We start from the raw sequence: 961,092 nt of genomic DNA, 5'->3' as shown, positions 1-961,092 counted from the left end.
AACAGACCTAAACTTGAATGTTTAAGTTGCCCTAAACTTGAATGACCGGCTCTGCAAGCCAGAAGTGAGGACGTATCTGTACATTGCCTGGCCTAACACAGTTGAGACCCATGGCTGCTGGGAATGCTGTGGAAATACATCATGAAAGCAAGCAATAGGTATTGCTCCATTTTTTACTTTATAGCTTTTAATTCTGGAGAGAGAATTAAAAACAACAAAACAAACGCCTCTAATGAAGACAGCAGAACAAGGTCAGGTAATAGTGACAGACACTCCAAAGCCACCAGTGGTCTGATTGGGTTTGCTCAGATAGAATAACTCTCCTTTCCTAATTTAGCAGCTATAAAATATTACAATTTGTTGTTTAAGTTTCTTTTTAAATACAGACTAACCTTACCCTAAAGACTCTAGCTGTAATCTAAACAAGGACTGCTACTGAGCAAGAAAGGAAATGGAAAGAGTAGCTACCATGTCAGTCAAGTGCTGCGGAAGGGAAAAGGAGTCAATTGCCTCTGAGTAGAAACAAACACAACTGGTTTCTTACCTCCCCTTCAGATCCACAGCATGGTAGCAAAGTTACGTGAGCAGTGGGCCTGGGTGTCACTTCAGACTGACACAGGCCACTTCTGAGACACCATAACCAGTAACTGTCACACCAATGGCTACTCTATTAAGTGCACCCAGTAGGTAGTCCATCTAGATAGATTTAAACGCATTTCAAATATAAATTTTGGCCAAAATAATGCAACTCCTATAGTCATGACTTTATTTTCACAACACACTCGAGCTTCTTCTGGCTTTAGGTGAGAGCCTGTTCATGGCTGGTTCCCACCTCCAAGTCAAGGACGTTCCCAGTTCTGTGCAGGTGATTTTTCATTTCCCTGTTTGTGGAAGGCCTTCTCTTTTCTGATGCGTGAAACCTGAAGTTACATGGTCTGTTACAAAAGCATGCTCTGGTTCCCCTTTCCCACCCCACCTTTGGGTATTTCTGAGCCCATCCTGCTGATTTGCTGTCCCGTTAACAACAGAATGATGTCAGTGTTTGCCTGCTGAAAAAGCCCCACTGCTTCTTATCAGCTGTGCCACCCTGTGATTACTGTCTGGAAACCAGAAGCAGCCAGCTCAGTAAAATGCGTGTGCCTGGGGACCTTCCACTCGCCCAAAATGCCTTGTAAATCTTCCTGACTGTGTATATGTATATCCCCTCATTCAACACAGAGTTCCATGCTAGCAGGTCAGCACTTCCCACTGATTCCATGTATGCATAAATTCATACTTTAGAACATAAAAAAAAACAGTTTTATGGGGGATGCAAAGTGTTTTTCTTGACATGTTTTCTGCACGGACTCTCAACACGACTCAACTTTCTCTTAGGGATTCTTTCTCTCTGAGAAACACTTCTGTACAGTAAAAGAAAAACAGTATTGCTTAGTTCATGAGAGCTGAACATGGCCAAAATAGACCTCTTTGCATACAAAGTATTTCAAAAGCTTTCTTGGTATTGGCTCAGTCGTTCTTGCATGTCTTTACCTAATAAATAGGAACTTCCTTTAAAATGTTCACAGTCTGTTTTAAAGTTTACAAGGCAACCATCAGCTCTCACAGCTCATTTCCTTTCCTTTTTTTCTCCTTCTTTTTCTCTTTTCTTTTTTATCTTTTTTCTCATTATTTTTCTTTTTACTTTTCCTCTCTTTTTTCCTGTTCTTTCTGAGCATGCCATAGAACAATTTTTTACTCTCCTCACTACAGCTCAGCATGGTGGTGGCTTACATCTCAGCAGGATTTTATGTGTCAAGGTGGAGCAAATGACAGTTGAACTGCTCATGTAGGACTGGCTGGGGAATCACAGTACTCAAATCATGACTACAGCACTTGTGTAAGCTAAAATGCTAAGTTGTAAGTTAAAACTGCTCTCTTAATTGTAAGCTAGGTTGTAAATTGGGACTGCTCTGTTGAGAGCAAGATGGGCTGGTGAGGCCTTGGGGTATGTATAAAACAAGGGTAACCTCTGAAGATAAAGAAGGAGTAAGCAAGACAACTGGGGCCAGTTCACCTCTCCTAACCCCTCCACAGTCAACCTGATGTGAAGATAAGAAAGGATTGACCAAGAGAAATGGGTCCAGTTCTTCAAGATCAGGAACAAATCAGAACAAACTGACCTAAAACACAGTTGTTAAGTAATTCACAAGAGTCTTTTGCACAGGCACAAGCACAGAGGTCAGTCAGTGGACAAGTGAGGAAGACTATCCACAACCACCAGAGACCCCTCGAGACCACCACCCAGCAAGGAAGCACATGAGTAAGTAAAATGCAAGCATCACAGTTAGTTCCAGGAAATCCAGTGAATATGTGAAGCATCTCCCAGGAATACGTAAATATTCTTTTAACTTATTATGCATAAGTTCATTGGATGGATGGATGCTGCTTGTAGACTCCAGGCACACTCACCTTGGCAAAATGATTCACATGTGTGCCCAGCCCTGCAATAAGGAGTGCTGCTTCTAAAACTCTAAATCGAGTCTTAGAGAGTTTCTTCAACCATCTTTTGCAGTAACACTTGAGTGGACAATATTCAGTTACCTTTGGCTGTTGTCTCTCTGTCATTACAATTAAAAATAAAATAGTCTTGGAAGTCCTAATATCATGAACCTTAAGACTGAAGTATTAAATCCCTGTAGAGAATAGCATCCAGGAAATGACTCACAGTCAAGGACTGAAACTAGACGGGGTTATTTACACTGCATTGTTCATTGATTTTACAGTCATAGCTACATCTACTGCACTAATAAACGTGTTTGAGTAGCATCAATATACAATGATGAAGCATGTTTCCCATGGTACAGCTTTGTCAGACAACAGTGTTATTACCCAGCTCTCAATGTCACACAGCCAGTTAGCCGACCTTGGCCTTCTTCATCTTTCCTGCCTTTAAACTTCACTTAAACAGTATGTCAGCTTATAAATTGCAATTGTGAAATATGATTTAAGGATATTTTGATAAGTAAAGGTTAATAAAATAATGAAAACCTATAGGTATATAATTAACAGAACCTATAGGGTGTGTCACTGAACATCTGTGCTTGTATGAACTCCTCTTCTGCCTGTGCCTCATCAGTGCCTGTTCAGTCAAATCTTTCTAACTGTGCTTTGCAAAACAATGTGCTATCTGCATCGTTTAATCACTAGATGCATATAAATGTACCATGCATTGCAGAAATGAAACGACCTTTAAACCCTGTTCATAGGCTTAGAACAAGTTTTCAGAAGCAGTGCAAAGGAAAACCTTGCTCTTCAGTAAATAAAGGGTGTTGATACTCTAAGTTCAACAAACAATCCAGGACACTGGAAAATTTGAGGGGTTTGATAATTTTATCTCAGTGTGGAACATGCAATGCTTATAGTTCAGATGTTATCCTCTTGCTAAGAGAAAAATAAACTGCTTTTTGTACTGATGCCAAGATACAACATAAGAAACCCGCAAATTCATCATTTCAGGTTGTGCCTCCTTTCTCCTGTGCTTCTATTCAGATACATAACACATTAGAGGAAATTGTCAAAAAATTTCTCATGTAACTTCCTGTACCTATTGGAATAAGGGATGAAAAGGTCTAATAGTCTAATAGAAGTTTCCTATTTCAGCTATCCTATTTCAGGTACTCAGCTGGCTGTTGACACAAATGGCTCTTCAGAATAGAGCTGGCAAATGTATTTATTCAGACCTTTCCAAAACAGGCACTGCTGCAAAAAGCATAGGATAAAATGTATTCTCTAAGAGAAAATCAGCACAGGGTCACACAAATCTCATGTAAGCTTGAACAACTCGCCAAATGCCATCATATCTTAATGTCTTTTGAAATCTATGTGTGTGACAGTCCATGTTTGTGTCACATAAAGCATTTAAACTTTTGGCCCAAATTGGGAACACTGGGACCTTATTATAGAATCATAGAACCATAGAACAGCTAGGGTTGGAAAGAACCTTAAGATCATCCAGTTCCAACCCCCATGCCATGGGCAGGGACACCTCCCACTAAACCATGCCACCCAAGGCCTTGTCCAACCTGGCCTTGAGCACTGCCAGAGATGGAGCATTCACAACCTCCCTGGGCAAACTATTCCAGTGCCTCACCACCCTAACAGGAAAGAATTTCCTCCTTATATCCAATCTAAACTTCCCCACTTTAAGTTTTAACCCGTTACCCCTTGTCCTATCACTACAGTCCCTAATGAAGAGTCCCTCCCCAGCATCCCTATAGGCCCCCTTCAGATCCTGGAAGGCTGCTATGAGTTCTCCACGCAGCCTTCTCTTCTCCAGGCTGAACAGCCCCAACTTTCTCAGCCTGTCTTCATAAGGGAGGTGCTCCAGTCCCCTGATCATCCTCGTGGCCCTTCTCTGGACTTGTTCCAACAGTTCCATGTCCTTTTTATGTTGAGGACACCAGAACTGCACACAATACTCCAGGTGAGGTCTCACAAGAGAGGGGCAGGATCACCTCCTTCGACCTGCTGGTCACGCTCCTTTTGATGCAGCCCAGGATACGGTTGGCTTTCTGGGCTGCGAGCGCACACTGAAGCCGGCTCATGTTCATTTTCTCATCGACCAGCACCCCCAAGTCCTTCTCCACAGGGCTGCTCTGAATCTCTTCTCTGCCCAACCTGTAGCTGTGCCTGGGATTGCTCTGACCCAGGTGTAGGACCTTGCACTTGGCATGGTTAAATTCTGTACAGACCCTCAGCGACTACCCATCCAGGCTATTGCCTGTACCATTCTTCAAAGAACGAAACCTGAAAGAAGCAAACAAGGGGTATTGTTCACATTAAAACAACATACAGGTTAAGCAAGCCCATAGAAGAAAGCTTACCTCACTGGGGAGCTGGACAGACAAGTCGGCACCAAAATACTGCCCTCCTGTGTGCGCCTTCTATTTGTACTCTGCTTTGGTTTTACAAACAGTTGCAGTAGTCTGTGCCCTGTGCACAGAACTGCTTTTTCTGGTGAAAAACAAGGGGTAAGAAAATCTTTAAGCAATAGGAAAAGTGTGAATTGGAAACCCTGGGCAGTACCGATGTGCGTGCACAGGCACTAATGCAAATACAACACGTTAAAAACCAAGCAGGTCACCATGGCAGTGCTACCACAGTGACCTTTCAGTGTGCAGAAATTCAGGGCCTGTGGTTTATCTTGTGCTCTAGCACTTTTGGAGCCGTCCTCTTGAGAACTGTGCATCACCTGTGTTTGCAGGGGAAAATGGGTCAAGAATGAGGATACCTCTTCTGCCAGGTTACATGGCAAAGTTGTGGACACGCTGATATATCCTGTTGACTGAAGCTGATGATCTCCCCCTCTGCCTTTATTCTTTCTTCTGCATGACCAACACTGATGCTCATGATTCAAATGTCGTAAGAATGTGTCAAGCAGACATTTTATTTTGTTAGGTTTCTGTTAGGGAGGAGTTGATTTTTCTTTAATGGCCATTTTTCATTGCCATTCACGTTACAGATGTGTATCAGAAAAGGACAAAGAAAAGTTCCTGGCACTTGACACACCAGTGGCTGTGGTTGTGTGTGCATGCAAACACCAGATGATTCTGATAGCTAGCAAGGGCCGGTTGTTTGCTCTCTTCTTTTTCCTTCTGAAGGAGCCTCACAGGTTTCAACATGCACTCTAATGTAAAAACTTCAAACTTTACTTAAACCCTTACCTACTTAATGCAATCAGATGCAGCTGTGCCTCAAGGCTGAAGTCACAGGAACAAATAGTTCTCATGAAATGTCTGGATAAAGCATACAGCCTGGGAAATCCAAAATCCCTTGATGGGGAATGTAAGATGGAAAATCGTGGGGGGGTTGTTTCAGAAAGGTGTTCAATTTCCATGTGCTTGTGATGTGTAGCCTTGCTCTGAGAGGCTGTAGATGTTACAGGACAGATCTTCCCTGGGGAAGAGGGGGCTAGGGATGTCTGGGAGAAAAGATTAAAATGTTTTAAATTTTTCTCAGTTAAAAACCATTATTTGCTGACTTACCTATGGCATGACGTGACTGGAAACTTCAAGCATGCAAAGGTATGCCCAAAGACATCCAAACTCAGGTTTAACTCTGGGAATCCACAGTCCGGGTCTTCTGCACCTGCACCAGGTCTCACTGCACCCGTCAGCATCATTCATGCATGATACCCCAGTTTGACAGAGGCCAAGCTACCCTGCTGCTTGACCAGGAATTTTAACTTGTTCAAGCCCCATTGTAGCTGTAGCTGGTCACAGGACCACAGGTCTTCAAAGTAACCTTTTGTTTTCAATACAGCCCATTTTATTGCAAGATTTGATGCTGCATGGGGTCAATAACAAGTTGTTTCACTGTGGATCAAAATGGATTTTGATACTTGCTGTTTGCTCAAGTATCAGATTTATCCCTTCAGATATCCCCATCTGAGCAAGTTCTTTGTGGATCGGCTCTGCAAGGCTCCCTTTACTGGCCCTGGAGAGAAGGTGTTCAGCAGCCCTGCTTTAGACATCCACTACGGGCTGAGTGCAAGCACAGGGGGACTAAGTAAGCTCTCTGCATGGCAGACCTGTACTTTTGATCCAATGAATCCCATCCCCAGTGTGTGCTAGTGAGTCATCTGGTCCTCTGCATGGCAGAAGGGACAATCAGTGTCTGCTCTTAGCTCAGCACAGGCAGCACCTTGCAGAGACCGTAACTATGGTAGCAAAGGGGAAGTGAGATGCTCCTCTTCCTCCCGAGCAGGCCAGCACATACTTCACTGAAGCTGGGCTACCAGGGACAAATCTGATTCTTGAGTAAACAGCTAGCAACAAAATCTGATTTCTACTTGTTAGTCACACTGTGTATCTTAAAGGAGAGGCTGGCTGCTACTGGTGAGCAACCGGTTGTACCAGGCACGCCAGGGTGATAAAGCCTGAGTTGTGAATAGCTGTCTGCATAGAGGCGTGTACTCCAAGCAGTGCTCAGATACAGATGTTTGCTAAGGGTTAACTGTCCCTCTGGTGTGCTACCACTGATTGGATGGGACAGCTGCATAAAGAACCCCAGAATAAGACCAGTTTCCACCCTCCAAGAGAGCCCTGAAGCTGTTCCTCCTCAGAAGGAAGCCGGACTCCATCAACAGCAACATGTCTCAGCTGGAAACTGCAATGGGAATGATCATTGCTGTCTTTGACAAGTATGCAAAGGCTGATGGTGACAGGCAAACCCTCACCAAAGCAGAACTGAAGACCCTCCTGGAAAACGAATTTCCGAACTTCCTTGCGGTAAGAGAACAGCGCAGCGCTGTTCCTATGTGGCATGCAGACATGGTGTTTAGTACATCATAGGGGAAATTATATCTGGAAATACTCAATGGGTTGTAGAAAACTTTTAAATACAAAAGTTTTTGCACAGATTGTGTAAAACTGATTCTAATTCTGACTGGGTTTGACCTTCAGAATTCACCTGCTTCTTTGCTTTATCCCTGACTGTATCAGCTCACACCATGTCACAACTGCTGTGAAGGTGGTTACATTGTCAGCAATTGAAGATCTCAATTACAGATGGGGAAATCTCTCTAAATACTTATACACTTACTTTCTCTAGGTATTTATACTACATACTTGGTGTACTCATCAAAATGATGCATAAACAGGAACAACAGACAAACTCTGAGCAACCCGTTTGCGTTTGTCTTTAATAGTAAAAGAAAGACCTGAAAAAGTATTTTACAATACATGTGTATGTAATAATCTGTGTATTTAAGTAGGTTTATATATATATATATGATTTCTCTCAGTAGGTATTCAACATTCTTACTATATTATAGCAAAAGCTTTATGGCACTGCAGGTGGGGTACTTGATACAATTTAGTGTCTTTCTGTGCAAGCCAAATGAAATCACCATATGAAATCCATGCCTGCTGGATTTATGACTCAGACTAAACACAGGTGCAGTATTCAGAATAAGAACCCAGATGGCTCTGGGGGGGATAGATGAAAATGGCTTTGAAATAACTGTAAAACAGTGCAGTGGTTGTGACCCAGCAGTGTCATGGGAAGTGTCCTGCTCCTGATCATGGAGATGTATGTTACCTGTAGCACTTTCACGTGCAGAAAGCCAAACCCAACAACAAAACCACAGCTCTAAGGGGGAATGAAAATCCCCCAGAAACCTGACATTGCGTCCAACTAAAGCTGAGGAGCCACAGTGCCAGACCACTACCAAATGGGATGACACTCAAAGGTTGCTCCTGACTACATTTACCTGCCAGGAACCACCTTTTCCAGCTCCCCACAGCTTCTCTTGCTGGCTCAACCTATTCCTGAAACTGCTGGGAGACCGAATTTTCCAGGAAGATCAATAGCTGAAAGTCCTCTTATGCTCTAGTCTCCACCTCTCTTTCCCATTTTACCTATTCTAGGAAAAAAAAATAAGGCACAAAATAACATTTTATGCCAGCACTTAAATTTAAACCAACAATGTCCTGTCTTGCAGAGCAGTGACTGCAAGAAAGAAACTGAGAATGTGTCTGACTTCACAAAAAATGTTTTATCCGCATTTTCCTGACATTTGTATCCATTTTTTTATTTGCAAAATGTTCTGGGAAAGACAGACTTTTAAATAATGACTATTTCTGCTCTCAGAATTGGTTATAGCTGACACAGCTCATGCCTACCTGGAAAGGTCTTGAATCAATCAGAGGCAGAAATAAATCCATACCACAGGACTGAAGGACTGGACTCAGTTATGAAGAGTTTCCAAAGAATAACTCCCATATGTGCATTGCAGCAGTAAATCAGAGGTTAAAATCAGCTCACATATTTCACTAAATAACTTCAATATTCACTTATACAACTAAAACTGATCATAATTTGCAAAGTGAAAAGGATAAAACCTTTCAGACACATCCATCAGTCAAATCTGAGGAACTCGTTCAATTTATACTGATTTTAGTGGTGCATATATTTGAAGTGAAAGGTGAAATCACAGAAACTGAGAAACTGAGTTAAATAGATCCTGATCAAGAAGTGCTTCAGATGTCAATTAAGGCAGTAACTATTTTAAATTCCAAAAGTATATAAAATTTCATCCTAGTGCTCAGCTTCAACAAATCCCACCCGGTTGTTTCCTATATTAGGTAGGTCTCCACTGCCATCCCCTGTTTATATTAAAAACTGCATTTTCTAAAGGCACTGGAGACAACCAGTGCCAAGAGTTAAGCCAAAAAGCCCTTATGAAAACTTCTTAAGAAAAAGCCTTCATTTTAATATACATTTTGTTAAAATCGAATGTATATATATTCTCTTTTTACTTGAATGGTGCCTTGCTTAACATCAGCCTTGGGATGTCCTGGTTTAGTCAGTTCATCAGAATTATGACAAGACTTTTCTGCTGGTTTCACTGCTGTAACTCAATCTCAGCATCTCGCTTGCTGCAGGAGCAGCCTTGCACCAAGGCCAGAGAGAGCAATCGAAGCATCCTTGCTGCTGTTTGCATCTTTGCTGGGGTAGAAAATGTTTAATGAAGCTGCAATTTGACATTTGCCCCAGGAAAGCATCATTTTGCAAAGCCGCAAACTGCCCCCGCTCCAGCCGAGCCTCCCCAGGGGGCGGATGGGGAATGCCTGGTATTTAATTCACCTCAGGGCCTCTATTACACTGCTTTAATCATAATGAATGGTGCTTTAAACATAGAAAACATGCTTCTGCATGCAGGTGCATGACAGCTCTGAGGTGTAAGAGATCCAGGAAGGAGCACATGCTTCTGGAGTCTATGCCTGTGCCTGTGCCATGAGGATGCTGGGACTCATGCTTGGTCCTGCTGTCACCCAGGACCCCCAGCCTGAGCATGAGGACAGCAGTGGCATGCATTCCCATTGGAAGGATGTGCTTTTAAGGCAGCTAGAGGAGGAGATGTGTGGCTCCCAAAGAGATGGGCAGGCAGAGGTACAGCAGCCCCACATCCTGTGCTGGGTGCTGAGCAATTGCCTCAACCAAACATGGTGTGCAGGAACTCATGGTTTTATACCCAGAGATATAATGCATAAAATAACCAAAGAAGGGGGGGGGGGGGGGGGGGGGGGGGGGGTTAGTCTTGCTAGCAGAGTATGATAAGCTGATATTCTGGGCAGGCCTACGGCAGAGCTGCATGCAGGAGCCACTACACCCCACCACCTTCCTGTCAACTCAATCTCTATCCCCATGGAAAGGTACAGCATGCCTGAGCTGGCATCAGCCTCACACACCCCAGCTGTCCCCCACACACACTGATGCGGGCCTGGAGCCCCGCAGTTCCCATGATCATGGTGTAGGTAGCGATGCTGCTATGCTGCTGCATCAGGGTTCGTGCCGTCTCTCACCTCAACCTGCTCTTTTCTCTTGCAGTCAGGGAAGGACAAGGATGCTATTGACAAAGTCTTCAAGAACCTGGATGAAAACGGCGATTCCCAAGTAGACTTCAAAGAATTTGTCATCTTTGTGGCAGCTCTGACTTGCTGCTGTCACAAATATTTTGAGCAGAAAACTGCCAAATAATTGTCAAACTGCTCACAGTTTGACACGGAGCCTCTGTTCCATATGCTAGTGGTATGGATCCCTTCATTTCTTCCATGTATCGCCATGCAGTTTGCAAGCACGCTGGGCTGCAAAAATAAATCCTACTGTGCTTACTTCCCTGTCTTGAATGTTAATTTCTGCTCCTTTGTGGAAAAGCCTGGTTTTAACAGCTCACACTAACTTGCATTGGGTAGTTTCTCTCTTTCTCTGCTTTATAAAACCCTATTCTTAGACAAAAGACTCAATATTCATCCCACTGCAGAGGCTGCACAAGGGTAGGTGCTGCTGGAGCCATGAATCAGCTGGAGGCTGCTTTTATATAGCGGCACCTCTGGGATGCAGCCTGCGGAGCCACAGCTAACAGAGGCTGCAGCCTAACCCTCGAGTGTGCCACCACAGCTGTAATGGCCACGTCTCACCAGGGCTGTCCCTGAGCCTGTCTGGGTCCCTCAGCTGTGTGCTTGTTGCTGCCATGTGGCGTGGGCTGCTTCTTGGTTAAAAACAAAACAAACCCAAACACTTTGTTTTTACAGCAGTTTGTGTGAACCACCTCACCCAGCTCATACAACTTACTTCCTCTAACACAAAAAGGCTTTTGTACCGATATAATGATACTGCTCCACCACAGAGTTGCACACGGTAACCATTTTAGTTTTAATAAACTCAAATACCTCCCTAAATAACATGCCACGATATTTCTGCCTGAAGCAAGACTAATGGCAGCAATTATTGCTTCTTTACCTGGAAAATGTCTGTGTGGAGAAGTGGAAGAGTTTGATTTCAGTGGAGCAGGCAACAGACATCAGCTGTGACTCTGCAGCTGCAGCAAGACTCAAGCAGTCTGTAAGGGTGGTGAGTCACTGGAATGGGTTGCCCAGGGAAGCTGTGAATGCTCCATCCCTGGCAGTGCTCAAGGACAGGTTGAACAGAGCCTTGGGTGACATGGTTTAGTGTGAAGTGTCCCTGTCTGTGGCAAGGAGTTTGGAACTAGATGATCTTAAGGTCCTTTCCAACCCTAAGTGTTCTATGATTCTATGATTCTATCTTGGAGCACTTTGCAGGTGAGCATCCCGGTTCCTTTACCTTCAGAACATTTTGTGCTATTCCTCTTATGCCAAGTCATTCCCTGTCCTACTGCCTGTGCAAACATGCTGGGCAGGTAGAGGTGCCACAACTCCCTTTACAGCCACACAATGTTTTTGCACAAAGCTCTGGTGGAGGTCCCAGGAGATCATGAAGCACAGCAAAGGTGGGAGCAGGAGCTCTGTAAGTGCAGAGCACTCCTTTAACTGCAAACACATTCTCCTGTTTCTGCTGAAGGTTGGTAAAATGAGCTAAGTGACTGCAGCTGTGTACCTGGAGCTGGAACACGAACTTAGTTTCATTGTGTTTTCTGAGCTGAACTTAAGCCACAGGTTCTACACACTTATAACCGTGTATAAGCATACATGTGCTTAAGTGTATTCAACTTTGGGGGAACCTGCTGTTTTGCCTTATTGGATTATTTCAGCCTGCTTTAACCATTACAGGTGCGCTGTCATTTGGCTGCTTTTGGTTCCTTAGTTTGGCTGTACCAGCTAAACACCACTTAAATCTTTATTCCTAATACCAACAGTGTAGTGTCCCAGCACACTTTAATGGATGTGACTGCCAGCTGCTTTGGGAAAGGCTCTGCTCCTCTCTGCCCTGGCACTGCTGGGTCAGATCAAGGAATCACAATCTAGGGTCCCGGCTTCTCTTGCAGAATATGGCTCTGTCTCCATCAGAGGTACAACCCAAGTAAAACCTCAGAGGGTCCTATCTCCCCCATGCCCACCATGGCTGGTGTACACACCAGCACTGTACCCAGCACAGACCCTCAGAGGGATTCCCCCACCTGAAAAGCATTAAAGCCATCACTGCTACCTCACTGCAATGGCTGCTGTTAGCCTGTGGTCACCATTAAATCGGACAGAGACCATACTGAATATGCAACCAAAAACTGATGAGTTTTGCTCACATTCATGCCTTCTCCCTGGCACCTTGGTAACATTATGCCTATTTTCTCCTGCATCTACACTCAGACATAAGATTTCAATGTCATTTTAAAAACTAAGGAGCCTTGACAGTACCCCACCAAATTTCAAAATGACAGCTATACATACTGGAGTATCTTAACCTATCGAAGGCATCTAAAGCTTAGATTCCAGGTTTAGCATGGACATACATACAACAAAAAGCTAATGATCAGTTATTCCTCATTCCCCAAGAGACTTCATAAACTAGTATCTGTGCATGCGAGAGGTCACCTGAGAAAGAGGAAGCCTGTGTGTGTCTGCCTGCATGTGTGAGCATGTCTGTCCCCTGCCAAAAGGGACAGCAGTGATTTGTTCCCATTCTAGCGCTGCTACCAGCTGAGCTCTTGCAGCCAACCATTTTGAGCCAGGGTCTGCCTTCTAGTCCCAAAATCCCTGTGGTACCCAGTCATGCTGAACAGCACTCAGAGAGCTGCTGAGTTCCCAGATGGCTGGAGGTGAATTGCCTCGCACATAACTATACTTGCAGAAGTAACATTACTTGCTTTATTAACAAAGCTAATATTTCTCTGCACTATCTGAGCAAGAAAACTGCTAATCATGAAAATGGGCATTTTTCTCCCAATGCAGGGATCCCAAATAGCCTTTTTTTGGTGATTATTCCATAGTATTTCAGTTGTTTAAGATATCTTTACAGCTCTAATCCAGTACATCCCTGCCCAATGGCCATTTGTGCAGCTTATCACCCACAAGCTGGCAGATTCCAGGATCACCTCCCTCACTGTTTTGTCAAGGCTATAAATGAGCAAAGTGCTCTCCTTATTGCAAAGGAAGTTGATTATAGATTATAGAGGCACATTTCATACATTGCATACTTAGCTAGCTGGTAGCATAAACCACCCTCAGGTGAGGAAATTGAGGGGATACCTGTCACCTGGTGTACCCTATTTTTTTTACATGCTTTTTTCCTTCTCCAAGTTTATCCCTGGCACCTGAAAGTTTTCCTCTGCCTTGCTTCCCAATATTCATCCTCACTGAAATTACTCTTTTTACCACTGTGTGGCACTAAATGCCTCCTTTTAATTACCCGCTGAGCCCCACATCCTATGCATCACTCCTGAGACAGAACGTAAAGAATTTGTGTTAAGATTAAAAACCATCAGCCGTGTTCTCTAACCTCACAGTGCTTTGGTTTCTAAACAAATACTGTGTGACCCACAGCGAGCGCTCTGCTGACTGCAGTGGAAGCAGCAGGAGCCAAGAGCCAGGCAGAGGCTCCATCTCTCTGGCTTTCGGTAGGTTCAGCTGCACTAGCCCAGTCTCACCCTTGTGAAAGAGTTTCCCCTTGCTTGTAAATTGCAATCCCTTGTGCAATTTCTGTAGTGTTGTTCTACATCCACCGAGATTGCTTTTAAAACGCATCTCTGAAGGAGAACGCTGGTGAAAAGCTCCTGCTTTATGAGCCAAGACATTCACCTTATTACTCCGTTTTATCTGTGAGATATATACAACCGCAGTATTCAGCAGTGAGAACCATCAGGTACCCCACAATTTAAGCTTAATTCCTAAACTTCTGCCCCCAGTGTCTGAGACCCACACAATTTCCCTCACCCTCCAGTGCCATTTTGCCCGTTTTCCTGACACTGCAGATTTTCCTGTGCTTGTAGGGCTCCTGAAGCCTTGGTTTGCTCTGCTTGCCTGCAGCCTGCTCACAGCAGCCTGAAGCTGCTTTGTAACCGCTCCACCTCCCAAAAGGGGTACAACCAACTGCAATGAGCTCAAGCACCCTCACTTCCATGAAGGAAGATGGCCACCAGCTCCAGTGTATGCTGAAACAACAGGATGTTATTTTTCCCAGTGTTCCTGCAGTCCCCATCCCTGCAAACCCTTACACTCGTGCTGAACTCTCATTAGGCCCTCTGGTCCCACCAGTACCCGTGGGGATACCTGGATTGCTCTTGCCCAGGAGTGCATAGATGCTGCGTGCTGCCCTGCTAACCAGAGGGAGCTCTGCATGTTCAGAGCTGCAGAAAGAGGAGGAAGAAAAGGAATCTAATGGTTTGAATTTTTTTCCCTGCAGATCCTTCAAAAGCTGTAACTCGGTGATGAATATTCATTTCAATGTAATACTGAGAATTCAACTGATGACACTTCAGAGAGAAAATGATCCAGGAATAAAAGAAATTAACATATAGCTCCCACCTTACCCTAGAACAAAAGTGACTTTTCAGAATATATTATTGAACCTAAAAGCATTTGAGCAGAGTCACTTCAATAACTTTCCATACATTAATTTTCTTCCCCAGTATTATAAATTTTCACTATGAATCCACTGTTTACACAGAATATACTGTGTGTTTCCTTCCATGGGTAAACTTTTGTCATTCAAGGTTTAAGCTGCAGAGGTAGAATCATAGACTAGTTTGGGTTGGAAAGGACCTTAAGATCATCTAGTTCCAAACCTGGTTTTATACCTACCATTTAACTTCAGCTCTTAGGCCTAAATGCATTACACAGGATGAGATAGTTTAAGAAACAGTATAGGCAGCTGTAAGAGAAAGGAAAAGACAACAGAAAGAGTAGCTCAGCACATACAAGTTAACAGTTGTGGACAGCACTTATTTGAATTAATTACATTAAAAGAAAATCATAGATGTAGGAAAAGACAGAGTAATGGGTTTAAACAAGGAAAGTTCAGGTTAGATATTAGGAAGAAGTTCTTTACTATGAGGGTGGTGAGGCACAGGAATGGGTTGCCCAGGGAAGCTGTGAATGCTCCATCCCTGGTAGTGTTCAAGGCCAAGTTGGACAGAGCCTTGGGTGGCATGGTTTAGTGTGAGGTGTCCCTGCCCATGGCAGGGGGGTTGGAATTGGATGATCTTAAGGTCCTTTCCAACCCTGACTGTTCTACGATTCTATGATATTAGCAGCAAATGATGATATGGGAAATCATCATCTGATGAGTTTCAAATTAGGGTTAAAGGCAGAGGTCAGTAAGTCGGCAAAGCAGCAAAACAGCCAATAGGTATTTTTGTTATCTCATGCAGAAAAAATACCAATTTGTGTTAACGGAAGATATTTTCTATAGATTAAGATACCCAACTATTTATAGTTGCCATTTGAGTTTTGGTGGGGAGCTGCTAAGGCTCTTCAATATCTACAATGACATACTGAAATCAAATTTCTGAGCGTAGATACAGGAGATAATAACCATAATGTTATCTAACCCTGAAGTCCTTTTGGTCACTTACACTGTGTGTTACCTGGAAAGGTTCCTCATTATTTATCCTCATTACCAAGACTAGTGTTCATCTCCCCAGTAAACCCAGTCTGGGTCTGGAAACCGGACACTCCTCTCCCCAAGCTCTCTGAGTATCCCATGCCAACAATGGGCACCTAAAGCACTTGACCCACAGTGCCAAGATCAAGCTCTTTACAAAATACATTTTAGCTGCTGGTTTCCTTATAAAAGGTGGGTGGAAGAGGAGGAGGAGGGGTTGTTACCTGTCTTTTATGCAACAGTCTCACTGTGCATAGCTCCTGTAGGAGCTGGGAAATTGCATTCAAACCTTTCCTCAGCTGAAGCCCACACATGCCTGCTGAGTGCACTGAATAGCATGAGACCCAGGGTACCTGCTGCCAGCTCCCTCCATCATGTCAGAGACCAGAGAGGCTGAGGAGGTGCATGAGAAGTAGCACATCTCTGTAGCCTGGTAGATGGCATCTATAGCCAGCACTGCAGGTGTCTGTGTCCCAAATATGCTTTAAGGGCAGATTTTGTATTTTAGTCAATACCTATTGTATATAAAATACACACCCAGCATAACTGAAAAATGCTCTTTGCCAGGGGAGTTCCCAAGCCATCAGATGGTAGAGCTACAGCCACTGCTCCAGTCATCTCTCATGGACCATGTTCTCTGCAACAGGCTTAAAAGGTCTCAGCAGAGGAGGAGAGGGAGCATCTCCTCCTCCTCCTCCCCCTCATCCTCTTCCCTGGGTGAGCATCTCCTCCTCCTCCTGCCTGGTGAAACAGTGTAGAATGGCAGGTGATGCTCAGCTCCCTCACGAGCAGAGTGGAAGTCCTGCTGGCACATCTCCCATACACTTACTGCTCAGCGAACTTCTTCAGTTAAAGCTAACTCCTGCTCAAACACCTGGCAGGAAAGATTAAGATCTCTGTTTTGCTAAAGAGGGTCAGGGCTGCAGCCCAGGTGAAGTTGGGAGCTTGCCTGGTGGCCTCTGGGACATCACTGCTGCCTGTGTGCATGCAGTAATCAATAGACTCAGGGTTTTGGGTCCCTTTCTGACATGCCTTTCCTACGTGCTGGGAGCAGAGCCTTGGGGCTTAACACAGGTTTCTGCAGTCTGCTCACATCCTCCCACCTGGAAATTAGTCATTCCAACAGCTAATTGACTCTGCTTTTGCACATCTTCCTTCCCCAGACTCATTCCTTTCTTTTTCACTCCTAGTCAGTAATTATTTTCACTCCTGTACCAACCTGACAACCTCTGGGTCACAGCTCAGCTCCATTCTGGAAGCTGCTCATTGTCTGAAAGGAGAGAAAACTTCATTTTAAGGACACAGTTCTGCTATTCTCCAGCAGGTAATCAATAGATGCATACACCATATTATGCTGCAGGACTAGGCACCAGAATGTTCTATAAATAGGTTTGATTTTGCCTAGTAAACCTTTACATTTTACCCAAATAAATGCACTGATTTTTTTTTTCCTCATGATTTTATAGCTTTCTATTTAGATGCAATTGCCAATAGCATTTTCTCCTGTTTTATGACAGGCAGAAGTATGTCTCTAAAGTATTAGGTAGCTATTGACTGTTGCATTCAGAAGAACAAAGGGTTCCTGAAAAGAAACAGGTAAGAAAGCTGAGCAGAGGTGCTCTGCAAGAGCCAGGAGCTTCCTCCCCAGGATGTAAGTACAAGCACAGAGACTGAGGCAACCTGCAGGTCACTGCCACAGCTTTAGCCTCGCTACCTAAAAGGGTTTAAATATAGTGAAGGCTCAAAATCCCAGGATTGTGGGTTTGCTTTGGAAGCATTTTAACGTTCAGATATTTATTTTCCCTTAGTGCTGCAAAATCCTTGTTACAGTGATTATAGCTCCCTCCTCTTTCCTCCTTTCCAAAGCCTACTCTGTAATTTAAGTCTGTGGTGCTTTGACCAAGCAGTTTCAGATGAAGATGTTCTGGAAGCCACCAACACATCATAACAGTCAATTTTGTGTCTCTGAATTAACTTCCTGACCTGTGCTCACCTGGGCTGGTTCAGCCTCCCCATGCTCCCCACCACGTTTCCGATCTGTCAGTGTCAAGTTAAGAAGTTTAAAAGACTGAGCAGTAAAACCTGCAGAACAGGTAAAAGGTCAAAGACCCTGCGTCCTTTGCTGCTCTTCCTGCAGGTACTAAGAGGGCTGTCTGAGATCAATTTTTAATCTCCCATGACAAAACCAACTTCTTCCTCCCCATTACTGACTTCCCCAATGAAACAGGTGAGAGAAAGAGAAAGCCCAGAGCTGTAGGGGAGCTGGAAAGGATCTGAAGCATATAATAAACACTGTGTAAATCAGGGATGATGGTAGGTTTGTCTCTGAGAGCTGTGTAGTCAGAGGCAAAGATTGTGCCTTGCCTGGGGCTCAGCCTGGGATAAAGGGAAAACCCAGATCTGCAGTTTTAGGAATCTGGAAAGCATCTTCCAGAGCTAACTTGGAGCTGCTGCTTGATTTTGCTTCTGCAGAATGTGATCTGGACATGGAGCTGGGTTCCCAGCCTTGTGCCACATTCACAAGGATGCTGAGAGCCACACGGTCCTCAGGCTGGTATTGTTCCCAGCAACATCACAGAGGCAAGAGGATTTTAGCCTGATTTTGGCAGGAATAAATGCAATTCCTGCCCTCCTGGTCTTTCCATGAGAAAACTGTCACTTTCTCACATCGCGAGGCAGCAGCAGATCCTCCCTGACAGCCTGCCCTTGCTAACAGACTGCAGGCACATCACCTCATCTCCTAGAGATTCAGGGGCAGGGAAAATAACAAAGGGCAGCAGAAAGCCAAGGCAATGCAGGGTGAAGCAGACCTGCAGAACAAGACGCTTCCCCCCAGCTTAATTTGAGCTCTATCCTCAGTTTTCCCTGCTTTCCACACCTTCCTCCTTCTTTTCCTTCCTGTTTTCTTCCTGTTTAAATATGAAGGAGCCTTTCAGTGGAAAGCTGCTCTGTGGTTTATTTTGTAAATAACAAACCAAAGTATTTCTCTCCTCCTAAGTCCCCCAGAATCAAGCAAAAGAACTGTCCTCTTCTTGACAGAGGAGGCTGCTATTTTGGCTTGCAGTTCAGCCAGCACAACGTAGTCCTTTCTAGCGAGTCCCACACTGCTGCATAGCAGCTCAGCCTTTCAGTCCTCAGAGAATGAGCGCATTAGGAGCTGAATATAAGCAATGTTTGCTTTCAATTTGTTCAGGCTATGCCCAATTACTTTATTAATGAACTGGTTTGCAGCAGGGTTCAGATAAAACAAAGCTGTGCTTTAGGTTTGGGTTTGCAGTCCTCTCAGTTTTAGAGCAATAAAAATGAAGCAATGTTAACTTTCTTTCTGTGGGATATTGTTTGCAGAAGCATGAGCTAAAGATCTCTCTATGGGCAGCCTGTCCTCTGCAGACTCAGTGCTAATGAAAGCAGAAGGACAAAGAATCTGATTTTCCTGATACCTTTGATGAGGAAAGGATGGATCTGCAAGAGACAGTTCAACAGCTTTAAATACCTGTTTAATAATTCTTTAGGGATTATGAGTACGGTGCTTCCCTCCACCAAGCAAGTCCAGGGTCCATTTGGATCTCCTCCCGCAATTCCATCTTTGGATTAAGTTCTCCACAGGAATGTTTTGTGTACTCAGGAAACCTGGGGGAAGACTTTTAAGAGAGATCCAGGGCATCTCTGGACCAGTTGTCTGGGGTATCAAGAACATGGTTGTTGACAGCATCGTGCAGGCAGTGATAACTGCGTGCTTTAGAAAATACTGAGGGAGGCTGCTGACCTCTGAACAGGAAAGAGACACAAGTATCACCCCCACCACCCACGTCAGGACAAGGCCTTGAGAGTCTGGACAAGATGATAAGGAGGGGAGGTAGCTTTACACAGGTAAGCATGATTTTGGCCACTTTAATACTTTGTCTCTCAGAGATGAAAACATCCAACACATGCTTGGAAATGCTGCCTGTAGAATGCAGAAGGAATCAGTGCAGGCAGGGCCATTGCATAGAGAGCAAGACACACTGGAAGGCTGCTCCCTTGTGAGATGGTGTCCAGAGCCTGCTATGACCTGGCCCCATGCCTGGATCGAGATTCAGCAATGCCACACGCTGTCCCGTCCAGACTTCTTTGTAACTCGAGGAGGTGATCTTTAAACCAAAGAGTTTAGCAGTGGCTATTAGCTGCTGGGCTCTGTAACTGGTGGTGTGACCTCTGCATCTTTTGAAATCTACCTTTTCTTTGAAAGAACCATCTTCAAACAACTATAAATCTATTCCTAGTATATTTGTTGTTCTATGTACTCTGTTACTGTATTTCTCTGTCATTTCTTGGGGCTTCATATATCATTGTAAGAATAAACCATAAAAATATTTGTCCTGCCTGGGGAGAGCTAACAGGTCTGGGTGCCTTGCAATAAACACCCACTTCCCGTTGAAATGTCTTTTATTTTAATCTTTGAAAATGCACACAGTACTGAAGAACAGCTAGGAAAGAACATAAGAAGCAAAGGAATGTACAGACCGGGTGTCATACTTCAGAACCACATAATCTTTTCAAAGGGCATCAAATATCAGCTATACATGAGGACCAGGAGCAGTGGCCCTCCTCCTGCCTTGCTACAGGAATGCTGATATGTGGTCATCAGACAAGACGTGGACCTTGGCAGAAAGATGTTGGGATTAAGATTTTTGCTTGGAAAAACCCTCAAAGTGATTTGAAAAAAGTGCTAGGTCCCCAATTCCAGTTGATAGCAAAGAGTACCAAGTTTCACAACTGGTCAACAATATGGGGTGACAGAAAGCAATTCATGATAACACACAAAAGAGCATTAGATGCTTTGTTATAGGATATCATTTGTTCTCTATTTACATAGTGCCTTTGTTTCAAACTACAAGTGAAGGATAACAGCAGTGAAACGGAAAGCAATACTTGACAATGAAAGCAAACAACCCATCAGCTCTGGATCTCAAGTGAGAACAATAGATTGTGCTTACAGAGGAAAAGAAAAGATCAAGGCAGCATAAAGGGAAGAAAATAGATTCCTATTGCTACATTTAGAGCTGAAATAGTGAATGACAAGGAAGTGTTATTTTGCTGCATCACCTCCAGGTAAAATGCAGAGATCGTTTCTACTTTTAGACTCTTTCTCATGTCCTCTGTTGCTACTGATGGTGCCTCAGTCTGCAATACCCCATTGTAATGGATGCTGCAAGTTTCAAATCATTTACAGAGTATGTCTACCTCACGCTGATGTACCACACCTTCTGGGAAGCATTCAGTACTTCAAACAGTCATTCTAGCTTTGTTTTTGTCCCTCAGATATCTGAATGACCCATGCCCTTTGCTCCTCTCCTTCCCCAAAGACATTTTCCCTCAGCCTTGGCATCACCTACCCTCTGCCAGGAGAACTGGCACCCTCCATGCTCTTCTATGTGCCTTCTAGTGCTTATCTACCTTTACCTCAAGAAACAGTCTGCAGCTGGGCTATGAATCACTGCAGCACCCCGGAACACAGCAAAAGATGATGTGGAAAGAAAATAAAATACAATAAAGGACTCTTCTAGAGAGTGTGGGGATGAGATGGGGATGGAGACGATCACCTTTAAGGCGTTAAACTGAGGCAGCAACTACACTTTCTATGCAGGAAAGGATCAAGGAGGAAGGATCGTACCCCTTCATTGTTGTCTAAATAAAACCAAACTTAACCATTTCTGTATGCCATAGGGGAAGAAGTGCTCTGCCCAAGCAACAGCTGAAGGACTGAAGTCAGTGGCCTTGTCCTGCAATCAGTTCTAGCTGAAAAGTCTTCCCAGTTGACCCTGGAAAACCCAGAAAGCAAATGCCTCAGGACACACAGAGTAAGACAGGGCCTTGAGGTATGTGAGAGGTTCTGCAAAGACTGGCAATGGTGTCATCAGACACATCTCTGGCTTTGGCCTTCTGAAAGCTCAGGAATTAAAATCATAATTAATAGCTGTGCCAACAGGGTTTGACGCCACTTAACAAGACCCCGCCAACAAAGTCTTGAGCCTTCATTTCTTTTCCAGACTGGCTTCTGCAAGATCATGGGCTATTTGCTCCACCAGGCTGGCCACTGACCTACATAGAGCAGCAAAGCTCAGTGCAATAAAGGGCAAAGCTGAAGTTCCTTTTTAAAATAATCTAAGTTTAGAAACAATTTAGATGCTGGTGGAGCTGTGTGACTGCAGAAGCTGCAGAGCCTAAAGCCAGGGCCTTAATCTGTACCTGGCAGACCCTGTGCTGATTTTGCCACTAAAAAAATCTCTATTTAAGTTGTTAGTAGTTCTGAATGGCAGAGGTATAGATGGAGGCACAAAGAAACCATATTTCTTACTATGTAGCAGTCTCTAACACAGTATGTTGCATTAAAGAGATGTGCCCAAAGGAGGTTCAAAGCCCTGGCCTAGGCCTCCAGGCACTAAGGCAAGATAAGTAAAAAATGTTAGCAATATCTCTCATTCTATGTCTCCAGCTGCTCACACGTCTTGTAAGTTTTCAGGACTGGGATTTTCCAGCCTGCTCAGTGTTGGTCTGACTCTGACCTTGTTGCTTCCAGCGATTGAGGCATTTGCTCAAAACAGATCCCAATATCAGCGTACAGTTTGGGACATACAAGTACATTTTTTTTTCTACTATTATAGAGTAATATTTTCCTTGTTAAATCATAGTAACTCAGTCTTCTGACAGCCCTGAAATAGTTTATGCCAGCAGATCCTATGCATATCTTGCTGTTATTCGAAGTGGTTGATGTGTTGACCCAAGTGCATAGTCAATCCTGTAATTTCTTACAATTTGTATCAGGAGATTTGAAAAGTGCTATTTATGACAAATCTAAGCAAAAAACTCCTTCCATGTGAGAAATTACTGGCCATCTATTTTGTGATCGAATGCATACAGCAAGATTAGTGATCATCTGTAGCTCAGCTGTTATTTTTACAGGGTTATCAAAGCCCTGGGGAGGATTTTGTAAAGCTATTTAGCCTGAAGGAAGGGATTAAAGAGGTTTCTCCCCATGAAACATCTGTTGTAAGTGTACTTTCTAATATTTGAAGCAGAATGTCAAAATTAATCAGAAAGGGGAAGAGTCTCTTCCCTGTCCAGCAGCTGTACTCTCTGCTCAGCCATCCCATGCATGGGTCAACCCACTGTTGTTGTCCCAGCCCAAACCAGAAGCTGCCCCATCACTATGGAGCAGAGGAGTTCTTTGGATGCTGTGCCCCTCAACACCTTGATGGGATACTTCACTTCTTGCTCAAGCTCTCTTCCATTTTGTCAATTAATGAGGAACCTGGACTTGAAGACTCTGTTACAGCCTGAAAGGCCAATCATCCATAGTCTCCTCCTCTTCATGCCCTAATTCCCAGAATCAACACTCATGCTTTTGCCAGATAGGATAGGATAGGATAGGATAGGTTAGGATAGGATAGGATAGGATAGGATAGGATAGGATAGGATAGGATAGGATAGGATAGGATAGGATAGGATAGGATAGGATAGGATAGAACAGGACAGGACAGACTAGACTAGAATAAAAAGGACATAGAACTGTTTTAACAGTTCCAGAGGAGGGCCATGAGGATGATCAGGGGACTGTAGCACCTCCTGTATGAAGATAGACTGAGAAAGTTGGGGCTGTTCAGCCTGGAGAAGAGGAGGCTGTGTGGAGACCTCATAGCAGCCTTCCAGTATCTGAAGGGGGGCCATAAGGATGCTGGGGATGGGCTCTTCATTAGGGACTGTAGTGATAGTATAAGGGGTAATGGGTTCAAACTTAAACAGGAGAAGTTTAGATTGGATATAAGGAAGAAGTTCTTTACTGTAAGGGTGGTGAGGCACTGGAATGGGTTGGCCAAGGAAGCTGTGAATGCTTCACCCCTGGCGGTGTTCAAGGCCAGGTTGGACAGAGCCTTGGGTGACATGGTTTAGTGGGAGGTGTCTCTGCTCATGGCAGGGGGGTTGGAACTGCATGATCTTAAGGTCCTTTCCAGCCCTAACTATTCTATGAGTCTATGATACTATGGGTTAGACTAGAATAGAATGGGATAGATTCGATTAGGATAGGATAGGATAAAATATTACCGTAACTTGGGTACTAGCAGTTCTGATACTGATACAGGCCAAGAGCCATTTTCTATACCTTTCTTCTCTTCTCAAAGGGCTCTCTCAAACCCACTTATCCCAGCCTCAGGATTAAACTTATACTGTAGAACAAGGATAACTTTTTTTCTCCAGCAGCAGCTAGGACTAGGTTGTGCTATGATTTTCCTGCTTATAGTTTTGCTTTCTATATGGGGGGGAGAAGAAGATACCCAGTAATAAGCAAGCATGTTCCATAAAGAGCAATATATCTGTGCAAACTTTGCTGCTAAAGGAAGTTGGATAAAAACAAATTCTCAGTTTATTCTCCTGGTTCATGCATAGGAGATTTTCAGAGAAATTGAAGAGACCAGACTTGGTGTTCCTCATTCTCAGTGACTTTTTATTATTAAAAACCAGTCTGTTATTGGTTTGGGTTTTTTTTTCCAAAGCAAAAGGAGAAGTAATTTAATTCCTCCCCTCTGTATAGGAGGAGAAGAATAATATACCCATGCTTATAGATGCTGGGCTTAGTAAACTGCAGCTTCAGGACAGTGGGGGAATGGCTTACTGGTAGCATCAAGTAGTATCCCAGTCAGAGCTGTAAGTGGCACTGATCACACTGCATTTCTGTCTTCAGTTCACCCAGACAAGTGATAGACCCTTAAAAACACATTGTCATTGTTGCTGGTGATATTCCATTAAACACCAGAAAAGGAGTAGCACAACTATGGTGGCCGGTGAATACTTAGCAGGACATACCTGTCCTTGTCACTCTCTGCTGCTCCCAGCTCAGGGAAAAGGGACTGAAGTGTCCCTTGGGACAATCTCACCTGCTCCAGGTGAGCTGCTGCCAGCAGACATGAATGCAGAAGCAGTGGTGAGGCAATGATGCACCTCCTATGCATGCGCCAAGGAATAATGAAGCAAGGAATACTACGGAAAAAACTACCTAAAGCTGGACAGGAGGGAAGCACCCAGGAAGGCTCAGGACTTAGACCATGTCGTCATCCAGGAATGGGAGAGGTTTCTTTTTGCAGAGCCAGGTTGTGGTAACAGGAAGCTGAACAGAATCTTAAAAGGCTGTTTCAAGCTAATATATAGAAGAGTTGGAGAGGGAATTTCTAGTGCTGAGGGTGAGGACAAGGTCATAAATAAGAAGGCAGACAGTAAAACAGCAGCAAATAACTGTGCCTACTGCTATAAACTGCAACTCAGAGACAAGTTTTATACTATGGCTTGGGCTTAAAAAAGTCCTTAAGCACTTCACCTGCTTGAGGTTGTACCAGAAATCCTGGTGAATACATCCTGAAACCTGAGAGTAGATACAGTAAACAAACAACAAGGATTTCTTTCCAAGTCAGTGAGGAAGGGGTGACCAGGCCTTTCCCATCACTGGTACACTCAGGCTACACTGCAGTAATTTGGGAGCCCACCTTCAGTGCCTTTTCAGACCTTCTAGTTGAGGATAACAAAATAGTGAAACATGTGAGCCCTTTGCTACTGAAAGCTGGAGTAAATCCAGAGTAATGTCACAGGATCATAAAACAGCCTGTAAATAACCACTGAAAATTGGGCTGTATTGAAACCGATGATATGTGACTAAAAGGAAAGCTATCATTAGCCTCTGTGCCCATATCCAGGTGAGAGGCTGCCCCTCTGCAGGGATGGCCCCGTGTTCCAGTTCACTTGGCAACTGCTGCTGTAATAAAATATTTTCCCTCCAAATGAGAAAGTATTAAAAACGTGATGACAAAATGCACCCTGCATTCTGCTCATGTAATAAATCTGCCTTTATATTTAAAGACCGTGCTTCTTCCCCTGGCAGGACATAACTGTGGAATATTTCTTTCCTCAGAAGACACTGTACCAGCCTGATTTCTGGAGGGCCTGCAAAGGCGCAATGCAGGAGCAAAAAAGAGCAGCTTTGTGCAGGCTCCTGTTAGAGGAGACACAGGAGGTGTTCAAGGGATGCTGATGGACTTTGCTGAAGATACTGCAACGAACGAGCCATTATACAGCTTGCAGACTCAGCTGGCTGCCAAAGTCCCCCCAGAGCCCAAAGGATTGTTGTTTCCCCATAGTGCATGGGCTCCCACTCCAACATGCTTCTGAGAACAGCCCAAGGCATGTGAGAGCATTTATTCATGCTGTAAGACCCCTGCAGAATCTGTACAGGCTGTTGTGACCTGTTCTTAAAGCCATTTTGACTCAAGCTATTCAGATAGAGTGGGTGTATGAGAAAGAAACTAAGACAATTTCAGGTACTCCCTGCCTTTGAGGGCTGCTGCCTGGCTTTAGAGGATGTGGAGCTGCTCCCTGAAAGGAGTAACCAGAAATAACTGCAGCCTTACATGACATCTGCAGCCAAGCCTCAAACACAGATGACAAATATCTTGCCTTGAATATAATCTTGGCTTTCCTATTTAATAAAGGCATCTGTGAAATAACTCTCAAGCGGTGGTTATACGGCACCCCCGAGTAGAGCAGAACCAGGATCCATGGTGTGAATGGTAGCTGCCTCGTTCTCCTACAGTTTTTGCAAATAACTCTGGGGAGGCATGCAGAGAAGCAAAGCCTCTGAAACACATTTAATTAGATAAGCTGAATCTGCAATGTAGCATTTGGAAGCTGTCCAGGCTCAGGACGGATAATTCAGTAATCTGGCTGGGTGACAGCGGACTCTGCCGATCTATGTGTGAATCAACTGCTGCTCTTCTAGGTTTCCCTTTCCCCTCCAGCCCAGTAATACGTTTGACTACTCCTCCCAGCAAAAGCTTCTGCATTTTCCACATTGCCATTCCTCTGCCCTGAGACACACAAAATACACTTGCTTTTTCAGGACTGGATTTGCAGGGGTAGAGAAATGGGGATGCACAGATTACTGAGACCACTGCACTCAATGGGCAATGGGGCTATGGAGGAGATGATGACTCCCCAAGTCCCCAGTACTATGGGATTTCTGCTCCATCTTCTTCTTAACCAAGAAGCTCCCTCTTCAAGGGATGGAAAAGCGCTCTGTATATGCCCTCTGTGGCCCTCACTGGTGTTTTATTTCCCTGGAAGCAGACTGCAGAAATAAATCAAAGGGACAAGACTACAACTTTCACAAGAGCTGAGAATCTTCTTAAAGCAGCTTGAGGGCCAACCACAGTCACTGTATTCTGAATTAGCAGCACACTGTGTGTGTGTCAAAGGGTACCCTGATGAAGAAACACAGATTATCTCTCATTTTGTCAAGCAGTATCTGGGACAAGCTTGTGCAATGTTATAATCTAGAACTCAATGCATCTGTGTCCCTTGCCCAGGTAATTGCACCCAAACTGTAGACTGCTCACAGGTTGAGGTTGATTCACTAGAATCCCAGCCACCATTGTTTAATATTGTCTGAAAAGTGCTGGAAGGCTTTCACATCCCCTGCATGCTTGTATCTGGAGGCTAAAGACAAAACCCAAGCTGGTCCATCAGGCTGAGAGCAGCAGGGAAGGTGCAGTGAGCAGAGTGATGGCTTCTGTGACAGGGGGGAAGAGGGAGATGGGGGCTTTGCAGGGCAATGTGTTCAGTGGAAGACAGAAAGTAGAGTCTTTAATTCTTGATGCTGCACAGCAGATTAACAGGAGGAGTCCCTGCCTGGCGTTCCCAGCTGCTGTGGAAGGGACCCCATCAGTTTGCTTACAGTGTTACCTGGATATCTGAAATCATTTTTCTGTAGCTAGAAAATATTTGTGCGTAACTGACACTGGTGATGCTGCAACCCCAGGGGGAGATACGATGAGGAAGGAGGAGCCAGGGCTGGAAATGCAAGAGACGTGCTGTGTTTGCACAGAAGGCTGCTGGTCCCCAGGCAGCCTGTCATCACTGCTGCCAGCCTCGCAGAGCAGGTACTGCATGTGTGCATGCAGGATACGGCTGAGCAACACATCTGTGCTCCAGAGGATGCTTCAGCTTCATCATGAGCAAGAATCAAGGCATGCCTCACAAATAAATAATGTTTGAATGACAGAAGATGTGAAGGCTTGTTTCAGAGGGCTTTGTGCACTGGGTTGGGTTATTATGTGTGTAATAAGGAGCAGGCAGTGACTGAGGCATTTCCTGCAGCTCCCTCCTCCCTTGTGTGAGTTCCCTGGTACTCAGGCACATATTTGCTTTCACAGAGCAATCTGGCTTTCTGCAAGGAGTGCTCATTTCCGTCTGTTCTCTTGCCTAAGTTGTGCAAAGCTGTGAAAGCAGGATTATCTTTGAGACATCTAACACTCGATTCCTTTTGGTTGAAAAATTTGGGTTTCCATTTTGGGGAAACAGTTGTGGTGCAGCTCCATTGCAGGAGGACTCTTTAAAAGCCTGATCTCCCTTCAAATTATCATACTTTCCAAAACAGCTTATTTAATATGTCAGAGCTAAACAGAAGTGAAATACATCATATCCATGCAATATAAATTACCTACTCAACTCTAATAGCATTCAATCCTCAGGAATTTCGTTTGTTGGTACCTAGATCTAATAGCTGAGAACATTCTGCATAAATCTAGTCTCTTTAATCAGAACGGAACCCACTTTTTGGTAGCAGGGCAGGGAAGGGACCCTGTGCTTTTCCGGTTTTATGGTAAAATAACAGAGCAAGAAGTTAGTTTTCTTTCTCCAGGATTCTCCAGTGAGTAGTTTTCACAACCAGTATCTTCTTTCAAGGTAAATATATTGCGGGTTGATATACAAAGCAAGGAATCTACATTGATCTCATTCTTTTAAGCTGGAAAAATCCACTGTACTAAGAAGCTAACAGGAATAGATAACTGACCACCTGGATAGTTTTCCATCATGGCTGACTCTTGCTGCCTGCCTGCTGTCCAGGCAATTCTTTAACTAGAAAGGCCAGAGTGAAAGTATTATCTTTATACTGTATACATGCACTTCAGCTCAAGCAAGTTTAGCTGTGGACACACAGTGACTCCATTTCTTCTAACAAATATATCATTATTCATCTCACCAACACATATCATTATCTTTTCTACAGAACAGTCACTACCATCGCTGGTCCTGCGTGTGATCTGCCCATATATGCAACCCAAAGCAAGAAATGATGAAATCATAAGCCAAACTAAATGGCATAAACCCCAGGTACCATAGGAAATCGGAGATTGGAAAAAAGCAATTTACAGATAACAACCTAATCATGGCTAACTTCAATCAGATCTGATAAACAGCTCCAGGAATCACTGGTGGGACTGACAGAGGTGAACAAGCAGACAGAAGGATCCTTACTAAACCAGAGCAAAAATGAATTCATCCAGGGATTGCTTTGTCCTTTTAGGACTCAGCTGAGAAAACATATACCCACTCAAATTTGGGAAGGGGCAGGCAAAAGTTCTCTAGCAGGTGGGAAGTCATGCTGATATACAGTCCTATGTCCTATTGCATGCCCAGATCTTTTCCAAAACACACCCTCTACCTGCGCTCCCATTTCTACATGGGATATACAGGGTCATGAAAATAATCGGAGTGCTGGAGCACCTCCCCTATGAAAATAGGCAGGAGAAGGGAGACCTTAGAGCAGCCTTCCAGTGCTTACATAGGGCCTACAAGAAATCTGGAGAGGGATCTTTTTACAAGGGCACACAGTGATAGGACAAGAGGGAATGACTTTAAGCTCAAAGAGTGTAGATTTAGATTAGATATAAGGAAGAAATTCTTCCCTGTGAGGGTGCTGAGGCACTGTCACAGGCTGCCCAGAGAAGCTGTGGCTGCCCCATCCCTGGCAATGTTCAAGGCCGGGCTGGATGGGGCTTTGAGCAACCTGGTCCAGTGGAAGGTGTCCCTGCCCATGGCAGGGGGTTAGAACTGGATGAACTTTAAGGTCACTTCCAACCCGAACAATTTGATGATTCTCTGACAGATGATCGGTCCAAGCCTTATCTTTTTCTTTAAAGTCCTATTTCACCCCATTTAACTTATGAAGGCTTAGAGTTTCAGTAGTGCATAGGGTTACTGCATTTCAAAGACTGTGCTGTGGCCATTTCACTCCTTTGGGGCTCCTTTGGAAATGTCCAACTGTATAGACAGAACAGTCAGGAATACAAACTGCATGGGATGTGTTAAAGGTGTTTTTACTGCTTACTCAGGAAGTGTGTATTATAAAGCAAACATTTAGGATTTTTACAGGTCATAAAAGGTGAACATTAAAGACAAATATAACATTATTGAGCAGTTTTTAATGTTTCTTAAATCCTTCCTGCAGCTCCTCTGCACCAAGACCAGTCTTGTAGTGTGAGGCCTAAAATATATTTCCCATGAAGTCTAGAGGAATAGCCTGACATCACATCCAACGTAAATGTGTAGATCAGGGAACACGTTGTCCTAGATATTTTCAGGCACAAACGTCTCATTTACACCACGATATAGCTCAGTGTCTCAAGGTTGCACCTCTAGCAGTGGCATATTCATTGAATTTGAATAGTACAGCATGATTTCAGAGAAACCACAAAGCTTTTTGGGAATGTCAGCAAACCCATGTAATGGTAAAGGCTGTGTGGCACAAAGGGGCAACAGTGGAATTCAGCCATCAGATCAGCCTGGTCATGGATGCAATCCAGGTTTAAAGGACAGCCTACAAGAGGCCCAAGATCCATCACAGTGAAATTCAAGGTGAGATGTACATCAGAGGAATGAAGAACTTAGTTAATATATATATAAAAAAATAATCCAAATTCTATCCCAATACCATGAATAAAAGGATGCTAAGAAGTTCAAAACTATTCTATGATTCTCTATCAAGAGGTACAAAGTTGCCTTAGTCTGACAAGCCTCAAACTATTATGTTTTAATAGCAGTTGGATGCTTACTATGTGCTTCCACAACAGGATAAAGTGCTATTGAAAAGGTCTCAGTACTGTTTACTGATGTATTATGATGTGGTTTAGAGGGATTAATTTATGTTTTAAAACATGAAATGGAGAGGCAGAGCTGCAAGGCAAGGTGACAACCAGCCCCCAGCTCTGACATTTTCTTTGGATACCCCACCAGGATAGCCTTAATATTATAGCCTTTCCTCACAGGTTAAACATGGATTGATGAACTGTCAGATAAACCCTACCCCTGAGCACGTCTGCCCTTCCTTTTTATCCCCCAGCTTTCACTGCCTTCTGCCTTTCCCCCTCTGATTAGATGAATTATCAAAAGCATATTTCTGTGCTGAGCAGAAAACCCCATCCTAGCACAGCACGGATAGATTTTCAAAAGAACCTAATCTTGTTTTTGATGAGGTTTTTGATGAATGGAGAAGACGAAGCCCGCTACTCTGTGCAATGAGTCCACCACATTCTCCTGGAGATTAACTGATGGGTGTTCATTGCTCTGAGAAACCTCCAGCATTTTACTGTTTAAACCCAGGCTCCATCGCTATCACCTCTCTGTCTCCACTCCCTCCCCTGCACCTCCCTGCCCCCTCTCCCTGACGTCTGCCACCACCACCTTGTCCCACACCTCTCCTGCTCCTGGATCTCCTGCAGTCAGGGCTGGAGCCAGGCCAAGCAGCTTGGTGGAGTTTATCAGATCAGGATCTGACAGCAGTATGTCTTGGCCCCCGCTGGGGCTGCTGTAGCTCACCATCAAGGTGTGCCTCTGCCGTCTGAGGCAACGTGGACATTGAGGAGCCTCTACGATACCCAAAGCTGGCAGGGACAGGCGGCACTGTTCCCTCCAGCCATGCCATTTCACATCAGGAGCCTCTGCACAAATTACTATGTCTATGTACTGCAGTGATCTGCCAGTCAAAATAGTAGCTTTGGTCTTGGAGTCAGTATGGGGACGATGTTGCACCCAGATTAATGAGCACGCTCACTCTCAGTTGGGACAATTAACCAGGGTAGGCTGGTGGCTTAATTCAGTTCCAGAGCTGGTTTGTTGTCTAGTTATCTTGTTTGCCTCCAATTTGGGTATTTTTGCATGCTGTCACACTACACCTTGAGACCTGGCAGCATTTAGGCCACTTCTGAAACACCACTTAGTCATTTAGTTCATCTAACCCTGTCACATTCAGCAGAGATACACATAAATACATTTAAAATATCTAGGCACAAGAACACTTCTCAGGTGGTTCAGGAATGCAGCCCACACAGCTACTTAATGCCAACCTGAGAGTGCCTGGTTGCTGCTTCATGTAGAATCATAGAATCATAGAATAGTTAGGGTTGGAAAGGACCTTAAGATCATTTAGTTCCAACCCTTCTGCCATGGGCAGGGACACCTCACACTAACAGTCCATGTAGACTGTGTGTCCTGAGACACACAGTCCACGTAGAACCTGGACTGACGCATTGTTTGATATAGCTATCACAAAAGTAAATCAAATTGCAGCATAAAATACCAGAATCAAATGAAAATACTAGTGATCCCCACACTACTAGTTCACGTGAAGAGGGGATGGCTGGATAGGCACATAAAAGACTGAAAACTCCCCAGAAAATCAAAGTTCAGTGACAAGCCCTGAGAACTGCTCATATTCACTTGAAAAATAAAATCCTGTCTGTCTCCCTCATCTGCTCTTGAGGAAGGAAACAAACACTTAAAGACGCACACAAAGCCTGCAAGAAGAGTTTAAATGAGGTGACTGGCTGAGAGAGTATATCTGTCTTCAGATTTACTTTCAAAACAAATTCCCTCGCACTGGGCCTATAGGCTCAAGGCAGTGGTAGGAAGAAAAAAGGTAGGTCTTTACTGTGAAGGTACAGTCTTAGACAAACAAGAGTTAAAATCTGAAAAAATCAGGATAAAATTGCTCATTACTGGGAGGTGTCCCTGCCCATGGCAGCGGGATGGAACTGGATAATCTTACAGTCCTTTCCAACCCAAACCCTTCTACGATTCTATGATTACACCTGCAGTAATCTGATTACTGAGCCATAGCCATATTTTAGTATTAGCTAGTCATCAAGGTTAGAATCTTGTTATTCCCATAATTCACCAAGAAATAATTGTATTACTAAAGACACGATTTAAAAACACATGGAATTTTCCTGGTTAGTAGGAACAGCGTAGCAGGGCCAAAATAAAAGGTTTTATTCAGTATCTTTGAGGGACAGAGAGAACCAAAAACTGTCTCTTTCATCTCTCAGAAAATTGAGCCTGTAATTAAATTGGTAGGGACTCAGTATGTATACCACTGTTGTGCACTTTATATGTATGTTAATGTGCCATTTTCTAAGTTTCCATAATTTTTGTGTAGAGATGATTTACCCTGAGCAGCAGGAAATGAATCTTGAAAATTCTCATCCTTTTTTTTCCACACATTTTTCCAAAGCCAGTCCCAGCTTTGCACAGACATCAGCTCGCAACCTAGAATTTTCAGTCTATGTATTTACAGAAACAGTTCCAAGTTAATGCTCAGAACCAGAGAAAGCTGCAACAACCTTCATGCTCCAGCAAAGAGATATTGAAAACGAGCTGCTGTTAAGAATAGCTCCATTCAATAGCAAATACAGATGTCACGGGCGGGTGCTGGAGGAGGCTCGGGAAGGCAGGCAGGGTGGGGAGGTGCGATTAGCCGGGGCCCAGGCAGGGACGGGGTTATCACCACCGGGGACGCCTGCCAGGTCATGGGGCAGTATTTCTCTGAAGCGGACAATCTGCAGGAGTTAAGTCATAATAAACCAGGATAAAGCGTGTTTTCGTAAACACGGGAAGGACACAGGCTCCCGCTGTGAAAACAGCTGCAAAAACTGTTGCTGTCCTGGAGTCTGACTTTCTCAGCTCCAACTTTTGGGATATTAAATTCCTCATAGGATATTTAAACAGGAAACAGTGGCCACGAGTAGAAAGTTGAGGTTGGGAGGAGGGATATTTTCAAGGGGATATAGAGTCTGGGATTTTGCTTTTACAAAATCTGGGGAAAACAGAGGAAACTGAGGGGAAAAAACCTCCAGTTTAGGGAAGTACGTGAATTAGAACAGTTTCAGAGTGAAACGTCTGGATCTCTCAGATCTTCATAGAGAACCTCAGGCACTGCTGGCACTTCCAAGATTACATCAATAACTGTGTTGCTTCACCCACCTTATACTCACTGTATAGGGTGGCTATTTTTGCCTGCAACTTTAACGCTGCCAGCATAGTGACAATTCACTATGACAGCGTATGGGGCTTCACTCTGTTTCATCTCTGCTTGGGCTGATCTTTCAGCCTAAGCCCCAGGCAGGGCTCTGGATAGCAATATGGCACATTCACTTTCAAAGCTCTATTCCATACTGTGTTGGTGCCTTCTTTTTTGTTTACAAAAGGGTTTCTATTTTAAAACCCTTTTTCCTCCTCAAATTTTAGAGATCTGTTAACAGATTAAAAACAGTTGCACATGGCCACCTAAACGTTTAACCCAGCTCCTTGTCCACTACTAAGTGACTTAGATGTTACTCATAGACCCTTGTAGAGATCAGCAAGCTGGTGCTCACAGATCCCTTGCAGGACTAGGGCCACACTTCATGAGTTAAGAAAAGCTCTCCATGCTCAGCCATGTTTGGCTTTGGCATGTTGCTTATAAGGCCAGCTGTACTAGTAAGGGCCTGGATGTCCAATCAAGTAGAAAGAGCAAGGAGCTATCTCTGGTGTCCTCCCCTGTCCCCCAGCAGTACACATTTTTCCAGAGCCACTGATATTCTTACAGCACAGAGCTGATTTATGTCTAGTGCCTTCAGGAGCTACTGCAATGCACATACTTCGTTTGATAGCAATAGTTACAGTAACACAAAGTGATAACATTTACAGAAGATCTTTCTGTAAATGACTTGTATTTGGAGAAATAAATTGCATCAGCATTTCTTATTTTCAAATGCTCAAATCTGTGAATATGAATGCTCCTGCATTTCTACAAAAACATCCTCAAGGTGCTTATATTAAAGCATTATTGAACCATGGACAAATATATAGGTATATGGGAGAAACACAGTATGAGAATTAAGGAAATACACTAAATATACTCTATCAGAGAAATACACTAAATAAATACCTGGTTTCACATTGCCTATTCAGCCCATATAACAGTCCAACAACTACATTGCCCGTGTGGATGGACCTTTCTGCTACTTTAAGCTGAGCTACACAAAGCTGAACTTAATGAGATAAAACAGTTGAGCTTTTTAATTTCCACACATTCAGGTACATTGAGCAATTAGCAGAAACATTTTGTGGATTAGCTTTTGCAAGCCCTGCTAGAGGGGCCTCGTGTCCTGAACCTTGCTGGAACCGCACAGTGATGAGCTAATGCACAGGTGAAACCTGAACAGCCCATGCCTTTTGCTGCAAAACACTTTGCATGTGATAGTAGGGTCTGTTCTGTTAACTCTGAATGTTTTTAGCATCTGTAAGTTATTTTTCTGATGGAAGGCAATAAATAAAGGTGAAAAGGGCTGTCCCTTTGACCCACAGTGTTGCTCCGCAGCAGCACACAACAGCTTCGGGTGGCTTTTATGCCCAGGATTAAGAGGGATTGGGAGCGATGCCGAAGCAGCATGCTGAATCAAGGGTCAGAAACAGCTTTGCAGGGCGATTTCCCTAGTAAGATTCAAAACCAATGATTAATTCCAAGTCCAAGCAACCATTCTAATGTCCTATATTCATAATTTGTTTATTTAATCTCAGTTTTTGCACCATAAATGGTGCGGCTCAGCACTTGTTTGGATGAGCTGACAACACTGTTTCATGGCACACAAGTTTGGCTGAAAGTGACAAAGCTATCAGAAATTTGAGAGAAGTGGATGCACATAAGTTTGTTAAACTTTGACAGCAAACGAGAAAAAAGAGGCCTTGTTTCCAATCAGAGACATCATGTCATGCCCTTTTTCTTTTATTAGGAAAGGCAATGAAGCATTTCTGCTTATGATGAACTTACTCCTGGTAGTTGTGGATACCATTAGTTTGAAATATGTATTGTTTAAAAAATCTTTATCTCCAAACTACATATTGAACTTTGATGAAAAAGAAGACTCTATTTTGACCTCATGAAGGGTTCAGAATTAAGGAAAGTGAAACATTCCTTTTGCTGTAAAGTCCTCTCCTTGTAAAAGCAGTGTGCCTTTTTCTCCTCATCCTTGATTCTCTGTCTCTTTGGTCCATTTCTTCTCTGCAGTCTTCAAGCACCATAAAAGCCACAACTCTCTTTTCCCTAAGTTTCTGATAATTATCTTGTACTTGTTCCTACAGTCTCTCTCCTACTCCCTTTAAGAAAATTGCCAACACTCTACAAACTGCATAATGAAGAATAATGAAGTATTTTATTGCACACTTAGCTGTAAGCACACTCCTGAATTATCTAAGTTTGATTGTGAATGAAGACTTACACTTAACCTTGCCTCAGATATATACATGGATTAAGAGTATTAGTAATATCTGTGACAGACAGAAATGTCTCCCAAGTTTTCCGTAACAAGGGAGAAAACCCTGTCTTGATTTGCTCTTGAGCAGTCTCAGGAATATCTCTGTGGAATAAAAGTGGGGTTTTTTCTCTTAGCTGAAGGCCAGAGCTGCATAGCTCATCATGCCAAGTCAACGTATTTATGGTCTGAAGAGCTCTCCTCGCCCCCAGACTTCAGGCTTACAGTGGAATCTAAGGTATGTAACGATGATATGAACACGATATACTTTACTGTAACCTGTGCTTCAGGCAGCTGTTAATGCCAGTCTAGCTTTCTGTAGTCTGCAGCCAAAGGAAAGTTGTCTGCAGCATATGTATAGCTTCAGTCTGCAGCATACTTACTGTGAAGTCAATGGCATGCTGAAGGAGATGCCACAGGACCAAAGAGCCATTTGTTAGCATTCAAGTTTCAGATGTTAACATACATTTGGGATCATTTCTCTGCCTAAGAAAGAAATTAATTGCCTCCCTGCTAAATTACTAGTGCAGTAGCGTCTAAAGTCTCGCACAAAGATCCAGAGACGTATTGTACTAAACCTTGTGGAAACACTGGGAAAGATCCCAGGCTCCAAAGAGATAAAAGTCAAAGGTAGCAAAAAGGTCAAAACACATAAAGGAGCAACCAAGAACTACAGTGGGAATGGAAACAGAGATACACCAACCTTCCCACAACTGCTGAGCAGATCAAGAACAGAAGGTTTTGAACTCAGTCTTTTGGCTCCTAATCTAATCTTCTATTGTTTGCTGCTGCTTCTGACAATCTTGGGCCTTACTATTTCAATATTGCCCCAAATAATCTCTTTTTAAGTTTCTCTTATTATGGAGACCCTCAAGTTTTCAGCTTGTTTATGCAAGTCATATGCTGTTTTGTTATCTGGGAGATCATTATATTTTTCACCAGGTATAAATGCTTTCACACAGGTCAATAATTCACTACTTCCTGCTTAGTTTGTGAACACGCAACACTTATGCACATGATGTAGATCAAAAAATGTGCACAGTGAGTTTCTTTGCAGCATCTGAGTCAGTGGTTCCGGTCCTGAACTGTGAGGGAAGGGAACTAATCAATCTTATTGCTTCTCCTTGAACTGTTGCTCTCATTGATCTGCAGAAAAGAACATGGGTAATTTTTAAGTTCAGACCTTCAGAAGGCTAAGCAGTGTGGGAGGATTGCTTAGGTTTATTTACATGCAACTCTCCTCCTAAGACATCCTCACAGAATCATAGAATGGTCAGGGTTAGAAAGGATGTTAAGATGGTCCAGTTCCACCCCCCCTGCCATGAGCAGGGTTACCTTCCAATAGAGCAGGTTGCTCAAGGCCCTGAGCACCCTGCCCTTGAACACTGCCAGGGATGGAGCATTTATGGCTCCTCTGGGCAACCCATTCCAGTGCCTCGTGATGCTCACAGTAAAAACCTTCTTCCTTATATCCAGCCTAAATCTCCCCTGTTGAAGTTTTAACCCGTTACCCCTTGTCCTATGGCTACAGTCCTTAATGAATAGTTCCTCTCCAGCATCCCTATAGGCCCCTGTCAGATACTGGAAGGCTACTATGAGGTCTTCACGCAGGCTTCTCTTCTCCAGGCTGAACAGCCCCAACTTTCTCAGCCTATCTTCATATGTGAGGTGCTCCAGCCACTGATCATCCTCATGACTTCCTCTGGACTTGCTCCAACAGTCCAGAGGAACATTCTGATAGGATGGAACATTCTCTTAGGATGGAACATGCCCATAGGATGTTTCCTTCTGTGCACCAGTATGACATTGTTGATGCCTATGTCTTCTTTTTTGTTCTATAATGTTCACATACTTTTCTACTGAACTGCTGCTAGCAAGCCGTTCCCACCTTTTAATTATTATTTCTATTAACATTAAATGATGTTTATCAGTACCTAAATGTACCTCAACTATGAAAATACCAAGGGAAGTATTACCAAAGGCTTCATTAACCTCATCACATATACTTACAGCTTCTCTCTATACTCTTATTTATGTGCATACATTAGTGAAAGCAATGGCAACATGTATTGATTGTACTGTGGATTAGATTTTAATTATAACAGTTTGTAGGACAAAGACATAATTAAGTTCATGCAATATACAACTGCTGTAGGATAACTTTACTTTCTTTGCACCATTTTCTAGATAATGGTCCCTATAAAGTGACTCTGTTTTTAATCACACTGCCAAAATATACAACTCTGTTTGCAATTTAGGTGCTGGACACTAAGTACATCTTCAGTGTGGAGGTCTCAAGGCCTTTTTGGAGTACAGAGGCATCACTCATGCTTGTAAAGACATGGAGCTCAGGCATGGTCACAGCTATCCCCTGCATCTGAACTTCTAATTTACAGAGCCAGCTACAGGGTGCCAGACTGAATTTGCAAGTGCATACTGACAGAGGGCTTTGTGGATGAGCAAAGATAAGAAGTAGGTGCAAAATTTGCAGCAAATCATTGTGGAAAGCACAGAGTTGCTATTTATCTGCATGAGCTCCCTGGAAAGGGCTCAAGAAACCTTCAAGGGTATTTCCTTTTACAAGAGAGAAAGTGAGCACCTCAATAGCTGAACTCTGTAATAAGCTATACAGGATTAAGCATTTGAGGGAAACAAGAAGAGCCAAAGTTCTGGAATTGGTTTTTTTTTCAGAGAAAAGCTCTCAAAAAACCCACACAAATTTGACAGTACCTGGCAAAACTGATTTATTGGATCTATTGTTGCACATGATTACGTAAAGGGTGTAGACTGGACCACTACATCCATCTTAAAGCACACCTTGGAGCAAATGTAACTGTGGGTTCAGCTTTTTCAAACTGAAATGCAATTCGAAAGACAAGCAAGCGCGCATGTGTAAAATCATGAGACTACTTTAGCATCCTGCAAACACGTTTGGAGAGAGCAAAGTTAAACATTTAAGCATGCTGATTAAGGCATTGATTCTGCAAATACTTACTACCAGGCTTAATCCCTTTGAAATGAGTGGGACTATTTATGATCAGAAAAGCTGTGCCTGTGAGTAAACACTTGCCTCTCTCAGCCCTTGCAAGTGATTGCAGGCAGTATTTTTCTCCTAGATGGACAGCGCTCACTTGTCAGCAGTCCACAACTATGAAATGACATATATTGTAATTGTGAAAATTATACAGGCCTGCCCCTAATAACAGCCTGTAGTCAGTAATTGGCTCGGTGGTGAGACAAGAAGCACTTAGTCATCCCAAGAGAGGCACGCAGGAAATGCTGGGATGAACTGTCGTAATTAGACACATATTATTAGTATTTATTAAAACACAACTAGTTACACTGGTTGTGCCTATTCTGTAGGCAGACCTTTTGGAAAGCTGAGTAATCCAGCCTCAGCCATGCAGTATAAGGCCTTGTTTACAATAGAAAGTTGTGCTGACCTACCTATATTAGTACAGTTAAAGCTGTACATCTCCAGGTTAGGAGCAGCTGCATCAGAGTAGCTTATTTTTCCTTAGCAGAAGGAAAGCCAGCAGCAGTGTACAACACCTTTGTACCAGTACAAGCATTCATAATTTCAAATAGTTCAGTTAAATGGGTTGTAAAATTTCATATAGCTCAGATAACATAGTTAAATTGGTATATGATGTACGAAAAGACCAGGTTCTCAATTTCACAATTAAACATGAATCAATTAATCTTACCCCTCTTGCATACAAGAAGGAAGAGAATTCACTTCACAGAGTGAAAATGCCCAGTGTTTAGGATGGAACCTTTAATGACGAGCATCTTGTGACCTAACCAGCATTTGCAACTCAGTGAAATGCAATGTATTCATTTGGTGGCTGCCTGTAGAAGTACTTGAATCAGTCTGAACTGATTCTTTGAATAGGAACTAAGACGGAATCACTACAGCTGGAGGGAGAGAAGCTGCTCATTTAAGAAAACACTAAAAGGTCACAGAGGGATAAATGCTTCTGCCAGCATTAATTTCACTATAATGTTCCAGTTTCTGATCTTGAAAATTGAAGGGCTTTTTCCATGTTCTTCCACTTAGAGAAAGTAATGCATATATATGAATAAGAAATGACTGTGTTATGGTGGAAGCTGGTTAATACTCTCCGAAGATTTTTGTTTCCAGTGATCACTGATGAGCATCATGGTGCTGGTGCACAGGCAGCAGGACAAGGCAGCAGAGACTGGGCTTCTGCTTGGGACCCTGCCTCTGACCGGCTGTGAAACCTTCAGTGAATCACCTTCTCTCTCTGCATCTCAGTTTCTGCCTTTACGGAACGACAGAAGGTCAATGTGCAAAGCTCTTTGAGAAATAACGATGATGAACAAGTGCTCTGTACTGGTCGGGTGGAATTGTTATTAGCTTCTATACCTTCTTTCCTTGTGCAATACCCACTATTAAAGACAGAAATTTCAGCTTTGATTGCCTATTAGATAATTTACTAATTTTGGATCAAAATCTGAGCTCAGATTTCAAATGTTCAAAGCTTCAAAGTACTGAATGTGATTTTTCAGTTTCATCTTAGAGAAAACACAAATTATCATACAGAATACTTCAATAAAAGACATTTTGTTCCTATTTATTACCTCAAGTACCCAAATGGACATCACTGCAATGCTACCTCTCTTTGAAGATCCCCTTATTACGCATTTATAGAGAAATTGCTACAAGTAATTCTATTACCAATTGCTACCAGTAATTCCATTAGGTTGAATCACCAAGTAACCTTGTTTCTGACACTATAACCAGACATAGCACATAAAGTAGTGAACTGAATGCATCATGCACTGGGTGGCTGCTGAGAAGGATACACTGAAAGTCTGGAATAGAGAAAATAATACACAGACATGGGATATAACAAAGCGAGCCAGGGTTTGGAGCCCATTGTTCCTTGCTGTTATCTTACTAGTAAACTTACTACAATTAAACTGAAAGAAAAAAAAGAAAAGAAAGTTTTTATTTGTATTATTACTTGGCATGTGGCACATCCTTTATAGGGACTGTAGTGATAGGACAAGGGGTAATGGGTTCAAACTTAAACAGGGGAAGTTTAGACTGGATATAAGGAAGAAGTTCTTTACTGTAAGGGTGGTGAGGCACCAGAATGGGTTGGCCAGGGAAGTTGTTTATGCTTCACCCCTGGCAGTGTTCAAGGCCAGGTTGGACAGAGCCTTGGGTGACATGGTTTAGTGTGAGGTGTCCCTGCCCATGGCAGGGGGGTTGGAACTAGATGATCTTAAGGTCCTTTCCAGCCCTAACTGTTCTATGAACTATTCTATGATTCTAAAGTATCGAACATGGAAATGAAACTATTCATATGTCAAAATATTTTCAGGATCAGAAATTATAGCATAGAATCATAGAACATTTTGGGTTGGAAGAGATCATTAAAGGTCAGCTAGTCCAACCCCACTGCAATGAGCAGGGATTAGATCAGGTTGCTCAAGAGCCCTGTTCAAGGTAATCTTGAATGTTTCCAGGGATGGGACATCTACAGCCTTTCTGGGCAACCTGTTCCACTGTTTCATAAAAATTTCTTCCTTATATCTAATCTGAATGAACCCACCTTTAGTTTAAACCAACAAGTCCATGTCTTTCTCCTACTGAGGACTCCAGAGCTGGATGCAGTACTGCAGGTGGGGTCTCACCAGAGCAGAACTGAGGGGCAGAATCACCTCCCTCAACCTGATGCTGGCCACACTACTTTGGATGCAGCCCAGGTTGCAATTGACTTTCTAGGCTGTGAGTGCATGTTGCTGGCTCATCTCCAGCTTTTTATCCACCAGTCCTTTTCCACAGGGCTGCTCTCAATCCCTTAATTCCCCAGCCTGCATTGATACTAGGGGTTGCTCCAACCCAGGTAGAACCTGCACTTGGCATAGTTGAACCTCATGAGGTTCACAGGGGCTCACTTTCCGAGCTTGTCCAGCTCCCTCAACCTCACAACATCAGTTTGGTGTCATCTGCAAACTTGCTGAGTGTGCACTCAAGCCCAAGATCTATGCCACTGAAGAAGATATTAAACAGTTCTGGTGCCAGTATGGACCCCTGAGGGACATCACTTGTCACCATCTCCATCTAGACATTGACTACTGACTACTACTGTCTGGATGCAACAAACCTAACCCACCGAACAGTCCATCCATAAAACCCATACCTCTCCAATTTAGAGAGAAGCATGTTGTGGGGGACCGTGTCATAGGCTTTACAGAAGTCCAGACAGATGATATCCATAGCTCTTCCTTTGTCGACTGATAAGTCATTCCGTCATAGAAGGCTACTAGGTTTGTCAGGCAAGACTTGCCCTTGGACAATCTCAGGTATTCCCATATGTAAGTTCCAGGCAGCGTATTCTGTCACTGTAAGTTCATATTTGGTGTCAGTTTTACTGCTACAGTTCTGTAAAGGATCAAATATAAGTAGAGTTAAACTGGAATAAAGGGAACAGAAGCTAGTCTCAGCTGTTTGTATAGAAGGTTTTGGAAAACAGCTACTCTTGCTTAATTGGAATGGTCTATTTCTGTTTTACAGTGGTCTCTTTTTTGTATATGCTAGCTAAATTTATGCATATTAATTATACATTTTAATTTGAAATGTTTATCCTACAATGTTTTTGTTGATACAGGACAAAAGTAATCTAAAGCATACCTTTCAATAATATCATGTGTCAAATTATTTGATCTATTTCATAAGGGACTACTTCTTTCCTTTTTTTGTATTTCCTGTATTCTTGGTATATGTAAGAAATTATGTTTATATGGCACTGAATCTTTGAATTATAATACTACATTATTTTCTGTAAGAAAGATAAAACTTCCTAGGTATGAAAATGGCTCATTCTGAAATCCCTGGTAATTGTTTCTAATATTTAAAGACACAGTCCTGCATACCAGTGATCAGGCCCCACTGGCTTTACCAATACGAATTTTACTGAGCTGTCTGCCAGGATGCATGTCATGAAATACATGAATAGCTTTTGTTTTATTAATTGTCTGTTGGATATCATCCCAGCATCTCCCGGCCGTTCCAAATCATGTTTTCTAGAAATGGGTTTGAATTAATTCTCCAAATTCAATGACTTCTCAGTTTAGGGAGGTTCAGAGGCAGGCTCTGATGTACTCCCTTCTCTTACTGATTTCCTGCCTGTGTCCCTTCATCCTCTCCCATGCAGTCACCTGAAAACACTGTGCAAATTATGAACACTTTCTAAAAAGCTCTAATTTTGCTCAGATTTGTATAAAAATTATATTGTAAACATGTAAATATGGATGATGAGAGCAGTCTAGGATCTTAACAGGTTGTGTTCTTCCTGTTTAATTAGTTGTAAATTGTATATCCTTCTGGCCCTTAACTTAGGAAATCAGGATCTCAGAATACATTTAAGGCTTAGCCTACCCTTCAGTGTTTAAAAGAGCAGCTTAACAACATGCATTCTTGAAAGAATATTTATCATGATAAACCAGTATTTCCTTGCGACTGGGACAGCCTCCAGGCAATCCACCAGAAGAGATCTAGGAGATCATGAGACACTGAAAAATGCATTAAATAACACTGGGACAACTTAAACACTCAACTTTTGTGAGGTCTGCTGTAGTGAGTTTGGTAGCTCCACCCTTTATATACCCTGCAGGTGACTCTTGGAATTATCTCAGCGCTCCATAACCCACATTCCCTTATCATTCAACTTCAAGAATTCAGTCAGTCTCTTGAAACATGCATGGAAATGATGTATGCTTATACTGAGAAATGCAGAGACATACCATTCAGCACTCCTGTCTGAAACAAACAGTATAATTTATGGACATGAATAAATATCAGCATATTCATGTATATTTATGGATCTCTGCTTTTACTTTTATGAACCTGTGCAACCTAACTTTACAACACCAGTATTTTCTTTTTCTCAGGGGAGTAAGGAATTAGTGGATATTAACCAGCTAAATATAGATTCATCTCTGTATAGCATCTTCTCTGACATTTTGCTAACCTGAAAAATCAGCTGCATCATTGTTATTCTGTGCTTTCTGGAAGTCCACGACTGAACTGTCAGCATGCTGGAGGTGGAAAACTATTAGAACCTTTTATATACGCTATACCTTGTCAAAGTGTGGCAGAGCTCATACAGTCTTTCCCCAAAGCCTTTCCAGGCACTGGGGCTTAGAGGGTATGTATGTCCCCTTCTGGAAAAATAAATGTACCCCTTGTTGTTTAATTAATGCTTTGTCTTCAGAAGCAGGTTTTTCAATGTAATAAAAAGAAGTATCTGCTATCACTTCTTGTGGACTCCCTTATATTGGAGTGTACAAATGGCTTCTTTTGATTATTTGATGTCATACGGAAAAGGGATTGAAAGTGAAAGAAACAACCCTCATGCAAGACAAAAGCAGCATACATAGTTGCATGTGGTAAAACTTTCACAAAGAGATAATTAAAATTACGAAGCTTATTTTTTTCATTGGCATTAATTAATCTCTTACTGAGACATTTAGGCACTGCAAACAGTAAATGGTCTTGTCTGCAAATATGATACACTACCGTGGGTGTTGTGCAAGCTAAACACAGCCCACAAGACAATTCCTCTCGTACCACCACTACCATCTTGAACAACCTTGAAGTGGAGATGAAGGGAAATGACTAATTAGGGAGGTACATCCATAGTTTGCCATCACTTGGCAAGCAGAGACTGGCATATTTGCCCAACAGCAGCTCCAGGGTTAAAAAAAAGTGGAAAATGCAGACCCATGAACCTCTGAAAAGCCTCCTCAGATGCTTCTGGAAATGTGTTTCTGCTGCAGTAATACTATCACAAGAGTCTGTAGGGAGTTCTTGCTGCTGTTCTGTGTGAGTGCAGAAATGTGTTGGCACAACCTCTAGTCAGCCCTGGAAAGGCTGAGAGCCTGGTAAGACCAGTGGAAAGGCTGAGCTTCTGCCCAGTGGAGCAGTACTATATGGTCCACTATGCCTATGATGATTGTACTCTTGACAGGTGATAAATCATGTCAACCTCCCTAGCTGCCATAATGTTTCCATTGCTACTACGTCTATATATCTATTTATCGTGATGTTTTATCTTGTGGACTTTAAATATGATGTATTAAAACACAGTGCAGGGTAATACAAATGAAATGAGGCAAGTAACTGTAAAAGCCAAAATTAGGATACAGAGAACAATGTATTTCAAATTAAGTGGGAACGAGATTACTTGTTAGCTGAAAATAATGAGCACCTTCAGTGCCTTATGTGCATGCAAATGATAGGTGTGCCAAAGGAATATAATATCAGCTGACATTACAAAACCTACCACCATGAAAAACAAGACAAGTGCACTGGAGAACCTAATCATTACAGAATTAAAAGAAAATCCCCTGAAAATCAACAGCACAAGCAAAGAAGTATGCTGCATAAACTCAAAGCCTGGCTGCTCCAGATGAGACATGCCTCAGGTGAGCCCCTGCAATGGGATGGTGAGCCAGAAAAAGGTATGCAGTTTTAATGTTCTCTGCATCTATGGGTAAAAATAAAAATAAATTAATACGTCATGGAAGCTTGTTATCATGTCATGGAACTACAGAAAGCAGAATTGTTGATGCAGTCAATCACACACAGAATTTGAGACCAATCACAGAAAAATGTAAGCAATTATCATTGACCTTGGATGAGACCACAATCAGCAGCGAAACCAGGCAGTTATTACCTCGCAGCTGAGGGCTTTTTTTGCAAAACAAATGGGGCAGTAATTTTAATGTACATTGGAAGTACTTCTTTGTACCACTAGCTTGTGTAACAGCTTTCAAAACTCCCTTGTCACAAATAATGACAAGCACTGACTGTCTAGAAAAGTCAGTTAATGAGTTTACTGGAAAGAAACTGCAGCTGAATACCTCACTTTCACTGCACAATACATTACCAGACAGTTGGTGGTAAATCTATGAAACATGGAACATGAAGGCTGGGGTCATACATATGGTTAACCTCATTCACAGAAGAAATACTGCACACACAGAGAATGTATCAAGTTTCTTATGGAGCTGTATCCGAACTACAGGAGTTTACCCCCTCATTTAAAAGGTGGGTGACTGTAAGGAGGGAAGCTGCCTGCTTTAGTTTGCCAAATGTGTGTATCCTGAAGAATAGAAAGCAAATAACACATTTCAGTGACAAGAGCCTATCATCTCTGCTCACTGGTCTTCCTACCAGCTTTGTAACAGCTCCAGTCTGCATGGTGCCTAAATTTTGAGAGAGCTATTGAGGTCACCTATTATCCATGGAAGAACTTAAAATTTACCAGAGTTTCCACATCGGACAGCAAATTTTTCTGCAAAGACCTCCCCCCCCCCCCTTAAAACTATCCCAAACTGAACTCTTACAGCTGTAACTGAGAAAGACGTATCTAAACGCATCTCCAGAGAGCCTATTCCCACACCTAGAATCCATGAATAGCACTGAATTTAGCTCAAAATCCATTTAGTACTCCCAGCTGACATTAGCACTCTTATTCTGCCCGTGAAGCGAGCTTTGCCAGAAGACTGCTCAGAACAGCAGTGTACAGAATAGCTTAGGATGAGGTCCATATCCTCTCTCCTCTCAACTCTCAGTAACTCACTCATGAGATAGATAAAGTATTTACATTTTGCATTAGAGAGCTGGGTAAACTCTACACATATAAATGGAAATACAGTCTGAATTCCAAGACTTTTAATTTCAAGAGTATCTTCAGCAACAAGATACAGGGACTTCGGGTCCTTTTTTATATTCTTCTGGGTTCTGCCTTTCCTTTCTGACTAATAACCTAGTTGCAACAAGAGGGATGAGGAATTACCTGTATCCTATGGCATTCTACCATTTGCTCATTCCTTTGGAAAATCGGAATCAGTGGGTTCAGCTTACTCAAGACTTAAAAGATCCTAGAAAAAACATTTTTGTCTTCCGAGAAGAAGTTGCCAGAGCTACATCCTCCACTGATACCTACCTGCTTTGAAGACACAAACCAGCATTTTGGACTCTGAAGTTACATTTACAGGGACATACAAGCTAAGACCAGGGTATGGACATGAACACAGGACTACATAGTACTCCACTGTTACCACAGTTGGCCAATAACAACTGGTTAGCGTCATCTGGAGACAGCACATGCCAAACATCATCCCCAACAGGAAACCTGGATGCAGTCACACTGTTTTTTGAGGAATGAGAAGAAAATGCAGCCATATGGATGTGAAGTGGGGGCCCCACATGGCCCCTACTTGCAAAAATGTCTTGGTGTCCAGAGTTACTTCTGGCAAAGCTAAACCTGCTGACTTTAGATGATTTTCAAGAGTGTTTTCCACTCATAAGCTCTGAGCAGTTCCCCATTTCAGCATACAGGAATCCTGGATGCCCTGGCAGCCCTGGGCAGTCAAGGCAGAGAAGCCAATGCCTTGTGCAGGTACCTTGAATCCCTTTTTACAGGGGCTTCTAGTTTTTCACTGACTGTGGAAGAAATGTTGCCATAATATTTTTTGGCATAGCAATGCTTCAGTTCCAGATATGGAAATCACTTTCATGCATAACAGTGAAGCATGGAATTTTCAGCTTGCTTCTTAATGATATCATTTCCTACCTGAAAAACTTTGCCGTGAAGTACTGCTTAATGTACAGAAGCACGCGCATCTGTGAAAGTATGCTCCCAGGAATAAAATCTGTAAAATCAAAAGACTTCAACAAGCCAGAAAGCAATGGCCTTGGCTGCCAATTCTTATTCACCGCTGTGAATATTGACACTGACATTTAGGAAGAAAATATTTGCTCTGAGAAATAAACTGTTCTCTTATTGAATGATACTGCATTCTTTTTACCTCTTTAAGAAATCAATTCCAAACAATCTATCTTGTGATCTGCAGTTGTGCCCCGAACCTGGTACCTAATCAAAACTGGTATATAATATTCTCCTCTGACACACCTCCTTGTGTAGCTTGATTAGCTTGGCCTTTAGTGCCTCCTTCTTCTGTTGTCTGATCACAGTAGGTTCATGATTTAGCACTAGCTGGGCCTACGATCAGCCTTAGAGAAAAAAAAAATGTTGCTTTCTTAGGGGAAATGACCTGTCTTCACCCCACACCTGGAAAAGCTGGCTGGGTCTAGACATTTAACCATTCCTTTATTACATGATCTCTTCAACTGTTGAAATGTGGGGAGTTTTTTTAACTTCAAGACAGCAATTTTCATTCAATCAGTTAAAGCTATGCCTCCTTTTTTTGTCTCTTGGTCTTTGATACTGAAATAGTTAAAAGACACATCTATTTCGACACTAAATCCTAATGAAACCATAAAACAAGTAGTACAACGGAGGTAACTTTCTTCAGATAAGCACCTTTAAAATATAAATAGGAAATTTGCCTTGGAAAGAAAGATTGGTTTTCTCCCATTAACAAGCTCCAGTGAGTAAGTTTTCAAATGAGTGTCTAGCATTCAGTTAGAATTACAAGCCAAAATATCATGAAAGATATTTAGAGAGCACATGAGCATAGTTGCAAAGTACTGAAATATTAGCTACTTCTTGACAGAAAAATAGCCTTTCCTTCTCTCATGCTGCTCAATGCTTTCTATTTCAGGCGGATAGTCTTGTCAATCACACCGGCTAGAAATCTCTCCTTAGTACAGTTACAGGTTTGGAAATGCAGGTACTAGAGCTCAGCATGTATTTCCAAACCATTTTTTTCTAAGATCAAAATAGTATTTTTGGGGTTTTTGGTCAGGATTTAATACCCTTTTTAAATGTTGCTTTTGTCAAATTTGACTTTTTTTCTCTATTCTATATGAGTGCTTTGTAATGGCTGCTGGTACTAATAAGCCACTCTTAATGGTTCTTTGATATTAATGGAATTAGTTATTTTTAATGGCAGCACTTCCCAGCTTATCAGTTCAATAGAAACAGCAATGATAGAAAGTAGCAATGGCCATTTTTTCTTCTGCTCCCTCACAGATAAAAGAGTTAGTACACTCACAAAACCAGGATAAACATAAGTTTATTACAGCCTATAAATCATACATCCAGATACCCTTATCTGCCACAGCTTTCAAAACATTTTTTTAAGCATCTGAAAACATGCCCTCTTTTTGCTTTGCAGTTTCTTTACCATGGGATCAGATAAGAAAGCTTTTTTGATCAGTCAAAATCTAATGTCAAAGTGCCAGGACAATAAGCCATTAATACACAAAGGATCTTTTCTTTTACTAGGGTCTGCAACACAATATCATGTTAAGAAAATGCTGATGCATGGGATGAAAAGCCTAATTCCTTCGAAGCAATTGCTACTTCAAGAACCTTATAGATTTTCATGTGTTTCTTTCATTTTTTTCTTTCACAAAGATTATTAATAAAGATAGAATGAATCTTTTAGTATATTAATTCCATAATCTGTGGTCAGATTGCCAGCTAGTTTAACATGACCAACTCTGTTTTCAGCATTTTCACTGACTGACAATATGGCCAATATCTGAAATAAACCAACCCAAAAACAGTTGGTGGAATTAGTGTGGAACAATAATTGTATTTCTGACGAGGAAGGCAAGGATTGGCTGCTGATGCTGCAGGCTACTCAAGGATGGTTAATTGTATTCATGAACTATTTGTAAGACAGTAAGCTGCCAAAACCTCAGACATTTCCAACATGGTAATTCTGGAATGCTGTAGTAAATAGGAAAAAACAGATGTCATAATGTGTTTCATCTAGTTTAAAACTTAACATGTAATTAACTTAAGGGCTTGACAATAGCTGATGTAGCAACAAATATAATGCAATTAAATTAGTACTTCATTATGACATCAAATTCTTCTACATATGCATTAGCAAATAAAGATCAAATTTTGAGACATTGGTATATTTTACAGTGACTAAACTGGCCTTAAAATGCAATTACATGTAATACTTGCTTTGTATTTTACCACTTGGGGAAATTATTTCATTTTTGTAACACTGTACTCTCTGTAGTCTTTTCATTACACTGCTAGCGAAAGCTGTTCCTTGGTTTACTGTTTCAAATGCTGTGTCTAGGTACTTGGACTTTTACATTCATTATGTATCATAAAGTCTTCAAATTCTTTATCTGTTGTACTGTTGTCTAAAGTGGTGTAGGCAATGATCATGGTTCTTTCACATCTTCTCCAAGTATTATGGTGGACTTCAGGTGGTCTGTTTTATGCACACAGCAGTATGTTGAGACAGACTCCTGTTCACATATTATTTTGGACTTCCCAAAGGTTTCTAAAGGTGTTATTAGGGTTTCCCAATTGTTAGTGCTGCAGGAAGAAAAAGGGTAAGAGTCTACTGAAGAAGAATAGCTTTAAAAAAACACGTGGAGTCCCAAACAATTCTTGTTACAGAACAGCACTGCTTGACGTGCAGTTTCTGTGGCAGTTTCCTATGTGCAGTTTGCATTCAAAGAAAGCAAAAATACATTCTGAGGTTATAGTGATAGAGTTGTGTTAAACAGCAGATAATTTCACTTTGAATTATGTAATTGCTTTTTCAAGTGATTCAGAGCTTCCAAACTCACCATGCTAGCGCATTCCTATTAAAGATATCGTAACCAGTTAGAGAGAATTCTGTCAGGAGAAAGGTTGAAACTTCAGCCTAATGCGGATCCTGATAAAATTTAATGTTACTTTCCATTCACTGCAGTAGATGAGGTCTTTGATGCTGACAATTAAATGGCCCTCTGATGCTGTGGGCATCTACTGCTTGCTTTTTCACTGTGCCAGGATATTATTAGGAGAGACGGATCAGTAAAAAGGAATCTGAAATCTGATCCAGTGCTGAGGAATGCCTTTTGAAGGTGTCATTTGAACCAAGTTATTACTTCTGGGAGGTGTGAACGTTTTGCATGACTCTTTGCTCAAAACCTGAAATGGACCGTGAAAAGTAGTAAAAAAGTTACGCAAGCCTTCATGCAATTAAGCAAAGTCGTTTCAAAGAGATAATTATATACTGCTGAAGCTGTCCATCAAGATACCCAATAAAACACATCAAGTATCTATTGGGTGTTTCTTCTTTCACCTTACATGAAGTTCCAATCATTTTCTGGGTTTTAAAAATACCTATGAATTTCTGTATATATTTGAACTAGATGGTCTTTAAGGTATTTTCCAAACCAAACCATTCTGATTCTGCGATTCTTTATTAGATTCCGCACACTTAGATGATCTCTTTTGTTCTTAAATTACATTTATTCCCTCCTGAATGTTGCTCTATCTCAATTTCTAAAATGCTGAATGGGCATGGCTTTCCATGAAGCATTTCATATGAACAGTTTATGAAGTGTGAACAATAAAGGACTGTCTAATGGTTGCTTATCATGACTTTCAAAGTTAACTGATACAGAACCCCTGCTCAGGGAAAACTGGGTTTTATTGCATCTAGCAGGAAATTTTAGGGAATATTATAAACTGACCAGTTTTAAGGAAGTAAGATGGATGGCTGGTGATAAAATGCTTACAAGCTGTGGGTATGTAATACTGAACTGAGGTGCAACTCCTCCTTCACAGCGAAATATGGTAAAATAGATACACTTTTAGAAATTTATTGGAGACCCTTTCCAGCAGGGGTCAGAATGAAAAAGGAAAACAGCGGTACTTGCTGAGGCTGAACAGCTAAAAGCACAAGTGCATCAGTCACTCAGATGTGGTTTAGCATTCTTTTCAACACAGATCATTTTGCCTTGATTTTCCAAACAAGTGCTGTCACCTCTGATGCACACCCACTGAGTTGTTCTCGCTGTGTGTAGGTTGTCACACAGAGGCAGCAAACAGGGTTCCTTTAGAGAACCTCCATCTTTGATAGCAGTTCAGAAAGGTGAAGCTGCTGATTGGAGTCAGCATGCTCTATCTCTCTCTACGGTCTTCTGGAGGAAAAGTTCATTAGCTGCTTTGCATGCCAAGGGACCAGCTGTCCTTCGGCACATGAAGCAGCTCTGATTGACCAGGAGGACAAGTGGGAAATAAGCTCACAGCAGCGCCAGCACGGCATATGGTCATGTACCAGCTGTTTCTGAAACGCTTGCCAAACCCAGATTGGAATAGGGTTGGCTGTTAGAAAAATAAACCCCAACAAAAACCAACAAGCAAACAAAAAATTCCACTGTCAGGATTCTGGAGATCTGACCACAAAACCAGAATTGTCAATTTTAAATATCACTCAGCAACTACGTGGATATTCAGAGTAATCTGTCAGTGGCTCGCATGCTCTGACTTGTGCCATTAGAACACTGATGTTCTGAGCATCTGTCCTTTCCACAGAGCTTTGAGAGAGAATAACAAAAAAATAGAGAAAGGGTGAAGTAAGGTAAGTGGATTCCTATTAGTGATATACATTACTAATATACCTCGAACACATTCAAAAGACTGAATGGAGATTGATTTAAATTGGTGCCAGCTGTTATTACAGACAAATCCCAGGTGTCCCATATTTCACTGTATTTTATTTCTACCTTGAAAAGGGGAATTCAGCTTCTGAGCTCACAAACAAAAGGAGATTTGATTGCGACTGGCGTGAGTTGTATTACAGTGTTTGTGAAATGCTTCTGATAAACCAGCGGAATGACTCAGCAGAAAACAGTCAGCAGGATTTTTTTCCCCCAAAGCTTTTCAGTTTCAGCTTTTCATAACAGGAAAATAACTTGAATGGTAATTAAATGGTTCAAAGAATGACACTGTCCTTCTATCACAGGGCTTTAAGCACTGCTCTGTAGAGCTCTCCCATAATACTCCTTCAAGGTTTGGAGAAGGCCGAGCTGATTAACTGCACGCTCATATGACTTCAATTACTGCCTTGGCAGTGTTTAAGAGAACGTTGGTAGCTCATGTAGCGGCAGAATCCTGTATGGTTTAACTTTTGGGTTGCCCAAATTACGTGCTAAAGTTGTTTGAAAAAGGTGAACCCCAGCTGAAACAAAACCAAGAGCAATGCTGCTCCTGTATCAGGAAATGAGTACATAAGCTGGGAGGCTGTGGTTACTATCTTGGCTTGCATTCATGTTTCTTACGAGACATATTTTTATATGCAGGCTTAACTTGTCAAAAGGCCTAAACAGGACTTCCTCTGGGGTGGGGGAGGATTATCTTCTCGAGGATTAGCTCGGTTCCAGTGACTGAAGATGTAGTTTCCACAAAAGAAGTAGTCTTGGCCAATGTGGATGACATACTGCATTTTGGAACTCTAGGAGCCACACGTTTAGCAGTGTATCAAAGGAAGAAAACCCTTATGATTATGCACAGAGAGAAAACTGACTTTAACATCTTAACATAATACTGACTTTCCTTAGACCAGTATGTGTTCACATATTTGAGAAATGCAAGGTGCTAGTGTACACCTGAAAAGGGCATTATTATTTTCCCAATTAAGAAGCTTAATTAGTACTTCAATGCACCTTCTGTCATGTTTTCAGCCTTACAGTGGCCCGTTTTCACCCATCTACTATGCTAAAAATGTTGCTTTCATTACTCTACAGTTGTGTAAACAGCTCTGATTAAACTGGCATTTAATCAAGTGGAATAAAATTTTCTCGGCTCCTGAGGAGCTCACCTACTTTCAATGGCATAAAACTTATAAAAGACAACTTTCCTTCCATACGAGCTCTTACTGAGGAGCAAAATAAACTTTATTCGCTCACCTTGCCCTCAGAGTCGTTAAAGGATTTCAAAAGGTCCTCGCATTACAAACACCGCTACACTCCATCATTATCCCCCATTTCCTCCTTTGCATTCCTGCCCCGGCCCTGGGTGTTTCCCTCCCGATCGCTACCGCGCAGCCCGCTCGCCCTCCCGAGGGGGCGAGGGTGGCTCTGCCGCCGCCTCGCTGAAGGCGGGAGCGAGGTGAGGCGATGCGAGGCGCCACGTCCCGCCCCGGTGTCAGCTGTCCTAAGGGACCTCACCGCGCCCCGGGCTGAGGCTCCCTCCAAGCCCGCTCCCTCCGCCCGACCGGTGACTTTCAAACGCCCCGCCCGCCCCTTTTCTCTCCTCAGGCGCCCGGCGGGAGGGGCGGGACCCGGCCGCTCTTGTTCACCCAGGGCAAAGGGATACTTCCCCCCTTCCCCCGCCCTTCCTGCACGGCGGCCTGCCATGGAGCCGGCTCGCCGGCGCCTGGGCACTCCGGGACTGGGTCGGCTGGGCCAGGCCGTTCCACAGCCCGCCCGGTGGAGAGCTGGGCGCATCCCCCGTCGCCTCACCGCAACCCCACGGGCCGGCCCCCTCTCCTGAGCGGCAGAACCAAACCACCCTCTGGGCGGAAGGATACGGGGCGGAGCCTGCGGCGCGGTCCGCCTGGGAGCTGAGTCCTGTTGCCGGGTGACGGAGTGGCCGGGCCCCTCCCTGCCCGTGGCGCTAGGAGCCGCCGCCGCTGCCGGTTTACGTAACGCCTCCCGGGGCAGGTCCCGGCTCCGTCCCGCCCGCCTCACTCGGGGACGGCAGCAGCGGGACGGAGTCTGCCACCTCCTCCGGCTGCCAGAGGCCCCAGGGTCCCGCTCTGCGCCGCCACGGCAGGTAAATACCCGCCGCGGGCCCGGGGAGCAGAGGTAGGGGCAGAGCTGAAGGGAGGGTGGCTGCCGCTCTCCCTGTGGCAACGGGAGGACGGAGCCGGGAGGCCACGGCGGGCGTCCCCCACACACCTTCTTTCCCGCCGCCGCACTGAGGAGCGGGCGGGCTGTACCTCCGGGGGGCGCGGGTCCAGGGTGAGGAGGCCCGCGCCGACCCGCGCATCCCTCCTCTCCGCTAGCAGCCCGGGAAGAGGAGGAGTTGCGGGGCCGGGCCTGGCCGGCGCTGGGAGGACGCTTTGCCGGGACGGCGCGTCCCGCTTCTCGGCTGCGCCTGCCGCAGCGCGACGGGAGCGTGCCGGGGGTAGGGCCAGGGGAGTGGGGAGGAAGCACGGCGGCAGGAGGAGAGGGGCCGGGGAAGGGGTGACAGGGAGCGTGAGGGGCCGGGCGGGGGGGCCTGGCTGCCGGCCGGCGGCGCGGCAGGGCTCGGGGGCGGGGCCGGGGGCCCGGCCGGGGTGCTCCGGTGCGAGCGCCCGCCTGGGAGCGGAGTACTCCCCGTGCTCCGCCAGTCCGACCCCTGCGGTCCCAGCGTCAGGTGAGCGGCTTGCGCCGGGGTGGGGGTTGGGGAAACACCGGCCTGGAGCGGGAGCCGGGCGCTGAGCTTTCCGGCTAGGTCAGGCCCTGGAGGAGAGGAGAGAGGAGGAGGGAGGTGAAGGCGGCACCCAGCTCCTACCCGTTGTGGGTGCCGGCCCGCGCCCATGTCACCCGGCGGAGCGGACGGGAGACGGGAGTATGCGGCATTTCGGGTCAGGATAGCGGGAGCCTAAGCCAGGCAGCCCCTTCCCCGCCCAGCGTGGCCCTGGGGTTGAAGTGACAGGGCTTCCTGGCCGGCTGCCGCCAGCACCGGCCGTGCGCGGGTATGGGCACGCCGTGACCTTTCATCCTGTGCGTGATTGTACAAAGCGGCGGCGGCTGCTGCGGACCGGCGAGCAGGAGCCGCGGCCGGCTCTGATGCCTCGGGCCTGGGCAGGAGGAAACCATCGCGGGTTGGGTTGCGGCGTTCTGGGGTCACCCGGGGACCGAGCTGGCGAGAGTCGCTCCCCTCCCGGTTCCCCCCTCCCTCCCCCCGCTTCCCAGCAGCATTGTCCTTTAGGGGCCTATTGAAGGAAAAGGCGGATAGGCTCGGGCTGCTGCTGCCGCCTGAGGAGGAGGAGCTGGGCTGATGGGAGACGGATGGGAGCACCGTCCTATGGCCGCTCGGAGCCTGGGCGGGCCCGGCAGGGCCGCAGCCGCTCGTAGGCAATGGGCGGGGGGGGGAGGACCGGACGCGCAGACACAAGGTTTGGCGAAGGTTACAGCTGAATGCAGAAGTGACACACACTGGCATTTCATTCCAGCTAACTCATTCCTACCTTCTCCTCGTGTCATCTCTATTAAAAGTATACACTTATTAAGTCGTGTCATGAAACTTTGAGAAAAGCGAAAGTATAGTGTTTTTTTTCTTTTCGTTTTGCCTTTGTTTTAATTAATAATTGCAGTACCTGATACTGATCTGAAGGGTGGAAATAATATGATTTGCTTGTCCTTTCAAATAAAAGGCTTTCCTGTATTCCAGTGTTTTGTGCATATAGTAATTTGGGTATAGTTTCTAGGCGTGGGACCGGAGGACACCATGGTATGCAGAATTAATTTTCCTTGTGCAAGCCCTTTTAAATCTTTAGCTTTCTACCTTTCTGCTGCCCACCGTATATTCTGTGTTCCTGGAATAAAGTGGGAATCGGAGATCAAATTGTATTTCTTAGCTGTCAAAAGTGAGCTCATGGTAATTTGGTACATAATTGTGTAAACCAAACTACTTCACTGCAGTGCTTAAAGCCCAAGTGTTGCGGGTTCCTCACAATCCATAGGAGTCTGAAATTGCCAGTTTTCTTTATTATTTAAGACAAAAATATGCCTTACAAAAGTAAATGACATGTAACTTGATCATTACTTGACATGTAACTGTACAGATTTTATTTTGTACTAATCCTCCATCTGCTGTTTCTTGTCAGTATGGATATGCTAAAATGGTATTCCTTCCTATCAATAAAGCATATCATATGGGTATCAAAATCTTTTATTTTAACCATTGAGATCTAAGATGGAATGTAGGTAACTTGAATAAAATCAGTAGGACGCTATGTGTTTGTAAGGGTCTTCATTTTCAAAGACTAAGAATTATGGGGGAAATCCTGGTTTGTACACTCAGTGAAAGCATCAGCGATTTATATCCCTGCCATATTCTCCTTAGTAGATATTTCCACTGTACAGTCACAGAACTTAATCAGTTCATTAGCTTTGTGCACTGTTGTGGTAGTGATTCTTTGAGACCACAGGTGCTGCAAATTTGGATTGAACACATGACCCTCCAGCTTTCCTGCTCGTCAGCAGGGGAGTCAGAAGGAAAGGAAGGGGCAGCAGATCTTTATGTCTATATGTGACCCAAGAGGAAAAATTGAAGGCCTTGAATTTCACTTGTTACCTTAATATGCAGATTTCATAGTCTGCATTCCTTGCTGCTTTTGTTATTGTTGTTATTTGTTATTCTTCCAAGTAAGAGAAATTCCGTGGGGGTAAAATGATGTCAGTGTTTTCCTCTGCTCGATTGCTGTGCTTTCTAGCAAGAATAGGGACAGAGGATGGTAGGAAGATCAAAATACTGATCATAACTTCAGTGTTTATCCTTCTTGAGCATCTTGTTTCCAGGTGAATAGGTGGGATGCAGGAAACCAAGAGGTTAGGTTCACACCTAGCACAGGTGACTTTTCTGTGGAATTTTACTGTCTTTTAGGCATAGTGCTGTAGAGTCAGAATAGACCTTCTCTCTACTTTAGCTAGGATCCCAGCAAAATCATAGATCAGGTTGCTACTTCTTTAAGCTTTGCATAAAGCAGCATATAAAATTTATAATGATGGATGTTTAAAGCATAATAAACATGCAAGCATAATGTTAAATATTTCCTTTAAAACCATCTGAATGTTAATGTGTTCAAAACAAGAAATTTGAGCTTTTTAATTTTTTTCTTAATCTGGTGTTTTTTTCTTTGTAGTTCATGAGAGTAAAAGACCCTTATTTCTTGTTACTCCATCGCAGCTTGGTTTTCTTCTTTTCTGAAGACATGCATTTATAGCATTAGGTTTCGTACCTGTCTGGTAGACTGATAATGTGAAGCCCCTAAAATTCTGTAATGGTAACAACAATCAATAGCTAATAACTGCAAGTGATAAGTCATTAGCATAATAAGACAAGTAATGGTGTCTGGTAAAGCAGAATGGGATGAAGACAGCAATTCCTGTAGGCTAAGAAAGGCAGCAGGAACTATACTAGTTATCTGCACTGTTAGCAGAGCTTGGAATACAAATGATCTCCTAGAAGCTATTTGGGATGGTTTCTTCTGTTCTGTGGAACAGCGATTGGAATCCTTCATTTTAGTCCAGGAACAGGGACAGGCTGGTTAGGTAATTTGTAACTGTAATTAGAGAAATGAGTTGGTGTGTTGTGTCCATTCCCCCAACCCCGCCCCATGAATTTTTTCCAAGTGAAGTCAGTTTCATTAAGGAAAATGAAACTGTTCAAATGAATATTTGAATATGCAGTTTATTTCAATACACAGACAAAAAGGAAAGTGGCTGATAGGAGGGAAAAATATGGGTCTTCTTTTGGAATTTGGAAATAAACTACCGGACTTTTATAGGCAAAAATACCAGGTAATTGCAGGACTGTCAGAGTGTTTGATAAGAAAAAATCTAGATGAGCTACTTCATAATATTTTTACTAAAAGCATCTTGTTCTATCTTCCTAAAGGTTGATTGGGTGCATCTATAATGGATCCTGAGCGATTGAATGTATATTTTATTGGGCTGTGGTGATTGGGGGTGTGAGGGGAAGGGTTGAGTAGTTTGAACAATTTGTACAAAGATTATTCTTTCACAGACTTCTTAATAGACATTATTTGTCTAGATTTATTGGAAGCTATAGTATAATTTTTAATCTGCTTTTCCTTTATAATTTCACGTGCAAGCATTTGGATTTACCTCCATAAAACTATACATTGATTATTTCTGCATCATGTAGATTCTGTTCATAACTTAGCTTCTAAATGTCTATTTTGGTATCTGTCTTTCCAAAAGATTTATTTACTAGGCAGTAGTGTGGAAATTTCAATTATAAAGGCTTTAAATTCATTTTTCACTGTTGTGAATGTAATAGAGTAAGTGTATCCTGCTAAGTTTGTGCATAGTCATTTTTAATATCATTTTTGTAGCTTTTAAAAGTCTTCCCCCAGTTAATATTAAATCTGTATAAGGAATAAGTTCTGATGAGTAGAACACTGGACTAGAGTTGAAGAGACCTGTAGTTTTCTATCAGCTTTGCCACTGGGTGAATTCAAGCACAGTGTTTCATCTTAACATGCCTGTGTTTGAGATGCTGTATGGAAAGGAGGAGCTGTTACGCCTTTTATGTTATTAAAATGTGTGAGTGTGGGTTTTTCGTTGTTTGTATGGTCTGGTTAGATGAATGAGCTTGGATATAGAAAAATTCTGAAGGGAGCCATAGTTGCATTGCAGATAAGGGTTTGCCTTTACAGACTATGCGAGAAAGTACAGAGAGAGGTAAGAGACTAAGGGTTGCTGAAAGCCAGGGAAAAAAAAAACCAAAAAACCCAATTTTTCTTAAGATTGTATACTTTTTTAGCATCAGAACAGAAGAGTTGAGATGCAAGATGCTTACACTGTGCAGGGTTATTCCAGGTAGTGTTAGCTTAGTCAGGAGAGACTGGGATAGTAATCTTCAACAGTAAAGTAGGAAGACATGCTAAAACATACACAGAGTGATTAAGGAAATTATTTTGGCCATTTAGCATGTGTCATATGTGCTTTTTAAGAAAATCAGGTATTTTATTAGCCTAAAGGAAAAAGGCTGCTTGAAGCATCACTAATGAAGAAATCAGTAATGTGTATTGCTGTGATTGCATGAGTAATTAATTCCCACTAAATCCTTGTGACACTGTAATCTGTTATTACAAACTTGAAACAAATTTGAAGACACTGGCTGAGTGCAGTGCAACACTGGAACACTGCCTTGAATTTAGAACACCAGAATCTTGAAAGAAATGGAGCCAACTTCCAGTGATCTGTCTGATAGATACCTTGTGAAACTTCAGGAAGAACTTTTACTGTTTCATGATACCTCAGTCGTGCTGGCTGAATATTTTGAGCTAACGACAGTTACTAATTAGCAAAAGGTTGTTGTTGAGTGAATTCCTATTCTCTTGGACCTCTCTTCTGGGGTAGAAGTTCACTCTTGCTGCTTATTTGACTGTTGCACTTAACAGTGAACCTGAACTACCTATAGTAATTCTTGTTTGATTTATATTTTTATAGCTGCATTGCTGGAAGTCATGTTGAATTTTATGGGGTGACATCGGAGTTTTAAAATGTTTCTCTGAGTCCAGATATTACTTTAATTTTCCTATTCATGTAAATATTTTTTTTTTCACCAGCTTCAATAAACAGGGTATCTTAACAGCTCGAGAGAAACCTCGGAGTTGAGCTTTTCATAACTTCGTTCTTGAGTTGTGAAAGAAATGCTTTTGTTAACAGTACAGTAACTTCCTTGAAGAGAAGTAATACAGTGCTAACCTGCTGGTTTTGTGAGAGATATTCTTGTGGTGGCAGTTAATATTTTACATTTTGGTAAGCTAAGATTTCCAGCTGTCATTTCAAGTGGCAGACAGCAAATTCATTCTTTTAAGAGCAATATTAACCTGTCCTACCTGTTCAGTTTGCAAACTTTGGTTTTTTTTTTAATAAGCAATGGCATTTTTAAACAACACAATCATAAATGCAGAGATATGGCAACAAATCACCAGTATTTTTATGGAAAAAGAACATAATGTTTTCCTGGCGGACTTGCACATAAACTGAATGAGTGATTCCTATGCAAAGGCAATACAATGCTAAAATATATATTCTTTCATGTGATTAGTTCTTCTGTTCAAAATTACAGTCTACTTCTGATGTCAATTTCATAAATATATAGAATTTCATTTATTAACATTCAGGATTAAAAATCAGAGGTGGTAGGAGTGCAGGAGAAAAGAATTTCCTTTACGGATCTGCCATACTTTATTTGCTGCAAAGTTGGTGTCTTCTCTGCTGGTTAACTTACAGAGCTTGCAAATTCACCTTGTCAGAACTCTTAGTGAGTACTGAGCCTTTTGTACCTAACACATTGTGCATTTTTATACAGTTATTAAAGAAAACATTGTATGTGACTTCCAACTGAATTTATGGTAACTTTTCTAATAAGAACAGCAGTTGAAAAGACTAGTTAGGCACTAGTTATATCTGGTTTTAAATCTGTTGTGGGGCTAAGGACATGGACCTGTTGTAGCAAGTCCAGAGGAAGGCCCTGAAGATGCTTAGAGGGCTGGAGCACCTCTCTTGTGAAGACAGGCTGAAAGAGTTGAGATTGTTCAGGCTGGAGAAGACTCAGGGGGGACCTTAGAGCAGCTTCCAGTGCCTAAAGGGGTTTACAAGCTAATTTACAGATAACAACCTAGTTATGGCTAACTTCAGTCAGATCTGATAGCTCCAGGAGTCACTGGTGGGACTGACAAGAGGTGAACAAGCAGACCAAAGGATCCTTACTAAACCAGAACAAAAGTGAATTCACCTGGGGTTCGCTTTGTCCTTTTAGGATTCAGCTTAGGAAATATACGCCCACTTACATGCAAATTTGGAAAGGGGCAGGCAAAAGTTCTCTAGCAAGTAAAAGTCATTCTGACATAAAGCCCTACTTCCTATTGCATGCCCAGATCTTTTCCAAAACACACCCTCTACCTGCTCTCCCATTTCTTTGTGGGATATATAGGATCATGAAGACAATCGGAGGGCTGGAACACATCCCCTATGAAAACAGGCTGAGAGTGCTGGGTTTCTTCAGCCTGGAGGAGACCTTAGAGCATCCTTCCAGTGCCTAAAGGGGGCCTACAAGAAGTCCAGAAGGGGACCTTTTACAAGGGCACGTAGGGATAGTACAAGAGGGAATGGCTTTATGCTGAAAGAGGGGAGATTTAGGTTAGCTTTTAGGAAGAAATACTTTACTGTGAGACTTGTGAAGCACTGGCAAAGGGTGCCCAGACAAGCTGTGACTGCCCCATGCCTGGTAGTGTGGCAGTGTTCAAGGCCAGATTGGATGGGTCTTTGAGCAGCCTCACCTATTGGAGATCTCCCTGCCCATGGCAGGCGGGTTGGAATTAGGTGGTCTTTAATTTCCCTTCCAACCCAAACTATTCTATGATTCTCTTTTTAAGTTTTTCAAAAGATAGTCATTAACTCCTAAAATTGCAGACCAAGTATAGAAAATTTAAAGCTTTTAGAAAAGACTTCCATTGCAAATTAAGGAAGTTAATAAACCAAAGTAAAATGTATAGTGTGGTGATTAACCAGTTAGATGTTTGTATACATCTGGGTTGTTAACTTTGGAAGTATACATAGCTGGAGAAATTCCATAACCTTTAAATGGGCTGTAGTTATTGGATCTTTGGAATTTGAAATTCATGCTCCTTTTCCTTCCCCAACTGAAAGATGCAATGTATGCCTAAGAATAAACTGTACATTAATTAAAATATATCCTGTATGGTTGTGCTAAAAGAGTGTCCACAAGGCTCCTGGGTGCAGCAGTAGCATTCCAGCTGATGTGAAGAGCATTGAATTTTTTATGGGGTGGCCCTGCTGCTTGGGGGATGGCTCCTTGTGGTGGCTGCCTGTGCTCTGAGGAGGCCACATCACCTCCCGGGGCACACTGATGCTTGTATCTACACACTGAGATCATAGAAACTGGAGGAAAGTCTTAATGGATGCACACATAACTTGGTGCTCAGGCCTCCAAGCCATTACTGTCCTCTTGGGAAGGAAGTTCTAACCAATATTTGCTTTTGTTTGAATAGGTAGTTTGAACTGCTGTAAAAGTTGAGCATATTAAAGACATCAGGAGGGCAGGAAGGAGAGTGATAAGAATAATCAAGAGCATATCTCTAATCTTTCTGTTACTCAACTGCATCCTCTGTTGTGTTGTTAAGCCCCACATGTATTCTTGGTGATAGAAAGGCTAGTAAATATAGCGAGATGCAAGTTGTAGAAAGCTTACAGATTTTACATGCCAGTAGTCCTGAAGATAAATGTCTCAGCCAAAAATGTGTTTGACCTTTGTGATCTTAGTTATATTTGGGTTTGGTTTTTATTAACCCCATTTACTTATCCTTAAATCTGAGTTACTGAAGTCTGATGATGGCAATCAGCAATGTATGATCTGTTACTTGTATACATAGTAAAATACAGCTTTTAATAAACAGTGTACTTGTGAAGATTCTCCTGGGACTGAACAAAAAAGACTTCAACTGTCTCCTGTGTGAGGTTACAGCTGGACAAGATTTCTCCCCAGGACCTCTTGTGCCCTGTAGCTATTCATCCAGGCAACCCCTGTGTGTGACAGGCTTGAGGTAAACAGGGGAGAGAAGAGGTATTTGCCACTGGCTTTGCTATGGTACGCTGATAAGATCTGCAGTTTTAAGTTGAAAAACTTAAATCATACCAATGTCTTCAATGGTAAAAGGAAATGTAACAGAACAGCCTGAAACCTGATATTGTTACACTGATGGCGGAGGAGCACTGTAAAGTATGAGCTGAGCAACATCTATGTTATTGAGGCCTACACATGCCACCTTCTGCATTAGCACTTGCTTTCTCTTGGATTCCCTAAGCTGTGGTGAACCATAATATTCTAGGGTAGTTACAGTGCAATACTTGCCTCTCTCTTACCAAACTTGAAGCAAACAATAATATCTTTGTTACCTCCAGGCTACTGTGGCAGTGGAATTCTGTTTGTTTTAAGGCTGGATCTGCTGAATGATACAAGTATGGTGTACGGTTGCATGGGTCAGTAGAGAATTTTTGTGAAAGTGTTGGAAGTACATATCACATCCGTTGAAGTACATATCGTATCCGTTGAAGTACTTAGATTAGCTTCCACACTTCATGTTCCAAAGAATAATGGTGGTCTGAAAGACTTGCATTGGAATTAGCTAAAATGTAGCTTCTGAACTCTGCCTTCCTTATGTTTTCTTGTTACACTTAAGTGGATCTGTTAAAAGAGTCAGCCCCACTTCCTCTCTTATGCCAAATTGTCCTCGTTTTCGCTGGGATAGATAGAGCTAATTTTCTTCCCAGTAGCTGGTGCAGTGCTGTGTTTTGGCTTAGGTCTAAGAACAATGCTGATAATACACCAGTGTTTTAGTTGCTGCTCAGTAGCACTTACCCTGGTCAAGGACTTTTCAGTCTCATGCTCTGCCAGTGAGGAGGGGCACAAGAAGGTGGGAGGGAGCAGAGACAGGACACCTGACCCAAACTAGCCAAAGGGGTATTCTATAGGACAGCACCTCATGCCCAGTATAGAAACTAGGGGGAGTCACCCAGAAGGGACCGATCACTGCTTGGGTCAGGCTGGGTATTAGTAGGTAGTGATTGTATTGTACATCCCTTGGGTTTATTGTTGTTTTGTTCTTTTGAGTTTTATCTTTCTCTTTTAATTATCTTCCTTTTCATTGTTATTAGGATAATTGGTATTAGTATTATATTGTCCTTTATTTATTAAACTGTTCTTATCTCAACCCATGTGTTTTACATTTTTTTTTTCCCATTCTCTTCTCCTTCCCACTGGGATAGAGGGAGGAGAAGTGGGTGAGCAGCTGCATAGTACTTAGTTTCTGGCTGGGATTAAACTATGACACAGATGTAGAAATGTTGTAGCAACTGAGTTGATTACTTATTTGTATCTTTTGATGCCTGGCCCACCAAAAATGAATTTTTTCCATTTAGAACAAACTGATCCAGTTTGTCCCTGCATCCACATAGTGAATGGGTTAAGTGCAAGGACAAAGGTTGAGAGCACCAGGAAGGGACAATGAGAGAAACACCAGAACATCTTCTCTTGGTGGCAGTGTGCCGCTGCAGGGCAGTGTGTGATACACTAACCTTTGAGTCAGCTACATGGGTTTCTCCATCAAGATGCTGCTGCTGGTGGTGGTCTCTTGGAAGTTAGTTACTGCTGGTATAAAACCCATCAATTCTGGGTTTTACAAAGTGGTACTTGTGCTGGCAACAGTAGTAATTACATCAGATGTTGTCAGTTGTATGCGGCATTGTTTAGTGGTGGTCTTGGCAGTCCTGTGGTAACAGTTGGACTTGATGGTCTGAAAGGTCTTTCCCAACCTTGTTGATTCTATGATTGTTGTAAGTTAATTTTTAATGTGAAAAATATTTACTGAAATTCCTTGTCATTAGATGCTGATTTGTATTTTTAAACTTACAAAAAATATACCTAATTTACATATGTGTGCAGTTTTCTTTTTTCAGATAGGATTTTAAAAAACGAATGTAGTCTTATTTAAGCAAAGAAGTAAAATTAAATGCCAGTTTTAAGCAAGCTTGAAATTTAACTCAAAATCCAGTCTGGACAGTACTGGAAAAATTTTCTCATGGCAGTTTACAGTCATAATTTGTTTAGAATATAATAGAATTTCTAGGACTGTATTGGCAGTTGGATAACCTTGTTTGGACAAATTCTTACTAAAATAATGTAAATGTTGCAATTGGCAATGGCAGGTGGGCATTTAGAATTAGTGAAGCAGTATTTCATGCCTCTAAATTCAGACAGTCTATAAATATCTTTCCATTTATTAAATCTGATCAGTGTTTGAGGGTGTTTAACAGTTGTAAGCTCTTAAAATGAATGCTGAAATTTTTTGAGACATAAGGTTACAGATGTGCTATACTTACCTGGTACAACTGCACAACTATCTGTGGTATTAGAAATTGTTCTTTTTGTTAGGTTTTATTTTGTTAGAACGTTCTGGGCTTCCTTATGTTTATTGAGATGGAAGTGATGGCTACGTGCAGCCTTTATTAAAGTGCTTGCTTTTGTTTTTTTTTTTAATGCATCTTTAATAATGAGTCTTGACCTCTTGAAACAGTTTCCTGAGTGATGCTATGAAATAACGATACTTCTGTCTTGAAGGTAAAATTTGCTTCCTAAATTATCAAGACATTTATCAAACCATGATCTCAAAACTTTCCAATTATTAGGGCTTATTATAATGAATTTTTTAAGTATTATTACATGTAGTGATGAATTATTCTCAGCCTCTACTACGTAGAGATGCTTCTTTATGGTACTGCCGCATGTAATAGGAACCCCTTCAAGAGAGTCTGTTTGAGACTAGAATTCTATAAAGTGATGAAGTTTTGGTATGTAGCGGTCATAGTATGCTGTGACCGTTCTGCACAGTGTTTGTAAGTTTTGCTGCTAGGTCATGCTTTCTCCTCTTTCCATCTTGCCTTACCTAATGATTGTACGTGTTTGTTATGAGGTAGTGGAGAATATTCAGATTATCAAGAATTTAGGATCTTGGATATGCAGCTGAAGCCCTAGTGCAGGTGCCTCACCTGTCAGTTCTGCAGTCCAGTAGCAGTTGTTTCCCATAGCTCAGTTTTTGCTCTCGAGCAGGCTTGATGGTCTGACATCTTATGACAAAGTTCATATATGTTAATACCGTGTGGCCCTGTGACTGGATTATCTAATTGAACTCCTCCAGCTATGTTTTTTTTTGTGGTGTTCTTGTATTACGGTGGACATGAATGTTTTATAAGAACAGCTGTGCTGGTTCAGACAAAGGCTTTGTCAAATGCAGTACTTGTCTGCAACAGCATCTGTAAGAGGGCTGTTAGGGACAAAAAAGAACAGGGAGGGTATATGTGATACTTCTCCTGGATGCTCCCTCAGCCTCAGAGCAGGGGATTTCCTGGGCTTGATGTGGTTTGTGTAGTTGGAAACTCTCGAGGGATCTCTCCTCTTCCATTTCCTTTGAAGCCCATCTAATTTTTTTTACTCATTATCTTCTGGCAAGGAATTTCTAATAGCTGTTGTGTGCAGTTTTGTACATAGCTCTTACTAACCTGTTGGTACTTTCTATTAAAAAAAGACATTGAACAGCCTTCATCCATGGAGGCATCTCAGCTTTGATATTCCACAACCAGGGTTGCATGTTACGTACTACTGTACATACTGTACTGCATGCAAAGCATTAATTCAGTGACACAAAGATGGTTTTGATTTTGTTCTGTGATTTGCTCTTCTGTCTGCTTCTGGGTTTGAGCTTATTTCATGAAATGTCTAACATACTACTTAGGACATAGATCCTGGGATTAATAGCTCACAGCTCATTGTTCTATGTATTAATAGAACGTGGTTGTATTCTGTGTCTCATTTCAGGTTTACGTGTGCTGAATTTTGTTCACCTTTACGTTATCCAGTGCAGTTTCATAAGGACTTTCTGCATTTTTCTCAGTTATTTTGTTTGCTATCCCTGATAACTTGTTGTCCTTTGGTAGCTCCTGAACTGGGTCATCCATCTCATCTTCCAGGTCACTTAGGAATTTGTTAATCAATGAAGATCCCAGTGCAGACTCTTAAACTGTGCTGGTGACTCCCCTAGTGTCCTCTTGGTGATATCTTTGTTCTTTTTCTTTGCCAACCTTAGTAAATGAGGTGCTTAAGGTAGCTCTTGAATCCTTTGAGTAATTCAATTAAGCTTTTATACAGGATTAGCAGTTTCAGATTTTCATTTGGATAAGTGTTATGAAAATAAGCTTGCAGATTGACAAGAAAAGAAATCCTGCAGCAACACCTACACACTGTTTCTGTCTCCTCTGTGGGTTCACTGGCTTGACTTGAGTTCCACTAGAACCATAGCATAAACTAGCCTTGTCAAATATCAGTCAACTGTAAAGCATATATCCATTACGGATGAGATTGTATCACTCCTGCATTTCCCACTGATATTCTTTCAGAAAGGAAATTCTGTGTATATCTAAAAGTTAATTCACAGAGCTACTTTCATTCTTCTGACCACTGTTAGTGTTCCTTACTGTGATTCCAGCCATGTTTCTAATCTGTGTTTCCCATAGCATGGCAATGCTTCTGAAGCTTTGTGGCAGGGATTGTCTGAACTGAGACGGAGAGAGCAGTTTGGTTATAACATATGCCTTATCAATTTTGTTTTCCAAGAGTGTTTCAGTGCCTTGGTCATGAATCAGGTCCCTGCTCTGCTGGTTATTGTACAGTAACATCAAACATCACCAATGCATAAAACCCCCTGTCCTTGCTCTGAAGACTACAGCTAAATTTCTCAGATTATTGAGGAATGTGATTACAAAATAACAACTACTTCTATTTCGGAATTCGCATCCTTTAAATGCCATGTGAAATTTATTAAGGACACAGATTCCATTGTTTGCTAGATTTTAAATAGGCTTTGTTTCTGAGCTTTGACACTGCCCTCCTCACTGTGTGGCTGTTTGGTTTGTATGTTAAGGATTTGTTTTGATTTTTCACTGAAAGAAACAAAAGAAATGATGGTAAAATTGCTGATTCCTCCATAATCTATAAGAACAGTTTTGGACTTTGGTTACCATTGTATGATGTGACCGTGCTTTTGATCAGTCTTCCAGAGAGGACTGAAACTTACTGAAGTGAATATGTGATTTTAGTATGTTATTGACCAAACTTGATAAAATTTTCACTTTGATTTATTCTAATTAGGATTTGCATATTTTTGCTGCATGTGGTCAGGGAGAGGAAGGATTGTTTTCTTTTAATACAACCAGTCTGGGACAAAATACTTTTTCCTGGTTATAAAATGCGGACACTTAGATCCACATTAAAAAATAAGTCAGAATTCTGGTTTTTGTTTTCTTTTGTTTCTCCTAGAAAAACTATCATATATTATTAAACACCATAGTGGGGGACCCCCCCAGCTTTGAAACTATGTAATATAGTGGCATATTTCAAAGAATAATAGAGGAAATTTTGTATAAAACGGCAGTTATGACTAAACTATTGTGTGAGAATGTGTTCGGTCTAACTGTTAACATAGAGCAGTAGGCAGAAAACAAAGCACTGCAAACACAGATGTTGTTCCTCTTGGGAATGGAAGGAAGGAAAAAGGTAGCATGTGTATCTTTAGTCAGGAGATCTACTACTCTGTAGTAGATAAATCAAAATGTGTAAAAAGTAAATGAGGCCTGAGAGAGACTTTGCAGATTACACAAATAAATAATATATTAGTTTTCAACTTCTTTCAGTATGTAGATCCTGTAATTTTTGTTTCCACTGAGAATGTAGACTGCAGTGTGTCAGCCTGTAGTCAGTTTGCTTCCTTTTCAAGTTACCTTTTTATGATCTTTAAGAAATTAGTCTGTGGAACTTCGGTTGACCTGAAAGAACAAGATTTAGTGGTATGGCTTTTACTCTTCTATTTATAGAATGTTTTGGGTCGAAAGGACCTTAAGATCATCAAGTTCCAACCCCCCCTGCCTTGGGCAGGGACACTTCACACTAGACCGTGTTGCCCAAGGCTCTATCCAACCTGACCTTGAACACTGCCAGGGATGCAGCATTTACTACTTCTTTGGGCAACCTGTTCCTATTCCAATACTTTTTGTTACTTTAAGAGTTCTTAGTAGGGCTATCTTTAAAGAAGATTTGGAAGCTTGATAAATCTTTAAGTCTACTTATTTTTTGTTTTTTTCATTTACAAAAAACGTTTGCTCAGAACCTTGCTCTGTGGATACATAATTTTCAGAGGCCTCTTGGAATTTATAAAATACAGATGAGGTTACCTTAGATTAATTCTGTGGGGTTTGTGGTTTGGCTTTGGTCACTGTTTTACAGGATTAGAAACAATTGGGAAAAAAAGGCCTTACTTTTAAGCTCCTTAAAAGAACTTCTTGGTAGGAAAAGTGATTATGTAGAGAAAAAAAGGTGTTAAAGACACGGAAATGGCTTGCCTGGCATAAGATTTTAGCCAGTCTTTCTGACCATAGTCTGATAAGAACAGCTACATATGCTAGAACTTTCTGGGTGTGCTTGGTTCAAGCTTCCTTGAAGAGTGGCTCTTTTACTGAGCTTCTTGTTAATATTAGTGTAATTGTACACTATCTTGCTATCTTCTGTAGACACAACTGTCACAAGGTGTTTGTATGGCTCTTATTGTAGCACCAAGGCACTTCTTATTAAAAAAAAAAAAAAGTTTGCTATGACAGTATTCATATCCCATCTCACTTATAGGGAACAATGAGATTATTTAGTCTTCAGAAAAGGTTATTTACCATGCAGGAGCAGCTGTGTGGTAGGGAACACACCTGGAGTGTTCCAGCTTCAGTTTCTGTACCATTGCTCCTCCTTCCTGTTTTTTGCTATAGATTATTTAAAGTTTTTGCTTTTCCATAACCAGATCTCAGAAGACTAAAACTCATCTATTTTCTTCTGCTGTCTATTTTGGGTCAGAAGAATGCTTAGTGACTATCACACTGGGTAGAATTTTGAGGAAGAGTATCTATTCTAAGATGGTCTAAGTTGGAAAACTTGAAGTGTTTACACACTGACTGTATTCCAGTTCCCTCACAAAACACTTCATAAATTGGCTTTTGTGCCTCTAGTGGTTCAGCTGTTGACAGTTTGTCTAACAGTAACCTTGTTAAAGTCATGATCAGTATTACAAATACTGAAGGTTACTTGAAAAAAAATCTACTAGGAAGTAGTGTAAGTAGAAATTCTTTAGAAATAATGTAATTATATATTTTTGGCTTTAGCATTTGTAAGTTATGAGTAGTTTTCACAAACTATTGATAAAGATGTGTAGATTTTCATTTGGTAATTCTCATTATAAGGCATGTCCCTCCATTGTATTTTATAGCTGGAAATGGAGAATTCTTTCCAACTTGGTAGTTAAATAGCCTTGCACTGGTTACTGAGGCTGTATTGTAGCTTCCCTGTTCAGAGTAGCCGTTGTGAGAATGGGGAAAGTTTAACAAGACAGTGAGAAAAAGATTAAAAAAGGATGATAACTTCTTTGTCAGAAAATGTTGTATTTAAAGTCAAGCTTCACATCTATTGGCAGAAATGTTTGCTCTCTGAGTGACCTGTATTAATTTGCCTCTCTGGGATGGGATAATAATCGGTATGCGTAAAATACTGTTATTCTAAGATATAATGGAAATATGTTTAAGGCTTCCTGTAAAGCAAAGTACTTGACAGGTGTAAAATGACAACTCCTAGATATTAGTTCAGATTTTTTTTAGATTTCCGGTTTTTATATTATATATATTTTGAAACTTAACGTAATGTTGAGCTAGGTAATTGAATATTATATTAAAAAAAAGCTGGACTATAATATGTGGACATCATTGAAATTTTTGTTTTGTCTCATTTCCTAGTTCCTGTAATAACTTGTCTCCCTTTTCCTTCCCATCTAAAAAAAAACAAGACTCTCTTTTACCTAGTCAGCCAAAGTCAATCTGGTTTTGCCAGCCTAGATCTCAAGAACTGAATTTCTCAAATACCTCATGAAAGTAAGTGTTAAGATAGAAAAGAGAGGCCACTGTTATCACCTCATTGGGGAAAAGCTGAAGCATAAATACAGTCCTTACTATGTGCTAAAGATCTTAACAATGTGTCTGAGTAAGTTTTGATTGACATGACTCAGTAGCCAGAAGCCCTTTGCTTTGCTATGTCATTGAATCAAAGTTTGGGTTGGAAGGAACCTTTAAAGATCATGTAGTCCATCCTCCACATGCACATCTACTGTGGGCAAGGACATCTTTTGCTAGATCAGGTTGCTCCAAGCCCTGTCCAGCCTCACCTTGAGCACCTCAAAAAGGTCATCCTCTGGACAAGCTGCTCCAGTGTCTCGCCACCCTCATCATAGCAAATGTCTTCCTTGCCCAGTCTAAATCTACTAAAAGATGATATAGAAAATCTACTCTTCCCCTTCTCTGACAGATGGACCCCATCAACCCCCAGGAAGACTTCCTGATTTCTTATTTTGTCAGTTGTTTCCCCCTTCTCCCCACCAATATTTCCCCCCCCTCCACCTTTTCATAATGTCTCTTTCCAGTGGAACTTTCTGTCAACTTTTTGCAAAGTTACTGATTTCCTGAACAGGGAAGTTGTTCTGCTCTGTGTCTCAAAAACACACATCAGGAGAGCCAGTTTTCCTAGATCTTTGAAACATGGGGAGTGGTGTGGAGAACCAATAGGAGAAGGACAAAATGGATGTTTGAGTGTGTTTTTCAACAACTTAGAGAGTATGGACTACTTGAGAGTTTAGACTTGTGGCTCCTGATTCAGTGTGTCTTGGTCACTGTATTAGACTGTTCTCATGTGTTCTGTTATCTAATTGTGTAATGAAGCAGTAAGCTCCAGGCCCTTTGCAGGTCCTACTGTTATCTGTGCTCAGATATGAGATTCTGATGAATGCAAACATGTTGCTGACAAAGATTAAATACTCCTGGGTTACTTTCTCCAAATGAACATTGCCATCAGGGAAGTAAGATGGCTTTAGTGTAGTGTAGGGTTTTGTCAACTCTGCAGCAACTGATTAGAATGGGTTTATTTTTGATTATGTTGCAATTGATTCAGTACAGATCTAGAATATGCAGTTGCACCTTGGTGGTGATGCAAAGAAAGCTATTTAGTTGTATGCACACTGTAAGGTCACCTTTCAGTTTTGTTTGGCCACAAAGCACATGCTGCCCACATGAAATGCTGCACACAGTATATAGTTTAGTTAGTTATATTAGGTGATGTCTGTTCTGCATGTGTTGGTTGACTTGCACTGGGGTTGAAACAGAACAGTTTTGCTTAGATCCTTTAGTTTTTCTTTCCTTTCAGTGGAGGGATGTTTCCTGCTAGGGTTTGAGCTTTGTTTTCTCTTGCTGAGAAGCTGGAGAGGAGAGGGACAGCCTACTCAAATGCCAGATTGACATGTGGTTCATTGGCAGCATGCCTACGTGTATGGTGATTGAACCTTCTGCCCCTTACTTATCGAGATTGAGCTGGGATTGTGGGTGGCATAAGCCTTAGGATGGTTTGTCTATTTTAGGATATGGTTTAGAGTGTAAGCTCTCAGGTAAGACTGGTGTATGGTTTCTGTAAAGAGGGTTAAGTGTTAGTTCTGGTACTGATAAATTGTGTTCTGCTCAAATATTTTAAGTTGTTTCAGAGATTTATATTTTTATGAGGACAGATTGTGGGTGATAAAATGCTTTGCTTTCCTGAGGCAAAGCGAATACTGAAACTACAAAAAATCCCCCAAACCCAAGCCTGAAGGTGGCAGCTATTTAGTGGTGGGATTTATGAAACTCCTGGCCAGATGAATTTCAGAAATTCAGTGTTTCATAAACAAGACACTTCTTTTTCTATTCCAGAAACAGAAATCACTGCCAAACAGTAGGATTATATTGTCTTCTAGTGATACAAAATACACAGTCACTCTTTATGCAAACTAGTGGTGATTGTTTTGTTGGGTTTTTGGTTTCATTTTTTATTTAATCGAAGGTTTGTGTTGTTTTTTTTTCAGCTGGCAGTGAAAATAGTGAGATCTCAACTTGCCCATAAAGCTAGGTTAGACATGTATTTCAATCAACAGATTAGTTGTGAAGTCTTTGAAAGACTCTCTCTTCCTGCATTTAAAAGTACCTTTTCTAAAAGTCACTTTTAAACTTGGAATAATTCCTGTTGCTTTTCAAAATGACACTGAATAGGTGTGTGATACATATGGAGTAAGCAGTGTATGAATGACTGCTTTCTACATTGGGTGGTTTTTCACTGTTTAATATTATTCATGTATGGATACATATTATCACAACTTATCATTTTTTCCTCTTTATAGGTCCTGCTGGGGACTTGCATCTGGCCTCAATGTGAAATTAAGGTAGAAAAACACATCTACATATGTGTTTGCTATTAGGATTTAGTTTATTCACTGGTCATGCCTGAAGAGTGATGTTCGTCTCTAGACGGCTAACTGCCAGGAAATATAAATGATTGTCCTAGAAGTCAAGCCTCTCTCCTATTTACTGGAGTGAAAATCACCTCCAGATACCGACGGAATATCAACTACAGAAAATGCTTCACGTTATAAGGATGCCAACCACCTAGATTCATGCGCCCTATCTGTACAGTTGTTGTGGATGGTTTGCCATCTGAAAGCTCCTCAAGCTCTTATCCAGGCCCTGTATCTGTTTCTGAAATGTCTCTGCTGCATGCTTTGGGTCCAGTGCAGACCTGGCTGGGACAAGAGCTAGAGAAGTGTGGCATTGATGCCATGATTTATACTCGGTATGTCCTCAGTCTTCTGCTGCATGATAGCTATGACTACGACCTGCAGGAACAGGTATTTACATATTTTAGATGTTGTCCAGTGAAAGTGAGTTTTTGTATCAGTTCTGTTTTGTGTGTTATCCATGGGTATGGCTCAGATGGGGGGTGGGTGTCTTTCAGTGTGTGGGTGGAAGGGGGGTGTAAACCACATGGGAATCAAATTTGATGGTGAACTGGGATTAATGTGGTTAGTTTGCTACATTAAACAAAACTTTCACATTGGCACAGTTGGCTTCAGAATTATTAACACTGGAATGTTCTGTATCATAAATGCAGGCCTTCAGTGCTGATGACTACAAAGTGAATTAATACTGGAACATTAGTGAACTAATGTAATTCTTGTGAACTGCGTGTCATATTGGCCTGCTTCACAGTAGTTTGTAGAATCCCCATCAATTCCCCTCATGGATTTCATCTTGTGTTATTTCTTCTAAAGAGTAATAAAAAAAAGAAAAAAAAGCTTTTTTTTTTTTTTTTACCTATTCAGGTATTTAAAATACATTATTGCATGTACATTATTCATCCCTTCTAAAATAATGTTAATACTGAATCTTGATAAAAGCATGAGAAAAAGTTGTGCAACAGTGAGTCACTAGACATGACTGGAATTCAGAAAGGGCAGCGGAAGGGAAGTGAAGCTGTGTATCGAACAGGCACAACTCTTACTGTTTCCGTGTGCCTTTATTGGTATGGGTTTTGTATGTCCCTAGAACAGACTTCTCAGTCCTGAATTCACCTTTTTTTAAAATTATTTTTTGTTTTAATTTATCCGCATCATCAACCAATATAAAAATACTAATAGTGGAAATGTCTCAGTATAGGACTGAGGGAAGTTCTGGTGTTTTCAGGAAGGGATGAGGATGCTGTTAATCATAGACTTCGTCTTTTAAGGTAGCTGTGATTACAGCAGGAAGGAAAGAAAGCAAGTGCCTCTTATTTGGTGGCTTAATATTTAGTTATTTTTGTTGCTGATGATTTGGTTGTACTTTACACATTGCTACTGAACTGCTTCAGAGCTTTCATTGTTTTCTGGTTTACCTTTTGACTTGTGGAATAGATATAAACGAAGAAAAAATCCTTCATTTCAGATGCTGCCCGTTTCTGAATTTTTAGCAGCCATTACTGTGCATAAAAGCCTTCATGCTTCTATTGTGCAAAACAGAACACACTGTGCAAAAGTAATTTTTGCTCAAAAATTTAACTGGCAGCAGTGGAAGTCACCGGGAACAATCTTATGATTAATAATAGTACTTAAAAATCTCCACTGTAAGCTCTGTTTAGAATATTTCTTAACAGTGAGCTTTTTTAGGTCTTGGTCATACATGAATTGCTGTATTTTAGAAAGTGACAGAATAAAGTTCCAAAGTGTATTTGCAAGGAGGGTGTGGGGTGAGGACAGAAAAAAGAAACCAAGTGAAACCACACTAGAATTTGAGGAGCTTTATAGATAGCCCTGTGGCCTTGGGATAAAAACGAAGACTTGTTTCTTTTCAGTCCATTTTAGAGCATAGTCACTACTGTGATAATTTGAAATGGCTGAAGTGCCAAATTAGTTTTCTTTTTATCAGGCTTTGCAAGAAGCAGGGTAACTCTATTACGAAAACCGCATTCAGTTTGTTTCTCCTTTCAATACCTTAACTGTGTGCTTTGTGGGTTGATAGTGGAATGGATCTGTTCTTTTTCCAAGTTGATTATCTGAACCTAATGAGCCAAAAAGAGAAGAACACCACATGCTGCCTGGGTAGCCAAAACCTGTGTTGCTGAGCGGGTGCTGTAGGACAGATGTACAGGGTATCTTCAGAATGACATCGAGATTTGGAGAAGCTGAAAGTTTCTTTTCTACCTCCTCCAAGTTTATCATGCTTATAGCATACTCTTATTGTGTTTGTTCCCTCTACTTTCAAATAGTAGTTTTCTAAGTTTTGAGACCTAATATCACTTTAGTTTTGGGATGATATTCTGAATAATGATCGGATGCATATATTATGAACCATACTGCTACCTAATCCCTTTCTCAAAAAGCTTAGTCTTTAAAGACTGCAAATACAGATTTGTTATATAGAGAACTGAAGATACCTTAAAACACATGTGCTTGTTCTTTTATTTATATTACTATATTACTTACTGCCTACTGGTTCTTTGTATGACCTGACATTTTAAACTTAATTTTGGTTCAGTTAAGTCATTCAGAAACAAGAACATTTGTACTCTAAAGAATATATTTGCATATAAGCAGTTTGTGCTCAATGTTGGGATGAGTGCAACATTAAGACCAAGGGGAAAACCAAATGCTAGTGTTGTTTACAAATAGATATCAGGGAAGAATGCAGCAGTTAAACATCTAAATTAGCAATAATTTAGGAGTAAAATACTGAGAGTTGCTGAGCTCCTTTAATTCAGATTAATTCTCATAGAAGAATTGCTTCTTGGTGTCTTGGGGATTTTTTTTCTCTCATATGATTCCTATGATTCCTAAGAAAGATGACAGAATTTACAGGAAAGAAGTGTTTTCAACAGTGGCTTTATTGCAGTGATTTCTCCCTGCTTAGAGAACAGCTACAAAGAGGACAGAGACTCTCTCTTCAAAAGGAGTCCCAGGGAGAAGAAAAGGGACAATGGGCACAAGTTGTGCTGCATGAACTTTCATCTTGAGATGAGAAGAAATTTCCTTTATTTTATTTAACAATGAGAACAATCATTCACTGGAACAGCCTCTTGAAACAATTGGAATGGGATAAAGTCCCCATTGCTAGAGGTTTTGAAGATGCAGGAGGACAGGGTGCTAGATAATCTTGCCTGTGCTCCCTTTCCCTTGAAAGGGTGGACCAGATGATCTTGTGAGGTCTCTTCCAAACTAGGCAGTCCTGTGGTTCTTCACTTGCAGAACTCTTGTTTCTCTGGGGAATGATTAGCCATTGCTTCTTTCCAAAACTCCAGCAATTACTTCTGTTTTGAACAAGTTGGAAGGGATGTGTGGTCTCTGAACACCAGAGTGGAAAAATCCATTGCAATGTGCTTTTTTTTGCGGGGCGGAGGTGGTGAAGAGGACAAATTTAATCTTATGGATACTGTATAAATCATCTTTGTTAGAAATGCTGCAAACTGAGGATGGTCATTAAGATGTTTCCACCTCAGAATGTTGGTGACATCATTAGCACTGTTCTAGTTGCTTCAGGCAGCCTCCTTCCATGCTTTCTTTATAGTGTGCTGGTGTCATCAACTGTAGCAGGGAAATGGAATTCTCAAGTCCTGAACTGAGGTTCTGTCAGGTAAGTACAGAAAGATACAAAATGAACAACGAATGAAAACACTTCCCCAGCCTTCTTAGTCATACGCAGGTATTCAAGATATCAGTGTTATTGTGTTATAAACTTCTGTTTAAGTTTAATGGAAGTCTTGATTGACTAGGTCTTCAGGGTTATTTTTGAGAATAACCAGGATGTTCTCTTGGTTTGTTAGTTTCTGGTCTTGATTCTGCTGCAGACATCTGTGGTTTTGGTCATTTGACTTCTCTTCCTCCAATACTGTCTGTACAGTGAGGTAGTTTGATACGTGGGTATAAGATAAAATGTGTGTAAGGGTTTGGTGTGGGGGGTTATTTGTTCTTGTTTTTTTTTCCTTTAATTTGGGTTTTCTTTGCACAAGTGGATTTTCTTGAGTATATTATTATTGTTCCTATTATTATTTATTGCTGTTAATTCCATGCCTTGCCCAATGAGAGTGGTCTCCGCTGGGTATCATTATATGGATGCAAGCTCAATATTGCAAAATGATAGATCAGTAAGTCATGAGTTTTCAGAGAGTTGGTAGGAGTTTTCTGCAAGTACTTGTGTGTGGGGCAGTGGAGGGAGGCACAGTACAGAAAACATAGGTTCTAGGTGGAGAAGTGATTCAGAGCAGCCCTGTGGAGAAGGACTTGAGGGTGTTGGGTCGATGAGAAACAGGAACATGAGTGTGCATTCACAGCCCAGAAACCAACCATATCCTGGGCTGCATCAAAAGGAGTGTGACCAGCAGGTCGAAGGAGGTGATCCTGCCCCTCTACTCTGCTCTTGTGAGACCTCACCTGGAGTATGGTGTGCAGTTCTGGTGTCCTCAACATAAAAAGGACATGGAACTGTTGGAACAAGTCCAGAGGAGGCCACGAGAATGATCAGGGGACTGGAGCACCTCCCATATGAAGACAGGCTGAGGAAGTTGGGGCTGTTCAGCCTGGAGAAGAGAAGGCTGCATGGAGACCTCCTAGCAGCCTTCCAGTATCTGAAGGGGGCCTATAGGGATGCTGGGGAGGGACTCTTCATCAGGAACTGAAGTGATAGGACAAGGGGTAATGGGTTAAAACTTAAACAGGGGAAGTTTAGATTGGATATAAGAAGGAAGTTCTTTACTGTGAGGGTGGTGAGGCACCAGAACAGGCTGCCCAGAGGAGCTGTGAATGCTCCATCCCTGGTAGTGTTCAGGGCCAGGGTGGACAGGGCCTTGAGCAACCTGATCTAACGGAAGGTGTCCCTGCTCATGGCAGGGTGATTGGAACTGGATAATCTTAAGGTCCTTTCCAACCCAAACCATTCTATGATTCTGTGAAATACTGTACCCGAATTTCACTGGAATATTTGCAGTTTTTATTCTGACTTGCTGGCTTAAGCTGAAATATCTATTAAAATTTTGGGAAAATTGATAAGCAGATATGTTTTGTCCAGCTGTGACTCAAAGTACTAGAGAGCTTTCAAGAAAGGAAACTTGGTTATGGTAAATTGCACCATGGTGTCAAGATCTTCCAGAGCTGCTATGGTTGTGTGTATGTTATATACCTATCTGGAATTGCTGTAATACCTCCTAAATGCATACACTTTAAATGTTTTCTAAAAAATACTCAAGTACTGAAGTTAATTATTACTGGCATTTCTAGCACAATTCTTATTTAAGCCATACTTGCTAGTTTTGGAAATGAGTCTGAAATTGATTTACACATACATTAGGTGTCTACGTCGTTAAAATTGTTAAATCTGTTGAACCATGTTATATATAATATTATATTAATTATTTAGGTGCATTAGGGGTTTGTTTGTTGGTTTGGTTTCTTAAGATTTGAAGCTTGTCAATGTTCTCCGTTCAGAATATTTGGAAATCAGGGGTATTTTGTTCTGAGGTAGATGACCTTTGAGATGCTTTTGGTCTGTTAAAGAAAACCTCATGAAACTCATGAAAATTTAAAGGCTGTGATGGTAACGGAGCTGCACGTTTCTGATAAGTATATATACTTTCATCATTTGCATTTTATTACTGAATTTTTTTATTTTAAAGGGTAAATTAAGGAGAAAGCCCCATGCAATTTCTGACAAATCTTTGACTTTTGAGGACCTACAGACTTGCTGTTGGAGATCTGAACACTGAGACAGCCTTTTGACTTCAGTCCAGATTGATTTTTTTTTTAGTTTCCTAATATTAAACCAAATAGGTGCTTTTAAAATTTGTGATTGTTATTTAAATGCTACTTAAAAGTATATTTATAGATACATGTGTTCTCAAATCAGTTTGCGATACAGTAAATACTGCATTAAAGAGTATAATCTGTGTGAAGCGGAAGGCATTGCCTTAAAATACATTGCGTGAAACATTATTTCATTGGTCTTTATTTGCACAGTATTAAAATCAGTGTTCTGTGTTGTATCTTTTCTATGGTATTTGTAAGCATAGCGTGTTTCTGAATATGACGAATTCATGGTTTTTGCCTGCAGACTGTTCTCATTTTTGAAGGGATGAAGCCTTTATTTAAAAAAAGTAAAACAGTCCCCCAAAAACCCAGCCAAAAAACCAAACCCAGCAGCCAGACACTGCAAGATAAAGGCTTTGTTTGTAAGCCTTTGGTCACGCAGCCTGAAGGTCTAAAGGCATTTGTTATGCATACTTTCTGTATCAAGTGAATTCTGTTGCTTTTGATCTACTACTTTCAACTCGTTTTTGGAAGGTGACATTTTCTTCTGACTCTCAAAAGTAAAAATCCTAAAAAAGTTCTTCTAAAAGACAATCTTTTCTTACCTCTCAGAATTCAGTAGGAGTTGTTCTGCAAACTGTTCTGTGACCAGCATCAGAGATTTTCCTTTTAATTTTTGATTCATAAGAGGGAAGGTTTCATTTTGGAAGACTTATTATTTGTAGACTGATTTGAAATAGTTCCATTCAGGTAATCTTTTACATGGAGGGATAGCAAATGTATTCAGAATGAGGCTCTGACTGTAGTTTTTATTCTTGCTTTTTCATCATTAGCATATACATATTTGAAGTCCAAAATGTAGTTTAATTTTTTTATATTAACAAAAGAACAGAGGCCTCAGCCCATTTGCAATAAATTTTAGGTCTTGTCTTGGTAGTTTTATCTCTGTAAATGCTTTTGGTCTATCACTCTGAACTGGGATGGGAATATCATTGCCAGCTCTACTGCGTTTCGCCAGTGCTGGTGATGTGTGACCGTGCTTGTGAGGCATCTGCAGGGTTCTAAGATCCAGTCAAATGTGGGGTGTTTGTTCTCTCTGCCATCCCATATTAACCCAGTAGAGGGACCTGATGTCTACATTTATATTCTAGTAATAGATACTCGGTATATTTTAAGGGGAAGAGGATGTGTTTTGTTGTGATTGTTCTGAAGTGAAAATCTCATCCATAATCTAAAGATAGGAGGAGAAATGAGGATTTGTTCCTCTGTGCCACATTAACCCTGTATTAAACGTTAAACTGGGTTGTATGCCTGTAACAAACAATGACGATGCAGATTCTGGTATAATTACAACAGCTCTTTTGTCACCCTTAAGAAATAACTATGGGTCATTGAAGCCCAAATTTTAAATGCATTTAAACGTACAGAGCATAGTTCAGTTACAGTAGGGTAATGCTGTGTGACTGCTGCACACGAGTGCCATTAAGTTTCTAAGTTCACCAGCGGCACGTAGAAGTGAATTTCTTGAATGCAAAACATTTTCAGATTGTGTTTCTGCTTATTAAGCTGTGTGTCATTCCTGGAGGAACAATTGTTACAGTTTTCTAGCATCAACTTTTTAATCACTACCCAAGCCAAGTGTGTAAAATGCAAGTTGTGGGAATGTGTGTGACTTGAAGTCCTTAGAGTATTCAAATGTGTACATGTTTGAAGGGATGGGAATAAACCCCCTGGTTCTTTAATGCATAAATATGTAAACTGAGGGAAAAGCAGATTTATCACATTTTCAAAACAGTACTATATCCTCAAGTTAATATGCCCATAAAGCTTGTTTATTAGTAGAAAATAGTTTTACTTTTTGCAAAAGCTTAGATAAGTAAGTTTGAAAGTTCATGGAGGAAAACCTAGCTCTAGTCCCTACCTGCTCCCCTCCCTTCCTTGGAGTGACTAGCTGAGAACTATATAACTTGCACTGTCATAGTTAAAGTTTGGAAAGAGTTGGTGGGAAAAATTGGGGTGTTGTGGATTTCTCTTCAGTTAAGCAGTGGAACATGACTGAAATGGTTTTATTGTAATGGTATGTGCCTTGGAAAACTCCCAGATGTTCTCTCGGAACCACTGTATGTGCAGCAGGGGAGAGCCTCTTGTTTTAGTTTTAGAGCAGACTTGAGATTCTCGGCAGGATGGGCTTTGTTCTGTGGTAGCACCTGTAGTGCAGAACAGCTATGCCTACAGTTGTTTTGGAGGTGCTGAAGTTGTTCCATTTGTGTTCTTTGCAAGTGCTGTCAGTACAAGAGCTTCGAGTCAGCTCATGTAACAGTTCTGTCCAATGCAACTCAAATTTGTACTAAGGCAGTGTCTCTGTGGGACTTACCATTCTTTTTTATATATATATATATATAATCTCTTAATTTTTTGTTGGTATTCGAGTAGTTATAATTGCTCTGCTCTGTATTTCTTGGTGACTGATAGATACGGGCTAGATTTGGAGTATCGTGGACTATGCATTTGTATTCTTTATTCTGTTTTAGGGATAGGGTGACAGTGGATTGGAGCTCAGTTGTAGGCTCTAGGGGTCATTGTGCAAACTGTACAGGTCTTGGGGTAGTCAGCTTCAGCTGGTATCTTAGTGAAGCAAAAAAGTATTTGTTCTCAATAACTGTGGTGTCTGAGGAATTTTTCTTTCAGACTGTCTTCTGCCTTTGTACTGGTGAGAGTGATAATGTTGAAATGCTGATTGCTTTGCAGACGTGTCTGTTCTAATATGTGACATGATGTCCACTTCAGGACATCAAACATACGTGGGCTCTGTGGTGCCTATCTCACGTACTATCCTATTTATGCAGGCATATCTGTGTAATACAGTTAAAATGTTATTACTAGCTTCTGCTCTGGGTAATCAAAGCTGTCTCCAGAAACAGGACTGTAATACCTTTTTGTGACTTTTAAAATTGCATCCAATGGTTACTTATGGTGTATCTCTCACAGTCATGCAAAAAGAATAACCGAATCAGGTTTTTATTCTTATGACTAGTATCATATTCTCATAAAGGCTTACATAATGTAAAGCAGAGATACAAGCTCAAGTGTCAGGCTGGTAAGGCCCCCTAACAGTCAGGATTTATTTGTAGTCATCTCTGTGTTGATACAGTTGTAACTGTTTCAGGTTCTGGGCCTGGCTGAGATATGTCCTTAATGTTCTTTGTTCAGCAGACCATTGCATGACCATACACTCATCACATATCACTGCCTGTATTCTTTGAAATGGTTACAGTGGTCTGTGATGCTTGCAACATAACTTCATTCCGAAGATCAAGAGAGCAACCATAAATACTGTGAAATAACTACTCCAGTCGTAACATGTTGCTTTCAAGACATCTGGACTCTGCAGTGGCAGTTCCTGTTGATTCTTGGCTTGCTTTTCTGTGATGTAGCTAAGACGTGCAAGTAAAATGCTGTCTTTATAGCTGTAGCTATAGCCTTGCTAAATTTTCCTTTCTGCTTTTACTTTAATGGAAAAACTCTAAAGGCAGCCTGCGCAACACCCGTAGGATTTCAGCAGATGCAGCATTTGCATGTTCTCTCACTCTTGAGAGTGGGTGTGATCAAATTTCTTCTGCTTGGTTTCGGCCTAGAGTAATTTGTAATTAGTGAACAACGCAGACTGCCCTTTCAAGTTGGTTGGATTCTAAGCAAGAGTTTATAGTTGTCAGAAACTCGGATTACAGGATTTTATAATCAAATTGATAGGTTTTGATAGGTAGAGTTCTTCCCTGCCCACCAGTAGTGGACCCATCAGTCCTGAATGAGTAATGTGCTCTAGGTAACCCTGCTTGAGTAGGAAGGCTGGTTTAACTGACCTCCAGCGCTCCCTTCCAGCCTCAGCCATACTGTGGATGCCTTGCAGTACATGATGTGGTCTGCTATATTAGCTGTTCTGTTAGGGTCCAACTGCATAGGAATTGTAATGTTCCAGTTACAGCAACCAGGAAAGGCAGGGGGAGGGATTATAGCAGCTCAACGGTTCTCTGGCTTTTCACAGAGTCTAATTATTTTCCTTGTAATACCTGTATTTGGAGTAATTATCTACCATTAAAGAATATTTTCCAGTCCTCTCCATTGTGTGGTATCACGACTTTTGATATGAAGAACCCTTGTGCTGCTGTCTGTACGTACCTGCTGTTCATGTGCTGAACCTTTTGTTGCATTTCTTTTGGAAAAGCTGAGCTTACTACCACTGTCCTCACCTTTTCTTCTGAATTGTTTTGCATATGTGCTACCTCTTTATCTTTGTCTCAGTCTGAGGCAGCCTGTGAGGGGTATCTAAGCCCATCCTGGGCCAATAGGCTTTTCTTGTTAATTATAATGAGATGCCATGTCTCTTAAAATTTGCACAGAAGCCGCTATGAACAAGTATATACCCCCTCTGGCTCTGAGCAATCCATTGGAATTTTTCCTGAATCTCAGTTTAGGGGAAGTGCTTTTTCAGGGAAGATCACTGAATGTATTTATACTGCTTCTGGAATAATCTTCAGGGTGAAAAACATATGTGATCTGTTGCACTTTTCCCCAAATTCTCTATTATGAGATCCTCCTAGAGGTAGTCGGGACCTGTTCCATTTTGGATATAATTTACAGCTATTTTCTTCCATTCCCTGCCTATTTATACATCTCAGAAGCTGTTTTTTTGACTTCTCTGAATAAGTTTTTGGGAAAGTTTCTTTCAGTGCACAATGGTTCGTAACATCTATGTGAACATTGAATTCAGTGAAACATCAATGCTGTAAAATCTGTTGCTGCCAGAGTAGACCAGGAGTTCTGGACTACCTGTGGGGTTTTATTATGTCAGATGATACAGTCTTTGTTTTCATGTATTCACAACAAACCTTAATAGCTGTCACTGAATTAAGATATGCTGATGATAGACTTCAGCAGGAAAATTTTGTGGACTCTACTCAAAATACTCAAAATTGTTTTGAGTGTTTGTGCAAAGAGATGATGTGAATACCTCGGAGAATGCTGCTGGCTGGAGTTGGGACTGTTCTGTCTCACAGGCAGAGGGGAAAGATCTGCAAATTTTGTAGTTCTATCAAAACATTTTAGGGTTTGTGGTGTCTTGTACAATCCATGACCTTGGCATAGCGATTGTTTTGGCTGATCTGTCTTTTCTTGGTTTTAAGCCTCTTTCTAAGGACTGACAGCATCTGCATTCATTGTGCATATGAGCATTTGTTCTGTTTTTCTCTCTGACCTGTCCAGTAACTTGATGATCTATTTTAATTGCGTTTGAGCATCTTTAAAAAAGCCTTTTTAAGAAAGGCTTCTACAGCTTGCTAGAGGAGTCTGCATTCCCTGCATTGGAACAAGCAGACAAAGCTTCATCATTATGTGCTGCACTGGACAGGAACTAGCCAGCCATCCGGCAGACAATCCAAACTATTCATGGCCAAAGTACAAATCAGCTGTCCTCCTGAGTTTTTTGGCAGATGTCAGTGTCCCACATCGGGTAAACTCCACAGGTTGGAGATGCCTCTTAATCTGTAAAGAGAGAATTCTAAGAAGAAAAAATGGTTCACATGGTTCTCTTGCAGGACTCTGCTTGCATACCTTAACAATTTGGGGAATTCTTTTTCACATTACAATATCTTGTCTGGATGTTTGGGTTACTTATTTGATGGTATTCTCGGATCCTTAAAAGCAGAGACTGTCTGTGTGTGTGTGTGTGTGTGTGTGTGTATTTTGTATTTGAGACATCTACATTGAATACTTTGTAATTTTTGTATGAACTCGTAACTAGAATGTGCTTGTTGAAGCAGCACGTTTTGGGTGCCCAGCAAAAACTCTTACAAGAGCAAGAGATGGCAGGTGGGGTAGTAAGCTCAAATAGCAGCTGGTTTGTATTGAAATTAAAATGTTTGAAAAAGAGGAGTTCTTCAGAATTTTCTGATTCAGAATCTCTTTTAACTTGGTATTTTCTCCTCTCCTCTAAGGTAATGGAAATTCTTGCCCTAAAATCTTTTGTGTATAATTTGAAATAGAAATGTCAACCGTAGATAATTATGGCTGTTCAGTGCATTATCTGAAAACTTGATGTATATTGTAAATCATTTAAGTATGTACCTAATTGAATCTGTAGTGTGTTTATGCAGGGAGAATCTTAGGGAACTGGCTTTCCTAAACTTACTCTAAGAGAAGAAACCTGATTTTTCAAAACATGTTTTTCTGCTGGTTGGATTTCCTCACTTCGGAAATCCATTTGGGGAGTTTGTTGATCAAGTTATTAAACCTGCTCATCCTCCTGTCTGTTCTGCTGATAAGGCAAAATTTAAGCCTGTTTATTTACCTGAATAGCCATCAGGGACCTTGAGTCATGTAGGGTTTCTGCACCAGTGAGCTTGACTCCAGCTTTTATGAAATAGGGGTAGTTCCTGCAAGATTCTTGAAATGTGTTTTAACACTGATTTTTAACATTTATTGTAGGCTATGAGCTTCAGAGCAGTTTTCTTTCAGTTTTATCACAAAGTGTGACGTTTGTTCTACTGATAGTAGATATTTCTCTTATCTTTATAAGAAATGAAAGTAAGAAGTAGTACTACCAAACTCACTTCTGCTTCTCCAGTTTCTTGGTAGTGTGGAGGGAAGCAGTGAAATTGCTGCTATTTTGTAGTCGAGCAGTCAGTTTAGGAATCTCTTTGCTGAACTTGTGCCTCTATATTAGTTCAGGATTGAATTAAGCACTCCAAGTACTGGGTTTCTTGAGGCAGCATTAACATAAAGAATACACCGACATTTCTGTGGCCAGATTTATGGTTCTTAAGTTATTCTTGTCATGAAACTTTGCACTTTCTGTGTCTTTACAATTAAAAATCTCAAGTACCTAGTTACATCAATTGCCTAGTTATGTTGCGGCAGGTACAGTAGGACTCTGAAGAACAGATGTTTAAATAGCAGTTTAGGTATTCAGACTTGGATTTTTCCAGTATCCAGGTGGCCTCTGCTTCCTGATGATGTTTATTTAATGTTGGGTGGTCATCCCTTAGAAACTTAAGTAATGGTAGTGTGGTTTAAATATCAGAATTTTGTAAGCCAAATTTCAGGCATTCTTCTGTGTGTATGCACACTTCTTAAATCTATAAGCTTTGGGTGGCATTGCTTCTGTGAAATGTTCGGTGATCACTGAATGGAACTGTGAAAATTCAAAGTTATGGTAAAACTCTTGGATTAAAAGGAGCATTGTCATATGATTTCTAGTTCTGTGAGGAAATAAGATAAATGAGGGCATCTAGCAGCTGAAGAGAACAGAAGGCCGTAGTGATTCTTTCCATGTGAAGTAACTAGTTTACTTCCCTTTGTGCACACAGAATGTTTCATTGAACTGCTTTCTTTCCTGTCTGTCATGGACTTAGTATTTTCCAGTCTAAGGAGTAAACCTACTAATGGACTCCTGACTACTGGAGATGAAAGAGGGGGGAGGGAGAACCCAACCCAAAAAAGTGAGGAGGAAAAAAAGTAAGATATTAATTTCAGTCATTTGAAATAACTGGATTTGTATGGTTTTAATCAATTTTGTCATAATAGCAGAATTCCACTTGGTTTGTGTGTCACACATCACTTCCGCAAACTCACTTGCTAGGGCATGTGACATTTTCGTGTTTTACTGTAATGCTCTTGGTTTTGACACATCACAACAAGAATTAAGTGCAAGTTTCCTTCACTCTTCTGTAGTGGTTTGTGGGTGTGGTGTTTGTGTGCAGAAGGTGCAAGGTCCTCCATAAATTTAGGCTATGTCAAATGCATGCTGATAAATGTATCAAATACGTGCTGATAAATACTGTAGTTTACATGAGGATGTAATTTTGGACTTAAGAACTCTATGTGGGATAGCTGTAACCCATGGTGTTTGTAAAATCTGAGGATTAAAACCTACCAAGTTTGTGCAGGGTAAAATAAATCCCCAAACTCAAAGTTTTCAGCAGTTTTTTTCCCTATAAAACTTACAAGGGTGGTGTGAAGCACTTGGCAGCCACGTGTGACTGAAAACCTGCATGGTCAGAAACAAGTTTTGTGTGTGTAGTAGAAAGAAGTAGAAAGAAAGAGAGGATTCTCCTGGAGCTCTGTCCTCAATCACTGCGTCCTCCAAGATGACCCTTTTAGTTCGCAGAGTGCTTACTTTAGAAGAAGAGATGAGACTGTGATACTCACATTGAGGGAGAATTCCATTTAGTCTGCCTTCCCCATTTAAAACATTCAGTATTTGTTGCAAGGATTAAATATTTTACAATTGAAATGTGTTGAATTTTGTAGGCAGGTGTCAGATACCTTTCACATAACGTGTGTGGAGAACTGAACTGCATGAAATGCTTTATAAATTTCTCTAAGCATAAGGGTTCTTATTGCTCTTGTGACAAACGGCTGGTATACATGGCTAGTAAAGCTGCTCTTGTAGAGGTTGGATTTAGTGTAGCAGTACAAAGCAGTTTTGTTGGTGCAGATAAAATAAAGTACTAAAATACATAGCATTTTGGTAATGTTTTCCCAGTGTAGATGTTGCCTTCCACCTAAAAATAGAATAAGTGAAGTTATCCCAGTGCACGTTTGCTCTGTGCGTGGATTTTGAGCAACATACTGCAGATGGGTATGTATGTTTTCATTCGTAATTGGGCCCACGTGGATGAGCAGGACAGGCTTTGGAAGTTGGGGGGGGGGGTAGCTGGGTCTCATCGGTTTCTATGTGTTCATCTGAATATTGTGAAGAGTTAGAGTGCTCTACAGCCACACTGTGTATAGAGAAATGTATAAACTACAGTTTTGAAAAGACTTAAAGAGTGCAGTGTAGATGTCTCTTGAACCTGTTTTCTGAAAAATTTTCCTACCTTTCTCCTACTGTTTCTTTCTGTTAGTCCTTCTTAGAACAGTAGCCTGTTCAAATGTCTTTTGACATCAAATGAATCACTGACGTCTTGCACAAGTATAAGGAAAACCAGAGGAACTGGTAGCTTTTTGTTCTTTCTGAACTAAATCAGTTTCTCCAGGTTTGGTGATGAAATGAGACTAAGAAATAAACTCAAGAAATTGCTCTGCTTTCTCCTGAAGGACTCGGCCATGTCAAATCACAAATGGCAGCCATTTCAGTGGCTGCTTCTGGGGGTGGTGGTTCCCTCTCCAACTCCTTTTTTCCCATCTTACTCTTTGATTGCACAGAGACAGCTAGTTTCACTGACTATTTTTACTTCATTTTGAAGCCATGGGCAGTTGAGAGTTGTTTGAAATGAGGGCAGCCTTAGCCTGGATTTCATTAGAATCAGTAACAAGTGTGTTGAAAAGGTTAAAATAGGCCTGTTGAAAAGCATCAGGTGTTTGTGGGTCTCTCTGAAGACGATTTAGACCAGTGTGCATTAGAAGATGTTAAAGATACTCATTGTGAGACTGAGTTGAAGGCTTTGGAACCTAGCATTGCATTTTCTTCTTCGCACTTGCTTGGTTTTCTCTTAAGCTTGCTCCCAGCTCCGAACTACTTACTTCCCATCCTTATTATTTTAGAGATCAGTGACACTCTCTTAATATATTTTGTGTAAATTACAATAAATTCGACGGTAAGTTGACCATGAAATGATCTTTCTGGATATGCTTTGCAATTGGAAATTATTGCAGTGAAGTGTGAGTACCCTCTGTGTCCTGTGACAAATATATGTGCTTTTCTGAATAGTAAGTGTAAATGTACTGTAATCAAGCTAACTTCGCAACAAGTAATTTTTAGTAGATAAGAAGAGGTTGCTTTTATGTTATGCACTGTGTTAGCTGTAGTCCTGTTCTGCCATAGTACTGATATGTTCATGTATTTTCAATAATGTAATGTCTTTATCTTGATTTTAGGAGAATGACATCTTCCTGGGCTGGGAAAAGGGAGCTTACAAGAAATGGGGAAAGAGTAAGAAGAAGTGCTCTGATCTAACACTAGAGGAAATGAAAAAACAGGCTGCTGTCCAGTGTCTTCGCTCTGCTTCTGATGAAGTAAGTTTGGACTATGTAGTATTTAAGACTTTATGCCCTTTGTGTTAGATATATTTATCTTGGGATGCTTCTATTTTAATTGGTGGCTTTGTAAAGCGCCATTTCACCAAGAGTTCTCTGAGCGTTCTTCATGTTTCTTTAGGAAGTTACGAAATCCAAGCATGGCAGCAGGATTTCACAAAACATCCTGTACTATGTAGTGTCATGCTGTCCTTTCTGTAAGCCCTCACCTATTGTCAAGGGCAGTTTCAATGCACCACTTTGTCTTGAAATTACCACAAAGCTTTGCATAAAGTTATTTCCTAAAATTCTGAATTTACTTTGTGTTGTGTGTGAGCAGCAGGGAATGGAATATTTGGCCATTCTGCTTTGTACATCCTGTATCCAGAATTGCTAAATAAGATGCAGGGTATACTAGCAAATGTTCACTTTCCAAATTACGTGGAGTGAAGTGTGCTGACTAGAGAAGGTGAGGAGAGTGAAGGCATCAGGGTTAAGGAAGATACCAGAGGAAGCAGATACCGTGTAGCTCAATGGAGAGAAGTGGAGAAAGAGAGAGGCAGTTGAAGGAAATGTTTAAAAAGAAAAAAATAATCTGTAGCACAGGTTAGTGAAACCTCTGAAGGGAGGTTTTTCACACAGCAGAAGTGAAAAAGTCTGTCTTTAGTCTACAGAACTACAAATACTCTCATCTGTCACTACTGTAAAAAACAACTGTACCTCACACATGCAGCCTGGTTTCATTATTGCTCCATACAGTTTCCTAGTCACAATTTGTGCTTGTGCAAGCATTTGTGTGGATGTGTGATGAACTGGATTGGGAAGGTGAATCAGTTTCCTGAGATTTCCTGATTGGGGTGGAGGAAATGTTAACCCAGAGATGTTTCCTGGTTGGATTTGTAACATAGATACTTGTGGTGACAAGCGCGAGGAAGGTATGTGGCCAAGAATAATGGAGGAAGCGGGGTTGATTTCTGTGGTTATTTGCACCACCACCACCTTCAGCAGCATTGCCATCACATACTGGTTTACTGTTGTGAAGCTACTTGAGCATTTGTGCAGCTACTAAAGTGCTGATTGACTTTCTGAACTCCCGTTTTCCCATTACTAACATAGTGATGCAAAATATAATGCTGTTGGTAATTTGCTCTCATAGTTACAGAATATTGAGGTCAGCACTCTGACTGCTGTAAAAGTTAATTTAAATATGAATCAAATATGAAGAAATAATTGCAACAAGTAATGTCTTGAGGGTGTGACTATTTATGAACAACAAAAAATAGTAATTTCATTGTAGACTTGTAGGTGATGGATTTTTAGCTTTAGAAATTACTCTCTTGATGCATCTTCATGCAGCTGAAAATCAAAGAGTATCTTGTAGAGCTAAATTTATGCTATATAGAGAAATGTAGTTAAAAAGAAAAAGGAAAGAGGTAAATTTAGTAATAATCCCTGATCTGCCTCCACTTGAAAATTTCTATAATATCAAATGGAAGAGGGAAAGAAACTCTTCAACTAGAGTTTTGAAAGAATAAAAGATCTGTGATCTAAAAGGTTGAACAAGTAACTTCCTCCATTGACTCCTGCCACCTTGTCAGATTTTTAGTACTCAGCATTAACTTGTAACCTGCAATTTGTAGACTTGTGTCTTGGGGATATTTTGACTTCTGTTGCATGTGTGGACAATTGAGCTTGCACATTTATTGTCTTAAATGAAATTGCAGGTCATAGTTTTCTGAAATGTATTTTCAAACACAGGATGGGAACCGTTTAAACCTTAAAAAAAACTCCTCAGTTATTACGTAAAGCTGTTCCATAGATAGTTTAACACCTGTATTGCATGAAAGCGAAACATAGATTAATGGGTTTTTTTAACCCTGGAGTTAGGGGAATGGTGATCCTGCTTTGATGCTACTGGTACTTAAAGTAACTTGTAACGTATCCTTTCTGCTTTTCAAACACGTTTCCTATGTTGGCTGGTTTCTGTACTTATGTTTGTGTGTTAATCTGATGGGAATAATCAGTAGCTTTTGGACCATGAAACATAATGTGAAAATACTATTTCTGCTGAGGCATTGAGGCTGCTCCATCGTTTCATGATTTCATCTTTAAAAAAAGCTAAAAATACTCGGTTAACTGTGGCCAGAATTGATGATTCTGTGTGTGAGTAAGGGGTGTTTGTAAAAACTGTTGCAATACAAACAAATTTTTTCCAATGCCATTTGATTTTTTTTCTCTTAATCATCTGAAAATCTTTACCTGTAGAGAGCGTTTTTTGTGTCAGATGGGTAGATGTGTACATTAGGATCTTCATACATGTCACCTAACAGCTTTGCTCTCACAGGTTTTTTTCTTCTTGCAAGGGGGCTGGCAGTAGTCCACAAGGGCAGTTTTGGAGCTTGGTTATAGTTTTGTTGTCCTTCTGTGATCCTGTTTTCAAACTAGTGGTTATGGAAATACCAATACCCTCACACGAATATGGAACACTTGCTCTTCCAGCCTAACCTCTTTCAACCTTAGCATTGGAGCAGAGCAAGGTTGAGGTAGCTCCATTACTGGGAGCAATCAAAAGAGGTCTTAGTGTGTTTAAACTTAAGTATATTTAAGTAGAATTGTATTTAAGTGAAATGGTTGGAATGTTTACCCTCTGTGTGTCTGTGGAGAGAGTGTATATACACACACGGGTGTACACACAAACCAACAGACAAAAAACCCCAGGGAGCTGATTAAATTAAGACTTTAGGATCCTGCAACCTGATCTATTTTAGGGGGGAAAAAAAGAGGATGAAAAGGTATTGAAGGTTAATAATAACCTTTCTAACCCTTCTAGGAAATGACAGAGATCCAGGTACCGTAATTTTGGTGTTCATATTTAATTATCTAAGCCAGTAATGTGTTGAGAAATTGCAGACAGTCAGCCTCCACCCCCTACCGGTAACCCAAGGCGCTGAAATAGGGTGATCACTTCAAAAAGATGCTTAATGGGGAGAAGAAGTAATAAAATAGATTAGATGAAAATTGACTTGGTAACAGTAAACACTGTTTTGTCAGTCATTTAATGGTTGAAATAAGTATTTTGAAATCTTGTCTCCTGTGGATTTTCATTTATATCGTATTCATTCTTAGGGAGTACTTCATTTGGTAGCTTAGTTTTATTTGAATTCAGTTTTTCATGTCATTAAAAAGAGTAATGCTGTTAAACACTAGTCTGAGACAGAAATCCAAGATTCTGGTTATAATTTAATGGTGCAGAAAACAAATATTTGACTTCAGAAAGGCCATAGTTTGATGTTTGTTTCTAAAACATTTCTTAAGTTAGAGTGTGATGCCCCATCCCTGGCAGTGTTCAAGGCCAGGTTGGATGGGGCTTTGAGGAACCTGGTCTAGGGGAAGGTGTCAGAGAAGCTGCAGTCTTTTGACCACTCTGCATCACTGTGTCTTGCAGTGGCAAAGCATGTTGTGAGCTAACTGCTTTTGTGAGCCGTATATTACGGTATATGTAAGAATGCTAATTGTTAATATATGTATGTTCCAAGAACAGTATTTTTTGTGTGTTAAGCATTTAGGAGTCTCAAATTGTCTAAATTCGCATGAATCCTTGGCTGCAGATGCTCTTGATGCAGTCAGAAGCTGAGAAAATGTAAGTACATTGCAACTTGCCAGAAAATGAAGACAGAATGATGGTGAGAACTTTTTAAGACAAGTACTTTAATGTAGCAATCAATTGCTATTCTTACTGCCGTTCTAAGGTTTATTTTTTTCCCAAACTCTTGAATGGAGTATAAATAGCAGCTCAGAGATGTGCTGAAGAATTGTTCAGATTTTAAACAGCTTGTTAATATCGACCTTGAGTAGAGATTGTCTCTTAAGTCTTATCCTGCTGAACTGTAGGAGAAACGTTAAAATGTTGGTTTACAATGAAGTGGAAAAGCAGGGGTATCCATTCTAATGAAATGTTGGATTAAAGAAAATAATAAATGTTCAGGACTGGGCAGTATTTATGTGAAAGTCCTTTGAAGAAAATAAGACATTTTATCGTGAAATTACTGCCTTAAATTTTAAGTACAACCAGCTGTTTCTGTCAGCATTAAGTGACTTCTTTTGTTGTTAGTTTTGTTGCTGTTGTGTTAATTCCTATTTGGTACACTTAAAACTGGTAAGGTCCATTTGTTCCTGTATAGCTTCTGAGATGCCTTTTATCTTTAAGCCTCTTAATTCTGAAAGCCTTTTGTTATTTTGGATTTGAATGATGAAACTTATTCATAACAAGACAGAAATAAGTATCTTTGAGACACAGAATAGAAAAGTAAGAGTTTAGAAATTCACCTGTGTGTATTTTTGCAAGGTAGAATTAGAGCAAGATTGGAATTAGAGGTTAATTGTTGAGACTGGTACATGCAAGACCTTTCAGTAGGTGTATTTCCTAGTAATACCGAAATTATTCCTGTTGCCTGTACATTGGTCATAAATCCAAGCTTAAGTACCTTTTAACTGACTAGTTTTCTGCTAAAAATTGCATTGCTCAATAGAGTAAGCAGATTTTCAGCTGTTACTGCAGTTCCTGTGTAATACTCCACACACTGAACACTTGTAGCACTACATGTGAAGTTCCACCCCAAGATGGTGCCAGAGTTTCAGTTAGAGCAGTTGGCGTATCTATTCCACTGAACTGGATGAGGACATTTTAAGAGTGAGCAAAGGAGGCTACTTTATATGTCTTACTTTCTTGCGCTGATGAAACCAGATCTCCCCGGTGCTTTCCCTCTCTGCCTAAAGGTGGCCACTTCCCCTAAGCTGTTCCACAGCACACACTGAGACATTCCTGGTGTCTAATGCCACTGGTCTCTCAAGGCATGTCCTCATGGGGCTCAGGCAGGTTCTCAAAATCCGCAAATGAAACAGTGTGCAACTTGCTAGAATAGGAACTAGTCCTGGTTGATAGATCCCATAATTAATTTTCATAGAATCATAGAATGGTTTGGGTTGGAAAGGACCTTAAGATCATCTAGTTCCAACACCCCTGCCATAGGCAGGGATGCCTCACACTAGACCATGTCGCCCAAGGGCCTCTCTGACCTGGTCTTGAACACTGCCAGGGATGGAGCATTTACCCCTTGTTTGGCCAGCCCATTCCAGTGCCTCACCACGTGCACAGTAAAGAACTTCCTTATATCTAACCTGAACTTCTCCTGTTTAAACCCATTCCTCCTTGTCCTGTCACTACAGTTCCTGATGAGAATTTTGAAGTGTGCTGCTCTCATACTTTTGACAAAAGCAAGCAGTGCGTTCCATCCCGCTGTTCTCAGAACTTACTGCTCGGAGTAGCCCTGAAGTGTAATTGGTGAAGCTTTCTAACAGTAATTTCTTTGAAATGTAGTCAGGTGTGGGCATTCTGTTACTGGGAGCTTTGGCTTTGCTTACTTTGAATTATGAGGGGGCACTATAACTCTTGTGATATCTGTTATATGGGAGCACTTGGCGGAACAAGTGTGGCTCTAGTGAACAGCATTTATAGGAATTTGAAGTTGCAGTCTTATTCTGCAGTGTGCCTGCTTTCCACACAAATTTGAGGTAAGTCTAAAATAAGATCCTGTTGGAAGTTTCTTAGCATTTGTCATTGTTCTTACTCTATGTGCTGAACTGTCAAATTTCCCTGCAGTTACTACAGTTCTGCATGTAACCCTTATTTGAAGAAATAAGCTCCTAATCAGGACAAATTAATCAATTGGTTATGAGTGCATGTCTGAGCATTGTTTTTGTTGATGGGTTGCTCAGGCCAACTATTGTAGGCTCCAAAGATTATGGTATCTGTGTGCCAGTTAGACCAAGGATTGTGGAGTTTATAGCACAGGGAATATGTCTCATCTCTCCCTACATAGGATACTGGATTAGCTAGATTAAATTCCATTTTAAGCACTGATTTATTTCTACTTCTCCAACGTAAGCCAGTATTAATTAGGCAATACATTCTGAAAACTACACTAGGGTACCAGGGAATCAGGTAGTAAACCTTAAATGGTTTGTAAGGGAATTAGCTTGAATGTATTCATGTAACTAGAAGTGACATGGACAAGAGATGTATAAAGAAAGAGCTCAATGTTCTTTTATCTTATTTTTTAAAGAAGGTGGAAAATGTTAGTCAGAAAGCCCTGTAAGGAGGGTAGCGAAGTGCTAGGATGAGTATTGTTAATGCAAAGATAAAGGACAGCACAAGAATGAAGCAAGTTGCGTAAGCAACATCTTAAATCAGGAAGATGAAATGCTGAAGTTGCTGTTGAAAAGCTCAAATTTGTCAGAGCAAAAATAAGAAGTTTAAGGTCCAAAACAACCATAATGCTTCTTGAAGCATATGTCCTGACTAGCTCAGTCATAGGCATTTCTGTGTGTCTGAGGATGATTGTTCCAAATACTTTCCAGGAGATACCAGAACACTTCACAAAACCAGTGGATTTTGTCTGTCTTTTGGGCTGTATCCTGTTGGCCTTCTGGAAGGGGATACACTAACTACTTCTAGAAAACACAGCATTATTTAGGAAAGGATTTAAAAGTTTTCCAGGAGCTAAGAAGAATTTCAGACAAGATGTATGTTTTGAAAAGCACAGTCAAGCTAGGACTGATGTCACTCAGCTGCTTCTGTGCAAAGGCACCATAGGGTTTTATTATTTCCAACCACTCACTGTTTTTCTGTGATAATTTAATCTGTATTGGTTCGAGAGAATTTGTATTAGCTCTGTATTATCAAATCCATTGCCTTCAGAAGTTTTCCTTCTTTCTCTATTCATACACTGAGTAAGCTATAGATGATACTGATTTTGGCAAATTATATTAGCCTGTGCTTTATAACTTCAGATACCAAAAAGAAAATTGAAGTGGATGCCTTGCTAAGATAACCATGACAGAATGAAGTGCAATAAATCAGTTCCTTTTTCCTTATGAATTTGGTTTTTAAATAGATATTCATAGTACCACATGTCTGCTTTGTCAGGTTACTGAAGCTGCTACCCTGAGTATAATAATTTTAATGGAAGTTGACAGAAGTTTTAATTACTCCGATTTTTATGTAAATTTTCTTGATACAGAGAAGGTATACAATGAACCTAGAGAAGTTCTTTATAGAAGCTCAGTCTACATAGAAGTTGCTGCTTAACAATTATTTGCGCATTTGTTTTTCAGTTTGCATCAATCCAGCAAAAGTAAGTGAATGCTTACTTTGTACTTCTTTGTATTTAAGCATCTCCCATAGTATAGATCATTTTATATTGGAGACTGAAAGTAGGTGTTCGGTATGACTGAACATTATTTCACTTTGCATGTACTCCCAGTGGTGATGAGAGCAAAACAGGGCAAGGCAGTTCTCTCACCTGCAGCTTCTCTGGTAAGTCTGAGGCAGAAAGAAAGTTTGCATATGTATATCTTAGAGGGAGAAGGCGGCACAAGCTTTCAGATACACAAGTATGGCCATGAGAATGGCTTGGAAGTCAGCATGTTTTCTTATAACCACTGAATAATAATCTAGAAGAATAGTTTCTAGAGATGAATTATACTTTCTTGAAGGGGGGGGTTACTTTCACCTCAGTGTAGCCTGCTAGAGGAGGGAGCTACAAGAATTAAGTTTTAAATAACACAAGTCAAATTAGCTGCTCCATTAACCCACATTTAGGTATAGCATGTTCATTTTAAGTCCATTTGAACTGGTAGTTGACCTCTTTTATCTAGAATTAGTAAATAATGTGGACTCTTAGAACGTGAGGAGTGAAGTGGTGAATTACAGCTCTGAAATCTGACCCTGAGCCTAGGTATGTGACTTACCTTTCGTAATGCTGTTTTAATGCAGAAGACAGGACTATGAGAGTTACAAGGAAGTCATTTCTCCTTGTTGGAGAGCTATTGCTCTCATTTTGCTCAAGGTTGCTTGGATTTTTGTGATACCAAGTCAGTTTGTCTGCTTGGAAATCAATATTCTGAGGTCACAGATCTACTGAAGATTACTGGGATCAAGTGTTCACAAGCCCCCAAAAGAAGTCAATAAATAGCATTTGTTTTTCTGACGGGTCCAATGTCTTTGTTGTAAATCATTATGTATTCCAGTGAAAAGATAAAGATTTAACTGTGTTCTCACTATTGAAGGGTCAAAATGCATACAAATGCATACTCTTCAATGTTTCTTAGTGTCATCTAGCTTATTATGCTGGAGGAAAATCCCATAATGCAAAGTGGAACTGTGTTGTATTCCTTTGAACTCTTCCTGGATTGAACATTGCAGGGAGGCTGCTGTTTGGTAGATTTATGTATTGGTTCATTTATTTATGTAGTTGGTGAGGGTTAGGGATATTTTTTTAGTCTTTTTTTAGTCTAGCTCTCAAGTACCTCTTTTGAGGGTACTTGTAATCACATAAATTATACTGTATCAGAATGTTAGAAGATTAAAACTTAGACTTTTATCTAGCTCTCATCATCCTACAAAATATAGAAATAGATGTGTGGTTGCAGTGAATCACATTTTATGCCTTATTCAGTTCACGTGGCTTAACAGCTGATTCATACAGAACAGCTCCCTAATCCTGCTCTTGGTGACAGGCTGCATGCCAAGAAAACAGTGCTGGTACACTGCAGTCAGGGTACCATCTCTGTCAGGAGAGTCCTGTGACCTGTTAAAAGACTGAATTGGAAGTATAAATATATTGATTTACTTATTGATTTACTACTAAATTAGCAGATTGTTTGAATTTATATTCTGCAAAAGGAGTTTCTGTATGCTGCTCCAGATGATGCTGCTTTAGCAGGGATTTGGACTAGATGATCTCCAGAGGTCCTTTCCAATTTAAACAGTCTGTACATCTGGGAAAGTGAAACAAGAATTTGGTTTAAGTGTAAGCTCAAAGCTCTGAAAAGCCTAAAAGCAAATGAGTGATTATTTTAATTGTTGAAGTAAAATGAAGTGTAATGCTTTTGTCTTTTCAAAAAGCTTAGAGGAACACGGATAATTCCTCATAGCTTACAGGCCTGAAGTAAAAAGCCATACTTAACTACACAGTTCAGAGCTTTGGGAGGAAGCTTATGTTGGGCCAGAAGCAAAGAAAAGAAACTCCCAAACCCAAAACAAAACCCCCCAAAACAAAACCCCCCAAAACAAACTTCCCTTTGAGTGGTATAATTTGATACAGTTCTGTTTCCGTGTGTATTTACGCTAGGTCAGATTCTGAGTTCGGGTTGTCAGAACTTTGTTTTTCCGTTTTTTTTTGTCCAGAACTTTTGGCTCTTGTGTACGTGCAGATCTGCAGAACAGAGTATACATCTGCATGGCACTTTCTGGATGGAAGTACGATACCCATAACTAGACATCATTATGGGCTGATGGGAAGTGGTGAAAGCTCAGCGGAACAAAATAATTTTGCTGACCAATGTAGCCTCAGTTCCATAACAGTAACTGTGTCAAATAATAGTGGTGCATGAACATCTGGGGTCAAATTCAGGAATAACTTCTTAGCCCCTGGATGGTGACTGCAACATAAGTGCTTGTTTGCAACACTCAGAAGTAACATAGTGCAGATACATGTCAACAAGAATTAAAGAGATTTGTTAAGAATCTGAGAGGAGCTCATGTTTCACAGCTTCTTACTAAAATCTCTCAGAACATAAGAAGAAGCCAGTGCCCACTGTTAACGTAGGCAACAGTTTTAGTGGATTTGAATTTGGTGTACGTAATGCTATTTTGTTTCCATGGCTCACTATTACACTGATCATTTAAAATTTAGAGGAATACTTCATAAGTAACTGGATTTAATATCTTCTGGGAACATTTTCTGCAGCTACACAGGGGTGTGAACATTCAAAAGCAGTCAGGTTGCTTTAAGCTAATGAGTTACCACTTGTCATCTGTGATTGCTCTACTTCCAAAGTAGAGCACATTAAAAGATCTTTGATTTAAGATTTGGTATTTTATATGTATGTAATATATGCATGTATGGCTTTTTTTAAACAAACAAAAAAACCCCAATATTTTACATATATATATAAAAGTATGTGTGAGCTTTGCTGGTTTTCAATTGCTCTCATTCCTCGTTATGCAGAACTACGTTCATTTGGCTCTGAATAGAGCTGTGTTGGTCAGTAAGGAAGACGTTGGGTATTAGGGTCGTGTAACTCCAGCAGTCAGATTGACTGTTCTTATTCATGCTGGGTGAGTTCAGCAGCTTAATTTATCTGTTAGCTTGGCCACTCTTATGCTAGTAATATTACACCTATCCTTTATGTAATCCTTCCCTTGCTTCAGCCAGCTGATAAAAAGCCAAGAAGAACTTTTGATGGAACTGGATGTAAGCTAAAGCAGGGGAAGGAAATAGAAATATGTTGGAAACAGTAGAGCAGAATAAAATGTGTTTGGTATGGGGGAAGTTTTGTTATATAGGATGAAAAATGTGAATTAAAATACGATGTGCTGCTCTTTGTAGTTTGAATGAGAGAAAAGTAGAAATCTGGGTCAGCAGTTAAAATAATCTTGCAGATAATCATGAGATTTAAGCCTTTCATGTTGGAATTAACAATAGCAATCATAATTAGGCACTAAGACTTCCAGGTTGAAAAATGTTTTTAAGGTACTCCATTATTTGCGCTCTTTGGGGACTGTCTCTAAATTTGAGCATAAGCAAAGCACTTTAGGCAGATCACCTAATTCTGTTAACTGACTGTGTCCTCCTGAACCAAGCCAGCGCCTGGAATATCTTTCTTTCTGGCAGTGGGATTGCTGCAACTGCAATGCCTTAACTTCAACAATGAAAAAACGCAGTAACTAAATCTCATACTCCGTGAACAGCACTGTCGCATAGGAAATAATCGCCGAGGCATTCGTTATGTTAAGTCTGCAGCTTGGTTTTATATACTGCAGTAAGAGGTTGAGCAAGTGGTCTCTAGAGGCTTGGCATTCTGCACAGTGGCTTCCCCCCCCCTTTTTAAAGCTAGCACTAGCTCCACCAGGGAGCTATGCAGGACAGCAGGCAGCGCATCAGCTGACTCCAGTATTAGTTTCATGGTACAGGAGGAAATGAAGCTCTTGATTCTATAAGTTTTCACTTCTTCGGTGTAATGGTGAGCTAATTGTTGCTGGTTTGGGGGATATTTTTGACGTGGTGTTATAGTTAATTTAAGGAGGTGAATCTTTAGTCCTTAGATTTTGAGTATTTGCTACAGGTGTCTGATTAAAGAGCTGGGAGAGCTGAGCCAAGCCAAGGCCAGCTCCTCCTCTGTTGCCCTTTCAGGGGGATGAGGGGGGAGTCGGGAGTGCTATAGGCATGAAGTGGCAATTATTAGAACTGCATAGGTTTGTCCATATTACTGTGCTGCTTGGTTCTTTCTAAACAATTTATGTTATGTTGGTAAATTTACTGATACAGAAGATGCCTTCTAAAGTTTAATATTGCTAAGTCATCCTCACTTAAGTATGTGGCATAAAGGTTTATATTTAGCACTTCAGTGTAGCAATGCAGTTAGGAACAGAAAATTGCTTTCTCACTTGGCTGCAACTAATTGAAATTTAGAAGTTAGCCTATAAGTCATTGCTTCAGTATATGATTTTTCAAGTGTGTGTTTCTGACAGAGGATTAAATAAACTAGTTTCACTGTATAAATTAGTTTTCCCTGTTCCATAATGTTTTCTTGTGCTTTATCAACATACACTCATATTCCTCAGCAATTTGTAGCCAGCCATCAGGAAAGAGAAGAAACTCTTAGTTCTTAGGAAAATGAAAGCTTTATACTACCATGGTGACACAGCAAATCAAACTCTTTTTCATGTGTTTCTGTTACTTGATATTTGATCTGCGTTATCGTTGGAGAGAATGCATATTCCATGACTATATGCGTGCAAAATCATGTCAAATTCAGAAGGTGAGATAATTTTGTAGGAGGTTTGTCTAAGTCTCAAAATCTCCAAGTATGATGGGGACAAGCTGCTGGAGTTGTTATTGAGGAAGCTGCGCATAGCATACAAGAAGCTGCACAGTTCTTTCTCATTACCATTCTCAGCTGTATGGTTATGTGCAGGAGACTTCTCATCCTCCCCACTTGTTACAGGTTGTTGTGTTTAGCTGTGATTCCAGCCTTCTGTTAGCAGTTACAGAAAGCGCAAAGTTTGATCTCCAAGCATGATCCATGAGCATTGAAGTAATAAGAACACAAACATCTACGCAGTACACACCTCATCTGGTTTTCTTTCCAGCAAGAATGGTCATTTCAGACTATATGTTTGTAATAAGTATTTTGCTGACCGGAGTTCAACTTCTGTTTCATTAGAATAGCATGGGGGGGTTCTCCTTTGAGACAGCTGGTATTATCTTGTACCATTTTGTGTGTGTGTTTATTTTTCAGTATATGCTGTTCCAGTGCTGATGGTTTATCTATTACTGCTTGCAAGTCTAGGCGGATAATGAAATCAGAAGCATGTGAGAATAACAGTGAAATGGGTTTTAAAAGGAATCTTGAATGTATGGAAGGTTTATGTGGAGGAATAAGGGAGGAAAATAGGGGTTTATAAGGTGTTTATTTTTCCCTCTGCTCTCCTGAGTAAACACCACAATGTTTAAAAAGAGAAAAAGCTGGGCATTGTAAACTGGCAAAACTGTGGGCAAGTTGTGGATAAAGATACTGTGGAAGCATTTCTTCTCCTTCTCTACCACGTTATCTGTACGTGTCTTCATACTGTTTTCCTTTCACCTTCACTTCTGACTTTCAACAACCTTTTAGCAGTCCCTTTTTCACAGTTAAATTTTTGTGCAACTAGGAGGGTCAAGCTTAGCTTTCTAAAATGCATCTTAGTAAGTAGTTGATTATTGAACTTTATCATGAGACTCTTGGCTAAATCCAGAGTGATACAGTGCAGTAAATCTGAGGTGCAGAGGCAGCAAAACCTTGGGGGTACAACGGCTTGTCATTTGAATGTGTGAATGTTACTACCTGTTTCATGGAATCATTTTGACCTCTAATTCATGTATTTATAAGAATGAATGTATACCTAGGAATAATTTTTGTGGGTTTTTAATGCACAGTTACCATGCAAAAAGAAAACCACATCCACTAAGATATGTTTACTGTCTTGATGTGTTTCTGTAAAATGAATATTCTTTTTAATAAGTTATGTTTTCTTTTTCTTTTCCCCTGTGGTTTTGTTGCTGTGCAGAGCTCTGGGATTGAAACGTTAGTGGAGGAGCTTTGCTCCCGACTGAAAGACCTTCAGAGTAAGCAAGGTGAGGAATAAACCTTTAAACTTCTGAGGCCATATATATTGTATTCATAAGCTGTGTAACATTCTGAGACTTGAGGGTGGGGGAGTGGGCTGTTAATTCAGTAGCTTTTAATACAGGCCATGCAATTTTAAAATACATTTGAATAATTCCATTCAAATAGTTTAAGCAATTCTGTACTAGTATGTTGTGTTTACCTAAGGAATAGCCATTCACAAGTGGAGTTTTCCTCATGAAAAGCTGTACCTGCTCATGTCCAGCTATGCCTGCTTTTTTTAGCTTAAACCACAACAGGATTATGTACTTAAAAAAGCAGGAATAGCTGGATATGAACATTCATTCCCCCTCCCCACTAAAAAAGTCAGAATAGTCTTGAGTTCGTTCCTTTTGGCTATTGATACTTGTAAGGAGTAGACTGACCTCACGCCAGCTGCATACAAGCTATGCCTGTGAAAAGCACCCAAGTAGCCGTCGCTGAGAAGTGTGCTTCAAGTTTCTGGGCTTTAGGGAAATGATAATGAGGACTTGGTGTTGCCAAGCTTAGGGCAGGGAACATACTATAAAATTGTGGTGTCTCCAATGAAAGTTCATCACAGCAGTCTTTGACACAGTAAAATTAATATGCTTAGCATGTCATATAAATAGCAATAAATAAGGGATAAGTATGTACCTGCTTAAAGCATGGTAAATATTTATTTAACATAAATAAAAAACATGGGGTTTAGCCATTTCCCTTTCCCTATTTTTAAACAGTAATTGCTAGTCAGATCTTAGTATTTCATAGTGCTGTGCTGTGACACTTTCTTACTGAGCCAAGGTGAGACTGACTATTTATTTTGGAGGGGAAAAAGTAAAATGACCATTATCTCACAGCATTTTTTTTTTCTGGTATGTTACAGATTTTAATAGAAATAGAAGTCTTTAGAGTGACCCCTCACACAGGAAATACGCCTTTACATCTACCTAGAGCACAGCAACTACTGCAGGAGCACTTCCTTGTAGTGAAATACATGAGACATTAGGTGCAACCATTCATAAAGATACTTAGTTAAATAGTTGATTTCTTAAAAAATCTTCCTTTATACGTAGCGATGCAAGAAAGGAGATAAGGATTTGGCTATGGAGTAACTGACTATACAATAACAAGTCTGCTAGTGGGGCATTGCTAGCCATGAAGTTGCACACAGCTGCTTTGCCAGTCATGTCTAGTGAAAATTGCAGGACTTAACAGCTGAGGAAAACTTGATTCTTGGGTGGTAACTTGTAATTTCTTCATGTATAACAACCAGACAAGAAATTATGTTATTTACAGTGTTTTATGGACTTTTACTGCTATTACAGGAATGTATCCTGGTGCTTTTGTTAAATACTGTTAAATACACTGGCGTTTTGAATTTTTCTGTTAAGCATTTGGAATTTTCTTCCAAAACAGAGGAGAAGATTCACAAAAAGTTAGAAGGCTCTTTGTCTCCTGAGACTGATTTATCTCCCACAGCAAAGGATCAAGTAGAAATGTATGCATTTTTTATTCTTATTGTTCTCTGAGATACTTTTTTCTCCTTTTACTCCTGTATTTTAACACAGTGATGTTAACTTAGTGGGGAATCTGGAGTTTTGTGGATAGTAAGAAATACATTTTTTTCCTTCCATCTTCCTTTGTAAATCTTACTGGTAAATACAAGCATTTGGTACTATGGGATAGCTTAATTTCTGGCTAAACATTCCTGACTCTTTGGCTATATTCAGAACTCAAACTGTACTGTATTTTAGTTTCCTTAAAACCATGTTAACAAGACAAATTAAAAGCCTTTAAACCAGCATTAATTAACATTTTTAACTCAAAGGGAGAGAATTGGTTTCCTAGGTTTAGAAGTCTTTGTCTTCTGTTGCAGAAATGTGAAACAAACTCTTTTATAACCCTTAAACTGTTTAAAACCAGAGTACTCTGTTAGTTTCCAAGTACCTGAGTCCACTGAAGTACCCAGAAGTATTGCCATTGACTTCTCTTGGAGATATGATTGCTTCTTGTAGTCAGGCCTTCACTGTTTTAAGCATCCACAGTTTCTGTCTAGTTTAGTACTCCTTAAAACTGGGATTGTTTTACTTGGCAGTGTATTTTAGACATATATTAAGCACTCCTAAGTCTTATCTTAATCTCCCCTTTGTTATCCTTCAAATAAACAGTGCAATGAGTGGCATGTACATATGTAGAACAAATTAAATCAGTAGTGTTTTGATGTGGTTTTGTAAGACTTTCTAATCTTCATGCCCGCCTGAAGTTCTTCAGTTCTGAATGTCACCTTTTTATTTCTCTTTCAGGTACTATGAAGCGTTTCCTCCTCTTTCTGAAAAGCCAGTTTGCCTGCAGGAAATTATGACTGTATGGAATAAATCCAAAGTATGCTCTTACTCTAGCTCCTCATCTTCGTCCACTGTTCCACCAACTAGCACGGATACATCTTCTCCAAAGGACTGCAATAGTGAAAGTGAAGTAACTAAAGACAGAAGTAATAAAGTATCAGCCACTGTACAGGAGAGAGCCCAGCAGAAGAAAAGTAAAAACGAGAAAGAAAACAAGTTTACTAACAACACAGTTGAAGAGAAGTCTGTTTTGTACAAGAAGCAAGTGCGACATAAGTCTGAGGGAAAGATGCGTCCGCGCTCCTGGTCATCTGAATCCAGCGAGGCTGGCTCAAGTTCTAGTGGTAATCAAGGTGAATACAAGGCATCAATGAAATGTATTAAAGTAAGACACAAAACAAGAGAGGTTCGAAGTAAAAAAGGGCGTAATGGGCAAAGCAGGCTTTCAGTGAAATCTAGTGAAAAGGCTGAAAGAAAAGTCCACAGCGGAAGCAGCAGCAGCAGTAGCAGCGGGTCCATCAAACAACTGTGCAAAAGAGGTAAAAGGCCATTAAAAGAACTAGGAAGAAAAGAAGCTGGCGGTAGCGATGGGAAAGATTTGTATTTAGACAGCAGAAACGAAAAGGAATATAAAGAAGAACCCTTGTGGTATACTGAGCCGATTACGGAGTACTTTGTTCCTCTTAGCAGAAAAAGCAAGCTGGAGACTACGTACCGCAACAGAGAAGATCTATGTGGCGTGCCATCGGAGGCTGTAGAAGAGTTGTCTGAATCAGTGCATGGTCTTTGTATTAGCAACAATAATATTCATAAAACATACCTCGCAGCAGGTACTTTCATCGATGGTCACTTTGTAGAAATGCCTGCAGTTCTAAATGAGGATATTGACCTCGCTGGGACCTCAATATGTTCTCAACCAGAGGACGATAAATATTTAGATGATGTTCATCTGTCAGAACTAACGCACTTCTATGAAGTGGATATTGATCAATCCATGTTGGATCCTGGTGCCTCAGATACGATGCAAGGGGAGAGTCGGATTTTAAATATGATTCGACAAAAGAGTAAAGAAAAAACTGATTTTGAGGCAGAATGTTGCATAGTGTTAGATGGAATGGAGTTGCAAGGGGAAAGTGCAATATGGACAGATTCGACCAGCTCTGTTGGTGCTGAAGGGTGGTTCTTGCAAGACCTTAGTAATTTAGCTCAATTTTGGGAGTGCTGTTCATCTTCTAGTTCTGGTGATGCGGATGGGGAAAGTTTTGGAGGAGATTCTCCCATCAGATTCTCCCCCATCTTAGACAGCACAATGCTTAATTCACACATGCTTGCTGGCAATCAAGAGCTCTTTTCAGATATTAATGAAGGGTCTGGTATAAACTCTTGTTTTTCAGTGTTTGAAGTGCAATGCAGTAACTCTGTTTTACCATTTTCTTTTGAAACACTCAACTTGGGAAATGAAAATGCAGATTCTAGTAGCACTGCTAATATTCTTGGGAAAACACAGTCTAGATTGCTAATATGGACCAAAAATAGTGCCTTTGATGAAAATGAACACTGTTCCAATCTTTCAACGAGAACCTGTAGTCCATGGTCACACTCGGAAGAAACACGTTCAGACAATGAGACTTTAAATATTCCATATGAAGAATCCACGCAATTTAATACAGAAGAGATGAATTATGTAGTTCCTAGAGTGTCTTCAAGTTATGTAGATGAAGAAATCCTAGATTTTTTGCCAGAAGAAACTTGCCAGCAACAAGCTAGAACTTTAGGAGAAATGCCCACTTTGATTTTCAAGAAAAAATCGAAGCTAGAATCTGTCTGTGGTATTCAGCTAGAACAAAAAGCAGAAAGTAAAGACTATGAAGCTACACAAGGGTGTAGTGAAAGCAGTCCGCATGGAGATGGCTACAGCTCAGGGGTTATTAAAGATATTTGGACAAATATGACAGACAGGAATTCGGCGGCGATGGTAGAAATAGAAGGAATAGAAGATGAATTGTTTTCAACTGATGTAAATAATTATTGCTGCTGTTTGGATACAGAAGCAAAAGTTGAAACCCTCCAGGAGCCCAGTAAGGCAGTGCAGAGATCAGAGTATCACCTTTGGGAAGGTCAAAAGGAGAATTTAGAGAAGAGAGCCTTTGTCTCAAACGATTTATCAAAAGTAGATGGTGGTGACTATACTACACCATCAAAACCTTGGGATGTTAACCAGGATAAAGAAAACTCATTTATACTTGGTGGTGTGTATGGGGAGCTCAAAACATTTAACAGTGATGGAGAATGGGCCGTGGTGCCACCTAGTCACTCAAAAGGGAGCTTGTTACAATGTGCAGCTTCTGATGTAGTGACAATAGCTGGTACAGATGTGTTTATGACCCCAGGTAATAGCTTTGCCCCTGGTCACAGGCAGTTATGGAGGCCATATGTGTCATTTGAACAGAATGAGCAATCAAAGAGTGGAGATAACGGATTAAATAAGGGGTTTTCTTTTATCTTCCATGAAGACTTACTGGGAGCTTGTGGTAACTTTCAAGTTGAAGAACCAGGGCTTGAGTACTCATTCTCTTCCTTTGACCTGAACAATCCATTTTCACAAGTTCTTCATGTAGAGTGTTCGTTTGAGCCAGAAGGAATTGCATCTTTCAGCCCTAGTTTTAAACCTAAGTCAATTCTGTGCTCTGATTCAGACAGTGAGGCTTTACACCCCAGGATATGTGGTGTTGATCGAACGCAGTACAGGGCTATAAGGATTTCTCCAAGGACTCACTTTCGCCCGATTTCTGCATCTGAACTTTCTCCAGGTGGTGGAAGTGAGTCAGAATTTGAATCAGAGAAAGATGAGGGAGGTATTGCTGTCCCTTCTCAAGTAGATGTATTTGAGGATCCACAAGCAGATCTCAAACCTCTGGAAGAAGATGCAGAAAAAGAAGGTCATTATTATGGAAAATCAGAGCTTGAATCTGGAAAATTCCTTCCCAGATTAAAAAAGTCTGGAATGGAGAAGAGTGCGCAAACATCATTGGATTCCCAAGAAGAGTCGGCTGGGATGTTGCCAGTAGGGAACCAAGATCCCTGTTTAGAATGCAGTATGAAAGAATCTCTAGATGGGAGGGTGATGGAGAGCTCTAAAGTAAACTGCAGAATAGTGGAGCCGCGTGAGGAGACTAGCAGGTTTTGCAGTTGTAAAGCAGGGTGCCACTTCCCCACGTACGAGGATAATCCTGTTTCTTCAGGAGAGCTTGAAGAGGTATGTGGATATATAACATTACGGAATTTGCAGCTGGCAGCTGATAACCAGCAATTTGCCATGTGACAGTTCAATTAGAATGTGTGTAATTGTATAGCTCTCTAGAAAATACAGTGCTGTAGAAACACTGGAGGTTCCATCGGAACATAAGGAAACACTTTTTCACTGTGAGGGTGACCGAGCGCTGGCACAGGTTGCCCAGGAAGGTTATGCAATCTCCATCCTTGGAGATATTCAAAAGACATCTGGACACGGTCCTGGGCAACCTGCTCTGGATGGCCCTGCCTGAGCAGGGGGAGTTGGACATGGTGACCTCCAGAGTTCCCTTCGAACCTCAGTCGTTCTGTGATTCTGTGAAAAATGAACCATCTTCAGGCATGACGCTGTCATCTTGCATACCTTTAGAAATATATGCATGTGTACACTCATGTGACTTTAAAATCTGTTCAACTTAGGTTTTTGTCTTATCTGATTTACATATAATATGTTAAAATGTGCATACAGTTTGATTAATGAGATATTGCTGATTTTGATTCAAACCTACTTTAAAATTTTCAAGAGCAAGATCTGAAGTCAGTCTTTTCAATGCAGTTACTTCCAAGTAGAATTTGGAGTTGAATTATCGGATGTACACTTCAGCAAAGAAAGGTTTGTAGAAAGGCTCAGCTGTCTGGAAACTAAGATGTTGTTGTGAGCATAGACACAAAAAGAAATAAAACATGGATGCACAATATCCATCGCTACCACAAGACTGCAAGGAGGCCTAACGATAACTACAGGTGAAACTCGAGAGTTTTCTTTCAGGTAATTGCAGCTATAGGTTAAGTAATGATCAAGAGCAAAACTCTTTTCCAGCCAAAAATGTCCAAGTTCTTCTTGCTGTGAGCTTCTTCTGCTCTTGGGAAGAAATACTTGAGCAGCAAACTAATTCAGTTGTGTGGACAGCCCAGAGATACTGTCTGGATAGTTATAAGTTGCATCTTAGATTTTCTTTTCAGCCTCCTCTTCCACATAGTCAGCAGTTGCAGTATCTACAGTAGGAGGGAATTACTTTCAATTTCAGCTGAAGAGTTGCACCCAGATTGCGGTGTGCTTTTGTGTACTCTTACGCTAATTCATGTATTGGAAGCTAACCTTTCTCTTGCGAAAACCAGAGCTAACCTTTTTGTTGAACAAAATCAGAGCTCCTTATTTTCTTTCTTCCTTGTTTCTTCTCTCATCCTCCTTTAAATTAATTGCTGTTCTAACTTCTTTTCCCAGTGTCAGTAGGTTGATGTCTGCTGCTTGCATGAAAGAATCAAGTCTGTGGCTTTTCCAGACCCTTTCTAGACATCTTAGTTCCTGCTGTAACCAAATTCAAGTAACAGAGCTTAAGTGGCTCCAGGAATCATTTCTGGAGTCCAGGAAGTTTCTGTGTTTGTGCCAGGCCTTGCAGAAAGTCATCAAAAAAACAAATAAACTAAGGATTCTGGAATTACCTTTTACCAGGAGTAGGTGGATTCTAACTTCATTATACAGTAGGATATAATGGATGAACAGTTACTTGTGACACCGAGGGTCTAAAGTTCCTTCCAGCCCTTTACAGATCTCCTTTCTGGATGCATAGCACTCTGTGAGGATGTTTATTCTCATCTTTGCTTCAACCACTTACGTGTTCAAGAAAGCAGTAAATGTCTGGTGTAAGATAAATTTAACAGTGGTTCCACAGTTGATGCTGGAGGCTTGGAAAAACCCTTTTTGTACTGAATAGTTCTAAGAAAGCTCTGCCATTTTATTTTCTTTAAGTTCCTTAGTGCAAGAACAAAACTAACTGCTTCCCATGCTCAGGTCGTATGATTTTGTAGGCATTTTCATGCTTCAAAATTGTGAGCCACTGAGAAGTACAAAGGGCCAGCAACCATCTCAGCAGTCTGGACTTCAGTTTGCAATTAAACTCTTCCTAGGGGACTTGATTACAACTTAAACTCAGACATTCTTACTCATTCTTTTCCTTTGACCTGAACAATCCATTTTCACAAGTTCTTCATGTAGAGTGTTCATTTGAGCCAGAAGGAATCGCATCTTTCAGCCCTAGTTTTAAACCTAAGTCAATTCTGTGCTCTGATTCAGACAGTGAGGCTTTACACCCCAGGATATGTGGTGTTGATCAAATGCAGTACAGGGCTAGCCCTCCTACATCTAGCATGCCCTCAGAGGATGGGCTTTTGTAAGAGCCATTAGTGTTCATCTGAAGATGATTGGCTTTTTGGCTTGAGAATATTCATCTAAATTTATTCTTGTAGTGAAGTCTATCTGTAAAAAAGGGAGGATTTTTTTAAGCGTTGAAACAATTTTACTATGTTGGTAATGAACCAAACTTTAATCAGTAAAGATGATGTCTGTGATGTGCAGGAGGAGGTGCAAATATCATGCAAGCATGTCTTAACATGTGCAAACTCATTTCTTTTGAAGAATGATAGTATTTATTTTCATAAGCATTAAACAAAATCAATATAAAATGCCTAGAATTGGAACGGTTTAGGAGAAACATTCTTCCTGGACTCCCCACATGTACATGCATGGGAAGGAAAGTCTGAACTTGAGCAGAGGCAGTGGAATTGCCTCATTAGTGTAGATCAAGCTTTGCAAAGGTTTGTGTTTAATTAAACTTCTGTGCTTCTTTTTGACTCATGACAGAAATTGCAGTTAGTGTTTTAACTCACTGTTACCTAACATAAAGTTTGAGTTTCTGAGGTACCGCCGATATTTTTGCAGAAATAATGGCTGTGGAAATACTCCTGTAGACCACAGTGTAACAGTAACACATTCTGGTTTGGATCACATGAAAACTTGAAGTATATATGTGCTGTGCAAACACACGTCTTTGAATATCGCCTGTTTATAAGACTGTAAAAGAATCTGGTTCAGTTTTCACCCTCTTACCTTCTATATTAGAGCACCTCTTTCAGAATTACAGCAGATTTTGCAGCAGGAATTTGCTGATAGCTCCTGCAGAAGTTCTTCAAAAGTGAATAATTATAAATGTAGTGTTAAGGTTAAAGAAAATAAAGCACAACAAAACAAACACAACAAGAAATCCAAACAAAACAAAAGCCTACCAAAACCAACACCAGAAACCAAGATGCCAAAACCCCACCACCACCACCAAAAGAAACCCTATAACCATAAAAAAAATCCTCTGACGTAAAGTAAATGCTCTTACTGTCTATCTGTGGAGTTGTGGGTAAGTACACAATCTGCTGCTGTTAATGATCTCTGAATATAATAATGCTGAATCCCTTTTCAATAAATTTTATACAGTCTCTGATCTAGTAGCTGTGCCCTAAAAATGCTTTTTCTCTTGAGTCCTTGACATAAAGGGACTGGTGGGTTTTGTTGGGATTGGTACCAAAGTTTCAAGGTCTGAATGTGCCTAGGACAGTGCATTTGTGGGTGAGGAGGTCTTACTGGCAAACCCCATGTTTATGGATCTCATGGCTGAATTGACATGCTAGATTTGGTGAGGTACTTTGCATGACTGGAGTAATGCAATCTAAGTGTATAACCCCTTTAGGAAGGGCTGTCGAGAGGAGGAGAAGGAGGGGTGTCCTACACACATTGGTTCTGAGGTCAGTAGTGTAGGAGATAACCTGCCATAAGCCTAGGTGGTGACAAGAGGGAGACAAAATTCAGAGGGGTCTGCTTTGTGCCTTAAAATCAGGAGAATCAAGTGGGAAAAAAAACATTAAAGAGCATGTACAGTATCCACATAGAAAGCAAAATACTTCATTATAAAAGAGAGTAATTTGGGGGCTGACTGAGAAAGGCTTGAACCACACAGTTCTTGATAAAATGCTGATGGTGGCAACACCTACAAAGACTCGGAGCTCTAACTTTCTCACTAGTAAGACAATTTGCTGAGATTTTGAAGAGTGAAAGTATCTTATGTGAGAGGAACCTTAAAAAGATAGAATTTGCAATGACAGGATAAAAACCTTGAGGAAAACCCCAACGTTTCAAGTAAGCCAATAAAATAAATGTAATTTGTTTATTTTTTTTCCATGACTCAGTGGGGTTCGTTGCCGCTTTGATTGCTAAATTATTCATGTGTTTCTTGTATTCTTTCTGATAGTGCGGGGATGCAGAGAAGGTTCAAAGAAATTTGTACTTACAGATCAAGATGACTTTTACTTCTTCTGTGGTTGGTTGTGAAACTGCCCGTTGTAATACTTCAGATAATACTCAGATCATAATGAGGCTTTAGTGCCTCTTCTGTTAAGATCCTGCAAAACTCTTGTCACTGCCTTGATCCTTTGAAAGAAAAATATTCAGTGCTGGTGTCTTCAAATCAGTATGTAAAATCCACAGTCTGTCCTGAAAGGGATATCAGGTTAGATTAAAAATAACAGCTACTTAGATGTGTAGTTGGAAAATTGGATAAAACTTCTCACAAAATGCTGGAAGTGCCCTTTTTCCAAGATCTGTGGGCAGATGGTCCTTAGAACTGTAGACTCCGGGTCTGAGAAGATGCTTTGCATAAATTCTGCTTGAAGAATGAAGTTCTGACCAGTGCAGTTGTTCTAGTGAGCAACCAACCTGCCCTATGCACTTGCAGTGGACTTTTGCCTGTAACTGTAGGGAGGAACTCGTGATGGAAGCAAGGAAATCAGCACAAATGATTACTGCCTCATGTAAAATGGTTAGTTAAGGAACAGCAAAAAAAAGTTGTAGTAATATTTTCTCCTATGCAGACCGCTGATAAAATAAGATTGAATATGTTAAGTACTTCCTATACCAGTTCTTAGTGGAGAAAAATGTGTTGCACGTTCATAAATGCTGTCTTAAGAAATTAATGTGAAGTTGCAAAATGAAGCTGTTACCTTTGCCAACGAGAAAGTAAATTCCCAATGAACTACTTAAGGGAGCACTCAACCTCTTAACCTGAGGAGAAATACATATATATATATGTAACAAAATAGAATAAATACTTTGCAGTTCAGGGGGTTGGGGGTGGGGGAAGGCCTGTGTTGTTTTTTGTTTTTTGGGGTTTGTGGTTTTTTTTAATTATATATTTTTAAATCTATCAATATGAGCTTCCCTTTCCCTTCATGTGTATACATCGGGAGAGGGGGGAAGGAGTCCCATCCTCCTGGCCCCTCTGAATTTCTCTTACCTTTTGTTGCTTAGCTTACCAACTAGGCACTTATCATTCAGGACAGTACCAGGCTTATAATTAAAATCATATTATAAAATTATATCATGATCCCTAGCAGCGTTGAAGACCAGGCTGGATAGAGCGTTGTGCGACACGGTCTAGTATGAGGTGTCCCTGCCCATGGCAGGGGAGTTGGAACTGGATGATCTTAAGGTCCTTTCCAACCCAAACCATTCTATGATTGGGTCTTTTTCCTTGGATTCTGATTTCATACTTCTAGACCTGGTCTTTCCCAGCTTTGGTGGTCATTGCTTCCTCGCCTGCCTAAAAGCCTCTATCAAAGATATTCCTAAAAGTTGTCTTAACATCCTGTTATACAGAAGCTGCAGTTAAACTTCAGCCCTGTCAGCAAACCAGTGGTACCACTCAAATGCCCCACTTATTTGTCTGCCTGCTGCTCACAGCTGAAAACTGTGGTGTTGGGTACATCCTGTGCTGTACTTTGCTTTGCACGGGCCAAACGGTAAAATGCTGTTCCCGGATATGTGCTGTGGTAGGGCCCAGTCTGGATGTGCTCACCAGAGCAGCTTGTCCTTTTCCACAGATCAAAACAACACGATGTCATGCTGCATTCCCACAATACAGCTCCATCAGCTAAGAAATTACATACTGCTTTCTACAGCAGGTTTGCAAAGAAAGCAGCAATACAATAGGTCTGTGAAAAACAGTGATCTGCCCTGGCTGCTTTATTTCAAATACATATGTGAGTGGAAGAGGAGAGGAAAAATCTCATTGGCTGCTGCCCCATTCATGGAGCGGGAAACATCTTTCATGTCTCTGCATGTTTTCCCTTTTATTCAGTTGTATCCTTAAAACACTGAATTGCTTTTCCATCACTATGCTGGAGATCAAATACACTGTTTAAAATGGTTGCTGTCCATTTACGCTCACCAGACTTCACCTTCTGGTTAGCTGCTTTACTCCAGCTAGATTACAGAATCATTTCACTGTAATTTGATCTTTGAAGCAGCAATAGGGTGAGGTTGTTTTAGTTGGAAAAATCCCTAATGCTTGCTTTTATTCCTTTAGAAAGTGTTTGTCCTGGTGTTTGCAGAGGATGAGTGTTGTTTTGTACACCAGGGCTTGCAAGTGAAATTTTGGATGAAAGACCTCAGTGGACAGCCCAGCTGTTTTATGAAGTTCTGAAGAAGGTTCATATCAAAAGACAGATATAAATTGATACTGGAAGGAACAAATGTGAGCTAGATGCTAATGAAAGACATATCAGTGCTATTTCACATTTTGAAACTATTTTATTCTTCCAAAATCCTATACAAACAATAGCAGACACCAGTATTGTTTACAATTATTTTTTTTCCTGCTGTTGTCTTAGCTCTCAGCATTGGAGAGGTAACAGGGAGACAGAAGCAGAATTGGAGTCCTAGTTTCTGCATGTAACTGCGCAATTATGACCCAAATCTACTGAAAATTCCTGGACAGTTGTGGTTTTAATCAGCCAGGCCTTGAGGCAGGAGAATTTTGCCCAGCTCTAACATTACAGTGGTGTTTGTGTTTGTGAGTGCTGAAGCCCTGAAGTGATTTTACATTGTCTCAACTGAAGGCTCTAAGAGCAACCTCAGTTACCATATGTCTAGCTGTAAAACAAGAAAGGGAAGCCATCAGTGTTCCATCAGACCTGTAGCAAGACTGGGAGTGAAACAGCACTGCAGTTGGGTTTGCTTTACTGTCTTTGAGCTCTACTTTCACAAATAAAGCAAAACAAATATGAATAGAGAGGAAAGACTTCCACTTAAAATTTCTAATACCAGAACCATTGAGAATAACAGCTATTTACATGGCTAGCTGGAAAATTTAGTACAACTTTTCATAAAGCACTGGAAGTGTATGTGAGTATGTGTGAGAGAGGAGGAGGAAGAAGCATGAGTTGAAAAAGCTGTTTTAAAAGGGAAGGAATGCCAACAAAGGAGGATAGAGTCATGTTACTATTCTGGAGTTGCTATTTTGTATTCACTAATTGGGAGTTTTCTTTAATTCACAGAAATTCTCAGAGTGGCAGACTCTGCAACTATAGTAAACATCTAAGCATCTGTAGGAAAGAATAGTTTCCTTCAGTGAATGTATAAATGGGCATCAGCTCGTGCCCTTCATCCCCTCCCAAACAAAACCTCCACATGGCTTCCACATGGGTAGCAGGTCTTTCTACATCCATACCTAATGCTTTGCACATCTGACCTTAATGCTGGTTCAGCTGTAAGACATGTCACGAGGGTCAGTGTGGGTGCAAGTGGGCCATATCTGGGCTCAAACTGGTCTTGCTGCTACATTCAGCTGGGAGATGTGTACTGCCCTTCTCTAGCTCTTATGGTGCTGAGGCAGTGGTGGAAGGATGGGGGAGCTGAGGCAGCCAGCACCAGCTCAATCACCAGCCATCCTGCAGCAGATACATAGGCTCTGATGGCAACTTAGCAGCCTGTAGCTTGTGCTACCCTGCCAGGCTCAAGCTGGCTTTGCTTGTAACCTGCTGTGGTTCATCCAGCTTATCACCTGTGCAGATGTGACACCAGCCAGGCGAGAAGCTTTGAAGTTAATAAAGCATTGGGCCTGTGGAGTTTACATGCCTTTATCTGTAGTAAGCAGCAGAGTAAGGCTTCCATGATTGAATTTATTTGTAAATGCATATATTTCTTACTAAGACCTGCTTCAAATGCCCTTGAGCTTTTCCTCTCCTCCCCTTCCCCTTCTTTTCCATGGTTTAACTTTCTAAGAACTCCCTTCCCTGGAGCCTGAGGTTTGAGCTTTTGGAGGGTGGTTCCAAAAGGGACTGTTCTTTGGTGTTATGGCTATGTTCATTATAGCACAATTACCTGAGAAAAGAACAGTTGACTCTGGCACATGCTTCTGAATGCAGCACTCTTGAGTTGCTCATTTGGTTTGAGAGGAGTTTCTCTTTAAGTGGTGGTTGTAAGTTCAGGTTCCATAGATGTGTAGTTCTACAGTAGCTTAAGGAGGAGCAAAAGGGGGTTCATTAATTTTCCATGCTTCAGTGTTACTAGGTTTACAGAGGAGGAAGCTGGATAGAAACTCAGTGTTGAACCTCATTTATTAGTGGTTTTAGTAGCTTGTTGCACTGTAATTTGTGAATCATTCTGTCTAAAATCTATAGGGGTTGTTAGAAGCTGGCACCATCTTTTGGACGTTAATGGGGTTACTGCAGATGCAGTAACATTAGGGACGTGGCTGTTGTGACAAGCCTTTGGTATTTTAGCCATGTCCATTAATTCCGTAAGGAAAGGGCTCTGGTAAAATTAAATTAGCATTAAAATACAGGGCAAGGTGTTCAGGCATTTTGAATGAGTAGAACGAGATTATTTTTAGCTTATTCATTCTCATAACCAGGTTTTCCTCATGTTGGCACATTAATTCTTTAGTTTCATTTTCTGTCATCCCATTGATGCTAATAGTACTGCTAACTCACCCTTCCAGGCTTTAAACATGACATTTCGCTGCTATTTGTTACTTTTCTGTTTTGTTTTACATGAACTATTTGTCAAGTTGACTGATGTTGTTTCACTGTATTCTCATTTCTTGGGTAGCTACCTGTTCTCTCTTGGTTTGTACTTAGTATAGGGCTGGCATTCATCTTTTTCTTCTGTATAACTCTATATGGGCAGAATGTGAGCCCCATGTGGGATTCATACTGGCTAGAAGAGTTCAGATAATGGATGTCTTATTGCAGTTTGACAGCTTTTTCCTATTAGTATTAGGAATCAAACAGTGTGACCTATCAGACCTAGCAAATTGGTTGTAATACCAGAGTATTACTTACATGTAAGTATATTATTTATGACATAATGAAGTGTGATTATTGTCTAAACACTTTCCTGTATTGAATACTAATCTGCAGAGAATGAGTGGCAGCCAGGAAAAGCAATGCTGGTGGGAAAAGGCGCTCTATTCTCCCCTTTTTCCTGCATCGCAGTGTGAAGGTAAGCACCTGTGCCTCTTTGAACTGACATTGCACTTGTGTTAGAATGAAATGCTCTTTGTTATGGGTTGGGATTGCTGCAGGCGAATGGGAACTACTACTGGTATTTAAAAAAACCCAAACACTTCACAGTAAATTCTCTTACCTGGGAGAGAACTGGGATGCTTCAGCTACATTTGTAACAGATAGCTAGGGTGCTTCTGAATAGTTTTTAAATGAAAGTGCTTTTAAAATAGTCTTAACATTTATGAAAATGTATTTCATTCCAGAGCCTGGAATTAAGTAAATAGAATATCAATCTCTGACTCTGAAAATACTTTATTACATTTCTGAATAGGTTTCAGCCCAAATAATACTTATTAGGTAGCTAAGGTTGTAGGAATGTTTAAACACCTTTTATGGGTTTGCATAAATAACATGCCAGTTATTCAGGGAACGTATGGAATTCCTCCTGAGCTCTGAAGGAAAGGGATTTGCCCCTTGGCCACTCCTGTCCCAGTGACAGTCTGGGCATTCTTCTGTCCCACACATTGAGCAAGCCCAGCCTGGGTAGGCAGTTGCGAGCGAGTGGAAGCAGGGGTGCTTCCAGCACTCCCTGTGGCCTCCCAACAAACAATTCCTGGCATCTGACAGCTGCCCTGGGCCCAGGTTTGCAGGGGACAGGCAGAATCCAGGCAGCCCTTATTTTTTGCCTGCATACCAATTTACCTTTTGTGGGGAGAAGGCAAGAAGCTAAACAAGAACAGTTACACAGTTGGTGTTCAGGCTGTCTGATGCTTTCTCTTGTGGTGGCTCACTGCAAGAAACTTTTGATCAGAGACCTGGTTCCTTAATAATCTGGAAGTAGATTAGCCAGTAGTTATTACTGAACTATTTTTGGAGTGTACCTTGAAGTGCTACCAACTAAACTATGTTCTCAGTGCCTGAATGCCCTTACATTGGTGTTTAGGACAGTCTGGGTTACTTTCAAAAACATCTTACCTGACTTCATTCCCAACTACAGAAACGTGCTTGCACAGTGAAAGAGCAGAGGTTGCTGCCGACAGGACTTTGACTGGTTACAGAACCTCCTGTATTAGAAAAAGCTCAGTCTTTACAAAGTGAAGATATTTAGTGTCCTTTTGTCAAGTGTTTTGTTTTTTTTTTCACGGTGACAATTGCAGAGACATTATTGGTCTAATAGTTAAGTGCAGTGACTCGCACTCTTGAGTACGTATTTCACAGTCAGTTATCCTGTGAGTGAATTGTGGCATCTTTTTGCTGACATCTACTGGTGAACCAGCGTACCCTGCCAGTGCTCCATCACCTCACCTCCTCAGAGGAACACAGAATAGGCAGTACAAAATACTGTCAAGTCCAGAACCTGCCTCATACGGTGGCAGGATTTCTGTGAAGGATTTCCTCTTTTAGACTTAAGTTTAGCAAAACCAGAGCTTTAGTCTTAGAACTGATGTTATTCTTTCACAGATCTTTAGCTGTATCCAGTTTTCTGTATGGGTATTTTTAATATATGGATATTGATGCATGCGATCCATATACATCTATATAATACATGTTGATATTATATATGGAATTTTACTCTGGTAGAAACCACAGCTGTTCACATCGACTTTTTTTTGAGCTTCAGTCAGGATCAGGCTGCTGTTGCAGTATATTTGGGATGGGAATAGAAACAGGCATGGTCTGGGATGCTGTGCAGTGTAAAAATGTACTGAAGTATTTGTAATAAAAAAAGTAATTCTTGCTCTTTGTACTTTACTATTTTAGATCTCATTAACTAAATAGGATTTTAGTTATTTGGTTCACCAGGTAAGATTTGATGCAGCTTCCCTGAGGTATTATGCTTATCTCTTTGAGGATATCAGAGTATAAAATCCTCCCCCAAGCAGAGGTTACGTGATCTGTAGTGTGAATGACAAAAATACTTCTCAAGATGCTTTCATTTTGGCTAACTGTAAATAACAGTGTTCCTCAATTCTGTTTTTTCTCCCTTTTTTCCTCTGAAACACCCCCACAAACACAATGTAAGCGTGTTACACAAATGCCAAGGGAGAGAATGGTGTAGGAGAATTTGCAGATGTAAAGGAAACATCCAATGATGATGAACATCTTTTAGATTTTAATATGGTAAGTTTGGCATTGGTTTGGGGGAGGAGGTTTTTTGCTTATTTCATAAGGGTGTGCTACTACATCTTTCCTTCCATCACACTTTTCAGTCTGGCCTCAAATGAAGTTCCTAAAAAACCTTCCAAAGCTTTTCTTTCTTTACTTTGCTTTTTTAATCTCTGCATCTTGAGCATCCTTCTGAAAATCCTGTGAAGTGGTGTGCTTTGGGGAGTACAGCCCTTTGTACACACAGTTGTACTTCTAGTAGTTAAGCAGACTCGGTTTCCTTTGGGAACACTTGGCTTTTGCTTGTGTGTGTTAAGCACAAGTCTTCTTTTCCTCAGCTTCTAATTTCAGTAAGCTGGAGCGGGTTGATGGGGCCCGTAACTAAAGGCATAACTAATGCATGCTGAACTCTGTCCTGCTCATGAGCAGAACACCCCTGGGTTTTCTGTAGGGAAAACATTTCATATGCACTTACTGATACACTTTTAAACTTCATAGTGATGCTAGTGCTTAAATTTACACCAGGACATGCTTGCTATCGCTTTACTCATGCAGCTGAAAATACATCGGGTTTGCTTGCAGTTCAGTGAGATCTGCACTGGGTTTTCTTGGTACTTAATACTTACTACCAAATGTTCTAGATGAGTTTTACAGTGACTTTCTAACATGACTTGTGCTAATGATGCATTCCGAGTTCACGTTTGATTCTCTTGCTGTTATATGCAGATCCTGAAATTAAGGAATAGGAAAAAAATGCCCTCTTTTTCCTCCGGCTGTTCTGCAGTCCTTTCAATGTAGCAGACTAAGTCAGGAAAGAGAAGGACTTGCCCTGTAGCTGTGACATCTCTCTTGAACAGCTGCAGAACTGTATCACCTCCCAGCCCAGAAAGAAGCAAGTGTGTTCTGTATTGTTCCCCATCAACACTGTCAGTTTAAATCCTTAGGTGTCTTCTGTTTATGAAGCAAGATGTGCCGATGATATAAATGCTGAGGCAAAACCAAATGGCTTCAGGAAGAAGATCTACTCCAGTGATAGCTCCAGCTCTGCAGACACAGCTTCAGAAGGTGGAAGTGAATGGGCTGATCCGTGTGAGGAGGAGCTTTTTTCCCGAACTCAACTATAAAAACTGCAGAGTAGAACAGATGGTTTAAAAGTAACGCGAGATGGAAAATTATTCTTCTTGAGGGTCTGTAGCTCTAAAACAACTTGAGTTTCCTCTTCAGTTAATGGATTCAGATGTGTATTTATCTTTCTCTTCTTGCTTATTTTATAGATGAGGACACAGCTGTCCTCTTGAAGATTTTATTTCTTCCCCCCCCCCCCCGAGTCCCCCTGTTAAATTCTTGGCTATTTGAACTAGATTAGATTGTGCTGTCAAATCAAGAATGGATGTGCATGTGCTTGTCTTAGTAGTACCACTGCTTTTTTGCATCTTAATTGCAGTTATTTTCATTTGTAACTGTAGCCCTACACTATCTTCCTAGCATCGCAGTGTCTACAGCTACTTCTGCTGTTCAGAGACTTCCGCTTTCTGCACATTAGGCTTTGTTCTTTAAGAACCGGGAGATAAATACTTAACACTGTAATCTATCAGTGCCTTTCTGAATGCAGGAGAAAAGCATGAATGACTTGTCCAGTCTTCATTCAGTAAATCTCATAACTTTGAAGTAGGAACAACAGGGTTGTGCTTTAGAGACTTACAGAAACTGTGTTTTCTATCCTCTGATCCCCCCCTCCCACAAACCAACACTGAGGACACCATGGTTTGTGTTTTTGCTAACTGGAGAAGCCAAGGATTTTTTTGTAGGTATGGAGGCAATGTGGGGCTTTTTATCTTCCCTCCCCCCCCCTTTTTTTTTTTTTTTTTTTTGTCCTTTTTAGCAACTTTCCAACGTAGGGCAGAAGTTGAACAAGTAACACCAAAAAAATCATAAACCACTGGAGTAATGTGTGGATTGTTGTGGGTCTTGTAACGAGTACTGAGAATGTTGTCTTGTTGCAGATGATGGCACTCATGTAACCTGCAAAAGCATCCTGCTCTGCACTCAAGCCCAAATGGCTGAAATGATCTAAAATGCTCAGAGCGTTCAATGTTTTAAGTAACACGGAGGGTCGGTGCTTCACTTGAAAGAAATCCTGTGGCTGCTGCAGTTAGCTGCTGTCGTGGCTGTGATTTAGTAGATCTTGTAGTTCATTTTGTGTTTCTGAGAGGATGTGTGGGGCAAGTTGTGTGTGTGGTGGGGGGGGGCAGGGGCCGCGGTGACTTGCGCATACGTGTGTGACTGCAGTAGTGATTGTTGCTTTATGTGACTTGCTTTTCAATTTTCTTTTGTTAAATTAGAAAGTCGATACGTTGTTGAGTTGCATCTGTACAAGACTTATTGACTCCTTGTGCTTTTAACACATTATGCAAAATGGTTAAGCCAGGAGGAGCAATATTTGCAAAACTAAACATTCTAAGTTTTTACCAACTCATAGTTAAAAACCCAACACCAACTAACTTGTCTACACAACAGCAGCATGTCTGTACCATCAGGAAGAGCTGACTTGACCATTAATTCTGCCAGGCAATAAACCTCATGAGAACTACAGCTGTTTGAAATGTGAGCTGAACTGCCTTTGAAATATGTTCCGTGCTGGAAAGGTTTTCTCAGTAACTGGGTTTTGTTGCCTTTATTCAGTTGATAATGTAAGAATTCAAAGACGTGGTTGGAAATCCTTGGTGCTCTCTGCACAGTGCTGCTGGTGAGATCCTTACTTAAAATTGGCTTGGTTTATCCTTACCCCGGGGACTTTCGGTCCTCCTCTTAGAAGATGTTTTAGGGTTTGCATTCATACGAATCTTTTGACACTTTACAGTTTCTTTTCTTAATTTATTTGCAGACTTGGGATAGATTTTTACATATTTTGCTTTCTTCTGGAGCTTCCTTGAGAGGTTGTTTAGCACCTGCACTGAGAGCTAGTTAACTGTAACTTGGAAGTAAAAGAGAACTTTACACATACATTCTTCACATCACTACAGTGAAGAATGGAATAGAACTTAATACGAGAACAAGGTATGACCAAATGGACATATTTCAAACACAAACTTCAGCTCAGTTAATTTTGGCTAGAGCTGCTTCTTTGGTAAGAAAGGGCTCAAAGCAACAAAGGTGCTGCTTATTGTTGTTACACAGTGGCGTGGAACAACACCAGCACCTTTGGGGAGAAGAAAATCATGTGCTGAGCTTGGGCAATAACAAATTGTCTTTACTTGTTTTCATAGTTTAATGGCTGAAGCTCTAAAGCTTTCGGTAAGAGTTGAAGTGTGGTTTTTAGTTTTTCTGTATGGATAGAAACAAACACAACAACAACAACAACAGCAGCATTAAAGGTTGGCATACGCTGAACCGCACTGTGGTATGAAGCGCATTGCATATCCATAGCACTGAAGTATCAGTTTTCCATTCCTGGGCTGAAATTTGTTTCTACTTTTTGCTTCAAGTGGTTGTATTGTTCTGATTTCACGTACACCAGAGTAACTGATTTTGTTTTCTTGTGGAGTTACTTAACACCAAATAAAAATATAAAAGGACAATGGGATGGTGTGTGCGCATTCATTTTCTTTGGCTGACATAGATAGATAACTTAAATACAACATGGAATCGCAGAATGCCAGGTTGGAAGGGGCTTCAAGGATTACCTGGTCCAACCTTTCTTGGCAAAACATGACCTAGATTAGATGTCCCAGCACACTGTCCAGCTGAATCTTGAAAGGTCCAGCACTGGGGAATCCACCACTTTCCTGAGGAGGTTATTCCAATAGATTTCCACTTGTGCCAACCAGAATCTCCCCAGGACTAACTTGAGCTGATCACCCTCATCTTTTGCATGTAACTCCTTGCAAAAAGCAAGCCTCCATCATCTCTGCAGCTCCCATGGCAGTTAAGCATTCAACACTCTGGAGAGGTGGCAGGAGGCAGCTAATTTGGGAATCCTTCTCTTTGCATCATTTTTTTTATTCTTCTTTGCTCGTATTTTTTCAGTACAAGGCAGGAAAATTAAATACATTGCCTATGTTCTTAACAAAAAGACAAGCACACAAATAAGCTTAGTTCGCACTTCATAATCTCATTCCAAAAATTCACTTGTAACGACAGCTTCATGTTTAGAGAAAACGAGACCTCTTTCAAAATAAGAAAGAAAATTAAATGCAAACCTGAGCAAACCCAGCCCCTGTCATACATACCAGTTAAAGAACTTTTATGCAGTAAGGGATCTAAAGTAGCAGACTTCTGTTTCTGCTTTCAGCTTGTGTTCCACCTTCAAATGGGCAGTATCTTACTTCTATTTTTTGACAAACTGCATCTGTGACAATGCATAATCCTAACGCCATGGCCAGGTCTCTCTTTATAGAAAGGCAAAAAAGAGCCAGTTTTAAAGTAGCTCACATCCAGCGTGGTGGAGATGCATGCAATGTGTTGCTGTAAGTTTACAGCCATAGCCAGATGGGGTTCCCTGCGGAATGATTCCAACACTCCTGACTTAGAAGTGTGATGAAAACAACACATGAATACACACTTGGGAAATAATGGAAAATAGCTCTCTGTAAGGCCCTTGGGTGAATACTTTTGTTTGTCAGTGCCTAGAATCACAGAATGGTTTGGCTTGGGAGGGATCTTAACACTCACCTGGTTCTAACCCCCTTGCCCTTCACAGGGACACCTTCCACTAGACCAGGTTGCTCCAAGCCCCATCTAACCTGGCCTTGGACACTGCCAGGGATGGGGCAGCCACAGCTTCTCTGGGCAACTTGTGTCAGTGTCTTGCCACCCTCACAGGGAAGAGTTTATTCTCCCCTTTTTCAGTTTAAAGCCATTCCCCCTTGTCCTGTCCCTACATGCCCTTGTAAAAAGTCCCTCTCCAGATTTCCTGTAGGACCCCTTTAGGCACAGGAAGCTGCTCTAAGGTCTCCCCAGAACCTTCATTCTCCAGCCTGAACAAGCCCAGCTCTCAGCTTGTCCTCATAGGAGAGGTGTTGCAGCCCTTGCAGCATCTTTGTGGCCTCCTCTGGATTTGCTCTAACAGGTCCGCATCCTTCTAGCATGTTTTAAACCTGGTAGTCCAAACTTTCAAGGCATAAATTATTTTTAATTATTTCTTAAATATGACAGAAGTATATTTTCATTGTATTTATACAAGATGTTTGATAAAGGAATTACATTTAATCAGTCAGGCCTTTCAATTTCTTGTTCCTAATACCCTTCCAGTAGGATTTTTTCCTTTTTTCTCTTACAACTTCTCACTTTTGTATGGATGCTTGGTTTTTGTCTTCACTTTGCAGTGGGGTTCTACCCCATAATTTTGACTCTGGAACCCTTATCTACTTGACAGTAATTCCTCAAGAAGTCTCAACTATCATTTGTGCTTTTTAAATGCTTTTTCTCCATTTTCCTACAATTTTATTCAATACACTGCAGATCCATAGAGACATAATAACTGGATCTGTTATCTGCCCAAACTGAATGTTAACTTGGATTTCATTCATCATTACTGGCTCTAGACCACAACTAATTTTTAGATCAGTACTTTGTTCTCCTGGAACTTGCCAGGGAACATTACCACACATTGGGTCCGATGTCTTTTGTGCTACAAAATTAATCTATTTGCTTTTGGAAATGTAACTTAAATTGTGCTAGTTTAAGAGACTAACTCTGTTATAGCATCTCAACTTTGCATTATGCAGCACCGCGTAACAAAAACCTCATTTCCTTATCTGGTGTGATTTTACTGTAAGTAAATATCCACAACATGAGTTCCATGGAGGATTGTTGGCAGTTACTTATGGGCACTTCAGCTTCTGCAATTCTGAGATACTAATGCAAGCAGCGATATTTTTAGTTTGTATAGTCCTACTCCTTCACACCTTATTAGTCATTTTGTCTGTCTTAAACAGCTTGCAGACAGCGATAGGAAGAGTCCAGCCACATGCATCATGCTGCAGTAATACCAATTCCATCATGCTGGGAAGTCTCACACTGCCTTCCCCTACCTTTCCTGCTCTTCATTTTCTTGCTGTCTCTTGGAGGGGACTTTTAAACCATGTAAGTCTATTAGGACCCAGCGGTAACAGAAGGGTTAACAGTAATGGTAGGTAGAGATCTGCCTTCATGTTCCTCATCCTTTATCAAGTTTAAGTTCCCGCAGGAGGAGGCAGCCTTTGGGGTAATCGCACATTCTCCAGCTGTCCCTGATTCATCCAACGCCTCTTAAAATGGTTTGGATGTTCCACTGCTAGTAGGAGTGCCTGTGCAGATGGTGGCTGCCCTGGAGATGGGCTGCTGTCAAACACAGACATGCAAAAGACAAATCCTTGTTTAGTGTGGACAAAATTAATGTGAAGACTTTGAAGAGTATAGTATTCTCCATTTGTTAAAATCACCATTTGCTTCTCAGATACTGATATTTTTGATCAAATCATCATCCTTCTCATTACTACAAGTCAGTAGGAACCTGAATTTATTTATTGTTCCCTTTTTCTGTGCTATAAAGCATGCATTACTTACTTTACTATACAAGTAATTCTGTAAAGCAAGGAGGGAAAAGGTCAATGTCTCATTTCTGTTCTAGCACTTACCTTCAAGAGAGAACTCTTCTGTCTCTTAGTCTGACAGATGGGAACAGAGGTTATCCATCACTTGCTATACTTGCTCTCTTGCTTGTGTGAACTAAAACTGCAGTAAACAACAGTGATGCGAAATGGAGGCAGGAGCTGTTGATCAGCTAGTATTCAATAATGTGCAACTGCTCAACCTTCACAATATGCAAATCTTTGGTTAACTAGAGAAAAAAAAATTATACTCAAATGTCTTCTAGTTTATGACAGGGAATTCCTGACCTCAGGATGGGCAGGGAGCTGCACAGCCAATTCAAGTGAAGCTCAGTCTGGCTGTCTCTGAAAGCTGCTTGCATCATACTTGGCTCCCGATGAACGAAAATTCAATCTACACGTTCCCATGTAGTTCTTAAAAAAAAAATATGTAAGTTGTATCCACTGCAAAATTGCTGCAGCTTCAAAACAGAACTGAAAGCCTAAAAGATGATTTCCCACATCTACAGGCCTGAGAAGCAAGAGGGAAGCTTGTGTTTCTCTTCTGTGACTCCACAGGAATGAAGGAAGGACTATTAACTCTGCATGTTTTCACATGGAGTATATCTCTGAAAAATCAGACAAACAGAGCAGAAACTCTTCATGCTTTCTTGCAGAGTAACCATAGCACTGGCATGAACATGAGTTTGTGTGACAGAGGTTTTGAATTGAACGTTTTCACAAAACTAAATGCGCTAGCACTGATCTATTATTAGACCACACTGATGTCTTTTGCCCACTAGGTGAACATCAGTTGCCAGTCAAAGGCTGCTTATATAGTGCTTCATTTCTACACAACAGCCATAGGCAAGACACTCTGAACAGAACATCAGGATTTTATTCCAAGAATTTTTACAACATTAGTATTTTACAGGTTTATCCAACTGAACCAATGGCAGAGAACTGATAATAACCATGCTCAGTAAGAACCACAACTGACTTCTTAGAATCCTAGAATCAACCTGGTTGGAAAAGACCTTTAAGATCATCAAGTCCAACCATTACCCCAGGACTACCAAGACCACCACTAAAACATGTCTCTAAGGGTCTCATCTACACGGTTTTTGAACACGTACAGTGATAGTGATTCCACCACTTCCTTGGGAAGCCTGTTTTTACCATGCTTTTCAGGATTTACTTACATCCCATCTGATAAAACAGTAAGACTTGATTTCTAAGTGTGCTCTTACGGATGAACTTGAAATTCTGCACAGTTGAAAACCAAAGGCACTAAAGATCCCCTCTGCACCTAAGTTATTCATTTATACTTCCTGTAAGTAGTAGTTCCTGTTCAGCTTCCTTTTAATAATTAGGCCATGCAACACTTCCATGAGCTGATGGTGCAACGCTATTTAGTCACATAATGTCAGCCTTCAGCTTCTACCATTACAAAGAAATAGTAATACACAACACTTGCAGACAGAAACCAAGTTGTCTCATATGGAGATGGCTTTAATAGAACTGATGCTAACTACTAATGCAACAAGTCAGCTTTTGCTAATAGCTCAGAACAACCAGAAATGCTATTTACCCCTTTTTTCCGTGAGTTATATAGTCATTCACATGCAATAAAAAGTATTTTTTTTATACTTACTAGGCTGTTATTTTCTGTAAGCATTCTGAGGCTGACCTTGGTATTTTTATGCTGCCTAGCACATTGGTACCCTGGTGCTTTCATGTTTCCATAGTGGAAAGAATAGTAACAATTCTGTTACAAGTACCAAAAATCCTACCAGCTTAATAGGAAGAGACATCTGTGGGTTGGAAATGGAAAATATCCACTAAAATAGATCACTTAGAATCTCAAAGGTATTATGATTGCTAGGCAAAGTTGTATCCTTAAGTAAGTGCTGGCGCAAGTGTTGAAGTGCCTAACTCCCTGCGTGAAACTTTTCAGCTGTACCCTGTGCTCTGTGGAGGATTTCCTCCAGCAGACTTCTCTAATAGTTTCTTCAGCCTAAACAGCATTATGAAAGTGGGAGTATCATCATTTCCTATGGAGACACTCTGCAAACTTACAGAATTCATTACTATTTCCATTCTGTTATTTACCCCTAATAACTTTGACAACACCATGATAATGCACTCTTCTGGTTGCTCCAGCAGAAGAATTGATGACTGCTCTCAGAACTAGAAGGAAAACGTTAATACAGAAAATGGAATTAGTAAGAGCAGACACTCCAAAATAGTATGTTGCCTGCATATGAACAAGTTAATAGTGCTTCAAAGCTCGTTTGCTTTTATTTACCTTTTAATAATAATATGTGAGCTGTCTTGCAGAGATAGCAGTGATTTTCAAGGAAAGATACAGAGAAATTAGCCTATCTTAACTGTTTATATTGATACCCATCTCAGAAATCCAGCAGAGTAAGCTCTGATATTTATCAGTCTCTGACCCAATCACATATATTATCTGCAGATGTAAAACTGTTAGTTGATAGTAGGTTCTCAGCACATACTTATCTTAATAACAGAATTCTCATCTTGATAGCATGGAACTGCTGTCAATGAAGTCACAGTGGCAAGTATTTCGATGCAAATTTACCTCAGCCTCTAGCAGTTTATTCAGGTGCAACTTGCCCATATCAAAGCTTGAATAATCGTGGCTTTGCTCTTCTTGATACTGAAGTAACTACACTAACACAAGTTTAGATATTCCTGCGTTTACTGCATTCACACATCCAGCTTCAGGGTAGACATAAAAGGCACGAAGTGATGGTATTTACAACCTCAGTTAAGATGGGGAACAACTTTACCTTATTCTAGAGACATGATCGCTTAGTCTAGGTGCAAGAAAAAAGCAATAACGAGTTTCAAAGATGGTAAGGGAACAGGAAAGCTCTGCCTCTGTAAGGCCCTGACTCCTGGCAATTCCTTTTGATTCCAGTGTGGGGATAGACAGGGTGTGCACGGCAAGTTCACTACGCAAACACCAAAAGGGAACAGGTTAAAATGGAAGGTAAAGGTAAGAGAAAGGGAAGACAAACATACTGGAAGAGCAATTACGAGCAGAGTCTCCACTTTAGGCATTACAGTTCACTTCCGCAGAGCTAAGGATACACCTTCACTTGATTCGCCACACCTTCCACAGCCCAAACTTGCACAGCACACCGAATTTTGCTTTCCTCTTAAACGCAGTCAAGAGCAGAAGTGCAGCCCCTCCACAGACGTGCTCCCTTTGCCTGGCCCCCCAGCGCTGCCACCGGCAGTAGCACAGGACGGGCTGCAGTCACCTGGAAGGAGCAGAGCCGCTCCCCTCCAGCACGAAACTCTTCTAAACGAGCGCCACCGGTTAAAGCTCACCGTTCTCCGACCCGCTCCCGGGGCCACCCCACTGACCTCTGCCATAACGGAGACAGGCGCGATCACCTCACACCACCTACTACTAGCAACCCGTTCACTCTGAGGTGATTCAAAATGGCGGCCGCCACCCCGCGTGCTCCCACCCCCCGCCGCGCAGGCGTTCCCCGCCCCGGCGGGCGGTGCTTCCCTTGGCCGCGCTGAGGAGGGGGAGCGGCAGCGGGGCGGTGCGAGGCCGAGCTGCGGGGATCGGAGTGTTCCGGGAGGAGCCCGGCACCTGTCCCGTCGGTGGAGTCTGTTGCTGTGCTCGCCGCCAGGTGTGCGCTGAACCGCACATCGCCGTGCCCTGCCTGCTGCCGGGGTGGGCGCCATGGGAGGCCCCGCGCCGTGCGGGGAGGGTGCTCGGCGGGTGGTGGCAGCCCCATTTCACCTCCGTTGAACCCGCCGCTCCTCCGCTGGGACCGGAGAGCGACATGGACTGCCCGCCGCAGCTGCCAGCCGTCTCCTAGTCCCGCAGCGGCAGCTGTGGGGCGGGTTGGGCATGGCCCAGCATGAAGAGAGCGACGGAGGGCAGCACTACCCCGGTGAGGTGTCAGAGCTTCTGCGTGGCTCTTCCTGCTCGGGTGGTGGCCGGCCCGGCCGTGCTGCCGGGGCTCGGACTGCGCTTGCGGCCGGGGGGTGTTGTGTGGTACCTGTTGAGGTGAGGGACAGAGCACGGCGCGGGTGGGCTGTGGGGAGCGGCTCCCGGGTCTGGGCTGCATCTGAGGGTCGGTGGCTGCCTGGAGAAGTTGGAGCAGTGGCTCGGGGCCGCCGGAGTCTGGGTTGAGGAGCGGGGAGGAGGTGAGCGGTGCTTCCCGAGGCGCTGGGGGACGGCTCTGGTTGTGGGTTTTCGTTTCGTTCCGTTTTTAACGAAGGCCACCGGGTCGGAAGCCTTCTCAGTGTCGGCTCAGCCTCAAAGCCCGTGTAGAGGAAACAACTTTCATCTCTGGCTGCCTCTCCTTCTAGTTGAAGTCTTCTAGGCAATCCCCAAAGACCAGACAAAACTGCAGCTAACGTGAAGTTCTCATGGCGCTGCTGCTAATGTAATGTGGCCTCGGATTTTTCAGTCGTATCGGTGTGGGGAGGAAAAAAGCTTTTCTAACAGGGGCGTTAGAGGAACACTGTGACTCATATTGCCTGCCTGACATAGCAGGAAAGTGGAAAAGCAGTGAATGGTTTACTTATGATCGCTCTCTAAGCACTCTGCTCAGAGCCGGGTTTGTAAAGCTCAGGCTTCGTGCAGGGTGCCTGCTGAGAGTTAGATAAAAGACTTTAATTAAAATAAAAAGAAAATCCCAACTTGTTTTTTTTTTTTTTTCTGCCATTCAAGCTTTGGCAGTGCTTATGTGTGTAGCCATAATCGCTGTATCTCATGCTTTGCTGAAAGCTAGGCTTGCAGCCTCAGGAATTCTTCCCTGTTGGCAGTGCTGTGGCTGTTAAAGCATCAACATAAACAGTCTGAACTGAGAAATGTTTAATAAACAAAACTGGATTTGATGCCCTTGTGCACCGAGGTCACCTGCAGTCGCAGTTGATAGCAGTGTGTTTCTTGGTATGTGCAACAAAAATGTTGCCAAATAGAGTATAAACCTTTTTTTTTTTTTTCCTTTAAGAAGAGAAAGCCCAGCACTTGCCGCATTTTAATGGAGGAAATTCACTGCTTTTAAAAACTTAAAAAAAAAATTGTTGGCAGGGATGTGTTGAAGAGACACAAACTGTGTGTGATGAAAACTGAGATGTTAACTGTTTGAGAACTGAACAGTAGATGTAACCACTCCTCTTATCATTCCTGAGAGGCAGGAAGATGCAAAGCCTGTTTGGGTGATAGCTGTTTCACCTTTCCTTCTAAACAAGTTTGTTGCCTAAACTGCATTGCAAGACACAGGGAACTTGTGCTGTGGAAGTAAGTGGCACAAGTGATCCTTGTGTTACTCTAATGGCTCGGCATTTCTGTTAACTTTCTTTAAATTTTACATTACAATTGGTGAAAAAGCTAATTTATTCTAGATCTTACAAATTCAAATCAAACACGATGTGTTCTCTCTGTGTGGTTGAGCAATAGGCAAAGTCACAACGTTTTAAAACTGCTGGTTATTGTCAGGACATGCTGTGATCAGAATCCGGGGAATGTGAGGCCGTACAGACTGCCATAGTGGGACAGAGCAACTCCATCTGTCAGACACAAGAATTTACCTGGGAGAGGGCCTAAAAGCAAGATGAATGTGTACTGATATTTCCATGGAGTTCTGCCACTTACAGTCCAGGGACTTACTGAGTTCCTTTTTGTTTAGGAGTCCTGAGTGATTTTTTTTTTCTTCCCTGAGCTTACATGTAAGTTTCTGGCATCTGCAGTGTACTGTGGCGAGGAGTTACGCAGTTCAGCTACCCTTAGCCTGAATAGCTATATCCTGATGTTAATTTGGAACCTGGCGACAAAGCTGTCTCTATTTGTTGTCCCTTAGCGCTTATGTTGGAAGAGTTAACGAGTAAATAACACCTACCTACACTGTCATTGCCACGTGTGACCTCTGCTATGTTTTCCCATCTCCTTTTCCCGTGTTCTCTCTCTTCTATGGTATTAGCAGGAGATCGCGGTTCCTATAAGGTACAGAATGTTAGGACTTTACGGATATAAATTTTTAGATGATAAATAGATTTAGGTAAACCACGGGGATTATGAATGTTGTGCAGACACAATTGCTTACTCTTTCTCAATAGTTTATAATACTACTAATATTTCAAGATCTTATTAAGATGATAATGTTAAAAAAGATATGTTAGTAAATGATTTATGGAAAGAAGTTAGTGTTGGAACACACGACACCTGGAATGTTTGACATTGTCAGATTTGCACTCAACAGTGAGGCAGGTAAAATAAGGAATATAAATATCACTTTACTAGATCCTTAAAAAACAGTCTTACAACCACATAATGCAAAATGAACCAAGGAATTCTCATGTATGTTTTTGACAGCTGATTACATCTCAAGTTGTCATTTAAAGCCCTTGATGGGTCTACTTCAAAGCTTCCTACAGTTTTGCTGAACTGTGTAAAACCTTTGTAGGCTGTTATTGCATAATTTGCTTCAACAAGCTGTAGCTGTTGGATACTTCTGCATTTGCTGGTTGCCTGTTTAAAGGATGCCTTCTTGTTAAATTTCTTTTTTTAAAAAAATGCCAAGCCAAGTTAAAATAGCTCCAGTACCCCACATGGAAATTCAGTTTCACTTCTCTTTGAACTCTCTGGTTTACAGAATTGTTTGGCCTTTTTAGCTGCTGTATTTACTGGCTCTTCCAAGGCCACTGGAATGTTTACCATTTGTAGGCTTAGTAATTAAACCAAGGACTGGCTACTGCTTGGGAAAATCATGGTGTAGGAGTGAGGGCAGTCACTGGAGGAATTCATAATGGGAACAAGCTTGTGCTGTTTATCCAAACACCATCCAAGTTGTTCCTGGCTCATTACATTTCTGTACTTTGTTTGGGCTGTGTTTTCTAGATGCATTCAGAAGCATGAGCTGTGATAAAGCAAACACCTGCACCCTTGTTTAGGCCCATCGGGGGGGCGTGTCTATGCTTTAAAGTAACATTGGTGCTGGGTGGGCTGTTGATTTTAAGAGCAATATAATGTGTATGAAGGCATGGGTGAGCATAGGGAAGACAAAACAGTCAGACTTATGTTAGAAAAATAAGTGAATCCAATCAAGAAGCTCTGAGAGCCCAAGATCCAAGTATTTGCTACAGTAATTGCATCTAATGTTCCACGTCATGTCATACTTGTACACTTTGACTATCACAGTTGACTTCACTAGGTAGAACAGCTTGTTGCCTGTACTCAAGGGTTGTTGTTCACGTTTGGGGGGATTTTTTGCTGGCCTTTGCAATTTTAATTTAGTGAACTGAGGTTGGTTTGTAATATATACAGTTTGGTATGCTAGTTGTCTTGAGACAACATGTCTTTAAATTGCAGGGGATGTAAACTTTTCAAACCATGGTAATGTGAAAAAAGAAAAGTTGCTATAGCAACTCTAAGAAAAGTGTTCATCTTCACAAGCTTTTTAGTCAAAGCAATACATCTGAAACCTTGTTTATCCGAAGTATTAGGCAATTGATGCATTGATTGATTTGGATGGGTAGTATATAGTTAGCTGTTAGAAAGTTATGAAAAGGTTTGAAAGATGCAGTATCCAGGGTTGTTTCTGCTTGACTTTTCGTCACTTGACACTTGGGAGTGGATTGAGCTGGGGTGTCAGATCAGCCAGTTGAATAGCAATTGTGTAGTAAGCGAAACAGTTGGTGCAGCATATGTAGTATGTTTGGATTCATGAACTTTTCATATGACTGAAAGCTTGTGGAAGAAATTGTTATGGTTTGGACCACTGGAATGTGTTTGAAATGTGTTTTCTGACACTTGCCTGTCAGTATCACAGTGTCAAAGTGTATTGATGGGCTCAGATCTAAGAACAGACAGCATGTTGATCTCTGGTGTCTGGCAGGACTTAGGTGCTGTTACCCAGTGGTTTGGAACTACTGAGGGGAACCAGTTTTCCAAAATGAGATGTTTGGAGTTTGCTTTGTTTTGTGGGAGTGGTGTGTGTTGGTTGTTTCTTAAAGGTAGAGTGTGGGGAGGACCTCCTAGAGGAGGACTCGCACCTTCAATTACGTGTTAACACTTGAGAGAGGATAGGGACCAGAAGCAGGACACGAGGCTTCAGGAAGTGGAGAAGGTTCTATCTAGAAAGCAAACTGTTTGCAAGATGGAAGGAGAGTTCTTCACTCCTTCACACTTAGCCCAGCGTGTTTCAGAGTGAAGGAACTAAGCAATATGTGCATATTTCTTCTGCCAACTGCTGCAGCGTAATTACATTGCAGACTTCAGCTGTGCATAATTTAACTTCATTTGGAAAAAGGAGGTGTATGTATTGTCACAGTAATAAGCATGTAGGGTTTTAAAGGGTCAGTAGCAGTTCTGAGAGCTATGGCAGCAGTCCTGATGGTGTTCCAGGTTTATGGAGGGCTGCAGTTGCCCATGGGAACAATTGCCCAGTGCATCCAACCTGCAGCTCATACTTGACTGTCCTCTCTTTGAGGGTCACTCAAATTTAGACTGGAAGTGGGGCACAGGCTGGATTAAGTAACCTGCTGGCAAAGTAACCATCAGGTTAAGTAACCCTGGGGAGATTATCCTTCATTGCAGATATGAAGGATAGTGATCCCTGAGTGCAGCAAATGCAATGTATTGGCAAATGTCAGTTTTACTATACCTGCACATGAAGTACATCCTGTGTATTGTCAAAGAATTGACCGAGTGGATAGCTTTATAGCTATTCAGATTATGCATCTCTTGCTTAATGCAAAACTCATATATTATGCATTCATTTTCAGTGATAAATTTATTATCAGTTTTATGATTTCCAGAAGACTGCAAAAAAAATCTGCTTAAATGAATACTTCAGAGTTTTGGTCTAAGTGTATGGAAGGAAGTTTTGTAGCCCTTCCTCCCCCCTCCCAACATTGCTAAATATGCATTTAGGACTCTATAAAAATATGTATGTGTAAAAATAAGTTTAAAATACTTGTCTTAATATTGCCATGGAACCTGAAAGTACTGCAGCTTCTATATGTGGTTTCACTCTGAGGAGATGTGAACACAAAGTGAACACTAGTATGCAGACTGCTTATGAAAAGCTCTTCATGCTTTGCATTTTCTAGAAGCCTGATTTAAGTTGCCATTGTCTTGCTTGTTCAAGCAGGAGAAAGGGATAGTGATCATGTGCAAGAGAATATGAGTAACTTCTAATTTAAAACCTAAATGATGACATGACTGAGTGTATTTAAAAAAAACCAACAGCACAAACAAAATATATCCCACTTACAGCCAAGAAAAGACCACAACCTTCCCGCAAACTCATCATCTTGTCTTTTCTTTCTTTCTAACCAGTTACCAGTTGGGCCAAGACAACTGATGTAAATTTATCCAACTCTTTAAACGGTTTGAGCTTCATGGGAATTCTGGATGCAAGAGTGGGCAGTGGCATCCAAGGCCTTCACAACTTGAACTCTGGGACCCCAAGATCTCTCTCATTGCCTGAGTATGGGCCTGGTCAGCTGTCCAGTGCTTTAGAAGACTATCATAGCCTTAAATCAGTGGATTCTGGGATTCCAACTCTAGAAATAGGAAATCCAGAGCCTGTTCACTGCAGTGTGTTAAATGTGAAGAGAAAGCAGTCGGAACCTGAAATTGTGCCTGACAGGGGTTTTCAGAGCGCATGCACATTGCCATCCTATGTGCCTCCACATTCGCTGACTGCTGAACATGACCATGCTGTGCGAAAATCCTCTACTTTCCCCAGAACTGGGTATGACACCGTCAAACTTTACAGTCCAACTTCGAAAACTCTGAATCGCAGTGATGATATCTCTGTCTGTAGTGTTTCTAGTCTTAGCACAGAACTGTCAGCAACTTTATCAGTTAGCAACGAAGACATTTTGGACTTTATGGTCACCAGCAGTTCAAGTGCAATTGTGAATCTTGAGACTGATGAGGCGCACTTCTCAGATGTTACCCTGAATTCCAGTAAAGAGACCAGTGATCAGAGCCAGCAGGAGTTCTGTCATGAGACGGATGTGGATAGTAAACGAAAAATACTGGGACCTTTTACAAACTTCTTTGCCAGGTAATGTTTCCATAAAATATGTTTATATTTTAACACTGAGATAAAGATCATAGGAGAGAGGTCTTCTGTGATATTTTACTTTGAAAGAGTTAACAGCTTGCTATTTTAATCTAAATAGGTATTAACAACATATTTTGTTCTGAATAAGTAGGCAAATATTGTTAGGGACTAAGGCTCTGAATCCTACTCTGTATTATCTGCATGATATATAGAAACATCTTAAATCTTCTTAAAAGATTCCTTTTACATTACAGGAAAATTACTTCTAAGCAAAATTTTTATTCCCTCTGAACCAGGGTTTTCTTCCTGGCTTCTCCAGTGATGCCGTTTGTGACTTTGGCCAAGATCCTTAGTCTCATGTCATATAAATAGGTAAATATAAGTAGGATCCATACCTGTATTGAAGAGCTTTAACATATAAGGATTCATAAGTAGTCTAGCAGTGATGGAGTAGTTTATTGATCATTTTAAGCATGTGAAGCTTAAAATACAAATGTTTGCTAAAAACTCTTGTGACTACTGTTATTCTTCCAGTGACAGCTGACATTTTTGTCACTTGGTTGTTGGAGTGAAGGCATTGGCCACTCAAAGAAAGCAGTTACATGACCTTCTAAACATGATGTTCCAAATGCAGATACCCAGTGAAAGTGGTGAATGACTAAAAGGCGTAGTCTATTTTTGGGGGTTTGTATTTATTTAAGGCCTTCATAACATCTGTTTTTTAGGATGTAATATCTGAAGTATGATAGATGTTGAAGAAACAGTTCTGGAAATAAACTTTAGACATCAAGCAGAGCTGGCTGTATCTAACCTTTTCTAAATGTGTGATTGCTTCAGCTAATCTCTGTTTCTTCATGTAAAATTGTTTTTGCATGAGATTAATAGGCTGATAAAGAATTGGCAGACATCATCCTTCGAAAGGCTGCCTTATTTGCAAAGGTTGAGGAAAAACAGTTTCTTTAGCTATACTAAACTGGCTGAAGCCTTCATTGATTTTTATTCTTAGGTTAAAGTACTGTGTAGTAGAACTCTAGTCATCAGTCATGTTTGAGGTGCTGAAGCTTTTGTGGACCTCTCTGTTGCCATGGAACCAGACTTAATTCTGAAGCAGGAGGCTTCTCAGCACTTCAAAGCGTGAGCTTTTGTTTCCCATCCTGGTAGCACAACTGCCAATTCAAACAAATGCTGTCCTTCAGCCTGGAGGGAGCACAGCCGACCAGGCACATTCAGACTCTGCTTAAAGTAGGATGTTTAACCACTTCTCATCTTTACCCATCCAACAAAATAAAGCAATCTGTCCAAATTCTGTTCTGCCGTGGTCTCTAGTGGTTTTGCCAGTGTTAAACAAGCTGTGGTACTTGCTAGACTGAGCTTTTTAACCTGAATCTTTTCAGGTACATTGAATTCCAGAGAACAAAGGCTGTCCTTGCTACCTTTTAAATGGAGAACAGGTAATCTTGATTACCATATGATGTCATCGCATGAATATGAGGATTAAGTGCAAACTAGGTGATCGGCTTTGAAGTTCCAGGTGCTCTGTCTGTATTCTGGCCTTTAATATCTTTCCTTTTAATATCCACTTTCTGCTCTGTTTTGAGAACAAGAGTTTATCACTTGTTGTCTGTACTTGCACATCCTCCCCATGTTTTATGCATCCACTCTCATACTGTGCAACCTGGTCCTGAGTTTCACAGGTATCGAACAAGCAGGGAGCTGCTGAGGGTCCTTCTGGGCCATGCTATCTGTATTTATGCTGTCAACACTGTTAAGGATCAAAACATGCTATTGCTATTTTTTGTTGATATTTGCAATCTGCTGCCCATGGGGTTGTAGCTGCTTCCTCTAATGATCCCATACAGTCCCTGTTCATGAGAATTTCTATGGGCTTCTTGGATTCATTCCCAGGGCTTAAATGAGTACTTCAGTAAATGACCTTGGGCCCTTCAGTGTTTTGTTTGAAGGCTTCTAGGGTCCTTCCTACGTAGCTGAGCCTGTGCTGTGTGCCAGGGTTTGTGTACAGTGTTAGGGGAGGAGGAGGCATTTGGAATAGTATCTTTGAAGACCAGCTCGCTAAGGAGGTAGCTTCTGAAAGTAGTTTATAAACAAGTGGTGCAGTGGTAGGTAGAAACGAAGTCTCAGAGAGGAGCATTTTCTTAGTGCTTCACACTGTCCTGAAAGGAGTTTCACTTGAGGTTCACAGTCTTGCAGGTTAAGTGTGCAAAACTTCCCTTTCAAAAATCAAGGATGAACTATGGCAGGAGACAGACAAATTGCTTTGGGTTTGGTCAGCAGTAGGCACACGTGTGCAGTGTGGAAGAGCAAACACCTGAGTGGTTTGTACATAGCCTTTCTGCCTTCCAGCATCCTGATGGTGATGGGATAAGGCTCCAGTGCAGGGGCTCTCAGGCTTAATCTGCACATTTAGCTCTTTGACAGCTCTTCTGAGTAATGGGATATGGGTTTGAACCATTGAGAGTGAAGATGAATAAGCTTAAGTTGTTGACCTCTGGTAAAAGGAGAAGCCTTCCTTCCTGAAACAGCAGCAGTGCTTATGTTGAATCCAGTCTGGCATCTGAGAATGTGTTAGCTTCTCTGAACTTGTCAAGACAGAGTTTACTCTGGATATGTCAGTTAAGATTTGTAGCTGTCTGATACTACCGACAAGAATCAGATGCCTCCAGTAAAACCTAAGCATCATTTAATGGGCGCTTGGGAATGGAGAGCTCCTGCCCTGCCTTCTTGAGCATTATAGTGAAGAACATCTGCAAGACGGTTCCTCTGGCTTGGTTGCTGTCTCTTCAGTTGGTGGAGCCTTGGAAAGGTCTGGTTGTTACCTCAGGCTGGTACATGCCTCTTTGGATGTGGCAGGAAGATCCAAAGCGAGAAAAAGAGGCCACTTTCCTGCTTGCTTATTCATAGCTTTCCTCTTGAAGGAGCTTAAGGCACAGGTACAGTGCTAGGTGGGGTACTGGTGCTCTCATAAGGCTCCAGGTTAGCACATGAAACTGTTTTTTTTGTTTCTGAAAGCAGCTGTAATGCTGACTGTTGGCAAAGAAACCTGATGTTGGTTGTTTTCCAGTGTTATGTGTACTTGTGTCAGCTGTAAGAGGCTGTAGGTCTTTCATATAAAGCATGAGTTTGAATTCATTTCCTCCATTTGAATATATGCAGGAACCTGATTTGAGAAACAGGGTGAGCAAATAAATGATTGGGTGACTAAAGAGCTGCTGGCTTGTCTGTGCCTTCGCCCTAGTGACCCAGAGAAGCACAGGTTAATGAGTTTTACCTTTGGACTTTGCTTCTGCATAGCACTGCTGAAACACAGACTTTTTAAATGCTTGGGGTTTAAACAGTTTTGATGAGTCAGGATTGTTGTGATCTTAGTGTGGATGTTGTACTTTCATTTATCTCTTTCATTTATTGTTTTGGAGACTGAGAATGAGGCTTTCTATGGTTATGCACAGAGTGAACATAAGAAGGACTAGGAGTATGTGCAGTTAAATAATAAGCCATGCAGATCCCTTCCTTTTTTAATGAGCTACAGGAATCCAAACTCTTTACTTAGTCTACTGCTGTGGATATTTTCTATTTTGTGTCCTCTTTCTTTTCAGGCTACTCCTAAAAGTTTTTCATCCAAATGTCCTAAGTAGCAGATCTTGGGAAACCTCTGCAGCAAATGGGGACTATGCATGAAATAAAGGGCTTTAAGAGTACTATTACGTTTTACTGTTTCCAAAGAACCTCTGTATTTGAGAGAGAGAGCTTCTGAAGCACAATTTACACCCTATACCACATACAGAATCACAGACCTAGTCCAGACTGTAGCTTTACTTGTCATCTGATAAACAAAAGGGCTTAACTTTCAAAGTAATACCTACTGGTTTCAGCATTAAGTCTGAAATCTTGTGATTTTGATATGTTTATATCACATATACATACATGTGTTTTCAGGTGACTGGTCACGTAATTTGGATTTCTGACATTTGGAATTGGGTCCTTTGATAGTATAGGTAAGTCACCTGTGTTAATAAATAGGGCCCTTCCCTAATGCTGCATTTTGTTTTTAATGAGAGGACAGCTTATTGTACTTCTCTAATTTTGGTGTTCAAAAGAAGACAGAATAATACGGAGTATTATAGTGTTGATTTCCCATTTTTGTCTCTCTGAAAAGGGAATTGACTGACCACTGAAGGGAAAAGAAAGGATGAAAATCCTTATGAATCATAGAATCGTTAGGGTTGGAAAGGACCTTAAGATCATCTAGTTCCAACCCCCCTGCTGTGGGCAGGGACACCTTACGCTAAATCATATCACCCAAGGCCTCGTCCAACCTGGTCTTGAACACCGCCAGGGATGGAGCATTCACAACTTCCTTGGCCAACCCATTCCAGTGCCTCACCACCCTAAGAGGAAAGAATTTCCTTCTTATATCCAACCTAAACTTCCCCTGTTTAAGTTTTAACCCGTTACCCCTTGTCCTGTCACTACAGTCTCTAATGAAGGGTCCCTCTCCAGCATCCCTGTAGCCCCCCTTCAGATACTGGAAGGCTGCTATGAGGTCTCCACGCAGCCTTCTCTTCTCCAGGCTGAACAGCCCCAACTTCCTCAGCCAAATGGTTGAGTAATGTGAGATGCTAAACTTGATATATCATGTTGTCTTCTCTTCTGTGCCTGTTTTATGTTAAATGAAGCCTATTAAATAGAACCTAGGCTGCTCAGGAGGAGACAGGCTGAGAACAGGACTCAAGTGTGTAGGAGGAGGGACACAAAGAGCTGTGACACAGCTAGGTTACACAGCTTGTAACCACCAGTGAATAAAAACTGAGCTGCAGGTATTGTCCAGAAGTTCCCACCTTCTGATGGAGGGAACCCACATGAACACCCAGCACAGGCTGCTTCCCTTTCCTGCAGGGGAGCTGTGGTTTCCTCTCCCCCAGGATTCACTTTCCTGTTGGAGGGAAAAGAGGAATTTGGTGGAGGGTATGTCCCTCGCTTCTACCGTATCTGTATGCATATTGAGCTAATGGTTGCCAGTAATGGTCATCTGAAAGGGTTGCAGGGGGGAGGAAGGCTGATGAGTTTATGTCTAAGTGGTGTGGGAAGCAGCATAGGTACTGAGGATCTGCATTAACAGATGATGCTGGAAACAAAATTTCAGCAGCCCATGAGCTGTTCAGGTGATGGGTGTTGCAGTCTTCACAGCATGGTTTTGGATGCTACTTATTTGAAAGCTACTTCGTGGCTGTTTGAAACAAAAGACCTATGCTCCTCCTCTCACCTGTACTTAACTATCACGTCATTGTGTAGAAAAAGGTGAAAGTTCACTGAATGTTTTTGAAATAACTGTTCTCTCTCCATGCAGGTCTTCTATAGGTGCAAGGTTGGACTCGTATAAAGATACCAGCCTTTTTGTTTTGATAAAGGTTGAAAATTGTATGATGCAGTTTTCAGAGTTCCTATCTGCTAATTTGGTGTGCTTTGAACTTCATCATGTGGCCTGTTCTCCGCTAGGTGTTGAACTGAAACTGTCCACATTAATTTTAATCTGTTTTCCCTTTATGCATGAAATAATGTGGCTTTTGTTTAGAATTACTGTTCTGTTAGTTCTGCCTTCAATTTTGCACTAAAGCTCTTTAGAATAAAGGGAAGTGGCTTTTGCAAATAAAATCTGCTTTATTTGAAGTCCTGTTTGTGTGAAACTGTTTTCAGTTACTCAGCAGCAAAATTAAGAGGCTGATTGAGGTTATTTTTATCCTTGCGGAAGTTAAAGGAAAAATTGCTCAGTGGTACTTCAGAATTCTGGGGTTGTTCTTTTAGTAATGGTACAAAATTATGCAGTAAGTGAGGACTTAATGTGGTCTAGTTATTACTTTTACATTAAGTCAAATGTGTATGTTTCTTCTCTAGTGGTTGGTGGGCAGTGTTACAAAAGTCTCACACTGGCTGTTGAAAGGCTTGTAGCATGGTTAGGTGTTGTGTGTTGTTTGCAGCATTTAGCTGTATTGCTTTTTTTCTTCTTCAGTAGCCCCAGAGATGAGGAGAAATACGTGAACCTTACAAAGATGTCCCACAGACATTCAAGTTGCGTTGATCAAGGGTAAAGGTGTAGACTGCCAGGGGCTTGTTTTCTAGCCCACAGGTGAGGGCTGTGGATGGGTTGTAATGGAACCTCCCCACAGTTAGTGCACTTATAATTCCTCTTAAAGTTCTCTTCGCAGTCTGCTTAGCCTAGGTTTTGTGCAGGGAGAGTAAAATTTCTGCCTTATTTTCTAGCCAAAAAGCTGAGAAGGAGATGATGAGGAATAATTCCATTAGCAGGAGAAGTGTTTGCTACCAACACCTGTTCCTTCTTCCTCTCCTGTGTGAGAATGCCTTTTGGAAAGGATGTGGTTGCTCATTTCTGTGCGTTCTGCCTGCTTACTTTTGAATAGAAAGAATTATTTACATTGTTGTATATAATACTTCATGAACTAATTCAGGTGAATGAAATGAAGGTCTATTTTCATTCTGTTTCATTGTTTATATGAATGTTTAGGGAATTAGTGGGATATATGTTCTTTGTATCTTCAGCTAATTCACAAGGGCTTTACTGACATTTCCATTTGTTAAAAGAAGCTGTGAGGGGAAGTGGATGGGCACAGAGGAAGAGGGAGAATATCAGCAGGAACAGGGTGGTGAGACACTGAACAGGCTGCCCAAAGAAGTGGTAAATGCTCCATCCCTGGCAGTGTTCAAGGCCAGGTTGGACAGAGCCTTGGGTGACATGGTCTAGTTTGAGGTGTACCTGCCCATGGCAAGGGGTTGGAACCAGATGATCTTAAGGTCCATTGTAACCATAACCAGTCTATTATTACTGCCATGTGACACTCTACATATCTCTATTTAATCAAAATATCATTTAATGTTCAACTGACTTTTTATTCTATCTGTCCCTTATCAGAAATATCAACTGCTGAAAGTTATTTTAAGTATAGAAATGGTTTAAAAAAATCACTCTGGCTGTAAAAAGCACTTAATTCTGGGTTGACACTGTGAGGGGATGTTGTGTATGCTTAGAGATTCTGAAAAATACAGCGAACAAGGTGAAATTAGCTGAACTAAATATCGAGGAACAAAAACGTATTATTTTAATACTGTCTCCCTGTGTTCTGTAATCTGTGGGGAAGTTGGAGTCATCGTTAACTTTTGTTTGTAAAAATCTTCATAAAGGCTTGAACAAGAAATATCTGTTAAGAGAAGTCGTATGTATAGATGAATACTTGTTTAACAGAAATAGTATGTGGAGACCATGGGTTTTTTGGAGCAGCTCAGGACTTGTATCTGGGTCTGGTTTTAAGCCTTGCTCTGGATATTAGAAGTTCTGTTAAAGGAATATTGAGTTATCTGGCAAGAAAAATAAAACAAAACAAAAAATCTGTTCTTCTTTATGAATTGTTAATCTCAATTTGGGTATTACTTCCATTGCTGTTTTAAGGAGGTATCCATATTAAGCCTCTCTTTGTAGTCATTAGTACCTCAAAAGTTTCCAAGTCATAACACAACCTCATTTAGGTTTATCTAGGTGAAAAAATGACCCAGGTATAAGTAAAAACCTGTATCTAGGTTCTACTTTTCCAGGTAAATCCTCTGTGGTTCAGGATTTACCCACTACCACTGTGATTTATTTTTTTTCCCCTGTCTCCTTTTATCCAACTGGAATGTACCTTGCAGAAGCTTGGTGCTTTGCTCCTTGTGTTTTCTTTGCCCCTCTGAGAATGGTCATCCAGGCTGAATTAAACCACCTCTCAGTATCCTTGCTTGTACATTGTAGGCCTCAGGACTCAGCCATCACTGTTATTGTTCGCTGACTTCCTCCAGTTTTTGAGCTCTCCTTTAGTCCAGGGGCACTAAACTGGATGCACATAATAGTCTCATGGGTATCAAGTAGAGCTTTTAATCATCTTTGTCCTTTTGATTTGCTTATATGACTCAGTCCACATTTAATTTTAATCTTTATTGCTGCAAATTTTAATCTTTATTGCTGCAAGGTCTTACTGCTGACTCAGGTTCAGCTTTTTGCTTAGGATGACATTTTATGCATTCATTCAGGGTTTTTTCTTTTTTTTTTGCTGTGCGGTAATAGTACTTCAGATCAATGAAGAAATCTGCCTTCAGACTCTGGGACTAGAGTGTTGGGTTAGTCTGATAACACTGGGATAACTGGAATTTTTGCCAGCCAGAAAAGAACCATTATGTGTAGGTGGTTGGCTCTAATAGGTTGAACTTGGATCTAAACGTTGCTTCTGTATGAGTCCTAACTTGCTGAAACTGTTTCTGAGAGCTCTGCAGCATTCACGTGGTAGGTGAGCACTTGCGTCATCCACCTGCAAACTAGTTCTTGGTTTGCTACAACCTATCCCAACTGTTAAACAGGCAGGATTACTGTCCAGTTTATCTTTTCCTGTCTTTGATGCTTCAGTGCAGGCAGCTCTGCTTTGTTCCCCTCTGAAATGAGAGCTATGCTCTAAGAGAAAAAGGTAAATGCACATTGTAGACAAGTAGTTTATCACAACTAGCTTTTTTCCTCAGAAATCTAAAGAGATTTCCAAGTTACCCTACTGCAGCTCTCAGATATCCTGTACTGCGCTTGTATTGCTCTTTCCCTTGACTGTGTAAATGTTTTTTAGACCTGCAGGTATCTGTTAGACCGTGAAGTGTCCGGGTTGTTCTGGGTTCTTACTGGAAGATCAGTGGTTAGAAAACCTTGTTTATAAAATGTGATGGGGTTTTAAAACATGATTTCTCATTGGTTACCTCTTTCATAGGTAGGTCAACTTCCAGGCTGTCTTTCTCTACTAGTGTTTATCCGTAAACCAAGTGTTGTTCTTCCTTTAGCCTGACCTCTGGCAATCTCTCAGAGATAAAAATTTGCAAACGTGGTTTTTTTATGTGATTTTGGGATCTGATCCGAAACATGACTTGACTTGTTGATGAAGGTTATTCACCATAGCCAAAATACTTGCAAGCTTTTGATGATGTTTTGTTCTGTCATGCGGTTTTGATGTTTTATTTTGGTTTGGTTTTTTGTTTGGTATGCTTGGTTTCTTTTTTGGGAAGTGTAGTTGATGGAGAGGTGATGTGTGGTTGCAAGAGGGGAATCGAGAACTGACAATCACTGCATCTAGGGAGTTATTTATAGAAACAAGTGTTATCTGGTCATGGGTACCAACTGTTGGCTTTTACCTGTGGAGAATGTAGATTGGAGATGTTCAGGAGATCTTGGGGGGGGGGGGGGGGTGTGTCTTCTGACAAGAATTTCTCAAGTCCATCAGTTCCTTAATCATGATTTATGTGTCAGAGTCTTGTTCTTCCACTAATTAGGTACTCTGTTCTGTGATAGAATATGTTGCTGATTTTTCAGGGCTTATTTTCTGTGCCTCTTGAAATCATTTAAGTGAGCACAGAGTACGAATTTGGAACATCTCGAGGTGAGAATCTTCTGTTTATTTGAGGGTAAGTTTTGAAGGTTACAGTTAGTAAAGGTCATTGAAGGAGGGGAAGAAAACAGTACCTGTTGCCTTAATTCTGTAATAATGTGCAAATGTTTCCAAGACAGTGTTAGTTGAATCGTTGAATCCACACCATGCCAGGTAAGGAAGCTGGGCATTTTTGCCCACAATTCAGCAAATATTTAGTAGAATTTATCTTAATATGTTCTTTGCTCAACAGGTGCTGTGCATTAGTTAAAATATCTTGTTTCAGTGTAGTTTTCTGGATGCCAAAGAAGTGGTTAACTACTCCATCCCTGGCAGTGTTCAAGGCCGGGTTGGACAGAGCCTTGGGTGACATGGCGTAGTGTGAGGTGTCCCTGCCCATGGCAGAGGGGTTGGAACTAGATCTTGAGGTCCTTTCCAGAGCAAACCATTCTGTGATTTTGTGCCTTGTGGAATAATGCCTGTGGAGACATCTCTTAACACTGTGCTGATGACTGGGTTTACCTAGTCCGTATGATTAATAACTGCTTACTGTCAAACTCTTTAGATAAAGTCTGTTATCCACTCCACTATGATTGCCTTTGTGTAGGCTGAGGGCCTCAAGATCTTAATGCTCTCTCCTCATGTTGTTTGGAGTTAGGAGGAAATTTCAGGGTCTTCCTCCAGAAGCAGCTGAAACGAGCTTTGACTTGACTCTGTTTCTTTCCTGCTTCTTAAGAATACATGTGAGACTGATACTCACTAGAGATAATTTTGTTCTACAAAATCTGAACCTTTTGAACTTTCTTCACTGCCCTTTTTTTCATCCACTTTACTCATGAGATTGGTAAGTCTTTCCAGGTGCCAACTTGCATGACACTTCCACTTTTGTCTTCTGAAAATAACCTTCAGAATCGAGCGACTAATGAAATTTGGGTATGAGCATGCATCTTGAGAGCAGGAAATGTAACCATATGGGATGTGTTCTTAACACTTGTTACAAAAAATTACTTACAAATTAGGTCTAGGTAAATACAGGTGAAAAATTGCATCAATCTCTACATGAGTTTGATCAATTTCTAGTTAATTCCTATGTGTGTTTTTTTACAGCAACTGTCTTTTTAAGAGTAAGGAACACAATTACTTGCAAATATAATCTCCAAGCTAGATCAGTGTTGAAGTGGTCTACCACAGAGCAGCATCTGCCATCTCACTTTTCTTTTGCTTGCAGCTGTCATTCCATGCTGCATGCCAGTAGTTCACGTACTATGGAACTTTGCCTAAGGAGCCATGTCAAAATACTAACAGCAAAAGGCTTAAAAATAATCAATTTCTGACTTTTTTTCTGAAGAACTCACATACTCTAGTTATGAAAACTCCTAAGTCCTAAGCTCTGCTGCCCTTTTATTTACCAACTGATATATATTGGGAGTTCCGGGGTAAAAAAAATGCTGTGTATTGCCTGGCAGTCCAGTTGTAGTGTATGTGTGTGTGCGTGCACACAGACAGGCATCAGTGGGTGTATGTGTGTCTGCCTTGTTCAGCTCCACCCTCTGACAGCTCCTGTGCTGGAACACATCCTTCTTTCCTGTTGTTCAAGTGACATGTGCCAGAGGAACAGTTCCTTGACTCCAGTGGTACTGAACTTCAGCTGTATGTCAGGGGGCACAGTGTTGGTCCTGCCTGGCTAGAAAAAACTTTGAGACTCTTCAGGAAGGAGGTATAGAGCTGCCTGTCAGATCTGGAGTAAACTGGCAGGAGAAACGGTGGTGGCATTGTCTCTGCTCCTCTTGGTTCATAGGTTTGTATGCTGAACTGGGGGAGTGGTGGGGAGGGATGGCCTTTTGAGGATGACTTCATGTAAGTGGCTAATCTTGTGTGGGACAAACCACGGCTGGAATTTGGAAAAAGTGGAGCAGTGCCATAAACTTGTCACACAGCAATAGTTGCTGGTAGTTGTGTTACAGACTTCCTGTCTTTTTAGGAGGAGAATTGAACTGAACTAGGTAAAGTTTCTGCTTTGGTGGTGATGTGGGACCTTGTTGGAAAGCCACGAGCTGAAAAAAGCTGTAATGGGCTGTGTAGATAGGTTTTGCTTGATTACTTCTTGATGTGGTTCTAGTTTTTATTTTGAGTGATGCTTCAGCCTGACCCTGACAGCACACAAGGCTACATAAATGCCATATTTGAATGTGAAGTGTGTATCATAGAATCACAGAATGGTTTGGGTTGGGAGGGACCTTAAAGCTCATCCAGTTCCAACCCCCTCCGATGGTCAGGGACACCTTCCACTAGACCAGGTTGATCCAAGAGCCGTCCAACCTGGCCTTGAACACTGCCAGGGATGGGGCAGCCACAGCTTCTCTGGGCAACTTGTGTCAGTGTCTCACAACCTCATAGTAAGTTTATTTTCCTGCTTATAGAACCAAAAGGAAGTGGTTCAGAAGTTTTTATTAAAAAATGTTTTCCTGGCACTGCTGAGCTTGCCTATTGGTATTAACTTCTTTTCCCCACAAAAAAGTCAGTTGGGCAGATGAGTATACAGTAATGGTTCAGTATGTGTATGTTCAAGCGCGTGATTGTTTGGTCTCTCTCCTGTATCACAGAATACTCTCTGTATGTAGAAATTAACTGTGGAGTTAGAATTAAATTCTCTTCAGGCAGGTAATTCCTCTCCACAGCTCAATTAAAGTAACAAGGTTAAACAGCTCTTTGGTGCCAAATACTGTTTTGAGGGACTCTGCAAAAGCAATTTTCAGTTTGAAATTTGATCTCAATTTAACTTACGAGGCTGACTTTCCTAAAACAAGCAGCTACAGAGAGTTACTGTGAAATAGTTAACACTTTCAATAGGAATGCAGATGTAACCCATGACACTTTAATGGCTCCACACTAATAATACTGCAGACATGATGCATCCTGTCAGATATTCTTGTTAATATCCCTGTTGCAAATCAGCATGATGTGCTGTAATGGTTGTGAAGAGGACAATGAGACTGAGATAATGATCAGCATGTGATCTTTTCTTTCCAGGCATGTCAATCCTTCTTACATTCAAGATCTTGCATTGATTTTTTTTTTTTTTTTGTTTTTTGTTTTTTGTATCTTAAACCACTTTGAGATCATTCACTCTAGGATTCCGAGCTCGTCTTTGGAGTGAAGACCTGTACATGTGATGGTTGGTTTGGGGTTGGGTTTTGTTTTGTTTTTTTTTTTCCCCCAAACAGAGCATTTTTGCTCTTGCTAACCTGTGTTTCCCAGTAACATAAGGGTTTCTTAAATTACCCTTAGAGTGGAGTCTTTTTTGTGAATTACATTTGCTCAGAAGTGAGACTGCTTAGTGCTTTTTTGCAAATCCTGATAACCTGTATAAGCCTGGATGGAAATGAATTCTCTTTTGTGCTGTGGCAGCAGGAAAATGAAAGGTTTTGCCATGAATTACTTGCTCTGATATGTACATATGGCAGAAATCATTACTTCCTTCTAAGGGAGTTGCATATTTTAAGGGTGTATTTTCAGTCCAGAAGTCTCAAGTAGTGGCTTTATCAGGGCCCTGTGGTGTTGTCCTGACTTACTGCAAAGCTTTGCAGAAACCAGACCAGAGAATATTCCGCAGTTTGTTTGGTTTTGGTTTGTTTTTCCCGTAAGTTTTCTAAAATCAAGTGCAAAGGGAGGAACATCTCTTCTGGTCCTTCCATGCCAGCCCAGCTCATATGTGGTTTACCTTTGGCTTGTTCCAGTCAGGGCAGATCAGGGGTTAACAGTTCTGTCCCCGCTCAGTCAAAGCAAGAATGGGTTGTTGTTTGAGGTTTTACATCTGATTGTACCAGTTTGTGGCTTCTGATAATGTTATGCCTTTTGGGAGTTTTGAGACTTTTTGGAGTACATAAAGAGTATGGACATCTGCAAAACACCAAGACTTTGGCACAGACAGAGCAGGTAAAAAGAGGAAAAGGAGAGCAAGTTGTTCTGTACAGGATGGGAATTGTATGTTCTTGCTGCTTTGAGTTCAATATGTATTTTAAACTTTAAGAAAGTCAACTGGAAATCTTTGACATAGTGCAAAGAGAGGAGGAGATGCCTGGTGCCTTAGAACATACAGTGGAAATCGCATACGCAGAGAAGAACGAGCTGAGCAAGTGCTGTGCCATCTGCTAGAGAACCTGTAGAACAGATTACTTATTATGATGTTCCCTCTCAAGTGAAAACAGATAGTTAGGACTGCAGAATTGAATTGAAAGTAAGTATGTGAGATTGACCTTTCAGGTTTAGTTCCTCTCATGCAGGCATTTGTAACAGAGAACTATTACCCCTTATCATTCCAGTTCATCTTTATTTTGCTGTGTGGATAAAGACCTACTGCTGCTCTCAAAATCACTCAGAGGAGATAGAGGAGGTTATTGCTTTATATACCTTTGCAAACAACCTCTAATGTGGATAGATACTGAGAGAAAATTGACTGTTAGTCCTTTAATTTTCCTGTTATTGCAGAGCTAATGAACTGTGGTGAAAGCCTTTTACTTGCAAAAGAGGATTTGAATATGTGCAGAACTGTCACACAGGTGCCTCCTTATGGATCTCTTTCAGGTGTCCCTGATGCTAGAAATTCTTGTTCTCTCTGAGGGCAGTATGTAGTCTGGAACTTAGCTTGCTTCTGAAATAGTAACAGCCTGAAAAAAAACCTTTTGCAAGAACAGTCAGCCTGTCTTGCATTGTGTACCCTGTTTGCCTGCAGTGGTTTTGATGATGTTATTCCTGTCATGTTCTCCTTTTTATTCTTGGATGTGTTTTAGAACTTGCTTGATATTTCTCCATTTTAAATTAGTTTAACATGTATATATAGAATAATCTCAAGTTTGCCTCTCTTTACATTTTATTTTCCTCGTAGCTATCTCAAATGGACCTATAAATCCATCACCTCAGGCTGTTTCACATTCATGTTATGAACTTGGTCAGGGGTAAGAAGATAATTCCATGCAGAAGCCCGTATGGGTAGTAAACCCTCAAACAGAATGGGTTCCTTATGTTGCCAGGGTGAAGGAATTGCTGGTGAAAAGAAATCAAATTCAGTTGAAACACCTTTTTTGGAAGTTGGTTTTATGATGATCTCTTTTTCCCAGCACTAGCAGTTGTAGTGGTAGCAGTGTAGTCAAGCTTGTTGATTAATCTCCCAGTTAGTTTATACCTCTCCAAGTACCATTGAAGCTGTAATGATGAGCTATGGGAGAGCTTCATAATACTGAAATGGAGTAGGCCAGTTATAGAGACAAAGCAAATCTTTGTTTGATCCAGTAGTTTACCTGTAGAATTATAATTTCATGCTTTGAAACAAGTGGAAAGAGGGAAAATGTGGCAGTATGTTTCAACGTTTTCCATATTATTCTTCTTTCCCTGTACCTTTATGTTTTGTGTGAGGTGGGGTAGGGGAAACCTGAAAGGCCTTTGTAGAAGTATAGTTACTGCTTAGCTTTGATATCAGTTGTAATTCACTTGTGTGATTTCTGTACCTAAACACTTTGTTCTTATCTTTTTATGTGATAATCTGTTCCTTTTTTGGGTTTCAAGGTAATTGTACCCTTGTGATACAGAAGCATGTGATCATTTGTGTAAATATGTGCATATTTAAGGATGGCAGTACAGCCTATGAACCTTATAATATATTCCAGATCACTCTAACATTTATGCCTAGGTTGGTTTTCTTGTATTAAACATTTCTCCACACAATATTATTCCTCTTGGTGTATTTATGGTATTGTTCATGTTAGCTGATCCAGAGCGGCCAAAAAAACCACCTTTTTAGTGTCCAGGTCATTCCTGTTGCAGATGTGTATTCAGCCCTTTTACAACACAAAGCTTGATATAGTTTTATTTCCCAAACTTCCACGCTTTATGTATAAGAAGCAATTTGTACTTGGTGAGTCAGAGCACTGGGTATTAAGGTAGTAACTGCAAGGAAAAGCAGTAATACCAGACTGAAAGCATCTGTGGTATGAAGGTGCTATAGCTGCCTCCTGATTGAAGTAGCAAAAAATGCTTTTGTCTCAGTGGCATTGTTTGTTTGCTTCTGTTTTCTTTTAAATGAGGGAGCAAAAGCCTGTAGTCAGGTTGCCAGATAAACCTGCCTCAAGATGTGTAAATAAGTGAGCTAACCTGGACATCCTTGGTTATTTGCTGACCTAGAGAGTACAACAAAAGAAAACCTGTTACTTTAATAATCCAGACATGCTGTGGGTTGTGCTCTTGGAGAAGCTGAGTGCTACCAAAAGTATGAAGATTGGTCTGTACCTTATGTTCAGTTTTGGGAGAACATAGTTGTGGTGCAGAGATGCAAGTCTGGCATATTGCTTTATGATTAAAAACTAGCGAAGTAACTTTCAGTGGCTTTATGTTTAGTTTCATGACTATTACCGCAGTGTTTAAGCTGGTTAGTTGGAGACATTTCAGAGAGGGTTCAAAATAAATGCTTTGATAGCTGCTTTTAAGGTTATTCAGGAAAAAATAATCTTATGAAAGCAAATTAAATACAGTAAAAGGCTACTACAGTTGCAACTTTTCTGTTATTTTTGGTAATAGTGTGCTGTAACAGGCAGGTGGGGAACGTTTATGCAGCAAGAGATTTAGTGGTTCAGTTTTACTTTGAAAGACTGAGGCTGGATGGTGCAGAGAGGGTAAAAAAGGCCACTTTTGCAAAGTTACAAATGAACTTTCTTATCTACTAAAAATTCTTATTTAACCAACTCCATTGCCTGGTATTGTGATGATACTGCATTACCTCTTGAGGCTGGGAAACAGTGCCTGCCAGCACAACCGTAAGAGGAACTGGAATATTGTGACTGGGATACATAAGGTTAGCAAATTGCTTATCCATCTGTTTATTAGAATTAATCAACCCTTTTTCTTAATCACGCTCTTTTATTTTGTAGGAATTTGTTCACCAGAAAGCCAAGTGCAAGATTTGAAAAGCAAAATGATGTGGGATGGAAGTTGTTTGGAAAAGTACCTCTCAGAGAAAACTCACAGAAAGATCCAAAGAAAATGCAAAAGGTATTGATTTAATTATGTGTTCGGATTTGTGGTGAGTATAGAAGCCAGTTAAGTTTATGATGTGTATGCATATTGTTGAAGCCTGTTTGAATTGCACACAATTTCTTGGGCAGTATCAAAGAAGGTTCACTGAAATTTTACTTCCATTCTGACAGTACTGTTCAAAAGAATGTGTTCTACAGGGTCATTGCATAGAGTACTCCATGAAAACATACTGCTCTGATATAAAGTGTTTCATGTGAAGTTCAAGTGTATGAATGTGTATTTGGTTTTTGTAATCAAGCTTAATAGGTGTGTTGAAAATCTTTCACATTCCTTTTATCTCAGTCTAGCTTTCACTGGTTTGTGGCCTTTGTGTCACAGACCCATCTATAACTTGCTTTTAGAAGGGAAATTGTGTTCTGCTTGGCCTTGGTTTATTTTGCTTAAATAGCAATTCAAAATACATAAATTCAAGATAGAACAAATGTAGTAGAGTGCCAGAAGCTTGTGCTGAAATGTTAGTTTTACCCATTCCTTGTTTTCTGGATTATTTGCTGTTCATGATGAAAATTGGGTTACTGACTTGAAATGTTGGGACAATACAGTTAAGGGTAACTGAACGGAACAAGATAAATTTTTTTTTTATACCTGTACAGTATAGTTCAACTCTGAGTGTGTATTGAAATTGTTTATCAAAGTGGTTCCTTGAAGAGAGAAAAATTTTAACAGCACCAGAAATGCCAAAGAGCTCTGGTTTTTATCCCATCTTCATTGCTGCTTAACTAGTTTAGACATTTGTTTTTATGTGTGTGTCTGTTGCTTGTATTTTCCAGTAGCTAGATCCATGATCTGTTAAATTTTAGCGGCTGCTTTTGAGGGCAGGGGAGGGGAGTTGAAGATGTTATACAAAAATCTTTTTAGGTCTTCCTCAGTGTGTAATGAGAATGAAAAAGCACAGTGAAACCCTATTTTCTCCTTCTTTGCATATAAATTCTCAAGCTGTAGCTTTATAATATTGTTGAAAAGAACATTTCAGAGGACTGGTTCTGCTACAGATGACCCCTGGCACATTGTGAATCAAATAATCTGCCTTCCCAGTGGGAAAAATCCTGTGAAATCCAGCTATGTGGTCGGTGGTCTATGAGCTGCTTTTTCACTGAGCAGAAAACCTCATCTTTCAATTTGTCTTGCTTGATCCGGGGTTTTTGGATTGCATGTGGGCATTTTGTGCGTTTGGGGCTTTTGTTGCATTTCATTTGGTTCTTTCTTCCTTGTCCAGAATGCTCTCGGAAGAGGAAGGTTTGCATGGAGAGGGACCATGTAGTAAAAACTTCAAAACCAGGTGCTGTGTGTGAAATGAGGATGTTTAACTTAGGTTAAAGTGCTCTGGAAATGTTGGTGTGTCATGTGACTGTTCTTATCTGCAGCCAGGCTGTTAATCAAAGTGAAGTTCAAACAGTTTTTGTAAGTTGTTGTTATGATCAACCATTCTGACTTTATCTACAGCTTTCTTGATACCACTAACAGTTCTGAAGTCTTCACCAAAGATATTTAGCAGTGATGCCTAGACGCATGGCCATTGCTGTTATCAAAATGTTCCCAGGCACAGCAGAGTGAGGTGATAAGCAGTACAGTGTGCAGCAAAAGCAAAAAGCAGCCACTAATGAGCACTGTGAGCTCCATGGCAAGCACAGTAGCCTGTCAATTAATAGCTAAACAGCAATAATAGCTATAAATTTGATCTGGCACATTCCAATCAAATCTGTCACTATCTTGAACCCTTCGAGCCCCACGCTGGGCACCAAAATGGACTGTCATGGTTTAATCCCAGCAGGCAAATCAACCCTGCACAGCCAGTTGCTTATTCCCACTGCATCTTGTTGGGGGATAGAATCAGAAGAGTGGGTTGTGATAAAGACAGTTTAACAGGTAAAGCAAACACAAGCAAAGCAAATTCATTCCCCGCTTCCTATGGTCAGGTAGGTGTTCGGCCACCTCCAGGCATGCAGGGCTCCATCATGGGTAACAGTTACTTGGGAAGACAAACGCTATCACTCCAAACATCCCACTTTGTTCTTTCCCCCAGCTTTACATGCTGAGCATAACACCATGTGGTATGGGAAATCTCTTGGGTCAGTTAGGGTCAGCTGTCCCAGCTGTGTCTCTCCCATCCTCTTGTACACCCCTCGCCTGCTCACTGGTGGGAGTGGTGTGGGGAGCAGAAAAGGCCTTGGGTTTGTGTAAGCACTGCTCAGCAATAATGAAAACATCTCTTAATTACTGACACTGTTTTCAGCACAGATCCAAAACATAGCTGCATACCAGCTACTATGAAGAAGATTAACTCTACCCCAGCCCAAACCAGGACATCACTGTTGTTAGAACATTACATCTTTGAATGGCTTTAGTAAATTTGATAGAAAAAAAGTAACTGTTAAAGAATTATGTGCTATGGTATCCAATCATTAGTGAGTTTCTGGCAAGATTGCAGTTCTGAAAGTTTTCCAGTGCCTCTTGGATAACTAATAACTAATTTTTCCTAATTTATTTTCATTCAGGCTTTCTGAAATATGAGCAATTCTGTAAATCAGTAATTGAGTCTCATCAGCACCCAAAAGCACATCCTGATTTAGGTTATCACAGGTTGCTTAGACAATGTCAAAGTAGCATTTGTATTGCAGAGGTTTTTGCCCATTTAGAGGAATGCTTTTACCTCTTTGATTTGCACCTAAAGAACTTGCATATGTGTAAGTGGAGGAGGTGACAGTATATGGCTACTGTGATGATGCCTGTTGGCCAACAACTGTTCCTCCTTCTTTGTCCCTGGCAGTGTTCATGGCCGTGTTGGGCGGAGTCTTGGGTGACATGGTTTAGTGTGAGGTGTCCCTGCCCATGGCAGGGGGGCTGGAACTGGATGATCTTAACGTCCTTTCCAACACAAATCATTCTGTGATTCTGGGAAAAGGTCAGAAGAATAAATGCCATGGTTCTATTACTTACTGTATTTTATTGCCAAGGCCAGAAGAATAGGTGTTTGCAAGATCCTTAGCTCATGTATTGAAGAATGTGGAGGTGTGCAGTGAAATGTGGAAGTTGGAGAGATGGGAAAGGTTCTAGGAAACTATTTTGGTAATGATTTGCACTTTTTCCTGTGGGGCATGAAGCAAGTGTTTATAGGTGGCTGTTAATTGTGCTTTATGCATGCTTTATATGAAATTGGGCTTGGTTTTTTGTTTTAATTTTATTTACTTTACTTCCCAGAAGTGTTGGAGCCTTCCTTAAAGCTGAGTGCAATGGGAATTACACTTGCATTATATGAACAGAGTGCCTCAGAAGCCAATTGTTTGGGGATGCAAAGTTAGTGACTGTTTTGGAGCTTTAGACTCCATATTTTGATCACCAGTGTTCCATGATTTGAGACTGTCTTACACAAAGAGATGTGGAACACTCTGACATGAGCTTGTTGGTATGGGAGCTGGGTCTTGAGGATTGTGTGGAGAGTTGTAAGGTCCTGAACAATGATGGTGAAATCATGGTTTTTAGTTGAGCACTGTCAACTCTATGTATTGAGTGAAGTATGCAGATCACACAGTGGAAAATGCCACTGAGACACAAGGGACTAATTAAAAATTTCAGTATTCTTTTACCATAATGTTGTATGTAACTTTATATACCCTTACAGAAAACCGAACTGGAGGGAGAACAGTGAAGTTCTTCAGACATCATGGGAAATTATCAGGGTTCTGAACCCTGCTGTCTGTTGTTCTTTTAAGCTAACACAGTGATATGTAGCAGCAGTTGCTTGTCGCTCCGTACCATGATTTTCTGATTATATTACACAACTGGGCTTGTGCAGACTTGATAAGAAATAGACGTTGCTCGTATGCTGTTGGCCAGTTACCATGGGTATTGCTTCCTTCCTGTAGTACACTTCAAGCCCTCTGTCTTCTGCATGTGCAGGATTATCTGACTTTGTTCATAGGATTCAGTGCTCCAACAGATTTATTTCTAATGTTTTGTGCTGCTGATGTGATGTACAAAAGAATTGTGTGTTGGCATGCCTTTGTGACTAAGTTTTCATCACTGTCTCTTGGGTATTCATCTGGATTTGTACTGAAAAAGTACTCGGTGCCCTGTTAAAGGATTTAATGTCTACTTGCTGGTGGCAGAAACTGCCAGCCTTTAAGAGTCTGTTACTTGAGATGCCTGAACTTCCAGAAATGGTGGAGATGTAGATGGCGCCATCCTGCTGAGCTTGACCCTCTGCCTCCTGTTCCAGTTCCTGCTTCTGTTGGTGCAGGTACTTGAAATGGGGACTGTGTATTGAGCAGGAGCTTTTCCATTCTCTGGCTGCTCAGGTTTGACTTACTGATTCTTTTCAAAGAAAAAAAAAACAAATTTACTCATACCAAAGAATCCAGGTCTTCCTGCAGATTGTCTGCTCACAGCAAGGTTGTTGTCTATTTGTGAAATACTCATTAGGCTATAGAGGATGTGCCTAACTACAGAGGCTCTTGAGCAATGTTTCTATTAGCAAAATCTTGATCTAAGTTAATTCTGAAAGGCAATTTAGGGGAAAGGTGATATATTTTTCATTGTGATTTTTTTTTTTTCTACTTATGATTTCCTATCTTGGAAAAAAGAAAAAATCCAGGTTGCCTTTAATTTGTTTAGACTGTCAAAAGTTATTTGGATTATCTAAGATGCCACAAAGTATCCTGACCATCATAGAGCTACGGTTTGTATCAGTCATCAAGTTTCACATACCTGGGGAAATCTATTTGACCATACTTGCTGGGTATGAAGCACTGTGCACAGGAATTAAGGTGACAGCCACCAAGCAGTCCTTTTCCAGGTTGGATTATTTTTCTTGTGGATAGGTATCAAAGAAATCCTTTGTCATTAATTAGAGCCCTGTGAGTATCCCATTAATTTGGCTGCAAACACCTGTAAGGAGTTCATTGGTGTGCTCGTGGTTCCATGTTCTGATACCTTTATTATATGGATGAAAGGTGTTTTGGTCGTTTTCCAGCACAAGATGAACAAATTTGACTGCAAACTTAAATAGTCTTCTGAAAATAAGGATGATGTGCTTGTGTGCGTGCACGCATGTTTTAAACATATAAAGGGATCAGTCTTTAAAATACGCTCTTATTGTACATTGTTCTGATACTTTCCCCATAATATTCTCATCTGGGATTGAAAGAAATCTGCAAGGAAGAATGCAACTTTAAGATTTGTGCTTATGTGAAGTACCAAAGAGGGGAAAAATAGTAATTGATCTGTGAGATGGTTAAAAGTTGATCTTAGAAATGCTAGTTCTTACTTCCTTCCTGCCTTCTACTTGTAAAATTCCAGACCCTCAAACTTCAGGTGCCGTTCCCAACCTGAACATTGTTACACCATGGCTGAAGATGGCTGTACTGTGTAAGGCACACACACTGTGTAAGAAGTAGCATTGTAACATTTTTTTTTTTCCCTCTGATGAAAAGAATGGTCAGACAGGTTTCTGAGCATGTAAGCCTTTTCTCAAATCCTATAAATACTCTTCTGACAGCACTCACTTGTTCAACTACTGTATATACAACATAGCATCATACTCCAGTTTAACAATGTGGCAATTAAAATCACTCCAGCTAAGTTGCTGTTTGTTATACTTTTAATGCTGACAACATATGTGAATGTTAGTCTTTTGATGAAGAATCAATATTAACATATGCTAAGGTTGGATTGCTTTGCATGATCACCAAGAACTTTTGTACTGTTTTTATCCAGTGAAATGTTTTAAAGCTTGAAAGCTGTCAGGACACGTAATCTGGTCTGAGAAGCTGGATGTGCATTTACAATGGAGGTTTGCATGATTCAATTTTTGTATCAATTATCTTCAGGAATCCTGCTTGGGAAGAACTGGTTGTGCCAGTTGCGTCTGTAATTGATGCATAAAAATGCACTGAAAGTCAGATGACAGTGCTTCACTATGAGTAACCACCTAAGTTAAAGTCTCTTCCCTTCCAATAGGCTGTAGAGCTGAGCTGGGCTTTGTGGCCACTGTTTCTGTCGGGAATCCTTTCAAGAAAAGGTGATGTTGTTCTCGGCGTATCATTTGGTTGTCTCCTCTCATGTGATTTGTCTTCGCAGAACTTGCTTGGAACTGGCCAGTCAAGATCTTGTGTATGAAGAGACTAATGTGTACAGAGGGAAGTCAGATTTTAGCTGTATCCTAGAGACATGTTACAGCAGTCTTCCCCAGAGGAGCAGCTTAAATGAAAGTACTTTTTTCTATAGGGTACCTCCTCCTCTTTTTTGTAAGAGAAAAAATCCTTTTTTTTTTTTTTTTTAATCAGTGCATTATTTTCTCTCTTCCAAGTGTGCTATGACACTATGAAGACTATTCAGTTTAACTTAATATGAATTCCAGTAGGAGCTGCATGGAATGCCTTCGTTTTCGTTGAGTTTCAATACCAGTAAGATTAAGCAAGTATAACATCTAAGGCCTTTCAATTACAATCTTTACTCACAAATTCAGATGTAAATATGTTATGATCTCATTTGCTGATATCCCATACCAAAATATTTATAATTTCTAATGGCATTTCCTTAAAAATGAAAAGTAGCTGTGACTTTTAACGTAGGGATTGTCATCTTCCCAAGCTTAGAAGGGTTTCTATTCTGAAAGCCATAGTGCACTCTAGGAGAGGGGAGAGCCATTTTTTTTCTTTCCTTATTTTCCTATAAGGATAGGATTCAAATAAAGGAATTTGTGGGGAGTTGAACTCCTGCCATGAAGCCACCAATGATGGAGGCAGTGGAACACTGCAGGGATTCAATAGGCATCAATGGATAACAAGTTTGCCTGTGGAGGCAAAACCAGAGGCCCCAGGAGCAGGTTGCAGGTGTGTACTAGGTGGAGTGGCAGCCTAAGAGCTTCCAGCCAGACTTTGCAGTACATCTTGCTGCTTCTGCCCTTACACTGCAACAAAGGCACCTGAGTCAGATTGTTCAGCCTTGATGATCACATTAGTACAATATTATTTCTATCATAAAGCTGTCAACAGTGTGTTCTCAACCCTTCCTACCAAACTGCTTTGGGTTTTTCTTGTTTTCAAATCATTCCTTTATTTGTTTCTTCTGAGGAGAAGGGGAGATAGAAAATCCTCATTGGTTTTTTGGTACCAATGATAAGATTTCCCAACTGGCCTGCTTTCAGCTGGTGGCACAGCAGGCTTTCTTTTAGGAATGATGCACTAACAGGAAATAAATCAACGTGATTTACCAATTATGTTTTTCTGTAATTAGATCATGACTACACATGGGATCAATATTCCAGTCAATTAAAATCAATTGTACTTAAGAGGCTTACTCTGCAGCATATGATAAAGTGAAAATGAGCTCTTGAAACAGCTTAAAACATTGCTTGATGCATAAGTGATGCTTTTTTATGGGATGAATAGTTAAGTTTATAATAGTACTCAAGGAAAGTTTTGTAAGTTGCTTTGGGTCGGTTTTCATTCAAATCGATCCTCACTTGATTCTTCTTTTTTTTTTCTTTAAGCTATAATCTTGTTGATTAATGAAATCACTTTACTCAAAGTCTGTTTTTCAGTTGGAGCCTATTGGGTAGAAAAGCATTGCAAGCAACAGCACCCAGCAAGAAATACTGAAATTATTCCAACCCATGCTTTAGGCAGATGGGAAGAGCTACTGCTGAAAGCAGTGTGTTTTATCTGGGGGGAGAGGTGGGGAGCCCCAGGGAGATGGCCACTGAGTGGGGTGTGTGGAGGATCTTGTACAGCTCCATGTGTAAAAGTGCTCCAGATGGGAGCTGTGCCACGTGTCTGGCTGCTGCCACGTGTCCCCCTGCTGCATCCGCAGGGCTCTGCTGATGGGTGGCAGTTGTCTAAAAATACTCAGCTGTTCTAAGGGTTTGTCCTCACTGCTTTATGCTGCAATCAGATGGTCCATTCAGGGCCTTTTGAAGAGGAAGTGGTTGGTTCAAGCTGGCTGCTGATGCTAGCAGGAGCTAGATCTACAGTTTTGAATGAAGTATTGTCTTCTGCACACAATGAGTTTGTCTTTGGATAGATCACTGGGTAAATCATTGTGACTGATGGCTGTAGTAGTTGTTAATGGTGAGGTGGGAGTGTGCATGTAGACTTCACTAAAACTTCAAAGCATTCTAGGCTATACTGTCTATGCATTTTACTGTTCTGCAGTAGAAGGCCCAGGGTGTAAATGAGTCACTTCCTGTGTTCTCCTTTTCTGGGTTCATTTTTACTTGTCAGCCTTCAGAAAGGCAGGATTTAGGTCTGCCATGGTTTGCCTGAGTTCCTCTTTCTAATAACAAAGAAACAAGAGTTTCTTTGCACTGCAATTGCAGTGCAAGAAAGCACAGATACTGTAGTTAGTCGAACACTAACCTATGCTTATTCTTGTTGCAATCTCTAGAAATAAAGGGATAACTCTAATTTTCCCACTTAAGAACTTTAACCCAAAACTTGCAGATTGCCTTAATACACTGCTATTTCATGTCAGTGCTGAAGTCCTAAAATATCTTTTACCCCCAAGAAGAACTGTACTGAATAGATTATTCAGCAATTTCAGTAGGCTGTGTTACTCAGTAGTGTGTTGCCCATGTCCTGACTTGAAAATGACCTGCCTCAAACAAATCTACTATCATATTTATACAGATCTAGCAAGAGTAATAGCTTCTATCCACACTAAATGAAAAGGGTAATTTAATACTATGGCAGGATTGTTCCTGAGTATTTTAATAATAAAAGATGGTAATATGAGCCACCCAGGTATTGTAATCTAGCAGAGTCTAGCTGCCAAAGTGTTGATGCTGTTGGAGCTGCTTCCCTCATGTTACGGACACGTGAAAGCACAGAATGTGTTAAGGATATGTGGCTAATAGGAAATGAGCTTTAAGTATCACTTTTAACAGTTATGACAAGCTAAAAAGTATTATTTGTAAGGAAGCGAGAGGGTTTTTTTCTCCTCCATTTCCAGTTTTAAAGTTTTTATTTTCGTTTTATTACTCTCTAAAACTCATCAAAATTGGCTGATCAAAGCTGAAAGCTGAAAGGATCCTAAATAGGTGTAACGAGCAGTGTTTAAGATACCTTCTCCTTTGTGGGATAAAGATACTAAGTGGATTGAAGTGTAAGCTTCATTAGTTGTCACTGCAGTTAAAATCTCAGCTGCTTATTGGGTACAGTAAAATTCACATGGCACAGAATATTTTTAAATGCAGGAAGCCACAAATTGGTGGGCAACTGCTTGACTTCTGAGGATGAAGTACAGAGCTCTTCCTGCCCCTACAATTTCAAGGCCAGGGAAGGCAACTTTGCAGAATTCAGAAGATCAGATGCATCAGTGGAAGTTTGTTTTCACTTACTGTTAAGTGAGAATCCAACATGCAGCTGGCATTTGATTCTGTTAGTGCTTATAGGTTGATACTTAAACACCTACATCTTTGTGTAGCCAGTAAGTTTTTTCAGTGTAGTAACCTTCTACCGTGTATGCTGATACACAACACTGGAGGCTTTCGGAGTATTTTTCTCCCCATGGGTTTTTTGGATAACCGAGAAGTCTGTAGAGAGCAATCCTGGAAATACTGGCACAGGTAGCATTGCTGAAACACTTGGCAAAACGTTACTTTGAAGCAAAGCTGGAGATAAATCCTTAAAGGCCTTTAAATACTGTGGTGGGACTGCCTGTCCTAACAGGAGACAACAACCTGCTTTGCTGAAATGTAAAATTGAGAAAACCTTGCTAGACTTCAGTGTGTTTTGTGTTAAACAGAAGCAAGCTCCCAAGAAACCTGAGCCAAAGATTTTCTTTTTCTGTTTCCCAGTTTATACTGCTCAAACTTAATCTGAAATTAAAGGCTGGGAGGTGAAGGTTTTGAAAGACTAACTCTAGCCATGCTCACTAGTAACAAGCAAAGCTGATGTTCTTTGGCTCTGTAAAATGAATGGAGTTGCTGTATGTGTGTTACTGGAAACCCTGAGGAGCCAGATGTAAGGGTTATAAAAACCCAGACTTGTACTTTTTCCATAAGTGTCCTTCTGAAGAAAGACTGGGAAAAGATTTCTTCAAATCTTAGGTTCTCATCCTCTTCCTCTCTGAGGACACTTAATCTCATTTTTCAACACTATTTTACTGCACATTTTTTGTGCCTGTTAGTAATTTCTACATCAAAATGTCTTTCACTCTATTGAGAAGATGTCTCTTTAGCATTGCAGAGTTCAGTGGAAGCAGTTTCATGAATATTGAAGCCTGGAAATAGTCATTGTTTTAAGATAGACTATGAAGGTATGTTGCCTTCCTTCATGTATTTATATTTGTCTGTAGCTTTAAAAAGCTACAATCTCTTCTCCTCAAGACTGAACCTTAAGTGGTAAAGAAGATTATATTCAGGAAAATGTAAATGTTGATCCAGGTTTTGTGAAATTAAACACAGGATGCACTGGAGTCCACCAGTCTGAGCAGATGTTGAGTGATAATATGACACGCACTATCAGTATAAGTACAAAAGAAGCTTTATTAGACATGTGAGATACTGGCACTAGTAACTGCTTCATGGGTAATTTTGGGGATCAGGGGGGCAAACATGAGTGTAGAAAACCATTTGAAGAGGCTTTAGTGCAATAGACTTCCCATGTTGCTTTTGTGTAATTTCTAGAGACAGACAAGTATCAAACTTGGAAAGGTCAGAGATCCTGAGAGATGCACAGGTCTTGTAAGGGAGCAGAACAGAAATGAGCAGAGGGTTTTGAAGAGGGATGGGGAGAAGTGGAATTATGGTTTAAAGTATCAGTTGGTTTAAGGTATCTTTCCTTACACTAGTTTGGTGTATGTACTGAAGTCATATAGCTAAATATGAGCATGAACATACTTACCTACACAGGCAGCTGTTTGTAAACAGTAACTGTGTGCTACGGTGGGTATCTGAACAGCTTAATAATACCAGTTGTGCACTGAAAAGTAGATGGCATTCCTGGGTGACTTTTACAGTCTCTTGAAGATTGCAAGTACTTGAGGTCATATTTGCAACTGATTTGAGGACTTGCAAGCTGAAATGCCCTATTCCTGTGACTCCTTTCCTATATCCTGGGGTTAACTTGGTGCTTTGGCCATTTCAGAATGGTGTCAGGATGAAGCTGATGTGGAATACAGTCCTTTTATTTCTGTGCCACTCAGAATGGGAGGGACATTTCTGACATGCTCTTCAGCTCCACCAAAGAGCATGTTATTTGAGACTAGATCGGAAAGAGAAGTTTTCTTCTGCAACATCAGCACTAAAGTGAAATGTTGGAAGAAAAAGTTGCTGAGATTATTTGGAAGGGTATGGTGCTGAGGCTATGCAGAAAATTGAGGTGAAGGGATCAGTGAGCAGACATATAGTTTATGTAAAATTATGTTTCTACACATCCAGTGTAATCCGAGTCCCTGGAATTGACATTTAAGGCATAAACTGGAAGCAGGTGTTGGTAGTGTTTTATACTGGCAGATGTTCATTAAAACAGAAGTGAAATAATCATTTAGCTTGTATTCTCTTGCTCAAGCACTTACCAGATGCTTGCCCTGCCAGAAGCCTTTTCTGTAGATGTTTCCACTTGTTTGATACTGCCGCGTATGAGATAGCATCAGTATATAGGGAAGCTGTTTGTATATGCAGATATCCTTTTCAGTGTTATGAGTAGCAGGGGCTTTTTGTTAGTGTGACTCATCTTGGAGTCACTCGTGACAGTACACTGCACATTCTGATAGAAGACCCTATATTTGACAATAAGGAGCTGTTCTCAAACCTGTGGTTCATAGGTATGCTTTGTCTCTGAGTACTTCACATATAAGGAGCTATTCTGGGCCCCTTCCCTTTTTTTCTTTTTTTTAAATAAAGCGTGTCACTCTATATGAACCAAAAAGCACTTAAATAATTTACATATAGCACAAATGAAACACGAACGCTGAAGGTGAGAACCATCTGATACGTAGCACTTCGCATGGTTAGAAGTGACAGTCTCCAAAACAGTGAACTGTTACTCTTTCCTGGAAGACTTAACATGGCCTTATCTAGGCTTAGGTTTTAAATGTTCCTTAATTTGATGTCTCTATTTCTCAAGATATGATGCTGTAGAAATATATATATATATATATATATGTAAAAATAGTTCAAGTAGTTCATTACTGGAGCACAGGGCTGCAAAGCAGGGTGTGTGGCTTCTAGTTCTCTCTTTATTGTTAACCATTTGGAAGACATGTGCATGACTTTATTCATTGAACTTCAGTGTGACTGTGTGGGACCACAGTTACAAGCCTAAGCTCCATATCACCTGCAGTCAGAAGAAAGAAGTAGACACTGCTAGGGGAAAACTGGGACATTTCAGAGCTCTTAAGCGATGCCTAAAAATAGGTAGTATGAGGTTTACCTCATCAACTGGCTATAATATCTTACCTTTGTTAAGTATGCAATAGGAGAATACTGTGGTACTAAAGATAAAAGGATGTCCTAGTGGAAGATAAAACTTCATGAATTTTATTTCCGTCAAGTTCTGCCATCACATTGTTATCTTCTGCTCCGGTATCCTTCCTGTAATGTAAGAGGATTAAGTATATATATGTGGATGGGTAAAGCAACTAGGCCTGGTGGTTGTTGAACTATTAACTGTAGAACTTGCCAGATCGCTTTGGCAAAGTGTGCAGGTTGAATGTGTACCTTGGATCTTTTGTGTTGTTACATCAGTAACTAATAAACTAATTGCATTTCAGAATAGTTCTGTACTGGTTTTGAAGTATAAAAAGCCCTCATATATATCCCTCAAGGATTTGCTTGAAAGGTTAGTATCTGAGCTCAGCTGTTGGTATTCTCCTTCTGTTAAGTTTTGAAGGATAGTCTCATAAGTTTTCTTTGGTTACTGTATATGTAAAAGCCTCTGTTAAAATTACTTTTTTTTTTTTTTATGGCCTAGTGCCATGTCAAGAATCTGATCTTAGTTTCCCAACTGAAAGACTGGGTTTTATGATTTGCTGGTTTTAGTTAAGCTTCTGAAACAAACAGTCCTGCTGCCTGATTCTTTCCTTTTCCTTCCATATTCATATTGCCCCACAGCAGACATTACCAGAGGAGCTAAACTGATCCAGCAAAACAAAAGGTTAGTTTTTAGCAGTATCATTTCCCCAGTCTGGTGTATTGTACAGTCACACAGCTACTTCGTGGCACAAAAAAACCCATGTGTGGGGCCAGGAGGGCAGTGAAGTGCTGGGTGTGCACCATCTTCAATTTACCTGGTAAACCACTTGATAAATAGAGGGCAAGAGATTGCAGATGGACACAGAGTAGAAAGCTCTGAAGCAACAGACAGGAATGTTGGGGCAGTATTTATGGAGCAGAGTCAAAACCCAGAAAAAAACTAACATTTTCTGTTTGCTTGTGCAGTCCTGGTCCAGTGCCTATCTTGTATGCTGAATGAGGGGGAATTCCAGTGGGAAAGTGTCATGTAATTAAAGCTTGTGCATAACTTGTTCCAGTAGCCTCAGGTACTCTTATAATTGTGGCAGCCTAAAAATAGTGACTGCTCCCAACTATCAGTGTAATGTGTGGCTTGTTATGGGTTGAGTTGGAGCGTGCTTTGCTTTTCACCCCACAGAGGCATCTTCCCCTATCACCAGACAGTGTGTTATGGAATATATACTTAATTGAGCTGCTCTTTTTGTGGATAGACACATGGCTATTTCCTACATTCAGACAAGCTGCAATATTGTCCTACTTTCAGCCTGTGAAACTACAGAAATTTAGCACAGAAATACTTTTGTCCGCCTAAGGCTGCTCTTCCTCGTGATGTGAAGTATTTTTCCTGTGTTAATGACTGTAATTTTACATAAGTGTTTTTTTATATGTACAGTAATTTACTGTTTCAGATTATGAGAAAAAGCATTCGCGTTGGAGGCTGTAGTGCTTTTCATATTGACTTGACACTGTAGTAATTATTAGTGCTCTGATACCAGATGCTTGCATGGCAAATGTCTGTCATCAGTTGGTGGTGGTGGGAATGAAGCTCAGATACTGTTAAGCATTGAGCTGTTCCTCACTGGTGTAATATTGCTGTGTCCATGAATTAGATGAGAATTCACAGGTTTAAACCAATAGCTGATAAAAGAGCTGATACCTTTGAGAAATAACTTCCCTCAGCTTTTACAAAACTATCTCTCGAAAGCGGAAAACTCAGGTGAATTTGGTTGTCTTAAAGTTGGTCCTTGCTGCTTGTTTTGTGATTCAGGATCAGGCCTTGATAAAGGCCGTGAGCAGCAAATGCAGCCTGGCAACTGCAAACCTTAACCTCCAACAGTGAGATTAAGGAATAAGAAATCCTTAGTTGAGTGTGGTGAAGAGGGCAAGTAACGGTTGCAGATGAATAGACAGTAGGATAAAATGTGAGTCTGCCAAAGATGGTGCCATAACAGCTTGGGTATCTCCCCTGAGTTAGCAGGGGACAGAGGAGAATGACAAACTTAATTCATCGGGATTGAGGCAGAATATGTAACAAGATGTGATGTGGAAGTTGGCTGAACTGTGGAAGAGATTTATATATATATCGTTCAGAGCTGTCCGAGGAGGACAGCACGAGTTGTACTGAAAAGATGCCGTTCCTTGGGGACTCGTTTGAGGGACTGATGGCTGATGAGCACCCTCACTCGGGGCCGCTCCAGGGGCTAGCTCCCCGTGGAGCCCTGCCCGTACCCACCAGCAAACGGACCGGGAGCCAGGAACGGGAGCACGAGTGTGGGTATCCAAATCGAGATGCCGCCTTGTCAGGAATGCAGCTGCGACCGCTGCTTCTAATTCTGGGCAGCTGTGTGCGGAAACGAACATGCCTGTGGCTAATGCACGTTCCTTGTACGAGGTTTCGGTTACCCTTCTTGGACCTAGAGCTGAAGCGGGTTGGGAAGAACGGCTGGACGCGGAGCCGGGGAGGCTGTGCCGGGAGGGGCCGGGCGCCGAGCGTGCTCAGGCAGCGCTGTGCGAGACGGAGAGCGCCGATCGGGTTCGCCGACTCCGCGGGTGATTAGCGGGGCTGGCGGGGCGGGGCCCGCGGGGGGCGGCCCGGGGAGGGCCGGGGCGGGCGGGAGCCCGCGAGGCCGCGGTGCGGGCCCGGGCGGCGCCGCGGCGGTGCGGGCGGGTATGGGGCTCCGGCACCGCCGCCTGTGAGGACCGCAGCTTTCATGGTGAGCGAGGCCGCAGAGGGCTGCGCAGGGCAGGGCGGCTGCCGGGGCTCGGGTCGAGGGGACGCGGTGGGTGGGAGCGGAGGCCGGGTGCCTGTCCCGCGCAGAGCTGCCGGCCGCGGAGCAGCGGTGGAGCTGTGTGGAGACTGCCGCTGTAGAGCCTGGAGGGGTAATTTCCCTTTTGGCTCCGTTTGAGAGTGGTTACCTTTGCATAAGCGGAGCTAGAGCGGGATGACCTTGGTAAAGCGGTTGTGTTACTTTGGGTTCGGTGATGCCGGTCCCCGGGGGAGGCTCGGTGCGTGTGGGAAGTCTCACAGCCCTCTCCCGGTTAGCGCGGGTGATGTGCTCTGGTGAGTTATTTGTGTTTCTCCATAGAGATGGTTCAGGATCCCTTTGTAGGTTAGCTTCTTTTTCTTGAAGAATTACGGAGGATAAGCAGAACTTGAGTTTCTCGCATCTCAACTGCAAAGCTACCAGGTTCCGCCCAGAATTAAACTCGCTTTCAGGGTGTGCGTGTGTGTGATGTTTCTGTGGGTATGTTTGTTTTGCTTTGTTATAAATCAGTGCTTTAATCTGTAGCACGTTCTCTTAGAGCATCTTCAAACCCTGGTTCAGCTATTGTGGCTTAATGCTGAATAGATAAAGATGCAACCTGGAAGGAAGCCTAAGAGATCTCAGTGATAAGGATGTATTCTAAGTCATAAAGGATCAGCTCATCCTAAATTGATCCTAAAATTAACTTGCAGCCATATCAGGTTAGTAAGCCCTAATTGCAGTGTAGGATTTAAGTAGATGCTGAATTATTTGTACCTGTGAGAGGTTTGAGTCTGTCTTATTTGAAAAGAAAAAGCTTAAAATGAGCTATTGTGTGGTTTAGCCTATTGCAGCATGTGGAAATCCTTCTACTTGCTCAGTCAGCAAGATACTCTTAATATCAGTTTGTGGAGGATTCAGTCTGCTTCGCTGCTATATCATACATTGTGCTCTGTTCGAAATGGCATTCTTCTCACTGGAATAAAAGATCATTTTCATGCGCTTTTGTCTGCTGTGACTTTTGGGTGTTTGTTTTTTTTTTGGTGTGTGTGCTTGTTTTTTTAGTTTTCCCTATTTAAAATCCAGTCTTTTGGGTAACGACTGTCACCAACATACATTTTATTCTGTTTTGGCTGCCACTGGAAAGGATGAAATTACTACAAAGGATTTGTAATCTGATAAAACGTGCCACTCCCATTGCTGTGCTGCTCTGGCTGCTTTACTGTAGGGTAGTGCTGAGAACACGTCAGTGAATATTTACTGAAATGCGGGGTGGGCTTTTGCTCTTTAAGAACTGTGAATAACTGTACTAACATGCAAATTGTGTAACTAGCCGCCCATATTCCAAAATAAGGCATTCCTTCAGATTACCTTCAGAATGGTAATGTGGTCTGGAAAACTTTGTGCTGAATGAGAGATTCAAATTGTACTGTGCAGAATAAAATCCCCACTGCAGCCTGGTGTATATGGTTTTCTTACCTTCCAAAAGCAATTTTACTCTGCAGTTGGTTTTCACAGAAAGAAGACCTTGAAAGTAATTTTCATAAGCCTTAATTAGGCAGCTTTTCTGGAACTTGTGCTGTAATATGCATTGGGTGCATGTGTTTTAATGTCAAGTTCTGTGAGGCTTTAGGGAGATCAATATATGATTATTTCTGCGTATTAACAGTTTCTTGCGGATACCAGATGGGTTTTCTTTCACTAGTAGTGTCCCAAAGGAGTAAAAATGCTAGATTTAGGGACAAGGTTCACCTTGTCTGTAGAAGCAGTAATAGAGGTTAATATTTGACTATGTTAATTTGTGAAAAATAGCTAATAAAAAAATCGGTCTTCTAATAGAAACTAGGAGAAAGAATAGACATGAACTTCATTCCTGACACCACAGTGCTTATGGTGCAGCTGAAGCATGTTAGGATGGTGCACTCATACACTGGTCACTGTCAGCCACTTGCAAGGGTTAATAAAGCAAGAATACTGTCATAGCTTTCTGAATATGCTCTTAATCACAATACCTTTCTTCTAGTATTTCTTTGCTTATTTTCTCTCTGGAGGCTTTTTTTAATGAACAGCTTTTTTCAGTGTGAGCTCCATCCGTTTACTAACCAAAGCTGAGTACCCTTCAGTATTTCAGATAAGTTTTTCTTTGTTGTTTAGCTTGTTTTCAAACTGATGTCATGCACAGCAGTATTAACTGGTATCACAGAGCTGGACATTCCAGATTCATGACAGTGTTAGCATCATAGCGATGTGGGTATCAGAGGACTGACTGTCAGGGCAGTGTCCAGTTAACAAATAAGAAAAAAGAGGGTTTCCCTATGACCCGAGAGCTTCATGGGCCGGTACCCATGACTCCCATAGAACTAGTTTGAATTAGAACTGAATTGTAGCACAGAGAGTAGAAGACCATGGCTGTGTTGCTCTGCATTCATGCGTGGGTTTTATCCGTCCTTTTTTTTAAGGTGGGGTTGGTGGAGGTGGCCTTCCTGGAAGCCATAGGGGTCCCATTTTATTTTCTGCATGATCCAGGGTGTTCTGAAAGTGTTGGAAATTTTGAATCTATTACCAAAGAAGTATTGATGTAACTGACAGGTTAGGTTAAAAGAAAGAAATCAGTACCGTTTGGGGAGCTGTTTGTGCTCACGGGAAGAAGTCATGGCTGGAACAGTGTTCATAGTGCTCATTCATAATTAATAGTTTTCACACTATAGTTTCCTATCTTTTATTTTAGTGGAAATAGTATAAACAAGCTACATGTGGAAGCAGGTGGGGTTTGGCAATGGCAAAATTCATTATAAAGTTGAATATAGAAGTATCTGTAATATGGATTTGCTTTTTCCAACAGGCCATTTGACAGTGTTTGTTTGTATATCACTGATACTTTGAATAGTTAATCTTTGCTATAGTACTTCAAGCATTGGAGTAGACAGGAGTTGTGTAAAGGTTTTATCCCATTAGGTCATGTTTTCGGTACATTTATTTCCAAAACAGTGTTTGTAGGAGAAATAGAAACAGCATAGAACATGCAATGCCCCGTCCTCTGATGCAGATCATAGTGATACACTAATTGAGGGTGAAAGGACTTCTGAAGGGCTCACTCCTCTCTCTGAGAGAGCTTAGATGAGGTTCCCAGGGCTCATCCATCTGAACTGTGAATGCTTTCAAGGTTGGAGGTTCTACCATGTCCCAGGGTTTGACTACCCTCCTTTCTTCCTTAAGACCAGAATTCCCCTTGTAGCAGTTTGTGCCTGTTGTCTTCTTGTTCTTTATATAAGTGTCTCAGAATTTTGTACTTTGCCTTCACCATCCCATTACTGCTGTCTGCCAAAGATCCCTATGAAGACTTCTCTTCCGAAGGCTGACCAAGCCAAGGTCTTCACCATCTCTCAGTATGTCACTAGCTCCAGACCCCAGTCATCTTGGTGCTTCTTGGCTAGTCTTGCTTTGGTGTGTCAGTATTTGTATTGCAAACCCAAGTTCATACGTTATGCTCTGTTATGACTTAGGATTGTTGTACTTCAAGGCATTGTAACCTGTGGAGTTGCTGTCTAACCATAATTCGAACTTTTTTGCCATCATTGAACTGTTGCAGCTGAAAATAGCTTGGGAGGAGAAATCATATGATGAGATTTTAAGACAAGAATCCTGTGGTTGTTTTTGCCCTCAGTTTCAAAACAATGTAAATCAAAACAAAAGTATTTTAAACAGGTCTTATTTTCTACCTCAGGTAATATCTGCTGGTTTTAAGGTCCTTTATAGCAGTTGTTTGTAAAAGCTGGCTTTAACAAAAGCCAGAGGAACTTCAGATGTTTCTGCAAATAGAAGGAATGGAAAAAAACATCAAACCTTACTCCTGAACAGAAATTTGAACATTGTTTAGAATTCTGAGGTTGCTTTAGTTGAAAAGCTTTAAGAGGACCCAGTTGGGCAGAGATGTGAAAGCATTATCCTGTAGACTTTTATAGACCCTTTTCAGAATCTCATGTGCATTACCTGAATGTTCTCCACTCTTATAACTTGCCCTTGTCTTTTTCTTCTCTAGGAATATGAAGAAAAAACTGGACGAGCTCACAAACCGCTCTCTCCTAAACAGAATGTGAGGAAGAATCTTGATTTTGAACCACTCTCCACTACAGCACTTATTTTAGAGGACAGACCAGCGTAAGTTTTGGGAAGCACAACACCTAGGGTCTTTTTAAAATTTGCCTAGTGATGCTTTCCTTGCTGTGTATATTTGATGACTCAATGATTTAAAATTTTAAGTAGATTTTTTTCAGGCTAATGAATATGATAGTGGGATGACTGTGAGAAAAATGACTCAAACAAAACTATTTTATAATAAAAGCAACGGCCTTGTATGACAGGAGGTAATTTGGAGAGCAGAGGTCTGGTTTTGAGTAATTCTACCTTTAAACATGAATAAGGGATTTTTATTTTCCCTGAGAGACTGTAAGCATAAAAGTGAAGCTGGTATATGCTACAGAAATTGAGAAGCAAGGATACAGTGTCCTGTTTACACAGAGAAAGACCACACCTCCATAAATAATGAAACAACGTAATGATTGTTCTGCAGTGGGTTCAGTGTTGCATTTTAAAGGTTGTCAAGTGCTTGGTGAGTTGTTTCATGCTTCTGTTGCTGCAAGGATATTCTTGTATATGCAGTCTAACTCCATAGCAATTCACTGGCACCTGTTTACTGTGGTTTGCTTCTGAATTACATATCTTCAGTTATGTTTAGCCATTTTCTGAATGGTACCCAGCTTTACAGGCATGGTGTCTAAATTCTAATATAAGAACTGGCGTAGCATAGGCCTGTGTTTTCATCAACAGATCTGTATGAAGAATGCTCATGTATCAAAGTAGTCTAGTTGCAGGGTTATTTAAGACACTTTTTGGCTTGACTGGTAGACTATGACAGAACTTCTTGGGACAGCTGGAACAATGTACCTGTGATTATTTGTTATAACAGATTTTATTATGTATAGCTGGAAACAACACATATTAGCTTATCTGTTGTATTTAAAACTTGCCTGTTAAAAATCATGCTTAATGGGAGAGAATCTGAGAAGTACAGCAGTCAGATTGTATTAGTGATACGTTACAGGATAACAGAGTTTGGTTTCTTTTGTATTGTTGATAGACTAAGGAACTTGTAGCAGAAAAGGTATTAAGGTTCTAGGCAACTGAGTCATCATGTCTTCTGTCTAGTAGAGAGAAGCTCTGGACAGCAGTGCAGTCTTCCAGTGACTCTAAGGAGTCTGTTTTTAATAGTTACAGTTTTAATACTGATGGGTTGTTTTGGTTTTGTTTTCTTTTTTGGTTTGTTTTTTTTTACCTATCAGGCTTTAAGCAATTTCTTTTTTTATTTCCTGTGACAGAAAGATTTAAAGTGTACAGAAGAAAAATGCAGCGATTTTTTTCCAAGTAACTACTCTTGATTTTGCACTGACTTATAGGGTTTGTTAGTTGAATCTTAATTAGATATTAAACATAGAATCACAGAATAGTTAGGGTTGGAAAGGACCTTAAGTTCATCTAGTTCCACCCCCCTGCCGTAGGCAGGGACACCTCTCACTAAACCATGTCACCCAAGGCTCTGTCCAGCCTGGCCTTGAACACCGCTATCTCCTGTGTATGGTGATGCTGTTAAGAGATAGGACAAATTTTAAGTAGTGGAATTTAAGTTAACAGAATATACATTGTTTCATCTGGTTTTCTTTTTAAGCTTTTCCTAACTTGCATCACTTTTAAGGATTTGGATTTAAAAAAGTTGCTGCTCAGTTCACATAACTGAAACTGGAAAAGGAGCAGATTATTCTCTGTGGTTAACAAAAACACTAATGTGAAAATCTACTTTCCCTGTTCTTGTAACAATCTCAATTTTAAAAGATACTCATAGGTACGTATCGCACAGCTGTGCTTACTTTACAGGTGATATGATTATGTAAATAATAAAGCGTGATACTGTTAATGGTAACTCTGTCAATAGCTAACAGCTGCCTCATGTGTGACACCTTACAGGAATGTGAAAGTGAAGGCATCTGTTTTTCAGTAACCAAAGATACAAAGTGTGCTAGGAACACAGTACTGTGTTCACAGGAGAACAAAGTACTTAGTCATTTCTGTTCGGATGTTTTGGTGATCCTGTAGTTGTATGAGATACATAGTTGTTATGTTAATTGCAAGTATGATTAGCTTAAGTTTATGTGGTCTGACATAGGAGTATGTGGATTTGTATGGCAGAGGTGTTACAGGCCTTAACCACAAATCAAAATGGCTATGTTGATGTTGATAATGGGAGCATATAGAGGATGACTTCAGTGCCACTTCTTGCTGTAGAAGTGCAGGGGATGAATTAAGCTTTTAAAATAGAAATGGGGCCTCAGAGAGCAGAGGGGAAAAAAAAGCTGGTGTAGGGAGTCATTACTGTAGGGGTAGAGAAAGTTGTGGGTCTAACATTTAAACAAGGTGCATTTTAAGAGAGAGTATGGTCTTGTATCTTTTCTGCAGAGATCAGTTTAAAACAAAACTACCAGCTTGGCATATACCAGTATAGTCCCTTTGTTTCTGAAGATCAGCCTGCGGGTTCAGCTGGTTCAATAATAAAAATGCTGAAATTACCAAACATAAGGAAATTACTCAGCATATTTTGTGTATAAAAGTAGTCAGAACTGGTCAATGTTCTTTCCTTCTCTTCTGCTGACGCTGGCAACAAAATTTCTTTCCAAGGATGTGTTGCTCTGTTCTTTGATCAAATATTTTGACAGGAGCAGTATATGTTTTTCTTTGAGAAGGGTCTAGAACTTTCTTCAGACAGGCATGCCAACTTTAAATACTGATCATTATTCTTTTAAATTCAAGGAACCTCCCTGCAAAACCTGCAGAAGAAGCTCAGAAACACAGGCAGCAGTACGAAGAAATGGTGGTTCAAGCAAAAAAAAGAGGTGATGGAATTTCTTGTCTTCAGAGGAGAGAAATGAAGTTAAGGGGTATTTCTAAGCCTGAAATGCACTTGTGTCAGTCTGTTGCGCTGTAATGTGAGGGATCTGTACTTCCCCTCAAAGTAGAATTGATCCAGAGAAGAGAGGAATGAAGGTAGTTTTACTAAAAAGGCCCACCCCAAGCTGAAAAACAGTCCTAGACTCCAGCAGAATAAATGAGTGGCATTTGTTTGTGGGTTTAAACACAAATATATCGAAGTAGCTCATCAGTCAAATTAGTGAAGATTAGAATTATTTAGATAACTGCACGTTACTTGATAGTTTCATGTTGGGATCAACTTCTTCAGGCTGTAGTATATAAATACATAATTTTCCATGTGGGAAAATGTACCTAGTCATGTTAATTTGATAATTGAGTCTCCCACCTCAGATTTATGGCTTTCCCAGGTTTTTTTCCTCATAATTTCTTGTCTGACATTGTTCACAGAAGTGTCTCAGTGACATTGTACCGTGCACATCAGGTAGAGGTGACAGCAGTGGCTTCTTTCTGCTGATATTTTTGACCACCTGGGTTTTCTAATTAAAAACAAGCATTGCAATAATAGGGAATACAGATTCACAGAAGTTGTGTCCAGTGAGAACTACTGGAAATGTTGAGAAGTCCTGAGCCAAAAGAAACTGTGGAAAGGTGATATGAACACAGGATTTACTTACTTTCTGCAGTTGACATATTAATGAAAATATCCTTTTGTGGTTTTGAACGTGATACACCTACCAGTGAAGGTCATGTGACTCTCATGTTAATATATCCATTTAACATGTAGTAATCCAGAGTTGTTCTATCTGTTTTCTTTGTACAAAGGATAGATGGATTGAAAGAAATGGGATGATGCTCAGGTTAGGCAATGCGCCTTGTCCTTGAGCTGTCTTCACTGGACTGGAGTATGTCATTCTGTCCAGATAAACACCCTGACAAACCTGTTTTCCCCAAAACCAATCCAGATGAACAGCTTTGCAGAGTTATATATTGTGTGGAGGTCAGGAAATCAGAGTGTAAACACCCTCTTTTTGTTTAGAGAAAAAGTCAAAGCCTGCACTTAGGCAGCCTTACGATATGCTCGTATCAAAGCAAATACTGCGAGGAAGTTGGTACTGTTCTTCTTAGGCACAACTTCTATTGGCCTCTAATGTGGACCCATCAGGTTGTATGTGTTCATTCCAAAGACCTTGTTCATGGTACTGCTGTTCTTCAGTTAGTTTTGCTTGTCAGGTCAGTACCTTCTGATACTGTAGACTCTGTGTTTATGTGTGCATGCACATGTCCTAACACATTTTCCAGTGGGAAGAATAGTAGTTGATGATGCAATAAGAAGAAATACTGAATGATAATGAAAAAAAGTCGAATATGTTTAAGCTAACATGAAAACTGCCTTCTTTTTAAGGAACTGAAGGTTTACAGTGGTGTATGACATTTAGACTAACCACACACTAAGTAGCATCAAAAATGGGACTTTTGTGATTTTTCTGAGTTATCTAAATCATAAGTTACAAAGACAACATGTAACAGAGAAAACAAAATGCAAAACTTGTATTATTTTAGCCTGTATTGTTGAGTCTGCCGTAACAAAAGGGGTGGGGTTTTATTAGCAAACATTCTGACTTGTCCTTCTAGGTGGTGCTCTGTTCGTTGTCAGAGATGTGAATTCAAAGTTACTAATGTGGATAGATTTGAAGGGTCTAAGGAGCCATATATTATCTAAATCCCTTTGTCCTATCCCTCAAAAATGGGCCTAATGCATAGTTTGACTTTATCCTTTATTCACATTTGGCATCATTGCTTAGCTTGCTGTATGTTTGGGAAATGCTTAGAATTTGAACAGTACTTTTAGGTGAATATACTGTGATTGTACATGGCTCTGTGGCTGTCACTAGCTAACTCTGGATATTTGGTTTTTGGTTTTAATAACTTAAGAAGGAATTACTGCTTTTCTGCAGAGCTTAAAGAAGCACAGAAGAGAAAGAAACAACTGGAAGAACGCTGTAAACTGGAAGAGAGCATTGGCAATGCTGTTCTAACTTGGAACAATGAAATCTTGCCCAACTGGGAAACTATGTAAGGCAGTATGTTATACTATGTTTTAATTAAAATTGCTGAGTCTGTATCCTGAAAAGTTACAAAATTAGCAAGTATTACTTAAAATGGTCTTGGATGCTTTTGTTTGAAAGTCACTTTTGGACAGTTAACAAAGAAAATGAGCAACTTATATTTCCTTATTTCTACAAGGTGGCTGTAAGTGATGCAGTTCTAATTCTTACTGTGTATCTTTAATGGAGGTTTAGGATATAAAAAGCCTGTATAAACGCTAAGAGGTGATCTGTGGTAGAGAATGTAGAAGTAGGAATCATGATGCTTAAACACCATGCATTTATCAGAAATGAGCTACTTGAGCTGTTGATATTACAGTATCAGATGTTGATTGAAGTACATGTATGTTATTATGAAGCCTCTTTAATTATACAGTGCTATACCTGCTGGGATAATCAGTGATGGAAAGAGAAGTAGCTAGAGAGTTATTTGAAAAAATAAATATTTAAGTGCTAAAAGATTTCCTGCAGAGAGACAACACAGGCAATTGGTAAGCTACCTTCCCTGTCTGTAGTGCTGCATGGCCTTTGTTAGTCATCTTAATAAAACCAGCCCCCCCCCAGCCTCTGAGTGTAACAGCACTTTGATTGGTGTTTAGGTGCAATTCTGTTCCTCCTTCTGGGCTCTCAGATTGATGAACATAAGCTGCAGCCATTTCAAAGCCTGTGTTCTGTTAAAAGGGCTTTAATGCTCTCACCTGAAGTTATTACTTGTTGTATCTTCATGCATTTTAGTGGAGGGCTAGAGCTGCAAAGCTGGGTGGGGAGCTGCACATCTCATTAGCACAGCAGGGTGAGGACAGAGCGGGGAGAGGGTAGACCTCGATAAGTTCCTGTATTTAATCTTGCATGGAAATACCCAGTTTTTAGGGGGTGGCCTAGATACAGATTTCCTTTTCACTTGCTTATTTTTGACCCCTGTGGTTCTTGCTGGTCAAGTGTGGTTGCAAATTCTGGGTATTTTGATTGTCGCGCATCTGTCAAAATAAGCAATTAACTTGGAAGGAATTGAACTTTTCTTCACTGTTCAAAGCAGTCTGCAAATCACATTTGACTTCTTGGCCTGTTGATGTTCATTTTGGTTTGGATGCCTTCACCAGTGGTAGGAGGACACATTTGTAATTCAGCTGGCAATGAAATATGTCTTGGAATAATCTGTTTTCCTTTAAACAGGTGTTGTTCCCGTAAAGTGCGAGAGCTGTGGTGGCAGGGCATTCCACCCAGTGTGAGAGGCAAAGTCTGGAGCCTGGCAATTGGCAACGAGTTAAACATCACCCATGGTGAGGCTGATGTTTTGTCTGCATTGTCTTACAAAGAGAAATAGTACAGGGACGGTTCTGTATTTGTTCTGGTGTATCAGAACCTGGGGTGTGGGTGTGAGATGTTATCTAGTTATGCTCTTTTTGAGTTGCTTTGATGTGTTTTGTTAAAAAATATCGTGTCTTTTAATCTTGTAGCTGCTCTAGGACTGCTGCTGTGAATTGTTTCTGATTATTGTTGTCATTGTGGCTTGCTTTGATGTTAGATGGAGATGGGAGGAATTAATGACTCGAGCTTTTTTTCTCTTTTAGAAACTTCGAATCATTAATTTTGCAGTGCTTGTGAGTGTGCATGTAACGCGCTTCCTTTGATTTAGAGCAGGGCAGTGGGTTTGTGAGAGATTAGAAAACCCCTGGGAAAATTTGTACTTTTGTTCATGTGTGTTTGTGAAAATGGAACTAGTGTGATATTTCAGAGTACAGAAAAACACAGCTCTGAAAGACTAACATAACGTAATTCCAACATGGAAATGCAGCAGACTGCCTGTACTACTGCTGCACTGTGCTACTTTCCTGTGCTTGGCTTAGTTACCTTTGGTGTAGTTCTTCCATGGAATTTAGTAGACTTATCCCAGTTATCCATTCAGACTGTAATTTTGAACATCAGTGCCCTGTAAGAAAAGTAATTACCTCAACATAAAAGGAAACTTGTGCCTAGGTTGCGTTTCCTTTTCACTTAATCTGAAGTTGTAAGTTAGTTTGGAAGCGTAACCTGCTTAGAAAGTTCAACTACTATGTTAGTAACTTATAATGGCTGGGGCAGCATTGCTTATATGGTAGGTAATTGTCATCTGACTGGATATGAGCGTATCTGCTCTTGTGAGACCTCACTTGGAGTATTGTGTGCAGTTCTGGTGTCCTCAACACAAAAAGGACATGGAACTGTTGGAACAAGTCCAGAGGAGGGCCACGAGGATGATCAGGGGACTGGAGCACCTCCTGTATGAAGACAAGCTGAGAAAGTTGGGGCTGTTCAGCCTGGAGAGGAGAAGGCTGCGTGGAGACCTCCTAGCAGCCTTCCTGTATCTGAAGGGGGCCTATAGGGATGCTGGGGAGGGACTCTCTCCATTAGGGACTGTAGTGACAGGACAAGGGGTAAAGGGTTCAAACTTAAACAGGGGAAGTTTAGATTGGATATAAGGAAGAAGTTCTTTACTGTAAGGGTGGTGAGGCACTGGAATGGGTTGCCCAAGGAAATTGTGAATGTTCCATCCCTGGTGGTGTTCAAGGCCAGGTTGGACAGGGCCTTGGGTGGCATGGTTTAGTGTGAGGTGTCCCTGCCCATGGCATGGGGGTTGGAACTAGATGATCTTAAGGTCCTTGCTAACCCTAATTATTCTATGAGTCTATGTACAAATCATGGACTTGGTTTTCTGTTTTTCTTCTTCCAGAGCTGTATGATATTTGCTTGGCTCGTGCCAAAGAGAAATGGCGATCGCTTAGCACAGGAGGGGCTGAAGTAGAAGGTGAAGGTATGCTTTTGACCAATGATTTTATGGTGTGGTACAGAATAAGAGATTTTGTACAATTGTTCCTTAAAATGAAATCACAGATTTTAGACAAAACAAAAAAAATCAGCTAGAAAGCTGTCTAGTAAAAACACTTATTCTTGCAAGAGCAAGGTGGGTTCTTTCTTCTCAATGAAACTGTGGCCCTCTATAAAAGACACTAGTTCATTTTTCTTTATAAAACATCACTAGGTACAGTTCTGATTTGATGCTAATTTGTAGGAAAGCTAGGAAAGTTTGGGAATTATAGTTTTAATTGCAGCACTAAATACTTTGCTGCATCTGTAATTTTGGAATCAAAACTCAAACTACAGCGGAAAATTGCATTTTAGTCCCTTTTTGCAGCTTTGAGCCCATCTCTTGGGTGTGTTTCAGAGAACAGAAATTCATTTTTTGCAAAGTGGTTTGAGATTTACTAATTGATTGGAAGAGTTGTCTGATTTTGGGAATGTATAAGGCTACATGTAGATGCATAAAATTGCCTTTGCTATGTAAGTATGCTGAGCTGAAAAAGAAGAACATACATACTGGCATTTATCAACAGAAAAATATTTTGGATTGGAAATCCCCTGCTTTGTTCTCTTAAGGTTGTCTGTGTCTTAAATAACATGAGTATTTGTGGAAACATACTGTCTAGTATGTTTCCAGCTTCCTCATGTACTTTATTTTCTAGAGTGTAGATGCTCTTGTGATTGGTGTAAGTACTGCCTAGTGTCAACTCTTAGGTTTTGATTCCGCAGTAAGTAGCAATAGGTAATTCCCAACTGTACTTAACCATAGTACAAATAGACCTTTTTGGTATCAGAAATAACACTAGTACTTTAGAAACTTACTTTGCATGAGATCCATTTCAGTTATGGAGAGTGTACTGCAGTGTCCATGCATGCAAGGGGTAAATGAACATTATTTTGGAAGGAGACGTGACAGCAGTAGATAGGTGTCATCCACAAAATACTGCTGCTTTAGGGCTTCTCTCTCCCACCACAGCCTTTCCACAGAGACAGCTACTTCAGGAGCTGTGGGGAAGCCTTGTTGAGGGTGAGGGGTCACAGATTAACAGGCTTGTGTCTGTCTAGTGATTTGTCAGCAGATACCAGTACGTGCCTGGCCTGCCTTTCCCTGCACCTTCCCCAGCTCTTCAAAACACTGAGGGTCAGTGTGCACTGTAGGGTTGCTCTGAGTCAGGATATACTTGCTTCTCAGCCTGTGTGCCCTATTCAGGGAATTATCCTGTCTATGCCCTTACTTCCTAGCATTCACATTGAAATAAATGAGCAAAGCAAACCCTTACTGGGGGCAGGGGGGAAAAAAGAGCATACACTGATCCATGTAATAAGTGCATAACTTTTGGCTTCTGTAGATACTGGATTTTCTGCAGCTGACAGAGAAGCAAGCTTGGAGTTAATAAAACTGGATATCTCAAGGACGTTTCCTAATCTCTGTATATTCCAGCAAGTAAGCAATGTTAACTTCTGTGTTCACTTCTCAGCTAAATTCAGTTTAGATGGTCTTGCCCATCCCTTGACTGAAACAGCCCATACAGTTCAAATCTGAAGTAAGTATCTTGAGAGGAAAAAATTCCTGAGGATTTTTGGAAAACTATAATTAATCTAGGAAAGAGTAACCTTGAGGTACTGCACGTTTGATTCTATGATTCTATTTGAAAGAGGCAAAAAACTAATGTTGGCTAATCACTTACTGATTTAGCTCAGCGTATGTTGGCTTCTGTCTACAGGTGACTTTTCAAGTCAGTGAATCAATGCTGCTGGGTTGCAAATACCCAGTGAGCGAGAGCACAGATTAAGCAAGCAAGATTTGGTGGCCCTTTTTGGTTTGATGCAAGGCCAATATAATTTGTGTGGTTTTGGTGTGCTTTAAAGACTCATTTTAACCAGGTGTTCTGTCCTTCTATACACAGATTTCAGCAGTGCTGTTGTGAAAAGTTTAGACTGTGATAAATCAACATTTTTGGGGTGAAAAACTTTTGACATTCTCAGCCAGTTACAGTACTCAGTATAAGATATGGCAGCTGTTAATAGTCAACAATGTGAGCATTTTTAACTATACATGTCATTCTTGATATGCTGATTGTATGTTATGGCATATTGCTGTTCTGTTTTCTTCATGGTTGATTTCTGTCTCTAGTCTAATAGACGAGTTAGTTTTTTATTAGCATTCTGCTTTCTTGGCATTATTGTCAAAGTGCGGCTAAGCTGTAAGAAATCTCTTAGGCTTGTATTCCTCTTGTATGAGGTTTTAAAATTATAGAATCATAGAATGGTTTGGGTTGGAAAGGACTTTATCCAGTTCCAGCCTTCCTGCCATAGGCAGGGACCCCTCACACTAGACCACGTCACCCAAGGCTCTGTCGCCCAAGGCTTTAGACATTACCAGGAATGGAGCATTTACCACTTAATATGTAATTGATCTATCAGATGAACTGTATGCATTTGTAATAACTGTGGTATGGAGGGCTGTGTCATGCTTTTAAAGCCAACATTAGTTTGAAAGACCTGGGACTGTTTAAAGCTGCATAGGGAAAGAATGTAGATAGCAAGTACATGCTATCTGTAGCACTGAAGAGTTTTTGATACGTTTGTTGTATACTCAAATCTGTTGTTTTGTTTTTGTTTAATTATAGGGTGGTCCTTACCATGACACATTGCACAGTATTTTAGGAGCCTATACTTGTTATAGACCTGATGTAGGCTATGTAAGTGACAAATTCATTTTTTTTCAGGGGTGGGGAGGGAGAACTGGGGAAGGGAGGGTTGTGTTACTTAATCCTTTGTAGACCAGTATTACATGATTTTGTGAAAACTTGTGGGGTTTCTCTGTGCTTTCTTCTATTCCAGTACATGCTTGAGAAGTGTATATAACAGTTCTGTTGCTAGTTTTAAACTTAACAATTTAAGTAATTGGAAAACTCAAAAGTATATATTTGTATTCAAAAGTACATACTTAGGAGTCAAAAGAGAAGATGTAGTTAACTTGGTCCTTTGAAGTATGTACTGTGCCTGATGGCAGTCTTACTGAGACACTTCTGTTGAGTACATTTTACTCCTTTTGGCACGTATTTCTGTGTCTTAGCACTGTGAGCTTCTGGGACAGTCTTCAAAGCAATGCTGCCCATGAAGGCCATGTGAGCTTCCTTAAAGCATTTGAAGTAGTGATTATGAGAGGACTGAGTAGATTTGAGATAAGTCATTTAGTCTTTTTTTCTAGGGCAGGGATGTATATATGTATATATAGCTCTCTATATATCTCTCATAGAAACTTATGTATATATATGAGCTTATTCTTTATTTGGGAACAGTTGTTTTTGAGATGGTAGATGTACATCTGAGAGTAGCATGTGATGCTTGGGATAAAGCTGCTGAACATAACTGCAGGGAAGCTCAGAGAAGAGCACATCAGGTGGTGTGCTTCAAATGGCATGGAACCTGTTGTGTTGAGAAGGAGCTTGTTCCTCAGGTTTGCAGGACAAGACTGTCACACCTTTGTCTGTATGGCTCTGCGGTGGCAGCACTGCAGCCTCTGAGTGAGCAAGCTTGGCTTGGATTCAGCATTGATTCCACAGCATACGCTGTAGAAAAATGCAATAACATTATGAGTTTATTATAAATGGAACAAGAGCTTAATCTTAAAATGGTACTGCTTGTCAAATGAGTCGTTGCAGTTGTCTGTAACTGCTGGTAATTGATTGAAAAAGGAAAGAGCAGGCTTTGTCTGTAGTGTCCTAGGCCAGCTTTCCACAAATAAGGGCATATATGACCTGTCCTTGGGAGGAGTTACTTATGAACAGCTTATTCTTCAGAAACATCTTCATTCTGCATCTTTGAAAGTGCTGTCACCCTAGCCTGCCCTAGGACTTTTACTTAGAGGTGTCTTTACTCCTTGAGAGGAGGCAGTGTGGGGACTGTTGACTTCCATGCTCTGAAATGCAATACCAAAGGGTCAAGTGGGTTAAAAAATCCTTACTTTCTGAACATTTCACAGACTTAAGCAGCAACAAGAGTGCATTAAACAGTAGTGATTACAAGGACTAAATGAGGCAGCGTTCTTGGAAGAATACAGTTATTGCTTAATAGTAACACTTCTCCTTTCCTTAGGTACAGGGCATGTCGTTCATAGCAGCAGTATTGATCTTGAACTTGGATACTGCAGATGCCTTCATTGCTTTTTCTAACCTTCTAAATAAACCCTGTCAGATGGCGTTTTTCCGTGTGGACCATGGCCTTGTAAGTATGCAAGAAAACTGTTCTCGACATGCTGTGGGTAGGTATAGGGAGAGCTTAAGAAGTAAAAACCTATGGGCTCAGTATCTTGGAGAAATCAGGATTTGTTTTAAAGCTTGATAAACAAAAAGCCCAACAATACACCCTTCACCCCCTCAAAAAACCCAAACCAAAACCCACCCCGCTAACCTTTTTGAATAGGCAGGTGAATGAAATTGTTCAGCTGGTATTTTATGATCCTCAAAGAATAGTGATGAGAACATTATTATAGGTGTTTTTCAAATTGAGCACTGTAGTTGAAAGCTGGAAACACCTTAATATTCGAAGTGCCTGGAAGGTGCTTTTATCCTAACTAATAGCTTGCTAAAAATAGACTGCTGCAGGGAGAACCAGGTTTCCCATCTCTTATTGTAGCAGCTGCGTTTGAAGAGGAGTCTGGGTGAATAGGATGGGCAGAACCCTCTGATATTCAGTGGCAGCTGCTTCTTTCTGTAGTCTCTAAAGTACCTCGCTAGCAGGTACACTGGGCTACCTGTATACCCTAGCAAAATAAGATATACCTGCTGAAATCTGTTTTGAATTTATTTTTGAAGCGTGCTTTTGTAAAGTATATGGCATTGTTTTTCCCAGTTATTCATGTTTTAACACTGAAAATAGGATCTGCTTCTCAGGAGTTCAAATGGGAAGAATAAAGAAAGTGAATGGATATCAACAACAATCTATTTTGTTACTCAAACAGGAAGACGCTAGGGATCCTATCAGTACTGCCTGCTGGAAAAGCAGTATGGCATTCCCTGTTGTAGCCCCTGAATCTCATCAGTTGCCCATGGGGAGATGTACCACAGCACAGTCTTCATTGCTAGAAGTGTCGGTGATCTCCATTACTGTACTTGGCAAAAAGACATGTTTATGTGTTCAGTGTGTAAAGATGGTTCTTGTGAAGCTTATTTTGGAATTAAATTTGCTAGAATAAGATTTATTTTGGGGTTTGGGTTTGGTTTGGTTTTTTAGTTAATATACTGGGGTTTGATATGCTCTTGGATAGTGACGTTTAGTTCTATTTGCCTGGCTAAATAGAGGCTATATGGTAAATGGATGCTTACAGGAGAGTAGAGATAGAGTAGACATGAAATGATACTAACATACTGTGAAATTACAAAGCAGTGATTAACACTGCAAGGAAAACTTTGTACCTAATATTTCAGAGAGAGTAGTGACACAGAGTGAGACAGTTTTGGCTTCCTGGGGTTAATGTACTGATCTGCTGTCTACCCCCATTGTTTTGTGCTCATTTGTCTTAAGATGTAATTGAAAAACTAAGACCAGATAAGTTAGTTGTGGAGCTGATAGTAAATTATACTGATTTATCTTCTTTTGTTGGGTACAGTTTCATTAAACTAGATTATTTTTTTTAATTACTGCTAAATGAATGTCTTGTTGAATGTTGATTTGATCAATACCTGACCTGCTGCTGCATTTCTAATAGAGCTACCTGCATTGCTGTCAATAGATGTGATTATAGCAGTTATGTTTAAGATCCCTTCTCTAGAGCGCTTCTGAAATGCTTTGGTAGAACTCTTACTGTGGTGCTAGCATGTAAGGAGATCGCTTTGGAACTCTCCATTGCATTACCCCCTTCTTTCTGTACACTCACAGGTGTCATGTGATGCTCGGACTTCATGCATTTAAAGATTCATGTTGGGAAGCTATTTCAGTTGTACAGTTCTGTAAAAGTGGGTTTCTAGATCTCTGGTGTCATGTTTGCCATGAAGCTGTTTCTCAGTACCTGATAGTTCAGAGGTTTTGCATAACTCTGTATGGTAATTCCTGTGGCATTGCAACCATCTCTGGTTGGCTTTTAAGCTTTCAACACATGCTGACTACCAGGCTTAATTTTTTATTTGCCACTGTGAGTGAAGGTCTTCCACCATCTGCCACTTCATTCACGTGAAATGGGAAACAAATCTGTAAGGACATTAAAATGCTGGGAGACTATCTGTCATCCTTTCAAAGGATTTCAGACAAAAGGCTCCTGAAAGCTTCTGTTTTCCTTTCACTGTCATGGTGTTCTGGGGAGAAGCATGCTGGTACAACTCACTGGGATATTGTGATTAAAATTACTGAATCATTCAAGGACCTTGCTTAACTTTTCTCCCTATAGTATTAAGAAGAGGGGTGAGGGAGCTAAAAAGCCTTTTGTTTTTAGCTCTTGGTTGGATTAGATTTTCCATGCCCTCTCTTATGAAATCTAACATAATACTCAAATTTTAAATTAACATGAAAGTCTTAGTGTTAAAAATAGTACAGCTTAGGGGTTATGGTATCAGATGGGAGTTACAGTCTGTTTCTCTTGCATAGGTGTTTTGTCCTGATCTTTAGCTTTTCTGTGCGAACTTTGTCTCTCCTCCTTGGCGTGAACTTCAGCTCTTCTTCTTTGCAATGGAAATGTCTGGTTCTATGATTCTGTGATTACCTAATTTTAAAATGTACTGTATAAAAGAATCTTTGGTATTTCGACTGGAGCCAACTGGACTTTTCAGTCTTGCTGTGGACTATTAAAATGTTTTAGTTTCATATTTCATTTTATAACCCGTTGGGCCTTGGATTTCATTCAGTATAATATTGAATTACTGCCACAGGCATAAAGCACCATTCTGTTATAATTATTCTGAGAAATCAGCAAATAACTGCTCTCCTGCTGGTGTTTTTCTTTCCAAAGGAAGCTGGCTAAGACCCAAACCAATAATTATATTGTTTAGTATGAGAACGGTATAGAGAGTGAATCTTAAACTCTGTGCTTGCAGATGCTGTTCTTTATGTAAATGTTTAGCTCTTTATGGTATTATGGAATTCATAGGATCCTATTTTTGAGGGTCATTAATTGAACAACAGATAATACATTTAAGCCTATTAATAATAAAGCTGTTTGTTTTTCTCCCCATTCTGTTTCCCAGATGTTGACTTACTTTGCCGCATTTGAGGTATTCTTTGAAGAAAATCTGCCAAAGTTATTTGCTCACTTCAAAAAAAATAACTTGACTCCAGACATCTATCTGATTGATTGGTAAGGCTTTGAAAATGGAATTGCTAATGTGCATACTACCATACAGCTCTGTGTCAGTGTTCATGACAGAAGCTGAAGTGCTCTTACTTAGCTTAGTCTTCTTTTAAGTTAAAGACTTTACCTTTTGTTCAGTACTTGAGTTGTCAATCCAAATCATTACCACATACACCTGTGATGTTTGATGTTTGCCTAACCTTTTTTGTTGTACTTCTGTTGAGTTTAAAGCCTGTTTTGAGATACAGCTGTATAGCAGTGTTTAGCCATATTTAGTGCATATTTGGATTGATCTTCTGAGAAAATCTGTTAGTTTGTCTACGCCATGTGCAGGTGTGTCCCAGGGATATATATCCAGAAAATACTGCTAATCTGGCATTTAAAATGCATAGCTTGTCTGCCTGCACAGAACAGGAAGAGAGGAGTAAACACATTTGTCCATGCAACAAAAAGCTAGAAGCTATAGAATACACCTTGGCTTTTGGCAGGATGAACTATGACTCTTAGGCTGTATCTTACTCATGTTAGGTGGTCCCAGATCCCGTTTAGAGGATCCCAGTACAGGTTGTCTGAAAACTGATCTTGATTGACATAGCCCAATTGAATTGCTAAAGGGCATGTTTTTAATTACTGCAGCTATTCCCCTTAGCAAACAGGCAATTACAATCTTTTTATTTTGTGAAGCTGCCTTCCCTTTTAGTTCCAGTGTAATTAGAACCTTTTTCCTGGGAGAGAAGAAAAGACGATCTTATTTGTACTCCTTCCAAATTTCAGTGTGGTATAAGGAACTCCAAATTAAGTGTTTGCATTTGTGCCTATCAGACTGGTTTGGGGCAGCTAAAAAGTCTCTTCTCACCAAGCATGACTGGTGTGGGAGGATATGTAATCTTCTTTTGTGGAAACTTGGTTTGCCCTTAAGTTGTTGACAGCTTCTGCTGATCTCGGATATCTGACTGAATACCTTCAATAAGATATTAAATTCCCAGTAGTAGCAGTGGGTTTTTTGTGTGATTCATGTGGTATTACTGTGGAGAACATTTGTACTGTTAATGCAATTCTATTTGAACTAAGCTGTCGATACCCTGATTTTTAAGACCTTGTTCTTGGCACTGAACATGTTGTTGCTCCATTAGACAAATCAATTTAATGTAATTGAGTCCAGTTCAAGCTTGAAGTTTGAATATGTGAAATTTCATAGAGTCATGGAATTGATGGGGCATTGGACACAAACTTTAGATCATGTAGTCTAAACCCACTGCTCAAAGCAGGGTCAACTAGAGCTGGTTGGTCAGGACTTAGTCCACATGGGGTTTGAGTATGTCCAAGGAAGGAGATTCCACAACTTCTTCAGGCAACTCTGCTCCAGTGTTTGACCATCCTCACAGTGTACAAGCTTTTTATTTTCTTACATTTAAATGGCATTTTGTGTATTTCAGTTTGTGCCCACTGGTTTTTGTCCTTTCACAGGATACAAGAAGAGTCTGTCGCTGTCTTCCTGCCAAGTGTTTTTACGCATTGAGGTCTGAGCCATCTCTTTGCTGGCTTAAATAGCACCAGTTTTCACTATGTACCAGGTGCTCCAAGCCTTTAATCATACTCATGGCAAGCTGGACTTTCCTCAGTGTATCTGTCTGACCTAATCGGGAAGCCCAGAGCTGGTTCACCAGTGCTGAGTAGATGGATGACCTACCTTGGCCTGCTGGCAGTACTGTTCCTAATGCAGCCCAAGGACCTCCATGTCGTTTACTGCAAAGCTGCTGCATTGCAGTCTGCTGGCTTCCCACATGTACTGCTGCCTGGCCTGATTTCCTGCCCAGATGCAGGACTTGGCATTTCCCTCTGTTGAACTTCATGGGACTCATGTTGGTTCATTTCTCCAGTGTCTCAGGGTCCCTATGGAATGGTGTATCAGCCACTTCTCCCAGTTTTATATCACCTGCAAACTCACTGAGGTACAGTCTGATCCATCATCTAGGTCCTTAATGAAGGCATTTGAAAGATTGGATGAGTATCAACCCTGGAGTATTTTGCCAGTGGGTTGGCTTGAAGCTGTACTTAATGCCCCTAATGACAATCTTCTGAGCCTGGCAATTCCAGCCACTTTTCAGTCTACCTCACTGTCCATTTATCTAGTCCATTCTTCATCAGTTCATCAGCAAGGATTTTTGGGATACAGTGTTGAAAACCTTGCTGATGTTGAAATAGACATCCATTGGTGTCCTCTTATCCGCCAAGCCAGTCATCTGCTATTGTAGAAGGCTGTCAGGTTGGTCAGGTATGATTTTGCTTTCATAAATCCATGTGGACTTCTCCCAGTAACTTTTTTTGGCCATCATATGTTTTGAAATGATATCCAGGAATTTTTTTCTGTTACTTTTGGGGATGGAGGTGAGGCTGACCAGCCTGTAGTTACCTGAATCCTACTTCTTGAAGACAGGAATGACATTAATTTTCTTCCAAGTCCTCAGGAACCTCCCCTGATCACTGGGATCTTTCAAAGATAATTGAGAGTGGCTTCACAATGACAGCAGACAGTGTCCTTGGCACTCATGTGTATCTTACCACTTCCCATGCACTTGTATGTGCCCAGTCTGTTTAAATGTTCCTTAAAGTGCTTCTCCTCCACCTAGGGGTAGGGCTTCCTTGTGCTAGGTTTTCCCACTTATCTGGAGGTCCAGGGATTCCTGAAGGCAAGCCTTTTCAGTAAAGGCTGAGGTGAAGAAGGCAGTTCTGCTTGTGCTTTGTCACCAGGTTTCTTGCTGTATTCAATAATGGGCTCATATTTTCCCGAGTCTTTTTTTTTCTGCTGATATAGGGAAAATCTTTCTCATTGACCTTAATGTCCATTGCCAAGTTCAACTCCAGATAGGCTTTGGATTTCCTAGCCCCTTCTCTGTATGCTCAATGTCTCTGCATTTTTCAGGGTCATCTGCCGCTCCTTCAGCATCTTGTATGCCTCCTTTTTCTGTTTGAGTTTTGTCAGGAGGTTCTTGTTCATCTAAACAGGCCTGCTGCCTTTGCTTGAGTTCCTTGGTTTTTGTATGCCTCTTACACAGAGGGTAGTGTAACTTGGGCTGTGTTTGACTTGGCTTTTACACTGTGATTAAATTTTAATGCAAGATGGGTAGGGGAATGAAGGGGTGTGTCATGGATAGGCTCGTTTCTCACAGTATTTGATGGGAGAAAAAGCATTAGAATGATTTTTATGACTGAAGGTTGAGAATAGTAAACTGAATTAGATCTATGCCCAGGGCAGGAAGATGCTAGGAAAAATACTGGAATAGGATAGAAGGGAAGGAAGAGAGCAGGGGATGATATGCTCAATGATAAGAGGAAAGATGTTGAAATTGCATTGCCTCAGACAGTGCTGTGAAAAGCCTGTATGTGGAGGAAGCAGTTGAATAAAAGGGATATCAGAATTGGAAGACTGTAAACATGCTGGAGAATAACTGAATAGACAACATTAAAATCAGCATGTTATAATCTTTTTAATGGTTACTAGTTTAATATGATGCTGGTGCAACTGATGTGGCTTTTTTTATGTAAGAGAAACTAAAACTGAGTGTCTTCATAGTGCTGGCACGGTAATACCACTTTGTTGTCTAACTTGGAGCTTACATGGTAAAGAAGAAATCCTGAGGAACAACACCAGAAATGAGAGGTTTAGAAAAAGACTGTTTTGACAAAAGGTTGGAGGTTTACATTCCCCTTAGCAATTTTGCTTCACTATTTTGGTCTTTATTGTATGTTCTTGTATTGTATTTTCTATGTGACCAGTTGTTCTCTTTGAGCACATTTGTAGGTTGCATAAAAAAAGGAGGACAATACCTGACTTACGAGCAAAGCACTGAAGTGTTCAGGTCAGTGTGGGGGGCACATCAGGCCCCCCTTTTGTTCCTTCTTGGGTATTGTCAAGAGCACTTGAAGGAAACTTCTGTCAGAAGTGGTTGTGGATGGAGCTTCTCAAGGACTTTGTACTGCTGGACTGACAACCCTCAGCATTTCTCACTGACTACCCACATCTATACTAAAGCTGTTTATTTTAATCCCAAGGACAATTTACTGCGTTCTTCCTCATCCCTAGAGAGCCGCCACACTAGAATATGCACAGGAATGTAGGCTAGCTGAGGTAGTTCTGCCCAATCCTATATTCAACTTTTCAACACTTCTTGAGTTAGACAGCTTGTCCCACTCTCTTTAATTTTGTTAGACAGTAGAGTTGGTATTTAACTGTGTAAGATTTATCATATTTAAATATGTATGTGCATGTGTATATATGTATGTGTGTGTATATACTTTATATATCCATTTTTTATATATATATGTATACTTTCTACTTTAAAATACTTTGTTCCTGTAGGAAGCAGGTTTATTTTCATTTTAACAGCCACTGGAAACTTAGCAAATTGCACTTTATATGTGCTGTCCCTCCATTACTTCCAGGTTGTAACATAGAAAAGATGGAAGGAAAAATCACTTGGGTCTGGAAAGTGAGTAGTTATTAAAGCTAAGGACTTTGGAAAATGTTGCTTCCAAGGTTGCCTGTGGCTCATGGCTCACAGTGAATTTGCTGTAGTACAGATACTGCTGTCTTAAAAACAGAACTGCTTCCTGAAAGATAAGAACATGGTTTCAGCGTGTTTAAAGTTGGGGAAGAACATAGTACAGAGTCTCTCTGAACAGACAGACCTTTTGGTTGTAGGTAAAAATCTCTCTGAAACAGCTTTGCTCTAACATTACTTTTATTTAAATGCTCATTTATTCTGCACTCCAAAGGGATGCCTGCTGCTATCCCGGTGGCTGGCATGGTTACTGTGCAAGCATTTGTGCAGTAAATCTCAGCTGGTGCCAGCTCTCGGAGGGCTCCAGTAGCCAGTGCTGCACAGACCAGTTGCTGGGAAACCCTCCTGCTCCTGCAGCAATTCCAGTGGCATCAACTAGGCTCCTTTATGCTGCTTCCTGTAAGCAGTGCCGCAGGGAACAGCAGTAAAATCGGAATGCTTAAATCATTTGTGAAGAGATACGTGCCAGGAAAAAGAAATGCTGTGCATACAGATGGGCCCAGCTATGCAGGTGATGCAGTGCTGCTTTAGGGTTTCTTGGGGCTGGCACAGGATGTAGGGAGGGAAGAGCCCCCATCAGTTCTGCTCCACCACTGCTTCTGTGATGGGAATATGCCTAGGACTTAAGAATTCAATTAAAAGGTGAGTGGCATGGTCATCAGTGGGTGCCTGCCAGACATAAGGTATCTCCTTTAAAAAGACCCATGTCCTTCAAGCCCAAATTCCAATTGATAAATCTCACAGAATAAATTCAAAAGCTACACAGGTTGCTTTTTCTGGAGAATATAAAGGGAATCAAGTGTGAGAAAGATGTGAAGAGCAATGTACAGTCAGGTTCACAGAGAATAGAGGGGAAGTGGTGTGTCTGAATAGCCCAGTTTTGGCCTCACGGCTTTGTCAGCTGAGGTAGCTCTTGTGAGCAGAGCAGAATGTGGCATTGCAAAGGCCACATGCTATTTTTGGCCTGCTGCTGCTATCCAAACACCTCTTTATCCCTACTCAGAAAAATGATTTAGGCAATAATTATAGCCAGGAGCTTTGTTTGTACTGATGGATTGATCAGTGGTTCTTTAGTATTATATTGACTGTGATTGTGCTCCATGAATATTAACTTTCTTTTGGCACCATTTACTTGTTATGATAAAGGTCCAAGCCATGCTCTGTGGATGTTTGTAGTAGGCACTTACAGTGAAATACTCAGAAGCTTGCTCTCTGTTAAATCAAGAGAAACATAGTCCATGTCATGCCAGTAACTCTCCACCCCCCCAAAAAAAAAAGAAGTTTAAGATGTTTTAAATGCATGCCTCCTTTTCAAAGCCAAACTGGACTGTAATTCTGTCCAGAGGTTTCTGATGACATCCTGATTTTTTGACTGGAGTTGTTGTGGACTTTAGCCCAATTTACAATGTGCTCATCCTTATCTCACTGCAGGTTAGGGTGGAACCAAGTGAAATATTGCACTGCTGTGTAGTAGTGCTGGGTGAGAGAGCAGGGCTTTTGGGTGCTCAGAAATTGGAAATTGCTCAGAAGCTCATACACTGTCTTAACATTGATACATTTTACAATGCAGTCAGATTTTCTGAGTGCCAAGTTGCTCTGTTTCAATCAGTATTCTGTAGTATATAGTACTTAATTTTCCTAATAAGGAACTAAGTAAATACTTCCACTTTTTATTTTCAACTGTAATGATTCTAAAACTGTACTAAATAAACTGTTACCAACAAGTCCATTGCAATAACCCTGAAGGTGCTAATGAGAACAGAGATGCCACTCTACAATAAAGTAAAGCACGAACACATAGAAAGTTGCAGTCATTGTCTCAAAACAGATGTAGTTGACATCGTTAAAAATGTAACAACTAAAAATTCATACCAGGATGAAGGAGGGAGGATCCAAAAGGTCCTGAGTTAATTCATCAGTTCCCACAGTTCAGAAGTTGCAGAAGTATTTTTGTACTGTTACAGACATGGGAAAAGAATATGTAACATCAGATTTGCAGCATGACTTGTCAAACCAAAGTCTGGCATTGCTGTGTTCATCATCACAGTTGCTAACACATCTTATGAAGACTTTTAATTAAAAAATGAAAGAGGATAAAAAAGAAAAGAAAAAAGAAACAAAGGAAAGAAAACACAGGGCCTGTGGTTATGGTAACAGTGCTTTGCTTTCTTGTAACATTATGATCATACACTTTCCCTGCGAGTAGCAAACCAGCCAGGATTTCATGCATCTACCTCAAAGTACACTTCCATCATAAGCGGGGCTGGGAGGAACAGGAGCATCTGGCACTTCATTTATTTTTTTTTCCCTCTTCCAAACAGAAAGCAGCCAGTAGCCTGCATTTTCATTACTCTGGCAGTGGACATCTCTGTGATTAGCTGTGCTGTCTGCACCTGGGACTCACAGTGAGTTGTAAGAGAGCTGCAGACAGAAAATCATCCCACAGTACAGTGTGAGCAAATCACATGCGAGTAGTGTACTTGTGCTGCTGAGAGCTGCTATAGCTGTGTTAGTCCAGCAGGTGCTTTATTGCTATAATGAATTTCAGCTGGGTTTCACATCAGTAGCTCAGATGTCTAATAGAAAATGCCTTTCAATAGGAAATGCTGGAAGGGAGCAAATGCTGTTATCTGTTCTTTGCTGTAATCATTCCTACAGTTGTTTCAGTGCTTATTCTAGGGGGCCCAATCTCCATTCTCAGGGCTTGATACATTTCCATGCTGGTGTTAATGGAAATGAATTGCCTTGCGAATTTCCTGCAAATTGCACTTCCTTCCAAATTGTGAAGAGATCAATGTCGACAACCTTATTTGATGTGGCAGCTTTTTTGATGAGTAAATCTTTTCTTACAATAAGTAGTGTTCTAATAAATAGTTCTGACTATGTCTTCTGACAGTTAATTTTCTGCACAGTTGCAGATGTAATACACATGGACTATTTAGGTTAGGTCTGAATAATGCAGAATAATAGCTTTTGTGAATAAAACCAGACCCAAAAAAAAGCAGCCATTGTTACTTATCTGTACCAGGACTTGTTCCTGGCTGAGGGTTTGCCTGCTATTTGGTGATCAGGAAAGGACTCAGTTGAATTGCTTCCTATTACAGTGTTCTTTTTAAATGGAAAAGCTGTTGCTGCTTCCTGTGCGTGTGTGTGTATAGACAGTCTGAGTTCTGCTATGTGGGTATTCTGTAGCAAGATGTGTTTTCTGTACAGCCACACACCATATAAATGTTGAAAGAGTAGGCGAAGTCTCCAACATGTGATGAGTCAGTAACCCAAAGAAAGGCCTTATTTTGTGCTGTTCTTATACATCCATGTATAATACATACATGAACAATAGTGGGGTTTTTCCATCCCAGGCTCCACCTCTGCTTTACTTATTTTTATACTTCTAATTTAGCTTTCTGGAGAACAGAATTTAAACAATTTCCACTTCTTATAGAAAGCATTGCAGTAAGATGTAACAATAGAGAAAAAGTAAAACCCTGAGGATTCTAAACCTGCAGTTTTACTTGTACCTGAATTTGTGTGAATGGTTTGGTTCTGTGTTGGTACTTGTAAAATGAATACATTTTCACATTTTCCTGAAGTGTCCTGATTGACAGGGAAGCCTTGATAACCCATCATTCGAATAACCTCATATAGTAAAAAGCTGAAACTGCAGAAAACCTTTTGAGTATTAGAATTTGCTGTGAAAATACATTCATTCATGTTTGATACGTAAATATATATACACAAGTGTGTGTTTGTGTGTGTATAATCTGTTCCATTGTATTATTTAATGTAAACCCGAATTTCCTAAATAAGAAATTGGGGATCCTAGGGTTGAGTCTTAAACACAAGAGAGCTACTGTTCAATTCGGCATACTTGAAAACGAATTTTGTGTTAAAAGGTGGAAAGGTTTTGTTTCAGTTTGAGGCTTTGCTGACCTCTGCCGGAGAAAGAATTGTTTGCAGCTTATGGAGATAATGCAGTGCCTCTGTGGAGAAAGGTTCTAAACCCCAATGTAACTCTTTTCCCTTATATACTATAACTTAATTCTCTTCACTTCCTGTAATGACATTGTTGGTGGCAAAGAAAACTGCTGTGCCTGTAGTGAAATCTTGGTGAGAAGAGGGAATGGAGAGCATCTTTGGGTTCTTGGCTCCAAGGCTGTCAGTATTTTGATGAAGGAAGACACATGCTCTTGGCAGTTAATGGAAATACAGTTTTAGCAACAGGGAGGAGGTTCTCGCTTCTGCTGTTACCTTTTCCCTTTGGGGATCCCATCCGTTGAAGCACGCTGAGCCAGCATCTTGTCACAGCTGTCTACACATTTTCTCTGGATGTTGTGTGTTTCTCTCAACTCACTAGAGTTTACACTGATCTTTCCTCCAAAACTCATGTCATCATTACTTTGCCAGTCAAGCAAGCCTGGAACAGGAGTTATATTTACACATCTCCTTAATCTGATGCACAAATTTCCCTTTGCAGTATGTCTTTAGGTTCAGCTTTTTGTTTTCTCACAGCTAAAACTGCATTAGTCCTCAGCTCTGAAGGCATAGTTAGATAATGCCTGTGGCTTGTGCATGTCCATCATAAACCCATGTATAATGATTGTTTCTTCTGATGTGATCCAAGAGAATTGAACTTGAAGACTCAAATTGATAGCAAGAAGCCTTAATGGTTGTTATATTGTTTCATATATTGGTATGCTGCGACTAATAGAAGTAATTTTGGAATTAAGAAAAAAGGAATATTCAGGTACAAATATTTAAGAAGCCTCAAAGTGATGGTGGGTCTGTGTGTTTCTGCGAGTGTCCAAGATATTCTTCTTGTCCAGCAGCACTGAAAATTTTGTTCTTTTTTTCAGGATATTCACATTGTACAGCAAATCTTTGCCACTAGACCTGGCATGTCGTGTCTGGGATGTGTTCTGCCGTGATGGAGAAGAGTTCTTATTCCGTACAGCACTGGGAATATTGAAACTTTTTGAAGATATTTTGACCAAAATGGACTTCATTCATATAGCCCAGTTTTTAACAAAGCTACCAGAGGACTTGCCTTCAGAAGAATTCTTCACATCTATTGCTGCCATTCAGATGCAAAGTAGAAACAAAAAGTGGGCTCAGGTATAAAAGGGATGTTATTCTTTGATAATGGATGATTGTACTGTACTTAGGAAAATAGGGTTGGGAGGAATGCTTTATCAGAGCTAGTACTTGATTTTATAGGTAGGTAGGACTGTGTAGGTCACTCCGTGCTTTTAGTGTGCATTCAGGTGAGTGGATTCCCTGAGCTTACTCTCCTCTGGAAAGGGAGAGCTCAGTCAGCATTGAAGATTGAGCTCTTGAGTGGAGCTGATGAAATACATTATCATACAGCTTTCTAAATTCATTAATTACAAAGGCTGCTGGCAAAATTACAAGTTGATATTTAAAAGCAGAAATTTGCTCATTGGGAGAAGATGACAATTTGTCAGAACACATTATCATACAGTCATCATCTTGATATTCTTAAGGATCTGTTTTGCCTAATTTGGGGCTGCACAGAAGTGATTGCGTCTCTGACTTCTTTACTGGAATTTAACACAGATGCCTTTATTTCAGACATTGTCTCATCACTGTAATTTCAACTGAATTCCAGTTTAAAGAGAAAAGATGGAAGGGTATCATCTGAACACGGAAATTAAGTGGCTGTAACGGCCATTCATGCTGGAGGGTCAGGTCAAATGTATTCCAGAGCATTTGGCGTGGAAACTTTTTTTGCTATACTTTTTCAGTTTCTTGAAAGCAGTAACACAGCCTGTTCCATGAGTCCTGCTGTAGTAGAGCTCTGCCCATTTTATCTGAATTCATTTTTTCAGTGAAACTAAGGTGATGTTAAACATAGTGGTTACGGCAGTTCAGCTGCAAATGGGAGTGTGCGGTTAGTTATTCCTTGGAGTGACAGTGTGCCTTTAGATGCTGGGGACTGCCAGCTTGCTATTTGAGATGAGAACTTCTAACCTTCACAGCAGGAGTCGATTGTAGCCTCTGAACCTTGCCTTGTATATAAGGGAAACACAACCTGCGCTGCCCAGCTAAGAGCAGCACACTGCCAGCATTTCCTCCCTGACACAGCTTTCCTCGCAGCTTTGTTTGAGTTTCCCTTTTGGTCTTGCTGATTAGTTGCTAGTACAGATCCAGCTTTGTTTCTATTTTTCAGCAGTAATGCCTCCACAAGTGAGGCTTGTTTCTTTTCAGATGTTTTTGCTTTCTTTGAACATGTTGTGTGAATTTGGATCACATACCAAATATGTTGTCAGCCTGCTACTGCTTCCCTTGCAGAGAATGAGAGATTCTGTTCTGCCAAGTACCCTAAGTAACAGACTTTCTTAGCCAGTTGTTTTCAGTATGCGACACATGATGGTTTGGTGGTGATGATCACAACAGGAGAAGGACTTCAAAGTAACCTCACCCAGGCAGTCTTCCTCACCAGCTTCATTCTGACAGTCCTGGTATTTTCCAGATGGTTTTTGCTTGTTGTGGCAAGCTGAATTAAAAACGTTGCTGAACTGTGGTGCGAACAGATCTCTGATAGAGTTAGCATGGTGTAGGGTTGGTGTTGGCTGACCTCTTGCCTAGCTTGACTTCTGTACCAGCTGGTTTTCTTGACCAGGAAGTTCCATTGCTGAGTAAGTTCCCATCAGGAAAGCCTGCTTGCTCTCTAGCCTGCCATCATTTTCCAAGCCAGAAGTGTGTAGGAGCTATGAGCTTGCTCATGTCATGCACTTACTGGGACTGCTCAGTTGCTAAGGTACCACAAGTGGATCTGACCTAGGAAAGTTAACAAGACACAGGGGCTATGGGGTTTTGTTTTCTATTACTTAGATGTCTCCTAGCTAGATAATTTTCTGACTGTGACTAGTGCTGTAGAAGTCAGATGCGTTTTCTGTAGGGAAGTACCTTTTCAAATTGGCAAAATGGATATCAAGAGCGATGAATGCACCACTTCCAAGATGAACTCGTGGGTGAACTGACTGACCAGGAACACTAGCTTCCAGAGGATGTAGAATGCTCTTGAGCTTAGAAAAGTAGGCTTTGTATTCTTATCTTTAACATCATCTCACCTGAGTACAGTACCTGTGCATAAGCTGCATAAGCAAACAGCAGAGTCTGAGGTATTATTTCTTTGTAGGAGTATATTTGACTGTAGAACTCAGAAGTCAAATTTAGCTGCACATCTCAGCAGTAGGTGTACTTGGCACTCAGAACACCCACTTAGAAAACCTTTCACCTTCCTGTACCATGGTAATTACAGTCCTGTTATCTTGTGGGTCACATTCTGAGCTGATGCTGTCTAGAGATGATGTGTGTAGGATCTCATCTAAAATGTGGGCTGCTTATGAAGCTGATTTTCACAGTCCTGGTTCCTTCATCAGATGGGCTGGTGTGTGTTTTCCATCTCGCTCCCTTTTCCCTTGGTCACTGACAATGCGATCAGGAAACTGAAGACTGCAAGAAGTCCTAGTAAATCATGGACACAGCACTTCTAGCGACAAGGACTCTGGGTATTGGTAGGAAACCTGCAAGCTGTGTTTTTATTCTGGAATTACCTACAAAGAACTCCAGGGCCTTGTGCCAATACAGCCTTAGCCTGAAATAGGTGTGGATGTTGCTACACCTACTGCTTTGTCATCAACAGCAGAGGAATAGAGATGGTAGAACAGACTACACTGTTGGCTTGACATTTCTGTAATCTGTGTGCTTCAAATCTTGGCTCCGTAAGGTTTTCCAAGTAACTAGAGAATCTGAGCTCTGTTAGTTGGCTTAAGGTCTGTGTGTGTTCTGCTTCTGTGGATAAGTATTTTGGTGTCATTCTTGTGGCCCTTAAAAAGGGTTAACTCTTTTCCACCAAGGACATTTGGCACTTGAAATTCATAAGCCCATTTGATTGAGTAGCTGCTGATTTACCCTGCATCTCAGTGAAGAGGACCTCACTGAAATCTCCAATTCTAGAAACTGCTGAGAAGTCAGCCAGCTGTAGCTCTGGTCAGACCCATGTTGAACTCTTGTAACAGCTATGGGTGCTTTTGCACTGAAGTGTAGGCGAGGGGTGTGATTGCCATGGAAGCAATTGAGCCCCACCTGCTGTTAACTCTTGATTGTGCACAGGTTGGCTTGAAGTCAGTCGGAGAAAAGAAAGTTCCTTAACTCATAACGGCAAGTCTTTGAGATGAAATGTCCCTCAGCACATTAAGTTCCAGGCTGATTCTTGAGGATGCTGATGGACTTCCTCAGCAGACACTAACTCTAGGGCAGGGAGTGTGTTAAGCAGCATGAGAAACCGGCTCTTACTGTGCCCTCTGCACAAGGACTAACAAACCAAATTGTGCGTCAGATACTGGGAAATACACGTTTTCAATGTGAATGTGGACTTTTTGCTTCCAAAAAAGATGGAAGCAGATCTAGAGATGCTGATGCACTCTAGGCAAGCACCAGGCAGCATGAAGGTAGTTCTGTCCCAGACTCTCGGGTAATGCTGTATGGCTCTGGCTGATGACTTGATCTGTTTGTAGATATTCCATTTACCTTGAGAAATATAACTTCCCCTCAGGCAGCATCCTTTAATAGTGCTGGACTTGTGTAATCTGGGCAAGAATCTCATCTCCAGGCTTCAAAAGTGTGCGCTGTGGGGAAATTGAGTTTAAACCCTTATAAAATCCATTTGTATCTACTGTGCCACAAGGACTTACAGGAGAGGTCTCCATCAATGGAGAGGTTCTCCAAATTTGATTACATTTAATAGTTAGAATAGTACTGCTAAGAGAGAATTAAATTGGAAACTGTTCAGACAATTCTAATACTTTGTTCTCTCTCATTCTAGATCCTGGCTGCTCTGCAGAAAGATAACCGGGAAATGGAGAGAGGAAGTCCCTCACTCAAACATTAAAAACGTGGCTGTCCACAGTGAAAGGAGCTACAGTAGCAGAAGTATTGAGTAATGTCTGACATACGTGAGCCTGCAACGTGAAGTGTTATTTCAGCGTTTTGTTTAGTAGTAGAATAGCCTTAAAGAGAAGAGAGGAAACAAGAGAAGGGGAGGGACGGGAAGGAAATTGAGGGATAAAAACCTTATAAATTAAACCTAGGATTAGCCTTAAACTTTTAGTGGAATGAACATTTGCTGTGGACAGCGCTATACATTCTGATCTTCTGATGAGGGCAGTGAAGCTTAAACAGTGTCATTTTATGATTTTTTTTTTTTCTTTGATGTTTTAAAAGACTGGGCATTCAGCAATGCTGGTTGCTTTGAATGCTATTCCCCAATTTCAGTCTTGGGCAGGATATATTTCTGTATCTCCTATACCTGTAACAGTAGCTGGATCTGGATTTTAAATAACTGGTGCTGGAATTTATAGTTAAATGATGTAAGGACCATTTGTTTAGAAATGCTTCTTGTTTTATAGGCTGTGGGTCCCATTTACCAAAGAAATCATGTAGATGTAGAACTACATTCCATTCTTTAGTAAGAAAATGTTAAGTAGAAAGTAAACTTGGAAGAGAAGTCACACTAGCAGTGCAAAGCCAATTATTCTCCAAGATGTCTAAGAAATATATTTTTCCAGTCTAGATGCATAGCCATTAATCAGACTAGATTCCAAACTCACTGTGGGGCTTCAAGTATTAAGCTGGCATCATTTCCCAATCATACTACTAAGTGTATGTCTCCATGTGTCTCTCTTCTGGGGCTGTTTCAGGGTATTCTTGCCTACCACATACTTACTCCTGTGCCATCTCTCCAATCATGCTGATAAAACAGTGGGCTGAGCAGATGAACTGAGAAATGGTTAAAAGTAAGTTTCATGCTTATCTAAACCCAGCTCTGCTCACTGGCAAAACCAAGGAGGAAGGGTTTAAGGGAGAAGTTGTGTAAGCCAGCTTTGCTGCTGCAAAGAAAAGGCTCTGTAGGATCTACTGAAGCTGCTGCTACCGCCACAGTGAGAAGGCGTTATGTGGACCTGATCTGTGTGTAGTGACAAGTGACAGACGTTTATTGGGGAATGTGCCAGACAAATACCATCAGGAAAAGTACAAGCTGTCACTTCCTAGCATTTTATCCAGCCTCTCAGACATGGGAGCAAGTTACAGAGGCAGCAAACTGCATTATGGTTATACAGCTTAGCTCCCCTCTGCATTCACATGGATGTCAGACTGTAAATCATGAGTGCCTCTGATTTACAGGAATGTTTATTGTATAGTGAAGAATCTGTTTTATAATTAATGACGATCATTGAAAAGGGAAACTAACTGGAGCAATATTTATGTTAACTGTAAACAGGGGTTACTGAATCCTCTAGCTGTATGGTCAGCAGTTTCCCAATGCTCTTCAGTCTGTTTTACACTGATATTTTGGCATTGTGTGAATGAAAATAGAATAATAGTTGCACACTGCTCAACTCATCATGTAAAGGACAGTGGGACGTAATGAAACTACTGTCCTTCGGTATAAACATTGTTTCTGCGAGGGATAGCCTGATAGTAATATGAAAAAGAGGGAAAGCAAGATTCCCTGGTAAGTGAGGTCTCATAATCACTTTGAACAATGTGTCACGCAAATGCAGCTTGACAGTCTGATACCTCACTGGCCTCTTTTTCCTGTCCCCTTTGTGTACCTGGCATAATGGATGTGGGTTTTTGTTGGCCATCTTAATTCCTCCATAAGACTTCTCTTAGGTCATCACTTACTAAAAATAGACATCAAGGTGTTGCTGTGAAACACATGTTAACTCTCCCGGAATTTGTATAGCTTTGGTCCTTCAGTGACCAGTACTTGTATGCTACATTGCTTCGAAGTGCAATAAGAAAGCTGGATGGTCAGTAAGTGTTTTTTAATGTTACTTTTTCTATTACTACAACAAATATGCCTTTCCATGAAGGATATGAGAGGCCTACCACCTGAAACACTTGCACTATGCTTGTAAATGGTTTCCTCAACACGGACACAACTTTTTCCTCAGTCTACATTTTTAGGTGGTACTGTAACTGGCTTTGTGATTTAAGTCTTCATTGCAACTAGGTTTATATTTCCTTTTAAAGGTAGTCTACAAGTGTGGCTCATTTGTCCGGTTAAAATGCATTCTTTAGCTCCTAGGTATCTTTGCAGCCATTGACAGCCTGTTCTCCTTTTCCTCTTCTCAAAAAGATGTTGAATGTAACAGTGAAAATGGGCATAGCTGTGGGGAAAAAGGCCTGCTGCAACACTTGTGCACTGTTTGTTACTTGCTAATGTAATTATTTTTGGTTTGTGATTTGGTCTTTCTGTTCTTAGAAGATGTATATATTTTCTAAATGATTTCTTTGTGTATATAAGGTATGTTCTTTAATGAAGAAAAGCAATGCAATAAGGAGCTTTGCACAGTTCATTTTCAAACTAAATACATTTGAAAAAGCAATCACCTGCCTAAAGATGCCATTGTTGCAACTTCTCAGCAACTTGATTTGAAGGTAACGCTTGAATTTTGATAAAACCAGAGATAAGTAGTGAGGGCATAGACTTGCCACTGAGCTTTTCAAGTCTCTTGCAGCATACCAAATCTCTTCATTAGCTATTAAGGAAGAATTCTGTAATAAATTCAGGGATTGCATTAAAAAAAAAAAATGACAATTTTATTGTTCAGGTGCTTGAGGGTATCTGTAACAAGATGCATGAGATTTTCTTTCACTGAGTAAGTGTCCCTGTCAAGCAAACTTTCTTGTCTTAATGGGTTTGAGGGAAAATAAAAATGCTGCAATACATCAGGAGTCTGCAAATATCTGCAAGTACATGCAGCAGATCAGAGAAACCAGAAATCTTCAGCCAGGTTTGGAATTGTGTACGACCTGCACTTTATAATAAAGCAGTTTTGCAACTTCAGTCAGCAATCAATCATTGACATTACTTCATTGAGTAAAGAATTTCCTTTTTTTACAAAAAGGTACCTTCTAACAGCTTATTTTTGAATTATTTGAAACCTGGAATGACACGTAGAGAACTGTTGATACATCTCCTGTACATCATATTTAAATTGGTTTTATGTAGTTAAGTTTGTTTCAGTTAGATATGTGTATCAAGCTGGAACTTTTTTCAACTGTAAATATATGGTTTTGTTAAATAAAGTCATGCAAAGTTATCTTACCTGTGGCCAGTGGAATTCAGACATGAAAAAGTCAAGTATCTTTCTGTTTCTTCAGAGGCTGCTTTAGCAGTTTGACTCTGTCCCAGATCAGGAGCTGGGACATTGGAGTATTGCAGGTGGAGAATTTTTTTGATGATGCTTACCAAGTTCTCATGTTAAAATACCTGTTACATTACATGTGACATTTAGGAGATTTGGTGCTTACGGCATGGTGCCCATGGTTTCATCCATGTCATATGGCTTTCTATGAAGTAAGACTGAGATCTAATAGAACATGAAAAACGTATGTAAATATACCTTTGTGAGATGCGCAGAACTCAAATGCTCTTTTCTTTGTTTTAAAAGAAGAAACCTTGGGTTATTGCAGGTTTCATAATCACAAGGCATTTTTGTGCTCAGGGCAGTATTTTTTTAATACTTATACAGGCATAACTTCAGAGATTAAACTAGAAATGCTTCCTGTTTCTTACCTAACTGCAAAGAGGTTAAAGCACCAAGTAAAAGATGAAAGGAGAGAGAAGACGGTACCTGTGCAACAGGACTACACAGGGAACACAATCAAAGACTTGGCTGCCATGGCTCTAGTTCCTCCAGTAAATGTGTGTCTCACTTCCTTTTACTGAAGGTTTTTTCTGTTTGATTTGCAGGATTATAACATAAAATCAGAATTGCTTCATATAAGCCCCATCCAATTCGATGCCAATAGAGCTTTATGTTGTATACATTACAAGAGTTGCATAAAATTGTTCAAAACTTTTCCTTACCTGTTTTTCCAATATTAATTCCAGTCTGTTTGAAGAGAAGTGAAATACTTTCCTGCATGGTAACAGATGATATGAGGAAATAAAGACATTTGTCTTTGCTGCTTCCTGACAATGGAGGAATCCTTGATCTTCATCCCCAGGGTGCTTTGGAAGGCTAGGGTAGCAGTGTGTCCACAACTCAGCCCTAAGAAGTGCTGGGGACAGTGTGTGAAGTTTAAGCAAATGTTTTTGTAGTATTTATTTCAGTGGAAGTACTCAGTTCAGGGAATATACTATCAGCATCATTTGCATCTTAAATTCTTGCCTTCTCCAGATGTCAAACGTAGCAATGAAAAGCATCGAAGATTTACTTTCCCCCTTCTCCACGCTTTATCTGGATATATATATATATATATATATATATATTGCTTAATAGTGATGAAGAAGCTAGAGGAGGTCTGTATGCCCTAAGTCAAAAGCAACAAGAAGCACGAGTTTTGCTGGCACTCATGTTTAAGAAGGGGAGATGACTGTTGATCAACGTTTATTATTTATGAAAGCCGTTCCATGGAATACCAGGAAGGTATTGGACTTATGTGAACAGCCACTCTGAGCAGGAGATGTCGCTTTTACTAACAAGGCTCAAAATGAAAGGTACTGATTTTGGTGTTTCTTTGTCTTTTTTATTTGTTTTTTTTTCTTGTTTCTTTTCCTCTTTTTTGAGTGGTCTCAATCACTCTCATGGGGGAACTGGAGTTTAAAGAATTGTTTGGAAAGGGGAAGCTGCTTTCTGTAACTAAAGCTCTGTGAGCTCTGCATGCATAAATGTGTAGATGTTTGTTGCTCCCCTCCCCTTTTTCTTCAGCCTCTTTTTTTCAATTCTAGTTGAGCAGTGCAGAGGGGACTGACACAGTGTTGGGTGCACTGAACTCTCTGCCTCTTACACACCATGAATGAGGAGGAAGAGGCTGAGTGACCCCTAAAACTATAAAAGCTGAAAGCCAAAAATAATGTAGCTTTGAGTGATAAGATTTATGTATGTATGTATTTATATGATGAAAACAGCTCTTAAACCTTTCTTCCTGTGCATCCCCAAGGCAAACTTGGCAGCCAGGTGTATTTACAGAATGGCTGAACAGTTTAGTGCTTCTGTAGAACATTGGCTGTGTGCAGGTTGTGCCAGGTATTGATGACAAGGTTCTCTCCACTTCTCAGCCACATCTATGAAAACTCCCCCTTAGGCTGTGCCCAGAATAAGGTACATTTAGTGTGCAGACAAAGCCAACACCAATTTATGAAATCCATACAGAGGGAGTCAGGATCAGGATCAGGATTTGAGTTAGTGTTATGGCGAGTGCTCTGTTTACACAGTGTTGCCATAGCCCTAAAGGACTGGATGCTGTTTTTTTTAAAGTGTGGAATTTTGAATGAGGCTTTTTTTGTTGGTTTAAGACAGGGATGTGTATCATTTAATTCAAAATGAGTAGCTACTGTAATCACTGAATGCATAATGCTGACGTGTCACTTAGAAGAGGCTTTTTCAGGAGTACCTGTGCAATGTATTCCCCAAAACTCACCAGAAAGCAGCATGTCAGAATTATGGGAACCTCCCTTATTTCTTCTTCACATTTGCTTCTCTTTAGTCATCCTCAGCAACAACAGAGGAATTCACTTCCTTGGCTTTTTTTTTTTTTAATCTGGATTCCTCTACAAGTAAGGAGCAGCCCAGCACGGGGGATGTTTCAGCGCTTCCAACTGCCAGCTCAACAGCTCAACCATAGCCACCTTTTCCTCACAGTCCTGAAGCAGTATCTCATCTCCAGGCAACCCACATTTCTCCTGCAATTTCAATAGTTTCTCCACAGCACCTCTAGCCTATTTCATTGTGGTCAGAATGTCTCTATGTTGTGACAAAGTGGTTTTAATGTCCGTTAGTTTGGTGTTTCTGCCTTGATTTTGAGCTTCCACACACTTTTTTTCCCTTGAAGTGGCTGAGAACATGGACTGTGTTTGGTACCTTCCTCAGGGTTTGCTCACTGAGGTTGCCAGTCTTTTCCCTGAGTTTCTGATTCTCTTTTTGTCACCTACTCGAGGTCCATAAAGCGTTGACCCTCTCTGCCTGTTGTTCCTCAGCTTTCAAGGTGGTTTCAAGGTTTTGGATTTCATGCTTCAGCTTGACCTTTTCTTTGCTGGTGAGGCAAGCATTAAAGAAATAGAAGTAAAACTAGTCTGTTTCTACTCTTCTAGGCCCACAGAGAAGTGCTCCTGTTCAAAATAGGTCATGAAAATAATAAAGTGTTAAGGGGAGAAAACTATTGTAACTCTTGCGGTGGTTAATTCCCAAGAGGTAGATGTTAGGGGGCGGAACACTAGGCCTAGAGCGCCTCGGGACCGCTCGCCTTCGCGGACCTGTGGTGCCGTGAGCTCAGGCACTGGCCTTCCCCGAGCCCGTGTGTGACAGAGCTTACACCTGGTGCTTCTCAGTGTTCGGTCTGTTCCTTCAGTGTGTTCTTTACTGTAAGGGTGGTGAGGCACTGGAATGGGTTGCCCAGGGAAGTTGTGAATGCTCCATCCCTGGCAGTGTTCAAGGGCAGGTTGGACGAAGCCTTGGGTGACATGGTTTAGTGTGAGGTGTGCCTGCCCGTGGCAGGGGGGTTGGAACTGGATGATCTTAAGGTCCTTTTCAACCCTGACTGTTCTGTGTCCCAGCTGTGAGCTTGCTACTTGCTTTCCGTGTCAGTACGTGTTCATTTTTAAAGAATAGCAGTAAAAACCATCATAATCTGATTCAATAGTTGTTACTTGATCATAGATTGTTTTATTAAACATAAAGATTTCTTCAAAATCTTAAAGTTTATGATTCTTGTACCTTGGTTTAGTTCTTAACCAACTAGAAAAGAGTAAATGTTATCTTTCTTACTGTAAGTACTGTGTTTCTTTATTGCTCTAAAAGTACCTCAGCGATGTGATATAAATGAGTAAAATTCAAATGATGCAGTGATCTTGGTGCTGGCTTGGGACTCAGAAAGCTTCCTAGTGATGGTGAGCTGGATTTCTGAGAGAGTGATGGATGATCCGGAATCACCATATGGCTTCAGTGTCTTGGTGGTGTTCTGTAGCCTGAGGATCTGATGCAGTTTGCCTTGGTGCTGCTTCTGGTGCTGCTTTCATGGCCAGTGTGCACCTGTGCGCTTGTAAATACTTGTCTGGACCTAAGAACACAGATCTGATGGAAATGTAGCTAATCTCAGCATTGCTAGAAGAGCTTAAGTACTATGAGCTGGCTTTTGAGGAGCAGGGAGGAAGTCAGGCTCTTCCCTGAGTGCATGTTATGCTGGAGATGTAATGGGAATCATTTGATCACTCCTCCTTATGTTCCATTTAGGAGGACATGGCTGCTCATGTGGGAGCATCCCGAGCGCCCCAGGAGGTGATGGAGCACTATGTGAGCATGTATATTCACGGCAACCTGGGTAAAGCCTGCATCCCTGACACGATCCCAAACCGAGTGACGGATCACACGTGTCCCAGTGGCGGGCCGCTATCCCCCAGCCTGACCACACCGCTGCCACCACTGGACATAACAGTGGCAGAGCAGCAGCAGCTTGGGTACATGCCGCTGCGGGATGACTACGAGATCGAATACGATCAGGATGCGGAAACCCTCATCAGTGGCCTCTCGGTGAACTACGACGATGACGATGTGGAGATAGAGTTGAAAAGAGCTCATGTAGACATGTACGTGAGGAAGCTCAAGGAGAGGCAGCGGCGGAAGAACATTGCACGAGACTATAACTTGGTACCAGCCTTTCTGGGGAAGGATAAAAAGGACAAGGAGAAAGCTCCCAAACGAAAGATCACTAAAGAGGAGAAGGAGCTGAGGCTGAAATTGAGACCTCTGTACCAGTTCATGTCTTGTAAGGAGTTTGAAGACTTCTTTGAGAACATGCACAAGGAGAGGATACTCCGAGCAAAGATTCGGGAGCTGCAGCGGTACCGTCGGAATGGGATCACCAAAATGGAAGAGTCGGCAGAATACGAGGCAGCCAGGCATAAACGGGAAAAGAGGAAGGAGAACAAAAACATAGCGAGCTCCAAGAGAGGGAAGGAAGATGGAAAAGAGGGTGAATTTGCTGCCATTGAAAACCTACCTGGCTTTGAACTCTTATCGGACAGGGAAAAGGTGCTCTGCAGCTCTCTAAATCTGAGTCCTGCACGTTACGTGACTGTAAAAACTATAATCATTAAAGACCATCTCCAAAAAAGACAAGGAATTCCTTCCAAGAGTCGCCTTCCCAGTTACTTAGACAAGGTACTGAAGAAAAGGATTTTAAACTTTCTAACAGAAAGTGGTTGGATATCCAGGGATGCTTCCTGAAACTCAGCTGATCTGAAAGTACACAGCAGAGGCACATTAGAGCCTCAAGGACTCCATTAGTTTTTCCTTCCCTCCCCACAGATACAGAAATCATGTCACTTAAAATCAACAGCAACAACAATGCGAATGCATAAACCCCCTCAGTGTTTGTGATCCATGGTTCAAATGGACTTTTGCTTTGGATCATGGAAAATACTTAATTGTGAAACTTCTGCATTGGATTTCACTGCTTTTGGTACATTATTCATCCAGATTTCTTCCACATGAACTTACTCAATTCTAGTAGTCTCAGAGTAGTTACTTACTCCTTACTACTGGATCAATGAGTATTGGTGTAATCCTTGCTTTTGTTTGAAGGTGGGAGATAGTTTCATTTGCTGGAAACTTTCTTCTCCCTTTGTTGTCTTTTTTGGTGTAATGCTGGCAGGAAAGTGAAGCTTCCAAATGTGCTTCCAGATGACCAGTGCTAAGCTTTCAGAACATTCTCCTTAGTAACTACAGCCAAGGCTGGGACAGCGGGTGAGTTTCGGTCAGGAATGCAGCAGGGATGAGAAATGGCAGTGAGTGGAAGGGAAGAAATGCAGTAGGTGAGATGCCTTAAGGTACTTGTGCTGTGGAAAGGGTTCTTGAAGAGCTGCCTTTGTACCCAACTGATCCAGACGGAGCTTTGACATTGAGGTTAGGATGAAATGGACCCCACTGAAGCTTTGATGTTCACTAATGAATAGCAAAGTTGCAGGAGTGCAGGGCAGCTGTGGTGCTGTGTGGGGTCAGCACCACTGCCAAGTGCCTGATTTGGGCCAGAAATGGGTTTTGGAAAGACAGGGAGCAAGTCGTTTGTCAGTAGTTGGGAGCCTTGGGCAACAAAATCACCGTACCCTCTTGTTGGAGGAGCCTACTCCTCATTCGGCGTCTATAAATCGTCTGAGCTTGTATGGGCTGGGGAGGTGTAGCTGCTGCCTCCTCCTCAGCTTTGGGAGGGACAGGGAAGGGGAGTGAGACTAAAAAGGAGTTATCACAGACTGGGCTTTAAAACCAAAAGAGAGAAGTGATACAGATGAGGTCAAAGCGCAGAGCTCATGTGCTTCTGAAGTGCAGAGCTGTAATCAAGGTCTTACAGCGTTCTGATCGCACATACCTTGAAACATACCAGGCCACATGTGTTGAAGTTACTGACATGGCAGGAGAACTGTGAGTGCAGCCCACTGTGGTGAGAACAGTGCATCTGGAGAGGTGACTTTTCCCAGTTCTAACACTACAGTCTGAACTGGGTGCTCACAACAGGCACCCTCTGGCCAGGTATAACACTGCAAGTGAAAGACATACTAGATCCACAGCACTGGGTTAGTGTGGATCTACTAAATTAGGAGAAATATGTTGAAGGAGGACTAGAAAAGAACTTTTATGCTTGTTTCAACCTTAAATTCCTGTGCCGGTATTTAACCAAATGAATAAATACGGTGGTTGCCATGTGGAAGACAGCACAGTGGTACTTGGCCTAAGCCTCTCCACTGGTTCTGTCCAGAGCAGGAAGCTGGGACCAGAAGCCAGTTGGGCAGGTCTTCTGGAGTGCAAGAGAGCCAAAACATGGAATTTGACTGGCTCCAGAACAGGTGTGAGGACTGGAAAGGTCATCTTGCTTTGATGCTTTGGGCTGTAGTCAGTGAGGATACCACAGAATATTGAACCAGTATTAATTCTGCAACTTGGCATAGGTGTACTGATGGGAACTGGGGTTTAGTTATCATATCCAGCATTACCAAAATAGTGTTACCAGTGAGGTTAGAATAAAATGGGTACAATTACAAAGCCAGCATTTCTAAGGAAGAGAAAACCAAAACTCTAGTGCCTTTTTCTTTTGAGCTTGTGATGTTTGATGTTCTGTCCCTTCAGAAAAGGTAAGGGCCATGTCCTCTTGGATGTAACACTTTCTTTGGCTTACCTGTAAGTGGCTCGTTGTGGAATACTTGAGACAAAACTGTCTCTCTTTGGCAGCAGTGGAACTAACTGCAATGTGCTGAGTAGCTCTAAGAACCATTTCAACCCTGTACACTGTACAAAAAGCACACAAGTTCGTAAGGTATAAACCCTTGGTTATTTTCTGCCCTACCCCTGCAGAAGGGATGCTCAGCCTTTCTGGCATTCTAGTTATGCAATCTGGTTCTTCCTGTACCTTGTTCCTGAACTGCTATAACATCCCATTACTGCTAATGTTCTGGAGCCTCAACTCTGCACGTAGCTGGGAGTTTAAAAGCTATTTTTTTTATTACTATTATTATTTTCCTCAGATCTGTGATTTTTATATTTCTACACTGTTGTGGCACATCCAAATGGAACTGAAGCAATAGTCTAAAGCCCATCTGAATGATAACTTAAGACAGTATCTAGGCACCAATGAGTCATTTAAATGTTGAACTCTGCAGTTACACTTTGTAGTTTCTTAACGCCTCAGCCCCTCCAAAATGTTTCTTTGGTGCTAGACGTAACTTATTGAACATCAAAATGAATGTAAAAATAAAGTATTTTTAATGTATGAAATATGGATATCAATATTTATTTTATACTTGCAAGCAAATTCAAGGTGGTGAATGTTTGCTTTAGCAAATACTAGTCCCTTGGAAAGGGCTTCCCTAGAAGCAATGTCTCATTGTCAGCTATGCTTTGAATTTTTAAGGTGACTTGCACTAGAGGATGCTGCTGTTCCATGTTTTCACATGGAACTGATTTAGTCAAAGCATTCCTTTGTTATGAGCTGCTGGTTTTTTGTTTGTTTGTTTGTTAAGCTGAGATGTAGTTATGTTGATCCTGCAGTTAACTAGAGCTACACTGCTTCTCTTCTGTGGTGAAGGGGCTGAGCAAACACATGGCAAAGAGCTCAACCTGTATCTTGTGTTGATATGGAAAGTGCTTCCTGTACTGTACAAGTAACCTAGCCTTCATGTTGCTAATGAAAAGGTGTTTTATATGCTTATGCTCTTGACTTTTCTAATGGAAGATATTACTAATGATAGCATCTGTCCTAACAGCATTGATGTAAGCCTATGAAAAACTCACACTCCATAAGCTGTTCAAAATACTGGTCTTCTGCTACTGATAGAGGCAGCAATATGTCTGTTTTAATGCTGTACATTTACTTTGATCAGTCCAGTCACAGTGATGTTTTTTTTACAGCAATATTTGCTTACCAGGTAACAAGGGAGCATTATTCTCCACTCTGCCAGTGTAGAAGGGTTTGTTAAGAGAATATTCTGAATACAGACCCTCCTGCCTTATGTTTTGTTGCTGTCCCAGCAAGCATTAAGAACAGCATCAGTAGGTTTGCATGAGTCTTTGACCACAAACTGCCTTGTCAGTCACGCAAACTAAGCACTCTGCCATTACTCTCTTGTGCGGTGGCTGCATCAAGTTTCTTTGCAACTGTAATGGACTTTTTTGGCCTTTCAGTTTACTCTCTTCTTGCAAAATGTTTTTGCATGTGCCCCAGTTGCTCTTAAGTGATAACACATTAAATACTGTGAAGGAAGGTACCTGGTGAGCATGCTCAGCTTGTCAGCTGCTTCCTTAAAGGGAATGTTGCACTCATTTGAATGGTGTACTGGTGTACCTGTGCCAGACACACAAATGCCTGTGCTGAAGTCATGTAAAACCTAACTGATGTTGTGCACACTCAGCATTTTATTAGGTTTTTGCATTGTATATTGGTAAATAAACTTGTATTAAAGTTTCTTTCCATTATTGATTTAATGGCAATGTAGCTTGTATTATGAGGAACATGGCTTAAGTCTTTGGAATAACAAATGGAGATGCAGTTTAGCCAACTGATGGTGGGTGGAGAAGTGGTGTTTATAAAAGAGCTAAGGCAGAGGTACTGGTGGTAGCTTTGCTGCCTGCTCTTATGCTTAAATTTCAGAATAACCTCCCTCTGTTCTTTGATTTCTTCAGTGCTTCTTACTGCAAAGCGCACCCGTGGTTTGAGCTCTCAGTGAAGACTGAAGCTCTCCATGCTGAAAGTTTCTCTGAACAGGCAGGCCAAGGAAAGAGAACCACTTAAATGAGATTTAAAACTACTAGTTTGAGTCTTGCACTGAACACTTAAAAGTAACTTTTGTTTAAGAAGACCCTGAATGAAGTAATACAGCCCAAAAGAGACAAGCTTGTGTGAAGGGCTAGGAAGCCCATTAACAAAAGCTTTATCTGCTAGGGAAGAAGCTGCCCTTTGTTTTAATTGCCCTACTGCAAAACTTCCATACTAATGAAGTTATTAGATTTAGTTTAGATCCAGAGGGGTTGGGAGGGGGTAGAACACAGCTCCAGCATGCTGTAACCCAGATGGAAGTTACTTTCCAATTCAATTTTTCATGTACCAAAAATCATTCTCCCTCCCCTGCCCAGTCAAAAGGCTGATTGTCTTTGAGTTGTGAATGAATGAATCCTTAAACATGACTGTACCCTCAGCAGTAGTGTGCACTTAGGTTGTTCCTAGTTAACTTATTCCCAGAAGGCAAACCACCACAGGAAAATGTAATCAGTTCTCCCCATGAGCAGGTCTTGTGTTCAGTAAACAGTTGGCTACTCTGCCTCTGAAACCCAAAAAATAATCAATACTTGACCTTAAGGCAGAAGGTCCTTGATGTGAGATAACCAGAAACAAGGGTGAAAATTCAGCAGTACTATCTACCAGGTCCTAATAACACGCGTAAGTAAGTTTGAGGTTTCTGTCCTGTGTTTGATGTGTGGGCTTTGAGGATACAAGAGGCTTTGCCAGTTGTGTAATTTGCCAGTTTCCATCCAATCCTATCCAGGTGACCAGACACATATGGGCAAAGCATGGAGTTGATCATGGACTGTATTTTAGCCTGATTCTGCAGGACTGGGAGCAGCACATGCAGTTTAGACAGGGTGAGAGCTGTGCACGGGAAAGTTCTTTTCCAGCTTAAGATCCAAGGTGAGTAAATGCAAGAAATGCAGATGAAACTAAGTTCACATTTCTGTTTGAGCCACTTACATGCAATTATTTATGTAATTCTAAAAGACAGTATGTACCAAACTCTCAGCTACTCACGTTGCGATTCTGGCTTTCAGCAAGGATGTAACTACAGTTTGCATACCAAACTGAGTGTAAAAGCTTGGAAGTTACAAGACTATCAAAATTGTTTAAACCAATTTATACAATATTAAATTAAAAATCCAGATAGGATAAATTCTATTGGTTCTTCAATGCCATACAAGTATTAGATGGTTTTCTTGAGTCAACATTAGCACAGGACCAAAAGGGTTGAACACTTACAGAGGATGTCTGCTCTCCATTGCCGTTTATTTACACATCAGAACTCACCAAGGTTTCCATTTCAGTTGCACACATTTCTGAATGGACATTGAAAAAAAATTTTTGTCACATAAAAGCTGATGGGTGCTTGCAGAAAAGGGGTTATTTGTACTTCACCCACTTCTGCAGTGTTGGATTCTACAAACCAAAAGAAGTGTTTGAGCCACGATCTGGATTTTCAATCTACACACAATGATAAACGTGATGCAGAATTCTTGTGAGCATTTTGTTCCTTTCAATTTAATGCACCTTTGGGAGCAATAGTTGTAAAAAACATTATCTACAGCATTAGGGAGCTTAATGGCTCTTGTATTTCACACTTGAGAAGAGAGCTGATGGAACAGTTATGTTGAAGGCCACTAAGCAGGAGAATTTCACTGGTTGCTTCATTTTCACTGGGAGACCTCAAGCAATTCATTTAGACCTCTCAGGGGGCAAAGGAATGAGGAAAGCACGGTGTGAGAGGAAAACCATCCAGCTGTTTAATAGTTGTATGGCATTTTACCTTCTCAGGTTAAGCAGCTAAGCGTCTTTTACAACACCCACCAAGGCGGGCCGCAGCGTACGCCCGTGCAGCTTATAGCCAATCTTGGATACTAATGCAATAGTGCCAGGCTCCTTCCCTTCCATGGGAGCATGGAACAATGCTTCGTGTTCATAGGGATCGAACTTGGCTCCGACAGGATTCAGTCTGAGCAGGCCATGCTTTTTAAACACTTTCTGAATCTGTACTTCTGTCATAACGAGACCTTCATATAAGCTCTTCAAGTGAGGATTTTCATCCTTAATTTCTTCTTTCGGAACACTTTCAGTTGCTTTCTCCAAAATGTCTGCAACTTCTAGTAAGTCCTTACAGAAGCTCTGAATCCCTGAGAAGAAACAGAAGGGAATGGAATTAGTCCACTGAGGGAAACAGGCAGCCCAACAACCACAGCCGCAAACCCCACAAATAATCCGTACTATTTTAGACTTTTTAACAAGATACATAAACAGCTGGGGTAAAATGTCCTTTCCAGTTTTACTGGATGACACAGAATTATTATAGGTACCTTGAAATCCACATCACCTCCTCTACTTCTATGGAAAAAAAATTATTTCAACTTAAAAGAGCTAAAGCTACGCTAATGACCTGACATTAATAGTTAAAATTCTAATCAAAATTACCAAACCCTTCAGATTAACATCATTTCCTCATGCCTCTCTCATCCTGGGATTCAAGTGCAAAGCATTATATTGCCCTATTCCTACTCTTTAATCTGATGTGCCAAAAATATTTCCAGAAGAAAAAGCATGTAGTCAGATTGATGAGGAGTCTGAGAGAGGAACAGCGACTCCTGTGATTCACTGTGAGAACTCACACCTCCCCTGCCACTACAAACCACTTGTACAGAGTCAGAAGCCGTGCCTTGTAAACACTGAGCAATTCCTAAGGTAAAGATAGCTCCTGTCCTGAAGCTGTTCTCTGGCTCACACTAACAGAATCTGGCCTCATCTCACTTAAGGCAAATAATTTCTAGAACTCACAAAAAAACAAAAGCGTTCAGTAAAATAACACATTTCTATGTAGAGGTGAACCAGTGACAAACTGCTCTGCATTTTGATAGGTTTTTCCCTACCAAGAAGCGGTATGAGCATTACCAGAGCACAAGTCTTTGGTTTAAACATAAAAAATCCTATCAAAGCACCTGGCAAAATCTATAGGGATCAGGTAATTCTCAGGAACGGGTCACTAACAACTGCACGTCTCTTCCTTCAACAGAAAAAGCAGTCATATACGAGTGATAAAATTGTGCAGATTTTCTGTAATTTGGTATTCATGAGAAATGTTTTCTGAATAGTTTTTGTAAAATTTCTGAGCTCAGACATGACTCAAAGTCCTTCTGCACTAAGCAGCATATCAGTGAAACAACGCTTACTGAAAATCAGCTTCAGAGCAAAGTATTCAAACACCCATGAAAACAGTGCAAGAACGCTGTGTAACTGAGAGGTGCTTTTTCTGACAGCACACATTAACTGAAGACCCTGTATTCAGAAATGTAAAACTTCTGTATTCAGAATTAAACTATAGAGCTGTGTATAGTGTGTGGCAAAAAAGGTCAACACATTTTTCAAGCCAGAGTGACAGTCGAACACTAAAATGATCAGCACTCTGCTGCTGCAGTATTTGTGTACCGTGTTTTACAGGTTTGTGTTTGAACTGTCAAAAAGCTGAATCAGATGTCAGTAGCCTGGCTCCAGCTGTTGAAGAAAGATGTGTATCTAGCATTCCTCCTAGCCAGTGATTTTACATTTCTACCACTGAAAGAAACCACCCATCTAAATGTATTATTTCTGTTTGAAAGCTATGGCCTTCAGCAGAACACAAAAGTTATCCAAATATAAAAGACTAAAAAAAAAAAATAAAATCAAAAACTAAACCAAACCAACCCGGCCCAAAAAAAGAACCAAACCCAAAAAACCCACCAAGAACAAAAAACCCTAAACCAGAAGGAAAGCTGCTACTTCATGTCAGTATTCTGCAGTCAGTTCTGAGACCAAAGTGTGTGAAAATGGCAAACTTGAGGCTGCAAACCTTACTGAAAAATATACCAGTGCAGGATATGTTGTAGGAAATCAGGTACCAAGCTGACAGATTTCAAGTCAGCTGTGTGAGCCTTGCCCTTGTCTAGTGAGATGATTGTAATTCTGATGCAAAGTGAGGAACTGTTAAAACCTCTGCGTCAAATACATTTTTCCAGCAAGGAGTCAGAGTGACTTGGGAAGTACAATGTGTCCCAACTCTGAACCAGTCAGCTCAGTTTTCCAGGCTGAGCATTTCCTGGGTCTTAGGAGCATAGACAAAATGAGCCTCCACTGACCATATAACTTTGCCTCTTCTACCAGTTTCTGGCTTCTTTGCCTTATGTTTTCTGCATCTGCCAAGGCACGCTTGTACTTGTCCTAAAGAGAAAAAAAACAGTAACAGAAGAGATTTCATTCCTGGTTGTTGGGTAGTTGACGATAGTTCAGAACAGCATATTCTGTATAAACCAGCATTTTAAACAGTTACAGTTTAGATGGCCCACCATCTGAAGACCAGTCTAAAGACAACATGCCAATTAGCACAGCATCTACCAACGCAGGTGTTTGCTTCACTTTAATGCAGACAAAAGTGAGGGAAAGAAAGTAAGATGGATTTCCAGACTCCCAGTATTTGTCAACAGATTAACTGGAAGCCATTTTTAACTCTACAGATACATCAAGTTTTATTAATCAAAGGTTTCCGCTTTTGGTGATGTGTGTTCATAGGAAGCCTTCATCAATCCTGAGGGATTTTGACACTGTGGCAAACAAGATTCAACACAGCGGGTTTCTTCAAACTTTACAAACTATGAAGCCTAACTCCTCTAGCAGCAGATGTACTAAGAATGGAATTTATTAAATCTAGGCACTTCAGGTTGAGGGCTTCACCACCTCACCCAGAACTCCACACTGGGCTTCCACTCTGAATATGCTTGTGAAGAATCCCACAATAGAGTAAGAATAGTCAACGAGTTGACTGAAGAGCCACACTGGGCAACAAATAGCAGAAGGTGTCAGCAGAGATGTTAAATGACATCTCTGCTTTGTCCTTCTGCACTTTGGGAAGGGCAACAGGAAGAAAACTCAATCCACTTATGATCCATAGGTGCTCCTTCTACAAAAGGTTCTGGGCTACCTCTCAAAGTCTCAAATGCTCTAGAAATACATTTTATATAAAGCATTCATCCAGAAAAGCAATACTTCTATTTAATCCTTCACCCTCTGCTGAAGAGAGAATGCAAGATGGGCCAGCCAAAGGGAATGTGATGCTTCAGCCTTATGTTTGAAGGGTCTCCAACAGAGAAGGTTTGAAATTTCCAGAGAATGTAATAAGTAGACTATTAAGTAAAAGCTAAGCACCATTAACCCTGACCTTTGAAAAGCCAGCAGCTCTTTTGAGAAAGCCTACTCCTAGTGCACACAGATGCACACATCAAAGACAACCTCAAACCCTTCCATAGGCTTCTAAAAATTACTTCTTCACTGAGCAAAACCCAAGTGAACTGAAGTCACCAAAACTCACTATCAGGTATTCAGGCTGGAAAAGGTCCAACTGCATCCAGAAACTGGAAGTAAGTTACCAAAAAAATCTTATGTCTTGTACCAGGGATGCATCTCTTGTTGTATATCTACTCTGAAGCTTTAAGCAATTATCAAAGTGCAGGTTTTTACTGAACAATTACACAGCAATCACACAACTGTATCCAGATTGGGCACAAGGAAATCATAATGAACACTCGTAGGTATGCAATGTGCAACCCAATAACCATGAGACACTTACGGTAACTTCTTTCAGTTGTTCTTCCAGTTTGGCCTTTTCTTCAGTTAACGTCTTTTCAGCAGAGCTGGGTTCTACCTTGTGTTCATTTTGGCTCTGACTCTGGTCCTCTTCCAAGTTCTGGCCAGTATTTTTCTGTTGTGTTGCTGCACAAAGCAGTCGTGGAGAAGTCCTAAGGCAAAAATGTGGATAGTATTAATCAGTTGCTTACTTTGTAAGGTATTCGCATCTTCTGGACATGCTGGACGCTTTATTTGACATATCAATATCTACAAAATCCTCACATTAAAGCACAAATTAATACAACAATTCTAGCTGTGTGAAATTACTTACAGAACCTCTCATGAGAAGTAACTGAACTCAGGCCATCTAAACTGCTACAGAAAATAACTTTGCTGCGATATAAAAACCACAGGGCAGCAGCCTGTAAGTGCCCACTATATTCAGTTATAAAGCAGCAGCACTTTTAAAGGCAACATGTGCTTGTTTTCAGCACGGCGCTCTATCAGGACACAAAGCCAGTTCACATGATGCAATCACCCGCAACAGGCTCCCAAAAAACACCGACAAGAACTGCGGTTTGCCGCCGATTGCTACAGAGCAACAGAAAAGCGCCTTTGAGTCCCTGCTGTATCTCACTGCTGTTTCGCAAATATGTCAATAGCGGCCCGGTCTCCATGAAGATGAGGTTCTATCCCTTCCTAATGTTTCCGAGGCTGAAACAAACCGGTTCACGGGCGAGGCTCAGTGCTGCAATCCCAACAGGTCTGGTGCCCCGCACGCCGCACCAACACTTCTGGCCCGGAGGCCTTCAGGCCCACGGCCCAGCCACGCGGGCCCGCGATGCTTGGCTGGGACACTCTCCCGACGGACGGTAAGGGAGGTGGGACCTGCACCGGCTGTCAGAAGGGGCTCCCCGCCGCACAGCCGGAGGGCCGGTCACAAGGGGTGAAGCACCCCAGCGCGGCGGGGCTGGGCCCCGCTCTTGGCCTGGCTCGGCGATAGCAAGGCGGTGAGTGCGGACCCGGACCCGACCTATCCCGCCACACCCGAGCCAGGCCAGGTGGCACGGCACGGCACGGCGCGACCCTCACCTCAGGGCGAAGCTCAGCAGCGGATACCGCGGGCGCAGCGCGCCCCTCACGCACTGTGCCACCGCCGCCATTGCACCTTTCTTCCCACACACCGCGGCGGGTGGCCGCGGAAGAGGCGGGGCTCGGTGGGGAGGTCTGGGGGAGGCGGGGCGCGGGAGCCTTTGCTTTTCTTGGGAGCGGGTTCTGCCGGGCCCTGCTGCCCCTCCTGGGGCTGATACAGCCTCCCCTCGGCAACGGGAGCCTGCAGAAGCCAGCGGGGCACCGGCTGCCGTCAGGCGTCGGCGTTTTTCTGTCAGAAGTGGTCGAGCTGAGGCAGTGCGGTGGCTGCGGGTGGTCCCGTACGTCTGTCCCGTAAGAGCTGTGACTGGAAAAGTTTGAGGATTGCAGCTCGTTTTATTTTTAACTGCCGGCCCGTTAATCAGTAATGCCTTGAAGCATCTGTCAGTAGCTGGTGTGCAAACCCCCACTGAGGAGTGTGCCTATGCAAGCTCACACAGCGCTGTCTACACGCTTGCTGGGTAATCATCATCTCAAATCTTGAGCTTTAATTAAAAGGGATTGATGCTGCTAATCCACTGTTCCCAAATTTGGCCACCTGCTTGTGCAACTTGTTTGTGCAATGGTTAGTGGAGGCTGCGGAAGGCCTGCTCGCTGTACTTGGGTGGCTCCTGAGCTTTGTCAATATCTATTAGCTGTTATCCTGTTAAAGTGGGGAAAAAAACACCCAATATCAAGGTCACGCATTGTACAGTCCCAAAGTGAGTCCTGGATTATTCACAGACGTGTGAACACCAGCTGTTAACCTGATCTTCACATGCATTTGTGCACTTCTGTAACATAAACTGAAGGATAGCGAAGGTGCTGATTCCACAGTGCAAATTCAATAAATGTTATATTCAAGTATGTGATCAAAGTACATTCCTGCTTTGCCACATGAGAATCCTGCAGAAGCTGGGGCTTTGCTAAGTTTAATCAAACTTTGGCAGAGTGCAATAAGTTTTCAGCATGGCTTTTATTTGGCAGGTTGTGTATCTATGATGTGTTGCTTCATGGCTCTGCAGAATGCAGGATGAATGGTATAATGAGGCCAGCGGCCTTATACTGCGACAACTGTTAGATCCCAAGGAGTCTCACTGCTCATACAGTTACATGGATGTGGATTTCTCCTCCTTTGAGAAGATCTGGAAGAGCTAGAAGCATACCAATAAACACTCCTGGGTGACAATAAGCAACATCTCTAAGATACAAAGCAAATGGTTTTTCAGTCTGTGGGTTTTGTATTTTGGTTGTCACTGTTTTGTGATGTGACACTGGTACAATCCAATGGCTTGCACATACACAACACAGCAAAGAAAGAGTGATGCCGTGTGGTGTTCATACATGCAGTAGATGTAGTGGTGTCAGTATCTGCCTTAAGTAGATAAGCCACAAATTCCAAGCTTCATCCTCAGAAATACTGAAAGAAGTAGTTGAGGAAATCTGTTAAAGATGCTGATAATGCTGAGGAAGAATCAGAAAGAACAAGGAGTAGGAATAGCCACAAAAGGCGATACCCACAGAAAGCCATGAAGAAATGAGACAGAAAAGGTAAGTGAATCTTTAGGTCTGATGTCTTTAAAATGCTTCCTAGAAGCATTTTCTCACAAAGCCTAGACAAGCAGTCTTTGCTGTCTCATCATTCTTGGCTGTCATTTCTCCTTGTCACTCTTAGCATCTAGCTTCCTATTTCAGCCTTTCTTAATTCTCTTCTGCCTATCATCTTTGGAAGTTGTGCTTGATTAATGATTGATCACGAAATCACAAAATTGATAACAAAAGGTTGAGCAAAGCCTATTGCCAGCATGGCTAATTAATAACTGAGTAAAATACAGTCAGCTCAAGATTTCTAAAACAAGTTCGTTCTTGTATTAGGACCAGTTACCCCAAATGGTAGTTCACAGGCCTTTTGCAAGTAAGTTTTCAAGATACTCCACAGTAAGAATGAGGTTTGTTGTGATTTTCTTAACTTGAACAGCTGTCAAGAAAACCCTGCATTAGCACAACTACTGATGGGTCAAGACCAAACAGCAGATGCAGCACGAAGGAAGAGCATGGACCTTTAAATAGAGCTTCTTTGCATCCTGATTGATATTGGCTGTGAGTACTGTCCCACTTTGACCAAAACCTCCCAAATTTTAATGTTCTTACGCTATTGCTGTCTGTTCCATTTTAATTGTAAACCCAACCTAATGTGTTGGGTTTTTTATACTCTACTGAGTGTTCAGCATCTGGTTGGCAATCACAGATGTTCACAAGCAAGCACTGTTTGGTTCCTGAGCAGTCCTCTCCGTATCAAGTGGTCTTTTGCTCTTCACTTAAATACTGGGTTTGAAAATGATCTGATGATAAGTAATGCTTGTCCTGAATTCTGTAACATTAACCAGCTGCTACTTTTCAACTTGATGTGGTTAAAAGTGACTTTAACCCTTGATTTCTGTGGATAGAATCTAGTGATAGAATCAAGGACTCTGGATATGATCCCTTGGTTTCTCTACTGATTCACTTTGTCGTCTTGTGCAGTTACTTAACCACATTTCTACAACTACAAATTAAGGGCAGTAATTTTTCAGTACCTTACAAGAAAGTTGTTTAGAGAGCACAAGGGAATTTCTGTGATACTTTGAAAACTCAAAATGTCAGCTGAATTATGTCTCTTTTTTATTATTAATATTGCACTTGTAGTGGAGAGACTTGTAATCCTTAGAGATGAAAAATGCCATAAATGCAAGATTTGTGCTTGAAAAGTTCAATGAAAAATTAAGGCATTTCTGTTTCTCTAAAAAAAAAGACCAACCTAGTTTTGTCTCCTAATGCTGAGATATAGCCTATTGATATTCAAGCAGCAAACAGAATGCCATTACTTTTGTGATTCAAATATGAACTGTGTTATTAATGTTTTGAGGGTGCAAGTGACAGGGCATTATATCTTTGCTGAACAGATATAGGTCATCCTGATCAGAACCAATATTGAGCTGTGGTGGGAGCAAGTGGACAAAAAAATGACCAAAAAAATGCCTTTGTATATGTTCCAGCAGTGACCTTTCAGGGAATTTACCAGGAAATAACATGAAATTAAATATCAGAAAATATTAAATATCAAATGAAATATCAGGAAACATCAAATTAAAGAAAATGTTAATTTAGCTGTAAGACTGTTACTGAACTATATGGCAGTGAAGAAGACAAACCTGTTATTCATACCCGTGCCCTTTAGAAAAGGTTGCAGATGGGATCACTGAGCCATAGCCCATTGTGGGAAGATGTGTAGTGTAAAATTAAGGGACTGATCCTGGTGTATAAAGCGATAACAAATCTCCCTCCATAACGATTGTTAAGACTGAGGATCAGCATCAGCTCCACCCTGGGTCCATTTCAGACCCAGACAATAAAGATGAAATCATTACTTGAATCTGGAAACTTTAAATCCTGAAATGCAGGTTAGGGGCTTGCGGGGGGAGATAACCTGACTTTCTTTTCATTAGAGCAGCACTAAGATGGTTAATCTGTATGTTCAGAATTACAGTTTTTAATGCAAACATTGTAAGATCTCTCTCCCAAGAGGGAATGTGTAATACCTACTTTCTGCCTAGTTTCTCCTAAGGCTGAAAATACTGAATCATACATCCTGCTCCGATTATAAAGAGTACTCTTGGAGTTCCCATAGCTTTTTGCTAACTGGTTTGAAAGGTACATTTTGTAACCATCTTGTTGCCTGGAGAGCGTTGCTGTGTTGGAAATGGAATAGCTATAGCCACAGGGCTCTGAAGAGATCTAATTACAGCAATTTAGAACAACAGAAGTTCTGTTCCTGGGGGGACACTGAAGAGATCCTTCCCCAGAGCAGCATGCCACAATTTCAGAGGCAATTTATTGTAATATTCCTGCATAAGTCATCTGGTATACCAAGGATTTACAAATCTGGCTATTACGGTGTGTTCTCTGAGCCCGTATGTTATCAGGGGCACTCGTGCATGTCTTGTAGCATTCCTGGAGATATAAAAATGGAAAACCTGTCAATCAAGTGTTGTCTATCTTACTTTAGCCTAGCTACCACTCAGAACAAAGCTGTTCAAATGCAGAGAAACAATCTCCTATCATGCTGATGTGGCTTTCCACCTTGAGACAAATCCATTGAGCTTCAAGAGAAGAGTTTTCAAATCAATTGTGATTCTCTTAGTGTGGTGTCAAGGATTTTCTTCATATTTTTCATAAAAAGAAATTGTTGCCTTTCAACTTACCAGAACAAGTTGATAGAAGAGTAGGTCAGCTCTCTTTTGTCACATTCACATTTGCCAAGCAGACAGCAGTTCTTGTTATCTGTTCCTTACACAGGTTAACAATGGAAGTGCTATTATTGGAATGGTATTTTGACATTCAGATATATGTTTTTCTTTCTTTCTTAATTTTTCTTTAAGATTTGATGAATTACTTGCTGTGGGCCTGTTTCTGCTGTACAAGTGATTTGTATTAGTCAAAGAGAATGTTTGCTGAAGGACTGCCAAGCCAGGTGCTGGGCAAACAGGCTGCCAGTAGTGCTGTGAAAGCCTGAGGCCTGGCTATTTACTGCTGAAGTGTGACTTCTGCAAATGTTTCTTCCTTGCTTTTTGCATACTTTATCTGATGACTGACAGGATGTTGAACTGTGTGGTTGGTTGGGCAGCACACAGAGCTCTTTCTAGGCATTATGGTTTAGTGCTCTGATTCACAGTTCAGTCTCATAGGTAGGCTGTTCTTTGGGCACCCAGCTGGCTGACAAAGCAGGACTGCTTGTTCTGCTGATGTTGTGCAAGGGTATTGAAAAGCTATGAATGGAGGTAGCATAAAGCAAGATTTAAAAAGGTTATCTGATGCTTTTATTCAACTATAGAAAGCAGCAAGAACTTGTCATTGTGTTGCTATGTGTAATTAATGAGTGGGTGAACGCTCCTGTGGGACCAGTGCTCTGCTCCATTCAATTCTAACTTGGCTAGGTGAGTCCGGCTAGATGGTGACAAAGAGTTCAGCTAAAATAGCTGGAGCGGAAGGCAGAAAAGCTTCTAAAAATCTGATTGCCACAGAAATAAAATATACCTAACCATGTTTCTGGTGCTTTGTGTGGAGGTCTCTGAACCTGTCCCTAAAATGAGTGCTTCACACTTTGCTCCCTTCCACAAGCATCTGTGAAGGTGCAAAGTCAACCCTGTTATAGGAGCTGCTGAAATTAGGGGAAGTGTGTGTTTTTGTCAGACTTTCTTCAAAATCAGTTGGGTTCTGCTACTGATGTCTCTGGTTTAACTCCAGTTTTGGGAGTTTATTTGAATGTAAAGCATGTGCCAGGCAAGTACAGGCAGAGCTGAATGAAAGCCCTTATTTTACATCCACTGTACTTGCACCTTGCTCAGAAAGCAAGAGCATGGCAGCTTCAAGTTTTGTAAGAGCTGTCACCCAAAGTCCTTTCACTGCTGTTTTAAAGGTCACCTCAGATTTCCACATTAGATCAGGTTAATGTGTTATTAATCAATCAGAAACTGGTTGAAAATTATTGGATTCTTCACTTCTGTGATACATGTTAAATAGGAATTCTACTGCTATGGCTGAAACCATATAATCATTCCCCCTGACTCTATCACCAGCTGCTAGGCTCTGAACTGTTCTCTGATCTGACTGGACAAGCTGCTTTTCATTGTCTTCCCAACCCATTGGTGGTCCTTGGATTTTGCCCAGGCTTATGCTCTTCTTTCTCCTTCTTCCTCTTTCATCTTCTGCTTTGCATATTCCATCATTGCATCTGCTCTGCTGAGAGTGGAAGCACCTCTTTAGCGCACTGCTTCCATCTCTGCTTACTTACTCTTTTTCTCAGGTTTTGTGATGCTATCCTCTCTCAAGTTCTCATCATGATTTGTGACCAAGAACACCTTCACCTTTGTGATATTAAATATGGCTTCAACAGCACTGTGTTCATTTCTAGAGATGGTGTGAGTGGTACCCCCTACTCTGCTTTATGATATTAGTGTTGATTAATAATTGCGCTTGTGCTGTGGTAAAGCATTAAGGTGGAGAATCCCAGCCCCACTGTGGCTGCTGTTTTAATTCATCTTTATTACTGAACAAAGCAGGCTCTTCCATTTCAAAGAGCTTACAGCTTTTCTTATGACCAGTGCTGTTGGTTGTTTATTAGAACAACTTTTCCAGCTGCTTAATTTGTATTTTAAGTCTATTTTAAAAATTATTTTTCTGTTGTGTGTTTTAAAACATGTGTTTATTACTTTTCTATGAGTCCCTAAGTGCTTTGGCTGCAAAGTCTTAATGAATAAAATTACTGTCATGTTATAGCTGTAAAAATCCACTCCCTCATTGGAATGGGACCTGCAAGTTTGAGGAAGCTGAGAGAAACAGGGAATATATTTATTTTGGAGTTAAGTAAAACAGGATAAATACATAGGAAAAATGTAAAATTATTTTGCAGTCACGAACTGCTAATGTGTTGATCTTCCTAATTCTACCTTAAGCACATAAACTAAGTGGTGTATGTGTACTGTTATCACAATGATGCTTGCTCTGTAGGACAGATCCAGCAGGCTAACTTTGTAGCAGCTGAGTGCTGACAGTAATCTGGAAGTGCCAAAGGATTCTGTATGTGCTCTGTGTACCTGCCTGTCACGGTACATTGTCATGCTAAATAGCTCCAAGCTGGCTGTGCTGCTGGAAAGCAACTAGACCTGAGGCTGCCTGTATCTCATACAGCTCTATACTGTTCTGAGACAATTAGTGACTGTCTACACATTGATGTGACAGCTTTTCTGTTATTTGGGACAGAAGGAGCTGTTTTGGACTGCTGGTGGTTGTTTTTCAATAACTGTTAACACCTTGGTACAACACCAAGTGAATAAAAGATGTACAAACAAGAAGTTGAGGCTTTAGAGATAACTCTGAGAGCTGTAAAGTAAATTCTGTGCTCTTCTGCCAGAAGGCAGTGTGACAGACTTGGAGGATCTGTTCTTACAGCTCTCTCCACATTGCAAATAACTGTTTCAGAGCCAGCTTTGCAGTAAACTCGAGCTAAACTATGTAGTTTGTGTCTGCAGTTGGCAAGCACAGCTACAAACAAGGTCAAGTAAGAGCAAAGCACAAGAAATATTTATGCATTAATGGCAATTTCCTTGTTGCAGCTCATGGTTTGCAAGGAATAAATTCCCAGTTGGGGGCAATTCTGAGGCAGCAAGCAAATTTACCCAGCTTTTTACTTTTCAGATATTCCCTGCCTTTGTAATGGCTCTGCAGATCACTGAGTGTGTGCGAAATGCTGATAAAGTTAGGTGGTGACTTAAGGCAGTCTCAGCTTTTCAGGCAGTCACTGAACAGGAGAGACAGGATACATGTATCTTCTTCTGTTGGCACAATGTGGTGAGTTGACCCTGTCCACCTTCAGTCCCCCCACACAGGGGGAAAATTAACTCCATCCTAGCCAGAACAAGTACATAAAATAATAGATGTGGTGAGGCAGTGGAACAGGTTGCCCAGAGAAGTGGTAAATGCTCCATCCCTGGCAGTGTTCAAGGCCAGGTTGGACAGAGCCTTGAGCAACATGGTTTAGTGTGAGGTGTCCCTGCCCTCGGCAGGGGGGTTGGAACTAGATGATCTTAAGGTCCTTTCCAACCCAAACTATTCTATAGTTCTATGATTCTATAGCTATCCCACTGACCCAACAGGGGGATGAACACTATGCTCACTATAAATACAACTTGGCTGCATTTGTATCTTCTGTTCTTATTTTCTTTGGTTTGTGTCAGTGACATTTATCCAGTTGACATAGAGAAATGCCAGTATCTTAAACTCCTAATAAATGTTATGAAAGCTATAAGGAAAATTTTCAAATGGAATGGCTGAAAATGTGCATCTGGTCTCTATATACACATAAATATTTTGTTCTTCAGACATATTCTTCCCTTGCAGTTCCAGAAAATTTGTAGTAGTCTTCATCTTAGAGGGGCTGTATATTCATCATTTTGTGTTATATTTTCATTATATATTTAGGTGAGATTCCAGTTTAGATAAATCTGTAACCTAGATAAATATAAACCTCTGGTTTAGAGTAACTTGTTTCTCTAAAACTTTCTCTGTTTTCTTCTAGAAAAGTCTGTGCCCTGTGGTGAAACCTCACTCTGTTTAGGGACTTTCTGGAATGTCATTTCTAGCATTCCTCCCTTTGCTGTGTAAGTGCTCCTACTTTACTTGAACTCTTGGTTTTATGTGAAATTAGCTACGTGTATTTCTGTAATGAATGATCACTTCTAGCAGAGTAGCTGATAATACGTAATGTGAGGTGGAGGCAGTATTAGGCTGGAAACAGTAATTCTTCATTAAAAACAAGCAAGTGTTTTGGCCTGCTAAGGGGTGAGGGAGAAGTTGAGCATCAGGCTTCATTTTGTTGGGCCAGTGATGCCACTGTGTAATTTTTGTACCGTATTTTGGGCTGGCAGCAGACTTGTCTATTTTTTCTACCACGTAAGTTACAAAGCATGTAATTCTAGTGCTAAACGTGCAGTCCCATTGTGGACACCCTACATATCCTGCCCTCCAGCAGCTGTGCCAGAAGTGCACAAGCCTTAGTAAGTCTTGTTTTGTTTCTGCCAGCCCCATACTGATGTCTTATTTAATGTGGTTTTAGATAGCTATTTTTAGGCACTTGAATCACTCTTCAAACATCAGGTCTAGCAAATACGTCTACCAAATCATGTAAGCCACAGTTCTACACTTAATATATCCACTATACCACTGCAGCTGGTGTGCAACCTCCTCTGTGCACCTGAGAAGAGCCTCTCTAAGACATTTAAGGCCCAGCAAGTTGCTCTCTGTCTTGCAGTCAGTATGCAGCTCTACTTCATTGGGGCTGGTTTACCTGTGTTTGTATGTCTGTTTGGCTCTTGGCAAAATTATTTATGCCCTTTCCAGTCTGCCTGCCAAAATCATCCTGGTTGGCAGGCTTTCTGGTCTTCAATCTGTTTCCCCTGTCTCTGCTCTCATCTGCTTCACTCGGTATTTCTTATGACTATGACTCTTGAAAGTGGCTTACCCGGCTATGTCAGGAGATACCCTGTCTTTTGAATTGTGGATTTTTTGCTCTGTTTTGTGAGCTGGCTAGAAACATGAGGGTCACCATAACCTTGAGTTGTGTCATCTGAGTGCATTCCCATGTCTCATGTTGAATTCCTAACTATTTACCAGCATATTTGTGCTTTTAACTCTAAGACAACCTCAGGACACATGCTTTTAAACCAAACCATTACCATAAGAAGGCCCTTTAAGAGCCTTCTTCTGTAGCTTTTGGTAACTAGTTCCTTCTAAGTGAATAGGAAGGAAGATCAAATGTTTGGCATGAGTGAAAAAGTCATTTAACCTCAGGAAGGACTTCCTTCAAAGGTTGAGTTTGCTACCTGATTTTCTTTCTTCAAGATTTATGATGAGCCAAATGCTTGTGGCTTATCCTTGATGTTTCTTGGGCTCTCTAATAAACATTGGTGCCAGAGATGAAGTGTATATATGATACAGACAGAAACATGTGTAATGGTCAGGTTAACATAGTGTCAGGACACTGCCGTGTCTGTCTGATGAGCATACCGCAGGCTGAACTGAACACATTTATTTTCTTGTTCAGAAAGCATGTAGTGTTAGTAATGGCATTACAAACATCTCTTTCCAGTCATGTCAAAGTTGGTGCATTTGTTCCTGCTTGTTACAAAAACATAATGTTAATTTATGTGATTTAACCCTAAATACTTACCTGGGGCTTGGACCATACTGAAAATAAAGCCCATTATATTTAAAAAGCGATGCTGCTGCTTTTGCCAAACAGGATTGGCAGGCAGCATACAGCAGGTTGGAAAGCTCTTGTTATTTTTCTGAAGTGAAAAGAACATGCCTGTGAAAATATTTAACATGTTCTTCTTATACTGTACCTTGTGTTGTGTAAATGCCTCTGGAAATCAATAAAAACAAATTAAACCTAAGGTAGCTTTGCAAGGAGGGAAAAACTTTTACCCTCATTTATTAATGTTTGGGGAAAAAACCTTTGCATAAAAAATCCTATATTAAAAATAGTAATTCATGATGGTTTAATATTTTCCCCCCTAGTTAAAAAAGAGCAGGCAGTATAGGATGATTGGGTTTTACTGCTATGAAAATATTTCAATTTTTTGACAGCAACTGGCATCAAGAATAACAATAAAAAGAATTATAAGCAATACTGAGTGTTCACCTTCTGATGTTTTATGTCTACGCAGAGAAGATGAGGTACGGACAATTGTTCAGCTGCAGTAAAGTTCTCACTTTTATTGTGCACAGCTAAATTTATTCTTGCTGTAATTTTTGTGAAATCAGCAGAGTTATTTCTGCTGTGCATGAGAATGACCTGCTCTGATTGTATTGCTGTTCCAGGAGAGACTACGCTCCAGCAGAGTTTCTTCCCTTCAGCTGAATACATGCATACATCTAGATTGTGTTTACCTTTGCAACTGCTTGTGTGATTATAGCCAGCACAGATAGAAGAGCCCAGCACCTTGACTTTTTCAGGTAGATGAGATAAGCTCTTGTCATTTCTGAGGAAGGATGCTGTTACATGTAATGTACTTCATCTGAAATGCTTCACCATAGTCCTGATTAGGCAGAAGCCTTCTTTAGAAACAGATTGTGGTTAGTACTCAGGACATGTTCAGGCTTGTTATTTTCTAGAGTATCCAGAAATCAAGGGAAGTGGCTCTGATTTTTTTAATTAAGAAGTTTCTGCTGTTTTATCAGAATATTTTCTGGTTATAAAATACCCCCAACAAGTGATGCAAAAGAAAATACACTGATGGGAGCTTTTCCAAAGCTTCTTTTTTAATGAAATAAATGTGTCAAAAAGGAATAAAGGAATGTAAGGGTTACAGAGAAAGGAATATAAGGATTAAACACAAGTTGGACCAAACAAGATTTGACATCCAGTTTCTATTTTGAGATTATTCATTTTCTCCCCATTAGGCTGTTCAGACCCAAACTGAGTGAGTTCCCTCTAAACTAGTGATTCATATTTCACTCTGAACATTTCATATTCCTTGTATTGATGTGGAAATCTGTGTTTTTGGTAGAGCTGATTAATTTATTTTTCCCCCTCCATTGGAAATATGTGTCCAGAAATGTGTATGTTTCATTTCTGTGCCTGCTTATTTTTATTTATTTTTAATGGCTTCTCTCCCTCTCATCAGGAGCATATATATGATGCAGGTTGCCATGGTAAATATGAATTTTTTATTAGCAGTGTAAATATTAATTTAAAACATGGTAACTGAGATTTTAACACTGCTTTGGAGATTTTCCTGCTCCTGAGGTGATAGAAATGATGTATGAGGTTAAAAATGTGAAAAACAACGTCTTGGGGAGGAGATCCTGAAGTGGTAGTACAGCAGCCTAAGGGCACAGAAATGTAGGGTATTCGTGAAGCAAAGGCGATAGGTCAGGCATAAGCTTGCTGAAAGTTAATACTAGAGAAGACATGGAACCAAGGTTCAAGTTTTAAACTCTTTCCTTAAATTAAGGATTTCCTTAAGAAGGATTTTGGGATAGTTGGAGGTTTTGTCCAATGGATTTATTTTTTGCACAACCTGTGATTCCTGATGAATTTCTATTCATCCGTGAAGTCCCTGGTGTTATGACAGAGTGTTAATTTTTCACTGTGGATTCGCTTTTGGAGCAGAAAGTTATGAGCTTAGTTGTTGTCTTGCCTTAGGACTTCGACTCATATATGATGCTGTCACTGAAGAGTGATTTTAGAAGAAGCTGCAAGATGAAAGGTGCTGTCTTTCAGCTGATATGTTAAATTGAGGTCGCTTCTGTCAATGCCCCTCTTAAAAATCACCTCTGTGTCTTGTCAGACATTCCATTTCCCAATGAAATTACTTCTAAAAACCAAGGACTGTGTCTGAGATATTACAAAGCCCATAATGGTGGCTTTGTTTGCCCTGTCTTCATTGCACTACTGCTATTTCACTTACCATTTTTGTCAGGACTTATATTAAAAACCTCAATTTTACTCCGTTCTATATCACAAAGCAGCATATGTCACGCTAACTCCGCTGAGCAAAGTAAGATTACTGCATGAAATCTTCTATCATCTTGTGATATATATACACACAAGATTACTCAGAAAATAACTTGTCACCATTGTAGACACTTCATGGTTGCTGGAAAAAACACTCCATACTGAAGGTCACATGTATATATACACTGATTTAACAGCTCTATTCACCCTTTGCTAGAGCAGCGTTGCCAGCAGAATGACAGGAGTCTGGTAAAGCTTCTTTTACTAGTCTTTCCTTACTTTCAAGGAACACTTTCTGATCCTTTCTATGTAAAGGATGGAAGTTCCTTATATTAAAAGGAAACAGAATTTAGTAACTACATTATTTTGCAGAAATAAAAGCACTCTCAACTCTGTTTCACCTTGGACACTCATAAGACTCCAGATGTGTCACAAATGTTGCTAGTCAGCACACAGTGATTTCAGCATTAGATTTTACACTTTCAGATTGTTAATTCCTTGCTTTGAATCATGTTGGGTATTTTTTCTTTTTTCCTTTTAATACAGATACACAGTTCAAACATTTCAGTGTCTCTGCGTGTTTCAGCTGCAATGTTAAGAAGCAGAGTCCTCTCACATTCTTTGTAGACTGAAATCTTGTAGCCCATTCACAAGAACAGGGCTTGGGAAAGCTGGGGTGCAGCTCTCTCCTTCGTGCTCTGTTCACTGCTTTCCTCCTTGACGTGTTTCAGTGGTGATTTCAAAGGCAAGAAGGGTTCCTTTCTTCTGCTCATGAAAAGCCACTTGGATTTTGACAGTCTGTGACCTACTGAAATATAACTTTTACCATTAGTGTCCTGTGCCTTTGAGATGTTTCCCAAAAGCACAGGTCTTCCTGTGCACTTCCAGCTGAGACAGTTAGTTTTGCGGACTTACCTTTGATGTGTTCTGACTTACTGTGTATCCGGAACTGAAGTTTGTTTTGGCTGTGTGACTGGCTGATTTCTTGTCTTAAAACATTTCACAAAACCACTAAGTTTCTTTGATAGCTGGGGAATTTATTTGATAAGAAGCAACAACATTTCCTATTCCTCTTTTGTCAGTACACAAAAATGATGTCCTAAAGTTCCTTGACTTCTAACAGACCCACACTCAATGTTTCACAAGGTCCTGATATGGCTTTGTGTTAACTGATTTCATTAATGTTTCCAGTGATATCTTACAACAGAAGAATGTTTTTTGTGACCCACTCATGTTGTGCTCTTTGTAGTCCAAAAATCAATAAATGCTCTTAAAAAACTAAACTCTAAAAACATCAATTATAGATAGAGGCAAAGGTCAATCTGTCAAATTCCTCTCCCTATTTCTAAATGAAAGGATTCTAAAGCAGCATGCAATTTGTGAAGTCTTGTGACTATGTTTATTTTTATGTTTAAATTACACTGTAAAGGTTCTGGTTTGGAAATAGAATGGAAACATTTCAGTGGGCAGAATTCCTGCCGACTTAGTAAAAATGGAGGTCTCACCTAGTGTATTGTGTAACAACAACAGCAACCAATCCAGAAACAGGATTGTGCTGGCAGTATCTCGATATGGAATAACTTGTTGAGCGTAAAATGGCAGCAGTCTCACAGCATTTTAACAGTAACCAAGCTGGGGCTTAATTTGGTATCAACCACTTTGATTTAAATTCTAGCAATCATATTAAATAAATAGACACCTTTTTTCCAGCCCTGAATGTTGAAGTAAAGTGTGAAACTTCCAAATTATGTCAAATACTGTCATGAAGAGTTCACTTGAAAGCAATTCAAACATTACAGAGAAGAGTACGGCTTAGTCAGCTTATTATTTCTTTCACTTAACTTGAGTCCTAATGTGAAATTGCTTTAAAAGCTTTGTTGTCATTTTCAATGTTTTACAGGATTTCTTTCTCCACAGAAATTTTAGTCACCATATTTCATTTATGAATCTTTACTTAATGAAATTAGGATTAGAAAAGTTGGGAACCTTGTAGGCAAAATTCTGTGTTTATTCTTAGGGCAGATGTACCATAGACAAAAAGAATGTAGTGCTATTGATAGACAGGCATGGTCATCTGGATCATGCTGCATCCATTAAAGTTGTCACCAAAGCCTCTGGAAATGGCAGCACTGTCTCCTATGCTCTGAATGGTGCAGGTGCTCTCAAACCATTTCGTGGCAAAGTCAGCTGAGACGCTCAGCTTTGCACCGAAGGAAAGGAGAAACATTTACTTGTTTCTTCTACTAGCAAAGGTTTGGGGGCAGGAGCCTATGGCAAGGGATGGTAACAAGCCACTGTAAATGACTGATAGCAGCTTTCCGGTATCTAAAGGGGGCCTACAAGGTTGCCAGAGAGGGACTCTTCATCAGGGACTGTAGTGATAGGACAAGGGGTGATGGGTTCAAACTGAAATGGGAAATTCAAGCTAGATATAAAGAAGAAGTTCTTTACTGTGAGGGTAGTAAGGCACTGGAACAAAGAAGTGGTAAATTCTCCATCCCTGGCAGTGTTCAAGGCCAGGTTGGACAGGGCCTTGGGCAATATGATCTAGTGTGAGTTGTCCCTGCCCATGGCAGGGGTTGGAAGTAGATGATCTTAAGGTCCTTTCCAACCCTAACCATTCTATGATTCATGATTGATAGATGATACAGGCTTCCTTGAAACATGAATGTGAATTGTGCCCTGAACTTCTGTTTCATTTGTTCAATGCCTTATGTTACTCTTATTTTGGAGTAGAAGAATAACTTCTAGCATTATGAATATGCTCATTTTTTTTTGTAACTTTACCATACTTTTACTGTTAGTTAATAACACTGAACATTTCTGCCTTACTTTAAATTGCTGGAAATGATACAGAGCTATCAACTCTTCAGCTTTGGGGTCTTTCCACAGTAGGTAAAGGCACTTGTGCTAACTATATGATAACTAAAAGGTAAAAAACTTTATGATTATGTTTATGTACACAGTCTGTATTTCTGTAGCAGACACAATTTTTTCTGTTTTCAAGGTAGCCTTTACAAGTAATTATCATTTTTGACATGTTAACTTCTGCAATAGAACCAGTCTACCTGGTTTGTCTCTTTTGGTTTGACTTAAAAAGGGCGCTATTGAACCAGTGTTTGAATCAGTGCTAGTCTGTGGACATGCTGGTGAAATGTGCTATCCAGAAGGTGGCTAAAGGGCCAGGTACACTCTCAGCTAGAGGTTAGCACACCTGATGCAGAACATCAGGTTGGTAAATGTGCAACATGGTGCAAAATCAGCCAGTGTAGCTCCAGCCGTGACTGCCATGGTTTAAAGTAAGCTTTGACCTTGCCCTGAAGGAATGAGGTCTCACACATTCTGGCTTCTTGGCTCTGATGCAAGGGGAGTAATTTCCAGCTAAGAGATGGCAACATGCAGTTTCAGGGCAGTGATACTGCCTGAGGCAGTGTTAGGGCAGTAACTGCTCCAGGCAGATGCTAAAAACCTAGTTTATATTTGTTAGGTTTGAACCACAAAAATATAGATTAAAACTCAAAGAAGCAGATGCAAACTGCACATGTGTAAGCCAGATTAGACCTTATGCAAGAATGTAATAATATTCATGCGTAATACTTTAAAATATCCTTCATTAAGCCCATGCAAAAGACAGAGCTTTGGGGGGAAGAAAGGTTACTACATTACAAAAATTACTAAGCCCCACTGTGTAAATCAGCTCAGGCATTGGAAAGAATAAATGTCATGGAAAGTCAATAAGACCTGGCTCCTGGGTAACCCATGTTATTCTAAATGTCATGCTCCGTACTAAGTAGTGACTCATCTTGTACATGTTATGGAATCTGCTTGGGAAATGATATAGATTAAACTAATGCATGTGAAAGCAGCAGTCGTACCCTGGTCATCCATTTCTGGATTTTGGATTCTTTAAATATTGATGCCACTGCAAGGGGTCTAAGAGAAAAAGTGGCTCATAAACTAAAGGTGAGTTGAATGTCTAGTCAAGATCTATGGCAAAGAAACTGAAGGTGTCAAATGCTGTTTGAATTCTGAGACAGGAATGTTACATACAGAGGCAGAGACACTTGCAGCTCTTAAGTGTAGTTCACATCTGAAGAGGGTTTCATATGTAATAGCAATTTTCTAGAAAATATGTCACTGAGGTTGTAGTTAAGCTAAAATAAACATCTTTAATTTACTGAGCTGAATAGTCGAGTGTTTTCCAGTTTTTCCTCTCTCTAAAATCTGTTTCAGTGTCCTCAAAGTAACTTAGATGGTTCTGATTGTCAAATGGATGTTAACTTTGAATTCAGGTTTTCTAGAGGAAAGTTGTTTTTCTGGCTCTGTCAGAACAAACAACATCACAATGTACATGTGCTGGTCTACTCTTCCTTCCTGTTAGTCTTGCACTGAGTGCAGTCAGTAGCTCAGTATAGCACATACTAAAAGCAGTAAGGGGTGTTCTATTGATTAATAGGAGCTGGACTTCTCAAATAAAACCATCAGCCTCTGAGATCAGAATGTGGCATCCAGTTTCCTTTCTACAATTTTGTGAACATTAGAGAGACTTTAGAGACCATCTTGAAGTCTACAGCAGGAGTTGAAGCAGCAGAAATATTTTGTCTTGTTTCTGTTCTAATCAGATAGATGGTTGATTATAGTGTTCTCTTGTGTGACACCACAGAACAGATCTAGCAGTTAATAACTCTGTTTTGAAAGCTGTGTACTTTGGCTTTAAATACGATTCCATGTGGAAAATTGGCACAGCAGGTGTCAGCTCAGGATATTCAGAGTTCTTCCTCCCTTGGCTACTGAATCACGCACAGGAAACAGCCTAAAGATTTTGTGGTTTCGTGTTCCACTGTGCTGTTTTTCATTCACATTACTACTGTTTTACCTCCCATCCAGCCTTCCACAAGTTTCTTAAATGAATGCAAGAAGGAGGACTGTGTGACCTTCAGGCTTGGTAGTGTCACCTCAGTTCCTGAAAGGGTTACGGAACAAGTCATGTTGGAAGCTACTTCCCAGATGTTTGAAGAGTGAGAAAATGATTGAAAACAGCACTGATTTACTGGGACATAGTATACCTGACAAATCCATTACCTTCTAGAATGAAATGAGTGCTCTGTGGTTGAAGGAATAGCTGTGAATGTTGTTTACCTTGACAAGGCATCCAGCATGGTTTCCTTGTAGCCAGACTGGTGAGACAGGGATCAGGTAGTTCATGAAAACCTGGGCTGTTGGCTTGAAGAAGTGTAATCAATGGTTTGGAATAAAACTGTCAAGCAACTGAAAATGATCTTTCTTAGTGATCACTTACTGGGGCTGATACTCTTGAACAGCTTCATACAATCATAGAATTGTTCAGGTTGGAAAAGACCCTTAAGATCATCAAGTCAAACCATTAACTAGCACTGCAAAGTCCACCACTAAACCATGTCCCTAAGCCCACATCTACATGGCTTTTAAATACCTCCAGGGATGGTGGTATTTAAACCACCATATTCTGCAGACAGCCTATTCCAATGCATCAGCATGAAGGGGCAACATGCACCCTCAACAAGTTCATGAATGATGACAAACTGTGTGTGTGGGAGGGGAGCAGTTGATAAGTTAGAGCAGTGCAGAGCTTCCAAACAGAGGGTCCTCAACAAGTGGGAGGAATGGTCTGGTAGAAGCCTCATAATGTTCACAATGCAAACACACTGTTTTGCCAAGACAGATTAGTACAGGCTGGGGGCCAACTGGCTAGAAAGCAGCTCTGCAGATAGACCTGGGGCTTCCTGGTGGGCAACAAGGTGGTCATGAGTCAGCAGGAGCACAGAGCAATGAAAGCCAATTGCATATTGGCTGCCTTGTCAAGACTGTAGCCAGCAGGTCATGTGGTTATTCCCCTCTATTCACTGCTTACAAGACCCCCTGTAGAGAAGTGTGTTCAGTTTTGACCTCCTGTAGGAGAAAGATGAATAAACTGGAACAAGTCCAGCAGGGAGTAAGATGGTTGGGGAGCTGCAGCATAGGAAAATTAGGCAAGTTAAGACAGTGCAAGGAGAAGTTGAGAGTGCTGTGCTTGTTTACCCTGGGCAAGGCTAAGGGAGGATCTACCTGCAGTTGTCCACTACCTCATGGAGGGCTATAAGGCAGGGGAACTAGAAGTGCACATCAAAAGGACAAGATGCAATGTATACAAGCTGCTACATAAAAAATGTAACGGCATTAGGAAAGTTTATTAGCTTTTAGGTAGTTCTGTTTCACAGGGAGGGTACTTAAGTACTGGAGCAAGTTGTCCAGGCAGGTTGCGAAGTCTCCAGCCTTACAAATACTGTAACTTGTTAAGTCCCTGAGCAACCTAACTTCACCTTGGAATTCACCATGTTTTGAGGAGGAGGTTGGGCTTGTCAATCTTCAGAGGTCTTTTCCCACCTGATTATTCTATAATTATCCCAATTCCACAATAAGTCTTCACCTCTGGACATGGCACACTTCTGAAATGTAGGAGAGATGTAGCAAGGAGGTGGGCAAGAAGTGTGAGTTTGGAAGTTATTCTGTGCATTTTCATGGAAGATTTTTTAGATCTTAGGTTAGTCCTTGAGTCAGCTCTCCTCCTGATTCCCATGGGTGTATTAATCCTTAGAAGTATCACAGAGCTCAGGTAATGCCTGAATAGCATCATGGTCCAGTGTGCAGGACACAAGCCTGAGCTGGCTTCTGGACTTAACCATGCTGCTGCCTTGATAATGCACAAATGACTAGTTTGGTTTCCCCTCCCATTTCTACCCTATTCAGACTGCAAGCTTTCTGGATCAGGAGGTGAATTTTTACTAGCTGTTCAGCATACAGCATGCCAGGACCTCATACTGGGTAAGCCTTGTAACTGCTATATATTGTAAAACACCATGAGATGAACAGTGCTGTAAAAATGCAAAGCGTCATAGGTGGAATTTCTCTTAGACTACATTTATCACGTAACACTGAGAGAAGAGGGAAGTCCTCAGTGCTGTACTGCTCCAGTGAGAGACTTAAATGAACTTGTATTATAAATGGAGATGTTAGCAATGGTGACTGGAGACTGGGGTTGAATCAGAGTAATCTGAAGGAGAGAAGCTGAAGAGACTTGTTACAGTTAATGGGGCAAGACAGGGGAGAAGAATCTACATTTGATCATAAGACACTACTTGTCCCTTGGCTCCCTTCTCTTCTCTCCTCCCAAAATAAAAATACACCCACAGGGCTTTATTTGGGGCTGAAATCCTTATGTGACTTGGTGGAAGACTTTCTGTTGATTCTGTAGTGTTAATTGCTGAAGGGGCCTGTCAACCCTTGACTTCCAGTTAATGTTGATGTAAAGTGCTCACAGGATTTATGAGCCAGAATTAAGAAAAATAACTAACGTGGACTGCTGCCACAGGCTCCTGAGATTCTCTTGCAGCCAACTTTGCTGCCACTAAAATTGTTTCTGGCAAGGTGCTGCAGCTTCCTTACCAACCATTTCCTAAATGGAAGAAAGTGTCAGATCAGGTGCTCACTGCAGCTTCTTACAGCTGGAACAACTGTGGAAATGAAGAGTTCAGAGACCCAGTTGTAGTTGTGTTGCCATCCATGGGACAATTGAGCAACCATAAAACCCACACCATGGCCAGGGGCAGATTAACTCACCTGTGCAAGGGTGCTGTCTTATTACTTTTTCCTGGGCCATGCAGCTGTGTGTACCACTGGAACATTGCATGGTGCTTCAGCAGAGTTGAATGCCTGAACAGCCCTCCTACATTCACTCTTAAAAATTTACATACTGAGAGTATAAAGCTGTGATTTAAATTGCTCTAGAGATGGTATTTCTAAAATAAATACTAGTCTTAGGTTTGCATTAACTTCTCCTTTGCTCAGTTTTGCTCTGATAGAGCTGCTATGAGCATATGGCAGGTGACTCAAAAGCTTCTTCCTGCTTGTCTCCTTGTTCCTCATGAAGTTTCAGGATGTGAACTATGAGTAATTTGTAATTATATGCAACTAGAAAGGTAATGCTGGTCTTGCAGATAAATCACAGGACTTGATGGCAGGAGATGTAGGTTCTTTCAGCCTCATTACCTTCGTGGCCTCCAGCAAGTCCCTGGATTTTGGTGTCTGACGGTACCTATCTGCTTAAGAGGGCTCAGAAACCCTGTCAAGTACAACAGAGCCTCAATATTTATACAGGTTTGGTGAACTGTTAATAGACTGTTGCATGAAAGTTAATGATGTGATAAATAGAGCTCACCCAGGTAGCATGTTTCTGGTGAAAACATTGCTCCTCTTAGGCCTGTTGTTTGGAAACTGGATTGAAGTGCATGCAAGGGAGGAAAAAATAGCAACCATGTCTCAAGTCTATGTGGAGATAGGCAGAATGCAGCTTCTGCCTTCAGGTTGTAGCTACATTGTTATCTGTAGTAAAGAACTGGGTTTATGATGGTCAGTATTATAGTGTAGCTTCAGAAGAGGAACTTAAATCCTCTGAAATTAATAGGCTATAATTTGGTACTTTCACTAAATACATAATTGAGAAGAGGTCTCTTCCAATAGCACATATTCTGGCAGAAAATTCTTGACCTGTGATAATCCTGGTGAAATTGATCTACAGCTTCCTGCAGACGAAACAGATTAATAGATGGCCAGAAGGAACCTGATGTCTTTGTCAGAGATAACATTCCTACTGATTAAGGATTTTTTTGTTTGGCTCATTCTGTTGTAGACTATGATAACTGCTATGCATGGTGACACCTGGGAGAAAGTAAGGTAAAGAGAGACTATTATAGAATGTATGCTATCATTTTTCCTTTCTCTGTTGAAACACAGTTGTGATAACACAGCTTATTGTTATGTTGGCTGGAAAAGAAATATCTCTGCACATACTTCTATAAAATCTAGTGAGACTTTTATGAGTAGTGTATTTTTATGTGATAAAGAGAGGGAGTTAAAGTGGTAAAGAGTCAGAAAAAGAAGTTGAAATATACTGATCTCAAACTGCATGCAGGAGTCACAGATCAGTTTAACTGCAGTGTGGAGAATTTTGATTCCTGAATGCATTTTCTTTGGTGTGATGATTTTTGAATAAGCCTTTAAAGTTTCTGTATCTTTAAGGATTTTGTAGTTTTCTTAAAATCATGTAGGGTTAATGGATTGACTTGCAGCATAGAAAAGGCTGAGTAAATTTTTTTCCTTAAGTTTATGATTGTAGTACCTTTACATGTCTCTCCTTCTTGTTGATTGAAATCTGTATTGAAAAAAGTTGAATTTGAGAACAGATACTAACCTTATATATTCATATATATATGAATATTCACACATATTCATACATATTCACACTTGACATATTCACACTCTACAAAGATAGCTCCTTACTCCTGTTTTTTACAAATGGTCTAATTAATTTCAGTGGCATTTGTCACAAGACTCAGATTTGATGTGTTTAGGGCATTTTAGATTGATTCTAAAATAGTGTAGTGCACTTCTCTATGGAGTTTGACACGGATACTGTCTAAGGTTTGATGTAGAATAGCTCAGCTGTGCGCTGTTAATCAGTTGCTGTGCCTCACTCCATGTGTTTGCTTGTGATTCCTGTGTCTCCCTTTGATAACTAATGGGAAGTGTTATTCCTGTTTGCCAAGTGCTTTGAAATCCACTATGATTGCTGTTATAAAAGTGAAAGGCTGCTCCTTGGCAATGCCAGGAAGAACAGGCATAGCTTTGAAAGTGGCCCATGGAGTTATCCTCAGTCAGTCCCTTATCATTACTGGTCTTTATGAAAAAATAAATAAAACAGTGGGATATGACTGAGCTCATTAAAAACATATTTTGTTATTAAGCATCTATAAAGATCATACTGTAATATCAATTACTGGCTTCAGCAGGTTTGGGAAATGGGAGCGTCAAAGTACATGAAAGCCAATATGCACCAATGGTGTAGTCATTGATTTTCATAGGACTATGGGAGTCAGAAATGGAAATTGATATTGCAGTGATGTCCTGGGTAATTGACCATTTAAGTGAGTTAGTAGTAGTCCTGTAGGTAAGGGAAGAGGTGCCCTTCTTTGGTGCATGTTCCATATTAATGAGTTTCCTACTTAAGTCTTTTATGCTTGTTTCATTCACAGTAGAGCTCTAAGTACCTGATCTTGACTTGAGAGTACTTGGTATCTTGCAGGATCAGGAGTTGTGCCTGCTGAAGCTTGCTGCATTTAATTTAATTGTATCATTTTATTCACTGTTCCTCACTCCATCTATCCCAAGGGAAACATAGAGAAAGGCAAAGAGAAAGGGCAGAGTGCCAGTAAACTATAATAGCAGAAAGAAGGAACTAATTTTAAACTGCTTTGAAACATGCTTTCTCTAAGCAGTGTTGTCCTCCCCGGTGGCAAAGAGCTTAACTATTGAGAAGAACTGCAATAAACTTAGGTTTTCTTCCAATAGCATAACATAGTGTATTGATAACGAAGGCCTCTTCCAACCCAAACTGTTCATGATTTTATGATAACACCTACTTACAAGCACTGTATAAAATGGGTTTTCTAACCTAGGGAAATCGTCAAGTGGATAGAACCCCAAAACCCCAGAAATCCTTATTAAGATCACAATTTCTAGTGAGGGTCATAGTGAAGATTAATGAAAGACTTAATAGATGTTTGAGTAAAAGGCAAATCAACAATTAGTCCAATATGTTGCTTAAGATCATTCCCTTTAACTATCCATTAGACCTTCTAAAGGTATTGTCAGCTGTAATATGTAGATCTTAAAACTACACCATCTTTATAACATGTTATAGTCATTTAACCTTTATAAAATATTTGTAAATGGATCCTTATTATAACTGTAGCCCATATCTTGTGTCTTTGGTTCCACTCCACAACATGCTACTTATTGTGCAGTTCGATATTGTCTTATTGCTTCCTCATATTCCCCCATCTGCCTGTATGTAAGAAAAGAGTATTTTCTTTAGATTAGTGTTCCCTTGCTACTGTGGAACTGTGCAAATATGTCTAATTATACACACAAATATTATGAATGTCTTCCAGAAGATTAGTTCTGGAAATGCCAAAATGAATTTCACCTATCCCAAAGGAGTCACATGCAAATGCAACCCTGATGTGAAGGGCTCCCATCTTACAGAATATGGAACTGGGAGTTAAGCCTCTGTGTGGCGTTGTACATGAAGCAGTGTTCCTTCTCTTCCTCCCATGACGTGCCATCCTACCATGTGGCAGGACCAGCATGATGGTGGGGGTGGAAAGAAGATACAGGCTCAGTGACATGTCACTTAGTGGGTTCTTTGTTAGCCCATTTTGGAGCAGAAGAGTGCTTCTGAAGTGGATCTCGCAGTTGTCAAAACTTACTGCACATTTCTTTGCATCACAGAGCAGTTGCAGTTTGGATGAGGTATTGCTTTTAGAGAATAGCAAGCCAGAAGATGCAGCTAGGTACCAAATATACCTCAATCCCTAATAATGAAGACTGAAAGCATGAAGTGCCCTCAGCACCATGAAGTTCTCCAACATGGATTGAATGCACACCAAGTAAAGGCTTTTGGACATTTGAGCGTTTGTGCAGCACACAGAAAGTACTTATAGAGCTATATAAAGGCCCATATGGCAAGTATGTCATGATGTTTGCTGCAGTTGACCACCTTGAAATTTGCTTCTTTTTTGTTTTCTGGGATAATTCCTACCTCAATATTAATTTCTTTCTTTATAAACACTCTCTTGGTTGCAGTCTGCCTTTGCTGAACTTAGTGCTGAACAGAACCTTGATCTCTTTTACAGTATCTCTCTCTTTTTCCCATCTTATTATTTATGCCCAGTCCCCACTGTCTTTCCAGGTGGAAATGTCTCACTGTTTCAGCCTCCCAGAAGGTCCATCAAGGTACGTGCTGTGGCCCCAGGAGTATAATCACATTTCTTATCTTGTACTGTGAGAAATCTGAAAACTTGTCTGATGACAGAATAACACAATAGCAGAACAAAGAGCTTGGCAACCTCAGGATAGCTTCTAGGTGTTAGGGGCCTGACAGTCAGTGGTGGACACTGATGCAGTCAGTAAGATGTACTTCATCTTATGCTGTAAGATGAAGGTTGTCTTCATAAGAATAGGTACACTTCTGGGGAGACACAGTGGATGTATCTGAACGGCTTTTCAGGTGGGACCACACTTCTGAGGCTCCCATCCACTTGGACACCTGTGCCCTGGGCCCTGGGATCATCACGGAGGAATCCTGGAGGAGAACTCAGTCTCTAATGCCACTCCAGGGAAAGATGAATCTCACAAATGACTCCTGGGAAAAAACTGTCAATGCTGAGGGACATTTTTTTTTACCTGCTCTCTGCTGTGGCCAGTATCAGCAGTTCCCTGTGTCAGAGTTAGTGTTTTCATTTCAGGTAAACAGAGGTCTGCACAACAATGCGAAGGATCCCACCTTCTTCCCATGAAAATAAGGACAAGTTCAGGCTGGGTTTGTTTCAAGCCAAGGGTTAATCTTGATCTGCTGGTACATGAGAGAACAAGAAAGTTTTTTGTCTCCCTTAATATTTTACCCCTAATTTAAAGTTCATTCGAATGAAGACAAATCATGAGAAAAGCACCAACCTTAATGTCAGCACATGAACTATATGTTTATTTTAGGTGAGTATTCATAATTAAGACTTAGCTTCTTTTCTTCCCTTTTTTTTTGGCCCGTATGGTAATGAACAAAAAATTCTGAGTTATTTATCAAACTCGCTTGTAATGATAAAGTAGAATAAATCCTAGGTCATTGAAAATTATTTTTTAAGCTGAAATGAAACACACTTTCTTTTGAAACTACATCTTTAAAAAAAGCCCTTGAAAACATGAGTGTATACTCAATCCTGGCTTTAGTAAAGAATAATTTCAGTCATTTTTATATATTAAAAGTGTATTATATTGTTGATAATATTTTCAGTAGTCAAACCTCTGCAGTCACTGGTTAAGTGTTTGAAAGCACAGGTTGCTGAGGCTATAATACAGAATTAGGGTTTTTTCTGCAGACACCAAAAAAAAAGCTCCCTTATTTTTGCCTTTTCAAATATTTCAGTTCAATAATTGTTTAGCTCCAAGATAAAAAACTGAAAAAGCAGTTTTCTCTCCCAAACCCTTGACAGGAGGATCTGATCTAATGAAACACTTGGAGACAGCAGCAATGAGAGACGATCAGATTAATTTGCTCATTTTAGATGAGTAAAGCCTTCTTTATCAATTACAAAGTTTTGAAAAGAAAATGTGAGCTGACAAACATTTGTTCTTCAGGTATACAGCAGACTGAAGGTTTTTACTTATAAAGGAGCTTCAAATGCTGTGTTGTGCATTCAAGGTGAATTAGAATTTTGAATCTTCATTCAGTTTGACAGAAGTTACACAGAAGCAGGCATTGCATAAACAGGACAGACGCTATTCACAAGAGACTGATTCTAAAACCCTAAAGAATCATAATAATTGTAAAGTACTCAAATTCTTAATGTTATTTTTGTCAGAAAAGAGAGAGTAGCAATGCATGCCACCAGTGAAAATTAACTCAGTAAAGAATAAAATTGCAAACCAAGTCATGATTATTTAAGGTTTTCTGCTTGGTAACTCAAATTATTACTAAAATCTGTGACTCAGTATAATGTCAAGTTATCAGTAACTCAAAGGCAGCAGCATAACTTTCTTTGCTCTTCAGACAGTCTCAGTGTTCAAAGGTAGAACTTTCTGTGGCAAGATGGAAAATAAAGGAAAGAGTCTGTGAAAGGAGACTGAAAATTAGGTTTTCAGTAATTCCTCAGTGCTAAAATGCTTACTCAGCAGTTGAAGCTGAATTGAAATGTTCTTACCTATCTTGAAATGCTAACTTCCTCTGCAGGAAATCCGTTTCATTGCAGCATCTCATTCAGTTGTCAGTCTAAGGCTATGGATGGCCTTTTGTTTTTTTTTTAGTTTCTTCTTTCTTACTGCTGGTAACATTTCCTCTGTATTTTTAACTATAAGTAGACAAAAATAAACTGACCACCGTAACAGCCAACAAAAGCAGTTTACCTTTGGATAGGAACTTAATGGAGAAACAATAAAAGCCTTCAGGAGACCACTAGTTTGGACTGAAAAGGCTGAGCTATATTTTTAATTGTAACGCTTTTAAATTCAGTAGTTATTTCAGGTTGTTTCTCAATGGGTTTAAATGGTATGTGATGAATAAAATATTGATTGGTGGTTTCAGATGACAGATGCTTCTAAATCTGAACAAACATAACTAATATGAAATTCAAATCCTGATCAAACAAAAAATTAATATGAATTTCATATTTTCTTGCTTTTAATAGGCACAGATGTCTTGCCAGTGGCTCAGGCTCTGTCAAGCATCAGTGCATCTCTTTTTGTGGGCTCAGACATAAAGGTATAGAGTTCTTTCTACATGTATGCCTTGCATGCAGAATCAAACTCGTTGATATTCAGGTGTAACTGATGTTGATTTTCTTAAATGGCAATTGTGGTTCTTATGTAAACATCCTGAAACTCTCCCTTTCCAGTACAATATGTATTTAGTAATTTAGGACCAGAATGGTCCTACCGCATCAGTGAATCACGTACTCTGGGATTGCAGGCAATGTGATCATTAATCCCATTAACAGACTGGGGCAGCGCTGTCCCTCTTACTGCTTGACTGGGGGTAAAAAAGGTAAAGTTGCAGATTCTTGTTTTATCTTCTGTTCAGGGTACTGAAGATAAGCAGTGCCCTAAATGAAGTATCCATTTGGTGAACAATGAAGTATATGAACACAAGAATTGCCATGTACATCAAAATATTTCATGACTAGTCCAGTATCCTAGGTTTGACAATGTCCTGTTCCAGAGTGAGGGTTAAGAAAATCTTCCTCTGGAGGAAGCCTTTTTGTAATGGCTGTCAGTGAGAAATCCACCCAAAGATGAGGCTTAATGTTTTTTTTACTCCTGCTATATAACTTTACTCCTGCTATATAACATTTATGTTTTAATGCCTTATAGTGATGAGTTCAGAGGTTAACCTCACAATTTTTATATTTTAAATGTTTCTGCCTTTTTCTTTCACTGCTTCACTGAGTGCAGGTATACCAAACCATGGCCAGCTGTGGCTATACTATTGTTTAATTTATGTATCTCCATCATATGTCTTCTTATTAGCATCTTGCTGAAGCACTTAATTTCCTCCATTATATTTGAAAAGAAGATGCCCAGAACTAAATGCACTATTTCAGCTGAAGGCATACTAATGGCTAGAATAAAATGGCATGCTAATATTATTTTTATTCTTTTCTGTATCATTCAGTTGCTGAAAATAAAGCCAAGAATCATCATCTTCTCCCCTCCTTCTCCCATAATCCTAACACATTGTTTGCCTCTTTATTTGCAGTTGTGTGTTGATTGGAAGTTTTTGTATTCAATCTGTTTACAATAGTGCTTCTGCTTCTTTCCTGAAAGGTTCTAATTAGTTTAGAATTTATCAGTGTCTAAGTGATTCAGACAGGATGAATGTATAGGGAACTGTGTCTTGCATTAAAATCATCATGTGTTGGGTTCCTGGGTGGACTGCTGAAAGGATGAAGTGCTTTTCAGTTCTAAGGCAGTTTGATATGGTAATGACCAAAACTTGTCACCAATGTGAATGGAGTTTGTGGTGGTATCATCTTGGCACTTCTTTCATAACTGGTGTGTTTTTAGGAAGTCTTCACCAACAGGCCAAGGCTGGCATGAAGCAGAGCCTGTGCAGGTGTCTCTGACGGGTCAGAGTGAAAAAGCTGACACTGCTGCTTGCTCTGCATTAAGACTAAAAAGGCCCTGGGGAAGGGCAGGGCAATGGGGTTTTTTTGTCAGTCAGGGACTTAAATGATATTTCTGCCCTCCTGAAGTGATGTCTTGAGTGTCTTTTGCTCCTTGAGTCAATGAGTCAGACAGCTATCATTCCTTTAATAACCTAACCCAACTCAGCCTTGTGACAGCTGAGGCGCGGACTCCAGTTGTGGTGCAACTGAAATCATTTATTGAGTAAGCTTACAGGCTTTTATAGACCCTTTCCTAGCGTTTAGTAATGGTTAGTATTGGTTAGTTCCTTCGGTACTTTCCATCACGCAACATCACGCGCCTTTTCCAGCCAATGACATTACTGATCACGCGCCCTCTCAACCAGTCATATTACTGTCCACGTGCCTTTGCTTGAGCAACTTTTTTTACCCAGATGTATAAGCATGTTTTTCTGCTACCACTTCTTGCTACATTGTTCCTTGCCATTTTCCTTGAACACACATTCTTTGTCCCCTCGGCCCACACTGGTAACTTTCCACTGATACTTTGGAAAGTACCGGGTTACAACATCTCATCTTTGCCTTCAGTAACTTCTTTGTTTCTACATTTATAGTTCTTGGGAATTATCTCCGTATTCTATCTTCAGTTCCTCCTGACTTGTCTTGCTCACTTCTCCCATGATCTGCACCTGATGAGGGTCAGGATGTCCATGCTCTTGTCCAGGTCTGCTGGCGCATCTTCTTGTGCAACATTCCCCGCAAGCCTAAAGATGTGCTGATGACTGTGGCCATGGCCAATGGATCCAGCAGTAATAATACATTCTGATGAGGAGGCACCTGTTCCTGAGGACTGTAGCTTCATTAGCTGCAGTGAGCATGAATATGCATCAAGCTGAAATATGGCCAAGAGTGCAGGATGTGAAAAGTCAGAAGAAAACTATCATTTACACCCCTTTGCCTCAAAACACCTAAAATGGACAATAATGTATGTCTGTACAGGAGATATACCATGTACAGCCTATTACCTGGTTGAGTCCTGCCATATACATAGATATGGAAATCTCATTTCATGGCAAGGATGTGCACAGTGTATTCAGAATGAAACAGACAACATGCTGGATACATGAATATCAATATATGAGTGGTTATCTGTCATTTTAAATTGATATAGATAGTAGATATGTAGCAGGTTGATATCTCTAGTACATGTACATATATATTAGATGCAGGAATAAAGTAAAAAAAATTTTGCCTAGCATATGTCTGACATCTTATTAATTGCACAAATTTTATCTAGACAGCACTATATGTGATGGAAAGATGAATTTATTCCTTCCAGAAGCTTCAAATGTAAAGCAGTAAAAATCTGGGGGTTTATTACATACTTTCTGTGATTAAAAAAGTATCTGCACCTATTGCATGAGTCAACCTGTGATGATAAGTCATACCAGAATTCATCAACTATTACTTACAAGTTCAGCACTTATCCCCAGGATTCCCTCTTTAATCAGTTCATGCAAGAATCATCCTCGACATACTGCATTAGGACATTCCTGTCTCAGTGCTGGACTGACAGGTGGGTAGTTATAAAAAAGGAATGATCCAGGTGCTGCTTTCTAACCGGGTGTGTCAGATAGACATATTCTAGACCTGTAAAATACTTGTATTGAAAGAGACCTCCAGAGGTTATCAGGGTCATTCCCTTTTCTCAGTCTTCTCTCGGTTTGAATCCACAGAGGGACCCAGCCTTCCAATATCTGAAGGGGGCCTGTACAGATACTTATAGGCCAGAGAGGGACTCTTCCTCAGGGACTGTAGTGATAGGACAAGGGGTAATGGGTTTAAACTTACATAGGGGAAGTTCAGGTTAGATATAAGGAAGAAGTTCTTCACTGTGACGGTGGTGAGGCACTGGAAGAGGTTGCCAGAGAAGTGGTAAATGCTCCATCCCTGGCAGTGTTCAAGGACAGGTTGGACAGAACTGTGTGAAGCGTCCCTACCCTTGGCAGGTGGGTTGGAACTAGATGATCTTAATGTCCTTTCCAACCATAATCATTCTATATTGGCAGTCATACAACTTGAGATTTGTTGTTTCGTTGCTCTTAACTTCACGCACTCTGTTCATAGAATCATAGAATAGTTGGGGTTGGAAAGGACCTTAAGATCATCCAGTTCCAACCCCCCTGCCAGGGGCAGGGACACCTCACACTAAACCATGTCACCCAAGGCTTCGTCCAACCTGGTCTTGAACACTGCCACGGATGGAGCATTCACAACCTCCCTGGGCAACCCATTCCAGTGCCTCACCACCCAAACAGGAAAGAATTTCTTTCTTATATCCAATTTAAACTTCCCCTGTTTAAGTTTGAGCCTGTTACCCCTTGTCCTGTCATTGCAGTCCCTAATGAAGAGTCCCTCCCCAGCATCCCTGTAGGCCCCCTTCAGATACTGGAAAAGCTGCTCTGAGGTCTCCATGCAGCCTTCTCTTCTCCAGGCTGAACAGCCCCAACTTTCTCAGCCTGTCTTCATACAGGAGGTGCTCCAGTCCCCTGATCATCCTCATGGCCTTTCTCTGGACTTGTTCCAACAGTTCCATGTCTTTTTTATGTTGAGGACACCAGAACTGCACACAATACTCCAGGTGAGGTCTCACAAGAGCAGAGGGGCAGGATCACCTCCTTCGACCTGCTGGTCACGCTCCTTTTGATGCAGCCCAGGATACGGTTGGCTTTCTGGGCTGTGAGCGCACACTGCAGCCGGCTCATGTTAATTTTCTCATCGACCAGCACCCCCATGTCCTTCTCCGCAGGACTGCTCTGGATCTCTTCTTTGCCCAACCTGTAGCTGTGCCTGGAATTGCTCCAACCCAGCTGTAGGACCTTGCACTTGGCATGGTTAAACCTCATGAGGTTGGCATCAGCCCACCTCACAAGCGTGTCAAAGTCCCTCTGGATGGCATTCCTTCCCTCCAGGGTATCAACCGAACCACACAGCTTGGTGTCATCGGCAAACTTGCTGAAGGCGCACTCAATCCCACTGTCCATGTCACTGACAAAGATGTTGAACAAGACCGGTCCCAACACTGATCCCTGAGGGACACCACTCGTTACTGGTCTCCAGCTGGACATTGAGCCATTGACAGCAACTCTTTGTGTGCAGCCATCCAGCCAGTTCTTTATCCACCGAGTGGTCCATCCATCAAATTGATGTCGCTCCAATTTAGAGACAAGGATGTTGTGTGGGACAGTGTCAAACGCTTAGCACAAGTCCAGGTAGATGACATCAACTGCTCTACCCCTGTCCATCAGTTCTGTAGCCCCATCATAGAAGGCCACCAGATTGGTCATGCAGGATTTCCCCTTAGTGAAGCCATGCTGGCTGTCACCAAGCACCTTGTTGATTTTCATGTGCCTTAGCATGCCATCCAGGAGAATCTGCTCCAAGATTTTGCCAGGCACAGAGGTGAGACTGACTGCTCTGTAATTCCCCGGGTCATCCATTTTCCCCTTCTTGAAAATGGGGGTTATATTTCCCTTTTTTCAGTCGTCGGGAACTTCACCTGACTGCCATGATTTCTCAAATATGAAGGCCAGCAGCTTAGCAACTTCATTTGCCAGCTCCTTCAGGACCCGTGGTTGGATCGCATCAGGACCCATGGACTTGTGCACGTTCAGATTTTTAAGATGGTCTCGAACCAGATCCTCTCCTACAGTGGGCCCAAGGTCTTCATTCTCACAGCCCCTGCGCCTGCCTTCCAAGACTTTGGTGGTCTGGTCAGAGCCTTTGCCAGTGAAGACTGAGGCAAAGAAGTCATTCAGAACCTCAGCCTTCTCCAAATCCTGTGTAGCCAGTTCTCCTGAGAGCTTCCTGAGGGGACCCACGTTGTCCCTAGTCTATTTTTTATTTGCTATGTACCTATAGAATCCCTTCCTGTTATCCTTAACATCCCTAGCCAAGTTTAATTCTAAGTGGGCCTTAGCTTTCCTAACCTGGTCCCTAGCTTCGTGGACAAAATCCCTGTACTCTTCCCAGGCCGTCTGTCCTTGCTTCCACTTTTTATAAGCCTCTTTTTTCATTTGAATTTTCCTCATCATTTTAATCGTGCAAAGCATAGGTGCCTGAACTGGTTAGCACACTGAGGAAGCAAACTGCAGCCGTCTTCCTCCATTTCTCCTGCTCCTTGCACTGCTTTTGTAGCTGGTGTGGTATCAGCCAGATACTGTGGTTTTGTTTGTCTTGATTCGTACCAGTTCATCTTTAGATCAGCTCCCTGCACAGCAAATGTTGTAGCCACACTTTGTAGTGATATATTTAAAAATTCTAATTCAGACTTGCTCCTTCTCAACATGTCTGCAAGCTGTCAGCTTGATCATAGCATTCTCCTCACTCAGCGGTCTTCTGCGTAAGGCCAACATGTTGCAGCGTGAGAGCAGCTTTCATCTTTTCAAACTACTTGTTTCTGCTTATATACATTCTGCACGGAGCTCAGCATTTGTCTGTGGTTTTATAAGAAGGAAATAGAATATCAGGAGAAATCTATTTCTATTTTGTTTATTATGTCTTCTGTTGTGATTATAAAATACAGAATCTACTATTCCTTATATTGAGGAGCAGGGATTTAAAAATAATGTTCATTGGAAGTATATAGGAAAAGTTTATAATGATTTTTCATTTTAAATGCATTTTCAGGTTTTCTGTGGGTTATGAGTTATTTATTACTTTCTTTTTTTCCTTACCACACAGTGTGAGGTTCTCAAGGTATTATGGAGCTCTATTTCCACGTGGACCTAGTGAACCTCCAATAAAGTTGCTTTTCATTTCAGTAAGTACCATTGTGATGAGAACTCTCTCTCTGATTTTAAAACTGCTGAAGATCATTTGCTTTTATTCAGAGAGTTGAAGGGACAAGAGAATGCTATAAATAAACCTAAGAAGAAAGCCAGTACCAGATGCAGCTGTAAGTTGAAAGAAGAGATGTTGCTGGATGATGGCTGCTGTATCAACTGAATAATATCATGTGCTCCTCCTGGTCCACAGCTTTCCCCATACCACAGCAGTGGACCTACCTTTGTTAAGTGTAGAAGTGTAGGGAGAGAGAAAGGAGTGAAGTACCATGCCCTGACTTTCCTCCACAACCATTCTCACAATGACAAGAAGCTCCTTCCTTGAGGATCAGATGCTGAGCTGTTAGGAACATTTCCCCTGCCTCCTTTTTTTTTTTTTTTATTGCAGCTACATCTGTTCTATTTATCTAGACAGTGATGTGTTTTTGCAGATGGATTCACCACCTGTGGTTTAAGATCTCATTGTCCTCAGAGCAGCGTCAAGAAATTTGTTAGAGTTATTTAGTGACAATAAATAATAACAGCCTGCTTTCCTAGGGAAATGACACAGCCAGGTCTGGTGTCACCCATCACAAGATTTAAATCACTTGAATATGAAAGGGAGGAGATCTATCAGGAGTATTACATTCCTGCATGCTTTGTGAGAGCAGGTTGGCTATAGAAGGAGGAGTAACCTGTTACTGTTGGAATACCTTTGATTCACACATATTCAGGCACCAGTGTCAATCCATCTTAAGTATTAGGTTTTCAGTATTAGGTTTTCTTAATGCCAGTAATTGTAGAAGTATGACTTTTAAAACAGGAGGACTCACTAAATGTTTTATTTTGATTGGAGTTTATAATTGGAAAACACTTTATCCTAAATGACTTCTTTCTGAATTAGATAGCCTTTCAAATACAGCTTGTAAATATGGCACAAGAAATCATTGGTGAAACTGTAAAGGGTCTTATTGCCATTAAAAACTATTGAAAATTATAATTCTAATTTATTTGTAAAGAGTTTAAATTGCAGGAGCTCAAGGCAGATATCTCAGGCTCCCCAAGAATCTTGCATTACCTCTCATGTACTTTAAAAGCAGATACAGCATTCAGATCTTTATGTTTGATCCATTTTTCAAACTCATAGAACTCAGGTACATCATGATGCTTTCAGAATGTAAATATTTAATACAGACTTCTTCCAGGAGATGGAACCATATTGATCCTGTGCTCTTAATCGTTACAGCTTTATCAGTTGTCTGACTGAAATTTGAAAGCTCTCAATTGTGTTTTTGGAGTTCTCTTTCCATGTATGATGAATGACCTGATTAAATTCCAGATAATTAGGACTGCAACTAATGTAATTCAGTTTCTCAGCCTATCTCCTCATTGAAACAGTGTCGTTTATTTAATTATTGAAATAGACTGCACTCCGTAACTTACTGTTCAGTCTTCCAACAGATAAGCTAAGAGTCTAAGTGTGAATAAAGGGGAAAATTCTGAACTTCATAGACAGAAGCTCTAATTCAAACAACCAAGCAGATATTTTTTGGAAGGAGTAATCATTAAATCAAGTAAAATCAACACTTCCAACACTTTTTTTCTTTTGAGATTGTAAATTATAATCATAAAAGTTTCAGTAATGAAGACCAATTAAATGATGTCATATGCAGGCCATAAGTAACAGAACATTCACCATCGCTCTGATTAGAGGGTGCTTGATTTTAGTAGAATGTGTTTCCTTCCTTTGCAATTAATTATACATGTTTTTCATGTTTTATATCTAATATTTTTAACAAGTAGCAAATACACCTTACTTCTATTCAGACAGGTATTAATTATAAGGTAGAGACCATAATTTCTGGTATTATCAGTTAGTGACAGGACTTGACCCAAATCAGTCTGGGACCGACTTTGCACCTTATTATAAAGCAAAGGAACAGGTAGGGGCCATGTGATGTTTTTGAACAGTAAGCAAGAGAGGGAAGATCTGTGTGCAACAAAAACTCTAAAACTGAAGCTGTCACCCTGCATGAGGCTTCAATTGAATGCTCAGAACGTCAGTAGTTCACAGGTCCTTTTCTCTGGTGAGTATTACTAGAATTTTACTATCACTATGCAATAGGAAGAGTTCAATACATTTTAACCAAAATTGTTGCTGAAAACATCCAGTAACTAATAGTGATCTATTCAACAGATACAGACTTCTTTCTGTAGTTCTGGTTTTGCCATTATGTCTTTAATACTATTTGTCCAGAACACATACTCCAGTCTACCCTTGCCATTTCTGAGACATTGAATCATTTCATTTCCCTAAATCCCTCTGTGACTAGATGCTGAATTCTTGCAACTCAGCAATCTTGCACCATTTCCCTTACTGAAGTAACATATTCAGTAAGAGGGAGACTTTAAGCTTGGTGCTTTCGCACCAAGTATCTTGGGACCCAGATGTTCACATGGCTGACTTGCTTAATGTCTCGCAGAATTGAATTAAGTTTCATGAAATTAATAGGAATAGGACATAATTCTGGTAGTTGTCTGGCTAGTTTGATAATGCCATCATAGTAGTGGAAAGTGACATGTAAATAATTGAATTTCACATGCCTCTGTTGTTATTTTAGTATTGCTCCATGCCTGAGTGTAGCTTGATGAAGACAGAAAGGTGTGCTTGCTGCTGCTTTCTCCTTTTATAGTTAAGCTGCTTTGCATTTAAAAAGCTAAAATGGTAATAGAAACAGAGCAGAGAGATATAAATAAGGGTATTGTCTCTCAATATCCAGTAACAGATGTTTGGGGAAAAATAAAAGAAACACGGTGACTAGTGGATAATTTTCCTGTGGTGCCATCCATCCTTTCTGTAAATGGCAACTTAGGGACTTCCAGACCTGGATGTTTCGTCCGTACCATGATGCTCAAAAGCGTTGATGCACCATTACCTCTCTCTAGTGTCTCTTTATAGTTCTGGCTTCCACAACATCGCATGTGGAATATCATTATGTTAAGAAGTGTTTCATTGTGTATGTTTTAGGCTTGCTGCATGCTGAATTCACAAATGACTTTCTCCTTACCACTTATTTCATAGAACTATACTGTACTTCTCTTCAGTCATCCTTCATCCAAGCTTAAGAGTTTGACTAGTCTCTTCTCATACAGATGTTGCTGATACTTCCTGTCACTATTGTTACACATTTCCTCCTGGTTCTGTTACATCTTTTCTTAGATAGGAAGATCAGCAGTACATGCAATACTTAAAGTGTAGGCACACCATATGCATGTGCAATAGTGAAAACTGGCTTTTCATTTGTTGTTAATTTATTTCTTTTCTAAAATGTGTCCATCCTGAGGGAAAAGAATGTGTGAATTCACCTCTTGGGCCACCAACATAAGACATGGACTTGCTGGAGGGAGTGCAAAGGGCCATGAATCTGATCAGAGAGCTGGCTGCTTGCTTGGTGCTTCCTAGCTTATACCTGCCAGTTGCCTCTCATTTGTTTTATCAGGCTCCTTCTACTGCTTTCATATGCATGAAGTGCCATGTTCTTCCTTCCCTACTTGCTCCCCTTTCAGGGTTTTCCACTTTTACATTACTTTGCCTGTATTATTTTTCCCCTTCTTATCTTTTTTTTTTAGAAATCGATGGTGAAGCATTTAATGTGATGGGAGATTGCAGGTCTGTGCCCTATTTTTTCAAGCACCATATGAACTTGACAGGAAAGGTAATCTTGGCTCATAATAGCTTGCTATGTAAGATAAATGTAATGGGGGGCTTTGACAAGGGAAATGGAACAGAGCAGTGAACTGTAAAAACTAGAGGTAGTCACAATGACACTACAAGTAGATATAGGTCCAAATCTAGCCTGGAGACCTATAGTTCTGAAACGTGGTCAAAGGAATAGTCCTTGTGTTTAAAATAGTTGTAATTAAACCTTTGATTCAGATACTACTAAGATAAGAGAGTGAAACTTGAGAATAGTTTCTTGTGCCTTGGACTCAATTCAAGTGAATACTTTAAAGAAAATCAAGAAAACTCTGCAGCTACAACAATAAAAGTACTAAATAAAAACAGTAAATACTCTAAGGTTAACAACAAGCACTCCCCATCATAGTGTTGCATTAATGGTTTTATGTACAGGAGGTCTTTTGTACCCATGACATGATAAAAAGTTATTATTGATAGATGAGTCATCTGCTTAAAAAAAGCTACCAAATATTCCACTACTAACAAACTTCTACCTTAGATATACTTTTTTCCTCATAATCTTAGACCTGTACATACAACAAGTAAGGGGTTTTGAGAATAATAAATGAAAGTTGCTATAGAAATAACACAGGATTGCTTAAGAATGACTTTTAAATGGTTCGGTGGAGTAGATATTGGAACAGCAATCTAAATTCTATCAGACAAAGTAATGGAGGGTAAAGAAGCTAGCAAGCAGAGTGACTGGAAAACTGATGATATAAGCCTAAAGCATAGAAGAGCTTTGAAAAACTCTATGCAAATGGGTCAGGAAAGTAATGTATACATGAAGGACTGTAGCTGGAAAGGAGTAAAAGGTGTGTCTTGTTGAAAAGAGGTCAAGGAAGAGATAAGCCAAAAGTGTTACTGAGTACTTTTGTTCTGGATGCATGGCATCCATGCAGCTGAAAGCTAAATTCCCATTTGTGCTGTTTTGATTTACAATAAGGTCTATACACATATAAAATATGGCTAGTAATGGTCGCCTGGTGAATCTCTTGGCTCCAAACCAGGATCAGCTGTACCCCAGCCATTCTTGACAAAGCCTTGTTCTACTGGTCCTTAAAAACATACATAGGGATCTTCAGTCACCAGAGACATTCTCTTCCAAGTGCTGGCAATTCACCTTAGGGAACATTTCCTGGTACCTCACTTTAATAGTTCTTTCTGCATTTTGGACCCTTTACTTCTAGCCACATCCTCAGCTGACAAGAATGAGATCTTGCTGCTGTATTAGCTTGAATCTCAGATTTCACTTCTCTACCCCCAGAATCATCCCTAATGTCTGCATGATACCTTTGTGGTCTAGTCTGGAGAGACCTCCTCACCTCTGTAGACAGGGAAGACAGGTCATTGATAAAATGGTACCAGTGCCACATTTCTGTCTAAGGTATTTTACCCAGGAATATTTGTACATTGGTCTAATAGCTTCTGGTAGCTACTATTTTGGCTGGTACACTGGATATCTAGCAGCCAGTCGCAGTGTATGAGTTCTCCATGTTAAGCCTGGAAGACAATCCTGGCTTGAAAAGGAGAACACATCTTAGAGAAATCTGGTACTATAACCTGGAGGGGAAACATTCACAGCAGGTGAATTCTAGTTAGAATGTGTTTAGTATAAAGTGTTCTGACATGGGCTGCTTACTGATAGCAATTTGAGAAATGCATAATAAAAACAGCAGAGAGGCAAATCCAGTTCTCATATGGAACAATCATTGAGAAAGTTGTTCCCAATGCTTTTCTAGAACTAAAGAAGCATTCACAGATTCCTTCAGCAATAAAAAGTGCCTAGAAAGAAAGCTTAGGACCACAGTCCAGCCAAGGAGTGAACCATTGTATCACATGCATTTGACACAAGAAGCCTGTGGAGGTTTACAGATTGGGTGTATATTGATGATCCGGCTGCCGTTGAATACAGTAAAACAGAAGATGCTACATTGAAATTTTGAATGAGGAGAAGACTGGTTTTAAATATCTCATCCAGCATGGTTCCTTGAGGATTTGGAAGGAAGGGTATTCAGACAACATGGCAGATTCTGTACTGGTCAGTGCTACAGCTGTACTTGGTCTATAATCAGTACTCTTTGTCTATAACCAAGCTTTTTACACCTGGGTTTTGGAATAATTAACTCTGTTGACTTCAAAAGGGATAAGAATTTGATGGAATTTATTTTAAGCCAGCTGGATAGTGCCACATATTATTTAGTTTTGATTAGCTTAGTCAATGCACAGGACTAGTAAATGGTAAACATTACTATTAATCATGCAGCATTGCACTTACTGGCTCTCAGCATTCTGATCTTCAGCCAGAAGTGCAGGTGTGCAAATGAGGAATGTTGTGGCATTAAGAGCCAGACCTTCCTGCCTCTCACACCTGCATGTCTGGAAGCTAAACAGAGCCAACAAAAGCTCTTCTAAAATATTATTGTTCAAGGATTCCCTACCCAAACACTTGCGAGACATGCACACCTATATACACCTAGAAATACCTATATACAGATATAGATATACCTGTAAAAGAAGCAGATGCTATTCTGAGAAGCATAAAGCATGTGTATTGCACACAAGTTGATGTGACTCATGCTCATCAGAACAGCAGCTTTGTTGGAGATATTTGATTACCTGCAGAGTCTGGCCCTGGCTCAGTAGGCTGGTACATGATTATCTGAAAAGCCTCATTCTGCTCCCTGTGAAGTCAATGACAGTGTTCTCATCCTGCTGTGATTAGCAGGTCATCTCTTGGCAATATTTCATTATAGTTCATACATGAGCTTCCAATTAAAATCTTTGCAACTATCTTCTTTCTTGTTGGTTTGTTTTAAGGGAGACACTTAAACATTATCATCTGCCTTCTGTATTCTTTAGTTATCTTATTGTAGGCTCATGTTCTTTTTTAACACTCAAAATTACAGGGTCAAAATAACTACTGGAGTAAGTGGTTTGTTATTCTGCTGTTTCCAATGAAGTTTTAAATGCATAGTTTATAATCTGCATGGCAAAATTTGGCAAAATGCAAAATCTGGTATTAATAATCTCAGTTTTTGTAAGAAAACCTACTTACGTTGAACACTGCAGTTTGCACTATATTTTTGAAGGTGTTAGTTCAGAATGAAATAGGAATTTGGTAAAGTGTATTTGTGAAAGGAATCAATCACACAGGAGATTATATTCCCTGAAAGTTGCACAGACCCTCAGGAAAACTCTGCTGTTGAAAAGTGAGGTCCTCTTGTACAGGATACACAGATGCCCAATATGTATCTTCTGGAGGTCAAGGAGGAGATGAGAAGGTCAAAAATAGTATGGAAGATTCATAATCCATAAACATTTTATGAAGTTAGATCCTGACTTGCCCCTTCAGGGAGCTCCGTAAGGAAAAGCAAGTGTGGGTGAGAACCTCTTCCTGGTGTGCAGTGAGACAAGTGATTCAGGAAGGAGTTAGTGCAGTTACTGCTAGAGTTTCAGCTGTGGCAGCACAGCAACCATAGTAAGGTAGCTGGGGAAGGCATGACTGAGCTTATTTAGAGGTAGCTTGGTTATCTCTCTCTTTAACAGTAGATGGGAATCTGGCTTAATATGTAAAACTTGGAGAAACCACAATTACAAAATGATGATGGTGAATATTGGCAGAGCTATTTAAAGTGACTAAATATCATGAAGGGAAAAGAGCTTTTTGGAGAGATTGAAAGGATATCTAACTAACTGGAAATGATGGAACTGATTCAAAGCAGAACTGTTAGGAAATGTATCTCATTTACATTGTGGCTCCAATGGAGTGGAATTTTCTTACACTTGATCTCGTTTAAGGCATACATCCACCTACAAAGATCACTGTAGGCTTGGTTTGCATGATAGTAAGCCTAAGGTTCAGAAACAATATCTATGGTAGGAGAAGAAATAAGTGAATGGCAGTAGCTGTTACAACATGATTAAATTTATGTATATGTCAGAGGTGGTTAACTTCTGAATGGTTATAGGCTAATTTTTATTCTCTGGTAGGTGTTTGGTGGCCAGAACTAGCATTTGTATTTCAGTGGCATTGCATGACCTGTTCTAGAGTAGCATCCTCTGTATAACACACTGAAATGCCCTTTAATTTGGTCTGTTGAGCTAATGGCATTCCTAGAATGCAAGTACCTCTGAGTTTTCAACTCTGAAAGACTACAAACCTCAGATTACTAAGTGGCCACTCCTGTGGCTGTGCTGCAAATGGGTTTCCAACCTAGGTTAGGGTCACAGCATGAGTAAAACTTTTGGGTAAACTGGGAATAGAAAGTCCAGATGACATATGTGACAGTTTACACTGGGGCATCATTGGTACAGGAAATACTACTACAAAGTCAGTTCTTCTCCTTTGAAATGCTAATGCTTAGGGAATGCAATGGACATGAAGTCAGTATTTTCTTCATATTTAACCCTTTTAAAAATGCACAAAAATGTTGTGTTTCAAGGGATGCAAAGATTCCTAGTGAAATCAGTGGATCTACTTGCATGACTTCAATTGAATGCATGCTCGAGGTGTCTGCTGATTTGTGAGCCTTGGCACAGGACCTTCCTTCATTGCTCCTGTTTGTCATCACAAAGTCAGTAATGTATTCAACATATTTTCCATAATTCATAACCCAGCAGTGACAAGCACTGTATCAAATGCTGCTGTAGTGACTGACTGAACTAGTGAAGTCCAGGGGCCATGTGCAATATTCCACCACTTGACAAAGAATTAGACTGGTTTTGGGGGGTGGGAGGAGACTCAGCCAATATAAGAAAAGATTAAGTACACACCTGACTGTAGTAGTTTAATCCCAGCCAGCACCTGACTGCCATTCAGCTGCTCACTTACTACCCAACCCTTGGTGGGTTGGGGGGAAGAATCAGAAAGAGGTAAAACTGCTGAGCTAAGTACAGTTTAATACTTGAAATAAAGTAAAATATAATAATGATAATAATAATAATATGAAATTAAAAGAGAGACAGGAATAAACCCCAAGAAAAGACAAGTGATGCACAACACAATTGCTCACCACCCGCTGACCGATACACAGCCTGACCTGAGCAGCAATTGGTCCCTTCCAGGTAACTCCCCCCAGCTTATATACTGGGCATGAGGTGCTGTGGTATGGAATAACCCTTTGGCTAGTTTGGGTCAGGTGTCCTGTCTCTGTTCCCTCCTGGCTTCTTGTGCCCCTCCTCACTGGCAGATCATGAGACTGAAAAGTCCTTGATCAGTGTAAGCATTACTGAGCAACAATTAAAACACAGGTGTGTTAGCAGACTCATTTCCAGACTAAATCCAAACCACAGCACCGTACTAGCTACTAGGAAGAAAATTAACTTTATCCCAGGCAAAACCAGGACACCACATTAGTACTGATACCCCTAGGAATAACTAATAATACAGACAGCTAAGGTAAAAAACCTAGAAAATTAATATGCTTTGAAAATAAAGTAGTAGAAATAAAATGAGTATGAGAAAAATTGTGTATCCAACCAGCTACAACTGAATATCTTCACTAATGTATTTTCTGCTGACAACAAAGACCCCATGAGAAGTCTTTGCTTTTTTTTTTTCTTCCCCAAACAGAAGATTTGTGTCCTACGATGCAGTTCTGTGCAGGCTAAAACTACAACAGTACTGCTGGAAAATTGCAGGAACAATGATTTATTCCTGAAGTTGAAAGCTGAACCAGGAAAAACACATAAACACTGCACTATAGGCACAAAGGGTGATTATTTTTGCCACATGAAACAGCTTTAAAATTCATGAGAAAAAAGTAATTTTTGACAGTATGGTATAGGTGGTTTAGATCTTAAGAAAATAGCTATGGCTGGTATGTTTGCTTTTCAGACTGCTGTCTTTGCTGTACCATTCAGGTATTTTTAATGACTTTTCTTGAATAAGACTTAGAGTAGTTATGTTTATTGATGGATGAATTTCTATGATTACAGCAGACTAAAATTGCAGAACCTTTACAATAGCAGAAACAAATCTGCGGCCTTATTGTATTTTTCTTGAGTGAGTTGTTGTGGGAGAAAACATCTGATCTATTTGATTTTTTCTTTTTCTCCTGGTTGTATTTAAGTATTTTGGTGGATAAATGTACTGCTTTTCTTGGTGCTACTCTCTGAAACATAGAATCATAGAATGGTTTGGGTTGGACAGGACCTTAAGATCATCCAGTTCCAACCCCCTTGCCAGGGGCAGGGATGCCTCACACTAAACCGTTGTTGCCCAAGGCTCTGTCCAACCTGGCCTTGAACACTGGGAGGGATGGAGCGTTTACCACTTCTTTGGGCAGCCTGTTCCAGTGTCTCACCACCCTCACAGTAAAGAACTTCTTCTTTATATCCAACCTGAACTTACCCTGTTTAAGTTTAAACCCATTACCCCCTGTCTATCGCTAGTCCCTAATGAAGAGTCCCTCTCCAGCATCCTTGTAGGCCTCCTTCAGATATTGGAAGGCTGCTGTGAGTTCACCATTGTATATGAAATTAGAGTGAAATATGAGAAGTGAGCAGTAGCTTTGTTACTAAAATAGTAAGTCATGCTCTGGTTCTTTGTCAAATTTTACATTTTGGGTGATGTAAATTCATATTTTATATGCTCTTTCATTAGCCCTAAGCCAGTTTGTTTTGTTAGCTGGTTCTAAGGTCCACCTTTCCCAGATTTCTGGTTCCAGCTTTTGTAGATCAGGGATACAGAATTACCAACCAATGATGTGAAAATAAGTAATAATCTAATTAAGGTTCTCTTTTCTTTAAAAATGATTTCCCAAGTATCATTTCAAAACCAGAAGAAATCAGATTAGGTCCTGTAATCTTATAACCACCAAAAGCTTTTGCAAGTTTAGTCAGGCAGGAAAAGATGGTGAGAAATCTATGGGGCCTAGAGGGATGCCAGAGAGGGACTCTTCGTCAGGGACGGTAGCGATAGGACAAGGGGTAATGGGTTTAAACTTAAACAGGGTAAGTTCAGGTTGGATATAAGGAAGAAGTTCTTTACTGTGAGGGTGGTGAGACACTGGAACAGGCTGCCCAAAGAAGTGGTAAACACTCCATCCCTGGCAGTGTTCAAGGCCAGGTTGTACAGAGCCTTGGGCGACAATGGTTTAGTGTGAGGCATCCCTGCCCATGACAAGGGGTTGGAGCTAAATGATCTGAAGGTCCTTTGCAACCCAAACCTTTCTGTGATTGTATGATTCTATGAAAATCTGCCACAGCACTGCAAAAGGAAAACTAAAATGTTGAAAAATCATGAGAATGTCTTATAGAATAAGACCTTACAGTTAAATTCTTGATTCCATTTTCTTTGTCTTCCAATATCTTGAGCCTAGAGGATTAATTTATTTTGTCTTTTGGTCTTTCTTTGAAAACATGAGGACTAACACACTCTAAATGCCAACACTGAGATTTTTATACATTTTCTGATACTTACAGCTGGAGTTCTAAAAAAATATTGTGAATCTATAAACTGCTGTATAAGCTTTATATATTGTTTCCTACTGACACGCATTTGCTCTGATGTACCTCTCACACAGAACTTATTCCCAGTTTCCAAGTGAATGATACAGCAGGAATGGAAAAAGACAGAAGTTTCCCAGACTTCCCTGCTTTTTGCTAATCCTGAAGAAAATTGAAACAGCCGCTCATGCCAGATTCCTAAAGGCAAATTCATTTTCTAAAGTGTTTGGGGTCTTGGCTCCAATTGATCTTTGTGGAAGTTAGGAGCCAAGAGCACTGAAAATGCCTACCTGCATCTTTACAGATTGAGGCTCTTTCAAGATTCTGGATGAAAGGGAACTTCAGGCTGGCATTGTTTGGGATTGGAGAGAAAATATTGCATAGGAAAGAAAAAAAGATAAGAGAAAAAGTGCTTTTGTTTTGGATATTTTTTCATCCTGCATGTTTGTAAGAGGTACTGATAATGGACTTCAGAGAGGCTGAGAGGCTGTGCAAAACAGTTTGATATTTATCCACCAGTTTGTTTATTTCAACTTAGTGAGGTCATCCTGTATTCATAGGACAATACTAAAAGGTACCTTTTCTTTGGGGAAAGTGGTATCTTGTGTTGATACAAGTAACCTGGTTTAGTGCATAAAGTAAGACTTTAAGATGTTGCAGAATGTGGGTGGTATTCTTGTTTTGCTAGCTCAAATGCAGAGCCAAGAATGATTTAAAGGAAATTGATGTTTAAATGTAGAAATAGAATTGATACGGGGAGCCTTAGAAGCGTGAAGTCCTTTGCAAGTCCTTCAGCTTGTGATTCCAAAGCCCTCCAGCCTTTTACTTACACAAAACATCTGCCTTCAGCTGTTCCATTTTTCCAGGAACAATAGCTTGGAGAGGAATTGGCACCAGTTTTCTTTCATGTTTCTATTAGTTTAATTTTCACTATTGCCCATATGGCTTTGAAAACTGGCTTCTCCAAAATGTGTGCTGGTCAGGTTCCCTGGTATCTGATAGCACACATGTTTTCACAGTGCTTCCTTTTTTGGGGGGGGAAGGGGAGGAAGACTTTACCTTTATCTGTTCATCTAGACCATGTAAATCTATATTGGAAAGAAACAAGGGGGAAAAATGACATGAAAAGGAATAAGCCAGCTCAGAAAAAAGTACTACCTAAACAAAATTCAGGCGCTGTTCTACTAATTATTTAAAGTGGCTTCTCCTGAAGGTTTTTCATTTAAGTAAATCTATTTCACAGATTGAAATAGCATGACCTTCTGTGATGTTTTAGTTGAGTATGTCTTCTACACAAAACCCTCTCATTTTTGCTGGTTTGGCTTTGCACCAGCCATTGCAGTATCTGCAAACCTCAGCCATGAGACAAAATTCAGCAAACTCCCTATAAAACTTACAGCAACACCCTACCCCATCCTTTGCCATAGGCACACAAGACCATAAAGTTAATACCCAGTCCCACACAAACGTAAGCTGACATGCTTGCAATAGAAAGGATTTGCTCTCCTGGTCAAAACCTATGAATTGGAGACTACTCACATCTGCATTCCCTGCTAAGCTCTTTCCATGAAGAATCTGAGAGGGTTGACGTAGCTGTAAACATGTCACTCTGACTTCCCACTAAACGTTTACCAGATGGGAATGTCTCCTCTTAGAGAAATGGTGCCTTCCGGGACCCCTTGCAAAAGACTAGAAGACTGATTTAGAATGGTTTGGTTTTAGTTGAACTTAACATTGATTTATTTTTCTGCTACCATTTTCTCAGAAATGCATCCATATTAGCAAAGTGATGAATAAAATGACACTGGTAAAAATCCTGGTAAGGTTAGATCAGAATGTGAGTTGTTGGCAATGTTGGCAAGACATAAACAGTGTTCGAAATAAAAGGAACTGTATTCCTGTACCTACATGAAGCTGACTGTAAACTTGAGAATTACATCCCTCACGCCACATTTCACTTACTTAAATACCCATTTTTTTTACCCAGCCTTCCAGATTTTCTCAAATAAACTTCTTGAAATCTTAGGACAGCAAAAGCAGGAGTGCAAAGCTGTTCTGTGAAAAACAAATTCCCAGTCTGCCTTAGCCACATGAAAGAAAAAGCTCTTGTTCTGTTGTGAGCTCTTAAGGTGTAGACAATTAATCCAACTCTCTCAGGTTTTCAGAACTCTCCTTATTAATTGTTGGTGAGAAATTATGAAGGCTGAAGACAGATAATCTTACAATAGCCTAAAGACACAACGTTATGCCTCACCATATGTTTTCCATTCAGACTAAGCCACTCTTTCAGGCTCTGTGGCATAACAAATCTATACAGGTTAGTTGTGGGGCTTTTTTTCCTGGTTGATGGAAGATCAAACTTGAGGGGCTCAAGGCAGCCTGTATTCATTGTCAGCCTCTTTTGTAAGTGAAAGTAATTTTACAAGTTTGTTTCTGTTGCATTTTGTGAGCTAGAACTAGAGAAAGTTACAGTAAGTATTTACCTACTTACTAGGAAAAGTCCTGCATGGTGCTGAGTTGTCCAGTTGCTTTCACTGAATGAGATGAAAGCCAATGGTGCTCAAAGGATGAGGTTTCTAGACAACCTTAGTAACCTGTTGTTTATGGGCTATTTGCCTATATAACCTATAAACTATATAACCTATATAAGCACCTATAATGGGTGGTTGTGCCATTTTTTTTCCTGCATACATGCTTTCTGGTAACTTATACCGATAAAACTAGAAGTTATTTATTCCCTCAAATTTACAGCTCTTCCAATGTTTTTCTCATAGGTGTATGTCAGTTAGTGTACTCATACCTGAACACAGCTCTCCCTAATAATCAGAGATAATACACTATATTCAAATCCACTGTCTTTTCTATTGTTCACATTTGAACAGGATAATCGAACATGTACTTTGTCTCTTAGTCAGTCCTTCCTAGAACAAAAGCAGCTACTCACTTTTCTTCAGAACTGCCCACAGAAGTAGAGGCTGTTTTTTCTAGTGACAAGTACTGCTTCCTATTTATTGCTGCTTTCTTCTGTGAGCATCTGGGCTAGCTGCTGACAGCAATGTATCAGTGAATTAATGCGAACAAAACAATCTGACATCTGCTTGATTTTTTTATTCTCTCAAATGGAACAGCGATTGCGAAGAGTTTTAATACATCTACATTTGTTGGCTATGGAAAGATATATCTTTTTTTTTTTTGTAGTTGTAGTAATACAAATAGAAATTAGTTTGGACCCTGAGAGGCCTTGTTAAATAAAACCTCTGCTGATTGGCATGAGAGACATCAGGGTATTTCGCATGTACAATAATTTACATGTAACACAGAAGAAAGCTTTTTTTTTGTTAATTGTGTTGCCATTTATTAATTGTTAGCTTAGGCTATGGTCAGAGGGACTAAAAAGGCTGGTTTGGAGTCAGGCATTTTGATAAGACATATCAGATTAAATTATTCAGAAATAACTAATAATAACAACTAATAAGCTGTTCAGCTATAGTGTAGCCAGCAGGGGCAGGGCTGTGATCATCCCCCTGTACTGGGCACTGGTGAGGCCACACCTTGAATCCTCTGTTCAGTTCTGGGTCCCTCATTACAAGAAAAACACTGAGGTGCTGGAGTGGGTCCAGAGAAGTGCAACGGAGCTGGTGGAGGGTCTGAAGAATACATCTTATGAGGAGCAGCTGAGGGACCTGGGGTTGTTTAGTCTGGAGAAGAGAAGGCTCAGTGGGGTCCTGATCGCTCTCTACAACTGCCTGAAAGGAGGTAGTGAGGTGGGGGTCAGTCTCTTCTTCCAAGAAGCAAGTGATAAGACAAGAGGAAATGGCCTCAAAATGTGCCAGGGGAGGTTTAGACTGGATATTAGGAAAAATGTCTTCACTGAGAGGGTGGTCAGGCATTGGAACAGGCTGCCCAGGGCAGTGGTGGCGGCATCACCATCCCTGGAAGAGCTCAAAAACTGTGTAGACAAGGCCTCAGTGATAGCTTTAGTGGTGGTCTTGGGAGTCCTGGGGTAATGGTTGGACTTGATGATCTTAAAGGTCTTTTCCAGTCTGGTTGAGTCTGTTCTGTTCTGATTCTAAGTTGCTCTTGTGTGAACATTTTGCTGAAAACTGCATGTCACTGTGCTCTTCATGATGTTGTTAACATAAGCATAATGTAAATGGAAATTGGTTTGTATCTAATTAATAAAATAAGGTATGCTAAATACATTTTGATATACTGATTTAAATCAACCTTAAAAAGAGGTAAACAATCAATAAGGAGCATGCTTAAGTGGGTTCTGTGATCTTCTACCATATTGCACATCTTCAGTCATCTTGCATTACCAACCTAAGGCGGCTGTGTGAGACATGTAACAAATTAGTATCAATATCTTTATTTGCAAGTACCTCTTAGGGCCAGTAGCAAAAGGAGTATTAGCATTGCCTCTTGGTTTCTGCTCAAGCAGAACTTGCAGCTTTCTGTAATACTTTCAGTGTTTGATCAGAAATGAGCATGGTAAAATTAAGGTGCATTAACTGAAGCCTTTTTAATCTCAATCTAATCTGACAGTCAATAAAAATGGGGTAGAAGTTATTAGTATATCACTAATAATTCTGCCATTAACAGGCAGAAACTTGCCTTGGATTTACAACACGCATTCATTTTCAAGTTTACTTCTGGGACTAGAGGAGCTCAGAGGTATTTGATACTAGGTTATTTGGCTTTTTGTCTGCTCATATGTACTTGCTGAGCCAGAGTTTATAGGAAACATAAAAGGTGACAGAAATTTAGGGAAGCCTCTGTTTCAGCAATCCTTAAACTAAGTTTTTGGCAAGCCTTAAAAAGTTTCATTCAAACAAGCTTTGAAACTGGGAAAGCCCTTTGCTTCTCAGAGTCATCTCTTACATTGCTCAGCTTGCTTGGGTTTTCTAGACCAAATTACACTAGATGGTCTGTAAATCAGCTTTCTTCCTTTAGTAACACACTTGATGTTAACAAGCCTAGAAAAATCAGTAGCAGTTCTTTTCTGTTTGCATTTCAGCTGGAATAGTCACAACAGAATTAGAAGTAATTAAATATTCTGGTCATGCTTTGGACTAGAAGTATGTTATTTTGATTGTCCTTTGCATAACCAAATGTTTCCATGAGGCTGGATCAACCTTTGTTCTCTCTTTTTCTACAGAGCCTACCTAACACAATTGGACCTTGACCTGTGATGATCTGCTCAACACTCATATTTTGAAACTACACTGTCATTAAGCATACACGATAGTGATACAATGCAATACAGCTATTATTTCTACCATCTCCCTATTCTAGAGCTACAACATTGTATTAGATATAATAAATATGCGTTGTTATTTATTTGATTCACAATTCTGTAAGTGTGTATTCATCTGTTTGATGTAAAACTGGCTTCAACAACCACTGAAGAAGTGGCCAGGTAAAAGCCTTTCACTTAGTGGCAGAGCCAAGAGATGGGGCAATATTTTCGTAGCATTGCCCATCCATCTGTCTTGGTTATGATTATCTCTAAAGGAGGGAAAATAGAGAAGTTACTTTTGGTTCCATTTAATCCTTGACCTCTTAAGAGCCTGATACTAAGGGATTCAATTAGCGACAAGCACAGTGGTAGGTTGAGTGATTCATTCCCATCTACTCAGGTCTTGCAATTCACACAGAGAAATAAGAATTACATCCATTTCTCTCTGCCTTAGCATCCTTCCGGTGAGATTTTTAATTGACTTGCCTAAGAATAAAAAGGCCTGTGCAATTATTCTTTGTCAGTGAGCAATCAGTTGGGCTGGGTGTTTGTCCATCCACCTTGGTTAACATCTTCTGAACCTGTAAGACAATGTCAACTAAATTGGCAAATGGGGAGGTCACAAAAATAAATGGCAAGTTTTGTGAGTGGGCAGACAAGGAGGACTTTGTTAATGGATTTTTTAGGTTCCTGTGAAGATACATGGAAAAGATATTCTGAAAGTGGGACAAGACTGAAGCAGACTTTGTGGTTGACAATAAGATGCAAGGCTGGAGGAAACTAGACTTCATTAGTTCTAGAGTTACTTCTTGCTTTCTTTCTCTTTTTAAGCCTCATCATAAGAAATATCAGTTACTGACAGATATAAAGAGTCAGATTGTTAGGAATGTGGATGTTATCATCTCTTTTCTTAGCTGCTGCTCACTGGGAGCCCTGCCTGTTGAAAACAGTGGTGAATGCAAAATTGGTAAGTATGACAAAGTCAAACTGTATTCATTCAAGTGAAGCATGCAGATTTGTATGCCAGTTTTAACACATAGGGACTTGGGCCATTCCATCTATTCTTATGGAATATGTTGAGTAATCTTCACAGAACAGGCCATGATGTTGGAATAAAAACTATTGAATTCCTAATAATGGATAAATCACCCCTTCTCACTGGTTGATATTATTGTGGTCTGTCAGTGTTTGCTTAACAATTCAGCATTTTTTCCCTTGTTCCTTTTTGTGCAGAGATGCCAAAGATGGAAGATGACTCACTCAACATGCAAGAGTTACCCCAGCAGGAATCACTTCCCACTCATGTGTCTTCTGTGAGCAGTTGAATCACTGCCCAATTTCTGTGCCCCTGAAGAACATGTCCAAACAGCAATGATTCAAACAAGTGTTTGACCACCAGCTGTCACTGAGACCAGTTTGTGAGAGACAAGAGGGTTTTGTCTGGAAAACTAACTTTTTGACCACTTAAAACCAGGTGGTTTTCCCCTTACAAAGGGTAGTGTTTCAGAGGGTAAGACACTGTGAGGAAACTAACTGCAGGCAAAGATCATTCTCATCTCATGCTCATGTTTCATTTCAGCTTCTGGTGGCCTGGGGCAGGCAGTGCTGCCTGCCCATGTTCCTGCTGGCTGCTGGGCTCGGGCTGGCAGGGTTTTGGGCCGAATCTCCACAACTGGCAGCTATAGATTCCCAGAGGAGGCATCATTTCATCTGTTAATTCAGAACCTGTGCTGGAGGAATGAGGAGGAAGGCTGTGCAGAGGCAGTTCTGAAGTTATGGGGCTGCACTTGGAACTCTGAAAGAGGACTTTGTTGGGAGCTGAGGGAAAAAAAGTGGGATTTTTTTTTTTCTTAATTATTTTTATGTTTAATCTTTATTCCTTTTGAAATGAGCAAGTCATCTTTAATTTGAAACTGCCCTATAGCTTGAGCCACGACAGTAACAATAGGGCAGGTTTCCATAGATCTCCTCGCACTGAAGGTGTACAGCTGAGATGTAATCATATAGCTTGTTCAAAGTTGGTTTTACCTGAATTTGGGATGACCAGGTTACTTGAGGTCATTATGGCAGTCATCACAGGCCTGTAAATGGTAGAGTTAAACCTGTGGATACTATTTTTTTCTATTAATCTTCCTAGAAAAAGCCTTTGTAATCCTAATTTTCTAGGCCATTAGGGTAAAGGCAGATTACAACTAAAGCTGGTTTACTAACTTCACTCACATTGGTTTTACGCAGTACAGATCTCTCCTGTTAGGTGTCACCAAACTCGTCTGCCAGCAGCTGGAGTCATTACTTCCCTCAGTGGTCTTCAAAATGTATTTTCTGACATTCAGGCCTGAGCAACTTTATGTTACTGTCAAGTCAGATACAGCTTCAGAGCTGGCCCTGGACTGTGCAGCAGGCTGGAGCAGGAATGCTCCGGAGATCCCTGCCAACCTCAGTTACCCTGCGATTCTAACTTGCTCCCTCTCACAGCACCAGACCGCCTCACAAGCCCCAGTCGCTTCACAGTTACACAGCACACTGCGGTGGAGCAGGAAGAGCACCCCATCCATGATGCCTAAAGCTTTGTCCACCACTTCACCTGCTGCTCTGGGTTCCTGCACACTGCACTGACCCTGCATTGCCCCTCCTGGCCGTGACCACAGACGCTGCTCTGAGCAATGCCTCCATGGACCACTCACAAGTTTCAAGTCCCAGGTACCCGCAGCGGTCGACGCTGGGTTAGCAGTTGGCTCTGAAATACGCAGTGGGGAGCCTGCTTCCTCCCAGGAGCGGAGGGGCAGAGGGGCCGGCCGGGCTCCCAGGCTCCACGGAAACACTTCCCCCGTTAATCACACGAACCATATTTCTGCACCTGCTTCATTCGTTCCTCGGCTTCTAACTGCGCCTTACAGACCCGCTCTGACTTTACCACTGCAGCCTCCTGGGACTGCCGGCTACGCCATGGCCATCTCCTGTGCCCGCAGGGGCCGCGACCCTCGGCCTGGAGCGCGGCCGCCCCGAGCGGCTCCGTGGGTTTTACCCGGAGCGCTCAGGAGAACCCTTTCCGCGCAGCGCAGCGAGAAACTTCTCAAGCGCCCCGCTCTGCCGGCGCCCGTTCCCGCCGCGCCGGGACGGCTCCGCCACCGCCGCCGCCGCCCCCCGGTGTCGGCCCGTGAGTACCAGACCCACCGCATCCCGCGCCCCGCCGCCGCACGGTGTTTCCGCGCGGGCCAGCAGATGGCGGCGCCGCCCCGGCTGGGCGCAGCCCCGCGCACGCCGCTGCCGCGCTCCGGTTACAGCCCTCCCCCGCGCCCGCCCTCCGCGCGGGGTGTCCCTCCGCCACCTCCCCGCTGTCACTGCCGCTCCGCACAGCCACCATGGCGTGCGGCGGGACACGCGTGTGCGCTGCCGGGGCTGCGCGCCTGCCTCTCCTCATGCTGCTGCTGCTGCTGCTCGGCGCCGCTGCCGCGCCGCGCTCCGCGGATCCCTGCGGCCCCCCGCGCCCCGCCGGAGTGCTGACCCGCGGGGCGCGCAGCCTGCCAGAGCCAAGGCTGGGTGGTGGGGCGGTGGCGGCAGGGGACAGCCGCTCCAAGAGAGCATCCTCGGCGGCGGGCCGGGAGCAGGTCTCCCTCATCAGCACCTCCTTCGTGCTGAAAGGGGACGCGTCTCACAACCAGGCGATGGTGCACTGGACGGGAGAGAACAGCAGCGTGAGTGCGAGGGGCGGTGCGGGCGGGCTGGGGGGGTCCCTACTGTACCGCTGCCCGTACCCCTGCCCCTACCCTGCCCTTACTATTGCTTTGCACCCCCAACTCGCGGGGCGCACCCTGCCTCTGCCGCCTGCGCACCGCCACGCTCGGTGCGGCCGGAGCGCGCTGCTCCCGCCTCCCGACCCGGGGCGAGGGGATCCCCGCGGGCCGCGCTCGGGGCGAGCAGCGTCCGGTGAGGTGCCGGCGGGAGGCGAGGAGCCGCCGGGGTCGGTTCGGCGTCGCTCACCCTCCGTTTGGAAAGTTTGAAAAGTTTGCGGGCGCGCATCTTGCGGAGGGGCCGGGTGCGCGGTGCGCGCCGCGCTGCGAGGAGGAGGACGAGGGGGGCGAGGAGGAAGGCTTGGCTCCGGCGCGGCGAGGCGGTGTCCGTGCGTACCCCCGGGGCTGTGCAGGGAGGAGGGGGGCGAGCTGCGACGGGGGATCAGCTCCTCCAGCCCCGCGTGAAGTCACAGGTTAAACTGTCGAGGTTTAGTCGATTCACCTCGATCCGCTCAGCCCCGTGTCATCTCCTCCGCGCCGCGCTCCGCTCCGCAAGCGCCCGGTGGGGAGAAAACCCCAAACCAACCTCAGGATCAAATAAAGCGCAGCCCCAGACTTGAGGTGGAGGTGAGCGGCAGGAGCGGGCGAGCAGCGCTGCCCGCGGAGTTTCCGCACGGCGCGGACGGTGCGCGGAGGTGGGGCTGGGTCCGGACACTGGGTCCGGAGCAGCAGCAGCGCTGCGAGGCGTTTTACAGCCTCTTCGATGGATGAGAATCGCTCCTGCGAGCAGTGTTACTGAGCATCCGTGGTCACAACTCGCAGTTGAAGCAGCGTGCCTTTATTACTCAATTACCCATTTTAGACAGCAGCGTTCATGGTGAGCACCTATAATCTGTGTATAACCCACTTTCCGTATCAGCTAGTCTTCATTTCTTAATATATTGAGCCATTACTGGTTGTGTATTTACACAGGCAGTTTCAGGGATTTGCTGCTTCTAATTTAGCCTTCACTGAAACATTATATCGTAACAGTGGGTGTCATAGGTAAATCTTACATAGCACCTTGCACGTGCTATGTAACTTCACAGACAAGAAAATATCGTTATGAAGGCTCAAGATCAACTTTCTCCAGGAGGATTTTAGTGTTTCTGGAACACTCCCGAGTGTTTTTACTACAGTTCAGCTAAGCTCCGACTCTGCTTGAACTTCGTGAATTTAGCATAAAGTTTACTTAAACTTGGCTCAGTTCAGGGAGCTTGCATTACACTTCTCATATGTATGTGAATGATTGCCCTTTCTCTAGGATCTCCCGGCCTGGCTTCTGCCTGTTTGCTTCGGAGTCGACCCAGACATGGAGCCTCTGAGGCTCTGGTGGTGAGGGTGCAGGGATTCCCTTGATCATGCTGAGTGCTTGCATTAGTGCTCTTGTGTAATCAGGTGTCAGAGTTGGAGTCAGCATCATAAAGCTTGACACTTTCAAAGGCAGTTCTTGATTTGCTCAGGGAGGAAGCGTAAGATGATGGGCATTTTCTGTGAAAAGAAAATGTTGCAGACCAGCAGCATCAGCTATTCTGATTTTGTCCTTCCTCCATTTCTCTGCGGTTAGAATGCTGCTGGGTTTTGTGGACAGTGCTTGCAGACTGTTAGGACAACTTCCTCGAAGACTTCAGTACTAAAAAGTTGGCATAAGTTCATTTTTTAACATAAAAGCCAAGTAACAGCTTTCATGCAAAGCACTCAGCACTCCAAAAGGAATATAAGTAGAACCTTGCTAATCCACATTTATGACTAGTGGTCTCTCCTCGCCTCTCTGCAAAGATTTAATAACAGATGCTGCAGTCAGGGCTTGTATTGCTAAAATGTTGTTATTTCTTCACAGTGTGCTACAGTTCACTTAGGAGAATACTAGCAAGCAGTCTCTTCAAAAGCAAAGATAAACAGTGACTGTCAGAATGAATGGAAGTGGTTACAGTCTTTGCTGCAACTTAGTTCTTTTTTGTTTGCTTAGTTGCTATCTGCTACTTCAGTTTTGCAGGGTAATACTCTCATCCTGAATGCCTGCAGACCTTCTTGGAAGTATCTACACATTCAATGAAAGATACTTTTGCAGAGTTACGTTAAAAGTTACGTTGCTTCCTCTGCCTGCCATCAGGTGATTGCTGTCAAGCAAGACTGGATTTGAACCAGTGACCTGGTAATGAAAGACTCTTTGCTGCCTTACCCCAGATGACAGCAGCCAGTCTTTTGCGGTGGATGTTTTACAGTATGACTGTCAGCATTTTTCTGCACTTTCTTTTCTTGTTAGCCTTGCTCTATTGCATGCTTCCAGAAGAAGAGCTGATTTTAACAAAGGCTTCCAGAGAAAACTGATTTGTAAAGACAGTCTGTGGCATCTTTCTTTTTTTAGAAGGAGTGGAAGAACTACACTAAGCCCAATGGAAGCAGGATGGGCTTAAAGGGTTTGGAGAGAGTTTTGCTGCCTGTATGTATGTGAGATTAAAACAGTTGAAAATAAGTACCTGATCCAAAACTTATTTAAGGTAGTCTTGAGTGTTTCTTTATATAGATATGTATGTATTTGTTTATTTACTTATTTTACTCAGTGTTAATTGTTTGGAGGTAGAAACACTAAGATGCAGTGCTTCTCAAACCTGCCACCTTATGCTGTCTTCTTAAATCTCTGGTAACTCTTGCCTTCCTGTTGAAGGACATGGTTGAGCTGTGAAGTGCTATTCTGTCCCATGCATGCTGCAGGCAAGGGGGGGACTGTCATTCATAACAGTGGGGTTTTGGATCAGGCCCTACAAACCTCAGGAGGCACTAAGCAATCTTAAAGTGTCACCACACACGTTTGGCACCTCGTTGGAGGTACTCAGCACTTTGTAAACCAAGGAGCTAAACTAGTTCCTTTACCCTTTACAGATGCGTGGCTGAAAATTTGACAGTGATGAGCTCCAGATGACCATACATCCTCTTAAACACCTCGCCTAGTAAAATAAATGAAGAAGAAATATGCAGTAGGATTATTCCTTTGAGCTCTGTGATGGAGAGACAAATAACCATAAAAATGGAGAGGGCATCTGCTTCTGTGAGGGATGCTCACCTGCATGAGTAGCTCATTGGAAGTGCTATCATGGAGTAGTCATATGTGTGGATCAAGGGCAAATAAATTTGAAAGGGGCAGAGGTTAGGCTGAATGGGGCTTAAAAAAATTATTTACATCTTGTAAATCCTCCTGTGCCGCAGTAATAGGAGCGTGTGACTTTTTGGTTGCATGAGATGTCTTAAAAGAAATTAAGGAGACTAAATTATATTGATCCTCTCTCCTCCCCTTTCTGTTCTGTACTGACATGTGCTTTATTATCCTCTCATAATGTTTGTGAATTAGAGAAATAGTGGATTTAATAGCTCATCAGAGTATATGGTCACACTGATTGTAAAGTGAGCTGGAATAACTGGGAAAGATCACAGTAAACTTCCTTTGTCAAGAGGGAGCTCTACAGGGAGGCATGCAAATTGCTTCCTGTTTTGTGTCCTCATTACTTTTATTCTGTACTCTAATAACTATTTATAAATTCCACAAATGATAAGCATGTCCCTGACCTTTCCTAACAGTGGGATGCATAGTTAAAACCATCACTGGCAATGCAAGTCTCGCAAAGCTGGTCCATGTAACATCAGGAGTGTATCTGGTTACTGAACTCCTACAATTAGTATTTCTGCTCTCTGTCCCCTATGCCCACAGAAATCTGTTGTGCACTATTACTTTCAAACAAAGGCTCATGCAAGTGGAACTAATTTCCTTTCCAGTCTTAAAATGTAAACTGCAGACATGACAGGTGGGTGGTGCAGCACACCATTTACTCTGGGAAGGGCTCGTGATTGACATTTGTGTAACTGATAAATAACATGGAATTGTGCATCGGAATGTATACAGGTAACGTGCTTAAAGAATAGCCTCTTACTGTGTTAAGCTGAATACGCATGTTCCCAGATTTACTAAAAATACACCACCCTCTCTGATTTGGGGAAGAACAGTCAGTTGATGACAGCTTTTAAAAACCCTACTTTTCCTTAGAAGAGAATTTACAGTCATTCTAGGAGCTTTTTTTTTTTGTGCTAGGTAAACAACTTTCTTTGCAAAACTATATTCTTTTTGATCCTCCTGGAGAATTCCCATTGTGCATTAATACTGGCTGATTTAAAAAACAAAACTCAAAGCCAAAGCAGAGCTACGGGGAGGGTGAGACTCGTATTCACAATTGATTTTGATTCATGGGCTGCTCTTCATGCTGTGTGCAGACTGCTAAAGTGTTGTGAACAGGACTTTGGCCAACTAGTTCCAAGTCTGCTGTTTCATGGTGCCAGCATTTCCTTTTTTTGTTTATTGTCAAAATCCTCAGTCCATGCAGGCAGTTACTTGTTCAGTGAGTTGATGTTGTGATCCCTCATAAATGTCTGTCTCTTTGTTATGGAAAATGAACATAAATATGCAGTTTTTTCCCAGGCTTAATATTTAGCGGTACCTTATCAGAGTGGAAGCTTTATTGCACATCTACAGACATTGCTGCGCACAAAAACTTCAGCTGATCCAGTCTTGCCTGTATTTGATATACAGATACTTTGTTTAATTTAAAAAATGTTACTCTTTGTGATACAGTTTCCTGATCTATGGTTGTAGAGCCGGGTGATCATTAAATGTATTCTTCTGGCACATATTGTATTTAATTGGTTTTCTGTTTTGTTCAGTTTGCAATAAATTGTGCTGAGGGGATCTATAAAAACCATTGACTTCAATATTACTGTAGCAGTATCTGTAATGGTAGATGTAATTATCTGTCCAAACTGGGCAAGAGTCCATTTGTGGTAAAGTTTTGGTGCTATTTTTCTGGAGTAGCCAGACTACTTCTTATGAAACTAAAGGAGGTCAAAAACCCTGATGGCTCAGATCTGTGATGAATGGCAGATATATTGCAAAGTGAAAGGCAAATTTCCCACAGGGAGTTTGTTTCTCCTTTTGAATTCCTTGAGATGATAGTTTGACAAAAAGCAAACAGAAACCGAACCCAGTAATCATATTGGAGTGGAACAGCAGAATACCACATGGAAAGTGGAGCGATTTAAATCCAATTGAAGTAACTTAGGAGTTTAACATCTTTTTCCCCTTTTTTTATTTCATGATGTAAAGTTTGTACCTTACTTCATTTATTTGCTTCTACCAGCCTCTGTTTCCCCTCTCTTCTAGTCCTACAGCTTGCTTGTCATGTTGCTGCCTGCTGAGCTCTCTCCACATTTCAGCAAGTTCCAGCTGCTAGAGGGAAAGAGAGAGCTCCTCTTCTCATCCCCTAAGTAGACAGTTAAAATTGATACAGACTTTAATTAGTGTGTGTTTCAAACATGCTTGAAAGTCTTCCTCCATGCGCAGCCCTCCACACCTGCAGCCATACCTGGTTTTACCTGGTTTGCTGGTTTAACTGGTGTTACCTGGTTTGCTTAGAAGTAAGCTACTGGCAGCCTTAGCTTGAGCAGATACTGCTGTGCCTGCATTGGGAAAAGCTCAGTTGAAATCTAGGAGGGAAATTAAGCAATGAAGATTAAAGACAGACACTGGATTGAAATCCTGTCTCTGATAGTGATGATGTGTTACATGCGTATGATAAACCCAATCTGGCTTAATAACAGTCATTAAGTATTTGTTTAGGCTGTTGATTGCAGGTTCACATATCACAGTGGGAACCTAATACATTCTCCCCAAGGTTGACAATGTTAGGAATCTACTGGTAGAGATCTTTGGAGAAAGAAATGAGGGCATCCCTCCTGATTTTATTAAAATTCATTAGACCAGTAGATTCTTTTTTGAAAGAACAGAAGGGGAAAACAATGAGCTTTTCAGAAAAACAGTAATGGTTATGCTAAAATGGGAAGTTCTGTAAGGTATGTACCACTTTATGACTTTAAAGCATGAAACTGCCCAGATTACAGGAGCTTTTATGCCAAGATCTTTGTATGTCCAAATATGCATGTCCATGTCTTGTCAATTAAGACCAAAGGATGTTAGCATAAGGAGAGCTAATCTGCACTGCAGTGCAAGCAGGATCCTTTTCATTTCTGAAAACACAACTTGGATTAAGCAAAAGCTGAAAGTATAGGTTGAAAGCAGTCTGCAGTATATGACTGCTCACCATAGCTCAGGATGAAACTTGATGACCTGCAACATTCCTTCAGCATTTTTATTCTCATAGTCTTACATTCTTTACCAGACATTCTCATCCCCAACCCCCTGCCCCAGTAATAATAATTTTAAACTCTTAACAGATCACCAATGACCAAACCACTTGTGCCTTACTTCATCCACCAGGTCTAAGCTTGGACTTCTGCAGTAGGAAGGAGGTGGAGATAGTCCCTGAATTGATCTCTCCCTAGACAATCTTAACAGCCATGCTTGAGAAAGCTTGGAAGAGTTGACTTCTGAAAAAACATGTATCTCTCTCTGCATGTTGGAGAGGGGTCTAGATGGCTAACTGTGATGGAACACATAATTCAAAGTTATCCCTAACCCAAATACCTGGAGCTTGTTCCTCCTGCAGTTCTTTCCTTCCTTCCTGTAACATGGCTGTTGGAGTTCAGTAAGACTGTGTTGTGGTGGGTATTGCACAACCCCAATGCAAAAATGCAGATGCAGCTGTAAAGATTTTATAATTACAGTTTTATCTACATACATCCCCACGAAATGGAATTGTATGCTTAAAGGATGTACACTGGCAGAGATTACACAAGGTCTCCATTTCAGTGCAAGGGCTGCTTCAGCAGCTGTTTAAGTATTTTTTTCTTCCTAATGACTTAGAATATTCATACATAAGCAGTCATGGAGGCAGAGCCTGAAATTTCCCCTCTGACTTGAGAGTTAATCAGGAGCTTAGAAACATGCCCCCTCTTCATGGATGTGTGTATGTAGGTATGTTTTTCTCTCTCTTTTGTCCAAACCAGTAGATCTGCAATGTGCCAAGAAAAAATGGAACAGTTTTAGCAGTAAGTGTTGTGAGTCTCTGCTCTGGCAGGAGGTGTGTGTATATCGACTCTCCCTTGCAGGAGGGGCAACGACACCCTTCTGTGGGGTGAGCCCTCTGGCCCCAGTGCTGTTGTGCAGAGGTGAGGACGGCAGTGTTACCTCCTGCAGGAAGCTGTGTTTCAAAGGAGTTGCCACTGCGCGCTCTGAAATGCTCAATGTCATACGTGTGTGCTGGCACATCTGCTTTGGTAAGGTGAGTGGAGAAGTGCTGTGCTTATGAATCCTATTGGATTTTTTCAACCCTGGGTGAGGCTATTGAGGAAAGAGAGATGCTGACTTGCTGCTGTCTTGCAGGACTGAGAGTGTGTGAGCCTCAGCAGAGCTGGTACTCGCGCAGCCCTGTCACTGTGTCTGTGAGCTCTAGAGCAGTGCTGCAGTATTCATGGTGATACCTAAGGGAAATACGAGGTTTGGCCAGAGGTAGAGTGTGAGGTTCCAAATGAACAGCTGTTGGGTTAAATTGAAGCTGAATAGGAGTACCAAGGAACTTTGCCAGTTACCTTGCCACTATCCTCTGAAATAGCACTTGCACTGCATAGATGATTTTGTGCCTCAGTTTCCTACCTGCAGTAATAATAATGGTACTTCCCTATGTCTTAGGATTGCTGTTGCTCTAAGTAAGCTGTGCACTTCAATATAAAAGTAATGCTTAACACCGTAACACCTAAAAGAGGCAGGACCATAGAAAATCACATCTATGGTTTCTTTGTTCCTTTGACTGCTTCACAGTACAGTCTAGGGATTAGAAGAGAAAAGGCTTTCACAGGTCATGCAAACTTATCTGCTTGTTCTGATGTTTGTTTTGATCAAGGCTCCTTTTAATGTGTAGTCCAGTTTAATTTAAATGCCTACACTCTGGCACTTCAAGATCTTTGAATAGACTTAAGATTATGTGACTAAAAGTATTTTCAGTGAAACTTAACCTGTATTTAACATGAGTTTTTCTGTCCTTATTTACCAGTATAGTGAAATAACTGTGCTTCTGTCTCGGTGCTTGTACCCTTCCTACTCTTGCAGACTAATAATAATTCCTCTGAATAACATTTATTTTGGCCTTTAAAATTATGTTATTTTATATCGCTCTTATTCTAGGTCTTTAATTGCACCATCTGCATAGGACCGTACCTACATATAATAGTACATGCCTACCGTGTATTTGACTGGTACTTTGTTAGAAATGTACATACACACAAAGGTTATTGTTCATTTCTGGCTTCCCTCTAATCTCTCTAATGTCATCATGATTATCTGTGCTTTCTAAAAAGAAAACCACAGAACAGTAAATATTTTTTAAGTCATAAAAACAAATAATCCCGTCATTAGCAAAACAGCTCATTTCTGTGGTTTCTGTGCAATAAGTTTTTCTACTAGATAAAGGAGATGCATTTAATATTTAAGTTTTTGTTTTTTTTACCATTTTTTTTAATGAACTTTGGTTCTTCCATGGTCTTGGAAGCTCACAGGAGTTATGATAACTGCATGAAGTGTCATAGAAGCGTATTTCCAAGCACCAACTACTGCCATGTGTCCTTATTCCTACAGAGCAGTAGCTCTATGTTCCCTGGCCAGTGTGTTCAGTTCTAGGAGACGGCAAGCTGCACTCTGTGAAAACACATTTTAATCACTGTTACTGCCTCTTCTCTGCTCCCTAGACTGGCAGTGCCACAGGGTGAGAGCAGTCTTCCCCCCACATATATATGGGCAAGGTGTGTACAGGGGCTGTGCTTTGAGTTGCTGGCATGAGGTGCTTATGTAATGCCAATAAATAATCATGACGGCTGAGGATTGAGTTGTTCCACCTGTGAACTCTAGCAGTGTGCAGCATGCCCCCCCAACTGAGCTAACAGCAAGGAAAAGTTGCTTTTCTCAGGTATTGAAGAACAGCCTGTTCATGGTTAATGCATTCCCATGCTTGCCTCCACCAGCAATTGTCACTGCAAGACAGATGCCGAAGGGGAGGCAGCTGGAGGGTGAGAGGAATATGTTGGAATCACTCTTTGAGCTTTGGGCAGTGTTTCACAGTGTTAAATGTGACCGATTCTGAAGAAATAGTTGTTTCTTCATTGAAAACACAGTTGTATCAGGGGATGGTAGATTGCTGTAAAATCCTCCCGGGTCTAAATACAATAAGAGATTTTTCCTGTGTTTGCTAGCAGAAAATATACCTTGTAACTTGCTCTTTCCAGAGGATTAGAACCACCTGTGACTCTAAGGTATCTGAATCTGCAGGAGGACTGGTTAAACCTTGCCATTTCTGGAAAGCAGAATATTCCTTTTTTGGTCCTTCTTTTATGCTCCTAGGTATTGTGTTGGGTGTTCAGTGTAAGTAGGCATCAGTGTGTAAGAGTATAACCCTGAGGGAGCTTGTGAAGCTGTTTGTAGGGGCAGCTCATTTTTGTGCATGCTTTTTGAGGGGCTCCATGGAGGAGGCATAAACCCAGAAATAAACCATACAAAAGCAACATGTGCCAGTGTGCACAGAGATCTTTGCCAGTCAGTTACCACCACTGGCAATGGGCACCCATCAGGATGTAGTGCACATACACAGTGCTCCAATATTCAGCTTATTACAGAGATCATGAGATGAACTCCATAGAAATTTGTAGCAGCAAATGCCTGGAGATGTTCAGGGACCTGACTGGTAATGCTGGAGACCACATGCAGTTGGATGGCATAGAAACACTGGTGCTCTTTTGCCCAACTCACCTCAACCTGCTGAGATCTGCCCAGTGGGAAAGGAAATCAAAATCCACTGACTGGGATTTTGGTATGTGTTTCTGTATTTGAATTTACAGGCTTTAATCTCAATGATTATTAACTAAATAAACCCCAGTATCTTACTTCATGGTAGGTTGGTATTAATATACTCGTGTCTCTAAGTTCCCAGTGCTCTTTCTGAACACTTTATGGGGCCCTGTTGAGACTAGTAAGGGTTCACATTAGATTTGGCTGCTACATACTGGTTTGTGGATACGCTATGTGAACATCATTCCTTCAGGCCTCTCTCATTTTAGTCTTGTAAACCACACAAGTTTAATTGATATGTATAGGACTTTGGAGTCTTGAGTATTGTAGTGTTTCATGTGGTTAGAGCATAGAAGCAGGCAGGCATATGAACTAAAAAGCTTTTCCAGGCTCAGATACCCCTACAAAGGCAGTAGGACTTCATCAGAACTGCAGCTTTTGATTTAGAGGGCCATTTCTTATTTTGCTAATTTGTTTGGCTTTTAATCAGTGGTTTCCTCTGCTTCCCAACCACATAATGGCAAGCATGTCAAAAGGTCTCAGCTGCCTTTAGAGCAGTCGTGAAACATGTTCTTTACCCTGAGTGAGTACAAACTGAACAGCAACGATGCAAACCATCTGTGTTGGGAGTATGGTGGCTTCAGAGTGCGTGCTGTGTCCTGAGCACTGCTGACAGACTATGGAGGACTGACAGTGAACTTGGTGGTGCTGGTCCTGGGGGGTACAGAATTGTAAAGCTGTTACTGTTGGTAGTTCTGAGCTTTTCTTTCCCTGTGGCTGGGAGAGGCCAATGGTGTCAGAGTCAGCTGAGACCTGATCTTGTTCTTTTGAAGTTTCCTGCCTTCATAGAAAAACCAAATATGAAATAATCCAGAGTAATTTTTTCCTCTCTTGTATGTGACATAGACCAAGGCACTGCTGAGCACATGGAGGAGGGAGGAACATGTGTGGATGAAGCAAATGGGCACATTTGTTTTGGAGCAAGCAGCCCTCTATCAATGTTTTAATTTTCTCTTGGTCACAGATATTATTAAACTCTGTCTAAAAGCACTGTAAAGAAGAGAAGCAAGAAAGTATGGTGTGCATCAACTAGACAGCATTTTTGTAGCTCCGTGAAACCCACTTTGTTATTTGGTTCCCACCAGCTTCTGCAAAGGAAGATACAGAAGAGATGCATTCCCCTGCATATAGGCTGAATTGGACACCTCTGCTTAAAACCTGTAAGATGTAGCTCAGCAAACACGTTTTCAGTTCATAATGAAATACATATGTTCATCTTCATGCGGCATCTCTCAAAGGCTACTGTGCAGAGCACTGAGGGCCACTAACAAGATCTCCTTTTCCTTCCTCTTCCAACAGCTTTAAAACAGATGCTTTTTTATAAAGTGAGCTACATTTAGAAGGCTTTAAACCTTAGTATTCATTTTAATAATCTCATTGCTCCTGAAGAGCTCTTAAGAGACAGAGTTGTTTAAATTCATTGTATATGCACCTTGTGCCCTGTGTTCCATTTCTTTGTTTAAAAAATCCTTGGGGGAGATGGTTGATACCAGGCTACCATATTTAATCAGTGTGAGAGCTAGGTTGCTGGCTGGTAAATTATCACTATAAAATATTTAGTTTAGCTAACTATAGAAAAGCCACTTCTTAAACTGCCATGAAGTGGCACAACTTAAGAACTGAATGAAAGGCAAGCTTCTTTGTGAGCGGGTGGACTTGGTTTGGCTTGATCAGTCTGCAAGCACGCAGGAATGTTTGAGCTGCTTTTGTGTGTGCTACTGAGGCAAGAGATGTTTTATGAACACTGGAGCTGCATGAAAAGAAGACCCTCCACTTCCTGTTCAAATCAATGTCCATATTATTTTGAAGGATTACATCTTGGCTCTAATGTTTGTAACTGCAAAGAGGCTGTTCCTGAAGATGGGAATGTAAGGCTAGAGAAGGATATAATCTTTATCTTGTCTGCAGAAACTGCCAGCAAGCCTGGTTATTGCATTGCTGTATCTTGTGAAGTGTATTGAGGCTCCCTGAGGGAGCAGGGCTCAGTCCAGCATGATGTTTCACAGGGGTCGGGAGCTCAGAAGTCAGGCCATTGAGATGAGAGCACTGAAATTCACTTTTAGGCATAGTCTGTGTGCCAGGAAATAATATAAAGAGTTCATAGTCTTTGATCCACAGTCTGTTGAATGTGGATGGTTTGCACAAAATATGCAAGCTTTTTTTTTTTTTTTTTTGTAGCAACTAAATAGACTTGTATTTATTAAGTGAACCTGATTGTCACAGTCACCATCACTCAGTGAGAAACTCTGCTCCCCTTTGGGCAACTTCTGTGTCTGTCCTTTGTTTCTGTTACTTTTCTGTCTGCCTTTTTTGTATGTCTCGTTCCTCCTTTCTTTTCTCTGTCTCTGTGTGCCTCCTTTGTTATTCTCTCTTCATTTCCTTCTCTGTATTAAATCACCTTTCTCACCCCTGAGGGCTTAAATAGCATCATCTTCCCGCTTCCATCTGGAAAAAAAGATCTTCAAAGACATAGTTAGTAATGACACAGACTTGTCATCAGTTTGGGAGTTGCTGCTCCACTGAATATAGATGTTCACACTTGGTCATGTGTTGTCTGCAGGCTTGGATAGACAGGGCAGCATTGCTGAAGGAAACCCTGTCCTTACAGCAGTAGCTATAGCTTTAGAGGACAGCAGTAGCTATAGCTTTAGAGGACAGCAGTAGCAGATGATTAAAAAAGAACATTGCCCCCAAAATACAAGATCTCAATTGAAACTGGCCTGGGAGCAGTGTACTTCACCTCATGCCCCCATCCTAAAGCTCTGAAGTGATCTCTTAAATTTACCTAGGGTTAGTTTTGGATTGCTTACATGAAGTGAAGTACACTGATTTTGTGTCAGGCCCCACAGGTGAGTTTAAATGATCATAAATAGAAATGAAAGACTCAAAAACCCATTTCCAGTCATCCAGTTCTGTAATCTCGGCATGCTATCTAATAAGAATTTGTATACTGCCCATCACTGGAATGACTCTGCTCCTCATCCAGGTTTAATCGAAAAATAATCTATTCAATGTTAGATTTAATGCATAAAAGAGGTATTGTGAGGAAAACACAACTTCTGAAATGTCTGTTACCATGGATTTTATTGTCTGGATTGAGTTCAAATATTAGTGCATGTCATTCTGATATTTGGGTGATGTCATTCTGGTATGTCACTTTGCCAAGTATGCCTCAGTATTACTATTTGCAACCTATAGGCAATTAATTCTTTTTTCCTTTAAATGAAATGAAATATTTACAAGCTGTTACTTATTGCAGGAATCTAAATGAACGAAGCTTCTTTTGGAAACAAACACAAGCTGAGGAAAGCAAAGACAGCAAACGAGTGGGAAGCTGTCACACAAGGGACCCTTTGCAGCTCTGTGGCTTTAGCTGAGCCTTGAAAACATGGGAGTCAAAAGCAGGAAAGTGCTAAGGTCCTGGTTTCTGGCATAGGTTGTTGCTTGTGCACTTGCTGTGCAGTCACTACAGTTCATGGACTGAAAGATGATGAACAGGTTTAAAGTGCTTTTATCTAACATGAAATTGATACTGTCTTACGGGAATGGCTTCTAAGAGGGACATAAAGAATGTCTGTGCCAGGCTAGACCCGTGGATGTCTAGGGAAAAGCATCAGACTCAGATGAATCTTTTGTGATCCTTCACCAGACAGCTTTTCTGGCCAGCAGCAATTTATGGCTCAGGGGTAACTGTAAAAGCTTTTCAGGTGCAAGAAACATACCTTGTTTATAAACGTGAAAATGAGAGGGAAGAGGAGCTTACAAACTTCAGTACAGCCAAAATTGCTAGTACTGAATTCCTATCGGTTACATCATCCTTTCCCCAAACCTAAATGCTGGGGTATGTTCTCTTTGTGGATCTGTAGCTACAGTTTAGAGTTTCAAAGCCATTTCTTAGTATATTGATTGTAGTAGTATTTCAATTCCAGCAAATTACATTAAATAACCAGCAGACCTATCAACACATTATTTAAAGAGCACTTGTTTCTACTGTAAGTTTCTCACCAGTTTGGGAAGTTTAAAGGGTATCATCTCTTGAGTGAAGGTTGTTTCTAGAAAGATGCATGGCAAAAGTAGTGTTTAGATCTCTTTTTGTTTATGTGGAATGTATTAAAGCATCTTTTTAGGAGTGTTGGATGATGCTACTATCATATGGAAAAAGTAATAAGAATCCTGACTGTCTCTCTTGGTTATGTAAAGCTGAATAAATGTTCATTAAATGGACAGCCTCATCTGAGCCAGGATTAGTTTTGAATTTAAGCCATTATTCTCTTGGTGCATAACCAAAATAGTAGATGTTCTTATCAACAAGTGAGTTTCATTTTTAATTTATGGAAGTTTACCTGGGACTATTCAAATGCTTCACCCTTTCCAAGTGTTAAAAAATGCCTTTGATGTCTCAGCATTTGACTTTAAACCAGCTGATCTTCTGGTGAGCTGTATAATAAAGTTCTGATACATACAAGAAATTCTGCTTGTTTGTTCCAAGTTTGCATGGCATCATTAACCCAGGCTTTTCTTCAGTAAAAACTGGTGATTCTGTTAAAGCAAAAAACAATCCTTATCTCTTGAGTTACTTTGAGGCCAATTACTAAAGAGGCATGACCAAGTTTCTTTGATTTTAAGAAGTGCTGAAGGTGAATTTTTGAAGTCTTGCTAATTCTTATGTACTCATTTACTTATTTAATTACTCAGTTATTTACTTATTTAAATAGCTATTTACTTATGTTGCTCAGTTCACACTTCTTAAATAAAGATTTCTAATGCTCTCTTTTAATTTTTAGTATTGTATTGAAGGATATCAGTAAAAAGGTTCTGTTATAGTAGACTATCTATAGGCTCCATGGGAATCTGTGCTGTGATCAGATTTCTTAGCTAGAGTAAAGCAGCACCATTTCACTGACTTAAATTTCACCCATTTTAGGATTCTTAGCATTGATTTGTCTCACAGTTAGTGGAACATTCACAGTAACAGAAAAGAAGAGGTGCAGGAACCTATAAAACGAGGAAAAGTAAACAGAAACAGGCAATATCACAGGAATTATATTTCAAATGTTGAATTCCATACTGTTCTTTCTTGCTCTTTTTCCTCCCTAAACATTCTATATTATTGAGCTTATCTAGAAAAAACAAGCTATTTAGCTTGAGCAGAGGTTTGTTGGCTTTTGCCTTCCTTTGTCTTTTTACTCTTCCTTAGTCCTCTACCTTCCTTTCTACAAATTGGTTAATTTAATCTTTCTAGCTGCTGCACTGGTTTGTTCAGTATCACTAGGGTCGGCATGATACATGCGAAAGGCAAATCAGCTGAAAGAAACTAATATCCCGATCAACTTACCATTGCTGCAGATAGTGAGAAACCAGCTGGCAGTGGAGTGAATTGATTTCTGCATCAGTCTCCTTGCACAGGCAATCAATTCAGCATTGAGAAACAAGATCTGAGTCCTCATCACTTTTCTGTTGTAGAAGGCTCCCTATATCGGAGTCTCATTCTTCTGAATTCACTGATGCACTCTGCTGTCACTTAGCTATGAGGGCAGTGGCACTTCATACAGTGTTACTGAGCACAAAGCCTGTGAGGGGCAACAGCAGGCTTCAGTGTGTTTTGGATCAGGTCCTTGCGCTAATGCTGCAACCACACTAGTCACCATATTATGAAAGGTACTTAAGCCCCAGAGTATTAGGAAGGATCTCTCATGTCTTGTTGCTAGCAGTGTGAGGTACATCCTTGTAGCAAAGCAGGACTACCTCTATTTGTAGTTTTTTAGTATACCTAAAACTGGTATAAAACTGGTTTTCTAGTTTCTGAACGATGTGCATGCTGATAATTCTGAGGAATGACACAGTTTCAGCAGACATCATTATTGCATCCACATGGGGAAAAAAACCATGGTGCTTTCCTTCTGCTGCCTCTTTTTTTTTGGAGAAAGAACTGTAGTGCAGCAAAGCGGGTCTGCTCTGTAATAAAAATGTTCAGGGCGCTATACTGTATAACTTAGGTAATGGCTTAAATAGTCAAGTTAAGGAGAAAATAATTAGAAGGCTAATTTGGATTCACCCTTCCCTATTACCACTTATAATAAGTTGACTGTAGAGTTCTGTTACAGCTTCATTTAGCTTGACTGTTGCAATGCCCTAACTCCTTGTGTGTCAGACTGTTCTTGTTTGGGTATGAAGCAAGGCTTTTGTGCTGCTGGATCAGAGCATGGAGCACTTATGGCTTTTCCAATACCATAGAACCAGGAGCAAATAAGCTGACATGGGCTTACGCAGGGAACAGACCTGCTCTGCTTTGGTCCCAAAGGTGACCTTTGTTTTTTTTTTTGCATTACACGGTCCCAATATTTGTATATGGTATCACTGAGGCTAACAAAAGGTTGTCATAGGGCAACGTTTATGTCAGAAATTGTGACATTTACTTGTTGATGGGACAATATAATGTCAGCATGTCATGGTGCAAATGTCCCGATTTTGTGATGTGACAAATTGTCCTGAAGGATAGACTTTTTGAGAGGCCTTAATGGATGTTGGAAAAATGAATAGGTTTAGCCTGATTTTATTTGTGTCATAGTTAGGAACAATCTGATGTTTAGAAAGCAAAGCTTGCAGCAATTTGTATCACTTTTCATTCTTGAAGGGTCTTTGCTAATGTCACAAACTTTAATCATTATATACATGATGCTCCCTTAGCAGGCAAATTTGTTGACTCATCATGCTTCAAGGCTGCTCAGGAGATGACAATTCGTCAGTAGCTACTGTGTTTCATTGAACCATTCTCCGTTTGTAGCAGACTGGATTTTCCTATTTTATCCAAAAAATAGAAGGAGAATTTGGAAAGTTTCCAGTCTGTCAAAGCATAAGTGCAATAGGAAGTAAGATAATTTGGTTTGTATTTGTTCTGTCCTTCATTCAAACCTTGTTAGAGGCAATTGTAAAGCATACTGAGCAGCGCTGCTTACACCTTATCTACAAGACAAATTCGGCTGGAATGGTTGAACTCTGTTAACAGAACAACCCCACCAGGAGTATATTTGGTATTGCAGTGTATTCCTGGGCAGATCCCTGTGTATGCCTGAGACAGACCATAGGAAATTGAAGGAAAGGATGTTCAGTAGTTTACAGAAGACATTTAAATAAAATTGAGACATGTAACTTGCACTGTAATTGGAGCCTCTGAGAATGTTGATTGAGTTTCTTAAATATGAAGGAAATATTCTGACGAGAACTGAAGGCTGCAGCTTTATCTGTGGAAACAGTGGATTTCTGCTTCTGTAGACATAGATTGAATGGAAAACTTATTTGACCCAAAATAGCCAAAGGGATATTCTATACCACAGAATGTCATCCTCAGTATATAAACTGGGGGGAATTAGCTGGAAGGGGCCAATCGCTGCTCAGGGATGGGATAGACATCAGTCAGTGGGTTGTGAGCAATTATATTGCTCACATCATCACTGCTGTTTACTGGGGGGCAGGGTTTATGCCTTTATCTCTTTCCATTATCATCATCATCATCATTATTATTATTACTATTATTATTATTTTAATTTTATTTCAATTATTAAACTGTGCTTATCTCAACCCATAGGTTTTTACATTTTTGCAGTTTTCCTCCCCACCCCACTTCAGAAGGGGTAGTGAGTGTGCAACTGAGTGGTACTTGGTTGCCAGCTGGGGTTAAACCACACCACCAAACACAGAAGAATTAAATCATAGATGTGCTCTTCAGGTGAGGTTTCTGGATTTAATGATGAAATTTTGTCTTAGACAGGCCTAGTCATACTTCAGGGTGGCTGTGGCATGCAGGCTTATTATGACAAACATAGGTCAGAAAGCAATGTGTAATAGCACTAGCGGGCAGTATCCTGCCCTCTCTTCCTGAAGAGCTGTGTGCTCCTTCTAAGCTGCACTTCAGATGAGTGATTTTATATGGAACTGCTTGCCACTGGATTTGGAAGAAGGTCTGATGAAATTTGTGGTTTCTATGTCTGTATGTTCTCAGCTCTGTGTTCGCACAGAAAAGCAGTTTTGTGTATGTGAAAATATATATGCAGGTGGTTTCAGGCACTTACTCTATCTGTAGAATTTGTAGATTAAAGGCAGAAGTTTGAGTTGCTGTTCTTTGGAAACACAGATAGATATAAATAAAATATAGTGTGTTCTCTCAGAATATTTTCTAAGTGAGGCCAGGATGGGCAGTCCTGGACAACTTGTCCCCAGGAGCCAGGGGAAGCCGGTCCACTTAGATCAGCTTTAACTATGGCACTACTGTCAGAGAACTGTGCTCATCCACACTCTTCTTACTATACTTGGCCAAAATTGAGCTAATGCTCTGTGATTACACCAAGCTGTAATTTGCTGCTAAAGAAGAGAAACTGGATAAAGAAAACCCATAGTGTTTGGTGGAAATGAAGAGTATTGAACAAACTTTGAACAGGTTTCTAATCAAGATATTTTGACATGAGATACTTTTTTAAAACCATTTGGTCTGGAACTGATCCAAAGCAAATCTTTCTCCTGAGAATATTCCTAAAGTAGAAACAGGGTAAGCCTCCGTTTCCATAGTTTCTGTATCAGTTCAGACTTAAGGTGAGCTGTGATTTCTCTACAGAGAACAGTCAGTGGTTGCAGCGTGACATGGTTCTTGCAGAAATGGGAAGCGAGGTGGGTCCTGTTGTTTTTGCATCTCTTGGGCTTCAGGAGAACCACTTTTGGTCTGCAGGGCTGCCAGAGGCGTTCCGTTCAACCTTGAGCAGGTAACTTGAATCTTTCTATATCTAAATGTCACATCCGGAAGTCTCGTTCCACCTCTTTGGTTATAAGGGCAACATCAAAGATCAGGAAGTGTTTGGATACTTTGAAAATTTGTGTGATCGTGTTACCATAGGTAAACAGAAGGGAAAAGAGAGGCAAGCTACACAGGAAAGTTATTTTTCTGATGTTAGTCTGATATAAGAGAATCTCATTTTACAGTCCCTTGTCCAGAGCTTTCATGTGGCTTTTCATCCTACGTGATACTGCTCTTTAAAGGGTGTCCTGTAAAAACAGTAGAGCATGATGACTTTTCATTTACATATATTGAACCCTGCATTAGTGACATATACTTCTTAGCAAGCCACTTTTTATTTTGATACATGTTATTTTCTTTCATAATAGCATCTAATTAGAAAATCATTGGGAAATTTCACCTTCCTTAAAGAATGTTTGGGATTTTAAAAGTTCATTTTCTGAACCATGTATTTTTTTAATTGTAATTTGATAAGAGTTATAAATTTCTTAGAATCATTGCTTACATAATAATTTGAAATGTGTCTGGCATTAGTTCTGTAAAAACAATCTGGATGTTCTCTGATCTGGACCTACAGAGCCATAAAATATATATGGTGCTGTATTAAGTTTTATAATGCTCATTACTTCAATGTTGTACCTGTTGAGTAGAGAATCACCGAAGCAGATGAAGAGTATTGCTCTTTGAGCAGCAGAAATATTAGGAGTGCTTTTAGATGGCCCCTTCCAGATAGGAGTTTCACTGCAGGGTTCAGCAAAGAAATAATTAGTATTTAAACTGTTTGTGAAGGAGTATGACTGATCCTCCAGAGCACAAGGATTACAAATCAGTGGAGTGCTGCAGAATTTTTCTTTGGGCTAAAAGAATTGACATATGAGGTCTATAGGATATAATAAGAGATATCCATGGTCTAGCAAAGTGAGCTTAAAACTTGATGTAGTAGGAAGCTGTTTCACATGACTGTCATTGTAATTTGGGGCAATGCTCTTTGTTGCTGTTACAGTTGTTAGAGCTGTATTAGCAACATAATCTGTGTGTCTATAAAATTAACAGTGCCTTCATATTTAGTTACTTTCAGGGTCAACTGCTAAGCTACTTAAACAACAGATTTACCCTACCTGCTTTGTAATCACTGTAATTGGTACTCTGGAAGGCTGGGGATCTCCATCTGTGTTGTACAACATCAACCAATAATGAGCTCCAAAAGGTTAAATATTTAGGTAGTGCTAGCTAACCTTCTGCTTATAGCCTTAATAAACCTCAGTATTTGTCTTGATGTCTTTCTATTTTTGAAAGGTATTTTTATTTCTGATCTGTAGAAAATGTGTTTATTTAATGGGCATTGCATTAGCATGGTCATAAGGTGTTTAGTATCAAAGGGTAACCTGCTTTGAAATGTAATGCAGAATGGTAGAAGTGCCACTATCCACTTGGGAGGGTCTAGGAGAAAGTCATGTTAATGTTTTAAATTTAGAATATGCCATCATAGTGTTCCACTTCCCTTACTGAAGTCCCAGTTGTCTGGTCTCAGTAGATATGTACAGGATATGAAACAGCCATAAGAAAACATGGATGTTTGTGGTGGATGTATAATCCCCAGCTCAGCTTTGGATGTAAACAGTTTCTGAGTGTAAGAAGTCATATGCATGCCCCATTTATGTGAGCAAGCCAGGTCCACCTGTCTGTTGCATGGGGTCAGATGCTTTGCAGTATGCTGATTTTGCATACTCCCATACTGCCCTCTTAAAACAAACCCTCCAAACACAAGGTTGTTTTGAAATTGGCTCATTTCATTGTACTGCAGCTCTGCAACCATTGCACTGACACAGTTGAAAGCGCATTGGACACAGGCAACAGGCTGAGAACAAGTGGCCAGAGCAGTAGGGAAACAGAAACTTTGGGAACATATTGAAGGAATCAGTGTATTATGACACAGATTCCTTAACATGTAGTTTCCTACCTGTTTCTCTGGGTAGCAGTGCTGTCTTAAGCAGCCACAGTGTATTTCCAGGCCCATACAAATTCTCTTAGGTGGCGTCAGTGTAGTTGTTTGTGGAGAACTGAACTGGAGAATTGATTGTGATAAGAAGAACCTGGACAGCTGTGTTAGACTATTTTCTTTAATGTCTGATTTAAATCTCCCTTGCTTCAGTTTACTTCTTTCCCTATCCACTAGGGACACGCGGAAAAGTTTATTCCCTGTCTCTCTTCATCTAGCTTTAATATATCTGGAAACGTTTATTATGCTTCTCCAATGTCTTGCGTTCTTTAGATTTAAAAACCTCAGCTTCATCATCTTTTGTTGTTCACTTGGTGCTGCTTTTCTAGACCTCTCATCATTTTTACTGCATTATTCCAGGCTCTCTCCAATTACTCCACATCAGTCCTGTGACGCTGTGGCATGAACACAACTGAGATCCGCAGGCTGGAATAGAAGTTTCCTTTCTGAGACTCACAGTCTGCATGTCTTGCAGCATCTTTATCCATTACCTTAGGGCGCCATACTGCTATGAAAAAGGGAGACATTACTGTCTTGTGATTCATTAACGCTCCCAGCTCTTCTTTTGCTGAGTGTACTTTGCTCTTGCCTGCTCTGATTAGGTGCACTTCAGTATTTATGTGCATTGACTGCCATTGTTCTTGCTGAATGGCACCCGGCCATTTCTGATCATTTTTCCATTGTGAAGATCAATTTGAGCTCTTACCCTGTACCTCAGTCTGTGTGTTTCAGCTTGGTGTCATCTTTGGATTTAATAAGCGTAGCCACTTCACATGGATGTTAACTAATACCAAACTAAGGGTGTTTTCCCTTGCAAACCCACTTGATGGAGTGGGTATCTGTTGCCTCTTTGCTATTCCCAGGGCCTGTTACTCTGCTATGTGAGGGAATTGGATAATTTTGGTAGTATCTGCTTTTGGGAATTTCAAATTGGACTTCACTCATTGCTTGCACACAGTTTATTTAGTGATAACGTCTAGAATTTTTCTGGGAATTGATGCTACACTGACTTCTTGGTGCTTTCCAGACTCCTCCTACACCTTCTCCTTTTTCTCTAAAAGTATGCCTAATGTCTCCTTTTCTGGTCATAGGGAATGCAGCCCAATTTCCACCTTATCTATGAGTATGCTTCTGTTGCCTTGCTCTTTGTCAGAATACCCCCTGAATCCTTCTTCCACCTTTCTCCATCTCCAGGCACCTGTTTCTTTTCAGTGCATTTCACGTCGCCATCACAGCTCTTTGTGCAAGCTTGTGTAAAGCAGCTGAGTGGACTGATTTGGGTATGAGTAGCCCTGTAGTAGTTCTCCACAATGTCTTTCCTTTTCATGCTTTGCATGACATCCTCCCACCCCATCCTTTAACACTCACACCCATGCTGGGAGAATCACACATGGAGAAGTCTGTACCCAGAAGCAACTAACAGGAAATTTTGGGAGATGCTGCATTCCATTTCCAAAATACGTCTTCTGGGTAGCTTTGTTCACTGTCTTGATAAACCCCAGGAGTTGAATTATTTTTTCTAGCTGATTAAAGTAATGTACAAAGACCAGAATCTGTGAGAAAAATATGAACTTCTCTATTTCTGTGGCTTTTATTTCACAAGACAAACTCTGCTTTGAATTAGTGCATCTGCATAGTGCTGTTAGGTTTGGCATGCCATTGCTTGGATGTTCTTCCACACTGGCATATGGGCACGCAGCATATGTCCTCCCACGCTGCCTCCCACCTCTGCTTCACTGCACTTTTACTGCTGGGCAGTCTCCTGGTCTTCCATAATTTGCCTTTTTTCTTTATATCTTCTTTTTATTCCCCTGACACTTCTGGCATTTTCTTTCTTTCTCCCTCTGCATCTTTAATTCTTCAACCTTCATGGTTGCATTTCTGGATTATAGACATTCATAGGTAGATTTTTGTGTGAGCAAAATGCACAGCTGGTAGAAACAAGTTCCGTTCAAATACAGAAGGATCAGAAGCTCTGTGTGCATGTATGTAGGCATACTTACATCTCACTTGAAACGCTTTGCAGGTTAACCTCATTTATTTTGGCCCCAGAAAATCACTGAAATGTTTACAGATAATGACCTCTATTGCCTCGGTTGTATGTTTACTTTTCCTTATCGGTTTGCCCATGTGGCCAATGTGAAATCTATGTTTCTGGAACAGCACCTTCAATGTTCCTTAGTGTGATTCTGATTTTGATCTTGGAATAGGGCATGTAAGTGCTGTGGCAAAGCAGGTAATAATATTCAGCAGATGGTAATGCATTAAATATAGGAGTTCAGAGGCAGGCTTCTCACTTCTATTATTTTTACTGCACAGCTTTTAAGTGTCTCTGTGTCTTCCTAGGCAGGTATCTGGAATTTATTGAGAGGAGTAAATTCCTTCTGGGTGTTTACAGGAAGAAGTGACAAGTGTAATTTGATGGCATTGACAATTACATGATTCCCTTCCTGCTGGTGAATCCAAAACAACTTCTGAAAGCAATATGAAATGAAGTTACGACCAAGCACAGCCACTGTGAGTTACAGTGAAACCAAGAGTTTGGTTAAACCTTCAGAGCTGCAGAATTTCTTACAGGGACATTCAGACAGCAGGAGAAAAATAGCAGAATGTTAATGAACTTTATGTCTACAAGAATTAAACTGATTTTTCTGATAAATAAAAGTGTATAGCTGGCTGAACAGAGCAAGGAAGAAACTTTGCTGGTGCTCATACTAAGGCATAGCTGCAGACAGCGTGATGAAGCTGTTGAGGAAAGCTTTTGAAGAGTAACCAGGGGTACAGGGGATGCTAGTGAGCAAAGTGTGTCTGCTGTGCACACAGGAACACTGTGGTAATTACACACAACATTAGATAACTGTTTCTTGTGTAGTTCATGTTGATGATTAGGTGGTTGTGGTTCTAGTGTAGCAACAAAATGCCTCGCTTTCTTGCACGGTTTACATTGCAAGTTGAGTAGTTTTCACAGACAGCTAATGGTACCTATGAAGGTAGAATGGGCAGGGCTTGCCCCTGAGCCTGAGGAAAATGAAAAGCTGAAGATTTGTAACTGTATATTTCTACAGATGTCAGTGAAGCTTTATCAGCAGTTGTGTACAATGTGCTGGGGAACACTGAGAGCTGTAATATGAGAATTACCACTGGTAGGATCCAAAGACTTCATTGAGGGCTGTACGACAGTGCTCTTTAGGAGAGTGCAGAAGGAAGTCTTAGCATGCCAGAAAAGAGAGGTCTTGTGTCTTTAAAAGATGCTGAAATACTTGGCATTACGTAGTTTTACTGCATATTAAAGAAGGCTCAGAATTTGACATTGTTCTGTTTCTTAATACAGTCAGTAGGTTTTTGGACCTCATGGTGCTCTTGCTGTAGGAAGAAACAAAGGTGAAGTTTTCTAGATGTCTGTTGAAGGCTCTGAAAATAATTTGGGAGAATGTTGGGGAAAAAAGAACAGAGGAGATACTGTGCCAGTGGGAGTTGCCATTGTGTTTTTAAGTCTGCCACCTTCTGAGTTGAGCTCTGAGGCAGTGTGGAGTCATGTTGAAAGAGTGTGTATATTTAGAGATGTGGGAGTTTTGTGATGGGGAGAAGCAATGCTGTGTTATGGCCATCAGGCTCAGTTTTTCACTTTGGCTTTACTAGCTCCAGATTTGATTTTTGAACAGGTCCTGTAACCAGTCTCTTCCTTCACCTGGATAATCTACCTTATATTTTCTTTTTGATCCTTTTTGTCTATTCAGATAAAACTTCAAGGAAAAGGCAGTTCCTTACTGTGCATTTCTTCAGCACAGAGGGAAAAAGAATCCCAACTTGGGCAGGGTTTTGAAGTTCTACAATGTGGAGAGAGGATTTCACCAAAAGCAGAATTGATGCAAATTATTTTGCCTGCTGAGATGTAGCAGATCTTTAGGAAAAGTTTACAGAGAGAGCATTGGCTCCACTCCTCTAATAATCTATGCTTCAGTAGTCTGTGTTCCCACATATGTTCAGCTTGAGGCTAGATAATTAGTGTTGCCAGTGGTTATCACTTTCTTGTAATAACTCATATCTGTCCTGGACTAGAGGATGCCAAACTTTTGTTCCCTGTAAGGGTTGCTGTGCATCCTCATGCCACTGTGTATATACACTACTTGAACAGTAACAGTCTCTCTTTGGACTTCCTCGGTCTTGCTTTTCCATGCCAGTGAGAATCTTTCAGGGTTTTTGAGAGAGTGAGTGAGTGATACACTTCACTGGGGAATGAGGACTGTTAAGAGGAGGTCATGCTACAGTATATCTTTAACTTGGGCAGACAGGACTTCCTGTCACCTACAGAGCATATTTTAAACCTCCAGGGTGGGAAAAAAATGCCTGTGCTTTTGCTTCCTGTGTTAGAGACATGTCACACAGGGCAATGCAGCATAGAGAGCTTAACAGGAGGGTTTAGCCATTGGTCCATATGTGCACGCAGCAGATCAGCCTGTGGAGTTACAGAGAGCTTGTTTGAAGATGGTGCCCTCTGTGCCTGCACAGCAGCAGTGGCTTGGAGTATGGGCACAGGTATGGCTCCATGTGCCCAGTTTTCTTCGGAGAAATGGTTAATATCACAGCATCCAGTTGTGACTGATGAAGGAGTAGAGAGAACAGCAGGAGGCTGTTATTATAATTTCTAATTGTAAATATTCCTTCTGTTTGTCTTTGTTCTGAATCTGAGTCAATAAGGAACAAGCAGTGAGGAATGAGCAGAAGTTATGAGGAAGACGTATGGTGTAACTGGGCCCCAAAATGTTTACAGGATCACGCTTTGATTTTTAAACTATTGCTTAAGCAGATAGTTTATTGATAGAATGACATTTCTTGAGTTTGAAAGTGATTTATGATTTATACAGTAATTGAAATGGCAGTTACTTTATCACACTTAAGTTTATTGATTCCATTAGTACCTTGACCTCCTTTCTGCTGAACCACCAGTTTGAATGCTTGTGCTGTGTGGGATAAATTAAAAGGAAAAAATGCCATTTTCCTAACTATACAGGACCCAATTTTCCACAATAAATAAAGAAATGAAAGCAAACAAATCAGTGGAACATGAAAAATCGCAGGAGAAATGATGTTTTGAATCTCTTAACATTTAATGGATTTTTCAGAGTAACTTTGTGTTTATCAAAGGGTGCCTTTTCTGCAGGTCAGTGATGGATGCTGAGTTTGCTCATGCTGTTAAAGTAGCCAGCATCCATATTCCAGCAGTTTGAATAAGCAGAAATCCAGAAGAATATGAAAACTGTCATGTGAATGGGAGAACAAGGCCAGCTGGAAAGTGATTTCTGTATGATTCCACTTCGTACGGTCTACATGTTCCATAACAGTTTCCGCACTTCTATTTCCCCCCAAAAAGATCACTCATACTTGGGTGATGCTAAAAGCTGCAAAATGAACACATGAAGCGTTGATATGTAATGAGAACAGAAAGGCAGAAATCACAGAAAGACAGGAATCTCTTTTTGCTTATATTCTTCTGGGGCAGCAGCTCCCTCATCCTCCTCTGGCATCTTTAGAGCAAGCTGCCTTCTGCAGTCTCACTCAGTCTTATCTCACCTTGTGGAAGATAGTGGCTTTCTGCATGAAACAGTGCCTGTAAGAGGAGAGCTGCTGCCTTGCCAGGAGCAAGTGATCCTCCATCTCTGTCTGCCTTCCCTGTGAGCTCCTGGCATCATTCAGCTTGCAGCACTTCCCCTGGACGTGTGGTATGAAAGCTAGCGGCCTGCCATGGCACTGAGCACTCATCGAGTCAAGGCAGGGCACTAAGGAGTGAACATTTTGGCTTTTGCTGCGTGTCCCTTAAATTGGATAGGTTTTCTGTTTTTTTCCCCATAATCACTGATGAAAGTCAGCCAGACTGAAAGGACATGTTTTGCTCTTTGTAGCTGGGAAACAGAAAAAAACAAAGTAAGGATTTGGCCCTTGGGATAGTTGAAATGAGAATAACCCACTATTCTGTGCCTGGTGGAAGGATAGTTAATATTTTTACCATCGATAGTATATGCTGGGCTAACGGATGTAAAGCTTTAACAGCACCTGTAGGATATTCTGATCATTTAATCATGCAGCTCTGAAAAATAAAGGACTTTGATTACAACCAAGGCTCCATATAATGTTATCAAGCTAATATTCAAGGTCTTTTACTAGTACTTGGGGTGCTGGTAGAAGAAGTGTTTAGCAAGTCATCCTAAGAGCACCATATTTTTAACAGCCTGATTTGTGCCTGGATTACCACAAAGTGAGTTTTGACATGATTCCAGGAGCACCTTTTCATGGGATTTGGCCTAGGCATGTTGTGCTTTCACTGGAGTCAGCCTGGAAAAGCTGAATGGGAGAAAGAGAAATTGGGAACTGTCATGCTCTTTCCAAAAGGTTTTTAAAGCAGATTTGTTTTCATCCTATTGCAAGATGGAAACTTTTGGATGCAGAGCCTGATTTAGAGACCAAAGGGACCGCATAGTCTCACATTTATTAAATTGTGATGTGAGTTGGGCCATATGGCACAGAAGCAGAGCAAGGGTATTGTGAAGGGTTTTCTGCAGGGATCCAACTCTCTTGCTGTGACTACAGTGGAGTTATTACCATTTTATGGTGCAGACATGCTCAGATGCTGTACTGAGAAGTGCAGTATAGTAATCTGAACTGGCCTGAGTTAATTTATTCTGTATGACAACAACCACTCTGGCCATATTACGAGGTTGGCCTCTTGTCATCTTTTTTGATTGTGGTACTCTAAATTTGGACCATCTGTGTGGAGTTGTATTGGTGTTGTTGCTCGGAAGTTTACAAGCTTTCTAACAGCCAAGTGGAAAGGGCATTTCTCATTATTGTACCGATGGCTGAGACATTAAATGCTTGTCGTTGTGTTCACAAATGAGCGTACAGATTTTTGGCAAAGCCAAGGAGTCAGATTCACTCATGCAGATTAAGGTCTTAGAGTATGTCCAAGGGGGTTGTATAAAGCCAGGTGGAACCACTGGGTCTTCCATGCAAAACAGGGAGTAGGTTTTAGATAAATGATAGATTTGGCATAATATTTTATCAGCCTTTTTTTTTCCCCATCAGTTTGATTAAAGAAGAAAACAGGATCTAATTTAATTTCCTTTCCTTCTCCCTGTAAAAATCTGTTTCACTGGCAAATTGGAGTGATGAGGATTTCTGAAAATTTTATCAAGCAAATACTTTCCATCTGACAAGGCTGAAACTCCAAAGTTGCCAGGAAACCAGAAAGCTGGTGTGACGTTAATTAGAGGAGATGGTCTGGCTCTTGCTTTTGCCATCTAACTCCATTTTTCTATCCTTGCATCATTTCACAGAGAAAACCCAATAACTATTTTAGGTTCAGTAGCCAGCTGATTGTCTTGTATTTTATATTGCATAGCATGAATAAAGAAAGAATTTATTTGCAGAAGTATCATGAAGTATTTGGCTGTGCTAGCAGTGAAAATACAGTAAACTTTTTAGATTTAATGTGCTCTGAGCTTAAATGAGAAAAGGGGGAATAGTGATCAGAAGAGTGGAGGAGAGCATAAAACTTGAAAAAATACCTTCCACAAGCTCACTGTTATTATTTTATTAGAATGATGATTAGGAACCAGTGTGAATACTCTGAATGCAGAAAAGGTTATTCTTCCCACCTCCTGATTTAAGGAGATGCATAAGGATTTAATTAAATATGCCTGTAATTTACTGTATGGTGTGCATTCAGCATACTTGCTCTTTGACAAGTATCCAGCTCTGTTCAATGCCAGCTAATTCCTAATCAAGTAATAGATGAGGCTGGAAGGAGGCTGCTCAGCATCCTCTGGTTGAGCCTTTGACGGGCTTAAGGGGGGCAGTTGCAGAATAAGAAAGAGGAAGCAGGATGCTACAGGAGCATGGATGCTGGGAAGGTGGAACGTGCTTCAGTCACTTGTTGTGGGTATTACTTATACCTTTTTTCCTACAGGATCATTGGTTAAATGCATAAATGCATAATTGGTTAAGAGCATAAACGGTGATTAAAGTAGTGGATTTAGTGTCTGTAGATGTGGTGTTGATACCTGTCTCAAATGAAGTGATCCACTATTTCCCTGGCTCAGGACTGTAGGACAGACATTTTAGAAGTGGTGGTTTTGGATTCATCCATGCTGTCTTAGTTACTTTTAAGTCATTTAACAGTCATTGTGGTGACCTCCCACCTTTGTGGGGCTTGTAAACACCTGCTGTCAAAAAAAAAACCAAAACCAAATTAAGTTGAATTTAAGCTGAAGCTTCTTTAGCCTTGGGATCACAGGGAGTGATTATATACATTGATCCGCAGTGTGGATCTATTAGGACTGCATCTTCTAAAAGGAGAATTAAACCATGTATTAGAGAAGAGTTTAACCATTCTGTGGAAAAAAATCAGAGCAGTCTAAGTTTAGAATGTGCCATAAAGTGTATAACTTTTTTCCTGAAGTATATATATGTGTGGAATTTCTTGAGAATTTTGGTTAGAAGCTTGACTTAAATGCAATCCTTGAAGTCATAGTAATAGCGATCCTTTGTGTTTGATGATGGACGTCATAGTTTTAGATCAGTAGAAGCCAGATAAAGTGACTGGTCTCTGGGAAGTTGAGCTGCTTTTGCTTTGAATCTGTAAAATGGGAATAATGATGGTTCCTTATGTTTGTATAGTTGTCCTAAGAATTAATTCTTTAACATCCAGCTGCTGGTGATGGGAGTCGTACAAGTAAGTGGTGGGAGCATTGGTGTCACGTATGGTTACATATATACTATATCCAGTTGGATTCCATGGAGTGCATAGTGATTTTTTTTAGGTTTTCTAAAGTTTGGTACTTACGGATTAACTGAGATGAGGGCAGAAGTGGAATCTGAAGTTCTTGTTCTTCTTCAAGACTCAAGTTAACATGACTCTTCTTTCGGAACCTGAGACTGTTCTTTCCAACCACATTCCAAGTTATACAAAAGTGCAATGTTTTCCATTGTCTCCCAGTAGGCATTGGACATGCATTGGATGTGTGCCTATGCCTTGATTATGTTATAAAATGCATGTAAGGGCAATAGCTCTGGTTTGTGTTAGAGAGCCGAGTCCTGCAGTGTGCCGGACACTCCTGCCAGTTCTCAGTGCCCTTGCCATGGCTCAGAGTGTTCAACATGCCCCTTAGGACTATGTAACTAAGCTGAAATACATTGCAGTGCTCAGTATTTATATTTTCATTATACTGGTTTTTCTTTCCCTCCCTCTTCTTTGTTAACTGTTCTGTTTGTCTGGCTTTGGGCTCTGAATATTCTCATGTCCATAACTGATTTTAGGTTGTTAACGAAATTTTCCACTACCTGTCTACTTTGTATTCCCTAATGGGAAGCCTCCTGTGTGGGAGTAGAAAACATCAATCTGTGAAGATCAGGTGGGCCAAGAAGACTTTTTCCAGCCAAATTAATTTTTAATGGTGCATTGATTCAGTGTCTAGCAGTTTATATGTCAGACTGAATGAGGCCCTTTGTCCCAACCCTAATGCATTTCCCCGTAGCAGTCACTGTTTGTGCACCTTTTTTTTTTATGTTTTAATTTAGGACCTTGAAATGCAGTGGTGTTGCTTCATGAAGTTTTATTTAGTAAGAGTGGATTGTGCTGGTGATCAGTGAACGCTGATGTTTCAGTGAAACTACATACATCCCTGGTATGCCGTCATGTGCATGATGCTGCCCTTTCTTCTGCTGACATACCCTAAGCACAGGCAGTTTTAAGGAAGTACCGTACATAAATTAACTTTCATGTTTAGTGTGGAATAACGTAAAGCACTCTGTCCTGGAGCAGCAGATCTGATGATGTGGAGTGCAGACTTTGGGATGCTGGTGCTGTTTCTTAGTGCGTCACCACAGTGTCTAAGCTTCCCAGGCAGGGAGCTGAACATCTTTGTTCTTTCTGCTCTGTACACATAATGTGGATTCAGAAACACTTTACAGACTTGTGTGAATAAAATTAATCTTCTAAAATATATGCTTAAGTATTGAGATGAACTTTGCTGTTTTTTTTCCTTCAGAAGCTATATTCTGCTTTTCACCCTTACAAAGACCAAATTTCTCTTATGGAAATAAATTAAGATAGCAAAACAAAGAGTTTTAAAACTGATTAATTATAATGATATATTTACAGCTATTGTTGTAAATATGTAAGATTTTTGGATACCCATTTTGATTCTTTTTTTAAAGGATCATTTGAAAGGACTGAGAACACAGTACTTCTGAACCTTAGCTCTAGGTAAGGTTGCCTGAAATGGAGATAGGTGTGAGTGAGTTCACCAGTCACTTTTAAAAATCTACTTCTGTCTGATGTTGAGAAGCTTTATTTGATGTCCTTGTTCAGTTTTGTTTTTCCTAGCTTCATTTAATCTCTCTGAACAGGGGGCTAAAAGAGATACACCTCATCGGGATTAATACTTTTGAAAGACTCTGAATACTTTACAAATGACACCACTAAAGTATTTATTTATTTATTATTGTGGCCGCTGGTGGAGACATACTTCACCTTTCTGTGTCTGTATCTCTCTAAAATGAGCACAGTGATATTATTTGGGATTAATCTATAATTTTGCTGGGGGGAATGGAAATACGTGGATGAAGGTAGAAAATTCTGTTGAGCTCCCCCTTTGCAGGTTTTGTAGCATAAGAGTTCCCTCTGCCTCATTGCTGTCCCCTGAAGATGAAATTTTAAGCTGTTTCCCTCCCTTGTTTTGAAGCTTCATAGTAAAATATTCCTATTAACATCACATTTGTGTTCTGCATTATCTTTGGTGCTGCTGTGCAGCTGAGAGGTGCAGGCATTTCAAGCCAGAGTGAGTTTGTGACTTGTATTCATATTCAAATTTTGGTATCATCTATCTATGAAATTATTCATCAGATTCCTGTGTGAATGCTTTTAATGGTTTAATGTGTTCAGCTGATAACAAACTGCATGCTCAAACGTAATGTTGCTCTTTTTAGACTTGATTAGACTCTATCCTTGATTGTGATTTAATGGCTGTTCACAAGCTTGTTCGCTCTTGCTGTTGCATATTAAGTACCAAAGAATCCAGCCAGGTCTGCCAAAGTCTTTCAAGGGACCACGGTTCCTTAAGAGAGATGAAAAGCCCTAAGTAGGCTACTGTTTTGATTCAGGAGTTGGACTGTATTTGACTGCTCTTGATCACCAAAGATTTTGTCCATAAATCCCTCTGGAAATCTTTAAGTGCACAAAGACATGTCTTGGTGCTGGATTTTACTCTCCTAAAATGATATCTAAACAATTAAATAAAATAACAAAATCATTTTTAAAGCAATTAGCACAAGCAATAGTAGTCAAAACAATTCCAAATATAAGTTGTATTCACTTTCTCCTTTTCATATCCTCAGTGCCTGAGCTATTGTGCCAGGGAAAGCAGCGTATGACTAGAATTCAGCTATTTCTCATCTGCTTTGTGCATCATCTCTAACATCTTGTATTTGTGCATTGTGGGTACTTGCATGGCCCCCATTACCATAATCTCTGCTTTTTAGCATATGTTATTTTTCACTGTGCCCTTACAGAAGTACCAATAGACCTAACTCTCAAACAGAAAGATGCAGGGATTTTCATGATCTGAACTTCTACGCTAATGCCATTAGCAGTTGGTTTTCCCATAAGTATCTAACCTTTGCTTAAACTAGGAGATGATTAATAAAAGTATGACAGTGACACACGAATTAGGAGACTGTTTAAGCTTGGCTTGAAGTTACACCATAGTGAACAGCACAGGAAGGGATAAAATGTCTTCAGTAGTTTTCTGGACAAAGGGTCAGATGAAAGAAGATGCTCACGAGGCAGTGGGAATGTGGGCCCACAGAAGTATGTTGATGTCTTCTAGCGATGTCCTCCTCACCTTTGGCTAATGTGTCTTTCACAAGCCCTAGTGAACTCATGTTCTGTAAGAAAATATCTGTAAGCATAAATTAGCTTTTAAAGTGTAGGTTGAAGACCCCTGACCCTCAGGTGATGTTGAGAGTTTTAAACAAGACCTGATTTCCATAGCCTTCATTAAGTGTTGCTTTTACAAAGAAAGAAATGGTCTAAGGATTTTCCAGTGCTTTTTTATACCAGCAAGTTTGTATTGACTTCCCTGGAATTATTTCTGGTTTACTCCTACTAGCTGAGAGGAGTTTAGTTGCCAGTTCCTCTCATGTCTGGCTGTGATTAATGTATCTGCCACAAGATTATTGCAAGATGATGGTTTCATGCCTCTGTAGATCAGCCAGGTAGGGTACATTAAGGCACCTGAAATTGCACTAAGTACTTGTTTTAATTCCAGTTGTAATGCCTGAAACTCTACTGGCTCCGTCTCTTAATGGTGTGAGCTACAGTTAGCTCACACCTGGTTGTACACCTGTGCCTGGTAAACATACCAAGCTCACTAGCCTTTAATTAAGCACATTTGGAGATTAAATGCAGAAATTTGTACATGAAGGAATGCTTTTGCTGTAATAAGTAATGTGGTGAATCACAGTTACAAGGGAAAAGCCATAGGAAAAATGCAATTCCGACCCCTGGTGAGGAGGTGCAATTGACTTGTTTTGAATGTAGTCTTAAAAGGAGTCAGGTACTTGTACCCTGCTTTAAAGCACTTGCAAAAATTAAACCCTCCAACATACTGTTCCCATCCAAGGGGCTCTTTTGTGCTTGTATTCAGCCCCATGCCTTCATCACTGCCTGCTAAAAGTCCTTCATTTTTCCATGGGGAAATAATCACCAGCTGAAGTGGATCAAGAATTACTTTTACGTGGATCATACTCAGCAACAAGTTTAATTACAGCTGAAGTGGCAGATATTCCCCTCGTGACACATCCTCCTTTACTGGCATCAGAAGAAACCTTTAGCAGTGGAGCAACCCCTGATTTCTGGGAGAGTGTTTTGCATTGCTGCTGCTCTGACCAGCTAACTCTTATGCTAGCCCAGCTGCCCCTTTCATCTTCCTTTCAGGAGAGAAGCAATATATATATCTTGTGATTTAATTCATACCCAGCACAAGGATTGGTAGTTTAAAATCAGCAAAATATTCTGCAAGCTTAAGTTGATGATAATATTTTATTAAAGCAGTGACTCTGGATTTTGTTCAGATATGAGGTAGACATTTTTATTACTTATTAATCAAATCCCAGCTATATCAGGAACATGATTTAATTCCTACTTAATAATCCTCTAAATGCAAATATTGGAACTCTTTAAAACAAGCTAAATATTTTTTCACTTGAGCTTGATGAAGCTGATTAAGAAATACCTGCAATAAGTTGTTTTAGTTCTAGTGTCGACTGTTTGTTTAATAAAATAAATTACCACCTCGGGGGAGTATAGCGAGAAACACTGGAATATGCTAAGGGTGAGATTTTCAGAAGCACTTTGCAGTGGCTTAGCTGTGAATTTTACCCTTCACTTCAAACCCTTACCCTTCAAAGAGGAAGGTGAGAGAAAACACCCAGTGTCCATCTCGGATAAACAGTGCACAGAGAATGCAGAAGCGTTTTTTCTCTGTGTTCTCTATAGAATCTTTGTTCAGCATTGCTATGAAATCCTCAACGTCTTGCTAAATTCAAAAGTCTTCTGCCAAAGGCAAGGACAGGTTAGACTAAGTGAGCTGAAAAACAGCTGTTCTACTCACTGGCAGTACTTTATTGTCTGTGTCTTGTTAGCTCTTTGTTGGATTTGGCTCAGTTCCTTGAGAAACAATCCCATCTCTTGAAGAAATAAACCTCATGTTACCACCTTAAAATAATATGAAAAGTACTTGATTCTTATTATTACATTCCTCCCATCTTCTTCTCTCTTTAAGCTGTGTTGTTTGGCAGTTTTTACGTTGGCCCCTTTTGGTACTGAACCTGATACCTGCAGTATTTTTCGTTGCCTCATCCCCTAAAAGCTAAAGCATATCACAGTGCTTGCCAGAAGCCATTTGAGCAAAACTTTACCAGTTTATGCAATATCTTTAATTAATGTACATATACTTACATGGAATGGGTGTTAAAAGATGCTTTGGCCAAAATAAGCATCGTGCCCTTGTTTTTCTCCACAGATCTCTCCTTTGTATGCTGAATCTCGGTTGAATCCTAGCATGAGTCTGTGAGTCCTTCAGAGGGTGGGGGATTCGGGGAGTTTGCCAGGGGACTGAGCCGCACCCCACCTTCTGGAGCCTGGGAAATAACAGGCCGTGCTAGGGAAACAATGTGGATCCAATTTGAAGTCCGAGAAGCAAGGACGTTCTGGGACGTATCAGAAATGCATAGCTTTTAACCTGCTTTCTCATGCCTGGCTCTTGCTGATGTCCTCGGGAGCACGGTGATCAAACATGACACACAACATGTACTACGTCAGCCGAGGATGGTTGCACGGGGCTGGGAGTTACTGCCTTAAATCTGAATTTTCCCTGCTTTTGTGATAGACGGGGCGTAGCTCTGTGTTGGTGCTGATTCACTCGTGCGTACTGTGCATGCTGAGAGGGAGTACACCAGGGCTTCCCAGATGCCCCACGTGGCTCCGGCCTCCCAGGGAGCAGGGCATGGCTGGCAAGCAGTGGTGTTTTGCAAGCTTATGTTCCAGCAGCTATTTGCAGCCAATAATTCTGCAGAGCACCCACGCTGCAGATTTATTAGTTCTGGTTGTAGATAAAATGCAGCGTGAAAAATATCCTGAACAGTAACTGTTGGCTCTTTTCTGTTGGGTGCATCTCCTAGTGTCAGTTGCGCACTGTAGGAGCGTAGAGTGAATAAACTACTCACTAGAGGAAGTAAACTTCCTCTGGAAGTTCTTTGCTGGAGAAACAGGATTTAATTGGCTTTGGGAAGTGGATATATTCATTTCAAGACCCTGCTTGTTAGCTTTCCAGGCAGAAAAAAGAGTTTTCCGTGCATGATCCTTTTTGTGGAGATTGAAGAGCTCTCTCCACATCTGTTTTGTCTAACTCCTAGTTCTGTACTATAAACGCACAGATAACTGTGCATTCTCACACTGAGAAGGCTTTGGTTAGGCACAGTGAGGTCATCTGGTTTCATGTCCAGTCCTTAACCTTGACTGTCTTTGCAGCCTTAAATAAATCACTTCGGCCACCATTTTTTGAATGTTGATGTCTGAAGTTAAACATCCAGGTTTGTAGTTAAGCAGGTATGTGGGACTGCTCTGATTTTTACAGACACCAACTCCCACAGTGTCTTTATGTGCTATATTGTGTGGGGGTTTGCAGCATTACTGAAAATTAAATGTGAATTTAGGAACGTAACAGAAGACAGCCAAGTTTGAGAATGTCAGCCTTGACCTATGCAGGCTTAACTTTTCACTTTCCTGTTAAGCTAATCTATAAGGCTTACCTGGCTAAAGAGGATGACAGGACTGATGGACCATCAGCCTGCTGATTGTGGAAGTGTTTTGATCAATCAGTACCTGATATTTTGTGGTTTATGATTAAAGGCAGTTATTGTTACCATACAAGGAGAGAGATTTCTTCAGATCCGTTGGCCAAGCATAGCACGGTTGTCATGTGCAAATGTAGCATCTAATACATTTCTGAATATCAACATTGTGCTGTTAAGCAAAGCCTGGTTTGATCGACCCTCCACCAAAACAGATTAACTGCAATTTCTGAATGAGCAGCAAGATGTAGCTTCTTGGAGACATGTGCAATATCATACTGATAAGGGCTCCTTTGTGGTAGCCTGGATTCATAAGCATGCTGGCTCCATGGGCTGGGGCAGAATGTTTGAGCATTTTATTAAAGAGAAGAAAAAACTTCTGCTGTTGTGGTGAAGTTTTGGGGTTACATTCCAATCTCAGTTTCATCACATTTCTCTGCCACAGAGAACAGCAGAGCTTACAGCTACACTGGGTGCTAACTTCCTTTTCATCACGTGGGGACCAAAGCATAGAGCTCTCCTTTTAAATTCCTCTGCTCCAAGCTTACAGTGTCAAGGACACATTAATCTTGCTTCATAAAACAAAGGGAGTGAGTTCCATGACACACTTTAAAGGTCTGTATTTGATTGTAATAAGTACAGTTACAGCTTTCAGGTTGTTACAGAGTTAATCTCCAGAGCGTGTAAAAAAGAAGTTCCCAGTGAATAGAATGCTGTTTGCAGGCAGAAGTTTCTTCAGTTCTAGTATCCCTCTCCCTTCCGTTTTGTGCGTGCTGTGAAAACTCTGCCACTTTTGGGGACAGACCAAAGTCTGCTGCAACTTTGTGGAACGTGTATCAAAGCCTGCTCTTGTCTTCCTCAATTCAATGGGAATTTTGTCTTTAAATGTAGTGGCAGCCCTGCTGGATTCCTTCTGTTATAATTTATTCTTTAGGGAGTTTATGTCCAGAAGTACTGACTGTCTCTTGCTTCTAGCGAGTTACACGAGCTGACTGCTTACCACCCTTGGAAGGTGGGGTTCTTTTCTGTAGAAGATTCCAGTTTAAACAGATAGACATAATTGCTCAGAAACAATTTTTCCCTTGGCTCCTGACGAGACTGTCTGAAGTCAGGCTTGGTTTGGTTTGGTGTGCTTTGATACAGAGGTGTGACAGTGCTTTTCACATAATTGGGTTAACACTGGAAGTGGTGTCTATTTTGATTAACATGCTGCAGGTTTTGTTTAACAGGTAGAGAACCAGTACAGTCACAGAATCATTTTGACTGCTAGAAAAATGCTCTTCAAGCAAATGGGTTTATCGGATACTTGATCAATCTTTCAAAATCCAGCTGTTGAGCAGAACCACCACAGGCAGTTGTGTTTTCTGTGGCTTTAAATAATGTATCAGAAAGGATGATGACTTTAAAGAAATGCACTGTCTGTGGTGTTCTTTTTGCTCCAAAGCCATGAAGCTGCTTTGTTTCAGTTTGGATGCAAGCATCTTGTGCAGCAAAGGGCTGTGTGTGGTACACAACTGCTGGAATTGTTTCTTTTTTTAACTAAGAGATTGGCAGCCACTTGGATGAGTCACAATCATGAGCCTAATTTTAGCTGGTATGTGTGCGTTGGGAGAATCTACCAGGGACAGTTGCATCTCAAGGGTTGACAGAGGTGAAGTGAATTTAGTTTTGGGGCTTCTTAGAAATGGCTTTTGTGTTTGAATTCTGCTTCTTTTCTTGTGGTTTTGTACAGTCATATTATATGACCTTTCTGTTGGAATTCACCTAATTTCTTCACCTTCAAAGAGTTTGTCAGAAGGAGACAATCTAGTGTGACAACATCAATACTTCGATTGATGCTTGTTTGATGTGTTTGACTTGCGTTTGTATTTTGATCATAATGAAGTCCAGAGTTTAAGCTGCCTGGTGTGTCCCAGCTCATTTATTAATTTATCCATACACAGCCTCAGTAGGTTTCCTTTAGCTGACCTCTGAAATAGTATCCTGGAAGGTGTGGTAGTTTGCAGTTTGAGGGGAGTTCAGAACACACAGTCAGAACCTTCCTATCCTTCAGGCAGCATAATCTGGCTGTCAGCAATCATGCCACTGTTTGGTGGCTGCTACTGTCTTTTTAATGCAGTAAAGGTATTCTGTTGAATACTGCATTTTGCTCTGTTGGTCAACCTCCATCAAAGTAACGCAACCTCTGGCAGGAACTGGTTCCTACTTCTGGCAGCCCATTAGGAAAGCAATGTGAGCAGTGGTGCCTGCCTTTGAATGCTGTGTATGTAAGAAAGAAAAGGTGTGTGCTTTTTATGGCACCTTGCTGTTCTCTAATGGATTATTCCAATTTCCTGTGAGGCAAAGGTGTCAGACTGGATTGTGCAAGGGGATGGAGGCCAAGTTGTCATTTACTGTCTGTGTTCAGAAAACAGCCATTAGTACTACCCAAGTCCTTCCTCTTCTTTGTGTTCTGCTTAGACTCTGTGTGTGCCTAGGTAGTAAACTACCATATATTGTTTATACAGAATGCAGAGGCAATGTATCATTTTCCACTTAATCAGGATGTTCCTAATTGGGAAATTGCTCAGAGAACTAATAAAGCCAAATGTACTCAATACTACTGTTTAAAAGACACAATAATTTTGCTTAGCAGGAACATCCTCAGGTGATTTATAGGTACCTGGGCCATGTCTCATTTTTAAACTGAACGTGGTCTGGTTTATCCTAGGAGAGTTCTTACTTTTGTCTGAGTTACAATGCAGGGAATGTTTGTACAAACAACTTCTCTCAATGTCTCATCCATATTGAAGCTCTGTCTTTTCTGGACCACATAGGCAGAGTCTCCTCCTAGTCGTTGCTGTGGCTTGTGGGCAAGCCCTGCTTCTGCTCCAGACAGAGCCACTTCTTTCTTTATCCCAAGGAGTCTCAAGGCTGTGGTCTGGTGGTGGTGATGGTCACACATAAGCAAAGCTTATGCTGAGTGCAAACACCTTCTGGCCCTGGACACATGTTCCTGATTTGTGCTGCTTCTTGTGTTGTCCTGGCAAACTATTTGTTCAGCTGTGCAGCAGCTAAATGTGGATACTGATCTGGCTGAATAATAACTCAGAGAAAGTGGGGGGGGAGACAAGAAGAGAGGCGTCTCATCCAAATAGTTTCTCTAGCCTGTTTCGTGAGGTGGCTACACAAACAGCTGTACAAGCGCAAAAAAGGGAGTGGTGGGAATAAATGGGTGAGGTTGGGGATAAGGGAGGCTATTAAAGCCAGTACTGCTGCCCAAACGTTACTTGCCAAACTACTTCTCAGCTCCTCTGTTTTCTTGAACATTTCCTTGCATCTGCTCTGTCATAGTGAACTGGACGTTACCACTTCTGTGTAATGACTTGACAGCTGGACTGGTTCAGACCAAGACTGCATCTAGCCCAATATTCTGTCTCCAACAGTGGCTGTAATAAGCAGACCCAGGGGGTAAGAAGGGGACAAACATCTGATACTTCCGTGAAAGTTCTGTCAGCCTCAAATAATGTTTAGCTCAGGGGATTTGTTGAACCTGACATAGCTCATTTACACAGTAACTCTCAATGGATCTTTTAAGTACTTGTCCAATTCAAGTATTCCCCTGAAGGCCACATAAAATCGTATTCATGACATCTTTTGCAAGGAGTCTTACAGTTTTCCTACTCCGGATAATCAAGAAGTCCATAGGCAAGGCAGACTCTAGTACCAACATGAATAGGCCTGAGATCACACTGGCCTGGAGGATGATAGTTTTGGGAGTAGCCTGGGACTATCACACTGCCACTCAGCAAGTGTGCCCTCCAAATGAGGGCAGCTCCAGCTGCTAGAGCTCATCATGGTTTTCAGGCTGTGTCTAGGGATATGCTAGGAAGTGAGTCTCGGATGTGCTGGCATGAGCCAAATGTGTGGGTGCCCTCAATAGCTTCCAGCACAGGCCAATGGGTTCCAATGCTCAGAGGTGTTCTCTGGTGCTCTTTAATTTAAAGAAGGAGGTGCAGCCATGATTCCACCAGTGAAACACGTGTGGACTAGTGTCATTAGGATATTCCTAGATTAGCATTCTTAGCCTCTGAGGGTTTCAGAAGGTGGATGATTTCCTGAAGGAGATGATAATGCTTACTCAGTGTGCTTAAATGGATAATTCCATTGAGTCAGGTGAATCCGCTGAGACAAGGCTGTGTGGACTAGGGCTTATTTTAAATGCTCAGTGATGTGTTTGATGGAGATTATAATTGTTGATAGAACACATGTACCCATTTAGTGGGATGAGGGAAAACTCTCCATCTCTTTTCACATGATGTTCATCATGTTTCTCACAGTAATCCGTGCTTGGGCCTGCGAGGTGGTCCTGGTCAGTGCAGTGCTGCCTGAGCCACCTGAGTTGCTTTGTCAAGGTGGAACACACGGGCAGAGAATAGAATTACCTAGTATTTATTTGCACATTAAAATCTTATTATGAATAGGCTGTATGCTCCTTTTTCCTGCTCCCTTGGGATGTGATTCCCTCATTGTAAGATACTCACAATATATGTAAATTATCATGATTGCCAAACTAATCAAACCAAGGACAAAAGCAATCACAGGCACTCATCTAGCATCCAGCTTCCTAACTCCAGCCCCCACATTAGCTTCTACTTCATTAAAATATATATGACCCAATTCAAGAGCTAATTTGGATGAAACCATTAGGCTTCTACCGTCATCACTGGTAGAAGTCTGAGGTTCATTTTCACACATGAGTGAGCAGTTGCAGCTTTAAGATGCATGAAGGTGATTGCTGTGTGTGTGCATATGAAAGGGAGAGGGAGGTGGCAGGCAGTGGACATACTCTTACCATTTCTGTAATGGCATCGTTTCATAAGGTCTTATTTTTTCTCCAGCTGTGGAATGCTGGGCAGGAGATAAAAAATATATGGATGAGTTAAACATGTGAAGGAATATCGAGGCTCTGAGAAGGGAGAGTGGTAGGATGTTCATATTGGATCGCTATTTTAAATGCCTTAACTTCAAAAGAAGCCTTCAACAGGCAGTTTGCAAAAAGGTCTACACTTCAGAATCTCAAGACATGTTTTAATCCAGCAAATCCAAGTGATTTATCTCAGTAATTTCCCGGTCTTGGGAAGGACGCCATGACAAGATTGTGTCAGTAATCCCTACTGGCATGTGTGCCTGGCAGGGATTTCTTCCCTGGAGGCACTATCTGGAGTATCTCCGGCCTGATGGATGAGTCATTAGAATCTCAGTTTTGTTTGTGCATTTGATCAGAGATCATCAGGTAGCCGTCAGTGTGATTGACTAACTCCGTGCCAAGTGTCAGGCAAAAGGAGCCAAAGTGAAGTAACGCAAGTGACAAGAATAAGCAACAACCTGTCTTTACAAATGAGTTCTTCTCTTGGCAGCTTGACAAATTGTACAGTGTAACCGAAAGTTGTAGTTAATGTGTTACATTATTTCAAAGTATTCTGTTATGAATTGCTTACATTTAAATTCTGCCAGATAGAATGCTTAATGATACCAGTACAAATACAATAAAATTGACATAAAAACGCTGAGACGGTGCAAGTGTGCTGAGATTTATTTCCAAATAAACTTGCAAAGCCCTGTTTCAGCATTTTTAAAAATAATTTGACATTTTTGTTTTCTACAAAATAGAATGTAATAGGAGAGTTTTCGATATAAATGGACAAGAAGGAGAAAGGGTGGGATTGGGAACAATCTGTTTGCCCAGTGAAAGCCTCCTCCAAACTTTGGCTCAGCAGATTAATTTGCGTGCCATACCAACTGATTGATCTAATATGTCTGCCTTGAGGCAGTAATGTTTTTCCCATCCTAAGAAAACCTGATTTCTTTTTGCTTTTGATGTGATCAAAATTACTTTAGTTTTGTGATATTAGGAGCACATTTTAATAGGACATTTAAATAAGGAGTATCTCCATGAACTCTGGTTTTGTTGCACAATTATACACCAGGAATGTTGGAAGAATTTTCTTCCAATCTTTTGTTTTTCCTGGCTGGTTAATGCCTTGGGAGGGCTCAGAGCTTTTGTGATTGTCAGGGTTTATCCATGTTTTTAGAAATTACTCTCATTCTATAAGAAAATGTAAATCACGGTTTATTGAGCAGGGGCTGTGTTCATTTATTATGACCGTATTTCAAAGTCTTATAATTTGTTTCTCACAGTCTGGCCAGTCAGTGTCTTGTACCTGACTAGCTAAGGATATAGCTTGTAAGAAGCTTTACTTGAAAAATTAAAGTATTATTTTAAACAATTGCAGTTTTACTGGTGTATGCCCCTATGGGGATATCCTTGTTCTACAGTGATCTTCCCCCACCTCTTTCTTCCTAGACAGACAAATCAAATTGGTGACTAAATTGAAATATTACCCTCTGATTCCAGAGTGAGCGTCCCCACATGAAGAGCTATTTGCAAGCAATCAAGTGGCTGTATTTTGAACACTTGCTGTGAAGGTGCTTTAAATGTCCTTGTTTTATTTTGCATTGCAAAGGACTAGGAGTGTATGTTGTCAGCTACCATGCTTGACCGAGAGTGCTAAGTCAATCACATGCCATTGTTAAAAATGTCCACTGTCCATTAAATTGCAAATATTCTATCTTGGGCTAAGGTTGGATGTTTGCAGCAGGTTACAGTACCTAGGTGCTTTAGGTTTCCTGTCATGCTTGTTAGTCTGGCACGGTGTGAAGGCACACCGTTTCTCTTGGCAGGTTCCAACTGTAGTGTAAGCGCCAGTTGTATGGCAGTATACCAGTTGTACATCTCCTGTTTGTCTTCATCACTGATCATGCTGTGGTGAAGTTTTGCCCAGGAATCTCTGTGGGAACAACAGCAGCCAGCAGGAACAATTTCCATAGCCATCACTTCTTTTACAAGAGCTTGCAAACAGTAAAGGTATTTTTTTGCACATGGCATTCTTCAAGTTTTAATCTCATCCCTCCTGATGATAACTGCATGGTTGTTGGTAAGAAGCATAGATTGCTGTTATCATCATTATGTTGAGGCTTGGGGATAAGCTCTGCTCTGCTGAAAACAAGGCAGCATCTTCTTGGTGCCACTCTGATGGGGCTGCTACTCTTCCTGCTGAAGTGAAGGCTCTCCCTCATGTGTTGGTCTGATTTAAGCACCATTTTTGTCAAAGACCTGTGACTGTCCTAGTGTAGCTGATGTAACAAGTTTCTTTTTCCAAATGTGTTGATACTGGAGTTCAGGTAGGGGCTAAGTGATTATGGCCTAACAGAGATGAGAAGGAGCAGAGACTATTTAAATAGAAGATTATCAGAAAGTTAGTAAGAATATAGGCACTGCTTACCCTGAAGATATTTATCTGTTCTGCAGGAGATGAATTTGCAATGACATTTTAGTGCTTGTGGCAGCTAGCACCATGGGAACTTTTTCTTTCAGATACAGCCTTTGTATCTCAGCTTTTAAAAGGCTGTGGTACCCACAGAAGCCAGTGTGTGTGTGTATGTGTATGTGTGTGCTGGAAGCAGTAGAGCTGTGCTCCCTTCACACCCCACCACAGCTGCAGTGAGGCTAGTCAGTTCCTGCACAGCCGGTGGCTGCATTGTCTGACGTGGGACTCCCTGCTCTGCAGCTGGGGATGTGATTTCAGACAGGATAGGAAGGGAAGGGAGAGGTCTCAAGTGATTCCCTCTCCTGTAACCTCCAGCCAGCCCATTCCTGTGCAGGGTCCTCTACTGTTGAGAAGCTGGTTTTCTTTTGGAGGACATATACCCACTGGCTTCATTCCAGAAAGTGTTAGGCGTGACAGTACTTTTGAGATCTCTCATAGAGAGCTGTAGGTGGAATGTCTTGGCAAGACTTTAAAAAGGAAAAAAAGACAATTGCACTAACTTCATTTCTCCTCCCCAATTTAAAAGAACTTGCATGTTGGCATTTTCTCTTCTAATTTCAGGATGAAAACTAATTCAGAGGTGATGATGATAATGGTTGATGGCTTTACTTTGTTATATAGTGAGTGTTGTGTTATCCCTTGGTTTTGTGATTTATGGTTAAAAATAAAACTGCTGACAGTCCTGAGAATGCAGGGGAGGCTTGGCTAACGTACATATTGAAATAAAATATAAATAGATGAAAAAATATTACATTCTTTATTAGTATTTTTCTTTCAGGCTAATTTTTCTGAGGCAGATAATAAAGTTATGTTATCTGAATTGAAACAACTGTATTTAGAATATTTTATTACATTGTTGGCTCCCTTTTTTACTGGATATGTCCAGAGGTCATCTTCTTAAAGAATCCCACCATTGCCTTAGTTTGCAGTTTAGCTCTTTGAAATACTGGCTGTGTATATTTTGCATTTAATAAATTAATCTGTTAAGGAAGCAAGTAATTGAGTATCCAATTACTATGGATCAGGCAACAAACATCCTAGTATGTTAGATGAAGCATCAATAAAAATCTATTTCATCAGCATTTCTTAGTGGTGAACTAGCTGCTTGGAAGCAAATGAAAGCATACACATGCAAATCCCTCTCTCTAAATGTTTTCAGATGATGTGACTGAAACGCAAATGTCCTGTGCAATAGATTTGTGTATAATCGGGGAATTTGTTACATGGAAAAAAGTTATATACATGTTTGTTTGTATTATATGCGTCTGAATGAGATTTATGGATCCCACGAGTAAGAAACACATTATAAAATCTACACACAGGAAAATTTTGTGTATCTTAACATTAAAGCTGTGCTGAACACTGGCAACAGTCCAGAATCAAAACTGTCATGGTTTGTATGTGTCTGCCTGTTCCCTTCTTAAAGATCCTTTAAATCTTTGCTTGAGAGCAGACTCTTGCAGATGGTTTATAGAGGGTGCTGCCAAACTCTTCTCATAGTGATCATATTAGAGGCCATGCAAAACAAAACAAGTATTTTCAGTGGGAATTTATGTGCTGAGTGACTTCAGAACAATTTTCCTACTTTTTTTGTGTGTGTGTGTGTGTGTGTGTGTGTGTGTGAAAAATGTTCCTGTTGCAATTGGTGAAATGGATCATGTCTTACTGTGTACTGCAGAAGAATGACAATATACATGTATTTTTGGATGAGGGCAATAAAATATAATGACCTTGTCACATTAACATCATCTTTCTTAATATTCCTTCATTTGTTTCTAAATGTACATGCATCAGACAATTGTTTGCCATTGAAACTGTCTACAGAATGTTTGTGCTGGACATATTGTTTGCATATTTGTTTAATAAACTTCAATTTGGATTCTCCAGGACAAGTTCAGCACTCTTCTAGATTACTCTCAGATCTTTGATCTTTGAGAAATACTGAATGTGGTTTGTGTAGTGTACTGAGATAAAGAAGATGACATTGCTCTTATTCTGGTGTCTTCAGTGGAGTTCCTTTCCATTTACACCTCAAGAACTTAGATCAGAGTCAAGTCATTGGTGTTTGGAGCCCTTTTTTAGTTTTTTCTTTACTAGAATCCACCTAATGATATTCAGCTGCTTGGAAATTTTCAAGGGAGCTGAAGTAATTGCTGGGTGGTTTGGGAGCCTTTCCTATCTTTGAACAGTTTTATTTTGAAAATAAAATTGTGCAAGCTAATTTTAATGGATTTCACCCAGTTCTGCTTATGAGCAAAGGTTTATATTACTGGTATATTCTTTTCCAGCCTGAGATCTCCCAGCTAGTCCTGGGGGATGTTTAACAGAAGAAGAATCTTTATCCCTCTGTCTATGAACCTCTAAAAATTACTACCACCACAACTCTACACAGATGAAGAAAGCAAAGCAAGTTAAACTCAAGGCAGATTCATGTCCTCTCCAGCCAAACCCTTCAGCACGTATTTGACTACAGACATGGGTTTATTCCAGTTTTAGTCAACAAGTCACTTACTTAAGCACATGACTAAGTCCCACTGCATCACCATGAACGGTGAGCGTGGGCATGGTGCTTTGCTGACTTGGAGTCTAAGATAAGTTCAAGAGTCTGATAGTGGTGTGTGTGTGACGTTGGTGCCACAGTAGTTGGGTGTAAAGCCAAAGACTAAGGGTGAATCATCAATATCACCACAGCAACAGATTTCTTAGTACTTAAAACCTTTGTCTCTTGTGAGACAGAATCTCTTGTTACACAGCTGTGGTAGAGTGGTAAGGAGGTTTTTATTGGAAGGAACCAACCAGGGAGGCTTGCATGTGTTGAAGTTTCAACCAACAGCTCTGCTTTGCTTTGCACAGGAGATCTCAGTTTGGACTTCAAGTCCTGTGGTTACCTCCCAGACGCTGCCCTGGAGCTCTCATGCAGTTGCAGAAAGCTGCAGCTATCCCTGCACAGATGGATATGTGAGGAGAGGGGCACCAAGTATTCTGCAGCTCCCTGGCACCAGCCTGCAGTCCATAAAGGATAAGGCTTTGTTAAACCCACAAACATTTTTGTATCAGTGGCAGCTGCATCTAAAGCACCATGTAGGTCCATGCATGAGATTGAATGATTTGCTGTACCAGTTTCTCAACTGGTGAGATTCAGTACCTGAATTAATTACAACAATGTAAACCAGGAAGGAGAGGATTCATCTTCCTGTGTGTGTTTCCCATTCAGAGCAATGTTCACTGAAGCAGACATCTGAAGTACTTTTTATTTTTGAAATAGCAACATAAGTTGATTGTTTTGAGAGAATGCAAATGTTCAGAATGAACCATGTTTTGCCTGTTTTGGGATTTGGATGATTATACAAAAAACTGAGGCTGGTATCCCTTCCAGTCTCCAACAGGGTGATGAACTTCTTAGAATGGGTTTGGTGGTGTCCTGTTCTCCTCACTAGCATGGGTACAAATGTTGCTTTGAAGACTCTAAAACCAAAAGATACTCTTTGATTCTTTGCACAGTGATCTGTAGTCAGTCAGAGATTCCTTATGGGGTATAGTTTGTCAAACACCTGTCAGTCATGAAGTATTCTCTGCTTTGTTGAATTCTCAAAAAAGGCATAGGATTCTGCTTCCAACCTTGGGGCTTTAAAGTGGTTGAATAACCATGATAAGTCAAATGTTATATGAGGCTTTTTGGCTACTGTATGCTTTTCGTGACACAGATGAAGGCACTTGAAGCTGAACTCAGATCAAGGATCAGAAGAGGGGTTATGATGAGATGATCATCATGGGAGTCTTTTTTTCCCCCTATAGTGTAGATTTTGGTAATAGAGCTCTTGATGGTGGCACAGAAGAGATTCATTGCTTCTTGTGAGCAGGAAGCCATTGCAGATGTAGCAAGGTTGGGCGCCCATATGAAGAGTTGGTTAATATTCTTTCATTTGTTATGGTAATTATTCTTTGAGTTTTCTTCCTATTCCTGAAAAACAGCAAAAGGAGAAGACTATTAAAAGCTACAGTGAGAAGAGACCGCAGTGACTATTCCTCAGTTGTTGGCTCTTGCAGTGTATGACTTATGTTGTTTTCTACCTCAACAAGTTTATCTGGAGGTAGTAAAGACATTTCTAAATAAACGTTGAACGGCGGAGAGAGAAGACAAATGCCTGGCCAGCTCATCTCTCTCTTTGCTTAATGACAGTCTTTGTCCTGGCGGTTATCTTGTGGATCTAACTAGGCTCGTTTCCCAAAATTTATATCCATCTATAATTGGAAGTTATGTGGCAGAGTAATTCCAGTCTTGATTCTGTGCTCTGTCTCTGAATTAAATCACTTGAGACAGTTTGAGGTGAATAGGGGCAGTGCTATCTAGAAGCTGTAATCTTCTACATCCTGCAGGAAATAAGTGCTCTTTCATGGATGTCCCCATGAATAAGAAGCTTCCTTCCTCGATGCATATAGTTCAGTTTAATGGTTTATGTTTACATTAGCGTTTGCTAAACTAAGATTTTGTGCCAGAAGAGTGCCCGCTAGTGCTAAGAAGCCTTTCCAAATGCTCTGCCCAGCTCTTCCAAGCATATACTGTTTTTAATATCATACAGTCTTTGGAGCTCACTGGCTTAACAGGCTTCAGCTGGCTTTGGCCTGGCAGTACTTCTACAGTATAAATGTTAAGCACATGTCAGCTCAGCATTTTAGTTCTGGGAATGAGATTTTATCCAACTTGCAAATTCTTAGGGTTTGCTTACTGACTGTAGTTGATATTGTGAAGTGCTGGATGTGTTACACAATGTTTGCTTTCCACGACTGAATATCTGAGATTTGCTATCATGCGTATTTTTTTAACCAGTGAAAGAAAGAGAGAACACTCTCCTCTGTGATAATGGATGTGAAATAAAAGGTGGAAAAAGCTGTATGGCACAAATCTGTTAACACAGAAATGCACTGGAGAATTAGAGAACATGTAAGAGGACACTTTCCCTGGGCAATATAGCCTGTAGCTTATTGCTCTGCAAAGCAGATGATGTGTTAGCTGTGCAGCTCAAGAGACACACTTCGTTTGTAGTTTCTGATCATCTGAACCAGTCAAGACCCTTATGATTTCTTCATCTTGAAGAAATAATGACTTTTTTTTTGTCTTGAATTAGCCATTACATTTGTAGCTCAGCAATATTTAAATAGTGCATAAACTCTCAGAGCTTTTATTACTTTTTTGTTGTACACATTATAGTCGTTTTTTTTAAGCAGAGTAGTCCTTTCCAGTCACAACATAAGGGTTTACCGAATAGTTCACTTTTAATTCCCGAAATGTACATTTCTAGATACATTCCTGGAGATGAGACAAATGTAATACAACATTATGGTTTTCTTTTCAGCCCACATGATTAATTTTTTCCTCATGATATGGATACAACGTAAGATTTATTAGTTTCAATTTATCAGGTCAATAGTGGCCTTCTCTCCAGATGTGACATATTGAACTGAACAGACAGCAGCCTTTTAACATTTCTGTCTTCTAAATTGCTATTTATGTGGAGAAGGCAAGTCAGTTGATTGTGCTGGATTCACATTTTTCCAGGTCTTTAGAATGGAAGACGCTAGAGGAAAGTAAACTTATGAGTGCCTTCAGGGTCTAACTGGCAGAGGTGGGTTATTCTCTGCCTACACTTATATGTCTTAAGATATTCTTTGCTGTCCACAAGCTAATAAATTGTACCATGTGCTATCAGGGGAGTGTAAAATATGACCTCGACAATTTGATATTCTTTTATATTAGGGCTTGATAAGACATGGCTTCTTTATTTACTGTGAGGATTCAGAAGTAGTCTCATATTTAATGGCAGCTATTGATTTACTAGGTTTTTTTATTCTACCCTGAGGGGCTGGGAAGAGGAGCGCTTTTGCTCATGCATGAAGTAACAGCAAACAAAATTCTCAAATCCCAGGAACATCTACAAGCACATCCCTAAATCAGCATGATCTAATTGGTGGTCTTTGGACTAGTTGTACAGCTTGCTTTCTGTTTCCCCAAAAGGAGTTGGAGGAGATAGGGGTTAGCTCCTCCTGTGCGTGGAAATGCACTCAAGTGTGTCACCCCTGAATCAGCTTGGTCTGTGAGAAGACTCACAAATCTAGGATGTCTAGCCTTTCTTATATATGAGGTTTTATTACTCTGTCTTAAATAACCATGTGACCTGATCGATATCAATGCATCTCTAGCCTCTGATAACTTCCATTAAGCTTCATGGTGTTCATCATTTAGAAGGAAGTTACTTACATAAATGTTTTCCAGCTTTAGGGTGAAGCTTCCAGTGTTTTAACCTTTATGCCAATGACTTGATTATAGGTGTCAATGCAGTTTTTTGCAGTAGCCTTTTATCCACATCACCTCTTTGTCCTCTCTTACCTTTGCTCCCTACTTCTATGATTCTCTATCCCTCTAGTCCCTGAGCAGTTATGGCTGCTGTTCTTGCACTCATCCGAGTCAGCCTCAGTGAATGCTGACGAATGAACATGTAACCATGATTCCTCTCTACCCCAGTATTTTACTCTGTATTCAGAGCTGCTTGAAGAGCAGGGATGATCTGAACATCCATGTGTAGGTGCAACTAGAAGCATGTATCACTGTTTTCAGAGTTCCAGTAGCTCCATGTTATTGTGCCTCTACCTGTGCTTAGAGGTTGAGGCCATTATCTTGAAGTAATGTTAATTTTTAAGCTTCAAAATAAAGTGGGGTCTTTGTTATATGGTTTGCTTCTTACCACAAAGATGGCTTGTGAGAATAACAGTACTTTTGATACTGTGGAGATTTCTGGTTGCAAGGTCACCTTTCCATAGACAACCTAGGTGGTTCGGTCCTTTAACAAAGAGAACACAGGTTTTTAATATGCAAATCTGCTAACACAACATTTGTGTTGTACAAGTAACAGTGCAAGCCTGGCCTGATGCACTGAAGTAGCAGGTTTTGTGTGTTCTTTGTATGTGGTAATGCTTAATATTTTCTACTTCCTTATCTTTTTATACTTCTAGTATGCAAAATGACAAGGCAAACAGAAAAAAAATGCATTGATAAGAAATGTTAATTGTTTGAACAAATAATTTAGAGGACTCTTTCATTCTCATTACAAAATGGAGAGGAGTATTTCAGATACTTTGTGAAACAGTTGAATTTCTTTCACTGAGCACTGAAGGTTTTCTCTGGCTTTACTTGTTGAAAGGATCTGCTTTGTGATGCACCTGAACTCTGTAAGCCTCACTGGGAACTTGGTCCATTCATGGAAGACACTTCTAATTTATTAGCCTAGTGTATTCTTAGAAAGAAAACTTCAAGATGTCTATGAAGTATTTAGTATGTATTGAATGAGTACATGATTTGTGTACTGCAGAACGAGAGGAACTGATTTATCTTGTGATCTCTTGCCTATACAAAAGCTTGCCGTATGTTAACAAGGTTGGGATATTGTTGCTAGCACATATTGGAGGAAAGCCAAGCTCTGCTTGTATTTGGCTTCAATTCTAGTAAGTAATTTTTGATTATTTCTATTAAATTATTTGGTTTCTGTAATTCCTTAATGCCTTGATAAAGCAGAGGCTTGTGCAGCACACCTGCAATGTCAGGTTCACATAATAGCTACTACTGGGAAGGAACATAAGAGAAAATAGTAGAATAAAAAGGAGTAGAATGTAAACTTGCTGGTTTCACCAGGTGGTTACACCAGGGGTTTTACGGTGTGTTTGTTCTCTAATACATTCCTGTGTTACGCACTTATAAAAATAATAACTTTTTGAAAAATAAATGATCAATTTTTACCAAAACAGCTCTTCAGGACATCTCATGTTGCTTAATTTCATGTTGGGAGTGCTGGCTGCACTTGAGGCAAGCCTGCAGCTCTTCCCCACACCGTTTCAGGTCTGTGTCTGAAATCCATTTGGGATTTGGTGCCATCCAAATGAAAAGGGGTATGGCTAAAGATGAAGCAAGGTTCAAAATACCAATTTCAGAGCATGAACGTGAGTTCTCTCTTTTATTTTTCTTCAGTATCATTGTAGTCTTTCAGTGGCTCCTGTTCATTCAAAATAACCCTTTTCTTCTTAAAGGGACAGAATTATGCAATTGCTGTAATGCTTCTGCTGGGTTTGCTGACAGAGCTGGTGTATCTTTAAGGGTTGTGGCTGGGAATGAAGCTTCTTCTGTCTTGAGCAGAGAAGAAAGAAATTGCACTTCTCAGTGGAGATACTGCATAGCTGTCCACAGTAGAAATCTTCAAAGGGGGGAATTGTCTAGTGAGTCATAGATATTAATGCAGATGCTGATTTCTTTTTCTGGCTGTCTCTACTAATTATCTGATAGGGAGCTACCCACCCAGAAGGCCAGGCTGTTACTTTCTAAGCTTAAGATACTTGCATTGTTGGGATCTATGTATAAAGCTGCAATCGATAGGATGATCAGTTTTCTGCAAGCAAAGAGAGCACAGTGTATGTAATAATCACTTTGCGTATAGGTAGCTTGTTGAAGTCATTAGAAAAATGTTGGCATCAGCCTTTTTATTGCAGCAGTTGGTTTAGTTAGGGCTTTGGCTTGCAATATCATCTCAGGCAGAGCAGATAAAGCAGCTGTTAGGGTAGGTTCACTTGTTCTCATTTGCAAGGAGCTTGCACCTGTACTTGTTTATTTTCCAGTGTGTGAGGGGAAGGCTGAGAGCATAAGACCACTAAGTGGCCAGAGATGGTACCAGTCCATTTCAGTTTTCATGGTTCATGTTTTTTTACTATGCTTTAAGCAGTTAATCTGAGCCACTGATGGAAGCACACATAAAGCATGTGCCTCCCATGCTATAGCGGATGCTACTGTTTGCATTCATCTTTCCCAGGTGGTATATTGGTCCTGATCCTGTAGCCTTCTCCCATGTTGAACAGCCCTTCCTGGCTCAGCAGGACCTTCTCTAGAAATACAACTTTGTGTGTGGGAGAACCTGCAGAGTCAGGTTGTGATGTCTGTTTTAACTTCTCAGGTGCATTGACTTCACCTGCTTATTGTTCAAAGGCAGCAGGAGTAAATATACGTATGCCAGGATAAAGACAGACACCATGCAACTCTTCTTTTCTTTGGGCATGTATGATTTGAAGGGTAGATTCTCAAGTTTATTTGAGTTTTGGGTGTTCGTTTGTTTTTCATTTTAATTAACTTCTTAAATCCTCTCTGGGCTTTGAAATACACATAGTTTCATTTTCAAAGCCACTGAATATTGGATCTCCTGATGTGAGACGTCGAGTACTTTCAAAGATTTATATAGGTAGAGATTTAGAAATCCAGTTTAGTTTCCAACAACATATGAAGCTCAAGATGTTTATTAAGCTTTATTTTTAAAGAAGAATATCAGTGTGTATTTACATCAGGATCATTATTTCTTTGTGTTCATTAGCATATAAATGAAACATTCTTTTTTTCTGCTTGTGGTGATGATTTTTATCAATGCTTCACCTAGAAAAAGTTTTCCCCAAATTGTAGTTTGTGTTTGGAGTTAAAAAACAGGCTTTGGCAGATTTCTTTTGACAAGGGCTTTAATATTTGGCTTCCAGCCATTGAAAATACACAATCCTTGCTGCTTTGCTCAAAGCTGCATTGTTCCTCGAGAGCAGAGCTATCGTGCAAGATCATGGAAAATGAGGGGATTGTAGAGGCAGCTTGGTTAAAGGCTTTGCAAATTTAAGACAAGGCTTTAAAATATTTCTGAAATTAGAAAGAAGTGTTTATGTGCTGGTGAGATGTGTTTGAGTAGACTCCTGTTTGCCATGGGTGTCTTCATAGTCTTATACCTTGTGTTTAATGTGGACAGATAGAGCTGGATCAGATCTGTACAGGAACAATAGTCTGCTATCAAATTTGCTTCAACAAAAGCGTCCTACTGTTGGCATTATTAATTAAAACTAGGAGGCTTCCCTTAACAGTTATGACATTCAGAGGAAGAAAAGTGATCTTAAAAATGGCTTGGCCCTAACTCATGTAGACTTTCATAGCTCAGCGTCAACATCTTGAACTGTATTAGAGTTAACAGTCATATGGTCTGAAAAATTATGTTATGTTCCTTGTAGATAGCTGCTTTCTCCCTTCCTTGCATCTCTTAAATGATCCACAGCTGCTCTGTGTAAAATCAATACAGTAATCCAGTCGGAAGGTCCTAAGGTGTAGCAGCAGTGGCAATTACGCTGTGACAATAGACTTCTAAAATGTGTGGTATGGATTCATTACAATGAACAACTTTAAATATACTGCCAGTTTTCTGAGGTTCCTCTGATCAGGGCTGAGCTGGAGCAGAGAACTTAAATCATGACAGCTGCTCCATCTGAGTAGTCCAAGCAAATTGGTCTTAATGGTGGCAGCTAGAGCGGTAATGAAAATCTGTTACACCTATTGCTTGGTCTAGCGGGGCTTTGGATACCATGAAAGTTTGTCTTCAAATGAGACAGGGGATTAGGATTAGTTTAAGGCAGACAGAGCAGATGGTTAAAGAAAATTAGCCACTCTGTTTCAGGGGAACAACAGAGATTTCAAATGACTTTGTGCTGCCTTTGTTGCTTTTTTTATTGTTGGCATTTGCAAAGATTGCTTTGGATGTGTGCATATCAATAAAGAAACTTGTAGTTTATGCAAACAAGGAGTCTAGTTTGCACATCTATCAAAGATAAAGAAGATATTTAAGCTGTTAATGAAATGAAAACATAATGATAGAAATAAGACCATTTAGATATGTTATTATTGTTTGTGATTTTCTGCCAGAGACAGCCCTTGGAGTTGTAGCGTTTTGCTGTCTTTAATATAGAGATGTGGCCACTGAGACAGTTGGTCAGAGCTGGAAGGTACTTAAATCAGAATGCAGAATTGCCTGTTGAGGCTTGCAGTTGTAGAGGGCTCTACCTTCATTGATCAGATCAAGATGGATGGCTGCAAAACTGGATCTCCTGCCTCGCTGAGCCACACTGGAGGGTGAAGGATGCAGGCAGAGGAATCATGCTCTGGCTTAGCCATACCGCTCTAGCTGTAGCCTTAGGGCTGCTGTGGCCATCCTGAACCCTGTGTCTTTTGGCTGAAGCTAAACTGCTTCATACCTGAAGAATTTAAGATAAAGGAATGTGTATTCTAGTCTGAAGTAAAAAAAGTGTTTCTAGCTGTCAGTGCAATGTATCGGGCCTTTTTTCTGCTCTAAGTTAGCTTCAGGTTTACATGGGAATTAAAAAGGTCAATCTCTTGCAAAGTAACCGAGAAGGCGATGGTAAGTTGCTCAAACAGACATCCCTCTGTTTCTCTGAAGCGTAATCTATCAATCATTTCCCAGCCTCTTTCTTTGCTGTCATGAGATGATAGCAAATTAATTGTAGGTCTGTACATCAAACTTTTAAGTGCATCTCTGTGCTTCTCTGCAAAAATAGGTTTCAGATGCCTTGGAAATTGTAATTTTAGTGAGCTCTCTCCTTCGCACGTAGCACTTTGTGTCTTTATAAAGTCATGACCAAGAATTTAACTTAGTTTTTAAAACTGTTTTTTAAAAATGAACAATTGTTAACAGAGAAGGATGGCTTTTAAGCAGGCTTCTCTGCTAAAAATGCAACCACCCCCCTAATATCCCAGGCCTCTTTGTGGCCCAGGTTTCTCTAGCAAACTGTCTTTGTCAATGGGAAGAAAGTTTCTATGGAATTGATTTGCTTGAGGGCGTAGCAGGGGTGTCCAAAATAGGTCAAAATACACTATTGCTTGCCATTTTTGAAAGGGCAACAGGCTACTGTAAGTTTGTATGTCTCACTGCAGCGAAAAGGGATTGACCTACAGAGCCACATTATTTGCAGCATAGTGAGCCTTAAAAATCCCATTCTTTATTGCTTAAACTGATTAGAGGACCTGCACCTTTTGCAGAGCTTCTTGTAAATCCAGTTCTGTAAAGATAAGTATCTAGGTCAGATGCTAGAGCTACTGTCACCTGTTGTTTCAAAGCTATAGTATGCTTGAAAACTCTTATAAAGTGGGATTGATATAAGGAATACAGTCGGTTTCTAAAACACTCATTGAATTTAACCTGTAAAACTCGACTTCCTGCAGGTTAACTGAGGATTGGCAGCTGGTACCTCTATCTCAATGTAGGCTGACATGAAAATGCTCAGAAAAGGCAAAGAAAAAGTTCAGTGTTCTCTTTATGCTATTCGCATGCCTTCTGAGCTCTTCTCATTTACTTCACTTCCTTCATTACATTACAATATCGAGCTTAGTGCTCTGTCATTCAGCAGTGCAGGGCACCTGGCTGTGTGGCCTCCTTCTGCTGCTAATGAGGGTATTGATTACTGTGCTGGTGAGATGGTGGCTGCTGGTGTGATTCCTGCATTGGTTGCATCCAGCAGAGCAGGAGCTGTGGGGAGCAAGGGAGGGAGAGAAGTGGCGAGGCCAGAAATGATGTGAACTCCATGGAGCTTAGTCCTGTGTACAGCAGCTTTGCCTGGGTTGTACAGAAACAAGACAGCAGATGTGTGCTTGTTAGAACAGAAAACCTGTCCCCCTGCAAGAAGCACCTTTGCACTGAAGGAGGGACGTTTTTGGACCACATATACTTTGCTGGTGACAATACTTTTTTGCTGTCATGAAGTGATATGTGTTGCTTTGGAAATCAGTTTAATGAATCAGCTCTCTGTAGGACTCTCCAGATGATGCATCCTGCTGGTATCAAAACACATGCATTCTACCTCTTGCTTAGATGTTTCTTCTCTGAATTCAAGAAACGAGTGTGTAGGCAGAGACCTTGTGAAATTTCAACAACCAACCTGTTAATACAGGTGCCTAAATGCCTTTAAAATCTGCCCTGTGGCTATTCTACTCCAGGTATTCCTTCAGTAAAATGCAAAGATAATCAGGATTAATTCACTAATGAAAAATGTGCGGCAATTGAGCATTGTGTGAAGGACAAAAAGTCATTTTCAAGAATCCAAGAAATGTGAAATTCTCATAATGCCTTTATAAGACCAATGTGAAATCTGTGAGTCTGACCCAGTGGAGGTTGTAAAGGAAAAAGAATTTCCACAAACTCTAAAGAAACAGCTTCCTCTTAACGGCAGAACTCTGAAGGCCTTCTTTGCAGAACCAATGTGAAATCCGTGAGTCTGACCCAGTGGAGGTTGTAAAGGAAGAAGAAGTTCCACAAACTCTGTAAAGAAACAGCATCCTCTTGATGGCAGAGCGCTGAAGTCCTTCTTTGCAGAAAGCAGACTGACAGCATTTGTAGGTTAAATGAAATGAATTACCAAACAAGTAATTATATTTGCATGTAACCTTGTTAAGATAATATCCTGTCCATCCTAAAGCTGTCATATTAGACGCATTTAATCTTTGTGACGCATGGAGTGGTATATTATGTTTGACAGCTACTAAAGGAAGAAGGACGAGAGCCTGTAATTGGAATGCTGCCGTTGGATAATAATGATGAGCACTTCTCATCTTCAAAGGGTTTTCAGCTTCTCTAGCTAATCCACATATCTGCTGAGTGGGGGAGGTAAGTTTTATCCCTGTTTTACAGATGGGGGAACCAAGATGGAAGAAGAATCACCAGATTAGAACATGAAATGCCTGAATGCTAGTAGTGCTGTGTAAAAACAAAGCTAATTTGATTTGCGCACTCGTAATGAAATAAATGTATAGTTTAGATTTAGATTACCTACACTACATCAATCATCCTGATGTTTGACCCTTCAAATATAAAGTCAGTCTCATGCACTGCCAATATAACAGGTGTTCTCTAGTAATCATAGTACTATTGAGCTCAATAACCTTTACAAGTAAAATTTGCGGAGTTTCTGAATGTTTGCCTTGAAAGTGAAGATCAGATCCAGATATAGAATCTGTTTTGTAATTAGTGGAGACTCAAAAAGCTAGGAAGACTATCGCCCATTGCACTGCAAAACTCTTGCTGGAGTGTGCAGCTTCCTGAACAGTTTTACTTGCTGGATTTGCATGTCCAGTCAGTTTGAGGTTACTTGGTTATTAAAATGGTAAAACTAAATCAGTTGCTGAAGTAGATATCTTCCTCTCCTGAAGTGATTGCTTTGGTGTTAAACAGATAGGTGGTTTAAAAATAACGTTTTATTTTAAGTCTGTAACTTACTGGAAGGTGTTTAAAAAAATCAGGTTTGCCTGCCACTGTTCATACTTTTTGCCAGATTTTCTTTATAAACAACAAAGGTGGGTCAGTTTTTATACATCCTATTCACCCCTGTGTGATTCTGTTGGCCCAATAGCTAGTAAGTATCATATACGTTACAAAGTTCTTATTTAATGAAAAAATAATTACTAAATTATTTTCTCCTCATTTTCAGTGTAGGAAGGCTTCCCCAGTGTCACCAAATTTTAATGTACAGATGGTCTATAAACTGAGCCCTACTGTAGTCCCCCACTGGAACCCAATGTCTGAACTTTATGTAGCTGGTGAACATGAAAATATTGACTGATGATGTTTCTAATTACTATCTACCTGGAGAATGTTTCATATGTACAAAAAAATGCGAGCAAAAGTTGAAACATTTAACAACCTCATTAATAAAACCAGAAATACCCCTTGTTTCTTTTCACTGCTAGTCTTCCCCTTCACTTCTTTTACCTTGTAGCAGTAATTTTGTGTGTAGACACCCATTCTCCTTTTGTTCCCTTTTGTATTTTATGGGGAAATTCCTACATGTATTTGTTAGTTCCCCAATAAAAGAAAACATTTTCACTTAGTCTTTACCTGAGTTCTATTGGCTGAAATGACACCACCGTTAAAAATCAATGTGCAGAAAGCCAGATCATTACTGAGGTTTTCCCTTGAACAGTTCATAGAGACAGCAAGCTCAGGAAAACAGCTCAAGTAAACTGCATTGAGATTGATTTCAAGTACATCTGATGGCGTATAATTGTCTACCCATTCATTTCTTTTCATTCTCCTCTCTACATGCTTCCTCTTTTGGGATCAAATATTCAGTAGCAATAATCACAAGCAGCAAGAATAAAAAAGGATATACATAGAAATGATCCCTTGTCAGTTTTGATTGCAAAAAAATATAGCAATAACTTTATATTTCATATATATTTTGCCATATTCCATGGTAGTACCAGCAGAATCCTTGGGAAAACCCTGACTCCACTTTATATTAACTTAATAAAAATGCACACTTTGGTTTATATCAATGGTTTTGGTGTTAGTGGCATCGAGAGTAGATTTTCATCACCAATATCTTCTCCCTCTTAATTTGTTTTAAAATGTGGCAACAGAACCAATACTGGGAGGGGTTAGGAACCCAACACTTCTGGGTGGGGTTTTTTTCTCCCCCTTCTTTTCTCTTTTTTCTTTCTTCCTATTTTTTTGATTGTCATTTATGGAACTCACAAAATCAGAAAATCTGACTGGCCTTTTTGAACAGAGCATTAATTATGAAATGTGGTCTGATATCTACATGATGTAAATCCAGACTATTAAATTGATATAAATAAACTTCCTTCAATAGAAGTCCAAGTTAAAATACATTTAGATTTCACTCATATACTTAAACTTGTAAATTTGCATTAGCACAAACTCTGCTGCAAACTCTTAATATGAGAAGAAATTGGTCTCTGGTTATCTGCACCAAGCCATAAATCATAGCTCTGCTTAAAATACTATTATAAAATTATTTAGCAGATTTAATTATTATATAGATCTATTAATTATCTATTAAATAGATTTAATGGTATTTTTTGTTTCATTCACAAATACATATCTTAAGGCTAGCGGAGCAATTGTTTTTGGAACATTGGGGGTTATTTAATTATATGATCATACTGTTATCTTGCCTGTACCTATACTATAGATAGGTATAACATGCCTTTCAATTGCTATCACTGTGCTGAAAGGAGCTGTTGTCCTGAATGCAGACCATTTTTGGTTTATAGTATGGTCCTTGCTGAAAACTACTTTCATACCTTTGAGGAGATCATCTGAGCACTGTGATTTCTTGTCAGTGTTTGTTCTAACATTGTATGTTACTTCTGGGTTTTATTTAGTCCGAAATTCCTTTCTCAAATAACGCCTTTGTCAGTATGTCATGTGGTTCTATACTTTCACCTTCTCAGTGTTTTAAGTATTGAATTTACTAGTGAAAAACTCTGTTGGTTTTGTTTCTTGCCTTTGCTTGTTGTGCTGTTTCTTGTTTTTTAATGCCAAGCCCATAAACACAATTTGAAATGTGAGAATTAAGTTATGTTCCTCCTTTGTCTGTGTGGCATGTGTGTGTGCTTACATCTGTCTCCAATAAGAGGTAAGCTTCTGCAGGAGGAAGGTTCTTTGACTGTCATGAGAAAACAAATTCCACGTTTTTTCAGATTCTGCCTTCAGTGCCCCCAGCCACTGAAGGTGATGGGCCTGAGCAGTGAGAACAGGGTTATGAGGGATTAAAGCAGTAATAGTTCATTTTGTTCAGGTATGTTTCTGCAAGGAGCGGATGCCATAGAATAGAAGGTGGTGTTTTATTTTGAAGTTCTTCAGAACAGAGCAGTACTTTCACATATCTAAAAAGTCACGTCTGCTATTGTTTTTATCGGAAGGTCATTATGCATTTTCTAGCTATTCAAACAGTTTCTCCTTTTGCACTCAATTTTAGGTGTTCTAAATGCCTCCCTTCATTCCCTTTTACTTTTCACATAGTTAGTTGTCAACTACATTCATGTTTCCTTCTCCTTCCTTCAGCTCAACCCTCATAGGTTTAGTTTGCTGTGTTATTTCATTGTAGGTGAGTCGCTCCAGCTCTGATCGTGTTTTGTTACCCTCTCTTAGAGCTCTCCAGCTTATCTACATCTTTCAAATAATATTATGCAGTGAAGTGCTGGTTAGCCAGCGAGATCTGCGTTAATACAGTCTGTTAGTAAGTGTTTAAATGTTTTCAGTTGTGTTAATAGATTAATACAGGTAAATTTGCTCAGGGCATATTGGGAGTGCTATTCTGCCATTCTGGATGAATTCTTGCGTCCATTTCACAAGGGCATAGGAGTACTTTATGGTAGAGAAGGCCCTATCCACATTGACACCTTCACAGATAGTGAAGCATTATGGGATACAACAATGAATTGGTTTCTGATAAGAATCATAATGGCATTAATTAATTAATTAATTGTATTAATTTTTTATTACAAACTGACACTGTGGGTCTTTTCATTGTCTCAAAATGTGTTTTCATCAATTAAGCAACATGCATAAAGCAGAACTCATCTCTGGTTTAAAATAAAGGAAACAATTTGAGTCTGATGTGTGGACCCGAGACCGGTATCTACATTCTTGTATTCTCTCTTCTTGTATTTCAGGGAAGTTCAGAGGTATTGGTATAGTCCATGAAACTATACAGCAAAAAAAAACCTGTGGAATTTGACTCTGAATCCAAGATAAAATTCAAAACTCAATTCAGTCCCTGTATTTGGTGAGCTTGCAGCCTCTTTTCCCTGTATTTTATTCATTATTACTAAGGTATTTCTACAAGAAAGTCTTCTGGCATTAACCTTTTTTTTTTTAAGCTGTCATTATGTCAGAAATAAACCTTCTGGCGTTAGAGAAGACACTTTGAGGTGTGGTTCTCAAAGTCAAGATATGGAGCCATGATAAACCCCTTATAGTTACATATCCATAATCAAATAGCCAGTTAAATTCCTGGGAGAAAGGCTCTTACAATAAATGTAACAGCTGATACTGCACTGTGTGTGACTAACCCATAGCTCTGTTCCAATTGCATGTTAAAGCAGAGGAACACACACTTCTGGCTTTATCTGCTTCCAGGCACAAAATTACATCTTGTTCCTCATTAATAATATTCTTTTAAAATAGTGCAAGCATGAATACAAAGCCTGGACTTATAATGATATCCTGGAGCATTAGAGATACTACAAGCTTCTGATCCTGTTGTGAAAAGAGCGAGCAAATGGAGAATGTCTGTATCAAGAAGTCAGTGAGGTCTTCCTGGCTACTCTCATGCACACTTTGTTTTGGTGCGTATGAGTCTGTACCACTGTGCATGGCATTTTAACTATGTCCAACATAATGTATTAGTTTCTAATTACACTGCTCTTCAAACCAGTGCAGATCTCCAGGCTGTTTTTAGAGGTGATGGCTATTAAGCCATCACATACATTAACGCAGAATATCAATCACAACAGTTGTTTGTTGCTGAAAACACAGAATCTGTGCTGTTCATAGAAAGGTTCCCTTGTTCCTTTGACTGCCTTGTGCATATGAAATTTGAGAGACAGACTCAATTTCTTTTTCCTCCACAGATTTTCTGTGCAACTGTGGACAAGCCTTTCAGGCTCATAAAAAGACTTGGGACCTAGGACTTGTTACTTGTGCAGTTTCTTTCCACTTTCCCCTATGTTTTTATTTATTTTTTAATTGTAAGATACCAAAGTAGTCCCTTACATGGGCAGTAGAAGTGTTGAGAAATAATTTCTGCCCCAGTCTTTCTAATGACCTGGCGGTCAGGGGATCTTTTACCAAAGCAAGAGTTTCAAGTTTCACTGTAGGACCAATATCTATTGGATGAAAGTTTTCTCCATTGTATTAATACACAGAACTGTGAATAACTGTGAGAACAGTGAATGACAGTAAAAAAAGCTGAGTATAATGAATGTAAGTGCATAATTGAATGCAGAATCAACTCCTCTCTCAGGGAGGAGCATTTGCTTCTTGCTTTCAGTAGCTTAAATGTACCAAATAGAACTTGTTCTGCACAACTTCGACTGAAAAAAGGAAAGAAACTGTTTTGAATGGGAGCCTTTGCCATTGGGATAGAGTGCTCTCCTTCGAGTCCTTGGGAAAATGCTTTTGGGAAATCTGCATATTGATAGAGCCAAAAAGAAATCATAGGCCGTAACAACAGCAGTAATGTTGGAAGCAAACAGAAAGATGTTCTTGAAAGGTAATGCAGGAGGACTGAAGTGCAAGATACCGGGGCAACCTGTCAGAAGAATTGTTCTCTTGCTGCCACAATGGTTGTATGTACTAGACACAGGGATGAAAGACTAAAACTGAGTCACCTGTGGGGAAGACAAAAAGGCGCAAATCTGGCAGAGTTGTCATAATCGATGTTTCTAAATTTAGCCTCTTAACACTTGTCAGCTCCAAATGCTGCAGATCTGTCAGGGAGGCTGGCCAGGCTGGGACTAGCTGGACAGGTCTTTGTAGGGGAAATACATGTGGTTCTTATACTTAGGAAATGACTACTATGAAAACTGCCTTCGAAAATGGGGCATCCCTACTACAAAGCCACTATGCTTGTCACCAGTTTCAAAGGCTCTGCTGAAAACACCCAGATTTCCTCTTCAGTTCCTTTTTGGGTGCTTTGTTTTTTCCCTTCTCTGACAGAGTTGTTTACATTTCATTGCTGTGTGTTCTTGTAGGCTGTTTGGACTTTGTAAAGGACCTGTAGCAGAAGAACGTCTAATAATGTGAGGTGCTCAGTTCTTGTTAGTGCAGTTGCCATCTGTGTGAAGGGAATTCTGCATGGGTGGCTGTAGGTGTGAATTGAAAAAAATGAAGATGCGGTGAAGAAATTGAAGATGTTGTGAATGTGAACAGAGAAATCGGATTGTTGAACATTCCTTGTCCTGCAGCATAAAATAATTGTTGGGGAAAGTTTTACTGTGTAGAAAATCTGTTTTGAGCTGTGTGCACATGAGCTTTTCCTTTCGGCGTGCAGATTGAAATGATGTGGAGAAACGCGGACTCTTTTAGAAAGGAGCTGTTGATGATAATGGCACTAGCCTGGAATTTGTTTCTGTTTTCTGTGAGTTTGGCAGAAAAGGCTAGAAGAACAGTGAGCATCCTTTGCTCTTCTCATGATGGAGAGGACTGATCTTTTGCACTGCGCTTGGGTTCCTTCGACTCTGCAGAATAGATTATCTGTTGCTTTTTCAGGAAGAAGTTACAATAATTGCATTGATTGTCTTTCATTTGACTCTTGACTGAGAGGAATAAAAAGCTTCAGGATTATTGATTTAGTTTTGCACTCAAGTATTTTACTTTTGTTTTCAATCCCCAGAGGACCTAATCCCAAGGCCATTTAGGCAGTTGTGTAAGGCTTTAATGCAGTAGCGATAATGCATTTTTGGTCTGCAGGAGCCTAAATCAGCACGCAGCCCATGCGTCTGTCTCCTTGCCCAGGCATTTATAACTGTATCATCTGAGAATAAACCTAATATGAATTAAGAGAAGTTAAAACAAATGGATTTGTTTATTCTGCCTTTTCAGGAACTGATTCTTATGCACCTGAATGACTTCTAGATAGATCCTTGCTGTATCTATCCCTGTCGGTGACCAGCAGCAGAGGGGCAGGAGTTGAGGGCTAGAGATTTTCAAGTGCCAAGCACATCTCGATCTTGTTGCTACTGAAATGTTGTATCTGTCGTAATAGAAATGATAAGCGCACTGTGCTTTGGAACACCCATGAGTAGGAGTTAGGCAATGTTGTCATAGTCAGCACTTAAATTTTAGTGTTTATGTGTTATTTTCTTCTCCTTCCACCCTGTTCTTCATCCCCAGAGAAAGAACAGCTTTGACAATAACAATCCAATTCTGTAGCAAAGGCTGCTGAACCCCATGCTAACTACAGAGGTGATGCCTGGCTCAGAGGCTAGAACTGAGAATCCTTTTTTCAGTCTGTCAGTGCTTCATTGTTTGAGGAAAAAATAGGATTTTATGTCTGATTCCTCCAGTTCCTTTACTTGGAAAAATAAACCTGTCAATGTGAACAAAATTTGGTTGAGCAGAAATATTTAGGCACAAAACACAGTAAACCAAACGTGTAGTGCAAGATGAGCACTGAAACATGCCATTAAATACAACAAGTCAAACTTATTTCATAAGTTAGGGTTTGTTGAGCCCTTGTGGATCAAAGACCCCGCACAGAATTAACACAACTTCTGTATCTGGCAGCTTATGCACTGTGCCTGTATGTGTAGTGCTGGTGTGTACAAGAGGAAAGGAGCGGACACATGAATTGATTGTTTATATAACACAGTTCATGTGTTTGATGTCTCACTATTAAAATCACACAATCTTGTAATAAGGTGAGTTTGGCTTAGACTTCTTGGCAACATTTTTTTCCACCTCTTTCCAACATCTTTGCAGGTGTTACATTGGTGCTATATCCTTCTGCCACCTCATTTTCTCGATGTTGCAGGTAAGTCATATTAAAAACTAGGAAATGCTTTGGGACAAAAAGGCATTTACATTTAAAATTGTTTTATTATATTAAATTTAGCTTCCACTCCACTCTGAAATAGCCTTATGCACACCAGAATTTTATGAAGGTGATTAAATATACATATGACCAGGTCAGCTTTGTTCTCTTGGACAAAATTTCTTCTAGGATGGTTGGTAGCTAATAGTATTTGTAAGATATCAAAGTAGTCCCTTACATGGGCAGTAGAAATGTTGGGAAGAGTCTCTGGTTCTCTCATTTTACTTTTGACTTTCTGAATGACCTTGGCAAATCTTTTCTGCATCTTGTCCTCATTTTTAAGATAAGGAGGCAGAGTTCCTGTGCACAATGCTTTCACATCTCTCCATGACAAATGCTGTGCCATTCCCAAGTTTTTATTGTCATCCAAGTGGTCAGTAGTATATTCTTTCCTTGAGAATGCTAAGCTCTCCCCAACCTGTTCTCCTTTTTCCTCCAAAAAAATTAAGTACATATATGTTATATCCAGCAACCTCCTAGTACTTTAAAAAGATCAGGGGATAACATTATCTCTGTTTTACAGATGTAGCAGTGGAGAATCTCTAAAAAGCAAGATACTTCTTGGAGATTATACATCTTGCTCAGTGGTCCAGGTTCCTGTATCCCAGCAGCTTTAATCACTACACTACTTTGCTACCCTTTGTAAGAGAGAGAGGGATGAAAAAGCCATCTGCTGCTTGTGGTTGCTAGGGAGTTGCATGCTGCCCTCAGGTTAGGCTTATCCACTTTCTTTCACATTTGTACTTGTTTGGGCCACTGCTCTGTACTGAGCTGAAGTTGATTTGTCTCTTGTGTTTTTAACTCCCCCTCCCAGGAGGATGCCAACTGGACAATTCAAGGTGGGCTCTGTGAATTTAAATATAAAACCCCTTAATAAATACATGCAGAAAGGGAGAGTATATGTTGATTTTATAAAGGTTTACTCTACTACTTGTTTCTTGTCTGGGGCTTGCAGCACGGATGAGGAAGAAAACTGCTTTGCTGAAGAATGCTCACACCCGAGACACTGGCAGAATACTCAAGTTTATATAAATCTGCTCGTTATGGCTCTGTGGGGAATTTCCAAGTGTATTAGCATTTTTAGGTCCTCTTATCAGCACTTCAAAGATAAAGTGGTGTGAGATGAACACTTCTCCCTTAGCGTGCCGGGTTTTACATACGCTGTGCACCCAAAATAGGTAGGGAAGTCTAAAAGGGGATTTATAAGTAGATGTTAAAAAATGTGCTGAATTATTTTCCTATGGTTTTTAATTATAGTTTGTCAGACGGATTCTCATAATCACGAGCCAGATAATCACTGGTGGTTTATTTAAAGAAAGAAGAAAAGACAAAAAGGCAGGCTGGCTAGTGTTTCCATGAGGTACTGCCGTTGGGGGCTCTGTGTGGCTCCCTCATGTTTATCTCCCTGCTCACTGTCGTCATGGAAGCCCAGAGCCGACTGGGAGATCCCGCTCTGCACGGGACTGGATTACTGACCCTAACGCAGGGAAAATTGAATGTATTAAGCGGCAGCCACATTTTCAACCTTAAGGACTTCACAAGGAATTTGAAACAAAAGGCCAGAGCCCTCTGAGGAGATTTTCATTGCGGGGGGGGCTCATTTTTGAAAACCAAATTAGCATCACCATAGAGAGGCAGCTCCCAATAACCAAAAATCAGAATACAAAATGAAAGATTTTTTCCCTTCTCCTGGGTGCCGCTTTCCATCTTTTTTTTTGCCAGTCAAAGGAGCGCTCTTGTCTTAGATGTAGCTGAGGTGAGCTAAGCTCTGACCTCAATGCAGTTGATTGCACTCACATTGGAAGTGGGAAAACTAGCGACATCCGAATGTCTTGCCAATCCCTGGGTGAAAGATAAAAGAGCCTTATTCTTTTATAGGCGGTTAACAACAACGGTCTCTTGATTTATATGTATATAAATTTACTAAAGGCCCATGAAAGGAGAAATCTACAGAAGTTAATCTGTCAGGGACAGATAGGGTTTTCTCCCCCCCTTCTCCTTTTCCTCCTGGTAGCAAATAAAGTAATTCACAGTCTTCTGATAAAACCTAGAATTCTGTAAAGACCTGTGAAAGAAAGCTCATGAGCTATAACGACTTGCGTGTACTTGCATGTGGCAAATGTTGATGTCCTATCCCTCAGAATAAGGGATCATAGGATCACAGAATCATTAAGGTTGGAAGGGACCTCTGGACATCATCTGGTCCAGCCCCTCACCGGGAGCTGTAGGGAGAGGGTTAAAAGGTTTGCATTTGGAAATGCAGAGGGTGTAACTGACAGAGGCAAGGCATGGACTTGACTCCAGTTTGCTGCTTTGTCCAGCAGATTTGTGTTGCAGCAACTGGGCGTTGGGTTGCACAGTGAGGTTAATGGCAGATGTGTGCCTGTGTGTGAGAGGTGGGAGGCACAGAGCAAGCCTGGGAAGCTTGTTTGGCCATTCTGCCCTCTGGGGTTACAGCAGAATAGCTCCTGCCAAGGAAGTCTGTGGGGACTGTGTGCTGAATTAATGCAAAATGCATTTCACCTTCCTTTTCCTACCATAGATGCTGTCCCCTGAGTTCAGCGTACATCTTTTGAGCTCTTCTAAGGAGCTGTTTTAGCCTCGTTGCAAACAGTAGCGGATTTATAAGTTAACAAGCTTATATTGATGAGTGTTTTCTCCTGAAGCCTGGCTATCCAAATGTAATAATACTCCACAGATTTTTCCCTGAAGGGTGCCTGTCACTTTGGAGGATATGCACTAAGCCTGAAACAACACAAAGAATTAGCAGATTTTAATGATAGCTGTTGTCGTATGAGATTTTGTAAGTGAAGCATGCATTTTTGGTGCAACCAAACCAGGAGCAGACCCAGCAGCACTGCCACTGCTTTTGACTTTTGACTGTGGAAAAGTATTAAAGACATCTACAGTTATGTTTTTTTTCTATATGCAAACTGCTTTATAAGTATTAAATAATTAGTCCTCCAACAAATTTATACTCAAAGCTGAATATGTCCCAAGGCCTCTCCTACCTCTCAGATTGTTTCTCAGTTTCTGTCATCCCAAAGTAATTAATGCAGAGTTCTATGTTTATTTGGTTTTGATGGTATAGTACCTGATAAGTTGTAGTATAGGAATGAAATCAGTAACTGCTTCATTTACTTTAACGGATTATATGCTACAGCATCCTTCAGTATATTTGCGTGTAAGTGGGGGCATGTGTCTGTACAATTAACAATACTGACAGTATTGTTTCCCCACCGAAAGCTTTGGTTTTGGACACTGTAGAACAACATAATAGGAACCTTTTACTGTAAAGTTGGTGGCAAAATACCCTTTTTCTGCTGTGTACATTGAACACTTAAAGGTCACGCTTGTCGAGAGCAGCAGCTTTGTTTTCCAACACAAGTGAGGTGTTTTGTCCTGGTTTATTCATTTTACTCTGAGGAGTGCATTGTGGTGCTTGTGATGTGACTTTGCACTGTTTCAGTTTGGCAAGTGTTGGGTGACATACTCTACAGCCAGCAGGGACTGAGTCAGAGAGGTGCAAAACACCCTGATGTGATTGTGATAAAGAATGATGCTGAATCATTGTCTGCCCTGAAGAAATCTCCTCCAGCAACACAGTTAAGATTAAATGACAGTAACTTCTCAACTGTTCACTTTCTTTTTAGCATCTACAAGCCTAAGCAGAGGTTAATGGTGGGAAGTGGGATAGCCGAAGCACTGCACAGGGGAAGATAATAGTGGTAAATCATGACAGGAAAGAAAATGAAACTGAGATTTTTTTATTTTTTTTTCCAGTGCCAAAGCTATAAGGGAACATGGGGGAAAAAAACCCAACCCAAACAAAAACCCCAACAAAAATCTACACTGTGATTAACATGACAAAAAAGCAGAGATGCTGGCATTCCTGTGTGTGAATCGGGAGAAGACAGTGGTGACAAATGGACAGGAGACAGCCCCCAGACATTTGCAGCTGATTAGGAGCACCACAGACGAGCAGCTGTCATGCCAATGAAATATTGTGGAATTGAAATGAACTTACAGCTGGTTGGGGTGCCACCCCTCATACTACGCTTTTATCACCGCTGCTCCAGGCTCCTACTCTTTACCTAGTCAATGCCGTGTCTCTATCTCTCTGCATGCATCCCATTTAATTAGATTCACTTTAAATCAAAACGGGGCTTAGTTTCTGCAAGCCTGTATAAATATATGGTGGCGAGGCATGGAGCAGACTGGAACTGCTCTCCTCAAGCACAGCTGAGATTGGGTAGGTTATCACTGGTACAAGTGCGATGCTAATCAGATAATAGCTAGGAAAGTTTGGAGACCACTGGCTTTTAAAAGCTGCTGGTAACCCTTTGATTTCTGCTCTTTGCTTCTCTTGCCCTTCTTTTTCATGCCCTTTTTCCTCTAGTTCTGTACAGAAAGCTTGTTAATATTTTGTTCAGCTAGCAGGATGAGGTTGCAAATAAGGGAAATAGCTCTCCTGAAGTAGCTGTATCCTTAAAAATATGTCCATATATACTTAAAATGCTGAGCCTTTGTATAACATGTGTAAAATATATTTGCAGATCATTTAGCTCAAGCTGTGGTGTGAAAGGTAATTCTAGTTGACTGCTGGGAAATAGGAAGTGTAGCCTCTCATTTTCTGCTTTCAGCGCTGAGCTATTCATGGAATCTGCAACTTCTTTTTTTTCCCCTCTTTTTGGAATTATAATGGAATAATGGAATTATTTCCCATTATTCTCTAGATTCAGCTGCTTCTAAATCCAAAGGAATAGTCTGGATTTAAAATACTGCCTCCAGGAGCAGAAAGTCTGTTTTCCTGTAGGATGGATGTTTTGCTCTCGAGTCAATTAATTATGGCCTTTTCTTTCAACAGGAATAATTGTGTTATTAATAGTCTTTTCATGAACAGAAGAAAGGCCTCTTTGGAAGGAGAATGCTCTTGCTTCACAAAAGGTTTCTGATAGCCTTAAGGTGGATTTATCTGGTGAAGCCTTGGCTAACCTTCATATTAAACAGACAGAAGCAGTTTAGGGAATTTGGGGATGTGAAGCAAATTAGAAAATAAATTAAAAGCATTATAGCTCAATAGTAGAAATTAATGCAGCTGCCGTAAGCTTCATCCTGAGAGAGTTGTCAATATCTGCAAAGCTCGTGCTATGGGGAAGAAAATTAATGTGTATTTTAACATTTGTGTTTTGCCCCACAAGAAGCAATTTGAAAGAGTCCCCTGTAGCTTTGATGGCTTTCCTTATCTTAACTCCTTCCACACCAGTGCCCTGGCTGTCCTCTGGGGATTGCAGAGCAGAGGGGCTAACAGCCCATCCCAGGCGAAGCATGTTGTGAGTAAAAGCTGTGCAGAACAGATGCTGATGAGAACATGGATGTCCAGGCTCCCCTCTGCAGCCGCTCCTCCAGGCTCCCGGCTGTGCAGGTTGTGGCAGGCTTGCTCTAGCAATTTCTCTGTCTTGCAGATGAATAGTTTGGGATAGAGGCATCAGCTGAGTCTGTGCCCAGAGAACAACAGTCTCTTCTGGTCTGTTATGGTTTTGTTAGTGTTGATGGGAGAAGAGCACTAACTACCCCCCCCCCCCCCCCCCCCCCCCCCCCACTTCACATCTCAGTCCTCTGCAGTGCCATTCCCTCTGCAGCAGCTCTTTGTGTCTGCTCTTGTCAATGGAGATTTTAGTATTGCCTCTTTGCCCCCTGACACCTGGGTGGAGGCTCTACCAAGAGAACAGAGAGGGCAGTGGTGTGTCTCTTTTTACTTATGGACCAGAGAAGGGAGTGCTGCTCATCCTGAACCAACATGAGGCAAACTTCCTGAAGCAGGAAAGAGTAAGATAGAAGGAATGTTGTTATCGGCATGGACGAAGTCATTCAGGGTGGTTACATGAGAATTGAAGATCATAGAAAAAAACATGTTAAATTGCTGACTGAAGACTCTGGTACTCTTAATGTAAACAGGAATTGACAACTGTTGCTGTTGTTATATGTTATATTTTGGTTGCACTGGGCGCTCTTATTCAGATCTGGTCCACGGTGCTCTGACAACTGTGCAAACACATAGTAAATGAGAAATTATGTTCCAGGGAGTTTGTGATCAATGTAAGATGTTTCAAAGTGTATGAAGGCTTGGAAGTTGGTGAGGGCAGCCATGATATGGCCTGTGGCTGCCTAGGTCAGACCCTACAAGGATAAGCAGAAGGAGATGTTAACCTCAAAGAGAGATAGATTTTAGAGAGGAAACTTTCAGCTGGTCCTGTGACAACATTCATAGGGCTAGATGTGTCAGAGAGTTTGAGGCAACAGAAGACAAATGGCTGTTTGAGGTTGCAATTACTAGTATGCTGGAGCATACTGGAGTTAGACAAGTAGTGGAAATGTAGGCTGTGCAAGTACTGCAGGGGACAAGGAGGGTGTCCTAGAATGAAGGCCACTGGAGAGACTGCAACAATAAGAAAGATGTGTCAGGGCTTTACTGTGTTCGTCATGGAGAAGAGCTGGGTGTTGTAAAAATGACAGTGTGCCTGCTGGGTGCATACTCCTCCTCCGTGAGGAGGAGGATGCCATCTGTGGCAGAATATGGCAGCAGAGGAGCTGGAGAAAATTGGTAAGTTTAGCTTGTTTGCTGGTATCCATCCTAGAAAGCTCATGCTGTGGTTGCAGATAGGATAGGAGATACTTTTCTAAATTTTAGCTTGGTGGCTCCTTTCAGGGTTTTTTGTGTCTCTTAATTTTTAATAAAAAGAACTCCTTGGTGTCTTTAATACATGCTACTACTCTTTAAACATGAATCCTAATCCTAACGCAGGGAAATAGATTATAGCATGCTTCTGGCAGAACATGACTTGCCTCCAGAGTAAACAAGGAAACTCATGATCTTGAAAACCTGACCTTTGCTTAATTTCTTCTTACTTGTTCTCAGCATGTGTTTCTCCTGTAGTCTTCTCTTTATTTAAACCATGAGAGAGTACGAATGTTAGCTTTGTCTTTCTGCCTTCTATAAGGTATTCGGTGAACTTTGGATGCCTTATCATTGTCTGTGTGAGGCAAAGAGTTTGGGCAAGGGAGATGAGGAATTGCACGTATGTGGAGAAAGGGGGAAAACAGAGTATTGGAAACAGTTGGACTGAAAAATTGTTATCAAATGAGAGCTCACTGAGGGATGATAACTCTGCATCTCATATGTAGCCTAAACTTCTTGCAGCCTACGCTACAAAACTGGGCAATTTGTTTGCGCTCTAAACATTATGGATGGGGTAAGGAGGCCTAACATCTGACAGCGGGTGCTAACGTCTTTATTCTGCTGCACCTGAGACCCTGACATTTGCCTTCTAGTGCTGCTGAAAATGCAGGTCAATTAATAGGAGCAGAGTTCTCATTTTTGATCCTGTATTTAATTCCCTGAAGCTATTACTGCCTTGAGGGAATGGGGGAAAAGTGAAGAAGATAATTAGACTTGACCTTGCGCTATGGACTCGTGCAAACTGTTGGATTAGCAATGAACGCTGTCAAAGCTTGGTTTGAATGCGGCGGGAGAACACGATGCATTGTAAAGCATGTTGCTGAATATGCAAAAGAGTAAAAATTGAAATGGAAAGGACAAGAGGAAAGCAGAAAACAAATACTGAGGCCAGCTCTGTAAGTGCAATGCTGTCAGGAGTCAATGTCTTTTTCTTTTTTTTGTCAGAACATCAGTGGTAATCCAACAAAATGGTGCTTACTGCAGAGAAACAATTAAGTTGGGCCTTCACAGCCTAAATGATTAAAAAGAAAAAACAGGAAAAACTAGGAATTACACTAAGGGAACATGTTATAACAGAACTTGTGATGACAAGCAGCAGCAGCAGCCGTTCATCAAATAGATGGAGCAGAGCAACTGATACTGATTTTTCTTTCTGTGTTCTCACTGCACATTCACTCACATTATCCTACTATTAGAATTTCCAGCTTCCATTTTGGTGTGGATTACAATGGCTTGAATAAGACTTTTTTGGAAACCATCTGGCCTTAGACATCAAAGAACAGCTGTAGATAGAGCTGGCTTTTAATGTAGCTAAAGTTCATGTCCCTGTATAAAATAAAATGGAGCAGTGCCCACATTGATGCTGACGTGGTGACACTGTGCCTTGGGGAATTCAATTTCTCATTTTTGGTTTCTTTGCCTTCAGCCTTTCCCCCCATTAAGGATTCTGGGCCAAATCCTGTTCACCCTGCTTGTGTGAGAATAGTTTTTGCTGTCAGTAGGATCCTTCGCTTGCATCTTCAGACTGTATAGTCTGTGTCCTAAATTTAGGCATTGTTCAGCAAGTAGGGGTGAAAGGAAAAGAAGGTGATATGAAACCCAGTGTAATTCAGAATTTTGCTATGATGATTTGAAATTTGCTAAATGCTTCTTTTTGTATAACTCTGTTTGAGGCTGGAGATCCGCAATCTAAAGCAGTTCAGCAAAATGAAACATGCCAGAAAACATTTCAAAGGGTGAAACCATAAGGCTGGATTCTGCTCTGTTTGTAGTGGTGTTAATCTGGAGTGATGTGGATGTGTTCCAGATTTATGTAGCTGTTGCAAACAACTGTACCCAATGTAGGAAGTGGAACTGATTGTTATTTTCAAGACCAAGGAGGGAGAATTTGAAAGTTTGAAATGATTTATGAAAATGTATTAATTTTCTGAATTCCTAGGACTTAGCAGTAGCATTAAGGCTCAGCTGGAGCTCTAACGTGGAGTTAGAACGTTTCAAAGGCAGCATTAACAGGCAGGCTGCTTCCAAGAACGAGCATGTGGTTGTTGCTTTCCCTGTGTGTGGGTCCACAGAAAGGAGAGCAGTGCCAGGACCCTTTCCTTTCCTTCCCTTCCTACCCTGGGGGCTTTGGAGCAGTGAGTGATGCTGATCTGGCCCAGCCCCACTGTGCAGAGGAGGAGAGCAGAGCATGAAAAATTGGCTGTCTAAATAACCTCTTCTGGCTTTTGAGAATGCAAATAGAACCTGGGAATGACCTGGCTTACTGATCATCCCTTTCTACTTCAATTCCTGTAAGTAAAAGTACCTGTTGTCCCTCTGTACTCTGAAGCGAGCAGAATTGTATTATTTGTGTTACTGCTTTAGTTATGGCCTTCACTGTCAGAGCAAATGGGGAGTGAGCAGTGATGGAGAAAAGTAATCCCCTGTTTATACCAGGTCATCTTCCATAGCCCTCTCTGAGAGGAACAAAGAGAAAGTGAAGGCAAGGGAAGAGGGTGCTACAGAAACATGTTTCAATTACTTTATGAAGGAGTAACTGTAAATATTCCTCTTTAAAATTTGCTAAGCTTCATTGATTTAACACTGCAGTCAACATGGGAATTTTCCTCCTGAGCAGATAGGTTACATTACACCTGACCTCTTCCCTGCTCTTTCTTTTATTTTTAAGAGGGATTTTTTAATAATGATTTGCAAACCAAAATGAGATTCACTTTTGCAAGTGCTCTCACTACTTCCCTGTATTCTTTGGCCATTGAAGTAATTGCTTGTAGGAGTTAAATATGTTAATGTTATGAAAAAAACCACCTGTAAGTATAGTTTATCTAAACTCATGTCCTTATCCTGAGCAGATTCATTTTGAAGATAAAGTACCCTTGCATACAGTCTCACATTTAAAAAGTGCCTTGACCTACAAATATTCCAGTGAACATTAAATGAAATAGGTATTGGGCTGGATGAGTTGTGATATTTTGTACTTCCTCCATGGAGTTTCTGAAAGTTAATCCAAGCCTTGCTTCCCTTGGGCTGCCAAGGTAATGAGGAGTAGGAAAAGAGGAAAAAAAAAGAAGAAAAAAATCCCCAGCAAACCGCAGGGTAAAAGATTATTGCAGGAATGAAATACTAAAAGGAGATGCTAAAATCACTGCCCAGCTACACTGCAGGCTTATACTTGGATTATCTAATGAAAGTGAAATGAGAGGGGTAGATGTGATGTATTTAAGTGTGATGTAAATGTAAATTATATGATTATCATCCTACACCTGAGGAGGTAACAGTGCTTTAGAAATATTAAAGATGATGTACAAGATATATTTTGTATTTGACGTACCATAGCTACTGGGCCAGTTGCGGAGCTGGGATTGACTTTCTGTAACCTCGGAGCGAGGGACTGCAGGGTCTGTCTGTGCCAACAGTAGAGCTGGGAACGGATACTCCCTACATGCACTGTTCATCAGGGTAAAATTACAGATGGCGTACAATGTTCTGGTCAATTAGGGCTGAAAACAACCTTCTGACTGCTGAAGATTTTCTTCGCTCTTTTCTGTTTCAGTTGTTCTGGCTTGTATCGGGAATGTGGGTTGCCTGAAGGGGGGCTTTCTCTGGCCTCCTTGTTGTGACATTTCTCTGAATGTCTGTGCCCTGTGGTTAGACAGCAGTCAGCAAATTGTATTAAAGATGGATTCATGAGCTTAACTTGATCCTAAGGAGCCAGATTTCATATTTGTCAGCCTCTTTCAGAAACAAACAGGTTGTGATTCTGAATTACCTTCTGGAGGCTAGGATTCTCTTCTGGAGACTTGACTGTTTGTGGGTGCGTTCAGAGTTGAGTTGTCTTCCAGTCCTGTAATTTGCTTTGTGGTTGTCTGCCCAGGAATCTGTCTTCAATGTGCAGGATAGATAGCACCTGCTCTAGCTATTCTAGGCTCTTTTGCTATTTAACCAGTGACTTTCCAGAGTTGGGCTTTCTGGCAATTGAGTCTAATTTTTCTTTGCTCTATAGTTCTTCAGGGGACTCCAATTCAGCACAGGTATTGTTGCTTTACCAGTTCCTGTAAATCAACTGAGCTATGGTGACTTTCAGTGAGTGCTTGTTCATGAGTCTCAGCCGTTAAGTATGCCCTAATTGCTTCACAGAGATCTTTGGTCTGATCTCAGTGATTTAACTGACTGCACTGGCTTGCTATCAGCTCTCTTTGTTTTTCAATGATGCATTAGTACTCAAAGGCCAGAAATACACTTGAAGTTTTAAACAGTTTAAATCAGTTGCTAGTCCTGGAGCAAGCTTGGGGTTTTTGTTCATCCTAAGATTCAGTTTACTGTCTTTTTTTATTTTCTTTCTTTTCACTTTTTTTTTTTTTTTTTTTTTAAGCCAGTATGTATATTACTTGATAATTTGATCAACCCTGCAGCAACAAAGGCCAGCCAGTGCCTCATTGCCTGTTGTGCCCTCTGGTTTGAATAGTAACAGCACATTTTCATGCTGAGTTTAGATGAATTGGCTCCTGCCTGTGTGTGCTGGGTAATGTCCTTTCATATTCTTGGCATTGGTAATGAATAGGATTTTGAACACAGCTTGCAGATGTTAAGGCTTATTGTAGGAAAAACCCTCAAAAAACTTTAAGCTTCTAATATGTGCCTAGAAGCCAAAAAGGGTATCAGAATTACGGTACTAATTCAGTTGCTACTGGTTGCTTGCTAGATCTCTAATTGCCCGTACAAGCACTTCAATGCGTTTGGTGATAGGTGACTTAACTTTATAGTTCCCAGATTTTTTTTTCCCCTGTCCTTTTGTCCATACATAAGAGAACTTCGTCAATCTGCTTGCTTTTAGACCTGCATTTATTTTTAAATCCCAGATACCTTCTTGAACATTAGGGGTGTTCTTGTATCTTAATTAAGATCAAAGTTTGACCTGTTTTTATTCTCCGGAAGTAGCAAAATAGCTCTGTTACTGATACTGTGGATTACTATAGAAAGCCTAAAAAACCTCCACCAAGCAACCCAAACAAAAAACCTGACACCCCCCCCCACTCCCCAAACCCCAAAGCCCAAAGCCATACTAAAATGTCTGTTGCCTGAAGATAATTAAATTATTTGTCACCTTATGATTTATTATGTATTTGGAAAACCAGAAACTGAAAACAAATTTGCAGTGTCAAAAGTATCCACTTCTTACTTTAACAGAGCGTATTTCTGAATAGTGACACCAATTACAAACAACTAGCAAATAACAAATCTCCTTTTTTGAGGAATTACAGCAATTTGCAGATGCTGTTTGATTTTTACAGCAGAGAGTAATGCAATTGAAAAGCCGGATTTAACACAGACGGTTAAGAGGGAATCTGTGTGTTGGGGTTTTTTGGCTTTCTTTTTTCCCTTTTTTTCCATGAGAGAGATGTTTATTTCAGCTGTGGATTTAATCCTTCCTTCAAAGAGAGCTGGGGGATAAAGTAAATGCCAGAGAAGCACTATGGGTTTCTACTGTACTTCTACTCTTTGTTGCTGCAGTGCTAAACAAGTTTCTGTTAATATGGTGGTGCAGGTGAAAATGCTGGGACTTCATTAACAGTCCTGCTGATGAAGTGTGAGCTAGAATAAAATCCAGCTCCTCCTCTGTTTGCCGAGTTAGATTTGCAGGCCGAGCAGAAGCAGAAGGCAGCATGCCCTGCTCGTGTTGTTCCACTGAACAGATTTCACTGAAACTCTATGTGGGCAGTAGAGTAAAAGAAAAATAGCAATAAAAATGTGAAATCTTTATGCAGTCACATTTCTGAGTTAAACCAAACATCTGAGACCTTCAAAGTGAGACTTTGCAGGCAAATTACAATGGGTCATCTGTGCTGTAGCCAAAATATACTGAGAAAAATACCTTGAGAATGACACATTAACAAGGAAAAGGTAAGGAAATGAGCACATTGTTTTACCTCTAGCCTCTGTAACCCAGCACGGTGCCAGAGAAGGGGTCAGGCTCTGACACAGGCGTGTGTGGTTGTACCGCCTGGTTTGCTACCTCCTTAACAACTGCAAGGGTAAGATGGACGGTCTTGTGGCCAATGACCTCTTGTAGGTCTTACAAGAAAATCTGAATAAATTGTAACGATTTTTCCAATTTCCTGGCTAAAATGAGTTTAAAAAATTGGAGACCAAACAAAATATTTTAAACCAGGTTAAAACCACTCTTTGTTTTTTTTCCTGCCAGTTGGTCCCTACTCTTGTGTGGGAGTAAATTCGGTGATGTGTGGGTGCTGCTGCAGTTAGATGGTATGAACAGACAGGGAGTGGCAAGAGAGCCCTATCTGATTAAAAAGTAGCCAGCTCACCGAAGAATTGCAATAGGTTATAAAGAAAAACCTGTTTTTATTCTGCCTTTCAAAGGCTCCCTGGTAGAGCTCTTTTCTAAATGTTGTTTTACATAAAAGAATTTAACTCATATTAAAAAGAATGCCCTAACATGATTTTTAAGAGAGATGAGCAAATAAAACCTTTCCCAAGAAAGAGAAACGCGTCTAAGCCTTCACTGTTCTTAAATATCACAACACACAAGAAAGTGAAAAACAAGAACATCAGAGTCAGATGAAGGTGGTAACTGTGAATGTTCTTTAAAAGGTGGTGTTTCTTGTCTCTTGATAATACAATCGATATATTCTCTAAAAGCTTTAAGGCAATAAGAATTCCTTTAAATAATGGAGTAGCATTGAAATTCCTTTCATACCTGGGTAGAGCAATATTAAATCAAGAGACAGCATCATCAAACTTTCCTTGACTGATGAAAGGGGTGGTTGTCTGTGTGGTTGTCTGAGCCCAATCTTTTTTCTTTTTCTTCCATGAGGTCTTGCTAGCTGGAAGTCATGTGATACAAGAATCAGATTCTGCATCCACATTACCTTCCTAGAAAGATCTTTACAGATCTGACTGACACTTTCCCTTTTTCCTAGGAGTCACCAAAATCTCTACTGTTCTTCACGCAGTTGTATATACTGGAGGCTTTGCTTGTTTCCCAGGCCAGACTTCATGATGCATAAAACTTAGGTCATGAGTGCTGGTGGTAATGAAAGACCCATGGTGTGTATGTTCTAGGTTGTTAACTTGTCTACCTGGGCAGAATTCCAGCTTGTGTAATTATGTGCTGTCTTACTGACTTCTGTCAGCGGCTTCTGCTGGGTAAGGTATTGTATTCAAGTCTTCCCCTACATGCGTGTGTGTTTTAGTTGCTCAGTCTCCTGAGCCTGTCATTCTAAGAGCTGATTGCTGATTTACCCTTTGAAAAATCACTGATGATTTTATCTGTCTGTCTTATAGCCCCATAAAACCATCCAGTTCTGAGAGAGCACCTCCTCAACACTTACTGGAAGTCAAGTCCTTTCAGTATTTCTCATTGAATTAAGCATGTGAAATCATCAGTTATATTGCAAAAATGAAGCTTTCGGGAGAAGTTCAATGATTCCTGGGTGGGTTTTGTTCAGTGGGAAATTTCAATGCATTTATATAAAAAAAGAAGACTCCTTTTTGACAAAACACCTCCTCCTCCCCACCAGTAATACTGAATTTGCCAGAGAATACGTGTATCTTTCTGTCAGAGAAGAATCAGGGGGAACTGCAGTACATGCTAAGTCTTTATTGGAAAGGAATCAGTTAGTAGGAGAGAATTCTCAGTGCGATTACTTTATTTATGTATTTATAAATATTGACATTATGCTCCACTGTGTTGCCTGACTGTTAGTTCAGAGCTTTTGAATATCTAAATCATTAATATTGTAGCAGGTTCTAGTTTTAGGAAAATTATACTGCTTTTTATTCCATCAAATGCTTTGTGAGAACTGTATTTTGTCATCTGCATGCTCTGCTGTGGATTGCTGCTAAGTACCCAATTCCTGAAAACACTGGAGGTGTAGTTCTAACAACATCTTAAGCTACTCAGAGCAGAGGACTAAAATCCCGTTGAGTTTTATTGGAGAAAGGCACTTCAGTAATGCATACCAAAGGATGATGGCGATGAAGTTAATATAGCAGAGATTTTATATCTTATAACATCATCTGCAGCAAGCTGTGTTGTCACCAAAACCATGCTGCTATTGTGGAAATAGCCTCCTTGGGCATAATTTCTGTAGTTTCTTGAGAAACAAGGGTGAAATTTAAGAATTAATATTTCCAAACCCATAGGATGGATATTAATGGGATTAGATATATAAATCTCATGCCTCTGAGAAGAGGGTACCTACAGACAGCTTCACCATCTGTATATCTGATGCTGGTATTGTTGACTGCTTACACAGACTTTGCTTTCTGGTTTTGGGAAGAATCACAGCAGTTAATGTCATGGATTCTGAGATGCCAAATAAACAGATTATTTCCTGGTTTTCAGCTGCGTCTTTACCTTTTAAAGTGAAAAAAGAGGAGAAGGTACAGTATGTCATCAGATCTCATTACGAAACCTCTGTGCTATTGAGGTGGGACTAGTAACAGTTCAGGAGCATTCTTGATCCTTTGCTGCTATAAAGAACATAAAAATTACATTAGATGTTAGTATAAACTTCTTCACTGTGATAACCATTGGTGGTTAAGCATTTTAACAGGTGCCCAGACAAATTGTGGGATCCCCACTTTTTGGCCAGGTACAACCCTCAGCAGCCTGCTCTAACTTGGAAGCTGACCCTTCTTTCAGCAAGGAATTGGACCTGATGACTTCTAGAGATACTTTCCCTTATATTCCATGATTCTTCATAATACATCTGGCTATTTGGAGATGGATTTATCACTTGTTATTCCACTAAATTCACTTATCTAAAAGATCTGTCTGCATGCCGTTACAGCAGGTGGAGATGTTAATTTTGACTTCAGTTGGAATTAGTACATGTTCTAAGTCTCTGTAGTCCTGTTCCAATGCCCATTAAATCAGACCTTTTATGACTCTAATTCATTTCTCTAATTTCTCTGCTCCCTTTATACGTGTGACTTCTATATGTGTGTAGGAGGCAGTTCCACACTATCGCTGTATGGAAAAAAAAACACTATTTCTTAGCCTGAAAGTTTATCTACTTTTTTAATTTGTATTCCTTTTCATTGCCTTCCCTCTGCTGTTTGATCCAAGTTTGTCAAACCATTTATATGAAGCAGAAACAGTAAAAAACCCATCTTGAATAAAAGAGCTTAGTACGTAACACCGGATTGGGAACTGTCAACCATGACAGAAGATGAAAGTGTTGCAATTTAAATAGGCGTCCTGGGCAGTGTATTTCTACCTCATCCCTGATGCTAATGTGCCTGGGCTGTGATAGCAAAAGACATTCTGCATGCAGAAGTTACAGCCTCTTCCAAGAGCAGGACTGGTGTGCAGTGGATTATTTCTCAAAACTTGCTGACTAGCAGCAAGCCTTTGGCTGGCTTAACAGCATCCTTCAACCCAGCTGAGGAGCTTGCCCAGCGATCTCGTTGCTCCTGAGAGGAGCCAGATTTGAGCTAGTGACCTGGAGGTGAAAAGCTCTGTATTCCATTAGCTGTTCTCTGGGGGATGTTCTGTCTTTCCAACTTTAACTGTTTAAGGAGAAGTGAACTATTGATAAAAAAGAAATCAGACCCCGTCCCCCAAGGTTTCCTCCCTCACCCTGTCTACTTGTAGCTTGACAGTTTGGATAGTAAAGAAATCAGTTATTTACTATCATTTTACTGCAGCTGAGCAGCAAAATGTCACAACATCTCTCTAATATAGTCTTTAGCTCCAGATTGTGCAAGACACTGCTTTAAAATGGCTGGAAATATGCATGACTGCAGCAAGCAGAAAAATTGTAGCTAACAGCCTTGCAATCAAGTCAAGATGACTATATATAAATATTTCCTAATATTTGCACCTCTTCTATTTTGAGAGCAGTATTTTTTCTACTTGTAGGCTGGAGTCTTCTTGTAGGTTTTATTAGCATGAGGAGGAAAATTTGGCTGCTGAGGTCTGTCCTTTGCGGTTCTCACAGTTTTACAGTTGCTAGCTGTGTAACCCTTTTTATTGCTGGCAGGTGCTGCTGAGGTTTGTTAGCACAGGGTTGAGTGGGACTAACCTCTGAACTGTCTGTAACAGCTAGAAGTCTTATCAATTAACAAACAAGTGGAATAATTCTCTTTATCTTAGCACTTTCTTCTCTGCGACAGTGGTTATGGTTTCACTGCATCGATAAAGGCAACCCAGAAGCTGCCCTTCAAAGCAAACACACAGGCAGTACCAGCAGCAAGCTGGCACATAGAAGCACAGGGCTCCTCAGGGTGCATCTTCTTGAACCTGCTGTGTGCTGGAGCCTGCTCTGTCTTGCCTAGTGGTAAGGGGGTGCATTGTGTTTGTAGCCACTTCACACACTCTTCTTTAGAACACCTAGCAATTGACATAACCTCCCTGGGTGATGGAGATTGGAGCATCTCTGAGTCTACACAAGAGATAGTTTGTTTCAATAAAGATAATGTTGGCTGTAAAAAGCAGATAGTGGACTTTCCCATGAGCTTAATTCTTTTTCCCTGGAGGGTATATAGTATAGGAAATTAGTTTTATTCCTGGCATTTCTGCCTTGAATGATGAGTGAGAATGGGTGATTCTACTTGAAAGAGCAGAAGATAAAAAATGAGCACTGATATTGATATATATATTTTTAACAAACCTGCTGAATCATTTTTGTTCAGGTGCTCCTGAGTGTGGCCATATTCAGCAGCCTGTTAGAATGAATCCAAGCAAGACATCTCTTGCTGTGTATGGAGAATCGATTTGAATGGATAGTGTGGAATGTGGGAGTCTGCCACTAGAGCCGTGATACCACCAGTGGAGCTGGATGGTATTCCTTGTGAAGCCTGACAGGGTGCCTCAGTACAGTATAGCTCTGCCAGCTGTCTCTCTTCCATGGAGTGTAGCAGAGTCCATTTAGATTCAATTTTGTTTTTCTTCTTTGATGAGTATTTAATAACCATTTCCAAATCTCTGCACAGTTGGAAAGTGACATTGTCAAGAACAGGTGCAGTCAGATGAAATTATGTGGTAATGCTTGCTTGTAGCAGTGCTGGGAAGAAGTAAAGCGGAAAAGTTTTATTTCCTTCAGGGCAGAGCCGGCTAAATGAAATTGAGATATCCTGAGATAAAATAATTACCCTCTTGGTTTTGGCTCACTTGCCATCATGAGAGAAATGGGATGGCATTTTCAGCTAGGAATAAGAAGTCATATATTATCACCCCAACCCTGATACCAGCTTACTGCACAACATTGAAAAAAAGTCACTTGGACAGATGGTCAGTTTACTTGCTCTACAACCAGATGCTTATATATGCCACCCAGGTTCTTAAGGCAAACCCACAGCTCTGCTTTTGATTCTAGACACTCAACATTTCCAGCACTTGCTTTTTGGGTAAGTAAGTTTACTGATACAGGCATTTGGGACTGAACATTTTAGCTTTATTTTTGCTGTAGGAACTCTCTGGGCTGCTGCAAGGAAAATTAGTGGAACCTAGAGGTGTTCAGCATCTTCAGAAATGATTTCTTTGGTTTCTTAGTTTCTACCTGGTTAAATTGGAGGCAGTAATTCTTCTCTCAGTGTGTTGTTTTGAGGCTTTTAATCAATTAGAGCTGGGTACTGCAGGATATCGAACATCATGTGCTTTGATGGATATTAACAGATGAACAGGCAGAGCACCTGGTACAAGAAGGGATCTTAATATCGGCAGTTGCTTTGAGGTCTTTTCTATGAGATGCTATGCAAGTGTTAAGGCTTATTAACATCTATCTTAATGCTAGCAATCCACTGCACTGTCAGTGGGGACTAGCTGTTTGTGGCAGTGTTCTTTTATTCATGATATGTTTTACTGCTTTTTCTCTGATCTTTTCCACTGACTGTTTCATCTAAATGTTTTGATGAACTCTGTGAGTGCTCAAAAGCCTCCCTTCTTGCAACTCTCTGCTATCCTTTTCTCTGTTTTCTTTTTCTGATACTCCACCTTTTAGCATTGCTTTGTCAGTGCAGCAAAACAGCAGGCACAGCAATCTCTGTCCTTCAGAGCAAAAGCATTACAGGGGTTAGGTGTTGTAAAAATACACATCAAATGAACAATTCCCATTAGAAAATCAGTTCGTTGACTGAGGGAAAGTAGCTGGGGAGGAAGGGAAGAAAAAGGCTTACTTAAAGTTGTTCCCCATTAAGTCCTTGTTAGTGTGAACAACTGAAGTCTGTGGAAACTCTCTAACCTCCTCGCCTTAACCATGAACCTCTTATTCATTGCTTCAGCTCCCTTTTTGCTAATAGATGGGTTAACTCAGTAGATGGCAGTCTCTTTCCTCCGAGTCAGTGCAGAGAGGCAGTGAGCGGAGCTGTGAGGTGGTTCTGCAGATGCCCTCTTTGGGAGAAGATACGAAACCCGCAGCCTGGTGAACTGGGGTCAGGCAGGATTGCTGCCCAGATTTCATGAACATAGGTGTGTTCCCGCCCAATGGCTGTAGCTTTCATAATTACATCTCATCTTTCCAAGTTAACAGTTGCTATCTTTATTATACCATGAAGTCTGAAAGCAATACAGGCATGAGATCCAGGCCTTGTCTCACTAAAGGTAGTGTTACACTGGAGCTGCTCTTCATTCACATATGGAAGTGGAAGGGGGGATTGATCCTAACCTTGTCTTTAGCAGGTGCTTGTCCAAAAAGATGAGAAAAGGCCTGTGAAGGTAAGTAATGTGGGTAAAACTCTAGTGACAAATGACATATGAGGAGGTATGCTACTCCTAGGTGCAGCTTCTCACACAGAGACAGCTATCCTCATGGAATAAAAGCTCTTCTGTTTCATTCACGTTGTGGTATAACACTGTGTTTAGTATAACACCAAACATAATTTACTTTGCGCTTTATACTAATTAAATGCTTAACATTTTATTAAAGTATTTTGCAAAGAAATGAAATCTGGTGCACATTGCTTGATTTCACGTTAAAATATTGAAAGATTTTACTCCTAAATTAATGAATTAGGCTTAAAAAGTCATTAATGAGATTTAAAAAGACTCTCAAATGTATTTTGAAGTTGGTTTGTTTTTGGCTTTTGAGTGAGGTTCTGTATGGTTTGACTTATTCCAAGAGAAATCAGGGGTGCTTTTAAACACTGCTTTGGGTTGTCTTCATGTTAGCTTGAGGAAGCAAGTCAATTTTAGCTGCAGACACCATCATACCATGAAAGAAACTCAGTGCTGGAATTTCCAGTTGAGGGTCAAATCATACAATCCTAGAATGGTTTGTGTTGGAAGGGACCTTAAACATCATGTAGTTCCAAACCTCCTGCCATGGGCAGGGACCCCTTCCACTAGACCAGGTTGCTCCAAGCCCTGTCCAACCTGGCCTTGAGCACTGCCAGGGATGGGGCAGCCACAGCTTCTCTGGGCATCCTGTGCCAGTGTCTCACCACCCTCACAGAAAAGAACTTCTCTCTAATCTAAATCTACCCTCTCTGAGCTTAAAACCATCCCCTCTTGCCCTGTCACTACATGCCCTTGTAAAAAGTCCCTCTTTTGATGCAGCCCAGGATGCAGTTGGCTTTCTGGGCTGCAAGCACGCATTGCTGGGTCATGTTGACCTTGTCAATCAACACCCCCAAGTCTTTCTCCTTAGGGCTGTTTTCAGTAATAGTAAGTAATAAATAAATGAATAGTAGGCTAGATTTGAAGATAAAAACTGCGTGGTTTTTCCTTTCTTTTTTTTTTATTCTCATTAGCAAGTACAGTGACCAGAGCATCAATGTGTCTGTGAGACAGTGAATCCATTACTAATCGGACAGCTGCCTGTTATACCAGCTGGAGTTTGTCTAGACCTCTAGCTTTCAGTCTTATGCAATGTGTGCTGCAGTAGTCAGGCTTGCAGGTCATATACATATGGATGATCCTTGTCTCTCTTCCATTAGTATAGAAGAACATACATGTCTGAATGGATTAGTTAGAGTTCACTCTAAAATGTCCTTGCTTATCATTTTTGCCCTCTGAGTTTAAATAATCATAATAATAATATAAAATTAGCTGTTAATAGCTCCAGTTTTGGAGCCCCGGATACATTTTGGCTAAGTATTTTGCACCCTGGATTTTGAGATACTGTACGCTGCCACAGTATTACCTGCTTCGAATTCTTCTGTCTTCTACCTGTCAGTGCGTCATTTTATGCTCCACTAAGTGGTGGGAATAGCAAAACCATCTGTTTATTACTCCTGTAGGTGTTGTGTGAAATATGAATGAAACATCTCATGTCTAAAAGAGTCATTGTCAACTGAGCCCAGCTGGTATGGCTGTATTCTGCCCAGAGTCCAGTTTCTTCCTTCAGTTGCTATGCTTATTCTCAGCTCAGTACTTTTTCAAGCAAATATCTAACCTGTGATTCAAGATTTTCTGTTTATTCACTTTTCCCCTACATCTCAACTTTACGGTTGAGATCCTTGCTGAGACATTAACTGTGCCACAAAGTCATTTGATTTTATCCTTGAGGCACAGCTAAGTGAATGTTAGATGTGCGTATACCTACAAATGAGGGAAAGAGAGGCATTTGATATGTATTACAGGAAGTTAATGAATGTTTTAAAGAACTGTTTTTTTCCCCACACTGTCTTTACTGAAATAACTTCCATCAAAAGTTTTCTCCACCAGGTCTAGTGTTCCATCTCCATCAAAGGTATTTGTATTGTTCTTCCTTTTGGCAGAAAGAATTGTTCCTTGGGAAGTCATCATTGTCAGTGCTGCACAGATAGATGGCAATGGATTCTAAAATAGCAGGTTAATATCCCTGTCTGACAGGATTAAATGCTTAACAGTGATTCTTGCTTTTACAGCTATCAGTGTAAGAGATGCCATATGCAATGCTAAAGATGTGACATTGTTCAGGTTGCCTTTTGGAGAATGATTAAATGACATGCTTAAATCCTTTGTGGCCTCACAGGTTTGATTGTACTGAGTGATACAGCGGAACAGAGCAGCTAAAGCTTATGTGAGGAACAACAGCTAAGCACATATCTGAAATTCAGTTTATACTTGAAAGTTGCAGGAGGAAGGAACAGCACGTGGAGTTTTCATTTGCGACTAAGAAACTGAAATGTTGTAAATCTGTTTCTGGTGTAAGCTTTCCCACAGTCCTCATGAAGGCACTCATCCCTTTGGGCTGAAAAAGACTGGATGAAAACACATTCAGTAAAACCTGAGCCTGCATCATCTGTTGAGACTTCAGGGTAAGATTCTGTTTGTGAATATAAGTATCTGAATAGTGTTGTCTGCATGTGAAGTAGGAGTCTAAGCTTCTATTACAGAGTCAGTAAAGATCTCATTATAAGGATCAAAAGCTATTAAGCTTCTAAAGCAACGCAGTCTAGGGCTGTTCAGCTAACCAAATTTAAGTGCCTATTTTAGGATAAGCTGAGCAGCTGACATGGACTCTGTTGACTGTAATGAGTGCTCAGGTGACTTCACATCTGAATGCCTGTGTGTGGTACCTACATATAGGTGTCTATCTGTGAGCTGGCTCCAAGTCTCTCTCTATGCAGTTTACAGTGACACAAACTGGACCATTGCAACACAACAGAGAAAGGTTTGGCTTGTTGATTGAGCTGTCAGGGTTGGGCAGACCCAGAGCTGAAGGTGGGTTGTTTTCTGCTTACAGACTTGCGTGGGCTTTCATGTTGTACACCCGAGACATTGAAAGAACAGCTGAGCTGTAGGATTTTGAGGCTATCATAGGCATGTAGGTACTGAAACAGAGGTTGATGTCTAAATATCTTGAGGATTCAGGCCTTGGCACTGTGCAGTGGTCACTGACATTTATTTAAAAGCAGTGTTTGGAGCGGTATTTTGGTCCACTTATAGAATCATAGACTCATAGAATAGTTAGGTTTGGAAAGGACCTTAAGATCATCTAGTTCCAACCCCCCTGACAGGGGCAGGGACACCTCACACTAAACCATCGCACCCAAGGCCTCGTCCAACCTGGTTTTGAACACTGCCAGGGATGGAGCATTCGCAACTTCCTTGCGCAACCCATTCCAATGCCTCACCACCCTTACATTAAAGAACGTCCTCCTTACATCCAGTCTAAACCTCCCCTGTTTAAGTTTTAACCCATTACCCCTTGTCCTATCACTGCAGTCCCTAATGGAGTGTCCTTCCCCAGTATCCCTATAGGCCCCCTTCAGATACTGGAAGGCTGCTAGGAGGTCTCCACGCAGCCTTCTCTTCTCCAGGCTGAACAGCCCCAACTTTCTCAGCCTGTCTTCATACAGGAGGTGCTCCAGTCCCCTGATCATCCTCGTGGCCTCCTCTGGACTTGTTCCAACAGTTCCATGTCCTTTTTATGTTGAGGACACCAGAACTGCACACAATGCTCCAAGTGAGGTCTCCTGAGAGCAGAGTAAAGGGGCAGGATCACCTCCTTCGACCTGCTGGTCACGCTCCTTTTGATGCAGCCCAGGATACGGTTGGCTTTCTGGGCTGCGAGTGCACACTGCCAGCTCATGTTAAGTTTCTATTCCTAGCATAGAATTAAATAGTCATGCTATATGATATTCATACTAGGACATTGCAGAAGACAGTGCTGCCAGAGATCTCAAGTGCTAAAATAGCCATCATCTCTCCAAAGTCAAATCAGCTGAACCAGTATATTTGGAGAAGAGCTTGGAAGGGTGGAGCACGGTTGGTAAGTGCTCGGTGGCTTCATCTACCATTGTCCTATTGATTGATAGTGCTATTGATCTGGGTTCTGTTACAGATGTTTAAGGAACTTCATGTTTCAGTTTTTCTCCAGTATGGAGGCAGGAAGAGTGCTTACTCTGGTGTTTCCAGCCGTTTGGCTGTTAATCTGTAATCCCTTAATGTTTTTCAGTGTCATGTATTATTTCACATATAGAAATGACATCATTAACTAACAATATTAAGGATATGAGAATTCTTAGACTAGATTTTAATATATGATTATGTGTTTCTTTTAAACTGAGAAGTTGCAGCTGTCTGGCATAAGCCGTCTGCCATGAAGAGCAAAACCTGTGATACTTTTGTCGTGTAGCCTTAGGAGATCCCTGTAACGGGAAATTAACTCTTATATAATCAGGAATCTAACACTTCACAGTAGGATAAAGTACAAACCTGTAGGTTTGTATTATGTGCAGTTTCCAAGCTTGTAGGACGTGAGCAGGTTTGGGTCAGCCCTGATTCCAAAAAGCTGACTTAAAGTTCAGAACTCTGGAAAGCTGCTGGTGTTTTCTTTGCTTAATAAAGCAAACTGTAAGTCAAACATTTAATCACAGCATTCTGGTAACAGGGGGCCTGTTTTAATACAGCTCTTTTATTGGCCTCTTTGTAGTTCAGGAATAATAAAGGTGATCCTGGCGGATAAGGTGTTTTCAATGAGAGTCTCATGTGGAACCTTTCTTTTTAGACCCACGCCTTGTATAACAGTATGAATCACCGTCACGAGAGCTGTTCTGATCTATGGTGGTTTTTCCAGTAGGGAAATAACCTGCTGAGTTTATTAATGTTTGTCTAATTTACATTGTTAGGGTCATTTTTTTAAATAGCCCTGTCTGCTTGCTTTATTGCCGGCACGTGTTGGGAGGAGGGATGCCAGAGTGCAAGCTCTACTCATTTGTGAGTGGAGTGGGAAGCTGAGCCTTGCTTCTTCCCAGGTGCTCTCTGAGCAGAGAAAATCTTCCAGGCTTCAGTCTCTGAAGGCCTGCACACCACCATAGGTGTATGTGCTTCAGCATGGTTTGTGAGGTCCTCGAAAGACCTTTGTAACAGCAGGGCAGGGAGATAGGGAGATGGGAGAATGGGACTTGTGTGCTCAGCAGGGAGATGACACAACACCCATCTCAATATTTTATATGGGAGCCTGTGCTGTCCTTCTTCTTACAGGTGTTGCATATATCAATTAGTGAGGGGGGATTTTTGCAGCAGTCTGGGTGCTAGTCATTTGGCAGTGCCTGTAGAATTCAGTGCAGTCTTCCTTGTGCTGCTTGGGGTGGAGAGGAAGCCCAGCAGTGGTGCTGGGGGATGCTGTGGTGTTTCTAAAGGGCTTGTCCAGCTTCTCTGAAATATCCTTCTCCTCTGAGGGGCTGAAGATGTTTTTCTGTGTCACTGCAGGAGACTGTATCACATCGATTACTACCATTCCTAGCAGTAATACAGGTGAGACTATTTAGTTGAAAAGGCTGATGTAGAGGTCAGACTGAAATTCTGGTGGGGACTTCTTTTCCCTTGTTCATTTTCAAGGCAGAATAAACAAAAGGAAAAGGCAATACTACAACTGAAATCTAGCAGATCAAGTTATGATCTTTGTTTTCCAGTGAAAATCTGGACTCTCTCTTTGATTTGCTGGCTACACTGGATTTACTACAGTGAGACAAGGATTTGATCAAACTGCTGTAAGTTTCTGTGAACTGTTTTTAATTGATGTCTGTCTCTCTGCATATGCATGTTCAAGGGATATGTGGAAAGTTGCCTGTGTTTGACTAAAATCATATTTCATTGTTGTAGTGACAGAACTAATTCAGGTTTGCAGTTTCTATTACTAAATCTTTTTACCTGAGAGGGTCTGAGCTATAGCATCTGTTGAGTTTACCAGCAAGGAGCAGTGAGGTGCTGTGTCCTGTAGTGCATCCAGCCAGGCAGGTAGGCCTGAGGTAGAGATCAGGAAAAATCTGGATCACTACTCTTTCTGAGTTTATATTAAGCTTCTGAGTTAAATTTGATTTGTTCACTAGTACAACATTATATACAGATTCCTCAGAGAAGTGTGGTTAAATGACCGATTCTCCTTGTGTAAATATATTGCAGTATTTAAGGTTTTGAGGTTATTTGGATTTTGGATAAGAAGGAGCTCTGAAACAGCTGTTTAATCTGGTACACTGGCTGCCCTTAGTTCTATATTAGACCGTAAGGAAGAAGTTACAGGCAACATTTTCCTAGGCACGGAATTTTTTGCCTTCTCTTTGTGTGGACAGCTGCTCAGCTGCAGGTAAAAAACATTATAGTTTATGGGGCTGCCAGCTGGAGCCAATTAAAATCTAATGGACCAGAGTTGGCACTAAAATATCTTATTCTGCCCTAGCAATGTGGAGGTTTTGTTCTCTGCTTATACATGATAAAAAAGGTTTACAGTGTTGTTAAGAAAGAAATTCAGTTCCCATTTGCAAACCAAAGACATGTTTGAATTTAAAATCTGACACAGAAATGTTACAATTTGGGTCCTTTAATGAAGTCATGGTTCTACTGAGTGTGAAGAGTTGTGATTGAGGGACTTTCCATGCCTAACGGTGTTCTCTCCTAAATACGTGGGATGGAAGCAGAGTATGACTTGCTTTGGTCATACCTAGGAACAAATGCAAGTCTTGAGAGAGGATTTGTCTTTTAGTCCTGACTGCCTCAAGCAAAAAAAAGCTAGGACAAGACTAGGTGCTTGAGTTACAGTATTGGAGAGTGAAAAATCATTATTATTGAGAGTAGCATGGACAAAGAGATGTGGATGGGCTGTGCTGGGGGGACAGAAAAGAGAGTAAGAGCTCAGCAAAAAGAATTGATTTTTGGAAAAAGAATTCAGTTCATTTGAACTGGAAGAAGATGTTGTTTGTTATTGAGCGGTATGATTCAGGCTAGCCTCTTAGTGCAAACCTAAGGGCTTAAAAGGTGATTTTTTTTTTTTTTTTTTTTTTGGCTTTTCCAAAAAGAATTATTTTCAAAGATTGGATTAAGAATTTTTTTAATTGAGTTTTGAAAGTGGGGAAATTTATTTTTCTTTTTTCCAAAGCATAAAATTTCACCAACACTGCATGAAGCGTGGCTCATGTAGGCAATCTTTCCATCTAGAAAGCCTTTCTATTTCTTTGTATACTTTTATATTCTACTATACTATAATACTTATTTATTTCTTTTTACCTAAGTGCATTTCACTTCATGTATTCAGTGAGAATATCTGATCAGTCAGCAACCAAGGTTTATATGATAAACAGGAACTCAGTTGATTATGTTTCTCTACATTCTTAAAGGTTCTTCAGAGCACAAAAGATACCCTGATAACAGATACAAAAGTAATCCTGTAGATGAATGCAAAAGGAAGGAGATGATGCTTAAGGCATGAGCTTGGAGCATAATGTCCCATGGTTTCTGCAAACAAGCAGACTGCATTTGAAAGACTAGTGTGAATAGTGGTCATTTGAAAGTGGTCATTGAAAAGTGGTCAAACTTAGACCCTATTTCTCTGTTTGCTGTTCATGGGGTATATATAAGCTGCTTTTAAACTTTCTGCCATTTATTCAAAGAGTGCTGTACTCAAAGACTGGTCAACATGGCTGATTTTAATTCTGAATTGACCTGTTTTCACCCAGATATGGGCTATTTCGTGCATGTGTTCATGATGTGGGTGGTCAAATTGCTGTAGAAGGAAGTAAAGAGGACTGGGAACAGCATGAAAGAACATGAGAAATACTTGAGTTTACAGATACTGGTATGGAACAGATTAAGAACAGAACTGTGTATTTGGATGAAGTACTTCAGAATGTCAGAGGAGGGTCACAAAATCTAGGGTGCATTACTGTGGTAATGGTAACCACAGACAGTTGACGTTTGTCTTGTTTTGACTTGTCATGGTGTTTCAGTGGTTCCTGGGTGACCAGTCTTCTTGCAGATGTACTTTCCACTGCTGTTGAGATGTAGGTATTTACTTGCTGTCTTGACTGAATGCAACCTCAGATCATCTTGAGGCGCATTTACTGTTAGACCACTTGGAGGTGAAGCTGCAGCGCTCAGAGAACTGTCCAAAGCAGAATGAGACTGGGGCCAGGCCTAATATAGTCCTATTTTTCTACACAACCTGCACTACCCCCCCCCCCCCAGTTTTCCTTTTCTAAAGCCTTTTGGGACAATTTCCATCTGTTTTTGCAAAAAAAGTTAATGGCATTAGACGTAGTTTCGTAGATCTTTACATAGTTAAAACTATCTAGTTCTGCTCCTTATGATAATTTCAGCTCCTCTCACTACTGAAACCAAGGGTTCAAACAGAACTGGAGATCATAACAGCTGCAGAGTGGACCTTGGGCACAGGACTACGATATGCTCTCAGGAAACCATTGGAAATCCTGCAGAGGTGGAGTTCTTATGCCTGTATCACAGCCAGAGCACTTCCCTCTCTGAACTTGTCAATGTGTCACTTATAATAGGCATTAAATTTAATATTTGGAGGGACACACAACTTCATAATATTAATAAAAGCTTCATAATGTTAAAGAGAAAGTTATAACCTAATTGGAGAATGAATGTAGACTTTTTTGGCTGCTCTTCAGGCAGGAGATTTATTAGAAGACCTGTAGTACTCTAATTCCTAATCCATCTCCTCTCCCCCAGCTTGCAGTAAGTTACTCCATTTGCCTTCCTCTCTAAGGAGTGCTCTTGAAATGGAATCTCTCTATGTACCTGTTTTTTAGAGAACATTGTGGAGGAAAAGGAAAAAGAAGACAATCCAAACCAGAATATGGATGATTCATAGTAAGAACTGTTGAGACTGTAAAAAAAAAAAGAAACCCCGGTAGGGTTTTTGATGGGTTGGCATATCTTCTTCCACATCGATAAATTTGTCACTGGTGGAAGTGTTTATTCCTTTGCAGTTGTATGATTTATGCTGGACCTTTTGTATTGCATATGTGGACCTATAGCTCATCCTCAAACAGTAGAAGATGAACCCTGACTAATAGATCCCAGTGACTTTCCTGCAATTTATGCAGGATTAGTATTTTAAAAGGGTAGTGTGCATGATTTAAGCAGGATTTGAGTCTATAGCCATGGTTTGTCCTTTGCTGTCAGCAAAACCATCCTAAGTTCATTTCTTTAAAGAAGCTCCAGGCCAAATGTCAGAAAAAATTAAATCAAGCAGTGATGTAGTTCCGTAGGGAAAATGTATTTCAATTGTGAGGTATTCATGGATATAATATGTCATCCTGTAGTCTGTGACTGTTGGGTGTACTTGCAGGCAGCGTGGCTTGGTAATTGCTATTTGTTAAGAAATTTGGCTCTGATAAAAAATGACCTGCCAGGGAGAGAGACAGTTTTGTTAATTTTATTTATGAGACTTTCATCAAAATTGGAAGGATGTGTGTGTGTGGTGGCAAATCCTCCATGATACAGCATCTTTTATTAAAGAGCGTTGGTTTTGTCTTCCAGCAAGGAAATAGCATAATGACTTAGAGCATTGTCTTCTGCCATCTGAGAAACAAGTTGGACACAAGCCACTTATTTTGCTCAGCCACCAACATTTTGCTACCCAGTTCACCCTTCCTGATGGCAAGTGTAAGCAAATTCACTGTCTTTCCAACAGATGTGGGACAAAGCTAGGCTTGTCGGATCGGCCTGCATCCAAACCTGGAAAGAATTAACTTTACCCTCTATAGTTTTATTTTCATAGAGAGTTTCTTTTCTTTTTTTTTTTTTTTCCCTTTTTTTCCCCTGCCATATTCTAAATAAAACAAACTAGACCCTTACAGTTGAGGTTATTCTTTAGTGTGGATACCTGACCAAGGAGCAAGATTGTGTAGGTCTTAATTAGAGGTCTGGCAAATTGAGATGAAGCCATAAACTGCCTTTCCATGAGACGCTTCCCTGCTCATGCTGTTCTATTAGCTTATTCTCCAAGCCTTTCTGGGGGCATAAGGGCTTGCAGTGGTTTTCTTTGTCGTTTTTAATTACAAATGATTTAACTTTGTGCTCTCAGTAGCTGTAAGTACTGATGTGTAGCATTCAAATGTCCACACCATTCTTATTTGATTACTGTGAAGCATTACACATGGAGTGCACACATAACTTAGGAAGAGAATTTTTTCAGGTGCAAATAGACATTTAAATCAGAAGAAGATGATGCATGTTTGATAGTAGCATCCTTCCAGAATGAAAAGATTTATCACCTATTGAATGGTTAAGGAACAATAACAGACCTGCTCCCTCAGCTGGCCAAAATCGCTGTATTGCTTTGGGCTTTGGCAACCCTCTGACATTAATGATCTAACCCAGTATTGTTCCTATATCTGAGAAAGAGAGTAATGAAGCCACATTTCATGGATCTATTTTAAGGATGTGAGAAAGGGCCAGATTCTGCTTCAGCTTGTGCCAGTTTAAGTCCAGAAGAGATGAATTAAAAACCTAAAGTAATTTTAAGCAAATCACTTGTGTTATTCCACAGTAACACTTCCTTAGCCGGAAGCTTAAAACCAATGACAGAAAAAGATTGAATCATAAGAATTTCTGAATAGTTTCATTGTATGCCAGCACAATGCATGAGATGTTCTGGGTAAGGAAATAGGTTGCATGGAGTTTTGAATAGGAAAAAGCCCTCTTGTAGTTAACTCTTTAGAGCCTGCAGACAAGGGGCAGCTATAGGTAGGAAAATTAAGGGTGGGCTGTCACTAGACAGGTTCTTCTGGCCCTTGAATGTCTTGCAAGCCAGTCGTTTTGGGGGAGCACTTTATTATTCATAGTCTACCTGCTAAATAGTTCTTTTCACATCAGACTCGGCTTTTTTATCATATTTTTTTCCTGCTGGATTAAAAGATTCCAAAATTAAAAGATTTTTGATAAAAAGAGTTCAAATCAAAAGATTTCTGCTGTTGAATTAAAAGATCTAAAGAAAGATAAAGTTTTTGTTATATCCTTTAGTATTCATTCTTCCTGTACGTCTTAGAAGAATCGTGAATACCTTGGAGTCTGTTGGAACTAAAGTACCTTGGCAGACAGTTAACCATTGCCTCTACCTTGAAAAGAAGGTTGTTTGACAGGTCAAAGTGCATCTTTCCCATAATAGTGAGTAAAAGATTTTAACCAGGCTATCCATATGACTATAAAGAGATGATCCTGCTCCGGCAGGGGGATTGGACTAGATGATCTTTCGAGGTCCCTTCCAATCTCTAGCATACTGTGATACTGTGATCTCTTTTCTGGGTGTCAATGCTGGTTTTGAATGAATTGAATCTTTCCAGATTTCATTAATGGTGGCTTTCCTTTGTTATATTGCTGGAATATTTCACTTTCAGTAGTTTTAGTAGTTTTTACCCAGGTCTGCGTCATACTGTGCCACCCACAGACATCAATTTAAACTACTTAGATTTCAAATGAAGATGTTACATAAACCCTAGAGTTACTAAGAGTGTGCAAGCCTGTTTGTTGATTAATTTCTTATATAAATGCTTTATATATTTCTGATATAAATGCTTTTCTAAACAGCAGTACTATCTGTTTAGACTAGTACCCAGTGTTCACAGGTCTTGGGGGAATAAGCATTCATTTCAATCTTTTCTTCCACAGGCTGTTCTTCATTTTGTTTCCTACCGCTTTTTCTGTCTTCTTTGTTATTGCTGCCTGCAGTATTTTAATCCTTTGGTTTGTATCCTTTCCATATATTTCTGTCTTCCTGCATTGGAACCAATAATTACTCAGTTTTTCCTAGATAGTTAATTTCCTCAGATTTTTCTTAGTCCCCTCATTTATTTCCTATGTTCTCTTTTTATTTACTGAGAGATTCTTTCCTTTATCTCAGTTATATTTTATGCAGATATAATGGAGAAATATATTTTTGCTATCTTGGTTATATTGGACATGAGATGGTGCTTGTAGTAGGTGTTACCTCCTGTGCAGTTGTTCAGCAATACCTGCAGGTATTTCCTTCCTTTTTAGAGACTCCTTCATTCCCTATTGGCCCTGGCTGAGGCTCTGAGAGATGGGAGCTCTCACTGACCCTAGTAAAAAAAGGTTTAGAAGCAAAGAAAAGCATGATCTGCAATTGGTAAATGAAGCAGTTTGATGAAGAAGGTTGAAGACAGTAGTTGGTAGTGATTCCTACCCATTTGACAAAGCAATTTATGCTGCTGTTGTCAAATGTTGTTCTACGTAGACTGGCCTTCTTGGAGTCACAGGGAACTCCCATGCACGTGCCATCTGCTTCTGACCTGAATTTGCCTGTGGGAGCTAGGGAGAGCAGAGCCCAGACCCAGCTTATGCGGCAGATGGCAGCGGGAGCTGCACCAGCTCCTCTTAGACCAGTGAGACCTAGCTGCCCAGGCCTGCAGCTTCCTACTTCCTTGCATGTATCCTTTGAAAAGTGCAGCTAAAGTTTTTAGACTCATTTATGTAGTTTGGTGCATAATGATAAACACGTTTTTTTTACAGAAGCCATTTGTAGCACAATGGTTATGTTGCACTTTCATTTCTGAAGGCTTCAGAGATTCTTTCCGGGCCATATGACTCACAACTTTGAAGTCACTGAGCAAAGGGTCAGGCCCTTCTTCACTCAATAGATGCTTTCAGCTCCAAGTGCTACTAGTACATTCAGGGCTAAAAGTCTTCTGTATTGAAACAGCTGTAGCTTCAAAATGTCGGGAAGCTGCATTAACGCTTCATTTCCTGCAGTGAATCATTTTGCTTATGAAAGTAAAAGAGTTGGGGACATTTAGGGGGAAAAAAAAGAGAAATAGAAAGAAATAAACCCTCTCTGGAATGGATCTTTTTTCCCCTTCCTCTTCTGTCCATGTCCCCCTCCCCCCTTGGATAACTTTATGCCATCACAGCAGTAAAATGCAATGATATGGAATAATTATGTGTTCCTAAGCTTTTCCAATTGATCTACTTTTGTGAAAATACATTCAGTAAATTCACCTGAATGACTTTGGACAGAAAAACACAAGGGCATTATGAATAAAAGAAACACTTATTTACCTGATATAATGGAGTGTTGTGACCACAGGAACGTCATTGTCAACCTCTATTCTTGATTAGAGTAGGTTTGTTGTCAGAAAAGCAGATGTGTGGTTCAGAAGGTGACTGCAAAATTGACTTGTGGGGCTTCATGTTTATTCCCTCCCTCTACTTTCAAGGCCTTAAAATTGAATTTTGGTTTTGAAAATAAAGCATTCTTCTGTTACTGTTAGCAGGAAGGTGATTTTGTTCTGAGAGAAACCAAATGGCGATTTTCCTAGGTGAGGAAATGGGAGAAGTAAAGCCCAGCTCTCTTCCCTTGATTGGCTTTCGGTTATATTTAAGATAGAATTTAGGTGTAAGAGACGCTGAGATTTAAGGGAGCAGATACTTGGAAAGAAGAGTGTGCCATTATTAATGATTTGCTTCTATTAGTAGCTACATTTTGAAGCAGCACTGCCTTCCCCAGGCTGTATTAGCACTGTGAACAATGAAAAGAGAAAAATGCAATGTCACAGACAGAAAGTGTAGTCATTAGTAATCCACTATTTTCCTGTAAGTGTTCATCTTCTGCATTTGTCAGCAATACTTTAAAATACGAGGTAAAAATTGTTTAAATGTTTGCCAAATGGGGATATAGGAGTTAGGAAATGCTATAATGAGAAGTTATTTCAATCCATGAGATAATATATGTGCTATGTAAGACACAGTTTCATATTATCAAGGCATTATTGCAGAATTAACATATTTCACAAAGACACTGTGGAACAGCCAACAAATATGATATATTGCAAATAGGGTCGTGTTGTTATACTGCTGGAAGTAATACATTTATACAGCTCATGATTGTTTTTCTGTATACATTTATCCTTCAGTGGCATTTGGATTTTTTTCCTTGTGTCTTTAAACAACAAAGGAACTTCCTGTAAAAGCTCAAAAACAATGAAAAAGAAGGAAAATCTAAAACAAGAGAGGAGACAACAGAGCATTGCAGAGGGTGGGTAGCAGAGGGGAATGCTCCTTCAAACATAGATTTCTATATATTTTAATTTCAAGAGTATAATTTAATGGGAGACTGTAACTGCCAAGATACAGAGTTGCCTGAACTAAGAGAAAAGGAAACTTTTTGTGCTTTCAGTTTTTACACTATTGAAAACTTGGAAATTTCAGCAGAAAGCTTTGAATTTTGTGGGTTTCTAATGAAGTGTTTGAATTTCAATCTAGTCGCCTTCCTGTTTTTGATTTCACTACTGAGAAATGAGAGGATGTGGAAAGATTTGGCAAAAGGAGGAAAAAAAACAACCCTTAAATAACTGTGGAGATTAAAAAAAGGAGACCTAAATTTTTGTCTAAGTAGTAAAACAAAATTTCCAAACATCTCTTCCTTCCATATTTTTAATTACAGAGAGTCCATTTTTGTCTGCAAACACCTACTTTGAAAAAAATTTGACTAGCTCTGTTTGTTAGATCATTCTGGTAAAAGTGAGAACATCGAGCATGTTTCTGAATGGTGTGACAGTTATAATTACCCACACAGGGAATAATTTTTGCGTAGAGGAATCTTCAGTCCAGGTGTAAAAGACATGGCAAGATCAAGTGGCTGGAAACCAAAGCCAGATGAATTAAAGCAGAAGGTAAAAGCAGAGGTTCGTAACGGGGGGGGGGGTGTGTGTGTTATCCATAGGAATGTCTCACTGGGGAATGCCGCTCTGTCTACATCACTTTTTGTCTCACATTGTAGCTTTCTAAAAGATGTACTGGAAGGAACTGAGAGATTCCTGGGGTTTATATGCTCCATTCTGGCAGAGGTGAAGTCAGATGAGAGATCACAGCAGTCCTTCTGGTCTTAAAGTCAGAATCTACAGAACATATTTTCAGGCAGCTTTGTGAGTGTGTCCTCCGTGGCTGTGAGATTCATCCTACATGCTGAGCCGGAGGAACCAGAAGTGTTGCAGAGAAAGGATTATCTGGCTCTTTCAAGGAGATAGTTCAGAAGACCTGCATAATCCAGTACAGCATGTGGTACAGTCAAGGCTGCCATGTCATCTGTGAACCGGTTGACAGCTGCGTTGGCTTGTAAATGCATACAGCTGGGACACCCTCATGGCTCCTCTGCATGTGCTTCTCTCCTATCTGTCCTCATTCCCACCTCGTCCCCAACAAGCTGGTAAACACACAGCAGTGTCTTGATTTCCTCTCTGCCACGTGAAGAATGTACTGCTCGTGTTGCTGCAACCCACTTCTTGAAGAAACCTTAATTTGGGAAAAGGAATTTTTGAGCCCAGCAGTACTGTTCTCTTCTGTAGCTTTTACCAAAGATGCTAATTGCAAAGCCAGGGAGGGGAAGAAAAAGGTTATTTGTGAGGTGGGCAGCAATTTACTGATGAGTAAAGCTGCCCTGCTGAGATCTGAGGTCAATGCTGGAGGATGTACATTTTCACCTGGTTTTAATGTCGTGTGGGGTTAGAGGTGGTGTCACCAACACTTTTGTCCTTGAAGAAATGTATTGTGTGGGTCATATCCTGTGATTTCAGGTGAAGAATAGGTGGAAGAGTCAGACTTGGCTGCTGTCATTAGTTACCGAGTTGTTAGCAGCATGAAAAAGAAGATATTGAGCAGAGGGTGAAATTCCCTGAGTAAACGAGGTTATAACATGTGAACAGGAAGGTTTTATTTTAATCATATGAGGATGACTGAAGAGTTAAAGTTATGTAAGATATTCTGGGCTAATATTCACAGCAGCTGAAGGAGTGCAAGTGGGAGAAGAATTTTGCACAGTTTGTCTTGGTTCTCTATCACTTCGAATGCAGGGACAAGAACCAGAATAGTAATACAGGTTTGTGGACTAGGATATGCATTTCCCACTCATTAAATAACATGGTTTCACAGTTGTCCAATGGATAAAGGAAAAGTAATTTTAGCTTCACATTGCAAAGGGGGGAGATTGAGACAACTGAAATTTATCTGTGTTTTCCTCAGTATAATATTTGACAAAGAGAGGAGCCTGTCTTAGGCTCCTGTCAGCTGCAGGTGACTCGGACTCTGGTTTGCCTAAATTTACGCCTGTGTGATGGAGAAGCCAGGGTAATGTTCTGTCTGCCAGGGTCCAAGCCTTCCCAAAGGCAGGGGAAAGGACATTGAGTAGAGAGGAGGTGGTGACTTTGTGCCAACTCAAGACTTGTTTTTGGGGGGAGGCAGGAGACCTCTTAGTGGATTTTTGCCATCTCAGTGACCAGATTAAATTGCATGCTTCAAGAGAATGTATTAGTTAAACCTTGATACATCAGAGTGTTTGTGCAAGATTAATCAGCATTAATATTGTGCCATTAAGAGTTAAATTATTTTCCCAGGGTCTCTGAAAGGAATGGAATCAGAGCCAAGATTTGAAGCCAGCGTTTGAAGTCAGGTCCTGCAGCTGGACAGTGAGGCTCGGTTCTCTTGTCATGGGGTTTGGAGCAGCTAGGTAGCAACATCTAGTCTTTGTAATATATATATTCAGAATATCTGCACAATTAAATTGCAGCACTGATCCTTGAGGAGTTGCATTTGAGACCTCTAGACTAGAGGATTCAGACCTTAGTAGATTTTATGTTTCCTAAATTGATTTTATAATTATGCTTTCACTCTTTCATATTTTTCCCCTGAAATACCAATATTTGATATACTTTCTCCATCTGTCTCTGTCTGTATTCAAATGGCTTATGAGGTAAATTTAATCTCTCTGTTGCATCATTAGATTCAGCAGCTTGTCAGCATTTCCATCCTGAGCCCGTGTTATGGAGGTCTTTGTAGCTCATCTGTGTACTAGTGAAATTTGGGCTTAAATGACTAAGATGTGAGTGGTTTCCCCTCCTGTTGCTTATAGGTAATTAAAATAAATTGGTATGGAATGCATTTTTAAGTTTGAGGAAGACTTAATGTTTAGGCAGGGAATTGCTTAGGAGGTTGTTTTTTGCTGCTTACGCTTAGATAAAGCCTGCCTCATTAGTGCAGTTTGCAGTTATTGTTAATTAGTCCATGCAAAACAAAGTAAGGAGATTCCCTAATTTTCTTCTAAATTTCAACTACTTTGAACTGGTGTTATTCCAGGACTTCTAATAGAGTTGCTGTAGATTTACCCTTAATGACATGCTACACTAGCATGGCATCCTAAGTAATGCTCTCCAAGTCATAGGTGTTTGTTGCTTAACTCTGCGATCTTTAGTTGCGCTTAGTATCTTGGGTCAGACCAGGGTGTAGCTCATCCTCCATGTGTACTTTCAGCACCTACATTTTATTCCAGGTCTTTACTGCTGTAAGCACTCTATGCCTGGAGGGAGCAGATTTACATAGCTGTGTGTCCTCTTACATGCAGTTAATTTAGGCTATTCACTGCATCAACACATAGGCAAAGCGTTGACCCAGGGATTGTGGCAGTGTGAGGTCTGATCATTGTGCTGGTACCTAACTGAAGATACCCTCACTCGGAATAATTTCCAGCTTCTGCTATGATTGACCTTGTTTGTGCCATCTCATTTCTCTTTTCAAAGCTAGGTATGCCCAGTGTATGTGTTAAGGAAATTAAATTAGCTGTTAAAGTCACAGTTCAGCAACCCTGCCTTGTGTATGTACTTCCATGCGTGCCTAAAGAGCAAGATACATGATTACTCAGTGCAAGATTAATTCTCCAGGAGTAAGTAGGACAGATGTAAAGGTTATGAAGAAAAACAAGCAAATGTGGCCACTTAAGATGTTTTGAAATAAATTGTTGCCTATAATAAGTATGTCTGGGAGAGATCTGTCGTGTGCTGAGGTGGGCAGAGTTTTGGCACATTGGTGCAGATTGCACGATATCTATTACTAAGACTGACATGTGGGACCATTAGAAATTAAAAGTAGATGTACAATTCACAATGCAGAAAGTAGAGACCTAAACAGAACTTTACTTCTATTTCCCAGAGGGGTTTTAAATGAAAATAACATTAATGGGGATTACCCCCCCCCACATTTGCTGTATAAGAAGCTGGAGGCAGCTTGTAACATTTGTGCCGTTCTGCTGCAGTCACTGTCTCCATTTCACCACTGCCTGTGCATCATGCAGTGGTTTATTCCAGTGTGGCTGCTGGAAGGAAAGAGTTACAAAATCTTCTTAACCTGATAATAGTCTTAACTCTGCTGGCTAATGATGCCCATCATCCAGTGGCTCTGTTGAGTTTATAGCAATGTATATTCTAATTAGTGCTTCTGGCAATTTGCTGGGAGTAGAATTTTGCACAATTTTTCTTGGTTCTCTATCACTTCAAATGCAGTGACAAGACCCACAGTTTGCTGGGAGTTTCACTGAGAAGTGATGTGTGTTACACCAGTGCTGTATTTAGGACAGTCTGAAGCCCCTCTAGGTATTAGATGCTGGACCACCAAGGCTAATAAAACACCTTCTCTGAAGAATCCTGCAGGCTTGAGAGGTTGATTGTCAGCAGTCACATTCTGAAGCTGAATTTCTTTACTTGCTTTGTGCTTCCTTATAGAATCATAGAATGGTTTGGGTTGAAAGGGACCTTAAAGCTCATCCAGTTCCAACACCTTTGCCATGGGTAGGGACACCTTCCACTAGACCAGTTTGCTCAAAGCGCCATCCAGCCTTGACTTGAACACTTAGTGTCTTAGTAGGTGTGTTAATAACACAGGCACCAAAGGGATTTCCAAAAGTGCATTTGCTGACAAAATAAATCTCCCATATTTGGTGTTGGATGAAATGGTGACTCATTGAAATCCTCTGGGCCAACATTTGAGTCCAGATGTTTCCAGTTCTTATGCTTTCCTCTGCTCTTGGAAGGATTAGGGATAGTTACTGGCTTCTGTACAAGAGCTGAAGATGAGCTCTCCCTTTCCACTCCAGTTCCATGGAATGCTTTTTCAGGAATTGTCCTGATCTTGTCAGAACCATTTAGTGTATACACTTTTTGGTCTTACTCAAGCATAAATAATACTACTTTTCAGTCATCAGTTGCATGCACATAGCGTAATTCAATATTCGGAGAAGTAGAAAAATTCTGGAGTGCTTATGGCTTTTCAAGAATTTCAAGCTTTCAAAATGAACTTTTGGCAGAGGTCTAGGATGAAGGGTCTGAGTAGGAAAATAACAATTACTGCATATCTGCTGTCACTGTTTCTGTGTTCAGTGTTAGTTTGGCAGTAAGTAATGTGCTTGTTTCTTTAAACAATGTTTATTTTATTACATTGTGGTGCACAGAATAGTTGCAAAAGTGCTTCTTTGGTTTTAATTTCAGAGGAGAGGTTCTTGCTTTATTAGTAGGTGGGATACTTTTTAAAATAAGGAACTAAAACCATGCATAGGCTGGCACCATGAACCCAATCCTCACCTTGCTTACAGTGATCATTGCTTTGTGTCTCTCTCTTAAGCTCACACACATCTACTGAGTCAATGACATTGCATTTATGTACAAAACTGGTGAAGGAAAAGGGTGCTGACTTCAGTGGTGGTCTTCCAGATTTGCTGAGGTATTGGTAGATTTGATTGCCACAGTCCTTTTATTGAACTCACTGAATACACAGACAGCTATAGAGGCAGGATACAGGGCGCTGCATAGTAGCCTTGTGCTCAACTTATTCTGTTTTTTGAGGGAATAAAATCTAGTGCCTAAACTGAAACAAGGAAACCTGTAAAGAAGTCTTCAATAACTGAAAATGAGTAAATTTGTACTAAAATTAGTAAATTGTAGTACAATTAGTAAAATCATCTAGGCTTGCTTTAATGCTGTGTGTTTTGCCAGTCGAATAAGCAGCATCTTTACATGATGTTTAAGAGGTAAACTGTGTGAAAGGAGATGCCTCCTTAAGGTATGAAGCAGAGAAACAGAAAACTGCATTGGTGCTGTTGTCTCGGTTCAGCTGCAATCTCTCTCTGCTGATTAAGGAATATTATTGCATGATCTCCTGGTGAGAGTGGTTATCACTAAAACAGTTGAATCCAGTATGGCTCAAATCAAGATAGATAGATGCAATAGTCACACTAAGGGTCTCTGCTGTTGCTAGAAGTATCTATAACTAAGTAGCTTTACATTTTAGATGATGACAAATCCAGCTACTCTGACCAAAAAGCTTCTAGAAATACAAAACCTATGGATATGATATATTAAAAGTGTCCACTGTCTTGTATTTATGTAACCCAAATACAGCTTGTATGTAGAACAGACTGGTGCCAAGCCTTATCTCAGTTTCTTACTTGAATTACTTTCCTTTTTCATCTTGAAGGCTGACATATTTTTGTCATTAATATCTTTGTAGTACCAAAATATTTCAGATAACAAATTTTAACTTGATTTGTGGAACTCAGCTGTAGGTACTTCTTGGCTTTGCCACTTTGGGTGAAGCTTAAACTACAGATAAGTAAAAAATGAATAGAAAAAATTAATTGTCCATTAGTATTAGCTTTGCATATGGCTGTCAGTGGACTCCCCAGTAATAGCCGTGGCTTCTAGGGCTTGTGGTGGAATAGGAATCTCAATCCAAGCGATTCTCTACTTTGTTTCAGCCTAAGGGAAGGCTAAACCAGGTTTTGTTTTAGCCTAAGGCAGAAGGGAGTGGTATTTCTGAGTTCTGCTGGGTTGCCACAGGGAAGTGGAACTGGGCTCAGTGCAGCATTGGGAGTGGCAGGCATCCTTGTCAAAATCCTCATTGAACACTCAAGAGAGGTTTCAAAGAGCTCAGAGACTGGCAAAGAGGTGGACTCAGTAAAGGACTTGCCCATAGGGCAGTACAGGGAAGATTTTGCTTTATTTCTATGCACTTCTGGTTTGTTCTACTTCATTTGTTGATATCAGTATGAGGTTAAATTTATTTTGCATTTGATATGATGTAGCAACTCTTCTCAGCTTTTTAGGCATTTATTCAGCTTTCTCTAGGCATCTTGTTTCTAAATGTATGCTTTCTCTCGGTGACAGATGCTGGGAGTTGGCTTCCTAAAGGGAGAGGTAGCAGGAGGTGGGGGAGTTTATTAAAGACAAGAATTTGCCTTCTCTCTGGAGAGAAAGATCAATAATACCTTTTGATTATTGCATTTCTGTAAATGATTGGACACATCATTGGTGGCTGAAGCATGCTAAAGCCATGTGGTCGCTTCACATGGACGATCAACACATAAATGCAGGGCAGACAAGAATGACATGAATAACTGGCTTTTTTCGAACACATGGCTGCTTCTTGCCAGATGCAATATATGGGTGGCTTTTAGGGATTGATGAATGAGCATAATTTTATGTGTGGGAGCTTGAGCTAGAATGATAAAATTGATTTTAAGGTTAGCTCTACTAGATCAAGTACCAACTGCAGCTGGGCTGGTATACTTCTAGCTCATCAGTGGTGAGAGATAGGAGGATAGAGAAAATTCAATGTTTTCCATTCTTTTTGACCTCCTCCATTAGATTTATTTTGTGTTCAGTGCTCTGTGAGTGCCATCCTTGCCATTTTTTTATCCCCTCCCCCTTCTCTTTTCTTATCTATTTTATTAATTCATCTATTTTCTGTTTATCAATTCTCCTTTCATTGCTTTTTGGAATTTGGTTAAAGAGGTATGGAGTCTGACATGGTGAATGTGCAGACAAAATATGAGCATGTGGCTGACATTTCTTCTTCTTTTGGTGAGCACAGTTCCTGAGCTTTTGTATGCATCAGAAATCCAAACTCAGACCTGATTTAGCAAAAAGCCCCGAACTCTGTAGTGGGCTGACTTACAACCACAGGGTAGAAATCTTCCTAGTTTCCTGTCAGCTACAGCTTTGAAATGTTTATTTAAAGTTGGTATTGATTTTGTGTGTGTGAATGTGTGCATACCTGCATACTTCCTTTCCCACCAACTAAGTGTTTTACAATTCTCTTTTCTGTAATTTTTCTCCCCTTATATTTTGTCCAAGGCCTTTCTGCCATTTCCAACACATGCAGGATGCTATGGAATAAAAATCCACGTAGACGTAAGCACCTTAAACTAGCAGCCTGCTCTTTCTCTGTTGTGTGGGCAGATGCACAGACCATTTGAAGAGAGTCTAGTTTGAGAAGGGCAGCTTCAGAGGAAAGACAGAGCATTTGAGAAATAAAGCTCACGCTTTCAAGGACTGGGGCAGAGGTTGGATGCCATCTGGATTTTTCTTCCAGTTATCCTTCCTAAAATTTCAAATTTGAGGTTGAAACCTTGTTCCAGCTACTTCAAAGTCATTCTGCCTGCAAAAGTTTCACAGCTTAGGCTGAAGTTACTGCTACGATGGAAACTGCTGTTGTTGGCTTTGAGATCTTGTGGGGTGTTCTAGCAAAATGCTCTTGTTCATTAAAAGTGGGAAAGAAGCCATGGGAAAGAGTGTGTAATGCTTTTAAAAAGTCTAGGCATTTCATGCTTCCTGAATTTTTAAAATCAGTGCATTTTGTTGTGTTTTCCCAATGTTTAAAAATGCCATGCAGCATTCAGAACCCATTTTACTATTTTTGTAATTAGTTATGCTTATGTTAGTTTATATTTGATGCTGGTGGCATTTACCTGTTCCACCATAAATTAGTACCTTGTCCGATACAGAAATGAACCAAGAAACCATTGGGATTGAATAGGTTTGGTGCCTAAATATGCAAGTATTAGTAGTAGGTGAAGAAAATATTCTTTATCGCCCTTTTGCAAATAGGGGGTATAGGCAGTGATTTGGATTTAGGTGTTCTTCATCAGCTTAAGGCCTGGATCCCCAGGAGCAGAGCCCAGATTAGCAAATATGAATGTTTTGTATGACTGGGACTGCTGCTGAACAGGTCAGAATTATTCAAAAATCATGCAGAAGGCAGCCTCCCCAAATACCTGCAATGTGAAGTTAATCATCAGTATTCTAGCCCCTGTTTTACTGGAAGGAGAACTGACAGAAGTGAATCAGGCTTTCCAAGCCAGACATCCCCAAGAGGGATTATAAGACTAATGTAGGAATTCTCTTGCTTTCACAGTAGTTCACGGCTCAACTTTCACCACTGAGAGGTGAACAGAATCAGTCTTAAGTATTAAATGGCAGTGCTTAGTTAAGCACCTTAGTTAAGGTATGTGAAAGACTGCAAGCTGCTATACGCTTTTACATGATCAAGCAGCAATAAGATTCCACCACTAAATAAAAAATGACTACATCTGTTAGTGTTGAGTTTTTCCAGGTTCAGACTGTGAAAACATTGGCGTTTCGGTTCTTCATAGCCTTAGAACCTAAACCACATAAGTGTGGGAATCTGGTAATATGATATTTTTAATTGTAATTTCTCTTTCTATTTATTTAGTTTGTATTTGTTCCTACCTAGATGCAAAAATCAATAATTTCTTTTACTGTTAGCTTTGTTAACACTTTAATTGATCTCAAAGTCAGATTTTTATACAATAGCTTCTGCTTGCTAATGTTTCATGAGTTGGTTTTAAGGCAAATGAAATCAACCTTTTAAAGAGTGGTTTTCTTTTTTAGTTATCTTTGACTGTGTACCTGGAATTGTCTGAATGCTGCTTTTTGCACTAAACATTTCGTTCATTTCCTTCCTTGTTACAAACCCACTTTCTGTAACAGGATTGTCATTTATTTCAACTACAAAAATGTTGTGTAACATTATCAAAGTAACCACCTGGAGTGCTATAAGTAATGCACATACATGGAGCAGAACTCTGCTCTTCATTACAGATTTTCAAATGCAAAGTAGATGCATGTCAATTTGAAATAACTGTTGACTTCAATAGAGTTGCTTAAGATTTATACTTGTGTAATTGAGAGTAAAATGCAGCTTCATGTATACCTCTTCTAATAGCGCAGCAGTATTGTGTGAGAAGTAAATCTAAGCTTTATTATTGTCAAATAAATTACCTGGTAAGCACTATAATTAAACTACAAACCAGTTCATTAGACTCAGGCAGTATCACTAGATTAGTTCTAATATAAAATAGGTAGTTACAGAATGTGAGTGGCTGATTGTGAATATTATTGCTGTTACAGCAACAGTTAATTCAAATAATGGTGGAACTTTTATAGATGAGGCTGTGTGACAGAATTAGTAAAAGCAGATTTGCTGAATAATTGGTTCTTTCTTGCTACAGTAAGTCATTGATTTCTATTCTCTTCCTTCTCCTCCTTCCTCCTACAGGTGTAATAATCAATCTGATCATATGTGTATAATGCCTTGAGACTTCAACTACAGCTGTAGCCGGAGTTGAGTGCCTATTGGTATAGAGCAGAAGAAATGCAAAACCAAATGCAAAACCAAATCCATCACCAAGCTGGCAGGCAGGCGGTTTAGGAGGTGTGGGCTGTGGAATAAAGCAAGGGAACGTGCTCAGCTGGAAGCAGCAACCAACCACACTGTGGTGCAGGCAGAGCTGGGGCAACGGGGGTTCCGCCACAGGCGTGCTGAACTGCTCAACCTGCTCCTGATTTTTTTCTTAAACAGAAGTTGCAGCTTAATGTAGTGCTTTCCAAGTGTAAATTGCTACAGTGTTTTCACATCTATAATGCCATAATTTCTCAGCACATGCTTTCAGAGTGTATATCATGACCTAGTACATAATCCTATTTAATGTATTCTTTTAATAGCACCAGACTCTGGAGCTGTACTGCCAGATTCAAATTGATAGCCCTTGTTGTAATAGCCATTTTAAGGAGAAGTGAAAGATGTGAATCAAGCCACTGGTTAAAGTGTGGCTTGATAGGCAGTTGTCCAAAGATCAGATGTAGCTCCAGACTCTGAATGAGGATAAATCAATTTTCTTGTACAGTAACATTTCTCAGAAAGTTTAGAGTTGAAGCTATATTTAGTACCGTGAGGGCCCTTGCTTTGATTTTTGGTTTGATTGGACCTGTGTGTTAACTTGTCATTGCTTCAAGGCAGTGTTACATAGATTCATCAATACTCATTTTCCCGTGCCTTGCCTGCCTGATGTGTTCTGCAGCAGATGGAGGGGATAACAGCTCCCTGCTGCTGATGTTACTGCAGTCCTATGCTCCTCTCACAGATTCCATTTTTTGAATGCCATATAACTGTATTTAGGAGTTCAGTCACTTGGGACATCTACTTTGCAAACTCTGACGGTGCTAAAACAAGGCTTCTGAATAATTCTTAAGAGCAACATTATTCATAGGTCTCTGTACACTGGAGTGGCAGGTACAGACTGTGCAGATACAAAGAGAACTGTTTCTTTTCTACATGCTCTGTGTCATACCCTTACCATTGCTGTATCTTCTGGATTCAGGCATGATTCCACCTGGATTCTAGAATTCCTCTAATATTTGGCTAACCTTTTGAGTTCTGATTTCATAGAATAATGAAATGTAGACCCAAACTGTGGTCTGTATGAAGTGTCCACACAGCTTGAGGAAAGTGAAAGAAATTATTTAGATTATATGCATGTTTTGGTTCCTCTGTTACCAGCATGCTATTTTGTGTTGGATTCTTGAGAGTTGAGAAAGTCAAGCTTTTTAATTTGCACTCTGGAGGATTCTTGCAGATGCTTTTCAAGCAGTTTTATACTCCAGGAAGTCCAGACTGATCTTCTGCCAAAATCCAGGAGCTATTCCCCTAGTTTTTCTGATAAAGCAGGCAGTCTTTGCTTGGTATCCGGTAACCAGGATGTAGACGAGTATAATGAAATATGTGCTGCTCTATTACAATCTATACTGATTGGATAACATTTAAAAAACTCAATGGCAGTTCATCATTTTAGTCCTTGTCTTACAGAAGCACAAGTTCAGGTACAACAGATGACAGCTCAACACCTTGTTTAGATATATAAAATTTGAATATTTTCTAAATCTGCAACTTTATGCCTTGATTCTGAAAAAGAATTAAGCATATGTTTGGTTGTGTGCAGACTTCTGTCATTCTTCATTTAAATCTGAGTAAGGTTTTGAAATGACAATGGTTTTTGTTTCATAATTGTGTGTAACATGCCTAATGCAATCTGATATATACCCTTTTAGAGCATTTGGATGCTACTAGATGAATTCAGCTTTGACTCTGGACATTTGTGTTGCTAAAGGATCAATTGCTGTTTACACAGGTGCTAAATAACATTTCCTTTTCCAGGTGCTCCATTATAGACCTTTCCTTACCATTGCTGACTGCAGCATACAGTTGAGAAGAGCTGCTGGGTACCACTGGCGTGGTGTTTTAATAGTTTACATAGAGATGTTAGCGAGTTCTTGGCTCCAAATTCTCTTCATGTTTCCAGTTCTGCAGCTGATAAAAGCTCTTCTAGAAAAGAGCAAGTGTTCATTTTTCTTGTGAAAGTCATGGATTTGCCTACGTTTTATCTGGATTTAGACTTTTTCATCTGAAATGACAACAAATGTAGATTTATGGACAGTTGGCTCTGGCATCTGAAAAGGGGTTGTAGCGAGGTAGGGGTTGGTCTCCCAAGTAACAAGAGACAGAACAAGAGGAAACAGCCTCAAGCTGCACCAGGGGAGGTTTAGGTTGGATATTAGGAAAAAATTCTTCACCAAAATGGTGGTCAAGCATTGGAACAGGCTGCCCAGGGCAGTGGTGGAGTCACCATCCCTAGAGTATCAAAAAAACATGTATATGAGGCCCTTGGTGACATGGTTTAGTGGTGGTCTTGGTAGTGCTGGGTTAATGGCTGGACTTGATAATCTTAAAGGTCTCTTCCAATGTAAATGATGCTATGATTCTATGAAATTGTGGAACAGCATGCTACATCCAAACCTTAAATTGAATAAACATCCTGGGCCGCGTCAAAATTGAGCGTGACCAGCAGATCGAAGGAGGTGATCCTGCCCCTCTACTCTGCTCTCGGGAGACCTCACTTGGAGTGTTGTGTGCAGTTCTGGTGTGCTTAACATAAAAAGGACATGGAACTGTTGGAACAATTCCAGAGGAGGGCCACGAGGATGATCAGGGGACTGGAGCACCTCCCGTATGAAGACAGGCTGAGGAAGTTGGGGCTGTTTAGCCTGGAGAAGAGAAGGCTGCATGGAGACCTCATAGCAGCATTCCAGTATCTGAAGGGGGCCTATAGGGATGCTGGGGAGGGACTCTTCATTAGGGACTGTAGTGACAGGACAAGGGGTAATGGGTTAAAACTTGAACAGGGGAGGTTTAGATTGGATATAAGGAGGACGTTCTTTAATGTAAGGGTGGTGAGGCACTGGAATGGGTTGCCCAGGGAGGTTGTGAATGCTCCATCCCTGGCAGTGTTCACGACCAGGTTGGACGAGGCCTTGGGTGATATGGTTTAGTGTGAGGTGTCCCTGCCCCTGGCAAGGGGTTGGAACTAGATGACCTTAAGGTCCTTTCCAACCCTAAGTATTCTATGATTCGAAGTAATATTCAGTTCCTGCTGGATTTTTAAATGTAATTCACCATTTCCTGGCTTGATTAGCCAGGATTTATCTGTTATGTTAGTAAAATAAAGGTTCCCCTAGAAAGATGCATATAAAATGATTTAACAAATACTGCTTATAGTTGCTGTTTGACTCTTTGATAATTGTTACGGTTGTTAATCCTTAAAGATCCAAGAAGCTATGTGAAACTAATTGGGTATTTTAGAGCTCTGCTGTGTTTATCTAACAGTTTAAGTACTTCTAAATTTAGTTTGAAATTTACTTGTATTTAAGAATTGGTAAAAAGGAAGTGATGTAGTTAAATGAATGTATATTCTTCCATGCACAACTGTATGTTGTTTTAAAACCAGTTACATCAATTCAACTTGCATTTGAATGTTTACTTATGGAAATTAAACCTACCTGAGTCAGATTTATCTTTTAAGGGCAAATTCATGGGGCCCAATAATGCAGAAATTACGTTGTTTGTGATATGGACACAGTGGAGTATGGAATGACTCTAATTGGAAGGTAAAGCAAATTGATTTAAACTGCATGTAGTGATGCTTAATTCAAGTACACAAGCAGTAGGGTTGGTAAGTGGTAACTTCTTAAGTGATTGTAACTCCATGACTCTCTGTGAAGTGCCCATATCTTCAGGAGAAACTTTAGGGCTCAGACTTGTAATCTGTTTATTACAGCTTAATAAATTACCATGCATAGTCTGAGGTACAGCAGTGAAAGCCCAGAAACATAATCTACCTTAAATCTCTGTAAGAGGTTTGAGCTACATAGGATTACCTGGCTGTGGGCTAAGAGTGCACATAAGGATAACAGAGCTGTGGTAACATGAATTTGAGATGATAATGAATAGTGTATAGGGATACGTGTTTCTGTGTTTTGCCTTGTGCATTAAAAAAAGTGGATTGCAGCCACCAGCTTGTAAGTAAAGAATCTGTAGTAGAATTCATCCTGTGGTATTCTCCAAAGCCCATAAATTCTATCCATAAGTATTTATTTGAATTTTCTTTGCAAATTCCATTAAACCTGTGTTTAGAAGCTTAAATTATGTACTTTGGTGGTTTTCAAATATGTTGAACCTTCAAATCATTGGAAGCTGCTACAGGTTGAGCACTTTTTGAAAACAAGCCACGTGTTTAGGATCTTAATAAGATGTGTAAGCCTAGTTTTAGCACCCTCAGGATATGGTCCAAAGTCTATTACATTAATAAGATACCTTCCATCTATCTTGAAGATATTACCTCAATTTGTAATTGATTCTGAGCTATTACTGCATATTTAAAAATAACTTTTTTTGAAGACTACCTCATATTGCAATGGAAGGGCTCCTGGAGGGGTATTCATAGAGAGTGCTCACCTCTGTGTAGCTGTACAAAACAAACCAGTGACTCAGGTTAGGAAGAATTGTTCAGGGACAGAAGTCTGTACAGTACAGGTCAGCAGGTGAAAATGCAGACTCTGTGTGACTGGTAGCTTTTCTGTTATTTACAGGTGTAACAGCTCCTCTGAATTATTCAAAAAGATGATAAATGGTAAACCCCAATATTTTGACTTGCGCTCTTCTCTGCAAGGTGACACAGTGCTGCCAAGTCACCTTCTGGTTCCCAGCAGTATCAAAAAGTAGTCTAAAGTATGTTTGTTTTACAATAGTGCTGAAGTTGTAAAAGGAAACGAAATCAGGACGTCAGGACTGCAAACATCCTCCCATTGACTTTAATCCAGTCCTTTTAGTTTGCACAGCTCAAGCTGGTGTAAAGAATTGTTATTTTCCCAGTTGGCTGGATGGCATGAAGTAGGTCTTAAGACCATTGTATAATTCTTCCCGCATGTGCATTTATCTTGCCTTACAAAACCATGGAACCTGATGGTGCCATACCAGCTTTGGGAGCCAAACCAAGCTCTCTCCTGTTGAAGACTCTTTAGGTGACTTCAGGGGCTCATGGTTGGTGATGCTGTACCTGATCTGTTGTTACCCTGAGGATGGCAGGCTTCACACTGTCACTCTGTCATCTCTCTCCATCTGAGTCTCTGGTGTCCTTTCTATCTGAGTGTATGGGGAAACAAGTAAGTAGAAATCTGGAGCAGTCTTTTGAGAATTTAGCAATTTAGGGCAATGCTCTGTTTTTCTGTTTCTTTGATTAAACTTCTTTCCAAATCTAAGTACTCTGTGTTTAAAATTAAGGTACATAAAATCAAGGCAAAATAGTTAGCTGGAATTATGTTTTGTTTTTTTTTTTTTTTTTAGGAAATGAACCAAGATAGGATCTTTCTAGTCATGTAATAGAATATTTTTGATTAATGCATTTAAATAGTCAAACTCAGAAATGAGGAGACAATGAGATAACATTTGATGTGCATTTCAATTCATTGCTGTCACCATGTTCATAGACTTACAATAATGTCTGTGTACTGTGCTAGTTCAAAGGGATAGCTCTGCCATGGAACGCATTGAGTGAACATGCGCAGTTGGGAAGTGTCTTGGAGTGAGTCAGAACTGTGTATTTAATACTGAAAGATTTCTGTAATGCTGTAGTCATCTGTAAATACTAAGGCTGAAACAGAAGCTAATGAATGTAACTTCTTTGTCTGATGAACAGCAGTTTAAGTAACAACTATAGCCTGGGTAAAGAGAAGGTTTTGTATATTTTGTCTTCTAGGTTTCACTTATGTCCGATAATTACTGAGCAGAAATACCAGACTGAGCAAGCTTCGTTGTAATTTTTCCAGAGGTGAATATCATTTCAGGAAAAAAAACCCAATCCACATAAGCAATAGAACACATTTCTTTTTCTGAAGCTAACATATAAGGAAGACATGGTAGAAGATTAAAGAACTAAGAGTTTCTAATCAACTCTTTACTCAGATTTTTCTCTTTTCACTTATAAATTGTTTTTAACTTGAGAAGCCTCCTTACATATTTCATGTCCAGCTCAGGTATTCTCTGGCTCTGTTTTAGAACACAGAAATGCGTTTGCATTGTCTTTTTGGTGTCATCTATTTTCCTGTTCTTCCAGGGGAAGCTGCTCATTGGCACTGTACAGTGCTGCTGTTCCAATGTTATCCAGGTATGAAAAGCCTTTGAACCCCTTTATAGATGTGGCCGAGTCTGACTTTTTCTGGTAATTCTTTTTCATGTTTTCTTATTCAGAAAGGGTGACAAATGTCTCTTTCCTAGAAGCTGAGATCTGAAACTGCGTAGCTTTTGTAGCTGTCCTTCATTATTCTGCTAGGAAGAAGAGGTCAGGCCACTTAAAGATGGTAAAGACTGATGTATCACAGACAGGGTCAGAAGCAGAATTGCTTCATTCTCCTAGAATTATGTTAACTCTTGAGCTGGATTTTGCTTCAGCTTCTATTCTATATGGCAGTTTTTTATCTGACTTTCACAGAAAGTGTCTGCTGTCAAGCTGAATACATCACCTTAGTCACTGATTACATAAATCTGTTTTTTCCCCACCTATCATCACTTTGTGAACAGCTATCTTACATTTCCCTTCTTCAGAGTTTCAGTTTTCATTTTGGTTCACTTTAGTTCCTGAGTTGCATAAAAAATCTTCCTTGTAGCCAAAATAGGAGTTATAAAATTGCAGTGCATGAACTTTCCTACAGTGTATCATGTATCCATTGGTGTCAGCAAATTCAGTTATGTGAAGTACACGGCATGGAGAGTGTTCTAAACCTGTACTGATGGGAGGTTTGTCAACAGCCTATTCTCAAATCCTTAGTAGAGAGAGCATTTAGCAAGGTCAGGGTCAGGTAGTGACTGTGGATAGTGACCTATATTACTGCTTAGTCCTTGCATGCCGAGTCTTTTGAAGCCAATGACTTGAAAAGGTATGTCCTAGAATGTCCACGTGCAAGATCAGATTGAACCATATTCTGCTCTAATACAGAAAGACTGTCATTGTCCAATTTTCTCTCCCAGTTCCAGGCCTGCTGAGGTATTGTCGGTCTTTATTGTTAATGTGCCACATTTAATAAAAATAACTACTTCTGTTCTGCTTTAATACTTTGACCCAGATCTGACAATTTCAGAATCGTCTATTGCTTAAGAGTTTCTCATCTCCTTCTGTTGGCAGGTTCTGCACCTTTGTTCCAGGCAGAGATGTGCTCTGCTCTGATGTAAGTGTACAGCCACTTCTCAGATAGTGTCTCTATACTGTAAATATATTAATTCCAGAAGTTCCTCTCCAGATTTAGTGACTCTCTTAACCAATCTGTACTGGCACCATCTTTTCAATCCATTTCCTTCTGAAAAGTTTCATAAACTACCAGTGTATTTGTCAATGAATTGACAGCAAATGCATAGAAAGTTGAGTCAAAGTCTGGAAGGTCCTGATAGTGGCACAGTGTTCTTGTTACAAAGATCTAGTTGTTGTTGATATCCAGTAGATAAAACTGAAGCTTTCAAACTGAATATGGCTGCTACCTAGAACAGTTTAATCCTTTGCTTTGTCTCCCCCCTCCCTGCACCGGGGCTCTCCCCTTCCCCAACAATCAAGCTCCCGGAGGAACGGGGAGGAGGATCGAGAGAGTGCAACTCCCACGGGTTGAGACAAGAACAGTCCAGCAACAAATCACCACCGCTACTATCAGCTAAAACAATGATAAGGGAAAATAACAAGGGAAGAGAATACGATACCACCGGCCAAGAAAACGAGTTCCACCCGGAAGCCCCTGTCCTTCCGGGTAACTCCCAGTTACCCCCCACCCCGGGCATGACGTGCTGTGGTATGGAATACCTCCCCGGCTAGCCCGGGTCAGGCGCCCCGTCTCTGCCTCCTCACAGCTTCCCCTCCTCCCTGGCAGAGCATGAGCCTCACAGAGTCCTTGGTCAAGGTAAACATCACTTAGCAACAACCGAAAACATCGGCTTCACCAACGCTGCTCTCAAACTAGAAGTCAAAACACAGCACTGCACCAGTTAACACAAAGGAAAAACATGACTGCTACTGCTGAACCCAGGACATTATCCACCCCTTATTCCATACCATTCACGTCGTGCTCAGATCCCACATTTTCAATACACCATCGCTCTCCCACATATATACATCCATATACATACAGACCAAGAGGAAAAAAAATCATTTTCTTAGTGCATGGACCAATCCCTATAATGCTGCCGAGTCCATTCGGTCCATGATGTTCCAAGTTCATTCTCTGTTGGGATGATGGCTGGAAGGAAGTCAGGGCCAGTCGCTGGTGACCTGGAGACATCTAGTTGATGGGCTATAAAAGCATTACACAGCAGGCAACAGTATACAATTGAGTTCACTGGCTGTTTTCCCCTAAAATCAAATCCCCTTGAGGTATACATCGGACTTCCCCATCTTCCCGCATTACCCACCAAGTATATCCAGGTCCCTGAGCAAAAGCAATCCCACGAGTGGGTTTGCCTTTACCTGAAGCAGGAATAACCCAGACTGTCTTCCCCAGCAAATTCTTCATATGCACCACAGGAACTTTGTCCCCCTCTACAATATGTAAAAGTTCTGACTGGGCTGGGCCAGCCCTGTTGGCAGATCCTCTGGTGTTGACCAACCAGGTGGCCTTTGGTAAATGTGTATCCCAATGCTTGAAAGTTCCCCCACCCATCGCTCTCAGTGTAGTTTTTAACAGCCCATTGTACCGTTCGATTTTCCCAGAGGCTGGTGCATGGTAGGGGATGTGATATACCCACTCAATGCCATGCTCTTTGGCCCAAATATCTATAAGGTTATTCCGGAAATGAGTCCCATTGTCTGATTCAATTCTCTCTGGGGTGCCGTGTCGCCACAAAATCTGTTTCTCAAGTCCCAGGATAGTGTTCCGGGCAGTGGCATGGGGCACAGCGTATGTTTCCAGCCACCCGGTGGTTGCTTCCACCATGGTAAGCACATGGCGCTTGCCTTGGCGGGTTGGTGGCAGTGTGATATAGTCAATCTGCCAGGCCTCCCCATATTTATACTTCAACCATCGTCCTCCATACCAAAGAGGCTTTAACCGCTTGGCTTGTTTAATTGCAGCACATGTTTCACACTCATGAATAACCTGGGCAATAGTGTCCATTGTTAAGTCCACCCCTCGGTCACGGGCCCATCTGTATGTTGCATCTCTGCCCTGATGGCCTGAAGTGTCATGGGCCCACCGGGCCAGAAATAATTCACCTTTATGTTGCCAATCTAAGTCCATCTGAGCCACTTCAATCTTAGCCGCTTTATCCACTTGTTGGTTGTTCTGGTGTTCCTCAGTGGCCCGACTCTTGGGTACATGGGCATCTACATGACGTACCTTCACCACCAGGTTCTGCACCCGGGCAGCAATATCTTTCCACAGTGCAGCAGCCCAGATGGGTTTACCTCTGCGTTGCCAGTTGCTCTGCTTCCATTGCTTCAACCACCCCCACAGGGCATTTGCCACCATCCATGAGTCAGTATAGAGATAAAGTACTGGCCACTTTTCTCGTTCAGCAATGTCCAGGGCCAGCTGGATGGCTTTCACCTCGGCAAATTGACTCGATTCACCCTCTCCTTCAGCAGTTTCTGCAACTTGTCGTCCAGGACTCCATACAGCTGCCTTCCATCTCCGATGCTTTCCCACAATACGGCAAGAGCCATCAGTAAACAAGGCATACTGCTTTTCACTTTCTGACAGTTTATTATATGGTGGGGCCTCTTCAGCACGCACCACCTCCTCCTCTGGTGACATTCCGAAATCTTTGCCCTCTGGCCAGTCCATGATGACTTCTAGAATGCCTGGACGACTGGGATTTCCTATTCGAGTTCGTTGTGTAATTAGTGCAGCCCATTTACTCCATGTAGCATCAGTTGCATGATGTGTAGAGGAGACCCTGCCTTTGAACATCCAGCCCAGCACGGGCAGCCGGGGTGCCAGGAGGAGCTGTGCTTCAGTGCCAATCACTTCCGAAGCAGCTCGAACCCCTTCATAGGCTGCCAGTATCTCTTTCTCAGTTGGGGTATAGCTGGCCTCAGATCCTTTGTATCCCCGACTCCAAAAGCCGAGGGGTCGACCTCGAGTCTCCCCTGGAGCTTTCTGCCAGAGGCTCCAGGTAGGACCGTTCTCCCCAGCTGCAGTGTACAGCACATTTTTTACATCTGGCCCGGTCCGGACAGGTCCAAGGGCTACTGCATGAACTATCTCGCGTTTAATTTGCTCAAAGGCTTGTTGCTGCTCAGGGCCCCATTTAAAATCATTCTTCTTCCGGGTCACATGATAGAGAGGGCTTACAATCGAACTGTAATTTGGGATGTGCATTCTCCAGAACCCCACTGCACCCAAGAAAGCTTGCGTTTCTTTCTTATTAGTTGGTGGAGACATTGCTGTTATCTTGTTGATCACATCTGTGGGGATCTGTCTACGTCCATCTTGCCATTTTATTCCCAAAAATTGAATCTCCTGTGCAGGTCCCTTGACCTTACTCCGTTTTATGGCAAAACCGGCTTTCAGCAGGATTTGGATTATTTTCCTCCCTTTCTCAAAGACTTCTTCCGCTGTATCGCCCCACACAATAATGTCATCAATGTATTGCAGGTGTTCTGGAGCTTGCCCCTGTTCCAGTGCAGTCTGGATCAGTCCATGGCAAATGGTAGGGCTGTGTTTCCACCCCTGGGGCAGTCGGTTCCAAGTGAACTGGACACCCCTCCAAGTAAAAGCAAACTGTGGCCTGCACTCTGCTGCCAAAGGAATGGAGAAAAATGCATTGGCAATATCAATCGTGGCATACCACTTGGCTGCCTTTGACTCTAGTTCATACTGAAGTTCTAGCATGTCCGGTACGGCAGCACTCAATGGTGGTGTGACTTCATTCAGGCCACGATAGTCTACTGTTAGTCTCCATTCTCCATTAGACTTTCGCACTGGCCATATGGGGCTATTGAAGGGTGAGCGGGTCCTGCTGATCACCCCCTGACTCTCCAGTCTACGGATCAGCTGATGGATGGGAATCAGGGAGTCTCGGTTGGTGCGATATTGCCGCCGGTGCACTGTTGTGGTCGCAATTGGCACTTGTTGTTCTTCAACTTTCAGCAACCCCACAGCAGAGGGATCTTCTGAGAGACCAGGCAAGGTGGACAGCTGCTCAATTTCCTCAGTCTCCAAAGCAGCAATACCAAAAGCCCACCGGTACCCTTTTGGGTCTTTGAAGTACCCTCTCTTGAGGTAGTCTATGCCGAGGATGCATGGAGCCTCTGGACCAGTCACAATAGGGTGCTTTTGCCACTCCCTCCCAGTCAGGCTGATTTCAGCCTCCAGCACAGTCAACTCTTGGGATCCTCCTGTTACTCCAGAAATATAGATGGGTTCCACCCCTTGACAGCTTGATGGCATCAGGGTACACTGTGCACCGGTATCTACTAGAGCCTTATACTTCTGTGGGACTGATGTGCCAGGCCATCTGATCCACACAGTCCAGTAAATCCGATTGTCCCCTACCTCCACCTGGCTGGAGGCAGGGCCCCTCTAATGGTCGTCACAGCATTGGACACTTAAGTCGTGTTGAAAGGGATTATTCTTCCTTATCACAGGAGCTGGAGTAAAATCAGCTCTTCCACTCCATCTGGGAAACTGCTCACCAGAGACTGAAGCCGTAGCTCTCATGGGACGATCAGTCTTGGCCCTTGCTCCCTCTTCAGTTCACTCACCCGTTCCTCCAAAGCTGAAGTAGGTTTTCCATCCCACTTTGTCATGTCTTCTCCGTGATCCAGCAGGTAAAACCATAGGGTACCCCGTGGCGTATACCTTCTGTATCTCCTCTCTTGAACAATAGGACGTCTTTTGTTAATAGCTGAGACGCGTGTTGGTACACGTGAGGAGCTGGATAAATCAGATACATCGTCCCTCAATTTGTCGAGGTCCTGGGACAGTTTTTTCACAGCTGAGATGATGGAAGGAGTGAGATTGTCTTCGAACTCTCGGAGTTTATGAACCATTTCATCCACTGTTAGTGGTACTATGTCATTCCAGGTCACTGTTGCCAATGAATGGGCATATGATGACGGTGCATTCCGTGTAAGTTTTCGCCACATGGGTCGTGTACATTCAACTTCATCTGGATCTATAGGTGTATCCCCGTTATTCGGCTTGATGTGATAGATCATCTCTACGATGGCCGATTCCCTCAGAGACTGGATGCCTTTGTCTATAGTAGTCCACTTGGCCGAACGACTCGTAACATCGTCCTTGTACGGAAACCTTTCTTTCACAGCTGCCAAGAGCCTCCTCCAAAGGCTGAGGGACTTTTTCTCTCTTGCAATTGCTTTGTCAATTCCCCCTTCTCTAGCAAGTGATCCCAGCTGCTTGGCTTCTGTACCTTCTAGTTCGTGACCATCGGCCCCATTGTCCCAGCATCGGAGTAACCAGGTGATGATGTGCTCCCCTGGTTGACGGGTAAAATCTTTTCGCATATTCCGCAGCTCGGTTGAGGTCCGAGGTCGAGAAGTTACCTCTTCTTCTTCTTCTTCGTCATGTGAGGATGACTCCTGATCAGATTCTGGACCGGGTGGTGAATTCATTGGTTCTTCATCTCGCTTCACCCTTTTTGCCTCCTTTTTGCTTGTTCTCTTGCGTACAGGGGCAACTGATATTGGTACGAATTGGTCCTCTGGTTTGGCTGCAGTGATTATCACTGTGGTTTGAGTGGCGACTGTACTTGTTGCTGGGGGTGGTGTAGCTACTGTGCTTGGAGCTGGGGTAACCGCGCTGTCTGTTGCAGTTGAAGTTTGAGCAGCTGCTGTACTTGCCACTGGGGTAGCTGCGCAGTTCATTGCAGCCAAAGTTTGAGTAGCGACTGTCACTTTGCCCTCAAATCCGCCGACATTCTTTTCCTTTTGAAGGTGCTGGATAGTGTTGAACAAGGCCCTGTAAGCATAGGCCAAGCCCCAGCACGTTGCCGTGATTTGTCCATCTCTGGTATGGCCAGAATGACCACACACCTCATTTAAGTGTTTTACTAATTCTTCTGGATTTTGCAGTTGTTCGGTAGTGAAATTCCAAAATACTGGAGGGGCCCACTGACCTAGATACTTGCCCATACTATCCCACACACCCTGCCACTCATGGCTGTCCAGCCTCTGGGAAAATCTCTCGGTCCTCCTACATCGTCGTTTGACCCCAGACAAGACCCAAACCTGAATCTGCTTAATTCTTGAAATCAGTAGTGGGCAAAACACACTCTGTATGCGTGTTAGCATGGTGATTCCCATCACCATCAGTAAACAAGTCTCAAGAGCATTAAAAGGCCATTTAAAAAATTCAAAACTCTCAAATGTAAATGGTCTGGGGGGACGACTAGGAGGGTAAAAGGATGTCTCCTTCACAGGTTGAGCACCTGAGAAGGAGAAAAAAGATGTGTAATTGCTAAGCACCTCCATCATATACCTCCCAAAGTATAAAGGTGGTGACCACACTGGGAACATAAACCAGATCAGTTTCATGATCAACGATTCTATTGTATTACAAGTCATTACCATAAAGTACAATGGGATAAAAACCTTAGCCCAAGCCCCACACTTGAAAAACACTAATACAGCCAATACCGGATGGACGTAAGATATGGTATACTGAAACTGTGAGATCAAGAGGAAAAACCTTGAGAGCCAATAAATCAGCATTGTGACGAGTGACTATCAATCCAGTCAGATCTGTTCTTATCTCAACCCCTTCGAGCCCCACGTTGGGCGCCAAAAAAGAACTGTCGTGGTTTAAACCCAGTCAGGTAACTTGTTCACTCACTCCCAGTGAGTGGTGCCGAGCTGACAACAATCAAGGTCCGTGTTCGTCTCCCCCCCTCCCTGCACCGGGGCTCTCCCCTTCCCCGCTCCCGGAGGAACGGGGAGGAGGATCGAGAGAGTGCAACTCCCACGGGTTGAGACAAGAACAGTCCAGCAACAAATCACCACCGCTACTATCAGCTAAAACAATGATAAGGGAAAATAACAAGGGAAGAGAATACGATACCACCGGCCAAGAAAACGAGTTCCACCCGGAAGCCCCTGTCCTTCCGGGTAACTCCCAGTTACCCCCCACCCCGGGCATGACGTGCTGTGGTATGGAATACCTCCCCGGCTAGCCCGGGTCAGGCGCCCCGTCTCTGCCTCCTCACAGCTTCCCCTCCTCCCTGGCAGAATGAGCCTCACAGAGTCCTTGGTCAAGGTAAACATCACTTAGCAACAACCGAAAACATCGGCTTCACCAACGCTGCTCTCAAACTAGCTCTTCTTGTTATTCTCTCCTTCATTCTTTGCCATTCTTTTGCTCTAGGTCTTCCTATTCAAATTCACCATGCAGAACAGCTGCCCTGGGCCAGCTCCTGCTGAGCTTGCTGATGGGAGAGCATGGATTCTTGTTGCTTTTCTGTGGCAGGCTGTGGGTGGATGTTGGACATAATGAACCCAGACAAATAAAAAATAACTTAAAAAATGTTCTAAAACCAAAACAGAGCCTTGAGCCCTTTTGGGAAGGGTGGGATGGTGTTCTGGGAAACTGCAATTGCTGTGTATTGCATCCATGCTGGCATCTGAGAAGAACAGTTATTAGAGCAGGACCTAGAGCATCACACCTGCAGTCCAGTCTCTGTGGGATCAGTAATTACGTGTTAATTAACAAGCCTGGAATGAGTGAGAGTTTGCATGTCAGCAGATAATCTGTATAGTGACTAATAAGCTGCAGAATGTTTTCAATTAACAGGCTTGAAAAGGAAATCCCAGTGAGTGTTTTGCTTGGTTGGGAAAGTAGTGAATGAATGCGCTCTGTTGTTAGGACCCTCAGCATAGGAAAATGGCAGATTTAAAAACTACATTGTTAAGATTAAGGTCTGTGAAACACAAATGCTCAAGTTACTTGCTACTGCTGTGCACTGATGGAATCATACAGAGTTAATCTCAGTGAAATGAATTTTTTCACTTGATTAAGTAAGAGCAAACATGGAAAAAAATCCAGTCTTGCATAGGTTCGTTGAGGCATTTTAGTAGTCTAAAATGTACTTTTAATACAAGCTTTTTAATGGACTGAAATAGGGACAGCTCCAGAATCTGTTCACTTGGGATGGAAACAAATCTTGCAATCTTTCTTTGACACAGATTCTGGGAATCATTGACTAGCCTTCGCCTCTTTTGGGCTTTTCACTGTGATCTCCAGGTGGCAGATTCCCTTCATTATATGTTTACATAGTAATGTAAGGAGAAAAGTTATTTACCCGTGACCTGGATTGTCTATTTTGCCTTGACTTTATTTCTGTTCTCTCCATGTTTGCACTAATGACCAACGCTTGGAGAGGTAATTTCCAGAGGTGTTTGAGCAATTTTATAATCTTCTTTTCCTCCCAGGATGGTATCACAAGTGCAGGCAATCTGGGACTCTATTTTTTAAATAGCTGCAAGTAAGGAGAGCTCATACAAAGGAAGAATGATTAAAACTTGTTTGGAATGTTACAATTTATAAAAGTGGACTATAAAAGCTTTCTCTTAGATTGGACAATTTAAGAGCTTCAAGATATATGGTGTGTAATTTTGAATAACTTTCAGGCACTGCAGATGGATCAGAACTGGTCAAATTAACCTAAAGGCATGGATTTCAAGTTAATTCTTGATAAGTGAGTTGTATTCAAAGCTACAGTCAGACAGAAGACATACGCTGTGATGGCCTTGGTGTATTTAGTAGTACTGTTATGGAGATATGCTCAAAATACGAGTGATGTTTAGACTTGTGAATATCCAGAACTAACTGGTTCTGGCTCCATATTGTGCTGCTACTTTTAATGTTTTCTCCAAGTGAGAATACTTTTTGGTAAAGAAAGTCTGACAGAGACCTGCTTTGTCAAATCCTCATCTGCTGTGGCTCACCTTCAGCTCCCCCCAGGCAGGATCTGAGTCATGCAGAGCCCACCCTGCCTGGGCCAAGGTACAGGAGCAGGAGTCCAAACTCACTCTTGAGCTATTGCCACATCGTGTATCTCGGATAAATGAACAATTTGCAGCAAGTGAGAGTTTTTTATGATCTTGGAACAAGTGCAGCTTGGATATGAATAATGTCAACAGTTGTAGCTTTTTTTCTTAATAATCATCAGTCTTCAGGTTGGCAGTAAGCTGTTGGCTTGTCAGAACACAGAATCCCTCATTTTCATCCTGGGTGGTACTTCATATCCCATGGAAATCACTGAACTTCTGCTTGTAATGTTCAAGGCTTGAGTTGCCCTTTATGGACCTGTCAACCTCAAAGGCACTGCTTCCCTCATCCCACCCCATCCCTCAGACTGCTGCTGCTGCCATGCTTAGGGAGTAAGGCAAAAGCACATGGAAAGCTACTAGGTCATTTCCATGTGGTGAGAGGTAGCTGAGTTGGGCCGGTCATTTGTAAAGTCCAGACACTGCAAGAAGTTCTTCCCAGTCTCTCTTCTGTTTTCCTGCAGATCCCTTCCTGTCTGCTAAACTAAACTGATGTTGGATCTAAGAGGTCTTGATTCCATCTAAGGCATCATCTCTGTCATGGAGTCAACTTTTTTTTTACTTTGTAATTAATTTGTTAAGTTCCCTATAGTACGTGTTAGGAAACTGTACAGATTTGGCCAAGCTTCACCTAGAGCAGGCAGGCAGGTGTTCTGCCATGGCAGATAAACTATGATCCTTGACTTCAAGCCTTTTTAATTATCATGGGGCTTATTAGTGCTAACCTCCATCAACTGCATACTAGCGGGTTCTTTTTAATTAAATTAATCTAGTTCAAGATCTTTCCCTCCTCCAGCAGCTTCTGAAGGATACTTGGGCTTGTAATCATTCATAACAGCTTGCAGAATTTTTAGCCTTTGCCTGTCACGTTAAAGACAGGATTGGTTGGAGCCTAAGAAATTGTGTATGTTTTTCATTCTGAAGACAGTATGCATCTAGAATTATGTCTTCATAGGTAATTGAAGTTGCAGCTGTTATGTCAGGCACCTCTTTGCACACTGTCAGGCAATACAGGCACCGTGGAAGACTACTAGCATCTCAAATAAACAGTTGACGTTTCTAACACATGCAGACCATTATGTGTATAAACATGAAGATTTTTAAATACATTAGAGTGACTGTAAATCGGTTGACATCAATGGTTTCTGTGAATAGAAAATGTCATTGTGGTCATCTCATGTTAATCCTTCTGGTTTTCCATCAGTCTGACAGCTGTCCTTAGCTTATTGCTGAGGATGTTTGTAAGGTGATGACAAGTCATATTATTCCTCCCTTACATGGTTTGTTCCAGATTCAATTAGTGTAATGTCATTATTTTAAAAGTACGTGTAGTACCTACTTTTGGGTATATGTAGAAATGATCTAATTACTTGTGATTCCTCTTAGAAAGTATTGGGTGCATTCCTGCCTCCCCTGCAGTTTAACAGGTTATGCTATACAAAATGCTGAAATAAAGATGCCTTTGAAGCAATAGCAGCAGTTGCTAGCACATTGTGTTTGACATTGCTGTACCACTAAATGAATGGACAGGATTTTCAAGTTACTATGAAATAAAAACACATGGAAGTGGAGTGTAAAGGACTTACACTTTCAGATGACATTTAACTTCTCTGTACCTTTTTATTGTCTTGTTTGCCATCACCCATGTGACTTAAATTTTCTAGAAATCCCTCTCACAAATGTCTTTAAAATGCTGGGAGACACGTGGAGCTCAAAGAACTGTAAAGATTACCAAATAAACTTCTAATTCTTGGAGCATTCATACCACTGACTGAACTGGGGCCACCACCGTAGCTTTAAAAACAGGCTCTCAAACTGTGCAGTCTCAAAATAGAAGTAGTTTAAAAAAGCTGACGCTTTCCCCAAGGTCTGTGAAACCAGCTAATCCCAGACAAAAGCTGGTGTCCTTAATTCATCTCTAATTTCTGCAATGTTAATGCCTCTTGTCCTGGCTGTCAGTGTGGCTCCACAATGAATCTGCCTGTTTGCTGTTTGCAGGGATGGGTTGGAATGGTGTGGGATTCCCAAGTTGAGGTGGCTGGCCAGATCCCAACCTGCTGTCTGCTCCGTGAGAGTGCATTACCCCAGCCAGGCTGGGGTAGCATTCTGAACCTGCTGGGTTTATAACTAGGCATCATGAGTCAGACACTTTACTGTTAAAAGTGCAGAGTTTCAGCTATTTAATTATTTGTTAGCCATAAGAAACTGAGGATTCATGAACCGTCTCTTTTGAGGAATGCACTGATTTCATCAGATAAATGTTTAAAGCGGGGCTGAGATAGCAACCAACCCCAGCAGAAAATATTTTTTCCTCTGAGATAAAATGCTTTTAAAATATGTATATATTTAAGAGGTTATCTTCTCTGTCTAATTCTGGGCACCCCTTCTGTCAGCAGCAGTCAGAATTATAAAGAGGAAACCCTCAGTGGATGCCTTTATTTTCTTGTGAAAAGTGTCAGATGATAAGCAAAATGTAACTGGGTATTTATTTTACTTTTGATGTGTCCTGCAAACTGTGGAAGGAAGCAAGAGGTAGATAGAGCAGCAACAGCCTGATAAACATTGCTTTTTCTTTTTTGCCAGCTTTCTGTTTATACTGCTTTTGAGCGAATACTGGGATAGAGACCAAATGTCTTTACTCATCTGGGAGATTTCAGAGCTGCTGGGAATAAACTGGTGCAGAAAGCAACTCCTTGATTACAAGATCTGTAGGTAAATGTTACCGTTGCAATAATCGACATTTCCCCTCCATCTACTCTACAGCACATTCTGTTCTAGCAATGCCTAACAAAAAATTATAGCAAAAATAAGGCATATATTTTACACTGGTTATTTTCTGTCCTCTTACTGAAGAGGACGCATAATGGAATGAATCTGGCTTCCCATCTGTTGCTAGGTGCAATTCAAAGTGGCAGTTTTGACCTATAAAGATTTGGCTGGTTTGCGTCATGCTTACCCTAGAGACAGCCTCTCCCCTTTAATTTCTCTGTGTCTCCATTTTCCATCTGTGAAAAATCAGGATAACACTACTTTTCTACTTCACAGAGATTTTACAAGGACGCATTTAACGGACACAAAGCATAGGCTCTGCATTAGACATCACACAAATGTCTGTCTAAAAACTTGCTGCTACCTTCAGAAGCCAAGTCGGTTGACCTTCATTATGTGATAGAAGGTGTTGTTCTAGACTGTTATGGATTGCCAGCTCCTAATTTTGCCATTTTTAAACATATGTGTAGCATGATACTTGCAAGTCATCCAGCTGAATTTGGTGTTTCCCATTAAATAGATTGGGACACCCTAGGGGTATAAAGTTAGAAACGTGTTTAGATGTTGCAGTTTTGAGTCTCAAAATAAGAGATAGTGGGACCGCAGACTGTTGGATTGGAGGAGGTGTGTGCGAGATACTTATTTACCTGAGAGCAGTTTCCTCGGAGCGCATATATCTGAAGTTGTGGTTGCCTGTTGTATTGGAAGTGAAGTAGTTCTTCAGTTAACTTCATAAATCAATAGTCCTCTGATGCATTTTTTGCAGTCACATGCAGGTCAGGTTTAAGCAGCTCAACATGCCTGTTTGAGAGAAGACGTCTCCAGGGCATGTGGGCTGATCAAAGCAATATTTTAGACCAGTACTAAATTATGGACTCAGTCCTGTAACAGTTCAGGGAATGGGTAGGGGTATTTTAAGGAGTCTTGGCTTTACGGCAGCAAACCTTCAGTCCAGACTTATGTCATTTCACACCTGTTTTTTTCCCAATGTAATTGCTGGAATGACGGAATTCCAGCTCAGCAGTGGTAGTAGTTTTGCAACTGAAGGGTGGACAGCGCAGCAGCGTTTCTTGCAGGTTACAAGACATGGTCCATGAAGCTAAATGGATTATTTTCCTCATTGGAGTGGCTTTTATCTTGGAAAAAGCGGGGTCTGCACCTACTAGACTTCTATAACCCTTGATATGTGAGTCCTGTTTCCCTGCTGTGCTAAGCATGGATAGCACATATACTATCATAATGCTAGAATTAGTGCGGATTTTGGTGGCTCTTCCTGGGCTTGCAGAGGCAGCAAGATGCAGCCTGTGCCACAAAGGCAGGTGGAAAACTGTTATAAGGTTATTAAAAATCGTTGTCATATTTCATATTTTCCACATTTTACAAACTCTGTTACATTATGTAGGTATGCATGCAAATGGTTTGCAGAAGATGCAGTCTTTTGTTGAGAGCTTCATCAGCTAAAAACTCACTAGAGCTACCACTCTACATGAATTATCTCCCCTTAATTTTGTTCTTTGTGGTTTTGATTAATTGTAGGATTTTATCCTTTTCAGGCCCAGCTACCCTTTAGGCATCTTCTTGAGAGAATTTTTTTTAAAAAAGATAAAATTAAACTGCAGCAGAGTTTGAGTTTTTTTTCCCCACCTGTGTTTAGGAACATGATAACAAACTGCAAATAAGTGGCAAATTCAACTTTAAAATATATTCATTTTAGTTAACCAAAACCGACAAGCCACTTGAGTGAGCATCAGTAACGTGGAAGCTGCTGTTGTGAGGTTTGGCAGTGACACAGCTTTTGAGAACAGGAAATAGAAAGATAGAGACAAGGCCTCATCCTGCAAGGCTTCACTCATTTGAACAGCTCTTCTCATTTCCTTAGGGCATGTTTGCCTTTAGCACTGCGTTCCAGTAGAAGGGCTCTTAATTTTCCTCAAGGAATGGGGTCAGGAGGAGGTGAATTCTCCCTGTGTATGGGGGAGCAGGCAGGTTGAGCCGCACTGAGCCTCCTTGCACTCCTGCTTAGCCTGAGGAAACAGTGCTTCGCTTGACCATGTGAGCTATCTCATGGCACCTCGTTAGCATGGGATGATGGTTTTTATGGGGCGAAGGAGTCATAAAAAAGCTTCCTTTGGTTAAAAATGAGCAGTTTCATTTTTGTGTGATGACAGCCTGATACTGAGTATTGAATTTTTGCATTAAAGCTATTTCTCTGTGTGAGTGCAGACAAGAGGAGGGAGCTGTGGATACACATGCCTAGAAAGCAGCTGCCGCAGGGGGTGAAATCAAAAGAAAGAAAACCTGCTGTGTTTTTTTTTCTTTTACTTTTTAAACTGCTGATGGTTTCACTCTCTGTCAGCTCAGTGGGCATCTCTTCAAGGAGCAAAACCCTTGTGTGGTAGTCCTGTCCCTGAATATCACTTAATAAGTGAATATTTGCAACTATGCACGAGTGAAGACCCAAGGATGAAGGTATCAAATGTGTTTTTTTAACTGCTAGTTGTAAAGCAATTAGTGCATTGCACAGTCCTGTATCTTGCCATCATGGAAACACAGTCCACAGAAAGTTTCCATCTTACCTGTTCCAGTAGAAAAAGCTCATCTGGGAGTGTGGGAAAATGTATCTATACCCCCCTTCACATCCTTCCCCTCCAATCTAATACCAGTGCTTAAAAATCTGTTCACCTTTCATGTGAGCATCCCAAAGTGCTTTTCAAATGGGGAAACTGGAGCACAGAGTAATGACATAGTACTCCTGGCTCCTATTACAATGCACTTATTTCATTTTTCTTTTGTATCTTGTTAGATAGGAAGGCCAAGCTTGTTTTTCGTGGAGAGTTCATGCTATAGTAGTGCCCTCACCCTGCCCAGGTCCTGAGGCCCGGAGATGCTACTGTAATGTAAATAATACGTAACAGCAGGTTACCTGGTGAGGCGGGCCAGAGGGAACAGAATCCAGGCTCCAGGGCATGTTTTCCTAGCCATTAGAGCAGAATGCCTCCCTAGTGTTGGTTTTCATTATTGACATTATATTGACATTTAGGAAAAAGCCACAGAGAAGCCGCCACGCATTTGCTGAAAACAGGGCCAGCATAATGCACAGCTCACCCAAAGAAGCACATGGTTATCTACAGTCAATCATGAGCTAATATGTCTGTTGCTGGCTAACCACAGACATGCACCACGAAGAACATTATCTTCAATACTAAACCTTTACCTGACAAGTCAGCATAAATACACGTGAGCAGAGTCTCAACCTCGTATTAATTGCAGTTTATTTTTTGCGGTGACAGCCAGTAGAGGGCACTGGTACAGAGTATATAGTGCAGAGCTAGGCGTTCGCTTTCTCAGAGCCCAAAGAAACCCACAGAACTTGGTGTTACTCACTGCCACAAATATGTTCCAGTTCTCGCCACAGCGCTTTTTCCACCAGTAGTTGAGGTCTGCTTGAGCTACCAGCAAGTGGATTTAGTTCTTCAGCACATCTTATAGACCTCATGCTTTAGGTTGGGTCATCTAACTCCACTGACAACCAGAACCATAATTCTTGTGTTAGAGGATTTTCTGCTGCAGTAGCAAACATTTGCAGATGCATTGGGCTATCCATGCATCCATAATTGGGATATCCATATATAGTATCCATATTTAGAGATTAAGTGGAAAAGGGGGAAAAGTTTTACATATCTTGTACATTTTAGCTGCCTTTATTGGAGATGGACCTAACTGGAGATACCTACATTTGTCTTCATTGATTAAGATTTTAGGTGCAGCTATTCTCTGTAACATCCCTACTTGCCTAGATGATGTGATGTACATCTAACATACAGACATACTACCTGCAAGGGAGGAACTAATTTAAAAGGGGTATTTGATGTTGTGGACAGGTCGGTAAATGAATTGATCTACTATATGGACCCAAACTTTCATATGAGACAGTATGGCCCTGAGGTACTGGACCGTTTTCAGCTGTGTATATATATTTAATATATGTTTTTATGAGATGACTCTGTTTATGTCCCATTTGTAAAATAACTAGCACAGTAGTGTCCGGGTTGTCGTCAGAGCCCCTGGGCATTGTCATGTCATGAATAACAGAAATGCCATTTTCACCTATAAAGCCCGTCTCATCATGTTCTTCTAGGAAATACCTATGTCTTAAGCAGTGTCCATTGTTAAGCCTCATAAAGACTGCAAGAGGAGCATTGACTTGCTACTGAGAATATTGAATCTTAAAGCAAATAGATCCGTTATGGTCATTTTGGGGTGTTTTGGTGCCTTTGTGTTCTTCAGGTTAAAGTGCTATTTATTGCTAGTGTTGTTGAACTGTTTTTAATCCTAGCTAATATCTTGCAGCCATTGAATGGAACATATTGAGTAGAAAAATAAATTCAGTCTTACAGAATGATGCTATGAGAGCAGTTAAAAAAGGTCAAAGATGGAATTTATTTTCTCTCTGTTGCTGGAACTCCTGTGTTTGAGTGTTTAGAAACTTGATACAGCTTTAGAGCAAGTGAATAAATCAGAGAAAATCTGAAGTCTTACACTGGCAGTTCCTGAATACCTCACTGAATAGCTTCTCCTTGGAGGTACATCACTGAAAGGTAAAAGGTGTTGAATATCTTCAGCTATTTGTGGATGTAGAACAGATTGGAGCAGGATAAATGGTTTTCAGTCAATGCACAGTTTCTGCACATACTAGAATAATAAAGAATGGGGATGTCTGTATCAGAGGTCATAAGAAAAAACTTGAAGTGTGTTATATGTTCACATCTGTCAATCCTGCTCTTTATGAAGTGCATGGAAAATAGCTGAAGAGCTCATGATGCTGTTCCCAAATGACTACGCATGACCTTGGAAGTCTCTGAGGATGGTATTTGATTCCGAACACACATTATTTTTCTCTTCAATCATCAGTTTGGCATTGCACACTTGATTAAGCTATTACCCAGTTTTTGTGAAATGCACAGACTCTTCATGACAAGACAAAGCCCTAAGTAAAAACCTCAGTGTCTCACAGCAAATACTTGTTAACAAAGCAAAGTTCATACTACATTTTCTGATGATGTGTTCTGGGGCATGTACGTTTAATACCCTATCAATGCCTGTAATCAATATGAGGGTGATAGGAAGACTAAAGATATGAAAATATTTCATTAAACCTACTAATGAAAGTTAGGGTTTTGTAGATTGCTCCCTGGAACACTAAGATTTGTTGAGAAGTGGCATGCAATTCCTGTAACTTGATCAGGGCATGTGAAGCTAGTCTTACAGGAGAAGGAAAAAGGCTTCCAAGTTGATAGAGTACAATTTGTTAAAAGGATAATTGGTGATTACATTAATTTCTTGACAAATGCTTTCAACTGTGCCAAAATAGCAATTCACTTGTGGATTTAAACAAAATGCTGACAACTGCTGATGACTGATGGTAAGTATTTTTATTGGTTTGAAGACTTTAAAGGCTGTAGGTTTAGTATAATCTGGCTGGGACTTCCATTGACTTTGGTGGAATAGGTCCAGATAGTACTTCCCTATTTTAGGGAGAAAATACTTTGGCTTTTTCTCTAGTGTTTATGATGTTAAAGTTGCTAGAAGTACTTTTACTTTCTTGTTTATCTTGTTCTGTTTTTTTTTCTCTCAACTAAATGGAGTTTTAGTTTTATCTGATCTCTTGAAGAGAAAGAGATAACTTATTTTAAATACGGAATTATTCATGTGTCGTGGTTTAAACCCAGTCAGGCAACTCCCTCCTCCCTTACTCCCCCCCCTTCTTTCCCTCCCCCTGCTCCCGGAGGGACGGAGAGGAGAATCGAAAAGAATGCAACTCCCCGGGTTGAGATAAGAACAGTTTAGTAACTAAGGTATAACACAAATCGCTACTGCTACCACCAATAATAACAATGATAAAGGAAATAACAAGGGAAGAGAATACATCACCTCACCACCAGCCAACCGATAACTCGCCTCCTCAGCCGGACCAAGCAATGACCCATACATACCTCCTCCAACCCCACAGTCCCAGCCCTTCCGGGTAACTCTCAGTTACATCCTGGGCATGATGTGCTGTGTTATGGAATACCTCTTTGATCAGTTTGGGTCAGGTGTCCTGTCTCTGCTTCCTCCTGGCTTCCCCTCCTCCCTGGCAGAGCATGAGGCTCACAAAGACCTTGGCCAAACCAAAACATCCTTGTTATCAGCTCTGTTCCCAGGCCGAAAGTCAAAACACTGCACTTCACCAGCTACCAAGAGGGAGAAAAATGACTGCTACTGCTGAACCCAGGACATCATGGAATCTTAAAGTATCAGAAATACTTAATTTACACAAGTTTTTAGGAATTGCTTGTTCTTCATTTCTTAAATACTATGTCTGCATTTCAGATTTATGGTGCGCATCCCTTTTGAAAATGGGAAATGTAGACGAGGAAGACAGGGAAATTATTCCAAGTATTCATTTATTTTTTACATTAAAGGATGTGAAAGATTGATTTGGTGTTTAATTTTCTACAGATGGTTTAGAGCATATATTAATCTACGGTGGGTGCATGTGTGTGTAAACCTTTACTATTTGGAAACAAAGTAAACCTTCTTATAAACTGTAAGAGCCTTTTTTTTAAAAGGACCAAATTCTTTTCCTTGTTGTTCAGCAGAAAGGGCTGTGTTTGCAACAGGACAACAGCAGTTCTAGCAAAATTTCGCTAGATGTGCAGGACCGTCTTTGTTTCACTTTGGGATGGTGACTCTTTTTAAATGGCTTTTCTGTTTCAGGCTATTCTGATATTCAGTAAGTAATTTAAAAGAGTCTAGATTAGGATGAATGCCCTTAATAAATGTGTTTTAAATAGGATTGAAATGCTAATTCTTTTTTTCTGCATAGCTCCAGGTTGTCCATCAAGTCATATTTTTTGTTAGATTCGAATTCTTCCCTATGTAAAGTCACGGGGATCAGCAGAGTTAATCCCTGCGAGTGTGTTCGCCCAATGTCATTTTTGGTAACTTAATTTATGCTTAATTGTTCAACATAATTACAAGGAGTGCTGTAGTGATAGTGTATGAGAAATAGTCTCAATGAACCATTGCTAACACCATGGCTCCACAAATGAAGCACTGCATCACAGTCTGCTAGATCTGGCATCGGGTTTTTTTTCTGTTAACTAAATAAAAAATGACGTGAGTAGATTTGGTGGTGAGCTCAGCCTGCAACAAAGAGTAACTTTTGGCATACCATGTTGAGATTTCTTGCTCCTTGTATCATTTCTCTTTGCCGTGTATAATGAGATTCTGTATAAGTCATCTCCACAGTAGAAAGAGTATCCTGTCAAATAGGCTGGTGCATTTCTGCTTGGTATCTGTGGACTACAAATGGGCTGTAATACTATCACAGCACTGGGTACTGTTGTAATTGCATTGGAGAGTCTGCTGCTTAAGGGTAGCATTTTCATAGTGTGTGTGTTGGGGGGGGGTTGTATGATTTAACTTGAGCACCAGCATCTCTTAAAGACTAGCCTGGCTTAAATTGTTACTGGAACTCGGAACACTAAAGAGAATGACACCACCAGCAGACCTGGATCTTTATAAACACTGACCTTCATGCTATTGTTAAAAATAACAAAACAAACGCTTGACACCAAATCCTAATGAATGAGATCTTTGCATTAGTTTGGAGAATGTGATATGATTTTGTAGACCTTTTCCAGGAGTAATTCTCCCCTGAGCTGTGAAAGGATGAGTGCAGTTACTGGTGTAATAGTCCTTTTCTGAAGTGCCAAATACCATTCGGTTCAGAGAATCATAGGATATTTAGGGTTAGAAAGGACCTTAAGATCATCTAGTTCCAACCCCCCTGCCATGGACTCCTCACTTTAAACCATGTCACCCAAGGCTCTGTCCAACCTGGTCTTGAACACCGCCAGGGATGGGGCATTCACAACTTCCCTGGGCAACCCATTCCAGTGCCTCACCACCCTCACAGTAAAGAATTTCTTCCTTATATCCAATCTAAACTTCCCCTGTTTCAGTTTGAATCCGTTACCCCTTGTTCTATCACTACAGTCCCTAATGAAGAGTCCCTCCCCAGCATCCTTATAGGCCCCCTTCAGATACTGGAAGGCTGCTATGAGTTCCTTGATCATGGCCATTGTTGGCCCTTTGCTGTCCAGTGAAAACAATATTAAAAAATTATAAATATTTAATGCAAATGGTAGTATTTATTTGTAAAAATAACAGGAATAACTCATTCCTGCTCTGTAGGTTATCTGGAAATACAGGATATTGTGTATGTTATAATGTGTCTGTTAGGATGCAAACTTGCAGTAGATTTGTATTCTCTTGTCTTCAGCTGGTCACAATATTTTCATTCACTTCTCTGTACTGCGCACAGATTCCTGAGCTTCCCTTCAAGCTATTTCGTTGAATGTTTGATCTAGTTAGTCTTACATAAGTATGAGCAATCTAGGGTGAGTTTCTGGTATATTTTCATTTGCCAAGGTTTGAAGTAAAACTGCATTCAGCTGAATTATTCTGGACTTGTGTGGTAAAGATCACAGCCTGGTCCTTACTAGTAAACATGAATTGTAGTCTCCCACTTGATTCATGCACAATGTTCTCATTATCCTTAATGGATGTTGGACACATATATTAGGAGAATAAACCCTATTAGGAACTGTCTGAGAAGTGAAATGAAAATGGTAATCACTTTGTCTTGGATGACGTATTGTATTTATTCTAGGGGATTTTAAAGGATATTTTAGTATTTAAATTATCCAGTGCATTAGAGAATAGTTTAGATGGGCTTTGGTTGATTGACAGTGCGGGGTATATTTTAGAGAATTATTATACATGTTGGGACATCGGTTTTGCTGTGAATTATATTTTTTGAGATGTAAATTGCCATCTCTCCCGGGAGGCAGAAATAGTGTGCTGCTTATTTGGTTATTGCCAATAATTAAACTGATGTATGAAATTAGGCTCAGGTAATGCCATGAAACAGGACAAACCTGCTTGTGCCGGGGAGTTCAGAGTTCTTGACAAAGCTGCAATTCTTTGTAGTAAAATAAACTGAGTACCTTGTGGTTCATATCCTAGAAATCACCCTTTCTGCATAAGAAGGCCAAGTAGTTTGGCAGAGAGACAAGGCAGCAGAGCCGTTCACTGAGATTGAGGGTGGATGCTCTCCAAATGAGAATTAAACTAATTGAAGAACAGATGAGTGGACTGGAGCTATTGCCTTGCCTTATTCTTAGCTGACACAGAAGACTGTAATTTTGAATGCTGTTGATCCTTTAATTTTACTCCCTTACCATTCACATCAGACAAGGCTGTGACTGGAGCAGTAAGTACCTACCCAAGGGCTTCAAAGGAGAATTTGCTGCCAGCTGAACAGTGCAGGGATTTTCAGGTTACATCTCACTTTTCAGATCACTGGGCTTTGTGGTCAGGCTGTAGGAGGGAATAAGGTTAAAAGAAAGATCAGTGGGTCTCCTTTTTGTTTGGACTTCATGGCTTCCTACCAGCAGCCTCGTTTTAGTTAAGGTGGTATTTTTGTCCCCTGGAGACAAAAGTAAAATGATGTTTGTTACAGCTGATGGGAAACAAATTGAGTGCAGTGGAGTGGCTGATCTTTATTGAGGACTAGGTGGTAATGTCACATATTGCTCTCTGTGCAGAACCTGGCATGTGTAAAGATCCTCTTTCTTTCCTAACCGGAGCAGGGGAGGCTTGTCACACTAGACGGATGGAGTGAATGTGAGAGGCCTGAGGAGCTCTTTTGTGCCTGTAATTGAGGAGAATCAGAAATAAACTATTGATCTCCAAGGGACAGCAAAGAAAGTTTTGACAGTCAGCTTACAGCTCCGTTCACGAAAAAGAGACTTAAGTGTGAGTAGTATCATAGAATCATAGAATAGTTAGGGTTGGAAAGGACCTTAAGATCATCTAGTTCCAATCTCCCTGCCATGAGCAGGGACACCTCACGCTAAACCAGGTCACCGAAGGCTCTGTCCAACCTGGCCTTGAACACTGCCAGGGATGGAGGGTCAGAGTAGAGTAAGTTGTTTCTAAACGGAGGTGGGGGTGTTTGTGCATGTGCACCCTAAGCACAATGTGTTGGCTGGAAGTACTAGGTTGGGATTTGGAATAGCCTAAATTTCCTAAATTCCAGAAAAGACACATATAAATCTACTGCAGAATAAAGACTTAAGTTAGTTTCTGTTGTACTAAATTGTCTGCAGATGCTTTATGTATAATGTTTTAAAAATGGAAATGCTCTGCAATATAACCATGCTACCTCTTACTGAGGTCACCCAATGGTTTGAGACCACTTATTATCCAAACAGTGGAAAGAGCATCAAAAATGGATTTCTAGAGTTGATTTTTGAATTTCTTTTGATTTTTGTCATGGGCCTTACAGGTATTATCTTATCTCAAAGTCTTGTATTTAACTATAATTACAAAGCATTTACGTGTTCTTTAATCCTTTAATGTTTAAATCTTTAAATCTTTAAATTTAAAATTTAAATTTAAAGATTTAATCTTTAATCTTTAATTTAACAGGTGACAATGTGTAGTCATAATTTAGGATGCGACAATTCAGCTGGGGTAGGAACCTACAGTCTCTGGGGCCTCAGATTATAAATCTCAGTGTTTGGGTAGTGCAAGCCAAAGTTAGCAATGTGGCATTCAAATTCTGTGGAATTAGGGACTATCCAACTAGTCATCTTTCTGGGTAAAACTGTACATAACTGTAAACCAAACACAGGGAGAATGCAAAACTTGTAATACTGCATCAAAACAGCTGTGATACCTATAGTCTCAATTGCCAGGCAGGGATGTAAATTTATTTAACATCACAAATAAATTCGTGCTTATTTGGCAGTAACCGGTAACCAGTAACTGCCAAATAAATATAAATTTCAACATTACTGAGCCTTATCACGTGTAAACTGAAAGAAGAACAGTAACATTATTTATAACATTAGCTGGTGTATTGATTGGATATCTTCTCAACCAGTGTTTTTATTGACTTTGTGTTCTCAGCTGTTCATCATAGTACTTATTCCTTCTCTTGTTCCTTTTTCATACTTTGAGACAAAAATCTCCATAACAATAGGACTTGATGATTTTTGCCTAAGAAAAAGATAACCCTGAGAAGTTCCCCAATCCTTTACATTCTTGATTTGAATTTTTGTGTATCACTTTCCCCAGGCTCCTATGCCTGCATCTTGATGACCACTTCCTTGGCAAATCAAAGTCTTCCTGCTGTCAGAGAAACTCCTTATTTGTGGCTTCTGTTGTTTGAAACAATTTCTTCACAGCTCTCCACCTCATCAGCTTACCTTATTGACTGTCCCTTGTCCTTCACATTTCATCTAAGAACCTATCTTTCTCCCTTGTCCCTTCCTGTGTCTTTATTTCATTGTCACTCTGCTCTGGCTTGGTATCCCCGTCATTAATTATGTAATTTGAAAGTATAAAACAGTAAGGGCTCAGTTTGTTTGGAAAAAACCCCACAAACAATGTAAGATGAAGTTTGTGTAATATTTGCTTTATTCTGTTAATTCCCAGTACAGCTTCTCTCCTGGCAAAAATGAGGCTTTGTGTCTGGAAATGTTCCCTATCAGCCCCCAGTTCCGTTGTGTGAAGCTGCATCTTGAGGTTGGCTTATCTGTGTTGTTTCTGAATATGTAGAAAGGGAAGGCAGACAGCCTTATTTTTCTAATATTTCTGTTAGACCAAATGAGGATCATCCAAGAGAAAAACAAGCAAGTATTATTCAGCTGTTTGCTGCGTAATACTTGTACACATGTAAGGAGAAACCATCACAGAAAAATATCTTGATCAGGAAATATTTATAGGATTTTCCTAGGGCTGAAACTTTACTACAGTGCATTACTGGTATCTCTTGCACCAGAACAGTGCTGATGTGGTTTTTTTTGCCTTAGTTTGACTGAAATTTTTGGGAATAATTTCAGAACCGAATGTAAACGGAATGAGTTTAAGTGTTTCTTGTGATTATTCCCCATTCCCACAATACAAAATAATGATATGTGGGCTGTATCACCAGGTGCATGGTTGGTTTACATCCCCTGTGGACAGATGTCAGTGGCCATCAACAGCATATCCACACTGAGGTCTCTGTGATAAAGTGGAGGGGGGCTTGGCAGCTAAGGCAGCTCTTCCAATAATGTGGGTGAAGAGCAAAAATTGTTTTTGCTTAAAGAGCCAATACAGAGTTGAAGGGAAATTTGAGCTGCAATGACCCCTGTTAACAATAAAACCAAGTCCCTTTGAACCACACTGTTTCCTTGAGCAATTTTTGTTTGCTCTCATACAGCAGTATATTTATAGTGGCAAAACTTGCCCTATGCACATATGGCCAAAGAGGCCAGGGTCAGCCCAACCCTGCTTGAGCTTGCTGTACCGGTTGGTACTCTCACCTGTCCTATGTGCTCTGTAAATGAGCATTACTTTTCTGTCACGTGAAATGGCTTCGTTATTAAGGGATTGTGCTGTCCTGCGGGCAGGCTGCATTTCAGACAGCATCTTGGCACAGAGGAACTGTCTGGTCTCAGGGAGTGATGTTTTCCTCTGCTTTTGAGTGTATCATATGTTTTTCTCAAATGATTTTCTTAGTCTGAAAGTGATGCCATGGTGTGTGGATCAATACTGTCCCTCTGTGGCATGGTGTACAGAATGCCAAATGTGTTTGGCAATGTGTTGTTATAAGGCAACTTAGCAGAGCCAAGAAGCCTGCAACCACCACTTTCATTAAGGGTAATTATCCTTGAACAGCTGGGATAGGAGCAGGAGTCTGAATGGTAATTAGCTGCAGTTGATAGGAGATGCATTTCCAGGTTCCTGCACTATTTTTCTCTCTGTTTAAAGAACAGTCTGAGGGAATTTATCAGTCTGATAAATCCTGAGCCCTTGCTGTTGGAGAAGAGCTGTCTGCCTACTGATCAGCTCAAATGAGGATGTTCTTTGCATGACCATGTGGTCTTGCTGCAGTGAGAAATCATCCTGCACTTGGATGGTTTGGGTCTTTGTGGCAACATTAACATTTTCCTGTCTGTTTTCTCAACAGATGTATTGCTTTATTTTTGAGTTTTGTGTTGTAATAAAGTGAAAACCACTGCAGGTCTCTTTTAATTCAGTAGTGTTATACAGGTAGAGAGATGTGTATGCATGTCACCAGTGAAAAGAATTACCAGACTTGTAGAACCAGGCAGATTCAACCTCAGTCACAGATAAGATTGTGTTTCTATCCATCATCAACATCTTCAAAATGTATAGTTTCAATAGAAGTTTGGTGCTAGATTTAAACGGAAGATAACTTCTTATTTTTTAAACATTTTTTTCCCCACAACCTTCTTTGGTATCATGTTACGGTGTGAGTAAATAGCATTGGAAGAGCTTGACAAGTATGTCCTTGCTGCAACATCTTTTCATGAAATGAGAGAATTTGTAAAGAGAAGAAAGAGAGAATTAGAAAAGCTCTTATCATGCAGCACAAATCTGCTAGACACTTGATCACCCTCACTCTGTCCTTGGATAATAACAGTTGTCCTTACCTACTAATGCTTATCTTCAAAACTGTTTTCAAGTATGTGTTAATGAACTCTTGGAGCACTATTTAACCATTAAAAAGAGTTGCCTGGTGGAAAACTGAAGTAAAGATGTTAGGTAGCACATACTTTTCCTGTATTGTATTTCTTTGTAAAAAAACACTTCTTGTTAGCTTGGAAGTAAAAATAAAGATGCTTCAGTGCTTTGCAAAGGACCGCTGAGGAATTGTGTCAATAAGAACCAAGGGCATACAGCATGTCTGTGTTAGATGATGGGTCTTGGAAGGGTTTGTCATGGATGTACACTTAAGTTGTGTTTCCTGGTTGCCCAATTGTATTTTCCATGACTGGCATTTGTAGTGTACTATGTAGAAAAATTATTGACTTCTTTTCACATTGTTTGTGAAGAATAAAGGATAACAATTTCTCTAAAGCAGGTGTAAGTTTCATAATATTAGGTTTGACTGTGTATACTTAGAAATGCCCTTTTTCTTGCTACTTCAGGCTTCTTTTCAGTGAGTTAAGGTTTTCCTGTTTTCTGTTGAAAATCTAAAACAATGGGTTCATTCCCTCCTCCAGTTCTAGGAGAATTTCAACATACTCTATTTATGACACTATTGAGAATCACTGTTGCATTGTATTGGTGGGAGTGGAGAGGACTCCAGCAGAGATCAGAGTATTTGAGGAGACAGGCACAGGTTTTTGCTGTATGCCTTGAGGTGAGTTCTTCAACTTTCTGAACGCCTTTTTGGAAGTTTCTGCCAGTCTCTGTAGAGGAGGCCATGCTGATCTATCTGCTAATCAGTAGCAGAAGTTTTCATCATCAGGTACATTTCTTTCTTTGATAATTTTCCTCGGCAAACCACAAAGTCCAGTAGTTCATGCTGCTTCTTTGTACAGAGAAGGTTGTATGAAGTCTTGGTTATAGTGAAGCCTAACAGAGAAGAGATATCCTGAGCTTAAAATAATAATCAATTTATGAATAACATAATCTGTCCAAATACCTCCTTTGCAGCAACTCTTTTCCCTCCCCTCATCCTATTTTTTGGCTATTTTTCCTGTCCAGCAGGTATTTGCTTGTAGGTTGTATGAAGTTACAACTTAAGAATTGAAATTCCCCCATTTGTTGCCAACATATAGACCACCTGGTGCCTTGATAAGTGCTCTGTTACCTGGGAATTGTCTTAATTATGTTCTGTAAGTCTTTGTTCAAGTCACAAGTCATTTATTCAGGGTTTGGGCCCAGCAGGTAAACATTTTCAAATTAATTTAGGTTGCTAAACAGAAACCACGTAGATCTCTTGAATGCCGATAACTTGCACTTCCTACTGAATTAAGTAGGAAAAGAGATTATTTACAGCGTTTTGAAATTTACTGTGATTGCTGGTTAAATGACAGGGTAGGCTTTTACTAGTCTCTCGGCTTGAATATGTGCAATATTATTTGTATAGAGAGAGAAGTTTATTAAGTGTCTGGTTTGCATATTTAGAAGGGACATTGGACATGTGCTAATGAAAACACTCCTATAAATTACTAGCGACCACATATGATTATAAATGGCTAAACATGAAGATTTGTTGTCCTCTCTTACCTGTTTTACATAAAGTAAAACAATAAAGCTGTCTTAAGAATCTCTATTATTCCTTTGTGCATGCAAATATAGCAAATGCTCGAAATATTGTAGATACTGAAGGTATTAACAGGTGAATGATTTTTCTTTTATCTTTTTATATAAGGGCATAACTTTGTTTACATGGACCTTTATTTACTTTATTTTCCACCCTCCCCTTTCATTGAAAGCCACAGAATCTTTCTAATTTCTTTGCTGTCATTATCATAAGCAGCTTTGTCCTTGTCCTTACTAATGAATGACAACCATTAGAAACCCAGAGTTGGCAAAATCTATACAGGACTATATACAGCATGAATGGCTTGGCTCCCAGGGCTGCAGTGCTGATGGACTCAGAGCTTTACAACAGCAGACTTGTATCTTGACCAAACTCGGATGCTCATGTACAACAGGGGAAAGTGTTCCCCTGCCAACCCATATCCAGTTGTAAATCGGGCAGGAAATAAAGCTAACATACAAGCAAACTAAAAAATCTCTGAACAGATATAAATGTCCTTTAGTGAGTAGAGCATGCCTATGTCCTGCTGACTGATTAAGAAGATGGTTGTGAGTTGGACATAAGCACAGCCTCGGTTTCTGATGAAGATGTGCATCAATTATGATGATACCTGAATTTATAGAATCTTAATTTCAACAGGGTCTGTCGCAGAAGCATATCTTGTGTTAAAAGTAGTCATGGTGGTTTATGTAGCAAACCTCAACCTTGGCATTGGGTTTTTTTTTTTGTAGCTGGAACTGGGGACTCCTGTTTATTGTATCTTGAAATATGTGCAGTTTTGGTTTATTGTCATTCCCACTGTTGATAACTTGTCCACCTTTGGGAAATGTTAGCTGTTTTAATCTGAGCTAATAGTGGTGAATATTAATACTTTTTAGTGCAATCCTTAGGTGTCCTTCCGTGACTTTGTTGGTACACACCTTGTGACTTCAGCACAGTGACCATATTCATAGAAAACATTGAGCTTGCAGAAAACCTGTCAACAACAGAATTTGATTTTATAAATACATAAACTATACTTTTAAGGTTTCTTTGGGAAGATATCACTTCAACATGCATCTGCATCCATCCATTGTAAAAAAAAAGATGATTTTTTTTTGTACCTAGGTAAAACCAAGACATTACTGTCGAATGTCATGCTGCTTATTCTGTTAGCATTTATGAATTGAAATCTATTTAACTGAATTTGCAATTAAAATACAGATTTTCATCAGTGAATCTAGCTCAAAATACTGTACACGTAGGGGAGGAACTGGAGACATCAGACCCTGTGGAAGTGTACAAGAAATGCAACCTCTGGCTGACATCTTCTTCAAGCCTGAGGCATCTGTCAGCAAAGCTGTATGTGGATGGACTACTTAGTCACCAGAAGGTGGGTGGCACTGAAAATAGGTTTGTGAGACTGACTGTGTGTATTCAGATTATACAGGTTGTGGGGGTATTTGTGGGAACTGAGGAGCCTCTGTTGCAGGAACACATAAATAATGGAGATTTGCACTACCTTGGATAGAAAAACAAGTAAATGCTTAGAAAAAGGGTACTGGGTGCTTAAGGGGTAGGTGGTACGGCTGGATTTGGAAGAACATAAGGCTGCTAAGTCAGCACAGCATATCCTCAGCCTGATGGTGGTGCTTCCATTTCCCTGTGGCCTTTGCTAGTAAGCACTAGGCAGCTCATCTGAAATTCCGGTTGCTTCCAAACAGCCAGCCATGATGTAGCTGGTTTCCAGATGGTTTCCTCTGTTGTTTTTCTCCTAAAGAATTCCCACTCCTTGCTTGCTGGGATGTGAGGGTATGCCTCTGCATTTTGTAAGCCATCTAGATCAAAAGGGACAGAGTTGACACGAGTTATGGTAGCTTCCTCTTGAGCCTGTTCCTCCTATTTGTGTGCTGATCTCCACATGCCTTCCTCTTCTGCATGTCTTTGTAGTCATTTCAGTGGGACAATGTTTACTGTAGTAATCATACATTGATATGGAAGGGTTTATTGGAAGTCAAGAAGCATCAATTGTATCAGCAGTAATTAACATTCTTTAAATCCTTGATCCTCATCCGTAACAACAGAACATCAAAGACCCTGAAGATAAAGGAGCAATAACATCTAATGGTGCAGAGACTGTCATATATCTACATTTGTTTAGTAAGAGTTTGAAAGCAAAACTAGAAGTTCTATTATTTTTATTACTTACAGGAATCCAACTACTTTAGTCTATCATTCATACAGAAGAGGTGTATACTTGCTCACTATTGTGAGGAAGAGCAAAAAGATCATGGTTAGGCAGCAAAAAGGCTTTCTAAAGACTCACACAGGTTGAGGATCTGGGTTTATTCTGCCAGTGTTTCAGAACTGACATCACACTGTGTAGTGAAGAATGCCAGAGTGTTACCATCTTTTCCTCCCTGTGTCCCTGTGGGATGGTTTGTTTTCCACTTCCTTTCAGAGAAACCAGAAATGTTTTTTTGATGTATGAATTCCTCCATGTTTTTAATTACCAAGAATAATCTAGCTAGCATCCTAGTGCATATGTGAAAGCTTTATGGCAGAAAAATAGAAAAAGGAAAAAAAAAAGGAGAATATATTCCATTTCCCCCGGTTATTTACATTTCAGTTACAGGGCCACTACTTGCTGGTAAGGCATGCTTTTGTTTCTTTTCTCTAACACTTCTTTCATATTCAGGAGTGGTGTCCTTAAGCCACATGTCACTGTTAGTTACTTACCTGTGAGCAGAAAGGATCATTCCCACCCTTGTTGCCTCCTGAATAGTTAAACCACAGTGGGCCATCTATTAAGGGAGGCCCAAAATGAGGCAGGGGGACAGACTGTTCAGTACTGGTGGGTGTCTGGAAGAGGTGGCAAAAGTCCTTCTGTGAACATCTTGTAGGTGTCATTCAGTCTCAAAGCCTGGAATAAAGCTTTATTATCTCTCTTATCAATCTTCTTACACTGGAGGCAGTTATAGCGCTGACCTTCGTTATTGGACAGGCACACTTCATATAGTAGTTCAAATTCCTCTTCATTTATTGTATGAAGGTTAGTGGACCAGGCTGAAGTATTATGTTTCACTGCTGTATCCATGGTTGTTTTAACCCATTTATTCTTCTGCAGCTGTTCCACTGTGTACTTGGAGAAGATAGCCTTTCAGACCAGCTCACATGAACGGATAGGGCCTCAGGAAAGGTCTTTTTCTTAAAAAGTACCAAAAAAACCCACCTCCCCAAAGCCCCCCAAACAACAACAAAACCCACCCAATAGCCACATCTGAATAGCTACAGATAACAGAGTCCTGCACTGAGTGTCTGTATGGAACTCTGCCCAGAAAAATGTCTGCTGTACTATGGAAACTGCCCTGTTCTGTTCTGGGTGACCTTATTGAGAGCACAGTCCTGCAAAACCTGCAAACAGAAGCAGATTGTTAACTAGATCAGTAGACTAAACTGCTATTGAACTATGTGAGACTCAGCAGCCTTAGTTTCCTTTGGTACACATATTGATGAGCCAACACTAATTTCTCAAGCTGTTTATGCTTCATGTTGTCAAAAGACCAATCTAATGCTTTTTCATTCCCTTCAGATGGCAGAGAGAATTCTAACCTGCATTTTTCTTCCCAAGTTAGGATGACACTGAAAAACATGGATTCAGCTAGTTTCTGCTGCTGGCCTAGTGTTTCAACCCCTTTCTCTCCCCCTCCCAGCTGCACCTACTAATCACTTGCAGTAGTTTCCCTTACCCAGCCTTTATCTTTGTTCACCTGACATCAAAATCTGGTAGAAACAGCAGTCTCAGCTAGAGCTTTTTAGCTTAAAAGCACCCTTCCAGGTTCATTGCAACAATATCCTTAGGGACTTGGCTTGATTACACTACATGGAACTTGTTGGAACTGCTATAGCGAGTAATTGATCACTTAGTAAGCATGCTTAAAGGTTTGAGAATGAAAGAGGACTGCTTTGGAGGGGCATCTGGTAGGACCACCTTAAACAAAAGTAAGGGTTTTTTTTCTATCAATATGCTGGGAATTCTTATGATGCTGTCATCAAAGGGTGAACTTTCTTTTTTAGTGCAGCAGTATTAGAAATAATGGGTATTAAATGTCTATATGTACATATACAGTGAGCAGATCCTTCTCATTCTCCTGTGAGTAAATTCCTCTATTGCAGAAGCTGGTGATGAGTTATGATTAATTTTTAACTTATGGAAAGTAAAAATCTTAATTTATTCCTAATTCAGAAGTTTCCCCCCATGCATAGACTTGCTTCAGGGCCTCATGTCAGACCACACTGTAGTTTTGCAGCTGTCAGTGCCTCCCTGTGTCTGGCAACAGGTATCTGGGCAACTCTTCATGTAGGCTGCTTTATTAATTGCTTCTGGTTATCCTTCTGCACCAGCTACTTCTCAGTTCCCTGGTGTGATTTGTCTGCAGTTCAGTCCCCAGTGTTCTTTGACTTCACATTATCTCTAATGTCAGCTGACTGGGGACTTGCCTTATAAACGATCTTTCTCATCTCATCTTCAGGATACCAGTGACTAGCTTGCACATGGACCTTTTCTGTTTTTTTTTTAATCCACTTTCCTAGCAGTCATTTCTTCAATTGTTACTTCTGGTGTGAAGTAGTTGCCCTGAGGCTAAGAATAAGAACCGATGTCTTTAAGAAAACCCCAGCTTCAGCATCTGCTTTATGCGTCTGCGTATCACTTGTCTGTAGGTTTGTGCAGTGTGTTTGCATTGCTCATCAGTGTATTAGGAAGCCCCCTTGCTAATTGCAAGCTGACTTTTCACAGGCAGTCTCTTATGTTTTACATCTGGGCACAGAACTCTAGATGGGATGCCCTTGCCAGGTCTGGCACAGCTGGGTTTGCTTCACTTAAGCAGTCTCTTAAGACAACTGGCATGAGGAAAACTGCATGAAAGTATTTGGAATGCATACAAATAGGCATTCAGAACTACTCCTCCTGTCTGCCTTCTGGCTTGCTATCCCTTTCAGTTTCAGAAAGCTGGTCTTTTCTGCCTCCTCCCCTGCTTAGAAGCGCTGTAAGCTTGCACAACTATCTCTAAGACCCACTGAGAAACTGCAAGCAAGAGATTTTGGTATCACTGCTGAAAATGCTGAGAAATACAATGCAGCTTTTTCTTTAGTATTTTCATGTATGGAAAGCTATAACTCCAAAATTCAGGTGCAGACATGCTTGGTTTGATCAACATGATGAGTAAATTTAATCTCATATGGAAATGCTTTTTTCCTCTGAATTTACTGGCAGTACTTAGTAGTTTGGAAGATCAGAATTCTTGAACACAAAACCTTACCATTTCATCAGACATAGGTAGGATGCTACTATTTTTTATTTACTGTAATAGGTAACTACTGTCTTGTTACCCACCTGTAATGCTAAGATACAGGTCTGCTGAGGTTTTTGGCTGGGTAGGTATGGTTTCACTTGGCAAATGCATCTGGCTTTCTGGTTTAGATCACCCAGAAGTGACACAGCAGATTATGCTGGTAATCACAGCCAATCTGATATAGAAAAAAGTGAAGAATTTCAGAATGTCAAAGGAGTAAGAAGGAAGAAGAGTATTTTTTATAAAAGGTTACTCTTTACCCAAAGTGTGTTGGTTTATCTGTGTGTTGTATTGCAAAGGTGGAAAAAGCAAGGGCCCAAGTGTGGTTGGGGCTCAATAGTGTAATTCTGAGGGAGAATAACAATATTTCCCATTATAAAAAGAGATCACAACCAAGTTGCGTTGTTGTTATACTAGACATTTAATGTTGGAAACACTTTGCTTTAGAAACCTAGATTTAGCAATGAATGAATGAACATTCAAGGCCAGGTTGAATAGAGCTTTGAGCTCTGTCTGGTCTAGTGTGAGGTCCCCCTGCCCATGGGCACTAGACAATCTTAAGGTGCTTTCTAACCCAAACCATTCTATGAAATAGGTAAGCCAGGAAAGGAGAAGACAGAAATCCAGGTATTGGTGGTAATGCATCATTAGCAGTAATCCCAATTGCCCAGCCATTAGGGAAGAGCTCTTGTCAGGCAGATGAGATGGATAAAGCAGTTTTGTAATGAGAGGTTTTTATGCTCCTAAACCCAAACTTGCCAAGGGTGGAGTGTAGCCTGGATAAATTGCACCATATGCTCGTGGGTTGTACTGAACCCCTCAGCAGAAAACCTGAAAGCCGGATGGGTTTCTGTGCCTCTTCAAAAGCAGAGTAGGTGTCTGGAGGGCAGGCTGATGGAGGTAACAAAATCACTGCAGTGTTCTACCAGGTGCCATCTCTAATGTGGCTCAGAGCCAAGCCTGAATGAGCTTCCTGGCCCTGTATCCCCATGCATAACTGTGGTTCCTGCTGCTTAAGGACCCAGCTTGTCTGCACAGCCTGCCAGCATCCCCTCACTGCCACAGTGGGCAGAGGCTGGTGAACAGAGGTTTCCCACCATGCTGGAGAGGAGCATGGGGCTGGAGCCAGTGCTGTCTGCCATCACTGTCTGCCATCACCCTGGTGAGTGGTTTAGGGAGGGTGGGCATATGCGCCCAGCACTAGTGGAGGCAGGCACTGACTATGAGAGGCTGGAGGTTCCTCTCCTGCACAGCCAAATGCAATTTAGTCTATGCCTCCCAGAAGCTGAAATATGACCCAGCTCTTCTGAAACAATTTAGCTTTGAAAAGCTGTACATCCTGCCCAGTCGTTCAGCTTTAGGTAGCAGGAGGTCTCATTGGGTCAAGATGCATTGAGAGTGCACATGTCCTTGGACTTGGTTTAGTTTTTCTGGTTTTGAGAGCAATGCTGTGCATAGTTTATAATATACAGAGGGAAAAACCCTCAAATGTGAGCATGGTTTCAACACTGCATGTCTCGGTGAAATTCCTTTTCTCCTAAACTCAGAAGCTAGCTCCACATTGGAGGGTTAGTGCTAAGGGAAAGAGGCAGCAGGAATAAGCAGAGGCACAAACCAAACTCCCATGACTTAGATCTCTTGACGTAGTTTGCCAACATCTTCACAAGGGGACTTGGCTCATATGTTGAGAAAACCCCCGTGTTGTCCATACCCACTGATTTATAGTTTGTTTGAAAGTTTTTCTTTAAATTGATTAATTTTTAGTGCGTGCAGGGACCAGTGACTTGAATCCATCACAGTGTACGGGAGCACAGGGCAGTGGTCTGAAGAGCCTGCTGGCTTACAGAGCTGAAGGAGTTGTTGAGGTTGTTTTTGGTTTTTTACTCATCACGTGCCATAAGTGCTAACTATATTTTTACTCAATAAAAAAAGACACTGTTGTTAGCATTGCATTGCCTGGAGCTGTTACATACTCTTACAGAGTCATTAGGAAGTTAAGACATTGGTAAAACATGCATAGAATTTGAAAGGTGTTTTTTACTTGTAAGGCTTTATATATTTATATATATACATATTTATATATATATATACACAGACACTGCTGAAGAAGAAAAAAAACAGCCAACCAAAAAAAAACAACAAACCCAAACCTGAAAAAAATCAAAGCCAACCAAAAGAAAGAGGAAATTCTACTAAGGAATATAAACCAACTTCTGTGTAACTGTGAAGAGTCTGGCTAAAGATTCAAGGAAATTCAGAATTAAGGCTGAAAATCTATGTTGAAAATCAGTCCTGATTTTTATTTCTTTGTGTATTTTACAGTAGTAAGAATGGAGGCTGGAGTTGTTAGCCCTTTAGCTCTGAATCGAATTCTAAGCCCAACACTTAATATTGAAGGAGAAGGAAGAACAAATCAGCTTTTTGTAAATCAGTTTTTCTTTAATAAAGCAGTGTACTATTTCTGTAGAGGAGAAGGTCCTCAAAAAGTTGTTCTTCACAGGTAACAATACCTCCAGCTTGGCATGCTAAGATAGAAGCATGAATGCCATCTCTCAATAGCAGCAAACATTCATAAGAAGTGCATAACATGTAGGTAGAGGAGTGATATGAAAGCAGAGGTTGCAGTATTCTGCAAACTGAAGGTGATCAAAAGTCAGGATATTAAACTTATTCAGAAATCAGTAAGCATCTTAGAGTCCCTACATATATGTATATATTTTAATCAATGTATTATATACAATCAGTGTAAATATAAACATATAATCAGTGTCCATTATATTCCTACCAGTGTTTACTTTCTGACCTCTGAACAGCTGGAGTTTACTTGCTGAAGTCTTTTGTACTTTTCTTTGAGATTAAATATTATGACACAACCAGATAGAATTTATAAAATAAACGATTTTCTGTAGTAGGTGTTTAATTGCAGTGAAACCCAGAAGTGAAAAACAGTAGTTATAAACCACTGATGCTGAATTCTTTTCCATTTGGTAAGGTCACTTAAAGCTTTGCATTTTATTGATGGAGAAGGGCAATATTTACAAGAATTTAGGTGAAATGGGAGGCAGAGAGGAGGAAAGTTGCCTTTATTTTTTTAAAGTAAAGAGAGCTTGCTGTTCCCTCTCACTGCTGGGCTGAACAGTGTTTCCTCCAGATGCGATGAGACCTCCTCCTACTGTTTCACTTTCTTTTAGACACTGAGTGCACATCAGCCGGAGTCAAGGTTGTTGACAACCACTGCCTTTGAGATTGAAAATAAATCTCATGATCTAGAACTCAGAGAAAATATTCCCTGGATTTCCCTCGAGAGCACTAATCCCTATTTTTAATTGGGAAGCAAAGCTTTAAAAGTATTTTATTAGGCCTCATGTTCCATGAAGTAGAAGAGTAATTTGCACAGAAGCAGCTTTGTATTCCAGTGGTAGTGAAGGAAATGCTTGAAATGGGCATAAAGGTTGAACAGAAATGCATTTCAAGTGTGCTAAACAGCTTTTAGGAAAACACTGCTGCCTTGCTGGGGTGTTGGTTTGTTTGTGTGTGGGTTTTCTTTTTTTTTAAATGTACATATTCCTCAAGAGATAGTAGGCCATATTTAAAGAAGAAATCTACTAGCTGCCTCACTAGGAGGCCTATTACCAGTTGCTGGCTTCTTCACATTTTTATTTAAAGCCTTAGAGCTTTCATATTCCAAGTGTATCTGGAGACATTACCATGCAGTTCAGGGTCATTGCAGGATGTCTGGAGTTTAAATTTGCTCTGTGCTCCAGCATTCTTAAAATACTTTTTTAACAATTTTAATACGTTTCATTGGGAAAGAACTGTCAGAACCATCACTGTTTCTATTGAAGCTAGCATGCCTGCATGATGCTGTAAACAAACTGATGCCCACAGTTCTCTTGCAGTACTAAGTTGTCTTGGGTAATGCTCTTCCCTTTGCCCTCAATCCCCCTCCAGCATCACATGCTTTATAGCTGCTGTAGACATGTGTGGCTGCTGTAAGCTGGACGCAGGCAGGCTGTGCTGAGACCACAGACATGCTCTGACGGCTTTTTTTTTATGTAGAAGACACACGTCTCTGGAGGATTTTTGTGGGTAAAGAAATTCAGTTGCTGGAAACTGAAGGATAGTCATGCCAAAGACAAACCAAAGTAGTTTTGTCATCTTGCAGTGTAGAGCTTTTTATTTGCAGAGGAGAATGCTATATTGTGGTTTAGGTTCTGCAAACTGGATCTGGATCTGCAGGTTGGAAGGGTTGACTTGAATGTCTTCAGAGTCTATGCTGTCAATAGGTATCGTTCTAAGGCTCGCCTTTTTTCTGTAATTCCCCTTTTAATACAGAATTATTAACTTTGGAGCTTGCAGTCTTTCTGCCAGCCTTGGGTAGTCAACTTTCAGCTAAGAAATTCTGAATGCAGTTTGTTGCAGAAACACAAAAGCCTGAGCTAATTTCTTCTCATATACTTTAAAAAAAGGATGAAAGGCTTTCCTTACAGCATCTCTAATGAGTTATTTGGATTCTACATCTCCCTCTGCACCTCACAATAGAGAGTAAGCAGTCAAGTCAGGACTGATTTTACCTTAATAGGAAATATCTATGTTTCCAGTAGAAAAGAATCTTGAATTTACTTAAATTCCTTACAGCTCTAAGTAATTCAAGGCATAGCACATCCCCTGTAGATCTGATAGCTGAAGCAGATAAAAACACAATTAAATTTAATAAAGTGTAGATTTGAATCACAGTTTGGCCCGAATGTAACCCTAAAGTAAGCGTCTTGTATTAATATTTACAATAGATATCAATCACTGCAATTAGTAATAACACTAATGAGACAGAAGCAAAATAGTAACCTTATTAAAATTCTCATTTCAGGAATGTAATGTGACTCAGGCATTTGAAGTGAAAATGGATGCACACTGATTAAATTTGAAAAATCATGCTTTTGAGTCTTAATCTTCCTTATAGTTCGATTTGACACTTAAGTTTCACAGTTACCTACAGTGGAAATGCAGTTTTCCATTAAAGTAAATGGTGGTCATCCTTGGAAGTGCTCAGCACCAGGCTGGGATGTGGCTTAGAGCAACCTGGTCTATTGGAAGGTGTCCCTGCACATGGCAGGGGGGATGGAACTAGATGGTCTCTGAGGCCCCTTCCAACCGAAACCACCTGATGATTCTATGATCAGGAGAAAGAAAGCTGGAAGATCTGGTCTTATAGCAGACTCCTGCTGGAGCAGGTTTGGTTATCATTTCTCTCTGGGGTTGTCTAGCAATTCAAGTTTAATTTTGCATAACCTAAAGTAATTAGGAATTAGGAACATTTATGGTAACCGTAAAGCAGGTGATGATAGTGTCAGATGTAGTATTGATAGCATCAGGTGTGGTAAATATGTGGTGATAAAAATACTGAGTTTTCAGGTACTTTCCCTACTTTTCTAATCAAAACAACACTATAAAATAGAAGTGCTTGATTTCATATTGCTGTTATGATCTTTCTCCTCACTCAGACAGTAAACGAGTACAAATACTTCTCCCCATATCTTAGCCAAGAAATGCACATTTGAAAATGGATTCTTAGGAGTTTCTACAGCATCTATTCTCCTGCCAGGAACCCTCTGTTCTGATCCTGATTATTTTCAAGCTGCAATCATGTAAACCATAATGATGATGAAAGATACTTGGTGCTGTAAGTAAGGATTGTAAACAAGAGTAGAAAATGATTTTCAGTGCTGTCTTGTGCTTTGCAAGCTTACCAGCGTGACCTGTTTCATGACTGCAGCATTTGCAAAAACAGTCTCACAGTTTCTTTGCCATCTTTCATCTTAGACAATCTCTCCATCTTCTTTTTCTTCTCAATTTCAGACTTTCTTCCTTTCTACAAGACCTATAGCACAGAAGTTTCTTGTGAATGCATCATGCAGAACGTTCCTGACTGTAGCAGAAGTGTCTGTCCTGTTTGTTTTTTTTTTTTTTTATTGTTTGTTTTTATTTTAAACTATAAAGGATCCCTTTTGTTTATATCGTATGGGTTGCATACAAAGAAATGAATCAGCTTCTGTCTGCCAGTTGTAAACCTGTCACTTCTGTTATTAAACACATTTTCTGTAGCAGCAGATGCTGCAGTTGCTGCTGCAGCCAGCTCCTGCTGGCTGTCTACGTTTGGTAAGTGTGGAGTAGTGCAGTTTGCGAAATTCTAGGTAAAATGTGGTTTCTGAGCCACTGCCTTTGGTTCTTTGCTACTTTGCTGTCAAGAATCACCATTACTCCTTGGTTTTGGAGATATTTCCCCTCCAGCTCCCTATTCAAGTGTTTACCATCTTAGAGAATTTTCCCTTTTTTTTCCTTTATCTTTTTTTCTGCTTTCCCTGTAATAATACACTCTCTTTAGCTGATCAGACTTCGAGAAGGCCTGGTGAGCACTGCTTTTCTGTCTTACCATTGGACACAATATTTGATGTTGAGTTGTGTTTTGTTCAGGCCATTAGCATGCTGAAATAATTGATTATAGAATAAGAAAGAAATCTGTTCTTGGTCTTTGGGAGTTTCTGCCTCATGCTTGTAGTTGGATCTGTACAGGTAGAGCTGTTTTCCTCCTAGAGGATGAATGATGTCCATTACTTCTGTGTGGATGTACAGGTTGGTGGTTTCCCTGTGTCTATGAATACAGTTGGTGAGAGCTGCTGTCCCCTGGGTGCCTGTTTCATGGCCAGTAGGAGAAGGTTAGCTTGGCTTGTTAGCTGGAGAGGTAGCATCCAGAAAAGCACAATTTTTGACTAAGCAAAGACTGGGCAATCCAAAGATATTTCTGTACATGTAAAATGAATTTCCTCTTTCCTCCTCTTCATTGTATCTCAGTTCATGGGTTAAGCACACTGGCTTTAGGGTCTTGCAATATTGTGAAATGTGCTGTATATAGACTTTATATGGGATTACCTAGATTTACATGTTCTCTGGGGAAGGGATCTTTTGAGCTTAGTGTTTGTGAAGCATCTAGTACAGTGGGTTCAATTAAAGGCCTAATGTGCAGTATCGTCATGAAAACTAATGACCTTTCAAAGTTCAGGGAAGAGCTTAAGTAAAAACAAACTAAAATCTTTCTCATTACCTGCCTTATACCCAACTTTAGGTTCACTGTCGTGTCAGAAAATCTTTGCATTTAAATAGCTCCAGATAAAAGCAGAATATACAGAACAATTACAGAGGAGATGCAGGGCTCCGTACTACTTGGCTACCAACCATCATGACTGTCTTCCCTGTCACTCCTATTTATTTTCACATGCTTTCAGATTGCTTTCATCCTTCCCCATCAATTTGAAAACAGGTTATTTCCTTTTTTTCTCACAACGCTTCTGAACTCCCAACCTGTTGTTAGAGGCCCATCATTGTTCTCTTGGGTTTAGGACAATTTTCCTTACCCTTGATTGGACTTTCATTGATAACTGGGAATTTGACTGACAGGAGAAAACTGCAGTCGTTTTCTTGCCTTTCTTGCCAGTGGTTTGGAAGAGAAATTTCCAACCCATTGCACAGTGCTAATACCTGTATGTACCTCATACTGGGGTTCCATATAAATTTGGTCTTATTACTGCTGACTTTTGTTTTGCTGATAGCTCCTGCAAGTCTTTCCTTCACAGGAGATGTTTCGGTACCTTAAAACTCATTTACATCTGTAAATCGTGCCTGCAGACTTATGAAAGTAAGATGGTAATCTTAATCAGATGACTGATTAAAAGTAGTCTTTTTGTATTCCAGTTGAAGAATTCACCATCTGTGATCTTTAATTAGACTTTACACTAATTAGATATGACAAAGCTGCATAGTGCCGAGTTTGAGGAAAAATTTATTAGGTATAATATATGGCTGATTTGGTTTTATTGCTCAACTGTAAATAAAATCTTCCTCACATTTCCTGGGCATCCATATTTTCCCACTCCTGTAGGTTTAAAGAATTCCCTTTTGGTCATTAATGGCGTTATGTCGGTTGCTATAGTGATACCGATTTCCTGTCTCAAATTATTGTACTTCAGAGGTACATGAGGCCTTTTAATCTTCTGTATTTCTTCCTTTCCCATTTCAGTCTTTTATTTTACAGATGCACCTACTCAAGGGCTAAATTCCTGTATTGTTGGTCTTCTTTTCCACTATCTGTTGGAAACTAGAATTAATATATACCTTTCCCTCATAGGACTAATGAAGATTTCTCCTGCTTTATTCATACCCTTACTCAACATTTCTCTCTGTATTGAAGCCCTAAAAACCTTATATTTAGTTTTGTTATGGGTCACTAACCTAGTGAAGCACAGGCTGTTCACCTTGACCAAATCAAGAGCAGCTGCACCCAACCAAGTGGAATGTGCACATGGATAAACAGCAGCTTGTTGGTCATGATAGATGCTACGTTGAGTGAGATGCTACTGAAATTCAGTGTAATTCAAGGTGGGCCAAAGCTCCATAATAGAACTTAATGGGGACTGAACCCCAGCTGAGGCTGCTGGTTTGGTGATACATGTAGTAGAAAGAAACTATAGAGCAGTATTAGCTGATCAGTGTTCCCTTTGTTTCTTACAAAGTTCACGTGGCAGTTGAATTTTCTATAAGAATCAAGCTGTTTATGGGGGGTTGTCACTATTGGGCATTGCTGTATTGCTTCTCATCCTCTATACATCCCTTTGAGGGTTGCTCTGCTGAGAGATGGGTGTGTACTTGTTAGTCTTTTGATGCAATATTCCTGTTGATTAGGTGATCTGCATTTGAGACTTCCTGCAGTATGACACTGCTAGTGTAACCTTGATCATCAGCATTTATGGAATTTGGTATGCTGTGTGCAGTGGGTAACCCTAAGCAGCCTCAGTTCAAAGGTCCCTATTGCTAAATGCCTTTCTACTCAGGAATCACTCATACAGGTGAATGATGCTATTTCGGATCCAGATCACATCCTAAGAACTTTGTGGAATCACGCAGACTGCTAGAGTTTCTAAGCAGCAGGAAAAGAATCATTACTGAATAAGGTTAAAAGGAAAAGATTCCAGGTGGGATTACTTCATTTCTGAATGGGCAAAACATGTTGGGGAAGGTGCATATAGAATACATTCGGGAAAGTCGGGGAAAGGAAGAGATCTGTGTGACCAGAAGCAAGTGATGTGTTTTTATTTTAGCATGCTAAAACTAAAGGAGAAAAGAGAAGCAAAGAAGACAGATGTGTGTGGATCCCAAGATGAATTCATGTCCCATGGAATTATACAAACATCATTGCCAGCCTACTAAATTCCTGTATAACTGAGAAGGAATGCACAATATGCTCTTCTTTATTAACGTCTTTCTCATTTCTATATATGTTGTTCTACCCCATTTTCTTTATAATTGAGGTACTCTTCTTATTTCTGTCCCTTGAGTGCCAGTCTAATGTGGTGGATTTATGCTGTTTGTTCAGCAAGATTCCTACTTTCCCAAATTCTGTCCCACGTGCATTTAGCATAATTTTGTTTGCACTTCCACTTGCTGCCTGCTTGTTTAGCTTTTTCTCCCAGGCCATTAGTTCAGTTCTATTTTCTTGTTGGGGACAAATACTTATTTCTGAGATGGAAGAAATTAAGTCTTCTATGCTAAAATAATCTTGTCCAGGATACTTCAGATGTAGTCTGTTGTCATTCCCTTGAAATCCATATGTGATGCTATAGATTGGTCATAGAAATAAACTGGGCTTCTCATGCTTCTTTTCCAAACAATAGAAGTTTCTGTGGCTGAACCAGTTGGCAGCAGGTGGATCCCAAAGCAGTATCTGCACCACACCAGTAACAACTATTTGCTTTGGCTGCCAGAAACTTACCCTGTGGTGTTGTCTGGTTTATTATTTTTATTGCTGTTCTTGGGTAGCAGCTGCTTGCTTCGCTATCTGTTTTTAGCTGCCTGTGTGTGGGCATAAAACCCATGTGAGGATCACTCTACTGTGGTTGTAAAAGCAGAAAATAGATGTATTTTCATCTCTCAAAAGATCTTTAGATGTTTTCAAAGAGAAGTGAACTGTGATTGTGCAGGGTGAAAAGGGTCTTGTGCTTTTTAACTCCTCTATGATGACACAAGGGACAACTGTATTTCTTTCTACTTTTTCTGTTCATTTGATTGATACTGGGAATTCAAGGCTTGTCTGGCTCAGGGGAATCCACAGGATTTATCTTTTCTCTCTTTTATTTTGTACTTATTTGACTTCATCCCTATGATCGGTTTAGAAGTATTTTTATTAGCTTTTTAACTCTAATTGAATTGTGGTGCTATCTCTCCACCTCAACTGTAAGAGTATGCTGTTACCACGTCTCGGAACCTGGGAGAATGTTGTAAAAGAAGCCAGGAAGAGCAGGTCAACCAGGGTATGAAAAATATTAAGCTTGTAATATTTTTCTTGCTTTTTAAATTTGAGGTGGGAAGAGCAGACCTAGATTAAAAATGATGTAAAATGAGTATTTCCCTAGTTACAGGCAAGGTAGTAAGTCAGATCCAAGGTCAATCCAGGAGACTCAACAGGCACACCTATGACACAGCTCAGGCACGATCATGTGCTAGAGCTGAAATGAGGATACTGAGCTGTGGACAAGAGGGTGCATGGGTTGGGGTCTGAGGTGAGGCTGCCAGGGCAAATAAAGTCTATTGGTGCTCTGAGGACCCTGATAAATTTAACTTTCTTAAAGTGTTTGCTAGAAGAATCTTACAGCCAAAGCTACTGTGACAGGTTAGAAGTGCCCAGTTGAGCTGAAAGGTGGATAATATTGACTTTGAGAATGAGTGAATACTAGCTTTCAAATGGAGCAATTATAAGGCGATAATATCATTGCAGCAGTGGGGTGGGTGAAGCCTGTGGAGACCTACGATTCCAGTTCTTGCCCTCCTCTTACCGAAACTTCTTGTACAGTAAAGGAGCTGTGTAAGGGAAAAGACAGTTATATTTCTTAGGAAAGCTAAAAGAGATGACAATTGCAACTGAATTACTCTGAAAATAATCAATGGACTTATATCACGCTTGCTACAAAGCCTGGCTTTCCAAAATGTTTTTGTGCTTTTCCTTTCCTGTGGAAAGGAACTGCAGGTGATACTCAGTTCAATTTCATATCAAAATACCCAATTTCAGATAGAAATCAAGTATTGCTGCTAATAAAGAACTGAAGTTGCTGATGTTATAATTTCCATAAAAGATATGGATGCAAAGGGAGATGATAGTGAAGAACCAAGGTCAAAAAATCACGTTCTTTAATTCTGTCTGACTAATCATAAAAGTACGTGGTTTCCCAAGTCATTTGTCTTTCAAATAGAAGACTCTTGTGGTAGGGGTATCTCTTACACAATGCACTTGGCCTTCTGCCAACAGATGAGGGCTCCAGATTGATACTAATGAGAGAAATATTAATGCACTGTAGCATGTCAGTTATCTTGAAAAGGTCTCCAGCAACCATTTATCACTGAAATTTCACATCTTGTAGCTGGGGACCAAATTGTGCTACATGTTAGAATAGTTCTGCCAAATTTGATCCATCATTAACTTTCATTTGTTGATAATTTGAACAGGAATTTTTATTTAAGTTATGCATCTTTGTCAACTTGATGGAAAAGTCCTGAATTGCCATGTTGTCATTGATGATGAGTGATGCTGTTTCACAGCTGACACTCGACTGTATCCTGAAATGGTTTAAGGCATATAACTCCCAGGAAAAAATCCTGAGACCAGGGAATTTATTTGTTGCGTTTAGGGGGAAGGAAGACTTTTATGGTGTAAATTGGATCTTCAATTACTGAATCATGCAAAGAAATAATGCACAGTAGGGTTTTTTTTTTTCTTCTTTAATTGCTTGGGTTACCAGGCTTCCAAGCAGAACAGGATAGTTATAAAGTGGAAAGATAACACCAGAGTAAATTCTGTTCATCTGCTAGCTGGTTTGAGTGGGTCAGATGACACACCTGAGGTGCAAGAAGGCAAATGAATCCATTGTAGGGGATGTGAAGCAGCCACAAATCTTGGCACTAAGGAACATTGACATCAATTGCCTAAGACTTCAGATAAAGGCAACATCCCACAGGGGTTTCAGCAGGGAGGCTCAACACAGAAGCATCCCCCACCATAATATTGTGGGAAATCCTTTGGCTAAAGGAGTTTGTTGGGCTTGTGCAGTATAGGATGGCTACTCCTTTTTACTACTACTACAGGATAACATGTAGTAGTCTATGGAAATACATATCTTTCTGTGTAAGACTGGACCGTTGCAAAGCTCATCTGCTTCTTTTCCCTGTGCAAGGCATACTTTAGACAACAGCTTAGACTTGTGGGTTATTTTTTGTGGTGATGCGTCTTTTTTAAAGTTCTCAAGTAAAATTCTAGGTGACATGTAGAACTCTGGTCAGAAGGAACTTGGAGAAGGCTCATACATAGTAGATTTTAATCACAGTTTAATATACTTCTGTGGTGTGCTCAGCTACTGTTTTCAGGAGTGTGGTATAAGATGCCTGTGTTGAACAAACAGAATGGAAATCAAATTGAATGTACTTAAGCGACCATTATATAATTTAACAAGCTTAGGTGATATGAATTAAAACCATAATGAAAGAGACGAGAGGGTTAAACACTGACTGTAGCTGTATGAAGTGCCTTGGAAATGGAAGCAAAGCCTTGGTATTAGGAAGAAACAAACATGTTTTCTTTCTGGAAAAACTATGACTGACCTATATTTAAATGGACAGTGTAGATGATTTCATCATGCCAAGCTCAGGATTGTTGTATATGTTTTATGCCTGTGTTTGATATAATTTACTCTTCTGAGAATCTGTAGCAGTATGAAGGCCATAGGTAGCCTTTCTCATCACTTGGTATAGGGATTAGACCCTTGCATCAAAGTCAAGAGGCCATGGTCGTCATCATTTCTCCATTATCCAGGGTACTGAGAGGTTGGCGTAGGCTTTGTGCAATGTACCTCATCCAGGATATGCTTGGCGTGTAATTTAAAGACCCTTGAATCACTGTACTGAGCTCCCCAGGTTTTTGGAAAGGCCAATTAGCTTTGGTTGTGAACATAAAATACTTCTGTTCTGCTTCTAGACAAAACCTGGGCAAGAAGCAGCAAAAATGAATTGTTGTATCTGAACTAATAAACCTTAGCGTGCTCTGCAGAGACCTACATCAATAACCCTGCACTGTTAATTGGCAGCTTCAGTAATTTGACCATGTCTGAACAAAATTGACAGAGTTGCCAGCATTTTTGCACCTCTGTCATATTGTCCCAGCCTTACAGTGACCAGCTGCTGGTTGTCACTATCACTAGGAGTTGTTCTGATCCCCACTGCAGCAAGCCTTGTGCAAAGAGGTGTTTTTTTGCCCTGAGCATGTGAAGTCCTGGTGTCTGTTGTTGTACTGAGTATGGGGTGGAGACAGTTCTGTTTCTCAACCATTATGCTAAATGAAGACCTGACTTTGTGTGGTCTTATGGTGGTATCTCTTTAGGGAACCATGGTACTTGATGAGGGATTTCCTTCCTGTTTCCCTTAGCTTTTAAAGCAGAGGGCTAGTGATAATACAGCAGGGTGGGTTTGGAAAGAGTGCTGCTGAGGTGCAGGCTCAGTATGGGACTGTCACAAATGTATTATGTCCAGCTGCCTATGCTACCTAGTGTTAACATCCCTGGAGATGTAATTTATCTGTTCTTTTAAAAGCATCATGGTTCATTAGGGGGTACATGAAGAAAATCACCTAAGTAATATCTCGGTTTGCCTGTTTTGTGGCAAGTTGAGTATGGCTCTGATAATGGGCATATGAATGTCTCATCTAACAGCAATATAAAAATCTCCAATGCATATATCTTAGTAAGTAGTAAGAAAAGCTTTCAAATTTTCTTAAGAGTTTGTTATTTTCTAGGTAGTGTTTAAATGATTCTAAACCCCATCTTACAAGTTTTGTTTGTATTTCCTGTATTTTTGTACATCATTTTGGATCTCTTGATATTTACAGTTTATTGCTTCTTAATGTTAGCATATCATTTACTTAATCAGCTCCTCTCATCTACTAATAGCATTTAAAGTTGTGCTTCATGTTCAGGTTTGTCAGAAAAACAAATGCATGGGTCATGGAAAAAAACCCAAACCAACTCCTGAAAAAACACCCCATTTCTTCCCCCCTTTTGCAAGAATTAAAGAAATATAAAAATCAAACAGTGTGTATGTATTGCAGGACTCTGTGATATGTATAGCCAGAGACACTATTTGGGTATCGTGTAGAGAATGAAGATGCTCCTTTACTTCACCTGTGTCGGAAACAGGTTTTGAGTCTGGCAGTCACTGTTGAAGGAAGAAGTTTAGGATGTTTTTCTAATGATGATGCATATATTTCATTTAAAGTAACTAGCAAAGGTTTTGATGAAGCTCATAAACTTAATAGCAAAAAACCTACGTGATCTTAACATGAAAAACTCCATAGTAGGAGTATGACTATTCATTAACAACCCACTTAGCTCATCACTGGATTAAGTGATGTGATTTAGTCACCTTCATTATTGCTGCACCATGGAAACCAGCTGGATACAGAAACTTGTGTGTTTTGGAGGACAAGTCATGGTCAGTCACCTTAGCAGTGAGGCATAGGGGAATTGTGGAATTTATTTTGTTCAAAGTATTCTGTAAAAGGAACAATTTACATTTCGGTTGTTGCAAACTTTTTGCTTATTGATGACGTAACTTTTGCAAGAGAAGTGATCCTTGGGGAAAACAAGAGTAGACATCGTTATAACAAACTGTTGCTTTCTGTATGCAGTGTGGAGGTTCTACCTTCTCCCTTTACACGCATTCACAGTTCACCTAAGTTTGTTTTCAATTTGAAGTGTTGCCATTCTTGCCTTGGGGGGGGGTAAGAAAAGAGAAAATTAAATGGTAGGAATCTGTGTTACCCCTTAACAGCATTGGACTGAATACACTAATGGGGTCACAGACTGACAGTGTGTCTCGATGTTTTCCACTGAAAAGCATATAACCTGAATGGGGTCTGAAATACACAGTTAGAAGGTGTAAGGCCACATGGTCCCGGCTGGTATGGTCTGAATTACACATGTATAACTGTGGTCAATTGAAGATGGCTGGGGAGTGAGTCCACCCATACTCCTCAGTGCGAGCACATTGCTCTGAGGCTGTTGCTCTGTCCTTGTGCCTGCCTTAGATAAGAGAAATTTGTCTGCTGGAGCTGCACAACAGTGAACAGCCTCTGACTGCCTTTGGATGCCTGTGACAAGGTCATCTTGGTGCACAGCCCTGGGGAAGGCTCTGGGCACAGCCCTCTGTGCTCTCTTACCCTTAGTCCTGGGGCTGTGTGATCCCTCAGCAAAGGATCGTGTTGGCCAGCACACTGTTCCTGTGCCCCCTCCGGGAGCTTGTTGCTTCTCACAGGTCAGTGTGAGTCAGAAATGAGAGCCTGGCTCTGTGATCATTAATCCCAGATCAGGGGCTCCTTCATCATCCAGCAGCCCAAGTGTGATCTGGAGCAGTGCTGTCAAATTAGGCAGGCAGTACAGCGTGAAATCCTTGCTGGCTTCGTGCCTGATGCTGGAAGACAGATGTTACCTGATCCATAGGGGTGATTAGAATGGTGCAGGCAGATAATACCTGAGACAACATAAAGCTTGACAATGGAAAATTAACTTTTCAGCATTTACTCATCAGATTTGAACTGTCAGGGTGACTTAATACTGGAGCAGTGCTTTGATGGGGGATTTTCAGGAGCCTGAGGGGTAGCTCTGCTGTAGTGTCAAACTGCAGTCTAACTTTGCTTCAACAGCTGTTTATGTAATGCCGGTGGTGAAGCTTTGGAAGGAAATGAGTGGATAAAGTTCCTTGACTGCTTTTGAAACCTTACCATGACAGAGGTCTGTACGCAGTGGGTGCTGTAGCTCTTCCTAACCAGCAATCAGACTCCACTCATCGCAATTAGTGGGCAGTCTAAGCCTGGCTACCAATGCGCTGCCTGTATGCAGTGCCATTAAAAGAATCCAGCTGCAGATGAAGCACAATTTGGCATATTGCTGAATACTTTGTTTTCTCAGCTTTAATTTTTTAGGCAATTTTATTGTAATTTTGAGTTTCTTCCCATTTCTTTTTCTTACCCACAGCAGGAGAAGGAGATTACAGTAAAATAAGTTTTTCCTTCACATTATCAGCAGCATGATTTGCCATTTTAAGGGCAATGTTTTTAGTCTAGCAATGTGTTAGATATGTTTGTAAAAGAAAGGAATGCTTGGAAATACAGCTTTCCACCAAAAGAAAAATTAGCTGAAGTGTATATCTTACTGAGTTTTGTGAGGAAAATCTGGTTGTAAATTGATGCAAATTATTTGCACAATCTTAAGAGCTGTTTAATACCTTATACCTAGTTAATACTCTCCCTTCCAAATCCTGACCAGCTGCAATGAAGCATCATTTCAATAGATAATTTTACAGTCTGCGGAAGAAGGGGCTCAAAAGTAGTCTCTGAGGTAGATGTCCCAAAATCACAGGGTTGTTAGGGTTGGTCTATAGCAGGAACTCACTGGTGCAGATAACTTGTGTGAATTTGAAGACTCATGCTTTACAAAATTAGCTCATTTTGTAGGCTGAAACTACAGCAACTCTCAGAACATTGTCTTAAGGATATAAATTGGTCTTAAAGGATGATTAGAGGAAGGGCAGCTTTTCAGCATACAACGTGCTACTTCAAAGTTACAAACGTTAAGGGGAGACTTCTTGCTGTAACATATCTGGCATTATCCTCTTGAAGACAGGTTGTTTTTCTAGTGTGACTTGCTGTATGTTGTGGTTACCAGATGTTACAGCAGTAGGATATATCATATTATTTGAGATTCTTTTAAAATATAATTTGTAGGTATGCTAAATGGCTTGTGGACAAATTACTTTAAGAAGTCGGTGTAGTTTTCTTGGGGTTTCGGGTGATTTTTTTTTTTTTTTTTTTTTTAAGCCACCAGTATTTTCTTTTTAAAATTAAATGACCAAAAAAGCTGAAGCTTTAACAAGGTATAGGGATTTTGATATGTTAATGTAGAATCTAATGGGACTGATGCATCACAATGGACTATGTAAGTGATCACATTCATGTAACAGGAGATACTAATGTAACACTGGCTGAGTCTGGATAGAAGGAAAGAAAAAAGAATCAGACCAGCCAATTTGGGTTTTGTGGGAGGAATTTTATACTAAGTGCAGCTGTCAGTCTCATCATTCACACTGAGACATTCTTAAAAGCAGAAACTAATCAGTGTAATGAACATATATTATGGGGGTGAGGATTAGATGCTGAAATAAAGTGTCTTGATTTTTTTTGGTGTGTTTTTGGTGTTTGTTTGGTTTTATTCTGTTAAAAGAAGCCCATGACACCCCTGATATTTACAGAAGCATGACAGAAACAATCTCACAGCATATCCAATTACACTTAGAAATATTGTGTGCTTCCAAGGTGCTACAGGCATGTAGGAGATCATTAAAAAAATCCTTGTGTGTGTTATAAAAGGAATCTTAGTTGATCATCAATTAAATGGTACTCTTCTTTATTACATCAAAACTCAGTCACATCTGAAGGATTGTCTCCTGCTGTAGGAATATCGGGATTTAAAAGCAGACTAATAAAAACCCCACTTTGCAATGCATTTTTTCTTTAATTATAAACTGCAGCTGATCAGTGATGTTTGTTAGTCCACATTTTGAATGGAATAAAAGTTGGTTTGGAAGGAATTGCTGCTGTCTCTGTCAGCAACACAGTTGTCCTTTAGAAAATGAGCCCTAATTCTGCGAATACTTGGTATGTGCCTGGATGTGTTGCTGAATCATGGTTTCTGTGCTGGAAGTACAGGCTTGGCTCCTCCTAATTGACTCCCCTTTGGGATGTCAGAGTATTGGCTGGATGGGATTCCGATTCTGGGAATCCTGCACACTTAGACTGTGGTTTTTTTGTTGAGGGAATATCTTGTGCAGTAGCAGAACTATGTGAACTTGCCTTTCCCTTCTGTGGTGCAACTAATATATTTGTTAAATAGAAGCCTGTGTTTCAGTGCTTCCTAAAGGTCAGATTTCTGTCCCCTTTGAGCACCCTGTACAGGGTGGTAGGGAAGGGTTGTTTTAGAGTTTATTATGAATATTTGAGAAAGTCACCATTCAGGGTTGGAAAATGTTGCTCACAGAGCTGAACAAATCCATGCTTGTTGCAGGGAGTGTGGCCACTTGCAGCTGCATTGCTTTATTTTACTTTATTTTTCTCCAGAGCTATGGGTCCTTTTGCTCTGAACGGTTCTGAGGCCTTCTCTGTGTGTTTGTGTCAGTTTAACAATACCGACATTTTGTCAGCGCGTTTTGGTTTGCTTTTGTTGTTTGTTTGGTTTAGTTTTTTTTGATGAGCAACTTTAGGACAGTGATTCATGACATTTTTGGCCATTAGCCTCCATTGTGGTTTTCACAATACACCATTATTTTCTTTCTTCTTCCTGTTGGGCTACTAGCCCAGATTCCTTCCACTTCAGTAGCAGGATGGATTCAACAGAAATCTCTCTGGGCTCAAACAGAAAAATGACTCATCTCCCCTTGCTCATCTACACACGTACATCTTAATAAGAAGAAGTTTCTTTAATAACTTTGTTATGAATGTGGGATATAGATTCAGTCTTGTCTTTGCAGTCTGTTAAATGTTTCATGCTGATGAATGTGTTCAAAAGAGTTAGCGTTATCTTACAGCCGAGTGACTGTTTGAGGTAGGTCCTGCTCACTCATTCTGCCATACAACCCTGCTGCCCATTCTGGCTGCTCCACCTCATTGCAGTAGGAGATGTGAAAGACATGCTTTGCAGCTACAGCCATGGTTGCTCTGGGAAACCAGGCACCCTGGCTAAAAACAGTCTCCTCTAAGTTAGCAGCTTTGCCTGTGAATATACAGGCATGAGAAGCTGATTTGGGTAATAAGAGATTCCCATGGTGGACTGGGAACCAGTGCTGTCTAGGAGGAGACAGACCAGGAGGAAGATGGAGATGAGATGACAAAGATGTAGTGATTTTAATCTTAGCATTGCTACTCTATGGAGTGCTTGAAATTGCATCCTTTAATTTTGCTAAATACTGTGTATTTCCTTAAGATCTTAGCTGAGGCCAGAATTTCATCACACTAAATGCATGTCTGCAAGAAAGCATTTGTCTCAAAACCTCTAATGTTTTAGCAAACCAAGGGCTATGTGTGGAAAACAAAGACTTATTACATCTTTACTCTGCTCATGGGGAGCTAAAGTGAAAGAGACTTAAGAGGCTGAAAATTTACCAAGAAAGGAACTAGATCTGAATTTTGTGTGTTCAAGATGTGAGCCTCCACACCAATTCCCCTGTTCTCCTTATTCTGTTTGACCTGGCTTGTATCCCCTCCCTCCACAGAGCTTTCTGTAACCCCACTTCTTTCCACTTGTGCAGCTGAATTGAGCACGTTCTGCTTCCAGGGGGAATTCCTGTGCTGTGGGGCAAAGCTCTGCTCATCAGTGTTTTATTTGTTGGTGGAACTGGCTCATTTTGTCAGCTATGGAAGATTTTGAGCTAGATCGTCTGTGGTATGAGGAGGAGAATGAAGATGGGGGCTGGGAAATGCCATAGATAAAGGCTTAAGTGGTCAGAATTTAAATCTTAAATTGCCAATTGCATGGCTGGCTAGAAAAAGGAAATGTGGGAAGAAGGAGGCAGTAAACATGATGATTAAGTGGATCTTACTCAGAGTAAATTATAGCATTCCTGAATGAGAGTCTTCTCTTTAACAGAGAAATCATTAAATGTTAAACTCACACTATTATTTGCGTTTCAGTGCGTTTCATTAGGTAGACTTGCATGGGCTGAAATATCCATTCTAATTAGTACTGGGAAGAAGTCTAGTGTACAGAGCGCTGCCTGGTAGGTATTTTTGCACTCTCTCTCAGTGAACTCATTTTATATGATGATGATTTCCTCTAATTTTTAATTAACATGTCTAAGTTAGAGTTGGGGAGAATGATCAGTGTTTCATTAACTGCCTCACACTTGGAGATCTATGCAAACCTGATTGATATGGTTGCTACAGAGTACTTTGTCAAAATGAGCCATCCTGCCACTACCTTTCTCCCGTTGCTTTCCAGTTACATGCATTTGAGTGAAAGGCAAGAATATTTCTTGTTCCCTCTCTGGGGAAAATTATTGGCTCCAGCTCTCAGCATCACAATTAAAAATATACTTGCTAGTCCATAACAGATACCCCTAAACTCATAATGTTTAATATGAAACATTACTAAAGTCTATTGTTGATACAGATTTGTTTAACCAAATATACAAATGAATTATAGTATCTCAGTGGAAAAAGTGGTTGAGATATGTGAGTGCAGGATGGTCTAGTGGTAAAGGTGGTGTACTCATAAGGCTCTGATCCCACCTCTGCCCCTAACCTGCTTAATGACTGAGATCAAATCACTGGGTACAATATTGGTATACTAAAGAAAGTCTCTTACTAATGAGTATGACTAATAACAGTCTCTTCCTCCCTCAGAATGACTGTGTTCATACTGAATGTTTTTCAAGGAATTTAGGTTAAGTTGTAATTATTGTAGCTATAGGGTTTCTTTTGCCATACTGTGATAATGAGAAAGGAAATGAAAAGAGCAAAGGTAAAAAAAGAGCTGAAACCCAGCAATGTATTCAGTATTCTGTCCACAAATTATGTCATGAAACTGAGTTGGGTATTGTGAAGTCTAAGTAAACGCTATCTCTGAACTTGCTTTATCTAAGGAAAACCAAGCCTTTTTACAGCCTGATTATCGTAGTAGGAAGAGCTAACTGCGATAGCAGTGATAGAGTTGATACATTATAAATTAGCCAAATATGTTTTTGTGAAGCCATTATTAAAAGGAGAATAAAAACTTTATAAAGTGCTGAAAATGGTTATGGTATTAAAATATACTTGGTCTCCTCCAAAATTTTGGGCTTAGAAATTTGATCAAGAAATCTTTTGTCTTAAATTCCGATATTCACATGAGATATTACGGCACATGAGGTTAATTTAAAAGCAGTTCATGTGATATAGAATTACAGAATAATTGAGGTTGGAAGGGACATCTGGAGGTCATCTGGCCTGCCTTCCTGCTCGAAGCAGGACTTGTATCAAAAGTGAGATGAGTTTATTAAGGTTTGTAAGTTGTTAAAGGTGCCTGGTCCAGGCACATTTTGAGATTTCCAAGAACAGAGATACCTCAGTCTCATTGGGCAAGTTGTTCTAGTACTTTCAGGGTGAAAGTGTTTGTCTTTTATATCCCACTGTCATTTACCTTACAGCTTATGTTTTTCCATCTCTTGTTCCCAGGTGTTGGGAAGAGTCTGTTTGTCTTCTGTTTACGTAGTGGAAAATACTGCTTTAGTTGTTGTCATTAGACAAATGGAGTTCCCTTACTTTTCCTTATCTGTCATGTTTTTCAGCTCTGTAACCATGATTCTCTACTGGACTTGCTCCACTCTCTCAGTCTTTGTTGCAGCTGGGTTCCCAAAACTGGGTGCAGTTTTCTACATTCGTTATGTAGTTGGTAGTGAGTTGCTGAATGATAAATATCAATGGTAGCATCCCTACAGCTACCTGGATGTAAGGGGACTTAGTTTATCTGCCAAACTTGCCATGAGGAATTAAATGCAACCTGGAAGGATGAGTTACACAAATCCTTGCCTTTGCACCTTGTATTCCAGTTCTGAGGGGAAAAAAAAAACAGATGGGAGAAAAACCCAGTTTGAAGAAGGGAGAAGGGCAGACAGTGCTCAGTTGTAATGGTGGTATTAAGTACAAATTCTAAAGCTTCATTTTCCTGGAGAGGTGATGAAGGAGCGAGTTATGGAGGGATGAGTGAGAGTATGTCTTTTGATTGGAGCAAGCACACTGTAGGGCCTTAAAGTTGACTGAAACACTGGAGCCACTTTAGTGCTAAGCATGATGTAATGCAATGAACAGTTTCCTCTTTTAATTGTCTCCAGCTCTGTAATTAGTAACCCATTGCGTTCTGAGAATAAAATTTATTTTTCCTGATAGGCTTTTTAGTGTTGGGTAAATATGACAGTCAGAACACATGGTGTTTTCTTAAAAGCTGTGAATTCAAATGATGGCTTGAAAAAAAGGATCTTGAGTGTTTACAATCCAAGGGAGGTCTGTCAGCTACAGAAGTTGGAGCATGTTTTCCACCAGCTAGAATAGCCCGTCTGTGGCAAATGACAGGAAAAATAAAGAAATAAATCTCCCTTGGGGAAGCAGGGGGGGCTTAATTCACAGTTTTGTGAAACTCATCACTTTAGTTTCTAGGCTTCGATTCTGAGTCCAGCGCTTGTGAATATTTCCATTTTCAATCACTGATGTGAATTTTGCTGTTAAGTTTGTAGAGAGCATAAAAATTGCTAAAATAATGAAGGTTGTTGAAGGGATAATCTGAAATGGGTGGTTGGATGACAGAGGTCCAGCAAAATTCATTTTAGTATTGCCAGATAAAGAGCCGTGGATCAGGGAGTGAAAAAAATGCGTAAAAGACTCAGGGTAGAAAGGTGCTTTGGGAAGTAGCAACCCAGAAGTCAGTGTAAGGGTATTGAGGTGTAGCTTGCTCAACATATACTTAAATTGAATTGGTATGGCAACGAGGGCTCATGAGGTTTGTTCTCAGCGCTGAAATTCCCATCTATATTTATGGACCGAACTTGTAAGGTCTCTCTCTCTTTCATACCCCCCTCTCCCCTCCTTTTTTTTTCCTCCCTCCTTGTCTCTGGCTGCAGACTTTATCTTGACAAACTTGCTTTCTTCTCCAGAAAATCAGTCTGATTCTACTTGGCAATCAGCCCAGGGAAGCAGAGACTGGTTAGACTAATTATTGCTGGAGGTGTAGGTAGAGGTCTACGAAGCCTAAGGCTAAACAAGAGGAGACAGATTAGAAACAGCTCTTTGGAGTCTGAGAGATGAATAATGTCTGGGCTTGGAAAGTTGTTGGATTCTTGGGGAGAACCTGGTGGTGTGGATGAAAAAATGCTGATTATTTTTCTATGTATCTGCATTCCTTTAATCCCTCCTCCGCATGCCCTAATTTTATGAGGCGTGCTTGCCAAGTGATCTTTCCCTTTTAGGAAAAGAACAAAATGTTTAACACAGCTCTCCAACAGCAGCACTGTGCTGGCTTATCCAGAATCACTATTCATGAAAACCTGTGATGAGGCTCCTGTAAACTATCTGTGGGCTGTCCATAAAGGTTATATCAAGTACAAGCTGTAAAATTAACTTGTCTTTGCCTCTGGTAGCTGCCGTTGTTCAGATCTCGGTGCTACCCCTCAGAAGTGTCCTCAATTCTAGAGCACATGCTCTGAAGATAAGGGGTGAAAGGTGGGGAGGGGACCCACAAAAGTGATCCAGATGCTGGAAAATAAGCTTTATGAGGTGCGGGGGGGAGGGGGGGGGGGCACTAGTCATTAATCTTACCAAAGAGGTAATGTGATTGCTGTGTGTATTTCTATATGGAGATTTGTCAGCAGGGGCCTTTCAACCTCCTGTACAAGAACACGAGAAGATCCCATAGCTCAACACTGAAGACAAGCTGACCAGTAAGGACCAGGTGATCCCTTCTAGATTCAGACTTTGCATCTGAGATACCTTCATTCTTTCCTTTCTTCTGAGTGCCATTTGAGTGTCTGTGATGGCCTGAAATACCAAGCAGGATGATAATTGCCTGACACCTCAGAGCATCAATCCACAGGAGGTCAGGGGAGATCCCTTTTCCTCCTGGACACATGCTTGGCTCTAGCTGCAGTCCTACCCGCCCAAGTGCACATGCACATACCCCCCCCCAGCAGGTATATGTTCCTTCAGGGAGCTGAGGAGAGGCACAGACTGGGATGAGACACTGCCTGAAATAATGGATGCAGAGAACCTAGATCTTTGGCTTATCACTTCTTTATACAGACAGCCTTCAGGAAATACGATTGTGTTTTGTGCTTTGAGGGCTGTTTCCACTGTCCAGAATTGTTCCTTCCTCATTGCTCCTTCAAAAGACCGTCTTCTTCTTACACCTGTGTCACAGGCAGTTGTGACTGGGAATTTTCTCCCTATCCCCCCTTCCCAGTATAAGAGCAAAATATCAAATTAGTAATTTGGAATAAATCACAACATCATGCCTGTTTCTGATGCATAAACCTTCAGGAACAATCACAGGATCTTACACAGAACATGAACAATGTTAGGGTAAGTTAGACTAGGGGTATATGTTGGGACCTAGAACCTACATTTTAGTGAATGGAAAAGCTGGACTACAAAATGCCTTAGGAGCTCTCCAAGAGGCCTAAATACAAAAATAATTCACTTCATAGAAGAAAGAAGTCACTGCTTGTTTTGTTTTGTTTGTTCAATTTCTTTTTAGTTTAGGGAAGAATAACTTTGTCTGCCGCCTTAGTAAACGTTTACCTCATAGTCTTTATCCACTTGGATTCAATATGAATTTAGGCAGAAAACATTTAGCTTTTGTGATCTTTATCTGCCATTATCTGCTCTCAGGTCTGTTATACTTTACTGCATTGAACGTTACTGGAATTAAGGTAGTAGTTGCAATTTCTCTAAGAAATATGGAATACCTATTTCCATGGATTTGCAGCTCAGTTCTAAGCATTCTGGATAGGAAACATTTAGCTACAGGCAGTTGTTTAATTTTTATTTCTGTTCTTTTCCTTTGGAGTAAAAGAACCTCAAACGTCATCTTCTGAAACGATAAACCAAACAGGTTGTTTTGGAGGCTGATTTCCCCCTCCCCTTTTCATTTTTGTCCATGCCTCTACCCCTCTTCTAGTTCAGTGGGACGGAGCCTTTTCTCTAGTCTGTCAGTGTGAAATAGCTTTCCAGTGATTCTCAGTTAAATGGTAATTAATTATTACAGACAGATGCAGAGGAATGTTTGCATCTCTAATGCATTGTTTTGCAGGGAGAGGAGAAAGTTGCTTTCAGTTGGATTTGTTTTGTTTTTTCTTAAGAAATACTTAGCAGCTGGTCTTGATTTTAGACAGATCCATTCTACAAACTTGAGACTAAGCCGCTTCTTAGTCATAATAGCACTCCTGGGTGTGGTGAGTTAGGTGTTCAGTCTGTGGATCTCACCGGCCTTGTTCACGTTCGCTGGTTCTGCGCAGCCAGACTGTTAGTACACTCTGCTCTGAAAAAATAAAAGTAAAAAGGAAAGGCAGCCTTAGGTACCCAAACAGACTTGCCTGAGCTGTGATCAAAGACCTTGCACGTTTTCCTAAGCTATTTCTCTTACGGCACTGGGGAGTAAATATTTCTTGGGGACTGACAGTTCTTCAAATAGCTTAGCCTGGTGAGAAAATGGACATTGCTTGAGTTGGCTAGGAACCAAGGAACTGAACTGATGTGTTTAAGCATCTGTTTTCCCCTTCCTGGTTGATGTGTTTCTCTACTAGCACACTTAATGCCTTTTTATTTTATTCATGGGGTACTCACATTATTTCCAGTATCTGATGGCTCTTATTTTTTCACTGTCATTCTCTGTGTCCTTTACATCCATGCTCCAGACCTCTTACTTATTTTGTTCAAAATATTTTTTATGATCTTGTGCCTTAGTGCACTTGATTAAAAGTGGTACGTGTCGCATTGCCTCCCTGAGAAATGCACTTCAGGCTGCTTCTGTCCTGACCTAGGGAAGGGAGAGGGAAGCTACAAAAAATATCAGTTCAGGTAAATGCTGTCTATTTATTGCCTCAGAGATTTAAGGTCCACCTTCTGTGCGTTAGGGAGTATGGAGGGGACTTGATTTCTTTCCCTGCTGCTAGAGAATCAATGCCCTTGAAATTGCACAGGTTTCTGAGCAGGGTGGTTTGTGATAGAAGTAGGAAATCTCTGGATTGAGTTAACAACTTCCAGCACTGAACTTCAATACTTGTAATTACTTTTCTCATATAGCAATAATAATGATGCTGTATTAATTAACTAATACTGTAATGCTAGCTTATTTTAAGTCTCTGAAAGAAAGCCTGAGCCATCTTGATCTGTATTTTTTCCTATATTGTGCACAAGAGTTTTCATTGGGATACCATTCACATGTTTGACTGTTGCTAGTCAGATTTTAGTTGAAATAAACTTCTGTTTCCTTATTTTGACACTCTTCCTGAAGAAATGTCACTCTTTTTCCCACTGGGAGAAAGAGAGTGTATTGCAGTATTGGCAGGGAAAATAGATCTTCCTTGTCTCCCCTTTCTCCCCCCATAAACCTTGATCAGCTTTTGACATGCTTCTGTCTTCAGGAGATGGCTGAGTAATCTTGAGTGGATGTTTTATTCATTTTATTGTGCCTACAAAATGAACTTCTACAAGGCTATTTCTTGGGCTGGATTGAAAGCATCTTTTCCTCTTCTGCTTGCTGCTGACAACTACAAGCCTAATGCCCAGTCTAAGATAATGGGATTGGGAGAGGTTGGAATATTAATTTCTGAGCTGATGAAAAGATTTCCCCTCCTCCCCAAAGTGGGGGAATTCAGGGAGTTGAATGTTGGTTTAGCTCTATGGGTGATATATTTTTCCTGTGGCCTTTAATCTTGTAAAATTCTTGCAAAATATAATATTTCTAAAAAAACCCTCAAATATATGTATGCGGTCATGGGTTAACATAACAGGTGTGAGGTCATTTCCAGTAGCTGACTTTCTCCTTTACATTGGGAGTGAACTTTTGCTTCAAGAAATGTCTATTCAGAGAGATCTTCAGAAGTGCCACTTCCCACTACAGGATAAAAAGCATTAAGTATAACCCTAGCTGTTCTCTTTGAGTAGTCTCATGTCCCTTATACCTGGCCTTTAATGTCATACATTTGTACAACTATATGCATTTTGTGGAAAACATAGCGCGGTTGTTTCTCCTGTGCAGGGAATATATGAGACTTTTGCAAATACTGGTTATATCAAAATCCGATCCTTCCCTTCAGGAAAGAAATTTCTAGACCTGATTTACTTTTAATATGTTTAGAATGGGCTTAATCCAGATTCCCATTAGTTTAAATAGGCTTTGGATCAGGCTCAAAATAAATGCATGGGTACAGAAGGGTGAGGAGGGAGCAAGAAAAATATCCGTTTGCTAATAACATGGAACTGAAAAATTGCCCTTGGTTTGGGCTGTAGCCTCTTGCTCTGGTTGTTAGCGCCTTTCTGTCATAGCATCAGTTAAGCCCCAAACTCAAGAAAAATAATTTGCAGGAATTAAAGGTTCAGATTTTTTGGGGGGGGAGGGGGTGGGGGGTGGGTTTGGAGGTGGGTGTGGGTTGGGATAAGGTAATTTCCATAAGAAAAAAGGCTCTTGAGTTGTAAACAGAGAAGCTATGCTGTAAGTTCCAGAAACAGAATATAAATAGAGACAGGCATTTACAGTACAAATATAGAACAAACTCATTAGAAGAAAACATTGGAAAATAAATAGAATTTCCAAAGAGATGCTCAGTATAATGGGCAACAGTAAATATTCTGTACACTGTACAGAAGTTTTAACTATTTAGTAGTATTAAGTTCTGTAATAAAGGACCTTGACATGAAATACATCAGTCATACATGCCACTTTGAAGAAATTAAATGATCTGGGGTTTTCAGTGGTTACAAAAGTAGTCTGCTGCACCTTCTGAGAGTAAATGTAGTTGCATGAGTTTCTTCTAAGTTTTTCCCTCTAATTTCCATTTGTTCCTTGGCAGAAAGGCAGGTAAGGGAAAAACTAATTTTTCCCATGTTGAAAATGTTGACTCTTTGGCAGAGTTTGTATCACATGTCATATAGGACATCTGTGGTATAGAAGCACATAACTGTACTTAAGACCTAGCTCTGTGAAGTGCTGGTGCGTTGCTCTGAGTCATGGGTACCAGTGTTAGGGTAAGTGGTCCTGAACAGATGCAAGACATGGGTCTGGGAACATCGTGTTTTGGAAAAGAAGATCCTTAAGCTTAGTGGCACACAGAATTTATGTCATGTCTGTTTGTCCTGCTTCTCTGTTTGTCCTTTTCTTATATGTTGTTTTTTGCTCTGTCTGGACTTCTTCCACAATTTATTTAAGCATGGATTCATCCAGTCATTCTGAGAGGGTCAAGCTTGAAGGGTAGGTCATCCAGCATGATAAATCAATAGGAGCAAAGAAAAACAAACTTCTGAAGGACTATTTGCATAGAGATAGGCAAAACTTATCTCCAGAGGTATCTGTCTCTGTCTCTAGAGGCTGGTACATCCTAAGTTAGGTGGGATAAAGCAGAGTGATACATCTCTACCTCCATTTCCCAACTGTAAAATAGATGGTACTACTATATTATGTTAAGGGGATGTGAGAAATTACTGCATTTCAGAAAAGAGCCATGGGAAGATGGCATAAGCATTGGAGTTCAGAAGTGCTGTAGGCATGAATTAAAAATATTTAGCTTCCAAGTCTTCTGCTGATTAACTGTTGTTACCTGTGCTTGTATCTATGAAGACAAAACGTAACACGAAGAAAGAAGTTCTTAATATATATCTAAAACAGTCTGGGATCACAGGGGGAGAGACGAAGCATGAAAAATATCAGTCTTCGAGGGGGATAATTTCACATTAAGACTTTGTTACTGGAACTGCTTTGCAGCCCTAGCCACAGCCTGCTAAATGCTGACATACAGAAACTGTCTCCAAAGAATCTGTTGAATGCTCAAGACCTTGCTGGAGTAAAATAAAGAAATACAGATCTAATTTATCAGGATCTACAGTCTTTTCCTGCTTGTATCTACTTGTTCTGGAGGTCATTTAAAATGTATTAGAGGTTTAATATTGGAATGTGAGGCTAATTTGAAACCTGGCTCTAAGGTGACCCATTGTGTTAATATTCTCTGTACTGGTTAAAATAAAGCATAGTGTCCTGTGTGACAGGATGGCGTTAGGTAGGGATCCAAAATGACATGGCATTGCCTGATGAAATAGCTGTTTCTTTTCACAGATAATGCTGTATAATTCCACTTAGCTTTACTGGCCCTGTGGCTCTTAAATTAATGAACACCTAGGGCAGAAGTGGGGTGTGGAAGTACAGAAAGCTGGCGAAAAGTCAGTACTCACAGATTGGAAACCTCCTGGTTTGGCTTTGGACTGAATGTGGAGAACTCTCCAGCACTCCCCTGGCCCTTTCCAATGTTTTCCTTGACATATTTGGCCCCTGACCAATTTTCCCAACTGCTCCCAAGCCCTTTCTAATAGTCTCCTAACCCAGTTGGATGTTCCCTCAGCTCTTTTGTGCTCTTTCCATTGGCACAGATATGAAGTTCTGCTGCTTCAGGGATAATGTTGAAGATAAATGTGCTTTCATCCGTCTTCCTCTCAGAGGGGGTCATTCCCTGTATTTTACAGTAGCTGAATTCTGTTAATGTCATTTGAGGTGTTCCGAATCTATTCTGAATATGGCCATAGGGAGCAGACAGGCTTGGCATTTCAGAAGGAAAGGTCCCTTGTCAGACCATACGAGGGACAGGGTGTGAGTACTTCTGCTGAAATTAATTATTTTAGCAAGATAAGTAAAGATTAAATGGTTAAAATGAAAGGCAGATGGAGAGAGACCAACTTCCACCCAGTAAAAGGATGATGAGGAGGTGGCATTTAGCCTAGTCTGTCCCTGCATGAAGCTACAGAGCAAACGGTCCTCGTTTGGAGAGACACTTTGGCCCACCCCACTGCGGGGGGGGGTGTGTGTGGGGTGATTGTGTTGTGGGAATAAAGGACCTTTTGTTGACTGTGGTGTGTTATTCCTGGGCAATCCCCTGAATATTTTTCTTTTGCTCCTTCTCCCCTGCCCCCTTCTGGTTTTGTGTAGGTTTTTTCTTTTGTCATTGGAATAAGGGGTGTTAAAATATCCCTGAATATGCTAATGCTGTTCAATACAACACTCTATTGCAAAAGGTGTGAAACAAGTTTTGCATCTGCCTCTGCTATGTCTCTGGTCTTCTGAATGAGATCTTAATCAGCATCACTCTGTTGCTATAATACAACTGCCTTCATCTTCAGCATGTTTGCCCTGGCAGTATGCCTTTCGGGAAGGAGTGTGTCCCCTTCGGTAGATCATGATGGCCATGTTTATCTTATTTATAAAGAATGAATTCAGGTCCTACGATATTCAGGAAATGTAAAGTCCAGTCCTTAGTCATGATAAGAAGGATATTAAACATTGGCATTCTTTGGATGATCTCGATGCAGCTTTAAAGTCCTTGCTCCCATGTACTGTCTTATAAAGCCTCCTTATGATATGCAATTAGGTCTTATTTGAACACTGTGAACCATTCTCAGAAATCATTAAATGTAATTTTTAGGTCAGTGTAGGTTGATGCAGCCTCTGATAAATATGTTATCTGGTACAATGATATTTAATCCTGTGCTTCTGGTTAAGACAGAGCAGCTGTGAGGGAGAGCATCCACTATGAACATATCTGCCAGCAGCCCTGAGTCAAATGAGCAGTCTTCCCAGCTTGTGGTATCCTCTACAGATGTTTCCATGTGTCTTTCATAATAATTTCTTTTTTGAAATAAAGAACATAATTATTTTTATATGGTTATGTCAAAACTAATAATAAAAAAAATCACTGACTTTGAAAAAGGATTTAGTGATGCAGATTGGATGCTTGCTTTGAATTTCTGTACTATTGAGCAGTAACGCTTCATGATAGACTGGGAATATTTCACAAACAGCATCTTAAATTTTATCTTTCTTCTCTGGTAGTGAATAGCTATGTAAGTGATGACCAAGGTGATCTGCCTATCCATAGTGTTGGATTCCTGAAATACCCAGAAGAGAGTAAAGATATTTTACGTATGTCTTCTATGGATGACAGCTCAGTTTCCTCTTGAATTTTCATCAGAATGGAAAAGAATATTCAGACAATAGATTTGCTTCTGCAAGAATGATTGTTAGTTCAATTTAGAATACATTATTAGAGGAGATAAGTACTGCTAGTCTGTATTTCAGAAAAATTGACAATTAGGAGTCAAGCCAGAGTAGGAAAACAAATATTCTTGCTTCATGCTTTAGAAATTTGTCCTCTTGGCATGTTGCAGATATGGTTTTAAAAGCTTGTCAAATGCTATGTTAAATATTTAAACCTAAAAAATATTCCAGTTATGTGGAAAAGGCAGTGGAAGAGAACTGGATATTTTTGTGTCAGAGGCGACATTAATTTGGGCTCTTTGAAAAAGAACAGGAAGTTTAATAGAGCAAGTAGTTAGCATGTTAGACACTGTTTCCTAAGCTGCAGATTTAAGCTACAGTTTTGGGTCTGGTAATTCTGCAGCCTTCAACTGAGTTCCTGTTTGCTTGAACGAGCTTTGCATTTGCAGGGTGCCCAAAAATTTCAAAGCTATATCTAATGATAGAATGATATCTAATGATAGAAATGAGCAACACCATGAATATGTTGGGGTAGCAGCATTCTGTATTGGCTGACCAAGTCTACATATGCTTTGATTTTTTGAGGACTGACCATTAAAAGTTACAAACACAATAGTCTCTGTCATGCTGTACCACCAAGAAGCCTGTGCCTACCCAAGCAGCCAACTGCTACAAACTAAAGTAAAAGCCTAACTGCCTGCATTGCAAATTACTGAGGACTGGAAAATGCATTTGGGAAGCACCTTCACTTATATGCTTCCCCCATTATTATACTTCTGTGTTTTTTGTTTGCCAGGGTTCTAGATTGATCTGTGATAAGAACCAATGTGAGTACTTCAGCCATATGGTGTGTGCTCTCTCTTTATCTGTTAAATAAAATTGAAATCAGTTGGTGGATTTGGAATTATCGGGTAGGGATGAACGGCCAAAACCACACATATATATAGTGCATATGCAGTGTCATTACATAAATGTAATATTCTTAGGAGCTTGCATTGAAAATCTGATGTCAGTTCATGATGTGAAAACTTCCTTTTTCTGAACTTGGACTGTAGACTCTTGAAGGCAGTAGATTGTCTTTTTGTTCTGTGTTTGTACAGTGCTAACTCAATATAATCCTGTTCTGAGCTAGATAGTGGATTAACTGTACTGGATGTCTTAAAGTTACTCTTCTGTATAAATGTTTGCAGGGTCAATGTGTATAGTACTCCTTTTAAGATGGTTTTGAATCCGGAAGCAATCACAGCTGCCACTTTCAAGACTGTGCACTTACTCAACTCTTGTGGATAGAAATACCTCTTAGAGAATAGGAATTGAGCCATTATTGTGTCTTATCTTGAATTATGAACAAATTTGCTGCACACAATTATTACTAATGCTTAAGACAAGTGCATTGGTCCGGTCAGTGACTTCATACACAGTAAGTTCTCCCTTCTCCCAATACAATTTAGTTGGAAGAACTATAAATCAAATTCTTTAAGTCTTTCATGTTAAGTCATGGGTTGCTTTTATGAACTTTATTGCCAGAGAGGAGTAGAAGCTTATGTAGTGAATTCTTAATAGCTTTAGTAATGGTCTAAATGTCTCTTTTCACTTTTCATCATAATGCTGCAGCAGAGTAAACCTAAATGCTTTTTTTTTTTCACTTACAGTTCTCCCAGTGTAATCAAATTATTGCAAAGCCATTAATAGTATTATGGCAGTTAGTCCATATAATAGACTAGTGGTAGTATAGCTTAATAGTGACAGTCTCTTGGTTTTACTTTTTTGTAAGAGCCTTTGTTTTAAATAATGAATGTAAAAACTAACGTTGACCTTAGCATGATGATTGAAGAGCCTGCTGCTGCAAAAGGGGAAATGGCTTAAGGGATTGCAGCAGTAGGTGGTTGCCTGTAATTTGCCAAGGAGTTTTTTGATTATTAGTTGTCAAGAAAGCTTTGGAAGTATGGGGTGTGGTGGTGATGAATTAATAGGCTGTGCTTAGAACATCTTGATCTCCCTGAAATACTTACAGTTTACAATGAAATAGTTATAGTTTAAAAAGCTGAAAAGGTGACTTAGGTTGTGTTCTTGAACAAAACAGCAGCTTATGCTCTGGTCACAGACAGTATTAAGTACCTGCTCAAGTGACTCTCATAAACACTTCTCTTGATTTCAGTGGGTTCATTCACATGAATTAAATTAAACAGATGCTAAAAACTTCGCAGGAACTTGAGTCTGTCTGAGCAGTGTATTTTCCTCCTAGCTCTGGCTGCCCACAAGTATTTACAGCATGCTCTCACCTTCTAATAAACTTGTGAAAACACAGAAACTTGCAATCAGAACTTGCAAACATACCTTTGAAAGTACCAGTCTCTTGCTATTAAACTTCTGAATAGATGCCAAAAAAAAATAAAATTACTTCAAATCACAAATGGCAAGGGTCAAATAAAGCTTAATCCGTAAGATCTCCATGTAGATAGCAAAAGAGGGATCTCTGCTAAGGATGTCCATGAAAGAAAATATCATGGGGAGAGCATGGAGGAAAAAGGGGGAAATTTTTTCCAGAAGTCAATGTTTAGGAAAATAAAAAAGGATTATGACAAAATCTTCACAGAAAAAGAAAAAAAACCCAAACCCCAAAGATAAAATATAAACACCAGGGAAAGCGATTGATCTAGAATTCGTTTCTTTTTTCCTTTCTCGCCCCTCTTAGCTGACATGGTGATGAAAAGAGAGGATTAAAATGGGCTTCTTTAAAGCCAAATTTTTATTAGGAAATGATTAAAAGCACATTGTGTCTCTTAAAGTGAAGTTTTGCTCTTTTTTGGCCCAGCCTTCTGCAAAATATTTTCAGAAGAAAGCAAGAGAAAAGGAGAGGGGGAAAAAACGTAGATCCTTGTAACTTTTAATAATTCATAGATAATATCTGTGGAGTTTTCCATTCGCTTTGTATGTCCAGTGTTCACTGAAAACCCAGTGTTCTCATGAAGACAGGTCTACATCCAGAATGGATTTTTGCGTCAGAAACTGCTACAAATCTTTTGTTTGGAGATCTGTTTTGAACTATAAGTACCGTAACAGTTGAGAATCCACCCAGGCAGGAGCTAAACTATGAAAGCAGAGGAACGGCATGGGAAAATTTAAATTCTCTTTGTGCACCACCACTTTCCGCGCTGCCTCCCAAAAAAGAAAAGTACACAAAACAGAATTACAGTTATTACCTCCACTGAAAACTTCCAATGCACATTGCATATGACTTTTTGGAATCCTAAGGGATTTATCTTCTATACCTTTGCGTATCTGGAGAATTGCTGGCCAGCTCTGGCTTTATAGAGAGGTCAAGGGCTTTAGTAATGAAGTAAGTACTACAGCACTAATTTTGTGACAAAAGCTTTTTCCTTTTTGATTTTAAATCTGTGTGGTGTGACATGGTTGGGGTATGCCTGCCATGTAGTAAGAAAGTAAAACAATTTATTGGAAAGAAAAGGGTGAAAATACTGTCTCCTGAATTCTGTGCAGGGGACCTGACAGAGAACTGTAGTAAGATGCTCTGTTTATTCTGTTGTTCCTGAAGGTGCAGTGGGCTGTCACCTTGCTGCAAAGGGGCAGAAGATGCTGAGATCAAAGCAGGCGGTGGAAAACTAAGCAGAAAGCTGTGAGGTGCAATACAGACTTCTCCTAAGAGAAGTCTGTGATTCTCAAATACAGAGCAAGGGATTTGTTCCAGGCATCCATGTCTTTATTTTCAATCAAAATATTTATGTATTTTCACTTATATTTACTTAAAACTCCAAACACCCAAAATTTGTGAAGAAGTAATGCCTAGGGACTTTTGTTTCAGGGTAACGAAAGCAGAATGGATACCATTCTTAAGTGTATTTGTCCAGAAACACCATCAAGTGTTCATCGATCCCTAGCATACAACGACTTACTGTTGCCACCTCCACTGACACGCTCTGGGGACTTACTCAAAGAACTGTGGGTGAATTTAAGATGAAAAAAAAATGGCTTCAGAAGTCTCCTCATAAAACAGGAATTTGGATGGACAGGCAGATCTCTAGGTAACCCTATAAATCCATCTTTAAATAAAGAATCTGGTAAATCTAATTCTCCTCCACTTCCTGTGTTTATTCTAGCTATAAAATAAATCTAGCTTTGTGAAATTACTTTAGCTGTGCATGTCTGATGGTAGTGTGAGCTGGTTAAGAATCATTGTTACTATGATTATTGTTCTGTTGCTGTTGTGGTTCAAGCCTCTCGCCATCTATAGGCCACCCAAGCACTTTCACTAGGACAGCCATGTGTATGAGCCATTGGCTTCTATCCAACCTGTAAAATGCTTGTAATTATGGAGTCCCATTGAAATGAAATCAGTGAAACAGGGCTCTGCTCTTAGAAATGATGCACAGAATCCAGAGATCCTGCAGACCGTTACTTCTTTATTATGAAATGATTCCTTCTGTTCTTTGGATCTGTTTATTAATTGAGAAATACCCTGCTGTTTTTAGCAGAATCACCTGAAAAGATGCCCACAATCCAAAGGGCAGTACTGTAAAATCTGTTCAATAGCTGACCTACATTTTCTGGATACTGGGACGAAATCTGCTGGCACAGTTGAAATAGTGGTCAGCCCCCAGGCAGCCTCATGCTTCTTAAGTTGACACAGGATTCTGGTAACAGTGTTTAAGAATTAAAAGATGGCTCATTATGGCTTGGGGTTTTGTTTTTTTTGTTTTCCCTACTAAGTAATTCTCCCTACTTGTGAAATGCAAAATAAAGAATTTTAATTTTTAAATGAATTTACCAGCCTCATTAGAAAATGCTGTCATGTGTTATTTCAGAGCTGTGACACAGATTAAGGCACCAATCTCGCAGTATACCTAAGACATTTTACTGCTTATGGCTCTCCCCTGTGAGAAGTAATCTGCAATTACCTGAAAGCCCTTGATTTGAGGTGTGTGGAATAACAGCAGCGGGGAGGTGATCCTGCCCCTCTGCTCTGCTCTTGTGAGGCCCTACTTGGAACACTGTGTTCAGTTCTCGTGTTCTCAACATAAGAAGGACATGGAGCTATTGGAACAAGTCCAGAGAAGGGCCACGAGGATGATCAGGGCACTGGAGCAGCTCCCGTATGAAGACAGGCTGAGAAAGTTGGGGCTGTTCAGCCTGGAGAAGAGAAGGCTGCGTGGAGACCTCATAGCAGCCTTCCAGTATCTGAAGGGGGCCTATAGGGATGCTGGAGAGGGACTCTTCATTAGGGACTGTAGTGATAGGACAAGGGGTAATGGGTTCAAACTTAAACAGGGAATGTTCAGGTTAGATATTAGGAAGAAGTTCTTTACTGTGAGGGTGGTGAGGCACTGGAATGGGTTGCCCAGGGAAGTTGTGAATGCTCCATCACTGGTGGTGTTCAAGGCCAGGTTGGAGGAAGCCTTGGGTGGCATGGTTTAGTGTGAGGTGTCCCTGCCTATGGCAGGGGGTTGGAACTAGGTGATCTAAGGTCCTTTCCAACCCAAACCATTCTGTGATGCCTTGATGAACTGTGGGTAGCAAGCAATACAGTGATCCCTCCCCTGCTTCCTGAAAGTCTGTCTTAGAAGAGGTGCTGAGGTACAGAAATGGTTTATCGGGAAGGTGCTTTGTTGCTGTTTCCATAGGGGTTACGTTCAAGGCAGGTGGATTGAGAGTAACCAAATAGGTGGTTTTATGTGTGCTAGTAACCAGTTTAATTTAGGAATTTAACGCCAGGCTTACCCTGTTGCAGGGGTGTTCCAACACACATTGCTGAAAATCATCTGAATTTTAAAATTATGTACAGGGATGAAAAAGTTGGCTCACTAAGGTCAGGATTCAGTATCCAGTTCTGCATGAATATAAGGAAACAAAGTGTAATCTCTTATATCTTTCACTGTTTTCTTTAAAAAAACCCCAAACCTCCCAGGTCAATTTTTGTGGCTTAAGAGGAATTGCAATTGCTCAGAACAGCACGGTCTGAAACTTTTTCCTTAATAATTGGAGCCAGTAGATGCTCCCAGTAGTGAAGTTTCTTTCTTTTTCTCCTTAATTGCAAGCACCAGCAGAAAGCTGTATTTAAGACACAGACAATAGAATAAATAGCTGACCTGATGGAGCGTGCTTGGGCTGTAGCCAGAAATCTCATCAGTGGATGCTCTTTCCTTTGGGAAATGGTGCTTTCTCTTGGCTTAGTAAGACTTGTAGTAACCTATTTAAAAATAAAAGATGTTTTATTTTTTCTTGTTTTATTTTAAACCAAACCTTTATTTTTATAAATTATCAAATTCCAACAGAGTGGTCCAATAGGCTGTAACTCTTTTAAGAATAGGAGAAAATACTACTATTTGTGAATTACAGATTGGTTCTGCTTTTAGTTATATCAATATGCATCCCAGAATACGTGTTCTGAATTTATTAGATTTAGATAACCCTGGGTGAGACTGATATTATAACTCGGTTCTGTAAAATATTGGGTTATTTCCAAAGTGCCACATATATAATACCCGTGGTCTGGAATTCTCTCCCAAGTTCCAGCATACAGAGGCTGCAGCATAAATTTATCCTCAGCATATTAATTATCTGAATAATCAAAGTGAATGCGTACAGTTGCTGTTTGCTGGAGACTTCATCTGGTGGTCAGGGGCAGAGGAAGTGCCAGCTAAATAACAGCTTGCTCCAAACTGTTGGAGGCTGATGTTGACCCCACATTAAAGAAAGCCAACAGCTGTGCAAGGAACCAGAGACTCTTCCTTTTCTACCCCTGTGGGGTTGCTATGGGGATGTGGGTATAAGAACCATTAATATGGACTGGCAGCAAGTGAAGGAAATCTATTTTAAATGATCTAAATATAAACCATGGCGTTCAGCTTGGCATACCAGTCATGGACTGGTGCTATACCCTGTTTGACCAGTGAATTTGTCATATGTAGAGCAAATGGAAAGTGTCTCTTGTTGACTCTTCTTAGTGACCAAAGATGTTTTATTTGTAAAATTTCTTTATATATGTTGTTGGCTGTGACATAGATGAGTAATTTAAGGAGTACAGAGCCAGCTCTTGAAGGAAAAAGTGATTCTTCTAGGAACAAAAAATGACAGTTATGAAAGTTGCATTTCTAATCTTGGAGTGAGGACCAGAGCTCATTTTCTGCCTGAATTTGTTATCTGGATAATCAAAGTTAAGCACTGTTTTTTTAGCTCTTTGGATTAAAAAAATTGTCTGTCGCTGTTCAAGAGAGTTGCCTCCTAAATTTAAACTATCAACCAGATTGGTCCTTCCTGCTGAGAAAGTTATGCAGATTGCTTGGGGGCTGTCATGTGGTGGTGGGATTTATGTGGCTATTCCAACCCCACTGCTCATGTGAAACGGGCAATCTTTCACAAAGTCACCAGGTTTGCAGAAAACTTCAAGTGCTGAAGTCACTCTTCTTGGAGAAAGGAAAAACCCCACTCTCTTTAGACTGATAAGAGGTAAAAAATAAAGTGAAATACAATTCAGATTTTTAGGAGACTCACTTTCGAGTTCACCAGAATAATGCTGCCCACGATCTACTTCTGTTTCTTATATCAGTTTACATATATAAATATATTTATTCTCATTTTCTTTTAGGTGATCCTGATCCTTACCAAGTATTATCATACTGACATGGGGAAGGTGCTGGAGAGCTCTTTGTGGAGGTAAGTTCTCTGCTTTTCCTGTAGCCTTCCCCACTTTCTGTTCTCAGAACAGATCCATATCTTTTTTTTCCTTTCCAAACTGCTGCTGAGTCGAGTTGGTAGCTGATTGATTTTAATAGATCAAGATTACTCATATTGCCATTAGCTTTTACTCTTCTTCCTTAAATACGATTCCTGAAGTTCAATAACAGTTTGAAGTGGGTTTTAACAGTGGAGACAAACAATGCTAGTATAAGGTAACTTCCTAATCCCTCTTTGCAAGATGCCATTCTTTTTCTTTTCCTTAGAAATTTTGCATCAAAGTTACATAAAAACTTAAGAATACTTACTGTGTTGGGATGTGTCTGTTGGGAGATCTTGGTGCCTTTGAGTATTGTACTGAGGTTAGTAAATAATCCTGATTTGGAAGTGGTCATGATTGTCTGGATGAAATATAATACCAGTGCAGGTTATATTGTGTTTCACAAGAACTGGGAATACGTAGTAATCCAAATAAATTTCTAAACTGATTCTCATTTCCTTAACATTCATAAATTAGGAGATCAGTATTCCTGTTGGCTGTGTGTGCACAAATTGCACCCTGAGGTGTATAAGAGCACAAACCCAGGGCTAGGGTAAGCCTATATTATAATAGTTACAGTGGTTACCTTCTCATGTGTTAATTTTGTTGTGCTAAGTAGACTTTTGTGCTCTGATTTGCTGTGTACCTGTATAAGTCTTCCACCACAATTTTTTACTCAACCCATCAGGTGCGCTTCAAAAGTGACAGTATTTCACTGTTACTGATAAACATAATATTGCTCCAGTATTTGCTACGGTAGTTTTGCTGGGATATCTGTAGCAGTAGAAACATTCTGTCTGGGTATCTTAGTAGCTGTTATAAATGACAGTAGACTTACTTAAGAAGTCTTATGTGAAATTCTTATGTAGCCCGTAAGCTTCAGGTATAGAAACAAACGAGTTATCTAATACCTCATGGCTTAGGTATTTGTAAGCATAATACTTCTCAAGAGCTTGTATGGGGACTCAGCCTTCATCTGTGTGTAAGGAGCTTTACAGGAACAATCCAAGCAAAGCAACAGGCAAGGGAATAGGGAGTAAAAGTCTGAGACCAGGGCATGCCGCATGCCAGCCTTGTTACTTGTGAAGGAGGCTGCATTGTTTTAACCCTGTAGGATCTCTCATAGTGACAGTTTACTTTGTTACCTTGTTGTAATACTGGTGGCTGAATAGTACAGTCTGTCCAGGGGCAGTGGTCCATGCAGCACAAGGGTATTTTCAAGTAAAAAAGAAAGTTTTATTTATAAAAAACGGGGTGTTCAAAGAAGTAAGTACAAATGGAGACTGCCAGCTCTTGACTCAGGATTAGCCTTTTTGGGGCTATGATGTTTCATTTGTAATTATCATTTAAGCTTACAAGATGCAGAATTAATTGCACATTTGTTCTGTTTTAATTTTTGGTCCAACATCTTGTGTAAAGAAGACAACCAAATGGCAATTTGGATACTCCCATAATTGCGTAAGCTCACATTACTTTCCTGTTATATGCCCCTGGCCTATACAACATGTGCAATATGTTTCAAGTTTTGCTATCCACACTTCAGTGTAATCTATCATAGAAGTCTTTTAAACTTATTCAGTCAGACTCTTCAAAATAAACTCTCTGCTCTTTTGAAATAAACATAAAACAGGCTTCAGATAATGTTGCTTTCTTTTGAGAACATAAACACTTCAAACAAGGTCATTCAGACCTTGCTGACAGCTGGTGTAAAGAAGAACTGGTGTGAACTGCATTCAAATAAAATTGATGCTAGCATGCATCATAGGGAAATCAGGCCCTTTTACTTACAAGTAATAGATGTACCAGATGCTCTGGTTGTTTATAAAACTAGGATGGAAAAGCTGAAAGGAAGTAAGTGCTAAAGAGTAGCACTTAGGGTAGGGGTAGCAGCTGATCCATGCCTAAATATGCTGTGCTCTGGGCTCACCTCCCTTTCTCCTCCTCTGCCCACCTTGGTGTAAAAGTGGCACTTGTGGTTGTCAGATGGCGGGAGTTACAAAGCGCCAGGATATGGAAAATACACGAGACCAACTAATGCAAAAATATCAAATGTTGCCTCTCTCTGTTGAGATGTAGCTAATTATTTACACTAAATCAAATGAAAATAAACACTGAGTGGAGCTGGCTGAGAACGCAAGGAGCTTCTGTGGTTTTTCTCTGGGTAAAACACTTGGGTGTGAATTGGTAAAGCTCCCTGTTTGCTGACGGAGCCAGGATGTTGTGCTCACATCGGCAGCCTGCCCAGAATGCACAGTGTGTATAGTTTTAAACTTTGTTATTTGATTCTCTTTTTCATTTCTCTCATTTGCAGAACAAATGCATGGTAAAAGAGATATAAAAAACGGCATAGGCTTTTTTGTCAGTGGACAAAAGTCATTAATCTTTGTGAGGTTTCTGTGCCCTAGTGGGAATCCTGTCCAGTTACTTTCTGAATCAGCCCAAAGTTTTGGGCTTCTTTTTTTTTTCTATTTTTTTTTTCTATTTTTTTCTATATTATTCTCTTTTTCGTTTTTTTTTTTCCTATTTTTTACCTCTTCCTATCTTGCCTGCCTAGATCATACCAGACACTTAAGATTCTCTAAGTGAAAATAAACCTGTGCTAGAAACTGATCAATCCCCACCAGTTTAGCTTGTTAATGTTGTTCATCCCCTACTTTTATGTTGTCAGTCAATAAACATTATCCTCCTTTGGCATTTGTTTGTTATTTTGTTTCTAGTAACTGCTCTTTTTCTTTCTCTGAAACTCTTAATCACTCTTTTGCCCATAACTCAGAAGAATTTTAGTTTTTTATTTCCTAGCTTCATGGAATAGGGAATGAGAAGGGAAGGGTGACTCAGTGGTCTGGTGATGCTTATTTGTTCTTAGTGACCTTGGAGTTAGACTTTCAACACTAATGCAAATGGTGGGGAAAAACACCAGTCGGAGGCACATGCCAGGGGGGACTGTATTCTTTTTTTCCTCATGATTTTCTGTGCCTCTGCAGAGCAGTGTTAATTTGTGTAGGTAATTTATGCCTGCCCACACAAGGCAGGTTACAGGACTGGGAGGCCGAAATTTTTATTACCTTGGCATTCTTTCACTGTTGAATAAACAGGGAAAATAGTGTTGGATAATGCAAGTTTGACTTTTTGCTAGTAGCAGCCGTGGCTGGTTACACTGAACGGGTGGAGGAATAAATCTTGGTGGAAGCATGTAGTTAGAAAACATCAGGGTGTTTCTGATACTTTGCTAATTTGCTTATTAAGTAATTGTTAAGGTTGGGGTAAGCTGTATAGTTATTTGACTCAAGAAAAGGTAGGGAAATAAACAGATAACATTAGTTGCCTCTTGAATATGAATTAACTTACTGAGAAGGAGCAGAGGATTGGTTGCAGGTTTATTTTTAGAGGTTTCTAAATCCAGTACGACTTGGGAATACAGTTTGGTTGTTCTGTTAGGCCTCATTAGCATAATGAAAAAAGATAGTGTGACCAAAACTTAACTTAAAATGTGGGTACTAAGATTATCTTCACATATTTGTACATATAGTGAAGATACTTTGCATGCTAACGCTGTTCCTGTCAGAATCCACACGCATCTTTCTCCAGCACACTTACAGTATGGAGGAACCAAATCAAACCATTTAGGATAACAGACACTTGAGTAGGTGTTTTCATATACTTTATGGACCAGTTTGTGCATATGTATACAGGTACACATACTATGCAACCTCAGGTGCCTCTTAACGTACGTTGCATGCCTGCAGCTTTAGAAGTATGCACTTGAATCTTAACTATTGTAACTTTGAATTGGTAGCCACTGAGAAATTAATGCTAATACTTACCTGTGCAACTGGGTTAATCATAATAACATGTTTTGGAGATTATTATTATTATTACATTTTATACATGGGATGGTAACTGATTGCTGAAGGTTATGCAATGACTCAGCATTATGTGGCCATAGAATTGGCTTAGAGTCCTGTTTCTGGTAAGCATGCAGTCTTCCCTTCTTAGCTTAATCTAAGCAATGAATAATAGATGCTGATGATGATTGCTAATAAAGTTTTGATTGCATATTATCAAGCTGTAATGATATGGTAGTGCTAAAGCGACTTGCTGTGTAATTGCCATTGTTCCCAATGGCATCACCACAGCAATAGTTATTGCTTCACCACAGCAAAACAAATGGCATTATTTGATGTTAACTGCACTGTTAACTCCTCTTAGCATTGTATGCTGAACCCTAGGAGCTCCTGTCATCAGAGATGTTGGGATATTTTGTCACATGTTGTCAATAATGAATTGCCAAATGAAGGAACAGACTTCCCTGCCTGCTTCAATATGGTTGGATACCCTATTTGAACTTCCTGGGACCCTTTACTCCAAATGCAGCCTGAGGAAGGAGTGAAGTTCACTGCTGTGTGAGGAGGTTATGAGTCCAAGTCAGTGGCTGGGCAGCAGGAGGTGGTAGCCATTGGTTGAGCCTCACTAACAGCATAAGAATTGGCAAACCTCAAGGAGTCAGGAAAATCCTACCTTTGGCACAGCTGTTTCTACCTGCACCCACAGAAAGCCACAAATCCAGGGCAAGACCCCTTTGTGCAAGCCCATTGGCCGTCAGTAGCGATGAGTGTGCAGTGACTGCATGGTGCTCTGGGCATTTAGCAAAGGTGTATGCCTACACTAAGCTTAAAATCCAGGCTACAAAGAGCAGGAGATTCTTTTAAGGTAGTGAACAACATATACAGTGAACAACATACCACTCAGGAAAGTAAAATTCCCACAGTGTGAGAAAACAAGTGTGGGCATTTGTTTCCAAACTGTTTGGGCTTGTAGGTGAAACTCATTTTGCCTGTTTCCTGGAATTCTTTTGAAAAGCAAAATAAAGAACCCCAGTAAATGGTCTGGTGCCCCACTGAAATTTCTTATTGGTGTGGAGTGCTGCTTAGTAAGCGAGCGACTGTGTTCCGCAACAACTTGCACTTCCAGATGGTCTCATATTGTGCTTCTGCTTGAAAAGTGACTTTGCAGAAATGGCCCCAAGGGATGGAATTACTGAGTCCGTGATTTCCATATCAAATTTGCTCTCTTTCAAAGTAAAAACAATACAGAAATGACTTTCTGATTATTAGCCCAGCAAACTCAGCTTGGGATCTAATGTCTAGCTGTGCTTTCTCTGGCTAATGTATTATCCTGAGTAATGCAGGTTCTACAATCAAAATAGGCTGCCATCCATTATACCTGTGTAGCTCTTTTGTCTTTCTATTAAATCCTTATTTACACCTTTTCCACTGTGAAAAGGTTTTGGGTAATATTATAAAAAAGCAGTCTTACAATTAGGGTTTTATTTCTCTTACTGAACAACAGATTTTATGCTCTCTTTGATCATATTTCCTTATTCACCTAGTAGCATTACAAAGACCTTAATTATCTTTGCTGCAATTGCTAGTACTCTACAGTGCATCATTATGAGTTGATTTGTGCAGGACAGTCTATTTTAAATTTATTTTGGACTGAGTTGTAAAACCATAGTTAGGCTGAAATCCACTATACTCACTTTCTATCATCAATGTTTTAATATGGGTGTCAGGTAAGAAAAATATGTAAAGGACAAAGGAAATTAAAGTAACATGTCTTCACGAGCCTTGGAATGTACAAGATACTTAAGAGTTGATATTGATGTTTCTAATGGGCGGTGGTATTGGTTTAGGGACTCAAAGGGTGGCTGCCGATGTTGCAGTGTTCCCTTGTAGCATATGCTGTAATAGACACACAATCCACCATAGTCTTTCCTAGGACCTGTCACATTGGCAATAACCTTGCTGTTGCCTTGATGCTGCACTTATCCTTTCACATGTTATGGCTGTAGCTTTTGGCCGTTCAGTAAAGGAATGAACTTCAGTCATGGATGTTGGAAACCCCTCTCTGAATCGTGTCCTGCAGAGCTCCCTGAAGGAGATGTCTTTTAAGTGACTCTCCAGGGTATGAGACTTAGCTTAAGGAGGTCCCTTTATGTCTGTATTACCATAATAGCATTTTAGAAATATTTTCATGTCTAGTATGGATGAAGGTCTGAACTCAAAATAAATACCACAAGCAAGTAAAAACTATCAAAGAAGTCTATCAAAAAATCTTTACTGAATATCTATTGCTTACATATGAGAGCTGTGTCCATACCTACGCTTCCAAGTCTTCAACAACTCAGAGTGGTGATGGTAATTTTGAATGTTTCTGTGTTTCTACACTAGTTTGTGAATACAAAAAGAATATATGACATAAGATACATCTGGAAAGCTGTGATTTATATAGTTAGGAAGGCTCTTGCTTGCATTATGTTTATGTTTGTTGGAGCTGTTTGCAGCATGGCTAAATACATCTTGGAGCATGGGAGTTTTGCTACTTTGCAGGCTATTTTTTTTTTCTTTTCTTTAATCCTCCTGGAAAATGAATTAAGTCATTGTGGGATATATTGTAATGTGAGTCAATTTACTAAGGAAGACTAAGCATTTATTTTAAATGGTTTAAGAATCCTGTCCTATTGTCTGAGTAACTTGAACCTAAGTCATAGAATTTCTGATTGCTTTACCTGGAATTGGTGCCATCAACATTTTTTGTAGGCACAGAGTGTGTGGGAATTGTACCATGGTTTCTTGTTATAGTATTCCTTTAGGCTGGGGCTGATGGTTATAGAATGAGAAATCTTTCCTACCCAAAACCCATCCAGATCAGTAGCAGTAGGAAGTTCAGGAAAACCGCTTCACTGGTGCTTTCTCAGATCTGTCATGGTATCTTATGTCATAAGCCTCCCTACAAGAAGCTATAATCTTTGTTGCTAGCCTCAGCAGACAGATTTAAGGTGAGGAGCAGAGAAACAGTGCATTAGTCATCTGTGAGGTTTATAATTTTGGGGGCGGTTGCTTTTGCCCTTCCTCCGAGCATAAGAAAGGGAAGCTTGCCTTGGCACTGCCCATGATCCACTTCTGTATGATCAGAAAATTGCAGTCTCAGGGCTTTTATTGTGGCATGATTCCTCTGCACTAAATTCATATAAAAAACAGTTGAGCCATCAGTTTTTGGCTAATCAGAAGTACTTTGCTGCATTGTCATCCATTAACTCCCACTGTCAGCAGACCAGCACAGCAGGGAAGTGGGGGCCCCATAACCTAGAGGCAGATAGAATGACACCATATATATAAGCAATGTTTCTTTTGCCACTCTGCAAAATGGAATAAATAAGAAACCACAATCAAAGCAGCTAGTTGCATTGCTCATCACATTTTTATGATGATGAATGAGGTATAAAAACCTGAATAGAACATATTTTTAAAACCTGAAAATGGTGAAGTCATGGCTTAGGGTAGCATATTGTAAAGTAGATGTGACACTGCACTCAGCAAATAGTGACTTTGCTGGTTCCACCTTCAGCCTACTATGTGACCTTGCTTGAAGACCTTAACGTTCCTGTGCTTTCCTTCACTTGGCCTTTACCCATTTTGTTTCTTTGGAATATAAGCAATTTGGGGAGCTCACTATGTAAGTGCAGTGGGACCGTCTCAGTGCTGGAGTTGTAATGATGCATTTATACAGATAAGAAGGAGCTATAACGTTTAGGGATGTTTAATGTTTGTCTCCTGAAGGTTTTGGCTTGAGCCTGGGAAAGACAGGAAATCATCAGAGAGTGCTGACATACCATGAGACTTATCCGGAAACACATACTCGTAGTTTCACAAGGCACTTTGTCATTAGTTGCCTTTCTCAGCTGCTGTTTTGAAAATGCTGTTTTGCAACCCCCTGTTGCTTCTTTTAGTGTTGGGCACCTTGTGTCACTGGTGTGGTGTGTGTCGTGCGAGCAGCTTTGCTTGCTTCTGTACTATGTGTGCTTTGCTCTAGCGCATCCCCTGCGAATGGATTGCAAATTAATTTGGTTGTTGGGACTGAATGAATGAACAGCTGCATAGTTGATTATGCAGAATGGTATAGAAAAATGTAGTGTTAATGTTTTATACTCTCATTATCCCTGCAGTGTGGAATATATTTTTCAGTGTGAAAATAACAAAGCCAATGCTTCCCACATAAGTTATTTATTATAAACTTTGTATTGTTAGGCAGCTTTCTCTGCTTTAATTTGGTAGGGATAGGGACAATTAAGAACTCAATACAGGCCAGTTCTTAAAATGTAAAAATAATCTTATGTGCTGAAGAATTTTAAAGAATTAAACCAATTTAACAGTAAGATTTAAATATCTTGATTCTTTTTGGTGTTCTCAGATATAAAAGGTTAGTTGAGAGGTTTTCCCTCTTCTCCCTGAAACCTCTCATTGAACAAATGACTGATAATTAGTCAAATGAGCCTCTGTTCCAGTTACCTTTGGATTTTTTTTTTTTTCTTTGCTCAATTCGTTTTCATATCATGTTTGTTTTTTCCCTTCCTACTTCTGCTCCCCCTCTTTTCCCTTTGGCATTACTTCCTCCTATTTCATATAAAGCAGGGATAACGACGTACTTTTCTTCAACAAATAGCCATTCTTGACTAACCTTCAAAAAAGATAGTTCAGTTCCTCACCAGTGTTCTCTCCTGGCCATTTTTTCTTGCAAGCTGTTGCCCTAGGTCTTAGGGTAACAGCTTAGGCAGGCCTGACTTCTCCAGGTCAGATTGGAGAAGCTCCTTTTTGGATGAGGTGTTAAGTGCCTACCAAAAGTCTTTGCATTTTTGCCTATCATGTCAGCTTCAAGGCTTGCTTTTGAAGCTGTTCCAGAGCAAGCATCCTTCTGATGACAGTACTTTTCCCTTTGACAGACTAGATATTTCTATGATGTTTGAGTGTATATTTTCTACCATAGCATAGAAATCGCAATTTCAACTTGGGGAGTTGAAGGGGATACCTGTTATCACCCATTTGTCAGAAAATACCTATGTTAAATTGTATTTATTTTCTTTTTTCAAACCAGATAAACACTTTGCCAAATCGTATAGTTTTTCTTGAAGAGGGTGCATGCAGTTCAAATTATTCCCCTTTGTTAAAAAGACATTGCAGTATCAGTGAAATACAGCCACCTCTGGGCAAAAGCCAGGGAAGCAAGTAAAGCAGATATACAGTAAAGTGTGCTTCTTAATACCAAAAAGACTAACAGTTCAGCTCGAAAGCATCTGCATTGGTCAACCTTTTGATATCCAGGCTTTCAAGCTTTGCTTTCTGGCAGGAAGAGGATGTGTGCTCGTGCTTTCTGTATGATTCAGATAGTTTTCAGTAATGCTGATCTGTCATTAGGTTTGCTGGTTATTCTGAACACTTCAATGTAAAATGTTAACACATGGGAGACAAAATGATTTTAAAATTTACTGTCTCCAAAGAATTTAGACTTATCACTGTTTTATCTTAATTCTTACCATATGCTGTCTACTCCTTAATTCTCTAATGTCTCTTAGGGTTTGAATTTAAAAATAAAGTTGTGCTGTTCTGAAGTACACTGGCCAGAGTTTGAGATTTCTCTCCTTTTACCCAACCCTTAGGCAGTATCTGTGCTAAATTGTGGTCTCTCAAGTTTCAGCAGGTTTTAATTTGATTTTTCTTCAGCCTGACATAAAACTAGGAAAATAGTAATGTTTGACTTTGTAGCTTTATTAAAAAATAACTGGAAACAAAATATATATGTGACGGAGTTCTGCATGCGTGATAATTTCAGATGCATAATATATAAACTCTCAGTACTATTTTGGTGCAATTTTCAGCTTAATTCAGACTGTTCTGTGCTAATGGGAAGGATGCACCAGTAAAATATTGCTCCTTTGTGCTGTGAGAGGGCAGCACTTTCTGGCAAAGTGAATAAGCCCAGAGTGAAAACTCTTATGCCTTGGCTTTTGATATGGCCTCAGGTAAATGTATGAATCTGTCGGTGTTCCAGAGTAAAAAGCATTCAAGAAGCACATTTAAATAAAATTAAAGAAGGGAAGAAAGTTAATTATTTAAAGATCAGAAAAGTATGTTGCAAATATGCTGCATAAAGCACCATGACCTATCATGGCATTACCATAGTTAGGTCACAGTTAGAGAAGACCTTGACTCCTTGCTTAAATACACTTTTGCTACAACATCTCTCAATATCAGTTAGACACTGGAACAAGTTGCCCAGAGAAGCTGTGGTTGCCCCATCGCTGGCAGTGTTCGAGGGCAGGTTGGACAGGGCTTTGAACAACCTGGTCTAGTGGAAGGTGTCCCTGCCTGTGGCAGGGAGTTGGAACTGGGTGAGCTTTAAGGTCCATTCCAATCCAAACCGTTCTATGACTGTATGATCTCTTAATGTGTTCTGGGGTGTGAAATGCAGGGTTGGATTTCCAAGAACTTCACAGTGGTAATAGGACCTAGCTTCTCAAAAGGCATGTTAACATTTGTAATGTATTTCAATAAGTAAATATGAGTAAATATTTAAGTATCAAATCATATTTGATTTCCAGGTTATCTGGAAGTCTTGATACTTCCAAATGCTTAAGTTTTTATAATTTTTAGATTTCATCTTGGGAATTGATACACATTGACATTATTTTAATAAAAATTATTTCCTTAGCATGTTTGGTAGGACTGGGAATAGGACATAAATTTGCCGATTCCTGGTTAATCACTTATGTAACTGCTTTACTGGGAATGTTCTTCCATGTTACATGCATTCTGGGAATGGTTTTGATTGCAAGGGAGCTCTGGTGGTCATCAAATACAACCCCTGCTCAAAGCATGTCGTGATGCAGAACTTAATCAGGTCATGCATGGCCTTGTCCTGTTCAGTTCTGAAAATCAGCTAGGTTGGAGATTGCACAGCTTCACTGGGCAGCCTCTGCCCATGCATTGCTACTCTCACTGCAAGGGGTTACATCAGCTGGAATTTCCCATTCTAGCAGCTTGTGCTTGCCGTCTATTTCCTTTTCACTATATATGCTGGTGCTGTCTTATTTGTAACTTTCCTTTAGATGCTGGAAGACTGAAATCAAATTCTCCATTAGCCTTACCTCCCAGACTAGCCTAACCCAACTCCCTCAGCCGTTCCTTGTACATCATGTGCTCTAGTTCCCTCACCATCTTAGTGGCTTAGTGACTCACTCCAGATAGCTGTCCTCTCTCTTCTGTGAAGTGACACAAAGTTATTTTATCCCACCTGTAGAAGTGCTATGATCTGTCCAATGGGCGTCCCTCTCTGTTGCTCTTCTCACATAAAATAGACTGTGCTTGGGTGGATGGCTTAGAATAGTTAACTTTATCTGAATTCAAAGATAGGTGTGAAAATCCTTAAATGCTGAAATAATTAACGGGAAATCCAGTTTCTTTCAAAATTACTTGGACACCCAAGTGTTTTTGTTACCTCCTGAAAAAGAGAACATCGATCTTGTTTGTGCTGAACCTCTCGGCGTAAGAACAGTGGGGATGCCACATTAACTTTTTTCCTCGCTTTTGTTATGCAGTATGAATTCTTGATAGGTTTTGATTTAGTTGCTGGTACATTATTTATGACATCTCTTGGCTGCAGCTGCTGTAATCTACGAACCAAAGCCAAGGCTATTGTTTCTAGTCATAGAATTGTAGTTTGTTGTAGAGCAACTCCCAGGTAATTAGGCAGAATATGCTGTAATTGGTTGTAATGTGGGCTCTTCTAAATAAAATGTTAATCAGACTGAACGACACATTTAAGTAATTTCTTTTTCTTTTGCAGATTTGTCTACCACAGGTAAACATTATTGCGGCCACAAATGTCAGGCACAAAAGGAGAATTTGTGCCTTTTAAAATTATTTTAAATGGTCCTTCGCTTAGGGAGTTGTTTGGTTGTTTTTTAAGTGAGAATATTGAAATATGCAAAGCACAGTTTTTGAGGGCAAGAATTCACATACTAATCCTGTGGTGCTGGTGAAGCTAAAGTCTTACTCTAAGAGTGTAGTTCATACAGCAGTTTTCACTGCTATTGGATTTACAAAGTTTTGGACAATTTTGAGTCATCTTTATCTTGACCTATGCTTTTGTACATGTATATTCTTGATTGGTAGGATTTTAAGGGTCACATATAGACACCTGAAATTGCTGAAGTAAAAAATGCTGATTTCTTTATAAAGAGGTTTTGAAGTGAGAAGAACTTGTAAGTGAAATTTGGTGGATTTCTTGCTTCTTGGTATCTTCCCATCAAAGATGGATTCTTTTGTGGAATGTGTGATGGATACAAGTTAACTGGAAACTTTGAAAAGGAAAAGGCATGAAATTCAGCATTAGCTCTGATAGTCAGGATGTACAGTAGCCACCCCAAAACCTATGAGAAGCTAATGGATTTGCCTCAATTCGTGCAGCAGGCTCATGAAACAGTCTTTGCCACATCAGCAGTCAGCTCCGAGGGTGGGACACAAAAGAGACTAAAATTGCATTTGTTCCATTGAAGGTTGTTCCCTTGAATGTGTTATTTTGCCATAAGTGAGTCAAATTGCATTTGTTCCATTGAAGGTTGCTCCCGTGAATGTTATTTTGCCATAGTATTTTGTTAGGAGAGAAATTAAAGAACAAAGAGTCAAAGCTTTTCTCTTTTATGATTCTGTCCTGTTTTGAGTCTGTATGTTCAGTTTGACTGGCTAATGGGAAAGAGGCACTAGTCTTCTTTCTCACAGGTGGTGAAAAAAAGTGAATTGCCTTGTTACACATAACAAAGCCAATGCTGGGATGACACTAAGGTAGTGCCTAGACCAGACAGGAATTGTTCCAAGTTTTGTTTTGCTCTATGGAATGCTGCATGTTCAGTGTTTCATTTTTCCTTTGCGCTCTCTCTCTGAAATTCGTATGAGAAGTAGCAGCTGGTTTTGCTGCTGTGTTCACAGAAGGGTTTCAGCAAGTCAGAGTAATTTCTCTAGCAGAAAACAGTCCCTCCAGAAGAACTGAACTGTGTGGTGTCACCCTTGGGGACAAGCTAAACTGCATGGCCCTCTACCCTCTTTCCTTGAAAACAAACTGTGTTTTAGGGTACAGGTGCAGGTACCCTACTGGGGGACAGGGCAATAAATTGGTTTAATTGGTGTAAAGAGTGCTAGAACTTTTGGAGCCAGTGGGGCTCTAATGATTTACACAGTTTGCAAGTCAGGTCCTGAAACTAGCATTGGACTTTACCTGCAGTTTGTACCAGTTGTGGATTTGTTTAGAGCAAACATTTCTGGGATGCAGTGCTATTTATTATGGAAGTAGTAGTCATCTCATCTGCTTCTTTTTTCCCTCTGCTTGGTAGGCTCCAAGGAGGCATTCCTTGGACCACTGCAGTATCTGTTCCACACATGAAGCCCTGCAGCAGAAAAAAGAATTAAACTCAAGCTCAAGAGCAGGAATTTTCTCATCTTGACAATTTGCACAGCAAATTTTTATTTTTCTCTCCCCCTCATCAGAAAGTGGGTGATCTTACTTGGGGTGGGAGGAAGACAATGTCAACTGTATACAGGTTAAATTATTCTGGGTAAATACTATAGGCTTGAAAGGCCTTGGGCTTCATGCATCTGATGGTGATTGTGCTGGTTTGGACATTACAGTGTAGAGAGCTGGCTTGTTAGAATGGCATTTCCTCATCCATTTGTTCTCGGTTCCCTGACCTGTTTGTTCTGTCACAAGCAAGGATCTTTGACCTTCATCCCTTATCACCCATTTTGTCAGTGTAACGGACAGAAGACTTTGAGGCACACTGGAGGCAAAGTGACTCTGGAGTAGATTCTTGGCTCCTATTTCCTTCTGCATTTGATAGCAAATGGCAAGAGTCCCAGTGCTGAATGGAGTCCTTCTACCCCGACTAGGCTTAGCTCAATCCTGCCTAGGCAGCTGAATAGCAGCGAGGCATGCTCTTGCAGAAAGGCAATGGGTCAGAGATCTGATTGCTTTCAGCTGTCTGGGGCCACTGCTCAGTATTTGGACAGTGGCATCTGGTGCTTTCATATTTTACTTTAAAATCATGACATGACTCACCCAGAGTCTTGTAAGACTTGCCAGCACTGTTATCATGTGCCTTAAGTTGGTCACTGTATTTGTTCACATGCTAAATATGTTAGTGAAATATTTCCATAAATGATAAACAACCTAATTTTCAGAGAGTGCGTGTTCAATGCTTATTGGCTACCAAGTTCTTCCCTCTGGGTGCTCACAATGGGAACTACCCAAAATTTTTATCATCTTTGAAATTAAATAGTGAGATGTCCATTAAAAAAATGACAAATAAAGAAAATGTACTGTTGGTCAAGTATTGTGTTTTAGTTACTGAGCACCTAGAACTCCTGGTATCTGGTAAGGGTGACAGCTTTATGCAATGGAACAAGAAGTATCACCAAGAAGAAATGTAGAAATTGAACTGGTTTTGTTGATTTCTACTTTGTTTTTCTGTATCTTTACCAAAATTCTGCTTAAGCTTTTTTCTTTAGAAATTACTTGGGAGTCTTTGAACTGATACATTCCACTTCACTGATTCTTTTCTGTGTCATATTCTGGAAGTTCACTGTGTTTTAAAATTGATGTTTCCTGATACTCATTCCCTGTTAAGAGAGGGTGGGGTAAAGCACAATGCAGTACAAATAAGGTACAGGTTAAATATATAAAAAACTGGTTAATTCATGAAGATTTAAAATTTAATTGATGTTGAGTAATTTTAACTGCCTGGAATTTAGTAGTCATCAGTATCAGCCTCACTTCTTGTCAACATTTTAACCATTTATTTGACAGTAAATGCAAGTTATTGCTGGTTACAGTTATGAGTGACAAAAAAGGATTGACAGTTATGAGGACTGGACTGTCAGAAGAGCTTTAAGTTGACCCTTTAAAACCAAATTCAGCTTAATGGAATGCTGTTTATCTGGAAACAAGAAATGTGGGGTATGTGAGGTACAAAATATGCTGGCATATGGTGGAAAATGTGATGGTAAGAAGGCTGAGGGGATCAGAGAGGTGACTTTCATCATTGTGTCTTGGGTAATTATAAGCTTTATGTAAACTGTATTCATGGGTAGGGAGAAGAGCAGTATCTTGCTTTCTGTGCATTCCTTTGTGATGGTGATAATGAAATACACCAGGGCCTCTGTCTGTACATTCAGGTGTGTGTAGAAAAGTGGAAGAGAGTCACAGGAGCATTTTAAAGCTGCAGGAAATAGCCTGCTGTGAGAGATGTGCAGAGTTCAATCTTTTAGCTTATCAATGGGAAGGGCTCTTTAATGGTTAAGTTTACAAGAGGGCTTGATGTTTGCTCTCTTCAACCCTAGGTGACCTCAGCTGTAGCCGGTAGGCAGCAGGGAAAGGCCAGCCGTGTCTATTCATTTGTTTTCTCTTTCTGATATCCCCCATCTTATCTATTTTGATCAAAAATACCCCTCTGGCTCCTTGCTCCTTAGCCAAACAGATTTCTCTGTAAACTATTTTCTAGTGTTTTTTCTGAAAATAAGAAGGGAGACAGTAACTGCTCTGCTGGATGAATGTGTTGGCATGTTCATTCCTGTTTTTGCAGGGATGGGATAGAGAGAAGAAAGGGCAAAGAATAGTAAGAGGCAAGTAAGTCATCACTATCCTTTACAAAAAGCTTTTTAACATCTTGACATGCCAAAAATGCTTCTTTTAAACAACATTAACTTAGTTTATAAATTTCATCCTACTTAAAAATTAGCAGTACATAACACCATGTTGTAAAAGTTGGTGATCTCTTTCTGATCACTCACAGCAAAGTTAAAAAGATCAGAAGCCCCACCAGAGTCGATGCTGATTTATGTTCCCATAGGCAGCAGCTGCAGCAGAAGGACCAGAGAACTGATAGAAATGTAGGTGTGAAATACATTCTTCTCCTTGGATGCTGAAGATTTGGGTCAGAGCTTCCGCCATTAGCACGATGATTGCTTTTATTTTCTTGTCTATTTAGATTCATCAATATTAGGTTTTAAAACACTGAAATGTCGTTAGTCAGTCATTTTAAAGACCATGTGGGGTAAGAAAACATCATCATCTTTGTGTAATAGACAGGAAGGAATCCAGACTCAGTCATGGGTAATGTTCACTGAAAGCCTGAGTAACTGAGGTGTCTTAGCCAAACACAGTGTGTATGGACCATTTCTATGTGCCTTCTGGCACTCCCTGGCTTTGGGATTTCCATATGATAGTAGAGGCAAGGTCATCATCCATGTAGTCTGTCACTTTGAATGGGAATGTTTTCCCAAGACAGTGTTAATTAAAAGGAAAAAAAGATATTTCAGATGGAAAGGTTATCAGCAAGCACTGCATGAATGAAAACACTAAAAGGGTGAGTCTCTCGCATGTCTTCTGTGTAACTGTTGCTTATAGAAACAATGCCAAGAAGGAGGTGAAACACCCCATGCCTTAAATTGGTAGCATTTAACAATTTGAAATACTTTAATTGACCATGTACTTGTTCGAACGGGTTGGTGGCTGGGGTGCAAACAGATGACTTGCATGATTCTGAAACACTATGAATTAGTAACTGCAGATTTTGCTGAGGTTTAAACAGAGATGTTATAAAAAATGATGTTAGCTTGGATGTGGGCATTTATCTGAGTGGAGATTGTATGGCTTTGGTAGATTTTAATTGTCAATTTGAGTAACATCCATGCTGGGTAAGCAGTCCTCTCTAATTTGAAAAATTGTTCAAGTTTTATTCTGAATTGCACAGTTGCATTTAGACAGATTGAAAGTTATTATAATTTTAATGGGTGGGTGGGGGGAGTAAATCAAGATGATTCCTGTGTTAGAGGACACAGTTCTGAAATCCCCTATTATAAATCCCCTCCGAAACACCTTGTGCATGCAGAGGAAGCTGTTTAGGAGGTTATTGTTTTAGGAAAATCTTTTACATTTTTTCCTTCTATCAGATTAGAAGTGGGGGAAGGTGGGAATAGGCTCACTGAGTATGGTGAAATCAGAGTGATGTAGTGCAAAGCAATATTAGTCTTCTCAACCACACATTCATCATTTTCAACTCTGTATTCTTTGAATTTGGGATAAGGAGCCGCTGGGTCCTTATGAGGCAGCTCTGAGCACCTTCTCCTTTAGGAGGAAGATAAGGAGGAAAAATAGATACTTCAAATAACATAACCTCCATTTAAATCCTTTGGAAGTTATATTAAAAAGGAGAATCACTCCCTGGAAAGCTTTTGCCATGTGAGAATTGAATTTAACAGGCTAAGCTTTCTGTGATAATAATTGCACAGCTAAGGATGATGCAAATTTAATGGCTCTAATCAGATGAGGTGAAAGAAAGCAAACATTAGGTTTATGCTTTAATTTGTGATTTGCTCTACTGTTGATTCTTCCATGAAAGAAGAAAGGTGTATTGTGTGTGGTCTTTCTTTTTTTGCTTTTTTTAATCTAGAAAGTTTTGGAAAGTATTAATCAAATTGAGGGCTCTTCGTCAACATGAACTGATTCCGGTTTAAAATGATACATTTTACAACATTTAAATTAGTTTACTGAACATTAGAAAATGAGAATGATCATAGTAGGTCTCAAGAGAGTACTGAGCTGGACAGTCCTTCATCTCTGCCAGTAGCTCATATCAGATACTTATGAATAGTGAGAAAACAACACAAGTCTGCAGTGGAGTTTTATAGAATCACATATTTCTTATTTTTCTCTTGTGTCCTGTTTGAGGTTAAGTAGAGCAGTATTGAACACGGTGTTAAAGGCAAGGGCACAATGAAGGGGCTAATAGAGGGCTATAATAGCTTTTTCCTGTTTTGATCTCTGTAACTTTCTTAAAAATTTGTGAAGGTATTTCTTGAATCACTGCTGTGAAGATTGATGCTTTCATGGTTTCCTGTATGATAGCACTCAGGTACCTTTACAGAATGGTAGTAGGTTGTGCAAAAGCCTTCGATTTGTATGTAATTTGAGTACATCCCTTTAAACTTTTCGACTGGATTTCTTTTGCCATTTTAATGACCAGTCAGTATCATGATGTTCATCTACAACTTGTCATACTTACTACCTTACTTATTATTTACTTATCTTTTTTACTCCTTTGGCTGATGTAGTGTTATTGGCAGAGTTTTGTCACTTTCTGCTCCTGTTTCTATAATTATGAATAAGTTAAGTAGGACTGACTGAAGTACCTTGTGGCACAACTTTGACTTTTCTCAATAGCAAAAATGAATGAAACTTTATGTTTTCCCGTTATTTAGAATTCCTTCAAATGAAGATTTCTCCTCTTTTTTGTGAGATCTTTCTGAAAGATTTTTAGAGTAGGCTATCTGGTTGAATTTTCCTTTTTATATATTCACTGAGTCTGTCAAAAATGAGGATGTTGATGAGTCACGCATTCTCTCTCAAAAACCATGTTGACTCTCACTTGGTATCTCTTATTCCTCTGTGTGTCAAATCATGGAATTGGAATAGCTCTTACTAATTTGCATAGTGCTGACATCAAAGTTTACTGCCCTGAAGTACCTTTCTAATTGCTCGTGGAGACCTTTCAGAAATTGGATTCCATATTTGCAATGTCCCTTTCTCTAATACAAACACTCTGCAGTCAATGGCTTAGTGATTTTATCCTGTGTTCCTTTAGAACATTTGGATGAATACCATCTGGTTTGGGCAGATGAGTAGTGTTGATTTGTGTAAAATGACTTTCACTGACACTTTAATATGAGACATATCTTAATACAGCAACAGCAAAGAAGAGCTCTGACGTAGGAACCTTTCAAAGCAGCTCTGGGATGAACAAAGATGCAGAACATCAGTTTGCTTTCTCTGCTGTGGCCTGAGTGCTGGATGCTCTTTTCTTACCTTGCTTATATGGTGGATCTGTAGATTGCTTTACATATTTTAGTCAGTTGGTAGAAGATTTATTATTACAGTGTCAACTTTTTCTAGTTGTGTTTCAAGGTTTTCTTATTTTGCCCTATTGCATTATAGTGTTATCCTTCTGAGGAATTTTTTTCCCTTGTTATTGTCAGCTGGACAAAAATCCAGGTTGTTAAAGTTGTCTTTCATTCACCAAGTAATGTTTCTTTTTAATCATGGCCTTTTTTCCTGTGGTTCACTTTAGGTAGCAGGCACTTGCACTGAAATTCTATTTCATGCCTTTAAAAGGACATTTCCGATATTTTACCTATATCATTACTTCTTTTAGTTTTCTTTTTTTTTTTTTTTTTTAACCAAGCTTCCTCCTTTTTATGCAAGAATCCTGTTGAACCCACTCCCATTGTGGATATTTTGGCTTCCTTACTTATGCACAGATGTTGACTCTACATCCGCGCTGATCACAGTTGCAGAGTGACTCACTGACAGCCCTGCTGAGACCCGGTGAAGAGTTGCTTCCCCTCGGAGTTAGTTTCCTGGCTGGCTGCTCATGAAGCAGGGTCTGAAAATTTGCTCTTGGCACCGTGCCCTGATACAACATTTAAGCAATCTACATGGGGTCGTTGAAATCTCCAATTACTGCTGTGCTTCCTGATGGTGTAGTCGTTGAGTTCACGGAGCAAATTGGAATCGCTACTCCCATCCAGGCTGGCCACCACGGCGATGGTATTCTAAATATTGCGAACCACACTCGCAGCCCTCTGTGGTACTGAACTTTCAGTCCACAGGGATCACATGTTACTTCATACAGTTAACTTATTTACTGGATTTAGCTTTAAGAATTTCCTGATGGATAGTACCACTGCTAGCTGTTCTGTCTTTTTCTGTGTTCCACCCTTGTCCCCCTGTCCCCCAGTGTTTAAGCAATCTACGACTTTTTTAGATATTTAACATTTATATAGAAGGACATTTACTTACTTTACCTTCTGGTCTGATTTACTGTTTGTTTTTTTTTTTATGCTTGCTTAAATGGGAGTTTCTTTAATCTAACTGCTTTTAATTTGCTATTTCAGATTTGCCACCATAGAATCATAGAATGGTTTGGGTGGGAAAGCACCTTAAGATCATCTAGTTCCAACCCCCCCCTGCCATGGGTAGGGACACCTCACACTAAACCATGTCTCCCAAGCCTGTATCCAACCTGGCCATCTCTCCATATCTCCTATTTTTTGCTTAAGAATATAGCGTTTGACTCCCTTCTCAGAAAGATGTATTGTGCCAAACTGTATGTCCTTTCGTGCCTTTCAGCATTCTTTTGCAGTATATCTTTTCTTAATTTGCTTTCTCATCGTGTGGCTTTCAGCATTATTGACTTCAAACCTACTAGTAAGTAGAAAGATAAGAAGAAGAAAGCTGCATGATTTTTTCTGTAAAAAGAAAAAAAAAAGCAAGTGATGGTAAACATTATCAAAAACTTTGGAGATGTCAAAACTGTGGCAGCACTACATTTCATTTTAGGGAAGAGGGTCCTTAACTCAAAAGCATTCCTGCCTTTCTCCTTCACTCCAGCAGCTTCCCTGGGAAAATTCTCACCAAGAGTGAGGAAGCCTTTGTAAAATCCTTGGCCATGTGTTTTGTGTACATTTGTCATATGGCCTCTTCCTTTTCTCGTTATTCCTTTCTCTTTTTCTTTTTAATTATACATATCTGGTATAAAACCAAGTTGAAAATAACCAGAATTCAGTCTTTGACTTCTCTGGTGAATAAAAACGAAGATAGTGCACATGAATAAAACAGACTTTGCATGTTTGCAGCAGCTTCCCACACTACTTCCATCTAGCAGCCAACGCTTTCTGTTGGCTTTTCAATTAAAGCTCTGTACAGGGATGGGTTTGCATCATTTAAAATAAAACTGCTGTTTAATGCTTCACAGACATTACCTCTAAACCATTATTATTCTTTAACTTTTATGGCTAGCAGCAGCTTAGTCATCTGGATTGTAGTTTATCTCACTACCACTTGTGCCTGTAATAGATCCTGCCTGTCTGTGATTAGAGCAGTGATGTTTCGTAGTCCTTTCCTCACTGTCTGTGCCTCTCGCTTCTGCCTTTCCCTATATAGGAAGACATCTTTTAGCTTCTTTCACCCAAGAAGAAATTTCTCACCATCTTCTCCCACTTGTTTTTTTTCATGGTGTTTTAAAATATAAGCAGAAATGTTAATAACAGATCAGCATTTCTAAGAACAAATAAATTTCTTGATAGTTTCTAATAGGGTAAACATAGATCACGTTTCCTAGAAATTTCTGAAGGATTCCATGCACTGCCAAACATAATTTAAGATGTTTTTAAGAAAAGGGATTTTATTTGGTTTTGCAGTAGTAAAACTCTGTCGATGACCTTGCTGTACAGCAGAAGGTCCTTTTCTTGCTGAGGAGCCCACTGCAAGAACAAGTCTTTGTATCTGACCTGTCAGGAAGAGAAAAGGAGGAAGCCTTGTCCCCTCATCCTTGCTTATCTTTCATCAGATGTACTCTATGTCTGAGGAAGCGGAGAATATAGTAGGAGGTGAAAACTTTAGGGAGGGTGAAAGGGGGGAAAGAGGTGGGAAGAATTCCTAGGAGACTATTTCATATTTTCTCTTTTTTGTTGCAGAAAATACTAATGTACAAAATATAAATAAATGCTGTATGCCATTTTAGCATGTATTAAGGCTTATATCATCATTAGATTGTTAGCTTGTGTATGTCGCCTCAACTGTGTGTATTATGGGGCATAATACTAAGAGGCTTTGTGCGAGTGTTAAGTGCTTTGTAAGCAAGGAATGATTGTCTTTCCTTTGAGGTTTTGCAGTGATCTTTATCATCAGGACCAAAACTAGGTCTAAGCACCAAAGAGTGTTTTTTACTTGGCTTCTACTGCCGGTGTCAGAGGCTTAGGATGAGACTTCCGGGTGTACTACGTATATACAGAAAATGTGTTTTTCTGACATGAAGTGGAAATCCAGTATGTCATTAGCAAATCCATTCTGTTATTAGCAGTGGAGTTGTGATCACTTCAAGCTGTGATCTTGCTGGACCCCGCCACCAAGCAAGCACAGCTAGACCAGACTTTACTACTGCTATAGCAAACATGGAGATACTTGCTAACTGTAACAGGGAGAAGAAGTGGACACCAAGTAACTGATGGTGTCAAAAATTGATGCCCGTGCCTTCTCTTTGGTAAGGTGCTAAATAATTATCTTTTGATATTAGCAAGCCAGTCTTTATAAAAGGAGAGGACTTAGCCCTGTTATCCTGGACAGACTTTGACTGCTACATGCACATTTTTGAGACTTCTTAGAGATGTTGATCACAGATAATGGTGATGCAATACTCTGTGTGCTTGTATTTGTGCATTTCAGACATGTATACCACTTAGAAGAAATTCATTGTACTCTCAAACAGAAGAAATAGCACAGATTCAAGAGTTCTAAACTCTTAACAAGAAAAGGCATGAATAGAAGCAGTGGCTGCAAATTGAAGCAAAAAAGAAAAACAAATTAGAACTCAGGCACACATTTTTAATTAGAAGCATAATTACATGCTGAAACACACCAATCAGAATAAGTGATAGAATCCTCTAGTCAAGACTGAGTGTCTTTTAGAAAAGTGTGTGGTCAGGGAAGAGTTACTGCCCTCTTGTTTGGACATGCTTGAGCAAAACGCTCTGGCCAGCTCCTACCCTGGCTGCTCCATCAGCCTTAATGCCAGAAGGAAGAAGCAGAATGCCAACAGAGTAGGAATGGGGACTGCTGGAAGAACTGAACCGTGCCAGCCTCTGAGGAAATTGCAGTGATTGTATTCTAGCACACTCTGACTCTGTTTGTGTGTATCGCAGAATGAAAGGATACAAGGTTTGAACAGGCATTTTAAACTGTTTTTCTGTTCCTTGTAACACTCTTATGTTCTGCCTGACATTATATATTGGCAGCCAGGGACTGCCAGCATCCCTGGGAGGGGGAGGAAGAACCCTGCCTGGAGACTACGTGAGCACGACAACTTCCAGCAGTTGTAGGACCTCTCAAAGCTGCTGTTGCTGTCCATCTTTTTTGTTTCAAAATTGTGCTTTGAATGTGTTTCCTTAAAGCTACAGGAAGACATCTTATAGCTCTTAGCACAATAGCGTGCAAGATTTTATGCGTATGGTACTGTGGGAGACTGTGAAATGTATAGGAGCTCTTGGCGGTGGGGGTGTGTGCCTGCTTTTGTCTCAGTTATTTTTTCCTTCTTTTTTACTTGTGGTATAGAGATTACACAGGAAGTAAAAATACCCTTCCAGCTGTTTTCCCAACTTTTAAATAGGTTTGGAAGCTTCCTATGAAGTCATCAGTCACCTGCTTACTTACACATAAATGTATTCCTAAACATAACAGGTTTCAGATTTCTGGCTAAATTCCTCTTTGCCTGTGTCAGAAAAGCCCCACAAACTACAGACAGCTGGAGCTAAACAGAAATAATCACTCTCTGGAAGTGCCTTTACTGCGTATGGCAAACGGACCACAGTTAGTTAACTGCTTTTTAGGTTTGTCTGTGTAGTTTTTTGAGAAGTCTGTACACAATAGTAAGAAGTTATGTTTTAAATTACCCTTTTTGCTACTTTTCTTAGAATCAAAGAGTAATCTGGAGTTTGGGAACTTATTAGCAGGGGTTTGAATCCATTTATTCTGCTCAGCAAAAACTATCCAGAATGTTTAGCAGTACTACTAGAAACAGAAAAGCAAGGAAAATACAGATACTTAAGCTTCAGTGAACAGAGTTGGAACTAACTCCATTTCCCTTTTCTCCACTTCACATGGTTTTCACTTTTTTTAAAGGGAGAGCTCTCCTCTAAATTCATGAAGTGACTTCGAGTTTCAGACATTCCTATTAACTTAAACGCCTAAATTAGGTTGGTAGTTGCCTAAGGTCATATGTATAGCTAATGGAGATGAGTAGAGGTCTCCAGAGGTTGATTGGGAGCATAGGAGTGATGGCCTGACCATGGCAGTTGCCTTTTTTTCTGTCCACTGATTTCTGCAAGTTGAATGTTAAGTGGGATGGATCTGAGTCACAAGAGTCCCATTGGGAAAGGAAAAGTCAGTAGGTACCAGCTCTCTAGTTCTTTTGTTTTGGAGATGATGATCCAAGGTACATTTAGAGGAAAGAAGGAGACAAAAATAGAATATTAACAATTCTGGGGAAGTGGGATTAGTGAAGTTCAGCTTGGTGCTTTGTTGATCAAGAAACAGTAAAGAAGGTAGGAGGGATACAGTGGAGAATGACTCAATCATGGAGCAGATCAAATTAATCTTTTCAGAATATGATGCTAATGTCTCGTTCACTCCCATCACTTAGTGATGGACATTTCAAGAGTAAGGGAAGATTTGCTGATTGTATATTGTATGCTCAAAGGTCTTGCTAGGTAGATGATGATAACCATGACTGTAGTCTTTTTGATGCAACAGGGATGTTGCTGCCACTGCTTTCTGCCTTGTTCAGTGAGTTGCTAGGTTTTTTCTTCCAAGAAGAAGTATCCAAAAGACATGGATGCTGCAGTCCTCTCCAACAAATTCCTGGCTGTCTGGTATGAAAGACCACCTTTTCTTATGAAAGAAACAGCTTAGTGTGCCATCTCCATCTGCTGGTTGAGCAGATTGGCAACAGGAGTACCTGAACTGTTTTCAGAAAGAGAATTAACACATTAAGAAATATGAGCAGGAGAGTAGAAAGCATAATATACACTTTAACCTTGCTGAAAAATGTAATTTAATCAACAGTTATTAAAAATTACAACTTTCCCTTGGATGATTTAAATAATCTTTTATATTTTCATGGCGGGATATAATTACATATTGTTTGATTAATTGCATAAGATATTACTGTGGAATAACTCTTGACTGATACAGGCATATTGGTATATTTATACTACTGAAAATACGGTAAAATAGCCATCTTTACTTGGACAAGGTGTCATGGTTTGTTTTAAAATGCAACCATGTGTAAAGCAATTCTATAAATTGTATATTTTACAAACTCTGTATGTTCAGTTTCTGACAGTTTAATAATTTCATTGTTATCCTTAGGGTGTAAAATTACTTAATTGCTAATGAAAATGTTCAGCCCACCTGAAAAAATTTATTACCTAAATACTTCTATTAAACACTTTCTGTTCTGTACAGAGCAGAGGAAGTTCTCATTTTTAAACTGGTTGTCATTGAAATATTCATTTACTGTTGCTACACTTCATCATTTGAAATGTGCTTAGAGGAGGAACTTAGGAAATGTATTTTCCTTTTCAGACTTTAGTACTTTAGTACATAAAATAGTCTGAGTGGCATGCTGATAACCTTCAGGGCAAAGGGCTTTCATCTGTGCCCAAATAATGGAGGTGCATGTTCAAGCTTTCCTGGAGAAAACTAGAAACCTTAAAAAGGGTAGAGGTGAGCTCTACCAGCTGGCAAGCTTTCTTGGCAGGTTGACTTCACTTAACTATTGTATTAATGAAGTCATGATCTATAACTTTGGAGCTCAAGCATTGAAAAGTGCATATTTACATATTTTAAAATTTATCTATGTGTGTGTATTGCACACATGTTCCTGAAGTTTAGTGTTCAAATCTTCAGCATACTATTACATTGATGCAGTTTCTCTGCTGTTGTTTTAGTCTATATTCAAAGCAAAAAAAGGTAAAGCTTCTATGATCACTATCCTTTCCTTATTTCTAGGTAATACGATTGATATTGATCTATTCCTTTATTCAAATGTAGTCTTTTTGTATGCATGTGTGTATGTAACTACATAGAAAGGTAGAGATGTGAATTTCTTAGCTGCACATTTCAATGAAAATCAAAGTGATACAAGATTAATTACTGTCATCATCTTTGATGTCTCTCTTTAGGGTCACTGTTTTGCATCTGGATATCATGGTGACTTTTTGATTGAAAAGCAGTGTGGCTTCATCTTTACTGAATCCATTGATTTAAAAACAGGGAGAGTCCAGCAAGTTTCAACTGTGGGCAACATGTTTTAACCACACAATCAAGGACAGAATTAATTTAATTAATTCTGTTGTGTTTTTAATTTTTTTTAACTAGAGGACAAAATAATAAAAAAAAAAACAAACCAAAATAATATGAGTGCTTTAGTATTTTGAAAGACATTGGAGGTATAGGCAAGATTGTTTCTAACTGTAAGTAAGGGGCAAATGAGGAAGTTATTATAGTAAGTATAAATTGAAAGTGAACATAAAGCAAAGGACAAGATTTCTCCTCTTCTAGAGTGGCAGACAATGTAGTTAGTATTATCTAATTGCCACATCAATAGTTTGGACTACAAAAACTTAATTCAGTAAGGAAATCTTAAGTGTTTGGACTTAAATGCACTGATGCTTAATTTTCAGCGTATTATGTGTGAGTAGTTCTTCCAAAAGCAGCAGGATACAGGAAGGAATTGGGGCAAGTGTGATTGACTATTCATTCTTTAAAAAACATCCTTAAATAAAGTCTTCTGTCCGGTCTTCATCAGTTTGCAGACTCTAACTGACAAGAATATATATACACTATCAAAAAGAATTGCCCTTTTCATGAAGTCTCGTACAGGTGGTTGTCTGATACACATCCTGTTACCCCATTTGAGTTTCTCTCCTGTGAGAGGAGACAGGTTTGCCTTCATGGCATGTATCTTCTCTCAGTAAGCACACCTTTGATTGAGACCATTTCTGTCTTAAAAAAACTCAGCTCAAATAGAGATTGAATAAGCAGCAGCAGATGTGAAACATTCATCCTATTAGAATATGCAGTATGTGGGCTGGTACTGCAAGCAAGAAAATAGAATACATAAGAAGTGCACTTTGAAGAGTAATAAGTCAACCTTTTGACAGAACAGTTGATTGTATATTCCCTGACAACATACCACTACGAAGAACTTCAAAACCTATTATTTGTTGCTGTCTGTACTGGTAGGAAATATTTTAGCAATGATAAAGCCTGTGAATGTTGCGTCAGTGGGCCTACTAATGGTGCTTTGTGCTAGCTCACACTTCAGAGGCACTCACTGATATTTCTTCTTCAACCTTGCCTATGGGAAACTTAACTAAAAAATGGGATCTTGTTTCACTGCTCCAAGATTTCAAAACCAAAGAGCAGAAAATTATACTCAAAGGGATCTGAAAGGATATGCTGGTATGTCTGACACAGAAATGTCTGGTTTTGATGTCTTTTCCTGGAAAGTAAAACTCATTCTTGTGATACTCCTCAGGCTTTTGAACTTTTAAGCCATTCTTCAAGCCATAGATTATTTGAACAAATGATCCATATGTCTGTAGCAGGTCCTTCCTACAAGGATGATAGCATTGAAGATTTTTTTCCTTTGTCTTCATTTTGTTTCAAATGAGGATATAGAGTTCTGTGGATGTCCAAAAGAGGCTAACCACGCATCATGTACCAGGTGCTTTTTGAAAACTCTGAAGGGGAAGATCTACCCCAAGTCTGAATTGCAGCTGCAGTTGACCACTCATGGGATATCTGGTGTCATCTTGGCTGAGCAAGCCAGAGGCAGGATTCCTACTTTTGAAAATAGTGCCTAGAATGAAGCCTCAGCTCTGAGAATGAGAAGTCACCAGAGTATAACTGTGTTACATGACTAAGTTGTGGAGCTGATGTAAATTGAGAGCTGACGAGGAAGGAAAGAAGCCTACCCAGGGGTCCTTTACTCTGCTGAATTTCTGCCTCTATTCAGTGCCAGAACTGCACGTACAACACTCAAGTTTCTCTTCTTATTACTGTCTTTCCTTGGAAGAAGTACATTTGAAATTTATTGTTATTGCATCTTTAGCCTGGGGATCTTGGGAACCTGGACCTCCTACCAGATGAGACCCATATGTCCATATGCTACAGAGTGTAGTGGAGACAGCAGGTGCCAGGATGAAGCTGAGCTAAAGGCATCTCCAAGGACATCTCCAAACTATCCTTGGTCCAGTGATGGTGTTTTAAGGAGAGATGGCACGGCACAGAGGTAGTGCAAGTCTCCTGACATCAGATGAACATGAATTCTCTTTGTAGGGAGTGGAAATGGATTTGTTTGTGTGTGGTCTAGTCTCCGAGACTTCATTAGCTACAGTTTAAAACTCACAAGAAGGGTTGAATGAGCTATAGAAGGAAGATCATAGAATCACAGGCATGTTGGCTGGAAGTGACTTTTGGAGATTATGTAGTGCAGCCTCCTGAGATCTTTGCATTGGGCAGTTTCACCATCAGCAGCTGTGTAAACTGAGGTGAGGGGTTATTGCTGACGTGTCTGTGGGGCTGGGTATTTAGCTTATACATATGCATATGATTTACCATTTTCTTATTTTAGTACTGTTTCTTTTCCTTGTAATAAATGTACATTATAAAAGGCTTACGAGAGGGATCAAGCCACTGAGGTGTACTCTTATAAGTAAGAACTCTTGGATGTTTGCATCCTTCCACCTTTTTTGCTTACAAAACTGCTCTAAACAAGGATTTCAGGACATGGCTTGAGCCGTTTGACTTTGAATGAAATTGGATTTTGGGAGGGTTGTTTTTTTTCTGGAAGAGACAATGGCAATATTTCTCCAACATGTTAGGCAAAGACAGATTGGTTTTAGTCTGTCCATATAAGCAACAGAAGTGCATATATGAAGAGATAAGGGAATTAATAGGGAAGTAGACATCAGGCTTGCATACTCACAAGGCACTCTAGGATTTATTATGTATCAGACACGTTTATCCCTAAAAGTTATTTTAAATATAGGTAATAAATGAGAGCTCTCTTGCCTGTTTCTGAAATATTTTATGGCATCTGAAAGATAAACCTATTGGTTTTGAAATACAAAACAATCATGGGAGTAAAGGCTACCTTCTATCTGCAGAACTGGTTCAGTGAAAGTCATGGTGGCAGCAATTTCTCACCTCAACCCTGTTTGGAAGGACTACCTCTAGCAGAGGCAGGGCGCAGCCTTCATTACTGTTGCCTGTTGAAGCAACTAGAGACAAATGATGGGCTATGTCTTTGAAGATATGAGTTTGCCTCCATCAGGTCTGATGAGTTTTACTTTAACTTCTGCTATCTAAGGTTTTGTCTGGAAGTGGCTTGAGGAGTGTCCCTGTTTCTGTATGTACTGGAGTTAGGGATTAGGGCTGATTATCTCCAGGATATAAAAGTGAGATCCCAGAGCAGGGTGGAGGATGCAAGCTGTTAGTGTTCTGCATCTTAATATGGTTCAAGATTTTTCTTGGTTATTGGAGGGATCCCCACATTGACAGGAGCACTCATCTGAGTGCTCTGGCGTGTTGCCATTTACTTTCATTTGAGTCTATTCTGCAAAGTAATATTAACTCTTTCAAATAAATGTTTTAAAGCTACAGGATGTTCCCACACTGACCAAAACCCAGGGGATTGTCTGTTTCCTGTTTCCTCGCACAGCAGGAAACACTATTTCTATCTCTTTCTTTCTTTCCATACTGTTTTGTCCAACAGTACCTATTGTCTCAAGCCATGCATGACCTAGGTACACAGCACTGCCAGCCAGTAACCCAAGAACTCAGCATTGCAAGTACTAAGCACAATGAAATATTTTCCACCTTTTATTTGGCTATACAGTGCTGGATGGAAGGAAAAATGTTATTTTGCTTTAGGAAGTGGTGAACCTTTTATGCTCCATAGATTAACTTGCTGTGCATTCAGAACTTGGTATATTCTGGCTTGTGAATATCCTTTCTTACTGCTAAAATACATGGACCTGATACTGTGTCCTTAAAGAAGTAGTATTTAAGGGTTTAAGGAATGTTCATAACGTTGGCTTGAGCCCAGAGATCTGTCTCCTCTATTGTTATATTTGAGAACCTGTAAAAATTCTGGGGTTTTGCCTTGGTCTCAGAAATTCTTCTATTTCTTAGGCTTATTGAAATGAGTCAAACCCTTTCTGGTTTTATCCTTTTTTCTTTTTCCTTTTTATTCTTTTATTTTGTTTTCTTGTTTCTGTTATTTATGAACACTGCTTCTGCTGTCAGGGCACAAGAGTTTCTTTAAGGAAATTTATTGCTGAAATAAGGGAAGAAAATGAAATTGTGCAGACTGCTGGTTAAGACTTATGGACAAAGAACATACGGACAATAATTACTTTTAAAGCCTCTCTGGAAAATATAAAATCTCTTGCTATTAACTAAACTGCCTTTAAAACCAAAGAAGGCATGTGCAAAGCCTGTACAATTTTTTCGTGTGCGTCCACTTGTATTTCTCTGTAGATATTTTATTTCAAGTCCACATTTGCAATTCTCTATTTCTTTCCTCTTATTCCTTTAAAAGACTTTCAGCGCCTGTTTAGACACAGAGAATCCAGAATTCCACTACTGAGTTTATTTTTTCATTTGATTATTGTGTTTTATTATAGTATTGCATAAGCATTTTGGTTAGCTAAATATATGTATTGATCTGATTGATTTACAGTTGGAACATATATCTTACTATAGACAGTTCTTCCTTTGCAATGACACTTCTGGTAGCTTGCAGTCTATTTGTACTTTCCTTGGTAATTCTTCCCAGAGGTGGGATTCAAGGAAGGAAATGAAGCAAATCTAGATTCAGACTTTTCTTTTGGATCTCCTCTCTAGAGGATCAGAACAAATCCCTGAATTTAATGATGCACTCAAATGTAATGAAAATTTGGATATTAATCATCACTGGGAACCTATGTTCTGTGCTCATTAAATAGCAAATTTGGTGAGTGCTTCCCATTCCCTTATGAGATACTAGAACAGCAGGTAGGCACCAAGCAGTCAGGTCATAATGCAAATTGTATTTGAGGGTAGAGCAGTGCATATTGTTTTCAATGAAAACTCAGATTCCACTTTTACTGCTGTAACTTTAACATCATAAATATGCAAAACTGTTTTATCATATGCAATACAGGATTCTCTTCACTCTTGTAAGTGAAAGTCTGGACTATTTAGAAAGACCAGCTGTTTGAGCTGACATGTGAATTAGATTGAGAAACAGATTTCAGGAGTGAATGCAAGTGGCATTAGGAATAAGCAACTGCTGAAATCTTTCCTGATGTATTAGTGAAGTACACCTTTTTGTAATTAATTATATTTGTATACAAGTGTGGAACATGCCCTAAATCTCTGGGATCATACGGGACTCTGGCAGTGTTGTCAATCCAATGCATTCAGAAGTTGGAAACAAACTCAAGTTAATCCATTTTGAATTCTTTTTTCTTGTCTTTGGGTATTTTTGCCTTTAGGACCTATATTTTGAAAGCTTTTTCTACTTTCATGAAGAACAGAAATTTTTGTAATGCTTTAAAGAAAGAAAAAAAAAAAGGCTAAAACCCCACCTAAACAGCTGGGATAGTGTAGTGATTATGTATCTAAGAGGTCCTTTAAAGGAAAAAAATACTGTAAGATTTCACAATATGAACCAGAAGATAATTCCTACCGCTAGACTTGTGTCATGCCTATTTCTAGGATAGGCTTCCTGTCTCTCTCCATAATGCCCCACACCTGGTGCAACCAAGGTACGCTGAGTTATGGTGGAGCTGTTTCCTATGCTGATGGGTTCTTATGCAGCAGGACAGTAGGAGGACATTTCTAATCCAGCTACAACTCATTTTGCACATTGCTTCACCTGCTGCCATTCTCCTTCCTGACACCAAATAGCTCTGACCTTGTAATGTGTCCTGGTATGGGGCTGTCAGACGCAAGCAGACAGGATGGACTTGCAAATTTTAAACAGTGAGGGCTACATATGGATTGTGTCACTGAGCATGTCTGCAGGAATAGAGTATACAGGCTGAGAAAGTTGGGGCTGTTCAGCCTGGAGAAGAGAAGGCTGCGTGGAGACCTCATAGCAGCCTTCCAGTATCTGAAGGGGGCCTATAGGGATGCTGGGGAGGGACTCTTCATTAGGGACTGCAGAGACAGGACAAGGGGTAACGGGTTCAAACTGATACAGGGGAAGTTTAGGTTGGATATAAGGAAGAAGTTCTTTACTGTGAGGCACTGAAATGGGTTGGCCAGGGAGGTTGTGAATGCTCCATCCCTGGCAGTGTTCAAGGCCAGGTTGGACAGAGCCTTGGGTGACATGGTTTAGTGTGAGGTGTCCCTGCCCATGGCAGGTGGGTTGGAACTAGATGATCTTAAGGTCCTTTCCAACCCTAACTATTCTGTGATTCTATGATTCTGTAAGTGTGATGGTTCTTCCACCATGCAAGAAGTCTAGCTTTTTATATTTTGCATGGGCATGTGGTGTCCCCCTTGAGTTATTGTTCAGTTCAAATTATAGGAAGCACATGACTGATTGAAAAATGACTCAAGATCCATGTGTTGCATCAGAGAGAAAAAAAAAAGGCAGATAAAACCTGAGTGGTTTTTTTTGTTAATCAGCGTAGGGCACTTAGGAGCAAAGCAGGTACCACAGTGAGTTTAAATTGTTTCTTCTCAAACCACTTTAAAATTGGAAAAGCAATACCTATGCTAACCTGTAAGAAAGAAACTGAAGCTCTGTACATCTGAAATTATTTCTGGAGTTAAAATTGTGGTTTTAGAATACAAGTATGAATTCAAAAATGCATATATTTTCAAACATACAATCTTCCCCCTAGATTATAAGCAAGCAATTGGATTTGTGCTGTTGAAGTCCCTGGGGTAGGGCTTTGCACAAGTGGATCTGGGTTGAAATCTTGATTACCTTTGTTCACCTGGGAGGTTTGATGCTCTAGGTGCAGGATGCTGCAGTTCCCTGCAGCATCTGTTGATTTGCATGTACATGGGGCTTGCAATCCCAAGTCCTGAACTCAGTATGGATGTAAGAAGCAGTATTTTTGGATGCTTCCCATACATATTGTAATATGTTATATGTTTAAGTCTGTGTTTATAAAGATAGATACTCCAAATGCTTTAAAAATGCAAATCATATTAGAATATGCTATTTTTAATACACATTCTTTACTGGCTAATGTTATTTTGAAAAGACTTTATACATTTTATATATTGTATATATATTATATATACTTATGTTCTTTTTCTCTTCATTAAACAAAAATTAAATTGAAATTAGTCTCTAAAGACAAATTACCATGCTTGTACTCAATTGTGTCTTAGAACATCAGGTATTAATGACTGTAAACATAGAGTTTATTAAAAAAAAGCCTCTGAAGTTTTTAACTTCTCATTTTTACTGATCTTATGCAGTGGTAGTTGAATATTCTTACTTCCAAATGGTGAATGGGAAGTGGTGGAATCAAGTAGTGTTAATTCAGCAGCAGCGCTTTCTAATTGTTTCCATCTTTTGATTTAAAGAAGAAATGTTTGTTTTGGAAATATTTGCTGTGTTTTTGTTTGTTGTAGGTTCTAAGCAGCTCTCCTTCCAAGGCTGGTCTGAGTTTGCAAAACTATCCATGCATTTTTATACTAATGAACTTAATATTAGATTTTCTACAATCTTCTTAACAAAACCCAAATGGCAGTAGCCTATTGAAGATATCCTTCTAAATTCTTTTCTCTTTTGCAGTTTCATACTGATCTATGTAATTTATACAAATGCATATCTGTAATTACTTGCTTAGTTTGCATTGTTTCCTAAATGCCATCTCGTTTACTTGGTTTGTATGCAGGAGAGGACCTGGGAAGACAGTGGTCTTATTTATCCTAATGTTATAATACATTTTAGTTCACTTGTGTACCTCATCAAATGTGTATGTTCCATTCTGTAAAAGGAAAAATCAAAACCTCTTTTTCTAGTATTTAACATGAGTTGCTTTAGTTGAGTCTAGGTCTTAAAACCAGATCTTTTGCCCTGTAAACCCATTTGTCTGCAATTTACTAACTAGGAAAGCCTGTTATTTGCTTGTCCTTCCCATCCTGTGCTGACTGACTGGTTTGAATTTCAGGAGTAAATGAATTTGTGAGCAATGGTTTGTTCCATTCTGGCTTTAAGCCTTAATGAGACTGTAATGTATCCAGGCTGAGGTTTCTGTTTGATCTCATAATAGTTGGAAACAGACGAGTAGATTGCACTAATCATTAACGGTTGCTAATATGTTTGTTTCTCCCTGTTCTGACAGAATCACTGTCTTCATGCATGGGTTGGAGTTGCGCACATGGCAAAACAAAGGTTAGCTTATCTTACTTAGGTAATGTCACAAGCAAAAAAATACATAGCTGGTTATGCAGAAGGTTGGCCATCTTTCATGTCTACCTCTGTAGGAGTGGAAGATGGGTCAGTACTGTGTAGAATAGTAGAATGTCTTTGTTGGGAACCTCCTCCTCCTGTGAGGGGCTCTGCAGGCATGACAGAGTGATGCCAGTGGAGGAAGTGGGATGCTTTCAGTCATGCCCTGTGGGAATTAATAGTCTAGAGCATTGTGTTGGAACTGATGGCACATTTGTCCTCTGAAAGTTCACCTATAGTGTAGTGACTCTGGTGCTCTCTGAATTCATTCTGGGGACTCAGGCTTTTAGTTCTTTCATAGGTGTTAGAGTGAATTATCTCTCCTGCCAGAACAGACTGAAACTGAGTATACTTCCTGTAGGAAAATCACAAAATTAAATTAAACTTTAATCCCTTTTGAATATTTACTGTAAAACTTGATTCCCCTAACCCCCCCCCCCCCCCCCCAGCTTGGGCGGCTGATGTGGGACAGACTCAGAACTGGGGAATGGAAAGCAGGGACGGGAGGGCAGCCCTCAGCTGGAAATTGGGTTTTTGGATAGTGGCCAGTCATGGGAGAAAGCCAAACTGAAAAGCATGCAGAGATGTTAAGGGCTCTGAGCCTACAGACCTGTGGCTCACTGATGTAAGCTAGGAAAAACTGCTGATCTGAAAAGGCAATACAAAATTTATTGTAAGACTTATGGATGATGAAATAATATATGCAATGAAATGGGAAGCAGTCTTGGGCTTTTCAAAAACATCCGGATGTTCTGGGGTGTTTTTTGTTGTTGTTTTTTTTTTTTTTTTTGTCTTTTTTTTGTTTTTTTTTTCTTTGCAGGTTAAATAGGTTTAATAATCTGTGGTATATGTGAGCTGCAGATTCCCCCCATGTGCTTACTGCTCAAGTGTAAGGGTGTATGGTTTGTGCAGCGACTTTGATTGTTTTTCAAGCGTCTATGTGATTTAGCTTCTTGCTTTGCTCTCCCCCTCCCTGTCCCATGGGTGAAGGCTGTCAGCTCGTGGTAAGAGAGAGCATTGGAACTGTTGCAGACCATGTCATGGTGATCTGGAGGTGGACACAGATCCCATCAAAAACAGTCCCTGTGAGTCTAAAAGTTTCCAGTGTAATTTGACTGTTCAGCTTGCTTTCCAGAGACCCTGTCAGCAACACTTAACTGTGATGCTGATAAGTACTATAAAATGTCATGGGTGTTGTCTAGAGCCAAATCCTGATGGTGTTGCATTAGATTTGATCATGGGAATACACATTCTCTAAGAAACAGTTCTGATTATTAAAAATAATCTTCTCTTGCAGCAACATTTGGCTGGCAGCTATATAGACACTTCCCAGTAACAGCACAGACGGCTTTATTTGATTTTGAAGGTTCTGCTGCCTGAGTTCATGCTCCTTCCCTGCCTTTCTCCACCCGATCAAGGCACAGTGGGTTTCTGCAAGAAACGTTATGCTTTTTGGTGTCTCAGTGACAAAACAGATAAGGAAGTCAAGTGTCTTTTCCTGGCATACAAACATTTACTGAGTAGAAGAAACAGTGTGTGGGGAGTATCCAAACATTTACAGAGGGAAGAATGGCTGTGGCAGCTGTACTGTATTTTATAGCTGTGATAAAGATAAAATCATTCTGGTGCTTTTTTGAACCTAAGGAAATGATTTAGTAGAGAGGGAAAAGAAAAAGCCATTATCCGGTGTATATGAAGAAACCCACATGCACGTGACATTTAAATTCTAGTGCAACAATTTTGTCAAGTTTAAAATCTGGGAGTGTTTTCCTTTTGACACACCATTCCATGGGGACACACAGAGCAGGGCCTTGCAGCCCGAGCAGGTTCTTGGGGATCCTTATGCTTGGTGATGCCTTTTAAAGGAAGTTCAAGATTAGGTGATCTAGTTTTCAGGAATGAGTATTTAGCAATAGGCTAGCTCCTTTCTTTGAAACTTTGTGTTTGAAGCACTGGGATAACATCATAGTTCCCAGTATGTTGTTCACATCTCTCTGCCATAGTGAAAATATTAGAAGATGCCAGATGGGTGATGTGAGATTGTGGGCAGATGACAGGGACTATGACTAAGACTTATGGAGATCCAGTCATAATGGAAACCTTCAGTAACAGAGGCTGTATGTTTGTCTAGTGCAAATGCAGTGAAGAATTATCTCCCTGAAACTCAGAGCATTACTATCCTGTTGAGTAGGCAGAGGGTTCTGGAAGCCACTAAATAAAGGCATTCATTACTTGTTATATATGCTAGTCTTTGCTATAATGATGGTTTATTAGTCTTAGAAATAAGGAACACATTTTCCATGTTGTTCCTTTTGAAAGATTTCTTCGCATGTGATGACTAATGTTTTATAGCAGTTTGGTGTTTTCTTTTTTTTCTTTACTAAAGACACTAAAGGTTGCTAAATAGCCTGCAAAAACCAGTCTGCTAAGTTAAGGGATGCATCACAGGATTGTGCCTAGCCCTGAATAAGGAAGACTAATCAGATAAGAGCAAAATGCAGTCTGTTTTTTCCTTGTGTTCTGGGAGATAGAATAGGTGAATAATCTTCTAGTTCAGACATAAATCCTGGGTGTTTAGCTCTGCTCTGAAGTTTGTACATGGTGCTGTCAGAGGCTATTCAAGGAGCTTTATCTATTCATCTCCAGAGGATCTCAATGACCAGTTTTGTGCATTTAGGAAACACGAGGCATCAAGGGCAGTTGTGGCTCTGGGAGAGTGGTTCCTTGATTCCCTCTCATCACTGACAGCCAAAGGGGTACATAGGTACTGCATTTGTCAAATCCCATGCAAGGTGCTCACTTTTGTGCAGTCCTGTAGGGTGCTATTCTCTGTTTATAATTGTCATGGTCTCAGAACAATTATGGTCTCCACCAGGGCCACTTGGAAAACATTACCTGTCTTTCATGTTATATTTTGACATGCTGAAACTCAATACAAGAAGCATGTAAGTGCTGGATTTGCTATGAAGATATAAGCTGTGCTGCACAGGATTTTAGGCCCAAAGGAACCACCAGCAGATTTAGCTCTAATTTTCTTTAGAGGAAATAATAGAAAAAAAGAATTTTTATTATACCCAAATACTTTATTGTTCTGATTAAAGCTTTTTTGTTGCCTTCTGGAGATTAAATTCTTAGTGCCAGAGGGCAGGGGAGATCACAAAACCTCCAATACTTGATACCCTAGGAAAAATGGGGAATTTATTTAGGTACGATTACATGAGTCCATCAGAAAATAAAGAATTCATAGCACCATTTTTCTAGTTTTGTCTGGCAAATGAAGTTGCGAAGCTGCTGGCCATCATATTTGAGAAATCATGGCAGTCAGGTGAAGTTCCCGATGACTGGAAAAAGGGAAATATAACCCCCATTTTCAAGAAGGGGAAAATGGATGACCCGGGGAATTACAGACCAGTCAGTCTCACCTCTGTGCCTGGCAAAATCTTGGAGCAGGTTCTCCTGGAAGGCATTCTAAGGCACATGAAAATCAACAAGGTGCTTGGTGACAGCCAGCATGGCTTCACTAAGGGGAAATCCTGCCTGACCAATTTGGTGGCCTTCTATGATGGGGCTACAGAACTGATGGACAGGGGTAGAACAGTTGATGTCATCTACCTGGACTTGTGTAAAGCATTCAACACTGTCCCACTTGACATCCTTGTCTCTAAATTGGAGCGACATCGATTTGATGGATGGACCACTCGGTGGATAAAGAACTGTCTGGATGGCCGCACACAAAGAGTTGTGGTCAATGGCTCAATGTCCGGCTGGAGACCAGTAACGAGTGATGTCCCTCAGGGATCGGTGTTGGGACCGGTCTTGTTCAACATCTTTGTCGCTGACATGGACAGTGGGATTGAGTGTGCCCTCAGCAAGTTTGCCGATGACACCAAGCTGTGTGGTTCGGTTGATACCCTGGAGGGAAGGAATGCCATCCAGAGGGACCTCGACACGCTTGTGAGGTGGGCTGATGCCAGCCTCATGAGGTTTAACCATGCCAAGTGCAAGGTCCTACACCTGGGTCGGAGCAATCCCAGGCACAGCTACAGGTTGGGCAAAGAAGAGATTCAGAGCAGCCCTGTGGAGAAGGACTTAGGGGTGCTGGTTGATGAGAAAATTAATATGAGCCAGCAGTGTGCACTTGCAGCCCAGAAAGCCAACTGTATCCTGGGCTGCATCAAAAGGAGCGTGACCAGCAGGTCGAAGGAGGTGATCCTGCCCCTCTGCTCTTGTGAGACCTCACTTGGAGTATTGTGTGCAGTTCTGGTGTGCTCAACATAAAAAGGACATGGAACTGTTGGAACAAGTCCAGAGAAGGGCCGCGAGGATGATCATGGGACTGGAGCACCTTCTGTATGAAGACTGGCTGAGAAAGTTGGGGCTGTTCAGCCTGGAGAAGAGAAGGCTGCATGGAGACCTCCTAGCAGCCTTCCAGTATCTGAAGGGGTCCTATAGGGATGCTGGGGAGGGACTCTTCGTTAGAGACTGTAGTGACAGGACAAGGGGTAACGGGTGAAAACTTAAACAGGGGAAGTTTAGATTGGATATAAGGGGGAAATTCTTTCCTGTTAGGGTGTTGAGGCCCTGGAATGGGTTGCCCAGGGAGGTTGTGAATGCTCCATCCCTGGCAGTGTTCAAGACCAGGTTGGACGAGGACTTGGATGATATGATTTAGCGTAAGGTGTCCCTGCCCATGGCAGGTGGGTTGGAACTAGATGATCTTAAGGTCCTTTCCAACCCTAACGATTCTATGGTTCTATGATTTTGGGAGCCCTAAAATATGAGCTGCCAATAAAATTATTTTCTTAATGGAGAACTGAAGTAATTCTGACTCTTTTAGGAGAAAGACAAGATATTACAGTATCACAGTATCACAGTATGCTAGAGATTGGAAGGGACCTCAAAAGATCATCTAGTCCAATCCCCCTGCAGGAGCAGGAACACCTAGATAATGTTACACAGGAATGTGTCCAGGCGGGTTTTGAATGTCTCCAGGGACGGAGACTCCACAACCTCCCTGGGCAGCCTGTTCCAGTGTTCCGTCACCCTCACTGAGAAGAAGTTTCTTCTCAAGTTTAAGTGGAACCTCTTGTGTTCCAGTTTGTACTCATTACCCCTTGTCCTATCATTGTTTGCCACTGAGTAGAGCCTGGCTCCGTCCTCGTGACACTCCCCCTTTATATATTTATATGCACTAATAAAGTCACCCCTCAGTCTCCTCTTCTCTAAACTATAGAGACCCAGCTCCCTCAGTCTTTCCTCATAAGGGAGATGCTCCACTCCCTTAGTCATCTTAGTTGCCCTGAGCTGGACTCTCTCCAGCAGCTCCCTGTCCTTCTTGAACTGAGGGGCCCAGAACTGGACACAATATTCCAGATGGGGTCTCACCAGGGCAGAGTAGAGGGGAAGGAGGACCTCTCTCGACCTACTAACCACCCCCCTTCTAATACACCCCAGGATGCCATTGGCCTTCTTAGCCACAAGGGCACAGTGTTGGCTCATGGTCATCTTGTCGTCCACTAGGACCCCCAGGTCCCTCTCCCCTACACTGCTCTCTAACAGGTCGTTCCCCAACCTATACTGGAACCTGGGGTTGTTCCTGCCCAGATGCAGGACTCTACACTTTCCCTTGTTATATTTCATCAAGTTATTCCCTGCCCAACTCTCCAGACTGTCCAGGTCTCGCTGGGTGGCAGCACAGCCTTCTGGCGTGTCGGCCACTCCTCCCAGCTTAGTGTCATCAGCAAACTTGCTGATAGTACACTCGATTCCCTCATCTAAATCATTGATGAATATATTAAATAATACCGGTCCCAGTACTGACCCTTGAGGCACTCCACTAGTTACAGGCCTCCAACTAGACTCAGCCCCATAGACTACAACTCTCTGGCTTCTCTCCTTCAGCCAGTTCGCAGTCCACCTCACTACCTGATCATCCAGACCACACTTCGTCAATTTAAGCTGTGAGGATGCTGTGGGAGACTGTGTCAAATGCTTTGCTGAAGTCAAGGTAGACCACATCCACTGCTCTGCCATCATCCATCCAACATGTTATTTCCTCATAAAAGGCTAAGAGATTGGTCAAACATGATTTCCCCCTGGTGAAGCCATGTTGACTGCCCCTCATAACCTTCTTATCCTTGATATGCCTTAAGATGGCACCAAGGATAAGGTGTTCCATCACTTTCCCAGGGATGGAGGTGAGGCTGACCGGTCTATAGTTACCCGGGTCCTCCTTCTTGCCCTTTTTGAAGACTGGAGTGACATTTGCTTTCCTCCAGTCCTCAGGCACCTCTCCCGCTTCCCAAGACTTGGTAAAGATGATGGTGAGTGGTCTAGCAATGACTTCCGCCAGTTCCCTCAGCACCCGCGGGTGCATCCCATCTGGACCCATGGATTTATGGATGTCCAGATTGCTCAACTGGTCTCTAACCCATTCCTCATCGACTAAGGCAAACCGTTTCGTTGACCTGACTTCATCTAAGGTCTCAGGGGTACAGGGCTCTTCAGGACTGCCTGCAGCAGAGTAGACAGAGACAAAGAAGGCATTCAGTAACTCTGCCATCTCTGTATCTTCTGTCACCAGGGCACCCATCCTGTTCATCAGTGGGCCTACATATTCTTGTTCTCCTGTGACCTATGAAGGAAGAGAGATGAGGAGGCAGAGGTTTTGGAGTCTTTTTACCTTTATAGTCTCTCTGCCCCTGAAAGTCAAAACACGATCTTTCATGTCCAGTGCAGCAAAGCATGTTAACTACCGAGAATCTCTTCAAGAAACTGCAGGGGGAAAACCAGAAAAATGAGAGAAATACATTCTAGAAGAAGAGCATAATTTACTTCTAAAGACTTCAAGCAATGCAAAGTCCCTTGGTAAAATATTTCAATTTGATTTCCCAGCTGCAAAAGTAATCAAAAGCTTCTTTCAAGGTTTAACTTGCTAATGAGATCCAGTGACTGGAAGTTAGTTATGCCATTGTCTGCATGATTAACTATTTCCATCCTGTTATCAGATAGCTTTTATGTGTGAAAATACCTGTGTATGGTGATGAAGTCAGCCTATATCATTCTCTTTGATGAGCTGAATGTGTTGTGCTTCCTAAGTCTCACATCATAAATCATGTTTTCTAGCCTTGAGTAATTTTTTGTGACCCTCCTTTGAATGTTTTCCAGTATTTCCACATGTTTCTTAAATTGTGAACACTGTGCTAGTATTCTGTCAGAGGTCTCACAAACAATATATAAAAAAAGGTGAGATTTCTATTTGCCTAACTTTATTTTCCATCCCTCCCTCCAAGAATGTCATAAAAGCTTTTCACTAGAAGTTTCAAGACATTTCTCAACCTTCTCTTTCCTCCAGATTCTCTTCTGATTTTTTAAATCTCACACCAAAGCTCTTCTCGAGGTTCCCAGAGTGGGTGGCTATCACAGCAGTGACCAACTGATAGACTTCAGGCATTCAGCTCTGGAAGTAGATAGTTCTTTTTCTGTAATTCTGTAGGAAAGATAGGCTCTTATTTTAAAATCTTTGACAGGCATCTAAACTAAATTCCTTAAGCAGGCAAGTCAAGTCAGTCTTCAAGTTCCCATTAGGCACAGAAAAACTCCATTCTTAATTCCCCTTGTGTTGCCTTGCATTTGGTTCTATTTAAATTAATTCTGTTATATTCTCCTTGTACGCAGTGACTCAGATTGCTTCCCAGACACCACATTTTCTTCCCTAAGAAGCTGTCTCACCTACAGCTGTTACCACAGATCTTGTATTTTTGACAAAAATAACTTCAGATGAAGAATGAATCCCTTATGGCTCCACTAAATGAGGAGTTGTTGGTATCAAGAACAATTTGAGACCTGTGAGTATACTGCAATTGAATCCAACTGAAGTACACTCTGTTAATTCCACATCATCATTTTTTAATTGAGATGTCATGTTGTACTAAGTCAAATGCCATGGAGAAATCAAGTGCACTATAGCATACAATTGCCTTTGTCAACCGGACCTGTTATCTCTTCACAAAAAGACAATAGGTTTGTTTTACAAGACCAACCTTCCATTAAACTAACTGATTGACATTAATTAGATATTTAGGCTCTAATTCTTTGTTGATGAATTTCCAAATTAATCACTTCTTTTACTGAATGCTAAATAACCATTCCAGAGGTCTGTGGCCTGTCTCTTTTATCCTTGTTTAAATATTGGATCTCCTTTGGCAGTCCTTTATTTCTTTGGAATTTCCCCAGTTTTCAGAGGTTTGTTTAAAAAATTAATATTAGCAATTCAGGGAAGCTCCTCAGCATGTCCTTTTAACACTCAGGGGGATGTGTTATTCAGCCTGCTGATTTGAACACTGTTTATTTTTAGCAGATGTTGCCTAACATCCTCCTTTATCGTATATGGCAAACTTTCTATTCCATCCACAACTTTACATGAGGTGAATGCATCCTCCTGCTTCCTTCTGAATAGAGAAGAAAATAATCTGAGCATTTCTGTGTACATTACATCATCCTTTAAAGTTTTATCATACGCATCTTGCAGATCTCCTATCTTTTCTTCCTACTATTATATTATCTTTTATGCACTTTCATTCACTTACCTTTCTTCAGCCTTATGAATCCACATGTTCTCTTTTTTTCCCTGTGTGTGTCTTGTATGTTCTAGTTTCTGTTCTAATTGCTAATTCCATGTCTCATTTTAAGCAAGATACTTTCTTGGATTTCTTTTTTGTTTGTATCTGGATAATGATGACTTTTTGGGAATTTAGACGTTTTTACTTGTAAAAACACCCTCGTATTTTGTTAAAAACTTACAACTTACATTAATTTTGTTCATTTTCAGGTTTTGTGCCAACTGTTGCTTTAAATTTTGGAAAAATGGTCCTCCAGAGTTTTCAGATTTCCTGTAAAATACGTGCTTATGCTTTTAGATAGAATTTGTTTTTCCTTAGGGATGTGTTTTGCGCAAGGTAAGCGCAGTGAAGTCACGATGTGGTGTGATGTTGAGCATATTTTTTAAAGGGTTTCACGTTCAGGTATCTGAAGCAGGTTGTGGGTGATGAACCTGGAGTTCTGACGTGTTGATTTTGTCAGTGGCTACAGGCAAACATTTGTCTTTGCTAGAGCTTCCTTTACTTTCCTTGGCAGAGCTGAGCCAATCAGCTGGTGCAGAGCTCATGGAGAGCTGTGCCTCTGTGCCAGTGTGGAGGCTCTGTGCCGTCGTCAAGCTCCAGCAGCTGGTCTCTGCAAATATGACATCCTTTTAACAGTACTCTGTGGTATTTACATGTTATTACAATGAAAACTGTTCATTCAGACCCTCTGGTTTTGTAAGCTGTTAAAGCAACGTGATAAATCTCTCACTTGCTGTCCTTTCTGTGTAAAAACTGCAGTGCTATTAATAATGCTTCCTATTCTCCCCATGTTTGAGAAGGTGTGTTTTTGCGGTTTTGGGTCTAATAAGATGTACTGACTTCCTATGGCATCTTCCATGTGCCACTATGTCTTCCACTTCAGCCCTCAGCAGTGTTTAGTCTATTTGCCAGAGAAGAGCTCTGTAGCCCCACAGGTTTAGGTTTACATTTAGGAAATGCTATAGAGGGAAATCAAATACCCTGAAGCGGTTGATGCCTGGTGTGAACCCAAGCATGACACAGCACCCTGCAGCAGAGATTGTTTGTGATGAGGCTTCAGTCATTCTTTCTGTCTTCTTCATTGTTCAGTCAGTGAGACTGTTATGGTAAAGATGACTTGATTATGAATACAATTATAAATTTTCTTTATGGTTTGTTTGACCCTTTTTAATCACTTTAATCACATCCCTTCCCTGAGCTGCTGGCTGCTGACAGACGGACTTTGTTTTCTAGCTGTCACTGAATGTTTGGAGACTGAATAACCTTGTACTTCAATCACATCTTCAGTGCTTGTGTCTCTAATAGAAAATTGATTGATCAACTAATTGATAAAATCTGGCTAGAAATTCACTAAAGTGCTTGTGGGCATGAAAGAGGTGAGGAATAAATGGAAAACCTATTTATTGTAATTAATCCCACAAAAAACCAATTTTAAGAAACAATGCCTGCCTTGATGGTATGGAAGCCTACAGATATACAGGCAAAATAGCTTTATATAATGTTTCTTATTTTAGTAAGAGGGAGTTTCTGATTTGCTGGAATGGCTTGCTTTACACTGTTTTTGCTACGAAAGGTAGAAGAAGAAAATGCTGGAGTCCTGGCAGCTTGAAAGTGTATTCACCAGTGGTGATACTCTTGCAGCTTGAAAGTGTATTCACCAGTGGTGATACTCTTGCAGGCCCAAGCACAGAAAATCTGTGCTGTTCCATTTCTTGGCTCAGTGCATATATTTGAAGTAAGGCCGAGCATCAAGGTCAGTGGTAAAATTCAGGGCCTGAGACATGGGAGTGAAATGGAAAGGAGCTGCAAGACATCAGCTGCGTAATTCTAAGTCTTACTGATTTTTATCTCCTCCTTTGTCTGTTGGAGTTCAGGAGAAGCTTTTGCCCTTGCCTCCCGCTTCCTCCCCAGGAATGGCAAAAGGTTGTTTTGACCTGTAAAAGCTTTGGAGTTGGAGCATGTATGTGATGTATGGATGATTTAGTCATTTGCTACAGCTCCTTGTACAACACATGATATGCTGCAGTTGATTCCCTGGGTTTAACAATGAATAAAAAAGCCCCAAGCCAACAACAACAGACCTCCCCCAAACCAACAACAACAACAGACCTCCCCCCAAACCAATCAAGCTCCTCTTTCTTCAGTAATTTAGTTTAGTTGTTAGAAGTAAACCAACTGCTCTTTTCTTGTCTGATTTTAAAGCCTGAACTGTAACAACAGTCTTTAAGAGGTTTATTTCACTGAGATGCCAAACTATAAAAAAGAAATCAAATGATAGCAGTGTGAAATGCAGCTCTTTCAAGTTTGTTAATTATTTCATTGCCTAGATTAGGCAGTGGGATAATTAACTAAATAATATGCTTGATTTCCAAACTCAGGCGGCTTCCTCAGGTATGCAAACCTCCTAGTATTTCCTCTCCATCTGTCAAATTTTTTGCTTTCCCTAGAGCCTTTCCTGACAGGATTTAAAATGTCCTCATGCATTTTCAGTGATAAAAAGTTTTCCCTGTGTTGACATTTAAAACTTCACCCAAGTTAATCAAATGTAGACTAAAATTAAATAGGGGAGTAAATGCAGACCTGATCATTTATTATTTAGTTCACTTTAACATTTTATTTTTCTGTGTGCTACAATGTTTCCCCCTCCATAGCAGTAAATGCTGGACTCTTATCTTTGAATAGAGGCATTTTCCCCACAGTATGTGTGCTTGCATATAACAAGGTTATTTCCCGTGGGCCAGGCTGGGCAGCTGTGGATACTCGCTAGCTTGAGCTGTGGTTCACTTCTAGCCCTAAAGAGGGTTATTATTATCTCACTTTGTCATCTCTAGCAGGTGAACTTTATAGATCAGATATAAAAGATGTATCTTTGGAGGGGGTACCGGACATTCCTAAAAATCTTTGATTCTTCCTGCCCTTTATGAATAGAATAGGATTACTGCTGTTACTGCAAGTGCTGCGTTGAGTGGCAAAGAAGCTCATTCAATGCAGCTGCTTCCTATCTGAAAATGTCTTCGTGGCCCTCCTGTCTGCTTTGAGTATGCCTGGCTATTGGAAAACCAGGAGCAATATTGTGAACATTTGGCCGAACTTAATGTGAAAAACAGAGGGAAACTTTTTGAAATTAAAGAAAGAATATGTTTCTGTCAAACTGTCTTGGATTTTGTAAAAGAAGTATTACAATATTTTATAGCTCTATTACAAGAATGAAATAGGATTAGATTTAATACAGAGAGAATGTGATCTCTTCAAAGAGTTTGTCTCATTATGCTTCTGTGTACCTTGAGCTATATATTGTCAAGTGAGTATATTGTGTCATGGAAGTTGCAAGTTCAGTTCAGGATGACTTAGTTCAAATTGCTGCAAACACAGTAGGTCTGGTTCAAGGCTCTTATAAGCTCCTCAAGTCTGAATGTTCTAGCTAAAGATATTTATATCTCATTCCTTTGAAGGCCAGGGTAGTTTGTTTGTTCTGCAAGAACAGCTTAAGACTTCTTTTATCCTCTTCTATTTATTTGATAATGTGTTTGCTTGTGTTTTGTTTTTTTTTTCTTCTTTAGGTTTTTCTCACTTCTGCAGACTCATGATACTGTCAAAGAAACAAGTTCCACACTCATGACTTCTGTTACTTAGAGGTGAAAACATACACAAACATCAAGAAGCTTGAAACTAAAACTTGAATATCCAATTCTAATTTGACCCAGGTTATATCTGCAGTAAAACAATGTGTCACTTTGTAGCATTGACTACTTATCATATAACAAAATAGATAGTGCTGTAAAAAGTTCAGATTGTCAGATACATCATACATTTATTGCAGGCTTTGAGTGCAATATAAATTTTCATTCACAGGCTAGAGAAAACTTGTCAGTCTGTGAAATTTTTACATTCTTTCAAGTTACATTCTTCAGGCTTAGGGCCTTTGAAATAGCATTCAATTCTTACAACTCAAAACCTAGCTGATATGAATATTTAATATAGGAAATTATATTTAATGTTTGGAATACATTAGTAATTGCTGATTATTTTAACATGAAAATGTGAAGTGATGTTCAGGTTAACCTTGAGAGTTGGTATGATGTGAGGGAGTCAGGTGAAAGCCAGTACTGTGAAGGATACAGGAGCCTCTGGGAGGCTTTATAGCAGCATGAGGCTGCAGGTGGACTCTCTAGGTATCACACATCCTCTGCGGTACCCACGGCTGGTGCGTGGTGCCAGGCTGTAACAGAAGCCCTGCACTGAGACCACAAGTTCCCCATGCTGGGACAGGGCAGTCACAATCCCAAACTAATTTTGGGCAGGCTGGCAGTTACACTTGCTGCCTTTAGAAATCTACTGGTGAAACCAATAAAATCTGTTGTGACTGACTTCAGCTGCGTGTGGAGACTGAACAAACAGAAGAAAATGCCTTTTGCAAGTGCCTCCTGGGAAAGCAGCTGTAGGAGGGAAGAGAGAGCAGGGTTGCAGAGTGTGCTAATGCAAGGGATGCTCAGGCACATAGACTTAGTGGGAAGCCTTATCCTAAAATATTGAGGTTTCCTAGTGTGTAGATCAGGGTCCAGCATATCTATGATTTTCTGGAAAAATCATAGGATGGTTTGGATTGGAAGGGACCTTTAAAAACATCTAGAACCAACCCCATGCAATGAGCAGGGACATCTTCAAATAAGGCTTTTTTTTTTGTTTAAAAATTCAGTCTTGTTGGAGTTTCTTACTTCGATTTGTTTGTCCGAGATCCTTGCTTTACTGAGTGCCGACAGGAGCCCCTTGCCCTGAGCTCTGATCTGCAAATGCTCTGAGAAGTGAGCTGCTCCACCTTTAATTCCTGGTGCAGAAACTGTAGTCCAAATACAACATCCAAAAGCATGATGTTTCTGTGGGAACTTCACCTCACTTTGTACTGATTACACAAGAAAGTAAGAGGATATTCGGAAGTCAGAAATGTTCCTTTGTTTGAAAGCCTTCAGTAAGAAAGCAGTAATGATGGAAAATGATGAAAATGCCCAGAGCAAAACCTTGTCAAAAGTATGTCTTCCACCACTCAGCATTTTTTTCATTATTCAGGCATTATTGTATGGCATTATTTACATATGTTTATGTAAATACGTTTACTGCTTAAAGCTGACACGTTTTCTCTTCGTTTTCTGATCCTGCCTTCCCTTCTTCATCCCTATTACATTAATAAAAAGAAATTCATGTTCCTGGAATTCAGACCCTAAGGGATGAAAATAGTATCATACCCTTGCATGTTATCATTATCTGCATCCATATATGGGTGTAGATATAGATTTTTATTATGAGTAAATCTTTCTGATGCTCCAGAATCCTTGCTGAGAGCTCTTTGTTAAAAAGGAAATAAAAGGAAATGTGAAAACAGAAAGAGAAAAGTTGGGCTTTGTCCTTTGATATCTTAGAAATAGGAGGTCTGTGTCTGGAAAATTACTGCCTTCTGAGGCCTCCCTCTGCTTCAGCTAATCTTTTAAAATTGATGCTGATACTCACTTTTGCTCAAATCTGGGAATAAAACCTGTTCTAACCATGACCTGTGATCTGATTCTGTTTTTTTTTTTTTTCCTCTGCTTCCTCCCCTTCATACAGAGCCTGCTTGTAACGGGGAAAAAAATGGTCACCATGCTATACACGGCTACTTTTGAAAAACATGAAACTATGTAAAACTGAGATCATTTTGAGCAAACTTACTCTGTTCCTTCATTTTTCTACTAGTGCCATGCCAACAACTTACATGCAAGCCCCTGTCTAGCTGTCCTGGGTTCAGCAGTAGCAGTCATTTTTTCTCCTTCTTGGTAGCTGGTGCAGTGCTGTGTTTTGACTTTCGGCCTGGGAACAGAGCTGATAACACCAATGTTTTTAGTTACTGCTCAAATGTTTGGTCTGGCCAAGGACTTTGTGAGCCTCATGCTCTGCCAGGGAGGACAGAAGCCGGGAGGAAGCAGAGGCAGGACACCTGACCCAAACTGACCAAAGAGGTATTCCATACCACAGCACATCATGCCCAGGAGGTAACTGAGAGTTATCCGGAAGGGCTAGGACTGCAGGGTTGGAGGAGGTATGGGTTGGTGCTTGGTCAGGCTGGGGGTGCAAGTTATCGGTTGGCTGGTGGTGAGGTGTTGTATTCTCTTCCCTTGTTATTTCCTTTATCATTATTATCATTGGTGGTAGCAGTAGTGATTTGTGTTATACCTTAGTTACTAAACTGTTCTTGTCTCAACCCGTGGGAGTTGCATTCTTTTTCGATTCTCCTCTCTGTCCCTCTGGGAGTAGGGGGAGGGCAAGAAGGAGGGGGGGGGGGGAGTGAGTGAACGAGCTGCCTGACTGGGTTTAAACCATGACACTAGCTGAGGTGGTCATCCATTAACTCTTCTGATCTTAGTTGTGTAGGTTGGACGGATATGAAAATCTACTGAATGCACACATATTCTTTGTAATAGAAAGTGAATTGAACACAGGTTAAGCACAAATTTGTGTACCTGAGTTCTGATTACAGCCCTGTCAATTTTTACATGAAAAGGTGTCTTAAGTTCTTCTTAGCAGTTTTTCTGGATTATACTTTGTTCCTCATAACAGCATTGTTATTCTCATGATATTGTCCCTTAATGGTCTTGATACCTAAATGGGATTATATAGCAGAAATTGAGATGGGTACACTGTTGTGCCAACAGTGTGCAAGAGAATTAGAATCCTTGGACTGTGCCCAGTTTTGTAGAAGTTCATTTTGCCAAACTAAGGCAACACAGTTGTGATTTAAGAAATGTAAATCCTTGTAAAAATATGGAAGAAGTTCAGCACAAGGGATTTTGTTCAGTGTCCTCTCACTAACAACCAGCAGTGAATGCTCAGGAAACAGTATGAAAACAAACAGGTTATACATTCAGAGACACCTCCTGCCTCTGCCAGCAGACTTGCTGAACCAGAGGTTGCATCAGAATTGCTGCAGTCGCTGCAGCTATTCATGGATCTCCTTTGCTGGTACAGTACACAGGAAGACCACACGTGAAAGAACCAGTATGGTAAAATGTCTGTCCTATGCACTTCCAGGATTACTCACAGGCAGAGGAATCTGCTGCCTCTGCTATGAGCACATCTTCAGGAAATCTGTCAACTATTTTCTATAACCTACTGTGCTATCATATATCTTTCATGCATATGAATTCTACTGTACTACCTCTATGAAACCTCATGTTCCAAATCACATTTTTCAAGAGGATTTATTTTTTCTTTAAAGACAAAGGTTTGGCTTGTGCATTGTATGTCCCAAGCACTTCATTCCCAACTCTGTCAATGATTTCCTTTGATTTTGGGCAAGACTGTTTATCCACTTGTGGAAGCAGAGGTAATAATATTTTTCTATGGAGATGAGTTTAAAGTTTTTTAATGTTTGAATATATTGCACTGCTAGGTCTACACTATATCATAATATTTTATTAATGAACTGGACAGTGGATAAAGCTTAGAGTACAGCAAAATCATGAGATACTGCTTGGGAACAAGCTTAAATTTACTTAGTGGTGAAAATTCAGCATACAGCTGAATAGCTCTGTCCTCTCTGGCATTTCAGAAATATACATCTGAAATACATAGACCTTTTTATTTAAAGAACACTTCATTGTGGATTTTTTTTAAAGTAGAAGTAAGACATTCTTTATGTCATATCTGTACTTGCAAAGAACTTGACTCCTATGGAATGATGGTTAAATACGGTCCAAATTTTCCTATGAGGTGTTAAACTCCTTTTCTTTTAGGCTTTGCTGCTGTTCTTAAAATATAAAAAGCTGTTTGGTTCCACCAGCTTGCAGCGTCCATATTTGCCTGTTTACCCAATGTAGCGTGCCAAAGTCAGTTTGTTGGTCCAGCTCTTCTAGAAACTGTTGAAAGAGCCAGGCTGTATTTTTGCGTTGCAACGTGTCAGAGAAATAGTGAGTTATTGCATTTATTTCCAAGTTGAAGTGCGATGCAAGAGGCTGGTTCTCATCATGTTTTCTTCTGGTCTAAAGCACATGCTAAAATGGGTGTGTGCTTGCGATGCACAGAGAAAATTATTCCCATTAACTGACATAAATGGCAACTTGCATGTGGGTGATGCTGAGCAAATGCTTCTAAAATTAACTACTGAAATGTAATAATAAGATAAACCTGTATCATGCTGTAAGGCTGCTGTAGGATCTGAAATGTGGAAAGGACGTTATCTCCTTACAGCTGCCGCTGCTTCCACCTCCTGCTTCACAGGGTGATTCTTTTTTATGATGGCAACATTTTTTAGAAGACTGAGACAATATAGTGCATTACATCAGAAAGAAAGATTACTCACTTGTCTGGCTATTTTATATGGCAATTTATCCTCTGTTGTGGTGTAAATTAACTGAAAAAGCCCAACAATAGTAATCAGCAATTACTAATACACTTACGGCAACTGAGTCAAAATTGTATTGTTCCTCCTTGTCTTATTCTAAATGATGCATCATTCTATCCCATTTTTTCCTGTCCTGTTCTATCCTGGTTGGGTTCTTTTTGTTTGTTTTTCTATGATACTACATTACTTAAATGTTAACACTGAGTTTAAATGCAGCAAACGGTGTGGTTGGAAATAGTGCAGAACTACGCTGTTCCAGTTTCTCTGTGGCAGCTCAACTGAACTGAACAGCCTCTGTTTTCAAGTTCTCTATGAAAAAAACTGAAAAATACTCTAATTGTTGACCTTCACAGTGAAAAAGCCAGTGCAATAACTTATAATGTCTCCTACTATATATACTGTGCTATTGATTTGTGGGGCCAGAAATGTAGATAATAGTGAACTGATGGGCTTTAACAGCAATTTATTGTAATAGCTGGTCATGATTGTTTGATGGCACCTCTCCTCCTTTTACTTCCTTCCTGTAATACTGTCTCATCTGTATTTTTGCTGCATATTTCTAAGTCCACTGGTTAATCTCATCTCCTTACTAGTGTCTGTTTAATGCCAAGTGCCTGAAGTTTTACTCCCTCATTAGATAATCAAAGAATTTTGTATGCACCAGGACAAGCCTCAGGTTTTCATAATAGCACCTTTGCAGTTCTTCTCTGGGTCAAGTTCAATAGGAGAAGAAAATATTTACTGGATACTCCTTTTAAAAGTTGTTTGTATCTTCAAAGTAGTGCAAATTCTGTTTTGCTGGTGTGGACTAATTGTACATGTGCTAAACCAGAGTTTTTTGCATCTTTGCTCCCGATTTTGGTCTTGGCAGGTTAAGAGCTCTGCAAGGACAACTTCATAAATGCTTTAAAAATCTTTAGTAAATTAGGCTATCAGCTACATCAAAGTAACATTTGATCTTTTTATCTAGAAAAAAAGCATGGTTTGCTGCAGAATTTCATGATGATTGAATTAGATGATGGTTTTTATGCTGGTTACTATAATCTCTGGTGGTGCAGATGGAGTAAGCTATTATCTGACATTCAGCTTGGAGATGAGAGTAGACAGCTCCAACTTGGATAGTCAAGTGCTGAAGGTAAGTTTTGGGAAAAAAAATAAAGCAGCTATTGATCAGTGAATACTTACTTTTGATGCATTTAATCATTCTCATAATGCACATGGTATTAAATGGATCTGTCAGGTTTTATTTTATAGATATAATGATTAAGGAAGAGATTGCCTAATTTGAGTGGTCTGAACTCCTACCAACAGGATGTATGAATGTGTGCGTCTGCTGAGAACTAAAACCTTGAAAACACACACACTGTGACAGGAATGACTGCAGCTGCTGTAGGTGACTAAATCACAGTAGGGAGCTGCTGTAAATGTTTGTTTTCATGATTTATATTAGTTTCTGAGTCTTTCCAACACTGATCAAGCTAAGTTTTAAGGGTGGGTTATTTTTTTTCCAGTGTGGACAAATTTTTCTTTGGATGTGGAGGCAAGGCAGTGGAGTGTCCTCCATATCAGTATGAAAAAAAAAACAGAAATTATTCTTGTCATTCCCTGTCCTCTATGAGAAAAGATAAGGCAAAAAGCTTTTATAGACATGAGAGGTTAGAATAGACTTGTAAAGTAATTTCAAAGGTTAGTGATTTACATACAGTTCCCCAGATTTTGATTACTGAGCACCAGACTGTAATGATAGGTCAAAGCAGAATTTAATCCAGATACTAAAGAATGCATTTGACTGTGAATTATCAAATTGCTGACTGTGTTTATTCCAGCATTACACACTAGGTTTCTCTGCAGCTCTGCAGTGAAAAAAAATGAAGCCAGTATGCCTTGTTCAGGTACGACCATTCATTACTTCTGACGCAGGTGGTTGAGGTCAGGCTCTGGAACCCGTAATGACCACTGTGCTAGTGGACATGGGTAATAGAGGTTTCCTTCCAGAGGTGAAATATGTTCCATCACACAAAAGGGCTCTAATGAAATCTCTCCAGCACTATATGGATTCTGTTTCTAGTGCTATGTGTAGTATAACTATGAACTGATTTATCATGGGCCTGTATCACTTGTTTGGTTTCATTATATCACTCCAGACACAGAGATAGTCTGATATAACTTCTGAATCAGTTATTTTGCAGTAATTTTATTGGCTTTTGAGTTGTGCAATGCATTGGTTAAAGCACCTTCAGAAGGTCTTTATTTTCCATACATTACAAAAAGAGAAGATAATATTTAGTGCAACTTCACTACCTGCTAAATCCCTTAATGGAAGATGTAATTATGCAGAGAGTTCTAGTAATGGTTGCAAAGTATATGGTTTAGTGTGAGGTGTCCCTCACAGGGGGCAGGGGGATTGGAACTGGATGATCTTAAGGTCCTTTCCAACCCTAACTATTCTATGATTCTGTGTTCTGATCCTCCTTTCCAAGACTTGAAAAGGCTTTAATTGTGCTTGGTGTCTACCTGAGAGTGAGGGTTTTGTTGATGTGAGGTGGGGAATCTATCTTCTTTTGTTTTTAAACTCAATCCAAAATTATTTAGTCATTGTACGTGTGAAAGAGAAATAAAACAATTCTCCCATTATAAAGAATTAGAAAATTTTGAAAATCCTAAATAAAAGTAAGTGAAAGAGAAAAATTGGGATTGAAAAATCCTTCCCTTGGAAGAATAGCAGCGTATTTTAACTTGATTCAGCAGTGAGAAAATGTTCTGGGTTTTGTTGTCTAATACATCTCTTTCTACTCTCATATGTCAATGTTCCTAGTGACATCTGTCTCAACTGCACATGCTCGAGTATCATTCTCCATGAGTCATTGCTGTTGCCTGTTCTGTGCCGTACTTCTAGTCATACTGTTTGCTATGCATTTAGAGGGTGTTCTTCTCAGACCAAGGGAAAAAACCCTGTGACTCTAGCATGACAGGTTTCCTAGACCTTTTAATTGAGCTTTACAATTTTTTTTAAATGTGGTGGGTTTTTACAGTTCACTAAGGGCCACCCCCTGATCTCCTTAATAATTTATCTAATAGACAAAATTCATACCAAAAAATGTCCCAAAGAACATCAAAACAAAAGCATGATTTGCATTGGCCCAGTATGTGTTTTCCTAATACAGAGCTTTGACTTTCTTTGGCATTAGTGGGGGTCTGGGACATTTTTAGCTTTGATTTTGTGATTTGAGTTTATTTGAGAGCAGTCAGTTATTGACTAATTGTTTGAGACAGTTTAGATTTAAATCAATTTAGGAAGCCAAGTGATCAGAAATCATAGTTGCCTGCTTTCTTAAAGAAGGCTGTTCACAAAGCTCTTTTAAAAATGTAATTTGAGTCTTCATGATATTATGTTTTTTAGTTCTCAGAATAATAATTATTTCCATTTGTAATACTAGTGTGCAATTGTTACACTGTAACACTGCTCTGGATAGTATTTACTCAGTGTTTCTAATTGGAAGAGCTTAAAGCATTTCACAAAGCATTAATAATCCTTGCAATTGCCCTCTTAAAGGAAGTATTCATAGCCCCAGTTTCCATGTAAAAGAAGACAGAGGCATTGAGTCATTCGCCCTGTGTTATAGAACAAGCCAGTGGCAGAGTGAAAATATAACCTATGGGTCCCGATCTCTGAGAAGTGAAATAAATCTTGTAACACAGGCAAATGTTTTTCACTGCATGGGAATTCCTTTATATGAACAGGGGGAATAAGATAAGTCACAGAGGTTTTATGACTGAGCGCTTATGGAATTATGTACTAATTTTCTTGAACTCTTTCTCATAGCTGGTTTTTTTTTTCTTAGTTCTTTCTGAAAGCATAGAAATAAAATTTGCTAATAAGGCTATTTAAGACTGGTTTTCTATTATTTTTTCACTATGGTATTACAAAAAATAAAAGTATGTGCAGTACTTTTGTGAGCATTTGAATTGTAGATTAGTATTTAACTGTTCAGCTTCAATGATATCAAGCACTACCAACCACGGCTGACACAAGTGATATGGAAATATAGAACAATGCAATTTCTGCGTCTTTGAGGAGATTCAAATCATTAGCTTGTGGAGAATAAAGTATATTTGAACAGATATCAGCCATATGAGAATAGACACTCCTAATTGAGTCAAACGCTTAGTCTTGAATATAAAAATGCTTTATTTACTTAATCAAAGTTATGCTGCTGTATCGGGTTTTTGGTATGTGATAATTTTTCTGTATTTAGAATTATAAAAATGTGGAAGTTCAAATTCATGTTATGGTTTTAATAATTCATGTTGTGCTGTAAATGAAGTGTATAGTTTAGTTTGTTTAAATATTGGTTTCTCAAGAAGTATAAGAGCTTAAAAATTAAGCTTCATATCAGAAAAAAAACCCAATTCTGTGTTAAATGGAAATAGCTATCACAAAGAGATTGTGTCTGAAGTTTCCTTTCTTCATCTATCTAGCAGAGGGCATTTTATTCTCAGTTTCTACTAAGCAAAGAGAGTTGATTCCAGTCCTTTCCATGGTCTGTGCTTTATTGAAATAATATTGATGACATTTTAGAATATCAGAAATGTGCAATGCAGCTGCACATTTGCCTATGGTATTGAAGAAAAGGTGTCTGGTGCTGTATTGGTTTCTAACATAAGACTTGCACAAGTTCAGTGCTTTACATTTCTGTAGTGGTACAGCAGGAAACAAACGCTATTTTGTAGCCCCTATGGAGAAAATAGCCTAAGAAGGTGCTCTGCTCATCGGATCCTCAGACCTGTGTTAGCACGAATCATTTTTCTGCTGTTAGTGATTTCTGAAAAATGCTGTAACTTCTCACTACTGCGGTACTTTGTAAAAGGAAAAAATACTCAAATTTATAAAACAAGTGTAAAAATAAAAACATGCACAGCAATGGCCTCAATCTCTTTCTGTGGGGTTGGGTACATCACTGAAAAGAAAATCTCCATCAAATGCACTTTAACTGGTTCTGTGCTGACTTTTGCTTATGAGAAAGGAGTTGTTGGTGTTCAGATTTTCAAAATCAGCATTCAGGCTGCAGTGCTGCATGAAACGTTATAGATTTGAATATATGATGAGTAAAGCTGTCAGATCTACTTCAGGAGAAATAACTAATGCTAGCTGCAAGGCACGTTGTTGTCATGACAAAATCCAAATGTTAGGTTGATTATACCTGATCTAGTGACCACTAATCTTTGTAAGTTTCTTGTTTTGAGACTGTTGCATGTTTGTGGCCCATATCTTAATAGCAGCCATTCCTCCACAATCAAAGGAACAAAACATCAACAACAACATAATTTCCTTTTAGAGATATACCTTGGAAAAGAAGTCAAGTGTTTAAGAGGAACAGATTCAAGATTATGAATAAGTATAAAAAGTGATGAGAGAAAGTGAAGTTACACTTTCAAGTAATCAAATCGCTTTCTCTTGCTGCTACAGGAAAATCTGTATGTTGATCTTCCAGCAGCTCATGATTGCGAGGTGACAAATGATGCAGCTAATCCAGTGTATAACATCCGAGTAACAAATGCTTAAGAAAAAGTGTGGAACGAGTTAAGAGGTTTCTTTGGTATCTAAACAGGTTGAGACTGAAGAACTGGGCACGATAAGGTTTCCAAAATGTGCGGGAAAGCTTGCCAAACTGTAGAAATTGATAGTTCTCTAAATATCATGCCATGATGGAAATCTCATAGCCTTTCTGTGCTTGATTTCTTGACTATATGACAGGGAAATCCATGGATTTCTTGAGAAAGATTGTTTTGCTTAATCAGGTTTGATTCGATACATTCTTTGTTTCATTCACTATACATTCGTCATGGTGCTGCGTTAAAAGTCACATCAACCCTCTGTAGCCTGTGCTTTGGTTATACATCCCACTTGCCATGTCTCCTTGAATTTTATCTTTGTAAAATAATCTTTCAGTCTTTTAAGTCACTCTTTTTGAGGCGGTACTTCTATTACTCTAAAACTAATCTTATACCCCTCTCCTCAAACCCTATTCAGCTCTTTAATAAATGAATTTAGCCATTTGGATTAAGCATAAAGCAGACTAATTCTGCAGCTAGAAATAGATTCGTACTTTAATGTTTTACTGAACCTTGGCCTAAATGAATACATTGTTTCAGTTGGAACTGTTTCTTAATTAGTATTCAGACACTGGTGAATGAATATTAATTTCTTATTAGCTATTTTTGGATTAGGTTAATAAAATTACTCAGAATTTCATAAAGCCCTATATTTGATATTTTCACTCTTGTGCACTGCCATCTAAATATCTGAGGGTTTTTTTTCAGATCTTATATTTTCTTTTTCTCCTTGATAGCAACACCATATTTTAGAACCAAAGCTGTGTTTAGGATTGGACCCAAATCATACAGTGCTAAATTTTGGCATGTAAAGAGCTCAAGAAAATAAATCCTTTGCTTATCAAAGGCTATGAAAGGCACCTTGACTGACCTTTACCTATAATGTCATAATCATGACTGTATAGCATAGAACACTATATAGGATTTCAGGTGAAATAATTGATAACAGTTTAGGGCATTGGAACAAATCTGTTCACTTTGGTTCCAAAGCCGCATGTTGTAGCAGCTGTGTTAATCTTCCAATATATGTAAGGCACAACGCAGTCAAAATGTACGTGAGGGATAGGTATATGTACACAAACAGTTAAATGATTTTATGAATTAGGTGAAAAAAAGTTTTATAGGATGAATTTGTTAGGATTACCTTCTTTCAAGGTCTGAGCTGCCTGTGCACTGGGAAATGTAATACAGTTTGGCTGATGGGTCTCATTCTCTCCCCCTCTCCCTCCCCTTTTTCCTTCAGTTCCCAGCCCGAAACCCGAAGCTTTCCCAAATCCATGTCCAATCCACAGGGATAAGTTACTGGGAACTGGTTAGCTTTTCTAGTGAAACATGGCTGGTCTGGGGCATCGACATCTGTGGCCATGACCTTCCTGTGAACCCTCTAACAAGTCTGTTGCCGTTTTTCTGTGTTTCATTCAGCCTTTGTGGCAGAGATTCACTAACTCCATTCTTTGGGCTATGCTACTTTTGAAACATTGCTTTTGCTATGTCCTTTTCCCCTCATCCACTGTTTTGTTCCCTCCTCTTTTCTTCAGTACCTGGACAGTATCGAACTGATATCTGCAAACTCAGTAGAAGCTTTTGAAGTCCAGACATTTGTAGTATTTCTCAGCTTTAATGATGAGAATAAATATGTTACTGAGAGATACTAAGGACAACTGGAGCCGTAATAACATCAGGCCTGAAAAAATAATTATTCTATCAGTAGAACATTTAATTTCCAAAAATTAAATTATGCAGCATTTCCAGATTTGTAATAAAATAATTAGTGTATGCACTTCGCATTATCAGCTGATTTGCTCCAATTTCTTTATATGAAAGGGGCTTTGTCGTTCAGTGAGGAGTCATAGTCAAGTTTTACACATTTTATTGTCTCAACTTCAGCTCCAAGAATTACATGTCTACTTGGGAAATGAATTCACAGTACCACAGAGGCTGGCAACCTTCCAGATTTTAATTGCTTACCAGTGAGGTTCAGGGCAGGCTGTTCTTCCTCGGGTGGGAAAGTGAAAAAGAAACAAACCTCAGTTGTGCTAAAGAAAATGAAAATTACCTTCTTGAAAAGAGTAGTCACTGATATGTGAAACAAAGAAGAACTTCATCGCAGTTATCATCACATAATTGGGTAACTAAGCAAAGCTGGAGCTGTCATTGTATTTAGCCAAGTCTTATGGCTTTTTGTAACTAACCTTAGGCAAACAGAGGTAGCTGATGGGTGAATAAGGGGACTAAAGATCAAAATAAGTGGAAAAAGTTGAGAGGAAGGATGGGCTAAAAAGCAGACTGTAGTCTGCAAAACTGAGAAGCAGCCCTGAATATGTTAGCTGCAGTGTAAAGGTGCTATGCAAGGAGGTCGAGTGATGAGATCTTTTTACTGAGAGCCAAGAAATATGGATTTCAATCCCCAGCTCTCCAAGTGCCTTGATTCTGATGTGCTGTCTGCAAAGAGAGAATATTTTTCCATCTTTTGTGTAAATATCTCTTTCTCTTTTAAAGAAGTATTTTCTGTTGTATAACTTCATATCATTGCTTTCATGGCTCCATCTTGTAGTGTGCAACTGCCATAATACCAAAAAGGTAGTGAAAATAACAGAGAGTAAAGGACTGGTGAAGGATAAATATCTGAAGTGAAACAGTAACTGTAAGTGTAGGAAGTTCCTTGCAATTTATTGCCATCAAGCTGTCTAGAAAACGTGTTATTTATTTGATACAGCTTCAAAAGGGATCATCGGTGCTTTGAGGACGAGGACAACGCCGTGTTTCACCTGCTGACACTACTGCAGGAGCTACAGAAGACTGAGAAGGGGATTAAAAGGAAAATAGGACAGTGTTGAACAGGCTCAAGTTGGCTCTTGTAGAAGGAGTGATTTCACAAAGTGAAGTAGTTAATAGGTGATAATGAATTTTGTGTTTTGCTACAAAAGTGGGTAGAGAACTAGTGGAACATTGTTAGGAAGGATCCTCATTGCAGCGTGCATGAATAGATGGAAAATAACATGCTTGAATTTGTATATGAGCAGCTTGGGAGACTGTGGAGGAGGTGAGATGAAGTAATCAACAGCTGTAGGAAAGCTTGGTAGCTGGAAGGGTGGCTGGATTGGGGCAGCAGTTTCTGTTCCAGGACTTGTCCAGGAGCATGGACAACCTGACATGTGGTTGTCTTCTAATGAAACTCGGTCTCACTTCATTGTCTATCCAGAGCTTTCCTTTCATACCTGCTAATTGTCTTATGCTAACATATGAGCAAATGATGTATTTTTCATTATTCTTTGAGTTGCCAGCCTGGTAAAAAGCAAGAATTCAGTACAGTTTAGCCAAGGGAAAAACATTTCCATGCAGTGCAACAGCAGTAAAATATATTCACCAAACAAGAGGAACCATGCTGCTTATGTAACTTAAGATCTCTTTGTCAACACTTATGCGCTCTGATAGGTGCTGTTTAATCTCAGGATTCTAATAATATGTATGCTAAAAAGAGCTCTAGTTACGTTTGTCAGATCCAAAACTTTTTATAACCTTGCTGTTCATTCACTAATGTTCACACTCACCAATGTTCATGCTTGTTAAATGTAACACTCATTAAAAATATATAATCCATATTCATCACTTTAGTTATCCATCACAAAATCAGATTAATAGATCTCCATACAATTTTACATTCTTTTTACAGCTTAATGGAAATGGTCCATTATTTAACCACTGAGCATTGCCCATCTGCACACTTTTTTTTTCACCAGTTATCACCCATTAATGAATGACAAAAAGAGTAATGCTGATAAGTGTATTAGAAGATCTTCAAGATATTGTGGCCAAGAACCCTTGTAGAGCTTGGTCAGCCTTCTGAGTCACCGCTCTGTGCTTTTGCCTTCTTGTGTATTTTTGGTTGAGATAGTCCTGTTTTGGCAGTGCCTGAAAAGTATGTGATCTCTGTGATTGGATTAACGGATTCCTTTATTATGTCTGACAACTTTTCATATTTCTCATTTTAATCCATTTTTAAAAGTGTCTTGGTAGCTTCTTTCCCATGAGAAGAGGTCTGGTTTAATCAAAATACTTCATTAAAGGAATCTTTTTTGTAAATATCTCATTCTTTTTGCCAATACTGCCATATAAATATCGTATACCATTGTCTTGTATTTTAAAATTCTATGTTATCTAGGATAGGCAGGATATTGTGTGTGTTTCTAGTCCACTTTATGGTTTCTGAGCAGACTAACGAGGCAAAAGACAATATGATGTCATACTTAGCTTTGACAGTTACAACAGTAACTAACTACAAGAATACCCTTCACTGTTTTTTTTCATCTGGGTTTAGCTCAAGCAAAACCTTCACTCTAAGGAGTTTCTCTCTCAGGATTTCCCTATCTGTATCTGTTATCAATTCTAATTGTTTTTGCCTTGAACCTCTCCAGAGGAGGTGGTTGCTGAAAACCGGTGTGTAGCCTGCCACCTCTGTCCTCCAGACCTGTCATCACGAGGCTTGGGCATTGGGTCCAAGACAGTCTAAAGTGTTAACAGCTTCTCAGCCACCGTCAGTGCTAAATGATGCAGTTGTAGAAGAAACTCTTGGAAATCTGTTCACCTATTCACAGTCAGCAATGAACTAGAAGATACACAGGGTACCCAGGCTGTTTGTGTCACTCAGTGCACAGGGATAAGTAATACTAAAGAGTTTCATGGAAAGCACTAAGGGAGAGCTGTGAAAAAAGGGCAGGGAAGAGGTAAGTCTGGATCCGATCATTGCAAAACAAAAATTGCTTTCCAGCATTGGTGTAGGCTTGTACAACTCGTGATTAATTTTCTCTCTGTAGTTTCTTTTCTCTGTGTGTATGCAATTCCTTTGGTGAAAGACTGACATTTTGTATACATAATATATTCTTTTAAAAGTGCTAGTTAGTAAATAAAACATGTTCCCTTTTATACTTTTAGTCCTCCTTGATGCTTCATTTTGGCCCCGCACTTCTTTCTATTTTACTTACCAAAGAACTGCTTTTTGAGACTATTGTCAGTGGGGATGCTGGGCAGGTGATGTGCTTGGGAGGACAGCAGGGACGCCTTTTGCTTATGGCCTTCCCTCATTCAGCTGGTGTCCCAGAGGTGCTCCCAGAAGCGGTATGGTGCCCTCCTGAACCTGCTTCTCACCAGGTGATGGTCTCAGCTGGCTGTGTATGGAGGCAGGTCTTGAGTTTTCTGAACCTGCTCTTTTCCTCCCATTTTTCCTCTTTCTTTGTACCTTGTTTCCTGCATCTGCCCTCTGGCTTCCATCCCAAGCTGCCTCCCAGGAGTGGTTGTTAAGAGGAGTGGGTGCAAGCTGGGCTTGCCAGCCGTGAAAGGTTTTCACATAACCTTGTAGGAGGCTGAAAGGTGAAAATTGTTTTTTCTTGTTCCTCAGTAAACACTTGAGCAAAACAGCTTTGACAATGAGCTAAACCTTCAGAAGTGATACTAGAAGTAAAAGTGAGAATTTTCCACAGTGAAATGTATCAGCAATGTGTGTTTTAATTACAGGAAAGCAAAGAAAGAAACCCATGAAGTCTGCTGGTTTTTGATTTGATGATAGTAGCTTCGTGAATTGCTGAGACAGAAGTGTTGCCATGCTGTGAAATCATCAGATACCCCCCATGCTTCGCCTATATCTGTAAGGCAAAACAAACTCCACTTATGTATTTATCTAAAGCTTCCACAACCACTGTCACAAACCTCTTCACAAACCAAGAGTTGATCTGAGTTATCAATCACGTAGAAGTGAGGTGCTTTGATAATAGAAAAATAAAGAAACCAACAGTAGATCCTACATCAATATTTTAAGCATTAAGCAAACATAATTCATACACATCCTGTCCTAATTGTGCATTTAGCAGCATATTTTTTCTGTGTAGGTCCTGTGATGCAGTGAATGAGGTTAGTTCACATGTTGTACAACAGCATTTGATTTCATCTGCATGTTTCCAGCTCAGGAGAAAGTGATCAGATAACCTGTATGGCTAGGATGTGAGGTTTGTCCTACAGCTAAACCAGAATGAACCAATCTGTACTGACCTGTCAAAGTGTTTAGACAAGCTCTTATATTATGAACATTTTCTTCTAATGCTCAGTGGTTTGCTAAGATTACTATTTGCATTTCCTATTCTTATCTTCCTGCCTGCTCAGCCTTCATATTTCCTTTCCAAATATATCTTTTCTCTATGTCCTTGTGTCTTTTTCTATGTCTTTTTTGCCCGTCCTTTCTAATTTGAATTTCTTTGTTTTAGTATTAAATAACCTTACCTGCATCATTACCCTGACTTTGTAAAGCCTTTCAGGAGCAGTCCTCCTCTGAGGTCCCCTAATGTCAGAAATGAAATGTAACAAAAGGGGAAAGAGGCCAACTTAATGATAAATGCATCTTTCTGAGTTTCAGTATTTAACCTGGGTTGTTTCATCAGGGCTGTATGCTTTGTTCATACAGCAGAGACACTTTCTTGAAGAACTTAAAGGCTGAAAACTACCACTGGAGAAAGCAATTGGTTAAAGAGGCTATCATGTACAGCCACAGTATGTTGGACATGTTGGACAAAAAAATGTTGTAGGTTTTGTTTATAGTGTAAATGGCAGTGGTGGGTCTTCAGGAGGAATGTTAGCTACGTGAAATCGGTAGAGGAATCATTTGTTTAACAGAGCTTCTTGTATGTAAGAGGCATAGGAAGGGAGGGAGTGAAGTCACTTTGATGGTGGAGAAGGGAGGCAGGGGATCAACTTCATGAGAGATCAGGACAGTTCCCTGGTCTTTTTGCACCAAGTTCAGTGGAGCTTCAAACTGCAATGAAGAATTTTGGATGACAGTCTGGCTTTTCAAAAGATGAAGGGGTTTATATGCTCCTTAAATATTTAAAGAACACAGGGAGCACTTTGAAAAGACTAAGCATCGAACTAGGCAATTAAAAGAGAGAAGATTCTGCTGAGACCTTGTTTTTAAAGATGTACTGAAGAGGTAAAAAAACAGGCTAGGCCAAATGCTTAGTACACAGAAAACAGCAGATAGTAATTGGTTTAAGCAAATGTGTGTTGTGAAAAAAGACAGCAATGCAAAAAGTCCAGTTCCCAGTTCGCCAATGAGAACCTGAGTACGGTTGTGCGTGTTTGCATTAGAAATCCACGCACTTGCATGGCACCTCTCAAGACTGCTGAAATTAGGTGACTTGTTGATTGACCAGCATCATTCTACTTGGACAAAATTATTTCATCCAGGCTCTGCCCATCCTGTCATTGAGAACTGATCCTGAGATTGTGCTTTGTAGGTTTTTGAAAGCTCACGATTTTTTTTTATGGCTGAAACTCAAACGGAATTAATCGTAAGATTTGTCAATTAGCAGCACCCCTCCCATCCCTCCAGCTACCACAAGGAATTTTGTCCTGAATTGTATCTTTGATAGAGTTAGTGGTACCTGTGATGTGCTTCAGAAAAACATAAATGGGAAAGACATAGGTCATTCACTGCTGCATATTCACAATTGGAAGAATCCTAGGAAAATAATTGGCTTCAGAAGACTTTTGATTTGTGATTAATTATTCACATCACAATTTCCCTAGCCCATCTTGGTCTTAAACTTTAATCTCTTCAATTTGTCTGGTCTTCGTTGATTTTATTTGTAAGTTCATTAAAATTAATCTTTCTGAAAAAGGAATCTGACTTTGAATATTATCTTACTTCTGCAATGAATGTGGACATTTTGCTTTGTTAAATGCGTATGTATTTGGGGGAGCCACATATGAAAGGGTAGTTATGTAGATTAGATGAATGTACAATCAGTTATCTCTAAGTGTAATATGTTACACAGCTTCCCTTTTGGAAGACAGTGAAGCATCTGTGTGGACACATTCCACATAGCAATGCTGCCTCCACTTTGCTGTACTTTTTTGTCTGAAGAAGATAAGATCTTTACTATGAATGGCTTCAAATTATTTGTAATTGGATTGCAAGTGCAAAGCTGGGGTATGCTTTAGGTTCTATGTTTGGTTTCTAAGTCCTCTTAATGTCCTGTGTGTTTGCTGCTGGAGTTGCACAGGCATTTTAATGATCAGAAATTCCTCTGGCACAGAACCGGGGTTTCTCTCTCCTTCTTCAGCTATGGGCAGCTCGTGCTTGCATAGTCCCCTATGCGGTTGCTTGTGTCCGTGCAGCTGCAGGGTGAGTAGGGCAGAGATCGGGGCTGCTCAATACTGCTCAATAGCTCTGAGAAGGGGAGCAGCGTGCAGCCAGACTGTTTTTTTTTGCAGCAGCAGCTTCTTGCTCAAGCTCACTTCTGTCAACAGGAGTTTTGGTATGAAGGTGGAAGCATTGGTCTGTGTTAAGGAAGCTGGGCTATGGACAGCCTGCATATTGACTTCTGAGAGCATTGTAGAATCATAGAATGGTTTGGGTTGGAAAAGACCTTAAGATCATCCAGTTCCAAGCCCCTTCCCTGGCCAGGGACATGTCACACTAGGCCATGTCACCTTGTCCAACCTGGCCTTGAACACTGCCAGGGATGGAGCACTTACCACGTCTTTGGGCAACCTGTTCCAATGCCAAGAAGTACTTTATCTAGAGAAACACCGCAGTTTGTCAAAGGCAGCTGAAAGGATGGCTAACATGGGATGCTTAGGATGATATTAGTGTTAACGAGTTTAGCTACTAATCAGGATTGACACATGGTTTGCTAAAATGGTCCTTTAGCATGTTGATTGACAGATAATAAGTGAAATACTGCTTTGGTAATTTTAATATTCTTATTCTTACATTTCCTCTGGTGTATTTGACTGGAAAGTGGCATAGGATCCCCTCTGATTTGGGACTCTGTTTTATAGCTATTTGCCTGAGTTTCATTTGCCTTCTTTTGATCTCTTTAGATGTATCCCTCAGCAGATACAATCTTGATCAGGTAACAGTGTTTCATCTGAGCCTTTTTCAAAATTATAATGATGTGCTCCTAGTTCATATTCCAGGAGGAGTAAGTATCACCTTGTTTTAGTTGCTATGAAATTATTACTTTGGTTTTGCCCTCTGTATAGTTTTTAAACATGCTTTATGGCTCAGCTGAATATAGTTGAATTTGCTTAGCCCTTTTTTGTGAACAAAATAATAAGCCTGAATTAATATTTCTTAATTAGCTGTTCCTAGTCTTTGCTGATAAAAGTCACTTTGAAAATTAATCCATCCAAGGTTGCTATAGTGCTAGAGATACTCATTAGGTATTCCTGTGCTTAAGACTGTTCCAGATGTTCCCCCAGGTTTTAGTGCTGTTATTTGGAATGCCTGACAGCAGATGGGGCATTAGTCCTCAAGACAGCAGATCTGCAATTTTGCAGCTGGCCATTATGGACTGAAAGCAGGGACAATAGAATGGAAGTGTGTAACCAGCATGAAGGGACATATGGCATGCTGCTGGTCATGCTGTTTAGACACTCTGCAGCCAGCTCAGTTGACGATTGGTTTGCTTTCTTCTTGTGTTTCAAATCTGTACTTGGCATGAAGGAAGAAGAGAAAATGTAATGCTTTGAGGGTCCTGTGATAATGCACCTTACTGCAGAGCACCCTGCTTTAACCCATTGCACATCTTAGTGGAACATTTCAGAATTGCATGAAGGCTGGCTTTTGGTCTTTGGGCCTTAAAACCTGGATGCAAGGGTGAAAGCCTCACTGCTCTGGGGTGATGGAACATCCCATACAGGTAAGGGGATATTTTGCAGATGAAAGGAAGAACCTGGAACTGTGAGAGCTTCCAGTGGTTGGCTGGGTATGGACAGGGGACAAGTGAGGAGTCACAAGGCGATATGGGTGGTATAAGATGAAACACAGTGCTGTTCTGTGTGGTCAGCTTGCTTGTTCCTCTGTTCTGGGGGTTTTAAAGGTGGTTTACAGACACAAAGTGGCCAAGCCTGAGGTGAAGTGAATTCATGCCAGTAGTCTTCCTTTTGGGTAAGACTTAAGGGATCCTGCAGAGATTTTGCAGAGAAGCATCTAATATGCAACAAAAAGGTGCAAGCAAGTACCAAATGGCTCTACTGCAGGCAAGCAGCACATACCAATGTGTATTCTGGAGAGACAGCATGATTTAAAATACAGAAAAGAAGGTGGGTGTTTACGTGATGTGTTTCTCTGTCTCATCTGGGGTTTGGGTGATCTTATAGGGTTTTCTCTTATGAGATACCACCTAATAAGAATTTGAAATAGTCATTTTGCCTGTTGGGGATAAGTGCCATTTACATCTGAGCTGAGAGACCTCTTCCCAGGAAAGCCATTCATTAATTTTTGCTGCTAAATAACACTTGTACGTTTACATGCAGATCATAGCACATACTTTCCTCTTCTTCCTGATGTTTAATATTAGAGTTTATAGCACTCATGGCTGGGGGAAAAAAAAACCTTCAAACCCTCTTGAATTAGCCTAGTATTTATCTCACTATTAATACCTTTGAAATGCAGACACCACCACAAGCATACGGGATCCCAGATTAATCCTAACATCTTTTGACTTTTGGAGTTTGATTTGGTAAGTTACAGTACCTGCTGATTGCCTGAATACTGACCCTATCTGCAACAGTGACAGTTTATTTTTAGTATTCTGCTTTCATGGGAGTAGAATTCAACTTTTCAGAGGTCTCCCTTGACTTAATATTTTTTAGCTTCCAGAAGCTTTGTTGAACTTGAGATGAAAAAGAGAAACATGATATTATCAGACAATTATTTTTTTTTGCCACAAAACATGGTTATCAGCTCAGCTGTTTACATATCATAAATGTAGAGATAAGGAAATATTTAACTTCAACTGTACTTTCTTTGCCAGTTGCCTCCATGGACAAAATTTTCAGCTTGTATATTGAGATTTTCACAAATTTAAGGACTTGCTAATGGCAGGGGCTTTAATTTTTGTATTGCTTGTTTGGATGTATTTCAAACTGGAGATTGCTTTAGAAATCTACAATATCCTATGTCTAGAGAGTTAAACCTGCTTTGCGTGGGGATACGTTGGCAGCATTTTCTCATAATGGCATATTGGGAAAAAAAAACAAACTAATACTGGAAGTCCTTGACTACCTGTGCATTAATATTCCCTGCAGAAATTCTGCCACTTTGTAATTCAGGTAGTGGGTGGTAGGAGAACGATCATTGTTACTCTCGTGGTCAATGGCTTTGTCTTGGTTCTCTGTTTCTCTCTCCACAAACATATTGCATATGAATCACTGCTCACCATGTGTCCCGACTGATCTAGCCAATATCATCTGCTTTTTCCTTTTTTTCCCAATGGGGTGAAATTGGGCAGTCAAATGGAAATTTAAGGTCCTTTCCAACCCCAACTATTCTATGAAATTCCTATTCACAGTTTGCAATGAAAACCCTAATGAAAATGGTCCATTAATCACTTAGTTTGCCCTTCATTCCCACTGTAATGAAGACTGAGAAGCAACATTAGCCTATCTGAAAGATTTAATCATTTGAGATTGATCTTGAATGGGATAAGGCCATCAGTGATATAAGATTACTAAAGGCTTAAATAAATAACTCGTGATCTATAGTTGTGTCAATGTAACAATCAGTCATATGCAGTACTTCTAGGTACTGTATTTAGACTTCATTATTGGAATACTTCTCACTGCTGGAAGTTTTGTCTATTTGCTTGAGAAACTTGGGAAGGTTGCTTATTTTGGCTATCTTGGATTTTATTGTACTATTTATAAAGCTATGAATGTTAATGCGAAGTAAGGCAGGAATATTTTTTTAATACCTGTAAAATAAAAATACTGCTGCTCTGTGTAAAGTGTCATCAGTCAGTGTTGGCAGCATTCTTTGTAGTAGACGATCCCAGATCCAAATCACACTTAGAGAGCTGGATATCAATTTTCTCAACATCTCAACATGGTGTCATGTGTTTGGTGTCAGGCATTGAGCTATATCCATGGCTTGAAGTGTGAATTCTGCAGGCATGATATATGGAAAGTGAAGAGGAATTTAGGGTACAGTGTAATTTCTATTTTTCTTTTGCAATACTTTTTTCAAAACCTTTATAATTAGGATGGAGCATCTATGGAAACAAACATTGATATTCAAAGGGCTTTCCATTATAAGTGTCTCCATTAAGTAGATAGATGCAAGCATCATAGCAAAGCAATTTGTTTTTTAGCTGTATAAAACAGCAGCAATTTGTGCTTATTGAATTTTAAAACAGCGCAAAAAACTTAGAGCGGAACTTAGGAAATCGCTATGCGGTTCTTGTTCACTGTTACAAAAAGTTGAGTGATGCATACAAATAGCACTAATTAATTTTTCAGTAGGAAGCCAACACTTCATGCATACTGATCCTTCCAACACCGGCATGAAATCGGTTGCACTGTTGCTGTACTGGGGGGAAGAGGCGTTGCTGCAGGGAATTATAATGTGTGTAGAAAGGTGTTATGCAATCAGCACTTCTTGGATCTGCAGTCTCATTGTCTGAAAACATTAAAAATGGGAAAATGTATCATTCTGGTTTGACCTGTTACTTACTTGGAAAAATGTAGGACATTCAAGTGTAATTTTCTGATTTCTTTACTTCAGGTAAATTAGGCTATGATCAGCCTGTAACAAGTGGAAAGATTACTGTGGTGCTTGAGTCAGGGTCAACAGCAACCTCTAGGCAGCATAGTCTTTAAATGAGCTGAACTTGTTGCGTGTCAGTAGAGCATGTTTAATGTGACATTTTTAAAATAAAAATAGGACTATGTGGTTTTGTAGAATTCTGTTTAAAGATCTGTGGAGTTCTTTTCTTCCTGTTAACGAACAAAAACTCAGTACAGGGTTTTTTTTTCTGTTATCAGGCTGCAGTATGCAAGATAATAAGCCTTTAAAAAAGCCTAAGAGGTAGTTGAAGGCTGCAGCTCTTAATGCTGCTTTTCTGCATTTAACGTTTTTTCAAATGCAGTGGCAGGCAGAAAGGTTTGGGAAATTCAGCAGGAAGCTGAATTGATCATTCTGATGATAGGGAGAGTAACTTTTCTGAAATGTTTTTACAACAGAAAAATGTGTTAAAATAATAAATGAGTCATGATAGCTAAAACTTGAGGTCATTGAGACAGTGCCTCTGCTTGTCCTCTGTGCACATGAGCCCGTAAGTACTTTTCACCTATGGGTGACAAAGCATTCAAAGTTACTACCAGTGGATAGAGCATAAAAACATCGGTGGAGGGCTTCCTGCTGTCACTGTCACTTTGCAGTCCCCTTTGATATGGCTCTACATACTCTTCCTAGGACAGAAGTACAATCTGCAGAGTTAGCAGTTCATGAAGCTTCCATCTTGCACCAAAAAAAATCTTTCTGTGGCTCTTGTATGGAAATAACTTCAAACTAATTTAGACTGGGCACGTTTGTGGCTTTATAAGTTGACCAAATTGTGTTTAAGCCTTTGAAAAATGTCTTTGGCTTGGCTGCAACCTCTGGGATGATTTGTCCCCATCTGGAACAATTAGAAAGTCTCTTTCTTCCCCTGCCCGTGTCAGAGTGCTTACTCTTCAAGCTCCTACTGTAATCTCATGTTTCCCAGGAACAGGGTGACTTGTTATTGATAGATACCACAACAGACAGTTGGCTCAAAGACTTGATGATGTTGACCATCCTGTTGTTGCATAGAATCATAAAATTTGGGGTGTTGTGAAATAATTGCTATCAATTTCAGTGAATGCAAGCTCAGGTGTTAGAAATGTAGACTACAACACAAATTTCAATGTTGATGTTTTCAGCACCCTCTAGGGAAAGAGTGATTTCTAGTTCCCTCCAAGCCTTTCTTTATATCTGCTTTAGAAAGTTCCCTGTTGCTTAATTGGCTGATATGGAATAGTTTGGAATGTTTCAGAGTTGTCTTTTGTAATTCTCTCTTGCAATAGCAATTCATCTTGCCAGGCAAAGGGCTCGATTAGTTTTCACCAACCTATGTATCAGGACCATTCTTAAGTACTTATGTACATTGCCACTATGAAGCTCTGGGAGCAGCAGGGAATTTCATTTCACAGTTCTGGTGCTCTAATGCATAGCCAGGGCCTTTTTAATAGTGCAAGGCTTTCCCCAACTGGGAAATTTGAGCCAAACTCAGAATAAGTGTTTCTGATGATTTTTCAGCTCTACTTACTTGCAACAAAACACCCAACACCCAACTGAACAGACTTACTGCATAATATTACATTTCTTGATCTGCTCTGTTGAGGTTTGGGTGCATTAAATGATTAAATGACTCATTCTTTATACTAGTCAGAATGTACACTGCTCTGTGGTGGTAGGGTAGAGTTTCTCCTGGTGTAAACAGAGTTTATTGGGAAGAACAAGATTCAAGTCCTGTTCTTTGAGGAGACAGCAGAAAGTTGCTTTTTAATTAGACAGTGCTAATTTTAGAATGATACAAACTCAGAGTAGCATAATTTCTATCTGAAAGCGGAAAAGGAAAGCAGTTTGGCCTACCTAAACAAAAATTTATTGTCAGATGGTAAGGATGGGGTAAGGTAACACTGTTGAAAGTGATATTTTACTGTTAATGCTAGAGCATTAATAGAAGTATTGAACTTACTATAAAAAGTAATCTCAAGATTTCAAATGCATTTTATAAACACAATTCTATTTGCATCCCAAAGCTTTTGATGAAAGTAATTGTTATAGTCAAGTAAAAGGGGGTGAGGGGATACGGCTTTTAAGAGAGAGGATCATTTTGTCACCTCTTACTAGATCCCTGACCCACTAGGAAAACTGTGCAGAACAAAATATTTCTTATGAAAGAAGCAAATCTGAGCCTGATGGTTTGATCCCCTCTCTGATTGAGTTATATTACTTACTAGTTTTATCCCACAGTTTATTTTCTCTTACTGCGTTTTACCTGCCCTGTATGAGATCCTGATAGGGCTTGATGCCCTGTTCTGCATGTGGTAAAGACAGTTCTTTGTGTAGAATGAATCTGTGTAATGCCTTGTGTGGCCAGGTTTCCCCCTCCTTTCACAATGTCTCCATTTCCTGAGTATGACACTGATGCAGACTGTCTGATCTGTTCCTATTAGACTTTTGTCACTTGGATTCTTCTCCCCAGTGTCATGTGGCAGATGATTACTAAGGCTATTCTTCTTATTTTTCATTATAACCTAGGCTTTGTAGCTTGCATTTCTCCGTAGAGTACAGTAGGTTCTCTGAAATGCCTATCTCATCTTGTCTCTGTATTTCTCATTCATGAACAATTTTATCACTGCTTCTATTTCTATTAACTGTAAGTTTATACTATCAGTATTTTTTAAACTGATTACCTGCTTTCTGAGTCTGTGACCAGCTTTAATATTGACCACTTTTAGATTCAAGCCATTACTCCTTTTACTCCTTCTACTGTTAAAATAATCCCTAACCAGAAGGGTTACTCTTAGAAGGTTTACTCTCACCTTTTCTGCCAGGTATAAACAAAGCATTCCCTCTCCTCTGGGCTTTATCTTTACAACCCTTTCATTGTTTTGCTCGCCTGCTTTAGTTCTCTCTAATTTATTAATGTCCTTTTTGTAATAAGTGCCCAAAATGACATGCAGTACTTTAAAGCACAGGTGGTAAATAATTTATTTTCTATGAATAATTCAGCCCATATTCTGTTAATGAACTGGTCCTGCCTCCTCAGAGCATCCACTGTTTATAAGAGTGTGCCAAATTGTACAAACAAATTTCACATGATGTCCTGTTGAATAGTTCAGCTTCTCGGTTTTGGTGATATATAACTATTAAAGGTCTTACCACAGTCTTCCTAAGTTAAATTGGTGCAGAGCGCTTACATCTTAAGAGGACTTTAATGTGCTCGAGTAATGGTAGTTTTACAAGGTCAGCTCAGCAGCAAATTTTCATGAATAGAATCTATGCTATTGGTCCATCACAAATGTGAGATGAGATTTTTTGCCTCCCTTTCAGATGAACTGGCTTAATCTAAGACCCTGAGTACAGCTGTTACTGATCATGAGTTCTCAGCACATACATCTGTATTCTTGGTTGGATGTCTAAACTTAATTTACCCTGAATGTGTTCCTAAGCAACTTAAGCTAAATGGAAATAAATATGTGTGTTAAGCCGAAATAAGAGCAGATACAAGCACCTTGCAGAGGTGCAATGCACTGTTGCAGTCCAGTCCTGTCCATGTGCCAGGATTGCGAGAGTGAAATTTATCAGTGCAAGAAAATAGGATTATAGAGGGCATTCAGTGAAAAGAAGCCAAGGCAAGCCTGCTAAAACAGGCAAATATTTTAATTATCACCAGAATCCTTTATCTGTTCCAGTAATCATAGTCTGAATCCTGTTTCAAGGATTAAAGCAGAAGCAGCATCAATAAGCAGTCTTTTCACAGATACTATCAAATGTAAAATTTGGAGTGGTTGCATTCATGATTATATCTTTAAAAAATGACAAGATTTAAAAAAAATAATGTAGAGATGTAGCTGGGACCTCATCATTTTTCAGTGAGTTGGTGAAGGATAACAGTGCATTACATGTTCTGTTATTAATCTGCTTGCCACAGTCTGTGGGACTGGAGACATTGAATTTTGACAGGGACATTGAATCTTGTTAACAAGCTGTTACAAGAATATTCTAAGGAAGGTATCACTTATAATTATTTAACCAGCAATTTGTTATTTTGATTTCATATTAGATGGTTTAATTGCCTAGACTGTAACATGTCGGGTCAAGGCCATCTTCCTCTTCTGTACTTTGCTGTCTGCCTTGGGTTGTGTGGTACAGATAGTGCAGTGGTACAGCATAGCACTGAAATTCTGTATTAGTCCTATAGATATGTTTTCTTTTAATTCAGCCACTCAAAAAAAAAAATCAATATATTAAACTATAGATTTTAAACAGTCTTGTAGCATGTAATGTACCTGAAACTATATTCTAAAGGGAAAATTCAATAGACTTTGGTCCTGTATCTTAGATTTTAATTAGGCAAATCGGTTGTAAGGCCTCTGTCCGCAATCCGAGTCATTCTGGTCTTGGTAACGAACTCTGATTTTAGGTTTCCTCAATTAAGGAGGCCATTTTATAATGCATTTCAAAAATAATAGAAAAATTATATCCCATCCCTCATGATTATAGGAGATAATATTTGTATGACTGATGGGCTGAATTTGACTTCTAGTAAAAAAATAAATTACAGCCATAACTATGAAATCTCTGTTTCCAGTTCCCAGAAGTGTTCATCTATTGCATCTTAAGGACATAAGATCTGAAAGAAGATTTAGTACAGAGGACTATACTTCAGAATTAATAGAATATCTGGAGTTATATGAAGGTATTTGATTGGCTAGTGTACAGATTATTACTTCTTCTTCAGAGTTCATTTAAAACACATTGCTTCAAAATAGCCATATGTATAACACATTTAATTATATTTTTTTATGACAGCAAAAAGTAAGTACAAATCATTTCAGTGGAATTGATAGTCAGTAAGGGTTAAATGTCCCAAGAAGTACCTTGTGTCTCAATTGCTGTGCCTGAAAGAGATGTGGATAGCTTAAAAGCTTGAAAAAGTTTTGGCAAGTACACAAAAGTCTGATTTAAGGCATAAAGATGAGAAACTGTATCAAAAGGAAGATATGGGATGGAGTATAGAGAGATATTCACGTTTGGATCAAGAGGTAACTGAGAGCTGAACAAATAGTTCCTGAGAAGCTTTGAGTCAGTGTAATGAAAACTAAGCACATTACACTGAATTTTAGTACCGAAGCATAGCTTGGCTTTATCATGATTTGACAAACAGAGAAAACAAAACACTTCAGAGATTTGCTTTAGTGTATCTGTGGTGGCATGTAGCTCCCAGCACACCAGGATTCACATTATTTGAAATTCTTTGTGTTAGATGGTGATAAAAATACTTGCTGTTAATGCATAGGTTTGTGAGCAAGATTATTTGGTGAACTGATGTAAGTAGGTGAAAGAAGGCAATGTTGTTTTCTAGTTTTTGCACATTGGGCCCTATTTTGTACTCCCTATAGAGTGTTACTGATTCAGTGTCATTTGGAGAATCTCGTAATAACAGTTAAACATGAACTTTCAAATGTGAAATGGCAATAATGCATGACTTTTCCCTGATGAAAGATAATATTTAGTTAATACCCCATGATTAGCTTTTAAAGACCTGTGGGTACGTGGATTATTTTCAGAATAAAGTCTTTGAAATATTGTACTGGTTATGCTATGTAATCATGAATTGAGGGTAAGAAATAGTAGCATCTTCTGTAGGAAACAGCGTATATCATTTTATTATTTCTAAAATATAATATATTCTAAAGGTAAAGCAACTTGAATCCTCCAGATTAGAGGGATGTTGAGAACTCAGTTCAGGAAAATGCACAGAGGACCTTAAGTGTGATCTCCTCAGCTTTCAGCGCTTTTAAAACCAAAATCAAAACAGCAACAAAACTTACTTGGACCTTCTAGAACTGTGTGCCCTGAAGTCACAATAGGCCTTGGCTGCCCTGCCCACCCACCCCAAGGGCTTCTCCCATTCCTCGCTTTTGGGCCCAGGAGCCACATTTCAGCTCAGCCTGGGAACATCTGCTGACTTGTTGGCTGGACCTCAGACCTGCCTCATCGCCATGATGTTGCCTTGTTACCTGGACTCATGGTTGGGTCTGATCACCATCCGCAGGCTGGTCAGCTCATTTCACTTGACACGGTAGGATGGAACCCTGGTCAGTAAGGCTCTTGCCCTGCTGATCTTGTCTTTTAGGGAGCAGCCACTCCATGCATAATTCCATGAATTTTACAACAGTAAGAATTACTTCTGCATGAATTCAAACACTGCAGTCCAGTGTTGGAATAGTTGCTTTAGGTTCATTCTATTATAAATTGTAATTTATAATAGGAAAGGAGACAAAATACAGAAACTATACACTTTGTTGCCTGCTTCTGCAAAACAGTTTAAAGGGAATGTCCTGTCTGAATTTGGATGTCTGAAAAAACACTTTTCCTTTTACTGATGATTAACTTCCTGCTGGGAAAAGTGCCATTTGTCCTGTTGGTTTCTGAAACACAAATCTGAGAATGAAGAGATATCAGCCCATCCATGGAAAGAGAATACATGGGGCTGAAGAGTTTCAGAAGATCACAGTCAAAGGCTTCTTTGGCATCATCAAAACTGCAGTAAGTACAAAATTGCATCTGTTACATAAATACAGTGCCAGGGATGGTTGAACTTCTTTTTTTACAAGGTGTTTTGCCTCTGTCATTTTTCTGCTATTTTGCTGTGTGTCTCTGTAACCTATTGTTATGTTGGCTTTGATTTTGTTTCTGAAAAAAAGAAAACCCAGCAACTAAACAACCAAACACAAAAACCCCAGACAAACTCAAAGAAGTTTCTGTTATGAAAAAAAAGCAGATGATTAAGCAGTTTTGCAAAGAAAGACTGTACACTGATCATGCCAATTTAGGGTGATTTATAGCAGAAGATACAGCATTTCTAATCCAGTTAAGTGCTGATGAATAGTGTAATCCACAGAGATTTTGATAGGTGAATATGTAAAGGCCAATATATTGAGCTTCAGGCATCTTCAGTGTGCTACTTGTTTTCACTCTTTATTCTTGTATTCTTGTTAAAATAAGAATGGGAATTTTGGCATCCAGGATGCTGGCACAGGATGTTGTAGAGCTTTTCAGAGAGATGCTGCAACTCTTCTTCGATGGATGTAGCTGCTTGAAAAATGTTGCTGTAGCAGCATAACTTAATCAGTTTCTTCTCTGAGTGCCTCCTTGTTTCCTTCTGTGTGTTGTTACTGCCCTAGCAATAACAGTTGCAGTTATTTTTCTAATGGAATTATTTGACTATGGTACAGCTTTGACCATTGTGGTCATGAGATAGGCATACGAACACCTCCTTCAGCTTTGCATGCTGTGCAAGGGCAGAAATAAGTGGCTGCTGACACTGAGGAGGTGATTACTTAAGGTGCCGTAGGCAGTATTGCTGGTGAATGTGTAATTGCAGCCTAACTCCCATTGACTTTCAGGCCCTGTCACTTGTGCTTATGGAAATCTGAATCATTGTGTATGGCCCAGCAATAATTCCTGTTGTAGGCTTGCAGCATATTTAATCTGACTACTTGGTGTTTTCAGACTGAAATACCCGACCTCTTTTTAGCTGATCTGTCTTTATGTGACCCCCTCCATTGACAATGGCTTATTTCCTCTACCATGTGAAGACTGAGATGCAGCTGTAATTACCGGTTTGCTTGGACACTTTGGAGGCTCCGAGTTACTGTAAATAGTTGCATTAAGTCAGCACTTCCCCTGATAGTGAAAGCACATGCATCACTTATCACAGCCTGCTCTCATTTCTTCACCTGGGAAGAACTGAGTTTTTGCAGATTACCACTGTTTAACAACCCTCAATCTTCTTTCAACTCCTGTGCCCCCACTCCAGATGGGCCATGATCCATAGTGTAAGAGTGTAAGACCATATTTGTATTCATAAATTGAATGTATGAAGTGTGTAACTTGAAGTGAAATTGAGAAGAGGAATATGCATTTTGAAAGAGAGGAAAAAAAGCCTTTCAGATTCATTTAATCTCTTTTTGAGCTTCATCATTATAAGAGAATACCTAGAATAATGTCTTTTATTAGCTTGAAGACCATATTGCTTGTGCCTCATATTTAGTCATCCTATTGCTTTCTCTGAGGCTATTTGAGAGAGTAAGGAATGAATCAGTGTAACATTGTTCAAATCTTGCTGTACGTAATGCTCAAAATTATATTTTCAAGGTGTTTTTCATCTGACTTCAGCTGCCTTATGAACACTTTTTTTTTTTTAATTAGAAAAGACCATTTAACATGGTTTTCTGAATCAGCTATGGAAGCTTGCCATATTTCTGTGACTGACCCATTAGCAGGCTTGAGACCACAGTCTGAGACCCCATGAGAGTGTGAAAATAACTTTCCATGGTTTGTTCTGAAACTCAAGGTGGGATTGATTATAGTAAAGATAATAATGTTCTTGCTTCGTGATCTGAGAAGGTTAAGCAATATCTCAGTTCTCTGAGCCAAAGACAAAATGCATTTATAGTCTTTAAATTAGTTCAGAGCTTGTTTGTTAATATATAGAGAGCTTCTCCCTCACTTGCTTTCTGCCCAAGGTGATGTTCAGCTCATTATCAGCCACTAACAAGTAGCTCTTGGCTTATGATAGTTCATTGTCTTTGTATTTTGAGGTGGATATTACTCTGGTTCTTTTATGAATTTATTTTTTCAATTGTAAAAATCAGATGGAATAAACATTCTAGAGATTTCTGGGCTTTGAGGAATTCAGCCAGGTTTTCATTATTTTGTGCTTTTACATGAGACTTTACACCAATAAAATACATCATCTGTCAAAGCTTACCTTTCATCCTCTTTTCTTTCAAATATACAGTTACACTTTAGAACATAGTATGTAGAGTTTCTTGTGAAGCTGACCGAAGTGTGATGGCTCCCTTTTGGCTTGTGCAGCAGATGGTAATGGAAATCTTCACACTTCGGTTGAGCTTGAGCTGGGGTCTTCAGCTGTAGCATGCACGGAGTGGGCCATCATGTACTGCCCACTGTGTTAAACAAATACCGTAAAACTAGATAAGAGTCTTTCCAAGACTTCAATAAGGTCTAAATAAACATTAAAGAGTTTGAAAGGGACATGGTCCCAAGGTGTGCTTAATATTTATGAACTGCAGATTTTTACATGGGCCGGAAAGGTTTGAATTAATGAAATGGCAGTCGTTCAGCTGGTGGTGCTGAGACATACATTGACTGCATGTAAGCAAATAAAAGGTATGACTGCTGCATTGTTTAGTGGCCACATAGTGTCCTTCCAGGCTTACGTAAGATATTGATAGAAATGTTTCATGCCTGAAGTATATTTTACCCCAGTTGGAAGTATATTTATTTGTGACCTAGTAATTAGCTCTACTGAAGCTGGCACATATATTTTCCCATTTTGAAGGGGACATAATGTGTGTGCAAAGCAAACAATTTGTTACAGTGTGGAAGAGACGTAGATGAGTTCTTTAACTTTCGTTTCTATGAGAAATATTTTATGGGGCTTGCAGCTGAAAGCCAGTCTCAGCTGCTACTGTGGAGTGACAGTTGCTCTGTAATAAGCTTACAATGCTGTCATAGGGTGAAATATATAGATGTGGGCACACAGTTGTGTTATAAATTTTTGATCCTGTGTTTTTTCAGACTCACAGCTTGAATCATGGGCTTTTTTCGGTTTCCTTTACAAATTATGGGAGGGTAAGCTGATTCCACATTGTACAAAAAAAAAAAGCCTTTGGAGGAGAAAAGAGAGACATTGAATATTGAGCACAAAAAGGTTTATAACAAACAGTAAAAGGAAGATAAGCAGGAAAAAGGAAAAATTAAGCTACAAAGCTTGAGAGAGTCACTCCATCAAGCATGGAAATAGACTTGTTCTTCTCCAGCATGCCTGCTGAGTCTGTACTGTTTCAGGCTGCTGAATAGTCTGTCATACTTCCCAGGTCTGGCTTGTCTGTTGATTTTTTTTCTTTTGATGTTCACAGCAAAGAAGTCTTCTCCAGAGAACTGTAGTAATAAATGAATAGAAACCAGGACATTCATCTTAGTTATAATTATGACCTTGCAACTTTTCAAGAGTATTGGAGAGATTTCTTGCTCAAAAATTCCCTAGAAACTGCTCGTTCATAGTAACGATGTTCCAAATGAAACTGGCAATGAACTGTTCATAACCCAAGGTCAGTGAATCATCTACAGTAGTTAGCTGTGGGGAAAAAAATATTCTTTAATGTAGATGCTGCTAGTATCTCAATAGTTTATCTGTAAACATGACATTGATGCTTAGAGTGCTTCGTGAATTATCATTTAACTTAGATACATGAAGGGAGGGAGTCTTCCATCTGCATCGTATTCCTGTCTTCATACTAGTCTTGGTTAACACTGTCACCCATTATTGGAGGCTAAGCTGTGCAATATTGAAGGATGCTGCATCACTTTTGTAAAGCTCCCCTCCTCTTCAGGAGTTTGGCACCTTTACAGTGCCTGGGGTAGCAAAAAAATTTGCTTTAGATGTATGTGATACTGCTTCCACAGCAGGAAGCATTTGTACATGCAGGTTGCATCTTTCTTGCTGTGCAGAAGCAGCCTTGAGGCCAGACTTAAGATCAAATTCATCACCTATGTACTTCATTTTCTCTAGTGCCTTCAAGGCTGCCTCTGAGGTAACCCAGGGGTGTTTTCTGGGAACTGCTGTCTCAGCATACACTCAAGCATATATTTATTTGTGTGCAGCCTGTCCGTCTCCTGTGGTTCTGACACACGTGGAACAGACATTCATGCAGTACTTCTTATATGGTCGCCAGGTTTATGTTCCAAAAAAGTAAATGCATTTCTGCAGTATCAGGAGTTCAGATTGTCCACACACTAAATGTGGAAGGATGATGCGAACCTGAGTATAGGCATGGCTAGAGCATCTCTAGTGGGACCAGAGTCTTTCATGAAATAGAAATGATAATAATAAAAATGGAACTGGTGGTGAGAGGCTGTGTGCCATCCAGGCCTTGGAGTATAGAGGAAATACAAACTTCAAGCTAGGCTATTGCTGCTGCTGCTTCTTTAATTTTTTTTCTCATTTTCAGTATGATGCCTCCTGTGGATTTCCACATCCACCATCTCTCTACTGCTGTAGAGGCACCCCAGGTGTATTGTGTTCAGAAGTTTTGCTCTGTATTCTTTTGTGTAGCTTTCCTTGCTGCTTGTATTATTTGAGCTACTTCTGGTCAAATATATCAGTCCAGGTAAAGGAATTACTTCATGCCTCAAACCTTAAAATAGTAATAAAAAAGGAGTATTGGAGAGGGAAATCAATCTTTTGCCTTAATCATATCTGTTAAGTCTTCTCCAAACAATCTTTTGTTTGTAGGCAGAGCCCTACACCTACATTGCAGCTCCTGCTAGCAAGGAAAAAAAAATAATCCCCTAAATTAAAAAAAAATAAAAAATCAAACGCAAGAAACCTCATTTTTACCGGTAAAAGTACCTTCAAATACATGGCATGTGCCTGCCTAAACAGAACAATATAAATAGTAGCCCAAGAGTGAGATAGGAAAACGTTTCAGCAGCAGCATCTTTCACTGAAGCAATCAGGAGTCACATTACCTTCCCTACGATCATTATGATAGCAATAGGACTGGTTAGTCTGGCAGCTGTCCCTAAGTGTGCAAAATGAGATACAGGCACAGAGAAGAAAACTGTGTGTAAAGAAAACACATCTCTTAATTGAGCTGGGACTGAAAGGGAAGGAGGTTTTATGAGAACACCTTTTATTATCTCTCTCTGCATCACGTACCAGAAGTGACCTGGAGCACTTTGTTTTAGAAGTATTTTCCACTGTTAGCATAAGCATAGCAAATGGCATAGCACAGCAGCCAAGATGTTAATGTGCATTGGTAGTATACGCAAATGCTCTAACAGGAAGTTTTATTTATATATACTGCTATCAGTCTGGTGGGAATCAAAACTAATAATGTCTGAACTGTTTAGTTGTTTTCTGGATAAATAAAAAATGTCCAATTTAGGAACCTGATAGTACATGTATTATTTTTTTAGATGGAATCATTTAAAATTGATCTTATACTGTGTTCTACAAGGTGCTTTGCCACTTAAGACACTTGCTCTGTTCTCTGAAGAATTGCTATGCTATATGAGGCTCTATTTACTGAAGTGTTACAATCTTTCTGCTAGAAAATGGGGCGTTCCTTTTCTAGCTACTGGGAAGCTTATTCTCTAAGGAAGGGTCCATTACTCAGGCTAGTTGTCCCGATTCCAGCACCATTTTCTTCATCCAAAAACAAGTCTTGAATTTGCAGGACATAAAAAAAAAAAGGAGGAGGATTGATGCAGCTCAAGCTGGACAAGAAGAAATTAAAGCTTGGCTGCTTTGAAAGATGGATGCCTCCCAGCAGGAGCTTAGAGAAGAATTGCATGTAAGAATAGAAAGTGGGGACAGGTTGCTGGGAAACGGATTAATGAGCTGGAAGATAAATTGAGAGGAAAAATTAAACAGCAGATAGACCCTGCCTTTAATGTCACAAAGACTGATGTCCAGTTCCCTGTAAGTGAAGAAGCTGTGAGTAAAACTGCCATCTTAAATCCTCATGCTCCTGGTTTCCAGACCTGAACGTATTCTGTAATCACACCTGGTGGTGAGGCAGGTTGGGGTATGCTGTGCTGCATGGGTGTCCTGCCTGCTCATGGTGATTTCAAGACCTGCCATAGTGTGTGGATAATGTCACTCATAGCATTACGTGGGAGAAAGGCAGAATTGGGCCCTAAAATGAGAAGATTACCAGTATTGTGCTCTTTTAAATCATATTTGGATGTGTGTACCTTACTTCTCCTGAGAAGATGGGATATTGTAATGTTTCCTGATATGTTTTTAAGGGGAAAAAGAATGCTTTCTTAATTGATTTCAAAGTTTATCTGTAAAAATGAACTGCCATCAACTTTGAAAACAGACTATTAAGATGCATGTTGTACATGCATGGGTACAGAATCAAGTTGTCATCATTTTATATTCTACACATTTGGGACTAAGGTTAATTCAGTATTAGATCACTAGGGAAACGTTTGACTGTCACAGAAGTCCTTTTATTTGTCAGAGTAGTGGTGCTGGTGCATCATTATGAGTGAGCCAGTGATGCAACTTGAAAGCAAGAACATAATTTTGGATATGCAAGGGAGATCTACTGTAGATTTTCAGACAAAAGGAGAACATGTCCATTTGGAGACACAGCAGTGGAAAAAGTAGATTATGGAAATGGGTCATGCTCTTCAACATTACGTATATAACGCCTGAGGGACTATCCTGGAAGTGTTTAAGAGCTGGAAATGTAATGACATGGTTATGGATGAAGCAGCTCTGCTCATCCAGTGGAGCAGAAATCACATACATCACTTTGCAAGAGCAAGAGAAGACAGCCGCAACAAGAACTGAAGTGAATTAACAGTTACATACTGCATAAAGCTCTTCTGTGCCGAGTCCTTTTGTACACATTTCCCAAAATTCAAGTTGTAGGTTGGTTTTGGTTTTGTTTTGCAAAGCCTTGCATGCTGTGATTATACCTTTAGTTTACCTGATGCAAATTTAGAGTCAGTCTGCTCTGTTCAGGAGAGTTACTTGCCATTTCTAATAAGTCAACTGAAGCAGTGTCTGGCCTCTATGTATATTATACATTTGAATGCAGAAGAAAGCAATTGTGTGAAATAATGCTCTTGTCAGAGCATAAGAACAAGAATGTTAACAGGAAGGAGGTCATCCTTCTAAACTTATAAAATTGCATTAAATTAAGTCTTCTAAATTCTGCCCTTTAACCCAAGCAAAAGCTAGCATAGGGCTGAATTTTATAGGCTAGATAAATGGGAAGATGAACAAAGCAACCCAGCTGAAAACAGGCTGACGTGACTGTGTAGAGAGTGGTATTACTGTTTTTTTTTTTGCCTAAGTCGGATCACGTTGATCTAAAGTGATTCTGCATCAAGGCTACACGGGGCTAGAGATAGAAATACTATAAGAAGCTTGGGCAAAAGCTAGATCACAGATGAGTTAAATCCAAAACTATTTAGACCATATGGGTCTAGGAGGCAAAGAAAAAAGAAAGAGAGGGAAGGAACACCTGAAGTATAGCATTTTTAGACAATGTGGAATATTTTACTGATCTATTTGCTTTCTTCACGGTGAGAAAATGAGAGAAAAAATTGTAAGTGCTTTTTTTAAGCATATGAATGTGACTTGAGTAATTCTATTCTTTGTGCCATTTTCCTCTTGTCAAATTAAGCAGATGAGCCCTTTTTCTCCTGATGGTTGATACACTGTGCAAACTGCAGCCAGAGTTGGGAAATGCTAAAAAGCTTGGCTTTGAAAATACAGTTAACTGCTTTGCTACTCCAGCTCCTCTGGTCTCTTTCTGTATTCCGGCAAAAGATTGGGAACAGCATCAGCTTTCACTGGGTGCTCTGAGATTCCTACTTTCTCTTACTGTCTGCTAAGTTATCAACAGTCATGGCCCTGTTGAAGCACCCGGTTAATCTTTAATTCTGTAGTGAATAAATTCTCCTGCCTTTAGCACTAATGTAAAATAATGGGTCTGACCTTTAATTTCAGACCCTGGTTTTGTGGGATGAAATAAAGCATAATGGGTTTTTTCACAGTTCTGGAGGTTCCCTGTTTACTATTGGCAAGTGTATGATAGGATCTCATGTCTTGTTGTCATTGGGCAGTTTTAGGAATTTTTATTAGGAGTATTTAGAACAATAACAAGAGATACTGTTTGTAGAAGCTTGTGTATAGCATCCTGATGAAGCTTCTCCCCTTGAAGCATCTCAAGGCCTATTATTAGGAAGACAACTGTCTCAAGTTAGGTAATTGCACCACTTTTCCTCTCTCTGTCATATGCAAAAGTCCCAAGAACCACTCCTATTCTTCAACTGTTCCCCCCACACACTCACTATAGTCCTTTGATTAATAAGATATTCACCTTGAATCAGGTGTAAAAAAGAAGTTAAGCAGAATATAAATTTTGAGGCATAATTCATAATTCTAAATTCTCAGATCCCTCATGAAAATTAAATTCCCCATTGCAGAGATTGGACATGTATTAGAAATAATTTCACTTGAAGAGTATGAGAGAAATACCATTGTACCTGAAAATATATGGCTGAGGTATATATCTCCTTTCCTCTTCAACTTTGAGTAGGAGTTTGCTGTTGGAGATGGTGGCAATTGCAAAAGCCCCATTGCTTTCAGTGAGGCCAAAGTTCACGTTAGTGGAATCTTATTGAAGACAACAGAGACAATTGACATAAAATGTTTTCTTTTCTTCTAGTTTAAATGGTTGTTAGATAGAATTTTCCAGAGTTTCAACTTTAAGAAAAGATGGGAGAAGTGAAAGAAGGAAATAAAACAGTGAAGGTTTTCTTCCCTGCAAACCAGTTTTAGTATCTGTAATCCATGAGAATGCATAGAGGCGTACAATCCTCATTCATAATCCCCCCAAATGGCCCATTCTGAATTTAGTAAGAAACTTTAATATTTCCCATTAATTTCACTGTATGTCAAAATGCAGTAAGTTTCCATCAGTCGGTGTATTGCTAAGACATTGATAATTTACTAATTTATTTCCAATTAAACATGTTCTCATTTATGGATGTTTCCATTTGTTTGACTGCCAAAAATGTGATGAGATGCAATTTGTTCCTAAAATGCCTTGAAGTCTATAACGTATCTGTCATATTCAGAAGCCAGTGGGGAGATTCCTTCTTAATTTCAATAGGAATTTGATTGATGCAAAAATTATTTGGCTTTAAGACTTATTTCAGTTTTCTTTTTACCAGAATATATTGTGGGTTGTGCGTTTTTTTCCCATACTTCCCTCTCATTACACATTATTTGGAAAGAGAAACTTTAAACATTGTGTGGTTGGGAGACAGAAACTCAGCTTTTCATAAACTCAGCTCTTAATAAGAAGTATTTCTTGCTGTCTGAGGAGACTCATTTGTCACCTATGGAGACATTTCAACTTTGTCATGGTCCACGGTTGCAATTAATACTGTTCACTCTATTTTTTATTTCTTTTCAAGAAAAGAAAGTTAACCAACTGAAAATACAAATGCAGAATGTTAGGGGAGGGTTGAGGTGAGCATTTAGAATTTTGGGTCCTTCTTAAAATCTATAAACAGATTACAGATCTCTGTCCTTTATAGTTTCTGAATGGAAAAATAATTGTGCTGTAGAGGAGTCTGCTTGTCCTAATATAATCTACACACAAGTTTAGAGTCACCACACTCAAGTCACAAGTGAATCCATAAAAATCATACCTATCTTTTAAACAATGAAAGTTCTGGAGAGAAGGGAGAAGTCCATGAAATGTGTGTGGTCAAAAGTCTGTGCGACAGATGAAAGCTCTTAATTTATACAGCGGTCATGATTTTAGGGGATAAATGTTTATAATCCCAGGTGGGAAAAGGTCTTCAAAAATAATTTTACAGTCATGGGATTGCTGCTCAGAGAAGAATTATCCTCTTCTGGGCATTCCTTGACTTATGATTCACTTAAATATGTGTATGTACACTAGTAATAATTTAATACTTCTGTTATGTCTTACAGTGATGGAGAAGGGCTTTAATTGTTCTGTTTTTTCACCTCCATTGGTTCCTCCAGATGTTTGTAGTAGATGCCATGAAATGATAAAAAGATTAAGGTTTTAAGCAATCTCCTGATGCTTAACTCCTTTCCTAACAATAAAAATTCTAATTACACATTTTCAAGACTACCTTTATTTCATTTTCAGTGCCCTCCTTGTAAGATCTTTTAAGGCATAGATTTGGGGTTTTTTTTTACCCATTTTAGAGATCAAACAAATGTTCAGTTTTGTGGTTATTTGGCGGACTTCTTTCAGTTTTCACTAACTGCAATGTCCTTACAAATATCAAAATACTTCTTCTATCTTTTTGTAACATATTTTTAGTTGTGGAGCATATTTATTTAAGTTTATTCTGTATTCTGGGTTAATTAACAGTATTTTAAGTAATCCACCTTTTGCTTAAATATCTAAGGTCCATTTTTTTTAACTACATCCCTTTGAGGACCTGGTCATGATTCACTGCTAGATCTGTAGAGCTCACACAATATAATGTGATGGAGATGAAGTGAAAGTTAAGCTTCTACACTGCAATTCATACAGTTGCTTTAATGAGCAAAATGCTCGCAGTGTAACTGAAGCAGGCAGCTCACAAATAGCTGAGAATTGTAATTGTAAAATTATGCAGTCCAGAGTTGATCTTCTTTGCAAGTGATGTTGAGGAAAAAAGTGCCTGTGGATTCACTCTGGGGAGCTTGTGAACGCATACCGTGTTCCTAAGGCTCACTCTCAAGATCGAGCAGCAGCTCCCACCAGATTTTCAGGATGGGAAAATATCTCATGGGTTGTAGTGGTGTAGGAGAGCATTGCAGGCACAGGAACATAAAAGTGGTTGAAGTTATTCAAGTCCATGTTTTGGTATTTTTACTCCAAGTAAGTATTTTAAAAAGTAGGAGTAAGTTGGCAACATTTGCCAAAAGTTTTTTTTTGTGTAAGCGTGTTGCTATCAGATATGATAGCATGATCTAATCTAAATGTTGATGATGTAGATATCCACATTCATTGTCTGGATTTCTGATTTATGTGTGTTTGTATAATGATTGTCTGTGTGCTATTAGCATAATCCTAAAGCAGCTTTCCAAAACGGAGCCCTCCTATGCCTTTTTTTAACTCGGTGGTGACAAAGTGAGCCCAAGTGACTGGCTCAGATATTGGCATTTACATTGTAAAGTCATAATGTTTGGCAAGATGAGTTCAACCATCAACATGGCAAAGTCAGAAACCCCCAAACCTTACTTGATTGCTGATTTTAATATTAAAGCTCACTTCTTGGCTGAGAAGGCTGTAGAAAAGCCACAGAATATAAATTGCAAATTAATTTATTGCACTTGTGTGGAAATGGGCTATATCTCATAACATGTTTTACAGAAGAGTAACTTTGAGTTCAGTTATTAAGACTCTAAACCAGTGGGGAATCACATCCACACAAGAAGTCATTTAAGCAGCTATGATGTGAGAGTCACTGACCACAGTGTGACACGAGTAAGAGCTTAGACCCATATCCACAAGGGTCATTACCTGCAGCAAATTAAGGAAAGTTGTCAAAACTAGAGTAACAGGAAGATTTGAACAGCTAGAGTCTCCTTTGGGAATTGCCAGTCGTACCCATTCATTGCAGAAGTGGGATTCAACTGCATGAAATTCAACAGCAGCTGGAGTTTCTAAAGTAAGAATGATGCTGAGTGTAAAACCCACATACAGAGGAAGTTCTGTCTGGCCTTTATGAAATAAATTACTGATAGATTTTCCTTGCATTACTACAGCCAGTTCCGCTTATAATATCAGTTGCTATATTCTATACCTAGACACCATCTTACTTTTTGTTAAAACTGATAAAGCCCTAACCGGAGGTATCTGAAGTCAGCCAACACGAAATTTTCATCCCCTTTTAAAAAAGTCAAGTAGAGCCACTATTCTGTCATACCCATGATGAATTTCCACATTTATAAATAAACTGCAGCCCCCGGGTGACTGTTAAAACCAATCCATAGCTTTTGTAACCACTTTCCTTTGGGAAGCGGAAAAATATTTAAAGCACCCTGCTCAACTCTTCTGTTAGTCACTTCAGTAGTTTCTCTGGGCTTAATGCTTACCAATAATCCCAAAAGAGAAGGGCTAGACCTGGATAGAGTATGATAATAGCCTGAGCTTGATATAGCACTGAAATGTCAGAAAACATGTTATAGAAAACTATATTAGAAATATGAATGGTTTCTTAATTTGTGGTGATTTTTTTTTTTTCTCCCAATTTTTAGCTCAAATCATTCTGAGGTGTATGCTGGTTGTTTTCTTGAGCTTCCTTTTATAAATGGAGAACTTGTGTGCACTCATAGCAGTAAAATGGGGTAGGACTTGGTATTTGTTTCATTTGGCCTAGGGTTTGCTTTTCTTTCGAATACCTCTCCTTTGAAAAAGTTTATAAATATCCTGACCAATTTCAGTAAAACTGCAAGATCCCTAGCAAGGGCATTGGCCAGTTCTTCCTTCCCTAGTAAATCTGAAGTTTAACAGCTTCTAAGCAGCCATTCTCTTCAAAATATGTCATCTTTTTTTTACTCAGGATGTCCTAATTTTGCTCAGGAAGGAACACAAGAACTTCGTTCTGCTCAGGGCAGGGGTCCTGCCAACCTAGTTTCCTTTCTCCGGGAAAGATCAGTACCTTATGGAGGAATAGGAAAAATGAGGCATTGAAAAGAAGCTTTAAAGTACATTAATATGTTGAATTTAGTCTAGTTATTGGTCCAGGCAATCTGATTCTCCCTTAACAAATAACACTGATGAAAGAGTCTTTTTCAGGCATTTAGCAGCCTTACGCAGTGATTAGCTCTGTTTATATGCTAAAGCATAATAAATACTATCTAATTTTATCTCTAGACTCATAAATTGCTGTATGATATATAATGTTTTGATAAAAATGCAGCTGTAACACCTACACTCTCCTCTATTCATAGTAAAAAGTTTTTAACTTGTTAGGCCCATGTACAATAAATCTTTACTGTGTTTGCTACATACAGGAAAAATTCTCCTGCTGTTGAAAACAAGTGTAAATAATGTCGGAGAAAGCAGAAGCTGACATAGATTAAGTGACCTTTCTTATAAAAGGAACAATAATTGTAAATTAAAGTTTCAATTACCCAACATACCTATGGATCGATATCTACAGATGGGTCTCCTGTTGTGGCAATAAATACTTACGGAAAGGTCCTGTCTACAAGGAGTAGATAGGGATTTTGTTTGCATTTTTTCAACTGTAAATTCTTGCATGGAATTGTTTGTGTCCTCAGACCTAAAACTTCCTTTCCTTATCTTTATTTCTGTTAACGTGCCTTTGGCTTGTCTCCATTCTTCATCTCTCCTCCTTTCCCTTGCCATTGCTTGCTGTTTTCTCCCAGATCTCTTTGCTATCAAGACTCATGTGATCAGTTTATATTCTGCTCTCTGCTGCTGTTTATGTTTCTGATTTTCTCACTTTTCATTTCCACAGCATGCTCTTCATAGAAAATAATTTCTCTTTGTTATATTTTTCCAGTCTGAACTTTGATCTCTTATTTACATCTTGAAGATTTTCCCCATTCAGTCGGGAAATAAGCTGTCTTCATTCATACCCTTTCTGAGAAGGGCTTTCCTGTGTATGATTGATACTAATAAGCCATGCAAATTATTTTTAGGTATTCTTAACATGATTTACAGTTTAAGATAAAGTTGTCTTCAGCTCTGTAATGTCTCGTGTGTAATTATAGCTGCCTTGGGGCAGCGTTCCTGTCTTTGTTTCTTTTGCATGCAGCTCTGAGCATGTTACCATCACTGAATGAGTCATTATTGACTAATAGCCAGGGCATTTCACTTCTCTGTTTTCTTAATTTGAACCTGTGTGAAAGGTGATTCCCTTTTCTCACTAACTAAAAATTATCTTACAGCTACTTTTAGTCTCAGCCCAATGGAAGGAAACAAAGCATTTTGTCAGCAGGAGCAGTTTAGGTAAAACATACTGTTGGCATGACTCCTGAATCTTGATTTAGAAGATTTTAGAACAGATATTCTGAACGGTTTCTAAATGAAATGCAGGGAATGATATGCTGTGTTTGCTTCAGGGAATGACTGACATGTAATCTAGAATTTCTTCACAGTTGTATAGTTATTAGTTTTGATTTTAATGTGAAATTCAAGCCACCACTATCAGTTTGATTAATGGGGTAATACAACTTGTGACATTAAAATAATGTTGATAAAGATAGCATTTTCCTAGGAAGCTGAAAGTATATTCCAGTAACTGCTGAAGAGTTATGAAGTCTGGTGTCTTGAAAATGTTAGCATGATTCTTAAAGTTACAACTTTAAATAATACTTGTCATCTGAATATTTGTACAGTTCTCTGTTCTGTAAGACTTCACGCTGAAATCTTAATCTCTGCAGGGGCAAAGAACTTTGTTACATTAATTGGTCATGAAGAAAGGAAAAGGGCATAAAATCGACACAAGAATAAGCAGAAATGCCACTCTCCTTGAAATCCACGGGTTGCAGTAGTTCTGAAAAGGATTTCATCTGCAATATGAAAAAGCATGATGGCCTTTTTATTTTAGCATTTCCTTTTCATGAACAATATGTAATATATTTTACTATTGTGGTAGAGCAAAGTATTGTCCATTTATAAGCAAACACTCCATGTTCTATATAGGTGAAGAATGCAGTTACAGAGGGAGACAGCGATATTCCATATGAAGTGTAGTTTAATACACATTATTCCAAAAAGTGATGTTCTTTCTACTGTAGAGGTGAAATGGGGAAAAAGAAAGAAGATTTAGGAGGAAATTAGTGTGTATAGTAATACTTTATGTATATAGTATTATATATATAGTATTATAGTGTGCATTAGTGTGTGATAGATGAAAGTAGGGTATGTAACAGGAGGAATGGTAGAACTGAACCCCTCAATGTCTGTTTGGTTTATAAGTCCATCTTTCTAGAGATAGTGTTAATAGTACCAAAAGAGAGACCTCAGTGATACAGTCTCTATGTGGTCCTTCTTTTTTTGTAATGGCCTCTTAAGTATTCAAGCAGTGCTCTTTAAAACTACAGCCTTCTTAGGCAGATCAGTCTGGCCATCATTACACTGTAATCATCCAAAATAGCCTATTTTCACAGATGGAGAAAATCAGTGTTGGTGGGAAGTCTGAGAAGATCGCCAAGCTAGATGCTCATCTCAAAGAGAAACAAATATGGTCATATGCAATTTATTTAATATTCTTTTGATTTCATAGTAGAGTAGAGCTATACTCTAAGAAAAATAGTTTTGTTAGCCATGAAAACAGTGTTGATTCCCATGGTCTGTACTGAGAGCTTGATTCCTGTTAATATTTCTAAGGATACGTTAACATAAAGTGCTTCTCCATGGCAAAGGGAGTCCTCTATGTTAGACTGTGTAGGTGTCTGGAAGTATTATGTCTGTGTGTAACTCTGTATTCTCATCAGGCAAGAGAAGTTTTGGTTGGAAAACCTCAAAATTTTACCCCCATTTACAGCTGCAAAGCTGAAGAACAGAGAAACTAAGCAATTTTAAGGCCGCGGATCTAATCTCTGATGAGAGAGCTAGGATCTTCTGAGCCCAGAACTTAACTCTGTAGCAAGAGTGTTATTGCTGCCACTCTTGCAGCACTTCACTTGTAGAGAAATCTAATCTTGTCCATGAGGCATGCTACAGGGATATTAAGATTCATATCACAAAATACTGTAACTTTTAGGAAATAATATTGTCCTCAGTATTGTCATCTTGCCTCCCATGGAACCAGATGATCTTCCAACCCAAACCATTCTGTAATTCTATTCTGTGATTAATCTAAACTTGTCTTTAATAGCCCTTAGAGATGTTGTGGTTTTAATTACCCATGGTTTAGGGAAGACTGGTGTGTTGGTTTAGTGCTTATTTAAATTCTTTTTGGAAAATAAGGAGCCTCAAATGGCAAAAATTGCATGTTTTATTGTTGGTTTTTCCAAATAAATTGACGGTTTCAAAGACTTAAATTCTTACAGCCCTACTCTCAGTTAAGACTGTGAGCAGGCGCAAAGGGATTCATGACTACGTTTGAATAATAAGATACTGCACAGAATGAATGAAAATTGTAAATTCCAGCCCTGTGCTGTTAGTGAAGTGTCAATGCTCCAGAGACATATAAAACTATGGCTGATAAAAGGCTTTGAAAGGAAAGCAGAATATAAACAACTGTGAATGAAGCTTTAAAGGTACAGAGATGACTTGAGAGTAGAGTGGAAGTACAGCTTGCATCTCTTCCCTTCTCCCCACTGATATTTTGTTCACAAGCTCTTAGAAAACATCAGTGACAAGTTAATGCTTTACACCAATTAACATTTTCTCTATGGTAGACTTCCAGGTTTCTGCATTCTTGAGGAAGTTGAAATTGCATTATAATGGTGGTGTTTAAATTCTGTCATCTTCTTATGCTTGTGACAAATGAGAACCCATTTGCTTCCGTATTTTCATTTATTTCATTCAGTGGTGGTCACAATATTGACTGTCAGCTCCCATGCCTGGTAAGCAAAAGGGCTTTTGTTTGATTGAATCTGGACTTGGTACTATCATACCCTAAATCAGAAACATTTTCCAAGGTTGAAGTACATGTTGCATTCATTTCACTGAATTTTTATTTCCTCTTTTGAAATTCAAAGTCCCATGGGGTGGATTTCCATCTTCTTGGTCCTGTGTAAGAATTTCTCTGAGACTGTTGGATCCAGTATCTGCCTCCAGACAAAGTCCATTCTTCCGAGAAGCTGTTGGTGTGCTGGCTCGAAATTGACTGATGCCATCTGTATGTTGATTTTCACATGCTCTATGCGCTTATGCCCTGAAGTATGAAAGTTTTCTTTATTATACAGATATAATCAGAGCAGAGATATGTGGAATTATATTACTTTTCTTGGTGTATAGTATTGAAGTGTAATGAATCTTTATTTTTTGCTTTTTAATCACTAGCTACTGGTATGGCCAACTTAAAAATGAATTTGAGCACCAATATGTTTTGGTGTAGCATTGCATCACGCTTTACTATTGTATCTTTATATCTAAATGAATTCTTCTTCCCATTTCTATACTTGGTGTTCCACATTTTTATGTCCATGTGCAGCAGTTTTATGGTTGAGAGATTTTTTTCTAAAGCAAATGATGAATGTGGCTTTACTCAAGAATTTTAATGCAACAGATGCATTCACTTACAGTAGAACCTCAAAGACTCTTTGACAGCAAAATGAAAATATATTAGTTTGTCAGTAAAGGAATTTTAAGTTTCTTTCTAACTTAGATAAATGCAACAGAGTGTATTTTTGACATCTCATAAGTTGATTATATAGAGTTGTACATTGTTAAATATGATAAAAGATAACATTAAGCCCTTGACTGGAAAATACAGTGCAGAACAAACTGGAATTGATTTGTTCTGAGGTTTGTTTTTTTTCTTCTGTAGCCACATTTTATATGTGATCAGCATGATTTTGTGTGAGTTAACTGAAAATCTGACAGAGATTACAGGAATATGTTTTTTTTTTCTTTGAAGTGCAAATACAACTATGAGATAAATCACTCTGATTAGCTGGTGGTCATACTAAGCCTCCTACAGCCACATTGCCTAAGCCAGCAGGCAGACACCAACACACAGTATGATTCTATGATTCTATGCTAGGACTCAAATTCAGTATTAGAAACAATTGTATAAGATCTTATTTTTGAGAAACCTGACTTGGTAACTACACATATTTGGGATTCCCAGTGCAGTGTCACAGTGTAACTTTTTATATGTTGTAATTGATTTTCATCAGTATCAGCAATATATTTAGCATTGATGTTGTTATTTCTTAGTTAGATGTTTATCCCTGAATCAGCTTCTTGTAGGTGCAGCTTTTGACAGACAGCTGGCTAACTTGCATTTACTGAAGTGTCACTTTATGAGATTTGTTCCAGAAACAACTGGGAACATAAAAGTAGCAACGGATCCTGGAGGGTCATTCTTTAAATGGTCCTTGCAGAAATCTCAAGGGAAAAAGAATAGTAAAGTGAATTAATTGCATGTACTGTGCAGCAAGCCCTTCTAATGGTCATTAGTTGTCTCTTCATCAAGGTTTTAACACTATCCCCAAGAACCAGGGAATTTGAGAATTGGTTTTCCTGGTATTTTAACCCGGATGGTAATTATAGTTGATAATAATAATTGTAAAATTTTGTCTGACAGTCAAGAAATAGTAAGAATAGCAGATGAAGCACTTTCAGCAGGAATAAAGAATAGTGAGAATGCCATGTCTGCCCCAGAACTGCATTTATTCATATACTGCATTTTTGAACATATGTCATTAAATTTATTTTACCTTCACCTATTACTATGTTTTTGAAATGATTTTATATCTCTGAAGATGCTTTGGATTTCCATCCTTCTGTAGCTGTATCCAGTGCTCTGTATACAAAGCAGATTCATCAGGAGGCTCTAAGACAAATTAGGGTTCTTGGGGGCTTCTTGCAAAAGATGTGCAGTGTTTATTTTGAAAGTGGTGTGTTTAAACACTTCATGCCGGTTTCTGTTAGTAAATACAGAGAGCTACAGTTTAAACTGTCCTATGTGAACATCCAAACACATCGACAATATCTGGCTATTATTTTTACATTTTATCCTTTTGCAGAAACCAAGCTGAGAATAGGCCCAGTTCCAGACAATACTGCTTGTCCTGTTGAAAAGATTCTGTTGATCATCAGATGATTGGCATTCCCTAGGTTCTTTTTGGTTTTAAATCAGAAAAGACTATCTTTTACTCATTTGTCAGCCCTTAGTAAATGCTGGTAGTGTAGTCCCCTAAACATCTTTTCCCCATTCCATTAAGCATAGTTAGGGGAGAGGTTGGTGCATACTCTCTTTCCCAGGTTGCCCATACCACTGGGGATGATTGACTACACAGTGTTCTGAAGAGCTGGCAGGCTGGATAGTGATTGTCTCCTGAGAACTGGCTTTGGGCAGGGGCAGGTAGGATCAATCAAAGTTTAGGACTTCAGGAGTACATTGCACAAACGTGACTATGCTTTTTCAGTGGTGGTGGTGGACACCTGTCTTCAAATGGATGCTATGTAGTCTGTCACCAGCTTGGGTCAAAGACAGGTTGCAAACTCCACCTCAGTCCTGACCAAGTAGACCAGATGAAGATCTCACCTCTGCCCCACACCCCTAATCTGGGGGCGTTTGGTAGGGCTTCATCATGCAGTTTATAAGCGCTCCCCTTGTGATGCATAAGCCAAATGTCACAAAACTGATACTTAACCCACGTCCTGCTGGGGTTAAGTCCGCGTACATTCACATGCTCTTATTTCTAGGAAGATTTTCGTTTGCTCACTTTATGGTGCTGTGCCTGTAACAATATAATGCAAACACCCAAGCCAAGCTGGCTTGCTCCAGACAGGAGCAGGTGTATTTATTACAGGAACAAGTCAAATCTCCCACAGTATCTGATGATTTGGGGCTTTGCCCTTCTTGGGAACGTGCCAGCCCCTTTCCTTGCTTTAGATGATAATTGGCTCATTTAAAGGATCTACTAAAATGATAGACTAAGGACTCTTTCAAAGGTGATAAAAACAATTATTGGTGCTAGTAGTTATTCTCTTTTGTCATATTTTCCTTTACAACCTTGAGAGATGTGGAATAGAATGTAAGAAGGGTTTTTGGTGTGTGGGTGACTTTATGTACGTATTCACTTTCATTAAGAAATACAGGGGGCATATTACAAAACATGTTACTAAAATATTAGTTGACAGTATTCAGCCTTTCCAATGCAGACAAGATTGAATGCTGCTTTAAGTATGTCATTGAGTCTTCCCAAGATGTCATAATGTTCAGCGTGTCTCATTATTCATGTGTAAAATCAGAAAATGTGCAGAATTACTGAAATGCTCATTGCTGAAACATAAAGTGTAATTCAGGAGCAAGAATAAAACGTGGATCAGTCTAAACTACATAGAAGTACTAAATTTATTTTTACTTCTGTGCAGTGAACCCACAATCTCTTTAACAATGTGTGCAGGAGCATGGATGCAGCTCCCTGTAATATGCTTTAATCGTTGTATTGCTTTGCTTTATCATTTCTGTATGTATACGGTTCTAGAAATAAGAAAGATAAAGAAACTCAAAATGACTCAGTCAACAAATTGGCTAAAAAAAGGCAGAAATTGTCAAAAAAAATTGGCAGAACGACAGAGTGACCATTTTATTGCAAGAGAGGTAATGAGCAGGAAATGAGGCAGCAAAGTGATAAGGTGGAAAAGAGTAGAGTGGAAAGAACAATGCAAAAAGAAGTTATGCTCTTGGGCGAAAAATTACATGATGATCTATGAAATTAGTGAGGAAAGAAAGATGTGATGAAGTGAAATTGGATTTAATGAGGTAAAAGGAAGGTGATTAGGGACAGAAGAAAAATAGAATTTAGTGATGAGAAAATCCTATTAAATTATCCAATGAATCTTCTTGCCACTCAGAGATTTCCCTTTTTTCTCTTCCTTCTCCCCAGGATATTTTCCAGTGTATCTGTGTCAATATCTAACTACAAATGAATGCAATTTTCCATATGAAGCATTTTCACTATCTCTCTATAGGACCAGGAAAAAGATACAAGTGTACTCCTGGCACGGAGTCATAACCTTCAGGCTTGTAGTCTACATAGAGTGTTAGTGCTTTGCAAGGCTGTGTAAGGGACAACTTTTTAAGGGCTTTTCTGTTTAGGATGTTTTTTGAGGGGGATTATATCCATTCATTATATCTGATACTACATATGAAATAACTGCCTTTCCATTTTTCCAATAATCTCCATTGCATAAGTTAAATCTCTGTACTTTGTATCATTCACTTGATTTTAACATCATTCAGTTCTGTATTACAGCATTTTAAAATCCAGGCAAAATAGATAGGAACAGAAATGTAGTGTACACAGCAGATGGCGTTTCATTAGGAAATGATCAGTTTATCTGGATTACAATCGGAAGGTAAAGTTCACAGTATTTGTGCTGTCTCTTTGGTTTCTTTTATGGATTAACAGGAAAATTGAACACTTCATGCTTTAACAAAACCACTCCTAAGAGTCCAAGCAACAGCATCTGCCATTGCATTCTCAATGTGTGACCTTTCTGCTTTGCCATCATGTATGGCAAAAATTTGCCTATAGGTTAAAATTTGATATGTTTGGAGAGTAAGATGGAAATGCCAACAAAATTACATATTTTCCACAAAAAGTGGTTTAACAAAACATGTCTGGAAAGAATTCAAGGATAATTCACACTTTTGTGTGAAACAGGGCTCTCTTCAAGTCAGTGAGCTGGCAGAGATATATGGATGTGATGTGCGTGTGGGGGGGGTGGTGTCCGAAAAAGCAGTAGAACCTAGCGCAGAGTAGTTAAACTGTAGTTTGATTTGCATATAGAAAGTTTTCCTGTGAAGTTACAGTAGAACTGATGCATCAACTAAAGCATCAGTCCTAAAATGGTGCGTTTTGCGGAGTGGGAGGCAGCTAAATTGACCAGCATTTCTGGAGGTCTCCTGATGTTTTAGGGATGACTAATCAACCAGTTTTTAAAGTTTTTTCTTTATTTTTCCTGTGGCAATAGTTTTAGACCTTCTAAAAGGCTTTTTGAAGACTCTTTTGCAGGAAAAAAAAGATATCCAGGAACTAAAGTTAATGCAGTTGTCATAAAAGAAATATGTTGGGTTAGTCAAATCATAAAACTTCTTGGAGCATACTGTTATGCTTGTCCTACAAACTGGGAATACTGAGCAGAAATAAGTGTGTAGTAACCAAGTCTTACACCTCTGTGTCCATCATGGAAAAGCATTTTGAGTGTTTTAGTTCCACAAGTCTATTTGTTCAGCTTGAAGTACATTTCAAAACTGTTCTGGTCCATTAGATAAGCCTGATGTTGCTCAGCAAAGTTCTTAGTTTCAGTGCCATAAAGTTGCAAGGAAGTTCCCTTAAGCAGTAGTCCCTAAAACACGGAAGGCTCTGAAATCAAAACTGAGCGAGCTGCTTTCATTTCCTATAGTATTTGGGTGATAACCCTGTCTCTCTATGAACTCATGTTACTCACCCATTGTCATGCTGAAGATGCAGTTGGCAGCATTTTAGAGAAAAAAGAGACTTAACTAAGTTAGTTAACTTAGTTAACTTAGTTAAGAGATCTAATATTCAAACAAAGCCTGTGTTACCAGGATTTTGGAAATCTGTGTCTGTGAGTATGAAGTAAGGGCATTCCTAATGGCTGTGAAAAAAAGAAAAAGAAATATAAAGTAATGATTTGAAGAGAGAAATAAATGTATATTTTTAGCTCTGTGCTGTATCTGTTTCTTAAATATTTGGTATTAACAGTAAAAACTGTATATTAGTCCTAAACCCTGTCTTTACCGGGAAGTTGATGCAAACAGAGGCTGCTATGCCAGCTGGTTCTCCAGCCATATGAGTAGTCTGTGTTTGTAGTGACGGACCAAACACCTGTTCTTCTACCTACCAGTGATTTTTGCATTAGGTTTTGGGCAGGTTCCTGCTGTGTGTGTGTACCAAAGACTGAAATCATATGTAAAGAGAAATTTGAGAAGACAGCAAGAAAGGAATTTTTAAGGAACATAAAATAAAACACTATATCTTTTGAAAGGTAAAGGAAGCTTGAAGTGGTAAGAACCAAGTATTCTAAATTTATAATGAAAATTAATTATGCATTCATTGCATTTGAAGAGGTCAGAAATGATGAATCTAAATAGTACATGAGAATGAAGGCCATCTTTTATATTAAAGGCATTACAACAGGATGATATGAGGAAAGGCAGAGAAATAAAGGCAGCAAAGGGGGAAAGTTGTAATACTGAGGCAATCAGTAACAAGAAGATTAAATTGAACAGATTTTTTTTTGTGACTAAATTGATTCATGATTTTCAGGCAATTCAAAATAATGATAATTTATTAGCCATAAAATTATACTGGAAAAATGTTTAAAGCCGCTCAGAAAGTTAATAAAAGAAGGAATTTCAAAGTGGGTTCTCACCGGCTTTCAGCAACCTTTACAACTTCTGTACAGTGGATTATTTTTTCCTTTAAACTTTGTTCCTTTTTTACATGCAGGTGCTATTTGTGCTTCTTGCTTTAATGGGGAAAATACTGATTTATTTTTTTCTGTCTTTTGCTATCTCCTGTCACATCTGTCCTGCTGTCACTATCCCATTTCATGTGAATATAGTATATGAACAAATTGATTAAACACAAGCCTTTGTAAATGCCATATGGGATAATTAGCTGTAGGGCTAAAGGAGAGTGTGTTGCTCCATTTTCTGGGTTACTGGAGCAGAGAGTTATTCTTAGCAGGGCTGGATGATACTGAATAGCAGCGGCAGAAATATAGCATAACCTCCCTGCTTAAAACTGTTTTTAATATGTGTATTCTGGGGTGTATGAAGGTATTGCAATACTCAGCTACCTTTCTGTTTAGCAGCTCAGACACTTTGGACTTGAGGATCCTATAGCTTTCACGTGCAGTTGGGTGATACTTATATTGGTATCTAAACAGGGCTGTCAGACCCACTAGTTTATTTTGACTCAAGGTATTGCTATGGAGCTTGAGAAGACACAAATAGTGCATGTGTAGTAGTGTGCCTAGGAAGTCAGAAACTCACATGGACTTTCCCAGCAAAGGCATACCTTTAAGGAAGTTCCAGGTAAAGGGAGTCTTTCCAGAATTTCGTTTCTATAGCCATGAGGTAAGCATTGTCAATAGCAAGCAAAATCACAACTTAGTTGTTAAAAAGGTAGAAAAAAAAGGTAGAACAGCAAATAGTAAATTTTCACCTCAGGCTTTTACAAAACAGGACATTAGAGAAATAAAGAGTATTTTCCCCTAGAGGGTGGTTTGTTGTACCAAGTTTTCCACTGGGTGCAAGGTTACCAGAATAGGATAGTGTACCAGATAATTCTGATATAGCAGCTGTTATGATTCACTGGTTTTAATATTGAGGCAAGCTTCTAAACCATTGTATGTAACCTAATGCCATTATTGGTTTTATTTTTTTATCAAAGATATATTCTTCCTTTATTTACAGTTTATACTGAAAGTGGAACCATAATTCCTATAGCCACAATTAGATAACCACAGTTAGGCTGAATCAATGCCAGTTATTCTGAAGAATATTATACTGTAATTGTGGATTATGGCTCTCTGTCCTGACAAATAAAATTACCACTGGAACCCCTGTCTAAAGTCCGTCTAATTAATGTAATAAATTATTTACCAATTAAGTATTTAACACAAGTATTGTCTTCATATTTCAGAATCCTAAGTGTTCAGCGTGATTATCTATTGATTATCAATTGATGACTAGTTACAGCACTGTGTTTGGTGAAAATCCAAACAAGTGTAACAGCCAAGAGCAGCGTTGGTGGGCTTTTAGTGCATGGGATTTTTGAAAACCTGATAAGGAATGTCAGGTTTTCATGTTGCATTTCCTTTTTCCTTTTATTTTTCTATTCTTCACCCTCATGTTTATTATTATGAGGGTAGAAAATGTGCATGACAGGTCTCTTTATCCCCAGAGTGCTTGGTGTTAGTGACTTCTCAAGCTTTGCATTGCATTTTGAACTGACAAATGGTTGGGCACAGTTCTACTACATTCATCAGTGGTGAAACCACTCATCAGCGTGTCATTTTTTATTTGAGGACTTCAAAGTCCACTCCTTTAACACTGAAAAACTATTTTACATTGATTTACCATTAAGAAGTTTTCCTTTGCACAACTGTGTATTGGGCTGCTAGCACCTATGGCTCCTTATTCGCTGTTGGCTTTACGGAGCCCAGGTGTAGGTCTTGTGGGGTTCCTTTTGATGAAGTCTGAGTACCTTGACTGTGATTATACGTTACCTTTAAATCAGCTTCCTTTCTCAAGAATTAGCACACTATGTAAAATGAGATTATCTACAGGGAGCTGTACTGAAGATAGGCTTCCCTTGTCAAACAAGCAAGTCTAGCACAAGTTTACAAAACACACCATTGCTCTTTGACTTGCTTATGTTAGTGCCTTTGCATTATCAGTCAGGTCTGTCAGCTTTTCATTTACCTCATGAGCAAAGTTCTGGGCACCGGGTAACCAAATGAAAATAATACTCTCCCTTCTCCATGAAACTCATAAGTGGGCATTAGGTAGTTTTGGGAAAAACAGTTGTAGATGTCCAAGAGAAAAAAATACTAACAAGAACATGGTCTAGTCTCCTAACAGCAGACTACATCAGGGAGAAATTTGTTTCTTGGGGAGGAAATACATAATATAGGACAAGCTTTTCCTATTTTCCACTTATCATTTTAATGTTCTCCAAGGGCATAATTCAATTCCAATCATTACTTAAATCTTGCCTTAAGTTTGACTTGAAGATTAAAATCCTATCCTTTTTCAACTTCTTTGGGGTTTGAAACAGTGAAAAAACTTTGGGATTTTAAACAGTTTTGGTGCCAGTGATTCTGCCACTTCGCTGGGCAGCCTGTTTCAGTACCTGATCATACTTTCAGTGAAGAAATTTTTCCTAATATCCAGTCTAAACCTCCCCTGGTGCAGCTTGAGGCTGTGTTAATGTTTTCAGAAAAAACAAATACCTGTTTGTAGCAAGCACAATCCATATTTCCACTTGTTCTGACAAGTACTTATAATTTCCTTGATTTCCAGTTTTATATACCTCACCCTGTGAACATACACCTTCCACTGCTGCAACCGCTCCATTCCTTATACAAAACCAGTATGAACAGTTGTGACTTGTCTTACTGTTTTGGAATTAGTGTATCTATGTTTTCTTCTATGGCAGGGGATTTGCATCTGATAGTTGCCATACTTCTATCCCATCACTATACATTCTTTCAAGCGAAGCAGAAAATAATGTAATGCAACCAAATAATCTGCTCACCACTGACAGTAGAACTTTAGAAATGAAAATGTTTTTTTTCCATAACTAACCTGCATACCCTTTCTCAAGGAAATGTGAGAGCACTTGTGCTATGAACTGGACTCACCTCTCTGCTGGACCGATGTTAAAAAGGGTTCTGTGGTTGCATTTCTGGGGCAGTTCCAGTGAAATTCTGGGAGCTATCCAGCTATCCAGCATTGTAAAACAGAGCTGAATTTGACTCATTGACATGTTTTTCTTCAGATGTAAGATTTGATATCACTGATGTGCTACTGTAGTGTGCTGCTTTTGCAGTTGTATTTGTTCCTTTGAAGTGTATATGACAATGATGTACTGGCAAGGTAGGTCAGACCCACAGAGGTCTATGAGAGTCAGGTGGAGACTACTGTGGGCTGTGAGAGTGCTTGTGACCCAGAAAGCAGCTCAGAAGTGCATTTACTCTGTGTGCTGATGACATACTCACTTTGTTTTTTCAGGAACTCATTTTCCCACCCTATTATATTCATTGGACAAGTTCCACATAGTTCATGATCAGCAGAAAACTGAGGTCATACCATTAACATTTTTTGGCATTAATAGCTAATTCTCATGTGCTTGGGGAGATATTGGCCTATTAATCCATATAGATATCTCAAAGGTGGGTGCCAAGATGATGGTGCCAGACTCTTTCTAGTGGTGCCCCAGGACAGGAATAGAAGCAGTGGCCATAAACTAAAACACAAGAAGTGTCACCTCAATACAGGACAAACTTCTTTACGTTGGGGGTGGCAGAGCACTGGCACAGGCTGCCCAGGGAGGTTGTGGAGTCTCCCTCTCTGAAGACATTCAAAACACACCTGGACACGTTCCTGTGTAACTGCTGTAGGTGGCAGGGGGGTTGGACTAGATGATCTCCAGAGGTCCCTTCCAACACTAATGATTCTGTGATTAGGTTCTAGAGTTCACATTGGTTTATATTATATTGTGTATATCTAAAATATCCCTATAAAGATAATTGTATTATTAAAATGGCTATTATCTAATAAAGGAGGTGTTTGGGGAATTTTGAGATTAAGTCAATATTCAGAAGGTTGGGTCTTTATATCACATCTTTATGCTCTGCCTTGCATTTGCCTTGTGGAATCCTTTTCCTCAGCAGTCCTTTCCTTCCTGTCATTGTCCTCAGTGACACTATTCCAACCTGGCTTTTTCCTGTGGACAATTCTTGCTCTCCCAGTCACTTGTAAAGGCTTGAGTTGGGAAGGAGACTGTTGTGTATTTGGGTGATTACAGCTTTCATTTCAGGTGTGCAAAGCAGACACTGAACTTCCAAGTCATAGATTGTTTTTCTACTCAGTCACCCGTACCAGATGTGGTCTGTACCAGGACCTGCTCTGTTTCGTTACCTTTTCTCTCATTATTCCTCAAAAGCAAAAAGGCATTGCTTCAGCCACTGCCTGCTCCTGTGATTCAGGGAATGCAGAACCAGGAAGAGTCCACAGGACTTGTCTCTGGACACCTGTATTTAATGATGCTCTTATGTGGATTTTGGAAGAACCTGTAGTTAAAATTATTCAGTCTTTACAAACACTCCTGTGAACATTTCATAGCCATGCCCAAGCAGTTCTCCATGTTTTGTGCAGACAAGGAAAGATGATTTCAAAGGAAAGGTTCTGTGCCTTTCTGGATGACATCCTGCTGCTTCCCAACCATTTTTTTTGTTAGCCTTTTTTTCTTTTTTCCCCCTCCATCATATATTAATTCTGTCTCTTCCTCCTTCAGAGACAGGTGGTGAGCTGGTGATACTAATGAGCTCCCTGCTGCCCAGGGAAGGCAGACTGAAATGCTTTGTGTTCTGAGAACTAACAGGCTGAGCACCCTCACTAAGGATGTAACACATGAGATGAAAGGTTTGATGCACAAATACTGTAGCAGACTTTTTTTTCACATGCACCTATGAACTGTGTTTCCCCCAAGAGAGCAACTTCCCCAAACGGCCTACCTAATAGTCCCATCTAACTGTTTATTGGGGTATTACTGTGAATGGTACAATAATCCCTCTCTTTTATGGAGATGGAGAGAGCATTAGGTTGTGGACACATGGCAATTGAATGCCCTGCTTCTCTGGTGTTAGCACACTCAGAAATAAAAACAAAGAGCACCTGCTGTTCCTCAGAATGTGTCTTTGAACATTATAAAAACTTTCTTGGCAGAAAGCCACTCTTTTCTGGGCTGAATCTAAAAAGAATGCAATTAATTATAGGAGCCGCAGACCTCTAAGGTAACAAAATGCAATTACCTAGGGATTCATGGTGGATTCAGTTATGCCATGTTTAAAATGTAACAAGGATTGTCAAAACTGACCTGTACTAAGGATGCAATTAAAGAATGATCCAGTTGGCCTGGAAGTCTAATGGCTGCAGTCATGTGGCCAGTTCAGGGCTGCTTACAAAGTTCTCAAGTGGTGGTAGTTATGTGGATTCAGCATGATCCTGTGGAGTTTTTCAAACGAATTGGTAATGATTCTGAGACCTTCTGTAATGGATTCATTAAATGTTCTCTCTCCAGCAGAGATCACAGTGAGAGATGTGTCCCTTTTTCTGCACTCAGCAGAAAGACTACAGACACAAGATGTCTAATAGAGGGAATGCAAGACATTCACTTTTTGTGTTTAAAACCAAATAAATACTAGTATCCGAATATTGGTCTTTTAACATGAGATCTTTTTCTCAAGAAACAGCATTTTGCTACTAGAATTGAGAACATTAAAAACTCCAGAATTTGCTATCAATTGCTACATAGAAATAGACCACTTAAATTTGAGGGATGGATAGTAAATCTAACTCTAACCTGACCAACTATTATAGCTGATAAAGAGATGTTGGTCTCTTATCAAAGCAGGTGCTTTGATATCTGTGATGAGGAATAGTACCCAGTCCACATTTAAGTTAATTACAGTATACTAACAAGTAACAGATGTGCTGCAGATGGCTTGGGTGATTAAAATAAAAAAGCTCACAAATAAAGATTTTACTGGTTTGGAAGCTAACAATAAATAAATGTGTTAAAAAGCACTATATCAAAACTCAAATAATTTAGTAATTGAACTAAAACTCTATTTGTTTCCTTATTATCAGTCAGTTGCTGTGAATAGGTTTAAAACAAGAAAATGAGTTACAGACTTAAACAGAGATGTTTTTCCCATTTGAATTAGCTAGTACTATGCCAACATTCACTCTGGGAAAATGTGTGTGAACTCTCTTCTTGATTCTGTGCTTTCACCAGTTTTCAGTAAGAACGTAAAATAAGGGTCAGTCTGAAAGTGGCTGACAGTCTCTTTAGAATGCACATTTACATTTACTGAAATTAAAGCTTTTTACAGGAATGCACTGGTTTCACCAAGAATGCTTTTACAAGTGTTTTGAGTTTATGACTGGAAATTTTGCCCTGAAAGGAGATGTTTAGGCAGGCGAACGCTAATCTCAGAAAAAGCAAGGTGGTCCTGTAGGCAGTGTAGAATCAAACTGAACCAGAGGTTCCCACAGGACTAGTGGGTATCTTCATCATAAGGTGTTTTGCTCTTCTGGGATGGTGCTTCTTCTATGGTTTTTGTTGTTTTGTTTTGGGTTTTTTTTGAGAAATACCTTGACGAGTCTTAATTCATATTTATTTTCATCCTAATTCAAACCATAGAAATTTATGGAGTCTCAGAACTTTCATATGACAAGAAAATGGTTTCCTGCATAGCTGTGAAAGGCGGCATTGTAAGGCGAGATAGACTGTGAAATGTTAGTAAAGCAAATGATACAATCTCAGTAAGTTAAGCATGTATGGGTGGGTTGGCCCAGTTTCTAAATTAATCATAAGAATTTAGACCACCTTGCTGTGAGATGTGATCAAGGAGAACCACTTAGATATGTGATGTAACATTGAATTAGCCTAAGGGGATCTAGTATATTCAGTAGCGTGTATAGGAGGCGGATCAAACTGTAGTACTCAGGACTGGATTAAAAAAAAAAAAAAATTAATCTTGTTGAAATTGTTCATAAGTAAGTTTTTGTTGCTTTATTGTTTCTTTTTCTCATGGGATCTCAAGTGACACTTTATCAGCAAAATAGCGTATGAATGTTTTAGTTTAAGAGGGTATTTTTAATATTAGGTGAAATAACTGCTTTTCAAAAGTGATGACTAAATACAGATGAGCTTCTGATTTCTGGATTTTGCTACTGCTGTTTTTGCAACTGCTTATTAAGAGGGGATCATAAGCAAGTAAGAAGAGAAAACTCAGCCTCTACTATTGGTGGTTATAGTTTGCTGTGTACAAGCAGAATATCAGATAACCCTACCCACTGCACAGAACCATGCAAGTTTCTCCCCAAATTTTAAGGCATTTTCCATTTTATTCTAGTAAACCTATGCACTATATAGTCATTTACACTGTATTCACATTTAAGCAGCTCTGGTAGTAGAATCACAGAACACTTTGCTTATGTTTTTTTCTTCTATCTCCTGTAAAAACAAACTTTCCACTATGTTCCCCTGACCTTTCTCTTTCACTCCTGCAATACTCCATAGTCATCTCCATGTGCTGCTTGGAAGGACAAGGGGCAATAAGTACTTGCTGTTGCTGATGAGGAATTTTGTGACTGCTATCGAGCCAGTGGCTGCTGGCTGCCAGATCCCCTCCTGGCCTCTTCCATTCGCCTTTCCTTCAGTGGAGATGCTAATTGTGTCCGTGGCCTTTATCCCGCTATTGCTATTCATAAAACTTGTAGAAGTTCAGGATTTTTGAGAGCTCTCTTTCCCTAAAATCTCTTCCAAACTCCATTTGGGATAGGGAAAGGAATTGAAAGGGAAAACAAATGATTCCCTAAGTCTTGTTTCCTTAGGGATTCAGATTAAAGACGTGTGTGTAAGGACTTGTCTCACACAGTATCAATCAAGCAGAATGCACCCTATGGTGTACAGATATAGTGGGGAAGATTAATTATGGAGGTGATCAAGTATTTAAAACTGTGCTTCTACTGCCATGTGGTAGTTTTGGGGTTGTATTATCTCAGAAATGGAGTTTTCATTTGTTCAGTCATTTGTTCCTATGTTCTAGATAGTTGTTACCTATTTCCAACTGTTTTCCCTCAGGTCATACCCAGAGATGATACAATTATGTGCATTCTTATGTACATATATATATATATGTCTGATATTTATTTGAAAAACGTGTTGCACTGTGCAATGTTCTGGGATATCAGAAGTAGGCATAAGATGTGCTACAAAATTATTTCCTTGCAGAGTTCTCGCACTTATTAAATTTGGTTTCTGTTAATACTTTCTATTAGTTTGGATTGCTGGATATGGTGGAACATTGTTCAGACAAGTTTTAGGTTTGATCATCACAGACACCCTCTTAAAGAGCTAGACAGGAAGGGGAAAAGAACAACATTGCCTTTTCCTGAATTTGCATCATGAAGCACCTTCTTAGAAATCGCTTTTAAATTTCTGTTATGTTATATGAAGAAGTCCTTCCTTTCCCTTTAGCTGTGAGGCAAATATCCAGACGCACAGAAAGATGGAAGCTGAATTATGTAGGATTGTTTAAGCTTTGTAGTGTGAGCATGTGCTGGTGGCACTGTGTAAACCTGGGAAACTCTCTCCCAGTAAAGAGAGAGAAAATGCCTTTTCAGTGCTGAATAAACCACCTCTGCTTTAAACATGGAAAAGCTTTGGTATTTTGGATTTAATGAAGCCTAAATATGTCAACATTGGAAGCTCTTTGCCTTCGTTAAACAGTTGTCAGGCTATACTGGCTGGCATTGTTGTATTTGTTCTGTCAAAATCCTTTGCAGCTCATCGTTTCCCAAGCTATGTCGATTCAGCTCTTCAGGCCTGCCTTTGTATTAGGTTGTTCTGTTTAGTTTTAGGATGAACTATATTGTTTCTCGATTTTTTCCCAAATGTCTTGCTATTTCTTTTGTTATGCATCCTACAAGCATTGATATAAACAAATTATTCTTTTGAATAAAGCTAGCGCAAGAAAAGTGAGAGATTCAAAATATCAACCATGAAAGTTCAGCTCCTGTAGATATTCTAATGCAATCTGATTGCATTCAAAATTGGCTTCTGAATGTCCAAGACTACAGCTCTTCTGGACAGAAGCACAAGGCTTTCATGCATATGAAGCTGATTGCCTCTACTGTCCCAAACCTGAAATCACTTGAGCTTGTTCTGCAAAGGGTTGTGGTTGTTACAAGTGTCAACTCTGTAATCGGCTATCAGATTTCTCCACCAAAAATACTTATAGTCAGGAGGCCTGCTCGGGTTAGTGTCTAGAAAACATATTTTGTCCACAGCTGCTGCAGTTTTTAATTTCTCTTTTCTGTGGTTAGCCTGCAATGGACTGCAGTAAATCACCTCCTTTGCTGTTGCATACCACATCTTGCTTGTAAGTACAATGCCAGAATTATAATGTGATTTGTTAATATTCCAGTGCTGAAATACTGAAGTTGAGGGAAACTTGGCATGTAGGATGATGGGTTTATCAGTATGAGTTCAGTAAAAGGCATGCATGTTTTATTGTTTTACTTACTCATTTTCCATGAAGTAACTTTGGAATATCCAGTTCTTTATTTTTGTCCAAAGGTTTTGAGGGCCTCCTGAAAAAAAAGAAAAACAACATCAAGGGATTGATAATCAAATGAAGCTACTAGAGTAGAGGCGGAAAGGTGGTCTCAGTTCTCTCTGAGAAAGTCATTACTGTTTCACTGGGGAGAAAAAAGGAGAAATGAATGAGGTTCTCTAGAGACTGTCTGTTCGGGATCAGTCAATTTTTGTTAATGATCTGGTTGATGGTGTAGGCAGCGTATATATTAATTTGTAGGTGTCATGGAGTCTGAAGGGGTTTGTAAGCATGGTGGAAGACAAAACTGGAATTCAAAACAATCTTGGCAAACAGGAAATAATTGGAAAAAGGGAGGAAATCAATTAGTGAGTATGAGGGTGAGCTATTGTGCTTCGACAGGAGCTTTACAGCCATTGATCAAGTGGAAATTTTACAGAAATAAAATTTGACAATTAAAATGGAAAACAAACTGAATTTGAGTCCTGTTTTAGTGATGCAGAAAAGCTGAACCTCACACTGGAATACATATGTATTTGAGTTTACATGCAAAAGACACAAAGTAGTCCTCCTGGTCAATTCAGATTTGTTGCGGCATCAGATGGGAGTTAGCATCAGAGATGAAGGAGGGTCTAGCATGTGACCTGTGGTAAAGACCAGATGAATGTGGGTTAATTATTTTAGAGAAGAGCAGTCAATGGGTGATGCTCTAACAGTCTCCAAATATATTTTAAATTGTCAGCAAAGAGGATACAGTCCCCACATGCATAGTGCTAGATGATGAATAGCAGGCTTACATGTTAGCAAAGAAAAAACAAAATAGAAATTACGGGAAACTTTGTAAAATGATATGCTGTTTGGATCATTTGCCTGAGGAGGCTGTAAAATCTTCATTACTGGAGGTTAATAAATACATGAAAAAACATCTGTTAGGGATGACAGAGAGATGCCTTGGTTGTGGTGGAAATGAAGTAGGTGTTCTTTGAAGAAATGTGCAGACCTGCAACCTATATGGTTTGTTTGTTTGTTGTTATTCTAATGGCAAATTGATATCAGAAAATGGATTGTAGGTTTTAGGGCTACCTACTGCTTTATGTACTTAAAGCCTGAAAATTTTCACACCTACAAGTAATATTGCCTATATTTAAGTGATAAGGGGGTTTTGTAAATTAGGCAGATCAATACTAGTATGCTGATCAATAATTATTTAATGTATCTGCAATAGATTAAAATCATATGTTATTATCCCTTCAGTATGTGGTAAATTGTGTCTTCCTTCTGGAGAACTTCCTTTTATTACCATGCCTAAAATCCCTTTAATCTACTCTGGCATCTTGATATAGATAAAATATATTGTGAATATTATGGCTTTTTTTTCAAGTGTCAGATTTATTCTGATTACTGTTGTGGCCTCCTGAATGTGGTGACTTGGAAAAAACAGTACGGACATGGATAGGCTCCATAGGCACATTAGCCTGTGAGGCATTAGAGTTTACTTCTAACCTTAGTAGAAGTTTATACAATAAAGCAAAATTTGCCTCTGTGGCTTTGGTGTCATTCATACTCCTGTTCTATGTGGCATGATACTTCTGTGTAAAGTAGTATAAATTCAGATGGGAAATAAATGTGAAGGAATATGAGAGGAATAACCTACGAAAGGATCTAATGGGAATTTGGGAGATGCAAAGTGTTCAGTTCCTTTGTCACTGATTACCTTGCCCAGGGTGGAGATGGTCATGGCAGAGCAGGCAGGGTGTGCCCTGTGGTGTTTGAGGTGGATGGGACACCTGAATTAGTCCTCTATCGGGGTGAGCAGTTCATCAGTAATCCAGTGGTCAGCAGCCATTCCGCCTATGGTCAGGACTTTGCATTTTTCATAGAGAAAGCAAGTTTTTGATCCTGTGAGGTGCTTCCTTCATGGCGGATTACAAGTGTGTTGGAAAAGTGTGCTTAGATCCACAGTAATGGAAGAATTGAGGATTGCAACACTTTCACTGAGAAGACAGTTATTTTTACAGTAGTTCTATACAAGAGATAAATATTTATAGACACTGTTATAGGGAATTGTAATCCTGACTGCTAATTGTGATTTATCAAATCAAGAAGCTTCTTTTAGCTATTTCATGCTTTGCGTTTCTGCCCTAATGCATGTTTGATTCCTTTTGTTACCTTAAATATCCTTCATCTTTTAGATTTGGAAGAATGGATAATTTCCACCAGGCATGTTTGTTCCAAGTTGCTGCATTACATCATCTTCTTATCCCAGCAAACACAGTAAACAGTTATTTCTGTCAGCTCTCCTGAATCCCCATGCAATGCTGTAAATTAATTTGATATTATACATAGATGTCATCTCCACTATGAAGGTAGAACACTGATATCTGATTGCTGAGCTTGACATTCACTATCATTTTAAAAAATTAAAAGCTATCAATGGCTTTAGTAGTAGCAGTAGCTCACTGTAGTTACTGGAGGCTGTGAGCATCACGCATGGTACTACTTAAGGACCAGATTTGGAGCTTGGTTTATGTGACTGTCATGTTGTGTACAACCATTACCACTTGAGAACATTTTTAGACAAATATGAACACTCTCCAAATGCATGTGAAGAAGAGGAGCCAAGAAGTGTTTGTGGTACTGACTGATGCCATTTGTAATTTTCTGTAGAGAAATCAAATTATGAAAGCTGAAACATTCCAAAATATATTAGAACAAGTAATTCCAAAGTTAAGATTGAATTCAGAGTGTTTCCAAGTGGCAAAACACTGTCAGAAAGAGGCACAAGTGTGGACTAGATGAAGCAGCACTTCTCTTGTGGTTAAGTTTATTGGGACAGGTATGGTGAGAGTTTTGCATCTCCAACAAATGCAACACACATCACAGTTCTGCTCAGTCATATTATTGCTTATAGTTCTGTTCAGTCACTTTTCACTTCAGAGAGGAGCAGTGTGTTTGGGGAGTACTTAAGCAAAAGGACATGCATTATTTAGTGCATATGCAGTGCACGAGGATTGATTGAGAGGCCTCATTAAAGAGCAGAAAGCTCTGTTGCAAGTGACTGATCAGGTGAACTAAGAAATCTTTTGTACTGCTCCTCCTGCATCCTTCTGTTGAGTGGGACTCAAGTTGCTGGGGAGAAGAAATGATGATTTTTGATTTTGGAAAGAATTTTTGCTTTGAATAGAAATGTTCTCAATGTAAGTGATTCTTAACCATTTGGATAAGCAGATATCATGATGAAATAGTATATTTGTGAAAGTCTCTCTATACTGCACGACGATAGGAAAATAACATTTACATTTTGAAGCACTCCTTGGGGAGTGAATTGTTAAAAAGTTCCATATCATCAGGGTTAGTGGTGGCTGGTAAAGAAATGGGTAGACCTTGTCTTCTGTGAAGTCTGCCTTATGTGTAGGCCAACTTAAGATTCACAGTGTGGCAGTTGAACAGAATCAGCCCTGCAAGTAGTTGTTATCACATACTTTATGGCATCTAGTGCCAATTCTGGTTTTCAGATCACTGTTTTTTGAAACTGAATTTTTCTTAGGAGCAAACCAAGAGCTGGTAATCTGCTCCCGTCTGCAGGTGCTTATTCTGTGATTAGGAGTTGGCATAATTTTTTTTCTGTGGATGGTGTGATTTGGTGGACAATATTCCCTGCAACACAGAGCCTGTTAGCAAAACTATCATCAAGAATGGTAGCGTTTCTCTCACACCGAGGATTAAGTGACAAGCCAAATGATACCATTGCGGAAACAGTGAGGGTGGAACCCAGAGGAGTGACTGTGGCTGTTATTTTTCTCTTAGACATCTTCCCTGTATTTGTGTGTGAGGTTGCAATTTAGTTTGGTTTCAGACAGGAAGCATATGGCAATGGGCTGGGGAGCTGCGGCTTTGCTGGGACACAGAATACGCAAGGAAGCCACACAAGTAATTGCATCTCTTGTTCTGCTTGAGTCAAGCAGCAGAATATTGCAAGTTTTCTGTGAATATTAGCTCATGATTGAGAATTAATTTATTCCAGTCCTGTCTAGACATGTCCTGTGCTCATTTTCTACAAATAGACTTCAGCAGGATTTGCCGCATCAATGCATTTTAGGTATACATTACAGAATGCTTGAGGATGGCAATTGGAATTTATAATCACAGATGCCTAGGGCTGAAGTCTGGTTCTACAAGTTGCAAGTTGATCAGACAAAAATGAACTTAACAAGTTACCTTATGCCATGACAGAGCTCAGGTATTTTATAGGTAACAAGCTACAGGTCAAGAATTACTTTGCAAATAATCTGAGAAAACTGTAGTTAACTTTTTCAGATAATTTACAAACAGAGGAGTAGTTTGTATAAATATACCAATGCAATGTTCTATGATATTGTGTACTGAGATAAATTTAATGCTCATATACATAGCATAGGGCTTGATTCCAAGTGTTTTACATAGATGGCTTTTTACTAGGGACTTAGAGGATGGACTGTTCTCTGCCTCAGCATTTCTTCCTTTCCTGTATACATCCTTGCAAAATATTTACCATTTTCAAGGAATGCAATTTGTCTCACCATTCTAGAGATTCACCCGTCTCTGTTATAATGGAAATGAAGGTGGTGAAGGTGGCAAGTGAATTCAGAGAGGATAGACTAAATCCAGAGTAAGTACATGGAGATGATGCAGTTAAATAAGGAGACTGCTGTAGGTTTAGATGAACAATTTTCCAGCCATCTGTCCTATTTTTCTCCCCAGAATTGATGGCAGAGTATCAAAACTGTTGAATAGTTAGTGATAGCTATTAGAAGTTAATAGGAGCTGTAAGCTCCCTATCTAGTGGTTCTCAAACAGTAAATAAGGACCACTGGTGGTCTGCAAGTTCGTGGGCCACTGCTTCATAGTCGAGCTGTGGACTGACATTGCAAGTATGATGTTTTCAATTGGAAGCATAAATTATAGTTTAAAAAAACTTCATTTTTAAAATATTCTGACAGAGGTCCACTTAATCCAAAATGTTTTAATCCAGTTGCTGCAGGCAGCATATCTGATATTTAAGGCATTTCTTTCCTTTTCCCTGAGGTGGGGCAGTAAACTGACACCAAGCACTGATAATGCTAAAAAGGAACATAATAGAAAATTCCAAAGCAAAACCAAATAGGCCTTCTCGTCTGTGTGCCAAGGATGCCTGACTTTGCTGTCAGTACTATTAGTGATGCTCTGACTGCAGTTTAGATAAAATCTGTGCCTCACATGTCCAGCTTTCAAAGTAAGGAATAATGCATTCCTCTCTCCTTGCTGGTGCTACACAGAGTCTTGTGTAATCACTGCCAAAAGATAAGAACGAAATGGGAAGAAAAAGTAGCAAAAAACAATGCTGCTCTGATGGGGAAGGCAAAGAAAATAGGTATGAGAAAGATTGTATGTGTAATTGGTGCTGTAATAATTATTTGAAATGCGATTACTAAAGGTCAGCCATCTCCAAAGGCAAATTTTGCTCTGCTGCCTGTGGGCTTGTACGCCTGGGAGGGAAGTTAGGGAGGAGGCTTAAAGAAGCAGGAGGCTTACAAGAAGTGACAAGTAGGGATGGGGTGGGCAGCAGAGGATAGCAGATCATCCGTCTCAGGATCTTAGCTCTTCCAATGATGACATCACATACATCTCTAGTTATCATATAGCTGACAGTATTGCTTATTCACTACAGCTTCAAGGCATAGGTGACCCTGCTCCATTGCTGCTTCATTATACCTCTGCCTTTGCATATCTGTTGCCAGAGGGACTGGGAAGCAGCAGAACTAATTTCCTACTACATTCTTCTGTGACATTTGACACATTCACTAACAAAGACATCTTATTTTTTTCCCCTAAATCTATACCTAAAGATTTGAAGACACAACTGCAAAGCAGAAAATTGAAGCCTGAAAATCAGCCTACAGTGTGCATAACCAAAGCTGTATTTGCTTTCAAGATACTGCATTGAAAATATGACATAAATGTTCTTTCCTCTTAAACTTGACAGTGTAAAGTGTGTGAAGATGTGAGAGTCTGAATGTGGTGTTATTTATTATTATTGTTGTTGTTGTTATTTAGTAAAGCCACAGAGCTGAAATGATAACTAAAACCTCATAATAATAAGTAGGCATGACTCATGGGTTGCTCATAAAGTGTTTGTTCCATTAATCCAGCTCTGTCAGGTGGCTTGAAAGTAATTACATTTTGAATATTGATGTGGATAACTTAATGGTTTGGAATCACTTGAAATCTCTTATCAATCCATCAGCTAATATCCCTTACTTTGCATTCTTAACAGAATAAGTGACTCAAAGCTTCTGACTCAATACTTCTTTTTTATAATCATTTGCACCTTCCTTTGATCATATAGTAATAGCCTTTACTTTTACATCCTTTGGATTCTTAGAGGCAACAGGTATGAACTTCACTATGCTTTATTGAGGCAAAACCAGAAGTGTCTCTGATCTCTTGTAATGTTAGAGGACATTTGAGGAATATGAAGCTCAGTTGTGTTGAATACACATTTATTTATCTATGTAAAATATGGAAAATCTGAGCATCTGAGACAGAACCTATAACAGAAAAAAGAAAATAAAATTAGAAACTTTAAGTGCTAATCAAAATGCTGTCCACAGATAGCTGCTGAACAGGCCATATGCGGGCCAATGCAAATACAGGTGTGACGTGACTGTTCATTGTTATGCTAGATTAGTCAGTTCCTGAAGACACAGCACTAATGTTGGAGGACAATTTCTCTGGGATTTGATAGGTCATCTGATTATCATATTTTGTATTATTCTTGCTAATTCATGCTGTAGAATAGATTAATTTGTAAGCAGGTAAATAAGGGGAGTGCAACTATATTGGAAGGAGTTGGAACAAAGGATCACTTTTCCTCCTGAGATAGTTATGCAAAGGGTCTTTAGCAAACACAAAAGAAAATTATTGCCATAAGTAATTTTCTGGGTAATGTTGCTAATGAGGGAAGGAAAGGGTTACCACAGAAAAAGATTTCCCTCCTTTATTTGAGAGTATATTGGGTATTTCTGTTGTTCTCACATAATGTGGTCTGTGTTGGCTTCAAAAAAATAGTGAGTGTTCTTCAATTAGAAAAAAAAAAAAAACAAGCCCAAAACCACACCAAAGAATAAAAAGTGGCTTAATAATTATTTTACTTGTCTTCAATCATAAGGTGGAATAATGAAATTTGTCTCTCCTTCTTAAAGTACATTACAGATGACCCTACTGTCCAAATTCATTTACTATTATTAGATCTTTTCAAACCTGAGAAGTGCTGACATCCTGTCATTAATACTCTTGTAAATTCTGAAGTAAACAGATTTCAAAGACATTTGACTGTTAGTATGACAACAAGGTCAAAGAGTTGAATGACAAGTCCTCCTGGTACAATAAGACTACCTATCAATCAGTTTTACTAGCAACTTCTTAATAAAGAAAAGAGATCAGAACATGACAAAATAGTATCTTGTAAAATATATGTGCATGACGTCCGTTTTGGTATCCTTGAACTGGCAATTAATATGATGATGATTAACTATTACATATGGTCTGGAAATATGGTAGCCTCCTGAAGAAGAACCTGTTCTGCAATTTAAAACTTGTGAAATTAACACTGGATATTAAAAATTGAAGAAAATATAAAATGCCTACCTATGAAAGGCATATATGTGAAATGACTTCAGATACATTCAACAGTCAAAATATTATATGTGTGAATTAGACATACTGTGAGGCTTTTCACTTGGTCATTATCTCATAATGGTAAGGAGATAATGATAAAAAGAAAACAAAAGTCAGTTCACATCCAGCGATCAAGCCTGATCCAGTCTGAACACAAGACAAATTTACATGTAAATTTACTTCATTATATGAAGCTGAGAGAAGGAGGGCAGACTGTAATCTGCTGTTTTCCGTTGGGTTAACCACAAATGTGGGGCAATAGGTATTGCATTGAGTGACTACTTCTAACCACCCTTGTTTTGCTATCTCCAGTGACAGCGGCAGTCTTAATTTCTTTGGAAAGGACTGCCTTGGAGTGGATGTGATTTGGAAATAAGAACAGCAAATGTATCTTAGTCTCTCCCCAAACACTGGCATGTTGGGTTTGATTTTATTGGTACAAGATCAAGCTGCTTTCTGAGTTGTGTATACAAGGTACTTAATAAAATATGCCTAGTGGGACTAGTAGCTAGCATTTGGGATCTGTACATTTATTTGTAGAGTAGGGGTGTTGTACTGAACTTTCACTATGAACCTGAGGCTTGACCGCATGTACCAAAAGGTTTGCCAAAACTTTCATGGTTAAATTCCCCCAAGGTGGTGGTTTTGAGTAGAATCAACTACAGCAGGAAAGGGGGGAAAAAGCCAAAAAAGGTTTCATTGGGCAAAACCACTTCTTTCCCCCCACCCCCGTGTAAGCTTGACTGCTTTGGGCAGTTGAGTAAAACTTAGTTATATGACTACACAAAGAAATGTAGTTATAATGCTTCTGTGCCATCTTTCAAACTGCAAATACAGAATTGGGGACATAACTGTAATTTCAGACTTCATATCCAAAGCATGTGCAGGCCCTATGCTGTAGGTGCTTTGCTTATCAGTAAATGTGTATTTTTTGTTGGCTTAACCAATACTGCTGCACAGTTGGGTACTTCTTTGTCAAGAGCAGACTCCAGGCAGAATTCTCATTCCACTTAAAATGACAGAGCTTTTGTTTTTAGTATTTGCTTTTATGTTTGTAGTGGTGGACTTGGCAATCCTGGGGTAATGGTCAGACTTCATGATCTTAAAGGTCTTTTTCTATGTTGATTCTATGATTCTACTCGCTCCCATCAGATATTTGTACACATTAATAAGATTTCTACTGAGCCTTCTCTTCTCCATGCTGACCAGTCCCAGCTCTCTCAGCCTTGCCCTATGTGGTAGATGCTCCAGTCTGTAATCATCTTTTTGCTGGCCTTCCTGCAGTATGCCAATGCCTCTTTTGTACTGAGGGGCCCTGGTACTGCACATGTGTCTCACCAGTGCTGAGTGGTAAGGATCACCTCCCTTGGCCTGCTGGCAATGCTCTTCCTGAGGCAGCCTGAGAGACTGTTGGCCACCTTTGCTGCAAGGGCTTATGTTCAACTTGATGTCCATGAGGATCCCCCTGGATAGCAAAGCTGCTATCCAACCGGTTGGCCTCCAGTACATACTGATGCATGGGGTTATTCCTCTCCAGATGTAAGACTTTGCACTTTCCTTTGTTGAGCTTCATGAGATTCCTGTTTGCCCGTATCTCTACCAGATGTTATAGTCACTGATGTATCAGCCACTTCTCAAAGGTTTGTATCATCTATAAACTTGCTATCATCATCCCATGGATCTCTTTCCCATCATCTTGGAAGCTCTGAAGTCTGCTGACCTCCACCTGCTGCTCTTTGCTTGGTGACCTAGCAAAGGAGCCTTTCTCCTGCTGTCCCAGCCTCAGTGAGAGACCCCAGCCACCCCAGCAGCCACTGACCTGCAGAGCTGCATCCTCTGCTGGCAGCTCCATCTGAACTTGAATGGTAGATGCGAGGAGAAACATGTAAAAACCTTCACTGCTCCAAAAAAGAGCTCATTTTCAGATGCAGGGTCATTTTTCAAATCTTGTTAATCTCCCCTACTGCCAGACTAGAATGTGATTGGAGTTTTTGGCTTCTGGAGTGCTTTGTGTTACTTTGAATGTAGAGAACTAGTCTTATTCTGTGGGGCTTGTTTTCACTTTCATTTGAAATTACATGCAACAATTTATAGTAGACCAAGCTTTCGTTAAGAGCAGTTAGTCATCATCAAGTGAATGAGTGTATTAGTGTGTCACTATGGTATATATCAACCCTCTCTCCTATAAAGCACAATGTCAGCTGTGAACTTGCTGTTTGTGTGACTTTCTTTTTACAAAATGGATCCGGCATGGCATGTATTCAGGCTTCTACCAGGTACCATCTCCTTACGCCTTTATTTTTACAACATTCATTACCATGAAGTGGAAGCACCATAGATCCATGTGAAAATGTTAATAGCCATAAAACCGCCTGCTTCCTGTAGTTATTACTATGAAGTGTGATCTTCTTGGTGTGGAAACTCCTATGTAAATGTGGGTATTTGTCTTAGGATTCTGTTTCCCAGCAAACTGTGACATAATGCAAAGTGCACTGCATTTGCCGTGGCTGGCCCCTCATAATCTGTCAGCTTAATTTATGGGAACACTTCAAGGCATCTTCTGCTGCTAATGGTCTCTGAGTCCTGCAGGAAAGACTGGTTCTGCCTCCTAACTTTAAGAGCCATGATGGTGGCACAGTTTTGTCTCTTTTCTGGATGTATTTTGGATTTCTGTCTGGCCAAGGGTTTGGAAGAGCTGCTGTAAAAGCAGAAACATCTGCTGAGGCTTTATGTGCTGCCGGCTTGCCAAGTTCAACAGCAGGCCAAGCTACAGCTGATGGGCTCAGCCCTCCCCAGGTGTCACTGCAGTTACAGGAGAATGACTGCAAGGGAAATTTGGCTGCTGAAAGCTCTAAACAAAATAAATTAAATAAGAAAAAAAAAAGCTTCAGCAATTGTAGAAGGCTATTAGGAGATTAGGGCTGGGGTCATTAGCAAGTAACAGGAAAAACTCCTGCTCAAGCGGTTGTGAGCGTCTGAATTCCTGCAGTTGCCCTCGTTACTGCAGCACACTCTGGTCCCTCCCGTCCTTACCTGCAGGCTATCCACTGTGTTCTGCAAACTGCCCTTTCAGGTGGCACACGAATAAGGTGATTTTAAAGGCTGTGAAAAAAACCTGATCTTGTTTAACTATCTGAATGTTTTCATGACTTGAGATGCATCATGTATCTAGGCTGCATCAAAAGGAGCGTGACCAGCAGGTCAAAGGAGGTGATCCTGCCCCTCTACTCTGTTCTTGTGAGACCTCACTTGGAGTATTGTGTGCAGTTCTGGTGTCCTCAACATAAAAAAGACATGGAACTGTTGGAACAAGTCCGGAGGAGGCCTTCGAGGATGATCAGGGGACTGGAGCACCTCCTGTATGAAGACAGGCTGAGGAAGTTGGGGCTGTTCAGCCTGGAGAAGAGAAGGCTGCGTGGAGACCACAGAGCAGCCTTCCAGTATCTGAAGGGGGCCTATAGGGATGCTGGGGAGGGACTCTTCACTAGGGACTGTAGTGATAGGACAAGGGGTAACGGGTTCAAACTTAAAACAGGGGAAGTTTAGATTGGATATAAGGAAGAAGTTCTTTCCTGTTTGGGTGGTGAGGCACTGGAATGGGTTGCCCAGGGAAGCTGTGAATACTCCATCCCTGCCAGTGTTCAAGGGCAGGTTGGACAAAGCCTTGGGTGACATAGTTTAGTGTAAGGTGTCCCTGCCCATGGCATGGGGGTTGGAACTAGATGATCTTAAGGTCCTTTCCAACCCTAGCTATTCTGTGATTCTATGATTCTATGTCAACGTCATTCACAGGCAGACATGGTATGGCCCATGGGCAGGTGTTGTTTCCAAAATGGACAGTGAATTCAAAATGATGCATTAAAATGTCTTGTAAAGGTTTTGTTCCTGATGCAATTGTAATAACTTAAAATAATCACTTCTCTGATACTGGGGACATAGGAACTGATGAACTTGTGCTGCATCTGGACACTGCCCACCCTCCATGCATGATGTGCACTAGCGGTTTAGGGCAAGCATGCCAGAAAATCCACAACAGACAACCACTGGACAGTTGATGGGTCTCTAATACACTCAATATAAGGCCTGATAACTTCCGAAGTCTATATTTCTATATTACTTACTGTTTAGGATAGTTTTGTTCTTTATATAAATGTCCAGCTACTCCTTTAGTTCTGCCAAGCATTTGGCTTCAGGTCCAGAGTAGCACATCAAATTACCAACAAAACATTGACTTCATTTAACTTTTTATAAAGTGCTACAACTTGGCCATATAAGTCACTCCCCCTCCCACCTCCCCCAAAGCAATCATAAAGTTGAGGTCAGCACTTCAGCAGCAAAAGCAAAAATCATAGAATCATAGAATCATAGAATAGTTAGGGTTGGAAAGGACCTTAAGATCATCTAGTTCCAACCCCCCTGCCATGGGCAGGGACACCTTACGCTAAATCATATCACCCAAGGCCTCGTCCAACCTGGTCTTGGCTCCATCTTGCCAGGGATGGAGCACTCACAACCTCCCTGGGCAACCCATTCCAGTGCCTCACCACCCTAACAAGAAAGAATTTCCTCCATATATCCAATCTGAACTTCCCCTGTTTAAGTTTTAACCCATTACCCCTTGTCCTATCACTACAGTCCCTAATGAAGAGTCCATTCCCAGCATCCCTATAGGCCCCCTTCAGATACTGGAGGGCTGCTATGAGGTCTCCACGCAGCCTTCTCTTCTCCAGGCTGAACAGCCCCAACTTCCTCAGCCTGTCTTCATACGGGAGGTGCTCCAGTCCCCTGATCATCCTCGTGGCCTCCTCTGGACTTGTTCCAACAGTTCCATGTCCTTTTTATGTTGAGGACACCAGAACTGCACACAATACTCCAAGTGAGGTCTCACAAGAGCAGAGTAGAGGGGCAGGATCACCTCCTTTGACCTGCTGGTCACGCTCCTTTTGATGCAGCCCAGGATACGGTTGGCTTTCTGGGCTGCGAGTGCACACTGAAGCCGGCCCATGTTCATTTTCTCATCAACCAACACCCCCAAGTCCTTCTCCGCAGGGCTGCTCTGAGTTAAAGAAGAATTCCACTTATTGAAGAGTAAGTAGCTGACTATTATAGTTGGCAGAGCCCATTACTAAAGGAATATATAATTGCATGTGAACGTGCATAGACAGTTTATTAAATTATTATCAGCTCTTCCTAGATTTCATAAATGTTCTTGTTGCAGCCAGATCTAGTGGTTGCAAGAAAATTTGCTGTTCTTGTCAGGAAGCACAAAGCCAAGTTCTCTCTTCTCATACATTCCCAACATCCTTCTTGCCTTCCAAGGCGCTGCCTGACTGAGAATGAAGTCGTTTCAGAAATATTTCAGCTGTGTATAGTGGTTTAAATAAAAAGCCTGGGCTGTGGGAAATACCTAGAATTTTTCCGTGGTGGAAAATTTTTATGTTCCTTGTAAACCTCTTAAACCATCCTTTTCCCCAAAGAACACAAGTATGTGAGATGAGAGATTTTCTTTTTGCAAGTACTTATTTCCAGTCACAGCATCCATAAACGAGGAATTGTACTGGAAGTGATATAAAGATGTTTCCACTTTTGGCAATATTTGGAAAATTCCATTTTAGCACCAAAGGCTTTTGTTTTTTTTCCTTTTTCTTTTCCCAAAAGTTTTCAACCAACACACCTTTTTTTCTTCAAAGAAAGTAATTTATTCAAATTGGTGGAAGGGAATTTTTACACTATGTAAGAGGTGAAGTATTCATTTCTTTTGTAGGTGGTAATTAAGCAGTTAATTTTGTTCCAACACAGCCCTTTCAGAAGTAATAAATGTGAGCTTGTGAAGGAAAGCCTTTTTATTAAAAAATATACACCTCATGGTAAAATTCTTCCTGTACTCTGCTCCAGCTCGCATTTTTATGGTACACCTCCCCCCCAAATTAATATTAATCATTTTTGTAGCACTGTGTGAGCTGTCTTCAGTAGCAACCCCCTCAAATGCTCCATGATATATACTTTATTCCTTGCTGAGACCTACTAATGCAGTGCTGGATTTGCAGCTGCTGAAACTAAATCTGACGTGTCTGTTTCTTAGGATAAATGCTTGCACAGTAACGGCTGAGTCCATGGTACCTTGAATTCAATGACCAAAGTGCGCTAAGAAATTGATCTTTCTCTGTTTCCTGCAATTTCATTCTCATTTTCTATTCCCTCATTTAGGTACCTACAACTGTTTGTGGGACTGAGTTGTAAAAAGGACTACTGAAATTTTCCAGCTTAAAAGCAAGTTTTCAAAACCATTTATTTGAACATGGATCATTTCAGTTGCTTTGTTTTTAACAGGACAAATGGATGGGTAGAAGGATTTTGGGAAGTTTTTAAGGTGCCTCCATGCCCAGCTGTGTCCTGCAACTGCACCTCAAGGGCAGCCTGCTGCATTGCCTGCCCCAGCCCTGCCTGGTTTGCAAAGCTGAGAAGGAAGAAATAGCAGAGAGCTTTTACTTTTCACAGAAGTAAGACATAACCCTGCCTTCCTGGCAGTGTCTTGTCTGCTTTGTCGCTGTGACACTGCTTGTTTCATGGTTGAATGGGTTCATCACAGATATCTCTGTACTGCAAGCATGGCTACAGGCTGTAGCTTCCAAGACGTGTCGTCAGTGAGGGCTGTCTGTTGGTGGTGGAATTAATGCACCAAGGCAGTAGATTCAGAATAGGTGTCTACCTAAACTAACACTTTCTGGGAGAAAGGTGGTGGCTGCAGCTAATAGAAGCTCATGTGACGTTTTGCAGGCCTGTAAAATATAAAGGCTAATTATTGGAGCTGTGCAGCAAAGTAGAGCTTGAAAGTGTAACTGATAAGCAGGGCGATTATAGGCTAATGAGCAGGAAGTTTGTGGTGTAATGAAGGACTAATGAAGGGCTGCAAAAGATAACTATAGTTGTGTGCAGTGAGGCTGTGCAGAGTAGGAATGTTTAATACAGCACTGAAAAGATATAGTGTATATACTACAGATGCAGTGCCCCTATTGGAGTTTGTGTGTGTATATTGTTCAGACTAAGCAATTAACCCAAACCAGTGCATGATAAATGCATGACAGAAGATACCAGTAAGGGAAAACAAGATCACAGAAAGTGTCTATTACATAGCTTGAATTTCTGTGCCAAATAACAATCCCATCTGTATTCAGAGCTCTGCTTATCACCTTCCATGCTCCCTCATCAGAAAACATGAATGGTTCCTGTACCAAGATTTGTGTCTGGACAGCTCTGAGACAGGGTAATTCCTTGAAAATGCAGGTCTCAAAACACTTTCTGCAAAGGTAATTGCAACATCAGGGTAGAAAGTTGTAGCCTGACATGCCAGCAAGGGCCACAGTCAGCCCAGGTACTGTGTAGCATTAGGGGAGCCAGTTGTCAAACCCTCAGGAGAGAAACCAAGGTGTAGCATTGTTTAGCATTTCTCTTCCTTGATTTTTAAGTAGGTTGAAAAATAAGGTTATGTCCTACTCTTCCCTGGGAAGTAAGGATCTGACTCCCTAAAGTCACCTAGCAGAGTAAACCTTGCTTTTATTATCAGCTACAGAGGACTGGTTTTCTGTCTCAGTGCAGCCAGTTGAGCTGGGTATACTTCATGCATTGAATAAAAGTCCAGTTGTAGAATTTGTGATGCTTTGATTGATCCTCCTCCATATGAATGTGGCTGTTCAGTGTTTTAATTACAGTTGTTGTTTTTTTTTTCTGTGGATTTTTTTTTTTGGGTCAGTATTTTACAATCAAACATACATCCACAAGTCACTAAAAAGCCACTGCAAATGGCTGCCTGTCCTTTATTGTGCTCCTATGGTGTGACTGAGTCTGTAGGGCTCTTCATGCGCAAACAATACCCGTAAAAAGGGGAAGGAATCTATATAAGTGTATAGGTGCAGAGTTGCACTATGTTAGTGAGCAGGTCACTTCAGCTAAAAAGCACAGCAGGTCACTTCAGCTAAAAAGGCTGTTGTGATAATCCACAGTTCTTAAAAATACCTCTGTTATCAGCATATGTGATGGATATATGTTGCCAGTAGTGGATTGGTTAGTAAAAACAGGATACACTCATCTTAGTGCTTTTGGAAAAAACCCTCTGCCTAAATGTGAAGTTTCTAAACTGTTTATTTGTTAGCTCTTGCCTACACCATTGATTCTTCAGTGTAAAACTGGATTAAGGAAGCAATATTGCTGTATTCCTGGTTTTGAGAGGAAAAATATGTTACTTCAAACGGCTCAACTTTTCTGGAAAGCAGAGAGAGGGAGGTATTTTCACAAAATACTCCAGCAGAGCTTGTATGTGATGAGTAATTTGTTAATTGGCTTGCTAGGAGTCATACTCTTCTATAGCCTTTGAAGAAACTTTCACCTGCATGAATTTCTCAATACATGAGTCAGGTATTGGAACTGAATGCTACAATGTGTTTCTACTCTGAAGAAAGGCTTTGGGGTTTTAGAGGTTTTTTGTTGCTTCCTAAAAAGATTTTATGAGGCTAACCAAAGTGTCTGCAATTTCCACGTTGTACATGTAAGAGCCCTTGAAGTCTTTGCTGTTTAAGTAAAAAAGATCCATTAGTGTGCCACTTCCTTAATGATATTCCTCTGGTTAGGTCCCTTTCAGTATCCTGACATTTGGTGTTGGAACTTCTCATGTATGGGTTTTAGGTACTCTGTCAGCCAGTTCTTCATTACTCTTCTGTCCTCTAGATACCTATTTTCCTTACAGACATTCGAGGTATAGGAGATGCTGCTGTCTCTTTTCAAGTGAGGGGCCAGAACACAAAGGAAATGGTGTTACACCATCTGTGATAGAACAATACCATGGATTAATTTCTCTTGCACTTTAAAGTTCATGGTGTAAATACTGGTTTGTTCTTCTGAACAAAAGGAGGTGAATGTGAGAAGATGACATTTACAATACAGTCTAGAGAAAATTAAATGGGAAGAAGTCCAGTGAGTGTTATGCACATATCCACTCTTCCTTGATTCTGTTATGTGCATCTCAATCAAATATTTTTTTAACAACTTATCAATAATATAAACCACCATATCTTTCTATATTTTTTTTTTATTCCTTCCTCCCTTCCCTAGAGGCTTTCATTTTGTTCCATTAGTTAAATAATCCACAAGAAATTTGAAATCTCTTCACTGTTTTCTTCTATGGTTTCTAGCTAATCAGGCTTGTACCGTATGGCTCATTTGGCTAGAATGGAGCATGAGATAATCATCAGGAAGAAGAGGTAGAGGAAATCTGATGAGCATGTGTATTCCAACCATTCTCTTTCCAGTGTGTCTCTTCAATTCATTAAAGAAAAAGAAAATGAAAACAGGGAATGAAGCATTTGCAGTTCACATTTTCTTTCAGTATGAAATTTGACTTGGGGATGCAATTTTTGTCTCTCTAAAATGTTTAATCAACATCTTGCTATATAAATTCTGATGTTTCTTATATATATATTTTTAGTATATACTTGTAAGCATAACCTGGAAAAGCAACTAACAATGCCCAGTATGGAATCATAGGTGTGAGTCATGAGTGGAAAGCTGCATAATGGCAGTGAAGTTTAGACAGGCAAACATTTGGTTCGTGTCTCTTTTGGTATCTGTTAAATTTCTTCTTCTTTCTCAATATTTCTGATGGAAGATGTCCAGACTCAGCATTTAGGTACAGTTCCAAATTATGTTAGGCACAGATTTATTTTAGCTCACATATAAAAAAGTTACGTTTTTAAGGGCAAGACCTAAATTTCCTCAGAATTTAGGGGCTTTGGAAGTTCTGTTTCATCAGGGTGCATTCTGTACTGCTTGGAAGTTTTCCCAACTATCGTTTGAACTCACAGTATTAAAACAAGCCAAAAAGATGTAATTTCATATGTACTATAATATCATTTTCTGATTTTGATGATTGTGACTGGAATATACCTTGTTACAGAAACAAGTGATTTTTTCCTTAAAACAAAAAAAGAATGGCACCTATTTCAGCAGGTGTACACTCTTTCAAAGAAGCTATTACCCAGCTGCAACCCTGTCAGATACAGGTTATTTGATGTCTGCATCAGTACATGAGTAATGTTCCAGCATTTGTAATGGCACATCACCTGAATACTGGAAGATGTGTTTACTACAAGTCCTTCACTGAGTTTTGCTCTACTAAGAAACATCCATACGATCTGTAGCCCATAGTGCACAGGTGGATGAGCAGTAGCAAGAAGCACCCTGTGGATAGCTTGCTATAGCACCTGCAACATCTCAGAGAAAGCCAAAATGCTCACTAACTGCATCCAGATCACTCAGAACTGCAGGTCAGGCCCATCTTTAAGAAATCAGACTTTACACTTGCTCTGATTTATGGAGTTCTGCTGTTGTGCTAACACTGTAAATAAGCCATATTATAGAAGGATGTTTCACTCTTCTTATCAGGTACATGTATATCCTCTTTTAATTATACATTGGAGTATCTTTTCATTAATTTTTAGGGAGGGAAGAGAATGTATTTATCCTGATAAACACAGGTGGTTAATTTGAGGTTTGGTTTGGGTTTTCTTCCCCTCTCAATACTTTTGGCACAGCAGAAAACAATCTTTTTATGACTGGAAGAACACAAAGGGCTCCTCCTCTCTTGAGTGTGCTACAAAACACATTTTGTGCTTCTTAATAAATTCTTTAAATAGGCATCATGCAGTGAGATCCTATGCATCCTCCCCAGCCCTGTCTGTAGCCCAGTAGTGCAATTACAGGGAATTCTGTTCTAGCTGTGTGCTACAAAATGTTAATTCTTTATATATGCGGAGTCAGGAGCTTGGAACATATATCTGTAGTAAAAAAATTGTGACCTGTTTTCTCTGGATTATAGCAGATTTGGAAAACCAATTATTTTGGACAGTTCTTCCCTTGAATGGTGTCCTTGAACTGTATCCTTTTGTGTGTAAATGTCTCAAAGAGTAGCTGACATTCCTGAGCTCCCTCACAGCTGGGTTGCAGCAAAAAAGATCTGGGAGTCTGAATAACTTCCTTTTATTCAGACTTAAAGCAGATCTTCTGCATATCCAAGTCTTCCTGCTTAGGCATGGTGTACCTTTATGGTTATGCATTGGCCTGTTGTCTAAGGTTGGAATTGGATTTCTTTTTTTTTCCTGTTAAAGTAGCTAATTTGTACCAGCAAATAAAAGATTTTTAGCTATAAAGCTTTTCTACTTTGTCTGAAAATACTGTTGTTATCTTAGTATGCTCTATTTGTTACAACTTTTTTCTTGTAGTGCTTTTTCAAAGTCACAAGAACTAGAAGAGGAAGTTTTAAACTGGGGAACTTTTTATCTTTGAAATTGCTTATCGTCTCTGTGCTTCCTGCCTGTACTTTTTTCATACTTTTTTGATACAGTTGCTGCCACAGTCGCTCCTGCAGCGTCACTCTCCAGTAGTCCCATTGTATTAATCCTGGAACTGCCTCTTCAGATAAATTGGATCATCTTTAAGGTTCAGAGAATTATTTCAGGATGTTATTGCTGGGCAAGCAGCTGACCTGATATTCTTTCCTCAAAGAGAATACATAAGGTTCTCTTTCCATCATACGTACTTTTTCTGCATGATTTCAGTACATTTGGTTTGAAGTCAGTATTTTAGTCTTTGCTTTAATTTCTTTTCTGTCAAACACCTCCAGCAGATTAGGTTTGGTACTGTCCATCCTATTCCCCTGAGAATTTCAATTAGCTCATTGCTGAATACCCAGTGCAATTGTATGTATTTGATTTCTACAAATTCATTTGTCTGAACTGAATTTTTATGACTTCATTAACTTTTGCAATGTGTTGCTGTATATCTGCAGGTGAAGCAACATTATGGGGGAGGGGGGCAAGGATGGATCAAATCCATTCAGGTATCACTATAAAATAAATAAACTCTCAACTTTAGGCTATGAATGTGGTCTGTGTGTCACAGCTTATGCCCAGTAATTTTTTGATGTTCCTATGAACTTCTGCAACGACTTCCTTGGGTGAGAACTATGAGACAGCAGAGCCCACAGGGGAGCAATGAACGTGGTAGAATGGGGCTATAGGGTATAAATCACTGCATAGACAGTCCTCAGTGTCACATGGGGAGGGACAGAGGTCTCATGCTTGCTGTCTTAGACATGAGAGTTGCTGCATGTTCCAAATTGTTTGAATAACGCAGAGGTACTGGGCAGAGCACCTTCGGCTCTGTTTGCTAAAGGAGATTGTTATTCCAGTGAAAAAAAAAAAAGGGTAGTATAGAGTCGAAGTCCTCCCACCAACCATCTGTCCTAGGAATGGCTTCTTGGTGAAGAAGGGACAGGTGCCTTAGATGTATCTGAGTCCCCTTCCAAATGCAAAAGGAAAAGCTGTAATATGGGGAGACCATATGGTTCAATTTGATCCTATATAGAATAAATGAGGCTTCATCCAAAGTGATTTAATTTTCGATGTGACTTGCTTTGAGTTTCACTAACTAGCGTTTTCCTATACTAACATTTTACTTATGTTTTTTTTTTAGTACTAGACATTGCCAATCCAGGTGCATAGCACAGATGCCATTTTTCACTGTAGGTTTTTCAGGAATATAAAACAACTTCTGCAGAGTGCCCACGCTTGAAATATTCATAGATTTGTGTTTATGACATACTGAGGGCCAAGTGCTGACTTTGTTTTTATTCATTGAAAATTTAGTGATCATCTGAAAAAGAGCTGGAGGAATGGATGGATACCTTTATCAAGTATGAATTCTGGTAGAGGCCCATTGTAAGTCCTGGAGATCTCAGGCCAAATTGCTCTCTTATGCAACACCAGGCTCTGAAGTCAGCTCTTCTTTTTCTGCATAGCTGAGGAGGTGCTGTTTGTACTTGCTGATAAGCCTTTGCTCTGCCTAGCTTTTTTTTACCACGTTGTGGGTGGTGATGGAAAGGTTTATGTGTTGGGCTTCTGTCACTCCATGGTGCAGTGTCAGGATGAAAACTAGTACCACACAGAAATACCATATGCAAACAGAACTAGACATGTTGATTCAAACCTAGAAAATACTCTTATTAAGCGGTAGTTTTCTTTCAATAGCTGATGAGCACTGAAAAGAGCAAAAGTACGATGGAAAAGCATTGAAAACAGTGCTATGAAGTCAGTTTTTCTTGCTGGGTTTAAATGCTGAAGCCTTTAGAAGAAAACACAAATGTTTTATTTCTTTCAGGTCCTCAGATTTTGGGACGTTATACACAAAGTTGAACCTACAGCCTGGGATTGCCACTGTTATTGACAATTTCTACATTTGTCCCACCAACAAAAAAAAGGTATGTGGCAAAAGAAATTACATTTTGTAGTGCAGCTGAGATTCTGCATATATGTGTTTTACAAGTTTTTGAACTGTAGGGATGTGGTTTTCACAGAGTTGCAGGTCATCTTAAGTGCATTTGTGACATATTGAAGTGGGATATTTATTCTTCCTGAATAATATAGAAAGGAAAAAATACCTGGATGGACTCTGAAAACTTCTGAGGCCATTGAATCCTGGCAATTGATCTTCCCTGGAGTTTTCCATAGAAATCAAAAGAGAACTCCTGTAGGTTTTCACACATCCACGCAACTTGTGGGACTAGCATTCAACCTCTTCATCCTTTATGTACAAAGTCCTTTGTGTGTTCGTTCCTTAATATAAAGATAGGGGTTGGGCAGGCTGTCATTGAGAATGATGTTTATTCTGTGTAAAACCTTGATTAAAAAATCAAAATCCCCTTTCTTTGAAACTCTTTCTTAAAAAATGTTCCTGCATCATTACCAAACTAAAAAGCTTTTTACGAAGCCCAGGAAGATTAAGTGGACTTTATAAGTGAGAGTGAAATCGACCCATTGAGTGTATTTACAATGGATGTTATATTAGAAGCAACAGGAAGAGCAATTATGAAACAAAAAAACAGCAAACCTTCTGTGTCTGCTAAGTGCTTGTGGTTTAAACGGTAAGAATTGTGAAATACATTGGGAATAACAGAAGCACAGTAGGTTATTTATGAAATAAGAATTTTCTCTTGATAAGGGCCTTTTAACTCCAGGGTAATACAGAAGCATTGATTTCATGCAGAGGCCACTGATTGGAAGGACAATGTTAGTTGTGTTTATCTGTCTGTTCTGCTTAATCAAAACTCAGTGGAACTCGGTGAGGCTGCCTGGATGGTTAAGTATGTGTTTTATTTCTCTTGCAATTGTCACTGGAGTTTTTGTGCCCAATCTATGCTGTGCCTGAGCTCGGTAATATATTTTTGATCTGCTGCAAAGTCAGAAATGATATTTTTGCTTCTTGAAGTGGAACTACCACCAAGCACAGAGTTTCTGCAGATTGTGTGTCTCAGAGATAGCATCTCCTGGCGATTTCAAGTCCAAAAGAATAAACCCCCAAATCTTTACTCATCTCAGTTTCTGGAATAAAGGCTAAAAGTATGAGATGGATGAGAGCCCAGTGAAGGTTTTTTCTCAGCTCACCCAGCTACTATATAAAAACCTGCACAAGCAGAGTGGGTCAGTGGCAATGTGGTTATGCCAGTTGTCTGACAAAATAGTCGTGAGATCACTGCTGAATTTTAAGCCTGAAGGACACACCAGTGTACACAAAAAGTCTCGTTAACTTTATCTTAGAAAAATCTATATTCTGCTCAAGATAAGGTCTTAGAATTACATAGCCTGCTTAGTAAATTAATATCATATTAAAATCTATCCCTTACAGAAAAGCGCCTTTGAGCCAGTAATTGCACTGTTTTTATGCTAAGATATTCTTTTACAAAGATGTTGTTCAATAATATACAAACAACAAAAGCAGCACAGCAGAAAGGATTTCTAGGGTCTGTAAATGATGCCAGAGGGAGATATATTTATACATGCAAATGTACATACAAACACGCATAGATGGTATAAAAATGGTGAAAGCATCGTGGTTAAATGCTGTAGGCAACAGCTTCACACTGGTCTTGGAGGTCTAGCACTGATTAGTGCAGGCATCCCATAATGTACCATGTGGGAGAAATAATTTGATATGTATCCTCTGTTTTCTAAACCAGCATTATAATTGCGATTTGGAAGTTATGCACATGATTCATGGAGTATGGGATTACGCTTTCCATAGTGTCAATCTGGAGTCAGCTGAGCAAAGCAAATTCTTTCTGCAGAAGAGAAAACCTAGGAGAATTCAACTTCACTAAGCTAAATTATCAACAAAATCGTTAACATTTTTATAGGGCATATGCGCTGTTAGATGTAGGAATCACGTATTTGCTTTAATTCTGTTTGTATAATGTGTCTGGGAAGGAGCTGAATGAACACACTGGGGTTTTTCCCACATTCAGAGCTTATTTTAATTTTAATTGGTGTTAATGCAACTGATACATCCATCCTTCTGTTTATATGTTTCTGGAAAAGAGGCAGCTAAGCAGTATATATTCAGGCTTTTCGTATTAAGAGAAAACACATGTTGATTGTGCGTACACTGACTTATTAATTAAATGGGTTGAACACTTACATTTCCCAGCTGTCACAATAACCAGTAGCTGCATGTTTTTTCCAGACTAAAAGGCAAGATGACAAATATGTATTCTTGCTCGACAAACCACGCAGAACACTTAAGATAGCAATAAGGATATAGCCTCTCCTGTACAATATTTTAACTGCTGATACTTGAAAATAGTATAAATTAGACGATTGCAAAAGGGTATTTGCTGCAGCTATAAAAGCATTTTCTGAGATGCATCTGGGTTGAGCAGTGTTTGTAAGCACTTACAGGTAAATGCAGTCCTACAGCATTTTGACATTTGTCTTTCAGAGCGAAACAGTTGGTAGTGGAAGTTGTCAAAATACAGTGTGACTACATTTACTTGCAAGGAGTAATTCTACTGAAGCATCTGTTTCCTTAGAGACTTTACCAGAATATAGAGAGCAGAATTATCTTACACTTCTATAAGTACAAGTTGTCAACTATGGAATATTGCTTTCAATATTGTCAGTAGTTTCTTCAGGAAGGTTTCACTGTGAAATTGCAGAATATGAGTCTGTACGTTAAGATGCATCATCTCCCAAGCATGATGCGTTCTTTCCTTATAAGCAGTGTCACCATTCAGTTTTATTCTAGTCAAGCACCACCAAAGCCCTAATGTAACCTAACTGCACTGTTTTGCTTAAGACTTCTGTCCAGGACTGCTCTGTTCATCTTCAGATTTTCCAGAAGTATGCTTATTTCAGTAATAGAATGTTTTCCACCCTTGGTTTCCTGGTGAGTGGATTGCTGTGAGAGGCAGTCCTATGCAGAAATCCTGGATTTTATTCACACACAGCTGATGAGCAGTTGCCTAGTTGACAGCCAGGGAGCTATTAAATCAAACGGAACTCAGTAGGCTAAAACAGTCAGAGCTTTCACTGAGCTGTTAGCTAGAAGTCACCATCTATTGCAGAGGTTCATGTAGCACCACTGAAAACAAGCCATACAAGGGGAAGATTTGATGGGCGCTATTTGATGGGATGTGAATATGTATATGTGGAAAAAGTTTGAGAAACAGAGTGGAACACTTGGAAATTAAAACCATGGATGGAACAGTCACTACGAGTCTGGCTATTACAACAGTGTTTGAGCTATTTACTTGTTAAATGGAAGCTAGGAGCGAGAGCTTTCCCTGGTTAAGTCCTGCTATGTTTGAGAAACCAAGGCTTTTTCACAGTTTGTTTATAAACAGGGCTGCATTTAAAAGTGTAAATTTTATGTGGTTTTCATTGTCTAATTCCTTGTAATAAGTCAAAAACAGTAGTGGTGTTGCTGCTTTGTTTAAGCAGTAACTCTCTCTTAAACAATAGACTATGAATGCATTTTTCTATCTAGTTGGAGAAGAGTTCTCTGTACAATATGGAGCAAAGTTTGGCTTGTTTTCCATTAAAATTTTGCAGGCACTCTCCTTGCATTTCCCCATCCAGGTCTTCTGTGTACAGAGCCAGAGAGGAATCTCCAGCTTTTGTGGATTAGGCACACTGTTGTCTTTGAATACTTTTTGAATGCATGTCTACCAGAACATTGAAGAATATAGTTTGAAGCTGCCTTTGACCTATACATTTTTAATAGTTAGCACCTGGAATAGACTGTGGTCAAACGTTGCACTTCGCTTAAAAAGAGAAAAATAAAAAACCAACACAAAAATCCCAGACCCACAAACTTGGCTAACAATACAAGCGAACACAGTACACTGCCATGGCTAGTGTGTAGGTTTGCCATAGTATGTAGGATATTTACCTGTCAAGGTAGAGGGTGTGTGGGCTAAACGGGTGCACACTTGAACAGACATTCTGTGTTATTATTCTATCCTATAATTTATTTGATGCTTAGTGTAGAGATCTCATTTGAAGTTTCTGAGATTGACCTTACACTGTGATTTTGTAGCCTAATGTGCAACTTTCACATTCTTTTGTGCTCAGGCATACAATTATTCTAAGGAAAAATAGTCCTGTCTTTACTGCATACTTATTATAGATTCTTTTGTTCTGTTTTTATGAATTTCCTGTCTAAAACTCATTAATCATAAAAGCAGACCAACAACTACCAAAAAGCCATAATGTTAAATTAAGTTTACTGTAGTGAAGCCAGATATAAAAAGAGTAGTTGGTGGGAGTACAACATAAAAAAGATTTATGTGAAAATGGAAAAGACCTATGAGCAAGTGTTAAGAGACCATTGTGCATGTAATTCTGCACTTGAGAGACATCCATTTCCCTCCCAGTAATTCTAGGAAGAGAAGGAATCCAAGCATCGTATTTTCAGTAAGGTTTTATTTCCTATTATGATAAGCAGGGGTCATTGCTTGGAGAAATAGGAGTAGTCAATCAAGATCATGTAGTAGAAAGCAGGTCTGAAGCTACCCTCAGCACCTGCGGTGATGTATGCTGCTGAGTGGGTAGGTGGTCAGAGAGGAGCCGTAAACAGGAAAGCATAATGTTCCATGCCTAGAGGGGTTTTAAGATCTGGAATTTTTGTTTAGTATGTCTGAAAATAAGGACAATTTTGCAAAATTTAGACCAGGCTGTCATTTCAAAGCTCTTTATTTTAAAATGTAGATTCTTAGGCCCAAACTTAAATCTCAGCCAGACGTCAAAGAAGAATCTAAGGGGGCGGTGGTAGGTTTACAGTGCAGGGCACTAGGCAAGTTCATGTTTGCCTTGTCCAGCCTGCCCATGGGCTCACTGACCTGAAAGTACTTCTTCATTTCTTCTCTGCTTGAGATAACAACTGGGACACATGTGAGCACATCCCCCAATATAGCTGATCAGCATAATAATTGTCTGTGGCATGTCTAGATCTGAGTGAGACTTGGGCTTTTCTCCTACATGGCAGACATTTTCTTGTGTCCTAGCTAGAGCTACAACTGTCTTCTAATCAATAGCTATGAAGATCACAGAATCATAGAATCAGCTAGGTTGGAAAATACCTTTAAGATCAAGTCCAACCATTATCCCGGGACTGAGAAGTCCATGCACATCTATTTTAATGCTGTGCATTCCCATGACAATATCATCCTGGAAGATTCTTGTAGAATTAAATATAAAAAAGAAGCAAATTATAATATATAGGATAGTTTCCAAAAGAGAAGATATCTATATGAAGAGTGAGTAGAAAGTTACTGATTCAGGGTTGCATGAAATCTGTGACAGATAAAACCAGAAAGGAAAAGGTGGTTATATTAGTGGTGCTGAATCTTTGCAAAAAGAAAGAGGAGAAAAGAGAGAAGCTAGTTGTAAAGAGGAAATTATAAAGGGGATTAGTAATAAGGACCATACAGTATTTAATTGTTTGCCAAGTATGCTAGGATGAAATGGGTACAGCTGTCTATAGAACAGTCAGGTTTTTGCTAAATTGGCAAAGATGATTTTTATCTGTGATTAATTTAGATTATTTCTATCTTCTATTGCAATTATCCTGTGTGTTGAGATTACTTCTGTCTGTTTATTTACTGAACATCACAACATGCCCTGAGGCATATATCAAGGTTCCCATGTTACAGAAGGAGAAAACTGGGAACTCTTTCATCTTAACTAACCGCTGGAACAGCTAACAGCTATGAAAATATTAAGGATGTCATATGAAAACTTAAAATAGTTTTTGAAAAGAGATGAGTAATACCATTTAGGAGGTCTGCAAGGACAGTGAAAGTAGGCATATTCCCCAGACCACCCAAAAATAATGGTGTAATGTGTTTGAAACGTATTCATCATGCTTACTGATGGATCTTCTGCATCTTCTGGAGACCTGCACGTTTCCTCCTCATTTCCCCAATGATGGAATGGCAGCACAAATCCCAGCTTTCATGCTTCATGCTCTGCTAGCATTTTCCAATCTACTGGTGTGTCAAATTCTGCTCCTCTTCACTTCAGCTGTTCGACTTCACTTGTGCTGACCACACAAACTCCTCTGGCTCTCTCAGGAGCAGAGATGCAGCAGGATTTTTTTCCCCAGGGTTAGCGTGGAAGCCCAGTGGAAATGAGAAAGGTTTGAATTGCTACCATGGCCATTTTACAGGGCTGATGTTGCGCTCACCCCACTGAGAATCCCCTTGGCTACTGCCCCTCTACACTGGCAGGAGTAAAACTGCTGCTTAAACCACTCAGCTGCTGCAGGCTTGCTGTCATGGCAAAATACTTGCACAGGACTCCTAAACTACTCTGAAAGTTAAGTATTCCAGTGATTTTGTTTATTCCAGTCTCTCTGTGGCATTTACTAGAAGGGATGAATTGATGCTTACGTGTCTCTAATGCTGAAATTGGGGTTCTGTTCTCAATAGCCTCATCATGCTGCAGCAGCAAACTTCTACTGAAAAGGCAGGACCTGTGTGACAAATACTTCTTAATCATATCCTTATGCATCCTGTATTTGAATATAGTCATCAAAAATTTATAGTAACATAAAATGGGATCTTTATTTTTTTCCCCCACACCATGTGGTTCTGTCAGGCAGGGAAAGGTTCTTACTCCTAGAAACTTAAATCTCTTGTGTTTAAGCCATCTCTGAACCTCCTTTATGGTGGCCTCTTTCAGACTTGTGCTAGAGACAGGGTTTTCCATCTGTGGGAGTAACACACTAGGTTGCTGTTGTCCCTTCATACAGAAGATTGCTGTCCAAGGAATGGTGGATTCTTCATAACTCCCGATTTGTTTTTTTTGAGGAGGCATCTTCTGCAGACTTGTTTGTTCTGTGTGCAGCTGGTATTTCTCTCTTCCTCCTCTTTTTCATAATGATTTTTTGCAACATTTCACCACCTCTTCCTGTCCTTCTGTCTCTTAATTTCTTTCCAACGCTTTCTTGTTTTCCTGCTTTTCTTTCTTCTATTTCTGAGCATTACTCTTTTCTACACCTCGCAAATAGATCCTGAACCAAAGTAAACCTTTTTCTTCCGTAGTTATAAATACTAAAGAAAAATATTATTTAGAAGAACATAGGTAGTGGTCTATGTTTCTATTAAAACATCACAAGTTTCTTGAGATAATAATAAATCTGCTGACACATCCCTGAGTAGAACTCATAAAATTAGTCTCTTCAACAGCAATAGTAGGTTGATTCCATCAGGGAGCTCTTAGCCAGGAGACCTAACTTCAGTTTCTATGACCTTGAGCAAGCCTGACCCTCTCTGAAGCCTGACTTCCCATTGCCTTGCACCTTGTAATATCCTTTGCTTTATGCAGAAACACTGTGACATGGCATGAATTGACAGGCTACCTTCTATTCCCGCATTTGATAGGACAAGGGGTAGTGGATTCAAACTTAAACAGGAGAAGTTTAGGTTAGATGTAAGGAAGAAGCTCTTTACTGTGAGGGTGGTGAGGCACTGGAACAGGTTGCCAACAAGTTCCCTACCAAGGAAGTGGTAAATGCTCCATCCCTGGCAGTCTTCTGGGGCAGGTTGGACAGAGCCTTGGGTGACATGGTTTAGTGTAAGGTGCCCCTGTCCGTGGCAGGGAGGTTGGAACTGGATGATCTTAAGGTCCTTTCCAACCCAAACCATTCTATGATTCTTTAAATGAGGAAATTAAGCTACTTGCTCCAAATGGAAGAGGATTGATTTCTGCTGCAATTGCTGGATCTACATCTTACAGGTTTACAAGCTTATTCTGTCCTCTAAACAGTATTATCACTCTGGACATTGAAATGGCTTTCGGATTTGACTTTTTAATGCTCTTGTTCTTTGCTAGAAGACACTAAGTCTATGCAAGGAGAGCTGGTGGAAAGCTCTGGCAAGAGGAGTGCCTCAGGTAGCACTGAGGGATTGTGGAGTGTTTATCTTGTAAAGCTTGGTGCCAAAAGCTCACGGCTGCTAGTTTCATAAAAACCTGTGCTTTTGGTGTAACTATGACTGCAAGAATTAGACTGGGATCCCTGGGAATAAGCAAACGTCTCGTGTCAACCTAAGATACTAAATGCGCTGGACTCGTTCTCTTTTAGTGCTAATATATGTCCTGTTTGTTTCACTCAGCCGTACCTGTGACCTAATTTTTTTTACACATTGTATCACTTTATAGGATTTACTGTGTTGAATTGCTTTTACAGGTTGTGATGCAGTGCAGGCGGGCATATATTAGTGAGGGTTTGACTATGGGTTCTAGTTGGTCCATGAGAATCTCACACTTTGTTCTTCCTGTGGGCTCTAGCAAAAACAATGGCTCTTTTGCTTGCTGCAGCTGATGGTTTGAAAAATGCTTTTCTGTTCTGCCAGGTGCTGTAACACAGGAGCAGGAGATCTGGGCCTTTACATCTTGGCTACACAGAGCTTGGGGATACAGGGTTTCTGTTGGGCTTTGGGATTGCGAAAGCCTAAGGCTCCTCTGAAACTTTCCCACGCTGTGTATTATTACAAGGACCAGTCATAACTTTTCACCTGACTTAAGCAAAGTCTGTAAAACTATCCTTTCTAGAATCAGATGCCTTTCAGGAGGTAGTAGCGTTCGATTCTACAATGGGTTGGTATATTGTAAGGCCATATTAAAACCACTTGTGAGTTGTACTCTGCCATAAGATCTAAAAATTTTATATACACAGAGATGCTTTGGTGTCTCCTGTTAATAGCTTTGGGAAGTCTGAAGAGGTTGTAAGATTTCTTCTACAGATGTGGAAATAGAAAGATGTAAATGACTTGCCTGGGAAAGAAATGGGGGAAATTTAATACTATGCCAGATGTCTAAGTCAGCCTCTCAGCTTGAAGGAAAAAAAATCACACTTTTGCCACTCAACAAGTGTTCAAGGCCAGGTTGGACAGAGCCTTGGGTGGCGTGGTCTAGGGTGAGGTGTTCCTGCCCATGGCAGGGGGCTTGGAACTAGATGATCTTAAGGTCCTTACTAACCCAAATCATTCTGTGATTCTATAAATTCATCTTCCTAAAAATAAAGAAAGCATTCATTAGCTCTTACGTGGTGTTGCCTGCAGTGCTTTTTCAGACTGAAGGCGCTTGCTTCCTAAAGAGTAATTGCTCTAAGAATATTCTTGCTGCATAACTGCTTATTGTTTCTGCTAACTTTTTCAGGAGTGTAGTTTGTGCAAATGTTAAAAGTAAGTTGAGTAGTCAGAAAAAACATTATGATTTAGCCAAAGAGCAGCACAAAAGGCAATGTGGAACTCATGACTGAGAAAACATCAGATGAAAAAAAAGGCCTAATTTTCTTCACTAAAAATAGAGGACATGGAGACACCTTCAGAAGTAGTTTTAAACATAGGGAAGTGGTGGATTCCTAACACTGGACACTTTTAGGATTCAGCTGGACAGGATGCTGGGACATCTAGTCTAGGCTGTGCTTTGCCTAGATGACCAGATGGTCCTTGAGGTCCCTTCCAACCTGGTGTTCTGTGATTCTATTATTCTGAATAGAATGCATTTTTACCAGCTCAAGGGAGACTATGGCCTTGTGGAAGGTCTGTCAATACTATACCTATTTTCATATTTTACACTTTTTTGAGTTATTGTTTTGGAAGATTTAATAGGTGAACACACAGAATTGGATAAAATGTTTAGCAATGCCTCTTCCAAGATTAAAGATGTGACTTCTGAGCCAAATTTCTTAATAACTTTATTGAAAGCTTATCTGGGATGATAACGAAGTTTTAAAGCTTTCCTGCAGTGTTAAAGACAATTTGAACTTCAGCTTTAAAATGTTATACTCAGAAGCAAAGAATGGAGCTGAATTTAGATCTAGGACCTTAATTTTAGGTACTCTGTCAGAAAATACTCGCTTTATGTTTCTGCACAATTCATAGAATTCACTTTTTAACACTTACCTACTATAAAGCAGTCACCATGCAAAATATGATGGGATTAGGATAAGGTCAGAACTATTTATTAGTACTCTAAAAATTTCTGAAAAAATGATATCCTGACTTACAGCTGAAAATAAAAACCCTTGGAAAAGAGGTGATGGAGCCAAGATAAAGAAAATGCGATGAGATTAAGTGAAAAATTTTGTTTAAATTGCGACCTTCTTAAATGTAGTATTTTAAAAGCATGTCAAGATTTACTTAGAAAAATACTAAATATTCCATATTAAAATTAATAGTTGAATTGAGAAATTTGTCAAAATTGTGTGTTAGAAAACATTACCTTTGCCACTTGGACATTTTCTGAGCAAAATGTATTTTTTCTGAAAGTGCCCTGGCATTTTAATAGCCAGTAAAGTGCCAAGATCTTATACATTTCCTTTCTCTGGTAGCTGATATATTTTTCACTTACATAATATTTGTAGCTCTTATTTTATCTCAAAGCTAGAATGTATTCTGCTTTACTTATATATTTTTCTGTCCACGGGATTTTTTGATTTCTTAATAGGGGATTATCTACTTCCCCTTTTAAGCTATGATGTTAATAGGCAAATTCAATAAGCTCACAGTCTGCAGGTGACACTGCTGGGTTTTTTGATTTTCGCCTGTGTTCAGTAGTCCGTGATTTGGGTAATTGCTGGTTATTTTTCTTTTTTTTTTAACATTTTTATAGCACATTGGGTTTTGTTTGTGGTGGTTTTTTAGCCTCTGTCTTGTCTGCTCTCTTTGACTGAAGAAATTACTGCGGCTTGTCAGTGGCTGAGGTTGGACACTTCACTGTTCCTTAATACTACTGTGTCATCTGCCACTGCATTTAAGCCGTGCTCACAAACATAAGCTAAATATCACCCAGGCAAAAATGAGAGGCTTTTTCTTTAAACATCCATGCTAGCAAGTAAGTTTATTTAAAAGTCACCAAGTGATGTAGTGGCAGAACCCAAAAGTTTCCCTCTCTGCATTCTCTGCAGGTCAGTTTATAAGCTTGAGCTAACAGAATTATCCCCAGAGACACTGGTTGTAGACTGGCAGTGATGTCTGCTGTGGCAGGGGCTACAGGCTTTTGCCAGAAATCTCAGAAAAAGCCAGTTTTAGTAGATCTCAGAAAGGTGAAGAATAACATAAAACGCACAATAAATTTTTATTCCACTTTTTAATCCTGTAAATATATGTTGATGGCTGCACAGTAAGATGTTATTGTGCTTTTTCCCTAAGGGTTTGAGTTTCCAGCTTATTTTGGTTTCTTAAAGAACCACAAAAATCAGGAGGAAACCTTCAATTTAGGCTTGCCCAGCTCTCTTGTATTGTGTTATATTATATGGTAAGGGGTACTCCAGCTTCATCTGCAGCTGTTCTTTAACGATGTACAGTGGTGCAATCTGGCCTTTCATGTGTTTTGAGTATTGATTTTCCAGATAGAGAGAACTGCAATGATAACCTCGGGAGGTCTGGCATCTCTGTGACCTGGTTTGCTTTTATTCCTTATGCCTCTAGGCAAAGCAGTCAGTTCCCGGGAGCGGTGGGCTGCTGGCAACAGCATGTCTCTCCCCAGTTTGCTTGTGTGAAAGCCCTGGTGTAACTGGCTGTCCTTCCAGCTTTCCTTTTGAGCTGATTTCCATTCCAGTTCTCATTTTACCCTCTCACCCTTCCAGTTGCAGATCAGCCTGGCAGGCACTTTTCCAGCATTTAGCTCATCCTGTATTGGTGGGCAGCCTTGCACTGGTGTACCTAGCAGCTGCAGCATTGGAAGCTGGGGGAGTTGCACATGGGATGAAAAATTGCCTATCAGGTGCAATTTTGGTCAAGAATCTTCTCAAAATGGTGCTCTGCTTTCATAATGTATTGTTTCCTTCAGACAAAGAAACGCACTGGCATCTCTATGTAAATTCATTTCTTCCCTTTTAAAGCTCCAGGGTATGAATCCCATTCACACGGGGGTACCATAGAATCATTTAGGTTGGAAAAGCCCTTTAAGATCGTTGAATCCAACCATTAAGCCAGCACTGCCAAGTGTGACACTACACCATGTCACTAAGTGCCACATCTGCACATCTTTTAAATACCCCGGGGCTGGTGACCACTACTTTCCTGGGCAGCCTGTTCCTATACTTGACAATACTTTCCATGAAGAATTCTTTCCTAATATCCAACCTGAACCTCTCCTGGTGCAGCCTCAGGACATTTCCTCTTGTCCTGTTGCTTGTTATTTGGCAGAAGTGACAGACAGCCTCTTTGCTACAACCTCCTTTCAGGTAGCTGTAAAGAGCGATAAGGTCCCCCCAAGCCTCCTTTTCTTCAGATCCCAGTTCCCTGGGATCACTGATAAAGCTATTAGTGATCTGGACAAGGGAATCAAGTGCACCATGGTGATAGGTGGCTTCCAAATATCAAAGACAAAAAAACGTGATGATGGTTGCTGTGGTGTTTTTAATACTGTCATGATCCTGTTTATATGAGACTAGTTCTACATGAAGAACCTGTTATCCAGACTAACTGCTCTCCATGCCAAAGGAATGACAGTACTGGGAGGAGTGATGCCTCGTGGGACTGAGCGGGTGACTGATGTCAGTACTCAAGATTTCTAAAGCTATGTGACCAGATGGGTTTGTAGTCTTGGATATGTTTACTCGATCTAAAAAAACGTCCTTGTAAATGGGGTTCTCTCATGTGAATGATGCTACTTGCCAACTATTTCAGAATACAGTATACTGTCAATATTTGTTCATTACATGTAATGGTGGGTATGCAATATTTATAGTCTTTCTATAAGGATTACTGTTGGGAATAGCAGTAACAACCAATTATAAAAGCCAACTCAGTTACTATACCTTGGTTGGAATAACCTAGCTCTGCATTAGAAGTATATTACACAGTAAACAAAAGGCAGTTGTTGCCTATTTGAAGAGACCTCACTCATTTCAAAAGTCTCAGGAGACAAAATAAGTTATTTGTGAGGCTGAATCACTGAACAAAAGAGAAGCCATTTATTATCTGAAGTAGCAGGACAGCATATGTTTCACTGCAGTGTGGCTGGCAGCCCTGAGCCTTGAAAAATATGTTCTTGTCTTCAGGGGAGCACAGGCATCAACTTTGTGCATCTCAAGAGGTGTTAGAACAACATCTAATGAGTAAAGTTGCAATCAAATGAACCTTGCTAGGGAAGAGCAAGCAACATATTCATGTTTTTGGCAGATGCCATTATGCTTTTGCCTTTTTTAATCAGAGAAAATCTACTGTGATTTCTCACAAGTTTTCTTGAGCTTTACAATAAAGAAAGATGTGCTGAGCTGTTCTGTCTCTCTCACCCAACCACCTTGACATTTAACCTTAGAAGTGAAAATAAAAGTTAAAATACAGTTTGTATTTTAGCTTCTATTCTCTTTCCTATTAAAAATTACTGAGTTTGTCACCTGAGATTTACTGAGTTAGTCACCAAAGGGGAGACCTGTGGAACCTGAGTTTATTCTGGAAAAATTAAATTGTCAATTTTATCCTTACCATTTTGAAGAACACTTGACTGCTAAACAGATATCCTGAGGAGTCAATTCTGCAGATGCACATAGTCCTAAATTTGTCATGTTTGTGTTCAGATATGCCATGCCATCTGTCTTTATGATTATAAGAAACCTATTACATGTAACCCTTTGGGTTGTTTAGAGTTTGTAATTTGTGGTAGAAGTTATCAGAGATGCCCACATTTTTAGCAACCTCACACTAGTAAAGAAGAAAATATGGTAATCATTAAAGACTTTTTATGCCCAGCAGATTGTAACACTGTGGAAAATAGTCAGTCCTTGTACAAGATTAGGATGAAAGGGTGTGAAATGGTTTTCAAAGTCCTTATGTTTCTAGAAGGTTGAGCAATTTCATCACCAGTGCTAGGCAAGGATGAGGGACTTCATTTGCTGCTGCTGCTGCTGCAAGCAACCCAGTCAAAAGAGGTAGCAGTTAAGTGTATGGAGGGGTTGTGTGTTTTGGTTGGATCTGTAATTCTGTTGTGCTGAGTAAAAGGTATGTGGTGAAGGAGCCCGAAACACTGATTCTTCTCTGGAAACACAGAGAAAGAGAAACGATATCCTGCCCATATTCGGCTGGCTGGGGCTAGAACCAGAAGTTGGTTCCATGACACTTAACTATGGATAATTCACTGGAAGAGCCCCATAGCTGGCACTATGACACAGTAATTAATGGAGAAATCCATGACCATGTTGATTTCAAAGGCTCAGGCTGTTCTGGTCTTCTAGAGTAATTAACAGCTTTATTGATTAAACATGTCCACCTAGTACTACTGCGAACCAGTCAGATCTTACCATGGTGCCATGCAGTACTCCTGCATGTCTACTTAGAACCAATTGCAGCAGCAGGTAGAAAGATAGATAACTTAGAGACCTGATCCTGTTTTAATTTTCTTTTTTGACTCCTCCATGGCTGTAAGCAACATGGGAGAGCATCACAGGCCGTGTATTGCTCCTAATGCTGCTTTATGAGTTGACTTAATGAGATTGGCAACTAGCTGAATTGTAAACTAAGTGGATTTCCTCTTCAAGATGTAAGTGAAGGGGCATTTATCAAACTATTGTACAGAATTTCTGCTATGTTTACTTGTGTCACTTCATTCACATGCCGTCACCATTCTCTAAGCCTAAACCTTTTGTCTGCCACTAGAACTTGAGTGTTGAAACGATTTCTTAATTGTTCTATGCACTAAGAGTATCTTTATTACCAGATTATATCATTATGACACAGAATATAGCTAGAAATGTATGATATGCAATATAAATATGGCAAGAAGCATCACTAGAACTCATCCTTGATTAAGAATGTATTTTTCTCTCCTCTTAACAAGGATTGACGGGATCACAGGCCATTTCATTTAGGAGGCTGTATGTGAGGGCTTTGTTGATTTTTAATTTTCCTCCATTGATTTTCAGCATCCAGAGAGCACTTGTTCTCTAATGGCTCTCTCTGTTGGTGTTTGTTTGCAAAGTGAAGTAAAAGATAAATGGCTTTCTGGGTAATACCTCTCCAAGGGCTTCCACTTGAGAGCTAGTGGCTGTTAGCAGAGCTTCAGTGTTAGGAAAGTTCTGTGCTCAAACAAAAGCATTCCTGAGCCTCTAAGTGTGGTAAAATTGTGTTAGACCTGGTGTGACAACGATATCTAGCTGATAGATAAGTCTTTGGTAGGAATAGCCCAATTTGTTCACATTTTTCTATGAAAGTGAAATGTTCTGCACCTTTCTTAATAGGGATTCGAATGTTTTCCTTGCATATGTTTTTCCCCAGCAAACAATTGATTTTTCAGTAAAAGAAGGGAAGAAGGGCCACTGGTATTTGGGTAGTTATGAACAAGGATTGATATTAAAATGCAGTTGGTTTTTAGCTGTGCTTAGGTTGAAAGTCTTGGCTTGTCTATTGGAAAACAGTATTTTGAAATGACTATAAATTTAATTTTTAAAGTCTTGGCTTACATAGAAATATTAAGCTTATCTATAATGTAAAGTTGTTTTCCATTTCGATATTTCAAGCCTGCTTGTGCATTGTTGCTGTGATGCATTGTTGTGCTGTGTAGCAGTGTTCAGTCTTATGACCGCTGCTAATGAAAGGGTTCTGCTTAGCACCCCTTCCCAACTGCCTCCTCAGATCAGGAGTCACTATTTAGAAAAGACATATCCTCACTCTAGTCTTGATTTAGAAAGCTATGAAAAAAGGGGTGTGAGGCTCTTGGAGCTCCAGGGAGGTGATCCTGTGGATTGTGAGCCTCATCTCTCATAGGTGCTGGGCAAGATCTCTCTCCATCGCCTCCTCCAGAAATGATTGCTGTTCATTGCCTCAGAAAGTTGTGTTTGTGTGAAGATAACCTTAAACAGCATGTACACACATACTGCAGTGTGTATTTTCATGCGTTCTAGTTGTAAATTTGGGCTAATACAAATTTTTAAGCAAGCTCAGTTATTAAGCAGATGCTGCTTATAAAGCATCTATTTCTTAATTAAGCTTTCAGCTTTTCAAGTGTCACGTAAAATCAGTAGGATTTTTGCTTAAGGAACCTGTGATACATTTTTCTGTTGCTGCCTGCTTCTTGTGCCACTTACATTGAACTTAATTTAGGCAGCTTCAGCAAATGTCTGGAGTAAGACGTGCATTCACGTGTCTGGATCAGGACTGAAAGAGCTTAACAAACTACTCCATTAGCATACAGGTCTGAGAAATTACTCTGGCTGAAATGAGGAGAATCTATAAATCCTGGGCTCCTTTCTCTGTTCTGCTGCTGTGTCACTGTGTTTGTCCAAGATGGGAATCAAGGACAGTTTTCTTAATGGTCCCCTCATGCTGAATGAGTTTAAACTGTTCATGTTTGTCATTAAGCACATGGATGATGCTGTTGACTTCATTTAAATGCATAAGGTTAAACATTTGCACAATTACATTTGGGAACTGGGTAATGAAATGTAAGACACAAAACCTGGTCTTTATAAGAGGAGCAGGACAGTAACCTCTCCATATCTTAATTTATAAATGAGGAGACTTGCTTTTTTTTTTCCAAGCAAATGAAGTGACTGTTTTATAGCAAAATGCTGTTTATCTGAAGCCTTCCTTTAGCTCTTTCTTTAATGTCGTCATTCCTGATGGCTCTGTGGGCCACAGGGCACACAAATATCAGTTGCTGGAAGCTTGTTTCAAGTTTCTGGGGCTTTTCCTTCATAGTAACCAGGCTTATTACATCAGATGTGCTTTTGTTTTGTTTCTTCAGTACAGCTTTCAGGGTGACCTCTGCTAAGATAAAAGGACTAAAACCACTGTGGATTTTCCTGAAGCAACATCTTTAGCAGCGACGGGCAGTTCATTGTTCTGAAAGCAGCTGCACACTCCGGCATAGAACCTGAACCAGAACAGACCAAACCTGGCAGAGCTCTTGCTTTTCTCAGTCTCCCCTTTATTGCTTGTGAATTGTGGCAATGTTGAATCTTAAAACAGAGTAGTATGTATAGTATAGGTAATGACTCTAGTAATGGTTGAGAAAAAACATTGCCTTATTTTTCCTGATGAATCTAAGAAGTATCATAATGTTATATTCCTGGTTGGCTGTTCACTGGGGGCTCTTCTGGAAGAGCTTGAATTTGTGGCTGTATCTTCAAAGCGTGACTCAGTGTAGTTTGAACTCAGGTAAATCTGATGTGAGTGGGTTTGAACTGTTGCCAGTAGTAAGGGCTAGCTTTAGCTATTGTTATGAGAAGCACCACCAAAACGGGCAAGATGATTGTGCTTGGACCATGCAGAAATGCCATGGGTGCTCTGTAATGAAGGGACATGAATACGCTGGGGATCAGTCCCAGGTCCTCATTCTCCAGAAACAGATCTTCCCTCTCTCCTTCCCCCTAAAAAGGGAGAGCAGCAGGTTGGGTTCAGAGGGGCTTTTCTCACAAAGAGAAAGATATATCCCCCAACTGACTGAAATGCAAAGTTGGGTACCCAAGGAGCGTTAAATGGGTTGAGTCCTGGTGTTTATTCTCTTTGGCTTTAAAGTGAAGCCTGGTGCATCAGCATTCCCACAAGAGAGGTGGTGGAGCTTGTCACCTGTGATGGTGCATGTGAGGCTGGCTGCTCTGCTTGTACAGTAGGAGCTCTGTAGGGATCCAGCAGTTTTTGGTGAGAGGGGAGGGTGGTGTGTATTGAGCTTTGCATAGCTGTGAATGGCTAAATTGAAAGTCAGGGAGTAGAGAAATAAAACCTCCATCTCTTGTGGAAGTGGGAAATAATAGTCTCTGTTGTGAAGGTGACTGTTTACTTTCACTGCAATAGAAGGTAGGAGATTTTGTAAGCAATATTACAGCATTTCACAATCCATAAATCAATCCATGTTCTTAGAAATGGGGATGGGCAGGAGGTGGCTGTGTCTTTATATCAGCAATGGATGCCCTGGAGTATTTAATGGAAAACAGGTAAGGCTAATATTGGGGAATAGTCCTGGAATAAAGCTCAAATGAATGAAATAGTGAATATTTTTCATAATAGTTCTTTTTAATAAGATGCCTAACAAGGGAGTTGAAGGAGGGCACTGGGGTGGTTTAAAGCTGAAAACCAAGCATTTTTATGGAAATAGACTCATTAAAGCTGTCTGTTACAGAAGTGCAACTGTTTTTCTATGAACGTGATATTTGTTCAGTAGTTGAAATGTGATTCTTAAAAGTATACTGTCAGTTTTCTTTTTTGGTTATGTAATTCATAAATGTCATTTTTAAATAGACTATATACTGTGCCCCAGGAGGCCTGGAACACACCTCCCTGCTTTTTACTGGTCTGGTAATGTAACCAACCTGCAAAATAGAGGTTCATTTTATTACTGCATTTCATTTTACTGCATTTCAGGCAACTGTTTCACCAGATTGGGTAAATTACTGATGTTAATCAGTAAGTAGAGATGTGGTTCTGCACCACAGTGTGTATTGTCTAATATTGTTCTGTACCACAGAGTATATTGTCTAATGCTGTTCTGCACCACAGCATATGTTGTCTAATGTTGAACCAGACTTAAGCTGCTTTAAGATCTTCACATTATTTAAAATACCTCCAATGAAGTAGTAACTTTTTTAACAATACATTTTAAAAATAGCTTTTTAGAAAGCACTTCTTTCCATTAGAAGCTTTTCTTAGATTTAAATAATAGACCTTGCTGTTCCCTTTGCATGCAGGTTCGTGGAAGCCACTTGATTGCTTATTGTAGTTATACTATGATCTTTTCAACCCTCCTATTAATACTTAAATTCTACAGAGGACTTAGTTTTTACTTCCACCATTCTGAATTACAGGCTTGGCTTAAGGAAGTCTATACCATTTATTCCAGCTTCAATGCTCAATGTTACAGCGCAGCATGGAGCAGCTGCTCGCTATGGGTTAGGGAGCTGGGAGTCGAGAGGGATCCTGTGACTGGTGGGTCAGGGAGGGAGATTGCCAGGTACATCCATGGTGATGAGGCTGTGGTCAAAGTGGTCAGCCCTTTCTGTGGCCTCTCCACAGAGCATCTGGGAGCCTCCCTCCCTCCCACCACAGATATTTTCAGCCTGAGTTACCTATTCTGTTAATGCCATCAGTTAGCCCCCAGACTGGTCTGCTTGAGCAGGAGACTGGAGTGGAGACCTCCTGAAGCCTGCTGGCCTTCTGGGGTTAATGAGTGCTGCACACATTCAGAATTCAGTTCCATGGTTCTTCCAGTCAGAGGTTATGATTTACTTAATGTGTTTGTATTTTACATGTCCAGTTGCTTAACTTAAATTCAAAACTGCTTAAGACTCTCTTTTGGATAGGACGAGGCCATTTATGTATACAATCTGTTTATATATTGTAAAGTTAAAGACACTATGAGAAAGAAAAATGCTATGAAGCATGCAGTATAATCCTTGAAATAGATCCTCTGAGTCTTGAAGTTACTGATTTCTCAGGGCTCACGGTACAAAAATGTGTTGGTTCAATCTTCCACTTAGCCACAGACCCCATTTTAAATATTTATTTCTCATTTCCTTGGTATCCTTTCTCTTTTGTAGGTATCTAAACAAAACTTTTCAAAGTTGTAGTATTCCCTTCCTCCTCATTTCCTCACAGGACAAAAGATTGCTGCCGTTGTGTGCCCCAGAACCTGACTGAGACAAGAATCCGTTCCCTGTTAGCATCCCAGATTCTCTGGGGATGGAAAGCTGTGCTGTTGTAAGCAAGACGACCCAAGTTCACTTGGTTTAGTTGCATTATGTTTGTTGATCCTGGTTCTTTTTTCACTTGGCTGACTTGTCACTTAACAACCTTCCTATTTTGAAGTCTAGTGTCAGACTGGAGACCATCTGAACCCGAGGAGGCACTGGTGATCTGCTGTGTAGGAGTTAAGGGTGTCTGAAGCTGTGGTTTGCAATTCAGTGAATACTTATCAGTTCATGTGGCAGATGCCATTAGTTACGGTTTCCCTTTAAACAAAAGGCTCACAAGTGCCTTTGTACCAGGTTCATTGGCAAAAGAGAAAGGCATAGTGTGCACATGGAGTATTCAACACCTTCCAGAGCAGTCCACTCTCCTATAGATTTATTTCTTTTTCTATACATTGCATACTTTGCTGTTTATTGATTCCCCCCCCCCCCCCCTTTTCCATATAATTGCACCTCTTCCATCTCATTTTGTTAAGAATGTGGCTATCTGGTTAAACTGGTTTGTACTTTTCATTGCAAGTTTTTCATTCAAAGACATCAAAGCACACTAAAAATTAGTCTAACCCATGGCAAAACTTCATGTGAGGTGCTTGAATGCAATTTTTCATGTAAAAGGAGACAGAAACAGGTAGACACCGTCAAGGTGGGTCACAGCCTAAATGTGACAGCATCAGGGATTGCTTGCAGAGTGCTGATTGCATGGCCATTAATAGACCATGTTCTCAACCTTTAGTTTCTTAGGCATATATCTTTCCTGTTAGTGCATGACCTGCTGGCTCTTTAGCTGTTCACACAGTGTATTGGAGGTCGACTTGTATGGGACTTTATGGCCCTTTTTTTCTTTTTTCCCTATAGTCTCTTTAAAGCAGGCAAGCTATGAGAATCTGCAGTGTACCTACAGGAAAAGTACGTCTGTACAGCGCATTTGGTGACCCCTTTGAACTCTCCCTTTAAACAGTAGAGCACTTACTGATGGACTTTGTGTTGGCATTTCCATCAGGTTTCTGAAGAGGCAGCATTGCTGACTCGATCGGTAAACCTCGGGTTAGATTTACTGATTACACAATTCTCTTTTCCTGAGGCAAACAGGGAGCTCGTAATTGCTCAGCGTACTATAGTTTCCAGCAGCTATAACCAACCACACCTGTCAGTTTGCATGTGTCATGAGGCAGGATTTGGATCACTTCAAGTCTCTTTCTTTCTTCCTGCACTGCTGTGAACTGGTGGACTTCCATCAGCAGACAAGGAGAAACGCGCTTTTAACCACCTGAGCCTCTCATTGCACTCTTCAGAACAGTGACCACAATGTGAAACAAATGTGTTGAGATTTGAAAAGGGTAGGTTGTGGCAGCTGAGTGTGCTACCTCAAAAAAGAGATGGACTGTCTCAATATACCATACTAATCCTACAAATTAATAATAAATGGAGTTATAATACATCCAACTGACCTACGGTTGCTGACTTTAATTTCATTTCTGAATATGAATGTAAATTTTGTTGTTTCCAAGACTGTGCTAAAACTGTGAGATGCATTATGTGTTATTACCTCTCCAGCTGTATACCTGCTCTTTTCTTGTACGTTGGCAGACACGTGTCTGAAGTTTTGGGAGTCTCAAGTCTCCAGTACACATAAAAACTTTGGGTTTACAGTAAGTGTTGAGCCTCTTGTGCAAACTAAATACCAGTCAAGAAAAACTGGTAGTTAATCAAGGCTGTCTGAATGTTACGTGTGAATTGGCAAGTCTCTCAAAACTTCTTTGAGAGCAGTTTACTTGACTACTTCAGTAAAGCAGTTATTCTCCTCTTTGAAAATGCTGGTTGTGTGGAAAATACGTGCTAAATAACACAAAACAGTTAGATGAGAATTTCCATTCCCGCAGTCACATTTTCCCCTGAATTGCTATTGCCTTTTAGTAATCTCTTTACTGCTGTAAGAATGCTGCAATTACTGAACTAAGGTGTATTTAGTGAAGATCTTCCTAAGTAGCTCTGTAAGAGGTATGTCCTTCTTTAATTTGTCTGCTTGCTAGGGAATTACAGCCGTTGCCTCCCTGTTTCCTTTCTGCTGGAGCACAGATTCTCTGTTGATATGAACAGACAAAGCTTCATTGATAACAGCACTTGATTTTGAGCCCTGGCTTTGCGATGTCCTCTCCTGCACCTTGGTTGCTACTGCTGCGAGAAACTCTTCTCATCAGCTTGTATAATTTGTTTTGGTAAATATAATAGTTTGACCACCCCTCTTGCTGGGTGTGCAAACCTGATATCCCTGGAAAATCTGTGGAAGAGAAGGGAAGGGTTCAATGATGCAGAACAGCTGGAATTGCCTTCTCTTTGGGGTTGGGGGGGGGGGGGCGGGGAGGGGGGAGGGTGTTTCTCCATAATTTTGGTACTCCTTGGGCCTGATTCTCCCCTGTCCTGAAACCTGCTTAGTAACCTCCAAAATTGTGAGGAGAAGCTTCAAGCATACAAGTACTCCATCATCTCTGTGACAATACAAAATGGAGGCAGCAGAGAAACAAGGCTTGTTTTACACAGCAAAGAGAAAGGATTTGAGGATCCTAATACAAGGATTAATGAATGTTCTCGAGGGTAGAAACAGCCCAAGTTTCCTAATGAGCATTTTACTGCATTTCAGGCAACTGTTTCACCAAAACTGTCATCTTTGCTTTCTTTGAAACAGACTGACCTGCAGCTGAACTGTGCTAAGGCATAGTTTTAGCAGAATTATACCAGCTGTTAATAGAGATTTAAAAAAAACCCATGAGCTGGATTCACAGCTGGTATAAATTGATGCAATTACAGTGCATTCAGGGGAGGTCCATGCATTATATGAACCTGAGGGGGCTGATGTTTGGGGCTTTTCTGCGGCTGATGTGCAGCATGTGACTGCTCTTTTCCCCATGTGTTGTGCTGTTTTGCTTACTGTGAGATGGTACAAATATCCAGGTTTAGAGATTCCTCTCTTGGATTTTGAAGAGTCTCCTGAATCTGACCTTTTACCACCTCTAATGCTTCCAAGCCCTTGAACAGCACAGCACGAAGACTGTTTGCTTGGCTGGAAGTGCACCAGCCAGGGACAGGTACGGAACCTCTCTCAGGCAGATATAAATATACGTATGTTATTTCACTTCATAGTGTAAAGCTACTTAAATGGAGGTCGTGTTTTCAAGGATAAGCTTTATTGCAACATGTTGAAGATGTTTACACATAAACAGTATCTGCACTGTGGTTTTAGCCACTGGTTTGCAGGTAGGTGGAAATAAAGGGAAAAAATAGGTGGATTCATCTTTTCTAGGTTGCCTGCTCCTTAGGAAAACTCTCACTAAAGCTGTCTTCTTTAGACAGATTTATTCCCTTTAGATATCTGTTGGTGGGTTTTTTTAATATAAGTAAAAGTTTTAATGAATTACTTAATCTCTTTAAGTAGTTATCTTGTAGTGCTTTTAAATTATAGAATTCCTAGGAGATCAGTGCTACCTGAAAAAAAAACACCTAAGCTGCTCTTGTTAAGAACTACATTTTTCAGTGTCTGTCATAGTACAACACCTGTGACAAGTGGAGGCTTTTCCCTTGTTACTTTAGCACAGTGAAGTAATAGCTCTATGATACAGGTGCTGTTTATTAGCCCTTGCATATTCTTATATATAGAAATGAAAGTCTTCTGAAGAAATAAAGGTAAACAAATCTATGCTGAGGACAAATGCCTTTAGTTTTATGGATGTCAAAACAGACATTTTTTTTTGGATGATGACTGCATGCCATTTCCTGTTACAGTTAGAGTGAAGGGCAGCCAAATGTTAAATGGGATGTCTCAGGCCATAGATACTAGTTTCAGAGACAGCATTAAAATTCAGAAAAAAAAATTAGTACCCTTCCTTGGACTGATAGCATTCATGGGGACAAAAAAGAAGCCAAACCAAAGAAACAAAGGCAAGAATTCCTTCCTTCCCCCCCCCGGGCCACCGCCAGGGAAATACTTCTGTATTTTTCTTTAAAGATTTTGGTTTTGTGTGTGTAATTTAATGAAAACTATAATTGCCTAAGTTACTTCCCACTCCCGATATAAAGCATTCCTTATAACCAAAGAGAGCTATTTTGTATGCGTAAGACAGGAGTGTATGTATTTCTAGCCTGTTTTAATATGGTTTAGCAGGTGAACAAGGGAGCAGAATTACTTTCAGGTGGCCCGGTACTCCTTGGTGGAGCAGCAGCAGGTAAATTGCTGGCCTCTAGTGGTAGATGGGGAATAACCTGAGAGTGTTGCTATCTCTTGCTCAGAGACTATACGTTCTGATGCTGCTTCGTGTAAGTTACACCATAATTTGAAGTATGACTGAGACCACAGCAGTGATTTAGTTTCAGTTACATGAATTATTTTCAGTAAGGTTCAGATAATCTTAAAATGGAATACCCTTCACTTTTACCGTTGTAAATAAAGCTCAAGCTCTGTGTGAGCACTGGAGGAATGAAATTTTTTCTGTAGCAAGAGCCAAGGGCAGAGTTATTTTTAAGAGAATATGCAAGCAGTATTTTATAATTTCTCTGAAGAGCGAAAGCCTCTCTGGCTGCTTGTGGCAGAGAAAACGATGTGATTATAAAACACGTAATTCTTTGAAGATAATGTATTTTTTCTTTTCCAAGTGATTCTATAAAGAAATATGTTTGTTTTTTTTTTTTCTGGACCAGACGGGCAGCTTTTGCTTTCTGCCCTTAATGAGGAAAATAATATGAAGGCCACCTTGGTGGCCTATAAGTAAGTGCTGTGTTACAGGGCTGATCTCTGCCCTAGTACGACTGCAGAAGCTGCAGAGGGGATGAGCTGCAACGTTTCCATTTTTATCACATCACTGAGCTGTGGTTCAGTCCAGCCAGAGTTGCAGTGGTGCTCATGTGAGCTCTCCTGGTGAAACGTAGTAGTTCTCACATGGAAATGGTAACCAAAACATGCTGAATCTGTCTCACAGTCTCCAGGACAAATGTTCATTACCACAATATCTTAGAGGGATTCAAAGAAGAGAGGAAAGCACAAACCTGTCAGGACAGCTGAGAGGGGAAGCAGCTCCTTCATTAATCCCAGAAGCAATCAGTATGAGAAGTGAGACATTTAGTGTTATTAATTTGTGTATTGTCAGCTATTTTTACATTGCTTTAATTTTATGTGATAAATATATCTGCGGTAAAATTAGTACTAGATACAGTTACTTTCAGCTTAGTTTGGTCCTTTTTTTTAAAGGACAGAAATAATGACACTGAATTCTGATCACAGAAAATGGTGGAATTCTGAGGTTGAACCAAAGAATCTGTGTCAGGGTAATACCAGAATGTAATTTTATTCCCTCGTTCTTGAATGGTGAGTTACACTTTGGCTTTGAGGTTGAACTAGTGTTTTGTGGTTAGCCAAGACTAGCCGCCATTTTTGCAAGGATATTCACTTGTAAGACCTCATTCATCCCTTTTTCTTCCCTCTTCTCAGTCACTGAAGTGACAGAAAGGATCTGCTTACGCTTATATGCACCTCAATAACAGTATTTGCCAAACATTTCCTGGCAGGACATTTTGTGGTAACTGAAAATTTCTTTGTTTATCCATTTACTCCCTTTTATTTGTTTGTCTGTTCAGAGTTATGTAAGTTACCTGCTGGGTTTCTGGATGTGTTCTATCCAGCAGAAGGCAGCATTGCAGGTGGAGAAGTCTCAGAAACGTGATTTACTTTCCCATATAAAAGATAACTTGCAGAGCAGATGGTTCAGCTGTAGAGCCCAGCTTCTCCCTGCTTGTCCAGCTGTGGTCTGAACAATTGGACCTAATAGAAGAAAATGGCAAAAGCAGCTTAAAAAAGCTAAAACCTGCAAGAAGCTTGAACAGCCAGGTTTTGGTTACCCAGCACAATTCCTGTGAAGTTTCTATTACGGTGGAAATCTTAATGTTTAAGGTTTGCCTCTGAAGCCATCAGTGTTTCAGCAGCTCTGGAGTCTTTTGGAACCTTTCCCCGGGGTGTCTCCACCTTGGAAGAATATGTGGCTTTACTGTAGCTGCTGGAGATCAGGCTTTGTGTTTTGTGTTCCCCTCATTCACAGGGAGCAGTGGCTTGGAAGAAAAGACTGATGCCCCTCCTGGCATTCATAATACAATTTCCTTCCATTTACAGGGTCTTAACATTACTTACTCAGCTGTGCAGGGGTTGATGTCAGTGAATAGCTGGCTGAGTCATTTTTTAGTTATTTAACATGTTGAGAATAAGCCTGAAGCTGTCACATGAGTTACGTCTACATAGGCTTTTTCTAGCTGCAGCCATTCTTAATTTCTGTGCTATATTAAAGCTAAGCTAATAATAGTACTTTGGGTGATACTTTGATGGGAAGCTTTGTTAATGCATTTGAAAAGGAGAACTAAAGAGGCTGCTTAATTCAGTGCTAGAAGTGTTAGAGGCAATAATGCTAAACTGGAGATTGAATGAATAGGTGGGGAGCAGCTAGCTGTTTTCCTAAAGTAGAGAAAATAACTGTGTGTAAGTCTTTGCAGCCCATTAACTAGGGAATAGGCACAATAGCTGCGTTGTTATAGCTGGAGCTACTTCTTTTCTTACTTAAGAGAGGAAGCTTAGTCTTTCAAGTAGAAACTGGTTGTTAAAAGTGAGACTAATTTTAAGAATATGGGTACAGTTATTCAGTCTCTTTGTCACACGTTAGTAGTCATTCCCACACTGAATCTTTTCTTCAGAAGTAGCCCATCCTTTAAACCAAGTTAATTAGAAAGAAGGAGACTGTGCTTGTTGAGCTGTCAGCAGGTGATGTAAAAAAGGGGCAGCCAAAATAAGGTAAGGCCATCTCCAGGCTGACTTGAGAGAAGAGTGGTGGCAATGACAGCTGCATCTGGGAGGAGCAGACGATGCTGGTGAGGTATACTGGAGACTTTCATAAGGCTGCTCTTGTCGCAGAGTTACATGCCAATGTCAAATACATTTGTGTAGGGAGAACCAGATCCCTTTTGGGTGGACCCCTATTGATGGAATCGGTGGAGCTGTCGTGACAATAGTCACTGCAAGACTGTAACCCTCTAGATATTACTGATTTTTCTATTAAAATTAAATTCAGTATATGTTAACTGGTCATAAAATCAAAACATAAAACCAGTGTATAAAATCATAGAATGGTTAGAGTTGGAAGGGACCTTAAAAATTGTATATGCTTTCTTAAAATTAATGGGTTTATGTTTGTTTGGCAGAAAACAGCTTTATATATTTGAGTAATATTTCCTTGGCTGAGTCTGCTAAAGCATCAAGGGCAGCACAAGGGAACAAGCCAGGGTGAAAATAGGAGACACAAATGCTGAAAAAGATGGTGAAAAATGAAAATACATTAGTGCAAAGAAACTGAACTTTGGGTAGCTTTTTGTTGCCTTCTCTGTAAATCCCCACATTTAAGGGGTAAGCTAGTGTGTGAAGTCCTGTGGCAGGAAAGCTGATGCACATTACATTTATTGCTGACTTCCACTATCAGTTTTTCTGTGGCACTTCCTATACAAGCTTTTTGGCACAATTCTGGTACAATTTAATACAGAGAATCTATCGCATAGACCTAGCGAATCTTAACCAGGACAGGTTAAGAGGCTCATCTGGGACTGTCCAGGGATGGGAGGCAGACGCAGAACCTGGCCTGTGGGAGTCCTGTCTCCCCCATGTATCCCATGGTGGCAGACTGTGGTGGAAACAACAGCACCTGTGCCTTTGGGTTGCCTGTATTCTTTTAATTGCTGATTGGCCAGTGTAGAGTCTCAAAACATGTCCTGTAAGTTACCTTCACAGAGGTGTTGTGGAGGCTGCCAGTGCACATTACCCTGGGAAGATACTGTCTGTAACCTATGTACAATATACAAAGGGAGCAGAGCCAGATCTTCAGCTTGCTATACAGTGGCAAGTTTTTGTCCACGTATCGAGATTGGCTACCGCTTTGGATCTGCGGAAGGTGGTGGGGTCAATGCCCTATATTCTCTGTATCCCCCTTTGCTGCAATTGTACAGTTTGCTCACCATATATGCAAGCAGATAAGCTCTTCTTTTGTATTCCTTTTTTGATTTCTGTGTGTGTTTTGCTTTTTGCCCTGCTTCGTACATAGATCAAATGATAAACCTTGAAAGCAAACATGCAAGGATAAACAGATTGTCCACTCTCTGTATCCCTTACAGGCAACACAGACTTTGAAATGTTTTTTTTTAGTTTCAGCTAGAAATGTCAAAATAATCAGCGACTGGAAAGCTACTGCTTTGTATTAAGGGAAAATGTTGACAGAATTTTCACTAGCATCAGGGCTTTTAATGAGCAACTGTTAAGGAAGAGAGGACCAACAGAAGTTACTGTTTGCTCGCTGGGATTACCCTGTCAGCTGTAGTTCTTTTCAGAAAAGCAGAAGAATGTTTTTATGGTAATTAGAAATGCAGGATATACTGAGGACTGAGACTTTCTTTTTACACTTGGAATATGAAGCTTCCAATCATCCTGAGCATTTGAAAAACCATTTCTGCAACTGTCTTGAGAGCAACCTTGCAGATGTGATGCAGTTCCATGAATGAGTCAATGGCAGATCATTGTCCTAACCTTGTCCTGGCCTCCATATCATTCACAGGTGAAGTGCCCATATCTTCAGATGATGTAACTGAACGAGATGCCTCTTCTTGAGATTTCTAAAACTCATAACTAGTGTAGTTAACCTAGTGTAGTTATTCTTGCAGGAGCAATGGAATGTTGAAACTCAGGGAGATAGTCCCACTTTTCTCTGTGGGATTTGAGCATGTAAAGTCCATTAAAACCAATGGTGCTAATGCTAGTTCTGCTAATGCCCAACTACTGCTGATCTAGAATTTGCTGAAATAGCTTTTGTTTTTATGAAGAAATAGAACAATCACAAGCTTTATTAAAGGGACATCATCACTCATTGGTCTGTATAGTATTCAGCTGTCATGCTCTGCACTTTCTTTACAGATTTCACTGTCACTTTCCCAAGTATAAAGGCTGTTCCTTCTAGATCTGTATACAATGTGAAGTGTTTTGTTTTTTTCTAGTACACAGACCACTATAGGATAGCTCTGTGCAAGAATTGGTTTAATACTGGGACAAAGTCAGAAAAGAATGCCAGAGACCAAATTCAGGTTCTGTAAGGACTAAAAAAACTCGGTAGGTGAACTAACTTAAAGACATCCTTGTCTCCCTGAGAAAAAATTGTCCTAGGTATTTGTATTGTTGCTGTTTTGGTGGTTTTGTTGTTGTTGTTAATATAGAAGCAGATTCTTGTGTCACAACTAGTGCTGATAAAATTTTAAGTAACACAGAAAAAAATATAATGTCAAGGGGCTGTGCTAAAAAAACAAACGCTACTTTCTCTGTACTCTGGCTCATTAATCTTCCTCTGGTTTCCAAATGATACTTCCAACTGACTTTCCTGATTATACGATTATTTTAAAGAACTGTCAACTTAACAAAACTTGAAAATTGGATTTGCTTGTACAAATCCAGAATATGTTTTTTATTAAAGCTTTTTTTTTTCTGATTATATTATTGCTAAGGTTACCATTTTTAATTACTGTATTTTCATTGGAGCCTCACCTGTAGAAATTAGATTTGAACCTCATAGCAGTAATAAGGACTGAGTTGTTTGTTCCTGAATGCTTTGGTTGTACATCCTTACCTCTTAGAAGGTGACATGATCTGGCTGTCCCTCAGGTTTCAAACAAAATGAAATCCTTCAGATTAATTTTGTGTTTCAGCCTAACAAACAATATTTGGTTATGTACTTAATGAAAAAGATTGCTGATGGATGCTCTCATTCTCCTTTGAGTTGTTATCTGTGCTCATTGATCCATGAGAGTGGTTTAATTACACCAAAACCAAATATCGATGGAGGTACAAAGAAATAAATCTTTTAAATCTGTATAGTGTAGTTCACTGAAATAACCAAGTTTACTGCCCTTCCTAAGACTACATTTAAGAAAGGTTAAAATGGAGATAAAATGTGCTGTGTGTCTGCATCCTTCAGTACTCACATTTAACCTATCATTACTTTTAAAATTACATGCTGGAACAATGGATTGATTTCTAGAGGAGAGCTTTGTAGACTTCATGTGATCTGTGATATCTCATGTTTATATTGGGCTTATTTGCTGTGGATTTATTTTAGCCACACTTAAAATAGCAAGAATTAGCTATGAAAGGGTAGGAAGTGGGCTTGTGTTACCCAGATGACATACAAAAAGGTTACTGACTGAGATTAGCTCTCTCTTATAGCTATCAGAGTGGCAACATTTTGGTTGAGTGGGACCTGTAGGCTTCATTCTGTTTTGCTGCAAGGAGCTGCATTCTGGAGGTTTTTCTTGAACATAACGTATTATTCAACCATCAGAGTCATCAGCTGTGTTTTCTAAATTGTGGGACTCAAGACACTTGTGTGCATGTAAGGCAGAAGGGTAATTGATGTTTAGGTCAGTACCTTGAATGGTCTCTGAAAATATGGTAGTTGTGTGATCTGATTGTTGTAATCTCATTTCTTGGTTTAAAAAGTGAGATTTTTTGGCTGCATTTCCTGGCATTCTGCTGAATTGCTGGGTGAAAATACAGTAATTTAGATCAACTCACATTTCTTTAACTCCGTTTGTGAATTTCTCTAAGGGCTGGATAAAGCCTTTAATTACAGAATAGCTGTGGAATAAGTATCCATAGGACAATGCAGGTACCATTTATAGCTCAGCTACATCACCTTTATGGCAATCATGCTTAATTCCAACTAATGAGCGTGGTGTTCATGAGAGAGTAGATATTGGCAGGATAACACAGCTGTTGCTGCAACTGTAAAAGGTCATTGGATTTTTAAGCTTTCAGTTAGGGATCAGCTACTTAAATGAGCAGGAACTGATACTTCAGCTGTTATCATTGTAAAGTCACTTAAATGTATATGTACAACCAGTGAAAATCTGACAGCTTCCACCTTCATGGCAATCGGGAAAGCAGACCTGACCTTGGTGGCTCTTACTGTCTCTACATCAAGTGCAAAGCAAACACTGCTTGAAGTATTTCATGTTTGTTGCCATCCCATAGACTCACCGACTTCTGAAATCAACTCACAGGTTCAGCTATCCCATCATTTAAAACAAACCCCTACACCTCTCTATTAAACAGTTATCAGGCCATTTTAGAAGTGATTTTGTCCCCCTCTCCAGATGTTAAGGTGTTCACATTTGAAGCTGAGACTGAAGTGGTCTCCCAGGAGTCAGATGGGAGCTGGGTTGTGGAGATGGAAATTAAAACTTGGGTCTCCTGGTGCTGGTTTGATGTCTTGTCCATTCAGATGTGCTATCTGCACCAGTGGTGTGTGTCCAGTGTTTCCACTTTGCTTCTGTATTTGGTTTTATAGTCACATTCATAAATATTGCTCATCTTGTTTCCTGCTAGACCATTTATTATATTAAAATCTGTGCTGTGTTACCCTTAAGCTGAACTCGAGGGTTGGTATACAACAATCCAGTGTTTATGGCTCATTTAACTTTGCAGTTTTTAAACACGGTTATTGATACTCCTCTGTCATTTATTTGTAATCGCTGCAAGGACTCAGTCATCCTGACTGAATTGGACAGAGAAGTAGCTTGCAAAATATGAAAAAAAGGTGAATGATGGAAAAGCTGGTTGTTATCCTGCATCTCTAGTTCCTTGTGATTTAGGAAAAGCAGAAATTCTCCATTTCTTTTTGTTTGTTTGTTTTTGTTTGTTTGTTTGTTTTTTGGTGTTTTTGTTTTTGTTGTTGTTGTTTTTTTAAGAATGACATTTTGATTCAGTGACTTGGAAAAACTAGAATTATTGCTGCCTTAGTTCTGTAGTATTGTACGCAGTAGGCTGGATTCGGAAGTGATGTGAGTTTTGTTATTAGTTGCATACCAGTAAGCCAGGAGAGAGGAGGGTCTCACTTCCTTCAACTACAGCAATCCAAAAAGTTAGGAGTTTAGTACATTTTTGTTGTCAAAATGAATGAAAAACCAATGGTGTCTCAACATGACATGCCATAGAAGTGGAGTGAGAGAGAGCTGAAATATATCATTGAGCAACCGGGTCTAGTGGAAAGTGCCCCTGTCCATGGTGGGGGGGTTGGAACTATATAAGCTTTAAGATCCCCTCCAACCTAAACCATTCCATGATTCTGTGAATGTGGGAAGTACAGAGGTGACCAGCTTTGTATAGAGACTGAGGAGATCTTGAAGCAGGATTTTAGAAATAACTGGTGAAGAAGATTTAGAAATTGTCTTTTCATTGTCATTATTGATGACTTCTTTGTGCGTGCTTGCTATTAAAACCTTAAGCGTCTAATCCTGTGTTAAGTTTGCTCTTTTAAATCAATACTACCAAAGGAGATTTTTGCTTACAGAGTTCATTTTATGTCTGACAAATGAAAACTAGCAATGAGGAGTTCCTCTTTTCCATCTGCATTTCTATTGTGTGTCAAAAACTGGCTTGAAATGATAGATGAATGCTATTGATTGCTCAGTTGTTCATGTCTTGGGTATAAATTGCTGTTATTATTACTCTTAAAAATATGTTAAGTCAGTGTTTTAGTGTCTGTTTCTGTTGATACTTCTCCTTGCATCAAGAGGCAAGTTGAACACCTCCCAAAGCAGTAAAATACAACTTCTGAACTTGGGGAACTGTAATACAGTTTGCAAATTGGTGTAGTGAGGGTGCAGCAGTACAAAAAGAATGGTAGGGTAGAAGTGTCCCTGTCTTTGGCATGATCATCACATGCCTGGAGATCAGCAAAATGAAATGGGGATATGTGTTGTAACTTTTAGGTTGTTAATAACTGATCGCCTTATAATTGCAGTCTTTCGTCTTTGGAAAAGCCATTTCTTTCTCAATTGTGTGTGCACTGTTTATCTTCAGGACCAAATAACCTGGGTAAAAAAAAACAACAAAACAAGACACAAACCCTACATATGTACATACATGGCAGATTAGGCTTGAGCCCCATCTCTGCCAAAGTGACTTTTGGTAATTTGAAGTGATTTGGTTGGGATTTTCTTGGAAAAATTAATAGAAAATACTCATCTAGAAGATATGACACCGTTTAGTCTTCATTGTCTTTGATCATTTCATCTTGATTACAAGGGCATAAAAGTGTTTGCTGCATGTTCCCCTCAGAAGGGTTTTAATGAGGTACACTCTGTTTCTTTTCTTTCAAGATATTGAGGCTTTTTTGCAGATATGGCAAATAGAGGACAATAACAGGTTTGTGTGTATTGTTACTCTAATAGAGATGTTAAAAATGAATAGACAGTTGCTCTCTTGACAGAGTTAATTCTGTAGATCCAGACCACTTGCAAGTCATTTTGAGCTAGGTAAGAATTTGCAGTGGGTATTATTTTAATAGAGTATAGTGGTATGTTGCCTGAGAAAGGTGGTAGTTCTAACTGAAAACTGTGGTCAATAAGGTATGATTGAAGTAATTAAATTCCTTTAGAATTAACCTTTAATGAAAGTCTCGGTGTGATTAATAAAGAAAGGAAAATCTTCATAAAGGTTATATGTTAATAATATTAACACTTACGCTGTAATGAAAATAATGAAAATTGTGATATATCTGTAGCACATAAGTGCCTTCTGGAGTTGCATACCAATACATGCTTTCTGAAGTACGTAATCAGTGGGCTACTCTGGTGTGCTACACATCAGATTTGTCAGCAGGTGTGACTGTCATCTACTTTCTGAAGCAATTTAATTGTCAGTTGTTCAATTTAACACATAGGTATTTTCCACTGAAGATGAAACGTCAGTGGTACCTGCTTGATGGGAATATTTAGATTCCATGGCTCTTTTAGTAAAGGTGGATTTTTTTTTTCTCCCGTTAAGACTGTAGTCTGCTGAAATCTGTAATTGTCAGGCCCATTCTTAGCTGTCAGCTGTCGCTCTGTTGCAGAAGCTGGAGCTTTTCATTGGCACTGTATGTGACTTTGAAGCCTTCTGGGGTGAGCAGAACTGCTGTGTTAAAGTACTGCTAATGAAAATGTAAATGCCAAAAATACATGATCCAGGAAAATTCAGATCAGCAGAATGCGCAGGTCTACGTGGTGAACCTTTGTGGGAAGCAGCAGCAGCAGAGATCTGGGTATTGAGATGAGCAGCATTGGCTTTTGACTCCTCAAAGTGTCACAGATGGCAGGGTGGCAAATTAATAGTTCTTTGAGAAAAGTTGTGTGTGCTACTGGGCTTTTGACAGATGGGTATCTGCAGTAAGGCCTGCAAGCTATAGTTTCCGCTGCTGCTGTTGTCTTATGAATTCAGGGGAGTTAGCATTGGATCAATAGGGATTTGGGAAAGCTTCAGGGCTTATACTGGGAGGTGAGTGAGTGATATCCTTGGACATTCAAGAGGTTACTCAGTAATGCGTCAGGCAAAGATATGAATTTCTACCACAGCAGTGATATGGAAGAATGAACTGTGTAGTCTGAAAATGTAATTTTTTTTGTCTCTTCAATAAGTGTGCATGTGACTAAGATTCTGTTAATTCAGTTTGATAACTGGATCAGTAGTTTCTGTGGTAACACCTGACTACTGGTAGTGCTGACAACAAAACCAGCAGTCTGTTATTCCTCCTGAAAGCCAAAAGACTGATCCCTTTGGTTCTGTTTTCCCTGTGGTGTCCAAGGCCACCACTGATGTCTGTCTGCATCTGTGGGAGCAGCACCCCATGGATCTGCCACGTGTCCATCCTGTGATGCATGTGTTGAACCACCTGAGCTCCTGGAGGGGGGAAGGAGTGAAGGCTTTAAGGTGAAGACAGATGCCACAAATTGGTACTGACTTGTTATGAAAGAAATTGGAAAGGTTCTAAATCTAAAAACTTGATAAAAAACTAGAGAGAGAAGGACAAGGGACAGGTTTTGCTGTATGCATGGGTGCATATCAGCTCATCTTATGGTCAAATTTTGACTGAATGACTGGCAGAGGGGAACCCTGATCGCATCTGGACCACTATACAAATCTGCACCAAAATACAAATGTATTAATTGTAATCTTGAAAGCAGCAGCTGCAGACAACCTCAACATGTTTAGAGAAAAATTTAAAGAATTATTGTAGATGAATTTTCATGTTCAGAAATGATTGAACTTTCAGGTAACTCAGTTTTCCAAACACTTGTAACTTCTCTTATGCACTGGATCAATCAGCAGAATGCCTAATGCCAGGGAGGAAATGTTTCACACTGACAGGCTAGGGGAGAGAGGAGAAACTTAAAATTCTTTGAGTAAGAAGCAAGACAATTCATTGCTGATAGTACTTCCGGAAGTGTTAAGAACAGCCTGTCAGGTGCATTGGTGAGAGCATCTTCTGATACACAAGGCTAATAAAGCCAGGGATGAAGAACGTGAAAGAGAGTTTGGCAGGCAGCCACAGGCAAAAAGTTCATCTCTGTACTTAGAAGTGAGTAAAATTGCGATTGAAAGAAAGGGGGGGGGGGAAACAAGGCTAGGTATGTAAGAACCACTAGAGCACTGATGTTGTTAGCACAGGAAGCATTGGCTGCATATTGCACAGGGACTGAGCAGAGTCTCATCCTTATTTCATAGTGTCTGAGACAATGAAGGGGAGAATGAAACCATGCAAAGTTCAGACTGGCTATTAAATTACGTTGAGTAATGTGCTGAGCCCAAGATATTCTCTCAAGCCAGTTCTGCCCAAAAGCACTTCACACTACAAGGGGGCTTAGGCATGGCCAGTGCCTGAAGCCTCAGCAGAGGCAGATGCTGCTTGTTCCAAATCTGCACTTCACACCTTGGCTGAACAGTTCTTAGCTGTTACAGTCCAGGGTGAGGTTCCTCCCCAATCCTGAATTTCCTATGAACATGGAAGAGACAAAACCATGAACTTAAAAAATGGTTTATTTTCACTGTCACAACATCATGTCTTTTAATTTCTGCTTTCAGCTATTGTATCCTAAAATATATCATTAAAACTGAGCCTTTTACTTTTGTCACATCTTTACCCTAAGTACAGCTCTTGCTGAACAGATTGAGCTCTGGAGACCTTACACGGTAAGGCTGACTTTTCAGCCCTTACAGCATTTCTGTGACTTTTTTGTTTTCCTTACAGTTCTGTGGCATTATCGCATTTTACACTTGAGCAAATGTATTTGCTAACTACACCCTGCCTTACCTACCTAATACTCTGTTGTTTTTTTGGTTGTCTACAAATAGAACCAGTGAACAATCTACATAATAATCTGTGATCTGTGATGGTGACTAGTTACTGGGAGATAAAGAACTCTGAATGATATTTAATGATATACAACTGGGCAGCTTACTATTTCTTGAGTTCCTTACAAAACAAGTGATTGTGAATGTGAGGCTGGCTTTCTCAAAGACTTTCTGCTGGCTTAGTTCTGCTCCTGTTGGAGACCATAGTAAACTTCTCTTCATAGCCATTGGGAGCAAAGTTAGGCAGGCAATGAGAGCTTTAGGAAATCCCACCCTACAATTAACAACCAGAAATCATTTCTTAGCAAATGGTTGTCTTTGGTTTCCTTTTTTAAAGGTAAGCCACCCACTGGGAGTTTGATTCTCTAGGACTCTGAAGATGATGGGAGTGAGAGGGGAAATTCAACCTAAAGATAACTTAGAGGAGCCCTTTCATGCCTCAACAAAGGCACAGTTGTAGGACTGTCATTTCTGGACCTCCAGAACTGAGGAATATGTTGGATGCTTTGGAAAGAGACTATGTGCACATAAGCATGTGCATGTGTGCTTTGGATGTATACTCATAAACTTTGTAAATTTTTGCCCTCCTTGGGATGAATTAGAAACGTTTATTCAAGAATCTGGATTAGGCTTTTCTGCAGCATCCTTATTACATTTATTTCTTTTTTTTAATAGGTATTATCTAAAGTACTTCTATTCTTTAAGACTGTTGTTAGCTAAGTTGTTGGGAATTTTTAGTTACAGTTTATAAAACAGTGAGACTGAATACAAGCCAGTGAATGGTTGTCATAGCTGTAGAAAAGCTGAATTTTCAGAAGGAATCTGAGGTGCTGCTTTGTAAGTAAAGCAATAGACACAGGACTGTGTTGAGCCCGGCACTTAGGCCAGAGTTAGTCCTGATCATCTCCACTAAATTTACCAAATCCATGCTAACTTCATGGTGTTCACGTGTTTATGTCAGAGCAACCTATGGTGTCCTATTGCTTGCCTTACTCATGGGTGGATTAGCAAAGTTCAGCACTCAAGTTGCTGCTGACTTGTGACTCCCAGTAGTGCATCAGCCTGGAGAAGGCTACGTGGAGACCTCATAGCAGCCTTCCAGAATCTGAAGGGGGGCTATAGGGGTGCTGGGAATGGACTCTTCATTAGGGACTGCAGTGACAGGACAAGGGGTAATGGGTTAAAACTTAAACAGGGGAAGTTTAGATTGGAAGGAAATTCTTTACTGTGAGGGTGGTGAGGCACTGGAATGGGTTGCCCAGGGAGTTTGTGAATGCTTCATGCCTGGCAGTGCTCAAGACCAGGTTGGACAGAGCCTTGGGTGGTATGGTTTAGTGTGAGGTGTCCCTGCCTGTGGCAGGAGGGGCTGGAACTTGATGATCTTAAGGTCCTTTCCAGCCCTAACTGTTCTATGATTCTATCTTCCTCTGGCTGCAGCATCATTAGAGGCTGATGAAAATGTCACTTGGGAATGAGGTAGCTACATTCCATAAAGAGTTAACATTCTCCCATTTGTTTTAATGTGTGATTTTTGCATTTATTTTACTTTAAGCCTCCAGTAACACACATCAAGCCTGATTATATGAAAGATTTTCAGTCAGATGCTACTTAGAGAGAAGGATGTAAACATTGCTGCTTGCTTCACAAGGAAGCATATTAATCTAACTCTGCCAGGCCTTTGTAAACCTTTGCTGTGGATAAATGATATTACAATTCTTCAAGCATGTAGAGAAGTGAAAGCTGGTTACTTCATTTGTGCTGTCAACTATCATTGGCAACATAAAGTCTGTATTCCTACAGCTGCTGACAGTTTGTAGAAGTTGAATAAAAATATGCAATTTTAGTCAAATTCTGCTGCCTAACCCCAGTATGCTGTTAGCACAATATCCTATTTCTGAGTGGAATATAATAGATTTGATTGAATAATTCTTTTTTGAGCTTAGTATTTAATCCTTCTTCCTGTACTTTCAAGGCTGTAAATAAATTCATGTGATCATTTAGGCATTATCTTACAATAAAAATCTGTTAATTCCTAGATAAGATGCAAGAATTCGTTTGTAATTTTGCTCAAGTTTTAAATCTATACTTATGCGTATTCATCATTATGCAATGTAGTATTTTTATCACTGTATTACAAAACCTTATAATTGCACTTTAAGACTGCAATTTCAAGAAGCATTCTTTGTGGCAGTTAGTGCTGACTGGTCCTATAAAAGGTAGATTATGAAATGCATTCCATTCTTGCTTTCTGGAAGTCATGAATAGTATCATAAATACACCACAATAATACAAATTCTAATTCACATTTCTGCGTAATAATGCAAAGCGTGGATGGTTATTTGTCCCCTGTAATTTCCTGCCTGTATTTCCTGTAAATGCCAGCTCTACCATTTTTCTATATATTTTCATTTTCTTAGCTGAAGGAAAATGTCATTTCCCAGTAGACAGAGTCCTCTGTAAATAGAGTGAAAACAGAAATGTAAAATGTCAGCAACTGTTTTCTTTTAAAGAAGGCCATCTTGTTTGTGCACTTACATGCGGTGAGCAGGGAAAAGGAGTTGCATTTTTTCTCCAGTATTGCCAATACCAGTGATATTTCAAGCAGCATTTTTAATTTGTTCTTCTCCAGGGGCCGACTGGTATAAAATGGCGATAATGAATTATTAACTGTTTTTAACAGAGATGCTGCCAGTTCACAGTGGGCCTGTAATCCATGGCTGGGTCCTGTCCTCTTTGAAGGAATATTACTTTGTTCTGTGCAATCGGTGGGATTTCAGCTGAGGTCAGCTGACTTTCAAGAAACAGCTGTAGCAGGCTTCAGGTATCATCCCTGAATTGTTCGTCCTTTGCATCAGAGGTTGGGCTGAAAGACAGTTGAGGTAGCAGAACAAATCACCCAAGAGCTGTTCAGCACCTATCTTTGTTTAATCAGGTCTCACTCAGTAATCCAAGTCAAGCCATCTGAGTCTCTGCTGAAGAGGAGGAGGGATGTTTATACAATCAAATCCTCAATCCACAGTAGGAGGGGTGGTCTCCAGCTGAAGAGTTAGCAAAGAGCCTATACAAGGGCAAGGCTTACACTTGTAGAAACATGTAGTCATTGGAATTGACAGCCTTTAGTTTTTCTTGGTTTACTTAAACTTTATTTTCTTATAGAAAAAGTTGGGGAGGGTGAGATTTGTACCTTGGGGTTCAGATTAATTTAAGAAAAAACTACTTAACTATTTTTGATTTACCTGTCTAATCTTACAGTTTAGTCCTTACCTGTAAAGGACTGTCATTTTCAGGGTGCATTTCCTTCCATCTAGGATGGGAGCAGTCCTGTGCTTTGTCTTGTCAGTCACAACAGAAGGACCATATGCCATTCCATACCTGTAGATTAAGTATTATCCTCGGCTGTCTGCAATTAGGTGGGATTATTTCGGTGTTAAAAGCTCAAACACACAAGTTATTGTGCTAACATTGCATCTGACAGTCATTTAAGTTATCTTTAACAATCTCTCACTGCATATTAAGTTGTAGTGCATTAATTTGCATTTATTATGGTCTAAGAGTATGCATGTTGATGGTTGCTATGTGTCAGGTGACTTGGTACCTGAATAAACTATTATAACTGGATTTGAAATCTAATCCCAAGGTGAGTGTGTGCATGAAGAGTGTTGTTGTTATTGAACTTCTTTATTAGAGTATCTGTGTGCTAAGAAGCGAAGGATTACATTAATAGATGTGATCTACAGTAGATAAAAGTGATCTGCTTAGTTTAATATCCTGTCTCTAAGAGAAATTTGTTTTGGTAAAACATCAATATCTCACAGCAAGGAATTAAGGGGAAAGACTTAATGTTTCATAGCCTTTATTTTTTTTAAATATACCACCAGTTAGTTTTGTTGAAGGACACTTCTGTCATGAGACAAGAGTACTAAAGCTCATTCTCAATATAACTCATTATTCTTGATACATTAATTATGCATATTCTTGTTTATTTCCCTTGTGGGATAAACACTATCAGCACTTTCAAATCCCACTTCAAAGGAAGAATATCCGTTTTATAAAGAATTCCTAAAAATACTGGTAATCTTAAAACTATGTTCCAGACAAACTCTTTGGTAAATGTAACATTACTATTACAACAAAGCATCATAGAAAAAGATGAAGTCAGAATATAGCGTTCTTTCTGGTCATTGACCTGATGCTGCTACCCTTACACTGAAGATAGATTTTCTCATACTAACTCCAGCTATCTTGTTATGCTTTGGAGGATAGGGAAAGGACAGTGTATTTCCCATAAAATATGCAGTTTGTGTATTTGGGATTCTGAATGGAGATGCTGGACTGCCCGGTTCCTCAGCAGTGTGTTAGAAACGAATAACAAAGAGAAGCATAAGTCAGGCAATGCAGCCACTGGAAGAACAAAGGTAATATACATATTTATGAGAATAAATAAGGACAGCATTTGGACTACTTCTTTTTGCTGTCTCAGTCGCTTCTTCCAATTACAGCATCCCTTTTTATCTGTCTTCATCTTTCTCTTAATTAATACTGGTGAAGTCATCCTCATCCATGTTGTCTAGACATCTTTATTTTTATACTCAAACATTTTAATCTTTTAAAAAATCACTTTGCCTGATGATTGCAACATGCTCTAAGATGGTACGAAAACCCCTAGTTATGTTTGCCTTAGGCTACATTGGGTGTATTGAGGACCTGTAAAGTAAGTATGAATCAAATTACTTGACTTAGAACCCAAACCTTCTGTGTAATGAGCAGTGTGAGCTATGTGACCTTGAGGGTGGATAAGGGTGTATGTATGTATGAACTATTTGAACATAAAAGTGGCTTGTCTGTAAAAAACCTCAGACTCTTTTTTTCAAATCTCAAAACTTTAATATTTCGATTAAAAGTCTTCTATGCCAGTGGTGGTCTTTTAGATTATTTCTTTTTATACTCAAGCACTGGCACTCAATTTATTATCACAGATGAGAAAGCATTAGAATGCATGTCAGGATGTTCTTCAAATCACAAGATTTGTTTACATTGCTGTTGCACAGGCACAATGATATTCTGAAAGGACCAAGACATTAGAGTAATATTAAATTAAGCTTTACAGCTTAACATATTTTTTGCACAGTGATAGATGACCTATGTAACAATACAAATAAAGTCACTGGAATTGATTATTGGATATAAAAATAAACTTCCTGCATCCTTTCAGAATTGTGGCCTAACAATTATTACATCCTGAATAATTCCTAGATTTAAGTACCTCTCAAAACTTGGCTTTCTATTTGGGAGATAGATCTGAGCTATCTGACTTCTTGATGAAATGCGTTTTATATAAACACTGATAAAATAAGTTTAATAGGAGCAGTTGTTTCTATCAGTCAGCATTAATTCAAAAACTTGCTTCTGATTGTCAAATTCCATCTAATGAAGTCTTAGTCAAAACCTGGTAACTGTTATGAAAAGATAGGACAGAAAGTGGCAATTCATGACCAGTGCAGGGGCAAGTCAGAAGTTGTTGGTACTTTTGTCTCTATGCTGCTTTTTATTGTTTGCCAAGGAGTCAGAAGATGCAACAAGGGGAATATCTTTCATAATGAGTGTCTGTGCTGCAGGACCATGACTGTGTGCAGCAGGGACTGCACATACGTTGAGGAGTCCACAGAATAAAGAAGACAGAAAAGGACCAAATATTTGATATGTCTTTGAGTGTTCATTCCCACTGTAATCTGCAATGAATTGTTGTCACTGTAGAGTAACAGTTGAGGTTACATGATCTTTGTATTAGGCGAGGCGAATTCAAGTAAAACAGGTGCAAATTATACACATTTAAATTTGTGTTCTATAAAAATAATTCAACTTTTAACATGCATTTATGCAGACTTTTCATTGATTAGCATTATCTTGCTGCAAGAAAAGCTAGAAGAGCTTGAAGATCAGCTAGAAGACTTTGTCTTCTGTCAGTGAAAAGAACAACACAAAGTTAGTTTGATGGGGAAATGCAAAGCAGATGACCTCCATTTAATTTATAAAGGCTGAATAAATGCCAGTTTTGCATATTCTCTAATTAGCTTAAATTTAGCAAAGATTAGTACATCTTGCAGTCCTTGCTCATTGATATATTAGATGAAACACCTATTTTATTCCTTGCACACAATTGTACAGTTAAATTACTCCCTGGTCATTATGAAGCCATCCTTTATTCAGCTTCCCTTATGGAAGCAGTCAGCTTCTATATTGGTTCACATACTTGGGCCCAGGAGTTATGGTGATGGAGCTGATGTTAGGCTACAATTAAGCTAAAGGGATCAGTGTTCCATTTCTGCCATCTGAAGATATGAGCAATAATTGCTATAAAGATTCCAAGGATAACACTAGAGCTTCTCGTGGGTAGTATCTCCTTTTAGTGTTGGAGAAATCATTGCAACTTCAAATGTTTCCCAGGAGAGTCTGAGATTTTTAACAGTTCTACTAGCAATTACCCAGTTACTTAATGATTTAAAAGACACTGAAGCTGTATGGAAATGCTCAAGAAATTAAGTAAAATTGGTAGTAGGAGATTTTGGAATGGTGTTTATTCTATAATAAAGTATAATGCGTTTGATATATTTCAGTATGATAGTAGTTAAGATATTTAAGAATGTAATTCTTAGTAATATTTTTAATCAATTTTTTTTTGTTTTTACTTATTTTCTAATACTTCTCTGCTGTTAACCAGCAGCTGCGAGAATTGAAACTTGGTTAATTTTTTGTGATTCTCATATGGGGAGAAAATGGAGAACTTTTTTAAAAGACAAAGAAGAAAAGCAACAGCAATTAGTTAAGCTTGGAGAACTTTCCCCTTTCTATTCTTTTTCACTACCTCTTTGGTTGCATTGCTGTATGCTTCTGTCATGGTTTAAGCCCAGCCAGCAACCCAGAAAACCATGCAGCTGTTCGCTCACTCCCTCCCCCTCCCTTTCTCCTCCTCGCTCCCAGAGGGATGGGGAGGAGAACTGAACAAATGTAATTTCCATGGGCTGAGATAAGAGCAGTCCAGTAACTAAGGTATAACACAAATCACTACTGCTACCACCAATAATAATAATGATAAGGGAAATAACAAGGGAAGAGAATACAACCGCTCACCACCTGCCGACCGATACTCAGTCTGACCCCAGCAGTGATCTAGCCCTTCAGGGTAACTGCCCCCAGTTTATACAGTGGGCATGATGTGCTGTGGTATGGAATACCTCTTTGGTTAGTTTGGGTCAGGTGTCCTGTCTTTGCTTCCTACCGGTTTCCCCTTCTCCCTGCCAGAGCATGAGGCTCAGAAAAGTCCTTGGTCAGATTACACATTACTGAGCAGCAACTAAAAACATCGGTGTTATCAGCGCTATTCTTAGGGTGAAAGTCAAAACCGCAGAACTGCACCAGCTACTAAGAAGGAGAAAAATGACTGCTACTGCTGAATCCAAGACAGCTTCTGAAGGTTAAGCTGATCCTTTTGAAGGCACTCCTCCTCCTGAACTTGGTCGTCAAGCTACTCATGATTGCAGTAGCTGTTTGTTGTATTTGAGTGTGTTTTACTGAGCTTGTTTTGCTGCTTGTTGTACTCTAGGAGTAAATGCAGGCATGGTTCCCAAGTCACCATTTGGCAGCAAGAGATAATAGAAGCACCAACCTCACAATGTCCAAACCAAGTTTTCTAACCATCTCCTTGCTGGTGCAGACCTTTGAGTTAGAAAAGAGCTGTGTCTGTTGTGAGAAGTATTTGACTAAAGGCTGCCTTTTAGAACTAGAAACGGCAGTGTGCTGCCTAGTGTTTTCCTATATCTAAAGGTGTTATAATGTGGACTGTAAATCTGACTGTGTGCATCACAATTATGTCATAGAATCATAGAATAGTCAGGGTTGGAAAGGACCTTCAGATCATCCAGTTCCATGGGCAGGAACACCTCACACTAAACTATGCCACCCACGGCTTCGTCCAACCTGGTCTTGAACACTGCCAGGAATGGAGCATTCACAACCTCCCTGGGCAGCCCATTCCAGTGCCTCAACACCATAACAGGAAAGAATTTCCTCCATATATGCAATATGAACTTTCCCTTTTAGTTTTCAACCCTATATGAACTTCTTCCTTATATCCAATCTAAACTTCCCCTGTTTAAGTTTTAACCCATTACCCCTTGTCCTGTCACTGCAGTCCCTAATGAAGAGTCCATCCCCAGCATTCCTATAGCCCCCCTTCAGATACTGGAAGGCTGCCATGAGGTCTCCACGCAGCCTTCTCTTCTCCAGGCTGAACAGCCCCAACTTTCTCAGCCTATCTTCATACAGGAGGTGCTTCAGCCCCTGATCATCCTCGTGGCCCTCTGAACTTGTTCCAACAGTTCCATGTCCTTTTTATGTTGAGGACACCAGAACTGCACACAATACTCCAGGTGAGGTCTCAGAAGAGCAGAGTAGAGGGACAGGATCACCTCCTTCGACCTGCTGGTCACGCTCCTTTTGATGCAGCCTAGGATACGGTTGGCTTTCTGGGCTGTGAGCATGCACTGCCAGCTCATGTTCAGCTGGAAGAACATTCATTTGGCTTTAAACCAAACAGCTCAATCCTTTCGGACAGAAGCACACATATAACATTTTCAGATAATTCATCCATCTAGATTTTGATCTACTGTGAAACGAAATGCCAGAATTTATGCACTTGGCCACACTGCTGACAGATTCCTCAGGATGCTTTGAAGAAATCTGACAGCTCCAATTTGAGTTTACTAATGTGATAAAATGTTTTTTAAAGAGAATAAACATTTTATATGGGGAGCTGCAGTCTTGCCAGGGAAAGATGTTTGGCTTTACAAAAGCATAAAGCAAAGAAAATCCCCTCCATAAAATAACATGGTTTTACAGTAGCATCATTAGAGAAATCTATACAGTTAAATCTGCTGAAGAAACTGAAGGAGTCCACAGGCCATTGGACTTCTTGGGCAAAATCCTGAAATATTCTAGCAGAATCCAGAAATATTCTACCAGAAGAAAGGTGAAAATTGTGTGACTTTAAAAAAAAACCGAACCAACAAACCCCAAAACCCACAAAACCTAAAACCAACCAACCAAAACCCCCAAAACAAACACCTCCCCAACTAAAACAACTTCTGTTCCCCTCCCTCCCCCATTTTTTTTTTCTTCAGTTTGCCTAAATTAAGCATGAAGTATTGCTTTAAATAGGCTTCTTTGTGGAAATACCTTTGCAAAGGTCAAATCCAGTTTGATATTTTTAAATTATACTCCTTGATTGATATGAAACTTTGCATTTAAGCTCTCAAAGCTACTGATGTGTCCAAAGTAAGCTACTCAGTTCAGGATTGTCTGTTCAGTTTTATATCTGAGTAATTGTTTTAATGTCTGTCTTCAACCATTTTGAATATATGGAACCAGTGTGAGAGCACAGTTGGTGTAATTACTTTATCTAAACATACGGAGCAAGCAGCAGTTCAGGAGGGTCTGTGGGTGTTGTAATCTCCCCTATGTGCCTTGACAGCAAGGAATAAGAAAACTTCCTTCCCATTCAGGTTGGACCAATTTCTTTAATGCTTTTAGTGTAGCATGGATGAGATAGATTTTTAACTTAAGCTTGTGAAAGAGCTTAATTACTGTTCTGGGTATCTACTTGTTTTCTGCTGTACTGCAATACATAATATTCTTTTTTTTCCAGTAAAACAGCCTCTTAGAGTGAGAACACCTAATAACAATCACTCTGATTTAAAATTGTAACTCTCAAAAAGAAGGTAAGCATCATATTGTTCCCTGCTTCACATATGTACAGTGGAGATAATAGATTGGTTTGATTGTGTTTATTGTGTTAAGTATAAACTTCAAGAAGAATGGAAGAAACTTGTATTGCCTGAAGTGACTCAAGAGGTCCTCCCACCATAACATTTGTACACAAGGGACATCCAAGAGGATGAAGCTGAAGTGCCAGTAGAGGGAAGGTTAAAATAAATTGTCAGGAGGTGATGGCAATCACCCAGGAGGAGAAAGGAATTTAGGGTTGACTTGTACCTGTTGCTGAAATCTGATGTGCCACCAGAGGACTAGAAGGCGTCAGATATACCTCAAAATTGGAGGGGGGAAGAAAAGGCATGATGTGTGTGATCTTGTGGAACTGGGACCCAGTAAGCCCATGACTGATCATTAGCAAGACTTTTAGAGAATAAAAATAGTAAATAAAACTCATATTGAATGGATTCAATATGAATCTGAATGTCTCAGATACTAGAGGGTTTTTCGAGGAACCAAACGATATTTGAACAAGAATGATTTGTTTAATAATCTAATTGGATTTTCTAATGGTCCTACTTCTACAGCTGCTTTGTTTCGGTATTGACACAGGAGTCTGAGGATGCTAATTTGCATTTAACAGAACATTTGCAATGTTTTAGAAAGTGATTAAGAAATTTATGTAAGAAAAGTACATCTTCACTGTTAAACACAAAGCTGTCCCTCTTGCCTTGGAAACTACTGAACTATCGGTGAAAGATGATAGTGTAGGAAACCTGTAGGGCAAAAACTGTTGGACAAAAATTTACTTTCCTATAGAAGTTCTTTCTTGGAAGTCTATTCCTCTCCAGTCTTGGAGAAAATACATTAATGTGATCCCTCTGTCAGCACTAGCATGGCTGATCTTACGGGTATTTGAAGAGTACAAAACTGTGAAGCCCTCTGCATACGCATCTTCCACTGGCCTGTGTCCCCGTGGCTATATTTTTTAATACGAAATAATAAACACACCTACAGCATTTATGTTAAATATCATAGTTATTCTCTGAATAGATTATTCTTGAATGTTTACTCTGCTATAGTATGAAAGATGTTTCACACAATATATGATCCTGTTCAGGAGATGTACCAGAATATACCTGAATTGCCCTGAAAGGATTCAACATACTCTTTTTCAAAATTCCTAATGGAATTCCCTTATAGTTTTATCATGTCATATTTTCTATATATTGTCTTTGTTAAGTAATGGATTCAATGGATGAACATGATAGTGGGTGCTAAACTTTCTCATTACTTTCTAAATCTTCTCATTTCTTTCAGAAGACAGGTATGGATGCAGTCTTCTGTGTGAATATAACACACATCTCTCCCCAGTTACTAATTTCTTTGCGGCTTCTTACAGCATACTCATCATCTTTCTCTTAAGCCTAGCTTAAAATTTATCATCTAAATACAATTTGGAATTGAAGTGCAGGACAATAATACTGAGAATGTCACTAGGTGAGTTACGATCACTGGAAGTCCAGCTCTTCACTAGTAGTGTTATTAATGCGCCTATGCTTTTACTGCTGTGCTAGCCCAGAGGTGCCTGAGTCTCAGCTGAGCCGAATGTCTTGGCACCTACCTGATGCCAGAGGCAGTGTGTGGCTCACACAGCTGGCATCTTACTGCTTAATCACCCAAGAAAATAACCCACTAGATATATTCAGCACATGTCTAACCTATACTGCAAGTGTTGCAAAGCTATGGCTACTGTAATTGGTACGAGTGGTGATTATACCTGTAGGTAAGGAATAAGAGTATTTGTCCACGCAGTAGAAAACACGCATCTTAGGACTGCATTAGAGGGAATCTAAGCCAGAACTTGCACTTTTCGGAGGTGTCCCTAAATTTCCATTCTCCTAGGAGAGTTTCTGGTTTAAACCTAGTGATCAGTGAATATAAAATGTACTTCTGAAAGCTGGGGCCAAATTCAGGACTTGGCCTTCACAGGTAGTTCCCCAAAGAGGGGACCTAGAGAAAGGGTCCTGCTACTTCTCCTTTATTGCATCTCTAAATCTCCTCTTCTTGTTTACCCAGTGGCCAAACGTTTATGCATGCCCTGGTCCAGTTTGGCTGCAAACAGATAGGTGGCATGCTCTATAATCTTATGAGTAGCTTACCATATAGTACAGTAAATAGCAATTCCTACATCCCTTCCTCCAATTTAAAAAGAAAAGCATGTGCCACTTCAGTCTATACAAAATGAACCATTTAAGTTACAGGCAGGCTGATAATGTTGGTTTTCTGTCAGTATCAAGCTGGAAGCTTTTGCTCGGTGTACAATCTCTAGAGGTGGTATTTTTCACCATTTTCTCTCACTTACTTTAGTTGCACTCTTGATCCTCTGCCCTTTTTAGTGTACTAACAGTAGCTGAATTCTACTCTAGATGCCTTAAGTTTCTACATTCCCAATAGAAAGTGGGTTAAAAAAATAATGAAAAAATTAAAAATTAAAAAAAAATTAACCCAAGGGAAACCTAAATGCTGAGACACAATATTCATGTGTTTCTGTTTTTTTACCGCTAGAATCAATATGTCTCTGTATGATAGAGCATCAACTCTTTGCACCATGCATCTGCTTACACAGCTGACTCAGGAAACCCTGTCAGGGCATTTGGTTAGACAAACTTTTATGATCTAAAAAAGCAGGGTTGTTAATTCTGCTTTGGCAAGTAGGTATCTCAGTGCCATTTGTGGACACGACCAAAGGACCATCTTGATACCTATGCTGGAATTAAACGTGTTTTCATTCTCTTCTGCCTTTCTAAAGTATTTCTCAGGCATTTCCATAAGGCAAGTAACTTAAGCTGTGGAAGTTTTAGAAGTAATTAAGTTGAAAATGCCATACAGTATGAACAGAATTTGAAGACATGGTTCAATATTTTGTTTTAAGTGGATTTATAATTGCATATGGGGATTCTTTGCTTCCACAGCCCTGAATGGGACAGGAGAAGAATGACAGCATATGTGGGAGTATTGATTTTTCTATAACTAGACTATTAAATAATAGCAAAAAATGCATCACTTGGTAGATACTGCTAAGGACAATATCACATTCATCTGTCACTGTGGAATTAAAAGAAGTTTTGAACTAATACCTCAGCTTTTGATATAGATTTTATGGTCTTTTTTTTCCTTTTTTTGCTTTTATAACTGGATTAGAATTGTTGCACTTGTAACCTTTTTAGTAACTACTCATTGATGTATTGACATGTGTATGTGTTTTATTAGTATCAGCCTTGTGGCGCTAGGGCTTGTGCTACAAGCAAATGAATATCTGGCTCTCTAGAAATGCCTCTCAATGACTGCAAATTCCAAGAAAACATATAATTTATTACAATATTGATTTTCATTTTTCCTTTACTTGAATTTAGCAACATCTCTTCATTTTGACAGCATTGGGTATTAAAACCCTCTGTTCAGGTTCAGGTGGAATATAGTTTAGTTTCCCTGTGCAATACTTAAATCACATCAGCCCCTCTGCAATGTCTTTTATGACTGTCTAGTAGAGTTGTGGGACATTGTGTTGCCTATAATAGTTGTATTCAGTGAAAAAAACAGAACTTTGCTTAATGAATCTACCTTTAAACTTATATTGAATTAGTATCATAATTACATAAGAGATTAAAAAAGGTGGTTATGATTTTGTGAGGTACTAGTTCATATTTTATAAATGGAGTTTCACTTTTTAATGACAAAAATGAAAAAATCATTAAGCTAGGTGATTATATTCTTCACTGGTTTTGTCCTCTTTTTTTTTACTTTAAATATTTGGGAATAAACAAAATGTCTTAAAACTTTTTTTTCTTCTTTTTTTCCGTACCAATTTCTAAGTCTCCCTTGAGATTTAGACATTTGTAATCAGGAATTAAGAATTAATTATTAGCGGCATATAGATGGAGAGCAGAAACATCATATTTCATCTGGAAATATGATCGCAGAGAAGCACTGAATTTCTGTGTAGATGCAGCTTGTGAGTTGGTAAATAGGTAATTCTCATAAGCGAATGCAAACCTTTTATCCAAAATGCATAACTGATATGAGAGTAATGTTGATTCAAAGATGGCCTTTGTGTTCTCAAAGTAATTTGTTTAACTTTTACACACAAAATGTACTATTCTGACTTTATTTTGCTGGTGTGCAGAAAACCATATAATTGTTCTGTGTTATCCTGAGTGATGAAGTTTAGTGCACTTTTGTCCTGGTAACACTGCTGGGAATTTCATGTGCGAAGGGATATAACATCTTCTTCATGCGGAGAAATAGGTGGTTTACAAACACAACATATTAAGGCCTAATCCTGTGCTTGACTCATGAAGTGTGTCTCAAGTGGGACTGTTTGTATAGGTGAGGGTAATCATTTCCAATTTGCTTTTTCCATAGATACAAACACCAGGAGTTAGAGTATGTGTGATTCCAACAATATGAAGGTGCTCACTTAACAATTTGTATTGTTATTTAAAATAAAACATGCTTCCCAACTCTATTTTTTCTGTATGCTTTCCTGAAAATACCTAAGCTCAGCAGGGGAAACCATATCCATATGAACAGTCCTGTTAACATCTAGGTTTGTGATTAATTATGCTGCAGCCAAACAGTGGCAAAGGCTTATGTTCTCAAGGGATTTCTTCATGGATAGGTAGTTGTGATTTTCAACCTTCCACTCCATCCTCTGCCTTTTTCAGTGTTTTGTTGTTTGGGGTTTTTTTGGTTCTTTGGTTTGAGTTTTTTTTGTCAGCATTTAAGCTCTGAATATCTGTTCCCTTTAATATAAATGGTAACTTTACACATGAATAATAATTTTTAATTCAGTGGGGACTTCCTGTGGGTTTAAGACTTCATATCACCCTCATTCTCTGGGGCACGGATTACTTGTCATCCATGACAGTGGAGAACATACTGTCAACACCGAATAAACAGTAAGTAGTAAAATAGTAGGCTTACATTTATCAGTGTGTGGAAAAGTACAGGGGTTTCTTGGTTTTGTTTTTAGTTTTTAAAAAAGACACACTGCTTTTCCCCTTGTGCTTAAATAACTCAAAACTGGCAAAATGATCTTACATTATCCTTTCTGAAGTGTTTTCTTTTGGAACCTACACTAAGCAGGAGAAAGATCATCTCAGACATCTATTTTTTGAGGAGGTATACATGACAGAAAAGACCCTGTTAGAAGTGAAAAATGCTGTTTCAACTTGACCTTTAACACCCATCCCCAGATGATGCTCTGTGAATAGCTCAGGTGCTTTTCACTTTGGTAAGTCTTGTTTTAACCTAACGTCTGCTTGGCATGCAAAGGCTCTCTGCAGTTCACATCCTCATCATGGCTGACTCATTTCTAATAATACAGGCTTTGCATAGAAGTATGCTGGCAGAAGTTGTGTTGGTGATGGTAACTATCTCTGCTTGTGGTGGTGAGTTGGATTATGGTTCTTAAGTGGGGAGAGCAGAGGTCGTTACCCTCTGGATGAGGTCTGACTGCATTTGTCCTTTTTGTTTTCCCATTTTCACCATGAATTGCAAGCATCATTCTTTTAGCGTTTCTAAGATGTACATCTCTCCTGCAAGGCTCTATCCATGCTGCACACAAACTAGGATGACCTTTTACTGAATCAAACTTAGACTGTCTCAAGAATAATCACAGTCTTTATACCCTAAAAGTAACTTTTTAAAAACAAATCAAGTAGGAGAAGAAACAGATCTTTTCTGGATTGTTATGTGTCGTCTTTCATACTCTCCCCTCCTTGATGCAGTATGTGTAATTGGGTTTAAGTTAGTGATGTGAACTTACAGCTGCTACTTTGGACCTTGCTGGTGCAAATTCACTTTTATTTTGTATAGCATGTGGTTACAGTGGGAATGAGAACCACCATGATGAACTGACCTCTCCTCCCCTCTCCTTCCTGGTGGCATTCCTACGTTACATACAGAAGCAGACTTGGTAACATTGGTTGAAGCAACTCAAGCAAATAATTTAGGTCATTTATAGGATTTTTTTTTTTTTTTAATCTTTCTGTTAAATTTATCTTCAACTTACAGAAGGTTGCAGTAGGAGGGAGATGCAGATGCTGCCTGCTACAAAAGGAGGCTGGAAGGGAGTCTGAGCACACTAAATGGGGATAAGGAGCAAAATAAGCTGCAAGTCCATTTTTAAAGCTTTTGAAGCTTTATAATCCATCTCTATCATGGGTTTCTAAACAGCACAAAAGCCTATGTCAGGGCAGCTTTTTCAGCCTCAGATACTGATGATGGCATAAGGTTAAATTAAAAAAAGAAAGTGGTGTGAAGTTGTAGTAACTCTAGTAGCAGAAAAAAGTTGAAGCCACAGGGGTGAACAACAGCTGACATATCAAAGTGTAAAGTACGTTTTATCTTGGTTCTCAGTCCTTTTGTAAGATATTAATGGTTTATTTGAAATGCAAATGAGAAAAGATGAAATTTTATTTCAAAACCATATTCCACTTCAAACTTTGATGTCTGATTATACAGAAAAAGCATCTAAAATTTTTCTGCAGTTTTTAAAATCAGCTCAACATATTCTTAAAGGGGCTGCATTTATGATAAAAGACTTGGTACACAAACAGCAGTTGCTGCTTTAAGTGCAGTTTCCTATTCTCCAAAGCATCAAGCAAGAGAATCATTAAGTCTCCTTTATTTAGGTTTAGTGGAAGGAAAGGGCTGGAGGTGAGTAAAGACATTGAGGTAATTTTTCAGAGGCTATTTTATGCAGCCCTTTTGTACCACCTGACTGGGAATCAATACTACTTTATTGAAAAACAAGCAAGCAAAATGAAAACCCAGGAAAGCTCCTAAGCGCAGCTGCCTGCATTGCCTTTGGGAAATGAAATCTTCCTTCAACTTGCAGCATTTGCACAGAAGAGCAGCAAGGCCTTTGAGTTTAACATTAAAGTTTACTTTTTTTTAGGACCATTCTAAATTGTTATTTTTTTTTCCTACTTGGAAAGATTTTACTTTTTTGTTTAATTTTGTTATTCAGTGCTCTGTTCTCGCTCCCTTCCCTCTTTCTCTGCTTCCATGCCCACCTCCCTTCTTTACAAAAGCATAAACAGCAACCAAATTGTCATTGCAAAGCAGTGAAGTGTTCTTAAATGACATAACCTTAGAGAAACTCTTGATTTGAGTGTCTTTTCTGTGTGTTTTTCTGCACTCAGAAAGCATTACTGACTCAACAAAGTAGTAGAGAAATCAACTCTTAATTCAAGCTGGGAATTGTCAGGCTGAAATGGAAACCTTTTCCTAAGGAAAGAAAAATTTTTCAACAAGTTATCAGAAAAATGTGACAAAGCTGTGATAATTTGTGAATGGAATAGCATTGATTTTAAAATGTTGTCATAAAAGTAAACATTGTTGGTCCATTCTGCTAATCCTCTTTTGGCTAACTTATTGGGTAGGATTCCTCCTGTCTAAGGTATAACTGTCACAGTCTCAGTTAGTTGGTGCACTTTTAGGATGCGATTCAATTCATAGACTGAATGTCTAAATTTGTTCCTTAAAAATGCATCTCTCTCTTTATTGCCTAGAGAAGCTTGGATAAAGTCTAGGTATTTCTGTAGATGTCTAAATGAAGAAATTAGGTTTATGCTCTAACATGACAGCATCCAGTCAAAAATAGAACTTGACATCAGTTTAGGAAGCTGAATTCAGACTTCTATGTATTGTGCAACAGCTGCCAAAGAATAAACAAATATTCAGAAGTTAAAACAATTGAGAGAAATACCGAGAACACCATGGCTATGATTTTATTTAAAAAAAACACAAGATAAGGCAGTGTTGTGCCCTCATCTGGGCTATTTGTTCTGATTGCTGCATCAGAAAGACGTGTTGGAGAAATAGAGTGGTTGAAAGAGAAAATGAGAATGTCAGGAGTATGGAGAAAATGTTCTTGTATGAAATGAGATTGAAGAGAGTTGGAATACTTAGGAAGACATGAGTAAGAGGGAAACAGTAAAAGTAGCCGAAGTAATGATTACAGTAAAGAAAAGTGGGATGGTTGTATTTTATTTTTAAGGCTTGAATACAAGAACAAGGAAACACTGATTGAAACTGGAAGGAGGAAATTGAAAACTGATGGAAGGAGATACTTTAGTCACACATTGTATAATTAACCCATGGCAGTCATTTCCCTAAGATGGCATTGTTGCTAGTGTTTTGCCAGCCTTGGAAAAAGGGACTAGAAATATATATATGAGAACAAGCAAAACATCTACAATGATGATAACATGCAAGATTCCCCCCCCCCCCCAAAAGGAGGGATCTTTAAATGTTTTCAAAGCAATTTCAGTGCTCCTAGAACAGCATCATTTCGAGATGATTTTAGATTTCACCACTTCTGAACCAAGTAGAAAGTAAATGGTTTTGAGGAATTTTTTTCAATAGTTAATTTGCTTATGCAAAATAAGTGTAGGGATTGAAGCAATCAGATTGGATATTGCTTGGTTATCATTTGCTCTCATTTATTCAACTTTATGCAAAATCCGTTGTGGCCTTCTGTCAGAATGAAGGCATGTTTTTGTTTGTGATATATTAAGGGCAAAATAGCAGCAATATTTCAAAAAGAGTGGGCTAAATCAGTTTCAGTATATTGTCAGGCTGGGAGATGAGCTCAAAGGAATCTCAAAGCAATTTAAGCAGGTTGCAGCCTTTAAATGCTAATTGGGTTTGTCTGCAGTGTTATTGATAGAGCCTCTAAGGAAGAGAATGAGAATTCATTATTCTTTATATGAATAACCGAAGGAAGAGGAAGTGAATTAAAGGGAGATGTACTTTTTCTTCCTAAAGTCTAGATTTGTCAAACCTATTTCACTTGTTTCAATCTTCTGTCTAGTGGTCAATGTTTAGATTTTATTATGTTTGAAGATCATTTAATATTTGTTGCAAATATTGGGTCTCTTTTCTTAAGCAGCTAGCACAAATGTGATGTCTTGTTGATTGCTCCTGTTGTTGGATGAAATGTAGCAATGCTAACATTTTGCTGTCCTGTTTGGTCTATTCCACAAGGATTAGATGATGTCCTATTCCTCCGGGTTAAGAACAACTAAGTTTTCTGAAAGCCTAAAGATTGTTTTAACCAGGAGTTGCCATCAAGGTGCTCTTCCAACCTTCTTTTAAGTCTCTCTGTGCCTTTTCTTGGCCAAGAAGGTCTGGAATTTCTGTCCTTGTCTTGTTGCCCGTACCTCTTGGTAGCATTTCGGTGTGATACGCAGTTTCCTGATTCTCACTTCGAGATGAGATGGGGTTTGGGATGTACGGGATTGGTATGAGAAGGCAACACGGAAGCTTCCCACCGTCATTTTGTGGTTCCCCATGGAAACAGTCAGGGGAGACCACTTCCAGGAGGGTATGGCAAAGATGTATGAAGTGGCACGCTGATTAAAGGTGGTGGGAAGCACCAAAAAGTAGATGCTTGGGGTGTTTTGCTTCTTAATCTGGAATGATATTCTGGCTACGTGCCCTCCTCTCCCCTTTCTCAGTGTAGCTTGCTGTGGGTCAGCCCTTGGTGTTGTTACTAACTGAAAATTTCCATGAAGCTGCTGCTGCTACTGTGAGTCTGTGAGTGTTCAATTGCGTTAGAGTGTGTTTGGAATGAGCAAGAAGGACTTTAAAACTGGGAGCAAGGGCTATATTCATTAGAGCATACCAGCTGCTCTGTTTTGATGTGAAGGGTATGAAAACATCGTCAAATGGGGAGATTAAACCAGGTTTACAGCTGCTTTCTTTTACTTTCAAAGAGACTGCTGTACTGTACTGGTGAATCCCTGTAATTTTGAGACTGGTTTGAAAAGGGAAGGCCATTCATCTTTTAGATTTATTTTCTGAAACCCTGGGAAAATGGATGTCATTGAGAGGACTATTATATTTCACAGAAATGCAATAAAAACTGGAAAGCATCTGCAAAGACTGTGCTGGATACTGTATGTTCATACCACGGATAGCTGTGCCCCAAACTTTTTGTTACAATGCACACCACACCATACCCCTCCTACCGTATTCCTCCATCCCCCAATTTCAGTGATGATTTTTCTATTCCCTTCTTTTTGCTTTAAATCTGTTTTATGAAGAGCTTGCAAACTGTCAGAATCTCACTGATGAAGTGTGTGTTTTTTTAGCATTCTTTTTTATTGTGACATTGGACTAAGGGATATAATTATGCTCTCTTAAACCAAAAAGCATTTCCATGTGGCTGGACAAAAGTTAGTGCCCTTCTTCACAGCACTGTGACCAGAGCCCATATGTATTTCTTGGCATTCTTTAATCTTAAATTTAAAGCAGAAGAATAAGAAAAGCTGTAGTAGTACAGAATTTGTTGCTTCAGTGACTGTTTTCCTCCATATCACATCCCTTCCCAGCTGCATTTATAGCACCTCTCCAGCCATTCTGGCTATACTTGCTTCTTACATGTCTTCATTCTGTTGATACAAGTATCAGCACCTGCCAGGGAAAAATGGTCCAGGACAATAGCTCTTTATCTTTGTACATCATGAACCTGTCTTTGAGGCCTTATATTAAATCTCTTAAATCCTTTTGAGGGGTGGGTGCATGGCAAATAAGGCCCAATTTGCAAGGGTACTGAAGAAGTCTTGTTTCCTAAAACTTCCAGGCTTCCATGGGATGTAATGCTGGCTATCTCCCCTGAAAATCAGTCCTTTTGTTTCTAGGCCTTAATGCAGATGTGTTAGTGGGAGCTTCTGCTTGAAGTTCTTAACCTTCATGCTGCCAGATGCATCAATTCTAAAGTAACAAAAATAATTTCCTCTGAACCATTCAATTCTCTCAGCAAAATAAATCTAATGTACTTCTGTCTATTACGCTCTATTATTAAATACTATATCTATGGCATTATTAAGTGAGGAGTGATAATAGTGTAAGGAAACAAAATGGAAGAATTATAGCTATTTCTGCATTCAGGTCCTAAATAATGCAGATTTGAATATAATCTCTATACAAGACAACATATTTACTTGGTAGCTGCTAAATGAAGGAAGAGTGGATGTGTATTTAAACTGAACTTGGTTGGAATTCTGCAGGCACTGAACATAGCTAGATTCATTGTAGCTCTTTGTATTATAGTTCTTGAGGAGAAAATGTTTATGTAAAGCAGGGGGAGGGAGTTTGTGGGATTATAACTGTGTGAAATGCAAACTCTGAAACTAATGAGGATACTTGGCCAAGTTTTGTACTATAAAAATTATGGTATAAAGTTTTATACTCTAATTTGGTATGGGCATGTATTAATCATAGTAAATCTATTCTGCCTAGCAGGTAACCAGAAGTAGGCTAAGAAGAGCATGGTTATCTTAAATTTTAGCTCTCCTCTGTGTGTCATAGTGACTGGCAGGCCAGAAGGCATTTCCACCTGTTCTGTTGATCCACTGAAGCATCTGTCTGTCTTCTCTAAATGATGCTTATTAATTGCTGTTGAACTGAACCCTGGCATAGAGTTTTCCAGAGGGTTTTTTGGGCCACTTTATTATGAAAGCTTTTTGATACTATCTATATGCTGGCATCATGATTATGATTAAGTATTCTTTTGGTTGCAGTTTAACTATGATCAGATTTGCAGAGCACATGAAGTGATCACACTCAATGTGGAGAAAACTAAGAAAAAATGTCAGTGTGACTTCAGAAGTGATGAAAGTGGGAGCAATAAAAACACATGGCTCGTGCAGAATGAAGGTTAATTTCCAAATAGCTGCATTTAATTATCTTTTTGTCACTGTTTTAAAACTTAAATGATGTTGATGTAAATTTGATGAGAAAGCAGAATATTGCTGTATCTTCTTAGTGCCTGGCATGCTACAATGAACAGAAGTCTGGTTTAAAGTGAGTTTAAAGTAAAAAGAAACCTATTCCTTTGTCCTTGTTGTCACCAATGGAGTGCCAGTACCTGTAGCCCTAAACTTAATGAAATAATTTCATTAAAAAAATTAAAAAAAGAAAAAAAGAATTGGGCTTGGGAATGGAAATGTCATAAAAGAAAATGCTTTCTTTTAATGGCAAATTCTTGAGAATCAGCAGAAATATTCATAGACATGTTGATGGTGGCACTAACGAAAACTTCAAGATCATTGTTTACTGTCTTTGAAATGGAGACCAAAGCTTTCCTTTACCATCTTTGTCTTTGGCTTTAAAGGAGACGATTCTTTTTTTCATTGCTTTCCAAAGGGAGACACCACAAACTGGCAACATTAGCAGAGAGGTTCATTAAATGAATATGATGGTGTTTCAAGGCATTAAAAATTAGCCACACATGTGCAAAATGACTATCTGCTCTCCATTATGAACCATATACTGCAATTAATTGGATGGCCTTTGAGAATATTTCCAGCCATCTGGATATCTACAAAAATGGTGGAAGAGTTTCATCCCTTCAGGGTAGGGTGGAAAAAAAAAAAGGCAAGCTTGAGTTTAATATCAATTAGTGCTCTAACATCTGTTACTAGAACTAATAGTCCATAAACATCAGAATTCTCATCATCAGACGTTAAAGGTTGGAATGTATCTGCCTTAGCATTAGTAGTATAAATATTATGCATCTAGCTAGGGCTGATTTTCTCGTGGTTTTGTATAGTCAATGGACAGAGGCATCTATGGAGAATGATTTGTTCTGTTCCACAATAGATGTCTAAGATGCTCAGCAGAAGTTGCCTTATCAAGGTGCCTACCTCTCTGCCATGGCGTTAGAGAGAAATTAGGTGCTTGTCTCTTTAGACCACTATGGTGAAGTCAGACTAATTTCAATCTAAGTAGCAAAGTGCAGCTTATTTAAAGAAAAAGAATAACAAAAAGGATAGTGTGGGGTGATGATGTATATCTCATAGCAGGTATAAGTCAAATGGCGTAATGGGAATGTTTTCAATCAGCATGGCTTTGGAATTATTGCTGTGTAAGGAAAGGGTAGGGGAAAAGGCTGTTCAGAAGCAGTTAAATAAGACATGCTGTTATAACCGGAATACTATACTATTATGTTTGTTTGCTTCTTTGGTTTCACTTTTCCCTCTTAGGTCTGAAGCCCAAACAGAATCATGCAGTAGGTATTGTCTTGGCTGTTTAGGTCCAGACAGTTTTTAGACAGAATTTTTTACAGCTACTCAAGCATAGGTGCTGATCATTCTGTGCTTTAAGGGTAATTACAATTTTCTCACCTTAATAGAACTTTTTCTAAGGAAAATTAAGGCACTCCTAACGCCATGCTTCTTTTCCAGTGATTTAGCATATCCTCAGTGTATTTGAATTGTTTATTAGCCAGATGCTACCTATATTAAAAAGGAAAAAGTAATCTACCATGCAGCGTGACCCAATACTTGCTTAAAAATGAACTAAATTTGTTCCAAACCATAGCAAATAACATGGGCTTGTCTCTTGGGCTTTCCACTGAAAATTTCATGCAGAGCTTATAAATGTCATCTCTGCGTCCATATGCAGTTTGTACACATGCTGTTTTGTATAATGAGGTATCTTGTCAGTCTTGGACAAAGTTGGGATAGTGTTGTAGGGACAAACCAGAGTTCCTCTCTCTTTATTTATATATATAAATATATTTAATAATTCAATAGAGATTCTGTAATTAGATCTGGCTCCCTTCTGCATAGATCTGTTGAACTGGTTAGGATTTCATGCATAGAACTGGAGACTCGGTTAAGACTTATAAAGAGATTAAGGGACCAAAGGAAGCAGACTTCTTGGAGAATTTGCATGAATGCTTAAACAACTTGGTGATTAAACCCAAAGTTTAGCTAAACCATTGCGGGCACTGCTGTAGCTCATTCTAAATGCATATTTATAACTGAGTGCTTTCAATATATTCATAAATCTGACTACAGGAGCTGAAGCTGCCAATAAATGCAGTAAATGTGGGTTTTTTTTTAGTTATTCTCATTTACAATTCATGGCTGCATACAGATCACTGTAAATGCTCAGGAAAGTATGAGTGCTGGGGGAGGACCTAAAACTTGGTTCTTTCCACATGCTCACTAGTATAAAGACTATGAATGGTACCATAAGACTTCAAAATTTTATGCCATGCAAGCCACAGGAAAAGACATGGTCCTTACATGTTGAAATATTGAAAAAAATGCAAATTAAGTGTAATTACCATAGGTTTTGTGTGGTGACAGTAGTAATAGTAACATAGTAGTAACATAATACAGACTCAAGACACCCCTTTGTCATCTGTTTACCATTAAAAAACATCTGTAACTTCTGTGCCTGTTTTGCTGTTAAACCTACCCAGAAAAGTAGCACTGAACTATAGTTTTGTTCTTTTATATTAATGCCCAATGTTACTCCTAGTGTTTGGGATATTTCCTTTCATCTTTTCTTCTCTCCCTTACAGAGCAGGTAAGTACTATGATGTTCCAGATCAAACCATCAAGATGGAGAGGGTTCAAATTTGGTGAAGAGGATTCACTCAGCTTCCATAATGATATAATATGTATTGGTAGTTATGATTTTTGAAACTATTGTATTTATATACTGGAAAGGCTGAATTTCACCATGATCTTATGAATGTTAAATATTATAAAACAATGTTTTTCTTTCTGGTGAAGTTCTAATGTCAACATGCTATTGCAATGTTAAAAGCACGTTTTTTTTCTGTAGAAACAGATGTTTTTTTTTTATTAACAGAAACGTTCAGTAATTTATGTGCTACTTTGAGTCCTATCGTAAAACTACTGAATGAGCAGGTTAAGAAGGCTGTTGGGTTTGTGTAAAGAATTCTGTTCAGTATTTCATTTCTTTTATCTCAAGCCTTTGTCCTTACCATTGCTGCTTCTCTTGTGTGGTGCCCATACCTTTCTGACCATCAGCTTCTGTCCTCCACTGTTCATTCTCTGTTCTGTCTACAGAATTTCCATTCCTGTAAAAACATCCTAACCTTCCACAGCTTACTCTTAATTTTGTATTTTATTGGAGTCATGAATTGCAGAAAAATGGCAAATTTGCACACACTACAATGAAGGGAAGTAGAAGTAAAATTCCTGTTCTCCACTTAACATATTGGCAGATATTCCCCCTTGACCCATCTGCTGAATAGTTGGACATTCAACCCTCTATTCTTTCTTTAGAAACAGTGGGTTTTTTTTGCTGCTTGTAGCTTTAGGCAAAATTCCTTTACCCTGTTTGCACAAATGTCCAGCATGAAATAGTTCCATTATAGTCAAAAAGGTCACTGATTCATATATTTCTGTATTATTTATTTTCTGTTCTGTAATGTGACAAATTGACTCTCAAGAATTCACAATGAAGAAATTAAATGTCTAGGCTCTGCTGACCTCAGAATTAATGAAGTAAAGACCATTGATTTTATCGTGGATAGTGCTGTGTCAATTAGCAAATTACTTTGTTATATGCATGATTTGAGGACAGTGAGAAGATCTGAAAGGCATCTAGAAAAATTAAAGTTGGTTATTTCTTTCTCAAATCAGGATCTGTAGTGATACTCATTGCAATCAGTGCATGAACCTTTTCTCCCAATTGCAGTATATTGCAGAGGAGAGGAAGTAATTCTGCTGCATTGATATTTTGCTGGGTTGAAATGTTAATAAATGTGAATTAATTTTGGTTAAACTGTGAAGATCGGGAAGGTTCTATTTGCAGATAATTTGATTCACTCACTAATGATACTTTCCTTTTAAACGTGGTAAACACGCACGAGGCACTTTGCTATATCTCAGACAGGGTAGGCATAATTTCGGTAAGGAGCCACTGATATTCTGTCGGGTTTTACTAGTAATCAATAGAAAAGGTTGGCAGCAACATCACTTATATTAGCACATGGTTTTGCTTTGTTTTTCCATTTATTGAGGAAGCAAATAGTTCACTTATAAATTGTTGACAGATCCTCACTATTCTTATGATTGACAGAAGTCTTGTCGGTCCGGTGTTACCAGTTAGAATCCATGTCCAGTGTGATGGTTTGATTTTTTCTTTTAATGTAATTTTTTTCCCAAAACATTTGCAAAGGAAGATCAGGTAGTTGGAATTGGTAAATTGGGAGCAGATATCTCAGTAATCATTGAATGGTAAAAGTTGAGCTAAAGGTAATTGAAAGTGAAGCCAGGAATGCTGTTGTTCACAGCAGAAAAAAGGAGCTGAAGAGGGAAGCAAGGAGGAAAAGAAAATTGTTTAGATGAGTATCAGTGGGAGAAGACTGCATTTGCAAAAATCAGGAAAAAGGAATCTGCAGTAATAATCTGACAATGTAATACTTTGAGAAGAAGACTGAATAATATGAAACAAAAGTAATATCTTTAGATTTCATACACAGTGCCTGCAAAATGTAGATGCATGATAAAGAGGTGCCTGAGTGGAAATCTGGGTCTGAACCAGGGTAAAACAGTGCCATCTCCTAATCCAGAAGCTCTCAAGTTGCTGAACTTGGCTGAGCTTTGTTTAATAAGACATAGATTTTATGAAATAAGCCAAACTGTTCATTCAGAAAGAGTTTAGTTGGTTTAAGCATGCGTACAGGTGAGATTTATGGCAAATTGACATCAATTTAAAATTGATTCAGGTTAAACCAGTTCAGTTTCTCATAAGACAGAATTTCAGAGGGGTCAACTACTGGAAGAAGAGATTAGGGCAAAGTTTTTCCACAAAGAGAACTTCAAGATAGTTGGCAGTTATGAAAACTAAACTTCTTGCTGATGGTGAAATCAAATGTAGGAACTTTGTTCTCTTTTCGTCTCTTGGCCTTAGTGACTTGCCCAGAGTCACTCTCTGAGTCAATGGCAGAGCTGGAAATAAAACTGAAGAATTATTATTCCCAGTCTCAGCCACTAACCACAAGACAATCTTTTTCCTCATTTCCCTTTTAATGGACTACACTTGCATTTAGCATTCCACACCAGGCAACAGGGAAATATCATTGGCTTTAGTTAGACAAGCGTACTAAGAGCACCTCAGAGTTTATGGATGAAAACAGCTGTAAAAATGCTCAGTTTTATTATTATTATTTATTGTTTGCAAACATGGAAATTCAGTAAAAGTTTACAGATAAAGTAGGCCCAGCACAGGACTTAAGTTTCCCATTATTTATTTTCTGTTCCAAAAGCAATATGCATTACTTAAAATATTTATTGGTGTTGCCAACAATTTTCTCATACATATTATCGGAAAAAAGATATTAAAATATGTAATAACTCATTATGAAAAATTAAATTATCCTGTTTTCATTCATAGCTTCTCTTCTTCACCTAGTAATTGTTACATGATTCTCTGTGTAACAGTCTGTATAACGGGACTTCTTAGTGTAATCAATACCTGTAGTCCTGAGTGATCTGTCAAGGGTTTTCTTTCATTTCCAGATCATTTTCACTAGTCTGAATGCTAGCTCAGTTCTCCACCCTGAGGTCAGTTCCCCAATTTTGAAGTTGATTTGTCTTCCTGTCATTGCCAATCAGTATGAGTGAGTGGTGGGAATGAGTTGTATTATCAAGTACCATTCAACAAGAACAACCCATAAAAATTAATGGCTATATTTTTCTTTTGGGGATTCCATTAATTTAAATGTGAACCATATTTGACAGCAAACATTTACACCGTGAATTGAAATAACTGAGAATTGAGATGAAAAGCTAAGCTAACAGGTTATGAAACTTCATATGGCCCAACTGCACAAGTTCAGCAAGGACATCACAGCATGCCCAGCAATGGGTAAGACAGAAGATGAAGACTCTCTCCTTGGAGACATAGTCACGAAATAAAAGATATCTGCCTATCTAGGAGAACCTGGCAGTGGTTGTAGCACTGCAACAACAGCATGGGGCAGCTAAACACCAGGCAGCAAACTGTTTGTTTTGCATTTCAACTGCCAGGCCTGTGAAGGAGCTGCAGAAATGAGCATGTGCCATGCCGGTCACCATGGAGAGACCTTCAGCATGTGTGCAGTAATGAGGCTTGAGGGCAACACTTCATCATGTTTAGGAATTGCCAATTACTTGCACAAGGAGAGGACCTATCCCCATGCATTCAGGGTGCTAGAGGAGTGCTATATCTATGTAGTTGCAGAACAGAGAGGCGGTGCTGTAAAATACTCATTGATGCTTCTAAAGGGCATAAGGCTTTGCAGCAGCCAGTATATATTTTTACATTCAGAATCTCTAGTACCTGTTGTCTGTGGAATGAGCATCTCTGAGTGAGCCCAGGGTGAGGAATCAGGAATCAGGGCTGATTATACATTAGATGCTAAATGCTGGTATTGCTGAGAAAGGGTGAATAAATTGGCATGAGCAAGTAGTGCAGCAGTGCCATTGCAGAAATGAGACAGGTACTTTTGAATGCTGTGCTTGGTGAAGTAAATTTGTATGCAGAGGCATAGCACATGCACTGGTACTTCTGATTTTGCTACTTATGCTAAACTTGAAAAATGTGATAAAAATTAAAGTCTCATGAGAAACTGCAGACAAGTAAAAGTGTATTGGTGTGCCTGAAACTATGTGGAGCTGCTTGATGTTCATCGCGTCCACCCTGTGCTTTTCCGATTTAAAGGACTTTGTCTTCTCTTTGTTTATTTATTACCAAAAAAATTGAGTGTATGATCAACCTCAGTTGGCCAAGAAACAGCAATTTTAAAGCCTCTGCTTCTCGGTCATTTATGTGACTCATATACTTAAGTTTTGTTTATTCCTTAATGCTAAATCCCAGTAGAGTGAGGAAAAAAGCAAGCAAGCAAGCCTCAGAACCAAACACAAACCACAGTCAACAAGTAACGGAATCCAATAGCAAATTTCAGGCTTCACTTGACTACAAATTAATTCTGCATTCTAACTATGCTCTGGTTCATTAACATTCCAGTTTCTTTTGTGTTTTCTGAGCGCTGCATTTAACTCTAATGCATCCCAGTTTATTTCTGCATAACCTCATTCCACTGAAACATTCCAGTAGCAGACACCAGGATTGGGTTTTTTTTTCACTAAAAAATGAGGATAAAGTAAGTGTAAGTACATCAGTAAAAATAGCTTCCCCTTTTTTTTTTATTTGCAAGCCATTTGGATCTTTTGGAACTCTCTTAAAAACCATTAATGTTGTTATGGTACTCTAGATGCTGTAGAGAGACTTAACCTATTAAATAGACTTAAGGAGGAAGGGAACCTTTCATGACAGCAGCAATAAAAGGCTTGTTCGGCAAGATTCCTTTCACCTTCTCCACCCCTTAGGTATAATTTGTAACTTGTAATCTGAAAATAACATAAAGACTTCTTTTTAATGTGATGATAAAGTACAGTAAAAATTACTGTATTTGAAACTGTCATGTACTCTTTTTAATATGAAGTACAAATGATGTAAACTGTCAAGCTTTGGGTTTGCAGGCTGATCAACTGGAGTAAAATCTCCTAATCTCCAGGTGCATGAGGTTTTATGCATTCCTCTAAAGTATTAGACCACAACAGGAAACAGATGAGAATGATCAGTGGCACTTTAGTGTAGCAATTCCCAGCAATTCCCAGAAAAATACGCATTTCGGATTTGCAGCTGTGGAATATGTACACTTATTTAATGCATTTCTCTTTTTTTCCTTGGATGAATGGTATTCTAAAAATGAAATGTCTGGCAGACTACAATATGAAGTGTGGGACATATTTTTCTGCTTTGCTATCCTTGAATAAAAGGTGAGGGATGCAATGTAATTTTTTTCACTATGTTCTGCTTCATGCACCTCAGTCACAAATACATAATGGAAATGTGGTGTGACTTGTGTTGCCTTTGCAAGCTGCTGCATAGCCAAATGTCAGGGGACTCAACCTGACTTCAGAGCCCTGCTCCTGGGAGTATTGCTGTATTTCATATGGTGACTGGGTAATGTACAACACACAAACTATGCATGGAGTATAACCTAGTTTCTCCCACTTTCCACTGAGTACCTTGAGTATGAGGCCATAGAAGCTGCTCACTCTGCCTGCAAATACCTTCACCTTTCTGATGTGCGACCGTGAAATGCATCTTCACTGGGCTCTCCTGTAGCCTGGTGGACAGGCATTCTGACTTACATTTCTCCCACTGAATTCTAGACGCTTGACCGAAATGTTAAAAGGATCTTACCTCAGTGATGAATGGAAAGAGAGAAAAGCAGTTCTCCAGCATATTTACAGATGAATTGCCCATTGGATATATGAAAGCACACACATACACGCACACACACGCATACATGGCTTGTCGACCCATAGAGATCCGCAACAAATTCTCTTGAAGTTTAGGGAAGCACCTAGAATTACATGGAGGAAGACTAGCCTCTCCAAGATGCATGACAGTGGCTTTGAGTTTCTTCTACCCAAGGAAGACCCAGAACCCGCTCTTCCATTCCTGGTCATATATGCTAACCTACAGGGCAGTGTGTAAACTTTTATTGTAGCTCGCCATTGAATGTGACTTATAAATATGAGCCTTACCTGCAGATGTGGCACCTGGATCTCAAGTTGAGGCAGCCACTAAGCCCTTACTAAGTACCTTTGCTTCAGAGCATGGCAGGAATTTGGAGAGAGCCCTGTTGCTCATTTTGGGTCTTTCTAGGTCATTCTTTGGAAATGCTTACTGCTGGTGATTTATTGATTTATTTAATTTATTTTTTTTTTAGGAGATACAGAGTACAAAGCAAGTACATATGTATGTTACTGCCTCTCTCTGTGATCTCACTTACATAGCAGAAACAATCACAGTCACGGACTTAGCTAAACTAAACAGGTTTTTGACACATACCAGACCTCTTCAGGTCTTCTACCTGACTCTCCTGCTCTGCAGTGTAAGGGGCAATACTCTCTTCACTCCTCCTTCCCATTCTGGATGACATGAGCATGAACAGTGCTGGTTCCACCCGCAGGAGATTACTAATAATGGCAGTTTAACTTTAGTAAACCCATCACAGCATCAAATCCAGGTGCCATGAAAAGGAAATGCATCTTCTTAAAGCTCTTAGCCTGAAAGACACAATTCAGTTGCAATAGAGATATTTCTGCTAGAAATATAATCTTCTTTGCCCAATTTTATACTGAAGACAGTCACCTAGCTGCTTTTATTTGGAGTTCTAAGTCTGTAGTAAACTGTATAACTTAAGCTCATTACATGTCAATGCAATACGTTAAGTCATGGTCAACTGAAAACAAGCCAGATCTTTGTGTATCTGAAAAAAATAGGTGAACAGAAAGATCATGTTTGTGTGATCTTTTTTCCCCTTACTGTAAGCATTAAAGAGTAAGTGAAATGCCAGTTGTTAATTTGCACTTATGCGGTTTAATATTGTTAAAACTTGCTGGTTTTGTGAGCAATCTAATAGCACAGGTTCTGCAGCACTGTGTTTTTTCTTTATCTGAAGAAATGATGTAATAACATCAGAAGTTGTTACAGTAGCATTTTGGCAGGTGCAGTATGAAGTGTCTTGCTGTAAGTTGAAGTAGAGCACATGTTAAACATTCTTTGTTAAGCATGGAGGTAAATGGCTTAATAATTAAGGAGGTCCTGAAGTAGGAAATGAAGAACTGTCTGTTGATTCTTGTGATGTTGCTAGTTTAGCATCTTTTCTAGAAACTTCTAAGGAAGTTTCTAAAGGTATTTTGGGTGATTTGATTTTTTTTTTTTTTTTAATATTGGTGAACAAGTGATCTTCATGGTATTTTGTAGTAACACAATTCCAATGGCATCTTTTTAGTACAGCTCTTTTACAGATCTTGTAAATAAAGCAAGGTGAGCATTGTCTCTCTCAAGAAAGATAAGGGGTTACAACTGACGCAAAACTTATCACCTGAGCTACTACTTGTGCTAATTACACCTCTGTTCAAAGCCGTGGTGGGTTAACAGCTGTTTGGTCTGCTGTGGGGCAGAAAATACACATACAAACTTGCGTGTCTGCAGAAGAGGGACCTTGACACACTTGTGAGGTGGGCTGATGCCAACCTCATGAAGTTTAACCATGCCAAGTGCAAGGTCCTACACCTGGGTCGGAGCAATCCCAGGCACAGCTACAGGTTGGGCAGAGAAGAGATTCAGAGCAGCCCTGCTGAGAAGAACTTGGGGGTGTTGGTTGATGAGAAAATGAACATGAGCCGGCTTCAGCGTGCACTCGCAGCCCAGAAAGCCAACCGTATCCTGGGCTGCATCAAAAGGAGTGTGACCAGCAGGTCGAAGGAGGTGATCCTGCCCCTCTACTCTGCTCTTGTGAGACCTCACCTGGAGTATTGTGTGCAGTTCTGGTGTCCTCCACATAAAAAGGACATGGAACTGTTGGAACAAGTCCAGAGAAGGGCCACGAGGATGATCAGGGGACTGGAGCACCTCCCGTGTGAAGACAGGCTGAGGAAGTTGGGGCTGTTCAGCCTGGAGAAGAGAAGGCTGCGTGGAGACCTCCTAGCAGCCTTCCAGTATCTGAAGGGGGCCTATTGGGATGCTGGGGAGGGACTCTTCACTAGGGACTGTAGTGATAGAACAAGGAGTAGCGGATTAAAAATTAAAAGGGAAAGTTCATATTGGATATATGGAGGAAATTCTTTCCTGTTATGGTGTTGAGGCACTGGAATGGGTTGCCCAGGGAGGTTGTGAATGCTCCATTCCTGGCAGTGTTCAAGGCCAGGTTGGACGAAGCCTTAGGTGTCATGGTTTAATGTGTGGTGTCCCTGCCCATGGCTTGGGGGTTTGAACTGGATGATCTTAAGGTCCTTTCCAACCCTAACTATTCTATGATTCTATGATTCTAAGAATACTTTCAAAGACTGTCCTGGGTGAAAATCATAATAATTTAAAGCGTGAAAAAATCAATCCATTAGAAAGTTCAGCAGATAATGGCTGCAGCATGCTGAAACCTACGTCACTGAAAATTGGGTAGGTTTTTGAGTGTTAAGTTTTTATTATGCTTAAATAAGTGAGCTGTTTGAATAATGACTCAAATATTTCACTTATTTAAGCATAATAAAAATGATCTCTTTCTCCAGCTCTTCAAATGTCACAGCTGTATTTCTAAGAAGAAAATAGCCAGGGATTAGGAAGCCTAGGTATTTTAGGTTGCATGAAAATTAAATCAACTAAGCATTTAAAAGTGTTCTTCATTTTAAATTGATAGGTTATATATTCATTCTACGTAGGACTTCAGCAGTTCAGTAAGATTTATTAAATACTTCAATTCCTGGAAAAATACTGGAAGAAGTCACTAAAAATACCTGTAAGCACCTAGAAAAAACAGAGGAGATGAGGGATGGTAAACATATATTTGCCAAGAACAAAATATGTCAAACCAATTTAATTTTCATCTCCTGTAGAATAACAGGTCTTGTGGGTAAAGGACAGGCAGTAGGTGTCATATATTTTGACTTTAGGAAAAGAAATTACTGTAGGTGGATAGGAAATGGTTGAAAAAGCTATTATAGGGGGTGTTATTAATATTTCACTGTCAAAAAGAAGTGTGTATTTAGAATGTGCTTATTAAATCTGTAGATGACACCAACCTGAGAAGTACTGTAAGTTAGGAACAGTGAAGAAGATCAGGAAAAAAAGTTTTTATCTGATTACATAGGAGGAGGTACCTGGAAAATGTAATCATCTTGCAATAAGTAGGGAATGTCTCAGTTTTGCTAAAGTTTACAATAAATTGTGGCTGAATAAAAAGTAAGGTAGGTCATTGCATTTGCTGTTCTTCTTGGTGATTACAATTGAAAAAGGATTTGATTTTCAGTGTTCATTTTAGGTGTGATATTTCTGTCTAATGATTTGGGTAAGAGTCCATGCAAATGAAAAGGGACATGATATGTGTTTAAGAAAAATTAATATCTTATATAAAACTTTAAAGCTATTTTATACCACAACAGCCTAAAACTTCAATTTCAGCATTGCTGCTGATAGCTTTGCTCTACCTAGCCATATGCTTTCTTTTATTAACTGATGTTTTATCAGTTAAGTGGGCAAAATATAACTTATTTTATTATTTGAAAATACCTGAATAGAAGTTCTGTAATGAAGCAATTTTCAGCTCTGTGCAACAGTGAGAAAGCAAATATTCTTGGTAAAGTAGTTCAGCATCATATTTGAATATTGTTGCTAAAAGGAATTCAACCACTTTGTTACTTTGCTTTTAGACCCTTTGTTACTTCTGATAGAAGTATATTAACATCTGTATATACATCCTAATATACTGCCTGTACATATATTTCTATATATATGTTAATTATCCCTGAGAGCCTTTCATTTTGCAAAAGTATATCCTTAAACCCTCTTTTAGGAAGCTACTACTATTTTAAGAAAATTATTTACTTACATTCACAAAAGCAATATGGAAGGACTGGATTTCAAATCCCAATTCCCTTAATAATGTTGTGTTAATCTCATTACAGAAATTGTATGAAGAGTAGGAGCACGATGGGGTTAAGTAAAGGATTGTTGAACAGTTTCTTTTCGTATCAAAAATACTGGGTTTAAATGATCAAGACTCAGCAAAATAATGCTTCCAAAATTTGTTAAAATTCAAAATAACTGTGGAGAATATTTTTTTAATATAAAACTGCTGTTACCATATTAGCATTTCATTTGTTGTTTCACAAGACATTTGTAACATTAATCCCATTAATATATTTCACCATCTTTTTCTTAGTAAGATTGTTTTTTCTTCACTGAAATCATTATATTTTTTTTAATAAGATGAACTTTTAATGTGCTTTTGGCATGATAAATTATTAATAAAACATTAATGACTCGAATCTCTATGGATTTCTCTCCCTTGAAAGTCAAGCCAGGAGTTTTTGATAGATCCTGGCATTTGAATTTATTGTAGGATTTCCAACCTCATGCATAATAAGAAATGAAAAAATCTAGTTAGACTGTAGATGATTTTTTTTGTCACCCTTTGATACATTTATGAGACAGTGTAAAATTTGTATTGCTAGAGAAGCTAATTCTTTCAAGCTGTGATGAAGCCTACCTTATACCACATGTTCTGTTTTCCTAGCCAAAATTAGCAAAATTGCAAATTGTATCCATTTATCTACCTGTCAGAATGTTTGTGTCGTACTCAAGCGCTGATTCATTCTTTAGTGGGTTGATAAGCTACTGTGATAGTTTTTGCATTGATGCTTCAAAGATCTGAGTTGAAGAACTCATATGGAAACAGGAGTTCTACTTAGAACTTGAAAATCTACCTTGGTAAACTACAGACCTAGACTTCTGTCTCTTCTGTTAGAGTTACAAAGGAGATTGTAGGAGTATATTGGTGGTTGATTTAATATTGCCAGCGATCACTCTTCAAATAATAAACATGCCCTGAATTTACATGCAAGTTCCATGAAAAAAGGTGTATGTTCCAGCTCTCATGGGTGGGTGGATGCTCAGTGAAAATACTGTATCTGGGTTTCATTTTGCAGCATTGATTGTAGAGTTGGGAAAAAGTGAGCAAACTTTTGGGCTGTGCCATTCAAAACAGAAGTAGCAAACTTCAAAGAGAGTGTTATGTCAAGATTTAGTTACACTGATATCAGATATACCATTTTGGAGAAGATGGTTTGGTACTTGTGGGATGGAGTAGAAAAGGCTGAGTTGTTTTCCCCAAGGAGAAAGAAATCAAGACTGTAGAAAGATAAAATGTCTTTCTAAAAGAAAGTGACTTCTATGCTAATTGCTGTGTGTAAATTTAGGATATCTGATAGTGTGTTTTATCTGTTCACAGGTACTAAGTTATACCAGAGACTTTTTGTTGGCCTCCAGTGGGTTATTGCACTTAATTTAAGACAGTGACTTTTCCCATTCAGTTAAAGTTGGAGTTCTAGCTCTGTAACCTCTGTATGTAGCCTGCTGTTTCATGAACAGTGCTCCTGTGAACGGAAAATATAAAGTCCTTGAGTGGTAGGCTTTCTCTTGGATCATTTTTTGCAGCTGGAGTTCTGTTTCAATATACAGTCTTGTAGGTGTTTGCTTCAAACTTACAGAAAAGAAAAAGAGTGCTTGATTTTTTGATTCTCTTACAGATTGGAAAGAGACAAGTGGTTACAAAACCACTTGGTTAGGATCTACACTGAAGGAAGGAGCTACCCTTGGTTCTAATTATGCCTAATTGATTTTAATGTTTTTTGCGGGGAGCTAAGACTTCACTCCTGTGTAACACCTACTCATTTGCTCAAGTCTAGCTGTGCTACCAGTTCCATTGAGTTAACTGGGGCTACTTCCAGCTTTCCAGTTGGAGCACTGAGTGTGCTGTGCAGGATCAGGCTTTACAAAAACTGGAGGTTTTTCTTGTTTTCCCTCCTCCCAGATTACTGTATGTTAATGAAATGGTGCTGAATAGGTGACCTGACACAGCCTCATTTTAAAGGAACTGCAGCAAAGCAGAGGATATAACGTGTCTATATTGCAATATAGGCATTTCTGTATTCGACAACACATGTGGTCGTTTCTTTGTCCACTGCATTATGGAGACAATGTTTTGCTTAGGTTTGGGCTTTTTTCTGTGCTCAGAAGTGTTGCTGTGTGTGTGTAATCCAAAGACGTGTGTTCTTGTGCCCTTACTTTGGTTGGACGTTGAAGATGTTCTCATTCTGAACCATTAATTTAACAGGAAATGCAGTTGTTAAAGTGTAGCCAAAGGTTTTTAGAATAGACTTCCAAGAGGAGCATATGAAACAGCCTGAGGAACTTATAATTGGTCTGGATTCAGAAACTCTGTTGCTGTACATATCTTCTTGTTACTTCCAAAAAGCTTCTCAGCTTCTTACTTCAAAGGTGCTGACAGTTTCTACTGTCGTACAGTTTAAGTAAGCCTGCAAACATGCAAATACAGTCCAAGATAACCTTTTAATAACACTAAATGCCGATTGATCATGTTGAGTGACAGAGGAGGCCATGCAGGGCTGAACCAAAGTCTGGAGAAGATTCTTACTGCTTTATTTGTATTCCTTTTCATTGCTGCTAAATCGCAACGTTGTGTGGGGAACAGCCGCTGGCATGCCCATGTAATATGGTTCTGTGACCATGGGGATAGTGCTTTTTGCAAGCATCTTTTCTAAGCAATTACTGATGCTGTGTACCTTATAATATAGCCATTTTTATTATTTTCTGACTGAGTTGCAGGACATTTCAGCGTTTACGTTGCTCGCTTTCCTTGCTCTGCCTGCAGTAGTTCTGTCCATTCTGAAATAAGGAATCATGAATAGTTTGCACATGTTCTTGTTTTGATAGATGCAATTTTCTGCTTTTGGTTGTGTGTTTTTTTTAAGATATAAAGCAGTCCAGCATAGAGGATGACTCTGATGTTCAGAAAATTTCTGTGTTACTGTAAATGGGGGGGGGGGGGTGGTGGTGTGTGTGTGTCACTGTTATGATGCAAATTAAAAATTTCTGTCGACTGATACCATTAAAAGATGTTTTTTTCTTGGGGGCAGTTGTGGATTTTTTGGTCATTCAGCTATTTCTCAGGCTATGTTTATTGAATGTGATCACTGCTTTCTCTGTGGGTGCATTGAGCTAGGTATTTTTATGGATTAGTAAATTAATATAGTCTTTGTTCTTGCAGTTTAAGGAGTGAGTAAACATTCTTGCAGTGATATTTTTAGGCACAGTGTTTCCTAGGACAGTGATTTCAGTTTTGCTGACAAAAATGGGCATAATAGGGGTGAAATAGAAAATGATGTTCTAAAGTGATTTGCTAAGTATTAGTGTTAATTTTTAACAATATATAAATGGTAATTGATATTTTAAAATATTGTCAACTATAATAATACAGCCAGACTGCATAACATGTGAAACCTTATTAGGTACCTACCTTATAGGAAGAACTCTTTAACTTTCAGGACGTTTAAGTATATGATCTCCATAAATGTAAAGTTAAGGAACTGTCATGAGTCATGTCACAAGGATTGCTGGAAAGTACTTAAGCAGGCTACCGTACATTGCACTACTTGCACTTGTTGCATTTGGCCAGTACAATAACCACATGCGTGGATTTTTTGCCTAGTCTGAAATTATACCACGGTGGCTCCTGCAGCAGCCTGCTCAATGGAAATGGGGTCAGATGCAGAAAGTTTGAGGATTAGAGCTGAGCTCTGGCACTAGGAGCCTAGTGCTAGAGGCTAGACACACACCTTTTACTCTAGCAGAGAAGCCGTATTGCTGGGTGCGCCATAGGAAGACTAAGGAAATAAAGCTACATGTCCCAAATGAAATGTCGAGCATGCTGGGCCTGAGGAGTTGCTGAAGTACATGTTCACTTGTCAGCTCCTTTGCACAGTCTAATAGGAAAAAAGTGAGGAAAATAAGTCTTAAATCAGGCAGTTGTCTTCTAACTGTAGTTTGAAGGAATCTTCTGAAGATATTCATGTCTTCTGTGAGTGGAATATTTCCTTAGGAGGTAAAAGAGACCAGTGCTGTCATCAGCATGATGTCACTGTGACTCTCCACTTCTGCTGCAGCTGTCCTATTGCACAGTGTAGGGAATGAGAAGCAAAAGAGAAAACAAATGAGGAGGAAAGAAAGCACAGGAATTATATGAATCCTTGTGACTCAGCTTCTATATTAAGAAAAGACTGTTTACTATAAAATATACGAGTGGTCTTGCAAGCAAGGATGCAAGGCCTCGTAATCCTTGTTCTTCCTTGCTCCATCCTCCCCTGAGGTACTCTCATAGTAACAGCCACTTTGACAGGAGGCATGGATTTGAATCCTTTTATGTACAGGAAGTCATTGGACATTGGACAGACAGATAAAAAAAGCCTCACACTCACGGGCCCTTGTTCTCATGGGGGACTTCAACCACCCTGACATCTGTTGGAGCAATGGTGCGGCCCGGCACAAGCAATCCAGGAGGTTCCTCGATTGTGTGGAAGACAACTTCCTTCTGCAAGTAATAGAGGAGCTGACAAGGAGAGGTGCCATGCTTGACCTCGTGCTCACCAACAGGGAAGGGCTCGTTGGAAATGTGACACTTCAGGGCAGCCTTGGATGCAGCGATCATGAGATGCTCGAATTTGAGATCCTCAGGACAGTGAGAAGAGCGTGCAGCAAGCTCACTGCCCGGGACTTCAAAAGAGCAGACTTTGGCCTCTTCAGGAACCTGCTTAGGAAGTTTTCATGGGATACAGCCCTAGAGGGCAGAGGGGCCCAAGACTGTTGGTTGCTACAGGCTCAAGAGTGTTGCACCCCAACCAGAAGGAAGTGCAGCAGGAGGGCCAGGAGACCTGCTTGGATGGATAAGGAGCTTCTGAGAAAAAAATCAAAGGGAAAAAGAGGCTTATAAAAGGTGGAAGCAAGGACAGGCGGCCTGGGAAGAGTACAGGAATGTTGTCCACGAAGTTAGGGACCAGGTTAGGAAAGCTAAGGCCCAGTTAGAATTAAACTTGGCTAGGGATGTTAAGGATAACAGGAAGGGATTCTACAGGTACATAGCAAATAAAAAACAGACTAGGGAGAACGTAGGCCCAATCAGGATGCTCTCAGGAGAACTGGCTACACAGGATTTGGAGCAGCTGAGGTTCTGAATGACTTCTTTGCCACAATCTTCACTGGCAAAGGCTCTGACCAAACCACCCAAGCCTTGGAAGGCAGATGCAGGGACTGTGAGAATGAAGGCCTTGTGCCCACTGTAGGAGAGGATCTGGTTCAAAACCATCTTAAAAATCTGAACATGCACAAGTCCATGGGTCCTGATGAGATCCATCCGCGGGTCCTGAAGGAGCTGGCAAATGAAGTTGCTAAGCTGCTGTCCATCATATTTGAGAAATCATGGCAGTCAGGTAAAGTTCCCGACAACTGGAAAAAGGGAAATATAACCCCCATTTTCAAGAAGGGGAAAATGGATGACCCAGGTAATTACAGAGCAGTCAGTCTCACCTCTGTGCCCGGCAAAATCCTGGAGCAGATTCTCCTGGAAGGCATGCTAAGGCACATGAAAATCAACAAGGTGCTTGGTGACAGCCAGCATGGCTTCACTAAGAGGAAATCCTGCCTGACCAATTTGGTGGCCTTCTATGATGGGGCTACAGAACCGATGGACAGGGGTAGAGCAGTTGATGTCATCTACCTGGACTTGTGCAAAGTGTTCGACACTGTCCCACACGACATCCTGGTCTCTAAATTGGAGAGACATCAATTTGATGGGTGGACCACTAGGCGGATAAAGAACTGTCTGGATGGCCGCGCACAAAGAGTTGTGGTCAATGGCTCAGTGTCCGGCTGGAGACCAGTAATGAGTGGTGTCCCCCTCAGGGATCGGTGTTGGGACCGGTCTTGTTTAACATCTTTGTCGCTGACATGGACAGTGGGATTGAGTGCGCCCTCAGCAAGTTTGCCGATGACATCAAGCTGTGTGGTTCGGTTGATATCCTGGAGGGAAGGAATGTCATACAGAGGGATCTTGACACGCTTGTGAGGTGGGCTGATGCCAACCTCATGGAGTTTAACCATGCCAAGCGCAAGGTCCTACACCTGGGTTGGAGCAATCCCAGGCACAGCTACAAGTTGGGCACAGAAGTGATTCAGAGCAGCCCTGCGGAGAGGGACTTGGAGGTGTTGGTCGATGAGAAAATGAACATGGGCCGGCTTCAGTGTGCGCTCACAGCCCAGAAAGCCAACCGTATCCTGGGCTGCATCAAAAGGAGCGTGACCAGCAGGTCGAAGGAGGTGATCCTGCCCCTCTACTCTGCTCTTGTGAGACCTCACTTGGAGTATTGTGTGCAGTTCTGGTGTCCTCAACATAAAAAGGACATGGAACTGTTGGAACAAGTCCAGAGGAGGCCGCGAGGATGATCAGGGGACTGGAGCACCTCCCGTGTGAAGACAGGCTGAGAAAGTTGGGGCTGTTCAGCCTGGAGAAGAGAAGGCTGCGTGGAGACCTCATAGCAGCCTTCCAGTATCTGAAGGGGGCCTATAGGGATACTGGGGAGGGACTCTTCATTAGGGACTGTAGTGATAGGAGAAGGGGTAATGGGTTAAAACTTAGACAGGGGAAGTTTAGATTTGCTATAAGAAGAAATTCTTTCCTGTTAGGGTGTTGAGGCCCTGGAATGGGTTGCCCAGGGAGGTTGTGAATGCTCCATTCCTGGCAGTGTTCAAAGCCAGGTTGGAGGAAGCCTTGGGTGACATGGTTTAGTGTGAGGTGTCCCTGCCCATGACATGGGGGTTTGAACTGGAGGTTCTTAAGGTCCTTTCCAACCCTGACTATTCTATGATTCTATGACTTCAGTCTTCTACTCTGTAACAACTGGATTTTGTGCTGGTTGTAAACGTTACTTATCAGACTGAAGCTCCAGAGGCATAGTGCAAGAAATAATCCACTTTTTTGAAACTGGCTGGTTTTCAGTGCCATGGTACTTTTCCAGCAAAACCTGAGTGGAAGAACAAACATCTGTAAAACAAGGGGAAGGAGGAAGGATCGTGGCCAGGTTGTCAGTTTAACTCATGTTTTAAAAAACATTGGAACAAATAAATAAATTCTTTGTAAGCACCTGGAAGATTAGAATGATGCATAATAACTGCTATTAAGAAATCAAGGTTAATCATGGGAAAAATGTGTCATATAAATTTAATTCTCTGTTCTGACAGCTTAACAGTTCTGAGAGAAGCCCTGTATGTCTGTATGCATGCACATCAGAAAAATCTGTGAGAATGGACAGATGAATCAAATGGGACTTTTCAGAAGCCTGGCTTCAGACCAGTTATTATTATATATTTTTATTAAATACTTAAAAAATAGAGACTGTTTATTCAGTCTTCAAGTGACAACCACATTAGGAAACATACAAGGATGTTTGGAAGGTAAGGTCTGAATTCAGTGAATATAAAATCATTCTAGTCATTCTGATACTGAAACGGTATGGGTAAAATAAAATAGCTTTGCTGGATTGCTGTGTAGAAAGGACAGATTTAAACTTCTATATTTAGATAGGTATAATTAACTGTACAAGCACAGGATGGGTAATAACTCCTTAGGCATCAGTAGTACAAGAAGAGGTGTGGGTTAATAGTCAATTTTAACTTGAACTTAGGTAAACAATGTCTTGTCAACGATGTCAGACACCATCTGGCGTGTGTGACAGGAACGTTGTGTTAAACAGCAGAAGGAATTCTTTAGTCCTTCCTGAAACATCCTAAAGTAAAAAATAATGTGGACCAATTCAGGAGAGTTCAGAGAAAAACAATGAAAGTCCTGAGGAGTCTGTTAGGAAAGAAAAAAACCTCGATGACTGTTAAGAAAAGGTTGAAAGAACTGGATTTTTATGAATACAGAAAAGGTAAGATTAAAGTGTCATGATAACAGCTTTCAAATATATAAAAAGTTGTTGCAAAGAGGTGGAGAATATGTTTCCAGTCTTTCACAGAGAGATCAGTGAGAAGCAGTCCAGAACTGCAGCAAGGAAGATTTGGGTTATACATCAGAAAAGGACTTCTAACAATAGGGATGGTGAAGCTTTGAAGCAGATAGCCTGGAGAGAATATGAGGTTTCCATTATTTCAGGTTTCAAGAACAAGTATCTGTGCTTGGTACTGGGGTAATACAGCAGGAACACAGGGAGCTCACTGACCTGGGGTAATAGGTGCATATGAATCTGATGCATTGAGTAACATCTCTTAGTTTTACATTGGATTCTTGAAAACAACGTGTTTACAATTGAATATTTGTTACATGATACTGGTACATGAAAATACTAGGATGTAATGCAGTTAAATATGCATTGAACCTGATAAGACGAGCATAACTTATTTGCCTGCTGTCTCATTCTTTTGTGGAAAGACATTCCTACTTGCTAGACTTTCAGAAGTGGAGAACAAATCTGAGCTGCTTTTCTTATATTTCTTCCTAAAATGCTTGTTCAGCAGTTGACAGCTCAGAGCACGACACTTCCACTGGAGAGCTGTAGTTGTGTCCTAACCCCATCCTAATGGCACCCCTGGGCCCAATGGTTCTTGGCCAGTGCTTGTTATTGACTTTGATTTTGCAGAACCTGACAGTAAAGGTCCTGCAAATTCCAGCCTTGTTATAGTCTTGTTTCTGTGTCTATATGTTCTTTAGTGAGAAGCGAACTTCCCCTCTTCCCTCCCCTTTCTTGTATACCCCTGGCTGGGATAGTATTAAATGGTCTTCTTAAACATCAGGTCCAAAGCCACCTCTCTGCTTGGTCCTGCTTTTGTTGGGAAAATAGATCTCTTCTGGTTTTGTTTTTCAACAGCAAATGGCTTCACTTTAGGTCAGAATGTTTTATCTGAAAGGTACTTCAGCGATAAAAAGAAAAATGCTGTATTTATCTTGCAATAACAGCAGCATCCAGCAAATAATGCAGCTGACTCCCTTGGCTCCTGTGCCTGAGACACAAACAAACCAGCCATAGAAAGCAGCTCATGTTGCTATAGACTCTCAATTTAAGCACTGGCTGTTAAGGAATATCTACATGGCCAAGTTTTTCCTGTTTTCCTCCCTCAGGACGAAAGATGACCTAGCTGGTTGTCGGTCACAAAGGTTCCCAGTCCCAACAGAGGTAAAATCTTTCATCTCTCTTCTCCTTAAGTGGGAAAAGGACATTCATCAGCTCTTAGCATTGGGTGCCAATCGATAGCTCTTATGTTGTTAAAGCCATTCAAAATGGTAGTTTCAGCATATTTGCAAAACAACTTGATGCAGTGCACAGAAAAAAAAGCATCACAGTAGGAAAACCTAAAAACTCACTAATTTCAGTGTTAGAATATTCACTATTAGCCTATTTAAATAACAGAGATCTAAACCATAAGGTTTTTTCCTTCTAATCCAAACCAGACTTAATTTTAAAACCCAGAATGAATTTCTCACATTTCTTATCTTCTAAATACTCAGTTGCCTCAAAATTCAATTTGTCACTAGCTTAGCTAGTGCTGTATGCATCGTAAGCTGTGACAGAATTGCTGGTACAACCTGGGCTCTTCAAAGACAAGAAGGAGGCGGATGTGTGCTGCTTCACTGAATTTCTGATTGTGAACTGATCCATAGTATGTAGTTGAGCCTCTACTGCAGTATCCTCCAGTGGTGACATTTCAAGGGACTGGAATTAAACTAGGATAAATACATCAAGTCTTTTGGCAAATAGAAACTTTCTTTGCTCAAGGAAGGTGAGAGAAGTAGTAGAAAATATTTTTTCTATCAGTAATACTGGGTCTTTCACCAAATCTGGCCTGTGGGGTTTTTTGGTTTGGTTTTATTTTGTTTTGTTTTCCAAATATATGACAAGCTTCAGTTCCTTGCTAAGACTGTCCTTTTGAGACTTCTTGAGCATCCGTGACTCTATTTTTTCTAAATTGCAAAATAAACATTACTTTTAAAGATAGGGCTTCTCATCATAATGGAAAATTCTGTTTAATCTCAGAATTAATAGCTCCTGTTTGCTGGATAAAGAAATCTCAGAATTAATAGCTCATGTTCGCTGGATAAAGAAATCATATGACTTACGCTAAAGCTCATGTAAAAAAAAAAAGTGAAGTTGGATTGTATGTAATCTGAGAGACAGATCTGAGGTTTTTTTTTTCCACCCACAGAACTGAGATAGGAATATTTACTTCCCATACAGCAGATGAGTGCTTTAATCTATGTGTATTGGATGGTCTGTCTTGATGAGGCTTTACCTTCGGGAAGATCTAGGTAGTCAGATATGTACTGAAAGTTTCATGCCCAGCACTAGATGAAGATTATAGGTACTCTTGGTAGTGATCACAGAACGCTTGAGGTTGGAGGTCATCTGCTACAACCCCACTGCACAAGACACTTGCCCAGGACTGTGCCCAGACAGTTTTTGAGCATCTCCAATGATGGAGACTCCGCAACCTCCCTGGGCATCCTGTGCCAGTACTTGGTCACCCTTCCAGTGTTTCCTGGTGTTCGGAGGGATCATCCCATGTTTCAGGTTGTTCTTGCTGCTTCTGGTCTTGTAACTGGGCTCCACTGGAAAGAGCCTGTCTCTCTCTTCTTTGTGTTCTTCCTTCAGGTATTCATAGACACTAAGAAGTTCCCCCCATCCTCAGCCTTCTCTTCTCCAGGCTAAACAGTCTCATTTATAACATCATACAAAACTCAGTTATCTTCTTAGAAACTCATTTATCTTTATGTGTCAGTCACATTATTTACTGACCTGAAAGCAGTTGTACCTATAAAAATCCATTGAAAGCAGGTGGCTTGACAGGTTAGTAAAATCAGAGTTGAGTACTATGTGATTGAATAATTTAATATATGAAGCTGTATTTCTGGTGATAACAAGCTTCTGAGCAATTCAGCTTGACTTTGAGATCCCAGATTGAGTTTGGAGTGGAGGACTAGTAAATAGTTGTAAAAATCTCTAAAAGAATGTCTTCTGTTACAAATTTTTGCAGTCATATCTATAATGCAAATTTCACTAAATATATGTACATCAGGATAAGCAGGAATGTTCTTTCTTGTTCAGACAGATTTATCCTATGCTACAGGGAAATCCCTGTATCTTATCTCAGGTTTTCTTCTGTGGTACCAAGGTATTATTGATCATATTACAGTGACATCAGATGTTGTTCTCTTCTGGAGAATAAATGCACTTGCAATAGGAGATCTTATTCAGTGTAATGTTTTCAAAGTGAAGCCTTACTATAATAACAGCTTGAATTCTTAGATCTCATTATTGCTTATGTTTAGAGGAAGTTGTGTTAAAATTCAATTGTGTTAGTAAAAATTGCTAGTTGGTTAAAAAAAACCACTTGCATATGTAACATCTCTAATATTGCATCTTTTTTGGTTCTGACTTTAAAGATTAAAGGTGACTTAGGGGGGCTGTTAGAAGTGGATTGCATGGAAAGTTTTGAAGAAAACCCTGGTCTACGAATCAAAGAAGACACAAAGCTATAATTCTTTCATTGATGAAGTCCAGCACTGTGAGATTTGACACTTGAGTCCTCATTGTATTCTGTACATGCAGGATGGGTTTCTGATAAATGTATGTGCTGCTCTCATCTGACATGTGGTTATTTTAAAGGATATTTGACATCTCTATCCATTCTTGCTGTCAGTGTTCTCAGGATGTTCTCAGAGTAAATAACAGAACATCTTCTAAAAGTTTTATTGCATAAATTAAATTGTAGTTAAAGAGGAACTTGGTGGCTCATTACTACAGAAGAAATAAAATTGCTTTTTAATTGGTAGTAGCATTGAGAAATACATATGCATATGTATGCATGAGAATTTTATAGTTATCCTAAATGTAGTGTTTCCTCTCTTTAATACTTTTTAATAAAGAACAGTAAGGAAATTTTTCTGCAGACTGGTTGAAAACCAGCTAATGCTTTATCATGACTTTGCCTTACATGGGCAATGTTGCTGGTGAGAAAATACAATCTATTCAACTTGAAAAACTTTTTACCGAGACTTCAGTCACTTTAAAGAAATGACTAAGTAAGCAGAGAAGGCAGTGTTCTGAGACCTGGGTAACTTAAATGGTCCTTTTGCATCACATACTGAGCAAAAATGCCAAAGTGCAGTCATGTGCTTACAGCTTATCTTAATGTTTCTTCTGTCATACAGACTAGTAGGTATTTTATTTCTTCTGTCTGAACAACTCTTTGCTACTGGCCTAAGGTACATCTTCAATTAAGGAGGAGTGTGTTGGAGAGAAGTCAAACAAGCTGCAATTCCTTATGAGCATGAGAGTATCAAGGCTTGTATGACATCACATCTGCAAAATATATGCAGGAGTTTGGATGCTATCTGATTTGGTTTTTTTGGTATCTGGGTGCAGGTTGGACAAAGCCTTGGCTGGCGTGGTATAAGATGATGTGTCCCTGCCCATGGCAGTAGGGTTGGAACTAGGTGATCTTAAGGTCCTTTCTAACCCTAGTCATTCTATGATGACAGGATATTAACCCTTAAAACTTCAGCTGGGCTCAAGGCACATTATACTGAGCATTGACCTTTTTTTCCGCCAGATTAGAAGAATGGAAAATATTATCACCATGCTGGGGAGTGATATTTTGCACTTGGTAGTTGATGGATTTTCTGTTGACGGTTGGTTGCAGATAAGGGAGAAGGCACTGGGAATTGCAGGAGGATTCAGAACCTGAGTGTAGCCAAATCGTTTGTGAGAGAAATAAGAATGGGTTAGGCACCTGGGTGGTGGGTGTGTAACAGCTGCTGCTCTGAGGCTGTAGGAGCTGTGGAGAGGAGAAATGGTTATAATGGTTAATAATAAATCTTTCTGGTGTATTTTTCAAGTGGATTTTGTGTTTTGTTGTCGGTCTCTCTTAAGTGTCCACTCTCATTCACAGTCTCTGTAGCTGCAGTTACCCATCTTGATAATGGCTTCTCAGGCTTTTAAGTAATACCAGAGTACTAAAACCTTATCAGCATCTAAAGCCAGCAATTAAATTAACAGGCAATACCCCCATATTTCCTCCTACTGTAAACCATAACAATTCTTTTTTTCTTTAGCATCAGGGAAAAATTTGCATATCTTTATTTTATTTGGCTCAGAAAGCAGGATAAGAGGGGCACCTATACTGAATGCCTGCCAATTTCTAAAACTGTAGAGGTCATTGTTTCGAATGAGTAAAAATCAGTAGTAACCCCAAGTGCTATGCAATAGATTTGGGAGTTAGATGGCAGTTTTCAGTTACCTGTGGTTCACCTTGCAACACGTGTTCATACAGAGCTGCAGCGTTATAAAAAAGTCCATATTGCCACGTATTCGGTGACTGTTTTGTTGCTTGGAAGCTGTATATTTTGAGGAATTTTGCATATATATGTGTTTTTAAACTGTTTTCAAGAAGTGCAATCTTTTATCAAAAGAAATACCAAGATATGACATGACTATGATTTATGAGTATGGTAACAGGAGATAGTTTTCAAGAAACACTAAGCCAAACAATTTAAACTTCATACTGCATCAGATTTCAATGGATTGTGACTTTTACCTTTTAAGGTTCCTGGCTTAAAACTAATGACTTACTCTATAATATAAAATATACTGTAAAAAAAAAAATAGTTGAACCTGAGAATAATAAGTGGTATTGTATAGTCTACTGCACTGATTTCAGGCTAGGAGTTCTGATGATCCCTTCGCTTAGAAATCTCTGAATCACTGATTCCCAAGTAGTAAAAAAGCTCTGGCAAACTAAACTAACAATGACCTCTCAAATTCTTATTAAAAATAAATTGGCAAAGTTAGGCCAAAAAATGAAACTAAGCTTCATTAGAGGAAGAAAACTTTTCTGCAGTAGATTTGGGAAAAACAGGGGACTAGAAAGTCATAAACTTTTCATGAGATCTTGGCAGTTACATCTGGCTTGTTCTGTGTTCCTACATCCCAAACTGAATAAGCAGTTGGCACATAATCTTTGTTACAGTAAGTAGAGCCGTCTGTGTCACTGTTAATGGGCTCTGTCCCAAACTTTGTGTTCAGTTCTTTATTTTTTTCTGTTTTAGATTTTCCAAATATAATGGTGAGTTTCATTTGTTTCCTATCAGATTTGACCAACACTGGCTTAAAAGGATGGCTGCAAATTTATTCAAATAGTCTCTTTTTGGAATTATTTTCTTCTGAGTCTCTTTTCTGAGCTAATGCTAAGTAATAAGTCTTGATCCCGTGTTAGCATGGCTATCATTCGTCAGTAGATGTTGTACCTGATCTCTTCTTCAGGGTTAATTTTATTTATTTTATTTGTTTTCCTTATTCATTCAGATGTTTATGGGGGTAACATTGCTTGAGTTGGAGCTGCCAGAATAGGCCTGTCAGTCCATCAAGTTGGGGGTCACTTTACGCCATTCATTGCTGATTTTTCATATTGTTCACCCTAAACAGGTAGATTTCTCCTGCAAACTGGTTTACTAATGTTGTAATTTATTAGTTGCCTGCTGATTTGTGAATGGCATTGAATGCCAGTCTTTCCTGTCATCCTCACCTATTGCTTTTCACATCGTTGAGAGGATCTTTTGGATTTGTAAAGGTTAGGGAAAGTAATATTAATTGAATGGTAAGAGCAGAATATCCTGAGAAATAACAGATGTAGAGGAAATTTCATAAGAATATTCTTATTTCTAACAGAAAAAGCTATCTAAGAAATGAAATGAAGTGATGGTAATTCAGTAAAGACATCAAGAGAAAAGAGTTCTCCATTCTCATGCTGTTCATTAAAAAACCAAGTGTGTCAGAGCTCTCTCTTCTTTTTTTTGGAGGAAGATAGCTGTTGACCACTTGAATTCAACAAGTTACAGTGTCAAACTAAGACCTTTTTGGAAGTAGAGGGTGTTAGAGGGTGAAGAATATGAGACCTGAAACAGTTTGTGAGGAAGGTGTAACTGCTGCAGCTGTTGTGTTGCTTTTTATGGGAATTGTATAAATTAATAAATCTTAGGACTGAAGGCCCATTAAACTTGATTACACAAAAAAGACCACAAATGTGATGAGCTGAAGAGCTTGTTTGGACTGCATAGGCAAAATAGTTTGCTTACAAGATGCTTTGAATATTATTAAAATATTAGATTATCAAGTCAGAAATTCTGATTTAGGAAGTCTGTAACACCTAAAATGCAGAAGTACTTTGGATAATATACATAAGGATTATAAAATGTCTGCTGTAGTGTTGTGCTTTAGACCCAGCCGGTAATTCAGAATCACGCAACCATTCACTCACTCCCACCCATTTCTCCCCCCTCCCACCACGGGTGGGATGGGAAGGAGAATTGAAAGAATGTAAACCCCACGGGTTGAGATAAGAACAGTTTAATAACTAAAATAAAATAAAATATAGCAATAATAGAAAGAATACCAACAATAATAGGAAATAACAAAAGAAGAACTGAAAGCTCAGAAAGCACAAGTGATGAGTAATACAATTGCTCACCACCTGCTGACTGATGCCCAGCTCAAAGCACTGATTGGCAGCTCCCAGCCAACTCCCCCCAGTTTCTATACTGGGCATGAGGTGCTGTCATATAGAATACCCCTTTGGCTAGTTTGGGTCAGGTGTCCTGTCTCTGCTCCCACCCACCTTCTTGTGCCCCTCCTCACTGGCAGGGCATGAGACTGAAAAGTCCTCAATTGAGGTAAGTGCTACTGAGCAACAACTAAAACATCAGTGTGTTACCAGCATGTTACCAGGCTGAAGCCAAAACACAGCGGTGCACCAGCGACTAGGAAGAATAAAGAACTGTTGCAGATGAAACCAGGACATACAGCATGAGACTGTTGATAATAATAGGCAATCTTCAGCAAGAGACATTTCCTGCTCATTGCAGGCATTTGTTTAAGTTATAAAATAACTTATTTTATGTTTAAATATAATTTTCTGATAGGGGCTTCTGTAACTCAGAACATCTGTAATTTCACTAGGAAAAAACAAAAAAACCAAAAAAAAAATAAAAACCAGTAATAACTGAACAAGAAAGTTCTCATAAAAGTCATTTCCTGGTACTGTAGGCTGTTGAATCTGGAAATTGTCTTATTTTGGGACAAAAGCCAGCACCAAGTTATACATCTGTACAAAGACATTTTCTTTTGTGTTTTGTTTATTTGCTTTTTAAATTCATGCTGAATCAAGTGCTGCTCCCTCTCGGTCCCTGACACCTTTTTGATGTTTGTTTTTTCCCCTTGACCCTTTGCAGAGCACAGTATTGGCTCCCATTTAGAACAAGGGAATGCAGTGATTTTATCCATAAGCTTTCTTTTCAACTGCTTGTCATTCTCAACAGGGGTGAGGAGTTTGTTGCTATCTAATTGCAGTTGGTTTTGGAAATGAGCTCCATCATTTTTACACAGCAGGAGAACCCAGAATTCCTCCATGTCATGGGTTTTCTTGGTAAATTAAGGCAAATGGATTAATTGTGAAGGTGTGTTGCCTGTGTACTTCTCAGTGAGGTATTCTAAAATACAATTCAGAAATACTCCCTTTGCAACTCTGTTGTGCTCCAAGGGGAAATATTTGTACAGGAAACACTGTAAATCAGTTTGCTAAAGTATGTCATCCATGATTCCCAAATTCCTAGTTCTCAGCTAGGCACAAGGTTTTATTCATCATGACTCACTTGGGAGGTTTATAATAATCATAGAATCATCTCCCCTTCCTCCCCACCTGTCCTGTCTGACCCTTTTCTTCTGCTCATCAGTGACTGAGATGTTTTTATTTCCATGAGTTCTGTCATTATGGTGACTCCTCTGGAGTTAGGGCTGAGTTCAGGTAATTCATTTCAGCTCAGAGCTCCAGACAAGTGCAGAGGAAGACAGCAGGGAGTGATAGAAATTGGCGTTTGGAGGAATAGAGGATAAGCAATAAATTTTTAAAACCCGAGTGATGAAGAAGTGGGGACACACAGGGAAAGAGATGGCAGCAAAAATATTTCCAGAAATAGGACATGTTTTCGAGTCATGGATTGGAAACAGTGGGACATGTTATGATGTCCTAAATCCCTGCTGCACCTTTAAAGAGACATTGCATGTGTGGCTTCAAAAAGGGCTGTGTTAACTGAGTAAATTATTAGTTTGGTTTCCCTTTCATATGCTAAAATCTATTGCTGCAATATTATATGCATTTCACTGGTAAGTTCATGAATTTATCACATCAAAACTGCAATCTTGAAGGATTTTTAGTTGTGCTCAGCTTTTTAATACGCCATAGTTTGCACTAATTGAAATCCTCACAGTGATTTCTAAGCTCAGAATGTAAGTTTAAAGAAATACAGTGATTTAGCAAGCTGGCAGTACTAACTCCTCAGGATTGCATTTACATTTTCTTGCAGTTTACAGCACACGTAGTGTATAAAATTGAAATCCCAGGAATGTGCTCAGCCCACAGTAGTATGGTGTTGGAAGGTGAGCTCAGCTGACATTTCACCTTCAATTTGCTGCAAGACAGGAGATTAGTTTTTTTTCCTCAGGTCTTTTGTTATTTTTGTGGGTTTTGTGTTTTTTTTTGTTGTTGTTTGCGTGTTCTCGTTTGTTTGTTTGTTTGGGGGGATTTTTGTTTGGCTTGCTTTCTTTTTTTTGTTTTTTTTTGTTTTTAAGATAAATTGGATGAATCCCAAGGAAAAGTTGTCTGAGGTCACCCAGTAAAGTTCATGGTTCAGTGCTTAGTTTTCACTAGGATTTTTGTCCTCTGATTTAAATACCTAATTGCATGGTCTCATTAAAAATGAACTGGAAGCAAGAACATATAGAAATCCTATCAAGAACAACCGCTGCAATTTGGAAAGTTAGGCCAGCCAAATGGTAAGCTTTCATATTAAATAGAGATGCAGTGGCTTTCAATTGAGGCACCCAAAAATAGTAGATTTACATTGCTATACAATATTTTATGTTATAAATTAGTTCTTGAATGTACAGACTGATATTTTTTACCTTCCTTTTCATTAAAAGTGTGTTAGAATCCAGTAGGAGCTAATGATCTCAGGTTGTAAAACACACTGAATTTTGTAAATTAATGAATCTACAAATTCAGTGTTTTTGAGAAAGAAAAGATAATGCAACTCCAAATGTATTTTAGTTCTCTATTTGGCAAATGTAGATTAATATTGAATTAAAGGCTTCCTAGAATACTAACAAATGTTATTTGATAAATTTCAGTAAACCTTGAGATTCTTACGGCAATGTATGATAAATTGCAAATCTCATTATGTCGGTCTTTAGAAATCCTTTCTGAGAAGAAAGTAGATGGCGATTGTAATGCAAATTGTGGTGCAAACTAAATATTAGCTAGTAAGGTGCTATTCTGTTTAGATTTTATGATTCTTATTTTCTCTGATGAAGCTACAGCATTCATTTTGAAAATAAAGAGTGTTATGGGATTTCCGTGCCTATTGTACATCAGGTTAAAGTGCTGCTTTTTGAGTTTGCAGGTTTTTTTCCTTGTAATTTGTGAGGTTGTTTAAAATGATTCCATTTAGCAGTGGAGATACAGAAAAGTGCTCTCCTCTGAAATTTTTATTTTCTGCAGTGATTGCTTAGTTTGGAGAAGTGGAAGAAAAGGTGATTTGAACTGGTGTGACATGGCTTTCTTGGGTTCCTTGGCACCTCTTGTGGCCTTAATTTCTTTGGATTGGTTTTGACATTCCTATTGAGCTGTCATCCTGTCTCTCTCCAACGTGATGATGCTCACGACAGCTTTGACACTTTTTTTTGTGATGACACGGTTGTCAGAAGTGTAACTTTTCCTCGGAGTATGCAGTACATAATGAAAATGTCTTTATGTCCAGGATGGACTCCCATGGCAACAGGAGCATATTCACTGAAAGGTTAATTACAGTCATGTTGACAAATGAAGAGCTCCAGGAGCTGTGTGGTGACTAATCCCATCTACATGTGCCTGCCACTGGGGTGGTGCTTGGTGTGGGAGAGTGTATCATACCCTACGTTTTGTAGTTATGCAGGCCATGAAGCAACACCTTTTCCAACAATCACAGCAAAGCAAATTTTATCAGTGTTATTTTGATAGATTCAAATGAAGGGCATAGTCCAAGGGGTGCCCCACTGATGTCTGGTTTGGTAGGGGTAGGACAGCCAGTGCCTCTTAAGGACTTAATCGGGTATTTTGCTTGGCCAGCTTGGGAATCTGGCAGCACTTCTAGCAGGCTATTTTGTGAAGATTTTCTTTGGTTTCATTAGTGTAGAAATGTAATGTCAAAATCCATAACTATTCGTGAAAACAGATGAATAGAAAGTATCAGCTTGGAGTTTATGAGCAGTTTGTTATCCCTTCCTTCTTTTTTGACCCCAAGAGTCTGTAAGGAACTGGTACACAAAGTGAAAAGTTTCAGACCAAATCCTTAAAAGACTTACTAGGATCCACTTTGTTGGTATCTGACAACAGATACGAGAAAGTGTAATCTCCGTATCAGCCCTACAGAAGTATCAATGCATGATAAATACGTTGAGAGAAAATACCTCTGAAAGACCACGGAGGGAAATCCATAGCTGTCATCTTTAAGCTGTGACTAAACTTTTCAAGGACAGAGGGGATTGTCAGGTGAGATTTAATAGATGTATCTTATATTTCAGTTAGTTACTGTGTCCAGTTTCACTTATTGGGTATCATAGAATATCTCAAGTTGAAAGGGACCCATAAGGGTCATTGAGTCCAACTCCTTGTTCCTCACAGGACTACCTGTATTCTCGATACTACCCATACCCAAAGATACCTAGTGTCTTTGTTATACTGGTCACCATATTGAAGTTCTACAATTCCCTTTTGAAAGCAAAGACTGATTCAGTATTTTTTTTGCTTTCATAGTGTCATATGTAGGTAAAATCCTTAGTAGTCTAACGGGAGCAAAATAGAGTTTTGTTTTATTTTGTCTCTAATAGGCAGCGTGGGAATATATTCAGGTGAGGCACTGTGATGCTGTTCTGCCATTTAGTTCCAGCACAGATGATACTAGAGAGGAGTGTATGTCGCAGGATTTGTACACATTGCTGCCTACTTTTTATCAGGCAATGACTTTATTTATGAACAAATGTGTGTGGATGCGGAAGGAAAAGCAAATATAGTTGAGCCAACAAAATGTGTACTGAGCTTAGCCGTGCTTTTATCCATTCTCTTTTTCTTTCTTTACCAAGTTTGATTTTATGCCCTTCAGAATAGCCTCTATCCATCTTTAGGAAGTGCATTACTGTTTCTTTCTGACACTGTGCAAGCGATAAATACTAACAAAATTTCACCTGACCTGCAGTGAGACGTCAGGGACACTGGGTCAGAGAAATTTACTCAGCAAAGTATAAAAAAGCCTCATATAAGTTAATTGGAATTTTAGGCTTTTGAAGAGTGTAATCACAATTTGGAAATGTATTTGCGAATTTCCTTGTGGAAGTAATCAAGAAGTTGGAGAATGTTTAAATTGGATGCACAAAACCGTTGATTTTTATTTTTTTTTCCCCCTTCCTGATACCCCTCAAGGAAATCTGCTTTATAGAGTCAGCCTTTTAAATATATCTACTATGAAATGGGATGGCTTGGTGCTTATTTCTTAGTCCAAGCTTAGAACATTCCAGTGATGGATGAAGAATATTTAGATACCCTGTTTCTAGTGTGATCGAAGCCTTGTGAGAAGTGATGGTGGGAATAGCTAGCAGTATGTTGGAAGGACATGATAGAGGTCACTTTTTAAACAATCTAAGTTCTCTCAACATTTTTTTGTAGCCACTTAGTTTATATTGAAGCAGAACAGGTTAAGCCAAGTAGAGGACCACAGAAATACACAGGAGCTGGATGGACAGTTATTATTATAAGTAACCGTTACTGGAATAATTTACAATAGTCACGTTGCAGATAACCATGCTGGTTAATAATAATGTCATTCCCCAGTTTTAGTTTGATATCTGGAAAACAAATGTAAAAGCTGCATTGAAACAACGCCTGGGAAAAGCACGCTAGGGGTTACTGGTTTGTGTGGATAATGTAGACACAGTGTTGAAGTAATGCTTTTGGACAGCTAAATAAGTATGTAAAAATTTGTGTATGGTCTGTTTAGCAGTCATTTTATTTCCAAAAACTTTCCAAGTTTCCTTGGGGAACAGGATACGGCCACCAGAAAGAAATGCACTATAGCTATATACTCTTATGATGATAGAGAGTGACTTCAAAGGCAGGGAACCTCATCAATAGGTTTTGACCCAAACCTTCACTTGCCCTCACTAAGGTTTAGTCTCCAACTTGTATGTAAAGGCTAGAAAAGCGCATATGTTTACGCAAAAGACATGAACGTTGGCTGCTAAGTAAGTGGCTGGCCTGCTGCCATCTTTGGGTAATCTACTACAATAGCATATGTTGGCAAGAAAACATGTTTATGTAAATGACCAATTTGTAGACAAGGAATGCTGAGTGGGATTTGTGTCGTCTGAGCATGCCTGACTTTAGAGGGCTGGAAGATTAGCCTTGTCAATAGTAATTACTCTCTCTTCCTCCAGCCCTTACAGGGGAAGAATTCAAGCACTTTGCTGCTCACTACCTGCTGTCATGTCGTACCTTAGTTAAAAAGTTATTGTTAATTTGTCTACAAAGAAATGCTCATGTGTCTTAATGGAGGTCAAATCATAGACCCATGGAATCTTGTCATCACTTGCCTTAATCAGCTAAAACTTTAATATGAAATAACTAAAATTTCCCTTGGTCTTTGCTTTACTGTGGAGATGTTGGTCAGTAAGTTTTCACACAGTTGATTTCCATATGCAGACCTAGCTGGTGAAAGCAAAGACTATAGGATGGTATGCAAGGACCTCAAGGGATGGCATGCAAAAAAGACGAATGTATATATAGAGGTAACACTTTGCAAGTAAGATAACATTTCAATTGCTTAGCAAATATAGCTGAACAAAGCTCAGCAATTTTATTTATTCTACATCTGTTTAAAGACTTTCACCTAATTTTGGACCCAAAGTGTAACAATTTAATAGACAATTTTCAGTCAATATTCGAGTACCGCCCCCCCCCCCCCATAGATCCTTAGTAAAACTCAAATCTGATTTGCACTGAAACACATATTTCAAGTGATTTTAAAGAAAAATCACTGAGGTTGACACCACTCAGGTTACTTCAGGAAAAAAGATTTCCTAAATATTAGCATGTTTGTAACACATCATCTTCTCTTTGGAATTTATAATGTGCAGGGATACTTGAATAATGTGCTTCAGGTTCATTTGGTTTGCTGAAATAATAGCTCTGTTTTGTGCTTACAAATCAGGTAAATTTTATGTTATTTCAAATTTGGTTGCCATCTTAGCCACTAACACAACCATTTGCATGTTTTTAAATCAGTAGTAAATGCATGTAGATGTCATAGATGCAAGCAGTAGTCGCAGATGTGTTAGTAGATGCAAGAAAGTGCCTTTAAATCATCTAGATGTATGCAATGAGTCAACTTTTATGCATCAGATATGAGTTTACAATTCTGTTTTCATTAAATTGTCTAGTTAGCATTGCTGTTGGTAGCATAAATGTCAGTAAATACTATTGACATATGTGTGTGTGCATATGAATATGTTTATGTGCACATATATATATATGAATCTCAAAATTACATGGGGTTGTAGAAGAAATCTATTAAGATCTTGAATTGATCACGTTTGGCCAAGCAATTTTGCTTCTTTGATCCCTGACAACTCTTAAGTCCCACTTCAAAGAACATCACCATTAGGTATGTACCTGAAGGGAGGATACCTTGGCAAAAAGATCAGTGTGTGGAATGGTGCCAATGAAGAACAAGGGGTTTATATTAGCTGTTATTACTGTATACATTTGTTTTGATTTCTGGTTGGAAAAATGCTTTGGAGAAAATCTGTCATTGACTATATGTAGTCTGCTTTTGGCTGAATCTTTCAACAAATATGTGATCAACCGTCTTTGGACATATTGTGGTAAACTGACTATTTTTTGTCCAGTATTTCCTGGTCTTTCTTTGACTATGCATCCTGCTAGTGTATAGGATGTTGTCTCCACTTGCCTTTCCAGTGTTTCTTAGCATTACATTGTAACTGCTTTGTGAATTTCTGTATTGTACTATTTTCATTCTGAGGCTGAAAAACAATTTATACTTTTAAACTACAAGGTAAGAGCCGTAGCTTGATTATAAGCTTGATGGAGCTAGTGAGTTTGGTTCTGTTAACGGTTAAGTAAAATCTGACTGGGAAAGGTAATGATGCTGCAAGACAGTGCAGTCCTAAATTTCTTCCAGTATTGCACAGGAAGGAGTGATTCAGTTAACTGCAGTTGTCAGTACAGTCTTGTATGTGTCATTTGGGGGAGGAAGGTGGGAGGGGAAAGGACAGACTAGTGTGTTAACTTCAAATGACGTTTATTCAGAGAATATTAGCATTTTCAAAAGCAAAACAGTTGTGCCCAGGAAATGTGTTGGCTAGCCTGTGGTCTGGGGCATCATTACTAAGCATTCTGTATTGATTTCAGGCATTTTTCAAACTGTTATAATTCTTACTTTGGAGAGTGATTTTCCTCTTTGGCCTTCATCCTCACATCAAAGTCTAAACATCCTGATTGCTTCCATGATTGAGGCAAATCTCTGTGGGAGATTTATTTCAGTATACATCTAGCAGATAGGGTGGTGATTCCTTTCCCCTCATAAGTAGATTATGTAAAAGCAGGCATAAACTGAGTCTCATTAGTGCTGGATATAGGGAAGCCAGTTCCTTCATTCCCTTTCCACCAATAATTAGCATCAAATTTTGCTCCATGTTCCAATATGCTTTTGTGATCTCTTTTTTCATAGCTGACATAACTCAAATACACTTTATGTTTAAATGGTGCTCCATATTACCAGAGTGTTGTACAAATCATTAACAGTCCATGTCATTACCCTTTCTTTTTTGTGATGAGAAAAGTATCATCATCATCTTTACAGGAAAGTCTAGCAGACAGGAATGTGAAGAGGCTTCTTTATCCTGACTCACTGGCAGAGAGTCAGCCCCAGATAATGACAATGCCTGGAGTAGAGTGGGTGGTCACTAGGGCGTAATTCTGACTACTGAACCTTGCTGCCTTGCTCAGAGGAGAGGTAAGAAAGGATTTAATAAGAACTGCTAGGTGGCCGGAGGCAGCTATGTTAGGAAGTGAGGCGGTATATATTGCAAGATGCATATAGCTGTTATATTTTCTTGCCAGGGAAGTGAAAGCATAAATATTCAGCCAGATTTCTCTTCAGCCAGTTAAGGGGACTATACAATCTGTTTGAAGCTAGATTTCTGTGAACAGAATAGCCATTTTTAGTTGCAAGACAGTTTCCCTCTCCTATTCCGTTGTCTTAAGCAGGGGCATGCATCAGATTTCTGTGATTCCTCAATGCACTAGTCCTATTTTCCTCCTTTGAATCTACCCAGTAGGTGACCAGTTTCCAGTTAGATTGTTCAGAAGTGGTTTTGTTTCAGTTGTAGTGAGACCCACTTTTTAAGTAAGAAATCTGATTGCACATCAAACATTTATATTGTGACTCCAGTGAAGTCCTGTTTGAGCAGCTTTCTTCCAATTCACACTAGCCTTTAGACTGCTCTTGTGTTACAGTGAATATTTTTGTCACTGGCATATGAATAAAGAACTGAAGACAAATGACAGATGGAGATGAAGCACTATAAGTTGGGTTGAAAAGTAAATGTTTGTTTAGTCTCTTCCTGATAGCTTGGCATAAATGCTTCCCATTTAGCCTATTACTTTGACGTCCTGTATTCTTAGTGCCTGACACATTTATGTCTCATCATATTTTGACCAACATAACCCAAAAGTATTAGCATATTTCTTGTAGCTGCATAATATAACTTTCTGTGAAAGATAAACCTTTCAAGTATGTACCCTATTAAAAGAAAAAAGCTGAAGGGGAATATGAAGCTGTGCATGGTGCTTTTGGATTCCTGCAGATGAAAAGTCCCAAGGACTTTGTATGATGAAATTTTGTCATCAAAAAAATTATCCAGCTGAAATTCTTCCCAATTCCATATACCATGTAGCTGTAGTTGTCAGATAATAGAGCATCCAACTAGTTCAGCCCTTGACAGGCTTGTATGTGTCTGAAAAGTCAAATGATGAAATAAAGTCCAATCTCTTACCATAGGAGGTTCCATATTTGAGGTCTAAACAGAACAAACAGACAAAAATTGTGACCATGGGTTTGTGCCAGGATAACGTCTCATGCTGTGGGTCAAGTTCATCCAATCTGCCAGGTTTCTGTTATAGTCTAATGAATAATTTGTTTCCTGACTGGCTGTGAGAATAAAATCTTCAATCAGGATTTGTAGGGGGCACCAGAATATTTGCTTGAATATTTATTCAGGTACTGATCGTGTTTATTTTTACCCTCTGCTCATTTCTGGAAGTTGCCCTTTTCCATGTTTGTGATGCAGTGTTTAACTTGGAGATGACATACGGAAGTTTTTCAATAACTCCTCTCCTATTATACTTCATATTCAGCCTTGTATTCTGGTCTAATAGGCACATTCTTTCCAATGAATCAGAAATGCAGCTCTTCCAACACAAGAATTGTTACAGCAGTGTTTTCCTGCCTGAGTCACTGATCCATTGTACAACTGTCTACTGAAGAAATTTCATAATTACCTGAAATATTCATCGCTGAAAGACAAGGGAATGAAAAATCCTTACAGTAATGAAGAGTAGTGGAAGTATGTGCAGAAGAAAATGAGCTTTTCTTTTGCTCTTCTTGCTAAGGTGTTTTATTTTCCTCCAAATATTTGTTTCCTTTAAAATCTGGTGGCCTCTAGTCAAGAGTTTGTTTTACATAATTGATTTTTTGGCAGGGAAACCCTAAGTGACACATCTAACGTATACTGCAGGCATCTGTTCTTAGATAGTAAGTCCTGCTAGAACATTTTAAAGCCTTTCAACTACCAGATGGCTGTATGAGTTTAAAACTTCTTAATTTTGAACCTGAGTTTAGGGTATCTCAGTCCAATCATTTTTGTTTGTGAATTCTGAACAAAGCATTGGGGAAATGCAGGAGTAAAATGCTACTCAGTTTAATGATATGTACTCATTAGAGTTTTCCTTTTTCTATGTACCAACATTTAAAGGAACAAGTCAGAGTGGCCTATTTAATGATGGGCTGTTTTCCGTAGCATTACGTAATTTTGGAGTTTGTGGCAGTTGTTTGATCACTTGGGAAATAAACACTGAACTTTCATATTGAACCTGGAGGACCTAACTCTGCTTGGCACAAAGTGCTGTGTCTTACCCAGCAGAATCAATACGTCTCTTTGTGCCTCTTAAGATAAGGTCATGGTTTAACTGGGTTTTTAATTTAGAGACATGCTGTTTAGTTTAGGGATTCCTACCATTGGTTTGAAAATTTGTTTGAAAAACAAAACCAACACCAAAACAAAGGAGAAATTAGAAAAGGCCTTTATATTAGGCGTTAATTACTTTAAATATTAGGTTCATTTAGAGTTTTAAAAACTTCATTAAGTAATAGAAGTAGATACAGTGCTGAGTCACCCTCTTTGATTTTTCTATTGCTCATCTTAATTAACCATAACAAGGAGGATTTTTTAAAGTCTCTAAATGACTTACAGGAACATGCAGCACTGGCATTGGCGTGCTTAGGTACCTTTGAAAATGCTGTGTCCTCTGTTCACTGTAGTCAGTGCAAATGATGAACTTTACCATTACATAGGGCAAAATGTGCTTCAATCAACTCAAGCGCTCTGCATTCAGTAATGATTTTGATAAAATCTTTTTGGAGCATAAACATTGCTTTAAAAATATTAAAAAGGGGTTGGTGAAACCACAATCAGCCTTGAACTCTTGGTGGGATTCGGTGTGACACTATCAGTTGTAAGCAGAACCAGAAGTAACAGGAATATTTTGAACAGCCAGAGGATTTCAAACATCCTTAAATAATTGAGAGAATGGAACTGACTTTGACTGAAGTTTGGGTTCCTATATGATCTGCAGTTAAACAGAATCTTATATTTTGCTTTGCTTATCTGTTGCAAGAGAGCCTGATTTGAAGCTGCATCTTCCCATATCCTCCACGGGGTTTTGATTAGGTTTCAGATTAATCTCCCATGGTTATTATCAAGGTTAATAAATTGATTTTTGTGCACGCATAGAAAATATAAGGTAATCCCTACCCAGTGAATATGTTGAATTTAGATGCAGCTGAAGTCCAGGTATAGATGGAGAGAAAGGAGGTGAACTATTAAGGTAAGCTACGTATCTACACAACTGTGACTGTGTCATGTGATTCAGGAATATATAATGCTGTGTCTAATGATAATTGCAGAGCTATAGCCTCTTTAAGCTTCATTATCCAATAAATTTAGCATATCTGAAATGTCTTCAAAAAAATCTAATGAGTGGCAGCCTCTGAGAAGACAATTGTTTCATGCTTTTTGTAGCTCTGGGTATGGTTTTACTGTTCTTTAAAAAAAAATAGCTCTTTCTTTAGAGATAAAAAAGACTTTCTTTGAGTTACATAGGTATTGTATTATGCTAAGTGTCAGAGATTCAAGCAGAATGCTTCGATTTTGTGGCTTTGCTATTTGCATCTAGACTAGCTAGTGATGCTAGCTTGTGGATTTTGTCTTAAGCTATTCTAGACAGGCAGAAGATTTGATTATCTGCAAGAATGTCCAAAGACCAGCTTAGAGTATGGTGGTGGCATCATGGAGTGAGATGCCTTCAGGTTAGCTCTTGTAAAACTTTATGCCATAAGTGAAATAAATACAGCCGTATTGTATTTGAGTTCCCAGTCATTATATGCCACCTTTGAATCTGAAGGATAATCTTTGGGGGAGGAAGCCATAAAGGGAGGATGATGAAGGCAGTGGAGGGATGGACTTGGAGACTATTCAAAGGAAACCTGTGTTGTGTTTAGAATAGTGAAACTAGTTAGTAGTATTCTGGACTTGTAGAGCAGTCTATATGGGCATGTTAAGAGAGGAAAAAAGCTACACTCTTTAACTTACTAGTGGGCACCTTTAAACATGCTTGGCTTCCTGCTCAGTCTGCCCCTTCCACATAGAGATTAATTTAAGAGACTGTAGCATCAGAATAATTAATTGTTTAAATAATATTTTAATGTGGTTTTCCTTGGGAGTAGAGATACTGTTAAACTCTGCACTATTTGTTTTGGGGTTTTTTTTTTGTTTTATTTTTTTTAACAGAAAACTATTGCCAAAAGGCCCATCCCATGTTTTATTACCTGACATTTCTTTGCCTCACTTTTTCAGTGAAGCAGAATTGAGATCAAAGAATATAGTGAACATTTTAGGTAAAAATCAGGGACAGCTGCAAGGTGTGTTTTACAGTCATGGAGGACCATTTATCATTTGTGCTACTAGGAGCCATGTGGTAGCTTCTGTCTCTATATATTTCTTGCACAAGAAGTTAGAGATAACCAGAGATGCTGAGAAACATTCTTTTAATCTTGCCTCCTACACCAAAATGCCTGCGAATTGAACAGAAGAGCTGCTGAAGTGCTGTAATAAATAAACATATCTGGCTGTGGATAAAGTTGGCTGGACACATCTTCCTCCAGAGATGAAAAACGCAGTCCTGTGTGATAGCCAGAGGGACAAGTTAAGGGTGATCCAAGCTGCTTGCAGCCCCCAGGGGATATTAACAATCACATTTAATGCTTACATAGCACTTTTCCAATGTTTAACTAGATTACTGGAGGCTTGTAACTTAAAGGCTTCTGGTGACTTAAAGCAGAAGAATAGCTGAAATCCATTGAAATAAAAAATACCCTCGAAAAGCGCAGTGTTTCCTGCATAAATCTCCAGCTCTACAACAAAAGCATGATAAAGAACAAATACAACCAGGATATAGAAACATCCTGCTCCTTATGGACCTACCCTAGAAGGGGAGCACTCAAACAGGAAAATATGAAGACATGAGTCCTCTCAAACTTGAGCTTCAGCAAAAGTAGCTCGTTATGTACAGAGCATACATCAGGATATACTCAGCAATCAAACAAAATCTAGAGATGGTGTCATATTGATAACAGTGGTAGATAAAGGGGTTTTTTTGTCATGATAGCAATGAATTAAACTCAAGTTCTTGCTAGCCAGCATGTGATCTGGCCCTAACACATTTGTGAAAAGGGCAATAAGGAAGACATAAAAAAAGTCTGAAATAAAGCCATACTATGTGAAAGAAGGCATATGTTGCAGTTTGTGAAGTTGGTAAGAACAGCTAAAAATTTACTTTTACCTGAAGTGAAAGTGAAGAAGTTGGTAAAGAATTTTGATGGTACAAAGTAAGAGTCCCCTCTGGGTTCTTTGCAAACTGATGGACCTAAGAATTGGTTCATGTACAAAACACTCTGCAGCAACATTCTAAACAAGCCTCCTGCTAATATCAGATACAGACAAGATAGGAAGGTTTTGAAGAAAATTATACCAGGCACATTTTGTAACCCAATAGTGGCAATGCATTGTTGCCAGCAAATACTTTGGCATTACATACCACATTTGGAATTTGTACATTAAAATGGACATATACCAAATCCAAGGGGTGTGTGTTGTCAAAGGGATGATCTAAGTATTTGCGGTTGTCATTAAAGTTGCCTAGTATTTCCTAATATGGGACTTACTTTTCATTTGCTTATAAGTCTGACTGGCTTTAGTTTGGTGAAATTTAGACTGAATTTTTGTGTTGCTTATCTGTTATGTGAAAGGAACATATCATCAAAGACTCATTTGTAAGACATACCTAAGAAGCTGAACCAAGTTGTACAAGCAGTGTCAGTGTTAAGTTTTGGCAATTACCACTCCAGTATTTTTGGTCCATATCTCTGGGACAGGAGTGCTGCAATATTAAGAGCTGAGTAAACATGTCTGTGCTGGCCCACATGAATTGAGCTCTGAATCAGTTATTTCTGTGCCTTGTTCACCAAAAAAAATGAATCCTGGAGGCCTCTATCTGCTCAAGTGAACTCCTGTGCTTGAGGCATTCCCTGTTCCTTGAGAAGGAAGTGCTAAATCCTGTGGATCTCTCCTCCCATGTTGTACATGCTTCACCCTCCCATGCGCATGTGGCAATAGATGTATTATTTGTTTTTTCTTCCCTCTCCTTCCTCCAGCTCCTAAAACTGGAGACTTGAGTCTGATGGTATTTTAGCCTATCTTCTGAAGAATGTATCCTTTCCTGAACGTTTATTCTTTTGACACAAGACAGTTATGTAGCTGTCGTATTACCTCTTTAATCTTTCCCATGAAGTACAATTGAAAACAAGTGTGGTTTTATTGTCAACAGATAACATGTTGGAGCTCAATTTCAGTGGCTTTACTTACCATGTACATTAGCATCTAACTCCAGAAGCAGCCCTACTGGATTCGTTGGGTTTGCTCATAGAGTAAGAGGTCTCTCACCATAAGTGAATGCAGAGAAGAGGTTCTCTAGCACTTGACCAGCCAGAAGATCTGGCAAGAAAAAAAAATCGTGTTCATTATTTCTGTCTGATTTTTGACTTCTGGCAAGTTCTGTTAAAGCTACTGGGAATTCATAGGAACAAGAAAAGAATAAATACTGAGGTAGTATATCAAGATTTGGCTTCTCTTGGTAAGGGAAAACAGACATTCTGATGCTAATAGCTCAGCACACTGCAAGTACAACAATGCACAGGCCATGTGAGCAGTTATGTGCATGGTTGACCAAACAAATATAATTGTGCTCAGTCAACCTGATGAATGGTGACACATGACGTGTTCCTTTCCAGCAAGACACGATGTGCGGTTTCATCATGCCCCATTGCATGGGCCAGTAATCAAATGCTTTTGGTATAGAAAATCAAACAGTTCTGTTGTAAATATTAAGGAAAATACACTGCAGCTATATTTCTGCTTGATATTTTTTGCATCCATTTTTCTGTCAGGTGAAACTTGCTTTGTTTTATAAACCTCAAATCACTATCCAATTGAATATGCATTGTCATTTAATAACAATTTTAGTGTTTCCAATTGAATATGCATTGTCATTTAATAACAATTTTAGTGTTTTCTATTTGCACCTTGATTTCTTAGTTTGTTTCTTTTTTCTTCAAAGCGTATAAGAAACCAGAAGACTATATTTTGTTTTCAGCAAGTCTTCAGTGACTTTATTTGTATTTTTGGAACATGTATGTACAAAGATTTAGAGGTCTCTGTGAACACAAAGCTCTAACCTGTGTTCATAGAGATGATAAAAATTCAGTAGATGCTCCTATAAACATCCAGTTACATCCGTGTATCTACTTGCATGCATAATTATGTGTACAACATTTAAAAAATCATTCACAATTGCGGTTACTCCACAACTGACAAAATGGTGTTCATCTTAATGCTTCAGGAGTGTGCTTGGCAGTATGTCCATTAGTATAAAATGTAGGTAGCAAGTTTATGATTGCAAAACCACTTCAGTCACCAGATAGTTGAGAAAGCTGATAAACTGTAGACAGTATAGGCACCACCTTGGTAGCAAGAGTACCTAAATCTGTCTATGTCAACTGTCTGTCTACTCAACTGTTGGAAGCATACCTGCTCTTTGGGGACCTAGAGAGCCATCTTTTGCTTGATTTAATTTGTTTGGGTGGGGATTTTTCATGGAAAAGGTATAGAAAAGCAATATTTCCATGCCATAGTCCATAACCAAGCTGAAAAGAAGAATGCTAGAATCCTCTTGTATTTTCTTTATGACTAGGGGAGTGTTGTTAAAAGCCTTAAAATAACCAGTGTTTTTCAAAGAATCTTTCTTACTGCAAAACTTTTGTCTGCAGCAAATCAACAAGCTCCAAAACTTGCATTTTGCTTAATTTTCTAAGCAAAGTAATTTGGCTCAAACTTCACACAGAGATATTTTCAAAATGCTAAGAGAAACTCATAATTTTCAAGATTAGAATCATACTACACCTTCAGGACACTACTATTCCTCTAATACTAATAGAAAAGGTTTCTTTTGTATGTAGGGTATTGAGTTCAGTGTTAAAGTTCCTCATGTTGAAAATAGTCATAATGGTGTTATTGTGATTGAGCTGTATACAATCAGGTGTCTTAGTTGAGTCTCCGTATTGTTGCTGTTTGCATCAGGATAATAGAATTTGGATTTATTTTTCCTTCAGTAATTTCCCAGCCTGTTTAAGAATATGCTGATGCATTTTACATTTTACGCAGTCTTAATACTTTTCTTCTAGATTATTATACAAACCCAATGTGAAGTTCATTATCTGCAAGGTTTTGAGTTGGTGCTATTTTGCATAGATATTAATGGGTATGGTCTTTGCAGGAAACTGATTTTACAGCAGAATTAGAAATTAGAAACAGCAACAAAAATGATGCTAATTCCTAGTAACTCAGTAAAGGGTTTGCCGGAGTTAGACTTTTCATGGGCTTTTCTAGCAAGTGTTTATATTCAGTGGTTTATTTTCATAGCAGAGCTCACTGAGAAGAACTTGGTGTCTTCATTTTTGTTATTCACACAAGTCCTTCATATCCTACTGTGAACCTGAAGGGACATCATCCTCCCAGTGCCTTCTTTTTTTCCCTCTTGCTATTCTAAAATGGTGTTAAACTGAAGGATGTGCTCAGTGGATTGCTGGTTGATCTCAGGACTTTGTGTAACTTCCCTGTCAAACGACTAAGTTTTCTCTGGAATTTTGGTGGACAAAATAGGTTTAAAATTTTTTAATCTATTTCAAAACCACACTTCAGCCAAACTTTACACTTCTGTTCCATCCTCCTTTTACAAATACCTGCTGAGATGGAATCTTATTTTTATTTCTTCGATGTTTTGGGCCTTTTTTTTCCTGCCACCTTGATTAAAAATGCCAAATGGCAACAAATACTTGTCTCAGACTGTATCTGCACAATATTTTTTAGTAATTATGTAATCTGTCTGATTACATAGGCTGATTATAAAAGCAGGTGTTCGTATCAATTACATAAAACAGCTTCCCTTTTGCAAATAACTGTCATGAAGGGGCAAATGTGCTCTCACGCTGGTTTAATTCCAAAGTCACTCTATTAAAATGAATGGACAGTCTTTGGATTTCAACCAAGACAAGGTGTTTAGTGAACAGTTCAGATGACAAACTGACAGCCATATGTATCTGGTATCTTACTGTATAAATACTTTTTTCCCCAGGTGTTCTCATACAGCCAAAGAGAATGTTTCAGAGTGATTGTGCAGAGGTCATTACCTGAGATACAAATTAAAGAAAGGAGCTTTGTAAAGTGGAATTTTTGTTTGTTTGATTTAAAGAGTGGGAATTTGAGGTCTAGTATAAACAAAGCATTTAATTTTGTTGATATTAATGGCACTGAAAATTTTCTTGGAATTAGGCCCCAGGCAAAAAATACAGCGTATCTCAGGAGCACCATTTATTTGCTGCAGATACCTCTGCAGTTCCTAATGTGGGTAATGGTCTTCCTTGACAGCTGCATGCCTTTCTTCAGTTGAAATATAGTTCCATTAACATAGAGATGCATTGAGGTTCCTTGGATACTAATGGTGTCCCAACATCTCCTGATAAGACCTGAAGTATTCCTACCTCCCCCGTAGGAGATTCATTTGCTGTGATGCTGAGTAGAATGGTGTTAGTCTGTCTCTCACCAGTCCCTCTTGGTCTTTGGGTTTTTCTGTTTCATGCAACGAAATACATTTTTACATGCAGTGAACCCTAATCTAAGAAATAAAGTTGCATCAGTTTGAAGTTTTACTCTACATTACAGTGTTTATTTATGTAACAAGTATAGACAGTATAGTGTTAAACAGACAATTAGTAGAGATCTGGGGAAAAACCAGCAAGCCAGCAAAAACATGTCAGTGTAAAAATGATGTTAGAAATCTACAGTACTATCACGTGTAGTTTCAGCAGTGTTCTCTCTTAAGAGACTGCTGTAGTGGCCTCTTCTAGCCTTAAGAGGTAGGAATCTGTGATTTTTATAGTTAGGAAAAAGGCAGCAATTGTTATATATTTTTAAGTCAAGTACTTCTAAAAATTGTTTGTTGTCAATAACTTAATGCATAACTGACTCAGCTGTTTACATATGGGTTGCAGTCTGCCTTTTCAATCAATTCCTCCAACAAACATAAGCCTTATAATAGATATATTTGAGGACTGTCTGGTGCTCAGAGTTAATACTAAGGCAAGGCAAAGCATTTTGTGATTTTGTTGCAGGGCTTCATTGTCTTTATTATATCACAGAACGAGAGATAAAGGGTTCCAACTTTAAGGTTTTCAAGTTACTTGACTTTTTAAGCATGCTCTGCATTTGAACAGGAGCACTGCTTAATGCTATTTATTATATTGCAATCCAAGTTCATTGCACTAAACCCAACACTCTCATTATTTGAGCACAGCTGAGTTGATTCTGTTGTCTAATCTGTGAATTCATAACCTGCTATACAAATGATAGCTTATCAAAACTTGATTAAGAGGTAGAGACTGGGGAGGCTGGATAGGAATCTCAAATGCTACACCTTTTGAACTCTCCCTTGAAAACCCTAGCAGCAAATAGCTGATAGCTGTAGGTTGCCATCACAAAGGCTTGAACAGGCCAGTGGTGCACATCAGTGTCAGCTGTGTAACAGCAGTGATACCTGCCTCTCAATTACACTTGTCTCTGAAGTTTCATGGGTACATACTACCTTCATAAAACATACTAAACATGAATATTCCATGCACAGAGCTCTGTAAAAAGTTGACTTTTATATGACGGTGAGTTGGAAAGTTACAGATGGAGGATCTGTGAAGGGGGGTGAAATTCAGAAGAGAAAAACACTTTAATAAATCTTAACTTTTGACTCTAATGGTTGATGATTTGACTATGTAACTTTAGGTAGGTTTGAGTTGGAATAAATGTCAAATATAATTCAGTTCACACAGCAGTGTGAAAAAAAACTGTTACTTCTCTAGGAGAAAACCTGACAGCCCAGCTTTCTTAAAGGGCTTTTCTGTCTTGCTCGTTTGTTCTCTCTTTTTAATGAAGGCTTTCACAATTGACACTTCCTTAACAAAAGGTAACACAGGTCATTCTATTAAACAGAATATTCTTCCATCAACGACATCACAGCTGTAATATGAGATCAGAAACTATTATTTCTCTTTCATCTGATAAGAATGAGTTGTTACTCATAAGAATAGTATGGTGTTATGATGTCTGCAGACTGCAGGTGCTTGATATTAATGGCACATGTTAAGAAAAAAGGTATTCAACTGCTATTAAAAAGAACGATAAATAAATCTATACATAAATGTGGTTCTTGAGTGAAACAACAAAGGGACTACATTAATACCCAGTTCTGCAGCAGACTTCACACTTACAGAATCCTTATGGGAATGGATCTGCGGGATGGTGAGAGAGGAGAGAAAGAATCAGAATTGCTTAATGCCTCTGATTAAGATCAGCTTTTCAAGAGCTTAGAGTATCGAGTTCTGAGATAATTGGAAGATGTACTCACGGGGGCACAACAGGAGTTGCTGTATGCTCAGCATTTTTGAAACCCATGCCTTTGTTTGCATGCTTCAATAGAATATTTTCTGAAAGCTGGTCTTTTTCTCCATCAGTTCACAACATGGAGAGCAATGGTAATATTTTTCCCTTGTACTTCAGTCTATTTTCTTTTCTGCATTACAAATGATGGTCAGGATTTGTCTCCCATTATTTGTGGCCACATTTCTGATCTGCTGTGGTTGAAACAGAGCCATAAAAGTATTCAGGAGTCCTTCAGGTCCATCTGTTGTATTTTAGCCTTCTGCGGCAGGATCAGTCCACTTTTAATTGCTGGGGATTTCTGAGAAGACAACAGTATGTGTACCAGTCAAAGTTAGGAAGAATGGGAGTGTTGGATTTGCTTCTGATAGGGGAAGGACCAAACCACGGTGGGCTGAAAAAGGAACTTTCGCTCCAAGTGCAATAAAGAAAGGTTCAAAAGCAGGGAGAGAAAGGAAGAGCCAAAGCAGAAAGTTGTAGGAGCTGGAAATGCTTTTGACAAGTGATTCAGGAAGCATCTATTTTGTCAATAATTCAGCCGTGTTGAACCAAGCTACCTACAATGCCACTCCTTGTTGAATGTTGGGATATGAGTTAAGTCAGCATTGTACTGAAAATAAAGCAATAAATGTGTCTGAATAGCAGGGAGCTGGGTTGAACTACTAAGGGCCACTATGGAAACATAAAAAAGATTTGTCCTTGTAAAATCTAGCAAGTTCTGTTCTGGATGAAATTAAATAAGCAAGACTGACAGATAGTAAAGACATGATGGAGGAGAAAAGCACCTGTATTTTTCTCGGGTAAGACTGAGATTCAGTTTTTATTTGTTACAGAAAACATGGCAAATAGAGATTGGTGAAAATTGAATTATTTGTGGATAGAGTAGGAATTGTGAAGAAAAATCTTTCCTATTATTGGCAATGGTTTTTTTTTATGCTTCTCTTGAGGTGATTAAGAAAATAATTTTGGTAGTCCAGTTTGAAGATAAATTTTGACGTTTTCCAATCATTCCTTAATTATAGTTGTTTATGACTTGAGAGAAGCTGGCTGTATGGGGTGTGAGTAATGATGATATCCCCTGTGATTACTCAGAAGGCAGCAGGACTTATAAGGTCTCCTGCAATTTTTATCTACATGAATTGTACAAAAGCCACTCTGAGATATAGTATTTCTCAAGCAGCCAAATACTGTTCTTAAAGGGTTCTTAAAATTACTCTAGGAAATATATTTTGTATGCAGATAAAACCAAAATAACTTAAATCTTAGAATTATGTATACTGCTATATTTCTCTGTCCTATTTTGCTGCCATGGTATGTATTTCCTCTTGCAGTGTAAATCTGTAATACTGCTTTGAAATAAGAATCTTGACTTCTTGAAGTAAGAAACTTGACTTCCCTTCATTTTAGCAATTTGTATTTTTACAAGATGACCATTTCAGAGTAGAAGGCTATGGGGGGGTGGAAGACTATGGTACACAATTAGTGCTTTCCTAATTGCTATTCAGAATTGAATAGATTGAATTCAGGATGGCTACTGGGGAGTGAGGGAGACAAATATTCTGATTATTCAGCAGGATTTGCAAATCACTCATTTATTTGCAATGGGACTCCATGGGTCTTGAACTCCTGCTTTATCCTATTACGCCAAAGCCCAATGGGGAAACTTGTCTTTGCAGAAGACAAAAGTTTCTTGTGATTTGGTCTAAGGGAACACTAAGAACTGCCAGCAGCCTATTTGTCTTCCATCTGCAAGGGACACTCTTGACCTTGTATTTTCCAGAGTGTGTATATTGTAATAAAACTTCAGACTGAGACTGAAGTTCCTCCTTGAAAAATATTTTCAAGGATCTCTCTGTGATCAGGCTGTATCATTCCATTAATTCAAATAAACAGATACGGAACTCAACATCCAGAAACATCAGTAACTCTTAGTGAAGATGGAATGACCTTTTTTTGGAGGAAAAGTATGGTTTATACTGACATAGAGTCAGTGTGATTTTACATGGTGTGGCTTTTGATTCCTTTTTTGAGTGAGTCAAGTATGGTTCATTCAGAATTTGTAATATAATGGCGAATGCTGTGATTCTGCTTTTTGTTTAGAGTGGTGAGACTGCTAGTAGTAATTACTAGGTCTAAAAATATGTACATTACCTAATTTGCAGATCAGGAATTGGGGAGGGATGGGATGCTAGTACAAGTGTTAACTTTTCACACTGAATTGAGTACCCCTTGATAATATGAAAGTCACGGAAGACTGGCGTGCTATAGAGGATAAACCAGCTCCAAGGCCTGAATTCTTATACGTCTGAAAGCCAAGACATCCATCACAAGCTGTTTTACTTTAACAGATGGTCACAGCAAACCTGATTCTGCAACCTCCTCTTACATAAGAAAGGATTATTTACTTCACTAACACACTGCATATATTAGATAAGAAGAAGGACTCTATGGACCCCTAACTTCAACTCTTTGGGGTTTTTAAGATCAAAGAGATCTGGACTTCATAGATTTAGCCACAATTTTTATACCAGAAAATGAAATTGAACCCGATTTTATAGCAAGGATTTTATTTCTCAGGGTAAATATTTGTATATGTTAGACTGAGCTTCAGCAGGTTTAATGGTCTTCATGTTTGGCTCTGTCCTTTCTAGAGGGAGCTAAGAAGTTGAATGAGTGGAGATTACATTTAAATTAAGGAAAATCTGCTTTTGAGACTTCTTTTGACAGCACAGATGACGTTTCTTTTTCTTTACTGTACTGTTTGTTTCCTTGTTCAGTGTCTACTACTATTTTGATCTACATTATGTCCATTACAACAACAGTTTTACATTAAATGGTCAAAATCCCAGCAAGGAAAATGAGAAGCCCACAGGATGAAACCTGTTTGGTTTTTATTTTGGAGAAGAATAAGTAGAGATGTTCTAAAGTGCTTACAACATAGGAGAGTTTAACATTAAGTTTAATATTTTAATTCCATCATCATAGTCCTACAATGCATATAAGTATTACCTTCATTATAAAGCACAGGTAGTTGAGTTAAACACCCCTCCAAATCTTACAGTGAATTGCTGAGAAACCTCATGACTCTCTGCCTTGGTTTGCTGCCTGACCATCACAGCCATGCTCTTCTTGGGATCTAGGAGTCATCTTCAGGTGAATCCTGTTAAACTACCAGTGTAGGAGTTCATTGTAATGTGCTGGTCTGTGGCCAGGGAGGCATTTTTGTTGTTCCTTTTCTGGAGTGTAACTTTCAGCAGAGAGGTTGCAGAGTTCCATCTCAAAACGCAGCAGAGTTCGCATAACTTTAGGGTCTTGTGTTGAGGGAGGAGGCTTTGTGAGCCTGTAATTTTATTACAAATCTTATACTGAGAAAAAGCTGTGTGATTCCTGCAGCTGTGATCTCTGTTTGTGGAGTGCCATGTGCTTTGGGAAAACAGTTACCATACCTTGTCAGCTTGCATTATGCTACAGCATTCACAGCAAATTGTTTTGTTACCATCACTGTATTGTGAATGAATCTTTTGAAGGTATGGGGGGGGGGGTTCCCTTATATTTAACAAAGTGAGTATGGATTAATAAAGATCACAGCTGATTATTTTGCCTAAAAATACAACAGCTAGGTTTAGGAATAGATACAAATAATACGATGCATTCATAAGTTCTGAAGGCAGAATACTGACATAAAACCAAACTGTTTTTCATTATATGAGAATTTAGAGTACCAGAGGATCAGACATTGCTATCGTGCTATATAATGGGAACTAATGACTATCAAGTGCTTTCCCAAGGTGCCCAGATCTGATGAAGTTACAGGGCAGCAGAGAAATTACTTGAGCCACAACTTTTGATGGAGATGCTTGTATGAATATTCAAATCACCTACACTTCTCATTCTCCTTCAGTGATAGTTGTCAACTTGCAGTGTCACTTACATGTGAATAATGGGGAGGAGTCAAAATATGTTCTTGGAGGTTTGAAGAACAAAATACATAAACTCCCAGCATGCGCATGATGAATCTTGGACACTCATGACAATACAAACTTGAAGTGCATAAGAACATAATTTGTATCCCATGAATAGTTCCAAAGCATTGCAGACATGTGAAGATTGTGTCCACATTGATTTTATTGGTTAAAAATAACTTCTGGTTAATAGGTTATGATGTAGACATATGGAGAGGCTGCAAAATTTAGCTTTTTCACTTCTTTCTGTAAATGTCTCAAAGTGAGGCAGACTTTATTCAATGGGACTGTTTTATTGTAGAACTAGTTTTAGTTGGAAACCAAATCTGCACTGTATTGAACCATACTGCACTATGTTGAGCCATATGGCCCCAGTTCACTGAACAGTGTTTCTCTCTTGTAGATACAGGTTTAATACTCCATAAGCAGCTCTGGCCTAAATCTGAAATCTCAAATTCTCTCAAAACCTGAAGACTAAACATAGTAAACAAGATTATTTTTTTTATATATGTATTAGGAGAATACTGGAGGTTTCTGTAAGTACTTGTACTGGTGACTTGTGCCCTGAACAGGGGCTGCTGAACAGCAGAGGGACTTTAAAGTCCCCCAGTGTCACCAAGAGAGAAAGATGGGAACCAAATGAGCAGATCTTACCTAGGCTTTGACAAGTTGGCTATGTTGTTGAGAGTTTGCAGGGATTTACCATTCCCTGGAATTGTAAATGGGCCACTCCAAAAACATAGCTTCAACTTTGTGTTTCATCTTGTTTTAAGTAGCTGTTGGCAATGTGATATTTCTTAGTCGGAGCTTGTTTTCCAGGTGAATAGCACAGCTTCTCAACGGCTTGCAGTGATTGCTGTCAGTTAGCATGGTGCCACAACAGGTTATTTGGGCATGAACCTCCACTGTTCTCTTTTGATCTCTTCCTCCTTTGTTGCAGTGATTATAATACCCTGAATCCCATCTAACTTTTCATTAATGCCCACTGCTGTGGTTGTTTGCAAAGTCACATTCATAGCTCCAGGATGTTTTCTGTATATGATGGTGGAAATGAGGGCATTGTGTAGCTCATTTGAATTAATTTGCTGTAAATATTTGATGTCTCTTTAAAAATTGCCAAGTTTTCATTTAGGGGTTAAAAAAAGTAGAAGTGAGCTCAGAAAACAGCAGTCTTCAGCACTCGGTGTGACCAGTCTGGTTTTTTGCAGCTGTATTTATTTATTTTTATCATGGTTGCATCTACAGACAAGGGTATGATTGAGCTCGGCACTGCCCAGATGTGAAGCAGAGACTGTCTTGCCCTGGGCAGCTTGTAATCAGGCTGACAGAAAAGTGGATGTGCTTAAGGTGTCTGAAAACTTAGCTAGGAGTCTAGGCATGCTCACTGAGGTGGGATCCTTTTGCTGCATTGTTTATGTTTCTATACTATTTCTTCATCCCCAGTCATCACCTTGATTTATACAGCTAAAGCTCACAGAAATCTTGATTTAGGTCCTTTGGTTCTGTATAAATATACGATATTGTTTAGTCATAAAAGACAAATTATTTTGCAGACCACAGAGGTCTGTTTAGAGGCAATTTGGGAAGACGAGCTATCCTCCAGAGCAATCTTTCTCCTTGAATGAGGTTTACTTTTTTTCTGAGTTTGGGGTATTTTGTGGGGCTTGTTGGTTTGGGCTTTTTGTTGGTCGGTTTGTGTTTTTTTTCTTGGTAAATGTAGCATCTTTGATGTCTTTTAAGTCCCACGGGCCCGCCCGTTTTCAATAGCAATCAATGAGTTATAGTTTATGCCTTTACAAACTTTTTCTTGTCTGCCTATTAGTCTTCTCAAAGAAACGCTTAGGAGCAAGCTGATGAAGCAAGATAGATTTGACTGAGACACTGTTGGGCAAGAGAGTAAATGACCCACTTCCATTCTTCCTCCACCCTCCCCTTTTTTTTTTTGTTCTTTTTCACCTTCCTTCCTTCCTTCCCTGCCTGTCACCGAACTGTTTAACTTACAATAAATTATCAAGAACTGTTAGTAAATCAGCTTGCCACCTGGGATGGGCTGTTGATTATTGTGTGATTTCTATTTACATTTCTGGAATGGGCTGCAGTCTCAGGAGACTGCTTCTTTCAATAAACTCACTTGTAGAAAGGACAAAAGGCCATTTTTTTTTTCTGGATATAGATTATACTGAGAGGTTTTAATTAAATTTAAATTATGTGAAAGAGACTTTTCATAACTCCTACTGCTTCTCTTTTTCTAGCTCATCCTTTATGGCTAACTCACGCCACTCAGCCTCTGCCCAGTTAGTTGTGTTTTTAAGAGCATTACCTCAAATACAATCAATATAAAAGATCAAAAACCTTCTTATGCTTTTGATCAGTGGCTAGCCATGGTCCATGGCTTCAATGGATTAAAACATAAGAGGTGAAGGACAAGGTGTCTTGGAAAGTGCACTAGCAAGGATTTTATGAACATAAGCAAGTATGCTATGCTGTTTGCAGCACTAATACTAACAGGGGACAAAAATGTAAATTAAACATTTCTAATTATAACTGATGCTAGAAAATCAAGGGTGGAATCTCATCCTTCTAATGTAGGAATCTGTGATCCTGCCTCATCAAAATGTTGGGGTCTTGGACTTTACCTAGGCATCTAGCTTTTTCCAACAAAATAGATAGACACCTCTGAAAAAAAAAAAGCCTAATGGGCAACCCAGCCTTCCTAGCTTCAGTGCCTTCTCTTTGCTGTGGATTGTTAACAGAACAGCATTTGTGGAGGACAGTGAGGTGGTGGTTGTAGCCATATAGCCTGCCCCTTAGCGCAACAAGTGATCTGAGAAGCAAAGGAGAAGGAAAAACAGATAAGCTGAAATTCTTATCTATGAATAAGTACATGTCCATTTGAAAGGAAAGAAAGGGAAAGAAAGTAAAAGCATGCAACTTTCAAGCCAAAGAGCTATGTTCTAATGCAACATCTGTGCAGTATCCATCTGGGTCTGTCAAACACTGAAACTGTGAATCCCAGAACGATACCTAATTACCAGCTGAGATTAATTGTTTTTATCCTACTTGTCTAACCCAGGTTATTTAAGACTGCCTGTTCAAATCTGAAGGTATACAGGTCTGTGTTCTGTTTGCTGTGTATGTGCATGTCAGTTGAAGAGTAGATTTAATCAAAAACATACAAATCTGCCCAGCTGAGATTAGAAATTGGCTCTGGAGCAGTAAGGCATTCTTCCCTCATGGGAATTAACTCCAAGATACTGAGACCGCTGGAAGCATCAGTACAGTGTGGTCTTAATGTACAGTAAAGAGATAAAATATATTATTGGCAGGGGGTTGGAACTAGATGATCTTAAGGTCCTTTCCAACCCTAACTATTCTATGATTCTATGATTCTGTCATTGGAAGTGGATGGTGCCTTAAACTGGAAGTTTGAAGTTACATTGCAATAGGTGGGGATTTTTGGATTTTGTTTAGTTTGGAGTTTTTTGTTTTTTTGTTTGTTTGTTTGTTTGTTTGTGGTTGTTTGTTTTGTTTTTCCCATGACAGCAGGTATTTGTATGAATGCTCTTTTTATTAATACTTTATTAATACTTATTTTACTGACAGCATTGGAGGAGAAGGGGGTGTTGATTTCTAAGAGGGAGGAGTTGTTTCTTTGTTTACTCCTAAAGTGTATTTTGTTGATGTGGGGCTGTTTCCAGTAGCCCCGTATTTACTTCCAATATGCTTTAAACATATTTCATTTAAACAATGAAAAAAAGTGTAAATATATATGGAGATTCTGAGGATAATGGCAGACAGGGTTTTTTTTCCCCCTTTCTTTGTTGAAATACAGATGGTTCCTGCCAATATACCTTCTTCAATATTTTGTTCCCATTCTTGAATTTCTCTGGTTTTTTAGTTCCTCTGCTTCTCTTTTAAAACCACCTGTAAGCACATATTTTTATTCACATCTTGTTGGTATTGATGTGAAATGTAGAGCAACTGTGATGTATGTAAAGTCTCACATGACATTCATGTTACAGCCTCAAGAACCATTGCAGAACCTTGTAAGTGCCAGCACAGTGGTAAGACTAATGTTTTGTTTGGATTCTGATTTAGATGAGGTCAGTCCCAGGGTCTGTAAAATGGTCAGTTTGCCAAAGTTCCAGCTGACTGAGAACAGAATTGGTACTCCAAGACTAACCTCGGTCTGCTGTTTTTAGAACTCTCTGTGGCTGTAGTTTTATAAGGGAAGAGAAACAATATCACTTGAATTTTCTTTTTCAGTATCAGCCATAATTCATAGCTGAATCTCTAGCAGCTCCTGAAATCTTCCTAGCTGCCTTTTGTGTCTGTAAACATCCGCAGTCAGGATTCGCAGTCTCCCAACTTCTCATTTTCAGAAAAAATTATGTTAAAAAAGATAAAAATCCCCTGGATTAATTACAAACTTTTCATGAGGATTAAATGTTAGTGACAGTGAGAGAAAGAAGATTAGTAGAAATGTTTGTGCATTCATTTAATTTTCTTTCCTATTCACTCCTCAACTTTTCATTAAAATGTTCTGAAAAAGAGCCAAAATAACACGCTTGGGAACAAATATAGAAGCAATAACCCTTGCCCCTACATTTTACCAGTTTAGCAAATGAGCAAAAGACCATTTTTTCTATTTCTGTCTTGGTTTTGATGACGTGCAGCCTTTTCTTTCTCTCATATATGAGAACGTGTACAGAATTGCCTAAGCTTCAGTAATGACAGCATTCAACTAAGATACCAAGACTCGTAGTGACACATGCGAGTTCTCTAACAACTGATCAACAAAGTCAGCATCTCTGTCCTAGCATATATATTTTTTATCTATGTGCATAAGGTGGAACAGTCCTAGAGGGAATATCCTCTCACCCTAATTCCCTCATGGGCTTTAGGAATCATGCTGATAAATTTTCTGATGCAAGTTTTCAGCAATACATTTCAGTTACGGCAAAACGATGCTTTTCAACGCAAAAAGTGTTTTAGACATCATCTTTCAAAAGCTCCAGTCACCAATCTCAAGTACACCTGATGAAGACTAGCACAATGAGTGCCAGGTATGCGCATTTACTAAAACCCTACCTCAATATAAAATGGGTACTTCAGAACTGTAAAAATCTAAACCCTGATGGAGAATGGTTTATTATCTACAGTGCTGCTAGAATCAGGCACAGCAGTACTGTACGCTTCTGAATATAAAAGGTCTATTCTTCACTGAAGTCCTTTTTCTATTAATGAGATTTGCCTTAATGGGACCAAAAATTACTTTAAAAGACATTTCCTTTCCGCTTTTTAAGAGTTTTTTTTTCCAGTCCATTTGGACTGGATATCAAAGATAAGGGGGAATCTTTCAATAGCAAGAGTTGTTATAATTAAGCTTTGTAGCCTACATAATGGAGATATGGCAAAAGTGAAAAATAATTACTGTTTTCTGAGTGCTTCCTTCTGCTTCTCTGCCTCCTTCCACACTTCAATTTTTCCCCTCAAAACCACATAATCAGTTGTGCCTTATGTATGAAAGACCTGCTCAACGCAGCTCTTTCCCCCAGGTTTGTATTTTCCCCTGTGGTCTAGGACAGAAGGGCTGTTCAATCTTTAACTATACCCAGACCTCCATTAAAGAGAGTGCCTACAGTTTTCACAAGGAAGCAGGTGCTTGCGGAAGGGTAAAGACTTTAACAACAGACTTCATAGTGCCAGCTACCCCTTTAAATATGGGAATGGGGAAATTCAAAATGCAATATGAGTCACATCTGAGAGGCTTTGTAGGTGATGCTGAGACGGTTATGATGCTAATTGTTTTCCAGTCTTCAGGAACATCTCCTAATCACTGGAGCCTTTCACAGCTTTCAATGATTTCAACCAGCTGCTTCAACAATTTTGGATGTAGCCCATCTGATTGCATGAACCTGTGTGGTTTTGCAGTGTATATACATTCCCCAAACCCCCCACCAAGTCTGGCAAATGAGATTTATTCCTTATGATTTGTAACAGAGTTAAGTACACTGATCTGCATAAGAGTGCTCTATAGAACTGGGAGTGAGAGGAATAAAGATGCTGAAGTTGATGCCTCAGCTGGCACTAAGAACATTATGGTTTGACCTTTGGCTTTGAGAACGCCAGGAACCTGTTGATTATTTGGGATTGGAGGGAACAATTTGTGCAAGGTGGGATTCCCCAGGGTAACATTTTGAGATCTCCGTTTTCAAGTTTTCCCAGAAAATTCTTATGTGGCCTTATAATAGAACTGAGTTTCATAATAAAAAAACAAAAGCCACACCTGTAATATTTTTAAGGCAGATGAGGGTTTTCCTATTACACAAGACAAGGAGGTCCTGATCAATCCCATATGACTGATATTCTTAACCACCACAACTGCCTTTTCTTCCTTCGTATTTTCTCCTCATCCACTAGTTACCATTCATGTAATTTCTCTTTTAGTTTAGTGCAGTTTTGCTGCTGACAAATTAATGGCTGGAGACTAAGAACTGTTTGACCTCTTTTTTCATTAAATTAGATCAACATACATATGCAGTCATTTGTTGTGCATCCATTATCTTGTTTGGGAAGCACTGTTTTATATTTTTGCTTTATGATCTCTTCAGGCAGAATATATTTGCAGGTTTATTGGATGTCTGCAAAATAACTTAATGAATTAGATTAGTCTGTGAATGACCAAGTTTAAAAGATCAGTATGTGCCTGTTCCTGTGTGGGAAATACTAATATTTGTGGAGATGTTGGTGAGAGAGTGAAATTTGGCCATTTCCGTTGTGCAGTCCAACCCCCTTCATTTTCTCCAAGACCCACAAATGTCCTTATTTTATGGACAATATAAAACCTGGTTAGGGAATAGAATTGGTTCTGTGCTTCCCTACTCAAACTGCTGATCTAGAGCATACCGCGAAATACTGTCCGATTTAGTTCCTGGTATACTGGAGGGCATAGTTTTAACTGAAACAGTTTGCATATGTAAATATATGAATATGATGAATATTCCACAAAACATCTGAACATTAAGCTTTGCTTTTTTTAGATTTATGAACTATACAAAGGCTATGTTAAGTGATCACTTTTTCTGAAGAATTAGCAACAACCAGGCTAACACTGAACCTCGCAGGAAAACCAAAGGGCTCTTCTGTTTACACTTTTAACAAAAACAAAAAAGTAGTATCTGTAAGAAATAGTATTAGGATCCTTTATGTCAGCCTTAGGTACTTAATAAAGCTTGTATTCCTATCAATGTAAGGTTCAGCCTGTGCCAGAAGATCCACTGGGTATACTAAATATACTCCTTATTAATTACTTGCTTATAACGGTACCAACATATTTTTCAGAAGATAAGCAATGCATGTGTATCTTAGCTCTGCAATATGGGTGCAAGTAGCAGTAGAAAAATTAGTTATTAAAGAAAGGACTGTCTATGAAGATGCTGAATACTGTTTTTTCTCTCCCTCTGCTGTGACCTTTGGCATATTCATCCCTCATTATATTGCAGGAATACCAAGTTTGCTTAATATGTAGTGGGGTTTCTTTAAATTCTTGGGCTGGCAGCACCAGTTACTGCTCTGAAATGGTTTTGAACAGAGCATTCCTCATGAAGATTCGGACTGCCGTGCTAGTCAAGTGGCAACAGTTTTTTGGTTCCAGCAGGTCGTAAATGGATGAGAGTTGTTCCCATGGACGAAGAGGTAATGACCAATTTGCTTATCCTGCCTGACAGTTCTCTAAATAAGAAGACTGAAGAATTGACCTGTAATTGGTATCCCCTAGAAAGTTGGCATAGTTAGCATCATTGAGGTGTTCGGTTATACAGGTCTGGCAGATTCAGGTATATACAGGTTGCCAACAAGTGTAACGGGGCAGGATTTTCAGGCTGGTCATCAACATCAGTCAGAATTTTTGTAGCTGGTTCTCTGTGGGCATTCATTAATATGACATGTAACAACCCTTAAGCTTGTTTCCACTATGGTGGGTGCCCTGCAGACAAAGCCAAATATTTCAAATATGTATTTCCAATATTTTAAAAGGGGCTCTTCGGGAGAAAGTAAATATGAATTCTAGAGGAAGCTGTGAATGAAAAGTAACACACTGTTCTGGGATTTGTGTACATTCACATATATATATTCCATCTATGTGCATTTATGTAATTCAGTTGCACAGAGAAGCTGATTTTCTAGCTCTTGTTAATTCTCAGTCATAAGCTAGTAATTGGAGTCACTACTAACTAACATTTGTGATGAGTGATATTGGGTGAAACTTCCAGGGATAATCTACAGGATTAAACTGCTACTTGGAAGGCATTTTATTTCACTCTCTGCTTGGAATTATCCTGGGTTGATTCTTAGATATTTTTTTACCACTGTGCAAGTAAAGTGACTATATTTCACTCTGCAGGTTTGCGATTCTTGAGTTATCAGGTCTTTCATACCATCCAAGATGAAAATCATAACCCTTGGCAGTCCACTTTGTATGTTTTATGAATGCTGTCTGGGAAGCAGCATCTCATTTACAATTGGGACCAGGTGCCAGAGTAATTTCTGTTTCAACCAAGCATACCTAATTAACACACAAATAATGTAAATTATGAAAACAAGAAAAATAGATGTTAGTTACTTAATCTGAAAAATGTTGAGGGTATGACTGCAGTACTGTTGAAGCTCTATGAATACTTCATAGAGATTGGCAGTACTGCCACAAAGAATATTTCTTTTCAAAACACAGGTAGGCATGCAGGTTTATGGGATGGTATCACTAGCAGAGTGGTGCTGCCGTGTGCCCAGCAGCCTTGTCTCCAGTTTAGCTAAGACCCTCCATCTAGGCATTAATGTAACATGTTCTTAATGGAAATTATTTAACCTTAGTGGGGATGGGTCCTAAGTTTGCATTGTTAAGATTTTGGCTGGAGTGAGTCCAGCACTCTTTAGGATTGAATCCCCACAGCCAAATTGTGTCCACTGGAGGGGACTAAACAGGTGTAGGTGGCTTGGCCTCCCAGTGTATGACTTCTGTGTGCTTAAATGAAGAGTTTCTGTGCTTTGATTTCTTACTCAGCCTGGTTTCTTCCTTCAAGGTCAGATTGGAGTGTGGAGGCATGTGAGGTGTCTTGATTTCTGACCATATGCAGGTTATAGAATTAAAAATTGGCATGTCTTATCTGTCTTACCACTTGCTGCAGAAACCTCCTGTGGCAAATGAGATGCTGTGAGTCTAGAAATTTCTTCGTGATGGACATTCTGACTTGTTTTTTCCTTTTTTTATTACTAGAGAAACAGAAAGGAAAGTAAAAGCTAGAATTACAATTAGGACCAGTTGCTGAAGCTGAAAGAGACAGCACAATTGTAGTATGTTAGAAGATTGCCTTGTTTTAGAGAAAGTGCTGATTAAGATCAAATTGTCTTGAGTTTACATTTTGATTGGATCTAAACTGAGGGGAGGGGGGTTATATTTCAGACACAGTGCAAATGATGCATGTTAATATCCTGTGCTTATTGCCACTTGAAATTGCAGCATAGCTTTGAATTGCTGCCATATCTATAGTTAAGACTCCCAAGTAATCACTGATTATTCCAAATCTTCATGGTAGAAGTGGAAGTAGTATGATACAAAGGGTCCTGTAACCTAAGTTGTCAGAGCCTTTTTATCCTTTGGGGCTCAGATTGTGATTCCACCCAGTAGAGGGAATGAGTAGATGTACACATTGGCCAATCATTCCTGAAAGAGAGATTAAATAAATGGATGTAATTATGTTATTTTCAGATTTATTTGGCTTTTGTGTTACCTCCTGCCTCACTAGCTTTTCCTGAAATGAACAAAAGCATGGCTTTTCTTTTTTTGGAATGCTTTAATTCATATGTTGGCACGGTGTGGTATTTTTCATTTTTATTAGAACTCCTTTTTTTGCTTTCCTTTCTGTTGATCTATAACATGCCTTATAGTCACTCATTTTATTTACAGTCCATGGGATAGTTCATCTCCTTGAAATATTCTTTTACCTTTGCTTAACTATATGAAGTTGTAAATTTACATCTGATCTGAATGTACACACATATGTTACTGTGTTTTATTTAGCTGATGGTAGATTGAGAAGTGAGGTCAGGATAAACAGTAAAATATAAAGTTACAGTTTACTAAGAAAATACGAGAAGAGTCTCACAGGAGAGAGAAATGCTCTGTAAAAAGTTGTTTAAAAGAAGCTTAAATGAAATTTAGATGTGATTAAAATCTGTTCTGGTTTTTGGATATGCAATTGTTCAAGCGAGTAGTTGTTTATTTTGAGTTCAAACCCTCAGCAATCACTGTTAGTTGGCTCTCCAGATAGTACATCCCAGTTGCATCCCTTCATCAGTTGCTAGCAGGAAGGTTTTGCTATTTGTTCCACTTGCAAAGTAAATAAAACTTGTCATGGAAACATTTAAAGTGGCTACAATATTTACTCTGTAATATTTTCCTCAATAGGTAGTGTTAGCCAGCAGGCAAAGCTGAGCACCCAGTGTGTTAGCTGTGGGTAGCAAATCTGTATGCTTGGCACATAATGATCAGTTTAAACTATTGAAATATAAATCAGAACATTGAGTGAAATTCAAAAACATTTCATTAAATGAATTATGATGTGTGTGAATAAAAGTATAGTTAGGGACTTTGCATATATGCTTAGATGTCTACAGTCTTTAGGCTATTTTTTCCCCCAATAGATTTAACTACAAAAGACACATAATATTTTTGAAGGACAGGATTAGCAAATATCACATTGTGTTTGCATTTCATTATAGCTAGCATTTTTGTTATGATTTCTGCAAGCTGTTCTTTGGTCCTCATTATGAAACCTAGACATGCCTATACTCAAGTCTCAGTAACAATGAAAACCACTCCCAAATTTATAATCCTCATTCCTTCATTATTTTGAAGACAAAATTAGTTACTTTTGGAAGTGTAAGATTTACTGGGCCAGAAAAAGCAACACAATAGTGCTGTAGTCCAGAGATTAATGTTCTGTACAAGTGCAGTTCATTCCTTTTGTGGAGTACATGACATACTGATTCCTTGTCTTAGTTGTATACGTTTTTTAAAACATTAACAGGATAGAATGAAGAGATTGGTATTTACAGAAAGTGTTATTTGGACTAGAAGACTGTATCCAAAGCTATTAGGCTTTCTATATTGAATTACTACCATACTGCTTCCAGTGATGCAGCATGGAGGTATTTGTTCACACTGCAAGCTAAGCATGGGTTTCAGGACCAGCTTTGTGCTTGCATTAAAATATGAGGACATGCATGGACACAGGCATCATCAGGAATTGTGGAGCTCCTGTTGCAGTCTCGCTTGTGGAGTTTGGTTTAGCATAGGACCTTGTCTTTCTTTCTGTGATCTGGTGAGGAACCAAGAGGAATGAGCACAGATAGTTTGTGCCCCTTTATTTCTAAGGTAAACTAGATATTTTGAGCATGAGTTGCAGATGGTAGTGTGGCAAGGAAAGTACAAGTCTCCATGCTGGGCATAAATGCTTCTTCATTCATCCTTGCAATGCAAGCAAAAGGACAGGGCAGCACATACAAGCCACATTCAGTTTTAGGTTGGTGCTGTTCCCTCTTGCAGAAAACCTGCCAAATTAGTGTGTTACAAGAATCTTTGAACCTCTGTCTATGCCACCAACAGCATATGTGGAGCATGTACAGTAATAAATTAAACAGATACTGTCTGAAGAGATGGGAAGCCATTGCATACAGTAGGAATAAAGGATGGCATTTGTGATAATCTCATTTATAGAGGCTTTCCAATAAAAATATTATTTCCTACTCTTGGGTGATGTGTATCATTAAAATAATACAAGATCACAGCACAGCTATAGGCTATTATCTTGCACTTTCTTCTGACCTAGTCACACAGCTAACAGAAGCAGATTTGGCTTCACATAGTCTTTAATGTGGGGTTGCAGCAGTGGGCCATTGACCCAGGACTATGTGCAATTCTATGTCTTGTTCAGCAATGTGCTTCAGTATGTGCCCCATTTGAAGTATATGAAAGCTATGCAAAAATTAGTGCAACTGTGTATGTGCTTCAATTACAAGTGCACATGCTTAAGTAACCTGTCAAATTAGAGCATCTACAAATATTGTATTTATAGTTTTTCCCCCAAGACCAATTGCACTAAAAGCTCAGTCCAGCTGTCATATCTGTGTAATTCATTAGAAATTTCAAACTTATAACTTCAGCTTCACTCTAAAAAAGTGTCTACATAAAAATTATACTGGTTTGTCTAATATATTTCATTCTCTGTATTCTCATTATTGTAATTCTGTTTGCATAACTCATTGCCATTTACCTCTGTAAGCAGTTTACAGTCACTGTATCATGGTGATCAGTATTCTGTGGAGTTTTCTCCACAACAGAATATTTGTTGAATATCCTAAAAACATTTTGAATTCAGGCTTTATTTTTTTTTAATTGTTTTTGAAGTACAAGCCAAATAGACCCCAGCTGGTCTTTGAAAATCCATGTTTTGTTTCTAGGTTACTAACTGGGTCTGTTTGATCTGGAAGGACAATAAAAAAATGGATCCTCATATTGGCATTTTTAGAGCCATACCATAACATGTTGGCCGGCTGCAAAATGTGAAGAAGTTGAAAAGAGTAAATTCTATTTAAATTATGTGGGGAAAACTTTTTTGTTGCTGAAAGCCTGACACAAAGTTCACACAAGGAGACAGCTCAAGCTATTGCTGTGTTTGAGTTAAGGCACTGTTTGGGCCTGAGAAGGAAATACAAGCAATTGATTGGCATATTTTTCTGCATCAAAGTGAATTGTCTTTCTATCCAAAGTGTGTCAGCATGAGGAGAATGATGAAGCAGTGGAGAGATGTTATGAACTAGTTCTTCTTCCTGCGTAGTTCTTCTGATGCAACTGTAGCAGTGATTATTTTTACATTTAGTATTTATAAAGGCAGCCTTACTAGATAAGGTGAGTATTTATATGGGTATGTTTAAAAGAGTCATTACTAGTATTATTTCTTTATTTCTTAGTCTGAAGACTAACATGGCTTCATGAACCTTGCACAAGGACCAAAATTTAAGGCAGTCATTTTGAGTAGAGATGGGGAGTGTGATCAATTTGCTGTGATTTGCAAGAGAAGTTATAGAACTTAACGTTCACAGGTTTGAGGGAAGAGTAATAGGATCTTGCAGTCCTTAAACCTTACATGCTTTCAGTTTCTTGTCCACAGAATTTTGATAGGTAAGGCATGAGCAAAATCTGATATTTGCACAAGAAAAACAAGGCTGTGTTGTTATAAAGAAAACAGTCTTCTGAATGTATGTTGTCGTTCTTGTCTTTTAGATAATTCTTGTAAGTTCTTCCCATAATGACCGTGACCAAAGCCTTTTCATAAGCACAGATGAAGGAGCCAGTTTCCAGAAGCAACCCATTACTTTCTTTGTGGAAACTCTCCTTTTTCACCCAAAAGAGGAAGACAAAGTACTTGCTTACACCAAGGATGGCAAGGTAAGTCTTGAAGGTACTGCATTTGTTTGAAATTTAGGAATTATTAAGTTAAGGAGATGCAAAACAGTTTTGATATGCTGATTAGTGTTGGGTTTTATGAAATATCAGTTGCCCAGAAGGGAATCATATCTTGGCTTTGAGCTTTATTTAGATATTGATTGTCTTCATGTCTAAATGCTTGTTTATAATGTAATTTCAATCCTAGTGTTTTCAGCTGATACGGATATTGGTAATACTTATCCTCCTGCTTATTATTGTAAAATAGTACTTCTGAAATGTGCTCCTCCCTAGAAAGTGACCATAAGCAATTTCCCTGTAATTTATAGTGTAGTAGAAAGTTAATGAAGCTGAAATAGTGCCTCCAAAGGCTGTTCATGGAACGTAAAAGTAATATAAAGCAAACCACACAGTAGTACAGCAGAGGAGTTTTTGAGGAGTATTTGAGGAATCAGTGAATCTGTAGAAATGTAAAATAATTCTCTCTCCTATGAGGTATTTCTGCTGCTTTCAGATTCAGGAGTTAGCATGTTTGTAAATTTTAACCATCTTCCAGATTTCTTATGGTAAAATTTAAAGTAATTTTCCTGGATAGGTTAGGCTAAGCATGGATGAGTGTGCGCAGTCTGCCTATAGTTCATCTGTTTTTCACAGTGCCAAAACAGCAGCTGTAAAGTCACTGTGATTCTGGTCCTGACCATGGTCTTGACTCACCTCCATTGTTGCTCCTATTTTAAACTGAAATTAGTAAACTGTAGCCCATTTTAATCCTTGTCAGACTTCACAGAATGTGCATATTTTGGTGGTGAGGTTAGTCAGAGACAGTTGCTCATGCTGCAGCTAAATATTACACCATTTTCAGTGATTTTATATCAAGTCATCCTTTAGGATGTTTTCTGGGATATGTAAGTTAATAGCCCATCCCAAAGCAATTCATGTTTACAGGCATTTGCAAATAAATATAAAACTAGAATAAAATATTTACCAAACCCAACTCAGTCACAAATTACATGAAATATTTTACTTAGCAGTTTCAACTTGAAATCCTAACACAATTAAAAAATACCTTGGATGCATGTTATGTGAACAAAATACTTCAGGGAAGCCTGAAGTTACGAAAAGCCTATATTATGACAACCTTTTTTATTTCAGTTTGAATTTTGCTTCTAATGATATATATAACTCCTGAATTCTGTATAGTTACAGAATGGCAAAATCTTAAATATGAGTCGAAAGAACTGTACTGAAGAAGCTGACCAGCCCACAACAAGTGGTTGGAAATATTTGCCAGGAAAGAGGAGGCAGAAGCACAAAGTGAAGCATTTGCTTTGTTTGTTTTTTTTTTTCTTATGACTTATTCATATTAAAGAGATTTTCAGGAATTTTTTTCTTTTGTAATCTTCCAAAAGGAGTGATGCTGTTATTTGCCAAACTTAAAATGAGACTGGACAAAAAAAAAGCCCCACAAGATAATCAGTAAAGAATAGATCTGCAGGAGTAGCAGGAAGGGTTAGGTAATCTGCTGGACACTAGAAGGAGTCAATCACAAAGGCTTACTGGACAAGTCCTACAGCTATAAGTAAGTTGTGTAGGAATGAAGGATGCCTTTAACGATAACTGAGTCAGTAACCTGCTTACATTTTGTCTAAGATCTAATGTAGTTGGCCTTAGAAGGGAGAAGGAAGATGAAAGGATGTTGGCAAAGGAAGAGTTGAAAATCAGAACTGTAACTTTACATGAGAAAAGGTCACTGTACTAAAATTAGTGGTCTTGAGAGTATTGATCGGAATTTGGCCTAGAGAGATTGTATAGTCTAGAGTTTTGTGTTAAGTAACTTTACCTTTGCTGGAAGAAAGTAGCATCAGGATGTACCACAATCTAAAACTCGGGGGAAGCCATAACCTCCTGCTACTCAAATGATTTCTTACAGAGGCACTTTTGAGAATACAAGGAGTACATGTACACATCCTTCATAAATAGCAATCAGCAAGGCTTCTCTGTCTACTGGAGCCTCACAGCCTTTCTCACAACTTCTGATTTGATTTAGGGTTTATTCTACGCTGCAAAATATGCATTTGGAACCCTAGATTTTGTTTAAATAAACCTCTAGCCTTTAGCTGACACTGTGAATGAATGCAAATCCAGTCAATATGGTTGGATTAATCCATTTGCTACCTCAAATCTATATTCCTTTTTTCTGATTTCCTCAGTTATAATGAATAACAGTCAGCCTTTCACTGAGTCTATTTAAATGCTTCTACATTATTTTTAAAACTCGACAAGGATGCAGTAGGTTTTAGTTGTTCATTTGGAAGCTGAAAGGATGACAAAATGGCAAAACAGGCGAAAGCACTTTCAGGTTTCTAAAATAGCACATTTATTACATGGGTGATAATAAACAGAAGTGTAAGATCTAATAGATTTGTTTACTGAAGCCGGAGAGGTTAGCTGTCTACTAATATAACTGTTTTCACCTCGTACCTAATTTCATTTGGTGGTTTTATCACATGTATCTGTTAAAACCCAAAACACCTATGGCTATTTTTTTTTAATTACAGGGAGTTGAATGTGTGCATGTTAGTTACACGTTATTTTTTATTCATTTCAAGTACTGCATTAGTTAAACATTCCTCTCAGTTTGAATATACGTTATTAGTCCTACTTCACTCTCTCTTACAGTAAGCTTGCATGGACTTCTCTCTACATAAAAGAAAACTGTTCATTCATAAGCTCCCAGACTTCAGTCTTAAATGTGTGTGAGGGGAAGTAATTTGAGCTCTGCATCCCCATCATTAAAGCATTTGGCTCTGAGGGCGAAAACCTTTTGATCTCTGATCACTTCTGTCTATGCATAGACTGGGTGAATGCTAAAGTAAGCAGTCTGAATCCTGATTAGTTTCTTACTCAAACTGAGGTCTACCTGCTTTAACTGCGTGTGCGGTGGAGCAAAACCTGATTGTTGTGAAGTGCAGAGTAACTGGGAAATACTGGTTTATCTCCAATTCAAATTTTAGTAAATTTATCCGTAGAATTAATGGTAAGCTACCTCAGCTTTTATCTTTACATATTAATATTGCCAGTTTTCTATAGGAATGTGGGGCAAGGAGGAGTAGTGTTTTGTCATTGAACCTGTCATTTTAAACCAAAAACATTCCTCACTAGTCCTCATAACACACTTCCCCCCCCCCAACAATCAGTGACTGAACTGGTGACTTATTCCCACAGCAAAGAACAGTTTTACTTGCCTTTTTTTTGCTTATTAGAAATATTGAGAGAAAACCCATCATGTGTAAATTGGATCAAATAAGAAATGCATGCAAACAGCAGGGGGCTTTAAGTCTGTCTTTTTAGAAGTTTGATAGATATTTCTTAACTAAGGAAAACATATTATGAAGGCAAAAGCTGAAGGACAAAGATTTTTAATAGCTGTTTTATATTCCTCTTTATTTTGTGGGAAAACAGCTTTCATCTGCATTCTTCATGGATATCCATCCATGTCATTAGCATTTGGTTAGAAGGAAGGTTGAGCTGGAGTCTTCCTCTTCCTCCAGGCCATCTTCTGCATCACCGTTGAGTGACCATTTCTAAACAGGTCACAGATTGGTATCCGTGAAGCCAGCTCTCAAGTGTCTCTCTCATCAAATCTCTTAAACATCTCTCTAATATCTTTTGGTCCTATTTTAGCAGATTTTGAAATTCATTGACTTTCTAGTTTACATGTTTTTTTGGAATTAAGGCTTGAAGCATAAAGAGAGCATTTGTGCTGGTTTGTTCAATTAATGGGAAAAGGGAGAAGGAAGGTGTATTCTTTTGTGTAACCATGCTGAGGTAAAAAGAATCCCAAAATGAAGACTTAAATCTCAAAAAAAAACCCTAAGACTCAAGATGAATTGTGAATTGTTTTCATGTGAAACTGAGTTTTGTTCATTCTAGATAATATTTAAAACAAATATTCTCCATGAAAGGTTATTACTCTGAAAAACATCATGGAGAGTTCCTGGTAATGCTTTGTTTGTTTGTTTGCTCTTTCTTATTGGTGTAAAATCTGTCATTTTAACAGTGACATAGGACTTGTCTCTGAAGATGTACAACATTAACAGTTTCCTATCATCTTTTGTTTTTCTTTCTTTCTTTTGTAGGTTTATGCATCCATTGACTTGGGGAAAAAATGGATTCTTCTGCAGGAAAGAGTTTCAAAAGATCATATTTTTTGGTATGAAGTCTTTTATTTTGCAAATAAAAAATGAACAGCAAAAGTATTTCATTCTAATCAAGAAAGATGTTTTCAGACATACTGATGGGGACAGTGTGAGCCTTGGAGTCTTTTGCAGATTATGTCAGCATTGCTGCATCTGCTATTGCAAATTCATACTCAGGCCAGTGATCATACTGAGTGTCAGCACATATAAGGGTTATAGGTCTGGATCTGTGGAGCCCAAGATTTAAAGAGGGCTATAATGTCCAATGAAATTGCTTTTCATTTTACTGGTGGAATTGATCTTTGGAAAGGAGAGCAGTGTTTTTGCAGAGGAAAATCCATGACATTTTTTTAAGAGAGGTTGAATCAGACCTATTAACTGGAGTCATATATAAACTTACACTATTAAGGAAATTGGTGAAAAATATGACTTTATCGAGTGCACATACATCAAATTATTTCACTTTCAGCTCAAACATTTTTCAGTCTCTCAAAATGTTTAAGAAACGATTTAAGCAGGTTGAAAAAATGTTTGAGGAGTAGGTCAGTGTCTTTTATATGAATTAAATGAAACGTATAACTTTTTCAATACCAAAATTAACCTTTTCATAGTGTTTTAATTAATTTTATATTTTAATATTGTCAGTTTGCACACTCAACATTTATCTAATTTCTATAGAAAAAAACAGAGAATTCCCCCTTTCACTTTTTAGTTCAGTGTTTAAGTATGGACTGTGCACAACTCTATCATTACCAATAATTTGTATTTTTTTATTACCGGATTAGTCGTAATATACCAGACACTTTCTTTCCCTAAATGACTTTCGATTTTAGTTTTAGAATGACTCTGATCCTTGTCAATTGCATAAAGTATAATTATCCATGTGTCTATGAAGCTGTATCTGGCTTTCAGCAATATTTTTGTGGTGTGCTATTGGTGTCACCAGTATTGAAATGGATATACCTGATCTTGGCTGCAAGATTTACGATGTGTTCACGCTGTGATCTTCCTTGTTCTTCAGGTAGTTGTTTGCCTCTTGAGCTGAAATAGATATTCATCCTGGCTATACTCAGGGAAAACCAAAACCAACAGAACCCAAAACTGCTTAAACTGCTGATAAGCTTTTACAGTACCTACAGAAACATTGGGCACTAACCTAAAATGGAACTGGGCAAGTCCAAAGGTGCACTGGCATGTGTGCTGATGCTGATGCTGGGTGGGGGGGAGGTTGTGACCGAGGACAGGGACACATCGACACGTTAAACCCTGTCAGAAAGAGCTAGGAGCATAGGACCTAACCTGCCATGGTGCCCTGTTGGTGTAATTATCCTTGAACATATCAAGGGAGCTTTGTCACATATCCAAGGGCCTCTTTTTCAGTCAGCAATCTACTTATTGTCCATACTTTTAGAAAACCAGCCTGCAGTTGCTTTGTAGGAACACCTATTTGATTTACTCCAGTTTGTTTCAAACTTTTCTGCTGAGATACTTGAGTCAGCCTGACACTTTCTTCTTACTTACTTCTGCAAAATACAGCCTCATTGAAGAAGTTATTTCTACACAGCAGCAAGAGTTTCACAGACGATGCAGTTTACAGGTCTCTTAACTGTCACATGGAAGAGTATAATCATTTAGAGGTAGCGCAGTAGGTCAGAAGTGTCATGTCTGCCTTAAACCCGATTTTTCCTTAGCAAGTTTATACAGGGTGTAAATCAGGAGGGCATGTGGCTCTCTGTTTTAATCAATAAAAAAAATAAATCATATGCATTAAGTCTGACAACCATCAAAGTCACTAGAACAGTGGAAGCCCCTCTCTAGCAGACTTATTGAATGTTTTTTTCTTATCTGAGTCTCTGTATATGTAGCGCGCTTAAATAATGAAAAATGCAACATACCACTGAAATACGTGTCAGTTTTTCTCTGACTCAATCTGTCGATGTTTTTTGTATAAAGAATTAAAGGCAGAAAGTGCATGTTCAATGTTAAGTCTATTTTGCTGTGTTTCAGTACCCCTATGTGTTTCGGTATTCCTTATATCATTCAGACACAATCAGGGAAGTGTCCTGGAGCTTTGATAGGAATAACTGCCATGTAGTATTTCAAAGACATGGTTGTTCATAAAAATCGCATTCCTCTCAGATAAGAATAATAAATTCTAACAGTCTGTACATTTATAACCTTTAGAAATCTTTGATATTTTCTAGGTTTTTGTTTTCCTGTTTTCTGTATATAGACCATTCTGATTTCTCTCAAGAACTGTATCAGCCAGCTGCAGCAATGTTTTGTGAGTAGATGTTTGGTGCCTCCTCAGTACCTGATGATCCTTCTCTTAGGCTTCCTTAGACGTAAAGATATATAAATATATATAAATATTTCTTATTTCCATCATATGGGACATTGCAATATACAAAGAATCTGCTGTGAGTGGAGGTGTGTCCAACCATGTGAGTTGGACATGGTCTTCCAGTGGAAATTTGTTGGTCATTACATGAAACTTTCCACTACTTTAAGGCCTTCATCACCCAAGTTATCCGAGTGCTAAGTAGAAACAGATACTTGTGTAGTTTTCAACAGATGTAAGAATATGGGCTTTGCCATACCTTGACTATTAGGGCACTAAGTCCAGTATTATTTTCTTGACAATATATAGCATCTGATGTGTTAAAGATTAGTGAAATGAATTCAAATTTTGCATCTCACTATAAATGAGGATAGGTGTCTTGCTGATACTGGCTGGTTGGGCCAAGAACATTTTACTGGGCAGATCTTTAGCAGATGTTTCTTATTTGATTTCAGTTGACTGAGGTTGGTAATGCAGCCCAAGATTTTTATTTCAGCCTGGTAACTACAAATATTGTCAGTCATAATATTTTCCTGTGCTTTGTAAAAACATTTTTTCCAGTGCCTCCAGCAGCAGCCAGATCTTCATGCAGTTCCCAAAGAAGCATTATTTTTACTCAACGAAAATATAAATGCAATTAATTTAATGGAATGTCTTATGTATTTATATTAAGAGAAGTTCAGTAGGGACTGAGTATTTTAAACTGTTTATGTTAAGATCTTATACTGTAGATTTATAAGCAATATATTAAAAACATCTTCTAGGCTATATTTGTTTTTCAAGTGTTCTGGACCATCCCTTAAGTATCTTTGCAGATTTAATGTATGAAATGTGGTTTTTCATGGAAAGGTCATTGGTATCAGTGGAAAGTGTATACTGCCATCTCTTGTTTTAGGAACACAGAATACTTTCTTCCCATCTATGATATAATGTGGCATTTTCTTACCCCCTCCCAGCTATTTTCCCAATTTGTTTCATTTATTCTTTTGGAGAGGAAAGTTAACTAATCCTTCATAGCAGTTTGTCTTGTCTTACCATCTTAGGAGGCAAAACAGACTTCCTAGAGAGATGGTTGATGTTCCAAGTCTGTCAATGTTTGAGGTGAATGGACAATGCCCTTAACATGCTGTAACTTTTGGTCAGCCCTGAAGTGGTCAGACAGTTGGACTAGATGATTGTTGTAAATCCCTTCCAACTGAAGGTATTCTATTATGTTTTTAAAAGAAACAAACAAAAAAGGAGCTGTAAGGCTGCAGATAGATTTAAATATGACTGCAAACCAGATATATTATAGAAGTTTGTTTAGTTTTATTTGATTGATTTGTCATTCAAGTTGAAATGAAAAAAAATATAGAAAAAATACTGTTCAGAAAATATGGAAATACTGAAGAGAAATGGTTCATTAAAAATCTTTTTTGATATTTCAAAGAAAAATCAGGAAATATGGATTTCACAATTAAAAAAATTAACCCTAAATCACAATAATTAAAAAAAAAATTTATCAACATTTAGAAAATAAATCTGTTATTTCTGTGTAAATACTAGCTAAGAAGATTCAAATCTTTTTTTTTGTTTTTTATTGTGGAAACCTTTAATTTTGAGCATATTCTTCTGCTTTAAAACTAAGAAACTTTGATTACCCTGACTTCAATTACGGTTCTACTTCTTCATACAAACTGTAACTGGCCATGCAGCATTCCCTAATGTGATGATTTCTGTTTAAGCCATATTATAGTACCCATCCTTTATGAGTACTTTTTCCAGTTCCAGGTTTATTTACAGAAGGGAATGCAAAAAAGATAAGACATAACACAGCCAAACATTAAAAAAATAAACACCACATGGTATGTAATTGGTTTTATATATCAGTCCCATTTTTTAAAAAGAGAGTGATGAATTATGTGGTAATCCTTGAGACAAAGAAAGAGTAGTGCAGTTTGGCATTCCTCTGGCTTTGCTGATATTCTTCACAATCCCCAAGGCTTTTATGCCATCTAAGTTCTTTCCGATTGCTCAAAATAGTAATACATAAGTGAAGAATAGATTGTGAATCCGCTGGCTACACCAGCACGAATATACCCCAGGACAGTGAGTCATGAATTGGTAATTACCAGAGAATTAAGCCCAGCACATTTCCTTTATGATTCTGTCTAGAGCGTTAGAAATGGTTTGACTTGCTAGGGTATGGAATCCTGTACTGTGGGTATCTTTTACTCTTATTTTTAGCTCTAGATTCTCCACTTCCATGAGAGGTGAGAACATAAAAATAAAAAATGATGAATTTATTTGGGTAGAGCAGTTGTTCTCAGGGTACCAAAGTTCTGTTCTCATCATGAAATCCCATACGAGTAATCAATCACAGCTGTACCCATTAATGTCAAGTGTAGTGGGTTCCTGGCTATTCAAGTGTCAGATGAAAGAGGAGATTTCAGCAATGTTATGCCCTGAAGGAGAAAGGAATGCAAAAAGGATTTCATTGAGCCTTTAACATTGGACTTTTTGTGAAAGGTTCTTGTGTGGGAAGCCAAGAATCTGTGTGAGCAATCATTCTTACACTGGGATGGTATTTGTTCTGTTTCTATCTGTGTGGTGATGCATATGATGCAATATCATATTGGGTTTGCATGGCAAGATTTGGTAGCAGGTGTGTTCAGGGCTTCTGTGAGAAGAGACTGTCAGACAGAGCTGGTTCCAGTCGGCTCCAAGACAGACCCATCTCTATCCAAAGGTGAGCCCATGAGCAACACTGGTGATGCCTCTATGCTAAAATATTTAAGAAGGGGTGAAAAGCTGTGCAACGGTTTCTGGGAGAGAGGAGTGAGAATATGTGAGAAATGGCCCTGCAGACCCCCAGGTGTGTGAAGAAAGAGGGCAGGAGATACTCCAGGAACCAGAGCAGGGATTTGTCTGCAGCCTGTGGTGCAGCCCATGGTGAGGCAGGCTGTCCCCTGCAGCCAATGGAGGTCCACGGTGGAGCAGATACCCACCTGCAGCCCATGGAGGACCTCAGAGCACATAGATGTGCCCTGAAGGAGGCTCTGATCTTGTGGAAAACCCATGCTGGAGCAGGCTTTTGCACAGTGAGTGGTTTAGGGTCACTCAAAGACTGATCAGGAAAGATATTAGCAAGAGCAATTTTATAGGATTTATAAAGGCACAACTAAACAGAATTTGATGGCAAGGTTCACTCTATTATGTATTACATGGATGAAGCATAAAAAGACAAACTGAGGTAAAATTGAGCTAAAGATGATTGTATCAGAGACTGAAGGCACAAAGGGTAAGGGACACTCTTCTGTTTAGTCACGAGGTTCAGAACAGACCCCTTGCTTTCTAAACTGACAGAGCCTAGATGTAGCTGGATCTATCTTAGACTTGGTCAGTTGTATTCATATGGAAGGTTACAAGTGTCATTTAGCAGCAGTTTGCAGTTTTAAGGTGCATCTTGTTAAGTGTGTCACTAGAATTTACTACGATTGCTATGACAATCTATACATGCATACACACAAAGACACATAAAAGTATACGTGTTAAAAATTTCCCTTCAATAAGTGAAATATTCATGTTTGATTTCTCAGTGGGTGAAGGCTGAATGTTGAGGAGTGGGGTATTCATTATGGGGAAATTCATGAAGGACTCTCTTCCATGGGTGGGACCCGAGGCTGGAGCAGGGGAAGAACACAAGGAGGAAGGAGCAGCAGAGGCAATGTGTGATGAACTGATTGCCACCCCAATTCGCTATTCCCCTGTGCTGCTTTGGGGAATGGAGGTAAAGAAAGGAGTGAAGCTGAGCCTGGGAAAAAGTGAGGCGTGAGGGGAAGGTGATGTTTTTAGTTTGGTTTTCGTTTCTTGCTATCTTACTCTGTTATTTATTGGCAGTAAATTTAATTGATCTTCCCCAAGTCAAGTCTCTTTCACCTGTGATGGTAATTGGTGAGCAATTTTCCTGTGCTTATTTCAACCCAGGAGCTTTTCTTCATCTTGTTTTCTCCCCCTGTCCTGTTAAGAGTGGGGAGTGATAGAGCAGCTTGCTGGGTACCTGGTGGCCAGCCAAGGTCAACCCACAGCAATGACAAACACTTCAGCTCTGTTTGGATAAAGGTGGCAGGGAAAAAGCATTTAAGCACAGGGAGGAAATAAGTAGCAGCACGCGATGGCTGTGTACGGCAGGCATTGACTCAATCACTGAAGAAGAGTCTTTCAAAGCAGATGCAGAGATTGCAAGGCCTGAAGCACAATCAGTCACAAGCTTGTATGAATCAAATCATAGTTTTGTCTCCCTCAGTTACCAGGTTGTCAATACCATTTTAAACTACTCAGTGAAAACATTTGCATGCTTTTGCCTTGCTTTCTAAGCAAGGCAGTGCTCTTCAGTCAGTTGCTAGAAATCAGCCAATATAAACTGGGAATTTGTTACCTTCTGTATAAACTTAATATTCAGAGATTATGAGAGGGGCAAATTGAGGAGACTGTAAAGTATTCAGATGGCTTTTGATTGGAGGCTCCTGCACATCAGTGAGCAGGTTTCAGATGTCCTGTTTGAAGGTGTCTCTTCATTATTATGCATCAAAGTGAACTACATCAAATATTTAACAAAGAAGGGATCCATTCAAAGTAGAGAAAATATGTGTCCATGGCGGGCTGTACTTGATCAAGTGTTTGCAGGCAACTGTTCCCCTACAAAACAGGCTTGGGCTACTAAAAAGAAAGAAAAAAGTTTTCTGCTTGAAGTAAAATCCAACCATTATTACCATATAAGGGACTGATGCTTACGATTCATATTTTGAGATGTGAAGTGTTAGATGTCAGTGATAATTTTTGTTCATGTATGTTACATAAATATCAAATTTCAACAAAGTATTGGTTTTAATACTGCGTGCAACTAGAGTTAGAAAGTACTGGGGCAGTTTGTGAAGACAGGTAGCTAAATAAAATTGAAAATATTGAAATAATGGCAAAGGTCTCATAAGTAGATTTTTTAACATGAAAATTCTAAATTATTAGAATTTTAGTATGGTTCTTTAAAAATATAAAATACCTAATGGTCATATCAGAGAGTATACATATATACACAGACTGAGGCAGATGCAGAGGGCTTGTTAGCCTGCTCCATTGTACCATTTTCATGCAAGGAATTACCTGGTGAGCACTAATGCCAGAGGCATTAAGTTCATGCAACAGATAATGTTACAGAAGAATCTCCCTTAATTCCAAAAAAAGCATACACATAATAAAGGGCTCTAGTGTCCTTCAGGAGACAAAATTCAGGCATGAATGGAAACAAAGATGCCTTGATTTCTTCTGCTTCTCATTGTGTTTTATTAGATGCAGCTTTCTGACATAAATTAGGTTAGACATGCACAAACACTGCACTGGGGCTGAGGCAGTTTCACCTCTGCACCACCAAAAGGGGCTATTTTGCCTCTTTTCATCCACAGGATTGGAGCACAACTGCTGGCACAATCCGTTGATTTAAGTAAGAGAAAACTAATCCCTCCAAATAGTTCTAAGATTACATTCTGCAGGACTAATTTTCCCAAAAGGCTCAACATGGTGTCAGACAAGCATCAGGGAGATAATAGAACTTGTGTTCACAGGAAAGGGAAGAAGTATATTGAGGCTGCCTATATTTACACTACCGTACAATCAAGTTGGGGTATTTTAATTCTGAAGTGTTGTATCCATGCTGTTACGTGATCTGTAGTGCTGGCGTGTTGCACTTACTTTAATCAGCATGGTATATTTGGTCAAGAGATATTTCTTTTCCTAGAGGAAGAATTCTCTGATCATAAAGTTAGTCTGAATTACATTGGAAATTTTAATGGCTGAATGTAAAACCCTAAAACAACCTAAACCAGAAGGCCCTAAATTCAGTGGCCAGACCTCCTTTACTGAAGTAAAACAAAGAAAGAAATAAATAGTCCCAGACTGCTGAGATATGAACATTTTCATTGCAAGCTACTGTGAGAAGTCAGGGAATTCTAACCAAGCCAAACCAAAAACCCTACCAAAATTAAATAAAAATAGTTCCTTAGAAAGTTCTTATTCTATCTGGGGAAGAAGTTGATGCTAAAATGTCAGCTAAAAAGGAAGAAGCTGTTAGATTATCAGGGTCTGTTGAGTCTGTGCTTTATAAGACAGAATAAGCCCTATCCTAAAGCCAGCTGAGGAACAGTCAATTGTGCTCGTGAATGGATGTGTGGGCACAATCCTCACACTGGTATAATGTGTTTATGTTGTGGTAATAGTAAATGTTTGTAAATGAAAATGTATTAAATGCATTAAAAAAATGTCTTACATTTCTCCCTCAACATGAAAAAAACAGATAATTGAGCCTTCCTTTCAAGTGAATCATTTACTGTATGTGTTTCTGTATGTACATTGTTTGCTTATCATTTTAAGAAAACTATATTGCATGGGTAGAGGGACCTAGACCGTGTTTTGTCTGCGTAGTGCTATATGACTTTTGCCTTGGTTCATGATTTGAGCACATGTGAAATAACAGTATTGCTTTAAGTACTATTTGCAGAGGAGTCCACTGAAATGAGTAAATTAGTTTATTCTTCAGGGATATAGCTTCAAGTTCTCTGCATTTCTTATACACTTTTCTAAAGATTTTCTTAATAGGCATAATAGATGGTGTGGGTTTTTTTATCAATAAAAATAGAAAGGTCTGTTCCTAAGTGCTTGTAAAGCTGTGTAAAGGGACGTTGGAGTTTGGAAACTCTGCTCTATAGATGGTATTCAAAAGTAGACTGCAAGGGTGTAACGTATTCAGTGAGCAAACACAATTCTCTTCTGTTACTAGAGTAGTGAAAACCACAAAGCATGTTCTTGAAATAATCTTCTTCCTTAATTTTTGCCTTTCAGAATGGATAAACTCTGCACTTAAAGGGTGCATCTCAGCTGTTACACTTGTCTAAAGTTAGAGATCTACAGGTATAGATTAATGATCATTTCTTTTGCAGCCTTATGGCTTACATCTTTAAATTAGAGAATTTCTAATGCTGCGGCCTGGCAGGTTCAATTGGACGGCTGAGGTGGTGAATGAGAAGCAAGACTAGGGACACAGAATGGGGTGGCTTAATCTGGCAGAGCAACAACAAGAAATGCTTGTCAAACTGCAGCGTGAAGCTGTTGTACTAAACGTTTATAGTCAATGGACACTGCAAGAGGTGATCCAGCTAGTTTAGGAATAGAGGACTTACCTTTGGAACTGTTCTCATGATTAATAAAAGGTAGTTTTAAAAGCAAGGGGTAGGAGAAATGTCTGAACTTCAGGGGCAAAGTATTACTTTTTCCCCGTTGGGCTAAAAAAAACTCCTTCATTGTGATTTATTCACACCTACTCAATTAAAAAACTAAAGGAGAAAAACTGGTCTGGGTTGGAAACTTTCATTTTCTGTGTCTATAACAGTGTTCATTAAAATGGACCAGTTACAGCCTCTTGCACTAAAAGATTACACTGGAAACAAGATTAGAGTCTAGTTGTGCCAGCCATCACGGTTAGGAGGACCATGGTAGACATAGAATCATAGAATCATAGAATAGTTAGGGTTGGAAAGGACCTTAAGATCATCTAGTTCCAACCCCCCTGCCATGGGCAGGGACACCTCTCACTAAACCATATCACTCAAGGCCTCATCCAACCTGGTCTTGAACACCACCAGGGATGGAGCATTCACAACCTCCCTGGGCAACCCATTCCAGTGCCTCGCCACCCTAACAGAAAAGAATTTCCTCCTTATATCCAATCTAAACTTCCCCTGTTTAAGTTTTCACCCGTTACCCCTTGTCCTGTCACTACAGTCCCTAATGAAGAGTCCCTCTCCAGCATCCCTATAGGCCCCCTTCAGATCCTGGAAGGCTGCTATGAGGTCTAAGAGAGAGGTCATGATATTGTTATCACTCTTAGCTGTTGAAAGAAATATGAGAAGGTAAAGATATTGACAAGTATCTCAAACTGTGCATATGAAATCATGTGTGATAAGTTATAGACATAACTTATCAGAAGTATTTCAGAAGTATCCAAAAACTATCTTTGCATTATTGATGCTGATCACTGTGTCAGGCTGAGACTCAAAATTTCAACCCTGAGTTTCTGTTAGTTGGTGGTTCAGCTGCATGGGGCCCAGCACAAAAAGTAAAATATTCATCAAATGAAATTTTCTTCCCTCAAAATGCTGACTGCAGTTGTTTGGTGTTGTGAATGTCTAGAAAAATATATAGAGCACGCACAGCAAAAAAGTTCACAACCCTTGTCTTTGCTCACATCCATTCTGATCAGATCTCAGTGAATAGAACGTCCTCTCTGACTTAATGTTTTGCCTGCAAAATACTAGAATAGTTTGTGTTTCAGGGACCAATTTCTTGGTGAATGCAAGATTTTTCTGAGCATCTTGTGGTTTGGTGAAGTCTCGTCCCTCATCTTCCCCTTCCTTCTTTGGACTCATCATTTATCTGATTAGGGGAAAAAGAGCCTATGTGATGACTTCTGGTTGTTATGCAGTGGAAATCATCCAGCCTCTTCCCCCCTGGCCTGTGTTCCCAAGGAGCCACCAATTACAGAGTCTGAGTTTCAACTCTCCTCATAAATCAATCCTATTAAAATGTGATGTAATTTCAGTCCAAAGTATAGCTTTATTGCATTTGATTATTAATAATTGTATCAAAATGATAATTTTCTCTTAAGTATTTTAATAGGCTTTTTTAATATCTGCATCCAGCTGCACTTTATCAATCAATGTGTCTCCTTTGCATATCTTCAGCTCACATCTGCTGACTCAATGGACTCTTACCATGCCTGTGAAGAGCGATGTGGTTGTGCTAGTGCGGCTGGATTCTGCTTTACTTAGTAACAGAACAGCTGTCAGCTCAAAACTTTCTTTGCAGAATCTGCCCAAATAATGATGATGGAAGGGCCAGAAAAAAAGTGTAGCTGGGGCTGCCATCCCCAAGTAAGGATGGAAGAAGCCCCGAGGGTAGAAAACTCATCTTTTGGCTTTTATCTTATATTGTCTTGGCTTATATCGTCTTTTGAGTATATTTGACGTGGGAAATATTATGAGAAAATCAGCCTGTATTCCCATTGCACCTTTCCTTTTCCTTTTCCTTTTCCTTTTCCTTTTCCTTTTCCTTTTCCTTTTCCTTTTCCTTTTCCTTTTCCTTTTCCTTTTCCTTTTCCTTTTCCTTTTCCTTTTCCTTTTCCTTTTCCTTTTCCTTTTCCTTTTCCCTTTCCTTTCCTTTCCCTCCCCTCCCCTCCCCTCTCCTCTCCTCTCCTCTCCTCTCCTCTCCTCCTCTCTCCTCTCCTCTCCTCCCCCTTCCCCTTCCCCTTTTTCTTTATCAGTGGAATCTTCTCTTGAATATGCTAACCAATGATTTTTTATGAAAGCTTTTTTTATGAAAGCATTTTTGTTATGAAAGCTTCATGGCAAGTCTAAGATATTTCTAATAAGAATGGAATCTCAGTCTTTTTTAACACTAAATCTGCCTTGTAGTCTCAGATGTCAAACGTAATTGTAAAAAGATGCTCTTGCTCTTGCCAGTCACTGAATGTATGTGTGTATCAGTACGTGTATCTATATCTCTCAATACGTTTCTCAATTTATGAAGTTTTGTTTCCAATTTTGTACCTATTTAATTCCTCCAAGTGATCCTATCTTTTATATATATATTTTAGTAAAAGAGATTCTGATAAAATTTGGGAAAAAAATAATGTCAAGTACAGAAAAAAATAGTTTCCATCTAGATATTAGTAATAGGACATTATAAATGAGGTTTATTTTAATTTCCTAGCTAGAATGTTAAAGCTGGTTAGTATGAAATCCTCTTTTCTTTCATCCACATAATTACTATTCTGTAGCTGGCTCTGCATAACTTGATTATATTATGTTCTCAGGGCTGTTGCTGGAGTTGACGGAGACCCTGATTTAGTTCATATGGAAATCCAGGACCCCAGTGGAGGTATGCAAATGAAAATGTTATTATCAATTGATACCCTAGTGTATAGTCATTTCTCTTTGGTTTAGAGCATACTTTTTGGATAGTTTTTAAACCTAGTCAGAAGAGGAACTGTGCAAGTCAGATTCATTCTCTTTTTATCTGTAGTCAGCAAAGCTGTCCCGTTCTATAAAAATATAGTATAATTTCAAATTTACTTGTTTTCCACTCTAAGACAAATTGACATCAAGATGCTATGCTCTGTTGAAAATGTCCATTAATAGTGCAATTTATTCTGGCAGTTAAACATTGAACATTTTATCCTGATTTGAAATAAAACTGGCAATGCAGTGTTAGTGCTGGGTAAGGGTTTGTTAAAGTGAATGGTTGCATGTGCCAGTCCGTCTGCGCTAACCACCATCTCCCAGAATTTCTTCATGTTACAGTATCCATTTATTTTCAAGAGGAAAATAAATGAAAAAGAGATTAGCAGTCAGGATGTGCTGTGCTAAAGAGTCACCACGTTTCCAAAAGCTTGTACAGCTTCTTGTTACCAGCTGTACTCTTGAAAGATAATTGAATTCCTTGAATAAGATCATCTAAGTTTTTGTGCACTCTTACAAATGAGTTGTAAAGAATGCACAGTTTGACTTTCCCCAATCCAGAAGGTTTTCTTCATTTCAGTCCTATTAAATAAATCAAAGGTACCATGTTAAAATTTGGATGGCAAGGTTTCTAAATCTTTTAGCACTGAGATTTCCGAGGCATAGTGACTCCTACACAGCCCCGTCAGTTGCTCTGTTTAGAGACAGTGTAAGAAGATACTTCAGGAGTTGGATGGAAAGTATCTTTTTTATTGAACAGAAACAGCATAAAAATTAAAACTCTCATAACTGTCTGCTGGCTGGGTTCTCAACAAATGCATTTTGGGCACTTGTGTGCAGTACATGTACTGATTAGTGGAAAGAGCTTCTCTGTGCTACCTATCTGATGAAGAGCTGTGGCTCTTGTCATGTGTATTATGAATAACTACAAGACTTTTTGATGGCCCATTGTTGTGCTTGCTCAAATATCCTCGTGGTGATGATTTGGACATAAGCAGGAGAACTTAGATTGACTCTGGCTGCCTTTTTAATAGATACAGATTTTAAAAGCAATATTTGTATCTAGTATACTGGATTAGCATTTTCTAATTAAAAGTCATAAAATGTGGAATGCATTTCCTATCACGCTGCAAAAATAATGAAGGATACAGGGATGCATTATTCACTCCATACTGTTTCTGGAGCATGGGGAAAATTGGTGATCTGGATGCAGGATTGTGTATATAACATTTTTCTCACTGCGCTTCGGAAAGTCACTCAAGTACTTTGTGCTCTGAAGCTTGTGACAGAAGGTGAGCTGTACAAGGAGCTTGCATCTAGGAGAAGGTCTCCGGGCCACAGCTGGTGTAAGGTGTGATTATTGGCTCTGCTCTCTCTGATAAGAGCATTGTGCATCAAAGAAGCGGTGATGCTGTTCTGACAGCCCAGGCAGAGAGGATATTCCTCACCCATTGCTAGCTGAAGAGGAAGACAGAGGCCATAGCCTCCACTGATATAAATCAGTCCAGGCTTTTTCAACAAGGTATTAACTCTGAATATAGAAGTCTTGCCCCAACAGAGCAGTTCTAGTGGTCTGTTAAAAGCATGTCTTAACTTTCCTACAGAGCTTTGAAAATAGCCTTTAAAATTCTGCATGCTGTCTGTTAAATGGAGTCTGATTCTCCTCTCGCTCATCACAATTTTATAACGTGGTTGATATATTGATTTCAGTTGTGTTGTGTCAGGCTGCTCTTTCTCCAAGTGAATAATACGTCTCTGTGCATAGGTTAAGTGAGAAAAGAGGCTCCTATTATCCCCACCCATGAATGTCTCGTTCATCTAACCCCTAATCTCTCTGGACCAGCAAAATTTGGATAATAACAGGCTGCCTTCCAGGAATGATCTGAAGTGTAAGCAGTTAATATATTCTCAGTACACTGGAGATTGAAAAACTCTTGTATGAGGGTTTAATATAATAATTTTACAACTAACTCACCTGGCAAAGGCAGCAATTCTCCTACATGAATAACATTTTATACTGCTTGCTTCTTTGTCCCTTGATAGCCCTGTCATATGTTTCTGTCTCTGTTCCCTCAGGTTATCGCTACATCACTTGCCAGATTCAGAATTGCTCTGATAAGACAATGACAGTCCAGTTTGCTGGTGGCACTGATCGGGATTCCCTAACTGTGCAGGATGACTACATATTTCTTCAGGTACTGCCATGTCTTGGAGACACAGCCTATTTTAAAATTCAAAATTAAAATCTTATACAATGCAGCTACACTGTAATTTAGTAGCATGGAGAAACCTGCTCCAGAGTAAAAATGATGATTGATAAATTTTTACATGGAACAAAGCATTTGCTTATCAGTCAAAAAATCCAAAGCCTCTTTAGGTTGTGCAACCATTTGCCTATTTATCTGATTGATTTTGTCACTGACTTAGCTTTAATGGTATGAAAATTTCCAAGTGGATTGTGTGGGTCAAAGTTACTTTTTGTAAATATGTTTGTGTTTTAGGCAAAGCACAAGCCTTTTGTTCTTATGCTTGCAACCTCTTCTGGGTCCTTTCCAGTACTGCCATAGTACAAAGTTCTCTGAGAAAAGCATCCAAGGAAAGCTACTGAGAGAATGGCTTCTTCTTATGGATTGATTTTGCTGGGAAAAATCTTACATGGATGTGCTTAGAAAGCAAAAGAGTGAAGTGGCCATAGCTGAGGAGCTTAGAGCAACTAAGAATAGTCGTAGAATCATTTAGGTTGGAAAAGACCCTTAAGATCATCGAGTCCAACCATAAACCTAAAGCTGCTAAGTCCACCACTAAACCATGTCTCTGAACACCATGTCTGTACCTCGTGGTGGTCCAGATCACACTGGGACTATTTCATTCCCAAACTGCAGGATCTGCATGCAGAAAGCTGGGCTGGAACTCTTGTCAGCTTCATAGCACCAATACAGCTCAGGCACACCTGAAAATGTTAGAGTATGTGCTTAGGACTCATGATTTGAACCTGTCAGAGCTACAAACTTCTTGAAGAATAGTTATGTACGCCCTGTTTTTGTAAGATTTTATAAGGGAAGTTGCTTGTGCTTTCCTTAGTGGTTGGCTCTCATTTTTCCCTTACTTTGGTATGATTTGCTTGTTGCAAGGCTTGTCTACTTGCTGACTGTTGTGGAAAAGCAATATCATGGCAAAGAATAGGTCTCCCCACCACTGCCATGGTGTAGAGAGATTGGCATCTTTGCATCTTACCCCTCTTGTGGCTGTTTCTTCTAAAAGGATGTGTAAATTAATAGAGACACAAAATATGTCTTCCTCTTTTTTGGCGCAGAAGTTTCAAGGGCCCACATGGTTTAGAACATTTAGCACCAGAAAGAAACAGAAAAATGGACTTGGGAAATATTTTTTGAATAAAAGTAAGCATTTTTCAGCCCAGGTCTAGCACTTGTGGGACTTGTTTTCCTCAAAGGTATTTTTATTTGTGGCTCCCTCCCAGACACACTGTAAAATCCATTTCACGGTGTGTAGATGGTGTGAAGTGCTTCTAACCTTGTGAACTTCCCAACTGCTGTGCTCAGCAGAACACTGGCTGGTTCCTCTTCAAGCATTTGTTTTGCCAGATGCCTTGTATAATTGCATCTCGAGCTGTTGTTATCCTGTCTCATGCCAGGCATGGGCAGACACAAAATGGAAGTGCAATCTGGAAAGGTACATATAAAAGTGTAGCCAGTGGCTACTACCAGAAGGGTGCCATTGTTAATGTAGTCTCCTCAGATCTGAGACATGTTGAGGCCAGTAAACATAATTTGTATGTGTTCCACAGAAAGGGGAAATATCTCTAGTCTTTTTCTTTCAGACTTATCTGCAGTATGTAACAAAAATTTGATGGTAAATTGGTTTACAGTTATCCATATCTATATTACTGGAGGATAGAAAATAACTCTAGGATCTTACAGTCACATCTGAAGTGCGGCCACCCCTGAGGTGTGATGCAGAACCCTATTTGCCTGTTCCAGTGAAACCACACAGCAGCTGCACGTCTGACAAACAGCACACTTTTGAAATCACGTGGCAATTCTTTTATCACTAGACTAAAATATTGCTATATAAGTTAGAATATTGCTTTATAAGTTAGACTAGGGACTTCTCTAAATATCACAGCAATATCTGTCAGAAAGAAGATGGAACAGAGTCACCTGTGAAAAAGAGAGCACAGTCTGAGACTGTCTTATTGTCCCTGGCATTGCTCACATCCCCTGAGCTGCGCAGCTGTGAATTAGTGCTGCAGGTCTGCATTGCTAATCCTGGCCCAAATCTCAGACTTTCATGATCTTAAAGGAAGATCTCAACCCTGTTTCTTTAGTATGTCTATACCCATGAAGATCAGGAACTTTCTAATAGTCATTTCCAGTTTGCATTGACAGTCAGACAGATTCAGAGGTGATTTCAGTAGGAGGATGAAAGCTTCGACACTGTTTTTAAGCACACACCAGCCTTTAATGTCAGTGAGACTAGACACGGCTTGCTGCTTCAGCTCTGATTCTCTGCTGCCTTGCATCATCTTGAGTCATTTAAAATGAATGACATTAAGAAAGCTCATAATGAACAAAAAGGCTATGGAAAGATGGATAAGACTTCTATTTAACACTAATTAAATAAATGGTGAGGTTTTTGGTTTAATCCATCATTTACCAAATCACATTTCTAAAGGGCATCGCATACTTTCTAGCACAAAACCAGAAACTGATCTAAAGAAAGAGTGAAAATGATTACAATAGTAAATTCTTTGATATCTTTAAAATATTCAGTCAGGTGGACCTGCTCTCATGCATCAACTCTGTTTTTGCTAAGTGAAGACAAGTTTACATGCTTCAGGGTAAGCTGTCTTCCAAATCAGGTTCCCTTTCTAAACACAAAAGTTGAAGAGAAAAGCAGTGAGATTGGAGTAGGATTTTAAATGGATTTCCTATGTCAGAGAAAGAAGATGAGTCTGTGCTTCTGTTCCACAATCTGATTTGTCACGGACAACCAGAGAAAAAATTTGGACATTTCATTTCACTCCTTCCATTTTCTTTTTTGACCCATGTGTTCCTGCCAGGAACCTACCCTTTGTGAATTTAGGGAAAATGACTGAATAGCCAATACCCAGTGATCTGAGGGAAAAAAAAACATGAAAAATAGTGTGATATTATTTACCAAAGGCTAAAACCTTTGCTAATTTCATCTGATGGTGCTCAAGAGACTTAACTGGAAATGTGCCAATGTATGTACAACCACAGATTTTGACGTTACGTTTCTGACTAGAAAAACTTAGTGAGGCTGTTGGTTGAGTATTTTCATCGATGTTAATTAGAATCATCCTTTTGGTACTTTGGAACAATATTTGCAGTGGAGGTTTTTTACAAATAAAGTAAAAGTCTTAACATGACCAATGTGTCTGCTATTATAAAGAGGAGAAATGGGTAAGATTCATGCAGCGGTGTACCTTTTAATGCATATTTCTGTTGGCTTTCTTTAGTGAAAATCTTCATAAGCCCTCAAGTATTTTTTGTAAAACCTAATTTGTCTTCAGTTACACATGTGCAAGAAGTTGAAATACATGGTTTACCTCTCTAATTAAGCATATAATTGTGTCTTCAGGATATATTGCTGACTTTCAAACTGACTGACCAATGTATTCAGAATTGCATCATTATCTTCCACGGGACATGTCAGCATCTTCCACTGGCAAATGTTTTACCCTGTACAGAAAATCTTAGTCAAATACAGTGAATTATTTACATACTGTTAGTGTGAATTTATTTAGCCTTTTGTGTTGTGCTTTGAATTTTGTTGCTAGAATACCACTTGCCCTTGAGGTACCTGGTTTTCATGGACTGTGTGCCTCTTCCCTACCTCTTCCCTGGAGGGTGCTGCTCTCTGGACTTCTATGAAAGGGCAAAGATGTGGGAGGCCAGTGGGTGCAGATATACAAGTGAGGACTGGGGCAGTGAGATGCAGAAGTCTCAGGTATCGCTCAAGACAGCTGAAATGGCAAAAGAGGGATTTAAATCACTTTTGTCTTCCTTAAAAGGAGGAGAGCAAAAGAGTTTGAGTCTGTTTGGGGTCTATTCTGTCACAACTTCAATTCATTCTCTTAAGAGTACATTGTGCAAATTCATACCATGTAATAAAAATAATAGCCATGTATTTCAGTTGCAGGGTAGAAAGTCTGCAGGTTAGAAACTTCCATCTCAGACTCTTTAGATTTAACATAAACTATCAGAGAGTTCAATTTTTTCCTTTGTTATAGACAACATCAGCAAATCGGACCAAGTATTACGTCTCTTACCGTCGAAATGGCTTTATACAGATGAAGTTGCCAAAATATGCATTGCCAAAAGTAAGTATACAAATTTTTCTTTCTATTTATTCATTTGTCATCATCTCCTTCTGCCTAAACTAGTTTTGTTCTTTCCTTTTTAAACTTCGTTATTCTGAGATCACAGTTTCCCTTGTAAGGATTTCTGAATCCTGATTGTGGTATATTCTCAAATCTACTGTTCTTATTTCTAGCAATGTAGTAGCTCATAAACTATAGAGGGTAAGAACATATGCTAGTTTATTTGTCATAGCAGTTTCTGAACTTTGTTTCCATGAAGCAGAGCTGCACACCCAATGGCAATGTAATGATTTTGAGTGAGTGATCTGTCAAGAATCAATTACAGTTTAATTCCACGTGGTGCTATCTGGTATAAGCATGAACAGCAATATAAAGAGAATTTTACCAGTTGATGGTGCTCTGTTTCATTAAAGAATCCCAGTTTGGACTTTAATTACTTAACAAAACCACAAGAATTGTTGAGAGGTTCATTCAGTCTGGCATATTTTTATAGCGACAGGGTTTCTGTATTTGCACAGTAAATTAGCATTAAAGCACAGACAGATATTTAGGGATGGTCTAATTGATTAAATTGAAATTTTGTGTTGCACACTGTTTGTTTCCTAACTTTATTTATAGTCAGAAGGCTTCTGTAATCCTGAACTGAAATGACTTGGAAGTTTTAAAGACCCAGCTGGATAAAGACCTCAGTAACCTGGTCTGGCCTTGCATCCCAGCATGCTCCTGAGGTTCCTGCCTTTTCATGTGATACTGTGTGATTCTGTCGCTTACTTAGCAGAGAGCTAAGACATGTTCTCTTTGCATGTCTCGAATTGCACAGTTTTAATTCATTGCTCATCTAATGAAAGACAGGGGTTATTGTTGATATTGTTCTAAAACAAAGAATGTGCTTAATAGGGTTTTTTTTCATCTTTGATTTCTCTTTTTTTTTAGTCAAAATGGACCAACTGAAATCTGGTTTTAAATATAGAGCATATCAATAAAATCCTTAAATCAAATCCTCATATATTAGTTGAACAAGAATATGAAATTAGGGTATTCTACTAGCACTACAGATGTAGCTTTATATTTATCTGACTATTTTGACAAGAAATAGATAGCTAATGATAGGTAAATAAATCAACTCTTCCACATAATTATTTTAGTGTTTTAAAGTCCTTCACAGTAGCCTTTATGCTTTCTCGGGAAGAATTTGTATTTGGGAAGACAGCAGGAGAATATTCATTTTTAAATTTTAAAACGTGCCAAACATGGACATTCCAAGAGACCACAGCCCATGTATGACCCATGCTGGAGTCGAAGAAAATAAGAAAGGGGCAAGGGAGAAAGTAAAGAATGAGCAAGGAGCAGCAGAAAGAAGCCCTTCTGCAGATGACCCCTGCACAGCACATTGCCTTACTGAAGGAGCTGGAAGGAAACAAATTAAGACAAGGTGAAAACAGGGAGTCAAGAGTAGCAGTGGGGGAGAAGAGGCATTTGATTAAGCTGAGCTTAGAGAAGGGGAGGAAAGATGTTTCCGTAAGTGATTTTGATGCCTTTTTTTTTTCTCAATGCACAAATTAGTGATGTAAAGTGTGTGTTAACTGGCAGTAACTTTAATCAGGTAACACTCCCCAAGCTGCCCGTGGCAAATTTCCTGAAGGAGTGCCAGCACATTAGTGCAGGTGTTGGCTGTGCTTTGTGTGGGAAAATATTGCGTGTTGGGAAACAGCAGGGCAGAAATTTTGTAAGATAGACCAGGTTTCTGGATGGCCTGTGGAGGAGGAATCTGCACCTTTCCATTGCAATTGCCCTCTCACACCCAGTAATCTGCTGCATTTGACCAGGGCAGCACTGTCCTTTCTGATTCTGCTGTCACATAGAAGATGAATATGCTAACTCAGCCTTTCTGGAGTTGTACAAAGTGTTATGATTATGGATGTTATAGATGATAGTTCACATTCCATGTGGGAGTGATTACTTCAAGCATGCGGGAAAGTATATTATTTTTAACAAGTTGGATGTGTATTATACCTCCTTAATGACACATGCCTCTGATTTAAATATCAGTATCACAGCACACTGTATTAATAAAGGGCATGTTATTTGGGTTCAGATCTAGTTGTCTGACAGATCAGAATGAATCGGTGGAGGCTGCCAGAACGCAAGAACTATAAAACTGTTGTCCTTATAGGCATCCACATTTGTAATAAGTGAACTTGTGTCAGTTGTGAAGAAGAGCAGCAAATATTATGCGAGGGCTGGAAACAACAGCACACAGTGGGTAACCTAGACCTGTGTCCCAAGGAACTCTCCTTGGAAGCAAAATCAGTTTAAGAAGTCCTCCACAGTCATTTATTTCTGAAGTCCATGAGGACCTCTGTTGTGTTTGTGGGACTGCACTATAAATAAGCTGAGTGTAGTGATCTCAGTGAAAAATAGCCCTGAAAAAAAGTGATTTGTTTTTCAGAAAGGCAGATTAAGAAGCATCTTTATTGCAGTGAAGAAGCCTCCTCAAGGGGACAAAATACTGAGTTGTTAGAAGTGCTTTAGTAGAGAAGGACCCAATATAGTTGGGAGCTGAATCCAAATTAGAAACTGAGCTCAACTTCTTAATGATGTTGGTGATTATGTATTTGAAACAGTGCCAAGGAAAGTGACAGATATTCTGGGTTTTAAAGTTTTCAAATCATAACTGAGTGCCTTTCTGAGAGTTTTCTTCTAACCATATAGAACTTATTTGCTCCTTATGCATCTTATAAAATATATGCATGTTATATATGCATATATATGCAGAAATAATTGTTGGTAATTTCTATGCTTGGAAAAATAGCAGAGAGTGAACTAAAGGATCTAGTAATCACTTTTAGCCTTAAAAGCCATTAATTTGGAAAGGGTGTTTAGTTTGCTTGGCATATGATCTTCCTGAGTGCATTTCTGACATACTCAAAAAGAATCAGGCATAACTTCCCAGTGTTTGTGTCATATGTAGCCTGGATTGTTTGAAATGGTGCTGCATGCGGAATTCTTTGTCTTCAAGAATATGGTTTTTGGGTTTCTTTGTTGTTTTTTTTTTTCCCTAAGCAGATTAACTCCAGGCTTGACTGAATAAATAAATTAGAAGTTAATAGTTTCATTTTGGATAGAGTCAATAGCTAGCTGGAAACAGGATGACTGTGTCATTTGGAAAGGGATGGTTTTGTGTTCTTCCTAGTTCAGGCAGTACCCAATGAGTTGAACAAAATAAACTGTATCTCTTTAGCATTTTGATGATGCCTCCAAGAGAAGTTCTTTGGTATCTGCACACAACAGAGCTGAAATTTTCACTAAGAGGGCCTGGAAGCCAGACATCCATTAGAGCACTGGTAAATGTAAGAGATTTTAATCTCTTCTGAAAAGATACTTTTCTTACCTTCACATTACAGCTGAAATTTTAGACATTGAAGTAAATAAGACGACACTTTTTATCACATCATACTTCAGTGAGGATCATCTGAGCACAGTAGAAATGTACCTTCCAATCCAGTTTGAACAGAAGGAAAAAGATTCATGTGAGCAAATTACTGATGAAATTTTACTGATGAAATTACTTTGCACAAAATCAGCACATGAGTACAACTAGAACTCATGACTGTAGAGTTGCTACTTTTATGGTGGCAGGAGATAAACAATAAAAGAATTCACAAAGAGGTTTCCTTTTTCTTAAGACTGATTAAAGCAAATAGTTTTTGAAGTATTAGACACAGCCTAACCAGTGGATCTGCTATAGGCTTTATTTCATTTTATTCAAAAGAATTGAATGAGGCTTCAAGAAATCTCTTTCCAAGTGGTCTCTGTAAAGTGCTGCATGTCATTGACCAGAGTTTTTGAGCAATGATTGTGTACACGGACCAAAGACTGTAGCTAAGTCAGAAGATACTACAGGCTGGTCAGGGATGTGTCTGACATTAGAGAAGCTGTGCTGGCACACCAGCTTCTAGCCTGAAGGAACAGTGCTGGGCTTTTCAGATACTATTCTTTTGCTGCACAGATGTGTTTCATTGTGATTGTACATATGGAGATAGAATAAACATTTTCAGACTGAGCAATTAGAAAACATTATTGATGTCTCATTTTCCTTTTGATATGAAGAGGTTGAAAATCTGCCAAAAAAAAAAAAGTTTTATATTGTTTGTATTTGCATTTACATTGTATTTTTCCAAATGTGCCCCCAGTGAGGAACCTAAAAAGGGATGTTCGTCATCGGACATATCTTGAGGCCTCTTTACTTGTGAATCAAAGGCTACTGAAAGCAGCTTTCAGCTATGCTTTACATGTGCTAAGTTTCTAGGCTCCAGCTCCACAGTGCCACTTACATCACTTCTTGTAACACATTGTAGCTCCATATAGGTACAGAGGGCAGAGTCATTGATGACCATCTAATGAACAGAGTTCAGGTAAATTTAGTTATATTTTAGCTTTTTTCTGTGCTGCTGAGAGCCAAAAGAGCTCTTAAGAGCTATATTTATTTTTGTTTTAGTAGCTTGTTCAGTACTAACACTACATCGAATCACACAGCTGTCTCCTGAATTTGACTGCAGTCAAGTGCTGGCTGCTGCTGCAGACTGGTAGCAAAGGTTTGTAAAAACATATTGAAGGCTGCCTGGATGCTCCTCAAAACAGAAGAGAAAATTCAGAGCAGTTGTTTTAAAAAAAAGGAATTGTTTTTTATACTACATTCCATTTCACCAAGACCGCTTGTTCTGTGCTGCTAAAATTAGATTATAAATTAATAACTTGTAGGAAGGCAATATGAAATGAAAATCAAGCCAAGAACAGCAGGATTGCATTTTTGGGTTGAAATGGCTGGCTAGGCATGCAGAAGTGTTCCAGGGAGTTCCATCATTCCCCCTTGGGCTGTTCTCAATCTGGAGCAAGGGCTCTGCTGCCCGTGCTTGAAGAGCAGGTCAGCTCAGTAGCACAGGCTGCAGCTCTGTCCAGGGAGTCATCACACTTGTATTTCACAAAAGTTCCTGCAGCTCTGATTGCCCTCTCCTAGGGAAGTGTGGTGTGGAGAAGAATGAGTACATTGGGTTCTGGTCCTTATTCAGGATGTTGAGTCATGCTCTAATGTGATCTGCAGGAAAACTGGGAACTAGTTCATTCTGAGGGTTTAAGCGAAAAATTTGTTAACCAAATTGCTGACCAAACCAAGGAATCTTTTACAAATCATAGTAGTTTTGCTGTTGGAATTTGGAATAATTTAATTATTCTGAGTCTCCTTCCCACCTCTTGTAAATAAACTCCATTGATGATTACCTCCTTTTACAAACTGATACAGGACATTCATTGATTCTGCATTTGTTCATGCCAGCTACAAAATCTTAATGTGAGAGCTCTATTGCCTGTAATATCGTACTGCAATTCAGCAAGTTTAGTTCTGTAAACCTATGGTGCGGAAAAAGCTTCCTTCATCTATTTTTATCTCTGTATGTCTTCTCAATCTTGTGAAATAGTCAATAACATAAATTTTTTGGGGGTAACAAAGATAAAAGAGAATACATGGGGAAAATAAACAGAAATAAAAGATTAAAAAAATCCTATTGCCTTAGAGAGAAGTTAGTCTTTCATATAGTCTTGGTAATAGGAATCTCCTATACATGCCTTTTCTTAACTCCATGTATGCTTTTCATTTGATTATCACTTTGTGCCCTCCTGAGGGGCTCGAAACAAGCCCATCTCTTCTTTACCTAAAATCTGAAATATGTCACTGTTTGAACCAGAGGCTTTTTTCCAAAGTAGTGTGTATCATTCAATAATAGATGTAACACTTTCAAGAGTAAGCTATTTTGAGCAGTTTTATTCTTTATCCATAAATTGCCATCAACCTTTTGAAGCATATATCCCCTCCTCTGTCAAACTCCCTCTGGCTTTTTCAAGGATTCCTTAAATGGGTCCATTTGTTAGCAGCAGAAATGGCAGGAGAGATTCCTGCAGCCCTTTTGTTAGCAAAGTTCTCTTGAGGCTTTGGCCATGTGAGGATTATGAAGGACTGAAGCTATGAGGGCTCATTTAGCAAGGCTCTTAGTCTCCCAAGAATTGTGTCTCTGCTTGGGTAGCCCCTTCACCATCTCTGCCATTTGCCGCTTTTGAGGCATCAAGTTGGTCCTCTGTGCCAGGTAGAAAAGAAGTTTGCAGCTGTAGCAGGACTAGTTATCCGTTCTTCTGAAAGTCCTTTGGAATGGCTGTTGAACAAAGAATAAAGAGGAAGAAAATAGAAATACAGGTAGCAGTGATATTTGATGCAGGAGAAATATTCTTTTCCCAGGCAGTGTCATGGCAGTAGGCAGTGAACTTGAGCTGTAGCAGCTGTATGGATCCCGAGTTGTACAAATCGATCCAAGGTAGGTTCAAGGAACTGTTCTTTTTTTCACAGTGTAACTCGTAATTGATTTCTCTCCTTGCACTGTTTTACTCAGCCGGACAAGGAAGATTAGGAATGTTATCTCTGGGATATGTGCCATCCGGTTACCTTGAATGTACTTAAGAGTTTACAGGGGTATAAATGTGATGCATTTGGAGGTCAAGGCTGAGACTACACAGCCTTGAGTGCTTGCATCTATTGTGCTTCTGATACATTTACTCAAAAGGAAGTGTTTTGGACAATACCACTAGTAGCATTTCAGAACTGTACAAAAGCTTGCAGCCTGAGAAGATGAGATAAAATAAATAGAGAATACTGGTATTTGGGAATCAGTCTATTTCTGATACAAATTGCCATTGGTGAGCTAGTGGGGCAGGGAGAAGAGAGAAGTGAGAATGGCAAGGGAATGGGTGCTTGGGCAGCAAGACATGGAACAGAGAAGACATGGCAGGCAGGACAGAGCAAAGGTAAACTACTGGAGATGAGAGAAGGGATGTCCATGGATGAATGGGCATGTGACAGGGGAAACAACACGCTTGCTACAGCAAATCTGGAAAATGATTCATTCTTGGGGCATCTGAGAGTTCGTGGACTCTGATTTGAGCTTGGAAATGAAAGCACAAGAGCTGAAATACTGAAAGTATGCACAAAAAAGCAGTCTGGAGATTAATAAAAATCTGAGTATTGACAGTAAGGAATGTTCCAAATCGTGAAGATCTCTCACATCAGTAAAGAAGACCTTTATAAATGAATTTGAATAAATCATGTGTGAATACCATAATTACAGAAAAATTAGATGATCAGCATGACTTTGAGTAGCCTGCAAACTGTGGAGGGAGAAAGCAGGAGTTCTAGCAAGAAGGCAATTACAGTAGTCCAAGCATGAAATCACCAAAGAATAAATGTTTTCCTTACAAGATTTGCTGAAATTACAGCTTAAGGTAGTATCTGTGGCCATGAAATAGATAAAGCAATAAAACCTTGCATTCCTTCTGTGAAGATATATTTTTCTTTCTCGGGTGTCCTTACTATTTAACTCTTTAGTGACAGTAAATTCTGTGTGGCAATATTTGCTGACATCCCATCTTCATGTGCTTGTCATCTGTTGAACAGTAGGTAGCTGGGCTGAAGGATTGGACTTGGCACGCTGAAGACATGGCCTCTGTATTTGTCAATCAATGTCTTCTTCCTCTTTTTAAATTCATTGTTCCAGGATAAGAATAGTACAAGAGTGACAGGACTTTGCTTTAGCTAGATTTTCAGCAGTCTGTGTCATCCAGGGTTTTGAAAGTTAAATTTAAGAATCAGGAATGAAACTTGCAGTTTTCTTTACTTTGTCAATTAATTTTCCAAGAGGGTTATATCATGACTATGCAGCGGGTGTTGTGCAGGATTATTGTAGGGCTGGTTTGCTTCTCGAGGGAAAAGAAATCATTGTGAAAGGAAAATAGCGGTAAGGCTGAAATGGAAATCTGAAAATGTAAATTCTGAATAGAAGGAAGAAAGTTCAAGACCATGAAGGACAATTTCAGTTGCTAAAACCAGGATCTGTTCTGTTCTTGCCTCAGGAAAAAATTGGCATCCGGCAGTCTGCAGTCTTTCCTGGTAACAGTCACTGCCAAGAGAAAACTAAACTGTCCAACCCCTCTTTCCTTCACCTGAACCCTCCAGAATTAATCTTCCTGTCCTTCTGCACCACACATTTCAGCTCTTTGTGCATCGTTTCCACTGGCTCGGCAGCTCCTACCTCACCCTGAGATAAGAGAACCAAAACTGTTCCCTCCTGACAGCTGTCACCTCTGCCCCCACTGGTGCTTGGGGCAAGGAAAGTGCCATTCACTAGAGTTTTGCGTTTGTTTATGGTACTGTATAAATGTTTTCTTATAAAAGCGTAGCTGGTAATTTTGCTGAAAGCTCTTGGCATCACATTAGAGTAGGGGTTTTATAGAGATTTTCACAGTAAAAGATAACCGTTTCTTTATTTCTTCTTCTGACTTTCTGCTTCATTTCTATCCTTACTTATTCGATAATCAGGGGAAGTTTTCTCATACTGCAAAAGAAGAGATGAATTCAGCATTAGGTGCAGTGTAATGTGGGGCTACCCAGCGTCATGTAGCCCTGGTTTAAAGCAGGCGACGAAGCATTCCATACACTCAAGAGGCTTTTCAAAAAAACGGTTGGGATTGGTTTCTGTGTTTTGTAGACATTTCTGTTAGACCTTCTGCTTATGAGTAATTTTTGAGTAAAAGGAAAGAGCAGCTATTCATGGGATGCTAAACAAATATCTACTTTAGTACATAGTTCAACATGAAAGTCTTTGAAAACAGCGCTGAGCTGTCATTGATAGGAGACAATGACACTAAGGTTCTTTGAGATGTCACGTGTATAAATACTTTATATTTAACTAAATGATTACTTAATAGCCAGCTTTTGTTTATATTACATTTTTTCATCATATTATTTTATTTCTATTGATGTCTTTTTTAAATCTAATGACCTCAGTCACATTGTGCACATTGCCTGAAGTGTGACTACCCTGCTTTGCCAAGTATTCACATATACACTGTTGCTCTCATTTTCTTCAGTCTTAACTGGATTCTCATAGAAATTATTTTATTTCTGTCTTAGAAATCTAAAAAGTTACTTTCTTTTTTTTTCTTTTTTTCTTTTTTGTAAAAAAAAGAACGCTGTTTTTTTCCAAACTCATTTTCTCTTGACATTTTGGTAGCTTTATTTAATATTCATTCCTTTGCCTTAGTTATTTTCTCCTGTAATAAGGTGACAGAACTGGATATAGTGTCATGGTTAAGCACCAAAATCATAAAGAGTTTACAAGTGTAAGTCCCTGTGACTAGATGCCATTTCATGTGTAGTCCCAACAACTGCCTTTAAGCTGCCATATCATATTGCAAACTAATCTTCTTCTGTTTGCTAAGCTTAGTTCAGTGTTCTTACTTCCTGCTTTATTTCTTCTGTTTAATATTAGTGATAAATTGTTTTCCCCAGCTGTGCTTCTTTTTTTTGTCTGAGAAAGAAGTTTGGAGTGAAGAAAAGTGAAAGCAAGCTGCTGCAATATCTGTGCCTGAAACTCTTAAGAAATGAATGCAGAATGTTGATTCTTATGTTATTACTGTTGAATATTTAAGTGGATCTATCTACATAGATAAATTAGCCTTATATACAATAATATACATGAGCTGTGTGCAGGATACGTCCTGCTTCGTATGTGTAACTGCTTAAATTCTATCTGATTCTCTGTTCTGTGTTATGCTTCACCCTGGACAAAATGCTTCTGAAATAATTGTTTATATTGTTTCAGTCTTTCATTGACTCTCATCCAGATCTTGGAAAGCCATTTACTGTTTTTCTTCTTTTTTTTTTTTTTTTTTTACCTTTATTTCAGGAAATCATTCCTCATAAAAGTCAAAGTAGAAAAGCAGATCACAGCTTGTGCACATTCATAATTTTAGAATAATATGAATCATAGAATAGTTAGGGTTGGAAAGGACCTTAAGATCATCAAGTTCCAACCCCCGCTGCCATGGGCAGTGACACCTCACACTAAACCATGTCACCCAAGGCTCTGTCCAACCTGGCCTTGAACACTGCCAGGAATGGAGCGTTCACAACTTCTTTGAGCAACCCATTCCAGTGCCTCACCACCCTCACAGTAAAGAACTTCTTCCTTATACCCAGCCTAAACTTCCCCTGTTTAAGTTTTAACCCATTACCCCTTGTCCTATCACTACAGTCCCTAATGAAGAGTCCCTCTCCAGCATCCCTATAGGCCCCCTTCAGATACTGGAAGGCTGCTATGAGGTCTCCACGCAGCCTTCTCTTCTCCAGGCTGAACAGCCCCAACTCTCTCAGCCTGTCTTCATACGGGAGGTGCTCCAGTCCCCTGATCATCCTCGTGGCCCTTCTCTGGACTGGTTCCAACAGTTCCATGTCCTTTTTATGTTGAGGACACCAGAACTGCACACAATACTCCAGGTGAGGTCTCAGAAGAGCAGAGTAGAGGGGCAGGATCACCTCCTTCGACCTGCTGGTCACGCTCCTTTTGATTTTGGGCTGCAAGCTCACACTGAAGCCGGCTAGTGTTCATTTTCTCATTGACCAGCACCCCCAAGTCCTTCTCCACAGGGCTGCTCTGAATCTCTTCTCTGCCCAACCTGTAGCTGTGCCTGGGATTGCTCCAACCCAGGTGTAGGACCTTGCACTTGTCATGGTTAAACTTCATGAGGTTGGCAACAGCCCACCTCACAAGCGTGTCAAGGTCCCTCTGGATGGCATTCCTTCCCTCCAGGGTATCAGCCGAACCACACAGCTTGGTGTCATCGGCAAACTAAAAGTTATCTAGAATTTTAATCTTCCCCATGGTGTTTTGCGCTTTTATACCCTATAGCCAAAAGGCAGTGACTGACCACCTCAGAGTGGTGGGGTACAGCATGTTGATTAGTATTGAGTTGAGAGATTACTGTTACTGAACTTTCAGATGCATATTTTGTCCCACCATATTAAAATCTCCTGGCCAGCTTATTGATTATAAAATAGAAATGATGCAAAAATTAACAATTTTGTGTCTCATTTTTTCTACAGGATTTACAGATAATCAGTACAGATGAAAACCAGGTGTTTGTGGCTGTTCAGGAGTGGTACCAGACAGACACATACAACCTGTACCAGTCTGACCCGCAAGGTGTTTACTACTCTATCCTTCTGGAGAATGTCCGAAGCACAAAGCAGCCAGAAGAGAATGTCCTGATAGATATTCTGGAGGTAGGTCTTTATCTTTTCCAATGCATGTAGTCCATGTGAAGTTTAAATTATTTTTATTCTGGTTATGAGTATAATTAATTTTACATTAATATATTTTCACAGTTATCTTTCATGTAAAAGGACTTACCAGTAGTTCATTACTACTTACATGTTTCCCTCTTTCTGTGCTAATGTGCTGTGTGCTCTAGGAACTCGATACTTGGTAAGATGTTCCACAGATGTGCAAAACCACAATTAGCTGAGGGTCTTTTTCAAGGTACTGAAAAGTGAAGCTGGCAGCAGAATTTATTATTGAAGCATGAAGTTACACAGCTGCCTGCATAGAGCTTTTTTCCTCTAGGTGACTTAGTGATACACTTCCTGACTTAGAGCAGCACATCTTTTAGCCAGTTGGGTCTTAAAAGGTGATCCTGTGAGCCTTGCACTCCATGTGTCAGCTCTATCAAGTGGAGAACTGACAAAATTAGATACTGAACAGCAAATCCACTTGCTTTCAGTAGGTATCTTGTGCCAACAGCATTTGGTATGAGACAAACTCTCCTGTAAACAAATTTATTTTGGATTTTAACATCAGCGTACTTGGCAAAGTAAAAGACTGAAGAGCATAGTGTTTTGGAAGAGTAGCACAAACTGTTCTCAATTCCATCTGTTGATGATGACATTTAAATGTAATAAGGTGTACATTTCTTCTTGTTCTGTTCTTTCTTGCAGCACATAGGACTGGCCATTATCAGAATATTAAAATAATGGATCTTAGGTCTGACCCAGTTTTTCCACTGTTACACTCTAATCTGCATGGTGTTACTTAATTAAAAAAAAAAATAAAAATCTTTATAAGGGCACCAGATTTCTTTGGATACAAATCATATGCTCACAGAGTTGTTAAATGGCTATAATTAGACTCTTCTTGGTGAGGGATAATGATAGCAATTTTTTCCCCCTTATGTCTTCTATCTTTGTTGATCTTTTTCTTTCCAAATGGCTGTAGTAAACCAAAAAAGGTTTATCATTATCACCGATTATTGTCTGGACTCTACCATTTTATAAATGAGGCTTCCTAATGAGGGAAGCTTTACATTGTGTGTAGCCTCATTCCCACAAGGTGATTTATTGAGAGCATTAGTTTGCATCTCTTTGCTCCTGGTCACTCCTGCATGATACAAAGCTAAAAGGTAGTCAGGTACAATTTCTACTCCCTATGTCACATGTACCACATAATTTCAAGTAAGTTTGTACAGAGATGCCACCTCTGGCTGTCCTTTTGTCTGCAAAAATTTTTCACTTAATTCAGTTTCACTGGTGATTTCAGAATGTCATAGTCTTACTGAGGGCATATTTGATAATGCACAAGAGAGGGAGATATCCTAGATTATTGTGTGTGCTGGATTAATATGTACAGTTGCATTAAAAAGTAAATGTGCACATGATAATTGAAAGACAGTACACATGGAGCCATACAATTAAATTTTTAAAGCTAGGTTTGGAACAGATTTGCATTATAGGAGAGCCCTTATTTTCGCTTACAATAAGAAAGCCTACAGCTTTCTTTAGATAGCTTATACAATAAACAATTAGCATTCATCTTCTTTACTAGGATGTGATCAAGTACTCATGTACAAGTAATGTATGGGTTGTTTGCACAGTACAAAATAGCTAATAAATATAACACATATTGCAGTTCTTGATGGGGTGTTTTTTTGGTCTAGTCTAGGTTTTCTCTCTGGGCATTTTAATGCAAGTATCCCCTCTTGGGAAGAGGAATCTTTAGTGCAGCACAAAGACAACAACAGTCCTCAATAGCTGACAATTTCTCATTCCAGCAGTGCATAATTCTACTTAAAATTTGTGCTGTTTGCCTTTGTTATCTTCTGCTGACCTCAGTCATTTATGTATACACCTGCCACAAAAATCTTCTAGAGTTTTCTACCGGTCTGCATTAATTTTCTTTTACGTGCTTTATCTTTTTTATATCGTATTTCTTTTCATGTTGTGCGTGTGAAAGAGGAGTAATTCACATATACTTGTTCAAACAAGGAAAGAAAAAGAAAGGAGAAGTATTAAGTGGCTGTTCAAAAGGAGCATGTCCTTGAAATTTTATCAAGTGATGCCACAGTAAGCCAGTCACAAATTCGATATAGGCATATTTACAAAATGGGCATACTAATGTAGTTCTTCTAGACTGGATCTTGCTGTGACTCCTCATATAGATAAGAGCTACGCAAGTCACAGTACACATTATTCATGCTTTATTTCCCAAACAACAAATCGTATACATTTACATTTTAATCACAAGCTTATAATGTGTAGCACTGTTTTTTGTCTTTCAGTAACTGCTTCTGGTAAACGCTGTTGGAACATCTGAACTGTGCTTCTTGCTACCAATAACATAGAATGTTGTTTGGCTGTAAGCTAAATAATGTAACAGTACGGCAATTAATGTGTCATAAATTACATAGTCATGGCAGAAAATCTGTTTAGAAGATAGGTTTGTAAGGTGCAAAGTGCTTTTTTAAGAGTACTAGGGAAGACATAACACCTGAACTGTTGTGGAAAATAGGTGCTCTGAGAAATAATCCAAAAATCCAAAGAAAATCCAAAGAAAAACACTTTTGAATTTCCTCATGTTTATCTGTCTTGGGCAGCTACTGGACTGTTCATCTGAGTAACTGAATGCTCCACAGGGTTGAAATGTCTTCATTTCCATAGCAACTTATTATTAATGTCACTCTTTTTCCCTTCTTGGTAGAAAGATTAAAATCTCCCAATTTTAGATTAGGGAACTAAGTCAAGGAGGAGAAAGTACAGAAGCATTTGGGTGCCTCAACATCACAGCTGAATCCAGAAGGTAGATATGGCATACAGCATTTACAGAAAGAGTCAGGCATGTATGTATGTCAGTCACAGGACAAATAACAGAAAATCCTACAGAGGCGGTGGAATATTTTAAAGCTGCCGTTTTTTACACACCATAATTTTATGGTAGTTAGATTTTTAGGCTAGTGCACCACTCCAAAAATTCTGAACTTGCTCTGTGGATAGATGCCTGAAACTTTTGTACTATTTCAAGCATTTCATTCAAAATACAACTGCTGAAGTGCCGATTGGCTTTTATCTTATAGAGCAGCAGTGAGAGAAATTAAATGAGATATTGGAAGAAATTTTTTCATAAGCTTTCTGTGTCTGATAGATTCAAACATTTATGTCCCATATTGTAGAGAGGAAAGGTTATCCTAGTGCTTGGTTAGCTGGGAGTGGGAATGGAGAAAAAATTGAGCCTGACTCCCATTTGATGATTATATGAAATATTCATTAAACAAGAATGAGAGGAAAAAAAAGAGAGGAAACAAAAGTATTCATGATGCAGCACTGTTTTTGCCATCCACGAATGAAGATGGAAACCTCAGTTGTAGTCCCTGATCTAATTATTGCTTAAATATTTAATGTTGTGTTCACTGGAAGGAAGATGCACAGAAATTGAACCCCAAGTCTACACCCCCACATAAATGTTTGAACTGCCAAGCTCTTCAGTCATATTCATGGCTATGCCATCTCTGGAAGGTACAATACGTAATAAAGCCCTAGCAAGATGAAAATGCTTTGAAAATAAAGAAAGCAAGTTCCTCATTTCTTCCCTCCTCTTCCTTTTCTCACCTGCACTGCAAAGCAGTTGATTTTTATAGTGTGTTTGACTTGGAGGTGATTCTGAGCTTCCTGAACCCTGGATAAATAAGCCAACCGCACATGCATGTGGTTTAAGGAAGGAAGTGCTCATGAGAGTGTGGGGTATTAAAATGTCTATACAGAACTTAGTTAGCTAACATTATATTTCCAAGTTCAAGGCTGTTACCATAACCAGCAGAACATTTTTATTCTCTGTAGATTTGGGTCAGGTGCTTAGGAAAAAAGGTATCTTTATAAACAATAGTTATTGTATCTGTAGTATGCTGGAAGGGATGCCTTCTCTTCAACCTAAATGCAAACTTTTGCAAATGAATGTCAAAGGGAGTTAATAACAGGTAGTTGGAAGAAAAGGGAATGGTAAGTATTTAAAATACAAAATAAAAAGTAAGTACAGGAATGAATCACATCAGCAAGAGGCAAGTATTTCTGATCATGCAAAGAGCTGGCTCTCTTGTGCATTTATTTGTAATGAATGCATCAGTTTGACTACATGTCAACACATTAGCAGGTTAGAGAGCTGTACTGTGTTGGAAGTGGTGTATGTGTTGATATGCATTGTCAAGTTATTTCTCAAAAATCCCAGAAGCCTCATAAATAATTGCAAGGGAAACAAGAGCACTCTTAAGGAAACCTTTAGATTTAATCCAAGATCTCATCTCATGCCATTAGGTGAAATTTTAACACAAAATAACTTCTTATGGCTAGAGCTAAGCATACTAAGGTGCGATTACTGCAACTTGCAACAATTAGAAAACTAGTTGTAATAGTTTTCTAATGGGATTGTTTTGAAATAAAATAACTAAGTTTGCCCAAGGGAAGAGAGACACTGTAAACCTTTTTCTTTTTCCCCAGAGGTTAAACAAGTGAAGGGAAGCTAAACGTGTAAACTACATGTAATTTGATCAGCCTTCTGACACTGAATGAACTGTGTATCCTTTTGAAATCCATATAGAAATAAAAATCAGTTAGTAATTTTCCTCCTCTTCCCCCTTTCTCACTTTCCTCTTATCCTTTTGTCCTATTTTTTTTTAAGGTACCATTCACTTTCCGAGTGGAGAACCTACCTGATGTACACAGTCCAGAGCCACAAAAGAGCAGTAATGAGGGATAATCCTTGTAAAAAAAAATGTGTATGTGCCGGTCATTAGCTCGCGCTCTCTCTCTCTCTCTCGTGTGCTTCAGGTCAGAGGTGTAAAAGGAGTCTTTTTGGCCAACCAGAAAATTGATGGGAAAGTTACAACTCTGATAACCTACAACAAAGGCCGTGACTGGGATTTTCTAAACCCTCCAGACATCGATATGAATGGCAAGCCGACAAACTGCAAACCTGTAAGTGGCTCTTTTTACCCGTCCTTTCTTTAAAGTGCACAAGGATTATTTGTATACGTGCAGTAGTTCCAACAGTCTGACAGCTTTGTGCTGTTTACAAAATACCAGGCAAATCTACTTGCATTGCATAAGCTGTGGTTTCACAAGTGATTAGCCCAGCCATCTTGTAGAGTGAATAGTCAGGACTCTGTTGCACTGCATTTTGTATTTTAGATCACTTTGACACAAAGAGGACATTTTTTCTTGTGCCTCAACCACACAACCCAGTTCAGAATAATCATGACAACAGTCATTTGTGCCTGGAGATAAGGGGCAGATCATCTGGATATAAGAAGCTTACCAACACCTTTTCTCTTTTCATCTTTCTTTCATATTTTTGTTTCATCTTAAACTAAGGTAACCCCTTGGCTCCAGCTAAAAGGGAACTTGTGACAGTTGCTTGGAAATAACAACACAGTTAACTGCATGAAAAAGTCTTTTTGTAAGATGATTTTATTTCAGTTGTGCAGCTACCTATAACATTTTGTTATTTGTGAGACTATAGTGAAAACCTTGTCTTTTTCTCACCAATTCTCTCTTCCTGGAGACTCCCAAGCTCTGCATTGCCGGGTGAAATAAATGCTTTTAGTCCTGCCACTGCCAGAGCTCTGCTTTGATCCCCCTGCACATAGCAGAAGTGGATGGTTGGAGCTGCTGGCTGCCTTTTGAAGAGTTCAGGACTGTGCTACATGGTTCAAGCCTGCAGGGCCTGATCCAGAATGCTCTGAGATGAATGGAAAAATCGCAGTGGCAGCAGCTTGCAGGCAGTGCTGGCAGCCCACTCCTGGTCAGATTGCTGCGAGCAATATGACCTTTGAGTGCCACTGCATGAAGAGCAAGAAGCAGTAATTTGCTTAACAGGGAGAGATGATGGGGTGTGTCCAGAAGTCTTCATGCTATTTTTCATACCACTTTTTTTCTAGGAAAAAAAGAAAATTTCAGTACAAACAGTTGGTTTTAATCATCATTTACCAATTGCCTGGAACCAACAAACACGCAATACTTGTTGCTGTTGGTTAACATTTTTAAGCAATTATTCTGTCAGAAGGGGTTTTTATACAATAATTTCATCCTGACTTATTTGAGTTTGGAAATCTTTTTGTTGAGACAGTGGCACACTACGCAGACATCACCAGAGATTCTCATGAGAAAGCTAAGGCTGATATTTCAGACTGGGATGGGAAACAGCTATTCTCTTTCTCTATGAAGACAAGTTTGCTGAAACTGCTCTCTGAATGGGCTTTCATTACTGTAGGAGCATAATTGTTACACATCATTTTTAACACCTGTTTTCTTCTTCCCCCAAAAGCCTGACTGCTACCTTCACCTCCATCTCCGCTGGGCAGATAATCCCTATGTATCAGGAACAGTGCACACGAAGGACACTGCACCAGGGCTCATAATGGGGGCAGGTAAATGCAAGACATTATTTTTAACGATCTGAGATGTAGCAGTGGTTCTTTGTAGATCTAGTCTTTTGGCTTATAACAGTACCTTGCTATAAACATTGCTGAAATAAGGCTTTCCCTGCAGAATAATCCTGTATGGAATCTTCATGGGATCTTCCAGTATCTGAAGGGGGCCTCCAAGGATGCCAGAGAGGGACTCTTCATTAGGGACTGCAGTGACAGGACAAGGGGCAATGGGTTCATACTTAACTGGGAGATGTAGTTTGGATATAAGGAAGACGTTCTTTACTATGAGGATGGTGAGGCACTGGAACAGGTTGTCCAAGGAAGCTGTGAAGGCTTCATGCCTGGAAGTGTTCATTGCCAGGTTGGATGGGGCTTTGACCAACCTAGTCTAGTCAGAGGTGTCCCTGCCTGTTGCAGAGGGATTGGCAAAACGTGATCTCAAGGTCCCTTCCGAGCCAAGCCATTCTATGACTCTATCTCTTAATCAAACAATATAATAAAAGTTGATTGAAGTCTGAGAACTATGTCTTCTATGACAAATCTGTAACAGTCATCTGGATACATTATGCTTCTCTGCTGTGTAGTATCTCCTTCCCCACTAGTGGTGGTAAGTAGTAGTAATGGTGGCGGAAGGACTTTGTGTGCATTGCAGGGTTTTTTTTTCCTCTGGAAGCAGGGCCTCCAGCAGCATGAATAGCCCAGCAAATCCAATAAACTGATTTAATGGTGGTCAGGCCTTTTTAATTTAAGCCTAGATACAGATAATTTGTCTTATAATTTTTATTAATTCCTTTCTGGCGAAAGAGAGATGACATAAAAGAGGCAAACGTGTCTCTGTTAGGAGCAATGCTGGTTGTGGCGTCTCCATTATAACATACATATGGATGAAGCCATGGTACTGTGAAGTGGCATTTAATAAAAGAAATTCCACTGCAGTGTTGACTACTCATCAAGAAAAATATTCACATAACTCTTTTTTACTGTGTACCCTTGTGATTCAGCTGTTCATTTAATTTTCTGTTTCGTTTCAAAATTATTGAAATCTTAACTGTTCTAAGAGCCTTTTTAAAATTGCAGTATTTTATTCTTATGTGATGGATTATGTTTAGGTGAAGTACACACCATGTACTGCTTCTGTTTTCATAAAAATATATCTGTTTTTAATCAATAATGGTTTCTGCCTTACCTTACACTAGTCTCTTATAAATGGCTTACTAAATTGAAAATTTCCTGAGAATGTAAAGGTGGGTATATTTGATGTTTAAAGAGAATGACAGCTGCCATTACTTCAATATGACTGAAGATTTCAGGCTTCCCCCTAGTTTATGTGTAGCTTAAAGTATTTTACTGGAGGCAGACCTCCCTAGTGAAAAGCTGCTATGTTTTTATTGACATGAACAAGACTAAGAATTTATGCAATGCCCTTGTAGATACATTTCTATTAGGTATTTAATTTATGAATTTCAGTATTAAAAAAATTACTCCAATCTTGGGATTGTTCTTATTACATAAATTTACTCCTAATGTAGGTTCTTAATTTTGGCCTAATCATATTGTATCAGAATGTCTTCTAGTAGCAAATTAAGCAGTGAGGTTTAATTAATTAGTCCATTACTTCTATTTCATTTTTCTCTCTCTTTGCATTATAATCTGCTATCAGTGGTGAATTGATATTCATTGAGATGTTGGGTTATTTTCCTTTGGTGTGGAGTTTTGTGGAGGTTTTTTAAGCATACTGTTCTGTGAGACTATATTAGGAATGGCAGGTTGGAGAAGAGTATTTTTCCCTCAATTCCTGCCTATAATGGGGTTAGATTTTATCACTGTGACATATTCATACCATGCCAAGTGCATAAACTTGTTGACTGGTTTCCTCAACATGAACATGAGGGAGTCTTTCTGATGAAATCTAGATATCACTAAAAACTGAACTGTATTTTAAATCTGACTTGATTGTGGAGCATCCTATAATGTAATGGATGTGAAAGAAAGGCACCCTCACTCCTAGGTTGCTAAAAATCTGGTAGGGTTGGCATTAAAGTGGGAAAAGCTTGCCCGAGATTAGTTCAGTACGTCCTTTCTCTGGTAGAAGGTCATATGGTTGCAAACACAGCCAAGGGACTTACTTTGGACTCTTGAACATATTGAAGAGCAGTTGCATCTCCTTGCCAGCAGATGACCTGAATCAACTCTGATTTTGACTTAGTTTACATTATTTGGATGCTCGGGTGATCTGGATTCAGTGTATATGTTCAGTCTTATCTGGCAAACCTGATATCCTTGTAAACTTACACATCTTATCAGGTATACTTTACATACAGTGAGCTTCAATTTCTTCTGGCCTGCTCCTTGAAACTGATAATGCTATGCAAATCAACAGACATACTAGGTTCTTTACCCAAAAAGAAATCAGATTATTTGGGCCACATCACACACTGCTGGAATTTTACTGTTATATTTAGGGAGAGCACATCTTGAAATGACAAGATGACAAAGATTGGTGAATGTCGTTTGATCACACTATGTCTAGGAGCCATCAGAGCCTTGTGCTATGAAAAACAGAAATATGCATTCTGAGGGTGAACTACATATTTGCCAACAGAGAGAGGGAAATAAACTCTGGCAAAATACTGTACAGCAATCGTATTAATAGGAACATGTACAATTCTGATCATCAATTTTCAGGACCAGTGAGTAGGTGCTAAGAAGGACTACTTGGAAGTTAATGGAAATAACAAATATTTATAAGAGGAACCCCATTAACTGAGAAGAGTAAAGGACAATACAGAATGTGATTTTTTTTTTAACTTGAAAGTGTAACCATGAGATAGAAATAAGTGATGTAAACAAGTGGAAAAGAACTAGAAACTAGAAATCAGTTTCTAAACATAAGAGCCATGAAGTTCATCCTCTCAATGAAAGCACTGTGGCTATCAGTCAAAAAGCAGAAACCCCTCCCACCCAAGCAAACAAACAACTCTTGGACATGGAGTTTAGCCACTTTATAGGAAGCTTACGCAACACAGCTGCTCGTGGTAATGGAAAACCTGGCCTGTGACTTGAGGACAGTTTTGATGCTGTGCTTGAAAATCGAATCACAGAGACTACTGAGTATTGTTTTAATTTAAAAAATAGTTAAATGGGTCACAGCATGAATGCCTAGAGGATATGAGAAAAATGCAATAATAGAATTTTAACATTGCATCTTTTAAAACTCATGTTTACAAATAAAATTTCCACTCTATTAAAGTTGCATAAATAGTTCCAAGGAATGCATATTTTTAGCTTATGTATATATAAATTGTGCAGACAGAATATTAAATTTTATAGCTGCATATTAAAGTGCTCTTTTAAATAACTGTTTTGCTCCCTTTAAGAAATGTAATAGGATTTTGCATTTATATTTGATTTTTGTACATTTTAATCTTGGCAACAGCTTCTATTTCTCACAGCGTCAGCTATGAAATGTGTGTCAATTGATGTGCAAATTTTTACTATAAACTTGTGAAGGACTTTTCTATGCAAAATACTTAGAGAAGTGTAGATTTTTCAGGTGCTAGTTTACAATAATTGTCTGCTTAGCTTCCAATCCAGATGGCAAATCAAGCAAGCAGTAAATTCTGCACACTCACACAAATTGAGGGAGTGCTGGGAAAGTTCAGTTTCTTTTTTGTTATATCAGGCTGAAATACATTGTGATAAATTTCTATGATTTTTCACAAAAGTAACATTCCAGGATGCCACTGTTAAAAGGGTGAGGGATCAGGGAGATGATTTCCTAGTGCATTCTGGAGTGAAGATCCTGCAGTTCCCTTAGGTTTTTCTCATGTCAGCATGTTCCCCCATTCTGATGGTGTGAATCACATCTTCAGCTTGCCAGGCAAAAAATGTCTATCCTGGGACATTTAAACGCAAATTGGTTGTATGTTTGTTCTACACTGTGACTACAAGTTTACAGATCATGAAATTTTAGCTTATTGTGCATTGACTGAAGGGGTGTTATGACTGCATTAATTAAGAGTAATCTAGCCAAGGCAGATCTCTGTCTTTGGAGTAGATTTCTGCTTGTATGCTAAATTTAAGTGGCTGGAAAAGATTTTCTGTATTAGAAGGACTATCGATCATCGAAGTGTTGCATACGGGGATTGTTTCTTCTCACAGTAAGCATATCTAAAATCATGTATAAAAACATGGGTAAATGCAATGATAAGTAGTGCTTAAAACATGTAAATTAATAATCAATTGTAAATTAATCTCCCATATTTGTGTGCACCCAAAATGCCTGAGCAAAGACAATCTTTTAATTGCTCTTGAGATCTGTATGTGTTTTTCACAGCTGCACCACCTTTCAAGAGGGCTTGGCTGGCCACCAGTTGTTACCAAATACATTGCTTTCTTTCCCATCCCTGTGCTACCAACTGCTAAGATGGCATGTGCAAAGTTGCAGATAACTTGGAAGAAATATGTTGAACAATAATTAGTACCCCAGTATTCCAGTTTTTGGGACTGCTACATTTGCAGGGATGGAACGTGGGATTTTACCCAGTTACTTTGAAATTAGCCTTTATTCAGGACAAGTAAAAAAAGCAAAAGAGCATTTTATATATCCTAGAGCATGGTTGGAAAAGGTTTATAAGAATGTAAGCAACAGAAATGAAAAATGACTGTGCTTAATCAAGAAGTCCAAAGTGCAGGCCAAAATGTTTCCTTTTGTTTCTTAAATTGAAGAAAGAAGGTGTCAGAATGTAACATGCAGAGTCAGATTGGCTCAGGCCAGGAATCCATCTAGCAGAGTGTCCTGGCTTTGTTTATGACAAAAGCCTTTAGGGGAAGTGTTTAAGAATAATTCATGATTCTCCAGGTCATGCTTTGGGAGAAGGCACATGTGAGACTGTAGGCAGCACCAGGTTTACTTCTTCTACCCTATGCAGCTCAACTAAAGTATCATACCTTGGCCTTCTATCCTCAGACACATCCGTCATGACCAGGGGCATGCTGCATGCATCCTCAGTTTCATGACATGAAAACGCCATTTTCATGACCTATAACATAACTCTCATATCAGATAATTTGAACTGGGGATTTGGGAGGAGCCTCACAAAAATACATCTTATGGCCATGGCAGCACTACCTGAGGAGAGCTGGGGCTGAGTGCTATGTATTGCGAACACGATGGGGTCATGCCACCAGACCTCAACTGCAGACAGTCTGTGGCCTTCCCTTATTTCATATACATGTGGTGTTTGCAAATAATGCCATCCTTTTATACCGTACAAGGTATGAACCTCTAACGATGCCTTTAACAACAAAATAGTTAAAATTGGATGACAAAGCAAAGCTGAAGCACACGCAGCAATTGAAGGGTCTTCTCTCCTGTTCCTCTCATTTAGCTACAAAAGATTATAAAATAACATAAGGCAAACCTGAGAAGCTTCTGTATTACAAACAAAACTTCTTGAAACTAGATAGCAAGAGACTGCGTCATGTGTTGGAGGAGTTTCAGGCCATTTAGATCAAAAGTGATGTGAAAATGATACCATTTATAGTTTTGGCTAATGCAGCCTTGTCATGGTTTAACCCCAGCCGTCAACTAAGCATCACACAGCATCACTCACTTCCCCCTGCAGTGGGGTGTGGGGAAGGGTAAAAGTGAGAAAACTGTGGGTTGAAATAAGAACAGTTTAATAATTGAAATAAAGCAATAATAATAACAAATGTAATTAAAAGGAAAATAACAGAGACAAATAAAACCTAGGAATGACAAGTGATGCAAATGAAAACAATTGCTCAACACCAAGCAACCACCGCCCATTCAGTCTCCCAGCAGTGCCCCCCCCGCCTGTCAATTTCCTCCCCAGCTTTATATGCTGAGCATGACACCATATGGTATGGGATATCCCTTTGGTCAGTTGGGCTCAGCTGTCCTAGCTGTGTCCCCTCCCAGCTTCTTGTGCACCCCCAGCCTGCTCTCTGGGGAGGTGTGTGAAGAACAGAAAAGGCCTTGGCTCTGTGTAAGCACTGCTCAGCAGTAATGAAAACATCCCTGAGTTATCCACACTCTTTCCAGCACAAACCCCAAACTTAGTCCCTATTAGCTACTATGAAGAAAATTATCTTTACCCCAGCCAAAACCAGCACAAGCCTCCAGTTGATTACCCATTCCAGATGCAGTAACATTTTCAGGCTGAATTTGGATTGCTTTCAGTGTATTAGGTTGCCTTTACTTCTTACAGCAGATGGATTCTGAGATCTAACACAGACCCACTAAAGTGATAGAAAAGTTTCCATGTTGTAGTGGCACACCTGAGGAGTTATAGCAGATCTTTACAGCTGTAATAAGAAGCACAGATTTTGGTGTGATTCACCAGGCAAAGAACACACTGATGTTTGTGGGTGTGCAGTACAGTTCGAGCACTTCAGCACATGCTGGGAATGGTACTTGCACACCGTAAATGTTGGCTTCTAGGTTTGGGATTGAGCATAATTTAGCTGTTTCTCATTTTCTGTATCAGTTGATAATGGTGTCAGTTATGCATGTGTTGGCTGCCACACTGACCACAAGTACGGTTCATAATTCTCAGTTAGGGCACAGAAACTTTCAGGCTGTCTCAGCTCTGAGTGCTTCTGTGACTTTGCAGTTGTTTGCAATGTTAATAATGTCAGGATTGTTTGCATTTCATTTGATGTGAATTGGAGCTGTTGTAAAGGGGTTTATGGTGTGCTATTACATGTGCTCTGTTTAGCTAGTTGGCTTAATCCAGTAACATGACACACTGCAAGGTAGCTAGAGGCTAAAGTTACGTGCTTTGTTTTAAATCTCAAAAAGAACAGAATGTCCCAAATCTTTGAAGTTATTTTTATTAGAAAATAAAAAATAAAGTATAAACAATATAACTCTTTAAACAGAAAAAACCTCATAACTCTTGTGTGACACATGTTGAATAGGAAGGTTTGCAAATAAAACTGTGATGAGTCTGTTAAGTTCTTTGAAGGCTTAGTTTTATTCTGGTTCTACTTTTTCAGTGTAACTGATTTTACAAATATCCTTGGCTTAACAAACTTAGTCATACAGCCCTATGTGTTCCTATGGAAATCTCAGTCTGCCTGTTACCTCTTGAGATTTGGCTGTGTGGTTGCTTCCCACTGCAACTAGCCTCTGTCCTTTGCAGGAACCTCCCTGTCTCCTTTGGTGGTACAGATTTCCTTCTCGCTGCCTCACCTGCTTTTTTATTTTCAATCCACCGATGCTCTTTTTTCAGCAAGATGTTGTCTGTAGTACCCTCATAGCAAACTGCAACTTGAAAGGTTTTATTCTCTCACACAGAAAGGGGTTTCTTATGTGCTTGAAGCCGTTTTCACAAAGTTTGTAAAACTATGTAATATAATAGGGTCTCCTTCAGAATCTGGTAATGGAAATTATAGCCTATATTAAGGCATGGAACACTGTCAGCAAGCAGAAGATCCTCCATGCACCCCTTCTGGGTTTTCATCCTTCACTTGGGGATGGACTACTTTCAAAAGCCAGGTACTTTTCCCCAAGGCAGTACACCAGCCTTTGTGCCAAGTTTTTCAGTTCTGTTTTTTTGGAAAGAATGGCATTTCTCTGTAGTTATAACTGAGTCCACCAACTCCTTTTGCTGACTTACCAAGAAAAGGCAATAAAGGTAAAACCAAAACTAGAAGTCATGTCTGCCTTGTTACAGAGCTGCAATTATAAGCCTGTTGCTAATATCTTTTAGTCATTACCATATCAACTGGATATAATAGGCTTTCTAATGAAGTACAAGTTGATGCTGTTTAGTTTTGAGACCAGTCCTCCATTAGCTATGGCAATTTACCACTGCACTTTTAAAAGTGCAAATCCATAGCAATTCTCAGAATAAAGGCCTTTTCATGCAAGTAGATTTCAGTAAGCGGTGAAAAGAGGTAGAATAAACAGCATTTATCCAGGAGCAGAACTAACTATGCCTTCCTGAAAGGTATCTGTATAAAGAAGGGCGTTGACTGAGAGCAATGCTTCATATTCTAAAAAGCAAATATGTATTCCTGTTCTTAGCTAGCCCAAAGAAAAAGTTCTATGAGTAACTGGAGAAACCTATACCAGTAAAGGTTGTAGAGAGGGAAATAAGAATAGCAAAATAATAGCTAAATTATTTGATAAATGAGGGAGCATGAAGTGTTCTGAAAGTTGAAGACCCAGTAAGGGGCAGTGGCATCTTCTGAAATGTTAGGTATAGCTGAAAGAAACAAACTGACTCCTGTTAGTTGCATCATTCAAAATAAATATCCTAATCCTGTCTAGGCTATATTTAGGGTTAAAAAATGTAGAGTTATACCATTAAACAGTAGAGCACATGCAATCTGGATGGTCCAAATAGAGCATGTATTTTGGGCCGTGTCACTGTCATTCTCCTCATGAACCTTTCAGCACTAGTGAGTACACCCTGAACAAGGAGATCTGTTTTGGTGGTTGAAACCAGCTATTTATGTAACACAGCAGTGAAATTTCATATTGCTATCCTAATCTCAAGTGGTTTTCTTTCCTTGTCTCTTCTGCTTAAGAGGATCTGATCTTTTATCTTATTTCTACTGTATAAACATGCAAACCATATATTTAAGTCAAAATCCCCTGGAGGGTATCATTTACAAGGAATATTGTGCTATGATTGCTTCTCCCCTAGAACGCTGTACACTACCTGGTGGTTTAATAGTTTGCTGTTTGAAATACCACTTGTTAAAAGATGGAGGTCTCAGGTGGATCTCAATTTGGGGTTGCACCTACTAAAATCAGCTTCCACAGGTTTGTTTTAACACTTCTGTTTGCTTTGCAGCAATCTGCTGCTCCTCAGTGCTTTTTATCAAAATATTCACTAGCTTCCTGTTAATATTTAGGTAAATCAAGTAATTCTCCTTTATATTCTTTTACATTTACATACTTATTTAACCCCTCCCCAGGCCCTCTTTTCAGTGTTATTTCTCCAGATTGTAGATTTTGCTACCCCTTTGCTACCACTTGCAGATAAAATATTCTTTATTTTAACAATTGAAGTTCAAATTTAATAATTTTACAGAATGCGATTAAGGTTCAGGCATGGCTTCTGCATTTGTGGACGTTTCAGACATGCATCTTAAATACGTGTTCTTTCAACATAATTTTTCAGTGTGCAGCAGCACAACTAAAGTCTCGCTTTGGCCTTTGTGTTTCAGCATTAGAATTAAGCCTGTAAAATAAGTTAAAAATGTACCTATATTTTTAAAAGGCTGTATCTAGTGCTACCAGAAATGATGTAAGCCTGCTGATCATCTGAGTTTAGTTCTTGCTCTGACCTGGAATCTTCTCACTCCAGTCTCTCTTGCTCTTGTGGATACAACTCTTCTTTCCTCCTGTTTTGTGACAGGTAACCTGGGCTCCCAGCTGGTTGAGTATAAAGAAGAAATGTACATAACGTCTGACTGCGGGAACACGTGGCGTCAGGTAGGAAACAGAAACCATCAAAGACACCTGGAAGTAATTGTAATGTACCAAATGTGATGAATTTTGTAATGCTTACTTAATGCGTATATACTCATTCTTTTGAGGAAGGTGACTATTATTATCCCCATTTTGCTTGGAACCTGGGAGAGATTAAGAAGATGATTTGCAAAGACTCAAATTGGTTGGGCTGCAGGTTCTGCTGAAATTCAAGTATTTTGGTCTCTTTAAAGATCTTTTACCTAAAAAAAATAAATAAAGTCTGCTTAGGTTTTTAATAATGTAAGTAATCTTATGCTAATAATGAAGTGGACTTGGGCTAAGTCTTGCAGTAAAAATATTCCAAGCTAAAAGGCACGGTTTAGGTATAAAGTATGTAAACTGGTGTTTAAGCTTAAACTTTGCTCTTCAATGAAACTCAGAAAATGAAAAAAGATTTAAAAAAATAAATAAAAAAAAAAAAAAATTAAAAAAACCAACCCAAAAGCCTTTGAATATCTTTTAGTATGATTTAAACAATTCTGGAACTACAACTGCCAAAGTATGAAAAATACAAGTCATACTACATGACTGTAATGCCGTTTGAATTCTGGATGTCCTTTGCTTCCAATGTCTAGTGTCAATTTAAGCCTTGCACCTTTATTATGTACTTTTGACTCAATTGCTCTATCTCAGTGTGGTGGATCAACCCTGGCTGGAAGCTGGGTGCCCAGCAAAGCCGCTCTATCACTCCTCAATTGGACAGTGGGGAGGAAATACAGTGAAAGGCTCATGGGTTAAGGAGGAGAGGGAGAAATCATTCACCAGTTACTGTTATGGGCAAAATAGACTCAACTTGGGGGAATTAATTTATTACCAGTCAAATCAGAGTAGGATACTGGGAAATACAATAAAATCTTAAAATACCTTCCTCCCACCCCTCCCTTCTTCTCGGGTGCAAATTCACTCCTGATTTTCTCTACCTCCTCCCCCCAGCGTGGGTTGTGGGCAGTTCATCCCACGATGTCTCTGCTGCTCCTTCCTCCTCAGGGAAGGATTCCTCACACTCTTCCCCTGCTCCACCGTGCGGGCCCTCCCACAGCAGACAGTCCTTCATGAACCTCTCCAGCATGAACCCTTCCCACAGGCTGCAGTTCTTCATGAACTGCTCCAATGGGTCCCTTCCATGGGGTGCAGTCCTTCAGGAACAGATGACTCCAGTGTGGGTCCCCCACGGGGTCACCAGTCCTGCAGTAAACCTGCTCCAGTTCAGGCTGCTCTCTCCATGTGGGCACAGGTTCTGCCAGGAGCCTGCTCCAGCACGGGCTTCCCACGAGGTCACAGCCTCCTTTGGGCATCTCCCTGCTGTGGTGTGGGGTCCTCCATGGGCTGCAAGTGGAGACCTGCTCCACCATGGACCTCCATGAGCTGCAGGGGCGCAGCCTGCCTCACCGTAGGCTGCATCACGGGCTGCAGAGAATCTCTGCTCTGGTACCTGGAGCATCTGCTCCCCTGCTTCTGCACTGACCTTGGTGTCTGCAAGGCTGTTTCCCACACATTCTCACTCCTCTCTGTGGCTGCAACTGCTCCTGTGCAGTGACTTTTCCCCTTCTTAAATACATTATCCCAGAGATGCCACCACTGTGACTGAGGGGCCTGGCTTTGGCCAGTGGTGAGTCCATCTTGGAGCCAGCTGCATTGGCTTTATTGGACATAGGGGAAGCTTCTAGCAGCTTCTCGCAGAAGCCATCCCTGCAGCGCCAATCCATGCAAATCCAGTACACTCAGCAGTGCTTAATCATGGGGATATTTTCTTTCTTTGTGTATATAGTAATAATGCACAATATGATCTGGAGTCTACTTACAGTGCATATCCAGGAGAAAGAAAAAAAACAAAACACCCTCAAAGTGTGTTAAAAGGTCATTTCATTTCAGTTAAAGTAGTGGTTTACTGTTCAGCTGAAATAAGATTAAGGTGTGTTACTTTCTGAGGACAAGTAAGTGTGAAAATGTTCCTACTAGAGTTACTGAGCTTGAGGAGTTTGCGGTTAAAAGAGGAAAATGCAGACAGTTTCTTATATTGCTAATGTAGGCTGCACAGAAAGACTTTCTGAAAGAAATACATTATTTTTGTCATGAGAATGTCCTTTGCGGCTTAAAAGATAAAATTTTATGCCAAATTCCTTCTTCAAATCTAGCATATGATACATAGGTGTTTAAATGAAAAAGCCTTCCAGGATTTACAGTGGGTACTGTGTTGTCTAATACTTCACAAAGGCCTCTCTAGTAATTTATTGTCACTGTTTGCCAAAGTTCTGTAGGTTTTCTGGGGTGAAAAATAAGGATAATAGAGTGAAAGGGATCAGATTCGTACTCTTGCTGCTTTTTATTTGTGAGAAGCTCAGGCAAATGATAGGTGATGAAACTTGACCTTAAGATGACTATTCATGCTGTAAAACAATAAGCTGATCCCTCATTATGACAGTAAAATGAAAAACACCATTGCTAGCTTTATTTTAATTAAAACTGCTATGAAGCCTTTTAACCAATCTTAATATTTGTGATCAGAATGAAAATGTAGATTATTATATGTATTTTATAGACTTGCTGTTCATGATCAAACAGTTCTTCCAGAGGATAGCAGTGCATTTCTTTTCTCTGTTGGAGTTCATGTAACAAAAGACAAGGTTGATGATATAGGAATTATTTAGACAGTAAATTACAGGTCTCATGAGCTGGCAAAAGCAGAGAAAAGCTCATGTTTTGGCACAAGTCTTTGGGTTTGTTTAAGTCACTGACTTGGAAAGTGCAGTTGTCATTAGTGAGTGCCTGTCACCTTTCTCACATGCCACACATGATGTTGCAGAGCTGTCTACAGACTGGAAAAGGGTAGTCTGTTCTTGCATAGAGTGACAGAGCAATGCAGAAAATTAAGTCTTTCAAGACAAAAGACTTTCAAGAAAAGGCAGTTCAGTGAATTAGTTAAAAGCTTACCTGAAATAAGAGCAGCACTGGTTCATAGGAATAGAGGACTGGGAGGAAGGATAAAGATCTTATGATTCAACCATGTCCTCTGAGAAAACATAAAACATACTAGGAACATCTCTAACAGAGGTTTGCCAGACCTATTAATCCTTCACTGTAGCAGATTCTGCAGTCTGGCTATATGGTGTTTCACCATTCTGCATACGTTTTTTCAGAATATTTAACATAAGATGCCTGTGCTCTTTGCTGTTGTTCTTGCAGCTTCACCAGTTCTGAAAGATAAGTTGATTTCTTCTTGTCTTTAGAGCAGAGTGGTTTCTGTCACCTTTGAATAACTTTTCAGATGTTGAAAGGTGATTATCATGTCTACACAGAGTATAGGGGTTTTCGAAAACCTCTTGGAAAAGGAACAAGCTCAAATCTCCTGATTTTTCCTAATGTTTAACATTTCTAAAAGTGCTTTTCCTTTTTGTTGCTCATTGACTGGACTGCCTAATATGACGTCCCTCTCCTGAAGCATGTAAAACTGGAAGCAGAATTACAAATTTTATCAGTGCTAACCATAATGAAATGACTGCCCTTGATCATAGAATCCTAGAATCATAGAATCGTCAGGGTTGGAAAGGACCTTAAGATCATCTAGTTCCACCCCCCCCTGCCATGGGCAGGGACACCTCACACTAAACCATGCCACCCAAGGCCTTGTCCAACCTGGCCTTGAACATCGCCAGGGATGGAGCATTTACAAATTCCCTGGGCAGCCCACTCCAGTGCCTCACCACCCTCACAGTAAAGAACTTCTTCCTTATATCCAATCTAAACTTCCCCTGTTTAAGTTTTAACCCGTTACCCCTTGCCCTATCACTACAGTCCCTAGTGAAGAGTCCCTCTCCAGCATCCCTATAGCCCCCCTTCAGATACTGGAAGGCTGCTATGAGGTCTCCACGCAGCCTTCTCTTCTCCAGGCTGAACAGCCCCAACTTCCTCAGCCTGTCTTCATACAGGAGATGCTCAAGCCCGTTATAGGCACCACATTTCAGATTTCTCCTCCGTGCACTAGCATCACATTGTTGACTAAGATTGTGATTCATTACTGGGACTAGTCCCTGAGTTCCTGAATTTGTAATATATTCTCAATTTAACAATGATCTACTGATCATTTTCCTTCCATAATTTCATATGGTAAGGTCATATGAGAGTTCAGGAAGACTTAACTAGGGTAGGATATACAGATAGTGTTTGCGGTCTAGAAATAAAAGAATGCCAAAATGAGAGTTTTGTGAAATTAAGTAAATAATGGTGATAAATGGAAAAGTGTGGGAAAATAATGGAAGATCGGCAAGGAGGATCGTAAATGTGCTTAAGTGACTTGCAGCTGGGGTGTCAAAAAACATATATATCATACTAATTGTAGTTTGGCCTTGTGTGTTGGGCAAGTAGAACATCTGTGTTTAGATAACATAGGCTTGTGATAGACTGAGAGGCACCCTACCAAACATGCTTGAGATTCCTGTGTAGCTGTGGGAAAGATCAAAGCACAGTGGTAAATTACACCTGCATGAATTCCTGAAAGTCAAGTGAAAACAGTAGGTACAGTGATCCTCTAGCATGGACCAAGCAACGCAGTGCCTGCATCCCTGCTTCTGTGCTTCTGTCTGGGTGCTGCTTCAGGGGTTGCCCCAGTTGGTGAGGTAACAAAGACAGGTTTACTCTTTGCTTCTCATCCATGGTTTTGTGGTTACTGCCTGTGCTGGCTCACACAAAAAGTGAAAACAAGGATCATGATTATAAGTAGCCGTAATCCAACTTGGGCTAGCTCCAGTTCTTCTGCCCTTCTGTTACATGATGCCTGAGGCGCTTGTTAGTATCTCTTGGAACCATTGCTCCACTGCATGCCATTTTAAGGAAAACTGAAATTTTTGCCTGTGTTTTGTACAACATTGCACTGTAAATAGCAGCAATTTAGGAGCTGATTGACAAGTAACTTAAATGTCCATGCAGCAGCTGTGATCTGGCTGCTGTATGGATAGGAGAAGGGAATCTCACCTTTACATTATCATGAACTATGTGGGCTTAGAATCATCTAGGTTGGAAAAGACATTTTAAGATCATAAAGTCCAGCCTTTAACCTAGCAATGCCAAATGAACCGCAAAGAAGTAGCCTAGGAAAGAGAAAGGTCTGGCTTTCAAAAGAGATGGGTTGAATAAAAGGAGAACATCATCAAGAAAAACCCTTTCATATGTGATCTGCCCCCAGAGTAGTTAGTATAGCAGCAGAATGATCAATTAAGCTAATATGGTTACACAGAAGCTCTGTTGTATGTCTAGGAACTGAATCTAGATCTCTGGTGCTTTAGTCCAGTGTTTTGTTTGTTGGAATATTATTTCTCTATGTCAAATCATTTTGTATCAGAGCAGTTTGGAAAATATTTGTTTAGGCAGGAATACTTATCTTTCTGCAGATATCTTAAGAGATGGTTCGCAACATCTTTACACACACCTGGAAAGGCTATAGTCCCAGTCGCTTAGAATCATAGAATCCTAGAATCGTTAGGGTTGGAAAGGACCTTAAGATCATCTAGTTCCAACCCCCCTGACGTGGGCAGGGACACCTTACGCTACATCATATCACCCAAGGCCTCGTCCAACCCGGTCTTGAACACTGCCAGGGATGGAGCATTCACAACCTCCCTGGGCAACCCATTCCAGTGCCTCACCACCCTCAGAGTAAAGAACTTCTTCCTTATACCCAGCCTAAACTTCCCCTGTTTAAGTTTTAACCCATTACCCCCTGTCCTGTCACTACAATCCATAATGAAGAGTCCCTCTCCAGCATCCCTATAGCCCCCCTTCAGATACTGGAAGGCTGCTAGGAGGTCTCCACGCAGCCTTCTCTTCTCCAGGCTGAACAGCCCCAACTTCCTCAGCCTGTCTTCATACGGGAGGTGCTCCAGTCCCCTGATCATCCTCGTGGCCCTTCTCTGGACTTGTTTCAACAGTTCCATGTCCTTTTTATGTTGAGGACACCAGAACTTAAAAAGAACTTAAAAAACTCTTACTATGGGGAGGTCCAATTGGTTAATTCTGTGTAGAAAAACTGCTTCCAGATTTGAATTTAGAATTGGATATCACTTTGTGAGAGGAGCAAGTGACTTTGGGAATTTTTGGTTACTTTTAAAGGTTCTGTATCTCAGAGTAAAATTGTGTAGCGTGTATTTCTCTAGCATCATTTAAATGTGTTTTCATTGATTTAGTGGAATTCTCCTAATTGCTCCCAACAGATATTCTGGCCTGAAATAGCTGCTGAAGCTCTTAGTACAGACACAGGAAAAAAACGTTTAGAGCAGAGAGTGGAGAGGGAAGAGAGGGAGAGAAAAGAAGTTGACATCATGGTTATAAAGCACATACCATGCTTGAAAAATCACAGAAATAACCCCATAGAAATATGTTATAAAAATCTAGTTCTGTAGTGCCTGGCTATTAGTAAGGATCATAATAAATTTATTACCTGACTTTAGTTAGGGGAGAGACATTTATCAGAATTTGTGGCTGACTGTGAGACCACATATCTCATATTCCTGGGTTTGAACTTCAGCTCTGACACTGGGATCACATCTGCCTGAATCCCTTGCAAACTGTTTGTTGTGGTTTTGTTTCTGGAAAGTAGAGATATATATTTACTTTTGTGCATGAAATAGTTAATTATTTTCAATGTACTGAAGATGAAAAGTGGCTTTCATGAGGAATTTCATACATTTTGGGTATAAAATGTTTGAAATGTTTGCAAGAAGAGCATGATATAAAGATGGCATTAATATGCCTGTAATGTGTCAGCTGTGCTTTATAGTGAGCTAAAGCTGGGGCTCTAAAATGGTACATGAGGAAGTGCCACGGTGCTTTTCTGGGAAAACCTAATTTGACTGAAGCGATGCAAATACCAGCTTCCTTTATCTTCCGTATGATGGTGAGGCATGTGGAGACTTCGTGTCTGTTTCATTTTGATTTGAGCAAAAGTTCAAACAGAGTTTAGAGGAGGATCAAAACTCTACTTGCTTATCTGACTCCAGCTGATCTCATCCTTTTGAAGTGCATCTAAAATTAATGTCTGTCCTTTACTGAATTCTCTTCTGAAATATGCAGCTGTGTGGAACAAGTAGATAGGACTGTAAATGCTTCATATCAGGGTTTTGCCTGTAAAATGGCAACATTGAAAAACTGATCAGACACTTGAAGCCCCAGGATCCCCATAAAATACACTCATATTAGATGAGAGGAAGATTGAATTCTCAACTCAAATTAAATGCTTACTATTTTGAAGTATTTGTGAATGTGATGTAAGATACTTCCCCCTCCCTCCAGTTCAGTCTTTTAAATGCAGCATTTAGTATTGCTAAAAAAAAGAAGCATTTAGTACTGTTAGTATTTTTTCATTCACAAGGCAAAAGAAAGCTAACATTTGTGGTTTTCTCCTTTGCTTTGTCAAAGCGTGTATGAGTCTATGTGTTCACCTATTAACTGATAAGTGTATGTAGTAACTCTCACTTTATCACCTGCTGTTAAATGAACTTTCACATATTAATAAGTAAGCCCTGTCTTGAAACTGATCTCACATGTAAAAAAAAAAAAGGAAGATATCTACCTGTTCACATCTTTTAGTACTGCCGATAACCTCCAGAAGTGACTGAAAATAATTCAGGAAATTCAAATCTTTCATACTATTAAATTAATATTACATGTATTTAGGTTCAGAACTCAGAGCAGCCTCTGTGTGCAATCACATAAAGTTTTAATTTAAACAAATCACTGACACTGGAAATGCAAAAAATATTCTTGCACCAAGTATTTGAAGTTCCATAAAGTCTGGAGAACATGTGAGAAAGTCACGGACAGCCGTGCTTTGCCTATTTTTCTTAGAGTTAGACTGCAAAGCATTTTATTCTGCAAGATACATAGAATATGGCAAATACCAAAGTAAACTGATAGGTCACTTGGTGCTATATAATAGGAAGGAATGCAGAATGCATACTGTGAGAAATATATGCTTGGGCTAAAATCACTTTAGACAGTTTAATCTGACTGTGATTTGGACCTGAACATTTTCTGATTCACCTGCTTACCTTTTTTACAGCTGGGAGAAACATAAGAGTTAAACTGACTTTTATGTCCTTTTCAGTTTGAAGTGCGGACATTATAAAATATATAAGTCTTTTAATCCTGGTTTGTTCATGCATTTTATTCCTGCTGTTCTGTACATTTGCTTAGCTGGCTTTTTTTTTTGTTTGACATGTAGGTCTTTGAAGAAGAGCACCACATCTTGTACCTGGACCATGGTGGAGTTATTGTGGCCATCAAAGACACCTCTATCCCTCTGAAAATACTGAAGTAATCCTACAGTCAATTAGAGTAGAGCTATTGTGTATTCTAGACCTCAGGCAAAGTTCATAGTTTCAGATGAGCATTTCAATGTTATCGTGTATGAAACACAGGTGGGGTCGGCTTAAATTAATGTTCATTAAGTCAACAAAATATAAGTAGATATTTTCTTAAAGATTACTTTGTGGTGCTGCAGGTACATTAATCATAATAATTTTTTCTTGCATCAGTGTAGGTATTTTTGCTTAAAAGGCTCTCTTGGAACGCTGTAGTACAAGCCATGTTCATGATTGTTACCTGCTGCTGGTTTGCACCAGCAATGTAGGGCAATGCTGCTCAACCTATGATATCTTTGCTTAGATATCCAGTCAGGATAGTTCATTCATACTGTAATAAAGCTCTGTCCCATCCAGTGGTCACACTAGTGAAGACTTGAAGAATAGCCTTGAGTTGCTTTGTCAAGAAGAGTATAATGTTGTCTTTGGGAGCCAGTGGGGAAAGGATTTATGTGTGCTTATGTACTGAGTAAAACAGTATGCAAGAAGCCCGATTCATTGAGATATTTGTGCATAAATTAACTGTGGTATGCATAGCTCCTGTATAGTGATAATGCAGCCAATAGCTTTCTTATCTTGTTTGGTAGGAAGGATTTGCTGCAAAGCATTTGTTATAAAATAGAGAGTTTTAAACTGCATGATAGTGAAGAAAAACATGGTAAACTTATGTAGTGGTATACAAAACTATCATCGTTAGCATAAAACCCCTAAGATATCTTCATCACTTCTGACTAGGTTAATTTTTGTGTAATTGTCTATTCACTATTAGGGCTTAAGCTATGTACTTGGTTAGCTAGAATAAAGCCATCATTAACTATCCAAAAGTCCTGGAGGAAACATACAGAAGAAAAGAGGCTTTGATTCATAAATTCTGGGTACACAGAGAATTTGCAGTATGTTTTGCTGATTGATCAGCATCTTCTACAAATTTTGAAGTGGATGGTAGCATCTGTGAACGGCCATCATCTTGGTGCCTGCAGTTACACATGTTTTAGCAACTGGGCTGTTTTGCCTCTCATGTTTCACTGACCTCTGCTTCACAGGTCTCTAGCTCAGAGACTACTAGAAAGAATGAAGTGTAAATTAACATCTTGAACCTACAAGGTAGCAAGATTGTTGACAGACCTCAGGTTTTATCCACCTGAGAATTTCCATTGTGGCAAATTTATTATACACCTTCTAATAAAGATGTGAGCCCCTGGGTATGTTTCTTGGAAAAGATCACATTAATATGATATACTGCCTAGGCATATTGTATTTTGGTGATCATAAATCCTGGGCTTTAGTAGTGAGGGGATTTTTTTGTTTGAATAAATGAGTTCTGTTATGTATAGTAATAGTTGTAAATGCAAACCATTTCCGCTTTTTTACAGGTTCAGCATAGATGAAGGCCAGACTTGGAGTACACATAACTTTACTAGCACATCAGTCTTTGTAGATGGATTGCTTAGTGAACCTGGAGATGAGACACTGGTCATGACGTAAGTTTCTGATTTCATCTCCTTTTCTCAGGGTGCTCTCTGCTTACGCACTGGCGCCTATTCTAAGCTGCGGGTGTTTGAGGTAGTGTTTGAGTCACAGACTTTTGCTTCTTACAGGCACACAAACTCTTACACTGATGTCCATTTTTTTTCTCTCCTCTACAGATTCTCAGACAGACTTTAACTATGTTAAATACCTGTTGTCTTCATGGTGTACACAACTATATTGTTGTCCTAGTAACTAGTAGTACTTTGAGTAAGCAAACACTGGTAACAGTACATGTTTTTATTCTGCGCAATGGCTGAGGCAAACACTGTGAACAGAGTTATAAATAGCCAAATTCTGCAACTCAAGCCTCTTATTATCTATTTTTTTTTCCAAAGGGCCAGGGACATCTGGATCTGGGCTGCAGGTTTTGGATAAATGCTAATATTTTAGAAGTGTCTGAGTGCTCAACACACCTGTCCAGTTAGGGAAGAAGTCAAAAAATGTTGCCTGCAGCAGGAAAGGAAGATGCATTCAGAGATGTGCAGGTTGTCTGTGCTCCTATTGGAACAGCTTGTGCGATCCTTTGTGTTGGAGCAGTCCTTTATGTTGGAGCTCAGTGTGTTTATGACATGCTTTGTCTTCTAAGAGTTACAAATAGAGCTGCCTTTGACGTGTACCAGTAGCATTTTCCTCAGGAAAATAAAAATAAAAAAATAACCCAGCATGGAGCTGTGTAAAGGATCCTCAGCAAAACAGAAATCCTGCTGAGGCACTTAAAGGAACACACCAAGTTTATATTGCGCAGAGGTGAATTTGGTCAGCTCGTTCTTTCTTTCTTTCTCTACTGTTCCATTTATCCTCCCTTTATACACATATATACGTATACTGAGAAGAAAAGTATTATCCACCCATGCTCTCCTCTCAAGTATAGGTTTGTTATGATATAATATATGCTATGCAGAGAAACTTAAACCTCTGAATGAAGGATTTCCCTTGATTTCAGTGGAAGTAGAAGAAGCAAAAGCTATCCTAAACTGTACTTACTGGCAGATAAAATTCATACTGGTTTGATGAATATATGCTCTGGGCTGTTTTTTTTAATTATTAAATATCATTAAAAGCAGTGATTTTGTGAAGATGTATTTAAATAACCAGGTGAATGGGTTAAAAAACTCTTGTAAAATATGATTCCTTTTTGAAATCATCCATCTGAAATATATAAAACTGTACCTAAATTTTGAACATGAGCCTAGATTGACAAAAAAAAGTATCCTGTGTCTTCTGTGTTTCTAAGTGCACTCTTGACTACAGCATTTCAATGTCAGCCTTGTAGGGACTTACTTTGCTTTAGTTCTACTGAATATAGAGGATGTCATACACTTAGTATCACAGACTGGCCCTGGAAGACTTGCAGCATTCCTACTGGACTTTAAAGATAATGAGAGGAATAAACCTCTACTGTTTCCTTGTTGCATTGTGTCAGCTCCCTTGTCTCTTGTACTGCCTTTGATGGTGTTTTACCTCCAGGATGATGCTGTCTGACTAATGGTGCTCTGTCTGACTTTACATCAAGACCTTTTGTCATTCTGTTTGGCTTAGGTCATTTTCTCACAAAACTTCATGCTTGTACTGAGTCGCTGTGCATGACTTAATCTGCAGTGATTTGCTGCTTTTCAGAAATGTCATCCACTGATACACTCCTGAGGAAAAAAAAAATCAACTATGCCATCTTTTCCATTTTATTAGGTAAAAAATGATATTTCTTCTGAGTAGAAGATGGTAAGATGAACTTGTGTATTGTAATGGAAATGGTGTCTTTCACCCTGAGGAATCCCCAGATCCATTACTAAAGACCTAGTCTGACATTTGTCCCTTGTACAGGAATTTAGGTTTCTCCCTTTTGTATGGAGTTTGTTTGAATAAGGACTTTGAATAAAGAGTCCAATCTTAAAATCTGCATAAATCAGGAGAGAGAGCATAACCCTGAAGTGGGAAGGTAATAACTGGCCAAGTCTACAGTGAAATTGTGGGACACTATTGCATTTCAGGCTTCTAGAATAAACTCACAAAAGAGTCAGAGTATATTCTACTTGTACAGAAAGTGCCTGTGACCATAGGGTAAAATCCTGGTTCCACTGAAGTAATCTTAGGGATTTTCTTCAAAGTATTTAATTTGCATATATATATATATATATATATATATATATATATATATATATATATATATATATATGAAAAAAGAATCTACAAAAAGGTCATCTGGAAAGATGTTAAGGAACCTAGTAACAACATGTGTAAGAGGGACTTCTCATTCTCAGCGTGGTGACTGGACGTTGACCTGACTTGTAAGGCACTTCTGTTTGAATTCCTATTCTAATGAAGTGGTCTGGTAGCTTTGCTGAAGAAATAAGGGAGTATGAACCTGGTTCCCTCAAGTCCTCATTTAAGAAAGTTTTGTGTTCTCCAGAGCGGAATAAAACAAATGTTGACTTGTCAGAAGTTCTCATAAAACTGGGTTGTCATCTGCCAGTCAACATTAATGTAAATCATTCATCCAAATCCCCTGCAGTATTTAATATATGTACACTCAAATGCCAAGGAAAATACATTTTTTTCTGTTGTGCTCTTCAATAGACCTAATTAAGACTTTTAAGAGTTTTAAGTGGTAAAGTACTCAAAACTTTTAAGAAACTCATTCTGTGTAAAAATCAATTTCTAAATAGACCTAGTTAAGAGTTCTAGAAAAGATAAGCAATAAAGTATTCATAAAGTTTAGGAAACTCAATCTGTGTAAAAGTACATTTCTAAATGAAGAGCTCAAATCCACCATTTATTGCTAAATGAGTAAGTAAGATTTGCTAAAATATTTTCTCAACTGATATATATTCATCAATTCATGCATATTTGCTCATATTATTAATATATGTTCATGTATATTTTATGGTCTAGCAGGCTTTGTTTTCTCTAAATTCTTTACAAATGAAAGTAACTGCAACCTAGTGTTATACTTAACAATATGTTATGTTTGAGAAAAACTACTTAATAATGCTGTATTGAGTAATGGCCTAACTCAGTGGAAAAAGGAAGAATTTTTCTGTGTCTGAAATATTGATGTTCCTCTTCAGAGGAAGTAGTTCATATAATGAAAGTTTCAAACCTGTTAAAATGACTTCTAAATCACATTTCAGCTTCTCAAAGTGATTCCAAAACTGGGTTATTTAGATTGCAGTGTAAACCCAGTAGGCACGACAACTATGGTACCGCATGCCATTGCCCCTTTTAAAAGGCCAGTAAGAGGTTGTGTAAAAGGACTGCTTTTCTTTATGTCAAGTAGAATCAAAATCTTCCTTATCGGTAATTTTATATTTTTCCAGAGGGATTTTTTCTTAAGTGACAACTTAAGATGCTGCTGGGAACTTTATGACATTTTTGAACTGAAGAACTCCTGCATGTGCATTTTGCTGTCTTGAAAGTCTGTTGTTCCTGTTGCATTCCTAGGTGATAGTGGAAGCAAGGAAATGGTCTTAAACTTACTCAAAACAGATTGATATGATATTAACAGGTGTTAGGGAGAGCCATATGGATTTTTGCAGCTGTAAATTCTGCTAGGAATGTCAACCTCACCTTTAACAACATCAGTAAAAGTCAACATTACGTGTATTTGTGGGGCTTATTGTAGTGCCACATGTGGCAGCACACTACCTTTCCTGTTTGAGTAATCTTATTAGGTGGAGGTACTTCTCAGTGTTGTGAATTCCTCACTTCGATCTTTTTCATACTGCAACCCTTAAGAAGTGTGGATAGATGGTAGATAAAGCCTCACTATGTAAAAGAATATCTGATTTCCCAAGGCAAAATCTAGGTTTTGTTTGCAGCTAGTTAATCTCTTGTTTGAGAAGCATTGCTCAGTTATGAAATGATTGTTCTACTCTGGATAATGAGGAACGTACCTGTTTGGCAATAGATAAACTTATCACCATTCTCTTCCTGTCTTTCTATAAAAACATTGAAAAAAGCAAACCAGCTACTCTACTTCAGTCTAATCTACATACCTGCTAATCCAGATGTAGAGATGTCTGTTTAGTAGCAAGTATAATGCCTTTACCATCATCTCTGTAGACAGAGATGTTAGCAGAGCAAGTCAATGCCAACCTGTGGTTTTGGAGCCAAGACCATGGGATTGCCCCTGTTTCTCCCTCTGCTCAGAAGAAGTTCAGAGGGTAAAGCATTGTTTATTTCATTTCTTTCCATAGTTTTCAAAACATACGGAGAAGCATGGGAACATGGTGCTTTCATTGTCTTTCTAAAGCCCATATTTAGGGCAGACCTGGAAATATATCTGAATATGAGGAACTGAAAAGTTAGGAATCCATGTCCTTTAAGAATCTTTTATCACTTTGTCCCTACTTAAAGGAGGACCGAAAAAGGGTGACACTTGACTTTTTCAGTCAGGTGGAGTTTTTGTGTCATTTTGAGCCCCTGTTGCTGGGTGCCTGCAGCTGTGATGCTCTAAATTTGCTTTCAGGGAGACAGTTCCATTTTAGCTTCCAGTTCTAATAAATGGTGACAATGAGGTAGACATTAGGAACTTGAACCAACACTTAAATATTTTAAACGTTTTGCTTAGTTTGGGGTGGGGTCTTGAACTCCATTTTGCTATATTTGCTATACTCCTCTCAAAATGAAGGAGCTACCATTTAAGTGAGCACAGGCTATTTACTCTGGCTTTGTCAGGTGAAGTCTGAATGAATAATTTCCTACCTGTGACAAAAGAGACCTGATTTTTAAATATGTGAGTTGGGGGTTGGGAGGGAAGTATTAGCTAAGGCAGTAACTGTAACATTTTGCTATTATCCCAAAATAACTTGAGTTGAAGTACGATGACAGCAGAGAGCTGAATGAAGGAAAGCTATCCTCTACAATGCCATACGTTTCTCCTTATTCTGTTCACTGTCCAATTTGTATTTACTTCTGCATAAGGCATCAGGCTAGGCATTAAATCTGCATTTTTTTCCTGACAGCTTGCATGTTAAAACTTTGTTCTTGCATAGGAATTTACCAAATAGAATGTTATGGAGCCACTCTGATTCTGGATAAAAGGGGAACAGGCTCATCCTGGTCCTCCACAGCACTTCTAAGAACTTAAGTATTCATTCCCGTTCTTTTTCCTCTGAAAAAGGGCTGAAAACAAGATGTTTGGGCATAAAAGAACGAATGGCAATTATTACTGGGGGTGGAGGGGTAGAAAACAAAAAGAAAACCAAAACATATTTTGGTTCAGTTTCAACTAAATTGCTTCCTCCCCTTATTTTTCACTTCAGCAACCAAACAATAAAAAATCAAAACTAAATAAAAAACCAATACCCTTACTCTTCTCTTTAGTGCATTGAGTATATGCATATGTTTGTAGTGTGAGGCACTTAAATCATAAGCGTCTCGGCATATTTGCACATTATCTGTTGTGTACACAAGCGCTTTTCATGTGCAGTTGCTTTATGCAGGCAGGTGTCCACTTTTGCACATGGAAGCATTCATCATTTCTGGAGTTGCAATTTTGGAGGGCCACTGAAATGTGACCTCTGTTACGTTCTTTTGGGGAATTAGAAAAATATGCTGAATGATAATCTTGATGTATAACAGACTGCAGCTTGGATCTTACTTTACTTTCACCCATTTTACTAGTATGAACCCTTTGATTTATCTAGTTATTACTGATTTTACAATGGTGTAAAGGAAGCAAAGACAACTGTTAGAAGGAAAGCATAGCTATAAAGATTAATCTGTCATTTCCTTTTGAAAATGGTAAGCTTTAAATAGCACTGCAGGACATAGTCATGGCTAGCCTGCTCCTCCAACCCATATCGCCTTGGAAATTCTGTCATTACTAATGTTACTGCCTCTGTGAGTTAAGGAGAAAACTACCTGTTGGCAGTGATTACCCTAAAGATAAAACGTGTGCTTCCATGCCACAGCCTCATCACTTTACTCCCTCAGCTTGGTAATTTCTTTACAGATTTTGGCATGGGGAGGTCATATGTCTCACTGTATGTTCAAAGGCACTGTAATAATACGAACTCCAAGAGACAAAACATAAAGATTGTGACATTTGCTTTTCTAGTTATATTGTCATCGTTTGTGTGAAGGTTTAAGTGAAGCAAGGACTTGGATCTTTGAGTTCACCATAAACTGGAAAGAAACTTCTAATACACTACTCTAACGTAAAAGATAACTGAGAATGTTGCCACTGGTTTTATGTAAATGGCCTCTGAACTATAAGGTAGATTAAATATTTAATGTGCAATTGCAGCTCTGTTATGAAAATTATCAGGGAGGTGTGATAGTTAAAAAAAAAAGATACATTAAGTTCACTGACAATTACATTTCCTAATAATATGATTTACTACAAGAAAGCAAGACTTCTATGGGGAGCAAGATCTAAATACCACATTTTATCGTAGCTCTGTGACTACTTCCATTTAAACAAATACTTTCCCAGAGATAGATGGAGAGCTGTTAAAATGATTAACTAGTATCTCTGAGAGTCTGGTTTCCTTTCCTAGCTAGGTCACATACTCACTGTTGAATTTTGAGGTTCAGATCCATAAAGAATTTAATGTACTTGCCTTTTTGCACATAGAACCATAGAATAATTAGTGTTGGAAAGGACCTTAAGATCATATAGTTCCAACCCCCCTGCCATGGGCAGGGATGCCTCGCGCTAGACCATGTCGCCCAAGGCTGTGTCCAACCTGGCCTTGAACACTTGGACATATTTGCTAATTCGCTGCCCAGAGGAATTTAGAGATATTATCTAACATAGAGCCATTGAGATTGCCCATACACCTGTATGTACTGTTCTCAACTGACTCTGATTCAAACCCTACCTTTTGTGGTCAGTTTTATACATTTGAAGTCTCTCCCAAAAAACTAGAAGTCCTGTTCCACTCCCAACTGACATGTTAAGTTAGCAGAGTGTGTCAATAGAGCAGTCAGCTTTCTGTTTCAAACATCATGGTTGTTGACGAAGTCATATAGAGGAGAGCAAAAGCCAACACAGCATTTGGGAGATTAAAGTAGTGTGTCTAGAATCCTCTGACTTCAAACAGAAGTAGCTGTGCATCACGCAGTTGTCATCACTAGTCTTCAGTAAAACTGCAAAACTTGGACAATGTAAGGTGCTGGATTATACATCAATAAATTGCACATGTGCTGTCTTTGTGACCTTGGTGGGATAGTACAGCAGGATTACCCCTGCCACTCCACGGTCTTTGAGTGTTCTCAAATACTCATCAGTAAAGCAAAACTGTTGCAGGTTCAGCTGTGCTGCTCTGAGGCTGCTTAAAGCCATTCTCTTTGTCCAGAGATAATATAGCTAATGGCTCAGAGGTACAGCAGCATAATATGACAGCTCAAGGTGTATCTTAATTTATGTGGGATTAGATGCATGATATGGAACACTGTAGCTCTACTGTGGCAAAGAATGTTTTGATGCTGTGAAAACCTATGAACAAAGTCCTGAAGAGCACAGCAGAAAAGCAACAGAGGAGGGCAAGTGTAGAGGTTATAAGAAGTTATGGCTGTGACATCTGAGGTGAGCAGTGTGTTGTCAAAATCATTTCTCCTGAATAAGGTCATGGAAGCTGAATATTTACCTGGTAAGTCTCTGGGAGCCTCCAGCATCAGCACCAGCATAGCTGGTTGTTTGCAAATGATACAGGCAGCAGGTGACGCAGCTACTACTGTGCATCTGAACTAGGAACAGCTATTGAATAATGCACTTTTTTATTGAATAGAAGTGTGAATTTAGTGGAAAAAATTATCATTGCATAAAATTTCTGTTAAATTAGCTCCCCCTGATTATGAGCTTTATCAGGAGCAGAAATAACTAGCAATCTTCCAGCAAATAGTTTAAATGAGTTAGTTTAAAAACTACATGTAACTGTCTTATCTATCAACTGATGCAGTCAAATTAAAAAATTATGTGCTCATAAATGAACTAGGAATAAATGTACAAAGTTGGTTTGGCAACTGAAACACTGAAGTTAAAATTATGGATCACAAATTCTTGCAAATAAAACTAAATCAATTTCCAAGGTAATTGGAATTTCTTTCAAAAATTATTTATCACAGTGTCATCTTTCATAGTTTCAACAGAATTTATTTGATGGCTTTCTAATGAAATATAATTAATCAGAGGAGGGTTTTAGTAGCTTATGAATTACTATCATCTTGATATTTAACTTCTAATCATCAGTTACACTTGCTGCACTGTTCCAGTTTTTTCCACTCATATGATTTTATTGGACATATATATTTTGCACCTGAGCAATTAGATTGTGATTGCTGTTATGTATTGCTTTATTGCAGCTCATATTTTTGTCTAATCCATTGAATCCTACTTAATACATGCATATATTTTTTACTTTGGAAAAATGCTTCTTTTTTGTTCTAATAAATTTTGGCAATGCATTTAAATGGGCCTTTCTGGTGCATGTGCAAAACCCTTTTGTGTTACTGCAGCAACAGCATTAATAATCATTAAGTCTTTTTTGTCAAACAGTTTGCTAAGCTGGATTCCTTACAAAATTTACCCCAGGAATTACAAATCTGTATGACTGCATTTTTCATGGGGTTTGTGGCTGTGCTGGTACGCTTCCTTGAATCTCAGGATTGTTACTTTAAGGCAAAGAATGATGGAATCAGTAGTGCAGTTATTGTGCTCTGTCAGAACATGGTTTTCAGTCTGTAAACTCAGAACAGCCATAATGGAAATGAGTAATTAATTTTTTTTTGAAAGAGGCTGGACCAAGAAGGAGAAAAGTTATTCTGTCTCACTAAAAATCTACAGAGGAGAGACTTATAGTTCACCCGCTGAAGTAGTGCTTTTGCTGTGTACACATATAGTTTCTATGTAGCTTCTGTATTACTTTAGGAGAATTTGCATAATCTCTAGAGTAATTTATATCCATTTTGTAACTTTATATAGGATGTGGGACTGGGCAATCTAATCTCAAAAATCTGGCTCTACTCCTGTTGTTTCACTAATTTCTTGCTCTAGTGAGGGAGAATAAACAACCTCAATATCTTGTATCATTACCATCACAGAATCACAAAATGGTTGAGGTTAGAAGGGTTCTCTGGAGGTTGTTACTGCAGCCAGCAGGACTAGGGAAGTAATAATCCCCCTGTACTTGGCACTGGTGAGGCCACATCTCAGATACTGTGTTCAGTGTGGGGGCCCTCACTACAAAAGAGATACTGAGTTGCTGGAACTGAGGTTATTTAGTGTGGAGAAGAGAAGACAAGCAGGACCATATCGCTCTCTACAGCTAACTGAAAGGAGGATGGAGCAAGGAGGTGGCCGATCTCCCAGGTAACAAGTGATAGGACAAGAGGAAACAGCCTCAAACTGCACCAGGGGAGGTTTAGATTGGATATTAGGAAAAATTTCTTCTCTGAAAGGGTAGTCCGAGGCTGACATGGCTTAGTGGTGGACTTGGCAGTCCTGGGGTGACAGTTGAATTTGATGATCTTAAACATCTTTTCCAACCTAGTTGATTCTGTGGTTCTATGATCTTTTCTAACCCCCCCCCCGCTCAAGCAGAGCCACCAAGAGCCAGCCACCCAGGACCTTTTCCAGGTGGCTTTTGAGTATCTCCAAGGTTGGAGACTCCACAGCCTCTCTGGGCAGCCTGTGCCAATGCTGTCACTCTCACAGTAAAAACGTGTTTTCCTGATGTTCAGAGGTAACCTCCCATGTTTCAGTTTGTTCCTGTTGCCTCTCAGCCCCATCTCTCTCAGCTTTTCATCATAGCAGAGGTGCTTCAGCCCCTTCACCACCTTCATGGCTCATTTCGTTGGACTCCTTCCCGTTTGTCCATGTCTCTCGTACTGAGGAGCCCAGACCTGGACACAGCACTGAAGTGTGACCTCACCAGTGCTGAGGAGAAGGAATTAGAGAATTGTGCAGCTGTAACTTTTTAAGTTTATTGATTTTTGTCCTTCCTGGGTTTTGTCCTTCTTCAAGGTCTCTTTGAAGACAACTCTTCAACCTACAAGACCATATGAAGACATTTTATTGTACTTCTCATCTTTATCTTTTCCAGAGAAAAATGCACTTCTTTCAAACTTTCTTCATTAGTTATATTCTCTAAGCAGCTTACGAGTCATCCTTGCCCCTCTTCAAATTAATTTTTAGTGGGTGTGTAAATATGCATATAACATGCATATATATCTCCCAAATTTTAGGTGTTATTTGACCACATGGGTGTTAATAAAAATATTGGCTTATGGACCCATCATATCTGTGTGATACTTACTCAAAATATTTCTGTGTTTGATGACTCCTTTTGAAAATGGATTCTTCTAATTGCGTATGTACTTCTATTCCTCATTACAATTTTATCTGCACTGATGCTTTCTTTTTTATCTTGTGACAATGTCAGCTAGAACTGTATTACAGTTTTAACAAAGGTCAAAATATGCTACATTTTCTCTATCAGCTAAGCCAGTTACCCTGTAAAAGAAGTAAATTACATTAGTTTGACATGATTTGGTTTTGACAAATCCATGGTGGCTGTTATCATTTTAATTATCTCCAAGGTGCTTTTAAGTGGGTAGCTTAAGAATTTGTTTGGTATCTTTGTGGATACCAAAATTAATTCTTTAACTCCCTGGGCTCTGTTTTGCTGCTTTGTATGTATGATTATATACACGCACACATATATGTGTTTCTGCTCCCTCCATATATATGTGTGTGCATGCATGCATCTATATATACGTATATATATGTGAAATGTTTCCCTTTCTATACTCATCTGGGATCACCCTCTGTAAGGTCTCAAAGATAATTATCAGTAGTTCAGTGATTATTCTGTTCTGTATTGAACTTAAGCATCCATCTCCTTTCCTCTCCTTTTCTGCCTAATCTGCCAGAAATAACTAACACAAATGAAGAAAATGTCATTTATTCATAAAAAAAATACCTTTTTTTGAGGCAGGAGTGAAGATTTGACAGGACTTGGCTCCTTGAACTTGAATGTGTTTGTTGATAAATGAGTTAATAAAAGAAATGCAACCGGTTTGTAAAGATTTGTGGTGTCTAAAGAATGATTTTTAAGGTGGCTAGCTGTATAAGCACATAATGGAGTCTGCCTTATTTTAATACCTTGTATGGAAGAAAAGATACTGTAAAAGAAAAAAATTCAGGTATTTAGCATACAAAAGATACTTCATGCCTGTCAGCAAAGCCAGTCATATTGAAGCAGGCATTGTGGAGAAAACATGAGACCACCTAAGTAGTCACTTTAATGAATATGTAACTACAAGTGATTAAGATTATATGGTGACAACAGCTTTCAGGATCCAGCTGAACCAGAAAAAGGGAACCAAACCTGTAGGTCTCAGTGAGAGAATGGGACCACACACCTATGTGCACATATAGCCACATTGTTTAATTTTTGTGTATTGTTTCTACTTCTAAGGCATGGGTACATTTAGAAGGAAAGTAGATGCTTCAAGTCCTTTAATCTCAGAGCCTTACAAGAAAAGAGGAAGACATGCAAACTAAATGCAGGTTTCTGTTTAGTTAAGCGTGCTTCTGATGGTGAAGTTTCCTGTGAGCATGGATTGTTCAGTCACTATAATGTGAGCAGTGTGGGCGATAATCTGTAGATATTTACATCTCTGTGCTGTAACTGAGAAGCAAAGACAGGAGAAATAAAATGGAAAATTACTGTACATCTTTAGTCTCTACAACTATTTTTCACCCTGTTTGGTAGACTTCAGAGCTCTACACCCATCTACCAGGAAGGATGCTCAGTATGATGACATTGCCTCTGTGCTGCAGAGAATCCACTATTTCCTAAGTTCTGATGTACCCTAGTTCCACTTTGAACCTGGTATTCAGGACAAGAGAAAAGACTGTGCACAGCAGAATGCTTTTAGCAAAACTGTACCATTCCTGCTTTGTCTGGATTTGGACAAAACTGAGGGCAAAACAAAAGGAATGAATTAGTTTAGAGAATGCTACTAAATCTTGAAACATGAACTCTGTGCAGTATGAACTGCACAGAAATTGTTGGCTTCAGAATCAAGCTTAAATTCTTTGGCAAGTAAATCATATCACATAAGCCTGATACAAACCACAAATACATTTGACTTTTGCCCAAATAGAGTCTTTATCCTTTCTAATTTGTTGCTGGATGTCATACTTAACTGTTCTGTTTTGGAAATGAATGTTCTGACTTTGAAAATTTTGGCTGCTTTGAAAGTGCAGTTTGGTTTTCAAAGCAATGAGATTTCCTTTCTTTTTTCCCCTCCTTCCCTCAAAGAAATTTACAGTTTGTTTTTTGATACATAGGACTAGCTGAAATGAGGAGGAGACTCAAGAGTTCCTCAGAACAATGTGTAAATGCAGTGTATTCCTTAGAAATTAATACAATTTCATGATACTGCTGTGAGTTTAAACAATAGCAGATTGCCATCTGAAATCTGTAGAAGCTAAAAGCAAAACGAAACCTCCACAAACAAAAAAAAAAAAAAATAACTGAAGAAGTTGCACTATAGTCACACAGAATGAGTGACAGAGCTGAAAACTGAATCCAGTGATGCTTAATTCTGTTTCCTGATCTGATCTCCCTGTCAAAACCTGAGCATTCTGTATATTCGATATTACAATATAATAGACAAAAATGTTGGGCTCCAAATTAGAAATGGTAGTGTTTTTTCCAACTAAATTACTGGATAATTTTGCTGGGGAAAAAAAAAAATATAAAAAAATCTATGAGCTATGTTTTTTTTTTTCATTGTAAAGTTTTGTGGACAATTAGTAAGTGTTTGCTAACTAAGACTTTTTACATGAAGAGGAATGAAAGCGGAAGAAAAAATGCGAGGGACTTTTAGTAGGGAGCCATGACTGTAGAAAGGAAAAGATAGAACTGAAAATTTGAATCTCAGGTGTATGGTATTTATTTGCAGTAAGATTTTTACTTTCGATCTTTCTGTTCAGGGTCTTTGGACATATAAGCTACCGTTCAGACTGGGAGCTGGTAAAGGTGGACTTCAGACCATCCTTCCCCAGGGAGTGCACTGATGATGATTATGAGTCTTGGGAGCTCACAAATCTACAGGTATTCACAGCCTTATGTTAACTGCCACAACTTTTCCATAGCTTTTGTATTCATGTAGACCTGTATGTTTTCAAATAAATAGCATTTGGATGCTACATCCCCAGCTTTGATCTCCATATGTTGGTATTTTCTGATTTTACAAGAGTTTAAAATGTGAGAGGATTTTATGTTCCCTTCACTTGTGTGATCTGTGTCCTGGGAAAGACAGAAGTGTATCTGGTGGTTTGCCATAATAATAGGTGGTCCTGCTGGGTTGAGAAGCATATACCGTAAACTAAAGCGTGTAATATTGATTGAAACAATTTCAACATGCATTTGTGTGTTCTGCCAACTTTCGTACCACATACTGTACTCATACATAAATTGCCATGAGTAAAGTCCATTCCAGAAGTAATTTAAATTATCAGTGGACCAATCAGGTAATGGAGTCCAGTTGTTTTGGGCAATACCATTTCTGCAGTAATGCATTAAGGCTGTGCTAATCCTGGTGTTCTGGCCAAATGCAATTTTGGGAAGCCACATTCTCTATATGATGTATGGACTAAATGGGGTTTGGTGTTTTTTTTGTTTGGTTTTTGCCCTTTTTTTTTTCCTTTCTTTTTTCATTAAATGAAATATGTCATATAATTCATAATATATTAATCATAATTCTGATTATGTTTTGTTTCTTCCAGTACATTTGTTCTCAATCTCTCTGCAGGGTTGGGTTTTTTTGGCTTATGACTCTGCTTCTCCAGCTTTCATTTGCTAGTTCTCATGCCAGTATCTTGGGGTACTGGCATTGAATTGTCCTTCAGAAATTAGAAACTACTAAAATGACTTTGACAGAGTACTTGCAGCTGCCTGGTTACCAGTGGAGTGTGTGCAGATAGTCTTCATTCTACCTATGTCTGCATGGTTAGTGCTTGTTGACTGCCCACACAAGACATAGTGATTCAGCCATCTGCATCTACGCTGTATTTTTAAATGGCCACTTGTAGACTTGTGCCTAGGTTGTGCACACGTGAAACACGGTGTTGAACTGAACTTGAATTTTCAGGAACATCTTTGGATTTTGCCCTGAAATATAATGTATTTTATGACTGTGTAATGGCCCGTTACTGTACAGCCATGGATAAGAGAGCTTTCTATACCTGTACATTTGAATATGAGAGAGTTTATACAAGTTTATAGTCTTGGTAGCAAGACCAGACTTTCTCAGAACAGTATAAGGTCACGTCTGTGTGATGTAGGTCACGGCGTGCAATAAGTCCGGTGCTTTGATGTTCAGGGTGATCGTTGCATCATGGGCCAACAGAGGAGCTTTCGAAAGAGGAAGATTACATCATGGTGCATTAAAGGGAGAAGTTTCACATCAGCTCTCACATCCAAAGTCTGTGAATGTGTGAACTCTGATTTCCTATGGTAAGTCTGTCTGTGGACCTTTTGATTTATTGCTAGCAAATAGTTACTTAGAGTTTGAGATGGATTTATTTTCTTCCTTTTGCCTCTCTCCCCACACACCCATGTATAAACAAATAGGCAGTCTGTTCTTTGAATAACATGTTGCTTTTGCATTTGCCTTTGTTTTAAAAACACCACCATGTTTTAAGTATTTGTTTTACCTGACTGAACAAATCCTGATGTTTTTCTCTATTGATCAAGACTTGAAAAATGACTATTAGATTGATTTGTAAGGCAAGCAAACCCTTTCTATTTGCAAATAAAGAAAAAAAAAAAACAAAAAAAACAACCCAAAACCCAACCCAGAATAAATACATTTTTGGTCTGAGTGGCAAAGAAAACCTGTTAAAAATCTAAGCTACCAAAAGTGTTAATTTTGCAGAACCGACAAAGTAATTGCAACCATTTTTTCTCAAAGTGTACTCAAGTCCTGTTGACATTAGACTTAGGACAGAACTGGCTTCACCAACTTGCATGTTCTGCTGGTAGAATAATACCAAAAAAATGGTTTTACTCTTAAAAAAGTAGTCTCATCCACGCCAAGTGAGACTGTTGAATGAAGCAGCATTGAAGTAACACTCTTGGTGTTGATGTTTTTCAGTGATTATGGGTTTGAGCGTTCTGCACCTCTGAAGTCAGAGTCCAGCAAATGTTTTGCTGACTTTTGGTTTAACCCAGAAGCACCTCCTGAAGACTGTGTGCTGGGGCAGGCATACACCAGCAGCACTGGGTAAGCTGATTTTGCGTTTTACCGGCTTGCAGAGCCTTCCAGAGAGGAGGAGAACGTTCCGACCAAGGGCCACAAAAGTAGTTTGAAGGAAACGTAAATAAAGCAAACTGGAAAAACTCGGAAATGTGGAAGTTCTGACTCTGATTTAGAACACGTGCAGAAGGTGCCTGCAAATTAATGAACTGGAAATACTACTTTACATGTTCACAGCAGTTCAAAAAATAATCCATTCAAGAAGAGGGGGAGCTGTCTTATTATTTTTTCCTATAATTTTTTGTGATGTGTTGTGACCATGGTTAGGAATGTCCATTCAGAGCCTTTTCTTTTAGCCCTTTGCTTGGGTTCAAACCAATTTTCAGTTTGAATTCAATTAATAACTCTAAGGAGCCAGTATCATCTCACAGAACTTCCCACATTGCTTCTATAGGGGTAAGGACTTCTGTGGAGAATAGATTCTTTTCCTGACCATATGGGCCACTCAGAATCAAAGGAAAGCTTCAGTAACTGTAAACAATACAGCATAGAATGTACAGTACAATGTAGTCTGACGTCTGTGCTGAGAATAACTTGCAGCTGGCATCTATTCTGGCTTATCATAACATCATCTCTGTTGGTTGTGGAGATGAGGACCAAATGATGAAATGTCAAATCTGGCAATAGAATCACAGTCTCTGTGTATATTTGCCTTACCAAGGAAAATGATGCCTTTTGGGTTGCGGCTGACAGCTGTGGTATACAGAATAGGAATTCAAAAGAGTGAAATCTGACTCCAATTTTAAAGGATGTTTAAGAATAACATACCTGAGTGAAAATGATCTGTAAATAATTACGGTACACATCTGATATTCCATTATTATTTCTTTATAAGTGTTAGGTTTTTCACTCGTTTATACTGCTATGTTAAATAAATGCTTTAAGCATTTTAAGAAATGCATAGATTTGAGAGCAGCAGTTAAACAATTGACTCTGAGTTAATGCAGAAGCTACTTAGTCTAATTTCTTCCTATTCTTTGGGGGCTGAACCAAGACCTCCATAGCATTGAGGACTGCTGAACGCTAGGAAAGGGTATGGCAGAGAGGGCAGCAGATGTTCTAGCTCCTGGAGGGCTGCTCTGTCATTTTTCTAAGTTCGAAAAGGCAGACTCTTCCAATGCATACAAGTGAAATCATTATTGTGCTCCACACCATCTTTCTTCAACAGGTTTCACTCAGTAAAGGCAATATCCCCTATCAAAGTATTTGTATCATGAATTCATTTAGGTCATCTGTAATCTTGTCTGTTTGTGAACCCAAGGAATATTCATTAGCTGCCATCACACTCATATTCAGTGCCTCTGATGGTATTCTCCTTCACCTCTCATTCACTGTGCCCACTGTGTACTGTTTTTGTAGGTACAGGAAAGTTATTTCTAACGTGTGTGAAGGTGGCGTAGACCTTCAGCAGAACTTAGCACAGCATATGTGTCCGCTGATTGCTCCCAAAGGACTTCAGATCAGCATCAGGGAAGAAAGCCTGGCCATTAAGCCTGGGGAAGATATCACCTTCATTGTCAGACAAGAGCAGGTAGGAATGAACATTGGCTTTATGAAAGTTTCATCTCTATTTTTAGGGTTCATTTCCTTCCTCCCTGCTTTGCTGCTGAATAAATAGTAATTTGTGCTTGAGACAAAAATGAATAACTTTCTGAATATTGAAACTTCTGTTTTCAAGTAAATCAGACAATGCAGTAAGCTCAGTAAACCACCACATTCTGTCCACAGAATGGGATTTGTCTCCTCAGCAGCGGAGTCAGTAATTATTCCTTAAAGGCAACAACTTCTTGCAAAATCAAAGGAACTAAATTACCAAAGTCTCCTTAGACTGAAAATTTCAACTGCTCTATCAGAGAAGAACAGAAATGCAGACAACATTTAATATTTTGATTTAAGTGTTTTTGAGAATCTGCTTTTCAGAAAAGAATGAGGCAAAAATTTACAGAAATCAGCAAAGAGCACAACAGAAGGACGTTTATTATGTATTAGTTGTGTTCCCAGAGATATGGGTTTTTTTTCTGTTTATTGAGAGAAACAATGCCCTAAGGCCCTGACCAACAGCACTGAGTAACTTTTGGACGAACTGTTTGCTGTGGGTGTATTTCCTAGCGCTTGTTTTTTACCATTAGGCTATAACTGCTGTGCTCAGGTTACCACAGTGTTGTACTTCCTGGCTAACCCCACTGATTTACAAGAACTTGAACAAAGTTCACACGTTTTGGCAAACCTGTGCAATATAAATCGGGCACTTGGGATTAATTTCTGTAATGGAATCAAGAAGGTTATGTGCAGAACACCGGGCTGCTTAACACTTCACAGGCTCTCTGTCCCAGTGCTTGCAGTGCCCCAGCAGTTTGTGTGGCAAGTTATGCTGCCTTCTCTTTTTAGGATTTGTTTGGAAATGTTTATTGTAAGGATAGAGCATTTGGTTGCAATTTGGACTCCTAATGATTTTGACTGGCAGTTTGACTTTTTTTCCTACTGAAGCTTTCAGGAATCTCTGTGGCAATACTGCAAGCATTTAAAACTATTCAAAAATCTTCAGAAGTGAGGGATCTGGAAGAGAATCCCGTGCTGTGTTTTCTGATGAAGTCTTTGCTCAGTACGTAGAAGTGGAAGGCATATTTAGAAGAAATCTAGCAGTTTGCTGCCCCCTATGGCTACGAATAATATTTATACTCAAATGTCCTGAAGCGGTTTTTAGGACTTAATCTATACAACAATGTCTAAAGAGAATTCGTAACATTTACTGCGTTTAAGAAACAGCTCTACTAGGATAAACCAAAACATACCACTTTCTCTGCTGAACAAAATTAATTTACTTGTTTATGTGAATGCATGTTACTAGGCGCAAGACATCAGGAAGTAAAGAAAACAGGCTTTGGTATGTTTTGGCAGTTTACAAGTGACCTTATAAATAATAATGTATAGTTATAATTATTTTTTCCTAAATTCTTTTTGCTGAATGTATAAATAATGTCATTGCAATCATCTATTTTGCATGGAAGAGGAAGCCCCAGTTCTTTTAAATTTAGCTGTGTTTTCCCTCGGTGACTTTTTTATTACCTGTCCACTGCTCGCTGTCTTTTCTGGTCAGGGAAACAGAAAGTGCCTTGGCATTTTGAAGACAGCACTCTCATCTCAACACTAGGGAAGCTGTTAGAATAAAACACCAAGAGAAACTTGCATCCATTGGCTTTCAACACTGGTTTCTGTCTCACCTGGAAAAAATATGCATGTGTACTTGTTAGCATAAGAAAGAGTGAACAAGAAGTGTTTGCAAACCAGTATCACCTAAAGAGATTCCACTTACTGGCACATTGCTGGCAAGAAGACATCTCTTTTGTGTTAAACTTTAATAACATTATCTCCTCTGCTAAATTCTAGTCATCTCTTGTCAAAAGAAAGATGTTATTTGGAAAAAAATACAGTGAAGAAGCTTTTAAGTTCCTTATGTGTGTTGACATACGGTGTTCAGGTATTTGATAACCTTATAGGTTCCTTATTATGGGTATTCTTTTACATTGTAAGCAGTGCTCTTTCATCTGATAAAATATAGAAGAAAATCAACCGAACTGCAAAGTAATAGAGGAAATAATAGTATGTTTTCCTTCCCTTTATAATTCTGGGGTACGTAAATTCTAGGCTTTGTTGCCTCCTTTGATTTTACATTAATGCTGACTTTTGGGATCACGTTTTGATATAAACCTGTTTCAGGGAGTGGCTTACAGGGAAGTGATTTTTGAATACTTTGACGGGTGTCAGCCCTCTGCTCTGATGGCCATTCGGGTCGCCTGATTAGTATATGGATGTATATATCCCTTTCCTAGAGGCAATGGAGGATTTTAAACCAGCACTGTTTTCACAATACAAAGTATTTTTTACCCAGCCTGGACTTGCAGCCTGTTTTAATTGTATGACTGTGATGGCTGTGTGTTGTGGCAAGCAGGGAGTAACATATCGCTGAAGACTACTGAGGATGCAGAGCAGCTCGCTAAGGCAGTGCTGCCAGGAGTGTTGAGAAAGTGTTGCTGCTAGCAGTTGAAATGAATTTTCGTTTGACTCCATCCACATCACCAGTCGACATAGCAAAAGCCTGACTTCTCTCCTGAGCAGCCACACCATGACATGAGTGATGGCCATATGTTTGTCCTCTGACAGTAGTATCAGTCTTGGAGTATTTTAGGCCTGAGTTTAGGAAGTGTGATTTAAAGGGGCACTTAGCAGAAGTGCAATGAAATAAATTCTGTGAGATGTTTGACACGACGGAATTAGTTGGCTGGACTTTTAAACCCTTTCCCAAACCCAGCTCAATAATCTGTTTCATTAAGCATGCATATGGCATGCTAAACATGCAGGTAGCTCTGTACAGTGTGATACAACTCTGCACAAAGATCCTAGTATGGCTCTTGAAGGCCATGTGGTTGAGACACCAATGGTCTACTTAGAAGGTGCTGTGAAGAATGTCTAAACTAATTAATTTTATTTTATAATTACGTAGGCTAGAAGTTCACTGGATGAGTGGTTATTCACTAAAATAACTATATTTAGCTCTTTGCAATCAAATGTTCATCACTCCAGATCCTGGGGCTGGCCTGTATCATTATGTTAGTTAATGTCCAGCTTCATTGAGACAATAGTGCTGGTTTCTGTGTCATACAACTTGGTTAATGGCTTTGGGTGTCTTTTTTGTTTTAAGGTAGCACCTTACTCTGAAAATTTGTGTTTTTTTCTATTAATGCACACATGACCAATAAAATCTTTGCTATGGGTATAGTGGTTTTACTGTAACTCTTGCAATGAGTCAAAATACCTGGCTGGGGCTAGAAATGCTATTGTGGTTCAGGAAATGGCTATAATCATGTGTCCTGTCTATTTTGGTTCTGGCCATTTAAAATATTTTTTATATATATTTCCTTTTAGGGTGATGTATTGAATACCAAATACCAGGTAGATCTTGGAGACGGCTTTAAGGCAATATATGTGAACCTTACGATGACTGGCGAACCCATCCGTCACCACTATGAGAATCCTGGGATTTACCGGGTCTCGGTGAAGGCTGAGAATGTGGCTGGGCACGACGAGGCTGTGGTGTTCGTCCAAGTCAACTGTAAATCAGCTCTTTGGTTTTCTTACTTTTGCTGCAGTGTAAAAACCTCAAGACAACTATGAAGTAGTAAAGAAGATCGCTAGTCACAATTAGGAAAAATGCATATTCTTTTTCAATAACTTAATGCAGTCTTGCGGTACTGTGTATGGCAGAGGCTTGCAAGCCTGATGTATTAGGGGGTCAGAGTTAGTTTTGTTTGGACTTGCGAAAAGGATGGTGCATTAATCTTTTAAATAGCAAGCATGCCTGAGTTCAGATCTTCAGTTTGATCCATCTTCCTGACTCAAGACCCTGTTGGCTGTCTTAGCCACTAAAATTTAACACTTCAAGCTATGTCTTTTTAGGAGCTTCTAGCGTGAAGCAAGTGAACAGACATGTTGAGAAATGTATGAGTTCTTGTATGGTTTAAAAAACAAAATAACCAAAATCTCAGTGTTTCTAAAAGTCACGCTGCTCATTAAAGTACGAAAACCTAGATTTTAGGTAGTTAATTCTCACAAAGTTTTGAAGTGGTACTTGGATATAACTTTGTGTTGACAAGCAGTATTGCTTAACATAGACTTCTCTCCCTCTTCTTAATTAAGTCCTTAAAAACGTCATCAAACAGATTTAAAAGAAAATAATGGCACAGCACAGGGAATACCATGCACCATTGCAAGCTTAATGTACCTCACTGATCTCATAATTGAAATGAAGAGGGAAAGTTATAACTGGAACTGAATTTTCCTCTGTCTTTGAGATTCAAGACAGCTATTGCTTTGCCTCTTTTCAGATGCATCAAAAATTTGGAAACAAGTAACATCAAAAGGAAAGATACTCATCTTGCATTCTGCAGTTGTTTATTTGCCTCTGTTATGATTGGCATGTCTTCCATCCTAATCCCAAAGCAGTGGAAATCACTAGAGCTACATACAAGGCTGTGCACATACCTGTGTGCTTTATGTCAGCCTGTCTAGTGACTGCTGCTGTTTGTGTATTTTGCTAATCAGAGTCCTTAAGTTCAGAGTTTCCAGTTCTGCTTTGATTAGCAGATGGAGACCAGCTCCTTAATGCTAATAGCCAATCTCTATGAAAGTCAAACAGAAACGATCAGAATTGAATTTTCCACCTCAATATAATTGCCTGTTTCTTTTTCTGTTTGTATTTTAAATGATTTTACAATTCCAGATAAGTATTTAGGACCAATACTTTTTAGGAGCTTCTAGGTACTTAGAAGTAGATTAAGCACGCCAAAGTAGATCTGTACAAGCAATGAATGGCAAAAAACTCTGAGGAGAGCAGCTCACCATTCAGAGAATGACAAGTAAGCCCTGGTGGAAAGCAGAAACTCTGCTTTCTCAAAATGTGCTTCTGCTGCAGCCTACATCAGGATAAACAGTAAAAATAAAAGATGCTGATTGTGTTTTATACAGTGGATTTGCAAATTACAGAAGCAATAGGTATTTTTGTGTGACTGATGTGTTAGGGGGACTGGTGCTGAAATGAAGAGGCATCTGAGCACTGAAGCAGATGTGGTCCATTCCTGAGCTTGTCTGTGGATGCAGCTCATGATCTAGAAGACTCCTGGAAGCATGTCACCCAGCCTGCTTGGATAAATGCTTTTGATGTGATTCGCTCTTTTTGATTTTTTTAGGAAAGATTTGAGGAGATCAGCTAGCATAAATTGAACTGCAATTTCTGTATTCTAGAGAAACTCATATTCATTCAGGGACACTTTTCACTGTGGAATATAATGAAAGCAGAAATGTCCATGGAGTCCTGCTTTCACTCTTATCCCCAGCTGATATATTCTGAGGGAATTTTTTCAGAGACAAATGGCATAGGGAATATTTTTACTTCTGACAAGTTCTATTGCTATGGGAATGCCCTGTAATGCAGGACATCATCCAGATCACACAATTTACAACTTTTTAATGAACTGTAAAAGAAATGAGAGCAAGTCTGATAGTATAAATGTGAGTAGGTAACCCAAAATAAAGAGATATGAAGAAGATTTAGGTCTACATTTTCTTTTTCATGGTACCATAATCTCTAGTGTGTGAATAATCAGGAAGCTTTGAAAATCACACTGAAATTGTAGCTCTGTTAAACAGAAATCGTGGTAGACAACTTCATTACTAATTCTACACAATTAAGGTTGCTACAAAGCTTGTTCAAATGCATTATGGAATTGTGTGACTGAGACAAGCAGAAGAACTCAGTAATTATTTTTAACTCTGTAGTATATAGGAATGGCAAACTTGAAATAACATCCATCGTTCAAGTACCACACAACTTTCCTTCTAAAAATTTTGGAAAAGAAAGTGATCTTCAGGAGCAAAACCATGTCTCACAATGATCAGTTTCCTCTGGGAAAATGTAAATTTATGGCAAAATTAAAAGTGATGCAGATCCCTCCAGACTTCTTTGATTTACCTCATCAGAAGGAAAATCTATTTCTAGGGGGAACAAAGTCCTACAATTTCTGAATTTTCCCTTGAAGCTCTAGTAATAGGAGGGGCGTCTTAAGTCCCCTTTCATAAAGAGGTTATTGGAGAAATCATTTGTTTAAGCAGGAAACATGCCTTGAGTTCACACAGGTGGTTAAAGAGTCATTGGAGAAAATGCAGAATGAACATAGAGACTAACATCTGGATGAAGCAGGACACAGGCTGTTCAAGTGAGGTGGAAAAAGGGTGTGCACAGCTCAGACAACTTGTTCTCAGAGGCGTTCAGTCAGTTTATTAAGATGAATTTACCAAAAGCATTTAGTAAAAATTAGAAGTGAATGGGCAATGGTTCAGTTCATGAAAGAAAGATCAATAGCAAGACTTTAGACCAGTGTTAATTTCCTTTAAGTCTGCACTGGGATTAAAGACTTTGTGTGAGTTAAAAGGTATTTAGAATGGAACAAAAAATGATTGCTTAGTATTCATTCTGTGTAATAAACGCATGTTGGACTATACAACTGTTTGATATCCTGGATAGGTGTTGCAGCTGAAGTTAAGAAATTTTAGTTACCACAATATGCTATTATAAAGCTTTTACCCTCAGATGTTCTGAAAAAGAGATACTGAAAAACCTCCAAGGGAAAGATTTTCTTTCAATAAAATTATTGTACTATGAAACAAAATACATCATTAAGCAGCAGATAAAATGATTGTAATGATGCATTTCTTTCATACAAGTAATAATGTTTACAGCCTTCATCGGCAGAAGTTCAGAAAGAAATAAGCTCACTCTAAGGCACATTTTGGAGTAAAAAGGTTATCTATTTTGATTTCCAAAAATATGTTCCCCTGATGCACACATCTATTTTAACGTATGCATTAATGAGAGGTTTTGTGTTCTGTAAGCCTAACAGCTGATATTTTATAATGAAAATGAGCAGTCAGCATCATTCCTTTTTAGTTTCTTGCTTTTTCCGTAGCAGTTTCAGGTTTATTAGATTTCTGTTCATTTGATCATTTATTACTTAATGAAAAAAAAAAAAAAATGCTGAAATTGCTTTTTCTCACTTTATAACGGGGTCTAAACCAGTGGATCTGGGAGGTACATTTTGGTGATCTGTCTCGTTGCTTTAGGGGTTGTTTTGTGGGTTGGTTTGTTGGGGAGGAGGGTGGGAATGGTGTGTTGAAATGAGATCCTTCCAATTATGCCTGTAGCTTTCAATACAGATGTAAAAGCAGGAGGGAAGGACCTTATGGTGTGCAGCTGAGAGGCTTTGGGGAAAAGAGTCATTAATAAATTGATGGATTCTTGTTCAGTGATATTTTGGGAACTTTGTTCAGCTCCACTGCAGGCTTTAAATTTAGAAGTGGTTCCAGTCGTTGGTAGAAACCAGGAGGTGAACCTGACAGCCATCATACTGCCTAAGAACCCCAATTTGACAGTCTTCTACTGGTGGATAGGAAACAATCTGCAGGTACATGAATGGTTTTGACTGAGATGATTTTCAGTCTCTAATAAAGGTTGAGTGACAACTTTTAATCAAGCTACTGCCATGTTGCATGTCTTCTTTTAGAACATCTTTCATTCCAAATAGCCAGTTATGTCTGGTGGCAAGCAGTATCTAACTTCACTTGGTTAATCACATACATTTAAAATGTTCATTTCCCTTTATTGCTACTTAACTGGAAATGGCACTTTCTCTTCTAGAATTAGTTTGAATTTCTAAATGACTTTCTTTTTTTGGGGAACAACAATTTATCCTGTTTCATTACCTGTGGAAAAAATATTATGGAGGAGGGTGCATTTGTGATTATAGCACTGGTGAATGATGAGACTTGGATTTGTACATTTTCATGTTGATAATATGAGTGCTGTATATTCACTGTATAGATAAATATTTTCTGGGAGTTTAAAATAAACGAAGATCTAAGAGGATATGAAAACAGTGATAGCACTCAAACAATCTAGTGATATGCATTTGGGGATAGAAAGTCTAGATAAACATATCTTAGAGCAATAAATATCCAGGTATTTCTATTGGGAATATTTCTTGCCTGGCTGGGTTGGCTGGGTTAATTTCTTTCAAGGTAGTTCTTTCAATAACAGATCTGTATCTGTTCATAATATTGACTTTGCTATTGCTAGAACAGCCACTGCAGATCGATGTGAAGGGTTTTTTTAATTCATATGGATGGTCGTCAGGGAACAGAACATCTCAGCTCCTCCTTGGAGATTATGGTGGACTGGTGCACTTTCATGTTTGTGCTCTAAGTCGACAGAATTAATTCTTTTAACTCTGACATACTCTACATTTTTTGAGGCAAATGACTTGTTACTTATGATCTTATCAAGACTGTTGAACCTACCTCAAAATTACAGTGGGATCTGAATGAATTTTTCTAAATGAAATGTTTGTTCCATCCAGCAGCTATTCTGTTTCTAAAAGATCCCTTTAGGGAAAGAAACGTTCCATATTGAAAACTGTGATTGAACGATTCAATAAAATGTTGATTAATTGTATAATCGGTGTGACATTTTTAATGACATTCTCTTAGGACACTGTTCCCATGGTTATTGCTGAAATTCTATTTTAAACTTTTCTGTGTATTTTTAAAGCCGCTCCTTACATTGGAGAGTTTTTTGGTGACGAAGTTTGCTGAGACAGGTGACATCAGAGTAACAGTGCAAGCTTCCTGTGGGAGCTCCATGCTTCAGGACTCAAAAGTTGTCCATGTTTTTGGTGAGACTTTATTCTTAATTTTGTTGGGTGTTTTTTTGTTTGTTTCATGTGTACTTGTTTCTTATACCCCTGAAACCCAGCTCTGACACAACTGAACCTGTTGTAAAATTAATTCTAATGCCACGTATAATTCTTAAAATTAGAGGGATGAACTGTCAATAGGTAACTCCATGAAGTTGAACAGCGTGATTGTATGGAAGGCTTTAATCTGAAGTGTTTTGCTTTCTTTGCTTATTTCAGATCTTACTGTGGTTCCTAGATGCTATATGTAGCCATACTGCCTAGAAATTTTCTCAGTTTTTAGATAGTTTAAATACCTCTGAAAAAAAAAGAAAATTTAGTTCTATATATGCTCTCAGCGTTGAAAGCAATATGAAATAATTGCTTATTATCACAGTTGCTTTGGTGTTTGAGAGTTTTGATCAAGAATAGCTCTGCTGTAATTGCTGAATAACCCTTCAGCTTTTGTTTCACATTATGCCCTGGTGTGTTTTGTTGTGTCGTATAATGTGGTGACAAGGTATAATATACTGTAAAAAATGCAGTGCCAACAAATTATTTACATTTGTGTTTGTGCTGTCACATACGGGAATTGTGATAAGTGAAAAAGCTTCTTTCTAATGCAAGCTAAAAGCCTTCAGATGTAAAATGCACAACACGATACATCTCTATTGTCTGAAGAAGATTCTGTTCTTTTTGCTTTTAGTACACTTATTAATTTAAAATAATGATAAAAGACTCCTGCTAAATGGAGCTTTTGTGAACCTTCTCCTTTCCTAAGATAAATGGATTTAACATTTATGCTACCACTTACAATTCCATCTGCTTTTTTAGAAATCTTTAGAAGTCTTAGTGTGACTAGATCAATGACTTTCTTTCCAACACTCCTTCTGCTCTTAATGTTGGCCAGTCTTGATAGTAAGAGCAAGAAAGTAAAGGCCATGGGGGAAACAAAGAAGTCTTTGGAAAAGAAAACCACATTAAAGTACAATTCTGATGGAAGTGTTAGGGAGGCCAGGTTTGCCTCATGCATTCCAGAGGATCTTTCTCTGCTTTGCATTAAGTTCTCCAGGTGTTCATCCAAGGAACCTATATGAAGAAATGGAGAATTTTAGAGTCTGTTCACTGAGGAACAGCTCATTTTTAGTATCTCAGATAAATTTGAAAATTTCCAGAGAAATATTGGTTTTATTATTTCTAAGATGGCAGTTGTTGGCCTTTGTTACATCATTTCTAATCTTATTTTCATAGCTATTTTATGGAGTATGTAAAGTATTCATTTTACATGAAAAAAATGTAACATGGAATATGTTACAAGGAACATGTAACGGGCAAAAAACATATGCTTATGATTCAGTGAGAATAAGATCCATTGGCACATTTCCATTACAAATAACTGAAACCAACCATGTTTCTGCAGCGTATTGTCCTAAGGAAAAAATACTGGTAACGTTCTGACCCCAGATCACATATGTAAATTTCTTAGGGGTGTTTTGTTTTTAACTCTTCCTGCTTTTTTGTCTTTAGGCACAAATTTGATGATGTTGACCAAAGTACAGAAAGAAATAGAGTGCCTGACTGGAGTGTAGTCTTGCTCCATGCAAGAGTACATAAACGCAGAGCAGTGGGGTTCCTAGATACTATAGCACTGCACAGCAAATAATGCCAAATTACATATTTCATCATTTCTACAAAACTGTTTTTGCAACCTGGTTTGTTATTTGTTCAAAAATGTTACTTTTTGGTCTTTTTCTAGATAATTTTCATGTTCTTGCTCTGAAGTTTACTAAGCACCTGGACACGTACAACCCCGACATACCGGAGTGGAGGGAAGACATAGGACGGGTAGTAACACGACTTCTTGCAAAGGTGCTCTTTCAGATTGCTCATAAAATGTTCCCTCACCAGTTGTAAAGCTTGAAGGTTAAGTTAATGCCTTCCCATTTGGAAAAAAAGGATGCAGAGCAGAATAATAAAGTGAACCTCATGAGCCACATTTCAAACAAGTTTGAGCCCAGTGTCACTTTTATTTGCAGGCTGTAGATGTTGATGTTGTAACATAGACAGTCTAGGTCTAACACAGCCTAATTGGCAATTAATGCTAAATATTGCTCTTAGGGTGTATACATAAACATATTGGTAAATACTGCTGACTCCAAAACAGGAAGAATATCTTAAATGTGATATCATAGAATCATAGAATAGTCAGGGTTGGAAAGGACCTTAAGATCATCTAGTTCCAAACCCCTGCCATGGGCAGGGACACCTCCCACTAAACCATGCCACCCAAGGCTCTGTCCAACCTGGTCTTGAACACTGCCAGGGATGGAGCATTCACAACTTCCCTGGGCAGCCCATTCCAGTGCCTCACCACCCTTACAGTAAAGAACTTCTTCCTTATATCCAATCTAAACTTCCCCTGTATTTAGAAGTTAAGCAAAGTAGGAGAAAGAGAAGGCTCCATGAGGACACTAGTACAGCCTTCCAGTACCTCATGCGAGCCTACAGGAAAGCTGGAGGATGACTCTTTACAAGGGCATGTAGGGGTAGGACAGGGAAAATGGCTTTAAACTAGAATAAGGTAGATTTAGGGACATTAGGAAGAAATTCATCACTATGAGAGTGGACTCTGGAACAGGTTGCCCAGAGAAGCTGTGGATGTCCTGTCCCTGCAAGTGTGCCTGCAAGGGCAGGCTGAATGAGGCTTTGAGCAGCCTGGTCTTGTGGAAGGTGTCCCTTGCCTGTGGCAGGGGATGGGAACTAGGTGATCTTTAAGGTCCCTTCCAACCCAAACCATTCTAAGATTCTGTGATTCTATGATGCTGCATAATATAAAAGACATAGCCTTTGTGTAAAAACAAAGCAGAATGAAAGAATTTACAGTGCCAGTTTTTAACTTTGAAAATTACACATAGTATATAGGCACACTATTTGTGCAGCTTTTTTTTGAGATTACAAAAGAAATGTAGATTGCCAACAGCTGAATCTTGTAGGTTAAATCAAGTACAAAGCCATGCAGCAGTACTCAGAGATAAGTAAGTGAAAACTATGAGCTCTAGAGCTATACTGTTCAGGAACACACACTGCCAGCAACTCGGCATGCCCACACAGGCTTTTGTGAGGGCAGTAGCACTGAGGTGCAGGTTGACAATGTTCTTAAAGTATTTGCTTTTAAAATCACTTGTATTTCCTGGATTTGCAGTAGTGCAAATCAGGCTCTGGAATTTTGGCTTTTATGCCATTTTGTGCTTTTTTTTTTTTTTTTTTTTAAGGTTCACATCAAATGTCAAATTAAATTAATTTCCCACTTTTATCAACATAATCCCATTCTATAACCAGTGTCAGTCAAACAAATATTTTACTCCCTTATAAATAGCCGTTGCATTTTAATAATTACTGAATCATTTTCAAAAGAATATGAAAGATTTAATGGAATTTCAGAATCTGTTTGATAAAGGCTATAGAAAGTGCCCAGAGTGTTGTCATGAGAGTTGTGTGGCTGTATTCTATGGCACATGGAGGATTTTGGGGCAAAAAGCAAAATTTGCACAAACTACATTGAAAAGAGATGCACTTGACTTTCAGTGTGGGATGCAAGTATTCACTGAAACTCAGTCTAGGTGCTCTTAGTGTTATCCTGGAAGATTTTTCTCTGTCCATTAAACACAGATGGAAAAGTAGCGTCCCTAAGCTAAAGTTAGCTGTAATGAATATGCCCTTCTAAGTCTACTGTGTGTCTGAATGGCTCACAGAGGTCCTAAATCATTTAGGATTTTTTTTTCCTGTTGCCCTAGAAATGCACAGCCATTGCACAGTTTTGCTAACACTGCATACCACTTGATTTGGCTTCTTTGTATGATGCCACTAAATCACTTTAATGCGATAACAATGCTAAGCTCTTCCAGTCTTCAAAGAGCAGCTCACATTTCACTTAGTTTGTGTTTCTATTTGTTCATGTTTTAGCTTCTGGTAGAATATCCTCTAAATATTAAGGATCTGAATACCAAAGACTAAAAGACATATGTGGAATTACTCATGTATTTTTTTCTAAAATATAAAGCACACTGTCCTATAATTTGCCATATGCCTTTGTCTTTACAGGAAACAAATATACCTGAAGAAACACTCATGACAGTTGTGAAACCTGGTCTGCCCACAACTGCTGACTTGCATGTGCTACTACCAGCAAATCAACCAAAAAGGAAGAGAAGCGTAACTAGTGATAAGGTAACTAGAGCAATGTATGTCTGGCTAGAACAGTCTTCATCCTCTTTTGCAGTCACTATACTCTCATTGTCTTTATGTAATAATTAAAAGGTTTTCCCTACCTATGTAAAGATCTCAGTCCCACCTGACAAGTTACGTGTAAAAGCTAGCAACTGCTATGTCTGCCGTATTTGACAGTATCTAGACCAGCATAATCTAGTGCTTACTGGTATTGGTGTATTTCACAAGAGTAGGTAATACTAATCTGTTTTTTAAACAGGAAAAGCAGTAGCGACATGTCAGTCTGTGAAGATCCGGTAGAGCAAAGAGTGTATTCAGAACACTGACACTTCTAATGAGGGACAAAGCATCTCTGCACTCTTTTCATAAGCAAATTAGATTTCAGGTCAAACAGAAAAAGAACCTTGATAGTTGACCTGCAAAGAGCATTGAGCAGGTAGTTTCTGTCTTTATGAGCAAAAGTCCTTTTCATTTGGCAAGAAATAAATATAGGGAACACAGGAATGAAAATAAGACATTAGTTTCTGCCTTATTATTTTGGAACTATATTTCTTCCACAAGAACATTTGGCACTAACAATTTGTAGTAATTGTCCTTTTGCTGTGATAGAGAAGGAACAGATCCCAACCCTTTGCCTGTATCTAGCAGTTCAAGTCATGCCAAAGAATGACAGAAAATTTAATAATAATAATAATACAAATAATAAAAAAGAATTACAAAGAATAACAATGTAAGGTATCATTAAATTTGAAGGGCATTTTACAACTTCTTCAGACAAGGTCATAATATCTAAAGAGCTGGAGAAGTAGTTAAGATGAAGCTCTTCATGTGGAAACAAAGCCAGTAGATTATAATTGGAATTTATGCAGTATGGTTTGGAAAGTCCAAAGGAGTAGGTTGAAGTTCTCAAAGTACTTGAACAGGTGTCTTACTTTAAAATGCACAGAATACAGTGTGAATGCAGTTTCTGAAGGAAATTCTTTTGTCCGAACATATACGGAATGGATGTCTTTATTAATTTGACGGAGCTGATAGTGATAGATTCTTAGGTTGTTCAAACGTATTATTTCAGTATGAACTGTGATGCATGTTAGCATCCTTTGTATCTCAACTGTTATATTAGCATTGTGCTTTAAGGCAGCTTAAAGAATATGCTGCCTTAAGGCTTTTTTTTTCATATTTGTTTATGAAATAGCCTGCGAGTTACTCCAAAACATAAAGAAAAACAGTTACATGTTGCAAATTATTTGGAAAAACTTTAATTTTAGTGGGACTATGGGGAAATTACAGTAGTTTACCAAGGAACAGTTTCTGTAATAAGTAGTCCTGCTTTAGCCAGCTGCCTAAATTTCTGTTTTTAAATTGTACCTAAGGGGCACTACCTTACTTTAGCTATTGATTTGTGCATGTAAAATTGTTGATTTAGAATTGAATGGCACAAATTTTGATACAATATATGTTGTAACTCTACTGTGACTCAAGAAATGTCCTAAAAATACACCCTATGTAAATAAACTTACAAGCAGTAACTGGTGAAGTCAACAGGAAAATACACATAGTGTCCCTTGTGTAAAGATTCAGTACATTCTCCCAGAAGAGAATCTTGAAGGTTTTCATCATGTTTAACTGGAAGAATGTGCTTTGTCATGCTGGTAGTGCCAGTTCTCAAAGTCAGTGTTGTGACAATATTGTGATGACTTACCAAGCAGAATGTTTTCTGCATATTTGGAGGTGTCCATGAAATCCTTAATATAGACATATTTCCAAAATGTCTTTCCTAAAAGAAGACCTATTTGTTCTTGACCAAAAACCTTTTAGATTTGGGATATTATGTGATTTCAGAAGATCTTGGTCAGGAAACGAGCACATACTTGGTGGTTTCTATTGGTATTTTACAGATGTGGTACCAGTGATTAAATTAGTGGTCCAGAACAGGAGTCATAACTGATAAAAGTAGCCAGCAATAACAAAGATCATAAGTTGGAAGTGCAGTAGTAGGAGCCCTTTGGATAATTCTGACAAAAGCCCTTTTTCTTTCAAATTTATGCATGTAGAAATAAAAGCTGACTGTGATTTAACCTGGTTTTAAGAGCGCAGCAATTTCATTCCTTCATTGACTCTGGAGGAAGACTCAGTTGCTTAATTTATGCACATCTATTACATGTCTAATGTCAGGTGGGATGAGTCTAGTTAAAAGAGTCAATTAAAATGCATTTAAACTGTAGTCTCGAAAGCAGTGACTCTGAGGAAGATTTGGGGCTCTGTCTAGATACACTACTACATGAAAATTCCCAGTGAGCTGCTTTGGTAAAAAGGGCAACTCAAGCCCCACATGCGTAAGAAAGTAGGTAACAGTTTGAATACTGTCATTATTTTTGCATTGTTATACAACAATGCAGGAGCCACTTTGTTCACATGTTCCAATACTATAATTGTAAAGGATGTAGAAAAGAAAAAGATAGAAAATCCAAATGCTGGTGTAAGAACCTTAACTTAGTCTAGAGAAGACCTCCACACAGTAGAATTTTTTTTTGTAAATGTTGGAGAGGTGGCAGCATTGTGTTCAATAAATGCCTCAAGTACTGAAACAACCATCAATCTAACAGTGAAACAAATAAACCTGGTGGTTCACATGAGATTCAGATTTTCAGCCTGTGGAAGTGTAGTTTGAATATGCTTGGGTAGGGAGAGAAATAATGGACAAACGTTAGTCACTTAAGCAAAAAACAGAGCAAATATTTGGCTCCTCAAACACCTGCAAGGAAAATATGAGGTATCCACAGTAATGGACCTTGGTAATTTCATTTACTGTCTCAAAGTCAGATTACCGTAATGTAGTTGGCCCTCTTGCACAGTATAGCACAAAGGTGAACCTGGAGTGACATCAAGTAACTATTTCAGTGGTACCAGCATCACTTTAAAAGATGCTAATCAATATATTATTATCATTGTATTATTATATGCTTATCATATCTATTATTTTTTCAGACTTTGGGCAAAAAGATAAATGCTTAGGAGCTATCTAGAGTAATTTTCTTGTAAAATAACTGAGCTCATGATCCCATCACCCTTATGTTGAGCCATTCTCCCACAAAAAATGTAATAAAGTCAGTGGAATGGTTTCATAAGTTATCTATTCCTGAATATGAGTGAGGATATTTGAACTTTTGTGTAGTCTATGACCATAACAAGAGAGACTACAGGGATTTCTATCTATTATATGCAAAGGCTTGTCAAAGATGAGCACCATAATTGATGATATCATAAAAGAAGTTACTCATGAAGGTTTCATGGATATAAAGCATATTTCTAATTTGGCATCCTGTGTGAAGTCATGTCCTAAATTATAAGTTATAGAGTATAAAACTAGCTTTGATCTTTTAGAAAATTGCCCATGTTGAAGACACAAGCAAGTAGAAGGGAATATTCAGTTTGTCATCTGGGGTTAGGATATGATAGTATATTTAATGGTTCTGCTCCATAAAAATGTGAGAGACCATATTTTACTATCTATCCACTGGAGAAAAATAGGAAGAATCTTGATTTTTTCCACATGGGTGGATGTATATATTTCTACGGACTATTGTTTGAAATTAGGTATAAATGTAATCCACACCATTATAGGTAAGGAAGTGAGGAAAATTATGACATGTAGTTCATTATCAAATACCAGTTACTTTTCACAGCAAGAAATCTAAGTGACATTGCAGCTTTTCTTCTGATAGGTTAGAGGAATGGAGAGTTTTTAATATGAATTATGTATTGTGTGATTTATGACCAGGTAAACCAAATAGTGTGTGCAAGTGATGTGCTGTCTGTCACATACTGGGTAAATGCTGGGTAAAGGCTTTGGTGTAAGCAGAAAGATAGATCTAGCTATAAATCAGCTTTTACGGCTTATAGAGTTTGGCATGATTTTTAAACACTGAATTTCTGTAAGATTTCAGCTCATTGTTGACAAATGCTTTTTGAATTCCTTATCATTTAATGAACCAGGGGTTTTCCTTTTTAGAACATTGAGTAACTCAGACTTGAACATAGTGCAAGATGTCTGACATTCTCTCTGTTGTATTTTCAGAGAATAGCAGCTATAAAGCAGGCCTTGAATGCACACAACATCAGTTTCTTTCTGAGGGGAGGATACTGGGTCTTAGTGACTTTAGCTGACTCCAGTTCAGGTAAATATATACACAAAGCTCCCAACAGAACAACCTTTGGATGCCTGTTTGAGTTCTAATAAATTAAGGAGAAAATCTTCATATCAATATATATGTCTACATACATATATACTTACTTCATATTTGTTACATATAGATGCATGCATAAATATGTGTATATACATGTAAATATATCTATATATATAATATCTGGAGTCCCATCATTTTTGTTTGTGTATCACCTCCCATAATATATTCTTCTTTATTATTTCAGCATGCTGTGGGGGAACAGCTTAGCTTACCACAACCAATTTATGTAAATATGGGTATGATATTTTATCTCTCAGCTCCCTCTAGAAGACAAAGCTCTTTTATCTCGTCACTAATGTGGATTGTGCTACAGTCTTGCTGTAGTACGTCATCTGGTTTAAAGGGCTAACATTTGTTAGACAGCATAAAAGGCTGGGGTTGAAAGAAGCCCATGTTTGTTTCAGCCTTTACCAATGTGGGACCTTGATGAATTAATTGTTCAGAGCCTTAGTTTTTCCTTCTGTGACATTAATACAGTCCTTCTTTGGTAACACATATACTTCGGGTTATGTGATCATTTCCTACGATAACTTTAGATTCTGAGAAAAAGACCCACTGTGTATGCAAATAATTAAATCTTCAAAGTTGTTTGTTGTGTTTTGGTTTGGCTTTGGTTTTGCTTTTGTTTGTTTTTAATTGGTCCTCTGTCCTTCAGTCACAAGTCACCAATTAATTTTGTGTTGTTGCCTTCTTGAAGAGGGTACAGATGTAGTAAAAACGACTTACACAAATAGCAACAAATGTTTTTGCCCTGACAATTAAATAGACAAGAAAGCCCAAGAATGTGAGTGATCTGAGAGATGTGCTAAGCTGTTGTTTTTTATGTATTTCAGACTCTCAGAGGATTGGAGGAGGCAGTGGCTACTGGGCTATTGTGATTCTCTTTGTTATCTGTCTAGTTGCAGTTGGAGCTTTCATCCTCTACAAGTTCAAAAGGCAAGTAAACCTTAATCAACGACATACACACTTTAAGAATTAGGTTTATCCACAGATCAGCAAAACAGAGTTTGTTTGTTATTTGAAAAGGTTCCTTGAAGAATTACAAAAAGTCCACTGCTTTGAAAATCATGTTTTTTCCGAACTTTTCAGGCATCAAGGTCCTGTACTGATGCTCGCTTTCACTTGCCGTGTTCCAAGATAAATAGCAGCAATATGGGAACTATGTAGAGTTTGCTCAGCTTGTCTAAATAATATCATCAAGAAACAGAGCTGAGCTAAATTATTATTCCTGATTAAGTCCTACCTTATTACTCCTAGCAGTTACGAATAAACTAAAGCTTTCGGGACAAGGAATGCATCTGCAATGCTGAGTTGCTTGAAAAGGTAGTTTTATCAAAATATGTAGTTCTCTGGAGTTTCTCTTTGCACACATTACATTTTAATTGCTGGGGCAATGCCATATAGAATGACTGACAGAAATAGATTAGCATTAATTTGACACTAAAGTTTGTTGAGGGGAGAGATAATTCTGGAGATGGACTTTATGTAAGACATTCTCAAAATTGGCAAGGGATGCCATGCCAGCCTTTGACAATCCAATATATCTCTAGTCTGCAACTGATTTTAATCAGAGCTACAAGGGTGCTAGGCAATTTAAAGGGTTTTGTTCTTGTTCATGAGTCTATGTTATCATTGGCTATGCTCTTGGTATTTTTGTATCTCTGGGGCACTTAGAAGTTCTTGAGTTTAAGCATACTGGAAGCAAGTCTTCATCATCATCAAATCCTGATGTCCTTACTCAGTGAGGATTCCTATTGATTTGTCTCACTTTTAAAGATTGACTTTTATGTGAAATAAACGTAAGTTGTAGAAATGGGTGCAGCACTGAGTTTGTGATAGCAGTAAGCGTAGGTAACATTTAAGTAAGAGTTTGTTTAGATAAAGTCACTAAGCCAATATAGAGCCTCCCTTTTTTCTAAGGATCTTCATTTTCCACTGCAGCAGCTAAGTTTCTTATTGCTCATTCTGGCTGATTTCTTTAAAGGACAAGGCGCAGACTGTCAGGCTGTCTACAGCTGAATAAAATTCCATTTTACTATTCTAGGTGCCTGCAGCAAGGAAAAGCATAAAAATGGTTGATGTGGTGTAATTATATTATTTCAGTAGCAATAGATGGAGGATTTGCTGTTTGTAGTGTGCAATCATAAAACTTGCTTGTGATATCTTTCAAAAGCTGTATGATTTATATCTTTTATTAGCTCTTAAATGAGAGCAATTAAATTACAGACTCAATTACTGCATGGCAAAAGAAGTATGAAATATTCAAGAAAGGAGGAAAAAAATTATGTTCCTTGAGTTCTTTCTAAAATGCTCAATGAACCATTGCTTTATAAATAGAGCTTTTACTAAGGAGGAAACTATAGTACAATTTGCAAATTGCAAGCTTTAATGTCTCTCACACTTCTATATATAATTTGTGAAAATCTTTTGCATTTAAATTTTGTGGGGGTTCAATTTAGATGCGAGTGAGGAGAATCATGAGAGTTATTCAAATGTTTATCAGTAGCCTGAAAACTGCAGTTGGCATTGATGAATGACCATGCAGTAGTATTCAATTTTAGTCCATTTCGTATCTGTTTCTGAGATATTTGACAGAATTATTTTCAAATATTCCTGCTCATCTTTTCCAAGATGACAATTTTTATTGTTGTTGCATCCTTTATTTGCAATTTGATCTTCAAAGAATATTGAGCACCTGATTGGTGCTGCCTTTGAAAAATCAATTTCCCCCGTGTGCTCCCTGTGAACTCCTTTCCCACCCAAGTCTTTAATCCCTTCAAAAATGTCTTTCCTGTGTTTATAAAGATGGATGTTTCATTGCTGGATCCCCATGGAGTGCTTACTTGTGAGTAGAGTTCCTTTAAAGTCAGTACAGTGAGTATGTAAGTTTACAAACTCGTCCATAGGGACTGAGGCTATGAAATTGAGTGTCCTTTGTAGATACAAAGGTTGCAAGTTGTAGTGCACAAAGGCAGCTTGTCAGTATTATATGCCTGTATATTAAAAATTAATTTGCTGAAAGAATGCCATCGGCAACAAAAATTGTTCCATTTTAGAATATAATTTCAGCAGAACAACATTTACTGGGCTCTGTGGTAACTCAGACAACACACGCAAATATAAAAATGAGTTATTTCCACTTACAGGCATGTATAAGGTGTTGAAATGTTAATAAAGTCCATAATTTTTACTTATGATTCACAAAATTAAGTAGGAGATGGAAGACATTTGCTTGTGCTTTCCTTTTACTTATGGAAGTCAGATACTCCCTTCAGAAAAGGGTTAAAGCTTTTTTTTTTCCTTCAAGTCAGAGAAATCTGTATTCTTTTTAGTTTTATCACTACACTGATTGGGTCTGCAGGACTTGTAGATGGCTTTGGGGCACAGACAAAGCAGGTGGCTTGCAAAAGATTGTATGGACATGCCTTGGACTATTCTCTCGCTATTTCTTTCTCTTTTCTGGCCTAGAAGACCGATCTTAAGATTGTTTGATACCTGAAAAGATGCAAGATAGAAAGACTGGGTTGCAGTTAAGATAGTGACTGCATTGGCAGGGAGGTTACAGCTTCATGTGTGAGAGCATTTAATCTTTTTGCAGTGAGTCAAGGCACAGGTCAGGTGAAAAGTAAAGAGAAAATAATAAACTTCTGTATAGACCATAGTACAGGTTCAATAGAAAAAGGAGAAACCTGCTCAAAATGCCTAATGGTTCTGGAGTGCCAGGGATTGGTTCCTGTCCCCAAGCAAGAGGCTTAATTTACACTAATTTATCACTCAGAATTGCAAGATGAAAGACAGTGTTGACAAGATACCAGGGACTAATCTAATAATTCTTTTTTATGAATCTTTCAAGACAGTCAGGACCTCTCTGATGAAACTTGCAGCTCCTGTTTAATTTCTCATTTTCTGAAAACTGCAGTACCCAGCACTAAAAAATGGTGTTCCTCACAAGAAGTAAATCTCCCAAAATTAGTTTTTGGGAAAGCAGTAATCTAAAAATAACAACCCTGCATAAAATTATATGTCAGATGTCTCGTATGCAAAAACCAAAGAGAGTATTTTATCTAATTAAGTAGGGAGGGTAGGGGGAAAACAAAAGCAGATTCATATAGAGGTGGTGGGATTTGGGCTGATTAGCTATATGCATACTAAAAGCCAACACTGTCACATCACCCCTGAAGGAATTCCCATTTTAAAGAAAAGATTAAAACTGTGTCATTTCTTACTAATCAGAACTAAAATTGTAGGGTCTGCTGGATAAGCAGAGCTGTCATGGCTGTCTAGTAATGATTAGGTGATGGTAAATTACATTGGCTCTGATATGCCCTAATCCCAAATAATTAAACACTGACTAGGAATACTGCTGTCCTGTGTTCTTATATGCAGTAAAATAGTGAACATTTATCATTCCATCTCCCTGCCTCTACTTTATCTAATGGTGTGTTTGTGCCACTTATCACCAGGAACATATGCTAGAAAAACTGGTGCTGGAGTCTTTGGAGCTCATGGAGCAATTCCTGGCAATCCAGAGACTGATTGGTTGCTTCATACAAAAACAAAATTAGAAAGCCAGAAAGTCATGAGAAACGCAGGGTTTCGATCCTCTGTGATCAGAGTAGGTAAACAATTCAGTTTAGGGCTATGTTTATGTAGTAAATGAAAAGTAAATGTTAAATGGTAAGTGTTGATGGTTTTAAAGTCTAATTCTGGTTGTATCCCACAAATGAACAAAGATTAGTTTAGCTACATTTGAGGGGGGGGGGGGGGGGAATTTTCAGCATGGAAGCAAGGAGAGGCTATATCCCAACTGCTAAACCTGACTGTGGCTATGGCACAGGATGCAGTGCAGATAATGAACATGGATGGCTGGCAAGGCAAGAATAATGTGCCTTTTCTTTGCTCTTATTTTCTGAGGGTGGAAATCACCAATCTGATGCCTCAAGCAAACAATATGTTACAGTACTACTAGTATGCTTCAGTTGTTTAAGCATCCAGGTAAAATGGACTAGAGCTGTTTCTTTTGACCAGAACAATATGAAGCAGCTGGAAAATATATTTGAGAAGTCAGGTCTATTTTTTAATGCAGATCTGGGACTTTCATATATTTTTTCTATACCATAACATCTTTACTAAATTAGGTTCAGGAAAAACACACTTCTATTCCCTTTGAAAAAATGTTTATATTTTTTGTGGGTTTCAAGTTGCCATCCAGAAAAGATTTCTTCATCCTTTCACAGCAAGCTTCTATGGTGTGCGGTGCTGGGCAACAGTATAGAGAAGGCAAATAACACTGTCTGTACTCGGCAAAGTGGAGGGAAGGAAAAATTCATTTTAGCCACATCAAAGCTCCCATGTAATCATCATGGATCTGAAATCCTTTTCTTATTTTTTACATCTATATAACAACAGGATATTAGGGTAGCCAAACCAGAACAAATAGTTGGTTTTTCTGCTTAGGTATTTTACCTGGTTAATGGTAGCAAATTTGGTTCTCTGAAAGAGTATGAAAATCTCCAACTTTTAATTTGTATGCAGACTACTGACAGTGTACTTCAAGCTGCATGCATTGTTTTCACAAATCGCCATGAATCTACTTCCACCAGATTTATACCGTTCTGTGTGTATTCTTTTTTCCCCCACTACTGTCAAGTGCCACTTTTGGTAAATGAACCCCTTCCCTGGTCATTTCCACAATCCGGAGCAGAACTGTGTTATCTTTCTGCCTCATTGATTTACTGTCTCGTTTTCAGTCTCTGAAAAGCTATCTTTTTACCCACCTTGCTTATGCTACTTTTATATTCCATGAGAGCAAGTTTAGTCGCAGTCCATGTCATTTAGTTACAAAAAACCAGGCAGTAATTTAATGATTCATAATATTTCATAAAAACTTCCTCAAAAATCAAAGTAATAGCATGCAGAAAAGATTTCTGAAATGAAAGAGGCAAGTAAAACAAAAGTGCCTTAAAGCACAAAGTAAGTCATCTGAACATTAATCCAAGCATAATAAAGCCAGCACCACAATATTCTATTTAATAGATTATTATTGTTAGTTTTATTTAAATTCCAAGAAAATGCTACATCTTCCCGTGTCCTTTGCCATGTGAATATGTTCCTTTTGGTTTTTTTTATACTAAGAAGAATCTTAATCAAGCCTCTGCAAAATGAATGAAGTTGCATAAAGGCCTGTGAATACTGACTCCACAAGGAAGGAACTGAAAGCCAAATAAACTAGAGAGTTCAAACGAGTAGGAATCAATATCTCATCCCCCTCCTGCTGTTCCTTACTGCTGAACATTTTTAAGTGCAAATAGTTTCAGGAATGAACTGATTAGAATTTGTGAATATCAGGAAGAAAAGAAAAAGAACTTTCTGGAATGTCTTCTAACAGGTGTAAGACAGGAAGAGCTTGGTGAAAGCCATGTGCTGTGATGTTCAATATAATTCTGTGCAGAATTAGGTCTCCAGTACATATTTTTATGGTCCTCAGAGCAGGCATGAATATTTCTTCTTCTTCATGATTGAAATAAAATGCTACAGAGAAAACAAAAGGATCTAAAAATGTAAACCATAGAGTGCTGCTCAGCAGAGGTAATTGCCTCCAGTGATGGATGTGAAGCACATGCATTTTGCAGCCGAAGAGTAAACCCCCAAAAGAATCTATTGCATAATCTTTTCTCTGTACTTATAAATGTGCTTTCAATTTTCATATTGGTGATATAACTCTCTTGGGTCAGATTTCATGTCTTGTCATGTTTTCACAGTGGTCTTTTATGTAGATCCAAGCATTTCAGCTCCGCCTACTTCAAAGAGTTACATTGCTTCCTTAAGAAGAGAATGCACATCAGGTGCACAAGAGGGTACACAAGAGTTTCTCTCTGTGTAATTAGAGGTAGCAGCTTCTTTCCTACATATTAGAGCAGTGAGAGGCAACTGAAAAATTTCCAGAGGCAGGCCCATCTTTAGCAAGGATTCGGTACCCACATCCTGATTCATTCCACAGTGATGTTGTCCCTTATAAGCAGAACATCTGGCACATGTGTTTAAAACACCTCTTGAAAAAGCTTGGACTATCATTTTCTTCAATCTGGTTGAGTCTCTTGCATGTAAAACTGAACCATATGAAACACGTAGAGATCTCTATGGTGTGTAAAAGGTCAAATGCCTCCAGCATAAGCACAAGACCTTTACAAGACCTATGATTCTCTCCTTCTTTCCATTCATGCTCTGGGTTACAATCTAAGATGCTTTCCTCTGTATCTGTGAGGAACAAAGAAAAGTGTGGGAGAGTCACTGATTATCTGAACTTTATTGCCTTCCTTGGAGGATCTATACTTAGCAGGATTGGGCTCACAAAGTTTAGGTGAGTGAGAAATAAGAGCTTATGCCTCTTCTCCTTTTACCCATAACTCATACAGAAGTGCTCTTAAAAACAATATGTTCAATGGTGATTTGTGAACTTGTGAGATTTCTTCCTTTAGGAACCCCTTAATGTGTTTAATAGTATGTGTTGTGACTGTGCGGTTTCTAACTAGTAAGTCTTACCAGACACATGAGTTGAAGCCTCAAGATTTAAAGGACACACCTTGTTGAGCTGGTTTCCGACAGGCTTTTCAGGCTGGACGGACAACAGTTAGACTAGCAGCTCTGTTCCCTTTGCTTAGCTGCAGAGGTCTGATGCACCATATGGGTTCAAGATGGATAACATATTTATTGTGTCAAAAATATTTTGATGATGCTACTGATGCTTCTACAGTCTGTCAGAAGTTTTGAGAAGGTTCCCTAATTATTGCAGAAACATATGTGCTAATTCTGCAGATGTGTTGCAAAGACGTTCTTCTGGGTTTTATTTCCCTTAGGCATTCAGCGGTGGACTGAAAGCGAGCAATTTGACAGGTTTGATGCAGGTCTGATTGATAGGGATATTGTTTTCCACATGACCAGTTTCATTAGCAAACACATTAAAACAGTCTGGAGTTACTGGCCCTAGAGAAAAAAAAATCAAAATTAATTACCTAATGTATTTGTTTTGGTAACAAGGAAAGTCCTTCCCCTTTTCATCGTGGCTTTTTTCATCCAATTAGTAGGGGGAGAGTGATGCAGGTCCTGGCTTTTGTATGTTTGTGTTCGAGGAAACTCTTGAAGTGGTCATAATAGCACAGTGTTGTCATGTTAGACCTTGTTTGCATCCTTCTCCTTTGTATTTGGTTAGTACTTTATTTACTCTCAGCTCACAGAGGTGCAGAAATATATATAAATACAATTTTGTGTGTGTTTGTATACACATACCTATATACATCTCTGTGTGTGTACACATATAGGTATGCAGTATGCAATTAATCCCTTGGATAGTTCAGAATAAAGGCAGGAGATCTATTTCAGTTGTCTTTCATTTCTTAGCAATTTTGATTTATTCTAAGTATTCTGATGCAATGGAAGATGCTGCTCAAACTAGTATGCTGCAGTAACTTCTATCTCAAACTAAAATGGTGCCACCTGGGAAAGAACCTTTCTTCTGAAATGACATTTAAAGACAGGTCATCTTCAAAAGCCTTGAGAAAACAGAGCAACCTGTGTATTTATCCAGCTTTCAAACTGCTGCCAGAATATGGAGCAGGAGATGGTTGTTTTTAGAGACATGCCTACAAATTAGTGTCAGTTTTTCTATTTTCTCACTGTGTAAAGGAGCTCAGCAGAAACCACAGCTTAACCTCAGCAATTCAACCATGTTTTCTGTTTTCTTCTCATTGTCTGCCCCTTGCAATAATCTGTGTTTAAGCACAGACTTTGACAGCCATGATCTGCTGTCATGCTAATCAGGCTGTCGAGCTGCTTCTTGCAGTGTACAGCCTGCAACTCCCTAATCAGAAGTGTCTGCTTGGTGCCTAGGAGAGGATGTCCTTATGTGCTCAGGCAGGCCACACGTGAATGCAGCTACAGCTCTCAATAAATGTTTAAACCATAAATTCTGTTGCACAGTTTGAAGTCCCTGATTATTTTGTTTGATTTTACAAAGTCTAATTTATTAAATTAATCTAGTTAAGAAGTCTTTATCAATACTAAGACTTAATGCTCCCAATCTCAGACATAGTGCTAATTGTTCATTAGAGCTGATAGAACCATTTAATCACATGCTTTCTGGTTTTCTAGATTCAAATCAGAATGAACGAATTAATTAAATGCTGACTGCTATACAGAGTTTTGTCTAATTCATCAGTTTCTAGTAGTCCTGGGCCAAGCTTTACACTCTGCCTCCTTCAGTGCTGCCTGCTTAACTTCTTTACCCTCTCCCGTCTTCTTATGTGCCCTGACCGATGCCGGTTTGCCTCCTTACCCCTTGGTCCTGGCCTCCTGGTTCTTCACTCTCTGCTTCCTTTCGATTCCCTGCCTCCTGGATTTCTCCTGCTTCCTCTCCTCAGCCTTGATGGAGCATGAGAATGCTATTCAACATGTTCACACTTCAGCATCAACCCACCTCACCTGGGAGATGTGGTGATGATTGTGACCTAGCTTGATGTTTGCAAAGACACCTGGAAACAGGAATGAATACCTGTTTTGTATTTTTATTGCTTGAGTTCTTAAAATAGTTTCTCTGTGGTTTTAGTAACTTTTTTAGATTATTGTTCTTTGTTAGTCAGAAATTGATGCTAAATTATTATGTTGGTACGAACATTGTGATAAGACGGTTAAAACTGACTGAGAATAAGGAGTTGGTAAATTTAGGTTGTGAGCACAAAACTAAGGGAGGGTGGGATTAGTGCTAGTTTGTGACTCTGGAACACCTTTGGTCTGCTGAAGCTCTGCTCTGATACCAGCATGTGCGCAACACAAGGGAACTGCATCTCAAGACTTTTTCTCCTTGTCTGATATAGGAAACTGCCAGGCAGAAATGTCTATGCCCAGATGCACAATGAAAAAGAACAGGAAATGACAAGCCCTGTTAATCATAGTGAGGACACCCAGAACATCATCCAGGGTGAGGAGTTTATTGATGATGATCTGGACTCGCAAACACTAGGTAACGCAAGAGGTAACTTCATTTTTAGTTTATAAATTTTCATAAGTAATTGATTTTTAATTGATATTTGTTTTCATTTTAGCTTTTTTTTTCATTTTCTGCTCAGTCTCAGGAAGAAGCAAATAGTACACCACTAACAAAGGATTATCGGAGTTATCTTCTTTCGGCTTGCTTGTGATACAGACCTATGTATGGATGACATGCTATATACAGGATGATTACACATATAATGCATTTTCATGTTAGGAGACAGACATTTTTAGAGAGAAATTATATTTGGTAGAACAGTATATAATAGGTAACAATAATCCCCTGAATTAGTGGAAAATGTAATCTAGGCTAGAAGGATTTCTAGAGTCAAGGTTTCCATTATTTCAAATGGATTGAATCTAGATCTGTTGCTTTATTTGCCATTGTACTAAAGTGGCATTTAAAGTTTTCATTATTTGAATCATTACATTTATTCTGTATAAAAAGTATCGTAAGTCTTCCCTATGTAGCTAATTTAAGTAACTTTCCAGTGTTTATGGGGTGGTCATAAGGAACCCATGAGGGGTACTTTCTGTGAATATCTCTCAGTGAGAATTACTCCAGTGTCAGATGGAAGTATATATCCTGGCACCCTATGGTTATTTTTAATGTAACATGGAGTGCTGATCTATAAAGTTCATTTCTTGTAAAATTTTCCATTGTGTTCAGATTGCTTTCAGGTCACAGTCTGAAAAGTGTAGGACAATGGAAAAAACTCCTCAGTTCCATTTCTACACATTTTGTGAAAATAAATCAGATAACCCAAAGCCTTTGGGATTTGTAGCAGTAGATTGACGGTGTAACAAGCAACTGTGATGTCTCCATGAACCCATGGAAAAAGATGCAGTTTAGCTTCACCAGAGGTAGCCTGGGGAAGGACAGAATTTTGACAGAAAAGAGATTTCTTTATCTTGCGTTTCTTGTTTATATTTCTTGTCAATATCTTTATTTTCATTTGCTGAACTCTGCGCTGCTTCTAGGTTCTTGGAGGTGTTAGCTTTGAGCACGTGGAAAGAATCCAGCCTCTTTCTTTGCTTTGTGTATTTATATCTTTTCTTTGACAACTTTTGTGTATGAGTATCACTATTTTTTCATTCAGATTTTGCAAGACGACCTTGATTGCACTCCTGTCTTTACTGGAGTTAGTTCCAAAAGCAAACCTGGAAAAGCAAAGTCTATGTTAAAATTGTTTGATCAACTCATCTCCAAGGTCTTTAAAGGAGAAGGTTGAATGCTAAAAATTTCCTTGCAGACATGCCTGTTAAAATGGAGCATTGAAACACATCTAGTAATGTATAGAAGCATAACTACTTTTGATGGTAGAAAATCCCTTATGGCCTAGTTGTATAGGGCAGCTTGGGATGCTGGAATAAAGAAATGCTGTCCTGGTTTGTAATGCATTCAGAAATAATCTCTGTTTGCCCTGCACACCTTACTCAGAGAGAGAGAAAGAAAATCTTCTGTCTGGGCAGAGCATTATTAGGGTTAAAGGGTGCGAGATCATGATGTTTTGCTGGGAAACTTACTACAGTTCTCAAGGTTATTTGTGCTTCTGCCAGGTTGTCAGCACCAGCAGCATTTCCAATAGAATGTAAAGAGCTCATTTCTATGGATGATAATCATCCATGTATTGTCAGCTACCGTACAGCTTTTAGACACAAGACTTTATTTAATACATAAAACTGTCCTTCTGCTTGCTGTGCTGCTTTGCTAGTTGCAATATTTTCCACTAGCTTCAGTTTTGCTCAGTACTGCCAAGAAAATATTCCTGTTAATGATACTTTTCTATTTTATCTGGCCAGAGAATAAAACATGTTGTAATCTCTGCTTTATTAAATCCTGGTTTATGACATTATTTGCAGAAGGTTCCTGTATTATGGAGATCCCTTCTAGTTGTGGTGAGCTTTCTCCCTCCCTATTGGGAGATGTCAGTAGCAGCCTCCGCTCCATGCACAGAAGGGAGTTGCAGGCCTGGGTTTCTGTTTGTTCTCTTTTCATAACTTTTGAATTTCCACAGTACAGTATTCCCAGACTCACCCATCCACTTTTTTTGTTTTCTATATATTTTATGTTGCCTACTTTATCGCAACCCCCACCTTGGGACTCCTCAACACCATTACCTTGCAGTGACTCCTTCTGGGAGAAGTGGCAACTTGAACAGCTACAGAGTTCCCTTATTGCTGATGCCGGTCAGTGTCCAGTCCCAGGTCAGTGGCATGTCGAATGGACGCCTCAGGTTCCATTCTCCTCCCTCACCTGCACCCCTCGAGACAACTACACTTTTTTAAGCCACAAAGAGAACCAACTTATGCAGTTACTGGGATAGAAACCCTAGGAATTCACTACAAACACACCACCATGAGCAAAAGCTTTGCGTGAAAGTATGCTGTAGGTACATGGAGCTGTTGCACCAACCTGTTGTTTGATAAAGCCACTCTCTTCATGCAATTGACTTGTCCCTGCAATAAAAGAGGGATTTAATGTGAAGTGCCTGAAATACACTAACGCTGGCCTTTTGTTTCTGTATTTTTGTAGGCAATCACTCAGGCGTGGTTTTGAGCATCAACACCCGAGAGATGCACAGTTACCTGGTTAGCTGATATTTACAGCTGAACACAAAAATCAAAAGACTCTTCTCTGTATCGTTTTATTTTTCCCTGGTGATGTCACAAAATTGCAAATATGGCTGTAAATGCTGGTGGAGAGGAGGTTTCTTATCAGTCCCATGGAAAAAAAAAAGCCCATCATCGGTTACTGAGGGAGAAGGATAATACGTCTTGTAGTTCACTCTATGGCCTGGGAACTCATTACAATTGAAACTCAAAATGTGGTAGCAAATTTATAGCCCTAGGCACCTTCAATGCCACCTTGTTTCTTTTCTGTTTATGCTTTAGTTCTTTATGGTTATTTTTAGAAGGATTGACTGTAACGTTCTAATTATGTTTCTGAGGTATTCAGCTGAAGGGTTGAGACTTTTCAGCCTAAAAAGGTGACTTTTATACAAGTGACTAGACCAGAACAGGTGGTTGGTTGATCACAATGATGTTTTTTTAGGAGGCCAAGTGTTTCTGTGCTGGGAGAGAGCTGAGTGAGGAAAAAAACGCACTCCTAGTTGATACAAGCTCTTAACTTAAATGTGTCAGACAATCTAATGAATTTAGGGTTAGGCCCTTCTGTGGATTAGAGGAAGTAAAGTGTTACTTATAATGTAGGATAATGCTCTTGTAAGTGTAGCAAGTCATGACAAACCATCAGCACCAGTATCTCTCTCTCAGTCCCACCCTGTGTGAAAGAAAAACACCAGCTTGATGCTATTTCCAGACCAGGTGCCTTCACTTGCGGACAGTCACTTCAGTTGCTCTCTTCTTGTCTCCTGAGCGAGCATCCCCTAGGATGATGGCAGCTGCCAGATGAGTTATCCTGTACAACCCCATGCTGGTGGCCTGTCTCTTTTTACATTCCCAGAGAGCATAAATACCTCTTTTAAGGCGCTTTCTTTGTATGGTTATTTTTTATAGATTTCCTGTAAGGGCAGAGGTGCCAGTTAGGTCAGAGCTCTCCTCCAGGCAGGACTGGGTAGCACACTGCCATCCCCTTCCCACCCGCATCCTTCTGTGGGGTTTTCCTTGGCTGTTTGCCCTTGCAGGCAGGGGTGGGCAAACTCTGCCTTGATCTTTTCCACTTGGGTTGGTTCGACAATCCGGAAGGACATGGGGAGGATAGGCTGATTTAGGGATTCGTATTTCCTTTCCACCACCACGGGGTGTCGCTCAGTCCATACCACTGCTGGCCCTGATTTCTGCAGGGAAGGCAGTGGGGCTTCCGAAGGAACTTCCTACAGAAAAGCTCGTATGTCAGGTCAGAGTTTCCTAATCCGAATTTTGTGTTGGACCAGACTTTCCCAATACAAACCTCTGCATCCCTAGGGAATGGCAATGCAGTGAATCCACACCCTGCTTTTTTTTTTTCTCTATGGTTTATAGAGCCGTGTTGGAAACAGACTGTGGTGTGATGAGTTTAAACATCTGGTGTCCTATGTGTCACAGATATCTGGGATTAGGATGTTACTCTCAGAAACCTATATAATCTCTTCACTTTTTGCCTTCAGTAGAGAATAAATAGCTCTTAACTTACTGAATGTCATACTGATGCTAGTGACAGGCTCACGCACCATCTCACTTAAGGAAGATACAGATAGGTAACTACATCTTTCTGAATAAACAAACAGAAAATAACAAAATGCTGGTAAACCAGAAAAGAACTGTCCCAAAATTATCTTATGCATTGGAGACATTCTTCTATGTAATTGGGAGTATCCTAGAGCATATTGTCATCAAATGCAACGGACTGGGATGTAATAAATCAATGTAGTACTGTAGGCTCCCACAAACCCCACAGGATATATGTGTAAAGCACAAGAAAATATAGATTATAAATTTACTGTAAGGAACTACTGGAAAAGTTTAAGTGAAGATTCAGAAAAGCGCTTGCAAACTGCTCAGGAAAATAGTTTCTAAACTTTCTGCCTATTTAGTTGTAGAGCGCCATGCAAACTGACTTATGGAGAAGCAGTGCTCTAGATGACTGTTGTGTGCCAGACTCTGAGGAAATCCAGGGTGTTACATGGACCTGAGTTTCCAGAAAAGAAATGCAAATTCAAAATGTGCTGTGCATTGGAAACTCTTGGGACTATTGCACCAGAGGCTTTCCCTCCTCACCAGATCCTTATGCTTTTTCTAGTGGAAATGAGCTGGAAAAGAGAATAAAATCATATTGCAAACAGCTAGTTTGTTCCTGTGAAATAAATCTGAAGTGGGTTATTAGTATAGGGCAGGTGAGTGGCAGATTAGCCTCATGGACAAGGGATGGAAGTTCTAGCTTGGAGTTGTTCTCCCACTCTGTCTCACTAGCAAAGGACACTGCTGGACCTAGGTCACACATCTAATTTATGCTTTAACAGGTACTTTTCTACATCTAATACAGGGTGATTTGTGTCTCTGGTAATAGGAGTCTTTTGGAACATGGCTGAATATTTAGCTGCTTGGTACTCTAACACTTAGCACAATATAGTGCCTGTAATAATGTTTTTTGATGCTTATTAATTTGATTCATGCAGCACTCCTGTGAGGTTGGTTTGTCATGTCTTAAAACCACTGTTTTCTAAAGAGATGTTGGTATTGCCATAACTGTGTTAACAATACCCAGCAGATAATAAAGGAAGCCTTTGATTTTCTGGCAAGAATTACTTTAAAATGCATTATTTTAAAGCTGAGAAAATACCATTACCATTTTCCCACTCATGGTGTCTTGGTTTATCTTTAAATTAAAAGTCTCACTAGCGCTAGGTTTCAAATCTCTTGAACTGAATCCATGGCATCTTAGCAAATGCTAATAATCCTTCATATGTATCTAAAATCCTGATACACACGTATACAGAAACATGGAATTGTTTCTATGCACAAATGCTAGTTACACATGCATGCACACACATGCAGTATTTGTACATATTCCAGTTAAATTTATTAGTGAAGAAGGGTGATTTGATGTCTAAGAAACAGAAGATGGCTGCGGGATACCTGGATTTTGTACCCAGACTTTGGGCAAGTTACTTAACTTGTATGTGCCTGAGTTTCCCCACCTGTAAAATGGGGCTTACAGCAATTACCTACCTCACAGGGGTATTGTGAGGCTAAATTAGTTACTGCTTGTTCAGGTTTGCCAGTGTAAAAGAATTTTGTGAGCATAAATTATTAATAGTTTTACTTTCTTCATTTTACTTGTATTTACCACTGTTATTAGTCTACTGAAACCAGCTGCAATTACGTATAAATGTAAAAAATGCAGAATCAAAAAAAAAAGGTGCATCACTTAAAGAGGTAATTTTATTTAAAAACTGTTATTGGAACATACTGTTATGTGGTGGCATTGCAACATTGGCTGTGATTTTGCTGTTCTACACTAGTATCTTACTTTTCTGCAATGTTATTTGGTCAAAAGCCTTATAATGATGTACTGTGAGATTTAACACTGATGTTGAACTACAGTGGAGCCAACAAAACTGGCAGTGTATTGGCCTCATTTACATCTTCTGGTCTTAAACTCTTGCATTTGCAATTTCAAAAACACCCTGTACTTTTCAGAGTGCTCCAAGCAGTACTGATGTGCAGCATTCTAATACATGATTTACATGCGTTAGATTTACAGCTGTTATCTTTGCTTTCCCTTTTGACACTGAATGTTTTAGGTGGTTTTGAGTCCATCTACATAGCGTGCTCAGAAATGCTCAGAAGACATTTAGGAGAAAGCAACATACAGTGTAAAGTAATTTCTCAAAAATAAAAGCAATATGAATCATGCATGTTTTTATGCCCTATAGAAGAGGGTGGTGAAAATAACTGTGAAGAAATAGAAGGTACCAGCCTGAGGCAAGATGTTATCTAGAATTCAATTTCTTTGAACTCTTTTAGGATATTCTCATTGAATTAAATCCTTCTTGATGAGTTCTCTGCTTTCAATGACCAGTGTAAAGAGGACTAAAGTGTTTATTCATATAAAGTAGATGATTTGCTAAATCACTGTCTTCTAGACAGACAGACAAATCAGTGCTTTGCTGTTAGTAGTTACTAGCGCAAAGTAGATTTCATTTCACAAGATTATGATGCTTAGCTGTGGTTTAGGTCCAATGACACATCCCTTTCGTGGGAATACCCTACCCCTGTATGCTGTCTCTTTAATAGAGGCCAGTAGTGTGAAACTGCCATGGTTTCCATCCTCCTTCCACAAGTAAGCACTCAAAGAAATTGGGGGGGGGGGGGGGGGGGTATTATCCTTAAGAAATTAAATACATGCATTTGTTTGCAGTAACTTTTTGATGATGAACCAGTGGTTCTGATAAGCTTTGAATTTCTAGTGTTATTTCAAGTCAAATACAATGTTGCTAAGTTGATAGAACCGATGACAATTTCAGTCATGGATTTTTCTTATGTTTTGTATAAAACAATGTTTTGTAATTTGTCATTAATGAGACTTTGGGGGGAAAAGGAGACTAAAATTTTTATTTCATTGCATAGTCCCTGACAGTTGGAGTTGTTATTGTGTATTGATTGATACCTCTGTATTGTTTCCATCTTCATTTTTATTTCAGACTTTTAGATGTGCACATTTCTATCAAAATACTGGCTTTCCACCAGGAAGAAATTGATAAGCTTTGATAACTTTATAAATATTGATTTTGAGATGCAAAATTCTGTTGTGTTTTCTAAGTCCATCCAAAAAGCTGCTTCCTGGCTCCTTTTCTCTGTTCTACTCCCAATTGCACTTTGCTTCTACAACTTTACGAGACTGGCATACAGCCTAATCTTACTATAGCCTAAGAAAGTCTAACTTCTGTTAAAATAGCACTTCATTGCCTAGAAGTAGTTACAGGATCTGCTTAGACCATTTTCCTAATGTTAAGTCTGTATTTTCATGTTCCTTATTTCCTTTCAGTATTAGCCCTCTGAACGCCATTAAATGTGTGTTTATTCCTGTCATGGATATATATGTAATGTTTTTCACGTTTCTCAGACCCCCAGTTAGCTTTTGCAACTAAAAACGTTTCCCCACAGTCTTTGGGAAATGTCAAGCTGGGCACTTTTAATTTTTCAGTCTTCTAAAATCTGTCAAGATCTTTAATGTTTCAAGTATGTTGCTTAGAGGATTATATGTACTATCAGGGAAATAAGGACCTGTAATGATACTTCAGAATGGTGTGAAGACTAAAGAGTTGCATTCCTGTGTGCATTTTTCCCCCCTGAAATTGATACCTACAACAACTTAGTTTCATGATTTTTAATATGCGAGATTTCATTTCTTTTAAGTCTTCAGTCCCAGCCTTTTTCTTCCTGTTAAATGGAGTAGCAAATTATATGAATATGAATTGTGGAGCCATGTATGGCCAAGTGAGGGATTTTAATTCTTTTCATCTCGGGGTTTTTGTTTTTTGTTTTTGTTTTCTTTTTTCTTTTTTCCTTATGTGAAGCTTGTCAGAATTACTGTTTTCAGCTAGTTTGTGTGCTGGTAGCTGAGATGATCTTCTGGAAGACAGTACATAAGACATACTCTGTAGAGCAGCGATATAGCTATATGAACAAAATCCTTATCAAAGAGCTGTTATGGTTTGTATTAAAATACATTTTAAAATACTATCTCTAAAAATACAAGTTCTTATTTACATACTCTGTCTCTCTCCTTGCAGAGTGATTTTCTCTTAGGAATGACATTTACTAATCCTGAAAAAAATGTGGATTCTTAACCTTACACAAGTAATTCTGTTTAAAATTATTCCCTTGCAACACTTGAAATCGTTACACAAACTTGAGCTGTATTGATTGGACTTAATTTCTGAGTTTCTGTAGAATTTGCATCTTTACACCGATTTGTTGTGATTCAGTGGACTTACAGCCCTGTTGGGCTGTAATAACACAACCAGCAGCACATGGTGCTATGTACATAATATTCCTTTGTTGCCAGGCTTTCCAAATAACTTTCTTAGCATGTCTTATATTTCTATGTTATTCGTTGCTAGTTTTAGCCAGCTTTTGAATTTATATTTAGTTCTTACTGACAGTGTCTGCTCTTGCAGATCAAAGGGCAAGAATTGACATTCTTTTTTTTTAATTTTTTTAAGAAAAAGGAATTCACACCATTTGCTTATTAATTAAAGCAGTTTAAAATGGAAATCTTTCTGAAATGGTGAAAGAGATGGTTTTTAATGAGAACAGCTTATAGGAAAACAGCAGACTTGTATCCACGTGGGTTTTGGACGTTCTGGTTATAGATTATGAATAGGCAGGACTATGCAGAAGGAGAAGTGTACACCCCAAACATCAGTAGCATGCACATAGGCAGTTTACAAATGATAAAAATAGTCTAAAGGACTATAGTCTAAAAAAGGACTATAGTCTAAAAAAAAGTCTATAAAAATAGTCTAAAGGACTATTTTTATACACCACTTTTATGTTCCAGATTCACAGGACATTTAAATAATTAAGATTACAAAATATCATCACAAACATAGGAAGATGCCCAATTCTCTAGCTCCATTTCCTTGTAAATACACTCCTCATTGGGGTGAATCTTTGGAGATGCTGAATGCTTCAGGGGTGTAACCTGCATTGTTTAATGCTTCTAAAATTTTGCTAAGTAATTGGAGACTCTATATAGAAAAAAATGTCTGAATTTCCATTCTCTTCTGTTTTTCATCGTTTCTCTCCCTCCCCCTTTTTTGTCCTTTTGTTCCTTTTCATTATTGCAGCTGTTTGTTGCTTTGCCTTGCCTGCCTCCTTCTCCTGATCAGAGTTCTGCATAGTCCATTTTTTAATTCCTTGCTTTTTGTTTTGCTTTATGTTCTGTTTCTGTGGTTTTATTTGGCTATTCACCCTACTGTATCCAAAGTGATAACAAGCAGAATCACAATCTCTTCCCCATGCTGTCTCTCCTCTGAACTCTACTGTATTACCTGAGTCAATGTAGTTCCCTTGTGCTTTGTCTCTCTGCAGTCCATCCTTCCTGTTTCTTTACCACTTTTGATTCTTCTAATCTATAACTCTTAATTTTTGCTCTTATTTTCACTAAATCTTTCTGGAACTCTTCCCTTTTGCCTTTCCAGGACTTCTCTCAGCTGCTTGTCCCAGACAGCACATAGTTCTAGTTGGTGATGTGGGTGAGTCTTGTACACCCAGGAAGAATACATAACTAGCATTCCTATTTCATCCATGTATATATTGAGTTTGCTGTCAGTCTGTAGTGGAAAATGCATATTTAAATGACAGACTGCTATAGACATTATCTCCCAAATGCCTCTTCCTGCCTTACTTTAGGTTATGGGGTAAGATGTGGTATTTGCATGTGTTTCCTGGAGCACAGCAAGGGCTGGGAGGTAGAGAACTGCAGCAATGTTGGGCAGAGACTTTTTGGCAAACCATTGGGCTGCATTTGTATAAGGGAAATAGGAGGCCCAAGCTAGTACATAGTCTATTAGATAAATTGTTACAACCTGAAGCCGAAGAATAGGTGCGGTAAAGAGTTTCCATTGCTAATAGAGGAGGACCAGGGATCATTCCTCTTGGGAGCTATGCTTGTCAGGTTCGTGGGACAGGTCTCTCTGTGTACAACTTTCCTGGAGGCAAATGGATTGCTTTCAAGTTCCATAAAATACAAGTTTAAGCAAAGTCACTGGATATGTTTGGCAGAATCCTCTTCTTTGAATAGCTTGAAGAAGTTAATGACAATAATTGAAAAGCTCAGTGGTATCTTTGAAGGGTAAAGCCTGTGTTGGAGAGGGAGTGTATAAGAGAGATGTAGGAGAGAGGGAAGCACAAGACTGAACAGAGCAAGGGAAAGCTGTGAGAGAATCAGTGTTACCATTGTGTATGATCTGCCACGAGTAGTTGATTTTGTTTTGCTTAAGCCTTGGAGCTGACTTTAATTCATAATGGCAACTATTTTCGTTTTGTTGGTTGCATACAGAGACTTTAAACCATGAATCTAAACAGATGCAGCAGCAGGAACATGTGAAATTTTCAGCATTTCTATCTATAATTTAAAATAATTTAATCTGACTCACAGCAACATCTCACTTGAGGTGCATGGAAAAGAGGTTGCTTCCCAGGAGCCAGGATGCACGTATGTGCACTCCAGAGGTAGCTCCAATGTAGGTTTACTTCTAACATGATTATAGAGCATTTGCTAATTGTTTTTCCCTTAGCACAGCACTGATCTCGGAGACAAGGGAGCAGAATTATTTTATAGGGTCTGAGTCTTGGATTTATACTGCTTAAACATAATTTGCTAGAATCCCTCTGTGAGCTGTAATTTTGCGATGTTTAGAGAGAATGAATGGAGTTGGTACAGCATTCCTGAGGGTAAACACCAGCCACTGGGGTTCACTGAACATGTGACTAGAAGATTTAATTTTAGGAACAGACTTCCTCCATTTCACATACACACGAGGCATTTGAGTGCAGCTCTCTGTTTATTTGTCACTGACGAGCTGTGATTTATTTTCTCATGGGTGTAAGTCATGGGCTGCTCTTGCTGCAGTGCAGAAGGCTCTGGAGGAAAAACGTAATCAAATGGAGAAGTATACTTGAATTCTCTGCTCTTGGTCCCAGTTTCTTCTGAGCTGCTTTTCTCTGATTGTGGCTCTGCCAGTTGGGTTGATGTTAAAAGAGGATTAATTCATTTTTATCCTCTTCTGTGTGGCTGAGGGAAAGGTACAAGAAAAAAATTGCAAAGAAATAACAGATTGGAAGATGTGGGGAACTTGGTCAGCTGGCAAGGCACTGTGGGAAGCTTCCACTTTGGTTCTTTACTTACCAGTTATATATATAAGTATGTACAGCTACTGTGACTTACCTTTTCATTAACTATAGATATGCTTCTTTGCAAAAGGGAGATGGTTCTAAAGAGTATCACCACACTACATTGCAAGTGTGGTTTTAGGAGGCATAAACTAATGTCCAACTTCACATACATGAAATTATCATAGCATCTGTATTTATATCATTGCTCTGCATTTAGGAAGCTGTACTAGGAATATCAGTTTACCCTGGATTTACCCTACCCTGGAGGAAGATTTTGAAAGATAATGAGAGTTGGAGTGGGAGAATTTACCATTTTAAGAGCAAAGGATTAATGCTGGTATATTTACAGTGCATCTGTGCCTGTTTCAGCACAGATGAGTCCAAAAGCTCTCATTTCAGACTCAGACAGATAAATCATATAGATTTTTCTGGCATTACCCATGTGAACAAAAGGAGAAAAAAATGGTACTTAAACAAAGCCCAAATCATATTTTTTGGCTACTTAGAGCTACAGCTCTTGGTAAAGATACGAAAGCCAATAAAGTAAGAACTAGACTTGACATAATTCTTTTGAAGATTCACAATGTATTTCTTGCTTCCCTGTTCTTCATGTAGAGCTTTATTTATTTGGTATTGCAGAGCTAAATTCTACCCTAAATTATGACCATGCAGTTCCACAGACCGTCTTGGTTCAGCTTTGTGTTATGGAAGAAAGGTGCTCACCCACAGTGAATTTGAGATGCAGCTGCAGGCTAAAATCAGTCTTCATCTTGCTGCATCTGTACTCACACAGGTGACCAGCTGATTTTCACCTTTAACTCTTATTCCCGTGGTTAGCATGAGAGTACTTTGGATAGGTGTCAGCTAAATACAACCAATATAGTTTTTTAGATGCTCTTAACTGCTTTTCCAGAATATCATCAGTAAAAGTTTAATGCTGTGTTTCTAACCATATTTCTGACAAAGGGGCCCTTCCAGTCCTTGTAAAGGCTCTTAGTAGTCATCAGTATGCTATAGTCCATTCCTTCAACACACATGACTACACAGTCCTCTCCTTCTGCCTTTGCACATTCTAATATTTGTGAAAACAGAACATGCCTTTTCCTAATTTTGTTTCAGGAGACCTTGACTTTGAGCAGGCTTCTTTGTATATGGTATCAGGGCTCAAGGGAAGAATGAAATGAATCCGCAACTGGTCATTGTCATAAATGGGGAAAAATGCTATTTGTATATTTTTGTAAATATGTAACATTTAATGGCAGTTTTGTAGTGATGTGATGTTTTTGAGGAAAAAAAAATCAAAACAAATAAAACCCAAGAAATATATGTTTGAATATGCTTAATGTAACACTTAACTGTGATTCAATTGCACAATTAATAGCTAAATCAGAAGTCTTGTGCAATATGTAGTGCACACACATAACCAAGTATCTGTTAGTGATCCACAACCAAGTCTTTGGCAACTCTTAACACTGGTGATGAACTGTGCAGTACAGATTATCACGGTCTCTTTCAGCTTCTCAACATGTAGCAGGCAAACTACTGTATACATACCTGTGTACTCCACTGCATCCAAAGGTATGCAATTGTCCTGAGAACCTGCACTACAGGTTTTTCTTTAATAAAATTTGGTTTTAAACTGTTGGTTGCTTTGTTTTTCTTGTGAAGCATTTCACGGCATTTGTGGAGGTAAAATGGTTGAACCAGTCCCCAGTTTGTGTGTATTTTGATTTGTTAGTAATAAGTGGAATACTCCTCAATTTCAGCAGCTCTGTACTCAACGGCTGGAGCAAAGCTTCATCCTCCTCCACTTCAGCCCCTCCGCTTCATCCTCCCGTAGCGCAGCAGGAGTTGCTGCAGTATAATTGGTGGAGGGTGACCCTCTGTGGTGAGACTGAAGTCATGCAACTAGAGTTGAAAAATAGCTGTTCTGGAGCCCCGCTGAATCAAAGGCTGAATATTTCTCTCCAGCTAAAGAATGAAGGGCTTCAGCAGGTTTCAGCCTTGATCTCCCTGTAATAGAGAGCCATAATCAGAACAAAGCTGTGCATGTTCTTCTTCCTTTTCCATATTGTTATTCCAGTGTCTTCCATTATTACTGGCTTTGCATAATACTTGCTCCTTATTTATTCTTTTTTTCTTTATTAACTGCATTGTCTTTCCTCTCTTCCTGAAGAGTTGCTTGTGCTGTATAGAAGCTTCAGTCTCCCTGCAAAATTGAGTGGTCCGCAAATCAAAACTTTTCCTTAAGCTAGGCTTTATGCAAGGATCAGGCCCTGGCCCTCAAAATGCTCTCATACTGATCCTGGCACTTCTTAGCAAAGGTCACTGAATTACTAAAGTCAGAATATGCTGTGCCTCCCTGCAATTTGGCTGTTCTTCCCTGCTTCAAAGTTTTCAGGTGAGCTGCTACAGGCTTAGCTCAGATTTAGGGTTAAACACAGTTTATGGTTTGCTGATAGGTAGAGGCTGCCCTGCAGTTTGATCTAATAACTTGGTACTCCCAAGGAAAGCCTGACAGAAGAGAACTTGGTGGTTCTTTTCACAGCCTAATAGCCATAACAGGGAGATGAAGAGATGTTGTGGTTGTGGATGCACCATGTGAAGTCTTATTAAACCTCGTATTGTGACAAAGCAGCAACATAAATTTGGATTGGAACTAAATGATCTTAAGGTCCTTTCCAATCCTAACTGTTCTATCATTCTATGAATAAAGTGTTATCTATCAACATAAACTATTATCTGCCAATTATTATTTGCCAAATTAGCCATAGAAACTTTACAGACTACAATGAAGTTTTAATGGGACAATGAATAGAATATTTATTCATAGATTGTGGGTATATTTTGAGGATCAGAAGATGGGCAATTAAAAGGAAAAATATCAAAAATATAAGTTTAAAATTAATTTTCTCAGTCTGCCCTAGTTCTCATGGTCCCTGCTGAAAGACTTAGGAGCCAGAGGAACCCCACAGTATGTGCTAATGATCCTACCTGTGCTAAACGTGAGGCTGGGATCAGAAATGGAGATTGAGGCTTTCCCTCCTTGTGTAATTTAGCTAGAAAACATTCTGATGGTTGTCAGCTTAGGTTCTCTAATCCTACATTGTGGCTAACTCGAACTTTCAACTGCAGTTTATCACTAGGGAAAGCAGCCTGTTGGATCTTGAGTGACTGTTCCATTTTCCAAATTTAGTGCTCTGATATAAATAAAAGCAAATTAAAAGAAACCCTGAATTCTCTTACTTTCAATGATGTTTCCATAGCTCTTTCACAGGAAAGCTCACAAGTTGGAGGGGCAGGAGTGAGAACAGACGTGGATGAGCTGTTCCCATTAATGAGATACCAAATAAAACTTGCCAATGCTTAACCCTGAAGGGTTACTTTATTTCAGAAACCAATTTCCATGGGAAAAAAATAAAATAAGATAATCACTTCACTTGTTTCCTTTCCTGTCCTCATCAAAGCCATATTAATTGCTACCTTATTTTGAAGCCTAACTGGTTTCAAAATCATCATAAATTATGCCTCTATAATAAAACTTCTGAGTCATAAACACCAGCCAGTATTTTTTCCTGTTTTCCATTAAGGCACAGATTTCTTTTCCATTTTTTCTTTTTGTGATTTATGCCTTGAATGATGCTTTGCTTTCATGTGAATCCAGCTGCTATGGTGAAAATGTTACTGTATTCTGACCCTCATGGTTTCAAATCTGAAGCAAAATGAGACAAATGCTGCTCAGTGTATTTTTGATGTGATAAAGGGATCTGCTCTCGTCATTATAGCATCACAGCAAAAAAAATCAGAAGCAGCGGTTCATGCTAAAAAAACAGGTTAAAAAGGTAATAACACCAAGGAATAATTCAGTGACAGCAATTATCAGCCTACTTAAAAATTAATAATGAAAACAGGAATTAAGCTTTCCACTTAAGGTCATTGCAGGGCCATGTAGCCGTAATTCTACTGAGCTATAATTTCACAAAATCTAATAGGAAAATTATTTCCTTGTCATCAGGAGGGATTATTGAAGATGCATATCTTTGATGTAATTTAATTATTTCAGTTATCTAATGCATTGTAAAGGAATGATGCTGCATTGCCTTGATCTTAGGACAGATACTTGCTTTAAAAATCACATTGAAAAGAACATGATACATTATTTTGTAGGAGAGAATGCTTTTATAACTGCTTGTGGGAAATGTTAAATAGTCATCTATGAAAGAAACCAGCCTCATTCATTTAGCAATAGCAATAATGGCAGGGGAACAGGAGAAGCACATGAGGACACTTACCCAGTGTGTGCTTCCAGCCTCCATCCACCCCAGAGTAGATCCTTCTGCTTCAGGGGTAGGAGCTTGGTGCTTGATAGCCTTCAGTAATTATTTTCTGCTGTGAATTTTGTTCATTGCTTATGGACCTGTGGAAGCTTTTAACTTCTGTGGATTTCTGTGGCAGCAAGTTCCATAGCTGAATTGGCCACTGCGTGAAAGTGCCTCTGTAGTTGTTTCAAATCTGCCTCATTAACTTTGATATCCTCAGAGTTTGTACTGTTAGTGATAGGGGCTATTTCTTTCTCCATTCTACTGCTGATTTTCATAATGTTTTACAACATATTCCCTTCCTTCCTCAAGACTTTATTTTTTTTTTACACTGACGAGACTTTATCTTTGTTTTTCCCTTGAATTTCATTGTAATATGAATAACATTTCTTCTTATATGGGAGCACTGCTAAGTTTTTGGATTTCTTTCTTGCGCTTGTACCTTCACCCATATGAGTTCATCTATCTATGACACTCAGTGCCCAGACTTGTATAATGTTCTATAGGTGCTAAAGCAGATGATGGCGTTATCAGAGATACCTCCATCTCTGATGGAGGGTTTTCTTTTTCCTGTGGGTGGTTTGGGATTTTTTACCACTTGTTTGTGTAAGTTGTGCAAGTCAGACAGGGTCTAGAGCTATTTACTGTATTTTAGACCACAGAATATTTGCCAGGATTTTTTTGTTGTGTTTCAGTTTTTGTGGTTTTTTTCACCCTAATTATTTTTATTATACAAACCTAACCATCAATATGCCATGATCATCTTGGGTGTAGTGCTGTTTTGGCACTCAACATTGTCTAGGTTGGGGTTTTGGGAAGGTTTTTGTTGGTTTGGCTTTTTCTTTTCTTACTACAGGCAACTCTTTCTAAATTTCTTTAGATTGAATTTCTTCTGATGTTTTAATTACTGTTGAAGTTGTGACAGATATTTCTGCAAATCATTGTAGTTGGCTTCTAGTGTTACTGTCCTGACTATATTAGCAACAAGAATTTTTTCTGTTTTTTCCAATTATTTCTGAATCTTGTGATATGCACAAGGCTCAGGCTCCAGCCCTGTGGGACCCCAAGGCTGGCTGGATAGGCCAAAGCCACTGGAAACAGAGAATTGTTGCCCTGTTGTTTTGTTTGCTTACCAACCCATTATTTTTCCTATTGGGCCTTTTGCTTTTCTCCAGTAGCTTCTTAAGCTTCTTTAGTGACAGACCACATCAGAAGCATGTTGAAGAAATCCAAGCAGAATATGTTCTTTTCCTGGATGCTCACTAACCACCCCACAGACCTCACAGCACTTTGTGAGCAATGACACCACAGTATAAAACATATGTTGACTCTACCCCAGTACAGTGATTTCTCAGTCTCTTCACTAATTCTTTAATTTATTATACCATCTATCAATTTGCCCGTTACAGCTGTAAAAGTCCTTGTTCCCTGTCTTTTTTCCCCTCTTCATTAAAAAAATAGCGTCACATTTGCCACTGTTCATTCTCCAGCCAAGAGCCCTTCTTTGTACAGCCCTGTGCTTAAGTACAGGGGTCTGATGGTGTTCAACCTATGCATAGACTCAGAAAGAATATATAAAAGGAACTTTTTAGCATTAAAAGGAACTTAGCATTACAGCACTGCAGCGCTCTACAGTGTGAATGCCCACAGCCAGGAAAAAAACACAACAGAGTAAATCAGGTGTTGGTGGAATCTTTCATATCAAATTCCTTTGGGATTCAACCTGGTAGACCAAATATTAAATGTAGCTTACACAAAAACTCTTAAGATCTTCTTTAAGGCTTTTTTAGACCATGAGCCTAAGTAACTTAAGGTATTAGTCTTCTAATTTTTGCATATATATTATTTACTATAGTAATAAATGGTATTATATAGTAGAACTATTCTAAATATATATTTTTATACAACATGTCCTATATATATCTTTCCTACAGACACAGAGAAATACTAATAATTTGCTTTGCTTTTGAAGGCTTTTTAATTGACAAAAGGCAGTGAAGGGTCATAAAGCGGACAAAAGCTGTGTCTACTTGAGAGACAATTCCTATTATACTACCATGACAAGTTTTACAAATGCTGACCACCTTTTTCTCCTGAGGTCAAGGAGGCTGTGAGTAAAGGAAACCAATTAGATTACTTTAGAATACTGCTTCTTTGAGTCTGGTAAAACTAAATGTGTTTTCTACTTAAGCATGACATTTTGTAATAATTTTAGTGTAATGGGAGCAAGAGCTAAATCTAAGAAAAGCAGCAAGGAGTAATTTTGACTTAACATTTTTCAATTTCATCTGTCAGTCATCTATAAGGAATTGCTATATTCACTGTCAAGTAGCCTAGTAATTAGCTCAGTTTGATTTTGATCCACTTTAATTTCTTAGGGGTAACTGTGAATATTTTACGTTTTACAGTATTAATGTCGTTGACATCTAAGCAGACTGATAACAGTAACACAAGCTCAGCAGTAACTTCTGCTAAGAGCTCTAAATACATTGAATTTCCATTTGCCATTGCTGGGCAAGCCCTTAGACTCCTTCAAGTAGCAGAAGGTCACTGCACAGTTAAATGGGGACAGAATTGATACCAATTATGACCTGTCCAAGTATTTTTCAACTGACTGGCACGGGAGAATGGTACTCGGTTGAGGATGACTATTGTGGGTGTCCTGCTAAGGTGCCACCTACTTATTACTCTGACAAATACCAAGAAATAACAATGCAAGTACTTCTTTTTTTGACAGGTATCTTTATTAATAATGGTCTTGGATCTGTCGCGCCTGTCAATCAGGTGCCAGTCTTTTTTCACGCTCTGCGAGACCTTCTGAAGGATAAACTAGAAAGACATAAAGTTAGTTGAAGCTACTAAGACACACATGAAGGTGGGTCTGTTTTGGAGGTTTTTTTTCTTTTTTTGTTTTTAAACAGAAGTTTCTATGAATGTGAGCCAAAAAAACTTAAATACATTGAGAAATACAGTAGAAAGACTATATTTACAGTCAATTATAATGGGCACTGCCAACATATCCGATAACAAAAATAAAACAAAAACTTTTTTTCATGTTTCTTTCATGCTTTTTTTTTTTTCCACAGAGATTTTTTTTTCTTTTTTAAATATGATTTTGTTTTTTAAAAAATACAATAAGGAAATAATTACATTCTTAATATGAGAACATTATCTTACAACATACAGCCTGGGCCAATTAATTCAAAAGTGTCTTTTTAAACAAAACTCGATCCTAAAGTAAGTATTCTTCATTTGAAAAATCAAATTGCCACAATCATCTCAATAAAAACAAAACGTATTTGACCCTCCCCCCCCCCCCCCCAATGTTATGATTTGTTTTCTTTTTAAAAAAGCATCACCCATAATAAAAACACAAACAATGTAAAAAAAGCACCTGGTACAGTTAACAGGAGTTTGTTGAGGAAGCACAAGTGTAACATTTCCTTAAAAGACATAGAAATGGTTTAAAATACAAGAGTTTTCCTTTAAAACAAAAGTCATGCTGCTCTATTGATGACTTTGCCTGGTGATCGTGAAACCTAAAACTGGTGAAAATACAAACTCTGTTGCTTTCTATAAAAAATTGTGCAGCAACAGTGCTCTTCAAGAAAACAGAGTACATTTCACAGCACCAAATGTGGTCTATAGAGAGGGTATTATTTCCCGAAGTTTTTTGTTTTCCTCCTTTGAAATCTTTGGCTGTTACACAGACATGTCACTAATGCAAATTGCGATGGTACCAGTGCACTTACACATTAGAGACATACAATTACAGTATGTGCCAGGCTGGGGGCCATGGTGGCTTTATGGAGCTTTTGCTCCAGGAAGGGCAGAAGATGCTTAATTTTGCCTGCTGCAGTGGGTGGTGTGGGTGCCAAGGGTACTATAGGTGCTGAGGGCAATTGGCATCTATTGTAGAGCAGAAGGCTCTGGCACCGGGGCTGGATTTGTGAGCATGGCCCACCACGCCATAATTTTTGTTTGCACACTTCTATCTCAGGCATGGATTAAACCTATTCTTGCCAAGGATTTTTTTCTTTCAATGGGATATAAGGGGTGGAAGATAGAGTAACAATATTGGGTAAAGAAGACAAGTGATTTGGCTTTTGACTACTCTGCATTACTTGATGCCGGACCACTTCTTAATGGCAACTGTTACATCATTGCAAACATTGACTAGAAGCCTAATTTGCATCATAAATATGTACAGATATAAATTAAATATTTATTGAAATATACAAATAAATAACTTAATTTGAAATAAAAAGCCTAAATGAACTTACTTTTGCTTCAAATTTGTTTCTGCTAATATTTATGGGAACTTGATACTCTTTAGTCCATAGTCATACAGCACAGCATGTGCCTTCTACTTATAGAGTTAGTAAGTAAGCAGATGATCTAAAATAATATATAAAAAGATCCTGTTTTCAGTGAAAACCACACTGACACTTTGCTTCCCTAGTGTATCTGCATTCCTGTGGCACTTTGTACAAAGCATAGTCCCAAGATGCAAAAAGTCTTTTCTCATATTGGAATCCATTTCTACTCTGCTAATGTCAATGGATCCCTGGCACTAATTGCATTTGGGACCAGCACACAGCCCTGTGTTCTAGCAGCTATCAGGTCTTTCTGATAGCTCTTTGCTTTCAAATGCCACCAGCTCCTGTGGGAAGTCCTCTGGCATCCAGCTCAGCTGGGAATCTCAGTGTACCCTTCAGGAGTTACACACAACTATTCTTCAAGGTAAGAGACAAACTGTAGGCTGGGCCCTAGATCCTTGATAACTACTGTCTTGCCAACTTCTTTTGTTTTAATTGAAAGTCTTAACTAATGATCAAGACTCCAGCCCAAACAGCTGTGATTATCTCAAAATATGAGTAGTATTTTAATTTTTAAAATTAAAGTAATTTTCTAGTCCTCAAAGTCAAGAAGGGAAAAATCTTGAGAATGTGATTAAAGGCTCTCCAAAGGCTTAAAAAAACACCCACAGAGGAAATATTAAAGGAACCCAACTAATTATATGTGTTTTTCCCTCTCTCTCTCCTGATTTTTATAGCCAATCTTGAGATTTTGAAGGACTTTAGTTGGCAGGTTACTGCATTTAAGTTCTCAGGAGTTACATGGATGGAGACAAAGAAGAACAGATTTTTATCATTTTACAGACTAAGCCACAAGACACTGTTTCCTAGTAAACAGAAGTGAACACCCATCTGAGAAAAATCCCCAATTATTTGTGAAATCATGTATAAAAGAGTCTGGAAATCACCATCTTTTCAGTCCATTTTCCTCAAAAATAATAGCTGAGGTCTGAAAAAGTGATGGAAACTAAGTACAGCAGTGTTCTATAACTCAAGTTTAACAATACTATATTATAAAAAAACAAAACAAGACTGACTGCATAAGCTATTCTGAATTGCTGTTATCTGTTGAGGATTAATTTCAATTACGCTTTCTCTTTTTCAAAAAGTATAGAAAAGAAGCAGTATCTAAAAATACCTGTTTGCCTTTTGAAAAAATCAGGAACAAATCATAGTTCAACAACATGACCTTTGAAAACGACTGGTACTTCAGAATACTAATAAAGAGAATGTACTAAAATGCATGGGTTTTTTTCAAAGATTGGCAGCTTTTTATCTCCCTATGACAAAAGCATCTGTCTAAAAAGTACGAAATGATTCCCAGCTGAGTCATGTCATCCCATGGTCTTGCACCAGCGTAGAGGACAGCGGCACTGAAGAGCTCCTGTCTTCCTGACCAAGCAAGCCATGCCATTTCTGTGAACACATTCTTCAGTTTTCTTCTGCCACGCAAACAGCTAACTGCAAAGACACTGTCAATGAGCACACTTTGCTCAGCCACCTCTGTGGCAGACCTCAAAAGTCAATTTTAACCTATGAGAGTTATGATTTTGTATTAATCTTAACGCACTCGTCTTCAGTGGTGTTCAGTTAACATCGCCAGTCAGTGCTGTTTTAGCAAAGAGAACTTTCAAGTGTGAATTTATGCTCCTTTTAAATTACCGTGGTTGGTTTGGTTCTTTTGGTTTTCATTCTTTTCTTTACCAGTGACATTGGAAATAGAGTTACAGCTAATAAAAAGGGCACACATAGTTACACAGCAATACAGTAGAGGGAATACAGGCAAATTAGCGCCAAGCTACCATCAACTTAACAGAATTATAAAACCTCTTATGTTGTATCGCTTGATACTGCCTTTCAGATGAGTCTTTCGCAGCCTATGTCTTGGTCCATAATAGGTAAGGCCTTTACGGGAAGTGAGTGGTTTTGCTATGTTTATGTTCCATTTTTCATCTCCCATTCCTGGAAAGAGGGGGAAGAAAAAGATACGGAAAATGTTAGAGAAATCAGGATATTTTACTGATGTCATCAGATCTGCTAAGCCAAAGCCTGATGAGGTCAGTAACAGTTTTTCCATTAATTTTGCTGGACCCAGCCTTCTGCTAACAAGTATGTCCCGATACTGTCTGTGCGCAGCTTCCACCCCTCTGCAGCTATATTCAGCAACTTTTTTTCTAGTGCAGTGCAAATAAGCCGTGTTTGTTTTGTGGAAAGGGTGCTTATGGAGCAAATTCACACACCACAGTTGGTGTGAAGTACTCAGCTGGAGCTGGATAAGGGACAGGCTGATTTTGCATCTAGGACTTTCTAACTACTTGCATGAGACAGCAGGAAGCACTTGATTTAGTGGTTAATGCTCCGTCCCTGGCAGTGTTGAAGGCCAGGTTGGACAGAGCCTTGGGCAACATGGTCTAGTGTGAGGTGTCCCTGCCCATGGAAGGGGAACTGGAACTGGATGATCTTAAGGTCCTTTCCAACCTATACCATTCTGTCGTTCTATGGTATCTGTCACAGCTGACAAGAAGTGATTGCTTTACTACTTTTCAATTTTTTATTATTAAACTCATGGCAGACATACATTTCTGTGCCTAAAAAGGACAACTTACTGAGGCAGAGAGACTTACAGGCAGGGTAAAGAAAAAACAAGTTGGTTTACATTTGTTTCCTATAATCTAAGTTGAGGTATTGCTTGTCAAGTTAAACCACTTTGCCTTTCTGTGCCTCGGTTTCCCCACGTTAGCTGAGGACAATGACACCTACCATCCACAGCAAAGCACGTAATCTATAATGCTTTCACCCATGGCTCATCCATTTATTGCCATTTCTCCTGCTTCACAAGCAAAGTTTACGGGATCACTATAGCTGAACACCCAGTTAAATCAAACTTGAGTGATACCTAAAGTATTTCCTAACAGTATTTAGGAGCTGAAGCAGGATGAGCTCAGCTTAGGACATCCACGCTGTACCTACTCCCTGGATCACACACTTACAGCCATGAGGAACTAATGAAGATACAACAAAATTGGCCTCCAGCTAAAGTAATCCCCATGGACCAGCCGCCCAGCTGCTCCTAGCCAGGCACTGGGGTCTACAGATTCCCACCCAGCTACTCTGCGGGCAGCCTGCTGACTTGGCTCCCAACCTGAATTCCAGAATTTAACACTCATTCCATAACATTTAAGAGCTGTGACTGAAAACCATTACTTATGCATGTAAATATCTGTTTTGCCTGTTGAAAGCAGTAACAGCATTAGTTTGGCTCAACAGCTGCATAACCATGACACCTCATCAACCATTGTAAAGCAGCAGTAAAGGTCACAGTTGGTGGCTGCTTTAGCAATAGAAGAATAAAATACCTTGGGTTTAAGCAGGTAGACAATAATTTATTTAATTTTTTTGTCTTGTGGGTTTGGGGGGTTTATTTCTTCATTTAAATGGTGCTTTTATTAAAATATAATATATTTAACATATTCCATTTTACATTTAAAATTATGGTAAAGCTAACCTTAAAATACAGTATTGGTAAAAACTAGATTGCTTTAAAAAGGCTATTAATGTATATTCCCTATGTACACACTACCAAAGCTATAAAGCAAGTACTTGGCTAAGCAACTGGGAGAATTTTCTTAAGTGTTAAATAAGACTCGAAAGCAGTAGCTTCTTTTGCAGGTGCAGAAGGATATTTTTCTTTGTTTCCATTTCTCCAGCAGGCTCATGCCAATAAAAGAATGTTTAATTCAATATTGAAAGCCTGACTGGAAGCTGGGAAACTGGGAGAGTGCCTTTTCTTTTCCAGTCCCTTAACATAAACAAAATGTAAGCTGCTGACATTCACCAGTCCACCAGTTTTGAAAACAGGTCAGAAATAATCATTGCCGTTTCCTTCCTGCACATAACAATTTGGGCTTAGTACTTCATTTGAAATGTGAAATGTTTAAATAATTGTTTTTCTTGTATAGCAAGGATATTTGGACCAGTTTACTTCTCTAGGAATGCTAATGCCTAATATAGTTTTCCACATTTTAATACAGTCTCCATTTCCAGTCAAGTAGAGATTAACAAAATTGCAATTAAAATGCTTTCTGACTTCTTCTAAAAAATGTATTACTTTCTAAAAAAAAAAAAAAAAGCACAAGTTACAAACAGAAAAGTTATAAAATAAAAGTATGCATATATATGCATATGTACAGTATATGTATGTCCTGAATGTGTCCACTTGCTTCTCTATTTCCTTCTTATGTCAGTGCATCAGAGAGGAGAGAGATTTTGATATAGCAGCTCCCTAATGCACTGTCTCAGGTGCTTCTACCCTAGCAGAAGAGCAGTGCAGTGCTGTGGGCTCATTAGCACAGTGGTGATGTGAGGGTGGCTGCAAACACAAGGCTGGATGGTGATAGACTCAGCACCTTCGTGCAAGGAAACAGCAAGAAAGGAGGCACTCAGTGCATTCAAATCCATACTAGGGAAAAGAAAAAAAAAGTAAAATCTGACATTTTGAACGCTTATACAACTCCCTCATAACACTGGGAGATTTGCCAGTTGCTGAAGATGCAAGCACAAGCACAGACGTGAAATCTGTTTCACTCCCACATATTGCACTGACATCCAAGCGTGGAGAGCCAAGTTCTGCTCTGGGATACTCACGTGTGACGCCCTTAGCCACATCTATAAAGCCTGGCTCACTCGTAACTGCAAAACGCCAAAAGAATTGAGAGCCAAATTCCACCCTCACACATGTACAGTTACCTCCCCCCCAGTAGTGGGGTGTGCTGCAGATGCATACCTGATGGCAGACTTTGGCTGCAGCTCCTTGCAAATGGGCTGAGCACAGCTTGTGCTGCACTATCTAATTCAGCAAAATTTCACTCAGTATTTAGTGCATTAGGTTTTAGGAAAAAGCTGTTAAAGCTAAATTGGATACTTAGAGTTGTTTTTCCCGGGATGGGAATTATGCTTAGTAGCTCCATATCCTTTTTAATTAGCCTAATCTTATATCCAAGATTCCTCTACAAAAGAGCTTGACCAAACTATCACGCTATCTAAAGCACAGCAATATCAAACAGCACAGCAGGGTTTTTCCTGTATGGTGTATACTGAGCATAAAAAATGTACTACAGCTGGAAAGTATTCTTTACACCAAAAATGTTTAGGTTTTTCGAGTGCCCTGGTTTCTCTCACTGCACAGATTAAATGGTTGGCTTTAATATGCCTGTCCAGTGGGTAACACAAATCCACATTCATTTTGTAAGAAAGAATTGTGTTCTGCTAGACCACATTCCCTGTGCTAACATGGAAATGTAAAACAAAGTGTACCGTTAGAGATGGTATCTTTATGAGACAAATCAGGTTATAATTGGAATAAGATTTAGAGCACTTGAATCCTTCTTCAGGTTTGAAAATCAAGCAGCTAACTTCCAGGTTAAATAGAACTGAAACCTATTATGTTGAGTGTGACTGTTCTTAGTTGAATTTAAATGAATCTGGCTAACTGGCAGAAAAAGCAGGTGATGCCCATAAAAAGGATGGAGGAAGGTCTCACATAAGGCATAGCAGGAGAAGTAATTCATGGCCTGGGCAATGCAGAGAGGTTAAACAGGCTGAGGGGAGAGGAAATGGAGACATTAGGATGTGCCAGAAAACCAAATCATTTGAGATGATGTTTTTTCATTATCTACTGTATTTAGCTGCCCTCTCTCCTTTTCCCCACAAGCAAATAAATTTTTTTAAAGGAGTAAGAAAAAGGACAAAAAAAGAAAATTAAACATAAGCGTTCTTACCTTTGCTTTTCGAAGGACATGGCCTCGACATGGAGAATTATTTGAGGAGGGAGGTCGCTTTAGAGCTGCTGCGCTGTTCACAGGTATTGAGCATTCAGTATCACTGGTATCACAACTGGAGATTGGGGAGTTTTCCAAAGTTCGGTGCTTGAAAATTGGAGACTAATGAAGAGTGGAAAGCCTACAATGAGTTTCCTTCAAGTAGTCACATGGGCAATATTTTCAATCTACACTTAGAACTGTAGGATGTATTTAAAGGAGACCATATTCATAATAAAGTCGGATAAATGAAAGAGACATTAGTACAAAAAAAAACAAAACAAAGTGTATATTTTGCCATGAAAATTAAAGTTTGTTTTCTGTGATCAAACAACATTGGTTTATCTGAAGGAATGGACACGTTCCTCTCTGATCCTTCTGATCACTGCATCTGACACAGATGTATAGCATAAGCCAGGACTGCCATGCTCCATTATGAACATGTGAGATGCAGCCCTTGCAAAGGGTGACAATGATTAACAGCACAAGTAGTCTCCATCACTGCACAATGACTTGGTACATTTAAATCTTGATGGACTGGAGCAAAATCTCAGTTCATGCACTTTTACAATCCCTGAGGACAATGAAGTGTCACCTTTTGCATGTTATGCTAACACACACTGCCTATGATTCCCATGTCTATCTGCTCCCCTGCTGCTGTAGAAAGTACACCACATTTAGGTAAAGAACGTAAATAACACAGAAAGGCATTTAGTTAGTTCTGCTCTTATTTCCTGGGCTTAATAAACCTTTCGAGAACACTCAGTTCCCACTCATTTCACAGAACTGAGAATACAGGGTACTCCCAGACCATGGTACTGGGATTTGAGCTTTTAATGCCTTTGCATACCTGTGGGCTTGATGTTCCCGATTTGGGCTCAATAGCCAAGCCCAGTGTGATGCCACCAGCCAAGGCTTTCTTAAGGCTCTCCTTCACCTCTGTCAGTTCTAGCTCCAGGTTTACACGTTCAGCCTCCTTCTGTTTACACTCCTCTTCCAACTTCTTCAACTTGTCTTCAAGAATCACTTGTGTCTTCCTGCCTGTCACCCACAGAAATGTTATTATTTTAATAAGAAGCTTAAATTGACAATTGCAGAAATTATTTTCTTTAAAAACATAAGGAACAAGGTCTCTAAATGTCAGAGACATCACTTTGCAAAACCAACTTTTTTTAATGTAAAAAATTTAACAACTGAAATAAGATACTTTCTTTCAGGTGCCTTAGCTAGATTTCTAGTCTCATTTCAAATCGGTATTTTTCTGTTATTTTTCCATGTCATGACAATATAGTTAGCCAGTCGCAATAAAATTGTTCCCATGTTCTACTTGTCTGAAATCCACATCAGTGTAATTTCATAAGTGTGTATGTACATATATACATACATATATAAAATATGTATATAAGTATATATGTCTATAGATACATAGTATAAATACATACATACACATTATATATTTATGCAAGATTTACATTACATTTAGAAAGCAAATATAGACATCACACAGTAGTGTTTATCATCAAAACCAAATCTCCTGTAGTGGCTTATCTTCAGCACACAATGCAAAGCTTTTTGGATAATTAAGCCTATCCAGGGCAGAGTCAAGCACAAAATAGAACCTCATACCAGCATTGACTTCAATGGCAGCACGTAGATCTTTTCTTTCTTTTCGGAGCTGGGCCAGCCTATTCCGGAGTGCCTCTTTCTTCTTTAGCAGCTCCTCCTCTTTGCTTTGTAACCTCTTTGCATCTGCCTCCACACGATTCTTGCCATATTTGTACTGCTCCGCATCTGTATGTATTAGATTGTAGTTATTTATAGTCCAAATTAACAGAAAAACTCTAAACTAAACTATTCCTTGAGACTGAACACCATACAAAGCATGTCATGGCTTGAGAAGCCAGTTTGCCATCCCTCTTCCACTGGATTTTTCTCAAGGGCCATGATTCCAGCTGAGTTCTGCAGCATAGCTACAGAAACGATAAAGGATAGTGTTTTCTCTTTTACATGGGTGAGATGAGAAGTACCAATTACCTTACAGTACCTTGGTTTTCAAAACTGGCCTTGCCTTTGTCTGTAGTTCACAGGAAGGAAAGGAGGCTCCTCTTTAGCTCTGAACCCTTGATTTTTAATTGGAAGGGGTCAGAGGAAAAACACACATTTGTCCTTTTGCCTGGTTTCCATTCCTACTTCAAGTGCTTAAAGCACATGTCTTTTTTCACCAGGTATAAAACAATATAAACATGTTCTCACTTTTTTGATACTTGAAAGTTTTCTTTTTGTAATTTGCCATATAAATGCTTTCATTTCATGGTTCACATGTATTTGTAGTCTAGCTTATATCACAGACCCTCTATACCTCTGCTCCAGTTGCAGACTCAAAGAAAATAGGTCAGCTAACAGATCAGTTTGTCTGTCTGCATATCTAAAGGAAACTCAAGGGCACTAAACCATTCCTGACAACTAGCTTTAGTTGGTCTTTGGTAACCAAGATGCCTTTACTCCCACAGCTATCTTTTCCAGTACCAATTGACCTGCATAGCTAGAAAGACACATACTTTTTTTCCTGAAGCTTAACCCAAATTTCTCTTGTTGCCATTAAATCCATGAATTCTTAAAAATTCATAACGGGATTAAAAAAACACATTCATCCCTTCTCTAGAAGAAGCCATGCTTTTGAATCCATATTTAAAATATACAATTACAGCACTCTTTTGGCCTTGTTTTCTTTACACAAACAGATCCCTGTTGGGAATGTCCTAGAAGAACCCTCTTTCTGAACATGCCACTCATCAACTGTAATCTCCTCTCTGTGAGAGTGCTTTCGGGCTGTGTGGTTGTCTTTGTTATTTTGTTATACTGTATTATACAGTCTTCTTTTTCATAAGTGATAGGAGTAAGTCCACTTTTGAGCAACATAATGTTCTCATGTCTCCACCAGCTCCTCATCCTCCTCATCCAGTGGGAATACAGAATTACTCTTTGCCCCAAATGAAGAATCGTTACCCTTTTTTGTTTTCTTGCTGCCCTCATGACTTTGCAGCCATGGGTCCACATTTCATATTTATCATTCTTGACATGACAGCCTTTTATCTTGGGGTATGGCTGGAGTAGTAATGAGTCACCAATGCACACAATATCTCCTTTCAAAGTCTGAGTGGGTAGCTTCTGCTCAGCCTCTCAGACACAGAAGAACCACAGTGGTTCTTTATCTTGTTTGCTAAGATATTCTGGGTATCCTCATGACCCCACTCACAAGTGAGGAATGATACTTACTGGATGCAGTGCGCTTCACACATGACACCGATTCAGATTTCTTTGGCTGGCTATTTAAAGTTCTCCCTTTTCCGGTGATGCCATTAGCAGTCGCAGGAGGCTTCTTGCCTTTAAACTGTTTGAAAACAAAAGTACAAATGGGCTCCAGCTATCCCTGTGCCACTGGCATTACAATCACCCTTGCATCAAGGGCAAAGCTTAACAAAAAGACACCTTCTCAGAAAGCTTTAATAGAGCACATTGATTGAGCTGGAGATGGTGCTTCCTCCAGAGGTGTAGTCTCTGTAAGCTGCCTGTTCAGCAGGAGCCACACCAGGAAAACAAGGGGATGAACTCCCCATCACTGGCGGCATCACAGTCTCCAAGTTATTTAAATCTCTTACATTTACTGCGTTAAGAAAGTCATTGTTAGGCAGAAACCTGTACCTTTGAATAATCTTATACAGTAAAGCTTCTTGAAACACAAGTTTGTCAGAGTTAATTTCATACAGAAAAAACACAGTGGGGTTTGCCACACAAAAATTCAACATTATTTCTTATTTACTCTATGACCTCACCATACTTGTGCTACATGTTTAGGTTTTTTTTAAAACAATATAATTATTACACATTTTTAAATGTTAGGAGTTAACACATCAATTTCCTCTTATACAATTTCCTCTTACTAATTTCAAGGGTTTCTCACTTAAAAAAGCCCTTTACATAATGGTCAGACAAGCTCTAAAAATTACTAGAAACAGCACATTTCATGCCAAAGGGGAGTCCATTTAGAGGAACTGAAACTTGGGAAGAGCCACAGTTTCTGTGGCCACCCTTAGAAAGCAGCATAGACATAGGCTTAGGTTTTTGTCATGGGCAGAAAATAACAGGCAGTAATTTAAATATGGTATATACACAGTACATATGATATCATTTAGTGCATATATCTATAATATATGTAATGATACATATGTATATTCACTATATATATAACATAGTATATACACTATACAGATCAGTAAAATTCTAGAAAGGCAAATTTGCTGTCACAGCCAGGTCATACTTCACTTTTCTTTTTCTCATGACTCCCTAAGGCAACAGAAGGCGGCTAGATATGCATTCAGGCTGGGTTTGGAAGATCACATCTATTTTTTTGTTATTATCCACAATCTGTAAATCATCAAGAACTTGTGAGGAAAGCCTTTCCCAGGCACCGATACTTCCACAACAGATTTTACAACTTAGCAAATCTAAGTTGCATTTGCAGTTGAGCTCATGCCTAAACTCCAAGTGCTTCAGTTTTGTCCCCAGCACTAAGGGACAAAAATAGCTTGGGACCCTTAAGATAACAACCAGATAAGCAGAACAGCCAAAAAATAAAAAGCTTTGTGAAATATTAAATAGTACAGTACCTGCGAGCCAGATCCCCTCCCCACAGCAGAGGTATTAGTGACAGACTGAGCAGAAGACAGATTGGATAAGACAGGGTATTTGTAATGGTTAGAGGAGAGTTTGTCAGTAGATGATAACCTATTGGGTTTTCTGTCAGCTGGCGGATAGCGTGCAAAGATTTTTGGAGACGGCAAGTTATCGTACAGGCCTGCGTTATCATAAAGCATTTCTTCTCCAATGTTCCTGCTACGAGAAGAAGGAAAGCCATCTTCTGGTTCCCACTGCAACACACACACTTTGGCAGTTAGTAAACAATACACCATGCAGAACTTCCTAAGTGATATTAAAACATGAGTAATTGCCTTGACCATAGCAAGTGCTTGGTGTTTAGCAAGCATATGCTCATTGCTTACACTTGAGTCAAACTATTTACAAAGGAGGGGAGGACACAGTGTGGAAAGGAAGTGCTTCATTACATAGTCCATAGTCTCAGTCCTGTGCATTTTCCATTGTATGAGCAAACTGGTACTATGCTATCACCCTTTGGGTAGGGGAGTTGGAACTAGATGATCTTAATGTCCTTTTCAACCCTAACCATTCTCTGATTCTCTGAGTTATTTGCTGCACCTTCAGTTGTTAGCTCTAAGACTGAGAAGGCACAAGCTGACTGTGTTAACAGAGGGATACTCACAGACTACACAGATGAATCTGTGGGATTACATCTGGTACATGAGTTGTTAAAAGTAATATGGCCTAACAGTTAGCAGAAGCCAAGAGGGTTTTACTGGTGGTTTTTTTCTCTTTCTTCAGGCTATATGTCTTCCTAGTGAATACCAGCTGCTGGTACACTAGCATTACATTTTATTTGCTGGAGAATTATTATTCTGAGCTAACCAGCAAAAATACCTACAGGCCAATCCTTTTTTTTTTTTTTTATTTTCAGAAAAATGGAAAGCTCAACTCAGTCATTTATTCAATTAATCTTAAAAGAAACAAATTCAGTTGCCAAATATCCTTCCTTAATCCATCCTGGCTGTGGCAGTACACTACTCACACAAAGGCATGAGCACATTCACACATCAAAGAACTACACATACAGACTACTCACCACACATGTGGTTGTGTGTTGTTCCCAAGAGGGGCTTTGTACCATCTTTCTGACATTACTAAGACAGAGGACTGAACTTTAAACTCTGAATTTCTCTTCAGTTTAGCCTCAGTGGAGGCCTTTATTAAGCAGCTCAAATCAAGAGCTGACAAAGGTTGTAGCTCCCCTGTAAATCATCCTGAGTACCACATACTGCCATGGATTAACATCCACTATGTGTTAAACCCTATTACACATCTGCCTACAATTAATTTATGAAGATGAAAGTGACCACTGTTGTCCTCCTTTGGGGTGGGCAGTACCTGCTGCCATGAGGACTGCAGGCCCAGGGACTGAGAAATATTTGGGTTTTGTTCAGCTGACACCAAAATATGCCTTGTGTAACTAAGTAAGTCCTTCACTTTGCCAGGTCCAGTGTGATCTAAAAAATACCCCCTCAAGTGAGTATTATATTCAAGGACTTGGCAACAAATAGTCTACAGGCAACTGCTTTCTCACCTTGGCTCACATGCAGGTTAATGTAAACAATATGTCCCACACCCCCCATACTCTGTAGGTGTGAGAAGTTTGCAGCCCCAAATCAAAAAAAATGGGAGTTCATTTGGAAACTGCCCAGTGGGGCTTTTTAGATGATATAATTTTCAGATGTCCATGCGCTCAACACATGCAAACCATTTGTTCTGTGCAAATTCAATTCTTACCGATCCATTTATGCAGGGAACATCATCATAATGAAGTGCCATTCCACTCGGACAGGCGTAGCCATTGGCAGTGCTTCCCCGATAAGGATTTGTAGATATAACCCTTCTGTTCATGAAACTGAAAAAAAGAAAAAACAATAAAACCCAGCACTTAAACCTAATTCTAAATGATGATTCAGTGTTATGTTCCTTGTATCTGAGTATGTAGCCTGGAAGCACATATTTTCTCACTTTCTGAAGCACAGTTTTCCTTCTTTTGCTACTCACATGTCGCTGATAGCAGCCAGTATTACAATATATGTGCCTGTACTCCATTCTTGCAGTGGGGACACAACTGTGCGAAAGCCAAGAGGGCAACAGCTGTAACTGCTCAGTGGCATGTTTACATGGGAACCTGCTGTTATAAACCAGCTTGCCAGTGTCCCATAAAAGTTCCCTTGTTGTCTGCACTGGGGAGAAGCAGGTGTTTCTGGGTGCATGCATGCTCAGGGGGATGTGAACTTAGGAACTGGGAGAAATAAGAATCAAATCCAGAAAAAAAAAAAAAAGTGGAATTCTGCTGAATTCTAAGTTAGCATATCTAAAAAACTTGCTGAATAATTACTTTCTTAAAATCTGGGAATTTTTCTTTTCCAAATCAAAACTTTTGGCTGGATAGAATGTGCATAATGGCACTACGCTTCCCAACTCTGTCTGGGTAATCGCTCATGCAAATACCCTATATGCTCATTCTTGCTCTAGTTCACAGGGCGTATCTGAGTCCTCTGGAAACTTCAAAAAATATTTACTTTGTTTTATTTTATTTTATTATTTTATTTTTTCCCTCCCCTCTCCCCAGAAATCAACCCTGTAGCTTGTTTTACTGCAGTTCTGCAGAACACATGCAAGATATCATGGACTACTTTGGGCTTGCCAAGGTCAAACAATGCAGAAAACGGCAGAATCACGCCCAATAGCAATAACCCCAAGGGTTAGTTTTCCTTTGTAGAAACCAATGAAACTGAATGAGACATAGAGTGAGATTCCAAAGAATTCGTATAGCTTCAGGTGTACATCAATGGGAAAACAAAGCTTTCCATCCCAAACAATGGAACTATTCAGACCCTGTGCTGACATTCATAAAATGCGATAAAGCACTACTAAAGTAGAGAGGGTCTTCCATAGAGCTGGCTGGAGCTCAAGAATTCAGTGGTTTCAACAGTTGCTTTCTTTTGGCTAGTCTATTGAATTTCTCATTCTGAGTGAGACAGACCTCATCCAACTGTGGCTCACCTGCGCTGCAGGAGACCTGGGCTCACAGGAGGCACAAACCTGCCCAGTTTAGTGTGAGCCGTTCAGGGCAGTGAAGAGATGGAACAACCATTAGATCATCAGAAGCTTTTCTTACTTCAAACAACCAAACAAAACTCCAAGATAAGTTCCATGATTAAATGATGTTTTTAACATTATCATATTTCACACTTCATTAGATATTATTAAAGGGCTGCATTTGTTTACTGTTCCTCTTAACAAAGAACATTGCTGAAGTGTTTCTGGTTAGTCTGAAGGAATGCATTTGGGGTTGCTATTGTACTGCTTTCTATTTAAGTAGCTTAAAGGAGTGATGCATAATAACTAGGTCTGAAAACTGGGCTATTCATTAATGACATCTGATACATCTGTAGTAGTTCCACCATCAAAGGAACTAATATTTATCTCAGTATCTGCAAACACTTCACAAGCATTATTTCACTAAGCCTCATTAATCCTGCTTACAGATGCATTTGTGCAATTTAATTGTATTGTGAAACTGCTAGGTGGGAGAGGAAATAGAAAAGAACCTGCTTGGAAGCATTCTTCCTTCAGCCTTTCTTAGATACCTAACCATTTAGATGAAGAAAACTGATGGCACTATTAATGAAGAGCTGATCATTTTGCAAAGTATCAGTCTCAGGAAACAAATAACCAATAATCCAGTGAATGTGTGATAATCAGAGCTTTAATGGTAACTGCAGTTAATTTGGAATACTGATATTCATTCTATAAAGGGCAACACTACTATTTTACCAACACTTCAGTACCAGTGTAATTTCTCCTCATTTTCTAGGAGTAGTTGAAAATCAGCAGCTACTCCACTTGCTTATCAACAAGCTCTTACAGCCTTTTAAAGACACCCAATGAATTTTAACTAATTCTTAACAGGGGAATTCTGCTATTTTGCAAGTTGTTTGACATTCCTTTCTAACATGTGGTCTAGTTGCGTATGTTTTTTCACTTGGCTCCAATTAATATCACATTTGCTCAGGAAAGGAAAGCCATGCAGTATTCGGTGGAAAAGGTTTCCATTCTATTTCTTTCTTAAATGTGGTTATTGCTAGATGCTTACTGAAGCAAAAATACATGTCACCACAGGATAAACTTTTTGAGGCCTATTAACTTCAAAACAAATATTCACATGAGTCTGTAAGCTAAGTGCATTTTGATTCTATCTGTTTTTCACAAAACTGGGCTTGTGGTAACACCAAGTCACTTTGATTTCTATCAGAAGTCATTCAAACCAGGTCTTGAATGAATGGAGCTGCATGTTTTCCCTCCTTAAAGCTCCTTTAATACCTTGCCAACAGCAGAAGAATCTTCTTTTGGAAAACACATATGGAATGTGATTCTCTAATGTATTAAGTCACACACATTACAAATTTGTGTTTGGGGTCTCATTTTGCAGCGAGGGTTGACACCTTTGCAGGCTGTCGTCTCAGGCCACCCACTTTCTGACCATGGGAAACCACAGGGAACATCTGTATGAGGACATTCTAATTGTCCCAACTGTTCCTTCACTCCCATTTCTAAACAACCTCATTTACCCAAGGAAAAATGACAGTCTTTTCTACCAAAGACTGCTTTAATGCTAACTTGATTTGAACATGTAAATCACTATATATGCTAAGTGTGCCTTACTTTTATGAGCATGGAATCAGTAATGGGGAATTCACAGCACTGATTTGCAATTTAAACTGTTTCCATGCTGTGCCATAGACACCTTCCCAATTTCCACCTCCAAAATTAAAACCCAGAATTTCATTGGACTGGGGTGAGCTTAATGAAGTTTTTAATTAATCATAAAGAACTCAAAAAGGAAACACTGAGAATATGGCATTCCAAGACTCAAATTTGTCATACATTTTTAGTGTACAGCATGTATTGGCCCATATATCCTGTATACGTTGGCTATATGCACAGCAAATACAGCCAATAGATAAACAAGAACTATGTAGCTGCATATTTCAGCATATTTGTTCTCTTCCAGGGATACTTCTAAGACTTCAGGCAAAGTGAAAGATTAAAATGTAGCATTTGACGAGGAAACTTATTGCAAAAAGGAGTAAAAATGTGAGTAAAGTTGGAGTGTCTGTATCTTTTACAGAACTTTTACAGGATGCCAACACCATAATCATAAACACATCTAACATGATGTGATGTTGAAACACTTCATAAGTTCAGTATCTGGCAATGGGGGAGGTGGATTTTGATAAGCTGCATTGGCACCGGAGTTAACATGCAGATATAAATTCTTAGATCACTGGAAATGCCTCTCACCAGAAGGTTTGTTTGGCAGCCTGAATGACGCTTGCAGTCATTTCCACGTCAATGTAGTCATAGTGCAGAGCTCCAGGGTCTGTTGATGACCCCGTTTCTGCCAGCAAAATTCCTATCCATCTGCCCATGTCTTCAGAGGAGGATGCCTGTGAGGAGAGGGTAAGAACATAGGTCAGCTCTTTACTCTGCCACCGAGCTAAGGATTATTGCAAAAAGGCGCATTCTTCTTTTCTTTGCTGACAAATTGCTACCATATTTTACAAGAGGCTCTGGTTTCTCTCCGCTGAACTCCTAAAACCATCAGGATTTCTTGTTAAATCTTCTTTGCTAGAAGGAGTGCATATTTAGTAAGCTATGTGCTCATCAGTTATGATGCAATACAAAGTGGGCAATCTCCAAAAAAGAAGAAAAATAATTGCTTAAGGCTAGTGGATTTAGATTCAAGTCATGCTTATTTTAGACTTAAGAAAATTGAAAGCTATAACAGAATTATTTTCCTCCGCTAGGCTGGAGGCCTTCAGTTTGCATGAATTCTGAAAGGAAAATGTTGGTGCTAAGTAGAAATGAGGAGATGGGCAGAAAGAACAAAATAGTGGAAGAGATTTTAATGTAGTTTTTGAAAAATACCACTAAATTTGTCTAGATGATAGAATTCATTTCCATAATGGCACAAGTAAAGACATGAATACTATTAAAATAATTTTAAAGTTTTCATATTTTGCTTCAAGTCACCAATTCAAAAGTTAAACATCAGCAAGATAAATAATGGAAAAAAGAGGGGGTGGAGAGGAAACAGGGCAGTTTCCAAAGTTCCTGTTCTTTTTAAATATTTCATTGCCTTTCACAGTTCCTTGAACTGCTATTTTTTTTTCAACTCCTCTGAATTGCTCACATGTAACAGGCCTAGTTGCAAGGTCTGAAGATTGATGTGACCTGCAGTCAGAAACCCAACACTGTCAAAGTGTCCATACAGCCATTAAAAGCAAAAGGTTGCCTCTGCCTGTAACTTCATTATAGAATCATAGACTCATACAATAGTTAGGGTTGGAAAGAACCTTAAGATCACCTAGTTCCAACCCCCCTGCCATGGGGAGGGACACCTCGCACTAAACCATGTCATCCAAGACGCCATCCAACCTGGCCTTGAACCCTGCCAGGGATGGAGGATTCAAAAATTATTTGGGCAACCCATTCCAGTTCCTCACCACCCTCACAGAAAAGGACTTCTTCCTTATATCCAACCTAAGAGATGGATTTATGACCTTCTTAGTGGAAAGAGCGTGCCAGTGTGTACATATGCAGTGTGTCAAGAGACTCACCAGATTGCTGGCACACTGTATTTCTCACTGCAGAATTACCTCAATACAGATACAGACTGAACAAAAGGGGTTCATATAAGTAGCAGACAAATGAGAGTTAACAGCTCTAGAGTTCCCATCAACAGTGATCCATTATTTAATTATTGCTAAGCTATTTACCCAAAGTAATTATATCCCTGATGTAAAAGTGTGCCTAGACAAGGAGCAGGGATATTTTAGTAGCAGGTCAAGGGAAGGTCAGTGTGGAGAAAAGCAATTTACTGAGAAGATTTCTGAACTGCATTAAATTTCAGTTCTCTGTTTGCTGACAACTCTTAATATTTCTCTTCTTTTTCCAGTATTTATTATACAACTCTGCAATAATATTATTCCAAAGATACTTTTTTTTTTTTTTTTTTTGGAATGGCCAAGTTGTAGGAAAGTGTTTCTCTATAATACAGTTTGTGGGTGTTCCTACAAGTCATAGCCATTAGCAATCACCACACCTCAAGCACAGCAACTTCCTGCCCATTTCGGAGCAGGCGAAAGGTCAAAGGATGCTTCGAATCCAGCCCCAAGATGACTTCACAGCCACGGAGAGGGATAGAAACAATGTGCGTCTTCAGATCTGTCCTGTCCTTGTGGAAAATGAGTTTATTATCTTTCACTCTGCACCAGCGCTCACGCCAACGGTTATTTGAGAGCACATTGAGATATCCTGCAATAAAATGAAACGTGAGATATTTTATTCCTGACTTTTTTTTGAAAGCAAAAAAAATATAATCAAGAAAAAAATTCCTTGTCAGTGTAGTGCTAGCACTTAAACTACTTATTTCTTTTATAATTGAAAGTCCAGATGTGTTTTAGGAAGACAAGTAAATGACCCTGCCCCACTTCTTTTAATGAAAGCTTTCACTGTGCCAATAATCTAGGAAAAAGCATACAAAGATGTGATCCTGCTCATGTGCCAATGGCTGTTCTGTGTTAGTTCCAGCAGCAGCTGGATGAGCAGGAGCATGCCAATCCCGAAGACTTTAGTAAGAATGGGAGAGGGAGAGTGATAAAGAGGTACATATACAACTGATGTGCTCACACAGAAGACCCACTTTCTCCACGGGTAATGCATTTGATAACTGTGGCTGACCAAAATTTGCTGGCAAAATCTCAACTGATATTATAAAATTAAGTGACAGGCTACCTTCTGTAACATCCAAAATCAGTGGTTTAAAGACCTACATAGGATTGATGCTATATGTTCTAATTTCTTTCAGAAAGAAGAAAGCACATTTGGTTTGCAACACATTTAAAGCAGAATTTAGAAGATCACTACTGATGCCAATAAAAACAATATTCACATTGATTTACAATTCAGGAAGTAAATGTATGTGAAATTAAGCTAAACTTGAAGACAAAATTTTAAACAAAGATTATTTTTCTTTCCAGGTTAATAGAGGACCCTTAGAACAAATCAAAATTTAATGAAAAAATTGCCCTTTTAAAAAAACACTTTTCTTACCATGCTCTATATCAGATACAGTGTTTAGGCGTATAATATCATTAAATGATCAGTTCTTCCTTCTCTGTCCCATAGCAACAATCATTCCAGACTCAAACATTAATATCAGGACAATTTTCCTGCCTTATTTAGTTAGGGAATGAAAAAGAAAAAACAAAACAAAACAAACTTCTGCTTCTACATTATAATAGTACGTGAATTCCGCATGTTGCTGCTTCCAAACAGGCTATGAGGAGGGAAACAAATGATATGTTGAACAGGCCAGAAATTATGTAAAAAAATGTCTTCAGTCTCAGGTCTGATTTTCATTTAATCCTGTTGGATAGCTATCTCTTTGGTTTTCATTGAAACTATAACTTATCATTAATTTTCCTGCTTTTTCCTTCCAACATTATGGTTCTAATGTCAAAGCTTGATCCAACAGGATATAGCAGATCAGAATTGCACACATCTTGGAAGGTGACATAAAAAAGGAGGATGTGCACAACCTTCTGATTTTTGGCTCCTTGTGATGATCACACTCTTCAGCTCTTCCCCCCACTCCTATAACAAAACCCTGTATAGCTTTGCATTATACTATAATCCCTAGAAATGGAAATACTTTCACGTGCAAGCCAGCTGGCTTGTTTCGGAGTGAGAGTCCTTTTTTATTCAGACAGCACTTGTTTTTTCCCTCTGCTCCCAGTACACCACTCAGAAAAGCTCTTCCAAACCCTCCAACTTCAGTCGAACTAAGCAGGATAGCATGCTTTTCCTCCCACATATCCTTATGTAAACCTTCAACAGATGACTTGATCAAAATGGCCTGAGTATGTCCCCTGTTGAGGCATTACCATTTCAGCTTAGCCCAGGTGGTCAAAGACCAGGATTCATAGAATCATAGGATCACAGATTAGCTAGGGTTGGAAAGGACCTTAAGATCATCTAGTTCCAACCCCCCTGACATGGGCAGGGATGCCTCACACTAGACCATGTTGTCCAAGACTCTGTCCAACCAGGCCACCTGTTCTTGCCTTCACCTTCTATAAGCTTCTTTTTTGATTTTAAGTTTCCACAGCAGTTCCTTATCCATCCATGGAGGCCTCCTGGCCCATTTCCTTCTTGTCAGGATGCAATGCTCCTGAGCTTGGAGCAGGTGATCCTTGAATATCAACCAGCAGTCTTGGGCTCCCCTGCCTTCTAGGGCTTTATCCCATTGAACATTACTGAGCAGGTTTCTGAAGAGGCTAAAGTCTGCTCTCTTGAAGTCTGGGGCAGTGAGCTTGCTTTGTACCCTTCTCATTGCCCAGAGGATCTCAAACTCCACCATCTCATGATCACTGCAGCCAAGGCTGCCGTGGAGCATCACATTCCCCACCAGCCTCTCAGTGTTGGTGAGCATGAGGTCAAGCATGGCACCTGTCCTTGTCAGTTCCTCTGTCACTTGCAAGATGTTGTAGGGAAGAGCTTTGCCATGCCTCCAAGTGCAGGTGGGGTTTAGTTTCCAATCCAGCTGGGTGCCCCCTGCATTCCCACCAGGATTTTCCCTTTGTTCATGGGAGGTAGAGCCTTCTAAAATGTAAAAAACCTTCAACTATGGAACAGCCTCCCAGAGGGCACTGAAATGAGCTAAATTTCTGGTGGTGAGAAACTCTTCATCAAAGACTTCCTGCAATGACCAAAGCCTAGACACTTAGATATTTTCCTATAAAATCTGCAAGTGGTGTTGAGTAGAGCCAAATACAGGCAACAGTAATGTCTATATTTATGTCCATATCCGAAATAATGATAGAAATACTAAGAATTAAATTATACAGCTGTGGTTAACGTCTCACATAATACAGAATAATCAATGGAGTATGAAGGCCCGGAAGTCTGAGTTTTAATGGAAGCCAGATGCTTCGGACAACTCATCTGGCTGGACACAGCTTTTCCCAGCTGTTCTTTTGGTTGATAAATCACATCTGTACTTAGCTGATGTATAGACATATATACACACACTTATTTAATCAAAGATTGCTTATGTGAATAATTCCCAAAATGTGGCTTGAAAGCCACCTGTAATCTACGAAGTTCTCACTGGTGGTCATGGATCTGCTTTCTTCACACTGGGCAAGCATCTGTCACACCTCATGTGCCCATTAGTTCTGCCAGCTGCTGCCTAATCACAGATTTCTGGGTTTTCCAAAGTTTTCGTTGTCAGTTAAAGGGGAAAAGGCAAATCCAAATTCAGAATCTGGTGCAATTGCTTCACAGCTTGATTTCTATGAAGCCTCTTTTTGGAAGGGATTGGGAGAAGGGTGGGTTCACCCTTATTCACATATGGAAGTGTTACCTAATACTGGAGTACCAAAAGGCAAACAGGAGAATGTAAACACATTGCATTGTTTGAAAACACCAGAGCTGTGAGGACATAAACTAAGTGCAGTGCACAAAGTCCTAAATTCTGAGCAAACATTAACAGCCGAGATACAAAACATAAGCATTTCTGCATGCCTTTTTATATACTTCCTTGGTGCTGCCAAGCACTACAGCTGTTATATGAAGTGATCATGATTAGGAGTTATAATAGCTTCCTAGAAATTTGTGACTTCATTTAAGTCTTGCCCACAATTAAACAAAATCAAATCAGTTTGGCTGAGGCCAGTTGGCTGCTGTCTTGATTGCTATCCCACAGAACCTCACCATGACCCATTATATGAAAGACTTGACCCCTTCACAAGAACTAATTCTTCTAATTCCTAGCGTAAATTTATGCTCCAGCCCGTATTCATTTTATATCCATTTGTTTGAAAACAACTAATTTCTTTCTGCTTTTTGTCCACATTTCTCTTCCCCCTAACCTTTGCAAAGAGCAATGATACTCCTTCTGAGCTTGTGCTACTATTTTATTTTAAAAGTCAAGTACTTTTAGTCTCTTTTCAGATGATAAGCTCTTGATTATTCTATTCTCACACAATGACTGCATCCTTCTGATGCTGGGGGAAGAACTACAGCAGTAAAAGCAGTTTTAAAGGAATTTCTAGGCTAGAACTTTATAAAATTTTAGTCACAATGTACATTTAAGACTCAAGGAGAAAAATCACTTACCACATGTTGGAACATCTTCTTCAGCTGATGAGGTCTGCTCATCTGTTGAAGGCTTTTTCTTTCCTAAACCAATGATCTTCGTTATTTTTTTCCCTGTTACTTTAGTTACAGTGCCCTTGGCTTCTGTTTTTGAACTCTTTTTCCTCTTCACTATTAAGAAAGCAAAAGTGTGTATTTTAGTGTGTTTAAATCAACCATCAAATAGTGAGAACCTGCATAAAAATAGTAGCTCATTCAAACAATCCTGTGCAAGATGAACATTTGTACAAAAGCTGCAGACTGCAGTGAAATAAACATTATATGCCCTCTCTAACACAGATGCCTATAAATAACCCTTGTGCTATGAAAATCATGGCATTCAGAAGGATAAGAAAAGCAAAAATCAAGCACAAATCAATTTAATTTAGTCTAATCAAGCTGCAAGTCTCTTCCCACACTAGTCACCACCTAATTTATCAGTATGACTGAGGTACCTGCATATAAATTTAGCTCATATACACACGAATAAAAATCCAGTCAATCTTTCATTGTTCCTAAACATTAACCTCAAAATACTTCAACAATTATATACACAACAAAGACAGAGTATGCTTGCCTAGCAAAATACTACTGATATACAATTAAGTTAAGCTACCTTATCGCAATGATAACAATGGACCTTTTAGAAAGATAAGACTTATAAATCAACTACTAACAATTGAATTAGTTGGATCAGTATAAGCATTATATTTAAAAGTTGGCATTCCCTGTGATCATGAAGTCTTGGCAAGAAAAAGCTCTGACACTTCACTAACGTCCAGCCTATGCTTCCATTAACTCAGTATGATACTACTAGCATTACAGCTCTGTGCACTGAGGACTATGGGTATCATTTTTAGAAGTATCTACCTGACTAAAATCCTAACAAACAAATTTAAAAGAAAACCCCAACTTTGTCAGATTAAACAATTAAAAAACAAACCAAAACAGAAGAAACAACTTTTTATTTGCAAAATGGAACAAATGAAATAAACCTTCAGAAATTGCATTTAGTGGCTTAATTTGAATTCCCTCAATGGAACAGAAGTCTCTCTGCTAACTGATAGAGTGGTAAAACTATCCATTAACTTGCCCCGATACATGATTTTGATGAAAAATACATTTAGCATAGTTACTGATTGAGCTGCTGTAACTTTATCCCTGACATATCAATTCCCATTGCAACACAGAACATTTAGTGCTTACGGACTTGTGTAAACTGAGGAAAAAAAAGGACGCAATGTTTATATGAGAAATGACTGTATGAGTTGATGAACTAGGAAGAAGAATGCATGGGAAATAGAGAAGCAGTTTGGGACTCACAATGGGATAATTTATCATATTTAGTTTAATCATTAGGAATCATGGCACATTATTTAGAAATGCTATTTGTAGCTGAGACTGTACACATCTGTCACCTGCTGCATGCAGTGCTGAGGGGGAAAGGCAGCTTTTCAGGCGCAGACAGCTGTTTGCCAAGAAACTCCAATACAGCAACGCGTATGTACAAGAAAGGTCTAATTCTCTATTACTAAAAAGGGTGCTAACAACTTACATTATGGTCCCTAAACATGCAACAACCTCCTGTGTTTAAGGGAGGAAGGCCACCCATCCTGTCTGCTCATGTCTCCTCCTGCCTAAGTGATGACCTGGATGCAGCACCAGCCTGCAGACAGGTTTCCACCCCACCAGCAGCAGCCAATGACTGACTGTGACTGTTGAGTGGGGAGGAGATGAAAAAAAGCCAGAGACTGAGAAAAATTCATCTCTCTGAGACAGAAGTCCAAACGAATCATGAGCATGAACACACACAAGTGGAATAAGCCCATTTCAGTTTTGTGGACATTTCAGTTTTGTCCTTTCTGTCCTATCCTCTCCTCACACTGCTGTTTTATTCTCCTGCAGAACTGAGAGGTAGCAGAAATAAGGCCCTCATGACTTAATCTTTTCGAGTCTGAAGAATATACTGGCAGCTGCCTATCACTGCTTTTTTTCCATAATAGCTTTTTCTTTTCATTTCCTTCCCCATCCCAAAACAAGCAGCTGGTTAAGAGCAGTGTAGAGGTTGGCCAGTGGGTGATGGCTGGAGACAATAGCTCTCCAGAGTCTCCTTTCCCACATACTCCATTAAGTGTTTCCTATCTATTGCTTAAAAAATGGTGTGACTTCATCCAGAGCCCTTTAAGATGATACCAGGGTTATTTCAGTCTTTCTGCACTCATTAATGCATAGTATTTTTATTTCAACATGTTAAAGGTCACAATTTTCAGAAAGAAATTATATTTTTTATTACCCTCCCTGAGACATCGAAGCTGGGCTGGTTTTCCAACCGCACATGATCCATCAGCATGCCTCCTGCAAGGCACCTGAGCCACTAGGCACTTTTGGACATCCTGGACAACACAGCTTTTGGATCACAGATGTTTCTCAGCACGTTTCAGAGACTAAAACAGTATCTAGCTTTTTCAAAGCTTAGTAGACTTTATAGGGTGGAATCTGACCATGTACCCCAACTTCTAGAAACCACAAAGCCTGACATTGTTCCATACTGTTGGGTATGTCAGAGATCTGCATAGCCAGGAAGTGTTGGAAAACGACCCAGGGAGAAGATAAGAGGAAATCAGTCAATAGGTGAGACAGCACTGGCACCAAGGCCAGTATTGACATTGTGCTAACTGCAGCTCACATTACCCTTCATCTTGACAGCTGCAGAAGAATGTCTTATCTAAATGATACCATTCCTATATGGCAAGTTAACAAAGCCACAGGTTTTCTTCCACTTTAAGGAGGAGGGAAGGGGATGGGGAAGACAGCATAAGGGTTGAGTGCTTTAGGTAGAACTCAAGACAAAATTCCCCACAGTTTAGGATCTGCCTTTGTTAGATTATAAGGACTACAAAACATGCATGGCTGCAAAATAGCATTTGTAAAATTTTATACATATATACTCACAAATCCACTGATATTACATGATTATATATATTTGAGTATTTTAATACAATCTTATAGAATAGTTTATATATATGCATTTGTGTATACACACATATATTTAAACTGTGTATCTATGTGTATACATACTCATATACGAATGATTCTTTCCCTCTAGTACTCAGTGATAGCTTTTCACTCAGAAGCTATACACCCACCGTTTATGTTGCCGCTATAGTTACGATTACAAAGGCAACTGCTAGTTGCCTCTAGTGGTCGCTCAAGCTCTGAAAAACTACTTTTGAACATACAAAAGGCCAAGCCAAAATTCTGTTTTCTGTTCCCTTACTATTGTATTGATTTCACCTGCACAATAACATCAAGTGCCTTCTGTTACTGCAAAATTTTAACGAATCACTCTTAACATGATTCAGCTTTCAAGTTAAATTAAATTCTAATGAAAATATTCAAAAGCTTGACTGCCTATTTTGAAAAGACAACACCAGGTATTTCACTTCCAATCACTCCCTATATGCACATATTATTTACACCAAGCATCTCTGGATCCGAGACATACCTTGTTCCTTCCCATTGCAGACAGTAGTGGTGCCATTTTCCACAGCACCCTCCCCATCCGAGCTTGGCCTCTCAAACGACAGCTTCTGTAGGAGCAAAGAAATTAGTTGCCATATAGTGTGGGCACCTTCACCAAATCAAGTGTCATGAGTCAACTTAAAAGGATGCTTACTATAAAATAAAACACATTGCAAGCTCTCACCTACTTGGAAGACAAATAGCAGATAATAAAAAAATCAGTTTTAGTGGTCTTAGAAAAGCACACAAACAATAAAATAGGTCTGTATTTGAAACTGTAGCCAAAATAGTGAACTAATCCTAATTCAGTACCTCTTATTACATATCTATAATGAATTTCTAGATTCTATATGTCATTGTTTATTAATCTCAGAAGCAATAAAAAATTACACGGATCAGATAGGAATAATTTTAAAATTATATCTTTAAATAAAGCTTCATATATACAACTTACCAGAAAATAGTGCACTCCTACAAGGTGCTTCAATATTCAGTATGTGCTAAAAAGAGGCTTTTGAAATAAAATTTTAGCAGTGATTATTCTGTAATGGTTGTGTATGAGATATGGGATGAAGCAGTACAGAGCTTACACCAGCACAGTTTTGGTAACCACATTACTCATGAGTGGTGAAGCCGTGAAGAAGATGTACAGATTATCACAAAAATAAACAAATGAGAAATTTTGCTGCACCTTTTTATGCCATTATGTTTTAGAAAACCACCATTTTATGACATTTTCAGTTACCTTTTTAATACTGGGCAGGTGTGTGCCAGCATGTTTTTCCATGTGAAATCAGGAGGATTGAGCAGTCATGGAGTGTGCTTTGCTCTTATTTTTCCAGGGCAAAGCAACATAACACTACTGACAGTGGCATCCTTCCACCATAGGGGTAGAACCTGCCATCAGGAATTTGGTGACAAAACCTTTGTCTAGTGGGAGTTTTAAGCACAGGGTCTGCTCACATGGATGCCTTAGCATAGCAGGGGCTTAAACTGGTGCTGGTAATGTACTGATCATTCACTGTAGAGCTGCTCTCCCTGCTAATTCTTGCTATCGTATCCTGCTGAGTCAAGGCAACAGAGACAATCACATCGCCAAGTTTCTGTATTGAGGCACAAATGCTTGAAAGGTTCTGCCAAAACAATGACCTCAGCATGCCCAGGGAGCTCTTCAAGTACTAAATTCCCCCAAATAAAAGACTTTCCCTTAAAACTTTTCTATAATCTTCAGCTCTTCTTCCTTGACAGTCACATCCCTTCTTGCTCTTTGCACTTGATGGAGAGCATCTCTGCACCACAGCACAGGTACCAGACCCACTTAAGTCTTCACCCTTCTGACTGGGTAAAGTGAAGCTGCTAATGAATATGAGCCAGTCTGCTGGTTGCTCATGACCAAATGAATAGATGTAGCAGAAGTATTAACTCTGTAAGATGTGTGCACATATCCAAACAAATACAACACAGGGACTAACAGTCTAAATCAGCAGCACAAATCAGCCAGTAACTACATGCAGTGTCTAGCGGTGCCTCTTTAATAAGTAACCATAAGGAGGTTTTGCATTAAAGAAGTTTTATAACTTTACCTTCTCCAGCTCTGTCTTGTGTACTGGAGAACTAGACAATGGTCCATCAGAGTCTACAGCTCCCGTACAGTTGCTGCACACATCTTTTATAACCTTAGGAGACAAGGCAAAACTTGTTAATTGTTCATAAGGTACAAGTCAGAGAATTTATATATGAATGTGAAGAGAGATAGGAAGGAGAATCACACAGACATTTATTAGGCTGGCAGGTGTCAGGCGGGCTGCCACCAAACCAACTTCTCCATGCTGCCTCCCTTAGTTATTCCATGTATCACCTGGAGGAGACACAATGTCTAGAGGTGGAAGGTTTCAGTTTCTAGACAAGCTGAGCTTCAAGGCTCTCCTGAGTAACAAACCAACAGCGCTGCTGATTTCCATGTGCTAGTTTGCAATATGAACTCAGCTGACACAACAAACTAATTTCATTGCGATGATGAAAAAGTGGTATTAAATCCAAGGTCACTTAAGTCAAAGGATAAGAGTTTTGCATAATACACTATCCAGCTGCTCTTTCTTTGCTACTGAAGAACTAACAAAGTGCTGATCAGCTTAATAGTGTGCAATGGTATCTCACAGCATTTTTGTATTATACTTGCACATTGACATAAAGGTATAGGTCAAATTGTGAATGTGTTTGTAGGAAATGGGAATGGCATTGTCTGCTTCTAAAAAATTAAAGAAAAATCCATAACCCGGAATTCACTGAGATTTTTAACAGAATTTGAAGAACTTAAACCCCTTAAACTATCTAAATGTAAAAACACATGATGAGTAAAGACATTTGATGATTTCCCATGGACATAAGGTTTTTATCTGTTATGAGGCTACCACCAGCATGCTATGAGTCTAGAACTACTTGTGCTGACGAGAACAGGTCCTGATTCTCCATCCAGATTAATGCCGAGGCGGTGCTGAGCTCTAAACCACTGATTACACCCATACATTCATGCAAGGACAGCAGAACCAAGCGAGATAAGAAAGAAAAGCATCCTACTCTACAGGAAGCGTTACCGCTAGACATGAAAACTCTCCCCTTTACATGTACATGTTTGTTTACATATCCAGCTCCTTCTTTTACACTGTTTACAGCAAGCTCAGCTGGCAGAGAGGAGGATCTGGCCTGAGAACTCCTAGTTCCAGGGAAAGCAGCAATCCAGCTAACTGTCAAAATCCAGAATTCTTTCAAGGAGAGGAAAAGCAAAACAACAAACAATGTCTTTTTAGTTTCAAACTGTATTATCCTGATGTGGAAACTACTAAAGAGCTAAAGATGGCACCAAACAGTCTTTACACAGTACAGAAGTTCCTTTTAAGGGTGAAGCTAAACAAATCAAATGTTTATGGGCTTACAAAACCCTTATTGCTACAACTCATGAGCACATGATAAATTAAAGGCATTATTTGTCATAAAGAAAGAAAGATCAGTAGCCACATTTTACAGATGGAGAACTCAGGAACAAAAGAAAGATTAAATCGCTCACTCAATGTCACGTAAAAAAATCTGAGCAGAGCTGAGAGATGAACCTATACATTTATTTATGAACTAGTATCTTAAAACACTTCAGCATTCCTTCTTAACTGTCTGAACTTCCCTATATCTTGTCCCAGAAACAAAAGCACAGTATTTCATGGCACCTGTCATCCTTTGTAACAGAAAATTTACATATATCTGTTGCAGAGCATTTGTACCTCAGAGTTAAATGTAGCCCTAATTTCATTAAAATCACAAAAATTATTTGCATGTGTGCTGTTTTATTTTCAATTGCTGGTCCTCACTATGATGTAAATACACTGCTGTTTTCTTCCTAGAGAAAAGTGACCGTACAGTTTCTGGGAACATTTATTTCTGTCTCCTGCATGACCCTGATTCAATGGCTCATGTTTTCAGCATCTGCTCACACCACACAGTTAGTTAATTTTGGCAAAGGCAGATAGTAATGGGAGTTACAGACAGAACAGAGGGAAATGATTTGGCAGCACTAACTGAATAGTATGTGCAAAGTCATGCACTCAAGTAAATCCGGTTCTTATCATACCTCACATATTTAAGGAGAAGCTAAAGTGTTTAATTGGGTTGTAATTAAATTTTGATTAAAAAATTGACACACTATTAAATGAAAGTTTGTGGCAAGATCTACAGTAAATGCATATTCAAGGATCCAACACTTCATTTGGGTTCAAGGGTTCACTGGCAGAGATTTGCTCATCACCTCCTATGCGCAACATAATTATGTTCGACGCACAGCATAAATCTCATACTTCTACAGCTCACCAGGATGAAATGCCTTTACTATATAATGATTGCGTGGATGCACTCTCTATAATTAAGTTTGCAGACAGCTGCCATTATAAATCTGGTTTTCACATGCTTATAGCTTTAACTCAAAATTTTAAGGATAAAACATTCCACCAGTGTTGCCAACCTGCATAATTTCAATCACAAGACTCAGAGTTCTTGTCAGTTTTTTCTATGTTCCATCTCCTGGAGTCATAGGAAAACAAAAGATCACTATTTTCATTAAAAAATAGTTGTGAGTGAGAGTGGGGAAAGGAGGTCAGCAAGCTTTTATCCATTGCAATGAAATGAAATGTGTGAAAATATGAGTAAGTGTATCTCAATGGCTCCAAGACTAGAAACCAAACGAAAGGAATACCGAAATGTGTTATTTTTAATAAAATGGTATAATCTGGAAGGCTGCACTGAGAATACTTTGTAATGGTGCATACTCCAATAATAGTTTTAGTTTTCTCACACTTTAGAAATGGGAAATCATTCCCTTTTTTTTTCACCACAAATGCCTTTGTACATTACATATACACACAGAGAGAGTGATCTGCCAGGAAAGTCAAACTGAGATCATAAACAGACTATGTACTCAAATATTTAAAATACATGAGCAAATGCAATCAGAAAACTGAAGACCTGTCATTTCTTTGGATAGCCTCAAAACTAAAAACATTTCAAAAAATCTTCTGCTATTCCATTGCAAGAATTTTAAATACCACAATTACCATTACAGTCTTACAATTAGCAGATTTCAGAACTGCCACTTTCAAATGCAGACCTGGAAAAAACTTGTGCAGCCTGAACTATATTATTATTTCTTATTTATAGAATCATAGAATCATTTAGGTTGGAAAAGACCTTTAAAATCATTGAGTCCAACCATTAACCTAGTGCTGCCAAGTCCACCACTAAACTGTGTCCCCAAGTGCCACATCTACACGTCTTTTAAATACCTCCAAGGATGGTGACTGCATCACTTCCCTGGGCAGCCTGTTCCAGTGCTTGACAGCCCTTCTGATGAAGATTTTCCCTAACATCCAGTCTAAACCTCCCCTTGTGCAACCTGAGACCATTTCCATTTGTCCTATCACTTGTTACTTGACCAATCCCCATGTCACTACAATCTCCTTCCAGGTAGTTGTAGTCAGCAATAAGGTCCCCCCCAAGCCTCCTTTACTCCAGGCTGAACAACCCCAGTTCTCTTACCTGCTCCTCATAACACATGTGCTCCAGACCTTTATAGAAACATCTCGAATCACCAGCTGGATCAGGTATACACCAGTGTATCACACTGAGTGCAGTAACATGAGGAACAGAGGGAAAATATTTGCAGGTAGAGAGCTGGAAAGATTCCCTGCCCTGAGCCATTGACAGTGACGGGTGAAGTCAGTGGAATTTCTGCCATGTGGTGTGTCTGGAATATTTCTCTCTTTAAAAACTATCTTACCACACAAGCACTAACATTTACTGTAAAACCTTCAGACTTGCACTCACCTACAAATTCCTATAATTCTTGTATCTTATTTTAAGTGATACACCAGGACAGGAGGCCCTTCACTTATTCTTTCTATATGCAAAGTCAGAAGAATCAATTAGGTTTCTCAGCTACCTTCAAAGAGCCAAGCTGCAGATGAAAAGCACAAGGCTAGACAGTAAAACCAGAAAGGCTGCTTGCCAGCCAGATCCTGCCACACACAAACCCAGCAAATTCTGAGTAAAAGTACTGAATTTGTAGATGGGTCCTTGTGGTTGATCTCTTTGGGACCTGATAAGGAATAACGCTGGAAGTCATCCTGCATTTGAGGAGCTTGCAGACATCTCTCCTGGTGGATAGCATGGGATGAGTTCAGGCTGCAGGCTGATGTGATTACAGCATCTCATCTTGTATTTTCATGAAACTCACAGGAAAAGCTCATACTTTTAATATGATTAAGTTCAAAGATGATTAGGGAGAAAGCTGATGGCCTGACTGCACATTTGGTTCACTTCTGTATGTAACCAGGCGAGAAATCCACAGTCAATCCCCCACCCCCAGCTTGTCTGCCCACATGTTTTGGAAATACAGGAATTGCTGGAAATGGGAGAGGCTATATCCCCTGTCTCTATAGCTTAACTCTGAAAACAGCAATATGGTAAAGCTGAAATCTGCTTATGCACAACATAGCATAGGGAGAAGAGTTTGGCCCCAGGTGTAATCCTTTATTTCTCATTCCTGAAACACTTCTTTTTCAGTGCTGGAGGAGTACTGACTTTCTGGGACTCCTCGTCATTTTGGCATGACTAAATTCTCATTTTCTCTCTTTTGGACTCCTACAGATTACATTTGTTAGTATCAATCTCCTCCTCCCTAAGGGAGCACCAAAACTCTCTTAGGATTTTGTACAGAAGAAATGCTCCAATGATTATCCCTATATAAATTAGAGGAAAAGCAGAAATTATCCACATCATAGCCTGTGCTTTAAGTCTCAGAAAGAAACCCCCCTGACCTTCTGTACTGGAAAACATCATTCTTAATCATCCCTAGCCTGAAATGATTCATCTTTTTGTCTTATTGCTGTTTGAGCAAAGTGGGGATGAGATTCTAGCAGACTAGCAGCCAGCAAGCCTATCTTTCGTGCCTGTATAACAACTTAAAAATATTTTTCTGACACATTCAACCAAGACAACCCCTGTACTATTCCAGTGTAATTACCATGAATATTGGTATGTATGGATGATGGACCAGACAGAGCCCAGGGAAGTAGGTGCTGGGTGGCTGCAAGGCCAGAGGTGCCCTGTGCAAGGGGAGCTGCATCCCCAGCCCAGTGTGGAGATGCAAGACCACACGTCAGGCTGTAAATCTGAGTTAACTACAATTTAAGTAATTTTCAATCCAAAGCTGCAAGTACAAGAGAGGAGGAACACTATCTAGTGGTGAAAGCAGTCTCAGCACTCCTGGGTTTTGCTCCAAGATCTGCTATAGCTTATATCTGTGATTTTAGCCAGGAACCTAAAGAAAACTTATCACTGAGAAAACAAGCAAATGGGATGTTTGGGGTTCTGTTAATTGGTTTTCTTTGTTGCTCATTTATTTATTTTAATTTACATATGCATCTGCTGGTCACACATAGACACAGGATTCACAGCCAAGTTGGGGTCCTCTGGTTTTGCCAAAGCACACTGACAGCAGTCCTGCAGGTTGGTCAAAGCTCCCACTCACAGCTCAGTCTATCAGATTTGGCCCTAAATAGGTCCGATACAAACATAATGACCCTGTCATTATTTGAACCCAGTTATCTAAAACCATCTCTTTAAGACAATAGGAGTGTAAGTCCTGCGAGGTTTAATTTAGTTGCAAAGCCTTCACTGCTGGTGATGTGAGAGAAAGAACCCAGAACCCAGCCCGCCTGTCTTGGGATACAGTATATATACTTACAAACTAACAAATGCTAAATGGAAATCACTTTTACAAGTATGCATCCCCAAGCACAGTTTTTCCAGTCAGTTATTAAGGCATAATCATTCAGCACTTGACTCTACTCAGCTATAAAATAGAGATAATAACCTCTTTGGGGAACATTACTTAAGCCAAGAAAATAATGTTTGAAGTGTTTTGAGATCTCTAGCTGGAAATTCCCATAGAAAGTAAAAGCAGCCACACAATGTTTACAGTTACAAGCTCAGTTTTGTGCCGCTTTAAACTGGTAAAAGAAGAGCTCTGTCAGTAGTTTATACTTCAGAAAAACTCAGTGCACATCAAGACTGCAGCCCAGAAGTTACTTGATTCCCCTCACTAAGCTCAGGGCAGTGAAAACAAAAAGTGGTTTTCAAAGACTTTTACGAGAGACAGCATGCAATTATTAGAGATGGAAACCGGGTGGGACAAGAGGATTAACAGCTCTATGAGGAGTGTTGCAGGGCCTTTGCATACTTCGATACAGTCACAACCTTGATTTTCTTCTCTCTTCAGGGCATAAAATCTCTCTTCTTACAAGTTCAGAACTGAACACTGTCAAAATGACAGATGATTTAAGGTCCTTTCCAACCCTAACTATTCTATGATTCTATGAAGAAATGTATGCCTGAGTCACTGCTCAGTTACAGACCCTCCACTGAAGAGATTGCTGCAAAATGGCTGCACACTGCAAAATGAAGAATTACCAGAGGGTGCCTAATTACTCCAAAATGACAGATTACCTCTCATGAGTGATACATCAGAAATACATTTTTGCCGAAGGCAATGCAAAGAGGAAGAGCAGGCCTTGTGACCAGACACCATGACCCTGTCCTTCTACTGGTTTTCTACAAGAAGCTACTTCATAACTTAATTCCTTTGGCATCCATGTATTCTTAAGAGCAGATTTATGTGGCCAAGTCTGAAGGTCCTGCACACAGAACACATTCATCTGTATGAATGAAGCCACTAAACAAGCATCTTTTTATAATGTCATGTTCTTAGTAGTCCTTTTATTTTTAATGTAGCATTTCCCAGGGATGCTGACAAGTAGGTGTAGTTTCACCAGTCTGTGGGCTGTCCTGGGACAAATGGGCAGATTTAAGACCTTACTTGAGCACAAATACACAAAAGCACACACAGATGCACATATACTCAAGTGCGCATGGAAAAAGATCATTTTTGGGTCAGAGTGTGTAACTGCACACATTTTTTTATGTACATTTTTGTGGGAACATTTTAGGACTCAAGTCTGGAAAATTCCACCACTTCATGTTGCCCACCATATTACAGCTCTAATGTATGATCTCAGCTCTAGCCTGAATTTATACTACTTATTCTCCTTGCTCTGAAATCTTGACAGGCTCTTTGGTGACATCAGCTATCTTTTTTTTTCATCAAGCATTTGTTAGCTGGTAAAACTGAAACTCCCTTTGTGGTTTCCAGTCTAGACTTCAATTTACACTGAGTTATCAGCTGGGGTTTTTTGGTGTCATCTTTATAAAAAAGGTCTAAAATATTCTGCCTTCATTTCACCGTGTGTTCCAACTGATATTTAAAAATTCCTTGCTTATATAAATGTATTTTATACTGATTACATCTGACCTGAAAAAAAGAATCATCTGGTTTAGCTTTCTGGGAAAATCTGGCCTCCGAAGCCATTTTGAGCTTTTCAGGCTGAAAAGGAAAACTTTAACTTGACGCTTACAAGTGAATTAATGAGAACCCATTGATCCTAAGCGATAACCTGGCTCCAATGGCACGTGTTGGCATAGAATCTTTGACAAAAAAGAATAGGCAGCCTCACATTTACAAATGTGGTTGCAGAGACTTTTCTCATTGTCAGTCTCTGAATCTGCCTGTTCTGTTAACTGTGGAAATCTCATGTAGGTGACAGAATGCTGGGGGAACCCTGGTCCTCTTGAGTGACAGCCAGGGAAAGCTCACATCACTTCTCCCAAGACAAAGCAGTGATCTGTTTCTCAGTACTATAGGAACTTCCTACACAAAGCCGTACATGATTTTCAGAAGCTCATTTTATATAAGGCTCAAATGAGCAAAAAATAGCTATTTTCATATTAATAATAAAACACCCCTTAAATTTTGCTTCATTTTGAATTATACAAAACCCATTGCTTTTTTTCTGCAGAAAGGTGTACTCCTTGAAACACTGGAGCTGTTGCAACACCTAACCATTTTTGGTTAGCTGTTGGATAGGCAAGTTGTACTGCACAGAACAGCGTGCTGCAGCAGTGCTGAGGGCTTGGAAGTGAGCATACAGTAGCACTGCCATGTACTTGAAAGAGTTTTTATTAACAGAGAGCCTTGCAGCAGGAAGGAGCTAAATAAAGTTCTGTCAGGCTGTCTCCAAATGCTTTGCAGATAACATACTGTCCGGGAATGCTTTATGTACAATTAAAAAGACAACCATTTTTATGAAAGAAAGTCTGATAACTGCCAATGAACTCAGCATTACTAAACCCAAGTTTAGAACAACACAGGAAATAATGATGCAGTTACTATGATCTAATGACAGCGGAATTCCCTTGGAAAAGGATATGATTTATGACTCCTTTCATTCCAATCAGTGTTTTGAAACTCTAGGTGAGTTAGCAGGACACTTGGATTGTGCTAGATTTTAAACCATAAAACAAGATACTGATGTCAGAAGAAGACTCACAAATACACACCTGTGGTTAGTTTCTATTAAAAAAGACAATAGATAGTGCATTTTCTAAGCTAAATTTGCAGTCAAAACCAAACTGCAAACCCCCAAAAGGTATATTCAGTATTGCAAAATAGGAAATTACAGATTAATTTTCCATTTAGTAAATTAGCCCACAGCAGAACTCATAACTCTTGATTGGCATTTTATGTCTCCTTCTTCTGCAGAAAAACTATTTGCCATCAGGAAATTCCTACGTCTTTAATTCGACTGTATTTGGAAAAATACAATTTATTATTAGAAAAATAAGTACCATATAAGGTTAGATCAGAGCACAGCATGCAGAATGCCTGATGAGTCTTATGCATTCAGACATGCATTTAAAAGGCTGGATTTCAAAGTTTTAAAAATAAGCTACTGAAACTGCAGCGATGGTTTCCCACATTACTTCACTGACCTCCACATTTCAGACTGGCAAAGTCCAACATAAATACTAGTATTCTGGTTAGGATCTAAAACTGTAGTCCATGTGTTGGGATTTTCCACATTTGCAGACAATGAACAGAAAGGAGTGAAAGATTACAAAATCCCATTTCTCAGAAGTGTGCATTCCCAGAACAAACCATAACAGATGGTTTAAACCAGGATTAGCAAACTTGAGGTGACTTCAGGAGGTTGAAGGACTTTTCTCCACCCAGAAGAATTCAAACAGGTATCTCCTCAGAGATCCTGCTTTTAAAAAAAGATGACGATGATGTTGTTATCCCTATTTTCCAGGGTAGATTATGACAGCTACAGAATACACCACTCCAAAAAGCAACCTGGGTTCCAGTCTCCTCTACAAACTTAGGGAATTTCAATCTTCAGCTCACTACTAATAGCTTTCTCAAATATGAGCTGAGGATGAAGATGGAAAAGAATTGCCTCTCCTCTCAGTTCCAGATTATTGTGTAATTAGCAGTGAAAACCATAGGCAGCAGCAGCACCTGTGTAATCCTGAGCTGCTGATTGCCCAAGGAGTTGCTTTGAGGCCTGATCCTGCAGTCCCAAATTAAATGGGATTTAAATGGTCTGGATTTGACTGAAAGTTATCTCAGTTTTTAACAGCAATTGAACAGGGAATGGAAGCATTTGGTGAGTGGAAAAGCTCTTGGTCAGAAACCCCACCCTTACCTTTAGCCACTGTTCTGCCTGCTCTTTGCTCTGCACTGCCAGAACCAGGGCATCTGCTCCTTGGTGCGAGATTTTCAGTTCATGCTTCTTCTTTTTACTGTCTTTGGGAATGTATGTGATACTGCAGTCATTCAGGAGTAGCTCCATCTGGGGCTGCTGGTCTTTGGAACTTTTGTAACACTAAAAAAATGGTAAGGAATGAAAGTTCAAAAGTTAGATATCACCTTTCTGAACCTTGGGGAAAAGACTTTATTATATAGAAATGCTATTTTTTAATATATTTCATGCACCCCTTTACCACATACCACAGAGTTCAGCCAATGCCAACTTTGCATTTCTCCTTCTCATCCCCTCTGTAAAGCAAAATTACTTCCAGACTGACATTAATAGACATCTTTTATTTTAGGACAGGTACAACACATGGAGATCATTAAGCTTCTCTGCCTTAACCTTATGACTCAAGCTTGACCTTGATCAGGCTGGAAAAGACTGATTTAGGGTATCTGTTCACACATAGCAGCAGAATGAACTTGTGCAGTTAAGGACTTTAAAGCTCAGATGTTTACCTTGCCCTCCAGCAACAGCCCTACTTATCTAGGCAAACTGCATCAGTCCCTGCAGCTGCAGTTGCAAAGACACAGACACATGCTTTACTCAGTTCTTCTTTTTCTTAGAAAAAGTCAAAAAAAATTGTCACAGTGTAGAAAGGGGGCAAAGTCCCAGTTTTTCAGCCAATACAGTTTAATAGTCACTGCACAACACTGCATAAATCTCCATGTTAGTTTACTTTGTAAGCTCCTGGCTAAAACTATATAACCTATATGACTTTTTTTCCCCTTTAGTAAATGCTGCCAATGCCATTTCATGCTGGATCTCTGATGACCTGCTCTGTATCTGAACTAGTGATCTAAAGATGAAGGGTTACAACACTTAACCTATAGACTCAGTCCCTATTCCTACCTTCCAACACATCAGTACAGCTGTGGCTCTTAAAGCTGTCATAGTGGCAGATTACAGACAACATTTAACTGTGCAATGAATGTCCACTTATTTTATGCACTTATGTAAATTGGCCTTTCACTCATTCAAAGATGCATGAAGGCCATAAAGGTATCTGATGATATAGAAAGTATCTGCTAACAAAGAAGACTAATTAGTATATGCATACATAGAATAGTCAAGTATAAATGTGAACAGAGAAACACACATGAACTTTTGCAGGTCTTCACCAGTATTCACATCATGACGCAACAGTCAGGAAGACAGTAGCTGTTAAATGTGTGTTATAAACACTACAACTTCGGCTGAGCAAATACAGCCACTCTAAACCAGCCTCTGCAAATCACTCATAATCTACCTTTCTTCTCCAAAGCCCTTAAATCAAAGTTTCTCCAGCATGGTCACAGATTTTAAGCATGTAACATTAAAAAAAGACACTAAGTTTTCAAGCTATGAAATCTTGAAAACATGCAACATTAGTGTCTTTAAAAAGAAATAAACAGCATATCATTTTTTATATTAATTTAAACATCTTATTTATAATTATACATTACTAAGCCCGAAGTATTTCAATATTAAAGGTCTTTAAGTGAAAAATGATTCCCTCGAAAAGTTACTTCTAATGTCTAATTCTAATTAAAATATTTAGGGGTTATGATGACAGCTGCATTTATAACACAAGCAATTACTAATCCCTAAGAACATATATTTGTTTTACTTGCATATCTCATGTGTTAAATGTCTAAGGCCTCGTTCAAACAATAAACCAAACTTGTGTAACCTGGTCGTTAGACTCCTATTGTGATTTTTATTTTCTTAATCCCCATTACAGAATTACTGAAAGACAATCCCTGTAAGTAAAAAAAAAACTTTTCAGACCACACATGTGGCTAAAGGAAATGAAAAGAGAAAAAAACCCATATTTCTATACAGAAACAAACATAATTGTAGAAGAAACATTGTATGACTTCAGGGAAAAGTCTTTTTCTTTCCATCTTTCTTTCTTTTCTTCAAGCTGTTATCAGATGCTCTTGAAATCCGATCCTGATGTATGGTGATAAAAACGTGAACTAAGGATAATGGCATTATAACAATATAATAAAAATTGAATCAGATTCTTTTTGACATTTAAATAGAGGAGCATACAAAAATGTAATCCTCACTAACCATTGAAATCTAGCAAATTCATTCCAATTATATTTTCAGAAACCTCTTACCTCTATTTCATATACTGCTGCTTCCTACACTGTCATAAGCACAAATGAACTTGGAAACTGAACACACCTAAGCTGCATTGTGCTAGTGTAGAATAATGAGGTTCTACAGAAAATGCTCTATCACCAGCTTTTAACATTAACTAGATTGTGGTAATTACTGCTTACATAATTGGTTACAACTGTTGGGAACACCAGATAGGAAGGCAGGAACTGCCTGAGAACCCAACCTATTTATTACTGTAAGCACTAGTTCACTTATAGTGACACAGAAATATCTCTTTCACACAATTAGGCTCTCTTTTTAGAAAATAAAAAGAGGTCTATGAGCAGATAATTTACTAACTTATGGAATTTTTTACTGGTGCCTCCAATCAGAAAGAAACATAACAGATTTGCTTAAGGAACAAATACATTCACTTGTTTCTTTTCTTTCTATACTGCAGCTGTGCATCATGTGAATACTGCATCTGTAATTACTGCAGAACAGATGGCAAAGGTTTAGTTTAAAGTGTATACATTACCACGGCATATGCTGCCAAGTGAATTCTCAGTCTAACAAGGGACTTTTCTCTCCAGCAGTCTGATCTAACAGTTCATACACAAAGCTCCCTATGAGATTTTTTGTCCTCAGGGAACGAAAGATTGGATTTACAGTTTCAGCATTTTCTTTTTCCAAATGAAATATGTTAGAATAGGCCAGACTTTCTTTCCAGTATCAGGGAACTGCCTGGGTTTAAGTGCACTAAAAATCAAAGTTGTAAGTGGCATAATGCTGCACTTCTAATTTCAGTGCTTCTTCAGTAAATCATGACCAAACTCTTTGGTAAGGTTACTGTAGACTTGGCCGCTCTTTGCAGAATATATTCCAAACCAGAGTCCTGTAAAAATACATACATCATCTAAAAGGCATAAAGAAAATACAGCTACATAAAAATAATAATTACCAGTAGTTTGTTTTCTTTGATAACACACAGTAGTTTGGTCCATTGGCCAAATCGTTTCTTTCTAAGGAGGAAGGCACAGATTTTGGCATCCTTCACCAGATCCATAGAAGCTTCCTCAGAAGGCCACTGATGTCTCATTTTCTTCCCCTTTCCGTCCTCCTCCTCTTCATCATAAGATTCATAAGAGCTGCTCATAGCATCTGAGTCATAATCTTTAAGAAAAGTGTAAAAAGTGTCAAGTTAAAACATTTAGCCATGAAGTGTACTGAAATAACTCAAAATCTCAACAGGCTTCATTTTAAGTTAAGGCTTTTGAAAGTCAACCAAGAACAAATTACTATTTCAATGCTAAGTGGTATTGATACATTAAGTTAATTGAGAAAGAGGTGAAGTTCCACCATGAAACTTTATAAAAGACCCATATTGACACCTTGGGCATTTTAATTGAAAGAATAGCTAGAATTTTAGGGAGTGTTTTATTACCTTCCAAATATTATTTGGCAGCTACCTTCACCTTCACCTACAGAAACCTCTACATCTTGCCCTATTGCATAATGCAAAGTGTAGGCACAGAAATATCAATATTAGTACAGCTTATCAAGAAACAAACACTGAATATGACAAAGGTCACAAAAGTCCATTATGGGGAACTATCTACCTACCATAACATTTCACATAATTCTGAAGCATTCTGCAAAAAACATTTGCTATGTTCTTAGCCTGAAGAGTTTAATCCTGCTCCAAGTTTGATGATGGAATGGAAAGATTCCTTTCTAATTAAACAACCTATGCCCTGGACTTTTATTTTCAACAGTGCAGTCAGCTCTAGCAGTCCTCTCAATTACAAAGCTGTTACCATTACCAATGAACCCTCTCTTCCTCCATCCATACTTATTTGTTTATTTGGGTGTTGTTGTGGTTTAAACCCAGCCACACAGCTCGTTCACTCACTCCCCCCCCACCCTGCACCCCCCTCCCAGAGGGACGGGGAGCAGAATCAAAAGAATGTAACTCCCACGGGTTGAGATAAGAACAGTCCAGTAACTAAGGTATAACACAAATCACTACTGCTACCACCAATAATAACAATGATAAAGGAAATAACAAGGGAAGAGAATATGATACCACCTGCCAAAATGAGTCCAACCCAAAAGAGAGCCCTGTGCCCTTCCGGGTAACTCCCAGTTACCTCCCTGGGTATGACGTGCTGTGGTATGGAATACCTCTTTGGCCAGCTTGGGTCAGGTGTCCTGTCTCTGCTTCCTCCCAGCCTCCCCTCCTCCCTGGCAGAGCATGAGCCTCACAAAGTCCTTGGTCAGAGTAAACATGACTTAGCAACAACTAAAAACATCGGAGTTATCAGCTCTATTCCCAGGCTGAAAGTCAAAACACAGCACTGCACCAGCTACTAAGGAGAAAAAATTGACTGCTACTGCTAAACCCAGGACAGTATCCACCCCTTATTCCATACCATTCACATCATGCTCAGATCTTACATTTTCAATATACCATTGCTCTTATATATACATCCACATACACACACAGACAGAAAGAGATTGTTTCTTGGTGCATGGACCAATCCCTATAATGCCGCCGAGTCCATTTGGTCCATGATGTCAGGTTCCATCTCTTATAACAGTCTTTCTGCGAAGGAAAGGCTGTGTGCAGTTTTGGATCTTTGCCTGCTGATGCTGGTCGTTCCTTTACTGTGGAACTCATCCAGTTCTATCAAAGTTCATTCTCTGTTGGGACGATGGTTGTGGGGAAGTCAGGGCCAGTCGCTGGTGACTTGAAGATGTCTAGTTGATGGGCTATAAAAGTATTACACAGCAGACAACAGCATACAATTAAGTTCACTGGCTGTTTTCCCCTAAAATCAAATCCACTTGAGGTATACATCGGACTTCCCCATCTTCCCACATTACCCACCAAGTATATCCAGGTCCCTGAGCAAAAGCAATCCCACAGATGGGTTTCCCTTTACCTGAAGCAGGAATAACCCAGACTGTCTTCCCCAGCAAATTCTTCATATGCACCACGGGAACTTTGTCCCCCTCTACAATATGTAAAAGTTCTGACTGGGCTGGGCCAGCCCTGTTGGCAGATCCTCTTGTGTTGACCAACCAGGTGGCTTTTAGTAAATGTGTATCCCAGTGTTTGAAAGTCCCACCACCCATTGCTCTCAGTGTAGCTTTTAACAGCCCATTATTCTGTTCGATTTTCCCAGAGGCTGGTGCATGGCAGGGGATGTGATATACCCACTCAATGCCATGCTCTTTGGCCCAAATATCTATAAGGTTATTCCGGAAATGAGTCCCGTTGTTTGACTCAATTCTCTCTGGGGTACTGTGTCGCCACAAAATCTGTTTCTCAAGGCCCAGGATGGTGTTCCGGGCAGTGGCATGGGGCACAGCGTATGTTTCCAGCCACCCGGTGGTTGCTTCCACCATGGTAAGCACATGCCTTGGCGGGTTGGTGGCAGTGTGATATAGTCAATCTGCCAGGCCTCCCCATATTTATACTTCAGCCATTGTCCTCCATACCAGAGAGGCTTTAACCGTTTGGCTTGTTTAATTGCAGCACGTTTCACACTCATGAATAACCTGGGCAATAGTGTCCATTGTTAAGTCCACCCCTCGGTCACGGGCCCATCTATATGTTGCATCTCTGCCCTGATGGCCTGAAGTGTCATGGGCCCACCGGGCCAAAAATAATTCACCTTTATGTTGCCAATCTAAGTCCATCTGCGCCACTTCAATCTTAGCCGCTTTATCCACTTGTTGGTTGTTCTGGTGTTCCTCAGTGGCCCGACTCTTGGGTACATGGGCATCTACATGGCGTACCTTCACCACCAGGTTCTGCACCTGGGCAGCAATATCTTGCCACAGTGCAGCAGCCCAGATCGGTTTACCTCTGCATTGCCAGTTGCTCTGCTTCCACTGCTGCAACCACCCCCACAGGGCATTTGCCACCATCCATGAGTCAGTATAGAGATAAAGTACTGGCCACTTTTCTCGTTCAGCAATGTCCAGGGCCAGCTGGATGGCTTTCACCTCGGCAAACTGACTCGATTCACCCTCTCCGTCAGCAGTTTCTGCAACTTGTCATCCAGGACTCCATACAGCTGCCTTCCATCTCCGATGCTTTCCCACAATACGGCAAGAGCCATCAGTAAACAAGGCATACTGCTTTTCACTTTCTGACAGTTTATTATATGGTGGGGCCTCTTCAGCACGCACCACCTCCTCCTCTGGTGACATTCTGAAATCTTTGCCCTCTGGCCAGTCCACGATGACTTCTAGAATGCCTGGACAACTGGGATTTCTTGTTCAAGCTCGTTGTGTAATTAGTGCAGCCCATTTACTCTATGTAGCATCAGCTGCATGATGTGTAGAGGAGACCCTGCCTTTGAACATCCAGCCCAGCACGGGCAGCCGGGGTGCCAGGAGGAGCTGTGCTTCAGTGCCAATCACTTCCGAAGCAGCTCAAACCCCTTCATAGGCTGCCAGTATCTCTTTCTCAGTTGGGGTATAGCTGGCCTCAGATCCTTTGTATCCCCAACTCCAAAAGCTGAGGGGTCAACCTCAAGTATCCCCTGGAGCTTTCTGCCAGAGGCTCCAGGTAGGACCGTTCTCCCCAGCTGCAGTGTACAGTACATTTTTGACATCTGGCCTGGTCTGGACTGGTCCAAGGGCTACTGCATGAACTAACTCGCGTTTAATTTGCTCAAAGGCTGCTAAACCCAGGACACTACTACTGCTAAACCCAGGACAGGTGCATATATATATGTTTTATATATATATATATATTATATATATAAGCCCTTCAGATGCCTGTATCCACTGCATATGCTCCTGTGGAGGAAAATTGATTAGAATATTTTAACAACTGAAATTTCATCTAAACATTTCAAGTAGACTTTGATATATTTTTAGGCCAGAAGGTGAAAGAAAAATCTCTCATTTGCTTTACCTAGGTATTTAGGACACAGTTGGGATGTAGGGAGGGGACCTGGGACAACTTGGAAGAGGACAAGAGAGTGGATTGCTGGAAAGCTCATTCTACATGAGTTCCTGCCTTTGTGCATATCCAGACCTCACATCTCGGAATCAAGGCTAGATATTCTGATCTGATTTGTGTTTCCACAGAAGTGCACAAAACAGTGTAACTCCATTCCAAAGTGAAATGAAAGTAAAATCTGAAGTTCTGGAATAATATGTTTCATGATTATTTATTTATTTTAAGTAATTGCCAATTAATGGTCAATTTTGCTACAGAGCATTTGGTTTGGGGCAGCTCCATATGGGCAGGTGATAAAAGCCTCAGATGATTATCCATGGGAAAACACTACGATTTTTCACTTCCTTTACAAAAATTAAGAGAAAGATGGAAAAATCTAGGGTAGATGTTAAACTGACAGATATAGAAATATTTATTCCAGAGTATTTATTTTTGCATATTTGTTTAAAAGAATGTGTTAGATCTGGTAGAACTTGCTGCTTCATCCATCTGTTCCTCCTTCCTCTCCATGAAGCAGGAAAAAAGCCTAAAAAAACTCCCATCAAAACCAGAACAAAAACAAAACATTCTCCCACCAGATCTGTTTTTGGAGTGGCTATCCACAAACTTTCACACAGAAAATCAGGAAATGCTTGAGAGATCAGTTACCAGTCTCAAACACACAGTAGCATGCCAGCCTTTTTGAAACAGAGGCAGAATGATTTATGTGGTTGTTGAATGAAGATGGAAGGTCTAGTCATTAAATCACCATCTTTAAGGTCTTCTCCCAGAGGCATGGGCTAAGGGGCAAGCTGCCACAACCTGAAGTTGTTGTCTCTCTGGGAACTTCAACAACTGCCTTTCCCTTTTCAGATGCTTAGGTGCCCATAACCTCCTCATCCCTTATTCAAATTCAGCAGTGATTTTTGTTGCAGCTATGCCACTGTCCCAGTGTTCACTTTGATATTGGTCCATTTCTGCAGTACTCTCTTACCTCATTTGTGATTTTGTTCTAGTTTTGGCAGTAATATTATTCAGAAACCTACCTTTTTTTTTTTTTTTTGAGGTAAGTAGCATAAGATGTCACTAGCACATATTGACATATGCACATATTGACTATGGAAATACTATTCTGGCAGCTTTTTTTCTGTTTAATTACTAATGAGATTTTTCCTCCAAAATTGAGAAATCACCTCTTCAAAGTGAGAGTGTTTGGGGGTTAATTTTCATCAGATCAACTTGAAACATGACTGTATAGGAGGAAAACTCCTCAACTACAGTCTTCCCGAGAGTGGAGCAGGGTTGTTTTTCTAAACTCTGAGTACATTCTGAAGAAGGGATAGTTGCATGAGAGTGCAAGACTTTTCTATCAGAGGGTGGTCTATCTAATACACCTTCCCCATCTCCATTTTTAAGCGCATCAATCAACAGGATTCAAAAACTTAAATCTGTTTTAACACACTGTTTTTTGTTCCTCTTTATGATATGATTTAAATTCTTCATATTGCAGAAAATAAGGTTTCACCTTGGGTAAAATTCTTAGTCATCTCATGGCCACGTATAGAAAAGTTGTTTTCTTCATACCATACAACAATCTCGCATTCTTTTCAGCAAAGTTACTGGGTTAAATCATTGCTTTTTCCTCACAGTATTACATTTATTATTTTTGTTCTTACCACAAGTTTTACCAGGTTCTAAAAAAGTTAATTGTAGAAAGTGCTGATTGAGACTTAGAAGTAGAGATTGAAATTCTGCATGTTAAATATCTTACAGGTACTTCCTGTATGGCTCACAAGCAGTCCAAGTGCAGATTTCATGTTAGCCATATGTTGTATGATCAGCAGAGGGACTCTGCTGGCACAGCAGTTGCAGGTTCATCCAAATCTCTGTTTATAGGAGGATGAGAGCCAATTGGAACTTCAGAGGCTCCCATCCTCACACAGTCTAATGGTATCTCTGGGGAAATGCTGCCGTATCCTGCCCATTAACTACTCCTTATGTTTCTCTTCTTGGGTTTGTGGGACTCTTGGCCAGAAGAGTTTGCTGTGTGACTCACACCAGGAAGGATGACCACCTTGGAGTACTCATATCATCCTGGCTGAAACTATGCTGCCCTTTGCCACATCCCGCTTCTATTCTTTGTTTCTCCAAACTGCTGTATCACATCCAAAACAAGGCTTTCAGGCTCTGAGACACAAACCAGCATGTGTAGAAAAAGTAAAAAATGTCTCTCCAAACTAAAGTGGTTTTATTAAGCCTACTGAAGCCTCAAAGACTTAAGATGCACTGATACAACAGGTTCCAATGCTGCTAATCTACTTTTTGGTTTTTTTGGATCTGCGTTTTCTGATTTTTCTAGCTTTTTTTGGAATTGCCTTTTGACCCTTATCTTCCCCCAGATTTTTCACAGGTAAGGGATGAAAATGTTAAAGTGGACTTTCTCATTATTTGCAATAGCATATTCCAAAGTCTGTAACAATTTAGGCATGTTGTACAGATCAGTAGCTTTTAATAAAGAATTATCAGACAAGGCACATACAGTCTTGTTTTCATCTACATGCAACTGTTTACAGACAGATTACAGGGACTAGGTGAAGTAGACTTACAGATACTTCATTTTCACAACCTCTATTCTGCAATTCCTGTCCACCTTTACAGGTAGGACACATGGCATGTAAGCCTCCTTGCTATTAACGACATTACAAAAGTATTCCATAAGAATATTTATGTAAGATAATGACATCCATCCCAACAGTTGTTTAGCAGTTTATTTGTGCACTTCTTTGTAATGTTCTTCATCTCAAACACACTGAACAGCTAAGGTTACATCTTTGGTTAGTACACTACTTTAATGGCTTATTTTAATCACCACACAAGTGGATTCAGTGGAAGTTTTGCTTGACTGGGGATATATTACTAATGGCATATTGAATTTAAAAGCAATTCTATTATTGATGAAAAGTGGAATACTTTTAACACAAATTAAAAGAGATGATATGGAGGTCAGGACATAATAAACTAGAGCAAAATCACAGCTAGTGAAATGTTTAGTGGGCTACAATAACAGAACTTTTAATGTCTGTATATATATGCTTAAATTATGGAATTATTAATGAAATGTTAAGGCTGGTATCTTTAATATTTTTATGGATTTGGATGGCTAAGTACAATAAATCAGTTTCACATTTTGTCTTTTTTCTTCTCCTTAGGCAATCCTTTAGCGGTGCTATTAATATTTGTACTATTAATATTTTTATGCCTGAGCATGTCTCTTGTTTCATGACAAAACACAAATCAGAAGTTCACTGGATTATAGGGTGTAGGAGGACCACCCTGCAGCATTCAAGGGAGGAAATGAAGAGAGGAGTGATTCTGCTGCTCTGCTAATGTTCCTTCATATAGTATATGAAACTCCTTCTTACCTTGAATTTCTTAGGTAAATTAAGAGCTGCTATTTATACATTGCTCAGTTTGTGCAGTGTATAAATGGATAATTAATGTTCTAAGGTGACTCCTATGCATGTTTTAAGAACAGATATTTTATTCACTTGTTCAAATAATAAAAGTTGCCATAAAACAGGGGAAGATATGCCTTTAATCTCTGGGCCACAGAAAATAATGATTAATGATAAATCGGGCATACATGAGTAATAAATTACCCCAGCCAAGAGAAAAACAGCAAAAAGAAAAATCTTTGCAATGTTTTGGTACATAATGTCCCATTGACTGACCCTGTGTAAATGCTCACAGCAGTCATTTCAGCGTTCCATTAACATGCTCTCAGTATAGCTCCACTTTGGATAAGTATTGGACATGAAATAGAGTGTGTGTTGCAGAAGGACATTCTGGTGGTCAGTTAGGAGGCAGCCCTCTGCCTTTTACACTAAATAAGTAGCTATAAAAATACTGCCATATGCATCAAACATGGCTTGTGGGAATCAGTATGACTGATTTATCCCTTACCACAATTTGCTATCAGAAATGCTGCAAATGACATGTTTGTGATTATTCCTTTTTTCTTATTATTTAGCAATTACTATTGCTAAATAGTAATACTTTAGCAAAGAATTCAGTGCAATAAAGGCATATGAGTAGATCTGCAGATCAGCACCAGTTTCTGAGACCTCTCCATTTACAATATTTCCAGCTCAGAGGCGTTTACTCTGGATGATGCTTAACTCTGGACTCTTGATCCAATGCCCCAACCACATTCATGGTTCAAAGCTATGGATTTGGACCCTTTGTCTCCAAGAGCAGCTGAAACATGTTTATGTGCACCTAACTTGAGTTCCAGGTTGGCAGCCTGGTTTGTCCACACCAACACAGTGCTGCAAACCAAACCAATGCATGGCCAGGGACAATAACCAGAACCATCCCAAAATGGTCAAAGCCATGCTTGTGACACATCACCACAGGACTAATAGAGAAGTGGCTGTTGAGAACTAGAAAAGCTGAAGGACACTGGAATTAGCAATTGCTCAGAAACTGGAATCTGGAAATATATTACTCACTGGAAGTGATGTACTCAGGAGCCTTCCCAGGACTAAGTGGCACTGCCTCTTCATAATAGCCTTCAGGAAGGGAAGATGTTGGTAATGGTGGAGGCCCATTATCTGGTGGCTAAATGAAGAAAAAAAAAAAAGAAAAGAAAAAGTGATTACAGACCAACAAACTGTTAAATTAAACATGGTCAGAACATCTGTTCATGATAAGTGCTAATATTACCAGCGTTATAAACCTAATGGTTGCTCTTGTGACTGTTTCTTTTGCTAACTGTCTCTGAAGGCAAGACTCTGAAGGGGTGAATTAGACATCCTTTGAATAAAGTGTGTTTTGCAGGGTAACATTTTTTAGAAGGGAAAGAAGCCTAAACCTCAATTTCCTCATAACTTGTTATAATTAAATAATAATAAGTTAAGGATGAGATCTGAAGCAATGAAGTGACTTAATTATGCTTCATACTATGATACATTTAAAAATCTAGTATTATTGTCAAAATAATTCTCTATTGAAGAACTAGAAATCTAAAGGGTCTATGTAGGAAAAAAGATTTCTGTGCATAGAGCATTTTACAATGTTAAGGCTTATGTATAAGTATTTTACACCTAAAATTATTTATATTACAGCAGCAAATAACAGTTTGGTTGGGCAGTTTATTAAAGTTAAATAGCCTGGGCTGGCAGAGATCAAGGACAGATAATTTAGACCATATTTTCATGATCATTTTGGTTTTCAACAGCAAATCAATTCTTAATATAGACATTAATTTTAAAAATGCTATTTCTACATAGTGAAAACTGAGCTAGAACCAATGAAAAGTTTGGAACATCAAGAAACTATTATATGATAAAATAAATATTTCAAATACCAGGTCAAATTCTAAAATGTTTATTTTCTAAATATAAACCTGTTTTAAATTTAAAACTGACTGACTGCTGGTATGTTGATATAGTAACAAAGTAAATTTAGTACTCCGTGACTTCTTCCATATGACTTTGCTGTTCTATTTCCTTAACAAGTACCAAAACAACTGTATTTTATAGAACTCATTCATATTTGCCACAGGTTTTTAGTTCCATATTTTCATATTACAGAAAATACTGAAGTCTTTTTCCAGCATAAGTGGTTTACTGTGCGATTGCAAAAATAAAACTCATAAGCAGAGTCTCATTTCTGCAGTAATATTTTTTTCAATACATCTTTCTCTTTTTTTCTCGTCATGAAAGAGATGTAACAGCGTTTGGCTGCATTGGACTGATCCAGTCTAAAGTCGGAAAATGAGCAGAGATACTGAAGTAAGAAACTAGCCAGGGCTTTGCTCACGGTCAGATACAGATAATTCTGGACTGCAATTCAGGTGGGCTGAACAGTCCAGCAGAGGCATAGAGCCTTCTTCCACATAATACAGGTGAAGCCAGAGTGACTATATTCCTCTTTTGCTATAGACCTAAAGTTACCAAAAAGGAACTTGAGCTTTATTAAAATGTGGCATTAGCTGTAATGGAATTACTTCTGTGGGCACTTTTAGGGCTGAATTCATCTTTGCATATTTCAAAGGTAGACATCTCCAAATTTCATTACTGATTACGAACCTAAGAAAGACCATAATTCTTAACAACATCAGCAAGACAAGTCCCACCTTTAGGGTGCTCTGTAGTTAAACTCATATCCAGTAGGTTATTCCACCTTTCAGGTAAGTGCTTGTGTATCCCCAATGTGCAGGAAGGCAAGGAGCTAGTGTCTAAACCTGCACTTCAGATCATCCAGCACTGACTTCCCTTTGTGTACTAAGTAAAATCAGAAACTTCCTCATGAACAATGAAACAAATCATGACTGAATACAGAAATTCTTGGTCAGACTGCGAATTACACTAATATTACTTCTATATCAAATGATATAGCCAACTTCATATGTCACACTCAATTACAGCTAAGAGATGACAAATACTGTTATCTGCAATGTGTACCAAACGAGTTTTCCTCACAGACCAGTTTTACCAGGTGAATTATCTCTCAAAGAATCAAAATAATGAAAAAAAAAGACTTTTAGTGTAGTGTCCCTGTAATTCTGCTGAAAAAGTCTTCACATTGCAAATCTGCACAACATCCCAAAATAAATGAATCATTCAAGGATAGCTGCTGCTGTGAAACAGGTGTAAGGAACACAAAAAATACTACTATTGGAAAATTGTCAGCAATTACTACTTTTACCCTACACACCTGCACACATCAGCTCTGTGTATCCTGCACAGCTAGACACAATATGGGGAGCTGCCCTCAAAGAGTTTGTATTTTCTCCCTTTATGTAGGTGGGCAGAGTCTTGCTCAAGTGAGCTGGGGACAAGGATGGTTCCTGGGGCAGTGCTGATTCATACCACCCCTTTCATTAAACAGACATATTAATACCTCGGTCTAGCCTTAGACTATTTTTCCAGCCAGGTGTATATACAATATATGAAATTCCTATCATTATTAAACCTAACTCACCCAGGAAATACCCATCCCAAGAGTCATTCCAATTTTGACTTGACAGTACTGGGGTTTCAAAGCAATCTTTTATCCAGAAACAAATAAAAGTTCCAATAAAGATTGGGAGTAGGAGGGGGAAATCCTTGTTTTTAGACAAAATGTTATTCAGAAAGAAAGAAAAAAAGGAAATGAAACACAAATGGTGCTTGTCTGAATTCGACCTTGCTGGAGCACCAGTTACTTCATACAGCTGGGGCAGGCTGGACTGTGCAGCCAACATCAACACAGATGGAATCCATTGCTGAATTAACTGGGCCCTCCTCTCTGAAATGCATTTTGCAGTGCTTGCCATAAAAAAGTTGAAAACAATTATTTTATATTTTAAAAAATTATTAGAAGAACAGAAACACCAAACATTAAATACTTTCTGATTAAAGCAAGGCTGCTTTAATATTGAAAGAAAATCCAGCTGATTAAATACAGAACACAAATATCTCACTCAAAATCTCTACCATAAACAACTACATCTGTTGGGAGCTATGGAATATGTAAGAGTTTGAGCATCAAGAAATGTAAAAAGTACATCTGAGCATTCTGGTATTACTTACTAATATTTACAGTGCTATGGTTTTCTTAGTATTGCTTGTTGTATTGTTTAATTCATTCAACTTGGCAAATTTTTAGTGGAAGAATTTTGATGAAGTTATGAATTATGAACTGAAATAATTCTTTATTCAATAACTTCTCATTAGTTTGTCTGAAAAATAAAAAAGGACATGAAACCCACAAAACTATTTACATATTCTATAAAAGGATTAAATCTCAAAAAAACCCTAGAACATGTGTAGTTTGAGTGGTATCAGGAGGAAAGTCCTGGCAACCTGCAAAAAGGCATTAGCACAAATGCTAAGACTGGATTCGTGCATGGGATGCCCAATTCCAGTTTACAGGAGGGATTATTGTGAGAAACACACAAATATAAGAAGCAATATTTACTTGGATAATAATACTCATTATTCTACCGGACACTATGAAACAGATTCAGTGGAAATATTAATTTTGGCATATTACTGTCTTCCCTTCCACTTGCCCCTCTGTGTTCCACAAATAAGCTGTTTCTTTCTCTTAGGAGATAAATTACTTTAATTCCCCCTTCTGTCCAGGGATATCAAGCAAGATAGGCAGTAACTTTTTTTTAGGGATAGTCTAGCTAATATCTGCTGACTATATGGAAGTATACAGTGTGGAAAGCAGTATGAAAGACAGAGGAAAATAAATGTCATCGTATAGGGGCCTGAGGATATAAAATCACTTTACACCCCAGTGAAGACTTACACTCTGCAGGAAATAGAAAGAAACACCTCCCTTTATGCAATGATTTAGGACGTGGAGATTTCCAGTGCAAAGCAGTGACTTTAGCAGAAACTGTCAGTACGCTCGTGCTGCAGGCGAAGGCTGCCAGCAATTCAAGGGCCATGCTTGCATGTGTGTTATTAGATCAACCACCAATTCAGATCCAGCCGGACTATGAAGCCAGCTGCTACGTAAGCCCTCAACACTGAAAGCAGCAACATGAGACTGGAAAAGTGGTCACACACGGGTGATGCATAATAAAGCTATTCAGAAGCCAGCAGGCAAATGTGGGCTGTCAAGAAGAAACCTTGACACATGCACATGCCATTTGCTTTGGAGAAACTTAGACCTAACCTCTGTACAACCTCACTGTCTCCTCAGCCTGGAGGAGAAAGAGTGCTCACACACTTATGATCCTTCTCTCCACATGTAAAATAATGGATGTCCAGAAAGCAAGATTAATAATAAAATCTGAGCATCAATACAACTGGCAAAATTACTGACTGCAGATTTCAACTAGGCTTTGTCATCCTGCTGTGAAAGCTGGAAATTGGGCCTTAGTACTTGCCATGGACTCGGTATGAAAGCAATTAGATAAAACTCAGAATTGCTCAGGCAGTAAATGGAAGTCACCATTTATTGCCAGCAGTTGAGGACCTGAATGGATCTTTGATTTATTCAGGACAAAAGCGCTGACTATATGGGGTGTTAAGACCATATAGAACTGTGCAGGAGAGAAATACTAGCCTGAGGGTAGACAAGCAGAAGCTGAGAAGAATTCTTCATTTGACCTCAGCTCTGTATTCTAAGGTTATTAATTTCTCAGCTTGTCAGCCAAACTCTACAAAACCAGACACCAAATAATGTGAAAAAAGTCGAAGAACTTCTCCTCTTCTGAGTATATCTGACAGAAGACAGCAAACCAGCCAGCCAGACACCAAACTCAGCTTTTTTTAATCAGAGTAACCCTATCAGTCCCACCATGAGGTGGGTAACACAGCTGCATGATAAGCTATTGGTACAGTCCCACCCCATCACCACTGAGTGTACCCCTCCAATTACAGTACATGCCTCTGGGACACCAGTGCTACCAGGAAAAAAACTAAAGGAATTGGCCAAGAAATCAGCAGGCAGTCAGACACGATGGGAGGCCCAGCACCCCACAACAATCCTACAAAGAACTGGATGGGTAACCCATTAGCTCCTGCTGCAGTGCTGAGCAGATGAAGGCAAGGAGGAAATGCGAGCAGAAGGGATTACGAGGTAGAGGATGAGTGTAAGCACAAGCAAAGGTTTTCCTTAGCTTTTCCTGGACAATGACTTGAGCAAGCTTAAGACTAAGATCAAAAGGAAGTACTTCGTATGCTGTCCTCCTGGGAGTGGAGGCATATCTGACTCAGGGGTGAATGGCTAATTAAAGGTATCGCTGGAAAAGTGCTTAGCATGTAGAGTACAGTGACCATAAACAGATCACAGCCTCACACAGAACAGCCTGATGATGGGAAAGAGATCTGAACAGACTTGCTCGAATTTAAAAAATGACTCAGGGCATACTATGGCTCTACAGCTTCATCAGAAGATTGTCTAGAGATCATTTACACAGTAACCTCACCAAGAACTAAGTCAACATTTCACAACACATCTGATTTCTTATTAGATAACTCAATAACCCCTTGACTTAAGCAACAGGAAGGTAAAGATGGCAGTGAAGAGGACCAAATGTAAATAGTAAGAAACCCACATAGTATATCGAAAAGCATTTCAGTCCTACTCTAAACCTCACCTGAGTTCATCCGTTTTAAATACAAATTCTAGTTAAAGGCAGTAAGGAACAGCTCATTCTGGCTGCTTAGACATGATGAAAGCTTTGAAATATGTTGATGTTCCATTGTTAAAAAGGCATACTGTAAGTGAACTCAGAAGGAAATTACCTTAACTAAAACTTCTGATACCATTTGCAAATGTGAAATAAATGATCAACAATAATGTACCAGCCCCACCCAGGGGAAATGGAAATGGCGACTACAGGGTCCTGCAAGACAACACAACAAAGAGGCTGCAAACATTTCTTTATCTTTATTCCTTATGTAATCAGAAATGATAATTGAAAGTATTTCACACAGTATGCCCAGGTGGCCAAGAAGGCCAATAGCATCCTGGTTTGTATCAGAAATAGTGTGTTCAGCAGGAAGAGGACAATTATCACCCCCTGTTTTTGGCACTGGTAAGGCCACACCTCAAATCCTGTGTTCAGTTCTGGGCCTCTCACTACAAGACAGACATTGAGGTGCTGGAGTGGGTCCAGAAAAGGGCAATGGAGCTGGTGAAGGGTCTGGAGCACAACAGCTGAGGGCCCTGGGGGGGTTTAGTCTGGAGAAGAGAAGGCTCAGGAAGGACTTTCCTGTCAGGGTGGTGAGGCACTGGAATGGGTTGCCCAGGGAGGTTGTGAATGCTCCATCCCTGGCAGTGTTCAAGGCCAGGCTGGAAGAAGCCTTGGGTGACATGGTTTAGTGTGAGGTGTCCCTGCCCATGGCACGGGGGTTGGAACTGGATGATCTTAAGGTCCTTTCCAACCCTAACGATTCTATGATTCTATGATTTTCTTTAAAGATGAACAGAGAATAATAACAACTGCTTTTCAGTGTTAGAAGGAAAAACAAGATGAAATAAAGGTTCATAAGTACCTGCCTAGCACATGAACCCTTGCTTTAGTTATGGCACTAGCCTCATTGCACATTTTAGAAGAAGCTTAAAGACTGGAACTTTTTTTGGTTCTTGTTCAAAGAATGATTAACGTAACTGGTGATATATTACCTCAAAAATACTTTTGATTTCTGGATGTTTTTTTTCTTCTCCAAGGGGACAGCATTTTCTAATATCTAAGAGTATACCAGGCAGCCAGATAAAGGGAGGCTGTCAAATCACTTCTCTGCAATAAGAAACCCATATATATGAAACACTCCTACAGACTGACTGTGTATGTTGCAGGACCTACCCTTCTGATTTATATCTACAGGGGTTCTGGCACCTTGCTGGACACTTGTTGTGGTTAAATAATTATTAAATTGACAATATTCCAGGAAAAACAGAACGTATACTCAATTTTACTGTGAAAATCATGAAAAATAACTAAGTGTGCTGTTTGTATTTGATTTTGTTGGACTGCAGAGTGCACTGAAATCACCGTCAGATGCAATATGACAACCAAATGCTTGGAGGCTGGAAGTATTCTGTCACTGTCATGCTGGGGATAATTCGTGCCAGTAATCCTCAGGCGCATCTGAGCAGCAGGACACACCGGATGTTATCCTACAGCCTCAATGGAAAACATATTTCAAGGCAACTTGATGATAGCACAGTGATGAGATCCCAGGTGTTAAACCACCAGCAGCACTTAGAGGTACACACAGAGCCTTGGCTCTGTTATTCCACCAAACTCATCATCTACCGCTGCTACTTACCTGTCAAGAGCAAGGAAATATCATAACAGTACCTGATGATGCAGGGATGGAGAAAGCAAGGTAAAAGACACAAGCCCTCTCAGTAAAGTAGAGTCAAGAGGGGAGAACCAATATGATTACTTTAAACAGGGTGATCTCCTCTGCTGCGGAGCTAGGCAAAGCTTCCCTAGCTGCTGGCATTGTATGCATGCTAACAAGCACATCCTAACACCCAAGCAAATGGCCTTTCAGTTCTGCAGCAGGACTCCCAAGCTGCCCTTACACTCACATTCTTTATCTGCAGCTTTTACTTTGCCAGCCATCTGAAGCAGCTGTATGCAAAAGCTAAAGCAAGTGAGGATTTGTGCTTTCTAAGCCTGACAGAAAGTCTGGTAGCCCAGATGTAGGCAAGGGAATGCACACAGAAAGAGAATTACTAAGAGAATGTGTACATAGTGATTAACTCTATTCAAGTAAAGTACACACGAGGTTCAAATTTGTCCCTCAATTTTAAGACCTGGTCTAAAGCCCACTGAGTCCAGGAAAACTCTCCAGGCTTCAATATGTTTTAATAACTGGATACTTCGTTTAAACTATTAACAGCATGTTTCTAAATCAAATTAAGTTTACACTCTTTGTTCATGGGCTGATGAATAACAAAACTGATACAAGATTTGGCCTGAGCAAATATGCAGGTCTATTTACAGATTTACAAAGGAAACCTTGCACAGCACCTGCCCACACATACTTCTGTCTCCTGGCACTGCTTTAAGGGGTATTGAATTCCTTCCCACCCACGCATCTTTACATAAGTAAAAGCTTAAACATCAATTCAAACTAAACATGTTTGAATACAGAATCCCTTGAGTGCCATAAAGGGAAACAGTGGCGTAAATGAAACTTTAACTTTCATCATACTCAATAACAGCGCATAGTGCATTTAAAGTTATTGATTCCCACTTCCAGTAAATTCTTATGTTCCACCAGCCCACTGTGTTTCTGCTGGAGGCGGAGACCACCATGTTATTCAGCAAGTGGGAAATGTTTCTGTCCTGAATGGCTGGGAAAAAGAGATACCATACAACATGACTTCCAACTTGCTGTGTGAAGAAGGGCAATCAGGAGCAGAATTTCCTGTCCTTTAGTGGGCCTAGGAGATTTCTTTTACTCGACTACGAAAGCATGGTCTATGAAAAGTGGCTAGGAAAGGTAGTTCAGTATTTCTGTCACAGAAGCATTAATGGAAGTCAAAATTATATCTTGGCCACTGTCACTGATGCCTCAGCCTGATGTAAAAAGGAAGACAATATGAAAGTCTCTGATCATACTAATAATTGAGGGGCTAATAAAGAAGCATCTAATAGGGAAAGGTTTCAAATAAACAGCTAATGATCAATTCCATTAGTTCAACGTGACTTCAGGAGGAGTTTTTAAACAGCCAGACTGTGGTTTGAGCTTGCCCCTGTGTTCAAAAGTCAAAAAGCTGATGGTTTTGCCCTTCCTTTCTGACTCCACCTGATTTTTAGCAGGACAGCAGGAGCCCGTCATCTTTTTCACAAATTACAATGTGCTACCATCTTAAAATAGATCATAACCTGTATTTGGATACTGCAAGTCAATGAGAGCCCTGGGGCATTCCGTGGCTGATCTCAAAGTGACACCGACACCAGAAAGGGAGGTGGAAACCGCCACTGCCTGGCAGCAGAAAAAGGAATTGCAGAAAAACTGGCAAAAATCAGCTTCCACCACTATGGAAAAAACAGGTCGGCTTGGTGACTTCACTGAAAGTGTCCACAGTGCTACAGGCAGGTCAGAGGGGATGGCGATGCTCAAGCTCCACTTTGCCAGCCTCAATATGGGAAGATGGTGCTCCAGATCAACCAGCTCTGTGTCAACTTCCACGGTAATTCCCACTGGATCTCAGAGAAGTATTTTTATTACTCAAAAAACAAACTGAACTACTGCAAAAACCAGTGTTGACCTGCTGGACCTAATTCATATTTCACACTATGCAGCTGTACCAACTTTAAGGGAATTTACACATTAGTTTATGAGAAAGGAAAAGTAGGTCAGTTGTCTTTATAAAAACAACTTGAATCTTCAGAGCTAATTTATTAAACTGAACCTACATAAACATGAAAGAAGGAGAATCTCAACTGGCTTCAGTTTATGAAGCCAGCACCTAAAGTCTACATTTCAAAGGCATGTGCATTTTGCATAATTTTCCTGCCTCTCATCAACCTGTTCCCTTGTAATTTATGCTATACGCATCTTGAATTAAAGAAAAATAATTATTTTCAGGCACTGTTAAACATGAAATGAATTCTCCAGGTTTCACTGCATATTAATAAGACCACTTTTGCATTCAAACCTATGCATAATTATTTTAATGAATCCTTTTTAGTTGAATTTTGCTACAGTATATATACCAGGTCTCGATATGAATGTTTCTAACACAACATTCTCTTCCTATGACAATTGCAGCATATCAAAAATCATGTTCAGGTCACAAACCAAAAGCTGGCAGTGCCAAGGGATAAACTATAATTAAGGTATCCTACGTAAAACATATTTGTTGGGTTTTTTTACTTTGTTCTGCAATACTGTCCTGGGTTCAGCAGTAGCAGTCATGTTTTTCCTTTGTGTTAGCTGGTGCAGTGCTGTGTTTTGACTTCCAGCCTGGGAACAGTGTTGGTGAAGCCGATGTTTTCGGTTGTTGCTAAGTGATGTTTACCCTGACCAAGGACTTTGTGAGGCTCATGCTCTGCCAGGGAGGAGGGGAAGCCGGGAGGAAGCAGAGATGGGGCGCCTGACCCGGGCTAGCCAGGGAGGTATTCCATACCACAGCACGCCATGGCCGGGGTGGGGGGTGACTGGGAGTTACCCGGAAGGACACGGGCTTCCGGGTGGAACTCGTTTTCTTGGCTGGTGGTATCGTATTCTCTTCCCTTGTTATTTTCCCTTATCATTGTTGTAGTTGATAGTAGCGGTGGTGATTTGTTGCTGGACTGTTCTTGTCTCAACCCGTAGGAGTTGCACTCTTTCGATCCTCCTCCTTGTTCCTCCAGGAGCGGGGAAGGGGAGAGCCCCGGTGGGGGGGGACACGGACCTCGATTGTTGTCAGCTCAGCACCACTCACTGGGAGTGAGTGAACAAGTTACCTGACTGGGTTTAAACCACGACAAATACACAGCACTATTCACCACCAGTTAACGGTAATTACAAAACTATTATGAAAGGCTGGCCAAGAGTTTGGTCTGATAAATTAGTTCTTATGCTCATAAGCTGCTACTGGCTTATATAAGATATATATATCTTATATATCTCTTAGAACTGGGCAGAAATGGGATAACAGAGTAAGACACTAAAATGAAGCAGAATGTCAGCCATTCAGTTCTGCCCCTGTAAGCTGCATCTGTATTTCTTGATTCAGCCAATGAACGTGAGCCACCATGGACTGTCTTTGTCACCATGCCTAAAATTTCCCACAGATGAATAAAAATATGGATAATTTTCAGTATTAGGGCTAAGACTGTGTCCACCTTTCAACAGGTCAACCCATGATTTGCTTCTGCTTCTCTAAGAAAAAGCTGAAAATGTTTTCTTCAAATCATCTGTGAAGTCAGTAATAGAGGAACATTAAAATATGTTTATAGTTTATTTTATAACAAGACAGCTGTTCCCAGCTGGACGGATTGAATTACAGATCTCAATTGGTATCTTTGATATAAACATCTCCAAGAACATGCCCTTCTACTTGTTCTGCAGGGAATTTCCTACCCAGAGACTGAGCACAGAAGGGTACTAAAGACTTGGAATTCTTAAAAAAAAAGAAGTATTATTCCTTCATTTTGAAACTCTAAGCCTTCCTTTTCCGGCTATCAAGAGGGAATCTTTTCGTAATGCTTACTCCAGGAAAAACTGATCATTAAAATCATAAGAAACTGACTGGGACCTGTGGGCTAGGCCAACCTCCACCACAAGGCAGGTCAACCTTTGAAGTTAATCTTAAATTGCTCAGATTTTTGCCAATTGAACTTTGAAAATTGCCAAAGATTGTGTTCCCACAGCCTTTGCAGGTGATCTGTTCCCAAGCTTATTTCACCATAGGGCCTTTTTTGCCTTCTCTTCTGCAAATTGAACCTGGTTCCCTTAAGCAGAGTGGAAAATGATAGGAATAAGAATTTCCCTGGACCTGCAGGCTCCTTCCCCTTGTAACAACTTGTTGTTGCTTATCACAAATATATTCTCTCTTACAAATATATTTATATATTTAGATTAACACTCACCAGCCACTGCTGAGGTATTTCTGGCAGAGGCATTTGAGGAGGCGCCGGCAAACTGTTGGTGACTTCTTGCTTCTGTACATGTTCTTTTATTTCTAAACCTGTAGAAGAGCAACAGACATCACTTAACACATTGGTGGATGCAAACAGGACATTTTTTCCACATGTGGACACCATGTCTGACTGTCACACACCAAAATCTGGCATGCAGTGCTGCTCATAGCCTACCTCCGAAGTGTGGTGATTGAGGCAGGACTGGAAGAATGCTGGGAATTCAGGAATTTAATCAAGCAGAACAAACACATACTTGCTGTATATGATAATGACATATATGCTATTTGGATCAACAAATACCAGACACAGAAAAAATATGCAGGAAATCATTCTGAACTGCCTATCCATCTGGAACTGAAAGATTTAAACAGCTAAAATTCAAACATGTTGCCAGGCATCTACCATATAGATAAAACCATTTATGGAGGTAAGATGTGAACACACTTGTGAACACCCTAATGGCATTGTACAGTGAACAAAACAGTCAGCCTGTGGGCAGTATGTGGCTGGTTGCCTTTTACCAGAGGAGACAAGCAACAGTTGCTCCCATGGCACATTTTGGATGGGCAAAGCCATCAAGCAGGAGTTCAAAACACCTTTCATGCCAACAGAGTGGGAAAAAGGGCAGAAGAAGAGACCCTGCCTGCCTGCCTTCCTGACAGCAACTGTGACAGCTATATGGCCAAGCCCACAGTGCCCATGTTCCCTGGGCACGATCCTGTTGCCACAACCATCTCTGATCATGAAGCCATGATGCAAGTCTGCACAAGTCCTGGGAGATGCAGTACGGTGTGACATGCCAACCCGCAGCACGCTGTTGCTGGCGGGAACACTTCCCTAAACAACTCACCATTAACTCATCCCTCATTTCTTAAAAGTAATCCATCGCTTTCCAGGTGAATTTGAAGAGGTAACAGGAAGCTAACACAAAAGCTGCTTTGAGGGTCCTTTGTATCACTGTTACATTGCCCTCCCTGGGGAAAAAAGGAGTCACCCACTCATTCTGACGTTTTGGCACACTAATTTGCATCACAGTTGAACTCACTTCATAGGAACATGATGTTTATTTTTCTAAATATTAAAAGGGAGATTAAGATACATCTCCCTAATGTTCTGGCAAAAAATTCAGTCAATGGATTGTACCCTGCTAACCCCTAGACTGAATTTAGCTCCTAGTGTTTAGTTTAGGTTTTAAAATATATATTTACATAGTCAAATGGATGTCCTTTGGTCAAGATCATATAATTCTTGAAAATGCAATCAATGATTAAATGTTTCTTGTCATAATACACCAGTCCCACTGGCTGTGAAGTCATGGATTGAAAACCAACACTGATAAAATAAACCGCCTCCAAGGGCTACAGATTCTCATTTCTTCTTACAAATCAGAAGGAGGATTAGTCCTGGGAAACATTGCAATCTTTTTTTTTTTTTTCCTTTTTTCCCAGTATAACTTTCACTTGTTCCTCTTTAAGTAGGATGAATCCATATAATGACTGCTATCCATATCCAAGTCTCACATGCTTTACATAGCAACCAAAAGTCAAATATGAAGGAAACTAGTTTTCACCCAGTTTTAAACTATGTGCATTTAAGCAAGAACCTGCTCTAATACTGATTTTCTTATACCAGGTTACACAGCAAAGTGAGCACTATAGATTTACAGCATCAGGTCCCTTTAAGGAAAACATGCAGTCATATTAAATGACTAAATCTAGCAACATTTCCTACTCCAAAATAAACTATTTGTGTCTTTGTTTTTAGAAGAAAGTCTAAGTTTCAGAAGGAAATGCCAAGTGTTTTCTTCAGACCTATAATCCATTGGGCATGCCAAGACTCAGGAAGAAAAATAAAGTTTATAATTTTGCCAACTATTCAGAGTAACCACTGATTTGGACATGGGGCATGTTGAGGCCAGGCATCTATGACCTGAAGAACACATGTGCCTGGCCTAGTTCTCTGTGCTCAAAAGATATTAAATGAAGAAAACAATGTGTGTTTGAGAAGTGGAACAAAACAAGGCAAAAGATTTCTGAAGAATTCCCCAAGTAAGACATTACTGACTTATAAGTATTTTACAAAAAAAAAAAACAACAAAACCAGACCATTATAGTAATTTCCACACCTTTACAAAGAAAAACATAATTGTCCATTTCCAGATGTTATGAAGAGCCCAGCCAGTTCCCAGTTGCGCAGATCCTCCATTACCATTCCCCACGGTCTGCTCCAGCAATCGAAATATTCTGCTGGATTCACAAAGCTGATTTTTGCCAATGCATATGAAGAGCGTGAACTCAGCACAGTCCTCAGGCCTCTTAAACTGTGCCAGCGACCCAAAAGTTCTTGTGGAGTTAGTTATGTGGGTGGAGTAAAACAGTGTTTTGCAAAACAGACTCTGAATGACAGTTCAACTTAGTTACAGAGTACTGTGGGTTTATGCATCGTTTATTGCTTTTGATTTTAATGAAGAGATGAATAGTTTCAAAGGGATGGGAGTACTGAATGTTATAACTGATAAAAAAAGCAGCAGGGTCAGATCCAGTAAAGTACATGACTCCCTGGGTAGTTTCACACACACTTGAATTCAGCACGGGAAGGCAGAGCTCTCAAGAAGGCATTTCCTCTCCTTCCCTGCCTTGTTCCTGTCCCTGCACTAACCTCTCCTTCATGCCAGCATAAGCATGCATGTAGCCTCAGGTTGAACCAGACCAGGGATGTGACACCGGTTAGAACTAAACCAGCAGAAAACCAAAAAAAGCAAATAATGCTTGTGCTAGCAGAAGGGAAGATGCAATCCATGATGAGCAAGAATGAGTAGCCTGGGGAGAGAAACAGAACGCTTTCTTTTATAGGCCATGCTGGCTTAAACACTATTTAAATTGCAGTTCCATAAACTAGAGTTTACAGACATATAAAGCATAGTCCTATGACCTCTTGCTTAACTGAACTATGGGATTTCCTTGAATTAATTCTTGTTTGAATGAGAGCATATCTTTTAGCAAAATATTCCATTTTGATGAAACGCCAGCAATGGCATGCAGAGCTTACAAAGTTCTTCCATGAGTTCATAGCTTCAGTGCTCAAAACATGTGCTTTATTTCCACTTTGAAACAAACATTCAGCCATTGCACTTACTGTTGTAAGTCTAAGAGCTCCTTTTCTACATCAAGATTAATTATGATGTCTCATTTAGGTAATTTGAATGCATATTTCTGGATCCTTCAAACACTTTTATGACTTTTCTTTGAAATGTCTAAATTTTATCTCCTTGAATATAGATACTAGAAGTAGGTAAATTGTTCCAGCAACAACTGCACTGAGCTAAACCCTACCACTTAATAGACAGATCATCTATGGATCTTGCTAATGGATGGATCCTATAATAGGATGCAGTGGATCTTGTTATATATCCCTAATAGGCTTTAAAACCAGAATGGTAGGTTCTGAAAGACACAAAGCTATGGACCTTGGGTCTTTTTATCCTTGGCCACATCTGGATTCATAAACTAAACACGCCTGAAGGTGCTCTGGTATGGAGAAATTTCTCCACCACCCAAAATCTCTCACCCCCCAAAACAAAGGTGGAGGGTGATAACTTTGAACTGTTTGTTGGGAACAGATCTTTGCCCATGCTAACTCACACATCATGCCTAGGAACAGATGGAGGAGACAAGGCAGCTCAGGCCAAATCCATGCCAAGGACCACTCCATAATTTACCAGCATAATTGAGTTCTAAGGTTCAGAAACATACCCAGCACTGCTGAATTTACTACTGGACCTGTAGCTCTAGCTGTAGAGCTGCAACATTATCCACAGTCCAGAAGGAAAGGATATGACAACCCTTCCCTGAGTATGCAAAGTTGTCCACAGAGCGTCACTGGACTTCTAGAGGAAGCCTAACGTTTTTCTTAATAAATCTAGTTGAAAAGATTACAAGGAGAACATGCAGTGTCAGGTCAGAATTATTGAGGTTATTTTGAACTGTAAAATAAAGCTGTTTCTAAACACAGCAAATTGCAGGTTCTCATTTACAGATTTTGGTTTGGGGGGCTTTGTTATATTTTGATCAGCTTTTAGAGCATGAAGCCTCCTTCCACAATATGCAAAATCAGTACCTGCTTCCTTCTCTCAGTAGTAAAGTAAAAATAGAGATGGGTCTTTAAGAATGTCAAAACAGAAAGGAGGACAACCGTTATTTTCAAGGTAATCTTCTTGGACTTGAATCCTGTGGCAAAGTGATTACTGAAGGGGGAAACACTGCATCAAATAAAACCATAGCTTTTTAGGACTGGAGAAGAAACAAATCATGAGAAATGCAGCTGCTCACAATGTGGCATCTTTCTTCAACACACTCCGGTATTTTTCAAACAGCTAAACACTGAGGGTTTACACTGACAGTATTTCTGTCAGTGTCAACTATAGGGGAGACAGTGTTCTTATAACCCTGATGCCACTTTCATACTGAAAGGTGTTTTAAGGAAACATAAAAGTACTGCTAGAAAAAATACTGAGGAATAATCTTCACATAAGCTGCATAGAAAGGTCACTGTACACACTGAATCATTTATAGAGCATTCAGTTCCATAATCTTCATGGAGACAAAAGTGATTGTGCAATCAAAATGGTTTTAGATGGGAAGAAAAGGGGGAAAGTGTATATACCTCTAATTGCAGAACACAAACCAAACATATTGGGAACCTTAATATCAAGCCTTTTGATGGATTTGGGTCATTTGACAGAGATGCAGCGTGCAGCGCCACACATCTACAGAACGGTATTGTGGCCAGCACTTCCTGATACAGTATAAATTTTCCATCAAAACTCATAAATAGCATTGTTGCCACAAATAAAATGAAGTAACCACTCTCAGCAGAAGTGAACCATGTAGCACATAATTTTGTGGCTGGATTCACCCGTGTGCACCCAAGATACTTCCAGTATGCCTTGTGCTATATTTTACTGCTGAGCATGAAGGAAACTGTTCAGGAAAGTTACACTTTGGCTTCACCCTGTCTTTCTGCCTTGCTTTGATTTGTGGCTTGTCTTTAGCCCTTAAACTTATGTCATTTATTCTGTGCATTCTGCAAGCAAGAACACCCTCCCTTGACACTGACCTTTTGATGACTGTATCCTCAGGAGAATGTTCGTTATTACTGCCTTCTTCTCCCTGACAGTAGAAGTTAGATATTCATGGTCCAGAAGTTCAAGAAACAGGCGCAGCTCGACTATTAACTCTTCCATGGCTGAAAGACAAAGAAAGAAAATTACTTTTTCTAAAAAGCCCCATTAGAAAAAAAAAGAATTAACTCTCATTTATTTGCATTCATAGTGATTTTCTAGTATTTCTTAAAAAATGTACAGTTCTCCCTGCTGGAAATGGACTATTACTATAGTAAACCCAAGAGAATAGCCCATTAGTGAGCACTACTGTCATTAGTAGTAGTTACCTCAAAATTGGTGCAGAAAAGACAGTTCTTTTCACATACCACATCATCAAGCCAGGACTAGACAAAAGTGAGTGCAGGAGTAGTGGCTATCTGCTTTTTTATCAGTGCCACTCGGGTTCCTCTCTCATTAACAAATAATTTGTAACTGCAGAACAGGTTTGGTAAAGCTTCTAGACACACAGATATTTTCATAAATCTTCAGGGAAAGTCTCTCTTTGCCTCATCTTACTGTTCTGTTTGCTGTGGTAAAAAAAGAGTAGGTATTCCTTTTTTACAGTGATTTGTCTTTCTTATAATTTCCAAAGACAAGCTCCCAACCCACCACATAACTTCTTGCTACTCCCCAGATTCCTGATGATGCACTTCATATTTCATCCTATTATTATAGGTCTTGAGGATTTCCAAGTCATTCCTAGAAAAAAAATTACATTCCTTCTCTGTATTCCAAATGTCTTTCAAATTTTAATCAACAAACTTTATTGATATACAGCACATTTCTACTTTTTCCTTTCCAATTAGGCAAATTCTTGTATTGTCTTAATAACTGCAGTAGCTCAGACCATACTTATAAACACATTTGTTACAGCTTAATCATACGATACCTATGCAGCAGGTTTATGAGAAGCCCATGGCATTGAACCTCATTGTCATGCTTCTGTTTTCTCATTATTCTGAGATTCTCTGGTCCCTTTGCTTAAGTGGGCTTGTTAGTTCTGTTTTCATCTCGGATAGAACAGTTCACATTTCCATACTTTCTGTACCTGATGACATTATCCTCATAAAAAGATGAGGAGAAACACCCATTTAATTTCAAAGCCACACCTAGGATCAATGTTAGCCCTATCCTCATTCAAAATGCCTCTACTTACTTTTTTCTCTACTTAATCATACTTGTTTTGATAGTCTTTTCAAGGCCTAGCAGGGTGACTGCTGCTAAGCCTCTTCAGACCTCAACAAATTACATTCTTTGCTTCTTACTCCCTTACCAGCTCCTCCCTACTCCTAAAACACTTTCTGATACAGTTGTTTACCCAAGTGAACCTGGAATTCTTCCTTTCGTTCCCAAAAACATGTCTGATGTTTAAACAACCCTTGGTAAAGATGTATTTGTTTTATCCTGTACTTGAAGACAGCACCATTCAAGGAAACATGTAGATGTCAGCTACAGGCCCCTTCTTGTCTCCAGTGGATGAAGATTTTCCCATTTATTTGTGGATTGTACCTGCAAGTACACTCAGGCTGCTCTGGGAAACCCAACATACTCCTAGCAGGGCAGAGAAGACGTGCCACCTTGCAATATCAGGGCATGATAACATCTTAACAAAGAAACCCCTGAAGAAGCACATTTGGGCTTTCTGAAAGACACCATTAATTTTTACATATATATCCATCCTGCCCAAGATTTTTCTTGGTGAATATGTTATTCTATTCAACTGAGCAGTAGCGCTGCCATTATCTAAACTGACCACAGTTTCAAGAAGTATGTTTCTTAAAGATTTTTAAAATACATAGGCAGAAAGAGGGTATCCAAAATGACAACAAAACTGTCAACATCACTTCATAATGTAGCTCATGAAACACAACCCGCGGCTAAAGGTAAGCTAAAGGTAATTTTTTTTGCCATCACACTTGTAGCTGTCTGTCTTAGAAGTCTGTCAGAAAACCAAAGTATTTCACAACAATCCTACTACTTCAGCATTGTTCACATTATGGAGCAACCACATATTTAGCTCCAGCATACAGCTTTCTGAAGCAAAAAGGTATGGATTCAGATTTGCGAAGTGGTGAGTGATCACAAGGCTCAAGGAAAAAAAAGAAGGAGGACTTATGACCAAAAAACCCCGTAATACCAATTTTTTTTAAAATGAAACCCTTTAGAAACTAGATGTATATTTCAGTAAGTCTATAGTGGTCTCTTGGTTTTAAGTGTGCTTTGAATATAAGATGTATTACTATTGTTATGAGTTTTATTTTAATCATGGAATTATTTATTATATTTATTGCAATATCCATTATAATACATACATCTCAAAAGCTATTATTACCTAGAAAAAAAGCTATTATTACTATAGAATCTAGGCAGTCATTGTGAAATCTAATCAGTATACAGTACAAGAAATGTTTATTTTTCAAGTAATTCTACAGCCATATAAATTACTGTCAGTAATTGCATGCATTACTGCACTAAAATTCCTTTGCAATGGCATGTTTTCTGGATTATTTAAGGCAAGGGACTGTAAGTAGGCTGAAAGTGAGCTCTCCCTTCTCCTTTTAACCAAAGTATACCCTGTGCCACAATAGCTCCATTTCTTTGATGAGAACCTTCACTTCTGGGAAGGAAGAGAGAAAAAGATGAAAGCCTCAGATACCATTGAGGTGCACAGTGTAATAACTTTTCAGTTATTAAAAATTATAAGATCCTTGTGTTTAGGCATTTATAATCTAACATAAACACACAGATTGTAAAATAAGAAGCGAAAACAGCAATAAGGAGTTAGTTATAAGGTGAAGAGACAAGGAAGCAAGAGAAGAGGAGATAGGAAACTGCTGCTGGAGAGACTTCTGGGAGCTGGCATCAGCCCAGATCTCTCCTGAGACTTCATCCCATAAATGTGTGGCCCTCCTCTATGTCTTTGGAGGAAATCTGCATTGCAGTCACTGGTGACCACATCCCATTGACCTACGATGACTAAGCCACCTAAGTTACTGGAACCAGTTTAACTGCCCCCAGCAAAGGATTTGAAAACAAGCCTTGGTTAGAACTTGTGACAGCAGTGAGAAAATGCTCAAAACATCTCAAAACCACTGCCTTCGTAACACAGTCACTGTAACTGCATTTACATTTGGCCTGTTGTCCAGCACTGTGGTTCAAGTATCTGATGCATCATAAAGAAATACAGAGCATGAGAAAATTTACTCTTCCTGACATAGTAAGCTTGCAAGTATATGACACAGACTTCAAGCAAGCAGTCGTAAATGCTAGTTTAAAACTTAAGTATGATAACAGAATAAAATTGTCAGCAGGTGTTGTAAAATACTGGTTATGGACACTTAGACACTGCTTCTCTTATTTTTCCACCAGAATTAAACTGGGGTTTCTCTGCTAGAGATAATAGTATCCATCACAAACATCAAAGTGTGAAGGGAGAGAATTCTGAATTTAACTCTGTATATACGCAGTATCAAACATGCAAAAATGAAGAAGGAAAACACTGTTCAGAGCTAGTGAAAAACATTCTTCAACGTCAGGTTGGATGGAGTCTTGGGTGACATGGTTTACTGCGAGGTGTCCCTGCCCATGGCAGGCGGGTTGGAACTGGATGACCTTGGGTTCCTTTCCAACGCAAACCATTCTATGATTCTATGATTCTTCCCATGTATCTGAAAAGTGCAGATTGGAAAGGACCCTGAAGATCATCTCATTCCAATCCCCCTCCCACAGGCAGGGACACCTTCTACTAGACCAGGTTGCTCCAAGCCCTGTCCAATCTGGCCTTGAACACTGCCAGGGATGGAGCAGCCACAGCTTCTCTGGGCAACCTGTGCCAGTGTCTCACCATCCTCACAGTAAAGAATTTCTTCCTAATATCTAATCTAAGATTCCCCTATTCCAGTTAAAGCCATTACCGATTGTCTTTTCACTACATGCCCTTGTAAAATGCCACTCTCCTCTCTGAAAATACCGCCATAGAGTGCATTCAAAGTATTTAAAAGAAGGAACTAAAAACACTTTTGCTCTAAGACGGTAACAACTGAACTTGCATGTACTCGGGGATAAAACAAGTTTTCCCGTTGTCAATCTTTGGCTTATTTTCTGAATTAAAGAATCTTTTTTTCTCCTTCCTAGAACTGTAATGATGTGCTCACAAAAAGTAATGGATCTGAATAATAGAAAATCCACATAATGCATATTTTCAGTAAGCATTCATTACATCTGAAATGGAGACTAAAAATGAGAGGGTGATGCAAGTCCCAAAGAAAAACATACTCCTCCAGTGAGAGATTACCCTTGGAAATCTGACATCACCACAAAATAAGAATAATAATCAGAAGGCTCTCAAAAAGGGGCTAATTTATCTGACAGTTTTGGCTATATTCTCATTGCCAAAGGAATGACTTGTAAGTGGCAGGTGGTGAAAAGCAGGGTGGAGCCCAGGCATGGTAATCACAACAGTAAGCAGATTTTAGCTGGACTGAGGAGCAAAATCACATTCCACATTAAATGATGAGAAGTTCATTCTATGCTCGACAGGAATTATAGGCCCCTAATGGGCTGCTGCAATTGCCATGCACAAATAAAAAAACAATGATACATCCAGAAGGGTTTCCAAGACTAGCTCTCTAGAGTTTTAAAGTTTTTCAAATGACAGCACATAAAAACTACATATACAAGCCAGCAACAGAATACACCAAGGTAAAAATAATCAGAGGAAGGCAATTACATCACACTATAGTTTTTGTTCCAAACCAGAACTAAAATCAGCTGGGACTGAAAGAGCATGATGATGCAATGATTCCAGATCTACATTTATGGGTACTAGCCTATAACCATTTTTTTAAAGAATATAAAGTTTTCATTTCCAATTGATTTAAAAAAACCCATAGGAGCAACGCTATATCGCACACATGATTCCAAGGTTGGTTAAAGACGAAAAAACAAGGATGAGCTTATTAAAAGAATGGTGAGATTGGTTTTTTGGTCACTCATGGCAACTGCAGTATCTCTTAACCTTGCCATATGACAAACGACCTGAAAGTGCTTTCCAGTTGACTAACATATGCTGAAGAAGTTTTAAAGAAAAAGAAATACAAATCCAGAAAGGATAACAAGAGGTATTTTTATGAATTATTGTCTTGTCCACACAATACAAACCCACACAAAGAAAATACTCTTCCATGCTTGCCTGTCAATTATAAATGCATGTACACAAATATGTCAGTATGCAAATCTATCATAGAAATATGAATTAAGATTGAGCTTCTAATTTTTAGATCTTCTTGATCAGTTCCTTGCACATTGCTGAATCAAGTTTCAATGGCTTTGTATCCTCTGTTCTCTGTCTAGTTTGTCATTTACAGATGTTAAAAAACAGAACAGACCACATCAATGAGATCCACCAGAAGAAATCACCTAATGTGACTTTCTGTAGAATACAGGCCAGAGACTTACATCTAGCTACTCCTCTATTAGTGGAGAGATTTGTATTTACCTAAAGCACATCTTCCAGGAAAGCAAAAAATCCGTCAGCATTTTGAACCCTACCTTCATGGGGCAGGGAGATCCCACTTAAGTTCCTGTAACAAATTTGATTTGAATATTGATGCAAATCGTCAAGTTATATATGAAAATCGGGTACTGAGAATAGGGGTACTTGAATCCAGCTGCAACCCAATACAAGCATGCATACACACACACAAGCACTATATTTGGTAACCACTAAAAGGTTTTCAAAGTTGATGTCTCAGCCTCAACCTTGCCTTTATGGTCATTCATTTAATATAGCATTGCAATAAAATACATACCTAAGCCTATAATAGAATTTATCCTCTGAAAATGTTCATGCTGCAGTTTTGTACTGCATAAAGATGTCAACTCATAAACCACATGGGCCAATTTCAATACATATATGTTCTCACCTCTTAAAAATCTAAGCCTCCATATTCTGTTAGCAGTATTAGGAATTTCTTCAGAGCAAACTTAAAGCTAGTGATGACTGCCTGGCTGAATGATTAAAAATAGCTCTGTTTTGAAATCTGATTAAAGCCTATGAAGATCCAATGTGTAAAAACTTTTTGAAGCATACAAACTCTCTCACCCTGCCAAAAACGCCTCACTGGCATTTGGGTACACAAGCAACAGTGGAGAAACCAGACATATGATTTAGTTTTGAATCAAAAGCAGAGTGTGAACTGCATGTTTGTACCCATTTCTATTGAAATAGTGTCATCATCCTTAGTTTTGGATGTCATCATTTGAATATTTTATTAAAAAGCTCATAACAGAACACCACTGGGGAAGCCGTGTCTGTATTTCATAAAGACATAAATATCAGAGACTACAAAGAACATAGAGCCTTAAGGAGACAGAAGTCTTTATGAAGAAATACACAAAATCACTTTGACTCACTTCCACTCAATCCTATGATGCAGTAACAAAAGTCCAGCAATTAATGAATAAGTTCTTTTCATGACTATGTTATCATTATGCCCACGGCAGGGGGGTTGGAACTAGATGATCTTAAGGTCCTTTCCAACCCTAACTAGTCTATGATTCTATGATTCTATGATTATCCAGGGAAAAGATTTCACTCAGAAATACATGAAGTCTGGAAACAGCCACTGATAGTGTACTTACCACTAGGAAAAGCTTTACTTTTTTCAGTATGTTACCAGGAACTAGATGAAGCCTGTATCAAAATCATATCCACCAAGAAATGAAAAGGCTTGCTGTGCTGTTCGAAGAACACGGCATGAAAAGACAAGACTTTTCATTAGAAAAGTTTTCTCTTGGTTGCACTGGCCCTTCTTTGCCCTAATAATGATAGTGTACAAGGTGTGATGAACTCTAACTTGTTAAGTATGCTAAAAACCTGCTCCAGAAAGTAAAGATTATCATTTTAGGGGTACATGGAATTATAGGAAAGAATGATAAAATGTATGAAAAAGGAGTGAACCCTAAATAGTAGATGAAGCCCTGAAGCTAAAGAATTAGCATGGAACAAGTAAAACACACACAAGGATTGTCATCGGTGTTTTAACATAAAAAGAATGATAGTTAAGCCTCTCTAAAAATCACAACAATAATCTTTTGTTTAAAATTTGGAGCTCCCTAGGCTGTCACAAACTCTCTTTCCAGACGGTTTGGGGCAAGAGAGGCAAAACACAGCTACTATAAACTCCTCCTGTCTCATGCATATTTATGATCAACCTCAGTGAGTGTCAAGGGATCATTTCGGCCACAGCCCACATGTATTCCTCTTTTTCTTTCTTTTCTCTGCTTCAGTTTTCAAGGAATTGGCTTCTACAAAACCAGCTTTCTAAAAAAACCATCAGAGCTCCAAATGCTGCTGTTGCAATACTTGGGTGATAAAACAAGAGCTGAGAAAGCATTAAGGAATGTTTGGACAAGAAACAAGCTGCCAAAAATCCTGCTCAATCAGCTACAGACATACAATGAGTGACAGCAATGCAGGAGTGTAATCCATTAGCATAAGGTGGATGGATAAAGAGTTTATTTTCTAAAGGCCAGAGGAGTTCCTAAGCACTGCCACAGCCTTTGGAGAGGAATGCCTCCTGTTACCCAAGTTCACAAACTCATAACAGAAAAAATGGAAGAAAGAAAAAAGAGAAAAGAAAAAAAAAGGAAACAAGAAAGAAAAAAAAGACATGAAAAAAATAAAAAGGAAAACATAAAAAGGAAAAAATATAACAAAAAAAGAGAAAAAAGATAAAAGAAAAAAGAAAAAAAGAACAAAAAAAGATCTAAGAAAATAGAAATAAAAGAAACAAAAGAACAAAGAAGAAAATGCAAAGAGAAAAAAAAATAGTGCTACAGCATTTCTTTTTATTTAAGTACTAGTTATCTACACTGAGCTCATGTTAGCCAAAGAAAAAAAATAAAAAAATCCGAAATATTATAACTATCTACAGAAACTTATAGTGAACTTTTTCAAGGTGCTTAAGGCTTTCTCTAAAAATATATTTTCCACATCAGGTTTCTTTTGTTCCCTAAATAAATGCAACATACCTTGTAAAGCAAATGAACATGGATTTCACTCCAGCTGCATGCCCTGCAAGTGTCTCACCCTCCCGCCTCTGTGCTCACTGCGGGCATTAAGGTTGGGTTTTCTTTTCAGGCTCCCATTACCCTACTAGGGCAGAAAAAGGAAATTTCTTATATTTAACCATCTCCAAATGTATCAGCTGACATCATCTCGTCAGGACAAGTCATTCCAGCTCTTGCTTGCTGGCTCCTGCATTAGCTCAGCTCCTCCAGTACTCCAAACCACAAAAGATAAGCAGCCACTACAGAACTAATAAATGGGCTCTGATTCCAAAAAGAAAAGCAGCTCTGTCATGATGCAAAAAGGAGACAGAAAATCTGTGGTAGGAGGTGAAAGTCTGCCCCAGGCTCCAAGTCCCAGCTTGAGATGAGGCTCAGTGAAGTCTGAGAAACACAGAAGGAGATATCTGTGGTCGTGAAAAGAAAGCAAAGTGTTGCACTACACCTTGTGAGTTCTCTGCTCAGGTCCTCAGCTGCACACAGATCCCTTTTTAGGATTTCTTTCAAAGTTATGAATAATTACATATCCAGAAATGCAAGGCAGTAAATTAATGAAGTTAAGGGAATGGAGAAACAGAATAGCAAAACAATGACAAAGAAATACAAATATGGCAATGATAGGAACTGCACAATATAATTTGTTATGTTGTGTATTCAGCAATACAACTTTTATTATACGTGCCAAACACCAAGCTTAAAAATTGTTCAAGGAGTCCTGAGTCTGATCATGTCAGCCGTACATGCAGTACAATCCAAGAACAGATTGCACTCTGTGAATCTGGTGCTCTAGGCTTCCAGTTTGCAGCTAATTTAAAGCCAGAAATGAGATAATATTGTGTTTTGTAAGAACAGATTCAGAAGTTCTCACGTTTTTATGTGATGATGGAAAAAAAAAATTGGTTGTTTTTTTTTTTTTTTTTTGTATCCTACAACACTTTTATGCCACAGTTCTCACTTCTGGGTCCACTTGGAGTACTGCGTACAGTTCTGATGTCCTCAACATAAGAAGGGCATGGAACAGCTGGAGCAAGTCCAGAGGAGGGCCACGAAGACAATCAGGGGGCTCAAGCACCTCCCATATGAAGACAGGCTGAGAAAGCTGGGGCTGAGAAAATTCAGTAGAAAATTCTCCAGGAGAAAATTCAGCCTGGAGAAAAGAAGGCTACATGGAGACCTCATAGCAGCCTTCCAGTATCTGAAGGGGGCCTATAGGGATGCCAAGAGGGACTGTAGTGATAGGACAAGAGGGAATGGAGCCTTGAACAACTTGGTCTATTAGAAGGTGAACCTGCCCATGGCAGGGAGGTTGTAACCAGATGATCTTACGGTCCCTTCCAACCCAAACCATTACATGATTCTATGATTCTGTTATACAATGAGTAACTTCTACCATACATTGCTTATTCTCTGATGCTCTTCACAAGGACAGAAGCATGTTCTGCTTTTTTATGTCAGGCTTTTGAAAATCTCTTTAAATAGACATATGCATTGATTCAGATTAATGTTAAGAAAGTAAGACCAAAGAAAAATACTTTACACCGATAGAGAGCAGAATGGTGAAATCTCTGTTCATGTGGAAAATAGATAATTTCCCACCTTACCAAGAAACTTCTGTCTGCTTTGGTGTCACCCACTATTCTTATTTTGGGAATTTCATTATGTGAGAGGTATATTGTATTAAAAAAAAAATAGACCTTAAGGTAGCTTTGAAAGTAAAGGCCCACAGGTAAAGAAGCCTAAAAATCAAAAAATCTTATTAAGGAAATATAATTCTGTAGATTAAGCATGCACACACACAACATCTATCACTTTGCAGAGCTTCTTCAGTGCATTGTCTACTTGGACCAGTCTCTAACACACAAGATCTATAAATGTAACCATGAAACATATTCTCTATTGAAAACACAACTATATTCAGTTCAACAATGGATTCAGCTAGTTGTGATACTGTAGGAATGTCAAAATTCTAAAACGGGGAATTTCAATTCTCTTTGCCCCTTTCAAAGGCAATTTTAATTCCCTTGAAGGGGAACAGATCATTTCAATTCCCTTTGGGCCCTCAAGTCAGCTCTCTCAACTACATCCACATCTCTCTATTTTCTCCTGTTTCTGGCCCTCCTTCATGATTTTTATGTAGACAGGAAAATTAGATAAACTCCAACAAAAGAAAAAAGCCAAGCTCAGCCACCCAGAGACACATTATTCTTTTCAGCTCCTCACACAGCACACCTCTACAGCATGCAAAACAAGACTGACCATAGGTTCCCTATGTAAACCTACTGTGCCAACTGGCCACCATGAGTGCTGAGAGCTTGAATTAGGTCCAGATACCTCTGGGCTTGGACAGAGACTGCTCCAGAGGAGGGCCACAGCAAACACACTAACTGGAGGTAAGATATCAGGCCAGGAGAGGAATTCACACTTGCTAATGCAGCTCCACAGAGCAATCTTCAAAGCCCCATTTTGGTCTCTATAAATGTGTTTATAATGTGAAGGTTATACTTTCTCTCTAAAAGCAGATCGACTTAGCAAGTACCTTTTAGAAATCTGTGAAAATTTAAGTCCCAGAAACTAAGTTTTATTTCTTTAAAATGGGAAAATTAGACATCAAAAAAGTAATTTTTACATATTAGAAGAGGTGCTAAAGAATGCTCTAGTAACTAGCTGGTTCCATAAGTCAACAGAAATTTTGCCAGTTGAGCTAAAGACTGTGCTGGAATTCAAAATGCTATTTTGTCACAAAATCTCATACCTCTGCCTTTAAAAATATGAAGAAACTTCCCCATCTAAGGTTCATGGCCTTGATAAAACATGGGCAGTATTAGCACGATGGGGCCTAAATGAAGCATGCTATAGAGGAAGGATCACAAGTGTTCTGTAACAATTTTCATGAACAGATTTAGACTGCACAGATCTGGTGTAAGAAGTCACCATGTCACCCAGTGACCCATATGAAATACACTAATTGCAAAGCCAAGTATTTTCAAATTTTCAGAAAACAAGGTATCAAACCATTACCTTTCAAAAGACTTAAACATTTCATGGTACAAACCAGAAACCATCAGCTCCTCCTATAATCATCAGTAAGTGATGCATCGTTTTAACTACTGACTGTATAGTGTGTCATAAGATAGACAGAATCACTGAGATCACTGAAGTTATTTCTTTATGGTAACCTTCAAAATGCATAGTCAGATCCTGGGAACATTAAATAGTGGGTATTGTACAAGCTTTCAAAGAAAACTCCAACTTTCATACTACCAACAGTTACTCTGAAGACTTATGGTGAGCTGGACCTGCAGAAAGATGAAGTGCAAGGCTGGACACTGAAGTGGACTACAGCACTCTTAGTTCTGTTTGCAGGGATGTTTCTTTATAGCACAGAATTCTAGCAGGAACTTTTGCCTGAAAAAATGTAGATTCTGACAAATTTATTTAACTATTGTTTGTGGGTTTGTTTGGGGTTTTTGAATATACGATCTTCCTGAATACAGAAATTTGACTTAAAATTGAATTTCCCTCATCAAACAAAATAAACATTAATCTATATTCATATTCTAAGGATATAGAGTAAAATAAATAAAAAAGAAAATTTCCCTCACAAAAAAACAGGAGACAAAAAAAAAAAAACCCACCCTTATTAAAATCTGTGGGTCCTTATATGGTGTAGTTCTCATGGCTTCAGTGATGCTCAACTAATTCATTGCAACCTAGGGTTTACAGCTAATACTTGTGTGTTACGGAGATTTCATTTTAATTATGGATGTGCTTTGAATTTGCCATGAGACTGGAAAACATATGTTTAACAAACAGTAATAAACTGCTGCCAACACCTTTTCCTCAGCTGCTCCAGCCACCTTTGTCTTCTATCTGATCACCCTCACACCTCTTCGGAATACAGACTGTGCTAGACAGGCTTACCTACAAGATCTCTGGGAAAAATCACCTCAGTGGTTTTCCCTCCCCACTTTCTGCTTTCTGCACATTATCCAGTTTTTCTACATCTGGTTATGCTGCCCCATATGTTTGGAACAGCCTCCCTTCTCCCTGCCAAGCAACCTCCCTCTCTCCCATGAAATCCCTCTTTCTTTCAGCAGTCCCTTCAACAATAATCCTCACATTCCCCCTCGCCTCACTGTTGTGCCATGTCTCGTCATGCAGCTGTTTTTTTTATCTACCTTTAGGCCAGACCTTGCAAACATTTCCCCATGGTAAAAAAGAAAGTCCCAATCCTTCTGATCAGTTTCACAACAACAGGATGAGTCCAGATTAAAAAAAAGTACCCCGTGTTTTAGTTATTAACATCTAAAAGGCAGTAATTTCACTCTTATGCAACAGGAGCAAAGGAGACAAACAGTCGGATGTCTGTTCCTCCTGCCAGCCACAGGAGGATGCAGCACTGAGGACAGAAGAACAGGGCAGCTGCTGAAACGTACCCTGGCACTAGCACAGGCAACTGCCTGGCTGGCTGTGCTTGCTCCAGGCTTCCGTTTCCCAGCTGGCCCTTTCTAACAGGGAGGTGATATTTACAATCATCATCATCATCTCATCATCATAGTTATTCCATACAAGAGTATTCCAAAGGATGTATTTCCAAAATGTTACCATTACCAGAAGTTCTCACCCTGAGTCTGCATGCATTCTTGAGGTCAATGAGCTAATTTACTGTTTGTAAAATGCGCTGCCACAGAACTGAGCAGTACAAGCAACACAAGCTTCTCACTGTTACAGCATCAAAAAACTTTGTATCTGGCTATGGGAGAGAATAAAATTCTCTTTATACATATCTTCAGGGTATTCTCCCCATGATTGCCCACTTGTGTCAGCTGATGGGTATCATAAAAATTGCCCCTTGGACCCAGAACAAAACAAAAAATTCAGATTACACCTCTGAGCGTACTTCAGCAAGATCACTTGGGCAAGGGAGCCACATTTTATATCTAGAAGGGTCACAGTGACTCTGTTTGTCCTCACCAGACTTCTGTCATAGCTGAGGGAATATCTTGATCAACATGAGCTTCACCACGATTGGCTGTGCCATAGATCTTTTGCCTTGCATTGCTGGGTAAGGTCCTGAATGGCTGCTTTAACAATATTTGCCAAAAGGTGCTTCCCAGTTCTTTCTTTACTCCTGAGTAACAAAGAAGATGCACTGCCAAGTGTTCTCCAACTCAGGCAAAAACTGAGCACCCTGGTCCGTCCGTCCCCCCCCCCCCCCCAAAAAAAAAAACACAGCAAGGATTTTGGTTTATAGCAAGTTTGCATATTTTCCTGGGTTTATTTGCTTTGTTTTTCACAGACTTATAACCTAACTAGGAAACCACAGACTGCTGCATCTGTTGGTCTCAGTTATTGTCAAAAATGTGCTGACTCTATATAAAAGTTATGCCATTGCATCATAGCACAAAGAGCCCGTGTCACGCCTGCAGACATGCGCAGAGAAGCCCTGTGCAGCATCCCTCTGCAGCCAGGCTGGGGAAGGACCAGCTGGTGCAGCCAAGCAGCAATTGGGCAGTGATGGGGCCCCACCAGCTCAGCCCAGCATTGGCCACAGCTATTACACAAAGGTAAAAGCTATGGATGGCAAACATTTGCATCTTTGCCTTGTCTCACCATCTGCTTCTGCTGCTGCTCACTTGAAAATTAATATGATGGTTGCTTGAATCAGAAGTTAATGCTACAGCTGTCTTGCTTAGCATTACAGATGATTAGACTACACATGCAACCCTTTTTGCAAACCAAATGGAGCGACAGTGCCTGTAATTTGACAGGATCTGTCCTTCATCAAGAGAGACCAAAATACTTCATTTGCAATGGTAGATCCTGAAAATAAATTGCACTGAATCTTCCTCCTCCTCCTAGCCTGTGTTCCCTTATTTTCCCTTATTTTTCTTCCCCCATACACTTTCATCAGACCTAAAAAGTAAATCAATAAAGTGTAAATCTCTTTCAAAGAGCATTAAAAGCTCTTTCACAAGCAAATGTATGGAAAACTCAGGACTGGTCTTGCTTGTATAAATTACATCTCCGAGCCCAGTTTCTAGGGGCTGTTCGTCAATCATGGACATTAAGGAAACTATAATTGCATTTTATCTTCTCAGTCATTTATTCCTAATAGTTTCCTATTTGCATCTGATTTGCACCATGTGAAGAAAAGCAGAAATGTGAGAAGAATCAAGTATGCACTGTCATAAAATCCTTGAGGTTAGCATACGCATACAAATCTTTGTTCTGTGGCCTTTAATCCAGAGAAAGTCTCAAAGAGGTATTCCCCATGTATAAACTGCAACATACTGGTTTTAGAGAAGGAAGAATTTCACAGGCTTCAGGGGAAAAACTGAGACAGACAGAAATCTGTTCTCTTGTTTCCCATGTAAGACATGCTGGAAACTGCTTGTAGGAACATTATCAAATTGAATATTTTTAAAAGCCTCTTGGTAAAAATTATTTTACCCTACATGCACTTTTCATCATTCAAGTTAGAAATTATTTACACTAAGAAAGCAAGCAGGGAAATCTACTTTGATAGGTTTTATGGGAATTCTAGAGAAATGTATGCATCTAAGAAATACTCCCTCCTATTGAAAGCAGTTTGAAAATGGAGAAGACAGTCTGTAACCATTCTTTTCATTAACTATAGTTTGAGCACCGTGGTTATAGCAAAGAAGCTGCTAAAATTCAAAATAATGTAAGAAAGGGTAAAATGCTCCATCATGTCCTAGTCCTTTCCAGTATTGTCCCCCCTATCCGCAGAGGGTCATGACACATACACACATTAGCAAGATGACCTCCTTCACCTCCTAGCAGCAAGAAAATGACAGACAATTGGCAAAAGGCAGAAAGTGCCAGTGGAAAAATGAAAACTATTTAAATAAGCCTTTGTTTTGGAGCATTTGAGAATGGCAGAAAGGTGCTTCAGAAAGGCCAGGCTGTCCTGTGAACACGAAGGAGCATGAGAAGGAAAACAAGAGAGGGATGGGTCATTTGGCATCCATGAACCTTAACAGTATTACTTGAAGAAAAACAAAATGGTTTATCTCACTTAAATATTTTTTTATAGGAAAGATTCAAACATGCACTTCTGGTAAAGAGTTCCCTTCTACGCTGCTTTAATCTGTCTTCCCAGGATTACACTTTTTTGCCCCCAGTTTTTCTTAGAAAACATATAAAGAAAGGCAAAATCAGCCTACACATTCTTTTCATTCCAGATGGCAAACTGCTGAAAACTGATAGCCAAATCAAGAAATTAATTATGATGAAGAAATGGATTCTAATAAAAATCTTTGCAATTTTTCAAATGACAGAATCAGGAAAGCAAATATCACCATGTGTCTTTTAGAAAGTAATTTACATTCTCAAAGCACTGTAGACTATTTCATTTTCTTATCACCTTCTTGGGTTACAAAGTAGCACAGATAGGAAACTGAGGCAGGGTTAGTACCACAAAGACCTTCATGAGGTATAACTCAGCACTGCCACTAAAAGAAGCAGCCGTACATACTTTTCCCAAACCCAGGCTGTCATTCCTGCCTCTTCTCTGGAATGGCACACCTGCTTGTGCAGCCACAGGATGGACTGGAGCCAGGGACTGATACAGGTTTTAGGTGCAATACCTAGTTATGCTAGAGTATCTTTGGGGTACACCACCACCACAGATCTACTTATACCTGAACTAATGCTCCCTGGAGCTTCATGTGGCTGTGGTCCCTAACTCAGACTGTTTATCCTAGGATCAGGCAATTGTGGGAGACAGCAATATGAAAGAACCAGAGGGTCCTCTGTGTCACATTTTCTGACAAGGAGAGATAGGACATATCGAGGGCTGGTGTCCCATCTACACTGCACACTGGAGCAGTTCTAGTCACATCCTAAAGCAGGAACGCCTGCCCCTCCTGGGGACACTGGCAGAAGATGGGGAAAATTTCACGTTCTGCACTTCTCTAAATCCACAAATTTGGTGTCAACATCAATTTTGTCAAATTCACCCTATAGACCAAATATATCCATGTTGAATGTGTAACACTGAACATTTGAGACAAAATCTGATCCAAACAGCATTTAACAATTCCCATTAATGGCAAAGCTCTCCCAGCACTAGTGGCTGCTGAGCTAGTCTAACCCTTAGCACATCTGAAAATCCAAATCAAGCTGTGGCTTTCTCAAGATAATGTGACTCATTTTATCCTTTTTTGACAGTGTTGTCTATTTTTGTCTTTGGCTTTTGTAATTAAAATGTGGCTCTAACTCATGTGACCTGGAAACAGTGAAAAGTCCTTAAGGACTTCTTAAAGAAGAATTAAGTTTCCCTTAAACCTTTAAAAAGTCCAAAACCTGATACAGTAAATTATTAAGATATTTGTATAAGAGAAATAGAAAAAAATGGTTCAAAGCATATAGAATTTCCTATTACACTAGTAATAACTTTAGCAATATTTATTAATAAATTTACACCACTTTGCATGTTTCCCTGATGTTGCAGGGCTATCCTAGGGCCACTGCCCTGTGAATGGGGCAGAATGGAGCTGCCTCTACTCACGCTGCAGCATGGCTTGACCAGATGTGCAAATGCTAATAAATAATAGTAATGATGATGATGATGGCAGAACCATGTAAGCGTTCATGGTTTCCAGCCTCTCCTCAATGTGTACCGCCAAAGCGCCTCAGATGGCTGGCGAGAAGTCAGAGGCTGACAGCCATCCTGGCAGTGCTCTCAGCCCCCGGGGCCCCTCACCTAATTAGCCTGACATGGAGCAGAAGGATGTTGTGCAGCTGCCAAACCAGGAGGTACAGGCTCAGAGGGACCCCGAGTTTCAGCGTAAGATGCTCCCCACTGAACCCAAGGGGTGTGGCCTGGGAGGACAATCAGGGGCCATGCTGGGCCCCCAGAGCTACATTCCTGACTTGCACTAGCCCGCAGGCAAATGGCTTACCTAGGTCCAGGAGCAGTGAGGAAGAGGATTGGATTTCAAGCCAAACCAGAGATTATTTGCAGCATGGATTAATTAAAACTACTTGGATTTCACTTTTTACCCTCCCATGCTGAGAAAGAAGAAATGCTTCAGAATTGAAAAAGCTCAACAAGGCATCTCATCCACCAATGTCACCAACTGATTGCTGCATGCACCAGGGTGCAGCCTAGCCATATGCGGCTAGTGCAATTCTGACACGATGACACTGACAAAAACTACTTCACAGGCTATGGTGAAACTGCATCCCACTACATCAGCTTGGCTTGCAAGTCTGGAACTAGAAAACATGGAGAAATAAAAGAAGAGGTGAAAATCTTAATCATATTCAAGCAAACCACACGCATAAGTCTGAAATGTTCATTATGAAATTCCAAGCAATGGTCTCAGTTCTGTGGCACAGAGAGACTATATTTTGAAATAATGAAAGAGCAAGGGTGGAAAGGGGGCTTGGAATAAGAGACAGCAGGTGTGATTATTATTTGGAAAATTCTTATACACTTATCCTTCAGAGCACTGCATGAATATTCATTAAGCCTCCCAGCTTAGGAGGTTTCAGATTGGAGTGCTGTTATCTTCCCTTTATGGAAGACAAAGCAAGACATGAAAGCTCAGCTTCAGACATCTAAGTCAAACTTGACTGTAGCATCTCCATAGCCTCATCAAGTCTTCTAACAGTTACCTTTCTTTAAGGTAAGAAGAGCATTAACTAAGTGACTGTAGAGAAAAGCAATTGCCTAAGACCACTATAAAAATAAATGACAAAGCCAGAGATGAATTCAGAGCTCTAAAAATTCAGCCCAGTACCCTAGTCCTTTGGGAACACTACTTAAGTGTAGGAAGTCATGAGCTAGTAACATCGCTGTTTGAAGCTCTGGTAGCAGTTTCCCATGGCATGCTCTGTGAGGGCACAGTTCAATGATCCATGAATCTGATCAATGGAGCAGTGCTGTCAGCAAAGCTTCAAATTAAAAGCTGAAAGAAAAGGGTTCACTGAGTTCTTGACACAAATTTTAGGTTCGGCAACAGCTGAAACCTCCTCAAAACCCCTGCTCTTACATCCTGGTGACATTTCTCAGGAAATATCCTAAGTTTGGAAAATAACATTTTGTCAGGTAATGTCTTGTAAGCCCCATATATTCTGATTTGCAGCTGAGGACTACGACAGCAAACACCTCCCTGAGTCTTATGTAATATGGTGCGCCCCAATACTTTTGCTTCACAAAAAAGTAGACTAAAAGGAAGAAACTAGAAGACTCAGTAGACCTGCTCCTGGTTCTTCATGGACTCATGAAATGCACTGAAGCAATTGATATCTCCTCTCTGTCCTCCATCACTGGGGATAAAGGTAATAATTTTAACCCTTGTTATTTTAAGCTAAAGATAAATAGATAGATAGATAGATAGATAGATAGATAGATAATCATTACATCATGTTTTTTAAAACACACATATGAAAGCAACATAAGAATTCCTGCATATGCCATCTAACAACTCAATGGTTTTTCAACCATACAAATCTGAAAGCATGACAAGAAGAAAAAGTGCTGCAAATGTAGTTAACCAGTGTATGACCCAAAGGTCTGGCAGCAAGCAACCAAACATATCTGCCTTATTTGTTCAGCAATTTCTAACTTTCCATGCATTAAAATAGAAAAAAATTGCTATTTATTCTCATTTCCAGTATGTTCCTTTGAATAAAGGTCACAGGAAGGGTCATTAGTACCCTGGCAGGGTTTAATCTTCTAGGTGGTCTAAATAATGGTGAACTTTCTGCATATGAACAAATAAATACATATCTTCAAGCCTTTCCCACTTAAAAGTAAACAATATGAAGCTAAGTAACATAAGAACTTTAAAGAGAATAAAAACAAATCAAAGACTGAGGCAATACAGATGGCAGAAACCTGAAAATGTAAAGTCTGGGGAAAGGGAAAATTGGATAGAAAGTTTAGGAAGGAGCTCTGAAAAGCTGTTCTCCACACCACATTTTCATACCAGGTGCCATAACTGTGGAAAGGGTCACTGCCATCATTGACTCACCACCTGGTGCAGAAACCAAGAAATGCCCATTCCCACCACCTCTGCTGGGCTGTGGGGCTCGCCTATCAGTCCTTCCTGCTCTTCCACAGCATGACACATGTGGAGGAGAGTGTGTTCGTCACTTCTTAGTGATACCCCAGCAGTTCCAGATGTGCTCCACGCACCTCCCCAGGCTCCTTCTGTCACTGCCATCTTGATTCCACATTCTATCCCATGGGGTTAGAAGGAAAATTGAGTGAACACATATACTTTATGTACCACAACGAGCAACAGAACAGGGAATGTATGAACAATGGGGCAGAAAACCTACTACTTTTTATAATGCTACCTGCTGCTCACAGAACCCATTCACAGATGACTAAGATGCTTAAAAGATCAGTCAGACTTGCTTCAGAGGAAAATCAAAACCATAATCCATTTCTCTGGAACTATATGTAAAGAAAGAAAAAGTGTAAAGATAATGATGTAAAACAGGACACTGAGATTCTATTTACTCCTCTTGATAATTAGTAGAAGTTAGCAAAACTGAAAGACAACAAACATAAAAGGAAATTATAGGAAGTTGACGCATGAAAAGTATGAATATAAAATGCCAGCAAAGATGCAAAGAATGAATTTTTTGCTAATAATTTTTTATCCCTGGGTAGGACAATAGACCAAACAAGGGTATCCATTTCTCAGGGGTTAAGATGAAACTTTCCGGAAGGGCAGATTATGCCAAGATCACCAAGCAGATGGGGTGAGAAATCCTCTTCTTATGCATTTGTTAGATGAGGTGGATCCATGCACGCAAACAAGGGCAGATAGGAGAAAAGCATTGCATTTGCTTTGGGAGCATCTTAGCAATATTTGATTCCATCACTACTAATTGTCCCTGGTTTTGCCCCTAGACTTGGAGCATGCCCTGGTGCCAGTGAATCAGCACAGAAGACAAGGCAGGAGCCGAGTATGAGGAATAGTCTGGGTCATAGTTTATTTGTTTATTATTTTGTGTTTCACTTCTATGAAATTCTTTTCTAATTTGCACGTTTTCCAATGGCATCGCCTCTTTGTGTTTTCTTATAGATTCTGCACCTCTTAACAGGCCTTTTGGCTTTGAACAGCCTGCAGCCTTATCTGTCTTTGGAAATATTTATTCTCTTTGCAAAACCTTATTTATTGTTGGACACTGGTAGTGAGATTAGTCTCTCCAGAACACAACTGTGGATATAGTCCAAACCCCCGTAGAGTTTACAATCCAAACATTCACTCAGCAGAAAATCCTCGTTAGCTCTGTTTCATCCCTGTCTCCTACCCCCTATTTATTTTGGCATTGTAAAAGAATATATACTGTGTTCTTGAAAACAGAAGTCTCCTCTATAGTAGGATTTAGGTACATTAAAGCAGGTAAAGTGCAGTTTTGGTGAATATTTTCGTATTAGCCTGGTGGGAATGCAGTTGTTGAGCTCTGCTCTTCACAAAAAAGGAGATGCTGAACTGCATGCGATAGCCACCAGCTTCACCTTGACAGCAAGAGAGATGGAAGAAAAGAAGCCCCATCCCAGAAATACAGTTTCCCAGTTTGTAACATGACATTCTTGTACTGAGCAGTTGTGAGACCCTCCAATGAAAGACAATTGTATATAAGCACATACGTATTAGACCATTGCCAAGGGTCTTTAGGAGGTTGAGAATCATGTGAATTCAGCCCTGTATTCCACTCTGATGGAGGTATGTCTTGGTGTTCTAGAAGAAGGAGGTTGTGAAGGGTTACATGATCATTTTCTCAGCAGGAATCACATGCTGTGAGGAGGAGCAAGCGATCTTCTGCACATCCTCAACCATCCTTCTCTTTTCTCCTCAAAAGCACAAGAAGCTGCCACACCAAGAGGAGTGATTCGCAACATGCTAAGCATAAAAGGCAGGATCACATGGGGTGGCAGGAGGCCCCTTGGGAACCAAAGACCTCTTCAGAAGTCTTTTATCAGGACAAAATATAAGACCCCACCAACCTGAGGTACTGAGATAGAGTCAGAAGATCCCCTCTGCCAGTGCTCCAGAGCCATTTGTTCATGCCTTCAAGGCACAAGAACATTTTGTTTCACCTCAGAATACTACAGTATTAAACGTTAGAAAAAGATGCTCTGGAAACTTACCATGTAGGTTACCAGCAAATATCCACTTTTTGGCAGCCTTGTATATCTGGAAAGGTCTTTCATTTAGTTTAAAAAAAAAAACAACCAAAGATTAAAGAATTTTGTACTGAAGGAACATACACACATTCTTACTCACATCCAGAAGGAAGTGTGACTTTTCAGGAAAAATGAACATTCCGCTCAGGCAGTTTCCAATAAGAGCCCAGAAGAATGAGCACACTACAAGTCAGATTCATTAGAAGTAAATTAAAATCACCTGTCATAAGAAATTTCCTTTTTTCTTGTCTAAATTATTGTTCTGAAACAGAAATCAATTTCAACTGTACTTCAAAACAAAGCAAATAAAAGATTTTGAAACTTGCACTACCTCCCTCATTGTAGTATTTATAACAAACAGAAGTTATTTATTTCTGGATGGTAAAAAATTAACATTCTGCTATTATTTTTGGCTGGTTTGTGCATTTTTAAACATTTAAGCATTTAAGCAATTTTTAGACATTTCATTCTTTTCAAATGCTTATTAACTTTTGGCATCACAATACCTTTAGGTAATTGTGTGTATAGAAAGATACTTTCTTTACATCACTATTTTATGTATATTTTTAAAAATTAATCTTATTGATTCACTTAGAAATTCCCCAAAAGTTCAAACTTTTCAGCATTTTTAAAAACCTGGCCCCTAATATCACTTAAAATATCATTATATATTAATCTGTTTGGAAACCAGGGCCTCTCCACTTAATCATAAACACTACAGCTAAAGTTTGACTGAAGTAATCTGCCAAATGCTATACGCAGGAGCTGGTGCCAGTTAGGAAGATAATCTAATTCTCTCTGCTCCCAGAGCTGGGCTTTATCCAGGGGACAATTTTTCTTTGGGTATTTTTTTTATGCTAATTTGGGGCATTTTGCCTTTGGCTTGGAACACTTTCTAAGTAAAATAAAAACACTAATTTGGACATAGTATTAGTGCCAATACCATAACATATTACTTTGATATGGTTGAATGTGAACAAAAAAAGTTAAAAATTCCCATTACATCAAAGAGACAATTACAATATAAGGTATAGTCCTAAAAAGCCTTCTCTTTCTTTCAGGCATATGGAAAATGTTGCTCTGAACAGATCTGCAGAACCTATAGCAAACCCAAAAGTATAACTTAAATCATCTTCCCATGTCACGTATAGCTAGAAAATCAATTCCCAGTCAATCCTTCTCCAGTGTGACTGTCAGCTGCTGGGAAACGATGGATCTGTTCTGTCCCCAGCTTTCTTGTGTGGATTTCTGGCATTTCCCTGCAGTGAGGACCAGACTGAGCAGTTACAGAGTGCCTTGGTTCAGTGCATAGGGAAAGGATTCCTTTTCCTTGAGTAAGAGCCACCTCACTCTACAGCAGCATAACTGTTAGATCTGGTGCATCCATCATGGAGCCAACCAAGTCACTGGTAAAGCAATCCAGTCAGGTGCTGTAATCTTCAGGGCTGCTGACTTTAATTTTGCAATGACTCTGCAGCTACTCGATTTCCAGCTGGTTTTTGTTCTGCTTGCTGATGTCTGAAGTCAAGAATGCAATCTTTTGACAGTCAGGTTTAATCACAAATCTCACTTATACTTAAAAAGTGCATTCCTCCACTATTTGTTCAGTGGTACTGCCCTGAATTTCATTAGATAATTTATGACAGAGGGCAGTTAAATTTTGTGCCAGAAGCAGTTCAGGTCACTCTTTTTTAAAAGGATGTTTTGTTAACACAGAGATACAGGAAAATTAGAGGCTGTTTTCATGGAACTGATTTCTACTGTTTTATTAAATAGTTCCTGCTAGCAGTTTTATATTAGGCCACTGCCTTTTGCAAACTGCAGGCCAGATTCTGGTACAGGCTACATCTCTGAGACACAAAATAACTCTGCCAAGACCTGAGCCTCTCTCCTGCAGACCCCCTAAGCACCCTGTGCATGTGTCCATAGACAAAGCCATGCCTTGAAACCACCCTTCAGGCTGCAGAGCCAGTGCTTGCTTCTTTTCTAGTGCTGAAGTAGTTAAGGAAAAACAAAAGGTTCCTAAAAGTAAAAACATAGTTTCAACTTAGAAATAAAACTCAACCTGGGATGTTTCGGAAGAGAACTGCTGGAGGGTGAATGGCGGGTGGGGAACCTTCATCTTTACTCTCTGTTAAGGTTTACTCCTACAAAATACTAAGCAAAATATACCAGATACATGCATAATTATCTGAGCTCATGGGACTAATCGATTGTTTCAGCACGTGCTCTTTCAAAACTCAGTTACTCAGAGATTAAACCCTTCTCTTGGCTCCTTAGAGAGCTGGTACATAATCTGGCAAGAAGACGCCATTTCATCCAAGTGCAGCAGGACACATACTGACATCCTTTCCTGTAATCATACCCCTTCCCACCCCCTTCCCCAGGACAGCTAATGCACCAAACATATCAGCATAGTACTCACATCTCAAGCAAATCCATCACATTCACACTTCCCCCCACTAAGGAGTGGGAAGTGCTGGAGTGCCTGAGGCAATCAGATGCTGCCTGGAGTTGAAGCCAGACAAAACTCCCCATCCTTCCCTCTCTAGTCCAGGACCAGACTGCACTGGGCTACATGGACACCCCATCACTCACACTCCAAAAAAAAGGTGAAATTGGGGAGCTGAAGCCTTTCTCTTCTGTTTCAGCACTGATCCTGCTCAGTCAAGGAAGGAGTCAGTGCTTGACTACAGGCTTCCCACATCTCCTCTAGTCTTGGTGGTTGAAAACTGCTGCAAGACTCTTCCATGTGGTTCAGTCCTCCCATTGCATGCCAAAGACTATCCTCAGGCTTAAGACACCCTTCCTAAATCACTGCTATTAGACTATATCTGTCAGTAAAAATTTATCAGTAAATTGAATGAAAGACACATCTGGTTTGCAAATCAATTTCCCCTTTACCATTTATGGCTGTAAAAGATCCCATCCTGTTATTCTGTCTAAATTTCAAAAGCCATTTAATTCGACATTTTTGCAACTATAATGGCAAATGCACATTTGGGTTTTTTTTCAGTTCAACCTGTTTAAGTACATTTAATTGAATGCCAGTGATGGGCTGTGCAGTGATCTTTCTGCAGAAGACTCAGGTCATCAGAACAAACCTTTTCATGAAGAATCACAGGCCTCAGTAACATTGCCTGACAGCTATAGCATATTGGCAATAGTTGTATTATTTTCATCATGCTAATACCCAAAAGATTGCAAAATGGGGTGAAAATAACAGAGGTTTTATTATCCCCGAGAGGACAGTACAATACTTGAAGGATTGGATACTCAGATTGGCTTTTCAACATATAAGCTCATCTGCCTCTGGTATTCATTTCAGTGTTAGTAGAGAGTTAATTCTATTCCATTCTGGATCAAGATTACATTTATCTCAAGGTTTCATTCAGACACAGACACAGTAATTATAGTGAACGTTATTCTACTGTGTCTGAAATACAGCTCATTCATGAAACTTGAAGTCTTCTTCCTAAGGGCCTGGCAGGTATAGAATGATAATGTAATAGGAAATTCCAGAGGATGCTTCACTAACAGACCTCAAACATGATACTGAGACAAAGTTTTCTAGCTAAAAAACTTTTTGCATCCTAGGAAGTTGCATTATTTTATTTATGTATTTAATTACACCCACTAGAAATATATTTTCTGCATCAGTTGCAGAAAAAGCATTTTACTATAGATGGCTATAAATAAGTGGATGAGACTTTCAGCTCATTTCACACTAGCTAGAAACAGCCTCAGCCATGTTAATGACTTTGAGGTTGGCTGGATTTCAACTAATAACCTAAAGATGAACAATCCTACATATCCTATTACTGAGTCCTCCCAAATAGACACTAATTAGATACTTATCTTTGTATCCAGAGAGAAAAAGAAAAACATTCTCAGACAGGCTGGCAGAAACCATTGATTTTGCACTGTCTGAATTAAACACTAGATTTACTGGTTTAAAGAATAGTCTAAAAACTAGAATTGCCATCGAGTCAAACACACATAAAATTGTAATCTATTCAAAATTTTTACTATAATCTTTCAAATGACATGCCTGACTCAATTTTCAAACCTTTGAAGTCCAAGGAAAGCTTGGTAGCCAATCAAAAAAGATATCCAGTAAAAGCAAGTTCTAATACAGGATACCAATGGTAACAGTTTCTAGTGATGGCTGTGTGGTCCAACTTTCCTTTCTTGCTCTTGAGCAGCTACTGAAAAAGTTCACAGACCATTGAGATTCTGATACAAGTAATTAATTTATGAGTAAACTGCTTTAACAGAAGAAGCAGTATTTGGTAAATATGAATTGTAAGAATAATAAATCTGTAGAGATTGTTTATGATGTGAGTGCTAGTTAAAATAACTCCAGACTACATGGCACCAAAAAGAGAGTAATCAAAACTAAAAATACAACAAAAACAAAGAGATGATGATCTACTATTATATATTTTAAATGATAGGTTTTGAAGTACATACAGCTTTCTTTAAACACAAAAGGTTAGTCTAAGACTGCTTGCTGTTCTATTTTGCTTAACTACTTTGCTTCAAATTTATAGATGTCTGTTGCTATTACTGAACTATTCCCTTCTTAATACTGCAGTGAGAATTTGCTTCCTATCCTGCAAATAAACATACTGTATATAGACACAGTGGAGTACAAAAAAAGTGATAAATTAATCATTTATCATCATAACTGGACTAAAGGAGTTAACAGTTTAAGACAGAATATGAATATGTGGCACAAACATTGATTTTCCCTAAAGTTCTGTTAATTCTAAAAACACACAGGAGAAACCACTCCTCCTTATTGCATACTTGTGTGTTCATGAACAACAAATGTACTATTCATGTGCATGTATACTACTGTATTTTAATCACAGTAGTACATAGGAAAGCATATTACACCTCGAAGACATCCTGTACGTGTCCAACTGGCATGCATATCGAACTGATACCAGATAAAAAGGAAGTCAAAATCTCAGGGTTTTTGTTGAGTCTCAAGGTCTAACAGAGCAAAAAAAGGACCGTTTCTCTGCTGGTAGCTAAGGAGTGGGTACAAGTTAGCTCAGGGTGGGTACAAGACAAGAATTCAGTGTCATTCCAGCTCCACTTAAGCTGATCTACAGATGCAGTAACTCTGATGTGTTCCTGGTGGTTTTCAAGATTCATTCCTCTATAAGTAAGGAACTAGTGGCTTCAAGGACCAGATAGGGGAGGTTGGATATTTAGATTGTGACAGGCTCTTCACAGTCTTGCAGAACGGCCTATGCTGACATTATTTACTGTCTCTGAAAACACTAACACCTTGGCACCTTCTTTTCACAAGCATTGCAACACATTGAAGTTCTTTGATTAAAGCTATAGAGTGGTCAGACTGCCAACATGCCCCTTTGAACTATCACATCAAACATTTAACACAGCCTGCTTCTCAGAAAGGACACCAGAGCCAGCCTGCTGATAATAGAACTTCTACAGTACGAAATTATCCAACAGCTCCTGTACAAATAGACCCTCATGTGCCACATTAGCTGGTACCATAGAGTAAATAAACTAACACACTGATTTTATACACATAACATTTTGTTAACATTGATGTATTTACTCCTTGCTTTACTGAGAAGATCCAGCTATATTCCTAAAATATTTAGCACAATGCAGTGGCAGCAAGAAACCAGTCTGTCACCCCTTTGCATCTGTGTTATCTTTCATTCCGCATCTCAGCAATTCTGGAAAAGAATTGGACAGGGAGAGATTCTCCTTGTCAGCAATTGTCAATACTTGCCACCAAAAAACACATATTCAAAAGAAAACCCCAAAACTTAGGGAGTAAATATAATAGAAAAAGCATCATGTTATTTATGCCAAAATCATGTAGGACACATTAAATATTTGGACATGGTGGTTCACATCGATATTGAAATATTTAAGTAAGAGTGGAGAGAGTTTTTGGATGTTATTACACTCTCACAATTTCCAGGGAGCACTTGACCCTTATACTAAATATACAAACTCATTCCTACACTGTCTCTCAGTTAGTTCCCTGAAAAACTAAGTTTGGGATTAGAAAACCAGTACATACTTATCAATATTTTTTCTAATATTAGAAGAGACCACATTTCTTTTTGCAGTAACTACTAAACAAAGCTATTAACAAAACAATGCAGTCTATCTCTGCCAAATCAAATCAAACCATGCATCTCCATGTAAGTACAAGAAAAAGAAAGAAGGCTCCTCATGGACTCCTCCAGCATTACACTTAATACAGCATCTGTCATTTGAAAGAGAAAAACTACAGGAATCTCCGAGAAAGGGACTAGCCTCTAAATATTCAAATAAAAATGAGAAAGAATCCTACTATTTGCAACTCAGAAAAATTTATTACCTCATTATTACTAAGACATTATCATGGCTCTTGCAAAACATTCCAGTGGCCTTCCAAACTGGAAAACCTGCCAACTTCTTTGACTCAGTTGCCATAAAACGTTTGTAAATTGCTGGAACCAGATCCAAATTTTGTTTTATAAAAGTATAAAAAGGATATGAGTAAAACCGTGCATTGATTCACTGTGAATGTAACATATGTTAAAGGGTTTCCGGGTCCTGTTACTCATTATGAGAAAATAGCTATCCAGATACGCAGATATATTATGGTGGCTCCACAGATTTAGTCTCATCCTATTGTTTTTGGTAGTTTTCCCTTTCATCTAATCATCTGCATCTGGAATTTCCCTAAGTAAATCCATGTCTTCCAAAACCAAGCAAACTAAAGCAGTGCCATCAATAAAAGTGTTTACTTTCTCTAGTAACACTAACCACACAGTTTCCTCTTTATCAACAGAGCAAATTAGACCACAAAGAAAATGACCCTTTAGACTTCTCAAAAATTCAGCTCTATTACTACGAAATTTGGAGTATTTTTATCCTTTGAGAAGACAATCGTATTGAAATTATACCCAGGTTGTACAAACAGCTAGAAAAGATACTCAAGGGGATCTTTTAATTCTTACTCAGAACGTCTGTGTGAAGCTCTCTATGAGATTTACAGCTTAAACAAATCTGTTAGAGACTGCTCAGTAGTTAATACCAACCAACCATCATGAAACTCATACTTAAATATCTGATAAAACATGTCTTTTGCTGCAAGAACATCTGCTTTACTGCTCAACGGACTAACCCGGCTCAGGTGTGGGAGGTCTATCAAGTGCACGTAAGATACCTCTCGCCTTTCCAGATGGGTTTTGCAAAAGCTTATGGGAGCATATCTCCATAGCTCACCACAGGCTTTCAGGCACATACAGGAAATTCTGGGAATGCAGAGAGTAACAACTCATCCTGTTGGCCCCATCCACACTGGGAAGTGGCAAGAATTGAGGCCCACATCTGTGACCTACTCAGCTATTACCTTACCTGCTTGCCTATACTGAAAGCAACACCAAGCTTCATTCAGAGGTTTTAAAGTGTGTATGGGAAGTGAACTAGACAGCTGCACACCTGGGCAAGTGTAGGAGTGAAGTCTGCAGAAGAAGCAGCAGCTAATCATGTCCATCAGTCCTTCCTGAAGCCTCAGCAGTCCCAGAGCTGCAGCTTAATGGGAGGTAACACAAGGATTAATATTACCATTTGGCAAGGTTATTTTTTGTCTACACTAAAGGCCAGGATTACAGACACAGATATAAAACAAGTTAAATTCTTATTTCAGCCTGTGATATTCATGTAATGTGCGACTGGGTTTTCTGAAATTCAGGAAGCATCTTTTAGAGAATTCAAGTTTGGGCAGTGCCGGGGGAGTGAAGAGGCTGTTTTGATCTCATTTGTAAGGAAAAACATTTCCTTGCTTTTAGTGTCAGTTTTCAAAAGTGAAGAAGGTTTTTGGAGGTTCGTTCTGGTTCTTCTTTTTTTTCTTCTTCTTCTTCTTTTGGGTAATTGTTTTTAATTCTCAAAGACTAAAGTGATCCATTGCTTTGGAGGATAGTGTGGAAGGAAGGTGTTCTTAACAAACATCCCAAGATCCATTTAAAATAAACAGGAGAAGTTCAGGTTAGATATAAGGAAGAAGTCCTTTACTATGAGATTAGTGAGGCACTGGAAAAGGTTGCCCAAAGAAGTGGTAAATGCTCCGTCTCTGACAGCGCTCCTGGCAGGCTGGACAGAGCTTTGGGAGACATGGTCTGAGAGTGTGAGGTGTCCCTGCCCATGACAAAACGGTTGGAACTAGATGATGTTAAGGTCCTTTCTAATCTTAATTATTCTATGATTCTATGAAATAAAACCTGCATCTCTTCTGTGCCATCATTTACAGGGTTTTTTGCCTGCACACTGATTTTGTTAAGATTATTTTTCAGTTTCTTTTTTTCTCATTTGACTGTTCTGTAGAACAAACATTCACTCTCAATCATCAACATAAAGCCAATGTATTCTCCACTTTTTTTCCTCATTATATCCCTTCCACAACACAGTTTGTTTTTAATGCTCACCACCCACATCAAGCTGGTTTTGGGCAGCAGTTCAAGGAAATTCAGGATTTCACTTAATATTCAGTATTCCTCTCTCTAAGGAGTGGTGGTGTCATATTTCAGCTTTTGCTTCATGTTTCCCCTTGTCATGTGTCTCTGTGTGTCTTTTAAGACACAATTTAGGCAGAATCTATTTCTGTGGGCTTCAGAGTAGGAAAAAAGTGCTTTCAGCAAAGACAATGACAATAGGCAAAGATGCAAGAGCTGAAGAACCCAAAAGGGAAAAATATTAGCAAGCAGGGTGTGATTGCCACTCCAAATCATCATTTTCAGCCCCAAAATGTTCATAAAAAGTGGAATCTTAGTCATTATCTCTGGCTTTTTGTTTTTGTAGCTAAGTGATTATATTTAACACAGCTTGAAGCCAGTAATGTTTATACAAGTGCGTGGGTCTAACATGAAGAACTGAAGTCTGCCAAAAGTAATTGAACCATAAAAGTCGAAAAGTTTTCATGTTACACCAGAGGGGGAAAAACATGGATATTGGTGCTCTACTCTAAGAAGATAGCTGAAAAGGAAATTTGGACATTTGCTGGTCATATTTCCATGCAAAAGGTATTTCTACGATACTTCAAAGAAATCCCTTTTTGTACTAAAGCCACTTCTAAAGCTGCAGCCATCAGAGGAAGCAGGATGAGACAAGAGACGCAGAAGGGAAGAGGACAGACCGCAACACCAGACTGAGATGTCTGCTCAGCCTCTCCAACATTTGTTCCTTTAACTGTTCAGTTGGAAATTTTCCTCCAAAAGGGTTAGGCTTTAATAATCACTGACTTGTGGTTAGTTGTGTGTACATTACTTTGAGCAGGCTGTCGTCTGCTCAGTCATATCTCTCAGAGGCTGCATCTCGTAAGAGTGAGTGGTGGGCTGACTCGTTATAATGATGTATTCTCATCAGAGAGTGAGAAGTGCCAGCTGCTAAAAACTGAAAGAAGGGGAGAGTAAGTGTGTCCCAGCCTGACAGCAGCTTCATCAGATGGTCAGCTTTAATTTCTGCCTGTTTCAGAGGCAAATGGGAGGGGTGGAAAGGGAAGGTATTATTGTTGAGAAGAGCTGACAAAGCAACTAATCCTGCAACTGCTATCAAAGATGAGTATGTCAGTTTTACTAAGAATTGCACAATTCAATTTCAACACAATAAAAGAAGAAAAGAAAAAAGGACAGAATAATTCTAAATATGAAATTATATGGAAACGCTTTAGGTGAACATGAGACTGTGATGTGAGAAAACAGAACTAAGGATATGAAACTGAAGCAATGGTATTTAGCAGTTAAAGCTTTCTTTAAGATGTCAAAACCATATTGCATTACTGTATGACCATCAGACTCTATTCAAGATGGGGAAACAGAAGCTGTCAGGTCACTCTCTGAAGAGAGCAGCCAAGAAATCCAATCTTACCCTCATGAAAAATGATCTTTGCTATGTTCAAGTCAACTTTGCTAAGACATTATTAAGTATTAGCCTGAGGAAAGTTATTATTAAAAAAACAGCAGAAAATAGATCTTTTGGATAGGAGAAGGTTAGGAAAATATGGGAACAAATACAACCTAAAGAGTTCTTGCTCAGTCAAATAATATGGCTGAAAGAAACATTGAGGAAGTGATGTTCATCATTCTCATCCAAGGTGATATCAGTTATACATATTTCATTCTTCATGGAAGTCAGTTCAGCCTTTGGCTTCTGCTGGCAACTTCCAATCACTGTTAACATAAGAAACGAGTGTTTCTAACATGCACTATCAGTGTCCTTTGCTGTGTTTTAGGCCCATTTTTTCTGGTTCTGTCCAGAGAAGACAAGGGGAACACATTCTCTATCTCTTTGTAACAGCCTTAACATATTTGAAGACTACTATCATGCCTCCCTTCAGTGTTCTCTCTGCTAAGCAACTGAAATCCCATCACCGACCTCTCACAGGTTGCATCTTCCAGCCTTCTGATTATTCCTGCTGCTTACTTCTGAAATCTCTTCATCAGTACAGATTATCCCTCACGTGCAGCTCCCCACATGACACACTGCTCCAGCTGAGGCCTTCCTAAGGTTATCTGTGCCCAAGGGACTACTTCCCATCTCTTCCAAACAACACTCCCAATAAAATGTTTACTTATTTTTCTGGCAAAAGTATGACATCAGTCCCCCAGACTTGGCCAAGACGCGGCTGTCACATCTGCACATCTTGTAGAGCGTACAGTTGTTATATTCTTGTTACAGGTAAGCCAACAAAATGAAAGGTACCACTTACTTGTAACTTAAATTGTTTCTATTACATAAACACAGGGAGGGAAGGAGCAGGGATAACATATTATGGTGGTACTGGCCTTCGGGCTCTGGATAAGTAACAAAAAAGAAGTCTTCAGGGCTTCATCACCAAATTTGTCACATCAAAGATGAAAATCAAGTGGGAAAAACTCACCCTAATTGCCTAGAATAATAAATCTTATTGTCATCTTGGCATGAGACAAGATGTCAAAAGTGCTGCAAACATCCCAACTGGCAGCTGTCTGAGGAAACTACTTTGCTCCAGGTCAAGACCCCTTCCCACATGCCAAGATTTTGAAGAAGACCTCCTCCATGTTACAAAAATCAGTTTAATGAGAAGCAAAATGATGGAAATAGGAAGAATTGCAAATGAATGATACAAATAAAGTGCTTAGGAGTCCAGAAGAGCTTTCAGCCTGGACTTGCTACTTTTCTGTTTAAGCAATGTTTGAGTAACAGTGTCAGCACATATGGGGGAAAGAACATGACATAATCTATCACCTCCTGATATTACTGCACACCATTTTAATTAGAAAAACAGCCTGTGTCTGTCTGAAGTATTAATAGTGACAATGCGTACATAGCCCAACTGCCCTTATCCTTTAATGGTATTAAAGGTTATGATGAAGAAACACTGCTTTCTTCATATGTAGTAGTTTGTAAAGATATGTAGTAAAGATATGTAGTAAAGAAGTGAACACATAACAAAGCCTAATTCTGGATTGGAGATAATAAGTTATAGGCTCTTTTCTGTCTATCCTGAATTGTTACAAGGGTTCCAGCAGGAGAAAAAAGAGGCAGAATATTTACAGAACTAGGCATTATACAGGCCCTTCAAAATAAGCTCATCTCAAAAGGATGACACAAATCTCCGAGGTTTTGGAGGTACACTGGCACGACTGCCAAGGCTATAACTCTCCTTCTGTCTCACACATGGAAGTGACACCTGTCTTACTTCAGCTGATGAGCACTGTGGCTGAAAGAGTCATATTAATGCAGAAGATCCCTATTTCTGGTTAGTATTATTTAAACATCACAGCAGGTCAGGAGCTAAATCACAAGTAGTTTAGCCATGCATGGGTAGTATTAACTTCAGCTGGTCATGAAGGGTGCACTAGAGATCTTAATATAGCAGGGTTTGAAAGGCTTATCAGCAAACAAGTCTGTGAAGAGCCTCAAGTAACACCTTTTCCTAAGACTCTCCTCTTCTTAGTTTATCATATGACATGATTTTCACAGGAAATAAGTGTTTCTCATTAATGGTTAAGATCTAATCATGCTAAGTGCTGTTTAAGTAGGAAGAAATCAAGTTCATAAGGAATCTGTCTGATGCTTGTCAAGGAGTAGCAGTTATTTAGACATCGACTGTGACATATCATCCAAATAATATACCTAGGAAAGTCAGAAAAAGGTGATTTTGACATTGCTAAGAGTTTAAATTCTAAAGGTATTCACCTACTTCTCTTTAGATTGTCAGCAGTTAACACACTGTGTGAGAGGATGACATGCACAAGTGAATATAAAAAATCCCTTCTGTTGGTGCTCTTTCAACTTCCCCCACCTCCCTTCCAAGATGTTCACAGGGTGCTTTAATGTCTCTGATCCCTCATTTCATGCCTTTCTTTAGGCCAACACCAGCATTTTGGGGCCATGGGGTGAGCCAGAGAGGGCACAGAGCCAGCTCACCGTATGCCTGCAAGAGCTTCTGCTCTTGCCTAGGCAGGGCATGTGCAAGGAAGGATGAGCTCAATCATGTCTTTTAGTAGCAGTATACATTTACATTTAAAGTCATTGTGAAACAGTCTCTGCTGTAGATACCACACAACGGTTAACACTGGAAGGGACCACTGTGCAAGGTCTATGCCTATGTATATGCATATATGTGTGTTCACACACACACACAAATATACATGAACATAAATGACTTTCCTCATGCTGCTGTGGGTAGAAACATGACAGCTATTGGGAGGCAAGTGGTGGGACAAAGCATCTCAGTCTCCTGGGTCAGGCACTTGGGGTATGGCAGGAAAGTTGCATCTCACCCCGAGCTCCTCAGAGAAAAGTCCCTATTCCAATGGGGTTTCATTTGTTTAAGTGGGACTGGGACTCAGTGGCTATGTGGAAGCAAAAACAAACATGCTTCTATTATGCAGTAACTCAGCTTCTTGGAGCACGCATGACTTAAACATAGAAATTTTGGGCTGCATAGACCATACTGTAGGAAAACACCTGGAGGTAAAAAATGGTATTTATTAAACACATATGCAAAATGCTTCTGTGGATTATATGTGAAATATACTCAGACACTCTGAACTGCTGAAATTACCAGAGGCAATGTCACCAATAGCCTAAACGTTATAATTATTTTCAAATGAAAGCAATAGCTGCAAATAGCTCACATTTAGCTTTCTCCTCCCTGGGGCAGTGCATTCCTAGCAGGGGTGTTTTCCTGCATCTCTGTGGAAAGCATTAGCTGCTCTGATAACAATGCTGCTCTGTGCTTTTAAAGACTACAAAGCACCATGCAAAGAGCAGTAAAGTTCATTCTGGATATTTCTACACACATTAAACAGTTCAGTAGCATTTTGTGGTTTACACTAGGGACATTGTTTGCTTTCCCTTCTGAAATTTGCCTTAAGGTCAATAAATACAAAATCAGTAAAGGGTTGTTTTGTTGTTTGGACGTTTTTACAGGAATAATGAACCAGTGGGCTACCACACCTACCCTTTACTTTTAATCCTTTTTACCTTGTGCTTTTTTCCTGATAATTAAACAGAAGAGAATGATACTGGATAAGCAAATGTTGTAAAGGAGGAATGTACACAGTTATGCGCATCTTAACATTTCAAAGCAACCTACTTCATTTCTTGGTGCACTTTAACTCTCAGAACATTGTTCTCCAGGTGAAACTGAGTATAATACAGTTCCCACTACACACTTTTTTCCCAGAAGTATGGTTCAACCATATTATTCAACACTTACAGAAGCAATAATAATGGAAAATGCCTACATAATCTGACACGGTAAGATTAATTTAATGAAACTATTTGTGCTGACATGTAACAACCAAGAGAAGTCAGCAATTTTTGAAGTACCTCCTGGCAAGGTTTTGGAATCCACAAGCAGCATGGCAAATGAATGTAATATGGAAAGGCGGAAAGCTTTGGTGCTTCCTGCATATGATAAAATGGAAATGTAGCTGAAGTGACAGGAAGAAATCCCTCCTGAAGCCTTTCAGAATTCCCCTGCCATGGGTTACATATGATATTATATTTCTAGTTGCTTATCTACGGATGTCTGTTACGCAGTATAAATGCATGCAGACTACACACAAATGCATTCGTATACAAGACCAGCTGTTCCTAACAGTTTAAGTAATATCTTTCCTATGACACAGTTATCCCAATTCATAAATTTGGGGGTTATGAATCAGGGGTAGGGCAGTGCAGTGTAAAGGTAGACATAGATTTGAGTGTCATTTCACAGCATAGCTTCTCTCAGCCATCCTCCACTGACCCAAGAAAAGCACCTGGAGTATATATATATTTTATATATATACACATACACATGTATGTATATACATATTCTATGGGACACTGATAGTGGGATAGCAACAGAAAGGGGCGGATTGATGGGAACCAGCTAGTCATCTATTAAGAAGCTGGAGCCAATTCTCCCCAAATATATTTATAGTCAGCAAGTGAGGCTGCTTGAAGAAAAAAAGTTTAGCTGTTTCCACCCTTTTGAAACTGAGAGCCTGTGCTCTCTTGATGTAGGCTGCTTTTATCCCAGAAATACATTTGCAATACACTTTACTAGATTATAGTTCAGACCTCACTGCTTCCCAGGGAGACAACTAGTTGCAAGTAAGTTTTAAGACAAGGAATCCTATCCAAATAGGAATTGTTAATATTCTTATGAGGCAAACAGGTAGTAGCACTTATATGCTATATGGCTGCAGGTATAACCCAGAGTCTTCCAAAGCAAAGCCAATAGTGAAAGGGAGGCACCTCCAGAAGACTGTTCCTTGCACTTAAATTCTTAATCCTTGCCCAGTCCTATAAATTTTGTTGCATATAAGGTCTTTATAAGAGATATCAGTAGTTCTGTAGATAGTAAGATAAGGAGGGTTGTGTAAATACCTACAATAGATCTCTTCCTACCAACATATGTAGCAACTTGTGGTGTTTTGCTAGGGATCTGGATACAGTTTTTGGGAAAGCACAGAGATACCTACCAAGGCTTGATGCCTTCATTTAGCTCCATCTTGCCTTTCTGGTTAATATGGAATGTTAACATAAACTCCAGCTGCTGAACATATCATAAGCCCTTGTAAAGAACATGTAAATGCATGCTTGCCTAAACTAAACAGCAACCATGTGGTGGTCTACACTTGAGTGTATGTGATGTGTTTATGAATAGCACTTTCTAATAAATCCTTTACCTCTCCAGCTCTTAATAATATTTAACTTATCTCTTTCTTTCAAGAAAAAATATTTAGGTAAAACAATACAGCAATAATCATCATGTTTCAAACAATAATGAATCTCTGTGGGAGGTCACCTACAGTAGGTAATACAAGTGAGATGCAGCCAGATAGCAATTATTCAGCCTGAAGCAGTGGTGAAGAACTACATTCTTTATAAAAACAGCTTCAACTGGTTTTAAGTCTTTGAACTATTTTTAAGACTTAAACAGCAACAGAAGTCAGTCAAAAGCTGATACCAGTAAATAAATGTCAACAGGAAAAAAAAATATACAGAACATGGGTTATGTACACTGCCTTAGGGGTGAAGTTAGCCCCAGGATGAAGGAGCATCACAAGCTGCTTTGCACCTTGTATGGTTGCAGTTTTATTTGACCTTCTGGTATGATAATACACAGGTTTAAGTCTCTGAATTCTCCCAATGGTTTCAATGGGAACACATGCATGTGTAAAGAACTTTGCTTGATTGGGTCACATGGGTAAACCCTTATTTTTATAGGTGTTCTTTTCCCGATGGAGTTGTTTGAGTGCTGTTGCATGTTTAGTTTACAGCCATCTCAATGTAAATCTCCTCAGCAAATGATATGGAAATTATTGCTCTACTGAACTTCCTGAGAATGATAAATATATATAATATATAATGCATTTAATATGCAATATAATATGGTATACAATAAAAACCAAAACAAATCAAAGTTTAGTTAAATAACAGCATTTTAGGAGATCAGCCTGCAATACAATACTTTATATATGGATTTCTGCTAAAGAAAGCCATATTTCTCAATCATGTGTACCTACATATCTTGTCCAAATCTCAAGTATATTTACAAAAAAATCAGGTTTTGGCAATAAATTCAAGCCACTGGTTTGGACTTCCCTTCAAAAATCCCAAATTCCTGACATTACTCAGATGTACAGTTCATGCTTAAATGGATTAGTAGATTATCGGCTATACCCAGACGCTTCCCGCTTCCCAGAAATGATGGCCTCTAATGTGCACCTTTTCCAAGGACACAAGCAACAACATTTTCCCAAATTCTAGCTGCAGTTTCCCATATGATAACTCCCAAACCTCTATACAGTCACTTTCTTTTTCACTTCTCCTGTCTTCAGAACATGTTTTTCTGTGACCGACAGCACAATTTTCTTTTTAATTTTCAACAGTGGTAATAAAGAAAAACATTTATTGTTTTTTAAATTTAAGAACCTCAGTCAAATCTCAGCAAATGCAAGATACCTTAATTAGTAAGGCACTGAGCACAGCAGTCTAAATAAAAATCTCACAGTTGAATGAACCAGTATTTGATATATAAATGATCTTATAGGAGACCAATATGGCAAATTACTCATAAAGCAGAGAACTAAAATTATACAGCGATGCCCAGAAATACACCACTAAGTATTTCATATCATAAAACTAAAATTCCAAGAATCTGTCTCAGCCATCAATCCTGCATTTCCAGTCTCTGTTTCAAGGATGTTTTCACTGAGTCCCATGAGCCTTCAAAGCATTGAAGTAGCCATGCAGACATCATGACAGATTTTTCTGTGAGCACTGAGTAAACCCAAATTAAGACTACAAATAATCCACCTATATATGCAAATCCAAAGAATGATCATCTTGTTTTAAGCCTCTTGAATAAATTCTTTTACTTCAGAAGACTTACTCATTTTATAGGGTTGAAAGTAGGGAGGCAGCCCATTTGGGCTTTAGAGGTGACATTCCTTTGCTTACAATGGTGTCATCTGTATCTCAGCTAGTTGCCCTAGGCTCAATGCACAGTCAATGAAGAAATTTAGGCTTCCTAAAATAGACATCTAGAACAGATCAGTTTAATTACGTTCTAGAGAAGCAGATTTCTATCCCCTGATTGTAAAGAAAGTCTACTGGGAAGGAGTTCAGATGTAAACCTACTCTCCTGTGTGTGGCTTGAGTCTGGCAGGATGTATGCCACTCTAAGTGCCTATCAGCTTTCACATGCCTTTAATTTGAAAATCTGATCCCATGTTTACTAAAACAAAAGTGAAAAGGACCCTCCTCATTACAGTAAAGCTATTTAAATGTAGTTAGAAAGTTGTTTGAGTAGTCACGTTACATTCACATATATATTTAATAGTAATATTATTACTTACCATTTTAATGTCATCCTTTATGTGTGCTTAACCAGTTTTACTGAAAATAGAAGAAATATCTAGACCTACATCTTCTGAAGTGCATATTAAGTGGCACCATTGGGAGCCACAGTGGAGCTTACATAGACTCCTGGGTTTCTGACTCAGCATGCACGAGGCTGCTGCTACAAGAACCAGGGACAGACAGGACTTGTGAACATATGACACTTAGCTTCATATTCCCATTTTTCAATACAGATGGTCCAAGTGAGTGCTTTCTTAGTGCCTTGCAAGTACCAATAGTTGAGTCCTAATTTAGAAGTGAATAGATTAAAACAAACAGTTTCTCCTCAATTCAAAAGCACATTTCCAAATGCTAATCTTCAAGATTAGTAAATGTAACATTACTTCATGAAAATGCATTCTCGTTTCAATCTAAGCTTGGCTTCCTTCTGTCACAACCTCACCAAGGATCTTTTCTCCCAGTCTCAAAAACATGGTGTGAAAAACATAACATACAAAAAAAAAACATTTGATGCTCAAAGGAAAGATTTCATCCCACTGTCTCAAGAGAAGGGAGGAGGGAAAGTAAGCACTTCTAGCTCATAGCTGTCAGCCATGTATCAAGAACAGCCAATGCGACAAGCCACCACAAACATAATGAAAATCATTTTAACAAACAGTATGCCTATTCCCTCAAGTCCCATGGATAAAAAGGGCAGGGTTTTGCCCTGCACTCAGTACCTTTGCTTTTCCTAACCTATCAACACCAGTTCAGTCATGTCAATTTAGCTCCAGCCCTTGAATTACACTGAATAATGCAGTTATATATGACCCATCACTACTCTTCTATATCCCATTAATGCTCTTCTACACCTGATGTAGAAAAGGATCAATGCATTTATTTTACAAATCATGTTACTATTTGAAATCTTTGTCTTCTTCAATCAACGTCTAAGTTGGTTGCCCTCTGCTTCGCTTTGCCTTTGGTTGCACGTGTCAAGTTGCATTTCATCTTTGAAGGACAGTGATTGAAAGGAAGCTGAAATGAAATCCCCTACATAATTTCTAACCACAGTCTTTTGATGCAATGAATGAATGCCAAGTCCAAAAAACCTTCAGTCTGGAGCAGGCTTTTGCTTAAGAACAAGCACAAATATAAATAATAATGAATATCATTATTTGGGGGAGGATATTTAAAAGTGAAGTGATTTCACTGTGGAGACAAAATAGCTTAATGTTTTCTAAGTCCAACAGAAATATTGTCATCTTCGGATGATGCAGGTAGATTAAGCTCATCCTACACTGTAAAGTGCCTTGTATGAGGAGATGTTGATGGATGATCATTTGCAAAAGCAGTTATCAATCACAATCGTAGAATCATAGAATAGTTAGGGTTGGAAAGGACCTTAAGATCATCTAGTTCCAATCCCCCTGCCATGGGCAGGGACACCTCACACTAAACCATGTCACCCAAGGCTCTGTCCAACCTGGCCTTGAACATCGCCAGGGATGAAGCATTCACAGCTTCCTTGGGTAACTCATTCCAGTGCCTCACAACCCTTACAGTAAAGAACTTTCTCCTTATATCCAATCTAAACTTCCCCTGTTTAATCCTTACATAGTTTCATGCAAGCAAGCTCTTGCACTTCTGTCCATTTGAAAACCATTCCAGGTTCAAAAGGCATGGCTAAATAGGCAAAGTAGTCATGTATTTGGGATGTTTTAGTGTAGAAAATCCACTCTGGTTCAGGGAAGATAGATAAAAAATGTAATGTTGTGATAGTGTGTGGAAAGGACCAGAGTCACATTTTAAACAAACACAGTTCCAGTCAGATTTCTACCAGAAAACTTGTGAATCTACCCCAAGATACTGAACAAATTGGGTGGGTACAATGCCCTGGGTTCTTTCAGTGCCTGTACATAAGTTATTCATTCCACATTATAAAAAAAAAAAAGTAATCACTCAGACACTGGTGACTTAGAAAAGCTGTTGGAAGTTTTTATTATTGTTGGGTAAATCCTCAGAGGATTTTTTTTTTTGCCCCAAATTTATTCAAATATTAAAATTTCTGGCATGCTTACATTTAAAGTGACTTTGAAAAGCAGGCAAACATACCCTTCTCTAAACAACACTATTCTGTTGTTGTTGTGTCTTGGGGCAAGTTCTTTGAAGCACAGACACTTAGAATTGAAATCAATACTCCACTTTAAATTTTCCCTTCAGAAGTTAATATTTTTAATCTAGAAACTGACCTAACAAATATCTTAAGAAAAATCCTATAATACCAATACAGCAAAAGACTAGTGACACATTATTTACTATTTACCTACGCAACGCACAATTCTTTCCTTGAAAGACTCCACAAATGGGTGCACATAGGAGAAATGTAAAAAAAAAGCCTCTGGGAAGATAAAAAAGCTACAGCAATACAAAACTACCCAAGTCAATCCCTTTGCTAGTCTCAATATATATTTTACAGTTGTTTAGCTAGCTTAATAAAGCTATTTCTTAGCCTTCACACTTGGAAGAGATAAGATGCGGCCTTCTGATCCTTAAATTAAAGAACATGCAACTTTATGCTGACGAAGCTTTTAATCATCCAGGACACACAGTCTACCACTGTCAAATTTGAATTCAGTAACATAATTCCATGGTACGATCAGATAAAAAAGGAAAATAATGGTACCCTCAGAAGCCCATGTTCGAGTAATCTTCACCACTAGTCACAAGCCAGCAGACATGCTGAATGCAAAACAAGATAATGGCAGCAGACAATGAAAATTCTCATTCAAAGGGCTCTCTGCTGGCATTCTGTGATTTCCCAGCAGTCCTATTATTAGGGTCCCAAGTCCCTTTCTCTTATTAGTCAATGACAAAAAAATTGCTTGCTGCAGGCAGAGGAAGAGTCACTGTAGGCATGGATGCTATTTCTTAAGCACAGGAAGAAAGAAGCATAACTTTAATTATAAAGCCAAATTAAAAATTGATAATATTATTAAATGCTTTATAAGGTCTAGTACAGTAAAAATATTAATTCCACAGGAAAATGTACTTCATAGTGCAATCAGCAAACACTGAATGTTTATTTTTCCAGGTGGCTTTTATCATTCGGTTCTTAACAGTTTGAAATGGCATTTACCCCCCTTGTGCTTTGGACAACTTCCATGGGTGAACACAGAGAGTCTGTCTCCTCCTTACAAAAATCTCACTGGGAAGAAATTCTCATTTTAATAAAGAAATTATGACAAAAGGAATTTAACATTTCCTAGTTAGGGTTACCTTGGAAAAAGTTCAATAATCACAATTATGGAGAATTAGGCCACTAATAACAATTTCTTCAACCCAAGGAAAAATCTTGTCATGTCCGTTGTCTGCTTTCAGGCAGTTACACACTGACAGACTTTTATCACAAGGTACAGGTGCTCAATATTATTTTGTGCTTTTCTGAACAGTGCAAAAATGCTCTTTATTATTGACTGTAGCAAAATCACCCTGTGAAGTGCTATGGTACACACACAACCATGCTTCATTCCACCACTCCCAGAGCTGATAAGAGCCTTCTAGAATTATACACATACTTTTAACTGCTTCATTGCATGGGGTGCAGCTGAACTGAATAGGGGAAGGATTATTTTGGCATACAACTGTAATGAAGTGAAGTGATAAGTGATCTAGGCTGGCCATCATGGCCTATAGCTGACTCTAATGAATGCAATCAAAGAAAGGCGCACGTATGTATGGAAAGTCCCAGCACATCTCACATCAGCAGGATAATTTGCACGGCTGCTCTCCACTGGCTGATCAGGAGATAAGTGCAGCCTGTAATTTTAATAGTAAATAGTATAGCATTACGTGACACTGCTCATGTAAGGAGTCCAGAGCTGTAAAAAAGGAGAGTGAGATGTTTGCTCTATAGATTACTTGACAGAAGGGGCAGGTGAGCTAGCCCCTGTAATCTGCAGTTCAAAAGTGGTGTGACAAATGTCCTTCTGGATATAACACCTACCTTTACTCCAAAACTTCAGTTTCCAGGTAAAGTAGATAAATGCTTGGTTATCCCAGAGTTCCTAAAGTCACTTGGGTTGCACGAGTTAAGATGAAAGCATATAAACCAGGGGAGACTACAGCAAAAAAGGGAAAAGATGCTATAGGATTGTTGCACACTTCTCTCTCTCTCCTATGCACTTTATTAAAGCAAAGATTATGGCTTTATACTGAAATCCTGGGACTCCTGAGGCACTACCAGGGCTGATGAGAGAGATGACCAGTTTACCAAAATTCTTACAACTTCATTATTTTACAAGCATTCATGCAGACTAAGTCAGTTCTTTCCTTCCCTCCACACCCTGAGGATCTGCCATTTCCAGTTCCTACTCCCTGTCCCATCCCATGAAGTCATAGAATCATAGAATAGCTAGGGTTGGAAAGGACCTTAAGATCATCAAGTTCCACCCCCCCTGCCATGGGCAGGGACACCTCTCACTAAACCATGTTGCCCAAAGCCCTGTCCAACCTGGCCTTGAACACTGCCAGGAATGGAGCATTCACAACCTCCCTGGCCAACCCATTCCAGTGCCTCACCACCCTAACAGGAAAGAATTTCCTCCTTATATCCAACCTAAACTTCGCCTGTTTAACCTGTTACCCCTTGTCCTATCACTACAGTCCCTAATGAAGAGTCCCTCCCCAGCATCCCTATAGGCCCCCTTCAGATACTGGAAGGCTGCTATGAGGTCTCCACGCAGCCTTCTCTTCTCCAGGCTGAACAGCCCCAACTTTCTCAGCCTGTCTTCATACAGGAGGTGCTCCAGTCCCATGATCATCCTCATGGCCCTTCTCTGGACTTGTTCCAACAGTTCCATGTCCTTTCTATGTTGAGGACACCAGAACTGCACACAATGCTCCAGGTGAGGTCTCACAAGAGCAGAGTAGAGGGGCAGGATCACCTCCTTCGACCTCCTGGTCACGCTCCTTTTGATGCAGCCCAGGATACAGTTGGCTTTCTGGGCTGCGAGCGCACACTGAAGGTGGCTCATGTTCATTTTCTCATCAACCAACACCCCCAAGTCCTTCTCCACAGGGCTGCTCTGAATCTCTTCTCTGCCCAACCTGTAGCTGTGCCTGGGATTGCTCCGACCCAGGTGTAGGACCTTGCACTTGGCATGGTTACACTTCATGAGGTTGGCATCAGCCCACCTCACAAGTGTGTCAAGGTCCCTCTGGATGGCATTCCTTCCCTCCAGGGTATCAACCGAACCACACAGCTTGGTGTCATCGGCAAACTTGCTGAGGGCGCACTCAATCCCACTGTCCATGTCAGTGACAAAGATGTTGAATAAAGTCATTAATTCTTTATGAGTTATTAGCATGTAAAGAGCTGCTCTAGGGTGTTCCAAGTGCTCTGTAAGTCACGGATAACAACCTGCTGTAAGGTCACACACTTCTTTGGTTATATATATCGCTCAAGCTATAACATGAGCAAGACCACATTCTTGATATGTTGTCTCTGGGCAGCTTTGGTCCTGGCTCAGCTGGTTGACTGAACCATCCAGGTGATGCCTCCTGGCAAGAACAGCTCTGCAGGCACACTTAGGAAAGCTGCATATCTTCATTTCACGTATCTTTACTTTCACATAATTACATTTACATCTTGCTCTGGGGTTATCCAGATCCTAACTCACAGAGAAAAGCACCCAGAGCTCAGTAGGAAGCAGTCCTTCCCTACAGTCATGTACGGGGAAAGGGGTGGACTATTTCCTAAATACTGCTTCACTCTCTGAAGGGAAAGAAGAACTTCACTAGTGTAAACGCAAAGAGTGAGACTACTTCAAGCACACTCACACCAAGCTAAGGTTTGATCCCTATTTGGCAGAGTATTCTTTATTTGGTTGTTTTTCTTTAAAGCTGGCAGAATGACAACCCCAGAACAGCTGGGTTTTTGTAAGGACTGGTATGTCAGGAAACCTAGCCCAAATGACCCCAAGTTTCAAAGATGGATTTCACCCTTTGCTCTCATAAAGTACAATAAACTTCAGGGCAATCTGAGTTTGCACTTAGATCTTGGAGCCTGCAGATGTGCTGACCATAAACCAGAAAGGAATCCCCAAGTGCAAGTACAGCAGAGCTAGTCCCATACTGCTTAAAAAGATATTACTGTGGTAGGAAATAGAGGTTGAAGGAGTTGAAACGGGTTGAAGAAGTCTAAAAATCCCCTAACATCATACCTCTTCAAGACAGCTTTTACTTTCCTTGTAATTTAACCAATTTTTCAGCTGTTTCCTCGGGGAAGTCAGTAAAATGAGCTTTTAACACGCACCTGTACTTGCCCTTGGGTTGGAGAGAGCTACTGTTTACAGGGAAGCCTTCAGTATAGCTTATTTTTAAGACTCCAAGTACTTTTAAAAGTTACATAGTAACTACTTGTAGTAACTATAAGCAAAAGGACAGAAAAAAAGTGAGATCTGGAGAAGATAAGGTCGAAGAGGTGACAGCTCTCAGTAAGGTTTTCCACATATGCAAAATCCAGACGGCATTTTGTAAACAATAACAAAGGAGAAGATCCAAAAGGACGTGAAGGGAATTGCAGTGCTGAGAGGCTGTGAGGCTCAGTCACTGCAGACAGACAGACAGGAACAGCAGTCGCCGAGAGACTAACTGGGACTTGAGACAGGCTAAAATTAATTGTTGTGCCTTTTTGGCTCAGTGGATATAGTTTGATCCAGACCAGCTCTGGGATCGGGCTTGGAATATGTTTGTCACAGGGGGAAGGTGCCTTGGTAGCTTCAGGTCACAGCAGCAGAGGTCAGTGAGAGGGCTCCTTCTGGGGGCCGAATGGCTGATTTGGGGTCAGCACACTTATACACCTCCCAGGCTGACTCCTGTCCGCAGGGGCTCCCGTTCAGCAGACCAGCATAAACACCCCTAGCGGTAATCTCACCAACATCAAATAAGATGATTCATTTATTCAAAGCCGAGTGTTTGCATAAATACTTCTCTGAGCTCCAGGGAAAGAAGTGCAGGAGACCGAGAAGCTGCAAAAAGTGAACCAAGGACAGCAGAAAGTCCCAGAGAAGATGAGAAGCTCACAAGCCACAGGAACAGACAAACTTTCCCAGAGAGGGAACAGCTCTTCCTTTCCCCAGAGGACACTTGTTTTGTTTATCTGAAGTTCTTGGTGCGTGCTTTCAGCTCTCCGCATGTTCAGGGGCTTGTTTTCTTTAATTTCTGAAGTGAGAGACTTTCAGGGTTTTATTTTGTTTGTTTTTTTTTTCCTTTTAAATGAGACCTTACTTCTTAAATGTCCCTTTTTTCAGCCCGAGACACTAACCTTGGAAATAGGACTGGTTTTGTAACCAGGTGGGGTCCCACCCATCTGCACGCAGCATTATTCATACTGGTCCTCATCCAGAATTTTCCCCAAGACTCTCCAGGGTGGATTTCATTCCCGTTAAGCTCAAAACAAAATGCCGTGGCCTGACCTAGCCTCTGTCTCCTTTCAGCTCTTCCTGAAGGACTCACCATGCACCCATCATCCCCTGTCCGAGGAGACTCACAGCTTTTCCTGGTTCTAACGGCAAACACACATAAAGGGATCAAGCAAGAAGAACTCTCTGTTTTCACAGAAGCTTCTCAGCCTGAATATTTTTTTTCCCCACTCCAACAAGTAAATCTTTTCCAAAGGGTGTTTTTTTGATACTGTGTGTTAAAATCAAAGTTGAAAATCAGTTTGGTCCTAACATTTTCAGGTCTTTATTTTCTTCCATCTGTATCTCCTACAGCCAGCGACACATCCATTAAGTATTTCACTCTATTCCCTAGCATGGAGTTGGCTTACAAGAATAAATCCCACTCTCCACAAGGCCAATTTCTTTTGGTTTGATCTATGCTAAGCTTCAGTGGCAGAACAGCATCAAAGAGTGGCTCCTCTGTACCTCAGCTCTTGGCCACTGCTGCTCCAGTGACACTCAGCAGTCCTGCTTCTTATCTAACGACTTTGCCTTCTACATTATCTTGTTTTCAACTCCTGCCATTTTATCATTTCCCCATTGTGGCCCACCCCGATTGCAGGGCTGAAATGATGTCCTTTCCTTCAGTCTATGCCAGCAGCAGGCAGCCAGCTGGTTTGCTCCTTCCTCATGAAGCAGGCGCCCCCAAACACAGACACAAGACTGAGGTCCTGAGGCTGATTCCTGCTGGCAGCTTTCCCTCCCTTCCTCATTCTCCTGATGTAGTGGGACTGTTTATGCCTTTAGTCTCTCAAAACCCCTCTACCAAGCAGTTGTACAGCTGTGGTGCCTGGCTGGTGGAGCTTGTGGTCCAGAGTTGCAGCCTCTCCTAGCCCTATCATCCCCTGCTCAGGCAGAGATGCTGGGCTCAGACCCAGGGGCTGATGCCCAATCAACAGTGAGGACAGGCACCACTGGCACACAGCAGCTGACAACACCATAGAATACATCCAAGGATGTGTGTCAAACCTTACCCCTCAGCTGCCAACATCCTCAGGGGCAGCCCCGGTATCTGAAGACGTATGACATGAAGCATTGTTTTGGGCAGGTTCCTTTTCCCTCAGGTTTGATGGTCTCTAGGGCAGGGGCTGAGAGCTGCAGCCACTACCCTGCCTAATGCCAGTTAGCAGCTGGAGCCATAAAATCTCTCAAACTGACAGAGCACACACAGAGGAAAGCCACAAAAGTCAGTCTTTCCATAGCCAGTTAGCCAATTCACATGATTTTTTTTTTCCTGAGAGTAGATAATCATTTTGCTAAATGTATTTCACATTTTATGAGCATTCTCCTTGCACCTGCTATCACACATTTCTTACAGCATTTCAAGCTTCCTTGCCCAAATCTGATACCAAAGCAGCTTCCACCGAGAACTGGCTGATTAAAATTCACTAGAATTATAGATCATAGCCTGCAGTTGGCCATCAACATTACCAGTTTGAGGCTTAGGGCCTTAACATTTTGCTTGATAGTATAACAGTAAATACACACTTATTAGCAATTAGCCATTTTTCTCAGAAAACCTGTGTGACAAAGGCAGCTGTAATATATATGACCTATACCTATACACGCTTTCTATATATCTATCTGTATCTACATATATATCTGTATATATCATATATACAAAAATGTATGCCCATGTTAGAATTACACATTAGCAATTCTGCCTGTCCCACTGCTTCTTGCTCTCCCATCTACCTGTTAGCTAGGACTTTGCTGCAAGGGTCCCAGCTTCCTGCAGGGAAGCCAGGCATGAAGGGACAACCTGTCACTGTACTGAGCCTTGGAAAGTTGTACTTACCACAGCTAAGAAAAGGAAAAGCTATTAGAAAAGCTGCTAGAAAAAGAAAGCAAATGACTTGGAAAACAGCAGTGAACTTGGTGTAACAATGAAAAAGCCCATAAAAATGAAAGAACACAAAATGTTTTAAATTTCAGTAAAACTCCAAAACCAGAAGGTCAGTAGGGAAAACCAACCAAACACAAAACAAACAAAACACAAGGTGTTAATAATGTTTTGCGTGTTTAAAAATGAGATGCTGCAGTTGATCGGTTGACCTTGGACACTACATTATAAACTTGACTCCAAACGAGCTCTAGAACAGGCTGCGAAGGCACATACCTTCCTACAAAAATAGCAAACTGAGAAAGCTATGTTATTTCACATGAGAAACAGAGAAGTCTGAAAACACTTTTTTATTCCCTAACACTTGTATGTGCAGAAAACACCTACACCAATCCAACCGCATCAACTCCTTCTTAGTAAAAATAATGCTGAGGAGTAGAAAGAAACTGGAGAGCATCAACTGCGAAAGGCTGAAGCTGCAACAGCTTGTGAATGATGTGCCAATGCCATTGAGACCAAGTGGAAATCTCTTCTACTGCCTTACAATTGGCGTATTTTATTAATCAGCCAAACAGCACACGGTAAAATTGAAATCTGCCTGCAAAGCTGGCACATATGGGAAAAGCTCACTCCTGGTTGTTTTATTTTAAACAAAACCTACAGTAGCTCCCATTGTTTGCTTGTTTTTTTCCCCAGACTAGACAGCATGTGGCTTATGAGCCACACTGATAGAGGCGATAAAGCTCCTGCCAGATCTGATTGATGACGGCTCTAGGAAATGCTGTGAAGGTCACACTGTAATTCTCTCCTTGCAGCTGCTCTGGGTAAGAAATGGTACAGCAAAATAGAATCTGGATCTGCTAATTGCTAATAACAGGGAAAATCCCTCCTTACCTTGCCTTCTCTTCCAGTTTTGAACAGGAATGCCATGCACATGTGTAACCGATAAGAGACCAGGTAAGTTTCAAATCGATAATTAAACATACTTGAATGGACAAAAAAAAGTCCACCCACAGCAGCTGGCCAAATATTGAGCCTTTATACATCTGAAGACATTGTACAGTAGTTTAGCATGAAAGAAACATATTAAATAACTTCTACTATTTGCTTCTTCGGAGGTAACATACCACTACATACTCTGTGTGAAGGACCCTATCTGATAATGTGAATACATGAATTTATACTCCAAAGTTTGTTCATTTTAAATGAACCAAACATGCATGCTGATTAAAAGTGACTACCAACTTAGGACAAATTCAGCAAGACAAAACATCAGTTAGTCAAGCAGGCCACCAAAATCTTGTTTTCCATAAAAAAGTTGAGATGCCATTAGGACAGTGATAAGAGACTTTGGGGAATTCACAAACATCATATAATGACAGTCCCCTAATGAATAATATATATTTACTGCGACTCATAGCAATTACCTCACATACACAGTGCTGTATTTCTTGGGGGTAAAATGCTGTTATCTTTGAGACATCAGCTACATTACAGACTAAATTTGAAACCACTTGTGTACTCTTTTCTGGTACTTATTATTAATGTATGGAAATACTTTTATTCAGCATTTTGTACTCATAAAGATTTTGGCACAATAAGGCCATTACCAACATCTGTCCTAGAGAAAGACAGCCTTTATATCACACAGCTCAAAAAATACATGACAGCAGTGAGATGCTGGCAGCAGAAATCCCCCAGACAGTTAAAAAATCCCACCACCATGTCACCATGAAAGGAATAATGCACTGCTTTTTTTTTCCAAATGTTCATTTTCTTCAATTTAGGAAAGAGATTTAAAGAAGACCGTCCTATGCAGTTTTGCTTATTTTACTGCCAAACATACACCATCAACTTTTAAGATACCACTACACATAAAGAAAAGATACAAAATTAAATCCATCCACAAAGGCCTCTTAAGGGATTCTTTCCTTGATTTCTTGATGTAAAATATACAACAGATATTGATTCATCCTTTCACAGCACGGTGTATTCTCCCAAGGCTGCTCTAAGAGAGGAGATCACCATCAACTCATTTGGACATTGCTGTGTGTTAAGGGTGCTCAGCAACCTCGAGCAGCCAAACCTCACTAAGCCCCATACATCATGACCAGCTTTCTGTTAAGGTGGCAGAGGGGTGATGGATGGCAGACAATTCTGGTTTCCCGCCGTTCAGGATTTCAGGTTTTGCCATATTCTAGAAAATAGGGCTTATGTCCCAAAAAGTTTGTTACCTGCTAAGGGATATCTCCCTTTCCACAAACTCCAATTATGTTCCTGCAATACTACTCATCAGCGTTATTAGCATCAGCAAGCATCTCATGACCTAGAGAATCAAGAATTAACTTATAATCAGAGAGTAAGAACAATTAATCTAATTTTAATTAATAATACTAATTATTAATTTATCATTTAATCTATACATAGCATTTTACAGTGCTGCTGCATATGTAACACAAATGCAAAACCTTCACATAGAATCACAGAATAGTTAGGGTTGGAAAGGACCTTAAGATCATCAAGTTCCAACCCCCCTGCCATGGGCAGGGACACCTCACCCTAAACCATCTCACCCAAGGCTTCGTCCAACCTGGCCTTGAACACCGCCAGGGATGGAGCATTCACAACCTCCCTGGCCAACCCATTCCAGTGCCTCACCACCCTAACACTACATAGAGGGGTAGGTGTGGTCCAACTGTTGCTCATACCTGCTCATAGTTTTCCTACCTGTTCATAGTGTTGACAGACTATTCTTTGTACTGCTTTATACAGGCACTTCCCAAAAAGACATGTGGTGTGATATTAAAAACATAAGTTTGCTCTAAGGCCAGCTCAGGATGCTTCATAGTAGAAAAGCTCCTCCTCATAAACTTCAGTAGATAACCTTAATAGATGTAGAACAGGAGTACCTTCAAGACTGAGCTTTTTCAGTCCTGGTTCAGAGTTCACAGTAACTCTTAGTCCTTTGGTTGACTTCCATTTTTCTAGTGTTATTTTTGTTGATTTGACTATTAGAGTTCAACTGGAAGAACTTTTTGTATTAGCATATATTAACCTGGAACAATACCTACTGAGTAACAAACTCACCTGCCCAGCCCAAACAGACAATTCCTGTCCCAGATGAAACACGATCAATAAACTGATGAATCAGAGGAAAATCAGGGTCATACCAGTAGCTAGGTGTCATCCACATCTAAAACAAGTTGAATTGCATAACTGGAAGGGATGTATAAATTCTTTGAAAAGCTGACACAGCAGGGTTTGGTGTGACTAAAACCATAATAACATAGAGTGAACTAAACTGTACAGGGGTTTGGAAGCACAAGTCCTTGCATCCCACCCTCCCACTTCAACAAGAGATCTCTTGCTAATGAATATAAAGCGCTCCCATTCCTCCTCCTCCTCGCCCCCTCCTCACAAAACAAAGAGCACAGCTTGGAACAATGCCATTCACCAGGCAGGATCCTGGATATCATTCTCCCATTGACTGTCGCATCGGACAGGAAACTTCTGAAAATGGACAGAAATTAAATCAGTCAACTCCAGATTGCATAAATCAGTCCTGAACAGCTGGCACTTCATCATGGGGTAATGTCTTATAGAAATCTACAGTGAGCAGCAGGGCAAGACAATTCCTGGTCTGACCCTACAGCAGGTTCTCTTTGTACCACTAAAAAGAACAGCACAATTAAGTCATATGTGTATCAAACACAGCCTGCTCCCACTGAGAGTTATTTTATTATTTTTATGTATCTGACAGCATCCTTTCAATTTTGAGAGCTTCAGGAGATAAAAATGAAAAACCTCACTAAGACTAAGATTTTAAAACAGTGTGTGAAAGTGCCTTTGGATGTTACCCCTCCTTGTTGATACTGCTTCAAGAAACACTGCAGTTTCAACCCCTCAGGTCCTCCAAATCCCTTCCTGTAAAAATCTTCATGAGACCCAGGAACAACACATAATACTTTGAATTTTGCTGATATATTTCCTGGGAAACACCAAATAGTGCCATATATCACCAAAGGCAGTGAGTATCGGCTCATTGTTCTGAGCACAGGCTTGTCACTGTCATCGCTGGGTGTCCAGACACACAAAGAAAACTGCAGATGCTTATTTTCAGAAACCATTTCAAATTGTTCTTAAGCCCATCTGGTGCCCTATAGCCCCAGAGAGACAGGACAGATCTCCCTCTGGCTCTAATGTAGGATTCGTACCTCTTCCACCCCACTTTCAAAAGGATAATGGATTGTTCAAAAGAAAGTAATTGTCTAGCTCTTCCCACGGAAACCACCAGGAGGCATAAAGGATGATGGAAGGGTACCAAGTACCCATATAGGAGAGCACTGATGGATGGATCCATCTGGCTGCCAAGCTGTTCCCGTGTGCCTCTGCACTCACCCACCCTTCCTGGAGAAGGAGAGAAAAAGAACTTCAAAATACTGCTATTTTCATGAAAGAAAAAGGTGTCCCTGTAACACTTGGAGCAGACAGAGACAGAGCACCTGCAAGGGTGAGATGCTAGTTATGAAAAACACCACTGAGGGCCAAAGCAAGCCGTTTTCCCATGGAACAAAACAAAGAACTGCACAAAGAACAGCAGAATCAGTTGGCTTAGAAAGCCCCGGACTGCAGTACAATATTTAACTAGATCTTTTGGGCTTTGAGACGTATTGTTTTATAGCCAGATCTCAGCTGAAAAGATCAGTCACTGCAAGGGTATGATAAATAAAACAGGCACAGACACACCAAGTGTTTGCATCAAACTGATCATATAGGATCCAGAGGACAGATTAGCTAAATACTTCTCTGCTCCTGACATCTGCCTTGTCTTGCCTTTCAGAAGCTGCACTCATTCATCTACACTGCCTTTCTGGGCAGGTGAACGCCTCGGTTTCCAAGAGATGCCTGCCTGAATCCATTCGCCTCCTCCAGCTCCAGAGCTTGCAGTTTATAAAGCAACGTCTGCTTTTGGCTGTTTATCAGGCTTTTTTGCCGCCTGTTATTTTCCTACCGGCTAAATCTTTGGCAAGTTTTCGCTATCCCACACACACGAGACACAACGCGCACAGAACGAACAAAGTTAAAATCGAGCTTCCAAAAACCCCTCAGTGGAAGAAATCAAAATACGTCGCTGTGATCTTAACCACCGGCTACCAATCGCAGGCTGCTTTTTAGTTTTAACCTCTCGGTTAAACAGGAAATAAAAAGGAGGGGATCAGACCGGGAAGCCAATGGGATAAATCTGGAAGGATGGTTCTTTTCGCCTTTGCCCTTACTGAACACAGAGACTGTAACATGATGCAGTCTCTCGGCTACGATGAAACGGGTTCAAATGGCAAAGGCTGGAAAGAGACCATCTCTTCCCACCCTAAAAAGGCAGAGAATAATGAAACTCCCAGCTGTACAAAGCAGCAGCTCGGTTTCCAGGCTGGTGCCTTTCCCCGGGAAGGGATGCGAGTTTCGGGATGGCAAACAGAGGGTTTCAGCCCAGAGGATCTCAGTCGGATTTCTGTTCTATCAAGCCCGGGCACGGGCAGCACCGTGCAGCGCTGCCAGAGCCCGGGGGAAGCCGAAGGGAGCTGCCGTCGCCTGATGCTTCGGCTCCCGCGCAGCTTTTTCCATGTGCTGCTCCCGGCCAAGAAAACGAGCGAGGCTTTTTTGCCTTTTAGGCTTTTTCCAGTAAGCCCACACCTTTCCTAACGTGAGGCTGCCCGGAGCAGCGGCGGAAAAGGTAGAAAAAGACCTTTTCTTGATCCAGCCCTTCCCCTCCCTCTTTCTTCCCCCTCTTTAACCCTCCTCGCCCGCGGAGCTGGGAAGAGATGCTGCGGGGCCGCGGGAGCCCTCCTACCTTTAGGGCTGTCCTGCCGCGGCTGTCGGCTCACAGCGGGCTCCGCGCAGCTCCGGCCGCGCAGCGCAGAGCCGCGGGGCGCAGCCACCACAGCGCCGCGCCCCGCCGGGGGCGGGAGGGGCGGGACCGGCACCTCCTCCCGTCCGGTCCCACCGCCCCGAGGGGCGGAGCCAGCGGAACAAAGGGGGAATGGAGGGGTTCGCAGCATCCCGGGGGGGGGGGGGGGGGGGGGGGGGGGGGTCGGGGTGCGGCAGACCCCTGGGGCAGGGCAGGTGTGTACGGCATCCCCCGGGAACAGGCAGGTGAATCGAGGTGCCCCTAGCGAGGCAGATGCTGGCAGGTCAGACATGGGTTCCTGCCCCCGAGTAAAGCATCTTTGGTGGATGGAGGCTTCTTCCCGGAGCAAATGTTGAAATATTGTGATACCGTAACAGGAGTTTCAGTGCAGCCCGTCCCCTTCCCATTTATACCCAAGAGATGCTGTCACCCTGACGCTCAGCTGTGGGGGAAGAACCCACAGCGCGGAACATGAGCACACTGAGCATAGAATCATCTACTGCAGGGTGTCTGTAATGTGCCACCTCTTATTGAAGCATGTTGCCATTTATCTAAAATCACAACTTAAGCCCTTCTGTTGAAATAGCGTAAACAGATCCAACATGCACAGACCCAACATGGATTTAAAACCAGGTTCCATCATCTTTGGTTAGCTTGATAAAAGGCAGATTTAAATCAAGAGCGCAAGTTGAGGCAGTTTATGCTGATTAAGGTTTATATTGATTAAAAGTATCCCCCAAGACCTTAAAGCAGGTTTCAGTTTTTAACAAAGTTGCAGGTTAAACCAGTGCAAACTTGCACATGGACAAGGTGTGTAAACATGTTCCAAATGGGATAAGTTCACGCATTTATTTTGTTTTTCGTCCATATAGAAATCAGAAAACTGAGGTCACAGGGGAATGTTGATGAAGGAAGAAGGTTAATGAAGGCAATGATATTTCTTCAAATTTAGTCCAGCCGGGTGTTAGAGCACCTTCTCTTTTACTTCAAGTCTAACAGCTGGATACACAAATGATCTCTTGTAAGAAGTATTGGTGGAGCATTCTATATGCAGTCATTTCAATAGGGTGATACCCCAAGTAATAGGTTCAACTAGGGAAAATTTTAGCTATTCAGCATTTACACTACATGGCCAGCCAGGATACGCATGAGATCTCTGTAGTCTAATCCAGGAGTGCTGAATTCACAGCTCAACCTTGTCAGGACAAATTACTTAGCCTAAAATCTCATTTTCAGCTGTTCTCTTTCTTGTATGCCTTTGGGTATGGACAGGGAAGGACTTGCCTCCTGGATGATCTCCTCCAACAGCAGCAGCCTGCTCCTACCTGCCTTTTTTCATTCCGCTTGCTGGGAGCTGGCAGGAGTGGGGTTTGGAGTAGTCAGAAGCAGTGATTTTTCTGGCTATATTAAAGGGCTTAGTCGGCCTTGAAAAATTAAACTGTACTCCTCTTCTCCACAGTTCAATTGCTTTCAGCTATTCCTGTCTTAGAGCTACTTGATTTGCATCAAGACCTGTAAAACTTGCTCGCTAGAGAGAGCAATCCAAAAGTTTGCTGTAAAAGCACAGCCTTTGGCTGCTCTGTCGCATGCAGTGTAATCCGTGCACATTACCACTGATTTGTATGCTTGCAGCGAGCACTTCCAGGATTTGGTGGCTTTACTGCCTCTGTTTTGGTAATGTTTAATTACATATTACATTAAATAACACTTCAGTGTGTAGCCTCTGCTTGCCCTAAGACACTCTGTGGCACCTCTGCAGTCTCTAAGCAGGGTGCTTGGGTCTAGCAACACTGCAGAGTATTTCTCCCACAGAAATGTCCTGAAAACTTTAGGAAGCTGATCAGCAAAGAAACAAAGATGAGAAATGGTCATCACAAGACCGGCAAGAAAATAAGTTCTTTATGTCCTGTGCCACATGAGGAAGTGAGATAACAAGAGGTTTGTCCTTAGGCTGTTGGAGGGATTGGTAAGGAATTCTTGTATTCTGGTGGTAATGCCATCGGGAGTAAAGAAGGGACCATCTATCATGGAAACAAACATCAGACAGCACAAAGGGATCCTCTTGAAGACAAATTCTGTCTAAAGCCAAAGAGCTCAAAAGAACCTTTTTCTTATACGAATTTTTAGTTTCCATAATGCTGCATTGTAAAATGACATCCCCTTCCCCTCCAATTCTGAATTTGCCTGTATGCATTCTGCAAGCTGCTTCAGCTGCACGACAGACCTTAGTGATTCAGTGTATTTCTTTCCCATGAGTATTCAATGATGCTATTTAAATTCAGATTCCATTTTATAGAATTAAAAGGAACAGAACATAACTCACCTTGAACACAGTACCATCAAAATAAATCAACTGATTACTAAGGAATTTCTTGCATGGAAACTGACGTCACACCATTAATGGGAAATCTGGTTCACAGTGAGCATACATCATACTTTGCACCCGACAAACCTCTTAAACTAATCTTCTAACACGAAGTAGTAAAAGGCAAATTTGTAAAAGTGTCCCTGTTTGAAACACACATTCTCCATGCTTGAAAAAGTGCCTTCTGTCTTAAAGTTTAAGACCAAACATGCATGCAATGCTCCAAACCCTCCCTTTGTTCTCAGTAACTCACAATACATTTCCACTCTATCAAAGGTAACTTTACTGCTGTGGAAATAATCTTCACAAGCATGACTTGATGTAGCTTAGTATAGGGATGCCCTTATTTTCCTATAAATGTCTTAGCACTGATTATCACAAAAAAAGAAAATAACCAGAGCAAAGAAAAGGAAAACAATCGAGTAGTCCTAACAGTAAGGTATCCAAATGTAGTTGCTTACAAGACTGGGACTTTAACCATCAGATAATCTATTGTGTGGTGGAGGAAAAAAGTCACGACAATGACAGCCCATGTTTATTATCCTTAGGATGTGCTTAGAAGAGTTATTAAGATGTTTTAAGATATTATTTTTCTCTTTGGAAAATCAGCATTGGATGAAATCTGAGAAACACAGGCATGAGAAATAAAATCCCCAACCATTTGTTGTGATTTATGTCTTGTAAGGAACTCCAAGCAATTTGGATTTGGCTCACTTAAATAATGTAACAAGGCAGGAAAACAGCACTTTAAGCATTTAAAAGTATGGGTCAGTTTTTAAAGATACACTCAATTCCACTTCAAATCTGCCTTGGACTGAGTCCGTAAGCACACAACTCACTAGTTTAAGAGGCCCCAAAACCTCAGCGACATCCTGGTGAGAAAACAAGTACAAGAAAAACTATTGGATGATGTAAGTAATGATTGGTATCCTCTGAAACTCCAATCAATGCTTTTCAGTAAAACCTTTCAAGATGCCTCTATAGGATTAGGGAACGATGGGGGAGAAGGAAAGAATGTTCAGTATCTTAAAGCGAAATCATACCTGTTAGAAAGATGCTGTATGTTCTTGTTATTCAGTACCAGAAAGGCTGTCAAAACAACCTGCCTCTTTAGGGGGTTTTGTGGGGTGTTGAGGGATTTTTGTTGTTTAAGCAGACACAAAAAACCTACAATTGACAAAACGTTGACTTTATGTAGAGACCAGACACTGCCTTGTGCAGAGCCAGCATGTCAGGCAGGGGAGATGAGGGCTCCTTGGAACCAGCCTTGCTGCGGCTGCCTCCTGCCATTTCCAACCTCCTGCCCTCGCATTGTGTTGGCATGGGGGAAGGGACAGTCTCAGGGAATAGCAAAAAGCAGGCAAAAATATTGTGCAATGTGGGCTGTCAAGAGATGGAATGACATTACAGTAATTGCCACTCTCCAGTAAAACATAATGATGGCAGGATTTCAAAAACAGAAGGCAAGTTATCGCTTTTTAGAACAAAAATCTTTTCCTGCTAATTTGAGATTGTGATTTTTCTGTAAAGCAATCGTCAGCGTTTCTACAGCTGTTTCAGACACTTGACACATTTACAAATATAGTAATGGAATAAATAGAATATATGTCTCTTATGCACAGCAAGAAGCTTTTGATGAAGTGTTTTGCTTGGGTTTTTTTTTCCTTTCCTTATCATATACTGTGATCCTGTTATGGCAGAATCTATTGTAATTAATACTGAAATACTCAGCACCTTTCTCATTTTTTTAAAAGAAGAGTATCTTTTTGAACTATCGCCTCTTCAATAAGTTGTTTTTGTTTTTTTTCTTGGGTCCCACATTCCAGGGTCACGGGGGGGAATGTGGGGAATCATATTTTACATATACTCTTAAAATCTGTTCTAGGAATCTCATACTGCTGAGTATATATGTGCCCCCAAATGACTTCTAAAGGTAAAACTTTTAACAGAAATGCTATTCACCTTTATGAAGAAAGCAAATTTGACAAAGTGTGCATTATAGAAACTTCAAGAAGAGGGATTATGAAGCTTTTACATAATGCACAGGCCTCTCCTTATTCTCTATACAGATGGGTCTTCTCCTGGGTAACAACACTATTTGCAACTATCATAACATCACAGAGTTGTAAAACATCTTAAATTAGGTTCTTCATTGCAATGCTAATTGATTTTGAATGAGGGTGGAGGGAATACACACAAAAGGATAATACATACCTTACAGAATCACAATGTGCAGCTAAAAGTAGTTACTTCCCATTCATGTTCTTCTGTTTGAGCTAAACATAAGCAAACAATCCCTTGTTCTGATTTCACTTTTAGAAGAGATTCTATATAACTTGACCTTTGTGGTCTCGCACAGGTAAGGCTGCCAGTGATTTCAGTGGGCTTAGCATTTAGCTCCTGACATTTTCAAAATGCTAACATCCTTTTATGAGTTGCATATTAAGACCCCAGCACTGCTGAAAAGTTGCGTAGTACAAACTTTAACAGAACAGACAATACGCCTAGTCTTGTTACTTTTCTTATTTGCTAAGGTTGAACACACTGGGAGATTTCCTGTAAATCTCACCGCCTTGCCCGTTTTCTTTGTATTCAAGCAAGACTGGGCCAAAAATGGAACCTCAGCCCTTCCCTGTCACTTCACACCACCACCCCCTTCCCTGTCCTTCATTGTCCAACAAGGTATGAAACTCTATACCCCTCTATACCTTCCTTCTCCTTTATCATCAAGATCAGGGAACAGCCAGTTCTTAAACTTGATCATCTGCCAAAATAATACCTGTGTAATTCTGTTGAAAATCTGAACTATTCGGATAAACCCACTGTGTTGTTTTACAATCTCATTACTCTTCAGTTGACTCACTGTGATACATAACTCTTGTTTTACATGAGTAAATTTCTTATTCCTTCAAGAAAGCTTGGCCAGGTTGGCTTTTAATGATACTTTCAAAAGTAGCAAAGCCATACTTTTTCTGCTCAAAAAAACCTTTCAATTTTTTCTATTTAAGCCATCTAATTAGAAGGATTTTGAAAGAAAAAGACCTTACTTATGGTTGGGCATCTGCTACTTTAATGCTTACCTTCTGTACAGTGTCTGGAAAACAATGTCTGACAGAGTAGTATCTTTGTGAGGTTTGTTTTTGCAAGTATTAAGCCTCTGTATTTATTACTGAATTTCTCACAGTAGATTTTTTACCATTTTTTAGTAAGGGCTCAAGAAAATTTTCATAAGTATTTCGAATTTCAGAATAATGGCAGTGTTTCCCAACTGATATTAGTATAGAAATACTAATTTTAGTCGTCTCATGAATGAGCCTACTTCAGAGGTACAAAGGTAAGAAAAGTTTAAAAACCATCCACAGACCCTGGAGGAAGGTGTCTGACTTGAAATTCAGCACCTCATAATAACCAGCAGCAGCAGAGTCCTTCTGCTGATGACAACAGGAGAACACTCTGCTGCAGAACCCTTTAATTTTAGACCTTATTCAAAATAAGCTCCCCCCAAAATTTCAGCTCATATTCTGTACTTATATTCTCTTCTGTACCATTTAAAGTGGAATAAAGTATTTTAGTAGCATTTGATTATTACATTATTTTTATTGCACTATAACAACAACCAGTTATTACAGTGAAAAAAAAAAAAGGATTAAGGAAAAAAAATGCAATGTGAACAATTTGATGCTTATAAAGTGACTCATAAAGTCCTGCAGGCACTTCCATCTACAAAGACTAGCTGAGAGATGAAAAACGTCTAGTATGAAACCAGCAAAAACTGGGGAGCCCAAACTGTCTTTGATGTTTCACATCCATAACTTGAGAGAATTGGTTTTTAAAGTCTGACTAGCAAAAAAGTCAAGAGACATGAAGGGTATTAACCTGGTTCTCCAACTGAATTATTCCAGGCCAGAGAACTGGAAGGAAATTCAGACAGACCATTAATAACCTCAATTGTTTAATCTGCTGTCAAACATGGTATCTGTTTAATTATTCATTAATAGAAAAAAATATAGATAGTACTGTAAAAAAGTATAATGAGTCTTATGTCAGACGTCAGAAGCATGTCCACTTGGGAGGAAAAAACCCAGCAACTTGCAATAGTGAGACCACCTCAACCAGGGCTTCAGCATAATGTATATTTGTAGAAAAAAAATCAAAGTCATTCTTACCTTTCTTCTTCCCCTGTAAAAAAGATGTTACAATATTTGACATAACATGGTGAATATAAAGCAAATACTGAAATGCCTTTGCATTGCTTTTGTCTGGGTTTGATGTCCTACTGATCACTGTGGAGCAGCTGCTGCTGGGCAGTCTGGCATGGAAGGACTACTGGCTGGACCAAACTTCTGCATATATTTGCTCAACCATTTTAAAAAGCATACGGAACTACTTGGTTCTACTTGATGATCCTAAAGGTCTTTTCCAACCTAGTTTGTTCCATGATTCTAGTTACAAACACGTGTGTGCATGGTAGTCAAGATGTCAAACATGGAGTGGTAGGAAGATAACGTGAAATGATGACAGTAAGAGCGCTTAGAAAACCACGAAACTACTTCTCTTAGCTGTGACTCACAGAGATGGTGGTTGTGAGAGGAAATAATAACC

General features: G+C 39.7%; 7 protein-coding genes and 2 long non-coding RNA genes across 28 annotated transcripts; 7 read left to right on the top strand and 2 right to left on the bottom strand.

The window, feature by feature from the left end:
• Nucleotides 1-6,819: 6,819 nt before the first annotated feature.
• On the top strand, nucleotides 6,820-10,655 carry S100P (S100 calcium binding protein P). Its single transcript, XM_057426676.1, has 2 exons — nucleotides 6,820-7,268; nucleotides 10,372-10,655. Exons 1-2 carry the CDS (start codon nucleotides 7,131-7,133, stop codon nucleotides 10,519-10,521), a joined length of 288 nt encoding a protein of 95 aa, XP_057282659.1. The 5' UTR covers nucleotides 6,820-7,130; the 3' UTR covers nucleotides 10,522-10,655.
• A 44,006-nt stretch (nucleotides 10,656-54,661) lies between these two features.
• KIAA0232 (KIAA0232 ortholog) lies at nucleotides 54,662-123,240 on the top strand. Of its 9 annotated transcripts, XM_057426754.1 has the most exons (9): nucleotides 54,662-54,799; nucleotides 73,623-74,126; nucleotides 89,421-89,558; nucleotides 102,730-102,796; nucleotides 104,226-104,307; nucleotides 105,113-108,410; nucleotides 117,470-117,551; nucleotides 119,580-119,677; nucleotides 120,607-123,240. In XM_057426754.1, the coding sequence occupies exons 2-9, from the start codon at nucleotides 73,896-73,898 to the stop codon at nucleotides 120,784-120,786; spliced, it is 4,176 nt and encodes a 1,391-aa protein (XP_057282737.1). In that variant the 5' UTR covers nucleotides 54,662-54,799; nucleotides 73,623-73,895; the 3' UTR covers nucleotides 120,787-123,240. The 9 variants fall into 9 exon arrangements, with proteins under 9 accessions (XP_057282737.1, XP_057282735.1, XP_057282738.1 ...); XM_057426752.1 differs by having other exon boundaries at nucleotides 119,580-120,749; XM_057426755.1 differs by having other exon boundaries at nucleotides 54,668-54,799; nucleotides 73,623-73,664; nucleotides 119,580-120,749.
• A 6,681-nt stretch (nucleotides 123,241-129,921) lies between these two features.
• TBC1D14 (TBC1 domain family member 14) lies at nucleotides 129,922-201,504 on the top strand. 4 transcript variants are annotated; one of them, XM_057426847.1, is made up of 14 exons: nucleotides 129,922-130,175; nucleotides 135,572-136,307; nucleotides 152,683-152,803; nucleotides 172,083-172,201; nucleotides 174,902-174,984; nucleotides 176,977-177,094; nucleotides 178,300-178,406; nucleotides 179,837-179,917; nucleotides 181,314-181,408; nucleotides 182,595-182,666; nucleotides 184,066-184,194; nucleotides 187,146-187,255; nucleotides 196,665-196,923; nucleotides 200,660-201,504. In XM_057426847.1, exons 1-14 carry the CDS (start codon nucleotides 130,133-130,135, stop codon nucleotides 200,723-200,725), a joined length of 2,139 nt encoding a protein of 712 aa, XP_057282830.1. In that variant the 5' UTR covers nucleotides 129,922-130,132; the 3' UTR covers nucleotides 200,726-201,504. The 4 variants fall into 4 exon arrangements, with proteins under 4 accessions (XP_057282830.1, XP_057282831.1, XP_057282832.1 ...); XM_057426849.1 differs by lacking the exon at nucleotides 129,922-130,175 and adding an exon at nucleotides 130,320-130,431; XM_057426848.1 differs by lacking the exons at nucleotides 187,146-187,255; nucleotides 200,660-201,504 and having other exon boundaries at nucleotides 196,665-196,872.
• A 6,367-nt stretch (nucleotides 201,505-207,871) lies between these two features.
• TADA2B (transcriptional adaptor 2B) lies at nucleotides 207,872-209,410 on the top strand. The gene has a single exon (XM_057426697.1). It carries the CDS (start codon nucleotides 208,086-208,088, stop codon nucleotides 209,070-209,072), a length of 987 nt encoding a protein of 328 aa, XP_057282680.1. The 5' UTR covers nucleotides 207,872-208,085; the 3' UTR covers nucleotides 209,073-209,410.
• A 5,447-nt stretch (nucleotides 209,411-214,857) lies between these two features.
• Nucleotides 214,858-219,934, bottom strand: GRPEL1 (GrpE like 1, mitochondrial). Its single transcript, XM_057426572.1, has 4 exons — nucleotides 219,832-219,934; nucleotides 218,741-218,909; nucleotides 217,257-217,338; nucleotides 214,858-215,267 (listed from the first exon to the last, which is right to left on the bottom strand). The coding sequence occupies exons 1-4, from the start codon at nucleotides 219,900-219,902 to the stop codon at nucleotides 214,921-214,923; spliced, it is 669 nt and encodes a 222-aa protein (XP_057282555.1). The 5' UTR covers nucleotides 219,903-219,934; the 3' UTR covers nucleotides 214,858-214,920.
• Nucleotides 219,935-220,271: 337 nt separating this feature from the next.
• On the top strand, nucleotides 220,272-268,924 carry LOC130608580 (uncharacterized). Of its 2 annotated transcripts, XR_008974574.1 has the most exons (6): nucleotides 220,272-220,453; nucleotides 221,283-221,418; nucleotides 221,846-221,967; nucleotides 227,981-228,062; nucleotides 230,284-230,418; nucleotides 268,862-268,924. It is a non-coding gene; the product is annotated as an uncharacterized LOC130608580 (long non-coding RNA). The 2 variants fall into 2 exon arrangements; XR_008974573.1 differs by lacking the exon at nucleotides 268,862-268,924 and having other exon boundaries at nucleotides 230,284-231,410.
• Nucleotides 268,925-269,778: 854 nt separating this feature from the next.
• Nucleotides 269,779-270,342, top strand: LOC130608579 (uncharacterized). The gene is made up of 2 exons (XR_008974572.1): nucleotides 269,779-269,909; nucleotides 270,176-270,342. It is a non-coding gene; the product is annotated as an uncharacterized LOC130608579 (long non-coding RNA).
• Nucleotides 270,343-272,284: 1,942 nt separating this feature from the next.
• SORCS2 (sortilin related VPS10 domain containing receptor 2) lies at nucleotides 272,285-821,544 on the top strand. Of its 7 annotated transcripts, none has more exons than XM_057426798.1 (28): nucleotides 272,285-272,637; nucleotides 458,862-458,929; nucleotides 588,196-588,295; nucleotides 711,196-711,360; nucleotides 715,497-715,570; nucleotides 727,796-727,860; nucleotides 730,017-730,135; nucleotides 734,215-734,304; nucleotides 745,286-745,465; nucleotides 750,329-750,475; nucleotides 751,824-751,926; nucleotides 761,328-761,404; nucleotides 769,656-769,747; nucleotides 771,168-771,275; nucleotides 784,274-784,394; nucleotides 785,665-785,798; nucleotides 786,439-786,567; nucleotides 787,960-788,131; nucleotides 791,524-791,710; nucleotides 795,481-795,614; nucleotides 796,757-796,880; nucleotides 798,637-798,749; nucleotides 800,982-801,107; nucleotides 805,186-805,285; nucleotides 806,188-806,290; nucleotides 815,224-815,369; nucleotides 817,527-817,606; nucleotides 817,935-821,544. In XM_057426798.1, the coding sequence occupies exons 1-28, from the start codon at nucleotides 272,305-272,307 to the stop codon at nucleotides 817,956-817,958; spliced, it is 3,414 nt and encodes a 1,137-aa protein (XP_057282781.1). In that variant the 5' UTR covers nucleotides 272,285-272,304; the 3' UTR covers nucleotides 817,959-821,544. The 7 variants fall into 7 exon arrangements, with proteins under 7 accessions (XP_057282781.1, XP_057282780.1, XP_057282783.1 ...); XM_057426797.1 differs by having other exon boundaries at nucleotides 815,224-815,381; XM_057426802.1 differs by lacking the exon at nucleotides 272,285-272,637 and adding an exon at nucleotides 418,856-418,992 and having other exon boundaries at nucleotides 815,224-815,381; nucleotides 817,935-821,543.
• Nucleotides 821,545-834,637: 13,093 nt separating this feature from the next.
• AFAP1 (actin filament associated protein 1) lies at nucleotides 834,638-954,204 on the bottom strand. Of its 2 annotated transcripts, XM_057426794.1 has the most exons (18): nucleotides 954,069-954,204; nucleotides 900,207-900,335; nucleotides 895,041-895,138; nucleotides 883,501-883,609; nucleotides 874,991-875,202; nucleotides 871,831-872,010; nucleotides 862,273-862,365; nucleotides 860,673-860,757; nucleotides 857,150-857,299; nucleotides 853,071-853,282; nucleotides 851,267-851,412; nucleotides 847,694-847,811; nucleotides 845,905-846,165; nucleotides 844,514-844,628; nucleotides 842,864-843,028; nucleotides 842,088-842,278; nucleotides 841,199-841,360; nucleotides 834,638-837,383 (listed from the first exon to the last, which is right to left on the bottom strand). In XM_057426794.1, the coding sequence occupies exons 2-18, from the start codon at nucleotides 900,331-900,333 to the stop codon at nucleotides 837,357-837,359; spliced, it is 2,451 nt and encodes an 816-aa protein (XP_057282777.1). In that variant the 5' UTR covers nucleotides 900,334-900,335; nucleotides 954,069-954,204; the 3' UTR covers nucleotides 834,638-837,356. The 2 variants fall into 2 exon arrangements, with proteins under 2 accessions (XP_057282777.1, XP_057282778.1); XM_057426795.1 differs by lacking the exon at nucleotides 845,905-846,165.
• Nucleotides 954,205-961,092: the final 6,888 nt, after the last annotated feature.

Source organism: Pezoporus wallicus, unplaced genomic scaffold (genome assembly GCF_028554395.1).
Source record: "Pezoporus wallicus isolate ANWC-B61680 ecotype Strahan unplaced genomic scaffold, APGP_CSIRO_Pwel_v1 scaffold_13239, whole genome shotgun sequence".
NCBI lineage: Eukaryota > Metazoa > Chordata > Aves > Psittaciformes > Psittacidae > Pezoporus > Pezoporus wallicus.
This window is presented reverse-complemented; position numbering and strand designations above follow the sequence as displayed.

Excerpts from the sequence above, each read along its gene's own strand:
- GRPEL1 (XM_057426572.1), bottom strand. The coding sequence starts at position 219,902 with ATGGCGGCGGTGGCACAGTGCGTGAGGGGCGCGCTGCGCCCGCGGTAT. Across the intron at positions 218,910-219,831 it reads CTGCTGAGCTTCGCCCTGAG|GACTTCTCCACGACTGCTTT; the intron begins GTGAGGGTCGCG and ends TTTTTGCCTTAG. Across the intron at positions 217,339-218,740 it reads AACAACTGAAAGAAGTTACC|GACAAGTACAAGCGTGCCTT; the intron begins GTAAGTGTCTCA and ends TTTTCTCTTTAG.
- KIAA0232 (XM_057426752.1), top strand. The coding sequence starts at position 73,896 with ATGCGCCCTATCTGTACAGTTGTTGTGGATGGTTTGCCATCTGAAAGC. Across the intron at positions 89,559-102,729 it reads TTCGCTCTGCTTCTGATGAA|AGCTCTGGGATTGAAACGTT; the intron begins GTAAGTTTGGAC and ends GTTGCTGTGCAG. Across the intron at positions 104,308-105,112 it reads GCAAAGGATCAAGTAGAAAT|GTACTATGAAGCGTTTCCTC; the intron begins GTATGCATTTTT and ends TTTCTCTTTCAG.
- AFAP1 (XM_057426794.1), bottom strand. The coding sequence starts at position 900,333 with ATGGAAGAGTTAATAGTCGAGCTGCGCCTGTTTCTTGAACTTCTGGAC. Across the intron at positions 875,203-883,500 it reads TCCTGAGTACATCACTTCCA|ATTATGACTCAGATGCTATG; the intron begins GTGAGTAATATA and ends CTTTTCTTAAAG. Across the intron at positions 872,011-874,990 it reads TCAAAGAAAACAAACTACTG|TGTTACAAAAGTTCCAAAGA; the intron begins GTAATTATTATT and ends CCATTTTTTTAG.
- TBC1D14 (XM_057426847.1), top strand. The coding sequence starts at position 130,133 with ATGGCCCAGCATGAAGAGAGCGACGGAGGGCAGCACTACCCCG. Across the intron at positions 152,804-172,082 it reads ATCCAAAGAAAATGCAAAAG|GAATATGAAGAAAAAACTGG; the intron begins GTATTGATTTAA and ends TTTCTTCTCTAG. Across the intron at positions 184,195-187,145 it reads TCCGTGTGGACCATGGCCTT|ATGTTGACTTACTTTGCCGC; the intron begins GTAAGTATGCAA and ends TCTGTTTCCCAG.
- S100P (XM_057426676.1), top strand. The coding sequence starts at position 7,131 with ATGTCTCAGCTGGAAACTGCAATGGGAATGATCATTGCTGTCTTTGAC. Across the intron at positions 7,269-10,371 it reads AATTTCCGAACTTCCTTGCG|TCAGGGAAGGACAAGGATGC; the intron begins GTAAGAGAACAG and ends TTTCTCTTGCAG.
- TADA2B (XM_057426697.1), top strand. The coding sequence starts at position 208,086 with ATGGCTGCTCATGTGGGAGCATCCCGAGCGCCCCAGGAGGTGATGGAG.
- SORCS2 (XM_057426796.1), top strand. The coding sequence starts at position 272,305 with ATGGCGTGCGGCGGGACACGCGTGTGCGCTGCCGGGGCTGCGCGCCTG. Across the intron at positions 588,296-711,195 it reads GTCCCACCAACAAAAAAAAG|ATAATTCTTGTAAGTTCTTC; the intron begins GTATGTGGCAAA and ends CTTGTCTTTTAG. Across the intron at positions 761,405-769,655 it reads GCGGGAACACGTGGCGTCAG|GTCTTTGAAGAAGAGCACCA; the intron begins GTAGGAAACAGA and ends TTTGACATGTAG.